This window comes from Mytilus californianus, unplaced genomic scaffold, assembly GCF_021869535.1.
Source record: "Mytilus californianus isolate M0D057914Y unplaced genomic scaffold, xbMytCali1.0.p SCAF_2, whole genome shotgun sequence".
NCBI classification, from domain to species: domain Eukaryota; kingdom Metazoa; phylum Mollusca; class Bivalvia; order Mytilida; family Mytilidae; genus Mytilus; species Mytilus californianus.
The window spans coordinates 70,595,440-71,748,872 of record NW_026262668.1 but is presented as its reverse complement, the minus strand read 5'-3'; the positions used below and the strand labels follow the sequence as shown (position 1 = coordinate 71,748,872).

General features: G+C 32.4%; 28 protein-coding genes and 2 long non-coding RNA genes across 47 annotated transcripts; 13 read left to right on the top strand and 17 right to left on the bottom strand.

Annotated features, from left to right (window-relative positions):
* Positions 1-53,178: 53,178 nt before the first annotated feature.
* LOC127728035 (ATP-dependent RNA helicase A-like) lies at positions 53,179-142,019 on the bottom strand. Of its 2 annotated transcripts, XM_052235196.1 has the most exons (30): positions 141,909-142,019; positions 139,765-139,905; positions 139,271-139,379; positions 134,473-134,594; positions 132,971-133,110; positions 116,310-116,356; positions 114,825-114,961; positions 114,234-114,323; positions 112,473-112,637; positions 111,295-111,372; positions 110,706-110,825; positions 110,099-110,170; positions 109,393-109,534; positions 108,527-108,609; positions 108,026-108,182; positions 105,322-105,431; positions 102,278-102,376; positions 101,277-101,391; positions 100,608-100,702; positions 100,003-100,076; positions 99,414-99,566; positions 96,761-96,921; positions 89,239-89,350; positions 76,320-76,487; positions 75,852-75,936; positions 75,259-75,357; positions 68,771-68,938; positions 68,151-68,266; positions 67,345-67,545; positions 53,179-55,105 (listed from the first exon to the last, which is right to left on the bottom strand). In XM_052235196.1, the coding sequence occupies exons 1-30, from the start codon at positions 142,017-142,019 to the stop codon at positions 54,790-54,792; spliced, it is 3,786 nt and encodes a 1,261-aa protein (XP_052091156.1). In that variant the 3' UTR covers positions 53,179-54,789. The 2 variants fall into 2 exon arrangements, with proteins under 2 accessions (XP_052091156.1, XP_052091157.1); XM_052235197.1 differs by lacking the exons at positions 134,473-134,594; positions 139,271-139,379; positions 139,765-139,905; positions 141,909-142,019 and adding an exon at positions 117,997-118,049 and having other exon boundaries at positions 132,971-132,986.
* Positions 81,886-85,068, bottom strand: LOC127728153 (uncharacterized). The gene is made up of 2 exons (XM_052235403.1): positions 84,795-85,068; positions 81,886-83,216 (listed from the first exon to the last, which is right to left on the bottom strand). Exons 1-2 carry the CDS (start codon positions 84,877-84,879, stop codon positions 82,855-82,857), a joined length of 447 nt encoding a protein of 148 aa, XP_052091363.1. The 5' UTR covers positions 84,880-85,068; the 3' UTR covers positions 81,886-82,854.
* A 9,781-nt stretch (positions 142,020-151,800) lies between the features above and the next one.
* LOC127728130 (uncharacterized) lies at positions 151,801-154,125 on the bottom strand. The gene is made up of 2 exons (XM_052235371.1): positions 153,611-154,125; positions 151,801-152,764 (listed from the first exon to the last, which is right to left on the bottom strand). Exons 1-2 carry the CDS (start codon positions 153,693-153,695, stop codon positions 151,959-151,961), a joined length of 891 nt encoding a protein of 296 aa, XP_052091331.1. The 5' UTR covers positions 153,696-154,125; the 3' UTR covers positions 151,801-151,958.
* A 3,359-nt stretch (positions 154,126-157,484) lies between these two features.
* Positions 157,485-164,204, bottom strand: LOC127728124 (uncharacterized). The gene is made up of 7 exons (XM_052235363.1): positions 163,995-164,204; positions 163,165-163,336; positions 162,509-162,621; positions 162,103-162,228; positions 161,230-161,412; positions 159,387-159,511; positions 157,485-158,228 (listed from the first exon to the last, which is right to left on the bottom strand). Exons 1-7 carry the CDS (start codon positions 164,050-164,052, stop codon positions 158,082-158,084), a joined length of 924 nt encoding a protein of 307 aa, XP_052091323.1. The 5' UTR covers positions 164,053-164,204; the 3' UTR covers positions 157,485-158,081.
* A 1,101-nt stretch (positions 164,205-165,305) lies between these two features.
* On the top strand, positions 165,306-172,765 carry LOC127727668 (uncharacterized). The gene is made up of 9 exons (XM_052234785.1): positions 165,306-165,437; positions 166,431-166,611; positions 167,874-167,974; positions 168,679-168,804; positions 170,263-170,445; positions 171,223-171,344; positions 171,824-171,947; positions 172,274-172,282; positions 172,752-172,765. Exons 1-9 carry the CDS (start codon positions 165,377-165,379, stop codon positions 172,763-172,765), a joined length of 921 nt encoding a protein of 306 aa, XP_052090745.1. The 5' UTR covers positions 165,306-165,376.
* Positions 172,766-174,576: 1,811 nt separating this feature from the next.
* LOC127728063 (rho GTPase-activating protein gacO-like) lies at positions 174,577-186,412 on the top strand. The gene is made up of 5 exons (XM_052235253.1): positions 174,577-174,861; positions 177,322-177,429; positions 182,096-183,385; positions 184,999-185,130; positions 186,002-186,412. The coding sequence occupies exons 1-5, from the start codon at positions 174,678-174,680 to the stop codon at positions 186,181-186,183; spliced, it is 1,896 nt and encodes a 631-aa protein (XP_052091213.1). The 5' UTR covers positions 174,577-174,677; the 3' UTR covers positions 186,184-186,412.
* Positions 186,413-190,844: 4,432 nt separating this feature from the next.
* On the top strand, positions 190,845-198,496 carry LOC127728126 (uncharacterized). Its single transcript, XM_052235366.1, has 7 exons — positions 190,845-190,930; positions 193,262-193,439; positions 193,861-193,961; positions 194,629-194,757; positions 196,630-196,806; positions 197,295-197,413; positions 197,988-198,496. Exons 1-7 carry the CDS (start codon positions 190,876-190,878, stop codon positions 198,141-198,143), a joined length of 915 nt encoding a protein of 304 aa, XP_052091326.1. The 5' UTR covers positions 190,845-190,875; the 3' UTR covers positions 198,144-198,496.
* A 3,211-nt stretch (positions 198,497-201,707) lies between these two features.
* LOC127728069 (uncharacterized) lies at positions 201,708-215,708 on the top strand. The gene is made up of 5 exons (XM_052235262.1): positions 201,708-202,375; positions 207,590-207,703; positions 208,488-209,456; positions 213,860-213,988; positions 214,928-215,708. The coding sequence occupies exons 1-5, from the start codon at positions 202,051-202,053 to the stop codon at positions 215,191-215,193; spliced, it is 1,803 nt and encodes a 600-aa protein (XP_052091222.1). The 5' UTR covers positions 201,708-202,050; the 3' UTR covers positions 215,194-215,708.
* Positions 215,709-293,601: 77,893 nt separating this feature from the next.
* On the bottom strand, positions 293,602-302,490 carry LOC127728160 (E3 ubiquitin-protein ligase PPP1R11-like). Its single transcript, XM_052235410.1, has 4 exons — positions 302,325-302,490; positions 296,679-296,793; positions 295,345-295,470; positions 293,602-294,542 (listed from the first exon to the last, which is right to left on the bottom strand). Exons 1-4 carry the CDS (start codon positions 302,385-302,387, stop codon positions 294,511-294,513), a joined length of 336 nt encoding a protein of 111 aa, XP_052091370.1. The 5' UTR covers positions 302,388-302,490; the 3' UTR covers positions 293,602-294,510.
* A 181-nt stretch (positions 302,491-302,671) lies between these two features.
* LOC127728100 (AP-3 complex subunit mu-2-like) lies at positions 302,672-323,556 on the top strand. The gene is made up of 13 exons (XM_052235328.1): positions 302,672-302,785; positions 306,589-306,667; positions 307,038-307,143; positions 308,444-308,556; positions 310,426-310,550; positions 311,267-311,426; positions 311,882-311,995; positions 313,383-313,456; positions 318,604-318,709; positions 319,974-320,132; positions 321,122-321,172; positions 322,332-322,400; positions 323,231-323,556. The coding sequence occupies exons 1-13, from the start codon at positions 302,751-302,753 to the stop codon at positions 323,294-323,296; spliced, it is 1,257 nt and encodes a 418-aa protein (XP_052091288.1). The 5' UTR covers positions 302,672-302,750; the 3' UTR covers positions 323,297-323,556.
* A 5,746-nt stretch (positions 323,557-329,302) lies between these two features.
* On the bottom strand, positions 329,303-365,483 carry LOC127728071 (prostaglandin G/H synthase 2-like). 2 transcript variants are annotated; one of them, XM_052235264.1, is made up of 11 exons: positions 365,219-365,483; positions 358,369-358,430; positions 355,568-355,660; positions 346,741-346,857; positions 340,832-340,975; positions 338,219-338,541; positions 336,899-336,982; positions 335,780-336,026; positions 335,022-335,308; positions 333,190-333,334; positions 329,303-332,105 (listed from the first exon to the last, which is right to left on the bottom strand). In XM_052235264.1, exons 3-11 carry the CDS (start codon positions 355,620-355,622, stop codon positions 331,750-331,752), a joined length of 1,758 nt encoding a protein of 585 aa, XP_052091224.1. In that variant the 5' UTR covers positions 355,623-355,660; positions 358,369-358,430; positions 365,219-365,483; the 3' UTR covers positions 329,303-331,749. The 2 variants fall into 2 exon arrangements, with proteins under 2 accessions (XP_052091224.1, XP_052091225.1); XM_052235265.1 differs by having other exon boundaries at positions 365,359-365,483.
* A 28,407-nt stretch (positions 365,484-393,890) lies between these two features.
* Positions 393,891-414,759, bottom strand: LOC127727667 (prostaglandin G/H synthase 2-like). The gene is made up of 9 exons (XM_052234784.1): positions 414,738-414,759; positions 412,142-412,258; positions 411,375-411,518; positions 409,609-409,931; positions 406,834-406,917; positions 405,944-406,193; positions 404,487-404,773; positions 400,846-400,990; positions 393,891-394,986 (listed from the first exon to the last, which is right to left on the bottom strand). The coding sequence occupies exons 1-9, from the start codon at positions 414,757-414,759 to the stop codon at positions 394,625-394,627; spliced, it is 1,734 nt and encodes a 577-aa protein (XP_052090744.1). The 3' UTR covers positions 393,891-394,624.
* A 5,286-nt stretch (positions 414,760-420,045) lies between these two features.
* On the bottom strand, positions 420,046-435,284 carry LOC127727666 (prostaglandin G/H synthase 2-like). The gene is made up of 9 exons (XM_052234783.1): positions 435,266-435,284; positions 432,535-432,651; positions 430,583-430,726; positions 429,328-429,650; positions 428,731-428,814; positions 427,612-427,864; positions 422,216-422,502; positions 421,328-421,472; positions 420,046-420,512 (listed from the first exon to the last, which is right to left on the bottom strand). The coding sequence occupies exons 1-9, from the start codon at positions 435,282-435,284 to the stop codon at positions 420,136-420,138; spliced, it is 1,749 nt and encodes a 582-aa protein (XP_052090743.1). The 3' UTR covers positions 420,046-420,135.
* A 14,362-nt stretch (positions 435,285-449,646) lies between these two features.
* LOC127728052 (cytosolic phospholipase A2-like) lies at positions 449,647-510,422 on the top strand. 9 transcript variants are annotated; one of them, XM_052235228.1, is made up of 21 exons: positions 449,647-449,864; positions 453,459-453,613; positions 456,499-456,585; positions 469,366-469,457; positions 472,378-472,424; positions 475,486-475,515; positions 477,023-477,047; positions 478,481-478,562; positions 479,042-479,188; positions 480,255-480,370; positions 486,567-486,604; positions 488,230-488,362; positions 488,746-488,882; positions 489,582-489,804; positions 490,091-490,205; positions 490,697-490,834; positions 493,667-493,771; positions 494,813-495,121; positions 504,508-504,686; positions 508,660-508,846; positions 509,458-510,422. In XM_052235228.1, the coding sequence occupies exons 5-21, from the start codon at positions 472,408-472,410 to the stop codon at positions 509,775-509,777; spliced, it is 2,301 nt and encodes a 766-aa protein (XP_052091188.1). In that variant the 5' UTR covers positions 449,647-449,864; positions 453,459-453,613; positions 456,499-456,585; positions 469,366-469,457; positions 472,378-472,407; the 3' UTR covers positions 509,778-510,422. The 9 variants fall into 9 exon arrangements, with proteins under 9 accessions (XP_052091188.1, XP_052091186.1, XP_052091190.1 ...); XM_052235226.1 differs by lacking the exons at positions 449,647-449,864; positions 456,499-456,585 and having other exon boundaries at positions 453,368-453,613; XM_052235230.1 differs by lacking the exons at positions 449,647-449,864; positions 469,366-469,457 and having other exon boundaries at positions 453,368-453,613.
* Positions 510,423-517,675: 7,253 nt separating this feature from the next.
* Positions 517,676-618,843, top strand: LOC127728024 (nucleoporin NUP188-like). Of its 2 annotated transcripts, none has more exons than XM_052235173.1 (50): positions 517,676-517,715; positions 525,258-525,315; positions 527,655-527,728; positions 528,450-528,531; positions 529,253-529,333; positions 530,027-530,164; positions 532,100-532,156; positions 534,552-534,620; positions 534,973-535,020; positions 535,345-535,431; positions 540,116-540,192; positions 543,054-543,125; positions 545,257-545,299; positions 546,165-546,368; positions 548,500-548,598; positions 548,886-548,951; positions 559,082-559,204; positions 560,111-560,240; positions 561,759-561,809; positions 563,465-563,572; positions 564,442-564,574; positions 566,544-566,708; positions 568,539-568,653; positions 569,448-569,568; positions 570,387-570,459; positions 570,831-570,950; positions 571,551-571,797; positions 572,865-572,954; positions 574,075-574,218; positions 574,398-574,463; positions 575,759-575,862; positions 576,559-576,625; positions 577,841-577,917; positions 580,819-580,894; positions 581,430-581,630; positions 584,809-584,894; positions 585,405-585,559; positions 586,617-586,756; positions 589,724-589,855; positions 590,341-590,409; positions 591,933-592,043; positions 593,573-593,731; positions 594,401-594,538; positions 607,571-607,645; positions 608,135-608,250; positions 609,396-609,474; positions 611,594-611,728; positions 614,565-614,629; positions 615,308-615,437; positions 618,467-618,843. In XM_052235173.1, exons 1-50 carry the CDS (start codon positions 517,690-517,692, stop codon positions 618,665-618,667), a joined length of 5,283 nt encoding a protein of 1,760 aa, XP_052091133.1. In that variant the 5' UTR covers positions 517,676-517,689; the 3' UTR covers positions 618,668-618,843. The 2 variants fall into 2 exon arrangements, with proteins under 2 accessions (XP_052091133.1, XP_052091134.1); XM_052235174.1 differs by having other exon boundaries at positions 517,680-517,715; positions 614,568-614,629.
* Positions 618,844-624,374: 5,531 nt separating this feature from the next.
* LOC127728136 (uncharacterized) lies at positions 624,375-625,211 on the bottom strand. The gene has a single exon (XM_052235378.1). It carries the CDS (start codon positions 625,177-625,179, stop codon positions 624,505-624,507), a length of 675 nt encoding a protein of 224 aa, XP_052091338.1. The 5' UTR covers positions 625,180-625,211; the 3' UTR covers positions 624,375-624,504.
* Positions 625,212-625,458: 247 nt separating this feature from the next.
* On the top strand, positions 625,459-637,756 carry LOC127728106 (isocitrate dehydrogenase [NAD] subunit beta, mitochondrial-like). The gene is made up of 10 exons (XM_052235335.1): positions 625,459-625,530; positions 629,113-629,178; positions 629,542-629,684; positions 630,857-630,997; positions 631,354-631,486; positions 632,593-632,726; positions 633,679-633,781; positions 635,816-635,962; positions 636,553-636,708; positions 637,487-637,756. The coding sequence occupies exons 1-10, from the start codon at positions 625,465-625,467 to the stop codon at positions 637,565-637,567; spliced, it is 1,170 nt and encodes a 389-aa protein (XP_052091295.1). The 5' UTR covers positions 625,459-625,464; the 3' UTR covers positions 637,568-637,756.
* Positions 637,757-638,204: 448 nt separating this feature from the next.
* On the top strand, positions 638,205-1,053,568 carry LOC127728195 (uncharacterized). Of its 3 annotated transcripts, none has more exons than XR_007994036.1 (3): positions 638,205-638,219; positions 1,003,668-1,003,677; positions 1,053,377-1,053,568. It is a non-coding gene; the product is annotated as an uncharacterized LOC127728195 (long non-coding RNA). The 3 variants fall into 3 exon arrangements; XR_007994035.1 differs by lacking the exon at positions 638,205-638,219 and adding an exon at positions 709,656-709,670; XR_007994034.1 differs by lacking the exon at positions 638,205-638,219 and adding an exon at positions 931,898-931,912.
* Positions 646,688-666,582, bottom strand: LOC127728049 (leucine-rich repeat and IQ domain-containing protein 3-like). The gene is made up of 6 exons (XM_052235224.1): positions 666,519-666,582; positions 662,934-663,350; positions 661,759-662,082; positions 655,016-655,143; positions 653,703-653,922; positions 646,688-652,547 (listed from the first exon to the last, which is right to left on the bottom strand). The coding sequence occupies exons 2-6, from the start codon at positions 663,306-663,308 to the stop codon at positions 651,225-651,227; spliced, it is 2,370 nt and encodes a 789-aa protein (XP_052091184.1). The 5' UTR covers positions 663,309-663,350; positions 666,519-666,582; the 3' UTR covers positions 646,688-651,224.
* On the top strand, positions 666,580-675,090 carry LOC127728108 (N-glycosylase/DNA lyase-like). The gene is made up of 6 exons (XM_052235337.1): positions 666,580-666,707; positions 670,873-671,593; positions 672,160-672,304; positions 673,073-673,122; positions 673,399-673,464; positions 674,830-675,090. Exons 1-6 carry the CDS (start codon positions 666,610-666,612, stop codon positions 674,857-674,859), a joined length of 1,110 nt encoding a protein of 369 aa, XP_052091297.1. The 5' UTR covers positions 666,580-666,609; the 3' UTR covers positions 674,860-675,090.
* On the bottom strand, positions 737,214-796,234 carry LOC127728029 (coiled-coil domain-containing protein 180-like). 4 transcript variants are annotated; one of them, XM_052235186.1, is made up of 38 exons: positions 796,081-796,234; positions 794,106-794,305; positions 793,339-793,427; positions 792,471-792,528; positions 791,385-791,436; positions 787,779-787,883; positions 786,841-786,975; positions 784,040-784,135; positions 783,143-783,306; positions 782,714-782,833; positions 782,297-782,376; positions 781,584-781,672; positions 781,067-781,189; positions 778,709-778,882; positions 776,870-776,985; positions 776,518-776,641; positions 775,572-775,625; positions 762,639-762,674; positions 759,003-759,226; positions 758,570-758,651; positions 757,793-757,886; positions 757,313-757,493; positions 756,033-756,179; positions 754,951-755,127; positions 753,921-754,104; positions 753,000-753,135; positions 752,412-752,517; positions 751,007-751,068; positions 750,454-750,589; positions 749,206-749,229; positions 745,779-745,926; positions 745,291-745,435; positions 744,488-744,648; positions 743,305-743,442; positions 741,203-741,314; positions 740,116-740,232; positions 739,404-739,528; positions 737,214-738,521 (listed from the first exon to the last, which is right to left on the bottom strand). In XM_052235186.1, the coding sequence occupies exons 1-38, from the start codon at positions 796,147-796,149 to the stop codon at positions 738,393-738,395; spliced, it is 4,512 nt and encodes a 1,503-aa protein (XP_052091146.1). In that variant the 5' UTR covers positions 796,150-796,234; the 3' UTR covers positions 737,214-738,392. The 4 variants fall into 4 exon arrangements, with proteins under 4 accessions (XP_052091146.1, XP_052091145.1, XP_052091148.1 ...); XM_052235185.1 differs by lacking the exon at positions 749,206-749,229 and adding an exon at positions 749,119-749,157; XM_052235188.1 differs by lacking the exon at positions 749,206-749,229.
* LOC127728107 (arrestin domain-containing protein 4-like) lies at positions 767,063-770,817 on the top strand. The gene is made up of 2 exons (XM_052235336.1): positions 767,063-767,169; positions 769,167-770,817. Exon 2 carries the CDS (start codon positions 769,204-769,206, stop codon positions 770,341-770,343), a length of 1,140 nt encoding a protein of 379 aa, XP_052091296.1. The 5' UTR covers positions 767,063-767,169; positions 769,167-769,203; the 3' UTR covers positions 770,344-770,817.
* LOC127728137 (alpha-crystallin B chain-like) lies at positions 802,317-803,383 on the top strand. The gene has a single exon (XM_052235379.1). It carries the CDS (start codon positions 802,421-802,423, stop codon positions 803,090-803,092), a length of 672 nt encoding a protein of 223 aa, XP_052091339.1. The 5' UTR covers positions 802,317-802,420; the 3' UTR covers positions 803,093-803,383.
* Positions 928,219-939,508, top strand: LOC127728121 (probable G-protein coupled receptor 21). Its single transcript, XM_052235360.1, has 2 exons — positions 928,219-928,317; positions 936,561-939,508. Exon 2 carries the CDS (start codon positions 936,947-936,949, stop codon positions 937,880-937,882), a length of 936 nt encoding a protein of 311 aa, XP_052091320.1. The 5' UTR covers positions 928,219-928,317; positions 936,561-936,946; the 3' UTR covers positions 937,883-939,508.
* LOC127728085 (uncharacterized) lies at positions 959,436-980,000 on the bottom strand. The gene is made up of 10 exons (XM_052235300.1): positions 979,907-980,000; positions 973,225-973,524; positions 972,804-972,986; positions 972,245-972,480; positions 971,247-971,414; positions 968,272-968,387; positions 965,408-965,462; positions 963,701-963,928; positions 962,694-962,823; positions 959,436-961,418 (listed from the first exon to the last, which is right to left on the bottom strand). The coding sequence occupies exons 2-10, from the start codon at positions 973,509-973,511 to the stop codon at positions 961,304-961,306; spliced, it is 1,518 nt and encodes a 505-aa protein (XP_052091260.1). The 5' UTR covers positions 973,512-973,524; positions 979,907-980,000; the 3' UTR covers positions 959,436-961,303.
* LOC127728103 (acetylcholine receptor subunit beta-like) lies at positions 989,708-1,001,280 on the bottom strand. Its single transcript, XM_052235331.1, has 2 exons — positions 1,001,096-1,001,280; positions 989,708-994,920 (listed from the first exon to the last, which is right to left on the bottom strand). The coding sequence occupies exon 2, from the start codon at positions 994,892-994,894 to the stop codon at positions 993,698-993,700; it is 1,197 nt and encodes a 398-aa protein (XP_052091291.1). The 5' UTR covers positions 994,895-994,920; positions 1,001,096-1,001,280; the 3' UTR covers positions 989,708-993,697.
* LOC127728191 (uncharacterized) lies at positions 1,016,902-1,019,036 on the bottom strand. Its single transcript, XR_007994030.1, has 3 exons — positions 1,018,908-1,019,036; positions 1,017,702-1,017,737; positions 1,016,902-1,017,006 (listed from the first exon to the last, which is right to left on the bottom strand). It is a non-coding gene; the product is annotated as an uncharacterized LOC127728191 (long non-coding RNA).
* On the bottom strand, positions 1,048,293-1,052,216 carry LOC127728104 (acetylcholine receptor subunit alpha-like). Its single transcript, XM_052235333.1, has one exon. The coding sequence runs from the start codon at positions 1,052,193-1,052,195 to the stop codon at positions 1,051,005-1,051,007; it is 1,191 nt and encodes a 396-aa protein (XP_052091293.1). The 5' UTR covers positions 1,052,196-1,052,216; the 3' UTR covers positions 1,048,293-1,051,004.
* Positions 1,053,569-1,074,554: 20,986 nt separating the features above from the next.
* Positions 1,074,555-1,090,320, bottom strand: LOC127728128 (uncharacterized). The gene is made up of 3 exons (XM_052235368.1): positions 1,090,267-1,090,320; positions 1,076,306-1,076,406; positions 1,074,555-1,075,723 (listed from the first exon to the last, which is right to left on the bottom strand). Exons 1-3 carry the CDS (start codon positions 1,090,281-1,090,283, stop codon positions 1,074,930-1,074,932), a joined length of 912 nt encoding a protein of 303 aa, XP_052091328.1. The 5' UTR covers positions 1,090,284-1,090,320; the 3' UTR covers positions 1,074,555-1,074,929.
* Positions 1,090,321-1,093,321: 3,001 nt separating this feature from the next.
* On the bottom strand, positions 1,093,322-1,152,191 carry LOC127728115 (uncharacterized). 2 transcript variants are annotated; one of them, XR_007993993.1, is made up of 3 exons: positions 1,151,620-1,152,191; positions 1,145,983-1,147,559; positions 1,093,322-1,093,675 (listed from the first exon to the last, which is right to left on the bottom strand). XR_007993993.1 is itself a non-coding variant. In XM_052235352.1 (2 exons), exons 1-2 carry the CDS (start codon positions 1,152,142-1,152,144, stop codon positions 1,147,056-1,147,058), a joined length of 1,029 nt encoding a protein of 342 aa, XP_052091312.1. In that variant the 5' UTR covers positions 1,152,145-1,152,191; the 3' UTR covers positions 1,145,449-1,147,055. The 2 variants fall into 2 exon arrangements, 1 of the variants encoding a protein (XP_052091312.1); XM_052235352.1 differs by lacking the exon at positions 1,093,322-1,093,675 and having other exon boundaries at positions 1,145,449-1,147,559.
* Between the last annotated feature and the right edge of the window lie 1,242 nt (positions 1,152,192-1,153,433).

The following is a 1,153,433-nucleotide window of genomic DNA, read 5'->3' as shown; positions in this document are numbered from 1 at the left end:
GATACAAAATTATTTCAATATGATTTATCTAGTTGAGAATAATGGGAAATGGACTGACAGATAGAATTTAACCCTGAAAATTGGTATGTTATGCATGCTTTCAAATACTTAATCCAGTGGGAAATCTAGTGACAAAATATTACCTCCCCTGTAAACACTGAAAACTAGATCTTCTCAATGTTTGTCCCATTTTAGCAAGGACGCTATCAATTATGGATTCACGGGAAAACGTTCTGGTAAAAAAAAGAAAAACGAAACTTCCATTTAATGTTATCATTTCCCAAGTAGCAAACGACGAGTACAGCAGGCTATAGAAGCTTGATGTAAAATTGGTTTAAAATGTTGCTATGCGCATAAATTCCTGGAGTACCAACTTCGATTTATTTTTCTTCTTGCGGTATACCTTTCTGGAACATGTTAATTATCCGTATATATATACAGCTAGATCAGAGAAAGCCAGGGAAAAAGTCCAAACGCACCTTATCTCGATGTAAACATTGAGTGTGAATAGATCGAGAAGACCGCAAATACATGTACAAAAATCGAGACGACCTTTTCTTAAAATTGTATAAAAAATAGTAAAAAGATGCCTACTTTATAAGAATATTTATCTTTGATTTTTTAACAAGCACAGACAGACTTTTATCTTGTTATATTCATGAAAAAAACGATATGTCTATATTGAATTTTCATGTGACAAGAACAGACCGGTGTACTCGAAAACTTAGAATGTGAAACTAAGTATATTTTGGGAAATTGTAACATTCTAAGGACTTTGTGGAACACTCCAAAAATTGGTGACCCGAAAGATCTTTAAATTTTGTATGTCCATGATTTTTCCATTTTTTTTTATCAATATGCAGCAATGATTGGCAATTCTTAATTTTCAGTTTCACAAGCTTCTAATGCAATTATCTCGGTAAATACTGAACATAAAACATCGTGTATTTGCATGAATATTTTTAATAACACAGTTTAACAAATAATTTCTTTAAAATGAACAATTATTATTTAGAAATATCTTTTGATCAGTATCGTCACTGGCATTGTTTTATTATTGACTTTCTCGACTCTATCATAAGAAGAGTGAATTTTCTTTTGTTTTCCGTCACTGGATATCCCACTGTAATCCTTCTTCCTTTAATCACATTTTGCGCTATCATATATTGGCGTCTGTCAATAATACAATAGTAAATATTTAGGTGTAACTATAAGCCATGATCTTGACTGGGGAACATATATAGAACTATTTTATATAACAATTACTACAGATAAACCATTTAGGCTTTATTCGCAGAAGTTTAAAGAAATGCACTCGTAAGGTTGAAAACATAATGTATACACCATTTGTTCGTCCAGTCGTCGAATTATCTCCCCCGTTTGATACCCTTACAAAACGTTGATCAGATGAAGAGAAAGTTAGACACAGTCTATAGTGCGAATCAAGAAAGCCGTTTCTTATGAGGAGTAGTTGTGGGGAAATCTCAGACGAATGTTGAAATTTGTAGGAATAAAAGTAAATTCATCGGAAAGTACTTGTTTATTCTTTTTAAAACATAGAGGTATTTATAATAACAAACGTATATTCAACTTGCCATGTATTTTGAACATTTTATCCCAAGTTTGTATTTATAAGAGTAAATATACATTTGCATTAAATAAAACCTATTTGCACGATCTATAATTTTGAGGTGTCCAAATACTTTGACAATGATGTACCAAAGACAGTGGAATAGCCATTGAACTTATTCAATTGCATTGTACGCCATAATCACTTGTAAAGGATAATAATGCTATTTTTTTTCTTATATGAGTGCGACATTTTTCTAATAGAATAGCAATATGCTTTTATTATGAAAAACTTTTCCAATGCGAAATTTTTCTAATAAAAATGCGATACTTTTGATATGAACATAATATAATAATATGGCACAATACTTCCAGACAAAGTAGAAAAATCGACAATTATTCATGACAGGTTCGATGGTACAGGCAAAGTATCACTGTAATTTCGTATAGATGATGTACGTACATAATAAACCAATTATACGCAATAACCCCTGCCCGTCGATCAATTTTGGTTTTTCAAATCAACATTGCATAGTATTTACCACCTTCCACTGAAAAAAAATGTCTGTGTAGTGTCACTCTAGAATAATAAAGTGTTGACACAGATATATGTATCATCTGTCCTGTCTATATGTAACTTTAATAGTTAAATGCAATGGTGTTGAAATCAAAATGAAAATACTTTATCATGCATTTATTATGCTAAACATTCAAAGTTTATGAAACGTGACTGAAGTTCCAGGGCCAAATAATCTCCCTGGAAATGAGATATAATAATGCTGTTCCAACTGCATACCAAATATATCATTGACCTATTGTAAATTGTTCTCCTTAAACTGACCTAACCAAAAACTTTAACTGTAAGCGATGCAAAACTTTCGCAGTCAATGAACCATCGTTCAGGAGGTGAGGCCGTATAATCTCCATAACAATATGCCAATGCTAATAAAAACACCAAATATCCATTTACTTATCGTTAGTTGTCCCCCTTTTAAAAAACTTACCTTATCACAAATGAAAAAAAACATGTTGACACCGCCGACGCAACTGGAAACAGCACGCCTCCATTATATCGTAGAGGCGAGACAAAAAATATCTATACTAACCTTTTTTCGCACTCATTTATCTGAAAAAAAACTATATTTGATGTAATGTTATTGCAATTTTATCGAATTATGCATGACGATTAAAAAGGCCAAGAACTGCATTCGATAGATTAAAAAGTGGAAAGTAAGAACATAATTTTTAAGTTAATTAGGAATCGTTTTTCTTTTCCATTACTTAATGTAAGTTTTATTTTCCAGCGATCATCTATTTGACATGCCTGAAAACTCGTGTTTAGAATTATGATATTACATGTTTTGTAACTTAACACCATTTCTAAGTAAACACATTAAATGTACACATGTCTTGAATATAAACACTTTTAAATGTGTTTTATAATTAAAAGATTTTAGGACTTAAACACTAATTTCTAATCTAAACATGATCATAAACACAATCCTTAACACTTTGTTCAATCTAAACATGTTACGAAGTTAAATATGTTAAAAAAAGTGCGCAAACAACGTACAATGTATTTAGAATTGTGTTTAGGATTTAAACACCATTTATACAGATTACATGTAGAAAGGATATCGGAAATGCATTTTTTTGACGTATTCATATAGAAATTTAATAGATGTTATGCCGATGCCACCAATTTAAACGAAAATTCGGGTCGGTCTATACAACATGCCTTGATTTTATTCTTCACATATAAAAAAGTATAACAAAAAAATGAACAAGGCAAATTCAAAAAGGGAAAGTCCATAAAATCTGACAAAATCAAACGCTGTCAATCAATGGAACAAGTGGAAAACATCTGTCATGTAACTTTAATCTAATACAAATATGTTTAAAGAACAATTAAGAATTTCGAAAGATGTCTCAACATCAACATTCATTTTGACAGTAAACAGTTGGGAAAAACTGATAATGAAACGTATAGTTACAATAAAAACATACCGCAACTACATTAAAAAACTTCGCATCTACAATAAAATAAATAGCATTTAATTATTCATTTACAAAAGAAAAACGAAGCAGTACAATTTTTACAAGGACATAAACTTTTGCTCTTACTTTGATATTGGTCATATTTCAAGACTTAATTTTCGTATATATTTAAAAGATAGGTTAGCAGTTTATATGTCCATAAAGAAATGTTACCTTGTTGCTCGTTTAACTGGTCAATTTGGCTTTTTTCTCCTTTAAAACGACTTTGAAAGGCTCACAATATTCGACTTCACACTCTACTGAGTAATGGTAATACATAAAACTCTTCTGTTTGTCGCGTGAATTAATTTCGGACTGAACGTGTTTATATATTTTGCAACTAAATGTTTTTTTTATCGCAAAAAACAATTTTTCTTCATGAAGTGTCTGCATATTTACAATTTCACATTAAAAAATATCGCGACTCCACATAAGAAACGGTTTTCTCGATTCGCAATTTCCATAGACTGAGACAGCTAGCTACGTCTTCAACGGTTATAAAGACAAAAGTTTTAAACATCAGGTACAGTTTTTAACCTAATTAATTCCCCTACAATTTGATAACGTACAAAGTAGAAGAACTACAACAAGACTTACTATGGTATATAAAATAAAAAAAGACAATGTAAGTCAATCTGATAGGCGCAATAGGGACACATATAGACAAAGTCCAACTAATAAAGACGTTATTAAAAAAAAATTTCCCAGCACCATCTCTGACTGGAATTCTCTACCTGAGTTAATATTCCTATAGAATCTTTCAAAACTTGTATCTCCACTCTAAAATTTGAAGGATTATAATAATAATAACTGTACATATATATATATACTGTATACATGTATATGTTAGAATTATATTTTATCAGTAACTAAAATGTTTAAGCCCATGTACATATTACTCAAGTTCCGCGATGTTTTACTGTCCTACCTTGGAGCCTTCTCTCTTGCACCGACGAAGAAGAAGCATTTGATCATTTATATACCCTTTCAATTTTTGTTTACCAGATATTAGAATTTTGGCCAAGCGATTGTTCAGTAAAGGTCCAAGTGATTGTACAGTAAATGCACATGCGTTTGTACAGTCAATAACATTTTCCGACGATTAAGATAACGAATTTATTCAAATTTCTACTGCGACAATGGATATTAAATTTTCAGTGTTAAGATTATATATCAGTAAAGGTGAAATGTTAAAATTGTTGTAGCAACGATTGTTTTGTTCTATTTTTTTGGGGGGGCAGTTTTTTTTTCGCTTTTGTGTGACAGTTTTGATCGGATTTACTCGGAGCTCCATCATTTTAAAGAAAACATGTTGGTACACATATCATTTTCATCAGCTACATTTTCATTATTTAATTGGTTTATATATACATGTAGAATGTTTTCGTTGACTAATCTCAAAGCAGAAAATCTATGCAGTAAAATGCGTGTAAATCAAACCTTAGACTTAGCAACTTGTTATGTTTTCGAGTGACGGAGCCCCGCTTGACAGTCTCCGGAATGATATTGAATTAAAGAAAACGTAAAGTTCCGTTCCCACACTGTGTGATGAAAGATATAAACGTTCTAGCTGATCTGTATGGCTTTTTAAAATGTCGCTCTGGATATCAAAATCTTCAAGATGATAGAAAAATAAAATTATGTGCAAAACAATCGTTACTTAAAGGCAACAATTATGCAAAATAGACTTGCGATTTGGTCTATTGACTTATTAGAAGATCTTATTTTGCTGATAATTTTTCGCCATCTACTTTATTTATTACCAAAACCGCAAAATGGGGAAAATCTCATTAAGGGTAATGCTGACTTATTTATTTCAATCCATGGCGGTCATGTTAGTATACAGGATGGTTCATTGGGCATAACTTTAAACTATATACTATAAGGATGTTTGTTAATAAGTTTGTTCCAATTGGCAATTGAGTTTTATGGGAGGAGAATTTTGTAAAAGTTAACAAACAACGGACATCAAGTGATGAAGATAGCTCAAAAATGTCCTTTGGTTCAGGTGACATAAACATAAATAGACATAATCGCGGACGATTGTCAATGAGACAACAATCCATCAAAGACCACTGGACAAGGATGTAAACAATTACAGTTTACCGACAACGTACGATCTTCAACAATAAGCAAAACAAATATTACTATAAAAAAAACTCATCGAAGATATCAGGCTTATAATTTTGTACACGAGACGCGCGTTCGTCTACAGTCTAAGGACTCTTGCGTCACGCATTCAAATATTAACAGGAAGCAGAACCGTAAGTCTTAGCAATAGATGTTTTGGTATGCATTTTAAACAGTTCAAAATAGAATCAATGCTACTACCGATAAAGACAAAGATCTTAGAATGAATTTCATAACAGTGTGGACATGGACACCTGGCATTTAAATGTTATTGTGTCGGTCACTGGCTGTCGAAAACAAAGACTTCACGCAATAACAATATGTCAGGACCATCTTAATGGGGATGTACGTAGTTACTATCTTTCCACATGTCCATTAATAAAATAAAAGTTTTTGCATGAAAGTTTATAGGAATAGGTTTTGAATATATTTATATACTCGCAACAAAAAGATTCTTTTGAAAGAATGAGTATATTCAGAGGTGACATCACCAAGTAATCGAGAGAAAAAATGTCGATGCCTTTTACGGTATGGTTTTGCTCATTGTTGAAGACTACATACAGTTACCTATAGGTGCTTATAACCCGTAACAGTGTAATAACAACCTTTAAACTGGGTGCTCTTGTTTAATTATTCTAATATAAAAGGTATTGTGAACATATTTAATTCATGGATAGATTCTGAAACACAAATTTAAAAAAAAGTAAGTACAATTCTAAATTCAATGGCTGTGATCCGTCCATTCGTTTTCAAATTAACAAAACAGCTGCATTTAACAGGTTGGACATATCTCCTTTTATGGACATGTATTATTTTTCATACTTATGCTGCCGTCAATGCATGTATTTGTGTTTGTTTACAAAAAAAGCATTTTATTTTATTTTGGCGATTGACCAATCTACTGAATGATTTGTAATGCATGATAGACTACTATGCGTTTACAGTTGTCTATAACTGACATATTACTTAATTTTTCACTGATTGCCAGAAAAGAATTTTCCTTACTTTTTCTTCATTTGTATTTACATTTACAGAACACGATATATATCAAGTTCTACGCACATATTCGCGAATAGTTGTCTCGTTTCTTAGAAAAGAGTGTTTTAAATCCATTCATATTATGGATAAATAAACACAAAAAACGGACACGTGTTCACGAGACAGCAATCAAACAACAAGAAACCCCTATAATATATAAGTTGAACTAACACCCTGGTTTCCAAAACAACGGAAGTAATTTCGTAAAATTAAGAAAACGAGTTACAAATATCCGTAAAATGAACTCAAAAATGTTGTTTTGACACACAATAGATTTTATGATCTATCATTACAAAAATCAAATTAGCAAATAAAAGACTTATGGCTAAAATACTTCAAATGAATGCACTAGTAGTGCATATCAACAGACAAAACCTGTTTATCTACTGCGACAAGACAAAAAAGGCCAACTATAAAGCTGTTGACAAATTTAAAAAACTGAGCGTGTAGATTAAAGATTATGCTATACACATTATATTTATTACACAAGACGAGTAAAAAGAAGAAACGTGGGATTTCGAGCTGAAATGGAAAAAAAAACAAACTTTTCAACAAAATTCCACATGTTCTTAGTTGATAGTAACTCATAATAGCCCACAATACATTGTGTTTCATTGTGTCGATCGGTCAATTTATCATGGACATGTTTACATTTTGTATTTTTCAAATTACTATTCAAATGTATTCTAACGTAAAAAAAAACTGTTGGTATCGACGTGTTTAAAGCAAAACTTTTCATTATTACTGTTTCTACATTTCCTTTTGTGTATATTATTCTCGCGGAATGCGTAGGGGTGCTGTAAGGCTCATTGACCTATACCCGCATCTCCTTTAATATCGTCCTGATATGCATGAAATATTTGCCTCTGGACGTTAAGCAAACAACAATCAATCAATCTCCTTTAATTATATTATACAGTAATCAAAGGACACCAAAACCTTAGGGTTTCCCTTAACTGTAAAGATATTGCTGCAACGAAACACATTAAAAATAACGAACCGCGATTTGTGTTCAATCAAAATACCCTTTTTTTATTAATTTTTTTCTCAAATGATTTTTTCACGAGTGAAATTTTATAAGCATGGTATTTAAACAATCAAGAAACTCTGATCATTGGAGTCTTCAATGTGTTCCGTGCAAAACATTATCTAGTTCAGAGGACTAAAATGATTTGCGTGAAGTCCGGGGTTCTTATTACAAAAAAAAAAAGGAATTTAAAAAGAAAACTGATCGTAGGTTACTTTATGTTCAACTCGTCCGAATATATTATTTTTTTTCGTATTTTTTTAATTAGCCATAGAACTTAAGTTTTGTGCAACGATTTTTTTTATGATTACTTGATGATATAACAATGATGATATAATCTTTTAAAATACTTTTTTGTGTGATTATATAAAACAAATTCCTATTAACTTTTATGCAAAAACATTTTATGAATGGAAATATGAAAGATAGTAATTATGTACACCCCTTGTTGTCGACAGCCAGTGATACACACGATAACATTTAAATACCAAGTGTCCATGTCCCCGCTCTTATGAAATTCATTTTATAACAATCATTTTAAGAAGAACGCAATTCAAGGGATATGCAGTTAACATGGATCGTATCTTAATGTATGAGCTCCATGAATAACATCACTGTAAGAGTTAAGATGTGATATCACGTTTTTAATAGAATGTTAAATAAACATATATGGTACAGTCATGTGAACTCTGGCTACTAATTGCTGCGTGCTTTTATTGAATTAGAACACAATTTGTCATAAGAAAATATGAGCTTGAGATCATTGTTTTGTCTGTTTTCAGAATCAAGAAGATGAAACTTGTTCAGAAGCGTATGTTAACCCGGTTATTCGTCTGATTCCGTTTGAATTGAAAGTAGATGTTTCATTATCTGATGAAGATTTTCTTACCGTTGGTTGTATATTAGCCTGGTTCATAGAAATAATAAGCCCAATCAAATTGAATTTGATAAAGTTCCAACTAAACGGAAACAAAAGCATGATAGAAGATATTACTCAGCTGAGGGTGTTAAAAACAATGTGTCTGCAAGAGGTAAATATGTTTGTGCGTTTTTTAAACGAAATGAAATGGGAAGCAGTCTTTTTCGATGAAATGAGTAACACGACGTTAGAACTTCATAAAGAGAATAAACACGATGAATTGTCGAAAACCAAACTTAATGCTGCCGATAAAAATGTTCGTGTTATAAGTTTAGGTGACGAGAAGCTTATAGAAAGTCTGTTGATTGAGCAGAGTGTTGTTTTACCAAAGATGTCACATCTGGACAATTGTAACGAAATCTCTGTGCAAATTGTACGCAAACGTACTGGTCAAATTCATGTTGAAGTAATTTCCTGCAAACTTGGGAGTAATCTTAATATGGATGAAAATGATTATTTATCGTTAGAAACAATTATCACATATTTTGCTCTAACGGTATCAACTGTAGCATTAATTTTTACTATTTTGATTAACAAAAGGTATAGTTTTGTATCAGGGGTTGCGGGTTCAAATTTGGAAAACTTGTCAATTTCGATGGCCTTGTCAAATGTTGCTTTTATGTTAGGTATAGGAAACGAGGATAATGTCACCGTTTGTTACGTAATTGGTGTTTTGCTTCACTATCTCTGGTTAACGGTTTTCTCTTTCATGTGCATAGGAAATGTGTGTATTGTCCAAAATCTTACCAAACTAAAATCAAGTATGAATAAGCAACAGCAGGAAACCATATTAAAGATCAAACGCCGAGTTTTAACGGTTTTAGGTATGGCCATTCCATTGGTATTCGTGATTCCAGCAATTATGTCTGACAAATTTGGACCAGCTCTATTTTCACCAGGATATGGAGACGGGGTTTGTTTTCCAAATAAGTTTCCGGGAAATTTGATTTTCTTCTCAGGGCCTGTCATGGTGTCACTAGTTCTTGGCTTACTGTCTTTGCTCGTAATTGTTATCAAAGTTACTAAACTTAGCATTGATATTGGTCAGGTGTCAAAATCAAACGCATTTACAAATGCAGTAATTTTTCTTCGGATTTTATGTCTTTCAAACCTGTTCTGGGTTACCCGCATACTTGCTTCTTTGTTCGAGTTAGACTGGTTAAAGTATTTGTTTACAACTTTGTGCGGTTTGCATGGCTTGTTCATTGCAATCGCTAGTTTATCGACACAGCAGTTTCGTAGGAAGCTAAGACGCAAATCTGTGGCAGAAAGTTCGAATCAAAAGTTTGAAGACATTTAACACTAGGAAACCCAACATATACTCTCACGGCACTTACAAAAAAAAAAAATCCTCAACAATCATAGATCGATTTTTATGTCCCTTTGAAATTTCAAACAAAGACGAAGAACTGGATCTTCCTTCTCTCTACTGGATACCCAAATTACATAAGTGTCCATACAAACAATGTTATTTTGATGGATCTGTCAAATGCTCAACAAACTCTATTTTCAAATTATGAACATGTATTTTTTCAACAATCAAAACCGGGTGTTGACTGCATCTATCATAATGAACCTGAAAAACAAAACACCAGAGATACAATTACGTCTGCCTCATATCTTGCCTAATATCTAGAAATAGACAATGATGATCTCTTGAAAACAAAACTTTACGACAAAAGAGATTATTTCAATTTAATTTTTCAATTGTGATCTTTCAATTTCTGTGTAGCACATTCCAGCAACGACTGCGCATCGACTATATATATCCCGGCTTATAAGATATTCCAGGTCTTGTGGTTCTAATCAAGATTTTCTGCTTACTGGAAAGCTATTGCATCAAGGATTCCAAATGGTAAAGTTGAAGTCATCCCTTCGAAAATTTTACGGAACTCGTCATGGTTTCAAGGGTGTCATTCGGTATATCGAGAAAAATGATCGTGAATATATAATGAACGGTAGTCAAGCCTTGCGATTAGATCGTGAAAGATTTGGTATCGGATCGTGAATGCAATTTAAAAGTCTAATTCTACATCAAAATTTGTGAAAAATCTGCTGTATTTTCAAAAGGTGGAACAAATCAGAAAAAAGAAATATGTCTGTCAAAATGATTGAACTTCCTTAATAATATTGTGTACTAAGTTAAAGAAAAAAATGCAGTACTTTGTAAGAAAACACAAAAGGCGACACACAATCCTATGAGCATTATCAAGAAAAAAAAATAATCATGTTTTGTATCTATAATGTTCACATATCATGATTTATTTGAAACTTAATCATTAGTGTGTCAAATAGTCCAGTAAAATAAAAGTATGTAATTACTTGAATAATTTCATATTATTTTGAATTTTTTTTTTTTTTTTTTTTTTTATCAAAATTGATCGTGAAAGATCAGGCACCGCATTATTTCGATTTTGAAAGACAACGCGTGACCAGACGTTATGATCAGGAAACAACATTTCTTTTACCGATTGATATAATTATTTGTAATTGGTTGAAGCGTGTAATTACTTACTAAGAACTTTGGTGATATATATATATAAATATTTACAAGTCTAAATTGAAAACAACGTTCAAACCTATGATTGCGTTGGATAAAAACTGCAATTTTTATACGTGTGCATGCAAAACAAATTTCTTGTTAGAGGGATCTAAATACAGCACAAACAACATTTCAAAAAGACAAAAAAAGTGAAAAAGTATATTTTAACAAAACGCATTTGACTAACAGGTCGAACAACAAATGTTACTAAACCCTGCTGACTGCCATTGGCGATTGCCAAATAAACGGATCACCGATGTAATAAATGGATCTTAATTATAAATTTAATACTAAACAGAAAACAATAAACTTGCGGAAAAGATGGTATACCGCAAACAAAAGGTGCAAAGATTTTTGTACACCATATCCGGATTTCGACAATTAATGTCTCTTCAGTGATGTTAGGAATCGAAACGGTATTTGGAAAGCCATACAATTTACCTCAATTTAGGATAGACTCTTGAATTTTGAGGAGTCAAAATAGGATGAACGGATTATATAAACCCGAAGGCAAATATAATACAAGCCCAAACGAAAAAATATAAACAAGTCTAAATTGAAAACAACATTCAAACCTATGATTGCGTTGGATAAAAACCGCAATTTTTATACGTGTGCATGCAAAACAAGTTTCTTGTTAGAGGTGTCTAAATACAGCACAAACAACATTTTCAAAAAGACAAAAACAGTGAAAAAGTATATTTTAACAAAACGCATTTGACTAACAGGTCGAACAACAAATGTTCTTAAACCCTGCTGACTGCCATTGGCGATTGCCAAATAAACGGATCACAAGGTGTAATAAATGGATCTTAATTATAAATTTAATACTAAACACAAAACAATAAACTTGCGGAAAAGATGGTATACCGCAAACAAAAGGTGCAAAGGTTTTTGTAGACCATATCCGGATTTCGACAATTAATGTCTCTTCAGTGATGTTAGGAATCGAAACGGTATTTGGAAAGCCATAAAATTTACCTCAATTTAGGATAGACTCTTGAATTTTGAGGGGTCAAAATAGGATGAACGGATCATATTAACCCGAAGGCAAATATAATACAAGCCCAAAAGAAAAAATATAAACAAGTCTAAATTGAAAACAACGTTCAAACCTATGATTGCGTTGGATAAAAACCGCAATTTTTATACGTGTGCATGCAAAACAAATTTCTTGTTAGAGAATATTTATATATTTAGAGAATAAATATTTATATATATATATATGCCGTTTATTTGGCAATCGCCAATGGTAGTCAGCAGGATTTAAGAACATTTGTTGTTCGACCTGTTAGTCAAATGCGTTTTGTTAAAATATACTTTTTCACTTTTTTGGTCTATTGGAAAATGTTGTTTGTGCTGTATTTAGACCCCTCTAACAAGAAATTTGTTATGCATGCACACGTATAAAAATTGCGGTTTTTATCCAACGCAATCATAGGTTTGAACGTTGTTTTCATTTCAATTTAGACTTGTTTATATTTTTTCGTTTGAGCTTGTATTATATTTGCCTTCGGGTTTATATGATCCGTTCATCCTATTTTGACTCCTCAAAATTCAAGAGTCTATCTTAATTGAGGTAAATTATGTGGCCTTCCAATAACCGTTTCGATTCCTAACATCTCTGAAGAGACATTAATTGTCGAAATCCGGATATTGTGTACAAAAAATCTTTGCACTTTTGTTTGTGGTATACCATCTTCGCCGCAAGTTTATTGTTTTCTTTTTGGTATTAAATTTATAGTTAAGATCCATTTATTACACCTTGTGATCCGTTTATTTGGCAATCGCCAATGGCAGTCAGCAGGATTTAGTAACATTTGTTGTTCGACCTGTTAGTCAAATGCGTTTTGTTAAAATATACTTTTTCACTTTTTTGGTCTTTTTGAAAATGTTGTTTGTGCTGTATTTAGACCCCTCTAACAAGAAATTTGTTTTGCATGCACACGTATAAAAATTGCGGTTTTTATCCAACGCAATCATAGGTTTGAAAGTTGTTTTCAATTTAGACTTGTATATAAATAAACATATAGACCCATATTTAGACCTGTTTTCATTTAAGAGGCAATGCTACATGTAACCATGCATCCAAGATATTAAGACCCCCAGGAGCGTAAATTGTCGAAAAGTAAATATCTTTGTATGTATAATGTTTAATGCATCCACGAATGAGTCTTTCCCTGAAAATATCTTAAGTTAGATAAAAACAGCAATGTTATTTGATTTTACATACAGGTGTATTGAAGATGTTCTTCATATATATATATATATATATGGCAAAATTTGTGGTAATTTGCTAATTTGCATAGCGGCCATTTTGCCTTATCATGACGGCAGCCATTACAATAGGATTATATAAGCCCTTTTAATAAAAATGCCAATATGCAAATACCTATGTCGAATGAACAATTTGTTCGCATATAGGTGAATTGTTCATTGGACATTGTCTACTCTGAAATCTTTCGGCCTTTTTAGTTTAAAAATCGGAAGCGTAACCATTGTGTAATTGCTATATAAGATCAAATAAAATGACGTAAAATCGTAAAATAGCAAGATTCAAAACAGAAATACACATGCAAGAAGATATTGTTCATGATTTGTTCGCATATAGGGAAACACCTTGTAGGTTGAATTTTAAAGTTAAATAACTTTTAACTTACCTGCTTTCTTAAGTTTTCGGCCAAATTCTTTTAAAAACATGATGATTTCAACCTTCCCATTTCGTAAAAAGTCAAATCTTAAGCATTTTCCCTTAGAGTTACACAGCATTTTTGTAAATATCCGCCAAAGGAAGTTTTTTAAAAGATACATTAGTTTTAGATACATGACGGAAAAGGACTGGATTATCCGCAAATCTATAATGAATTATATTTTCAATCTTAAGCTAAGGGAAGTAATTTGATCGAAAGGGACAAAGTCACGTGGTGCAAATGATTTAAATAAAGTACCTTTGATTTTGCCATGAGTCGGAGTTCCATTAACAATACAAACTAATCTGATTGGGTCCCTTTAATAGTCCTGAACTAGAGATTACAAACACCACATATTATACAGCTTCCTCGTCCTCAATTTTAGACATATACCTCGAATTTGACTACAGATGTCATTTTAATACAAGAGTCTATGACAAACGAGATGATTTAAATTTTAAAATTACAAAATGTCCTCACCATAGCAGCAATTTACAAACTTCATCAGCGTATGGAGTATATAATTCTAAACTAATCCGATTTTCAGGGGATTGCAACTTCTACTCAGAGTTTGTAAAACGACATCAGTGTTTGAGCAAAATACATAATTACCAGGGTTTTGTGAAAGAACGTCTCGTCTTTTTTTCTCAAAACGTTCATTTGAAAGTACAAAGACCTAATAGATTAATATTCAGTGTTTACTTAACAAATAATACAGGATGGTCTTGATTTATAGGTTCTAGGTGCTGGCTCTGTGTAGAATTTTATCTACTTTAAAGTTTTACCTTTACTTGTCTTTGTACTATTATATTCCATTTGGTCGTATAACGCTTGTCGTTGTTCGGTATATTATGTACATCCAGCTTTCAAGGTTTTTGGCTTTTAGCGTTCCTTATGCGGGTGGGTCCAGAGATGCTATTCGGACACATGATGTTTTCATTTTGTATACCCTAATATTTATATTTTACTAATTTTTGTTTTTTTTTGGGAAAGTACATATGACGTACATGTCATAATGCTTTACTATACTGGTTATATTATCAACTACCAAAACTTTTTTGTTGGCGTCTTTGTTTAACTTAATTATAAGTGTGTTTGAACGTTTAATTCAGTTGTGTTGTATGCTTGTGATGTATGTTTACACAGTTTTTGGCTGCTGGATCCAAGTTATGGCCACGTTAGCCAATAATGTCTGTTTAGGCTTTTTTAACAATATTTTTTTTCCAATTTTTACAAAAATCAACAAAGATCTTCGTTTTATAGATATGATTAGGCATAACAAATAATGGAAATCAGATGAAACAATCTTAACTTTTCATACGACATAAAACTTATGCAGGACGAACAGACGGACTTATAAGGAAACTAGTCGGTGTGGTATTATTAAATACTCAGATCCAAAATCATTGAACTGTCATAGCCCTATTCACAAACAATCTTTTGTCATACTAATTACAAATTGCGTGGATGTTTGCAATAACAAATAAGCGGCAACAGATCTTTCACGATCCTTACCACGATGATTAAAATGCAGTACCCGATCTTTCACGATCCGAAATATCAAACTTTTCAAAAACAGTAATATTGAACGATATGTTTACTAGAAAAGTAGTTAATGCATTTAAAATTTGAAAAAAAAACATGTTTGTTTACATTTTCATTTCTTTGAAATTTCGAGGAGCAGTCTGCCTTTTGTAGTTTTGTAAAAACGGTGTATTTTTAAACCTTGATTTTTCTCGGATACTGATCATAATGTTGAACCATTTTGACAGACAGTTTTATTTTTTCCAATATGTATCATTATAATTCATTAAATTAGATTATTTACTGACGTTGTATGTGTATTCTCAATAAGATTTCCTTGACGATTCTATACCAAATCTTTCACGATCCAATCGAAATACTTGACTACCATTACTTATTCTTTCAAGATAATTTTTCTCGATATACCGAATGACAGGCGTTTGAACGTTATGAAATATCTATGTCACATACGACTATGGGTATGTTCCACTTGTCATAACCACAAGCTCGTTTTATTTTTTTTCCAATTATGACATTACCTAAAGCGACATATTAATGGGTTTTTACTTGCTCAAGGAACACTACGGGTATGACTGGTGGCACATGAACCGCATATATACCCCTGGAGCATCTGAGTTCTCTCCCGGTTTTTGGTTGGGTTCGATGTGTGTTATTATTGTTTGTCATTTCGTCGTTTTTATTTTTGGCCAATACTTAAAATTTTTCGCCATGGTGTTTTTATTGGACATATGATTTTCGAATGCCCATTTTAGTATCGTCTCTCTCTCTCTCTTTTGTTTATAGCTGAACTATAAGGAATATCATTAAATGTAAATCTTATATTACAAAAACTGATTTTAATTCGGGCTTTTCTTCTGCGTATAGATGTTGTATGCGTTTTGCCATAATAAACATGAAAGTGGAATGGGTTACTGTTTTTAAGAATTGTTATAAATTGTAAAAACCCGCCTTTGTTTTAAGAAAGGCGGCGTAGAATATGATAGCGTGGAAATTTTTGTCTCAGATTGAGTTTACATAATGCGTAGCGGTACTAAGTTAAAGGGGCATGTATACGCTGTCAAATTCATGTTCTCCCATTCGACTCAAAATCTCATATTTTATTTATAATATACTAAAACATCTGTCCAAATTACAAAAAGTCCCAAAGAAACAATTACATTGCGTGGTCTTGCTATAATGTATCAACATTTCGTGTGTATTTTAGAATAGACGCCATCTAATTAACCATCGAGATGATCTCCGAAGACTTCCGTAGGTCATATGACATGATGTTAACAAATACACTGGCAAGTACGTGCAATCGTATAATGACGATTTTATTCGGTCTGTTTGATTCTATGTCATAGATTACAAAAATATGTAATTCATCGTTTTACCTGTATTTGATTGATTTGTATGGACAGAACCGGTCATTAAAGGGATCTTAACACTGGCTGCATTGTTTACCTTTTCAATAATGACATTCTTTTCTTTTTGATTATAAATATGATAAGCCCATGTGTAGCCTATCCCAATTAAGGGTTAAATTGAAGTTCGCATGCATACGGATTTAAATGAGCTGAATTATTGACTTGCAAGCCAATGATACGTCATCGATTTTCTGGAGATTATTTTGACAAAATTAAACCAAAACCGACTGCTAATAGCGAAATATTATTTCACTTTTCCGCTTTTACAAATGTTTTGAAAAAAATATATTTTGATTTTTTTGTCAACTTCGTAGCTAATGTCCCTTTAAAAACATTGTTTAAATGAGAAAGCTTAATGCACAACAAAAGATCTCCGTTCTGATTAAAAATAAACAAAACATTCTTCTTTATTCATTATATTAAGGAGATACAACGAATAAGCGTTAGAATATAGCAAAGTGCTCTCGACCAATGAAATTGTAGGATTTGGTGTTTTTTAATTGTGAAGAATGAATGAAATCATGTTCTTAGTAAGGGATTATCCTATTGTTTAGGCCTACTTACAGTTCAAAACAAAGAGTTTCTATAAATTAGCCAATAAAAATTTAATGAAATTCAGCACACAAAGGAATCAGCTGAATATAATTTTGTGAGTATTTCAGCGACAGATTTCGGAAGCGTTGATTCTAGAAAAAGAAACCACTGTAAATTATTTAACAGGCTTACATCACGGCAATGGTTTGATATATTTTGTCCGCAGCAACATGAAAAGACACCATTATAACGAAGTTTCATAAAGATAAGACAATTAGCGTTTGTTTTAACTTCGTGTATTTCATCAAAGGGCTGTCACATGAATTACATCCCAGCTCCTTTGTTCTACCAGGGGTGATCTGAGCCGGATCACCCCTGCCAGACCACTCTCTCTCGAGTTTCTTTGTTCTGCATGCTTTCGTTTGTTCTGTAATTATAGATTAGATAATATTTCGTCATGTTTTATGAATATTTAAAACCTGTCAAACTAGATCATTCGTGAGTTGAACTTAGAATCGTAAACATCGTTGACAGACATTATGGAACTACCTACTGAACTGAAAGCCTTACTGGTAACAATGAAGTTAGATGGAAAAGAGCCGGATTGGAAATTTACCGCCAGCTCGGACCAGTTCTCAGTTCAGCTTACTTTGATCAAGGCCAGGGAACCAGATACCACATCAAGGAAACCTGAGCCGGCCCTGAAAAGCAAAAACAAGCTACCATCTACCAGGAGACGAAACGCTAACCGTTTCGCCCAGTGGATGGCCACAAAAACAGCCGTTGTACCCGCTGCAGAACAACAACAAACCACCGAGGTCAGCGCAGACCACAACACTCAGACCGAAGATAGAGACACGATAGTTGGTCAACTACTTACACCAACTAAGTACAGAGGGGAACCAGTTGGAGTCGTCATAAACAGGGATATTGTCACTAGTCCTTACAATCCCAACAAGGCATGTCATCGCCTCATATACTATACCTCCACAACGGACAGAGGCAAGCGCAGTAGGATCGACTTCGATGAAGGGTTTGACATCAACGACCCCGACCTACTGACCACACCACCGCATACATCGCCCTTCAAAATAGAATCTCAAGAGGCAATGAAAGCAACCATCCTGACAGAACGGCCTAATACTCCTTACCAGCCACAACACCGCAGTAGGAGTAAGATGTAAATTGTACATTGTTAATGTTATTTAATGGTACATACATATTCACCCCCCCCCCCCCCCCCCAAAAAAAAAAAGAAAAGAAAAAAAGAATTGAAAAGGTGTAGGTAAAATACATGTTATATTTAAACTTATTTTTATACGAGACCTTAAAATCAATGCATCTGATGTTGAAACGAATGTAAATTAGTAAAATTTGATTGATGAAGTTTTATCATTATTCAAAATTATACAATTTTAGAAAAGCTGATTTTTTATAACATTGTTAGTTTTTAAAAAATGAGGAATTTTAAATATACAAGATTAAACTGTACCTGAAGCAGAAAATTCTCCATTTTTGAATAATTTATCCTTTTTTGGTATCACAAAACTATGTCATTGCTCTTTTATTCCATCTGTTGAAATGACCATTAAATAATTTACATCCCTTTTACTAGCCTTGTGAACACTTAAAGTGAGCCAATATCAAATTTTTATTATTACAATAAGAGGCTAATTTAATTATGTCACTCGAAGATGTAAATATGTTCTAAATTGGTCAGACAATACTTGGTCATGTTTTATGAACATTTAAAACCGTCGGCTACGCCTCGGGCTTTAAATATTCATAAAATATGACCAAGTATTATCTAATCTATATTTAGAATATAGCAAAGTACTCTCGACCAATGAAATTGTAGAATTGGATGCCTCTTAATTGTGAAGAATGAATGTAAATCATGTTCTTAGTAAGGGAATATCCTATTATTTAGGACTATTTACAGTTCAAAACAAAGAGTTTCTATAAATGAGTTACAACTGCCCCGAAGCACATTTATCAGATTGAAAGGATTTATCACACAGTGATTGAAACTGACTAAAAGTTGAATTGTGAAACAAACAAAAATCTCAAAATAAGTTGAAGTTTACTGGTGCAGTAAAACTGGTTCCGTGAATTTTATTATGAAAATATTAATAACTTCAAATTACCATAAAATTAAACACTACCAAAGCAATGCAAAAAAAAATTTTTTTTTTAAATCTTTCAGATAAAAAATAACCTAAATCTTTAGCTTTCCAAAACTTTGATAACTTGATCAGCGGTTGGGGAGAATAGTTATTTCCAATACATGTATTCCGATAAAAAAACAGGAATTTAATTTTGAACATATTAAAAACGTTTAAGGGCATTATTTTTGAACATTTCCCTGACATAATGAAACAGTATTAAAAACTTTTAAGGGCATTATTTTTTAACATTTCCCTGACATAATGAAACAGTATTTGATGTAAAAAGCCGGACTAAGTTATTGGCTGTGAAATAAAATTTAGTTGTAACTCAAATGTATTAATTGATTTAAACTGTAAATAAAAAAGGATAATTCCTCATAATTTACATTCATACTCACAATCAGGAAACATACAATTCCTACCTTTTCTTTCTACTGTTGTGTCACATAATACTTATAACGCATTTTTTTAAAAAATATTTCCGAAATGATAAGAAAATCCTCACATCACTAAAACTTATCCATAAATGACATGCCGAAAAAGGAAGTCACGCATCAATTATAAACATTGCACTGACAATGAAACTAATTCTTGAATAGATCATTTGAGCCTTGAGCACTTTACAATATTCTAAGTTTGTAAGAGAATGATAATCCCTTACTTCATGATAAGTACTCGCTAACGCTCGTACTTATTCATGAAGAAAGGGATTATCATTCTCTTACATATACATAAAACATGACCAAGTATTGTCTGACCAATTTAGAACATATTCACACCTTCGAGTGACATAACAAATTAGCCTCTCCCATTGAAATAATTAAACCTTGATATGAGCTCACTTTAGGTGTTCACATGATTAGTAAAAGGGATGTAAATCACATTTAATGGTCATTTAAAAAGATGGGATGAAATAACAATGAGATAGTTTTGTGATAACAAAAAAGGGTAAATTATTCATCAATGGAGAATTCTTCTGCTTCAGGTACAATTTAATACTTATATGTCTAAAGGTCCTTAATTTTAAAGAGCATGTAATGTTATATAAATCAGTTTTTCTAAAACTGTATAATTTTCAATAAAGACAAAACTTCATCGATGAATTTAGAAATTTACAATCGTTTTAACATTAGATGCTTACTTTTTTTTATTGATGAATGTATTAGGGTTGTTTTTAACTTCCTTTGATTTTTTTTATTAACAGTCATTGTTTCTTGAAAAAAATCATTGATTTTATACTAAATATTAAGGTTCATGTGGACCCTTTGGCTAAAATGACTGCGTTTTCACCTCAAAATTTACTTTGGGTGCAGATAAACTAGTGCATCTGGAAAAGTTTAAAGGCATAACATGCCCTAGATAAATAAAATTCAAATGCATTGTATGTTTTAGAAAATTTAAAACTTAACTTGATTTTGCAGTGCACTTTTTTCGTCTCTGCAGAAGATGATAAAATTAACAAACAGTTGAGTGTCACTTGATATGGTCCACTCAGGTACACAGTTGTAATCACCAATTATTGTCAGGTACCTATTGTCCATCTATTGTCCATGTCAATCAATACAGTTCACTTCAATTATTACCTGTGGGATGTTCTCAAACTTCTTTCACAACTTAGTATATGTAAGATGAAAGCTAAAAGACAGACAGATCATAATCTGTAACTATGTACATTAATCCGCAATATCCAGAAGGATAGCCGGACGGTAAAATTCATCATCATCATCATTATTTAAAACCCGAGGCGTAGCCGAGGGTTTTAAATGTTCTTAGAACATACTCACCCATTCTCGTCCAATGAAAAATAAGTAATTACCCTTCTATTTTTCATAGTACATGGCTTTCCATGCACTATAAAATGCTATTCATGAATGACTTTTCATTGTAAATTAATTATGAAACTGAACCTTTAAAAACTGCACTAACGAAGTGTACAATCCCCCAAGGCAATTTCCTAGGGAACTGAAGATAAGAAAAAAAATCAGGAGTACTGTTTGTTTGTCTAATTATTATAAATGAATTCTGTAGAAAAGAACTATAAAATCATTTTGAGTTGAAATTTCAACATTGTAAATGTTATTTAATGGTACATACATATCCACCCCCCCCCCCCCCCCCCCCCCCCAAAAAAAAAGAAAAGAAAAAAAGAATTGAAAAGGTGTAGGTAAAATACATGTTATATTTAAACTTATTTTTATACGAGACCTTAAAATCAATGCATCTGATGTTGAAACGAATGTAAATTAGTAAAATTTGATTGATGAAGTTTTATCATTATTCAAAATTATACAATTTTAGAAAAGCTGATTTTTATAACATTGTTAGTTTTTAAAAAATGAGGGAATTTTAAATATACAAGATTAAACTGTACCTGAAGCAGAAAATTCTCCATTTTTGAATAATTTATCCTTTTTTGGTATCACAAAACTATGTCATTGCTCTTTTATTCCATCTGTTGAAATGACCATTAAATAATTTACATCCCTTTTACTAGCCTTGTGAACACTCAAAGTGAGCCAATATCAAATTTTTATTATTACAATAAGAGGCTAATTTAATTATGTCACTCGAAGATGTAAATATGTTCTAAATTGGTCAGACAATACTTGGTCATGTTTTATGAACATTTAAAACCGTCGGCTACGCCTCGGGCTTTAAATATTCATAAAATATGACCAAGTATTATCTAATCTATATATAAAACATGACCAAGTATTGTCTGACCAATTTAGAACATATTCACACCTTCGAATGACATAACAAATTAGCCTCTCCCATTGAAATAATTAAACCTTGATATGAGCTCACTTTAGGTGTTCACATGATTAGTAAAAGGGATGTAAATCACATTTAATGGTCATTTAAAAAGATGGGATGAAATAACAATGAGATAGTTTTGTGATAACAAAAAAGGGTAAATTATTTATCAATGGAGAATTCTTCTGCTTCAGGTACAATTTAATACTTATATGTCTAAAGGTCCTTAATTTTAAAGAGCATGTAATGTTATATAAATCAGTTTTTCTAAAACTGTATAATTTTCAATAAAGACAAAACTTCATCGATGAATTTAGAAATTTACAATCGTTTTAACATTAGATGCTTACTTTTTTTATTGATGAATGTATTAGGGTTGTTTTTAACTTCCTTTGATTTTTTTTATTAACAGTCATTGTTTCTTGAAAAAAATCATTGATTTTATACTAAATATTAAGGTTCATGTGGACCCTTTGGCTAAAATGACTGCGTTTTCACCTCAAAATTTACTTTGGGTGCAGATAAACTAGTGCATCTGGAAAAGTTTAAAGGCATAACATGCCCTAGATAAATAAAATTCAAATGCATTGTATGTTTTAGAAAATTTAAAACTTAACTTGATTTTGCAGTGCACTTTTTTCGTCTCTGCAGAAGATGATAAAATTAACAAACAGTTGAGTGTCACTTGATATGGTCCACTCAGGTACACAGTTGTAATCACCAATTATTGTCAGGTACCTATTGTCCATCTATTGTCCATGTCAATCAATACAGTTCACTTCAATTATTACCTGTGGGATGTTCTCAAACTTCTTTCACAACTTAGTATATGTAAGATGAAAGCTAAAAGACAGACAGATCATAATCTGTAACTATGTACATTAATCCGCAATATCCAGAAGGATAGCCGGACGGTAAAATTCATCATCATCATCATTATTTAAAACCCGAGGCGTAGCCGAGGGTTTTAAATGTTCTTAGAACATACTCACCCATTCTCGTCCAATGAAAAATAAGTAATTACCCTTCTATTTTTCATAGTACATGGCTTTCCATGCACTATAAAATGCTATTCATGAATGACTTTTCATTGTAAATTAATTATGAAACTGAACCTTTAAAAACTGCACTAACGAAGTGTACAATCCCCCAAGGCAATTTCCTAGGGAACTGAAGATAAGAAAAAAAATCAGGAGTACTGTTTGTTTGTCTAATTATTATAAATGAATTCTGTAGAAAAGAACTATAAAATCATTTTGAGTTGAAATTTCAACATTGTAAATGTTATTTAATGGTACATACATATCCACCCCCCCCCCCCCCCCCCAAAAAAAAGAAAAGAAAAAAAGAATTGAAAAGGTGTAGGTAAAATACATGTTATATTTAAACTTATTTTTATACGAGACCTTAAAATCAATGCATCTGATGTTGAAACGAATGTAAATTAGTAAAATTTGATTGATGAAGTTTTATCATTATTCAAAATTATACAATTTTAGAAAAGCTGATTTTTATAACATTGTTAGTTTTTAAAAAATGAGGGAATTTTAAATATACAAGATTAAACTGTACCTGAAGCAGAAAATTCTCCATTTTTGAATAATTTATCCTTTTTTGGTATCACAAAACTATGTCATTGCTCTTTTATTCCATCTGTTGAAATGACCATTAAATAATTTACATCCCTTTTACTAGCCTTGTGAACACTCAAAGTGAGCCAATATCAAATTTTTATTATTACAATAAGAGGCTAATTTAATTATGTCACTCGAAGATGTAAATATGTTCTAAATTGGTCAGACAATACTTGGTCATGTTTTATGAACATTTAAAACCGTCGGCTACGCCTCGGGCTTTAAATATTCATAAAATATGACCAAGTATTATCTAATCTATATATAAAACATGACCAAGTATTGTCTGACCAATTTAGAACATATTCACACCTTCGAATGACATAACAAATTAGCCTCTCCCATTGAAATAATTAAACCTTGATATGAGCTCACTTTAGGTGTTCACATGATTAGTAAAAGGGATGTAAATCACATTTAATGGTCATTTAAAAAGATGGGATGAAATAACAATCAGATAGTTTTGTGATAACAAAAAAGGGTAAATTATTCATCAATGGAGAATTCTTCTGCTTCAGGTACAATTTAATACTTATATGTCTAAAGGTCCTTAATTTTAAAGAGCATGTAATGTTATATAAATCAGTTTTTCTAAAACTGTATAATTTTCAATAAAGACAAAACTTCATCGATGGATTTAGAAATTTACAATCGTTTTAACATTAGATGCTTACTTTTTTTATTGATGAATGTATTAAGGTTTTTTTAACTTCCTTTGATTTTTTTTATTAACAGTCATTGTTTCTTGAAAAAAATCATTGATTTTATACTAAATATTAAGGTTCATGTGGACCCTTTGGCTAAAATGACTGCGTTTTCACCTCAAAATTTACTTTGGGTGCAGATAAACTAGTGCATCTGGAAAAGTTTAAAGGCATAACATGCCCTAGATAAATAAAATTCAAATGCATTGTATGTTTTAGAAAATTTAAAACTTAACTGGATTTTGCAGTGCACTTTTTTCGTCTCTGCAGAAGATGATAAAATTAACAAACAGTTGAGTGTCACTTGATATGGTCCACTCAGGTACACAGTTGTAATCACCAATTATTGTCAGGTACCTATTGTCCATCTATTGTCCATGTCAATCAATACAGTTCACTTCAATTATTACCTGTGGGATGTTCTCAAACTTCTTTCACAACTTAGTATATGTAAGATGAAAGCTAAAAGACAGACAGATCATAATCTGTAACTATGTACATTAGTCCGCAATATCCAGAAGGATAGCCGGACGGTAAAATTCATCATCATCATCATCATTATTTAAAACCAGAGGCGTAGCCGAGGGTTTTAAATGTTCTTAGAACATACTCACCCATTCTCGTCCAATGAAAAATCAGTAATTACCCTTCTATTTTTCATAGTACATGGCTTTCCATGCACTATAAAATGCTATTCATGAATGACTTTTCATTGTAAATTAATTATAAAACTGAACCTTTAAAAACTGCACAAACGAAGTGTACAATCCCCCAAGGCAATTTCCTAGGGAACTGAAGATAAGAAAAAAAATCAGGAGTACTGTTTGTTTGTCTAATTATTATAAATGAATTCTGTAGAAAAGAACTATAAAATCATTTTGAGTTGAAATTTCAACATTGTAAATGTTATTTAATGGTACATACATATCCACCCCCCCCCCCCCCCAAAAAAAAAAGAAAAGAAAAAAAGAATTGAAAAGGTGTAGGTAAAATACATGTTATATTTAAACTTATTTTTATACGAGACCTTAAAATCAATGCATCTGATGTTGAAACGAATGTAAATTAGTAAAATTTGATTGATGAAGTTTTATCATTATTCAAAATTATACAATTTTAGAAAAGCTGATTTTTTATAACATTGTTAGTTTTTAAAAAATGAGGGAATTTTAAATATACAAGATTAAACTGTACCTGAAGCAGAAAATTCTCCATTTTTGAATAATTTATCCTTTTTTGGTATCACAAAACTATGTCATTGCTCTTTTATTCCATCTGTTGAAATGACCATTAAATAATTTACATCCCTTTTACTAGCCTTGTGAACACTTAAAGTGAGCCAATATCAAATTTTTATTATTACAATAAGAGGCTAATTTAATTATGTCACTCGAAGATGTAAATATGTTCTAAATTGGTCAGACAATACTTGGTCATGTTTTATGAACATTTAAAACCGTCGGCTACGCCTCGGGCTTTAAATATTCATAAAATATGACCAAGTATTATCTAATCTATATTTAGAATATAGCAAAGTACTCTCGACCAATGAAATTGTAGAATTGGATGCCTCTTAATTGTGAAGAATGAATGTAAATCATGTTCTTAGTAAGGGAATATCCTATTATTTAGGACTATTTACAGTTCAAAACAAAGAGTTTCTATAAATGAGTTACAACTGCCCCGAAGCACATTTATCAGATTGAAAGGATTTATCACACAGTGATTGAAACTGACTAAAAGTTGAATTGTGAAACAAACAAAATTCTCAAAATAAGTTGAAGTTTACTGGTGCAGTAAAACTGGTTCCGTGAATTTTATTATGAAAATATTAATAACTTCAAATTACCATAAAATTAAACAATACCAAAGCAATGCAAAAAAAAATTTTTTTTTAAATCTTTCAGATAAAAAATAACCTAAATCTTTAGCTTTCCAAAACTTTGATAACTTGATCAGCGGTTGGGGAGAATAGTTATTTCCAATACATGTATTCCGATAAAAAAACAGGAATTTAATTTTGAACATATTAAAAACGTTTAAGGGCATTATTTTTGAACATTTCCCTGACATAATGAAACAGTATTAAAAACTTTTAAGGGCATTATTTTTTAACATTTCCCTGACATAATGAAACAGTATTTGATGTAAAAAGCCGGACTAAGTTATTGGCTGTGAAATAAAATTTAGTTGTAACTCAAATGTATTAATTGATTTAAACTGTAAATAAAAAAGGATAATTCCTCATGATTTACATTCATACTCACAATCAGGAAACATACAATTCCTACCTTTTCTTTCTACTGTTGTGTCACATAATATTTATAACGCATTTTTTTTAAAAATATTTCCCAAATGATAAGAAAATCCTCACATCACTAAAACTTATCCATAAATGACATGCCGAAAAAGGAAGTCACGCATCAATTATAAACATTGCACTGACAATGAAACTAATTCTTGAATAGATCATTTGAGCCTTGAGCACTTTACGATATTCTAAGTTTGTAAGAGAATGATAATCCCTTACTTCATGATAAGTACTCGCTAACGCTCGTACTTATTCATGAAGAAAGGGATTATCATTCTCTTACATATACATAAAACATGACCAAGTATTGTCTGACCAATTTAGAACATATTCACACCTTCGAGTGACATAACAAATTAGCCTCTCCCATTGAAATAATTAAACCTTGATATGAGCTCACTTTAGGTGTTCACATGATTAGTAAAAGGGATGTAAATCACATTTGATGGTCATTTAAAAAGATGGGATGAAATAACAATGAGATAGTTTTGTGATAACAAAAAAGGGTAAATTATTCATCAATGGAGAATTCTTCTGCTTCAGGTACAATTTAATACTTATATGTCTAAAGGTCCTTAATTTTAAAGAGCATGTAATGTTATATAAATCAGTTTTTCTAAAACTGTATAATTTTCAATAAAGACAAAACTTCATCGATGAATTTAGAAATTTACAATCGTTTTAACATTAGATGCTTACTTTTTTTATTGATGAATGTATTAGGGTTTTTTTTTTAACTTCCTTTGATTTTTTTTATTAACAGTCATTGTTTCTTGAAAAAAATCATTGATTTTATACTCAATATTAAGGTTCATGTGGACCCTTTGGCTAAAATGACTGCGTTTTCACCTCAAAATTTACTTTGGGTGCAGATAAACTAGTGCATCTGGAAAAGTTTAAAGGCATAACATGCCCTAGATAAATAAAATTCAAATGCATTGTATGTTTTAGAAAATTTAAAACTTAACTTGATTTTGCAATGCACTTTTTTCGTCTCTGCAGAAGATGATAAAATTAACAAACAGTTGAGTGTCACTTGATATGGTCCACTCAGGTACACAGTTGTAATCACCAATTATTGTCAGGTACCTATTGTCCATCTATTGTCCATGTCAATCAATACAGTTCACTTCAATTATTACCTTTGGGATGTTCTCAAACTTCTTTCACAACTTAGTATATGTTAGAATATAGCAAAGTGCTCTCAACCAATGAAATTGTAGGATCTGATGCCTCTTAGTTGTGAAGAATGAATGCAAATCATGTTCTTAGTAAGGGATTATCCTATTATTTGGGTCTATTTACAGTTCAAAACAAAGAGTTTCTATAAATGAGTTACAACTGCCCCCAAGCACATTGATCAGATTGAAAGGATTTATCACACAGTGACTAAAAGTTGAATTGTGAAACAAAGAAAAAACTCTAAATAAGTTGAAGTTTACTATGCAGTAAAATTGGTACCGTGAATGTTATTATTATAATATTCTTCAAATTACTAAATAATTAAACAATATCAAGGCATTTGCAAAAAAAGCAAAAAAAAAAAGCTTTGAAATAAAAAAAACAACAACTTAATATTTAGCTTTCAAAAACTTTGATTACTGGATCAGCAGTTTGGAAGAATAGTTATTTCCAATATTCTGACAAAATAAAAAAAAAATAAAAAAAACAGGAATTTAATTTTAGTTTTGAACATATTAAAAACTTTTAAAGGCATTTTATTTGAAAATTTCCCTGACATAATGAAATAGTATTTGATGTAAAAAGCCAGACCAAAATATTGGCTGTTAAATAAAATTTAGTTGTAACTCAAATGTATCATTTGATTTACATGTAAACTGTAAATTAAAAAAAAGGATAATTTCTCACTAAAATATTACATGATATACATTCATACTCACAATCAGGAAACATATACAATTCCTACAATTTCTTTGTTCTGTTGTGTCACCTAATATCTATAACGAATATTTTTTAAAAATAATTCCCAAATAATATGAAAGTCCTTCCATCACTAAAACTTATCCATAAATGAAATGCCTAAAAAGGAAGTCATGCATTAATTAAAAACATTGCACTGACAATGAAACTAATTCTTAAATACAACCAATTAAGAGATCATTTGAGAACCTTGACCACTTTACAATATTCTAAGTTTGTAAGAGAATGATAATCCCTTACTTCATGATAAGTACTCGCTAACGCTCGTACTTAATCATGAAGAAAGGGATTATCATTCTCTTACATATACTAAGAGAATGATAATCCCTTTCTTCATGATTAAGTAAACTTCATCTAATTTTGATTTTTTGTTTGTTTCAAAATTCAACTTTTAGTCAGATTTAATCACAAATTCTTTCAAGCTGATAAATGTGCTTCGGGGCATTTGTAACTCATTTATAGAAACTCTTTGTTTTGAACTGTAAGTAGGCCTAAACAATAGGTTACATTCCAGTTCTATTGTTATACTTCATAGTTTCTATTTCTGAAACAAGTGTAAATTGAATAGATCTATTGTTACGAATAACAATGAATTTTGACCACAGGGTGTGACGAGCGGGGTTTCTGGAAACCCCTGCTTCTACATCCCGCAAACAAAGTCCATTGTTATTCGTAACAATAGAAATTGATTATTTTTTTAAATAGCATGAGCATAAGAAATTACTAATAGTGTTCACTACAAATTGTTTCAAGATATTAAAAAAACACATTTTAGGAAATTCCAATAGCGAAAAAAAATTAAGCATCTATTTTGAATACAAAATAATCCTTTAAATACTCCTTTGCTTGAAGGTATATTTTTTTTATCCCAGTCATATGTCTCTATTCTAAATTCTAAAGCATTGAAAAACGGGGATTCTAACTCCCGGACCCCCTTCCCCTCGGTTACCCAGTGGCTGATCAGGGGGTGGAGGTTCCGCAGGTTGGACCCGACTTTTATTTAAAAGATCAATGCAATTTGAATGGTTGGACCCCCCCCCCTTTTTTTCTCTTGAGTTGGGAACCCCCGGCTGGATCAGTCCCTGATTGCCCCCAAAAAGGGAGTTCCTAAATATTAAATCTGTATCTTTGTATGTTGAGCGTGTCTGGTAGTCGGGTTTCTAATGCAGACACACCTATCCCTTAGTATGTCCGAATATGAATGGGTTTTTTTATTCCCGAGAAGAGGGGGAGGGGCTTTTTTTTCTATAAAACCGTATAAAAGATATAAAATAAAGTTATGATTACCTTTATTAAACTGATACAGGTAAGTACTTTGGGTTATAATATTGTCTTCATCTTTAGTCTCTTCTACCAAATCCAACGCTTGCCACAAAATGTCGTCCGTCTAAAACCCGTCCATATTGACAACTGAATACAAGGAGCATGATGTATTTTGTGTTTGTAAGAAGAATACACGAAACGGTCAATCTTGACCTGCTGATCCATATTAACACATTGATTTAACGGGAATATTCAAAACAACTTGACTTTTGTAAAATATACTCACTTGTCAAAGTTTGAACGAAGATAACCAAAGAAAGGTTACTAGTGGGGTTTCATGTAATAAAAAAAAAACTTATAAATCATGGTTTGATATTGTCAATAAATATGCTATCGTTTTTTTTTTCTTTTTTTTTTCATTTAATAATCAATGTTAACAAATATAGGGTTTAGAATGGGGTGTAAGCTAGTTATACACCTCGGGATACGGCGTGTCTGGATAAGAAACCCCTCCGGACGCCGGCCGACGGGGTTTCTTATCCAGACACACCTATCCCTCGGTGTATAACTATTACATAACCCCTTACTAAGAACATGATTTCATTCATTCTTCACAATTAAGAAACACCAAATCCTACAATTTCATTGGTCGAGAGCACTTTGCTATATTCAAATTCAAATTTATATTTGTAATTGGTTTAGCAAACGATATTAGATTTTCATGACTTATTCCGGTTCACTTTTTTTTTTGATAGGGCTATACTGGTTCAATGCCATTGGGTCTGATTATTTGATAATACCACACAGAATAGTTGCCCTAAAGCAACACAAGTCGGTCTAACCGTCCTGCATAAGTTTTATATCGTATGAAATGATTGTCTCATCTGAGTTCCATTAATTTTTATGCACAGTCATATCTATAAAACGAAGATCCTTGTTGATTTTTTTTTTTAATTGGAGGAAAAAAATTGTTTGAAAAAAATGATGGAATACAACTGTCGTATTCTTGACTTGACACAGGCATTTTCCTAAGAAAATGCCTGGTTAAATCTGGTTGCTATCTAGCTAAAACGCTCACTTATATGATTGTTGTTTAATTCCCGTAATAATGAAAAATTGGGTAAGCAACAAAAATAGGTATAATTGTTAACATGCAATGTAAAGTAACAGGGATCTAGCAGCCAAAACTGTGTTAACATACACCACAGACACACAACACAACCAAATAAAACATTTAAATAAAACAAAGACGCCAACATAAAAGTTTTTTGTAGTTGATTTGATTTGATTGATTTTTGGTGTTTTAACGCCACTTTTAAGCACCGCTTTTGGGCTATTTTATTGGTGGAGGGAGCCGGAGTGCCCGGAGAAAATCACCGACCTTCGATAGGAAAACTGACAATCCTAGTCAATTAAGATTGGAGTCGAGTGCACCCGCACGAGCGGGGTTCGAACTCACAACCTCAGTGTTGACTGGCTAGTGATTACAGTAGTAACTACTTAGACCACTCGGCCACCGAGGCCCCCTTTGTAGTTGACAATATAGTCAGTAAAGTAAAGCATAATGACATATACACTTTCCGGATAAAATACAAAATAAGTAAAATATAAAAACAAGGGTATACAAAATGAAAACAACACTATAAAAACGTCATGTGTCAGAATTGCACCTCTGAAACCACCCGCATAAGGAACGCTAAAAGCCAAAAACCTGAAAGCTGGATGAACATATACCGAGCCTTAATAGGATTCATTCAACCAATAGGAATATGATAGTACAAAGACAAACAAAGGTAAAACTGTAAAGTAAATGATAATCTACACAGCGTAAGCACCTAGAACCTATAACTCAAGACCATCCTGTATTATTTGTTAAGTAAACTCTGAATATTTATCTATTAGGTTTTGGTACTTTCCAATGAACTTTTTTTTAGAAAAAAGAAGAGACGTTATTTGCCAAATTGCCAAAACCCTGGCTCATTTTTTTTTGCTCAGCAAATGAGGTTTACAAATTCTGAGTAGAAGCTACAAGCTCCTAAAGATCGTATGAGTTGATAAATGTATACTCCATACGCAGGTGAAGTTGGTATATTGCTGCTTAGGTGAGAAAAATTTATAATTTAAAAATTTGAATCAGAGATGACATCTGTAGTCAAATTCGGTGTATGTCTTAAATTGAGGAGCTGTATAATATGTGGTGTCTGTAATCTCTAGTTCAGGACTATTGAAGGAACCCAATCAGAACAGATTATATTGTTAATGGAAATAACATCTTCAATATACCTGTATGTAAAATCAAATGATGTAGCTTCTTTAAGCTAGCTCTTTCAAAAAAAAAAAAACGGAGTTGCGTATACATAAAGATATTACCAAGGGAAGACCACCAGATCCAATCTCGCTTCACTCATTCGTGGATACATTTAGCGTTGAAAATACAAAAAATGGGAAAATGAAAGCATTTATTTACTTTCTTCGTAAGTAATTACTTTCTTAGGAAGTAGTTAACCGTTCAACTAAGTACATGTATATCAATTTGTAAAAGAAATGTTGTTTTCTGATCATTAAGTCAGGTCACGCCTTGTCTTTTACGATCAAAATAATGCGTTGCCTTATCTTTCACGATCAATTTTGATTAAAAATCAACAAAATTATACTTTTTCGAAAAATAATTTGAACTTAAAGTTTGTCAAGTAATAACATACTTTTTTTTTATCGACACACTAAAGATCAAGTATCAAATACATCATGATATATTGGAATGCGACCATTTTAGATACAAAACGTGATTTTTCCTTAATGATACGCCTTTTGTGTTTTCTTAAAAAGTACTGCTTTTTTTTCTTACCATAGTGCTCGGTATTATAAAGGAAGTTGAACCATTTTGACAGACATATTTCTTTTTTCAGATTTGTTCCACCTTTTGAAAATACTGTAGACTTTTTTACAGATTTTTAAGTAGAAATACACCTAATTGCATTCATGATCCGATACCAGATCTTTAGCGATCCGATCGAAATGCTTGACCGCCGTTAGTTATTTTTTCACGATATTTTTCTCGATATACCGAATGACACGAGCAAATCCTTTCCTTTCGCCCTTTTAAAAGAGAGACGTAGGATACCAAAGGGACATTCAAACTCACAAGTCGAAAATAAACTGACAACGCCATGGCTAAAAAGAAAAAGACAAACAAACAACAGTACACAAAACACAACACAGAAAGCCAAAGACTAAGCAAAACAAATTCCACCAAAAACTGGGGTTTAAGTGGCCATACATACATTTGAGGTAGGTCCTTTAAAAAAAAATCGAAATTTGTGGAATTTTATTGCGAAATAATGTTAATGTTAATGCAAATTGGAATTCAGTTAAATGTATTGATTCGTGCAGTCCAGTAGTTGTCGGTAACGTTTATTCGATGTATTTTTCCAGAAAAATGAATGCTTTCATATAAGAATTATCAGCTGCGCCATGACCGCATGATACGCCCGTCGCTTTTTCAAAGAATAAATTTCAATAACTTCTCAATGTCATATCAGAATATTATTATTATTATTCAACAAATAATTTTTAAATAGTTTTTTTAGTATTAATTGTTTTAATGTTCTTCAAGATAATACATACATAATAGTTATTGAAAAACTGGTTATTATCGTGTTATATGGACTATCCACAGGACAGTGGTATTGACTAAGACAGCGATAATGATCGAGCCGTAGGCGAGGTCATTATCGCTGTCGCAGTCAATACCACTGTCCTACGGGCAGTCCATGTATCACGATAATGACCAGTTCTTCAATAACTATTATGTCTATTTCATTGATACCATGTTTTTAAAAATTCTCATAAATTCAAATTGTTCAAAGCAAACTCGAGTTATTGTACGATTTCTATAGGAAAGAGTGAAGACCAGTAATAGTGATAACTATAAGTCACTGTCATTCATTTAAGTGCAATTTTTCAGTATATGAATACAAAATAAAGTTTTCTATAATTTTATAATTAACGAAATCACTCTAAACAGAGAAACCACGCCCCACTGGTCATTAACATGTAAAAGTCCGTTAACGACCGGTTTTCTGGTCCGTTTTTTGTCGAGCCTGCGACTGGCAGAAAGCTTGACATAGGGATAGTGATCCGGCGGCGGCGGCGGCGTTAAGTAACTTCTTAAAAGCTTTATACTTCAGAAGGTGGAAGACCTGGATGCTTCATACTTTGTATATAGATGCCTTATGTTACGAAGTTTCCGTCTGTCACATGTCCATTGTCCTTGACCTCATTTCCATGGTTCAGTTAAGATTTTTTGTAATGTTAATTTCTCTCTTATTATGAGTAACAGGATAACTATATTTGGTATGTGCGTACCTTGCAAGGTCATCATGCCCGTCAGACAGTTTTCACTTGACCTCGACCTCATTTCATGGATCAGTGAAATAGATTAAGTTTTGGTGGTCAAGTCCATATCTCGGATTCTATAAGCAATAGGTCTAGTACATTTGGTTTATGGAAGGATTGTAAGGTGTACATGTCAACTGGCAGGTGTCATCTGACCTTGACCTCATTTTCATGGTTCAGTGGTCAAAGTTAAGTTTTTGAGTTTTGGTCTTTTTTTCTAATACTATATGCAATAGGTCAACTATATTTGGTTTATGGAAATATTTTATGATGTACATGTATTTCTCGTTTGGTTTATATGACCTTGACCTCATTTTCTTAGATCATGGTAAGTTTATGTGATAGTTGTAGTAAAGCTTTATATTTAGGACTATCAACATAATATCAATGGTAAGTAAAGAAGGCGAGACATTTCATCGTGTGCACTTTGTTTCTGTTAAAGACCGATGGAATTTATTACTGAAGAATAAAGAATGTCATGTGGCCCCCTGTTATCCAATACGAAAAACTAATTCTTAACCGATATGAAATAATACAGTTTAGTAGTGCCAAAGGCGAAAAATATAGTTCAATGGTTCGATGTTCAGAAGAAAAGCGTTCACTTCTATGTATTTAACTGCACACTTACCCTTATTACTGTCATTATACTTTGAACAATGGATGAAGTGATTCCTATTACCAAATTGTTTTGTGTGAAAAATTAAAAACTTTAAATGTGTTTGAAACTAAAGCAATATTATACAATTATAGCCTTTGTATGAGGTCGATACATGGATATATTGACCTGAAAGAAGTATATTGACTGAGGACGAAGTCCGAGGTCGATATACTTCTTTGGGTCGATATATCCTGTATTGACCTCATCAATAGGCTATAATTGTTATATTATTAATTTCCGACCATATTTGTATCAAGATCCTGATTGATTTTTTGATTTTGTTGGAATTTTATAGATATCATATTGTCTCCTAGACAATAACAACATATAAATTGTTATTTCATTTACTTTTTTTTTTACATCTTTTTTATATGAAGATTTTTTTTCTTCAAATAATCAATCATAGATATTTTTTTTATAAAACTTTTAACAATATCATGAAATTCATTACATGACGTCACAAAGTATATCGGTTTTTAGATATTCTATAAATATCCGTGCAATTGATATGCTTTTTGCTGTGCAATATGCTTTTTGCTATCCGCCGTTTTCTCTCTACCTTCGAAAATATAGTTTAACATGTGACTATCTCTAAACGAATCAAATTAGTTAAAAAATACGAATTAATAATATTATCAAAAATCAAATTGTATAGAGTTATACAAACGCAGTTCTCGAAAAATTTATACATCAAAAGCAAAGTTTGACAGCTGTGAACTAAAATACTACGAACTTCTGTAAGTAACATCAGTAAAGGACGGAAATGAAATGATATTAAAAGACAACAACAGAAAAAAACAACCTTACATGTTTCCAACAAAAAATTTGGACGAAAATATAAACATTTCAAGAATAAAAAATATGTTTTACCTTACTGAGCTTGGCAGACATTGAAAGTTGCTATAACTTAAAAAAGGAATATTGCAGAGTGGAACTGTTTAGTCTACAAAACCGACGTACACATTGCTGTGTCATTCGTTTGTGATGGCTGCCCAGAGTAGTTTCACAAAAAAGCGTCGGATTAAAACATGCTTGCAAAAGCGCATACTGGATGTGTAGAAGCTGCCATCAGTGTAAATAAAATAAAATCAAAGTACTGAAGTACTGACCATCGGATGACCACAAGTTCTTGTGGATGGTCAAAAGCATTTGTCTCAGAAAAAAATCACATATCTCTTTACCTGAAACTGAGGTTAATGTACAGAGATATTTTTTTTTTCTGAGACAAGTTCGTGCGGGGATGATGAATAAATGACAGGAAATTCAACTTCACCGTAATAACTATTATATTGTAGTGATACAAAATCAGTAAAAACTGATTTGTTGTTATATATCATATTAAAATAACAGTTACATGCATATATGATTTCCATCTATTTGTATATCATTCTATTCTAATATTCTAATAATAGTGCAATGCAAGTGCATGGTGGACACTTTTCTGTAAAAAGTCGATTTTTCTCAAAGATTGGATACGAGTAGGCATTCATATTTTCCCGCAAAAACAATTAAGAGTTACCGGTCCTTGCCGGTATTGTCGCAAAAGGTTCTTTGAGATATTCTTCCGCATGCTTGATCACAATTTTTTCGGTACGTGTGCATTATCAATGATTTTTTACTTATATATATATATATCTAACTACAAAACATTTTCATATTATTAATTTATGTTGTAAACAAAAATATTTTTATCAGTATTCATTAAAGAGATGTATTTATATCAAACGATAAGGAATGTTATTTTGCACTCGTTTATGTGCGCGTATTTATCATGTTTGTAGATTGGTTACAAACCCAAAACTAATTAACATAATGGAAATCTAGGCGATAGCAATACATCGGAATGACCCCAAGGTCATCGCGATGTAAAAATGTGCATGTTATATTGTACCATTGCAGTGTTTACAAATAAAAGTTTCCAAGTTGCATTTTAATAAATATTACTAGTCCCAGCAGACATTGAAGTGCATTAACGTAACAATAACACAACGTAACCGTAGACACAAATATAATTGTTATGTTCGTATTTAATCGGTTCTTAACCCATCTTAGCATTCCGGCAATTAGTGTCCAATGTAACAATAACTTTTTTATTATTGTTACTTTTCAACGTAATCGTAGCCAGTGCCTAATTATAAATGACTATCACAAAACGTAGCATATTTTTTGAAATACTAAGGATTTACTACCCTAGGAATAGATAAACTTAGCTGTTTTTGACAAAACCTTTCGGAATTTTGGGTCCTCAATGCTCTTCAGCTTCATACTTTATTTGGCCTTTATAAAGTTTTTTGATTTTCGAGTCACTGATGAGTCTTTTTGTAAACAAAAAACGCGCAATTTTGATCCTAGTATCTATGATGAGTTGAATGGTAAATTGCATCACATACAACAGTCATTACTAGTATCAATTTGCTAAATTCTTAGGTGCTATAACATAATGAGAGATACATTTGTTTTACTGGATCTGAGTCACAAAAGTTTATTGTTAGTACTTTCATATCTACTCAACTGTACATTATTACTAAAACTACGGTTCATTTTGTCAATGTATATTATATATTGTGTACAATACCTGTGAACTCTGTATCAGCACCATATTGTCTAATTCACAGATTTGGGATCTTAAGTTAGATATTAAAGTGAAGACAGGCAGTGACTCGTTATATTATATACTGCTTACAAAAGCCTTTGTTAAGATGATTGTTGATGCAGGTTCCCTTTGGAGCAGCGTTTTCAGCTCTTAAAAGAGCTTCATACTTTATGGCGGTTTCTGCTCCCATAGGTTGAGATGTTACACTATTATTAGCAAAATTTATAGTTAAGGGGAGATAACTCTAAATTATTTGACTTTTCAGATTAAAATAAAGGAGAACATTAATTTTGTCTTTTTCACTTATTACAAAATATGCTTTTATGGGTTGAAATTATACTAAAAGTATTGTTTATAAAAAATTCACAACTTTTAGTTTTAATTTTAGTGTATGTAAAATTTTATAAATGTATCTTTTCAGATGAAATTTAAATAATACGCAGTAGCTATTTTGATGGCTCCTTAGTGCTATATTGCAGGCTCCGGCAAAATAGCGATTTACATAGAGTTTTGTTATTTTGCTGGTCTTATTTCAGATTTTTTTTTCAGACAAAATGAAATAAATTTTTCATTGACGTTCGAAAATGTAAGACTTCACATCGTCATTCAAAAACCTAGAAATACACGCTATGTTCGACTCATATGAAGAGCTTAAACAGGTTTTGGAGCTCTTTGAAAAGGACAACTATGTGCAACTGTGAAAACATAAGTCAATAAAATGCTTCGCTGAGCGCAGCCTGATACGACCGCAGTGGTCGAACCCTGAACAGTTTGGGCAAATTTGGACACAATATTCAAGCTTGATACTATCTGAATTTGGACTGTGATAAAATTTTTGACATAATATAGGTTTCTGACACAAAATAAATGTGGTCAAAGATCTTACAAATCTAATGCGCAATACTGTGCAATTGAAGATTTCTTCTTGAAACTTTTAAAAAATTTGAAATTTTGAAAAGTTTGAAAAAAAATATCAACCCTTTAAAAAAAAAAAATTAGAAAACCCCCTTCCCCAAAAACTTTTTGAATCCCCCTTTAGCATTAACCATCAAACTCAATTGCAGTCTTTACTTTGAAGTATGGAACCTTGTAGTACAATATTAGAGAGATCCATACACTTAATCACAAGTTACTGTCTGGAAACTAGAAAAAGGTTTTTTTTTTAACCATAAAAGCCCATTTAAATATATCATAAAAGTATTAAAATAGAAATGACATCATATTAAAATAGAAATGACATCATAGTCATAATCATGCCTAAAATTAAAACACTTTCATCAGCAACATTAAATAGTAATATCTAAAAATAAAATTCCTTCACCTACATAATCATGGCTAAAATCAAATAATTTTTAAAATAGAAAATGACATCATAATCATGCCTAAAATTAAAAAGCCTCCAGGGCTAAAAATAAACAAAAAACCTTCATCAGCAACATTTTATATTGGCAAATTTCCAATGTAGTTTATTATACTTAAGTTATTGGCAAATTTCCAATGGAATTTATTAATACTAAAGTTATTGGAAAATTTCCAATATACATAATTTAAAACCAGTGTAGCTGAGATATTCAAATGAGTTTGAATTACAACCCCAATAAATTTGCAACCATAAACATGATAAAAGCCCATTTAAATACATCATAAGAATATTAAAATAGAAAATGACATCATAGTCATGTCTAAAAATAAACAAAAAACCTTCATCAGCAATATTTTATATTGGCAAATTTCCAATGAAGTTTATTATACTAAAGTTATTGGCAAATTTCCAATGGAATTTATTATTAATAAAAATATTGGCAAATTTCAAATATACATAATTTAAAAGCAGTGTAGGGGAGATATTCAAATGAGTTTGAATAACCAACCTTACACTGCTTTTAAATTATGTTTTGTACTTAAGTAATTGTCTATTAAGCTGGAAACCCTCGTTTTCCCCCTTTTTTGCCCCTTATTCCTTAAAGTCTTGAGCCATAACCCCCAAAGCCAATTCTTACTTTCCAATGGAGTTTATTATACTTAAATTATTGGAAATATTTCCAATGGAATTTATTAACGATAAAGTTTTTTGCAAATTTCCAATATACATAATTTAAAAGCAGTGTAGGTGAGATATTCAAATGAGTTTGAATTACCAACCTTACACTGCTTTTAAATTATGTTTTGTACTTAAGTAATTGTCCATTAACCTGGAAACCCTTGTTTTCCCCCCTTCTTTGTCCCTTATTCCTTAACGGTTTGAACCATAACCCCCCCAAAGCCAATTCTTACCATCCCTTTGTGGTATGGAAACTTGTGGTATAATTTCAGAAATTTCCATACACCATTCCACAAGTTATTGTCTGAAAACTAGAAAAATGCTTATTTGGGCCCTTTTTGGCCCCACATTCCTGTTGGGACCAAAACTCTCAGCATATCAAAGAACCCCCATAATTCAATTTTTAATGAAATCAAACAAAGTTTAATTTCGGACCCTTCGGACCTCAATGTGGATAAATTTAAAAACGAGGCCCAAAATCCAAAAATCTAAATACACGGTTAGATTCAGCATATCAAAGAACCCCATATATTCAATTTTTGTTGAAATCAAACAAAGTGTAATTTTGGACCAACTTGAAAACTGGGCTCATAATCAAAAATCTAAATACATGTTTAGATTCAGCATATCAAAGAACCCCAAGAATTCAGTTTTTGTTAATATCAAAATAAGTGTAATTTTGGACCAACTTGAAAACTGGGCTCATAATCAAAAATCTAAATACATGTTTAGATTCAGCATATCAAAGAACCCCAAGAATTCAGTTTTTGTTAATATCAAAATAAGTTTAATTTTGGACCCTTTGGACCTTAATGTAGACCAATTTGAAAACGGAACCAAAATTAAGAATCTAAATACACGGTTAGATTCAGCATATCAAAGAACCCACATATTTCAATTTTTGGTGATTTTTTAGGAAAAAATACACCTAATTGCATTCATGATCCGATACCAGATCTTTAGCGATCCGATCGAAATGCTTGACCGCCGTTAGTTATTTTTTCACGATATTTTTCTCGATATACCGAATGACACGAGCAAATCCTTTCCTTTCGCCCTTTTAAAAGAGAGACGTAGGATACCAAAGGGACATTCAAACTCACAAGTCGAAAATAAACTGACAACGCCATGGCTAAAAAGAAAAAGACAAACAAACAACAGTACACAAAACACAACACAGAAAGCCAAAGACTAAGCAAAACAAATTCCACCAAAAACTGGGGTTTAAGTGGCCATACATACATTTGAGGTAGGTCCTTTAAAAAAAAATCGAAATTTGTGGAATTTTATTGCGAAATAATGTTAATGTTAATGCAAATTGGAATTCAGTTAAATGTATTGATTCGTGCAGTCCAGTAGTTGTCGGTAACGTTTATTCGATGTATTTTTCCAGAAAAATGAATGCTTTCATATAAGAATTATCAGCTGCGCCATGACCGCATGATACGCCCGTCGCTTTTTCAAAGAATAAATTTCAATAACTTCTCAATGTCATATCAGAATATTATTATTATTATTCAACAAATAATTTTTAAATAGTTTTTTTAGTATTAATTGTTTTAATGTTCTTCAAGATAATACATACATAATAGTTATTGAAAAACTGGTTATTATCGTGTTATATGGACTATCCACAGGACAGTGGTATTGACTAAGACAGCGATAATGATCGAGCCGTAGGCGAGGTCATTATCGCTGTCGCAGTCAATACCACTGTCCTACGGGCAGTCCATGTATCACGATAATGACCAGTTCTTCAATAACTATTATGTCTATTTCATTGATACCATGTTTTTAAAAATTCTCATAAATTCAAATTGTTCAAAGCAAACTCGAGTTATTGTACGATTTCTATAGGAAAGAGTGAAGACCAGTAATAGTGATAACTATAAGTCACTGTCATTCATTTAAGTGCAATTTTTCAGTATATGAATACAAAATAAAGTTTTCTATAATTTTATAATTAACGAAATCACTCTAAACAGAGAAACCACGCCCCACTGGTCATTAACATGTAAAAGTCCGTTAACGACCGGTTTTCTGGTCCGTTTTTTGTCGAGCCTGCGACTGGCAGAAAGCTTGACATAGGGATAGTGATCCGGCGGCGGCGGCGGCGTTAAGTAACTTCTTAAAAGCTTTATACTTCAGAAGGTGGAAGACCTGGATGCTTCATACTTTGTATATAGATGCCTTATGTTACGAAGTTTCCGTCTGTCACATGTCCATTGTCCTTGACCTCATTTCCATGGTTCAGTTAAGATTTTTTGTAATGTTAATTTCTCTCTTATTATGAGTAACAGGATAACTATATTTGGTATGTGCGTACCTTGCAAGGTCATCATGCCCGTCAGACAGTTTTCACTTGACCTCGACCTCATTTCATGGATCAGTGAAATAGATTAAGTTTTGGTGGTCAAGTCCATATCTCGGATTCTATAAGCAATAGGTCTAGTACATTTGGTTTATGGAAGGATTGTAAGGTGTACATGTCAACTGGCAGGTGTCATCTGACCTTGACCTCATTTTCATGGTTCAGTGGTCAAAGTTAAGTTTTTGAGTTTTGGTCTTTTTTTCTAATACTATATGCAATAGGTCAACTATATTTGGTTTATGGAAATATTTTATGATGTACATGTATTTCTCGTTTGGTTTATATGACCTTGACCTCATTTTCTTAGATCATGGTAAGTTTATGTGATAGTTGTAGTAAAGCTTTATATTTAGGACTATCAACATAATATCAATGGTAATAAAGAAGGCGAGACATTTCATCGTGTGCACTTTGTTTCTGTTAAAGACCGATGGAATTTATTACTGAAGAATAAAGAATGTCATGTGGCCCCCTGTTATCCAATACGAAAAACTAATTCTTAACCGATATGAAATAATACAGTTTAGTAGTGCCAAAGGCGAAAAATATAGTTCAATGGTTCGATGTTCAGAAGAAAAGCGTTCACTTCTATGTATTTAACTGCACACTTACCCTTATTACTGTCATTATACTTTGAACAATGGATGAAGTGATTCCTATTACCAAATTGTTTTGTGTGAAAAATTAAAAACTTTAAATGTGTTTGAAACTAAAGCAATATTATACAATTATAGCCTTTGTATGAGGTCGATACATGGATATATTGACCTGAAAGAAGTATATTGACTGAGGACGAAGTCCGAGGTCGATATACTTCTTTGGGTCGATATATCCTGTATTGACCTCATCAATAGGCTATAATTGTTATATTATTAATTTCCGACCATATTTGTATCAAGATCCTGATTGATTTTTTGATTTTGTTGGAATTTTATAGATATCATATTGTCTCCTAGACAATAACAACATATAAATTGTTATTTCATTTACTTTTTTTTTTACATCTTTTTTATATGAAGATTTTTTTTCTTCAAATAATCAATCATAGATATTTTTTTTATAAAACTTTTAACAATATCATGAAATTCATTACATGACGTCACAAAGTATATCGGTTTTTAGATATTCTATAAATATCCGTGCAATTGATATGCTTTTTGCTGTGCAATATGCTTTTTGCTATCCGCCGTTTTCTCTCTACCTTCGAAAATATAGTTTAACATGTGACTATCTCTAAACGAATCAAATTAGTTAAAAAATACGAATTAATAATATTATCAAAAATCAAATTGTATAGAGTTATACAAACGCAGTTCTCGAAAAATTTATACATCAAAAGCAAAGTTTGACAGCTGTGAACTAAAATACTACGAACTTCTGTAAGTAACATCAGTAAAGGACGGAAATGAAATGATATTAAAAGACAACAACAGAAAAAAACAACCTTACATGTTTCCAACAAAAAATTTGGACGAAAATATAAACATTTCAAGAATAAAAAATATGTTTTACCTTACTGAGCTTGGCAGACATTGAAAGTTGCTATAACTTAAAAAAGGAATATTGCAGAGTGGAACTGTTTAGTCTACAAAACCGACGTACACATTGCTGTGTCATTCGTTTGTGATGGCTGCCCAGAGTAGTTTCACAAAAAAGCGTCGGATTAAAACATGCTTGCAAAAGCGCATACTGGATGTGTAGAAGCTGCCATCAGTGTAAATAAAATAAAATCAAAGTACTGAAGTACTGACCATCGGATGACCACAAGTTCTTGTGGATGGTCAAAAGCATTTGTCTCAGAAAAAAATCACATATCTCTTTACCTGAAACTGAGGTTAATGTACAGAGATATTTTTTTTTTCTGAGACAAGTTCGTGCGGGGATGATGAATAAATGACAGGAAATTCAACTTCACCGTAATAACTATTATATTGTAGTGATACAAAATCAGTAAAAACTGATTTGTTGTTATATATCATATTAAAATAACAGTTACATGCATATATGATTTCCATCTATTTGTATATCATTCTATTCTAATATTCTAATAATAGTGCAATGCAAGTGCATGGTGGACACTTTTCTGTAAAAAGTCGATTTTTCTCAAAGATTGGATACGAGTAGGCATTCATATTTTCCCGCAAAAACAATTAAGAGTTACCGGTCCTTGCCGGTATTGTCGCAAAAGGTTCTTTGAGATATTCTTCCGCATGCTTGATCACAATTTTTTCGGTACGTGTGCATTATCAATGATTTTTTACTTATATATATATATATCTAACTACAAAACATTTTCATATTATTAATTTATGTTGTAAACAAAAATATTTTTATCAGTATTCATTAAAGAGATGTATTTATATCAAACGATAAGGAATGTTATTTTGCACTCGTTTATGTGCGCGTATTTATCATGTTTGTAGATTGGTTACAAACCCAAAACTAATTAACATAATGGAAATCTAGGCGATAGCAATACATCGGAATGACCCCAAGGTCATCGCGATGTAAAAATGTGCATGTTATATTGTACCATTGCAGTGTTTACAAATAAAAGTTTCCAAGTTGCATTTTAATAAATATTACTAGTCCCAGCAGACATTGAAGTGCATTAACGTAACAATAACACAACGTAACCGTAGACACAAATATAATTGTTATGTTCGTATTTAATCGGTTCTTAACCCATCTTAGCATTCCGGCAATTAGTGTCCAATGTAACAATAACTTTTTTATTATTGTTACTTTTCAACGTAATCGTAGCCAGTGCCTAATTATAAATGACTATCACAAAACGTAGCATATTTTTTGAAATACTAAGGATTTACTACCCTAGGAATAGATAAACTTAGCTGTTTTTGACAAAACCTTTCGGAATTTTGGGTCCTCAATGCTCTTCAGCTTCATACTTTATTTGGCCTTTATAAAGTTTTTTGATTTTCGAGTCACTGATGAGTCTTTTTGTAAACAAAAAACGCGCAATTTTGATCCTAGTATCTATGATGAGTTGAATGGTAAATTGCATCACATACAACAGTCATTACTAGTATCAATTTGCTAAATTCTTAGGTGCTATAACATAATGAGAGATACATTTGTTTTACTGGATCTGAGTCACAAAAGTTTATTGTTAGTACTTTCATATCTACTCAACTGTACATTATTACTAAAACTACGGTTCATTTTGTCAATGTATATTATATATTGTGTACAATACCTGTGAACTCTGTATCAGCACCATATTGTCTAATTCACAGATTTGGGATCTTAAGTTAGATATTAAAGTGAAGACAGGCAGTGACTCGTTATATTATATACTGCTTACAAAAGCCTTTGTTAAGATGATTGTTGATGCAGGTTCCCTTTGGAGCAGCGTTTTCAGCTCTTAAAAGAGCTTCATACTTTATGGCGGTTTCTGCTCCCATAGGTTGAGATGTTACACTATTATTAGCAAAATTTATAGTTAAGGGGAGATAACTCTAAATTATTTGACTTTTCAGATTAAAATAAAGGAGAACATTAATTTTGTCTTTTTCACTTATTACAAAATATGCTTTTATGGGTTGAAATTATACTAAAAGTATTGTTTATAAAAAATTCACAACTTTTAGTTTTAATTTTAGTGTATGTAAAATTTTATAAATGTATCTTTTCAGATGAAATTTAAATAATACGCAGTAGCTATTTTGATGGCTCCTTAGTGCTATATTGCAGGCTCCGGCAAAATAGCGATTTACATAGAGTTTTGTTATTTTGCTGGTCTTATTTCAGATTTTTTTTTCAGACAAAATGAAATAAATTTTTCATTGACGTTCGAAAATGTAAGACTTCACATCGTCATTCAAAAACCTAGAAATACACGCTATGTTCGACTCATATGAAGAGCTTAAACAGGTTTTGGAGCTCTTTGAAAAGGACAACTATGTGCAACTGTGAAAACATAAGTCAATAAAATGCTTCGCTGAGCGCAGCCTGATACGACCGCAGTGGTCGAACCCTGAACAGTTTGGGCAAATTTGGACACAATATTCAAGCTTGATACTATCTGAATTTGGACTGTGATAAAATTTTTGACATAATATAGGTTTCTGACACAAAATAAATGTGGTCAAAGATCTTACAAATCTAATGCGCAATACTGTGCAATTGAAGATTTCTTCTTGAAACTTTTAAAAAATTTGAAATTTTGAAAAGTTTGAAAAAAAATATCAACCCTTTAAAAAAAAAAAATTAGAAAACCCCCTTCCCCAAAAACTTTTTGAATCCCCCTTTAGCATTAACCATCAAACTCAATTGCAGTCTTTACTTTGAAGTATGGAACCTTGTAGTACAATATTAGAGAGATCCATACACTTAATCACAAGTTACTGTCTGGAAACTAGAAAAAGGTTTTTTTTTTAACCATAAAAGCCCATTTAAATATATCATAAAAGTATTAAAACAGAAATGACATCATATTAAAATAGAAATGACATCATAGTCATAATCATGCCTAAAATTAAAACACTTTCATCAGCAACATTAAATAGTAATATCTAAAAATAAAATTCCTTCACCTACATAATCATGGCTAAAATCAAATAATTTTTAAAATAGAAAATGACATCATAATCATGCCTAAAATTAAAAAGCCTCCAGGGCTAAAAATAAACAAAAAACCTTCATCAGCAACATTTTATATTGGCAAATTTCCAATGTAGTTTATTATACTTAAGTTATTGGCAAATTTCCAATGGAATTTATTAATACTAAAGTTATTGGAAAATTTCCAATATACATAATTTAAAACCAGTGTAGCTGAGATATTCAAATGAGTTTGAATTACAACCCCAATAAATTTGCAACCATAAACATGATAAAAGCCCATTTAAATACATCATAAGAATATTAAAATAGAAAATGACATCATAGTCATGTCTAAAAATAAACAAAAAACCTTCATCAGCAATATTTTATATTGGCAAATTTCCAATGAAGTTTATTATACTAAAGTTATTGGCAAATTTCCAATGGAATTTATTATTAATAAAAATATTGGCAAATTTCAAATATACATAATTTAAAAGCAGTGTAGGGGAGATATTCAAATGAGTTTGAATAACCAACCTTACACTGCTTTTAAATTATGTTTTGTACTTAAGTAATTGTCTATTAAGCTGGAAACCCTCGTTTTCCCCCTTTTTTGCCCCTTATTCCTTAAAGTCTTGAGCCATAACCCCCAAAGCCAATTCTTACTTTCCAATGGAGTTTATTATACTTAAATTATTGGAAATATTTCCAATGGAATTTATTAACGATAAAGTTTTTTGCAAATTTCCAATATACATAATTTAAAAGCAGTGTAGGTGAGATATTCAAATGAGTTTGAATTACCAACCTTACACTGCTTTTAAATTATGTTTTGTACTTAAGTAATTGTCCATTAACCTGGAAACCCTTGTTTTCCCCCCTTCTTTGTCCCTTATTCCTTAACGGTTTGAACCATAACCCCCCCAAAGCCAATTCTTACCATCCCTTTGTGGTATGGAAACTTGTGGTATAATTTCAGAAATTTCCATACACCATTCCACAAGTTATTGTCTGAAAACTAGAAAAATGCTTATTTGGGCCCTTTTTGGCCCCACATTCCTGTTGGGACCAAAACTCTCAGCATATCAAAGAACCCCCATAATTCAATTTTTAATGAAATCAAACAAAGTTTAATTTCGGACCCTTCGGACCTCAATGTGGATAAATTTAAAAACGAGGCCCAAAATCCAAAAATCTAAATACACGGTTAGATTCAGCATATCAAAGAACCCCATATATTCAATTTTTGTTGAAATCAAACAAAGTGTAATTTTGGACCAACTTGAAAACTGGGCTCATAATCAAAAATCTAAATACATGTTTAGATTCAGCATATCAAAGAACCCCAAGAATTCAGTTTTTGTTAATATCAAAATAAGTTTAATTTTGGACCCTTTGGACCTTAATGTAGACCAATTTGAAAACGGAACCAAAATTAAGAATCTAAATACACGGTTAGATTCAGCATATCAAAGAACCCACATATTTCAATTTTTGGTGAAATCAAACCATATCATTATTATTTGCATTTATATATAAACCAGAAATAACCAACTTAAAATGGAAAATTTTAAAGAAAAAAAAGGAAAAAAAGGAAAAAAAAAAAGGAAAGAAAAAATCCCCCCCAAATTTTTGAACCCCCTTATGATTCATCACCCAAAAACTCAATCCCAGCCTTCCCTTTGTGGTGTGGTACCTTGCAGTACAATTTCAGAGAGATCCATACACTTGAACACAAGTTATTGTCTGGAAACTAGAAAAATGCTTGTTTTTTGACCCCAAATTCCTAAACGTTTAGGGCAATTACCCCCAAACTCAAACCCAGCTTTCCCTTTATGATATGGAACCTTGTAGTACAATTTCATTAAGATCCATACACTTAAACTAAAGTTATTGTGCGAAAACCAATGTGTCTTCGGACGACGACGACGACGACGCCAACGTCATACCAATATAAAAACTATAAAATTTATTAAAACTAGAGCACCAGATAAAACATAAAAATAACGATCTAGTCTATGGTGCAATAAAGTACTGCTGTGTTCATCACGCAAAAACCACAAAACTTCACCAACTGGTTAGTCAAGTTGTTTCATCATTACGTACATGTATCTTCGTGTTTATCTTGCAACTATATACATTTACGAATGGCGGCACGCATTTGAGATGACAAATAGCACAGAAACTAATTTTTATCAAAACTATAGCACAGAATGTAACATTGTCAAAATTTTAGCACAGAAACTAACATTGTCCAAACTTGCGAAATTGTCCGTCATTCAACATTTTTCAATCCATTTAAACCAAACTTGGTATACACTTTGCACTAACAAGTTCGTTGTAATGTAATGTATAATATTACAAACCTAAAATATCAAATAAAACATAATTGTGTTATTCTTGCAAAACAAAAAGTCCTAAAACTATTCTAAAAACCCTATCCAACAAGTGTTATGTGCAGTTCATGTCTGCAGTGGCAGCATTTTTCTTGTGCAAGACTAAAAATGCACCACAAGCAAGGCACATCACGGTTTTGTGACATTTGTTAAGCATTTTGAAGTTGTTGAGTTTTACTTTTAATTTCAAAACTTATGGGATATTTTTATTATAATTTTTAATTAGAATATCAATTTTTATATGCATGCTTTGCTTAAATATCATATTTTTAGAAAAAAACATATTTTTTTGTATGGAAAGTAACTTTTAATTTCAAAACTAATGGCATGTTATTCTATTAGAATATCAATTTTAGTATGCATATTTTGCCATTTGATAAAGGACTTTTGACGTTTTGAATTTTTTTGGAGTTCCGTAATTTTGTTATTTTATTTTTTGCTTACCAGGGTATGTATACGTTTTTAAAGAAGACATATTTTTTTTAGAGATTTCTAATAAACATGGTTAAGTGTATGTCTCGAGATTTCTTTCTATTCGTAATTAATACACTGAAAAATCTAAATTAAGACCAGCAAAATGGCAAAACTTTATATAAATTGCTAGTTTACCGCCTTGGCAAAATAGCGCTAAAATAGCCACTGGTTAAATAATAACTGTCACATATGTGGCCTGCTTCATCCTAACTAGTGTTAGTTGTTATTTGCCTTCAGTAGACCATGAATATCTTATAATTGTATATCAGTTTACTGAGTAAACGCATCAGTGAACCGAGCTATTTTTATCTAATTTCATATGATATGTAAATTAATGACTGGTAATATGTAATTTACATCATACATAGGAAATACTTTGATAAGTTGCTTTCTTTGAAAAAGAAAAGAAGAGCAATACGTGAACCCGAGATCGCTGACAGGTCAAAACAAATTGTTGCTGAATTTTTGGCTTTTGATATGAACAAGAAATGTCTCGCCTGTTTTACTGACCATTGATTTTATGTTGAAATTCTTAAAGATAAAGGCTTTACTGCAAGTATCACATGACGATGAGGTCAAGGTTAGATAAATCCTGTAAGACAGACATGTTCACCATACAATTGCTACATACACCAAATATAGTTGACCTATTGCTTATGGTGATTGAACAACATACCATAACACAATAAATTGCTTCGCCGAGCGCAGCTGGATACGACCGCAGATGTCCAACCCTGAACAGTTGGGGCAAAAATGGATGCAATATTCGCGCTTGATACAGGTCTGAATTTGGATTGTAATTAAATATTTGACACATTAAAGGTTTTTGACACAGAATAACTGTAGTGAAAGAACTTAGAATTGGTTATATGATTTGAATTTTTATTCAATTTTTTGTGCAATACACTATGCTGTTGCGTATTAACCCCCCCCCCCCCCCCACACACACACTTTTTTTTTGCAAAAAAAATAATATTAGAATAATTTTTCTTTTTAGTTTCTGAAATCTGAAATGAGAAAAAATTGACCCATCACAATTTCTTTTTTCCCCAAAAAAATTCTTTCCCTAAAGATATGGTCATAATCTCAATTCAAATTCCCAATGGAGTTTGCAACCATAATTACCCATTTAAATTTACCATAGTGCTAACTTAATCTATTTTATAATAGAATTTAAAATATGGTGTCAAATCTTTCATATGGATTTTTTTGTAAAAAAAAAAAGATGCAACATTTGCAGATATTTTTAATGGTCTTCCTTTATAAATATGCATTTCTTTAAACATAATTTAAAAGCAGTGTAAGGGAGGTAATCAAAACGTTGTATTTGGATTACCTCCCTTACACTGCTTTTAAATTGTCTTAATTGTTCATTAACCATTACGTTATACATACTTTAAAAGCAGTGTAAGGGAGGTAATTCAAATGATGTATTTGAATTACCTCCCTTACACTGCTTTAAATTATGTTTTGTACTAAAGTATTTGTCCATTAACCAGGACACCCTTGTTCTTCCCCATTTTTTGCCCCTAATTCCTAAATGGTTTGAGCCATAACCCCCTAAAGCAAATCCTAACCATCCCTATCTGGTATGGTAACTTGTGGTATAATTTCAGAGAGATCCATACACCGTTCCACAAGTTATTGTCTGGAAACTAAAAAAATGCTTATTTTTGGTCCCTAATTCATTAAAGGGGCACTAGCTACGAGATATATAAAATATTGAAAATATAATTTCTTTTTGTTCAATCATTAACGAAAGTAAAATAGTGAAAAAATAATTCGCTTTTAGCGGAAAATATGGTTCAATTTTGTCAAAATAGGCTAAGAAATATCGATGATGAATTATTCACTTGCAAGTGAAAAATTCGACCTCATTGAATCCGTATTCATTGGAACTTCAATTTAACCCCTTAACTAGAGATGGATAACGCATAAATCGTGCATGATCAGTTATTTAAAGGAAAAGAATATCAACATTGACAGTGAAACAAAGGTAAATAATTTGATTGACTGATTCGATCCACAAAAATTCATTCTTTTACAGGTAAAAACGATAATAAACATATATTTTTATCTATAATATGAAATTAAATAGACCTAGAAAAATCCAATTGCACGAGTAGCCTAACCTATTTATATCTATATTTATGTGTATATCCCTTATATGGCCATCGGAGTTTTTCCGAGGTCAACTCGATAGTTAATTAGATGGCCTCTAGACTAAAATACTCACGAAACGAAGCTACATATTTTCGAGTCCGTGTCCTGTAAATTGTTTATTTTAGACTTTTAATAGTTTGGATAAATGTTTTACATTATTATAAATCAAATATGAGAATTTAAGTCGAATCGGTGAACATGAATTTGACAGCTAGTGCCCCTTTAACTATTGGTACCCTAACCCCCAAAATCAATCCCAACCTTCCTTTTGTGGTATTGAACCTTATGGTAAAATTTCATAGAGATACATTCACTTAAACTAAAGTTATTGTGCGAAAACCAATGTGTCTTCGGACGACGCCGACGACGACGACGCCAACGTCATACCAATATAGGAAACGGTCATATAAAAACTTAACAATGAACAATGAACCATGAAAATGAGGTCAAGGCAGATTATAACTGCCCGACAGACATGTACACCTTACAATCATTCCATACACCAAACATGGTTGACCTATTGCTTATAGTACTTGATATGGACCAAAACAAACAAACAATCTTATCGATGACCAATGAACCATGAAAATATGTTCAAGGTCAGATGAAACCTGCCAGACTTACATGTACCCAGCACAATCATTCCATAGACCACATTTAGTTGACCTACTGCTCATAGTATATGAAAAACAGACCTAATCATTAACCTTGATCACTGATCATTATGAGGTCAAGGTCAGGTGAACTCTGTCTGACGGATATGTAGATATTAAAAGGAACTAACATACGAAATATAGCTATCCTATTAATCATAATAAGTGAAAAATTCACATGACAAAAAAACTATAATTGTTTTCAAACAGTCGCTGAACCATGAGAATGAGGTCAAGGACAATGGACATATGACAGACTGAAACTTCCTAGCATAAGGTATCTACATACAAGCATCCAGGTCTTCTACCTTCTGAAATATAAAGCTTTATACAAATAGTGTACGCCACCACTGCCAGACAGTAATCCCTATGTCCGATGTGACATATTTCCGATGTTAAAGCATCTTTATTGGAAATATTTAATTGGATACGTTGTTGGAGTGTCTAACTGTGTAGATTATTAAATACGGTACTGGTGATGTTGTGGTACCTTGATTGGAAATATTGAATTGGATACATTGTTAGGGTGTCAAACTGTGTAATTATTAAATACGATACTAATGATGTTATAGCACCTTTATTAGAAATATTTTATTGAATACATTGTTGGGATGTATTACTGTGAAGATTCTTAAATATGGTACTAATGATGTTATAGCACCTTTATTAGAAATATTTTATTGAATACATTGTTGGGATGTATAACTGTGAAGATTCTTAAATATGGTACTAATGATGTTATAGCACCTTTATTAGAAATATTTTATTGAATACATTGTTGGGATGTATAACTGTGAAGATTCTTAAATATGGTACTAATGATGTTATAGCACCTTTAATGTAAATATTTATTTCGGAAATAGATATAAAAAGTTCACCCAAGTTTCATGAAAATTGGTGAAAGGCTTTTTGAGTATTTGTCCTAATGAACATGTTTTCCTTGTCAGGTTGACATTTGCTTAATTTGTTGGGAATTTTTAAGTGTTTATAATAGGCAATGGCAGTGGCGGATCCAGGGAGGGAGGGGGGGAGGGGGGTGTTCCTGGGATTGCAACACCCCCTTTTTTGATGATCAGTGCTTTTGAATGAGGACATATGGTTGGAACACCCCTTTTAAAAATGGCTGGATCAGCCCCTGAATGGATATTGATTATAAATGGCAAAAACTTGGATGGCCTTTGAAAAGTGATCAAAACATTGCCGTTAATAAGTATCAGTAATTACAACACAGTCTCAAGTACTACTCTATGAATAGAATGCATTCAATATCACTTTCTACACATTTATACATTATTCTATTGTACCAGTCGGTAACTTTTATAGAATGAAATCAGGATGCCCAGGCTAAACTGCACTTCTATCAATCAATGCTATTTAGACTTAGAAAGGTTGAAACACTTTTCAAAATAAGTAACTGCAGTGATTTATACATGAAAGTGATCCCAGCTACCCAGTTCCAAAAATAAACACAAGTTGTAAGGTATGAAAATCTTTAACATATTAATTTCCAGATTCAAATTTTCCATGAAGTGAATATAATGATACACTGAACAGCCACTCATTTTAAAATAATTAATTAATGAGATATGATTCTGAAAACAAGTATGTATTTATATTTATTTAGACACATAAATATTCATCAATATTTTCAATAAAATGGCCATTCTAACACAAAAATACATGATTATGGTAATTTCTAGATCCTATAACTGTAAAGATGCAACACTGTTTAAAACTTAAAAAGTTGTACTTTTGTACAACTATAATTTTTTTTAACTGAAAATGACAAAAAGGGTGAAAATAAATTCCCATCACACAATATTCATATAATATGAACTTAATATTTGAGAATTTATAATGCAATGATAAAATGATTTTCATAGCTGAATGAAAGCATACAGCTACTTTATGGTTACACATCAACATAAATGTATTTCACAAAAATGTCTGAATATTTATAAAATGATTTGGACTTCAATCTTAGATAAATGTACTCCAAGATTTAAGGAATCATATGCTTATCATTAAAAGTTCTATAAATATCAGTTTAATGACCAATAATGAACTTTTACATGTTACAAAGCTGTTACAAATATGAAATGTAAAGATTGGTAGATGACATAACACTGGCTATGGCAAAATTAAAAATAAAAAAAAAGAAATCATAAACATTTAACAGGAAGCTTATTATATTAATCAAACTTGTCTTAAACAACAACAGTTATGATAATGTACAGAAAACAGTTCACATATTGGAATTAATATCCCCCTTGTCCTCTAAAACTTCCTCCTCCAAATCCGCCTGATTGTCCATAACCTCCACGTCCTCTCCCAAATCCACTTGATTGACCACCTCTACTGAATCCTCCTCCTCCTCCACCTCTTCCAAACCCTCCTCCACCAAAATTTCCTCTTCCTCCCCCACTGAATCCACGTCCTCCATACCCACCACCTCCAAAATTTCCTCTAGATCCTCCAAAACCTCCCCTACCACCAAATCCTCGTCCACCACCGCCACCAAACCCACCTCCTCCAAATCGTCCTCGTTTGTGTGGTCCACCAAAACCTTTAGCTCTGAAAAATTAGAGTTTCATTAAAAATTAATCTTCAGACTCCATTTTAAAATAAGTTAAAATCATACATCATCTCTGAAATAAACAAAAATATATATATCACTGCAAATGACATTTTAAATGAAATTAAAATTCTAATATTTGCTGGATTTAATAAATAAAATTTGGAAACTAAAAAAAAAAAGTCCTACTATATAATTTTTGGGATGTTTTAATGTGGCAAAAATTGGTTGATATATTGATTTTTTTTGTATGCCAGACACATGTTTCGTCTACAACAGACTCATCAGTAACGCTTGAATCAAAAAAGTCAAAAAGGCCAAATAAAGTATGAAGTTGAAGAGTATTGAGGACCCAAAATTCCTAACAGTTTTGCCAAATACAGCTAAGGTAATCTATTCCTAGGGTAGAAAATCCTTAGTATTTCAGAAATCCAAAGTTTTGTAAACAGTTAATTTATAATTATGACCATATCAATGATAATTCATGTCAACACAGTAGTTCTGACTACTGGGTTGGTGATACCCTCGGAGAGACAAACTCCACCAGCAGTGACATAAACCCAGTGGTTGTAAATATCTCAATATAATAATGTTAGGAATCTTATCAAAATTTCAATCCTTGTATCTACAAGGATTTAAATTTTGATAAGATTCCTGACATTATTACTCAAATGTTTTATATGCCATCATGGAATTATCCTGGTATCTATGATGAGTTTATTTACTAGTAAAGACAACCACTAATAAGATTCCTGACATTATTACTCAAATATATTGTATGACTTCATAGAATTACTAGTAAAGACAACCACTGATGAGATTCCTGACATTATCACTCAAATGTATTGTATGACATCATGGAATTACTACCTAGTAAAGACAACCACTAATGAGATTCCTGACATTATTACTCAAATGTATTGTATGCCATCATGGAATTACTAGTAAAAACAGCAACTGATGAGATTCCTGACATTATCACTCAAATGTATTGTATGACATCATGGAATTACTACCTAGTAAAGACAACCACTAATGCGATTCCTGACATTATAACTCAAATGTATTGTATGCCATCATGGAATTACTAGTAAAGACAACCACTAATCATGGAATTACTAGTAAAAACAACCACTGATGAGATTCCCGACATTATTACTCAAATGTATTATATGCCATCATGGAATTACTAGTAAAGACAACCACTGATGAGATTCCTGACATTATTACTCAAATATATTGTATGACATCATGGAATTACTAGTAAAGACAACCACTAATGAGATTCCTGACATTATTACTCAAATGTATTGAATGACATCATGGAATTACTAGTAAAGACAACCACTAATGAGATTCCTGACATTATTACTCAAATGTATTGAATGACATCATGGAATTACTAGTAAAGACAACCACTAATGAGATTCCTGACATTATTACTCAAATGTATTGAATGACATCATGGAATTACTAGTAAAGACAACCTTACTAGTAAAGACAACCACTAATGAAATTTCTGACATTATTACTTAAATGTTTTATATGCCATCATGGAATTACTAGTAAAAACAACCACTAATGAGATTCCAGACATTATTACTCAAATGTATTGTATGACATCATGGAATTACTAGAAAAGACAACCACTAATCATGGAATTACTAGTAAAAACAACCACTGATGAGATTCCCGACATTATTACTCAAATGTATTATATGCCATCATGGAATTACTAGTAAAGACAACCACTGATGAGATTCCTGACATTATTACTAAAATATATTGTATGACATCATGGAATTACTAGAAAAGACAACCACTGATGAGATTCCTGACATTATTACTCAAATGTATTGTATGACATCATGGAATTACTAGAAAAGACAACACTGATGAAATTCCTGACATTATTACTCAAATGTATTGTATGACATCATGGAATTACTAGAAAAGACAACCACTGATGAGATTCCTGACATAATTACTCAAATGTAGTGTTTGACATCAGTCCAATGTATAGTATGACATCATGAATATAAAAAGTATCTAAATGTATGTTTTAATGATTAATTAAAGAGCCTAATCCACCAGTTTAGAGTTGAAAATAAAGAGACAGAAAAATGCAAAAATATCTGCAAATGATTTTTACAATATGATAAAGATTACGATAAGCAAGAGGTCTCTTAAAAGATTTGACCCGGTTATGTTGGTACTTCCCTTTGGGATTCATAGACTTAAATCTTAATGTAAAACTTCTGGTTGTTAAGCCAGACAAATATGTTACTCTGTATTAGTTGCTGCATGAATGAATTAATGCTATTTCCACTGTCTTTATCAGCTATCCATCCAAACCACAGCTAAAGGACCAGCCTTGGTAGACAACAGGTAAGAGACCCTGTAAAGTTTAATTAACTTCCAATTTTGTGAAAAGACATATTTTAGCACTGGTGGGAAATTGGAACATTTGAAATACTTAGCCTTAACTGAAAAGGATTCTCTTCCTAAAACAATTACAATGGTTATGTACCATTATATGGACAACATTTTTTTCTGGCAGATGGTCATACCAATACTTTATAATGAATATAATATGGTGTAAAAGATTTAAGTGGTATCATTTTGTAAAAAAAATGTGTTTTAATTTTCATCATGTTTGACAAAATAAAATTAAACATTTGACAGCACAGCACAATGTAAACACTATCATAATATGTTTCCTAAATACTCTAACAATAAAATATTTGTTTTGTTTTATACAGAAATTAAAAAGATGAACAATTAAGAAATTATGATATTGTGCATTCTTCAATGTTTGTGGAGTACCAATTTTCATAGATTTTGTAGGTATAGGTAAATCACAATCCAATTTTGAACAAAGTATAAACTTTATATAGGCTTGTCAGCAGACTTTGACAAAACCAAGAAATCAAATATTTGCAAAAACAAAAATTTTACCTAAATCCACAAAAAATTGATACTCCCAAAAAATAAATGAACTCACTGTATAGGAAGTACTATGCAATAGTTCATACAAAACAAATGGAAATGAGATGGTGGTTAAACAGGTTTTATAGGTTTATTCAACACAAATCACTTTTAAAACATCTGAACATTAAATAATTACTGAACAACAAAACATTTCTACTAACTACTATAACTTTAAATTTAGGGTGGGCAAAAAGGATTTAAAAAAGGATCCGAAACCATAAATCCTGTTAAAACCAAACTGTCTGACTATAACATCTAATTTGTTTTCATCTGAAAATCATAAATGAATGCTTTAAATGTTTTAATGGATATTATAACATTACTTTGAAATTTAAATAATTTGCAAAAATTGCATAATCAAATTAATTTTCTGAATTCCAATCAATAATTTTTTCAAATATACTGATGTGATGGATCTTTAAACATTTGGTTTAAACAGGCTCCACTGTAACAAAACAAAAACTGTTCCACTACAAAACAAATTTCCAGCTTACAGACAATGTTCCTGGTTTTGTTCAGAATCATTTTTTAATAATTCAGTCTTGTAACATCGTCCTGTATGCTTGTTATTGATTTCATCCTCCATTTCAATCCTCATATGACTGAATCCCCTCTTTTTATTTTGTCCCATTGTCACCTCTTTAACTCTTTCTGTTTCTTCAATGCCATTCCTTCCATAATTCTGTTCTGAATCATTTTTTAATAATCCCACCTCATACAAGTAACATCTAGTGTATCTTTCAGTATTATCACTGCTGATATCATCCTGTGTTTCAATTTTAACACCATTGAATCCTATTTCTGTATTTTTCCAATTTGTCACAGGTTTGTTTCCTATTTCTGTGTTATGCCAATTTGTCACAGGATTGATTTCTATATCTGTATCCTGCCAATTTGTAATAGGTTTGATTCCCGTTTCTGTATCCTGCCAATCTGTCACAGGATTGATTCCCATTTCTGTATCATACCAATTTGTCACAGGTTTGATTTCTATTTCTGTTTCATGCCAATTTGTCACAGGACTGATTCCCATTTCTGCATCCGGCCAATTTGTCACAGGTTCTATTCCTATTTCTGTATCATGCCAATTTGTCACAGGACTGATTCCTATTTCTGCATCCTGCCAATTTGTCACAGGTTTTGTTCCCATTTCTGTATCATGCCAATTTGTCACAGGTTTGATTTCTATGTCTGTATCATGCCAATTTGTCACAGGATTGATTCCCATTTCTGCATCTGGCCAATTTGTCACAGGTTTGATTTCTATTTCTGTATCCTGCCAATTTGTCACAGGATTGATTCCCATTTCTGTATCCTGCCAATTTGTCACAGGTTTTATTCCCATTTGTGTATCATGCCAATTTGTCACAGGATTGATTCCCATTTCTGAATTCTGCCAATTTGTCACAGGATTGATTCCCATTTCCGTATCCTGCCAATTTGTCACAGGATTGATTCCCATTTCTGTATCCTGCCAATTTGTCAAAGGATTGATTCCCATTTCTGTATTCTGCCAATTTGTCACAGGATTGATTCCCATTACCGTATCCTGCCAATTTGTCACAGGATTGATTCCCATTTCTGTATCCTGCCAATTTGTCAAAGGATTGATTCCCATTTCTGTATCCTGCCAATTTGTCACAGGTTTGACTCCCATTTCTGTACCATGCCAATTTGTCACACGACTGATTCCCAATTCTGGATGAACCCACCCTGTTTCATTGCTGTCATAATTTCTATCTGTTTCCTCAGAGACTTTCAACTGTTTCTCTTTACTCTCAATATTTCTTCTCGTATTTCCAGTCTCTACTTTCACCTTAACACCACCTCCCAAATCATCAATTGCAGTCCAGATTTTAATATTATCATTAGCATTTAAATTAAAACTGTCCCTCTTACTTCTTTCTTCAATTTTTGAATGATTCATCTGGTAATCCAGTAGTGTGTATGGAATATCATTCGTATCTTGTGGTTCATTTTTAATCACCATTTGCTCTTGACAAATCTCTATATTTTCCTCTACCACAGCCTGTTTGCTATTTGATTCTTTAGTTAACATTGATCCATCAGAATCATTGAAATATTTTATCTCTTCACAGTTTGTAATTGACATGTTCACTTGCTGGGATGAATTCTCTATCTCCTTTTCTTTGTTCTTTTTTTCATGACAAAGCCTGGATGCATTCCTGGTTGTGTAATTCCTCCTGAAGCTATGAAGCTGAGGTATAAAGACAGGTATTATATTGTTATGGCCATCACTTACTTCTTCTCTAAAACAGTTAGTGACCTGGCTATTGTAAATATTCATTTTTTTCTTCTGACATTCAGACATGCCTATCCTAGAGACATAATCTTTCTCTTCATTGGAAGGGAAATCATGAATATCTTTTCTACTTTCTGTCTGTTTGTAACTGCTTGTTGATTTTAAGTACTCCTCTCTTTGAAAAGTAACAATATTTGTGGAAAATTTTGACTCCTTTCTGAGAATGGCTTTAGGATCAGTTTTCCTATAATCATCTACAAACTTATTTTGAAGTCTATCTTTTTGGACCTTAAACTTTTTTGCTATCATTACAGAATCAATTTCCTCAGTGCTTACCTCATAGATTTTAGGATCAAAAACTATCTTTGGTATTCTCCATTTTCTTTTCAGGCTTTCATTACTGTCTTTCTTTTCTGATTTCTCTGGCAATCTATCCCTTTTTGACTTAATCAGTTTTTCATCACCCTCTATCAATTCTAATTTCTCTGACAATCTACCTCTTTTAGACTTTTTCAGTTTTTCATCACTTTCTTTCATTTCTGATTTCTTTGGCGATCTATCCCTTTTACACTTTTTGGGTTTTTCATCACCCTCTATCAATTCTGAGTTCTCTGATGATCTACCCTTTTTAGACTTTTTCAGTTTTTCATCACCCTCTTTCTTTTCTGATTTCTCTGTCAATTTATCCCTTTTAGGCTTTTTAAGTTTTTCCCTCTTGTCTGTAGTTTTTGTGGAAACATTTTTTGTTGAGCTCCTTAAACACATTCTTGTGCCAGAATTGACAATGATCCTTTTTGATTTATGAGTATTTGTTTGCCTCATGAGCTTTCTACTGTCCAACTCAGTTTTGAATGTCTTTTGACCAAGACTAGAATTACTAAGACTTTTTGTCATGTCAAAACCATTCAAACAGCTTCCTTTCCCAAAGTCACAAATGATGAATTCCTTCTTACCAATATCTGTCTCTTTTTGTGACGAAAACCAGAAAACTGAATCTTCTTTTCTTATGTTGTCACTAACAGTTATGTCCTTGATAAATTCTTTGTTTTTGATACCATCTAGAATTGATCCACCTAAACTTATTCTGTCTGAAAAAAGTGAGGACAAACAACTATCAATACCCAGATATTGTGACACTTTATTCACTGACATAAACATATCACTATTGTCCTCTAGTTTTACCCTCGGGTAGGCGTTGCTGCCAACCTGCAGATTAATGTCAGGTCTTTTTTCCAGGCTACTGCTAATTATTCCTACTCGATCTTCTGGGAAATATCCAACAATATCCATTTTGCAATGATGGAATGGTGGCAAAGTTTGAAAAACTGATGTTTTCTCTCCTGTCTGACATAAGTTTGATTTTGTTTCCTGAAGCATTTCTCTCTTGATAGTTCCTAGAGTAAATACATCTGTTTTGCTTTCTTGATTTTTAGTGGTCACAATGTGTTTTTCCTCTCCGACAGATTTATGGTCTTTAGTACCTAAATCCTTATGAGCATCAGTTACTGGTATGAATGCTGAATTTTGATACAAACTAGTTCTATGGCTAGTTTCATTAGCGTTGGAATTTGTTAGCACAAAATCTGTTGTATTCTGCTTTTGAATATAACCATAACCAATTTTCTGTAGACCTGAACCAGCAATCTTGACAGGAAAACTATTCAAAGATTAAAAAATAAAAGCAACATTTTTGTAATCAATTAATTATTGAGACACAATATCACTGTCTTCCAAAGCGTCAGGTTTAATTTTGCAACAATTGATATAGAAAATCTGACAAAGAAATATTGTCCCATGAATTAAAAAGACAAAGTAGAATCATGCAACTCAGGTAAAACACATGTAAACCAGGATCTAGATCCTTCCCCTGTTTTTTTGTTTGAATAATAATACTAGTAATTGGTATAAAGAAAATATGGCTCTGAAAATCTATTAAGTTGAAAAAAAGATGCTTGATGCCAAATCAAGTAGTTATGATTTTCAGTTGATGAAATTAAAGAAATATATGTGTATTTCTTCAAACAGACAGTTTGTAACACGTCTGACAATTTGCAACAGTATTACTTGGCATTAACTTTAACAGCAAGTAGCTGTGTGATTTGTAAATGCTAAAAAAAAGAGACAACAATTTTCTCAAAAAAATATATGCATGCTTCAAACAGGCTGTGGATTGTGGATAAATAAAAGATGGATCACATGATACACCCATCTAACAATCAGTTGGAGTGGATATTGTGTGAAGATTAAATGCATGTTATCTAATAAACAAAACTATGGAATAAATTTATAAGAATTTGTTAAAGCATACTTTAGTTATGGTGAAAAATTGGAAAGTGTTTGACTAGTCCAATAACTCTTGACTGATAAATCTGAAAATCGTCAAAAATCAAAAGGAAATGTATCATGACTTTGCTTCATATATTGAGTTATCACCAGATATGAATCAACATGCTTGATAGTACTGAAGGGTATAAAGATTGCATTCAGATTTCAGTGGGAGCTAAAAATTAAATATTACACTGTTTTAACAATGATAGGCAATATTTTGAATTGGAGATATCACCCTTTGTCCATTATTGGTTCAACTACTATTATGGACAAAGGAAGACAATTTCTATTTTAATATTACCTTCAATGGCTTTTTTAAAACAAATAGATTCATTTATGTATATTTCAATGAAACAGTTTTCTTGGCAAGTATGGCAATACACATATACATCAATTTGTTACTTGAATATCTGAGTATATATTTCATTGATAAACTGCTTAAAAAAAACAAGATAGGATGTAAAGAATGTTCACCTCAATGCACAATGTTTGTGTGGTCTCAAAAGTAGTGATAACTTCTGGAAAATAAAGCTTTCAAGCCAGTCACATAAGGGTTTTAATTGCATGAATGCAATCTTTACCCCAAAAAATTGCCTTGTTTTTATTGACTCTTAAACAACAATTCTGAAAATCATGAGACTTCGGAAATGAAGATTGTCTCCATAAAACCTCACATTGAACAATAATTTTATAAGGAATTAAGTTATCATGATACATATGAAAAGTTGCCTAGTTCTTGACAATTAAAATCACATAACTCAATAAAAAAGAATAAAAAACCAATTTGTCACTAGTCTTCATAGAACCTAGCATTATGTAAAAATTTGGCAAAAATTAGTTATTGCCACCATATTTGCTATCCAATCAGCACGAAATGAAGAATCTTTGTAGAGGGTCAAACAATCATCACTGCAATGAAGTTACTAATTTCAGAGGTGAACAAATTTGAAAACCTAACCTATCAGATCCAATTATTCCTCCAGCGGTCAAGTTTTTCATCCAATTAGAAATAAAATAAAAATATAATAAGATCAGCATCTATAAACAATATACTTACCTATTACTCTTAGAAAGATGAGTTAAAGGCAGCCTATCCCTCCCAAAAAGTGAGGAAAAGGGTTGAATCACTCAAAAGGAAGGCAAGACATTTTTTTTACAAATAAAGTTTTTAAAGAAAAATCATTCAACCCCAAACATTTATTACAGGAATAAATTATATCATAATGTTTTTCCAAATAGTTCAAATAAAAAACAATAAATGATTGTAACAGGATGCTGTTACGAAGTCTCCCAAACGAAGCTCCCATAATTCGTCATTCCCAGGGTGGCCTGACATTGGGCAAAGTCCAGTAAAAATTGGTTTGGTCCAGTAAAGTGATATGCATTAGTGATGCCTGGGGACTGACCCTGTAATTCATTCAATCTTCGTGAAATGACGAACAGGAATATATATGGTTTAGGGGTGGGGAACTTGACCATTTACAAGACATTTGAACAAATTCAAATGACAGGGGGTGGGGATGACCCCTTGGGTCTTACCCCTTATACCCTTCAAATCATCTTGGCAAGACAAACTAGAATATATATGGTTTAGGGGTGGGGATCTCGACCATTTACAAGCTATTAGAACATTGGGTGTGAGGGAACCCCTTGGGACCTCTCCTAAATATCATTCAAATCTTTGTGACATGATGAACAGGAATATATATGGTTTAGGGTGGGAATCTTGACCATTTACAAGATATTAAAACATTGGGGGTGGGGGAAACCCCTTTGGACTCACCCTATATATCATTCAAATCTTCATGACATGATGAACAGGAATATATATGGTTTAGGGGAGGGGAACTTGACAATTTACAAAATATTTGAACATATTCAAATGACAGGGGGTGGGGATGACCCCTTGGGTCTTACCATGTATATCATTTAAATCATCTTGGCATTGCAAACCAGCATATATATGGTTTAGGGGTGGGGATCTTGACCACTTTAAAGATATTTGAACTTTCTCAAATGGCAGGGGCTGGGGGTGACCCCTGGGGACTAACCTTTTATTTCATTTAATGTACTTTATCATTTAGAAAATTTTCAATTATAAAAATTGTGTCTATCACTAATTGTTTCCAAGTTATAATCATTTGAAAATTTAAAAATATAAAATACCATAGGGTTCTTTAGTAAACCCCTCCTTCCTTTTTGTCCCTCCAAGTACCCCTTTATAAACCTCATTGCACAAACAAAACCCTGATTGCACCACTAGACATGTTAGTCTAACATATTGTGGAACCCTAAGTTAATCTGACAAGCGGTTTCGGAAAACGGGTGCAGACAAGTTCAAATTTAAAAGCAGCGGAAGAAGAAGAAGAGGACTAATAATAATAATAATAAACTGCTTCGCTGAGCGCAGCTAGATACGCCCGCAGAGGTCCAACCCTGAACAGTTGGGGCAAAAATGGACACAATATTCAAGCTTGATTCAGGATGAATTTTGATTGTAATTAAATATTTGACATATTATAGGTTTCTGAATAAATGTAGTCAAAGAACTTGAAATTGGTTATATGAATTGAATTTATATTCAATTAAAGATTTCTTGCTGTTGTGCAATACTTAGTAAATCTGTTTATAAACAAATAAAGTTCAATTAATTCTCAATGTCATATTAGAAATTTATGAAAATAAAAAGGGAGCTTACATTAATAGATATAAACAATTCACCAAAGTTTCATGAGAATTGGTGACAGCATTTTTGAGTTATTGCCCGAAAACTGGAAAATCACCCCCTTTTTAAATGAATAAAACCCCATAACTCAGAAATATAAAATGTAAAATTTATAAAATTCTAAAGGGAGCTTACATCAATACATACAAACAATTCACCAAAGTTTCATAAGAATTGCTGAAAGCATTTTTGAGTTTTTGTCCGAAAACTGGAAAATCCCCCCTTTTTTTATGATTAAAAACTTGGAAACGTAAAATTTTAAATTTATAAAAATCGAAAGGGAGCTCATGTCAATAGATATAAACAATTCACCACAATTTCTTGCAAGTTGGTGAAAGCATTCTTGACTTATTGTCCGTAAACTGGAAAATTCCCCCTTTTTTTAATGAATAAAACCCCATAACTCGGAAATGTAAAATCTAAATTTTATAAAAAACGAAAGGGAGCTCACGTCAATATATATAAACAATTCACCAAAGTTTTATGCAAATTGGTTAAAGCATTTTTGAGTTAATGTCCGACATGTTGACGACGGACAGACGGACGGACAATGGTATACCATAATACGTCCCGTAAACGGGCGTATAATAATAATAATAATAATAAGAACTTAGCAAAAACAATGAGACTTAATAATTTTTTGACTTTCGAAAAAAAAATATATAACTTATTCCTGTATCAAGGCCACACCCAATTAATTTCTAGTTCTGTGGACTCTTTCCTTTGATAAAGGGTAGTAAGCAAGGGAAATATTTTTTTTTCAATGTTTGATTTGTGGCAGACAGAATAATTTTTTTTACTAGGGAGTGATAAATTTTTGAAAGGAAAAATCCTTTATTCTAAAACAGATAAAAAAAGTATAAATTCAAATCTTTCAATTTCAATAATGACACTGTTTTTACAAGTGAAATAAAATTGTGCTTGCATTTTTTATACATATTTTTTACAATGTTTGTCTTTTCTTTGAAAAAAAAAAACACATCTGATTAATCATTCAGCTAGCTAGCAAAATTAACAGAAAATTTCAATGTAGTGTCGATTAAAATAAACAATACATTTGTAGGTTTACTATTGAAGTCAAGAATGTGTGTATTCAGTTAGGTGTGTAATAAATTGTGTCTATTTAATTATGTAACAGGTCAAGAGATATTAACTGTGGCGAATTAAGACTGGGGTTGTTTCCAATTAATTTGAGTGTAATTATTTGAAAATCATGACAGTTGATAATCATACTGACCCTTACTTGCCTATGGAAAGAATTGGAGTAATACAATTTAAAAAAGTGTGGGAATCAACTTAGATATATTAATACACATGTTGACCTAAATTTCATTGAACAATAATTTACACAAGCATAAGATACTAATATAATAATTTCAAAATTCTTATCAACTTATTCAATTGATGTACAAATACTTTTTCAAATTAATTCCTAAATAGTAAATCATTATAAATTTTGATTTACAAAGGAACTATATGCAAGTGTATATCTAAAATAAAAGTGTTGTTCGACCAATCTTTTCTTAATTTAAAGGCAAATAACATGTCAAAAGTTGGCAGTTGATGATTAAAATGGTGTAGAAAGTTTCTGCAAGTCATAAAAACACATAATTAGTTTCATGATATGTCTTCAACTTAGTATTCTGCACCATCTCCAAAAACAGAGTGATCGCATAGATACAGCATGGCTGAATCAAAAATATGAGTTTTTTTTTAATAAATTCTACCTCTTTTCTAAAAAATAATACAAATTACACATCAATTTTTTATATTCAGAATAGATACGGAGAGAAAAAAAAAGTTATATTTGCTTGCTCTCAGCTGTTTTTATCTCCCTAAATATCTGAAAATAAAATTGATTGGCATAAACTTGGAGTTAATATAAGAATTCTTTGTGAGATTTTTACAACAGAATCTATATTCAAACTTACGTTTTTTCATCCTGTGCAATACCAAACCTCCCAGCATTGACCTTTGCTAGAGTTCTAAAAGCAGCCATCAGTGGCTCTTCCTGATGGCCTGGACTGCTGACAACCTCTGGATCTGTTGTAGCTCTAACAACCATGGCTTCTAAAGCTGGTCTTAAACCTACTATTTTAGCAGCATGATCATAGTCCATTCTTAAATTTATCCTGCAAAAATTTTCGAATTTAAAATAAATTGTCAAACTAAATTAGCAGCATCATTCATAAAAATACTAAATGGAAATATTGGGATGTTCTCCAACCACATAACAACCATATTACACTAAATAAACTCCTAAAGGATAACATACATACATACACAAGTATTTAAATATGAATAAATATAAATACATTAATGAGACATAAACCCAACCACACAAAAATCTAAAGAAATCTAGAGGTCAACATGCATTGTTAATCATTAGACAAATGTTTACAATATGTAAAGATCTAAGTCACCTCAAGCCTTAAGAGTTGTGATAAATCCAACAAAGCCTAAAGAGTTGTGAATAAATCCAACAGAGACTATCAAATGTCTGCAATCTACACAAATTCTTCAATGGAGCAAGCTTAAACTACATACATTCAATGACAAGATTCCTAATGGATATGGAAATATAAATATATGGAATATGAACACAACAATGAAAACTTAAGGTAAATGAAGATTATATTTTACAGGTACATTAATAGAAAAATAATGAAATACACCACAGTACTCTTTCCTTGAACAATATTCTTGTATTGTATTCTTTAATTATTGTCCTATTTACCAGTTGTCCAGAACTATGCCATCATTGTGAACTGCAACATGTCTTGAACCAAATATCAGAAGCTGTAGAGGTGTCACCATTGTCATCTGTTTGCAAGAAACTGCTCTAGTTCGAATCTAAAAATCAGAAAAATAGTAAATATCATTCTAAATATATAAGAAGATACTGAGGCTTTTTTTCAGCATACATATTTTGCTTCCAATAAATAATTCGTGGTTTTAAACCATATAATACTCGTGTTTGTCATATCTCCATAATTTGTTTAGTTTGCCATGACATATAGATCTCCATTAAAGGTTTGTTTTCTAAGTTTGAGCATCCAAATCAAATCTTTCATAAATGGTCAGAAAAACACACCAAAATGTATTGTACCATCCCACTTTAAACATCTTATACTTAATTATACAAATTAAAGGCTAAGAAAGCAGACCCATATTGAAGCACAGTTTTTGTATTATCATTATCTACTATGACTCAGTTAACCTTGAAAGTCTGAGGTTCAAAGGCAATCAGATACTGTCATAGTTCTATAACTGATACTAACAAATGATCAACCAGAGTTGCCACAATGACAAATACTTATGCTTTGATAAACAGCTTATACTTTAACTTGTAATTACCTTTTCACCAAATATAAAAAAAGGAGAAGGAAATTTGATCTCCTGGTTACTGCAGTTAACAGATGACTTGTGAACTAAGGCAGCTCTACTTTCAGTTGTTAACACCTTTCTCTTTTCTTTATGGTAACATACATTTGGATATAAACCAAGACACAGGAGAGAAATAACCTGAAAAAAAGATAATATTCATGACAATATGAAAAGCAAAAACTACAGTAAATTACTGAGAGATATCTATATAGCAATCGATGATACCTGGTTGGTCCTTTTATAAATCCATTTAAATTTTACGATTGCCTTGAGATAAATATCAATGGGGTAAAGTGGAAGAATCTATAGATATTCCCATTGACATTATTTAAACTAGAGTTGTTTCCCTTTGCCGCCATGTTATAGGGCAATGTACATATATTCCTTCATAAATCAACCAAATTCAACTTATAACAAAATTGACTGCTAGACTTTAGAAAAAGTTGTTTTCATATAAAAGTAAGGAGGGTTTGATTTGTGTAACCCTTGTTTAATTCATCAATATAATTTTGTATAGATTTCTCATTGCACTGGCTAAAGCCTTCCTGTCAAACATCCAGCTCGCAGAATATCAGTGGTAATGTATTAAGAAAAAGATCGCCACATCAATGACATGTTAGAGGCAGGAGTCAAAGAACCTGGAGAAGGTCCATGGTTATCCAGAATTGTTCTCTTCAAACAGAAGGACGGGTCACCTGTATTTGTGAATTGACTGCCAAGAATGCGTATCCACTCCCTTGCATAGACGACTGGCTAGAGCATGTGTTTTTTATGCTGGATCTCTGCTCAGGTTACTGGCAGGTCCACCTAAAAATGGCATTCCCTACAAGACAAGGTCTTTTCCATTTCCGATAAATGCCATTTGGGCTGTTATGTGCACCAGCTATTTTTGAAAGGCTCATGGAGGAGGTCATGGCTGGGTTACAATGGAACATTCTCATAGTCTACTTGGACGGCATTATTGTAGAAGGCAGCACTTTCACATAAATGTTAGATATATAAATCTAAAGAGTTTGAATGAGTTCAAAATGCAGGGTTGAAATTGAAACCTAAATCAGTTTACTATCTAGGACTTGTAGTAAGCAAAGATATGAGTTGCCCTCTTTTCTTAGTCTGTGTGAATACTACTGGAGGTATATTGAGAACTTTGAAGCCATTGCAAAATGCATGCGTAAGCTAATAGATAAAGGTCATGCATCGTGGTGGACTAAAGAATGCCAACAAGCCTTTGAAACATTCTAAAAATCAAAGCTCCTCAAGGCACCAGTACTGGCACATCCAGACTTCATGAAACCCTTTTACTTGACAGTAACGCAAGACAGTCAGCCATTGGTGCAGTGCTATCTCAGGAAATAGACAGAAAAGAGTAAATTGTTGCATATGTGAGCTGCACTCTTTCAAAAGACCTAGAAGATATTGCATTACCCAGAAAGAGTTACTTGCAGTCGTACACTTAGTCAAACACTTTAGACATTTTATGTACGAAGGACTTTTGTTGTGAGAACAGACCATAGCTCCCTGCAATGAATTATGAACTTCAAGAATGAAGTAGGACAGCTAGCAAGATGGCTTGAGGTTCTCAGCTGATATGACTTAAAGATTAAGCATAGACCAGGCAACCAACACAGGAACGCAGATGCTCTGAGCCCTCAGACTGCATGATCAAAAGGTTTAGCAGCACATTAATCCAGATCAGCACCTACTTTTTGTGATGATAGTGTTTAGAACGTCAATACAGGCTGCAAGCCAAATAAATTGTTGCTCTGCTTACCCTTCCAGAGCACCTGAGATCACCCACAGTTTTTGGTGGGGTTCGTGTTGCTTAGTCTTTAGTTTTCTATGTTGTGTTTTGTGTACTATTGTTTGTCTGTTTGTCTTTTTCTTTTTTAGCCATGGCATTGTCAGTTTATTTTCGATTTCTGAGTTTGAATGTCCCTCTGGTATCTTTAGCCCCTCTTTGATGGGCATAGAGGTTGCCAAGCCGGTGTATATCATGTATGAGCTTCCTGTATGGATAAAGTCCATCCCAGCTTATAGATGGTATGGTAATTGCAAGATAAAGAATCGAAAGGGCTCACAAATTTGTACAAATACATGTATCTTGAGAAATGCTCCAACAAAAAAATGTCATGACAAACACCTGAATTTGAGTAAATTTGATTAATCAAAGTGCGAGAGCACAACAAAGGCTATTGCCGTCAAGTCAATGTTTTGGATTACTAGTTTTCATCCATAATGAAAAGAATAACACTGGAGATTAATTAAATTCAGAAAAGACTATTGACACTGATTTTACACTACTTCAGCATTATAGAGAGAAGTGACTTCTCTTTTTTAAGACCGATATGGAGAAAAGGAAAGACTTAAAGGACAAGAAATTTGGAAAGGAATATGATGTTTTTAATGCATTACATTGATCAAACATTAACTCAAGATCATTATAATCACATTTTGATGAAGCAAAAATCTTTTCATGAACGCTTGAATTACGCTTACAAGTGCCGGCAGTGAAAACAAAATACTTAGAATCACACAACTGGCACTTTAACAAGTAGTGTACTTGTGACTCAGTTATGCAATTTCACAGCAAAGCGAGTGAAGGCCCAGATCGAGGATTATCCTTTTGTTTACCGAATGTTTCATGAAGTCTGGATGTGCCAGTACTTTTGCCTTGAGGAGCTTTGATTTTAATGTTTAAAAGGCTTGTTGGCATTCTTCAGTCCACCAATATGCATGACCTATATCTGTTAGCTTACGCATGCATTTTGCAATGGCTTCAAAGTTTTCAATATATCTCCAGTAGTATTCGCACAGACTGAGAAAAGAGGGCAGCATACATCCTTAGATTCTGGCCATTTCTTGATGGCTTCTATCTTCTGTGGCAACTCATATCTTTGCTTACTACATGTCCTAGATAGGAAACTGATTTGGAAAAAAGTGAAAACTTAGGTTTCAATTTCAACCCTGCATTTTGAAGTCGTTCAAACTCTTTAGATTTACATATCTAATATTTCCGTGAAAGTCCTGCTTTCTACAATAATGTCATTCAAGTAGACTATGAGAAAAAAGCAGAGAAATAAGGCTTCTATTATGATGATAATACAAAACCTTTTTTTTTTTAAATACATGGCATGAGGCAATACCAGCATTCAGTTAGGGAACGAAAAAATGTCCATAGGTTGAAGTTATGTTCAACTTAAAAAAGTAAATTGGATGACGCAATTGGCATTGGCGTCAGATTGAAGCATTGGCCTATTTTTAAGACCATATGCTTTAAAGAGCAATTTAGAGCATTCACTATAAGAAAAGCAGTACACCAGATTAAAAAGCAGAGAAATAAGGTATCTTTTTTGATGATTTTAAGTATTTTGGTTTTTTTAATTGACATGGCAAAAGGCAATACCCTTATCAAGTTTGGGATAAAAAAAAAATGTCCATATGTTGAAGTTATGCTCAACTCACATAAGTTAATGCGATGACACAATTTCTTGGAGGAGGGGGGTAATGTGATGAATATTGTTTTTAATACATTTACCTTGAACATATTTACATTTTAATCTCATTAACAAAGCCAAACATAAACTTATTATATAGTTACACACTTAATTATCCACATACGAATCTACTTTCATTTTCGGTTTATTTAAAATTGTCCAAGTAAATGTTAAATTTCGAAAATAGTGCTGGGTTCTGAATTGATCTATATCCCAAATTGGTAATGTCAAATTAAAACATAAAAGATGTGCTTTCAAATTACATTCATAAATGTTGGTATAGTAAAACATTTTAGCAAAATAGTCGTTTTGGTTGACTCTAGTAATAATTTGGGAGAGTAAAAGACCTAGTGTATCAAGCAGTGCTTGCAGTTATTGTATCCAGGGATGATTCCAGCTGTTTTCAAATAGGTCCCTTGATCATCAAATTGGGAATTTTTATTCCAATTGGGAATTTTTTATGCATAAAATCTAAGATGAAATGACATTTTCCTGTAAAAACGGAAAATGTATATTAAGTTTCATCTGTACACTGATGATAGAAGTTAAAACATTTTGAATAATTCTGGATGGGCTACTGAATATGATGTATATATCATATGTGATAACCAGATCGCTTGACAGTTATTTGATTGAGACCAGGGAAGTTGTTACATTAAAAGATCATTGCACATGATGCACCATCTTTTGTAGGCTTGCATCTTACAATGTAGCTATGGTAACCTAGGCCTTTTACAATAATATATATATCAGCTAACATAAACCACTGAAAAAAATCATCCATTTGGGTATTTTTTTCAACAACAGATCATCTTTATAAATTTTCCTTGATTCAAAGTGATTTCAAATTGAACTGGCCAATTGTTGAATTCAGAAAAGCAATTATATACTTTATAATTGATAAGATATTTTGTGATTTTTACTTGCTGTTTAATATGTAGAAGGTTGCCATAGTTTAACTTTTGGTGTCTCTCTAAGAAACAGGAAATTAAAGCATTGAACCATTGTATTTTAATATTATTTTGATCATCTTCACAACTTTTGAAACAGTTACATAATGTCGACATCGTATTAATAATTTCATGAATGATCTATCATCCACATGTATTTTCAAAAACGCTCAAACTTATGACTTTTGCGGAAATAGAGCCTGACAAAATATAAAATAATTTCTTCTACAAAGTTTTCATCATATTATATAACCGGCTCTGCTGGGCGATCTCCTTTTACAAGATCGGCGCCCATTAACATTTATTCATCAATGTTATATCAAAATTTGAATTTTGCTCTCTGTCGATGTCTGCCTTGATGACAGCCATTTTGACAAAAAGCATCTTTTTATCTACCTGCTAGGCGATCTGCTTTTACGAGATCAAATACTCTAATAACATCAAATCATTTAGGCCACATGTTGACATAATTTAATCGTTGTTAATAAAGTTAAATCGTTGACAGCATTCTTATCCGGATTTTAAAACGTTTTGACGACAAACGATGAAAAATTATAGTTGCCTAAATCGATGACGGAAACATTTCCGGAAATATCGATTTTTATTTTATTTTTCCTGAATTGGGAATTTATATTCACATAAATTTTTTTGGGGCCGCCGGCCGATGTAAGGGCCGCTAAGCGGCCCTAAGCTATATAATGGAATCATCCCTGGTATCAGTCAGATGGTATACGTTGACCAAGACACAAAGAATTAGAGGTGAGAATCATTATAATTCTGAAGAAGAATTAGGAAGCATTGGTCCTGAATAAGAAACAGTGTTAATAAAAGTAATTACATAAAGAAGAAGCTGATGAAGAAGCAGTGGCTTCAGTCATGCCTTGGCTGTAGCATAAAGCATTGGCTGCCGCTTGAAGCAGTAGGTCATTTTAAGAGCACTGGCTTCTGCTTGAAGTAGTGGCCCATTTTAAGAGCATTGGCTATGGCTTGAAGCAGTGGACCATTTAAAGAGCATCGGCTACTGCTTGAAGAATTGGCCCATTTTGACAGCATTGGCTCCAGCTTGAAGAATTGGCCTTTTTTTAGGAGCAATTAATAGCGTTGACTGTAAGAAAAGCAGCACACCATATCAAAAAGAAGAGAAATAAGGCATCTTCCTTGGCATCTATTGTTCATGCTTTAACCTTGGCTACTTCATTTGAGGACTAGAAGCCATTAAGCCCTTGGTGTTCGTCGTAAAACTTAGAGTGACCAAACCCCTTATTCACTAGACTAAAAAAAAACAATACCAGTTATTTAGCCTTTGTTGTATCCAGAGAAATAACTCTGGTATGAACTACACATAGTACCTAACCAGTACCCCCCACCCCCCTACTTGACAATATCTCAACCTCAAATTGTGTCAATGGAAAACTATCTACTTGTCTAATCAATCAAAGAGTGGTTTATTAAAAATTGATTAAATTTTAAAGGCACAAATTACTAGAGAACAACAGTTAAAGTCTTTTGCAATCTTCAACAATTAAATAGGACCCCAACATTTGATGAACTTTTTAAACAGATGAGCTTCAGCGTGAAAACAGATGCGCAGTGGTATTATTTTGCTTGGTCATCTTTTATATTCATCAAACATTAAGAAAAGAAGCTTTAAAATTTCAGAAAATGAAATGTTTAATTTGCACTTATAACATTAAATTTAAAGTTCAAAATAAATTGCCCTGTCTAATAATTTTGCCTAAGTGTAAACAGTGGTGTCAGTTCAGCATATACTAAGGCAAAAATATATTTAGTGGCAGGAACTCATGTTTTGCAAGGAGCCAAAAGTAACATTATTTCTTACTTTCCATCTGGCATTCACAACACTAATGACCTAATTAACATAGTAATGTTTAATAAATGATTTTAACTAAATTCTTCAGTCAGATTGAAACGCTAAGCTCTGACTTTTCTACATAATTCTGGGTTGGTCTTATAACAATGAAAGAATTTAGACATCTGCTTGTTTTAAACATACCACATCTAGATTACTGTCAGGTCCATGAAAGTTGTAAGATTGAGGCATCAGAGAATCTTCAGGGAATCCAGAATTGACTAGGATATCTGCTAACTGTCTCTGAAAAACCAAAAAGTTGCCATCATCAGTAAATTAAAATCTCATATAAAATCCAGCAAACAAGTTCACTCTGTCTCTTATCATTTATAAAAAATCAGCATAAACGTTGCAATTGTGACCTTATATCAAAATAATATTGTACTACTAACAAACACATTTATTATGTAAACTGAGTGTATGTAATTTTAATTTTAAAAAAAATTAAGACACTCGTATAGCTCACAGTTACCTAGTTCATCACATGGCATATTATTTCACAACCGGAGACATTCCTCAACCATTGAAATAGTCTCTTTAGCTAAAAAGGCCAATATGAGATCCTTCAAATGAGGCAAGGAGACTCTCTTTTACATTCCATCAGAAATCATTTTGTAAAAACTAATAATTGGAATAAGAACTACTATCAAGTCCATTAGTTTGTTCATCTAATAAGTCAGTTCATTTTGTTCACATATTGTTAAAGGAATGGACTAATAGGACAAAAAAAAACTTACCTTAGCTTCAGATGTCATTCTAAGAGTTGGCATAGACAATGACTTTTGATCACAGAAATTCATCTCTGACATTTCTCCACCCGATCTGAAAATTCATACATAAACATGTAAGCATATGCTGTGGACAGAATATTTACTCATTGACTCCAAATGTTGAATTTGTAGAAATAGAAAAGATTTATGGGTTAGTAGATTCATTGAATATATCTATGTATGAAATTTTTGATAAACAGTTTCTAGCAAATTTGCTGTTATTCATTTTTGAAGCAGCAGAAAACGTTTGTTAAAATCTATTGACAGTAATATTAGATATATTACTCACAGCAAAATATATGCATTAATATTTGATCATTTCAATGAAACTATATTCAGGTCTAGCAGACAGATAAATATTTTATACCAATTTGAATGATTCAACTATATGCTTTATGAATAACATTTATTACCCATAAATTTAAGAATATTTACCTTGAATCTTCCCACATTTGGAAAGCATTTAATAATGCTACATGATCACTGAATCTGTCTCCAGCTAAAGATTTATGTACCCAGCCTAATCTTCTCCTATCTGTAGGTGTTATAAATGGTTCAGGGAAGGTTGTACTGGCAGCTATTGTACAGACTGCATCACCAACACTGAAATATTACATTCATTATTTGTTTTCAATTTTTGTTAAATAATCAGATCAGATCTTTAAGAATGGTGGAAGACACTAACAATGTATAAATCATTTACTTCTTAGAGAGTTTTGTAGAACTTTTTAAAATAAATGGAGAATGTGTCCATGGGATACAAATGATGCCCCGCTTGCATACAACATTATAAAGGGACATAACTCAAGAACGGTAAAAGTGACGCTACCAAAACTCAAGCTGATCTGTGTATTGTGGTAATAAATATTGTGTATAAGATTCATAATGTTTAGTTGAGGCAAACTAAAGTTAGAGAACAGAAACAAAAAAAATCAGCAATTTTTTTTTCCATTGTAAAGGGGCATAACTCAAGAATGGTAAAGTTGAGGCTACCAAAATTCAAACTTGATCTGTGTTTTGTGGTAATAAGCATTATGAATAAGTTTCATAACATTTGGTTGAGGCAAACTTAAGTAAGAGAACAGAAACTAAAAATTTGGAATTTTTCATTTATAAAGGACATAACTCTAGAACGGTTAGAGTGATGCTACCAAAATTCAAACTTGATCTGTATTTGGTGGTAATAAGCATTGTGTATAAGTTTCAAAACATTTGGTTGAGGCAAACTTAAGTAAGAGAACGGAAACTAAACATTTTGCAATTTTTCCATTTATAAAGGGGCATAACTCTAGAACCGTTCGAGTGACGCCACCAAAATTCAAGCTTGATCTGTGTTTTGTGATAATAAGCATTGTGTATAAGTTTCATAACATTTGGTTGAGGCAAACTTAAGTTAGAGAATGGAAACTAAAATTTTTGTAATTTTTCCATTTTTAAAGGGACATAACTCTAGAACAGTTAATGTGAGGCCACCAAAATTCAAACTTGATCTGTGTTTTGTTGTAATGAGCATTGTGTATAAGTTTCATAACATTTGGTTGAGGCAAACTTAAGTAAGAGAACAGAAACAAAAAAATCAGCAATTTTTTTTTCATTGTAAAGGGGCATAACTCCAGAGTGGTTAGAGTGACCCTACCAAAATTCAAACCTGATCTGTATTTGGTGGTAATAAGCATTGTGTATAAGTTTCATAACATTTGGTTGAGGCAAACTCAAGTTAGAGAGCAGAAACTAAAAATTTGCAATTTTTCCATTTATAGAGAGGCATAACTCTAGAACGGTTAAAGTGACGCCACCAAAATTCAAACTTGATCTGTGTTTTGTGGTAATAAGCATTGTGTATAAGTCTCATAACATTTGGTTGAGGCGAACTCAAGTTAGAGAACAGAAACCAATTTTGGGACATACGGACGTGTAGATACAGCAGACAAGGGTAAAACTTAATGCCCCCTCCGCTACGGCAGGGGCATAAAAACAAAATACATTTTATTGAATATACATGTTTAAAGCAGCATTTGCAAGAAAAAGTTCTTTCCAATTCACAACATACTTTTTTATTCAATAGTGTTCAACATCTGTTCACATTAAATAATCTGCATTCAGCATTAAATAAAATGCTTCGCTGGGCACAGCTTGATACGACCGCAGAGGACGAACCCTGAACAATTGGGGCAAGTATGGACACAACATTCAAGCTTGATACAGCTCTGAATTTGGATTGTGATTAAATATTTGACACAGCATAGGTTTCTGACACAGAAAGAATGTGGTCTAAGAACTTCATTTTTTTTAATTTACCTATTATGGTCCAATGTCCAAAATCAAAATACATGGTTAGATTCAGCATATCAAAGAACCCCATATATTCAATTTTTGTTGAAATCAAACAAAGTTTAATTTTGGACCCCAACTTGGACAAACTTGAAAACTGGTCCCATAATCAAAAATCTAAACACATGTTTAGATTCAGCATATCAAAGTACCCCAAGAATTCATTTTTTGTTAAAATCAAACTAAGTTTAATTTTGGACCCTTTGGACCTTAATGTAGACCAATTTAAAAAACAGGAACCAAAATTAAAAATCTAAAAACATGGTTAGATTTGGCATATCAAAGAACCCCAATAATTCAATTTTTGATGAAATCAAACAAAGTTTGATTTTGGACCCTTTTGACCTCAATATGAACCAATTTGATAGCGGGCCCACAAATAAAAAATCTAAATACAAGGTAAGATTCAGCATATCAAAGAACCCCATATATTCAATTTTTGTTGAAATCAAACAAAGTTTAATTTTGGACCCCAATTTGGACCAACTTGAAAACTTGGCCAAAAATCTAAAATCTAAATACATGTTTAGATTCAGCATATCAGTTTAATTTTGTTGGACCCCAACTTGGACCAACTTGAAAACTTGGCTCATAATCAAAAATCTAAACACATGTTTAGATTCAGCATATCAAAGAACCCCAAAAATTCAATTTTTGTTAAAATCAAACTAAGTTTAATTTTGGACCCTTTGGACCTTAATGTAGACCAATTTAAATCAAAGCGCGAAAGCGCTGTAAAGGCAGTTAATTACAGGTTGTGTGTATTTTTAGTCCAGTTATATCATTATCTTGCATAGTACATTGTACTTATCAGAGATGGCTTTCAGTATTTAAGATTTAGAGTTCTCTAATGATATTGAACAAGTTTTATGAATGTCATATTCTGAGCACTATATGAAGGCGATTGTTCTCACTTGTTTATGAACTAGTGCATTATGTCCAGTTTGTACCTTTTTTTATCTATGTTTATAGTCAAATACTGTTTAAAATAGTTTGGCATTTTCTTTTAAGTAATAAGTAAATGTTATCAACTGTATTTTATTCAACTTTGCAAATGTGGTTTGTTACTGGTAAGTACAATGTATGGATGATAGTTGTTTCATTGGCAATCATAACACATCTCCTTATTTATATAATGATCTATATTCAACGACCTCAGGTATAAAAAAAAATGTATGTAACTAAACTATGATGGGAAACCTTTGACTTCTTTCTTTAATATAAACTTTTGATTTGGTACCATAGAACTATGTAGAATAAATGTACATTGCAACATGTCAACTCTTTCAATGACAATACTTTTTTTAGAAACTATAACTCCAAGCAAAATTATATTTCCAAGTATAAAGTAATTCATGAATGAAACAAGAGTACACACACTGAAATGTCTCGCCTTCTTTACTAATCATTGATATTATGTTGATAGTCCTAAATATAAAGCTTTATTACAACTGTCACATAAACTTAACATTAACCAAGTAAACTAAACATTGACCAATGAACCAAGAAAATGAGGTCAAGGTCAGATGAACCATGCTAGGCAGGCATGTACAGCTAACAATTCTTCCATACAACAAATATAGTTGACCTATTGCTTATATTTTAAGAAAAACAGACCAAAACACAAAAACTTAAAACCGAGCAATGAACCTTGAAAATGAGGTCAAGGTAAAAAAAAACCTGCGTGACTGACATATAGATCATAAAATATTTCCATACACCAAATATAGTTGAACTATTGCATATAGTATTAGAAAAAAAGACAAAACTCAAAAACTTAACTTTGACCACTGAACCGTAAAATTGAGGTCAAGGTCAGATGACACCTGCCAGCTAGACATGTACACCTTACAATCATTCCATACACCAAATATAGTAGACCTATTGCATACCGTATAAGAAAAACAGACCAAAACACAAAAACTTAACTATAACCACTGAACCATGAAAATGAGGTCAAGATCAGATGACACCTGCCAGTTGGACATGTACACCTTACAGTCCTTCCATACACCGAATATACTAGACCTATTGCTTATAGTATCTGAGATATGGACTTGACCACCAAAACTTAACCTTGTTCACTGATCCATGAAATGAGGTCGAGGTCAAGTGAAAACTGTCTGACGGGCATGAGGACCTTGCAAGGTATGCACATACCAAATATAGTTATCCTATTACTTATAATAAGAGAGAATTCAACATTACAAAAAATCTTAACTTTTTTTTCAAGTAGTCACTGAACCATGAAAATGAGGTCAAGGACATTGGACATGTGACTGACAGAAACTTCGTAACATGAGGCATCTATATACAAAGTATGGAGCATCCAGACCTTCCACCTTCTAAAATATAAAGCTTTTAAGAAGTTAGCTAACGCCGCCGCCGGATCACTATCCCTATGTCGAGCTTTCTGCGACAAAAGTCACAGGCTCGACAAAAAGGAGTTCTTAATTAAGTAATAAACTGATTCACTGAGCGCAGCTGGATACACCCACAGAGGTCCAACCCTGAACAGTTGGGGCAAAAATGGACACAATATTCAAGCTTGATACAGGTCTGAATTTGGATTGTAATTAAATATTTGACATATTATAGTTTCTGAATAAAAGTAGTCAAAGAACTTGAAATCGGTTATATGAATTGAATTTATATTCAATTAAAGATTTCTTGCTGTTGTGCAATACACTGTGCTGTTGCGCAATACTTAATAAATCTGTTGCCAGACTATAAACAAATAAAGTTCAATTTCTTCTCAATGTCATATTTGAAATTTATGAAAATCAATAGGGAGACTACATCAATAGCTATAAATAATTCACCAAAGTTTCATGCGAACTGCTTAAAGCATTTTTGAGTTGTTGTCCAAAAACTGGAAAATCCCCCCCTTTTTAATGAATAAAACCCCATAACTCAGAAATGTAAAATCTAAAATTTATAAAATTCTAAAGGGTGCTTACGGATTGATAATTTAGTCTTAGATGCAAGATTTTTTTATCAATTGTTTGTGGCTTTGAACTAGCTGTCAGTAAATGCGAGTACTCTCAGATCTGTACCTAGTGTCTTTTTGTTGTTTGGATGTACAACTACCCGGCCACGTCCACTTGTATTTGTATTTATCCATCTGATGAGTTAAGCCTCTTTCAACTGATTTTTATAGTTCGCTCTTATATTGTACTGTTACACCACTGTCCCAGGTTAGGGGGTGGGTTGGGATCCCGCGAACATGTTTAACCCCGCAACATTCTGTATGTACATGTATGCGCCTGTCCCAAGTCAGGAGCCTGTAATTCAGTGGTTGTCGTTTGTTTATGTGTTGCATATTTGTTATTCGTTCATTTTTTGTACATAAATTAGGCCGTTAGTTTTCTTGTTTGAATTGTTTTACATTGTCATTTCGGGGCCTTTTATAGCTCACTGTGCAGTATGTGCTTTGCTCATTGTTGAAGGCCGTACTGTGACCTATAGCTGTTAATTTCTGTGTCATTTGGTCTCTTGTGGAGAGTTGTCTCATTGGCAATCATACCACATCTTCTTTTTTATATTTACATCAACAGATATAAACAATTCACCAAAGTCAAGGTGAGACAACAAAACTTAGTTGTAAGATCTCTGAAATTTTTTACACGGTACAAGTTTATCTAATTGTTGGAGATTGTATGGTGACAGTAACACCTGTAACTGCTTAACCCATTTCTTATGCACTTTGGTTCGATAAACTCACTGAATATCATACCACATCTCCTTATTTTTATATGCATTACAATTTACATGTGCATGTAATTGTAAATAATATTTATATATATATATCAGAACAAACTTCATTGCGTCACTTTTATTTATGCATCCTTTGGCACAATACAAGTTCTAAAATTACACAACATAAAACAACTAAATGTTATTTCAGATGAAAGTTTTGTTTCAGTTCCATTCATAGGATTTATTAGAATTTTGTATGTTTTGCCAAGTCCAATAATTAGCTCTATGTGCACGTGTTAATTGGAGACTTTTCTATCCCGTATAAGAGTTTTGGAACTAATTCTGTTTCTTTTTTTGAAAAAAGTGAGCAAACAAATCTTGCACATTTAAACCTTTGTCTGCCATCACACTGTCACCTGGATCACATAATTGAACTATTCTACATCTTTCAACTATTTCACAGTCACTGGTACAACCAACATATGCATTAGAGACATAGTTGACTAAACCACCAGGTGTCGAACATACAAGTATTTTCAGTGTTTCTGTTTTTATATGATGAAAAGGTTGCCTGAGCTCTAGGAGCTTTAGGTTTTATCACGGGATATTCTGTGCTGTCAATTATAATCCAAGTTGTAGGAAACTTTAATTCTAAGTTGGATGGCGAAAAATACCTGACTAAACCACTAAATGGCCAAGTGTTAGCCTCACGCCACTGTTTAGACATAAAAACAATCCATGTTTACACAATATTCTTAACACTAGTTTCAATCTAGAATCTAGACAGTTCAAAGTTGGTTGTATAATGCATCAATTTCATCAAAGCCAAAAAAAAACTGATTTTCAAATGACACCCTATCAATTTGAAAATATATGTATCTCAAACAATGTGCTGTTGGACCAAGTGTGGTCAAAACAATAAAAATTTAGTATACAACTCTTAACCGGTATAAAAATGCATGGCTGTGTCACGTGTCTTCATTTCAAAATTCTCTGCTGAAAATATAGGCATTGATGGTGTTTGCCTAATTCCATCTGTGAAGCTCAACATTAGCTTGGTAGTTGGTGGTGGACAGTCATAAATCCTGTCTGCAGTATGAATTACTTCTTCAGGAAAACCAACTTTACAATCAAAACTTTCCTCTAGATTTCTACTACAATATTCATCAAGTTTAGTTCTTTTGTTTTCACAGGAAACTGCCCTTATTTTTCTTTTTGCGGACGATTCAGTCTCTTGCTGGGTCCAGGAAAATAGGCTGGGATTGGCAGTAGACTTAAGTCTCTGTATGGTGTGTTTGTGCCCTGAAAAAGGTTATAAAACATTAGTTTTTTGATAATTAAATGAACTTCCATTAGCAATGCATACTTTGTACAGAAGCAAGTTAACTCGTACCATTGTAAACTCGTACCACGTAAACTCGTACCAATCAGAACTCGTACCACTGCAAACTCGTACCATTAAAAATATATTCAAAATACGAAAGTTTTATGATTTTTTTTTTGGTAAACTAAATAAAAAAAGTTGAATTACTTGAATTTTATACTAGATTTTAATGAAAACTTAGACAAAAATACGAATGTTTTATGATTATTTTTTTTTTAAGCTTTATACAAAAAATTCAAATATCTTTGAAATTTATACCAGATTTTAATGAAAACTTAGACAAAAATACAAATGTAATTTCTTAATTACCATGCTAATAAATATATTAAATTCCTTTGATTGTGTGATTATTGGTTGATTATTAACTAATCAACTTGTTTTTTTTTATCTTTAACTAATCAACTTGTATAATCATATAAGCATGGTCATATTCTGCTGAAATGTGCTGAATATTGTATAAAAATAAATTTCATACTTTCTAACTGTTGGTCATAAACAATTTTAAACCTTTAAAACACAATCAATAAATTCTTTCATTAAATAAAATTCCTTTTAGAAACAATAGAAAAATACCCAAATCTATTCAATGTTACTGATTTGGAATGATTAAAAATTAAATCAAATAGTTGTCAGTAAAAGTTTAAAAAAGAGTCTATTCAAGGGAGACAACAAAGCCAATCTGCCACGGTTTTCTCTATCCAATTAGACAAGGAAAATTAGCTACAAATTGGTTATTGTAATTTCAAATTATATACATTTTACAGACTTATGAGGTATTGAGTGAAATTAAAGTATATATTCATCTTTAAACACCATTTGAATGCATTTAAATAAGTTGGTACGAGTTTACAATGGTATGAATTTACCGTGGTACAAGTTAGCAGTGGTACGAGTTTGCATTGGAACGAGTTTTTGTTTAGTGGTACGAGTTGACATTGGTACGAGTTACAATGGTACGAGATAACTATAATTCCTTTGTACTCGTAACCTGGCAAAATATTAACTAGATTTATTCATTACAATCTGGATAAAACTATGTTAGCCTGATTCAATGTACATCAAAATGTATGTTATGTAAATCCAAAGGACAAACAATGAGAGACGTATGCAACAAACATACATTGTTTGTACCTAAATAACTATAATATAGATGAGAGCATGTCATTGTTTTGTTCCTGTTAACATTGTCATTGATATTTTTCAAGAAAGTCTATGAGGCATAGCTTATGCATTCCTGTCATTACTACATAAGCATAATTACTGCTAAAATAATTCTCAGTATGATATACCTCTTGTAAGAAATCATTATAATTGTAGCAAGCACCAAAAAATCTCAAACAGATCACATTGAATCGTAATCCAAAAAATTATGACGTCTTGAATTAACCACCCCCTTTTATTCTAAAACGATAATTGCGGTTGTAAACAGAATTTGGTTTATTCGCATGGCGATTACATATATAACTATATATTTCACAAAGAAAATAGAGTTTTACCATGAATAGTTTCCTGCACGTAGTCTTTTTCAGTAAAACGTGCCTTGCAAACAACAGCTGATTGAGATGGACTCCACGATATCATCGTGTTCTCGTCCAATCTGCGTATGGGCCATGGCGTTGATCCAACTTTTCCTTCTTTTTAAGTCATTTGGAAATGCATGTCCTCCTCTTAAATGACATCCAGGTACACAACAACAAGTATTTGGCATCGTTAATTAAAAATATAACTGAAATAGTTGCACAGTGCAGAAACCGGAAGAAGAGGAACAGGATCCGCAACCACGGCGCCACCTATTCAGGAACGATAATTTGCTACTTTATATAACTGCGAAATAACAATAACGTTAGACGGGTTCGCGTGCATAAACAGAAATGCGCTTTAAATTGTATAATATAATTCATGTTCAGTCGACCTTTAATTATTATATCAACGACTGAAATGATTTATAAACATCTAGATTGCAGATAACGCTCGAAATTAACCCGACCTCTTTCCACACGGAATTCAAATAATTCTAGTTTGTCAATCGGTTGACTGCTTATAATGTAAAATACAAATATATCAAAAGTTTTTAAAACTAACAAAACACAATGATCGTTTCTCTATTTTCCAATGTAAATGAAATGAGACAAAAAACATTTTATACCACAATAAGAAGAGGAGAGAATCAACATTTTCCGGATCTACTTGGAGCTAAATGACCCCCCACGTAGATAAGTTGGATATCGCGGAAAGAAATATTAACACGGCAACTAGAAAGGCATTAAAGCACTGCCTTTAAAAACGGGACCCAAAATTAAAAATCTAAGTACACGGTTAGATTTGGCATATCAAAGAACCCCAATAATTCAATTTTTGATGAAATCAAACAAAGTTTAATTTTGGACCCTTTTGACCTCAATATGAACCAATTTGATAGTGGGCCCACCAATAAAAAATCTAAATACATGGTAAGATTCTGCATATCAAAGAACCCCATATATTCAATTTTTGTTGAAATCAAACAAAGTTTAATTTTGGACCCCAGTTTGGACCAACTTCAAAACTGGGCCAAAAATCTAAAATCTAAATACATGTTTAGATTCAGCATATCAAAGAACCCCATATATTCAATTTTTGTTGAAATCAAACAAAGTTAAATTTTGGACCCCAACTTGGACCAACTTGAAAACTGGGCCCATAATCAAAAATCTAAACACATGTTTAGATTCAGCATATCAAAGAACCCCAAGAATTCAATTTTTGTTAAAATCAAACTAAGTTTAATTTTGGACCCTTTGGATCTTAATGTAGACCAATTTAAAAAACGGGACCCAAAATAAAAAATCTAAATACACGGTTAGATTTGGCATATCAAAGAACCCCAATAATTCAATTTTTGATGAAATCAAACAAAGTTTAATTTTGGACCCTTTTGACCTTAATATGAACCAATTTGATAGCGGGGTCCACAAATAAAAAATCTAAATACATGGTTAGATTCAGCATATCAAAGAACCCCATATATTCAATTTTTGTTGAAATCAAACAAAGTTTAATTTTGGACCCCAACTTGGACAAACTTGAAAACTGGTCCCATAATCAAAAATCTAAACACAATGTTTAGATTCAGCATATCAAAGTACCCCAAGAATTCATTTTTTGTTAAAATCAAACTAAGTTTAATTTTGGACCCTTTGGACCTTAATGTAGACCAATTTAAAAAACGGGAACCAAAATTAAAAATCTAAAAACATGGTTAGATTTGGCATATCAAAGAACCCCAATAATTCAATTTTTGATGAAATCAAACAAAGTTTGATTTTGGACCCTTTTGACCTCAATATGAACCAATTTGATAGCGGGCCCACAAATAAAAAATCTAAATACAAGGTAAGATTCAGCATATCAAAGAACCCCATATATTCAATTTTTGTTGAAATCAAACAAAGTTTAATTTTGGACCCCAATTTGGACCAACTTGAAAACTTGGCCAAAAATCTAAAATCTAAATACATGTTTAGATTCAGCATATCAGTTTAATTTTGTTGGACCCCAACTTGGACCAACTTGAAAACTGGGCTCATAATCAAAAATCTAAACACATGTTTAGATTCAGCATATCAAAGAACCCCAAAAATTCAATTTTTGTTAAAATCAAACTAAGTTTAATTTTGGACCCTTTGGACCTTAATGTAGACCAATTTAAAAAACAGGACCCAAAATTAAAAATCTAAGTACACGGTTAGATTTGGCATATCAAAGAACCCCAATAATTCAATTTTTGATGAAATCAAACAAAGTTTAATTTTGGACCCTTTTGACCTCAATATGAACCAATTTGATAGCGGGGTCCACAAATAAAAAATCTAAATACATGGTAAGATTCTGCATATCAAAGAACCCCATATATTCAATTTTTGTTGAAATCAAACAAAGTTTAATTTTGGACCCCAGTTTGGACCAACTTGAAAACTGAGCCAAAAATCTAAAATCTAAATACATGTTTAGATTCAGCATATCAAAGAACCCTATATATTCAATTTTTGTTGAAATCAAACAAAGTTAAATTTTGGACCCCAACTTGGACCAACTTGAAAACTGGGCCCATAATCAAAAATCTAAACACATGTTTAGATTCAGCATATCAAAGAACCCCAAGAATTCAATTTTTGTTAAAATCAAACTAAGTTTAATTTTGGACCCTTTGGATCTTAATGTAGACCAATTTAAAAAACGGGACCCAAAATAAAAAATCTAAATACACGGTTAGATTTGGCATATCAAAGAACCCCAATAATTCAATTTTTGATGAAATCAAACAAAGTTTAATTTTGGACCCTTTTGACCTCAATATGAACCAATTTGATAGCGGGGTCCACAAATAAAAAATCTAAATACATGGTTAGATTCAGCATATCAAAGAACCCCATATATTCAATTTTTGTTGAAATCAAACAAAGTTTAATTTTGGACCCCAATTTGGACCAACTTGAAAACTGGGCCAAAAATCAAAAATCTAAATACATGTTTAGATTCAGCATATCAAAGAACCCCATATATTCAATTTTTGTTAAAATCAAACAAATTTTAATTTTGGACCCTTTGGACCTTAATGTAGACCAATTTGAAAACTGGATCCAAAATTAAAAATCTAAATACATAGTTAGATTCGGCATAACAAATAAATAAATGTGGTCAAAGATTTTACAAATCTAATGCGCCATACTGTGCAATTAAAGATTACTTCTTGAAATTTTTCAATATTTCAAATTTGAAAAAAAATAATATTTGAAGAATAATTCTTTTTAATTTCTGAAATCTGAAATGAGAAAAAATTGACCCCCCACAATTTCTTTTTACCCCCCCCCCCCCCCATTTTTTCCCCCAAACCATAATTACCCATTTAAATTTACCATAGTGCTAACTTAATCTATTTTATAATAGAATTTAAAATATAGTGTCAAATCTTTCATATGGATTTTTTTGTAAAAAAAAAAGATGCAACATTTGCAGATATTTTTACTGGTCTTCCTTTATGAATATGCATTTCTTTAAACATAATTTAAAAGCAGTGTAAGGGAAGTAACCAAAACGTTGTATTTGGATTACCTCCCTTACACTGTTTTAAATTATCTTAATTGTTCATTAACCATTACTTTATACATAATTTAAAAGCAGTGCAAGGGAGATAATTTCAATGATGTATTTGATTTATCTCCCTTACACTGCTTTAAATTATGTTTTGTACTAAAGTATTTGTCCATTAACCAGGACAACCTTGTTTTTTCCCCCTTTTTTGACCCTAATTCTTAAACGGTTTGAGCCATAACCCCTCAAAGCAAATCCTAACCATCCCTTTGTCGTATGGAAACTTGTAGTATAATTTCAGAGAGATCCATACACCGTTCCACAGTTATTGTCTGGAAACTAGAAAATGCTTATTTTTGGCCCCTTTTTGGCCCCTAATTCCTTAACTGTTGGTACCATAACCCCCAAAATCAATCCCCACCTTCCTTTTGTTGTATTGAACCTTATGGTAAAATTTCATAGAGATCCATTCACTTAAACTAAAGTTAGAGTGCGAAAACTAATGCGTCTTCGGACGACGACGCCGGACGACGACGTCATACCAATATACGACCACAAAAATTTTTTTGCGGTCGTATAAAAACAACTAAACACAACTTTATTTCTGTACCATCAGTATTCTAAGAAACGAAGAGAACAAGACACTAAATGGAAGGCACAAAGAATTTGACCGATAGCCACTGTGGATAGTGAAAAATTTTAAATTTCAAAACAAACAATCAAAATTCTGTTGGTTTTTTTTGTGTGTAGGTATGCCTGACTACAGGTATGTCTTAGAAATGTTTAGTAATACTAAGTCTATTGCAAGTTTCATATTTTTTACTTTTCAGATTATAAATTTACTTAAAAGTTAAACATGATAATACTTACTAAAACATACACCCAAAGATGATCATCTTGCCTAGTCTTGGTTCTATAGGTAGTTTAGCTAGAATTTTACCAAGTGGTGTCAGTTCATCATTAGTGTCCAATGCTCTCATCTCTAATAAAAGAATAGAAAACCAATTATTAACAGCTGTAAATCAACATCACATAAACATTTACTGTAAATTCAGAAATTAGGGGAAATTCACCTAATTGCGGACACTTTTTCAAATCCGGAAGTTTGGATACCGTTAAGGCCAATTGCGGACATACTGGTGGTTGTATTTGACAGGAGAGGATAGAGGGGTATCAAATGGACTATTTCCCACGTTTTCAGGTCTCCTCTCGTGATTAGTAGATTGCAAACTCTTAAAAACCGCGGAAATGCCGAGTCGCGTAAATGCGGACAGGAGGAGTTAAAATACGGACACCTTGTCGTCAAATTGCGGACACTTATTTTTAAACAGTTCTTGCTATTCAAAACGCCGGTATTATGCATATATAACATTAGCTCTCATGAATACCCCTAAAGAATACCCTTTCAGTGCATCTTCAAGCATGTTTGAGAATGGTTTTCTCGCATGAATTGGTAATACATGTGGAGAGGTGTAAAAATAAGATTAAAAAAGTTCATTAAATTCTTATACCACACCAATTATTAAATGATATAAGATGCAGAAACTTTTTTGTTCTGACAACTTCCATCGGGATATTGTCTTCCAAGATGCATGCATGCATATATACGAGATATAGTTGTGATAATTTTCAATTTCAAATCGTATGGCATTCATTGCAATGTGTTTTTATGTCCTAATCACTTAAAAATCCGTAGCCCTCACTCAAAAGCATAAGATGCCTTGAGGCGAGATATTTTTTTTTGCACTTTTCGATACTTATAAGATAATTTTATTTATCGTCTGGTTTCTATGTACTCTTTGACAAACATGATTTTTTGCGGTCCATCCAACACCATGAACATCTGAAAACAGTTTATGGAATGTGTAAAAAGGCTTCATTAATTTTGTAAGAATTGGGAAATCAAAAATGGGAAAACGCAAGGTGTGAGGAACCATGCAAATTTTGTAAATTGGAATGTTAAAAAAAAATAAATAAGAATATGGAAAAATGGACACCAAAAATTTTAGGGAATTATGGAAAAGTCAGTATTATGTTTAGTTTTATATGTATTGTCTACGATCATTTGTTGTTTCTAATGTATTGGTCTTTTGTTGGGCAATGTATGACAAATATATGTTGAAAAACCTAGTCCGTAATTATAAATTATGTAATTCATTGACCGCTCCCAACATGTGTAACTTCAAAGCATATTTAAGCGGCGATCGATGTCTTTCAAAATTACTGCACTTTTCTTGTATCCCTGGTGCTTTCGACTGGAGAACCGTCGTACACAAGCATCGCACAAGCATCGCACAAGTTGGCACTCCGAGGCGGGTAGGGAGCAAGAAGGTGAACTTTGGCTTATTTTTATCAATAATACCGTCTTGACCTTGTAGGATATGAATGATGCATTCATTGTTGAAGACCCTACATCAACTGTCAAGATGAAGAACATGAATAAAAGCCCTGTTCATTGATATTTTTTTATTTTTTCTATGTATTGTGCGTGATTTTGTCCCATGTACATTTACTTCACATCCTTTTATTTTCTCTTATGAATACTGACCCATGTCACTCCTCAATGAAGGGTCTTGCTGGCATAAGTCTAATACCTCGAAAATGAAAAGTAAAAAAAACAAGAGTGCACACGCTGAAATGTCTCGCCTTCTTTACTAATCATTGATATTATGTTGATAGTCCTAAATATAAAGCTTTATTACAACTGTCACATAAACTTAACATTAACCAAGTAAACTAAACATTGACCAATGAACCATGAAAATGAGGTCAAGGTCAGATGAACCATGCTAGGCAGGCATGTACAGCTAACAATTCTTCCATACAACAAATATAGTTGACCTATTGCTTATAGTTTAAGAAAAACAGACCAAAACACAAAAACTTAACACTGAGCAATGAACCTTGAAAATGAGGTCAAGGTCAAATAAAACCTGCGTGACTGACATATAGATCATAAAATATTTCCATACACCAAATATAGTTGAACTGTTGCATATAGTATTAGAAAAAAAGACCAAAACTCAAAAACTTAACTTTGATCACTGAACCATGAAAATGAGGTCAAGGTCAGATGACACCTGCCAGCTAGACATGTACACCTTACAATCATTCCATACACCAAATATAGTGAACCTATTGCATACAGTATAAGAAAAGCAGACCAAAACACAAAAACTTAACTATAATCACTGAACCATGAAAATGAGGTCTAGGTCAGATGACACCTGCCAGTTGGACATGTACACCTTACAGTCCTTCCATACACCGAATATACTAGACCTTTTGCTTATAGTATTTGAGATATGGACTTGACCACCAAAACTTAACCTTCACTGATCCATGAAATGAGGTCGAGGTCAAGTGAAAACTGTCTGACGGGCATGAGGACCTTGCAAGGTACGTACATACCAAATATAGTTATCCTATTACTTATAATAAGAGAGAATTTAACATTACAAAAAATCTGAACTTTTTTTTCAAGTAGTCACTGAACCATGAAAATGAGGTCAAGGACATTGGACATGTGACTGACGGAAACTTCGTAACATGAGGCATCCATATACAAAGTATGAAGCATCCAGGTCTTCCATCTTCTAAAATATAAAGCTTTTAAGAAGTTAGCTAACGCCGCCGCCGCCGCCGGATCGCTATCCCTATGTCGAGCTTTCTGCGACAAAAGTCGCAGGCTCGACAAAAATGAAAGGGAGCTTCCCCTAATGTTACTAAATGTTGTGCTAAAATTTTTTTTAAAATCTGTCCTAGTAAATTTTAGTTATCTTACGACATAGAAAGTGTAGACGGACGGATGAATAGACGTGCAGAGTGATTACTATAATAGGGCACCCGCCAAAAGTCGACAGGCCATAATAAAGACGTAGTGCTGGAGATTGTGGTCACGCATGATGATACACTATTGGCGTTAGTTGCATTTCGTCACATATATACTTTTTTCTATATCGGATTTTATCCGAATGGCGAAAGGATACCAGCGTGTGCAGAACATACATACCTAGTTCTGTGCCTTAGAGGAAATGTCTAAAACACAACAGGTTAACGATAGGTACAAAGGATGATTAATTACTAACATTCATTCGTCCATGCAGGTTAAAAAAAACGTGAGGCATACGTCGTTCACATGAGAAAATTAGCGAACCAAATATGGAAGATGCAGGTGATACTGTGTAACAGTTTCACCCGAAGAGAAGGATGAGGACGAGGAAGAGCTTATTAAAAACTGTTTAGTTATTAAATAGTTTACAATTGAATTGTTATATGATAACAAAGCTTTTAGTTTACGATTTTTTGATAACTAAAGAAAATAAGTGTTTGATTACCAAAGCAAATATTTAATGATTATGTGATTATGTTGGCAAAAATTTGGTGATTATGCAATTACTGGTACCTCCCCATGAGGGGCCTCGTTTGTTTTTCGATTTTTCACAGACGGATGGACAAACAGACAGACAGACGACTGGAAGCACAAAGTTGTTACTAAAAGTCTAAAGAGGTCTTTAAAACCAATGTATTGGTTACATTATTTCTATCATGTTTTGAAAAGTTTTATAAAAACATTTCTTTCAAAAGAATATTCGTGATATCAATAAGTTCATCTGCCTCTTCCGCAGTAAGAATGTCCAACTCTTTACCTCTTCTACTTGATTTTCTAGCAATAAACACAATGCTGCTGAATTCATTTTCCTTATCACTTTCAATAATTTTGCATAGTAGTGTTGATACATATTCATGTTTTAATAAACGCATTAATTTCAAAGAAAAATAGCCAATAAGTGTTTACATCATTGTCAAATAGCCATTCATCTACGAGACATTGTTGCATTCGGGCGATTGTTTTCTATACATTTTATTGCATTCAATTTGCTTTCGCAAAAAGTCCTTAACATGTAGACATTCTGTAAAGAAAGAGAAATAGATCGATTGGCTTGCCATCCCGGGGATGACATTTTCAGTTTTTGACCTATTGAAGATGTGTGCAAGTTGCCAACTGGAGTGGAAATCAGACTTGTAAACGCATTATGTTCGTAATATTCAAAATGAAAGCTAAACAAATAAACCCAAATCAACGCTTTATTAATATAAATGTATCGGATTGAAACTAATAATGCTAGATTATAAGAGAGTTAAGTTTATTTCCGTCATCATGGTATTGACATATGCACCACTGCACGTGTTAGTTGTTCAAAATATTGTGTGTCCGCATTTCGGCTATCATATTATTTTCGGTGGTGAAAATGCGGACACTTGCTTATTCCTATTTTGTAATCCAAATTTAGACAAATCAGTAAAAATAATTAAAAGAAATGTTTCCTTGCATAAAATACGCAATGCCTATTGCTTTTCAGCACATAAATTGCCATTCTTACATGAACAACTGTGAATTGAATGTGACACGCTTACTTTGGAATTTTTCAAAATTTTCTAGATTTCAAACTTGTTGACATAAGTTATTTATAGCATGCAATTTCAATCACATGACACAAAAGTAAATCATTAGTAATAGACATGATAACCTTATTGCAACAAAATAGAGATTCAATAGTAAACAAAACACCTTATTTCTTATATCTATTTTATTTCAATTTTTCATAATTTTATTGAAAAGTGAGATATTCGTTTTCCGTCCGCATATCGGCGCTGTCCGCAATTAGGCGATTTTCCCCTATTGCGTGCATTTTTTATTGTGATTTTTGATGAATGGACATAAATGCAATATTAATTATTGTGATTTCATGGAAATCTGCATAAAGTAAAACGTATAAGATATCAGAATGCGAATTCTTATTTTTGTGATACTCACCTAGTCACATTATTCGCATAAATAAAAAACCTCGCAATAATTTCTGAATTTACAGTATTTGCTCTATATATTTAAGATTCAAAAATTGTTAGTTTCTTTTTTTTGTTCATGACCTTAATAACAGGATCATATGTTTGTATTTTCTTTTCTTTTTTATCAGAAACTAAAAAACTTTTGTTTTAGGAATCATTTCCTTCTTTAATATGTATGTTGTGACAAGTGGAACATGTACTATCATTTTAATGACAGTGGCCTATAGAGGAGTTAAATGTAAGATGATGGCTCCCTGTGTAAAATAAAACAAGAGTGCACACCCTGAAATGTCTCGCCTTCTTTACTAATCATTGATATTATGTTGATAGTCCTAAATACAAAGCTTTATTACAACTGTCACATAAACTTAACATTAACCAAGTAAACTAAACATTGACCAATAAACCATGAAAATGAGGTCAAGGTCAGACGAACCATGCTAGGCAGGCATATACAGCTAACAATTCTTCCATACAACAAATATAGTTGACCTATTGCTTATAATTTAAGAAAAACAGACCAAAACACAAAAACTTAACACTGAGCAATGAACCTTGAAAATGAGGTCAAGGTCAAATAAAACCTGCGTGACTGACATATAGATCATAAAATGTTTCCATACACCAAATATAGTTGAACTATTGCATATAGTATTAGAAAAAAAGACCAAAACTCAAAAACTTAACTTTGATCACTGAACCATGAAAATGAGGTCAAGGTCAGATGACACCTGCCAGCTAGACATGTACACCTTACAATCATTCCATACACCAAATATAGTAGACCTATTGCATACAGTATAAGAAAAGCAGACCAAAACACAAAAACTTAACTATAATCACTGAACCATGAAAATGAGGTCAAGGTCAGATGACACCTGCCAGTTGGACATGTACACCTTACAGTCCTTCCATACACCGAATATACTAGACCTTTTGCTTATAGTATTTGAGATATGGACTTGACCACCAAAACTTAACCTTCACTGATCCATGAAATGAGGTCGAGGTCAAGTGAAAACTGTCTGACGGGCATGAGGACCTTGCAAGGTACGCACATACCAAATATAGTTATCCTATTACTTATAATAAGAGAGAATTTAACATTACAAAAAATCTTTTTTTCAAGTAGTCACTGAACCATGAAAATGAGGTCAAGGACATTGGTCATGTGACTGACGTAAACTTCGTAACATGAGGCTTCCATATACAAAGTATGAAGCATCCAGACCTTCCACCTTCTAAAATATAAAGCTTTAAAGAAGTGAGCTAACGACGCCCGCCGCTGCTGCCAAATCACTATCCCTATGTCGAGCTTTCTGCGACAAAGTCGCAGGCTCGACAAAAAACCAGATTTTCATGATAAATATTGATAAAAGCACAATAATATGCACTTAAAATAAAAAAAGAATGGGTCTGACGATATGAAGCCCCCGCTCAAGCTTTGCAATTTGCCAAGTTAAAAAGGGCATAACTCTAGAACAAGGAAAGACTAACAACCCAAATTCCAACTCTGTCTGCATGCTGTGGTTCTTAGCATTGTGTATGAGTTTCATAATATTTGAATGAGACAAACTTAAGTAAGAGAGCAGAAACGAAAAAAAAATTGTCATTTTCCAATCTATAAAGGGGCCAAATTCTAGAACAGTACGGAACTCACTGCCCAAATTCAAACTCTGGCTGCTAGTTTTGGTTCTTAACATTGTGTACGAGTTTCATAAAATTTGGATGAGGAAATTTCAAGTTAGAGCGTGGTAAATAAAAAATTTGCAATTTCCCCAGTTATTAAGGGGCATAACTCTAGAAACGTAAGTGACTAACTGCCCAAATTTGAACTTTGTCTGTGAGTTTTGGTTCTTAGCATTGTGTATGAGTTTCATAAAATTCGCATGAGGCAAACTTAAGTAAGAGTGCAGAAACGAAAATCAGACAAGTTTCAAGTTGATGTGAACACAACTTTATGGTAAACTGATACAGAACAGAACAGACAGGAAAACAACATGCCTCCCTACTATCTTTGATTTGAGCATAAAAATAATTGTGCTGAATTATGTCTCTAATTAAAAAAAAATCACAGGGGGGAAGGACTAATTTTCCTTTCATTTGGTTTTTGTGTAGATAGGGAAAGATATGTATATTTTGTTAATATAAAAGAGCAAATTTACAATAAATTTGTTAAAAATTGTACAAATAAATATCAAAATCATATGGTTTTCCAACAAAAATTTAAAACGCTTTGTGAGGTGGTCATCCTCTAAAAAAGATGACCATTTCAAACAAGGAAACTTTCAGATGGATCAAATTTCTAATTTTCTGTTTTTTCAACTGGCTTTCAATAACAGAAGCATCATTCTTTTATTTGCATGTAAGTATGACTAACAAAGTTTTTAGGGAAGAAACATTTAATGTCAAACCGATTAAATTAGTATTCATCTAGCAAGCAAAAATGTAAAATCAATGAAATGGGACTCATCAGCAAGAAGGTTCATGGCAACAAAAATGCATTAGCCATGAACTTGTCACTGAAACTGTTCAGACCTACCTTTAAGGAGTGCTTCAGCTTCAATGACAGCATCAATGGGTGGTGGTTCCACTGCTTTGGCCATGAACTTGGCTATAGGACCTAGCCTCAGTAACTTGATAGACAATGCTAGTTCATGAAGAGGTGTTCTGAAAATCTCTGGTGTTGTATGCTGTTCTAATCTGTTTAAAATAAGTGAATTTCAAAATAAGTATTACACTGTTGTCCATGTTTAATCACTATTTTTCACGAGATTTAGATTGCAGAATATTTCACCTCATTAAAAAAGATTATTCAGGGTATAAACCAATGAGACAGGAATTCAACAACACAAATATCAGAAAGATATATAGAGGTCTACATACAGACTTCAACAACTAACCAGATGTCTATACCATACCATATATAGGGTTATTTTCATGGTTTGGGGCAGTTAATGTTTCATGGCCTTGTACAAGGGATAAAAATGGACAGTAAAATGTTTCTTGTCAAATAAATTAAGCTGTAAAATGTTTACCACAAAAATGTCAACAATATACAAATTGTCCAGTCTAAAAAGAATTGTGAATAAATTAACTGGTAGCTATTAAAGATCTGCTATCAACGCTAAAAAAACCCAAAATAACTTAAGAACGGTAAAAGTGACACTACCCAAATTTGAACTTGATCTGAGTTTTGTGGTAATAAGCATTGTGTGCAAGTCTCATAACATTTAGTTGAGGCTAACTTAAGTAGAGAACAGAAACTAAAAATTCAGCAATTTTTCTATTTGTAAACACGCATAACTCTAGAACGGTTGTGTATAAGTTTTATAACATTTGGTTGAGACAAACTAAAGTTAGAGAACGGTAACGAAAAATTCAGCAATTTTTATCTTTAGAAAGGGACATAACTCAAGAATGGTAAAAGTCTTGCCACCAAATTTCGTACTTAATCTGTATTATGTAGTAATAAGCATTGTGTATAAGTTTCATAACATGTGGTTGAGGCAAACTAAAAACCAGTTGTTGGCATGACACGGGTTATGTTCTTCTCATACATGTTATGATGGCATGATACTAAACCCCTAACGGGAAGGATTGTGCCTGATATTCATATGATGAAGACATAATCTTTCAATCAGTTTAATTGAAGTCTGGAGCTGGCATGTCAGTTAACTGCTAGTAGTCTGTTGTTATTTATGTATTATTGTCATTTTGTTTATTTTCTTTGGTTACATCTTCTGACATCAGACTCGGACTTCTCTTGAACTGAATTTTAATGTGCGTATTGTTATGCGTTTACTTTTCTACATTGGCTAGAGGTATAGGGGGAGGGTTGAGATCTCATAAACATGTTTAACCCCGCCGCATTTTTGCACCTGTCCCAAGTGAGGAGCCTCTAGCCTTTGTCAGTCTTGTATTATTTTTAATTTTAGTTTCTTGTGTACAATTTGGAGTTTAGTATGGCGTTCATTATCACTGAACTAGTATATATATTTGTTAAGGGGCCAGCTGAAGGACGCCTCCGGGTGCGGGAATTTCTCGCTGCATTGAAGACCTGTTGGTGACCTTCTGCTGTTGTCTGTTCTATGGTCGGGTTGTTGTCTCTTTGACACATTCCCCATTTCCATTCTCAATTTTAAAGTATGAAAACGGAAACAAAAAATTTGTACTTGATCTTAGTTTTGTGGTAATGAATATTGTGTATAGGTTTTATAATGTTTGGTTGGGGCAAACTTAAGTTACAGAATGGAAACTAAAAATTTTGCAATCTTTCAATTTATAAAGGGGCATAACTCAATAATGGTTAAAGTGACACTACCCAAATTCAACTTGATCTGTGTTTTATCAGTGGAAGTCAAAATTAAACATTGCATTGTATAAAGCATTGATTGTAGTTGATTCAACTATAATCATGGACAAAGGAAGATAACTCCAATTTTAAAAATTACTTGATATTTAGAAGGAAATAAAAAATTTTGCAATTTTTCCATTTCTAAAGGGGCATAACTCTAGAATGTTAAAAGTTACGCCACCAAAATTCAAACTTGATCTGTGTTTTGTGGTAATAAGCATTGTGTATAAGTTTCATAACATGCAGTTGAGGCAAACTAAAATTAGAGAACGGAAACGGAAAATTCAGCAATTTTTCCATTTGTAAAGGGGCATAACTCTAGATTGGTTAAAGTGAGGCCACCAAAATTCAAACTTGATCTGTGTTTTGTGGTAATAAGCATTGTGTATATGTTTCATAACATTTGGTTGAGGCAAACTGAAGTTAGAAAACGGAAACGAAAAATTCAGCAATTTTTCCATTTGTAAAGGGGCATAACTCTAGAACGGTAAAAGTGACGCCACCAAAATTCACACTTGATCTGTGGTTTGTGGTAATAAGCATTGTGTATAAGTTTCATAACATTTGGTAGAGGCAAACTAAAGTTAGAGAACAGAAACCAATTTTGGGACGTACGTACAGACGGACAAGGGTAAAACTTAATGCCCCCTCCACTACAGCGGGGGCATAATAAAAAGTAAGATGTGACAGAAGACCACCACTGAATAGGTTAATGACTTTAGACAGGCAAATGAATATATAGTATAATTTTTCTTTCTTTTAGTGCATTGTTACAAATACAAACAAAGCTCTTACTTTGATATAATTCTTTGTTAGACTTCCTAAATATTGAAATTACCTTTCAAACCTTGCTCTACTACACAAATGGAAGGCAAAACCTGGTCTAACACGTCCAGCTCTACCTCTTCTTTGTTCTAGGTTGGTCTTTGATGCCCAGACTGTGGCATAATTTGTCATATTGTTATGGGACGTGAACAGTTTCATTTTTGCTCTGTAATCATTGCAAACATATTATCAAGTATATCATGTATTTAAGGATCTATAGATCATCACTACTAAGAAATGAAGTGTGTAAAAGATAAGAAATTCAAAATTTTCTGGAATTAGACAATATATACAAGAACCACTTCATAAAAATTTGACATTGATCAATCATTTCATATATCTGCAAGATATGTATGTCACAATAGAGTATAATATTGTTAATTTGTCTGTTTGGCTTTAATACCACTTTCTATGGGTTAGTTGAATTCAAGGCAGTCTGTTTATTTGGTGGAAGAGTTCTGGAGTAACCAGTACTGAGCTTCTTGTTTAATAAAAGCCTGGCACATAGTGTTTGATCTGTGATCTGTACAGAGAAAAGTCCACAGATATTAGTGTGTTGCACTGGACAGTTTCTCACATTTTGAGTTTTTTCTTTTACTTACTTGCAGCTGTCAACAACAAAGACAACATCATTAATAGTAACACTGGTTTCTGCTATGTTGGTAGATAGAATAATCTGAAAACAGTCATACAGTGAAAATTATTTATTTAAAGGTTATGACTGTAACTATTCAATATATTTTTTAGATATGACTTGTACATGATGAGAATTTCACAAGTGGCAAATATGTCTTTAGGACTTTTTCTGGGAAATAGGTGTACAAGATGACATCCCATTTAATTAATTTAAAAATCTTTATTCTAAAGCTTTGTAAGATTTCAAACCTGTCTAACAGATTTTGACAGTTACATTTAGAGTGTATTTGCTGACTTTTAAGGAAAATTTTTCCAGTAAATTACAATGGGTTGTACAGCTGATCATCAGCAAAAAACCAAATCCAACAAATTGAAATTTTATTTGAATTAACTTATTACCCTCTATATAATCATTTCTGCAGAAAAATACAAATAATTAAGTAAGTCACACCATAAATATAGAAAAATATTATAATATGTTTTATGATTCATGAAAACGTCCATCAATAATATTTGGCATGTTGCCTCAAGTCAGAGAAGCCAATATTTATGGCACATTAAGTTCATTTACCTTTGTTACGCCATCTGGTACTGGATCAAACACCCTTCTCTGGTCCTCCCTAGGTATTTGTGAATGTAAGGGTAACAGTCTATACTGTGGACCACCTGTTAATACATTAAAGTCATTACAGATAAGGACAATGGTGTGTACAGATTTAAAGCAATCCCCCCATATTAAACCAACATACATTTTTTGTGTAATTTTGCATACATTTAATGGACATGCATCTATAAATTACCTACCAGTAAATAACTACCCATGTCAAAAATAAACTCCTGCCCTCTCACATTCATTCCCAGGAGAAATTTACAGCAGTATTTTGAGTTAATATGAATTTTGAATGCTGACAGAACTCCTAAAACTGAAAAATGATATATGTCGCATTTATACTTACAGAGATAAAATCAATAAAAAATTGTAAAACACCTCTATAAAGCTACAGAATGTACATAAAAAAAAAGATGAAAAAAAAATGCATTTTTAACTTTAAATTTAAATTTCTCAAAAACTTTAAAAGAATTTGGTTATAAATGATGGGTTACTGCTAGGAACTTTTCCATTTAATGATATAAACAGTATTCATATGTGGTATCCAGATTCATTTTCAGTAGAAAAATCAATCAGTATTGATATGTAGAGAAAAGAACAAAATATTGGTGCAAACACATTATTCCATACCAAATTCCGGATGCATTTCCAGATGTTTATGGAGGGCAAAGATAAGATTCCATCCTGGCAAGAATATCAATAAAGCTCCTGGTATACCTAGTGTCTTTATGTACTTGATAAGAGCCTGTAAAATATAATATACATATTATATGAAATAAATTTCACTCACATCTTATTGATGAGAAATAATGTTTCTTTACCTATATGATTAGTTTATAATTTAAGCACTTTTAGTCAATACAATGTCATTAATTTGTGATGATAATGAATGGCTGTTAAATGTCCAGTGCCAAATCAAATGCATATTCAGGACGAAATCATGTTAATATGATATAAATATGAAGCATGCTTTGTACTAGACCGTCACTTGCTAGATCTTGATTTTAACGTGTTAAGTCACAAGGTAACAATCCGCATGAAAAAATGTCACCTTACTAGGACACATTATTCTCACTATGAGCCAACCAGTCTTTGCTCTTACTCCTAGATGCTGCATGCTTAGTGGAGAAGCAGCGTATACAAATGTTAAAGTCTTTGGTTTGACCCGACCTGTTATCGAACCCACTATCTCCTGCAATCAATCCATGTGACACCACCACAAGACCACCAAGGAGGTTTCACTAATTTTTAGTTGATCATATAAATCAAGGGTAGTGCTATATTAAAGAAATTTGAAGACAGGAGTACTACAATATTTGAACTTGCTCTGGAGATTTTGATTCAGGAACTAAAATCAGTCAAAATTTAAAAGGCAATTACTGGTATAAGGAGTAAATTGACGGTTTCAGACAGTTTTTGGTAATTTTTTAGATCATGTATTGCTGATATTTTTGCTTTAAAATGTTTCTGTACACCTGTTTCATCTTGAAAATAATAATAGGCAAAAAGGTTGAAAATGGATAAAATTGTCATTTAGAGGCAATAACTTCTATAAGGAATAATTTGATGGGTTCAGTTTGTTTTGATGATAATTTTCCTGTTTAAAAATAAATAATTTTAAATCATCTTACCTCTATCAGTTCAAAGGATAATTCTTTTTCATTTAGCATAGCCAAAGCTCGTTTGGTCTGTTCAGAGTATTCTGAACTCACTTTCAAATTACAGTTTTCCTGAAAAGTTACAATAACAAGAAATGATTGTAACAGGATGCTGTTACGAAGTCTCCCAAACGAAGCTCCCATAATTCATAATTCCCAGGGTCGCCTGACATTGGGCAACATCCAGTGAAAATTGGTTTGGTCCAGTAAAGTTATATGCATTAGTGATGCCTGGGGACTAACCCTGTATATCATTCAAATCATCTTGGCATGACAAACCAGAATATATATGGTTTAGGGGTGGGGATCTCGACCATTTACAAGATACTAGAACATTGGGGGTGGGGGGAACCCCTGGGGACTGACCCTAAACGTCATTCAAATGTTCGTTACATGGCGAACAGGAATATATATGGTTTAGGGGTGGGGATCTCAACCATTTACAAGATATTAGAACATTTGGGGTGGGGGGAACCCCTGGGGACTGACCGTATACATCATTCAAATGTTCGAGACATGACAAATAGGAATATATATGGTTTAGGGGTGGGGATCTCAACCATTTACAAGATATTAGAACTTTCTCAAATGGCAGGGGGTCGGGATGACCCCTGGGGACTAACCCTGTATATCATTCAAACCATCTTAGCATGACAAACCAGAATATATATGGTTAAGGGGTGGGGATCTTGACCACTTACAAGATATTAGAACTTTCTTAAATGGCAGGGGTGGGGGTGACCCCTGGGGACTCACCCTGTATTTCATTTGATGTGCTTTATCATGACAAACCAGAATATATATGGTTAAGGGGTGGGGATCTCGTCCATTTACAAGATATTAGAACTTTCTCAAATGGCAGGGGGTCAGGATGACCCCTGGGGACTAACCCTGTATATCATTCAAACCATCTTAGCATGACAAACCAGAATATATATGGTTTAGGGGTGGGGATCTTGACCAATTACAAGATATTAGAACTTTTTTAAATGGAATGGGGTGGGGGTGCCCCGTGGGGACTAACCCTGTATTTCATTTGATGTGCTTTATCATGACAAACCAGAATATATATGGTTTAGGGGTGGGGATCTTGACCATTTACAAGATATTAGAACTTTCTCAAAAGCAGGGGGTTGGGATGACCCCTGTGAACTAACCCTGTATATCATTCAAACCATCTTAGCATGACAAACCAGAATATATATGGTTTAGGGGTGGGGATCTTGACCACTTACAAGATATTAGAACTTTTTTAAATGGCATGGGGTGGGTGGTGCCCCCTGGGGACTAACCCTGTATTTCATTTGATGTGCTTTATCATGACAAACCAGAATATATTTGGTTTAGGGGTGGGGATCTCGACCATTTACAATATATTAGAACTTTCTCAAATGGCAGGGGGTCGGGATGACCCCTGGGGACTAACCCTGTATATCATTCAAACCATCTTAGCATGACAAACCAGAATATATATTGTTTAGGGGTGGGGATCTTGACCACTTACAAGATATTAGAACTTTCTTAAATGGCATGGGGTGGGGGTGACCCCTGGGGACTAACCCTGTATTACATTTGATGTGCTTTATCATGACAAACCAGAATATATATGGTTTAGGGGTGGGGATCTCGACCATTTACAAGATATTAGAACTTTCTAAAATGGCAGGGGTCGGGATGACCCCTGGGGACTAACCCTGTATATCATTCAAACCATCGTAGCATGACAAACCAAAATATATATGGTTTAGGGGTGGGGATCTTGACCACTTACAAGGTATTAGAACTTTCTTAAATGGCAGGGGGTGGGGGTGACCCCTGGGGACTAACCCTGTATTTCATTTAATGGGCTTTATCATTTAGAACATTTTCAATTAAAAAGATTGTGTTTATCACAAACGGTTTTCAATTTATCATCATTTTAAAATTTTAAAAAATAAAATCCCATAGGGTTCTATAGTAAAACCCTCTTTTCTTTTTGCCCCTCAAAGTACCCCTTATAAACCCCATTGCACAAACAAAACCCTGATTGCACCACTAGACATGTTAGTCTAACATATTGTGAAACCCTAAGTTAATCTGACAAGCGGTTTTGGAGAACGGGTGCGGACAAGTTCAAATTTAAAAGCGGCGGAAGAGGAAGAAGAAGAAGAAGAAGAAGAATAATAATAATAATAATAAGAACTGAGCAAAAACAATAAGTCTTCCCAAACTTCGTTTGGGAGACTTAATAATAATTCCATGTATTCTTAAATAACTATCTTTATCATGCTACGGGTGTGAGATTGAAGTTCTTTATCTGATACATTCTGTTTTTAGATATGAACAACTTGAAGATGTAGAACAGCAATATCATTGATGTAATCTACATAAAGTATTTCACAGGACTTTGTTTCATGTTCAGCTTCCTTAGTTTCCTTGCTTTTTTGACAGATAAAAATATAAATAAAAACAATTTTCTCTATCCTTTAAATGCAAGATTATGAACTGTTTCCCTTTTATTCTACTGTGAACTGATCTAAAATCAAAGGAAGGATTTTTCTTAGTTGAGACAATGTTGTTGAATTCAATATGGTTTTTATCATTGGATCCTATCTGTACGTGTGCAACATAAATCATATATCTAGTTAATAATTTTTTATTTCCCTTCATTCATAATACACTTCAAAAGTTATAAAAATATTCTGTTAATTCTCATAATAATAATAGACCAGCAAACTAAAATCTACAATAAAAAAAAATTTCCTTCTAAGTTACATGTAAAAGCTATGCAAATCCGTATTCTATGTTACAACCATACTCAGGATTATAAAAAAACATTATCTGTCTGTCCTGAACAATATGATGGTTTTTACAACAGTGGTATATATATATATATATATATATATATGGACAAGGAACAATAAGTTTGGAGGGGTAGAATCAACAATATGTCTTGTAAAATATCATGTAACTTAATAAAACAAAAATTTATTACTAATAATGCATGTAGATCAAACAAATAATAAAGTATAATTTACTTCCTGGTCTCCTTCCTCAGCATCTAATTCATCTTTATCTTTTTTCTTTTTCTTATCATTTGGAGGTGGGATGAAGTTCAACATCTGTATACAGTCTTCAAGGTAATATTCTACAATACAAATTACATGCATGATCACTGCTAGTCACTACTAGTCGTAGAGAATACTGCAGTGACTTTAAGGCAGTACTAATAATCCTTTTCCGTAAATATTGTGATTACTTTACTCATTTGGGGATAAAACTATTACTTAGAAATGAATTTTTAGAATTTACTTATTTCTGAATAATACTGTAAAGTTTTTCTTATCAGTGAGTTCTAAGTCACAGACAATTTATATCAGAACTCAATTTACATATACATTACACTGTTATGATGAGACTCAATCTTGAAATGTCCAATTCAATGAATACCATGATATTGTAATTAAGCTGCAATTACTTCAAAATTGGGAATATAGTTATCAATTCTTTTAACTGTGGTCCTTAATTATAGAACATTTTGATTACTTCATGACATCTATGGAATAGAAATATAGTAATCACAGGTATTTCAGGATTACCTTGGAAAAGAATAATATTATTACTTATATACTTTACTTACAGTAACAATAAAATGCTCCGCAGGGCGCAGCTTGATACGACCGCAGAGGTCGAACCCTGAACAGTTGGGGCAAGTATGGACACAATATTCAAGCTTGATACAGCTCTGAATTTGGATTGTGATTAAATATTTGACACAGCATAGGTTTCTGACACAGAATGAATGTGGTCTAAGAACTTAAAAATTTTAAATTGGACATTCACCTATTATGGTCCAATATCCAAAATCTAAATACATGGTTAGATTCAGCATATCAAAGAACCCCAAGAATTCACTTTTTGATGAAATCAAACAAAGTTTAATTTTGGACCCTTATGACCTCAATGTGGACAAAGTTGATAACGGGGACCAAAAATCAAAAATCTAAATGCATGGTTAGATTCAGCATATCAAAGAACCCCATATATTCAATTTTTGTTGAAATCAAACAAAGTTTAATTTTGGACCCCGATTTGGACCAACTTGAAAACTGGGCCCATAATCAAAAATCTAAATACATGTTTAGATTCAGCATATCAAAGAACCCTAAAAATTAAATTTTTGTTAAAATCAAACTAAGTTTAATTTTGGACCCTTTGGACCTTAATGTAGACCAATTTGAAAACGGAACCAAAAATTAAGAATCTAAATACACGGTTAGATTCGGCATATCAAAGAACCCCAATAATTAAATTTTTGATGAAATCAAACAAAGTTAAATTTTGGACCCTTTGGACCTCAATGTGGACCAATTTAAAAACGGGGCCCAAAATCCAAAAACTTAATACACGATTAGATTCAGCATATTAAAGAACCCCAAAAATTCAAGAATAAAACCCCATTGAAATTGATCAAGAAATAAGCAATTTATACGAAGTATCTTCTTTTGCACAATACTGTGCAATTGAATATTTCTTGCTATTGTGCAATACTGTACAATTGACAATTTCTTGCTATTGCGCAATATTGTGCTATTGGATGTTTCTTGCTATTGCGCAATACTGTGCAATTGAAGATTTCTTGTTATTGCGCAATACTTTGCAATTGAAGATTTCTTGCTATTGTGCAATACTGTGCAATTGAAAATTTCTTGCTATTGCACAATACTTATTATATAATAATTTACACATCCTGTTTGGTGTGTATCTCCTACCATATCATTATTATTTGCTTTTAAATATTAATCAGAAATAACCAACTTAAAATGGAAAATTTTAAAAGAAAAAAAAAAAAGAAAAAAATAAATCCCCCCCCCAAATTTTTGAACCCCCTTATGATTCATCACCCCCAAACTCAATCCCAGCCTTCCCTTTGTGGTATGGTACCTTGCAGTACAATTTCAGAGAGATCCATACACTTGAACACAAGTTATTGTCTGGAAACTAGAAAAATGCTTATTTTTGGCCCCTTTTTGGCCCCCAATTCCTAAGTGTTTCGGGCAATTACCCCCAAACTCAATTCCAGCTTTCCCTTTGTGATATGGAACCTTGTAGTACAATTTCAGAAATATCCAAACACTTACACACAAGTTATTGTCATGAAACTAGAAAAATGCTTGTTTGTGCCCCTTTTTTGGCCCCTAATTCCTAAAATTTTGAGGCAATTACCCCCAAAATCAATTACAGCCTTCCCTTTGTGATAAGGAACCTTGTGGTACAATGTCAGAGAGATCCATACACTTACACACAAGTTATTGTCTGGAAGTTACAAAAATGCTTATTTTTGGCCCCTTTTTGGCCCCTAATTCCTTAACTGTTGGTACCATAACCCCCAAAATCAATCCCAACCTTCCTTTCGTGGTATTGAACCTTATGGTAAAATTTCATGGAGATCCATTCACTTAAACTAAAGTTAGAGTGCGAAAACCAATGTGTCTTCGGACGACACTGACGACGAAGACGACGACGACAACGACGACGACGCCAACGTCAAACCAATATACGACCAAAAAATTTTTAATTTTTGCGGTCGTATAAAAACTGAAGCTTTGTCACTTTCAAGTTGCCACCAATATGATATTTAACTGCAAAAAAGTTTTAACCTTTCCTTCTTAATTCAAATGTAACATTTGGTACAATTTTAAATTGAAGAATACTATATTTATCAAGTTGAAAACCACATACCCTGTACAGGATGAGTTCTTCCATAGACTTCAACGATTTTACAATCTCCAAAATATTCAGAAAACAGTGAAGTATCTATAGTGGCTGACATTAGTACAACACGTAACTGTGGATATGTATTTACCATGTCTCGTAACATAATCAGAAGGAAATCAGTCTGAAATAGACAAGGGTATACAGAAACTGACAATAAACATCTATCAATATACAAATGATTATAAAGTGGACGGATGTATTTACTAACGCATATTAAATAGTTATTCATGGCAGTTTACCTTTTTTTTTAAGTGTGGATAACAAATTGTCCCCATAACATCATATAAACACTGATAATACATGTATTGACTTGATGTGTCATAAAATACTATCAAATGACTATATATCAAAAGAACATTGTTTCTCTTCTTCTTTTATGACATCTCTGTAGAAAAGTTTGGGATTGAACCGTAATCTGTTTTCTCTGATACCCACTTATATCATTGACAATAAGTTAATACTCACATTGATATCTCTCTCATGGATTTCATCAACAATAACATGTGATATACCCCTCATACCATTCTCTAATCTCCTCAAGAGAGTACCTGTAAAAGTGCCAATTATTAGTTAAAAATAGTTATACATTCAGATTTTTTTCATATAAAAAAAATTAATAAGACATTAATATTGTGTTGGTGTCAGCTTAGGCATTCAATTTTTCAATGAATTTGATATCTAGGATTTAGAGTGTACTTAAAAGACAGCTCTCGTATGTATCTTTCATAAGGGAAGTAACCAAATTTTTAAAAAGATGACATTAAAAAAGTAGAATTATATGACATATATGTCTGTATTTTTTATCTTTATGGCCATATTTGTTAATTTTTTAGTTTTACAGATTTTCATTCCAAAGACCACAAGTAGGTTACCAGATTACTGAAAGTGGTTATTTCAAACAAAAATCCAAAGTTGGAAGGAAGAAAAATAAAACAAATTTTTGAGAAATTTTGCGCCCCTTTCATCAGAATCTGTTAAGTAAAGAAAATTATCTGCATAAAATGCAATATTTTACCAATTGTTAACAATCACGTTCATATTTATTGTGATCAGTTTCTTTTCTTTTTTTGGCTACTACTTTTTAAACAAACAATAAACATGTTGTTCTTTACATTAAAATTGTGTTTGCAGTTTCAGTTTTGGGTGTTCCTTGTGCTTGCTTAATTCAATAAAAAAGATCAATGGAGTTGGTCACTGAGAAACACCAAAATCTAGTACAATCAGATAAAAACAGATAATTCACCCATCTAAAGTATACTTATTATATTACATTCATATCTAAATCTTAGGCTATAATCATAAGTCTGGGCTAACTTTTCTAAATCACTCACCGACTGTGCAATACAGAATACCACAATATGGCCGTGGAAATACTGATTCAAATCTGACACTGTATCCAACAGACATGCCTAATTCCTCAGATCTCTCCTGAGCTACTCTCTCCGCTATAGATATAGCACTGATTCTTCTTGGCTGCAATAAAAATTAGTTATCATTGTTTCAATGCATAATTATTAATTTATTCTTAAACACTGTTTCAGTTCTTTTTCCTCAAACTTTTTGCCTCATAAAAAAATTCATTATCTGGGTCTAGGATAATGTTAACATTTGGACATGGAAGACCTCTCAAAATACTGTTAAGTTCTGACCATTAATATAATGACAGAATCTACATTTCAGCTTTGGCACTGTGTAATAATGGTTGGTTTCCTTAGTTGAACTATTTCATGATTTGTCATGTCAAGCCTTTTATAGCTTACTATATAGTGTTGGTTTTGCTCATTGTTGAAGGCCATACAGTGACCTATGGTTGCTTTCATCCACATTATTTGGTCACTGAGGGATTGTTGTCTTATTGGTAATCAAACCAAATGTTTTTATTTTTATATGGTAACACTGTTTTAAGGGGTACCAATTTTTCAGGGTAAGGGCCAATGCCAATTTTAAGGTTAGGTTTACGTGTTAGAGACAGGATTATATAATTTACAAGGACTGTAACCCTATATAGTTTTGCACCCCTACAGGTAATGAACATACCTGTGTAATTACAATATTACATTCAGCTCCTCTTCCTTGCTGTATCATCTGATCCATAATAAACTGGGTAACCTGTAATAAAAATTCATTCTATCTTAAATATGTTTTTTTTATAACAGTGCAGATATTAATCTCATGGATTATAAATAATTCAAATTAAAAAATCTGAAACATTTTGCTGAAACTCATGCTTCAGAGAAAAGATTTAAAAGAAATTGGTTTTGCAAGATCAGCCTAGTAAACCTGTCAACTCCCTGAGAAAATATTTAGTCTCCTCAAAATGAAAATTCTACATTTTCTTCGTTGGTATATCCAGAAATGATAATGAACAATATTCTACATTTTACTTCATGGGCATAAGCTTAGCCTTTAAGTAACATTATACCATTAAACCGTCTGTCTTATTTTCACTTTTTTAGAATGAACCACTAACCTCATTCGTTAGAAGATCTAATGTCACGAATTATATAAGGTCCCTGGATAAATGCTATTCCAATTCATGTTGTCTTTGAAAGTGACATGCTTCATCATTGTAAACTTTCCTTTTGCATTACTGCAAACTATATAATACTTTTCTGAATTTTCAATTGAACTTTGTAAAGTTTACCTGAGTGGTCTTGCCACAACCTGTTTCTCCTCTGATAATAATACAAGAGTTGTTATTAATTTCATTCAAGATGTAATCATGTGACTGAGACACTGGGAGATGGGTTCTCTCTTCTATCATCTACAAATTAAACATTACATGAATATAAGGAGATGAGTGGTATATGGAAATGAGACAGCTAACCAATAACTCAATAAAACATGAAAGAAGTTTATTTAACTGTCTCATTACATTTTTTATTCTCTATTTTACAAGTTCCATGAAAAGAAAAACAAAAGCCGAATTGAAATTGTAGCTAAATTTAGCAAATGTCCTCTTTTGTTCAACTCAAACCAGTAGTATGTGCTCATTTGTAAAATAAGCTCCATTCTTTTATACCTGATAGGTTTGATGTGAACCATTATTTGATATTTTCATGATTAATAAAATATAACAAAAAAAATGGTTTCTTTAGTTTCTATGACAAAACACATCATAAATATGAGAAAAAGAAGAACATTTCTCCTTTGAACCTTCAAATTTACATTAAATATTTACATAAAATTTAGAATCTAATGACCAAAGATATACAGTAAATATTTCAACAAACCTTTTGTAAATTCTGGTCAGTATTTCTTTGTCTTTCTGTTGATTCATATAAATCTCTACTAATCTGGTCAAGTGAAGCCTTCAATTTCACACAAAATATAATGATAAGTTAGATTTATGATTAATATTAAAAGCTAAGGGCTGTTCCAAAATTAAACTCAAATACTTAAAAAATTTGCAGTATAAAAGTTGAAATTCTGTTCTTTTATAATTTTATAATATTAGTATGGGCTGAATATATGTTTATACAACCATAAAAGATAAGTTATATCAGTAAACTGGCAAAATTACACAAAATCTTGACTGTATAACTCATACATGTTGAGAAGTAAAATAGAGCACAACCCAAACTCCAAAAAGATATTTTGATTATTGGTTGACCCATGTTAAGTTAGCCAAAATGTCCTAAAATTTGCATACTTTGCTAAAAATCTAACAAATTCCCCATAAAAAGTCAACTTCTCTATTAAAGCAAGCCTAAGGAAATGTTAACATTTTCAGAAAGCTTATTCTGAGTTAAAACAAGAATGTGTCCATAGTACACTGATGCCCCTCTCACACTATCATTTTATATGTTCAGTGGACCGTGAAATTGGGGTCAAAACTCTAATTTGGCATTAAAATTAGAAAGATCATATCATAGGGAACATAGTGTACTAAGTTTCAAGTTGGGTGGACTTCAACTTCATCAAAAACTACCTTGACCAAGAACTTTAGCGGGACAGATGGACGGACGGACAGACGAACGGACCAAAAAACATATCTAGGTGGGACATAAAAATTGTGATTTATAATGGTATTATTTTTTTTAATTTTTGGTTAAGTAAGCCCATAGTATACTGTCTCCTTTTAATTATTTTTGATGAATTCCAGCATTAATATATAAACGCCAATACTAAATTAAAGAAAAATAAATTACTACTTATTATTATTATATCTAATTATATGGTGTGACTTTGTCAAAGTTGTAGATTTAGTTAAACAGCAATATATAATAACTCTTGATCGAACTGTAATGTTTATGCTTCTTTTTATGAAACAGCACAACTTCATCAACTTTCCAAAGAAACAGTTTTGCAGGTTTTGTTTATTAAAAAAATATTACCTAAAATCGAGCTTTTTTCAGTTTTCAAAACACTTTAGGTTGCTCCAGCTCTTAAAGAGGTCCATGGTACTTACATGAGCTAGTGGGCCTTCATCAATATTACAATTAGACCATGGATTCCAGTTTTCCTGTGGTGGTGACCAGGGGACAACTCCACCTGTATTTCGCTTGGGTGCAGGTTCAAATTCCTCTAATGACGTATGCGACATCATTGATACAGGCTGACTGGTATCATCTGGCTGTATAATAAATTAATACAATGTCATCCAGGTTATTGTTTAACCATGGTCAGGACAAGAAATTGATAATTAGAAGTGTAACAGTTTTTATATTAGACAAACTTATGTCACTAAATGATGTGCTTCACTTTAAATTACATGATTTTGACAATGATACTGCATGTTAATAGCAGTTAAAATTTGATACATAATGACAATCTATACACACTTTCTCACATAAGAAGTAAGTATGGGACTAGTTTCATTATACATTGTAACTGAAAATACCAGAAAAAAACTCTTTAAAAAATCAGAAATAAAAAGCTGCAATTTTGCATCAAAAGATTATGTTCCAAAGAAAAAATATAAAAATTTGATATATTATTTTTTTGTTTAACTTTCTTTTTTTTAAGATCTGAAATTGTTTCATATAGCATAAGATATGAATCAAAACCAGAGATTATTTATTCAAATACTGTAAATTCAGAATTATTGCGAGGTTTTTATTAATGCGAAAAATGCGACTAGGTGAGAATCGCAATAATAAGAACTCACACTCTGATATCTTATACGTATATCAGTATGCAGATTTCCCTGAAATCGCAATAATAAACCTCGCATTTATGTCTATTCCTCAAAAATCACAATAATAAGTGCACGCAATAGTTTCTAAATTTACAGTATATGAAAATGAGTGAGATTTTAATGCATTTGTGCAGATTTTAATTTTTTTTTTCAATCAGTTTATGAAAAAGCATAGGATTTTTAGTATTCAAAAGCAGCAGTGAGATGTAAGTGGACTGAATGAGTTGTGTTTATCTGACTGGTCTTTTTTTTCTATTGCTGACCCTGAACCATGTTTATTGTTATTTTTGGAAAATGAATATGAAGTATTGAGTTATCTTTCTTGGCCAGAAGTAAACAATCTCATGGTGGTGCTTTTAATGAAAGGAGGAATAAACAGTTACAGATATATACATACAAATATAAAATATGGAGTTGATCTAAATAGAAAGGAATCGTTGAAAAAAACAACTCATCAGATTTTAAGCAAGTTGCTTGAATTTATTGAAAAACTGCTTTTCTTCGTGAATTTATTAAAAAAAAAATTATATACAATAACTGTCTTTTGATGAGGTAAATATGTGGTTTTATTGACTTTTGAAAAACTGATATTAGTTTTTCAATGTCAATTAAACCACATATTTACAGAAACAAAAGACAGTAATTGTTTTATTCCATATTCCGAAAGAGTACAGATAGAAATGTATGTTATGACAATTATTTACCAAAACCAATTGTACATCAAACGATTTTAACATAATTATACGCGTAAAAGCACACAACGTTTTGCCGATGAATATGCTTATTTATTCAAAATCCCATTCATATAGAAAAATTTTCTAAAGCTCTATCAATATGGAATAATATAAATTATGTTTCTAGCGTTAAACTGCAATATACAATGCAATTTGCAATCATGTGATTACTGGGTTCCCTAAACAAAATAAAATACAAAAACAAAATCAAATGTTGACCCATTGTTTTCACAGATGCAACCATAAACACACATTCCCCTCCCTAAATAATTTGATAGCTAAATCAAAGTATATATACCCTTCTAACAGGTTCTATATTCCATGCTTCCAAAGCTTTATTGACCAAATTCTCTGTTTCACTGCTAATAGCAACTTCATATTCATCCAACTGGAAAAAATTGAAAGTATGTCAACAAATTAAGATTAATCCTTTCTATGGATGAGCAGAATATTCAATCTAAGTGATCACTTTCACCATTGTATATAACATTTTTCCTATCAGATTTTCAATGTAGAAATCCAACATGGCACAGGGAAGATGCAAAATTAGTTGAAATATAAGCCATACCATTAAAAATTTCAATATTGCCACGTTTTCATACCAATAACTTCTTTTTTAAGCAACATTGTATCATATACATGCAACACCAATGAATATTGCAGGTCTTCTGATTTTATTCATTCAGGTATACTATGTTGATTCATTATTAGGTGTACAGTACTCACTTTTGTTAATTTCATAGAATTTGGTAAACCATGAATTTCAGATTTCTTGTATACCTGTATCATAATTTGTCAAAACCATAAAATCAATTTATCCAAAATAATATTAATTTTCCTCAATACATGAAAAATAAGCATCCATAAAAAAAGGAATCCACAATTATACCTTTTCTTGATCTTTCTTTTTTGTCTGTCCTGTGTAAGCTTCAATTACACCCATGTGAAACAGTTGTCTTACAAGAGACAAGGCACAGGATTTAGAAGCTACCTGTTTGTTAGATCCATGTTCTCTAGCATGGATATCTGAAAACAAGTGTTTTCATAAGCAAGATCGATAATTTTTTTCACATATATTATTCGTAGATATAAATTCCAATAAGGAACACATTTTACGTTATTGTAGAAATTAAAAGCCATCTTTTTAAGTAGTTTCCGCCACTGGTCTTCTCCAGTTTCTTTATTATCCTTCTAACCTACACTGTAGAAAATTCACTTTTCCCAATCATTATGATATTGTAATAACATCTAAATGATTGTTAAAAGTGGCTTGTCTACCATGTAGGTTAGAAGGATTATAAAGAAATATCTGATGCCAAATAAGTTTTGTTACATTGAAAATAAATGTTCATACCAGGGAAATTGTAAAAATCCAGAAATTTGTGTAAAAGGAACATTTTAATATTCTAGAACACCATCTCCCAAGTTAAGTGTCATAATAATATCAGAAGTCCAAAATTATAGTATTATTGTTATCTTAAAAACATTATACAATTTTATAATATTTTACATCATCTTTGAAAATCACATTACGTATGTCATGTAATCTGCAAATTATCACTAAAATTGATTACAGCAGTAATAATCAAGGTGGTTGTGAGCACTGAAGGATTAAAGATTACCACACTCATTTTGCAGTGGGAACTTAAAATTGCATAGCATTAAGCACTGATAGGCATTACTATGAATTGGAGCTATATAATTGTAGATGGTTCAACTACAATTATGGACAAAGGAGGATAACTCAAATTTTAAATATAACTTAAACAATGACATCATTGATATTTTTTGAACAGATCATACTGGATTCATGCACCATGCACAATTATGTAATTTTCTTGACAAGTATAGTTATACACATACACATCATTTTGTAACTTGAATATCATTGTTAAAATTTCTTCAAATGTTCATGGATAGCATACTGTGCTCAACGCACCATGTTTTGTTTATCTTCAAAGTAGTGATAAAAGTCTCGAAAATTGATAGCTATTAAGCAAGCCAAATAAGGGTTTTGATTGCATGAATGCATTCTTTACCCTAAAAATTTCCTGCAGTACACACAGCAGAATAGTTTATAGATAAAATCATTGCCACAGCAAGCTTTGGCTAAGAAACAATAAAGCCTTGTTGATGGTTTTGTTTGAGATATTTTATATTTCTTTTTCTAACATTGGATAAGGTAAATCTCAATGCATTTTAAGATATGGAATATTTCTAACTACTTTAAGGGACAGTTGTAAAAATTTTACAGCTATAAAAAATTGGGTAACTTTAAAAAGACTTACGCTAAATTGAAAAGCTAGTGAGAAGATGATGATTTAAGAGAGTAAGTATAATACAGAATCTTGTTTTATGCTATAGTACAACTTACATTGTCTCAGCTTGTTCACATAAAACTTCATCTCGGCAATAAAACTCCTACAATATCATTAACTCTATGATTAATAATATATACAATTGAATCAATAAAACTTGATTTTAAGGATCACTTCAAAGATAACCTGTTGATCCATTTATTAATGAAAATAACTTGAAAAATGAGTTCTTTGATATACTTTTAACAAATAAATCATTCAAAATAAGTATTAGTTCATTCATTAAATATTAGCATATTAAAATTATTTGAAGTGAAGTATATTTTGCACTTTGAAATCACTTTCTTATGTTTATGGATCTCAACTGTTATAGTTTCTGGAAAGTATTTATATGTTCTTATATTTCACTGTCTCATTGGTGTAACCTAATCAAAAACGTTAAACTTGTTCATGCCATGGTCTCTGACACTGAAAACACTGCTAAGTTACGCTTCCGCAAATATCATTTAAAAACAAACAACTTGTCTGAATAGTAGTTAAAAAAATACAGTCAAATATTTCTGACAAATTTCTTAACATCTGATAGCATTGAAGACAAGTAAAAATTAACAAAAGACAGACTGGGACAAAACACTGAGAGCAAAAACACACTACCTGGCAGTGCCTGCCTTCAATACCTACTCTGTATCGCTTTAACAAAATGAGCTATATTTCATAAAGTTGACACCACTTTAAGTGTACCATGAGAACTGAGTGATAATCAGATATAGATGTCAGAAAATAACATGACTCTGGTATGAATCTGCAGATTTCTTTAAATTTTGTTTTCCTTGGTAGTCCTTGTAGAAAATCTGCTGGTCCTCACTATTATTTCTATTGCAAAATACCTAAATTTGTGTCGGTCTTTTTCAAAATTTTGGTGGTCAAAACCCACTTTTCAAGAACTCTGAATCTGGGGCTTGACATATGATACAATTGTCCAGTGTTGAAGACAGTATGCCAACCTCTTGATCATGAAAGTTGATGTTTTTTTTAAGGCCAGGGGGCCGAGTGGTCTAAGTAGTTGAACAACTGTATCACTAGCCTGTCAATACCGAGGTTGTGAGTTAGAATCCTGCACATGGCAGGTGCGCTCCACTCCAATCTTAATTGACTAGGATTGTCAGTATTCCTACCGAAGGTCTGTGGTTATCTCCGAGCACTCCATCTTCCTCCACCAATAAAAACTGACCACTATGAAATAGCACAAAAGTGCTGAAAGTGGCATTGAAACCAATCCATCAATCAATCGACTTTTTTTTTTTAAGTTGTTAAAAAGGAGTCTCATTAACCAATAACACACATGTTCTTTTATTCATATTACTATGCACAGTTTGAAGCTTGTCAAAACTTGCTCATATATGTAAACTATAGATTTTGCTTACAACAACTTTATTTTTTGACAGATGAACAGAAAAAATGGCATTACTGAAAATTCAGAAATTATTGCGAAATTTTTATTAATGCGAAAAATGCAAAAGTATCAGGTTCACAATAATAAAAACTTGCATTCATAATTTCAGTAGTGTTGGTCCTTCATAAAATTTTTGCAATCACATAAATTTAATTTCTCGTTTTTGCCACAGGACAAGGACTTGTAGTAAATATTCATTAAATAAAAATAAAAACATGTATATAAACAACATATTCATGGGCAGTTTAATAATTTATACTTAATACATCAATATTAATTTCTAATCTTACCTGGTATTGTCTTCAGTTTCTTAGGGTCTCACTTCCTCTGTCTGTTATTCACACTGTGACACAAATAATGTCTTGTTTCAAAATAATGATACATCATATCAAATCATTATCCCATTATCTACATGGTGTCAATTACACCACATAGGTAATGTTTTGGCTTTTCCCTTAATAGTTTAACACAAAATAGCCATACGTCAATATATGAAACTTTTTTTAAATCTGGAAATAAGCTATTCTTTAAGCTTTTTAATTTCAAGAAATTCCAATTGATAAATATCATAATTGAAAAATTTGGTTGAAAATTTCTTTTTAAACCATCGTTATCAAATTACAACATTTTATGAGCTGAAGGTCTTTTGCTGAACAGAGGGAGAAAATAAATAATAATCGACCTTTAGCCCACAAAATATGTAATTATATTAAATATACATAAAGCTGATGTATTATGATGTATCATAGTTGAAAACCAGAGATTATTTGTCAGGTGCCATATTATCAGACCCTAAGAAACTGAAGACTTTAAAAAGGGCCTTTATATCATACATTTCTGACAAGTGTAGTAAGTGACCATGTATAGAGATAACAAGAGGCTCTCAAGAGCCGGAATCGCTCACCTGTATTTTTATGCTTAAATCTTTCATCAATGATTATTTTTGCTTTTCAATACATATTAATGGGTGGTTTAAAAATGCCATTTAAATGTTCTTTGTATCTGTCATATTTTCTTCAAAAGCAAAAAAAATGCACTTTACCCCTATGTTCCATTTTAGCCATAGTGGCTATGTTTTTTGACATACAAGGAAATAAAATACAAAATTTATACTAGATACTCTGAAACTCATTCAGCCCAAGTTTGGCTGAAATTGATTCAGCAGTTTCAAAGGAGAAGATTTTTTAAAGTAAACAAACTAGATGAACAAATTGTGAAAAATTGTCTTTAAAGGACAATAACTCCTTAAGGGGTCAATTGACAATTTGGTCATATAAAACTTATTTGTAGATCTTACTATGCTGAACATTTTTGCTGTTTACAGTTTATCTTTATCTATAATAATATTCAAGATAATAACAGAAAACTGCAAAATTTCCTTAAAATCATCAATTCAGGGGCAATAACCTAAAAATCAGATATCCGATTTGGCTGATAATTTCAGAGCAGGTAGACCTTGATCTAATGAATACTTTAACTTCTTGTCTGATTTGCTCTAAATGCTTTAGTTTTTGAGATATAAGTCAAAAACTGCATTTTACCCTATGTTCTATTTTTAGCCATGGTGGCCATGTTTTCTGAGGAAACATAAAATAAAACAAAAAATTTATTCTAGGTAACCTAAGAATCATTCAGCTTAAGTTTGGTTTAATTTGGTTCAGTAGTTTCAGAGGAGAAGATTTTTTAAAGTTAGAAAACGTGATAAACAAATTGTGTAAAATTGTCCTTAAAGGGCAATAACTCCTTAAGGGGTCAATTGACAATTTGGTCATATAAAACTTATTTGTAGATCTTACTTTGCTGAACATTTTTGCTGTTTACAGTTTATCTTTATCTATAATAATATTCAAGATAATCATGATTATAACCAAAAACTGCAAAATTTCCTTATAATTACCAATTTAGTGGCAGCAAACAACATTAGATTCATCTGAAAATTTCAGGGCTGATAGAACTTGACCAAATGAACATTTTTACCTTTTGTCAGATTTGCTCTAAATGCTTCAGTTTTTGAGATATAAACCAAAAACTGCATTTTACCCCATAGTTCTATTTTTAGCCATGGTGGCCATGTTTTTTGACGAAACAGAAAATAAAACACAAACAGTATTCTAGATACCCTAAGGATCATTCAGCTTAAGTTTGGTTTGAATTGGTTCAGTAGTTTCAGTGGAGAAGATGTTTGAAATAGTTTACACCGGCCGGACGCCGCCGCCGGACGCCAAGTGATGGCAAAAGCTCACATTTCCTTTGGAAAGGTGAGCTAAAAATGGATTACAGTAGGTCATATACAAAACCCTGAACATATTCTCATGCAGACTTCAATCCTGTTTAGCAGATGTTATGGGTACTCATTTTGGTTCCAAATGAAATCATTCCTGCTTTATTTTCAAGTTGACCACTGCATATAACATCATTTTCAGCATCTTGATCACATCAATCTAAGAGGTTTATTTCTTGTTATTCCCAACTTTGTTGCGTAGGTAATTGTTAACGAACACTGTATTTTTTTGTTTGTCTTGGTTGAGAGGTTCACCACTAATTCCACATTTTGTAATGAAAAACACATCAGCGTTTTAACATTTATTCTATCATTTATAATACATCATACATACAGTTCACATATTCCAGTTCAATTCTAACAGTTAACCAAATTATATTTTCCATTCTTATTTATAGGGACAAATCAAGCATAAAGCACGAGATATTAGTGAATATAAAGTTTTCTATAACAATTAACGGAGATACTCAAATATAAATAACGGAGAAACATATTACAATTAAAGGAGCTAATTAACGGAGACAAAATTTATCATAAAAGGAGCATGTTTCATGTAAAACAAAAATGTCAAAGGAGAAATATGTTTAAACAATAATAATGTTAATCGCAATTCGCGACACTCCCAAACAGAAATTTATCCAAAAAGTTCACTGTAATCCTGGTAGCATATAGTTTCCATGGCAGTTTCAACTCCGTCAACATAATATATCTTACGTTCACAGGTAATGGTTAATGTTTGTGTTCTTGTTTTTAGATTTGAAGTATCCAAAGTGGAAGCAAAATTATCTTCATCATTATCGTCACTAATTATCACAATGTCACTGATCGGATCTTCTACTTTATTAAGAGGTTCATCTGTGCTGCTGTTTACGTTGTTGTTAATATCTACAATTGGATCTCTGTTTTCACGGATTTCACTGATTGCACTGATTTCACTGATATCACTGATTTCACTTATTTCACTTAGTAGGTCATCTACGTCAAAGTTTTCCACTGGGTCATCATAGGTTATCTTATCCAAATCTTCCATGAGATCAAACACCGTGTCATCATCAGATATGTCTTCATAATCATCTTTGTATTTATCTCCGTTTGAGACATCTAGTGCTGCCGTTATAGCATCTGCTTTGTTGTAATTATGTATATTCTGTAAATGTTTGCATAAGTAATCCCTTCTGATAAACTTTCTTTCACAACCTTCTTCAATGCAGTTTAAGCTGGTATAACTCGGATCATGTTTTTCCTTCATATGACGAACAAGATTTTTCTTATATTTGTAAACTCTGTGGCAAGTATCACATAGGTATAACATGGTTACGTTACAAATAAACAATGCTTTTACCTTTTTTTAATGTACCTTTTATATATAAAACTTGAAGAAAATTTACACGAATTGCACGTGTAAAATGAGGTTCCGTTGCATTATTTTGAACGGCTCCGTTCTATCGGTTTAAATGTCAATATGCTCCGTTAGATATAAATGGATACAGGTAGATAAATTTAAAACCAGTTTGATATAAATAACCACAGGTAGATATAAATAAACCCAGTTAGTTATAAATAAACACGGGTATTTAAACCGTTTAAAGTTTTGTTCATTCTACACAGTTCCTAGTGAACAAAAGTATATGTATATGCATAATTATCCTAACACCTATTATTTTATCGCACACTATTCATTTAGCAAATTAAATATTCCTTAATTACAAATCACTACAATTAGACTTGTTCTCCATACAATTTCTTAATCTTTTGTCGCGCTATTTCAGCAGACTTTCTCTTACTTCTTGTGTTAAAACTTGGTTCTTTAGTAGAACCGGTGGATTCTGTTTCATTTGAGTCAACTCCAATCTCAATAGGATAGAGTAAATTCAGCGGTCTACCAACCACTTTTCCTGAAGATAGTTGGACTTTGACAGATCTTATTTGTCTATCGCTACTTGGAATCAAAGTAACAAGTTTTCCGAGTTTCCATAATCCCCTAGGAACGTTATCTTTTAAATGAACAACATCTCCGACCTTAGGGGAAAAAGGAGACCGAACTCTTCCACATTTTAAAGACGTCTGCATTCGTTCACGAAGGCTCATCAAATAGTCTTCTCGCCACATCTTCCAAAACGAATCTAATAACCTTTGTCCTTTCTTCCAAATCTTTAGTAATTTATCTCTGTTGCTTGCAAATGGAATGAATGTTGCATCACTCAAATCACAATCAATTTCAGGAACACCAATATTTGGATTAAGGGATAAGAAATTACTAGGGGTTAATGTTATTTTGGAATTGACATCATCCCCAACATATACAAGGGGACGGGAATTTACAACTGCTTCTATCTCCTTCACTGTAGTTAGTAATTGAACTTCAGAAAGTAATTTTTTGTTTAAAGTTTTCCTCAATGAACGTTTGACAAGGCCAACTAGTCGTTCATAGAAACCTCCCATCCATGGTGCTAATTCTGTAATAAACTTCCAATGAATTTCTGAATTTGAAATATAACTTTGCACATCTTCACTAGTAATCACTTGTTTCCACACTGAATTCACAATTTCACCTCCAAGTTTGAACTGAGTGGCATTATCACTGATAATTTGTTTAGGAGTACCTCTGGTTGAGATGAATCTTCGGAATCCATATAAAAACTCCTCTGTCGTCATATCTTGTAACAATTCTAGGTGAACAGCGCGTGTAACAACACACGTGAAAAGACAAATCCATCTTTTCCTTGTTTCTCCAGAATATTTCACTAGAATTGGACCTAAATAATCGAGCCCCGTTCCTGAAAAGGGAACTGCTTGAGACACTCTTGACTTAGGAAAAGGAGCCATCACTGGCATTTTATATGGTCCACCTTCATGACTTCTACACACTAAGCAATTTCGTAGAACTTGTCTTACAGCAGCACGACCTTGCGGTATCCAGTAATTGTACCTGATCTGGGATAATGTTTGTGAAACTCCACAATGAAGTTGTTTACAGTGAGTATGTTGTATCATAAGATCTGTAAACCTCTCCCCTCTAGGAAGTAGTATAGGATATTTTGCTCCTTCTGACAGATCTGTATTCTCTAATCTTCCTCTACATCTCAAAATACCATCATCACCTAGGAAAACACCAAGTTGATTTTGGAAATTGCTTTTCTTTCTTGAGGAAAGGACACTGAAAACATCTGAGTAATGTTTCTTCTGAATACATTTGATCCATTGCAATGTTGCACACTGTAATTCTGCACTAGTTAATTCTTGTCTTGACTCTGTTGACGTTTTTCTTAATCGATCTATAAAACGTGTAATCCATGCTGTAATACGAATTAATCGTATGAAGGAAGAGAATTTATCACTTTGAATCCCATAAGGTGTTTTATCAGATATATCAATTGTACCATCATTTGCACTATAATGAGAACTGCTTTCTTTGACATTCTTTTTGACTTCAGACTGATAATTTTTATTAACAGTTTCATTCTCGCTATAAGAGTACAACTTCCATGATCCTTCAGCACAGTTAAGCCAGACAGGGCCATGCCACCACAATCTGTTGGTGGTAAGTTTGTTTGTCGAAGTTCCTCTTGTAGCAACATCAGCAGGGTTTTCATTGGTTGGAATGTACTCAAACTTTATATCTTCTTGTTTCTTTATTTCTGCTACCCTGTTTCTTACGAACACAGTTAGATCTTTGTTTGATGAAATCCACTTTAACACACATTGTGAATCCGACCACAAGAATTTCCTTTCAATTGGTATTTTTATTTCACTTTCAACGAATTTCAGACACCTAACTCCAATAAGAACTGCCATTAATTCTAGTCTTGGAATTGTCATTCCTTTTACCGGCGTAAGTCTAGTCTTAGAAAAAACAAGATTGCACTTTGAAACTCCATTACTAACTTGATGAAGATAAATAGCGGCAGCATACGCACTTGCAGAGGCGTCACAAAAACAAAGTAATTTATACTTCCTTAATTGTGGCAAGCTATCCATTACAATACTTCTAGGAATCTCACAATCTGTTATCTTAAGTAACTGTGAATGTATCTCTTTCCATCTGACGTAATCTTCTTTATCTAATTCATCGTCCCAATTTAATCTTTTCTTCCATAGATCTTGGAGAAACACCTTTCCTTGAATAGTAACAGGTGAAAAGAGTCCAAGTGGATCAAACACTTCAGCTACTTCCTTCAGAGTGGTTCTTTTTGTTTGATTCCCTCCTATTACACAGGAACGAGTTGACTTCAAACTCAACGTATCTGTATCAACATTCCACACATGACCAAGAACTTTCGTTGAACACACACCCTCCTTATCGCTCTCTGGAATAAAGGCATTCACGTTTTTGTCATTTGAAATCCATTCTCTGAGGTTCATAGAGGCTTCTCTGAAAATCTTCTTTGAATCTGAATAAATACTTATCGCCTCCGTCACAGAATTTGCTCCGGTGATCAGGTTATCAACATAGATGTCATTTCTTATTTTTTCCGCGATCGGTTGTTCACACGCACTTAAATGACAATCGATAGTAGCCCCTAGAAGAAACGGACTAGAAATCACCCCAAATGGGACACGACAAAAACGATATTCTATTATGTTTTCACTGGTCAAACTTGGGTTGTCTGTATCTTTAATCCAGAGAAATCTTGTAACATCTCTTTCACTTTGCTGTAGACCTATTTGAAGGAAAGCTTTTTCAATATCAGCCACAAGTCCCACTTTGTGAAGCCTGAATCTCATTAGCATACCACACAAATTTTTCAACATTACTGGTCCTCTATACAGACATTCATTTAAACTTTTTACGTCCTTGTTTGTTTTCGATGAGGCATCATACACTATACGTAACTTGGTGGTTGATTTCTGTGGTGTAACCACTGCATGATGAGGAATATAGTGGATCAAACTGTTGGTCGTTTCTTCAACTTTCTCTATTATCTCCCGTTTTAATTGTTCCTGTATGACAGAATCATACTGTTTTAGTATTTCTGGTTTTTTCTTCATCCGGCCGATACAAGACTTTAATCTTCCAAAAGCTAGAGATCTATTAACAGGTAAATCCGGATCATCTTGTTTCCAAGGCCAAGTTACTTGGTATCTTCCGTTTTGGAATTTCAGTTTTTCCCTGAACGATTGCATTGCCTTTTCATCATCTGAATTTTCCAACTGATCGGAAATACCAATTGATTCCAAATTCCAGAAATCAGTAAGATCTGGTTGGGAAATAAATCCACATTCCCGTGGCATAATATTTGTCCTTTCAGAAACAACATCACTAATGACATGTGACAGAATCAGCAGTCCTGTTTCATCTTTACAATCAGAAGTATCTTTTGCTCTTCCTGTAATTATCCAGCCAAGTTTTGAGGCTAGAAGGTACAACCCAGGTTGAACCTCAATTCTTTGTAAAAGTATTAAATCTAAATAATAATCATTTCCAATCAGTATATCCATACTTGATGACTCAATTTCAAGTGGTATATTATCAGCAAGTTCAAAGTCACTAACAAATTGTTTCAAATGGGTAATTGTTGAGTCATCTAATTTCCTTCTTTGTACATTTCCGCTAATAACTGGGACTATATTTGCTACAATACTAAAGTACTTTCCATTCTTCAATCTTATCTCCAGTTTAGTGCTCCATGTTTTCACACTTTTTGCCTTTTCACTTCCAAATGTAACTAACTTAATTTCTTCTTCCTTTTCACCCTTTAACTTCAATTTATTTGCTAAACTTTGTGAAATGTACGTCCTCTGGGATCCTGAATCGAAAAGAACACGTGTTGTCTGCTTGAAAGTACTGCCAACATTTCTGACATCAGTTTTTGCAGTTTGCATAAGAACCATTTCACTAGATGTGATGAAAACGTTTTCCTGTTCATCTGTATTGCCATTCTGAAGCATCGTTCCATCAAAATATTCACTATCTGGACTCCTATTCACTATTAATTCTTCGGAAAAATGAACGCTTGATGTCTTCAAATTGAATTTTTTCGGACACAAACTTCTATGGTGGGAATTTACCTCATTGCAGTGAATACACAATTTGCTCCGTTTACAGTCCATTGACTTATGGCCTTCTCTAAGACACTTGAAACAACTCCCTTTGAGTTTTTTCTTTCTTTCATCAATGCTCTGGTACCTTAGACACTCATCACTCCAATGTTTCTCACCACAGTATCGACATTTGTCAAAAAATGTCGTCCCAATGTTAGCTTTTGCTGTAACTACTAAAGCTTCTGCTGAACTTGGTGCAGGTTTGGAATAATTTCCGTTCTTCTTAAATGGTTTCTTACGCCAAGTGTTTGAATCTCCTTTATTAACATTTTGCGTTTGTTGTCTGCTATCTTTTTGGGTGTCTGATATTCCTGATTTCTCTCTGGCTATGACGTAATCATTCAACTTGTCACATAAACTGGAAATTGTCCACTTTTCAATGGAGCCCTTTTGAATTTCTAACTGTAGCATCGCTTCTTCAGGTAGTTTTGATTTCACAATTGAAATAAACACATCTTGATCCACATTTTGTTTTAACACTTCCAAACTTCTTAGGTGTATTTTTACTTTATCAAGAAAATCTCTAAGGCTTGTTGTTCTATGCGTAGCAGAAGGCAAATTAATCATTTGGTTGTAGTGTAAATCAATTACATCTTGTTTGTTTCCGAATCTCTCTCTCAAAATACCAACAGCCAGATCATAATTATCGTTCGACAGTGTTAACCCAGCTATTGCAAGCTTGGCTTGTCCTTGCAATTTGCCTTTTAAGTAATTAAATTTCTCAATATTTGAGAGATGTTTATTTTTATGAATTGATGATTCGAAAGAGTCCCAAAACTCAATCCACTTAGCTTTGTCACCAGAGAATGATATCAAATCCAATTTAGGTAACTTAACGGAAGTTGTTTCCTCATCTTTCTTTGCATACTCTTTTTCTTTATGTTCAATTTGGAATCTTAATATGTCTTTCATTTCTCTTTGAAGATCAACAATTTCACTTGGTATAGCACTTTCTTTTGCTTTCTGTTCTATTTGAAATTTTAATATATCTTTCATTTCTCTTTGAAGATCAACAATATTACTTGGAATATCACTTTCTGTAACATTTCCAACTTCTTTCTTAGTAAATTCTACTAACCTCTCTTTGAATTGGTTTAAATCCAGATAATAATCCATAGCGTTGGAACACAGATTGCAATCCTCTTCGATCACATCATCTATGTCCTCACTTTGTTCTTCCATAGCACTTGTTACTTTAGCACTTTGGAATTCCAATTTTTCTACATACATTTTTATTTTATCGGCACACTTTGAAGCCTTTGACAAATATTGTTGTTCTTCTGTTGGGTTAACTTGAGTAGACATAATTGTAACACCAGTCTGAATCTCCGCCAAAAGAGTATTCCTGTATCGTGTTCTTACACCTTTTAAATGACTTATGCCTGACATTTCTATCGAATAAATCGTTCACTTTCTTTATTTATTCAATTTATTCAATTCCCGGGTTCCGGCACCAAACAATGTTGCGTAGGTAATTGTTAACGAACACTGTATTTTTTTGTTTGTCTTGGTTGAGAGGTTCACCACTAATTCCACATTTTGTAATGAAAAACACATCAGCGTTTTAACATTTATTCTATCATTTATAATACATCATACATACAGTTCACATATTCCAGTTCAATTCTAACAGTTAACCAAATTATATTTTCCATTCTTATTTATAGGGACAAATCAAGCATAAAGCACGAGATATTAGTGAATATAAAGTTTTCTATAACAATTAACGGAGATACTCAAATATAAATAACGGAGAAACATATTACAATTAAAGGAGCTAATTAACGGAGACAAAATTTATCATAAAAGGAGCATGTTTCATGTAAAACAAAAATGTCAAAGGAGAAATATGTTTAAACAATAATAATGTTAATCGCAATTCGCGACAAACTTTATTTTTGCACAATCCCAAATATATAGGAAAAAACATATTCAAAAGTATTCTGAGACCTTCAAATGACAAAACCTAAAGTTCAATTAATTGTCCTTGCCTCCTTCAGAATACTTTTGTGACAAAAAAAATTCTCCATAACGTACTAATGGGTTCATCTATGTTTTATTGTCTGTAATATGTAGTAACAACATTTTGTTGAACCAATCACATCAGTATATTTCAGGAAAAAAATAACTTCTTAAATGACCAGGAAAAGTATAAATCACTCATGAAAAAGCATTCTGAGAGTATTGCATGGCAACACATAGTCCCCTACCGGTTAAAAATCATTGTACTGGAACAACTAACTTGATCTATAACTTGTCATGGTGTTAAACTATATAACGATTATCAAATCAATATCTTCAAGCATGATGTAAAACAATGTGGAAAACTGAATATTTGCGTGAATTTTCTAATTTGAGGACAATAACTCCTCAAATTAATCCTCATAACAGAACAAAATTCGAACTTGATCTGCAACTTGTCATGGTAAAATTATATACCGAATATCAAATCAATATCTTAAAGCATGATGAAAAAAAATGCAGAAAACTGATTACTTGCCTTAATTTTCTAAGTCCAAAGAACATAACTTTTCACAAAATCATCAGACCAGAACAAAAATTGAACTTGATCTGTAACTTGTCATGATAAAACTGTATACCAAATATCAAATCAATATCTTCAAGCACGAACAAAAAAAGTGTGGAAAACTGATTTGCCGGACTGATGGATGGACAGACAGACAGACAGACGGAGTGCAAACCTAAAGTCCCCTTCAACTTCGTCGGTAGGGGACTAATTATAGAAAAGCTAAATAACGGAAAAGAATCTTGTTGATTATTATGTGAGATGACTTCTTTTTCATTAACACATCTGTAAACAAAACTTCCTCAAACATAGAAAATTCTGTATAATTGATATAAAGATAATAGAAACCCTAAATCTGAGATGAACCTAAGCCTGTAGAATTTATTACTAGAAGAATAAAATTCTAAAATAATAAAGGTGGTCATCATCTTTTATCTACTACTCTGCAGTTTAAATTGCAAACTTAAGCAGTTTTGGTAATATTTTATGGTTAATCAAAAACATACATAATTAACAAAAATATGTGTCCATAAAACATTGCACCATTGTCACTTCATTCTTCATCTCATGAATTTATTATGCTGTATCATATTAATTTTCTGTTCTTTTCACCATTTCTAACAAGAGTGCACACGCTGAAATGTCTCGCCTTCTTTACTAATCATTGATATTATGTTGATAGTCCTAAATATAAAGCTTTATTACAACTGTCACATAAACTTAACATTAACCAAGTAAACTAAACATTGACCAATGAACCATGAAAATGAGGTCAAGGTCAGATGAACCATGCTAGGCAGGCATGTACAGCTAAAAATTCTTCCATACAACAAATATAGTTGACCTATTGCTTATAGTTTAAGAAAAACAGACCAAAACACAAAAACTTAACACTGAGCAATGAACCTTGAAAATGAGGTCAAGGTCAAATAAAACCTGCGTGACTGACATATAGATCATAAAATATTTCCATACACCAAATATAGTTGAACTATTGCATAAAGTATTAGAAAAAAAGACCAAAACTCAAAAACTTAACTTTGACCACTGAACCATGAAAATGAGGTCAAGGTCAGATGACACCTGCCAGCTAGACATGTAACCTTACAATCATTCCATACACCTAATATAGTAGACCTATTGCATACAGTATAAGAAAAACAGTCCAAAACACAAAAACTTAACTATAACCACTGAACCATGAAAATGAGGTCAAGGTCAGATGACACCTGCCAGTTGGACATGTACACCTTACAGTCCTTCCATACACCGAATATACTAGACCTATTGCTTATAGTATCTGAGATATGGACTTGACCACCAAAACTTAACCTTGTTCACTGATCCATGAAATGAGGTCGAGGTCAACTGTCAGAGAAAACTGTCTGATGGCATGAGGACCTTGCAAGGTACGCACATACCAAATATAGTTATCCTATTATTTATAATAAGAGAGAATTTAACATTACAAAAAATCTTAACTTTTTTTTCAAGTAGTCACTGAACCATGAAGATGAGGTCAATGACATTGGACATGTGACTGACGGAAACTTCGTAACACGAGGCATCCATATACAAAGTATGAAGCATCCAGATCTTCCACCTTCTAAAATATAAAGCTTTTAAGAAGTTAGCTAACACGCCTCCGCCAGATCACTATCCCTATGTCGAGCTTTCTGCGACAAAAGTCTCAGGCTCGACAAAAATTGGAGCGAGCAAGCCATTTTTTCATCAAATATTTTTTGTTTCTATAATGTTGACAAATAAGTCATGAGCAGGTGAATATAAACAATACAACATATTTGAAAATATTCTTTACTTAATTGTCTGCAGAGCAATATCTCTTTTAAATGAAATTTAATTCCAGATTCATTAAGACCCCAAATGAAAATTATAAAAAACCAAAAAAACAAAACATAAACAGAGCTAGAAAAATGAATGAATGAAATAATTTTGAAATTTAAACAAATTTAAGGAGCAAGTGAGTCTGAAGAACAAATCTAGAGACTTAGATCTAATGAGCCTGTGTTGCTCACCTGCATCTTCAACAATGGTCACTCTTTAGTAAAAATCATCAGTAAAGGGGAATAATTCTATAAAGAGTTAACTGCCAATTTCAGTCATGATGACATAGTTGTAGATCTTATCCTGTTGTTCCTTTTTAATATTTCTATTTATCTATTATAGTTTTCAAGATAATAGGCCAAAAATGCAAAAAAATGGTAAAATTTATCATGAAAGGGCAATAAATACAAAACCAAGTAGACTGAAGATTTCTGCCATATTGGCTTATTTGTAGATCTTCTCTTGCTGTTTGTTTTTGCTTTTTAAAGTTTCGATCAAATTAATACAGTTTTCTGTATAACAGGCAAAAATACAAAAAATGGGAAAGAAATGGCCATTAAGGGCAATAACTTCAATAAGGAGTCGACTAACTATTTCGTTCATGTTGACTTATTTGTAAATCATGTCTTGCTGATCATTTTTACTATTTAAAGTTTCTGTCTATCTATTATAGTTTTCAAGATAATAGGCAAAAAAGCAAAAACTTGGTAAAATTTGTTGTTTAAGGGAAAAACTCTCGAAAGAAGTCGTCTTGACAGTTTTGATGTCAAAGTCAATAGGTAGATCTTGTCATTCTGAACATTTTTGCCACTGTCAAATTTCTCTACCTATAGCGGTTTTATAGACAAAAAAATGCATTTTACCCCTGTGTTCTATTTTTAGTCATGTCGACTGATTATTTATCGTCAGGCAGGGTCATCATGGTCATGGGACACATTTTTAAAACTAGATACCCCATTGATGATTGTGGCTCATTTTGGTTGAATTTGGACCTGTGGTTTCAGAGAAAATGATGTTTGTAAAATTTAACAGAACCAACGACAGACGGCAAGTGAGGCTAGGAAAAAATTATTGTTGGCTTCCCCTAACATTGGAAAATTTTCACGCCCGGCAGGCAGGAGTGTGTATCAAATAGTGTTGCCATAGACTGCATGTAGAACAAATATTTATTTACCGTTAAAAGGCTTGTATAGTCCGCAGTTTTATTTTCCAAAATTGAACCTGCCAGACAGGAGTGTGGACTATAGAGTACAATAAGCAAGAAATGAGAGAAAAAATTCAATATAGCGAGGTGGTTTGTTTACGTTCCGCCATGTTTGTTATTGATATTGTAGAGGGCGCTCTTATCATTTTCAAAACTAATAATTTTACCTAATTAATATTAATAAGTTATTTTTATTCAATATCAAATTAATACTGATAAATTTAAAAATTAAATGCTTCATTACAAATTTCTCGTTTCTTTTCACTGCATTGCTTAAAATAAACTGGAATCTGCTTGAATGAAATGGAACAAAAAAAAAGTATAAGTCAACCGTAAACCAGCTTACGATGTAAATTACGAAACGTTATCGGTTATTATTCATTCCGTTTTGGTTTTCATACTGACGAATATGTTTTGTATTAACTTAAGACCCTTCAAACATTAATGTAATAGATATATTAAACATTTTTTTACACAAGGATGGAACTGTTTTACTTTCAAAGTTGTATTATAGTGATATCTATTAAGTACGGATTTCGACTCTCACCGTTTTAATTTTCTTTTACACATGCTATTCAAACTTCCGGTTTAAACATACACAAGCTTCTAAATTGTTTTTTGGATGATTTTGACTTATTTTAACAATTGTGAAGTGTTCTAGAATCATTTACAAGCAGTTTCAACTTCTGTTTGATGATGGAAAACATGTTTTTTCATGAAAATACCGTAAACGACCACACACGATTTGAAATTCCCAGAGTTCATTAGACATTTTCTAACAGTTACAAAAAGTTTTTTTACCTGAAATTTCTTGGGTAGAAAGGGGTGTGGACAATGTACCAATGCGAACTATACAAGCCTGATTACGGTACTTGACAACTGGTGCCGAGTTGGCCATTTTGGGGGATCTAAATAACAGTGGAGCGAAACACTTTAAACCATTGTTATCTTTCTGATCAGTTAAGCGCTTCGGTGATCTAGAAACCAAGGTGGGAAAAAATTCCCTTGACATTGTTATGCTTCTAAACAACAAGACTGAAACATATATGAAAAAAACATTGCTGGATCGGAACAAGACACAGCTGTCTTTTTTTCTTTTTCGTTTAGTCGAAAAAAATAAAAAACCCGGCGGTTTAAAATAGACCTGATGGGGTTAGAGGAAACCAACAATCATTTTTCCCTGGCCTGATAGCAAAAGCTCACACTGGCCCTTTGGGCAAATATTAACCACATTTAAAAGCTAAAATCTATGAAAAACTCTAAATAAAACATCCCTCATTCAAACACAGGATACTATTCTAAATGAACATGGACTTTAAGGGGTAGGATCAAAAATAGATATAAAGACAATTTTGCACCAAATACCTGTTATGATCAGGTCCAACCATATTATACTTATAGTCTGCCTGGATTTTGTTCTGTTGAAGCCACTGATGTAAACGACTCTTAGAATTCTCTAAAGTCCAGTTGCCATGGATATCAGCATTGAAATCTACATCTTCTGACTGTTAAATAAAAATATACATTATTCTACATTAAATATATCTTATTGAATATTCACAAATGATGTTTCTAAATGGGAATACACATTTGTGAACATGACTTGGAGGAAACATTGCATATCATGAGGAAGTCATGTAACTGTTAAAACAGCATTCATTTGTATAGGATAAAAACGGGATATATACTTTCCAAAATGTAATAATAACGTAAAATCTTATTGATATGCATAATTTTGCATCAGCATGTTTTAAAATAATATTTTGTCTTTTTGTTATAAAACTGTAGATTTAAAAAATCTTTAGTATTACTGCTTTACATTTTTCCTTTACAACTCTAGGCATGAGACTTTGACCTTTTGGAACACATATTGACCATACATTTGAAGTCCCTTAGATGAATTTATTCATTCCAACTGAGCAACAGATGAAAATTTCAACTTTTTAAACAAAATTATCATTTATCTGACTAGTTTAATAAACACAAAAGAATGTAATTATAATTTTTATGCTTGTGTGGCTGATTTAAGCTTTTAGAATTTTCTCTGATTTTCTTATGAAAAACAGATATTTTGAACCATCAAAAAGGTATGGCAAGATTACTTTAATTGCTGAGCTCCTGCTTGAAATTAACTACAACCTTTTTTTTTGCAATAGGCTGATTTTTTTCAACAGTTGTACAGTTTAAATGAATGAATACAAACAGACACTTGAAATAGAAAATTTGTCCACTGGTATGCTAGAATGCAAAAGACTATTGCATTGGTATATACAAATATTTAAACTAAAAGAGTTGAAGTCATCTTATTTCTAATTTTTGAATGCATCATGCCTGATGTTGAGAACACTGGTCATGCTGAATATAATTTTAAAGTATTTTCTTAAAAACAAAAAATGGTTGTGTCACCTGTCCTCTCCAAATAATATAAGCAGAAACAGAAGAAGTCCATGTTCTGATACAGAAAACCCAACTAATCACACATCAAAAATTAAAACAGCAGGTACACACCTGCATGTCCTGTAGAAGAATATGTTGATAGCTTAATTGAATTCTGTCAAGCTATTTAGAAGGAATTGTGGATTAACAAACTGATAAAAGTAGAAATAGCTAAGTAAATATTTTGGTATATAGGTCAAACTCCCATAAATCTCTCAGATCAAAAATTAAAATAGCAGCTGCACAACTTCATGTCCTGTAAAAGAATTGTTTGAAGTTTGGTTGAATTTTGTCATGGTGTTTTTAAGGAGTTGCCAATTAACAAAGTGTGACACTGACAACAATGCAAACGACAGAAGCGATCCCTACAAAATGTATGTGTCACTCAAGCTGGATGCTGTCAGGAGACGCACAAATAATATTAAAATTACTTCTTCCAGTTTTCTTTTCTCTGCCATTCTTTCCATATAACTGAGAGGAGGACCTCTTTCATATGGTGGAAACTCTCTTGACATGGGCTGTTCTTCTCTCTGGCCACCAAAGTTACCCCCACCTAAAATCAGACACAATAAACTTGAGGCTTCTGGGAGCCTGTATTACTCACATGGCAATTCTACCTTTTAATTGAGTTTTGCCTTGCAATTTCAGATTTTTTATTTTTCAATAAAGTTCTAAGATTGTCTTTATCCAAATCAAATGCAGGCCTTTTAAAGAAGACGTTTACACATTATTCCTTTTTGCTACATAGTTTCAGAATAAGGTTTTAATTGGACCTATAGGCCACCTATGGCACTGTGTTTGTGACATGTCATTTTGTCAACATTAAATCTTGATAATCTTCCAATCATTAGCCTTCTTTTGATATTTTGAAATTTAAAAGAATCTTCCCTGTATTATTTCTGCCAAATCACCAAATTTGCATGGTGATTTAAAATTGTCACATTTTGTTTTTTAGGTGCCTTTTATAGCATACTACATGTATATATGTAACACTCAGAAACGTGTCCATCCCCCAAAGCTCAATAGCCTTCTTTTGATATTGTGAAATTTAAAAGAATCTTCCCTGTATTACTTCTGCGAAATCACCAAATTTGCATGGTGATTTAAAATTGTCACATTTTGTTTTTTAGGTGCCTTTTATAGCATACTACATGTATATATGTAACACTCAGAAATGTGTCCATCCCCCAAACGTGTCCATATAACGTCACTGAACAGCAAAACATGTCTAGTTGCTAAAGGGCGCCAAAACGTGTCCTTTTTAAGAACGCCCAAACGTGTCTAGTGTTCACCCCCAAGTGTGACTGGAGAATAGAAATATGGTCACTTAGGTCTTCTTCCGATCTACAGTAAAACCCATGCCAAAGGTGGGCGTCCGTTTGGCTGTGCGGAATGTAAAAGTATGTAACCCAGAATGGAAATGTTAAGTCTAAAACCTCGTGTAGGGAGAGTGCCTTTATTATAGACCTTCATGTACCTATTGTATTTATTGGTAATATGTTCTCGTCCTGAACATGCATGGAATAATTGCCACAAAACGTGATGCAAGCAACAATCAGTTAATCCATTATTTTCTGTTAGTTGATTATTACCTCTTTCAAAATTGATTTAACATACTTGTGCGACAGTTAAAAAGAAGCTGCACATTTAAAATGACTTGCATTCACATCTTGGAATTTACGCATACGGTTTTTTAATGTATTTTAACGATACCTTTGGGTAATTAATGATTATGAATTATAAGGTTGGTATCAGGGATGCTAATGATACATTAAAAACTTAATACCAGTACATACTTTGAAGAGCTGATAGAAAATCCGTGGAATATTAATTTGCATGTAATTAGACATCACCGAAGTATATTAGTACAAAAGCATTCACTTAGAAAACCATAAATTTAACTGTCCAAAACTAATTAGTTGCAATATTTATGTCCGCTCTAAATATGCATGAAACATTTGCCACTGTACATTAAGCAATCAACAGTCAAGAGTTAATTTATATGTTGCAAATCAAACTTGCAGTTATGCTAAATATAAATAACCGGCGTTGAACAAACGAATGCTAATGAAAGTTCTTCTTTCAACTACGTTACTTTTTTAATTTCCGGTAATTGTGCCCAAAACACAGCATTTATGTCCTTTGATAGCGACTTAAATCTTTTTTTATAATCGAACCGAAACCTGACATCTTCAATTATTATTGAATTGCCGTAAATGTTATTGACGTCACTGTGGATATAATAGTGCTGAAAGTTTTGAGACGTTCAGGCGTTTTAAAAGTGGACATGTTTTGGCGAATAACAATTATCGGACACGTTTGGGGTGTGTGAAATCAGACATGTTTGGGCGATTTGGGATTTTAAGGACACATGGGCGAAATAGACACTTTTGGGGGGATCGGACAGGTTTGAGGGGATGGACACGTTTGCGAGTATTACATATACACTATAAAGTATGGGTTTTGCTGATTGCTTATGGCAATATGGTGACTTGTAATTGTTCACATCTTTGTCCTTTGGTCTTAAATGGATACATTATTGGCAATCATACCACATCTTCTTATTTCATATCAATTCATACATGTACACAGTCTAAATAAAACTGCTAAGTGCTCAATGAGAACATGACGAACATGTCAAAAAAAATTTCAAGTTGTAAAATTGCTAAAATAAAGTTACTATTCTGACATCGGACTCAGACTTCTCTTAAACTGAGTTTTACTGTGCCTACTGTTGTACGTTTGTTTTTTCTACATTGGCTAGAGGTATAGGGGGAGGGTTGAGATATCAAAAAACATGTTTAACCCCGCCGCATTTTTGCGCCTGTCCCAAGTCAGGAGCCTCTGGCCTTTGTTAGTCTTGTATCATTTTTAATTTTAGTTTCTTGTGTATAATTTGGAGTTGAGTATGACGTCCATTATCACTGAACTAGTATACATATTTGTTTAGAGGCCAGCTGAAGGACACCTCCGGGTGCGTGAGTTTCTCGCTGCATTGAAGACCCATTGGTGGCCTTCGGCTGTTGACTGCTCTATGGTCGGGTTGTTGTCTCTTTGACACATTCCCCATTTCCATTCTCAATTTTACTTATAGGTTATTTATGGTTTTGAAAATGAGACAGAGTTTCTCATCGAAAGGCTATAGTCCTGAGATGAGATGTAGCCAAGAAACTTCCTAGGGTTGAAAGACAATACACCTTATCGCTATTTGTCTGCCATTACTGGACATCAAAAAGGTTCCCGTAAAATTTTGACGTCACAATAGAAAATATCTGACGCCACAATGGAAAAGTGATTGTTGAATGACGTCAATAGTTCAAGAGGCTCAGATTCTCAGGTCTCAGGGATGATTCCAGGTGTTTTCAAATGGGTCCCTTAACTATCAAATTTGGGAATTTTTATCCCAATTGGGAACTTTTTACGAATAAAATCTTAGACGAAATAGCATTATTTCCTATAAAAACGGAAAATGTATTAAGTTTTACCTGTACACTGCTGTATGAAGTTGTAACATTTGGAATAATCCTGGCCAGGCTATTTGTTATGATATACATATGATTACCAGATCACTTGACATTTAGTGGATTGAGACCAAGGAAGTTATTACATGAAAATCATTGCACATGATGCACTATCTTTTGAAGGTATGCATCTTAGTTAGGTGTTACCTTTTATATATTAAGCAGCTAAGATATATCACAGAAAAAAATCATCCATTGGGTGTTTTTTTTCAACAACAGGTCATCTTTATAAATTTACCTTGATGTAAATGGATTTCAAATTGAAATGTACAACTGCTGAATTCAGCAGAAAAGTAATTACAAAAGTTTTAGTACTTAATTGATAAGATATTTTTTTTGTGATTTTTGCTTGCTGTTTAATATGTAGAAGGTGGCCATAGTTTTACTCTGGGACTATTACACTAATGTCACAGTTTTACTTTAGGTGTAACTCTAAGAAACAGGAAATTTAAGCATTGAACCATTGTATTATAATATTATTTGGATCATCTTCACAACTTTTGAAACAGTTCCATAATGTGTCGACATCCTATTTCATGAATAATCTATCAACATGTAATTTCAAAAAAAGTTCAGACAGTCAGACTTTTGTCTTGAGGAAATAGAGCCAGAAAAAATATCAACTAAAAAACGTTTCCATCATATTATATAACCGGCTCTGCTTGGCGATCTGCTTTTACGAGATCGGCGCCCATTAAATTCATCAATGTTACATCAAAATTTTAAATTTTGTCAAGGTCTGCTTTTACGAGACCCATTTCGACAAAAATCATCTTTTTTATTGACCTGCTTGGTGATCTGCTTTTACGATAGTCCAAATAATTATGACGTCTTGAAAGCCTATTTAATTGTTTTTGCTGTCGTAGTAAGGCGTCACAGCAAAAACATGAAATTGACCTTTCAAGACGCAATAATTATTTAGATTACTTTTACGAGATCAAATACTCCCATATCGTATTTTTGTCAATTGAATAGGAGGGGTCTTATTCTGCTGCATGTTTACCACATGTTGAAATAATTGAAACATTGTTAGTAAAATGTGATTGTTGACAGCATTCTTATATAATATTTCAAAACACTTTGAAGACAAAATTAGAAAATTATAGTTGCCTAAATCGGCGACAGAAACATTTCCGGAAATATCGAATTTTATTTCTTTTCCTGAATTGGGAATTTATGTTTGCATAATTTTTTTTGGGGCTGCCAGCTGACTTTAGGGCCGCTAAGCGGCCCTAAATTATATAGTAGAATCATCCCTGCGTCTAGCGGCACAGATTTCAAATAGCGATAAGGTGTATAGATAATATGTTTATGGTTATTTTCTTGGCAAAGTCAATAACATTGCCATATGACATCATTGTTTTCTCAATCTACACTACTGAGAAAACCATTCTCAGTGGCATAGCTTGATATGGAAAATGATCAAAGCAAGAAAAAGGCAAAGCTGTTGAATTTGGCACAGATTCTAGCAGTCTAGGAAATTGAGATATTTCTAGATTGGATATGAATGGGGGGAGATAGTGTATTACAATCGTACTCAAGAACAAGTAACTGTATACATGTATCATTTGTGAAAAAAAACATTAATCAGTGAATATTTAACAAAATGAATAATTTTCTTAACAAAGTTTATATAGATCTACAATGTACACCTTTTTCCCTTTACCATGTTTACTTGACTAACTGTATTTTTTCATCAAATAATTACCTAGTCCTAAAGCTTGATGTGGAGCTAGACCACCTGGTAATCCACTAAATCCAACATCGCTACTAGCTTCACTTGGACCAGGCCTAGGTTCCATCATTTCTGATTGTAACTAGAACATCAATGAAAAAACCAATGCAAATAATCAATGAAAAATAGAAAATTTCTGACGGGTGAACATCATTGAGTTCTACAATTAAACATACAGATTACATTTATTTCCAGTCTGATTCAATGTTCTCGTGAGGGGCAACTACATTAAACATTTCTACTTTGTGATGGAATAAAAGGTTCTTAATTTAAAAGTCTTTATCTAATCAGAGTATTTTTAATGTCTATAAGAACAACTTCATAACCAGCAGCAAAGAAAGCCAAGTGAAGGAATTTACAGAATTATTGTATGATGAGGATGAGAATACACTTAAGTACAAAGATTTGGATGCAAGGGGTGCTTCCATAATCCCCTTAATGTTGTAGACAACATAAAGTAAACTTACCCCTGTTGAAGGAACTTCTGATTGTTGTACCAGGCCTTGACGAACCAAAAACTGAACAAAGTCCTTGGCACAGTTAGCTTGTGCATCTTTCTTATTTGTAGAGTTACCTACACCCATATAATCAAATCCTTCAACTCTGACCTACAATATTCATATGTATATAAAGAGAATATCTTCAAATTGATGCTACACATTTAATTACAGGATACAGAAATTTCAAACATATAATTAAAACAAAGTATTTCAATGAAGGGTGAAATGCAGGTGACTGTGTGCTACAATGTAGGCATATACCCTATAGCGGGTTATAAATAAGATGTCATATGAGAACAAATTATCTTACAATAACAATAGACACGTTTGTCAATTTTTTCCACTTTTTAACTGCAACCATTTCAGTATCCGCCAAAATATTTAGTTGGGAAGTAAAAAACGCCAAAAGTTTTCGAATACTTTGTTGCCACTGAATCGTGAAATTTTACACCTGCGAAAAAAGCGCTTTTCAGTATTCCCCTAGATGCTGCTTAAACCAAATTATGATTACCCCATGCCTTTAAAGCATAGAATGTACACATGTAAGTCAAAAAGATCTAATTTTTGTGGGAGGCTGTTATATTTCTGGACTCATCCTTACACAAAGTATAAGCTTACAAGTATTTTACTTTGCAATTCAAAATTTTAAAGTCAGTGAAATGTGTCAATTGACATTTTTCTTATTATAAATCATGTGAGTTAGGTTAGTCTTTCACATGAGAAAGTAAGCAATCAGTGGCTGACAATAGACTGTGGATGCACAATGTAAATGCAAACACAGATGCCATAGGCACTCAATAAACAAAAAAAAAGTATTACCTATTTCCATTTTGCAAAGAATTTTATATTATAACAACAGTTTTAAGATGTTTTAACTAGTAATTGAAGAAGTTATTTAAAGGAGGTCACCTATCAAGAAGAAGTGAAACAGCAGTTCAAGCTGGAGGGAATCTACCCTTAAAAACTAGAGGTTCTAAAGAGCCTGAGTGGTTAACCTGGATCTCTGTGCATCTTCAACAATGGCCACTCTTCAATATTATAGACTAGAATCTACTTTTGGTTGATCATGTTCTGCTGATCAGTTTTACTGTTTACATTTTCTCTCTTTTTATAATTTTCAAGATAATAGACAATAAAAAGCTGCGCCATGCTTTTTCAAAGAATAAAGTTCAATAACTTCTCAATATCATTTCAGAAATTTATGAAAAACTAAAGGGAGGTTATCTTAATAGATATAAACCAGTAACCAAAGTTTCATGAAAACTGCTCAAAGCACTTTAAAGATATTGTCTGAAAACTGGAAAATCATCCCTTTTTTATGAATAAAATCGCCTAACTCGGAAACGTAAAATCTGAAATTTATAAAAATAGAAAGGGAGCTTACATCAATAGATATAAACAATTCACCAAAGTTTCATAAAACTGCTGAAAGCTTTTATGAGTTATTGTCCGAAAACTGGAAAATCCCCCTTTTTTAATGAATAAGACTCCATAACTCGGAAACGTAAAATCTAAAATTTATAAAAAACGAAAAGGAGCTCGCGTCAATAGATATAAACAATTCACCAAAGTTTCATGCAAATTGGTTAAAGTGTTTTTGAATTATTGTCTGACATGTTGATGACAGACAGACGGATGGACGGACAATGGTATACCATAATACGTCCCGTAAACGGGCGTATAAAAAAAATAGGTAAACTTTGTCATCAAAGGGCAATAACTCCTACATGAAGTTTGTCTGACAGTTTTGATGTAAATGCACAGAAGTAAGATCTCAACATTTCTGCCCCTGTCAGATTTTCTCTATCTATAGTGGTTTTCAAGATGAAAAGGCAAACCTTATGTTCTATCTTTAGCCATATAGGCCATATTTGTTGGCATACAAGGTTTTCAAACACATTTTTTAACTAGATACCCCAATGATCATGATAATGATTGTGGCCAATTTGTCTTTATTTGAACAGCATTTCAGAGATGATATTTTTGTAAAACTTAATGGAGGAGGGACACTTAAAGTGATGAGAATAGCTCACCTGACTATGGGTCAGGGGAGCTAGGAAAGGATCTGTAATGTTTTACATGCATTAATGAATTCCAAAATAATGACATACCTCACATTTAAACCTTGGTTTATGTTTTGATCCTGTCTGGCCAAACTCATAACATGGTGTGACCTTTCTTTTCCCACACCAAGCATATAAAAACTGTTTAACGTCACCCATCTACAAAAAGTAAAATAAATCATAGATCTATGAAAAATACCATTGTTCATCATATTAATCGTAATTAATGTATTCCCTATCAAATTACTAGATTAAATAAATCCTATATATTTGCAAACAAATTGTTTGTTCACACCACCTTTTTTAAAGACTCAAATAGACATATATCCTTCAAGCTGATTCTTTGTCAGATACCAATCTCTCACCACTGCATGGCACTGTATTTGTTGTTAGTGTAGTCAGGAGCATGCAACTCAGTAACCCTTAGACAGTACATGTACAATATATGTGCATAACTCACTCGTTCTTCAAGTCTGATAATTTTGTTCCTCCTGTATTTACAATGTAAGTCTTCATTTGATTATAATTACATTAGATGTATGTTTCATTATTATACGTTATTTTGATTGGCTAACAGCAATCTCGCGTCATTCTTCATTTCAAAATGAATTGCGTGAATTGAAACATACATGATGACACACGTTTCCACAATAAAGTGCACAGGTAAATAAAAGAAAAACTTGATAGTAATCGTGTTTTCATGATCATAGCAAAAAAATGTAATTATAAGTAATGAATGCTTCTTTTAGTAATTTCATAGGGTTGTAAAAGCGTTGACCGTGCGTACATTTTTAGAATGAAGCGCTTCCGCGCTTCATACAAAATGTACTTCGGTCAACGCTTTTACACCCCAATGAATTTACAAAAAGAAGCATTTTACACCCCAATGAATTTACAAAAAGAAGCATTCAGTTCTTAAATGTAAGGTAATTTGGTTGTCATAAAAGTCCCTTCATTTAACGTTATGTCGATGAATAGACGTATTTACACTTGTATGCAAATTTGTCCGCCATTACGTAAAAATCACACAGGTTCCCGTAAACTTTGACATCATAATTCAAAACATTTGACGTCACAATTAAAAAGTGATTGTTGTCTGACGTCAAAAGGTGATTCGGAGTAGATCTAAGGTCATTCGGAGGCAAAATATAGCTAAATACCAAAAGTGTAAATACGTTTATTGGACGGACTTACCAAACAAATATTATTACCGGACTATAAAGTAGCACGTTTCAGGAATAGATGTATTTTATTTACACCTGCCATTAGTAATGATTACTTCAAATCACACAAGTTCCGGCAAAATTGGGCATTACAATTTAACTCATAATTAATAAATTGCATGGTTAAAGCATTTTTGAGTTATTGTCCTACATGTTGACAACAGACAGACAGACAACAGTAGACCCTGATACTTCCTGTATATGGGCATATAAAAAGTGATTGTTGCATGACCTCAGATGGTTATTTAGACTGATAATCTAGCTAGGGTCATTCAGAGCATTATTCAGCTAACCAAAAGTGTAAAATATAGATACATTATTAGCAGATTTACCTTTGCCAGGTTAGCCTACATGTTCACATGCTTTATGTAAAGATAAGTAAACTATGATATTCTTGGATAATTTATGATTATACTTGTGTATTAAATTAGGTGGAACTGTTGGGTCGAATTGCAAGTTGGGGAAACCACTTTCTTCTGCAAACGTATTCGTAAAACTGTTTGTAACAGTCACCCCTCTCGGCATTTATATATATACAAAAAACACTGCTGCTGAAGACCACATATTTTAACAATGTTAAATGACCATAGAAGGCCTTCATCAGCTGTAAAGCAATTTCATTTGGCAGTACCTTCTTTACGGGGACGTCTGAAATTAACAGCACCACTCATAAAGCAGATCTACATCCTTTCGACCCTAATTCCTTTCGCCATTATATTCGAGCCGAATTGTCGACCCATATCAGCTCTTTGGACTAATTTGGATATGAGTGCTCAATAATAATAATAATAATAATAATAATAATAATAATAATAATAATAATAATAATAATAATAATAAAAAAAAGAATATTATTATTATGTCTGACATCATTATTTAAAATTGGAACTTGAATACCAGTCAACCATTACTGACAAAAACTTGATACAGTGAAAAATCAGATGAAGGTGAACTTGTTTCTCAATCAAAAGTTTTTGTAAAGAGAAATATTTGGAACTAAAAGATTTTAAACATGTGCTCGTGGATAAAATATACTCTAGATAGTGAACCTTGGGAACCGACAAGTAGTGCATTTGCTTGCGTAATAATACATTATAACTGAGCCCTAGGGGAATCCTTCTCAACATTATATCTGGTATATTAATGATGCCAAAGGGGAATCATTATCCAAATATTAAAGCAAGAGTTTCAAGTGGTGAAATGAAATCATCCCTTTAAAAATTTTACGGACGCCATCATGAGTTGGTTGACCGTTATGGAATATATGTTGCAAGTATGACGACGGATATATGTTCCAATAGTCGTCCCAACAATCCCGTCCTCTTTTCCTCAATTGTGACCTACCGAATTAGACTTATCACCAAGTTTGTACTTACATGAGCAACACGACGGTAGCAATATGTAGAGCAAGATCTGCTTACCCTTCCGAACTTAGAACCTGCATATATCAGCCCAAGTTTTGTTGAAAAGATGTTCGTGTTGCTCTTGCTTTACTTTTAAGTGTTGTTCTTAGAACTTTTTAATTTTTCTATTTCTGTGTTGTTTATACCGATAAAAGTCTTGCCCTATCATTTGTCATGAAAAAGGTTTCAATTTAATAATTCACACTCGGTCAAGTTTCGGGTTACAAAAACATGATCGATGGTTTATGAATTTGGTGATGTCTTAGGGTAAGAGAAGAGTCGAATACCTATCAGCTATTGCGTGATGCCTACTCACTTGATATAGCTGATCAACGTATTCTATAGGAGTAACACGACGGGTGTCATATGTGGAACAGGATCTGCTTACCTTTCTGGAGCATGGTTATCAACATAATATCTTTATATAATGATGCTCAAGGAAAATAACTTTACATAATCTTTATATTAATGACGGCCAAGGGTAATCTCTTTTCAATAATTCCTCTATATAATTATGACCATATCCCTTGGTCATAATTATATAGAGGAATTATTTACATTGTGTGTGTATGCATAAAATGATGCATAAGAGAAAGTATTTTCATGATACCTTAAGAAAATCTCACATTACATAATGTCTTCATGTGATCATGCACCAAGGGGAATCCCTAAGCATATCTATAAAATATGATGCCCAAAGTGATTTCTCAAAATGTAATGTTTGTATAAAAAATAATGCCCAAGGAGAATATCTCTTTTTCTAATGATGCCCAAGGGGAATATTTCTTAACATACTGTCTGTTTATAATGATGCCCTGGAGGAATCTCTGTTTCTAATGATTCATATTGGAATATATAATATATAATGTCAGTTTAGAATGATGCCCAAGCGGATTCCCGAATCTCTTTTTTTTTAATGATGCCCAAGGGGAATCTCTATTTCTAATGATGCCAAAGGGGATGATCTCTTTTTATGAAGCCCAAAGGGGAACATATCTTTACATAATGTCTGCTTATAATGATGCCCAAAGGAAATTTCTCTTTTTCTAATGATGCCCAAGGGGGATATCTCTTACATAATGTCTGTTTATAATGATGCCCAAGGGGAATATATCTTAACATTATAGATATAAGAAGATGTGGTATGAGTGCCAATGAGATAACTCTCCATCCAAGTCACAATTTGTAAAAGTAAACCATTATAGGTCAAAGTACGACCTTCAGCACGGAGCCTTGACTCACACCGAACAGCAAGCTATAAAAGGCCCCAAAAATTACTATAGTGTAAAACCATTCAAACAGGAAAACCAACGGTCTTATCTATAAAAAAAAACAAACGAGAAACGAGAAACACTTATTAACTACATCAACAAACGACCACCACTGAACATCAGGTTCCTGACTAAGGACATGTGCAAACAAATGCAGCGGGTTTAAACGTTTTAATAGGCGCCAACATCACAACATAGAAAGACACACTATAAAATATCAATTGAAATGGCTTAACTCAATCAAAAGACATATTAACAAAAACAAGTGAACATACACTGAACGAATAAATTTGATCTATGACACAATGTAAATACAAAATTAATAAATCAAGGGGGTTAGATTTAAAACAATATCAGAAAGACAACCATAACCTTGGACAAAATGCCGCCAAATAAAATAACGTACACAGGAAAATAAAAATAATTTTGTTGTAAGGTATACATGGAGTACAGAAATAATTTTTACAAAATAAATAATTTTGTTGTTCCTAGTACGAGAACAAAAGTGAAAATTTATCTTCATGCTAAACACTTATCAAAGGTGGTATATATTAAAAAAATAGTGAGACTAGATATAACACTGAATAAGTAAACATTAAATAACAAAAACACATTACAAATTGTATCAACAGGTCAAATTAACACGAAAGTACGATTTGAGAGTACTCGCAGTTACTGAAAGCTAGTTAAAAGCCAAAAACAATTAATAATGAAAAATCATGCATCAGAGACTAAAATCAACTAAAACACATCCCAGGGATTTAGTGTTTTAACGTCATGGACAGTCAAAGAAGACAAGACTTGTGCAATGACAAAATAAAAGTATCTACAGGCAATATGATAGTCAGGAGTTAACCTGTTAATAAATATGTATAATGTAATATATAGACAGAGTAATCTCTATATAGAAAATGAACGTGGATGTGTATTTATACATCCCAAAACACCGTTTGAAAAGAATGCAAATTTAGTTATGTTTTAATTTGCTGATGACAAAATCGATATTATGTCCGTTTATAATGATGCCCAAGGGGAATCTCTCTTTTCTAATGATGCCCTAATGGAATATCTCTTAACATAATGTCTGTTTATGATGATGCGCAGGGGAAATCTCTCTTTTTCTAATGATGCTCAAAGGGAATATCTCTAAACATAATGTCTGTTTATAAAGATGGCCAAGGGGAATCTCTTTTCTAATGATGCCCTAATGGAATATCTCTTAACCTAATGTCTGTTTATAATGATGCGCAGGGGGAATCTCTCTTTTTCTAATGATGCCCAAAGGGAATATCTCTAAACATGATGTCTGTTTATAATGATGGCCAAGGGGAATCATTTCTTTTTCTAATGATGCACAAGGGGAATCTCCTACCACAATGTCTGTTTATTAGTATAGTGATGCCCAAAGATACTATCTTTTTCTTCTTCTGATGAAGCACAAAAGGGAATATCTCTAATATAATGTCTGTTTAGAATGATGCCCAATGGGGATCTCTATTTTCTAACGATGCCAACGGAGAGTATCTCTTTTAATGAAGCCCAAATGGGAACATATCTTTACATAATGTCTGCTTATAATGATACCCAATGGACATTTCTATTTTTTAATGATACCAGAGTGGGGAATATATTGCTGGATATCGCAATTGCAATCTAATTAAAATATAGTTCTCTGATTTCGTTATACTCATAATTAATCAGATTGTCGCAATTGTCCATTTGTTCAATCGTCCGTAAAACATATCTCAGCTTATTGACAGCTGAAGTAAAAGAAAGGGGAAAAATACCATGATATGGATATTCAAACTCGAAAATAAACTGACAATGCTATGGCAAAAAAAAAAAAAAAAACGAAAAACGACCCACAGACAAACAGCCGTATACAAAACACAACATAGAAAACTAAAGACTGATCAACATGAACCCCACAAAAAAACCCGGGGGTAATATACGAGTTAAAATAATAATGATTCAGTTTTGTAGTTGTGAATGATATAGTGTATATAACATCCGTCACCTGACATAACTATACACTTATTCCTTTCGGATAGGATTGACTTTAAATCATAAATTGAAATGGATTTAACTGGAGATCACAGAACTCGATAAGTTATCCATTATGTTTTATTTGCAAACCGAAAATTATGCAGCATGTACAAATTTTAGACCTCAAATTATTAAGGATGTAGAACTATGAGATCACAAGTTATTCATAAAAAATGGAAATCACATAACGATGACCCGAATTTCAACAATAAAAGAAAGATCACTAGAGAATTGCTGAATTGATAAAATGCCGACTTGAACAATTTTTCGTTTATAACGCAGATGGATGTGATATTTGAGCTGCAACTTTTCAATATCCAGTTTTTCAGTGTGAATGCGTCCGAAGCGCTTTTCTGCATTTACCTTCATATGCAACGCTAAAAAAAAAAAAAATGAAAGACAAGGATATATAAATACTTGAATACTCGAAAGCAACGTTACCCCAAATTATACCTTTTAGTTTAACGTCGGTAGAAGACTTTCAATTGTACTCATTCCTATTTTTTTTTTCAAGTCTTCCGTTAAACATTTTACCGATACTATACTGTAAATGTTGCAGGGTTTATTTACTATGCCTGTATTGTACTCATGCCGCGACTACGGTAGTATGGGAATTGTTAATTCCGGTCTTTCGGTCCGTCCGTTTGTTCGTCTGTTCATCCTTCTCATATCACGTTAGAGTTTTTGTAGATACAGGCACACCAACTTGAAATTTAGTAAGCGTGCTCATCATGATGTGAACATTTAAAAATATATATAAGATTAGGGTTTTGAGTCAGATTTCACGATTCACTGAACATGGAAAAAGGATGATGTGATATAAGTACATTCTCATTTTACATGAAGTAATGGTCTCATTAACTTGAAACTTACTGCACATTGTTCATTATGATATGAACTTTCTTCAAACGCTAATCCAGGATTTAAAAAAAGGTGAGGGAAACCTGACAACGTTAGAAGTGGGAGATGTAAAAAGTATATGCATTAACCATATATGTAGCTCCATAAGGAAGGGTTCCCCGGACTCCATGTGCACCCTAAATCCGTCAATGTAATCTTAAACATACGAAGTTAATGTAGTTCGAGGGGAGCATATTGTGCTGTGGACAAATATTCTAGTTTGGATAAGGTTTTATCTCTCATCAATGTTTGGCTTAAGTCAGTGACAAAATTACTGATACGACCTTTAACATTATTATCCGAGAAACAAATCTAGCGCACGAAGTTAAGTAAAGGTTAGGCGGATGGCGAACCAGTATTTGTAATATAAATCGTTATTAATGCACACTACCTACTCTAGGGGAGATGTGAATTAGGTGTGGATACTAAACAATGTCAAAGATCTCTTAGACTACATTCAAACTAAGTCTTTTTCATCTTGAAAATAGCATAAAATCATTTGACTTTCTACGCAAACACATGTATTCCCCATTCCAAACTTAGAAATAAATTGAGATAATTGGTCCAATTTTGTGTAATAAAAATAGAATGGCAAACTTAGATACAAATATCTTTTTTTAAGACGGGATAAATCATACTTTGTAGAAAAACACTCTGATTCAAAGAAAACATTCTCTGAAATTGACTCAAAATGCTTGATTTCTTGATTCTGAAATATTTGTTACGTTTCGAGGACGTGATCTTGAACCAAAATCGGCATTCCTATGAGAACCAAATGTAATCCTCTTCCTGCCGACTTATTTCTTTATGTGAGCATCACTGAAGAGACATTAATGGTCGAAATGCGCAACTGGTGCAGTAAAATAGGTACCGATAATGTTATTATATGAGGCATACTTCATATAGGAGATTCTTAGGAAGAATGAAAAAAAGCTAACGTTATCCTTTAACTTCACGTTTCGCTATATAAATGATGTTCTTTCACTAAATAATTCAAAGTTTGGCGTCTATATTGAATGCATCTATCAATCTAACTTGATAAATAAGATACAAAAGATACAGTTAAGTCTGCCTCATATATTGACTTGCATCTAGACATTGACATGGAGGGTCGGTTGAGAACAAAACTTTACGACAAAAGAGAAGATTTCAGCTTCCATATTGTGATCTTTCCATCTCTATGTAGCAACATTCCAGCAGCGCCTGCAATTGAGGTATATGCATGTATCTCCCAATTGATACAATAAGCAAGAGTTGGGGTTTCCTATCATAATTTCCTTCATAGAGATTGTTGCTAACAAGAAACTTATTAAACTAAGGGTTTCAAGTGTTGAAATAGTCTCCTCTTAATTTGAAAATTTTATGGACGCCCTCACGAGTTGGTGGACCGTTATGGAATATCTGCAAAGTTGACCTTAGATGGATTTGGCTATTTTTTGGTCCCTTTTGGTGATATAGCGTTTAGGTCTTATACACCATTGGCTTTCAAACTTTGGGGTTGAACGTTCCCGATGAAGGTAAATACAGAAAAGATCTACTTCGGACGTACGAAAGTGTTATTTTCATTCACAGATGACGACGGATATGTTTAAAAGTCGCAACCACAATTCAGTCATCGATTCCTCGAATGTGACATCCCCGAATGAGACTGATCACCGACTTTGTACTTCCATGAGCAACACGACGGGTTCACATGTGGAACAGGATCTGCTTACCCTTCCTTAGCTTACCCTTCCATGTTATATGAGTATCATAAACCAAATCTTGAATTCCATCCTAATTCTATTCTATTTTAGGGAAATTTCAGAAATTCAAATGTGACGTCATCTTTTTTTGCGTTGATTTCTTTGGCTAACTCGGCTGTGAATTTTTATGTGCTGTTTTATGTTGTTTTATGTATCCGTTTTTATTCTGTAGTTAGTCACCACTTCGGTGTTATCATGTATATCTATTATATAGTCATTTTTATAAATTTACTGTTTGCAAAAGTATGAATTATTCTAAATACTAAAGATTTTCTTATCCCAGACATATAACCTTAGCCGTATTTGGCACAACTTTTGGAACTTTTGGTCCTCAATGCTCTTCAACTTTGTACTTGTTTTGGCTTTCGAACTTTTTTGATCTGAGCGTCACTGGTTAGTCTTGTGTGGACGAAACGCGCGTCTTGTGTATTAAATTTTAAACCTGGTACCTTTTATTAGCTATTATTCGTATGTTTCTCTGTCCTATACACTTGTGTATGTTCTCCCATTTATTTGTATTGTAGTCCTGTCATGTAATGTTGTCATTGTGATATTATATTTAACATTGCCATAAAAGCGGGAGGTTTGGCTAGCCACAAAACCAGGTTCAACCCACCATTTTTTTCTTAAAATGTCCTGTACCAAGTCAGGAAAATGGCCATTGTTATATTATAGTTCGTTTCTGTGTGTGTTACATTTCAATGTTGTGTTTCTGTTGTGTCGTAGTTCTCCTCTTATATTTGATGTGTTTCCCTCAGTTTAAGTTTGTAACCCGGATTTGTTTTTTCTCAATCGATTTATGAATTTCGAACAGCGGTATACTACTGTTGCCTTTATTTAGCACATGGGATCACCCCGGGTATTGGCGGCGTTCGCGTCGCTCAGTCTTTAGTTATCTATGCTGTGTTTTTTATATTGTTGTCATATTCTATATTCATTGTCTTTTTGTTGTTTTTCGTTTTTTATGTTGTCAATGTGTCTTCGACTTATGAGTTTGAATATCCCTTTGGAATCTTCCACCTCTCTTCTACACCTGGTACAACTTTCATCAGATGCATTCGAGATCAAAAGTTTTGAAAGCCAACTTATATAAAATGAAAAATGAATCATTGTAGTCATATACCTAATTGGTGGATGGTCACTTCGAGAACGAACAGTCCACAAGCATCGACACCAATCCAAAAGAATTCATAATATCATATGATAGCAATGTCATTTCGAACGACTCGTGTTTCTTCAACAACATTCACCAGGTTCGCTCGAGATTAATTTGTTGATGTCGTAAAATTACCCACAAACTTGTACTTGTTGCTTTTATATGATGGAAACGAGAATTTTCTATCCACACGAAAAAACATATACAGTTTAAATTCAGTTTAAACAAGCTTATGATGATAGCCAATAATAAATAAAGATACAATTTCTTACCGGAAAAATATAAACTAATGCATAAAAACACAAGGTAAATTGTTATATGACTATTGTTGCTTATTAATGTGTTAAATACAGTTCACCGTTCAAAGTTTTGAAATTCTCCTGGCATATTACTTAGTTCTTTAATTGTTGGGAATTTCTTTGTATCCCTAACTTTTTTAGTCACCGTTATATCTGGTTGAGGTCTTGGGGTCTTGGAAGCTCTGTGTTTCAAATCAACTGAAAAAACTGATAAATTTGCTTCAGACATAACCATATCAATACTAGAAGGTCTCTGAATCGATAATGGTGTTGAAGTTCTAGGATCATAATTAAAAGAATTGTTAAAACTATTGTCATGCACTGCTGTTTTAATTGTCCCATTTGTGATTTTATTTTTGCGCATGCTCATTGTTCGACTTTTTGCTTGAGGGTCATGAACATATTGACCCATTCTACTTTTAGGTGGAAAAATTGATACTGCCTGGCTCATTTTACTGGCTGCTGCTTCTCTACTATATGCCTCTTTATTCGCAGCATCCTTAGCTTTTAATACTGCTATTACACGCAATTCTCTATCTAAGTTAGTTTTCACTCTGTCGATAACGAGCGCCATGTTGCGTTTCCGTTCAGTATCTTCGCGCATCTGTGTTGCGACTCGACTTTTCATTGTGTCTATTGTCGCTATAGGGGGTTGAGGTTTAGTTACTAATCTAAGCTGTCCTTCTGGTTCTTGAAACTCGGCGTTGTGTTTCCATTGTTGAAGTTCCATGCTCTGTGGTTGCCCATTTCTGATTGGTTTCACAACAAGTTTAGGCTCTGTTATTATTTCCTTGTTTACCATGGTATTGGTGTCTGACAAAGTAAATACAGTATGGGCTCCTCTAGGAAGGGTTTTTGGAACTAAAAAAAATAAAAAATAATATTCATCTATTAATACATTTTTTGGACTTATTCTCTCTCTTTAATCTAAGAGAAGACTTTCTTAACATTTTTGTATTTGATTTAGATCATATTTATATATGAAAAAGATCTGTTCGATGGCAAAAAATCAGATTCATGACTAAATATTAAATAAGATAAAATGTTTATAACAAGTGCATTTATCACAAAATGATAACAAACTATTGGTTTTGTCTTATTGCTTTCAATTTTTTAATAACATATAATACCAAATATAGATATAAAACGAGAATCGAATCCAAGATCGCACCCAATTCTGATTTAAAATATTGTTATCTTTGGTTTGTATGGTCTTCAGAAATTTGTCTGTGTTCAGATATTGTTATCTTAATTTTGTATTGTCTTCAGAATTTTTCTTAATCTTTTTTCATATTAGCTTGTGTACTTTTCTACTCATGAAAACTAATGAAATAATGCCGACAGTTACAGTTCCTGTAGTCATCTTCGTCATACTTCTACTGATTACTTATCACAATTAGTGGCATATGGTTAATAGCTTTTGCTGATTACATAGAAAGTTTATTACTGTTGATTTTTTTTGAAAAATCAAATATTATAGTAGACTCACATGGCGGTAGATGCATGCATGACAGGGGACGCTTTCCCTGTCTCGCTTCTTTTAGGGTTCAAGGGATTCCCCAAGTCTTTGTTCTTTTTACCTTGATTAGTATCTACTTAATGCATTTATGAGATTTGAACATCAGTAAACCACTGCTGTGTGTAATATAGTTAGTGCAATTTACAATCAGCTGTTTGACAAGAACATGGAAATTTGTCTATACTTACTTATAATGATTTTCTTTGTGTGCTTTTTAATATATCTTCTATAAAGGCATATACCAATTAGTAGAGCCAGAAATATGACCAACATAAGAGAGAAAACTATTGCAAATATTTCTGCAATTGACAGAGGATCATCTGGCGGGGATACTGGTGCTGAAAATAGAGATGTTAAACTGATGTTCGGCTGATTTGTAATTTAAGAATCTCGTCAAAGATACCATGTTTATAATTTTGTACGCTATCCGCGCGTATTGTCTACATAAGACTCGTCAGTGCTGCTCGAATCAAAACAGTTGGAGGTCCAAGTCAAATACGAAGTAAACAAAGAGCATTAAAAACCGAAAAGTCAAGACATTTGTGCCAAATAAAGCTAAGATAATCTATACCTGGGGGCTGAAAAACCTAAGTTTGCGAATAATTTAACATTTTGTAGACAATTAAGATATATGTAATACACATACAAAGTGAAGATTTCCATAGATATCGATGAAAAAATTTCACCGACTAAAGTTTGTTTTTTTATCAATTATATAGAACATAGAATAGCAAATAATAATGGGTTTAAGTCCAAGGTCGGTGCAAAATTAACTCCAAAGTCATAGCAAGCATTGATATCAAGATATTTATAAAAGATAATCAGCTAGAACAAATGGTTAGCCAATATTGTAGTACTGACTCGGTACTTTTGTAAAAGCTAAAGTAATTTGACAGATCATTATTTAACACATTTGTTTTTGTTTACAAATCTAATACACCATCAGATATTAACCAATCAAGTTGTCAGTTCAACTAGTATTTTAATTTGATCAATGATACTGGTATTAAGAAAATTCTAATGTTGAATTTTGAACTGGTACGATAGAACTAGAGAGTATTTAAGATAACGACTACTGTATCATTGATTTCAATACATAGCAATTAATTGACAAAAATATAACTCTTGAGAAAATTTCATTGAATTGACCAGTTGGGACCGGTTGATTGATATATTGCTGTTTCTGTAAAGTAATCAATCAGGTGTACAAAGAATTTAAAACAAGGTGATACTCACCACAGGATGCTGAAAATAGTGTATAATTAAATTTAAAAAAAACATTAATTAACATGATTAATGAAACGAAATGTTTTCAACACATTCAATAGCATGCATTACCAAAAACCAGATATATTCACCAGCTGCATGATAGTATATACGTTGTTTTTGCCTAAAATATACACACAATTTCAAGTTCGTTACTAATCTTTCAAGTAAAAGACATGTCTGGTGCATATTATATTCTTGATAATTACTTTATGGCAAGTTTTAAATTGTAATGGTTTATGACAGCAATAATGTTAAATCAAACATAGGAGCACAATAATGGTGTTACTACTCATTAATTACTATTAATGCTATGCATTTCTGTGTGTTAATTATATAAAGAAACAGGAATCACAGTCCATAAGGATTTTTATATTGCCTTTACAAATATTACTTCATTATAAAACTATACCTTCGAATTGTTTTTGTAAAGTCCTAATATCCTCCCTGGTTACTATGTAAATATGTTCATGTTGGAAGATACCAAGGAGACAATAAAAACTCATAAGTCGAAGAGAGACCAACAAAACAATGACAAAAAAAAAGTAAACAATAAAACTATTAACAAAATCTGGGTAATCTCGGGTGCCCGGAAGGGTAAACAGATCCTGCTCCTCTAGTGGCATCGTCGTGTTTCTCGTGGTAAGTACACATTTTGTGATAGGTCTCATTTTGTGATGTTATAATCTTGGAAATAGGAACGGGATTTAGCTACGACAATCAGAACATATCAGTGGTCATCTGTGACACGGATATTTCATAATTGTTAACTAAATCATGATGATGTCTATAAACCTTTCGATGGGATGGCATCAACTTTACCACTAAGCATCTTTAATTCAATAGATTCATTGTAAGCAGTAACCAGCAATCAAGGAAAATCATGAAGGAAACACAAGCTCTGTAGTATCGTATCAACTGGGAGATATTTTCTCCATATGCAGGCGCTGCTGAAATGTCACTGGGAAGGTTCTGTATAAAGTCTACCTCGTATGAATTAAAAGAACAAGTCGGCAAGAAGATATGAACAGTTGGTTCCTACAGAAACACCGATTGTCTGTTGAAAAACAGGTCCTCAAAACGTAACAAAAAGTAAAATCACAAAAATACTAAACTCCGAGTAAAATTCAAAAAGGAAAATCCTTAATCAAATGGCAAAATCAAAAGCTCAAACACATCGAACGAATAGATAACAATTGTCATATTCCTGACTTGGTACAGGCATTTTCTTATGTAGAAAATGGTGGATTTAACCTGGTTTTATAACAGACACAATAGGTAAAAATGTCAAAAATAGGGGTACAGCAGTCAACATTGTGTTATCATCTTAATCACTATAAAACAAACAAATGTAACAAAGTAGCACAAAAATGCATAAAACAAATTTAACATCCTCATATTGCTTATTTATTATACGATTTTATTTATCTATGTAAAATCCACCCACAAAGGATGGAAGGTTTTAAGATCTGGCGTAGAATCGCGCGTTTGACGTCACACAGGTAGATATAAAATAAATTTGTCGTTCAAAGTATGACGGGATACATAAGTACAGAGTCACGTCAAATGGATATCACAAAAAACAGACTTAACAGTAAAAGTAATATTAATAAAATAAAATAATTTTGTCGTTCAAAGTATGACGGGATACATAAGTACAGAGTGTCGTCATTACAAAAAAAATCAAACATCTTGTAAATGTCAGTTTCAAAGAATTTTTGTTTAAAATGAAAGTGGCTTTTCACAAAGTATGACTTATTCCGTCCTAAAATAAAATATTTTTATATACATTGAAAATTCTATTTTATGAAACAAAGTTGAACTAATTATAACAATCTGTCTTTAAGTTTAGAAAGAGGAATATTAGTGAAAAGGATAGAGAAGTCAAATGTATTATGATATACTTTTGCAAAAGGACTTAGAGTGTATGCACTCTAACATATCTTTTGATTCTTTTAGTATCTGCATCTGATTCAAACCTCACTTTAGGTAGAAAACTTAATAGTAACTCTCAAACTAGGCTTTGAAATCTGATAAAATAATTTGGAAAGAGGTTTTGTGTATTGGAGACACAGCAATATAAAGATGTTTGTAAGGACGCTTATGTAGTTTTTGTAACGTTTAGTTGCCTCAAATTAACTTATTTTTTATACAATGATACTGAATTATTTATTCAAAATCACATGCTTCAGCATCCTATTCGCTACCAGGAAACATTTCATTTACTAGTATTATTAAAAAAGCACGATAAGATTGGTGCATGTTGACGTCGAGTACGGTAGTTTACATATTTATGCCAAACACATATCAATTTTGTATCAGCATTAGCCCTAATGTGTACAATAATAAAATGCTAACAGTATCTTTAACGTGCCAGGTTAGAAAACAATATTTTACTCAGAGCCGACAAGTGTTTTTGTTTACCCCTGGAGTGTTTAGCCGACAAAAATGATTTTTTAACAAGTGGCAATCTCCCGGTCTTCATGTTACAATGTGAGTGTTATATGTATAAAAGATGCGGTGCAATAACAACAGAGACAACTATCCATCAAACCCAAAAAGGTGACCATTAACACAATGGCTTTCAATAATGGATATCGTAATTTTAGCTATGAAGCTTCCCCAGAAAACCAAATGTTAAAATTTCAAAAAGAGACAACCAAGTCAATTACATAAACCCAATAAAAAATAACAAGAATACAATAGCAATCACTGTACACCACGTTTATCTGTTTGATGGGGGTAAATATGATTGTAATGTACATGTTGTTAATTAGAATAAAAACATAACTCATCAGATCATAACTAAGTACAACAATATTTGAATGATATAAGGGTACAACTGCTACTCTCGTTTTTCCTGTACAAGTAAATTAAACAGTACACCCCGAACTGTAAAAACAAAAGTAGGAGCCCAAGAAAAGTTGGATATTCAATTATACTAAATGTAATATATCGGCGGAATGTAAGCCAACAATCGTAACAGAAACAATAGCGTAATATATAAAATTTTGAATCAAACTATTGTTGCAGAAATCAATGTTTATATCACTGACACTCGCTGAACCAAGTCCCTTTCAGGTCTATTCTTTTGTTCTGTTAATAACAAATAGTTTTTCCTTTAAATTTAATTTCTTTTCATATTCCCTTATTTTATCCTTCCGACCTATGCATAAAGCAATATTTACCCTATCTATTCGTTGGTGATACTGACTAAAAGTTACGAGGCATAACGTATCAAACAGTCATCTTTGATTTTCTGAATATGATACATTCTTCAAACATACCATATTTCAAAAATGACAATTTTTGACATTTTTTTATTTAATTTTATGCTGCGTTAAAATTAAAAATGAAACTTAAGGGAAAAACAATATATTGAATCTTTTGAAATCAATATACTTGTATTTTTACCAACTTACTGACAGTTGTGAGTTGAAGAAGAGCACCATCTGTAGGCAGAACCGTGGGACTGGAACCTGATGAACATTTATTTGGACTTTGACTGACCATTGTAATATTTGTATCATATTCCACCGTCTAAAAATAATATAAAAAGAATTTCAAGACCTCACATTATTAAGAATCCTGTTCGCATTTCGAATATAATTGTTGGCAATCGCTCTCTCCATTACAGAATTGTCAGCGAAAATGTTCAAATGCTCACCTTTGGAAAATTCTTTAAAAATCCATGATTCTCCATTCAATTATTGAACACCAAGTAATAATTAAAGGTCTAATAAGTAATATTAATAGAACTGGAGGAGCGAGGGAAAAAGTATAACAAAAATACCGAACTGATTGAGCACCCTTATGAGCTATTAAAGTTTAACTACATATACTATAACTGGCACATAATTTGACTTAATTTTCCATCAGTCAATTTTCAACGCGTAAATGAAGTTATAAGTAAATAACAAGGCTCAAATATGCAAATAAGTGTTTATACTCATCCGGTTGGTAGCTGGACTGTTCAGGTTTTCTATTTTGTATTTTCTTTTACAACATATTGTCTATATAGATACGCATGCACAACTGGTTTAACATTATTTAGTGTCTGTACAAAGTTAGGACCATATGTTATTTGTTTATGTTTGTCTTTGTTTGTACATCTATTTTCTTGGTGGAGTCGGTTGTTAGTGGTTGGTGTAGTTTGTTGTACGTCTAACATTTTAGTAATTCCTGTTATCATATGTATATCATTGATTGGGAAAGCATTTTGGTATGTTAAAATTTGAAACGAGCTGGAGTATCCTGACTTTAATGTCAGGAGGATATAATTATTTATGACACAAAATCAGTATGTGCACAGCAAAAAACACAAAAAGCAAAGGAACAGCGCTTTTATTGCTGTTCTTCATCTTAAAGTCACAGTGAGGTCTTCAAAAAGGAGCAAAAATCTTTTCCCTTACTGCAAGTTTAAGACGGCAATTAGCGCCGGTTTTTTTTGTGGGAGGGAGGGGGTTGTGAATACTCGATCTTTGATAGGCCAATTTATGATCTCTATTAGGCATGCGACTACATAAACACAATTACAACATAAAGTCTCTGTTTTAAGTCTTACCAGAAGATGCGTATATGTAGGTGCACATGCGAGCGATTCTGTATTAACCCTCGATTCACTTCATGTAAAGCAATAATATGATAGCCAAAATAAACAAAAACAGAATGTAACATAAGAATGTCTGTTTTACTCACGAAACACGTAAATCGCTTTGTTGACGCTCCATTGACCGTAGAATCAAAGTTGTAAACCCCTACGTAGTAAACACTGGTACTTGTTGTATCTTGCACTGATATGATACAACCTAATGATCCAGAAGCTGGAATGTAATAATAAATAATTCATTTATTATATGTAACTGTGTGATGAATTTGAATTTATGTTGTGTTTTTTTTTATCATTTGTTTTGGTACTTAGGGTAATAGGTTTCCGCTAAAAACCCAAGAAATTGTGCGCTTTTGCATAGTTGCTTGTCCAGGTTAATAATGTGTGTTTATGATAGTCAGTAGTAGACAAGATTTAAGCTCAACAAGAAACTGCATAAGAAATGACATCACACCTATAAACTATCTATTATACAAGTAAAAAGAATGAAAAAACTTTGCTTAAATAAAAGAAACAAATTTTACCAAATTGGTAATTTACATGTGTGACTTAGATTTCATAGTGATACTTGTATGTATTTCATACGTAATTGAATCATTGCGTGATAGCGCTGAATTTGCTAAAATTGTGTATCTTTATTTTTTAAACTATCTAAATAGAGTTTACATTTTTAAGAACATCCCTGTTAAAAATCAGTTGATTTGCTATATTTGTAAGGTCAATATAATAAATCCTGGCGTTTTCATACGTTTGCATCATATATTCAGTGCTGACATGGGACGATCGAGTTTGGATTCGCCTGGCGAGGTATGCACGTACATTGTACATCAGACGACGCTTATCATGTCAATCCACCAGATCGTGCTCCGTTTGGAGTTTATTCGACTTCTTAAGCCTTTGACCCCCTCCCCTTGATTTGTATGTTCTAAATGTATTTAGGCGATTTATCCATCGGTAAACAACTGTTGTCTCTAATTGATCACAATATGTGTTTTTTTATTTAGATACACGTATTCTTCACGCGTTAAGTTCGGTTTTTATTTTTTTTTATCACGGCCAATTGAAGTATTTTACATATTCCGTCTGTTAGCTGCTATGATCTATCTTTTGTAAAAATATTTCAAAGATGCATTTCAAATGTATCATACTTTGGATTATTGTGAATTAAACTAAAAAACTAAAAGTACTTTACAAAAATGATCTGGTGCAAAACAATAAGAAGTTATCACGGGACGAAAAACAGACAATACCATGTCCATACTTAAAAAAGACATATATAAAATCAATATTCAAAATTATAGCCTGAGAAACACGAATCTCACTAAAAAAATCAGATGCTGAGAATGGAAAGCACAAGTGACATTTATCGTGTCTCTTATGCTAAATTAAACTTTCGATGGGTCAGGCCATACTCTCCAATAACTTATGTTATAGGAGGAAAATAGGACGGAACTATCTTTGGTTACCACAAATGTGAGTGTTTAAAATGTTTCAGTTGAAAAACGAATTTACAAATTCCTTATGCGCAACCTCGTCAATCTGAAAAGACAAAAAGGAAGATATTCCATCAGTGCACTGGAGACATTCTTCATTGTAAAAGAGAGGCGAAAGATACCAAAGGGACATCCAAACTCATATGTCGAAAATAAACTGACAACGTCATGGCTAAAAAAGAAAAAGACAAATAGACAAACAACAATACACAAAACATAGAAAAATAAAGACTGAGCAACACGAACCCCACCAAACACTGGGGGTGATCTTAGGTGCTCCTGAAGGATAAGTAGATCCTGCTCCACATGTGGCACCCGTCGTGTTGCTCCTGTAAGACATTGTTTTCATTGAAAACTGACCGTTTTTTTAATGTTTAAAACCCATTTAAACATTATTGAATATTAGTACGAAACATATATATCTACTATATACATTTACCTGAATATCCAACGAACTGACTTCCACAGGCAGTATTATTTAGAGTGATAATAGTTGTATTAGAACAACTTTCCCAGAAAGCAGATGCTCCACATTGCGATGAATCGGTTCCAAAGTTCATGGAATAGGTAAAATCACCAAGCAAAGGTACAGGAACAGCACTTAATCCTTCTTTTGACGAAGCTGTATAATATATTAATTGAATAGTGTTACAAGAAAACGCAGACATTTGTACCATTTTAGGCTTACAATAATCATGTACTTAAACCAGATTGTTTTATATGACTTGTTTGGAGTTCCTATAAACTATTACTGTAGCAGTCTGCTTTTCTGGTTTTCTTTGTCATTTATACAAAGTAATCAAATATTAATCACAGCTTAATGATAAAGTTAGATGGATTTTATTATTCTTAATGTCCCTCTTGATCATATAGCTCTTCACGTGTTTGGGTAGCTATACATCATTGGCTTTCAAATTTTTGGACGTGAACGTTTTTTATGAAGGTAAACACAGAAAATCGTTTTCGAACGTGTTGTTTTAATTTTTAAGGAGATCAGTAGAACATAAGATTTAGAACGAGTCTCTTGGTTTTTTTTTTTTTGTTTTTTTTTGTGTGAATATCTAGTAAAGAGAAATGGCGTGCCTAGCCGGGGTTTCGGTCGAAATAATCCCGAAAACATAGAAATATACTGATTTGGTGTAATGACCGTTCAAAATAGTATTTTATTCATATTTTCAATGCAATTGAAAATATTTGACCTCGGTTACCGCGACGCATATGCAATTTTATGAAATTGAAAAGGCTTGAAAATGTTTTATATCAGTCAATCTAAATAACTCATGTTTTATATCAGTCAATCTAAACAACTCACCAGGATTTACTATCATATGGAATTCACCGACTCCTGGCGACGTATTACATACATCTGCTTCTGTTACAGTCGAAACCGTTGTTGCAACGGGGACTACATCGCCAAAATTCAAATTGTCTTGATCCTCTGAAATATATTGTCAAAGACTTAATCTATATGTACTGTTAACGAGCATGTCTTTTCAACTTAAAAAAATATACACGGAAAATACATAGATAGCAGATTTATAATTGGTACGCGAGATAAGTTTACGTTTAGTCTACGTAAGACACATTAGTGGCACTCGAATCAAAACATTAAGAAGGCCTAATCAAATGAGTTGCAGAGCATTAAAACAGATAATGCCTAAAACGGTGACAAAAAACGAACTTTATTCTTATATCAATTGGAGAAAAAAAACACTTACTTGATCTGAGGTAATAATAGAATGATGAAGTCGTTAATGATTTTATTTCAAAACATATCCATACATTAACAGTAAAACCACCCAGAATACCTAGCGTGACAGCCTCAACACTTCTGAAAAAATTCAAACAAAGAAGCATTTATAGGATATATATCTCTTTTATTTATAGACAAACAATATACATTCATTGTATTGTTGAAGACCGTGTTTTGATGTCTATATATCTTTTGAAGGGTTTTTGTGTTTGGTTAGATGCACCAATGAAATGGTCATACTCTTCAAAATAAAATTCATTTGTAACAAAAAAAAAAAAAAATAAAGTCGTACAAAATATCCCATAAAGGTAATAGCACTTATTAAAACCTCATCAAAGATACCAGGCTTATAACTTTGTATGCCAGATGTTTATACTGACTCAATACTTAATGATAAAAATACAGTTTTTTGGATTATTCAAAACTGTGTTACCTATATGTATAAAAAATTATAATACATATAGTTAGTTTTAATTTTTCTCTCGCTTTTTATGTTCTGTTTGAAAAGGAGTTTTTTGATACGCAACAACAATAAAAAATAATAGATCAATAACAATTATAAAAGAACTACAAAATGAATATTACTTTTCATACATGTACTGTTTTATCTATTTTACTTACTTTGATACATACAGATCTCCATTATTTATTTGACAAGTAAAGTTTGTATTGGTGAAACCCGTAACGAATGCTTTCGTCTGCATGTTCATAGAAGAATCTGTAAAGCCGATAGTCCCATAAACACTGTCGTACCATGTTCCTCGTAAGTCACTTGGATAAGTACATAGCCCACCTTAAAAAACCATGAAAAGGTAAAGTAAGGTGTCTTCCGCCGAGCGAGATACTTCAAATGAAATGTTTGATAATGGTTCATCTGAACTCGGAAATTTAATGAGAGGAAAACATGGAAAAGATTTTTCAAATAAATATTAAAGCAGATTTTTGTATAGAAATAGTTGCATGGGTATTGTTGTTTGTTGCGGTCTGTCATATTTGTTTTTTCGGTTATCTTTTGGTTGTTTCACTTTTTTTATGTTGAGTCTTTTTTAGCTGATTATACCGTATGGTATGAGTTTTGCTCATTGTTGAAGGCCTTTTGGTGACCTATAGTTGCTTATTTTGGTCTCTGGTGGGTAGTTGTCTAATTGGAAATCAATCAACATCTTCTTATTTTTGAATATTTATTATTCTTGAATACTGTGCAACTATAACAGGAACCATAACTTTCATTGTTTTTTTAGTTGTTAAGGGAGCTTTTTGTCTGTATCACTGATGTTGCTTAAGAAGTTATAGTTTTTCTGGTGCCATCAATATGTTGATGTGTCAATCTTGTGATTATTTGATTTGATGCGACATAAATATGAGTTGTATCGGCAAACGAAGTATGTGAAACGGCTCATATTTATTATGAAACTACACACACACACACACACACACACACAAATACTTACAACTTTGACGAATTAATAGGAACAGGCCATAAAGCAGTTTTACGTCATGTACCAACATCTTGATCCATCAGAAATACTCCAAAGATTAAAATAACATGTAACATTTTTTCTTCATTTTGATATTTTACAAAAGGATGGTTATTTAAACCTATGGCAAAAACATGCCATTGAAATTAACAATTTTAGATTATTTTTCGCATGTTTTACTGTTTAAACAATAGACAAGATTTTAAATTTGTAACTCAATATTGCATGTGTTATTTTACCTTTGTTCATGTTTATTATCTATGTGTTGATATTAACAACCAGATTAATTACCTACAATTAGAAGTCGTAAAAATCATTTCATTTTTAAAACACCATGTATTTAAATATAAATATTATAAAAGAGAGGTTGTTAAACAGACCAATAGAATGTATATGTTAATAGAAACATCGAAAATATTTTACAAAAATGTAGACTTATTTCAAAGGAATATTTTGAAATGATTTGTAAACAAATTTAAATGACTTGCGTTTTTTAATTTGTTGACACTGCATTTATACATTCACATCAAACTATTCTGTATTGAGGTGAAGATAGATCTGAAATATTCATCAATGAGACAGCATCTAACAACACAATCAAACCCAAAAAAGACATAATTTTATTATTTAAAACATTAAAAACTTTCACTGCACTTCAAAAAGTAAAAAAGTATGAATTTATTCATTTTTTAGATGAGTGCTTACTGTTAAGTACACAATTGCAACTTTTCCACCAGGTGTTTGTACAAATAACTTTCAGCTTCTAGGGCTTAGGTGCACCAGACTCATGCCTTCCATTTATCGCTTTCTTTAAAAAAAGAACCTAACTTACGGCTTGTAGGTTTCAAATCACTTAGTAAATAGATACATTTTAAGTTGGTTGAATTAAATAAGTAAATTAGAAAGCCAAACCGGACGTAAAAAGAAATAAATAGAAATAAATAACCATAACAGATACAAAGTGAAATAATCAGAATGAGAATATAAATATTTTCAGTAGTCGAACTAGTTCCCCTATGAATGTTATTCTAGTTAAGAGCACACTCATTGTTACTAAAATTAGAAAAAAAATAATACTAAGAGAGAATATAAATGAATACCATGAGACAAACAAGGGAAAGTTATGGGACAAACTGTATGGAAACCATTGAAAGCTTTATTTATTCGATTAACATCTACGAAGTCAAAGCATTTAACGTTAGTCTTACCTTACCCGTGACCCCATGAAATCGTAAAATATCACTAATGTTCCTTTTCATTTGTTTTAAACAAATAGTCCAAATTATTCAATGGGTTTTATTGTAATACTAACTTCTATATATTAATGGTGGAAAGGGCATTATAAACATTAAAACATGGATAAGAAAGGATGTATTTTATTATCAGAACTCTTGTTTGTTCTTCACATTCAGTCTGGTAAGTATAAACCAGTAGGTAAGCTTTAATTGTTATTCCATACAATATAACTCGTTGGATTTGATCATTCCACCTACTCACAATGGACAAATACTCATATTTTGTGGAAAAAAAATTATTGATTACAAACTATAGATTAACTCATTTTACGGGGCATTGTAAGTTCAATTCTTACGAGAAAAGAAGAGACATGTTTTAATCAATAAGATTGGAACTATTAGACTATATAGAAGTTTTTCCGACTTTGTGTCTACTCCCGTCTTGGACAAGCGAAAATGATAAAATCTTCTTGAGCTGTATTTTTTTTGTTTACAGAAATCTTCTTTTTCATTAATACAGTAATGGTCTGATTTTTTTTCTGTTGCTTTGTTGCGGATCGAACCTGGATTTCCAAATAAATCGATAAAATGTGTGGTATTTGTATAGACTGTATTGTTCCAAAATGTTTCCTGATTTGCAAAGCAACTGATATGGCGGTATCTCGTATGGGTTGTAACAACAAAACTTGCCTAAAGTAAATATGGCAATTATAAATGATCGCATTTGTTCCATTAAAGTGTGCTCTTTTAGTTGTTTAAATCATTTTTGTGTATAGGTCTTGCCATTTGGAGTACATTTGATTGATTTACAATGTTAAAAGATTGGAGAGCCAAATACATACAACATATTGTATAAGAACCTGACCATATAATCAACCACATAAAATAACCTTTAATTTATTTTGAGCAGGTAATAAAACTCTTAGTCTAAGTAAAATTATACAATAATTTTAACAACACTTTTCCAGTTAATTTTATTGTGTACATTGTCATGCGCAACACGTCGGCAGACACTATTGGAGCAGGAACTGTGTACCCTTAAACGACATCTAATATCCCCATGGCTTTGGTGGGTTATCTGTTGCCCAATCTTCAATTGTTTGTGGACCGTTTATAATCCTATTTATGCTCTATTCCGCATCTTAATATACTTAAGATACTGTTTATCTTCTAGTAAGTGCTGATTGCACGTTTGACAGTAGCTTAGTTGGATCATGGACGAGTAACGACTACGAGCAAATAACCGTCACTAGTAGTGTATTAACTTTAGGAAGTCATGCATTCAATATAAACGGAAAGACTTCATCCGACTGGACATGTCATGATAATTCTACAGGGCCATATGTTATTTTAAGGTATTTATATACTTTTATTTGATATCAGTTCATTTTCAAACTTTATAATCTGACTGTTTGTGTGTAAAGTTAAAGTAATACTTTACCTTAGATATATCATTTCAGCATTATTTCCCTAATTATTAATAGTTTTATTACAAATCAAAATTGGATATTGCTTCGTATTTGAATTGTATGTAAATAAATAGTGAACGACCCTTTTGCGAGTTTTTTAAGTCATAATTATATCTTGTATAAATATCCTGTACTTTTATTGGTTGATTAGTAGCGTAACTGTTAATGTATTTTCTTTAATTAGATGAATTTCGTTCATACTTGACCTGAGTCGGATTATGCTAAAGCTTATGTGTTTTTTACCCTTCACGTAGACGTTTGACCATTTGTGTGCTTTTGTTTGGATGTTTTATTCAGTTACGCCTTGATAGGGAAAGAGTACTGGAATGACATCGAATGTTAAACTTAATAATCCCCATTGGAATTCGGTGTATTCAAACAGATCATGTCCATTATTGAAATTGAAAAACGAGACTTTATCTTGTTCTGTCGAGTTCTTCAACCTATTTCTCTTTTGGTAAAAACATTCTTTGCGCGGCACATTTTGTTGTTACGCGTCATTTCGTACAGTAAGAAGTTGATTAACACATAAAAAGGATAACAGGACAATTATCAATGAACTTCGCAAATGTTGTGGGATTAAAATCAGTTTTACGTGCGCACAAACCTCACAATTTGTCAGTTCAGCATTTGAAACCCCTTGTGTGTCGTTCCATCATGTAAAGAGCTATCTTTATTTCCGTCTATCAAATCTTATTGTGTATATAAATGCAAACAATCACACATTATTAGACTTTCATCATCGCGTTATTTGAATTGTCCTGTATCAAACTGTAACATAGTTTTATTACCTTCGTAATTCAAGAGGTGATTTAAAAAGAAAAGTTAAAATGCCTGTTACCTTGAATATTTTCCATTTATTGAAGTCAAAATCCCATTCTCTTTCCTTGGTTTATGACCGGAACACCTAAGTTGGCTCTTGATTTTAGTGGGATTTGCTTTCATTAATATGTTGATGTCTGCTTCATGTTTTGTAGATTTTAGTTTATCTATTGGTCTATTTCTTTCCAGCGGTTTGCAAAATGTGGAAATTCAAGTCTGCATAAATTAGAATTTCAACTAAATATAATAATAAAAAAAAAAGAAATGTTCTTACCAATAACTAACACAATTGTAAAGAAAACTTTAAATTTAAAAATATTTTACAGGTCTGAAATATTTGTATTATATAAAGCTGATTCCGTTGCTTTTATCTGCATGGAGGCAACAGCAGTCAATAACAATAGCTATTACTTCTATATGAATTCTCGTAAGTACAAAACATTAACAAAAACTACTATTTGTCTATTCAGTCTTGGATTTATTTGTAAGTGCAAATTTGAAAATATTTTTGCTTTAATTTTAGCTAGCTATAAAATCAGGTTTAATCCACCATTTTCTACATAAGGAAATGCCTGTACCAAGTCCAGAATATGACAGTTGTTTTCCATTCGTTTGATGTGTTTGAGCTTTTGAATTTACCATTTGTTAAGGGACTTTCCGTTTTGAATTTTCCTTGGTGGTCGGTATTTTTGTTATTTTACTTTTTACTTCATTTCTTTTTCATGGATTATACCTGATTAAAATCTGAGGAAGATGAATAACGATTTTCGTTAGAACCTTATATGTCAAAATAAATATTAAAAAAACCAAAACGATCACTCATTAATTATTCAATGTTTCAATATAATAGTCGTTTAGTAGGTGTAAAAGATTTATTATTAATGTTTTCAATTACCAATCAGTCCCACAAGACTGGTTTAGAAATACTAACATTTATTAATCAAAGAGACATTGACAGAATCAGGTTCAAATAAGGAAAAAAAGAAAGAACAATAAGCGTTTGCCTATCATTACTAAGAAAAAAATAACCAGTATTTATTATGATACTATATGAAAAATATGTATTAATTTTGTTTTGTCATATGAACTTCTATAATGCTGTTGTTGTAGTTCTTTTTTTTTCCATTGCAGCAAAAAATATATTTATAGGTAATGAGCGAATACATATATTTGGAGTTTTAAATGCAACGGGAAATGCAACAGAAATTTGCACAGAAACACCATCAAAGGCAGAATTCATAAGCATGGTCAGGACAGGTAAAATAATTCTTTTATTATCCCAAAAATTAATCAGGCTTTGGTGAAAATTATATTTTTGTCTACTTTTCAGTTGATTGGGGTTTAACAGTCATTCATATTTATAATCAATGGATTGTTTGTTTTTACTTGATTTTTTATTGCGTAAAAACCAATATTTTTGAATATACAGTTTGAGTATTTGATTTTTTAAACTTAAAGCAATAATAATTATGTTTAATCTTATTACATTATTTGAGAACCTTAGAAGAGAGGCGAAAGATACCAAAGGGACATTCAAACACATAATTCGAAAATAAACTGACATCGCCATGGCTAAAAAAGAAAAAAAGACAAACAGACAAACACCAGAACACAAAACATAACACAGAAAACTAAAGAATGAGCAACACGAACCCCACCAAAACTGGGGATGATCTCAGGTGCTCCGAAAGCTTTAACAGATCCTATTCCACCGTCGTGTTGCTCATGTAAGTACAAACCCGGTGATAAGTCTAATTCGGTTGGTCACATTCTGGAAAAGGGGACGGGATTGTAGTTACGACAACTGGAACATATCCGTCGTCATCCTTTTACCATTCAGGAGATATGGTCGTTGGTAGTTTTGAGAACGGCACTCTATGTCGTTTCCGTATAATTACTAAAGAACCGTTCCACCAATATTATCAAACTTTGATCTGTTGTTACTGATGACAAAATGGAGGTTAAGTTCAATTTTGACAATTTTCAATTTTCGGCACAGAAAGTGGCAGGTCAAACAAGTTTGAAAGCGCCTTCAAAATACAGAAAACACGGTTTTGACAGCTCTTTTCTTGTTAAAATTTCCTTTGATATACATGCATATCTAACTGTTTGACCGGTCATTTCATTCGTTAGAAGCCTTTTTGAATATCTAGCTGTGTAAATCTTATAATGTTACATATATGAAATATTGGATGTTACAGCGAATGTAATTCATCTATTCTACATTAAACAACTTTTCATTGTAGCTAATCAGTTGACTGTTATATAATATACTTTTTTATCTTTATCAGTTCCAGTCAAAATTTTCCACTAAAACATTCATCAAAAGTAGTAAATTAGGGAATGGTTTTTGTCGTGATTATTTGCTCTTTCTATGGAAGAAATCTTACAAAACTCATAAGAATGTTGAGTCATTTTTGTTTCTTTTCGTGTGCGATTGAGTGTTCTAAACTGGTTTTTGTTTTGCTTGCAAATATGTTCATTTTAGTCATACCTACACATCAAATTCGATGAATAGAAACATGGACGAACAGGACATCAAACAGTCATCCAAACATTGATAAATAGATATAAATGGTTCATCTGAAATATTTTAATAAAAGGATTAAAAATGATAAAATTAAAAAATTCATTTGCAACACCTTTGTGCAGTAATTTCCCCATAAAAGTTTCATTAAATTGACATTAAAACATCTTTTTATTTTGTATTCAAAGGTTCAGAGGAAAGTGCTTTAGCTGATTGCCCAGATCCTCTTTACAGAAATTTTACCTACGTTTTCAACAATGATGGAACAGATAAATGTTCTTCGCCGGACAACGGATTTGTCTCAGTTTGTCCTAGCAGACAAGAGTTGAACTTTTACTACGACAAATGTGCCACTACCATAGCTTATACGTGTATGTAGTAAAATCGTGATATAGATATAAATAAAATGAGATGTGGGGTAAACGTCGATGAGGCAGCAACCCAAGAAAAATCAATCCAGAGGCTAGTGTTGACTTTGTCAAACTTAAAAGTTAACCTCGCGTTATGTCAGTCGCTTGCATACATATATTAGCTACACATTTTTCGATTTGACAAAACTTGGATTCTCTGGTGCTTTTCTGTTGATACTAGTATATATACTTATTAAATGTAATAAGACAAATAGAAACATTTTTGCCAAGAATCATTTAGTTTTTATTGCTCACAATGAAGGATGGATATTTACGGTGATGCCAATTTAACCGTTTTCTGTTACATGTGCTATGAATGAGTGTCCATTGAAGCACAATTAAGGTTTATAAATGTCCAGCTGTTGTGGGCTTTGGAACGATTTTGAAGGGATCCAGAATTGTATTGATCTGTTCTTTTGTGTGATAAAAATAAGGATACATTAACCAATAAGAAAAAGATAATGCTTACCTTGATGGCAAAAAGACCATCTAGATGTCAAGACAAATTCAATATATACACATTTACTCGTCATATAATTGCCTTTGACAATGACACATACCATTGGACAAGCTATAAAAGGTCGAAGGTACATGAAATGTTAAAAAGAAAAAAATAGAGACAACCAAATACATTATTTTAATCAACAAAAGAAAGCGGTACACAATATTTCAAGTATGCGACGAGATATAGCATATTTAAATCGTGTTTTAATAATAAATCTTCTTATCTTAATGCAGTATTTGGAAGACTTGGTTGTGTTGCTTCTATCGTCGATGATTCATCTGGGACATACTATACGTCTTTGTATAATTTCGACGATACAGTTAATCAACTGACTACATTCAGATTCACTTGTGCGGTAAGCTTAGCAATAGCCACAGCAGAGCTAGGGTACAAATCATGTGATATTGGGTTAACACATTTTAAAGGGCAGCAGAAAATGGAATAAAAAGGAGGGAAAGATATTTAACTAGATAGATAAGACAAAAATACAACGATAACCGTTAACAGCACAAACTTTCTTACAATAATGTTAACTTAAAAACTTAAAAATGAATTCTCCATTTTAAGAAAATCTTGAATGCTTGGTAATAATTTTATTACAAAAAATAATGTTATTGGTTTATATCGAAAAATAAATCAAAACTCATAAATTTATTTTTTATGTTCATTCGGTATAAGAACAATGAATTTTATATTCAGTCTCTGATGATTCAGATGGAAAAACTAATTCTATGATATCACTGATAGTCATCCGAGTCTTAGACATTTTTGACGATAAACAAAATTCTCAACAGCTTTTGAAAATTAAGGTGAACTTGTTGATTTTATTCTTAGGCAGTCCAAAATGCAGCATCAGGAGATATTCAGGTGACATATACACCGGGCCAGTGTGTTGCTAATCAGGAATACAACACAAGACCAACTTCTTCTGGAGGACTGATTACACTAACCCCCAATGGTATGATTATATGATTTTAAATGTGCAATATAAATATTTTTATATAATATAGAAATCGTTATTTAGGTATGATCGTGTATAACACAACCATAATCCGTTACTGAAAATGTGTCTGTCAATATGAATCTTAACATTTTTAAAATGACTAGGGGAAAAATGCATTTATAAATTTATAAAATAAAAATATAAAAGAGACAAGGTACTGCATGTAAAAGTCACAGTGGTTCCAATGTTTTATTATTACCCATTCAGAATGCCATGTGTTAAAAAAAATTATAGAATGTTATGTATTTAAGCATAATAATTCATATTTATTCATATTCCAGGTACATGTGGTATGTATAGATAAAATTAAGTTTCTTGGGAAGCATTTCAGAAATAAAATCTTAAGAGATCTACACCAAAACAATAAATAATAAAAAACATTCATAACAGCAAACAATAATAAATAGAAAAAAAAACCGGAACAAGAATTCCACAAAAAACTAAATTATCAAGCGTTTTTTAGATTTTGGTGGAATGCACCAATTTTTGTTTAATTCAGAGATTTAACTTAACATAGACCATCATAGATACGCAAAGGCTACCAACACAAAAGTGTTGCCAAAACAAAATCACACGAGGTTTCTGACTTAAAAAAGGCTTATGGACATGTGATTCGGTAAAACTTGTTTCTTTAGCACATACCTCTTTTGCCCTCGGTCATCTAGATGAACGTTTATAAAAACTAGTATAAAAAAAACCCGCTCTCAATACTACAGTAAATGGATCATGTCACAGACTTTTGTTAAATTTTGTATACAGCTTCGATAAATTAAACTTAAACAGAAAAAAATAATGTGTTTATCTCTTTTTATTTTCTGAAATATAACTGAATAAATTCTTTAAAAGAAACAAGTGAACATTTGTATAGAAAGTACATTAAATCGACAAAAACGTAGAATATAGTTACATTGGAAGGCCAATTTATTTTTAGTTCCATCAATGGAGATAAATTGTTTTAGGTACTGATGGGGGATAAAACTTAAAACACACTGTTTGCTATTTATTGCATCCTATAAATATGAAAGTGTGTCTTCTTATGAGTATGTGCGCCCTAATTTTAAAGTTTTAGTATTACATTCTATTATGTTTTGTCTTTATAAAAATAAGTAGATTTGATATGATTGGCAATGAGACAACTCTCCACCAGAGACCAAATGACGTCGAAGTTAGCAACTATATGTCACCGTACGACCTTCAACAATAAAAAAAACCTATATCACACAGCAAGTTATAAAAGGGCCCGAAATGACAGATGTTAAACAATTCAAACGAGAAAGCTAAAGGCCTGATTTTTTTCTTGCATGGTCTTGGATGATCCTCTTTTTACACTTTCATTTACCATCAATGTATTCAATTTAAGATATAGTAAAGTTTGGACCTTGGATCAGTAAAATCACTTTGTAACTGGCGTACGTTGTTTACTTTCCTGCCGAAAATAATCCGAAACTGTTTCGTAAATTTGAACAGAATTTGGCGTTGGCCAACCGTTGTTTCAATTTTGATGATTGTTTTCAATTACCCGACGGACAATTAGCATAACCGCCATTTCTAATTATACGATACATGTTATCTGGGAAGAGGATAACTAACTCAATATATCATGTCAGATTTGTTATGTAACATTTACGAGACACACTTTGACCAAGAGAGGCGAAAGATACCAAATTAAAACTCATAAGTCGAAAATAAACTGACAACGCCATGGCAAAAAAAAAAAGAAAAAGACCAAAACACAAACAACAGTACACAAAACACAACAAAGAAAATGAAAGACTTCAGCAACACGATCCCCACCAAAAACCGGGGTCGATCTCAGGCGCTCCGGAAGGGTAACCACAAAGTTTCAATATTGGTTCTTTGTTGGTCCTCAACGTTATATCAAACACCACATTTCCTGGGACAAAAATACCAACTGATGCAATAATAGAAAAATATATTTTATCAACATTTCCCCTCTCAAAATAAAGGTTTAAACATTAAATACAAACTGTTCAAACTAAATCTCTTTTTTTAACCACATTTAATGATTCAATGTTCGACAGATCATCGCGGAACACATAGTTTTATCCCTTTTATAATTCCGTCCCTGTAATATACAAAAGAAAATGTTGGTCTAGTACTTTAATAATGAAAAAAAATATACTTTGTGATTATAAATATCCCGCCTTTATTGTAAGTTTACTAGGTAATGATATCGATTATTTTATAATCCAAATTTTAAAAGTATCAAATTTTAACAGATGTTTTGGGCAGATAATTTTAAAATTATGTTTCGTATGTTCGTTTGTCATCCTTTTTTTTGTTCCCTGGATATCACCTCCTTCTTATGAAAAAATCTGAAATGCAGGATCACTTTTTGGAGGGAGATGTTTTATGTACTAACTTCTTCACTAAAGTTCATTCACCTAATTTGTTTACTATTCCGAAAGCATCTGTTCAAACATCACAGCTATACATTAATCCATTTAATGTGTTTCTTTATTTAAATTTGACTATATAACATACAGCAAATCTGGTGCACTGCACTTATTTGAGTGAAATGATAATTAAAGTTATTTCTTTTTATTTATTAATAATTATCAAATAATTTCAACAGAAATAACCACCACATCAACATCAACGACAACTTCTACCACAACAACGACAACTCCGACAACAGCACCGGAAGCAACCACGACAGAAACTATGACTAACACAACAGAGTCAGCTGCTATTGATTCCAACGATAGTAATATATGGCCCATTGTTGGCGCCGTACTGGGTGGTTTACTGGTTATTTCATTATTGTTAATTATTCTTTATTGTCTTCTGCGGAAAAAGAAAGTGCCTGATGCTAAGGATGACTTGGTAAAAGTTGAAGATGGTTTGGGTAAGTGATAATATCGTATATATAACTATTTCCGCAAGATTCAATTTTAAACAGGTACTATTTTTATCTCTTACATGTCACTAAATTATTTGAGTTAAAATATTTGAACATGCGTTGAACAAGAGTTCGAACGTACCAACTTCACTATTTTGGTGTTTTGGACACGTTTCAATTTGAGTCGCAACTGATAGGTTTTAAGTAGACGTAACGCGCGTCATGCATACTAAGTTATAAGACATGTATTTTTTATGAGTTTTTTTACAATAAGTGGATCGATGTCGCTACTAGTGGACATTTCGAACCCAAAGATATTACACGACCAGGAATTGTTTTGTATATACTTGTATGATACCGTTGTTTTAAAGTTAATTGCTTTTCCTGTATTAGGTTTTTTTTTTGTAATTTCTTATATCTACCTTTTGCTTGTCAACCGATCGAGATTAATAATTGGGAGGGATAAGATCTAAAAAATAAACTGGTTTTACACCGTAACATATTCATTTACCTGTCCCAAGTCAGACACCTCGTCAGTTGTTGTCTTATGTCATATTTTTGTTTGTTATTTGGAGACTTTAGTGTTGAAAGCAGATCATTTAATTTATTCACAGCTATTTTAGAGCTTGACATATTGTATAAAAATCTGTCTATTGTTCAAGACTGTATGTTGATCTCACGCTGTCGTTTGTTTGATGTCTCATTGACACAAACACCACATCTCCTTTTATTCACATCTAATTTTCTAGAAGATTTTAATGATCAAACTTTTTTATGTTAGTAACTTCTAGATATTGAGGCGACAAAAGGCATATTATGACATTTAATTTTTATGCAATTTGTAAATCTGTAGTTCCCCCATTATGAAATCATCGTTTATTTCATGTTGACCCATCATTGTTCTTGTATTGGTACAGATTGCATAAGCTAGATTTGGCACAACTTTCCGGAATTTTTGGTTACTTATACTCTTCAACTGATTTGAAAATTTTACAACCAATAGATCGATGTCATTTCGTTTCGTCCCCGAGGGTATCACCAGCCCAATAGTCAGCACTTTTGTTCTGACATGAAATATTATTGATATGTTCAGTTTCTGTAAATGTACTGTTTATGCAATGTTGAAATATTCAGAACACTAAGGTTTTCTATCCCCAGGTAAAGATAACCTTAGTCGTATTTAGAACAACTTTCCGAAATTTTCGGTTACTTATACTCTTCCATACTGTATTTGATTTGGCTATCAAACTGTTTTGATTGAAGCGTCACTGATGATTTTTATGTAGACGAAGCGCGCGTCTGGCGTACCAATGTATAAGCCTGGTATCATTGATGAGTTTTTACAACCACTGGTTTGATTCAAATGCTGGTAGGTGTTTTGTCCACGAGGGTATCACCAACCCAGTAGTCAGCACTTTTGTGCTGACATAAAATATCATTTCGTTTTCTGTACATTACTGTTAAAATAAAATGTGGAAGTATTCAAAACACTCAAGTTTTTCTACCCACAGGTATCGATTGCTTTATCCGTATTTGATTCAACTTTTCGAAATTTTCGGATATTTATACTCTTCAACTTTGTATTTATTTTGGCTTTCCAGCTTTTTTATTCGAGCGTCACTGATGAGTCTTATGTAAAAAAAAAACGTGCATCTGGCGTTCAAAATTATAAGCCTGGTATATTTGATGAGTTTTTTATTACATCATATGAGTATCGTATGGTATTTCCGGAATTGGCCGCGCATGACACTCTATTCCATTACTGAAAAATGATTAAAGCGCAATAATATATATACTTTATCAAAACTAAATGGAACATTGATTAATCGTTTAAACCCGCTGCAATTTTTTGCACCTATCCTAAGTCAGGAATCTGATGTTCAGTAGTTGTCGTTTGTTGATGTGGTTCATAAGTGTTTCTCGTTTCTCGTTTTTTTATATAGATTAGACCGTTGGTTTTCTCGTTTGAATGGTTTCACTCTAGTAAATTTTGGGGCCCTTTATAGCTTGCTGTGCGGTGTGAGCCAAGGTTCCGTGTTGAAGACCGTACTTTGACCTATAATGGTTTACTTTTATAAATTGTGACTTGGATGGAGAGTTGTCTCAATGGCACTCAAACCACATCTTCTTATATCTATTGATAAATGCCTAACATTTGGGGGATTGGGCTGGAACTACTGCTTTTTCATTACATTAAAATCGATTCGCAGATATTTTTTTCATCAAAATTATAGCAACCATTTAATGATCAAGATTTGATTTACTAAACACAAAAATACTTTTTATTTTACCTTGGTCACAATATTATATAGATATAAGAAGATGTGGTATGAGTGCCAATGAGACAACTCTCCATCCAAGTCAAAATTTATAAAAGTAAACCATTATAGGTCACAGTACGGTCTTCAACACGGAGCCTTGGCTCACACCGAACAGTAAGATTTATCCAGTTTTTGAATATTTCAGACGGTGAAGAGAGCGATGATGAATCAATACCATCTATTGAATATCCAGAGACATGGGACACGCCTACAAAAGATCCCATTGGGCCTTTAAGGAGATACGTTACAAGAGGTAAAATATTCTCCATTATGTCTTCAAACTGTTTACTCATTATTTTATTTAATATCTTAACTGTGACATTTCTATTGGACACGCATAGTATGGATCGCAATAAAAGAGATGAATGAAAATCAGTCTGTGCTTACCAACCTATTTGTAGCCCTCCACTTGTTGCATATAAAAGTTAATTTATATAAAAAACAGTTCCATCAATTTTTTCCTAAGTCTAGGTTAGTCTATAGAAAGGTATATACTATGAAATTTAGAGCGAGGGGCTTGCCCCGAGCTCTTAATTTCATAGTATATACCTTTTCATAGACTATCCAATTTAGCACATATTTTCAACTCGAGTAATCTTAATTGGTCTATTGATAGTTTATTTTGGCTGACTACTTGTATCACAGGTGTTTGTAAAAAGGAGCTCATTAACGAAGTTTTGTAAATCTACTCACTAGTATTATTGTAAAATATGTGATTTCAAAAGGCCCTTCACTCCAGAATGAAAAGATGGTAGCTGCTGGTGTAAGTATGTATACTGATATAAAGCGGTGTTTTACTATACATGTTCTTCTTACATGGTAAGATGACAAAATAAATTGACCAAAAGCAGGCAATAATTAAATTGCAGTGGAAGCTTTACATGTTTTGAAAACATTTTTTAATTTCACAGTAAAACTAAAGCTATGATAAATTTGAAACATAGAGATAGTTTGTCCCCATAGATATAGTCTAGCAGATAGGCATTAAAAAGCAACTACCAATAGATCAGAGATTATAGGTTTTGTCTTTTGTGTTTTTTTTTTTATTATTATTTCAAAGTAAAAACTAAAAGATTTATCAGAATATGTTTATATATATATATATAGGTGGCACATTATCTTCAGACATAATCACAGTTTTTCAATTCATGACATCGTCCTGAACATGCATGAAATATTTGCCACTGGACATTAAGCAACCAATAATCAATAAATCAATCAATTCATGACGAAATAGATCACCTTCCTGAAGAAAGTTTAAAAAAATATCACCAAGTTGTTTTAATTTTCCTGCACAAGGTTTCATAGTACACACTTTTCTGTGTACAAAGTAATTGCATGGATGATACATTATCATAATTTTAAGATATCGTTGTACTCTAATCAAGGTATAAAGAACCATATGCATTACCTTTATTTAAATAATAAAATTTTCAATTGTCAAAAACAATTTTTAGATCCAAAGATTTTAATAGCAGGATATTTAAAAATCAACGTGGAAACTAATTACAAACTATTTAATTTAATTTGGAACACAGCATTTTATTTCAAAATAGCCAGTGGCAATTTTTGTTTTAAATATCTTGATTACGATACAATGAAATCTTACCCTTGTGGTCATTCATGCGTAGTTACTTAGTACATAGGAAAAGTATGTACAAATGTACTATGAAAATTAGAAGGCAAATATAAGCAATTTGATTGGACGAGAAGTTGTAAGTATGTGCTAATTTTTGTTTTCACATTCAGTTATTTTAATAAATTGTTTACTGCGAGATTTGATGCAAAGGTGGTGTGTGAAAATTAATCTTTAATGATTGCCTCTTTTCATATGTGAGTAAAATTCATCTTCCGTAAGAGTCTTTGATTTTGAATCAATATTCAGGATATCTATCACAAATGCTCGTTACGACAAATTTAGTAATCCCAAATACAAAAAGGTTGAACTGATTGGCTTTGGAGCGGTTAGTAAGCCTTCTTCACTGCAATCATATATTTTGGCCACGAGGTTACCTGATGAAGGCGTTAGCTCCTGGTTGACCCGAGGGTACAATCTTCCAATGGCTATTATTCAATATTGTCATGATTTCATTATGTAGTTGTCTATTAACTAAAGTTGCAATTCATTTATGCAAAGTTGTACTTGGACAACATTTGCTGTTTATTTAAGTCCATTATTTTTTTGGTTTTTATGATCTCTCTAATTTTTTGCTTTCCAAACTTTTGATCTCAAGCTTATCGGAAGGAAAATATTTTTGAAACACTTTTATTCGTAATCGGTATTAAGGCTTCAACATTAAACCCCGGCACATTCTTTTTGTGCATGTAGTTTTCTGCCGAATATCCTTCCTGCAATTTTTTTCTTTACTTCGTTCATTGTTGTACTTTTGAGCAGTCCGTTGGATTTCTTTTTTTATCTTATCGGGGTCTTTTTTTACCTTTCTATACGGTATATTTTACCTCATTGTTGTCGGCCCTACTGTGATCTGTAGTTGTTCAAAGTTTTGTCCTTTGTTCAGTATGTTTAGTTGTCTCATTGGCAATCATACAACTCTTCATTTTTATATTCATATAAAAGTGCGTTAGTATTCTACTCTTTTTAACGTTAAGACATTACCAAGTTGCTAAATATACACGTCAATTGTCTAATCCTTAAACATGACCAAATGTGAAAATTTTAAATGAAATTCATACACTTTTTTCGTGATAAAGTATAGACAAACTCGTAATTGGTAGAAACAACGAAGAAAACGACATTGATTTATGTTTACCAATAAAAAAAGATACCTTATTTATTCAGACTCACAAACTATTTTAAGTAATCATCGTTTACTTTGTGTTGTAAGCAAAACGGAAAACAATATATCCATAAAGATAATAGGTTAAAACTATCAGATTGTTTATAAAAAAAATTAAAAAAAATACTGAACAGGTATGTACATACTTGTACAATCCCTTTCTGCAAAAACTGTATGTGGTTAGAAACCTGTCTTACCTCCATATGTTGGTTTCATCTTTTGATTTTTTTCACCTTTTGTCATTTCTTTTACTTCGTTCATTGTTGTACTTTTGAGCAGTCCGTTGGATTTCTTTTTTTATCTTATCGGGGTCTTTTTTTACCTTTCTATACGGTATATTTTACCTCATTGTTGTCGGCCCTACTGTGATCTGTAGTTGTTCAAAGTTTTGTCCTTTGTTCAGTATGTTTAGTTGTCTCATTGGCAATCATACAACTCTTCATTTTTATATTCATATAAAAGTGCGTTAGTATTCTACTCTTTTTAACGATAAGACATTACCAAGTTGCTAAATATACACGTCAATTGTCTAATCCTTAAACATGAACAAATGTGAAAATTTTAAATGAAATTCATACACTTTTTTCGTGATAAAGTATAGACAAACTCGTAATTGGTAGAAACAACGAAGAAAACGACATTGATTTATGTTTACCAATAAAAAAAGATACCTTATTTATTCAGACTCACAAACTATTTTAAGTAATCATCGTTTACTTTGTGTTGTAAGCAAAACGGAAAACAATATATCCATAAAGATAATAGGTTAAAACTATCAGATTGTTTATAAAAAAATTAAAAAAAATACTGAACAGGTATGTACATACTTGTACAATCCCTTTCTGCAAAAACTGTATGTGGTTAGAAACCTGTCTTACCTCCATATGTTGGTTTCATCTTTTGATTTTTTTCACCTTTTGTCATGATTTGGCTTTTAATATCTTACTATACGGTATTGGTTTTGCTCAATGTTGAACGTCGCACGGTGACCAATATTTGTTTTCAATCTCGTTTGTTGGTTTGTTGGTGGAAAGTGGTCTCATTGGCAATCTTACCACATCTTCAAATTTTCATCAGATTTCCCCCTTATTTTGATCTACATAAAAAATCTTACCCTTGTGGTCATTCATGCGTAGTTACTTAGTATAGACGAACGTTCACCTAATCTGACCCAGTCAATGGGATATTTTAGCGCGCCAATCAATGGTCTCGGCTACACTGTTTTGCACATGATTCTAATACGAAATGAAATGAATCGAAATACTACTAAACAGAATCCAAACATATTCTTAACATTGTTTATTTTGTCTTATTGGCCTCTCTTGTGCTGCTTTAGGTAATGTACCAGTACCAGTTACCGTCAGAAATTCGCAATTTTCCAAAATATTTTTAAAAGGGACTTCGTTAGGAAGATTCTTGTACATGTAACATCAAAAGTTCACAGACTTGGACTTTAAATACTTTAAAAAACAAAAAATGGGTTATTGGTGTGGCTATATTTGGGTGAAATTTAAGGTTTCTAGGACCAGTTAAGTCACTTGAGAATCTAGTGCTAAATAATAGAAATCTCCTCTTGATTGGAATATTAATGTCCTTTTTACCATTTTGTGGTATAAGAGAAAGATGCATGTCAAATGGATCAAACATATCGTTATTTCTTAAATTCTAAACTTTTCTAAATTCGATTACGCTGAACTGATCGTAAGTTTATATCACTTAAAATCAAAATACATTGTATCGAAGTGGAGCCTACAATTGGATTTTTAAATTTATAAACCTTTTTTTATTCTCATGATAGAAATTTGTGCTCTAAAGCTTTGATATAACTGTGTCTAGACCAATAATTTTTCTAAAAGTCAAGGGCGTCTTAAAGTGATGACGTCATGTCTTCGCACGAGTGTCTTCCTACGACATGTAAAAACGGAAGTCGAGATTTCACACAAAACAAAGTTTTTGAAAATGCTATTAATTTGTTTGTCTGAAGATAATAGCAATATGTCGTACTCACGCTTAGTGTATGTTAGTGCATAAAATGATTGATAGCGGTAACTTGTAACTGACGGTAACTGGACCAGTAGAATTAGATATACTTAAATATCATTTGTTTTTACTATTTTATAGATATGATGTCTCAGACAGAACTTCTGAAAAAACTAAAGAACATAGCTTTTCGAGAACCAGAAAAGCCTCCAACACCACCACCACCACCACCGCCGCCAACACCACCACCAAAAACACCACCACCAAAATATATGCCATGGCCTTGGAGAACCGCTAAAAGAGCTTCTGAGAAAACTATGTATCAATCTGAATTTCCTATGAAAAAAGTTGGACCTGTCTCAGGTTCGAAACAGGATAACGGAAATTTAGCAGACTATACGATATCTAAATATGGTATAAAATATGATGACACAGGCATTCCCATTTCCGACAAAAAACTTTCTAGACAAGCAACAAAATTTATACCACCATCGAAATCCTTTGTAGGCATGTCTACGGAAAGTTCAGTTATCTCTAGATCAAACTCGCTTCCCTCTCTAAAAGAGTCTCAATCGACCCAAACTCGACCACCAACACGCAATTCTAGTCATGATGAGTCGTTCTATAGGTCTCAGTCAATGGAAGATATTCAGGCTACATCAACAACTGACCTTGACAGCCAGGTCGTATCGACGATAGATCCTTTATCAATGCAAGACATTCAAATACCAACACCAAGTACTACATTTAACTCTTTTGCCCCACCGAAGGGAACACAGTTGCTTTTAAACATAAACAAACCAGTCATAAACACTGGAGTAAGTTCAGCTTCTTTGACAAAAGATATACAGACACCTGCACTAAAGAGAATACAGATGTATAGAGCATTATCTACTGGGTCAATCGGAACTTTCTCAGACAGAACACAAACAGAAATATTGATGGAAGAAGAGAAGAGAATAAATGAAACAGATGGAGTAAATAAAACAGAAATAATAAATGATAGAGATAGACCCTCCATAATGGATAAAACAAAACAATATATTAAAAAAGTTCCACATTACATGTTTCCTATTAGATCAAATTCACTCACTAAATTTGACAAAAAGATAAACAAAAATCCTCTCTCCCAGACCCTACCACGATCGAAAACAGATATGATACCACTGTCTGACAAAATAAATAGACCGAAGAAAAATACATTGAAAAAGAAGAAAAAGAAGATAAAGAAAACTAAGAACAGTCCGTATTTAGACAGTCTCACACCAAGAGCTCAGCCTCCTATTGTAACGTTAAGCCAGAAAAAAGGGTATAACAATAAAGTTAAACCTGTTGACTCAAACAAGAAGCGAAAATCAAAGACTAATGCGAACTTTAACACTGGAAGTCCGTCAAACAAGTCGACAACAACAGAAAATGATAACACGCCAGGTATTATTATTCATGATAACTGATAATTACTGTTGATATGATACAGTATAAGATCCACCATAGATGCTAAAAATTTCGTTTGGGTTGTTTTTTGTGATATGAATTTATTTCAATATTAATGGATGACATTACACTAATTTAATGATCTTTAATGCTTTTACATAAAAAAAACTATTTCAATGTGCATGATACGTGTTTCTAGAATAAGGTTCGCCTGGTTTGATTAAGATCCAAACGTGGAAACTAAATATATAAAACGTGGCAGAGATAGCAATACCATGAAGGGCCTATGGAGAATATTCATATTCTTCTTATGTCAGTTTTGATAATTTTGATAATTGGTGTAAGCTTAGCACTGGTCAGACTTAAATGTTTGACTTTATCAAATACAAAAAAATATCAAAATACAAAATTGTGTCTTTTTCTCGTTATATATTTTTCCTGTGACTTTCTGTCCTACGTTCTAATTGATGTACCACTACAAAGAGTGCAAAATGTACATTCCTTATCCAACTCGGGTTAATGATGTTGTAGAAATACATTATACTTTATCTTAGACTGCATTCTGTAAAGTAATGTGCGTTGTACTCAATTTATTCAAACACATGTATTGTTTTTATGATCCATAAACAACAGAAATTGATTTGTATCTGAAAGAAAATTCGCAGATTTTTTTCATGTACTAGTAACGTTTTAACAAAGTATGCAATCATGTTACCATACCGGTCGCCCCCAGTGGCGGACCAGTGTAGAACAACAAGCGTTAACATCCGATAATTCCTTTTTGATATATTTTTAGTTCGTTTACTTTTAACAAGACCAGACACTCATAATGTTGTTTACATGGTAATAAGTACGTGTAAACTCGTATTGCTAGTATAATCCCGCTACACGAATATGCGTATGCCTAGGCCATAGAGAAACACATTGAATTTACTACGATTGAAATGCTTTTCTGTTTTAACCATTAAAAGGAATGTTTATTGGCCTTTTTTGGTTATATGGGTTTTTGTCTTTCCCAATTATCTCTATTTATTCATTATGATGAGTAAATACAGGAATGAATTCAAATACATTCATCAATTTTAAAAAACAGGCATTGTATAACACGTCAAAGACCTGCGTTTTCGTTTAGAAAATCATACCAAATTCATCAATCATTGAGCCTGTGTTATTGGTTGTTATGGTCTTCTTTTATCGTTTTAAAGTAGTATGTGATGATATTACAAAAGTAACTTTTGAGGTATCTGTCAATGAAAAAAAAAACACGTTTGAGACAATAGAAGAATTGTGTGATGGTATCAATTCTGCTTGAAATTGCATAGAAAAAAAAATTGCCCTTTTTGTTTCCAAACCTTTGTCATTTCGGATTTACAATATATGTTTTTTGCACCACTGACCAGAAATACCTGTGTTGTCTTGAAATTTGAGATACAGGCTTATTGCTAGATATAACATCACTGACATATGGATTTAATTACTTTATTCAAATAAGGATATAATATAGGAATTATTTATATCTGATGAGATGATTTATAAGCCATCAATAATCAGTCCACTTTTATATTCACATTTGTGTTATTTTATCCTCAACTATCTTGTTATATTTCAAGAAAAATATCAGCCTTCCCCAAACCTTGGAATGAAATCCGAAACATTTGTCAGAAAACAAGAAGACGCTGAGCTTATACCAGCTACAACTGACTTTTTACATAGAATGAAATCCTCTGCGACAGATTTTCAAGGTAATCTTTGGAGGAAAAAAGTAAATTTCATTGATTTATTTCTGTTTCTATAGATTGATATCAACTTATAGACTAATTGGTTGAATACTAATTAATAAGTTGTTGGTTTAAAAAAAGTATATATTTTCGTTGAAAAAAATAACAATTTTATTGCATCAGATGCACATTTCGAAAATTCATGTCTCTTCAGTGATGATCAAAGCCTAAATATATGAAGTCCAAAACCTTATACAAACGTAGAAGAGCAGATAAAACCAAACAGGACCAATGGAAAATCCAATCAAGGACAAGGAACCAGAGCTATGCATGAGGATATTCATTCCTTAATTTAAAATGATTTCAAAATTTTATAACAGCAAATTTAAGTAGAACAATATCCGTATTTTTATCCCAGTACCGAAGTACTGACTACTGGGTTAGTGATATCCTCGGGAACTTACAGTTCACCGCACAGGTATCGACGCAGTGATATCCTCGGGAACTAACAGTTCACCGCACAGGTATCGACGCAGTGGTAGTAAAAACATTAACGGTACCAAATGTATTGCAATTTAAAATGTCTCTTCAGCGATGCTCGAGGCCAGAATATTTGAAATCCAAAACATAATACAAATGTTAAAGAGCAGATAAAAAAAAAGACCAACGTTAAAGACGAGGAATCATAGCTATGCATGTGGGAGATACATTCCTTAAATTATTCGAAATTATATAACAAAAATAGAACAATATCCTTATTTTCTTGCCAGTACCAAAAATCATGACATTTGAACGAAGTATTACACTTACATTACAAACTCAACTGGAAAATGGTAAAAAGGTTATTGTTTTACTCCTTTGTGTAGTATGAATGTGAAAATGTTTTAAATTGTAGATTCTGGCATATCTGCCGATGAGTCATCACTAGATAGACAAAGATCGTACTGTGCTACTAAACTTCCAAGTATAACGACGCACTCAGAAGTTGGCAATAATGAACAACAGAAAAATGATGAGCAAATTAAACTTCCTCACCTTGAAACAAAACAGAAGAGTTATGTGAGGCCGTGGCGATAAAGTTTCTGATAGTGTATTCCGAAAGAGAGAAACATGAAGACGAAACTCTTCATATTGATTATGTTTGTCTATTAGAAATGTTTTGATTTGATAAAAGAACTAGAAAAAATTCAAAACTATTGATAGAAAACATTAATGTCATATTTGAATTAAAATTTATTTACATAACAGAAACCAGGTAAACTCTATATTTGAAAAGAAGGTATATAAAAACAGGTGTTTTACTTAATCCTACGACATTTACATGTTTTAATCAGAATTCGATATTCTATAAAAAAAAACCTGCTATATTGATCTTTTACAGATATTTTGCACCTACAACACAGCAGTATTTATTCATCATTGGCCATTAAATATTTGAGTTTAAGCGTTCTTGATGATGGTAAATCCAGTAAAGCGCTTCAAACGTACGAAAGTTATAAAGTATCATTTTCATTTACTAGTACTGGACCGATACTTTTGCTGGTAAACTGCTAGTCCCCGAGGGTATAATTAGCTCATAAGCCATTGCGTCAGTACTAATATGATTTATAATAAATCGATGTAACGATGTTTGCTCATACTTGTACTTCTATGTCTGGATTCAAATGGCAAGTGATGCATACATAGTTGGAAATGAAACACTATCTTGTCAATGGATCCGTTCTCGCTCCTCTTAGAGTTCTTGCGACACCCGCGGTTGTTTGTATTTTCAAAATGAATTAACGCTATTTGAAGATCGGTTAACTACTGTTGCATCTTTTTGATTCTCATGCTTATCGTTATGAAACAGGGGATGCTGGCGTGCACGTTGAATTGGTTTAATCGCAACGCCTGCACAAAGTGAGATTATTTGGACCATGAGTTGTTCCATGTTGTTTGTTTTTTTACGTCTTTTTCTATGAATCGGGCGTTAGTGTATTGTCCAATAGTTATGGCTATTCATTTCATTCTTGTTTATCTTGTAGTAAATAAGTCTCTGGAGGGATGTTGCGTCAGGATCGAAGTTGTTAGTATGCTGCTATCAGTAATTATCGTACTAGTAGATGCTTCATTTAAACAAAGGGGATGAAATCAGGGTTATCTATCCGGTTCTGAATTGAAGCCTTTTGTAGTTAATGAACTTTAAATAAGCCTAAAAATATGGGGAGGCGGATTTACGTAACGCTGTAACCACATTTGAAATGGAAGACTATCAAACTAATAAATATAGTTTTTTCCTCCATTGAATTATTCTCTCTTGCGTAAAACAAAATGCTGAGTATAAGAACTTATTCCTTTAGGAAAAAAATTTATATCAGACGAAGTTATATCCATCTAATGAAAACATCATCCCAGAAAAATTGGCCACGAAGCGTAACTGAAATATAGTAATAATAGTAACCTTTCTTAGAAGTATAGCGAAACTGGTGACTGTGTTAACATACGTGTAACTTCATTAAATGGAAGGAACACTATAACAATTAAACTTTATTTGTGTAATCTATGTCATGCTTATTCAGGATGAGATTAATTTGACAATGCATTAAATGGTGGAATCTGACTGATTGACATTGAGAAGGGGGCATTGCCTCTGAATACCAAGGGAAAAGTTTGTAAGGTAAAAGTTCTGATTTACAATAGATCCCATATAGACTATTGTGAACAGTAAAAGTACAGGTTTTAAAACTGAGCGGGCTGGACATCCTATCAACATTAGCTATCGAGTTGGTAATAATACCACAACTTATTTCAATACTCATATAGATCGATCAGACATGTTTGAATTGAACAGATATGCTTTTATTGCTATTCTTTATCTTGAAACTTGCTTCCAGCAATAAAGAACACAGTATAAGATTAATACTCAGACTCAAATTGTTTCATTTCCCTGTACTTACTTCCGTTGTGTTAGGACTGGGAACAATCAATTTAGTTTTGGTCTCAATTTTTCAATATTTTCTATTTTATATCATATCTTAATGATGATGTTATTATAAGATTATATTTTTATAGTTATGGCGTATTTATTCTAGAGATAACTTCTTTCATGTACTTCATTTTCTCGATTTCAGCCAGTTTGTTTATTTAAATCATTATGCAGGCTACCCGAATAATGTGTCCTATTTTGGTGTTATTTCCTGCTAAGTTATCTTACATATATTTTGATGTACCCTGTGGTTGTCTAGATGGTTGCATCTTTTTCTGTATCTTACATAGCGAATGTCGGACTATATATGACAATATTTGTTAGATTTCTTTGTCACAGAGAACAGATCACAGTAAGGCCAATTTTCCTACACCAGCGTAAATAAGGCCTCTTCTACTTCTACTTCTACCACTAAGTGACCACCGTCATTAGATTGACTTTCCTGTCACTGTTTGGTGTGCCCGCCTGTACCAAGTCAGGAATATGACAGTTGTTATCCATTCTTTTGGTGTGTTTGAGCTTTTGTTTTTGCCATTTGATTAGGGAGTTTCCGTTTTGAATTTTCCTCGGAGTTCGATATTTTTGTTATTTTACTTTTTTGCATACTTACAAGTCCAAAATAATTTTAACAGAAAAGAAAAATGAGATTTGTGCTGTACATAACATTTATACATGGTAAATTGAAATTTAATATGCATGCAGTAATCTCTTGAACGAGTCAAGACTTTCTGCCGCGGTCACCGAGACAGGTAAGATGCTCCAATCTCTTATCGGTCTTTGGTAGAAAGATTCTTTCCTGATGCTAGTCTTGCAAGATGGTATATGGAAAGAGTGAATTTTGGTATGTCTTGATAATCTATCTGGTGGTGTCAGTTTGTCGCCAGCATCAATCTTTACTTCCTCATTTGAAATTTTGTATAAGAGGGTGAGTCTAGCGTTCTTTCTTCTCCATTCTAGTGTTGGCCATTGTAGTTTTTGTAGCATAGATTCAACTGATGATGTGTTGTGGTACATGTTTGTTACGTACCTTGCTAAATTTCTTTGTATCATTTCTAGTTTATGCTTGTCTTTTTGTAGGTGAGGATCCCATACCGAACTTGCATATTCAACTGTCCGTCTTAGTAAAGCTGTATATGCTTTTTCCTTGATCTCACTGTTTGCTATATTTAAGTTTCGTTTAAGGAATCCTATTGTCCTGTTAGCTTTTTGACAGATGTTGTTTATATGATCACCTTTTCATAGATCAGATGTTATGGTGACTCCCAGCTATTTGGCTAATGATACATGTTCTAAGTTGTGTCCATGGAGAATGTATTTTTTGAGTATTGGTTCCTTCTTTTTGGTGATTGGCAAAACTACACATTTATCGAGATGGAACTGCATCATCCATTTTTCTACCCACGTGGCTAGGTTGTTCAGGTCCTTTGTAGACTTTTGCTTTCTGATGAGACAGTGAGGTATGCAATGGTGTCATCTGCAAATAGCCTCACCGTTAATGAAATGTTGTCCGGCATGTCATTGTGTAGAAAAGGAAGAGGCTTGGTCCCAGTATTGATCCCTGCGTGACCCCGGACTCTACATTTATGATGTCAGACTTCTCCCCTTCCATGACAACGCGCTGTGTTCTGTCAGAAAGAAAACCTTTTATTCAAGCATTTGTTTTTCCTTTGATTCCATAATCATCAAGTTTATGGATTAAGAGACTGTGGCTTACTTTGTCGAAGGCCTTCGAGAAATCTATGATGAGGCAGTCTGTTTGTTGTCCATTGTCAAGGTTCTTTGTGATGTCGTCAATGAACTCCACTAGTTGTGTCTCGCGTGACAATTGTTTTCTAAATCCATGCTGCATTTTGTAGAGGATGTTATTCTTATCTGCACGATTCAAGTGGCAGGTGACTATATACTCCATGATTTTGCAGCAGATGCAGGTAAGAGATACAGGTCTATAACTGATGGATTTAAATCGTTTGCCTTTCTTAAAAACTGGGCTTACATTTGCTGTTTTCAATATCGATGGTACTATTTCAGTTTCATATGATCTTCTATATATCATTGTTAGGATTGGTGTTACTTGTAATGCCATCTCTTTTAGTACTCTAGGTGTTAAGTTGTCTGGGCCTGCTGCTTTATGTGGGTTTAGTGCTAATAGTAATTTTTTTTATTCCATTTTTTGTGATGATTATGTCTGTCTATGTCGCTGTTTCAAAGTTCCCAAAGGGTTATCGTTCTATTCGCCATATATTTGATCTGTTGAATACGATTATATGCCTGACCCTTTAACACTTTGCAATTTTTTTAATATCATCCTCGTGATTAATCGGTCGCATTTTTGCTGGACCCGTTAATAACTATTTTAGTATCATACGTTGCCACATACTATAAGTAATTATCTGTAGAGCCGAAAGGCCGGTTGAAGGTGCTAATAGTTATTATCGTGTTGTTTTTGTGTCATTGCGTATCTTATTTTTCAATTTTATATATATATAAGTTTCTATTAGTGATAGCATTATTGGATATTCAAAATCAAATTGGACACGTCATGATTACTAAACGTATTTACTGATAAGGATCTCTATTTTAATTCAACAAAGAAAGTGCCTTCCATATTTATTTAACGGTGATCTAATTAATTATTGACATTTGATAAACCGATTTAATTTGTAACATATGTTTATTGTTCCTGCTCATTTACTCGGGGTAAAAGCTAAAACATAATTCTTTTGTTTCGTCGTTAATCAGTCCATTTACCTTAAAACAATAGAAAAATCTAATCTTTACCGAAGGGAAATTATGGTGGACAAAAAATGAAGAATTGTTTATCTCATACGATACTGTATGTTGTTGTCTTTTCAACCACCGGTAGGTATAGTATTTAATTAATAGACTTGTTTTATAGATAAGATGCATAATTTAATCAACTACGAGTGGAATATTAAACAAACAGAAGATATTTGAAAATTAAAATACAAATTAACTTTTTTTGTGTAATACAAAGTTTCCCAAAAGCTGCAAAATAAACTGTTCCTTAAATCAAAGTATAACAAAACAATCAACAAAGAAAGGAAAGAACAGTCCAACGTTAAACAGGTTTATGCCATTCCATAACTGCATTGAAAGAAAAGTTCACTAAATACGCATCATCTCAACAACACAAAAAAAAAACCTAAATAAATTAATTTTGAATTCAAGATATAGTTTTCAACAATAGACAGCACCTGGTGTCAATCTATAAATCTAAATATTCCTGTTTGGAAAAGTGGTAAATAAGTTTAACAGAGACAAATAAGATAAAAGATCTGCCATCACAACAAAATTACCTTAAGGTGATATGGGGTTAGAAAATAAAAGGTATAGCATTTTCTTAAACTTTGTACAGTTGATCCTTACAGTATGTACATTGACAATATAGAACAAAATTTGGGTCACCGGCTATTTAAGATTGCAAAATACCATTATATTCTACATAGACGACAAAAGTAGTCTTTTCCGAGATACAGACTTTGAAAAGTTGATCTTTAGAACGAAATCTAGCTAGAATTAAAGAAACAATTTTAGGACAGCAAGTTTTAGTAAAAACATGTAGGTTCCCTTGCTTTTCTTAACGCAATTTCTACTTTTCTCCCTTGGCCTTGTCTATAAATTCTGTTCTTATATATACTTGTCTTGTAACAGCGTAGAAAAGACTTCTTAGTTCCTTTTAGGATTTTTTTGCCCTTAGTATAATGCAGAGTGCATGGAGTATCTAGTAATAATAAATATCGGCTGCACAAAACGACAAATCAGGATAAGCTATACTCTTAATTCTGAATACTGTGTTGCGCCCTAAATATTTAATGGTGTATTGGAAAGAGAATTATGAGCTTATTTTTCCAGCCTATTTTTTTATAGATATATAGGGAGAATTACACCTTTTTCGCTACCGGTTGTATTTTCAATAAGAAATAAATGATAGAAATTTCTCATATTTTAGATATGAAATATTACAATTATAAGTTTGAAAAAACAATTATATAGGTCACCTCGCGTAAATGACAAAAACATATTAAGATATGAAAAAAGACCACCACCAACGAAACGAAATTCCCGATTTAGAATAGGCACATGAACATCTGAACTATATTTTTATATCAACTCGCCCTATTTTATTCTCAATAAGTGGACTGACAAGAGTTACATTAAAACATGCAATAAAGATCAGTATGGGAAAAGCCCTCAACTCGAAAATACCGATATAATAGATAAGAAAAACACAAGTACAAACAAAACAATTCTATACCATTTCAAAGAATGCTTGCATTTACTGAAAACAAAGACCAACGTACTTGACCTGCATTCCGTCTCATACTTTAATATTGGTGACTAGAACTTTATAGAGGACTTCACACCATACATCAACGACATACAATGCACAGGAAGACGCGACCTAGTACCATGCTTAGATTAAACTGTACAGAATTTCAAAGCAGGAAAAAAACTTTTTAATCTTGCTTCAAACTATAAATTGGCCAAATTAATAGTGTTCACCTCTTAAAAAACAGACGCATTGATTGAACATCATAACTTTTCCTTTATCAATAAGACTTTTTAGCCAAAAAGAAAGATTTGGTGCAAAATTCCTTTAGTAGATGGCTTTATAAGTAAAATTTACGTTTAAAGCATTATATGACATACCAAGCTATATCCTGCAAGCGGAATCATACCTCATCAATATATCTCTATATTTAACATTATGATCAGTTTGTATTAGCTATTCACCAGCTTTGATAATTTTCACTAATGAAAATATAACGTTTATTAAAACACGAAACATAGTATAAACACGCACCTTTACAACTAACTAAGGACTGTACATTCAATAAGAAGGAGCGAACGGAACACACCATTAAGGAATGGGATGTTAACAAAGAAAAAAAAAGAAACTTCGTACCGCTTATCATACATTTTGGTATGAACATTACCATGAAAGATTCTTCTATATAAGTTCTCAAAACGGACATCATTCGATAATTGTATATTTAGAAAGTGTGAACTGCTTTATAGAGAATATACATTCATGTTTTTTGCTCTTTTCCTCTTTTTTTTATACAAAAATTACCTAACTACATGTCATTTTGTATCATCAATAGTTGTAGTCAAAAATCAGTCCAAAAAAAATTAATAATGTAGATAATAATTGTGTTTGTAATTCAGTAAACGGATGTACATTTGACAGTGGTCTCATTGGTACATGGAATAGTAATGCATTTGGAACAATCACCATAACCAGTACTACACTAACTTTGGGAGAACATGCTTTCCAGATAAATAGTCAATCGTCTACCGACTGGACATGTTTTAATGATGCTACATCTCCATATATTATATTGCAGTAAGTATAATACAAAGTAAAACGCTTCAGCTGATAAAGCCAGCTGGCGAGCTCTTATTGAAATAATAAAATAAAACGCTTCATCTGATCAAGCCAGCTGGCGAGCTCTTATTGAAATAATAAAATAAAACGCTTCAGATGATAAAGCCAGCTGGCGAGCATTTATTGAAATAATAAAATAAAACGCTTCAGCTGATAAAGCCAGCTGGCGAGCTCTTATTGAAATAATAAAATAAAACACTTCAGCTGATAAAGCCAGCTGGCGAGTTCTTATTGAAATAATAAAATAAAACGATTTTTATAATGTCAAAAAGTTTAACGGAACATTATATTTATATAAAAAGTTAAGTCAATAAATTTTCCTTTTCAAGGTAAGTAGCACATTTTGTTCAGCTTTAGAACATTTACTTTCTAATTACAGGTCGGAACTTTTTCCTTTTTTTTCTACGCCATCGTACGCTTATATCTGTATGAATGTTCAAGCAGAAAATTCCAACAGTTATTATTTTTATATGCACTCACGTAAGTATGAACTTTCGCCAAAGTAATCCTTTAACTAAATTGTTCTTCTGTATGCATCTAATATTAATGATCAATCAAAATACGACAATAAGAAAAGGAGGATAAAACATACTCTGCAGTTGTTTTTCTTAACGTCAATCAAACTATTGAATCTCCTTGAGAGATTGAGGGTTCGAACTCCAGTCGAGTTAATCCAAAGATTTGAAAAAATAAAGTATGTGCTACTTCTTCGCCAAGCACGTGATATTAGGAATAAGACCAAATGCTGGTCGACTCGAAGACAAAGTGTTGGAGGGTTTAGTACAAAGCAGAGTTTATATTCATATCAAATTAAAATTTTCTTGTCCTGAATATGCATGTGATATTTGTTACTGGATGATAAACAACTATCCACCGATCAATGCTTTTTTTCAAAAGTAAAAATGAATAACTTAATTTAACCACTAGATCTTGCAATAATGATAAAAAGAAAGGAAAGACATTTCATTAATATTGTTTTGACTCTTGGTTGTTTAATATCTAGTTGCAAATATGTCATATGAATACTAGAAAGTAAAAGCTGATATTTCTTTTTAAATACAATTAAAATTACATCTGTGATTTCTCTATGTTTACATAAAAGCCAAAATATAAATCTGATTTAGTTTATACTGATTTTTCATTTTAGCTACAAATAACCAGTTTTCTAACGAACGTATAACTGTTTATGCTGCCACAGCAACGCCCGGGAATCCTGCTGCAGCATTATGTACAGAAACGCCATCTACCGCTGAATTCATTAGCATGGTTAACATAGGTATAGTAATTATTTACAAGTTTAACTTTTCGAAAAGGTATGGAGTGCTTCGCAGTATCAAATGTTCGCTCCTCTTGTTTTTGAATTTTTGCAAGATATTCAGAATGCTCTGGTTTTATCCATGTAGTGCCATTAAAACATTTTTTCCCGCAAACCCCTTCTTTTTATATTTTTATTACATATAGTTTAAAAAGCCGTATTGAAAATCTTATAAAATCCTTGTTGTATTTTCATAGTTTTTAAAAGAAAAAAGGTGCCAATGTTAAATGTATGAAAAATCTAGAGAGAATCACTTCCCGCCAAATATTCAATGGTTTAGATCTTGAAAACAAGCACACCGACCCTTCATTTTTTCCTGCTTTTTTAGTTCTTTAATTCATATACGTTCAATTTATAACAGTCTTTTAAAAAGCTTGTTATTTTGAAACAGAGTAGCGAACATCCTTAACGTCAGCTTTTGTTTTTGTGGTTTTTGTGTTAGTTGTTTTGTTGTAAAGTGCTGATTTAGACCCCAACATTCTAAATTGTATAATGTGATATTTTAACAAATAAATATCTTTTTATTACATATCGGTCAGCATCGAGTGAAAGCATAAGTGAACAGAGCTTAAAAACGTTTGTTTTATGAGGGTCTGGATGTGGTTTACAGAATAGAGAACAATGGACAAAACATGCAAAATAAAAGGCAAAACAAATAAAAAATAGAGACAATAGGTCTAAAATATTAAAGAAAAAAGAAATGAAGACCCATCTCATCCAGACCCTATTAATTATATGTAATGACTAATGATATGATATTAACACCATACGCATCATTCATGGGAAATAATGTGAACAAAACTAACCGTGTTATACAGATTAAAGCAAATGAAATGGGTAATAATAAATGTATCAAATTTTGACTATGAGCGCTTATCCAACAATATGTGATCTTATAGCAATACACATACTGTCAGACTGTATATAATTTCTTCTCCCTTTCATGACGTATTCCCAATTTATAACTCATCCAAGCCCATATCATCTTAGCCACACTAATAAGCAACTGATCAAAACTAGTTGTAACAGTTGTTTGGTAATAATTTCAAAATGGCGTGTATATCGACTGAAACTAATAGAAGCTTTGCACCGTGATGCGTGGCAACAAGTATTACTATATCATACCAATTGAATATTGAAACATCATTTACAATTTACTAAGTACTCCTAAACTAATAGAAATATTAAAGAAATAAAAGGAGATGCTATGTTTATGTTAATGAGACAGCAACCCAACGACAAATAAGTCAAAAAGACGTCTAGAGGTCAACATACGACCTTAACCAAAAGACTATATGTTAAGCACTAAATTGACCAAAGTCTGGAGAAGTTTTGTATAAATTTAACAGATCAATCAAAGATCTGCCATCAGTATCGACTATCCTATATGAAAGAAAACCATCATCGAAAAAAGGCAAAGAAGAATTAAAAGAACAAAACAAAACAAAAGTAGTTAATATACATTGTACATCTAAAGACAACCACTAACGATGCATCTGGATTGGGAAAAGGAACATGTATAGTTAGGGGGGATAAGGTTGAACTGTGGAATTAAAAAAAAATGGATAAATGAGTTCATATTCAGTACAAATGGGAAAGTTTAAAACAGTTTTGAGACATAACTCAAAGTGTCAATTATTAAGATGGTGTTCTAAATTTGATTTTGACCAGTTTATACAGTCATAGCTCTTTAAATAGATTATTTTCTGCTGAGGAAATAATGGTAATCGTTTTTAATATTATAACTTTCGTTAGTGTGAACTGTGCATCTGACATCAACACTTTTGTTGCCTACACTTTTGAGAAATTAATTCCTTAATTATATTATAAAAGGGTCAGAAGAAAATGCTTTGACCGATTGTCCATACCCTCTACACAGAAATTTTACCTACATCTTCAATGAAGGAAGTGGAGACAAGTGCACTACAAACAGTTTTGTATCTGCCTGTCCTGGACAACAAGAGATGAATTTTGATTATACAAAATGTGTTGAGTCTATTGCATACTCGTGTAAGTAAAAAAACAATAATTCAGAAAAACTATCATGCATGATGTAGAAACTCTCACTTTTACTGATCTCCTTATCGTTTTTTCTCGAAGATACCAGTCTTAAAGTTTGATACGCAAGAAGTGCGTTTCGTCTACGCAATACTCATCAGTCGCGTTCGAATGAAAGGACATTACAATCTAAATAAAGTTTAAGTCTGATATTTGTTCTCCACGTTTATTAAACTTACTTATATGACCATACCCCCCTTTCTCAAAAAAGAAGAAAGAAAAACAAACAAACAAAACAAAAACAAATGTTACAGTGAAATATTTGTTAAAAAAAAACCCAAAAGACAAAAACAAACAAAAAACTCAAATACTGTATTTATGCAAATAATCAACTGCCAAAAGGATTTTTACTCATTTGTAGTCATACCTATCCCTTATTCACAATTCTTTTAAATAGATGTTTTCATTAAATGTTAAGTAATGTTCATATACTTTTGCAGCTGAAGGAAGAATTGGCTGTGTTGCCACTATAGATGATGGCTCAGGCACTCTGTACACATCGTTGTATAATTTTGATACCAGTGTAAATGGGTTAACAACTTTTAGATTTACATGCGCTGTACGTAAGGTTATAATAGCTTAAATACGACATGTATCAATTTCATGTACACCAGTTGAAATGAGAAGAAGGGGAAAAATTGTAAAAAAGAAATAGAAAATAAGCATCTGCACGATCAAAGAAGTAGAAAATAAGCTTCTGCACGACCAAAGAACTAAATAATGTATCCGTTCAAGATAAAATGCAGAATTGAGCAAGATCTGCTTTCCCTTTCAGAGACACTTGAGATCACCATCGGTTTTTTTGTGGGGTTCGTGTTGCTCAATATTTAGTTTTCTATGTAGACTATGTAGAATTTTGTGGACTTGGTAGTCTTTTCGTCGTTAAAAAAGGGATAGAAAGACATAGTATTTATCATTCTATAACTAGTATTGATTCTCTATATGTTTTTCTAGGGGTGTCATTTTAACAGGACGATAATCTATCCAGAAAAAAATATTTCATTTTCATAAATTATTTTGCAATTATCATGTACTGAAATAATAAATTCATTTGAATGATAACTGTTATTTTCAACTCAATTACATTCTTCACGTTTAAAACTTTATGTATGTTAATTTTTTTTCCACAAAAGGCTGTTCAGGGTGTGTCGTCAGGAGATGTACAAGTTAGTTATGCACAAAAACGATGTGATGCGAATCAGCCTTACAGCTCTATACCTACTAATGGTGCCCTACTGACACTCACACCTAACGGTAAGGTCAGCAAGTCTGTAACTAATCCAATGTGAAATCACAGTCACTCACTGTAGTTGTTAATTAATACTTCAAAATCACTGGAATTCTGACGTCTGAATACATTTAATATAAAATAAGAAGATGTGGTATGATTGCCAATGAGACTACTCTCCACCAAATGACATAGAAGTTAACAACTATAGGTCACCATACGGCCTTCAACAATGAGCAAAACCCATACCACATAGTCAGCTATAAAAGGCCACGAACTGACAAATGGAAAACAATTCAAACGAGAAAACCTGATGTATATACAAAACAATGAACGAAACCAAATATAATATACAGCAACAAACGACAACCACTGAATTACAGGTTCCCGACTAAAGACAGGTACAAACAGAATATGGCTGGGTTTAACTAATTTGTTGGCGCCAACTCCCCCCCCCCCCCCCTAACTGGGACAGTGGTGTAACAGTACAACATAAGAACAAAATATAATAAATCAGTTGAAAAGGGCTTAACTCATCAGATCGATACAAAGCAGAAAAAACAGATCTAACAAAAGATGGCAGGGTATTTATCCATCCCGACAACAAAAAAGACACTTTGTACTGATCTGAGAGTATGCAGATGTATCTAAGACTAAAATATTAATCAGTACACATCCAACATCCAATGGATTTAGTGTAAAGACGTCATTAACAGTCAGAGAAAAACATGTCCTAGTGCAATGCCAAGATACAAGTATCGACAGATTGTAGAACCGTGAATGTGCATATGTAAATTACAATAATATTTAGTTTGGTTTTAATTTTCTGAAAACAAAATCAATATGTATACCAATAAAAACAATATTCAAAGATCTTATTACAGTGTTTGCATAGTAATATCCAAAATATGCAATGTAAACATGACCCTGAGAAATTTACCAATCGACACAATAAACCACAATGCATTGTGGACTACTACGAGTTAACTATGCCTACTTAGTATCACATAAGAACACGTGGAATTTGGTTGAAAAGTGTCATTTTGTATTGAGTGTATCTCGGAATCTCATGTTTACATTTTTTCTTCATGTAATGTACTACATAAAATGTATATAGCAAACTCTTTGATTTGCATGCTCAGATTTAATATATATTGTTCACCGGCCTCAGCATTCGAGTTTGTTTTCGTCTTGTCAAAGTAGTAAAGAACAGGTATTGCCTTTTGTTATGAGCTATAACTGTACCTGTACATTCATTTCAAGTGAAATTAAAACGAATTGACCATTGTCCAGTAAAACTCATTTGTAGTAAACCCATTTTAAAGGATCGAATTGGTTATATGATTTTGACTGCTCTAGGAATGTTCGTATCGTGTATTCTGATGTCTTTCCAAAAACAGTGCTCTTTCATGAAGCACGGAGAATACGGCATAGAAATCCTACTTGATATCAAATATTACAGCCGGCTGTAAAGCAGTTTTATACGAGAAAGAAACATAATATCTGCAGTGGGTGTGTTGATTTTTTGGCTATATCTGCTTTGAAATAATTACATTAGAATTTGTATTCAGTATTCAGTATTCTCAATAATTTTTTAGGGCTTTGTTCACATTTTGAGAATCCAAGAGTAAAACAATATTAATTTAGGATGAATGATTGAAATTATATTCTCATTGACTAATTACAGAGACAATAAGTATGTACAACAAAACAATGATAGTGCAATGTTCAGGGCATGTGATAACACTAGAAAACATTTTCTGAGGGCGTGCACCATTTTGACTTTTTGGGGGACAATAACCGTTTTGTGGACTTTTATTAACCTTTGGAATGGCAGTTGTAGGTTAAATATTATAAAATCTATTCTGTGTCAAAATTAGAAAGATTTCATAATTTAGAAAAAGATAGATGTGGTGTGATTTCCAATTGGACAACTCTCCACCAGAGACCAAATGACGTAGCCGTAAACAACTATGTGTCACCGTACGGCTTTCAATAATAAGCAAAAACCATACCGCACAGCCAGTTATAGAAGGCCCCGAAATGTTAAATGAAAAACAGTTCAAACGAGAATACTAACGGCCTAATTTATGATAATATAAAGCAATAAACGACCACTGAATTACCAACTGATTTATGTGTATCTATTAATTTCAAAATAGGTTCACATTGGAACTTAATACGATTAAACAGCTATAAAAACAGACGAAAGTGAAATAATTGTTACGCAATCTCATATCTAGATGCCTTCATTATAAAATAAGAAGATGTGGTATGATTGCCAATGATGCAACTCTCCACCAGAGACCACATGACACAGAAGTTAACAAGTCTTCAACAAAAAGAAAAACCCATACCGCATAGCCCGAAATGATAAATGTAAAGCAATTCAAACGAGAAAACTAACGGTCTGATCTATGTACAGAACAATAAAGAAAAACAAAAATAATATACAGCAAAAAACGACAACCACTGAATTACAGGTTCCGCATTGATATGGATTAACTATGAAACATAAAGCAATACCGGTATGTTGTTTTTGAACTAGTTCTTTGTCTGTTATTTATGTCACACGGGAAAAAAAATGGAATTACAGAAAAGGCTTCGTTCTTTCCGTACCTCGATATAATTTAATGTTCAAGGCTTCGTGTCATTTTCGGCATTGCCAGCGTTTTAAAATGATTTATTTTGAATATTTTTTTTCCACTTTTGGCCTTTAAGAAGTTTAAAGTACAAACGTACCCAAATTAACCTCTATCTTACGCTTTTATACATAAACTCTGACCTTATTTATGACACAACTAAATCATTATTAATCACTCCAAACAATTATACACATCTATTCATTGTAGAGGTAAATGGAGATGATTGGTATAAGTCATTGAGAAATCAACTCAATGAATTGAAAAAAAAAACAAAAAAAACAAAAAAAAAAACAAAAAAAAAAACAAAAATCAAAACAAAAATCAAAACAAAACTAAACTAAAATATAAATAAAAAAGATCAAAAGGTACGTCAACAATCACAAAAAGATTTGATTACTATGGCAAACAAAGATCTGAAAACATCAATTATAATGATTTTCCTCCTTTCGCTCATCGTTGTGACTTGAAGTTCTTTTATCGACCCCAAAAAATGTTGATATTGTATATATGATAGAAAAATTTCTGTTTCAGGTACTTGTGGTAAGTAAATTTGAAACATCTTACTACCTTGTTTTAAGTTAGGATATGGTTAATATTTTGTAATTTATCAGAAATACCTGCTTCTTTCATGAAGGGTAGTTCCATGTTATTATCATTACTACAGCGTAAAAAATACTTATGCTATCAATCTGTAAGCTAAACGTGGTTTTAAAACAAAACAAAAATTTTAAGATTTGCTTTGTATTTTTTTATTTTTAAGCCGGGTTGCGAAGCGACAAACCCGGCATAGTCGACAGTAATAACAGAACATTCAGTATAATAAATTAAATAACACATATCTGAGAGGGTGATAGAGCAGATTGTTACCCCTCGAAAAGACATTGTCAACCTTGGCTTTGCCTCAGTTGACAATGTTTTCTCGGGGTAACAATCTGCTCTATCACCCTCTCAGCTATGTGTTATTTATATAATGTTGAATGTGGTTCAGCCGGGCAGTAGTATATTGTTTCTAGATATTTTGTATTGTGTCATCTTTTAAAAAGTTATATAGATATTGTCTAAAAAAGAAGAAGCCCATGATTCATTTTGAATACACAAGGGTTTTTGATGCCTTTCCTTTTTATCAATTTTAAATGAATAATACCCCTCGGAATGAGAAACCCCTTTCCCGATTTTAATGTCACTAAGTAAACCTCAAAATCATTGAAGTTTAATATATTCCGAAATTGTTTTGGAATTTCTAACAAGCATCTTCCTGTTAAATCTTTTGTGGAATAACCCTTATCCCTTATTTGTACCACTAAGTGTTTCCTTTGTGAAAAAATGTTATCACTATTTCCAAAAAAATATTTAGAAACCACAACAACAACTGAAGAGGCAACAACAACTGAAGAAGTAACAACTGAAAAGGACGAAACAACAACGGAGACATCTACAACAACAACAGAATCACCAATACCCATTTTAACAACAGATAGTGTTAATGTTGGTGCAATTATTGGCGGAGTACTAGGAGCCATATTGTTTATAATCCTTCTGTTGTTACTAGTTCTGTATTGCATACATAGACAAAAAGTTGTTGCTAAGCAGCGGGCCATCATCGACCGAAGACTTAAGTTGTTCAAAATAAGACAAGCTCAAGGCTTAGGTAAGTTACACAGCATAAGTTCTAAAATTTATATTTCTGTATACTGAACTTACAAAATAGACATCATTTATCAACTATCATGAAAACAAAAAAGAAGTAATTTAAAAATAAGACGATGTGATATGAATGCCAAGACAATACATACTACCAACCAGCACCTTCAATAATGATTAAAACCATACCGTATAGTAAGCTATTAAAAAAAAACGGCATGAAAAAATGTGAAACCATCCAAATGAGAAAACCAATAGCTTGATTTATGCTAAAACAATACAAAAAACAAATATGACAGACAATAACCAACGACAACCACTGAATTACAGGCCCTGACTTAGGACAGGCACATAAAAAATGTGTTGGAATAAAATGATGTGATTGCTCAATTCTCCTCAAACCTGGAATAGTGGTGCAACGGCACAACATAAAAACAAACTGTACAATCAGTTAAAAAAGGCTTGACTCATTAAATTGACATAAAGCACAAAAAAAATAATAAAAACAACTAACAAAAAAAAACAACTATATAGTCGTAGCGACATAGATAGATAGAAAAAATTGTAAACTAAGCATGATTAGAAAGTTGGTAAAATCCATTGCATTAAAAATTAAAGATAGGAGGATGATCTAAATGGTAAAAATTGAACAAAATATATTAATTATCTGCACAAACTGAGCACTTACACTAATTTCCATTCCATGACTTTAAAATATTTTTAAAACTGACTGAAATTAGCCATTTTTAAAAAATCATCAGGTAGATTATTCCATAAAACAGCAGCTTTATATTCAAAAGAGTTCTCACCATAGGTTGATGTTCGAACCCTAGGTATATCTACAGTATTAGAATATATAAAATTATATTTACAATCTTTCAGTACCACTAAATCACGTAAGCATGGTGGTGATAATTTATATAAAATTTTAAACATTCAATAGCCATGTTACGCATACGTCTAATTTTCAGTGATGGAACCTTTGCTCGTACAAGTAATCCATCATACGTACTACAATGTAACAAAGTCTTCATATATAAATCGTAAAACCCTTACTTCAATTGTTTCAAATTCAGTGGTATTATTTTTGTTGAAAAAATTCCATGCTTAAGGACATAAATTAAAATTAGATGTAATAAACGTGTGAAAAATGGTCAATTTATTATTATATTTGAAGATAGCAACCAATGCGCTTTTAAACATGCTTTACGACAAATGTTTTTAATGGGGTGATTAAATTAATTTAATGATCAATATCAATTTCTAAAAGTTTGAAAATTTCATCACATGATATTTTAGCTGACTCAGTGTATATTAAAAACAGGCTTCTTCGAAAATGTTTGATTTCAAACTGCAATAGCTTAGATTTTATCAGAATTTGCATGCATACAATTAAATTTAAACCAATCAATTATATCAGAACTTTTTTTTCAAGTATACATAATAAATTTTCGAAATCATCTTCAGCATATGACAGAGTATTATCGTCAGCATAATTTTATAGGGTTCCATGTTCCATAAAATAAAGTATATCATTTATAAAAATGTTAAATATTAAACGTCCGAGGGTACACCTTTCTGGATGCAACCCAACTGCTGAGTAATCAATGAAGTTTGATTTGTTGCCTACGACCTGTAAGATAATTTTGAAGTAATTTCATTGATTTTAAAAAAAGACCATAGGCAGATAATTTACGTACAAGAATGTCATGTGGTAGACAGTCAAATGCTTTCGAAAGATCCATAAGTATTTCTGCCACATACATATTTTTATCCAAAGCTCTTTTCCAATCTTCAAAGAGTCTCAGCAGAGATGTCAGATATCCATGACCTTTTCTAAATGCACATAAAAAAGCATGAAATATTTCAAAAAATTCAATTAACTATTTAGACATAACCATATCAAAAACTTTTTGAAATGTTCACAGGTTTGTAGTTCTTTTATCAAGTAGATCGTTTTTTTGTGTAGTGGTACGACCTGAGCTTCTTTTAATCTTTTTGGAAATCCACTTGATTCTTTTATTTATAAGTCTTGTTATATCTTTGTTAAGTACTTGTGTACCATCTTGCAATATGTTAGAAACTCCTGTACCTTTTTTATATTGATCTTTTTCACAAGTTTGTCTGCAGTGTCAACATGTTGTGTGTTAGCTTTAATTTTCAAAATACTAGGGTGAGTGTGTTTTTCAAAAATAGTACCTTTGCCTATGTCATTGGCAACATTTACAAAAAGGTGTTTAAGTTGTCACAAACATTTTGAGTTTTTTTATTATCTTCCACTTGTACAATTTTCTGTTGGCTGCAAGTAGAATTTGAAATGATTTAACTGTACTATAAAAGATTTTTGATTTTTGTCCTCCATCACATCTTTCTTGAAAATAAATGATCACAGATTTTCTTTTTAATTTTGTAACCAAATTTCGTTGTTTTTTATATGCTTCCAAAGTTTTGTTTGTTTTGTATTATTCAAATTTAGATCATAAAAATATTTGTTTGTGAAAAATAGTTTTTCTCAGTTCTCTGTCCATATATGGAAGTGAGGTTTTCCGATAATATCTGTACTTCATGGGTGCATGATCATTAATTAGCGACTTTAGTTTCAAAATCATTATATACTTAGTTTATATCACCTATACTTTCATCTGAATCATGTAAAAAAAATAATATTATCAAGATCATTAATCACATTCAGTGATATGCTTTGATACATGAAATTACACAAACAAGTATTGACTTAGTATATGTAAGAGAATGATAATCCCTTTCTTCATGATTAAGTACGAGCGTTAGCGAGTACTTATCATGAAGTAAGGGATTATCATTCTCTTACAAACTTAGAATATTGTAAAGTGCTCAAGGCTCAATTGATCTCTTAATTGGTTGTATCTAAGAATTAGTTTTATTGTCAGTGCAATGTTTATAATTAATGCATGACTTCCTTTTTAGGCATTTCATTTATGGATTAGTTTTAGTGATGTAAGGACTTTCTTATTATTTGGGAAATATTTAAAAAAAATGCGTTATACATATAAGGTGACACAACAGAACTAAGAAAATGTAGGAATTGTATATGTTTCCTAATTGTGAGTATGAATGTAAATCATGTAATATTTTAATGAGGAATTGTCTTTTTTTTTTAATTTACAGTTTAAATCAATTGATACATTTGAGTTACAAATAGATTTTATTTAACAGCCAAAATTTTGGTCCGGCTTTTTACATCAAATACTATTTCATTATGTCAGGAAAATGTTCATATAAAATGCCTTTAAAAGTTTTTAATATGTTCAACACTTAAATTAAATTCCTGGTTTTTTTTTTATTTTATCGAAATATTGGAAATAACTATTCTTCCCAACCGCTGATCCAGTGATCAAAGTTTTGGAAAGCTAAAGATTAAGGTATTTTTTTTATTTTAAAGCTTTTTTTCTTTTTTTGCAAATGATTTTATATATTTTTTAATTATTTAGTAATTTGAAGTTAATACTATTTTCATAATAATACTCACGGTACCAATTTTACTGCACAGTAAACTTTAACTTATTCTGAGTTTTTTGTTTGTTTCACAATTCAACTTTTAGTCGGTTTCAATCACTGTGTGATAAATCCTTTCAATCTGATAAATGTGCTTCGGGGCAGTTGTAACTCATTTATAGAAAGTCTTTGTTTTGAACTGTAAATAGACCCACATAATAGGGATAATCCCTTACTAAGAACATGATTTACATTCATTCTTCACAATTAAGAGGCATTAAATCCTACAATTTCATTGGTCGAGAGCACTTTGCTATATTCTAAATACTGATCAAAATTTCATGTAGTGAGTACGTCGTGTAAATAAATATAATTGTTAAACAACTAAGATATACGAATATCCAAAAACTCGTAATTAGTTTCAGATCTGTATGTTTCAGACCTCATTCATTCTAACCAAATTAAGATCGATCGTGATCGTTCCAATCGGTTTAACTTGTTTATATAATATTATGAAAAGATCGATGGCGAAAAAAGTCAGTTCTGAATTTGACAGTGTTGAAAAATTCACGTAGTGTGTTCATGTTGTCATTGCCTTTTAGTTAGGACGCGTTACCATCGATCAAAACACATTAAAACACATACATTAAAATGTATCAAGCTTTAGTAACCAAACCGATTGCAATGATCGATCAATCATAATTGAAGACGACAAAATCGATTATAATCGATTTTAAACGTCGATTTAAAGGAGAAGAGAAGAATCCATTAATCTAAAAATAAGAATATGTGGAATGATTGCCAATAAAACAACTATTCACATAGTAACAGGTCAGGTCTTCAACATTAGACAAAACCCATACCGAATAATAAGCTATAAAAGGCCTCAATATGACAAAATGTAAAACAATTCAAAAAAGATAACAAACAGTCAGATTTATACAACAACAGAGAACGAAAACACATGATACAAACATCAACCAACGACAACCACTGGAATACAGGTTCCTGACTCGCGATCGGGAAAGGCACATGAAGAGCGTCGTGGGGTTTACGATGTTAGTAAACACACACACACACAAAATAAGACGAAGACAAAGACACAAAGTACCGACCTAATTGTACTGGTAGTTCCTGAAAGCTAGTTCAATATGGTTTTTATAAACACAACACAATTCAATTCAAAACATTTTAAAGTATTTTATTGTTCAAATATCAAATTTAAAAAAGGGATTGGGCAAAAGGCACAGCCTATACAAATCCTTTCCCATACAAGATGAATTGAATAATGTGATAGTATATGATATATTTCTGATAATTTGTAGAATATTCATTATTGCAGTGAGTCACGGGAGGAGACCCTCTTTCTTGAAATTTTTGTTTGTGTATGCATATATTGATTGAATGATTAATGATATTTAACGCCACTTTCAGTACTATTGGCTTTATCGTGGCAGTCAGTTTTATCGGTGGAGGAAGCCGGAGTTCCCGGAGAGAACCACCGATCTTCGGTAGGAAAACTGACAATCCTAGTCAATTTAGATTTGAGTCGAACGCACCTGCTACGTGCGGGGTTCGAACTGACAACCTCAGTGTTTACAGGCAAGTGATCACTGTAGATGAATTACTTAAGCCAACCCTGTCTATATGACTGTCATAAATTATTGAATATATCTCAATTCATTTTTGTGAACATGGTATATATCAGTGGTTAAAGATATAATTATAATATATTTGATTTTTTTAGACGACGATGAAAAGATTCTTAATGAACCATCGTTGGATCCGGATTTTTCACATTACTGGGAAGCACCTAAGCAAGAACTTATACCACCCGTTGAAAAGAAAAGTATAACAAAGGGTAGGGTAATTTGCTGTAGAATATACTCTTCAGATTTTAAGATTCTGAACCGTTTAATTGTAAAAAAACCCAATCAATAAAAATATTGTGATATATTCAATAAATGTAATATTAGCATTAAATGTTTATCACTATACATCATATCAGGCTAAAGTACAAGGGCGTCATTCTTGTTTATGGAAGATCAAGTTCGTTGATTTGCGTCTGCATTAAGTTACATACGAGAAACGTCACTTGACCTAGTAGGTTACGGGACTGTTGCGAGTAAGTTGTAAAAAATGCTACTATTTTTTTCAGAATTTTGATAATATTTAGTGTCTAGCAAAATGGTTTAGCATTACAAAGGAAACAAGTCTACGTTTGCTATCTCCCTGTAGTTACGAGCACATTTTGACCCTGCGATGCCGTCTTTCGTTATCTTCTTTAAGTAAATTGTCGTCCTGTTGGTAGCTGGGCGGTGCTTTTTTTTTTTATTATAACCGTGTTCTCTACTTTTAAGACATATGGCCTAAATAAGTGAACGGGAAAATTTGTTCGTACGTAAAAACAAATACATTGACAAATAATCGCCAATTCTTCCCATGAAAATCATCTAAAATTTTTTTACCAAAGCAAACAGTGTAAATGAACGTTGATTTTTGCAACATAGCTTGAAAACAGGTACATTTGGTATTCCCTCTTCTTGTGGGAAAAACAAATGATCTTTATGGGAACAATCTCGACTTAGTTCATGTAATGCTGAGAGGAACTGTATATAATTATTGAATAAAATCACGATTTTCAGATATGATGTCACAAACAGAACTTCAGAAAGAACGAAAGCAAATTATTCCTCCTTTACCCGAACCTCAAACACCGACGCCAAAATATCTTCCGTGGCCGTGGCGAACAGCTAAGAGAGCTTCACATAAATCTGCTTTTCAGTCACAAACTGATTTGAGTAAATTTGGACCAATTCCGGAAACTACACAAGAATGTGCAGATTTAGCTGATTATACGGTCTCGAAGTACGGACTCAAATATGACGATACCGGTGTGGATGGTGTAAACGAGAAAATATCTAGACCACCAACAAGATTCATGCCAAAAACTGACCCCGACAGAATTATGTCTAGATCGAGAACAAGTATATTATCTAGGTCAAGCTCTGTTGCATCACTGCACAGGTCTCATTCATTATTAGACTTGAAAACTCCAACGCCAAGGAGAATACAGTTGTCTAGAGCATCATCGTTGAAATCCCTATTTACAGAAAGAACACAAACACATGTGCTAATGGCAATAAAGGAAAAGAAAGTTAATCATAAAAAAGAAATACCTTCGATTGTAAAGAAGAATGACACATCTGTAAGACCTGTGCCTCACTATATGTTCCCGATACGATCCAATTCATTGACTAAATTTGAAAAGGAACAGTTTCAAAATCCACTTGCAAAACCATTAAGGCGGTCATATACCCTTTTAAGACCAATGCCTAATAGAAATCACAAAGATAAGAACATTGAAGTTCGCAAAAAACCCAAGAAGAAGAAGACAAACAAAAAGAAGAGTCCATACACAGTAATTCCAATTCCTGTGCGACAAATTACACTCATTCCACTTACTCGAAAAAACGTCACGGACAACAAAGTGAGACCATTGAAAGCTAAACCGAAACACAGACCACCAAAAACCACTGAAACAAATTTCGTAGTAGAAAGTCCGTCTACTAAATCACCAAAGACTACTGAAAGTAACTTTACTCAAAGTCCAGGTAAAATATTTTAACTTGCTTTGTCTTTGTATTTTAACGAAAAAATAAACAAATATTTATTGTACAACCACCACTTTTAAAAGGTAAATTTACCACTAATTAGACATTACAAAACAATAATAGACAAATAAAAGACAGAATGTAATCAAACAGTCCTGGCAAAGTGAGCAGTTGATAAAATAAATACAAAATTATCCGGTGAAATGATTGTATGCACATATTCGACAGAGTCACGAAAGAAGATGCAAGAAGCGATTTGAAAATTACGATAGGATTTCCTAATTCACGTATTAGTATTTGCAAACTGGATCGACCGTTCACAAACAAAGTTAACTTTTTAGAGAGCTTTAAGATTGTTACTGGGCCATTGTTTTAAGGGGGCAAAACTGAATGTCAATCCTTATATTTTCATTTACATATGTTCTGTGAAAGCGATTCATCATTGACTACTATTTCAAGAGTGCTTCTGTAAGATCATACATTTGGTAAAATGAAGCGTTATTAGATGACATGCACACGTATAAAAATTGCGGTTTTTATCGAACGCAATAATAGGTTTGAACCTTGTTTTTAATTTAGACTTGTATATATATATATATATTTACAAGTCTAAATTGAAAACAACGTTCAAACCTATGATTGCGTTGGATAAAAACCGCAATTTTTATACGTGTGCATGCAAAACAAATTTCTTGTTAGAGGGGTCTAAATACAGCACTAACAACATTTTCCAAAAGACCAAAAAAGTGAAAAAGTATATTTTAACAAAACGAATTTGACTAACAGGTCGAACAACAAATGTTCTTAAACCCTGCTGACTGCCATTGGCGATTGCCAAATAAACGGATCACCGATGTAATAAATGGATCTTAAATATAAATTTAATACTAAACAGAAAACTAAGTAAAATATATAACTTCTCGTTGAACTTCTAAAACAACGATAAATCTGCTGATTCATATCGTATCATTCTATGCTGATGCTATGTGAAAAATAAAGAAATTTGACTTACCGGTATGCTTCCATTATATTCGGCATTGTTATTCAGTTATGTCCAAAGCAGAACTATTGAAACGCATGCAATAATTATTTTCAATAGATGCATTTGAATTATTTATTTTCTGCACTAGTTAACGGACGTCTTTCTGAAAATCCAACATATCATATATATAAGAATATTCCATTAGAGTTGATTTATGGAAGAGTGCTTTGAATACACCTTATTCCTATTTGTTCGCCATTACTGGACAAACGGGGGGGGGGGGGGGGGGGGGGAGGGGTGTTTCAACATGGGATTTTGGGTACAGTTGTGCAGCCGGGATTTAAAAAACACCCCTCATTCTTTTATTGAGTAATTGTGAAATCCCTACCTATACATATATTTCACAGCGAAATCATAACCCATTCATATATTTATCAGCTCAAAACTTGTGTCCAAAAGTTTCAGCAGATGTGGAAATTTTAATGACAAAGAGTTTGGGAAATTCAGTGAAGATCGTTGCACAACAAACTGAAAAATTATGACCTATTGATATATCCCAATTGGTCAATTACTACCTATTGATATATTTCCTTGGTAAAATTGCACCCCATTGATATATTTGACGTATCAAAAAAGGAACCCATTCCAGCGGCACATCTGTATTTACCTTCATATAGGAAGAGACCCCCCCCCCCCCCCCCCCCCCCAGTGACTGGACATCACAAAGGTTCCCATAAAATTTTGACGTCATAATACAAAATATTTGACGCCACAATGGAAAAGTGATTGTTGTATGACGTCAACGGTTCAAGCTGGACAGTTTCTCAGGTCAGCCGGGACAGAATTCCAAATAGCGATAAGGTGTATGGTAGTTATATATGGGTACTATGTTAAGGAGGATGAATTCTAATATATATACGTAAAATACCTGTTTGGTTTTGGAATAAAATACTGGATCTGGATTCCCATATCAACCGGCATCATTGTTAACGCATCTAAGTCATAAACTAGAGCCTTTACATAGTCAGTTCCATCTGCCAATATCACATATTATAAATACCTACAAATACAGGCGATAGATTAAACTCAGCACCATTGTATATTGATGATACATATAGTATCAGCTCATTCAGATTTGAAAATGTGAGCAAAATAGCAGCACCATTTGAAAATGGAAAACCTTGATTATCTCGAGCATGTGAATCAAACAAATAGTAATTATCATCACGACGAAATATACTTATTGTAAGACCTGATGATGTGAACAAAGTAGAATCGGATATATCAAATGCAGTTCTCAGTGCTGTTGACAATGACTGCAGATCGCCACTGTGTCCAACAACTCCAAAGAATAAATCATCATGTACGAGTACATACTTTTAAACTGTCTACCCCGAATGGAAACATCATTTGGGACCTCGCTGTGTGGCAAGTATCTTGGGTTTTCAAGAAATAAGATGCGATCATGTAAATTGGTGCCTTCAATAATAATTCCATCTATAGTCGTAGACGTCCAGCTAGAGGGGTCATTAAATTGAACATTGTAAAAAGCTAATATAGCAACAGCTGCCACTATAGTGCACTGAAACCCTTGCCCATAACTATACCGTGATGCTTGGTGTATGCTTCCTTGCACACACGAAACCATATTGCTCACCTTGTTTGTTTGTTTTCTATTCTTGTAATCAGCTGTTTATCAATCGTCTGTTTTGTCTACATCAGAAATCAATGACGCGACGAAAGCGCGGGAAACGAAAGGACATCTTCGTACCAATACGGTAAATTCCGTGATTAAAATATTTTCTAATCAATATGTCCAAGCAATGAAAAATATGAGGATAATATTTTTATTCATAGAGCACACGTTTTGTTAATTTACTATTTAAAATAATAGTTTATGAAGAAATATAACAAAACACTAAAGCATCAATCAACCGTTTCAATACGCACTATAAAGTGTAGATTATATGTATTATTGTATTTTTTTTGAAAGAACATTAATGATACATAAATATACACCTTCGTACTAAAATTGCAACATAATTTCAAGATAACATAAATTGCATTATCACAGAATGATATTATTTGCACCAAATTGATACGATAGCAATTGAACACTTCATAATAAGTTGTACCGATGACCTACTATCATGATTTTTATCCGACCTCACTTACGGACGCGTTGACATATAGTGCATACAACTCAATAATACCCAATCAGACGTTAAGATATCCTTCACTTCACCCAGAAGCAGCCCGGAAGCAGCCGGGAAGTAGCCATTTAATGTTATTTATAACCAATGAGATACCGTTAACAGATTTACCACATTCCAGACGTCCAGCCTTTCACTAATCAGACCGGATCTCAAGTGATCCGGTAATCAATTATGTGGAAAACAAAAGAGCCTGGAATGGTGTAATTTTTAAACAACACTATTTTCCTATATTAGTTATATATGAAGTAGGATTCTTTGATTCGTCGTTTTACGTCATGCCGGCTAACAAATTGGACCTCGTTATTTTAGTAGTATAGATGGTTTGATACTCTATAAGTTATACATTTTTCGACTTCCCAAACCTTTGGACCTCATCTTACTTGTAGAAGAATATTCCTGAAACACTAAAGTCATATACTACGAGTTTATTATTTTTCAAAAGAGTTAAACATATAATAGAGGAGAATATAATGACATACGACAACCTTTTGTGGTAGAAAATTCCCAGGTATTACTAAGTACATGCAGTCTTATAACCCCCTTCAAATGTTTACCAGGCATTATTTCATCAAGCATCAGTTTCACCTATTCATTTATTGATAAAGTTATTAATATTTTGAAAGGGTTGAAACATTTTACAGTTTTTGCGATTTAGGTATAATGGCTTTTCCAATACCTCCTTTAGGTCTGAATCAGTGATCGAGATCACATATTCTGTACTTTTGAAAGTTAATTTGTGAAAAGTTGAAGACAAAATTAAAGATTTATTTTGTGCATTATATGCCAGCTATCGAATGAATGGTGTTCGTTTAAAGAATTACCATATGCATAATGTGGCACTGAATCAATAATGTCTGTGTTCTACCGTTCCACCACAGCAGTAAAGCTCTTCGGGCGAACTAAATTAATAAAGTTTTAATTTTATTCAGAATGAAATTTGAACATTTCATAATGGTTTGCGTTGTTTTGTTGCACTAGTATGTTTTATCAAAACTTTGTTTGTTAGGATTTCTGCGGTCTAGCATTGTCCCCTTGACAATTGTCTGCTTTTGTACTTTATAGTCAATTATGAAAAAGAAAGAATATGGTTGAAAATTGATTAGACTGACTATAATTACAAAGCAGATGCAACTCTTTTATTGCTGTTCTTCATCTATTAGTTGTTTTCAAATAATCACGTTCTTATTGCTGCCGTTGTATTTCAGATACTGTTATTTCTACTGTCAACACAGAAACACTAAATGACAGCACAGAATATCAGACCATTTCTGACGCAACACAACATGCTAATAATACTGTAGAAAGAATAAAGGCAGATAATTCTGAATTACAGGGTAATATAATTGAAATTTTTTTTCTTCTCTAAATAGTACTTTATTTCAACAGGAGTAATGAGATTATGTATACTTCTTTAAGAACAAACTTAGAAGAGCTTTTCCGGTTTTACCTTCATCAGGAACGCTCAAACCTAAATAATTCAGCCAGGATGTGTAAATACGTAGAAACATCGTTAGCTATAAGACCAAAAGGAATCTAAAGGAATAGCCAAATTCATGTTAGGTCAAATCTGCCGGATGTTGTTGAGAACCTTAGTTTCTAAATCATTTCTTAATTTATCAACGGGGAATTTTAGAATAGTATGTTATAAATCATGTCATCACCAAAGCATTAACTAAGAATTTTTATAACAGTAAAGTTGTACTGATATATCTAATGTCTATCTATGTAGCTAATGTGATGATAAATCTAAAATTCTTAGAATAACCTTATTTGTGCAAAACAAATAACAAGGTTTGTCTGTTTTGAGTGTCATTCTCTTTTTCTCTGGATTTGTATGTTTGAGATGTCATGGTATTGGGTTTTTGTTGTGTGTGTCCTATCTGTTTTTATTATTACGAACCTTTATTTCATCCTCTTTAAAAAAAAACCGTTTCCGTTTTCTGTCCCTTCCCTTGTTTATTGTATGTCTTCTTGCAATAGTCTCTTGTATCTAAAATGTGTCTGTCAGGATTTCCACGATCTAGCGTTGTCCTCTTGTTTTTGTCTGTGTTTGCATTTCAAAGCCAAGTATGAAAAAGAAAAATACATATATGTTTGGGTTTCAATGTTCCTGCTGAAGGTAAATCCATAAGAGCTCTTCCGACACACGAAATAAATTAAGTGTTAATTTCATATACACGATTTTTGTCTTGAAGTTCGAGTTCTGACATTCTTTTTTATACCTACTTTCTGAGCTCAGTTAATACACATTTATATCCTTTAAAATTTTATAGATTCTGGAATATCAGCAGATGAGTCGTCTCTTGGTAAACAACAGTCGGAATATGAACAGAATACAAGAACGGAAAATGGTCAAACGTCTCCTCATGACTTAAATCAGAATGTGAGAGTAAATGAGCAGTTAAAATTACCAAGTATAAAACTACCTCTTAAACAAGACTCTCGTGTGAGTGAGAAGGATGGACAACACAAAGAAGAAGTACTAAAATTACCACATCTCCAAACAAAACAAAACACATCTACACGTCCATGGCGGTAAATAGGAAAATCACCTCGTCATCAAATATTGCTGGAACGGTATGCCGCTGGTTGTAAATCAGGATTATAGCATTAACTCTGACGTAAACAAGTAATAGTATCTAACGTAATATTACAAAGGATTGAAACATTATTTTGTATTTTGTCTTGGTTAAAAGAGTTATATATTATAAAAGCGATAGAAGATACATTCAATTATAGATTAAACCATACTTTTTGCGATTGAATTTAATATCAATCTTTAAATCTAATCCAATCTAATCAACATCTGATGTTGACTAGTATGTTTTCATTATGTATGATAAGGGCCTGTTATACCGAATTTCTGTACAATTTGCGGTGGATTTGTATATCCATTATATTTCTTTAATGTTTTATTCACAAGACATGATATCATAGGACAACTTATTATATATTTTATATCGTTATAACAAGTTATAACTCCATACTTAATTGGGCTTATGCACAAAAATTTTTCGGTGTATACTATGAAAGGGTGATAAAACTTATATAAAATTCCAGACTTATTATTTAGTATGCTAGACGCGCGTTTCTTCTACATTAGGCTAATCATTGGCGCTCGAATCAAATAGTTGGACGGTCAAATCAAATAAAAAATTGAAGAGCATTGTAAACAAAAATATCCCAACCGTTGTGACAAATCTGGTAAAGGCCATCTATGCTCGGGGTTAAAACATCTTGATGATTATAATACATCAACATTTTATTTAGAGTATCACTGTACCAAAGGTATTTTATCACAGCACAGAAGTACAGATTACTAGGCTGTTTAAACTCTGGGAACAAAACGCTCATCAGTAGTGGTATTGGCCATGTGGTTGTAAAAACTCATCTAAGATACCGAGCTTATAGTTTAGTATGCAAACACAAGTTTCGTCAACTTCAAACTCATCAGTTGTTTCATGTAATTAGGCATATTGGAGTTCATGCGATGACCTCATTTTTTTGTAACCTTAATTTGATCTTCTTGATCGATTTATGAGATTTCAACGGTGGTAAACTAGTTAAGTTTAAACGTATAGCCAAATCAAATACGAAATTCAAGAGCATAAACTTGATTTTGTTACAAACTTATTGTGTATACTATCAAGTATGAACATTGACTTTGGCGACATACTGATTTTTTTATGTCAAAACATGCGTGCTTATCTAAGATTTAAAATATACAAAAATGAGAATGATAATCAATTAGTTTGTAGTGCAGTTATCCATATAAATGTATGAATTTCAAGATTATATACGTCACAAAAATACGTCACTTTTTGTAGCGTTGATCCATTCGATGTGACGCGCAGTTTGTGGTGTCCTGTGCTGTCGTTAATTAATGGGAGATGTCCGTTGTTATTCTGCGGTTTACATGTTGTAATGTACTTTTTTATTATTTATTTGTGCATTTCTCTGTGCTGAGTGTCCTTGCGTTTGTTGGTACTGTATTCCTGTCGCGTAGTGTTGTCATTTTAGCGATATTTTTTTAACATTGCCATATAAGCAGGAGGTTTGGCTAGCCATAAAACCAGGTTCAACTCACCATTTTTTCTTAAAATGTCCTGTACCAAGTCAGGAATATGGCAGTTGTTATCAAATAGTCCGTTTCTGTGTATGTTGGCGTTTGTTTTGTTTTTTTTGCAGTTCCGTGTTTCTGTTGTTCCGTTGATTTCCTCTTTTAGTTGATGTGCTTCCCTCGGTTTTACTTTGTAACCCGAATTTGTTTTCTCTGAATCGATTTATGAATTTTGAACAGGGTATACTACTGTTGCCTTTTTATTTATATATAAGACTGCACGTTTCAATTCACATTGTTTAGCCTTAAATGTATCTGCGCGGAGTCGGCTGTTGTCCACGAGCAAACATATTTCATATGTAATTTCCAGATGATTTTGGCATGCTTAGTGGTCAATAGTTTAGTGAATTGAAATTTTGTGATCTAATAGCGATTCTTGCATGCTCTTGATAGATAGTTTTATGAACTCACAATCAGTGGACATATATACAATATAGATACAAACACTTGTTTGTATTCGACGCATGTGTAATTTTCTGTTTTCTTAAAACTTAAAGTTTTCTGTAAAATATTAGATATAATTATAAGAATTGAATTCATAATTTTAAAGTTTAATCAAAATCATTAACCAAGCTTACCGTATTAAATTTAAAATGAAAACACTAACGATTGAAACACTTTATTTTTTCGACCCAATATTTCAAAAATACTGTTTCATATAGTTTTAATCTAAATTCCATGATAAATGTTTTCCTGCATGTAGATGTTTCGATGCAGTAATCATCTCATTTATACAGATTCAATGTGATTAGACGAAGATTTACTTACGGTATTGCTGGAATAATTGTATTCTACTCACTTTAACAAATTTTATTCGGCCAAGACATTTTAGATTTGTTTTGAAACTTGTTATGATAAAACAATGAAATGTCATGAAGATAATTCTCCTCTTTTTTAAGTTCTTAAGGTGATTATTTTTTTTTTTTTGGTGCTCAAACAATTTCGATCTAAGCTAGGCTAGTAATTTTAATGTTTGATGGCCTTGAACTATATATTTGAACTTTAACTGCAATAAGAAGTCTTGGTTTTATTTATATTAAAAAGAAATAAACCGTATTTAACAATTAGCATACATATTCGATTCAATATATTTTTTTCTGAAAAGGAAAAAAAAGTGCTGTCTCAATTTAATTTAACAGACAAATATAAAGATAAAATAAGATTTGCACAAATCTGTTCTATGATCGGGTTGTTGTCTCTATGACACATTCCCCATTTCCATTCTCAATTTTATTTTTTACAGAGTTTGTCTTTAGTGCCGTGTGGAGACAGTAGAGTGCCTCCCCGTGCTTCAGGTTTATGCTCTTATAATATACTAGATTATGGAGTGTGTGTCCGAGCGAGAACTTCTCTAGTTCATTACTTTAGGAATATGTATCAAAAAGTAGTATTTCAATATTCAGCCCCATTCTATTATTTAGTCAGGCGTCAGTCGCTACCCTGATATACCCTTTCTTTTTCGGGTAATTAATACGGATAGCGTTTGACATCTTTAGCCGAACAGATTTATCATTTTTACATAATTTAATTCATTGTATGCTGGTTCATATTCTGGACGCCAGTCTTTGCTCCTTTCTAATATAATTCACAAACAAAAAACAAATATGAAGCTTAGAAATGGAAAAATATTAAATACTAAACTCGTTCAAAGGGTATCTACACGTCTCAATCTTCAAAATCGCTTATCTAAAAATACTACCATCGCTAACTTTTTTAACAATAAAAATCGTGGTTACCCTTCTATCGATAAGTGTCATGCCAAAAATGACTTACATGTCCCCGTCTTTCCACCAACTATACGGTAAGGTCCACGTTTAATGGTCGCACATTTTCTTTAAATTTTGAAACTGATATAACTTGAAAAACAAACAGTATTATTTATTTACTCACATGAAACAAACCGGGATGCGGTTTTCAGTACGTAGGTGAAACTGGACGATATTTATCTAAACGCACTCAAGAACATCTGTATCGTTTTAAAAGACCCAATAAATTCAAAAGTATCATTTATCAACACCTTAAGAAGCACAATCATCCCATTAAATATTTAGCAGTTCAACCTTTAGAAGTAGTAAATAAGCAGCCTGGTGAATCTCATTCAAAGTTTGTACGATCACGGAAAATAATTGAATTAAATTGGATTAAAAAATTACAGACAGTCTACCCTCTCGGTCTTAATGATAATATCATGGGGATTGGTAATATATCAAGAACCAATTCTGTTAACATTTTGGATATAGTTTATAAAACTGTTCGTAAAAACCGTTTCATGGTCGTAGAAAAAATCGCAATCAAAGAAAATTTCGGACCTAATTTCTATTTCAAAAAACAACGGCAGACATTATCTGTTAACAAAGCTCTGTTCATTACCGGTTAATAAGTTAAATAAAATTTTAGAGGATTGCAACACAATTTCATATAGCAGTCCTAAGTATGAAATCGTTCAAATTATAATGGCATATTGTTATTCTAAACTGTTTCCCAAAATTGATCGCCCTGAAGATCATAAAAAACAGTTTATTAAAATAAAGTATGTCAATAAAGGTTTTGATTTTGTAAATATTGCCGGTATTTTTAACGACCATTCTGTTAAAGAACAAATTCCGGGATATTTTGATAATACTGAGCTCCCTCTTATTTGTTATATTTACAAGAAATCTACCCGGAAATTTGTGTTTAATTATAGCCAATTGTGTAAAGATGTTAATATCAGTGAAAATACACCTACTTCATGTAATTGCAGTAATTCCGAATACATTTATGGACCCATTTCCCATGTTATAACAGGAGATCTTAACATCGTTAAAGACCGAGAGTTAAAATCATTCCTCAGTAAAGGACCTAAATATCGTCCCCCGTCAATTATTAATTGGAATGAGTGTCGTAATATCATCCACGACTCACTCCATACTTACTGTTTGAAATGGATAAAACGGGAAAAAGCTGACAAAAAATCTTTAGACTCTTTTTTTAATTCAGTAATGAACATAGTTGATATACGTATTCAACATTTTAAAGAACATTTTACTCTTAACAATAACCACAATAAGCCTATTTCTCGTATCAAACATAAACTAAAAGAACTAGCCAAGAAATTTGTTTTTGTCCCGGCCGATAAAGCTGCTAATAATATTATTATTGTTTGACGTAAATTTTACATTGAGGTTCTGAAAAAAGAAATCACCAATTCATCAACATTTCAACTGACTCCATTTTCAGAAAACGACATCTGTAACAAACATAAACTTTTAGCTACCGCTTTGCAAGCAGAACCAAATACAATGAAAGTCCCAACTATGTATTGGCTTCCGAAGCTACACAAAACACCTTACAAATATAAATTCATTTCGTCTTCAAGCCATTGTTCCACTACTAAATTGTCTATTCTTCTTACCAGTACACTTGGCACAATCAAAAACCTGATAATAAATTGTTCAAATAAGGCCTTTGGAAGTACTTGATAAATTGTATGCATATATTGGTGATTTTGAATCTGTTCAAAGTTTTGATTTTTCTACCCTATATACCACATTGCCTCACATTCTCATTAAGAAAAAATTCACACACCTAATTAAATGAGCATTTAAAAAGTCAGAATGTGAATATGTATGTTCAAACTCTTTTAGGTCATTTTTTAGTAGCAATAAACAAAAAAACTATGTCAATTGGACATGCTTTGATACTATATATGCCCTTGAATTTTTACTAGATAACATTTTTGTTCGCTTTGGAGATTCCGTATATCGTCAGGTTATCGGAATTCCAATGGAGACTAACTGTGCACCACTTATTGCGGACCTTTTTTTGTATCGCTATGAGTTACAATTTATGAAAAAAATCAGCAAAGACCCATCGAAACAACATCTGATACACAAATTTAATAATACTTTTAGATATTTGGATGATATTTTGGCTCTCAATAATGACGACTTCAGTATGTATACTAAAGAAATTTATCCTATTGAACTTACTTTAAATAAAGCTAATACTAACAATGACCACTGCCCTTTCCTCGATCTTGATATCTATATCATTAACGGAAAGCTTAATACTAAAATATATGATAAAAGAGATGATTTTTCATTTCCTATCGTTAATTATCCATTTTTAGATGGTGACGTTCCCTTGTCACCATCTTACGGTGTTTATATATCTCAACTTGTACGATTCGCTCGTGTATGTAACAATGTTTTAGATTTTAATGAGAGAAATTTATGTATTACTGAAAAATTATTACACCAGGGTTTTCGATATCACAAACTAGTCAAAACATTTACTAAATTTTATCATCGGTATAAGGACATCATTCGTAAATATAGCTCAACATGCAGACTTCTTATACGTTCAGGTATTTCACATCCAATTTTTTATGGAAATATTCTTTATAAAGCACAAAAATGTCAGTATTCACCTCTGAAGCTAACAAAACCTTTAAATAGACTTATTAAGAAGGGATATAGTTACGATACTGTTGTCAGGTCATTAAAGATTGCATATTTTGGCGTTAATATTGATTCACTTATAGGGTCTTTGCATCGGCACTAAACACATTTATTTAAAAACCAGTTGTTGGCATGACACGGGTTATGTTCTTCTCATATATGTTATGATGGTATGATACTAAACCCCTAACGGGAAGGATTGTGCCTGATATTCATATGATGAAGACATAATCTTTCAATCAGTTTAATTGAAGTCTGGAGCTGGCATGTCAGTTAACTGCTAGTAGTCTGTTGTTATTTATGTATTATTGTCATTTTGTTTATTTTCTTTGGTTACATCTTCTTACATCAGACTCGGACTTCTCTTGAACTGAATTTTAATGTGCGTATTGTTATGCGTTTACTTTTCTACATTGGCTAGAGGTATAGGGGGAGAGTTGAGATCTCATAAACATGTTTTACCCTGCCGCATTTTTGCGCCTGTCCCAAGTCAGGAGCCTCTAGCCTTTGTTAGTCTTGTATTATTTTTAATTTTAGTTTCTTGTGTACAATTTGGAGTTTAGTATGGCGTTCATTATCACTGAACTAGTATATATATTTGTTTAGGGGCCAGGTGAAGGACGCCTTTGGGTGCGGGAATTTCTCGCTGCATTGAAGACCTGTTGGTGACCTTCTGCTGTTGTCTGTTCTATGGTCGGGTTGTTGTCTCTTTGACACATTCCCCATTTCCATTCTCAATTTTATTTGTGTGTCAAAAAGTAAAATAATAAAAATACCGAACTCCAAGGTTAAATCAAAACGGAAAGTTCCTTATCAAATGGCAAAATCAAAAGCTCAAACACATTAAACGAATGGAAAACAACTGTCAAGTTTCTTCTTAGATATCTTCAATATTTGTTTCAATGTACACGTCATATAATCTATGAGCATAATTGACATCATTTAATTGAGGTATGTCAGTGGACTTTTAAAGGCCGTACGGTGACCTATAGTTGCTTACTTTTACGTCATTTGGTTTCTGGCGGAGAGTGGTCTCATTGGCAATCATGCCATATCTTCACATAAGGAAGGTTAATGACTGATACTGGATTTTTCTATAATAATACCACTACGATTTGACAGATAACATTGTACATGTCTTATCATCACTTGCAACATTTTTTGTTCAGTGAGATCATGAAAATTTGTTGATGTAGCAACTATAGGTCACAACATGGCCTTGACAATGTGCGAAACCTATATCGTATAGAAAGCTATAACAAGATCCGACATGACAAACTGTGAAAGAATTAAAAAGAAGAAAAAAAAACAACGGCCTGATTTATTCTGATAAGCGAGAAACAAAAATGAGAGACATCAACCAAAGACAAAAATCGAATTACAGGCTTCTGACATACTAGTATATAGGACTCTCAACCGCGATGCTACCCAGAAACACGATGGTCACGCTGAAACGTGATTGTTTGACGCTTAATAGCGATTTTTTTATCACGACTTCGTCTTCAATCGATAAACTTCTTTCAGGTCGATATATCATTGTATCGACCTCATACAAAGGTTATAATTGTTTAATATCGCTATTGATGTTTCAATAGCTTGAGGTCGAAACCCGCTAAAGAAACAATAAAAATTGACGATTGAAATAATGCGGTGAAGAATCAACGCTTATCTATTGCATCTCTGTCATTTAAGTCACAAAGTAAATTACTCGACAAAAATAGTCTACATCAACAGAACGCAAAAATGTACAAAACCAAGATTTTCAGCAATCAGCAATCTTTTAACTTTTTTCTTCAAATCCGATGAAAATAGTATGAAATTTTACATTTACAAACTAACATATATTAAAAATACCTGCAGTTGAAAGGTCCATCTTCAGATATTAAAAAGTTGTTGGTAAAAAGAAATTAGGAAGGGAACAATGAATGTGGTGTGAAGTAATTACATCTGTGTTAGATTTTGTGATGACGAACAATCTTAAAAAATTGGTGAATTCCATGATTTTTGGATTCCTCGTTCAAACGGAAGAAGAATGAATTAAATAAGAATTATATATAAATTAGATTTACAGTTATATTTGATATGAAGTCATTATATCATATTTTGTGCTATTTCAAAATGAACCCAATGTGTAAAACCAGCGATATGTTGAAATGGATAAAATGTTAAAATTTGATATTGTTGATATGAAAAAAAAATATATATTTTTATATTTGAAGCTTGAAACCCGATTTGTTAAAAAAAATAATTGTTTTATGTTTAAATATAAGAGACAGACTTTAGTAACGGATAGACAGGAAGACACACGATAAGAAACACAAAGACAATATTCTTTCAACATAAAGTGAGGTCTTTTATATGCAAACCAAAAGAATGTCTTCTTTGACTTTAAAGTGCATAGTGTTTGTATGCTTATTTGAAAATAGATTTTATTCTAATTATTGTAGACGTCATTGTCGACATGTTAAAGCATCATGCAGTTAAAAGGACGTATGTAGTCATTATCAGGTTTTCTGCATATTGATACTGTTAAAAATCAAAGATACTTAAAACAACTCGAACTGTTTAAAGTTCTTAATATTCCATCGATCTAGATTAAAGTAGATCCTAATGATTAGTTAAAACCTCCCACATATTCATGTAACTCCCGGGATTTAGTCTTTGTAACAATTCTATAAGAATCGGTGCGATTTGGAGCTTGGCATATGTCTATTGAAAACCATATGTTGACATGTAGAAGTTGCTTAAGTTTTTCTTTGATGAGATGGTTATTGTCTCATTGAAGTCAACACTAGGCATTATTTCGTTCATAATCCAGGTTTATAGTGTATAAAAATAAAAGAAGAAACATATAAAAACACTCGTGCATTAATATTTATTGTGTCAATCTTCAGAGGGAACACTCTGCCAAGTATTCAGTGTTTCGCCACTGTCTATAATTTAGACACAATCAGAAGATACCAAAGTACCAAAGGGACATTCAAACCCATAACGTATAAGCTCAAGCTTAGGTAAATCGCAGCAGAAAGATTTTGTAAGTTTTGCAAAAATAAGGTTGCTATTTAATTTTAAAAGTTTTTTTTTTTATTCTTTTAAACAATTTTTGATTTTTAATATATCTACTGAAATTCTAAAATAGCTTTCCTTCTTTGGCACACAGCGTTTCAATTGAAGCTCGATCTAGAGAAGACTTCAAAATTAGAGGCGAAAGATACTAATAAGCCAAAAACAAACTGACAATGCCATGGCGAAAATGAAAAACGTTCAAAAAGCAAATATTTCTATTATTTTAAAAAAAAAGTATATTTAAAATAAAACGTCAAACGTGAATAGATTATTAATGCGTTTAAGAAAAGCATCGCCCAAAAGTCTAAGTTGATGAAATTAAGGTGTACGGAAAAATATGAACACATCTTTGGAGTCAAATTACCGGAATGAATAAATGCATATTATTATTTCGTCAATTTAAATTATAAATTATCAACTATCATGCGTCGAAAGCGCTTTTCTTGATTTACCTTCACCAGGAACGCTCAAAGCCGAATATTTGAAAGCCAAGGATGTATAAGAACCGAAACAGTTGAAGAGATATATGACAAAAAAGGAGATAGAAAAATAACCAAATCCATCTAAAGTCAACTTTGCCTGATGGAGTTAAAAACTTAGTTGAAACACCAAACCTAGATTTATAAACATATTCAAAGTCACTGATATAATTCTTTTAATCTTATAAAACATCCGTAATATCTTGCTTTTATCTGTATGTTGTTATTTTGGAATTTCCGCTATTAAAAGTCCGATCGTGTAGGTAACATGTTCATGTATAAGTCTCTTGAATCATACCAGTATACTGATATTCTTAATACAATGTACAAAATGTCCTACCAGCCTTACTTATCATATACATAGAAGTTTCAATCAATTAATCCTTATTTTGACTTTTCTTTTCTAGGCATAATCTTTAAGCTTTGATGATATAATATTTGGATATAAATAGAACGATAGTAGCGTATCGATGTTCAAATCTCGTAATTCGACAAGGAAGAAACAAATCAAAGTTGCCAACAGAAACAGAGGGAAGTGCATGAATTCCAAAAGGAGCGAGACCAGTTGTCATTTGTCATCAGTGTAAGCGTCACCTGCTATGTATGGATCACCCGCCATGCGAATTCACACTCAGTAAAAATGTCACAATCGGGAAAAGGACACAATCTGTAAAAAACACATCATGGTATCTAAAGATTTAAGACCGCGAAAACGTGTCGGTAGTGAGTTGTTGATATATCAACAAATCGTATCGGTTGACCAATTCATGATAGTGACCATAAAACTTATGTAGTGTCGATTTCAGTCGTTCTTTCTCATTACTCTCCTGGAGCCGATTTTGTGTAAGAAAAACAGCCCTGTTCGTGAACATGCATGAACGTTACGTATTAACTGAGATTAGAAAGTTGAAATCATTACGTGTGTCATAGATTCTAGTTTGAAGTCGTCCATTTATATATGACATATACCAGTTTCTTCATATTATAATTCTTACACAGTAAACATGATCACCGACGAATGAAATCAATATTGCACATTCCTTAAGGTCCAAATTTAAAAGGTATAATTCAAGTTTTAATCTGCATTGCATAAAAGTACCTTACAGATAAAATGTATTTTAAAACTCGCTATGTTCCATGAACAATATAGTAAAAATCTATATATAATTTTGTATAGTTCACATCTTGAAGTGATGTCGCATTGTACTATGACACATCACCAAACTAATAGCACTTAAATAGGAAACTTTATAAGGTAAACTTGGACACGCAAACCTAAACGGTTGCAACAAAAACAAAAACGTTGACAAATTATTTTTTTTTTGTTATTGATGCAATTTTGAAAATAACATTAATGAATTTGAAAGAGCTATACAAACTTGATTTATATAAATATTTATTCATTTCATATGTTTAATTAAAAAGAAACACACATACATATTTTTTTTACATATATGTTTAGTTGTATGAACATATATTTCCTACTATACACATACATTACTTTTTGTTTAATATAAACATTTTATACACTTCATCCTTACAAGTATATAGTCGTGGTTTTGAATGATCTTTCAGTTTTATTTAAAAAAAATTAAACCTTTCCGAAACAAACTTGAAAGCTCTAGCTTAAGTTCTCTTTAAGCAAAAAAACTTTTTCCGTTTCATTGGCTTGTAGACTTTCTGTACTACGTCTCCATTTATTTACATTCGCAAATAATTATTCATTTTCATTGCTGTATTCGTATCTTTTTCCATTTTTACCTTCAGTTTTCTCCAAAATATCAGCAATGTTATAATGGGCATTCTTTTCTGCATACATAAGAGCTGTCCATCCATATATATCATATTTGCTAACATCACAATAATTGTCGATCAGGAATCTAACAAAAGACTCTCGATCACATTCCACTATACTCCTTTTTCTTGTTCTCCGATGGTGTTTACATGTTTCTATTAATGGCGTGCTACCAAAGTAGTTAATGCAGTCTACTCCTGTACCTTTTGAAATGAGATCTGCAGCCAGCTGAAATCTTTCTCGTCGTATAGCTCGAAATAAAGTGCCAATTCTGTCATTTTCGTTGTCCTTACTACATCCTGTTCCCATTTCACACGGCTTAAAAGTAATATAAGTATCAAAGTATCTCTTCCTTAACTTTGTGGTTCGAATCGTGATAAAATATTTATATACAAATTAATGAATACGTCATTGCTGATACTAGGGACGATGTTCATATCACGCATAGAACTTTTGACACAAAATTAACTGTTATTAACGTATTGGGTAGGTTGACAATATGGAGGAATCAAAAGATCTTGACATTTGAGAGGACAAGTGTGAGGTCTGTTTAATACCAACTGGTTGATACCATGTGATGTTTGGCTGTTAGAACCAAAGGATGCCATTCTTCATGAAGTCAGTATTTATGATATTACATACAATTAAATTGAATTTTAGAAGATGGATTTCATATTTTGACAAAAACTTATACTGTTCAATTAAAGAAGGTTTATTGCCTATTCTTTTAGGTCCATTTTAGTTGTGAGTGTCCGTATGAATACATACAAAATTGCCCTGGACGAATGGCATTGACCAATAAAGGAACTTGATTTGGGTATGCAACGGGGATAATATGGCAAAATAAACAGATCAAATAAATAATCTGGCATAAATAAGCGTTTAAATACTTCACATGAAAGAACTTCTACAAATTATGAGTAATAAAAATTCACACAATTTAAGCTTAAAAAACACAGTTGCAACATGAGCATTTTGGTTATATAATACACTCTATGAAAAAATGAAAGCCATCATAAGCCCCTATTGGTCTTTCATGAAAGAACCCTTTAATTTATTGTTTGTATCTGGGTTATTCTTCTTGACTGCATTGGGAAAACTGGTGAGTCCAGAACAATACTTTATGAACTACGCTTATCCCGCTTATTAAAAGAAATTTGAAACAATAGTAATACGATTTAAAAAAAATCTTGTTTTTTGAATTATATACGCTTACCTGCTTACTAAAAGAAATTTGAAACAATAATAATACGATTTAAAAAAAAATCTTGTTTTTTTAAATAAATATGCGCTTGGTTTTCGAAATGTTCATGGTCATGCATATTGCTATATTTGTCAAGATGTCATGAATATGCATGAACTAATTTTTTAGTGGACGTTGAACAAGCAACAGTAAATCAAGCCATTAACTTATTTCATTGGAAGCTTTCTGTACTGATGCAAAAGTGGAAAAAGTATGTGCATCCAAAAATCTTTTAAATTCTTTCCATATACAAAATTTTCAGACCGTTCTTTTAAATATCTGCATCACACAACTTTTGAAACTAATTTGATACACACCTCCTGTGGCTTTTCGTTAATATCGATGCTATATAAAAAGGAAAATAAGAACATTTAATTAAACGTACGTCTGTTTTATGATTTTTTTATTTCAGTTTAGGGTTAACTTGAAAGTGTGTATACGAACTGTAAATCAAATACGTCCCAAGGAAAACCTAAGAAACTTTGAAAAGTTCCATTTAGAGGCCAATTATTATTTCATTTCTTTCCAACTTAAAGATAAAGAGATGTGGATAAAGTATGAAACAATCTTAGAGAGATATCCAATGACCAGATTTAAGCTAAAAGCAATTCAGGCAGACAGCAACCAAGATAAACCACTGAATTACAGGCACATATATAATGTGGTGTGAAACATGTGTATGAGCGCTCAACAATCCCCGAACCTTGCTTATTAAATTTGATTGTAAAATTATAAGGCAACGACCAAATTATCGTTCTCTTTTCAAAACAAGTATATATTTTATTAAAGAAAAATGATTTTGTTCCATACACGTACTCGGAAACGTCCTTTGCACTACAGAGTATACAATATATTAAAACTATTCATTTATGGCAGTCTCACAAAGCTTTCTTAAATTGTCCGTTTATAAATTTGGAAATTATTAAGAAACTAAGGTTTCACCTCCCTAAGGTTAAGTTGACTTAGATGGATTTTGCTATTAAATTTATGTTCTTTCGGTCATATAACTCTTAAACTGTTTCGGTTCTTATACAACCTTGGCTTTCGAATATTCGGCTTTGAGTGTTTATGGTGAGGTAAATCAAGAAAATTGATACGAACGCATGAAATTTATGAGTTGTTGTTTTAAATTTTTTTTCACCTTTGAATCTTAATAAAAAGTCCAATGGCCGATGATTTGGCCCTACAAGTAATTTTGTTGCAATATTTACTATAATCACGGAACCATGATTTTGATTTATTTAACCTGACACTTCATTTGAACTTTGGTGGATAGTTGTCTCATTGGCAATCATACAATATTTCCTTATTTTTATATAAATATTTTGTTGAAATTGCGTTTTGATATCACGTCTGCTTAATATAAAATTTTGATAACTAAAGGACTTATTTTTTACTATTCCAGTGGCTAAACTGATGAAGGAGAACAATTGAAAATTCACTCTTCTTATGATAGAGTCGAGAAAATCAATAGTAAAACAATGCCGGTGACGGTACTGATCAGAAGTTATTCTAAAAAACAATCGTACACTTTAAAGAATTTTGTTGTTAAACTGTGTTATTAGAAAAATATACACAAAGACACGATGTTTTATGTTCATTATTTACAGAGATAATTGCATTAAAAGCTTGTGAAACTGAAATTTAAAAAAATTAAATCTTTGATGCAAATTGATAAAAAAAATCTAAAGATCTTTCAGATCAAATTTTTTCGGAGTGTTCCACATAGTCCTTAGCATGTTTCAATTTTCCAAAATATACTTATTTTTCACATTTCAAGTTTTCGAGTACAACAGTCTGCTCTTTTCACGTGAACTTTCAATATAAAAATATTGTCTTTTTGTGAATATAACAATTTAAAAGTCATGTTTGTGCAGGTTGGAAAATTAAAGATAACTATTTTTATAAAGTAGGTTATCGGTTAAAAGATTTTCTTTTATTTTTTTATTTGATTTTACGAAAAGGTCGTCTCGATTCCTGAACATATATTTGCGGTCTTCTCTATTTATTCAATTCAATGTTTACATCAGGGGCGTGTTTTTTGTTCTTCGGTAGTGAGCCAGAAGAGGTCCATTTCTGTTTTTTTTGCATTGGAAAGATCTTCAGGGGAGGGGGAGGGTGCAGGAGGATTTTTTACGGATTTATTATTCATTTTAATCTGCCGCTAATCATGCCTATTTTTTCAACTCTTGCCTGGCCATCATATTCATATCTAAAATCCTCTTGTCCCCCACCCCACTACAAAAAAAAATATATTAAATGTTTAAATCCTTATTTAACAAAAGTTTGAATTGATTGATTGTTGGTTTTGCACTTATTGTATAATTACTCAAGGCCAAAACAGAGCACACGATTACAGTCATGTCTACCGACAGAATTGACGTATCTTAATTATCTAATAAATCATCGTAAACTTCATTTATGTCACCCAACATAGAAAAAAAATCTGCTATATTCCTACGGCAAATTGAATTTTTGGTCTATTGCTTCTTCTACAGAATATCTTCAGAAGAGGTCTAGATTCATTTTTTGGACTCTTCACCAGAAGACATTCTGGAGATGTACATAAGAGACCAATAAAACACGCCACAGGATAAATTCCGTTTGAATTTGCTTAGTAACTTAATTTCAAAAGTGTTTTAAATCTTTGCTGCATATCAATCGATCCTATTGGAATTTTTCCACTGAACTTCTCTGATCTAACGGCATACATGTACGGATAATTGGCGTGTTCCAGAGAGGTATACAGCCAGTAGAAAAATATATTGAAGTTGGTACTCTAGGATTTTTTTCGCATAGCAACATTTTAAACCAATTTTTCACAAATCTCCTATAACCTGCTGTACTCGTCGTTCGGTATTTACGGAGAGAAATGATAATGAACATTTTGTTTTTATTTCAATCTTATATTAGTGTAACTCTTTACCAGAACGTTATCTTGTATACTTATTATTAATAGCGTCCTTGCTAAAACGAGACAAACATTGAACGAACCAAGATTTATGTGTTGACAGGGGAGGTAATATTTTGTCACTTGATTTCCTACTGAGTTGTATTCTCTTGTTAAGTAACATTGTTATATCATATCACCATTCTTGATGTTAAGCCCCAAATAATGAACCAAGCATGTCATCTTCTTTGTCGTTCCATAATTCAGTTCCCATTTTACAAGGGTAACATGAAAAGAAATATCAATTTCAAAGTAGATGCTGCTTCACTTTTAAGTTAATCGTTACAGTTGTTTGAATCGTAATAAAACTTAATTATTAAACTATATCATAGACGACTGGTGTTATTCATTGACAAACACTAAGTTTTTACAGTTTAAGCACTTCACTTTGACGAAATGCTATAAATTAAGGGTTTAAATCATGCTTAATAAAAAGTCTGCAACAATTTACACCAGAAAAAAATAACAGCTGCAACTGGCTGCAAAATGAGCTTGTTAACTATTCAATGTCATCTACCATAAGCCATGATAAGCAACCTCTTGATGTAACATAAATACTCTGCTTAATTTCAAGCTGTTACATACCAGTAAAGGCGTCTGATCTGTAATTTTACCCACTGTGACATATTCCTGAGTGTGATATTTTGACTGAATATGAATTTGCATGGCGGGTGAAACATGGATTGTAATGGACTCTTTTGACGCTTTAGACGCACCCTTGTCGATTTAGTTCGATTACCTTAGTTTTTGTTTGTCACCTTGAATTGGTTCCTCTTAAATGAGTCACGAGATTTTAACATCGGTAAACTACTTTGGCCTTAATTAATTCTGTGGGTTATTCTTCTTGAATGCAACGGGATAATAACATTAACGGTACCAATTGTAATACAACAATGCGCACTTTGACAATTGATGTCTCTTTAGTAATGCCGGAGGACAAAATATTTGAAAGTCTAAAACCTAATCCAAACGTTGAAAATGCAGATCAAAGGCAATTACAAAATGTAAAGATATACTCGGACAAGGATTCACAGCTGTGCACCAGGAACATACAGTCCTTAATTTAAAATAATTTCAAAATTTGATAACAGCAAATTTAAATAAAATGATATTCGTGTTGTTATGGATTGCGAGATAACAGAGAACCCAATCAAGCTAACAAACAAAAACTCAGGGAATTGCATGAACTCTATAAGGAGCGAGAACAGGTGCGTAACCAAGATACGCATCTCCTACTATCCATCCATAACTAGTGATTCGAAAACTGTACTTTGTTTACTTCGCTTACCCCCTGCCAATTAAAAACTAGCTAGAATCAACAATTATACAATTAACAATGTATCCTGTTATTTGAAGTAGATATGCAATTTTGTTCGAAATATTCATATGCATATTTTTTTACTTTTCTTATCCATTTAGAAAACTGCATTGGATATATCTTATACTGATTAAAACTTTCAATACACGAATTTCCAAAGTGTTTCCCGTAGTTTATGCGATGACAAAAATTCCCGAATTGATATCTATATTAAACATCTACATTTTACGAGCAAATAGTCACAGAAACTTACAATCTAAAGATATTGTCATTCTGTTAAACTCGGTGTGCCGGTTTGAAAAAAATCAGTTCAAGTTTAAAAATAAAAATTTAATACTTTTACAAATTTATGTTCATTTAAAAGGTTTTATTTTATCAATTATTTGGTTGTCTCAATTTTTGCAAATACTAGTATATATGCTGTGTTTTTAACTTATTCAACTTATACACATTGAATGCTTTTATCCGATTAAATTTCGTTTATTATGACTTGTAATAGATAACTGTCTCAATTATAGATCGATTTTCCCGATTTTTGGTCTTGAGTTGATGATCCAGCTTTATACAATGTTTATATATCTAATGAAAATGAGAGAGATTCGATGACGTATATTTTCATTGGAAAAATAAAATTGAAGATGGTACAATAGGAATTTGGTCGCATTGCAACGTTTCAAAATATTTTTAAAAAAACCTCCTGTAGCGTGATGTCCTGATCGTTTTTATATTACGAGGAAAATGAGAACATTTTACCGTACCTCTGTTTTGTTGTAGTTTGTTTTCGTTTTATTATTAACAAGAACATTATCTTTCGAACAAAACAACACAAATGTCCCGAGAAGAACCCATGAAACGTTGAAGAGTTCTGTTTTCCAAAGGCCGAAAATGTATGACACTACTTATCTGACTTATTGATAATGAGAACTAAGATCGAACAAATTTCTAACTTGCCTTTTAAAGTGATAGTTACACTCTACCTCATTCATACAAATTTCAGTTTAAAATTGGTTTACTAGTATCTACTCCTTTACCCTAACTAAAGCACATATCCTGTCATTTGCTGTGTTTAATTTAAAGTCGTGTTCCCATTTCGAAAGCGTATCAATAAAGTATATTAAGCATGAATGAAACCAGTATAGATATAAATACCGAACTCCAAGATGATTCAAAAAGGGTGAATTCCATGAAATAAAAAAAGCCTCGACTAAACAAAACAACGGAGCGAGTGGAAAACAGCTGTCAAAATCCTGACTTTATAAAGGCATTTTCTGAAGAAAATAGTGAGTTAAACCTGGTTTTTTAGATATCTCAACCTCACACATGTGTGACAGTTGTTTATAGCTCCGTTATATTGACACAATTGGGTGAGCAACCCAAACAGACATAATTGGTTAGCGTGACAATGATTGGGATCCAGCAGCCAAAACTGTGCAAACATACAAAACAACTGACTAAAAAAATTTAAAAAAAACATACAAATAAATCTGACAAAGACGCCAACAAGAAGATTTTGAAGTAGATAGTACATAAGCACTTTCCCGATTAAGTACAAATTAAGTAAAATATAAATATAAGAGTATCGAAAAAGAATCCAATACTAGAAAAGCTCATGCGTCCGATTCGCACCTTAGGATCTTCCGGCGTCAGGAACGCACAAAGCAAGGAACCATAAACTGGATGAAGCTCTTGCTCTACTTTCGTGTGAATAAAATAGGTGTTTGAATCTGAATTAACTCTTATCTTTACAAATTCTGTGAGAAGGCATTATTTATATTAAAAACTATCTCAAGTCGTATGGCTTATTACACTTTGTGAACGAAAAAAACTGATAATAGACCATGAGGAAGGTTCACAATATTAAAAACTTTATAAAGAATGAAAATTAAGTTACCAGGTTTAAAGCATGTCGAAATGTACTATTGTATTGTTTATTTGTGTATTTCTCTGTCCTGAATGTTCTTGCATTAATTGTACTGTATTCCTGTCATGTAATAATGTCATTTTTGTGTTATATTTAACATTGCCATAAAAGCGCGAAGTTTGCTAGCCACAAAACCAGGTTCAACCCACCATTTTTTCTCAAAATGTGCTGTACCAAGTCAGGAAAATGGCAGTTGTTATCTTATAGTTCGTTTCTGTGTGTGTGTTGCATTGTCGTTTGTTTTTTGTTCACTTCAGTGTTTCTGTTGTTTCATTGTTTTCCTCTAATAGTTGATGTGTTTTCCTCGGTTTTAGTTTGTGACCCGGATTTGTTTTCTCTCAATCGATTTATGACTTTCGAACAGCGATATACTACTGTTGCCTTTATCTAAGGTGAATATACTATTGTTGGAACGACTTGATGATTGACTGTAAAATCCAAAAGATATCATCTGTTATGTTTTGGGTACTGGTCATTATTTGTTACATGCAATTTAACTAAATCCTAGGAGACTGGTGTTATAATTTTGGTACTATCATGATTTATATTTAAGAGACATCTTAATCTAGTGGCATGTATATCCATCTAAATTTTTGAAAAGATAGATTCAAACAACTGTTTTTAAGCATCAGTAACATGTATAGGTGTTCAAGTCAGATTAGCTAGCTCAGAACACCAACAAGTATTTGATGATGTTAATGGGAATAATATCAATAACAAATACATCGAAGCCCCCAACAATGGCTGTAACATGAACATTGTATAGTATTAAATATAATCTTTGAAAAACGAAAGCCATAATATGCAGTCTCTTACATTACATATAAAACAGATGTTTATGTCTTGCATGTATCTGTGTGTTATCCTTTTGTAATGTTAATGACAATTAAGGTCGAATAGTTGTTTACCTGGCTCTCGAATTTAATTGTTATAGTTAAAATTTGTTTACTTCTCATAAAAACAATACAACTTTTGAAAAAATAGGAAATAATAGGTTATACATGCACAGGGAAATTGCAAGTATTTCAAGGGTAAACAATATGCCTAAAAATTTTCTGTTGTGACGATATTTGTCTTTTTAGATTTTAGATATTTTATCTCTTGGTGTGAGCTATAGTTATCTTGTGACTTTACATTAATTAATGACTACTTTAAAGTGGAAAATATAACTAAAATCCTAACAATAATTATCAATTCAAGATAATCCTTTGGATTTATAGTTGAATAGTTTAAATATTTTAAGTGTAATCAATTGTGATATCACATCTGTTCGACACCATAATACATAAAACCTCAAATATAACTAAATATTAAAATTTTAACGTGACAAACGGGTGCACACATCAGCCGAAACACACTATGCATAGCTGTTTGCCACGTCTAGACATAAAACTGAAAGATCGTTTCCTTCTGGTACTTATGCAACTTTGAAAATTAAAACAGGCATTTGAGACATCTATACACACTCTTTTTAGAAAAAAAACTTTATTTGTTTTCATATGTTTTAAAGAACCAATATACATGATTGCAAGTCGGCCGAGATAGCAAAGTGTCAATCGGATGTTGTCAAGAACACAACGACTCCAGATGAAGTAGGTGTTCCTATGATCATCTTCAAAGATGCCATGAATAAGACTCGTGTTATGTCTTGAGATTCCTTTGTTACTACAAAAATTCGAACAAGTATGTTTATATTTTCGGTACTGTACTGTACAACTTTCGATTTCAATGTCATCGTAAAAACAGTAAAACCTTTGGTTTACTTATAACTGATACCAGTTTTCAAAGTAAGTTGACCACCAAATGTTACAATACACGCAAACATGAGGATCTGAATTGTACTGCTTCTAGTATTGTGCACGGTATTGAACCTACTCTCTGTGGACTGATCTATGCGGTAAACAGAAGACTTAACGAAAGAATGAATAATCACCGGTCTAATGTTAATGACGCTTATAACAATAAATTTCTCTATAGACACTTTAAACAGCCTGACCATTCCACTGTTTCTAGGAAAGTGAGAATTGTAGAGAAAATATATCATTCAACAAATGATCCGCAATGAGTGCACAATATCGTTTACAAAGGGGAGATTCCTAGATCCGAGAACTTGGAACAACGATTCCTTACGGATGCAACGTACTTTGTTTAGTGCCAGGTGTAGAAATATCAACTAGTTAGAATTATTTAACACCTCTGTTAAAGGCAATAGTAGTCAAGGTCACGGAAATATACACCACCTGCAGTTCAAACTTTTTCTACGGATGGGCTGTTGTCTTCCTTTAGATGGATTTGGCTATTTTTTAGGTTTTTTTTTTTTTGTCATATAGCTCTTCAACTGTTTCGGTTCTTATACATTCTCGGCTTTCAAATATTTGGCTTTGAGCGTTCCTGATGAAGATTAATCCAGAAAAGCTCTTCGGACGCATGAAATTATTCAACGTGTTGTTTTCACCTTTTATATTTTTTTTCAATAAAACTTTTGTACATTTGAACTAAATTGTTTTCCATACCATTATCAATTCGCTATTTCAAGAGACCCAAACACTTTCCTTATTGATTCAAATTCTGCTAAGTAATGTGTTTTGCTACGGTTATTGACATTGCTATAATAGCTATACAAATCCGTGATAACTACTTCCAAAGATGAGAAAAAGCGTAGAATTTGCTAATTAGGGTTAAAATACAACCAATTTTAGGAATTTTTCTAACAAAAATCTGAGCAGAAACTGCACATGATTACTTCAAAGAGAAAACTACATCTCTCATTTCATAAACCTACACCACACCTATTGCATCCACTTTATTCAACTACAAGAAAGTAATGGAGATCCTTCCCTCCAAGGATATAAAATCAAAACCTCCCGGTTGCTCTTGTTCACCATCAGAAAATAGTCCCGATGTTCATGTTATTACTGGAGACCTTGACATCGTAACCAATGAACAACTTTGATATTTATCAACCCGAAATATCGAATTTCGAACTTCAGTTTCCTGTTGGATTCATTTGAGTACTTTTTCCTGACAATGGGTGAAGCGCGAGCCATATGAACAAAACTGGACACTTTATCGGAATGGATCAAAGCTGTTCGGTCATACATTCAGAAGCGAATTCAAAATCTACGACGTACAATGAGCATACGGGTTTCTAGCTGTTTTAAGAAGCCCGAGGTTGTGGATGTTTCGTCCTCTCTTCACAACAAATAAATATATATCAATAAACCTCTTGCTTGACCCTCATGGATAGTCAAGGTAGTTAAACACCCCCCAGTATGTAGTAATACTGATCAGAAATTAAACAAAAACAATTTTGGTTCTCACAGTTCATGATCGAGGGTATCTACCAGTTTGTAGAAAATAGACCTCACACTTTGTATTTGAAATGTCATTCCGTATTTATTTGATAATATCAGAGGAGGGGCAACATTTAGCACACGGCACGCATATTTGTCTTATATTATCGATCGGTCGCAGTGATAATATATGTCATTTATTACAATGGATATTCGAAATATGTTGACTGATATTATAAACAGTGACTGTAATATACAGTTTTAATCATTATACAATATACATACATGTATACTAAATAAACGAATTTGGTAATTGCCATTTTTTTCGGGGAATATACATAATTATCCCCTAATTTAACTGCAAAATCCCTGGGCTTATTTCGTACGGTATGGACATCAATTGAAGACGTTTAGGTGTCAGACCACCAATTCACCCACTCCAATTTAGAACGTATGTAAAAGTAGCCCTTCCCTGACAAAAAATAGTGCTTTTGATGTCATTGTTTACTTAAACTAACCAACAAATTTGCAGAAACTTTTGGTGAAAGAAAAATATATTTAGGACATTTTGAGCTAAAATTTACTTCTCTACGAGTTTGCATTAAAAATTGAGGATTAATGCACTCCTTAGTCTACTAATTTTAGATTTCCAGAAAACCAAGGGTTATTTTTAGTAGTACTTGTCTTCCGAACGGTAGTTCTTCGTTACAAGACTTTAAACTTGAAAATTGGCACGTAGAAAGGTGATACATAAATTATTCAGGATATACCTGGTTTCTATGAAGTTACACTTAAGGTAAAATATTTAGAAAGTTGTGAAAATTGCAAAATTTGGTTAAATAGATAGGGATTTTGAATTGGTGGTCTGACATCTTTATTGAATTCATTTCATTGATTTTCAGTTCTTATTCGGGAATTTTCTTTATTAAATACAAAATTATACATATTTGATGCTTTCTTCATTTATCAGTATGAAAAACCCCAAGAAAATGCAATAGAGACCGCAAGCCAACAAATACATAAATAATACACAATTGAAAAATAAACAGCGGTATTCTACTGTTGCCTTTATTTATATGGTTATCCGGTTGAAAATTTTCATTTTGTCTTGAATATAATTGAAATAAACAAAATAATGGTTTTTGTGCATAAGATTTACTCACGGATTTGACATACATTTAGACATTTTTTTGAAAATCGTCGTTTTTAACGTCTCTCTATACATCAACAGATGGAGACTTAGGGAGACCTAAGTATGTTTTAGGCAGTATGAACAATATATTTGTATTGTGGTCCTGTCATGTGATGTTGTCGTTTTGGTGTTGTGTTTGACGTTGCCATTAAAGCGGGAGGTTTGGCATGCCACAAAACCAGGTTCAACCCACCATTTTTTTCTTAAAATGTCCTGTACCAAGTTAGGAAAATGGCCATTGTTATATTATAGTTCGTTTCTGTATGTGTTACATTTTTAATGTTGTGTTTTTGTTGTGTCGTTGTTCTCCTCTTATATTTGATGCGTTTCCCTCAGTTTTGGTTTGTAACCCGGATTTGTTTATATCTCTATCGATTTATGAGTTTCGAACAGCGGTATACTACTGTTGCCTTTACTTAACTGTTATAAATTGCAATGTTTTTACTTGCGAAATTACGAAATAGTTACACAATTTTTGCCTTGTATTTTAATAGTGATCAAAAATCAATTCCCGTCATTACAGGACACAATCTTAAATAATATAATTTACCAAAAAGAAGTAATAAATACATTAAATACTTTATTTGAAATGATCTTCGACCATAAATTAATCTTTCTATGTGAAAACTTGCTACATTTTCCAACAAATAAAGCTTTTACAAAATTTAAATTGAAAAATGGAAGCTGAAATCGTACCACGTGACATGAAAAGTTTTGCAGACGGCACTGTAGCTCTCCTCTAGATAATTAAAGTGTAACTCCCTATTACGTTTATAACAGTTTGTTTTGCTATCACGTAGGGCGAAGGTAAACAAGAAATTATAAGGATATTGGCATTCAAGTGTTGGGTATATTTACTACCAACTGGATGATACCACCTGATGATGTTTGACCTTAGATGAATTTGGCTATTTGTTTTAGGTTTTTTTTGTCATATAGCTCTTCAACTGTTGCGGTACTTATACATCCCTCGGATTTCAAATGTTTGGCTTTGAGCGTTCCTGATGAAGGTAAATCCAGAATAGCGCTTCGGACGCATGAAATTATTAAACGTGTTGTTTTCAGTTTTTTACATCACTGAGTCGATACCTCTGCTAGTGGACTATTAATCCCCGAGGGTATCATCAGCTCAGTAGTAAGTACTTCGGTATGGACATGATTTATAACAAACCTTTCTAGAATTGTCTGTTTATAAATTTTGAAATTATAGAGAAGCTACGGTTTCAACTCCCTCAGGCAAAGTTGACCTTAGATGAATTTGGCTATTTGTTTTAGGTATTTTTGTCATATAGCTCTTCAACTGTTTCGGTACTTATACATCCCTCGGATTTCAAATGTTTGGCTTTGAGCGTTCCTGATGAAGGTAAATCCAGAAAAGCGCTTCGGACACATGAAATTATTAAACGTGTTGTTTTCAGTTTTTTACATCACTTAGTCGATACCTCTGCTGGTGGACTATCAATCCCCGAGGGTATCATCAGCTCAGTAGTAAGTACTTCGGTATGGACATGATTTATAACAAACCTTCCAAAAATTGTCTGTTTATAAATTTTGAATTATAAAGAAACTAAGGTTTCAACTCCCTCAGGCAAAGTTGACCTTAGATGAATTTGGCTATTTGTTTTAGGTAATTTTGTCATATAGCTCTTCAACTGTTTCGGTACTTATACATCCCTCGGATTTCAAATGTTTGGCTTTGAGCGTTCCTGATGAAGGTCAATCCAGAAAAGCGCTTCGGACGCATGAAATTATCAAACGTGTTGATTTCAGTTGTTTACTACCAACTGGATGAAACCTCCTGATGATGCTCTTTTCCGCCAAAACGATATCATCCTACATGTAGTCAGTGTTTATGTTACTGACCATAAATCACTACATACAATCTAACTAACTTGTTTAACACCAACACTACGGGTGTTACATAATTGTAAAAGCCTTTTTGGTCCGCTATTCTTCTACAACAGTTTGAGGAATGTCACTTTGAATATAAGAGTTCAATTGAAGACTGTGCATTACAAATTTATGAAGTTGATTCAGAAATACAACAAGAAAATAAAGAAATCAAAGTGGCTTACAATAACTTTTTATAACTTCATTTCGACAAACTTCTACAAAGCTGGGAGTTGAATCCTATATAATAATGATTCTAACAACAATTTTAACTTGAACAAAAAGATAGCTGTATAGGAGCATGGCATTGACATACTATTATCTTTGATAAATGTAAGCCATAATAAGCAACCTCTTGATCTTGTGTTAAAAAAAAAACTGCTAAATGTCTTGTTTGCATGTGTAAGTTCTGCAATGCAGGGGATAACTGGTGTAACGAGAGCAATTGAAAAGTACTTTTGAAGCAATTAATGTGACAAAATCAATACATTTGTTAACTTCAGTAGATTCACTGATTAAATGTTATCATAATTGTGAAACACAATTATACTTTTTTTTTAAACCGTCTGTTAACCCATGTTGTTTAAAGTATAGAAAGGTTGACGGAACTGGTTAATCGATATGGAATATCTGTGTCGCAGATGACCACGAATACGTTCAAATTATCGAAGCCACATTTTTTTCGTCGATTCTGAAATCACCAAAATGAGACTTATCACCGACTATGTACTTACCATGAGCAACACAACGGGTGCTATTTTGGAGCAAAATCTGATTACCCAACCAGAGAACCTTAGTTCAACTCTGGTTTTTATTTCAGTTTCCATTGCACAGTCTTTAGTTTTCTGTGTTTTATTTTGTAGACTTTTGTTTCTCTTTATGTCGATGTTCGGTTTTTGCCATGGTGATGTCAGTTTCTATTCTACGTATGAATTTCAATTGTTCTTTTGATATCTTCCACATTTTATTTTGTTATATACTAGTACATTGATTGTACATGTAAATAAACTCATCATAGACAGCAGGATTGAAATTGTGTATGCCAGACGCGCGTTTGGTCTTCACAAGACTCATCAGTGAAGTTCGAATCAAAAAAAGTTTAAAAGGCCAAATAAAGTAAATGTTTTTGCCTTACTTTCATTATGAATATATGCAATTGCAAAAAAAAATTGTTACTGATATCTTAAAGATTTTGCTATTTTATGCAACTTTACAAAATAAAAAAAAATAGAAAAAAATACGTTTAGAACACATGTTTAAGCCAGATTGAATACCAAAGACGAGGACAATAATGTTTAATCATTTCGCAGATTAGCATTTGTCGAATTGTCCTATAAAAATACCGGACTTCAGTTAATTCAAACTCAATTCTGGAAAGTCGTTGTTGTCTGACTTACATACCCCATACCTCGTTATAATCATATCGAAAAAAGAATATTAGAATACATACAGGTTAATGTTTTATGTGTAGTTTTGCGGACTGAAAATACCATTAAAACATTCCCAATATGCATTTAGAATGAATTCTTTTTTTAAGAAATAGACGGACGAGAATAATTCGCTATGTTCTGTTGACTAAAAAAATTATATCGTGCAGGCTGATATCTAGTTGAAATTAAACAAAAGAAATAGAACTCTTTATTAGAGAAAGTAAAAATGGCCAAGATGGTATTTTTGAATTGTTGACATCTGTTTAAATGGCTTTTGGAAAGTTTACTGTTGGTGCATAATTTCGGATTTTTTGCATCTTATATACGTGTGTATACTCAAATTATAGTATGGGGCTTCAAGAAATTTAAACACTTTTAAACTAAAGACAAATTTTCAAAAACAGTAGATTATAGTAGGTGCAAATACATGTGGATATTTTTATGCTTTTAGAATAAATTACGCTGAAAAAAAGAATCCACAGAAAGATAAAAGAGTTATCATGTTAAAACATGAATTGGCGTCTCTGCCCCTGGCAGCAGTTTTTGGAGAGAAAAAATTGGGCAATAATCGTATCGAAAAGAGGAAGTTGGATACATCTTTTTACGTTCAGGCATGTTTAAGTTGACTGTTTTGTCTTGAAATCGTATAAAGCAACAATGGTTGATACATCCTCTCGCATCAGTTTCTATTCTTTTTATATATTTAGGCTGCGTGTAATAACATTAGATAATCACAGTACAAAACAATAAGATACATGGGTCAAGTAAAATACCTTTCTAATGATTCATAACAACTGAGAAGTTGTGTTTGAATAACAAAGTTTTACTAAAAGCTCTTGTCGACAGACTTTACTTGAGGATCATTTTTTGTGTGTGTAATCTAGGGTAATTAGTCTTGAACCTCTGAAATGTTTTAGTCTGCCTTTACAACGAACTATTTAAATAGATTTTTTTTCGTGTTTTCTTTAACTTTTGAAAATTCCCCCTGACAACCAATCAGGCAATAGTTTTAAGTTGACAAAAGGCCTTAAAGTATATTACGTGATGCTTTGTAGCTAGTAGATATATTTGGCGTTTAAGATACAACAGTCATATAAGGATCGTAATGATGCAATGTGGATAAATTTATCGATTTTCAAGAGCTAAATTGATAGCGCGTCATGCGTACAATGACTTCCATTTTCACGATTGTAAAAATTAGGTGGCATAATTGGGACATAATTTTGACGAAGTAGAATACTCTCTGTTGAATTATTCTTTGGTCTTGTTTCATTGTAATATTATTTTTGAATTCAAATAAAAGTAATTAGAAATTAAAGAAAATCTTCACAAACTAAACACTGAACTAAACATTAAATTTGATATATAGTTGTAATTACAATGAGCAACATGACGGATGCAACAAGTAGAGCAGGATCTGTTTATCCTTCCGAAGCACCATAGATCCCCAAATTTTTTACTGGGGTTCGAGTAGCGCAGTCTTTGTTTTTATGTAATGTTTTATGGACTTGTTTGTGTGTTCAACGTCTTTCGTTTTTTGACATGGCGTTGTCAGTTTTTCTTCGATTAATGAATTTTGAATGTATCCTTGGTATATTCTGCCTGTTTTTTTTTCATAATTCATATTTTGGTGAAAACTCGGATGAGTAGAAGTATTTCTAGGTCCCGGTAAAATTCCCGTTTGATCAATGCATAATTACCTGCTCGGTTAAGTCGAGTAAATTTTATAGTCCCATCGATATAAAATTAATGTAAATTGACCCCGATGTCTCGAAGTTCGAAAATAAGAATTTTTGAAAAATGCAGATCTAATGATAAAAATTCAAATCGGATGTATTTCTTATGTTACCTAATCATTTTTTAAAAGAGATTAAAGCTGAGTAAACATACTTGTTTGTATAACAGTTTAGAATATAGCAAAGTGCTCTCGACCAATGAAATTGTAGGATTTGGTGTTTCTTAATTGTGAGGAATGAATGAAATCATGTTCTTAGTAAGGGATTATCCTATTGTTTAGGCCTACTTACAGTTCAAAACAAAGAGTTTCTATAAATGAGTTACAAATGCCCCGAAGCACATTTATCAGCTTGAAGGAATTAGTGATTAAAACTGACTAAAAGTTGAATTTAAAAAAAAAAAAATCAAAATTAGATGAAGTTTTCTGGTGCAGTAACATTGGTTACTGGATCCGCGGTTGGTGAGAATAGTAATTTCCAATATTCTGATAAAATTCTACAAAAAAGGAATTTAGTTTAACTTTTGAATATATGTTAAACTATTTTAAAGGCATTGTATTTGAACAGTTCCCTGACATAATGAAGTAGTATTTGATGTAAAGGCCTGGACTAAAATATCGGCTGTAAAATAAAATTTATTTGTAACTCAAATTTTGAGTTTATTGATTTGAAATGAAAATAAACAAAAAGATAATTCCTCGCTAAAATATTACATAATTTACATTTATACTCACAATCAAAAAACATTTCTTACCATTTCATTGTACTGTTGTGTCATCTAATGTATAAAACATAATTTATTATATTTTCCAAAATTATAAGAAGGTCCTTACATCACTAAAACTAATCCATAAATGAAATCATGCCTAAAAAGGAAGTCATGCATTAATTACAAACATTGCACTGACAATGAAACTAATTCTTAAAACAACCAATCAAGAGATCATTTAAGCCTTGAGCACTTTGCAATATTCTAAGTTTGTAAGAGAATGACAATCCCTTACTTCATGATAAGTACTCGCTAACGCTCGTACTTTATCATGAAGAAAGGGATAATGTAATAGTTATACACAGAGGGATAGGTGTGTCTGGATAAGAAACCCGGACGGCCGGAGGCCAGAGGGGTTTCTTATCCAGACACGCCGTATCCCGAGGTGTATAACTAACTTACACCTAATGCTAAACCCTATATTTGTTAACTTTGATTATTAAATGAAAAAGAATGGATAGCATATTTATTGACAAAATTGAACCATGAATTATAAGAAAAAATATTTTATTTTCATGAAACCCCACTAGTGACCTTACTTTGACTATGTTCTTTCAAACTCTGACAAGTTAGTAGATTTTACAAATGTCAAAGTTGCTGTTTTGCATATTCCCGTTAAAACCTGGTGCTAATATGGATCAGAATTTTAAGGTTGACCGTTTCGTGCATTCTTATCACAAAGATAAATACATCATGCTCCTTGTATGCAGTTGTCAATATGGACGGGTATAAGACGGACGACATTTTGAGTCAAGCGTTGGATTTGGTAGAAGAGAATAAAGATAAAGGCAATATTATAACCCAAAGTACTTATATATGTATCAGTTTAATGAAGGTAAACATAAATGTATTTTTTATGTTACGGTTTTATATAAAAAAAGAAGCCCCCCTCCCCCCCCCCCCCCCCCACCTTTTCGAGAATAAACAAACATTCATATTCGGACACACTGAGGGATAGGTGTGTCTGATTAGAAACCCGACGACCGTGATCCAGGGGAAAAGGGGGGGGGGGGGTCCGGGAGTTAAAATCCCTGTTAATTTTTTTTAAAGATCAATGCTTTAGAATAGAGACATATGACTCGGATCAAAAATTTTACCTTCAAGCAAAGGAGTATTCAGGGAGCAACCATTTTAACTTCAAAGGGGTTTCGGTGGGGGGGGGGGGGGGTATGGTTTTTTGTCGGAGTCAGAATTTTTTTTCTCGCAAATCGCGAACAATTTTATTTAGGTTTTCAACGCTATCAATCAAATTAGTTTTCCCTTGAAAGATTTTATTCAAAATAGATGCTTAATATTTTTTTCGCTATTGGAATTTCCTAAAATGTTTTTGTCTGCTCTATGGTCGGATTGTTGTCTCTTTGACACATTCCCCATTTCCATTCTCAATTTTATTTTTCAATATCTTGAAACAACTTGTAGTGAACACTATTAGTAATTTCTTATGTTCATGCTATTTAAAAAATAATCAATTCCTATTGTAATGAATAACAATGGACTTTGTTTTCGGGATGTAGAAAATTCATTGTTATTTGTAACAATAGATCTACTCAATTAACACTTGTTTCAGAAATAGAAACTATGAAGTATAACAATAGAACTGGGGTGTATCATTCTCTTACATATACTTAGAATATAGCAAAGTACTCTCGACCAATGAAATTGTAGGATTGGATGCCTCTTAATTGTGAAGAATGAAAGTGAATCATGTTCTTAGTAAGGGATTATCCTATTATTTGATTCTATTTACAGTTCAAAACAAAGAGTTTCTATAAATGAGTTACAACTGCCCCGAAGCACATTTATCAGATTGAAAGGATTTATCACAAAGTGATTGAAACTGACTAAAAGTTGAATTGTGAAACAAACAAAAATCTCAAAATAAGTTGAAGTTTATTAGTGCAGTAAAATTGGTACCGTGAATGTTATTATGAAAATATTAATAACTTCAAATTACTATTAAACAATACCAAAGCAATGCAAAAAAAAGGAAAAAAATCTTTCAGATAAAAAATAACCTAAATTTTTAGCTTTCCATAACTTTGATTACTTGATCATCGGTTGGGGAGAATAGTTATTTCCAATACATGTATTCCGATAAAAAAAAACCAGGAATTTAGTTTTGAACATATTAAAAACTTTAAAGTGCATTATTTTTGAACATTTCCCTGACATAATGAAACAGTATTTGATGTAAAAAGCCGGACCAAATTATTGGCTGTGAAATAAAACTTAGTTGTAACTCAAATGTATAAATTGATTTAAACTGTAAATAAAAAAAAGGATAATTCCTCACTAAAATATTACATGATTTACATTCATACTCACAATCATGAAACATACAATTCCTATCTTTTCTTTCTACTGTTATGTCACCTAATATCTATAACGCATTTTTTTTTTAAATATTTCCCAAATGATAAGAAAGTCCTCACATCACTAAAACTAATCCATAAATGACATGCCGAAAAGGGAAGTCATGCATCAATTATAAACATTGCACTGACAATGAAACTAATTGATAGATAATTTGAGCCTTGAGCACTTTACAATATTCTAAGTTTGTAAGAGAATGATAATCCCTTACTTCATGATAAGTACTCGCTAACGCTCGTACTTATTCATGAAGAAAGGGATTATCATTCTCTTACATATACTAAGATGACATGTTTATGGTGGCCGGTAATTAACACCTTTGTTGATCGTTCAAGCGGAACGTTTGTGTGTTGAACATATTTCACACGAGATAAAAACGAAACGAATTTAAATGACCCAAGCCGAGATTAAATGAATCGTTAGAATTAAAACTCATTAATTACAATAAATTAAAGGATTAAGACAATTATGATAAATTCATGATAATTGAATGTAAAACAGACGACCTCATCAGAGACCGTTCAGACCTTATTTCGTTGCGCGATGATTTCATAATTTATAGTGACTGACCTTTGTTAATATTTGTGTAGACTGTTGATTTTATTTGTGCATGATTTATATCTGTACTTGGATGTTTAATTATTATGAAGGACCACAAATGGAGATTAAATACACAATCATAAAGTGTCTTATCGAAAAAAGGCACACTGTTCAAAGTATCTAGTTTACGCAAATCTCATACCGTATTTTATGCATTCCTATTTTTATGACGACACACTCGACCTCGGATGAGTCGAACCTCGGATGAGTCGAATACTTTGGTCCGGTCCCTTCGACTTCAACACAACGAGGTTCGACTGTAATTATATTGTGATATTACAATTGCCTTACACCAAAACAAAATAATATGAAATGTAACCAAATCTTTAAATTGGAACGTGCCAAGTCCAAACCAAAACACTTACTGCCTAACCTAGTTGGACACAAAAGGTTACGTGTCATTTACTTTTGGCACTGATGTAATTGTGCAGATAAAAAGATTACATTGATACAGCCATAAAAATTCTTTATTTGTAAATATTTTTTTTATCTTTATTTTTTTTTATCACAGGAGCATAAATATATATCTAATGTTATATTAATATAATAAGTTCTATGACCATATATTTCTTTTTATACACGTATACATTTTAAAACAATATATTTGTTAATGAACATACATTTCATTTTACAAAGTTTGACATGACATATTTGACAAACAGATAGTTGTAGCTTGGATTGACCTACAATATCAATTTTGAGATTAGAGCCTCAAATTTCGAAAGGAAGATATTATCTCCTCTTTTTTTGTTTGGTTAGAGCTATGTCACACCTCCTTTTATTTACATTCAGAACGGGTGTCGTTTGAGATGACCTATCGGTTTAATTTTCAGATGAATATCCACAACAAATTGCTAAAACATCTTTCAAGTCGTAGTTTAAGTTGTCGTTCATCAACGACATGTCTTTTCTATTTTTATTAGGTTACCTGTTTTATGTCTCACATTTCCTTTTATTAACACTTCCGATTAATCATTCTCTTCTGATTTCTCCAAAATATGAGCAATTATGCTATGACCATTCTTTTCCGCATACATAAGAGCTGTCCATCCATATATATCATATTTGTTGCTATCACAATTATTTTCGATAAGGAATCTAACAAAAGACTCTCGGTCACATTCCACTAAACTCCTTTTCCTGGTTGAATTCCTGCGGTGCTTACATGTTTCTATTAGTGGTGTGCTACCAAAGTAGTTGATGCAGTCTACTCCTGAACCTTTTGAAATGAGATTTGCAGCCAGCGGAAACCTTTCGTGTCGTATAGCCTCGAATATTGCGCCAGTTCTGTCATTTTCTTTGTCGGTACTGATTCCGGTTCCTATTTTGGAAGTCTTAACAAATAAATATAAAAGGTATCAATGACCCTCTTGCTAGACTTTACGTAAATATTTATTCGAATCTTAATGAAAATCTAATTTATACAAGTCTGATGGATACGTCATTGCTGACACTACCGATACTCACGTACTTTACATAACAATATCGACACAATAGGAACTGCTATAAACGTAGGAGGGAGCTATACTCTATTCAGCAAATTAAAGGATAATGACATTTCAGAGTCCAAGTGTGGGGTAAATTTACTAACAATTGGTAAATGCCCATGGTTGTAAACTGTTAGACCTTCAGGATATCAGCCTCCCTGCCTTCGGTGTTTTTTTATATTGACCATTTTAACGCACAGTTTAAAAAATATTTAGACGACTGAATACGAATTTTGAAAAAAATAAGGGTTTTACATAATTGTAGAAAGATTTTTACTCGGATTTTCTTTGAGGACCATCTAGTTGTAAATGTCCATATAATGCAAAATTGCATTATCAATTAAGGAAGATGTTTCAGAAATGCGCCGCATTTATTAGAGCAATGCAATACAAATAAAAGTGGTTAGAAATAACAATATAGATTACACTTCACTTAGCCTAACTTCTAAAAAGCTTGGAGTTAAATCAGCCGTAATGATAACTCTTACAACAATTGTCATCTGAAAAAAAACATAGCTGCAATATTGGCATGTTATGGTAGATAATATCATCCTTGGAAATGTAAGCCACGATGAGCACCCTCTTGATCTTACATGCAAAACAAACTACTGAATGTATTGTTTATATTTGTGATTTATTGTTCTGGAATGTATAGGATTAATGGTGAGTTGAGAAAATGTAATACTTAAAGCAATTAAGGTGACACACTAAATACTCCGTTTACATCGGTAACCTCACTGATTTAAAGTTAATTCCAACCCACAATTATACATTTTTTAAGCATTCTGTTAACCTATGTTATTTGAAGTATAGAAAATTTTACCTTGATGATTGACCGTAGTGGAATGCAGTTTTGCTTAGATAGTAATTCAAGGTTATTACAGATCAAGATTTTTTACATATGTTAACGTTGCACATACTTTGATGAAATTGCATTTTAATATCATGTCCACTTATTATGGAAAAGTTCCGGATTTCAGTCAATTTAAACATACTTCTAAATAGATGTTCTCTCATTGACGTATATATCTCAAATCTCATCATATTAATTATTTCATGATATAAACATATGAAACAACCGCAAGACATTAACAGTTTCATGTATGATGTGTAGTTTGTTGCGGACTGAAAAATATTATGAACTGTACTAATTTATCGATATGCATTCAAATGATATTTTTTAAAGACATAAACAGGCAAAACAATATGATATGTTCTGTTGACAGTTGCTATTTTATAACTTAAAACCGAAAGACCAAAAACCTTAAATTTAACCAATAATTGAGGTGGAACGTTACAAATCGACAGACACACAAACCAATACATTAAGTTCCCAGCTTTTTGACACTGTCGGACTTACACGCTAACATATCAGTCTCCTTTTGGTACTGATTAAAAAATGCAAAAGATACAATTAAAAGGAACTGACGATGCCACGGCAAAAAAAAGGAAAAACGACCTAAAAACAAGTAACAGTAATCACAACAAAAAGTAAAGCCTGAACAACGCGAACCCCACCAAAAACCGGGGGTCATCTCATGTGCTCCGGAAATGTAAGCAGATTCTGCTTCACATGTGACACCCGTCGGGCTGCTCATGTAAGTACAAACCTAGTGACAGGACTAATTCGGTAGGTCACATTCAAGGACCAGAGGACGGGATTATGGTTACGACAATTGTAACATTCGTCCTCTGTGAAACAGACATTGCGGTCAACCAACTCGTGATGACGTCCGTAAAATTTTCGAATGGATGATTTCAATTTCACAATTTGGAATTCGTGGTTTAAAAGCTTCCTTGTAAATACTAACCCTTTATCAAGGAAATCACGATAGGGAATGCAAGCTCTTGAATATCGAATCAACTTGAATGTATATACTCCATATGCAGGCCTTGATATGCTGGAATGTTGCTAAATAGAGATGGAAAGTTCACAATTTGGAAGCTGAAACCATCTCCTCTCCCTTAAAACTTTTTTCAGCCGACCCTAATTGACAATTTCAAGATGATTGTCAAGATCAGAGGCACAATATCAAGATATAAGGTTTCAACTTCCTCAGGCAAAGTTGACCATTTTTGTATGTCCTTTTTAATCATGTAGCTCTTCAACTGTTTCGGTTCTTATTCATCCTTGGCTTTCAAATATATGGCTTTGAATGTTCCTGATGAAAGTCAATCCAGAAAAGCGCTTCGGACACATATAATTTATAACGTGTTGTTTTCATTTTGTTTCATATAAATTGTGAAAATAACAAACATCACGTTGCTCAAGCTGTGAAGAAATCTTTATTTATAGATCTTTATCATTATTAGTATTTCCTTATTATAGGACACATGTATATTTGGTTTTATGTTCATATCTTTAGTTTTTAAACAGATAACACATATTTCTTTCATACAAATATATTTTTACTATCTATGTAATAAACACACATTTCATTTTTATAACTATTACAACATTTAACAAGACATGTTTGACAATCAGGTAGTTGTGGTTTTGAAAGACATACCAGTTGCATTTTGAGATGAATATCGTAAATTTGTACTGGACAATATAGTAAAAAAATTATCAACAAAATCTTTTAAGCCGTATTTTTAGTTGCCATTCAACAAAAAGATGTATGTTTTGTATGTAATGCGTTGAGTGTTTTCTGCCTCACATCTCCTTTTATTAACACTTTCAATTAACAATTCTCTTATGTTTTCTCCAAAATATTAGCAATGTTACTATGACCATTCTTTTCTGCATACATAAGAGTTGTCCATCCATATATATCATATTTGCTATCCAAGACTTAACCAATAAATTTTAAAAGGTATCAATGAACTTCTTGCCATATATGAATTGCAATAGTTATTTAAATCTAAACAAATTGCTATAAGCGTAGAAGGGAGTTACTTATATTTAGAAAATAAAAAATAATGACCTTTCAGAGACCAAAGTGAGGTATATTTACTACATATTGGTAAATACCCATGGTTGTTAAATGTTGCACCTTAAGGATAACAGCCCCGCTTTTCATACTGACCTTTATAACGAACAATTCAAAAAAGGTTGAGAAAAACAGATTTTGTGTTTTGAAAAAAAGGTAAGAGGGTTACATAATTGTAGAAAGGTTTTGTTCTACTAGTGCTACCAGTCATGTTGTTCATGTAAATACAACCCCGTTGATAAGTCTAATTCTGTAGATCACATTTGACGAAAAGACGACGGGATTGTGGTTACCACAATTGGAACATATCTGTCGACATCTGTGAAACAGAAATCAATTACGGTCAACCAACTCGTGATTGCGTCTTTAAAATTTTCGATGGAATGATTTCGATTCATCATTTTGAACTCTTGGTTCAATAGCTTCCTTGTAAAGAGCAACTCTCTATCAAGGAATCATGATAGGAAATATAAGCTCTTGAATATCGTATCAACTGTGATATATATACTCCATATACAAGCGCTGCTGGGATGCTGCATAATAGAAATCATCTCCTTTGTCGTAAAGTTTCGTTCCCAAAAAGTAAAATCACAAAAATACTGAACTCCGAGGAAAATTCAAAAAGGAAAGTCCCCAATCAAATGGCAAAATCAAAAGTTCAAACACATCAAACGAATGGATAACAACTGTCATATTCCTAACCTGGTACAGGCATTTTCTTATGTAGAAAATGGTGGATTGAACCTGGTTTTTAAGCTAGCTAAACCTCTCACTTGTATGACAGTCGAATCAAATTCCAACCGACCCTCATTGTCAATTTCTAGATGTCAGTCAAGATATGAGGCATTATATCAAGATATAAATTGTGAATATAACAAATATAACATTGGTAAAGCTATAAAAAAAATCTTTATTTATAACTTGTATTTAAAAACATAGATTTTATTTTTATACTTATTACAAATATATGACAATCAGAAAGGTGTGGCTCTGAATAACCTACTAGTTCAATTTTGTGAAGAATATCGCAAATTTCCAAAGGAAAATACTGTCTTATCTGTTTTTGTTGTGTTTGAGCTGTGTTACATCTCCTTTTATTTCCATTCACAATGTGTGACCTTACGAAATACATTCCTGTTCATTTTTCAGATGAAGGCTAGAAAAATGACAAACAGATCTTTAAAGCCGTAAGTCAGTAACGAGATGTTCTGTTTTTAATGAGTTGACTGATTTTTGCCTTACATCTTCTTTTATTAACGATTAAGTATTCTCTTCTGTATTCTCCAACATATGAGCAATATTACTATGACCATTCCTTTCTGCAAACATAAGAGCTGTCCATTCATATATATCATATTTGCTGCTATCACAAGTATTTTCGTGTTTTTTGTTCTTCGGTAGTGAGCCAGAAGAGGTCCATTTCTGTTTTTTTGCATTGGGAAGATCTTCAGGGGAGGGGGAGGGTGCAGGAGGATTTTTTACGGATTTATTATTCATTTTAATCTGCCGCTAATCATGCCTATTTTTTCAACTCTTGCCTGGCCATCATATTCATATCTAAAATCCTCTTGTCCCCCACCCCACTACAAAAGAAAATATATTAAATGTTTAAATCCTTATTTAACAAAAGTTTGAATTGATTGATTGTTGGTTGCCTATTTTTAACGTCCAGTAACAAATATTTCATGCATGTTCAGGAAAACACGAGTTTAAAAGTCAGGTATATAATATGATAATAAAGAGATGTAGTATGATTGCCAATGAGGCAACTATCCACCCAATTTCAAATGAAGTGAATGTAAGCAATTATAGGCAACCGTACGGCCTTCAACAATGACAAAAACCCATACCGTATTGTCGGCTTTAAAAGGCCCCGACATGAAAAATGTGAAAAAATTCAAACGAACAAACTAACGGCCTAATTATATATACCAAAATAAATATGAGTCGACAGACAACCACTGAACTACAGCTCCTGACTTAGGAGAGGCACATAAAGAATATGGCAGGGTTAAACATGTTTGTGAGCACTCAATCCTCCCTTAAACTGGGACAGTGGTGTAACAGTACAACATAGGAACAAACTGTAAAATCAGTTGCAATTAGATTAACCCAAAAGATCGATACGAGACACAAAAAACAACATTAAGACAATAGACCCAAAGCACAGAAATAAGAGTATTTGCAGTTAATGAACGTTTGTTCAAAGCTATAATTACAAGTAACACTAAAATAAATTTTGTTCTCCCAGACTAAAGAATCAATCAGTACACAACCAACGGATTTAGTCATAAACAGTCTGAGAAACTCCGTGACCTTGTATACCTTGTGGTGGTCCGAAGGTTTTGACCATCGAAATTTTCCTCAAGGAACACAAGGATAAAAGATTTTGAGAACTCTGCGATATCTTTTATATACATTTAAAAAAAAATCCAGTTTGGTTACTTCAAAAATGTTTGATAGACAAGATGTCCTTTTCGAGCATATACCAGACAAACATTGACAAATTTTTGCACAGTTTAAGATTATTCCTGAAAATTAAATGATCGGAGCTCTAAGCCAGATTTGTTTACCCAAATTAAGTTAGGAAAGCATAAAGAAAAAATGTGAACCAGCGATTTCTTCCAAATAATTCTTTGTTTTTACACTTATTGTATAATTACATCAAGGCCAAAACAGAGCACACTATTACAGTCATGTCTACAGATAGAATTGACGTATCTTAATTATCTAATAAATCATCGTAAACTTCATTTATGTCACCCAACATAGAAAAAAAATCTGCTATATTCATACGGTAAATTGAATTTTTGGTCTATTGCTTCTTCTACAGAATATCTTCAGAAGAGGTCTAGATTCATTTTTTGGACTCTTCACCAGAAGACATTCTGGAGATGTACATAAGAGACCAATAAAACACGCCACAGGATAAATTCCGTTTGAATTTGCTTAGTAACTTAATTTCAAAAGTGTTTTAAATCTTTGCTCTATATCAATCGATCCTATTGGAATTTTTCCACTGAACTTCTCTGATCTAACGGCATACATGTACGGATAATTGGCGTGTTCCAGAGAGGTATACAGCCAGTAGAAAAATATATTGAAGTTGGTACTCTAGGATTTTTTTCGCATAGCAACATTTTAAACCAATTTTTCACAAATCTCCTATAACCTGCTGTACTCGTCGTTCGGTATTTACGGAGAGAAATGATAATGAACATTTTGTTTTTATTTCAATCTTATATTAGTGTAACTCTTTACCAGAACGTTATCTTGTATACTTATAATTAATAGCGTCCTTGCTAAAACGAGACAAACATTGAACGAACCAAGATTTATGTGTTGACAGGGGAGGTAATATTTTGTCACTTGATTTCCCACTGATTTGATCTTTATAATAAAGTTGAGTTGTATTCTCTTGTTAAGTAACATTGTTATATCATATCACCATTCTTGATGTTAAGCCCCAAATAATGAACCAAGCATGTCATTTTCTTTGTCGTTCCATAATTCAGTTCCCATTTTACAAGGGTAACATGAAAAGAAATATCAATTTCAAAGTAGATCCTGCTTCACTTTTAAGTTAATCGTTACAGTTGGTTGAATCGTAATAAAACTTAATTATTAAACTATATCATAGACGACTGGTGTTATTCATTGACAAACACTAAGTTTTTACAGTTTAAGCACTTCACTTTGACGAAATGCTATAAATTAAGGGTTTAAATCATGCTTAATAAAAAGTCTGCAACAATTTACACCAGAAAAAAATAACAGCTGCACCTGGCTGCAAAATGAGCTTGTTAACTATTCAATGTCATCTACCATAAGCCATGATAAGCAACCTCTTGATGTAACATAAATACTCTGCTTAATTTTAAGCTGTTACATACCAGTAAAGGCGTCTGATCTGTAATTTTACCCACTGTGACATATTCCTGAGTGTGACATTTTGACTGAATATGAATTTGCATGGCGGGTGAAACATGGATTGTAATGGACTCTTTTGACGCTTTAGACGCACCCTTGTCGATTTAGTTCGATTACCTTAGTTTTTGTTTGTCACCTTGAATTGGTTCTTCTTAAATGAGTCACGAGATTTTAACATCGGTAAACTACTGTGGCCTTAATTAATTCTGTGGGTTATTCTTCTTGAATGCAACGAGATAATAACATTAACGGTACCAATTGTAATACAACAATGCGCACTTTGACAATTAATGTCTCTTTAGTAATGATGGAGGACAAAATATTTGAAAGTCTAAAACCTAATCCAAACGTTGAAAATGGTGATAAAAGGCTATTACAAAATGTAAAGATAAACTCGGACAAGGAATCACAGCTGTGCATCAGGAACATACAATCCTTAATTTAAAATAATTTCAAAATTTGATAACAGCAAATTTAAATAAAATGATATTCGTGTTGTTATGGATTGCGAGATAACAGAGAACCCAATCAAGCTAACAAACAAAAACTCAGGGAATTGCATGAACTCTATAAAGAGCGAGAACAGGTGCGTAACCAAGGTACGCATCTCCTACTATCCATCCATAACTAGTGATTCGAAAACTATACTTTGTTTACTTCGCTTACCCCCTGCCAATTAAAAGCTAGCTCGAAACAACAATTATACTATTAACAATGTATCCTGTTATTTGAAGTATATATGCAATTTTGTTCGAAATATTCATATACATTTTTTTTTACTTTTCTTATCCATTTAGAAAACTGCATCGGATATTTCTTATAGTGATGAAAACTTTCAATACACGAATTTCCAAAGTGTTTCCCGTAGTTTATGCGATGACAAACATTCCCGAATTTATATCTATATTAAACATCTACATTTTACGAGCAAATAGTCACAGAAACTTACAATCCAAAGATATTGTCATTCTGTTAAACTCGGTGTGCCGGTTTGAAAAAAATCAGTTCAAGTTTAAAAATAAAAATTAAATACTTTTACAAAATTATGTTCATTTAAAAGGGGTTTTTTTTATCAATTATTTGGTTGTCTCAATTTTTGCAAATATTAGTATATGTGCTGTGTTTTCAACTTATTCAACTTATACGCATTGAATGCTTTTATCCGATTAAATTTCGTTTATTATGACTTGTAATTGATAACTGTCTCAATTATAGATCGATTTTCCCGATTTTTGTTCTTGAGTTTATGATCCAGCTTTATAAAATGTTTATATATCTAATGAAAATGAGAGAGATCCGATGACGTATAATGTCATTGGAAAAATAAAATTGAGGATGGTACAATAGGAATTTGGTCGCATTGCAACGTTTTAAAATATTTAAAAAAAAACCTCCTGTAGCGTGATGTCCTGATCGTTTTTATATTACGAGGAAAATGAGAACATTTTACCGTACCTCTGTTTTGTTGTAGTTTGTTTTCGTTTTATAATTAACAAGAACATTATCTTTCGAACAGAACAACACAAATGTCCCGAGAAGAACCCATGAAACGTTGAAGAGTTCTGTTTTTCAAAGGCCGGAAATGTATGACACTACTTATCTGACTTATTGATAATGAGAACTAAGATCGAACAAATTTCTAACTTGCCTTTTAAAGTGATAGTTACACTCTACCTCATTCATACAAATTTCAGTTTAAAATTGGTTTACTAGTATCTACTCCTTTATCCTAACAAATGAGATTTGCAGTTAGTTCTCAAACTAAAGCACATATCCTGTTATTTGCTGTGTTTAATTTAAAGTCGTGTTCCCATTTCGAAAGCGTATCAATAAAATATATTAAGCATGAATGAAACCAGTATAGATATAAATACCGAACTCCAAGATGATTCAAAAAGGGTGAATTCCATAAAATGAAATAAAGCCTCGACTAAACAAAACAACGGAGCGAGTGGAAAACAACTGTCAAAATCCTGATTTTATACATGCATTTTCTGAAGAAAATAGTGAGTTAAACCTGGTTTTTTTTAGATATCTCAACCTCACACATATGTGACAGTTGTTTATAGCTCCGTTATATTGACACAATTGGGTGAGCAACCCAAACAGACATAATTGGTTAGCGTGACAATGATTGGGATCCAGCAACCAAAACTGTGTAAACATACAAAACAACTGACTTAAAAAAAAAAATAAAACATACAAATAAATCTGACAAAGACGCCAACAAAAAAAGATTTTGAAGTAGATAGTACATAAGCACTTTCCCGATTAAGTACATATTAAGTAAAATATAAATATAAGAGTATCGAAAAAGAATCCAACACTAGAAAAGCTCATGCGTCCGATTCGCACCTTAGGATCTTCCGGCGTCAGGAACGCACAAAGCCAAGAACCATAAACTGGATGAAGCTCTTGCTCTACTTTCGTGTGAATAAAATAGTTGTTTGAATCTGAATTAACTCTTATCTTTACAAATTCTGTGAGAAGGCATTACTTATATTAAAAAATATCCCAAGTCGTATGGCTTATTACACTTTGTGAACGAAAAAAAACTGATAATAGACCATGAGGAAGGTTCACAATATTAATACTTTATAAAGAATGAAAACTAAGTTACCAGGTTTAAAGCATGTCGAAATGTACTATTGTATTGTTTATTTGTGTATTTCTCTGTCTTGAATGTTCTTGCATTTATTTGTACTGTATTCCTGTCATGTCATAATGTCATTTTTGTGATATATTTAACATTGCCATAAAAGCGCGAGGTTTGGCTAGCCACAAAACCAGGTTCAACTCACCATTTTTTCTCAAAATGTTCTGTACCAAGTCTGGAAAATGGCAGTTGTTATCTTATAGTTCGTTTCTGTGTGTGTGTTGCATTGTCGTTTGTTTTTTGTTCACTTCAGTGTTTCTGTTGTTTCATTGTTTTCCTCTAATAGTTGATGTGTTTCCCTCGGTTTTAGTTTGTGACCCGGATTTGTTTTCTCTCAATCGATTTATGACTTTCGAACAGCGATATACTACTGTTGCCTTTATCTAAGGTGAATATACTATTGTTGGAACGACTTGATGATTGACTGTAAAATACAAAGGATATCATCTGTTGTGTTTTGGGTGGTCATTATTTGTTACATGCAATTTAACTAAATCCTAGGAGACTGGTGTTATAATTTTGGTACTATCATGATTTATATTTAAGAGACATCTTAATCTAGTGGCATGTATATCCATCAAAAGTTTTGAAAAGATAGATTCAAACAACTGTTTTTAAGCATTAGTAACATGTATAGGTGTTCAAGTCAGATTAGCTAGCTCAGAACACCAACAAGTCTTTGATGATGTTAATGGGAATAATATCAATAACAAATACATCGAAGCCCCCAAAAATGGCCGAACATGAACATTGTATAGTATTAAATATAATCTTTGAAAAACGAAACCCATGGTATGCAGTCTCTTAAATTACATGTAAAAACAGATGTTTATGTCTTGCATGTATCTGTGTGTTATCCTTTTGTAATGTTAATGACAAGTAAGGTCGAATAGTTGTTTACCTGGCTCTCGAATTTAATTGTTATAGTTAAAATTTGTTTACTTCTCATAAAAACAATACAACTTTTGAAAAAAAGGAAAAAATAGGTTCATACATGCACAGGGAAATTGCAAGTATTTCAAGGGTAAACAATATGCCTAAAAATTTTCTGTTGTGACGATATTCGTCTTTTTAGATTTTAGATATTTTATCTCTTGGTGTGAGCTATAGTTATCTTGTGACTTTACATTAATTAATGACTACTTAAAAGTGGAAAATATAACTAAAATCCTAACAATAATTATCAATTCAAGATAATCCTTTGGATTTATATTTGAATAGTTTAAATATTTTAAGTGTAATCAATTGTGATATCACATCTGCTCGACACCATAATACATAAAACCTCAAATATAACTAAATATTAAAATTTTAACGTGACAAACGGGTGCACACATCAGCCGAAACACACTATGCATAGCTGTTTGCCACGTCTAGACATAAAACTGAAAGACCGTTTCCTTCTGGTACTTATGCAACTTTGAAAATTAAAACAGGCATTTGAGACATCTATACACACTCTTTTTAGAAAAAAAACTTTATTTGTTTTCATATGTTTTAAAGAACCAATATACATGATGGCACGTCGCCCGAGATAGCGAAGTGTCAATCGGATGTTGTCAAGGACACAACAACTCCAGATGAAGTAGGTGTTCCTATGATCATCTTCTAAGATGCCACGAATAAGACTCGTGTTCAGTCTTGAGATTCCTTTGTTACTACAAAAATTCGAACAAGTATGTTTAAATGTTCGGTACTGTACTGTACAACTTTCGATTTCAATGTCATCGTATAAACAGTAAAATCTTTGGTTTACTTATAACTGATACCAGTTTTCAAAGTAAGTTGACCACCAAATGTTACAATACACGCAAAAATGAGGATCTGAATTGTACTGCTTCTAATATTGTGCACGGTATTGAACCTACTCTCTATGGACTGATCTATGCGGTAAACAGAAGACTTAACGAAAGAATGAATAATCACCGGTCTAATGTTAATGACGCTTATAACAATAAATTTTTCTATAGACACTTTCAACAGCCTAACCATTCCACTGTTTCTAGGAAAGTGAGAATTGTAGAGAAAATATATCATTCAACAAATGATCCGCAATGAGTGCACAATATCGTTTACAAAGGGGAGATTCCTAGATCCGAGAACTTGGAACAGCGATTCCTTACGGATGCAACGACATAATTGATGATGTACTAGTATGTATTTTGTTTAGTGCCAGGTGTAGAAATATCAACTAGTTAGAATTATTTAACACCTCTGTTAAAGGCAATAGTAGTCAAGGTCACGGAAATATACACCACCTGCAGTTCAAACTTTTTCTACGGATGGGCTGTTATCTTCCTTTAGATGGATTTGGCTATTTTTTAGGTATTTTTTTTTGTCATATAGCTCTTCAACTGTTTCGGTTCTTTTACATTCTCGGCTTTCAAATATTTGGCTTTGAGCGTTCCTGATGAAGGTTATTCCAGAAAAGCTCTTCGGACGCATGAAATTATTCAACATGTTGTTTTCACCTTTTATATTTTTTTTCAATAAACTTTAGTACATTTATTTTGAACTAAATTGTTTTCCATACCATTATCAATTCGCTATTTCAAGAGACCCAAACACTTTCCTTATTGATTCAAATTCTGCTAAGTAATATGTTTTGCTACGGTTATTGACATTGCTATAATAGCTATACAGATCCGTGATAACTACTTCCATAGATGAGGAAAAGCGTAGAATTTGCTAATTAGGGTTAAAATACAACCAATTTTAGGAATTTTTCTAACAAAAATCTGAGCAGAAACTGCACATGATTACTTCAAAGAGAAAACTACATCTCATCTCTCATTTCATAAACCTACACTAAACCTATTGCATCAACTTTATTCAACTACAAGAAAGTAATAGAGATCTTTCCCTCCAAGGATATAAAATCAAAACCTCCCGGTTGCTCTTGTTCACCATCAGAAAATAGTCCCGATGTTCATGTTATTACTGGAGACCTTGACATCGTAACCAATGAACAACTTTGATATTTATTAACCCGAAATATCGAATTTTCAAGCTCATCAACTGGAGGAACCTCAGTTTCCTGTTGGATTCATTTGAGTACTTTTTCCTGACAATGGGTGAAGCGCGAGCCATATGAACAAAACTGGATCGGAATGGATCAAAGCTGTTCGGTCATACATTCAGAAGCGAATTCAAAATCTACGACGTACAATGAGCATACGGGTTTCTAGCTGTTTCAAGAAGCCCGAGGTTGTGGATGTTTCGTCCTCTCTTCACAACAAATAAATATATATCAATAAACCTCTTGCTTGACCCTCATGGATAGGCAAGGTAGTTAAACACCCCCCAGTATGTAGTAATACTGATCAGAAATAAAAAAAACAATTTTGGTTCTCACAGTTCATGATCGAGGGTTTCTACCAGTTTGTAGAAAATAGACCTCACACTTTGTATTTGAAATGTCATTCCGTATTTATTTGAAAATATCAGAGGAGGGGCAACATTTTACACACGGACGCATATTTGTCTTATATTATCGATCGGTCGCAGTGATAATATATGTCATTTATTACAATGGATATTCGAAATATGTTGACTGAGATTATAAACAGTAACTGTAATATACAGTTTTAATCATTATACAATATACATACATGTATACAAAATAAACGAATTTGGTAATTGCCATTTTTTTCGGGGAATATACATAATTATCCCCTAATTTAACTGCAAAATCCCTGGGCTTATTTCGTACGGTATGGACATCAATTGAAGACGTTTAGGTGTCAGACCACCAATTCACCCACTCCAATTTAGAACGTATGTAAAAGTAGCCCTTCCCTGACAAAAAATAGTGCTTTTGATGTCATTGTTTCCTTAAATTAACCAACAAATTTGCAGAAACTTTTGGTGAAAGAAAAATATATTTAGGACATTCTGAGCTAAAATTTACTTGTCCACGAGTTTGCATTAAAAATTGAGGATTAATGCACTCCTTAGTCTACTAATTTAAGATTTCCAGAAAACCAAGGGTTATTTTTAGTAGTACTTGTCTTCCGAACGGTAGTTCTTCCTCAACAAGACTTTAAACTTGAAAATTGGCACGTAGAAAGGTGATACATATATTATTCAGGACATACCTGGTTTCTATGAAGTTACATTAAAGGTAAAATACTTAGAAAGTTGTGAAAATTGCAAAATTTGGTTAAATAGATAGGGATTTTGAATTGGTGGTCTGACATCTTCATTGAATTCATTTCATTGATTTTCAGTTCTTATTCGGGAATTTTCTTTATTTAATACAAAATTATACATATTTGATGCTTTCTTCATTTATCAGTATGAAAAACCCCAAGAAAATGCAATAAAGACCGCAAGCCAACAAATACATAAATAATACACAATTGAAAAATAAACAGCGGTATTCTACTGTTGCCTTTATTTATATGGTTATCCGGTTGAAAATTTTCATTTTGTCTTGAATTAATTGATATAAACAAAATAATTGTTTTTGTGCATAAGATTTACCCACGGATTTGACATAGATTTAGACATTTTTTTGAAAAAATCTTCGTTTTTAACGTCTCTCTATACATCAACAGATGGAGACTTAGGGAGACCTAAGTATGTTTTAGGCAGTATGAACAATATATTTGTATTGTGGTCCTGTCATGTGATGTTGTCGTTTTGGTTTTGTGTTTGACGTTGCCATTAAAGCGGGAGGTTTGGCATGCCACAAAACCAGGTTCAACCCACCATTTTTTTCTTAAAATGTCCTGTACCAAGTCAGGAAAATGGCCATTGGTATATTATTGTTCGTTTCTGTATGTGTTACATTTTTAATGTTGTGTTTTTGTTGTGTCGTTGTTCTCCTCTTATATTTGATGCGTTTCCCTCAGTTTTGGTTTGTAACCCGGATTTGTTTTTATCTCTATCGATTTATGAGTTTCGAACAGCGGTATACTACTGTTGCCTTTACTTAACTGTTATAAATTGCAATGTTTTTACTTGCGAAATTACGAAATAGTTACACAATTTTTGCCTTGTATTTTAACAGTGATAAAAAAAAAATTGAAAAATAAAAGCTGAAATCGTACCACGTGACATGAAAAGTTTTGCAGACGGCACCTTGGCTGTCGTCTCTCCTCTAGATAATTAAAGTGTAACTCCCTACTACGTTTATAACAGTTTGTTTTGCTATCATGTATGGCGAAGGTAAACAAGAAATTATAAGGATATTGGCATTCAAGAGACAAGTGTTGGGTATATTTACTACCAACTGGATGATACCACCTGATGATGTTTGACCTTAGATGAAATTGGCTATTTGTTTTAGGTATTTCTGTCATATAGCCCTTCAACTGCTTCGGTACTTATACATCCCTCGGATTTCAAATGTTTGGCTTTGAGCGTTCCTGATGAAGGTAAATCCAGAAAAGCGCTTCGGACGCATGAAATTATTAAACGTGTTGTTTTCAGTTTTTTACATCACTGAGTCGATACCTCTGCTGGTGGACTATCAATCCCCGAGGGTATCATCAGCTCAGTAGTAAGTACTTCGGTATGGACATGATTTATAACAAACCTTTCCAAAAATGTATGTTTATAAATTTTGAAATTATAGAGAAACTACGGTTTCAACTCCCTCAGGCAAAGTTGACCTTAGATGAATTTTGCTATTTGTTTTAGGTATTTTTGTCATATAGCTCTTTAACTGTTTCGGTACTTATACATCCCTCGGATTTCAAATGTTTGGCTTTGAGAGTTCCTGATGAAGGTAAATCCAGAAAAGCGCTTCGGACGCATGAAATTATCAAACGTGTTGTTTTCAGTTGTTTACTACCAACAGGATGAAACCACCTGATGATGCTCTTTTCCGCCAAAACGATATCATACTACATGTAGTCAGTGTTTATGTTACTGACCATAAATCACTGCATACAATCTAACTAACTTGTTAAACACCAACACTACGGGTGTTATATAATTGTAAAAGCCTTTTTGGTCCGCTATTCTTCTACAACAGTTTGAGGAATGTCACTTTGAATATAAGAGTTCAATTGAAGACTGTGCATTACAAATTTATGAAGTTGATTCAGAAATACAACAAGGAAAATAAAGAAATCAAAGTGGCTTACAATAACTTTTTATAACTTCATTTCGACAAACTTCTACAAAGCTGGGAGTTGAATCCTATATAATAATTATTCTAACAACAATTTTAACTTGAACAAAAAGATAGCTGCATAGGAGCATGGCATTGACATACTATTATTATCTTTGATAAATGTAAGCCATAATAAGCAACCTCTTGATCTTGTGTTAAAAAAAACTGCTAAATGTCTTGTTTGTATTTGTAAGTTCTGCAATGCAGGGGATAACTGGTGTAACGAGAACAATTGAAAAGTACTTTTGAAGCAATTAATGTGACAAAATCAATACATTTGTTAACTTCAGTAGATTCACTGATTAAATGTTATCATAATTGTGAAACACAATTATACTTTTTTTTAAACCGTCTGTTAACCCATGTTGTTTAAAGTATAGAAAGTTTGACGGAACTGGTTAATCGATATGGAATATCTGTGTCGCAGATGACCACGAATACGTTCAAATTATCGAAGCCACATTTTTTTTCGTCGATTCTGAAATCACCAAAATGAGACTTATCACCGACTATGTACTTACCATGAGCAACACAACGGGTGCTATTTTGGGGCAAAATCTGATTACCCAACCAGAGAACCTTAGTTCAACTCTGGTTTTTATTTCAGTTTCCATTGCAGAGTCTTTAGTTTTCTGTGTTTTATTTTGTAGACTTTTGTTTCTCTCTATGTCGATGTTCTGTTGTTTTTGCCATGGGGATGTCAGTTTCTATTCTACGTATGAATTTCAATTGTTCTTTTGATATCTTCCACATTTTATTTTGTTATATACTAGTACATTGATTGTACATGTAAATAAACTCATCATAGATACCAGGATTGAAATTGTGTATGCCAGACGCGCGTTTGGTCTTCAAAAGACTCATCAGTGACGTTCGAATAAAAAAAAACGCTCGTACTTTATCATGAAGAAAGGGATTATGTAATATTTATACACCGAGGGATAGGTGTGTCTGGATAAGAAACCCCGACGGCCGGGCTTGTGTTTCCTATCATGATTTCCTTGATAGAGGATTACTGCTCACAAGGAAGCTATTAAACCAAGAGTCCCAAATGGGAAAGTTGAAATCATCCCTTCGTAAATTTTACGGACGACATCACGAGTTGGTTGACCGTTATGGAATAACCGTTTCACAGATGATATCGGATATGTTCCTTATGTCGTAACTACAATACCCTCCCTTTTCACGAATATGACTTACCGAATTAGACTATTTACCGGATTTGTAATAACATAAGCAACACGACGGGTGCCACATGTGGAGCAGGATCTGCTTACCCTTCCGGAGCACCTGAGATCACCCCCAGTTTTTGGTGGGGTTCGTGTTGCTTAGTCTTTTGTTTTCTATGTTGTGTCATCTGTACTATTATTTGTATGGTGTGTCATCTGTACTATTATTTGTCTGTTTGTCTTTAAAACAGACGACCTCATCAGAGACCGTTCAGACCTTATTTCGTTGCGCGAGTGATTTCATAATTTATAGTGACTGACCTTTGTTAATATTTGTGTAGACTGTTGATTTTATTTGTGCATGATTTATATCTGTACTTGGGTGTTTAATTATTATGAAGGACCAAAAATGGAGATTGAATACACAATCATAAAGTGTCTTATCGAAAAAAGGCACACTGTTCAAAGTTTCTAGTTTACGCAAATCTCATACCGTATTTTATGCATTCCTATTTGTATGACGACACACTCGACCTCGGATGAGTCGAACCTCGGATGAGTCGAATACTTTGGTCCGGTCCCTTCGACTTCAGCACAACGAGGTTCGACTGTAATTATATTGTGATATTACAATTGCCTTACACCAAAACAAAATAATATGAAATGTAACCAAATCTTTAAATTGGAACGTGCCAAGTCCAAACCAAAACACTTACTGCACAGCCTAGTTGGACACAAAAGGTTACGGGTCATTTACTTTTGCCACTGATTTAATTGTGAAGATAAAAAACATTACATTGCTACAGCCATAAAAATTCTTTATTTGTAAATATTTATTTTATCTGTAATTTCTTTTTATCACAGGAGCATAAATATATATCTAATGTTATATTAATATAATAAGTTCTATGACCATATATTTCTTCTTATACACGTATACATTTTAAAACAATATATTTGTTAATGAACATACATTTCATTTTACAAAGTTTGACATGACATATTTGACAAACAGATAGTTATAGCTTGGAATGACCTACAATATCAATTTTGAGATTAGAGCCTCAAATTTCGAAAGGAAGATATTGTCTCCTCTTTTTTTTGTTTGGTTAGAGCTATGTCACACCTCATTTTATTTACATTCAGAACGGGTGCCGTTTGAGATGACCTACCGGTTTAATTTTCAGATGAATACCCACAACAAATTGCTAAAACGTCTTTCAAGTCGTAGTTTAAGTTGTGGTTCATCAACGACATTTCTTTTCTATTTTTATTAGGTTACCTGTTTTATGTCTCACATTTCCTTTTATTAACACTTCCGATTAATCATTCTCTTCTGATTTCTCCAAAATATGAGCAATTATGCTATGACCATTCTTTTCCGCATACATAAGAGCTGTCCATCCATATATATCATATTTGTTGCTATCACAATTATTTTCGATAAGGAATCTAACAAAAGACTCTCGGTCACATTCCACTAAACTCCTTTTCCTTGTCGAATTCCTGCGGTGCTTACATGTTTCTATTAGTGGTGTGCTACCAAAGTAGTTGATGCAGTCTACTCCTGTTCCTTTTGAAATGAGATCTGCAGCCAGCGGAAACCTTTCGTGTCGTATAGCCTCGAATATTGCGCCAGTTCTGTCATTTTCTTTGTCGGTACTGATTCCGGTTCCCATTTTGGAAGTCTTAACAAATAAATATAAAAGGTATCAATGACCCTCTTGATAGACTTTACGTATATATTTATTCGAATCTTAATAAAATCTTATTTATACAAGTCTGATGGATACGTCATTGCTGACGCTACCGATACTCACGTAGTTTACATAACAATATTGACACAATAGGAACTGCTATAAACGTAGGAGGGAGCTATACTCTATTCAGCAAATAAAAGGATAATGACATTTCAGAGTCCAAGTGTGGGGTAAATTTACTAACAGTTGGTAAATGCCCATGGTTGTAAACTGTTAGACCTTCAGGATATCAGCCTCCCTGCCTTCGGTGTTTTTTATATTGATCATTTTAACGCACAGTTTAAAAAATATTTAGACGACTGAATATGAATTTTGAAAAAAATAAGGGTTTTACATAATTGTAGAAAGAATTTTACTCGGATTTTTTTTAGGACCATCTAGTAAATGTCCATATAATGCAAAATTGCATTATCAATTAAGGAAGATGTTTCAGAAATGCGCCGGGATTATTAGAGCAATGCAATACAAATAAAAGTGGTTAGAAATAACAATATAGATTACACTTCACTTAGCCTAACTTCTAAAAAGCTTGGAGTTAAATCAGCCGTAATGATAACTCTTACAACAATTGTCATCTGAAAAAAAACATAGCTGCAATGTTGGCATGTTATGGTAGATAATATCATCCTTGGAAATGTAAGCCACGATGAGCACCCTCTTGATCTAACATGCAAAACAAACTACTGAATGTATTGTTTATATTTGTGATTTATTGTTCTGGAATGTATAGGATTAATGGTGAGTTGAGAAAATGTAATACTTAAAGCAATTAAGGTGACACACTAAATACTCCGTTTACATCGGTAACCTCACTGATTTAAAGTTAATTCCAACCCACAATTATACATTTTTTTAAGCATTCTGTTAACCTATGTTATTTGAAGTACAGAAAATTTTACCTTGATGATTGACCGTAGTGGAATGCAGTTTTGCTTAGATAGTAATTCAAGGTTATTACAGATCAAGATTTTTTACATATGTTAACGTTGCACATACTTTGATGAAATTGCATTTAATATCATGTCCACTTATTATGGAAAAGTTCCGGATTTCAGTCAATTTAAACATACTTATAAATAGATGTTCTCTCATTGACGTATATATCTCAAATCTCATCATATTAATTAATCCATGATATAAACATATGAAACAACCGCTAGACATAAACAGTTTCATGTATGATGTGTAGTTTGTTGCGGACTGAAAAATATTATGAACTGTACTAATTTACCGATATGCATTCAAATGATATTTTTTAAAGACATAAACAGGCAAAAAAATATGATATGTTCTGTTGACAGTTGCTATTTTATAACTTAAAACCGAAAGATCAAAAACCTTAAATTAACCAATAATTGAGGTGGAACGTTACAAATCGACAGACACACAAACAAAACATTAAGTTCCCAGCTTTTTGACACTGTCGGACTTACACGCTAACATATCAGTCTCCTTTTGGTACTGATTAAAAAATGCAAAAGATACAATTAAAAGGAACTGACGATGCCACGGCAAAAAAGGAAAAACGACCAAAAAACAAGTAACAGTAATCACAACAAAAAGTAAAGCCTGAACAACGCGAACCCCACCAAAAACCGGGGGTCATCTCATGTGCTCCGGAAATGTAAGCAGATTCTGCTTCACATGTGACACCCGTCGGGCTGCTCATGTAAGTACAAACCTAGTGATAGGTCTAATTCGGTAGGTCACATTCAAGGACCAGAGGACGGGATTATGGTTACGACAATTGGAACATTCGTCGTCTGTGAAACAGACATTGCGGTCAACCAACTCGTGATGACGTCCATAAAATTTTCGAATGGATGATTTCAATTTCACAATTTGGAATTCGTGGTTTAAAAGCTTCCTTGTAAACACCAACCCTTTATCAAGGAAATCACGACAGGGAATGCAAGCTCTTGAATATCGAATCAACTTGGATATATATACTCCATATACAGGCCTTGATATGCTGGGATGTTGCTAAATAGAGATGGAAAGTTCACAATTTGGAAGCTGAAACCATCTCCTCTCTCTTAAAACTTTTTTCAGGCGAACCTAATTGACAATTTCAAGATGATTGTCAAGATCAGAGGCACAATATCAAGATATAAGGTTTCAATTTCCTCAGGCAAAGTTGACCATTTTTGTATGTCCTTTTTAATCATGTAGCTCTTCAACTGTTTCGGTTCTTATTCATCCTTGGCTTTCAAATATATGGCTTTGAATGTTCCTGATGAAGGTCAATCCAGAAAAGCGCTTCGGACACATATAATTTATAACGTGTTGTTTTCATTTTGTTTCATATAAATTGTGAAAATAACAAACATCACGTTGCTCAAGCTGTGAAGAAATCTTTATTTATAGATCTTTATTATTATTAGTATTTTCTTATTATAGGACACGTGTATATTTGGTTTTATGTTCATATGTTTAGTTTTTAAACAGATAACACATATTTCTTTCATACAAATATATTTTTAATATCTATGTAATAAACACAAATTTCATTTTTATAACTATTACAACATTTAACAAGACATGTTTGACAATCAGATAGTTGTGGTTTTGAAAGACCTACCAGTTGCATTTTGAGATGAATATCGTAAATTTGTACTGGACAATATAGTAACAAAATTGGCAACATAATCTTTTAAGCCGTATTTTATGTTGCCATTCAACAAAAAGATGTATGTTTTGTCTGTAATGCGTTGAGTGTTTTCTGCCTCACATCTCCTTTTATTAACACTTTCAATTAACAATTCTCTTATGTTTTCTCCAAAATATTAGCAATGTTACTATGACCATTCTTTTCTGCATACATAAGAGTTGTCCATCCATATATATCATATTTGCTATCCAAGACTTAACCAATAAATTTTAAAAGGTATCAATGAACTTCTTGCCATATATGAATTGCAATAGTTATTTAAATCTAAACGAATTGCTATAAGCGTAGAAGGGAGTTACTTATATTTAGAAAATAAAAAATAATGACCTTTCTGAGACCAAAGTGAGGTATATTTACTACATACTGGTAAATACCCATGGTTGTTAAATGTTGCACCTTAAGAATAACAGCCCCGCTTTTTATATTGACCTTTATAACGAACAATTCAAAAAAGGTTGAGAAAAACAGATTTTGTGTTTTGAAAAAAAGGTAAGAGGGTTACATAATTGTAGAAAGGTTTTGTTCCACTAGTGGTACCAGTCGTGTTGTTCATGTAAATACAACCCTGTTGATAAGTCTAATTCTGTAGATCACATTTGACGAAAAGAGGACGGGATTGTGGTTACCACAATTGGAACATATCTGTCGACATCTGTGAAACAGAAATCAATTACGGTCAACCAACTCGTGATTGCGTCTTTAAAATTTTCGAAGGAATGATTTCGACTTCATCATTTTGAACTCTTGGTTCAATAGCTTCCTTGTAAAGAGCAACTCTCTATCAAGGAATCATGATAGGAAATATAAGCTCTTGAATATCGTATCAACTGTGAGATATATACTCCATATACAAGCGCTGCTGGGATGCTGCATAATAGAAATCATCTCCTTTGTCGTAAAGTTTCGTTCCCAAAAAGTAAAATCACAAAAATACTGAACTCCGAGGAAAATTCAAAAAGGAAAGTCCCAATCAAATGGCAAAATCAAAAGTTCAAACACATCAAACGAATGGATAACAACTGTCATATTCCTGACCTGGTACAGGCATTTTCTTATGTAGAAAATGGTGGATTGAACCTGGTTTTAAAGCTAGCTAAACCTCTCACTTGTATGACAGTCGAATCAAATTCCAACCGACCCTCATTGTCAATTTCTAGATGTCAGTCAAGATATGAGACATTATATTAAGATATTAATTGTGAATATAACAAACATAACATTGGTAAAGCTATAAAAAATATCTTTATTTATAACTTGTATTTAAAAACATAGATTTTATTTTTATACTTATTACAAATATATGACAATCAGAAAGGTGTGGCTCTGAATAACCTACTAGTTCAATTTTGTGAAGAATATCGCAAATTTCCAAAGGAAAATACTGTCTTATCTGTTTTTGTTGTGTTTGAGCTGTGTTACATCTCCTTTTATTTCCATTCACAATGTGTGACCTTTCGAAATACATTTGTGTTCATTTTTCAGATGAAGGCTAGAAAAATGACAAAAAGATCTTTAAATCCGTAATTCAGTAACGAGATGTTCTGTTTTTAATGAGTTGACTGATTTTTGCCTTACATCTTCTTTTATTAACGATTAAGTATTCTCTTCTGTATTCTCCAAAATATGAGCAATATTACTATGACCATTCCTTTCTGCATACATAAGAGCTGTCCATCCATATATATCATATTTGCTGCTATCACAAGTATTTTCGATAAGAAATCTAACAAAGGACTCTCGGTCACATTCCACTATGCTCTTTTTTCTGATTGAATTCCTGCGGTACTTACATGTTTCTATTAATGGCGTGCTACCAAAGTAGTTGACGCAGTTAACCCCTTTACCTTTTGAAATGAGATCTGCAGCCAGCGGAAACTTTTCGTGTCGTATAGCCTCGAATATTGCGCCAATTCTGTCATTTACTTTGTCTTTACTGATTCCGGTTCCCATTTTTTGAAGTATGATTCAATAAATATAAACGGTATTAATAATCTTCTTGGTAGCCTGAAATAGCAATAGTAATTCGAATTTAAATAAAAATCTAATTTATAAAAGTCTGCTAGGTACGTCATTGATGACAACACCGACAATCACGTAGTTTATGTAACAAAATAAACACAATACGAACTGCTATAAACGTAGATCGGAGTTACACAATATTTAGCAAAAAAAATAAACGATGACATTTCAGAGACCAAGGTGAGGTATATTTATTACATACTGTTAAATACCCATGGTTGTAAACTGTTAGTCCTTAAATGATATCAGCATCCCTGCCTTCGATGTTTGTGATGCAGACCATTATTACGCAAAATTTTAAAAAGTTTTAGAAAACTGGTTTCGTATTTAAAGCAAAAACCTAAAAGTGTTCCATAATTGTAGAACGATTCTGCTCCACTAGTGGCAGATGTCATGTTGCTCATATAAGTACAAACCCGGTGATAAGTCTGTAGATCACATTAGAGGAAAAGAGGACGGGATTGTGGTTACGACAATCAGGACATATTCGTTTATCTCTGAAACAGAAATCCATTTCGGTCAACCAACTCGTGATGGCGTCCTTAAAATTTTCGAAGGGATGATTTCAACTTCACCATTTGAAACTCTTGGTTCAACAGCTTCCTTGTAAGCAGCAACCCTCTATCAAGGAAATCATGATAAGCAATAAAATCTCAGGAATATCGTGTCAGATGGGAGTTATATACTCCGTATTCAGGCGCAGCTGGAATGTTGACACATAAAAATGGAAAGTTAATAATTAGGAAGCTGAAATCCTCTCTTTTGTCGTAAAGTTTTATTTTCAACCGACCATCATTGTCAATTTCTAGATGTAAGTCTAGTTATGAGGCAGACTTAACTGTTTTTGTTGTATCCTTCATTTCAAGTTCGATGGGATAGATGGGATCAACATAGTCACCAAACTTTGAATTATTTAGTTGAACGTGTTACATTGGCAGACATACAAACCAAAACATTTAGTTTGTAGCTGGTTGACGCTCTAACATATCAATTTCCGTTTTGTACTGAGTAAAAGAAAGGCAAAAGATACAAAAGGGATAATTAAACTCAGAAGTCGAAAACGAACTGAAAATGCCTTGACAAAAAACGAAAAACAACTATAAGACAGTATAGAAAACACAACATAGAAAACGAAAGCCTGAGAAACACGAACCCCAACAAAAACCGGGGTTATCTCATGTGCTCCGTAAGCAGATCCTGCTTCACATGTGGCACTCATCATGTTGCTCGTCTAAGTACAAACCCGGTGGTAAGTCTTAATCGGTTGGTCACATTATAGGTAAAGAGGACGGATTGTGGTAACGACAATTTGAACATATCCGTCGTCATCCGTGAACAGATATTACATAACGGGCAACCAATTCGATTTTGTTTTCGAAGGGATGATTGCACCATTTCGAATTCTTGGTTTAAAAGCTTCCTTGTAAGCAGCATCCTTCTATCAAGGAAATCATGATAGGAAATTGAAAATCTTGAAGGTCGTGTCATTAGGGAGATATATACTCCATATACAGGCGCTGCTGGAAAGACGTTTGTTGCTACATAGAAATGGTAAGTTCACAATTGGGAAGCTGAAATTATCTCTTGTGTCGCAAGTTTTGTTCTCAACCGACCCTCACTGTCAATTTCTAGATGGAAAGTCAAGATATGAGGCATAATATTGAATGTGAAATAACAAACACGACATTGGTAAAGCTATACAAAATCTCTATTATCATTCGTATTTTCTTATTACAGGACAAAACATGTACAAATGTATATAATATATCAGTGAACTTCTTGTTAGATTAAACTAAAACTGCAATAGTAAATTTGAAACTTAATAAAATCTCATTCATACAATTCTGCTAGATACGTCATTAATGACCCCATTATTGATAATCACGTACTTTATATAAAACTATTGATACCAAAGGAACTGCCATAAACGTAGAAGGGATATATTTAGCAAATATAAAAAAGAATGACATTTCAGAGACCAAGTGTGAGGTAAATTTAGTACCAATTGGTAAATACCAGGATAAAAAAATCAGCCACCCTGTCTGTTGTGTCTTTGATACTGCGCATGATTACGCACTATTTAAAAATGTTCTAGAAGACTAATTTTGTATTTTGTAAAAAAAACAAAGGGGGGTCTTACATAATTGTAGAAAGATTTTTGCTGAGATTTTCTTAGGACCATCTAGTTGTAAATGTCCCTATGAATACAAAATTGTCATGTACATTACCAGTTTAGGAAGATGTTTTAGAAATGCGCCGGGGTTAATAGGACAAAATCAAAACAAATCAAGGTAGATAGAAGTTACAGTGTAAACATTTGACATAGCCGAACTTCTTAAAAACTTGGAGTTAAACCATTTGATATAATAACTCTAACAACAATTTTAACCTGAACATAAACATATATGTGATATTAGCATGTTATTGTAGATAATATCATCCTTGAAAATGTAAGCCGTGGTAAGCACCCTCTTGATCTTACACCTCTTGATCTTACATGAAAAAAAATACTAAATGTATTGTTTATATTTGTGATTTATTATTCTGAGTTGCGAAAAGTTAACGCTAAAAGCATTTAAGATGAAATAATCAATATTTCTTGTTGTTCTTCAGAAACAGCACTGATTCAAAGTTTATTCCAACGCATTTAAACAACTATACCATTTTTTTTAAAACCATCTATGTTATTTGAAGTATAAAATATTTAACTGAGCTGATTGACCGAAATGGAATATATGTGTCATAGATGACTACTAATATGTTCCAATTGTAGGCACTATCTCGTCCTATTTACTTTCAATGTGACAACACCGAATGAGAATTATCAACGTATTTATACTTGCCATGAACAACACGTCGATTGTCCTTTGTTATCTTCCGCCTCTGATATATTCAAATTCTATTGTCTTAATTTCATTATTCATCATAAAAATTTCATTACAAACTTGTTCCACTGATATCTTAAAGATTTTTATATGTTTTTCATAGCGATAAAAAATTCGTAAAAAAAACTGGACATACAGAATTTTGAATCTGTCCATACATGAATGGTTAAAATTATCGTCAGTCATTAGCATGGTGCAGTAACAACTAAGTTTTCTAGCAAAAAAACGTCTACACATCGTCATGCTAATTTTCAATTAAAGTTTTTGTCTTTTTGTAAATATAACAATTTAAAAGATGTATGTTCAGCCGAATTAGACTATTTACCCCTATTTTTGACATTTTTACCTGTTTTTGTTTGTTTTGTTCACACATCGTTGTCACTTTAATGGAATTTGATGCGACTGTCATACAAGTCAGAGGTTTAGCTAGCTTTAAAACCAGGTTCAATCCACCATTTTCTACATAAGAAAATGCCTGTACCAAGTCAGGAATATGACAGTTGTTATCCATTCGTTTGATGTGTTTGTTTTTTTTTTTATTTTGCCATTTGATTGGGGACTTTCCTTTTTGAATTTTCCTCGGAGTTTAGTATTTTTGTGATTTTACTTTTCAGTTATGAAATAAAAGAAAAATATTTTCACAAAAACTACCATCCTATTCAATTTTATTTTTTTTAACAGTTATAAGATTAAATCGTCTCTTGTTTTCAAATTATATATGTGCGGTCTATGACTTATTCGCATTTAATATATATATCTGAATAAGGTCCGTTTCAACTTATCTAGCTTATTAAACCCAAAAGAATCAATCTTTGTTGCAAATCAATAAACTCATCATAGATACCAGGCTTAAAATTTTGTACGACAGACGTGCATTTCGTCTAGAAAAGACTCATCAGTGACGCTCGAATCAAAAAAGTTGAAATGGCCAAATAACTTACGAAGATGAAGAGCATTGAGGACTCAAAATTCAAAAAAGGTTCTCCAAATACAGCTTATGTTACTTATTTCATGAATAGAAACTCCTTAGTATTTCGAAAAATCTGCAATTTTGTTGCCATATTTTTCACTTCTCCGGTTCTTATCATTTGCTGTATTCAGTGGAAAATGACAGCTCCGTTTTTGTATTAATTTGGGTTCACGATATCCATTTAGCACAAAATGTTCCTGTTTAACTATAGTCAACAGAGCCCATGAAAGGAAGATTCCAAACACTGAGAGTTTCATTACGACACTACGTTTTTCGCTAGTTTTCATTTGTTCCGTACATGTACTTGAAAGTAACTAAAATATAAGACAGTATACTGAATGTTAAATAAATACTTATTATATTTGGTACGTTTAAAGTGCCTTTTCTTGATTGATCTTCTTCAGGAACCTTCAAACACAAAACAATTGAAAGCCAAGGATGTATAAACCCATCAAAGATACCATGCTTGTACTTCAGAAGCGCGTTTCGTCTTCAAAAGATTCATCAGTGTCGCTCGAATAAAAATATTTGAAAGGTCAAATAATGCACGACGTTGAAGAGCATTGAGGACCCAAAAATTCCGATGAAAAACTATAATACCAATGTGCATCTTATCAGAGCAGCAAAATCAATCTAAGGTCAAATTTGTGTGCGGCTGTGACAATCTTAGTTTCTTAATAATTTCTAGGCTTTTCAACGGAGAATTTGAAAAGGGTATACATGTAATAATTATGCCAGTACCAAATAAAATGACTATTGAGCAGATGATAACCACTGGGACTAACAGTCAACGCGCAGTGCTATTGGCCTAGTGAAAACTATTCTGCTAAATAGTCCAATGGTCTATTTGTCGTTAAAAGCAGATTTGCGTCGATAGTAAAAAGGTATAACAAAAATACCGAACTCCAAGGTAAATTCAAAAAGGGGAAGTCCAGAAAAACTGACAAAATCAAAGGATATCAACTAACGGAACGACTTGATAATTAAGGGTAATCACGAATCATGATGTTTACCTTTATTACCCTTGCATACACTTTGATGAAATCGCATTTTTAATATCACGTCTACTTGTCTTTGAAAAGTTCCGGACTTCAGTCAATTAAAACATACTTCTTCAAAATAGGTAATGTCTCACCGAAAACCTAAAATTTAACCATTAATAAAAGTTTGAATGTGATAAATCGGCAGACATACTGCCCAAAACATTAAGTTCCCAGCTTTTTGAAGCTGTCGGACTTACACGCTAACATATCAGTTTGCTTTTGGTACTGATTAGAAGAGAGGCGAAAGATACAAAAGGGATTATCAAACTCACAAGTCGAAAACGAACGGACAATGCCAAGGCAAAAAAAAAGACAACAAAAAACGACCGAAAGACAAACAACAATATACAAAATACATCTTAGAAAATTAAGACTGAGCAACACGAACTCGAAATCATCTGGAAATGAAAGCTCTTGGATATCGTATGAATAGGGATATATATACTCCACATTCAGGCCTTTATACGCCGGGATATTGCTACATAGAAATGGAAAGTTCACAATTGGGAAGCTGAAATCATCTCCTTTGTCGTATAATTTTGTTCTCAACATACACTCATTGGCAATTTCTAGATGTTAGTCAAGATATGAGGCATAATATCAAGATATAAACTGTGAAAATAACAAACATGACATTGCTAAAGCTGAAAAGAAATCTTTATCATAATTCGTATTTTCTTATCACAGGACAATAAATTTCTCTTTTTTATGCTCGTATGTTTAGTTTTATTAACAGATGTTCTTTTATGCAAATATATTTTTATAAATATCTATGTAATAAATATACATTTAAATATATATTATAACTAATACAATGTTTGAGAAGACATGTTTGACAATCAGATAGTTCTAGCTTTGAAAGACCTACCAGCTCTCTTTTGAGATGAAAACTCCAATTTTGTAACAGAACGTATTGGCAAACCATTGGCAAAGAAATCTTTCAAGTCTTAGTTCTTATTCAGCAATAAGATGTACGTTCTGTGTGTAATGCGTTTTGTGCCTCACATCTCCTTTTATTAACACTCCCGATTACAGATTCTCCTCCATTTTCTCCAAAATATTGGCAATGTTACTATGACCATTCTTTTCTGCATACATAAGAGCTGTCCATCCATATATATCATATTTGCTGCTATCACAAGTATTTTCGATCAGGAATCTAACAAAGGACTCTCTGTCACGTTCCACTAAACTCCTTTTCCTGATTGAATTTCTGCGGTGCTTACATGTTTCTATTAATGGCGTGCTACCGAAAAAGTTAATGCAGTTTACCCAAGTACCTTTTGAAATGAGATCTGCAGCCAGCGGAAACCTTTCGTGTCGTAAAGCCTCGAATATTGCGCCAATTTTGTCATTTTCTTTGTCTTTACTAATTCCGGTTCCCATTTTGGAAGACTTAACCAATAAATATAAAAGGTATCAATGAACTTCTTGTCAGATGTTAATTTAAATGTTAATTTAAATCTTAATAAAATCTAATTTAAACAAGTCTGTTGGGTACGTCATTGATGACGTTACCGATAATCACGTAGTTCAATTGAAACTTTTGACACTAAATTAGCTGCTTTAAACGTAGGAGGGAGCTATACTCTATTTAGCAAATAAAAGAATGATGACATTTCAAAGACCAAGTGTGAGGTATATTTACTACCAAGTGGTAAAAACTAATGGTTGTAAATTGTAAGACCTAAAGAATACGAACCACCCTGATCTTCGTGTGTTTGGCACTGACGAGTATTGCGCACAATTTAAATTAAAAGTCTTGGAACACAGATTTTATATTTAAATAAAAATTAATTAAAAAATTGATGAATTATTTTTGCTCAGCTATTCTTTTCGTTCTATTTTTTCCAAATGTCCTGATGAATACACAATTGATATTGACTGATGAATGATCATTTCCAATAAATTAGATGCCGAAACGCAACGGGGATAAATGGGAAAGAAAAGAAACAAATCAGAGTACTAAAAACAGTTCAGACATTTTACTCAAACGTTCTTCTACAAAGCAGTGACTTAAATGATATAATACAATCATAAGTCTAAAACATAATTTTAAATTGGACAAAAAAAATAGCTGAAACATGAGCATACAATTATATATGATATCATCGATGACAGATAGTAAGCCCTGATTTTCATCCTCTTGATCTTACGTGAAAAAAACCTTCTTAATGTATTGTTTGTAGATTTGGGTTATTCTTCTGGAATGTCTTTGAATACGTGATGTTTTGAAACCAATAGAAAAGTAAGACATAAAACAATCAAGGTGACATAATTAATCCTTCGTTTACTTCAGTTAACTATCTGATTGAAAGTTATTTCGAAACAACAATCATACATGTTTTTTAAATCATCTGTTTATTACCTAGTATGTTATTTGAAATATACTTGCAAATTGTTTATGTCTTACTTTCTCGTTTACTTGAAAACCTTGTGATAGAGTTTTAAAACAATACCAGAAGCTATTTAGAAGATATATTCTTTTCAAACTATACAGATGTTCTAAAGGGTTATTACAACCGTTGTTTTTTTTCCCTATTATTCTTTGTTACATTGTAATTTTTCAAAAAACATTGTGCAGAACTTATCTTTGTTTCAAATAAAGAAATACTTGGTCTGAGTAAAGTTTTATCCTGTCCAGTACTACAGTCAAAAATTTCACATAACAGTTCATGCATATAAGATAATAACCATCACTGAAATTAAATCAATCAAATTGTCACCCCTTTTTGTCCTGTGTACATGCTTAAGTAACCATGTCACCTCAAGTTTCCAAATATTTTATGGAAACACCAAATAAAAAAAGAATATTTCTTTGTATCGCCCAAGGTAACTGTTTATGACTTAGAATTTTTTTTCTGCAATGAAATGCAGGGTTAATTTTCTTCAACTGTCGAGTTCAAGGGAATTTTTTCGACCCTTTTTCGTATGAAACCGGGTGTGACGTACCATTTTTTGGTGGTATTTCACCTAAATAAACATAAGAAATGTAGTCCCCTCAACACATTTTCACTAATTGAGCTATGTTTTAGACCCTGATTTTAGAATTCATCATGGCAATTTTTTTTATCTAAAATATACATTCCTATTGTTAGTTTTCCTTTCCTTGATAATGTGCATTTGCCTCCCTCTAATGCAGTGTGCATTTTATTTTTTCAGCGTGTTCGATAAGTGCGTGTAGGAAGTAACTACTCGTAATCATTAATGAAAAACATTTACAGCAGGGTTATAAAAAAATATCCTTAAACGGTTATATCCTATCCTAAATTGAATTTCTAATGGAGATATTTATTAATGAAGTATTATTCCACCTGCAGGAATTGATTTAATCAAAGCGATCCAAAATCACTCATAGAAAGATTGTATGAATTTTGTGTATAATTTCAATCATATTTTACCCTACCATTGCAGTGAAGTTGGACAAGAACAACTTGCTATAGCACTATTGCATATTTGTTAGTTACATAACAGCAGATTTTTAGAAAGATAAGCAATTTTCAGTGAATAAAATAGCAGAAAGGAAATCAATGCCGGTGGGTCACTAAATTTACATATATGTTTCTCAATAAACCTGGGACCAATGGATAAAGAGACTTGCAACTAATTTCTTTTATTATCTCCCAAAATGTACCTGTGAATGGTTGGTTTTTTTCTCTGGAAAAAAAGGGGGGGGGGTTCAATGTTTAAGGAATAAAGAATAAAAGAATAAAATATAATAAAGACTAACATGTATACTTATGTTCTCACTTCTAAGTATGACTTATTGATTTTGATAAAAAGATATAATATGACACTGAAGATGCATTGTTGTAAGTGGCAGAGGTTAATTTCCACATCAGTACACTTTATATAATGTTTTTATTCTATTGTCCAAAGATGGAGAATTTAAATTTTTGAGGCAAATTCTTTTAAATTTTAATTCTAGAAGGTTCACTAACTTTTAAAATGTTATGATAAATGAAAGAAAGAGGAGTGTCGAAGCATTTTCATTAACTTTGATTTCATGTTTACCAGAAGCAGGTTTTTCAAGATGAAAAAATTCAGACATCTATCTTATTTTTTGTTTAAATGAGGGTAAATATTTCATTGCAAATGCAAAAAAATACATTTTCTGTATTTGAATAAACAAACACCTTCACTGATAAATGTAACCTAAATTATGGATTGATTACAGATAACAGATTTGAAAGAAAAGTAGAACCCAATAGGATTTTTTACTCATACAGATTTTCTTTTTGGTCTTTTCTTAAAAAATACATTGTATTAATCCTTAATCAATCATCTTTGAGACAAAACTTACATATCTTTTATTCAATGCAGTGTAAATCAAAAGTTATATATAGGTAAAGGATTACATCGATCATCTGAATACAACTTTATAAAGGAAATACACATTTATTTGTTATGTTAACCATATGTACAGATATATCAATTACACATAAAGACAGAGAACACCTAATAACACTGACTTAAATAGATCAAACATATATTTGATACCAATGAGGTCAAAGAGTGTGTATTGAGTGGTCTGCCATGTCATGTATAAACTCACTAGTTATGTAATATGGTCAAATATGATTGGCATTAAAGAGTAAAGAGGAAGGGTCTATATACAATCCCGATTATTGCTTCACTCTTTGTGTCTAATTGCTCCATGATCATGACAGTTGGCAACCATACTAATTTTGTATCAATACTCTTACTTAATTAAAAAGACAAAACTAGCCAGTAAATTGCAAAAAAGTAATGACTATCATTCTTAAAAAATGCTCTTAATTAAGATATAACAACATTTTATACGGTTCATTTGTGCATAGTTCCAATCTTTTCAAAAATAGTATTTCATTATTGAAAGAACTTGATATACACAGCCTTGGAAATGTCCTTTAAATCTTTCTCTTTGACTGACTATGCTTAAGTTAAGTTAAGTTTTTGGTATGAGAGCATGATAAGTCATTCAAAATGAAGATTCCTAAGTTTCGTTCCAATTGACCTACGTGTTTATCATCAGAAGATAAAAATGGGGAAAATCCCCTTTGTGTCGGGTATGTTTGTAAGGACAGTATGTATACTTATATGTGTGTTTTAGTTTTATCTTTAATTTGTATAGACTCCCAAGGCCTAGTTGACATTATATAAAGAGTTTAACCAATATGAAATGAATTTAAGTAAATGGTCAAAACAATTTCTGTGACTCTGCAGTTAGTTTCTTTGTTATTTAGATAAAGCGTTCTTTTATTTTGATGATCGCAAGAAACGGATCAAACGGATGTAACATGTTTTAATCTCCTTTGAAAAGACCATTTTATACTATAATAATACCTCATGGTGGGAGAAATGCTGTAGAAAAAACAAAGGAACATACACGTACTGTAGATTTCTTGTGTCTAAAGCGATTTACCTTCACCAGGAACGCTCTTACCCAAACGATTGAAAGCCAGGGACGTATGAATACGTAGATACGTTAAAGAGCTATATGACCAAACAAGGACCTTACCAGAATACACTACAAACCAGTAAAAGTCTAAAATGGCCTATATCTGTACTTGACTGTACTGATTTTTACTCGACCAGTCTGAATTGGTCCGAATTTTACTTAATATTACTCGACCCAGTCTTAACCATACTTGACTTTACTGATTTATACTTGACCTTTAACTTTGCTATTGGAAATAGTCTGAACTATTACTCGACCAGTCATCCTTACATGATTCTCAGATTTATCAAATCGAGATACAAAAATGTAGTTAAATTATCTTATTTTAAAATCTGAGTCTTGTTAAATAAAAAGACTTTTTTTTATCTGAAAACCACACCTATACTGAGGGTAATAAAATCTTATTAAGGTGCTTTTTGTTTGGCATGTGTTTTTTTTTTTTTAAACAAAACTTGATTTTCCTAAATTCCTAAATAAAAACTACATAGGTTTCATGGTTACATACAATAGTTATATAAATATCTATTTAATGAGGTAACAACAGCCAACAAAATCACTGACAATGTTTAACTTTATATCAGAAATATATCTATTCTCATTATAATTTGGGATATATATATATTTTAAAAAGGGATAAAAAATTAAAGAAATGAATAAATTTTATCTTCTGATTAGGGTTAAACTATAAAGTAATACATCCTGCTTGGGTCACACTGATTAAAAAGATCACACCTGGTCAGATAGCAATAAAGAAGTAGGGCCATTTTCCAGTGAGTTTTTTTTTCATTTGATTAGCTAGGTAAATCATGTTTTTAAATAGCCCGATAGATGCTAATTATAGTATATGAAAACACGTCGCATCATCTATTTTCATACCTTGAACAGGTATTCCTACAATAACCAAGGCCAAGACTATTGATTTTTTTTTGTTTATCAAAACCAATATTGATTTTGTTTGTTACTGCCCCTGAGGATCATTAAAATATGAATTATCAACTAATAGATATTCAAAATTAGTTTTGTTTAAAAAAAAAACATGGTGCTTCAGTTAGCGTGTTAATGTTGGTGGGTGATTTGTAGCGTACATGTATTTCTCAGCTATGTTTAACTTAAAACTAACAAAATATTAAACAAGAATGTGTCCATAGTACACGGATGCCCCACTCGTACTATCATTTTCTATGTTCAGTGAACCGTGAAATTGGGGTAAAAACTGTAATTTAGCATTCAAATGAGAAAGATCATATCATAGGGATCATGTGTATTAAGTTTCAAGTTGGTTGGACTTCCACTTCATCAAAAACTACCTTGACCAAAAGTTTTAACCTGAAATGGGACAGAAGGACGAACGAACAGACGGACGAACGAAGGGACGGACGGACGGACGGACAAACGAATGAATGGACGCACAGACCGAAAAACTGAATGCCCCTAAGTGGCGCCTAAAAAGGGGGTTAAATATAAATACAAGAAACATTTAATAATCTAATTATCTGATATAAATCAGATAATCTAATTCAAGATCGGTCTCTTGTTTTAATGCCAAGAAGCCAAAAAATATCGGACGCATTTAACTGGGGTGTTGTTTTCCTCAATCTGGATGTATCTATATCCATACACTGTTCCGGCTTTTAAGGTTTACCGTCTATATGAACCGGACAACAGCTTACACCAATTGGTACTAGAATGGCGTGCGTAACAAACACACATGACATGTAATCTGGTCTTTTCTGCATGGCAGTGTACCAAATGGATCGACCCTATGTTGTGATACAGATTCAACACTTTCTTGATGTTTTACCTACAGTCACGATTGGTAGTGTAATTGATTTTTTATGTGGTGCTGTTTCATTTTCTGATGACTTAGGTTCCGGTGTAGGGACGGTGGTACAATGTAACAATACCAGTACTAGTATCTACACAGTTGGTGGATTGGCGATAAAATTACTGTCTACATTTATTACATATCATACCATTTTCTAAAATGTTCTTGTTCAAGATTTAGAAAAAATATTTTTGTTATTTTGAAATGTTTCTGCTATGGCCTTTTTTCGTTATGTGTATAACAAAAACAACATTTTGGCTTCATTGCTATATAATCAGTTCTCGTGATATTGGTTATCTACAAGCACCTACTTCAGTGTGACTCTTTGATTTAAACAAACATCCGAAAAAATGTGATAGAAACATAACATTTTAATATTTCACCATAAAAAATAAAAATTAGCGTGAGATTTGAACCCCATCTTAAAAACAATCCATTATTTACAGTTTTAAGCGCTACCGATGGAGCCACGGCGACTCTTGAAAACATAGTCGATATTAAGCAGCTATATAGGTAAAATTTAGTGATGTTCCACTTTTTATTAAAAAAGTTGTTTTTTTAGGTATTAAGGACACACTAAACCAATTTCATTCTTGAGGGGAAAAGTTGTATAAATTACAACAACAACAAAAAGCATAACTTTTTTTTGGTTTGAAGTGTCTTTCCAGGGGGATTACTTGTTTTTCCAACCTAAAAACACGGTAAATTCCGCATATTTGACTTTCATCCTTTTTTGGAGGTTAAATTAACTATTTTCCAGACATAACATAATACATAAAAATCGAGATATTTCTTGTTTTTATCGTAAATTTTATTCTTTCAGCACTTTTTGAAATTGGCCCTTCTGTGAAAAAATTTCAGGGGAAATTGGCCCTACCTCTTTTAAATAACATCCATTGAAAATTACAACATCCTGTAAAACTGAAATCACAAGGCCTTTTGAATTCACTAGATAAGTAATACACGAGTTTAAGAAAAATAGGGGTTTCTTTTTACCTGTAAAACACACCTGTACAAATGTATTTAAACCTGATTTAAGTGCTTCTTGTATGACAAGTCTTTAATTTTGACAAAAAGTATTTAATTTAATTAATTCAAATTTCTACTGCAACTTTGGAATACATTTCCTTTTTTAAAAGGTTATCAAGGATTGCTATAAAAAGTTTTATTATTATCATATTAAATTCTATGTTTTACAAAACAAAGGTGTCAATGTTAACATTTATTAAGTTGCTTTATATGCTATTTTATGTATATTTTGAAGAAAAAAAATGAATAACATTTAAGATATTTGAATAATGGTTGAAAGTTCTAGTATTTTTTATGTACATAAAGCAACGTGAACATGATATCATGTATATAAAAATTCATTTAACGAAAACTTTATTTATTACATGATATTTTTTTAATCCAATCAGAAATTACTTCCTTTGTAATGATGATCTTGTTTTATTTTTATTTTAAATGTGATATACATTGTATATATATGAATGTATAACAGTTCCTAAATTGATGAAATACAATAGATAGATACAAAAACAGGTCTAGGTTGGTTAAGACTTGGTAGAGTATGGTTCAGACTAGGTCTAGTATGGTTCAGATTAGGTAGAGCATGGTTCAGACTTGGTCGAGAATGGTTAAGACTAAATCGAGTATGGTTCAGACTCTTATTAAATGGTTAAGTACTGGTTGAGTACTAGTTCAGACTGTTAAGTACAGGTCAGACTACAGTCGAGTAATATCAAGTAAATTTCAGACCAATTCAGACTGGTCGAGTAAATACCAGTACAGTCGAGTACAAATATAGGCCATTTCAGACTTTTACTGGTTTGTAGTGATAGCCAAAATTATCTAAGGTAGTCTTTCCCTGAGGGAGTTGAAACCTTAGATTTTTAAAATGTCCTTAAGTTATCAATGGGGAATTTAAAAATTCATGTTATTAATCATGTTATCGCCGATTCACTGATACCCTCAGAGAGTTGGCATCAACAGCAGTGGTATCAATACAGTGTTAGTAAATAAAGATAATCATTCGTATATTTCATGCGTCCAAATCTATTTTCAGGATTTACTTTCATCAGGAATGCTCAATTCTTTGAAAGCCAGGGATGTATAATTATGTAGAAATGTATCAACACTCTTACTCTCTCAGTCTTTGTTTTTTACATTCATTTGTTTCTTTTTAATCGATTTACGAGATTTGAACATCGGTTCACTACTGTCGCCTTAATTTATCTTATATTTCATACGTACAATTGTTTTGTAGGTTTACAAATCTCATACATAATACATTACAATGACCTGATGTCAGTGCCAAGAACCTTAAATACACTTAGACAGAGTGTTCAGTCCTGTAATATACTTTATAAACCTGGCCATTACTTGAGTTCTGTTTGTTACAAAACTTTTAAGGGGCGTTAGCTGTAAAATTCATAATCACCGATTTAACTTAAATTATCATATTTGATTTATAACATACTAAAACGTATATCCAAATTATAAAAAGTCTTAAATAAACAGTCTACGATTCATGGATTCGATAATATGTATCAGCATTTCGTGTGTATTTTAGTCTAGACGCCATCTAATTAACCATCGAGGTGACCTCCGAAGACTACCGACGGTCATATAACCCGATATAAACATAAATTTAAATATAATTATGGATTTTTCTAGGTCTGTTTGATTTCATATTATAGGTTAAAAAATTGTTAATCATCGTTTTTACCTTTATAAGAATGAGTTTTTGTGGATCGAATCAGTCAACCAAATCATTTTCACTTTCAATGTTGACATTGTTTTCCTTTTAATTGCTAAACACGCCTAGTGTATGCGTAACTCATCTCTAACTAAAGGGTCAAGCAGTTCACATGAATACGGACTCAATGAGGTCGAATTATTCACTTGCAAGTGAATAATTCGTCATCAATGTTTCTTAGCTTATTTTGACAAAATTGAACCATACTGGCTGCTAAAAGCGAATAACTATTTCACTATTTCACTTTCATTAATGATTGAACAAAAAAAATTTCATCGGCGATGTTTCTTATCTTATTTTGACAAAATTGAACCAAACTGACTGCTAAAAGCGAATTATTATGTCACTATTTCACTTTCATTAATGATTGAACAAAAAAAATCAAATTTGTATATCTCGTAGCTAGTGCGTCTTTAATACTGAAAGAGGCGGTTTTTAATCAGATTTTTTTTATAATATAAACATATCTGATCTTTGTGATTTTCCCTATATTCTTTGTAAGCTATATTGCAACAACTCGTATCTCAACAAGTAAAACAATTACCATCAATATATTTTTCTTCTGGTTGAAATTTGTTAGCATATGTCTAATTAAAAAAATCTGTGAATAGTTATTAACATACACTTCGCCTTATTAAAATCTATTTTAAAACTTATTAAAATCTAATTTAAAAGTTATTTACATCGGATTTAAACAAGTTTAATGACTATGTCATTGTCGATATCAAAGGCCATCGGATCCCACAGTGTATATTGTAAGCTATAAATTGCAACAACTCGTATCTCAACAAGTAAAACAATTACCATCAATATATTTTTCTTCTGGTTGAAATTTGTTAGCATATGTCTAATTAAAAAAATCTGTGAATAGTTACTAACATACACTTCGCCATTTTAGATTTTTTATATATCTCGTAGCTAGTGCCCCTTTAAAGAGACCACAAACTACTTTAGTTAACTTATAGCATATTCGTATGGGAAAATGTGTAAAGAACAATATGTCCATAGGACACCATGCTCCGCTCGCAGGGTCAAATTTCCATGTTCAATGAACTGTGAAATCTTGGTCAAAACCCTTGACATATACATTAAACAGCTTCTTCGCTTAGAATAAGTGTGTTTAGTTCCAAGTTGATGTGAGCACACACTAACTCAAACCAATTGCAAAACTTTAACTTACCTTAAACCAAAACTTCAACCTGATTCATGACGGACGGACGGACAGACCGCAAAACAGTATGCCCCTTTACTATCGTAAGCGAGCATAAAAAAAAGAAACACCTAAATCTTATTTTTAGCTTTTGGTCGCAATATTTTGATTAAAAAGTTTGTTAACGTTTCCCAATCACAAATATCTTTTGTGTTTATAATTATTTTGAAATGCATTCATATTATTATTTTCCATCTAAAAGTTCTGTCTGTACTAGGCAAAATTGCTTAACAACCAAGCGTTTTTATTTAACACCTTGAACCTACAACTTTAACCTAGAGGCATTACGTATTTTAAGAAATGATAGAATGAAAAGTATAAATAAAGTAATATTCCAATGGTCAATATTTTGTGTTATGCAGTCTGCTAAAAATCCTTGTATGTAATTTTTTTTAGCGCTTCCGATAAAATCTGATGGCGAATTCATTTTTTTCAGTTTCTATTCGTCAATATATTTACTTATGCGAATAGTATGTTTTTCTTTCATAAGCTCCTTGTAGACAGTAAAGGGTCGACCATTTCAATTTCTGGGGAGAAGGGAAGTAGAATTTTGAAAATGAATAACTTGGCCTGGTAAGAATTGAAAATAAAACCGTGGAAACAAAATCAGCATGCGTAGCAACAGATCTAGATAAAAATAAATTATCAATCCGGAAAAATTCTCCCCTCCAGAATATCAAATGATTGTCCCTTAATTATATTACAGCTCTTCTATAAAAGCATGCAAAGCAAACCTTTGATCAACTTGCTTGCTATGTTTGTTTGGATGTTTGTAAACAAAAGGTAGGTAGTCTGTTTCAGTCTGTTTACTGTATACTGGAATGTGATTGGACAATAAACATAACTTCATTGCATGTCAATTTTTATTGTCTAATCAAATTCCAGTATATACAAAACAGACTGAAACTCCGCCTACCTATTGTTTGCAAACATCCAAGCAAACATAGCAAGCAAGTTGATCAAAGGTTTGCTTTTCATGCTTTTATAGAAGAGCTGTAACGGTACCAATTATACTGCACTAGATCTGCATTTCGACAATTATAAATGTACCTTCAGTGATGCACGAGAACGAAATATTTGAAAATACAAAAAATATTCAAAAATTGAAAAGCTTATAAAAACAAAAAGGACAAAAAACTATAGTCAATGTTGGGAAAGGAATCAGATCTTTGCATGATAGGAATTATTTCTTGGTTTAAAATTATTTCCTAAATTTGGTGACAGCAAATTTCAAGAAAACAATATCCGTATGTTCATTCCGGTACCTAAGTCCTGGTTAATGTGCTGGTGATAATAACATTTGTTGCAGTTAATTTGGACTTAATCGATCACTTTTTTATATGTGAACAAGAGTTCTGAGAGAATTGCATGGCAATACATACATATTATAGTCCCCTACGGGTTAAAAATCCGTCATACTGGAATAAAAAATTATCTTTAGCTTGTCATGGTTAAACTATATAACAAATATCAAATTAATATATTCAAGCATGACGAGAAAAAGTGTGGAAAACTGATTATTTGCGTGATTTTTTTTAAGTCGGAACAAATTTCGTACTTGATCTGCAACTTGTCATAATAAAACTGTATACCAAATATCAAACCAATATCTTCAAACACGAAGAAATAAATTGCGGAAAACTTATTACTTGCGTGAATTTTCAAAGTCCAAGGATCATAACTCTGCACAGAATCATCAGATCGGAACAAAATTCAAACTTGTTCTGTAACTGGTCATGATACAGCGTAAAACGTTATACCAAATATCAAATCAATATATGAGGAGAAGTTACCGAGCATTCCTTTGTCAAGCGTTAAACTATCTTAGGGAGTGAAAAAAAAACAGAAAAAAACAAGACGAACAGATTATGGGTTTTTTTGCGTATTAATATCGTAAAATAAGACTCCGCTCGATATAGTGTGGAGCTTCTTTGTTCGTTCGCTACGCTCAATCGCCAAAAATTTTACATTGTTGCTCGCAGCTTACATTTTGCAATAACAATGTGAAGACAACCCGATAATCTATACACGTCACTGTCGACATCAATAAGGTCGTCGAAAAAAATATCAAACTATTCAAACAAACTAAAGTACTATAAACGTATGTATAATCACCGATTTTGACAAAGTTATTGATGTCTAAAAAAACTTTAACGACAACAAAACAATAACTGTATGTTCATTTCGGTACCTAAGTACTGGTTAATGTAATGGTGATACCCTCGACGACTAACAGTCCACCAGCTGAGGTGTCGACCCGATGGTAGGAATTACATTGACCGTACCAATTTTACTGCACGTAATGCGCATTTGGACAATAAATGTTTCTCCAGTGATGCTCTAGGGCATGTTTGAAAATTCAAAACTTATTCAAAAATTGAAGAGCTGATAAGAACAAAATGGACAAAAAGTATAGCCAAAGCCGGTGAAGGAATAAGAGCAGTGCATGAGGGATATATATTCCTTATTTCAAAATAATTTCCAAAATTTTGTAACAGCAAATCTCAATAACACAATACCCGTATTTTCATGTCAGTGCCTAAGTACTGGCTAATTGGACCCTCGGAGACTAGTAGTCCATCACCAGAGGTAATGACAGACATTGCTTTGTATTTCAGATTCTGAATTTCTGTTGAGCAAGAGTTTTGATCTTGTTTGGGCTGTGTGACATAAAAATTTAATGAAAGTGAGGGGTTTTTTTTCTGACCTGGTAGTAGGACATTGACCTGATGTTCGGTGTTAGCACAGACATATATCGCGTATATTATATGTTTCTGGTATTGAATAACAATATATTACAGATATAACATCAGTGTTGATCTAGTGGACGTACTACGTTTTACTTAATGCCGAATCTTGTACTAAAGTTAAAAAGAGTTTCCTTTGCGGTATCAGTCCTCCTAATCGATTTTGAATATGTAATTTGTTTTTATGTTAGTCGAACGTTCTACTTTCTTCAGGATAAACTACCAGTACAGTTCATTGATTCTAAACACGGACACTGAAATACATTAGTAACATTTGCTTGCAGTTACTTTGTGACTTATTCAGTCACTTTATATATATATAAACAAGTCTAAATTGAAAACAACGTTCAAACCTATGATTGCGTTGGATAAAAACAGCAATTTTTATACGTGTGCATGCAAAACAAATTTCTTGGTAGAGGGGTCTAAATACAGCACAAACAACATTTTCCAAAAGACCAAATAAGTGAAAAAGTATATTTTAACGAAACCATTTGACTAGCAGATCGAACAACTGATGTTCTTAAACCCTACTGAAAAAGGACACGTGTGGAATACGTCAATGAGAAAGCAACTATAACGAAACAATTAACTAAAATACATCTAGGGGGTCTGTATGTTCTGCTCTGTTCTGAATAAGAAAGCATTTAACTGCTATACTGGAACTGTTGATATTAATTTTCAACACTGCACTGCGTAGATTAAACCAAGACTAGTCTGGTTAAGGTTGGTCTTTTGGTACTATCCGGTTTTTGTCTGAATGTGGGTTTTTTTATGCTCTATCAACATAGTGGATAATTTCTAAACATATGACCAAAAAACATGAAAGCTAAAACTGCACTTTTCAATGCTTTTTAACTTTTCAGGCATAGTGGTGGGATGAAGGCTTGTATAAATTGATGCCAATAAACATAAGAATAGATATGTTGTATTCCCAATCACAAACCAATCTAGAGGCTTCAAAGAACCTGTATTGATCACCTGTCTCTTACACATAACACTGATTGAATAAGAAACAAATGTATCACAAGAATATTACAAAGGTACCATAAATCTGAAAGATAATAGACAAAACCATATCAACAAATCTGATACAAGGAGAACTAACAAATTGCATTTTTTTTTCTATTTTTACTTACAGAAGCAGCTATTAGTGATTTTGATTTCATACATATTTTTTTTCATGTTAAGAAGTTATTTGTCCATTTCATCATTTATTAGACTATTTTATAGATTTTTGTGAAAAATTTAAGCAGTTTAGGTCACCAACCAAAATTTTGAAGAGGATCATGAATGTATTATTTGTACAAAGTTTTGAAGCAATTGGTTAGACACAAAATTTCAAAGAACTTTTTATCCCATTTTAATTTTCCACTTTTGATAATGATAGTGGTCATGTTTAAAGGTAATCAACCACATTTTTCAGATGTGGTCATTAATTTCGACTTTCCTAAAGTTTGTCACCAATATGGCTTTTACAGAGCTTTATGGTTTTTCTCTCAAATTATATTCAATTATGTTCCACTTTAGGTAATATTGATATTTTTTGTTGATCTGCAGGAGCATCTGATATTATTTTAAAATTCTACACCCTTCAAATAATTATGACAAAATTTTTATATCAATTAGTCTCAGAGAAGATTTTTTAAATTTTCATTAGATAACTTACACCCAATGATAAGATAATTAACACTGCTTAAGGTGAGCAAGAAATGGGAAGGTCAAATAGTAATATATTAATAATAAACTGCTCAAACAGTTATATGTCTCTCCAGTGTGTATTTAAGATAGTTTAATGCAAATGTTGAAATTTATATGGCAATTAACAATTTAACATGTAAACTATTGAAAAGTTTCAAAGTCATTAGATCTTAACTTAGGGGGCAGGGTTAAATAATCTCAAAGAGATGTGCCAATGGTAATATGATACAACTGCCCTCCAAAATGATTGACATACCATTAGTGGTTCAAATTAAACTGCCCAATCATAAACTTTAACATGTCAACTATGGAAAAGTTTCAAAGTTAATGGACCATGACTGAGAGTAACAGGGCACAATAATGAGATGTGTCTATGGTACATGTGATACAACTGCCTACCAAATAACATTGACTTAGCATCAATAGTTCCTTTTAACATGAAGTAATCACAAATTTAACCAATTGTTGACATGGCTATCTTGGTCCATGCCTAAACAGACTGCCCAAGTCTCATCTCAAAGACATTGTCTAGGTGAGACAAACATTTTAATTTAAATTGAACTTTTGAACTAAATTATTGTATTTGTGTAAATATGAAAAGTCAACAACAAAGGCATCAATGTGGGTAAACTTCTTAACGTATTTGAACCGTAAAGATTTGCTTAGTTGTGTTTTTGTCTTGTAAATACTAAACTTCACAGAATAAGAATGGAGGGATACCTGTGGTGTTATTACCAGGGTATATGCATTTTTAGGGTGAGATCATGCATGGTTGAAAGGTAACAATCTAAAGGAAGACATGTCACCTTACCTTGACACATAATTCTAACTCACAAGTCTACCCCTCTTTGTTCTTTGCTAATGGAGAAGTAGCAAAATGCCTATTTAAAGTCTTTCGTTTGAACCAGCCAGGGATTTTAAGAAGTTTTAGCAGACAAAACTATCTATTTGGGAAGATCTGGACTGAACTGTTTTGATTGGCAATAAAACAATGCTAGTGTGGTCAGTTTAGTTACTGGCAAAACAGCTACTTTATTTTGGCCTAACACAATCAGCCAATATTTGTCAAATAAGCTAATGACAATAACAGTTTCCAATCAAATAAGTAAATTGTTTCTTGATATGTTGTAAACAATCTGATTAAAATCTGATCTCTCAATATGTTCTGTAAGATATTTTTCACCTATGTTTAAGATCTGAAAACATCCAAAAAGGAGACATGTTTAGATGACCTTTCATGCAAATTGTTCTTCAACCAATCAATTTGAGTGACATGCTGGCACTTTGATTTCAAAATTTTCCCTGTAAACAAGATGGACACAATTGAATCAAAATTTTTTCGAGTTATATTGATTAAATGTTTATTGACTTGCAATTTATTATATTAAAACAAAATGTATACAGCAATTTACTGTTTTGCTATGTTGAGAAATGTTTCCAATTAGATTGTTGCATTAAAAAATCAGAACTATCTCAGGAATTGAATGGTTAAAAGATATAATTTTAGGAAAACACTTAAGAGTTTATCAGATAATAGATGTGGTAGTCCATAATAAAAAATATATTAAAACCTTTGTGGGAAAATAATTCATTGGATGTTAAAAGGTTACTGACCATAGCCCCTTACATGAAGATCTTACACAGGGCGACAAACAAATTGGACCGTAGCCCCTTTACATGATGTTTTCAGATCTTACACAGGGCGACATACAAATCAGATCATAGTGAAAGATCAAATTTTAATCAGGTTGTGTTATAAAAGCTTATTTCATGAAAAGAAAAAAAAAAGGAAAAATATAAAATGAGAAATTTTGTTAAGAAAATACATATAATGCAATAAAGCCCAACCAGCTGTACATTAAAAATCTGATTTACAATAAAAACAAGTAACAATACTACATTTTGAAGTCATTAACTGCTCGGTCCAGGTTGGTCATTTGGTCCTGAAAAAAATAAATTTTATTATTAAAACATAGATTTTATAAATAACCAATAATAATATAATAATAGAAAAAGAATGAAACAAAAAACTCTAGTTAGATTGTCACAATTAACCTGCATGCATCATGAGGTGAAAATAAATTATTCACATTATAAATTTTTTGTTTATACTCTTGTGCAGTTTCATATGCTCATTAAATTCATCCAAAATCTGTATCTGTTGAAGGATATACTCTATTTAGCAGTGATGCAAAAGAGTCTACATTGCTAAATTGGTGGTTTTCCAAACCGTAAAATTCAAAATAACTTACTTAGGAAAAAGGGAAATAAAGCATGTTTATATTTTCTGACTTAAAATGTATATAAAGGTTCATTATTACTGCTTGTTCTAAATGGGCCATAAGGAAATGTATATGGTTAGGACCTCTGACTTTTTCATTTTCAATTTAACATTTAATAAAATTACAATTCACTACTCTATATAGGACTGAGTAACAAAACGAAAAAGAACAAGCCTCCATGGCCAAAATAAAATCACTGTACATAAAAAAAATTGTAAATTATTCCATTACCCAGTACTTGTAGTTTTTTTTAAATTCTCTTATTGTAAGGAACATTTAATCAAATACCTGCTAAAATTAATTGAACAGTTTCAAAATGTGAAAATTGTATGTACAAAAAACACAATACTAAAATTAATAACTCACAATGGACCTCTATGCATTGTGGGAGTAAAATCAGAAATAAAATTATGACTTGCTTGGAACAGAAGTAACTGTTTGGCCTCAATAGTAATATTTATACCTGATCCTTGATCATGATCATGTTTGAAGCATTTGTCTTTATGTCCATGACAATTACATGTGAAGTCATCATCATCTTCATCTGATGACTCTCCAAACATTTTTGGTTTCTCGTAGACGCAACAACCTGAATTAAAATAAATACAAAGTTTGGAAGTAAAAAAATAAAGGATGAACAGTCTAGTAAATTGAACAAAAAAAAAATATCAACAAAGTCAAAAACCTTCAAATCGTCTTTTAACCAATTTACATGTAGAAGAATTACAATTACTAATTTACAAGAAAGAATCAGCATGGATGTGCAGAATGTATAAATAGACTAAATATATGCAGTCACATCTCGTCTGCATCAAGGAAAATATACCACCAAACAAATACTACTATTAATATTACATGAAACAAAATTCAAAATTTAAAATACATATGTAATATCAAGACTATCAACACTCACCAGAGGTCACATATTGAATAATTCTACATTGGTCTAAAGGACCAGTAGTCATTCATTTTAGAAGTTCTAATTCTGGGCAAATTTACAAGTGCCAGTTTGAGTTAGAAATGATTTACTGACAAAAAAGGGATTGTCAACAATAACTCAACTGGATTTCCTGATAATGTATTATCACAGACACTGTTACAACACCAAGTTCAGTGGTCAACTAACAGCTCGTCTTTTGTATGACTTCCATTTCACAGGCACTGTTACAAATCCAACACACTCAACGAAAAATGTCTTCTTTCATAAGACTTCCATTTCACAGGCACTGTTACAAATCCAACACACTCAAAGAAAAATGTCTTCTTTCATAAGACTTGCATTTTACAGACACTGTTGCAAAACCAACTACAAAATATAACTCAACTAAAAGCTCTTTTTCTATTTAACTTACATTTCACAAACAATGTTACAAAACCAACACACTCAATTAAAAGCTCTTCTCCCATATGAATTACATTACACAAACACTGTTTCAAAACTAACACACTCAATTAAAATATTTTCTCCCATAAAACTTGCATTTTACAGATACTGTAACAAAACCAATATACTCAATTCAAATGTCTTCTTTTATATGACCTTCATTTCACAGACACTGTTAAAAAACCGACACGCTCAACTAAAAGCTTTTCTTTCGTAAGAGACACTGTTACAAAAACCAACTAACTCAATTAAAAGCTTCTCTTTCAAATGAGACACTGTACATTTTACAAGCCTGACTCACTTGCAATTAACTAAAAACTCTTATTTCACATGACTTACATTTCACAAATAATGTTAAAAAGACAACTTACTCAACTATACATTTCTTAATGCTCTACTATTAACTGACTTACATTTGGACTTTTTCTTATTTAGATGTTCATTATCTACAGTTTCTGTAGTCCACTTGACTTTCTTATCATTCTTAGGCTTTCTTAGCTTCAAGTGTAGTCTTGGACTGGCCCGAGTCTGTAATCAATGATAATGAATTAAATTTGATATATATCTTTATTGTCATGTCATACTACAAATATAAATTAGTATGTGAGATTGTCAATTCTTTTCCTTCTTAATTACTTGGGTGAAAAAAAAAATTCACTATTATAAATGCAAATCTACAATGAACAGATTTCAATAAAGAAATTTCAGTTAATTGATTGCTGTTGGCTTATTGTCAAGTGGCAAATATTTCATGCATATTCAGGATGTATAAAGATAACAGAAGCAATTTTGAAGATCTTCCAATTTCTACTAGGCATTCAGGTTTACAGTAAGGTAAAAAAATATATACATCTGTTTCTAGTCTTCCCGGCCACCCACCCTATCATATGCTTGATTGTCATCCGTAAAACATTTCATTGCAATGCCAAAAAATTATCAAATAAATAAAACTTGTGTCATCAGAATACACTACAAATCCTATTTTCACCGTCTGATATATAAAAAATAATAACATTTTTGTTTTTGATACTGACTTTATCAGCAAGAATATCAAGAAAGCCCTCTAGGGCGAGCTGATAAAGTCAGTATCCAAAAGTAAAAAGCTATTATTCTTTTAAGCAGTAATTTGTTTTAATAATATGTTTTTTTGGTCAAGAATATGAAATAAAATGGATTAGTTAGTAAAACTACTTTTACGTGTACAAAACATTGTGATAGTTATTTGTTTGTATGAATGAACTTGTGTGCACTTCATTGATAAATGGACGTTGCTGCACTGATTTGTGACGTCATTGCCTAATATTTTGGAGTATCAAGTCCTGTCCATGATCTAAACAAATATTAGGCAATTAAATCAAAGAAAACTAAACTCAGAAAAGAGAAATTGCATTGAAGTTCCATTGTATATGTTAGAATTACTGGATGCTTAGTGTAAATTGGAATTTCGATTTGAATTTTGCCAATAAGAAAAAAAATTACATTGTCTTGTTAGTTACATACCCATAGGCGGATCCAGGGGGGGTTCTGGATCCGCCACTGATACCTTTTCAACAAGAAACGTTTAGCCATCTAAAAACTATCTTATGAAGAAAAGAAAATAGATGGACATCGTAACTAACCCAGATACATAACTACATAAAAGTTTTCTGAAATGTTGAAATGTGCCTTTGTTCATTGTTCAAAGCAAAGATATATTGTAATATATATCTCTGTTCATCATGTTCATAGGTACTTGTTTTTATCAATTGTTATATAATTACCAGGTTGACTTTTCATACAAATATTATGTCAACCCTTGCCTTGATGTTTTGGGGTTTTATTTTATTTTATTTTATTATTCTATTTTGTTTATTTTATTTTTGTTGCATTTATCTTAGATTAAGTTTGTTTATTAATTTTTTTTTTAATTACTTTTGTTTATCAAGAAGTTTTATTTTTCAAACACTCATACATGTACAAATATACCTTCATGTAGTACTGTTCAACTGTGGGTACACATGTATTTACATTGATTTAACAGTTCAGCACTAACACAATGCAACTAAACTAAAATTTTACAGTTAGGGATTATTTCATATGGGCACACTGGGTTAAATGTAAATCTTGATTGAAATTCCAAATATTGAACTTTCTCAGGCATCGGACATTGTCAGACATGTCAGATTTAATAACATCAGTATTCTCGATACAAGAGGTTTCAGCCACACTGCCAGTTTGGCCATACTTTGTAAAGTCATTTCGACCATGTTTTTTTTTGTTATAAACATGATAAAGAGAGGAAAATATAATTGTTTCTGTATTTTTGGAAAGTCGTTTTGGCCATTCTTTTTTTGTTATAAAGGGAGGAAAATATAATTGTTTCTGTATTTATTATAACAGCTCTAGTCTCTTTTCTTGTATGAAAGTGAGCCATATGAGTGTTTGTATAACAATATGTGAATATTTGTAGGGAAATGGCTGGGTGAGTCATGGTATGTGAATGTTTGTATAAAAATGTGCAAGACATGTGGGTGTTTGTTTAAAATATTGTGTGAGTGTTGGTATGTTCAGTGGTTGTCGTTTGTTTATGTGTTACATATTTGTTTTTCTTTCATTTTTTGTACATAAATTAGGCCGTTAGTTTTCTCGTTTGAATTGTTTTACGTTGTCATTTCGGGGCCTTTTATAGCTGACTGTGCGGTATTGGCTTTGCTCATTGTTGAAGGCCGTACGGTGACCTATAGTTGTTAATTTTATATATAATCATACCACATCTTCTTTTTTATATAAGTTTCAAATTGTGCATAAATCATTGTTAATGTTTTGTGTATGTTGTTTGTTATATATACATTATATTATTATCCACAATACTGTCTGATGTCTGAATAAATGAATAAAATACAAAACACAATGTAGTCTTTATTTTTTATAGACAAAAGTAAGAAGATGTGAAAAATTACAAGTCATCACAAAATCCATAATGTATAGTTCAATTATAAAAGACTCTTGTATGCCTAAATTTGAAATAAAGGTCAATAAGAGTTCAATGCTGTTAGAATCTGGTGGTGCCTATCAATCTCAATACACTCTTTAGATGCATTAGATGCAGTCGTCGGTGTCCATGTTTCTCATACTTATGTTTGTTATGGAACAAATTTTAAGATGATTATAATCGATTCAATTTTATATATATATTTGGATATATACTTTCTTTCATCCAAGAATGACAAATTGTTTATTTTCTATTCTCTGCTATAAAAATTTTCTATTATCTGTTATAAAGGATATCTTAATCAAGCATCAAAGTATATGTATGAACATTATGAAATAGTGTGACTGAATCGACTATGGCTGACTGGTACTGTGACCAAACTGGTTGTGTGGCTGAAACATCTCGAAAGCAGTATTCTGACTTGACTTGGATGAATATTTAAACATCCCACAGAGAAAAACAGAGCCCCTTGCATGTAAGTGTTACCCCTCAGCCAGTTTAGGTCATGTATGAACATGAATATTCTATTTTCTTGACTCCTATGAGGTCAAGAAAGTTGTGAAAAAAACATTTAATTCTTCTTTGCCTTGTGGAGAAATGAAAATTTGTTCACCCTAAAAAAATCCTATGTTTTTTAGGACATCAACAGGTTGGATGCAACTTGCCAATTAGGGAATATTTCCTAAAAATAATCAAAATCCCTCATTTTGGGAATAATTTGTAAGTGATAAAATGATTTTTTTAGCCATCTTTTTCTTAAAATGGTATCAATTTATAGGAAATGAAACAGTTTTTCCTAAAGAACAACAATTACTTTTTGTTTAAAAAAGGTTGCTTTGAACAGGTTACAGAAGATTCACGTAATTGGGTACTATAAAATTGAGAATGGAAATGGTGAAAGTGTCAAAGAGACAACAACACGACCAAAGAGCAGAAAACATCCGAAGGCCACAATGGGTCTTCAATACAGCGAGAAAATCCCGCACCCGGAGGCGTGCTTCAGCTGGCCCCTAAACAAAAATATGTACTAGTATAGTAATAATGGACATCATACTAAACTCCGAAATATATAAAAGAAACTAAAATTAAAAATCATACAAGACTTACAAAGGACAGAGGCTCCAGACTTGGGACAGGCGCAAAAATGCAGCGGGGTTAAACATGTTTTTTTGAGATCTCAACCCTCCCCTATACCTCTAGCCAATGAAGAAAAAACAAACACACAGCAATACGCACAGTAAACATGGTAAAACTGTTTAAAAGAAGCCTGAGTCCAATGTCAGAATAGGTAACAAAAGAAACTAAACAAAATGACAATGAAACATAAATTAACAAAGGACTTAACTAGCAGTTACTGACATGCCAGCTCTGGACCTCAATTAAACTGATTGAAAGATTATGCATGTCTTCATCATATGAATATCAAGCACAATCCCTTTTCCCCATTTGTGGGTAATATACCCAAAATAGATATCAATTTACAGTGATAAAAACTTAAATTTAGTATTTAATCTTAATGGCTGTCATGGCGCTAATATTCATATAATTGGCAACAGTTTCCCCTTTAACATGTTTAAAGACCATAGTTCAAATGAGAACTGAACATGCTGAATACAAATATAATGGCCTCCAAAAATCCTACTTTTTCAAAGCTATTAACTTTTTATCAAGTAATTCCAGTCATGGGGTCTTTATGCACAATGTTGTCATTTACCTGAATGTTTGCGCCATGACAGCAAATATCTTGAATTCCAAAGTTTATATTTTTCATTATTGAAAATTGATACATGTTTAGAGGGGATAATTATAAAAATAAGAAGATATGGTACAACATGTATGATTGCCAATGAGACAACTCTCCACCAGAGACCAAATTACAAAGAAGTTAACAACTATAGGTCACAGTACGGCCTTCAATAATGAGTAAAACCTATAATGAATAGTCAGCTATAAAAGGCCCTGAAATGACAAATAACAGGCTATTATTTGAACTTGGAATTATTTTCAATTATGGAATTTGCATAATTTCTTGTGCTTGAAATTTTTAATAAATTCCATGTTTATTTGGTATTATAATGTTTTGAGCAGTTCATAACACTTCTCATACAATGTATTTTGTATAGATAGTGTTGTGCGCGGCACAGTACATTCTATTGAAAATGTACTATCTTCTTTGTAATAGAAAGTGTTGTGCGCAGCACAGAACATTAAAGTCCAATTAAACATGGAATTTATTAAAAATTTCAAACACAAGAAATTATGCAAATTCCATAATTAAAAATAATTCCAAGTTTAAATAATAGCCTGTTAAATGTAAAACATTATTCAAACGAGCAAACAAACGGCCTGATTTATGTACAAACATGACAAAACAATGAACAAAAAACAAATCCCAAGATATAATATACAGCAACAAGCAACAACCACTGAATTACAGGCTCCTGACTTGGGACAGGCACATACAGAATGTGGCTGGGTTAAACATGTTTGAGAGCCCCAACCCTCCCCTAAGTCATGCCTAGCCTGGGACAGTGGTGTAACAGCACAACATATGAACGAACTATAAAAATCAGTTGAAAAGGGCTCAACTCATCAGATCAATAGTAAGTAGAACATTGAACAAGTAAAAAAAACACGGGCTGGACATGGCCAGGTATTAATATATCCCTACAACAAAAAGACACTATAAAGTACAGATCTGAGAGTACAAATATGGTCAAATCATATGTTTTCGTACCTCATATGAATTCGTACTATGCATGCTTTTTCAATGGAAATTGTGACGTCACAATGCATCCTTAATTAAGTACGAAAACCCATGAGACAAGGATATATACATTGTACTTGCAGTTACTGACAGCTAGTTCAAAGCCAATAACAACTAATAAAAAACCGGTATCTAAGTCTCAAACATCATTTAGTACACTTCCAACATCCAATGGATTTAGTGTAAAGATGTCTTTGACAGTCAGAGAAAAACAGGATTTATGTCTCTGGCTCAACCTGGTAAATTTTCTTAGATCATTGTAGATGAACAAATCTTTATAAAGTCTCCTCAGATTGAAAGACAAGTCACAGTGTCATTTACCTCTTGAGTTTCAGCTGTTAAAACAACCGAAGGACTGGCTGCTTGGGCAGACGCCTCAGCCATTTACATAGCCCTTCTTTACTGAACCTATCTGATGTTTGTTGATCTTTTTTCTATCGATGAGTTATGGTTCTTAGTCATTTCGTGTAATCAATTATGCACACAGGAAACCGATCAATAGTTTATTATAAATCTAGCTTATCCACAAAGACAAAAATCATAAAGATACAAAATAATCATAAGGCCTAAATGTATTGAAAATATAGGATTTATTTTCTGGTTTCAGTTCTATGAGTGTGGTAAATTATCTGGAAATTTAATCACGGAAATTAATCAGTGTTATCGACATTTGTCCGGATTTTTTTTCCAGAATCAACTTCCTGTTTTGCTGTCAACCCCTTCTTTCTTCATCACCTGACAAACAAAATGATACACAGCCTTTTTATTATCAACAACAGCGGGTACTTTTTTCTCAGATAGAATTACTATACCCACTTTTTTATTGTATTCTAAACAGGAAACAGAACAGATAGATTATCAAAATTCAGTCAGAGTGCCAACATATTATGACAACATCACCAACTTTTAATTTTAAGATATGAATAAAGTTGACAAAATTGAATAAAATCACCATAGAAGACCAACTCCCAACCGGAAAAAAGAGGAGAAAATCTAATAATAATGAATAGTTCTACATTCATGACATTTTCAGAATGTGCTCTGAAGTAATCAAGTTTACAAATATTAAGAAGCTTAATAATATGAGGACAAAGACCTCAATAACAGTAGAAGAATCAATTATTAATGTTAATAAATATACTTACGAGTCCAAAACCGGTAACTTTTTTTCAGCCTTCCATATTCCTGCAGAAATCCTTTTTTGTTTCTGTCTTCCAGTATCTTGGGACTTTGTGTAAAACATCATAAAGAGGAATAAGAGTTCTCACAATTTCCTATCAGATTACATTATAAAGGAGCAGGGATCCCCCATGACCTATTGTAATGTGGCAGTTCGCCACACTTAAAGTCCAAGCGCCAGCCTTAAATTCCCAGCGCCACTTGGATGCTTATTTTGTTGTCCGCCACACTTAAAAAAATCCATAGATTGTAGTTAAATACCAGATACCTGTAATCCAATTATCATGTCAGTAGCAATTAAGAATTTCAATAAGTGTTATTTGGATGGAAAACTGCCTCAAGGGTTTAAATCGACTGTTGATTGCATTTATTTACATTGTCTTACATGGTAGAACAAGTTTCTGAATGTGACCATTCAATGATCAAATTAAATCAGAAATGTTGCAAACATGTCATAATCAAAGGCAAAAATTGTGTGTTTACTTTTGTTGACAGCCATGTGCTTTTTTGTTGGAAAATATGGTAAAATCCCTACATCAAAGACAACATTGAATCTGGTTATTTATAGCCAGTAAATAATTTCAATCTGACAATTTTAATAAACAGCTGAGATCAGAGTGCCATTTAAATTTATTCAAATAATGAAAATTATATGTATTATCTGAGTAAAAGAGTGAAGCTGCTAATACTTGTATATACTTACTTTACATACATTTTTTTTGGGGGGAGGGGGGGGGTGGTTAGGATTTTATAATATTGTCATTTTATATTACAAATCTTTAAGGTAATATGAATTTTACTAGTCTGAGCAGACTTGTTTGAAATGGCTATGAAATTCTGAAAAATGTGTTTTTTCTAAAATTATTTTATCCTTTCTATCAAACCTTGTGGTTCATTAGGCAACTGAAATTAAATCTAAATTTTCATGAAAGGAAGCTTCTTGAAATTGTTATTTAAACTAAAATTTTATCATATGAAAAGCATTTTATGGATCCCATTTTTCCCTAAAGTCTGAGCCATATTAATGGGTCTTCACTTCTACCTGTTTAATACATTGTAGCTCCATAAAAGTGTGGTGACCATAAATAGGACCAATTATACAAGATTCAACCTTTAAATTAGATAGATACATGTATGTCAACAACTTAGAAGCCACAACAAATCGGGGACAATTTTTTTCCGTGGAGCAATACGATCAAATGCACCACGTCATCTGAAACTTGTTGACCTTTCTCCTCCACCCTTGGTTTTCATTCTGTGGTGAACCCTAAGGAGCATACAATTTGTCACAATTTTGTAGATATGATTTTTACCAACATGTAATATGAGGCAGGTGTTTCCTGTGAAAGATGTGGAATCTTATGTTTATTTAAATTAAAACAAGTCTTTAATGCTGATTCAACATACAATTTTATAAGATAGGAAACAAATGCAAAATGAGTTTCAAAGAAAACTCACCTGATAGATAATGGAAATTTTTGTAAATAAAGATTAAAAACATGCTGACGTGTCCATGGTGTCTAATTTTTCCAATTTCATGTTTGTTCAGGGGTGAAACTTAACTTTGTAAGGCCAGTAGCCAGCTGGGCTACTAGACTTGAAAATCAGTTAGCCCAGACAAAAAGTCAGTAGCCCACTTTATTTCACTATGAGTATCACCGGTGAAGCCCGCAAAGCGGGCTGAACTTGCTAGGGGGGTTTGGGGGCATCCCCCTCCCCCCCAAGAAAATTTTGAAATTTAAGAGACAAAACCCTGCATTCTGAGCATACCTGGAGGTGATTTAGATGCTTGGGAAAATGTAAATTTTGTCTTATTTTTGTTGTTGACTTCAATCAAATTTAATAAAAAAAAAATCATTTACAAAATTGGAATCTTCATGCCCTGTGTACCAGTTTTTTTTAAATATCTTTTTAAGACAACTAAAGAATTCTCTGTCCTTAAATACATGTAGATGATCGATGAAATATTTAATTTTATTTCTTTAATAATCTAATTTATTAAATATCTTGATCGATTTATTTTGCGTAACTACGTACATTTGTAAACAAATGACCCACCTTTTTTCCCAAAAGACTTGTACACGTATTTCAAAAGCATTGTCATAAAATTGATATCTCCTCTGATTTTTTCTTTTTTGTAAACTGATCAGTAAGTAGGAAACTAAAATCAATATTCTACTTTCGTTTTTGACTTTCATTCTCTGGACACCACGTGGGCTTTGAAAAGGGAACTACAAAAGGTACTGTTTTCCAGATTCTTAACAACATTATATATTATATGTTCTTTTATTTGACTGATATTATTTCATAACATGCTATTGTCATCTTCTCTGAATTTCTTCGCTTTCTTGAAGCCAAAACAGAACAGGGTATTTGATCACTTCATATTGTAAATTACCATCGGAACGTCTCTCTTGTTATCCTTGCAAACATACGATACTTTCCGGACTTTAAATAGACGACCAATCAGTGACCTGAATTAACATGAACTATATTTAGTCAAAGGTAAACACTGATTTTACATCCTTGTTTATCGCGACTTTGCGACAATACGACTCTCGACACTTGCCTGTTTACATTTTAAAAATATTTTTTTTCTTTTTGAATTTATATTTTTGTCAGTGAAGTAGCCAGCACTTGGAGCCACAATAAACAGCGGATTTCCGTCTGTCGAGTACTTTGTTTTCAATTCGCCACCTGGGCTACCACGACTGAATAAAAAGATCGCCCAGGTCAATTTCTGGTCGCCATGGGCGACTGGGCGACCGTTAAGTTTTTTCCCTGTTGTTTAATACATACAATGTAGATAATATAAGTTATCTACGTTCATATCCGTAGATATGGATATTTTAACACCCTGAAGTATCCAAGTACATCCTGAGGCGATGCACAAAATAAAAAACAAAAAGATTTCCTTAGTAATATTTGAACAAATAAGTAAGCCTGTTTTACATGGCTAGCTAACACTTCTCCTCTTTCACAGGTAGCACTTTTCTCATATTAGACCAATCTCAATTTGTTTTTTATGAATAAGTTGCAACCGTGCCAAAGGTTGAACTGAGATCAACCTGCGTAAATGACATAATTTAACAATCAGTTCTTTCTGTGACAGAAATACATAAGCATTGTAACATAGAAAATGTACTGGAAAGTGCACGAATTGGACAGTTATTTTTAATTTAAAGTCAGCAAGATATTAGTAACAATACAACATTAGCTCTAATTGAGATTTTAAACTGACAAAAAAATTCATGAGCAAGTTGCAAAGTGTGTTCAACTTGGTACTTTGTGGGTACTCCTGATGTATTAAATAAACATTTTGCCATTTAAAAAAATATATTTGAAGAAAGTCTGTCAATAAAAACAGATATGTTGCAGTGATATTTTTGTTTTGGTTTCTTTTCAGTGATGTATTTATGGAAAAACATTGGAAAAGTGTAATACATAAATCCATATGTGATTACTTTTTCGAAGTCCAAAGCAAGGTATGAAATTTAAAAAAAAGTATGGCTACTTGTTGGAAAAATTTTCTGCATATTGTTGTTTTATTTTATTTTTTTTCCAAACAAATGCAAATTATTTTTCTTTTAGGATTGACATCATTGTAATGAGCAAGTTTTATCTGGTTTCTAGTCTAAACATGCAGATGACAAGTATTTTGATAAAATAATAGAATAATAAAACTCTTAAGTTGAGAGTTCTTAATATAATAGCACAAAAATTAAGACTTAAATCATCTATATACTTGTTCAGGTAGTCAGGTGAAACAAAGAAGAGTGTGATTGAAATGACTGTACTCATACATTGATGACCTGTGCTGGTTTTTGTTTGCATATCTATCATTTTTGGTTATAGGCTGTATCTGCAGATGATGTTCCACCAGTTATTCCTACACCTCATCATTATCTGATAAATATCTACAGGAACCAACTGTACTTTGTTGCTGTGGTAACCACAGAAGGTAATTTTACTGTTTTTTGTCGAGCTTGCAGCATTTATGTCGCGAAAGTGAGACAAAGCGATCCTACATTCGTTGTCTTTATTCAGGCTCAGTCTGTGGTTAAAGTTTTTTCAGACATCAATAACTTTATCAAACCTGCATGAAAGTTTGTGAAATTTGGACAGAAGTTTTTTATGACCAAAAGACAGTATCCAGACCATTATTATGAAAATATTTATTTTCATTTTTACGTCTTTTACTGATAAATGGACTTATTTTTTACAATTAACTTTTAGATACAGTCCAAGGTAAAAGTTTTTCAGTCATCAATAACTTTGTCAATTCTTCATGGAATTTTATGTAAGTTGGACATAACCGTTGTATCCAGAGCGAAATAATGAAAATATGTTTTTTATTTTTCTGTATTTAACTGATAAAAGGACTTAGTTTTTTTGCAGTTAACAAGTAGATACAGTCTAGGGTAAAAGTTTGTTACACATCAATTACTTTGTCAAACCTTCATAGAATTGTATGAAACTTTGGTAGAAGTTTTTCATTATTAAGAGATAATTTCTGAAGCAAAAACCCTTTATGAATTTTTAAATTCAGTTCACACTATGCATTTTTTAGTTGTGTATACTTGACATTCAATATGATAGTTAAATTTTTTTCTATGCTTAATATGAAGACTTGGTTTCCCCTGAAATGAAGTTCATAATTTCGGTCAATTAAAAGTTTTAAATTTACCAAGATCTGAAAATTTTCAATGCCTTTTTGGTCAAAATTTTTTTATTAAAAAAAAATATTTTAGTGAGCAGTTACTAAATCCTGACAGAATGGTTTTCAGGTAATAATACTACCACTCAGTATTGCAGTTCTGCCAACTTTTAATAATGCAAATGCGTGAGATTTTGCCAAAATCGTAAAGATCAAAGAGAAAAAACAATAGATCAAAGGAAAATGCCGCCAAATAAGCATGAAAATGCTTGAGTCTCACGCTAAATGCGTGAGACTTGGCAGCCCTGGTATTGTATGATTATCCACAGGGCCCGTGATAAGCCTTTTCAGATAATTGTTAAAGAAGACAAAAAAAAAACAGCGACTCAGAATAACAAAAAAAAGATGATATCATAACAACTAATTCTGACTGAAGCTTTAAGTAATTTCAGAGTATATTGAACTGAAAAGATATGATATAGGGTATCCATCCATGACACAAAATCAGTCTATGCACAGCAAAAAACACAAAAAGCAAAGGAACCAAACTTTTATTTGTCCACATTCCAACTCAAAGTACATGTTTATTTTTTTTATTTTTTAGTGCCACCAACATTTGTTGTTGAGTTTTTACACAGGATTTGTGATACTTTAGAAGACTATTTCAATGACTGTTCAGAATCTACATTGAAAGAACATTATGTTATAGTGTACGAGGTAAGAGATCTATTTTCTTTTTAAATTTTGCTTGTTATGTCCATTCCAGCTTGAAGAGTATTGGCAATTACCATGTTATTAAATCTACTGTACATAAAACAGGATTCAGTTATTAATAATTCTTGTCATTAATTATTAGGGCCCCGCATCCTCGCCTTATGTCTTTGTCTGTCTGTTAATGATTTTTGTAAACACAAAAACTCCCAAATTTTTGGTAGGAGGCCAATAAAATTTTGCACAATTGTTGTATAAAATATTTTCCAAAATCTTCCATTTCAGTGAGGCTTGTTTGCAGATTATCACAAGTTTTATTGCAATTGCAATTCAAGTAAAATTTATTTTGATATAAAATTATGTGTATGGGTGTTAAAAAATACCAGAAATATTTTTTTTTTTATTCTCTAATGCTGTTAATTATTTTCTCTGATAAATTTTTAGCTGATGGAGGAAAAATTGTATTTTCATGGATACTTGATTTTGTGGTTTAAACAAATTCTGCATACAAGCCTATGGAAAATTGCATTTTGTTGAACACTTAAATTTGTGGTTTATCTTTACCCTTCCACATGTTCCATGAATACTAGGACCCCCTAGATAAATATGAATCCACAGTAGTGAACTGTTTTAGGCAGTTAAGCTGCCTTATGCGAGCACCCTAGATTTGTGTTCTAACCAATAAATGCTGAAATACGGGCCATTGTTATTATCTAGCTGGCTATTATGTTATTTATAACTAATTGGACATTTTTTTAATACTTTTATTTCTGGAATACAAAAAATATGACCAGAAAAACCTTAAATGATCGTCGAACTACCCAAAACTTTTGAAGTTGCACATAGGAAGTAGTGCTCAATAGAAATCATCCCAACCCCCTTCAATTTGAAAATGTACATTTATCTTGTAAACCGTATCGATCCCCACCCCTTAACAATATATATACTTGTAAGGGACAATAAAAGAAATCAAATGAAAATGATTTGAGGGAGTCCCCGGTGTCGTCCCTACCCCTCCTGTTTGAGAACTTGGAAACGGTCGAGATCCCCACCCCTAAACCATGTATATTCATGTATGGGACAATAAAACAAATGAAATGAAATATAGGGGGAGTCCCTGGGGTCACCCTACCCCCTCCTGTTTGAGAACTTGTAAACGGTCCAGATCCCCACCCCTAAACCATGTATATTCATGTATGGGACAATAAAACAAATCAAATGAAATATATGGGGAGTCCCTGGGGTCACCCCAACCCCTCCTGTTTGAGAACTTGGAAATGGACTTTGCCCAATGTCAGAAGCCCATGGGAATGACGAATTATGGGGGCTTTGTTTGGGAGACTTCCTAACGGCATCCTGTTACAATTATTTCTTGTTTATTATAAAATTTTATTGATGCAAAAAATGAGTCTGGGTTAATTGAATTTACTTTAATTATTTATTCAATTATTTCTGGGCCTATAATAATTTTCATTTTAAAGAAAACAAATAAATCTTTCAAGCAGTGTAAAGCCAGAGAATGTTTGACCAACTGTTTTATAATCACCTGTCATTTTATTCCAAACTTGGTACATGTATGGAGTAACATCATGCACTTGGGGAGAAGATGGGGGTCATTTACATTGATACATGAGTTGCTTTTGAAAACCTTGATGAAATATTAATTAATTTGCCTTAATAATCAATTCATTTAATGAACATAAATGTACAATATACGAATGTTTCATGTTTGTTCTTTCAAATCTTAAAAAAATTGAAGCAACACTGCCAGTTTTCATAATTACGTCTGCCTTGGTTTTTTGTTAACTGCCCACAGTGCTTTGATTGTGCTTGTGCTGACATTTTCTCACTGTTTCTATATAATCTATTTTACAGTTACTGGATGAGATGTTAGATAATGGTTTTCCTCTTGCTGTAGAATCAAATATACTGAAAGAACTGATTAAACCTCCAAATTTGTTACGTACAATTGCTGATACAGTAACTGGCAAAAATACAGGGTAAGACAATGTGAATTTCTGGACTTCCACTGTATGATAGTCACAGGTTAAAGATCAGTCATTTGTCTATAAAGATTATGCAGTATTTGTGAAATTAGGAAAATATGGTGGCTCCTCCCACAATATGATACATGACAAGAAATTGTATTTTTAAATAAACTTCAAGAATTCAGTAAAAGAATCAATCTGAACAACATAGGAGGAGATGTGCTAATAGCATTATTTTGCATAAGAAGTCTAAAGTATTACAAAATCGTGTAAATTTTGCATAAGAATAATTTATAAGATTGTGTGAACTATAAGCTGTAGATAGGGTAAGGTCTTTTCAAAAATATATTTACTGAGATTTGAAGAACAAAAGAGAGCATAAATTTCATTATTCTTACAAAAATGCATACTTTTGACACATATTTTGGAATGGGAAATATGAAGTTCATGCACGAACCAAGTGAATGATTTTAAGAAAGTTCCCTCAGGCAAATACTGTTACATGCCATCAACAAAATATACAGTTTTCACAAAATATTTAGAATTATAATCAGTTTAAGGTTCAGGTTTAAGGTAGATTAAACTTTATATGATGAAAAAAGTATGTTGAAAAGTGTTATCCTGACTGTCATTCAAAAAGTGACAAAGATAGACATTTGTTTATGCTAAATAAAATTCTAGTATGAATATTTGAGCCTAATGTGGAAGATATGATTGACTTTTGACAGGGTCAGTGGAACACTACCAACAGGTCAGTTATCTAATGTTCCATGGAGAAGAACAGGTGTCAAATATGCAAATAATGAAGCTTACTTTGATGTGATTGAAGAGATAGATTGTATTTTAGACAAATCAGGTTCAACTGTAATTGCTGAAATACAAGGCTATGTAAGTATAACCTGATATTCATGATATGGAAGCTATTGAATAAAGAGTTCTTAATGATAAAGTTTAAGTCATTTACTCTAAATACTTATGGCAGAATGATTTGGTTTTCACCAGACTGTCCAACCCTATAATTAGTTGCCGACAATAAATTAATTTATTGCAGCCCCCCCCCCCCCCACCCCACTACCAAAAAAAAAATTAAATTGTTTTTGTTTTGTTCAAAACAGATGTTGCAAAAAGATAAAATATCTCTCAAGCCCAAAAGGATGGAAGTATATGTAAATCCTGTTCATACTTGCAGAAAATGTGTGATTTTTCCAGATTTTGTGGAAAAGAACAAATATAATAAAAATATAGCTGATTATCTAGTCTACTCTTGACTCTTATAACAAAGTATTTAATGTAATAGGAAACATTAGTCTACAGTGAGCAATCTGATTGTATATGTATTTTAGATTGACTGCATGATCAAATTGAGTGGTATGCCAGATTTGACACTCTCATTCATCAACCCACGACTATTAGATGATGTCAGTTTTCATCCATGTGTACGGTACAAAAGATGGGAGGTCAGTTAATTTCAAAAGGTTTACTTGATTCAAATAGAAATGTATAGTGCAGAATAACACAATTATAAAAAAAAATCAAAATTAAATACAACATTTTTTGTACACAAAAAAAATAATTGCAAGTTATCTCACATGATAGACTGATTTTAATATTTTTCTTGAGTTTATGAAAAGTTCCGAAATTTTGACGGTAAAAATGTAAGAAATGTAAATAAAAAATGAAAGATTGCTTCAAAAAAAAAATAAGATTTAATAAGTTAGGTGGATTTGAAGAGCTTTTCTGAAATTACCTTCACCAGGAATGGTCAAACACAATATTTTGAAAGCCAAGAATGAATAAATTCTAGAGTATGTGAGAAGCCTTATTACAAACAGGGACCTAAAAAAGAATAGCCAAATCTATTAATATTAACTTTGCCTTAAGGAGTTGGAATCTCAGTTTCGGAATAATTTGTAATATTTAGAGACATGAAACAATGTAGAATTTAAGAAAGGCATGAAAACCTATGGCATTTGGTCTCTGGTGGAGGCTTGTCTTTTGAGCAATCATACCACTCCTTTTATTGTAGATTATCTTTTACATGTTTTATGGGCTATTTTCTGTTTGACTGTCCGTATTTTCATATCCTGTCCAGAAATTATTATTGTCATGTTTACAAACAATTTTTTTCACACAAACTTTTTGACTCAATTTTAGGAAAAAATGAGACGAAAGACATATGATTTTTATTTGATCTCTTGATAGATATATGTAAACAGTTTCAGAAAAGGTATCACTCCAAGGGATTGAAATTCTACTTTTATGTGACATCTTCACACCCTTTTTTGCAATATTTTATAGCAAATAAATGCAGATTGTTGCCATGGATACACTAAAAATAAATCATATTTCACCATTTTAACTACTGGAAATCAAATCTTTGGAAGATACTGATTACATACATATGGACATATGTCATATAAACAGAAAGCTTAATTTATAAGAAAGCAAGGAAATGTTTTCCTGGCTTCTATCAAAGGGAATGATTTATTATTTGGTCTGCAGCTTGATAATGTTAAGTGAAGTGTAGTGAGTAAGCAATTTTTACATCTGCCATATACATGTTGCCACTGTTTGCCGATAGTTTGAAATTTTACGACACTCATTGTACAAGGAAAATTTTGTCAAACTTTTCTTGGCTCTTGTTGAAGTGAATGATTTTAATATTTGGTATGGGAATGATCAGTTATGCTCCAGTATACATGTTACCTCAATCAATTGCATGCAGCCACGTAGGTCCAGACCTAGTATTGGTCTTGTTATATATCGGACTCTCTGATTAATTAAATCAGATGTTTATTCTGATATTTAACAGTTGATCCTATGACATTGTGTTTCTATTTTCAGAGTGATAAAGTGCTATCATTTGTACCACCTGACGGGAACTTTAGATTAATATCATACCATATAGGTGCTAATAAGTAAGTTTAACACATATTCTAAAAAGTAATTTACAACCGTTAATTGTCAAATGGGGTATCCCATTTCCAGCCTCTTATAGTATTTAATTTGTTTTTAAATTGGTCAGTTCAAGCTGAATTTTATCTAGGATATTGAATTATTAAATTAAATGATGTATTAAAATCAATATTTCCTTCTTAAACAGTTTGCTTTATGAGATTTTACAATAGATTTAACAGAGTTCCTCTGAGCCATTTAGTTTTCAGCACATGATGAAAGAGCTTTTCATGAAATTTAAGATAATATATTATATATATATAATAATACAGATTAGTCAACTGACATTCTTTTGCAAGTGGAAGTTTTATCTAAATTTGATGAAAAGCTCTTTCATTATATGCTGAAAACTAAATGGCTCTCTATATATATGCCTTTACCACAAGATTTTGTTTGCACTTGATTGTTTTTTGGTTCAAACATGTAAAACTTCTTTACTAATATTTATTGGGAATGTATAATTATAGATGCGAGTCAAACTTCAATTGGTTGTATGTTCTAATACAATGAGTTTGTTTAGACAGGTTTCTTGTTTGTGCAAGGTAGGGTTTTAGACAAATGTCTGTGGAGTACACTTACAGTTATTTAAGATGGAAGATGTTGGTATTCAAATAAGAATGAAAAAAAAACAGTTTGTCCAAACATTCAAATAAGAATAAGAAAAAGAAATTGTTTGTCCAAAGTTCATACATTTGAATATGAATAAAAAATAAACAGTTTGTCCAATATTTCTGACTGTTTTTGTTTACTGCGAGTAATGCTGTAGAGAGAAAAATATATTTTGTTATTATTTTTACATGTTTTCAACAACACAACGATTTTTTTTAATACATGTTATCACGTACAGTTATTCCAGTGTTCCAGCAAGGTTTTCAGATGATTGGCACATTCATGTGGTTATCTGACTAAGGAAAATAACTAGATCATATTTAAAGATTACAAATTTAAATAGATTAATGTTTTTTGCTGGATTTATAGTATTTTGGGGTTTTAAAAAAGCTTTTTTCCTGTAGTTAAAATGTTGTTTCTTTTAAATTGTAAAGTATTTATTTTCATTCAGAAAAAAAGAAATTCATAGGGCATGCATGACTTTTTAAAGGGCAGAGGGATCTACAGAAAGGCAGCATGGAGCTGCTCCCCTCTATTTTGGGCTAGCTAGGACACTGTATTTCATTCATCTGATAAAGTCCATACATGTCATTGACACAATAATAAATGAACTAATCCTAAACTACAAAACTTTGGACATCCTAACCTACATTTTATGCAATTATACTGAAACAACTGTTCATAAAGATCTTACGGGATAAACAAAATCACAGACCAGCTTGGTTAAGTATGTTAAATATTTCAAAATAGAAACTGTTTTGTATGTGACTTAAGCTTACAAGTGATAAAATGTAAGTTAACAATGACAACATGATTTTTATACGACCGCAAAAATTGAAAATTTTTTGGTCGTATATTGGTATGACGTTGGCGTCGTCGTCGTCGTCGTCGTCGTCGTCGTCGTCTGGCGTCGTCCGGCGTCGTCCGAAGACACATTGGTTTTCGCACTCTAACTTTAGTTTAAGTGAATGGATCTCCATGAAATTTTACCATAAGGTTCAATACCACGAAAGGAAGGTTGGGATTGATTTTGGGGGTTATGGTACCAACAGTTAAGGAATTAGGGGCCAAAAAGGGGCCAAAAATAAGCTTTTTGTAACTTCCAGACAATAACTTGTGTGTAAGTGTATGGATCTCTCTGACATTGTACCACAAGGTTCCATATCACAAAGGGAAGGCTGTAATTGATTTTGGGGGTAATTGCCTCAAAATTTTAGGAATTAGGGGCCAAAAAAGGGGCAAAAAACAAGCATTTTTCTAGTTTCATGACAATAACTTGTGTGTAAGTGTTTGGATATTTCTGAAATTGTACTACAAGGTTCCATATCACAAAGGGAAAGCTGGAATTGAGTTTGTGGGTAATTGCCCGAAACGTTTAGGAATAGGGGGCCAAAAAGGGGCCAAAAATAAGCATTTTTCTAGTTTCCAGACAATAACTTGTGTTCAAGTGTATGGATCTCTCTGAAATTGTACTGCAAGGTACCATACCACAAAGGGAAGGCTTGGATTGAGTTTGGGGGTGATGAATCATAAGGGGGTTCAAAAAATTTGGGGGGGGGATTTTTTTTTTTCTTTTTTTTTTCTTTTTTTCCTTTTTTTTTTCTTTTAAAATTTTGCATTTTAAGTTGGTTATTTCTGATTAATATTTAAAAGCAAATAATAATGATATGGTAGGAGATACACACCAAACAGGATGTGTAAATTATTATATAATAAGTATTGTGCAATAGCAAGAAATTTTCAATTGCACAGTATTGCACAATTGCAAGAAATCTTCAATTGCACAGTATTGCGCAATAGCAAGAAATCTTCAATTGCACAGTATTGCGCAATAGCAAGAAATATCCAATAGCACAATATTGCGCAATAGCAAGAAATTGTCAATTGTACAGTATTGCACAATAGCAAGAAATATTCAATTGCACAGTATTGTGCAAAAGAAGATACTTCGTATAAATTGCTTATTTCTTGATCAATTTCAATGGGGTTTTATTCTTGAATTCTTGGGGTTCTTTAATATGCTGAATCTAACCAAGTATTAAGTTTTTGGATTTTGGGCCCCGTTTTTAAATTGGTCCACATTGAGGTCCAAAGGGTCCAAAATTTAACTTTGTTTGATTTCATCAAAAATTGAATTATTGGGGTTCTTTGATATGCCGAATCTAACCGTGTATTTAGATTCTTAATTTTTGGTTCCGTTTTCAAATTGGTCTACATTAAGGTCAAAAGGGTCCAAAATTAAACTTAGTTTGATTTCAACAAAAATTGAATATATGGGGTTCTTTGATATGCTGAATCTAAACATGTATTTAGATTTTAGATTTTTGGCCCAGTTTTCAAGTTGGTCCAAATTGGGGTCCAAATTAAACTTTGTTTGATTTCATCAAAAATTGAATTCTTGGGGTTCTTTGATATGCTGAATCTAACCATGTATTTAGATTTTTTATTTGTGGACCCACTATCAAATTGGTTCATATTGAGGTCAAAAGGGTCCAAAATTAAACTTTGTTTGATTTCATCAAAAATTGAATTATTGGGGTTCTTTGATATGCCAAATCTAACCGTGTATTTAGATTTTTAATTTTGGGTCCCGTTTTTAAATTGGTCTACATTAAGGTCCAAAGGGTCCAAAATTAAACTTAGTTTGATTTTAACAAAAATTGAATTCTTGGGGTTCTTTGATATGCTGAATCTAAACATGTGTTTAGATTTTTGATTATGAGCCCAGTTTTCAAGTTTGTCCAAGTTGGGGTCCAAAATTAAACTTTGTTTGATTTCAACAAAAATTGAATATATGGGGTTCTTTGATATGCTGAATCTAAACATGTATTTAGATTTTAGATTTTTGGCCCAGTTTTCAAGTTGGTCCAAATTGGGGTCCAAAATTAAACTTTGTTTGATTTCAACAAAAATTGAATATATGGGGTTCTTTGATATGCTGAATCTTACCATGTATTTAGATTTTTAATTTGTGGGCCCGCTATCAAATTGGTTCATATTGAGGTCAAAAGGGTCCAAAATTAAACTTTGTTTGATTTCATCAAAAATTTAATTATTGGGGTTCTTTGATATGCCAAATCTAACCGTGTATTTAGATTTTTAATTTTGGGTCCCGTTTTTTAAATTGGTCTACATTAAGGTCCAAAGGGTCCAAAATTAAACTTAGTTTGATTTTAACAAAAATTGAATTTTTGGGGTTCTTTGATATGCTGAATCTAAACATGTGTTTAGATTTTTGATTATGGGACCAGTTTTCAAGTTGGTCCAAGTTGGGGTCCAAAATTAAACTTTGTTTGATTTCAACAAAAATTGAATATATGGGGTTCTTTGATATGCTGAATCTAAACATGTATTTAGATTTTTGATTATGGGCCCAGTTTTCAAGTTGGTCCAAATTGGGGTCCAAAATTAAACTTTGTTTGATTTCAACAAAAATTGAATATATGAGGTTCTTTGATATGCTGAATCTAACCATGTATTTAGATTTTTTATTTGTAGGCCCCGCTATCAAATTGGTTCATATTGAGGTCAAAAGGGTCCAAAATTAAACTTTGTTTGATTTCATCAAAAATTGAATTATTGGGGTTCTTTGATATGCCAAATCTAACCGTGTTTTTAGATATTTAATTTGGGTCCCGTTTTTTAAATTGGTCTTCATTGAGGTCCAAAGTGTCCAAAATTAAACTTAGTTTGATTTTAACAAAAATTGAATTCTTGGGGTTCTTTGATATGCTGAATCTAAACATGTGTTTAGATTTTTGATTATGGGCCCAGTTTTCAAGTTTGTCCAAGTTGGGGTCCAAAATTAAACTTTTTTTGATTTCAACAAAAATTGAATATATGGGGTTCTTTGATATGCTGAATCTAACCATGAATTTAGATTTTTTATTTGTGGGCCCCGCTATCAAATTGGTTCATATTGAGGTCAAAAGGGTCCAAAATTAAACTTTGTTTGATTTCATCAAAAATTGAATTATTGGGGTTCTTTGATATTCCAAATCTAACCGTGTATTTAGATTTTTAATTTTAAGTCCTGTTTTTTAGATTGGTCTACATTAAGGTCCAAAGGGTCCAAAATTAAACTTAGTTTGATTTTAGCAAAAATTGATTTCTTGGGGTTCTTTGATATGCTGAATCTAAACATATGTTTAGATTTTTGATTATGGGCCCAGTTTTCAAGTTTGTCCAAGTTGGGGTCCAAAATTAAACTTTGTTTGATTTTAACAAAAATTGAATATATGGGGTTCTTTGATATGCTGAATCTAACCATGTATTTTGATTTTGGATATTGGACCATAATAGGTAAATTAAAAAAATTCAAGTTCTTAGACCACATTCTTTCTGTGTCAGAAACCTATGCTGTGTCAAATATTTAATAACAATCCAAATTCAGAGCTGTATCAAGCTTGAATGTTGTGTCCATACTTGCCCCAACTGTTCAGGGTTCGACCTCTGCGGTCGTATCAAGCTGCGCCCCAGCGAAGCATTTTATTGTTTATAGTATGGTTGCCATTCCAGTATATGTTAAACAGAACATAATGTATAGAGACGGTAGTGGAGGTAGATTTGAAGTTACAATAGGACCAAAGCAAAACATGGGCAAAACTGTAAGTTAGATACTGTTGATTTATTTATTTCGTGGGTATCAATTTTCATGGATCTAGGAAAAAAGGTATTTTCATGGATATTTGTTTTTTTTGGTTTTACAAAAATCTGCATACATTCCTGCATAAAATTTGTAGTTCGTTGAACATTTAAAATAGTGGTTCAACTGTACCCACCAAATCCATAAAAATTAGTATCCCTTAAATAATACAGAATTCACAGTAATACTGGGAAAAATCCTTTTATACCTGGATATAAAGTTTCATGGTGTAGAAAAATCATTGGCTCTGTTATTATGTGTATGAATAAAAGGAGATTTCGAGTATGACTTACTGGTTCAGCAACACAACACAAATAACCAAAAGACATCTAGTGGCCAACATTCAGTCTTCAACAATAGATAGGTGTCTATATAATATTTCCAGTTCTAACTCATCCACAGTCTTAAATTTGTAAATAATTATATCTGCCATTAACACCAATTTGTCCAAATGACAAAACATTAAGATATGACATACATATACATGTATATGTAAGAGATCCACTGAAGAGGTTCCCAAATTGGATGAAAGCATATGTTCCACATGTGAAAAATTCTTTTTGTCTACATTATGAAACTAAAAGTTATTTTTTTAAATCTTAATTGTTGAAAGCCTTTGACAGAAAGTTATCAAATGATGAAGTAAATAGTTTGATCTTGGTCAATACTCTCCTGTCTGGTGAGAACACTGGAAAAAATTATTAGCAATCATTAGCTTGATATAAAAAACAGTAACCTCGAGTGCTTCATAGTGTGTACATAGATGCCTTATGTCTTCAGCTTCTGTATGGCATATACGTCTTTTGTCCTTGACCTCATAATCGTGATTCAGAAACAGTTTTAAAAACTGTAACGTTTTTTATCATGTGATTTTGTCAGTTATTATGAATAAATGGACAATTCTATCTTACCTTGACCTCATTTTCATGGTTCATTTGTCAGGATTAAGTTTTTTTTGTCAGGTCTGTGTCTGGGATATTATTAACTAAAGGTCAACTCTATTTGGTGTATGTTGGTTTTGCACATCCTTTTGTACATTAATATCAGTGTATGATACGGACTGATTGTAATCAAGACAGAGACAACTCTACTTGATTTGTCTGTTTTCTGCTCTTTTGTCGGGTTGTTGTCTCTTTGACACATTCCCCATTTCCATTCTCAATTTTATCTAATAATGAGATTCTATATTGCTAAAAGTAATTTTCGAAGAATTTTATATTTTTCAGATTGAAAATGTAATAATGGAAGTACCATTTCCTAAAGCAGTATTAAATGTGACTTTAACACCATCACAAGGAAAATATACTTTTGACCCTGTGTCAAAGATTATGACTTGGGATGTGGGAAGAATTGATACTACCAAGCTACCAAATATCAAAGGAAATGTATGTATATTATGAATTTACTATATTTTTATTAGTAAATATAAGTAATAACACTTGGTTTGTCTGAAATTTTACAATGAGTGCTTTTTCAATGTGAAATTTAACCCTTTGACAGAACACAGTAGGAGAGAAATTTACAATGACCCTAAGTTTGCCTTAACTTTCACTTATATTTTAACTATTAATTAACATTTCCATTTATGTTTATACATGTATATACTTAACTAAAAACAGGTAGTTTTTTTTAATCCATGAAGTCACAATGAAAGGCATGACATCTTAGGAAAGCAAATTTTTAACATTTGCAAAATATACATACATTTTGGTCATTTTTATATGTTTTTTCGGCATCCAATTACTGTAAATTCAGAAATTATTGCGTGCATTTATTATTGCGATTTTTGAAGAATGGACATAAATGCGAGATTAATTATTGCGATTTCAGGAAAAGCTGCATACAGATATATGCATCAGATATCAGAATGCGAGTTCTTATTATTGCGATACTCACACAGTCGCATTATTCGCATTAATAAAAACCTCGCAATAATTTCTGAATTTACAGTAGACACATACAAGTCCAACTAAATGATTTACCAGCATTTTGCATGTTTGCTTTCGTCAATTTGTGCAAAAAATTAAATTCATGCCATCTGGTCTTTTAAATTTGATGAACAGTCTATCTATAACTATCAGTTATTTTTATGCCAAAATAACCTAATATTGTAATACTTCAATTTTTTAGGCCAAATGAACCCTTAGTGAACCTCATCCTATAAACAAAACTTTTACCATAAAACTGGTATAAATATCTCAATGAATATTTAAGTTAACAAAATTACTCTTTTCATTCTGGTAGAGCATTTCAATAGTTTAGATGTACAACCCAGTCAAAAAAGAAAGAATTTGCATCAAATGTCAAGAATAAAAGATTCTTCAATGTTGATGCTACTTTTGCTTTACATGTGTTTATTTTTTTGACATTTTAGATAAGTTTACAGACAGGATCAACCATTCCAGAGAGTAATCCTACACTAAATGTAAGTGTGGCAAATGACTGTAACTTAACTGGTCCAATTGTCTTTTTAATAGAACAGGGCAGTGGTCCCTGCTTATTGAATGCCAATGAATGCAATCTGAAATTTATAGAAATTTATAATGGAAGAAAAATTTTCTTAATTTATTAGAACCCGACTGATTGATTGGCCAAAGGCCTATAGTTATCTGCTTGTCCGTCTATCATAGTGTTCTGCTCTCTAACTGTCAATCCTCACTGAGCTCAGAAAGGAATCTTGACATTATTATTCATTACTACTAGAAGGTGTGGCATACAAGGTAGAAAATCATACAGACAAAAGTCATGGTCAAAAACATAATACATCAAATCTGTTTACTTTTTCAAGCATTGTTGCATTTAAGTAGTTCAGTCCACATTATTTATTTGAGTAAATACTTGAGATCAATTTAAGATAAAGGTATAAATGATATTTTTTTCACTTTTAAAAAGATTTCAGATAAATATTAAATTTTACACCTGTGTGCATCCCCATGCTTGTACTTCTGTTTATAACAATGTGATCTGTTGATTTCCACTCAAAAAACCTTTTAAATTTTATTATCATTTTAGAATCATATTTGATAAACTATTTAGATGCAAACCAATAAAACATGAGAAACAAATTCATACAGATTGATCAATGTCTGATACAAAATAGTTTACCATTGGGTGAACAAGTAAAATTTAAGCTGTCTGTCAACTAATTAGCCTTCATTACAAAGAGGGGGTTATTAAGAAGGGCTTGTTTTGAGATTAATTACTCCACATGTTTTATGTCAGATAGTGTACATGTGCAAAGGAATATGTCAAGTCAAAAAGATTGCCTAAACTTAATTTTTTTGATGAATTATGTTTGAATGGCAAATTAGACCCACATTAGTTGTATGTTTCAGCCAAACACAAGCCAGTCACTGGATATATTTTCTCAGTCATGTCCTAAAAATACACACTTTTGGAAGCCATGCTTCAGTTGCTTAAATCTCTACTTTACTTATCTTTGCTTGTATTTGGATCTTTATGAACAGTCGTTTCAGTATAATTGCTTAAAATGTAGATTAGGATGTCAAAAGTTTTTTAATTTAGGATTATTTCATTTTTTAAAAACAAGTCTTTACTATGTTTTTTGTGTGTTTTTATTTCAGTTACATTTTACAATAAGTCAGATGGCTATTTCTGGTGTCAAGGTCAACAGATTAGATATGTATGGTGAGGTACGTACACTTTCAGACTAACCTTAGATATTTACTCTGTATTTATTTAAGCTCATTTTGTCAAAAAAAATTTTTGTAAGATTAACAAAAAGAGATGTGGGGTATATATCGTTAGGATAGCAACCCAACCACACAATTAACACAAAGACATAACAAAAATCCTTTGAAACCACGAGGACTATTAGACCCAACTTAACAAAAATGTCTTAGGGTGTTTGATTTTAAAAAAAAAAAACTGTACAAAATTCCACCAAACTAGCCCAGATAGTCTACAGGACATGAAGTTTTGCACCTAGTATTTTTAATTTTGATCTGAGTGATTTATTGGGTTTCCCTTAATAAAACAAGGATTAAGCTATTTCTGCTTACCATATATCAGAAGATATTGATAGATTAATTGATTGTTGCTTGCTTAACACCCAGTGGCATCTAGAAAATATAATTACTACAAAATAATACTCAAAATTGACAACAACACTTCAAATGGTCTGCAATTTTATTTGCTATAGTCTACATGTTTCGCCTGCATGGCAGGCGTCATCAGGACAATTTTCATACAGAAATTAATTACTGAAGTACTCAAAGTGGTACATTGAATTTGATGTTGTCAAGTTGAGAGAAACAATGAAAAGTAAAAGTAGCAATAAAGAGTTATAAATAGATAAGATAAATATAGAAAAATAAAGTTTGTTTACAATGTAAATTGAGTTCGTTATACTTTAATATGATACATGACATTGTTCTAAAGGCTTGGTATCTACAAAATTACTACAAAAGTTCAAATGATTAAATAACCTTTTGATGTTTTTTATTTGTTTTTTATTTTTCAGAAATACAAACCATTCAAAGGAGTGAAATATATTACCAAAGCTGGAAAATTCCAGATCAGGACTTGAACATAAAACTTTATAGCAGTATGATTATTTGTTGTGTTATGAACAAAAAAGTGCAATATAAAATATCTCTTTATGCCTTGAATAATTTATTTCATTGTGATGTGACATACAGTATAATGAGAAGTATGTTATCAAATGTCAGCTGATTAACGCATTCATCTCCACCTTAAGAAATACATTGTAAATCAAGAAAGTAACATGTAGGAAGTCAAGAAATTGTGTTAAGTGCTATTTCAAAGTAATATATTGTTTGATATGTGTTTTTCATGTTTTGATTGTTGGTGTTTAATGCCACTTTCAGCACTCTTAGGTATTTCATGGTAGCTAGTTTTTATTGGTGGAGGAAACCGTAGTATCGGGAGAGAACCACTGACCTTATGCAAGAAAACTACCAGTCCTAGGAAAGATAGATCATAGTCAAACTCACTTTGACCCAAGCAAGGTTCAAAGTCACAACTGCAGTGTTAACAGACAAGTGATCATTGTTTGATAACTATTATACCACTCTTCCACCAAGGCCTTTCATGGTTGGAAAATAATACTTGTCTTATTCCATAAATACAGTATTTAATATGTATATCTTATCCTCAGCCATACAGTAGCCTTATCAACTATTTTTTTTAAATTCAGTCAAAGTAATGGCATAAAAAGTTTTATACATCTGTAACATAGATAGAATTTACTTGGTTTACCTTTATTTAACTGAAAAATTAGCTCACAAATGAATTGAATCACGACTCAAACTGTCTTAAAAGGGAGACAACCATTTTTTTTTCTTAGGTAATATGGTGTACTAAAAGTTCAAAAAGTGGTGTATGGGAGGTAACTCTTTATATCCATTTCATATGAAATGCATAGGATTTGTAGAAAAAAGTCAGCATTTTCCTGACCATTTAATCTATCTTAAAGCAAGTTACTGTGTATGTATGAAATTAGAGATTTTTATCTAGTGACTGGGGCATTAAGGTTTACCCTTGTCCATTTATATGTCATTGAGTACATCCTGAAATTGCTTTCCCCTTCTCTTACTTTAGTTTGCCTTAACCAATTGTTAGGAAACTTGTACACAATGCTTATTACCACAAAACACAGATCAAGAATTTTGGTTATCAATTTCACCGTTATCAAGTTATGTCCCTTTATAAATGGGAAATTGCAAATTTGCTGTTTAGCACTCTCAACATACAGAAACAAATGTCATTAAGTTTCAAAGAAAACTGAATGTCAATAGGTTTGAATAAGTACATTGACTCTTACAAGTGGGGTAGATCTCTGTTCCATGGACACATTCTTCATTTATTTTTAATGTATCTTGTAAACGCATGCTAGTTTGAAATACAGTTTTTAATGGCAGAACATATCTGTAAGATATATACATATACATTATCATTTGACTTTAAATATTACTCATTTTATTTTTAAGTCATTTTGTCACAACTCTGTGTCTGTAGTGAAAAAATTAGTGATTAACCAACTAGTGCAGGGAAAGCATAAAAATCGGGAATTGGCCTGTCAACGGTAACAAATAAATTCTGAAATATAGTTCTATTTCCTTTACTGCCAAGCGATAACTGTAAAAGCTACATATAGTGATATACATTTAAGTTTTCAATTTTTTAACAGTTAAAAGGCTGCTGTATGTGCAAGTGCTATATTATAAAATGGGATTTTGGGAAATACTTTCCGATCATTGAATTGAAATAAATTACGATCTATGCTTTTGAATGGGGACATATGGTTGGAACCCCCCCCCCCTTTTGAAAATGACTGGATCTGCCCCTGCTAAGACTAAAATATCCATCAGCACATATCCAATAGCCAATGGATTTAGTGTAAAGAAGTCATTAACAGTCGGAGAGTAACATGACCTTGTGCAATGCCAAATTATAGGTATCGACAGATTGTAGGACCGTTAATTTACATATGTGTATAACAATAATATATAGTTGGGTTTTTAATTTATTGATAACAAAATCAATATATGTACCGATAAAAAGATCTAATTACAGTGTTGAATTGGTAATCTTTTAGAATAAGTTTATTTAAAGGATTGATAAGTTTACCCGGATTGTATCTAAATTTACAGGCTAGGTTAACAACATCAACGTAAAAATTAGGATATGCTATTCTGTTTGTAATAAGTTTTCTACAGGTACAACCATACTTAAATCTAAAATATCTGTATCTATGAATGAATTTAGTAAAGGTTTTAAGTAATTTGTGGTAATGAAATCCTTGACTCAATAATTTAAATCATAGATTACCTTTTATTGAAATCCAAAATGTCACTATAAACATGGGCATAGGGAATGATTTGGGATATATAAACACCTTAAGGTGGGGGCCAAAGGAATATCCCTGTCCAATAAAGGAATATTAACAATAGGGAACGAAAAATCATCCCTTTTGTCTGTCTGTCCATGTGCCTTGTAAGCATAACTCCTTCTTAACAATTATACTGATATTGATGAAACTTTACACAGTTGTAAAACACTACCTGAGGATTTGCATACAGGATGGTCAAACATGTTAAAGGGGAGATAATTGAATTTACTTATTTCAAGATACTATTAGTTTTGTAGGTTTTATCCTTTTGTTATTGTGCTTATTTGAAAATTTTTAACTAATTTAAAGAAAAATCCAATTATCTTGAAAACTATACCAGATAGACAGAAACTGTTAACAGCATTTAATGATCAATATAAAATCTGCTCAAATATTTTATGGTTAAAGACATCAACTGACTTCTTAAAGGAGTTATTGCCCTTTGGTGAAGATTTGTGACCAATTTTAGCTGTTTTGCTAATTATTTTTATGAAAACTATAAAAGATGAAAAAATTAAGCTGGGATTTCGATTATTGATCTTAGATCTTCAAAAATACTAATTGATTGAACCGTCAATCACGTCAGTAGAGGTGATTTTGCAAAGGATGATTTTGGCTCTCTGACTTCTTGCATATACATCAACATGTTTTTCTTGTTTAGTTGTCATGAACAGATGGACATTTTTATTTCAACTGATTATATTACTAGTGCCTTTGGCAGCTGGGCAACAGATAGTGTGCATGGTGTAGATCCCTGATAACTGTCATAATTTCCCAGATAATCTCATTTTGAAAAAAATAAAGACAAATTACAAACATTAACACAACCACAGGACACATCAAGATATTAGTTAAATATATTGACTAGAAATATATGACATGGGCAAATAATTTATATGGGATGCATAAAATGTGCAAGTTAATATTGATGTCATGCAGTCACGGAGAAACCTTAATTATTTAAGCATAGCCTGATAATTGGGAGTGTAAACACAATGATATTGAGCTGTGGCACATGTTAGGTTGACATATACTACTAATTTCTACAAATACATGTACAGCATACCAGTATTTTTATTTAAACTAACTAATGGAATGAGGTCAAGCCTTTATGCTGTATAATGGCAGAATGTACTTGCCAGCTCAGTAGACAGGGCTTCAGTACTGGCATGATGTATAACATACCTTTCTTAAATTAGCTGTTTTTGTCGAGCCTGCGACTACTGTCACAGAAAGCGAGACATAGAGATAGTGATCTGGGGGCAGCGGCATTAATTAACTACTTTAAAGCTTCATATTTTAGAAGGTAGAAGGCCTGGATGCTTCATACTTTGTATATAGATGCCTTGTGTTATGAAGTTTCCGTCTGTTATATGTCCATTGCCCTTGACCTCATTTTCATGGTTCAGGGACTACGGTACTTAAAAAGTTACGATTTTTTGTAATGTTAATTTTTCTCTTATTATGAGTAATAGGATAACTATATTTGGTATGTGCGTACCTTGCAAGGTCCTCATGTCTTTCAGATAGTTTCACTTGACCTCAACCTCATTTCATGGATCAGTAAACAAGGTTCAGTTTTCGTGGTCAAGTCCATATCTCAGATACTGTAAGCAATAGGTCTACTATAGTTGATGTATGGATGATTTTAAGGTGTACATGTCCAACTCGCAGGTGTCATCTGACCTTGACCTCATTTCATGGTTTAGAGGTTAAAGTTGAGTTTTTGTGTTTCTGTCTCTTTTTCTAATACTTTATGCAATTGTCAACTATATTTGGTGTATGGAAATATTTAATGATGTACACTTCAGTCTGGCAGGTTTTATTTGACCGTGACCTCATTTTCACAGTTCATTGGTCAATGTTAAGTTTCTGTGTTTTGGTCTGTTTTTCTTAAACTATAAGCAATAGGTCAAGTGTGTTTGTTGTACGGGTTTATTGTAAGGTTTATATGTTTGTCTAGCAGGTGTCATCTGACCTTGATCTCATTTTCATTGTTCATTGGTCAATGACCTCATTTTCTTGCATCATGTTAAGTTTATGCGATACTTGTAGTAAAACTTTATATTTAGGACTATCAACATAAAATCAATGGTCAGTAAAGCAGGCGAGACAATTTAGCATGTGCACTCTTGTTTAAATTAAGAAATTATTAAGAAACTAAAGTTCCAACTCTTTCTGGCAAAGTTGACCTTATATAGATTTGACTATTATTATAAGGTCCCTTTTGATCATATAGCTTTTCAGGTGTTTTGATATTTATACATCCTTGGCTTTCAAATATTTGGCTTTGAGCATTCATGATGAAGTTTTTAATCTAGAAAAGCGCCTTAAAATTCATAAAGTTTTATTTTTTTTTTTTTTTTTTTACCAAGAATCAAAAATATTGTTGACATGTCATGTCATTCACAGATTCTGATGACATACCGGTAATCAAAAATTAACCTTACCACCAGAGCATACAAATTAAGTCAATGCCATAAAGACATGTCAAACGGACATATGATTCTTACAAAAAAAAAAGACCTTCCAAAATATATATAATCAGTGAGAAAGAAACCTCATCTAAAATATTAAACCTAATTGTCACTACAGCAAGAAAAAGAAATCCTGGTCAGGTGGCAATGACTTGATAACTATGTTTGACCATAGGCTATCTCCATACAAAGTATGGTCACCCTAGAATAAAGGGATACAAAATTCAGGTATTTACAATTGTTAACATTTGTGCTTGAAAAGTAATACCTATAATCTATATATAACATGTATAAGTTTTAGTGAATATCTTTGAAAGTGATGCAAAAACTGTCCCTGCTTTGGGATTTCAAATGCTTGGTATCTTTTGATATGGAAAATCCATGCTATGAGATGACATTTCATTTCAGTATAAACTGCAGTCAACAGACAACAAAAGAGGGCAAAAACAATATTTTCTTTTTGAATAAGGGGCCACATAACTACTATCACATATGCAACCAAAATTACTAAATATTGTCATTTTCCAGGTTGGTGGTGGCATAAAGTTTTACCCTTGTTCGTCTGTATGTTTGGCTGTCCCAAAATTAGTTTCCATTCTCTAACTTTACCAACCAAATATTAAAAAACTTATGCACAATGCTTATTACCACCAAATGCAGATCAAGTTCGAATATGGGTGGCATCATTTTCCCTGTTAGCGAGTTATGTCCCTTTATAAATGGAAAAAATTGCTAAATTTGCCATTCCACACTCTTAATTTAGTTTGCCTTAACCAAATGTTATGAAACTTCTACACAATGCTATTACCACCAAACACAAATCAAGTTCGAATTTGGTTGTCGTCACTTTCACCATTCTTGAGTTATGTTCCTTTATAAATGGAAAAATAGCTGAATTTTCTGATTCCACACTTAACTTTACTTTGCCCCAACCAAATGTTATGAAACTTAAATACAATACTTATTACCACCTTTCAGATCAAGTTCTAGTTTGGGTGGCATCACTTTCACCATTCTTGAGTTATGTCCCTTTAGAAATGGAAAATTGCTGAATTTGCTTTATATTTACAAGTGAGGCATCTGTGTCCTATGGACACATTCTTCTTTTATCTTACCATATACCATTTTACATAACTTTTTATAGAAAATACACATGGGTTGCCTGAATGTAAAACTCCTAAATGCATCAAGATAAATAAAATAATATGTATACATAATGTTTTAATTTGTGCGTAGATATAATTAAATACATATTGAACAATTCATGTTGTAAAAATTCAAAAAATATAACTATAAATGCATATATTAATAACACACTATTATATTCATAAAAAGACAAATTCATACTTGTTCATAAACTACATTAAATCGCAAATCATAAGATCAGCAGAAATTGAGGCCACATGTTTTATACCATTATGCTGGATTTACATACAGTGGAACCTGTCTATGAAGGGCATATGTACGCGAATACACATTAAGTGACTTTAATGAAGAGATTCTTTAATAAACCTTCTGTTTTGATAGTGAATCTTAACACGAAAATGGGTTTTTCAAGAAATAGAACTTTCTGGTACATTGTACTCTTACTAATTATAAAAAAATATTCATGCCACAGTTTGACAAGCTATTAAAAATCATGTCATCTGCTAAGCAGTTGTATAAGGGGGAATAGGGGGAATAGCCAATATGAAAGGATGCATGTTGATTCAAAATTTTATCTACAGTTAAAAGATTTATCACAAGCACATGATGAGCTTCATTTTTTTCTCTCAGCGATACAGCTGTACAAATGTGACTTTAAGCAATAATCAAATAATATTTAAAAATTCAAATAAGATCTATACCCTAGAAAATAAACCAGGCTTATAAGTAAAAGTCTTCAGACAAAAATGAAAAAGCAGGCTAAATTTTCATGCTTAACATCAAAATGGTTGTCAGTTTATGGAGCCATTGTAAGTCATAGTTTCAATGCATTTATATGAAATGTCCATTCAAATGTAAAAATCTTTTGTAACTTAAATTAACATGTAAAATTCCATTTACTATTGTCTTCAATTACCCTGATACATACAGAAATGAAAATATGAACATCATTATAATGTTTTAAGGAATGTATTTATAAACAATTCTAAAACAACCTAACAGAGATGTTTAATATTCATATAAATAAATAAAAACTAAAATCCTGCCTGAACATATAAAAAAAGAAGTTTAAATTAAACAACATACTTATATACCGAGTTCCTTTTAATTTCATGTATATTTCACTTGAATCAGGCTGATTGAGAATTGATCAAATACTTTTTTTTGCAATTAATACTTGACCCCAAGTTTTTGGAAGCTTTGAGATTTTTTTAGAGAAGAAATACATAATTTTATTTTATCATTCTAGAATCTTTCTGGGTTTATTTTTCTTGTTTCTTTTTCTTTTTAATCATTTTTACGAATACACTTCATATCAATACTGGATCATTTATTTGCCTTAAATGTAAATATGACAATATGAGATATATTGTAAAATGCCCTTCTTAATCAGTGAGCAAAGACAGTGAGAAATTACATGTGTTTCTAATATAAGTATATTTATTGAAAAACTGGCATTGTAACTGGAAAATGATATTAAGTTTAAGTTTAAACAGTCAAATCAAATGTGTCTGAATAATATTTATATTATGAACATGTTAATTTGTTATAAAATGTATTCAAATAAAAAAGAAGAAAAAATATTCATTTGTACAAGGACAAGTTGTTGAAAAAAAAAAAGTTTTAGAAAATATGCAAAATTAATGTTTATACAAAAACAAGATTTGCCAGAATGACATGAATGCCCCAGTCTGCTGTAAATCAAACAGGCTATAATCAGTGTAAAGTAAGTAATCAGTAACAAAAGGCAAGCTCAATCTATAGCTTTACACTAATAATGCAAAAAAAATGCACACACAAAAAAATAACAACACATATGATGCAATAATCAGCTGAATTTCTACTGGCACAATGAAAAAGTCTTGACAACTGTTGGATTTCAGAAATGACAAAATGGCAGATATGGGTGAGACTATTTTCCCTAAAAAGTAAGCTATGGAAGTATACAAAATTAGCATCATCATTGTCAAAACCTGTCTTTCTAAATTCAACAAATTATTATGCAATTTTTTTAACTTTTTTTATTTTTTCCTCAAAATACCAAGTGGTAGTTTTTGTAGGAGATAAATTAAAGTTCTTGGATTAATTTGGCCAACTTCAATTGTCAAGGAATCAGATATATAGAATAAACTTTTAAACAACATCATGGATTGAAAAATGAAAAGGGACAAGGTTATTAAGTAATTAACCCTGATCTTTAAAATACAAGACTTTACCATACAAATATCTATACATTTACAATTTGTTTTGAAAAGCAAATCCATGGGTACAAATTGAATCCCAAGTAGAGACCAATAACTTTTTTTAAGATCCTTAGATAAAAAAATTGAATGATTTCACAGTATACACAAAAGTCTGAGCAACACAATTCTGATATGTTATTGTTTATGTTAAGTTATTTGGAATTCAGTTTAAATCTCAAACAAAACACAATACGGTAATATGTTCATCTACTTCAAGTTGACACAGTTATACATCAACAAAATTTAAGTAAAGATCTGAGCATTATAATTCTCCATGTTCATCCACTGGTTTTTCTGGCCCCTCTACAAAACCAGGGACTTTAAATGACACTACTGGACAGTCTTCTTTTATATTTTGACAAAAAAGTTTCTCTATAGTTGCTGTATTAACTATTTCAAATCCTACATTCCCTCCAAAAGTGGAAGGTTTCCAATATTTAGGACTACATATGGGGTTAGCCATTAGTCCCTTAACAGAATATGGTCCACCCATTTCAACTATTGCTTCACCAAACACAGCTTTAGGACGGCGTTTTTCAGTTATTAGACCAACATAAAACTCTACAGCCTCAATATCTCCATAAAAGTTTTCTAATTCTTTTGCTAACCATTTATTACCTACAACAAAGATATCATACATGATTTATCTTTGAAGAATGAAATAGAAGAAAAATACTGCAAATTAAGATTTAAATCAATTATTTATAATTGCGTATGCTTGTCAACTGACTAAAATGCAATATTTTCAGTAATCTATTCATTTCATGTACAAATTATAGAAGAACATTTCCTGCAAAACAAGATTATGTAAGTTTGTAGTTCTTGTAATGATCATTGCATTTTTTGCATTTTTCAAATCCTCACATTAATTTCTTAATAGGGATGTCAACTCGGTGAAGATTTACTAATTGAGTACTCGTTCAATTTACCGAGCGATACTCAAGTACTCGCTCGGAAAACATCTACAAAATGGAAACACAAAATTATACCCATTTTACGTATTGTGGTACGTTGTCTTATGGACGTAAAACCCTCAACATTAGTACCCAAGACTAGATAATAGTCCAAGGAATTTTATACTATAATTAATAGCTTTCAGTTACCTCATGTACTAATTATGTAAACTGGCAATGATCTAATCAATTAATAAATAAATATCTATAGAAAAATGATTACTCAAATAATAGTATTTGGAAATCGTAAAAAAACACATTTAATGATCAACAAAGGGGAGATGATTAAAATTTACTGATGCCTTTAACCATTTTCTGAGGGTCGACACAGGCTGCAACGAATTTGTTCTTGTTTAGAAATATTATCTTATCAACTTTTTCTGTGACGAGTTGATTTCTCAACTTTGTTACGTAACTAACCGTCCTGCTGATGAAAATATTTGCTCTGACGGTACAGAGGGGGTGGAATGACTAAGCCACTATTAAATAAAAGTGTAAGCCTTGGAAAGGTGCTCTTGTTCATAGCCTACCTATGTTTGAAGGAATTTCAAATGACAATTAGTCGAGTATCATTTTGGTATTCGATACTCGGTACTACCGAGCAATACTTGAGTACTCGAGTACTCGAGTACTCGTTGACATCCCTTTTTCTTAAGTATAATATGTAAGCCTAAGTTATGATCAAGACAGGATAAAATTTAAATCAAGACAAAACATTTATAACTAAATAACTATAATTATTAACTGACCTGTTAACTCTTCAAATGATTTAAATGGTTTTAAATTAAAACGTTTTCTGTAATTATTTAAAGGCTGTAGACGTAATGTACGGCCATGTTTGATCAGTTCCTTCACAACATTAACTGTGTATTTCCCATGATTCTTTATTGTGAACTGCAATGAAAAGAAGATGAACTTTAATCAAAGTGATATCTCGAAGAAATATTGTTAAATGCATCAGTTAAAAACAATATTTATGTATCAGTGATCATCAGTCCTTTTGTCTCTCTGGAGTGTTGCCGTTTCAGCCTGATTTCTGACTGTCATCTGCAAACAATCTAGCATCTGAAGACATGCAATCTGGCAAGTCATTCATAGAAGTTGGAACAGGAGTGGTCCTAATACAGTCCCTTGAGTAACTTCAGATAGAACATCTAGATGTCTTTTCGGGTTGTCGTCTCATTGGTTTATACCCCACATCACTTTTCATTCACATATAAAAAATAGTGGCATCAGTCAATTATAAAACTTACAAATGGTCTCTACACAAATATGAAATTTATCTACACAAAGTTACATCAAGGAAACAGCTAATTAACACTGAAGTAAAATTCTACATGGATGATGTTATGTTCCTTTTTAAAATTTGTGAACCTGAAATACAAGATGCCTGCTACCCTAGAGAACAGTTTAAAATTAAATCCAATGCATAATACTTGTAACGACTTGAACAATTTCTGTCCAAAATGTGAATAAATCATTTCGGAGCAAAAATTCTTCAACAAACAATCAATCAATTAACTTTAAGAACATTTTGTTAAACTCAGCGTGATAGTCCATTTCAGTTTAACCATAAGAGTGACATATTAACTAGCTGAAAGAAAAAGGCTAAAACAAGACATTATTTAAAATTAGGACTAGCTTCCTACTATAAATTATCCTTTTATTCACTCATATGTTTCTTCCTAAAATGTTTCTTCCTAAATAAACTAGACATCATTGAGATGGGAGCCATCTCTTTGGGCCCTGCTGACCTTGAACTTTGACCTAGGAAGTTGTACAAACATTATGCCACACCCTCTGGTGTTGGTTAATATACATGTCAAGTATAAAGTATGAAATTATAACAGTTCTCTAGATATAGAGCGGAAACAATTTGTTACGGACGGACAGACTGATCACTATAGGGCGACCCACCACTAGGTGGGGCCCTAATGAAAGTGACTTCCAACTATACAGTAGAATGTGAAAACAAAGACCAAGAATAGACTATTTTCATATAACAGACTTTTGACTCCGGAGTATATAATTTTTCTACAGGTTACCTACTCTGTCGTATGACAATCTGGTACTCTGTCAAGTAAGAACAACTAAAATAAGCATAATTAAGTTAAACAATATGTTGATGAAAAAGTTCACTGTTTTCTGATGATCTTGTTGTGAATAGAAAGCATAAAACAGATAATTTTTCTAAAAATTGCATGGATTGAAAGCTTGATTTAACTTCCTTCAGTTGCTTTTACTTGACTGAGTACCAGAATGTCCTACCAAAGAGTAGGTAACCAGCAAAAATCATGCATATTCTGGGTAACAATCACAAGAGAAGTAGATTCTAAACGAAAAGTATCTTGATTTCACAAATAAAACAGTTGTTAATGCAAAATCATCTAAGCTGTAATACTGAAAACACATGGATCAGCCATAACTACAAGAAGTGGTAATACATTTCTAAAAGCTCACAATATCTTATCTGTAAACAGCCACGCAAAATCTTATTTGTAAACAGCCACACAAAATCTTATCTGTAAACAGCCACACAAAATGTGGACCCTTGTTGAATTCAAAATCTAATTTTACTTACTGCACCAGCATTCTGTTTTGATAATGAATCTACAAAAGTGGCCATTCCATGTTTTATAACAAGATTTGAATTCACCAAAAAATCCTTTATAGTATAATTTGTTCCTCCAATATTAAAATCATCTGGCATCAATGGATGCCAATGATACAAGTGATTAAATTCCAAAGCAATACGGTTCTGGTACTGAAATGGTTCACCGAATAACAATGAAGGATCAAACAGAAGTTTAAAGTTGTAATTACTCAAATGCTGTACATAATCTTCAATCACTATCTTGATTGTCTCCCCTGAAAAAAAGTATTGAAATTATTAAACTTACATCAGCAATGGTTTCAGCATTAAATAACCAGAAATGTAAGCATTAATTATGTAATTTTTTTTTAATTTCTTTTTTTACCTTTTTCAGCCTTATTTTTCCTAAAATGGCTTCATTTTTTTTTGTGACAAATTTTGATGTTTTAAATACAATTGATAATGCTTTTTCCAATTTGTCTCTTTTTGATAGTACTTGTTAGTTGGTCTATAACTAAATGGATAATATGCCCTTCTTTTCTTAATTTCATGCTTTTTTTTTATAATTAAAAACAAACATTCAACAAGGGTTCAACAGTGATCCTAGCTTTCATTTCATACCAAAATATTTTCCATATTTTGAAAGTTACAGCTATACATAGGAACAATCTTGTTTAAAATATGTACTTCTATCTTATCTGTTCCTGACCCAGCTGGAATAAGTGGTTTTATACCTGGAAACTAACCTAATAATATCAATTTTCCTGTTTGATAGAGTCTTTCATCATCCCATTCTGGATGTTCCTTTTTCATTACATCACATACACGATTATGTTCCCTCATCCAGATGGAGGCATACATGAATAGTCCAGGGAGGTTTCCAAAAAATGAGTGACCAAGGGCAAACTTGCTGTCCTCTGGTACTGGCATAATGTACTGCATCTCTACCTGGGCATCTTTACTTAAAGGTGGCCAATCTTCACCATTTACTGTCTAAAAGGTAGAAAAGATTTGTTAATTTTATTTGCTACTGTCTACAAATTTTAAGAACTGATATTAACCTTTTCATATGATATATAGTAATACATGAGAAAGAATAAGAGTGGAAACCACTAAAAAAAAAAAATATGTATTTTGTTTGGTATAATGATTTCAGGGTTTTGTTGGATATTATTCAATTATTATTTCATTTTTGGTGTTTTTTTAAAGTTATTTGGATTAAGTAAAGTGTTAATTTCTGAAATTTCTATACATGTTTTACCAAATACAAAAGTTGAGTACACTGATAAAAATTTTGAATCTTATCACATTTTAATTTTTAATTTTAATTCAACTATTAAAGGGAGATAACTGCAATTTTCTTTATGAAAAATCAACATTACAATTATTTGAATGAGTAAACACACAAATCCATGATAGGTTGTGAGAACAAAACAGTAATAAATGATTTTTATCATAAAGTTATTTTTAAATAACTTTTATGTAGTAATATTTATTCTTGTGACAACAACAATAAAATTGAGAATGGAAATGGAGAATGTGTCAAAGAGACAACAACCTGACCAAAGAGTAGAAAACAGCCCAAGGCCACCAATGGGTCTTCAACACAGCGAGAAAATCCCGCACCCGGAGGCTGGCTTCAGCTGGCCCCTAAACAAAAATGTGCACTAGTTCAGTGATACTAAACTCCAAAACATATAAATGAACTAAAATTAAAAACATACAAGACTTACAAAGGCCAGAGGCACCTGACTTGGGACAGGCGCAAAAATGCAGCGTGGTTAAACATGTTTTATGAGATCTCAACCCTCCCCCTATACCTCTAGCCAATGTAGAATAAACAAACATACAGCAAATATACTTACTTGAACTTTTAGTTTGCCATCTTTAAAAGATCTTAGTAGATTTTCATCATGCTTGTTTTTTCCATATACATGTGTCATATCAACCTATAAATAATTACAAAATCTGAACACACGTTTCTTACAAACCTTAAAGAACTACAAAGTACCAAAATTTTGTTAAGGTATATATTTGAACACATAAATAATATCATCATCATTTAATTACAAAATGCTGAAACATTTTTTTACCCTCTTGAGAATAAAAGGCTTTGTTTGTTTACTAAAGAACCTAAAAATGAATGAATTATGTATTGCCTAAAATATTTTCCAAATATATTATATGATGCTTATTAGCCATTAACAGATGAAAATATGCCAACAGCACTGAGATTTTCACCTTTTTTTCACAAAACACCTGTCGTCATTACTAGGTCATTAAACATAAATAATTCTAATAGACTTATTTTGCCAATTCCATATTTGACCCTGTAATTAGAGATCCATTTGTACCACTATACTTTCCCTTAGGAGGGACATAAATTTTCATAGACAATGAAGAGCTAGATGAAAGAGCAAATTTATCTGTGCATAATGTGTGTAATCTTTCAGTTTTTGTTAAGCTTAAAACTTTTGATATTATAAATAGTTTAATTTTCATTAAAAATTTGTTAAAACGCCTATATGTTACTTTAGACTTATCATGCTTTGCATAGGCAGCCGCCAATTTTATCTCATTTAGAACAGTCTACAATCGGCAAAGGGAAACAGCTTGTTTTTAGAGGTGTGTAATAACAGAATCAAATCAGTAATTGGCAAACAGACTATTCATTCGATTAAAAGAAACCAGCAAATTCTACAACTCTTGTGATATATAATGTCAATAAAGTCTAGGAGTAGTTACAGTACAAATGACCACAAATATAATATTGTGAATTCATTCATGTTCTCAGATATTAACTTTCTCGTTTAGGGGAACGGCTGAGTTTTTAATGATCTCTACCTAAGCATCTGAAAATTTGTCTTCTGTTAAGTGTTTATCTTACCATGCTATGAATGAAAACTAATAACAATGACTATTTAGAATAACGTTATCAATTTAATTAATATGTGTTACAGTGTAGACAGGGTTTCTTTAAATATTGGCCAATATCAGCAATGGCTCACAACATGACAACATTAAAAAGACCATATTATAACCCACTTATCTATGGTATCTTTCAGTATGGAATGTATACTTTTTTAACAAATTATGGAAAAAATGATTTATTTAACATGTACTTTTGTTTTGTTAACATTTAATTCTGTACCAGCATTAATAATAATGAATATAACTTTAATTACCCCATGTCCTCCCCACTGATACTGTGGTCCACGCTTGATGTCGGTTTTAAAAAACTGATGTGTAAAGTGTTGAGCAAAGAAGCTAAACAAAGCACTTGTTCCTATTGGCTCTGGCTTGAATTTCTCTCGTATGAATAATTTTTTAGTCAGCACATCTAAATCTGGAAGTATTTTTTTTCCTGCCACACCCATTGGGGTGGGGCACTCCACAGGGACAGGTGGCAAGGTCCTTGTGTAAAAGGAAACATTGTAATTGGCATCAAGGGTGATGTATGGATGTTCACTTTCATATGTTGGAGGACTATCAATCATGTCTGATCTCACTAAAAAAATAATAAAAATAATAATCTATATTTACTGAAATCTCATTTTGGTTTTATTTGGTTTTACTTTTACACAAATTTTGTTTTTGTTTATAAATGAAAATAACCACTATGTTTTGCTTTTAATCATAATGTCAGCTGTTTTGCTTGCAAAGCAAAATATACTGCAACTGTTTTTACAAAAATTCTTACCATAAAATTAACTGATGTGTTGTGTCTTTGCTTACAATAAATGAAGATGTGTTGTATCTTAGTTTACAATTAAGCTAACGCAGCAATGCAGATGTGTTGTGCCTTTGCTAACAATTAAGTTAAATGAATGTGCTGTATTCTAGTTTACAATTAAGATCATGCAGCAATGAAGATGTGTTTCGCCTTTGCTTACAATACAGTAAAAGCAGCAAAATGAAGATGTGTTGTGTTTTAGCTTATAATATAGTGTAATCAGGAATGAAGATTTGTATTGGGTTTTTTTTTTGTGTTTTATATACATAACAGTCTATGATTGGCACATTAAGACAGTTTGAAGTGAAATTTTTATGACAAAAAAATGAATAAGTGTGTCAACCATTGTTTTCAAAATTAACTAATTCACAATGTAAAGAATACTTGTAAGATAAAATCTGGATTATACATTTGTATTTCATATCTTATGCAAAAGATAATTGAAATATTGAGGTATAAGTATTTCATGATCTTTTAAGCTTATTTTCCAAAAAATTGTATTGTATATTTTAAAGCTGCCATTCAAATGCATGCCATTCATACAAAACAATAACATAATACAATGCTGAATTTAAATTTTTTTTCAAAATACAAAATATCAAAGAGCCTTTTTGAGAAATACTGATAGTCTAACATTTTTTAATTTAACTTTGAAAATACTAGACCACAATTTAAAAGAAAAGTTATACATGTAAAATGTAAAAATTTGTGATTTAATATTCTTTAGGTAGTTCATATGTTATAATTGCATGTCCATTTCAATTTTCAACCTTGGATTTTGGTCTTGATGATGCAATCAAAGTGCTTCTTCAAGATTTTTGTATAAAGATGGACAAAATAATAGGCTGTACAGTAACCTATAGTTGTTAATTTCTGTGTCATTTAATCTTTTGTGGAAAGTTGTCTCATTGGCAATCATACCACATCTTCGTATTGTTATATTGAAATGGTCAATTGAATCATACAGACTGATCAAAATCAATATAAGAAAAGAAAAATAATTACAATATCCTTTCCCATGCAGAAATATTTCAAAACATTTTGGACCCACATTTTTTCATGATGTATACAAAAAGACCAAACATTTTTTTTCAGATACCGGTAATTAATTTTAAACCAAAATTTAAGAAATTTAGAAATTGACAGTCATAAAACTAAACCTTATTTAAAAAGATGGTAATGAACACAATTTTTTTTCAGTTTATCAATCCTCAAAACAGGTATATGAGCTGCTGGTAAAACAAGAGGGTCAATGGTCCAGAAACTAAATGAATTTTGTACATGTCAAGCAATAACTACATTTCAAAGCAAATTGATCATATCAAATATTGTTGAAATCTTTAACTGTTTCTAGAAAATACTTGACAATATCTAAACAAAAATCTAAACAAAAATCTCTTGTCATGATAAGTAACACTAATGAAAGGAGTTGGTTCAATAAATCATAATTTTGGCCCTAAAAATCTGGAAAATTTAAACAGTGATAATGTTGTGAAAATTGATGAAAACATATGTTAAAATGTCTAATTGTTTCATGTCATGTCATAAATGTAGACAAATTTCATTCAAACCTGATTTCTTGCATAATTTGGCAAAATTTATGAAAGTTTTCTAGAAAAAAATTAACAGTGGCTCCACCACTTGCCCACAAATATTTATGCTGAAAATTTCTCTATATACCATATTCTTTACGTTTCAACCAAAATTTCAATGGGCCAGGAGTGGCGCCACATATAAAATATTAAAAAAAAGGTAGAAAAAGATGACAAATTTCTAAAAAAATCAACTAAATAAAAATAATTCCTATTTTAGGCTAATATATCTATAAATATGAAGCAGGTATACAATTTTTCATATTATACTTCCCAAAGTAATACATTTAGCAGTACATACACATTAGAATTACTAAAACAATTGAAGATTAAAAAATACACCTTTACAGGGCTGTTTATGGGTTTACCATCTCTATTCCTTTAATGTATTGTTTTGAAGTTCACCCGATAGAAGCTCTTTCTCACCATGAAGTGTGTCTGCAATAAAATATGAAATCTTATAATAAACTTACTGGTATAAACTTTCTTCATGATAAAGCCTCTCAGGAAAGGTATATTATTGATGATGTCCCACAACCAATTATTCCCTATCAATAGGTTATGCAATGTTAGCGGTGAAGGCTTCAACCATAACTTGATTCTTTTTGAGAAAGTTGCTGAAATAAATAAATAAAGACAATGTTATATTAGGGACAAAATCTTGATTTGTCATATAATTTAAAAGGTTCAACATTAATACTAAGTTTCAAGTTGATGTTACCATAACTTCATGGTAAACTATGTAACCTGAGAATATTCTTATTTCTCACCATTATATCTATGCGCAGTGAACTGAGTAACCTGAGAATATTCTTATTTCTCACCATTATATCTATGCTCAGTGAACTGAGTAACCTGAGAATATTCTTATTTCTCACCATTATATCTATGCTCAGTGAACTGAGTAACCTGAGAATATTCTTATTTCTCACCATTATATCTATGCTCAGTGAACTGTGTAACCTGAGAATATTCTTATTTCTCACCATTATATCTATGCTCAGTGAACTGTGTAACCTGAGAATATTCTTATTTCTCACCATTATATCTATGCTCAGTGAACTGTGTAACCTGAGAATATTCTTATTTCTCACCATTATATCTATGCTCAGTGAACTGTGTAACCTGAGAATATTCTTATTTCTCACCATTATATCTATGCTCAGTGAACTGTGTAACTGTGGTCAAAACTGTAATTTGGCATACAACTTGAAAAGTTCACATTATAATGACCATGTGTACTTCATGGTTAACTAACTTAACCAAAAATTTTAACCTGATATTGGATGGACTAACTGACAGATGACAAATGGATGAACAGACTGATGGACAGACACATAGACCAGAAATATATTGGGCCTCTACTGTAGTATGTGTAGCGTAAAACTCATTCCAAATATGTCATGTTTTAGTATTAGTGTAAATTCAGAAATTATTGCATGCATTTATTATTGCAATATTTCAAAAATTGACAAAAATGCAAGATTAATTATTGCGATTGCAGGAAAATCTTTATACATATATCTATGTATCTGATATAAGAATGCAAGTTCTTATTATTGCAATACTAACCCAGTTCCATTATTCTCATTGATAATAAATGAGGAATGTGTCCATGGGACACAGATGATGCCCCTGCTTGCATATAACGTTATAAGGGGACATAACTCAAGAACAGTGAAAGTGACACCACCCAAATTCGTACTTGATCAGATTTTTGTGGTAATAAGTATTGTGTATAAGTTTCATAACATTTGGTTGAGGCAAACTAAAGTTAAAGAACGGAAATCAATTTCTGAACGTACAGACGTAATTTACAGTACTACAATGTAAACTGAGTTTCAATATAAACAAGAATTGATGCCCCACTGCACTATCATTTTCTATGTTCAGTGGACCGTGAAATTGGAGTCAAAACTCTAATTCGACATTAAAATTAGAAAGATCATATCATAGGGAACATGTGTACTAAGTTTCAAGTTGATTAGACTTCAACTTCATCAAAAACTACCTTGAAAAAAAACTTTAACCTGACACGGGACAGACGGACAAACGGACGGACGAACGAATGGACGAACGAACGAACAAATGGACGCACAGACCAAAAACATAATGCCCCTACTACAATGGTAGGAGGGGCATAAAAATAAGAAGTTGTGGTATGACTGCCAATGAGACAACTCTCCACCAGAGACAAATGACGTACAAGTTAACAACTATAGGTTACTGTACAGCCTTCATCAATGAGCAAACCCATACAGCATAGTAAGCTAAAGGCCCCAAAATGACAAATGTAAAAAATTCAAACAGGAAAACTAACAGCCTGATTTATGTTCAAAACATAAAATGAAAAACAAATATGATAAACAAGAACAAACCACAACCACTGACTTACAGGCTCCTGACTTGGGACAGGTCAATTCTAAGGCTTTCTCCAATTTATTATTAGTTTTCCTATTTATTCATTTCAAATTTTTCTATTTTCTTTGCTTGTGCTGAAGAACTTTGCAGAACTTTCAAGATGAAGTTAACTGAGTTTTCATAATACATGTAACAGGTTATTCTCAAATGTTAATTGCTGATGCAGCACTTAACAAAAATTATTCAAACAATCAATTATGTTTATTTCTTGTCTCTAAACACCTATCTAGTTAATCTTTTTTTTTCAATTGTCTCACTAAATTAAGTCCATTTAAGTCAACATGTATCTAATTGAGATATCCTTTTCACTAACTTCAGGTATTCTTAAAAGATCATAGTAGATAACATTGTGTACATGTCACCATTTTTAAGTGTAGAAATCTGAATGGATTACAGGAAGTGTATATATATTCTATGTTGATTTTAAAATCAGTATATTGTCAATGTTTGCTACTGAATTAACAATCAACGGGGAATAGATAAGATTTCTTAAAATATGCTACAAGGCCACCAACAGATGTCTTGTATAACCAAATTTTAACTGAACTGCTAATATAAACAAGAATGTGTCCATAGTACACGGATGCCCCTCTCGCACTATCATTTTCTATGTTCAGTGGACCGTGAAATTGGGGTCAAAACTCTAATTTGGCATTAAAATTAGAAAGATCATATCATAGGGAACAGGTGTACTAAGTTTCAAGTTGATTGGACTTCAACTTCATCAAAAACTACCTTGATCAAAAACTATAACCTGAAGCGGAACAGGCGGACGAACAGACGGACGGACGGATGGACGAACGAACGGACGGACGCACGCACAGACCGAAAAACATAATGCCCCTCTACTATCATAACATATGGGGCATAAAAAATAAATGAATTTTTAGTAGGGTTCAGAAATGGAAAGGCCAAAAATCAATCTAAGTATCACTTTTTGCTACTTAAAGGTCTACAACTCAACAACAATAAAAGCTAAAATCGTGAAAATCAAAATAGACCTTCATTTTGTCACAGGAAACAACATATATAAATTTGAAAAGATCTCTTTAAAGTGTTTTCAAGTTATTGCACAGACACTGTTTGGCTGCCGCTTGGCCACCTGACCACCCGCCTGCCCACCTGCTGTACATCACCACTTCACATTCAATACTGAGTTAAAATAGTGAATGTGGACATATGAAGTCATTTTTAGTCTGCTCAATCTGATTTCTAGTCAAGTAGTGACCACAAGGCAGATTGGGTTACAGAAATTGAATATATGTTAAGTTAAGACCTGGGAAAGCTGACTAAGCATCTAAATTGAACTATATTATTTTTCGTATTTGTATTGTAAAACAGCAAAACTGTGAAGCTCATCTCACCTTGTGTCTAACATAAATAATGTGTATAGAAAACAGAAACGTGTGGCAATGATCATAGACATAACCCTACTACATTAAGTTTAATAGGATGTCTGTTTGCTCTTTTCACATATTTTTGAAAGGGCATATATGTAAAAATACAACACACATATTTTAAGAAATTACAATTTTTTATGTAGAATGCAAATTTTTTTTTCATTAGTAAGGCATTAATTGCTTCTATTAACTTATACATTTAAATTACCTTTTCAAATGTGCAGTATTTCAGAAACATTATACCAAGAAAACTATTTATCTTAGTTACTTTAATTAACATTGGTCATGTCTTATTGTAAAATTTTACAATGTAAAATAAGATTATAATAAATCATTGTAAAAAAAAGCAAACTATGCACCTTTTATACCTAGATAAAAAAGACATGTGGGACATCCTTTTATTATTATAAGAGTTTCCGTTATGGGTTTGTTTAATGTCAAGTACTATTTATCAGTTCCCTATTGTTCAGTTATAGTTTTTAACAATATGTTAAACTTACAATTTTTTTTTTAAATTTGTTAAAAACAATCACAATCAAATTTAATTTTAATGCACTCCAAAACAGGAAGCAAAGTTTGGGGAAATTTTATCTATAAAACTGAACAGACAAGGAGCATACTTTAACATTGTTCTTGTATGGTGTAACAGGATTAACAGTTTTAAGCCTTAATCATAAACACAAATGTAGCCCTATATTTCTCTACAATCAAAACCATTCACATGTTAACCACTAAAGAGTTCAATTTGAATTTTACCTACAGTTATCCAAACATTAAGAAAATATTGATATATATATTCAGGTTTATCAGCTTGCATCAGGCAATATTTACTTTAGATTTGATGTCCGCCATGGGTTGACATGTCTATGGATTCTGTTGTAAATTTTAGTACATGTACTACTAGATGTTTGTTTAACTGACTTATTCTCTTTCAGTGAATTTACTAAATAAGTTTTTTCTTTTTTAAACAAATTTGTTTATTTAAAATGTCATCAGTTGAAAGCAGGACAAAAAGGGAATTTTGCTCTTCTTAAACTGAAATCATACATAAGTTACCCAATTTTCTGGCAACTATCTGTCATATTTGTTTTTTAATTATTATTTTTTTTATCATTAATCAGGCTGTTGGTTCTCTTTTGAATTATTTCACATTTTGTCACGCTGGGGTCTTTTATAGCGTAATTTAAACTATAAATTATGGGTTTTGCTCATTGTTAAAGGCCATACAGTGCACTACAGCTGTTTACATTCTTGTCCTTTTGTCTCTAGTTGTATCATTGGCAATCATAACACATAATTATCCATTCTTTTGTATTATAGCATTTTCCAATCTATTGAAAGGGTTAAGTGGAACTTGCTTCTGTTAGCTCCCCTCACAGTACCTCTACCTTTTTAACAAAAAGTTAGTTTTCAACTCCCTAAGGCAAATAAGCCATTTTAATTTGATGCTAACAAACTTTTTTATGTACAAATCTTTGTTTTTGAGTAATACCAGTAATAAAGGTGTCCAGAAACATGTGTTTGCGAACTATATTCATAGTCCCATGTACATTTATATTATGGCTACTTTAAATTGTCATTTTATAACAAAGTACTAGGCTTACAAAGGGAGAATCCTCATGACTTAGGTATATAAATATTTACTGAACTGCCCATAGCTGTTTAAGTCAAGTATTATTAGAACTGAAACAGTCTAACTGCTCTAATCATAAATATTGACTTTGTCCATCTCTGATAAGGTGTCTTTAAATTCTATTACATTTGTTTACCAATGGAATTAGATGTTGTCAAAGTACACTGATAAATAATGAAGAAGTCAATCCTTTTGAGAAAAATGAATCATTTAAATTCTTATTTACACATATTTGCAGAGGAGGTTCAATTGTAACAAATTTATTTAAAATTCCCTGAACAATAGCGACTGGTTTGAGATAACCATTGAAAAATGATTTAGCATATTTGTATTATTGTAATGTTAAGCAAAACACTGGGAGAAAATGACATTTGTCACATATCAAGTGAATGTTCTAAAGTAGATAATAGTTTATGTAATCTGTTGACCTATAATTGCTTACATCCACATCATTTTGTCTCTAGTAAAAATTGTCTCATTGGTATAAATCGTACATGTACCACATCTCCTTAATTTTATAAAGACATGCTGAGTTGTTTGAATAGGATTTTAAATAAAAGAAGAATGTGTCTGAGGACATGAATGCCCCCGCTCAAGCTTGCTTTTCAAACCAAAATGGAACGGACGGAGATGGAAAGAAGGAAGGACGGACAGTCAAGGGTAACACTTAATGCCCCCTTCGCCTTGCAGCAGGGGCATAAAAAGTACTTTGTGGGAAGTAGTGCAATACACAGATTCATAGAGAACAGAGCCAGAGGCTGCGTATACCACCACCCATCTTATACCAACTAAAATGAATGTGCATGAGGATGTGACTCCTTTTACAAATGTTTACATTTGTGCAGACGTCCTAAAATTAGGATATATATGTCAGACTTTACTGAATCATCACATAGAAATAGCTATCAATTAGTCAGTAAATACTTACGAGTTTCACAATTTCTTCCATAGAAGTCAGTGCTTGTACAGTCACACTCATAATCTTTGAATCCCTTTGTAAGACAAACTCCTCCATTTTGACAGGGGTAAGAACAACATAAATTTTCTGAAGGAAAAAATATGGCATGTAAATTTATAAATGTATTAGAGAAATACTTAAACAACCATAATGTACATATTTATATGATATTCCAAAGACAAAGCAAATCATCATCAGTTTCTTGAGTAGTCTTAAGACATTTAGGTACCAAGTTTCCGTTGCATGTCAAAACATGGAGTGAAATAAAAAGGTCCTTTTTCAGATTTTTTTTCTGGACTCAATATTATCTGTTAGATTAAAAGTTTATACTGATTTGAAACATCTAATTGTAAACAAAATGTTGCATCTTTTTTGGAACATCAAAACCTGGAAAGTGGAAGGATATCATGTTTACTGGATGTGGTGTGGTCTATTTAAAACAGCAAACAGAAAGTAGAATAAAGTAGTTTTGACTTCAAGGGTTTCATCACTTTTTATACTTCGTGGCATGAGCTTAATTCTTTTTTCCCCATTAAATCACAATTTCACATTTATAAATACATGATATGTACATGGAAATATTTTTCTATGTAACATTTTATTATAAAATTGCTTTTTTGGATGTAAGCCTATGGAGCAGTCAATTACAATACTGCAACCTAGAGACATAAGTAATGTAGATTAAATTAGACATTTCTAAAGACAAAAAGTTGTCTCAAGAGATCTTATTGCTATGGATTCTAATATGAGGGTTGCAACAATTCATTTTCTTTCATGGGTTTTCCAGTTTCAGTTTACTTTTTTTAAGTTTTCTTCTACTAAAATTTCACAAAGAAAGATAATTTTATTGTATGGTGAACTTAAAATTATGTAATGTTAATATGCTTGTTTAATTATGACTAAATATAGTATGTTGTAATTTTTTATATCAAAACATTTTTCATGTGTCACATTTGATGAACGAAACAATGAATCTGAGATAAAGGCAAGGTGAACCCTGTCAGACAGACATGTACAAGTTGTAATGATTTTATACACCAAAAATATTTGACCTTTCTTTTCGTAGTAACTGAAAAATTAACCTAAGAAAGAAAACATGACATAGATTATTGAACCATAAATATGAGGTCAAAGTAAGAAGAACCTTGCAATCAGACAGACATTTACACCTTACAAATTCATCAACAAAGCATATAGATGACCTATTGCTCATTGTGAGTGAGAGAAAATAGCATTAAAATAAAGTCAAGGTCAGGTGACAATTGTCAGACAGATATGTTTTCCTTACAATGATTATACTGGACCAATTTCTCATACAGACTGGCGTCATTACCACATCTTGACACTGACCAAATAATAGGTCATGGACAATAGACACATTCAAGATGTAAATAATAAGCAATGAACTACATTGTTTAACTCTTGTGCCTTCTGAAATATAAGATTTGTGCAATTGTTTAGCACTGTTTCCATAGGAATAATATGTTTCATAATCTGTGACAATTGACAAATGACTAAAGAAAATCAAACCTCTGGTGTTCTGACTCTTATAATACACCAATCTCTAGTTGTTTTTTATGAATGAGTTACACCGTTTAGCCTGAGTTCAATCGCATAGAAGACGTCATCCAACAATCGGATCTTACTGTGACGTAATAACACAAACATTGTGACACACGATATTTTAAATTACAAGAAAGTGCATGAATTCGAAAGTCATCTTTAGACCCCTCTTATCTCCTTGTATTCTTAACCAAATATAAAGAAGAATATTTCCAATGTAAAATAAATTTTTCAGCAACATTAAAATTTTCACAAAAAATGAAAAGGTATTTCCCCCCCCCCCCCCCCCCCCCCCCCCAATCCAAAAATGCTGAAGTCTTTTAATGTTCAAATGAAATGTATATTATTAACTACCTTTAAGAAGTAAAGTAAAGAATTATCTTCCCTATGTAAGATCTATCTGATCTGTTAAGTGGGATTCCATTTCTATTTGCAAACTGTCATAGTTCAAGATTAAGTTAATAACTTAAGCATATTTCCGATCCCTTTATAGCTGGAGTGTTTATTGACAGGTTTTTATTTCATAAACTCCAAACCTTATATCATTATATATATTCATTTCATTTCACTTGAAACCTATATAATTAAGACAAAAATTGCTGCCAGACATGACAACAAGCAGTTAGGCTAAAATTAAAATTGTCCCTTCAGTAGTAATACATTAATTGGAGAGTTTTAAAATATTAGATACTTCATCAAATAATCAAAATATTTAACTAAATGTCTTATCAAGTTCAATGAAGTGTTGCCAAGTAGAACAATTTAAGTGCTTGCTCATTAGTTATGGATGTAACATATATATATACACTTGGCTAAATCTGTCTTGTTTTATTAAATATGAAAAGAAACATTTTGACCAATTTATCTCTGGGTATTTAATTGTCAACACTTTTGATTACTGATCTCACTTTTTGTTAAAATTATCTTTAAACTCCTGGCAGGGGCATGGAATATTCTAGGTAAATTAAAGAACCTTAGTGAGCGCGCTCACATACCCCACGTCCCCACATTGTCATTGGAGAAATAAAATAAGTGTAAGAACAAAAAATTGAATCATAACTTCCTGTCGATATGCACATCTACGTAGTATGTCCTTATTATCTGAAAAGGTTTCATGAAATTCTGTTGTATGGTTTGAGAGGAGTTGGGATGACAAAAGGTTGCAGTAGTATCTTTGGCAAATAAGTTCAAAGGGGCGTAATTCCTGGAAAAAAATTGAATCGTAATTTCCTGTCGATATGCACATCTTCGTAGTATGTCCTTATTATCTGAAAAGGTTTCATGAAATTCTGTTGTGTGGTTTGAGAGGAGTTGCGATGACAAAAAGTTGCAGTAGTATATTTGGCAAATAAGTTCAAAGGGGTGTAACTCCTGGGAAAAAAATTGAATCGTAATTTCCTGTCGATATGCACATCTATGTTGTATGTCCTTATTATCTGAAAAGGTTTCATGAAATTCTGTTGTGTGGTTTGAGAGGAGTTGCGATGACAAAAGGTTGCAGTAGTACATTAAAGTAATTAAGTTCAAAGGGGCGTAACTCCTAGAAAAAAATTGAATCGTAATTTCCTGTCGATATGCACAACTACATAGTATGTCCTTATTATCTAAAAAGGTTTCGTGAAATTCTGTAGTGTGGTTTGAGAGGAGTTGCGATGACAAGAAATAGGACTGACGGACTGACGGACGGACAGACAGACGGACGGATGGACAGACGGACGGACAGACGGACGGACGGGTCAAAAACATTATACCCTCCGCAACTCGTTGCGTGGGGTATAATAAAAAGAGTTGATGCATCATCTTATCAATGTACAAATGCAGCTATAGTCTTATAGATTTGCTGTACAGGAGATCAGAAAACAACTTTTAAAATCATTAAAGCTTGCTGAAACCTATAGTAATCAGTAAAATCCAATCAAAATATGGTGAGTAATTTAAACACTTGGAGTGAATATGTTGCATTCAAACTTAAGTTTCAGTTTTGAATTTCGGTTTCTGAATGGTTTGTTGAACTAGTTCAGAACTGGTTTGGGAATCAAACCTACTAGAAACCGTAACCAGTTTAATGGTAAAAAATTCGCCCTTAAAGTAATCGAAACCAGCCTGAAATATTTAATTGGGCAAGAGATTAGTGGGTTATGGGGATATTATGTCAGTTGTTAGAATTGTTAAACAAAAGCTTTACCTATACACAATGTATCCTTTCCTAAAGTTGTTTCATTAACATTAATCAAAACCAATACAAATGTAAGAATAAGCTGCATATATTTTGCTCAGAATAAAGAGGCAGTCTTATTTTATGATATAAAATACAGTTGTGAAAAAAAGCACTACTACTTTAATTCTGGGTGTCAAATGTGTTCCAAAGGGTAGCAATAAAATAACCTCATTTAGCCTAGCTAAAGCTTACTCAGGAAACATTGTGAGCAGTACTTTATTGAGAATATTTTTACAAACTGTGGAGTGTAATCAAATCTTGTAAATTTTTACATCAAACAAAATAAATAAGGATAAAAATATCTGTAAAATAAAAGTAATAAATTCACTAGCAGGTCTTCCGGGTTAGTATTTGCCTAACATTTTTTTTCTGTAATGATCTTGAATATAAATTGAATTTAACATTCTTCTTTTCATATGCACAATTCATTAATGTATACAATGCTTTATATGTGTATTTTCAATATTTGTACCAATGTGTATACAGGTGTTTCAAAGAATAACATTGTATTGTTTGGTCTTGAAGGAATTCAACAATTAAACCTTAAATGAAAGGGTGCAGTAAAAGCCTTCAATTTGTGTAACTTTTTACTGAAATTTAAATTTAAGAGAATTAAAAAGGTTGAGATTATAGAAAAACCAAAAACATTACAGGTACTGTAGGATCCATTACATCACAATAAATGTAGTTATTACATCATAGAAAACAATTTCTTATAGCGTTTCCATATTATATAACACATAGATTTTAGTCAATTTTCATAGGGTTTTCACAACATCAAATATTGAATGCATACAAGAACCAACTGCATAAATCACTATAGTGTATGTAGGAAAAATGCCTGTCATAAGTATCTACTTGGTTTTGCATAAAATGTTTATTTCCCAATCACAAATATGTGTCAAAATTATAATTTCATATCATATTTTAGTTGAATTTAAGGTTAAAGCTTCTTTCATCTTCATAATCGCAGTGAGTACTTATCATAAATTTGTTTACATATCATTAAATTTGTGCACAAATCACATTGTTTGGTAATACTTAATTTCTCAGGCCAAATGGGACCTTTCATTAATTGACCAAATTTTGCAGAGAATATGGTTTTGTTATATGAAGAAATCGGAAAGAGTTCCATATGGTACCCCCACGAAATAAACTCTAATACATTATTGTGTTCTTTTAGTATGGTGGGTGTGCCATATGGAACTCTTACCAATTACTCTTACTACAAATTGAGCTATCCTACCAAAGGCAAGAAATCTGAGGTTCTGGAAATCATCATATTTTCCAGTCATGACTGATTTTTAAAGGTCCATGATATAAATGTATTTTAGGCTTTTGGTAAGAAAATTTGAAGAAAGGTGAAGAAATGCATATTCACAAAAAAAGAGATGTCTGTGGCTTTTAAAGAATTCAATGAACATGACAAACATTTAATTTTCACTTTAAATTGTCACTGCATAAATTGTCAAATAATACAAGTACAGTGTATTCAAAATTTACATAAAAATAGGGTAATACTTTAAAGTTATCTCACTTAATGTGTCATTTATCTGATATTTAGTAAATTACTTTAAATATTTATGTTCAATGTATTAAAAAAATAGCTGAAATCAAATTATTTTGGAATTGAAACTTTTTCACAGGAAACTTTAAATCAAACACGCTTTTTCCTTAAGATATGACATAATTCCTAGAATATTTTCATAACATATTGCTTTAACCTAAACAAAACCCCCCCTGGGATAACTGTTTATCATGTCATTTTTCCCTATAGATTTCTTAAGTGACAAAAAAATCACCAAAATTCCCAGACAGGCCAGCATTTTTTTTTTGTCTTTTAATCTTTACAAATCAAAAGAATGAAAGGCTGTGATTTTTTTTAAACACTTTAAAAGTACACAGATATACACCTTGAGGGTTTATCTGACATAATTCTTGTAAGTCATTGTCTAATTAAGCTAGACCTAAATAATTAGATAAATACAAATTCTTATTAGATTGAATATAACAAGTTTCTTGGTCTTTTTAATCATTGTTACCAAAAATTCATGTATGGTCCAAAAATTGATGCAAATATATTTTGTGATATTGCCCTGCTAAATGTAAAAACAAGAATGATGATGATGGATTAGCTGTTTATAATGTCTGTTTATAATGTACAAAGGCAAATTAAGTGCATATTCAGGACAAGACCATGTTAATGTGATATGAAAATGAACCCTGCATTAACCCAACCAGACCAACAATTATTCTGACACCTTGCTGACCAGTCTTTGCTCTTACTTCTTAATAGTGCATACCTAGCAGAGAAGCAGACATCTTTCAGATTTGAAAATAATGCTAAATCAAATATCTAAAATAATACTTCTCCAAGGGAACAAAGTTCAAGATCAGCATTAGGTCTTCCATGAAACCCTAATTAAATGCAAATATTGGTATGAAATTGATCGAAATATCTTACCATTCAAAGATGAAGAACTACTGTAAAATGATAATAAGAATTGATAAGAATAAGAATAAGAATATTTATTATTCCAATCAAGGGCCCTTGACGGGCAACATAACATGTACACATAAAATTGATATTATGGTATGACAAATTTTTGGGGAAAATTTGCAGGACTGAAAAACTCTGAAAAATGTACCTAAACTTTTGCATTGCTTCACCTAGCACCTAACTTATCCTCATATCTCATTCTTTTAATATGGTAGGAGGTAATAATAAATAAAAGATCTGAATGCAGCTGTCTGTTGTGTAGAATGTCTTGATATATGATGTAAATGCATATGTTTGTCATTTACTCCAAGAATACACAGCTTAAGTACATCTATAGATTCCTTCCTCAAATTCTTTACATTCAGCTAGCTTTTATATGTATAATAGATTGAGGTGTGGCATTTGCATATTAAATAGTTAACAAAACTTTCTATTGGAACAATTTTGCTTTGATCCTACGCTTTTACTATCGATTAGCATTAAATAAAAATCTGTTTAAATTTCAAAACCCTCAACAGTCTAACTGAATTCAACTTTAATAAGTTTGAATTTAACCAATTCACACTGTCCAGATATGGATATACTTTAAGAAAGAGTGTGTAAAGTCAATAAAGAACCATTTAGTCAATTTGACCTATTCAAATTTCATTCAATGAATGGTTGAAAACTGATTATCATCAATGGACAGATCTTGAAAAATCTTATTATCATAAATAATTATGATAAAATAAGATAAGATAAGATAAGTTTTATTTTCCAAATTAGGTCCCCAGGGGGGCATATACACATAACATATATAATTGATACAACATACAGTATTTTACATGACATTCATATAATAAACTTCAACTATTGAAATAAAGTCATAAAGTGAATTACTGCGCATGTGCGTATTTTATAATCAAGGAATATATCGATCGGATTGTTAATTAACTGTTGATTCACGATGTTAATCAACAACGCTTGGATTATATTTGTTAAAGTTTTCGAAATTTGCATTTCATATGAAAATAAAAAATAGTCTTCAATAAATTTGTGGCAATATAAATATTTCCCGCCATGTGTCAAGAAATGACGCTATCCCAAGATGCATCATTCTAACATCCAATTGATGGAACCATGTTGTTGTATTCCGCCTGGCTCTACTGTCAAGTAGTTGGCCAGGATCCCAGGCTAAGAATAGTTTAGGTTTCCCTACTGCAACAGACACCAAGGGGCGGTACTCAAGGAGCTGTGTTATTTACGCAGTCCTCCTCGTGTCTGAAGCAGACAAGAAAGCCACATAATTAACATAAGCCACATAATGTCATCAATTATGTATACATAACATGAATGACAGACATTTATCTTTTTAAAATCTTAAAAAAGAAATCTGATATACCAACAATGTACATTGGTAACCTAGAAAGTTAAATTGAAAAGCTTGCATTTTACATAATTCAGTAAATTTGATCCTAATTTATGCACACATAGCTTTTTTTTTTAAACTATCAATCATCTTTCAAAAAAATTACATTAGATCTTTAAATTTCCATTAAAATGACATAATAACTTGCACACATTTTGCTTGTATCATCATGTTCAGTTTTAAGAAAACTTGAAAAAAAAGTTTAAACATACAGCTAAGGGCCATTTTTCAAAATTGAAAAACAAACTTTTAGCAGTTGAAATTCGTACATCAAAGAACTTATCAGATATACTAAGAACTAAAATGCTTTTCTATTTGTGAGATATTTTAACTACCCTGCAATGCTTTAGAATAGTCCTTACAACCATAGACCTTAGTCCGAGATTGCTGTGACGTCTGACAGCCCTTTTGGGACTTGCTAGGGTTATTAGATGTCAGAGAAAGCTCAGATTTAATAGAAATATACAATCACTTAATGCCTACTTCTAAGATTCTATGTAGTAGTTGTCTGTGATTCACTGAGATCAGTAATTCAATGATTTCTGGACCAATGAATACTATTGCATACATTCATTTGAAATCAAGATCACAAAAATTCAGAACAAATCTATATTGTATTCCAACAACCAATCATTCATTACCTTTGCATTTTAAGTTTAAAAAAATGTACCCTTAGTCAAAATTTTATAGATTATTTATGGTTATGTAATCATTTGTTTCATCTATTTGGCATACTTATACAATCTAAAATTATACAATGTCAAAATCAGTTGATCTATTTGATTAAATGGTTAACTTTACCTGCTTAAAGCATTCAATATTTATATTAGATTTCAGATTTAAACCGTTTTCTTAGCTGATGTCTATTATTTTATTATACATATACAATAACCAAAAATATCTGCCAAAAGAAAAATGTATTTGAGTTTGTGTCATACATTTTTCAGATGACAAGATACTGTTAAGAGATAGTTCAGGACTTTCTGTTGAAAAATGACCTCTAATTACAAAAAAAAAACTTGTGTAAGATTATATAAAATGAAAGTAGAAAAGATTGTTAAAACATGTGATTGATCTTGAGAAGTTTTTAAAGTCTATAATTACATACCTGCATATGAAACAGATACTAAAAACAGGATAAAAAATCCCAAGGTTCGCTCCATATTCCTTCCTATAGGTAAACACAGGTGAAATCAGGTGTCTGTAAAGGTAAATATAATAGTCGTAATTTGTGGAATGTATTAAATTACCTCCCGTAAAAATACACAAATTAAAAGGATATCAACAAGAGGTCCTTCTGCTGAGTACAACGTGACTAAAGTAACATTCAGATAGTTCTTTAATAGATGAAGGATTAAAATACAAAACTTAACTGACAACAATGCAGTTGTTATTATATATGTAGGATAGAGAACTTCAGTGTGAGATCTTCACATAGACTTTAATTATACATAACTTCTAGAATGTCTATACTTTAGTCCAACAGAACATTTTGTACTTTACTTATTATAAATTGTAGACATTTACAAAAAAAGTTCATATTTTAAAAGTTTCCTCACATTTTATTTGTTATTAAGGAAATTAGATGTCGTATCAAATATTTTTTCATAATAAAAAAAAAAATATCAAAATCTACATCAGTTAGACCAAATTTGTTCATGAGTTGCCAATCAACATATGAAAAATGTATTTTGTCAAGCAGCATCAGGATTGTCAAATCATTGGCAACTTTTACATAAAAAAGTCTGTATGTATCTTGCCATGCAGTGTACTCATCTTACTGCTAAATTCAACAGAGAATAAAATAACAATTTTACTGACTGTATATATATATAATTATGAATACAATATGTGTTTTCAGCCATGTATCACCTTCACTATGGATCTGTCGTAGAGTTGTCACTTGTTTAGATAGAAGATATATATATAAGTCTAAAGATTTGCACAACGGTACTAATAGAAGATGGTAATATCCGAAGATGATGTTATAAAATTGTGTTGACAAATATTTCGGCTTGTTAAAATTATTGACACTGACACAGGCTGTTTGTTAAGCCGAAATATTTGTCAACAGGATTTTATAACATTATCTTCGTATTTTACCATCTTCTATTAATACCCTTGTGCAATCTTTCAACTTATATAATTTTTTCCTTATCTGCACAGTATTCTTTTCTTGACGATCCGGTACATATAAAATTTGCTGGTTGGTCCTTTTTATAGACTTCTATATATATATTGCGGTTTTTATCCAACGCAATCATAGGTTTGAATGTTGTTTTCAATTTAGACTTGTAAATATATATATATATTTAAACGTCTAAAAAGTGTCTTAACAATACCAATATTTAAACTAGAGGCTCTCAAGAGCCTGTGTCGCTCACCTGTATTTACTGATGCTTTAGAAATCATGTAAAATAAGGTTAAAATCATAATTAATAGTATTAGATATTAGATATTATAATGATATCTAAGATAATAACAAAAAACTGCAAAATTTTTGTAAAATTACTAACTCAGGGGCAGCAACCCAACAGATCGTCAGATTTGTCTGAAAATTTCAGGGCAGATAGATCTTGACCTGATAATCAGTTTTACCCTATGTCAGATTTGCTCTAAATGCTTTAGTTTCAGAGATATAAACCAAAAACTGCATTTTACCCCTATGTTCTATTTTTAGCCATGGCGGCCATCTTGGTTGGTTGGCGGGGTCATCGGACAAATTTTTTAAACTAAATACCCTAATAATGATTATGGCCAAGTATGGTTAAATTTGTATCAGTAGTTACAGAGAAGAAGATTTTTGTAAAAGATTACAAAAATTTACGAAAAATTGTTAAAAATTGATTATTAAGGGCAATAACTCCTAAAGGGGTCGACTGACAATTTTGGTCATGACAACTTATTTGTAGATCTTACTTTGCTGAACATTATTGCCGTTTACAGTTTATCTCTATCTATAATAATATTCAAGATAATAACCAAAAACTGCAAAATTTCCTTAAAATTACCAATTCAGGGGCAGCAACCCAACAACAGGTTGTCAGATTTGTCTGAAAATTTCAAGGCAGATAGATCTTGACCTGATAATCAGTTTTACCTACCCTATGTCAGATTTCCTCTAAATGCTTTGGTTTCAGAGATATAAGCCAAAATCTACATTTTACCCCTATGTTCTATTTTTAGCCATGGCGGCCATCTTGGTTGGTTGGCGGGGTCATCGGACACATTTTTTAAACTAGATACCCTATTGATGATTGTGGCCAAGTTTGGTTAAATTTGGCCCAGTGGTTTCAGAGGAGAAGATTTTTGTAAAAAGCTAACGACGACGGACGACGACGACGATGACGACGGACGACGGACGACGGACGCCAAGTGATGAGAAAAGCTCACTTGACCCTTCAGGTCAGGTGAGCTAAAAAAGGAAACATTAAATGTAAGTATTTATAAATATTTCAGATAACAGATATCCTTCATCAGTATGATTATAATGTAAAATGAATCATATCAATCTATTCTGATTTAAGTATATTAAAACCAAACAACGCTTGTACAATATATATATATTTATACATACATATAGTTCAACTTTACTTAGGTGTGTCATGACATATTCAAGCTCATTTCAAAATGTGCTTGCAGGCTTTTTTTAAACAATAAAAGTATTTTTGTCACTGATGAACTTACTGATTAGTACTTCAAATAAATTCAACACAATTAATAATTAACCAAATTTTTACTTTTCTTGATAGTAACGATTTTTTATTAATGCATTTCTTTTCTTATTTCTCTTTCAAAACCTGATCAATTATGCTTTTTAGTCAAATTTACAAACAAAATATTTTCATGCAAACATGTTTGTGACTAGAAGTTAATTGTTTTTGTTTTAATTCCTACTATAAGGCTTACCTTATTATTTTATCCTTCTTTTCTCTCTTATAGTTCCTATAAATCACGTATATTCATATATACTGCAAAAAAAAATAATTATTGCTGTTATATTTAACCAATAGTTTAAAAAGAAGCAAATTATGCTTCTTAAATGTAACCACTAAAATCTGGTTTATTATACCACATTTCTTTACTTTTATATTGCATTAGACAGCAATGGATAATTTTTCACCATAATTGCTTATTTTTTCTAATTGTAACCACAAAAGTTCAAAATCCATCCTCTTAATTTCCATGTTGTTTGTTTTTTAATTTTGTTTTCCTACTACTGTCATTACTTATGTCATCACTTACGTAAGACCATTGATTGACAACCTGTGGTTAAGTGTCTATTGTTCAGGTCAGTGTTAAAAGTACATACATTTACAACAAATCCAGTTGATTTTTGTGTATGGCTTTTTCCCCCCAAGGTTAAGTTAACATCTTTGTCCTTTTGGTCTTTATGGATAGTTATTTTATTGGCAATGGTAACACCTCTACTTATTTTTTTATTCAGATTGCCAAAAAATAATGACAGTTTACACAATTTTATTTTTATTTTCATTTTTACATAATTGGGGATGAGGTTTTTACAGATAAAAAATCTTTTTTTCTCTTTCCATTCATACCCATTTGTATTTTATATGCAATGAAAGTAAAAAAGGAGCATAAATTATATCTGAAGTATCCAATTGTTTGCAATGGGTTAACAAAGTTCAAATTCTTTTGAAGAGCTAATAAAAACAAATTGTGCTAGAATGATAAGAATTACTCAGCATCCTGTCAAACTATTCAACATACCATATTCCTGGCAATTCATATGAAGGGACAGGCATAATGAAAACAAGAGTGCACACACTGAAATGTCTCACCTGCTTTACTGACCATTGATTTTATGTTGAAAGTCTTAAAGATAAATGTTTTACTACAAGTATCACATAAACTTAACATTTCTAAAGATTCTTGACAATGAGGTCAGATAAATCCTGTCAGACAGACATGTACCCCTTACAATTACTCCATGTACCAAATATAGTTGACCTATTGCTTATGGTAATTGAAAAACAGACTAAAGCACAAAAAACTTAACATTGACCAATGAACCATGAAAATGAGGTCAAGGTCCGATGGTACCGGCTAGGCAGACATGGCCATACAGTGACCTATAGTTGTTAATTTCTGTGTCATTTGGTATCTGGTGGAGAGTTGTCTCATTGGCAATCATACCACATCTTCTTATTTTTATATGTACACCTTACATGCTTATGATTCCTTGCCCGGCTTTGTCTATACTTTTTGTTCCTTTTTGGATTATAGCTCTCCATCTTTTTAATAAGCTTTGGATTTTCAAATATTTTGGCCTCGAGCATCACTGAAGAGTCTTTAATTGTCAAAATGCGCATCTGGTGCAGAAAAATTGGTACCGTTAATGTTATTACAATCATTCCATACACCAAATACAGATGACCTATTGCTTATAGTACTTGGAAAAACAGACCAAAACACAAAAACATTACAATTTGACCAATGAACCATGAAAAATGAGGTTTTGGTCAGATGAAACCTGCCACACTGACATGTACCCCTTACAATAATTCCATACACCACATATAATTGACCTACTGCTTATAGTTTCTGAGAAAGGGACATAATCATGTAACTTTAACTTTTATCACTGATCCATGAAATGAGGTTGAGGTCAGGTGAACCCTGTCTGACTGACATGTAGACATTGCAAGGAACCAATTTACCAAATATAGTTATCCTATTACTCATAATAAGTGAGAAACTCACATGACAAAAAACTATAATTTTTTTCAAGCAGTCGCTGAACCATGAAAATGAGGTCAAGGACAATGGACATACGATTGATGTAGTAAACTTCATAACATAAGGTATCTGCATACAAGGTATGAAGCATCTAGGTCTCCTACCTTTTTTAAATTTAAAGCTTTATACAAATAGTTTAGCCAGATAGTAGTCCCTATGTCTCACATACTGACTTTCGCTGTAGGCGAGACAAAAACCATGTTTTTCATCTGATCATAACAAAATGATCTTTTTTTATAAAGACCTTCCATATCTTATTTCTGTCAAGTTTGGTTCAAATTGGCTTTGTTGTTTCAGATGAGATGCTGAAATTGTCTAATGACAGACATATTTGACAGACACATAGTGATAACAATAGCTCACATTGCCCTGTTGGCCAGTTAAACTAAAAACTAAATAGCAGCATTAATATCAATATGGGATGTGGAGTAAATGTTAACAAGACCACAATGAACAAAAAGAAACAAGTTAACTAAAACACACATACACTTGATTGATTAAAAATTAAGAAAATAAAAGAATTAAGTTTTTCTTTTCAGTGGTATACATCTAGAGAGTAGTGTGATCGTCTATACATTTTATTAACTACCTACCTTAAAGAATAAGTTGCTATATGATTAAGTCTGTACTCTCAGTTCACTAAACTATGATAAGCTTTCTTATCAAACTTATTCCTGGAAGTTTTGGTTAAATGCAACCAAATATAGAAATGATATTGAATAAATAAAATTCTTATTTTAACAACTTAAGAATTCAGTTGTCTCACTTATAGATGAAAAATAAATTACAAGTTTCACTTGGTTTGCGGCATGTAAGGAGTTATCTACTTGTGTAAAACTGTTTTTACAAGTGGAGAAGGAAATAGCCAAATCACTTCCATAACAATAAGTCAATATACTGCTTTTTTGTAAGTGTTGTTTTATATGAATGATGGGAGTATAGAAAAAAATTGTAAGGATTTCCAAACATTTTTCTATTCCCTACAAGTATTTTTTTCTTAGAACTGTTTTTTTTTCCTGCAAATATTTACATATTCTAATCAGGAAACAAATATAAAAATATTTCATGTAATTTCAACAGACGTGACAGAACACAGGTACTCTTTTTTACCTATATTTCTTGGTAAATTACAAACAAACCTATTTAAACAGAAAAATTCTGACAATAAGGATATCATTATCATAAACGCTTTTTCTTTTACTACTGTTATAAGTCAGAGTTGTAAGGAGCTCAATAACACTAACTACTGTAAATTCAGAAATTATTGCGAGGTTTTTATTAATGCGAATAATGCGACTTGGTGATCATCGCAATAATAAGAACTCACATTCTGATATCTGATACAAAAATCTGTATGCAGATTTTCCTGAAATCGCAATAATAAATCTCGCATTTTAGTCCATTCTTTAAAAATCGCAATAATAAATGCACGCAATAATTTCTGAATTTACATTAATAGAACACTACATGTACTGGTAATTACAAAAAATATTTCAAATTCTTTATATATCAATGTAACTTACATCGTTAACCCATCATATTTAAATGCGCTTGCCCAATGTCAAAAATGAAACAAAATCAACATTGTAACATGTGCTTTGTACTTTTAATTCAATTTTATTTTGGTATTATCTATCAAATAGATTTTCCATCTTATCTGATATTCCTGACCTTATTTGATCTCCATATAATGCTAGTTTATTGTATACTGATGTTGTGACCCCTATAAGTCATTCTGTTTTACTCTATAAGTCTATATATACTTCTTTTTTGTAAGTACTTGTATTCAAATTGTGTGTATTCCTGGTTTGAAGTTTTTCCAATCTTTTTTCCTAATCCCAACAAGAATTCTTTTTAGAACTGAATTTTTTTTTCAAATATTTACATAACACAATCATGATACCCTATTTGATTGTTCTTGCCAAAGGTCAAGATTGAGACAAAATTTACCTTTTGCTTTGAACTTCAAAAAAAGTATAACAAAAATACTGACCTCCAAGGTTAATTCAAAAAGGGGGAAGTGCATAAAAACTGACAAGATCAAATGTTATCAACCAACAGAAAGAGTGAAAAACCAACTGTCATATTCCTGACTTGGTACAGGCATTATCCAAAGAAAATAGTGGTTTAAACCTGGTATGAATAATAATATATAATTAATATTGATATTGATTACTATTTGATTTTTCTTCTTATCTGATATTCCTGACCTTATGGGATATCCATATGATGCAAGTTTACACTCAGTAATCATTGAATACCAATGTTGTGACCCTCAGCTGTTTTATTTTACTCTATATATTAGGAACAGTGACTGGTGTAAATCTATCTTGTATTACATTTATACATAATGAGATCACTCCAAAAAATATGAATATGTACAGTGAATGACGCATTTAAGGAACCTCATACTCACATAGTTATTTGGAGAAATTGTATTGATTCCAGATCTTTGACAGTTAAATTCATTCATAACTTTCACTAGCTCAGGACGATTTAGAGCTTGACTTATTGTCTATTGTTGAAGACTATTATGTTGCCCTATGGATGTCTTTTGGTTGTTTTTGTTAGGTTGCTTTCTCATTGACATGATTCCCACCTTTCTTTGTATTTGCATGTGAAGGATTTTGTCCAACATAAAAACAAATTTATCTATTTAGACCGATTCAATCATTTCTCACCTAACCTTTTCACTGACACACATATAACCAAGGATTTTGTAGTACTATAAAAGTCCTTAATTGAGATTCTTCTTTAATTTTTAATGAATGACTGTCAGCATTTGCTCTTAAATCAATACACAACAAATAAACAATGAACAGCTCCCTGGGCTTACATAAAGCATAGCCTGTTGCCCAATCCAATTCAAAATATTTTCAATTAAATATTGTTTTAACTAATCATTACACAATCATAATAATTTCCCTTTATGACATACTGTATCATGTCATAAGAAAAAATGTGAATAGTATTATTCAATACATTTAAAAAGTAAGCCATTATTATTTAAAATCTGCTATGGTTGGTATATATACAACAGTTGTAGGCCACTGACTATGTAGGTTGCAAAAACTCTTATTTTCATTAAAATGCAATGTTTTTGGATTAACATAAAATCTTGAAAACAATAACCTTATTATTAAAAGCAGATGCAGATCCAGGATTTTGAAAAAAGGGGGGATTGCAGGCCCCCAAACTATACAAAGTTGGGAGTGGAACAGGTTAAAAGTCTGGATTAACCATGAATGTAGCTCCATAAGGGGGCCCAGGCTCCCACACCCCCAACCCTAAATACGCCTCTGAAAAGACATCTTTGGTTCTGTATCCATCACCAAGCATATGTATATAAATTATTAACTTGGTGGGATCTTGGAGGTATAATTTATCAACATTGGTAACCTACTGGTAGTTCTTAAATTTTGCAAAAGTATTTCTTAAAATTATTATGTCAATATTTTTTGTTCTTCCACTCATGATTATTTTTATTGATACATATAGCAAAGCAGATAGGGATAATATATGCCACAGGAGGGCAATTACTATTTCTGTGGTGTGTGGAATCAAAACAGATTGTAAAAGCTGATCTTACAAGGCATTTTCTGCCAAAATTGTTTGACAAATCAAAAACAAAAGGACACAGAAACATATCATCAAAATAGGACTGCATAAGACTTTTTGGAAAAATGGCTTTCAAATGCCAGATGAAATTATTTTATTTTAGCTGGAGTAATTTTGGAAGTGAGAAAGATCATGTGGTTATTAAAGAGATTATGCTTGAACTTTGTCAGTGTCATACAAGATTTCATTTCTTTAAGCATTTAGATTTTGCAAGGTGGTCACAAGCACTTGACTCTGAAAAATACATTTAATATAACTTTCAAAGATGAGTGCCTGTTAAAAGCAAGAGCACTTTTCTGGATAGTTGGTGTTATCTAAAAACACAGTTTAGTACATAAACAACCTCAATAGAAATATTTCTTGCATTTCTTGTTACACAAAAACTTAAAAAATAAAATACACATTGCTTTTATTCTTTTAATGGGGGAACAAATTGTTGGCCCATTTATGAAAAATTATTAAAAAAAAATATGAAGTGTAATACTTGTAATTACATATAATAGATTGGGTAGTCTAACTTTAATTTCCATTTTTTTTATTTTTATTTCGGAAGTTTACTTACTTAAGCTTAATGTACTAGTCACTAGCAGCTTTGAGTGTCTCCTTGACCCATTTCACAATTGCTGAAACCAGGAATAAAGATACCGTTATATAAACTTTATAAATTTCCTGGTTAGTTACGAAATAATCATTGTTTCCATAATCTGGTTAGATAATATATGTGTGCAATGACAAACTACAGAGAACTTGAAAATAGTGCTTATGAAACAAATCCCCAAGCATTACACTTATCTATTAAAAGACATGCATGAATTCAAATGGAATTATATATTTTTTTTTCTTCATTTTGAAAATTTATTACAAAATGTAGTTTATTTCATAATGAAATTATTAAATCAAGTCAATATTCAAAGGCAAACTTTTTAATTTTTAACTATTTTTTTTAACAATTTTCATTCATGACAATGATTACCATTGAAATTGTATCTTATAACAAACATGGAAAATTGGAGATCCTAAACATATTATTTGTGATACTACACATATATATCATTTTTCGATCACCTTCGCTCTCATTCTACATGTCTAGTCTGTCTGTATAATAATATAATTGAAATAGATGAAAAATATTGTTTACTCTTGAGTCTCTTTAGCTACTACTTCTCAAAATGTCTTAATTGAATTTTCCATTGCATGCATGTGGCACATATATTATTCTTTTACAAACAGCACCCAAAATATTCTTTTTCTACATAGTCAACCGAAATTATCATTGGTAGATTAATATTCCTATGCTCTACTTGTGTCTAACAGTCTAACATTTTATGCAATTCAATGGTTTTTAAAAGTTTGTTTAAAGGATAAAACAAATAAATTTTACCTGTTAAAAGCTTATTCTCTTTCTTCTCGGACACTCGTCAATACTTTACAATACTCTCTAGTTATTGCTACTGTTTAACTTATAAATGGATAACTTTTCTCGCCTTGAAAACAGAACATCAATCAAAGAAACAAATTTACCTGGAAATATTTACATCCCAAACACTTCCTGTCAAAGTTCAATATCTGTGATGTTGTTGGGATAGTTACATTTTATTACTCACATCACCACCCACAATGCCACGCTTTGTACTTGAACAGGATCTCAGCAATTAAATGCAAATTTTATGTCACATTACATTTTACTTATAATGTTCAAGTTCAAGTTAAAAATCTGCCGAAGATCGTCCCGTGTACTTTAAGGTCCCTTTGTCAACGTATATTTGTTCCGCCTAACAGAAGTTCCAATGGAAACTTGGTTATAAACAATGTCATTATGTCTGTTCCTGTTGGAACAAATATTCTATATCATTCAGTATTCCGTTAGGAACATTTACTATAATATTTATTCCAGTGGAAATAATATTCCAGAATATTGTTTCCATTTGGAACTTATATTATGAAGGAACTTCTATTCCGTGACACCTTTAAGGCATTCCAAGAAATTTTATACAGACTCTTGGGGAATGGACCCCCCTTAAAAAATGTGTGTGGAAAAGAGCAAGAACGATTTTAATAAGTGAAATAAGTTAAAACATTACAGATTATTTACCAACAAAAACTTTAAAAAGCCAAAAAATAGGGGGAGGGGCGTCCATTCCCCTAAGCGACTGTGGAATTTAGCAAATCATGGTCAAATAAAAATTTAAACATAACAGGACATCTAATAGTTCCTTTTGTACTATTAAAAAAGATATTATGTTTGTAATTAATTTGATCTGGGAATGTTAATATACGTCCTTGATATAATCAAAATAATTATATTGTATCATATGTGAATCAAGGAAGTGTATAACTAAATTTCTTTAGATACATTTCCCTGAAGTGAAAGTCTGAATTTATTGAACCAAGGGATAAGACTATACAAATCCTTGATTGAAAATAATATACCTTGCTTTAATTTCATATTAATCTTTCAATAACCTTTTTTTATAAATGTAACAGTTAAAATAAAAATACATGTATGTTGCCTTTAAACAACATCCATTACACGATTAGTTTAAATGGATAGGTAATTGTGCCTTAATTCCGCCGCCCCCCTTTTATATAATTTTTTGCACATTTCTATTCTGGCATGTTCTTCTCAGAAATGCTAACGTTCACTAGCTTTTAATGTTTCAATACAAGTTTAAAGAGGAGAAACATAATCTTTTGATGAAAAAAAAAAACAATTGCAGGCAATGATTTGCACTGCAAAACTGTACCTAACCGGCTATAGATTATATCAGAGACACATATACATTTTGTAATACATATCTTGCATGTGTCCCTAATTATATGTTTTACGTTACACTGCTGTTTGATCGATTTCGAGCCAAGAGATTACTTGACATTTTGACGAAGGACCCAAAAATAAACCGAGATATTCCAGTCGTCCTGATTTATTGTCTCATAAGTTATGACTAATACATTAGCTAATGTCCTGGCTGAGAATGTCCTTAACTCACAAGGTTGGTATAGTAACTCGAAACATCCAAGCACTCACCGACTGAATTTTTTGGAATAATGAAATTGCAGAGAAACGTTTCATCTATCAATACATGAGGGTGTGGATAGGGTTTACAAAATAGAGAATAATGGGCCAAAAAATTAAGAATAGAGAAAAATGGGGGGAAAAATAAAGAATAGAGAATAATGGAGGGCTAAAATATAAAGAATAACTGCAAAAATTAAAGAATTGGGTAAAAATATACTCATTACAGAAAAGAATAATGTCCAGAATACAGTTATCAAGTAATTACAGAATCGCCATTGTTTTTAAAGATGAAGAATAAAGAGCGAAAAAATTAAAGAATACAGAAATCACGGAAGGACCCTCACCCATCCATACCCTCATACATAAGTTGCTCTTTTTTTCAGTAGTATTCAAACTTTATCATACTACAATCCGGACCATATATACCGTAGCCCTGCCTTCGCAATTTAGTCTTAAATTTAGACTTATGAAATCTGCTAAAAAGTTTACATACTTACCAATTTATTAAAGATGTAAAAGCTCACGGCCGTCTTTTGTGAACAGCTTACAAGCTTTCGCTGTCAGAAGACAAAATGCTTACATGAACGTCAAGCAAATAAACACTCTAAGGCTTGTCCAGTAGAAATAGGAAATCTTGGTTGATCAATTGTTATTTGTTGGCATTGCCCCCCCCCCCCCCTTTTTTTTGCTTTTCTTTTTTTGCTTTTCTTTTTTTTCGTGATTTTTTTTAGTAATTACTCTTCAATTTTTCAACCTATTTCCACTTTATGTGTTCTTGTTCTGACCTGTGGTTTACCTAACGTGAAGAATAATATTTAACTTTATGGTATTTTATAAAGCGGAAAATACAAGAGAATAACATAACAGTTAACATCATATTCATTAAACATGGCAAAATTCGTACCAATGGACACTTGCCTTGGTTGTCCCAGTGAGAGTTTCAGTTCTAACCGTTCACAGATCAGTACTAGTATGTTCATTGGTTTAACAGAAATCGTCAGTGTAATTCATGATATAACCTTAGATTTGGTGCGAGCTTACCTTGCAGATGTGTCCGAAATGACCGTTTGATCCGTTTGTATTTCATTTAAATATAAATAAACATATTATACCGCTAGATAAACATCTATTCTTTCGGTCTTACCGCTCATTTAAAAATCCAATTAAAACAATAATAAGTAGTCTAAGCAGATTAAGATATAATTTAAATTTGAGTTAAACATGTTGTTGTTTACCCCTGGAGGCTACTCTAAAGCAACCATTCTATGCACTAATTGTTATATTTCTACTGGATGTTTAGTAATTATAAACATGGTGACTAAATAATAGATTCTTTGTATAACACCATTCAATTCAGCTTATGCAATCAAATATACAATACAATCCTAAAAGATACATTTTTAATAAGCCAATCTGTACAAAATGAAATTTATGAGAGATAATAATAACTAAACAACATGTTTATATATATATTTATATATAATATAACAATACATTATAGATTGAAACTGAAATACTAAAAATATACAGCATTATTGTGGTATTATTTACAATATAAAACACCTCTAGCCTCTACTTTTTAGTAACCACCAACCAAGTTGCAGCACGGATAGTCTTATTTTTTTTTAAATTTTGTTTGATGGTTACTATCGACTAGCATACAAGAAATATATTGACAAGAAAATTGTATATGTTCCCGCTGCCATGGTTATGGGCCCCCTGGGATTTTGACTCAAAATTGCACTTTTTGAGGTAGAAAAATTACGATTTTCAGGTAGTTATCATGCACACATTTCAATTTTGATGAATATTGTAACATTTGTTCATTAAAATATAACACTTAATTAGTTTGATAAAAGATAAAAATAATTCTAATAAAAAAGAGAGAAGGTGGCAACATTGATTAAAATAAGGCAGTTTTCATTGTATTCAAGAAGGCAAATTGTAGGCATTTTGCATGAACTAATTACACACTTTTGCATCCACACCCATGTACATTGAAGTTATAAATGTAAACTAACACTGTTGCCAAGTAATAATTTATAAATTAAGGTATACTATTCAGGTTGCTAGGGTGGTTGCTAAGGGAATCTAAACGTGAAATTTTTGTTATTTTGTAGAATAATTTTGACCTTGTTATTAAAATATCTCATAATCTATGACCAATAAAGGATGAAAATCAATTGAAGAATGTTGCGCATTTAATAACCTTAAGTTTGATCTAAAGGTAAAAAGTCATTGATGACCTTGACCTTTGACCTTCAGTCTTTTTTATTAGATTTTGTCAGAAATGGTTACAAATATACCCATACCTTGAATACAAAAAATGATCAGAACGACAATTGCTTTTACTTGGTAACAAGTTTAAACGCCAGAGGTCAAGGTCATGTCAAAAGTTCTTAGCAACGACCCTACTTGATATAAAAGTACCAAACAACCACACAAAGTTGAGTTCAGACTAATATGAACTGTTGTATAGATCCTTATTGGAAGGTGAGGGGTCAATATCGTTACCAAAGACTTAAGTAGCCATTCTCATATAGTTGGAAAATGCCTAGCAATCATCAATGTTTTGATCCCTTGGGACAAAATTCACAAAATTTGAAACTCAAATGTCATTCTTTCTTTCAATTTGAATATCAAATTCATTTTAAGAACAGAAATAAGTTACTAACATGATTTTACTCATGTGTATTTCAGTTTATCAGCAGCAACGTTGTCTCTTGTTCTGACTTAAAACATAATAGATATTTTTTGTGTGTTCATGAAACTTAAATTATCGACATAAGTACTAAGGCTGTTTTCCCAGGCATATATATAGGTTAACGACAAGGGGTAATTGGTCAATATCGCCACAGTAGTCATTTCTCTCATATCGTGGAAAATGCATAGCAACCATCAATTTTTGTAATGCTGAGGGCAAAATGTAAAACATTTTTCCTGATCATGTTTCAAAGATCTTTCCTTTAAACTCGGCTGGCTCTGAAGAGCTTTATGAGGTTATACAAACACTGGGCGTTCGTCATTGTCCTCATTTTGTATAGTGTCAGTCTAAAATATTTCCCTTTGAAACTGCATAATCAAATGTTATTAAACTTAACAGTAATAATGCATAGCATATATTCTGTAAAAAGCCCATATTTTGTTGCCACCTGATAAAAATTATGGCTGTTTCAAGTAAAAATAGAACACTGAAATTAAAACGATAGTTTTTGGCTTAATTTCCCGGTATAATCGGTAGGTGTTGATCAAGCTTAAATTTGAAGAACAGAAATTAAATGTCAGGTTTTAGCAAATTTTACAGTTATTTTACTTGAAAACTATTTAAGATAGAAAATCACAAAAGTACCTAAAATAACTTTAAACGACGATTTTTACATAGTTTTTTTTTGTTGGCCTGGCCTACACGGCAAATTAAGCTTTTTTCATTTCTTGGCAACCGCCATCTTCGTCTGTAAACTTGTGCAAAAGTCTGGTTCTATGAAATTACTAGGCAAATTGGAACCAAAACATATCATTTTTATGATATGTAGATAAAAAACAAACATCTTAAGGACATAAATACACTATAATATAGAATAAAGGACACTGTTGAATAAAAATTTGATTTTGCGTTTTTGCTAGAAATTTATTCTAAATTCATGTTATCAATTTTACACAAACATACCAGGTGAATCATACAGCATCCTTGGGGCCTCGGATAGAAAATTATTTAGCATATTCAAGTCATTTGTAGTGAAATGTTTTATAGATAGACGGAAAATTTAATAGAAAAATTTTCAAACAAGACTAATTAGTCAACATGACCGAAATTGTCTATTGATAAAATTGATAATGGAAATGGGGAATGTGTCAAAGAGACAACAGTCCGACCAAAGAGCAGAAATCAGCCCAAGGCCACCAATGGGTCTTCAACACGTCGAGAAAATCCTGCACCCGGAGGCGGGCTTCAGCTGGCCCCTAAACAAAAATGTGTACTCATATGTTGTGATGTTATACTATTGTTTCAGAAAAGGGAGAAGGTTTGGTACCATTAAAACGTTTAATCCCGCTGCAAATGTTTGCACCTGTCCTAAGTCAGGAATCTGATTACAGTAGTTGTCCACGATCTGTTTATGTAGTTCATACGTGTTTCTCGTTTCTCGTTTTTATATAGATTAGACCGTTGGTTTTTCCGTTTGAATTGTTTTACACTAGTAATTTTTTGGGGCCCTTTATAGCTTGCTATGCGGTGTGTGCCAATGCTCCGTGTTGAAGGCCGTACTTTGACCTATAATGGTTTACTTTTATAAATTGTAACTTGGATGGATAGTTGTCTCATTGGCACTCATACCACATCTTCCTATGTCTAGTTCAATGAAAATGGACGTCACACTAAACTCCAAAACAAATAAATGAACTAAGAAAAAAAAACATACAAGACTAACAAAGGCCAGAGGCTCCTGACTTGGGACAGGCACAAAAAATGCGGCGGGGTTAAACATGTTTTGTGAGATCTCAACCCTCCCCCTATACCTCTAGCCAATGTAGAATAAACAAACACACAGCAATACGTACAGTAAAACTCAATTTAAAAGAAGTTCGAGACCGATGTCAGAATAGGTAACAAAAAAAAACTAAGCAAAATGACAATGATACATAAATTAACAAAGGACTACTAGCAGTTACTGACATGCCAGCTCCAGACATCAATTAAACTGATTGAAAGATTATGTCTTCATCATATGAAAATCAAGCACAATCCCTCCCGTTAGGGGTTTAGTATCATACCATCATAAAATATATGAGAAGAACGTAACTTGTATCATGCCAACAACTGGTTTTAGAATAAATGTGTTTATTTCCGATGCAAAGACCCTATGAGTGAATAAATACTAATACCAAAATGTGCGATCGTTAAGGACCTGACAACAGTATCGTAAGTTTATCCTTTCCGAATAAGTCTGTTTAAAGGTTTGGTTAGCTTTTGAGGTGAATGTCCACATTTTTGTGCTTTGTATAGAATATTACCAAAAAAGATTGGATATGAAATACCTGAACGTATAAGATGTCTGCATGTTGATTTATATTTACGAATGATATCCTTGTACCGATGATAAAATTTAGTAAATGTCTTGACTAGTTTGTGATATCGAAAATCCTTGTGTAATAATTTTTCAGTAATACTCCATATATGTAGGCGTTATGCCCTTAAATGATGTAACGACTGTTACCCATTTTTAAGTCTAATTAAGGTAATGAAACTTAAACTGCAATAAATCGAGAAAAACTGTATACAACAAAAATAATTAGCCGGACAAGATCTACAAGAAAGTCAAATCTGGCATTAGGTCAACTTCCGCCTCCTAATGATGATTGTATTCTTTGTATTTTGCTAAAACTTATGATCGATAAAGAGACACTGTACACAGCTAAGGGACCACATAAAAAACTACATTTTTAGGCAGTTATCATGTACACATTTCAATTTTGATGAATATTGTATCACTTAATTAGTTAGATAAAAAAAATTAATTCTAATGAAAAGGAGAGAAGGTGGCAACATTGACTAAAATAAGGGAGTTTTCATTGTATTCAAGAAGGCAAATTGTAGGCATTTTGCATGAATTAATTACACACTTTTGCATCCACACCCATGTACATTGAAGTTATAAATGTAAACTAACACTATTGCCAAGTAATAATTTATAAATTAAGGTATAAGATTCAGGTTGCTAGGGTGGTTGCTAAGGGAACCTAAACGTGAAATTTTTGTTATTTTGTAGAATAAATTTGACCTTGTTATTGAAATATCTCATAAACTATGACAGATATAGGATGAAAATCAGTGGAAAAATGTTGCGCATTCAATGACCTTAAATTTAATCCAAAGGTAAAAGGTTATTGATGACCATGACCTTGAACTTGAGTCTTTTTATTAGATTTTGTCAGAAATGGTTACAAATATACCCAAACCGTGAATAGAAAAAATGTCCACAACGATTATTGCTTTTATTTGGTAACAAGGTTAAATGCCAGAGGTCAAGGTCATGTCAAATGTTCTTAGCAACGATCCTTATTTGATATAAAAGTACCTAGCAACAATATACATCTGGGTTCAGACTAATATGAACTAAAATGGAAATGAACTCCTTAACATTTGTTGTCCTTAATTAAGGATTTTTTCTCTCTTTCTGCGTTTTTGGGTTTTACTTTAAGAACTATATAAATAGAAAGAGATATACTTTCAGAAAAAACAGTTAAGATACGTTGAAATAACTGAAATTGTCATTAATTCTTTTGCCGTTCTTGAAAAATTTATTAGGTGAAGAGAGGCAATATACAGCTTAAATGAGTCAGCCACAAATCATGCATTTTGTTGAGTTTATAACAAGCCCTACGTACCACTAAGCTGTAGGCTATGGATCTAAAACACTACAGCTTTCGTCTGGCTTAGAGATGACAATTTCTAAAGAAGTGAGAAATATCATAACATCTAAATTAATCAAATGTTATACTGCATACTGCAAATATCAGCGTCATGGAACATTCAGTAGGTCAACATTATTTAACATCATGAATTGTTGTTTAGCTTCAGTGAATAAAAAATCAGCATTGACTTGACAATTTAACAGCTGATGGGGTGAAAGCAGTTGAAAATATAACAGAAGTGATATCTATATACAAGAAGATGCGGTATGAGTGCCAATGAGACAACTCTCCATCAAAGTCACAATCTGTAAAAGTAATCAATTATAGGTAAAAGTACGGCCTTCAACACGGAGCATTGGCTCACACCAAACAGCAAGCTATAAAGGGCCCCAAAAATGACTAATGTAAAACCATTCAAACAGGAAAACCAACGGTCTAATCTATATAAAAAACGAGAAACGAGAAACACTTATGAACCACATCAACAAACGACAACCACTGAACATCTAGACTACAAACATTTGGGCTAGAGGAAGAAAAGGCAGAAAAATTAAGACAGATGATTTTTAGTGCAAACCAACACTTTTGTTTCAAAAGAAAGGCCATTTGTCATCTGAATCAACATGTATCGATCATTGTACAGTCCATAGTCTAAGTGATGCAATGTACAGTCCATAATCTAAGTGATGCATTGTACAGTCCATAGTCTAAGTGATGCATCATCAGTAAACTTTGGCAAAGTGTAACCACGAACATACAGATGGATGTAACAATTGGTTTCTTGTGAAGAATTTCTTTAATCAGATTGAAACCATATTCAAAAGTCTAGCATCCTTACCAACTGATGTTGTTGATGAATTTGACCATGATATCAACGGAGCAAAAGACAAAATTTTATTATTGAAGGCTCATTGTTTCAGAACTGTCCATCGAGATAGAGCAAAGACAGAAGTTTAAAGAAATTTGCAAGACAACCAAGCATTAGTTGTGATGGATTGGGCTATGAAACTCCTTCCAATTGAGCACAGAGAAGCTCCAAGTGACCTCTTCGGTAAAAAAGGGATTAGTTGGCACATTTCATCCGTTATCATGTCTGGGGATTCTAGTGACTTGAATGTTACACATTTGTTCACATCCTTGAATTTCGGAACCAAGGCTGGTTTTCTGTTGTCCACATCATAACAGACCTTCTACTACAGATATCCCTTATTAAACCAACCATCTCAGAATTGATACTGAAATCTGACAATGCTGGTTGCTATCATTGCGTACCTCTGATATCTTACATTCACAACTTGAACCTACATGGAGATATGGATCTAAAGATTTCACAGTACAATTTGAGTGAGGCACAATCAGGCAAAGATATTTGTGATGCCAAAACAGCTCACTGCAAAATGCATTTATTGAGGTAAGGAAAAGAATAGTACGTAAAATTGTGTTAGCAAGCAGTTTTTAAGGTCCAACCTATCCTTCTGTTCTTGTTGCATTTTCACACTTCTCAGTTAGGTGATTAGCATTATTTAATTCTCCATGGCATTTTGGAAGGATTTATGTTAAATGGAAAGATAAAACAGAAAAGTTCTAAATGAGCAAATCTTTGTATACAAACTATATATAGAACATGTAACAGTTACTTCCTAATTGTTAACAATTAAATGAGTGGTTTTCATAACAATATATAATTTTAATTTGAGGTAGCTAGGGGGACTATTTTTTTTAGATAAAAAAATATACATATAGTTTACTGCAGTGTATAATGATTCGAATAGTTTTTGTTCTTTTTTCAGATAGAAAATGAAAGCAATTTATATACAATTATCTTTCAAAAATAAAACTATTTTCTATAATTAAAAATTATAATTTATTTGTATTTCCTAACAAGAAACGAAAGCTTATAATATGATAAAGAAATTAAAAAAAATATTATTGTTTTTACAATTTTTATTTTACTACAAACATTTTGCGGTCCTATAATGGTATGACTTTGTCGTCCAAAGATATTTTGTTTTCGAACATTTCGGACAATAACTTGAGTATAAGTATATGGATCTCTATGAAATTGTACCACAAGGTTTCATACCAAAAAAAAAAAAGGTTGGGATTGATATTGGGGGTTATGGTCCTAACCGTTTTGGAATTAGGCATCAAAAAGGGACATAAAAACAAGGATTTTCTGGTTTTCTGACAATAACTTGGTATAAATCTATTGATCTCTATGAAATTGTACCACCAGGTTCCATACCAAAAAAATGAAGGTTTGGATTGATTTTGGGGGTTTTGGTCCTAACCGTTTAAGAATAAGCGGCCTAAAAGGTGTCAAAAAATACGTTTCTATTATTTTGTATAAATTGCTTATTTCTTGACCAATTTCAATGTGGTTTAATCCAAAGTCTTCAATTATTTGGGTTCTTTAATATGCTCAATCTAACCGTGTATGTAGATTTTGGAATTTTGGCCCTATTTTTAAATTGGTACACATCGAGGTCCAAAGGGTTCAAAATTAAACTTTTTTTTATTTCAACAACTTTCAATTATTGGGATTCTTTGATATGCTGAATCTAACAGTGTATTTACATTTTTGAATTTAGGCCTGGCTTTCAAATTGGTCCACATTAAGGTCCAAATGGTCAAAAATTAGACTTGGTTTGATTTTCCAAAAATGGAATTCAAGGTATTCTTTGATATGCTGAATCTGAACATGTATTTAAATTTTTGATTTTGGGCCAAGTTTTCAAGTTGGTTCAAATCGGGATCCGAAATAAAACTTTGTTTGATTTTAACAAAATATGAATATATGGGGTACTTTGATATACTGAATCTAACCATGTATTTAAATTTTGTATTTTGGGGCCCAGTTATCAAATTCATGCAATAAAAAAAAGAAAATAACTTTTTAAGGTATATAGGTCAGGGTCATGATGTTTTGACACCAGAAGACATGATTGCAGCTTTAAATTCAAATGGTGGTGTAAAAGGAGTGTTTGCATCTATGATTGCTGTCGACCAGAAGTGTAAGATAAATACCAAGGCAAAGAAACCAAACATCAGTTCTATGAACAATTTTGAATTTCAAGCCAATGGAGTGGTAGTGAGACGTGCTTATGAAAAATGAAGAGGCCCATGCTACCAGTTAGATAAGACACTTCCTGTTTCACTTAAAGGATTCAAGGTATATACGTGAAGGCTTATGGTGTGAAGAAGACACATTTTAAATTACCTGTAGGGGTTCGTAGGATCAAGTTCAAGGTCGTACTTAAAAAAATCGAATTATCAGACCCATATTTTCTGCTTCATTGACTTACATTAAAGATTACGTCAAAGTTCATATCTGAGCAACTATACATGGTAGGATCATCCAGCCTTATATATAGATCATGCATCGGACACGCACATGGACGCCAAGGATACTTCAATATTGAGGCGAACTAAAAGCCACTGATGTAAGAAGAAGGAGTATATCAATAACCAATCAATATTTGTAATTGAGTCAAATACAATATGCATATTTGATTGAATCTATTGCATGAATGTTTCATCCTCTTGATAATGAATGAAATATTTCAACTTGGACGTTATATGTTACTTTTCAACTGTAATGTGAACCAGTAATCAAATAAAACAATCCAGGCGTATTCTTGATAATTGCATGTTAAAAAGCCATTAAATTATTTCTCTTCATGCCTTGCAAATAGAATAAAGAATGTAAAATGGGGAATGTGTCAAAAAGACAGCAACTATATGAAAAGGTGGAAAACAGCCCAAGGAGACCATTCGGTCTTCAATGAAAAGCGAGGAAACTCCAGCACCCATAGGCCAGCTGTAGCAGGTTCCTAAACAACAATGTAAAACAGTCAGAGAAATGAATACCACACTGAACTGAAGTATGTCCATGCAGTAATATGTGCATCGTGGTCTTGTATATAGAAATCAAAAACTAATTAAATTTATTTTTAATTTTCCAGATGGTTGTCCCAATTCTAGAATTTGTAGAAGAACATCATGGAAAAGTGGTAGCATTAAATAAATATGGACAACAATCACGACAATAATGCCACCGAAAATATGTCACAAATTAATGAGCTAGAAAATGAGGACGGTTATAGCCTGTTTGCTTGTCATGAACAGCGCTGTGTAAAAGTGTATACACATCCCCTATTTCTTGAGGCACATATTTGTAGCGGAAGTCATGTTTATATTAAAAATGAAAATAGTTACGACAAATTAAAAAAGATTTGGTCTGAAAAGTGCATACCAGTAGATAGGTAGTTGGTAACAACTATTGGTTCTCAGTTTGAGTAACTTTGAATTCATCATGGAACAATACCTGTTGATCTGTAATGTGAATTAATGGTATCAATTTGAGACCAGCATTGTCTGAAGGGTTGTTGACATACTTTTAAACTTCAAAATATCTTCCTCTCTGAAATTACTGATTGGAATGAAACCAATAATAGGCACAATTACTCATGGGGTGTCTAGATTAGAAATTGTGTCTATTAGTGTGTATGAAAAAAAACATGGTTCTTTTTTTTTTGGAAATAGAATATAGGCGCCATGCAGAAGTTTTTTGGCTTGTATCTCAAATTAATTTCAGATAAAAGAAAATAGAGGTGACCCTACTTCTTCAAATTCAAAAGCTCTTCCGAAATTATTGATCTTGAAATGTTGATAATCCCCTCCCCAAAGGCCTTCTTTTTCCTGTTTGCTGATACTTTGAGATTTGGAATTTTTTCATCACACTTTTCTCAACTCTTATGCTGCAAATTTATTTGATATTTGGTATATAGCTTTATAGTGATGACTTTTAATGTGTTAGCACTTTTCAGATCTATCAACCTTTTACCTCCTGTTTGCCGATACCTCCATTCAAGACTAAAAACTTGTATTCAGACGATTTTGCATGTTTTTCTTTATGGCAGACTTCGCTTATATTATATAAGCAGTAAAATTATAAGCAAACAGCCTGAATAATTATATAACCATTATAATGACAATATCTGCACCACAGTTTAACCATTTATCTGTGTATATTTGTTTTTTATTACATGTGGGTATAATATAAATGTTATTGCAATTTGAAATATTTTTGTTTGTCTCTGGTAGTAAAAGGCAAACTGCATCTTACATGTCTAATTCACATGCCTCAAGTTGTTGGATATTTTATGGTTACATTATAGGAGGAAACTTAACATTGTTGTTACGTCGAATGTTCTCACAGAAGCGACATAGAGGCGTTCATGTCAGCGTCACAAAAATTTCAGTGGCACTTTTCTCGAGCAACTACTTGGAATAGTCTCTTGATATTTGGCATAAAGCTTTATCCCAATATAAAAAATGAAGCCCTTTTCTAGGCAAGAAGCACAATTTTATGATAATCACACAACTTGAGAATCTGGCCCTGCTTTTGCAAACAGATTACATGAATGTACAAGGTTGTGCATATCGTACAATTTTGTCTACATTTTCATACCATTTTATAAAAGAAAACACCCCTGTTTCATCCAAAGGAAAAGGTCCGGTAAGGGCTAATTTTGGCCTAAATTTTAAGTACTGATGAAAGATTTTTGACATTTTTTAAACACTAAGTGTCTACTTCATTCGATTCCATGAGTTTTTGTAAAAGATTTGAACCGATTTGGTCATTAAAGACGCTCAAATTCAAGCCTCACTATGAAAAATCTATTAAATATGCCATAAAACGTAACTTTTCAGATGGTTTTCGTCTCAAATATAATTGGCCGCATTCGTGTTCAGTTACAATCTTTATATATTTTATGTATTATCATTAAATGCAACATGTACTTAAAATCAAGACTGAACACAAGTGTGGCCACTTCCAGTTTAGACAAAAACCGTCTAAAAATTAGCACAAATGCTAAAATGATAAGATTTCAGAAAACTTACATGAAATAATGATGCTAGTACCTGATGAAGTTGCATAGTATTGTAAAAAAAACCAACCCATATGTATGTTACTAAAGTATTCTACTTTCCAATAAATAGTTAAAAGTTTATATTTTAAACAAATTGTAAAAATGCTATATTTTGGGGCCAAAAAGGGGTCTTACCGGGCCTACTCCTTTAGTATTTTTAAAAAAATTAAAACTAAGTTAAACTGAGTTTATTCAAACAAGATAAGCAATAAACATTAGTTAAGTCATTATTTTTCTTGTATTTTGACTATCACATACATTTGTAAAGTTTCTATTGTAACCAATAAAAAAAATCATAAATATGGCAAAATTGCCATCATGTCTATCTTTAATTGTTATTTTATGATAAGAAGGTATCATTTGCCGAGCACCATTTTCGTGCATTTTGTAGATAAATATATAAGCTTCATGCTATATTGCATTTTATTGAAAACAAAACATGATCTTACAAGATTAAGGCTCTTAACAAAGGACAAATTTTGCTTTTTCAAAACCATGCAATAATAAACTGACAATAGGGGTATTGAGAAATGTACAAAGATTAAAGACTATCTTAATTTCCTTTCCTTTTATGTGGTTTGTTAAAGTATGTGTTATTATTAAGCTGTTATTTTTCGATAACACTAAAAAAATACAAGTCAAAATACCCTAAAATAGGCACAAAACGGCCTTATGTCAGTACAGAGATGGACAATTATTGATGATTCTGAATATACAAATAATGGCTGGATAAATTTTTCAAAATATGTTGGAATAAAAATATCAGTCTGATTGGAATATTTTGGATTGGTCCATTTTGCATGGTTTTTCCACTTTGTGTGTTCTTGACTTGTTTTTCCACAATATTTATTGTCTGGTAATTGTCAAATTTATTGGCAGTAAATATTCTTTTGGGCGTGCTTTTTTTAAATATTCGTCTGGTTCTATAGCAAAAACCAGCCCCTCAACCAACTTGTACAGAAATATTAGCTTCTGGCTTGAGCGTCTTGTCTGTATATCTTGTAGTCCAAGTTTGGCGAGCATATTTGAGACGCAACCATCTTCTATGGATTTGAAGTATCCCGTTATAAATCTCGCAGCTTGTCGCTGTATTCTTTCAATGTTCGTAGATATGTAATTTTCCTATACTATTGCTCCATACTTCATTGTTGACCTGACCAGTAAACATATGCTGTTTTCTTGCATTCTGGTGGGCAATATCTCAAATTCCTTATCAGGAAGCCTTGTGTTGAGTTTACCGTTTTCGCTACGTTGGAAATATGGGTAGTCCATTTTAGGTCCTCCGAAATTTGTAGGCCCAAGTATGGGTTATGTTGGACTTGTTGTAGAATATGCCCGTTTAAACTATAGAATTTTTGGCTCTTGTGTTTTAATGTTTAGAATGTAGCATTTCTTTGCGTTGAACCTCATTCCCCAGTTATTTGCCCATACTTCTAGGTTCTTGAGATCTTCTTGGAGGATGTCATGGTCTTTCTGTGTTTTTATCGATCTGTAGAGTTGGCAGTTATCTGCGAAGAGTCGGACTGAAGATCAGACTGTGTCTGAGAGGTCATTTATATGACAAAGAAAGAGTAAAGATCCTAGGACTGTGCCTTGTGGTACACCAGAGTCAACTGTTACTTCTTCATATTTTTCTTCTTCTCCTTCTATGACTACTTTCATTTTTCTGTTTGTCAAGAGCATATTCAACCAGTTGTTTATTGGCCCTCTTATTCCATATTCGCCCATTTATGACAGTAGTTTCTTATGGGGTTCTGTGTCGAAAGCTTTGGAGAAGACTAAGATGGCAATATCATTTTGGAGACCGGCGTCATATGCTTTCATGCAGTGATTGGGTTTCGCATAAATAGCCAGATCTAAAATCATGGTTTAATGATGTTAAGACTTCGTGCCTTTCTAGATGTTTCATAATGTGCCTGCATATAATGTGTTCACGGATTTTACATGGAACTGATGTTAGTGAAACAGGTCTGTAGTTTTCGGCAGCATGTTTACCTCTTCTTTGAATACGCAAGATATGTTTGCGTTTAGCCAGTCCTATGGTAGGGTTCCAGTGTCTACAGATTTTTGAAATATCACTGTCAGTCCTGGTGTTATTTGGCTTCCGCATTCTTTGAAAATTCTGTTAAGGATTCCATCTGGTCCAGATGGTTTTGATGGGTTTACATCTTTGAGCAGTTTTTCGAGTTCATTTTCAGTTACAGTGAGGTTCGGTATGGTGTCCTCAATATGTTTTGTTGTTTCTGGTTTGGTTGTTGATTTGTCAATTTTGAATACAGATTTTAATTGATGGATTAGTATTTCTGCCTTTCCTTTACTGTCGCTTATGAGTTTGCCTTTGTTCTTTAGTGGTGACACTCCAATGTTGTCATTTTTCCGGGATTTGATATATTTCCAGAATGGTTTGGTGTTATTTGTTTCTGAACCTTTTAGTATGGTATCATTGATATATATCTATTTAGCTTTCCTAATCTGTCTCCTGATTTCTTTTTGGAAGTGCCTATAATTAGTCCAGTTTTTTGTGCGCTTTGCTTGTTGGTTAAGTCTGCTTTTCTTTTTAAATAGCTTCCTTATTGGCTGTGTTATTCAGAGGAGGCTGTTTTTAGAGGATTTCTTTGGATTGTATGTGCTTGTCCATGCTTTGGAATAATTCTTTTTTTAAATGTGTCACTCATCTCGTAGACATTTAAGCCTTGATTGTAATTCTGCTTTATCCTTGATGATGTTTTTGGTGGTGTCTTCATTTAGTTTCTCCCAATTTGCCTTTGAATAGATGTATACTTTCCTTGGTTTACTGCGTTGATAGTATGGCTTAGTATCACAGTCCCATATTACCATTTCGTGGTCTGATATGCCTGGTGCATTTTTTTATGTTTTTACTAGAGATGTATTTGAAGTAAGCACTATATCGAGAAGGTTGTTCTCTCTTATTGATAGTTCATGGATTTGGGTATACTAAGTTGAAATGAAGTGGTAGTTCCATGAGTTTTATTTGGGTTTCTATATCATTTGCGCGTTTGCGTTTACTGTTGTTGTTTCCCAGTTTATATCTGAACAGTCAATGTCTCCTGTCAACATGATGTTGGTGTTTTTGGATGTTGCCATGCTTAATGATTTTTCCAATTCCTCTATGCATTTCATGTTTCGATGGGGCATGTGTAAATAGCCGATTAGTTCTTTTTTGCCTTTTAGCTGTATCTTGACCAATTCAATTTCGCAGTTTGTGACTAGTCCTGGTTGTTCTACTGTTATGATGTCGTTATTAACTAGTATAAAGACTCCACCTCCTAGTGTACACCTGTCATTTTTGTATGCTGTGTAACACTCTGGGAAGACCTCGCTTGATTTTATGGCGTCCTTGGTGGGATTTTCCCCGGATTTTTCTCCTTTTTAACTATGATTCTGTTCCACAAATTATGTCTCGTTTGATGTTACTTACTGCTGCATTGAACTCTGATATTTTATTTTTTATGCCTCTGCAGTTGATGGTTAATATTCTCAGGTTTCGTTTTTTTTCTGGTAAGTTAACGATGTTACTACTTTGTGTTCTGCCCTTGTTTTTAGACTTTTGATTCGTTGCTGCTTGTGTTCTGAACTTTGGGCTGCTGGTCTTTAATTGGCTAAATATGCTTGATGATATTGATTCAAACGTGATGTTATGTGATAGTGGTTCATAATAGTTCGAGGTGTTTAGCTCGTAGTTATGGAATGTAAAGGATGACACATTTATACTGTCGCATTTACAGCATAGCCATTGGACATTTGATCTTTCTAGGAATTCATAGTCTGTTGTGCACAATTCAATGCATGATCTGTGATGCCATATGTCGCAATCGTCACAGCTTACGCCCTCGCATTTCCATGTTACAGGATGGTCACATAGTCCAAATGGGTAAACACTTGTTGTTTTTCTCTAGGACCTGGGTTTTGATCGATACACCCTCCTAGTAGTATGAGGAGTATTACAAGGTGTTGTTTTATATTGGCCTTTATTGGTAGTGTGATTGGTCTTCTACCCGCACATGACATGTTGCTTTTTAGTGTTGAAGTAAGCAGCTGCTGATGTTCCCATGATTTGTATATTGTAAGGTTGATTCCAATGCTGTAAAGGAAGCTTGCTATCCGTATTGTAGTAACTAAATTCATACTTCTGGTTTGTTATCTGTCGTTTATGGTTTGTTTGTGTTTCAGTCTTGGTTTAGCGCAATAGAGCCCGTACTGACCTAGAACGGAAGACACTTTAATTTACCAGTAGTTTAGCTGAGTTTTGATTAAGTGATATAATCCAGGTATCTACCACATCTTTTGGTTTCTGATTTGGTTGTTTTGGTGTATGTGTTTACAGTCTTGGTTTAGCGCGGAAGAGTCCGTACTGACCTAGAACTGCAAACACTACCAACAATCTCGTTGAGCCTGATCTGTGATTTTTTTTTTAGCCAGGTGCGTGCTAGAAGGTTGTATAGATGTATTCCATCTACTTATAAGTCAAAGTTGTAGTGGTTTCTTCTGTTTCTGTTCGGTGAGCTCCTTTTTTGAACTTGGATTTTACTTGCAGGTCGTTTGAAAATTTTGGCGTTGTTTAATTTTATGACTTTTTCTTTGTCTTGGGAGTCGAAGTCGTCTGGTGTTTTATGGTTTTTGACTTTTTATTCCAACGGTGTATTGAATATACTGGAGTTTCTAGTTTCTTAGAGTATGGTTCCCCTACAGTCTGTATTTTTTTAAATAAGATCTATGCATTTACGATAAAATTCGACAATGCTTTCAATGGCATCTTCCGTGAGATGTAATTGATATACTGTAAACCAACTAATTTTCGCGAGCGATTTATTTTCGCGACTTTCGCGAGTAGAAAAATAACGCGAATATAAATCGTCGCGAATATGTAAAACTTGGATTCTTACTTATTTAACGACATCAAACAAATTTGAACATCGCGAAATTAAATCGCCGCGAAATGGGCTAGTAAGGACTAAACGCGAAATAAAGAATCCGCGAAAATAAGTTGGTTTACATTATATCTTTTGTTGTATGTGGTAAGATTGCAAGTACCAAACCAAATATATATCCAGATAGGGCCAAGTGTGTTTATTTTGTGTCTGATGTTCTTCTCAAGCCATTCAAATCTGTTTTTGTTTTTTGCACCACTTTCACTACATTATATAATTGACTTTTCAATGTGGTATGATGATGCAACTTTCCTTTTTAGCCAATTTCCTTTACTGTCCGAAAATACTACTGGGGTGTATTTTTTCTTTGATGTTGGCGGATTTGTGGTCTTGTTGATGAATTTGACAAGTTTTGAGTTGGACATGGGTTGAAGTTCTTCTGATGAGGTAATTTATTTATATTTCGAGACAAAGTGATATATTGGGACTTAGTTCCTTGCTAATTCAAGTTAGCAACACATTCTCGATTCGAAGTTAACCTAGTTGTACTGAAGGATAACAAACAAAATGGCGGATCACAATTGTTTTGTTAAATGTATCAAAAATGATACACATTTTTTTACAAATGCTCGTTTTTTTTGGATCAATAGGGATATAATGTTTGTATGTTTGGTATTTCCTGTAAGTTGTATATAGTAATCAAGTTTTTCTTCTTTCTTCTCTCCGATTTGAAAAAAGACGTATGATTACTTTGCGCATGCGCTCTCTTTTCTGATATGGAAAAAAATGTATTCCCCTTTTATTTTCCAATTCCAATGGAAAGCACTACGTAATATGCATTATACTGAATTTAAATTGTACCAAATGCGAAAGTCCGATGGCCTATGTAAAGTCGAAAATAAACTGACAACGCCATGCTAAAAAAGAAAAAGACAAACAGACAAGCAATAGTACGCAAAACACATTATAGAAAACGAAAGATTGAGCAACACGAACCTCACTAAAAACTGGTGGTGATTTGAGGTGCTCCGGAAGGGTAAGCAGATCCTGCTCCACATGTGGCACCCGTCGTGTTGCTCATGGTAGTACAAACCCGGTAATAAGTCTAATTCGGTAGGTCACATTCGGGGAAAAGGGGACGGGATTGTGGTTACGACATTTGGAACATATCCGCCATCATCTGTGAAACGGATATTCCATAACGGTTAACCAACTCGTGATGGTGTCCGTAAGATTTATGAAGGGATGATTTCAACTTTATCACTTCGAATTCTTGGTTTAATAGCTTCCTTGTGAGCAGCAACTCTCTATCAAGGACATCATGATAGGAAATACAAGCCCTGGAATATCGTATCAACTGGGAGATATATACTCCGTATGCAGGCGCTGCTGGAATGTTGCTACATAGAAATAGAAAGTTCACAATTGGGAAGCTGAAATCATCTGTTTTGTCGTAAAGTTTTGTTTTCAACCGACCCTCATTGTCAATTTCTAGATGTTAGTCAAGATATGAGGCAGACTTAACTGTGTCTGTTGTAGCCTTTATCTCAAGTTCGATGGGATAGATGCGTTCAACATAGTCACCAAATTTTGAATTATTTAATGAGAGAACATCATCTAGCGGAAAGTAAAGTTAAAGGATACTGCTTACTTCTTTTCTTTCTTCCTAAGTAGTTCCTGTATGAGTCAGCCTTATATGAATAAAGGAACAAGTCGGCAAGAAGAGGAGTACAGATTGTTCCCATGGGAATGCCGATAGTGTGTTGAAAAAGACGTCCTCCAAACGTAATAAATATGTTGTCAATCAAGAAATCAAGCTTCTTGAAAATGTCAGTTTCATAGAACTTTTTTGTTTGAATCAGAGTGATTTTTTACAAATTACAATTTATCCCTCCCTAAGACAAGATACTTGTATCTACGTTGGCCATTCGTTTTTATGAAACAAAGCAGGACCAACTTTTTCAATTTGTTTTTTAGTTTGGAATGGGGAATTCTTGTGTAAAGTGTAGAAAAGTCAATTCTTTTAATACTATTGCAAAATGAAAGAGTCTTAGATTCTATGTACTCGTAAAGATCTTTGGAATTTTTAAGTATCCACATCTAATTCACGCCACCTCTATAATAGGTAGTTTCACAATAACTTTGAAGCCCGATTTTGATTGCTGATGAAATTGATGTTAATAATTTAGAAAGAGGTTTCGTGGAGCACTGGAAGACCCAGCAATATAACGTAGTTTGTAAGGACACTTATGTAGTTTAGGTATCCAATACAGTGAAGGAAGATCCAGTTCTTCATTTTTGGTTGAAATTCCAAAGGAACATAGAACAGACCTATGGTTATCCAGGATTTCCTCTTTAGTAAGTGAAGTGGGGGCATATGTTGAGTTTCCAAGTGAATTGTCAATACCTAATTCATTTATCAAGCAGTTTATGTAATGTGATTTACAAACAAAAACGATGTTGTTTGGGGCTTTATCTGCGGGGACAACAACATATTTGTCATGGAGGTAGGACAAGTGTTTTGCAAATTTTGGGTGTTTAAAGATTGATGTAGCATGGGTATTCATAGACCATTCAGTTTCTTTATTCTGATTGTATCAACGACCCCATAGACTTAATCCATTCGAAAAGTGTATCTACGTCTTCCTTCTCGCGTTTGACTCATTGCCTGGCATAATCCTCGACTGAATCCATCAGTATTTTGAAGTTGTGTTTCTAATTGATGGATTTAGGCTCACAATATTTTGGGCCTTTGGATAATACATTTCTCAGAAAAGTGTTATTGACAATGTTTAGGTCACCAGTAATAACTTGGCCAGCCGGAATATATATGAATAATAAAGGCACCAGTAGTATACCGGTGTTCAAAAGTCATAAATCGATTGAGAGAAAACAAATCCGGGTTACAAACCAAAACCGAGGGAAACACATCAACTATAAGAGGAAAACAAAGGAACAACAGGAACACCGAAGTGCAACAATAACAAACGCCAACACACATAGAAAAGAACTATTTGATAACAACTGCCATATTCCTGACATGGTACAGGACATTTTAAGAAAAAATGGTGGGTTGAACCTGGTTTCATTGCATGCCAAACCTCCCGCTTTATGACAATGTTAAAAAATATCGCTAAAACACTACGTGACAGAAATACAGCACAAACACACGCAAGAACATTCATAACAGAGAAACGCACAAACAAATAATATAATAGTCGACACAACATGCAAACCACAGACCAACAACGAACATATTCCATCGACGAAACACACCACAGGATATCAAAAACAGTGACGCGCTTACGTAACTAACATGCAATCTCGAACTTTATACAATTATTTTCACAATATTCGTCCAAACAATTTTCATGACAAAGATGGTATGGAAAGGCAATTTTATAATTATTTTGACTACAAACGATAAGACATAACAGATTATCCAACCGAAACCATAACAGAAACATCAAAATAAATCCAGTAATGTTGGATGTACAAAACACCGAGACACGCCGCACAGCATGCAAATCCACATTCAGTATAACAGTCATATTCGGGAATAGGACAATGATGGTATTGAAAGGCAATTTTATAATTATTTGGACAACAAACGATACGACATAACACATTATTCAACCGAAAACATAACAAAAACATCAAAATTAAATACATGAATGTTGGATGTACAAAATACCGAGACACGTCGTATAGCAATGTAAATTCACTCTCGGGTTAACAGTCATATTCGGGAATAGGTCACGTTCGGTACTTAGCAGACAGAAGACTTAGATGTTAAACCACAATCTAAGACGTTGTAAAAATGTCATTAGTTAGTTTAGACACAGACACATCGTATAAATCAACCAATTCGTGATGGTGTCCATAAAATTTACGGAGTGTCATTTTTAATCTTTCCTCCTCATAACTCTGTTGGAGCAGTTTCTGCGTAAGGAGCACACTCCTGTATATGAAGTCAGTATAGTGTGAACATGCACGAGCATAACGTATCAATTGAGATATATACACACCATACAACGGAGCAGAGGGTATGTTACTGCAGAAAAATGGGAAATGAGAAATGTTACTGCAGAGGAATGAGGAACTAGCACATGTGCAATCAGGAGGTTTAGACTTGAATTCGTCAATATTGAGATCCTGCAACACGTGTTTGTAATTGAAAATTTTAGTTGCAATTGGTTTGGTATACGTATAAGAAATGATAGGTAAAGACTGATCTTTAAAATAGGGAGGTATTTTCGAGTGATCTAATTTATGATGAAGGATATTGCCTAAGTTGATGGCATCGAGACCTTTGTTGGCAAAGGATGTTTAAGAAAGGATCTTTTCTCCTTTTCATTCTTCCCAATGCGAACTGGTTTGAAAAGTCTGTGACTTGCAACTTAATTGTCATAACGTTTTGTTTTGATTGAAAATATAAAAGTTAGATGTGGTATGATTGTCAATGAGACAACCCTCCATCAGACACCAAATGACATAAAAGTTAACAAATATAGTTCACTATACGGCCTTCGACAATGATAAAAACCATACTGCGAAGAAATCTATAAAACTGGAAAGGCCATGAAATGACAGATGTAAAATAATTCAAACGGGCCTTTTATAGCTGACATTGTGGTATGGGTTTGATCATTCTTAAAGGCTGTACGGTGACCTATAGTTGTAAACTTCTATGTAATTTGGTCTCTGGTTAAGAGTTGTCTCATTGGCAATCATACCACATCTTCTTATTTTTATAGTATAGTAAAGCATAATGACATATACACTTTCCCGATAAAATTCAAAATAAGTGAAAATTAATACAAGGGTATACAAAATGAAAACAACACTATAAACACCTCATGTGTCCAAATCGCATCTCTGGACCCACCCGCAAAGGAACCACAAAAGCCAAAAACCCGAAAGCTGGATGCACATATACCGAACCACGCCAAGAGTCATACGACCAAATGGAACACAATAGTACAAAGACAAATAAAGGTAAAACTGTAAAGTAGATGAAATTCCACACAGAGTCAGCACATATAATCTTTAACTCAAAACCGTCCTGTATTATTTGTGAAGTAGACACTGAATATTTATCTATTAGGTCTTGGTACTTTGCAATGAACTTTTTGAGAAAAAAGCACATTACGTTCTTTTACAAAATCCTGGCTAATTAATTTTTTGCTCAGACACTAATGATTTTAAACAAATTCTGAGTAGCAGCTGCAAGCTCCTGAATATCGTATGAGTTGAAAAATGTATACTCCATATGCGAATGAAGTTAGTAAATTGTCTCTAAGGTGAGGAAAATTTTTAATTTCAAAATTGAAATCATCTCGTTTGTCATAGACTCTGGTATTGGGATGACCGCTGTAGTAAAAATCGGGGTATATGTTTAAAAATGAGGCCAAGGAAGTTGTATATGTGGTATCTATAATCTCTAGTTCAGGACTATTAATGGAATCCCATCAGAAAAGTTTGTATTGTTAATGAAAAAGAACATCTTCAAGATACCTGTATGAAAAATTAAATAATATAGCTTCTTTAATATAACCCTTACGAAAACAAAAACGTGCACATTAAGATATTTCCAAGAGAAGACAACCAGATTTCTTCTCGTTTCACTCATTCGTAGATGCATTTAGCAATATAAATACAAAGATATTAACTTTTCTACAATTTACGCTCCTGGAGGTCGTGTTATCTTGGATGCCTAGTTAGCATAAATAAGGGTCTATATGTATATATATATATTATAATTCGTCTAAACAACAGCCCAACAATGTTAGATCTGTATATTGCGGAAGTAAATTTTTTGTTCTTCCCTGGCCGGGATTATATATATATATATATATATAAATCACAACAACAAAAATAAGAAAAAAAAAACCAATCGAATCAGTCGTTCTAAATAAGTAACTACACGCTTCAACCAATTACAAGCATGTCAATTGGTAAAAGAAATGTTGTTTTCTGATCATTCAGCCTGGTCACGCCTTGTCTTTCACGATCTAAAAATCAACAAAATATGAACTTTTTTACGGAAGCCGATAAGGGTCATTCAAAAAAATTAATTAATGTCGTAATTACGACAAAGTATGTCGTAATAACGACATCGCTATGTCGTAATAACGACATCGCTATGTCGTAATAACAACATATTATGTGGAAATAACCACATCGCTATGTCATAATAACGACATATTATGTGGAAATAACAACATCTATATCGTAATTACGACATCGCTATATCATCTATAACGACAACCTTAGAATTGCTACTTTGTGAGCATCGACACACTATGGGAAACAACATTTGCATCTTTATTTTAAGAACCACTTATCAGAATTGAATCAAACTTGATATACGTGTGCACTATAAGGTCCTATTCAAGTTTTGCTTCTTAGTTACCCATTGGTTAAAACACATGACCGCAAAATCAATGTTCAAAATCTTCTTCTCAAGATCGCTGAAATGACTGATTTTAAACTTAGTATAAATATACAATGTGTACCTAGTATCCAGGTCCTTAAAAAGAGTTTTTACGTTTGAGCTGATCCGAAGTTAAAAATGGCCACCAGTGAGGGCAAAGTTTGTATCAAAACCCTATCGTAAACATATTCATTTTTGAGAATGATAACCACTGAATTTAATCAAGCTTAATCAATATTAAAGTTAGTTACTCTATATGTCTGCACATAATAGAACTTTATTTCATGATCAAGTCTAATGGGACCCATTGAAATGGTGAACGATTCAGGCTCCTTGGAGCCTCTATTTATATTTGGCATGTGTGTAGATCACATCAAGAAGATGTGTTTAGTACCCGAAGGACTATGTTTGCTATTGCAATCGCTTGTCGTCCGTGGTCGTCTGTAGTTACCGTTAAACTTTTATTAAAGATTACAAAAATCACAAAATGTTGATAAAAGTTTAGCCGCCGTCGCCGAAAAATCAATTCCTTTGTTTTGTTATTTTTGACGTTCATCGCAGGCGAGGCAAACATCTGTTATTTCGCTATGTGGTCTATTTGTATAGTATTGTGGAAATAATTGCATAAAGTTCGAGATTGCATGTGAGTTACGTAAGCGCGTAACTGTTTTTTATATCCTGTGGTGTTTGTCGTTGATGAAATCTGTTCGTTGTTGTTTTGCACTTTACATGTTTTGCGACTATTACTACACTGTAGTATATTATTTGTTTGTTCGTTTCTCTGTGATGAATGTACAAACAATAAACGAAAAACAAATATGTAACACATCAACAAGCAACAACCACTGAATTACAGGCTCCTGACTTGGGACAGGCACATACATACAGAATGTGGCGGGGTTAAACATGTTAACGGGATCATAACCCTCTAACCTAAGTTTGTAGGAATAGTTGTCCTGGGGAACATTGGTTTAAAGAACTTTGGGTCCAAAGTTTAATACAGGCTTCAATGGGGAGGACGCTGTAAGAATCTCGTTAAGAACTAACAGTAGCAATGCAGTTATAATTTGCATCAAGCATCAGTAGGCCATTAAGATGCAATTGTATACAAATGAAGGTACATAGGTCCATGGGTCTGAGCACTAGGAGTCTAAAGTTTAACATAGTCTTTATTTGGAAAAGCTTAAAATTCATCTTCTTCAGAATCTGCAATGGAAATGCAGTCATATTTTACACGAATCTGTACATGTCAAACATAACTAGAGGCTCCAAGGAGCCTGAATTGTTCCCCTGTTCAACTGGGTCTCATTTGACTTGATTATAAAATAAAGTTCTAGTATGTGTAAGTAAATAACTTTAATTAAGCTTGATTGCATTTAATGTTCATTATTCTCCAAAAAAAGATGAATTTGTTTACGCTACAAACTTTGCCCTCACTGACGACCATTTTGAATTTTCTATCGCCCAAAGTGACAACGCTAAGGTTGTCGTAATTATGACATAGCGACCAGGAGCCTGTAATTCAGTGGTTGTCGTTTGTTGCTGTGTTACATATATGTTTTTGTTCATTTTTTTGTACATTAATAAAGCCGTTAGTTTTCTCGTTTGAATTAAATTGTTTAACATTTGTCATTTCGGGGCCTTTTATAGCTGACTATGCGGGGGCTTTGCTCATTATTGAAGGCATTATGATGACCTATATTTGTTAATTTTTGTGTCATTTAGTCTCTTGGCAATCATAATACATACTCTTTGTTTATATATATAGCGAATACATACTCTTTTTATATATATATATAGCGATGTCGTTAAAACGACATAAGGATGTCGTTATTACGACATAGTGATGTCGTTATTACGACATGCTATGTCGTAATTACGACATCAATTATTTTTTTCGAATGACCCTTATCGGCTTCCGTACTTTTTCAAGTAATACAATGCTTTTATTTTACTGGACTATATGACACGCTAAAGATTAAGTTTCAAATATATCATGATATATTGGAATGTGACCATTATAGATACAAAACGTGATTTTTTTTTAAAGATTCTCATAGGATTGTGTGTCGCCTTTTTTGTTTTCTTAAAACGTACTGCATTTTTTCTTTAACGTAATGCAAAGTATTATTAAGGAAGTTGAATCATTTTGACAGACATACCTTTTTTTCTGATTTGTTCTACTTATTGAAAAAAACAGCAGATTTTTCACAGATTTTGCAACAAGATAACATGTCGATTATAGTCCCAAAGAAGAAATGAGCTTTTGCATAAAGCACATTATTTAAGACACCAAACAGAGAATAGTTTATAAAATATCTAAACCATGTAATAAGGAATAAAGTCTTGTATGGAGTTTAGGACAGTCATCTCAACAGTTTTTGAGTTAATTACGTATTACTGTTTTGAAGGAGTTTCAAAGATCACAAGGAAATGTGATAAGTTGTATTCAGTTAGTTTTTTGTGACGAAGGATAGCAATTTATATGGTTTAGAGGGACGAGGGGAGGTTTTGACAATGCTTACAATAATTATGTGATCACTAATTTCACCTAAGAAATTGGATGACTATTACAATGAACACAGCTTTTCATTAGGAATCAGAATATATAGACAAGATAAGACAATACAAGACAATTTCTTATATTAAGTATATATATATGGTTTATGGGCGTGAATCTCAGTCAATTCAAGTTACGTTGCAGTCATGCAACCAATCAAAAAGTAAGAAAATACAAAGTAGGCAATTGAAATCCTACACCAAAAAAAAAAGAAGAAAAGTACCCAAAATACTTCACAGAAAAAACAAAGATTCATAAGCAATACAAACCAAACATACCAGAAATAAACTTCTACGTCAGTTGGTCTCTAGGGAGGGTTGTTTTTATATCGGGTACTTCGAAAGTGTAAGAAGTTCCTGCTCATCTAGGGACATCCGTCACGTTACTCATTTTAAAACCCGGTAGTTTCGTGACATTGCATTATACAACAGCGGATTGATAGACGTCTCATGTCTAAACCCGAGACACTGCCAAATGCATAAACCAGCGGTACCTTAAAACTTGATCAATTGTGGAAGTTGCAACGGTTTTTGAGATAAACATTATCGATTTGGAGGGGTTGGATGATTCTCTCGGTGAATGATGATTTAAGTTTTAAGTCGTAGGGATTGATAAGAAGGAGTGGGATTTTTCTCTTTGAGAAAAAATAAGTATAATACTTTGTCTTAATTTATAATCTGGACTAGATATGATAATATTTAAATAGTCAGTACATTTGAAGGAAAATATGATGATCAAATTTATAATTATTTTAATGACATACTATAACCACATTTGAAATAAACCTTCTAGGAAGAAAAATAGTGATATTAAAACTCTCCGTTATAATCAATTCGGACAATTAAAACAAACCTGATGGGGACTGTCTGTGTGTTGCTGTAAGTGTTGATAAGACATGCAATGTTCATTTAATATATTTCATTTTAATGATACATGTAACTTATTAATTTGTATGACAGAAAACACAGTTACATAACTATTTAATTACATCAATATAAGTAATATTGCCAAAACATACCATAACATTTAAACAAGAAGAAACAGTGTTTTATATCATTAATTGCTTTTTTACAAGTTTTATATGATTATAGAATGTTTTATAGTCTCTCTAGCTTATGGACTCTTTTTAGAATGACACATACCAGGGACTAATATAGTCCAAGCACATACATATCTTACTTGTTTTATATTATGATTCCTGTGTATCATGTTTTGAATGTGTGTTGTATGTGGTTAGACTTTCATTAACTATTCAATCTGAACTTGTCATTTGACCGTTGAAGACTTGCAAGCAACCGTCAAAATGAAAATAAATAGCAATAAAATTACTACTCCATTATTATTATGTATAGACTTCGTCAACTAGGCCTAATGAGCAACACAGGGTACATGGATTGTTTAATACCCCGCCCTAAACCAACTGCAAAATGCTTAATAACATTTTGAAAATTGAAAGGGAACATCAAGTACATTTGATAGATATCTCACTTAATCTGAAAAGACGAAAATAGAGAAACATGATATTAATAAATCACAGCTTTATAGTTCCTCGTGTTCTGCACAATCACCATCCGTCCGTTTCTGCTCTACAAAACCAGGAACTTTAAATGACACTTCCGGACAATCGCCTTTCATATTCTGACAAAAAAGTTTTCTTAATGTTGCTGTGTTAACTATTTCAAATCCAACATCACCTCCAAATGTGGACGGTTTCCAATATTTAGGACTGCATATCGGGTTGGACATTACTCCTTTGATTGACATTGGAGCACCAATCTCTAATAAACCCTCACTAAACATTCCCCGTGGTCGTCGTTTCTCAGTAATGAGACCGACGTAAAACTCGACAGTATCAATATCTTCATATAGGTTTTCTAAGATCTTTGCTAACTTCTTATTACCTACAAATATAGATGTAAAAACTCATCAAAGATACAATATCTATTGTGTTCCCTTGTGTAACTCATCAAAGATACAATATATATTGTGTTCCCTTGTGTAACTCATCAAAGATACAATATATATTGTGTTCCCTTGTGTAACTCATCAAAGATACAATACATATATTGTGTTCCCTTGTGTAACTCATCAAAGATACAATATATATTGTGTACCCTCGTGTAACTCATCAAAGATACAATATATATTGTGTATCCTTGTGTATCTCATCAAAGATGCAATATATATATTGTTTACCCTTGTGTAACGCTACAAAGATACAATATATATTGTGTATCCTTGTGTATCTCATCAAAGATGCAATATATATATTGTGTACCCTCGTGTAACTCATCAAAGATACAATATATATTGTGTATCCTTGTGTAACTCATCAAAGATGCAATATATATATTGTTTACCCTTGTGTAACTCTACAAAGATACAATATCTATTGTGTACCCTTGTGTAACTCTACAAAGATACAATATATATTGTGTATCCTTGTGTATCTCATCAAAGATGCAATATATATATTGTTTACCCTTGTGTAACTCATCAAAGATACAATATCTATTGTGTACCCTTGTGTAACTCATCAAAGATGCAATATATATATTGTTTACCCTTGTGTAACGCTACAAAGATACAATATATATTGTGTTCCCTTGTGTAACTCATCAAAGATACAATATATATTGTGTACCCTCGTGTAACTCATCAAAGATACAATATATATTGTGTATCCTTGTGTATCTCATCAAAGATGCAATATATATATTGTTTACCCTTGTGTAACGCTACAAAGATACAATATATATTGTGTTCCCTTGTGTAACTCATCAAAGATACAATATCTATTGTGTACCCTTGTGTAACTCATCAAAGATACAATATATATTGTGTACCCTTGTGTAACTCATCAAAGATACAATATCTATTGTGTTCCCTTGTGTAACTCATCAAAGATACAATATATATTGTGTTCCCTTGTGTAACTCATCAAAGATACAATATCTATTGTGTACCCTTGTGTAACTCATCAAAGATCTATATATATTGTGTTCCCTTGTGTAACTCATCAAAGATACAATATATATTGTGTACCCTCGTGTAACTCATCAAAGATACAATATATATATTGTGTACCCTTGTGTAACTCATCAAAGATACAATATATATTGTGCATCCTTGTGTATCTCATCAAAGATGCAATATATATATTGTTTACCCTTGTGTAACTCTACAAAGATACAATATCTATTGTGTACCCTTGTGTAACTCATCAAAGATACAATATATATTGTGTATCCTTGTGTATCTCATCAAAGATGCAATATATATATTGTTTACCCTTGTGTAACTCTACAAAGATACACTATCTATTGTGTACCCTTGTGTAACTCTACAAAGATACAATATATATTGTGTATCCTTGTGTATCTCATCAAAGATGCAATATATATATTGTTTACCCTTGTGTAACTCATCAAAGATGCAATATATATATTGTTTACCCTTGTGTAACTCATCAAAGATACAATATCTATTTTGTACCCTTGTGTAACTCATCAAAGATACAATATATATTGTGTTCCCTTGTGTAACTCATCAAAGATACAATATATATATTGTGTTCCCTTGTGTAACTCATCAAAGATACAATATATATTGTGTTCCCTTGTGTAACTCATCAAAGATACAATATATATATTGTGTTCCCTTGTGTATCTCATCAAAGATGCAATATATATTGTGTTCCCTTGTGTAACTCATCAAAGATACAATACATATATTGTGTTCCCTTGTGTAACTCATCAAAGATACAATATATATTGTGTACCCTCGTGTATCTCATCAAAGATGCAATATATATTGTGTTCCCTTGTGTAACTCATCAAAGATACAATATATATTGTGTACCCTCGTGTATCTCATCAAAGATGCAATAAATATATTGTTTACCCTTGTGTAACTCATCAAAGATGCAATATATATATTGTTTACCCTTGTGTAACTCATCAAAGATACAATATCTATTGTGTACCCTTGTGTAACTCATCAAAGATACAATATATATTGTGTTCCCTTGTGTAACTCATCAAAGATACAATATATATATTGTGTTCCCTTGTGTAACTCATCAAAGATACAATATCTATTGTGTACCCTTGTGTAACTCATCAAAGATCTATATATATTGTGTTCCCTTGTGTAACTCATCAAAGATACAATATATATTGTGTACCCTCGTGTAACTCATCAAAGATACAATATATATATTGTGTACCCTTGTGTAACTCATCAAAGATACAATATATATTGTGCATCCTTGTGTATCTCATCAAAGATGCAATATATATATTGTTTACCCTTGTGTAACTCTACAAAGATACAATATCTATTGTGTACCCTTGTGTAACTCATCAAAGATACAATATATATTGTGTATCCTTGTGTATCTCATCAAAGATGCAATATATATATTGTTTACCCTTGTGTAACTCTACAAAGATACAATATCTATTGTGTACCCTTGTGTAACTCATCAAAGATACAATATATATTGTGTATCCTTGTGTATCTCATCAAAGATGCAATATATATATTGTTTACCCTTGTGTAACTCATCAAAGATGCAATATATATATTGTTTACCCTTGTGTAACTCATCAAAGATACAATATCTATTGTGTACCCTTGTGTAACTCATCAAAGATACAATATATATTGTGTTCCCTTGTGTAACTCATCAAAGATACAATATATATATTGTGTTCCCTTGTGTAACTCATCAAAGATACAATATATATTGTGTTCCCTTGTGTAACTCATCAAAGATACAATACATATATTGTGTTCCCTTGTGTAACTCATCAAAGATACAATACATATATTGTGTTCCCTTGTGTAACTCATCAAAGATACAATATATATTGTGTACCCTCGTGTATCTCATCAAAGATGCAATATATATTGTGTTCCCTTGTGTAACTCATCAAAGATAAAATATATATTGTGTACCCTCGTGTATCTCATCAAAGATGCAATATATATATTGTTTACCCTTGTGTAACTCATCAAAGATGCAATATATATATTGTTTACCCTTGTGTAACTCATCAAAGATACAATATCTATTGTGTACCCTTGTGTAACTCATCAAAGATACAATATATATTGTGTTCCCTTGTGTATCTCATCAAAGATACAATATATATATTGTGTTCCCTTGTGTAACTCATCAAAGATACAATATATATATTGTGTTCCCTTGTGTAACTCATCAAAGATACAATATCTATTGTGTACCCTTGTGTAACTCATCAAAGATACAATATATATTGTGTTCCCTTGTGTATCTCATCAAAGATACAATATATATATTGTGTTCCCTTGTGTAACTCATCAAAGATACAATATATATTGTTCCCTTGTGTAACTCATCAAAGATACAATACATATATTGTGTTCCCTTGTGTAACTCATCAAAGATACAATATATATTGTGTACCCTCGTGTATCTCATCAAAGATGCAATATATATTGTGTTCCCTTGTGTAACTCATCAAAGATACAATATATATTGTGTACCCTCGTGTATCTCATCAAAGATGCAATATATATATTGTTTACCCTTGTGTAACTCATCAAAGATGCAATATATATATTGTTTACCCTTGTGTAACTCATCAAAGATACAATATCTATTGTGTACCCTTGTGTAATTCATCAAAGATACAATATATATTGTGTTCCCTTGTGTAACTCATCAAAGATACAATATATATATTGTGTTCCCTTGTGTAACTCATCAAAGATACAATATCTATTGTGTACCCTTGTGTAACTCTACAAAGATACAATATATATTGTGTATCCTTGTGTATCTCATCGAAGATGCAATATATATATTGTTTACCCTTGTGTAACTCATCAAAGATGCAATATATATATTGTTTACCCTTGTGTAACTCATCAAAGATACAATATCTATTGTGTACCCTTGTGTAACTCATCAAAGATACAATATATATTGTGTTCCCTTGTGTAACTCATCAAAGATACAATATATATATTGTGTTCCCTTGTGTAACTCATCAAAGATACAATATATATTGTGTTCCCTTGTGTAACTCATCAAAGATACAATACATATATTGTGTTCCCTTGTGTAACTCATCAAAGATACAATACATATATTGTGTTCCCTTGTGTAACTCATCAAAGATACAATATATATTGTGTACCCTCGTGTATCTCATCAAAGATGCAATATATATTGTGTTCCCTTGAGTAACTCATCAAAGATACAATATATATTGTGTACCCTCGTGTATCTCATCAAAGATGCAATATATATATTGTTTACCCTTGTGTAACTCATCAAAGATGCAATATATATATTGTTTACCCTTGTGTAACTCATCAAAGATACAATATCTATTGTGTACCCTTGTGTAACTCATCAAAGATACAATATATATTGTGTTCCCTTGTGTAACTCATCAAAGATACAATATATATATTGTGTTCCCTTGTGTAACTCATCAAAGATACAATATCTATTGTGTACCCTTGTGTAACTCATCAATGATACAATATCAATTGTGTACCCCGAACATTATGAAAAGTTATGCTTTAATATATCATGTATAGTTCTGTCCTTTTTATGTGAAAAATGAACAAACCACTCTGTAGTTCTGACCGTACGTATTTCATGTTTTGTAGAACGTTTTGCATGGTTTGTTGACATCGGGAAAGGGTGCTTTCATACACGCCCGCGTTCCAATGTCGTCACAACTATTTTTGAGAAAACCCCTCAAAGCGACCGTTTCCAAGGCGCTCGTCGTTAGAAACATGCGTTAAAATATGCGCACTGTTAAAGGGCCGAGCCACCTTAAAGTGCGTGTAAAAGTTTGTATAATTTAGACAAATATATTCGATATCTTCCTTATACATAAGAAATGAAATTACGCGTAGATTTTGCCTAACCATTTTATTCAAGACAACGTATGATACGTACGAATTTTCTGGTAAAATAACATGTATCCACCTCTCTTCCTTCAGTCTTAACTTTGACAAAGACATCTCTACTGACTGCAGGTGAGGCATGCATGGGTAGGTTTTGAACTCGAGCGAATGTCTTTTAGAGATTACCGAAATGACAAGCTCGGCATAATCGACAATTTTATCAATTCTTATATCCAAGGATTTGTACCGTAAATAAATATTTATTATTCAAATCTTCGAATATTCCAAATTAAGGCGAATTCGTATGCTATTCTTTATTCCTAAATAGACTGTTCTGGTGGCACTTAGATAAGACTAAAGCATTGACTAATGTTCATTTTTTATTTGTATAAAAAAGAAGATGTGGTATGATTGCCAATGAGACAACTCTCCACAAGAGACCAAATGACACAGAAATTAACAACTATAGGTCACCGTTGTGTTTTTTTTTTTTTAGGGGGACATCTTAGGCTTCATGTTATGCTAGTTGTTCTATCAGATCTCGTGTCCTGATCATTTCAAATGATCGAGTCGGTCAGTATTCATTTTTTTTTTAATTACAAAAATGTATTATTTTTACCAGAATTACGTACAAATAATAGGCCCTGAGCAGCATTGTTACAATATTCACGTAATATTTATTTTTTATACAAATTATCCAATGGAAAATCTTTTCAAATTGAGACATCAGCATTTTGATCTAATACGGTATTTTGAAACCTCTGAATTTGCCTTTCCATTGGAAATCTAAATTTCAAGAATTGTCAAGCGGAGAACGTTGAATAGTTGAAATAGACAAATAAATTTACCTGTTAGTTCTTCAAATGATTTGAACGGTTTTAGATTAAAACGTTTCCTGTAATTATTGTAAGACTGCAGACGTAATGTTCGGCCATTTTGAATCAGTTTCTGTACAACAGGAAGTGTTATTGCTCCATGATTCTTTACTGTAAACTGCAAAATATGGTCAATTCAAACTCAAAGAAACGTAGCAAAAAATTGTGAATTAGTGAAACCTTACATAAAATTTAAAATAGATTTGATGTTAACAGCAACTGACAAAATGCAATATAACAATTCTGCTCTCAACATTTATCAGAAACTTTAAGTAGGTTTCTCACCATACTGCTTTTGATGATCATATTAGGAATATCTTAAATAAAAGGCAGACGATATCACACCAATCCGTTAACAATGGGAATCAAAAGGACAATATATGAAAGAGAGGTTTCAAATAAAGAGACAGGTGTACGGTCGAGAAAGAACAATGCGCACAAAAAGATATCGAACCAAAGATTATGACAATACGAACGTCGAACTTACACCAAAACAGGTAATGAGTCAAATACGTTAATACGAGAAGTAGAGTATGAATTATGTCTACGGTCATTTTTGACACCGTCATTTGTCAAAGATTTATCAATTTATGTTATTATACTTCACGTTAAAATGCCATGTTTTGATTGGCTGATACGAGGGTGTTAATTTACTCTATCACATGGCTGAGCGGGTGACAACTTTTTTGAATATCACCCTCTCGTACAGACCAATCAAAAATCGATAATTTAAAGGACAATGAATTGAATTTACATCAAGTTATTAAAGACAATGCTTAAGTTCTACGTTTTGGCTCAGATTCTATTATTTGACTGTCAAAATAAAAAAATAAAACATCTTGCTTCACTTCTGTTGATTTTTCTAAAACCAATATTGTTGTTATGTACGTGACGTCATAGAAAATACTTTTGAATAAAATTCATCTGTAAAAGACAATAATGATAGGACATTCAGTATAATAAATTAGATTACACATAGCTGAGAGGGTGATAGAGCAGATTGGTACCCCTCGAAAAAACATTGTCAACCTTGGCATCGCCGCGGTTGACAATGTTTTCTCGGGGTAACAATCTGCTCTATCACCCTATCGGCTATGTGTTATTCATATAATGGTTAACATAAAACATATAGCAGCTAACCAAATGTAAATTCTTACTAGCAAAAAAAAAAAAAATTCGCAAGACGCAGCGAACAATTTGTTCCCATGGGAAAGCCATTTGACCAATCAGCTATTGATATCTGTCAGCATTCTTACGTCTCGTATTTGTTTTTTTTCTGTCTTTCAAAAACCAGTACATCTCTCTCAAATCATTTTGAAGCAAAATAATTTTTAAAAAAGATGTTTTTATTTCTCTATTTTTCATCAGGGATTGAAGTGTATAAGAGCTGCAACGTTTTACAACATGTAGTACTGATTCAAAGTTGAAGGTGTTTGTTTTTTTTTTTTATATATAAACCTTTACTGCTTGTCAAGTAGATATCTTGCAAATAGCTAAAATACCTTCTGAATACTCTAAGTTCAAATCTTTCGAGAGTTATCATCAAAATAAATTCATTTAATTGAGCTTGAACGTCCTGACGCTTTGTCAGAATATAACTGTTTAAATCTTAAAGAATCCACCTTTTATTTGCCCACTAGTGGAGAAAACACTGTCACAACACTTCAGAAGTAACTTGCTGTTAAGTCAGATGTGAGAAGATCTAAAAGCGGCTCGGTGAACCATTAGGAAAATCCACAGAAATATCATTATTTTTTCAGTTTTCAGAATCAAATAGATGAATTGGGACCATCCTTTCGGAAATGGAAGTAAAAAGACAAGAAAATACTTGTGATTGATAAATCTTTCCTTGGCCCCCGACCCAGCTAGGTATCCTCGTTAAAATATTTGGTGTTTGATATAAGCATAAACATAAAGAAAATATATTGACTATGTTTTCATCAACTTATTCGAATTTTATCGAAATCATGACTTCTACTATTGACTATTGGTTTTCTTTCGAATATCATGGTATATTGTGGTACGGATTCTTAATGTACCTCGCAGATTCCCAAAAGTACATAAAAGACTGAATAATAAAGGAACAATTAATGCTTCGGTACTGATATGATTTATAACAGATCTGTCTTGAATTGTCCGTTGATAAATTAAGAAATTATCAAGAAACTAAGGTTCCAACTCCATCAGGCAAAGTAAACCTTAGTTGGATTTGACTATTATGTATATATACAATGTATGTCTTATTTGGTCGTATAGCTCTTCACGTGTTTCAATACTTATACCTTATTGGCCTTTCAAATATTTGGCTGTAAGCGTTCCTGGTGAAGGTTAATGCAGAAAAGCGCTTCAAACGCTTAACATTTATAAAATATTATTTTAAGTTTTATAGAACTGGATAGAAATCGCAGCTGGTCGATTATTAGTCCTATCATCAGCTCAGTAGTCAGTGCTTTGATACTGACATGATTTATCTTATATATCGTTGGTTTTCAAATATTTGGCTTTGAGTGGTAAATCCAGAAAAGCGCTTCGGACGTAAAATTGATCAAGTTGTTTTTCTTTCATTTATTATAGCACTTGGTAGATACCGCTGCTATTGGACTTTTCGTCTCCGAGGGTATGATAAGCTCAGAAGTCAGTACTGATATGATTTATAACATACCTTGCTTAAATTGTTCATTTATATATTAAGAAATTATAAAGAACTCCCTCAGGCAAAGTTGATTTTGGATGGATTAGCTTTTATATTTAGGTCACTTTTGGTCAAATAGCTTTTCGCGTGTTTTGGTACTTATACATCCTTGGCTTTCCAATTTTTGGCTGTTAGCGTTCCCGATGATGGTTGATCCAGAAAAGCTTTTTGGACGCAGACAATTTATAAACAGTTACTGTCATTTTCATTCTAAGAGAACAAAACAGCTAGAAAACGACCGTCATATTCCAGACATGGAATATCTATCCTTTAATTAAAATAACGCGTTGACTTAAAACGTTTGTACATGAATGTGTAACTGCAAAATGAGGATTTGTTTCGAAGCGCCTTTCTAGATAACAGCAACGTAGACAGTCTGTTACTTCTAAGAATCTTTCAATATCAAATACAAGTAAAATTTACAACAGATAATCACAATATTTACAATAATATAAAGTAAAATAGTAGAAAAATAAAAGTAGGATATGACTAACGACACTTCGTTAGTAGATGTCTTTTGTCATAAATTATCTTGATATGTTGTTTTGTTTTTGGAATTCGGTTTTAATAACCGATCTTTGATAGTCTCTTTTCAATTTATTCTCTATTTTTTTTCCTTCAAAATATTGACTATAGCCACCGTTCTATTATTCAATACCGTATATTGACCACTAGATGTCTTTTGGTTGTTTGTGTTATTGATTATCTGTCTCATTTACGTATACCTACATCAACTTTTTAACGTAAAGATGAAATTATTAAATAGTATGACTAAATTTCTTTTGCATACTGTAGCCATGCGTCATTTCGGATAACCAATTTACGGGAACTTTTACTCGAAGTTTCACTCGCAAATCGAATTTAACCTGGAAGTCTGCAAATTAAGTCAAAGTTCAACCTTTCATTTTTCAATATTACTTACCGCACCAGCGGTTTGTTTGGATAGAGAGTCTACAAATGTTGCCATTCCGTGTTTTATAACAAGTCCTGGATTGACCAAGATATCCCTCATGGTGTAATTAGTATCTCCAATTTTGAATTCATCTGGCATCAAAGGATGCCAGAAGTATAAATGATTGAATTCCACTGAAGCTCGTGCTTGATACTGAAAATTTTCACCAAACAGCAAGTCCGGTTTAAACATAAGTTGAAAATTATAATTACTTAGATGTTGTACATACTCTTCTATCACAATTTTAATCGTCTGTCCTGAAAAAAAATTGACGAAATAAAATTATAAACCAAACAGGCCGTTCGTTTACAAATTCCACCATTAAAAACATTATATTTTTTAATACTTTTTTATTCCAGCGTCACTGATGAGTCGTTTGAGGACGGAACGCGCGTCTTGTGTACACAATTTTAATCCTGGTATCTATGTGGCGCTTATATACTTACTCGTGCTTTTAGAGATTTGCATTTGTCAACAAACATCATAAATAGCCTTGTTCTGATAAACAGACGAAGCTTAAACAATTTTACAGCCACCATTTTTCTCGACCGCGTCTTAAAAGAGGTCGTAGTAGATGACAAATTTTTATCACACAAACTAAAGTTACTTAGACATTGAAAACTAATTGAGCACAGCAAAATAACGTGTAATACAAAATTGTACGCAATTTGAACAGTATGTCCCTTTAGTTTCGTCTGGATACCTTTTTTAAGTTTTTTTTTTTCCTGTAAAGACAATGATGTTAGCATCATTTCATCATCTTTCATTTACGTATATTAAAAAAGATTTGTTTTTATTATAATGTCATAAAAAAAATTAAAACTTCTGTAAATATACCTTAGAATACAAAGAAAAACAATATTTTGACATTATTTGTGCAATAAAGCTGCTTAATTTTTAGCGATTTTCCGAATAACACTGAAAATAGCAACTGTAAGCTCAGCCGATCTATAAAAGCCATAGCAAGTCCATGAAACTAAGACCATTGGACGTCGGAGCAATCTAGGACCACTCCCACAGTTTGGCAGGTAAACGGTTTAAGTCAAAGAACTAGATTATCTGACTTGCAAGAACGATTCGATCTCATGACAAAAAAGAAACGACTCTCATCGTTTTTAGTTTTGGACACATGAAATCAGTATTTATTTTCTGGAATTCTAAATGCCTTTCAAATGAGTCCATTGCATTAATATTATTTATTTGTTAAACCTTTTTTTCAAAATGATTAGTTGTTGTTTGCTCTACGTCCAGTGGCAAATATTTCAAGCATATTGAGGAGAAGAACAAATTGAAAAAAATTAAATCAATAAGTATTTTCGGCAAAATTTTCTTAAATTATAGGTAGCAAAATTACAAAAAAAAATAAATATCAGTAATCTTTATCTTCTTTTAGATGAAAATCACATATCTGAAAATTCTGTATAACTTGCCTAATAGTATAAGTTTTCCTGTTTGAAAGATACGTTCATCATCCCATTCTGGATGTACTTTCTTCATCACATCACATACTCGGTTGTGTTCTCTCATCCAGATCGTAGAGAGCATAAACAGTCCAGGCAAGTTACCAAAGAACGAATGACCAAGACCGAATTTTCTTTCCGCGGGAACAGGTGCCACGTAATGCATTTCAACATTAGCATCTTTGGTTAGAACCGGCCAATCTTCATCATTTATACTCTAGGAAAAGATTACTTCATAAAGTACTAGTACATAAGAAATACTGACTAACAATCATAACATGTTGACATAGTTCGCTAAGAATTTTGTTATATATTTATAATCGCAGGTATGGAATGTACCCAAGTGAGATTTACCAAAAGGCAAGAAGTATTTTGAAGTATAGGTAGCCACTGTTTCTTAAAAATTGAAGAAGATATATCTCCACTTGTTATTTTCTTCCACTTAAGCTATGTCAATTTTAGTCTCTGAGCGTATCTGATAATATTTAATCAAGATATTCAAATAAAAAAAATGGAATAAATAGTGAACACACAAAATCTAACAAAAGGTATTTCCATACACCAATTTCTAGATTGTCCCACAAAGTCCTTAGCATGATACAAATATCCCAAATTGTAACTATTGTTGATAATATATAAAAAAACAACTGAAATGGTATTTCAAATTATAGGTTTTCAAAAGTTATTTCTAAACTTGACATTAAGCGGAGAAAAATCATGCTATTTGGACGATTCTTGATTCCAAAACATTTGTTGTGCAAACTGAAATATTTCAAGTCTTTGTTTTTGTTTGTGGGTTAGTTTTGGGTTGCCTTTTTGCAGGGGTGGGGGTAATGGATGTCTGAATAAATACTAACCTGAAGTTTCAATTTGCCATCTTTAAAGGATCTCAGAAGATTTTCATCATGTTTATTCTTTCCATATATATTTGTCATGTCTATCTGTAAAAGATAGCAACAGTAAAAATATTAAATGAGTACCGATTTCATCTGGTCAGCCATATTAACAATAGCATATGATACTTAATAAGGATAAAAAATCGAACCGGTAACTGTTGTATATATTATCATTACAAAAAAAGAAAGAAAACTGTCCCTATATGCTAATGAATAAGAGATAAATATAAGTAATGTTTGTCTTTGCTGCGTCATGCCAATCCAGCAGTAACGGCGGCGACGGATTAAGCGGTGGAATAGTTGGATAACCCATTACCTTATGGTCTGAAGTTTTCATCTGTCTTTTGTTAGTTGTCATTGGTCTATTTTCATTATTCAGAGACTGGTTAAAAACCTATTACATGTAAGTTTTATCGCGTGATATGTTCAGTTATAAGTACTGAAGAACTGAACATCGGACGACCATAAGTTCTGGTGGATGGTCTGAGAAAAAAAAAATAATATCTCTATACCTGAAAGTTATGTCAAGGTACATAGATATATTTTTTTCCGAGACAAGTTCCTGTGTGGATGATGAATAAATGACAGGGAATTTAACCTCACCGTAATAATTATTATATTGTAGAGATATAATCATTTGTTATCAGTAGAATCTGGTTTGTTGTTATATATTATATTAATATCTGTATAACAGTTATATAAGGTTTGGTACCATTAAAACGTTTAAACCCGCTGCTTTTGTTTGCACCTGTCCTAAGTCAGGAATCTGATGTTCAGTAGTTGTCGTTTGTTGATGTGGTTCATAAGTGTTTCTCGTTTCTCGTTTTTTATATAGAATAGACTGTTGGTTTTCCCATTTGAATGGTTTTACACTAGTAATTTTTGGGGCCCTTTATAGCTTGCCTGTGCGGTGTGAACCAAGGCTCCGTGTTGAATCCGTACTTTGACCTATAATGGTTTACTTTTATAAATTGTGAATTGGCTGGAGAGTTGTCTCATTGGCACTCATACCACATATTCTTATATCTATATATATATAGCAGATCATCTCTCGAGATATTCTTCCGCATGCGTCAACACAAATTTTCGTCATTCATGATTTGTTACTGATATATATATTTCTCACGACAAAACATTTTCATATCATTTATCTATGTTCTTAACAAAATTTTCATGAGTACTCATTGAAGAAATGAATTTATAACAAGCGATAAGGAATGTTATTCCATATTGATAGAACTTTGGCAGGTTTTTCTAAACGATTGGGATTTTGAATAAATAAGTATATTCACCGTGCAAACGTCGCGTGCTTTTACGTGTATGATGATGTTAAAATCGTTTGATGAACAATTGGTTTTGGTAAATAATTGTCATTGCATACATTTCTCTCGGTACTCTCTCGGAATATGGATAAAACAATTACTGTCTTTTGTTTCGGTAAAAATGTGGTTTAATTGACTTTTGAAAAGCTGATGTTCACTTCGGCCGTTGGCCTCAGTGAATAAAACCACATATTTACCTCATCAAAAGACAGTATTTGTATATTATTTTGTACTCGATAATATCCGCGTATTTATACGAAATACGTTCGGTTATCAGTCAAAAGCGCAAGGAAATTTCTGCGGCAACATAACACCGGTATGACCTCTCAAGGTCACATCCGATGTAAAAATTATAGAATTATCTCTACATGTTTGACCTTGACCTTTTTTATGTTTTAAAATCAAAGTTTAATTTTCGTGATTAGGAGTTTCTCAAATTATGTAAGAAACAAGACTTGGTAAGATTGATCTAACCTTGCCCTTATTTTCATAATTCATTTGTATACGTTAAATTGTATTGATTAGGGTCAGTTCCTCAGATACTATAATAAGTAAAAGGTGAACTAGATTCGGAGTATATAATGGTTCTAGGGTGTACATGTTTGTCTGATCTTGACCTCATTTTCCTATATATTTTCGCAAATAAGTGTGGTAAATCAAACAAATGTTATATGATATCCATAAACCAAAACAAAAGATGTGAACAATGCATGTCATCGTGCGGACTTCGACAATGAGCAAACCCAATACCGTATAGTAAGCTATAAATGGATCCGGGTTGACAAAATGAAATAATTCTAAAGATAAAACATACGACCTGATTTAAACTACTACAGTGGACAGTTGGAAAGGGCTTGACCACTCACAGAATAATAACAAAAAGACAAAAAATTCAAAGTACCGATCTAAAAGTACACAATAAATAAATTATATATTTATACGGCTAAAAGTGTACAAAACAACACCAATATTAAAAAAGAAAACAGTAACTACAAGTATGAATAAATATTTTGGATAACAAATATCATTCATCAGTATGATGTAAAATTATCTGTTTCAATCTATTCGGATTTTACTAAAGCAATCTTGAACGTAATACAAATTAAAAACCGAACCACACTCTTATTATAATTCTAAAATTTCAAAGTTCACGCAAATTTAATATTTATGTACAACGGAGGTGCGTATTTACATAGATATATAATATATATATACTTCGTCTCAATTTTAGCCCAACAATGTTAGATCTGCAAATTTGCGGTAGCATATTTTTTGTTTTTTCATCAGAGGGGTTCTGTATATATATAATATAGACACATTTTACTGTGATTTCTACTTGTTTTTTTTTCGTGTGTGTGTTTTGTTTTAAATAAAGGTCAAAGTTGAATAAGAAACCCAACATAGTACTACTTACTCCATGTCCTCCCCACTGATATTGTGGACCACGCTTGAAATCAGTTTTCAGGAACATATGTGAAAAGTGTTGAGCCATAAAGCTGAACAAAACACTTGTTCCGATTGGATCTTGTTTAAATTTTTCCCGCACAAACAACGTTTTAACCAGAGCATTTACGTCTGGTAACTCTTTCCTTCCTGCTACACCCATTGGAGTCGGACATTCCTCGGGAACGGGCGGGAGAACTCTTGTGTAGAAGGAATTATTGAAATATGCACCAAGTGTTATATATGAATGATCGTTGTCATATGGAGGTGGAATGTCGATAAGATTTGATCTAACTAAAAATAAAGAAACATGCAGAAATTTAATGTTTGTGCTAGTTTGATTACGATATTTATTTCATACAGTTTTATCCTTACACTATCAATGGAAGAGACCACATAATCTTTAATCTTAAAGTTCTAATTTTAAGAAGGCTTTCCACCGATCATATACATAACATCTTTTGTAAGAAGCAGTTTTCCGTTAATTTTGATATTAAACAAGTTTATTCATTGTACAAAATGATAAAACAATAATTTGTTCATCTACTTGGTTTAAAAAAAAACCATTTGCAATTTTTTTCTTTTTTAATGTGACTTTTTGGTAACTCAAAAGACGTTTTTAAAGATATTTGTTGTGAATATATAATACATTAACAGGAAACAGCAAAGTATTGGACAATACACCATTAACAGAACTTACCAACCACCAACAGCCGACTCTACCAGTGAATAAATAGGCTGCAAACAAAGAGAAACAAAAAAGAACAACACATGGTCACAGATAACCACGGATATGTTCCACTTGTCGCAACTTCAATCTTGTCCTTATTTCTTTTATTGACATTAACGAATGGGATTTACAACTGAATTGTTACCTGCCATTTGCAACACAAGGCGTTCCACTAGTTACAGAGGAACTGCTTACCCTTTCAGAGCACCTGAGTTTACTTGCATATTTCTCTTTGGTTCGTGTTGTAATCTTATAGAATAAATTATCTGTGTAATTTTTTAAAGGCAGATGTTTGTAATTTAGTGTTTTCCCTTTTTGCCATGGTATTGTTTTTGTTTATGCCCCCATCGTAGCGGAGGGAGCATAAAGTGTTACCCTTGTCCGTCCCGTCGGTCCGTCCCGTCCGTCCCCTCCGTACGTCCCCAAAAATCAGATCAAGTTCGAAATTGGTTGGCGTCAATTTTACTGTTCATGAGTTATGCCCCTTTATAAATATAAAAATTGCCGAATTTTTCGTTTCAGTTCTCTAACTTTAGTTTGCCTAAACTAAATGTTATGAAACTTATACACAATGCTTATTACCACAAAACACAGATCAATTTCGAAATTGGGTGGCGTCACTTTTACCCTTTATGAGTTATGCCCCTTTATAAACATAAAACTTGCAGAATTTTTCGTTTCCGTTCTCTAACTTTAGTTCGCCTCAACCAAATGTTATGAAACTTATATACAATGCTTATTACCACAAAACACAGATCAAGTTTGAAATTGGGTGGCGTCACTTTTACCGTTCTTGAGTTTTGCCCCTTGATGAATGGAAAAATTACTAAATATACTGAATCCTGTATCTGTTTGTGGAAGTAGACTCATGCATATTTACAAGCGGGGTATCTGTGGCCCATAGACACATTATCCATTTATTTCGGGTTGTTTTTTTTGGTTGTACCATTTGTATTTTCTCCCTCTTTTAATTGTTTATATGTCAATAGTCTTTAAGCAGTACTTACGCATTATAAATGTCCTCATTAAAAAATTCCTCAAAAATGGGAGATTATTCACGATGTTCCAAAACCATTGATGATCAATCATCAGATTATGAACTGTAGATGGCTTTGGCTTCAACCATAACTTGACCCTTTTTAACAGTGTAGCTGAAATTGATTGATACATATTTGTGTCAACTTGCGTTTATTGTAAAATACTTTCCGTGTAAACTAAATTAGTTACAGTGTAGTTGTATATTGATTGCTGCCACTGGATAAACTTTTTGCACGTGGTCTAGTAACCTTTATCTCGATATTGGCTCGAATGTTCTGATGTGTTTTAGTTTTTTCAAAGATTTAACTTTTGATACATACGACAATTAAAAAAACGATTAAAAAATATTGTGCCTGTAATAAAAAAAAATGAAAGACTTTTCAACAGAAAGAATATCTTTTTTGCACCCGTGAAAACAAAAACCAAAATACTACTCCTTCATGCAAAAGTTGACTTTTACCAATTTTGGTTAGTGTATTTCAACATTTGTCCCTTTAGTTGCTCTTCAAAGGGCGTCAAATTTTAAATCACAAACTTACCTTATCAAGATAGGTAACTCATATACTGTAGACATAATAAGATATTTAAATACATAAGGTTGATTGTCTGTGGAAACTACAATATAGAAAATGCGTCCAAGATATTCTCTGTGTTTTTTTCGCGTAAATTATTACTCCGGGATTTTACAAATTTGTTTTGGCACTAAACATTTTGTATTTGATCCATTTAAACTTACGCGTGTCACAATTTTTCCCATAGAAGTCTGTGCCTGTACAATCACACTCGTAGTCATTGAATCCCTTTGTAAGACAAACTCCATTGTTTTGACAGGGGTAAGAACAACATAAATTTCCTAAAATAGTAAAACATGAGTACTGAAATGGTTTATAACATATCTTTCTTGAATTGTCCTTGATGAATTTAGAAATATTACGAAACTGAGATTCCAACTCCATCAGGCAAAGTTGACCTTAGATGAATTTATGTTCTTATTTTTTTTTGTCATATAGTTCTTTACGTATTCAGGTTTTTATACATTATTGCCTTTAAAATTTTGGGGTTTTGAGTTTTCATGATAAAGATAAATCCATAATGACGTTTAGGACGCACTAAATTTATTGAGTACATTATAGTTTTTGCTTATAGGAATGGAAACTTTATCATATATAAATAATCTTTCGTTAATGGATGGGTTCGTGTTGCCTAGTCGTTAGTTTTCTATGTTGTATTTTGTAGACTGTTGTTTGTCTTTTGGTCGTTTTTTTGCCATGAAGTTGTCAGTCTTGTCTTCGATTTATTGAAATCTTCCATTTCTTTTATATCATAACATTGGTACTGGTATAAGTATTATTATTAATGACAGCCTACAGTTTTCAAGGCAAGTTCTGCTTATGCGATTATCACAACAGATTTTTTTGTTGTTTATAGTTACCGAACAGAGTATTTTTTTAATTGCCCTGTTCCTTACAAAGATTAGTACTTGTATGTCCTATATGATATAAGTTCATACCTGCATAGATATCCACTAACAAACACAAAAAAATGAGTCCAAAAATGTTCTTCATTTTTTCAAGAATAATTGATGTGCCACTGTCCTGTGAAAATAAAAATGACATTTGTTTTGCTACATCTTGGAAACCCAAACAAGCAAATCCGTGGTCTAATAAAAAAAAAATAAAGCTGTCTATAAATTAATGCTTAATCATTTTTTGTCGTTTCTCTTTGTGGTAGCTTTCTTTTAATAAATGTACCTCGAAAGAATATAATTGCGTTGTTGAGTGCTGCTGTTGCTGTCTTAGTATGAATTTAAATTTTGTCCGTAAATTGATTGATAAAAACTATCATAAATTGAGAAAAACCATGCTGAGTACTCACCAGGTATTGACAGTTGGATCTTCTTTCTGCTACTACTTTGAGACCTTTCAAAATACAACTTGTACTGTTGACGAATAGTTAATCCATTCAAAACGCTACTTCATTCGACTAAAACATTATTGAATAAACAAATTAACTTTGGATAGTTAACTATTCAAAACTTCCAAAGAAAATAAACAGATTATGATATAAATCCAAATTAAAACAAAACGACATGTTTTGAATTAATGTAATTTTATTTTCTTCCCACATTTGACCGAAAAGCAGTTCTGGTATATTTGCAATATTTTTGCAAATAATATATGAGCAAAGGTCTTACTAAATATTTGTTTTCGTCCAAAATAACCTCTTTGAATTATATGTTAGCAAAATATCTTTCAGGAAGGCCTAGGATCTTATTTAATATTTATGACAAGATCTCAAAGAGAAGCCTATTTGGCTATCGTAGCAGTTTTGCTTTATATATAAATGCAAAAGTTTGAATATATATATAAGACAAAATTCAAAAATATACACTGATAAATGAATGAAGTATATAACAATGATTTTACTTGACAGATTTGTGTCATCCGAACATCTGAATGACCTTATTTGAGATGTTTAAAATACGTTTTGGTTTTCGAAATTAAGGGGCCAAACAAAAACGCCTTATTGCATCTCCTTCTTTCGGATAGCCTTTACGGCTTAACATAAATTTAACAGAACACTACACATTAGGAAAACTAGCTTAAACTCTTCTTATTTCTGTATGGTACCGATCTCAATAATACTGTTTATCTCATTTATAAGATAAACCTATTTAATGAAAGAGATTTGATTAATTTCTATTTTTCCCGTAAAAGAACTATTGCATCATTCGGACCTGTATCTTGTTTCCCGCTTATTAACATCAGGCGACTCTTCAGTCTTACATTGAAATAGCCACTCTTATAGATAAGTGAAATTTTCAAAAACCCTCCCACCTCCCCTTACAATCTACCAACAATGTCTTTTGTCTGCTGCTGTTTTATAATATTCCAGGCTGAACAGAGAAAAGCCGGATTCATAATGTTATTGGACTAAACAGAGAGGACAAACTAAGCCAATGGATTTGCTTGCTGAATCATACTTTCGAGGACTATATGTTATTGTTAATTTTAGTGAGTGGTTTGTATTTTTACCAGGATATTCAAATACTAGCAGAGTGAAAATGGAACTATCAATATGCGTTATTAGTTTGTCCGCCAGGAAAGCATTAGACTTAAATTTTGTTTTGATAACGATCAGCATTTATTTTGAGGTTAATTAGTTCATTATATTGTAATAAAATGATTAGTCACCTTCAAAAATGTTTGGCGGAATCTGGCAAGATTAAGGGGGTTATGATCCTTTCCTGTATTGCCCTGACAACCAGGGGGTGATGCGAATATGAGCCGACGTATTTGGGGATCATGGCCCTCGTTCTCTTAGTATCTAACCTTGAGGAACTTGAGCATCCATTGTCACCAATGTGCACAGACTTGTCAATTAAATCAATTACGTCGGTATTTTGCTATCATGTCAGATCTCGTCATTCGAAGCGAACTGTTGCCGCTATTTTCCACATAGATTATGTGTTTGTTATACTTTGCCTTAAATTGATTCTTTAATTATAATAATAGCTTTCAACGGAAACAAGTGTCCCGTTTTAACCAGTATACCTTTTGAACCGTCTTCTTTACAATGTGAAATAGCTGCGAGTTATTTCAAAATAGTATTCAAACTGTGACATTGATAGAACAACAAAATTAAAATGAACATTTATTGAAAATAAAACAGCTATATTGTGATATAAATCCAAAGAATAAACTGAAACGTCAGATTTGAAATAATATAATTAAAATCATAATCGGATTTGAACATTAGGGTCTTAATTAAAGTGATTTATTTCTTATTTCAAGGTCTTGTTTATATATAATTTAAGAATAAATCTTAAAAGAGATGATAAAACATGTTTGAAAGAAATTGGATAGAACAAGAGAACAATCATTTTATACTTTTCTTCGTCATGATCTTTACAAGTGTATCGAAACATGGTAATTATATCACATCTTCTTATTTTTATATTTTCTGACGCTATAAAACATCCTCTTTTTTGAAGTAGCAGACTGCGATGGATTTATAAAGGTTTAAAAGACAGTACTGCGTTCACTGCTCGTAAAGGCCTGTTGTCACTTGGTAAAAGTTTTGGGGGATTTTTGATAATGACAACCGTCGAAGAAACTTTGATCAAAAACTTTTACGAACATCCTATTTTTCTTTAGACTTGGATGGACGTTGACTTAGCCAATCATAGTGTAGTTTAAGAATGATGTAAAGTTTATTACAAAACAAAACCACATGACAAAATTGGCGGGTCAAGTAGGATAAGTTCCAGTAAGAGTAAAAGAAAATTGCTGTGGAGAAATAAAATGATGGATGAATTTAGTTCAATCAGTTGTTCAACTTTACAAATTAGTAGATTGAATGTTGTTTTGACTATTCTAAAATAATTTCTAATTCCAACCGAGTCTTCATTGTGAAGTTCTTAAAAGAGAATATTGAAGGTACTGGCTGTTTCAATGATTCTTCTTCTTAAAAACCAGTTTCTTGTCCATTTCTCCTCACTCGTGTACTATTTCTCATTCGCCTTTTACAATATGTATAATATATAGACTACACAGTGAGAGTGCAATGCAGCCATTCTATGAGAAAATTATACATTAAATAATACATTTTTCTCTTCGTAAACATTTAACTCCCGGCTTTTCTTTGACCAAATATTACTGAATGTCCCACCTTCTACGTCGACCCACTTTGCAAAACTGATATACGGATTTATTGTTAATTTATTATCGTCCTAAGTATGCATGAAATGTTTGCCACTGGAAGACTAAAATATATGAGGGGATGACACGGGATGCTCATTTCCCAAATACCGTTTTTTCTTTTTTTTGTAATTTTTTCTTCTTCCCACTTTCCCAACTTTAAGCCCCTATATTCCACATCCCCACTTTTTTAACCTCCCATATATTGCATCCTAAAAGCGTGTCATACGGTCTCATACCCCTCATATATCCTAAGACCATCTTAGGCCATGTCTTTGTTCTAAGGCATCTGCGAAAACCAGAGCCTTCGTCTTGTCCAAAACATACAAAATAACTAAGATATATTTTCTTTGGTAAATGCAAACCAGGACCATCCTTTTTAAGGTGCCAAAATATCGTGAAAAAATAATTTCGGGTACTACAGGTGAATTACTAAGTAAAATAGGATTTTACATAATCAAGGACAAAGCTCACACAAATTCTCACAAAATGTCATAGAAGCTCTGGTTATTGTAAAAAAAATATTAACAAACGTACAAGGGATAATCTTGATCTGAAAGGAGCCTGGTTCGACCTTGCCTAGTTATACAATTACGAATTAGAATTTTATTGGCTCAAACTTGGTTATTTATAGATCTGAAACTTTAAACTATCATCGGAAAATTGAGCACATTTATAAGGTAAATTAATTTCATTTAATGATTTGTTTATTTTGGAATAAGGATGGGCAATTCGTATGGTGGCTTTGACGGCCGAAAATACAAAATGTTACCATGCAGGTTTTTAGAACCGGTGAAGTTTCAATCTTTGGTTTGTAATTATTAATTTCATGTGTTGAATACTTTTGCCTATCAACAATTGCAGATTGCTCTCTGTACAGGTTTTAGTTATGTACATCCTTGGTATATATATCATGTTTGAAATAATTATTAACCCTGTAATTTCTGTAAATTTAAAAGCAGTGCAGAAAATATCTTGGAATATTACATAGATGTTTTTATAATAAAAAAAGTCCTTGTTTGAATTATTTTGAAATCAAAGTATTTTTTACGAAAAAATAAGACCCATAATAAAAGTTGATGTTAATTGACTCAACAGAAAACAAACCAAGAGTATTTGAAAAATACGATGTTTTTAGTTGGAAACAACTCATTTGAAGAGTCGAGGGTGAATACAGCTGATCTAGTCATTTTGAACAATGAACTATATCAGGGTCAATACAGAAACAGCCAGTTCAAAACGCTTTTACTTAATGTTTCTAATTCTTGATTAAACTAACTTAAACTTGTCGTTAAGCAGGTACAAAAAATCATATCTTATCTTTTCCCAGTAATGATGCATTTTGTCAATATTGATGTGATTTCTCGTCGTAACAGCAAACAGAACATATTTTAAACTTTTTTATTTATTGAAATAACTTATTTCAAGTTACAAAATAAGATAAAAAAAATGCACCAAAGTTTTGTGAGGAGTAAAACATTGCAACCGGAAGTGAATATGTTGTATTATACACAGGCAAATTTTCTCACGTGAATCTCCCGTGAAATTCACGCCAAAAATTTCACGTGAGATTCACCTCAAACGAGCTTATACATGAAACTCACGTGAAAATTTTCATGCGAATTTCACGTGAATTGACACATGAAACTCATAAAAAAGTGGTGTTTTTTCATGATTTTAATTAAATTTGAAAATCTAGATATTATTTGATTTACAGAATTTTTAAAATTCACATCAATTTCACGTGAAAAAAATCATGTGATTTTCACATGAACTAATTTCACGTGAGTTTCACGTATAAGCTCGTTTGAGGTGAAATTATAATTCATGTGAGTGAAATTTCCCTGTGTAGCTCGTGGTCTTTTTTCTGTTCGGACCGGGCCGAAAAGCTGTATGCCAATAGGGAAGACATTTATTGCATTTTTTTTGTTAATTTAGAAATGCAGCAAACTTTTCAACGGCAATTCAAAGAAAAATGAGGAAAGTATGATTGAATATTTATTTTAATAATCTTTAAAAACCCACTTGTGCGCCCATTTCCCTAATAAGTCTTGTCGAATACTACATTATAAACCCTCTAATCTCATTTATTTGTGCTCTTGATAACATTCTGTTTGGAATTTATACCTTATCTCTGAAAGTATTCATGATCTATATAGCAAATTTTAGATATTCAGATGCATTTCAACAAGTTCTAAATGAATAAAAAAAAAAAATCATGAAAATATCAGAAAAAACGCCTAATTACGTGTATTTGCATCAAGCAAGGGATTCGTTATTAAAAAAAAAATTAAATTTGTATTGAAGTTCAGGACACTTGTTAATCCTTTATTTTAACCAAATTCGTCAATCTATAATCGTCAGCTTTCTGTGTCTATTCTTTTTTCCAGCAATATATATGAAAAAGTATGCTTTATAGTTTCTGTTTTCAGTACACATTCATTGATAATAACTCGAACAATTCAGTCCATCCACGTAATCGACTCTCCCACTCGAGAGGTTAATATAGCAATCGTAGAGCAGCGTCATACAACGACTGAATTATTTCTGTTATTATAATAACGGTAGTAGTTTACCAGTTCTACGATTATTCATATTAGTACATGATAAAAAATAAAACATAAAATTATTACCGTGCGTTCATCAGCTCACTAAAGACCAAATTTTTAAAGCCAAAAATATAAAACACCGGAAAGCTTGAAAAACAAAAAAATGATCCTTATAGAACAGCCCAACCCGTTTATGGGGAGGGTTTAGCGCTCATAGACATGTTTTACCCAGCCATATTTTGTATGCGACTGTCATAAGTCAGGAGCATCTAATTCAGTGGTTGCCCACTGTTATATTGTTTTTCGTTGAATGCTTTGTAATCAATTAGAACGTTGTTTTTTTTCGTTTGAATTGTTCCACATTTTGTCATGACGAGGTCTTTTGTAGCTAATTAAACGGTATGGGGTTTGCTCATTGATGAAGGCCGTACGTTGACCTATCATTGCTTAAATCCACGTCATTTGGACATTATTGAATACTGTAAACCAACTTATTTTCGCGACTTTCGCGAGTGGAAAAATAACCCAATATAAATCGTCGCGAATATGTAAACTTGGATCTTTCCTTATTTAACTTCATCAAGTAAATTAGAAAGTCGCGAAATTAAATCGCCGCGAAGTGGACTAGAAAGGAATAAACGCGAAATAAAGTATCCGCGAAAATTAGTTGGTTTATAGTAGTTGTATCAATGTCAACCATACCACATCTCCTTATCCTACCACTAATCGCAAGATGTTTGTGAATGCTTATAATTATATTTAGTTTCAAGCCATTTTCAATAGATACCAGATTGTACAATCATTTGATCCCAATCAACCTACAAACTGATAGGAACTTGCATGTCAATACATGTACATTAGATCATCTTACAAAACAATGGTTACAACTAAATCTTTTTGATCGTTTTTTGTTTTTAATCTGTTGTATTATGTGCCTTTAACTACAGGATTACAAGGTTAATAAAAAAAAGAACATAACAAAACAAATCTAGCCCTTAGCTCTGTATATGTAGCTACATTTATATAATTCTAGTTTGAAAATGAAAATTGTAATGAAAATATCAAACAAATTCTATTATTAATTCTATTCTTTTGCTGATCGTTATTGTATTTATTTAACCTTCATTTGTAGATGTTTTTTTCTAAGTTATGGTGTCCCCCTTGACATTAGTGTTCCTTCTAGACAAATTTAGACATTTCGTTAATTTTTATGTATCGCCTAAAACTGACAGTGATACACAAATTATCAACTGCTTCTGGTGTACATGCGACTGTTTAATTTTGTCATGTAAAATCAATTTCACCAATCATTTTCTGTTGAGAATTCATGTTTCAAGTCGGGACATACACGATAGTCACATTTAAAATGTGTCTGAGGACATAATTACTGGTCAGTATTATACATTTTTTATTGCCTTAGTCTTGTTGAAATTGTTATTTTCTAATGATTACACGAAATTTTTTGCGTAAAATAGAAGGACTCATAGTTCTTCATATTCTGAACAATTTCTATAACATTCATCTACAGTTTCTTCTTGTCTTTCTACAAATCCTGGAATTCTAAATGACACCTCCGGACAATCACCATTTATGTTTTGACAAAAGAGTTTCTTTAAAGTTGCAGAATTAACTAAATCAAACCCAACAGCACCACCGAATGTTGACGGTTTCCAATATTTTGGACTGCTCAATGGGTTAGACATGAGACCCTTCAAAGAAAATGGAGACCCAAGTTCCATCATTGTCTCACTAAACATTGCTTTGGGCCGAAGTTTCTCACTGAGTAGACCAACATAAAACTCTACTCCATTGATATCGCCATACAAGGTTTCTAGTTCTTTGGCTAACTTTTTATTGCCTAAAAAATATATTTTATGACTTTATATCTTTATTTTTTATTATCTTTTCAAGCTTCAAATATTTATATGTGAAATTATATTTTAATTATGTTAAAAGCTTTTTTTCCTCCAAATAGCATATGATGGATTTGTTGTCTGATTGGATGTATAATCTAGACAATACAATAATAGTGCCAGTAAACAACATTATTATTGATTTGTATGACAGTACTGTTCAGGGGCGGATTCAAGGTGGTTACCCCTTATAGCCGAAAATTTTAGTTTTTTTCACCATGTTTTTTTTTTTCATTTTTAACTGCCTTGTAATAATTATTTACAGGTTATAGGTGGGACTCTCACCTCAACCATTTTTGTTGTTGATCAGCCACTGCTGTTGAAATCATATATATTAACTTATTTTAGATATGTTGATTCCCATGAATGCCGTAAACTTATTTTGAAGTAACACGCATCCTGTAACTAAAGATGTTACCATACATTTTTTGGAAATGTATTTTACACAATATATTTTACACAGTTGAATAATTTTGATGTTTAAGTTTATGAAAATTATCATCTATAAATGCCCCAATATGAAAAAAATATTTATTATTAAAAATAACAAAGATAGGTAAAATAACAAATCGTTCGCAGGGATTTGTGTGTCTCAAATTATCTGAAAGAGAATTGGGACTTATTAAGTGCTGTTTTTAGACTGGCTTTAATTAAGTTTACGAATATTATCGAGTTCATATATTTTGATTATGTTCCACCTTCCTTTTAGAAACAAATGAACCACTTTCTTGCCAGAACTACTGCAATACTGCAAACTAACCTGTTAATTGTTCAAATGATTGAAACGGTTGTAAATTAAATCTTTTTCTGTAATTATTATATGATTGTAGACGTAATTCGCGGCCATGTTTAATAACGTCCTTCGCAACTTTTACACCAAAATGTGGATGATTCTTTACTGTGAACTGCAAAATATAATAAAAAGATACTATGTTTCTTGTCATGAATATTTAAGGGTCATGTTGAGTCACGTAAAAGTCGAAAAAAATGACATAACCAAAACAAATAGAAAAAGATGAAAAAACAAATATTAGCCTACAAAACAGTTTAACGAAAACTAAATACTTAGCAAAACGAGCTCTATTATGAACCAAATTGCTCTTCATAAGGATCATCAATTCTTGCTTCACTGGTGTTAAAATAGCTTATATAAAGATAAAGTCTAAGTATTTGCATACTAGATACATACATCGTCCACTGAACATACCAATATAATTATCTCATTTTTTAATGATTTGTTACATACAGTAGTGTTTCGGTCTGAATATGGTTTTATTGGGTCTTTGTGTCATACGCATGATAATCCTTTTACTATTTCTCTTTATGTAAGGATTTTCAAATGATTATGTTATAAAGGTTCAAACATTGGCAATGGTAAATTTTTGACGATTTGATATTGCAAGGTTTCAAATGTTAATAACCATTCTTTTGTAAAAGTTCTAATTTGAAAAGTAGTATGATTTAAGACTCCATAATGACCTAGAGAAAAGATAAAAAAAAAATTAAGACCGTTGTTAAACCTACCATATGGAATACTAAGGGATTGTAGGTTTATCGTTATTCTTTATTGATCTAAAAGACTACTCTCTTTTCAAGAATCAGTATCAAAAACGACATCGTTTACAAGACAATCTTAAAATGTACTTACACTACCAGCAATCTGCTTGGACAGTGAACCCACAAACGAGGCCATTCCATGTTTTATAACTATTCCAGGATTACCAAGGAGTTGTTTTAAAGTGTAATTTGTTCCTCCAAATATGAAATCATCAGGTATCAACGGATGCCAGTGATATAAGTGATTGAATTCAAGAGCAATGCGATTCTGGTATTGAAATGGTACATCAAACAAAAGTTCTGGTTTATACAAAATTTGATAATGATAGTTACTCAAATGCTGTATATATTCCTCTGTGACAATTTTCATCGTCTCTCCTAAAATAAAATGATGATGCATATTGTATTACAACTTCAGGAATTGTATTTGAAACATAGTTCTCATTACCAATTTTAAATTAAAGCCATGAAAAAAGTCTACCCCTGTCGTAACAATGTAGTTATGTTGATGATAGTAAGTAAAATCTTGGCGTAAGCTCGCTGAGGCTTGGTAATAATCGATGTCCAAACCACCATTTTCCACAACGCGGTGTCATCCTCGGTTGCATACTTTTAATTACACGTACTAGTACTAGTATATGAAACATAATGTGTGATATTCTAACAATTTAAGTTTATTTCTGAATTGAAGTAATATTTGACCTGTTTTTTTACCTGTAAAAACTCATGTCGGGCATATAAAAACGCGTGTTTCGTAAAAATAAGACTCATTAGTGGCACTCGATTCAAAGCAGTTGCAAGGCAAAATCAAATACAAAGTTGAAGGACATTAAAAACCGAAAATTCCGAAAAGTTGAGCCAAATACTACTGAGGCAATCTATGCCTGGAAACCTTAGTGTTTCGAATAATTTATCAACAGTAAATTAAAAAAAAAATATGAACATATGATATTTCCTGTCAACACAAAAGTGCTGACTGCTGGGCTGGTGATAAAAATATACCAATGAAATAAACGCTTTGTAAATTTTCTGCGTACGGAGCATCACATGACTTTAAAGAAACTTTGACCCAGACTGTATATAAATGTTAAATGTCAGTAAATAACGGATTTGATGATAAAAATTATGCTCTTGATACCGTTTTTAATGATGAAAAAGCTTCTGTCCAAATCATATAAATTTCCATGAAGGTTCTGCTAAATAACCTCCCTCTATAATGACGAATCGCTATGTTTCACAGGCAGGACAGTAAAATCCACTTATAATTTATCATATGTTTTCATTAAATTTATTGTTTTGTACTGTAAATTCGTCTTTTTGAAATCATTTCCATTTATTTAAAAAAAACAAAACATAAGTTTTAACATAAAAAATACAACTATTCAGTAACCAAGTGTATAAAGATCTTTATTACCTTTATGCTAGTCGTCTTTAATATCTATGTTATTAAATCATGTGCGTTTTCAAATTTGACAGTGCGTTCCTAAATGAACCTTTCGTTAGTTCTGATTTTGAAATATAATGCAAACCACTAAAGATCCAGTAAAGACCTGGCATTACTGTTCCCTGACTAAGGAGATTACATGTATTTGATAAGGTTTCAGAGAGTTAAGGTGACAGTAATTTACCGATTCTCAAATCTCAAATCTATAAAGAGATATATCAAGGTAACAAACAAAAACTTAAGGAATCGCATAAACTCAATAAGGAGCGAGACTGGGTTCGCCGACAGGGTATGCATGCATCAATCGCCATGGTAATCCACACTCAGTCAATATATCATAATAGAAATAAGAAGATGTGGTATGAGTGCCAATGAGACAACTTTCCATCCAAGTCACAATGTGTAAAAAAGTAGTGAACAATTATAGGTCAAAGTACGGGCCTTCAACACGGAGCCTCACACCGAATGATAATCCGGAATAGGACACATTTGGTAAAATTACAGATCAGATGACTATACTGGTATCTTAGAAAGCAAAAACATGTTGCTAGTGAGTTGAGAAAGGCCATTATTGAAATTATGATCCAGGCCAAGCAATACAGAGTCTTTAAATCCTACATATTTTACGAAAAAGACAAAGAGACGGACAATAGTACACAAAACACAAAATAGAAAACTATAGACTGAGCAACACGAACCCCACCAAAAACTGGGGGTGATCTGAGGTGCTCAGAAAGGGTAACATGTGGCACCCGTTGTGTTGCTCATGTTAGTACAAACCCGGTGATAAGTTTCATTCGGTAGGTAACATTTGGGGAAAAGGGGACGGGATTGAAGTTACGACAATTGTCAACAAACAACAGTTCACAAAACATAACATATAAAACCAAAGACTAAGCAACACGAACCCCAACAAAAACTGGGGGTGATCTGAGGTGCTCCGAAAGGGTAAGTAGATCCTGCTACACATGTGGCACCCGTCGTGTTGCTCATGTTAGTACAAACCCGGCGATAAGTCTAATTCGGTAGGTCACATTAGGAGAAAAGGGGACGGGATTGTAGTTACGACAATTGGAACATATCCGTTGTCCTCTTGTGATATTCCATAACGATCAACCAACTCGTGATGGCGTCCGTAAATTTTACGAAGGGATGATTTCAATTTCACCACTTGAAACTCTTGGTTTAATAGCTTCCTTGTGAGCACCAACCCTCTATCAAGGAAATCATGATAGGAAATACAAGCCCTGAAATATCGTATCACCTGTGAGATATAAACTCCGTAAGCAGGTGCTGCTGGAATGTTGCTACATAGAAATGGAAAGTTCACAATTGGGAAGCTGAAATCTTCTCTTTTGTCATAAAGTTTTGTTTTCAACCGACCATCATTGTCAATTTCTAGATGTAAGTCAAGATATGATGCAGACTTAACTGTATACGTTGTATCCTTTATTTCAAGTTCGATGGGATAGATGCGTTCAACATAGTCACCAAATTTTGAATTATTTAGTGAGAGAATATCATCTATAAAGCGGCAAGTGAAGTTAAATGATACTGCTACCTTCTTTTTTTTTCTTCCTAAGAAGTTCCTGTATGAATTCAGCCTCATATAAACTAGACATCATTGAGATGGGAGCCATCTCCAGGGCCGTAACTACCGATGAGGCAGACAAGGCAAAGGCCTCGTCTGAATTTTTGGCAAAAAAAAAAAATAATAAGAGAAAAAAAAAAAATAATAAGAGAAAAAAAAAGAAAATGGTAAAAGGTTGGGCATGCAGGGGTAGAAAACATTCTTACATTTTCATTTCATTCAACAATTAAGTAATACATACTTCGAATAGTAATTAATGTTGACTTTAAGCTTGTGTACTTTTATTTCAACTACGTTAATCGAACTCTCTATCTGATTACTATCGCCAGTAAACCGGCAATTGTTTTAGCAATTATTTATTTCCCGCGAAAAAGGTTCTGAACAATTTCGACCGAGGACAGATTACGTTGTTTGGTCATGTTTCACGTCCATCGTACGGACAATGTCGGCCAAGTAAACGCAGAAGCTGTTTTTTCTTTTTTGCTTTTCTACTATTAAACATGTACCCTACTGTAAATGGATATATGTTTTGATGGAACAAAATTCGAGGCAAGTATCTATCAGCCGGCTCTGGTTGCATAACGCATTTCTTCATACAGTAAATTTGAAACACAAACGATAAATATGATACAAAAATGGATGTTACAAGATATATTTCGAACCCTAATACTACAATTTTTGGCCGGGGGGCTTTGCTCCCCTCAGCCCCCTTTACCTAGGGGGCCTCAGTTGGCGACCCCAGACCCCTGCCTCGTCTGTTTTTGAGACCTAGTTACGGCCCTGATCTCTGTGGGCCCCGCTGTAAATAACGTGTGGTAAAAAATTTGTATTGGTAAGCTGATATGAAGCACTTTTTTAAGTTATATAGAGCGGACACAATTTGTTAGGGACGGACGGACCGATAGACAGACGGACGGACCTTTGACCTAGGAAGTTGTTCATACATTATGACACACCATCTAGTGTTGGTTAATATACATGTCAAGTATAAACTTTGAAATCACAACGGTTCTCAAGATATAGAGCAGACATGATCTGTACCATAGGACATGGGGTTGTCAACTGAAACCAAAGTTTTTGACCTTGACCTTTGACCTAGAAAGTTATACATACATTATGACACACCCTCTATTGTTAGTTAGTATACATGTCAAGTATAAACTCTGAAATCATAACGGTTCTCAAGATATAGAGTGGACACGATCTTTACCATAGGACATGGGGTTGTCAACTGAAACCAAAGTTTTTGACCTTGAACTTTGACCTAGGAAGTTGTACAAACATTATGACACACCCTCTGGTGTTGGTTGATATGCATGTCATGTATAAAGTATGAAATTATAACGGTTCCCTAGATATAGAGCGACACAATTTGTTAAGGACGGACGGACAAAGCAGGACCAACTCTTTCAATTTGTCTTTCAGTTTGGATTGGGGATTACTTGTGTAAAGTGTAGAAAATTCAAATGTTTTAATACTATTACAAGATGAAAGGGTCTTAGAGTGTATGTACTCTAAAAGATCTTTGGAATTTTTTAGTATCCACAGGATTGCATAACGGTCACACTATACTAGATAATATAGATGAAGTATCCAGTGAAAAAAGTAAATCTACGGAAAAGTCTGGATGCAATTTAGGTACTCCTCATTACAGAATCTTGGGTCGTTTAGAGGTCGATTGAAAACCATTTTTCTATAATTATGTATGGATTCAAAATTTCAAAATTTGCGGAGTTAAAGAGTAAATAAGGATACATCTACAGAATTGAAACTTTTGGCTGGATCTTAGATAAACGTAAGTAAAAAAAACTCAAAATAAGAGGAATTTGGGTACCCTCGCGTTAGAGCAAATTATGAACCATAACTGCAATAAAAACAGCCAACACTATTATGAACATTGCAAAATATAACCATGAAGAGACAAATAAGTCAAAAAAAAGACTTCATATAAAACTAAAGGTCGAGCAACCAAACCAAAACTACAGAATAAACTCTATTGCTCCGAAAGAGAAAGCAGTTCATGCTCCACTATTGGCCGCGGTCGCGTTTATCATTGAAGGTATATCATATTGGTTAATTAAGTCATGATGGCGCCCGTAAACATTTCGAAGGGATAACTTCTACTTTATCATTTATAACCTTTGGTTGAACAGCTTACTCGTAAACCGCAATCTTCTATCAAGGAAATGGTGATAGAAAATGGAAGCCCTGAAACTTGACATGTGGTATAGACACGTATTTATTGTTGAAAAAATAAGTATGTTGCCCTCCAGATGTCTTTCCTGGCTTAATTCATTTATGTTTCATTGGTGTATATGACAAACCTCTGTTCACTCATATGGAAAATCTCATATTGGAACAGTGGGGATTTCAATCTTCTTGGCTTGTAAGAAAAGTGTATATAAAATTTACTTTTGGTATACTCTCGCATTTACCATTTTCAGATACTTGCCTAAAACGATAAGTTTTCCTGTCTGATAGAGACGTTCATCGTCCCATTCTGGGTGTTCTTTTTTCATTATATCACAAACACGATTATGTTCTCTCATCCAAATAGTAGAAAACATAAACAGCCCAGGAAAGTTGTTAAAGAAAGCGTGACCAAGGGCAAAACTATTGTTTTCCATAACCGGTACAAAGTCAAAGAAGTTCAGCTTCATATTAACATCCTTATTGTGAAGAGGCCATTCTTCATTGTTTATAGTCTGAAAAGAAATTAAAAAATTACTTATAATGGTTTTTCATGGAGTTTATTGATGTGTTAACTGGGTCTTTCACTCCCAAACTTCTGACGACATTCAGTTTATGAGTGAGTCAGCCAAAAGAATCCCTTGCACCCAAAGACTCTACATTAAGTGTTTCTGACTTTGTTCATTTTTTAGTGAGTAGGCTGGTTTTAGACATAAATAAACTCCTTCAAAATTATATTTGTACTTATAATTCCAATAAAATGTAATAAAAACTAAGTCCAGATCAATTATTATACCAAAAACTTACAGAACTATTTATTTTGTGTAGGAAGTTAGAAACTAGTGTTACATGTATTAACTTATTGGTTGTGATGACGCCTACTAATGAAATACGACTTAACATACAAAAACTACGGATCTCACAATATTTCTTTTAGTTAGCAACACAACGAATCCAAAATAAAAAAAAATCTAAATTAGGCTACCTCAAGGATGAATACAGCTCAGTTATTGTTTGATGCATAAAGGATTGTGAATGTAAAATACAGGATCAGATGATGGAAGTCTGTTTTCGTGTTTGGTTTGGGGGGGGGGGGGAATGAGAAAGCAGAAAGCAACGCAATAACACAAAAGTACTTCTTTAGCAAAATACTACGTTTTTATACAAGAAAATCAAATTTAAGCCTCAAGTTAAAATATCAAAATCACAAAAAATATCCTTCTACATTTTATGAAATAAATCGTACTCGCCGTTCAGCACCCTTTAATCAATTGGGGAACAAAATGAAACAAATAGTTTGAAAATTAGTTCGGTTTTTATACGTCTTATTGAATTTGTTCGCATAATTTTATTTACGCTACAACTTGATATGAGAACTGACCTGAAGTTTAAATTTGCCATCTCTAAACGATCTCAACAAATCTTCATCATGTTTGTCCTTTCCATATATATGCGACACGTCTAGCTGAGAAAAAAGGCGAAAATTATTATAAAGCCATTTTTTTAGAAAATGCATTATTTTTGTAATTTCACTCATTGAAATTTAGCATGAACCTCTTTGGAAAGTTCTACGTTTAATTCAACAGTATAATTTTCCAGCAAATATGCTTTTATCCTTTACATTCGATATAATTGAAACTCAAGAAATATAGTGAATATCAATCCAAAATCATTTAAAAAGCATGATAAGTATGACGCCTCCGGGTGCGGGAGTTTCTCGCTGCATTGAAGACCCATAGGTGCCCTTCGGCTGTTGTCTGCTCTATGGTCGGGTTGTTGTCTCTTTGACACATTCCCCATTTCCATTCTCAATTTTAAAAAAAATACAAAATAGAATTTTAAACAAGAGCGAACTGGATAATAAATTCTTGTCAGATTTTGTTATTTATATATATCCTTAGAATCAAACATTGAACTTACAGCAACTTACATTTTTTCATGTTTACAATGGAGATATCACAAATGTTAAACCACTCACCCCATGTCCTCCCCATTGAAACTGTGGTCCACGCTTCATGTCAGTTTTTATAAACATGTGGGTAAAGTGTTGTGCCATAAAAGGGAACAGAACACTTGTTCCCCTTTGATCTGGCTTAAACTTCTCTCGAAAAAGTAGATTTTTAGCCAAAATATCTAAATCTGGTAAATCTTTTCTTCCAGCGACACCTAATGGCGTTGGACAGTCCGCTGGAACGGGTGGTAATGTCCTTGTGTAAAAGGAATGATTGAAGTTTGCATCAAGAGTTATGTAATTGTGTTCGTTGTCGTATTGTGGGGGACTATCAACCATACCAGCTCTCACTATAAAAGATAATCTCCTTATAGATTGTGACAATAAATTATACGAGTGTTTGTACACAAAATTATAACACTTTATTTATTTAATTGTTAAAACGATAGCAATTGTAGGGATGACGCGCTGTCGATTAAGCTCTTCAAAACCGATAAATGTATTCACATGGCATCATTGAAAATTGAATGTGTAAGACAAAATCAATCATTTAATGTACTTTGTCAACTTAAAATCATTGTCTAGTTGGTTGTTAGGGGGCGTTAACCATATTGAATATAAAGTAAGAAACATAAGAAAATAACTTTGTGCTGCAAAAACTATTGAAACTTTAATTTTTTCAGCCTAACACCATTGACGACAGACTTTACTTTTGGATCTTAAAAATGCATTACTTCAGAAATTAAAAAGAAAAAGTTGTGTATTATCAGTGGCTATTCGTCTTCAACTCCTAAAAACTTTTAGTCTTACATGTGTTTTTTAGTTTTTATCGAACTTTCCAAAATCCACCTCAACAACTAATCAGACAATTTATTTATGTAATATCAAGGCCTAAAAATATTTCAAAACGTTTTTCTTTCGTGTAGGGGTCATAATGATGCAATGTGATTAGAATTAACGGCAATACCTTCTCTTGGTTGAAAAAAATCAATACGATAAGGGGGAGACGATTTTGGCGAAGTAGAATTCTGCCGGATACGGAAAGAGAAATATGCGTTTCAGTTTAAGCACTGTATGTGTGTCTATCATAAATATACATATAAAATAAGATAAAAAAAATATGCTTTATGATTTGTTGAAGCAAGGAAATTAAAAATCATTGTTAATTTCCGTATTATTGTCAATAATTGCAATACCTGTTGTAAATACGTGTTCTGCAACAGTTTTCAATGCAAATATCAAGATAGGGGAATTTTCTAGATATCAGTACAGCAATACTCACTAAGGATAATGTTTTTCATTATAAAATTTTTCAAGAAAGGTATATTGTTCACAATACTCCACAACCATTCATAATTAGTCAGCAAGTTGTGCATTGTTGATGGTCTTGGCTTCAACCATAATTTGATGCGTCTTGACAAAGTAGCTGAAAAATAATTAGATATACCACGGACGTATTATATTAACAATATAACACTTCCATGGATATACACAATACGTTTACTTTTTATTTGCCAAATATCAGAAGAAAGCCTCTCGCACAAACAGTGCACAGACCAGAAGTTGAAGATTATAGTGAAGTCAATGTGAATTTTAATTCTAGTTACATGTATATGGAGTTTTCGAGGATCAACGATATGTCTCTATTTTTTTTTTAAATAATGAATGAGCAATAACAATGAATTCTTTGACACCTTGACCTATGGATATCCTTTCTTCTATTTAAAAAAATACAATTGCTTTAAATGAGAAAAAAAAACTTAAGAAATTCTGTGGGTCCAAAGCACTTAAAAATGGAAAAAGAACGGTTTTAATAGAGGTTCTTTTTTAAAAATGAAACACATATGTATGCCGGTATAGATATGTTTTAGGGGATGAGTCCTAAGATGATGAGACATCCTTCTAATAATTTTCAAGTTTGTGTTAAAAAATGATTAGATGTGTTTCAGAAAAAGAAATTGAATATATCAAAACGACAAAATGCTATGGGAAACCTTTTTTTCAATCGTCATAAGAAATCTTGCAATAACAGATATTCTCTGATTCATATTTAGAAAAACGTAGGTTTGCATATGCAAAAATAATCTAAAAAAAAGACGTAGGAGACAACCTGCGTTGTCAATTATTAAAAACCTCGCTACTTAAAAGAAAAGTAAAAGAAAAAAAATATGTTCTTGGCAGGTATCAAAGCTCGTATATTCATCTATCGGTACTTCGGAAAAGAACCGACAACCTTACATATAAATTTCAAATGATTTTCCTTTGATACTATTTTCGTATCGGTCAACCAAATCATGATGGTGATCGTATGAATTAAGCTGTGTCGATTTCAATCGTTCTTCATAACCGTTGGAGCAGTTTTGTGTAAGAAGCGCATCCTGTATAATAGGTCCAACTATTCCCCTAATTGCCACTGTAATTTCTTTTTTTTTTATGCTCAGCAATATTTTAGTTCATATAATTATTCATGCATTTTCTAAATATTGTCAGTATTGCAACGGGTTTCATTAATTCCTTGTTGTTTTTCACTTGTTCTGTTGATTGATAACTTTTGAATTTGTCAGTTTTTATGGACTTCCCCTTTTTTAATTTGCCTTTTTCAATCAATCTCGTGTAAACGTCAATAATCGCAGTATGTATTTTTCACATCTAAGGTTCCAACTCCTTCCAGAATAGCTTTCAAAGCTTACGTATATGATTTGACTATTAAACAAGGACCTTTCATAATCTAATGTTCCTCATGATTTTCTTTCCTCATTAGATTAATCATATAAAGATATTGTATTATCTCGATATTCAAATATAGAAACATCCGAAAGCGATTTTGAGGTAACACAAAGGAATTGTCAACCATTAACAGCAGGCTTTTTACAGACTATTTAATTTAAGCCCATTTATACTCTAATGTTTTAAATAATTTTGATATATTAGTATACTTTCTTCAATATAGAAACATTACATGTAATGCATTTGTATGGTTATACGAAGGAATTGTCAGAGTATTTACAGGTCAAATTCACTAACATTTTTTTTACGTTTGTTATTTTTTTTTTTCGTCCCTTAAAACTTAAATAGTTTACTTTTAGTTTTCTCTCATTGAAAAATTCAAGACATTCCTGCTAAATAATTTTTTTCTGTGTTTTGTTGTTTGTTTGTTTGTTTTTTTTTTTTAGTTTTGTTTTGTTTGGTTTTTTTTAACTTGAAAGTTATATAGATTCAAGGTTGTATACTTACGAGCTTCACAATGTCGTCCATAAAATTCCGTGCCAGTACAGTCACATACATAATTATCAAATCCCTCCGTTAGACAAACTCCTCCATGCTGACACGGATATGAACAACATAAATCTCCTATCGAAAAAAAATGGCAAAAAGTAGATACTTTGTATTCACATAGGAACAATTTTTGGTATTAATATAGATAATGATATTAAAATGAATGCTATACATATGTAATATTGTTCTGCTTTAAAGGATTCCGAATGAACAATTGAACCGGATGCAATTGAACTTGTAACAAATATCGTCGTATAAAAAAGACGCAGAAAATGGTTTAAAGTACCATATAAGATACTTTTTACACCAACATCATGACAGTGGTTACAAAGCTGCTTGTCAATTTCAACTTTATTTTGAATTAGGATTAAACAATCTGATTATGTAGTAGCCCCTTTTGTTGTTTATACAACATTGTCATTTATTCATGACAATGTCATTCGACGTGTTTGAGCATCACCGCTCTTCAACACTTTGTACATTGGATACCAATGACCGTTTGTCCCGCCTTCTTAAATTACAGCAGATTCCATTGAGTGTGTAGCCAAAGGTAATATCTTTGGTTAGCTTGCTTGTTAGCTGAACCGTGAAGTCATTGTTAGGTTAGGTAAACTACCCTACTTTATGAATAGACTTGTCCGACAGAAAACCAATCGATCTGTCTGTTGGACTATGCTACTTCGAAAGGAGGGTAGTATACCTGACCTAATAATGACTTCACGGTTCAGCTAACAAGCAAGCTAACCAATGATATTACCTTTGGCTACACACTCAATGGAATCTGCTGTAATTGACAACCGTATTTTGAACTTCATATTGGGACATTTTACATGGATTCAAAATAAATTAAATTAAAAATAATTTTCAGTAGAAAATCCAACTAAACTACTTTTCCCATTCCATTTCAAAATAAACAATGCATTTTTCAAGACATTTAGTCAAACATTTTATTTTTAAAAAAATGCATCCTCTTCCAAAAAAGGAAAACAAATCGGTGCATAAGATGATATATTTAGTACCGATGTTTCAAATACTAATCAACTGTAAAAGATATCCTGGAGTCGTAAATTTTAAATATGAAAACAGAGGAGTGATCAGGAGTTGTACGAGTGTAAGATTACATTGTACTTGCTTGAAAATCTTGTGTATAAGGGGAAAGTTCTCTTTTGCAATAAAAGTCAGTAAAAACGTGCCTCTCTTTTGTCAATTGAAATTTATACATTTTCGCTAAGTGCGTGAATATATTTGGTAAAAGAGGTAATGCATTTCACACACTAGTCTTAAATGTTAATTTTTACTTTTATGAACAAAAATGTGATAGATAAAAAATACCGTTTTCGTCGGATATTCTTCGGTGCAAAAAGATGCGGACAATTTCCCCTGTATTTTTTTATTAACTTGCATAGCTAACCGAATATAATTAGTTTGAATCCGAAATAAACCTTCATTATCATGGTGAATTGGTAATAATTGTGTACTTTCGAACTTAATTCTTTGAAAGTGTGTAATTTACAACGCACAAAAATATGTTTGACTCGCATTTTTGTATGTGCCTGTCCCAAAGCAGGAGATTGTAATTTAGTGGTTGTCGTTCGTTGCTGTGTATCATATTTGTTACTCGTTTGTTGTTTTGAGCATAATTAAGGCTTTTGTTTTCTCGATTGGGATGCTTTACATTTTGTTATGTCTGGGCCTTTTATGGCTTCCTTATTGCGGTATGGGTTTTGCTTATTGATGAAGGCCGTGCGATGACCTATAGTTGCTATAACATCTACGTTTTTTATCGGATATTTTTACGTTGAATGCAAACGATATGAACCTACGAAGTCTTATATTATAGGACTAGGGGTGGAGTGAATTTCTTATAAAAAACAATAAAATATACATAATTGAGTTTGAATCAAGTTGAAATGACAGCAAATTTCTACATTGGCTATTTTCTAGTAAAATCCAGACTATACTATATCAATTAACGTATCTGAAGACGAATTTGTGTAAAATATTTTTGTTTGATTTTAATCTTTGAAAATTTAAATAAACTAAATTCTTGGACAGATATTTTCGGGACTTCCGGGTTGGGCCTAAATTTTTGTGTGAATTCGGGATTTACTCTTATTGGGACTCGGGAATCAATGATTAATTTTTTCGGGATTCGGCATAAAAGGCTTTATTTTTTCGGGATTTCGGTATTCAGCCTTTTTTCCCGGAAATTCGGGATGACACCCCTCCTACCCCTCTCTCACTCTCTTCATCAGGCAATGTTGAGGAAAAAGGAAAATCATCCTGCATGAGAATTTGAATTTGTTGAATATTTGCAATTCTTATAAAATCACAAAACCTGAAGATCTTTTGTATTTCTTTATGTGATGACTACAAAAAGGGGGTGTATACGGACTACAAAAAGGGGGTGTATACGACTTCACAAACTTAATCTATAATTCAGTCATGTTCGTTACTCAACACTTTTGATACTGAAACAACTAGAGATATCAATATATTTATTTTCTTCAAATATCGAATACTGGTTCCCAACTAAATGTCTAAATATATCTGGAATATTTTCCCTCATAATGACAGCTATATGAAGTCAGTTAATATAGTAGCCTGGGATCCTGGCCCACTGCTCGACAGAAGACGAAGTATTAGATTAGGTCAGAACGCCAGGCTAAGTTCATAGGACCTCGTTTACTATAGGCGTGGCAATCCATCACTTTCAAGTCAGGAATATGACAGTTGTTGTCCATTCGTTTGATGTGTTTGTGCTTTTGATTTTGCCATTTGATTAGGGACTTTCCGTTTTGAATTTTCCTAGGGGTTCAGTATTTTTGTGATTTAACTTTTTATCCAATAAACTGTCCTTTAGGATAAAGATTGGCGTGCGATTGTAGTCGAAACAATGTAATTTATATAATAACATTGTAATAGTTTTAGGATACAGTTACATCAACATCAAAAGGTAATGTACTTTATTGTGGAAACTGTGGACTATAGGTTCAAAATAAAATTAATTTCGACACGTTGCTTTGTAACCACTGTCATGAAGTTGGGTGTAAGATTTGTGGAATAAAAAAATAATCATATGTATATATACCTGCGTCCGTAAGCGCTAGCAAGCAAAGGAGCAGAAATCCATATTTCTCGTCCATATTGGAAAAAGTCCTTATGATCTATAACGTAAATATTCTGTTAATAATCAAAATTTCACAACACACACACATACTAACACACACCCAAACATACAAACACAACACATTTGTGTGCTCTATATCTTTAAAAAAAAAAGCACCAGCCTGTGGCTTGAAAACAAAATAGTTTTCACTTATTAGGATTTTGTTGGGTTTTTTTTTATTAATGCATATATATAAATTTAAAAATATACTTTCTTTTGAATGAACAATTGATTTTATTGGTATTAATATTGATTTTGTTATCAGTAAATTAAAATCAAACTAAATATTATTTTTATATACATATGCACATCCATGGCTCTACAATCTGTCGATACCTGTATCTTGGCATTGCACTAGGTCATGTTTTTCTCTGACTGTTAATGACGTCTTTACACTAAATCCATTGGATGTTGGATGTGTACTGATTGATATTTTAGTCTTAGATGCATGATTTTTTAAGCCCTTTCCAACTGATTTTTATAGTTTGTTCTTATGTTGTATTGTTACACCACTGTCCCGGGTTAGGGGAGGGTTGGCGCCTTCAAACTAGTTTAACCCCGCCACATTCTGTATGTGCCTGTCCCAATTCAGGAGTCTGTAATTCATTGGTTGTTGTTTGTTGCTGTGTATCATATTTGTTTTTCATTTATTATTTTGTACATAAATCAGGCCGTTAGTTTTCTCGTTTGAATTGTTTTACATTTGTCATTTCGGGGTCTTTTATAGCTGACTATACGGTATGGGTTTTGCTCATTGTTGTAGACCGTACGGTGACATACAGCTGTTAACTTCTATGTCATTTGGTTTCAGATGGAGAGTTGTCTCATTGGCAATTATACCACATCTTCTTATTTTTACATTTGACTTTCGATCAATACAAATTAAATAGTGTACCAAACTATATGTTATTAACAGTTCCCTTTTAGATGAAGCTACTGTGATCTGTTGAAATGCTTTCAACACTACATGCCAAAACAAATTTGCAAACGAATTTCAAGACAAAAAACAATAAGTCTTACCTATATAGTCGTCTAGGGATATCTGATCGACGGCTATTGATTTTATATTTTATCAACTTAACTAGAAAAAAACAAAACAAATGTAAGTGAGACTTTATAACTCCCATATATTTGCTTAAAACTATACAAACCAAATCAAACATAATTATTTATGTTTCTTAAGCCAAACAAAACAAAAATTGTAAGAATTAGCACTAATCCAAATACACAACGTAACACGTTTTGATGCCGAAGGATATTTTTTTTTTAACTTTACTCTCTGATTTTTTTTTTAATTAATCACTTTGTTGATGACAACAGTGACGGCCTTGGCTATTGAAAAACCTTCTGGTCCTTAAAGACGAACTATCGTCATTAAAGTCTTTTCAAAATTGTTTTCAAAACTAATCTAAAACGAAGACAATTTCGGCAACAGTTAGTTGGTCAAATGTAAGATTTCGTTTTTGAATAAAGAATAAAAAGGGGGAAATCAAAGAATTACGAAAACTTATTTCTGTTGAATAAGATAAGAAAAACAATATGAACCACCTACAAATACTAACGTCTCGTGTTTCGCTTGTAACTCAAATGGATATTTCTACGTTTTAAGTCTTATTAATTTCAGTGGTGATCGTACTGGCATACCAAACAGATTTAACATGTTTTTAAAAGTTTTGCGGGTATGAATTCCTACACAGGCGAAATAGTATTTTTCTTTTTCTTATTTTTTTACGGAGGTTATTATATGTTAACTCGGATTGCATGTGAGTCGGCCGAGTAAAGACACAATAAACGCCTCCTAAATAACATTTATAACATAATGTGTGCCGAATAGTGTTTACAAAATAAAAAGGTTTCGGAATAGCAAACGTGAAATAAGTTATTATTAGATATCTGAAATTCTTAGTGCAAAGTTGGAATTTGCGTTTCCTTTTTTAACACTGAATTTTGAAGAAAAAAAAGAGAGTAATTGTCCTTTGCTCTCTTAGTTTTTCCTTTTTGTTGAGCTCTTTCATTTTTCGACAAATTTACTAGATTGTTTTTTTATAAATTAGAATTAAAAAATTAGAATTGCAATATTTAGAAATGATAGGTATTAACTTTCTTAAACATAATGATTATTTACAATTTAAGTATACAAATGAAATTAAAAGTACACGTACCGAGTACGTATTAAATGAAATTAAACAAATACAGTTTAAATGTTTAACTCCTTGCATTAGTTATTGCCCTTACGTGACGATTCTTACCATTTTTTTTGGTGTTTATGCCTATAATTTTGAAACAATCATTCTGATTCAAACAAACAATTCTCTGAAACTGACATTATGAAGATGCATAATTTCTTGATTGACAACATATTTGTTACGTTTGATGGACTATGTTGAACGCATCTATCCCATCGAACTTAAGATAAAGGATACAACAGATGCAGTTAAGTCTGCCGCATATTTTGACTTACATCTAGAAATTGACAATGGGGGTCGGTTGAAAACAAAACTTTACGACGAAAGAGATGATTTCAGCTTTCCAATTGTGAACTTTCCATTTCTATGTAGTAACATTCCAGCACCGCCTGCATATGGAGTATATATCTCTCAGTTGAAACGATATTCCAGGCTTGCATTTCATATCATGATTTCCTGATAGAGGGTTGCTACTCACAAGGAAGATGATTAAACGAAGAGTTCCAAGTGGTGAAGTTGAAATCATTCCTTCATAATTTTTACGGACGCTATCACGAGCTGGTTGACTGTTATGGAATATCTGTTTCACAATGAGGACGGATATGTTCCTATTATTGTAACCACAATCCCGTCCTCTTTTCCCCGAATTTGACCTACCGAATTAGATTTTTCAACGGGTTCGTACTTACATGAGCAACACGAAGGGTGCAACATGTGGAGCAGGATCTACTTACCCTTCCGGACCACCTGAGATATCCCCCAGTTTTTTGGTGGGGTTCGTGTAGCTCAGTCTTTAGTTTTCTGTGTTGTGTTTTGTGTACAGTTGTCTGTCGTTTAGTCTTTTTCCTTTTTCGCCTTGGCGTTGTCAGTTTATTTTTGACTTATGAGTTTGAATGTCCATTTTGTGTCTTTCGCCTCTCGTTTAGTAGACAGAGAGAAATTTAGAGAGCAAAATTGATCCACAAGGCAAGGTTTACAAATGAGTTGATATTGCTTAAATCGTTGGTTCGCCCATTTATATGAGCAGTTGGCTTTAAATGACAATTATTGCCTTTTTGCGTTTTTGCTTCTTATTTAAAAAACCCATAATAGATATAAAAAGACATTATATGAATAGGAAAAATTATCAGCAAGCCAGTTCAAAAATATTGTGGACATGTCTGAAATCGTCGGTCGACTCCTTAAAGGGATTATTGGCCCTAAATGACTATTTTTTTTACCATTTTGTTAAAGCCAACCCATAGAAAAAAAAAAGATAAAAAACTATAAACAGCAAAAATTATAAGCAAGACAAGATCTGCAAATATTATCTACATGGCTTTAAATTGTCGGTCGATTCTATATAGGAGTTTTTTTACCTTTTATGATGATTTATTTACTCTTTGTTTGCGTTTTTGATTGTTATCTTTAAAACTATAACGGATAGAGAGATACTGTAAGCATTTGAATGATCAGCAAGACTAGACCTCCAAATGAGTCTGTATGGCCGAAATCGTAGGTGACTCCTTATATGAATTAATGCCCTCAAATGACGATTTTCGCCTTTTTTTTTTGCGTTTCATAAAAACTTTAAATGGCAACAGTGATCAACAAGACAAGATATACAGATAAATAAAAAGGTGAAAATCGTTGGTCGACTTCTTATATGTATAATTGCCCCTAAATGACGATTAATGCCATTTTTTGCGTGTTTTTCTTATTTTCTTAAAAAGCAAAATTGACAAGGAGACACTAGAAAAGGAACAATGATCAGCAGCACAAGATCTAAATAGTTGTCAATATGTCTGAAATCTTCGGTCTATTAGTTATAAGTGCTATTGTCCCTAAACGACAATGTTTACCGTTTTGACCAGAACTATGGTTGATAAAGAAAAAAACTAAAATGATCAGAAAGACAACACCTATGAAAAAACGATCTTAGTCATGACTGATATGATAGTCTTTAATGTTGAAAAGGTACATAGATCAAGGTGATCGACACATGCTTTTTAGAGCCTTTAGTTTATTCTACTCAACTGATTATTCTCCTTATAAATTTAATCCTCTTTACACTCTAGGCTTTTGGTGGTGTTTTTGATACTTATGACTCCCTGGAACCTCCGGTTAAATTCAAACAAAGACTTTACCAACATAATTCCAGCTCAATCTTTAGTTTTTTTTATCTTTGAATTGAAAGTCAAATATCAACATGCCAACATTGTTCTCTTAATGTCGATAGTGTTCCCTGTTGTTACAGTTTATTTTTAAGTATGTACAGTTTACACATTGGATTTAAAAGAAACCACTTAGCCCATTTTCACACTAATTGTCTTTAAAAACAGAGAGAAATTATGTTTACGTAATTTAATCTGTTCAGCTAAATGAAACAGTTCTACAATTTTATTTCCAACGTCAATTCATAGACAGGACTACTCTTCCCGGTATGTCCAAAGTAGTGTCACGACCAGCTTCACAGAAATGAGCGTACACAAATTCCTAATCAGATTTATGTCGTTACATTTTGAAACAGTAAGAGATTTTTTTTTAATAAACCACCTGAAGTAATTTCTGGCTTACAAGTGTGCGTCTGTTTTTTTTTACATTTCTTGGAAAAAAGGATATAACTTGCATAACTATCCACCGGCATGGGTTTTCTTTAATCCGAATTAAAATTGAATTCAAAACGCAGTTGTAAATTTCTAACAGCTGCTGAATTTTGGAACATTTTTTTAAATTTTGTCTGTCTAAAGTGATGTTTATTTATCATACAGATATTCATATATTACGGAGTCTATTTCTGTGGAAAGGCCGGATTGATGACATGTTTATAGAAAACGCTCCATTATCATTCAAACAAATCTTTTAAGCTTAGTTTTCTGAGTCTGACATGTTTTATAGTCTACTGTTCTTCTTTTTTCTTTTGATTACAATGTTATCTGTCTTTTTTGTTTACTTTTATATACTTTATTAGTATCTCCCCATGTAATGCCATTATTAAAAAAATACATAGGAAATAAATTTTGAAGCTAGAATTAACAGAAAAGTTAAAAAAAGTCACGATTTTAGAATTATCTAAAAAAAAAAAGCAATAATAAATTGATTAAATATCAAAGGAATTCCTTTCCCTTTGTTCATCACATACGAGAACATGATGTCAAACTGTTTGAAAGTATTACGTCAGATACCATGTAACAGAATGCTAACCGCATATATTAAAAGGCCAAGAAATAATATCTGAATGGCAAGGAAAATGAATATTATCCTTTTATCATTCTAACCAGTTGTTTGTAAGCCTTTCGAGAATGTAATACAAGTTGTAAGTTTTCTCTTACATTTGATATTAATATGTTTCCGCAAATATTTCAAGTGTTTTACGTACGGTTGTTAACTTTAAATGAAATTTCAATCTTATCGAAACCGACAGCACATGTCTAATGAAACATAACCGCATACATTTACATAAATTTGTAAGATTTATTCGATAATGGATTCTTCAAATCATTCAGCGGATGTTATGTGGTTGTTATCATTTTACCAGTACCCGATATCGCCTTACTCTATATGAGATTATGCTTATGGCGTAAAAGTGTTAGAACATGCCAACATATATATGTTAAAATATCGTATCCGGCTGCTCTTCCCATCTTATTCTATAAAGATATTTGAATATCTCGTCATATGCCCACATTGATTATTTTCACCTCCTATAATCACATTCAAGGAGAATCTGGTAATTTCTGTATTCACACTTTGTGTTTTTCGGCCCCTTACTTGTTGAGATTCTAAAAATTATTGACTTTTTAAGACATGAATTGCAATAAAAATAAATGATTTCGCGATTTATACTTGACATACGTGAGGACACATACTGGCCTATGGACCAGGAAGAATATATGGTGTCTTCAACACAGTAGGTATAGTGTCCGGCTGGGATCGTGTGTTTCGAGTGATTTCATCGGGTTTTTTCGAATGTGACCTCGTTTTTTCGAGTGAATATGATCAAAAATGTAAACAAACAGACATCCATTCTGGTCAGACGTAAAAAATGTGCTAGAACTACACAAGATCATACAAGGTTAATAAGTACTCGTGATAATAAGATATTATCAATCCTACATTATTTTGTTTTAAAAACGTTTAATTTAGCCTTACAATGCTTTATTCCAAAATATAAATTTTTATACACATACCAATACAAACGTCAAAGTAAATGCATACATGGAATCTATATATAAACTTAAATATACAGACACTTTTCAATTTTTTTTGTTATTGCATAGGGAAATTTTGGAGAGTAAATTCATTTTTAAATGTCCGTGTTTTTTCGAGAGCAGGCCGTGTTTTATCGAGTAAAAAAAGAACAAAATACCTATGGCTAAAAAGGTAATATGTCCTTGCATTTACGTTTAAAAACAATGAAAAGGTTCAAATAAAATACTTTTCAAAGCACGAAACCGATGCATTAACCCAGTTTCATAGTGCTGCATTAACACGTACATTTCATAAATTGCATCGTACATTTGTTTATATTGTGGTTTGCCATGTCTTATAATTTACATGGACACCAGCATACGTATATGTGGATAGATCAAACATGTTTGCGCCCATGTTCATTGTATTCAAACCGCACAGATTTACGTATGTTTTGATCGATCCAACATGCCCCCCCCCCCCCCGTGAAAACACGCCAACGCCCACATAAACGTGTTGTATCGATTCACACATACGTATACCGATGTCGATTTTAATGTGGAACAATCTTCGTGTAAGTGTACCGATATGGATTTCATACTAACTGTAAATATGTTTCGTGATGTAAAGAATCTTTATGTGAGCACAGACATGTTGGATTGAGATGTATGTACACATAGTGTGTAAAGCGGTAAATGTGTGTGTTTTTTTTATATTCTAAATATTTCATTTACTATATGATGGTAATTTTGTTTTTATCGTTCAAGAAATGGAAAGCAAAAACAAATAAAACTATATGATGCTAATTTTGTTTTATCGTTCAAGAAATGGAAAGCAAAAACAATGTTCAAATGCTCCTACTGTGAAGAGGAGTCTGATCAAGCGTATGCTATGCTTGGTCACACAGAAAAAGCACCATCATAGCTTCCTTTCTATTAATGCTCTGTTTAATGGTAGTTAGGATGGGAATATTTAACAAATTATATGGACCGTCAAAGGATCACGTATTTTGCCAGGTTAGATTCTTTACCTGGTACAAGATATTGCAAAATGATTTTTAACGAACTTAAATTATCAAAAAATGAATATTTAATCATATAAACTGCATATTCCAGTCCACTTGACTAGACCATTCTATACATGGAAACGTTAATATAAACACGTTTAATAAGTTTTTTGGTATTGAAGCTTGTAATAAGCTTAAGTCCGAAATCCTTGAAAAGCGAAGAATCGATGTTTATCGTTCATTTTACCTTACACAAGCACGACAATCGTATTTATCAAAAGTAGATGATTTTTGGGCCTCTCGTCTTAAGTTCCAGGCTAGAACAAACTGTCTTCCATTGAATGGAATTAACTTAATTTCCTGACCTTCATCTCGAACGGCCTCTATTATAGGACCGACCTATTAAATTTATAGTTTAATTGTTCTCGTCCTGAACATACATGAAATATTTGCCACTGGACGTGAAGCAATCAACAATTAATCATCTAAAATTGTCCGTTTATAAATTAAAAAAAAGAATTGATAAGCTTAACCTTAGATGGATTTGGGTATTTTTTAGGTCCCTTTTGATCAAACAGCTCTTCAACTGTTTCGGTTCTTTACATTTTCGGCTTTAAGCGTTCCGGATGAAGGTAAATCCAGAAAAGCGCCTCGGACGCATGAAATCTTTAAAGTGTTGTTTTATTCTTTATTAGATATTCCATTCTATTCAATTCAAATCTCATTGTCAATGGGAAATAGAACATGGGTGGATTAAGTGTGTGTGTGTGGTGTTTTTTTTATTATTATTGGATTTTTAAAAATTTTTTTTGGGGGGGGGGGGGGAGTCCTCTTTTAGTAGAATATTTGTGTTTTTATTGAATTATTCGGATTTTTTACTGCTATTCCGTAGTTTTGTTATCCCCATTTTTTTTAAACTCAGGGGTAATATATATCAGTCATAAAATACATTATTGACTGTAAAAACAAAGGTAGCATGAAATGAAATTGAAAAGATTATGAGTTCCCTATACTCGGTTCTAGAGACTGTTTCAAAATGGACTCGATGATTTCTTATATATCATAATATTGCAAGGTTATTGTCAACTGTTTTCAGTACAGAAAACTAGTTATTAAATCTAAAATGGTTAAATTTGATCAACATTGTAATATGTTTTTGTGACTTACTGGGAATATATAATATTGTGCTTCACTAAATTATAGTTTTAAACTAGAAAAGGTCAGTTTTAAATGCAAAAAATTCCTTCTTTCTTATTCACATTTTCTTTGAAAAAAAACCGGACCGTTTGTTAAAAAACCAGGACGTTTTAAATGTTGCTCTTGAAAAAACACGGACAATGTAAAACGCTGAATTTTAAGTGAAATTCAAAGAAATTGTGCGTAGTTTGTGCTCAAAACATGTTTAATATTCAGAATAAGATGAACAATCTTGAATAAAACTATTATACCTGCGAAATAATAGTAAATCGATCTTATCGCATGTAATATCACTCGAAAAAACCTGATTTTCACTCGAAAAAAGTGGACTGATTCACACGAGAAAACAAGATCTCAGCCGGGCACTATACCTACCATGTTCAAACTATAAAAAAATATTAAATATTAAACTGACGAGTCTCAAAAAAAATTAATGTACAGGAAATTATTGAACCAATGCATGCATATATATATATACTAAGCTTAGTCCTATATGCACGTTTTTTTACATTTATTACGAATCTATAATGTATAATCGACAAAAAATATTTCATTCGGTGAGTGTTGATCGCAAGCTCATTATTGCACAAGTTAACCGGATCGTGACATTGATAAACAATCAACACAGAAGCTTCCGAAGCTACACAAATCACCTTACAAATATAGATTTATTTCGTCTTCAAGTCAATGTTCCACTACTAAATTGTCTATTCTACTTACTAGTACACTTGGTACAATCAAAAACCTGATAATAAATTGTTCACATAAGGCCTTTGAAAATGGTGGAATTAACTACTTTTGGGGTGTCAAAAACTCGTTGGAAGTACTTGATAAATTGCATGCATATATTGGTGATTTTGAATCTGTTCAAAGTTTAGATTTTTCTACCCTATATACCTAATTAAATGGGCATTTAAAAAGTCGGAATGCGAATACATATGTTCAAACTCTTTTAGGTCATTTTTTAGTAGCAACAAACAAAAGAGCTATGTCAATTGGACATGCTTTGATACTATATCTGCCCTTGATTTTTTACTTGATAACATTTCTGTTCGCTTTGGAGATTCCGTATATCGTCAAGTTATCGGAATTCCAATTGGGACTAACTGTGCACCACTTATTGCGGACCTGTTTTTGTATTGTTATGAGTTACAATGTATGACTAAAATCAGCAAAGACCCATCGAAACAACATCTGATACAAAAATTTAACAATATTTTTAGATATTTGGATGATATATTGGCTCTCAATAATGACAACTTCAGTATGTATACTAAAGAAATTTATCCTGTTGAACTTACTTTAAATAAAGCTAATACTAACAATGACCACTGTCCTTTCCTCGATCTTGATATCTATATCATTAACGGGAAGGTTACTACAAAAAATTATGATAAAAGAGATGATTTTTCATTTCCTATCGTTAATTATCCATTTTTAGATGGTGATGTTCCCTTGTCACCATCTTATGGTGTTTACATATCTCAACTTGTACGATTCGCTCGTGTATGTAACAACGTATAAGATTTTAGCGAGAGAAATTTATATATTACTGAAAAATTATTACACCAGGGTTTTCGATATCATAAACTAGTCAAAACATTTACTAAATTTTATCATCGATATAAGGACATCATTCGTAAATATAACTCAACATGCAGACATATCTTATACGTTCGGGTATTTCGCATCAAATCTTTTATGGTAATATTCTTTACAAAGCACAACAATGTCAGTATTCACCTCAAAAGCTAACAAAACCTTTAAACAGACTTATTAAGAAGCTTAGGATATAGCTACGATACTGTTGTCAGGTCATTAAAAATTGCATATTTTGGCTTTAATATTGATTCACTTATAGGGTCTTTGCATCGGAATCAAACATATTTATTCTAAAACCAGTTGTTGGCATGACACGGGTTATGTTCTTCTCATATATTTTATGACGGTATAATACTAAACCCCTAAAAGGAGGGATTGTGCCTGATATTCATATGATGAAGACATAATCTTTCAATCAGTTTAATTGAGGTCTGGAGCTGGCATGTCAGAAACTGCTAGTAGTCTGTTGTTATTTATGTATTATTGTCATTTTGTTTATTTTCTTTTGTTTCCTATTTTGACATCGGACTCGGACTTCTCTTAAACTGAGTTTTACTGTGCGTACTGTTGTATGTTTGTTTTTTTGCGCCTGTCTTAAGTCAGGATCCTCTGGCCTTTGTTAGTCTTGTATCATTTTTAATTTTAGTTTCTTGTGTATAATTTGGAGTTAATGAAATAGTATACATATTTGTTCAGGGGCCAGCTGAAGGACGCCTCCGTGTGCGGGAGTTATTCGCTGCATTGAAGACCCATTGGTGGCCTTCTTCTGTTGTCTGCTCTATGGTCGGGTTGTTGTCTCTTTGACACATTCCCCATTTCCATTCTCAATTTTACAGAAGCACGTGGAGCATGTAAAAAATAAGTAAATTGAAAGAGCGATGTTAATTATTTTTTTATATTTTCTATGCGTTCCCATGTGTTTAATAAACTTTTCAAAAACTGTTGTTAAATGATTTTTGGGTTATTAATTTGTTCTTGTTACTATTTACCTTCCAATGCACGTTTGTTTAGTATATGAGAAGACAAAAATTCCATAGCAGAGCAGTACATTTCGGAAGATTTTGGTAAGATAATGGATTTTCTTTCACAAGAAAGTCCATGTACACTTGTTTTATACTACAAATTAGCCATTTAAGAATTGAATGCTTCTCTTTGTAAATTCATTGGGGTGTAAAAGCGTTGACCGAAGTACATTTTGTATGAAGCGCGGAAGCGCTTCATTCTAAAAATGTACGCACGGTCAACGCTTTTACAACCCTACGAAATTACTAAAAGAAGCATTCAATACTTATAATTACATTTTTTCGCTATGATCATGAAAACACGATTACTATCATTTTTTTCTTTAATTTACCTGTGCACTTTATTGTGGAAACGTGTGTCATCATGTATGTTACAATTCATGAAATTCAATTTGAAATGAAGAATGACGCGAGATTGCTGTTAGCCAATCAAAATAACGTTTAAAAATGAAACATACATCTAATGTAATTATTCAAGTACATAAAACATATTCAACTTTTTTTAAGTTTTAAGTTTCATATGACTTTAAATTATGCCGACAAACAAATTACAGTAGGTGTTTTTATAGGAATGATCTGTTTCCGTGTTCATTTAAATAGATGCACTTTTAGCTTAAACAGTCGATTTGTTTTTCACGTACAATCTCTTTCCCCACAATAATATCAAATTAGCATACTAAACTTTTGCAAACATTTTTAAAATAAAAATCATATGAAACAAAAATCAACCAATAAACAGAAAAGTATAAAATTTTCAGGCAAGTCATTTCTATTTGTAAAGTAATTATAACAAAACTAAGACTACTGTAATTGTATTTATAATGAAAATTGTTCTTTACTATTTATTTTCTATTGATCATTTATTCTATTTACAGTTTCTCTGTATCTTCTATACTAGTAGTTTTTGCCCAAAACACAAAAAAAAGAAGCAATTACTTCCATAAGACAACTTACAATTTCATCTATGCAGACATATTTGCATATCTTGTCTTTTGATAATTTTTGCTTTTAGGGTTCTATCTATCTATTACATTTTCAAAATAATAGACGATAACACAAAAAATACTAAAATTGTCATTTATGGGCAATAACCCCTATAAGGGGTCGACTGACGAGTTTGGCCATGTTGTCTTATTTGTAGATCTTGTCTTGGCGATCTATGTTGCTATTTAAATTTCAATCTACTTTTTTATAGTTTTCAAGACAATAGGCAAAAACGCAAAATATTTGTAAAATATGTCATTTAAGGACACTAATTTATATAAAGAGTTGACCGACGATTTCAGCAATATCAGCTTATTTGTAGATCTTGCCTTGTGGATCGCTTTTGATATTTAAAGTTTTTCCCTATCTATAATAGGCAAAAACGCAATAAATTGGTAAAAAATCATCGTGTTAGATCAATAACTCCAATAAGGAGTCGACTGATGATTACGGCGAAGTTTGTAGATCTTGTCTTATTGACTATGTTTGTGTCTATCTATGATCTATAAGCAAAAACGCAAAAAAAAAAATGTACAAAAAAAATTAATGGTCATTAAAGATCAATGACCCCAATAAGGAGTCGACTGACAATTTCGGCGAAGTTGACTTATATGTAGATGTTGTCATGATGATTGTTTTGGTTAATCAATGTGTCTATCTATCTATTATAGTTTTCAAGATAATAGACAAAAAGCACAAAATCTGGTACAAATGGTCATTAAAGATCAATAACTCCAATAAAGAGTCGATTGACGATTTCGGCGAACTTTGTAGATCTTGTCTTGCTGATTATTTTTGTTTTTTTTTTAAGTGTCTATCTATCTATTAAAGTTTGCAAGATATTAGACAAAAGCACTAACAAAATTGGTAAACACTTCATTAAAGGGCAAAAAATCCAATAAGGAGTTGACTGACGATTTCGGCCATGTTGACTTATTTGTACATCTTGTGTTGCTGTTAATTTTTACTATATCTAGTTTCTATCATCATAGTTTTCAAGATTATAGGCAGGAATGGAAAAAAGGTAAAATTTGCCAATTAAGGACAATAACTCCTATAATTAGTCGTTTGACAGTTGTTGTTTTTGTTTGTTTTTGTAAATGGGCAGTAGGTAGATCTCAACATTCTGAACATAATTGCCCAGTCGAATTTTCTGTATCTATAGCGGTTTTCATGACAATAGACAAAACTTGGATTTTACACCTATATTCTATTTTTAGACAAGTTGGTTGGCAGACGGTGTCATCGGACGCATATTTTAACTAGATACCCCAAAGATGTTTTTGGCGAAGTTTAGTTACATTTGGCCGACTAGTTTAAATGAGAAGATTTTTGTAAAAGTTAACAGACGACGACGACGGACGACGGACGCCAAGTGATGAGAAAAATGAGAATAGCTTCGCATACGGTTATTTGAATTTGCAATTTTAATTTTGGAAGAAGAGAACACTTAAATGCTAATTTCAAAATGGTTGTAAATCTCTTAGTTCCAATTTATTCACTGTTTTCTTAACACTTAATCTGTTGGTATAAAATTTAACCTATTTTCTACTTAGATTTCAAAATCATTGACAAAAGTTAAAAGGAAGGAATATATATAGTATTTATTGATTAACGACCAAGTTAAAAAAGATCCTTTAATTATTATTTATTATATATATAGTTCTAAACAAAAGATAGGGCACGTGAAAGATCGACCGATAGTTAGGGGTGATAAGTTTAACCCATAATATTTATTGAAACAGTTAGAGGTAAGTCTAAGGATGCCTTCCTCGAATTCTTTTTAAGAATATTCATATCTCGAAGGACAACAAATGAAATTGAATATGTGTTGTTTTGACATTTGCGATCATATCTTATTATAAAACGAGGAGATGTGATGTGATGTGATTCCCAATGCGACTTCTATCCACCAAAGTCCAGTGTTTCTCGAGATTACTGCCAAATTATCGGTAAGATACTTCTATTTCACGTATTTATAAAATTTGACATTAATAAGATGAAAGTAATCAATATTAAATCATGCGAATCAAACGAAATGTAGGGTATACATCTACCAGACAGCAATTACGTCAAAAACAAACAAAACAAAAAAACAGTTAGAGGACAAGATACAACAGACAGGTGTCTATACATTATATCAAGCTTTAAATCATGCCAAGTCTATACAAGTTGTGAATATAAATTTTACAATTTCATATATAGACCATGGAAGAGAAATGTGTATGGGTAACAAGGGTAAGGGGATGGTTGAGCGCCCGCAAAAATGTCCAACCCCGCCACATTCTGTATGTGCCCGTCTGTTATTCAATGGTTGTTGTTTGTTGCTGTATATAATACTTGTTTTTGGTAACTGTTTTCTTAAATGAATCAGGCCGTTAGTTTTTTACATTTGTAATGTTGGGGCCTTTTATAGCTTGCTATGCGGTATTGGTTTTACTCATTGTTGAAGGTCGTACGGTGACCTTTAGTGCTAACTTCTATACGTTATTTGGTCTCTGTTCGAAATTTGTCTCGTTGGTGATAATACCATATCTTCTTATTCTTTTAAACTTGGATTTGTCCTTTATATATAGTGTAAGGTAATTTTCTGTAAAGATGGGTTTTTTTCCGGATGTCGAAAAGTTTTCATGGCATTATTAAATGGCATTAGGGCCTGTGATTAACTTGCAGAAATAGTGTCATAAAAAGCTATTTCCAACACAACTCAGATATGATTGATAAACTCCCTATACTTATATTGAGTTTTATAAACATTTATGACATGGCAGTAACTTTGCGTTCTTGGTAACTTTCTTGTTGTTTTCCAACACCAATTAAAACGTACAGATTAGCCAATGTTTGAAAAATTTATTAAGCACATATTTCCGTACGTATGCGTAGTACTGAAACAGAACCAATGAACGATTTAAGTGCAATGTCAAAGATAAGATCCATTTATAGTTTATACGTAAGCGGTTAAAAATAATAAGCATCGTTATAGCGACAAAACCTGTCGTCATTTGAATATAGTAAGTCATTATATCAACGTAAAATATAGTTCAAACTGACAAAGTATGTCATTATAACGACAAAACCTGTCATTGCAACACCGACAAAATATGACATTATAACGACAAAACATTTCTTTTTATTGATAAAATATGACATTATAACGACAAAATGTCGACATTTATACAAAAACATGTCGCTACGTCGCTACAATGACATGGTATTTTTAGATTACGATATAAAAACGAGATGGAAAAAGGGAGATACCAAGGGGAGAATAAAACCTCAGTCAAAGAGTGACCGACAAAATCATGACAAAAAAAAAACGAAAAAAATAAACGACAAAAAGACGAACAACAGTCTACAAACACTACATAAGAAACTAAAGACCGAGTAACACGAACTCTACAATAAACTGGAAAGGGGGATATCAATTTCTGCTGGAGGGTATTCATAGTCTGCTGCGACACCCGGCGTGTTGATCATGGTAAGTACAAATTTGGTGTTAGGTCTCATTCAGTGATGTCACAATCAAGTGAAAGAGGACAGGAGAATGGCTATGACAATTGGAACATATCCGTGGTCATCTTTGACACAGCTATTCCATAACGGTCAACCACCAGCTCATGACGGCGCCCATGAAACTTCCATAATATTCCATGACATCACATGCCTACCAAAGTAGGGGTATAATTAGTTCTTTATTTCGTTCATCTGTTAGTATACAACATCAAAACCAGTGACTTGATTTCAAATAAAATTTTACAGAATCTTTCCTACAAATGTCAGTGTGCACCTTTTATTATATATTTTTTAACAAAATGATTTTTTGCATCCTCTTTTTATATTTTGTATCCTAAAACACCAGCTGATGTTCAAAAAATTATTACATAATCTTTCTTACATAATTCCATTGTGCGCCTACATTCAATATTTTTTATCCAATAGACTATATGGTTCAAACAGTCAAACATGTAACTATGTTACTTCTGTCTAAGTCGACTTTAACCGTCTCGGTGGTCTCGTGGTAGCGTGTTCGCCTCGAGTGCGGGAGGTCGTGGGTTCGAACCCCGGCCGGGTCAAACCAAAGACTTTAAAATTGGTATGCGTTGCTTCTCCGCTAAAACGCGGCATTTAGGAGTAAGAGAAAAGACTGGCCGGCTCGGAGTCAGAATGATGTGTCCGGGGAAGGTGACATGTCTTCCTGCAGACTGTTATCTTGCGAACTAGCACGTTCAAAAATCCGGCTCAGCGTGTCGGTCTAGTACAAAGTAGGGTAACTATTCATATTACATTAACATGTTCGCGTCCTGAATATGCATACTAATTTGCCGCTGGACGTTAAACAGTCATCCACCATCATCATCTTAGTCGACTTAAATCTATACTTAACAACAAAAGAAACGATACACGGCAATGCATTTTAGCTATATATTTTTCATTGAATAACAGTTTTTCCTATTTATTATATTTTATGATATAAGATCGATCTTTATCTGAAAATAACGTAAATAAAGTATATGGTGTATCACTTCATAACACAAATTCACTACCCGAACATGACATTCAAAAGAAAAGGAACTGTGCATATATTGCCTCCACATTTAAAAAAAAGGCGTCATTTTGGTCATATTAAATTGATTAAAAAAATTAACATGACCCCGTGATTAACCCTTATCAATACCTTATATCAATTATAATTCAAAGGTATTCTTTTTGTGGAAGCCATCTTGAAAATGGCGAAAGTCGCGGTGGCAAAGTTTTTCTTATTCAGTAGTATTTGAAGATATCTTCTGGCAAACTGCATGCCTGTATCACTAGGTGAAGTATTTTGTCATTGTTCAGTTTTTTCCTTGTCGCTAAATTCCTACTGTATGAACTTTTTACTTGAATTAAATCGGTTATGATATCTGTGAAAATGTTGCAAAAACTTTATATTCCTTGTAATCGCAAACAAAAAAGTATCCCCATCTCGATTATACTTTTCCCCCTAGTGAGTGATATCAGGGTATAAAATAAATAGAATTATGTCCATACATTGGAAAATTTTGCATACTTAATGATTTCAGAATCCCATTGTTGCTTAAGATATAGTCTAGGCAAGCATCCTCATTAGTAGCATTCAAACGTATAATGCTAAAGTCATTAATAATGGATCCATTTCAATTCAAGTAAAACGTTCATACGTTAGGGTATATCGTATATAGGTAATACAAAATCAAGCATGTCAAATATCCGTTATTAACGTTAACAAAGTAACATATGAATCAACCTTCTACCCACCCTCTTTTTAATCGATAAAAAGTAGACCGTTGATCAATGTATCATCCATAGATACACTTACGTTCTCTATTGACCATTCCAACAACAAATAAACAATTCGACGGAAATACATGTAGTCATTTTACATTTACGAAAATAAGCTTGCTCATTCATGTGGAATTAACAGTTTAGTTTTATTTACCTTCGTAAATTTAAATTGGAAGATAGGAACACGATAACATAATAAAGTAGTAAGATCTGTTTTTGGTGATTTTGTGTCTTGATTATTTTAGAGTTTAATAACAGTTTATCAACCAAATAGGACTTCACTTATTCAGGATGGTCTCACTGGTGTGGAAAAAGTGATGTTATATACGGAGATGTTTGTTTAAACTCAAATGTTATTTGTAGGAATATATATACGAATTATTATTGGGAAATCCGTCAGGTAAATACTGTTTTTATTATTTTTATTATATTTTTGACCAAGAGAATAGCATACAACTTCTTTTAATTTACGACTTGCGAAAAGTGAAATAATAACTATAACGGTAATATTGATTATTGTAAATACAGGGTATAAAAACATAAATTATAATAGAAAAGAGAATTGCATATATTGAATTTAACTTTGATCAATAAAGAATTTAAATAATTTCGAAGAATATCAAAACTTGTCACAATTATGTTGATGTTCATGTTTTGATGTCGTGTACTGTGTTGACATATATCCTACTGTCCCCTAATTTATACATGATTATCTATATCAGCTTCAATGTATCGCAAAAATTAAATGTTTACACAAATTTAACATTTCAATCCCAAAATTAGTATACTTTGAGCTACATTGAAACCAATGATAATATTTTTCGTGACTTTATCGTGCATCTCTAATTTGACCCCCGTTTGTTTGGTGGGATTCATTTTGCTCAAACTTCGTTATCTGCGTCGTGTTTTTGTGGACTGTTGTTTTTCTGGTCATAATTTTTTTCTTTGATCATGGTGTTGTTTGTTTTTATCGACTTTTTATTTTTGGTTCCCCCATCCCCCTCGTATCTTCTCCCCTTATAAAGAACTACATAAAGCTTATAATTCATTTTCTACTAGAAAACAAAAGTTAAAATTCTGCCCTTTGGTCGGTTTGTTGTCTCTTTGACATATTCCCCATTTCCATTCTCAATTTTAAACATACAAATTCAAACATTGTGTAGGCACAAACTCATTAACAATAAATGGTTAAGAACTATTGCATATACATGTATAATAATATTAACAGACTAGGTAGAATCATCGGAACAGTTCATACTATGTATGTTTCATATAATTAAACTATTTATTTTTATATATAAACACTATGATATGAAAGAGGAAGCCAATTTGTTTGCCTCAAAAACAAAGCTATTGTTCACCAATAGTGTTTTTTTAAACAGTGTTAATGTTACGCTAATTTTAGTTCTCGTTTTGAGGCAAATCTAATACACTGTAATAAGAAATGTTTTTCGTCTTCAATTTGCTCATTATTACAGATAGTTTAGTACCTTTCTTTTCTTGGAATATTAATTGTCTTCCCCTTTCAATTATTAAACTCATTTTTTAAGAATGTGTACTTATGCGTATTTTGCCTATTGCTGCTCTTTTATTTAAGTTGCTGAATAAATCAAAATATCGTCGTGTGAGTTGTATATGTCCACTTTTGATAAAAATGGTGATAGATATCCAGGTCTAATGTTCTATCTCCATATACAAATATAATACGAGTTTTCTACATTTTACGTTTTTTTCTGTCAGAACTATATTGTTCGATCTCCAACTTCCAATAGATTATTATGACTTATTATTTAGTCGGACAACGGAAGTTCATGGAAAAGTATTTAATGTGTTTTATCTCCACTATTCTTCAAGTATTTTTTCTGTAAATTAATTGTTACTAAAACTATTTTAGTAGTACTATGTCTAAATTTCTTGCATGGTTTGAATTCAGTCAATGAGTATTTTTAGCAAATCAAGCAATTAAAAAATCCATTCTTAAAATTCTATTTGGAATATCATGTTTCAAATGTTTATGAAACAATCCTAGTCGCCAAACTTTATCAAAGACTTTTATGAGATCAATAAAAGCTGCAAATACCTTTTTATTTTATTGTTTATAATGATCAATTACAAATTTTCCCCCTTTTTTTCTGGAGAAGAATTAGAAGACGTTCGTTCCAGGTCTTTAGAAAATTTCCACTAGTAAAAATAAAATTAAAAGATTTATGAAGTAGTCTGATTAATACGGTTACAACATTTTTCAGCATTTCATTTGAGGTCATATCATCAGATGAACCTCTTCCCATTACGGAGCAATCTAATATCTTTTACTAATCCATCTTCATTTCTTTATTTTTATTTAGTTCATCTGATACAACAGAATAATTTAAATCAGCTTTCAGTACATTGCTTTGGTGGTTATTATATTCATAATACAACTTATTAAGAATTTTGTAAAATATAATAAGATCTTAATTTAGATATGAGATAGGAATACATTTGCATAATAAAGCCACCAAAATATTGAGTTAAAACAAAGGGGATTCATGCTTTGTTTCTCTCGTTTTTATCATTAAAATTGAGAATGGAAATGGAGAATGTGTCAAAGAGACAACAACCCGACCATAGAGCAGACAACAGCCAAGGCCACCAATGGGTCTTCAATGCAGCGAGAAACTCCCGCACCCGGAGACGTCCTTCAGCTGGCCCCTAAACAAATATGTATACTAGTTCAGTGATAATGGACGTCATACTAAACTCCAAATTATACACAAGAAACTAAAATTAATAATGATACAAGACTAACAAAGGCCAGAGGCTCCTGATTTGGGACAGGCGCAAAAATGCGGCGGGGTTAAACATGTTTTTTGAGATCTCAACCCTCCCCCTATACCTCTAGCCAATGTAGAAAAAACAAACGTACAACAGTACGCACAGTAAAACTCAGTATAAGAGAAGTCCGATTAGCCTACATACTTCTAATAAAGAACATGGTACTGAAATGTAAAAACATGTATATACTTGGTAGTTGTACTACTATTATACGTTATTCGTAAATAATTAATTTATTGTGTCTAAAAAAATCGAAATTTGTTACATCTTACCCGGTAGCAATTTGATATAATCTATGGAAGTGTTTTCTCACCCAGGGGAGACAATTACATAAATGATAGCCTGTATTTTGACGTCAACTGGAATAACTAAGGAGCATGTAATAAAAAGAAACATATGAAGGACACTTACTTTCATTCGTTATTGTTTTTGCTTGTGATATATTTAATGGAATAACTTTTATATATATAGAGACTATAAACAGAAAACTGAAACGTGTCTACTGCAAACAAACAAAAAGTATATAGTGTGGAGTACTATACGAAAAAGAAGTTCACCGTAAGTAAACGGACTTCAAAATAATAAATGATTTAATCAGTTTATAGGGATATTTACTAGCACGTTGATATTCTTAGTTGTGACATCAAATGAAATTTAGTTTTTAGAATTTTAACCCGTATTTTTTAAAAAATCTTTATTAAATGGATTTGTGAATAAATTTGATACAGATTAGATATTCATATTGTATGCAATGTGTATTGTAATAATTTAACTAGATCACTATTTGAATGTACGGTCTGTTATATTTAGGTAAAAATCGAAATATATTTGGTAAAGCTATACTTTATAAACTTTGGAAAACTTGCAATAATCTTTTTTAACTATAAATTTTGAAGCGGCCGCTTTGACCATGACTTAATTCAGCAATATTAGGCATTAGTCTAGAAATCAAAATCCTTTTCAATAAAATTACATGGGAAAATAACGGAAACGGGAATGGCAAATTATAAAGTATATGCATATCCACTATCTTCATGCACAGCTTTGTTTTTCAAATTCACCTGCTTTGAAGTATGTTTCTTTCCACCGAGTACTCTCTAATGTGCGCATTCTCAAAGAAATTATTAGTATTTAACTGTGTCAATATGGGAAGCATATCATACTGTATGATATGACCAATCGTAAAAACTTACAACATTGCAAGTATTCGTAATTATTATATAGATGTGTCTTTTTTTGCAGATAGATTTTGTTTTTTTATTCTAACTCTCGTATATATCTTTTCAATTACATACCGGTATGCACAGAAATCGATCCGTTTTATATGATATTATATGAAATTATAACAATAACGGTAGTATTGATTATTATAAAAACGTAATCTAGGACATTGAAAATATAAATGAAAACAAACAAGAAAACAGAATAGGAGATATTGAATTGAACTTCAAATAAAGAATTTAAAGAACTTATAAGAATATAAAACTTCTCTAATTCTGTAGATGTTCATGCATGTTTTTCATATCCTTTATTGTGGTATTTTGATGTCTCACTGACATGTTATTATATTTCTTCTCCCTCATACATGCACACGTTTTAACGCGTAAAAATAATAAGTTGACCTCATTTTTATGGTGTTTCTATCTTAGTTTCGCAAAGTCTTTTCTCCGTGTGTCCAAATACACATATATATATAAGCCTGGAGGAAAGTCTGTAACTCTTGCAACAGCATACACCCACCTACCAAATGTTTAGTCCAGCTTCTAACTTTAGTATTGAAATGCAATAACATCACGTTCAATGGTGAACATTATATCCAGGATAATGGATCAGCAATGGGAACAAAGGTGGCCTCGGCCTTTGCCAATATTTTTAAGGACACATTAGTACAGCAAATTCTAGATATTTCTCTTTATCAACCCCTCTCTTGGTTCCGATTCATCGACGATATTGACATGAAGTGGGATAATAATGAAAAAGAACTTCATGTAGGGATGTATAAATACCCTGCCACGTCCTGTCTGTGTTTTTGTGATCTGATGAGTTAAGCCCTTATCAACTGATTTTTATAGTTTGTTCATATGCTGTACTGTTACACCGCTGTCACAGGTTAGGGGAGGGTTTGGCGCCCGCTAACATGTTTAACCCCGCCACATTCTGTATGTGCCTGTCCCAAGTCAGGAGCCTGTAATTCAGTGGTTGTCGTTTGTTGCTGTATATCATATTTGTATTTCGTTCATTGTTTTTGTTTACATAAATCAGGCCGTTAGTTTTCTCGTTTGAAATTTTTTACATTTGTCATTTCGGGGCCTTTTAAAGTTGATTATGTGGTATGGGTTTTGCTCATTGTTGAAGGCCGTACGGTTATCTATAATTGTTAACCTCTACGTCATTTCGTCTCTGGTGAAGAGTTGTCTCATTGGCAATTATACCACATGATCATCTTCTTATGTTTATATTCATGTGTTCATTCAACACGCAAACGACGCCTATGCCTCAATAAAATTGTCTTATGAAATCTCTAATTCTAAGATCACATTTCTTGTCACTGCTACAAAAGTGAAGGACGGAATCATATTTACCGATCTGTATTGAAAGCCCACAGACAAACATCAATATATTTCTTCCCTGAGTTGTCATCCAAAACACTGCGCCAAGAGCATTTCATAGAGCCAGGCTATGAGAATGAGGCAGATTTGCTCCACCAAATGTACTGTGAAAAAAAGCATTTACAAGAACTTCGCGGTCACCTAAAAACGGGGCTACAGAAGAAAAGACATTGATAGAGGTTTCTCTCGTGCTAACAAAATCAACAGAAATGAATTTTACAATAAACAGGGAAAAGGGTTATCAAAAAAGTCCCGTGTGTGCTGACTTACCATCCCAAATTTGTCAAATATTACACCTTATCCGCAAAATTTGGAAAGATTTCGAAAAACATCCTGACAATCCAATATATTCCCCGAGCCCAAAAGCCTTAAAGACTTACCGGTGAAAAATGATTTTCCTCTAAACCAGGCTCTTCGTCAGCAGGCTCTTGCAAGGGTTGTGGGAACAAAAGATGTCAGAAATGCAAGCATATACTGCATACCTAGATTTTTAACGGTCACCTCTCTTGCAACTTCATACCATCTTTACCTGCATATGGGATATACATTTCCCAACTAATTCGGTATGCAAGAGCTTGCAGCTGCTACTCAGACCTTATAAAACGTCACCAGTGTCTGAGCAGAAAGATGATGAACCAGGGTTATGTCAAAGAACGTCTCGTCCTTTTTCTAATAAAGTGTTGATAAATATTCCGTATCAATTTCACAAATAATACATGATGGTCTTGAAGTATAGATTCTAGGTACTGACGTTGTTTATCATCTTAATTACGTGTTATAGTGTTCTTTAATTGTCTTTGTAAATTATTAACCTTTACTGTTTAGTCCATTTTTGGTAATAACCTTTTAGCGTGGGTCAGAACTTATACATCCTGCCATTGTTTTATTGTGCAATGGTCATTTTTTTCTTTCATTTTTGCTTATGTGCTTTGTCAATATGCCAATTTGTTTTTCTTTGTTGACATATTTGTTTTCATATTGATTAGAATTATTACACAATGTTGACTGCTGTACCGCTATTTTTGACATTTTTACCTACCGTTATTATGTCTGTGTTTTGTTCACACACTGTTGTCAACATAATGGAATTTTATGCGAATGTCATACAAGTGAGAGGTTTATTCCACCATTTTTTTCATAAGGAAATGCCTGTACAAAGTCAGGAATATGACAGTTGTTTTCCATTCGTTTGATGTGTTTGAGCTTTCGATTTTGCCATTTGATATGGGACTTTCCGTTTTGAATTTTTCTTGGGAGTTCGGTAATTTTGTTATTTTACTTTTTGTACGAAATGAATCATTTTTGCAATGTTACTTGCACGACTACAAACACTGTGTACCTTCTACAGTGTAAATGTGGTAAACAATATGTTGGTAAGTCCGAACAAACATTAAACAAACGTATGAACGGCCATCGTAGTGACTATGAATGTAAGCCAGACCTTCCTCTCACTCGACATTTGAAATCCCCTGACAACACTAAGGCAGATTTCAATCAACTGATAATTACCATCATTTAACACACCACTGCTATGCCCGGGAGAAGAGAATCACTAGGGAATGATTTATGATAAGAACAGTAAAAACGTTGGCACCAAATCGATGAACAGCTGTAGTTTAAATCGCACAGTGCTAACCACTGCAACTGGGTGTGTTAGTTCGATTTTTGATGCATAATGCAGCCTCTGTTGTAAATACTGAATTTGCATGTACTCTGGGATTGCATATAATTATCCAGTTGTATAGACTAAAAAACACCTTGTTAAGTTCTTTTTAACAGATTTTGAAAAGTAAAGGTTTAAGGGTCTTTTAGTATCTGGTTTTAATGGGACTTAATGGCCGACGTCAACATTTTCCACCTTATTTATTCATAAACCATTCCACCGGTTTCTTATCGATTTCCTACATCATATTTCTATATTCTTGTAAAATAATAAATAAGTTTTTGCGTACGAATGACAGGATGCATTTGGTTGTCATGATAACCACCCAGTTCTTTGTCCTTTTTAGGCAATTGCAATGTATAGTAGTTAAGGATGTTCGCTCGTCTATTTAGAAATAACAAGCTTTTAAATGACTGTTATAAATTGATAGTATATAAATAACATAAATTAAATAGCAGAAAAAAATGGTAGGACCGTGACCTTGTTTTCAAGATATAATCAATTGAAAATTTGGCGGGAAATGATTCTCTCTAGATTTTTCATACATTTAACATTGCCACCTTTTTTCTTTCAAAAACTATGAAAAAATAACAAGGACTTTATAAGGTTTTCATAAATGGCTTGTCAAACTATATATATAAAAATTATGAACAGAAAAGTAGAGGTTAGCGGGAAATTTTTTTTATTGGCACTAAATGGATAAAACTAGAGGATTCCAAATATCTGACAAAAAAGTCAAAAAGAAGGGTAGCGAACATCCTTTTAAAAATATGATTATAATGCAATTTTATGTTGTATCAATGTTTCTGATTGGATGTCAATACACCTTATCGCTAATCCCGCTTGACCCGAGAATCAGTCCCGCTCGAACTTTTGACGTCATACAACAATCACTTTTCCATTGTGGCGTCAGATATTTTCTATTATGACGTCAAAATTTTACGGGAACTTGTGTGATGTCCAGTAATGGCGGACAAATAGCGATAAGGTGTATAAGCGTAAAATTCTCTATCTTCCTGTCTGTAACTAAGGAAGCCGACATTTTGAATTTCAGAATGTATTGACATGTAATTTCTCCAATAATAAGCAAAAACTCACCTTTTGCACCTAGAAATCATCTTTAAATCAAATTTTATTACATTTTGAAGCAGACAAGAAGCCAGAAAACGCCTGGTGTTTAAGTTTGATGCCGGAAGCATACCTATGACATCACCTAGCTATGGCGCCAAAGAAGATAACATCATTTCGCGGAATTTTCGTTTAATGAAAATTTTACACTGAAATAACGACTAAAATTGAATGATTTGTTTATTTTGCATTAGAATAGAGATAACTGTATTGTATTTGAAGGTTTGCGGACGTCCATCGGTAGTTTTACTGTCGCAAATTTAGTTTACCTGGCGACGAATTCTGTTTTTCTGTAGTCTGGTTGCTGTCTCAGTAATGTATACGTCACGTCTCATTTTATTTTAAACATTTGTATAACATTTGAAAAAAAGCTTGCATTACAAAGTCTTTCTTACATTTCTACAAAGGGGCTCCAAAACAGTATAATTGTATTTATCAAAATGCCTATATGGTATTATCAAAGTTGCGATCGGAATCAAATACAAAGATATAGAATTAAGGAAGTATCTTTGTTTACTAATTTGATTGACTTTATCTAAAACAACCATTGACAAGTTCTTTATTGTTATCATTCTGAATAACACAGGAACACATTGGACCGAGAAGGATATTATCTAACACATCATTATTCGAGTACTAGTATCAAATTTGCGGATGTTTTGAGTTTAAATAGGTAGCTGAATTCAGTCAAGTTATACGTTTTTATTTTAAAATTTGGTATTCATTTAATCACCATGTTAGCCCTAATATTCGTTCTACTGTTTAGTGTGACGTCCATTTTCGCTGAACTATACATTATTGTTTACGGGTCAGCTGAAGCCCACCTCCGAGTGCGGAATTTTCTCGCTGTGTTGAAGACCCATTGGTGGCCTTGCTCTTTGGTCGGGTTGTTGTATCTTTGACGCGTTTCCCGTTTCCATTCTCAATTTCACTGTACTTGGAAATCAATACGAATTTTGCTTTTAAAATGATGCATCGCACTCCAGTATAGCATACAAAGCATAACAAGTGTCTAGTAGTACACAAAAAATGATTTTGTTCGGACGAACATTAGAAACCTCTTGGGTCTTTTATTATTTCTGGTTTGGTTCTAATATCAGGTTACATGTATTTCTGGGATTTGGTCAGTCTGATTAAAAGCATACCTCTCACTTGCTACCGTTTATTTACTTAGGAGCGTCATAATATATCACAAAACGGGAGCGATGAGATGTTAGATTTTAATCAGGCTGGGGTTTGGTGTATTTAATGTCTATCAATTTAGATAAACCCTCTTGCATACATCGTTTTGGTTTTGACAAATTCAGTGACACTAACAATGACCACTTTTCAACCAAATAAAATATTTACAGTTACTGTCTCATTTATGTATTCAAAAGAATTAATATTTCAATGATGAGCATCCATTGTCATATCAAGGATGAGAAACCCAATGTAATGCAATTGTAAAATAATAAATTAATAATCACAATTTAAGTGTTTGGATGAGAGCTCGCTTTGAAAGCGAAATGTTGTGTTTGATTTCCGAAAATTTATATTTACTCCTCCAAAGAGTACAAAAAATTAAGTTGTAAGAACAGATACTGGTCTGCTTTGAGTGATTTGTGTTGATATGATGATAAATGTTCTCTTGGCTGTTACCTTGTCAGTTAGTCAGTTTGTGAACTGTCTGTATCTCAGTAGCAGCAATTCAGCAGCGCCTACATAAGGAGTATATATCTCCTAGTTGAATCGATGTTTCAGAGTTTACGTGTTCGTTCAAGGTAAGCAAGGGTTTCTACTTGTAAAGTTGAAGTCACCCATTCTAATGTTTTACTGACGCATTCATGATTTGGTTGACCTTTAGAAAAATAATTCTACAACTGAATTCACTGGATTTATTGGATTCTAGTGACTGTTATACACGAAAATACATGTAAAGCTATTTAGTTTTCTCAACTAAATTCAAAAATGTAATCTCAATTTAATGCATTCTGGACAAATCTTCGAAAATGTACAGTATACATAGCTTTTTCAATTTATTCCGAAATTTTCTACCAGAATAGAAAAATCATACCAAAATAATCTCTTTTAAGAATATAAAATTCAATATATATAACACTGTCTTTCGATGAATACAATAGAAGATAAAACAGTAGATACAATTTTGAGATGTTAAGAGTAAAACATGCAGAATGTGCTAGGGGCCATCTTAAACTTGCAGTGAGGTGAGAGTTGTTTTTTTTTTGCTTCGTGTTGAAGACTACACTGTGACTTTGAGGCGGATAACAGCAATACAAGAGCTGTTCCTTTGCTTTTTGTGTGTTTTTTGCTGTTCATGTACTGATTTGGTGTTATGGAGGGATAACCCATATCCTTTGTTTTTCTTTTAGAATGCATTCCTAACTTCATGTTAAACTCTATGTTTTAGCAAAAAAAAACCTTTAAATCATACTTTATATGTAACACTAAAGACGGTAACATTCATAGTTGGTTCATAGAATTTAAACAACAATTTGCATACTGGAGTCCTGCAATTCAGAAAAACAAAAAGTCTTAGAACTTTTTTTTTCACCAGGGTAACTCTGTGACCATGGTGTTGTCTTGTTTTTCTTCGACTTCATGTTTTTTTTTTAATTTTCCCATTGGTATCTTCTCTATTTTGAGGATGCCATAAAGCAAAGTATTGAGTGTGTACTAGATAACAAAGGACAGACAATAGAACGGTTTAACCGCTGTTTCTTTTATAAGCCAACACCATGACGATGAACAACATACGACAGTGTACATACATGTATATATGTGATCGCTAGTATTTTAAATCAATTTGTAAATAATTTATTTAATTGTGTCTAAAAACTCGAAATGTGTTACGTTTTACCTGGCAGCAGTTTGATATAATCAATGTACGCCGATGTGAAATGGTTTAACACCCAGGGGAGACAATTAGATATTTGGGTCGGGGACATGTCATTGAAAAGATATGGTGGACATCTACACTCCTGTGTTATTTATCCTCGAGATATATTTGATAGAACCTTTTTCAACAAAGAGGATAGACTGTAAATAAAAATATGAAGTAATGTGTCTCCTGCAAAAAATATAGTGTGTGAAGTACTGCGTACTAGAAGTCCGTAGTAAGTAAATATGAATTTCATAATAATGAATATTTTAATCATTTATAGATATATTTTTCAGCACATTGATATTTAAAGTTATGACTAAAAATGATATTTGAATTAGAATGTTTTAATGGTGGGTTTTAAACCTTGACTTAATTGAATTGTATATAAATGTGGTTAACATTGTAGAAAGTTTGCACTTATGTAACTAGATATCTATTTGAATGTAAAAAAATGAAATATGTATAATTTTTTATAAACCTATGGAAAACTTACAATTTTTATCAATGGCAATACACAGTGCATTGTGATATGCTCAAATTAACTATAAATTTTGATGCAGAATCAGCTTCTCTAATGATTTTTAGCCAAAATAAATATTTTTTTCAAATGATCTACAAAAAGATATGATTTTTTTTATGTTTTAAGTCATTAGGCATGTTCGTCTACTTGTTAAAGACTAACACGCTGAGTTAGTTAATTCATGCTAGCTAACGTGCTAACAGTCTGCTGGAAGATATGTCAACATACCCGGGAACATTATTCTGACTCAGAGCCGACCAGTCTTTGTTTTTACTCCTAAATGCCGCGTGCTTACCAGCGACTCTTTTCACAAAAAATCTTACGATTAAAATTGATCGTAAGTTATACTGAAATGTGTTTGACTTACGAGTATTTTTACTCTTAAGATTTTTTGTGAAAAGAGCCGCTGAACAGCAGCAAAAATCATAGTCTTATTTCTTCTACCTTCAGATTCTAAAATAGAACGTGCTTTAATTACAATTAGCACAGTTTTATGCATTGTGCAAAATCAGATGAAGATTTTATTTGAGTTTTATTTTTTTCAATTTGTTTGTTTGTTTTTATTTTATTTTATTGCTTTCATGATTTTTATTATTTTTCTTTTAAAGAATCTGTATAGTTGTCCATGATATAATCTCTCTTGTTTCATTCATCGTCTTATTCGTGGACCAATGTATATAACTTTGTTTGTTTTGTATTTTTTGTATTTTTGTGTTGGTCGAATATTTGTCTTTTGATCTTTTGCTTTTTTTGCCATGGTGTTGTCAGTTTATTTTCGACTTATGAGTTTTAATTTCCCTTTGGCATCTATCGCCTCACTTTTAAAATGTTTTCTCTATATCATGAACATTTCGATTAATCACATATAGAGAAATTTCAACTTGGCTATAAAATCGTCCTCCTGACAGACGACAATTTTAGTCGTTTGTGCTCTCACTTGATTCATTTAAGACATATTCGTTTCTGAATTTTGAATGTTGAACCCTTCAAATGTCTCTTTCCGGAGCGCTTTTGTTGAGTTCATTTTGCTCAAATCTTTAGTGTTTTGTGGACTCATTTTGTATTTTCGTCTTTTTATTTGGTCATACATGATTTTGTAAGACTCAGTTGGGCTAGTTTTTTTTTATCGTATGACATATTAAACAGACACCTTCAGAAAATGTTTAATGAATTATACACTCAAATTATACACGCAAAACATATTTGGCAAGTGAGGATATTCTGTAAACAGGAGAATGTGAAATAAAACAGTAATTTCAAGATGATCGTTAAATATTTTGAGGTTTTAATTACATGCATTTTTACCCTCTTGCTCCAAACACACCAAATAACAAAATTTCAAAAGGAAGATAGTGAAATAAAAACCGTGACAAACATATATAAAAAAATTTGCCAACCCATTTGAAGTTCAATGATATATACCTATAATGTCATTTCGGATGTGTTTACAATCTCACAATAAACAAAATTAATTGTTAAAATTGCAATTGTATATCATCTGGCTTTATTCCATTGTACGTCATGTATAGTTAATTTCTTTCGTGAAATGGTTGATTCACTTTATCAAGTTTTGACACGGATGGTCAGACAATTGATCCTTTAATGGAGTTTTACTTATCCTAAATCTAATCTATGAAATCTTGATTAAACTATACAAGATTTATATTTATTTCTTCAGACGGTGTTATTCAAAAGTTTGTCTGAACTTGAGAATTATTTTATATAATTTTTTAACTGGGATATAATGTAAGTGAAACTTTAAAAGTCCTATATTCGGGATCACTGGTTCGGAAGTTCAACAATTTACTATAAAATACCTCCACATTTCTCAAGAGTAAAGTGAAATAAACAAGTAATCCATCATTTGCTTAAATATTGCATTTTTAATTACTTTCCCTTTCGAAAAGCGTCTCATTTTTGCGTGCAATAAAACACTGAATACTTGAACCGGTATAACTATGTGAGTGTATAATTAAAGCGATATTTTTCATTGGGTATCTTTTTTTTTTATTTGACACATAAATTCTAATATACCATTTTCATATCAATGTTACATCCGGTTCAAATTCACATAAGAAAATAACTCTATTTTGAAAATTCAATATCAAAATCACTTCCGTAAACTGTAAATTTGCTTTTGTCGCATATGCATACTTTGAGCTAATGTTTTGTTTAAGAAATGAGACATTTGAGATCAGAATTACATAAGAATGTATTGTTTGCTTGATATGTTCTTTCTTGAATCCAATGTCTTCATATTCACTATGTATCAATTTTCAATTATTTAAATGTTTACTAAATTTTTTACAAAATTAGATTAAGAATAACATTAGACGGTCAACAGCCGATCTTTCCGGCCTTATATTCAGAATAACCACACTTGACAGTGGCGGATCCAGGATTTTCGAAAGGGAGATTTGCGAAGGAAGCCTTCGAAAATAAGGGAAAAGGAGTTTATAACTTTATGATCACCCTATGTACAAATGGTACGAGAAATTGGTCAATAAGTATTGTAAAAACCATTTCGCTGTTTATGTTTAAGTTCAAAACGGTATGTCAATGAAATATATGTGTGAATGGAAGTGCAACCCAATGACACACAAAAAACCGAGAGATAGAGAGATATCGGTATAGTACTTTGGCATTTTAATTTGTGTCGTCGTCTTAAAGAAAACCATATATGTTGAAGGTTACAGTTTTATAATTAAAATCACTGAGATTATCGATAAAAGTCCTTTAACAAAATATTTTCCTTTTAATAATTTAAGTATACCTGGACGAATGAATAGAATGTTTCAAAAATAATGCAAATATATTATACGTAAAGAAATTTATGTGGTTTTAAAATATTTTAATTTGATTGAAATACGTTTTTAATTTTGTAATACGAATTACAAGACATATTGACCGAATGTCAATAGAAACCAAATGCAATCTTTGAAGCAAATTATGTGCCCTTCCCTCATGAAAACCTTGGTGATACATGTTGTACGGTAACGGGTTGATGTAATACCTTAAGCTTTTTTATCAGCCATAAAGAATGACGTAAACTTAAAATTCAACCACATCAATATATTTTTATTCTATATGTTTAAAAAATATGACATTGCTAAATTGATCACGATTTTCCGGCACTCTATAACTACTAAGACTAAATTTCACATAAAACTATGACCGCATAATATTTTTCTACCATTTTTATAAAATGAGGAGGAGATGTGGTATGATTGCCAATAAGACAACTATCCACCAGCGACCAAATGACATAGATGTTAGCAACAATATATACAGGTCGGCGTTTGGACTTCAACACTGAGCAAAACTTATACTGTATAGCTAGCTATATAAGACCCCGACATAACAAATTGTATGACATGATTGCCAATAAGACAACTATCCACCAGAGACTAAATGACGTAGATGTTAGCAACATTATATACAGGTCACCGTACGGACTGAGCAAAACCCATTCCTCATAGCTAGCTATATAAGACCCCGACATAACAAATTGTATGACATGATTGCCAATAAGACAACTATCCACCAGAGACTAAATGACGTCGATGTTAGCAACAATATATTCAGGTCACCGTACGGACTGAGCAAAACCCATTCCTCATAGCTAGCTATATAAGACCCCGACATAACGAATTGTGTGACATGATTGCTAATAAGACAACTATCCATCAGAGACTAAATGACATTTATTACTAGTTAGAATAAAATATAGCTTCACAAGAAATTTTTAGTGTAATTGATTGAAATTAAATATAATTTTGAATTCAGCTAGCTATGTATTTCGAGCAGAAGTGAAACAACATTGTTTTGAAACCTGCATTTTCATGGATTCAAATTGTCAACGAATATGTTTTTGTTTTAGACAGTCCATGAAAATTGATATCAAAGCACCGATATAAATGTAATCACCCCGCCACATTCTGTATGTGCCTGTCCTAAGTCTGTATTTCAGTGGTTGTCGTTTGTTGCTGTATATCATATCTGTTTTTCGTTCATTGTTTTGTACATAAATCAGGCCGTTAGTTTTCTCGTTTGAATTGTTTAACATTTATCATTTCGGGGCCTGTTATAGCTTACTATACGGTATGGGTTTTGTTTATTGTCAAAGGCCGTACGTGACCTTTGGTTGTTGACTTCTATTGTTTCATTGGCAATCATACCACAGCTTAATTTTATATATCAAGTAGTACATTGTCACTACAGTTATTAATCAATATGATAATGTGTATCTGTTACCCCAAGCTGGCAGTATTTCAGGTTTACTTCTTTTATATAATTATTCTGTATTTGCAATTGTAATTCCTATTTAGTCTTTTGGGGGTAGCTTTAATAGAAAAAAAACAACTTAGCTCATTTTTATAGGGTGTTTGTGTGTTTGCATGTACTATTGTCGGTGGTGTTGAGTTTTGTTTCTTCATTAAATAGTGTGCCAACATTAAATATCATTTATCTATTTATTTTTGAGGTTTATAAAATGTACAACCTGTTCGTAACACTAAGGTTTTTCTACCTACAGGTTTAGATGGCCTAAGAGAGATTTGGCTTAATTGTTTCCAACTTTTCCATGGATTCCAATGCTCTTCACTTTCACGATATGCGGATATCACGGTAAAATTTCAAACTATTATCAAACAATAAGGTATCGTTGGGTGTATGAAAATCGCTGACAACATGGAACGTTACAACAGCAAACTCCATACTACAACTAAAGAAGTGTAGTCATATAAGTAACATAATTTTAAAGTTTAAAAAAAATCTGATTAATAGGGATATAACTTATATGTCATCATTAATAGAGATCAAAATACTCATGTTTTTATAATAAAGCGTGTACATTTTTTTCTTATCTGCGAGACGGATTTTTGCACGACTCCTGAGCACATTTTCAATTTTCGAATTATCGCGTGCACAAAATTATTTTGTGTCAGTGTTATGTGGAATTAGCAATAGGTTTTCCTCAAATCTTTAATTAAATAAATTCACGGATATGTTGCAATCGTCGTAAATGCATTCCCGTCCTACTTTTCCCCGCCGGAATGTGACCTACAGAATTCGAATTATCACCGGGTTTGGACTTGCATGAATAACACGACGGGTGCCACATGTGGTGAAGTTTAGATTTGGTTACGTCGGATATCGATTCATTTTAATGTGCACACTAGCGGCAACATAACATCAAAATCTCAACGAAAACCGGGAAGTGCTTCCGGTGACATAATCGAAAATGATGTCGCTTAAAGTCATCGAATGTTTGGAAACTGCTTTTCTACCGTTGATATGGCGCTATGGACAATGTCACCTAACGGTACTCTAGCGTGTGTTCATGGACCATGACGAGGTTTAAAACGAGGATACTCTGAAAATATGTATTTCTCTAAATTGTAAAGAATTTATTGTTTGAAATATTTACCATATACTGAAAAATGCATAATTTCTTTTTTCCGTTAGTACAAGTTTTATTTCGATAATCTTCTTCAAATCATGAAAAATGTTATCGTCATTTGCTTTCACTTCGAATATTTGATCAATGATTATAAATAACATTCAATAATGAGCTTTGTATCTTTGATAAGTTTTTACTACAATAAAAGACATATATATATTGTTTAGAGTTGTGTGCTAGCTACCAGTGTGTAGAGTTGTGTGCTAGCTACCATGCATTGTGTAGAGTTGTGTGCTAGCTACCAGTGTGTAGAGTTGTGTGCAAGCTACCAGCTGTGCCAAACAGATGTTGATTCGATACTTTAAATCAAAGTCATTACAAATTTGCAACATTTGGCGAAATGTATGACTTCTCTCTAAAGAAGTCTACATTACACTATTTTATTCTAAAATCAACGATCGTCTATATCGAAAAGTACCTTCTAAATAATACTTTTCCTTGTATATCTATAAACGCAAATGCCTAGTTGTTTTTCCTGTGTCGAAAAGGATACATTTTGATTACAACTGTTTTACTCAGTCTAAAGATTGCTTGTTTATACCTTACTGTTTCAAATACTGTTAAAATATTGATTGACATCGCTATACTGCCTCTATATTTTAAAAGTATTACTTGTCTTTTAAAACTAACCTGTTTTCAAAATAAACTTTAGGTCTTGAGTCCTGTGGATATTTATGGTAGGCCATGTTAGTAATAAAGAAGTCCCAAATATGGATTGTACTCTTTATTGGTTGGAAAAACGAAGGGTTTGTATCCACCTACCAAAATGTTCGTTACCCGACTTGAATACATTTCTGATGTATTGTGATGGTTAATATCGCTGTTGTTTATATGTCTTACAGTCGATTCCAACGAGTTTGTAGCTAAAGGTAGAATCTTTGGTTAGCTTCCTTGCTAGCTCAACCATGAAATGATAATTACCTTAAGATTGGGAGGAGCAAAGCACCATTTTATCATCCAATGAAAACATTTATATCAATGGCCTGTTTATTATTTATAATATATGTATGTTTCATACAAGGTTTACCTAGACTACTTTGCAAATAAAATTTCATTTCTTAGTCTTTGATTGAATTAAAAAATCTTTTTATTACAATAAATTAGAAGCGGAGTAACGTTTTTTTTTTTAAATATTTACGCCGTGAATAGGCATTTTAGTTAATAAGTGTCTTTAGGAGCACGCAAAAAACATTGCTATGGTCTTGGTGTCTTTTCTTCATATATATGCATAGTTGTTAGAACTAAAATCTCCTATATTCGCACAGAAAAGAAAAAAAATATCTTACTACTTATATCATGCACGGTTGCATTTGTGGACCTTTTATTTAGTTAAAAATGCAACGAAAAAAAAAACCCAGCAAACAACTGCAGTCTGGAATTGAAAATATTGCAGAGTTTATGAACATCCACTTGGTCCGTTAACATTACCTTACTTATTAGTTTTAGATAAATGATGCAGCCATGAAGAACAATTTTTATGTCTCTACTTCAGTTTTAATCTGACCTAGATTGAATGATCAGGTCATATGTACTTTTGGACACCTTCCAATCTTTTTTACCTGTCCGGGTGTATTTAAACATATGTGTATGTATAAAAGTGAATACGGTCAGCACTTGTCAATCATATCCAACTACATTTTATTAACTTGATGTAACAAATTCAACAGACAAGTTAAATATATTATTATTTGTAATGTCTGACGAAGAAGAAAAAAATAAGGAACTTCAGCTTTCAGTTAACTTTTCATCATTTTGGCAAATCAAACACACCTACAACATGCATGCTTGTGAATGAGCTTATAATTATCACTAAATTTTAAATTTAGATTGAAAACAAATTTTAAACTGACTTGTAAAACTAGATTTACAATGTTTATATTCTGTCACTTAATTTTGATTGGTTCTCTGCTTAACTATTGACGCCACCCAAAGGCTGGATGTGCCTTACCTAATAATGATTTCATGGTTGAGCTAGCAAGGAAGCTAACCAAAGATTCTACCTTTAGCTACACCCTCGTTGAAATCGGCTGTAAAGGTTTATTCTCTTCGATATTCTTATTAATACGTACTAAATGTTTTTTGTAGATTAAATTGAGCCACGTGTAGCAAGCTTCAATGAGTAACTTAGAGAGGTAAGTCTATTAATTACTGACCATTAAAAGTTATGTTATATCAGAGTAATCTCAGGTATTTCGGTTTTATTTATTTGAGCAGGAGAAAAATGCTTTGAGAAAAATATGTGACGATTTGATTTAAACTAGAACTGGAAATAACTATTAATATCCATACATTGGGTTACGAGAACGGTCGCTAATCTTTTGTTTTTATTAATTACTGACATGGGCGAAGAAAAAAAGGGTAGGTCGTTTGCATTTTGTTTTGTTTTTTTGTTTTTGTTTTTTATTTTTAGTTTGTGCTTTTGTTATTGTTTGTTTTCCGATTTTTTGTTTTTGTTTATTTGTTTGGGTTTTTTATTTGGGGGCTCGGGGAAGTAACTGAAGCATCGCAATAGTGTGGATATGGAATGTAATCAAATTCTTAATGATGAAATCTGAATTTCAAATTTCCATATATATATATATTTTTATTATCACAGAGGGCAGATCCAGGGTTCGAGAAAAAAGGGGAGTGGCGTAAACTGGTATTTTTTCCGATCATAGGGTGGTGGGAGTTAATTGATATTATCTGCCTATCAAAAGTGATTAGGAGCAAGCCCTCTAAGTTCCCACCTGAATCCGCCACTGTTATCAGGCCAACGGTTTTTTTTAATTATGTAAATCAAACATAATGCACATAAAAAGGACATACATTTTATGTCTGAAGAAAACCTTTTTTTTTTGCAAGTCAGAAACGGACCGAAATTTCTTGTTTTTTACAATCGACAATAAAAGCTGAAGAGGTGAGTTAAATGAAATAATAGGATTAAGTAGGTAATTGGAAACACAACATATTTTTTCTTTTCACGTAAATCGAAAAAAAAATATTTATCGTAAAAATAAAACATCATCATACACTTTGAGATAGTATAGAAATATCCACCGTAGACCAAGGGATGTGAATGTTATCAACAAGAGGTCACCATACGGCCTTCAACAATGAGCAAACCCACACAGTATACATAGCTATACAAAGCCCCAGCATGAAAAATTGTAAAACAAGTTAAAAGAGAAAAACGACGACCAGATTTATACTTAAACAATAAACGAAAATCCAATATCAGTATACCAGACAGCAAACCAACGACAACCACTGAATTAAAGACTTCTGACTTGAGGCAGGCACATATAGATTGTGGCGGGTTCAAACATGTTTGCGAGCTCTTAATCCTCGCTTAACCCTGGAAAGTGGTGTAATAGCACATCGTAAAAAAATCAGAAAGGGCTTGATTCATTAGGTCGGCACGAAACACACAAAAAACCTAACAAAAAGACAAAAGCACAATGTACCGATCTAAGAGTACTCGTAGTTACTGAAAGCTAGGTCAAAGCTAACAAAAACTAATGAATGAATAATGTTTTCCCAGACAGGCTTATCACAAACCAGCAAAGTTTTGGTAAGGACAGACTACACCAGTATATGTAATAATCAAGATATCAATCCTGAACCTGTAGCATACTGTGATGGACAACAAAAGAATACACAAGTGCATATCAAAATGATTACTTGTTTGTATTCGCCTCTAACATTAATTTATCTTTTAATACAATTCTGCTTCATAGATTAAAAAAATAATTTTAGAATTGAACATTTATTTCAGGCAAGAAATATAACACGTCCTGTTACGATTTTTACCATTTCTAGTTGTCAATAATTAGTATCAAAGTAAACAAAGTCAGGAGCCTGTAGTTCAGCGGTTGTCATTGGTTCGTGTCTGTTATATTTGTTTTTCGTAAATTGTTTTGTTATAAATTAGGCCGTTAGTTTTCTCAATTGAATTGTTTCATATTTTTCATGTCGGGGGCTTTTATAGCCGACTATACAGTGTGGGTTTTTTCTCATTGTTGAAGGCCGTACGGTTGCCTATAATTGCTTACACCTAGTTCATTTGAACTTTGGTGGATAGTTGTCTCATTGGCAATCATACCACATCTCCTTTTTTATTATGTATATGATTTATGTTTATATTATGTAGTTATGTATTTTCATCCTGTTTTTACCTTTCAGTATGGAAAATAAAATAAAATAGTAAGGCCTTTAGTGCTACCGTTTTCTCGATATTTTAAAATTAGACAAAATAAGGCGTAGTGTCAATTATGATTTTACAAACAGCATGATTATAATATTTGGTGTCCGGTTTCCAAAATATGTCAAGTCGAAAACGATAAATCCCCATGCACAGATTTGAAAATGACTGCCTATCAAAATATTACTAGTATCTCTCAGCATGCCAAAAAATGCCAGGAAATTTTTTAATTGTGTGAGCGTTTTGTATGAAAATTTGTTCTGTTTTTGATGCAACAGATATGCTCTTTTCTAGGACCTTAACAATATTATTCTGTTGGATGCAGAGACCCGAAATAACTTCTGTCTTGATCGGAGTTTTCCATTTTGCATTTGACTTTCACTTAAAAAGTTGATAAATTTGTAGCTTTTTGATTGGTCGTGTTCATGTACGTGTATTGTCCTGTATAATTTCTCTTGTTTGTCCGTACACCTATATTGTATCTTTTTGATTGGCGTGTACATGTACGTGTATTGTCCTATATAGTTGCTCTTGTTTGTCTGTACACCTATTATAGCTTTTTGATTGGTCGTGTACATGTACTTGTATTGTCCTCTTGATTCCGAATGTTGATCCATCAACTTTTCTTGTTATAAATACATATATAAAATCTACATCTGTAGACATATGTTAACAATGTGAATGAATACGGCTTAAAATGTATAAAAAAGGGAAAGATCCCAAGGGTTAATTGAATACCTGAAGTCGAAGACAAACAAATAACACCACGATTAAAAGAAGAAGACGAAAATGAAAACAACTGTCTACAAGACACTATGAAAATAAAACTCAAAATTGATCAGCACGAGTTACGGCAAAGACCTAAAAGAACTCAGGTGCCGAAAACAGTTTAGGACTTCCTGCTCCACCAGTGACACCTACCACTTAATATAAGTTTATTTTAGAATTCATGTATATGTTTACGGTAACATAAATGTTGCATTTGACATAGAAATGATTCTGACTTTCAGTTTTGGCAGACTTCGTTTGCAAAATTACAGGTAAAACGCAAAATCACAATATTTGCTTACCGCAATTTTTTCATTTTTTTTATCAGTTGCTATGACAATTTATCAAATCAGTTGTATGATAAAAGTTTTCACTTACCATTCATTTCATATACCACTAAGCACACTTAACGCATATTGTTGTATACACACCTGAACATTTCATAATCAAAACTTCATATTGTTGTCATATAATTTAAATGGATGGATTCTTAATATCCAAATTTAAACAAAACGTACTGTGGTCTAACCTTTTTTTTATTCGCATTGTTGAAAATCCTGTTGATTTGGGATTAAATAAAGAAAAACATAAGTTTATAACAAAATTGGAATATTTAAAGGGGTATACCAAGAGTGAAGCCCTGCATTTTTTTTAGTTTTTAGTTTTTCAAACTGGATTTAACTTTTTTCCAAATTAGACGATTTTGATTTTCTCTCTCTTTGCAGATTTAAGTTTACCAGCTTATGCTTGGGTGTACATAATTATACTCCTCACTGAATATTTTCCTCAAATTCATTAAAAACAGCAATATTTTTTTCAAACTAATCGCATGCCTTAATATCTACATTGTCATATCCTCGACAGCATTTCGTAAGTCGGAGATGATTTTTGCATATATGCAAAAAGTATTAACAAAAAAAACCGAACTCCAAGGTAAATTCCGGCAAAAAGGTGAAAGTACATGAAACCTGACAAAATAATACGCCTGACTATTATATATATATATTTATATATCAACTAACGGAACAAATGGAAAACAATTGTCATATTCCTGACTTTGAAGATAATTCTGAGTTAAACCTGGTTTTATAGCTAGCTAAACTTCCCACTTGTATGACAGTTGTGCAGTTTATACAATTATAAATCTTTTACCAGTAGAAGTTATAAGTTAAACATCTTTAATAGTCATACTTCATATTGATTATATTATATGGTTTTTTTTTTTAATTTTCATTTGCAATTAGACAACTTACATATATATAGTCATTTTAAATTTTGTGTACACTTATAATTATTTGCTTTTTGAGAGATTGACCTCGTTTCTAACTGGTTGTTGTTCTAACATTTGCTTCCTAACATGATATGTTTACGATTTGTATGGCTTTTATATCATAATGTGTTGCATGGCAAGTATGATTTGTATTTGTCAGATTTGATTTTGAAACAATTGGCACCTGCTCGCAAGTAAAAATATTACGTTGCAATCAAAATCATTTTTCCTTCTAGCGAGCAATATTGATTTACCTGTACACCAATGACTAATAATGAAAAAAATAGTAAATGCTGTATCGCACAAAACCAATGTGATTTTCTTGATTTGTTTACTCAATTTACAGTTGAACTTGCTTTTGTTTTTATATTTAATCACCGAAACGAAAGTCGAAAACATGCTGCTGACAATTTAACTTGATTAGAAATTTTTTCTTACATATAGCCATATCAATTACAATTTCTATTATTATTTTGTTACTTTATCTGATTTTATGTCTTTTATTCCAGCTTCGATCCTTTTCAGGTTTTTGAGGTGAGTACTAAAAATAAATTTATTTTTTACTATAGTCCATGCCAAAACATGACCACTAATTTTTTGTTAAAATTTCAAATACATTCTTTTTCATTTTATCCATACGAATTCTGATATATATGTATTTAATAAAGCATCACAATAAGGTATCAGCGTTAATTGTATTTTAAACTTTCCCTTTCCATTTAGTTTGTTTGGTAACAACACAAAATACTTTAAACACATACACGTCCATGCGCTTAAATGTTAGTTTTTACTCCTTTATTTATGTTATACTCAGGACGCGTTACACTGTAACTTACAATACCAAAAGTATATGACAACGGAAAAATATTGTACAAAAATCTAAATGTAAATCGTGCTATTATACTCCCATCGTTAAAAGTTCCTAAAAGGGGCATTAGCTGTCAAATTCATGATCACCGATTTGACTCAAATTCTCATATTTGAATTATAAAATACTAAAACGTATATCCAAGTTATAAAAAGTCTAAAATAAACAATTTACAGTGCATGGGCTCGATAATATGTATCAGTATTTCGTGTGTATTTTAGTCTAGACGCCATCTAATTAACCATGGAGGTGATCTCCGAAGACTGCCGACGGTCATATAACCCGATGTAAACATGTATATAGATATAAATAGACAGCGAACTCGTGCAATTTGATTTTTCTAGGTCTGTTTGATTTCATATTATAGGTTACACATATATTTTGATCATCGTGTTTACCTGTATAAGAATGAGTTTTTGTGGATCAAATCAGTCAATCAAATGGTTTACCCTTGTTTCACTTTCAGTGTAGACATTATTTTCCTTTTGATAACTGAACACGCCTAATTCATGCGTACCCCAATTCTAGCTAAGGGGTTAAATTGAAGGTCACATGCATACAGATTCAATGAGGTCGAATTATTCACTTGCAAGTGATAATTGATCAGCGATGTTTCTTTGCTTATTTTGACAAAATTGAACCAAACTAGCTGCTAAAAGCGAATTATTATTTCACTATTTCACTTTCATTAACGATTGAACAAAAACAAAATATTTTAGATTTTTTTACATCTCGTAGCTTATGCCCCTTTAAATGACAGTTACAAAAACCAGTGCAATTAAAAATCTAAATTGGTTGATTAAAAAAAAATCTTCGAAGTTAAAATCATGTTAATAGTATATGTCAAGTTATTTTTAGTTCTTTTGTCATTATTATAAAAAAAATTGGTAAACAAAATATGTCCTAGTTAGTTAGTTATTCATTCAATTGATTAATATTTCATAATTAGTAAATTTTGTAATTAGTAAATGAATTGAGATGTGAATAAAAAATTGTAATCATTAATTATTAATTGCTCTGAACCCGCCATTAAATATATATGACGTATTCGACAGCACACTTCGTTACAAAAAGTGATTCTTGCAATCCTTTTTTTCAGGTTTCCCACTATCCATGTACAATACTATATATAAAAGTGGTGAGAGGATACAATATAACGAAAGGATGGGCAGCAGATCTAAGTAAGCGGTAGTTATAGAAGTATCCGTATGTCATTGACAAAAGCATTTACGATTCCTTATTTTATATTAAATTCATTGACTATTTTTTCTATTAACGTTTTCTTGTTTCGTCGTGGTACAGGAGGTTTCTGTTTTATATATTGTATGTTGTTTTGTTATAAATATACATCCGACTTTAGATAAATCTTTTATGCTTATGCTTTTATGCACTAAACATAACAATCTATGAGTGTTTGTTTTAAACAAAAACTAAAAGTTTATGAATCAACAATAATAACAAATACATTAATTTGTTACAAACAAAAATGTACAAATGTTAAACTTTTTTTTATTGCAACTGGCAAATTCAATTTTGATTTTCTCAAAAGCAAACTTCTGTTTACAAGAAGTTGTAATGTAAAAAAATATTGCACGAAAGTACCGAACTTTTTACAAACAAATTAATAGACCATTAATTGATAACTTGTTTTATTTTGCAGTGGATACACCGGATCCGTTCGTAGCGTTATATATCAAGACATCTCCAAACTGTTTGCAGAAGACCAAGACTATAGATAACGAAGTGAATCCAGTATGGGATGAGACATTTCAATTCTATCTTGATCCTAGAGATAACAATGAGCTTGGTACAGTCATTCGCAAATTAAAATACATATGTACACTAACTCTCATTAATTGCGTTCAATAAAACAACGAACTTATTAAACTGCTAACAACAGTTATTTAGATCAATCATATATTCCATGAACCATTATTTATACCAGAAGATATTAGATTAGGACCGAATTAACATTGATGGTTCACTAATCTTAAAAATAAAAACGATAATACTGTATGTATATTTTCCGCACTTCTTGATCATAAATTCAGAGTTTGACATATGAATTGGACACTTTTATTTTTCTTGCAAATCATATTTGACCTCGATATTTTTTGCTTGGGTTATTGGTGTTAATAGATGTGAACGTATTACTTCATTACATATCTCTATTTAGTGTTGGCAATAACTTCAACTGCCCCTGTGAACCACACAAGCTAAAATTCAATGAAAGAGATTAAAACGAAATATATTTCATGTAGATAGTTGAAAATAAAAAAATTACATTTGAACATCTGGACAATATATATGAAAATGATTGACCATAAAAAAGTCTTGCTGCAAATTTGCATACCAGTTGAATTTGTTAATCATATTGATATGTAAAACCCCTCTTATCCCTGTAATAAATGAGGGTATATGCTCGAAACCTTCAATTAGAATTTTTCTAGTAAAAAGTGTCTTCCGGTAATTTGTACTGTCACGCAAAAACATCAGCGTTGTTCGATCATCTTATGACAGATAAAAATGGTCACAATGTGGTTTGAATTGGATGAGAAATATTGCCACATGAGGCAACCTTTGATTCTGATTGACCAGCTTTCAAAACTGTTCTCTGTTCTCAAGATAAAACATTTTGAAACTTTAGAAACTTGATGAAAACAAAAATCTATAACTAAATATGTCAGAAGTAATATTCGCTCGGGCTTTTATAAGGAAATTTGTCAGATGAGCGTTTCAGGCTCCTAGAAATATCACGTTAATGTTGTGTGTTTATCGTAATGTATGTACATTCCCGGAATTATATTGATGGTAGATGTCAAGATCAGTTATAGGATGTCACTTGTGAAATGCTTTTCTTTTCTCAATTTCAGAAATTTCCTTAGTTGATGCTAATTATACCATAGACGAAACTATTGGTATGTGTATCATAAGCCTGAAGGATCTACCATATACGGATAAAGAAACAAAAACTTTACAATTCAATAAGGTATTGTAACCACATATGTATACATAATCTTTATTACGATTTATATCCCAAAGTAAGAAAAGTAATAACTTTTTTTCGATGAATATACGAATGGCAACAGTAGTTTACCACGGTAGGTATAGTGTCCGGTGGATATCGTGTTTTTTCGAGTGAATCGGTCCATTTTTTCGAGTGTAGATTTCAGGTTTTTTTTAATGAATTTACATGATATTTACTGCGATTTCGCGAGTATAATAGTTTTAATCGTGACTGTTCATATTATACTGAATGCTATACATGTTTTGAACACAAACGACGCAGAATTTCCTTGTAGTTCACTTACAATATAGTGTTTGTCCGTGTTTTTTCGAGAGCAACATTTAAAACGTCCGAGTTTTTTAACCATTGGTCCGTGTTTTATCAAGAAAAGACATTCTTTGGGTTAAAACAGACTTTTATCTAGTTTGTAACTGTAAGCGAAAGACAATTTTATATATTCTTAATAAGTCACAAAAACAGATTACTATGTTGATCAAATTTAACAATAATCAATTTAATGATAACTTTATGTTCTGAAAACATTTGCAGTATTACGATATATAAGAAATCAATGGGTCCTTTTTAAAACGATCTTAAGAACCGAGTACGATATATATTACAGTGACGAACAAACATAGGAGCAAGAAAACTAAGGAAAAGGAGTAAATAATTAGAAAAATTCAATATAAACCCAAATATTCTACTAAAAGAGCCCCCCTTCCTCCCAAAATAAAAATTAATAAATTACAATAACATTTGAATTGAATGGAATATCTAATAAAAAATGAAAACAAAACTTTATAATTTTATGCTATATGACCAAAAGGACCTAAAATAACCAAATCCATCTAAGGTCAACTTTGCTTGATGGAGTTGAAACCTAAGCCTCTTAATAATTTTTTAAATTTATAAACGGACAATTGATTCATTGTTGGTTGCTTAACGTCCAGTGGCAAATATGTCATGCATGTTCAGGACGAGAACAAATTAACAATACATCCAATAAGTAGGTCTTGTAACACAAGACGTTCAGGATGAAGGTCGGGAAATTTAGACTGCCACGGAAAATGAGAGTATATTGGATATGAACAGAAAGAGCTGTTTTAAGGGTTCTTAACGTGCAATGATCGTAGCACTCTCTCTCTACACGCCCCATTCTGACCGGACGTGACTGCGTACTTGAACATCCCACATAGCCAAACAGACGTCCCACTTTGGTAAGGGTCGGTCGGAAGAGGACTTAAGTGACCATATTTCTATTTCCCTGTCCCCCTTGGAAGTTAATAATTTTAGTAAGGTTTGTTAAAAATCATGCCAATACTAAGTACTGACTACTGAGCTGATGATAAACTCGGGGACTTGTCCAATATTATGTATTTAATAAACAACGAAATAAATAATCGGTAAGCTCCAATACGATCCTATTGAAATAATAATAATAGAAAAAAAATAAATGTGTATATAATATGAGTTCACCTCACAAATATACGTTGTCAATTTTTATTCTGGTCCTTTATTACTGTGTGACCAAGCATTTAATACGCTTGATCAGTCTCCTCTTCACAATAGGAGAAATTAAACATTGTTCTTTATTTCCATTTTTAGAACGATAAAACATTATTTCTTATGAAGCAAGAATCTTGCAATCTGATTGGGTAATTACACGGGTGTAAATAACACACCACCCTAGTTCACCAGGGGATAACAAAATATGACAAAATTTCCAAAAAATAACATTCTTGCAAAAATTATGAAAAATGAAATTTTTGAAAAAATAATAATAATAATAAAAAAAAATATTAGATTAAAAAAAAAATTAAATTTTGAAATTTTTTGCCAAAAAAAAAAAATGTTCTCCAATATTCCCCAAATAATAAAATTTTCTAATTTTCCACAAATAAAAAAAAAAGATAATATTTCCATCAAGACAAATAGTAAATGAAACATTAAGGATATGTTTTCTGTAAACAAACACTTTTACCCGCTTTACACACAACTTTTTGTGTGCTTATGTCTCAGTCCAACATGTCTGAGCTCGCATAAAGATTGTTTACATCACGAAATATTTACTGTATGAAATCCATATCGGTACGCTAACATGAAGATTTCTGAATGCAAATGAACGATGACTTTTTATGGAATGTACGTGTTAATACCGCATTATCAATCTGGTTCAATGCATTGTTTCGTGCTTTAAAAAAGGTACTTTAGAAATTTAGTTTTTTCACTCGATAAACAAGGACACACTCGAAAAAACACGGACTGCTCTCGAAAAAATACGGACATATAAAAATGAATTTACTCCCCAAAATTTCCTTTATTGGCAAAAGCAAGAATTTTCTAAAGTGTCTGTATATCTAAGTATATATAGATTCCATGTGCACAGTTCCGTTGACATTTCCATTGATATGTGTATAAAAATGGCTTTAATCTACATTTTGGAATAAAGCATTGTAAGGCTAAATTAAACGTTTTTCAAACAAAATAATGTGAGGTTGATAATATCTTTTTATCAAAAATACTAATTTACCTTCTATGATCGTGTATATAGGGTTCTACCAACTTTATCACGTTTAACCAGAAAGGAAGTCTGTTTGTTTACATTTTTGATCATATTCACTCGAAAAAAAAGTGGTCACACTCGAAAAAAAAACGATAAAATCACTCGAAAAACCACGATCCCAGCCGGACACTATATTTACCGTGTTTACCGGTGTTCAAAAATCCATTAAGAAGATAAAAAGTGAGGTAAATAACAAAAACTGATGGAATCGCATAAACTCAAAAAGGGGCAAGATAGGGTGTGTCGAAACGGTAAGCGTCTCCTTTTATGTATGCGAATCCACACTCAGTCAAAATGTCACAATCAGGATACAGTTAATAAATTTACAGTTAAGATGACTATTCTAGTACCTAAAGATCTGATACATCAAAAAATATGTCGCAGTGTCGTGATGGGACCGTGAAACTTTTGAAGAGTCGATTAAGTATTACTCATAAATATGATTGAATAGTTTTTGTGTCAGGAGTGTATTCCTGCTAGAATGAAGATGCACGACTGCTACGTATACGTTGCGAAATTTAAACTATTACGATGGGACAGGTGGTAGTTTATCGTTATCATTCTAACTACCACTGGGTGGATACCTTTGCTGGTACTTTGGTACAGGCATGAAAATACGGATATTGTTTATTAAAATGTGCTATAAAACAATTTTGGAAATAATTTAAAATAAAGGAACATATCTCCCTCATGCATAGCTCTGATTCCTTGTCCGAATTTGGCATGAACTTTTGACACCTTTTGGTTTGATCGGCTCTTCAACGTTTGAATTAAGTTTTGGATTTTCAAATATTTTGACCTCGAGCATCACAGAAGAGACATTAATTGTCGAAATGCGCAGCTAGTGCAGAAAATATTGGAACCGTTATCATGTCGATACGGTTATGTTTTGTTGTTGAAATTTGCCATAATGAAATTTTACTAATCATTTGAAATATATGAAAACATCTACCTGATGCATATCTCTAATTCCTTGTCCGAATTTGGTTTTACCTTTTGGCACCTTTTGGTTTGATCAACTCTTCAACGTTTGAATTGAGTTTTGGATTTTCAAATATTTTTGCCTGGAGCATCACTGAAGAGACATTAGTTGTCGGAATGCGCATCTCGTGCAGAAAAAAAAATGGTACCGTTATCGGTCTTATTGCCGAGAAATGGGAAGTTGACAAATGTAAATATGAAATCATTACATTTGTCAAAATTTCTAATTTTAAGTACCCCATGTGTACAAATATCAAGGAAAAGATCAAGGCATGCTGGAGACCTTCTTGTTTCGGTTGTAACATTTACCTTAAGTTCACTGGGATATGTAAGATGCATGTAACTACTGAAATGATGATTTTTGACTCACAAGACATCATCAATCTAAAAGTGAAATTAAAGAACTTTGCAAGATGATTTTCTTTCTTGTTGTCTTTGAGAAGGTTTAGCTGAATTTTACTTCACATGAGTACAAACACAAGTATAAGATAAAGGCAACAGTAGTATACCGCTGTTCGAAATTCATAAATCGATTGAGAAAAAAACAAACCGGGTTACAAACTAAAACTGAGGGAAACACATCAAATATAAGAGGAGAACTACGACACAACAGAAACACAACATTAAAATGTAACACACACAGAAACGAACTATAATATAACAGTGGCCATTTTCATGACTTGGTACAGGACATTTTAAGAAAAAAATGTGGATTGAACCTGGTTTTGTGGCTAGCTAAACCTCCCGCTTTTATGGCAATGTTAAATATTACATTAAAATGACAACATTACATGACAGGACTACAATACAAATAAATGGGAGAACATATAGGACAGAGAAACATACGAATAATAGCTAACAAAAATACCAGGTTTAAAATTTAAGACGCGCGTTTCGTCCACACAAGACTAACCAGTGACGCTCAGATCAAAAAATTTCGAAAGCCAAAACAAGTACAAAGTTGAAGAGCATTGAGGACCAAAAGTTCAAAAAAGTTGTGCCAAATACGGCTAAGGTTATATGTCTGGGATAAGAAAATCCTTAGTATTTAGAATTAATCATACTTTTACAATATGTTACTGTTGTGAATATTCTAAAGAGATGTGGAAAAGCATGAAACTATAGCAAAGCAAATTCATTGATAATAGGAGTTTTATTTGTAATAATTTAATATTAGGTAAAGTTATAGTAAATGGGTCTTACCACAGCTTTTTATCAGTTTTTACATACAGCTGTGAAATTCTAAACTTAAACGGACAATCGAAAAAATAAGTCATTTATCTCTTATATTTTCTAAAATATTACTGAATGAATTCTTTTTAAAAAGGTGAACATTTGAAAAGAAAGATCATAGAATTGGCGAAACACGTTCATAAATTGTCTGAAAGTCATCAAATCTCAAAATCCAATTCATTGATTTTTCTTTAAAATAGATATGTGTACCGTTTGATTGATATATAATATTCATAAGGCCACGGACTTCGTTCTCACTATCACTGGGAAGATACCTCTGCTGGTGGACTGTTAGTTTCAAAGGTATCACCAGCCCAGAAGTCATTACTTCTGTACCGGCATGAAAATACGGACATTGTTTTATTTAGATTTTTTTTTTTAGAAAATAAAAGAGAAAAGAGCTTTACTTTTTTTTCGATTTTCAATTATAGTTCAACGTGCCAAAGAGTTTTAATTCGTATACATAAGAATTCCAATTTCTACTTGTGGATATTGGAATTCCAATTTTGTACTAAGAGGATACTGAATCCCACTGAATTTTAATTTGTACTGTTTCATCGACATGGTGAAGTGTAAATTCATGGGAAAGATCAATATGTAATCCTCGTAAAAATCAACTCATCTTTTATTTATCAGTTGACCTGAATAGTAGATAGGGTCAAGTACTCATACGACTAGCATACCGTCATCTTAGTTTTTTTTGTGTATGGCCAAGAACGATATTGTGTTAGTGGTTGTCCCTGTCTTGTAGATATTTATCAAGCTCAATTTTAGGGAATTTCTAAAGATCAGATCTTTTGGATTAATTAATAGTGCAACATTTTTTTTTGGTGAGCGTCCATCGATGAAAAGTACACGATAGAATAACATGTGTATTTTTGTCTAATTTTGTAAAGTTGATAAATTTTACCAAAACATATTCTTTTATTCCAAACGTCATATTACCAAAGGCAACATCACCTAAGTTCGCACCGGGTTATGATGGGGTTCGCGTTATTCAATCTTTACTTTATTGTGCAGTGATTTGTGAATAATTACATAACCGTATCAGATGTGGATTTCAACAATTACTTTCTATTCAGAAATGCTCGAGGACAAAATATTTGAAAATCCAAAACTAATACAAACGTTGAGGACCTATGTAACCAAAAAGGACATAAAGTATAGCAAAATGAGGACAAGGAATCAAGGCTTTGCATTCGAGAGTGAGATATATTCCCTTATTTAAAATCATTTCCAAAATTTTAACTGTAGTTTGACTCTTCACCCGTTTTCTTTTAGGCCATGGTGTTTTATTTTTTATTCAACATATGATTTTCGTCTGCCCTTTTGATATCTTCTCCTTCTTTAAAAAAACAATTATCTTGTATGGACTATAAAACATTTATTTATTATTTACAGACTTCAGAAGTCGACATTGAAATGTGGGCAGAAACAAGGTAGGATTGCTAACATTTATATTTAAAAAAGAAACGAAAGATCATAGCAGTAGTAGAGGTTAACCTTAACAAATGAATTAAAACTAAAGCGCCATTACCTCGCCAAACAACAAAAAATTAAATATTTTCGATAAATTAACATTTGATAAATGTGATGACCTAGAAGGTCGTGATTTTCTGGCCTAGTATATTAAAAAAAGTAGTACAAAGAATGAACCTTTATTTGCTAATCTAACCTGACACTGTGTTGTAGCTTAAAGAAGAATACTATAACTATTCTTAATTCTTTTATACAAATTCGAATAAACATACTGTTTACATTACTGTAGTACCAATAAGTTAAAAATTTTAAATAAAGCAATGGAAGGAATGACGGAGGATTAATTTTATGACATTGTTTTATAGTGAACTAGTATTTTATTACAATTTGTTTATACCCATTTAGAAAATACTTAAAATAAACTCAACATAAATACCAGGATAAAACAAAATAAAATTGAGAATGGAAATGGGGAATGTGTCAAAGAGACAACAACCCGACCATAGAACAGACAACAGCAGAAGGTCACCAACAGGTCTTCAATGCAGCGAGAAATTCCCGCACCCGGAGGCTTCCTTCAGCTGGCCCCTAAACAAATATATATACTAGTTCAGTGATAATGAACGCCATACTAAACTCCAAATTGTACACAAGAAACTAAAATTAAAAATAATACAAGACTAACAAAGGCTAGAGGCTCCTGACTTGGGACAGGCGCAAAAATGCGGCGGGGTTAAACATGTTTATGAGATCTCAACCCTCCCCCTATACCTCTAGCCAATGTAGAAAAGTAAACGCATAACAATACGCACATTAAAATTCAGTTCAAGAGAAGTCCGAGTCTGATGTCAGAAGATGTAACCAAAGAAAATAAACAAAATGACAATAATACATAAATAACAACAGACTACTAGCAGTTAACTGACATGCCAGCTCCAGACATCAATCAAACTGATTGAAAGATTATGTCTTCATCATATGAATATCAGGCACAATCCTTCCCGTTAGGGGTTTAGTATCATACCATCATAACATATATGAGAAGAACATAACCCGTGTCATGCCAACAACTGGTTTTTAAACAAATGTGTTTAGTGCCGATGCAAAGACCCTATAAGTGAATCAATATTAACGCCAAAATATGCAATCTTTAATGACCTGACAACAGTATCGTAGCTATAAGTACCCCAGACGCGCGTTAATGTGTATTTATAAACGAAATAAGAGTGATGTAACTTTCATGGAATCCTTATCTTTTCAGTATTCGAGTAAAATCAAACTGGTTGATATTGAAATATGACACTGAATACAGTAAACCAAACAAACTAAAATTAAATACATCTGGTTTGAATTCAATTCATCTTGTAAACTTCGTGCGTCCGAAGCGCTTTTCTATATTTATCTTCATCAGGGAAGATCAAACTTGAACATTTGAAAGATGTGGTATTTATCATTTCACATATTATGTAAAAGAAAGTAACTTCTTAGAATATGAAGGGTTATTTCTAAAGAAAATTAATAGTAAAGAACCTTGATTGTTTTGTTTTCTATTAGTATCTAGGTACAAATGAATTTATATTTGCAGTTTCACGCCAGATCTCAGATTCAGTCTGACGTTATGCGAAGAAGAGCGGGTCTTTTTAGCAAAAAGAAAACGAGTAATTTTTGAGAGCATGAAAAAACAGTTGGGTTCAGATGCACCGAAATCATCGAGAGAGGTAAATAGAATTTTTGTTTTCAATTCTGTGTGCACATATATTTTCACGGGTAATTGGCGGTTGAGGTATGGCTTGAAGTAAATGATATATATAAATTGATTCAGTTATCTCATGCAGAGTTATAGCCTGAACAAGAATTGAACTGTAACATTCTGAATTATAAATTGCTTACTGTATGGAACCTACTTGTTGGACAGACAAAGAATATTTGAAGTTACTGTTAAATGGAAATTTAGCATATCATACCGGGTAAAGTTTGCTTCAACACAAATCAGCAACAAACCATTCACAATCTATTTTTCAATATGCTGAGTGTATGATTGTTAATCTAAACAGATTGTATTTTGATTTGAAAGATTAATGAGACGCTTGAAAATTTACAGGTACCGATAATTGGAGTGCTAGGATCTGGAGGTGGTTTTAGAGCAATGACAGCATATAGTGGAGTTTTTTCCGCTTTAGTTGACAGTCATATACTAGATATGGCAACATACGTGTGTGGACTTTCAGGGTCAGCATGGTATGTATTAAAAGGATGACGAATGCAGATATGTATATATAAAAAACGACATGTTTCTGAAATGAAAAGTGCACTTGGAATACATAGATTATTTATTTTCATTGGTACCAATTTTCATGGATTATGTAAAACTTGCAATTTTTGAGGATATTTTTTGATTTCGTAGTTTTGCCATATTCTGCGTATGACTGTAGAAAATTCGTTAGTCTTTGAACATTTTCATTGTTCACTGGTACCAACCTGTACCCACGATAACCACGAAAATTGGTATCTCACGAATAATAATGAATCAACAATATTTTGACTTTTTTTCTTGTATGCAATAAACTCTTCAATACAATTATTTTATTCAAAATATATTATAATAAATGTGTTTAATATTATTAAACATTATTGAATATGATGCTAAGAGAAATTCCTGAAATCCAAATTCTGAAAGACAAAACACTGCTCAAGAATTTGAGAGTTAGTGTATACGGGTTTTAGCGAAGAAATTTTTTTTTACAAGTTTAACAACAATTAAATCAACCCATTTTCAATATGAATTGCTTTGAATTTCCCATTTGTAGCTTCTTATTGTTTCTAACAATTTTCACAAAACGCAACAAAAGGAGAAGAAACAATAATTAAGGACTTAAAACTATTCACATATACGTATATGAAAAGTGTATTTTCAAGGGAAAATGTTTATATTTTAAGGTATTTATCTCAACTGTACTCAAATCCAGAATGGCCAAAGAAATCTCCAAAAGAATTACAGCCACAGTTAAGAGACAATATAGATTCTAGTCCTTTCCTGTTGTTGGGACCACGGAGCATGTACAAATATGTTAGTAATATTATAGAAAAACGACGCCAAGGTCAACCCGTCAGTTTCACTGATTTCTTTGGACACCTTGTTGGTGAAACTTTGCTGCATGAGGTAAGGGTTGTATATGTGTTGATATCCTTAAATACAAGAAAAACGTTTACATGTGAAAGCATAACTCAAAATACAGATTTCCATGATCATTCTTTTTTTGGGGGGAGGGGGCGGAGTTACAGAGATTAAGCTTTATTTTCCCACTTTTTTACCTTCTTGTGGATATTTTTTAATATTTAAAGTGGGTTCAGACGTAAGTTTGCATTCTCTTTATATTAAATGATATTGTCAAAACGGTGATTTCAAATAGCTACAAAGCTACTATAAACAATTTTTGTTATTTCAGAGAATGAATGCCAAACTTACAGACCAGAAAGATATAATAGAAACAGGAGAGGTGCCATTTCCATTATACACATGTTTACATGTAAAAAGACAAGTCTCTGCTATGATTTTCCATGGTGAGTTTGGATTATGTTTTTGTAAAAGTAGAAAATAAGAACATACATAGTAATTTTGTTTCCAAAATATATTTGCTCATTCGATGTGTATTTTTCATTTAACTTTAATGACGTCAAAGACAGATATTAACAAAGAGTAAATCAAAATAACTGGGTTTGAAAAACAATCAAAACTATATATATTAGAGTTTCAATGCAAAACGTTTTTTATTGATATAGATACAAATCTACATGCAAAATTTTATTGAAAGATTAAAAATAGGAATCAACATCTTATTCATAGTACAAGTAGTTGATTAATTTCATTTTCTCTATCAAATGCATGAATAGCTAGTGTATTTGTCATTATAACTATATGTTTAGATATATAATGACAAAGAAAAAAGGTTTAGATGTTTTTCCTTAATTTTTTAAGACTTATCACACTAGTTAGACGTGTCTTGTAAAATACAAATGTATGTAATATTTCATAATGGACAATAATTTTTCAGAATGGATGGAATTTTCCCCTTATGAAATTGGTTTACCGAAATATGGAACATTTATGAAAACTGAACATTTTGGTAGTAAATATTTCATGGGACAACTAGTACGAAAACATCCAGAGCCTCCATTACATTTCCTACAAGGTAAGAAGGCAAATAAGCTTTGCACAATAAACATACGGTAACATATTCTTCTATAAATCTACCTCATTTTGTCTCTAGTGGATAGTTGTCTCATTAGCAATCATACCACATCTTCTTATTTTAAATTCCAGACTTGTTTTACCTCGGTGTTTAAATATAGAAATACTTGATGGTATGGTATACTACTTAGCCATATCAGTATTTATGTCTATGCTGATACTAATCTTGTGAAATGATAATTATATTCTACAGAATAATGAATTAGATCTTGAAAGAAAAGGCCAGTGGGTGTACTTTTGTGTAAACTGTCCGTTAGCACACTTGGATCTTTTCTTATTGTTGTGTCCGTCGTTCTTATATTCATCAGTAATGAACGTTAGCTTTGGATTTTCAAATATTTTGGCCTCGAGCATCACTGAAGATACACTGATTGTCGAAATGCACATCTGGTGCAGAAAAACTGGTACCGTTTATATTATTATGTTAACAGCTTCTTCTAATAAACAACTGGGCCAAATGAAATAAAAGTTTGCAGTGGATTCCACCAGAAAATACGGCTGGAGTTTCAATCAAAGATTTACCATGCCTACCAAGCCAACAATTTCCATTATATGGCAAAACAAATGAACATATGGAATAGTTATATGAATAAATAATTATAGGATAGTCTTCTACCACACAAGTCATGTCTTCTTTGACTGTTCATGACGTTAAAATACTAAATCCCTGGGATGTATTTTTGTTGATTTTAGTCTCTGATGCATGATTTTTTATTATTAATTGTGTTGGCTTTTAACTAGCTGTAAGTAGCTGCGAGTACTCTCAAATCGTACTTTCTTTTTAATTTAACCTGTTGCTACTATTTGTAATGCTTTTTTTATTTAATGTTAACATGGATCTTGTCTATATACCAGCTTTGATTATTTGGTATTTAATTTACTACAAATTTTCACTTCTTCGTACTATGAACATCAAAATTATTTCATTTGTCCTTAGATGCTGTTCTTGGACCTGTACAGGAAGTTTTATCTAGCACTAATTGTATATTTTTATTGTTGATATTCACCCCATATGTACCAAGTGTTAGATTAGTTTTGTTGATATTAAAGAAATTTCTTGGTATTCCTAAACGGAAGATTTTATACACACAGAAGAAGAATTATACTTAACAACAAAATTATTTTCATTTACCTGTGTATAATATAACGCAGGTTTCTTCAAAAGTGATGATTTTCTAAAAATTGTTTGAAATTTCACAGTGATATCATACTTTAACTTTGTTTCAACCTGTTTATTTACTTTTGACTTTAATTATTTATCCCTTGTAATTTTTTATTAACTGTGTATTTGCATTCAGGTGTCACAGGTCAAATTTATTCGTTCATTGTGTGTTAATTTACGTTTTTTGATTGAGTTAAGCCTTCCAATTGATATTTTATAGTGTGTTTTTCTATGTTGTGATGTTATACTATTGTTTCAGAAAAGGGAGAAGGTTTGGTACCATTAAAACGTTTAATCCCGCTGCAAATGTTTGCACCTGTCCTAAGTCAGGAATCTGAATACAGTAGTTGTCGTCTGTTTATGTAGTTTTTACGTGTTTCTCGTTTCTCGTTTTATATAGACTACACCATTGGTTTTTCCGTTTGAATGGTTTTACACTAGTAATTTTTGGGGCCCTTTATAGCTTGCTGTTCGGTGTGAGCCAATGCTCCGTGTTGAAGGCCGTACCTTGACCTATAATGGTTTACTTTTATAAATTGTAACTTGGATGGAGAGTTGTCTCATTGGCACTCATACCACATCTTCCTATATCTATGTATATTTTATTTCGATATGACATCCAAGATGATTGCGACCACAGAAACTAACTTTATTAATTGATTCGGTCATGGATGCGTAACTTATAGTAGCATATACAACATGCTTATACATAATGATGTATGAAAACAGACTCTCTTTAAGTAGTCTGACACCTGAAAAGGGATTTTTAACATGCCCTCTGAAGGAAAGACATGCCATTATATCTGAACACATTATTTTAACTTCGAGTCCCTTATTTTTTGCTTTTCTTAATCAAAAATGCCACATGCTTTGGAAAGAAGCTGCACATTCCAAGTCTTCAGTCATTGTTTGATCTGACTTGAGACCAACTTCTTTCCACCCGAATATCTAGACAAGCATTCTTCCACATGGTAACCTAGTCGGTATAGAACAACGTTTGAGATATGATTTTTGTACAATAAGATATGATTTTTTTTGGTTAACAGCTTCTTTTTTAAACTGCTTTAAAAATTAAATTCTTATCATATAGTTTTGATGTGTTTTACTAATTTTTTTCTGGTAATGATACTAAATAAACACAGCACTAAATAGATGGTTAGAGAAATATAAGTTCATTTACATATAGATCCACAGATGCTTCAAATTTTCATGTTTCAGACAAACAATACAAAATTGTTGGAATTGTATTGTAAGTATTAATAACAGACGAACAACAACATGTAAAAAATTGAGATGTTTCACATTTTCTTTTGTATGTCATACTAAGAAAGAGGTAGTGATCACTGGAGTGAAGGAAGCTATCAAATTTTCACTTAACACTCGTATGTTTTATTAATGAAAATCATCTACGTTTCTGCAAGAAAAACAAACCTAATGTAGGAATAGGCTATGAAAGAAAATGATTTTTTTTATTATTCGATCAGCTTTTTTACATGAAGACGTCGAACATCTCAAACTTACTTGTGTGATCTTACAGGACGTTGAAGCTACATTGAACAGGTACATGTATATCAAATTTCATCTATTTTTACGAATATTTTTATGCTTCAGGTATATGGGGAAGTGCATTTTGTATTCAACTAAAACGACTCCTGAAAGATGACAAGAAAGTAATGAATGAATGTCATTCATCTTTTGATGAAAGGGAAGAAATGGGTATGTTGATCTGTTATGTTCAAGGGTTAGACAAAATCTATGTGAAGGATAGTTGAACATTTTTGTCTTCTTTAAATTCACAAGGTTATGTAAATTACAACGGCACTAATGTTGATGAAACTGATTTGATTGGATAAATGCATTTTTTGAATCTTGTAGAAATTAATCAGATAGCTATTGATGAAAGAAACAAATTGTTCAAATGTGAGGGGAGATCAATTAATTATCATAGAAACTGCTTTCGTATTTATAAATCGTGTAGCCACTTATAGAGACAATTAACTCCAGAATTTGAGTGTGTATCACTCTGTTATTTGGAAGACTATAAAACCAAGCTATGTTCACAGAAACTTTTTTTTCGCATTTAGCTTTTTATAATCAATTTATTTAATAAATTCCAAATTTTGTTGATGTTTTTATATAAGAGAGACCCAAATTTTACATATTCACGACAATAAATCTTTGCGTTATTTTTCTTCCTGTGAAATGCTCGTAAATAAATTACTCACGTAAAACAATTGTTTCACGGTATTCATTTTAATAAAAAGTATATCCAGGTACCAGTATTTCATAGCATGACCAGAAAATCGGATGCCAATAGCATCAAAAAAAGAAATATAAATGACCAGAATAACAATATAAAGTATATACACTTATATACAAATTAACTGTTGAAACTTAACAATACATTAATATACAAATTAATCCCCTGTCAAAAATAGATGGTTTACAGTAAGCCATTTCAAGAAAATGTCCATTCGAGTACCAGTATTTTATAGCATGACCTTAAGTTTTTAAGGAATAAATATGTTATGAAATAGTATTTATCTAAGAGAAAATGTGTGGTATGGTCAATGTCACAAAGCAATAAGGAATTTCGGGCTTGATAGATATCTGAACATATAAGAATCTCTGCAATTAATTCATACTTACACGCTCAGCCTCGAACATATAACAATATTTACCGTTAAAGTCTTCAATGTTGACTTCTCAGGAACACCAGAACTCATGAACACCATAATCTTGTTAATCTTGTTACAGAGAAAGAGCTTTTAGACGATATGGGAAATCAAACTGATGAAGATAGTGAATCAAGCGAAAGTGAGGATGATACCGATGACAAGAAACAGAATGATAAAAGAAAGAATAAAGCAGCAAAGAAAGAGAATAAAAACGATAAAAAGGATCATTCGTTTTGGAAAAGTGTTCTTGGGACCTTATTTGATGCTAATTCGTGGATAAATTCTATAGAAGGAAGAGCTGCAAAAGTACACAGCTTTATGAGAGGATTATCCCTGTATAAAGTTTATCCCTTCTCACCATTTACATCTATAAATGAAGAGACCGCAGGTAAATGAAATGATATTACTAACACAACTGCCCCAGTTGTATACAATATTTCAATGTATAACTTTTATTTAATACATTTGGATTTACTTTTTTCCATTCTGCATTCTTCAAAACATCCCACTAGCATTTGAAATTTTAGAAAATATATTATTGATAGTAGAGATATGTTGTATATCATTGATAACAATTTGTTGTGAACGTTAAATAACGCGGTAATACCTTTGTGTGAACATAACGTCGTTCCCGGCAAATTTGACTGTTGCCGATTTTGCGTTACGAAATTCCGCCAACATGTGGCTTTCTAATAACATTTTTGTTTTCTAGCTTTTTATTAATCCTACATTTCTTTAGTTACTTCTATTTACATGCTTTATATTGCTAAATCGGTGTCAAGACGTATGAAATCGTGCTTGCTTTCTATATAATCCAATATTTATGTACGTATTGACAGTGATTTACATGATTAACCTTGAACGTTAGCCACCTATTTTCTTACACGCAAGCATAGGTGTGCTAAGTCGTATAATAAGGGATTTCGAACTGTCAAAACAAATTTGAACTCAGCTTTACAGATAACTATAGGTAAATACTTCACACCCAACAATTACAGAAAACCGTTGTATATTGTACTTTTATTTATTGTAATGATCTAATAATAATGTAATTTCTATTCCCTAAAGATAGTTTAGTTGTTATTTTACAAGAAAATATTGGCAAAGCCAAAGGTATTATTCATTGATTCAGTTCAAAAACTATTGTTGTTCAAATAAAGGCAAGAATTATAACACAATTGATCATCACACTTCCGGTCTCGTGAATTTAGTACCACAGTTTCAGCGTCAATTTGCATGTGTGTCTTGTTCGAAGTCGTTACAATAGAAAAAAAATATGGGTATCATAGTTAATAATTTTAACCAATAGACAAGAGACTATGTAAACAGTATATATATATACATATATATGTAATCTATTAAAGAATAGATAAAGATCCTGGAAGCATGAAAATCACAAAATATTATCTATTTTAAGGTATTGCCTTGATTGTCCTTCTTCTATTTCTTACTCCAAATGTCATACAAATATTTGTTCCAATTACCCTACAACAAGCAATACACATATTATTTCCGTAGGAAATTTTTTCGAATGTATCATATTCCTTGATATAAAAGTATTCAAAGAGGACAAGTTGAAAGAGAATTGAAGAGTAGGTATAACTCATACAAAATGTTAATTGTACTAACACTTTTAAATACCTTGATGAAACAACCGCACATTCTGAGCATAAATTGAAAGGTTATACGAAACCATAACACTTATGTAGCGTCAATTTCAGTCGTTCTGTTTCATAACTCTTTTGGAGCAGGTTTTGTTGCGTAAAGTATTAAATCGGGCGCTTAGAAATGACAAGTTGACAATGTTTGAAAGTTGAAATCATCACGTGTGTCATAGGTTCTAGTTTGAAGTTGTTCATCTGTATCAATATCAATATGAAGCAGACCTTTTAATTTCGGTAGTATCTTTAATTTCAAGATCACTGGGATAGATGAGATGAGAGATGTAAGCAATCATTGAAATGTGGGTTATTGGGTGACAGAACATCATCAATATATCTTAATGTGAAATTACAGAACTTTGCAAGATGCTTGAATTATTCCACCAAACTCAACAAATATGTTGTTCATCAAAGAGTCCAGCGTTTTGATGACTTCATCTTCGGTCTACTAGCATTTGTTGTGGGAATCAGTTAGATTCTTCACAATCAAAATTTTCATGACTTGAAACAACGAATTTGTATCTACGTTTCCTATTTCTGCAGAAAAGGCTTGGTTGTTTAATGAGAAAATGGATTCGATCTTTTAATTGAGCATGTGGAGTAGTAGTGTAAAGCGTAGAAACATCAAAGGTTTTGATATAAATGCAAAATTGTAAAGATTTTGATTGAAGATTTTGAGTAGATCTTTAGAATAGTTAGGAATCCACATCTGTTTGACACCACTGGTTGAATATCCTTCGTCATTATATTGCTGAATTCCTTCTTATACCGTGGAAAGAATGGTTAAAACTTTAGAAAGTTTTTTAGTCGAACCTCTTGACGACCCATCTATATTTCGTTCTTTAAGAAGTCTTTTTTAAAGTTTAGGTATCCAGTATAAAGATTTTCATCATCCTTTTTGTCGAGCCTTCGACTTTAGTCGAAAAAGCGATACATAGCGATCCTACACTCCGTCGGCGTCGGCGTCGGCGTCGTTGTCGTCGGCGGCGTCCACAAATATTCACTCTGTGGTTAAAGTTTTTGAAATTTTAATAACTTTCTTAAACTATCCTAGATTTCTACCAAACTTGGACAGAAGCTTGTTTATGATCATAAGATAGTATCCAGAAGTAAATTTTGAAAAAACAAAATTCCATTTTTTCCGTATTTTACTTATAAATGGACTTAGTTTTTCTGCCGGGAAATATTACATTCACTCTGTGGTTAAAGTTTTTAAAATTTTAATAACTTTCTTAAACTATCCTGGGTTTCTACCAAACTTGGACAGAAGCTTGTTTATGATCATAAGATAGTATCCAGAAGTAATTTTTGTAAAAAAAAAATCCATTTTTTCCTTATTTTACTTTTAAATGGACTTAGATTTTCTGCCAGAAAACAACACATTCACTCTGTGGTTAAAGGTTTTAAAATTTTAATAACTTTCTTATACTATTTTGGATTTGTACCAAACTTGGACAGAAGCTTGTTTATGATCAAAAGCTAGTATCTAGAAGGAAATTTTGTAAAAAAAATAAATCCATTTTTTCCGTATTTTACTTTTAAATGGACTTAGATTTTCTGCCAGGAAACAACACATTCACTCTGTGGTTAAAGTTTTTAAAATTTCAATAACTTTCTTATACTATTTTGGATTTGTACCAAACTTGGACAGAAGCTTGTTTATGATCAAATGCTAGTATCTAGAAGGAAATTTTGTTTTCTTCCAGTTAACATTACATTCAGTCTGCAGTTAAAGTTTTTTAACATTTATTAGATTCATAAACTATCCTGGATTTTTACCAAACTTGGACAGAAGCTTCTTACAATCAAAAGATAGTATCAACAGGAATATTTTCATTGATTTACTTCCTCATTTTTGTTGAGACACTGGGTTTTCCGTGGAACCCTTACGAATTTTTATTTAATACTAAGGGAGAGAAGGTGAAATTTGAGATGTTTTAAAAAACTCCTCTTTCATGAATGATGTAGGGTATATGTCGGATTCCTAGTTTTGCTGTGAATTCCAAGTTGTTGAGTTATTCTTTCCAAATAATGTGTTTTTATTTAATATAATAAATACAAGAAGATGTGGAGTGAGTGCCAATGAGACAACTCTCCAACCTAGTCACAATTTGTAAAAAGTAAACAATTATAGATCATAGTACGGCCTTTAACACGGAGCCTTGGCTCACACCGAACAGCAAGCTATAAAGGGCCCCTAACATGACTAGTGTAAAACCTTTCAAACAGGAAAACCAACGGTCTACTCTATTAAAAAACGAGAAACGAGAAACACATATGAACCACATCAGCAAACGACAACTACTGAACATGGGGTTCCTGACTTAGGACAGATGCAAACAAATGCAGCGGGTTTGAACGTTTTATATGGCGCCAACCTTCACCCTAACCTGAGACAGTGGTGTAACAATACGACATAAAAGGACACACTAAAACAACATTTCTAGATGCTTTCTCTGCTGAAACATCAACATATTTGTCGTAAAGGGAGAATAAAACATCCACAACTTCGGGCTTCTTGAAATAACATTAACGGTACCAATTTTTCAGCAATAGATGCGCATTTCGACAATAAATGTCTCTTCAGTGATGCTCGAATCCACAAAGAGCACAAATCCATGAACTTATTGTACATCGTAGATTTTGAATGCCCTTCTGAATGTATGACGAACAGCGTTGACCCATTCAGATAAAGTGTACAATTTTGATGCATCTGGCTTGGTCCTGAACTACATCAATCTCAATCAGTAACCAGAAGTTTCTTCTTCCTGTTGATGGGCTGTGGAATCCAATATTTCCGACCTTTGTCTAACGACTATCTAAGTTTTTCATTGCTAACGATGCAAAGGTCTGCATTTATAACATAACCAGCGAATCTATATTTGAATGGGGAAGATGCTCAAGATGAAGTTTTACATGCCTGAGGGTAAAGGTCTGTAATACCCTCTTGCGGTTTAAAATATGATACGCAATAGCTATAGTGTATGTATATGAATGATAGGTGTAGTTTTATCTCTATACAGCATTTTGATGTTATCATCGTCAGTGTATTTGTTGTGGGAATCAGTGTGGTTCTTCAAAAAGTAAGAATTTTCATATCCTAAAACAAAAGGAGTTTGTATATACGATTCACATTGTTTGATGAGACGACGTAGTCAGTATTTCAATTGAGCATAGGGAAAGGTTGTATTATAAGTAGAATAATCAAACGTTTTGATATAACTGCAAAATTGGAAAAAATTTTATTACAGATGTTGAGGTAGATCTTTAGAATTTTTAAGAAAAAAACATATTATCTACACCGCTGGTTGAAAAAATGACAGTAAGAACTTTAGAAAGATATTTTGTCGAACGCCTTGACGACCCGGTTATATATCGGTCTTGATAAAGAGTTTTGTAAAGTTTAGGTATCCAGTAAAATGACGGCAGATTTTTAGAGTTATGTTACTTCTGAGAAATAGGAAAGTGGCAGAAGGGAAATTGAAATCATAACGGATGTCGATGATCCTTGATTGAAGGAGTGCATCTATTTCAGTTTCAACAAAAAATATAAAGATAAGTAGAAGACTTCCAAGTTTCGGTAGTGTTCTTAATGCTTAGATGGCCGATATTGGTAAAATGCTAGCACGCGTTGAATGGCTTAGGCAAGATGCTTTTTGTCTTTGATAAGGTTTTACTTGACTTCAGTTTCACATGAAAACAAAACAAGCAGACCAGTAGTGGTGCCAATAAACTCATCATAGATTCATGGATTAATAGTGTGTGCGCCAGATGCGCGTTTCGACTACACTCATCAGTGACACTCGAATCAAAAAAAGTTAAAAACGCCAAATAATGTACGAAGTTGAAGAGCATTCAGGACCCAAAAGTCAGAAAGTTTTTTCCAAATAAAGCTAAGGTAATCTATTCCTGCGGTAGAAAATCCTTTGTATTTTAAAGAGAAAAAAAAAGTACTGTAAACAGTTAGTTTATAATTATGACCATATCAATGATATCTGAAGTGCTGACTACTGGGTTTGTGATACCTTCAGGAAGTAAACAATTAGTATCCATTTGCAAGTCGACTGTGTGTTGAAAATCCATTAGAGTTGACAAATGTGTTGTCGGTTACAAAGTCCAGCCTTTTGATGATATTGTCTCAGATGCGTTTGTTAGCGGGATCAGTGAGGTTTGAACTTTCTCGCAAATTATATTTTTCGTGACCTAAATTAAAAATTTACGATTCCATTTTTTGCGAGAAAAGTCACTGTCTGATTAGAAATGTAATTGGTCTTTTGATTGATCAACAGGAATAGTACCGAGGGTGTAAAAAAATATAAGTGTTTATTGCAAAATAAAGGCAACAGTAATATACCGCTGTTTAATAGTTATAATTGGATTAAGCAAAAACAAATCCGGATGACAAACTAAAACCGAGGGAAACACATCAACTATAATTGTAATTTTTGTTTTTGAAAATTTTGAATCGAAGCTTTAGAATTTTTATAATCCACGACTTATTGACACCGCTTGCAGAATATAATCATACAATATTTAAGTCATATTTTACTGTAAACAGAATGGTAGTGCAAGAATCTTAGAAATCCGTTTAGGGGAAAACTTAGCCTGCTGTTTTTTTCGTTTTTCATGAAAACTTTTGTGAAGTTTTGGTATTCAAGAAGAGAGGTTTAAGATTCAACTTTTTTTTGTCTCATGAAGTCCAAACGACCAAGTGAGCTTTTCTCACCACTTGGCATCCGTCGTCCGTCGTCTTTAACTTTTACCAAAATCTTCTCTAAAATTACTGGGCCAAATTTAACAAAACTTGGCCACAATTATCAATGGGGTATCTAGTTTAAAACATTTGTCTGATGACCCCGACTGCCAACAAATATGGTCGACATGACTAAAAAGAGAACAGCTACTTTAAAACAACCAATCTTTGTGTACTTCTGTTAAGATGCATATAAACTGCACATTTGTAAAGATGAATATAAACTATACACGTGTTGAGATGCATATAAACTACATCTGTTGAAATGCATTTAAACTAACTGTGCATCTGTTAGGATGCACATCTTTAAAGATGCATACAAACTGAACATTTGTAAAGATGAATATTAATTGTGTATATAGTCAAATGCGTTTTGTTAAAATATACTTTTTCACTTTTTTTGTCTTTATGAAAATGTTGTTTGTGCTGTATTTAGACCCCTCTTCCAAGAAATTTGTCTTTCATGCACACGTATAAAAATTGCGGTTTTTATCCAACGCAATCATAGGTTTGAACGTTGTTTTTAATTTAGACTTGTTTATATTTTTTCGTTTGGGCTTGTATTATGTTTGCCTTCGGTTTATATGATCCGTCCGACTCTTCAAAATTCAAGAGTCTATCCTAAATTGAGGTAAATTATATGGCCTTCCAAATACCGTTTCGATTCTTAACATCACTGAAGAGACATTAATTGTCGAAATCAGGATATGGTGTACTAATTTTTGCACCTTTTGTTTGCGGTATATCATCTTTTCCGCAAGTCTATTGTTTTCTGTTTGGTATTAAATTATTAGTGAAGATCCATTTTGTTACATCTGGTGATCCCTTTATTTGGCCATCGCCAATGGCAGTCAGCAGGGTTTAAGAACATCCGTTGTTCGACCTGTTAGTCAAATGCGTTTTGTTAAAATATACTTTTTCACTTTTTTTGTCTTTCGGAAAATGTTGTTTGTGCTGTATTTAGACCCCTCTACCAAGAAATTTGTTTTGCATGCACACGTATAAAAATTGCGGTTTTTATCCAACGCAATCATAGGTTTGAACGTTGTTTTCAATTTAGACTTGTTTACATCTTTACAGATATACAGTTTACATACATTTTCATAAATGTACAGTTTATATGCATCTTAACGGATGCGCATTTTATATACAGGTTTACAGATGTACAGTTTATATGCACACAACCGGTAAACAATTTATGTGTATCAGACGTCATCTTGTAGGAGTTATTGCCCTTAAATGACGGATTTTTTAAATGTTTGTCTATTATCTTGAAATTATAATAGATAGAGAGAAACTTTACATAGAAAATAGAAAAAAATTATCAGCAAAAACAAGATCTACAAATAAGTGAACATGGCTAAATTCGTCAGTCGACTCCTTATTAGAGTTATGTTCTTTTTATGACGAGTTTTACAATTCTGTTTGTGTCTTGCCTAATATATTGCAAATTATAATAGGTAGCTAGAAAACTGTAAATAGCAAAAATGATAAATTATTGAAGATCTACAAATTAATGAATATTGTCGAAATTGTCGGTCAACTCCTTATTGGAGTTATGGCTCTTTAAAATTGTCATTTGTCTTCCTATAGTAGTAATGGTCCTTAAACGACGATTTGTAGCCTTTTCCGTAGTTTTTTGGCAAAATCTATAGAAGATACAGAGACGCTGAAACAGAAAAATAATCAGCAATACTAGATCAACAAAAAAAAAGATTTTAGTCATAAATTATTTCTTGTCTACTATAAGTGTCCATTTTTGAAGATGCACATAGACCTAGATGAGCGGCACATGCTCTTTAGAGCCTCTAGCTTATTTTTAATACCAAAGGAGATGGGGACAATATATTATACTGAATGTTTATTATTCAATTCCAAATAGTTAAGCATGAAATATTCAAATAAAGAAAATATCTTTATGAAAATTACCATAAAATGAAATGATGATTACAGGACAAAGGTCAATAAAACTGGTGTATGTTTTGTACATCATTTGAAAATCTACTTGTAAATTTTTTCTTAAATAAAGTAAACGTTGTATACTTCACATGGTTTCTGTACGGTAAAAAGAGCGTTCATTTACTTTTATACCATTATATTATACCTTATAAAATTTGTCGATTCTAGTCCTATCAACTGACGGAAACTAGGTACATGCGATGTGCTAATCTTGATATGGGCATACGCACAGCACGTTCGTTAAAGACAAGATTTATTCAAGTCTTCGAATAATGCTGTATCTTATCATGTATATCACTGTTCATTTTTTTTAATATCTTTTGACAATAAATTGTTTGTCGAGTATGTAAAAATACTAAGTAAAACTGCAGCAAACGGTGTCAGACCACCAATTCACCCACTTCAATTTAGAACGTATGTAAAGGTAGCCCTTCTTGACAAAAATAGCGCTTTTGATGTCATTGTTTACTTAAACTAACAAACAAATTTGCAGAAATGAAACTTTTGGTGAAAGAGAAATATATGTAGACCATTTTGAGCCAAATTTACTTGTCCATGAGTTTGCATTAGAGGATTAATGCGCTCCATAGTATACTAATTTAAGATTTCCCGAAAACAAGATGTTATCTTTAGTAGTACTTTACTTCCGAACGGTAGTATTTCATTACAAGACTTTAAATATTGCTTGAAAATCGGCATGTATAAAAGTGATACAGGTGCAATTCAGGATATACCTTTGTATCTATGAAGTTAAACTTGAGGTAAAATATCCAGAAAGCTGTGAAAATTACAAAATTTGGTTGAATAAATGGGGATTTTGAATTGTTGGTCTCTACCCACACCAAAAACAGTCGGGTGTTTTTCTGGAGAGTGGTTTACTATTTACTATAATCTCTTGTAATGCCATTCGTTTCATCAAACGTTTCCAAGGTACTAACACTTTCGAATCTGTCAGAAACCTACTTCCTGTTTGCTGATACTTTGAATGTTTCAATACATTGAATGAACTCAATATTTTCAACCATTTATCAAGTACTATTAGCCAGAATTGCTATAGATTAGGTGTGCAATACTTGTGAATACTTGTAACGTGTAAGCGCTTTTATGATCTGTCAAACACCTGGCCTTGCGGTCATAAAAATTTCGAGCACGATTTTCGTACTCAGACTCAGAAATCAACCAATCAAAATCCTGGATTTGGTGTTTCGAGCACAAATTTTGTACTCCGAGTACTGAGTAAAGTTTAATGACCGAGAGCTCGGATTAGAAAGATGACGCGTGCAGGGTTTTTTTTACACTCGGACAACACGTGTTATGTGCACAGAGATCGTAGCATTTGATTGGTTTTCCTTTGTGTTGGTTTAAGTTTTTTTATTGCAAAATCTATGTGTGTATTTTCAGATCAGTTTGATGGTATTTTTGAACTATTTCCAACCACAATGAAAAAGCTGTACGTTGTTGATGGAGGACTGACATTCAATTCACCATATCCGTTGTTACTTAGGCCACAAAGACAAGTGGATCTTATCTTGTCGTTTGACTTTAGTGCAAGACCTACTGATGAGACACCACCATTTAAGGTAATTGTTGAACACATTCACCATTGCGCTTTTTTTAAGCATAGATGGCATAAAAGGAAAGAATTATAAATGAATTATAAGTATTTATAAGTTTTTCCCAAAATAATATTTATTTCTTTTAAATAAGCATCGCACAAGTTGGCACTCCAAGGCGGGTAGGGAGCAAGAAGGTGAACTTTGGTTTATTTTTATCAATAGTACTGTCTTGACCTTGTAGGATATGAATGATGCGTTCATTGTTGAAGACCCTACATCAACTGTCAAGATGAAGAACAGGAATAAAAGCCCTGCTCATTGATATTTTTTTCCCCTATGTATTGTGTGCGATTTTTTCCCATGTACAATTACTTCACATCCTTTTATTTTCTCTTATGAATACTGACCCATGTCACTCCTCAATGAAGGGTCTTGCTGGCATAAGTCCAATATCTCGAAAATGAAAAGTAAGAAAAAAATGAAAGGGAGCTTCCCCTAATGTTACTAAATGTTGTGCTAAAATTTCTTTTAAAATCTGTCGGAGTAAATTTTAGTTATCCTACGACATAGAAAGTGTAGACGGGCGGATGAATAGACGTGCAGAGTGATTACTATAATAGGGCACCCGCCAAAAGTCGACAGGCCATAATAAAGACGTAGTGCTGGAGATTGTGGTCACGCATGATGATACGCTATTGGCGTTCGTTGCATTTCGTCACATATATACTTTTTTCTATATCGGATTTTATCCGAATGGCGAAAGGATACCAGCGTGTGCAGAACATGCATACCTAGTTCTGTGCCTTAGAGGAAATGTCTAAAACACAACAGGTTAACGATAGGTGCAAAGGATGATTAATTACTAACATTCATTCGTCCATGCAGGTTTAAAAAAAACGTGAGGCATACGTCGTTCACATGAGAAAATTACCGAACCAAATATGGAAGATGCAGGTGATACTGTGTAACTGTTTACTGTGTAACAGTTTCACCCGTGGAGAAGGATGAGGACGAGGAAGAGCTTATTAAAAACTGTTTAGTTATTAAATAGTTTACGATTGAATTGTTATATGATAACAAAGCTTTTAGTTTATGATTTTTTGATAACTAAAGAAAATAAATTTTTGATTACCAAAGCAAATATTTAATGATTATGTGATTATGTTGGCAAAAATTTGGTGATTATGCAATTACTGGTACCTCCCCATGAGGGGCCTCGTTTGTTTTTCGATTTTTCACAGACGGATGGACAAACAGACAGACAGACGACTGGATGCATAAAGTCGTTACTAAAAGTCTAAAGAGGTCTTTAAAACCAATGTATTGGTTACATTATTTCTATCATGTTTTTAAAAGTTTTATAAAAACATTTCTTTCAAAAGAATATTCGTGATATCAATAAGTGCATCTGCCTCTTCCGCAGTAAGAATGTCCAATTCTTTATCTCTTCTACTTGATTTTCTAGCAATAAACACAATGCTGCTGAATTCATTTTCCTTATCACTTTCAATAATTTCGCATAGTAGTGTTGATACATATTCATGTTTTGATAAACGTATTAATTTCATAGATAAATAGCCAATAACATCATTGTCAAATAGCCACTCGTCTACGAGACATTGTTGCAATTTCATTCGGGCGATTGTTTTCTGTACATTCTATTTCATTCCATTTGCTTTCGCAAAAAGTCCTAAACATGTAGACATTCTGTAAAGAAAGAGAAATAGATTGGCTTGCCATCCCGGGGATGACGTTTTCAGTTTTTGACCTATTGAAGATGTGTGCAAGTTGCCAACTGGAGTAGAAATCAGACTTGTAACCGCATTATGTTAGTAATATGCAAAATGAAAGCAAAACAAATAAACCCAAATCAACGCTTTATTGATATTTATAAATGTATCGGATTGAAACTAGTAATGCTAGATTATAAGAGAGTTTTGTTTATTTCCGTCATCATGGTATTGACATATGCACCACTGCACGTGTTAGTTGTTCAACATATTTTTTGCGTCCGCATTTCGGCTATCATATAATTTTCGGTGGTGAAAATGCGGACACTTGCTTATTCCTATTTTGTAATCCAAATTTAGACAAATCAGTAAAAATAATTAAATGAAATGTTTCCTTGCATAAAATACGCAATGCCTATTGCTTTTCAACACATAAATTGCCATTCTTACATGAACAACTGTGTATTGAATGTGACACGCTTACTTTGGACTTTTTTCAAAATTTTCCGGTTTTCAAGCTTGTTGACATAAGCAATTTATAGCATGCAATTTCAATCACATGACACAGAAGTAAATCGTAATTAAGTTATATAGACATGATAACCTTATTGCAACAAAATAGAGATTTAATAGTAAACAAAACACCTTATTTCTTATATCTACAATGTATTTTATTTCAATTTTTCATAATTTTATTGAAAAGTGAGATATTCGTTTTCCGTCCGCATATCGGCGCTGTCCGCAGCTTATTAGGCGATTTTCCCCTAATGTAGACTTACCTTCTAATTCTATAAAAAAAAATCACAACTACTGAACAGGAACAATCATGGTACTTGTTTGTCTATGAAACTACACTATATGACCTCTGATCTGCAAAACCTACAAACAGACACAGAAATATCATCAAATAGTGAAATATAAGATTGATTGCACCTTGTATGGATAGTTCCGACACGTGTTACATGGGGAGCCCGTTTGTTTACAAATAATAATGTCACGTGATCACGCACTGACCGTCACAAATTTTTATCCTCCGCCATTATTCTAATTACACAATATTACTGTACTTGCACAATTTACAAATGCATAACACATTTATCTTGCGGACATGCAATGGGAATGTGCAAGGTTATCAAAAACTTCAAAAATGTTGCATATACAGTTAATGAAGAAGTTATTTCATCAAATAGATAATAAATTGACCGCCAAGAAGGTGTAGAGAACCACCTCTGGAGAACCTTAACATTAATAAGTAATACTCACCAAAATTTCTCTATAATTAACGCTATTTCTGTTGGAAAATTTGAGAAAGATGCTGATAAACCTATTTGGTGACACAGATTATTTTCTTGTTTTGACGCGAAATATATTCTTACTCTTAATGCTTGACGTAACAAAATTTGTATAGAATTATATTTTACTAAAGCTCAGTGTAAATATGCAGAAGCATGACAATACATTAATGATAAAATGTGTAAATATTTCTGTAAAAGAATATAATTTTACTTTACCAGTATACTTCACTTAGAATTACATTTGAGCGCAAGAAAATCTCTATGTGAATCGGCTGAATCCCGGGGTCGAAGTTCAACATATCAACGGAAATTTTTGCCGCGTGTGCTTGCGTTGCTTTAGATCAAGGCCACAGCTTTTCAACCAATCGGGGAATGTTTACTTGGGGCATACATCTATTTTTACTGCAGGTTTCGACATGTTTAAATCGGGATTATAAAAAAATGGAATGTTGTTGGTAGATACAAATGAAAATGATGAACACTTTTAGCAAAAGATAAATTGGATCGGGGGTCTATGAATTCACATTATTTGTACAACTCTCCTTACTCTTGGGAAGCGTGTGCTTTACATCGAGGCTTGCGTTGCTTTACATTGACGCCATAGTAGTTCAACCAATCGGGGAATGTTTATTTGGGGCATACATCTATTTTTACTGCAGGTTTTGGCATATTTTAATCGAAATAAGAGAAAAATGGAATGATGTTAGGAGATATAAAACAGAAAATGATAAATATTTTTAGCAAAAGATGAATTGGATCGGGGTTCTGTGTATTCACATTATTTGTACAACTCTCCTTACTGATGGCAAAAAATGGAATTTCCGTGACCTAAATGGTTCGCGAAAATTAATATTTATATATATATATAGTAAATACATTTACTTCGCTTGGCCTAATATCAAGAACCATATAATCAGCTGATAAAACGGAAGGAAGATAAAAATGTTACAAATGCCAATTTTTAATTTGTAGGAAATCAAGATTGCAGAATACTGGGCTCAAAAGAACAATGTACCGTTTCCACCAATAGACGTGAACATAATGGAAAAGGAAGGAGTAAAAGAGTGTTATGTGTTTGAAGATCGGAAAGATCCGAAATGTCCTACCATCTTACATTTTGTTTTGGCAAACATAAATTTCAGGAATGAGATGCAACCAGGTAATGTTTGTGTTGGTATTTTTGTGATTGATAGATTGATTGTCGATGGTTAACACCACGTCATAACACACGAGCCACGGCGAGTTTTATTTTGTGTATGTCTGTCCTAAAATAAGGTGCTGAAATGAACTTAATTCGTTGGATATAAACGAGGGTCTTGGTGGTGTTTACAGCAATAATAGGCAAAACACAAAAATAGAGAATAACGAAGCGTTAAAATATAAAGAATAGAGAAAATGGACAAAAAAATTAAAAAAACACAGAAATGATTACCCCAAAGTAACCCTCATGGATATAAAAAATAAAGGGGCATTTTGAAAGCAATTACAAATAGAAAAAATATTTTACTTTTGTGTCGTTCGGTCAAAGTGTTTGCTTATTATGAGCCATTATTGATGCAAAAGAAACTTTTTTTAAGCTGTTAAGCTGTAGGAAACATAGTTCTGAAGTACTGAAGTTACTAAAATACTACAAAGGTCGAGAATTAATATATGGGTGGATTGATTGTACCATGTTTGTTTTCACTGTCCTGAAAAATGCTCTTGATAATTTCATTCTATCAAAATGGTATTTTTTTTAAATATTTTATAAAATGTATATTTCAATTTTAGATGTACCAAGACAAACAGATGAAGAAAAAGAGTTTGGTGATTTCCAATTATTTGACGACCCAAACCGACCATATTCGACTTTCAATTTTAATTATTCTCATCTGGCGTTTGAAAGGATAACCCAATTAACGGAATATAATACTCTGCGCTTTAAAAATTTAATAATGGAAAAGGTTCGAGAATGCGTGAGAAAATATCAGGATTCATCAATTCGTAGACCAATTAAACTACAAGATATTAAGAAATTAAGATTAGGAGCAAAGGATAAAGAGGATAGATTGAAACAGTTTGTCGAGTCTTTTGATACCCCTGATTCATGATTGATAAACTGACTGCAGTTTTTGAACATTGATTGCAAGCACAAGAAGATAGTTAGTTGCTTATGTTGGTTTCTTTATAACGACATAAACACGAAATCTTATGATCGTGGGTAGAAGAAAGTTGTATTTACTTACAACATGCTACAGCTAGTACATATACCGGGGACCTGAAAATTAACAGTGTGGTTTATATAAGAACTGAAGATCATATTTTATGTTCAGACGTACCTTGAAATGTTCTACAGACGTTAAACAAACGATTGAACATGGTGACAATTTGAACAGTTTGAAATACATTAGAAATAGTTATTTTTATTTTTACATATCTACGTTTTGTTTTCGTTACCCATAATATTTATTTTTTACATGTCTACATTTTATTTTCGTTACCCATATCATTGTTGATGTTTAGTCAACTTGTTATTAGAAACCGACTCAATCCCGAAGAGATGTCATTGATAGACTTGTTTTTGTTAATCATAGTTTTTCTTCATTGTTTCGTCTAAATCGATGTTTTGCATTCCACTTGTTTTAGTAGTTAGTCGAAAAAATTTATACCTGTTTAAAGGTAAATTCATTTTATAAGTTTTTCTTATATTTATTTAATTGTTATCGTCTTTTTTGTAATAAATTTATCTAAAAATATTCTTCAAGGTGGGCAACAGTTATTCCAATGTTGTATAAGCAGCATTTAACAAGAGAATGCCAATTTATTACTTGTTACAGAGTTAACAAAATACTTTATAACGGATCGCTTTTGATGCCCGTTGGAAGGTAGGGGTACACGGTTTTTTTTCTAGAGAAATGCACGAAGACTCATTTCGGGCTACGTTGGATTGTGGTGATACACGCTTTTTTAATGCACGTAGACGATAGCGGGCTATATATCTGAACTTTAGACAAGTCCATATGCTCAAATCGATATTGAGCACCTTTACTTCATTCGCCTTTTTAATGATCGAAACATCTATTATATAAGATAACTTGAAAGAACCAAAAGTTATGCTATTCGTAAACTATCCTTTTAAAGCACTCTAATATAAGTTTCCTATGAAAACGGTGTTCTATACACACCTTGCAAAATGCTTTAGAAAGAACGAGTAGATGTTAAAATAAATACCAAAATGGTTTGTCTATATCATTACAAATAGCCATTTAATTTCGAGAAAAAAAACCTTTGACAGTCCATGTTGAAACAGCTGCCATGCACTTAAAGGACAAGAAAGGCGAAATATATCAAAGCGATATTCAAACTCCTAAGTCGAAAACAAACTGACAATGCAATGGCAAAAAAAACACGAACCCACCAAAAACCTGCTGTAATTTCAGTTGCTCCGGAAGGATAAGCAGATCTTGCTCCACATGTGGCACCCGTCGTGTTGTTCGTGTAAGTACAAATTCTTTGATAATTATAATTCGGTAGGTCACATTCTAGGGAAAGAGGCCTAGGAAGGATTGTGGTTACGACAATTGGGACATATCCGTCGCCATCTGTGAAACAGATATTCCATAACGGTCGACCAACTCGTGATAGCGTCCGTAAAATTTTCGAAGGGATGATTTCAACTTCACCACTTGGAACTCTTGGTTTTATATCTTCCTTGTATGCAGCGATCATCTATCTATGTGGTTTATGATACTGTTAAAACTGGTAATATCAATGTACGACACATTTGTCTGAAAAAAAAATTGTCATCAGGTACAGTAAATTGTATTAATATGTTTTGAGATTGATTGTTGTCTATCTTCCGATTTACATTTTTGTTATACTGTACCCTAGGGACTTTTTTATTTGAAAAAAAAAAACTACCATTCTACGTTTCTAAGTAGTTGCGATACTGGATTTCTCTAATCCTTTTCACTCGGTAAAATATACAAGAAAGTATTTTTAAAATGTACACATAATTAGGAGTTTTTTTACCCTTAAAAAACATTGTAAAGAAGAAGTCATAGCATATTTGAACCCTCTTACTTTCAGAGGTTTCGTTCACTATCTAACCAGAATGGGTTGACGATTAGCGCTTATTGTACAAAATAAGGAGATGGATCACATTCTAGTCCATTTAATTTTTATTGTTTGTATGATTATTATAAAAACGTATATAACATTCAAAAATAATAAAGATTGTATCCTGATTTCACCCTGAAAACATTTGGAGTTTAGTGATTCTATCATCACACTAACTCTTAGGTTCGTCAAATTAAGTGGCCGCTTTGTAGTTGGTGTCTTGTAATTTTGTGGCGGCAATTCCACTCGATTTTGATAATTATTTCCTTTGATTAATACAGATTGTCTGGTTAAACAATGTATACTCATTTTACTTAAATGGTCAAAATTGGTAAGATTAGACATACATTTATATACATTTCCGTGCATACGACGGGTGCTTTTTTTAATAACCTCCGTCAGGTATGCTGTAAACAAAACCTTTGGGAAGTCAAAAATATGGAACGTTTCAATGCATGAAAGTCAAAAAGGATATGGTATCAAATTAAAATTTTATCAGTAAAGATTGTGCTCAATATTTTACAGTTACCATGCCTCTATAAATCACATGTACGTCATATCGTATGTGCTGAGGTTGTTCCATTGGTCCATTGATTGATTGTTTTTACCATCCAGTAGCAAATATTACATGAATATTCAGGACGGTGCTTGTTGAGAAAACTAATCATTTTAAGTACATTGCACTCAGACAGTACCATTTACAAATATTTTAGAAGATTTAATCCAGTTTTAAATTTTTCATCTGGACTAACAAATCTGAAGATGTTTTCACAAAAATATGTATGTCTTATAAACTCTCAATTGCTTAAATCTACGTTATTTGGACTATGTTGGATAGTTGTCTTGGTGACAATCATACCACATCAGTGGCGGATCCAAGTGGGGAGGGGGGGGGGGGGGGTCCGGGGGTTGAAACCCCCCCTTTTTTTACGATCAATGCATTTGAATGGGGACATTTAGTTGGAACCCCCTTTATCCTGGATTAGGAACATCCCCCCTTTTATAAATGGCTGGATCCGCCCCTGAACATCTCCTTATTTTATATCAAATGTCGAATGCAGTTGAATTGGCAAAATAAAATCACAGAGTCGGGAGGCTGTTCACAAGAAACATATCACACTTGGTTTAAAAGGGTCCAATGAATTTGGAAAAAAGACTTTAACGGTACCAACCGACTCCTTTAAGAAAATAGTCTTACAAACAACAAAGAAAAAAAAACCATATAATAGTATAAATATCATTGATTGTGTCTGCTCTTTGTCATACTATAACAGAAATTATAACTTAAATTTTTCTCTATTCTTTATATTTTAGCACCTCATGATTCTCTATTCTTAAATTGTGTGCCTAATTTTCTCTATTTTTCATTTTTTTGTGCCCTTTATACTGTACTTTTTGTCAAATATTCTCTAATCTGTAAACCCTACCCAGACCCTCAAAACATAGTAAAACATTGGTATTTACAAAAAATTACAAGTCGTTGTTCATGACTGTCATATTTTTTATTCGTAAAATTGTTTTGATATCATTAGGCCGTTTGTTATCTCAATTGAATTGTTTCATATTTTTCATGTCGGCGTCTTCTATAGCCGACTATACGGTATGTGTTTTTCTCATTGTTGAAGGCCGTACGGTTGCCTATAATTGATTACTTCCACTTCATCTGAACTTTAGTGCATAGTTAACTTATTTGGAATCATACCACATAAAATTGAGAATGGAAATGGGGAATGTGTCAAAGAGACAACAACCCGACCAAAGAGCAGAAAACAGCCGAAGGCTACCAATGGGTCTTCAATACAGCGAGATTATCCCGCACCCGGAGGCGTGCTTCAGCTGGCCCCTAAAACAAAAATATGTACTAGTTCAGTAATAATGGACGTCATACTAAACTCCGAAACATATAAAAGAAACTGAAATTAAAAATCATACAAGACTAACAAAGGCCAGGGACTCCTGACTTGGGACAGGCGCAAAAATGCGGCTGGGTTAAACATGTTTTTTTGAGATATCAACCCTCCCCTATACCTCCAGCCAATGTAGAAAAAACAAACACACAGCAATACATCTACTTATTTTTATAAACAAAGGAAATATAGTTTTAAGTTACGCTGTGCAGTATACATGTGTGGATGAAAGTGTGGTCAATATCTGCAGGCAACACAGGAACATGCTTTACCACTTTGGCACGAGATCATGGACTTGAATTGATTTAAATTTAAGCACCGTATGAATTCTTCGGGGAGAGAGTTCCATAGAAATGTAGCAGCATACCTAAAAGGTAGTTAACCATACCTTGTTGTTCTCACTTGTGCAGAGGCGGATTTATGGGGGACAGGGAGTCTAGGCCTCCTTTTATGGAACTTTATATATGATAAAGACATTGACTTTTTACAAGTATCACTCAAAACGTCAAAATCCTGGATCCGCACCTGTTGTGGTATCTGTAAAAGATTAGATATTTGAAATTATATCTATAGTCTTGTTTATAAATTAAGTCTGTTCAACAGATGGGACCAAAATCTTGTAAAAGTTTGTAAGTCTCCAGGGCCATGGTTCTTATCATTCTAATATGTCAGCTAGGTATTTTTGCCTTGACTGAAAGCTGTTCACTTGTAAAGACATAATCACAATATACAAATCGTAATGATTGTTTTCTATCTTCTTAGTGTTGGCAACCGAACATATGGTTTTAATATGGTCATCAAAATTTAGCATAAAATGTATAACTGCACCCAAAAGCTTGATTGTTCACAAGATATATCAGTATTTCCAATTTTAAAAGAAGTTTTATCCGCTGACTTTTTACCAATAGCAATAATAGCCTGGAATTTTTCATGATCGATTTGCCTGCATACAATTGAAATAAAACCTGTCAATCAAAACATTGCTCTCAGATTCTAAAACTAGTAATTATAAGATCGTCCTAATTTGGAAAATTGAAATACGAAGTACTGTCGACAGCATAGTTGTATAAGTTACCCTTTTTAAGAAAAAAAAATCGTTAATGAAAATATTTAAAAGTAGCGGGTCCAATATTGATCCTTGGGGCACATCTTTCTGTACATTTGCCAAGCTACTAACAATGCCTGTTATTTCTATCTGTTGGATTCTGATTGACAGATATGATAATAATAACATAGTAGCATTATCTGATAGGCCATAGGAAGACAGTTTACTAATAATAATGTCATGGGATACGCAGTCAAACGCTTTTGACATGAGAATAGCAGCCAGATATTCATTACGTTCTAAAGCTAGCTTTTAATCTTCCAGGGATTTTAGTAGATTTGTTTTGCCCATTTAATTCTGAGGGGGCCCTGGCAAACTTGATGAGGTCAGAATATTTATTTCAAACTTAAAGGCGACTAGATTATTTATTTTCACTCAGACCAGTACCAGAATATTTATTTTCTGCTTGTCGGAAAGGTGACACAAAAACGACCCCAACCCCAGAATCAAATGATCGTCCCTTAAACTAATTTAACTTTTATGATACATATAACATTTTTGGTAGGATACACATGGAATTGCCTTGATTGCGATATCATAATATCATGTCCGGCAAAATAGCCTCTTCGGTGTTATTTTACCGGCTCAGACAAAATAGCGATTTATATGGAGTTTTGCTATTTTGCCGGTCTTATTTCGGATTTTTTTCTACAGACTATGAATGAGTTTTTTTTTTATTGAAACTATTTATGCACAATTGATATGAATGGATAGATAACCATTACCTTTTAGTCCTGACTTTGTCTTCGGGTGTGGTTATTCACTTTTGGTCAACTTTACTCATGAAATCAGAAGTACGTGTAGCAGTAAATACATTAATTTCCGTTAAACACTGACGTTCGAAAATGGAAGACGACACTTCATTGTCAAAAAAATTGAACAAAACGCTAAGTTCGGCTCATATGAAGAGCTAGAACAGGTTTTGGAACATGTTGAAAAGGACAACTATGTGCAACTGTGGATACGTGATTCAAGGACTATAAAACTTATGAAAACTAGAGCACCAAAAAATTATTTAATAACGATCTAGTATATGGTGCAATAAAGTATTGCTGTGTTCGTGGCGGCAAAGACCACAAACCTTCGCCCACCGGTAAGTCAAGTTGTTTCATAATTACATGTATATGTATCTTCGTTTTTATCTTGCAACAGTATACATTTACGAAAGGCGGAATACATTTGTGATAACAAGCAGCAACGAAACTAACATTGTCAAAACTTGTGAAATTGTCCGTCATTCAACATCATTCAATCGATTTAAATCAAACTTGGTATACACTTTGCACTAACAAGTGCTTTTTTCATTTAGTGCATAATATTGCAAACCTAAAATAACAAATAAATCACAATTGTGTTATTCTCGCTAAACAACAAAAAATAGAAAAAAAAACTATTCTAAAAACCATATCCAACTACCTTCCTTGCAGATGGCCTCTCATTTTACAGGTCAACGTCCTAATCAGGCTAGATTTAAGCAGAATTGTATTTTTTTTTCATTCAACTGTGCACCGATCCAGATGGGCAACAACTGATTGAGTCAAAATCCAACAATGAACATAATCATTAAATCAACGAAAATGTATTCATATACTTGACAAAATAGAGACATTTATCTTCCGAAGGTAGACAAGCCATAGAAAACATGCTGAAAGTAAATGCTAACAAAAATATGCTGCAGAAATATGTAATGCGGCAAACTGGAAAGAAAGTTGTTTTGAAAGATTTGCACAGCATACAGTCGGACATCAAGAGGAAAGACAAAGATACAGTTCATATCTGCAGTGGTAGCATCTTTCTTGTGCAAGACCAAAAAATGTACCAAAAACAAGGCACTGGTTTTGTAACACTTGTAAAGCATTTTGAGGTTATTAAATTTTATCTTAAAACTTATGGAATTTTTTTATTACAACTTTTAATTAGAATATTAATTTTGATATGCATGCTTTGCTTTAATATTATATCTTTAAAAAAAGACATCATATTTGTTAGAGACTTCTTATCAAAGTGTATGTAAAGTTACATTTAATTTCAAAACTTATGGAAATTTTTAATAAAAATATTAATTTTAATATAGGCCTACATACTTTGCTTATGTATAATTTTTTTTAAAAGAAAACATATTTTATAAGGATTTCTTATTAAAGTGTCTGTTTCTATATTTCTTTCCATTCTTAATCAAAATATTAAAAAAAACTACTCTGAGTACAGACTAACCTGTACTAAGTACCTTTACGCCAAAGGCAGGAACGAAAAAAAAGCCCATCAAAATCCAAAAAAGATTTTATCTTTCTGAAACAGAATTAAGACCGGCAAAATAGAAAAACTCTATATAAATCGGCAAAATAGCGCTAAGGAGGCTATTTTGCCGGAGTCGGTAAAATAGCACCTAAGAGATCATTTCGCCAGAGCCGGAAAAATAGCAAGTGCCAAATATAATACCATAACAATCACTGAGGGCGGGTCCAGGATGCTTGGAGAGGGTTAACGTTAGCCAAAAAATGGCAAGAAGTTTGCCGAACGTATCGAGGCAAAATTATTTGAGACGATTAAAAAAATTTCTAGTCAAAGGGGTACGCTCTCTATGTCCCCTTGCATTTGCCACAGCCAATATTTCTTAAACTATTGTATATCTTGGTAAATTTGGCGAGCGAAGCGAGCCAAAAATATTTCCAACATATCAAACATTTTTTAACCAGTATATTTATTTTCATGTGTGAAATTATTTATTTCCAACTTAATGAGGGCCGCAGAATATTTATTTACAAAATCTGCTCTGCTCTGTATATATTTAAATACAATTTTTTTCCAAATAATCTACCTCGGAAATTTGAAGGTCCGTCAATTGATTTTGATTTATGTGCCTTTATTGTGTTTCCGGTAAAACAAAATGTGATGGCGGGACAGCTGAAATCTGAAAGGTTTAAGATTTTCCTTTATTACCATAATATATTTCAATTTTGATCGGCCTCAGTTCATTGCCTAAACCCATTCTTCATTTCAGTGTCATAGTTTAGTCCTCTGACTCCCAAATCTAGAATATGGCCATTTTCCACCCTACCGAACTGATCATTTGTTGTGTTCTGCCTTAACGCCAATAACGGTTCATTATAAAAAAAGGACAAACATGGCTATATTTACACCTCAATAACTACTCTGAGTACAGACTAACCTGTGCAGTACTTTTACACCAACAGCAGGAACGAAAAAGAAAGCCCATCAAAATCCAAAAAAGATTTTATCTTTCTGAAACATAAAATGCACATAAATTTTATATATTTAGTGGATGCCAGGCCTTAAAAACTTTTCCAACTGCACAGGTTAGTCTGTACTCTGAGTAGTTTTTGAGGTGTAAATGCAGCCATTTTTTTTCCATTTGTTATGGTGAACCTTAATGAATGACTTTCTAACTTGTGCATTTTCCTGTATATTCCCAGGGCTCACGCTAGCAGGCAACTGGGGCGACAAAGTCGCTTTCCCGTCCACTTTGCTTTGCCTGACCCTCAAAAGCGAAATTTAGTCGTCCTGTTGTTCACAATACTCGCTTTCAGTCGCTTTCATCATCGGCAATATTCAATATTTACTAAGGCAATGAAACAGCAATTTTTCATTTAAAAGTAAAGAAATTCAAAGACATAAATGATTTATTTTCTTTAAAAAAGAGGTTAAAGCATTGATTTTAAAGTCGGTTGCATGTTATTTTCATAAAGACAATTTTTTATCACTTCTTGTACTTGTTACTCAAGAGCGTACATCAAATCATTCTAACTTTCGGCAAAATAAGTTTGTTACTTCATTAGAACGTGATGAAATTTGCCTGAAGTAAATTTGTCATACATATATTGCATTAAAAACATCATATTCCTTTCCAAATAGCGTGTCAAACATCGTTTATATTTGTAAATTTTCTTCGTCCACCATTGAAAAAATTGGGCAAATTATTTAACAACTACGGATCGGAGTCAAGATTCATTGGAAACGGACCAGCTATGACCGAAATCAGGAATCTTACGATAATGACTACAGATGCATGAATGGCAGAGCTGACAGAAGAAAATTGATCCCAAAGAGGAAAAAAATACGCATTCCACACGCATTTACATACTTATGGTTAGATCTACTTGATTAATGTATATATTTCCATGTATCTGCATTGTTTCAATTCATATATCAAAGTTGCTCAACTCTGAGACTATTACACTAATATAATTATATTATGTCCAAGCTTAACTGTGTTAAATAAGACTGTTAAATTTATATATCTTTTTCATTGTTTTTAATGAGAAATACTTAATTTCATAAACATGATAACAGAGTAGTTTTTTAATTGAATTTTAATTGATATAACAACTTTTCTTTTCCTTTTTGATATAAAAAAAAAAATCTTTTTTATTATTGCCAGATATTTGATTGTTTTTTTTCTGACAAGAGGACAAATATGATTGTGCAACTAGATATGATAAAATTAAACAACTTTGAATTTGAACTGTTACTTTAATTGAACAATAAAAAAAAAATAAGATACATATGACCCTTTGTATTATAGTAAAAACCAAACATTGTAGGGCGGCAAGCGAATGAGCACTTCTCTTTCAAATCTCACCACTTCTCCCTCTCAGTTTCAAAAAGAGAAGTCACTTCTCCCTATGATTCTGAAGTAGTGTGAGCCCTGTTTCCCATGTCACAATGCTTACATTATAGCTTCACAGTAAGAACTGATTGTAATGACATCATGACACCTGGTCATCCGGTGTACATTGGACCTCATTCTTAAAAACAACTCGAGATTGGTCTATTTGAATATTGCTGAACAATGCTGAATGTATAAATTGAAATGTTACATCACAATCTTTCAAATCAAACATTTCACTACATTCATATTCAGTGCTCCAGCTAGAAATCAAAAGGGGCAGGGTGCCAGTGGAGGGCAGGGCACTTTTTTTATGAAAGGAAAAGGCACTGCTCATTTCTTTTGTCTACGTTTCTGTGTATATCACGAGTTCACATTCTTTTTTTTTACTGTATATGTTGTTAATAAAGATGCATAAGTTGTTGTTTTGATTATTTATTATATAAAATTTGCATTCGAAAATGTAATTCATACGACATGTTCATAAAACATGTCAATACACATTCATACATCACATCACTATAAACCAATAGAGGCAAATTAACTTACTATCCCCCCCTTTCCAAAAAAAAACAACATAAACTAAACATCTCATAGTTTAGCATACATGTGACAGAGTTGTCTTATTTCAAACTTTTTCCACAAAAGGAAGGTTGGGATTGATTTTGGGGGTTATTGTACCAACAGTTAAGAAATTAGGGGCCAAAAAGGGGCCAAAAATAAGCATTTTCTAGTTTCCAGACAATAACTGTGGAACAGTGTATGGATCTCTCTGAAATTATACTACAAGTTTCCATACCACAAAGGGATTGTTAGGATTTGCTTTGGGGGGTTATGGCTCAAACCGTTTAGGAATTAGGGGCAAAAAAGGGGGAAAAACAAGGTTGTCCTGGTTAATGGACAAATACTTTAGTACAAAACATAATTTAAAGCAGTGTAAGGGAGATAAATCAAATTCATCATTGAAATTATCTCCCTTACACTGCTTTAAAATTATGTATAAAGTAATGGTTAATGAACAATAAAGATAATTTAAAACAGTGTAAGGGAGGTAATCCAAATACAACGTTTTGGTTACTTCCCTTACACTGCTTTTAAATTATGTTTAAAGGAATGCATATTTATAAAGGAAGACCAGTAAAAATATCTGCAAATGTTGCATCTTTTTTTTTTACAAAAAAATCCATATGAAAGATTTGACACTATATTTTTAATTCTATTATAAAATAGATTAAGTTAGCACTATGGTAAATTTAAATGGGTAATTATGGTTGCCAACTCCATTGGAAATTTGAATTGAGATTATGACCTTATCTTGAGGGAAAGAATTTTTTTGGAGAAAAAAGGGGGGGGGGGGGGATAAAAAGAAATTGTGGGGGGTCAATTTTTTCTTATTTCAGATTTCAGAAATTAAAAAGAATTATTCTTCAAATATTATTTTTTTTTCAAATTTCAAATATTGAAAAATTTCAAGAAGTAATCTTTAATTGCACAGTATGGCGCATTAGATTTGTAAAATCTTTGATCACATTTATTTATTTGTTATGCCGAATCTAACAGTGTATTTAGATTTTTAATTTTGGGTCCAGTTTTCAAATTGGTCTACATTAAGGTCCAAAGGGTCCAAAATTAAACTTTGTTTGATTTTAGCAAAAATTGAATATATGAGGTTCTTTGATATGCTGAATCTAAACATGTATTTAGATTTTGATTTTTGGCCCAGTTTTCAAGTTGGTCCAAATTGGGGTCCAAAATTAAACTTTGTTTGATTTCAACAAAAATTGAATATGTGGGGTTCTTTGATATGCTGAATCTAACCATGTATTTAGATTTTTTATTTGTGGACCCCGTTATCAAATTGGTTCATATTGAGGTCAAAAGGGTCCAAAATTAAACTTTGTTTGATTTCATCTAAAATTGAATTATTGGGGTTTTTTGATATGCCAAATCTAACTGTGTATTTAGATTTTTAATTTTGGGTCCTGTTTTTTAAATTGGTCTACATTAAGGTCCAAAGGGTCCAAAATTAAACTAAGTTTGATTTTAACAAAAATTGAATTCTTGGGGTTCTTTGATATGCTGAATCTAAACATGTGTTTAGATTTTTGATTATGGGCCCAGTTTTCAAGTTGGTCCAAGATAGGGTCCAGTATCTAAACTTTGTTTGATTTCAACAAAAATTGAATATATGGGGTTCTTTGATATGCTGAATCTAAACATGTATTTAGATTTTTGATTATGGGCCCAGTTTTCAAGTTGGTCCAAATTGGGGTCCAAAATTAAACTTTTTTTGATTTCAACAAAAATTGAATATTTGAGGTTCTTTGATATGCTGAATCTAACCATGTATTTAGATTTTTTATTTGTGGACCCCGTTATCAAATTGGTTCAAATTGAGGTCAAAAGGGTCCAAAATTAAACTTTGTTTGATTTCATCAAAAATTGAATTATTGGGGTTCTTTGATATGCCAAATCTAACCGTGTTTTTAGATTTTTAATTTGGGTCCCGTTTTTTAAATTGGTCTTCATTGAGGTCCAAAGGGTCCAAAATGAAACTTAGTTTGATTTTAACAAAAATTGAATTCTTGGGGTTCTTTGATATGCTGAATCTAAACATGTGTTTAGATTTTTGTTATGGGCCCAGTTTTCAAGTTGGTCCAAGTTGGGGTCCAAAATTAAATTTTTTTTGATTTCAACAAAAATTGAATATATGGGGTTCTTTGATATGCTGAATCTAACCATGAATTTAGATTTTTTATTTGTGGGCCCCGCTATCAAATTGGTTCATATTGAGGTCAAAAGGGTCCAAAATTAAACTTTCTTTGATTTCATCAAAAATTGAATTATTAGGGTTCTTTGATATTCCAAATCTAACTATATTCTAGATTTTTAATTTTAAGTCCCGTTTTTTAAATTGGTCTACATTAAGGTGCAAAGGGTCCAAAATTAAACTTAGTTTGATTTTAGCAAAAATTGAATTCTTGGGGTTCTTTGATATGCTGAATCTAAACATGTGTTTAGATTTTTGTTATGGGCCCAGTTTTCAAGTTTGTCCAAGTTGGGGTCCAAAATTAAACTTTGTTTGATTTTAACAAAAATTGAATATATGGGGTTCTTTGATATGCTGAATCTAACCATGTATTTTGATTTTGGACATTGGACCATAATAGGTAAATTAAAAAAAATCAAGTTCTTAGACCACATTCTTTCTGTGTCAGAAACCTATGCTGTGTCAAATATTTAATAACAATCCAAATTCAGAGCTGTATCAAGCTTGAATGTTGTGTCCATACTTGCCCCAACTGTTCAGGGTTCGACCTCTGCGTTCGTATCAAGCTGCGCCCTAGCGAAGCATTTTATTAGGATTGCAGTTTAACATCATAACATATCTATTTACAAATTTCATAGTTGACAATGTATAGAACATGGATTGCTAAAAGTATGATTATCAAAAATAAATTGCAATATATTTTTTTTGGTATGTTTAAAGACAGTTAATATCCTTAAGGTAACATTCTTATATAATTTTGTATTCAATTGGTTATTTTTTCCTATTTTTAATACTAGATAATATTTTAGGAGCACAAATTTGTAATAAGCTAAAACAGGGGAAGTAACTCCAAAATTTCTAACACATTTACTGTTTGCTTGTCGCTCACAAGTTGAGATGGACGGCGTTTCTGTGAAGGCATAGTTGTATTTTGATGACTTAAATTCTATTCTAAAGTCATGGAAGTCTTCATTTATACACTCTTCTTGGAGATCGAAATGCCGACCCAAGCTAAAAACACTCGCTGACACATTAATCAAATTTATGACAAAAAGGTACATTGTCTTAATTAAATTACCTAGTTATTAATACCTTTGAAGTCTTATCCACTGTAATTGTTTGTAATGACATGATTAACCTGGGGGCAATCACCTGGTGTCATATATGTAATTTAACTTTGTGATAAGAAATCGATGAAACAAAAGGCAATTTTACCAAAACATGCAAAACGGCACAAGGGTTTTTGGGAAAAAGGCATCAGGGCAGAAGGGCGCAGATGAAGGCACACAGGGCGCGGATGAGGGCACCCAGGGCGTGGCGCCCTTCTATTTTGGGCTAACGAGACCACTGATATTTCACAACCAATACTGATTGTTTCAAAGTCATCAAGTGTATTGATAATATTTTCTGTCCTTTTTTTTCTGTCAATTTTGTACACTTATAACAATGATTGATCTTTTAAATTTTTTTCATAAAGGGATCTGTGTGACACAGCCTCACACAGGTGCTCCTATATTGGAGGAATATACTAAGAGAAGAACTTTTCGTTTCGTTCTATATTTCCATTTTTAATTGACCACAGTATTTGAGTTCATCTGTGCCAACATCAATGACCTGTATAAATTTGTTTCTTTCTTTTGGATTATTTAAGGAGAACCCAGTGTTCTCCCCAGGCCCTTAAAGGACCGTGGGCCCACAATGTATAATTTTTGAGCGTGGTTCTATTGGTCTTACCGCGATGTATAATTTTTGTCCGTGGTGCTAAAATTTTCAGTTGAAAAATTGTAAATTGGTAAAGTTTAAACAACTTGTTCAATCTTTTCCGTGCAGTATAAAATTCCAGGTGAACTTTGACCAGTTCAAACCAGATTGTTTACACCACGTGATCGATTTACCTTATGAGGTTAACCTTGTTGATTGGATTTAATCTATGTAATTAACACTTGTAACATGATTCTTTTGTGTTTTAATTAAGAGATCATAACTTTATGATCAAAGATGATGCATGAATGTATACAGTTACTAAAATGACCTTCAAATTAAACTGGCCACCTGACGAGTCCATATTATTTTTTATCAATGAAACTAAAGGTATGAAAGGTAAGAATTGCCTCTTCTTATATTTTCACAAAATTTTCCACATATAGAGTAGACAAATTATTTTTGAATAGCCTATACCGGAGAGAAAAAAAGAGAAAGTTTACAAATCAGACGCTTTATTCCATTAAACAAGTCATTTTTCGAAGAGAATTGCTGTAATAGATTTTTCACACAGCTATGCCAGGTAACATTATTGTTTATCTTAACAAAATAAAACGTTTTTCAGTCTCATTATAATGTTACAATGTATAATTACAATTAATCCCGAACCAAAAATGTCGGTAAGTAAAGTGAAAATATGTCTGATCTGCCTATTTTTGGACATTAATATTCAATATGATCATTTTAATGTCAATTTCATCTACCTCACAAAATCTTGTTAGGCACTATGATATTAATTCTAGTCATCAGGAAAAATTTATATGCTTTTTGAATTAAGTTCACACTGACATTGCACCAAAAAGCAGGTAACCTGAAATTTTAATGCATAATGATAATGCTTTTTCACTATAATCATTATAATGTTTTCATTTTCTGGTTTTCTTGATTCTCTCTCAAGGGTCCAAACATTTACAAAAAAAAACATCCAAACAGTACCCCAAAATACAAAAAAAAAAGAAGCCTCAATTATGTTAGTGTAACCATTACACAGACATTGTACATGTATCCTTAGTAGTAAAAAAAGTAATTTTTTAACTTGAAATGGCTATGGAAATTATTTTTTTATAAAGAATAATGGCAAAAACTGTAACTCTGTATTGTTATTGTGTACACATATTACTGATACTTATAATCTATATAGACAAAACAGGTGTGAAATTATTCTCAGTATTGTTTAACTAAAAAAGGAAATTTATGGTTATGTACATGTGTCTTTTGTGAAATGTTTTATTAATTTCTTTATTTGTCTAGTTACTAAATAACTGATGGTAATTCTTACAAGAAAATATTTACTTCTTTTAGTTTTGGAAACAGATATTTGTGGCAGCTTATAAATGGAACTGGATTTCTAAGACCAAATGTAAGTATTTTAGATTATCATTTGTTTATCTTATTCTCTTGATTACCAAAAAAAATGATTTGAATTTTCCAATAATTTATAAATTAATAAAATATAAGGAAAGTTTTGCTGATATTGAGGATGGAGAACAGTTTCTTAAACAATTGTTTTTTTAGCTTATTTTCAATTTCATTGTAGTTAAAAGGGCATTAGCTGTCATGTTCACCCATTTGACTCAAATTCTTATATTTGATTTATAACATACTAAAATGTATATCCAAATTACAAAAAGTCTAACATTTGTCTAAAGTAAACAATTAACAATGCATGGACTCGATAAAATGTATCAGCATTTCAGGTGTATTTATGTCTAGACGTCATCTAATTAACCATCAAGATGACCTCTGAAAACTGGTGAAGATCATATAACCCAATATAAATATAAATAGATAGCGACCAAAAAGTCTAAATTAAACAATTTACACTGCATGGACTTGATAAAATGTATCAGCATTTCGTGTTTATTTTTGTCTAGACGTCATCTAATTAACCATCGAGATGACCAGTGTTCTCCCCAGGCCGTTTGAGCACTGTGGAATTCAGCGCTATCCCAATTTTCCGCTGTTCTTTTGAATTGAGCGCAGCGCTATCTAAATCAATCGCGTTGCTATATTGTTTCAATTTTTTTTTTCTTCAAATTTCCCGCTCATCTTTTACTTTGATCACGTGATCATCTGGTTTACTATTTCTGAATGGGTTATTTGCGTTGTATAAAGTAACTTTGTGGGACCAGTTTAATAAATTTTACAAAATGACATCTTTGAAAATCATAATAAACGAAGAAATCAACTGTTACAGTATCATCCATTTTTTGAATAAAAGAATATAAAGAAGCAAATATGAATGGAATAAGATGAAGTAAAGTGACCGCATTTACTGACAACACTCACAAACTTGTTTTATAAACTTTGTTTAAATTTTAAACAACGATCAAATTTTCAATGTGCAAGTCTTTGAAGTATTAATTATCACCTAATCGAACTAATAATTGTTTAATCAGCAATACTACAGTAATGCATTTTACCATTTGAAAACAATTAGGAGGCTATGATTAGAAAAACAAACCCCAAGCCAATACTAGACGAGAAATTCACTTTTCTCGATGTCCAGCTTGGGTGAAGCCATACGAATGTAAATGGTGATCAGAAAAATGAGAAATCATAAGTTTAGTAGTAGAGAAATCATAATGTTCCCAAATGTCAGCTCCTGTCAAACATCGTAAGGTTAATAGTATGTACACTGCTCCAGTGGGTTACAAAACCCAACACAGAAACTGACAATGACGTTATAGTGGGTCCTACACACAGGCACTTGTTTTCTATCCATGGCAAGATCTACTGTATAGGGATAGTAGATCTTGTCATGGATAAAAAACAAGTGCCTGTGGTCCTACATATTCTACAGCATCACCTGTTGAGAAATCTTCAAATCGCCAGTCTGGTGTTGACCCTTCATGGAAAAAGACTTTTCCTTGGGTTTTGTACACAGATAAAAATGATTCTTCATCTATTTAAAAACAATAATATTTAAAAACAACTGGGTAACTTCCATCAGGACATCATTAGCAGCATATTGTATAAAAACATCATAACAAACCCATTACAAATGAACCGTACGCCACGACAAAGTTACTGAGAATTGTCGAAATTCACGCGCTTACCACAGCGCTATCAAAAAATCCTGGGGAGAACACTGGAGATGACCTCTGAAAACTGCTGATGGTCATTTAACCTGATATAAATATAGATAGATAGTGACCATGTGCAATTGGATTTTTCTCGGTCTGTTTGATTTCATATTGTAGGTTAAAAAGTATGTTTATCAACGATTTTACCTGTATAATAATAAGAATGATTTTTTGTGGATCGATTCAGTCAATCTCTTTCAATGTAAACATTCTTTTCCTTTTAATAGCCGAATACATGCGAATTATTATTTCACTATTTCACTTTCATTAAAGATTGAACAAAAAAAATCTCTCGTAGTTAATGCCTATTTAAAGCCTGTTTAAATTTTGTATTTTTCCTTGTTTTACATTTTATATACTGTAAATTTAGAAAATTATTGCATGCATTTATTATTGCGATTTTAATTTTTGCGATATTAAGAAAAATCCTGTTTAAATCATATAAAATTTCATAAAGCGAGTTTAAATTATTGCGATTATAACCCTGTCGCATTTTTAGCAATAATAAAAACATCGCAATAATTTCTGAATATACAGTACTACAATGTATTTTATATGCTTCATACAATGCATAACAAAATTTGACAACTTGAATTGGTTGATATATTTTAAGGAGTATGTGAAAAGAGAATTAAAAAAGAATGAAGACAAAATATCTAAAGGACTACTGTTCTTCAGAAAACCTGTGTAAGTTTTTTTAACATGTACTTGAAAATTTGTTATGTTGTTAGCTCTGAAATGCTGTTATTAGTTAAACTAAAGGACTTATAGGCAGGAATCCCATTCCTTGATTGTGACCACAATCATCAAACTAAGCCACATTACAGAGTACCAACAAAGTGTAGAAAAAATGTAGATACATGCAACATTGGTGGCCTTGGGCTGTTTTCTGCTCTTTTGTCGGGTTGTTGTCTTTTTGACACATTCCCCATTTCCATTCTCAATTTTAACTCCTAGTTGATTCCAGTTTATATTTTTAACCAGAATCAGTGTAATAAATATATAATTTAAACTCTTTAAAAAGAATTGGGATATAGAAAATACACATGTACTTTAATTTGCTAATGAACAATGCCTATTATTCATTGATGTGCCACATACATTAATATTTGTTAGTTAATATGTTGTTCAGTAAGTTATATTCTTTTAATATTTAAATTCTACAAGTTGTTTTATTTGTTTGTCAACTGTGTTATTTGTCAAAAGACAAGTTTATTTGAGAAATAAATAGCTCATATCATACTAAAATATTTACCAATTTTGATGAACATTTTTTATCCATTTTGAAAAGAAGTGTTCAACTTTTCAGTGTGTGGATTCAGATACATATATATAGATAATTTAATAAAGTACTTAGTCAAACATAGCAGTAACAAAGAAAATTATTTATTGCATTTTTTTTTTCCAGAACTGTAGCTGGAGATGTTTTGAAAGAGAAGAAGCTGTCAAAAGTCCATCAAGACTTTCTCCTAAAGCTTAGCAGTTTTCTGGTATTATTTGAAATAAATTTTGTTTCAATGTAATATTGTAAATTAAGAAATACTTATGATATTTTCATTATTGCGAAAGTTGCAATAGGATAGTCCTAAAAATAAAAACTCTCATTTTGAATTTTGATAGCATTTGTATACAGCGTTTCCTAAAAGCTTAATAATTTATTTCCCATTTTTATCAATTTTTTCAACAATTGGAGTAAAAAATTAATGACATTTATTTTGAATTTACAGTTGTTAGTTTATTGAAGTTTTTGTTAACTCAGTTCCTCTATCCTTTTTAAGTGCTTTCACAAAATGTTTGAAACAATGTGTAATTAAGTAACATTGTCACTTCATTACACTTTTTTCAAATATATACAGTAAATTTATTAAAAAAAACTGGCTGTCAATTTTGTTTATTTTGTAGGAAAGTTCTTGTTTCTATGTTCTGAAAATTTGTACTTTGGCTACGAAAATTTTTGAATCTACAATATATATAAAAAAAAGTTTTAAGAAAATCCATGTAATTCTGATTAACAAACTTTTTTTCATTACATGACAATTGGTTCCTCCCTTATATGCCTTACGTCATCATTGTGACATTGAGTTAAACACGGGTTGACCACAAATATAAGTTTATTGATTCCCTAGTTTATAAAGATTGTCCTAAATGTATATATGTTTATGGGACTTTTTTCAATAGATATGAAATTTGATTTTGATTTTTCTTTTGCAGGGACTAGATGAAGAGGGGAGTTATGAATTGTTTAATTCATTTTTAGCCAATGATTACAGAGGATCACAGAAAAATCTTCAGGTAGACACATACAGTTTTGAATTTTTCATCTTAAAAATTTAACATACAAAAGCTTAGAATAAATGAGTACAGCTTTTGTATTCATCATTTTTTTTTAACAAAAAAGTTTTGATATACTATGACCTTGACCTTTGAACTCCTGGTCAAAATACTTGATTTTTTTGCTTTATCATGTTTATTGTGTCCTGAACATAATTTGTTTATTCTTTCCACATGTTCTATTTTCATTCATACAGAATTTAATGAAACTTGATCATGATGAAGAAATAACATCCTAAGAAAAAAATGGATTTTTAATCTATTTATTTTATTGATAAATGGACTTAATGTTTTTTTAGGTAACATATAAATACATTTTGTAGTTAATTAGATACAACTTGTGGTTAAATGTTTTAAAAACATCAATAACCTTTTTCATACCTTCATGGAATTTCAGAAATCTAACATAGAAGCTTCTTCATAAACCTGAGATTTGGAACCTTTACTAATTTTTTAGTATGTTAATGAAAAAAAACCCACAAATTTCCTCTTTTTTAGTATCTTCTTAAATCTAAAGGATAAAACATTAATTTGGCAAGACCATAATTTGTGTTTTTTTTTTATTATGATTAAATTTCAACAAGAATTCATGATTTTTTTCATAGCTAATTTGGCAAAATCTAATGATGAATTTTCATTTGTTTTCAATTTCAGTCTTTACTAAGTAATGATAGACACTGTCAGAGTTTGATTTACAAAGTCAGAGACTATTACTTCACAGAGAGATTATATCTTCTACAGTGTTTAAAAGTGGTCATTAACTTTTGGCAGGATGATGCACATCCATATAAGGTTTGTAGTAGTTACTTTTGGCAGGATGATGCACGTCCATATAAGGTTTGTAGTAGTTACTTTTGGCAGGACGATGCATATCCATACAAGGTTTATAGTAGATACTTTTGGCAGGATGATGCACATCCATATAAGGTTTGTAGTTGTTACTTTTGGCAGGATGATGCACATCCATATAAGGTTTGTAGTTGTCATGAACACATTTTTAAAAAGTTTATAATAATATTTAAGGATTATGTACCCTTTTGTTGTTTCAATGCTAAACATATGGAAATTTAATAGAAAATCCACAGCATTTCCCCTTGTACTCTAATATTTGAAAATTCGGTGCTTGATAGATAGAGGAGTATGCAGTGCTGCAATGATTTCCTTAAAACAAGTTTATAAATTAAGATATTGGTTAAAGCAAATATAAATATGGACCAATTCAAGTACACCATCTAAGATGCGCTCGACTTCAGTGACTCAGTATGAGGTTTTTTGGAGTGTAAAGGTTGTTTAGGACTTTTTATAAACTATAAACGATAGCACATCATGGACAAACAAGTGAGTAATCTATGTTTAAAATTTTACAACGAAAATCTCTGTATTAAAGTCTGGATTTTCTGCAAAAATCTTGGCTTTATTTGCCACAAAATCCCCATTTTCTATTAAATGCAAGATAACAATAAATAATATTACTTTGAACGAAGTTTCCTTTTGGTATATGTACAAAATGGCACATATCTATTATTCATTTTCTTGGCTGTTTTAATATAATTGCACTTTGAAAAATTTCGTAATACACATGGCTACAGAAGAGGTCATAAACCTTAAGCTCTCCAGTTTGTCTTGTTTACTAGAAGAAATAATGGAAATGCTAATTTTTGTATCATTTTTCTTCAACATTAGATAACATTCACTCACTAAAAAAACTTAAACATGCTTAATTGAATTAGTTGTTAAATTACATTTCCACAGGGGTCCAAATCTACAATATTTTTATTGTTTCTGTTAGCTCACCTGGTGATAAGGCCACATGAGCTATTGTCATCACTTGGCGTTGGTCTTTGTCATTGGTAGATTTTTAAACATTCACTCACTACCCAATGAATATGCTGTGGATTATTTTAATTTTGGGAATACCAATTTTTTGTTTAAAGGCAAAATTGTATTTGTGGATATTCAATTTTGTGGTGTTACCAAAGTCTATTGAAAAATTGTAATCCATTGAACAATTATACACTTTACCAACGAAAATTGGTACCCTACAAAATAATTAATCCACAGTAAAAGACAATATCGTGTCATGATTATAAAATGAATACATGTATTAACATTTCATATTGCTTGATATCAGTTATTACATCTCAACATTCTTCAGTATAGAAAATATGTAAACTTTTAAACAGATAGCCACCAAGCTTGCTAACTAGAAGACAAAATCAAAAGCAGCAAAGCATTTTAAAGGTTAAAAAATATAAAAGAATATTTGTTTTTCGGCAAATACAGTTGATAAAAATTTGAATGTGAATGGAAATGTTCTGAATAATTTTTGAATCGTAGTGAATCTGAAGTTAACCTACATGTATATGTACTATTTCACATTTACATGGTATCTATGATGAGTTTATTTACTACATTGTGTTCATGGAATTCGGTGCCACAATAGCCTAGATGTCATTTAGTTACTGTAAATTAGAAATGCAATGTGGTTATGAATAGAAAAATGTGACTGAATGAACTTTGAAAAATTCTCATTCTAGATTTTGCAAGTTATACTCTATGTACAGGAATCATATTTAAATGTTTTCTTGTGAAAAGTAGCCAGGTGTGTAATTCTGAATTGATAGTAGTAATGCAACACCTTTAATTAAAAAAAAAAGAATTTGACATGTTGTGATGTTTAAATGATTTGTGTTACATCTACATGCCCCTACATGTTGTGTTTTTTAGGATGAATTCCAACAGATTATGGAACTTCTCAATACTGATGGGCTGCTTTTTAAAAAGGTAAGATTTTGTGTTTACATTTTTTTTTTTATTGTATTTTACTCTAGTTATAGTAATGCATCAATTTTGGAAGAAAGTAAACATTCCAACAAAACTAATGTTTACCATCTTTTTGTGTGCATAAAACACATTTATGTATTGCACACATCCCCTTATTTGCCCTTAAAACTGTAAGAAAAAGTTTATGAGTATAAGACACACCAACATTTTTAAACAAGTCCTTACATCAAATTCAGTAAGGCATCCATTGAAACAGAATTTTTTGGGCAGTTTAGGGAAAACCTTGACCACCGATCTTCCTTTCTGTGTTTGCGAAAACTTGAGTATTCTGTGTGGAGGAGTAAAACTCCTCCTGTATCTTACTCTCTCTCAACGCATCGTTGTAAATATAACGAAATTTGATAAGACTGTCGTACAAGTGAGAGGTTTAGCGCTATAAAACCAGGTTCAATCCACCATTTTCTACATTTGAAAATGCCTGTACCAAGTCAGGAATATGACAGTTGTTGTCCATTCGTTTGATGTGTTTTGTCATTTGATTTTGCCATGTGATTAGGGACTTTCCGATTGAATTTTCCTCGGAGTTCAGTATTTTTGTGATTTTACTTTTTGACATATAGACAGTGAGATTATTGTCTTTTCCTTACAGCTTTTTTCGTAATGCTAGCAAGGCAAAGGTTTGTTTGGCTTGCTTGCTTTGTTTGTATCAATGTTTGCTCAAGCATTGTAATTAAGATTGACATCTGAAAACAACATAAAAAGGAGGATTTAAACTTGTATACAGTATATTTAAATTCAATTGGACATTATCAAATAATCAAATTTACCTTTACACAGATTTAACTCCGCCTACTTATAATGTTTGCATATGTCAATCTTAATTACAATCGTTTTCTTGCTATTTAGGTAATATTGATTAGGACTTAAAAATCAGGGGGAGGATCTTTTTTCACTGTCAAACTGGTATCGACGATTTGCAGCATCAACAACGAGAAGTTTTGTACCCGATTTGTAAAAGGTCGAAGAAAGATTTGGAAGGCAAATGTTTACAACTAAAATGATTTTAATGACTTTAAATTGCAAATTTCAATCATAGTAATGGACTATGCAACATGCCAACATGCATCTTTCGAATCTGAATAAAAACCGGATGTATTAATTTGATTGTAAACTACGAAATGAATTTGGAATTGTGATACGAAATTTCTTCAGATTATCAAATTGCTGTTAATATTCATGTACATGTATTTACTTTTAAACTTGTAAAGTGATTCAATATTATCTACAGTTGCTGAACTCATGTTATTTGGCATGAAATTATGTTCTGTTTTACGTCTTATTTTGTACTTAAAAAGGGGGATGCTGATTGCTTAAGTCATTATAAAAAGTATGTGCACGACTTGTTACACTTTTTTCTTCGTAACTGGATTTAAGATTTATTCTTTAATCTAAATTTTCAGTAGCAGTTGCTGAAACGTAATTAAATAATGCAATCAATCTTCTATCTTGATGAAGTGCTCTCCTGTCAGGTGTGTCCATTTACCTGTACAAGTGATTAGTGATCTTAAATAGCCGGGTATCCCTCAGGGCTTTAAAACTGTAATCAGGAGGACCCTTTGAATTATGATACAATACATTGCAATAAGGGTTATGCAATCAAATGCAATTGATTATAATTGCTAACAAAAATGGCACAGCTAGTGAAACGAAAACAAATTTCGACAGTGGCAGGGATCATTTGATGATGGTGGAAGATATTTTAACAATGGTGGTGCGCCATCATAAAACAGGTCATGGACTCCCTGAACTCCACATAGAATGACGTGTAACTTAAATCTGAGTTGGCCATGGGATAAGATACTCACTATACCTACTTTTAACCTGGTTAATTAACCCAGATTAAAATGGCATAGTGTGAGAATGGGGTATTATAAAAGTAAGAAGATGTGGTATGATAGCCAATGAGAAGACTCTCCACCAGAAACCAAATGACACAGAAGTTAACAACTATTGGTCACCGTACAGCCTTCAACAATAGTGCTATAAATTTTTATGAAATTTAAACCTGTGTTCTGTGTTTCTCCGGCTAAATTTTTTTAACTTACTAGCATCCATTAGATTTTAAAATACCTCCTGAACCCTATACAATTATTTATGGATCAGAACTTATCTATATGTTGTTTTGGTTCATTCTTTTTTAGACTGACAGACAAATATTAGTTTAATATAATAATATTTCAACCATGGCAAATATTTTATATGTATACATACAAAATTACATTTTTCTTCTTTCGTAAATAGTTATAATGGATGGAAAAATTCAGAGATGTATCTAAAAAGTTATTTTGTTCAATTGAGTACCAAACTGAGTATATATACATTTGTACACTTATAGATTGATGAGCAGCTGAAGTGGGTACTTGATGAAAATCTTCCTACTTGGGAAACCCACAGTGTTCTTATGGTAAGTAATGCATAAAGTGTCAGTTTTACCCATGTGATGATTTCTTTTAACCCAGAAACTGGAAATGTTCATTGATGAATAATAAAGCATAGTAACTTGAATAAGTTAAAAAAATTCATTTTAGCCCTTTTATTGCATAATACATATGCCATGATACAGTCAATCATATCAAGTGTAATAATCAGGAAATTATTTATTTATAGAAAGAATAAATGCTTTCAATTTTGATGAAATTTAAACCCATGTTCTGTGTTTCTTCAGCTAAATTTTCATAAACAAACCAGCAGCCATCAGATTTTGAAAATACCTCTGGAATCCTATACAATCATTGATGAATCACATTCTTTTTTAGACTGACAGACAAGCACTTATATGGGCACACCAGAATCTAAAAGAACAGGTAAACTCATTGCACTGAAATTGCTTGAAAAAGTTATCTTTATCAAAGTAACAAAATGTGTTATAAAAATCATTTTAGAGCAATATGTAAGCATTAAAAGCAGAATTAGTTTACGAAAAATGTTATTTAGCGGAGGGAGGTAAAATATTTATTGAACTTATTGGTAATAGATAGAATAGATGTGCATATTCTATTCTAAAACTGGAAAAAAGAATTTTTCATTTAAAACTAGAAATAATGTGAACCTTACTATAAACAAAAACAGATTTTGTGTTTATTTTTGTTTAGTTTTACTTATCTATACTATTTTTTGTATTATTGTAGAGTGAATTATTGGAGATATTCTTAATTTACTTAAAAGACTTTGAGATCAGTGTGGATCAGTTGATAGAGTTAATAGAAACATTCAGGGTAAGCAACTGTACCAAACGTCATCCTTGCTGCATTATTTCATCTTTAGGATTCCAAACTTTTGTCTCCAAACATTCCTGATAAGGATAAATTAATAAATGAAAGTGTGTTCATCTAATTATATTATGAGACAATGATATCTAAAACCTTTTATTAATAAATTGTCTTACTTTTTCCAAATGGTTAAATCACAGTATATTCTTGATTTTGATGTCTTTAATAATTCCCTTGAAGGGAAGGATGTATACCCCTATCTGCCCATACTTCATTCCGTCTGTCTGTCCCATGAAACTTTCATTGCATTTTTCTCAGGAACTAGAAATCAGAGCTTCCTGTGAGCATTTTATACAGTCTGATGTGTTTTCACAATCGTAGCACATCAACTTCCTGATTACCAAATATTTTAAATTCTAATACATAATGGTCATGTATGAAATTTTAGTCACATTTTTCTCAGGATATATGCTTCAGAGCTTCCTGAAAAATGGTATAAAGCTTGACGCGAACATATACAGTGTAATGTTTTTCACTTCCATTAACTTCCTTTTTGCCAAATACTTATAGCAGGGGTATCATTAGTCCACAGTTGTTCACAGTTGAACTTGTTATTGTTAGTCACATGCTTAGCAGTGCATATCTCATTACCTTCCTTTTCAAATCTTATAAAAATTTGTCTTTTTGATTAAAGTCTTATACAACTAGGTTTAAGATTTTGAGGAATGACTATATTTAGAATCGGTCCTATTTTGTAGAAATAAATGTAAGAGCTATTCTATTAACAAGGATGTGGGTGGGTAGGAAGGGACAAACTCCTATAACCCATGTATAAAGTCAAACAAACTCCTCCTATAACCCATGTTAAACGTCAAACAAACTCCTCCTATAACCCATGTATAAAGTCAACCAAACTCCTCCTATAACCCATGTATAACGTCGAACAAACTCCTCCTATAACCAATGTATAAAGTCAAACAAACTCCTCCTATAACCCATGTATAACTTCAAACAAACTCCTCCTATAACCCATGTATAAAGTCAAACAAACTCCTCCTATAACCCATGTATAACTTCAAACAAACTCCTCCTATAACCCATGTATAAAGTCAAACAAACTCCTCCTATAACCCATATATAACTTCAAACAAACTCCACCTATAACCCATGTATAAAGTCGAACAAACTCCTCCTATAACCCATGTATAACTTCAAACAAACTCCTCCTATAACCCATGTATAACTTCAAACAAACTCCTCCTATGACCCATGTATAAAGTCAAACAAACTCTTCCTATAACCCATGTATAACTTCAAACAAACTCCTCCTATAACCCATGTATAAAGTCAAACAAACTCCTCCTATAACCCATTTATAACGTCAAACAAACTCCTCCTATAACCCATGTATAACTTCAAACAAACTCCTCCTATAACCCATGTATAACTCCAAACAAACTCCTGCTATAACCCATGTATAACTTCAAACAAACTCCTGCTATAACCCATGTATAAAGTCAAACAAACTCCTCCTATAACCCATGTATAACTTCAAACAAACTCCTCCTATAACCCATGTATAAAGTCAAACAAACTCCTATACCCCATGTTTAAAGTAAAACAAAATCCTCCTATAACCCATGTATAAAGTAAAACTTGCCTTCCTACCTTCAAACATCCATTTAAACCGAATAGCCATTATTTTACTGTATCGTTAAGGCATACACATTCTTATTAAAATATTATACTTTTCCAATCCACCATCAGAAAGAAATTCAAAAGTCAGTTGTTTTGTTTAGTTACATGTTAGGCAACTAATTTTATACGACCGCAAAAATTAAAAATTTTTTGGTCGTATATTGGTATGACGTTGGCGTCGTCGTCGTCGTCGTCCGGCATCGTCCGAAGACACATTGGTTTTCGCACTCTAACTTTAGTTTAAGTGAATGGATCTCCATGAAATTTTACCATAAGGTTCAATACCACGAAAGGAAGGTTGGGATTGATTTTAGGGGTTATGGTACCAACAGTTAAGGAATTAGGGGCCAAAAAGGGGCCAAAAATAAGCATTTTTGTAACTTCCAGACAATAACTTGTGTGTAAGTGTATGGATCTCTCTGACATTGTACCACAAGGTTCCATATCACAAAGGAAAGGCTGTAATTGATTTTGGGGGTAATTGCCTCAAAATTTTAGGAATTAGGGGCCAAAAAAGGGGCAAAAAACAAGCATTTTTCTAGTTTCATGACAATAACTTGTGTGTAAGTGTTTGGATATTTCTGAAATTGTACTACAAGGTTCCATATCACAAAGGGAAAGCTGGAATTGAGTTTGGGGGTAATTGCCCGAAACGTTTAGGAATTGGGGGCCAAAAAGGGTCCAAAAATAAGCATTTTTCTAGTTTCCAGACAATAACTTGTGTTCAAGTGTATGGATCTCTCTGAAATTGTACTGCAAGGTACCATACCACAAAGGGAAGGCTGGGATTGAGTTTGGGGGTGATGAATCATAAGGGGGTTCAAAAAATTTGGGGGGGGGATTTTTTTTTTTCTTTTTTTTTCTTTTTTTCCTTTTTTTTTTCTTTTAAAATTTTCCATTTTAAGTTGGTTATTTCTGATTAATATTTAAAAGCAAATAATAATGATATGGTAGGAGATACACACCAAACAGGATGTGTAAATTATTATCTAATAAGTATTGTGCAATAGCAAGAAATTTTCAATTGCACAGTATTGCACAATATCAAGAAATCTTCAATTGCACAGTATTGCGCAATAGCAAGAAATCTTCAATTGCACAGTATTGCGCAATAGCAAGAAATATCCAATAGCACAATATTGCGCAATAGCAAGAAATTGTCAATTGTACAGTAATGCGCAATAGCAAGAAATATTCAATTGCACAGTACTGTGCAAAAGAAGATACTTCGTATAAATTGCTTATTTCTTGATCAATTTCAATGGGGTTTTATTCTTGAATTCTTGGGGTTCTTTAATATGCTGAATCTAACCGTGTATTAAGTTTTTGGATTTTGGGCCCCGTTTTTAAATTGGTCCACATTGAGGTCCAAAGGGTCCAAAATTTAACTTTGTTTGATTTCATCAAAAATTGAATTATTGGGGTTCTTTGATATGCTGAATCTAACAGTGTATTTAGATTCTTAATTTTTGGTTCCGTTTTCAAATTGGTCTACATTAAGGTCCAAAGGGTCCAAAATTAAACTTAGTTTGATTTTAACAAAAATTGAATTTTTAGGGTTCTTTGATATGCTGAATCTAAACATGTATTTAGATTTTTGATTATGGGCCCAGTTTTCAAGTTGGTCCAAATTGGGGTCCAAAATTAAACTTTGTTTGATTTCAACAAAAATTGAATATATGGGGTTCTTTGATATGCTGAATCTAACCATGTATTTAGATTTTTGATTTTTGGGCCCCGTTATCAACTTTGTCCACATTGAGGTCAAAAGGGTCCAAAATTTAACTTTGTTTGATTTCATCAAAAATTGAATTATTGGGGTTCTTTGATATGCCTAATCTAACCGTGTATTTAGATTCTTAATTTTTGGTTCCGTTTTCAAATTGGTCTACATTAAGGTCCAAAGGGTCCAAAATTAAACTTAGTTTGATTTTAACAAAAATTGAATTTTTAGGGTTCTTTGATATGCTGAATCTAAACATGTATTTAGATTTTTGATTATGGGCCCAGTTTTCAAGTTGGTCCAAATCGGGGTCTAAAATTAAACTTTGTTTGATTTCATCAAAAATTGAATTCTTGGGGTTCTTTGATATGCTGAATCTAACCATGTATTTAGATTTTGGATATTGGACCATAATAGGTGAATGTCCAATTTAAAATTTTTAAGTTCTTAGACCACATTCATTCTGTGTCAGAAACCTATGCTGTGTCAAATATTTAATCACAATCCAAATTCAGAGCTGTATCAAGCTTGAATGTTGTGTCCATACTTGCCCCAACTGTTCAGGGTTCGACCTCTGCGGTCGTATCAAGCTGCGCCCTGCGGAGCATTTTATTGATTGATTGATTGTTATTGTTTTCTGTCTGCTATTTTTATTCCCCCGCCTTGTACGTCCTGTCCATACATCCCCAAAATTGGTTTCCGTTCTCTAACTTTAGTTTGCCTCAACCAAATGTTATGAAACTTATACACAATGCTTATTACCACAAAACACAGATCAAGTTCAAAATTGGGTGGCGTCACTTTTACCGTTCATGAGTCATGCCCATTTCTAAACATAAAAATTGCTGAATTTTTCGTTTCTGTTCTCTAACTTTAGTTCGCCTCAACCAAATGTTATGAAACTTATATACAATGCTTATTACCACAAAACACAGATCAAGTTTGAAATTGGGTGGCATTACTTTTACCGTTCTTGAGTTATGCCACTTTATAAACCGAAAAATTGCAAAATTTGTCGTTTCCATTCTTTAACTTTAGTTTGCCACAACCAAATGTTATGACACTTATATACAATACTCATAATCACAAAACAGTCTTTAACTACGTGAATCCTGCATCTGTATGTGGAAGCTGACTCATGCATATTTACAAAGCAGAGACATCTGTGGCCAAAGACACATTCTCCATTTATTTAATCATCCTTTTGATTTATGATAATATGCATACTAAGTTGTTGTTTTATGTCACTCTTTTTATTTGTTTAAAAAGAGACATGGATTTGGCAGACGTCAGAGTTATAAACACATCTTACGAGAAACAGCAGAGCAGTTCATCAGGAAAATTGGGTAAGTTTCTATATTGATGTAAGATTCATAGTACAATCTGTTAACCTGTTCAAATTGATCTTACTGTTGTAACGAGACATATCTGAAAATCTGTTATTATATATTCAGTGGATACCAGATAGCTGTCTAATATAAACAAAGTTTTCCATTCTGAAGGGGTTTGTTAACAGAATGCACCTTTCCTTTAATACAGTCAGTCATGCAGTCAATTGTCAAAAACTATCAAAATGGTTGAAACTTTTAAACTTTTTATTTCACTTAAGGCCTCACATGATAGTACAATGGGGTGCTAATTTCTCGAATCCTGCTTTTTATACGCCCGTTTACGGGACGTATTATGGTATACCGTTGTCCGTCGTCAACATGTCGGACATTAACTTTAAAACGCTTTAACCAATTTGCATAAAACTTTGGTGAATTGTTTATATCTATTGAAGTGAGCTTTCTTTCTTTTTGATAAATTTTAGATTTTACGTTTCCGAGTTATGGGCAGTCAGGGGTACTACTTAAACAAGTGATTTCAGAATCACTTCCTCGAGTGATTTTGGCTGTGAAATATTAAAAATTTTCACACAGACCTTTTAAAATCAATAAAACAAGTAATTTTAGAAATTAAAATGTAATCACTTTAATAAGTGTTTATAACATTTTCTTGATATTTTTCCCACAAGCTTGATTTTTTTATTGGTAAAAAGACAACAATTCCATTGAAAAAACAACTATGTACATGCAGAAATTGTCTTTTGCTTGATAAGCCTGACACTTTTACAGTTTTTTTAAAATATGCAAAAACTGGAATAGTTTGTAGATCAGGTCATAACCTTGAAGTAGATCATTCTAACTCTAAAGAAAACCAATCAGGTTACCTAATATTGTTGATCTTTGCCTGATAGTAAGAGTAGTTAATGAATTTTTGATTACAGAAAAATTCCCAAGGGTACTTTTAAAAGCTTTAGCGCACTAACTTACTACCCAAGCGCACTGGTGAAATTAATATACAAAGAAAAAGGGATAATTGATTTATGTAGGAAAATTATAAAAAAGACTGTGAAAATATGGAAAATCAATGAAATTAGCATTTGAAGATCAAAGAAAACACTAAAATCACTTAAATAGGTGATAACTGAATTTATCAAATCACTGAAATAAGTGATGATGAAATCACTTGTTTAAGTAGCACCCCTGACTGATGGGGTTTTATTCCTTTAAAAAAAGGGGGATTTTCCAGTTTTCGGACAAAAAAAATCAAAAATGCTTTCAACAGTTCTTATGAAACTTTGGTGAATTGTTTATATCTATTGATGTAAGCTCCGTTTAGAATTTTATAAATTTTTCGTTTATCATTTCTGAGTTATGGGGTTTTATTCATTAAAAAAGGGGGGATTTTCCAGTTTTCGGACAATAACTCAAAAATGCTGTCAGCAGTTCTCATGAAACTTTGGTGAATTGTTTATATCTATTGATGTAAGCTCCCTTTGTACATTTTCATAAATTTCTAATATGACATTGAGAATTAATTTAATTGAATATAAATTCAATTCATAAAACCAATTTCAAGTTCTTTGATTACATTTATTCAGAAACTTTTAATATGTCAAATATTTAATTACAATCCAAATTCAGACCTGTATCAAGCTTGAATATTGTGTCCATTTTTGCCCCAACTGTTCAGGGTTGACCTCTGCGGGCGTATCCTACTGCGCTCAGCGAAGCAGTTTATTTAGCTTACCTGGCCCAAAGGGTCAAGTGAGTTTTTCTCATAACTTGGCATCTGTCTTTTGTCGTTGTCCATTGATAACTTTTACTAAAACCTTCTCTAAAAACTACTTGGCCAATTGCAACCAAACTTGGTCACAATCATCATTGGTGTATCTAGTTTAAAAAATGTGTCCCATGATCCAGCCTGTCAACCAACATTGCTGACATGGCCAAAAATAAAACTTAGGGTACTGTGGATTCATTTATTTTCGTGGGTATCAATTTTCGTGGATAGAGAAAAAAAGACGTTTCGTGGTATACATAAATTCGTGGATCGCTGATAACAAAAAGAAAAAAAAAAATTTGGATATGTAATTCGTGGATTTCTCTTTAATTTAGGAGATCATATAACCTCCTTGGTTTGATCAATAATAAAACAAACAAAAAAGAAGGAATTCATTGAAAAAAGTTTTGAATTGTCAAAATCCTCGCTTGGTCTAGGTTAAAGTGTTCATTGAAAACTTCTATTACAATAATGGACAGAGACAACTAATTGCTTGTTTGTTTTACAATTTATAAATTCTTGTCGGAATTTTATAAGGCATTCAAAACTCTATGATTGAAAGCTCATTTCCCTAATCACAATATAATAAACAGTCATATAAGTAAAAGATGTGAAAATAAATGTTCCTGTCATAAACAATATTACCTACGGGCAATATCCACGTACTTAATCCGTTTGATTTTTAATCACCAGTAAACCACACTATGACACAGTAATTAACAACTTGCAGTTATTTTCCATGAACAGTTTTATTCAATTTTAAAAAGTAAATTATCACTGATATTCGATATATTTATTATTGATTTAATCAAAATACTTGTATCTTCTTTCAATAAAAACATGTGTTATGTTACAATGTTTATCGCTAGTCAACAATATACTAGAACTGCATAACATAACCGGAAATAAACGTCCGACTCCATACACATTTCTCGGGATTATTCTTCGTTGAATTCTTAAATTCGTGGTTCGCTGTGACCCACGAAACCCACGAAAATTGGTATACCACGAATAAAAATGAATCCACAGTATGCAAGTTTTGTCCATTATCTTAAATTGTTATCAGAATATTTTAAAAATCCTTACTTTCTTTTTACAGATACTTAGAAGTGCTGATTTTATTGGAAGCAGTAGATTTGGAAACTTTACATGTCTGTAACCAACTTGGAAGGTGATTATAAGGAAGAATGCACAGCATTAAATATGATTATATTAACTAGAAAAATGCTTAAAGTGCAAGCCCCTGCTGGACATGAAAATGTCAGGTGCCTCAAAAATAAATGATGCTGTGAAACATTTGGATGTTAATCAGCATTTATGTACTTCCAAACAACTTTGACAAAAAGAAAAAAAACATATTGTGAAAGTACAGATTCTGATTTTCTTGCTATTTTTGCAGCTTCTTTTGTTCATGGCTCTTGTCTTGCCTGCAACGAAAGATCAAATATTAATGTTATGTAATTAGGTCTGTTTCTCAGATACTATAAACAGAAGGTCAAGTATATTTGGTGTATGGAATGATTTCCAGGTGTACATGTCCCACTGTTAGGTTTCATATAACCTTGACTACATTTTCATGGTTCATTGATCAATGTTTTTGTGATTTCTTCTCTTTCTCAGATACTATAAGCAATAGGTAAACTACATTTGGTAGTTGGAATAATTGTAAGGTGAACATTTCTGTTTTGCCGGTTTCAGACCTTTACCTCATTTTCATGGGTTATTGTTCAATGTTATTTTTCTGTAGTTTGGACCTTTATGTCTCGCCTTGATGGAGTCATAAAGCGAGACATAGGTATGCTGTTTCCGGCGTCGTTGGCGTCGTCAACAATGTATTAGTTTGTGATTAGGTCTAGTTTATGGTGAACCACTAGTGGTAGGTCAATGATATTTGATATGCAGTTGTATTAGCATTGGCACATCTCATTTCCATGGAGATTATTTGGCTCTGGCCCCTCATCAGTCATGGTCTATTGACTTTGAAACTTTTGCTTAGTTTACATGTATTATTTTGTGATAAGATCAGTTTAAGATGAACCGTTTATGTTAAGTCAATGATATTTGGTATGCCAAATTTATTGGAATTTGCAACTCTCATTTCCATGGATATTATATAGCCCCACCCCCTCATCATGGTTCATTGACTTTGAAACTTTTACATAGTTTACAAGTTAATGTTTGTGTTTAGGTTTGTTTAAAGGGAACGACTTATGATTAGTCAGTGGTATTTGGTATGCAGTTGTATTAGCATTGGCATATCTCATTTCATTGGAGATTGTTTAGCCATGTACCTTCAGTCATGGTTCATTGACTTTGAATATTTGCATAACTTACATGTTGAAGTATTGCTATTTTAATTTCAACAGTTGCATTATCAAAACTAAGACATATCTCTGTGTTAACAGTTTATTTAGTTACTATAAGCAATAGGTCAACTATATTTTTTGTGTACGGAATGATTGTATTAAAGGTGTAAATATCTGTCTGGCAGGGTTCATCTGACCTTGACCTCATTTTCATGGTTCATTGTTCAATATTAATAAAATTGAGAATGGAAATGGGGAATATGTCAAAGAGTCAACAACCCGACCAAAGAGCAGATAACAGCCGAAGGCCACCAATGGGTCTTCAATGGAGCGAGAAAATCCCGCACCCGGAGGTGGGCCTCAGCTGGCCCCTAAATAAAAATGTGTACTAGTTCAGTGAAAATGGATGTCATACTAAACTCCAAAACATATAAATGAACTAAAATTAAAAAACACACAAGACTAACAAAGGCAAGAGGCTCCTGACTTGGGACAGGCGCAAAAATGCGGCTGGGTTAAACATGGTTTTTCCTGGTAAAGTCTGTTTCTCAGATACTATGAGCAATAGGTCAGCCATATTTGTTGTATGGAAATGATCGTAAGGTCTACATGTCTGTTCGGCAGATATCATATGACTTGACTTCAGTTTCATGGTTCATTAGTCAATAAGTTTTTGTGGTAAGAAATGTTTATAAGCAATAGATTAATTTTTTTTGGTGTATGGAATGATTGTAAGGTGAACATGTCTGTCTGCAGAAAAAATTCCACCAAGAAGTGTTTATAAGCAATAGATTAATTTTTTTGGTGTATGGAATGATTGTAAGGTGAACATGTCCGTCTACAGAAAACATTCCACCAAGAACTTATAAAACATGCACGATATTTCCCAATACACAGCAACTCATACTGATTAAAATGAATTTGTTGAAAAAGCTTAGTTAAGGAGCAAATAATTTGACTTGTTCATTTATATAATGTGTTTATGAATTTTTACAGTTTTGATGACCATTTTATTCTAAAAGATGAAGACTTGTACAAGGTAAGAACTCTTGCTCTTTAAACTTTAAGCTGTAGAGACAAAACTGCTTATTTACTTTGAGTGGTCTTTCATACTGTACTTTTTAGTAATGATTTACTTGTAACTGTCCTTTTGTTATATTAAACACAATTTTATGAAGTTTTTACTATGTGAATAGAAAAAAGTATATACCTTCAATGTGAATAGAAAAAAGTAAATACCTTCAATGTGAATAGAAAAAAGTATATACCTTCAATGTGAATAGAAAAAAGTATATACCTTCAATGTGAATAGAAAAAAGTATATACCTTCAATGTGAATAGAAAAAAGTATATACCTTCAATGTGAATAGAAAAAAGTATATACCTTCAATGTGAATAGAAAAAATTATATACCTTCAATGTGAATAGAAAAAAGTATATACCTTCAATGTGAATAGAAAAAAGTATATACCTTCAATGTGAATAGAAAAAAGTATATACCTACAATATGAATAGAAAAAAGTATATACCTACAATGTGAATAGAAAAAAGTATATACCTTCAATGTGAATAGAAAAAAGTATATACTTACAATGTGTATAGAAAAAAGTATATACCTTCAATGTGAATAGAAAAAAGTATATACCTTCAATGTGAATAGAAAAAAGTGTATACCTACAATATGAATAGAAAAAAGTATATACCTACAATGTGAATAGAAAAAAGTATATACCTACAATATGAATAGAAAAAAGTTTATACCTACAATGTGTATAGAAAAAAGGAAATAGAAATAGGGGTCATTTAAGGGCCTTATCAATTCTACTCCTTGTATTGTATAAAGTTTCATTTTATAGCTACATAATCGAGATTTTTGACTGTCATTAAATTATTGTATTCTTCAGAAAGTAGATAAGATAGTGACATCTATGGGATCTGAGCCTTGTCATGGTCCTATACTGCTGTGCTGGGCTACAATAAGACTTTTATACGGTGACAAGTCAGACCTTAACATAACTAGAAAGCTTGGTAATCTGGCCATACAACTGAGAGTGTTTGATGTGCTTTTTAACTTACTCAACACTGAACCGTTTAATGGTAAAACTACGGTAAGTTATTAGGAGTAAACAAGGTGTCAACAGAAAAGTCCTTTTATTGCTCATCTGCATTCAGAACACCACAAGTTTTTGTCTCATCAGCGATGGAAGTTGCAGTATGCAAACATATGTATTACAATCCGGTGGCGGCGGTGCAAACTATTTGTTTAAAGCTCTATATTTCAGAAGGTAGAAGACCTGGATGCTTCATACCTTGTGTGCAAATATCTTCTGTCTGTCAGATGTCCATTGTCCTTGACTTCATTTTCATGGTTCAGTGACTGCTTGAACAAAATTATAGTTTTTTGGAAAAGTGAAATACTCACTTATTATGAGTAATAGGATAACTACATGTCCATCATGTGGGGTTCAACTGACCTCTACCTTATTCCATGGATCAGTGATCAAGGTTAAAGTAACGTGGTCAAGTCCGTCTCTCAGATACTATGAGCAATAGGTCAACTATATTTGGTGTATGAAATGATTGTAAGGTGTACATGTCTGACTGACAGGTTTCATCTGACCTTGACCTCATTTTCATGGTTCATTGGACAATTTAAAATTTTTGTGGTTTGGTCTATTTCTCCGATACAATGATCAAAAGTACAATTGTATTAAGTGTATGGAACAATTGTGAGGTGTACATGTCTGTCTGGTAGGGTTCATATGACCTTGACATCATTTTCATGGTTCATTGGTTAACTATAAGTTTTCATAATTTTGTCAGTTTATCAGATACTATAAGCAATAGATCAACTATGTTTGGTATATGCAATGGTTGTTGGGTGTACATGTCTGTCTGGCAGGGTTCATAAGACCTTGACCTCATTTTCATGGTTCATTGGTCAATGTTAAGATTTTGTGTTTTGATCTGTTTCTCAGGTACTATTAATAATAGAACCACTATATTTGGTGTGTAGAATGATTGTAAGGTGTACATGTCTGTCTGGCAGGGTTCAATTGACCATGACCTTATTTTCATAGAAAATTGTTAATGGTAAGTTTATGTGATACTTGTACAACCTTCATATTACAGACTTTCAGCATGGATTCAATGATAAGTAAAACAGGCGAGACATTTCAGCGTGTGCACTCTTGTTTAACCATGAAAAACCCAAACATTTAGTAAAATCAGGTCTGCCCTATCATAGACATGAGTTTAATTCTTTGGTAGACTATTGAACATGTCTAGCAATTAGCAAAATGTCTTTCCATTCTGTATTGAATTGAAGATAACCTTGAATGGAAAAAACAGAATTAGCAGGAAATTAGTGAACTGTAAAGTTCATGGTGAAAACACCTGTCAATCTTTTTTCTGTAACCCTAGCTGAACACTTTTTTTTTTAATGTCAGTCACTGTACAGTTTGGAGTACTTGATATTTCAATGTAAATTTGATTTTTAACCACTTAATGAACATAGCAGAAATTTATAAAGCTCGATATAAAGCAAATACTTACAACTGCAGCACAAGACAAAATAATCATTAAACAAATGAAATTGAAGATGAATATTGAATTATTTTAGAGCTCTACATGATATATGTAACAATATTCTAAGATCCTTACAATGTTTGAAATGCAAGGCTCAAATTAAGACTGCAGCTTATAATTACTAAAAAAGTTGGAGAATTTTATTATATTATTAGAAATGGTAAGTGACCCACAATCATGTAACTAAATGTATGGTTGTGTCTTTTGGAGTATAAGAGTCTCTCACAAAAAGAAAGGTCCCTGTTTTTCAGTGTTCTCACCAAAAATTTCATAAAGCATCCTGGTAAATAAGTTATTTTGAAATACCATCTTGTTTCTAGAAATTATAGCATCACATCCAAAATACAATCTAAGAAAGCTTAAATAGCATCTCATTCAAGCAATATAGCTTCAGATTACCGTGTTAACGTGCTGTTTTTTCATCTTTTTTTACAAAGAAGATTGACACAAACCCTATAGGAGCTTCAAAATGAACTTTGAAATAAACAGTTATTTGAGTATTACTGCTTTCTCGGAATGGAAGAGTAGGTGCTATATATTAATATAGTAAAGGAATATCTTATAGTTTTGTTGGTACACCTTTTTTGTATTGTATAAATAGCTGATAAAACTTATCTACAATAGTTCATTATATGATGTTTATAATTTCAGTATGTGTGTTCTGTTGCCCAGTTTGTGTTATATAACCTGTTTGTTAATGTTATGTCTGCATTTGAGGAGTCAACTTTAGGCAGAGACAGAGAAATTGAGGTAGGGAGAATTTGTCTGAAGTTTGGGAATTTTTTATCTGAATTCACTCAAAACTATTTTGAAAGGGACTTATTCTTGCCAAGAAAATATTCTTATATTTATTGCATTTTAATTTTCTACACTCAGTGTTTGTACCCAAATTTAAGTACATATAATCCTTATCTTGTCTTGATTTTAAAAAATAGATTTCATCCTAGTATCTAATACTTGTTTCCCCATGTTTAAATGGAAAACACCTAACACCCAAATTAGAATTATTAAATTTTATCTTTTGATTTATTATTCAGATGTTACACAAAGATCTCTGTCAGATTCTAAAGTATGAATACTGTGTAGAAGATTTTTGGCAGAAGGTAAGCATACTTTCAGGAAATATGAGTTTAAGGGGTTATAAATATCTTTTTTCAGTACATGTGACAAGCATAATTCATCATAAAAGTTTTGTCCCTATACTATGTATATTTTGATAGGGAGTAAGTTAATAGTTTATTATAATGTTACAATATCATACACAATATAAAAGTCTTTAAAATCATATAAGAATCCTGCCACTAAGATATGAAACACTTTCTACCTTAGTGTATAATAATGGAATAAAATAAAATGAGCATTCCAAGAAAGAAAAAAAAATATACCGGTAATCATTTAAGGGTCAAGACAACAAGTACAATGTAACTAAAGTTGTTTGAAATGCACTAGTTATTTCGGTCCTGGGTATATCCAGAAAACGATCTTTTTTTCTCAGTTAATGTAACAGTACCCAAATTCCATGGAATACCCAATTTGCACCCATTTTGCACAATAAGCAGAAGGAATCTTATAGATTTACTAAGAGACTAAACAATTCATCTTTTTATACGACCGCAAAAATTGAAAATTTTTTGGTCGTATATTGGTATGAAGTTGGCGTCGTCGTCGTCGTCGTCGTCGTCGTCGTCGTTGTCGTCGTTGTCGTCGTCGTCGTCGTCTGGCGTCGTCCGAAGACACATTGGTTTTCGCACTCTAACTTTAGTTTAAGTGAATGGATCTCCATGAAATTTTACCATAAGGTTCAATACCACGAAAGGAAGGTGGGGATTGATTTTGGGGGTTATGGTACCAACAGTTAAGGAATTAGGGGCCAAAAAGGGGCCAAAAATAAGCATTTTTGTAACTTCCAGACAATAACTTGTGTGTAAGTGTATGGATCTCTCTGACATTGTACCACAAGGTTCCATATCACAAAGGGAAGGCTGTAATTGATTTTGGGGGTAATTGCCTCAAAATTTTAGGAATTAGGGGCCAAAAAAGGGGCAAAAAACAAGCATTTTTCTAGTTTCAGGACAATAACTTGTGTGTAAGTGTTTGGATATTTCTGAAATTGTACTACAAGGTTCCATATCACAAAGGGAAAACTGGAATTGAGTTTGGGGGTAATTGCCCGAAACGTTTAGGAATTGGGGGCCAAAAAGGGGCCAAAAATAAGCATTTTTCTAGTTTCCAGACAATAACTTGTGTTCAAGTGTATGGATCTCTCTGAAATTGTACTGCAAGGTACCATACCACAAAGGGAAGGCTGGGATTGAGTTTGGGGGTGATGAATCATAAGGGGGTTCAAAAAATTTGGGGGGGGGGGATTTTTTTTTTCCTTTTTTTTTTCTTTTAAAATTTTCCATTTTGAGTTGGTTATTTCTGATTAATATTTAAAAGCAAATAATAATGATATGGTAGGAGATACACACCAAACAGGATGTGTAAATTATTATATAATAAGTATTGTGCAATAGCAAGAAATTTTCAATTGCACAGTATTGCACAATTGCAAGAAATCTTCAATTGCACAGTATTGCGCAATAGCAAGAAATCTTCTATTGCGCAATAGCAAGAAATATCCAATAGCACAATATTGCGCAATAGCAAGAAATTGTCAATTGTACAGTATTGCACAATAGCAAGAAATATTCAATTGCACAGTATTGTGCAAAAGAAGATACTTCGTATAAATTGCTTATTTCTTGATCAATTTCAATGGGGTTTTATTCTTGAATTCTTGGGGTTCTTTAATATGCTGAATCTAACCGTGTATTAAGTTTTTGGATTTTGGGCCCCGTTTTTAAATTGGTCCACATTGAGGTCTAAAGGGTCCAAAATTTAACTTTGTTTGATTTCATCAAAAATTGAATTATTGGGGTTCTTTGATATGCCGAATCTAACCGTGTATTTAGATTCTTAATTTTTGGTTCCGTTTTCAAATTGGTCTACATTAAGGTCAAAAGGGTCCAAAATTAAACTTAGTTTGATTTTAACAAAAATTGAATTTTTAGAGTACTTTGATATGCTGAATCTAAACATGTATTTAGATTTTTGATTATGGGCCCAGTTTTCAAGTTGGTCCAAATCGGGGTCCAAAATTAAACTTTGTTTGATTTCAACAAAAATTGAATACATGGGGTTCTTTGATATGCTGAATCTAACCATGTATTTAGATTTTTGATTTTTGGGCCCCGTTATCAACTTTGTCCACATTGAGGTCAAAAGGGTCCAAAATTAAACTTTGTTTGATTTCATCAAAAATTGAATTCTTGGGGTTCTTTGATATGCTGAATCTAACCATGTATTTAGATTTTTTATTTGTGGACCCGCTATCAAATTGGTTCATATTGAGGTCAAAAAGGTCCAAAATTAAACTTTGTTTGATTTCATCAAAAATTGAATTATTGGGGTTCTTTGATATGCCAAATCTAACCGTGTATTTAGATTTTTGATTTTGGGTCCCGTTTTTAAATTGGTCTACATTAAGGTCCAAAGGGTCCAAAACTAAACTTAGTTTGATTTTAACAAAAATTGAATTCTTGGGGTTCTTTGATATGCTGAATCTAAACATGTGTTTAGATTTTTGATTATGGGCCCAGTTTTCAAGTTGGTCCAAGTTGGGGTCCAAAATTAAACTTTGATTGATTTCAACAAAAATTGAATATATGGGGTTCTTTGATATGCTGAATCTAAACATGTATTTAGATTTTAGATTTTTGGCCCAGTTTTCAAGTTGGTCCAAATTGGGGTCCAAAATTAAACTTTGTTTGATTTCAACAAAAATTGAATATATGGGGTTCTTTGATATGCTGAATCTTACCATGTATTTAGATTTTTTATTTGTGGGCCCACTATCAAATTGGTTCATATTGAGGTCAAAAGGGTCCAAAATTAAACTTTGTTTGATTTCATCAAAAATTTAATTATTGTGGTTCTTTGATATGCCAAATCTAACCGTGTATTTAGATTTTTAATTTTGGGTCCCGTTTTTTAAATTGGTCTACATTAAGGTCCAAAGGGTCTAAAATTAAACTTAGTTTGATTTTAACAAAAATTGAATTTTTGGGGTTCTTTGATATGCTGAATCTAAACATGTGTTTAGATTTTTGATTATGGGACCAGTTTTCAAGTTGGTCCAAGTTGGGGTCCAAAATTAAACTTTGTTTGATTTCAACAAAAATTGAATATATGGGGTTCTTTGATATGCTGAATCTAAACATGTATTTAGATTTTAGATTTTTGGCCCAGTTTTCAAGTTGGTCCAAATTGGGGTCCAAAATTAAACTTTGTTTGATTTCAACAAAAATTGAATATATGGGGTTCTTTGATATGCTGAATCTTACCATGTACTTAGATTTTTTATTTTGTGGGCCTGCTATCAAATTGGTTCATATTGAGGTCAAAAGGGTCCAAAATTAAACTTTGTTTGATTTCATCAAAAATTGAATTATTGGGGTTCTTTGATATGCCAAATCTAACCGTGTTTTTAGATTTTTATTTTTGGGTCCTGTTTTTTAAATTGGTCTACATTAAGGTCCAAAGGGTCCAAAATTAAACTTAGTTTGATTTTAACAAAAATTGAATTTTTGGGGTTCTTTGATATGCTGAATCTAAACATGTGTTTAGATTTTTGATTATGGGACCAGTTTTCAAGTTGGTCCAAGTTGGGGTCCAAAATTAAACTTTGTTTGATTTCAACAAAAATTGAATATATGGGGTTCTTTGATATGCTGAATCTAAACATGTATTTAGATTTTAGATTTTTGGCCCAGTTTTCAAGTTGGTCCAAATTGGGGTCCAAAATTAAACTTTGTTTGATTTCAACAAAAATTGAATATATGGGGTTCTTTGATATGCTGAATCTTACCATGTACTTAGATTTTTTATTTTGTGGGCCTGCTATCAAATTGGTTCATATTGAGGTCAAAAGGGTCCAAAATTAAACTTTGTTTGATTTCATCAAAAATTGTATTATTGGGGTTCTTTGATATGCCAAATCTAACCGTGTTTTTAGATTTTTATTTTTGGGTCCTGTTTTTTAAATTGGTCTACATTAAGGTCCAAAGGGTCCAAAATTAAACTTAGTTTGATTTTAACAAAAATTGAATTTTTGGGGTTCTTTGATATGCTGAATCTAAACATGTGTTTAGATTTTTGATTATGGGACCAGTTTTCAAGTTGGGGTCCAAAATTAAACTTTGTTTGATTTCAACAAAAATTGAATATATGGGGTTCTTTGATATGCTGAATCTAAACATGTATTTAGATTTTAGATTTTTGGCCCAGTTTTCAAGTTGGTCCAAATTGGGGTCCAAAATTAAACTTTGTTTGATTTCAACAAAAATTGAATATATGGGGTTCTTTGATATGCTGAATCTTACCATGTACTTAGATTTTTTATTTTGTGGGCCTGCTATCAAATTGGTTCATATTGAGGTCAAAAGGGTCCAAAATTAAACTTTGTTTGATTTCATCAAAAATTGAATTATTGGGGTTCTTTGATATGCCAAATCTAACCGTGTTTTTAGATTTTTATTTTTGGGTCCTGTTTTTTAAATTGGTCTACATTAAGGTCCAAAGGGTCCAAAATTAAACTTAGTTTGATTTTAACAAAAATTGAATTCTTTGGGTACTTTGATATGCTGAATCTAAACATGTGTTCAGATTTTTGATTATGGGACCAGTTTTCAAGTTTGTCCAAGTTGGGGTCCAAAATTAAACTTTGTTTGATTTCAACAAAAATTGAATATATGGGGTTCTTTGATATGCTGAATCTAACCATGTATTTTGATTTTGGACATTGGACCAGAATAGGTAAATTAAAAAAATTGAAGTTCTTAGACCACATTCTTTCTGTGTCAGAAACCTATGCTGTGTCAAATATTTAATCACAATCCAAATTCGGAGCTGTATCAAGCTTGAATGTTGTGTCCATACTTGCCCCAACTGTTCAGGGTTCGACCTCTGCGGTCGTATCAAGCTGCGCCCAGCGAAGCATTTTATTATAATTTGCCATTATACTGCTTTCAACACAGCTAAATATACTTAATTATACACAAAAAGGTCACATTATAATCAGCAGGTGTAGTATCCAGTACAAAAAGTAAAATTTACACAAACATCGCATGTGACATCCACAAAAATTTTGGAGGCATCCATTTCCAACAAAAAGGATAGTAAGCATGGACTATTGTCAAATTGTTCTAAAAATGTACAGAAATAAACCAAAAATCAGTTCTTCGACTTTTACGGAAATAAAATTAAGCATGTATGCAATTAGGTACTCCTCATTGCAGAATCTTGGGTTGTTTGTAGGTTGGTTCAAACCTATTTTTATATGACCGCAAAAATTAAAAAATTTTTGGTCGTATATTGGTATCACGTTGTCGTCGTCGTCGTCCGAAGACAGATGTTTCCGGATAATAACTTTTAGTGTAAGTAAATAGAAATCAATAAAATTTTAACACAAGGTTTATAACCACTAAAGGAAGGTTGGGATTGATTTTGGGGGTTATGGTCTAAACTGTTTAGGAATTAGGGGCCAAAAAGGGGCCTAGATAAGCATTTTTGTAGTTTCCAGACAATAACTTGTGTTAAAGTGTATGAATCTCTCTGAAATTATACCACAAGTTTCCATACTACAAAGGGATGGTTAGGATTGACTTTGGGGGGTTATGGCTCAAACCATATAGGAATTAGGGGCAAAAAAAGGTGAAAAACAAGGGTTTTTCTGGTTAAAGGACAATTGAGACAATTTAAAAGCAGTGTAAGGGAGGTAATCCAAATCAATTAAAAGAACACTGTCTGATTACCTCCCTTACACTGCTTGTAAATTATGTATTAAGAAATGATGATTGTCTTGAGGTGATTAGCTGTCAATTTATTTTTAGCAGTTACTATTAATTGATATTAATTTTAGCCATGACTATGTATGTCATTTTATATTTTAAAACTTTTATGATGTATTTAAATGGGTAATTATGGTTGCAAACTCCATTAGAAATTTGGATTGAGATACTGACCATATCTCGAGGGAAAGATTTTTATGCCCCCGCTGTAGCAGAGGGGGCATTAAGTTTTACCCTTTGTCCGTCTGTACGTACGTCCGTCCGAAAGTCCATACGTCCCAAAGTTGGTTTCCGATCTCTAACTTTAGTTTGCCTCAACCAAATGTTATGACACTTAAACACAATGCTTATTACCACAGAACACAGATCGAGTTTGAATTTTGGTGGTGTCACTTTAACCGTTCTAGAGAAATGCCCCTTTATAAATGGAAAAATTGCAAAATTTTTAGTATCCGTTCTCTAACTTAAGTTTGCCTCAACCAAATGTTATGAAACTTATACACAATGCTTATTACCACAAAACACAGATCAAGTTTGAATTTTGGTGGCGTCACTTTAACCATTCTAGAGTTATACCCCTTTATAAATGGATAAATTGCAAAATTTTTAGTTTCCGTTCTCTAACTTAAGTTTGCCTCAACCAAATGTTATGAAACTTATACACAATGCTTATTACCACAAAACACAGATCAAGTTTGAATTTTGGTGGCGTCACTTTAACTGTTTTAGAGTTAGGCCCTTTATAAATGGAAAAATTGCAAAATTTTTAGTTTCCGTTCTCTAACTTAAGTTTGCCTCAACCAAATGTTATGAAACTTATACACAATGCTTATTACCACAAAAAACAGATCAAGTCTGAATTTTGATGGCGTCACTTAAACCATTCTAGAGTTATGCCCCTTTATAAATGGAAAAATTGCAAAAAAATTTTTTTCTTCTTAATATCAAGTAATTTTTATACAACTGCAAAAAAAATTTGTGGTAGTATATAGGTATGACGTTGAAGACACATTGGTTTTCGCACTCTAACTTTAGTTTAAGATGGATCTCTATGAAATTTTACCATAAGGTTCAATACCACAAAAGGAAGGTTTGGATTGATTTTGGGGGTTATGGTACCAACAGTTAAGGAATTAGGGGCCAAAAAGGGGCCAAAAATAAGCCCATTGTACCACAAGGTTCCATATCATAAAGGGAATGCTGGGATTGATTTTGGGGGTAATTGCCTCAAAATTTTAGGAATTAGGGGCCAAAAAGGGGCAAAAAACAAGTATTTTTCTAGTTTCATGACAATAACTTGTGTGTAAGTTTATGGATCTTTCTGAAATTGTACTAAAAGGTTCCATATCACAAAGGGAAAGCTGGAATTGAGTTTGGGGGTAATTGCCCAAAACGTTTAGGAATAAGGGGCCAAAAATAAGCATTTTTTTAGTTTCCAGACAATAACTTGTGTTCAAGTGTATGGATCTCTCTGAAATTGTACTGCAAGGTACCATACCACAAAGAGAAGGAGGCTTGGATTGATTTTGGGGGGAATTGCCTCAAACTTTTAGGAATTAGGGGCCAAAAAGGGGCAAAAAACAACCATTTTTCTAGTTTCAGGACAATAAGTTGTGTGTAAGTGTATGGATCTTTATGAAATTATACTACAAGGTTCCATATCACAAAGGGAAAGCTGGGTTTGAGTTTGGGGGTAATTGCGCTAAACGTTTAGGAATTTGGGGCCAAAAAGGGGCAAAAAAACAAGCATTTTTCTAGTTTCCAGACAATATCTTGTGTTCAAGTGTATGGATCTCTCTGAAATTGTACTGCAAGCAAGGTACCATACCACAAAGGGAAGGCTGGGATTGAGTTTGGGGGTGATGAATCATAATGGGGGGGGAGGGATTTTTTTTTCCTTTTTTTCCTTTTTTTTTCTTTAAAATTTTCCATTTAAATTGGTTATTTCTGATTTATATACAAAAGCAAATAATAATGATATGGTTTGAATAGGTAAATTAAAAATTTATAAGTTCTTAGACCACATTCATTCTGTGTCAGAAACCTATGCTGTGTCAAATATTTAATCACAATCCAAAGTCAGTGTGTATCAAGCTTGAATGTTGTGTCCATACTTGCCCCAACTGTTCAGGGTTTGACATCTGCAGTCGTATCAAGCTGCGCCCAGCGGAGCATTTTATTATAATTGGAGTTATCTTCCTTGGTCCATGATTATAGTTTAATCAACTACAATCAATGCTTTATACAATGCAATGTTTAATTTTGACTTCCACTGATAAAACACAGATCAAGTTGAATTTGGGTAGTGTCACTTTAACCATTATTGAGTTATGCCCCTTTATAAATTAAAAGATTGCAAAATTTTTAGTTTCCATTCTGTAACTTAAGTTTGCCCCAACCAAACATTATGAAACCTATACACAATATTCATTACCACAAAACTAAGATCAAGTACAATTTTTAGCTCACCTGGCTAAAAAATAGTACATAGGGTAAAATGCAGTTTTTGGCTCATATCTCTGAAACCAAAGCATTTAGAGCAAATCTGATGAGGATAAAATTGTTCATTTGGTCAAGATCTATCTGCCCTGTAATTTTCAGACCAATCAGGCAACATGTTGTTGGATTGCTGCCCCTGAATTGGTAATTTTAAGAAAATTTTGCAGCTTTTGGTTATTATCTTGAATATTATTATAGATAGAGATAAACTGTAAACAGCAATAATGTACAGCAAAGTTAGATCTACAAATAAGTCAACATGACCAAAATTGTCAATTGACCCCTTAAGGAGTTATTGCCCTTTATAGTCAATTTTTTACAATTTTCATAAATTTTGTAAATTTTTGTAAATTTTTACAAAATATTTTCCACTGTAACTACCGGGCCAAGTTCATTATAGATAGAGATAATAGTAAGGAGCAAGAATGTTCAGTAAAGTAAGATCTACAAACACATCACCATCACCAAAACACAATTTTGTCATGAATCCATCTGTGTCCTTTGTTTAATATACACATAGACCAAGGTGAGCGACACAGGCTCTTTAGAGCCTCTAGTTTTGTTTTCGTTTTAAAACTTTAGTTTGCCTCAACCAAATGTTATGAAACTTATACACAATGTGTATTACTACATAATACAGATTAAGTAAGAAATTTGGTGGCGACACTTTTACCATTCTTGAGTTATGTCCCTTTATAAACACAAAAATTGCTGAATTTTTTGTTTCCGTTCTCTAACTTTAGTTATAAATTTTATTCACAACCGTTCTAGAGTTATGCATGTTTACAAATAGAAAAATTGCTGAATTTTTAGTTTCTGTTCTCTACTTAAGTTATCCTTAACCAAATGTTATGAGACATACACACAATGCTCAGATCAAGTTCAAATTTGGGTAGCGTCACTTTTACTGTTCTTCAGTTATGTCCCTTTATAACTATATGATATGCAAGCGGGGGCATCATCTGTGTCCACATGTGTCCACTATCCACATTTATTTTTTTGGGAATAAGGGAAAGGGGGGAGGTGAAAAAAAATTGGAGGGGGGGGACAATTTTTCTCATTTCAGATTTCAAAAATTAAAAGAAAATTTTTTTGGGGGGTTAATATTCAACAGCATAGTGTATTGCACAAAAGCAAAAAACCGGGGTAAAATTATTTTTTTTGTGGGGGGGGGGGGGGGGCAATTCGCAACAGCATAGTGTATTGCACAAAAGCAAAAAATTGAATATAAATTCAAATCATATAACCAATTTGAAGTTCTTTGACTACAGTTATTCTGTGTCAGAAACCTATTATGTGTCAAAAATTTAGTTACAATCCAAATTCAAACCTGTATCAAGCGTGAATATTGTTTCCATTTTGGCCCCAACTTTTCAGGGTTGGACATCTGCGGTCGTATCCAGCTGCGCTCAGCGAAGTAATTTATTCTATAATTCAGTATGGATTCAAAAAATTAAATTTGGGAAATTTATAATTAAATAGGGATACATCTACAAATAAACACAGAATGGGAACTTTTATCTGTTTAATAAACGTAGGTAAAAACAAGTGTTAAAATATGTGTAATTTGAGTACACTCACATTACCACTTTTATTATTGCTGAAAATGTGACTGGGTGAGAATCGCAATATTAAGAATTAGCATTCCGAAATCGATACACATATCTGTATGCATATTTTCCTGAAATCGCAATTAATTAATTTACATTTTGGAAAATTCAAAAATGAAAATAATGAATGAACACAACAATTTCTGAATTTACAGTATTTTTCTACTTATGAAAGTCATGTAATATTATTAGTTGGTTTACAAAAATTTTTACTTCTTTGGATTTTTTTTTTAGGGTTTAGATGAAGGTTTAGGGACTGTATTCCAGGCAGCCAATCTTAGATTTCCATTGGATTTCACAACAATGATCTTGTTTAGCACTTCCTTGTCAGAAGCTAATGAAGACAGTGCAAAAAGGGTAAGTGATTTTTGACAAGCAGATTTTTATAAATTGATGTAGAGATATAAAGTGAATGTCCTATGAAATAATTTGTTTAAAGAACATTGTTTTTCTTGTTCTTTCTTTTTGGATTTGGATTATATTATTTGAATTTTTTTAGTTTGCACCAGCAGAAAACACTTATAATAATTCTTCTTCTGTTGAATTGGCCATCTTCCCTGCTAAGTCTGGTTTAAATTTAAATGTTACCAAGAAGCCATTCCCACCATTGTGCTTTATTTATATTTGAATATATGTCCATTTATATATATATTGTACAAACCAGTATCTTCAAAATAATTAAATACAGGTAATGAAATTGAGAAAAAAAAATCAAGTTTTATGGTAGTACTTGCAGTGAGGTGTAAGCTTTTGCTCCTTGTTGAAGGTCTCACAATGACAATGAGCTGAAGAGCAGTAATGAAAGCACTATTGCTTTGTTTTTGGTGTGTGTAATGATTGTGTTATAAATTGATACACCCTATCCAGTCTTTCCCATGAAAAAATGCTCTTCACTTACTGTAAATTCAGAAATTATTGCTAGTTTTTAATTAATACGAATAATGAGACTAGGTGAGTATCGCAATAATAAAAACTCGCATTTTGATGACTAAAACATAGATCTGTATGTAGATTTTTCTGAAATCGCAATAATTAAAATCGCATTCTTGTCCATTTTTGAAAAATCGCAATAATAAATGCACGCAATAATTTCTGAATTTACAGTAATAAATTTAACTTTTATAGGAGAATAACCCCTATTTTACTCATATTACTTGTATTGTCTGTACAAATGTTAAAAACATTTATTAACTTTAAGCATAATATAATTTCTTCATTAAATGTATGATGCAGTTGCTAAAATTTTTGCAAATTTGCTTATAGATTTATGAAACATGGAAGACACTATTTAAATACACAGAACCTCTTGACAGGAATTACGCAGCTGATCTCATGGCAACTAAAGATCCAGCCATCTGGAAACTAGCAAGAAACAAATTTCCTTTCTCAGGGAGTAAGTTGTTTTTGTTGTCATGAAATATCTTGGGGATAGCTTTATGTCCACATTGCATTTGTATTCAAATATACTTTGTCTAAACACCATTTTTTTGAACGACCATAAAAAGTTCATTTGCTGGTTAAAAATCAACAAACTTTTATTTTGCTCTGGACCACTCAATCCTACAGAAAGATTGATAAATTTTTATTGTTCACAAATTCTACTTTTGTCAGTGTATTTTATTAATAACTAAAACTTGTTTTATTTGTGTAAAAAGGGGGAATAAATCTTTAATTACCAAATTAGTTTCTTAAAAACTTTTATATATATAAAAAATTGCATTACTATTAGCTGTTCGGAAATATGATATGGTATTCTTTTCTGTAAGAGCATGTTAGCTTGGCCATTGAAGTGTGTACAATGTACAATAAATTTAATAGGTCTGTTTTTTAGATCACGAAATCAATATTGTTTTCTATTTTTTATGTGGATTTACAATAGTTATTTTCAGCCAATCAAATCATCTCACAGGTGACAAAAGGATACCCACATATGGAACCACTTTGACCTATTTATCATGGCTAATGAAGAAATATTTTAGTTCACCTAACAAATAACAAAACTTCACTTCTGTGTATTTCTTACTCAAACAAATATACTCTTATGCATATGAAACCAAATCAAATAATCAAGTTTGTTATATCAAAGATGTTGCTAGTCTTTTGATTTGTTGATAGTTTTTGTCTCGCCTTGACAGAGTCAAAAAGCGAGACTTAGATATGCTGTTTCCAACACTGACGTTGGTGGCATCAACAATTTGTTAAAGTTTGTGATAAGGTCAGTTTAAGGGGAACCACTAATGAAAAATCAATGATACCGTATAGCGGGTTATTTTCGCGGGTGTAAAATTTCACGATTTTCATTGAATAAGGTATACGAAATATTTTGGCGGTTATTATTTTGGTGGATTCAATGTTTTTATCTATACCTTTGCATGTGCACTTTTAAATTGGTGGAATTGTGGTGATTTTGTTCTATCCGCGAAAATAAGCGAAAATTAACACCCCGAGAAAATAACCCGCTATACGGTATTTGGTATGCAGTTGTATAAGCATTGGCACATCTCATTTCTGTGGAGTCCCTGCCTCCTCAGTCATGGTCTATTGACTTAAAAACTTTTGCATAGTTTACATGTTAAAAGTTTGTGATAAGGTCAGTTTAAGGGTGACCACTTGTGATAAGTCAATGATATTTGGTATGCAGTTGTATAAGCATTGGCACATCTTATTTCCAAAGAGATTATTTGGCCCTGTTCATTCAGTCATGGTTTATTGACTTTGAGTATTTTATATAATTTACAAGGTAAAGTATTGCTATTTTGATTTTAACATTTGTATTTTGCTTTCAAAATTATATACAGTAAAGACATATCTCTGTGACAACAGTTTATGATTTCATTAACAATAAGTTAAACTATATATTTTCTAGATTATAATGTAAGTATTAACTGCTATGAATTATTTTTATTCACAGAAGATTTCAAAATTGATGCAGGAACCTATGGACAGATATTACAAGACAGTTGTAAGTGCATATACTGTTTTTGTCCCCAGCGTAATGCGTTGCGGACAAGTTTTAAAATGGTGGACGATCAACTTTTTTAAAAAGAGTTATGCCCTTGGAAATATTTAATAAGTGGAACTCTGTTCGGCAGCGGCGCAATCAACAATGTATTAGTTTGTGATTAGGTCTAGTTCATGGTGAACCACTAGTGGTAGGTAAATGATATTTGGTATGCAGTTGTATTAGCATTGGCACATATCATTACCATGGAGATTATTTGGCCCCGCCCCCTCAGTCAAGGTCTATTGATTTTTAAACTTCGCTTAGATTACATGTGTTAGTTTGTGATTAGGTCAGTTTATGGGGAACCACTAGTGGTAGGTCAATGATATTTGGTATGCAGTTGTATAAGCATTGGCATATCTCATTTCCATGGAGATTATTTGGCCCCGCCCCCTCATTCATGGTCTATTGACTTTGAAACTTTTGCTTAGTTTTCATGTATTAGTTTGTGATTAGGTCAGTTTAAGGGAAACTGTTAGTGGTAGGTCAATGATAATTGGTATGCAGTTGTATAAGCATAAGCACATCTCATTTCCATGGAGAATATTTGGTCCTTACCCCTCAGTCATGGTCTATTGACTTTGAAACTTTTGCTTAGTTTACATGTATTAGTTTGTGAATAGGTCAGTTTAAGATGAACCACTAATGTTAAGACAATGATATTTGGTATGCAAATGTATTGGCATTTGCAAGTTTCATTTCCATGGAGATTATATAACCCCACCCCCTAATTATGGTTCATTGACTTTGAAACTTTTACATAGTTTACAAGTTAATGTTTGTGTTTAGGTTTGTTTAAAGGGAACGACTTATGAAAAGTCAATGGTATTTGGTTTGCAGTTGTATTAGCATTGGCACATCTCATTTCCATGGATACTGTTTAGCCCTGTATTTTCGATCATGGTTCATTGACTTTGAATATTTGCATAACTTACATGTTAAAGTATTGCTATTTTAGTTTCAACATTTGCATTATCAAAATAACAAAAAGGCGAGACATATCTCTGTGTTAACAGTTTATGAATTATACAGTTCATTAAGATAATGAAAGTTTCTGAATAAATACATGAAAAATTAAAATGCTGTGTCGTTCGTATATAACACCCAAATTCATTCAAGTGATAAATTTTCTTGTTATTGTTTGGTTCAGCTTGAATTTTACCTTTAGATCTTTAAACATTTGTTAGGTATAGAAATCTGTATTGCTGCGGAAAACTTGTTTTAGATGACTTTTAAACCATGGTTCTACTTACTGTGGATTCATTCATTTTTGTGGGTACTAATTTTCGTAGATTGAGGAAAAATTGTGTTTTCTTTCATATTAGATTTTGTGGTTTTGTGGAGGTCTGCAAAAAGCCTATAAAAAATTTGTACTCTGTTGAACATTTAAATTTCATTGTTCAACTTTACCCATGAAATCAACGAAAATTGAAATTGTTATCCCAAGAATAATAATGGATCCACAGTAAGCTAAATAAATCTGAGTAACTTTGATTTGAACATCAGATTATTTTATTTAAAAAACAGCTTTGGACAGAAATGAAATAAGAAAAAAACACTTCCAAGAGAATTTGTTAACTGTTCATTTTGGTTGTTATAAGATTACTTTATAGGTAAACCAGAAGAAGGACCGATTATACAATGGGAGGTAACATACAATGGCTGGGAATTGTTAATATGTGAAATAGAGGATCTTTTAAATCAAGCTTCAAATGGCAGTGGTTAGTATAAACTATTGCATAAACAATAACTGTGGTGTATTTGAGTATTGCAGGTTGTAAATATGGAGTATACTGTTTCTTTTGTTTTGACAATGAACTATTGACTTACACCCTCCACCCTGAACACTTTGAGGTTATCCAATCAGAATTTGGGCAGGTTTAATTAGTTATGGCTTCTTGTAAATCACAGGCTATAAAAACTAAGAATTATATTTTCAGGTTGAAGTAATAATTTTATAGATATACTTTGAATTATTTATAAATGATATTTGCAAGGCAATTGTGTATATTTGCTTAGGATAGATTTGGTTGAATGTTGATACAGCAAACCTTTAATTAAAAATATGCCAAGGATCAACACAAATCATCTGATTCAGAAGAATAGACAACACAATGGTAGAAAAAAAATCATAAGAAAGTATGAAATAAAAGTCATAAATGTACTACTCAGAAATCTAAAGATTTAATTACTGTGGATTCTATTATTTTCATGGATTAAGGAAAACTGGCATTTTCTTGGATATTTAATTTTATGGTTTTGCTAAAGTCTGCATACAAGCCTATAGAAAATATGTAATTCGTTGAACATATAAATTTGCAGTTCACCTATACCCATGAAATCCACAAAAATTGGTATTCCACAAATAATAATGAATCATCAGTATACAGACTTTAATTGATTTCTATTCTTTATATAAATTGTATCTAATTTAGTTTTTTCTGATAGATAAGAACCATTTATCTTTATATTTCCCCAAGATTGATTCACCCTTCTATTAGAATTGTGTTATGAATTCAAGTTTGTTTGTTTGTCTAAAAAATTTATGATATATTTAAGAAAACTTGTTCCAAGTAATTGTTTTTTTCAGGCAATGTACCTCTCAGCCTTGTGTCTAAAGTAACACTGATCACACATTTTGTCAAAGCCATGATGAGTTCACACCCGGCTGTTATAGATGAATTGATGCCAATTACAGAATGTCTGTATCAGGTTATACAAAGGTGAGGAGAATAAGCCGTACAGCTTTTTATGTATATGTTATTAAATTTTTCAGAGAGGGATAATCAAGGTCACTCTACCTATACAGCTCAAAGCAGCCTATCAAACAAATGAGAATGCCAAAATAGTTGTTACTCTTCCATTAAGGGAATTAATATTCAATATTACATAATGATATTACTGTGTCAAAATTGCACTGCATATAAAAAATTAAGCCTTGAAGAGTTAATTCTGAATTATTTGCTTGATGCAAAAACTATATGCCCATTTTTCCATATTCCAAACTTTACTGGACCAAATCTAATTGTGTCACCCATTATATGCAAACAGAAGAGTATTAAGTACCATAAATAGAAATGGGTCAATATCCCTTATATGCCTCAAAGTGAGGAAAACAATTATAATATGTAAAAGAAATCTCTGTTTAGTGATACTGGCCACATTGATATTTTTGCTAATTGCTTGCAGAGCTTATCATTTGTGCTGTTTTAAAGAGTAGAGAACCATAGAATAAAGATGTAAAAACTAGGGAGTTATTTAATGTTTGCAAACATTTTTTTTCCTGGAATATTCATTGTTTAAAAATGAGATTTTTAGCTCAGCTGGCCCAAAGAGTGAGCTTTTCTGATTACTTGGCGTCCGTCTGTCGTCAGTCTGTCTTCCATCGTCGTCCATTCACTTTTACAAAAATCTTCTCCTCTGAAACTACTAGACCAAATTAATCAAACTTGGCCACAATCATCATTTGGGTATCTAGTTTAAAAAATTTGTCCGATGACCCTGCCTGCCGACCAATATGGCCATCATGGCTAAAGATAGAACAAAGGGATAAAATGCAAGTTTTGTCTTTTATTTTGAAAATCGTTATACATAGAGAAAATATGACAGGGGAAATTGTTCAAAATGTTGAGCTCTACCCATTGTATATTTATGTCAAAACTAGAAACTTTAAATAAGAAAAATGATCAGCAAGGCAAGATCTACAAATTAGTCAAATTTTGTCAATATCGTTAATATAATAATAATAATAATAATAAATTCTTTTTTTTAAATAGGGTAAACACAGTTAGTTACTACAAACTAATCTTCCCTGAGGCCCTCACATACAAATTACAATACAATCAAAAACAGATATTTACATATAGTTAATTTACAGTCAAGTAGTTCAATGTAATATTATTAACATGATAAGATATTAAACTGTTCAAGAGGTACATTTAGTACAAAAATCAAAAAATCAAATCAAAATCAAAATAAAAAAATATACTAATCAAAATAATACATTGTAGAAAACAGAATATTATCAGGAATGTGTTAAAGTGCTTCTTGATACTTTGTTTAAAAGTAAAAGTGTTTTGAGCTTTACACATTTTGTGTGGTAGTCCATTCCATAGACTGTCACTCTTCATATAGAAATGATTGCCCTTATATTGGGATTTTTTTACCCTCTTTTGTGTTTTGAGCAAAATCTAAAGAAGATAGAGAGAAACTAAACAGACAAAATGATCAGCAATACAAGATCAGCAAAAAAGAGAATTTTGTCATGAATTCTTTTCTTGTCTACAGTGTTTGAGAGTGTCCTTTGTTTAATATGCACATTGAAATAGGTGAGCGTCACAGACTCTTAAGAGCCTCTAGTTTCCTTCAAGAAGCCGGGGTTTGATTAATTGGGGAAAGTTTAATCTCACATGGAACCCTGAAAATTAATCCATGTAGGTGAATATTTCTTAGCTTCAAAACCTACCATCATACATAATCAAGTTTACCATTTATACAGGTTTTGTCAAAAAAATGTTACTTTTACTACCCACCTGGAATGAATTGTATGTATATTGACCCAATGAAGATATATCACAGCAATTTCTGGAATCATTTTTAATTACTTACAAAAGTGTGGAAAGCCAAGTACATAAAACGTTTAAAAGCATTAAAAATTAAGAATTTTAGATGCCTGATATTTTTCCTTTATAGGTTCTCAAGATTTACTCCTGTACCATTAGATTTGATATCATCATGTGTAGATTGTCTGACGTGTGTTGCTAAGATACATCCCAAACAAGTATGGCACAGTATGAAACAAACAGGACTGTTACCTTATCTCACAGGAAATGTTGACAACTTTGCTGAAGTCTTAAGGTATGATGCCAATGATCTTTGCTTGGAATTTCAATAAGGGCTATTCCATTAAAATGTATGTGGGAGGGTAGGAAGGGACTTTCAAAATATCCCTACAACCAAGAACCATTTTTTAGATAATTTTGCATAATGGTAATAGACGCATACTGAAAAAAGACCCATGACCCACATTCAATAATAAATCTTCCCTTCCTACCCTCCCACATACATTTTAATGGAATAGCCCTAAAAAGAACAACAAAAAATAATTTTTGGCATCTTGTGGAATAAAACCACTTATTCATAGCCCCATTGCTTTCTATGTATAATTCTGCAATTTCAAGCATTCATAGCTATTTTATCTTAAGTTCCAATAAAGTGACAATCATTTCATGTCAAAACTATACCTTATCCAGACTTTTGCTCAATAATTCAACATACTTTTTATTGCATATAAGAGTATGCTGGTTCACAGAAGTTTGGTTGCACTAAAACAGGTATTTCTGATCTGAACAACGGAGCAAATATGCCCTCCTATTTTAATTTAACATATTTATGCCCCCTCCGTAGTGGTGGGGCATTAAGTTTTACCCTTGTCCGTCTGTACGTCCCAAAATTGGTTTCCGTTCTCTAACTTGAGTTTACCTCAACCAAATGTTATGAAACTTATACACAATGATTATTACCACAAAACACAGAACAAGTTGAATTTGGGTAGTGTCACTTTAACCATTATTGAGTTATGCCCCTTTATAAATCCAAAGATTGCAAAATATTGAGTTTCCATTCTGTAACTTAAGTTTGCCCAACCAAACATTATGAAACCTATACACAATATTCATTACCACAAAACTTAGATCAAGTACAAATTTTTTGTTTCCGTTTTCTAACTTTAGTTTGCCTCAACCAAATGTTATGAAACTTATACACAATTCTTATATATTACTACATAATACAGATTAAGTACGAAATTTGGTGGCGACACTTTTACCATTGTTGAGTTATGTCCCTTTATAAACATAAAAATTGCTGAATTTTTCGTTTCCGTTCTCTAACTTTAGTTTGTCTCAACCAAATGTTATAAAACTTATACACAACCTTTCTAGAGTAATGCATGTTTACAAATAGAAAAATTGCTGAATTTTTAGTTTCTGTTCTCTACTTAAGTCAGCCTCTACCAAATGTTATAAGGCTTACACACAATGCTTATTACCACAAAACTCAGATCAAGTTCAAATTTGGGTAGCGTCACTTTTACTGTTCTTCAGTTATGTCCCTTTATAACTATATGATATGCAAGCGGGGGCATCATCTGTGGACACTATACACATTTATTTTTTTATTTTTCAAAAAATATTTTTAAATTAGAGTTCCACAGTGATCCTTAAAATGTCATTTGATACAAAAAATACCTTCATATTTTATATATTGACAAAGTTACAGTTATCCGTAGGAGCTATTTTGTTTAAAATATGTACTACTTTCTTGAATGTTCTTTCTGACTGGGCCTGAATAAATGGTTATATACCTTGTTTGCGGAATCAGAATAAATCTAAAAAGTACAAATTTCTTTATTTGTAGTAACTATTAGCTGAGTGGATCATATTGTGTCTTGTTTGTTTTTTTAGTGATTCAGAGCTGATTTTAGGATCACTTTGTTAGCTTGATCAGAATTAATACATCCTTTCTCTGTTTCAGTGGTCAAGTCATTAGTTCTTTATCAAATTGTCAGTAGTTAGCTGGATCAGGATTAAAACAACTTTTAGTAATCAAGAACGTTGAGAAGTACTGGATCATATTGTCACTTGCGAATTCTGGATCAGAATTAATGCAGCTTTTCTCTGTTTTCAGTGGCCAAGAGCTCAGTGCTGGATCATATGGTCCGTTGTTAGCTGGTACAGAATTAATACAAGGTCACTACCCTGTTACATGCTCTTTACTTGCTCTCCTGTCTAACTTGATTCAGGTGAGTTCATTTAATTGACAGATATACTGGTTATATCACAAAGTTTTTCACAAAAACAAGAATATTCATTTTTTTTTTTATTTCCGCCCAACATCTCTACAGTAACTTTAATGGCACAGCCCTAAGTACAAGCAAAGTTATGATACATTAAATGTATTTTTTCGCTTTATTGTGTTATTGTGTTGCAATCTCATTGATTCATACATTTATCTACTTTTATTTGTACACATAATCTTAAACTAACAGAAATTATAAGTGAGGTATTAAACTAATGCTGCTGAAAACTGCCCTCAGAAAGACGGCGGGGCAAACTTTTTGTTTCAATCCTGGCTGATGATATTGATTTCTGGAGAGTGATTTACCTGTACGTTTCGATATATATATATATATATCTTGTTACAAAAAATGATGTATCAATATTTCATCACAATAATCTTCATTTAATAAAATATGGGTAATTATGACCTGTATTTATTAATGCTTAGAGTCTTTGGTAAAAAAAAAAGCTATATATCAGAAATCCATATATCTATAGTATTTGATTGCTACAATTATTTTTATGTAATACAATTCTTAAACATTAAGATTATTTTTACATACATTTGATGCTGTGCTGGATAAGTTTTGCGTTCATGGCCATGTTAAGGTCCCTCCATGATTTTCTCTTTAAGATGAACATTCTTATTGTCTTTTTTTTTTTCAAGTAACCATTAATTGTATAAAGCAGAATTTAGAGATTTGAATAACAAATTTTATTTTATCTTTTTCATTTTTATTATTTATAATTTTTTCAGCCTTTCTTTGTACATGAGATTGAGAGTGAACTAATGGCCCCTGTACTATACATTCTGAGAGAAGTGTTCCCAGTGTTCCAAAAATGGAGATACGTAGTACCAACCAAAAGAGAACAAATAGGTAAGTTAATCATACATAATTATTTTAAAATATTTATAGCATGCTTCTCATTGTTTCAGTTACAGTAATTTATTGAGCTTGAAGACATTTAGTTAATTAACAGCATTTGAAATAAATGCCTGCCACACATGTTCACCATCTCTGTATACAATTTATTTGCCTTTGTTGTCTTGTGCTTCCTAAGAATAGGAAAGATAGCAGATTTAATTCCTGGCTGAATGAAACTGAAGATTTTACTTATTGTACAGAGTTTATGTGTTAGTATCAGGACAGGTCATCTTTGGGACAGAATTATATGTCTATTTTGGGTGGCATATCTCCCTGTAACCTGAATTAATTACACATATGCTGCTAAAAGATCTGCCATCAACATCAATATCTCCAAAATTATGAAATGATACAAAAATTAAGATATAACATAGGACAACCACTATCAAGATAACTGTCATAGGACATTGTTATGAAATGTTAATTTACTGCCTTTTATGTTAGATTGACAGTAACAGTTGGTAAAATTAAGATATTTGGGACAAATTTGGAATGTGAGAGAAATGCTTCACGAAGGAGATTGCAACCTAAGAAGGATATGCAAAGCAGTCATATAGTTGTTTATCCATGAAGAGTGTTGTCATGCTGGAAGAGGAGGATGACAAAAATCTATTTAAAAAAGTGTTTTTCACAAAAATACGAAAGAAGATATTAATTAGAATTTCACAAACTAGCTGAATGATGGAGTTGTTTTAATATCTATATCTTTCACTGATGTCATGTAGATTTTAGCTGCCATTTCTAATCTAATTCTTGTTTTTTATGAATAGGTCATAGTTGTTTGGAGATTTTCCATAAGATTTTAACATTTCTGACGAAAAAACAGAAAACAGTTCTAAAGAGGTTTGTCAGACTGATATCATTTTAAATATATACAATTACATAGAAACAGATGCTTAACTACTGTGTATCCAAAGAATCTCTAAAAATTGTTTTTGATATAAAAAAAGATTGAAAACAACAAACAGGAAAAAAAGTTGCACTGTACCTTTACCATTCTCCAAGTCATAAATATTTATCCTCTTTGAGAGCGTAAAACTATCTCCATTTATTTTCGAACAATTTTTTTTTCCTTTTAAGAATTATTTGCATAATATTAAGAGAATTGTAAACTTTCAAGCGTAGATGATGTCACCACATAACAAATAAATACTTATATTAAAGAATGAATAGAATGATATGATTTTACTTCATCCTTTTTGATTTATTTACAGACCTCAATTACAGCAAGTTTGTGTGTACAGCCTTCTTTTTACTGAAGCTGGGAGAGCTTTATTGGAGATCATTGGCACTGGTTCTGATACTGTAGAATATGCACTAGCACAGCAGGGGAGGTAATTTAAGATTATTTACTAATTGGTGGCCCTCGTGTCAGATATAATGTTTAGACTAATCTGGAATGGCATTTTAAGTCTTATCCCAGAGCAATCAAGGAATGTTACTTTTAAAAAAAAATATGTATCAGTCCAGTCTTGTACATTCTTATTATTTAGTTATGTTTATCAAGTAAATGTACAAAGAAATATGACTATATTGCAGAGAAATTCATTTGAATGTATTGATGCCTTCATTGGAATAAAAAAATAATCTGCCACATATATAAAGCACAATGAATGTTATCAAAGCTGGCTTGGTTTATCTCTTCTAAAATAGTAATCACAAGTTATGGCACTATAAAAATATAGATGACATTATCATTTTATTGAAAATTATAATCAATTGGAGAACTATATTATAGATACAACTGTGTGAAAGTAAGTTCAAGCCCCAGTTGGGGAGGATGTAAAGAATCAGATCTAATATAACATTGTTAGGTTGATTTTCTTGGCACTTTATATATATATCAACTTCTGGGAAGGTAAATTCACATTTGTGTGTAGAGAGAAAGAAAATGTAATTGCAACTTATAAATGTATAATTTATAATTTTTTCAGCATTATTAATGAAGGTTCAGGAACAGAAATCATTAAATTGATACAAATGTCTTTCTCTGTCCTAAATCGTCTTCTGCTTCTAAAGTCACCTGACCTGCTCGTTTCACCAATGGAAAATGCTCTTTCATCACAGCCTGCAGGGAGGCAGACACAACACATTGTTTCTACAATAGCTCAGTACATATATCACAGACATAATCCTAGGCTACCAACTCTGGCTTGTCTATTGTTGAAGAGATTGGCTATGGTAAGTAAGTTATAAATATTTTCAAGAGGTAGCTGTTTGATGATTAACAATTTTTTTATGATTTATTACAAATGATATGTAAACGTGTTCCAAAATTTCACTTGCTACTGAACTATAATTATAGATAGAAACAAACAAAAATGCAGTCCATATATGTAAATAAAGTCAAGATAAAGAGGACGGTGGAATAAACATAACTGTTCAGATTATGAAAATATTAGTATTTTATGTGCAATCCAATAGAAGATTTCTCCACCGTTTATTATAGTATTAATTAATAGGTGTTTTCATAATGGCCCTGTTATATGTCCAAGGTCTGTTATAATGGTAGAGGATGCCTATAATGACACAAGGTAATGCCGAGTGACATGACAGCCTCCGAGGCCATTCTTACTGACCCAGGACAAATAACAGGGTCAATTTGAAAAAAAACATTTCTTAACACTTTTATTAACCAAACGGTCAATGTATAATATTTAAGCCAAATCATTTTTTTTTATGGAGAAATTGTATATATATAATTTTACCAAATGCAATATTCAAAAGAAACTTTTAAAGCGATGTGATGGAATAACATGTAAATGTAAATATAGTTTTATTGTTGTCCTACTCAAAGCTATTTATGGCATACAAAATACAAGATATCATTCTGGATTTTTAAACTCAACATTAAATAAATTGATATACATCAAGGAATGTATTATGTAATTATTAACTTGACAACTGGGTAAAATAAGATAGTCATGATTCTTGGGAACTTTCAATTTCTTGATGTTTCTTTTCCCCAGAAATGTATTTTAATAGATAACAACTGAAAATCAGTAATAGCCCTGATTAATCATAATGGACCTGTTTTTTTCATAAGGGTCCCGTTTTTTCAAAATGGCCCTGTTTATTCATAATAGCCCTGTTTATTCATAATGGCCCTGTATTAATGCCCTGTTAGTCTGTAATGGACCAGTTTTGCTTTTATTAATAAAGGGGCAGTTTCATACATAATGCACTAAACTGGTTAATAAAACCTCATTTAACTCTTTGATACACAAAATATTGTGATTTTTCTACAGGTCTCCAGAATGTCTATATTAGCTTGTCTAGGAGGGGAAGCTGAAGCCATCAGAGACATGTATCTTACCAGATTACAAGCTGTAACTGAGGTAATAACATTCAGTAGAAATATAGGAAAAGTATGCTCTGAAAGGTCAAATTTCAAATGAATTTTGTGTTTCCTTTGATAACCATTGTATTCTCAACAATTATCTTTTATTCAGAACTAGTCCTCAATTTTTGCTGGTAGAGTTATCCTACATCTGTCGCTTTGTTTTAGTTATATTTGGAAGGGATATCTAAAATAAAATGCTTTAATCAATTTAAGATCAGAATGTCTGGGAGTTCCAACAGAAAAACAAGGAGGGAAAAGGGCGGGCATTCCTCACTGGAAACCCCTCCAGCTTGTGAAAATAATGTTGTCTAGATTAATTATATCAATATCTGCACATATGTTGAAGTAAAATTTTAACTCCTTTTTTTCATTTGAAAATCCCTGTCTACATGTTTTCATCAGATCCAAAGTAGTTATAATGGTTTATAAGTGGAAGGGGTTAGCTCATTCTTTTTGTTGTTGTTGAACTTTTCAAGAGCTCTAAAATATATATCGATGAATTAAGCTTTTCTGATGAAGGATCCTTGTCAACTTGGTGCAGTTGTATCATACTTCACCTTGCATAGCATTCTATTTCACAAAATTTTCAGTACTAATTAATAGTAAATTCATCATAGAAGATTAAAATTTTGTATGCCAGACATGCGTTTTGTCTATTTAGACTCATCAGTGATGCTCGAATCGAAATAGTTAAAAAGGCCAAATAAGTTATGAAGTTAAAGAGCATTGAGGACCCAAAATTCTAAAAGGTTTTGCTAAATACAGCTAAGTTAATCTATTCCTGGGTTAGAAAATCCTTAGGATTTCGAAAAATTCAATATTTTGTAAACAATTAATTTATAATTATGACCATATCAATATGGTATTATATAATAAGAGAGAGAGAGAGAAAAACCTGTTTGTGAGAAGCATGCTTCTAAAGTATTAGTTTTACTACTAAGATAAGATACTTAGGATTGGCTGTAAAATAGAGGAAATTCTCCACACAAATTTTATCTGTGGCCAAATAAGATTCATGATTATGAAAGTTACTGAATACATGTAGATTCTTTGAAAAATTAAATATTAATTCTCTTGCCTCCCAATCATCAATTAAAATATTGTTTTCATTTCAGGATTTGAGATTGAAGGTTGTTATACTAGAGTTACTGTCAGTATGTGTAGAGGAACAGCCAGGACTTATAGAGATGTTTTTAAATGTACAACCTAGCACACCAGCATCAAGCACACTTGTTTCAGATTCTAAAACAAGGAAGAAGGCAAGGTTTTGTTATGTTGTTTTCTTTGAAGTCATTTACACTGTACAATATACTCGTATTAAACCACAGGTGTGTACTCAAATAGTTTGAAGAAAGTCATATCAGAATTGTTAAGTTTAAACTTGTTGACAGAAATTATTTTGAACTGTGTTTAAAGATTGTCATTGTTATATTTGCAGGATTTGTCATTAGGTAAAACTAGCTGTTTACTGACAGTTCATAATTTAATGGAAGCAAAGAAACAGGTGAGTGGCATAGATAAATATGAATTAAAAAACTAAATATTAGTAATTTTTGATGTATGCTTAATTTTGCCTATATTTCACTGCCTTGTCATTTGATAGAGTTTATCTTGTTTCATTGCATATAAAAGCTTCAATATAAGTTGCTTGTTATAGTCTCAAAAACAAAGTCTGGGGATGGGGTATGTAGGAATGACCCCATCTGTTGCCTGTCCATATAATGCTGGAGAAACTCCATATAAACATTTTGATGGATTTCAGTGAAATTTACACAAAGGTAGTACAGTACACTTTAAAATGTGCATAAATTTAAAGAATTGAATTTTGACATCTTGAATTTGAGATAATTGAAATGAAAAGATTCATTTGACTTATCATCTGACATGACCTTGTTAGTGATTATTTAATGAATTTAAGGAAACTTCATACTAAAGTATTACAAATATAAACTTTATACAAAATTATTACAAATTTTTGTTGCTCAATATTAAAAAAAAATGACAATCAATTACTTATATTTAAGGTTGCAATGGATTTCGGGTTTATAGATGTTGTAGGTATTTTATTCATGAAAATAGACAAATTGAAAACATAAGCATGCAAACTTCCAATTGCTGTAAATTATGTTAAGTTGAAAATAAAGTAAAGTTTTCATCTTTTGATAGTCGCAAATGTCAAAAGAAATTTTTTCTAACTATGAACCTTATGCTTGATTAATATTTATTCATTTTAGAGGCAGAAGTTGCCCTCATAAGCTCAATTTCTTGTTTGTTATTAAGAAAAGATCTAACCCTTTTGATGACCCTCTGACAATAGTAGACAGCATTTTGATTTCTGGTTTGTGCATCTTGTCAGAACCCCATCCCTCCCGTATCCGTTTAAAGTTTTTGGTTATGGTAGTTTATGATGAAGTTGTTGTCACATCAATTTGAAACTTAGTACACATGTGTATGATGTGAACTTTATAAATGTTATGCCAAATTATGGTTATTACCCCAATTTCACAGTTCACTGATCATGGAAATGTGATTGTGTGAGACAAGTACATACTTGGGTTAAAGTTTTTGGTTACTGTAGAATACCATGAAATTGCGGTGTGATCAACTTGAAATTTTGTAAACATGCTCATTATGATGTAAACTTTCTTAATAATATGCCAAATTACTTATTTTTTTCTCGATTTCATGGTTCATTGAACAAGAAAAATAATAGAACAAGTGCAGCAAAGTGTCCTGTTACATATTCTTGTATAATTATTGCAAGTCTTGGTAAACAAATATATGTTTTCTGTGTTTTAGGGAAAGTATTATTGTCCACCAGATTTGTTATGTGCCTGTTTAGATTTTATACATTCATTATGGGCTGGTATGAGAGAAACAGCAATGGCAGTTCTCAGAGAAAGGTAACTTGTTTTGTTAATATATTGACCTTTTATGGAATTAAATTTTACTGCTTTTGCTTGTCACTTTACCATTGTTGGTAGAAAACTACTAGTTCTACAATATGTTGATTTAAGCTTATATCCATTGTGTGCGTTGTAGTTGCGTACCATATTTTTGTTTTCAGTGCTTATGAGGCAAAAGTAAAAAAACTCCAAGGAAAATTCAAAACAGAAAGTCCTTTGTCAAATGGCAAAATCAAAAGCTCAAACACATCAAACAAATGGAAAACAACTGTCATATTCCTGACTTGGTACAGGCATTTCCTTATGTAGAAAATGGTGGATTAAACCTGGTTTTATAGCTAGCTAAACCTCTCACTTGTATGACAATCACATAGAATTCCATTATATTGACAACAATGTGTGAGCAAAACAAACAGACATAATAGATAAGAATGTAAAAAATTGGGGTACAGCAGTCAGCATTCTGTTATAATCTTTGAACTTTGAGTAGGAGTCCAAATATCTGGACTGTCTGTTAATACTTTAGTGCAGTATTGCAAATCATATTGTTTTAATTTGAGCTAGTAAAGATAAATTAGAAAAATTCAACTAAAAACATATTATAATAAAAAAATGTATTTGTTCATCAGTTGACTTCCTGCTTCATCATGTTTCTTCAGAAGAAAGATTTTTTGTCTTTTTGATATATTTTAGAGAGACGTTTTGGTTGAGTGTTTGTGCTCCTCTGACAAGAGATATACCCAATGACAGTGAATACCAGGTGAGCAAATTTATTGTTACTTGGTCTCCAGTTTCTTCTCTTTAGAGGGAGGCATTGTTTTTGTAATGTCCATCTAATAAATTTGTTATTGAAATATATCAGTGTAAAAGTTCAGAAAAATTGTATGCAGTTTGTATCAAAGTCTGTTGGTTCAAATTTACAGACTGATTCAAGAACATCAAGTTTTTAGTAGTGCCATGGGCTTTATCTTCAGTTTTATCTGGAAAATAACTCAAACTATCATAAACATGTGAAAAAAATTCCTTTGCACAGATCATTTATAGTTGTATCATCAGTTATTTCAACAATGATGTTAAATAAACAGGTTACAGAAATAAGTTTTGTTAATATTTTGACTCAATTTAATGGAGGTTTAGAAGTTAAAACTCACATATTGGTTTAGAGTTTTTGCCCATTGTATAGTTTGAAATTGTATAGTTGTGAACAAAGCATTTTTTTTTAAATGTTCAATATTTTTGTTCAGAGAAGTTTGCATGCCAGTAGTGGTTGAAATTTAGCTGAAAAAGAAGTATTTTAGAATCAAAATTATTTTTTAAAGAGAAACAGCTCTTGGTAACATAAAAAAATCTTTCTTTCAATGCAATTCTACCCCTTCCAGTCTTTGGTGAGTCATTGGCCATACATGTTTTAAATGCTTATATAGATTGAATTTAAGTAATATTGTCTGTTGCATTTTGTCCACACCTCTTTAAACTGGCTGTTGAAGCCATTAATTATTTTTTCTATTTGTTCCAATCTTTAATTGTGGTAATTTCAATTCTTAAATTTGATATGGGTACAAAGCTCATTTTAGGGCTATCACAGCAATAGATAGTGGATTGGAGGACACATTTTGCAAATTCCACAATGCATAGAATTTTAACCTGATTTATATCCAACTGATACTTCAAACCAGAAAATACCCTAATATCCATTCTATTATTATACATTTCAGTCCTGCCTATCCCCCCTTCACCCCATTTGGTCTCTAAATGACATTTACAAGTAAGAAGCAAGTTGAAAGGGGGTACCCAGGTTGTGAGGAATTAAAATATTTCTGTACCATAATTATACATGAGGTTAGTGAATTTAACTACAACTTAAACATTTTTGAGGAACACTATCTTATGAAAATATACCTTATATATAAATCCCTGTTTTTTCAAATTGGTGGAATAAATTTGATGGTGTTATAGATTTTAATTTTAATTTCAGCCTGTGTTACCTTACCAGATAAAGACGATATCATTTGTTATGAAAGTTTTGGCACAGGAGCTTTATTCTGTTTCAAGGTAAACTTCATAATATAAATTGTAAATAGATTTTAGTATTTTGTTGTTACATATTCAAAGAAAATATTAACCATATAATTTTCAAAAGGTTGTAAATACAATTTATTCCAGCTTTCCAAAAATGAATACTTTTGTAATAAAATAGTTGTATTAAGATATGAATGAAAACCACTTTTTAACTATTGATGACATGACATTGAAGGAACACACCCTTTTGAGGAAGGTGTGCATTGCTGAGACATTCAGTACCCCACCCTTTTCATATGTTTTGAATATTAAAAAGTACATACCCTATCATATTTTTGAAAAAAATATATATCTCTATTTTATGCCCCACCCTTTTCATATGTTTTGAATATTAAAAAAATACATACCCTATCATATTTAAAAAAAAAACTATATTTCTCTATTTCATGGGGAGTTAAAATCCAGTTGACAAATGTCTGATGTATTTACTAATATTTGTGATCGCATGTTTAAAAAATACTAACATTTGATCCAGTAGTTTCAGATACTTATTACACAAAATCAGCTACCTTATATATTAATCTAAATTACATGCCCTTATAATATGTTATGAAGATTGAGTATATGACCTATTTCATCCACTCATCCTTACCACTCATAGCATAGTCAAGATTTAGTAGCAAGCTTCCATGTGATACCATGTGATGCATTTTCACATTCATCATTCTTCAACTTCTAAAATAAATATATATTCTATATAAAGTTACATATAATGGCCATGTATGAAATTGAAATGGTTAATAGATTTCCATGCTGAAGGCAAATTGTATTTACTGTGGATTAATTTATTTTTGTGGGTTCAAATTTTTGTGGAATGCGAAAAAAATTACCTTTTTAGCTCACCTGGCCCAAAGGGCCAAGTGAGCTTTTCTCATCACTTGGCGTCCGTCGTCCGTAAACTTTTACAAAAATCTTCTCCTCTGAAACTATTGGGCCAAATTTGACCAAACTTGGCCATAATCATTATTAGGGTATCTAGTTTAAAAAATTTGTCCGGCCATCCCGCCAACCAACCAAGATGGCCACCATGGCTAAAAATAGAACATAGAGTAAAAATGTAGATTTTGGCTTATAACTCTAAAACCAAAGCATTTACAGCAAATCTGACATGGGGTAAAATTGTTAATCAGGTCAAGATCTATCTGCATTTTCAGATGAATCGGATAACCCGTTGTTAGGTTGCTGCCCCTGAATAGGTAATTTTAAGGAAATTTTGTTGTTTTTGGTTATTATCTTGAATATTATTATAGATAGAGATAAACTGTAAACAGCAATAATGTACAGCAAAGTAAGATCTACAAATAAGTCAACATGACCAAAATGGTCAGTTGACCCCTTAAGGAGTTATTGCCCTTTATAGTCAATTTTTAACATTTTTTTGTAAAATTTTGTTATCTTTTACAAAAATCTTCTCCTCTAAAACTACTAAAACAAATTTAACCAAACTTGTCCACAATCATCATTAGGGTACCTAGTTATTAAATTGTGTCCGATGACCCAGCCCGCGAACAAGGATGGCCGACATGGGTAAAAATAGTATATAGGGTGGAATGAAATTTTGCCGTTTTTGGTTATTATCTTGAATATTATTATAGATAGAGATAAACTGTAAAAGCAATAATGTTCAGCAAAGTAAGATCTACAAGTAAGTCAACTTGACCAAAATGGTCAGTTGACCCCTTAAGGAGTTATTGCCCTTTATAGTCAATTTTTAACCATTTTTCGTAAATTTTTGTAATCTTTTACAAAAATCTTCTCCTCTGAAACTACTAAGACAAATTTAACCAAACTTGTCCACAATCATCATTAGGATATCTAGTTTAAAAAATGTGTCAGATGACCCCGCCCGCGAACCAAGATGGCTGACATGGCTAAAAAATAGTACATAGGGTAAAATGCAGTTTTTGACTCATATCTGTGAAACCAAAGCATTAAGAGCAAATCTGACGAGGATAAAATTGTTCATTAGGTCAAGATCTATCTGCCCTGAAATTTTCAGACCAATCAGGCAACATGTTGTTGGGTTGCTGCCCCTGAATTGGTAATTTTAAGAAAATTTTGCAGCTTTTGGTTATTATCTTTTATATTATTATAGATAGAGATAAACTGTAAACAACAATAGTGTACAGCAAAGTAAGATCTACAAATAAGTCAACATGACCAAAATTGTCAATTGACCCCTTAAGGAGTTATTGCCCTTTATAGTCAATTTTTTACAATTTTCATAAATTTTGTAAATTTTTGTAAATTTTTACAAAATATTTTCCACTGTAACTACTGGGCCAAGTTCATTATAAATAGAGATAATAGTAAGGAGCAAGAATGTTCAGTAAAGTAAGATCTACAAACACATCACCATCACCAAAAGTTGCAAAACACAATTTTGTCATGAATCCATCTGTGTCCTTTGTTTAATATGCACATAGACCAAGGTGAGCGACACAGGCTCTTTAGAGCCCCTAGTTATGGATATGTGATTTCGTGGTTTTGCCAAAGTCTGCATACAACCTGATAGAAATTTGTATTTCTTTGAACGTTCAAATTCGTGGTTCACCTGTACCCATGATACCCACGAAAATTAGTATACAACGAATAATAATGAATCCACAGTATCAAAAGCTATATGAAAAATATCAGGTTAAAAAACAAATGGAACTGTGATTCATGGTTTATGCTGTAATGTTATACAGATTTGTTTTTTACAGATTTGTTTTTAACAGTTCAATTAAATAAGGAATATTTACATACTTGGATACAATATCATTTGAACATAGAAATCTTTTTCATGATATGTCAGTGAATTTCGTTTTATGACAGATATTCAGAATATGTAGTAGCATTGTGTGTATGATTATATATTATATGTTCTTGTAGTTCCAAGTTAGATGCGAGACTAAAGAAAGTTCTCAAAGATGTCAGCCAAGCAGACAGGTTTAAATATTGGTCAGAGGTAGATTTTTTATATTTGATAAGAATATTATTATTTAACATTGCAATAACAACACCACCTAAACTTGATGTGGATAAATGATATGGTTATATATATTATAGGAACATTCATTTTAGTATTTGGTAGTCATACTACTGATTTATTTTATCTTAAAGTTGGTGATAAATTATGTCTTGTTTTAAAGGGGGAAGGGGGTGTGTTTCTACCAATAAATATGTTATACATAGTACATGTAGTATCTAATTTTTAGAACCAAGATCATATGTGATTGGATTCATTATTTTTTAAACTGAACTTTGGTACAGTAGATTTCGTTATTTGCATAGACTATTTGTCAGACAAAATTGTGCAAAGCAGATTATGCTTATAAAATACTAGATCAGACAAAAAAAAAATGAAAAAAATCACAAATTTTGGACAGCTCAAATTTTTTTACTGAATGCACCCAAAAGGGATTGGCATATATGTTGTTTGCTTAATGTCCAGTGGAAAGTATTTCATGCATATGTTTCTCTTCATGATTAATTTATTTCAGTACCTGAAGGACTGTTTGATAACCGAAAGTGAAAGAGAGACAAAGGAAGAAAATTTATCTGACAGTCCTACCTTACAACTGTTAATGGGATGGAAAAATTTCCTGATCACTGTCAGCAAGTGTAATATCACAGAGGTTCAGCTTACTCCTGGACTTAAAGAGCTCATAATTGTTGATTTGTTGGAGGGTCTTCAAGCTTTGGTAAACTTCATACTTTCAGACTCCTAAAAATTGTAATTGTTGATTCGCGGGACTTGGATGTGTACGTCTTATAGTAGAATAGAGAATGAAAAGAGGGAATGTGTCAAAGAGGCAACAACAAACCAAAGAGCAAAAAACAGCCCAAGCCCACTAATGGGTTTTCAACGCAGCAAGAAAATCCTGCCCCCAGAGGCGGGCTTCAGCTGGCACCTAAACAATAATGTATACTAGTTCAGTGAAATGGATGCCACACTTAACTCCGAAACATACAAAGGAACCAAAAAAAACAACAAAAAAAACCAAAAGTCTAACAAAGGCTAGAGGTTTCTGACTTGGGATAGACGCAAAAATTTGGCGCGGTTAAACATGTTTTGTGAGATCTCAACCCTCCAGATACATCTAGCCAATGTGGAAAAAACAAACATGCAGCAATATGCACAGTAAAATTCAGTTTAAAAGAAGTCCGAGTACGATGTTAGAATAGGTAACAAAAGAAACTTAGTGGTCAGGTTTGACTGAAAAATAAAACTTTTGAAATTGTTAGACAACTTAAAGTCACATGATGATTTTGAGAATCATATTGACATTTCCTTCATTTTATGATATGCTATTAATCATATGTCTATCCTCGGTGGCCGAGTGGTCTAAGTAGTTACTACTGTAATCACTAGCCAGTCAACACTGAGGTTATGAGTTGGAACCCTGCTTGTGCTAGTGCACTCAACTCCAATCTTAATTGACTAGGATTGTCAGTTTTCCTATCGAAGGTCAGTGGTTTTCTCCGGGAACTCCGGCTTCCTCCACCAATAAAACATGGCCTCAACGAAATAGCCCAAAAGCGGTGCTTAAAAGTGGCGTTAAAACACAGAAAATCAAATCAAATCAAATCTTTTTAGAATTACAGAAAAACTTTTATAGGTCATATACATAGTTTTTATACGACAGCAAAAAAAAATTGCGTTCGTATATTGGTATCCCGTCGTCAATGTCTGTGTCTTCCGAAGACATTTGGTTTCTGGACAATAACTGTAGTTTAAGTGTATGGATCTCTATGAAATTTAACCAAAAGGTTCAATACCACAAAAGGAAGGTTTGGATTGTTTTTGGGGGTGATGGTCCCAATTATTTAGGAATTAGGGGCCAAAACAAGCATTTTTCTAGTTTCAGGACAATAACTTGTGTATAAGTATTTTTTGATTGCTCTGAAATTGCACCACAAGGTTCAATACCACAAGTAGAAGGTTGGGATTCATTTTGGGGGTAATTGCCCAAGCCGTTCAGGAATTATAGGCCAAAAAGGGTCTAAAACAAACATTTTTCTAGTTTTCAGACAATAACTTGTGTTTAAGTGTATGGATGCCTCTTAATTTGTACCACATTTTACAAAAAGAAATTTTTTTCAAAATTGATTTTTTTTTGGGAGGGGGGGGGGGGGGGGCAATTTTTTCTCTTTAAAATTCTCTTTAAAAATAGTTTTTTTGGAGGGGGGTAAAAAAAACAAAATTTTTAGGGGGGGGGGTAATTTTTTTTCCCTCAAGATTTAAGAAATTGTCAATTTTCCAAAGAAAAAAATTGGGGGTCACAATTTATTTTACTAATTCTTTGTATATAGTCTTGAGAACAGATTTACTAAATATTGCACACAACAGCACAGTGTATTGCACAACAGCAAGAAATCTTCAATTGAATAAAAAATTCAAATCATACACAACCAATTTCAAGTTCTTTGACTACGTTTATTCTGTGTCAGAAACCTATAATGTGTCAAATATTTAATTACAATCCAAATTCAGACCTGTATCAAGCTTGAATATTGTGTCCATTTTTGCCCCAACTGTTCAGGGTTGGACCTCTGTGGTCGTATCCAGCAGCGCCCGGCGAAGCAGTTTATTGAGAATTGAGGTTAAACAAAAACATTTTGAGAAAAAAAGGACTATTTTAATGTATTCTATATGGCAGTGAAACACCCTTTAAATATCATTGTTTATAAGGACTAATTTTTTTTACTTAAGAATTCAAAGTCATACCTGCCAACCCTCCTGTTTTGAGTAGGAGACTCCCGCTCAAACGGCGAAATTTCGGAAATCTCCAAATTGCCTGTCCGCTCCCGCACGGGGGTATAGAATCTCCCGCTTTTTGGATTTTTTAACCCGGAATGACCCGCGTTCGTAATTCTCTGGCTTTTTCATTACTGTCAATAGAAATAAATAAACAATCAGAGATCATTTGAAAACTTTGGTCAGTTTTTATGTTCGATTCATAAGTAATCAAAATTCAAACAAGATAGAGGTCTTTGTCTGGACCAATCGGCAGTGTAAAAAAGAAGAAATAGATAACTGCAAATCGAAATGTCAAGCAGACTGAATGAAAGATTTTGAATTTTTACGACCAAGTTCACTGACACTTGGCAATGAATCTTCATTTTGCACATCATGTTCAATCAACTTTTTGGTTTCTTCTGGTGGTCTGTACGACGTTTGAAAGCATGCTTAGTGTGGGTCTCACAACAAAATCAAAATATGGAATGTTATGAGTTAAGAGACTCAAGGGTAATGAAAAAGGCAAAAAAAAAACAATAAAAACACACCTTGTATAGATTATAACCATGAATTGAAGAAATAAAGTATATCTTTTAACTCTTATTGGTGTTTTGTAGATGAATAAATAAACAAGTCATATATTTAACTTGAAAATGCTGTTCGCGCAAAATCTCCCCCTCAGCTGTCATAGCTGAGGGGGGGATCTCCCTCTTTGAAGGTTTCAGAGGTTGGCAGGTATGGAAAGTTAACTAGAAAATTAATTTTCAGCTAAAAACTTAAAGTTGACAATGTACACATGGCATTTAAAGTTTTACGCTGACATTTTGTGACTATAGCTTGTTTTTGAGTAAAAAAAATATAACATTTTTAATGTTATTTTACTTCAGGAAAAGTAGCTTTTATTGTTATTTTTCTTGAAACTGTTGGATATAAGCCCTTAATGATATATGGATTTACCACTTCAGAATTACGCATTTTAAGTAATACTTTCTAAGCATTCAATAAAATTTTGTGATTGTTTCATCAATGAATAATTAACTTTTTTTTTAATATTATATCTTTTGGTATTCAAAGTATGAAATTATCCACAATGTAGATTTTCTGAAATGGCCAACTACAGTATATGCTTACAATTTCAGGTAGCAGAATCATACACAGAATTGAAAATAAAACTGTCACAGAATATCAGTGCATTGATATTCACTTTGATCAAGTTATGGACAAGGTATGAAATTGTACGATAATAAATTCTGTAGGACAAAATTTCATACTCTACCTTAAAAAGTCTGTGCTATCCATTGATAATCAGAAAACTCTCTCTTCTTATGTACTTCTATACTCTGCTCTGTTATCAGATTTTGACCTATTCTCAACATAACTATTATGTAATATTTGCCACTGTTTGTTATTACAGTTTATAAACAATCCTGAATAAGGTACAAAATGTAGGAAAACTTTTAGCTCTGATTTTGACGATCATTTCAAATAATGTAACATTGAATAAACATGCAGTTAAAATAAGGGGAATATTCATTCATTCAGATTAAATTTCTTATTCTTATTCCATAATCGGAATCCTAAAACACCATTGGCCATCATGATTTCAGCTATTTTAAAGATGGCTGTCACAAAATCACTATGGGGACATCAGAAGGTCAGTACTTTAATTTCTGTTCTTCGTCTTGACAGTTGTTGGAAGCTTTGTAAGATGATAACATTATTTCTGTCCTTTCAGTTGTTTAACAAACAGAATGAGAATGATTAAAGAGTTGGAATCTGTAATCACTCAGATGTTATCAAACAGTAAAACATTGATACCAACCATACAACTTGGAATTCTGGGATCAATAACTACCATACTTCAGTATAACAGAGATAATAAAACTATCAGTAAGTAATCATTATTAAAGCATTATTATCAATATATTTTGTGTCTGCTCATTATTTGCTTACAGTGTACACAAAATTATTGATTTGATTGTTAGCTCACCTGACTGAATGCCAAGTGAGTAATTACCATCACTTGGTGTTTGTCATCGTACTTCCTTAACATTTCACAGTTTGATTTTCTTCTCGAGATTCCCTTGAATAGAATGAAACTAAACCTGGTAGAAATGTTCCTTTCAAAGAATTATTACTTTGTTTCCTATTTATTTACAAACATGACCCCTTGTCCATTTCTAGTTTCTGATTAGCTAGACTTTGAAACTTCTCAAAAACTGTTGAATCAATTAGAACCAAATTTGACAAGTATGTTCCTTTTTAGGTTCTTAACAGTAGTCGTTACTTAGTAATTCCAATGTCCACCTTTTACATTGAAACCCAATTTTATAAATTTTATAAATGATACAACTGCAAATATGAATCAAAAAAATATCTAGAAAAAAATATCTAACCATTTAATCAAATTTTTTTCATGCATGAATGTTCTTTAACAGGTATTTACTAAGTGCTGCTACTTTGTTCTTGATATATGGGTCAGTGTGGCTCAAAGGGCTCAGATTGTTCCAAATTTTATAGATCCTCTCCTGACTAACAAGTCAACCACTTAATGAGCTCACAATCAGCATATCCTTATACTCAAGAAAATAAGATTGAAGGGGAGATATTGCCTACAGTATACATACATTTTGTTTCTGTGAGTTTAATAAATTTCTTTATAAAAAGATATTCAGAAATAACTGAAAAATAGAGCTAAAACTTGAACTTGGTATGAATTCACAGATAAATTCTTCTACCAACCAGATAGAAAATACTTCACTGTAAGATCATGTGACCACACTTTTGTAACTGTGAGTTAAACTTTGAAGTGCTGAGAAAAAGTCATTCATTCAACCTTGCTCAGTAACTTTTAGAAGTAGTCTTGCTCTTACTTTTGTTTTGTTGTAGATGGATTTACTATGTACTATTTGCTGCTAAATTCATTTTTTTTGGCTTTTGATTTTAGATTTAGGTGAGAATTCAGCTGTTGCTATACTACCTTCAATGTGTACATTGCTACTACAGAGCTGTCGGGAACTTCCACCCCCAGGGGATCTAACAAACAAATCTGATGACAAAGACAAAATGTCTGATGTTAGAATTAAGGTAATTTAATCCAGATACGGTTTGATTCTTGAAGACAATTTTATTTCACTTTGCTTGTGATAATGCTATAATACATACATTTGAATATTTTAAAAATTGAAAAAATAAGGATATAGAAAAATAGGTTCCTATTCACAAAAGTAATGAAGTTGAATCCATTACCAAACATTTTCTTGTACAACTGTAATTAACGATTTGTGGTTTTAGTAAATTCTTCATCTCTAATCTGAAATCCATGAAGACTTGATATATTGTTGTGATTGATTTAACTGGCGTAAGTAGATGTTCAGTTTATGCTGGTTAAAATTCTGTAGAATACCTCATGGTTTGTTTGTATACAGCAGTTCCATTCTGATAGATTTTGAGCTGTACATTGGCTTATGTTTAGACAGGTTTCACCAGACTTTCTATACTTTTATCTTGTTTTAGCTTCAGATTGTGACCTGTTGTTTGATACAAGAGATCCTACTATTCACCAGACTTTCTATCCCTTTATCTTGTTTCAGCTTCAGATAGTGACCTGTTGTTTGATACAAAAGATCCTACTATTCACCAGACTTTCTATCCCTTTATCTTGTTTTAGCTTCAGATAGTGACCTGTTGTTTGATACAAAAGATCCTACTATTCACCAGACTTTCTATCCCTTTATCTTGTTTTAGCTTCAGATAGTGACTTGTTGTTTGATACAAGAGATCCTAGTATTCACCAGACTTTCTATCCCTTTATCTTGTTTTAGCTTCAGATAGTGACTTTTTGTTTGATACAAGAGATCCTACTATTCACCAGACTTTCTATCCCTTTATCTTGTTTTAGCTTCAGATAGTGACCTGTTGTTTGATACAAGAGATCCTACTATTCACCAGACTTTCTATCCCTTTATCATGTTTTAGCTACAGACAGTGACCTATTGTTTGATACAAGAGATCCTACTATTCACCAGACTTTCTATCCCTTTATCTTGTTTTAGCTTCAGATAGTCACCGGTTGTTTGATACAAGAGATCCTACTATTCACCAGACTTTCTGTCCCTTTATCTTGTTTTAGCTTCAGATAGTGACCTGTTGTTTGATACAAGAGATCCTACTTTTCACCAGACTTTCTATCCCTTTATCTTGTTTTAGCTTCAGATAGTGACCTGTTGTTTGATACAAGAGATCCTACTATTCACCAGACTTTCTATCCCTTTATCTTGTTTTAGCTTCAGATAGTGACCTGTTGTTTGATACAAGAGATCCTACTATTCACCAGACTTTCTATCCCTTTATCTTGTTTTAGCTTCAGCTAGTGACTTGTTGTTTGATACAAGAGATCCTACTATTCACCAGACTTTCTATCCCTTTATCTTGTTTTAGCTTCAGATAGTGACCTGTTGTTTGATACAAGAGATCCTACTGTTCACCAGACTTTCTATCCCTTTATCTTGTTTTAGCTTCAGATAGTGACCTATTGTTTGATACAAGAGATCCTACTATTCACCAGACTTTCTATCCGTTTATCTTGTTTTAGCTTCAGATAGTGACCTGTTGTTTGATACAAGAGATCCTACTATTCACCAGACTTTCTATCCCTTTATCTTGTTTTAGCTTCAGATAGTGACCTGTTGTTTGATACAAGAGATCCTACTATTCACCAGACTTTCTATCCCTTTATCTTGTTTTAGCTTCAGATAGTGACCTGTTGTTTGATACAAGAGATCCTTCTATTCATCAGACTTTCTATCCGTTTATCTTTTTTTAGCTTCAGATAGTGACTTGTTGTTTGATACAAGAGATCCTACTGTTCACCAGACTTTCTATCCCTTTATCTTGTTTTAGCTTCAGATAGTGACCTATTGTTTGATACAAGAGATCCTACTATTCACCAGACTTTCTATCCGTTTATCTTGTTTTAGCTTCAGATAGTAACCTGTTGTTTGATAGAGATCCTTCTATTCATCAGACTTTCTATCTGTTTATCTTTTTTTAGCTTCAGATAGTGACTTGTTGTTTGATACAAGAGATCCTACTATTCACCAGACTTTCTATCCCTTTAACTTGTTTTAGCTTCAGATAGTGACCTGTTGTTTGATACAAGAGATCCTACTATTCACCAGACTTTCTATCCCTTTATCTTGTTTTAGCTTCAGATAGTGACCTGTTGTTTGATACAAGAGATCCTACTATTCACCAGACTTTCTATCCCTTTATCTTGTTTTAGCTTCAGATAGTGACCTGTTGTTTGATACAAGAGATCCTACTATTCACCAGACTTTCTATCCCTTTATCTTGTTTTAGCTTCAGATAGTGACCTGTTGTTTGATACAAGAGATCCTACAATTCACCAGACTTTTTATCCCTTTATCTTGTTTTAGCTTCAGATAGTGACTTGTTGTTTGATACAAGAGATCCTACTATTCACTAGACTTTCTATCCCTTTATCATGTTTTAGCTTCAGATAGTGACCTGTTGTTTGATACAAGAGATCCTACTGTTCATCAGACTTTCTATCCCTTTATCTTGTTTTATCTTCAGATAGTGACCTATTGTTTGATACAAGAGATCCTACTTTTCACCAGACTTTCTATCCGTTTATCTTGTTTTAGCTTCAGATAGTGACCTGTTGTTTGATACAAGAGATCCTACTATTCACCAGACTTTCTATCCCTTTATCTTGTTTTAGCTTCAGATAGTGACCTGTTGTTTGATACAAGAGATCCTACTATTCACCAGACTTTCTATCCCTTTATCTTGTTTTAGCTTCAGATAGTGACCTGTTGTTTGATACAAGAGATCCTACTATTCACCAGACTTTCTATCCCTTTATCTTGTTTTAGCTTCAGATAGTGACCTGTTGTTTGATACAAGAGATCCAACTATTCACCAGACTTTCTATCCCTTTATCTTGTTTTAGCTTCAGATAGTGACCTGTTGTTTGATACAAGAGATCCTACTATTCACCAGACTTTCTATCCCTTTATCTTGTTTAAGCTTCAGATAGTGACCTGTTGTTTGATACAAGAGATCCTACTACAGTGTGAGAGATCTGAGATCTGGTTACCAATAATCCAGGAACACTTGGTGCTATCTACACTACTATCATCCATGGAAATGTACATCAGGGTAAAATACATTCTTTAATCTTCATAAAATCTCATTTTCGATGCTTTTTATATCCAGATTAAACATTGCTTTTTATGCTTACCAAAAAAATATTTCACTTTTCATTTAAGGTGTACCTCAATCAGCCCTGGACATTATCTTTGGTACTGGCATGATTTAAATGATATATTTATGTGTAAAATTGCAGTTCAAAATTATGTATTTATATTGAAATTAAGATCGCAGCTCTCTCTGGTAAAGTTAGCCTAAGATTGTTTTGATTGTTCTGTTTAGGTCTCACAAACATATAATCTTTTTCCTTTTCAAAATGTTGCTTTAAAGCACACCTGATAAAGTTATAGTTATATTTTGTTCACAGAAAATAAAGTATTTCAACAAAGTTTAGAACTAACTAATTTACTACTTTTAAAATCCCTTTCTAATGTTAACATATCATGTTCATGTAATGAAGGTGTCTTTTACTTAGTTCATTTTTTCCTACATAGGCTAGGCAGGCTCTGAGTTATGTCCATGCAGCCTTTCTCTTACTTCTTACCATTGCCAAAAATGAAAAGGTTAGTATTTACAGATCAACACTTTTCTTTTTGATGCAAACATCAATAAACTAAATTGCCTATTATTATATAAGAGAAATTGAAACCAATTTTTGACAAAAAATAAGCAAAGCCTTCTTCTCTAATGAGAAAGGTAAATATGCTAGATATACTTACTGGAGGTGTGATGAGATGATTGAAGCTGTTAATTTTCTCCTTGACAATATTTATGTACGTTTTGGCAATAAAGTTGATCGACAGGTTGTAGGTATTCCTATGGGCACCAATTGCTCCCCTTTAATAGCAGACTTGTTCGTGTACTGTTATGAATCACAGTTTATGACCAAACTCTGTAAAGACCCGTCTAAATTGCTTTTGATTGATAAATTCAACAACACTTACTGTTATCTTGTTGATATTTTTTCGTTAAATAAGAATTTTCTAAATATACTGGCGAAATTTATCCAAAGGAACTTACTTTAAATAAATCAAATATAAACGGTTAATAACTGTCCTTTCCTAGTTTTACATGGGAACTCTACACTAAAATTTATGACAAAAGGGACGATTTTTCGTTCCCTATTGTTAATTTTCCTTTTTTGGACAGCGATGTTCCGTTGGCACCATCTTACGGTTATTATATATCACAACTCGTCGCCATGCCAGTGTCTGTTGTAACGTTTTGGATTTCAATGAATGTAATCTATGTATTACTGGTAAATAAATAAGTCAGGGATTTCGTTACCACAAATTACTTAAACCCTTTACTAAATTCTTCCATAGATATAAAGATTTGGTTTTGAAGTTTGGTTGTACCTGTAGAAAACTTATTTAAAAAATGACAACAATAGAAAAAAAATAAAATGTTTTCATAAAATAAAATGTTTTACCTACCTACCCTACCTAATTTTTTTGGAGGTGAAATAGGAAACACACTATTTATTTTGGCCTAATTCATATAATATTTCACACCAACACATAGTTGAAAAGTTTATCATTTTGTACATAAATTAGTCCGTTAATTTTCTCGTTTGAATTGTTTACATTTGTCATTTCGGAGCCTTTTATAGCTGACTATACGGTATGGACTTTGCTCATTGTTGAAGGCCGTACGGTGACCTATAGTTGTTAATTTCTGTGTCATCTGGTCTCTTGTGGAAAGTTGTCTCATTGGCAACATACCACATCTTCTTATTTTTATATCAATTTTTATGTTCCAGGTTTTAATTTTATTTAAAAAAATTGGAATTAAAATGAATTGCTGTGAAATATTAAAATCAAAGAAATGTTTTCTGTCATAATATTTATATTTTGTACCAGATTTTGTTTTTGTTTCTAATAGTCTTCTATGAAATGAAATGTTTTTGAAAAAGATTTTAAAAGCTATTGAGATGATCTTATGAAAAAACTTGTTGCATTTATTTCATTTTGATTTCACCTTTATTTTTGATTCATTTTAAAAATACATATGTTTTTCAAACTGACATGTAAATTATCCGTTTTTCATGTTTATTTCTATTACATGTTAAAATATCAATTATTAGGGAGCAGAGTCTGTTGTGATGAGTGGTCTTGTTCAGCATACATGCCTGTCAGTTATGCTTCTCTACCAGAAAGAAACAGATTTTTTCCCTAAAACTTTGTCTGCAGGCAAGGTAAGTTGATATTAAAGAATGTCTTTCGTGGTTGACATTGAGATTGCATTAGAATGGTTTGGAATAAAGCTAACTATTTGATGTATCCATACTAAAATGAAATGTTAAAAGACATTTGTCTAGTTGTTGAAGGTCATATCATGACTATTGTATGTCTTTATTGGTTTTATTATTGTCTAGCATTGACAAGAGTCAAAAATTGAGACTAAACTATGCAGTTTCCTGCTGCTGAGGTGGTGTCTACAATGTATTAGTTTGTGATTAGGGCAAATTATGGGGAACCACTAGTGGTAGGTCAGCGATATTTGGTATGCAGTTGTATAAGCATTGGCACATACCATTTCCATGGAGATTTTTTTGGCCCCACCCCTCAGTCATGGTCTATTGTTGACTTTGAAACTTTTGCTTACTTAACAGGTATAAGTTTGTGATTAGGTCAGTTTGAGGGGAACCACTGGTGGTAGGTCAATGATATTTGGTATGCAGACAAACATTGACACATCTCATTTGCATTGAGATCATTAGGTTCGGCCCTCTCAGTCATGGTCTATTGATTTTGAATGTTTTGCATAGTTTAAGTGTCAAAGTTTGTGATTAGATCAGTGTAAGAGGAACCACTCATGTTAAGTAAATGATAGTATTATCATTTGCAAGTCTTCATTTCCATGGAGATTATTTGGCCTCACCCCCTATCAAGGTTCTTTGACTTTGAAACTGTTACATAATTTACAAGTTAAAGTTTGTGTTTAGATTAGTGTTTAGAGAACCACTTGTGATAAGTCAATGGTATTGAATGTTTTGCATAGTTTATATGTTTAAATATTGCCATTTGGATACAATATTTGCATTATACTATCAAAATTACAAAAAGGCAAGACATATCTCTGTGTCAACAGTTTATGTTTTGGGTTGCTGTTTTATTGAAATATATCTCAAAACTTTTAATAATACCATATGATCACTTAAAAGGCTAGATTTTATTGTGAATCATAACATATACTAAGGTTGTTAAGGCACACCTAGCTATTTTGGATTTCCCCAATGAGAGGTGTTGACTCGACTCTTGAAATCCTTCATTACATAATATAAATACAGAAAAACAGGCATTGAAAGTTGCGAAAAAGACGTTTAGGCATATATATACACTAAGGGTTATTTTTAAAAAATATATGAGGTTGGGTGGTTGGATATCACTTTTTTTTTTTACACCTCTACCAAAATTTCATATCATTTGTAACAGAATTGTATTTGCTTCCTTCTCTATTACCAACAGAAAAAATGTTATTACAATGTCCAACTCTCCCATACATTTTCCCTGGAATAGCCCTTACTCAAACCATAGAATGTAGAATACATAACTTCTGACATGTATTAGTTATGCATTTAGTCCTCTTGTGCTTAAAATCCTCCATGGAGAAATTAAAAAGTTGGCAGGTTTGCTATCGATAGGTATATATTGCCATTGAGTCTGTTGGATCTATATTCTCAATAATATTTTTTTCGATGAACATTCTATCACTTTTTTGCAGCCTAAAGAATCTATGGGCAGTACAGAAGATAAAAATCAGTGGCATACTGTATTATGTGTCTGTCTAGATCTGTATGCTACCATACTAGGGTTATTGAAATATTCCTTCCTGGAAGATTCACTCAATTTTGTGGGTGCTCATCAAGACAGAATGCAAGAGGTTATTTATTATTTTGTTTCAGAAAATATGATAATTGCTATAAAGATTTTTTTTTTGATTCAGTAAGATCAATAAGTTAATGTTAAATCTTATATATAACTGTATTAGTCACTATTTACGCTACCTCCGAACCTTACAATATTTTCAAGAAAAATGACATGAAACTTATCCCAATACAATAAATAAAGATGTTAAGTAAATTCTCAAGTGGAACAGTCTGCATCATTTTAATAGTTAGTATTGTTTAAAAAAATGACATTTCTGGGCACACAACACATTTTTCTGAAATAACTTTCATCTGGTATGCTCCAGACTCAAAGGTTTGGAAAGTGGAAAATTAATGGTTGAGAGCATAAAAATTGAAAGGGTCTAAATAGAACACCAAAACCTTTTTAGGCAAATTATGAACATCGTAGTATACTCATAGTAGGTTTATTTTTACTTACTTTGCCTTCATAGATTAGCCATTAAAATTGAACTGGTGTGCAACTTTTTTTTGCACACTAAAATATGAAAAATGTAAAATTAAAACTGTCAAGATAGACACATTATGTTAAAAAATTGTCCTGGTAATTAATGCAAGTGTAACTTTGAAAAATTCAGTCCCAGGTCATATTTGCATAATTAGACAATAATTGGGGTATAAGCTGAACTATTGTATAATTACAGTGTTTAGAGAGGTCTAGAATTACAATGACAGAGGCAGCCATGTTTGAAGCAGAGAAAACGTGTGCCTTTATCAATTTGTTATCAAAGTTTAATAGAGAATGGAGGCTTCATCTAGGTGAATCACTTGTAAAACTACAGGTATACTATTTATATTGTAATTTCAGAGTAAAACAAAAACAAATGGTGTACTTGTGTGTGCATATTCAGGTCTATAGTCATGTAAACTTGATATGCAAATGCATCTGGATATACGCTCACCTTCTACAAGTACAAGGCCACTTGACCATTATTAATATTGCTTGCTTCAAATGAGTGTAAGTATTGTATCATGTATAAGTAATTTTACATTGTAAAATGATCTCAATTATGCAAATTGAGATAAGATGCATCACGGTGGAAAGGATGTGCAGATTAATTTTTTTCTGTCCATGCATACATGTAAATATATGTGATCCTCAAGCTATTTTTACATTCGTTCTATGGAAAGTATTTCAACACATTTCTGTTTATAATCCTTCAATTAGCTATTTAAATATACAATTATGGTGACTTGATTGTAAGTGTTTCTTTTTTACCTATTGCATTTCATTCAAAATCTGACTGAATTTCAATTTGTTTTATAAATCAAACTGTTTAACTGGTCAGATATTTTAACCAACTACTGTGGAATAACCACAGTCAAATCCTCAAAATGCAAAGTGATCAAAATAAAGCATACTTACATTTCTTCCCCTAGAACAATAGTAGCTATCTCAAGGACAACAAACTTTCTATTACTCTCATAACCAGTCAATAAGTTGAGCTGCAATATGCTAGCACAGCAGATTTGCTTTTAGCCTCAATCATTTTAACCTAGATGCTGAAAGGTAAATTTCAAAGATTCATAACTAATGTCTTGCTGTGATACTGAATTTTGATGCAACTTTGTTTTCATGAATGGTACCTATTATAGTGTCATTTAAACGTAATTTTATGTGGCAGTCATGCATTGATCACTTTATACGAGGTATTCAATTTTCATTCCTTCCTATTATATTATTCTGTTTTATTACATAACTGGCACTGTCAAATCAAGTTGTTACATTGGACGGCATACGATTAATGGCTTCTTAGGTCAAGACATTGGTCATGCGACAAAAGGTCAGAGTTTCCCTTTATTTTGTCAATGTGCAAACATACATGTATATACATGTCTGCAATGTGTATGCCTCCTATTGTCTTATTTGTACTCATACATAAATAAAACTTAACTTGTTGAAATCTTGAGTGAATAAGCTTCATTATACTGTACATTTATTAATAAAAAGTTCTGTTAAAAGTATTCTAAAGTATAGAATGAAGTGAGAGAAAAAATTCTGAAAATTTGCGTAGATCACTAGAAATTTCAAAAATTTTCCTTAAATAGGTATGGTGACATATAGAGGCTGATTGATTTTACCATTTGTGGAACAATTTTTTGAAATTTCAAAAGTATTTCTTATCAATTTTGTCACTTAAATTTGTAAAAGTAAAGAATTTTACGCAATTTTACCTGAGGACAAGTTTACGACCCCAAACTAATCAACAGCCACAACAGGTGTCTTAATTTGTTGTTACAGGTAATCCGCTTGTCATTAATGAGCATCAAAATTAATTCATACAAACAGAATCTGTCACTCATCATTGATATTTCAAATTTAAGACATTTTTCATATGATCACACAATTTGCAACGTTTATCGTAGTTTCATTATAACAACATAATTACAGAGACGAAAACTGTAATTAACTCATTTAAAAACTATAATTCTGTTAAAAATGTTAAATTCAGACGTATTTTGTCTTTGCCTGCCCTCACTTTTGATATTAAAATAACAAAGATTGTATTCACTTCTACTGTGTATAATCCTCAAAAGAAGTAGGAGCACATTTGAATACAAGAAAAATAACTCAATTATAATTTTTCCTAGTACAGTTAACTCTCGTTGTCTCGAACTCGGTTGAGTCGAAATTTCGGATGAGTCGAAATTTTCCCGTGGTCCCGAACTTTGTTTCATATAGATACATGTATTTCTACTCCTGATGAGTCGAAATTTCGGATGTCTCGAATTAAATTTACAGTCCCAAGGCTAACAAAAGCATTTAAATTACATTCTTTATGTCGAAGTAATACACATGTGTCAAAACGTAACCTCGGGGATTTAAATCGATTTCATGACAAGGTAATCCGACAGTACACTTGTAATTAAATTTCCGGTCATTGAACACTGTATTGATTTATGACAGAGTATTTACCTATGATTATCTTTGATGTCAATAATGAATAATTTGCTATGCATTGTTATAGATTATCAAAAGTTATTTAGAAGGTTTATAATCAATTAGCCCTAATAATACACTAATTAGCGCTTGCTTGTTCATACATGAGGATTAAGTGAGCAACTCAATACTTCTCAATCAGCGTCTTTAATCTTTTGTTTTCTCTCGCGGTAATACAAAGAAATAAAAGAAAATGAAAAGAAGTTTAAATTTCTCATATTTGAGAAAATATTTACTGATGTTATAAAAAGGTTCCGTTGTTTTTATCCAACATGCCTTTCAGAATGTCTTCTGATGAAACTGTTACACGTGAATCTGGTGAAGGACCCGAGCTTTGTCTCGGGGGGGATAGCCAGATTTACAAATGTTGATCAAGCTAGTGAAGGACCCAGCCTAAAAACTGGGGGGATAACTAGCTCAGCAGTAACAGGCATAGGCATAAAACGTAAATTAGATGCTAAATCATACGAGACATTATGGCAGTAGAGAGAGGTGATAAAACCAAAAAACAAATTGCTTCAGATTTTGGCATTCCTATGTCTACCTTATCAACGTGGTTAAAAAAAAGTGAAGAAATTAAGCAAAAATATCTTTAGGGAGAAATGGGTTCACAAAGAAAAAAATATAGAACTGCTAAATTTCCAGAGGTAGAAGTTGCTCTTTTAAAATGGTTCAAAAATGCTAGGGAACAAAATGTTGCTATATCAGGGGAGTTAATGAGAGAAAAGGCTAAATTTTTTGCAACAAATTAAGGCATTGCAGAAAATGAATTTGAATGCTCTTCTGGTTGGTTAGAACGATTCAAAGGTCGACACAATATTGCTTTCCAAAAAATCTGTGGGGAGTCAAAATCTGTTCAAGAAAATTCAGATGAAATGAATGAATGGAAAAATAAATTGTCCAATCTTCTAAATGACTACTCGCCTGATCAAATTTATAACGCAGATGAAACTGGTTTATTTTTTCGGTTATTACCTGATAAGACTCTAGAATTTAAAGATGTAAAATGCAGTGGTGGCAAACAAAGTAAGGAAAGGTTGACTGCTTTAGTTTGTGCTAATATGTCTGGGAATGATAAATTGCCTATTCTAGTCATTGGCAAATCTAATAATCCTTATTGTTTTAAAAATGTCAAATCATTACCTACTGAGTATGTCACCAACAAAAAGGCTTGGATGACTTCAGAATTTTTCATAAATTGGCTTCATCAAGTTGATAAACAAATGACTAAAAGAAAGAGACGTATAGTCATGATAGTGGACAATTGTCCAGCTCATCCTCATGTTCCTGGTTTAAAGTCAATTAAATTGGTATTTTTACCACCAAACACTAATAGTGTAACTCCACCAATGGACCAAGGTGTAATCAGAAATTTAAAACTTCACTATCGCAAATTAGTCATCCAAAAGCAAATCACTGCCATTGACACTAAAACTGAATTTACAATAACCGTCCTTGACGGAATTCGTATGCTAAATCATGCCTGGAGTAAAGTTACTCAAACAACAATAGCCAATTGTTATCACCATGCAGGTTTCGAATCACCCATCATCGCACCTAGTGACAATATAGACGATGATGCAGACGACGACATTCCCTTGGCTTTACTCTGCAGGATCGGGTTACCAACTGGTACCAGTATAGAAGACTATACTAGCGTTGACGAGAATTTGACAACGTCCGCCGAGATGACAGACACAGATATCATCGAAGATATCATCTCATCTAGATCTGCAACAGACGATCAGAGTGACCAGGATGATGAACCAGTGCCTCCTCCAAGACCGTCAATGTCTTCCGTTTTCGCTGCTCTTAACACATTAAATGCTCATCTCGAGACCGTTCAGAATTCAAACAGCACAATGTCTCACTTGAACTTTGTTAACTCTTTTGTGATGAAACACCACCTTCACAGTTTGTGTGTAAAGCAAAGTGACATATCGATCTTCTTTCAGAAAGCTGAGTCGTCAAAACAGGATTGAAAGACATTCTATATTATCAAAACTATTTGTGTTTAATTAAAGATACAATGTATTTATTTATTATTGTAAAACTGTTTCTATTGTTAGTGCTGATGTGATGATAATTATTAAATTATTGAATACAAATCTTATTTTTATTTATGAAATAATGTAAAATATTATACTGTCGGCTGGAAACCACAAGAAAATGAGTTATTGTATAAAGAAAAAAGAGAGACAAACTAAAAAACACAATTTTATTATAATCATAACAAACAATTACATAAAGATATATCGATCTCAGAGCAGAATATCAATCCCCGACACATATCCACCGGGATTTATTTTTGCCTTACCCAGCTAAGCAAGAGTTGTGTCCATTGGTCTGTCATACTTCCGTAATTCGTTTGTGTCGAACTACGGGTATCTCGAAATATTTCTCTGGTCCGACTGACTTCGAGATAACGAGAGTTGACTGTATTTGAATACCTACTCATGATCTGTCTTTTGAGTTGTGGTGCTAAGTTAACAGGTGGTTGGGGATGGTGCTAGGGTCATAATTTTCTGTATTCTTTATTTTTCATACGCATTTTCTCTATTCTGTATATTTAACTCAAATTAAGCATCTGTTCTTTATTTTTAATTTCAAAATATTTTCTCTATTTATTCTGTAACATATACAGACCATAAGTAAATTAAAAGACAGTAACATCGGCAAATAGATTCTTTATAATTTTACCCCACGCAAACAAAGTTTTATACCTTGCAAACAAAATTTGAAAAGGGTGGGTGTGATATATGAATCAACAAGTCCATTTGTCTGTCTGTCCATCTGTGTGTCTGTCCATCCCTCTTCATGTCTGGTGCATAACTTTTTTTCTTTAAACTAAAGTTAACCAAACTTGGTTTGCAGTTGCATCATGGGGATGGGTGTGCCATATACTAAAATTAAGTCACCCTGACCTTGACTGTGACCCCTATGGTAGTAAAACCTTGTCTAATGCGTGTCCAGTGCATAACTTTTGTACTGTAAAACTTAGAATAACCAAATTTAGTATGCAATTGCATCATGGGCTGGGGATGTGTCACATACTTAAGTTAGGTCACTCTGACCTTGACTTTGACCTTTGACAACTATTATTAGATTCGATTTGTGTCTGGTTTATATCTTTTGTACTTTGATACTTAAGTTAACCAAACTAGGTATGCAGTTGCATCGTGGGCTTGGAGTGTGGTATATACCAAAATTATGTCACTCTGACTTGACCCCTATGATAATTAAACCTTATCTTATGTGTGTCCTGCTTATAACTTTTGTACCCTAAAACTTATGTTGACCAAACTTGGTATGCTGATACATCATAAGATAAGGGTGTCATTTATCAAATTCAGGTCACTCTGACCTTGAATTTGACCTTTTACCCCTATGATAGTAAAACATTGTCTGATTTGTGTTTGGTGCATAACTTTTGTACTGGGGCACATACATTGACAAAACTTTGTATGCAGAAACATCATACTGTCCTTTACCTTGACCTTTAATTTCTGAATTTACAGTTAACGATCTCAGACTTTGTTCCTGGGTCAGTATAATTCTTTCAGATTGAACAGAGGCAATAATTATATAAAATGAATAGCTGAAAAACCAAAAAGCAAAACGTCATTGCCTCAATACTGAATTTCTCAGTAGCAACTAAAATGCATGTACTGGGGGTATAAGTCCCGTTTTGCGTACAGCTCTAGTTTAAATTAGCCCCATTTATCCTGATGTGAGTCCCGGTTTGAAGCATAACAATCACAACAAAAACATACAATATGTATCTTTTGGAAAAAAACAGCTGTTTTGTTTTAATCATTATTGTCATATTTTTATTTACATACTAATGAAATACAGAAATAATAAAATGAAAGTACACATGTTTTTTCCCAATGTATTTAACCCTAATTACTACATTACTCCTATCATGTTATGCTGCTGCCCAAGATAGGCTGGTTTTCTTTTCACGCAAAGGTGACTAAAGCCCTCAAAATCCTAGCTTAAACACTCTATTAGAGAGATATATAATAGGAAGTAAAACCATATTTTTGGTTCTTATTTAATTTATTATTGACCCCAAATTTTCTGGACAGGCAGTTGTGTGAGCTTATTTGAGACGTAGTCTTGATCAAAGGGAGATTTCTCCATACAAGCAAGGTAGGAAATGCAAGTTCAGTAAAACAGCTAATTAGAGTAAAAGTAATGATTGCAGTTATATTTGGAAATTTCTTAAATAACTATTCCATATTTCATATTCTTACACAGTTATCACTGTTAATTAGACAACTGATCTAATATTAGCATTTTAATTATTATATTGGTTGATTGTTGGTTGATTAACATCCACTGGTCTAACTATTATAGGTGTAATTAACAAACAATACAAATAACATTTAGTTTTTATATTAATTATTTATAATTAAAAATATCTACATCATGGCTTTGAGAATGCAATCAGTACCACTCAAAATTCTCCAGTTTGTATATCTTGGCTTTGTCTTTGGAATTTTTAGTTTGATTAGAACTCGGATTACTGCTAATGAATAAATATTGTTCTGAAAAACAGATAGAATATGGTATCTGTATGCCTAAAGAAAGTGTGTTATAAAAGGTTATACTTTCGCCTTCACTGTTAAGTATATGTAAAACATGATTTAGACGCTCTGTAACAAGAAAGTTATTTGATGGTAATGATAGAATGTCTCTTGGTCGAAACTGGTTTTCATAACTATTTACAGAATGGTGTCCTCCGTATATGTTCTTAATATTGCCTGATAGGTCCAAGAAAACAGTCCTTGCATAGCAGTTGTCAGATAGCAAATCAACAACACCAATTATATTGAGGTTATTGGATGTTACACGACGCGGAAGAGTGAATAATGGTTTGTTGTGATGATCATTAAGGAAAACTTTCTCCCTAAATCCTAACTGATTCATCACTATAACCTTTCTTTGTACAACTTCCTGTATAGATTCTTTATCAAAGACACTTATTATGACCTTGTTGTCTTGAGTCGCATGAACACCGAATGGTTGTAATGGTGATACGTTGTAGCAGGAATCCTTTAATTCTGTTGTTCCAGATGGTATTACTTTTAGAATAGGTGAGCCAACAACAGTGAGAAGTAAATCTCCATTCTTCATTTGTGACATGTTTAAGATGGTGCAATTGAAGTTCATCAAAATTTCCAAACCATTGTCAGTTGGAACAACCTTCTTCAACACAGTTTGATCATTTATCCACATTGAACCATCTAGAGAAACATTGAGATTGTAACATGCATTGAGATTTGTTGTGTATTCTCCTATTACTTTCGGCTCTGGGTTATATGGGCATGTGACATTCTTAAGGGAACCAAAGATTTTTTGAAGGTCTGGCATTTTATCCGTACCTGGAGAAAACTTTGGCACATGCTGAAATGTTGTATTTACTGATTCCATTTTTGTCTCAATAGTGTTCATAAAGGTATCGGCTGAAGTGAAAACTGTCATGGCATTTTTTGTTTTTAGTATATTGTTTACAACCTCTTTCTGGTTCAGTAAAGACTTGAGATTTCTTTTCACCTTTTTCTCCTCCTGATTGATAGGTTTTGACACCTTTTCTCGACATTGGCAAAGTTTGTCCAGAAGTTCATTAGCATGTCCATTTACTGCATTTGTTAAAGCTTCCTTATAGTCCAATATTTCTTGCTTTGTCTTATTAAAGCTGGCATGTTCAAGGAATTTAATTTTACGTATTTCTTCTTCGCTACACGTCTGAGTATGGATACCAGTATCAATTTTTTTCTGTGATTTTCTTAATATCTCCATCTTCATTTCAAATCCTTGATTAATTTCTGTCAATTTATGGAATTTGTGAGCTTTTCCAATACACAAATAACACACAAGTTGATTACATGTTTTGCAGAAGTGACAACATTTTTTACCAGAATGTTCATGGCACAGTAAATTTGAAAAGATTGGTTTTTCTTTTTCTGACTTTTTCTCATATTTTCCAATGTCTATCATAGTATGATCCTTTGCTGTAGGGAACTTTGGATGGACTTTGTCACAACATCTTTGACACATCTTTAGTTTGCATTCCATACACTGTTTTGTCACATTTGGTGAACTTTCACATAATTGACAGACCAAGGTAGGCTGTTGAGAAGACAAGGAACTTTCAGATTGTTCTTGTGAAAACAAAGAAGGCTGTGCGTGAAAAAATGCCATTTTATATTTATAAGATATCAAAAGTCTGTTTAACTTCTTTTATATTTTTCAGTCTGTTATAAAACTTTTCCCTAATTCAGTAGACAAACAGATTTAGGGCTAGCAATGTTATATTTTCTGTTGACCTTTTCATATGAAAAAATATTCAGAAAATTTTCTCCCAAGTAAATTTGAGATAAGTCATTTTATATGCAAAAACTGTACAGTTAAAGTTTTGTTCAGTGTACTATGAAGTGTAGATTTTTCAAAAGAAATATATATGAAAAGAATTTGGAGTACAGTTCAGATACAAAATGTACTACAATAGTAAAGATGCTTTTGAAGTAAGCATGTTTTATAGAAATTTGAAGAATCTGAATAATAAAACGACTTAAACAGAACTTTATTACTAGTCACACTGTACAAATGAGTTTATCTAAATTAAAAATTAACAATCAAACATTTAATCAAATTTAAAAGGACTTGTAAAAGTAAAAAGTTGAAGAAGTTAGTTATTTAAAGGCATGTTAAACAATTTTAATGATTACTTTAGTCTTTTATGTTTATGATAGAAGTTAAGTCATAAAGTTTGATTTATTTGAAGTTACCTGTTGTAAATGCGCAACTGAAAGTGGTTTTATTACCTGAATTTTAAAAGTTGGAATAACTTGAAAGATTTGTGTTTATATATATTAAAAATTTATAAATGATGTGAAAAAAAACAAATGTGTATTTTGAATTAATATGAATTATTGCTTATATCCCAACTATTAGAAGAAAATGGTTCATTTAATTTAATTTTGTTAAGTTCCTTTTTAGCTCACCTGACCTGAAAGGTCAAGTGAGCTTTTCTCATCACTTTGCGTCCGTCGTCCGTAAACTTTTACAAAAATCTTCTCCTCTGAAACTACTGGGCCAAATTTGACCAAACTTGGCCACAATTATCATTGGGGTATCTAGTTTAAAAAATGTGTCCGGTGACCCGGCCAACCAACCAAGATGGCCGCCATGGCTAAAAATAGAACATAGGGGTAAAATGTAGATTTTGGCTTATATCTCTGAAACCAAAGCATTTAGAGCAAATCTGACATGGGGTAAAATTGTTTATTAGGTCAAGATCTATTTGCCCTGAATTTTCAGATGAATCGGACAACCTGTTGTTGGGTTGCTGCCCCTGAATTGGTAATTTTAAGGAAATTTTGCCGTTTTTGGTTATCATCTTGAATATTATTATAGATAGAGATAAACTGTAAACAGCAATAATGTTCAGCAAAGTAAGATCTACAAATAAGTCAACTTGACCAAAATGGTCAGTTGACCCCTTAAGGAGTTATTGCCCTTTATAGTCAATTTTTAACCATTTTTCGTAAATTTTTGTAATCTTTTACAAAAATCTTCTCTGAAACTACTAAGACAAATGTAACCAAACTTGTCCACAATCATCATTAGGGTATCTTGTTTAAAAAATGTGTCCGATGACCCCGCCCGTGAACCAAGATGGCCGACATGGCTAAAAAATAGTACATAGGGTAAAATGCAGTTTTTGGCTCATATCTCTGAAACCAAAGCATTTAGAGCAAATCTGATGAGTATAAAATTGTTCATTAGGTCAAGATCTATCTGCCCTGAAATTTTCTTACCAATCAGGCAACCCGTTGTTGGGTTGCTGCCCCTGAATTGGTAATTTTAAGGAAATTTTGCCGTTTTTGGTTATTATCTTGAATATTATTATAGATAGAGATAAACTGTAAACAGCAATAATGTTCAGCAAAGTAAGATCTACAAATAAGTCAACTTGACCAAAATTGTCAGTTGACCCCTTAAGGAGTTATTGCCCTTTATAGTCAATTTTGAACCATTTTTCGTAAATTTTTGTAATTTTTTACAAAAATCTTCTCCTCTGAAACTACTAAGACAAATTTAACCAAACTTGTCCACAATCATCATTAGGGTATCTAGTTTAAAAAATGTGTTCGATGACCCCGCCTGTGAACCAAGATGGCCGACATGGCTAAAAAATAGTACATAGGGTAAAATGCAGTTTTTGGCTCATATCTCTGAAACCAAAGCATTTAGAGCAAATCTGACATGGGGGTAAAATTGTTCATTAGGTCAAGATCTATCTGCCCTGAAATTTTCAGACCAATCAGGCAACACATTGTTGGGTTGCTGCCCCTGAATTGGTAATTTTAAGAAAATTTTGCAGCTTTTGGTTATTATCTTGAATATTATTATAGAAAGAGATAAACTGTAAACAGCAATAATGTACAGCAAAGTTAGATCTACAAATAAGGCAACATGACCAAAATTGTCAATTGACCCCTTAAGGAGTTATTGCCCTTTATAGTCAATTTTGTACAATTTTCATAAATTTTGTAAATTTTTGTAAATTTTTACAAAGTATTTTCCACTGTATCTACCGGGCCAAGTTCATTATAAATAGAGATAATAGTAAGGAGCAAGAATGTTCAGTAAAGTAAGATCTACAAACACATCACCATCACCAAAACACAATTTTGTCATGAATCCATCTGTGTCCTTTGTTTAATATGCACATAGACCAAGGTGAGCGACACAGGCTCTTTAGAGCCTCTAGTTTAGGTTTTCAGAGTATGCACTTTTTCATTACATTCACAGAGTTAAAATGTCCGACCTGATACATGGAGGCTATAGAAAGTTACCCTGTCCTTTCCATAAATACTCTCAAATTTTTCATGGCAATGCTGTATTTAGTCTTGAGATAACTTTTTTTAAATGCTCTACTTCAGTTTTTATATGCCTGTTGTAGACGAGACATATTATGGTATACTATAGTCCCTCTGTCTATCCGTCTGTCAGCACTTTGTATGGGACTCAAATTTGCCTTTACTTTACAAATTCTCATGAAATTTGAACACAACATTAGGATTGAAAGGAGAAAGCTCCCTTTAATTTTGAAAATTTTTAGTTGTGTCGTGCCACAGTTACCAGACTTTAACCTTTAGATAGAAGACTTTTGAATTCGTGCACTTTCCAATAAATTTCATGTCACAATGCTTTTGTTATTATGTTACTGTAAGAACTGATTTTCGATGACATCGTTTACGTCAATTCACCACGGGTCAACCAGTGTAACTCATTCATAAAAAACAACTTGAGATTGGTGTATTTAAGGCACACATCTTGCACTTACTCTGGTATGCTTGATTAATTCCTTCACAACTTTAAGCTATTGTTGGGATTGACAAAAAGATGCTCCCTTTAGATTTGGAAAATTTTCTGATTTCAATCATTTGTCATTCCAGAGTTACAGGACTTTACCTGTCATATTTAAGTAAATTTTTTACATGTACCATAACTTGGGAATGCTTGCATTTGATTTATTGGAAACTTATCTTAATTGTTTAAATTAGTAAAAGTAAGATACTGTTTAATGTTGAATTTTTTTCTATTTGTAGTTCCAGAGTTATGAGACTTTTACCAAAAATTAAAGACATTTTTTTTATAAAATAAAGAGAAGTGATATGATTGCCAATGAGACAACTATCTTAACATGGCATGCACTAGCTGTAGTATGCTTGTATCATATTACTACAAACTTAACAATGTTGTTAGGATAAGTGAATGTAGACTTGCTTTTGATTTTGAAAAATTTCTGGTTTGTATTTCCTGAGTTTTAAGACTTTTAACAGTTATATTTGATGCAATATTTGTGTGCCTAAGTATATCTTCATGCAAGTTTTTCTATAGAGCCATTTTACTAAATTTTGATTAAATGCCAACTAAATATTCCATTTTATTCTTGTAACAATTTCAATATACATTAATCAAGTGTATCGTGCACTCTTGGCGCAACTGTTTATTATCTTTTGGTCTATATTTATATTAAGACTGTTGCGCTGTCCATCTAAGTTATTTGTCCTGTACAAATGTTTTTGTCCTGCTTTGTTATGCTCCCTATTCAAAGGAGGAAGGGGGAGGTATACTGGTTTTCATCCGTCTCTATGTACCTTCAGTCAGTCTGTCTATCCCATCCAAATTTTTCTCAGTAACTACAAATCAAAGCTTTCTGAAATTTTGTGTCAAGCTTCATGTGAGTATGCTATACTGATGCATTTTCACACCCATTACTAATAAACTTTTTGTTTATGGAATACTTATATATTCTTACACATAATGGCTGTGTATGAGGTTTTCATTATATATTTCTTGGGAACTACAAATCAAGTAGTATTCAGTGGGTGAATAGAACAGTAACAGTTGACTTTCTTAGAAAGTATTGCAGGGTCAGATCCAGCAATATCTAAAAGGGGGGGTTCCAACTATATGTCCCCATTCAAATGCATTGATCGTCAAAAAAAAGGGGGGGTTTCAAACCCCGGAAACCCCCCTGGATCCACCACTGTATTGAGATGCAAATGAAGTACTGTAAGTTCTAAATTACTCTTTGCAATTATTTTTGCAATAAGAAATGCTGCATACAAATAATATAATTATATTAAAAATGTGAGTGTTTGTTTTTGTGGACCATTTTGCTATAATAGAAAAAATGCAAAACATCTAATGAATTTGCAGTAGCTTAAAAAATTACGTTTTATTTGAACTTATATTTCTAGAAATTGGAATTTGTAATAAATTACTTTTATATTCTAAGCATTCTAATACATGTAATTTTATATATTTAATGAATATTCATGTTTTGCAGACAAGTATGATGTATATGAGCCAAACATTTATTGCTTTTCTTATGAGACCAAGATATCTTCAACAAATATTAGAGGTGGGTATATTTAGCCTGATCTAGTTGTATGAAGTTCAAGTCTATTTTATTATATATTCATCTATAATTTATAAACTTCTATAGTCACAATGAATAAATCATCAGACATTTAAAGCTGAAACATGATGGCATTGTTTCAAGTAGAAATTCAGATATAAAATTAAAAGTAAATTACAAAGAAGAAATAAGAAAATCTTTAGTTCTGATAATTTACATCCCAGGAGTTTGTACATGCCATCCATCTTTTTTCAGAGTGAAAGGGATTTTATGATTTTTGTGCAATTGAATAGCATGCATAGAATTTTTGGCTAATGCTAGAAAACTGCATCATTGTTAGGGTAATTTTACATTACTCCTCTGGAGATTTGTTCCTTGGAATGCAAGAGGAGTTGGCTTTCTTTTATCCTTGATGAAGAATATATCCCTGTGAAAAAACGTTCAAATATTTTCAATCTTGCAAAGTTTCTATGTCTCTTATTATCTTTACAGCAACAAAATGGACAGACCAGTCGTCCAAGATTTACTGCCTCGCCAATCTTGCAACAACAAAGCTCAACAGAAGATATAGACAAACCATCAAAACAACTTGTACATATACAGCATAGGTGACTCAGTTTATGATACTGAAAATATTGATCACTCCTTGTAACTTCTGTAATAGAGGGACATAGTAATTTTCAAATAGAATAGTAAATGCACCTGGGATCTAGTTATTAGATAATATTTACAATATAAATATTATTTTTTAACAAAAAATTATGTGGACTGATTTTTTTTTAAATGTCAATTTAAGCGTAATTTATGTATATATATGTGATTTTTACATACATTCTATACATTTATATGCTACTTTTTAATTGACTGTATCTCTGGAAGTATAAAAGCTACAAATATCGTTTTTGTCAAGCCTGCAACATTGACATTCCAGCTCAGTCTGTGGTTAAAGATTTTTTTAGACATCAACATCTTTGTCTATCTTTCATGGGATTTTATGAAACTTGGATAACAGCTTTTTTATGATCAGAAAATAATATCCATAGCAATATTATTGAAAATACTATATTTCTATTTTTTCATAATTTACTGACAAGTGGACTTTTTGCAGTTAATAACAATAAGATACAGTCTAAGGTTAAAAATTTGCAGACATAAATAACTTGTTAAACCTTCATGAAATTTTATAGATAACTGAACAGGTGTTTTTTTATCATTATAAATTCCTGAGAAAAAATTTGAAAATATTTGTTGTCATTTTTCCATATTTTACTGATGAAGGACTTTTTAGAAGTTTTTTTTTATCATTTTTCAGTATTTTACTGATATTTTTTTTTGCAGTGAACATTTACATAGTCTGGAATAAAATTTTTTAGACATTAATAACTTTGTCAAGAGCATTTACATACAGTCTGGAATAACATTTTTTAGAACATCAATAACTTTGTCAAACCTTCATGGAATGTTATGATCGCAGGGTAGAAGCTTCTTCAAAATCAAGAAATAGCATCTGAAGAAAAAGTTTTGTTTATTTCATTTTTCTGAATTTTACTGATAGAGGAACTTAGTTTTTTGGCAGTCAGCATGACACTTGACACTGACAATGACAATCGAAAGCAAGACAAATTTTTGGATATTCAGACACAGTTAAACAAGATCTAAACACATTAGAATTTTATCAAAATCCGAAATGTCACCCAATTACTTCTACTTTGTCTAAAAATATACTGACTAGAAAAATTCATTTGCTTTGTAGAATGTTAGATGTTCTTTCCCATAGTTTGTCATCACTGAAGAAGTTCACACCAGATTTATGTGAAATTTTGCATGAACAGGCAAGTTATTCAAATAAATTTGTCTTTCGAGGTATTATGGGAGTACATAGATATAAGAAGATGTGGTATGAGTGCCAATGAGACAACTCTCCATCCAAGTCAAAATTTATAAAAGTAAACCATTATAGGTCAAAGTACGGTCTTCAACACGGAGCCTTGGCTCACATCGAACAGCAAGCTATAAAGGGCCCTAAAATTACTAGTGTAAAACCATTCAAACGGGAAAACCAACGGTCTAATCTATATAAAAAACAAGAAACGAGAAACACTTATGAACCACATCAACAAACGACAACTACTGAACATCAGATTCCTGACTTAGGACAGGTGCAAACAATTGCAGCGGGTTTAAACGTTTTAATGGTACCAAACCTTCACCCTTATCTGAAACAATAGTGTAACATCACAACATAGAAAGACATACTATAAAATATCAATTGAAATGGCTTAACTCAATCAAATCATGTATGAATAAAAATTAAAGATTTTTTTTTGTACTTTGCCAAAATGTAGTTCATACTATGCTATTTACAATTGGTATGATAAAAGGTTTATGTAACCAAGCTAGTTTTTAAGCTTCAGGTGCAAAACTCTCATATTTGCTAAGGATTATACACCAAAAAAACTATTATGAGACTAAAGAGACACTAAATGATAGAATTTTGAAGTAAACACAAGATGGCTCTTATCAAATGATTTCAATAGACATACACGTTGTATGCAGGGCTTCCAAAATTATTTTTAGCTAGCCGGACATTTTATATATTATCCTGATTTTAATCCCTTAAGGCAAAATAAACAAAAGGCAATTATGGTAATCAGTTGCCGAGTTGGCCATCCCAATGATTGACATTAAAAAAAAACGATATTAAACTTTCTTTGATTCAAATTCAAAGTTCTGACGTAAACTGTTAAATTGGCAGTGCATCATTCGAAGTGTGCAACATCAGCGTACTTATATCTGCCTCAGACTCTTTATTGTGCAAAATAACGTTGTCAAAAACTTTACTTTCGTTTTTAAATCTAATACCGGATGTTATATTGACAATGGTAAAACATGGACCAGAGACGGATAAGTAAATTCCGTGTACGTTTGCAAAGCATGAATGAGTGTAAGTAGCTCTTTCTACGTTATTTCTTCAAAAAAATATTCGAAATAAACGCGTGACATAAAGGTATCAGTGACAATTTAAGCATTTTTTGAAGAAATTAGGACGAATAATCAAATTTCACACCTGCTCACATGCACACACGTGTACTAGTTCAAACAGAGACATGTCTCTGGTTCAAACAACGTGGTTATGACGATTTTTCATTTTCACCTTTTTATTTTTTGCATCAAATCATATTTGTAAATGTATTACTGATAATTTAAATCTTTTTGACTAAATTAATTAGATGCAAACCGCTGAAATGTAAGAAAATAACTTTGAATAGAACGATAAAATGTCTGGTTCAAAATAGTTTACCTGTCACCTGAACAGGTAAATTTCAGCTGTTCGACAACTAATTAGCCTTGATGAAAATGAGAAGGTATTAAAGTAGGGGTTGTTTTGATAGTACTTAATGATCATGTCACTTTTATGACCGGATGTCTCTTAAGAAAGCCTTGAAAACTAAAAAGTAGATGACCGTTTCATGCTTTGCCCAGCCGGACTTTTACCGGACATTATACAAATGTCCGGAATATATGACCGTTTTGGAAGCCTTGGTTGTATGTGACTGAACTGTTCTAAGTGCTTTAGTTAAAAGAAATGATACATAAGCACAGGCACTTGTCTCAGAAAAAAAATTTCCTATATACCTTAATAGTGTTATATTAAGGTATATAGGAAATTTTTTCTGAGACAAGTGCCTGTGTACATAAGTACATCATAGGTCCAATGAGATATACAGATGAAATGCAAATATACAAGCAGAATGAGCAGTTGGACTAGGTGAAAAAACATTTTTACATGCAAGAAATCCCACATGGACATTCATCTCGAAAAATCACTTTTACAGGTTAATTGTTGAACGGTAGTAAGTACCCAAAAGAAATATCAAACTGTCTTTAAGCTTTGTCTTGAGTTTTGAGTCTCTAAATAGGCTAACCTTCAGATGCATTATTTATTTATAGAATATGGACTATAGTGAGTTTGATCCTTTCCTTGCCTTAGCATTTAGTGGTCCATCACCAGACCAGGACAGTATACCATCATTTGGTACATTTACATCGTGTATTAGAGATGTGTGTGTCAAGCTGTTAATGAAGGTAAATATAATTATCTCCCTTGACGGAATTTACTACACAGAATATAAGAAAAGAAATCAACAAATGAAATTTTTCCTCAATTTGAAGCAGGGCTTCCAAAATTTCCTGACGACAGCCGGACATTTTTCAAAGAAATATTTTTGATGGTCAATGATCAGCTGGATACTTAAATGTAACTGAGAGGATGCATAAATTGATATATGTGTCTAAATAATTAGTAGTGTTATATGCAATAAAATTATTTATAACTGTTTTGTTTTCTTCATTCTAAAAATAATTAAATATTATCCTCGGTATTGTGTCATTTTTCTGTGTATCGTAATACAGTAACCATCATTGCATCAATCAGCTTCAGTACCTGACTGTTCTCATGTTTTTGTTTCTGTTTATATAATCTATCTTCTCTCTGTGAGTACTTAACACTTTGTAAATTAAGGCCATCTTATTTGAAACTGTTGATGTTGGCTTTAATTGCAGTACAACTTGATCATCAATACACGTGATACTTTTCTTTTTGTGTATTGATTACCTGACCACGTGACTTTTACAACTGATGCGGTATTTATAGATAACATTGAGGAGGCCCGATGAAGGATATTGTTTTAAACCGTGTAAAATCTACTGAACAGTGATAACATTTTTCTTTGTACAATTTCCCAACCTGATTTAGAAAATAAGGAATAAATAAAAACATACTCAGTTGATAAATAATTTAATGAATAACAACATGATATTTTATGGAAGCATATAACAACAATAAAATATCAGAAGAGCACAATGTTGACAAACACACGCAATAAATATTACAATGAGCACATTGAAAAGAAGCACAGATCACAGCACAAGATTAGAGTTCATTTAGTCTAATTTAAGATTTTACATTCATGAGCTTGCTAAATGCATTGTCACGTCTGATAAACATGGCGGTTACGAACGGATTGCCATTTGCGGATAGCAGGAACAGGGTCAAAGTCTTTAACATCTACACCTACTAAGCTTATCCTCATAAGTTGATCTAAAGCGTCAATACCTAGACTACACCTTAGTCGATCATAATTCCCACGGCGGGACTTAACTTTACGTCGGACATCACCTCTTTCTCTATAACATCAGAAATTGTCTGAATAAATTCGGAGCAGGCATTGTTCTCTTGATATAATTTAGAAGTGATCACGGCACCATTTACCTTAGTTAAATCATTTATTGACTGAAATTTGTCCATTGGTTTTTCCTATATATTTTAGTAAATTTTCCCCTTGAGAGTACCCCAGTATTTAACACGATGTACAGTGTTAAATAAAATAATATATATCATACTTATTCATTTATAAATATCCTTATTTGAAGAATAACTTTTAAATATCAGGATACTTTTTAAACTGAATGCTCATTTAAAATAATATCTATAAAGCGTAATTAAATAGGATGTTGTTCCATACACGCTTACATGTTTGACCTCGTTTACCGGATTACCTTTATGTACATTGTTATGCATCATTAATTCTATTGATAAAGACAAGCTAAGGACACCTCATCAAAGGTAACAAACCTGTAATCAGTGAATGATTTATGGCTTCAATATAACTTATTGAAGGGATAATTGTTTGACAGCTTGTTGTTATTTAAATAAAAGAAAACGTGTTTTTTCTACTTTTTATTGATGTACACAAGCTAAAGACCAAGCCGTACATTTATGTACCCAGAGGATTAGACTAACTGAGACACTTCAAAGTATCTGAAATATGCTGCTTCTGTTTTATTAAACCCAATTATGACCGAAATATCTTTGTGAAATAGATTGCCACAATTATAAACTAAAATGCCCAAACGGACATGCCCAAAGCCCCAAACGGACATTTTTATCGATCGATAGTTGGTAAAAATTGAAATGATCGTTTCATGAAAATGCCTTGAATAACAAAATGTGGCACATCAATTCTATTTGACCGTTTGAGGCTGAGAGCAGCCGGTCTTTTTATGAAAGTTTCGGTCAAGTCCGGAATATATGACCGTTTTGGAAGCCCTGATTTGAAGGGGTTTACTTTAATTTTACATCTATCCCTTAAAAAATGTTCAATCGTTGTCTAAAGAATAAAATGTTTGCAATTATTGTCAGGGAAATGTATGGTGTTTATAAAGAATAAAAGATGTGGAAAGATTGAAAATGAGACAACTATCCACCAGAGACCAAAGTACTTTGATTTAAACAAATATAGGTTACCTTACAACCTTCAATACTTTCAATATAATGATCAAAACCCATACCCTATAGAAAGCTATAAAAGGCCCTACTAAAACCATGTGAAACAATTCAAACTAAGAAAACCTATGGCCTGATTTATGTGCCAACAAAAAGCAAATATGATAGACAGCAGCCCACAACAATCACTGAATATGAGGCTTCTGATTGGACAGGCAAATACACGATGTGGCAGGGTTAAAAATATTTGCGAGCGATCAACCCTTCCTTTGAATATGGAATAAACTTTTCATTTACAGTGATCAATTATCTGTAATTTAATGTAGTATTTTATCTGTAAATTTAATGTAGTATTTTATCTTTAATTTAATGTAGTATTTTATCTTTAATTTAATGTAGTATTTTAAAGAATATTTTTATTACTTCTTCTATTAAATAAAGGAAAACAAAGGACAACATTTTTTTCTCAAGTTGTTGTTTTTTGACTGAGAATGAAATGGACTTTTTAAAGATGCCTTTATTCTATTAAGAGGCAGAAATGAAAGTTGCAAATATTATGAAATTCTTGACAAAATGTTTAAAGTGATAGCATACATAAACACGTATATTGTTTATTGACTATTTTGTTTTATTTAGCAGGAAGTGAGATCACCTCATAAGAATTCCAATTCAGAAGAAGGCAGTCCCGAGTTAATCCCAAAGTAAGTATTAAGTTTTGGACTTTATAGATTCATAAAACACATTGCTAAATCAAAGAATGGCTTCAATACTAACTGTCAGAGTGACTTATAAGATGAGGGAATTTAAACAGTCCCCTATTAATTGTTTGTGTGCTTGAGCTATGGCAATTATTGTTTGTAATGGTATTTAGTTTTTGAACAATCTTTATGTTAAAAAAAAGGCATAAAATACCAGAAGAGATTTCTAAAAAAAAAATGAGCATAATGTATCATGAATATAAGAGTGCCTTAGGTTTCAGCTTTTCCACAAAACTTTCCATTGTTAATAATCATAAATAATAGTTAAAAGTTGCTATGGTAACCGTAAGTTACGCAACAAAATTTTCAATATGATATCTCAGCTCTGGACTTTCGGGACAAAAAACACAAACAGTATGAAGTATTCAAATTGATTGTTTTATCTTTCTCTAAGAAATACTGTCTTCCTAATTCTGAACAAGATTTTTAGTCAATGAGATGTTCTAATAGTTTATTACTTGCCTGAACATATTCAGTATTTCAAATAATGGCCCAATATATGCTCAGTTGAGTTAAGTCACATGTGCAGATGATCTCCAATATTTTGAGAATTTATCCAGAAAATTTTGGGAATTAAATAAAAGATGGATTAAAAAATCTGTATTCCTAATCTTATTTCAGAAATTTGATACATTATGTAATGGAAAATGCATTGTACATAGTCATGTCACAAGCCACCAGATATCTAAGAGATCCTCACCTTCCCTCCAGTGAGAAACAACTGTTAAAAAGGGAGCTTGGAACAGAAATGGTAAGAATTGTTAAATATATACCAAATATCCACTCAATATGTCGCAATTATAGAGAGAAAAATATACAACAGCAATAAATATGGCAAAAGTAGGTCAACCAGTATGAAAGTTGTGTGTGATTTGTAAATGCTCAAGGCACAAATATATATCTTAACTCAATATCTGACAGGATGACTGACAACACAATGAGAAAACACAAGTCCACAGTTTGTAAGATTCTAATGTTAATTGAAGCATGCACAAAGTTTCTAAAGTTTTATTTTTATTTTTACAATTTTCAAACCAGCTGGTGCTTATTTCATTTTTTACTTTGGTATCCTGCTACAGTATTTCACTATTTTTATACGCCCGTTTACGGGACGTATTATGGTATACCGTTGTCCGTCTATCTGTCCATCTGTCCGTCCGTTGTCAACATATCGGACAATAACTCAAAAACGCTTTAAACAATTCACATGAAACTTTGGTGAATTGTTTTTATCTATTGACGTGAGCTCCCTTTCGTTTTTTAATAAATTTTAGATTTTAAGTTTCCGAGTTTAGGGGGTTTTTTTTATTAAAAAAGGGGGATTTTCCAGTTTTCGGACAATAACTCAAAAACACTTTCACCAATTTACAAGAAACTTTGGTGAATTGTTTATATCTATTGTGATGAGCTCCCTTTTGATTTTTATAAATTTTAGATTTTACGTTTCCAAGTTATGGGGTTTTATTCATTTAAAAAAGGGGGATTTTCCAGTTTTCGGACAATAACTCAAAAATGCTTTTAGCAGTTTTCATGAAACTTTGGTGAATTGTTTATATCTATTGACTTAAGCTGCCTTTGGATTTTTATATATTTTAGATTTTACATTTCGGAGTTATGTGATTTTATTCATAAAAAAGGGGAGATTTTCCAAAATTTTCCAGTTTTCGTACAATGCTTTGAGCAGTTATCATGAAACTTTGGTGACTGGTTTATATATATATCAAGACAACCTCCCTTTAGTTTTTCATGAATTTCTAATATGACATTGAGAAGTTATTGAACTCTATTTTTTGAAAAAGCGACGGGCGTATCATGCGCTCATGGCGCAGCTGTTTATTTATGATTACAGTATAACTAAGCAAGCCTCATGTTATCACTTGTATCAAATTACATAAAGAACTCATGCTCATAATTTTGATACTGTAAATTTTATTTTGAAATTATTGCAAACATTGAATATAAGGGTCCCAACATCTATGGCAGTTACCCATTAGGGACCATCAGTGTGTCTGTGTGTCAGTGTGTCAGTGTGTCTCTTTATATCTTGAATATCCCTTGGAGTTAATTGATGATACTTCATATGAACTTTCAATACCACCAGAAGATGTGTATGGAAAGATTTGAATCTCTAGCTAAAAGATGAAGTCACATATTCAGTTGAAAATTTCCATCCTAGGTCCATATTCATAAATCATGTGATTGCCTCTACAAGTTTATTTAAGAAACTTGATATGAATGTTCACTACTACTAGAAAAAAGTGTGTAAGACAAGATCAAGGTCACAAACTTAGTTAAAGTCCATAGGTCCAACTAATTGTGTCTGTTCTTTATCTGTAGTTTCCCTTGGAGTTCTTTTTGTCGAGCCTGCGACATTTATGTCGCGAAAGCGAGACTTAGCGATCCTAGATTCTGTCGACTGTGGTGGTGTCGGCGTCGTCAACATTTAGGTTCAGTCTGTGGTTAAAGTTATTTTTAGACATTTATAACTTTGTCAAACCTTCATGGAATTTTAGGAAATTTGGACAGCAGCTTTTTTATGACCAATATACAGTATCCAGAGCAAAATTTTGAAAATGTATTTTTTTTTCATTTTCAGTTTTTTTCTGATAGATAGACTTAGTTTTTTACAGTTAACATTTACAGACAGTCTGGGATTAAATTGTTTTGACATGATAAATTTGTAAACCTTCATTGATTGTTATGAAACTTGGACAGAAGCTAATCTTCAATAACAAGAAGCAGCATCTAAAGAAAATAAATTTTTTTTTTTTAAATTTTTTATTTTACTGATAAATGGACTCACTTTTTAAAGTCAATATTACACTTTAACTGACAGCAGCAATAGTAGGCGAGACACTGGGTTCTGCGGAACCCCTTACAAGTTTTTTTATTATATTACCTGGTAGGTAGTATAATTGTTCACTGCTACCAAAAGGTGTGTCTGAAATCAAATGTAATCGTTAGCTTACAGCTGTTATCATAATGCTAGCAAGTTAAAGGTTTGGTTGGCTTGCTTGCTTTGTTTGTATTAATGTTTGCTCAAGCATTGTAATTAAGATTGACATCTGCAAACAGTGTAAGTAGGCGGAGTCAAACCTGTATATAGGTAAATTTGATTATTTGATAATGTCCAATCAAATTTAAATATAATGTATACAAGTTTAACTCTGCCTTTTTATATTGTTTTTTCAGATGTCAATCTTAATTACAATGCTTGAGCAAACATTAATACAAACAAAGCAAGCAAGCCAACCAAACCTTTAACTTGCTAGCATTATGATAACAGCTGTAAAGGTCAAGGTCACAAACTTTTGAAAGTTGCCCATCCTAGTAACATATTTATAAATTGAGTCAGTTCCATAACTGAGTACCTCGTAGAGTTAATTGATGATACTTTTTATGAGTGTTCACCACTGCCTAAAATTGTATGTCACAAAAAATATGTTGAATCTTAAGTTTAAAGGTCAAGGTACAAACTTTTCTGATATCCCCATCCATTCCACAATGATATTCATTTCAAACAATAAAGGTGCTCATGAGATGGTCTCAAACGTATCTTGATATGATTACAGAACAATTGACAAAAATGCATTTGAAAAATTCAGGAAATGCTGCACACAAACAATGTGAGATCTAATAAATGAGATATTTGTCTACCACAATTATCAAAATAATGAAAAATCACAAAAATTTCTTATTTTACAGATTTAATCACTTTGATACTAATAATATTATTATTAAAGAACAAAGTGTTTTCTTAAATATCTTCTTTTATTACAGAATTACTTTTTGATGGAACTTCAGAGATACTTAAGACGGGGAACACCAAGTTCTCCTAGTGCTGCCAAAAGTCCAAGACCTGGTCTTTCTACCACTACACCTTTATTAGGACGATCATTATCACAATCAAGTTTTGCTTCTACACCAGAGACAGAATTTTTCAAATTTGTACAGGAATTTGTAATACAAGTTCTGAAATGATTATTTATGAACAGTTCATTTGACAATAAAACATTTTAAAATCAAGTGTTCCTCTGCAAAACATTTCAAATTTCAAATACAATGTTTATATATATATGTTAGCAGTAAATGAATTATGCCAAGACATTGGCATCACCTCATAATTTCATTGAATTAAAGGCATTTTACAAACGTAATTCCTATCTAGGTGCCCTCTTGAACTTGTAGTGAGGTGTGAGCTTTTGCTTTTGTTGAAGGCATCACTGCCATTTCAAGATGACAAACGACAATAAAAGCACTGCTCCCTTGGTTTTGTCAAGTGCATGTACAGATTTTGTGTCATTACCCAATACACTCTATCCCACCTTTCAATTAACATTCTTGGCAGTCATTGTGTTTCTTCCCTTTTTCACACTTAAAATATCTATATATGAAATAAAAAAACAGGATAAAGGCCAGGTATATCTTTGTGTTTTTGTCATTCTAAGAATTAGGTGTTGATTTCCGATCTTTGGTTGTAGCTTTGAAATCCATTTACAACTTTAGACTGGTAAATTTGTGTCATTGGGTTGTCATTACATTGACACACCCATATATCCATGGGGAAAAAAATGGTATGTAATTTTGCTAGTCATTAACAAATAAATCATACATTAACCTTGCCAAATAGTGTTTTCACAAGATTGTGTCCCTTTCTTTTAATTGTATTGACATCAGGGGTCCTTCATTTGTGTCGCAAGTGTGTTTACTTACAATATAGGTATAAAGGCCCATGAAAGAATTTAGTATAAGGACAAACTTTTGAATTTCTTGAATTTCTCAAAAATTACATTGTTCACCTTTTTTCAAATTTTGCAGTTGTTCATTTACTATAGATATGTATATGGACAGGATTTTGGTTGTCAGTGGACTTCTTATAGGAGTTATTGTCCTTAAATGACAGTTTTTGTCTCACCTGCAACAAAAGAAGCAGTATGTGAGACATAGGGATTACTATCGAGTGGCTGCGTAAACTATTTGTATAAAGCTTTACATTTCGGAAGATAGAAGACCTGGATGCTTCATACCTTGTATTCAGATACCTTATGTAAAGAAGTTTCCATCTGTCACATGTCTATTGTCTTTGACCTCATTTTCATAGTTCAGTGTCTGCTTGAAAAAACATAGTTTTTTTGTCATGTGAAATACTCACTTATTATGAGTAATAAGATAGCTATACTTGATTTATTGCTTCCTTTCAATAAAGTCATATATTTACATGTCTGTTAGACAGTGTTCAGCTCACCTTGACCTTATTTTAAAGATCAGTGATCAAGGTTAAGTTTACATGGTCAAGTCCATATCTCAGATACTATAAGCATTAGGTCAACTATATTTGGTATATGGAATGAGTGTAAGGTGTGCATGTCTGACTGGCAGATTTCATTTTACCTTGACCTCATTTTTATGGTTCATTGGACAATGTTTAGTTTTTGTGGTTTGGTCTTTTTTTCAGATACCATAAGCAATAGGGCCACTATATTTTGTGTATGGAATGAATTAAGGTGTACATGTGTGTTGGACAGGTTCCATATGACCTTGGCCACATTTTCATGGTTCATTGGTCAATGTTAATTTTTCATGGTTTTGTCAGTTTATTAGCTATAGGTCAACTTTATTTGGTATTTGAAATGATTGTAAGGTGTACATGTATGTCTGGCAGGGTTTATATGACCTTGACCTCATTTTCATGGATCATTGGTAATGCTATACTTGTAGTAAAACGTTCATATTACAGACTTTCAACATAAATTTAATCATAAGCAAAGTAAAAGAAGAGACATTTCAGCTTGTGCCCTCTTGTTACCTTTTTTTTACGTTTTGGCAAAAATATTGAAGATACAAACTGTGAACAGTAAAATGATCAGTAAGACAAAATCTACAAATAGGTCAACATTCCCTTATGTGTTACGGGAAAAATCTATAGTAGATAGTTCTTATATAATGATTTTTACCCTTTCTTAAAGTTTTGGGGGATAAACTATAAAAGATCGAGAGAAACTGCAAAAAGCAAAAATGATTACCAAGACAAGTTCTACAAAAAGGTCAACAAGGTGGAAATTGTCATTCTACTTCTTCCAGGAGGTGTTGCCCTCTAATGACAATTTTTATCAATTTTATGCGTTTTGGGCAAAATCTATAGTAGACAGAAATAAACTGTATACTATACAGTAAGAACAGCAATACAAGATCAACAAAAAAGAATTTAGTCATAAATTAAATACTAGACTACAGTGCTAGAGAGAGATTCACAGATTCTGGTGAGTGACACTGTTAAGAGCAGAGTTATTAGGTATCTTTGTACAGAAGTACTTTCACAAAACTAGTGATTTTTTATGTGCTGTTGCATTAGCCCAGTTCATTTCAATTTCTAGCAGAGTTATGCTCCACAATAGAAGTGCTTTATTTACTTTTAGATTTTTAACATTCTTCAGATGATCAGATTATATTTAAGGGTGTTATTTCTAAGTACAGAAATACAGAAGTATTTTGAAATACTTTCATCAGACCATTAATATTTAGAATTTGATACATTTAATATTACCCAGGATATTGAGAGGCTTATAATTTGTGGGTTGAAGATTGCACAAATTGTATGACATCCCTATAGTAACTGTCTGGTTAGCTATATTTCAGTTTTCACTGCCTTTTTTTTTAAGTTCTCTCAGCATAGAGCAGTAAAGTGAACATTCTGTATATCCTTTACATGCCCATGTAAAAAATTACACAAGTTGCATTTTATAATAGGGCATATATGTTCTACCCAAATTTATGGACAAAGGGAAAAAGGCAAAGTATTGCTTCAATGTTTCTTTGCACAATACCAAGCAGTGTTTCAATGATAGCAATCCTTATCTCCTCAGTGCTCACAAGCACTATGATTTTAGTCATTTTCTGCTGAATTTGAAGTATATAATTAATTAATTGTACAGTTCAGTGTGAAGATTTATGATCAGTTATAAGCTTTTTTAAGTACTAACAAAGGGAAATCCACTCAAAATGACTGTTTGTTAGCAGGTCTACAGTTTTTTAATGCAGATACCAGATGACTTCAATCCAAGATACAAGGGGACAAGATGTATTCTCTCAGACTTTAACAAGAGTGCAAACACTGAAAAGGGCTGCTGCCTTTTCTGATTATTAATTATTTTATGTTCAGTTTTTGAGATCAAGGTCTCACAAAACTTTTAACATAATAATGATCTATGAAAAGTGAAGTCAAGGTCAAATGAACCATTTCAAAAGGCTAGGTTCACCTTATAATTATTCTATACACCAAATATATTTGACATATAACCCATACTAAAATTTTTGGTTCATGACGATAAAATGTACTTTCTTTTTGACGATAAAAAAATCTACTGATTTTGACAAATCACGTTAATTTTTTTCCAAAAATAACGGTAACGATAATTATTTGAGACCTCTGACGATTCATGATAAGGGTATTTTGAGGAATCCTGATAACCAATTTGATGCTATCGGTAGTCGAAAATGACCGTTTGACGCCTGACGGTAAAGGGCATGCCTACCCTCTGATAGACAAATATGTCCCCATCCCAAATATAGTTGATCTCTGGCTAATAGTTTCGGAGAAACTGTACTTGTGACCAAAAAACATATGTTGACCATTTAACTATGAAAATGAGTGCAAGGTCTTATCACTGAAACTTTATATTGATCAATGAACTATGAAATAAGGTCAAGGTCAGAGGAACCCTGTCAGATAGACATGTACACCTTACAATACAATATCGTACATCACATATATGCCAAATATAGTTGACCTATTACTTCATCTGAGAAACTGACCAAATCACAAATACTTAACATTGACCATTTTACCATGAATTGAAGTAGAGGTCAAATGAACATGCATCCCTTGCAATGATTTTATATACCAAATATAGTTGACTTAGTAACTTGACTAATTACTCAAAATAGCTGAAAAAGTGATAAAAAAGTTTTTCATTGAACCATGAAAATGGGGTCAAAGTGACAAAGACATGCCTGACAGAACATCAGACCTTTGTCATGGCTTTGTATACAAAATATAGATCATCCAGCTCTTCTACCATCTGAAATTTAAGCTTTATACAAAAAACTAACTTGAAGCTAAGGTTAGTATTCCTATGTCTTGCAAGAGTGGCAAAAATGGTTTTTCTTATGGAACATTGTTGTTCATAACCATAAATTCTGATTTGCTGATGTCAGATTATTTCATGCATGTATATTGCAACCACATTTGTAATCCAAATTTCATGAAATGCTGATGTTATTAGCTGATTGATATTTCATGAAACTTTTGCTTTTCATGGCAATCTTTAATCCAAAATTTCTGCAAAAATTTGAAATAATTTAATCTGCAATTTCTTGAAAAGTGCACTATCATCAGATTTTTATCAATATTCTTATCTATATGCATAAGTTGTCAGTAGAGAATAGAAGAGCACAGCATGTGAAAAATCTACAGAATATTACAAAACTGGACCAATCAAAATAGACAAGACCAGCAAACAACTAATCAAAATCATTTGCACACAAACAACATGTTGAAATGAGACAAAACTGAAGCTTGGGCAATGCAAAATTCCATTAAAAAAGGGAATATTAAAAATGTAGGTACACTTAAAAGGTAAGCATGTTTTTCCCTTGGTGCAAATTAAGCCAGTAAAAGTTGTAATGAAGTTGATTCAAAATTAAGTGATCAATTGTGTCAGAATATAAACCAAAGCTTGATAAGTAGTCCAGAAATTTGCAATGTCCAGTTTTTAGTGACATCTTTATCAGCTGTGTCAGAATTTAAGCTTATGATATTGATTTCAGAGTAAATGACACAGATTCTTCTGGAATTTAAGTCTTGAGGCCAAGTTGAGGGTAACTGAAATGAACAAAACAGCTAGACTACACATGATAACTTGAATCTCTTTGTAAACTGAGTTAACTATTTGGGGTTTAAAGGAAGGTCCCTCTTATAAGAATAAAATTGGCAGATGCATATATACATCTATTTTATCAGTCATTATATTTTCCTTTCACTTTTTACTAGTCTAGTATAAATACTATTTTATATCAAAAGTGGTCCCTTCTTTCAAAATACTGATTCTGCCACTGTTGACACATGGTTAAAATTTTCATTAAACCTAAGCTTACATCATATAAAATTTTCATTAAACCTTTACATCATACATGTCATATAAAATTTTATCATAAAAAGTATTTTACATTTTTATGCCCCACCTAGGGGCATTATGTTTTTTGGTCTGTGCGTCCGTTCGTTCGTCCGTCCGTCTGTCCCGCTTCAGGATTAAAGTTTTAGGTCAAGGTAGTTTTTGATGAAGTTGAAGTCCAATCAACTTGAAACTTAGTACACATGTTCCCTATGATATGATCTTTCTAATTTTAATGCAAATTAGAGTTTTGACCCCAATTTCACGGTCCACTGAACATAGAAAATGATACTGTCCCCCTTCAGGTTAAAGTTTTTGGTCAAGGTAGTTTTTGATGAAGTTGAAGTCCAATCAACTTGAAACTTAGTACACATGTTTCCTATGATATGATCTTTCTAATTTTAATGCCAAATTAGAGTTTTGACCCCAATTTCACAGTCCACTGAACATAGAAAATGATAGTGTGTCAGTGGGGCATCCGTGTACTATGGACACATTCTTGTTGAATACGCATCAAATCAAGTCAATAGTGATTTTATTTTGTTCAGGTTTTTTTATTATATTGATCAACACAAATATAAATATAGACACTAGTTCTATTAATCATAAAAAAATAACAAGGTACTTAAACTTATTTAAGTTATTGAATTATGCTTCTTTCACTGTTAAATGCTTCAAGAATAATTGCTCCTCTGACACAAATTTCAATAAATAGTGTTTATTTTGTTGTGACCACTCTAAATGGCTTTCCTTAAATTCACTTTCTGTCAATTTCAAAACAGCATAATTGATTTTTTTAGCAACTGAACTTATCCATTTAATAGAACTATTACACGACATCAACAGGGCATGATTAGACGAGTTCTTTTTCTTCTTAATATAACAGAATGCATCTAAGATAAGTGCTAACAATTTAGCAGCTGTGTGTTCTCCAAGGGAAGAATGTCCTTCACTCAGATAATGGTGAAAATCTGACACAATAAGGATATCTGGCAAAACAGTTTTGAGATGAACTGACGAACAATATTCTGTTAACTCCTCTACTGTAGACAAATACAAGAATTTGACAGTGCCAATGGTTTTGGCATCAGGCTGTGGCATTCCATGAACAGTTTTAGGAAGAGTGACAAGTGGTTTCTGGCAAATAAATGTCACATCTAGTTCCTCTGAAGCATAGGAAACTGCTGCTTGGAATAGAAGACTTAAACTTATATGATCAGTGTCTGAGATAATTGTTGATATTTCTGAACTGTTGACTTCAGTTTCTTCAGGAGACTTTAACCATGGACTGCCACCAACTGGGAAAATATAATGAACTGTCATCTTACATTCCCGCCAAATTTACTTTGTGGTCTTCAGTTGTATCAATTAAAGGACTGGCATCGGTACTTTAAAGTCGACACTTGGTGTCTGTTATTCATTTCCTTTGTCACAAGTTAAAATGGTAAGTTTGATCAAGTTGTTTTTCTTAATGACAGTTGACTTTTATAACAAAAACAATTTTTCATTTTAATTCAATAATGAATTTGCAAATTTTAAGCGAATTAAAAAATAAAAATGTGACGAGTTTACTTTGGGACGATTTATAGTCTATTGTGACGAAAAAAGATGGCAGCTTCCTTGAGAAGGACACAGCCAGTGATTGTCCAGTCTTTTTCACGTTTTTTGAAAAATGTACGCTGAAAGAAGTCTCACATTTGTATTACTTATTAAGGATATGTTAGAGTTGTAGCTTCTGAACAAACTTTATATCCTTATTTCAACTGCATGCAGTATAATTAGCTATCGGATTTACCGGTTTACTGTGTGTCCTCTGGCTCTGCCTAACAACTGTCCAGCAGTAGAAATATAATTCATAATTAAGATAATAACGGCCTTGCTCATATTAAGGTGTTGGTTACTTTTCTGATGATGAAAATGGTGGCACAATAGTTGATAAAAAAGTTGTTTAGTTTAACAAAAAAACAATGAATTATTTTGCTGACCCCAATCACAGGGGTTTGTTACAATTTGCCGGGTTTACTATCCATACGAACCCCGTAAAAAACAGGTTTGTATGGATAGTAAACCCGGCAAATTGTAACAAACCCCTGTGCCCCAATCATGACTATAGAAATATGGTCACCTTCGTTTTCTTCCAACCGACATTTATGATTTAAACCTTGCCAAAATAATGCTTCTGTTTGGCTGTGGGAGATTATTTTTGCAGCCATGTCCAACATACCTGCCAATTTTTGGAAATTCCTATGGGTTTATTTTTTAGTGGGTGATAACATTTTCATAGGTCACATTATACACGAGATTCCAATTTCGATTTATGAATGAACTGCCCTGGTTGACCTTGGGTCTATTGGGGGGAAATTAAATGTGTCATAAAAAATTGTGACCTAAAGACATTTGCTTTGTGACATCAAATTTTTATGGGAAAAAGCACCAATTGGAAGATCATGTATTTTCGCTGTTTTGAGCTTATAACCCCTTTTCTTCTTTTTATTTGCATGATTCTTGTACTTATATTATTGTTTAGAAAAGATAGGACATGTAGCCAAAAAGGAACAAATATGGAATTGAGACCTAACTCATTGATATAATTAAATAATATTCAGAACTTAATGTAAGACAGACAAAATTACCAGCCAGCATCGTAAATGACATGTTTTGCAGTAATATTTTGCCTTAAGATAATAAATATTTGATTTGCAGTCAGGGGTACTACTTAAACAAGTGATTTCAGAATCACTTCCTCGAGTGATTTTGGCTGTGAAATATTAAAAATTTTCACACAGACTTTTTTAAATCACTGAAACAAGTAATTTTAGAAGTTAAAATGTAATCACTTTAATAAGTGTTTATAACATTTTCTTGATATTTTTCCCACAAGCTTGATTTTTTTATTGGTAAAAAGACAACAATTCCATTGAAAAAACAACTATGTACATGCAGAAACTGTCTTTTGCTTGATAAGCCTGACACTTTTACAGTTTTTTTAAAATATGCAAAAACTGGAATAGTTTGTAGATCAGGTCATAACCTTGAAGTAGATCATTCTAACTCTAAAGAAAACCAATCAGGTTACCTAATATTGTTGATCTTTGTCTGATAGTAAGAATAGTTAATGAATTTTTGATTACAGAAAAATTCCCAAGGGTACTTTTAAAAGCTTTAGCGCACTAACTTACTGCCCAAGCGCACTGGTGAAATTAATATACAAAGAAAAAGGGATAATTGATTTATGTAGGAAAATTATAGAAAAGATTGTGAAAATATGGAAAAGCAATGAAATTAGCATTTGAAGATCAAAGAAAACACTAAAATCACTTAAATAGGTGATAACTGAAATTATCAAATCACTGAAATAAGTGATGATGAAATCACTTGTTTAAGTAGCACCCCTGACTGATTTGTAAACACAATTTTGTTGTCCTCATGTGTCATGACGTGAGGTATATAATAATGGTTTTGTCCATCCGTCTGCCTACCTTTTGACATAAAGCTTTCATTCGTAGTAGAATTATTTGTCGTCTGTCGACGGTCATATTCTCTTGACTCTGCTGATTTCACAAAGTTTTCAAATTGGTCTACATTAAGGTCCAAAGGGTCCAAAATTAAGCTTAGTTTGATTTTGACAAAAATTGAATATATGGGGTTTTGATATGCTGAATCTAAACATGTATTTAGATTTTTGATTTTGGGCCCAGTTTTCAAGTTGGTCCAAATTGGGGTCCAAAGTAAACTTTGTTTGATTTCAACAAAATTTGAATATATGGGGTTCGTTGATATGCTGAATCTAACCATGTATTCAGATTTTTTATTTGTGGGGCCGCTATCAAATTGGTTCATATTGAGGTCAAAAGTGTCCAAAATTAAACTTTGTTTGATTTCATTAAAAATTGAATTATTGGGGTTCTTTGATATGCCAAATCTTACCGTGTATTTAGATTTTAAATTTTGGGTCCCGTTTTTTAAATTGGTCTACATTAAGGTCCAAAGGGTCCAAAATTAAACTTAGTTTGATTTTAACAAAAATTTAATTCTTGGGTTTCTTTGATATGCTGAATCTAAACATGTGTTTAGATTTTTGATTATGGGCCAAGTTTTCAAGTTGGCCCGAGTTGGGGTCCAAATTTAACTTTGTTTGATTTCAACAAAAATTGAATATATGGGGTTCTTTGATATGCTGAATCTAACCATGTATTTTGATTTTTGGGCCCCGTTATTAAATTGGTCCACATTGAGGTCAAAAGGGTCCAAAATTAAACTTTGTTTGATTTCATCAAAAATTGAATTCTTTGTATTCTTTAATATGCTGAATCTAACCATGTATTTAGATTTTGGATATTGGACCATAATAGGTAAATTAAAAATATTTAAGTTCTAAGACCACATTCATTCTGTGTCAGAAAACCTATGCTGTGTCAAATATTTAATCACAATCCAAATTCAGAGCTGTTTCAAGCTTGAATGTTGTGTCCATACTTGCCCCAACTGTTCAGGGTTTCGACCTCTGCGGTCGTATCAAGCTGCGCCCAGCGGAGCATTTTATTTTTTTTAATAAAACTATTTATTCCAATTGAAGAATTAAAGACAACATTTTGCTTTTAAATCATTTATTTGTTTCAAGCAATTAGACAAATAACTTGATTATAAATAGACAGGAAATACAATTGTTTAATTACATAAGAATTTCAAATACCCTGACTGTCGCGTGCCGGCATAGATCAGAAGGATTAGGGCAATTAATTACCTGGTGTGACACGGTGTGACACTGTGCTGGGAGAGATGTCGCTAATACAATAAACAAAAGGTAGCGAATTTACGCCGCAGTTGGAGGGAATACTCCCAAATTTCTCCGAGAATTTAGGGAGGGATATTGGAGTTTCCTGGTGTCACTCCGTGAATAATTGCGGTGTATGGAGTTTGGAAACATGTTCGCTTTAACTGTACTATACTGCCACTTTGATCTGACCATTTTTCAGGTGTTGGGGGACTTCTATTTTTGGAGTATTGTAACAGTGTCACATGGTCAACACAACTCTTCTGAGATCATTTTAAGAAAGCTTCGAAGGATTGTTTTCCATCATGTGCAGTTGACTATATAAAACCCTATATACATTTGAATATACTGCTATAAGGTATAATTCGTCAGATTGTGTGTTTTTGTATGATATTCTAATTTGATTTGCTCAAGGCATTGTAGAACCTACACTGTTTCTTTGTGCTTACATTTTTTTTATCTGTTATTTTTTTATTTTTCAGAAACAAGATCTTGTGAAGAATGTAGAGAGGTGTATTCACGGTTCACTTCCTGTGTGTCAGAGTGTAGTAAGTCTTGATGTACAGAAGCACTACATGTTTATGCTTTTCCTTTGTTAAAATAAGTATTCAGTTGAGAATTTAAAAGCAGATCAAAATTTTAGGATAACTTAATTTTAGTGAATTTTCAAGGAAATAGCTTTTAGTTGTGTCTTGGGATATCTACATGTACCTTGCAAACATTTTCTGGTACAATAACACACTTTATTTTGACATTAATTTATCAAGCATATTAAAATCTTAAAAACCTTTAAAATAAAAACTTTTGTCAACTGGGGAAGAAAAACAATTGCTTTTTTCTTTTACCTTGCATTGATCTCAGGTTTTGTAAAATACAAATGTAGTAATTTTCTCTCCAATATAATGTTTAAGGCCAGTCCAGTAGCTAAGCCAGTAGGGAAACAAGTAGCTACACTGGTTCCTGGAGATGGAGTGGGACCAGACATGATGAGCAGTTTAAGGGATGTCTTTACACATGCAGGTGTACCAATAGAATTCGAGGAATATTTTCTTAGGTAATCAAACACAACAATTATAGAAAAATCATTTAGCTAGTAGAACTTTGAAATTCTGAATGTTTATATAAGAAAAAGGAACCGAATATTAAAAATCAAATTGTTTAAGGAATTTTTTTTTAGAGCATGCACAAGAATACATAAACAGCCACACGTCAATGAAAGCTACTGAAGATTCAAGAAACATATTAATATTCTGGAAAATCATTTAAAGAAATCTTATATAGAAAAAAAATTCACATCTCTACTGCTAAAGTTTCCCTATTTGATACAAAGAAAACAGGATAAAAAACCAATTGAAACAGATTGAAGGAGGTGTAAGTCAAATTCTTGTTTAATTTTACCATAACTAAATTATATTGTCAAAGTTATAAAATTTTTGCTATGAAACTCAATCTATGTTTGTTATGCCACTGCCGTAGCGGAGGGGGCATTAAATTTTACCCCTGTCCGTCCGTCCGTACGTACGTACATCCCAATATTGGTTACCGTTCTCTAACTTTAGTTTGCCTCAACCAAATGTTATGCAAATTATACACAATGCTAATTACCACAAAACAAAGATCAAGTTTGAATTTTGGTGGATTCACTTTCACCGTTCTAGAGATATGCCCCTTTACAAATGGAAAAATTGCTAAATGTTTCATTTCTGTTCTCTAACTTTAGATTGCCTCAACTAAATGTTATGAAACTTATGCACAATGCTAATTACCACAAAACTCAGATCTAGTTTGAATTTTGGTGGCGCCACTTTTACCGTTCTAGAGTTATGCCCCTTTACAAATGGAAAAATTGCTAATTTTTCGTTTCCATTCTCTAACTTAAGTTTGCCTCAACCAAATGTTACGAAACTTATGCACAATGCTAATTACCACAAAACAAAGATCAAGTTTGAATTTTGGTGGCGTCACTTTTACTGTTCTAGATTTATGCCCCTTTACAAATGGAAAAATTGCTAAATTTTTCGTTTCCGTTCTCTTACTTAAGTTTGCCTCAACTAAATAGTATGAAATGTATACACAATGCTTATTACCACAAAACTCAGATCAAGTACAATTTTGGGTAGTGTCACTTTTACAGTTCTTGAGTTATGTCCCTTTATAACATATGCAAGCGGGGGCTTCATCTGTGTCCCAAGGACACATTCCCCATTTATTTTTGTTTTACTACAGTGAAGTTCAACAGGGACAGAGTGTTAGTTTAGATACAGTTGTAGAATCATTCAAAAGAAATGGTGTTGGTATTAAAGGCATTATCACAACTCCTTCTCAATTTAAAGGTGGAATATTACAGACACTAAATATGAAACTCAGGTAAAAGTCAGAATAATACTTATAATGCAAAATATAAAAAAGTATGTTATTACCACAGCTGAATATAAAAGTTTTGATGCTGATATATATAATGTCGAAAAGTACAAAGCTAACATTTGCATAAAAAAAATTCACAAAAATTGCTATGTGGAACTTTAGTAAATTTAGGGTATCACTTGATAAATATTGATTTTGGAGCCTTTCAATTTTAATTGTACTGACAAGTTGCAAGGAAATTGGTTAACACATGTTTGGTTTTATATGGTGTAAGAAGTTTCCTCAGTCAGTTTAGATTTGACATTAGAACGACATGTATAAGTGTAATACAATGTATAACATTGATTTTATAATTTCAGAGCAGAATTAGATTTATTTGCCAATGTTGTTGTTATTAAAAGTTTACCTGGATTGAAGACCAAACATAATAACTTAGATTTTGTTATAATAAGAGAACAGACAGAAGGAGAATACAGTGCTTTAGAACATGAGGTATTTACTTAACTTTAATTTTATTTGTATGCGTTTTTATACGCCCGTTTACGGGACGTATTATGGTATACCGTTGTCTGTCCTTCAGTTCGTCGTCAACATGTCAGACAATAACTCAAAAACGCTTAAACCAATTTACATGAAACTTTGGTGAAGTGTTTATATCTATTGACGTGAGCTCCCTTTCATTTTTAATAAATTTTAGATTTTACGTTTCTGAGTTATGGGGTTCTATTCATTAAAAAAGGGTGATTTTCCAGTTTTTGGACAATAACACTAAAACATTTTCACCAATTTGCAAGAAACTTTGGTGAATTGTTTATATCTATTGATGTGAGCTCCCTTTCAATTTTTATAAATTTTAGATTTTACGTTTCCCTGTTGTGGGATTTTATTTTTTTTTAAAAAGGGGGATTTTCCAGTTTTCGGACAATAACTCAAAAATGCTTTCAGCAGTTTTCATGAAACTTTGGTGAATTGTTTATATCTATTGACTCGAGCTCCCTTTCAATTTTTATAAATTTTAGATTTTACATTTCCGAGCTATGGGATTTTATTCATAAAAAATGGGTGATTTTCCCGTTTTCGGACAATATCTTCAAAGTGCTTTGGTGACTGGTTTATATCTTTTAAGATAACCTCCCTTTAGTTTTTCATAAATTTCTGATATAACATTGAGAAGTTATTGAACTTTATTCTTTGAAAAAGCGACGGGCGTATCATGCACTCATGGTGCAGCTGTTTATTCGATATTCTACACATTCATATGGTAAAATTATCCCTAAAAAGGTACAAATCAATGGAAAATATAACAATATTTTAAAAAACCCAACTGTATTGCTTCATCACAATTTATTAACGCAAGCAGAATATTAGAAATCAATCCGACATGTCAATGATGTCAAAACCACATCACATACATGTGACTTTTCTATACTTAAATACTTAGATTATACCAGCCTGTTCATGTGTCAATAAAATTAACATAATAGTCAAACTATTTTAAGTTTCACAAAATAAAATGACTAATTTTAGAATTTTTACTAATAAATGTTTAAACATTGTATATCATTTGATTCTTGTGTTCAATTGTTTTAATTTTTCAGAGTGTGAAAGGTGTAGTAGAATGTTTAAAAATCATAACAAGAGAAAAGTCAATGAGAATTGCCAAGTTTGCTTTTGACTATGCCATGAGACATAAAAGAAACAAAGTAACAGCTGTACACAAAGCTAACATCATGTATGTATGTTATGTTATCTACCATTGTTTTACAGATTTTATAGATATATAGTACTTGCAATATAACAGAAAACTATTAAAGATAAAACAAACGAAATAAAAACACTTCTAAGCATATATAAAACGCCATGAATTAAGTAAAACCAAAATATATATTCTATGACAATCAGTATTGACAAAAGACAAGTTCACACTGAAGAGAGGTAAATAACTAAAAGTTGATTTTAGACAGATTCTAGCAAACAAATAAAAGGATATGTAAATGACAAAATTTTAATGCACATGCTTAACCCATAGTTTATGTCTCTTCATTATTTGGCCTTCATCCCAGCCTGTCCAATTACTTACCATCGATCATATTTTTTTCCTGATATTTTTTGCTTTAAATATATGAATATTTATTTTAAACCTGTGAACAGTTCATTTTCATACCAGATGCAGCAAAACTATAATAGAAATTTACTTTCAGGTTGACTGTTTTAGTATTTGTTAAAAATTTGGGATGTTTTTTTTAAACTTTAAAAATATTTTGCCGTAATAATTTTTAATTCAAAAGGTTTATGCTGGGGAAAATACATTTCATATTGTTAACAATTAGCTGAAGTATTGAAACATGTGTTCAAGTTTGAATTTGTTAATTTCTTGCTATTTACAGAAAGAATAGGGTACTATAGATTTCTTGATTATGTTGGGTACCCAGTTTTGTACTTTGTGGAAAAAATAAATATTTCATATAAACTTAAATTTACAAATTTTAAATACAAGTCTATATTGGATAATTGTTTTTTGTTGAACTCTCTTAAATTCATGGTTCAGCTATTCTCTAGAAGTCCATGAACATGAGTAACCTACAAATAATGAATCTGCAGTATCTGGATTGACATACATGAAGTCTGTTAATGTGTAAAGTAATACTTTATAGGACGATATAGGTTTTAGAAATATTTTTCAGGAAACTTGGTGATGGATTATTTTTACAGTGTTGTGAAGAAGTTGCCAGTTACTATCCTAAAATAAAATTTGAAAATATGATAATTGACAATTGTTGTATGCAGGTAGGCAAGGTTCATTTCATTAGTGAGAAATGCAGTTTGAGAAATCAATTAAAACTTAAAAGTCCATTTCAAAATATAGAAAACATTATTTGAAAGGGAGATAATCTTAGTTTTGCCTAACATTGCAATTACATATTGAATTTACTGTACGATTATCTCCCTTTGGCTTATATACTTCAGTAATTACTAAAGAAAAAATATTCAAATCAGAAGTATATAATAATTTTTTGTCAAGAAACAAAGCGAACATTCATTGCTCAATAAAATGAAATTTTGAACTATTTATGTATAAAACTTCTTTTTATATGTAGTTTTCATATCCAAGTAAAACAAATCTTAAATAATGTTCCTGATAACATGGTGTAAGGTGTTCAGTATTTATCCAACATTCTCATGAAAGAGGTCAACTACTTGAATTGGATAGTAAGAAAATGTTTTATTACACTGCATTCAATTCACACCTACAACCTTTCACTTTACCAATGGCTAAGATTTTTCACAAGTTGATCAGTTAAAAAGAGATGAATTCAAACTGTAATTTGGGACCAGATATTGCCAATTGTAACTGTGAAAGGGCAGGGGCCCTTTTCACAAAAATCTTACAACTAATACAGTGTTCCAGCTAGGTGGTTTTCACAGGGCGGTCCGTCCGCCCTTTCCTGAGTGCCGCCCTGTGCCCTTTTTACAGATTGCAGGGCGCCCTGCCTTTTTTGAAGATCGATTGGTATATTATTTTGTTCGTATATGATCAGCCAATTACGAAAATTTACCTGGCGACAAGTATATGACTTTGTTTACGACCCCAAGCTAATCAACGGTTACAACAGGTGTCATTATCTGTTGTTATAGGTAATCTGTTTATCGGATGGGTCATTTAATGATCATCAACATTAATTCATTCAAATAGAATCGGTCAGTCTGCATTTGTTTTTGAACTTGAAGAAATGTTCATACAACTTGGGCACAATTAGCAATGTTTACCGTAGTTTCATGGAGAAAACGTAATTGACAGAAAGTCGAAAACCATAATCAACTCGTTAAAAACATTGCTCTTATTGTTTTCCGTGAAATAAATAGCAAATTAAGACGTATTTTTCATTGACTGCCTTCATTTTTTATACGAAAATAACAAAATCGGCCGCCATATTGTTGATCGTATTTACATCTTCTACGTACTGTTTATTATCCTCCAAAGAAGGAGCACACCCAAATAAAGAAAGATAACTCAATCTTATTTTTTCCTAGCATCGAGTAACCTACTAAGATATTATAAAATATGTCTTCATACTATTGGCTTTAGAATTAATATGTTTAGGTGTTTTGAGTCATGGGAAAAGTTAAAGAGGGTCTTAGTAGCAAGGTTGGTAGGGTGCCTTAGTCATCATTTTCTGTATTTTTTATTTTCAATCCAAATTTTCACTGTTCATTATATTCTAACATTGTGCATTTACAGCTGTTTTGTGCTGTATTGCCATTAATCACATAAAAGGTAGAAAGGTGAAACTTGTAAAGTGTGTCAGACCATAGAAACAGAATGAAGCAGGACATTTTTCAAAAAATACTGCATATAAAGCTTAACTGTGCCAAGCAATGATTTAAAACTTGTGTGACAAGCTGATTGATAAGTTTTCAGCCTAAAAAGTAGAAAGATAGTTTTTCTCTGGGCTAATGATGTTGTTCTTGTATATATATAACCAGTGATTCAATGAACAAACAATGTTTGATTATAATCTTTATTAAAACATGCCCTTTTCATATTATCATATCACGCATTAAATGCCCTTTTTCAGGATTGGCACCCTGCCCTTTTGAAATCCTAGCTGGAACACTGTAATACTGATCATAAGTTTAACGGAAATGTTCATTACTTACAAGTATTTTTGCTCATAAAATTTTTTGAGAAATGAGTCGCAGATCCTTTTGTGTAAGCACAGTAAGAGAGTTGATCGGAAAACTGGATTACTTTGTTAGGTCCCTAAGGTTAAAATGTTAACAATTTATTATTACACTATTACAAATGATATTTTATTGTAGTTGGTGTCAAATCCTCACCAGTTTGATGTAATGGTAATGCCTAACTTGTATGGTAATATTGTTGATAACCTAGCAGCTGGTCTGGTGGGTGGGGCTGGTGTAGTACCCGGAGAAAGTTATAGTCGGGACTCAGCAATGTTTGAACAGGTAAATACATCTAATTTTGAAGTAATTAGTAGTTTGATATACCATCAAACACAGTCTTGCATCATCAGATTTAATTAGTCAATTATGAAATGATGGACAGTTGTATAGGCATATTCCTAAGCGAAAAGTATGGAACTCAGTATATTTTTTGGCAACCTGTGATTAAAGTCGCAGAACTCAAGACATCAGTATGTTAATCACAGCAACTGTGTTATCAAATTGTATAAAACTTTTATATCACAGAAGGTAGAAGCTAGACAATCCGTATTTTGTATTTATAGCTATATATGGCTTATGTTCTGATATCCTCGTCCTAATTTTCATTGCTAAATGACTTACTGAAATCAACATGAAGTTTTTGTGGTTGAGCTAGATTCTTATTTACTATGAAAAATAAATAACAATGTTCAATCTATAGAATGGTTGTAAGGCCTACGTAATTCATGTCCTTTGACAGAAGTCATTTGGTTTTGACTTTACTTTTTTTTATTCAGTGATCAAAGTTAGCTTTTTTGCTAAAGCAAGTTTCTAATGAAAATCCTAGTTGTTTTGTGAATTTCTTATATCTTTGACGATAATTATTTGGTCAGGGTGCTAGACATGCCTTTGCAGAAGCAGTAGGTAGGAGCATAGCCAATCCAACAGCAGTACTATTGAGTGGTTGTAACATGCTGAAACATATACATCTGGATTACCATGCTAAGGTTATAGAAGATGCTGTACATAGAGTTATCAAAGCAGCAAAAGTAAGTTGTTCTTTGAAAACAAGAGGCGAAAGATACCAAAAGGACATTCAAACTCATAAGTCAAAAATAAATTAACGCCATGGCAAAAAACGAAAAAGATCAAAAGACAAACAACAGTATACAAAACACAACAAAGAAAACTAAAGACTGAGCAGCACGAACCCCATCACAAACCGGGTGATCTCAGGTGCTCTGGAAGGGTAGACAGACCCTGCTCCACATGTGGCACACTCGTGTTGCTCATGTAAGTACAAACCCAGGGATAAGTCTGAAATGGAGAACATTACAGTATTTTGAATACAAAGACATATAAAATTTATCTTTAACTTCAGTAAAACTTACCTGAAGCAATAACCTTTCTTCATTGTCCTCAAGTATCAGGACATGCTATGATATTCCTAAGTAATTTCAACCTTAGCTAGCTGAATATCCATGATGTCTGTCTAATCTCTTCAGTTTAAAGGGGTTCTCTGTAAACTTATTAACTTTAATTATTTATTGTAAACATTTAAATCAGAATGGTTTTATGGTCACTAGTAAAAGCATTCTATAAGCTCTCTACTGCCTACTTTGGTTAGGTAATTGTTGGTTTTTATCATCCAATGGCTAGGAGGAGGTGCATATTTAAAAATACAATTCTTTTTTGATTATCACATGCAATATTGAAAAAATGAAAGTTAAAAACATAAAAAGTTGTTTCAAACTTTCGCACTAAAAATATACCACTTTACACACATGGTAAATTAAACTATTACTTTTTTTCTTTTCTTTTTTTCAGGTTAGAACCAAGGATCTTGGCGGTCATTCTACAACTAATGACTTCACTCTTGCCGTTATTGACCAGTTACACAACAATTGATTTTGGCTGATAAGAGCATTGTTTTCACCTGTTCTGATTACTGAAGGACTTATTAACATTAGTCTAGATCACCAAGATACTCTACCTAATAGTGGTTTTTGTTGTTTGTCTTAGATCTGTGATATTAATTCATGATATATCTGTTTTACTAGTGCAATATATTTTGAAAACAAAAATCTTTTTATTCTCTTTCTGGTTGACTTTTTAATAAAAAGTGGCCATATTCATTCAGATCAATTGATCTGAATTCATTGAATAATTATTCTTTTCAAGGAATTAATGCCATCTCAAAAGTTCTCATACAATATCTAGATAAAAAAAAAAGAGAGGCAGAAGATTCCAGAAGAGAGGCAAAAGATACCAATGGGACATTCAAACTCATAAGTGGAAAATAAACTGACAACGCCATGGCAAAATAAGAAAAGGACCAAAAGACAGACAACAGTAAACAAAACACAACATAGAAAAATAAAGACTGAGCAACACGAACCCCATCAAAAACCTGGGGTGATCTCAGGTGCTCAGGGAGATATTCAAAATTCATAAATCAAAACTAACTGTCATGGCAAAAAATGAAAATAAAATTGAGAATGGAAATGGGGAATGTGTCAAAGAGACAACAACCCGACCATAGAACAGACAACAGCAGAAGGTCACCAACAGGTCTTCAATGCAGCGAGAAATTCCCGCACCCGGAGGTGTCCTTCAGCTGGCCCCTAAACAAATATATATACTAGTTCAGTGATAATGAACGCCATACTAAACTCCAAATTGTACACAAGAAACTAAAATTAAAAATAATACAAGACTAACAACGGCTAGAGGATCCTGACTTGGGACAGGCGCAAAAATGCGGCGGGGTTAAACATGTTTATGAGATCTCAACCCTCCCCCTATACCTCTAGCCAATGTAGAAAAGTAAACGCATAACAATACGCACATTAAAATTCAGTTCAAGAGAAGTCCGAGTCTGATGTCAGAAGATGTAACCAAAGAAAATAAACAAAATGACAATAATACATAAATAACAACAGACTACTAGCAGTTAACTGACATGCCAGCTCCAGACTTCAATTAAACTGATTGAAAGATTTATGTCTTCATCATATGAATATCAGACACAATCCTTCCCGTTAGGGGTTTAGTATCATACCATCATAACATATATGAGAAGAACATAACCCGTGTCATGCCAACAACTGGTTTTTAAATAAATGTGTTTAGTGCCGATGCAAAGACCCTATAAGTGAATCAATATTAACGCCAAAATATGCAATCTTTAATGACCTGACCACAGTTTTAGCCTTGAAAAAATCAATTGTCCTTGACCTTAATTTCATGCTTGAGCACCTGCTTAAAAAAAGATTAAAGTTTTTTTGTCATGTGAATTTTTCATTTATTATAAGTAATAGGAAAACTATATTTGGTATATGGGTACCTTGCAACGTCTACATTTCCGTCAGAAAGAGTTCACCTAAGGTTAAAATTAAATGATTAGGTCCGTTTCTTAGATACTATAAGCAGTAGGTCAGCTATATGTAGTGTATGGAATGATTGTAAGGGGTATGTCAGTTTGGCAGGTATCATCTGACCTTACCCTCCTTTTCATGGTTCATTGGTCATTGTAAAGTTTTTATACAACCGCAAAAAATTTGCGTTCATATATTGCTATCACGTCGTCATCATTCGAAGACATTTGGTTTCCAGTCAATAACTTTAGTATAAGTGAATGGAATTCTATGAAATTTAAACACAAAGTTTAATACCACAAAAGAACGGTCGGGATTGATTTTGGGGGTTATGGTCCCAACTGTTTAGGAATAAGGGGCCAAAAAGAGGCCCAAAACAAGCATTTTTCTAGTTTCAGGACAATAACTTGTGTATAAGTATTTTGATTGCTATGAAATTGTACCACAAGGTTCAATACCACAAGTAGAAGGTTGGGATTCATTTTGGGGGAAATTGCCCAAACCGTTCAGGAATTAGGGGCCAAAAAGAAGCATTTTTCTAGTTTTCAGACAATAACTTGTGTTTAAGTGTATGAATGGCTCTTAAATTGTACTACATGGGAAGGAGAGGAGGGGGGGGGATTTTTTTCCTCAAGATTTAAGAAATTATCAATTTTCCCCCAAAAAAATTGGGGGTCACAATTTATTTTGCTAATTCTTTGTATATAGTCTGAAAACAGATTTACTAAGAATTGCGCAACAGCACAGTGTATTGCATAACAGCAAGAAATCTTCAATTGAATATAAATTCAAATCATATAACCAATTTCAAGTTCTTTGACTACATTTATTCTGTGTCAGAAACCTATAATGTGTCAAATATTTAATTATACCCCACACAACGAGTTGCGGAGGGTATAATGTTTTTGACCCGTCCGTCTGTCTGTCCGTCCGTCTGTCTGTCCGTCCGTCCGTCCGTCTGTCTGTCTGTCCGTCCGTCCGTCTGTCTGTCCGTCCGTCAGTCCTGTTTCTTGTCATCGCAACTCCTCAAACCACGCAACAGAATTTCACGAAACCTTTTTAGATAATAAGGACATACTATGTAGTTGTGCATATCGACAGGAAATTACGATCTTTTTTTTTCTAGGAGTTACGCCCCTTTGAACTTATTTACTTTAATGTACTACTGCAACAGTTTGTCATCTCAACTCCTCTGAAACCACACAACAAAATTTCATGAAACTTTGTAGATAATAAGGACATACTACGTAGATGTGCATATCGACAGGAAATTACGATTCAATTTTTTTTCCAGGAGTTACGCCCCTTTGAACTTATTTGCCCAATATACTACTGCAACCTTTTGTCATCGCAACTCCTCTCAAACCACACAATAGAATTTCATGAAACCTTTTCAGATAATAAGGACATACTACGTAGATGTGCATATCGACAGGAAATTACGATTCAATTTTGTTTCTAGGAGTTACGCCCCTTTTAACTTATTTGCTTCAATATACCTCTGCAACAGTTTGTCATCGCAACTCCTCTGAAACCACACAACAGAATTTCATGAAACTTTGTAGATAATAAGAACATACTAGGTAGATGTGCATATCGACAGGAAATTATGATTCAATTTTTTTTTCTTATACAATTTTTTTTTCTTAGTTATTTTATTTCTCCAGTGACAATTTGGGGACGTGGGGTATGTGAGCGCACTCACTAAGGTTCTTTAATTACAATCCAAATTCAGACCTGTATCAAGCTTGAATATTGTGTCCATTTTTGCCCCCAACTGTTCAGGGTTGGACCTCTGCGGTCGTATCCAGCTACGCTCGGCTAAGCATATTTTTGTGTTTTGGTCTGTTTTTCAAAACCTTTAAGCAGTAGGTCAACTATTTGGTTTCTGAAATGATTGAAAGGTACACATGTCTGTCTGGAAGGTATCATCTGACCTTGACCTGATTTTCATAGTTCATTGGTCAGTCTTGAGGTTTTTTTTGTGTTTTGGTCTGTTTTTAATTACCATAAGCAATAGGTCAACTCTATTTGGTGTATGGAATAATAGTAAGGTGTACATGTCTGTCTGGCAGGTATCCTCTGACCTTGACCTCATTGTCATGTATCTTTAATCATGTTAAGTTTATGTGATGCTTGTAGTAAAACCTTAATCTTTAAGACTTTCAACAAAAAATCAATGGTCAGTAAAGCAGGCCAGACATTTCAGTGTATGCACTCTTGTTTATATGTATTACATTACCTTGTGTTCATTTGAGTACACATTTTAATGATCTGACAGAAAAACAAAAAATGTGCAAGTTAGAATATAGAACAGTACATTAAGTTTAGTGTAATGGCTCTAGAAGAGCAGGAACTGCTTACCTTTTCAGAGCGCATGGGTTCATCACAAGTTTTGATGGGGTTTTCGCTGTTAATTTTTGTCTCACCTGCGACGAAAGTCTCAGAATGCGAGGCATTGGGATTACAAACCAGTGACGGTGTAAAGTATTTGTATAAAGCTTTATATTTCAGAAGGTAGAAGACCTGGATGCTTCATACCTTGTATACAGATACCTTATAAAATAGTTTTTTTGTCAAGTGTAATACTCACTTGTAATGAGTAAAGGATAGCAATATTTGGTATATGGGTTCCTAGCAATGTCTACATGTCCGTCAGGTAGGGTTCACCTGACCACTACCTCAACCTCATTTCATGGATCAGTGATCAAAGTTAAAATTACGTGGTCAAGTCAGTATCTCAGATACTATAAGCATAAGGTCAACTATATTTGGTGTATGGATTGATTGTAAGGTGTACATGTCCTACTGGCTGATTTTATCTGACCTTGACCTCATTTTCATGGTTCATAGGCCAATATTCACTTTGTGGTTTGGTCTATTTCTCAGATATTATAAACAATAGGTCACTTATATTTGGTGCATGGAACAATTGTAAGGTATACATGTCTGTTGGGGAGGGTTCATATACCTTGACCTCATTTTCATGGTTCATAGGTCAATGATAAATTTCCTGATTTTGTTAGTTTATCAGAAACTATAATCAATAGGTCAACTATATTTGGTGAATGGAATGATTGTAAGGTGTACGTCTGGAAGGGTTCATATGACCTTGACCTCATTTCATGGTGATAGGTCAAGGTTAAGTTTTGTGGTTTGATCTGTTTCTCAGCTACTAATTGCAATAGGACCACTGTAGTATGTGAATGGAATGATTGTAAGGTGTATATGTCTGTCTGGTATGGTTCATCTGACAGTGACTTCATTTTCATAGAACATTGATAATGTTACTTGTAGTAAAACCTTTATATTACAGACTTACAACATGAATTCAATGATAAGTTAAACAGGTGAGACATTTCAGTGTGTGCACTCTGGTTAGTTTTCTGTGTTGATAATGTTTTCCTTTTCCATTTTTTATACCCCACTTACGATAGTAGAGGGGCATTATGTTTTACGGTCTGTGCGTCCTTCCGTCCTTCTGTCCCGATTAAGGTTAAAGTTTTTGGTCAAGGTAGTTTTTGATGAAGTTGAAATCCAATCAACTTGAAACTTAGTATACATGTTGTCTATGATATGATCTTTCTAGTTTTAATGCCAAATTAGAGTTATGACCCCAATTTCACGGTCCACTGAACATAGAAAATGATAGTGCGAGTGGGGCATCCATGTACTATGGACACATTCTTGTTTCTGTTTTTCTTTGACCTGGTTTTTTGTATCTTCTCCCTCTTTATATCCCACAACTTGTGAACAGCAGAGGCCATAGTAATAGTCTTGCCCATCAGTAGCACACTTATACTCGCAGATTGCTTGAAAAGCTTTCATACTTGGAAGGATTACTTGTCATCACGATACTATACCATCATTTTGATTTAACAATTCTTTCTTGAAAGTATGGGACAATACTATACTGTCATTTTGATTTGACAATTTCTGTTAGATTTTTGGGACTTTGACAAAATTAGCTTACTGCAGCATTCTCACATCTCAAAACTGTACACAGCAGTCAGGGCTCATTTCAATACTGCATAGCAATCTTGTTTAGAATAAGGTCTGTTATTTTTAGAGAATGTCTGTAGAAGTTTATCAAATTTAAAAAAAAGGAAGGATCATTTAACCATCCATCAATTATACACAATAATGGCCAGTGGAAAAGGTGGATATCCAAAATTGTCAACCATAAAAGGTTATTTCCCTGAGGGTGCAGCCCTTTTTGTTCATTCCAGATTGGCAGTAATACAGTCATACCATACCACACAAACTTCTTTCAAGCGATCAATTTTATTTGAACTGCCTTGGCAGTCTCTTAGAATATTCACCTAGAGTGTGGAAAGTTTTAGGTTTAATCCTAATCCATGTCAAACCTCACTTTTGAAAATTGGTATTTGCTGCTTTTCTGCAAAGCATTATGGCAATCAGGAGTAAGAGACAGAACTGGTTTGTTTGGGAGTCAGAATAATTTATCCTAGTAGGGCTGTTTCCCTGTGAACTAGAATCTGAGTATTTAAATAAGTTGATTAGCTTTCAGAGCAGCAGCATACATTACAAGGCGCATCCTTTAACTGGTGTCTCTACTTTGCCTTCAAAATCACTTGACATCACACTTGGTTTTGGTGTTTTATATAGCCGAAAGCTTTACTTCAAATTTGCACTATTTACATCTTTTGTTGTTTGTTTCATACACATTGTTACACTGCTTATGATAAGTCTTGTTTGTATATTATCCTCTGGATTTTGATTTTTTATTCTTTTTTTAATCAACTTTGGAATTATGATACATTATAATAATGACCATTCAATCCTAATTTGAAAATTTTCCCTTGAATAGGGTCTAAATAAGGATGTTATCAAACCTAACCTATTTAACATTGTATGGAAATCTTTCAAAGGTCAGAACATTAACTTAGATCAAGGTTAAAGTCACAACAAAAGAGAATAAATACTTCAAATACTTCCAGTTGCAGGGATTAATTATTTTTTTTAACTGAAGTTTAACAAATAAAAAAAGATCTTTAATATGTTTTGAGGTATAAGAATTTCATAACATTCCAGATACCAAGAGGGCTATCAAAAACCATAATTGTGAGATGAACAGACCCAACAATAGCCCAACAACAAAATCAAAACAAAGAATGGTAAACAAAACATTAAAAGTGAAAGAACAGAGTTCTGATGTCCCCCGTGTTGCACATATTTGTCCAAGGGTAATAACCTAAAAAAAAAAAATATTTTTTGTTCCTTCACACTTTTTATATCTTAAGAGAAATGTAGGCATGAGATTACTAACTGTTATTTCAAAGGGACCAAACTCATGGAAAAATATTTGGTCGGCACTCTTACAAGACCTTGCTTGATATAAGCCTTTGATATAAACTTAATAAAAACTTTACAAGAAATGTAGATGTTGGAATGCTTACAATGCAATGTTCAATATAAATTACATTTCAAAGAAGCATAACTCCTGTAAAAATAATAGATCAGCGCTAATTATGAATTTCACCCAAAAACATTGCTGATATATACCTTTGATATAAATTTCTTGACAATCCTACAAGAAATGTATGTGTGGGTGTGTTTACAATGCAATTTTCTATAAACCCTAATTAATATTTCCAAGGGGCATAACTCTTAAAAATAGTTGATCAGCACTGATTTTCAAACTTGACAGACATTGTTGATATAAATCTTTGATATAAATTTCCTAAATATCTGGCAATATCACGTGAGAGAGTTTACAAGACCAGACGCCCTGTATTTCTACTGGGGACAATAAAATAGCAGAACAAGAAACATCAATATCAACCCCGAACAAATTTGGATGCTTTAGCAGGGAAAGAAATGCATGCTCAGCAAGTGACATGCTGCTAATGACATTTACAAATTAGAGGCAAAAGTAGTGTTACCAATGTTCAAATCTCATAAATCTATTACTAGTACGAAGATACAAATCAAGGTAAAAAGCCAAAAACTAAGAGATCCCACGAACCTTTACCAGATACTCTTCCTACAGTTTTTAACACAGATCCCTGAAACGTCATAGAAATATTGCGAAATATTGCACTTATATTGAAGTTGTGCACTTGCTATTAAAGAAGTGTTTGAAGATTTTCCCCCCATTTTACTGGACTTTGAAACTTCACAATCAGTTTTCAGCAAAATTTACAAAAGACAGTATACATTTTTGTAGAATCGAGATTTCAAGTTTTGCACAATCTACATCACAAAGAGATTGTGTGCAAATATTGAAATTGTGCACCTGCTATCAAAAAATGGTTTGAGGACTTTTAACCCATTTTTCCCTGACAAGAAACTTTAGTCATTTTTTCAGCAAAATTTTCAAAAGATGGTACCTGTAGTTGTTGTTCCCTCATTTTTATACGACCGCAAAATGTATATTGGTATGACGTTGGCATCATCGTTGTCGTCATCGTTGATGTTGGCGTCGTCGTCGTCCGAAGACACATTGGTTTTCGCACTCTAACTTTAGTTTAAGTGAATGGATCTCTATGAAATTTTACCATAAGGTTCAATACCACAAAAGGAAGGTTGGGATTGATTTTAGGGGTTATGGTACCAACAATTATGGAATAAGGGGCCAAAATAAGCATTTTTGTAACATCCAGACATAACTTGCGTGTTAGTGTATGGATCTCTGACATTGTACCACAAGGTTCCATATCACAAAGGGAATGCTGGGATTGATTTTGGGGGTAATTGCCTCAAATTTAAGGAATTAGGGGCCAAAAAAGGGAAAAAAAAACAAGCATTTTTCTAGTTTCATGACAATCACTTGTGTGTAAGTGTATGGATCTTTATGAAATTGTACTACAAGGTTCCATATCACAAAGGGAAAGCTGGAATTGAGTTTGGGGGTAATTGCCCAAAACGTTTAGGAATAAGGGGCCAAAAATAAGCATTTTTCTAGTTTCCAGACAATAACTTGTGTTCAAGTGTATGGATCTCTCTGATATTGTACTGCATGGTACCATACCACAAAGGGAAAGCTGGGTTTGAGTTTGGGGGTAATTGCCCTAAACGTTTAGGAATTTGGGGCCAAAAAGGGTAAAAAAAACAAGCATTTTTCTAGTTTCAAGACAATAACTTGTGTTTAAGTGTATGGATCTCTCTGAAATTGTACTGCAAGGTACCATACCACAAAGGGAAGGCTGGGATTGAGTTTGGGTATGATGAATCATAAGGGGGTTCAAAAAATTTGGTCGGGGATTTTTTTTTCCTTTTTTTCCTTTTTTTTTCTTTAAAATTTTCCATTTTAAATTGGTTATTTCTGATTTATATATAAAAGCAAATAATAAAATATAATGATATGGTTTGAATAGGTAAATTAAATTTTTTTTAAGTTCTTAGACCACATTCATTTTGTGTCAGAAACCTATGCTGTGTCAAATATTTAATCACAATCCAAATTCAGTGCTGTATCAAGCTTGAATGTTGTGTCCATACTTGCCCAAACTGTTCAGGGTTCGACCTCTGCAGTGGTATCAAGCTGCGCCCAGCAGAGCATTTTATTTACATTTTATTTCATTTATTTTAATGTTCATTATAGACCATTCACCATTATTTAAGAATCATTCTGTGCAACCGAGCCATTTTAAGTTGGATTCATTTTAAATGAATATCATTAACAAAATTAATTTAAAATTGTTTATTTACAAATATTAAAAAAATAAACAATATAAAAAAGCTGAGAAAGATAAAGAAATAACTTAAAACAAAACAATTGTATCACAGTGATTAAAAAAACCATACAACAATGGTGTACATTCAAACTATGTAGATCACAAATTAATAATGAGGTGCTATGATGCAAATAAAGTTTAGATACATTTGTAAATAACTTGAGAAATTTGTGCTCTCCATTACCTTAACAAGAGAAAGGAAACTGAAAATTCTCATATTTTGAATTGAGCATGCAAAATTTGTACTCAGAACACCAAATCCAGTATTCTGATTGGCTGATTTCTGAGTCTGAGCATGATAATTGTACTGAAAATTTTCAGGACTAAATATTTTATAAAATTCAAAATTTCATCATTATTTTTACATGTGTGTGGTTAGCTTAAAATACCCACCCCCCCTTTTTTTTTTCAGCATGCAGAAAAATTTGTAAAAAGTAAATGAGATTTTGTAGATATTTTTTTGTTTAATTTATATCAAAACATTAATACTTTGCAGTAGACTATTACTAGGTATATTGAGCATAAACTTTGTATTCCAATTTCAACAGAACTGAAACTAAAATGCTTTTAAATTTAAGTAATTACACAACTGTGATTACAGCAAATTGTAATAGAAATGTTCAATTTTAAATATGATTTTATACTTATGTTAAATAGGTGTGTAATGATAAACTTATTTGCCATGAGCTTTTGCCTTGTACAAAAAAAAGTATTGTTCAAGTTTAACTCAAACTTAAAACTTTGAGTTATAATTGTCTTTTGAGATACAAATCCATACTTAATTTTTGTAATTTAATATCATCTATTAACTCAATAATTTTAAATGTTTGTTAAAGGTCTACTGATATTGTATAAAAAAAAGAGCCTGCACTAAATAAAATCACAATGATAAAATATATTGCTTGTCTGCAATTTTCAGCAAAAATATAAATTTAAGCAGGTATCACTCATAAATATGATATACATATAAATAGACTAGAAGTTATTTTGACTAACATTAATTACTAATCTAACACACAATACATAAACAAGTAAAATGAGTACAATTTTGTTAATGAACTATTATATACATATTTACAATATTTTGTAACAATTGAAATACAACTTTTTTTAACAAAACAAAGAAAATAGTTAGCGCCTGCATTAATTTGACAAGACACAAAAACTTCTGGCCTGTCAACTGTTCTAATTGAACACCACTATAAAAATTATTGGGAAGATCACTAGACTATGATATTGAGGTCAAGGACAAATGACATTCATCTAGTTACAAGTCGAGTACTCTTTATAATGAATAAACATAAAAAATCTTGTTAGCAATGGAGCATAACAAAAATATCAATGCCATAAGATATATATATCAGACCGACATACACTTCTAACCAGAAATACATGTATTGTTGATCTAGCATTTAAAGTGACTGATAAACAGAATCCTAAAAATTATAAACCTGATGACTAAAGCAAGAAAATTAGGCTAAAATTAGGGGCAATGACATACTGAGAAGGTCACATCATAAGATACATTTTTTTTAAATTTTGATTGACCTGTGTGAAAGAAGGAATTAGTCACAAAGTATTCACAAATGTCTACTACAATGCAACCATAAAAGTAATTTCTATGCCTCTCCCTCTATTGCTTCTTGTAGAAGGCAAGACAAAAACAATCATATTTGAATTAAAGGAAAACAGACCAGTGTGTTACTAAACATTGTTTTACTTACAACCAGTCATTAATAGTTAACAAACAAAACAAACAATTTGGTTGTACACATGTTTTTTTCCTGATATATAGGCCTGCAATAGTATTTCACACAAATTCTGACATGTATGAGGACAATGGAATGTATAATATCAAGGGGAAAAAAGAGAATGTCATAAGACTTAAGAATACAGGGTTAAAAATAATCATGTTTTTTTTTTTAAATTTTTATTCGTATAGCTCAATGAATAAGGCACTGTGATAATGGTTACTAATACTTATATCAATATCAAATGCTATTATGGCTTTATACAGGAAGCACCAATAACAATTTCAGTAATGCAGTATTCTAATAAGTCAAAAAGACTGTATGATTGTTTTTAAAAAATCCAAGTAACCTATGGTGGTCTAGCAGTCATATAAGTACCACTGTTTAGAGATTTTAAGTGTATATACACTACAGTAGCAATGGACATTGGTCAATTCATTTGCCAGAGTAACAGCATTCACTTGATAAAATGATAGAAGTACAATAGTCTACATTATTATTGTAAATCTTGTATCCAATAAAACTGAATTTGTGAGCATGCAAAGAAAATGTGTAACAAATGAAAGAAACAAAACAAAATGAGATCACAAAATCTTGCATTAGATCAAAATTTCAAATCCAAAAATTTTTTTTTAAAATAACCTTGGTTTGCAGGTCTTTATAAAAAGAACTTATAAAAATATAAATGATAAAAAGGAATTACGTTCATGGTTTTGTATTTCATTTACTATCCTGCTACATATGCTAGGTGAAGAAAACAATGAAGCTTGAAAATAAAATATGACAATGATTTCTCCATTTTTAAATTTTGTAAAATAAATTACCGTTCTCAATAAAATTCATAATTTAATCATATTACAAATGTAATTTTTTACATAAGAACATGCACACTTATGAACTTTGACATATATTTCACCTATTTTGGCTCACTGATTGACTTATTTATAGACAATTTTCAACGTATACAAAATTATCTTCAAGTAGATTGGTGATGTTGATGGTATTTAAAAATAAAAGTTTGATTATTGGACTACATTATGTATTATGCAGATTTGAGTAATATACTGATTTTCAATATGACAAGAGTAATAATCAGATAATATTAAAGTACTTCAATACAACAAAGTAGACAACATTCATAGGGTACTTTAAACAGTTAAATAAATGTACTATTAAAAGCTTTAAATTACAACTTTAAAAAATAAACACTAAAGCATAACCTGGTGTGAATTTTTATTTTCTTTAGAATCAATAAACATATCATTTCCATGGCCTACAACATTTGTTTAAGTTTAAAACTGATAAAATAAACCAGTTTCCTTACAATGATTGATGATTGCTTAACGTCGTACCAGCACAAAATGATTATATTGTGATAATATCCTTTAAGAATACAAAAATCTGAGTGACAACATATAAATCTTGGACTTCAATACAAAATTGTCCATAAATCATTTCACTATCAAGTCTTGACAGCTATGGAATTCATTTGAACATTACAAAGTTTTAAATCTCTTGAAAGATTTTCCCATAGTAATTAAAGAAAAAAACAACATACCGGTAATTTGTAATTAAAAAAAAAAAAAAATGTCAATTTGATTTTGACTTTAAGCTTTCCAAAGACAACTGTAAGATATGTTTTTCTAAACCTAATACCTATGCTATGGCCAACAATTACAATGTTTTGAATAAGCTTGAGATTGAACAACTGACAAAATGTATGTAGTTGACTATCTTAATCATACAATGTAAAACATACTATCACTAATTATATCAATTAAAGCTTGATTTTGGCAAGATTTTTTTATCCTTAAATATTGATCTACTTTTATAGGAACAAAAAAAAACAAATTCTAGATTATTCACATTCATTCAACTTATTTTGAAACTTGTAAAGGCAGACATTTTTTTTTAATTTAAATTTCTGAACTCATTTTTTGGGAAAGAAAGAAATTAATCATTAGAAAATTAACTAATCACAGTTAAATTATATTAGTTTGGTGAAATAGGTTGGTCAATATGTGATGCATTTTGAAAATATAATGAGAGTCAATTCTTATAATTTTGGTAATTTTTTGTTAAAAAGTCAAACAATACTGATTTTACAAAACACATTATGCCTTTCACAAGCTAATCATATTTGCACATCCAAGTAAGAGTGATACATCATCTCTACATCCCAATAAAAATTAGAATTGATCATAAGAGAAAAATTATCTTTAATTTTTTTCACTGGATTATGCTCTTAAGTTTGAAAAGTTTTAACTTCTTATTTTCATAATTAATCAAACTTTTTTTTAATAAGGACTATTCATTACGAAAATTCAATGCTTAAATATAAGTTTTGACTTTAAATAAGTATATATATGTACCCTGATAAATACAACAAATATGATAGCAATGTACGACTAAAGATACACATGTATCAATTTTCTTTAATATTCTCATTTCGTGTTATTTTGGTGATTTATTTTACTTTAAATTTAACATGGAGGTTATTCTCACATGATTGAAAGATTTTTCTTTTTTATTAATATAAGAGCAAATTATTGTACTCTTCCACCTGGCATGAATTCTTAAAAAAATCATACCTGTACGAGAAATTAACTTTCACAATATTTACCAAATTTCAAGTGAGCACTCATTTTGGTACTTGAATGTATGCACAGTTTGCTCATCATGAACAAAGTAAGGTGAATCTGAGCACAATACATGAAAGGAAGGGTAAAGTATGATCTCATAAAATCATTGTATGGTGTTTTCCAATCCGTCCTTCTGCTAGTAAAGCATTTGCCTCATAATGAGTAGCACCTGGAGTATATCGAGGAGGTGCTGATAGCCTATCAGAACTGTCTATATTTGGTGCAGGAGTTACTGTTTGAGGGAGAGGATAAAAGGTTTTAACAGTCTCTTTTCTTTGCTTCTGTTGAGCTACCCTTGTTTTCGCTTCCATGATTCTTTCATTTGCTTCTTGTAGCATCCTGGAATCAAGTTCATTTTTTGCCAATGATGATTCTGTCTGCCTCATTAGCTGACGATGCTCTAGGTACTTTTTAACTATTTCTGATTGGTCTTGTTTTGTTGTTTTCAAATTCGAAACCAAATCTGATTTTGCTGCAACACGATCTTCCTGTTTTGTTTGTTTGTCATGTCGCATTAAAGCATTTGATACAGATGTATGCTGGGTACTGAATTCTGTAATAAAGGTAAAGTCAGCTTTGAATGTTCTTGACATTTCTGATGACCTTGCTTTAATATCATGCCTTTTATCTAAATAACTTAGCCTTCTAATTTCACGTCTTTCTAAAGCTTCTAACATATTAGCTCTTTCTTGGTCTCTTTTTCGTAAAGCTTGGTTTCTTTTTTCTTCATTAAACAATCTAATTCTTTCCTTTGCTCGATCTTTTTCATCATGTAACTTTAAAATGTTTTCTATTCTTGCAGCAGATCTTTCTGCTTTTTCTCTATCTCTATAAGCCTGATGCACAGCTAGCAAACTAGAAATACCCATAGTGCCGTGGACACGAGCAAAAATTCTTTGGTCAGTGTTAATGTTTTTTCTTGGTGAAATTTTAGGTCTTGGCATATTATTAGTTCTTATGTGTATTTCATCTTCAGCATCCCTAACCATCCTCCCAGCTTCCTGGTTAGATAAAATGAGTTGAGTTTTAGCATCAATATATCCTGTTTCTGGACGGACACCCCTCAGACGATATTGTGTTAAAGGTGTGTCATCATCAATCTCTTTCTCAGGTTCCTGCTGATCTGCTGACTCCACAACTGGTCCAAAAAACTGCTTTACACTTTTCACAATTCTCTTCTGCTGCTCAGATTTCTTTCTTCTCCTATATCTCTTTGTCTCTGCAGGGGTAGAAACACTTTCAAAGGTCAGTTCTGGTAAAATAGTTTCTATGGCAATTGCCTCATCATACAATGTTGAAAAAGTTCCAGACTGTAACTTAGCTAGGTTTATCAGTAAATTCTTCTTCTTCTTTGGAGATTCAATTTCATCTTGGGTTCGAGGTGTTTGAGGTTGTGGTGTAGGGTAGGGTTCATTCACCTAAAATGAGAAAATATACATCTCTGGTTAGGCTTACACTAAATTATGTTGTTGTTAATTAATTTATTAAACTAATGGAGAGCAAGCAAAATTTGTTATGCACTTATAAATACATGTAACGGATGAGCAGACCATTATATGCTAAGGAAACAATTAATTTGTATTTTTAATAATTTTGCAGATACAAGCAATTATTATTTTGTTTGAAAATTTTCAAATTAATGTATAAATAATAAATAAAACTGTTAACATAGACAATTCACTTACTGTTTTCCGGCAAAAACATAAAACAGTATAGAGCAGAGCAAGGAAAGCCTAAATTTGGCCCTATAAATTGAACTAATTCATATCATATTCATATCTTTAACCATTATTACAATTAAAGACATGCATTTCTATACATCCATCATTTTTTCTATTTACTTCTTGTTTCAGGCAGTGTTGGTAGATGCAGAAGTATTATATTGTTAGATGCTTTAGCAAGATTTTCTGTTTTAATTCTGCTTGAAAATGAAGAGAAATGATGCTTATTGAACAACAAACTAAATATCAATGGTGAAATCAATGTATACTATTGGGTACTTTACAAACACACCTAATCAGAAACCAGAATAATCTAAAGAATGTAAAAATTCCAAGGTAGAGGGGGGAAGGGGCCTCTAATTCAATTTGAAACAGGAATGAAGTGAAGTCAAAAGTTCAGTATAATGTGTTAAAATAACATTTTATAATCATTTCAACAACAGCTACAATAATTTTTTAACATTTCTTTTAATACTCTGTAAGTGCAGATTATACAATTTAAAAAACTATAGATTTATTCTATTCTATGGCTGTATTCGGAATGGTTTTATGACAATTTGTTTATATTAGTTTAGGTGAATGTTGGTCATTTCAAGTGTTGTTGATCTTTGATGTCAGCTGATAAACATACTCATTGTTAAAGGCCATACAGTGGCCTTATTATATTTGCTTACATCTACATCATTTTAACTATGGTGGATAGTCCTCTCGTTGGCAATTATACCACATCTTCCTATTTTTTTCAAAGTAGGTATCACAATGGCACAGTTACTTCAAGAAGTCCTTCTTCTTGTTATTCTAAAAAAATGGTTTATCAAAAATATAAAACTTCTTATAAGTTTATATATTAACCTTTGAAGAAGTGTGTACTTCTGTTACATCACTTGGTGCTGAGGAATCTGGTCTACGATTTTTGTTATAGGTGTCAAATTCAGCACTGGTTCCTACAGATAAATCCTGGTTACATAAGGTAAATGCAGGTGAAGTTGAGGGTGGAGGAGGTACTGCATCAGAGGAATGAGGCATCTCAACTGATCTGTAACCTTTGGATTTCTGTCCAAAGCTGCCAAACCTTAAAGCAAATATAAAATGTGAATAGTAAAACATACACATTTTTCAGTAAATCTTGTTTTCATTATACCCCTGCTTGACAGAGTCAGGGGATAATAAGAATCCTCCTGTCCATCTATCAGCCTGACCATTACACTTTTGGTTTCCAGATGATAAATAGATCCCTTTTGAAATTAATTGAAATTTTGATAGAATGTTTTGGACCACTAAAGACATGGTCGTTGTTTTAACTTGTACTGTTCCAGAGTTATTGTACTTTATTGTTGGAAAAATTCAATTGTTAGGGGTTTCCAGATGTTAAATACAGACCACTTTTTGGAATGTTTTGGACCACTAAAGACATGCTATGTTTCATTATTTTTAATTTTAATTTTTACCGTTCCAGAGTTATGGTTCTTTCTAGTTGGAAACATTCAAAATCGTAAGTAAATTCTTCTAAAGCAAGTTATTTTACTTGATGAGCAATATTGATTTCTATTCTTTAAAATCATTTGAATACTCCTAGGTCAAATTCAAATTGTACTTTCACATAAATTATTGTGGATTTTAATGCTCATTTGTGGGGTCATAATTTTCCTAGATTTCATCGGTTTAAGGTTAACCACTGAATAGCTTTTCTTCTCCAAGTTATATTATGTAATACATTTTGTTTTAAAAAGACATATTTGATGAACTAAAAAACATTATGAATTATGGAAAAAAAACTATATGCATTGGTTTAAGCATGTGTTTGGTAACTAAAAGTCAGAAATACAGTCAAAATGTCTGTTATATTTTTTTTTCTTAAATTGTTTTGTTATAAATTAGGCCGTTAGTTTTCTCAATTGAATTGTTTCATATTTTTCATGTCAAGGGTTTTTATAGTCGACTATACGTTATGGGTTTTTCTCATTGTTGAAGGCCGTACAGAGGCCTATAATTGCTTACATCCACTTTATTTGAATTTTGGTGGATAGTTGTCTCATTGGCAATCATACCATATCTCCTTATTTTTACACTAAAATGCTTTTAGCAACCTGTATATCATTACATTAACATGTAATAAATTTTTTTATTCAAGCAGTCAAATAAAAGATAATCTTATTTTATCTTACCTTTTTCTTGTTAAAATGCCTCTAATGTGTCTTTGTATTATCAGGACTGGTGAATGGTGAGCCATAATTTTATTAATTTCTGCTTCTGTCCTCCGTAAAAGAGCCATTTCTTCTTCAAATGTTCCATCCTAATAATTAAAAAGATAAATGTAGCAATTTATACACAAAACAAAAATATTGAGATGTGGTATAATTATAAAAATGAGACAACTATCAAAAAGAGACCCAAGGCAGAGGAGGTACATGTCATCAACCCCCAGCCACAGTATGGCCTTCAACAAAGAGCAATACTCATACTGTATGGTAAGCTATAAAAGGCCCAGAGATGACAAAATGTGAAACAGTTCAAATAGAAAACAAAAAGCCTGAGTTATCCTAAAAATAATAAACTAGTAACACCACTGTCCCAGGTAAGGGAGAGTTGGCGCCTTCAAACTAGTTTAACCCCACCACATTCTATAAGTCAGGAGCCTGTAATTGAGTGGTTGTTGTTTGTTACACTTTATCATATTTGTTTTTCGTTTATTGTTTTGTATGTGTGTTCTTGTTTTGTGCTGTTGCACCACTGTCCCAGGTTAAAGGGAGGGTTTGGCGCCATCTAACTAGTTCAATCCCGCCACATTCTGTATGTGCCTGTCCCAGGTCAGGAGCCTGTAATTCAGTGGTTGATGTTTTTTGCTGTGTAACATATTTGTTTTTTGTTCATTATTTTGTACATAAATTAGGCCGTTATTTTTCTCGTTTGAATTGTTTTACATTTGTCATTTCAGGGCCTTTTATAGCTGACTATGCGGTATGGGATCTGCTCATTGTTGAAGGCCTATAGTTGTTAATTTCTGTGTCATTTGGTCTCTTGTGGAGAGTTGTCTCATTGGCAATCATACCACATCTTCTTATTTTTATAGTAACAATTATAACAGATAGCAACCAATGACAACCACTGATTACAGGCTCCTGACTTGAGACAGACACATAAAGAATGTGGCAGGGTTAATCATATTTGTGAGTGAAGAACCATCCCACTAAATGACTATGGCATAATTTGCTTTTTGAAATTGACAAATTTCACTTTCTTTCAATTTATTGATAAGACTCCTACATTCACCACTTGTAGAAAATGAAAGGATATGGAGTAAATGTACATGGGACAAAAACGCAGACAATACATAGAAAACATAGAAAATTATCAAAACAGATGACCAGACCAGTATTGTGTTTGGCTTTTTAATAAATAGGCGTCCTTCAGCTGGCCCCTAAACAAATATGTATACTAGTTCAGTGATAATGGACGTCATACTAAACTCCAAATTATACACAGGAAACTAAAATTAACTAGAGGCTCTCAAGAGCCTGTGTCGCTCACCTGATTCTTCTTTGGTTTTGGAAATCATGTTAAAATAGATTAAAATCATAACAGATACCCTAATAATGAGTGAGGCCAAATTTGGTTTAATATTGGCCATGTAATTTAATAAAAAATCCTGGTGGCCATCTTGAACTGTAAATCAGCAACAAAGTAGCAACACTTCATCAGCACCTCATGAGAAACATTTATGCCATGTTTGGTTTCATTCCATTCAGTGGATCTCTTAAAGAAGACATTTGTATGTATTTCCCATAGGGTCCTTTGTTAAACTAAGTCCCCCACTGGCGGCCATCTTGGATGATGGATCGGCTTCAAAGTAACAACAGCACCTCATAAGGAACATTCATGCCATGTTTGGTTTCAATCCATTCAGTGGTTCTCTAAAAGAAGACATTTGTATGTATTGTCCATTGGGTCCTTTGTTAAACACTGTCCCCAGCTGGTGGCCATCTTGGATGATGGATCAGCTTCAAAGTAACAACACTTGGTCAGCACTTCATAAGGAACATTCATGCCATGTTTGGTTTCATTCCATTCAGTGGTTCTCTAAAAGAAGACATTTGTAAATATTTCCCATTATAGGGTCCTATGTTAAACTAAGTGCCCCCCCCCCCCCCCCCCAGGCGGCCATCTTGGATTATGGATCGGCTTCAAAGTAACAACACTTGGTCAGCACCTCATAAGGAACATGCATGCCATGTTTGGTTTCAATCCATTCAGTGGTTCTCTAAAAGAAGACATTTGTAAATATTTCCCATAGGGTCCTATGTTAAACTAAGTCCCCTGCTGACGGCCATCAAGGATGATGGATCGGCTTCAAAGTAACAACACTTGGTCAGCACCTCATAAGGAACATTCATGCCATGTTTGGTTTCATTCCATTCAGTGGTTCTCTAGAAGAAGTTCAAAATGTAATAAGTTAACGACGACGACGGACGACGGACGCCAAGTGATGAGAAAAGCTCACTTGGCCCTTTGGGCCAGGTGAGCTAAAAATGATACAAGACTAACAAAGGCCAGTGGCTCCTGACTTGGGACAGGCGCAAAAATGCGTCGGGGTTAAACATGTTTTTTGAGATCTCAACCCTCCCCCTATACCTCTAGCCAATGTAGAAAAAACAGAGGCACAACAGTACGTACAGTAAAACTCAATATAAGTCCGAGTCCAATGTCAGAATAGGAAACAAAAGAAAATAAACAAAATGACAATAATACATAAATAACAACAGACTACTAGCAGTAACTGACATGCCAGCTCCAGACCTCAATTAAACTGATTAAAAGATTATGTCTTCATCATATGAATATCAGGCACAATCCCTCCTGTTAGGGGTTTAGTATTATACCGTCATAAAATATATGAGAAGAACATAACTCGTGTCATGCCAACAACTGGTTTTAGAATAAATGTGTTTAATTCCGATGCAAAGACCCTATAAGTGAATTAATATTAAAGCCAAAATATGCAATCTTTAATGACCTGACAACAGTATCGTAACTATATCCCTTCTTAATAAGTCTGTTTAAAGGTTTTGTTAGCTTTTGAGGTGAATACTGACATTTTTGTGCTTTGTAAAGAATATTACCATAAGAGATTGGATGTGAAATACCCGAACGTATAAGATATCTGCATGTTGAGTTATATTTACGAATGATGTCCTTATACCTATGATAAAATTTAGTAAATGCTTTGACTAGTTTATGATATCGAAAAACCCTGGTGTAATAATTTTTCAGTAAAACATAAATTTCTCTAGCTAAAATCTAATACGCTGTTACATACACGAGCGAATCGTACAAGTTGAGATATATAAACACCATAAGATGGTGACAAGGGAACGTCACCATCTAAAAATGGATAATTACATGTAACAATAGGAAATGAAAAATCATCTCTTTAATTTAATAAAAAAATCCTGGTGGCCATCTTGAACAGTAAATCGGCAACAAAGTAGCAACACTTCATCAGCACCTCATAAGAAACATTTATGCCATATTTTGGTTTCATTCCATTCAGTGCACCTCTAGAAGAAGCATTTGTATGTATTTCCCATAGGGTCTTATGTTAAAGGAAGTCCCCCCATTGGCGGCCATCATGGATGAAGGATCAGCTTCAAAGTAACAAAACTTAGTCAGCACCTCATAAGGAACATTCATGCCATGTTTGGTTTCAATCCATTCAGTATGTGGTTCTCTAAAAGAAGACATTTGTATGTATTGTCCATAGGGTCCTTTGTTAAACATTGTCCCCATCTGGCGGCCATCATGGATGAAGGATCAGCTTCAAAGTAACAACACTTGGTCAGCACCTCATAAGGAAGATTCATGTCATGTTTGGTTTCATTCCATTCAGTGGTTCTCTAAAAGAAGACATTTGTATGTATTTCCCATAGGGTCCTATGTTAAACTAAGTCCTCCGCTGGCGGCCATCTTAGATTATGGATCAGCTTCATAGTAACAACACTTGGTCAGCACCTCATAAGGAACATTCATGCCATGTTTGGTTTCATTCCATTTAGTGGTTCTCTAAAAGAAGACATTTGTATGTATTTCCCATAGGGTCCCATGTTAAACTAAGTCCCCCGCTGGCCGCCATCTTGGATTATGGATCGGCTTCAAAGTAACAACACTCGGTCAGCACCTCATAAGGAACATTCATGCCATGTTTGGTTTCATTCCATTCAGTGGTTCTCTAAAAGAAGACATTTGTATGTATTTCTCTTAGGGTCCCATGTTAAACTAAGTCCCCTGCTGGCGGCCATCTTGGATTATGGATCGGCTTCAAAGTAACAACACTCGGTCAGCACCTCATAAGAAACATTCATGCCATGTTTGGTTTCATTCCATTCAGTGGTTCTCTAAAAGAAGACATTTGTATGTATTTCCCATAGGGTCCAATGTTAAACTAAGTCCCCTGCTGGAGACCATCTTGGATTATGGATCAGCTTCATAGTAACAACACTTGGTCAGCACCTCATAAGGAACATTCATGCCATGTTTGGTTTCATTCCATTCAGTGGTTCTCTAAAAGAAGACATTTGTATGTTTTTCCCATAGGGTCCCATGTTAAACTAAGTCCCCCGCTGGAGGCCATCTTGGATTATGGATCAGCTTCAAAGTAACAACACTTGGTCAGCACCTCATAAGGAACATTCATGCCATGTTTGGTTTCATTCCATTCAGTGGTTCTCTAGAAGAAGTTCAAAATGTAAAAAGTTAACGACGACGGACGCCAAGTGATGAGAAAAGCTCACTTGGCCCTTCCGGCCAGGTGAGCTTAAAAAGGTCCGCAATAAGTGGTGCACAGTTAGTCCCCATTGGAATTCCGATAACTTGACGATATACGGAATCTCCAAAGCGAACAAAAATGTTATCAAGTTAAAATTCAAGGGCAGATATAGTATCAAAGCATGTCCAATTGACATAGTTCTTTTGTTTGTTGCTACTAAAAAATGACCTAAAAGAGTTTGAACATATGTATTCGCATCCCGACTTTTTAAATGCCCATTTAATAAGTTGTGTGAATTTTTTCTTAATAAGAATATGAGGCAAAGTGGTATATAGGGTAGAAAAATCAAAACTTTGAACCGATTCAAAATCACCAATATATGCATGCATTTTATCAAGTACTTCCAACGAGTTTTTGACACTCCAAAAGTAATTAATTCCACTATTTTCAAAGGCCTTATTTGAACAATTTATTATCAGGTTTTTGATTGTACCAAGTGTACTAGTAAGTAGAATAGACAATTTAGTAGTGGAACAATGACTTGAAGTCGAAATAAATCTATATTTGTAAGGTGATTTGTGTAGCTTCGGAAGCCAGTACATAGTTGGGACTTTCAGTGTATTTGGTTCTGCTTGTAAAGAAGTAGCTAATACTTTATGTTTGTTACAGATATCGTTTTCTGAAAATGAAGTCAGTTGGAATGTTGGTGAATTGGTGATTTCCTTTTGCAGAACCTCAATGTAAAATTTACGTCAAACTATAATAATATTATTAGCAGCTTTATCAGCCAGGACAAAAACAAATTCCTTGGCTAGTTCTTTTAGTTTATTTTTGATACGAGAAATAGGATTTTTATGGTTGTTGTTAAGAGTAAAATGTTCTTTAAAATGTTGTATACGTATATCAACTATCTTCATTACTGAATTAAAAAAATTCGTAAGGGTTCAGCGGAACCCAGTGTCTCGCCTACTTTTGCTGTTAATCACAGGCTCAACAAAAATGAGGAAAAAAATTAATAAATATATTCCTCTCTATACTATCTTTTGATTGTAAGTAGCTTCTGTCCAAGTTTGGTAAAAATCCAGGATAGTTTATGAATCTAAGAAATGTTTTAAAAACTTAAACTGCACACTGTATGTAATGTTAACTGGAAGAAAAACTAAGTCCATTTATAAGTAAAATACGGAAAAAATGGAACAAAATTTTAACAAAATTTCCTTCTAGATACTAGCTTTTAATGGAATTTTTTTTTTATAAAATTTATTTTTGAATATTATCTTATGATCATAAACAAGCTTCTGTCCAAGTTTGGAAGAAATCCAGGATAGTTTAAGAAAGTTATTAAAATTTCAAAAACTTTAACCACAGAGTGAATATTTGTGGACGCCGCCAACGACGACAACGCTGACGAAGGAATGTAGGATCGCTATGTCTCGCTTTTTCGACAAAAGTCGAAGGCTCGACAAAAAGAGTCCAAAGATTTTTTGTCAGCTTTTTCCTGTTTTATCCATTTCAAACAATAAGCACAAAGTGAGTCGTTGATGATATTACGACACTCATTCCATTTAATAATTGACGGGGGACGATATTTAGGTCCTTTACTGAGGAATGATTTTAACTCTCGGCCGCGAACGATGTTAAGGTCTCCTGTTATAACATGGGAAATGGGGCCATAAGTGTATTCTGAATTACTACAATTACATGACGTAGGTGTATTTTCACTGATATTTACATCTTTACAGACTTGGCTATAATTAAACACAAATTTCCGGGTAGATTTCTTGTAAATATAACAAATAAGAGGGAGTTCAGTATTATCAAAATATCCAGGAATTTGTTCTTTAACAGAATGGTCGTTAAAAATACCGGCAATATTTACAAAATCAAAACCTTTATTGACATACTTTATTTTAATAAAATGTTTTTTATGATCTTCAGGGCGATCAATTTTGGTAAAAAGTTGTACATGTTAGTATTATTATTTTCATGATTAATCCTTAATACTTTTTGGGTTTTTTTTCACATTGCCATTGTTGATTTACTACTGATCTATTACCTGTCCTGGTATTTCATCATAAGCAACTTTTCGCTTTCATTGTATTATCTATTTGAATTACATCATTTCAGTTCATATCAAACTTTACCTACCTCGTACCATGGTGGGCAAAGGTTGATCTTAAATTCTTCATTCTGTGTACAAAATCTTCCTCCAAATATTGCATCCTCAATTATCTCTTCATCAGATATAACATAATGATCTAAGGCCTTAAGTGACCAAATACTGTTGACAACATGGTGCCGATAATTTCTCTTCAATCCAAGTGGTGTATCATACAATGTAAGGCCCATAAGATTTGGACATGTAGCAATGTTTTGTAATGTTTCATACTTCCCTAGAGGATTATCATGCAGCAATAAAAACTTCAGATGCCTCAGTGATGACCAAAATGCAATCCCTGGTACAGATGTAAGCTGAAAAATTTGTAAGCCATATACATGTTACACATATACTAAAATACATATATGTATATTCAATCACATGTTTAATAAAATAACAAATAGTCGGGTCATCCAATATATCTACATAAATATATTGCTTTTCTTCTACCTTTTTTGCTAAATCAATTTTTTCAGCTTTCAATAAAGCATGAGAAGCAAATATTTAATTTAAATGCAAATGTATGCAAACTTCTGAACAGAGTGTTGCCAAAAATCAGAGTTTGAAAATTTACCTGTATCACTGGCAACAAATGGAATTTTCAATGCTTTTTTCAAAGTTTGCAGAAAGACCAACATATTAAGTTACTTCAAGTGACAGTTATTAATTCAAGACAAGTTAAAAGTTGAACATGTTGAACTAGAGAAAAACATAGGGAAAACTATGTAGAAATGTTCAATTCATAATTATTCATTATTTATTACCATGCAAATTAATAATTGTGACTTCTCTACCCAGGTCGATCAGAAAATGCTCCATTACAAGTTGTATGTGCTACTACATTAATTATTTCCCCTTGTCATTTCATATACAAAATAATAAGTTTAATGCTATTCTTGGTTTGGTCTCATCTCTATAGTTTTTACATGTACATTGCTACACATTTACCACGAACATATTTTTTTAAATAAATGTATTGAAGTTTGTTTTTGTTTTATAAATCTTATCCTTAATCGGACAAGGTTTATAAATATATACAACTGAATAACTGTTCCATCAATAATGCATAAATATTTTCATGTCAGTAAATTACGAAGAAATGCATAAGATAAGAAACATAACCTCCTCACATATAAATATGCCCAAGAAACATATTTAATTTTACCTGATTTGAATGAAGATCCAGCTTAATCAATTGACGACAGGTTGCAAGGCCATCAATTTTTGTTAAGAAATTATTATGCAAGATGCAGATCCTCAAGTTAATACAATATGAGATGTCTCCAATTTTCCTCATATGAACACCAACAAGCTTCACAAGATATATTTTGTTTGTATCCTTTACACGTCGCCCATTCAAAGGACCCATATGTTTAATTAAGTATCCCTGAGTTGGGACCAGGAAGTATCCATGTTCCTCCGCTAGTTTTATGGTCTCTTCTTCCCTTTGTTTGTAGTACTTGTTCATCAGTATGTTCCCCGGCTCTTTTAAGGTGTCATGGATCCGGGAGAACTTCGACCAGTCAGGTATGCTAACCATGTTGACTGTTGTTTTTTTTCAGACTATCTTACTGGTCTTTACCTATATTTATAAAATTATACATTCAAACCATAAATATAACATTAATATTTCAAAATTGTATGATATATCCAGTTTATTACTATCATTTTGATATTTACCTGATTCTAAATAAACATTTCATTTTGGTCTGTTTGTAGCTCTTTACTTTTATTTGTAGTCAAACAAATGTCTGTAATTGCAGATGTTTTAAAGTTATGACATATATGTGTATAAGTATAATACATATATGTACTTTTCCCTTAAAAGTAAGAAATAAAATCTGCATTTTTGCAGATTGTTCTTGGTGATCGATCATTATGTTTTTGTACTTATTAATTAAAAGTTTTAAAGGAACCTACATGTAGGTAGATAGTATTATGTGTGCCCAGGATCTGTACATGTCTTCTCCATTAATATTTAAAAGGAAATACAGAATGCAAATTGTGCAGTTGCTAATATTTTAGTTCAAATTGATTGAATGTCCAAACATATAGGATTAGAAAATTACAAGATTGTTCCCCAAAAAAATTGTTTTAAGCGTTTGATTTTTTTAGGTGTATTGTTTGCAGTGTTGCTTTGAACTTTTTTTTGAAGTTATATATCTTTAACTACTATGGAATTTTATATTAGTTTACACTTGTGCTAGAAAGTACAAAAAGACTAGAATACAGACTGTGGCTTCTAAAGTTTTTACAATAAATGGAAAACTATGCAATCAATTGATTTTAATTAGGCTAAATAAAAATATATGTGTGGTTCCAGTTACATCCTGAAAAAAAATAGGGTCGGTAGGTCGGCAATTTTTTTCTCTATATGTTTGGTTGTAAAAGTAAAATAAACAAATATGTTAATTTTGTTGCATTTTAGCCATATTGGATATATACTTCTAATGGAAATTCAGATGACAGAAATCTGTGAATTTAATTATTGAAATTCACATTCCACAAAATGGGATCGTTCGAAAATTATTTTTCAGAAATGGAAAAAAAAGTTCTTGGGTCGGGGGGTTAAAACTAGGGTCGGTGGGGTAACTGGAACCACACATATACTTTTATTTGGCTGTAAGTGCATACTAGTATAGAAAAGAGAACAAAAGATGAAAAGTTTAACCAACAATCCACAAAACACTAAATAGAAGTTATATTATATACAACTACACATTGGGAGACATTAAACTCAACCAAAAACCAGGTATGAACTCAGGTGTTCTGAAGGGTCAGGAGTTCCTACTCCACTAGTGACTTGTCATGAGACTAAAAGACATGCTTAAAACTGGTGAAAAGGAATTGACTTGGGCTAGATCAAATTTAGGCCATGGCCAGATCAACTTGGGCCTTGATCGACATAAAAGCCGGCCATCAACAAGATGCACAAACTTATAGGTTAAAAAAATTTACTGAACTTCATTGAATAGCAAAATCCATGGCAATAAAATATATGTTTAACAGGTTGAGGAATATCCTCATTATTAGGTACTATCCGCATTTAATTTTATATTGGTATTATACCCAAAATCGGGTATCAATTTACAGTGATAAAAAAACTAATTTATGATTTCATCATGATACCTGTCATGGTGCAAATATTCATATAAATGACAACATTTTTCCCTTTAAGAGTTCAAATGAGTACTAAATACAAAGATAACAGTTCTGCCAACTTTTAATAATGCAAATGCGTGAGATTTGGCCAAAATCGTAAAATCAAAGAGAAAAAACAATAGATCAAAGGAAAATGCCGCCAAATAAGCATGAAAATGCGTGAGTCTCACGCTAAACGCATGAGACTTGGCAGCCCTGAGATAATGGCCTCCAAAAATCCTACTTTTTGAAGGCTGTTAACTTTTATCCTGATGATATCATACCTGCCAACCTCTGAAACCTTCAAAGAGGGAGATCTCCCCCTCAGCTATGATAGCTGAGGGGGAGATTTTGCGCGAACGACATTTTCAAGTTAAAAATATGACCTGTTTACATAATCATCTACAAAACACCAATTAGAGTTAATAAATATACTTTTAAATATTTCTTCAATTCATGGTTATAATCTATACAAGGTGTTTTTTTTTTTAGCCTTTTTCGATACCTCCAAGTCTCATAACTCACAACATTAAAGATTTTGATTTTGTTGTGAGTCTCACACTAAGCATGCTTTCAAACATCGTACAGACCACCAGAAGAAATCGAAAAATGTTTGTTTGAACAAGATGTGCAAAAAGATTCATTGCCAAGTGAACTTGGTCGTAAAAATTGAAAATCTTTCATTCAAATCTGCTTAACATTTCGATTTGCAGTTATCTATTTCTTCTTTTTTACACTGCCGCTTAGTCCAGACAAAGACCTTTATCTTGTTGGAGTTGACATAGCAGAATTAACTGAATTTGGATTACTTATATATCTAACATAAAAACTACTGACCAAAGTTTTCAAATGAAAGCTGATTGTTTATTTATTTCTATTGAAAGTAATGAAAAAGCCAGAGAATTACGAACGTGGGTTATTCCAGGGGAGACTCCCGCTCAAAACAGGAGGGTTGGCAGGTATGTGATATTTCAGTCAGACTCATGGTGTCTTTAGGCAAAATGTTGTCCTTTAACCTAATGTTTGCCCCATGTCCAAAGTTCATATTTTTATAACTGAAAATACACCTTATCGCTATTTTTTTGTCATTACCGAACAACAAAAAAGTTCCCGTAAAATTTTGACGTCACAATAGAAAATGTCTGACGCCACAAAGGAAAAGTGATTGTTGTACGACGTCAAATTCAAGTGTCACAGTTTCTCAGGTCAAGTGTTGCAGATTCACAAATAGTGGTAAGGTCTATTGATACCCGTTTTGGGATATATAATACCCATAAATGAGGATAGAAGTTAGTACCATTTAATGATTTAATGAGGAACCTCCCCAACCTGTTTACGGGTTATCACTTATTTATAGGTACTCCAGTGAATAGACAAGGCAATGCCTGGGAAAATACCAAAATGTCAACCGAAATCATTAAATAACTGCAGACTTGCATCCTCATAATGTCATTTCCTTCTCATACAAGTCTTACTTTGTCAGTCATGCGTTTCATTGGGAGATCAGATACATTTTGACGTGCATTTTAATATTAATAAACTGACGAATTGCAAATGTTTACTTTTTCAGGGCCAAACAGAAAGACAAAAGGGGAATCAAACAAATCACCTTGATCATCTGCACCTTGGCCAGTGGCCGCCATTTGTAAACGTTGCCCGCAACAACGATAAATCTCGCACTGTACGTGAAAAAGAAAAACATGGCTGCGCCCATGATTGAATCAACCTTCAAGTCATTTATGTGTCCAATCAAAGAATTACGGCTTGATAAAACACTGGCATGTGGACAGTCATTCAGGTTTACACTTACCTTAAATCTTTTGTTGTTGTTGTCATTTTTCTGAAGTCGTTGTGGCGTATCACGGCACGCGGAAAAAAAGGGGGAGGGAATGTTGTTCAAGGTATCAAGTTGTACAGAAAGACTGAGACTCAAGTCGACATTGCTCTAGTTTGAAAATCATTTTATTTAATTGAGTGTCAATAGAAATTTTAACATATACAGACTAGGGCATGGTATGGACTTTTTGCCCATATTTATGTTCACTCTTACTTTTATTTTGTTCTGCTTAATTTTGTGTTATAGTATGAAGAAGGTGTTATTTTTGAAAGGGAAAAAATTCCATATTACAAATTTTTCAAGCGCAACTTTTAGAAAAATAAGTTACGATTTTGCTTTCTTTCATGTCGTTCCTGCCAAAGTCGTTTCATCCCAAGTCGATCCGGCCCCATATCATTTCTTATATTTAAAGTTGATCCGGCCCGGGCGGCCCCAATTTAAAAAATATTCATAAGGGATACAAAAAAATATATACGAATTGTAATACATACAAAAAAATACAAAATATTTTATTGGCACAAACTCAATTACAATAATTGGCAACGGCCCATACAACTATAAGTATACAAATGGTAATGATGCATCAATTAAACAATACTACATAACATATTAATAGGCACATTTCGAACAATGAAATTTGCAGTTATATATATATTAATATACATAGGTTAATGTAGAATAGTCTACTGACATATATACATTGTATGTTATAGCTTCATAATGTTCATATTACTCATTTGTCAGGACATTTTTCCTTAATTCAAATGATTGATTAATAAAGAATAAAATGAATCTAAGTTTTGTTCTACACTTGCTATTAAGTAGTAGTTTAATATATTCATCCTCAGTTTTGGATTGTTTGTCATAATTTTTAAAAATGTTTTTCGTCTTCTATATTGTTATTATGACATAATTTGCACAACCTTTCTTCTCTGTAAACTCGCAGGTACCTGCCTCTTTCAATTTCAAGATTGTGTGCACTTAGCCTAAGTTTTGCCGAAGGTGCCCTATCTTTCAACATATTCAATTGATCAACATAGTGTGCACGTTTATTTGAAAAACAATAATGTTGAAAAAATGATAATTTTGATGATTCCGTAATATATGAATTCTGTTCCTGTAAAATTTGGTCATGAATTCGTTGTTTTATCTGAGCAAGCATAGGTTTAATTGGTACATGAAAAGATGTTAAATACGAGAAGCCCAGATTTTGGATACATTTCTTCATATTACTTGTCCATAGGTTGTTTTCTCTTGTTTTAATAAAAATGTCATGAGCTAAGATCTTGTCAGATGAGATTAAATGATCTAAGAATTTCATGGAGGATAACATAATTTTAGCTTTTAAGGGGAGTCTACCAAGCTCACTGCGACATGCATTGTTGGAAGTTTTACAGTGAACCCCAAGAATTTCTTTCATAAATTTTATATGAAACTTGAATGGTTCATTCTCAGTATTTTTTAGAATTGATTCAATACCCCAAACTTCACTTCCATATACTAAAATTGGAAGTACCATTGTATCAAAAAAAAATTCTAAAAGTCTACATGAATTGTTCAGACTAAGAGATTTCTTTATTTTGAATAGAGCTTTTCTAGCCTTTTCCATCAATAAATTGGAGGCAAGGTTAAATTTACCATTGCATTTTAAAGTTATCCCAAGGTAACAATACTTATCAACTGTCTCAACATAAGATTTGTTGATAGTAAAAAAGTTTTGAAATGATTTGCCGTTAGAATTGAATATTAGGACTTTTGATTTTGTAGAATTTACTTCCAGCTTCCAATCTGTACAGAATTGAGCTAGATTGTCAAGACTACATTGTAGTCCTTCTGGACTACTTGACAATAGTACCAAGTCATCGGCATATAACAAACAATGAATCTTATCATCACCAACTAGCACAGGGTCTGTCCTATTTGAATCTTATCATCACCAACTAAAATGTTGGTGTTATGGTCATACATAAATGTTTATGAATTTTATTATAATAAAAAAGGTGGACGGTAAAAAAGTATGCCTTTGTCAAATATTTTATATATTTTTAAATATTGAATTTTCATTAGATAAGACATTTGTTGGAATATTTTTTTTAAATATGTCAAATATTTATATTAAGATTTCATACAGAAATAGAATATTATTTTAATGTAAAATATTTGAATTCAAATCAATTTATCACCTTTAATGAGTAGGGATGATTATGCAGTATAAAACAATTATGTTGATTTATGTTTTTATTACAAGTTTTCAAGACTATTGTGTATGCATAATTATAATAAAAATATATATATAAGAGAATTTAGTACCATCAAAAGATCAAACTATAAAAACCTTGTTGATTAAATAAATTTTATCAGTCATGATTTTGATTGAATTAAGTGATTACGACTGGTATTACTTTGGTTCTGATCCTGAAACAATTGTTGAAAAAACAATTTAGACATTGATTTGATTTAAACAAGTTATAATGATGATTATATAATTATATGTTCCGTTGGATTGTAAATCTCTTCAATGTGTGAATTAAGTAAAAACTTTTTTTTTTCCATGATATTCCAAGTTATCAATTCATGGAAAATAACTTCATATACAGTACCAATCATACTCCTTTTCGTATCAATTTAAAATAAGTAATCTGAATGTTCCTCAAATATTAGGCATTCTTCACTTACCTGCTGTCATTAGTCATTGATACTTTGTGCAAATTCCATTTACCCTGAATCAAATATGTCACCAAATCCTCCAATGTAAATATAAATTATTCATTATTTTATCATGGGTCCAGATTGTTGTGGGACGAAACGACTTGGGACGGATTGACTTGGGGACGGATGGACTTGGGGCCGGAACGACCTGATATCACGATTTTAAGTTCATTAGTATATTTATTTTTATGTGTTATTGATTTTGTCCTCGTGTCATTGTGTCATGATATAACATAATATCAGGTAAATGCTACCTCCTGATGAGCTCTCGAAGGTTAGAGGTAAACGTTATTACTAGTCTGTCAGATGTTCCAGTTGTTCCTGATTGTTTATATGATGTATAAGTGATGAATTGTGGTGTTACAACTAACAGAAGTTCTTTCTGAACAGTCATTGACAGTAACAATGAACAATAAACCAATATCAGTGGTCAAACTTATACTTTCTGTGTTCATACTATGAATAGTTATATAAAGTGTATAAATTTACATTTGAAATAAAATTTAAAAATATCTCTGTTTATTTGGTAAGGATTGCTATTTCCAAAGCTTCTGGTTATATGTTTTTTTATAATCAATGTTCTGTCTAATATATAAGAATTAAATTAAAATTGACTTCTACCCATATATTTCATATTTTATTAAGATAATATTATGACAATGTTATTTTGAATTTCAGCAGCAAAATACCTAATGTACATGTATAACAACTCCATCCATCTTATTAATGATATTGAAATTACAAAAAGAAAGGATATGGGATGGATAAACTGGAGATAAAAATCTCATGAAAAACTGGACAATGATTAGAGCTATTTTCCAAATGCTTGTAGTTTAAAGGTTTGGTTGGCTTGCTTGCTTTGTTTGTATCTATAAATGTTTGCTCAAGCATTGTATTAAGATTGACATCTGCAATCAATAGAAAGGTGGGGCTTCAGCTTGTATACTTTATACTTAAATGTTATTGGATGTTAAGTATAATGCAGAGTATAATGTATACAAGCTGAAGCCCCGCCTATCTATTGATTGCAGATGTCAATCTTAATTACAATGCTTGAGCAAATATTTATTCAAACAAAGCAAGCAAGCCAACCAAACCTTTAAACTACAAGCATTAGGAAAAAAGCTCTAAATATCAAGTGAACTGTGCTTTTATTGCTGTCAATATCTTACTTCTTTATGGTGATGAATTATGATTAAGAAATGTATAAATCTACACTATATGTCAAACTAAATTCAAAACACAGATTCTTGAAATAATTTTTTTTAAGTACCATTGCCTTTAGCATGAAATTATATATGTCTGAACTTCATGAATAAAGTTCTGATGCATGCAAAAAGGTACATACAGGATGCACAGAGAACATTGTGATTTAAGAAAACTTTTAATCTTTTATAAAATTATAAATATTTTACAGATGGAAAGAGAATATCCCTGGTACTTGGGTTGGGGTATTAGCAGGACGAGTGTGGAAGCTGAAGCAAAATGAAAATGAGATCTTTTATACCACTCAGGGTAATTTTATGCAACAACAAACCAAGATAGAAAAACGTCCACCCACCAAAAAGCATAGAAAATTAAGTAAAAAGGGGACAACAGAAAAGATGACAAGAACTGTTGAAGAAAAATACATTTGGTGTGAAAATGTAGGAAACGAATGTGATAATGAATTAAACATTTTGAGTGATTATTTACAGCTCTCTGTAAAACTCCAAGATCTCTATGCACAATGGTCGCACAAAGACCCAAATTTTCGGGAGAAATCGGAAAACTTCCAAGGAGTTAGAATGCTTCGTCAGCATCCTGTTGAAAATTTATTTTCTTTTATTTGTTCGTCCAATAACCATATATCTAGAATAAGTTCGATGGTAGAAAAATTATGTGAAAATTATGGTGAGAAGATAACAGAAATAGATGGCCAGGCTTATTTTGCTTTCCCATCCATATCATCACTGGCAGGAGAAGGTGTGGAAGAAAAATTGAGACAGTTAGGTTTTGGTTATCGGGCCAAATACATCAGTTCATCAGCTCATTATCTCAGTGAAAATGGTGGAGAAGATTTTTTATTTAGTTTGAGAGAAAAGCCATATGAAGAAGCAAAGCAGCAATTAATGAAACTCAATGGTGTAGGTGCTAAGGTATGTTATATTTTGAAATGGGGAAATTTTGAGAGAAAAAAATTGTTGCATTTGCATTTGTTGAATATTTTATGTCAAATTTTTTTTAATGAAGATTACTTGTACTTTATGGAGGATTGGCATTTTCAGTAAAGCAGTTAAAAATGATTGTGTCTTATTGCAGGAAATATTTAGCTGTATAAATCTTTTTATAAGTCCCTCAACACTTCTGTCATGAGAAAATTATGATTATGTACTTGTTTTTGCCTTACTTGTCATAATAAAAAAAAAGGGAAATACTGAAGTTAATATGATCTAATAGGTGACCTGTGCATTTATTAAACACACAAGAAGCTTAAGTTTATCAAACAGGCTAAAATTAAAAAAACTTGAGCAATTTGATTTTGATACTATGAAGAAAAAACTTGAATAAATTTAAATGGATATTCATAGATTCTTTTGTGAAAATAAAAGAATGAAATAAGTACCGGGTAAATAATGTATATGTAACTAAATCAATCTTATGATAAATTTCAAAAGTGCGGTTTTTGAAGTAATGTATTTATATATTTTTTTATTGTATTAAGGTAGCAGATTGTGTTTGTTTGATGTCAATGGACAAAGCAGGAGCCATTCCAGTTGACACCCATGTGTGGCAAATAGCATCAAGAGATTACATACCAAAATTAAAACAGTCAAAATCTCTAACAGATAATCTGTATAAAGAAATAGGTAAGCAGAATAAACACAATATACTCTTCCTTTAGCTGAAAATTTTAGCTGTTTAGTTGCACAAGGATTCTTTTTGCTACCACACAATGAAATTTACCTTCAGCTCAACACCAATTAAAAATCAAAGCAGAAAACTGTTATATTTCTTGAAATTATTTCAATTTGTCAACAGGAAAAAATCTTAGGGTATCTGTTAGTAGTCATGCCTTTCATAAATAAATACCCTTTTGACAGCTTAAAACTGAGCATAAAACTGTCATTTGCATGAAATTTACTAAATCACATAGCTAAGAAATGAAATAATTATTAAAATGTCAACCTTGAATTCTTTTTATAGAAGCAATACCAAAGGCAAGTTGTTAAGTATAAATAAAATGATCTTCCCAATACAAGGGATGAAAATGTGCCTGCTCAGTGGACTCAAGCCAGTTAAATTGGAATACAGCTAGTATATTTGTTAGCAACTTGCCCTTTGGACAAATAGAATTTAGCTGTGAGCTACAATACTTCAACTTAAAGGACCAGCGAACATTCTGTGAAGGCAGTGGTTGAAAATTTAAAGAGTTGTTTCTGGAAAAGTCAGTCATTCTTTCAACCACTTGAGTCTAAAATCTAAGAAGTAATCAAATTAAATCATTCTACAGTATTATATAGTAGCTTTTCAAAAATGAATGTTCAATGAAATATAGAATGCAATGCATTCCATTATAGTGTCATCAACACAATTGATTTCACTGGTTTTTCTATAACTGCCATTATATTTTACAGGAGATCATTTCAGAAGTTTGTGGGGACCATATGCTGGATGGGCACATTCTGTAAGTTTTGTTCAGAAATTTATCGAAACTAAATTGAAATTTACAACCATTGGTATAGAAGTGATTTTCACAGATGGTTCTATTAATTTTAACATGATTTTTCGATATTGTCGATCATGATTTGTATGGACAATAACTTTTGAAGATCATGACTTAAAATCTCAGATTGATACCTCATTGTTTTATACAACTTATAGTTTCAAATGATGATTTTAGAATAAAATTATGTTTTGCACCTGTTTGCAAAATTTTATATATATTGTATTGTATATTAAGGTACTGTTCACTGCTGATCTTAGGAAATTCAAAAGAGAAAGTCCAGATACAGATTCAAAAATTAAGGTAGTTTTATTTCTTTAATGGATTCACAACACATTGTGTCTTCCAATAAATGTGTTAAATTCTGCATTTCACACTACAGAATAAAGGTATTTTTGTATAGGATGTAAGTTATTCCGGAGTAAATTAAAATTATATAGAACATTACAAAATGTGATATCATACAGCCAGCAGTACACAGTTTTTTAAGTGTATTTCTGTTTTAGTTATAGAAGATTTTTTTCCCATAATTCAAAAACAATTTATGATATGCACAAAAGTATGGGCTTCAGAAGTAATCTAATTTGCAAATAAAAAATACATCAGTGATGTGGTTCCCCAAAAAATTGAGCCAGCCAAGATTATTTTTTCTTATTTTTACTATCTTTTGCATTTATGATACTGACAATAACTCATACTTTGAAATAGATGAGGGTCTGGATGGGGTTTACAGGATAGAGAAATAACAGGTCAAAAAATTAAGAATAGCAAAAATGGGGTGCTAAACTATAATCCTGGAGAATAAAGGGCAAAATACATACAGAATAGAGAAAAATGACCTAAAAAATTGAAGAAAATTGAAATGAAGGACCCCAATCCAAACCCTCATGGATTCTGTTAACTGACAGTACATTCTATGAATTAAGTTTGTGCTATGCTCTTCATTAATACAAACAGACATAGAAACTTTGTGCAACTAAACAGCTAAAATTTCTAGCTACAGAAAGAGAAGATTGTGTTTATTCTGCCAACTATTGCTTTTTTCATCTTCATGTAAATACCTAAGACAAATAAGTGAATCACACAAGGTTCAGGAAAAAGCAGGCGACATTGTATTAAGGGTTTATATGAAAATATACTAAAGGAATTATAACGGCAGTTATTATTGTTATTTCACCAATTGATTATTTTTTTGCAATTTCCTGACTGCCAGCATAAAGCCTGCAGTTGCAAATGCATGAATTGTAATACTCCTTTCTTTTAAATCATATAGGGAAATCACTACCAATGTATGAAAAATGATTTTCTGATTCATTTACTCTGAAAGCTTTCAGATCCATCAATATGTTCCCCCTATGTGCATACTCACACTTTGTGTACAAGGAGTAATGACGGTAAGTTTGCTTGTTTTCTAAGTGGACCTTGAAATCAAAATTAAGTTTGTTAACAAATTACTGAAAGAGAAGAAATGCTATTACTATCCAATCAAATCATGGAACAGGTTACAAAAAGATGACTACAAAACCTTGTCCGTCAGTTTGTTTTTTTTATTTACCATAGCTTTATAAAAATGATAGTTCATCTAAAAAACAAGTCCACATTGAAACAGTGAAGGTGTTAATTTCAAATGTCTTATCAGGGTACATATTTATTAATGTTTCATTACAGGAAAAGGCAAAGAAGAAGAAAGTAAAGTAGCTATGGTAATTACTTTTTAGACATCAGAAGTCTTGTGCCCATTAGTACAGATATCACTGTAGACAAAGAAAGGATAGTTTTACAAACATTTTCATGATTTATGAAAGAGATTTGACAGCAATGCAATATGGAATAACATTTTTTATTTTCTATTGACTGTTATAAATTGTTGATAATGAATTGTTAGATATTTTTAACATTAAAGATAAATTTGATATTATCCCAATGAAATATAGCGTTGTTCACTGGCAAATGTAGTTATTCCTTCCTGACCTTCCTTTCCCAAATAATTGTACCCCACAGTCTAAGGGTACAACATGCATTATTTGTAGTCTCCTAATTTCTGCAAGTTACACTTATTCATCTGGAATTTTTATGACAAAAATTATACCTTCAGTGTTCAGCATGTTCTTCACAAGTTACAAGTTTTCTTGAAAAATTCTGGTGATTGATCATAAGACTTTCTTTGGCATTTTTATGAAGTCTTAATAACTTTGAATTCAGAAATTATTACGAGGTTTTTATTATAAATGCAAAAAATGAGACTGGTGATTATTGCAATATTAAAAACTAGCATTCTGATATCTGATACATATAGCTGTATGCAGATTTTCCTAAAATTGCAATGATTGATCTCACATTTTTGTCCATTCTCAAAAATCACAATAATAAATGCATGCATTAATTTCTGAATTAACAGTAATATGGCTCAGTTTATTTGTCATTGTCTTCATGGTTCATCTTGTGTTCATTTTTATGGCTTAAAATGGTAGTCATTCTTTTTCTTCTACATACACACCTTCTAGATAAATCCATGGTTTTCAGTGGCTAATTAAATTGAAAAAAAATCTATAATATAGACAGTTTCCATTCTCAATTTTAGTTTCCACATGCTTGTCTCTAACATGCACTTTGTGATATTATGTCTGCTTTATACCAAATTGCCTTAGATGTGAAACTGAACTGCCAACTTAAATATGATCACTGATTCTTGAACTCAAGGTCAAACCATCCATAAGACAACTGAAATTTTTAAAAAGAAAAGTTTCTAATTTGAAAAATTCTGTGATGAAGTTACAATGTCACATTTTCTTCCCATCAAAATTCCTTAAACCCCTTTGAACACAAAACTAATTGAGAACAGGAAATCAAGGTTACAAATTTTTTAGGGGTTATACTTTGAACATTTTATATCATGAAGTATTCTGTAGAGTTACAATGTAATCGATATCTGAACAAGAGTGCACACCCTGAAATGTCTGGCCTGCTTTACTGACATGATTAATTTTATGTTCAAAGTCTTAAAGATAAAGGCTTAACTACAAGTATCACATAAACTTAACTTTATCAATGATCCATAACAATAAGGTAATGGTCATATTAAGCCTTCCAGAGAGACATGTACACCTTACAATCATTCCATACACCAAATATAGTTAAGCTATTTCTTAAAGTATCAAAGAAACTGATCAAACCATGAAAACAACATTAAACAATGAAACATGAGAATGAGGTCAAGGTCATATGATACATGCCATACAGACATGTCTACCTTACAATCAGTCCATGCACCAAACATAGTTAACCTATTGCTGATAGTATTTATGAAGCAGACTTGACCAGTAAAAGTTTAAATTGATCAGTGGACCATGAAGTGAGGTCAAGTCATGTGCACCTTACAATCACTCCATACACCAAACATAGTTGACCTTTTGCTAATAGTATCTAAGAAGAAGACTTAACCTGGAAAACTAATCATTGACCATTGAACCATGAAATGAAGTCGAGGTCAGATCAACTCTGCCAGACAATCGTATACACCTTACAATCATTCCTTACACCACATATAGCTGATCTATTGCTTATTGTATTTGAAAAACAGACCAAAACACAAAAACTAAACATTAACAAGAATTAACAATGAAAATGAGGTCAAGGTCAAATAAAAATGGCAGACTTGCATGTACATCTTACAATCATTCCATACACCACATATAGTTAACCTACTGCTTACAGTATCAGAGAAACGAACCTAATCATGTAACGTTAACCTTGATCACTGATCCATGAAATGAGGTTAAGGTCGGGTGATCCCAGTAGGATATGTAGACCTTGCAAAGAACCCTTATACACCAAACATAATGATCATATGACCAAAAGAATCTTTGTAACATAAGGCATTTGTATACAAGGTATGAATCATCCAGGTCTTCTACCCTATGAAATATAAAGCTAAATACAGAGTGTTTAAGAAGCTGGATTGTAATTCCTATGTCTCACATTCTGCAACTTTAGCCACAGGCGAGGCAATAAAACTACAGTTACCCTGAAACTGAACCAAATAATCCACCTGGAGATTCAGTTGTATATTTAGTGATTATAACAAACTGCTATGCCAGCAAGGACCCTGCTTGACTAATTTTGCGTGAGACATGGACACTTTTCATTGAATTTCTAGCACAGAAATGTTGTTCAAAATTTGGCACAACTTTTTCACCAATTTTCACCTACTGCCAATTCCACACAAGGAAATACTTTGGAAAGGCTTATCATTGCAATATATCAATTTGTCTTGTAATCTTAGCAAAAACGTCTTTCTCAAAACTTATCATTGAACGAAAAATAAGTTTTTACTCCCAATTTAGAACAATAAGTTCTCAAAATTTGTGATTTTTTAGCAAACACTTTATTTTTTATCAAAATCTCATAGAAATCGAAAGATACTAAACATTCAGAAATAAAACCACTATATCATAGCCCCATTTCTTTATTTGTTAAATTCTGCAATTTCAAACATTTATAGCTATTTTGTTGTAAGTTCAAATAAAGTGACAGTCATTTCATGTCGAAAATAAATTTTAATCCTGGTATCTATGATGAGTTTATCTATACCTTATCCTATCTTGGGCTGACAAATTCAACATACCTGTAATTGCATATTAGAGCGCACTGGTTCGCGGAAGTGTAGCAGTACAAATAAGCTCAGCATAGATACGACAGGTACTTCTGATCTGAGCAACCTGACAGATATGCACCCCTATTCAAATTTCATATATTTTCTCATTATTCAAAAGAAACTTTTGATAAAGGTTCTACAATGCTCCCAAGTCCGAATAAGTGGTTCTATAACTATAACAAAACCAAACTTGCTAGATTGGCTTCTACTTTACTTAACTTTATTCTATGATCTATTTCTAGCAAAGAAAAACACATAGAACTTTTGTTAAAACACTATTTCACTGAATTCAAGCTAAAATTGGACTGATAGTAACATTTGTGTTATACAAAGAAAACTGCATACGGATAATGATAATAACCAATATGAGGCTATTTCTATAATTAAAGAACCTTAGTGAGCGCGCTCACATACCCCACGTCCCCACATTGTCATTGGAGAAATAAAATAAGTGTAAGAAAAAAAAATTGTATAAGAAACAAAAATTGAATCATAATTTCCTGTCAATATGCAAATCTACATAGTATGTCCTTATTATCTACAAAGTTTCATGAAATTCTGTTGTGTGGTTTCAGAGGAGTTGTGATGACAAACTGTTTCAAAAGTACATTGAGGCAAATAAGTTGAAAGGGGCGTAACTCCTAGAAAAAAAATTGAATCATAATTTCCTGTCGATATGCACATCTACGTAGTATGTCCTTATTATCTACAAAGTATCATGAAATTCTGTTGTGTGGTTTCAGAAGAGTTGCAATGACAAACTGTTGCAGTAGTACATTGAAGCAAATAAGTTCAAAGGGGCGTAACACTAAAAAAAAAAATGAATCGTAATTTCCTGTCGATATGCACAACTACATAGTATGTCCTTGTTATCTAAAAAGGTTTCATGAAATTCTGTTGTGTGGTTTCAGAGGAGTTGCGATGACAAACTGTTGCAGTAGTACATTAAAGCAAATAAGTTCAAAGGGGCGTAACTCCTGGAAAAAAAATTGAATCTTAATTTCCTGTCGATATGCACATCTACGTAGTATGTCCTTATTATCTGAAAAGGTTTCATGAAATTCTGTTGTGTGGTTTGAGAGGAGTTGCGATGACAAAAAGCTGCAGTAGTATATTGGGCAAATAATTTCAAAGGGGCTTAACTCCTGGAAAAAAAGTTAAATCGTAATTTCCTGTCGATATGCACATCTACGTAGTATGTCCTTATTATCTGAAAAGGTTTCATGAAATTCTGTTGTGTGGTTTGAGAGGAGTTGCGATGACCAAAGGTTGCAGTAGTATATTTGGCAAATAAGTTCAAAAGGGCGTAACTCCTGGAAAAAAAATTGAATCGTAGTTTCCTGTCGATATGCACATCTACGTTGTATGTCCTTATTATCTGAAAAGGTTTCACGAAATTCTGTTGTGTGGTTTGAGAGGAGTTGCGATGACAAACTGTTGCAGTAGTACATTAAAGTAAATAAGTTCAAAAGGGCGTTACTCCTAGAAAAAAAAAAATTGAATCGTAATTTCCTGTCGATATGCACAACTACATAGTATGTCCTTATTTTCTAAAAAGGTTTCGTGAAATTCTGTTGTGTGGTTTGAGAGGAGTTGCGATGACAAGAAATAGGACTGACGGACTGACTGACGGACGGACGGACTGACGGACGGACAGACGGACGGACGGACAGACGGACGGGTCAAAAACATTATACCCTCCGCAACTCGTTGCGTGGGGTATAATTACCAGTTTTAATTTGTTCTCTGTTACCACCAACCAAGTCGCGGCACTCATAGTCTTAGAATTTTTTTAAATTTCGTTTGTTGACAGCTATTGATAAACATAAAGAATGACCAGTTCCCTTCAGTTGTGACAATATGTTTTAGATATGACATTGCTGGTTTTTTTTTTTTTTTAAAGTATCATATTTCTGGATTTATTTTTTAATTGGTACCATTAAACAAAGTTTTGTTTGCTTCAATTTGAACGCAAAGAGTAGTTGATTTGTTTCACTCCTAAACTGCCCTAAATGTACGGGAAACCCATTTATTTGGTTTCCATGGCAACAGTAGCATAGCAATAGTTTTTAGGGCATTTTACTCATTTTACACCTAATTATAAATTTAGTCTAAGTTTCAGGAAAATCGGCGATCATGCGTGCCAACCCCCTTTTATGAAACAGTTTGCGGTTACAGAGAATTACACTAAAATGGAAGAAGCCTAAAGTACTTCAACTATTATACACGACACAATGCTATATTGGATACCTAAATTACATAAGTGTCCTTACAAACAACTTTATATTCTTAATCATTAACATCATTTTTTTTATGCGACTGTCATACAAGTGAGAGGTTTAGCTAGCTATAAAACCAGGTTTAATCCACCATTTTCTACATGAGGAAATGCCTGTACCAAGTCAAGGATATGACAGTTGTTTTCCATTCGTTTGATGGGTTTGAGCTTTTGATTTTGCCATTTGATAAAAGGACTTTCCATTTTGAATTTTCCTTGGAGTTCGGTAATTTTGTTATTTCACTTTTTTATCACCAATCAAGACCGGACTTCAGAGTTATTGTGAAACTACCTACTCTAGGTGGGGATTTGTGAATTAGATGTAGATACTAAAAACAATCCAAAGATATGTTAGAGTATAAAAATCTTAGGCTCTTCCCAGTTGCAATAGTATAAAAACATTACCTTTCAGACAAGTATTCCCTGTCCAAACTAAAACAAATTGAAAGAACTGGCAATGCTTTGTTTCATACAAATATCTTGTTTCAGGGAGGGATAAATCGTTCTTTGCAACAACAAAATACCTCTCTGATTCAAACTGACATTATCAAGATGATTGACTTCTTTATCAATTCTTTATGACAACATAATTTTTATACGCCCGTCAAATTTTTGACGGGACGTATTATGGTATACAAATGTCCGGCGTCCGTCCGTCTGTCTGTCCGTCTGTCCGTCTGTCTGTCCGTCTGTCTGTCCGTCTGTCTGTCCGGCGTAAACATGTCGCACCGTAACTTGAGAATGACTTATCCAAATTTCATGAAACTTAACATAGTTGTTTCTTATGATGGTCAAACGATCTGTATACTTTTTGGTGAAAATAAGATTAAAACTTTTTGAGTTACGGGACTTAGTACTGTAAATTCAGAAATCATTGCGAGGTTTTTATTAATGCGAATAATGCGACTGGGAAAGTATCGCAATAATAAAAACTCGCAATATGATATCTAATACATAATAATGTATGCAGATTTGCCTGAAATCGCAATAATTAATCTCGCATTATTGACCATTTTTAAAAAATCGCAATAATAAATTCACGCAATAATTTCTGAATTTACAGTAACTAAAACAGGTGTCGCGCCGTATCTCAAAAACAATTTATGATCATTGCTTAAAACTTTACACACTTCTTAGTTATATTAATCTTAAGATCTGTATACTTTTTGGTGATGATTCAAAATTTTATTTTAGAGATATTGAGTATTTTGTTAAAAAAGGGGGAGGGTTTTTTCACATGTCGCGCCGTATCTCAAAAACAGTTTATGATTATTGCTTAAAACTTTACACACTTCTTAGTTATATTAACCTTAAGATCTGTATACTTTTTGGTGATGATTCAAAATTTTATTTTTGAGTTATTGAGTATTTTGTAAAAAAAGGGGGAGGGGTTTTTCACATGTCGCGCCGTATCTCAAAAACAGTTTATGATTATTGCTTAAAACTTTACACACTTCTTAGTTATATTAATCTAAAGATCTGTATACTTTTTGGTTTTGATTCAAAATTTTATTTTTGAGATATTGATTTTTTTTTTTTAAAAGGGGGGTTTTCACATGTCGCGCTGTATCTCAAAAACGATTTATGATTATTGCTTAAAATTTTACACACTTCTTAGTTATATTAATCTAAAGATCTGTATACTTTTTGGTTTTGATTCAAAATTTTATTTTAGAGATATTGAGTTTTTTGTAAAAAAAAAAGGGGGTTTTCGCATGTCACGCCGTATGTCAGAAACTATTTATGCTTATTGCATAAAAATTCACACACAAGACGACGGGCGTATCATGCGCTCATGGCGCAGCTGTTTATTTACTTTTTGAGGACATGTTTCAACAAACAATCGACATTCTCACAGGAACCAAGTCTTCTCCTCTTCTTGTCGACTTGTTCTTTTATTCATATAAGACCAACTGTATACAGGAGCTTCTTAGGAAGAACGAAAAGAAGCTAGCATTATCCATTTACTTCTAGTTCTGCTATATATATGACGTCCTCTCACGAACAATTCCAGGTTTGGTGACTATTTTAACGCATCTATCCCATCGAACTTTAAAGAAAGGATACAACATATACAGTTAAGTCTGCCCATATCTTGGCTTATATCTAGAAATTGACAATGAGGGTCGATTGAGAACAAAAAAATACGACAGAAGAGATGAGTTCAGCTTCCCAATTGTGAGCCTGCATATAGAGTATATCTCCCAGTTGATACGATATTCCAGAACTTGCGTTTCCTAATATGATTTCCTTGATGGAGAATAGCTGCTTACAAGGAAGCTTCCTAACTTAGAGTTCCAAGAGGTGAAGTTGAAGTTATCTTTTTGAAAAATTTTGCGAACGCTATCACGAGTTGGTTGTCCTTTATGGAATATATGTTTCATAGATGACGACGGATATGTTCCAATTGTCGTGTCCGCAGTCCTGTCCTCTTCCACGAATGTGACCCATCGAATTGTACTTACACAAACAACATGACGGGGTGCCACATGTGGAGCAGGATCTACTTACCCTTCCGGAGCACATGAGATTACCCCGGTTTTTTGTTGGGTTCGTTTTGCTCAGTTTTTTGTTTTCTATGATGTGTTTTGATGTTTGTTTGTCTTTTGATCGTTTTTGCCATGGCATAGTCAGTTCGTTTTGGACTTATGAGTTTGAATATCTTTTTGGTATCTTCCGCCTGTCTTTTTCAATATGCAAATATTCATATCATCTGACAGATGTCTTTTGAATTTCTGAAGGATGCTATTTGAAAAAAAAATATCTATAATTTTTGATTTTGGAATTCTCAATCAACGGCCAATTCAGTGACTTTATCATGCCTTCACCTTTATCTAGTTTTATAACAACTAATCAAAGATAGTAAGAGATTTAGGACGGTTACGCCTTTTTTTATATTCTGAAAATGGTATTAAAGCTGTATGCTGATATTTTTGGATTTTTTTGCTTACATTCTAGTCACATTCTAGTGCTTTTATCATGATAAAAACATATAAAAATCTTACAACCTATGTTGAAAAAACGCACCTATATTGTTATAAATTATATACTTTGTACGATTGCATGATTAATAACATTTCGGCAAAGTTATAACACATTCTGTGTTTTCTATTACTCTCATATTACCTTAATAAAGATAATGAAAAATGACTTTTCAGTCCATCCCTTTTACTGAATATAATCCCTAAAATCAGTGTGGTATTTATTTAGCACGATAAAAAGTATTAAACCTTATTCTATTGATAGACACTAACGTCATTTATCAAGTGTAATTACGATGGTGCCACCAAAGGATGGTAACGGTTTAAGCTTCAGAAGTTATAACTTTATAACTTTGTGGACTATTGTTTGTCTTTTTCCATTTAGTTACCTATGTTTTTTTTAGCAATGAACTTTTATTGCCCAATTGTATCTTTTTGCGTCTTGGAATGATATTTGTGCATTAAATATAGCCTTTATTTAACAATAAACCAACTCATTGTAACAATTACCACCACGCACTGGAAGATCGAACGCTATGAACACGTTTTAGTATTTATTGATATATTCAGTATAACCAGCTATTCAATAATATCCATGTGACAACTTGGTGGAATGTTTCTAGTGTTTACTCCTTTAGTGAGTATTCTTTTACCATCTTCATCTGACATTCCAATTGTAACTGAATCCGTTAACTGCTCTTCAGCTTCCTTCCTTGTTATTTTCTCCTGTAACAGAGTTATATTTAAAAAAAAAAGAAGAGATCTTAACTAGCATTCATGTTATATTGAAGAAGGATCCCAAATACAAAAAAATATATCGACTATTCATTTTAATTAACCTAAAATCTCAGCAGCCGATGAACAAAATAAAGTTTGTTTTTTTTTTAAAATGTATGGGGGATACTGACAAGTATTTGTTTACTTAGAGAAAGTGCTTCGACATAATTTCGTCTCTATCATGATAATACTATAACATGGCGCTTTGGTCGTAAATTGGAAAAGGATAGAGATTTTATTTTATATTCTAATTCGATGGAAAGAACTTGTTATTATCATGATGTCTTATTTTTGAAGCATGATGATGGATGATGGTACAAGTCACATAAACGGTATCATTTTTTTTAAATATTCAGTTTTAGATTCATTGAATTGGAAGACCTTACGTCCGCTGTTAATGGTGGTTGATTATATCATTCATATGTCGTAGGTGTATAATTGTCATTTGATTGAAGGCATGTTTCAAAAATATCAAATTTCGGAAATCAGATTTATATTTTTAAATAGACATTTCAATGATAGTGTTACACTGGTGAACGGGTATTTCGACAATTTTCAAGCACCTTGGTAGGCATCTTGGAACACTGTATTGAGACTGCTTTCTAAAAAAAATCATTTAAACATTTAAAAGCCATTGCTATCACTAATGTTGTTGCCTGTTAAAAAGTGAGATTTTAGACAACTGTCCTCTACTTCAGCTGAATTGCAACTGTCCTTTACTTCAGCTTAATTGTTCTAGTACGCCAGCATCACTTTATTAACTTTAAAATATCAGCCCAATATTATTTTCTAGTTGATACGATATTCCAGGGCGTAGTAAAAAAAAATGAAGACAACACTTTATACTGCTTACAATCAAGTGTTTTCGTCAGATTACTGCTGTGTTAGGTTTTTTTCTGTGTAGTGTTTTGTGGACTGAGGAGCTTGGCATATTGTATAGACACACGTCTATTATTGAAAACTTTTGCTTTCGAGATGTCTAATGATTTATTTTTGTCATTGGATTACTGTCTCATTAATATATAGATATATATCGTACATATAATTTATTTATTGTTATTGGTCTTTAACCTTTATTCCCATTGTGTTGTTAGTCCTCTTCTGACGTTCAGGTGGGATTGACACCTAGGTATCTTCTCACCTTTGGTTCAATAAAGACTGAAGAATGTGGTCTCACCCTTTAATAAAATCGTTAAAATTGCAAAGGAGCTGTTTGCACAAAACCAGAACGACCTCATGGAGAAGCATTTGAGATAAAGAGATATGATCTAAGTGTCAGAATGACTAAAGTCCCATAAAGATGCAGCAAATAATATAAAAGAATATAAATAAAAGGATATGGAGTCAAACATTGTGTACATTTTTCGTAAATACTCCATAATGCACACGAGTTATTAAACCATGTTTCAGGGCCGGTGGACAGACTGACAACGATAGACTATAATATGTCAATCATGAACTCGCGTATAAAATTATATCTTATATTTAGTCATGTATATATCTACTTACGTCAGCAAGAAATAATTTCATATTTTGAACTTTTTGTACTATTGGTACGGCCTTGTACATCAGAATAACACCTGACACTGCGCTAATCAAGGCCATGGCAATCGTCAATAATCGTCCTATTGGAAACGAAGTAATGTATGATTTCTTTTAGGTTAATATATTTCGTATTTTAACCTTTATTGTTGACATAATTAAGAATTAAAAAAAAAAAATTCATAAACCTCATGCGTCCTAAGCGTTTCATTTTGGGATTTAAAAAAAGGTTTTCTTTGAAATATTTTTCAGATGAGTGTAAAAAGGCACAACTCCCTCAGGCAATGTTGACCTTAGATGGATTTTGCTATTTTTGTAGGTCCTTTATGGTTATTTAACTTTTCAATAGCTTCGGTTCTTAGACATCCTTGGCTTTCAAATACTCGGCGTTCCTTATGAAGGTCAATCCAGAAAAGCGTTCCGCACGCATGAAATTTTCTAACTAATATATGTGAAATGAAAGAGACGCAAAGTAAATTTCCTTTAAAAATCAACATGCAATAACATATTAAAGGTTTTCCACGATGCCAAAACCCAGACACCATATCCTAATCTACACAATAACATTTACGGTACCAATTTTTGCTTCACCAAATGCGCATTTCGATAATAAATGTCTTTTCAGTGATGCTCGAATCCAAAATATTTGAAAATCAAAATCTTAAAAAATGAAGAGCTTTTAAACCAAAAAGGACAAAAAGTATAGCAAAAACTGGCCAAGGGACCAGAGCTTTGCATGAGGGAGACATATTTCATAATTTAAAATAATGGTATACTTTAACATAAAATGGGAACAATTTTATTATGACAGCAACGATCTCAAATAAAAAAAAATCTTCAACAGCTCCCACCAACAACCACCATATAATAAAACGGAACCAATGACAAGACTTCAAACACTCTCACAATCATGCTCATATCCAAATCTGAAGCTAGTCAGTGAACAGATCCGCTTTATGCAGATTTGAAAAAAACAACAATAGATACAGTTAGAAATGAAAATAGAATTGAAACCGAAAAGCAATATCTTTAAAAAGAAAAACAATAAATAGTTTCAATATTTTCAACAATTTCACATAAAGAATAATGGCAGATATTGAAATCAAGCTGAAACTACTTTCTCCTATCATGCGATACATTTTATTTTCAAATATTGATCAGTACCAATGACCATCGGCAAACTATTGTTTTATATATCTAATTTGGTTATATTATAGCAATGTCATAAACAGTGTAGTACATTTGTCTCATTTGCAATCAGACTACATCTCCTTATTTTGATCAAGACTTACAACTCATAGAACATCAATTATAACGCTTTAAATGTGTTTAAAGTGTTAATCATCAACTTTTATTTTTTCCCAAAATACAAAATCTCAAGATTTAAAAGCAATTATTAAGCTATTATCTACGCTTATAATTTAATATAATAATTCTGAAATTTGATTCGACGAATTAATCTCAGTGTCATTAGTAACCTAATTTCAAAAGTTAATCTTTGCTGGATAACAATCGATTCCTTTCGAATTTCTCCCATCAACCCGTGCACGAGACATGATGGGGGTTTTAAACGACCTTGACTACCCATGAGGGTCTTGCACGGTCGGTCTTGCACGAGGACAGACACTTCGACGTGTCTTCCTGCGGACTGTTACCTTTTGAACTAGGTTGTTAAAAATCCGGCTGAGTGTGTCGGTCCAGCACAACGCAGGGTTAACATTCATATAACAATAACATGTTCTCGTCCTGAATATGCATTTATTTTGCCACTGGAGGTTAAGCAGCCATCCCTCATCATCATTCCTCCTCCTCCTCCTCCTCCTCCTCCTCCTCCACATCATCATCATCATCATCATCATCATCATCATCATCATCATCATCATCATCATCATCAAGATCTTTGTTTGCGAAAAGTGATCTATTGTAATGTCAAACTGTCTGAAAGTCTGTGAAAGACAATAACCGTGATGATGGTTGTATGTTGTTTTGTTTAAAATGGACATTTGTGACAAGGGTTTCCAAACATTATTTGTACAAATTATAAAGTTTTGAAAGTGGGAGTGAAAAAAGTTGCCTTTGTTCTTTCGTAAATTTTTCGAACCACAAATTTTCTGTTTTAACATGGATAGTTTAATTGTTAAACACTCTGAGAAACACTTCTGTCTTCAATACTGGTTTACAAAGCTGTTGAAATATTTTAAAACTAAACATGTTTGTACTAGATAGAAACCATTATGGTTGTATATAAGTGTAGAGAATATCATATGCATACCTGCTGCATTGCCACCACCTGTACTAGCTGGTTTAGTCGTAGTGATTGTTTTTCCTAGTGTTGAAGCTTAAATTGTTGAAAAGAATGTTATATTCATTTTCATTACTCTGGATTCTAAATAAAATTTATAATGATAAGAGTTAAAGCAATTTGATTTTATAACTATCATACATTATCTTTGCTGGTGCTGGTAGATCTTCAACGATGACATGACAGGTAAAAAAACAATTGGCAGTCAAAAATCATAGACAAATTTAGGCAACAGTTTCACCGAGGTTTACATCTCATCAATCGTTTAAAAAATCAAGGTAACAACCAAACACTGAGGGAATCGCAAGACTCCAAAAAGAGCAAGACTAGATGCACCGACATGATAAGTGTCTGCTATGAATGCTTGCATTACCATTTCGCAAGTTAAACCCATGCTAAAACGCGGGGGTTCTGTTGCGTCAAAAGGATAATCTATTACTGCTGACACAAATATTTTATAACTGTCGACTAAATCTTTGTTGGTACTGTATTAAATTCGACACGACGACTTCAACCTTACAATTAAGAACCCGTTGTGCAACTGCTTCTTTCCCATATATGCAGCGTCATTCATCATATATGTAGTATCATTTATTCCAATACCAATAAGGAAAGTGAGGTAAAGTATAATGATAGCCTTTTGGTTATTCGTCTTCAAAATTGCATGCATACACTAGAGGCCCTCAAGAGCCTGTGTCGCTCACCTGTATTTACTGATGCTTTGGAAATCATGTAAAATAAGGTTAAAATCATAATTAATAGTATTAGATATTAGATATTATAATGATATCTAAGATAATAACAAACAACTAAAATTTCTGTAAAATTACTAACTCAGGGGCAGCAACCCAACAACGGGTTGTCGGATTCGTCTGAAAATTTCAGGGCAGATAAATCTAAATCTGATGAACATTTTTGCAACCAAGTCGGCCATGATGGTTAGAAGGCGGGATCATCGGACACATTTTTAAAACTATATACCCTAATGATGATTATGGCCAAGTATGGTTAAATTTGTCTCAGTAGTTTCAGAGAAGAAGATTTTTGAAAAAGATTATATAAATTTTCGAAAAATTGTTAAAAATTGACTTTAAAGGGCAATAACTCCTAAAGGGGTCGACTGACAATTTTGGTCATGACGACCTATTTGTAGATCTTACTTTGCTGAACATTATTGCTGTTTACAGTTTATCTCTATCTATAATAATATTCAAGATAATAACCAAAAACTGCAAAATTTCCTTAAAATTACCAATTCAGGGGCAGCAACCCAACAACAGGTTGTCAGATTTGTCTGAAAATTTCAGGGCAGATAGATCTTGATCTGATAATCAGTTTTACCCATGTCAGATTTACTCTAAATGCTTTGGTTTCAGAGATATAAGCCAAAATCTACATTTTACCCCTATGTTCTATGTTTAGCCATGGCCGCCATCTTGGTTGGTTGGCGGGGTCATCGGACATATTTTTTTAACTAGATACCCTAATAATGATTGTGGCCAAGTTTGGTTAAATTTGGCCCAGTGGTTTCAGAGGAGAAGATTTTTGTAAAAAGCTAACGACGACGGACGACGACGACGACGACGGACGCCAAGTGATGAGAAAAGCTCACTTGGCCCTTCGGGCCAGGTGAGCTAAAAATGTGTCTTAATCAAATGGAAAAAAACTGTCGTTTATTTCGTTCCCCTAGGACTAACGGTTGTCTGAAAAAACACGTTATTCAAAATGTAACAGATATATTTGAAAGCGTTATTCCCTTACAACAGGCTTAAGACTACTCATATCTTTGAATCAGAAATTAAACGAATAGTGAACGGTTCTGCCTCTGAAATCTTGAGATAGCAAGCTCGTCTACAGTGCGGGAGTTTTGGGATCCGAACTTTTATGGGGGTTACTAGATTCGGATAGTTGTTGGGTGCTTCTTCACCAATCAAACAATATTCAATACTTAGAGCAAAGACATGCTAGCATAGAATCAGAATAATGAGACTCCCTATTTTGGAGTTCATGCGGTTCCCTCAGTTGTTTTACCTTTATTTGTCTTCTTTAGCTATTTTAAGATTTTAACAACGGTGAACTATTGTTGCCTTGATTTAACGACAAACTATAAAAGAGTATACGAAATGCTTACACTTAAATCTGAAGCTATGACCATCACCGCACCCCATTCATACCGGATGTGATATAAGATTCTATGAAAAAGTAAGCTTACAAAGATACCTGTATAAGCATCAATAACAACTCCTTGAGAAAATTATTAACTAAAAAAACCGATACATACCTTTTTTATCAGTGACCATTGGATATGTTTTGTCATTATCCTGGATTTGAAGCTCTGTTGACTCATGTTGATTTATAGGTTTGTACTCTCCAACTGTCACTGCAAATTGGAAACGTCAAATTTAATTGCTCGATATACAGGTTTTTGCGTACATATTTTAAGATGCCTGATTTTTATGACCTATACATTACATTTTATAACCCTGTTGTCTCTGTTATTGTAACTAGCAGAATATAGTTCCAAAGCTTCTAATTTTCCACCAGAATGTGGTCGAATTTATGTTGCTGATTTTTAAGTTTCTCTAAAATTACTTGGCAGTTTTTCGTTTCCGTTTGCACCTGCGTTGTCAGTTTTTTCCATGAATTTAATTATTCCTTTGGTATATATCGCCTCTCTTTTAATGCAAATATTAACCCCTGCAATTTTTGTTTATATCAAATGCCAAATTTACAAATACATACACCATGTATAAGAAAACCCTTTTGTTTCTACAAAAACAAATTGGCTTTCTGCCTTATATGACTCTAGATTTTGTGACACTTAACCGTCACAATGATACGATCCGCGAAAACTTATCTACACTTCAAAATATCATGTGACCTTTCATTGATTGATTGATCAATTATCGCATAAAGTTATATCGCGGCGTGTTGACCTTTTGTTATTTCTTCTTTAAACAAATGCTTTTTACATACTTTTGCCATTTAAAACAATGAAAGCCGACATTCCACCAGTTCTTGCAAATTCATTATTATAAAAATCTGCTGGATTTCTCAATTCGTTTAAATAAAATTCATATGGAATTGCCATGAATAAGCACTCTTTGCTTGTCCAATTGTAGTTAAATCCGGCACAGGCAATGCCATAATCTATAATGGCAATACATTGGTCTTCACATTCGACTGTACCGCTTGATATGATACTTTTCAACAGTAGTCTATTTACAGTTATATGGTTAGTTATTTCAACAAAAGAAAGTTTTTCTGGAAAACAATAATATGTTAACTTACAAATGCAAAGGTAAAATAACCCAAATGAATACATTTCTTCGAAGTATGTTTAACGATGTTTCGTATTCTGAGAATAATATCAAAATAGGGGAGTTTTCATTTTGAGTGATGTTTAATATGAATAGGAATATGGCAGTTGCTATCAAATAGTCCGTTTCTATGTATGTTGGCGTTTGTTTTTGTTGCAGATCAGTGTTCTGTTGTTCTGTTGTTTTCCTCGTATAGTTGATGTGTTTCCCTCCGTTTTTGTTTGTAACCCTGATTTGTTTTCGCTTAATCGATTTATGGCTATTGAACAGCGGTATACTACTGTTGCCTTTATTTACAGTTTGTTCTTATGTTGCGCTGTTCAAATGGGGAGAGTTGAATGTTCACAAACATGTTTAACCCCGCAACATTTTTTTTATGTAACCGTCTCAGATCAGGAGCTTAGAATTCATTGATTTTCGCGTTAGTTGCTGTCTGTCATATTTGTTTACTGTAAAAAAGGATTTTTCCTTTAAAATTTTCACATTTGATCATAGCTAGGCCTTTAAAAGCTTATTCCCCGTCCGGATTTGGCCTTATACTTTAGAACCTTCTTGGTTTGATCTGCTCTTCAACATTTGTATTATGTTTTGGATTTTCATTTTTGCCTCGAACAAACTGAAGAGACATTGATTGTCGAAATGTGCATCTGGTGCATTAAAACTTGTACCGTTAATGTGATAAACCATTATGTTCATATAGATTACTTATATTTACTTGAACTTCTCACACACATATGTTCGTTTAACGCCAAAATGATGTTCATATTGTTAAACAACCCAATGCATCGTGTTACTCCCATCGAAAACTCTGCATTTAAAATTGATATAATATTTTCGAAAATAAAACTATTTACAATTTTCTCACTTCCTAGTTTCTTCTCATTTGAACTAACGAGATTTTGATATTTTTAAAGTTAATGAACCATGACAGACGCGTTAATGCTTACATTTGCAGTGGAAATGAGATAAGCATGACCAAATAATGAACAACTGAATATCAATTAACCAAACATCAACTTCTCAATTATGTATGGTTAATAAAAAAAAAATCATAAAGCTGCTGATTGTGTCACAAACAACGAAAAAGCAATCCCTTTGACTCTTCAATTTACATTCGAATTCGTCGTAGATAAGATCAAAATATCACAAAAATACGTTTGCATATCAGAAAATCCAGCCACATATGAGTATATTTTTTCATCTTTAAATATATATTACAGTTAAACTGAAAATCGCCATATTGATGTAATAAATGTAATGCAAACACGTCAAAGATAGCAAACTAATAGTTTGGTACCCTAGAAGTGCGTTTCGTATAAACCAGCATTAAAATAAAAAATTCCGAAAAAGTTGTGCCAAATAAAGATAAGGCACTATATGAAAATTGGATATCTAAAACTTTAATATCTGATATAAACGAAAAATGGATTATAGTAAAACAGGAAAAGAAACCAGAGCTATGCATGAGAAAGAATCATTCTTTATTTTAAAATGATTTTCTAAGATTTGGCACAAAAATGTTGAATCAAAGAAACAGCTCACTTCATAAACACTCAAGACGTTGTGTTAATCTAGACACCAGAATTGTTTATTTATAAATGCGAGTATATTATTATTTTTTTGCCTGGTATGGTTACTTCCATTGCAAACATTTTTTAAGCATAGCCAGTAAACAACCGTATTAAAGGAAAACACAATAAGGACAGGAACACATTCAGTTTAATTTCGACATAAGTACATGTTTTTGCATATTAACATTTGTAAACATCTTTGCAGTTTTCAATTTTACCATTCAGAAGGCTAATAATGCAACAACGCATGAATTATACAATAAGCGCGAATACTTAAGTAACTGAAGTTCTCAATAACATTGATGAAAGCATCACCCAAAAAAGATGCAGCAGATATCAAGGGGACTACAATTAGAGGCCCATAAGAGCTTGAATCGTATACCTGGCAATTTTATATGTCATTTTGATATAAATTTTTAGCTTTACTGATAACTTTTGTAGTGCACAATTTGTACTTCTCTATTATGTAAAATCACAAAAATTAGTCAACAATTGTCATTAAAGTGGAATAATTATTTAGGGACGCCATCACGAGTTGGTTGACCTACCGAATTAGACCTATCACCTTGTTCGTACTTACATGAGCAACACGACGGGTGCCACATGTGCAGCAGGATCTGTTTACCCTTCCGGAGCACCTGAGATTACCCCTCAGTTTTTGGTGGGGTTCGTGTTGCTCAGTCTTTGGTTTTCTATGTTGTGTTTTGTTTACTGTTGTTTGTCTGTTTGTCTTTTTCTTTTTTAGCCATGGCGTAGTCAGTTTATTTTCGACTTATGAGTTTCAATGTCTCTTTGGTACCCTTCGCCTCTCTTTTAAAGAGTGTCACCAAATGGTTTCACTCATATTTGCATTTTTGAAGCACTTGTACAACTGGTCATTTTTGCTATGTAGGTGACAGTTATAAACTGATGTTGGTCTCGTAATTTGATTAAGAAGAAACAAATTAAGGTAACAAATAAAAACTGAGTGAATCACATGAACTCCAAAAGTAGTGAGACCATGTGCATCGACAAGGTAAGCGTTTACTGTTATGCATGCATCTTCCACCTGATAATTTACACTCATTCAAAATATCATAATCGAGAATAGGGCGCAATCAGTAAAGTTACGGTTTAGACGACTTTACTGGTAAACATGTCGCTAGTGAGTTTAGATACCGACACATCGTTTCAGTCGACCAATTCGTGATGGTGACCATAAAATTATGTAGTGTCGATTTCAGTTGTTCTTTCCAATTACTCCGTTGGAGGATGTTTTGTTTTGTTTCAGGAGTACAATCCTGTATATAAAGTCAGTATAGTGTGAACTTGCAAAATGTTGAAATCACCATTTTTATGATAGATTCGAGTTTGAAGTCGGACATCTGTCTGTGTCAATATCGATGAAAAGAGCAAATTATGAAGAAGACATGAGATAACCCCGAATTTTCTTTGAAAAGACATTTAAAAATAGTTTCGCATCAAAATTATAAAAGAGACAAATATGTGACAACTTTACGACATAAATTCTTCATCGGATAACCTGTGCTTATACAAGGCTATCACCACAATTTATATATACTTCGTCTCAAATTTAGCCCAACAATGTTAGATATGCAAATTTGCGTAAGCAAATTTTTGTTCTTTCCCCCGGATTCGAACCATGCGTCTGAGATATCGTGGCAACACCGCCTGCACTGTGTCCATTGCCCTAGACCACTCGACCAACTAGGCTATAAAAATATAGCTTTCGTTAGTGGAGTAATGCCTTTCATCGTCGGCGTTATCTAGGGTTGTAACACAGTTCATGATGTATAGTGGCAAATAGATGGTATTCAATGCAGATCAGCTGGTTTTTTTTGTCAGTCGTAAAGGATGATAATATTACTTACCATGCCGTCACATCAAATTTTAATTTTACTATTTACGTCTAAATATGTGAAAATTTTACGACAGACGTTCTCCATCGGATAACCTGTGGTTATACAGGGCTAACACCATAATTAATATCTACTCCTTCTCAAATTTAGCCGAACAATGTTATATATATTTACAAAGAATAAATTCGCAATAAACTACATTTAGTAATACATTCAGAATCACAATAAAATCACACAATGTTCGCTAACGATTTCGTACCTCTTGACACTCCTCGGGCGAATGTAATTGTTGTTTCTAGCAACGTCGTCAGAGTCAACAATTGCACTATTACTAGTAAAACATATATGTTTTTTTTAAACTTTACGTGGAAATTTTGCTTTGTTTAAATTCAATTCAGCCAACATGGTCAGAACAAGGAACAATTTCGATGTTTGAAACTTTACTGTTAATAATACATCTAAATCATTCGAAATACTAAGGTTTTCTATCTCAATGCACAGATGCCATTAGACAGATTTCGTACAACGTTATTGATTTTTTGGTCATCAATGCCTATCAGCTTGGAAATTGATTTGGCCTTGAAACTGTACATTTATTGATTCTAGCAATCACTGATGGAATTATATCCAATTCGCGTTTGGCTTTCAAAATCATAAGCCTGGTATATTTCATTATATATATTTTTATCTAGCATATGTTCTGAACACTTGTAAATTATAGAATTTCGAACTTTTATGTCTATATGACGTTTTTGGCTAAATTTATAGTTTGGTTGCTGTTTCATCGACAAGAATCCACAATTCCTTTCATTCATATATGAATTAGTTAACTTATCTATTCGACTGATTGGACGAAATGGAACGACTCACGAATCGAGTTAAAAAGCGAACGGCATAGACAATAAATTCAAATGCACATAGATTTCACTGTCTTAAAAGAAAAACTCTGCTGAAAGTCAATTTTTGCTGTAATTGCTAATTTGAAATTGATATCAATTTGTATAAATATGGTAAAACATTTTAAGTTTGATAATTATAAACCACAATCGCATTTTCTACCATTTAACATGATTAATTAAAGAATTAATAAAGAGAACGTCCTTAAACTAGATAATAACCTGTTTGTTTTTCACACATAATGTAATGCTGAGACTTTGTGCAGGACTCTCTGTCCGACCCCATAGGGGCATATCCAACATAATGTAATTGTGCAAAGCCATAATCACACACTGTTTCATCAACGACCACATTTGGATACCCTAATGGCTTACTCCAAAATGAGACCTCACTATAAGAAATGGAATTTCTTGTGATAAGAATATGTAATAAGAATATGTAATAATATCTAGTAAAAATGTCATCTCATAACTAAAATATCTACAAGTATGAAGATATTGAGAAGGAGATAGTTTTATCACAATTATAAAAAATTAAAATGTAATTCCAATGACCATCTTACCGATTTTCATTTGGTGTAAAGAACTTAAAAATCAATCTTTTTTTTATTGATATATTTCAATACGAATAAAATTTAGGCAACAGCATTTTAACGATGTTCAAATATAACAAATCGAGAAAAAAAATACAAATCTAGGTAATTAGGAATCAGATGAACTAAGAAAGGAGTGAGACCGGTTGCGTTGACAGCGAAAGAGTCTATTATGTATAAATCAACAGCCAAGAAAATCAACAATCACAATAAGAAATGGGACACATAATGTAAAATAACAGATCAGACGACTATTCTGTTATCTAAAGATCTAAGACCGCGAAAGCATGTTGCTAGTAAGCTGTGACAAGGACACGACGTATCGGTCAACCAATTTGGAATGGTGACCGTAAAACTTTTTGTCTGTCGAGTTCATTCGTTTTTACTCTTAACTCTGTGGTGCAATTTTTCGGACCACCATTCCCTGTTAATGATATCTAAATAGTGTGAACGTGCACAAGTGTATTGTATTTATAGAGATATGCAAACGCCATACGATGGGTGCAGAGGATATGTTTCTGCTTTAAAAATGTGAAGGTGGCAATTAAAAAGTTAATAAAGAGAAAAATATAAAGATATGCAGCAATCTATTTAGTTTCAGTAGTATCCTTAATCTTTATATTAACCTGATGCTGATGCATATTCAAGGTGAGAAAATGAACAGCATTAAATTATATTGTATGAGGTGAAATGGGGATCAACCGATAGAAACAAACAAAAGCCCTTCAAAAATAATCTTTCACATTCTCCGTAGCTAATCCACTGGTTTTCAGTTCTCGTTAAAACATTGCTGTAAATAGTATTTAAAACAAATAACAAAAATTGGTTGATCTTAAGAAAATATATTTTTTTTCAAAATATAACAATCAAAGAAATCAAAAACCTTTTAGGTTTTATTCAGTAAAATTAGCTTTAAATTTAATTTCCTAACGTATCAACCTCAATTATTTTGTTTTGATTTCAGTACATGTCACAAGAACACCCCAAAAGAAAGTTTTGAATGACACGAAATAAAAGTATTACACCTAAATAATTTCAACATTAAAAGGTTGGTGTTAAATACAATATTTGCAAGTGAAGTCATACTTTTACATCATATATACACTGTGTTTATTTAGAACGCTTGCTTTCCGATTCAATCGACGGTAATGCTTGCTTTCAGATTTTTGTTGACGAAGAAGCAGGAGACACTAGATGAGGATGGATGATGCTTCAATTGGGTGGTATGTGGTGTTATCTCTTGTATCTCACGGAACACTACAGATATTTTACATGATAAAAATGTAATGCATGTCTATATTAAAGTGTTTAATGAAGTCGTAAAAGGAACCACAAACTTAACACTGTAAACGATTGAACACAAGAATGCATTTTTTTTTTTTTTTGTATGAAGCTGTTTTAAACATTTCAAATTAAGCCAGTTTTCAAATTAATTATTGACTTTCCTTTCATTATTACTGTTCCGTATCTCAAAATTCATTTAATCTAGCTATTAATGTCCGTAGGAAAAAAATCACAGGAAACGCTGTCTTTCAGATTGTTTATTTTCAGCGTCGTTCTGGGAAACAATTGCTTTCCGATTTTCAGGAAATCCAGGAAATCAGCTTAGTAAGAATTATAAAAATATTATATCTAAACAGTTATTTCAAATAAAGATTAAAGATATGACAAGTTAAACTCGGACAAGAAAAACAAACAATAGCAGTTAAGGGGCAATGTCACACTGAAATCTATTAAGGACGCGAGAAAACTTACGGTGCGTATAAAAAGAATGGAAATTATGTGTTCCGGAATGGTAAATAATTTCTGCTTCTTACGTGTTTATATTACAACATTTTAGTTATTACTTTTGCCAAAAAAAAACTCAGTTTAATCTGTATCTTAAAAGCTACAAATTTTTTAATATTATTCACCTGCAAAAGAGTAGATGTTTTATACACCAAATAAAAGTTATCTGACCAATGTTCCAAATTTTGTTTTACCGGTTATGGATAAGTCTTTATTTAGATTCACATTACAATAGCAGTATGTGTGTACTTAAAGTGTTTCGCTTATTTCTAAATAGCACACTTAGTTATAAACGCCAGAAGATAATCCAAAACTGAAATTGTGACAGATTTGGCAAATTTTGGGTATCTAGCAAAAATGGAAAAGAACATCGTTAATCAAATCCCAAATTATGTTAACTAATTGTAAGTAAAGCTATGTATTGTTTTTCGGAAACAAATTAATTTATTTTGGTAAGGCACGTTCTTCTTAATGATGCAATTTTGTATCAACATGCCTTTTACAGTAACTTGCAGTGCTGAATAGCATGTTGATTTTATGTAAAATTGTTGAAAAGGTATGATATAGACTCTTTGGCATTCAATTTCCAGCAGGATTTGAATACACATGGATTAAGATCATGTGAATTAAACCAATACAGGGGACATTGGCTATATTCACTATAGCAGATTACCGATTGAAACTGAAAGTTTGAACAATTAATTATCTATTTTGCTATTCTTTATGCGTAATTACGGAGGTATTGCGGATTGCAATTCATAACCAGTTGCTTTGTTGGGAAGGTGGAAGTCCCTTCAACTTAAATGCATGATTGTTCGAACCGGAGATTTTTTAAAAATTTTAATGGGAGGGGAGTGGTGGTGGCGTGCGTGTTCATTTCAAACAAACGATCACAAATATAACTGAAGACCTATAATGCGATGAAGATAGGAACTGTTAATTAAATATTTGTGTTTTGTATGGCATGGAATAAAAAGGTCCATTAGATATAACAAAGATATGTAACGTGTAACATGACGTAAGGGAACAACCATATAACTTTGAAGAGAGAGGGGTAAGGGGGTGTTATGGTTTTATCTTATTCTGAAATTGAAGTATCAAATTACCTTTTTTTTGAGAACTTAGCATTAAATTTAATGGAAAAACAACTCAGCATTAAATTTAATGGAAAACGCCTAATCAGAATATGTTTGTCCATCTCCCAGACAAAAATATCTGATTCTTCAAAGTTGGGAATCAAAATATATTTCAGGGAAAAACCAGTAAAAAGAAATTATGAAACCGGATACCTGTTTATTTGTTTTGTTCCGTCAACTCAATTTCATTCAAGAACATTGGTAATTCATTATTTTTTAAAAGATTTTAGCAACCTACCTTTCAACCCTCTCTGTAATTTTCTTTTGCTAAACTGGAAAGTACGCGTTTCCGTAATCGGAAAGCAAGCGTTACCGGCGCGATACAATCGGAAAACAAGCGTTTTGAATATACACCGTGATATAAATATTTTGAAATAAAATCTGGTTAAGAAAATGAAATAACCAGTTATCTAATTTGATGCATTGATCAACGAAAGTGCGATGGATCATTTGAATGGCAAACCAATGGCTACCTGGCTAATGATAGCATGCGGGCTTCACACTTCATATTCAGAAATATCGACCAAGAGGTTTAAAAATATAATGCAAAATTCAAGATATATTATGCAATAAGAGTAATGAAAGGTCTATAAACTGTCATTTTTCTAATTAAAAACTTAGTTACCGCTTACGATTTTTTTTCAAAGAGAAACAAATAAAATGTATATTTAACTCTTTTGGAGTTCATGCAATTCTATTGGTTTTGAATTTTACTCCGATTTATTTGTTTCTTAATGTTTTTATGAAATTTGAGTATCGGTCAACTACTGTTGTCTTTAACCTTAATATACCGATTCGTCACGCCTTAACAGCAAATATAATTAGCTCGTAAATAATATTTTTGTTGCAGGATATACAATGCAACCAGTCTCGTTATAATGCCTTGAGGTATGTTTTGATACAAGTTGATTCACCAATGAAACTGTTTGCACCAATGTTGTGCATTGGCTTTGTCTTATTTAAATATTTTTCAATTATTTTTCTTGTATAGACTTTAAAACACGAGCCATGATAATGTATTTGATCTATATGGAATTTATTCAGATTGATTCGAATTTGTTATTAATATGGCAAAAAAAACTTTCCTGCTAAACAGAGTTTTTGCTTATACAAATACTGCAATAGTCCTAATTACATTTGAAATCTACTCTTTTCTTTTGGCCTTGATTGAGCAAGTATAACAGCACTGTCTAAAATAAAATTAATCTATCCGGAAATGTCATCAAGAATTAAACACCTAAAACCCTAGCTGTACAATAAAATATAGGAAGTGTACTGTGTCAAACATCTAGACAAATATAGTTTCAAATCTATATTATAATTAAAAAAATAAAACATTACACAATTTAAGTTATTGTTAATAACTTTTGAATGATTTTAAATTCGATGTTATTCATAGGATGGTTGTTTGCCACGTCATCTTAATTTTTTTTGAGTATTGCTGAAATTGTTGGGTATTTATTTCACCGTTCCCATGTTATATAGTAAAATTGATAAACATATCGAAAAGTCACACTTTATCGCGATTTTACAAAAATCTGTACCATTGGGCTAAAATAATACGATAATGATTATTTTATATTAAAAATAATTTTCAGCTGATAGATAAGTTGTTCCATTAAACTTTCAAAATGGGTGTCTTTTTCCTGATTTGTCACTGCACTATCAATAAAAATGAGACATATATTCAAGATAAAAACAACACACGATCTTAATACCTTCCACTGTTTCGTTAATACTGCTTGATGATTTATATTGTTTTCGTGTTTTGTTTAGAATAGAATATATTAAGTATTGTTTACAGAAAATAAATAAGCGAAAACAAATAAGCGATCTAGGCTTTGTAGTATCATCTGCAAAAACTTGAAGGCGAGTGACATTTTTCATAAACGCCTATTAGGTAACAACTTTAATACACCCATCTAATATACTGCTACTTTAGTATATTATTCATCATTCGAAAGCTTATAATCTGTACTTTCTCTATTGTCCGTTCGTCGATATAGGTTAGGTGCAGTTTCCGTTAAACGATGGTCAAAGGTCATTTATTAATATTTCTAAAGTTAAAATTTCTTTGTCTGGTTCTAGACTTAATTTTTTTTTAATTGCACACTTCTTAAATAGAATACGATTATTCTAAATCAAAATAAAATTAAGAAGTAAATTGCGCAATATTTATAAAAATTCGCAATTCTTAAAAATCCTCCTAAAATGACATGATAAAATTGATCTAAAATCAATATATTTCTTGAGGGATCCTTATTATTTCCCACGGTTCGATAGTATAGGCGGAAATTACTGTAATTACGGTACTAGTGAATACTTTAAATACGGGTACTTCATACATATTCATATATCTAATATCACGTGATACTGAGATTAAGCGGGAATATTTTCCCTTGTTGGTCCCTTCTAGCCAAACATCAAACTGGACAACAGTGAAACAAAGTTCAAATTTATTTATCATAAAACACCATTTTATATTTTTGTATTCAAACGGGTATTTGATTTGACTGCATACATACTTGATAGGAATTCATATACACAAACATTTTAGTCATACTGTCCAGAGTATAACTCTGGAGACGATCTTTCGGACACAGGTTTCCGACATTTTCCACTATACTTAAAATATAGTCGTTGGACTGCATTTTATATGTTGTTTGACCGAGTTAACTCCGTTTGGTTGTTTTTTCCTGGCCAGCGGGATCGTTGATGACAGAGCAAGACATTTCTTGAACACACATGATTATAAGATTATATTGTAATTGTATGTACATAAATTATATTTTGTATTGATAATTACAAATGCTGTGTGTTACATAAATAATAAATAGATTTGGTGTCCACCAGTCTTGGTGGGCTATCGGCTATATGTGTAGATTTTAGTATTTTGTTGATAAACCATAATAATAATTTAATAGAGTTGATGCATATGTGTATGCCCAAAATGAACCTTATAAATCGTTTACAATTAAGGGATTTCTTTTGATCAATTTAAACTCCAATTCATTTATATTGTTCTTGAGACGGCCTTCTATTGAAGCTTTTATCGTTGCCCAAACTACCGTCATTTGCAAATCGGCATCATATGCTTTTCTATGTTTAGATAAACACATCGATTTTTGTCAATATCAGGAATAAATAATGCTATTTATATATAGTAAGATATGCTTTTCCAAGTTCAACTTATGAACGTTTTGGAGTCATGTTACTATGCAAACACGACCTTGCTAAATTTAAATAGATTAATTGTGTTTGGAAGTAACTTATCGTCCTTTCCATTATATCAACGAACCAGAAATAATTATACTGCCGTTTTTGTTTAAAAAGTGTAAAACATGTTAAAAAAAGTTTAGTCTCCTTCCTTAAACCATTGTCGTGATGCTAGCCTATTCATTTACCGTAGATTTTTTTCTAGAACCAACGCTTTCTAAATCTGTTGCTGAAATTGACTCACCAAATTATATTCAATTGTTTCCTTTGTTTGCCTTATGTCATTAAGTTTGAATTGGCTAATTTACTAATTTCTGTTCACTAATGGAATTATGTAAAAACTTACCTTTAATTTTTTAAATTTTTATATGCCTTCATCGGGAACCTCTCGTAGAAATCTGTTATGTGTGACTGACATCAACACATCGACGAAACCTCTCGGCTACCAATGGGTTGCAATTTAGATGTCTATTTTATATATATAAATGAACATACGATACACATCAGCACAATGGAAACACAGGCTTGTACCTTTATATATACACAATAGGCAATCGTATAGTATGAGTTGGTAGCCGCGAGGTTAACATGATTATCCCGCTTATTTTTGTATTATTATTGGCTATTTCACATATTTGAAAAGAAAATTATTACATTCAATTTGTCCATTTTTGCTTTAGAAAAATAGTATAATTTCATCTATTTTACTACATTTCTTTTACAAATGTTTATTCGCAAATCCCTATGCGAGTAAATCGTAATGTGCCTAGAATTATTATACCTTCTAAATAAGAAAAAGGTTTAGTTTTGAAAATACATCAACACAATAGTTTAAGTAAGAGATACAATGGATAAGCGTTGATTAATGAAAAATAAACAATTCGCTCTCCCGGCTCATGGTTTCTTTTTCAAGAATCAACGCTTATTCATTGTAACTATAATACATATTCGAATAAATCCTGTTTGCACTATTCGCTTTTAAATTACAAATCCATGTAATTGTGTATGTTAGCACAATATCAGGTAGTTGCTTTATTGAATATTTCAAAAAAACGTATTTTTTAGAATTTCAATTTTCAGTAAATATTGCGCAGTCAACCTCTCAATTTCTTTTTATTTAGAATTATTGTATTTTATGTAATCACCTGAGTTTAACCCCAGTATTAGGTAAGTAATGTTCGTTTTTAAATTTCGGTGTAGTGTTCTGTGGACTGTTGTTTGACTGTTCAATCTTTTTGATTTGGTAATGGCGGTATCTTTCTCCGTATTATTGTTTAAGACTGGCTTTATATCTTTTCCATTTTTTAACTTAGGAAAGGATTATCAGTTTGTTTAAAGTTCAGTGATAAATGAAATCACAACGGGACTTAATGTATTTTGCGGGAAAGTAGAAATCATTTTGTCCCTATATCTGTCTGTCTTTAATCTTTCCATCCATATGGAAGCAAGCAAATCTAAACCGAGTTGAAATACTAGTAATAAGCAAATCTAAGCCGAGTTAAAATACTAGAAATAAGCAATTAAAATTCATCATATTAGCCCATGCAACTGAACTTTTAAGTATCACAGTTTTTATGATTATATATTTACATAACCTTTTTAAACTTATTATGTCAGTTTAAATGAGAAACGTATTGCATGCAATATTCAAATCAAAAGAACAAATTATAAAATGCAATGCATTATTATCTAAAACTTGGTTATTTTACTTATGTTTAAGATACAGTTTTAAAGGGGTTCCTTCTTAATCTGATCTTTATAAGAGGATGATATTTCAAACTAACAAAGTATGGCAAGCAATTAGTTCGCCATATTTGTGAGTAGAAAAATAACACAAATATAATTATAGAATACCTAATTGAAGAATTCAAATAGAGACCGCACAACACATTAATTCACGAATGCGCGTAGCGCATGAGTTAATTATCAGTGTTGTTCGGTCACGAGTTAAATATTTTTCGATATTTGAATTCTTTGATTAGTTATTCTTTTTATTACATTGGCAAATGTTTTTTTTTAAATTAAATTCTAACGTGACGTTCTTCAAACGCTTTGAGTACACACCTACTCCCGCGTCATATGTTTTTTTATAAATGAGCTACCCGACGTCATAGAACGATGACGTAAGAATATAAACATTTTACGGGAAATTACACGCTTGCTTGTGAAATCGAAAATCATCACATGAACTATGTCTTTTTCTACGCATTCACAATTTGTTTTGATCCGACGTTATCGACGTCTTGACAACGCCTATTGTTGTATGACGACAGAGGAGTGAAATAACCACGTTTATTTCACATGTGAAATTGTCGGTTTTTATTTCACTGGGAAATCAATGTAATTCATTGCAACCAATGTAATAATATTTTTTATCTTCTCTAATCGCTGCAAAGTAAAGTGGACAGGGATCAAAGGTAAAAAACATATACTCGAAAATAATTAGTTAAAATGACATACAACAAATTTTCATAGCAGTTCATGTTGAATTAACCATTCAATATGCTAATGGTCAATCAATGTGTGAGCGAAGAACTTTCGTCAGTCATCTACTGCTAGCATTCTGAATACCTTAGCACATTTACCGTAGAATCTAAATACAAAATCACGGCCAGGTAAATTTTGTCTCGAAATAGTCCAATTACAGGAATCTTTTAACAAAACATTTTTTGTACAAATATTTTTGATAGGTACATTTATTAAACAGCAACATCAACAGTACTAAGTTTTGTCAAAGAAGACCTTCTTTTACAAAACATTTTTATGCTGATTGGTTGACATTGTGTTTTGACACCTACACAGTTATTGTCGTTTTTATACAACGGACATTCACACTATTTGGAAAGTCTAATTACAACTATAAGTATTGCGAAATGATAGAATTTCTTTTATGCTTAGTAAAGTAGGTCGATATACCTGCTTTATTGTTTTCGTCTGCTTTGCATGTGCTTATAATCTATTTTAGTGCAGTTTGCTAGTTTGTGCTATGCTTTTATATATGGACATTTTGCTTATACAATATAGCTGTCTTACTTTGTATGTCTGATGTGTATGTTTTATATGTTTTATATGTCTTAATATTGTATGTGTTGTTATTGTTATTAATGTCGACAAAAAGATCTTCAGAGCTTATGTTTGTATTGTTTCACGTAAACCCGACTTAAAATAAAATTTTCTATTCAATTCTATTCTATTCTGCTACATGTCAGTAATTTTTAAATGGTTTCTTTAGTCAAACATGCACAACTAACATTTCAGTGTATTTTATTTAATATTGTTTACTTCCTTCGTCGATAAGCGAACATGAAGACAACTTTTCTCATTGGTATAAGATAATTCGTTAAACTGATTCAATTCATAATTAATGTAGCTATAAAAAAATGTTTTTTGATTGGTTAACTAGATGAATAAAGGTCTTTTATTTCTTGTAATGTTATAATAAAAGTCTAAATTAAATTACTAAGAAAAGTCGAAAGAGATGTGTTAATACCAGCAGTTTCTATACATATTGATGAAGACGATAGATGCCTGTTTAACTTCTAGCGGCAAATGAAATGTACAGTCAGGGCGATAAAATGTTTAGGCGATAAGAATATGAATCCTGCTTTGTACAAGACCGAAACGCTGCTCCGGGTTTTTTTTTACTGAGCTGCTAGTTCATAAGGTAACAGTCCTCAGAAACACATGTCAACCTACACGGACACATTATCCTGATTCCGAGCCAAGCAATCTTTGCTCCATCTCATCATTGCAACGTGTTTCGCAGTGAAGCAGCAAATCCCAATCTTAAAGTATTTGATTTGACGCGGGTTAGGATCGGACCTCAAACATCCAACCTCGAGGCGAGCACACTTCCAGGAGACCAACAAGGCGTTTCAATACATATTAAAATATCAAAGGTTCGGCCACTGTATTAGTTCCCACCTTAAGTATAAATCCCTCACGTATTATTTTCTTTACTATTCATAAAAAAATTCAGACTTGTGTCAACCTTTTGTTGACTACATTCAATTTTTAAAGATAAAAAGCTGTATTTTTGCAGATGGCGGTATTTTGGGCAACTGTATGAGTTGTTATGATTAGCCTTAAGATTATCAATAAGCTTGATTAATAAAAAAAATCCTTAGCACTACACTTAGGTTTTTATTTAGCTCTAGGTGGTTAAGAGTTGATCCTCAAACAAATATTTATGCTTTCACTCAAATTTTATCAATTTCACGGGATTTTCTGGAAAAAAAGGAGCTTTTTCTTAAAAATTAGTCATTAGTATCTTATAGTGGACTTGATAAGTAACTGTTGATACCTGTTCTAAAGGTTTTTCTTGCTTTCAGACATTGTACTATTATATTCAGAAGACATACTATGCCAAAATGCTGACATCTTGAAAAATAAGATATTTTCCGTCCTTGACCTTTGATCTTGATTTGACGGATATTGCACTGTACGAAAATTTTATGACCGGGAAAAAAGGATAGTACATATGATATGCTTTCGAATTGTATATATATGATTAAGCCGTATGTTAGATGGATGCATTAAAATTGAACTTTAATAGTTAATGTAACTCGCGTATTAATTTGTAAGTCATTCTAGTGACTGAACTGCAAATTTAATGTTTGAGTTGTTTTCGTTTATATTTGTCTTTTCGTTTTAATAATACTATTATGACAGTGAATTGATATTTCTTATTCATTTAAAGTTTTAAAAGGGGCCAAATACTATATTGTATACCTTGTTAAGTTCAATTCAAACAACGATGCTCCAAAAACGCTTGCATAGTTCAATCCATTGGTTAGGTTAATCATTGTACTACTTTTGTATCCACAATAAATCTTCGCTTCTTTCCAATTCACCTGTTCTTGATACAACGAAATCTCCAAGAAAGCTTCAAAAAGGGAAATCATACTGATAAGAATTTCGGGATATTCAATGATAAGTTAACAATAATGTTTTTCTCGAAATTTTAATTTAATGTGAATTGACAGTAGGTGTTGCTCTTTTCCTATACCTATTGTTGGAACAGATTGTAAAAGTGACAATACAATTGGGGCATTAAAACCGACATATTGGTATTTTTAGAGTTGGTGAATAAGTAATCACTCATACATTTAGAGTCTACCTTGATGCTGTCCAATCACTTCACCTGTTCAATTGTCATTGGTGTAGTGTTAATGAGTTAGTTGTTTCAAAACTTATCATCCAAATAGCAAATAGGCTTAATTTCTATTTTTATATCTTGGTTAATTAACATTACATACATATAGGAAGATGTGGTATGAGTGTAAATGAGACAACTCTCCATCCAAGTAACAATTTATAAAAGTAAACCATTATAGGTCAAGGGTACGGCCTTCAACACGGAGCATTGGCTCACACCGAACAGCAAGCTATAAAGGGCCCTAAAAATTACTAGTGTAAAACCATTCAAACGGGAAAACCAACGGTCTAATCTACTAGTATATAAAAACGAGAAACCAGAAACACGTATGAACTACATAAACAGACGACAACTACTGTACATCAGATTCATGCACAGTTTAAATTAACATTGTATGTTTGAAGCTAGAGTATGGACACAATATAAAAACGTATACCATACTAAAACTCTTGTTATAAAACTTGGATTTTCTTCTCCCTGTGCTACCTAAGAGAATCTTTTCGCATGTTAAGGAAATAGAAATTGTATAAACAGTCTTTTTCGCATTGAAACTAATGTTTTTCTTAAAGCCTTAAAGTGGCCATACAATTTGCCAAATTAGAACTAAGAAATGCTACATTTAGAAAACGAGATATTTTTTATTTAATTGTGATTTCATATTTTTAGGCATAAGCAGGGTATTTAATTGTATGTCTTATATTGCAAATAATATATGAATGCTTGGATTTCTTTTATATTGTTCCAAAAGACCTCCTTTATGTCTTGAACTTTTTTCGAATGGGAGATGACTCAAAAACTTTTTCATTAACTCATGCGGACACATAAATCACTACATAATTTTACAGGATGAATAAATGTTTATGAACGTCAGAACAAACGTGTGCAATCCATTATTTATACTTTTGTTCAAAAACAGTTGTCATGAGGTTTGTATAGAATGTTTTAATGCATTGTGAAATATCAAACTGATAGTTTTGAATGAACTTTCGCATTTATTTATTTCCACACTAATTTGATATTCCACTCAGCATTCCAGTATGCTATTTAAAATAATAAGAAATGTTTGCCTTATTTTATGAATTATTTGAAATATTTTACTTTTATCTTCACTATATTCACGTTTTATTCCATTTCACACGACATATATCAAACTATACTGATACAGCATCTTTATAATAGAACCAAAATTTTGTAATGATTATCTCCAATATCACATTCAGAATGATTATCCTCACGTTATGAATTTTGGGGAATATTTCACTTATATTTTCCACACCACTGGATTTTACAATATACAAGGTAATCACCTTTCATTTTATTTCCCATGATATATACCAATTAAACAGGTGAAAAATCTACATGTTAGTTCCAGAATTTTGTTATGATTATTTACAATATCACATTTAAAGCCACAAAAACATGTTGGATGAATTAATTTCTCCTACAATAAATAAATCCACTCTAATATAAAGTAAATTCCATTGTGTGACCACAGTATTGTCATCCACAAAAATCCCAACAGACTTCAAAGAAAACCCTGCAAAGTATACTCCATCATTTTCGAATTTTACATTTACATGTGAAAGAAACAAACGTTTCTTTGTGATTAAATTATTTTCTCTTTCATGCATTCCATTCTTAGAAAAAAACATGTCACATTGAGTTGATTTACTTACCCATAATTTTAACCCTAAAAATCTGATTTTTTTAACTGCGATAATGCTGTGAAAATTTGATGAACACGTATGTTAAAAAAATCCAATTATTACAGTAGAAGAAGATTTTCACCAATTGCGTCATTAGTGATGTATTTGAGACATTATAAATCTAGGTGACTTTCATTAAAACCTGATTTTAAGCAATATTTGGCAAAATTTATGACAGTAGTTTTGCAAAATTAAGTGGCACCATCCCTCGCCCACAAATATTATTGTAATAATATTCTTTATATACCACATTCTTTAGTTTTTAACCAAAATTCCAATGGGCGAGGGGTTTTGCCGAATATGAAATCAAAAAATAAGGGGATAAAGGTGACAATTTCATGAAAAGTTTACTCAAATGAAATCTTTTCTATTTCAAGCTAATATATTCATAATGTATGGAGCAGACATACATTTTTTTAACAGTAATTTTAAAAATAATACATTTAGCAAAACATACACATTAGATTTACCCAAACAACTAAAGTTAATAAAAAAAAAATCACCTTTACAGGGCTGTTAATTAGGGTCACGTGCTGTACTCCTTTAAATTTAATCTCAAAAGTGAATTCAAATAAGATGAATACAAAGTTTATCTTCTTTGATTCCAATAAAATTCAAATACTGCCCATAGCACTCCAAAATGAAAAAAAAATGTATAATAAAATTGAGAATGGAAATGGGGAATGTGTCAAAGAGACAACAAGCCGACCATAGAACAGACAACAGCAGAAGGTCACCAACAGGTCTTCAATGCAGCGAGAGATTCCCGCACCCGGAGGCGTCCTTCAGCTGGCCCCTAAACAAATATATATACTAGTTCAGTGATAATGAACGCCATACTAAACTCCAAATTGTACACAAGAAACTAAAATTAAAAATAATACAAGACTGACAAAGGCTAGAGGCTCCTGACTTGGGACAGGCGCAAAAATGCGGCGGGGTTAAACATGTTTATGAGATCTCAACCCTCCCCCTATACCTCTAGCCAATGTAGAAAAGTAAACGCACAACAATACGCACATTAAAATTCAGTTCAAGAGAAGTCCGAGTCTGATGTCAGAAGATGTAACCAAAGAAAATAAACAAAATGACAATAATACATAAATAACAACAGACTACTAGCAGTTAACTGACATGCCAGCTCCAGACTTCAATTAAACTGATTGAAAGATCATGTCTTCATCATATGAACATCAGGCACAATCCTTCCCGTTAGGGGTTTAGTATCATACCATCATAACATATATGAGAAGAACATAACCCGTGTCATGCCAACAACTGGTTTTTAAATAAATGTGTTTAGTGCCGATGCAAAGACCCTATAAGTGAATCAATATTAACGCCAAAATATGCAATCTTTAATGACCTGACAACAGTATCGTAACTATATCCCTTCTTAATAAGTCTATTTAAAGGTTTTGTTAGCTTCAGAGGTGAATACTGACATTTTTGTGCTTTATAAAGAATATTTCCATAAAATATTGGATGTGAAATACCTGAACGTATAAGAAGTCTGCATGTTGAGCTATATTTACGAATGATGTCCTTATACCGATGATAAAATTTAGTAAATGTTTTGACTAGTGATATGTGATATCGAAAACCCTGGTGTAATAATTTTTCAGTAATACATAAATTTCTCTCGTTAAAATCTAAAACATTGTTACATACACGAGCGAATCGTACAAGTTGAGATATATGAACACCGTAAAATGGTGACAAGGGAACGTCACCATCTAAAAATGGATAATTAACGATAGGAAATGAAAAATCATCTCTTTTATCATATATTTTAGTATTAAGCTTTCCGTTAATGATATAGATATCAAGATCGAGGAAAGGGCAGTGGTCATTGTTAGTATTAGCTTTATTTAAAGTAAGTTCAACAGGATAAATTTCTTTAGTATACATACTGAAGTCGTCATTATTGAGAGCCAAAATATCATCCAAATATCTAAAAGTATTATTAAATTTGTGTATCAGATGTTGTTTCGATGGGTCTTTGCTGATTTTTGTCATAAATTGTAACTCATAGCAATACAAAAAAGGTCCGCAATAAGTGGTGCACAGTTAGTCCCCATTGGAATTCCGATAACCTGACGATATACGGAATCTCCAAAGCGAACAAAAATGTTATCTAGTAAAAATTCAAGGGCATATATAGTATCAAAGCATGTCCAATTGACATAGTTTTTTTGTTTATTGCTACTAAAAAATGACCTAAAAGAGTTTGAACATATATATTCACATTCTGACTTTTTAAATGCCCATTTAATTAGGTGTGTGAATTTTTTCTTAATGAGAATGTGAGGCAATGTGGTATATAGGGTAGAAAAATCAAAACTTTGAACAGATTCAAAATCACCAATATATGCATGCAATTTATCAAGTACTTCCAACGAGTTCTTAACACTCCAAAAGTAATTAATTCCACTATTTTCGAAGGCCTTATTTGAACAATTTATTATCAGGTTTTTGATTGTACCAAGTGTACTGGTAAGAAGAATAGAAGAATATTTATAATATATACATATGAATTGTAAGAGAAAACTGTAACTGAAAACACCCGAATAACTATTTCTTGTTTGACTGACAACTGGACAATATTATGTATAAGGGTTTAACCTTTCATCCTATCTATTATGTAAAAAACGCTTTTCATTTCAATACATGTTAACATGCAGTTATAAAACATATTTTCTTCCCTACCTATTTTACAATAAAATTACCCTACGTGTAGAAAAAGCATGCTGTTACGTAAAGTTAGGTAGGCGAAGATTATGTAAACATTACAGGACGAATCAAGGTAGACTCAACTCTAACAATACCAACTAGTCAATTTGAATATCCCAATTGTATTGTCGATTTGACAATCTGGTTGAACAGTAGATATAGGTAAAGGGAAACATCTATATTCAAGTCACAGTAAAGCATTGTTAAGTTGCCAAAACATTAACTTATACCTAGCATTTCCTTAAATTTTTTTCTGTTTTTAATTGTTACCTTGATTTGTCTTCTTAATCGATTAATGAGATTTGAACATCAGCCAAATACAGTTGCCTATATTTAAACCATATGTATCAATACCAATAACAGTTAAGGTTCTTCTATATCCTGTATTGTTCACTTTCCAACTAGATGTCATTTTGCTTTTTTTATAAAGTTGCGGTTACATTGAGGTAAATTCCACATTTCCTTTTATTCATATATAGTTTTGGCTTTTTATCAGATTTTACCTAACATACACAGCTAATTAGGTGTAATTTGATAAGCAAATAAATGAAATGTGTCCATGGGACAAAGATGATTCCCCTACTTGCATATAAGGTTATGAAGGGGCATAACTCCAGAATGGTAAAAGTGACGCCACCCAAATTCAAACAATCTGCGGTATGTGGCAATAAGCATTGTGTATCAGTTTCATAACATTTAGTTGAGGCAAACTAAAGTTCGAGAACGGAAACCAATTTAGGGACGTACGTACGTACGGACATACAGACGGACAAGGGTAAACCCTATTGCTAACCTCCGCTACGGCGTTAGCTCAGAGTTAGCGTCATTACAATAACCGATGTAAAGACTGATCAAAGATAGAGACAAAACCAGTTACAAGATAAGTAAGGGATTTGCAAAAACAAACGGTAAGTGCTGGATATTTGTGTCAGGTTCAATAGTGCAATGTAAATATCCATGTTATGAACAAACAGTGTTATTGTTTAACCTGAGCGTCAAATGATTGATATTTATTGATTGATTGGTTGATTTGTGTTTAACCCACTTTCAACACTATTGTGCTATTTCGTTGCGGTCAGTTTTTATTGGTGGAGGAAGCTGGAGTGCAAGAAGAGAACCACCGACCTTCGGTAGGAAAACTGACAATCCTAGTCAATTAAGATTGGAGTCGAGCGCACCTGCCACTTGCTGAATTCGAAATCACAAGTTCAGTGTTGACAGGCTAGTGGTACAGTAGTTGGACTACTTAGACCACTCGACCCCATGGCCCCTGATTTATATACAAAGAAAGAGTGTTGATAAAATTGGTAATGAAACAACTATCCACCAGAAACCAAATGAAGCTGATTTGAACATTCATAGGTCACCGTACGGACTTAGGTTTAGTAACATTTGTGTTTAAGTTTGGTGTTAGAGTTAATAAGTGTTTAGTATTTTGTCTGATTTCTTAATGTTTCGGGGTTTGAGAGGTTTTGGAGTTTCATACTGAAAAAAATATAAAAAATTATATTACATGACATAGGGAGCAGATCAACCTGTGGTTAAAAACCTATACACTTTTGGTCGTACTTTCGCAGGAATAACATGATATCGTAGTGTTGATCTCTATTAATAGAAACAGATTTGATATTTGTTTGAATGTTTTATGCATTCTTTTAAAGAAGCGTCATTTATTTTTCACTGTTTATTCGACTATGAAAAAGCTCATCAGAGTTACCAGGATTACATTTTTGTACGCCATACGTGCGTTTCATCTACAAAAGACTCATCATGTGACGCTAGAATCAAAAATTGTAAAAATGACAAATAAATTACGAAGTTGAAGAGCATTGAGGACCCGAAATTCCAAAAGGTTTTGCCAAAAACAGCTAAGATAATTTTGTGTAGGGTAAACAGTGAATCTATAATTATGACAATACCAATGATAATTCATGTCAACCAAGTGGTTGTAAATAAACTTATCATAGATACCAGGTTTAAAATTGTGTATACCAGACGCGTGTTTCGTCTACAAAAGACTAGTCAGTGATGCTCGAATCAAAAAAGTAAAAATGCCATATAAAGTACGAAGTTGTAGAGCATTGAAGATCCAAAATTCCAAAAAGGTTTTGCCAAATACAGCCAATATGTTATTCACTGCTAGGTCTTGATAATATTTTATATAACACAATCAATATTCGAAAGGATTAAAATGCAGAAACGATGTGATGGATCAAAGAGCAAAACCGGGTTGTCATGAAAAATACCAACATACAACAAATTCTTGTCATTTGCAATTCGTAACAAACTTATATTTATCAGAGCCCTCACACACACCTTTCAAATGCATTGTATAGAGATCAAAATAATTTGGCCGTCTTCAACGATCATAATAAAACAAAATGTGTGCTAGACAGGCAAACTAGCAGTCAAGAGGATCACTTTATGCTCCAACATTTCAGAAAGGATGTTAAAATGAATTAATTCAAATTACTTTGATATTCCATGAAACCATTTACACTGTCACTACAAAGTAGATGATGTACCACTGCTTCATTTTTGCATTCGTCTGCTTCCCATCCGAGAAAACTGTTTTCCTCGTAGACAAGGTAAACACACAATACGGATGCAAGTTCACTCAAGTTGTATCCAATTGTAATAGGATACTTTTCAATAGATCTGGTACCTTTGGGTGTTTCGTTGTTTACTTTATGTATTGTCCAGATAGTTAGTAAACTAGTGAATATATATAATATACATATAATAAGAAAATCTGTGAAGTGCTTAAACATAATAATTTAACTGCAATTACGTGTAAAGATTGTAAAATAAACAGAAAACTTAAGATTATGCAACACGATCTGCGATAAGCCGTATTCGGTAAATGTCAATATTGTGGAAAAGAGGACGGGATTATGGTAAGAAAAAGTAGAACATGTTTGACTAAACATCTTTCTTAAGTTCTGAAGACAGTTATATCTACAGTAGTAAGGAGGTATATTCAATCAATGGTGCCAATCAGATATGGATTCATAAGTTCTTGAGATCTACTTTTCAACTTCGTGAACTATAATTTTGTAATAACATGCACACTTTTTTTTTCTAATTTGTGAAGAACCACATTCCATGCATGGTCATTCAGTGTTAGAATATTTAAGTATTCAGTAAACAGGAGGTTGATGATCGATAAAAATACAGTATAGCATGTTCACATGAAAACCAGTTGCATGAAGCATGATGTGTAGTTCCTGAGACAAATGCTTGGAACGGACCTAAATTCGAATGGACATACGGACAGGCGGCGGTGAAATTGTAAACCCCTCCTTTGGAGTGGGGTATAATTATTGTGCATATTCAAAGGATATATGTAAGAGTAAAATTTATTAATAACAAATCTAAAGTCTTACCTAATATTGAATTCTGCTAAAACCTCTGGAAGATATAATAGTGGAATGCTATTCATTGAATACACCAGGCGTTGACCTCGTAATGCACAGTAATCATAGGCGTTTTCCCATGTCATTTTATTCATTGCAAAATTATGTCCTTGTTGCCCTATGAGATCGACAAAAAGAGGCTAAATATGATGTAATCTATAGTTATTATATGGAAGGTATTTAAGGCTATGATAACGTGAACATATGACTTTAGTCCATTTGAAGGAGGGTCCATGATTTTAGCATGAATACAAGATGTGGGGTACATGAGACAGTAGGCCAACAATACTAATTGACCAAATATGACACTATTACTGGTTTCTGAAATAGCAAATCTAGCAATTTAAGGAGGGCATTGTACTATTCACATGCCCTTGAACAACAGATTCAATGTGGCATATAAACAGCAGACGTGTACACATGTGTATAAGGGTAAAGGAAAAGTCATTTCCCCTTTGTTAAGTAGACGTATAACGAACGCTTGGGTTAAACAGTATTCTATACTTTCAAAAGATTAAGTTAAAATGTAATATGTCGCCTGATAGAAATTAAAACCCTTAAGCAGGCAGTATTGGAAAAGTCATCTTTGTCAAGTAATCACTTTACCTTTTTTTAAATATAGCGATAGGTTATGACAGCTGGATAGCATCTATATTAAAGGAAATAATGTTTATTATTTATAGTAAGACATGATAGTGTGATTTGCAAGAAAAACATGGAAACCCAAATTAAAACAAATCCCGATAAATAAATACAAATGGCAAAAGTTACAAGTGCAAAAGAGAGGCGAAAGATACCAAAGGGATATTCAAACTCATATGTCGAAAAATTAACTTATTATGTCATGGCAACGGATCGTAAACTTCAGATCAAGTAATCGTTTGCTTACTCAAACTCGTGAAAAAAAAAGGATAATAGCATAACATCAGATGTTACAAAATCGACAAAGTGAACGTGTCTTTCGTAGGTTAAAACACTATACTGATACGCAAATAGGTAAAATCTAGCAACATTGAAGTAGCGGAATGATGATTAGAGTTGTTTTTATTTGTATAATGTTATTTTAAGACATTCCATTTGACTTTTGTATTAAAATTATATTGTCGTGTCAATTTCGCAATATTTCTGAATTCATTATTTCAATTATTTGATTAAATTAAAGGGCCAAATAATAGTTTTATCAAATGTCCGGCCTTTCTAATGCTATGCTTGTTTGCGACTACAACAAATTTAGTTTGTTGTGCAAGTGATCATGTCATTCTAGTGTGTTGCTGATCCTGGAAAATATGGTTTCAGCACTTAGGGGGAAATTTTCAAAAGTCTTTCATCAAATGCGTTTTTTTTTCTCAATTAATCATTATTTTTTTTCATTTTATATCGTTCATACATCACAAGACATTGCGTTTTTATAATTCCTATACCACACACACTATTTAAAATTCACGAAAATTTTAAGAACTATATTCTGACATAAAAATATATAGCCTGAGGAAGTGGAGAAATCAAAACAACACAATAAAATATGTGCGATTACCTTGTATAAATCTTTGGAACAAGATCCTTGAGAAGGTTAAATATATCTGAAAACACATGTTATATAGTGCAGACTATTAAAATTAGTACATTGACATGAATACCTGTTTAGGCATTGGTTTTGTATGTTTTTCTAATGTTTGTTCCTAGGTATTTATTGAACGTCAACTAATGTTAATCATATGTCAGTTTCTCCCGCATTAGAATGATCACCACGAATTTATCAAGGTAAAAGTACAATTGCTTTGTTTTTAGAGTACATAAAATCTAAGACTCTTTCATCTTGCAAAAGTAGACAAATTGAAAGACTTGGTCCTGCTTTGTTTCATAAAAAAAGAATGGCCAACGTAGATACAAAGATCTTGTCTTAGGGAAGGGTAACTCGTAAAAATCACTCTGATTCAAACAAAAATTCTTTGAAACTGACATTATCAAGATGCTTGTGTTTTTTCAACAAACAATCGGCATTTCCTTGGGTGCTCCTCTTCAAGCCGACTTGTTCCTTTATTCATATGTGACTGGCTTCATAATGGAATTTCTTAGGAAGGAAGAAAAGAAGTGAGCAGTATCCTTTAACTTCAGTTTCCACTATAAAGATGATGTTCTCTCACTATATATAAATAATTCAAAATTTGGTGACTATGTGAAACACATCTATCCAATCGAACTTGAGATAAAGGATACTACAGATACAGTTAAGTCTGTCTCATATTTTGACTTACATCGAGAAATTGACAATTAGAGTCGGTTGGAAACAAAACTTTAAGACAAAAGGAATGATTCCAGCTTCCCAATTGGGAAATTTCCATTTCTATGAAGCAACATTCCAGCTACTCCTGCTTACGGAGTATATATCTCCCAGTTGATACGATATTCCAAGGATTGTATTTCCTATCATGATTTCCTTGATAGAGGTTTGCTGCTTACAAGACAGCTATATAACTAAGAGTTCCAAGTAATGAAGTTGAAATCATCCATTTGTAAATTTTACAGACGCCATCACGAGTTAGTTGAACATTATGGCATATCCGTTTCACAGATGACAACGGATATGTTCCAATTGTCGTAACTACAATCCCGTCAGCTTTTCCCTGAATGTAACCTCCCGAATTAGACTATCACCGAGTTTGTACTAACATGAGCAACACGACGGGTGCAACATGTATAGCAGGATCTGCTTACCCTTCCGGAGCACCTGTGATCCTCCCAGTTTTGGCGGGGTTGGTGTTGAGCAGTCTTATGTTTTCTATGTTGTGTTTTGTGTACTATTGTTTGTCTGTTTGTCTTTTTTTCTGTTTTAGCCATACCGTTATCAGTTTATGTTCGACTTATGAGTATAAATGTCCCTTTTGTATCTTTCGCCTCTCTTTGTAAGAGGCAGCATAAGTATACCCTCCTTGCGTTAATAAGGGTAAGATAAATGCATCCTCTTTAAGTTATCGAGTAAAAATCCGTGCTCTTTATAAGCGTTGGAGGTTGTGGGTTAAAGACCGAATTTGGTTTGTTTTTGTTTTTGTTGTTGCTTTTCTTAAACTAGTTTAACGGGCATAACTAGTTGGTTCAAAGTCATTTCTCGGGTAGTGTTAAAAGTCTGTGTACGAATTTTTATTTTATGAGCTAACATTTAAAAATCCTTCTCATGTGTTGATCTAGTACTACGAGGCGTACATTTGTATGTCATTAACACATTGTTGTCCTGGATGCAATTGTTATATGTGCTTTTGAACGTTATACACTAATTATTCTATCAACTATCATCAATGTTAACGTCTGCATATTTATGTAGTGTGGAATTATATAGTGAGGGTGACTTAATCCTTCCAAAACACATTTCTTTAATGAAATGCAAATCAGTTCTGGAGGTTGTGGGTTAAAGACCGAGTTTTTTTTTTTAATATTCTTAAACTAGTTTAATTGGCATAACTAGTTGCTTCAAAGTCATTTCTCGGGTAGTGTTAAATGTCTGTGTACGAATTTTTATTTTATGAGTTAGCATTTAAAAAAAATCCCTCTCAGGTGTTGATCTCTAGATCTACGCGGCGTTCTTTGTATGTCATTAACACGTGGTTGTCCAGGCTGCAATTGTTATATTTGCTTTTGGAGGTTAATCACTAATTATTCTAACTACCATCAATGTTAACGTCTGTATATTTATATATTGTGGAATTATATAGTTAAGGTGACATAATCCTTCCAAAACACATTTTTTGATGAAATGCAAATAAGTTCGGATAAAAACAGAACCGTAAAGTGTTGCTTTTTTAAACCGCTACACTAGTAGTCACTATCTGATATTGTTGTCATTTCAACTATTACACTACTTGATATAGCATATAACATCAACGATATAAAAAAATGCAATTGAGAACAGATTAATAATTTGTTACTTCAACTTGAAAAATAACGCACACAACCAAGTTTCGTTTAGTCTAAATTGAAAATATTTTGATAAATAACACAGACAACCAACTTTCATTTAGTCTGAAATAACAATATTTTTTTATTATTATAACCCCTTATTTTCATTTGATATTACAACTAGTAATCAACTTACCCAAATATTCATGATATAAGTATTCATCCATCTCTTTTTCATCGCGTTAATTTTTCCTGATATGCAAGTATGTTTATCTGCTGACTATAAATATGAAAATACACGTGTAAATTAAAAAAAATCATTTGCAAACAAGCTAAAATATATAGAAGGACACAACAATCCAATGATGTTTTTCCTTGTTGCCGTACTAATTTTTTTTAATTTTTTTTTTCAACTACAAAATATAGCCGAAATTTTACAGATAACAGTAAACACTATAATAATTATGATGGAAACACTTTTGATTAAAATAGGAACAAAGAGAGAGATGGAAGATGACAAAGGGATTTTCATACTCATAAGTATGAGACAAACAGACAACGTTAAAACAAAAGAAAACCCCCAAAAAAAATCGAAATAAAAAAAACAACAGTCCCCAAAAACACAACATAGTAAACTAAAGACTGAGCAACACGAACCCCAAAAAAACCGGGGGGATTTCATGTGCTTAGAAGACGGTAATAACATCCTTTCCACACGTGGCACACGTCGTGTTGAAAACAACCCATGTTTCTGGAATACCTTTGATCAGGTACGCTCAATGACAATTACATACAGAGCCAAAACAGAAACGTTTTGATAGTATAACGACCAAAAGGGTAAAGAGATTTGAAAGATACCAAAGGGATTTTCAAACTCACAAGTCGAAAGTAAATTGATTATGCCATGACAAAAAAAGAAAAACGATCAAAAGACAAAAAAACAATATACAACACACACCATAGAAATATTGTATATCTTAGGCAACAGTTGTCTGAATAACAAAACTTGAAGTCTAATATTTATGATGAGTTTATTTATTATCAACGTCCAAATCCCAAAAATCGATTAATATCAAGGTAACAAACAGAAACTGAGGGAGTTGCATAAACTCCAAAAGAACAAGACAGGGAACGTCGACAGGGAAAGCGTTTCACGCTAAGAATACATCCGTTCATACTAAACATCTGTAGAAGTCTATAAGAGTCTGGGGGCCTAACATTAGATTATTTGTGTAAATACAGTAGTGTTAAAATTTGTTATTTTATCAAAATTTATCTGCACAAGTCATTTATTAAAGTTCAAACTGGTTTTGTAGTACATATAACCACTGAACATCGCACTTCCTGATCTCCAGTAATGGCGACCTTATAGTCTGGTACAGTTTTGTTGCTACATCAAGTATTTCGCATATAAATGTTTGTTTGAATATATTGTTTTATTATATTTTTGTGTTTTAACGTTTTGTGTATTATTTTTGACTTTCTACGTTGACCTATTGAGAAGTTTTCAATGACAGGACTTTGGTCGCAATGTGTGACAATATGGCCGACATCGATTATGTTAAGAGGCTGGAAGGAAAATATGGATTTTTTAGTTGCAAAACATTCTTCAAAACATAACATATGCATAATACATCATCTTTTAATGAAAATTGTTTATAATTTTCATATATATATCTATATATATATATACAAGTCTAAATTGAAAACAACGTTCAAACCTATGATTGCGTTGGATAAAAATCGCAATTTTTATACGTGTGCATGCAAAACAAATTTCTTGTTAGAGGGGTCTAAATACAGCACAAACAACATTTTCCAAAAGATCAAAAAAGTGAAAAAGTATATTTTAACAAAACGCACTTGAATAACAGGTCGAACAACAAATGTTCTTAAACCCTGCTGACTGCCATTGGCGATTGCAAAATAAACGGATTACCGATGTAATAAATGGATGTAACAAATATATTTATTTGTTTTTTGAAAATCGTTTGTATGCATTAAAGATACGGCCTGCCGATAGCTGTCTAACAAAAAATAGCAACAAAAGAAATTTGATCTCATGCATTCGGGTCTAGGTTTTGGAATTATTTGATAGTTAAGATGGTGGAATGGTCTTTATCGTCGGGATTCAACGCCCTCTTTTCACTATTGTTATCATCAAATGAAACTAAAAATAAAATATGTTTAATATGTGAATTACCGTATGCATACAATGGAGTAAAATATTTATCGCAATCGTTCATTTAAGCACATTTTATTATTAATCGTCATTTGGGTTACCCCATTCCATCCTCATTTTGGATTATATATATATATATATATAAGTCTAGAGATTTGCACAACGATACTAATATAAGATGGTATTATACGAAGATGTTGTTATTAAATCGTGTTGACAAATATTTCGGCTTAACAAATAGCCTTCTTCAGTGTGTCAATAATTTTAACAATACTGATTATATGTATAAAAATAGCTCAGTAATACAGGTAAGTTTTGGTCTATTGATTTAATCCAAAATCCTGAACATCATAATATAAAACAAAACTCAATACTCAATTATACGTGACTGTGTATATTTACATCCCAAAATGAGTGAAAAATAAAACTTAGAATGTTTTACTGATGCCGTTTGGATGATGTACATTTAATTCCTTTGTCCAAAAGCTTTCCCGAACCTGTCGCTGGGCATCACTCCAGTGAATGTTCTGTTCAATCACTAGGATCTTCATGCGGTTAAAGTCATCAAGTTTGTGACCAGACTGTCTGAAATGCTGAGAAACTGGGAGAAGTGGCTTCTTAGAGATATCACTCCTATGGCCATCGAGGCGTTTGTGGAAAGGCTGCTTTGACTAACCAACATATTGGAGGCCACAAACCAAACATTCTAGAATGTAAATAACATTCATTCTTTTGCAGTTAACATTGCAAAATATCCTATAGTTATTTTCGGTTGCCTTACTGTGAAAAGTTGATGAGTGATGCATCTGTAGGCAGCATTTGCAGCGTTTTTCATCACACGAACGACATTCTCCAGAAGTACTTCTATTATCAGACACTTCAGCCCACACCAGCAGGTTCCGCATACTATTGGGTTGCCTAAAAGCTATCATGGGAGGCTCGGGAAAAATCTTGGTTAGTTTGGAATTCTTTTCAACTATTTTCCAATGCTCACGAATGACACTGAGCCTGTTATTGAGAGATGGGTGGTAAGTAAGAACACATGGAGTCCTTTTATTTTTCTTTTTATCTTTGTATTCTAACCGTTTACTCCTTGGAATAGTTTCCGCTTTCTGAAAACCTTTTTGGATAGTTCTGTGTTTGTAGTCCCTTCTCTTCAAGCGGGTTTCGAGTTGACGTAGTTGTTTTTTAGTTGTTTCTGTGTTGGAACATATTCGCTTGACCCTGAGTGCCTGACTGTACGGGATGCTCTTAGTACAATGAGCAGGATGGCAACTTTTAGGGGACAGATATTGGTGGGTGTCAGTAGGCTTAGAATATAGATCAGTGGATATGATGCCATCTGTGAGCGAGCTAGACTTATATTTTTTTCCTTATCTGCACAGTATCGTCTATTCTTGACGATCCGGTACATAGTAAATTTGCTGGTTGGTCCTTTTTATAGACTTCTATATATATATACAGATATTGGTAAGTGTCAGTAGGCTTAGAATATAGATCAGTGGATATAATGCCATCTGTGAGCGAGCTGGAGGTATTTAGGAAGGTGATTTTGGATTTAGATTTCTCATGAGTAAATGTGATACTTGGATGTATGTTGTTGGCATGAGTGATGAAAGTATCTTAATCCTTGTCACTTTTATTCCATTTCATATCCACATCATCTATAAATCTAAACCAGGAAAGCGGTTTTTCGATGGAAGATTTAAGGAGTTGTTTTTCTAATTTGCCCATAAATATGTTGGCATATGATGGAGCCATTTTGGTGCCCATAGCAGTTCCATTAACTTGCAGATAATGATCTCCATCAAAAGTGAAGTTGTTGTATTTTAGTACCAGCGTGAGCATTTTGACCAGGCATTCAGTAGGTGGATATTTCACTGGTCGGGAATTCCAAACTTCTTTACATGCATCAATGCCATCTGCATGTGGAATATTCGTGTAGAGGGAGGTGACGTCCATAGAGACAAGTGTCGTGTCGGAGGGGAGTGGATTTAAGGCCTGCAATTTTCTAAGATAATCGGTAGTATCTTTGATGTGAGATGGTAAGTCTTCAACATGTTGACGAAGATGGAAGTCAACGAAATATATACGTATATTTATATACGTTAAAATATCCTTTTTCACTTTTTGGTCTTTTGGAAAATGTTGTTTGTGCTGTATTAAGACCCCTCTACCAAGAAATTTGTTTTACATGTACACGTATAAAAAATTGCGCTTTTTATCCAACGCAATCATATAGGTTTGAACGTTGTTTTCAATTAATATATATATATAAGTCTGAAAATTACACCCAACAGTGTTAGAATTAGACTTTTATGCTGACAAATTTTTGTCCCTCAACGGGATTCGAACTCACACTTTGATACACTACAGCACCAATCGCTTAGCCTCATGTCCAGCGCTCTAGACCACACGACCACATCCGCTATATAAAAATATAACTTCAATAGTCGTAGTGTTACCTTGTCACGTAAGGCGAATCTAGAGATAGACATAAGACATGTGTTTTAAGCGTGTGAAGATGTTATATTATCATTTAATACACAATGTATTTGTTATTTGTCAGCAATCTAACTCAACAATTTTTATATACCGTATGGGATGATGATTCAATTCATTATACAGTCACTAGAAATAAGTATATCATACAAACAAGTCTAAGCAAGTGACAACCATACAATATATATGCCCACTGGATCTCAGTGTGTTTCAGACACAGGGTTAATACAAATATTTATATAAGTCTGAAAATTACACCCAACAGTGTTAGAGTTAGACTTTTATGCTGACAAATTTTTGTCCCTCAACGGGATTCGAACTCACACCTTTGATACACTACAGCACCAATCGCTTAGCCTCATGTTCAACGCTCTAGACCACACGACCACATCCGCTATATAAAAATATAACTTCAATAGTCGTAGTGTTACCTTGTCACGTAAGGCGAATCTAGAGATAGACATAAGACATGTGTTTTAAGCGTGTGAAGATGCTATATTATTATTTAATACACAATGTATTTGTTATTTGTCAGCAATCTAACTCAACAATTTTATATAGAAGTCTATAAAAAGGACCAACCAGCAAATTTACTATGTACCGGACCTCAAGAATAGACGACACTGTGCAGATAAGGAAAAAATTATATAAGTCTAGCTCGCTCACAGATGGCATCATATCCACTGATCTATATTCTAAGCCTACTGACACCCATCCTGCTCATTGTACTAAGAGCATCCCGTACAGTCAGGCACTCAGAGTCAAGCGAATATGTTCCAACACAGAAACAACTAAAAAACAACTACGTCAACTCGAAACCCGCTTGAAGAGAAGGGGCTACAAACACAGAACTATCCAAAAAGGTTTTCAGAAAGCGGAAACTATTCCAAGGAGTAAACTGTTAGAATACAAAAATAAAAAGAAAGATAAAAGGACTCCATGTGTTCTTACTTACCACCCATCTCTCAAAAACAGCTTCGGTGTCATTCGTGAGCATTGGAAAACAGTTGAAAAGAACTCCAAACTAACCAAAATTTTTCCCGAGCCTCCCATGATAGCTTTTAGGCAACCCAATACTAGTAGTCTGCGGAACCTGCTGGTGCGGGCTGAAGTGTCTGATAATAGAAGTACTTCTGGAGAATGTCGTTCGTGTGATGAAAAACGCTGCAAATGCTGCCTACAGATGCATCACTCATCAACTTTTCACAGTAAGGCAACCGAAAGTAACTATAGGATATTTTGCAATGTTGACTGCAAAAGTATGTTATTTACATTCTAGAAAGTTCGGTTTGTGGCCTCCAATATGTTGGTTAGTCAAAGCAGCCTTTCCACAAACGCCTCGATGGCCATAGGAGTGATATCTCTAAGAAGCCACTTCTCCCAGTTTCTTAGCATTTCAGACAGTCTGGTCACAAACTTGATGACTTTAACCGCATGCAGATCCTAGTGATTGAACAGAACATTCACTGGAGTGATTCCCAGCGACAAGTTCGGGAAAGCTTTTGGATAAAGGAACTAAATGTACATCATCCAAACGGCATCAATAAAAAATTCTAAGTTTTATTTTTCACTCATTTTGGGATGTAGATATACACAGTCACGTATATTTGAGTATTGAGTTTTGTTTTATATTATGATGTTCAGGATTTTGGATTAAATCAATAGACCAAAACTTACCTGTATTACTGAGCTATTGTTATACATATAATCAGTATTGTTAAAATTATTGACACTGAAGAAGGCTATTTGTTAAGCCGAAATATTTGTCAACACGATTTAATAACAACATCTTCGTATAATACCATCTTATATTAGTATCGTTGTGCAAATCTGTAGACTTATATATATATATATATATAATCCTTAATGAGGATGGAATGGGGTAACCCAAATAACGATTAATAATAAAATGTGCTTAAATGAACGATTGCGATAAATATTTTACTCCATTGTATGCATACGGTAACTCACATATTAAACATATTTTATTTTTAGTTTCATTTGATGATAACAATAGTGAAAATCTGTGCAAATCTCTAGACTTATATATATATATATATATATATATATATATATATATATATATATATATACAGTCAAATAGCACGAGTGTAAAATTCCCTCTTCATATTGCAGGATGGCCAAAAATGGTATATCCCGTAGTAAGTATTATTGGTTTCTGGCACTTTTAAACTGTACACATTGTTATATTTTGACGCAATTTTACAATCAAATAGCCGTTTTTAACAGTCAAAATGGCATTCAGTTTCCATTCCTTAAACACATCTTATTCTATTATATGATATTGCCAACATTTTTTCTATACCTTATGTCAAATATAACGGGATTTGGAATTGAGCAAGCCTACGAAGCATTCAAAATTGGTCTCTTTGGAAAAAAATAAACACACTGGCAGATATATAGTTTTAGACAGAATATTCTAACAAATTTGAAGATCCATCCAATCATCTATCAAAAGGGAAAGATAAGTTTGGTCTAATAGGTCCTGTTCAGCTAAATGAAAACGGAATACTGTGTCCAATTAAGGCTCCAGAAGAATGTATTTCTGAAAATGTAATTATATAGACCCAGCAGTGTTTAAAAACATTGAATATGACCAATTATAACGGCATGCAAGAATTGCAGTGTGAATATCACGAACGGTTGTGTTTAAACATTAGGTGTCAAATTCATGTTTACCGATTTGACCCAAATTCTCATATTTGATTTATAACATACTATAATCGCGGCTGTCATTCGGTATATCGAGAAAAATGATCGTGAAAGAATAAGTAACGGTGGTCAAGTATTGCGATTGGATCGAGAAAGATCTGGTATAGGATCGTGAATGAAATCTTATCGAGAAAACACATGCAATGTCAGTAAATAATCTAAGTTAATCAATTATAGTGACAAATATTGAAAAAATAAAACTGTCTGTCAAAATGGTTCAACATTATGACCAGTATCCGAGAAAAACCAAGACTTAAAAGTACATCGTTTTTACAAAACTACAAAAGGCAGATTGCTCTTCGAAATTTCAGAGAAATAAAAATGTAAACAAACATGACTTTTTTTCAAATTTCTAATGCATTAACTATCTTTCTCTTACAAACATCGTTCAATTTTACAGTTTAAAAAGTTCTTAAAGTTATGTTGATTCAGTTTAATCAGAAACTTTGCAAAATGGTAATATTTGTAATTTCGGATCGTGAAAGATCCGGTACCGCATTTTGATGATCGTGAAAAGGATCGAGAAAGATCTGTTGCCGCTTATTCGTTATTGCAAAAATCCACGAAAACGATCAAATCTTTGTTTAAACAAATGATAATTCATATTTGTAATTGGTATAACAAAAGAATGGATTTGCATGACTTATTCCGCTTCAATTTTGTTTGTGAATAGGGCTACGACGGTTCAATGCCATTGGATCTGATTATTTGATAAGACACCGACTAGTTTCTTTTAACAATCCACGTCCGTCTGTCAGTCCTGCATAAGTTTTATGTCGTTTGAAAAGTTAAGATTTTCTCATCTGATTTCCATTTAATTTTTATGCACAGTCATATCTATAAAACGAAGATCCTTGGTGATTCTTGTAAAAATTGGAAAAAACATTGTTAAAAAAATCGCAGGAAAACAACTGCCATATTCCTGACATGACACAGGCATTTTCCTAGGAAAATGGTGGGTTAAATCTTATTTCTAGCTAGCTAATACACCCACTTGTTTGTAAGTTGTTTAGTGTTCCATGATATTGCCAAATTGGGTAAGCAACCCAAACAGGCATAATTGGTTAACGTGGCCATATCTAGGATCCAGCAGCCAAAATTGTGTAAACATATATCACAGACATACAACACAAATATATTTAACATTCAAACACATTTTCAGTTAAATCAAACAAAGACGCCGACAAAATAGTTTTTGTAGTTGATAATACTGTCAGTGTAGTAAAGCATAATTACGAAGCCCCTTAAAGAACTGGCGCGCACGACTTTGAAATTTGTGCACATGACTTTCAAACTGGTGCGCATGACATTCAAACTGGCGCGGACGACTTCCATACTGGCGTGCATCACTTTCAAAATGGTGCGCACGACTTTCAAAGTGGTCGTGAGCACCAGTTTGAAAGCCGTGCGCACCTGTTCTTGAAAGTTGTGCGCGCCAGTTTGAAAGTCGTGCGCACCAGTTTTTGTTAGTCGTGCGCGCCAGTTTGAAAATCCTGCGCACCAGTTTTGTAGGTTGTGCGCACCACTTTTTAAATGACTTACGCACGAGTTTTAAAGACATGTGCACGACTTTTCAAACTGGTGGGCACTAAATACTTTGGTATTGAGATAACTGCTGTAGTCAAATTCGGGGTATATGTCTAAAAATGAGGCTAAGGAATCTGTATATGTATTGTCTGTAATCTCTAGTTCATGTCTATTAATGGGGCCCAATCAGAAAAGTTTATATTGGTAATGGAAAGAACATCTTCTATACACCTGTATGTAAAATTAAATGATATATCTGCTTTGATTTAACCCTTACGGAAACAAAATCGTACACATTAAGATATTTCCAGGGGAAAACCACCAGACCCCTCCCGCTTCACGCATTCGTGGATGCATTTAGCATTAAATATACAAAGATATTTACTTTTCGACAATTTATGCTCCTGGAGGTCTTATTATCTTGGATGCTTATAGTTACACATAGCATTGCCTTTTAAAGGAAAACAGGTCTAAATGTAGTCCTTTGTTAATTTATGTATCATTGTCATTTTGCTTAGTTTCTTTTGTTACCTATTCTGACATCGGACTCGGACTTCTTTTAAACTGAGTTTTACTGTGCGTATTGCTATGTGTTTCTTTATTCTACATTGGCTAGAGGTATAGGGGGAGGGTTGAGATCTCGCACAACATGTTTAACCCCGCCGCATTTTTGCGTCTGTCCCAAGTCAGGAGCCTCTGGCCTTTGTTAGTCTTGTATGTTTTTTTTTAAATTTTAGTTCCTTTATATGTTTTGGAGTTTAGTGTGACGTCCATTTTCACTGAACCAGTACACAATTTTATTTGGGAGCCAGCCGAGGACCACCTCCGGGTGCGGGTTTTTCTCGCTGCGTTGAAGACCAATTGGTGGCCTTCGGCTGTTATCTGCTCTTTGGTCGGGTTGTTGTCTCTTTGACATGTTCCCCATTTCCATTCTCAATTATATTGGCCACCGTTCGTTATTCCTTCACGATCATTGTTCTCGATATACCGAATGACACCCGTGAATTGTATATTCATATTACAAAAAGTCCAAAATAAACAATTAACAATGCATGGAAATGTATCAGCATTTCGTGCGTATTATAGACTAAACAACATCGAATTATCTATCGAGATGACCTCCGAAGACTGCCGACGGTCACATAACCCGATATAAACATGAATATCAATATAAATAGACGGACAAGCACGTCTAATCGGCTAATCGTATAATAACAATTTTCCTATGTCTGTTTGATTTCATATTCTAAATTAAAAATGCATGTATATCATCGTTTAACCTGTATAAGAATGATTTTTGTGGGTCGGATCAGTCAAAGAAACTGTTATTAATGGTGCCTTCCGTATCTAACTTTTCAATGTTGACATTCGTTTCTTTTTTAATGAATGAACCACATGCTAAACAAATGTGTAACCCATCTCCACTAAAGGTTAGATTAAAGGTAGCAGAAATACGGATTGATATAAGGTTGAATTATTGACTTGCAAGCCATAAATACATTAACGATGTTATTTTAATTATTCTGACGAAATTTAACCAAGCCGACAGCTAATAACGAAATATTATTTCTATATTCCGCTTTTATAATTGTGTGAATCAAAAACAAAAATTTATATTTAATTTTTTGTCTAATTTGTAGCTAATGCCCCTTTAATATTTTGAGCCCCCAAGGGTGACTGGGGAATAGAAGTATGGTCACCATTGGTCTTCCTCCGACCGGCAGTAAAACCCTTGCTAAAGTGGGGCGTCCGTTTGGCTGTGCGGGATGTACAAATTTGCAGCCACGTCCGGTCAGAATGGGGACGTTAAATCTGATGCCTCGTGCAAAGAGAGTGCCACGCTCTTTGCATGTTAAGAACCCTTGCAACAACTCTTTGAGGGGTCCGTAGGTGACCTGTTGCAAGGCTAAATTTCGGTCCCTATCCAATATACCCTCATTTCCCGTGGCAGTCCAAATTTCTCCGACCTTAATCCCGGACGCCTCTATTACAGAACCTACCTATTGTATTTATTGTTAATTTGTTCTCGTCCTGAATATGCATGAAATATTTGCCACTGGACGTTAAGCAACCAACAATCAATCAATCAATTTAATATTTTGTCTAAGTAAATGCAGTTTATGACGTCATTGCGTAACTATGTTATTTTACTGAATTTGCTGAAATTTTAGTCCATGAAAAGAGTTAATTTGGGTCCCAAAACTGCAATGTTTTATTAGTATACATGCATTCATCATTTGATTTTGCAAATCAGTTTTGAATTGCAAATCAGTTTTGAAATACATTTGATTTAAGGGTCAAACTGGTCCCAAATCATAACGACTGTATCATCTGTGACTAATACATTTATCTATTAGTCCCAGGTATCATCAGCTCAGAAGTCAGTGCTTCGGTACTTACATGATTTATAGCATACCTCCGAATAATTATTCGTTGATAAATTTGGAAATATTTAAGAAACTAAGGTTCCAACGCCATAAGGCAACGCTGACCTTTGAAGGGTTTGTATATCATTTTTAGGTCTCTTTGCGTCATAATGATCTTCAAGTGGTTTGGTACTTATACATCATTGGCTTTCAAGTTTTGTTTACTTTGGGCGTTCCTGATGAAGGAGAATCTAGGTAGGTACTTCTGACGCATAAGTCCATGAAGTGTTTTAATTATTTTACTTTTTTATTTTTTTATAGCACTCGATCAATATCGCTGTTGGTGGACTATTCGTCCCGGTATTCTCATTAGCTCAGTGGTCAGTGCTTCGGTACTGATATTATTTATAAAATACCTCTTTTAAAGTTATCGTTGATAAATTTAGAAGTTATCAACAAAATAAGGTTCCAAATCCCACAAGCAAATCCGATCGTTGATGATTTTTGCTATAATTATTTTCTGGTCTCTTTTGATCATAATGCTCTTCAAGTGTTTCTGTACTATAACATCATACATAGGCTTTCAACTTTTTTGCTTTGAGCGTTCCTGAAATACGCTTAGGAAACATAAAATTTTTAAGTGATTTTTTTTTTTATATTTTATATTTTCTAGCCATAGTGGTGAAGAAAAAAGCAATAGTATATCAACAAATAAATGTTGTAAAAAGAAAGCACCGCGGCGTTTGTACCTTAATATATTATCCTAACACCCAGCAAAAACAAATTGTTATATTCCATTCCTTCTAACCAGACGTTTATGTACAACAGTGATGTACAATATTGTCAGATAAAGAGACGTCACAAGAACATATGATTATTGTGCGAATCGAAAAGACGAAATAAATACCATTCACCACACTGAAAATACCTATATTATAAAAATATCAAAATCACATTAATCATTGGAAATATAAAATAATAAAGTCTTACCTGAACCATCTAACGTCAGCCAAAGTTGCAAATGTTTCAACATGTAGACTAGTAAACTCCAAATGTCAATCTCTACAATTGACTTTGAAATGACGATACTGACCTATCAGTAACACGTGTATTTTTTTCTGTTTCCTTTGATGCGATATTGAATAGTGTCTTTTCATAAAGGATTCTATGCAAATAACGGATCGGATATCTATTGTAACCCTATCATCAATTGTATAAACTGCAAAGAAATGAAACAATAAAGTGTATTTTCTGCTTTGAACATTTGAAATAGAATGTGAAGATAACGTTAAACTTCTAGGTGTAACAATAGATCAATGAACATGTCTCTATAATATGTAAAAAGGCATCTAAACAGCTAAATGTATTAAAAAGAATTGGAAAACATCGGACTAAACTTAGAAAATTAACAGTTTATTATTCTTTCATAATGTCCAACTTTAATTACTGCCCACTAGTTTGGCACTTTTGTGGGGAGGTTAATACAAAAAAGATAGGAAAATTCAAGAGAGAGCACGAAGATTTATCTATGAAGACTATTTAGCAAGTTATGAAGATCTACTCTGGAAATCAAAATTACCATCTTTAAAAATAAGAAGAATGCGATCATTGGCTATTGAAGTTTTCAAAATTATTAATAAAGATTGTCCTGTTTATCTCCATGATTTAATACACTTAAAGGAAAACACTTACTCTTTCAGATACCAGAATACAGCCGACCTACCACATGTAAGAACAACTGCATATGGCCTACAATCTTTAAGGTGTGCGGGTGCTAATCTTTGGAATGAGCTGCCAGATGAGCTACGTAAACAATCATCTTTAAATCAATTCAAGAACTTGATAAATTCTTGGTCTGGCAGCTCATGCCAATGTTTTGCCTGCAAAACCAGTTAATTCTGTTCATTATTTCTAGTTTAATGCTTTGTTTTCAGCATGGCAAAATTATTTTGTTATCTTTACTATAGTACTTCTGCTGCTTTGTGCTAATTTATGTTACTTAACTTATCTCCATGTGCTTTTTATGTGCAAACCATTTTATTTTTGCTTTTGTGTTTTTATCTCATAAGTGCATGCTTCAGTGTATATTTAACTTTTAAGATGATTTAAAGAACTTTGCTTTGCATGTTTTGTAATGTATGTTTTGTTTTATTGTTGCTATATCGGTTTTAAAAGCTCTTCAGAGCTTATGTTTGTACTTGTTTTGCATATACCGACTTCAAATAAAGCTTTATGTCTTATGTCTTATGATGATAATTCCTTAATACAAAACATAAGACACTAAAGGCATTTGTCCCTCTGGAACATATTTTTAAAAACATGTACATTATGCAACATATTAGAATCATGTGCAAAACAGTGTAGCCGAGACCATTGATTGGCGCTCTAAAATATCCTATTGACTGGGTCAGATTAGGTGAACGTTCGTCTGTAACGCCCACAACTCACGACGTATTTATTATAGATATTTAAACTGTGGGGTCACCAAAGGGTCTCAACGCCTAAATAAAATAATTCGAAAAACTAATCAGGAATAACCTTTGTGTTTTGATTTATATTGAATACTTAAACGTTCTTTACTTGTGTTTTCGTTATGTTTTGATAACCAATTTTTATGATATCGCACGTTCTTTCAGCAAAAAAAAGGATTTAACTGGCTTTAAAAGTTACAATGCATGTGTTGATTATTATCTTTTTTTTCGGACGTCAAAGCGATTTAACAATTGCGGTTGTCCAATTATGTCATCTTTTAACTTTTATCTGGTCAAAATTTTATTTTAGAACGAATGCATGATCAACTTTAAAAAGTGTGCAAACACAAAACATATAGACAAAATATACTTCTTTCTTGTCTTTTTCGTACTTGCAAGTTATTAGACAGTAAAAAGGCTATTTGGATCAAGCCTTGTGAAATTTGCACTTACGTTTTTGAATAGGTAAAATGTATAGTTTAGTGAACTTTTCTGCTAACTACTATACTTGTGAAAAATCCTTGGCAACAGAAACATATTCAGCTTTTTTTTTTAATCGACCCAATTTACATAGTAATGGACGACTTCGTACATTTTATGATCGCAAATAAAATATGAATATAATATACTGTGCACTGTAGTTCGTATATATACTGAGACCCTTTGGCAACCCCACAGTTTAAATGTTTATAATAAATACGTCGTGAGTTGTGGGCGTTACAGACGAACGTTCACCTAATCTGACCCAGTCAATGGGATATTTTAGCGCGCCAATCAATGGTCTCGGCTACACTGTTTTGCACATGATTCTATCATTCCCAAATTTGATGCCCATATTTCCAAAGCTTTCAGATCTTATAGGAAAATTTGATGGTCTTTCTAGGTGTTAATTTCTCGAAAAAGTAGGCAAGTCAAACTTGGGATTTTACACATTCCAGTAGGTCGTTAATGTGGCAGAGGAAGAGCAGTGGTCTTAGTACTGTGCCTTGTGGTACTCCAGAGTATACGTAGGCATATCCTCAGTGCTCATCGACCCGTATAGATTGTTTTTTCAGGAATGACGATAACCACACATTCAGATTTCCATCTATTCCATATCTATTTAGCATTGCCAGGATTTGTCGAATGGCACGGTATAGATATCTTTGAAAGATCTAGTATGGCCATACAGAGTTGAATTCTGTTGTCAAAACCCCTTAGTAGATCTTCTGTTGTGTATTGTGACTAATAGCTGTGTAATGCAGGAGTAACCCGATCTAAATCCTTTATTTAAATTTGTCAATATTTTGTGCCTTTCTAAGTGTTTTGGAATGTGTTCGCAGATTATGTGTTCTAACAGCTTGCAGGATTTTCTGCTGCGTGAACATCCCCCTTCTTAAATACTGGGGCTGTGTTTGCACTAATCCAATCTTCAGGTTGGGTGCCGCTATCTATAGACTTCGGAAAGATGGCGGTGATGCTAGGTACGAATTTCTCTGCACAGTTATTTAGGACAGTGTTTGGAATTCCGTCTGGTCCCATGGCTTTAGATTGTTTAACATTGTTTAATCATTTGTGTACGCCTTCCGATGTTATGCCCAAGATTGAAATATTTGAAGTTGTTCTTTTTTCAGCACTGGTATTTGTAAGTTTGGATCTAATTTTGTGAATAAGGATTTGAAATGGTTATTTAAAATTTCGGCTTCTTCTTTGCTGTCGTTTGTAAGACCTCCATTGGACTTGAGCGGTACTCTACCAATCTTGTATTTGTTTCCATTAGTGCCTGTTGCACTTCTTTGTCTGGTGTTCTTGTATCTATTTCCATATTGGTCAAATCAATGTCTGGGCAGTTATGATCATCATCAATAATAATGTGTTAAGGTTTTCCTCTCTAACTTCAGGTTTATAATGTCTTTCATATTTCTATGAGACATATCATATGATGCAATGTAAATGTCTTTGCTGTTTTTTCAACTTGATTTTGGACTTTTCCATTTCGTGATCTGTAACGAGGATGCATTATTCCTTGTTATTTTCTTCTCAGTAACTTGGGGCATTACTTGATACGGGATTCATTTCGTTCTATTATAGAAACTTTGTCTATAATATAAGTTGAAAAGAAACAATACATAGAGGCATACATGATGTGAGCCCAGAATGTATTGAAAAATTAAATATCTGCAACTATGCATGAATCACCACTTTGGAAATAGTTAATGAAGCTATGGTTATTCTGTTTTTAACTGTTATAATATCAAGAAACAAGAGTGCACACACTGAAATGTCTTGCCTTCTTTACTAATCATTGATATTATGCTGATAGTCCTAAATATAAAGCTTTATTACAACTGTCACATAAACTTAACATTAACCAAGAAAACTAAACATTGACCGATGAACCATGCAAATGAGGTCAAGGTCGGATGACACCTGCCAACTAGACATGTACACCTTACAATCATTCCATACACCAAATATAGTAGACCTATTGCAAACAGTATGAGAAAAACAGACTAAAACACAAAAACTTAAGTAAAACCAACAAACCATGAAAATGAGGTCAAGGTCAGATGACACCTGCCAACTAGACATGTACACCTTACAATCATTCCATACACCAAATATAGCAGACCTATTGCATACAGTATAAGAAAAACAGACCAAAACACAAGAACTTAACACTGATCAATGAACAGTGAAAATGAGGTCAAGGTCAAATGAAACCTGTGCGACTGCATATAGATCATAAAATACTTCCATACACCAAAAATAGTTGACCTATTGCATATAGTATTAGAAAAAAAGACCAAAACTCAAAACTTAACTTTGACCACTGAACCATGAAAATGAGGTCAAGGTCAGATGACACCTGCCAGCTAGACATGTACACCTTACAATCATTCCATACACCAAATATAGTAGACCTATTGCATACAGTATAAGAAAAACAGACCAAAACACAAAAACTTAACTATAACCACTGAACCATGAAAATGAGGTCAAGGTCAGATGACACCTGCCAGTTGGACATGTACACCTTACAGTCCTTCCATACACCGAATATGCTAGACCTATTGCTTATAGTATCTGAGATATGGACTTGACCACCAAAACTTAACCTTGTTCACTGATCCATGAAATGAGGTCAAGGTCAAGTGAAAACTGTCTGACAGGCATGAGGACCTTGCAAGGTACACACATACCAAATATAGTTATCCTATTACTTATAATAAGAGAGAATTTAACATTACAAAAAATCTTAACTTTTTTTTCAAGTAGTCACTGAACCATGAAAATGAGGTCAAGGACATTGGACATGTGACTGACGGAAACTTCGTAACATGAGGCATCCATATACAAAGTATGAAGCATCCAGGTCTTCCACCTTCTAAAATAAAAAGCTTTTAAGAAGTTAGCTAACGCCGCCGCCGCCATAGCAGCCGGATCACTATCCCTATGTCGAGCTTTCTGCGACAAAAGTCGCAGGCTCGACAAAAACCAAAGGAGGTATTTGTGTTTAAAAATATATACTCAAATAACAAAGTTCTCACCTAAATAGTAATTTGACACCAACAAATTTTTCACAATAATAGTTGATGCAACATGATTACTTAAAACAAATATCACCATTTTTGGTTGTAATGGGTATAATTTCTAAAGTTTGAATTTCCCATGCTATTTAGTAATAGAAATAACACCCCTAATTCATAGCCCATTGCTTTCTATGTAAAATTTTGCATTTTCAAACTTTCATAGCTTTTTTGTTCAATAAAGTGATATTCATGTCAAAACTCTATCTTATCCTGACTTTTGCTAAAATTTTCAACATACCTTTAATTGCATATTAGAGTGCACTGGTACCCCGAATTTTGGTAGTACATTTTCTTATTATTAAAAAGAAATTTTAACAAAGGTTCTACATTGAACAAAACTCCTTAAGATTTCATTTGATACTAATATTTCCAAAAAATTTACTTATTGACAAAGTTACAGTTATGTGCAGGAACTGTTTTATTTAAATATGTACCGGTATTAATTTCTTGTATGTTTGTTCTGACCAACCCACATTGGTGGTTCTATAACTTCATAGGCATAAAGCATGCAAATAAAAATTATAAAAAAAAATCAAAATAGAATCTGAACTACAGACAGACAGACAGTAACATATAAGGAAAGACAGACAGTGATTACTATAAGCACCACTGACCAGTTGATGGGGTTCTAACATAGTTTGCATTTATCTGAGGAAATTTGATTTTAAGTGTTTTAGGCCCCTTCTGTGCATATTATACCTAATGTTTTAATACATCTTTGACTTTCCAATTTTGGTACCGATTATTCCTGATGAGGGTTGTTGATCCAGGGTAATACTTACCAATTGATTTTTTTTTTTACTTTGATTTAAAGAATACTGCCACAGAAAATAACAATTATCTTAAACAAATTTTCTTAGACAGGCTATACAACAAGAGATATTTCAATTTAAAATATCATCATTTTAATTCACAAATTTGATAAATAGTATACATATAACAATCATTTACACTTGAAATAATAAATAGTCTGGAATGTTTCTACTCATCAAGTACTGTGGATGCATCATTATTTGTAGAGTACTAATTTTCTTGGATTTCTTGTGTATAAACAAAATATAAAAATTGAAGCAAAATGCATATTTCTTATAGGCTTGTATACAAAATCTGTTTAAACCAAGAAATTGAATAAACACAATTACCATTTTATCCTCATTCCACAAAAGTTAATAACACAATAATAAATGAATCAACAGTATTGGAGCATAAGAAGTTGAGGCATTTCTGACTAAATCTGTTAAAAACTATGCAGAATAACAAAAACAAATAAGCAACACAAGAAATGCATCACATCTTTAAAGTCTTTCTCATTTTCTTTTATTTTCACATTTAAATTTCATTTCTATTAAAACTATAAATTCTTTCAAGTATTTTATAGCACTCAATACAATGCTGATGAACAAAATTTCCTTATTATAACAGGACCAGAGTTTTCTTACTTTCATAATGTATTTTGTGTAGAAATGAGGCCACAAAACAGGAAACAAGGATTTTCTTTTTTTTTTCTTTTCTGGAACTTTCAGAAGGCCTTAGTTTTAACCATTTTCAAGTTTTTCTTAAAAGCAACTTCTATGAAAACTGAAAAAGTGACTTTCATATGTCTATTTAATTTAATCATATAAGGTCAATATTTTTTACTGATCCATTCTTAACTTAAAATAACAGCTATTTATATATTGAGCCTAAATAAATTGGTTGAGTTGTAATGTATTTCTTTCTACTTTTATTATATCTAGTAAACAGTCAAGAATGATCTTTCCATAAGCATTTCTCCTAACCTGTTCAACTAAACATACATACTTTATAAAATTCAGTATTGCAACAATTCTAGCTTGAAAAATTGAGTAATTTGGGTAAAAGCAAAAACTTTAAACATTTAAACAAAAAAAAGTTGCTTCATCAGACTCATTGCAGCATCATTGAGAATTATAAAACAAACTAAAATAAACAATATGCAAGGACGGACATTTTATTAAATGAGAAAATCATCAAATATAAAAAAAATCTTTAAAAAAATATCGCAATTCATTATCACAGTAAATGCTATTATTAAGAGTTATTTCAGTATAACTGTTTGACTTTTTCCACTGAAGTATTCCAGCTATCCATCCATCTTTGTTCTGCTAATAACAATTTCTGTTTTTCTTCTTCTATTATTTCTAATGTCTTTTCAAACTTATTTTTATATTCCTGAAAGAGAGGATGAAATTGTAGTCTTATAAGTTATTTCATCAAAATAAAGATCAACCAAAGTTGTATCGTAAGGATTGGTTGTTCGCGCCATAAATGTTAATGAGGTCAATATACAAGTAAAAGGTGTCATCAAGTAATGATGGTCTGTACATCTTTCGAGTTTTTACACAATGTGTTAAACTGAATTGTTCCACAAAGTAAATGTTTATTTCTAATAAAAAAATACCATTTTAAAGATAAAACAGTGGATATATTGTTAATATTGTTAATCCATAGCTTACATACTATGTTTAAGTGGTGTAGGAGTAAACTGAAAGAAATATGGGGGGGGGGGGGGGGGGGGTTGACTTCTAAAAGTGATAAGCAAACAATACTTTTCTATAGTATAAAAGAGGGTTGTAGTGGGGGTACCTTCATGACGAATAACGGTAAAAATCCTTGCCAAATGACGTTAATGGAAATTTTTGGTGCATGACGATAAAATGTACACTTTCTTTTAGACGATAAAAAAATCGAATAATTTTAACGAATCACGTTAATTTTTTTCTAAAAATAACGGTAACGATAATTATTTGAGACCTTTGACGAATCACGATAAGGATATTTTGACGAATCACGGTAAAATTTTAACCAATTTGACGCTAACGGTAGCCGAAAATGACCGTTTGACGCCTGACGGTAAAGGGCATTCCTACCCTCATAAAAGTCTACAATTTAGTCAGTATCCTCTTTATTTACATTATTCATATTCGAAATTTTCATAGTTTCCCAGCCACTTTCAATTGCCCTCCTTGCCCCCTTCCCCCTAAAACTATATAAATTATCTATTTTAACATGCAAAAATGTGGCTTATCTTTTGGTGGTATCTTTAAAACAAACCTGATAAGCTTTGTCTCTGGCAGTAATTGTAGCAGTATGTCCCAATGTAGTTTTGGCTGTAGTGACCGAGGCTGTTAGCTGAGGTTTACCAGAACCTTCAATTACCAGTTCATTAGAGGGCATACCTAAATATTAACAAAATAAACTCAACATTAATAAACAAATTTCTGGTATCATATGCATACAAAATAACATTGTTGCTGAACAAAAAAAAACAATTAAAATTTTCTAACAAAATCTAATATGTTAGACAATATGTTAGACAATTTTTAAAGAAATTTAAAGAAATGAAGTATAATATTAGAATTATATTTTTTTTATATCATTTGCATATCTACAAATACTTGAATGTGATTGGTCCATTAGAATTTTTTCCTTTATTTACATTTCAACAGACCATGTTCAAGAAACTACGTCATAATCTAAGGAAATACTATGTCGATTTCACTGTGATAAATTCACACAAGATACACATGAATGGAATCCTAGGGTTCAAAGAAAATTGAAGTTGGAAGTGAAAATAAAATGTTTCGGCTAAGAATGAAAAGGATTTAACACTTTTTTTCTAGAGGTTTTTGATGTGTAAACTGGGTGACTACTTTCATCAAAGTCCTCAGTTTGTGAGTTAATTGGTTTAGTTTACACATCAACTCCTAGAAAAAATGTGATTGACTAAGTGTATTGATAATCATCTTTGTTATGAACTACTAACCTGTCCATGTATTTTTTCCTCGTGGGAGGGCATTTTTATCCTCATCATCTTCTAAAGGCAAACCTTGGTTCCTTCTTCTTATGAGTTCACTGGTTGGGTATTTCTTTGGCTCTACCCCTGCAAATATAGATTAAAGATCATATATATTGTATACGATTACCTTTTACCTGTATAGATCATTTTAATGATTTACTATTTTCAGCTTGATGTCTAGTGGCAAAAATTGAAAGTATATGCATGTCAAGAAAAGGAAATTACATCATAATTCAGCAAAGTGACTAAACCAGTATGAAATTTGTTGAAATTATAAAGTTTTTAAACAATACATTTTTAAAAATTAATGGAAGACTTTTTTTTAAGCAAGCAATAAAAGATTTAACAAATCATTTGTGCTTTATATTTTATATCTTAGTCCTAAGATTATTCTAAATTGTTTCTGGGTTTATTTTTTACTCATGAACATAACATAAATGAGTCTCCCTTCTTTAAATCTTTGCATCGAGATTTCCATGCAGTCCTTGATTTACATTTGAGAAAATGGTGTCATGTTTCTAGGTGCTAGTACAGTAATAGCTGCAAATCCTGATACTATACATATGTATGTACAACTTCCTTTCATATATTGTAGAGTTGAAAGCTTCTGCTATATATATAAATGCAGGAATGGAACTCTTGTGAACAGTCAACCATTCAGACAAATGATGTATATAAAAATGATGTGTGTTTTATTAGTCTCAGGTTTTATGTTATAATAAAATGGGAATAGCAAAAAATTATGAATGGAGGAACTCTGAATTTTGAAGCATATATATTTATAAAAAAAAATTAAGCAATGGCCGAAATGACTAGATATGAAACTGATTAAAGCTTAAATATCAATAATGAAGGTGATTAGATTCTTACAGGTACAAGTTTGGAACCTAGACGCCCTTGACTCACTTCCTTACTCAACATCATCCAGTCAAAAAAGGTTATCATACTGTATGACTGTATCTCATTCTCATCTCCCTCCCCAAACCTTCCAAAAATAATTCTCTAAAATTTATGCATGTTACTTTTCCCCCAGTTATGATAAATCATGACTTACTTCCTTTCTCCACATCATCCACGGTCAGAAGGTTATCATACTGAACCAGTTGATTTTCTGCCGTTCTGGACAACTGTTCAACAAATGTCTTAGATTGTTCTAATGTCACAACCTGTTGTTAATAAAGTAAAATTGATAGACAAATGTAACACAGTAAATGATTCTTTTTGTATATTCATCAAAACTTTAAAAACAAGAATGTGTCCATAGTACACGGATGCCCCACTCGCACTATCATTTTATATGTTCAGTGGACCGTGAAATTGGGGTCAAAACTCTAATTTGGCATTAAAATTAGAAAGATCATATCATAGGGAACATGTGTACTAAGTTTCAAGTTGACTGGACTTCAACTTCATCAAAAACTACCTTGACCAAAAACTTTAACCTGAAGCAGGACAGACGGACAGATGGACGAATGGACAAGCGGATGAACGGACGCACAGACCAAAAAACATAATGCCCCTAGGTGGGGCATAAAAAAACATATCTATGGAAGTGTCAGTGAAATAGAGTGTCTTATTTTATATTTGCAAGTTTTATCCTAAAGATTTGCATTAGTTGTTACATCTGGTTTTAAAACAAAACAATACTGAATCATCATAACTCAAAAAATTACATAATCCACAAGAGCCTGCTTCAATGGCTATACCTTTAATTGAAATGAGGTCGTGTTCAGGTGAACTCTGTCTGATAGACATGTACATCTTCCAAGGATCCAATATACCAAATATAGTTATCCTATTTCTCATAATAAGTGAGTAAATCACACGACAAAAAACTAAACATTTTTGTCAAGCAGTCATTGAATCGTGAAAATGAGGTCAAGGACAATGGACATATGACAGGCAAAAACTTCGTAACATAAAGCATCTGCATACAACATATGAAGTATCTAGGTCTTCTACTTCCTAAAATACAAAGTCTTATACAAGTAGTTTATGCCCTTACCATCAGATTGTTATCCCTATGTCTTGCATTCTGTGACTTTCCTTGCAGGCGAGACAAAAATGGGACAGTAAAGTACTCACAATAGTAAAAACCCTTGTCATATCTTCATGTGTCTGTTCAAAGTTAGAAACCTTGTCAGTGGTTGTCTTTGATTATTATCTTAAAATGTTGTTCCTTTAGAGAATTTGGTGTTGATTGATAAACTTGTGTAGCTTTCTTAAATTTATTCATAACTTATCAAGAATAGTTTGATTGATTGCTAGTTGGAGCTTAACACCAATTTCAGCACACTTGACTATATCATGGCAGCCAGTTTGTATTGGTGGAGAAAGCAGGAGTGCCTGGAGAAACCACTACTTTCAACAGGAAAACTAGCAATCTTAGTCAATTAAGATTGATGTAAAACGCATCTTGCAACAAGACGGGTTTCGAAACCCAGAACATTAGTGTTAACAGTTGAGATTAGGAGTGATTAAGTATTTAAGATATTTCACAGGTAAACTGAACATCTCTCTAACTTAAACAAAATCCTTAATCATAGTTTCTCTTATGGTTGTGACCTGTTATCTATTTCTTGCATGAATAGATATTTCTCCTATCACACTGCACATAGTGTGATACGAAAAAGTGATATGAAAATCTGTGTTTATTTGATTGGCTTATCAAGCATCACAAGACGATGTTACAGCATTTCCAATGGTTATTCGTTAGGTCAATGATGACTTTGAAAGGTTATGACGATGTACATTTCGTCCATGGCAACGGACATTGTGATTTCTTCAATAATATACAAAACACTCACACATTTCACCTGACAATCTTCTTTTTGTCAAATCTTATTACAATATTCTGAAACGTACAAAAAGTCTTAAAATGACTGATGTTAAAGTTTGAATGTGCAAAAGACTAGATCAACATTTCACGGAATTTTTAATTTTACACATTGAGAGTGTTGACCATAAGAGAAATAGGTTTAACAACTTGTGAAAATTGTATATCGCTTGATATCAACTCTTGTTATTTAATTTAAATAGTAATAATAAACTTGCTGAAGGCTCGTTTATTATTATATTGAAATTAAATAACTCAAGTTGACATTAAGCGATATCCCATTCTCACTCGTTATGAAACCTATAAATATCCGATCTTACCTGTAGTTCTTTAGTCTGCTTTTCTACAGCAGATATATAGGCATTATGTCTTTCCAACTCCTTCTCACCCAGGGATGCTATTCCAGTCTTCTGATGTGGGTGTCCTAGGGTAGGACGTAACAAAGTCGAATGATCTTTCTGAAAATATATATAGATATATATAAATGTGTTATTAGCACAGATAGTAGATAATCTTTTATCTCGTATATACCTTCTACAAAGTCTAATGATTTTTTAGAATATACCTTAAAATTAAGTATACTTGTTATTCCCTTTTCAAACTTAAATCTCAAATAAATGAAGAAAATCTTAATAACATGATCAGTAAAAGATCACTTCTAATGCATTTCATTTAGAATGATAATTTTCATTGGACGTTGACAAATATTTTGACGGGTTAGATTCCACATTCCACCAGTCCGTAACTAAGAAAAGCCACCATTTTGAATTCCGATTTTTTTTTGGTATATAATTTTTCAATAAAAATAAACATTAAAGTCACATTTCGTGCCTCGAAATTTTCTTTTTGTCAATATTTAAACCGTTCAGAAGTATACAAAGAGTACAAATATGTCTAGTGTTTATGTTTGACATCAGGAGTATACCTATGACATCACATTGTTTAGATGCCAAACACAATGTAGCAGTTCACAGACTTTTTCATTTATGGCATTTTTAAACCAAAATATTTACTAAAATGGAATTTATTTTAATATGTGGCATTAGAATGGAGATAACTGTATTGTATTTTAAGCTGGCTTTTGTAAAACTTGTAAAATCTATGTTTTATGAAGGCCAAGCTTAAAATCTCCTAATTAGATATTGACAGATTCACCTGTTTTTTTGTGAAGTTGACTGAGATCAATTAGATACTGACAGATTTACCTGTTTTTTTGTGAGTTGATTGAGATCAATTAGATACTGACAGATTTACCTGTTTTTTTTGTGAAGTTGATTGAGATCAATTAGATACTGACAGATTTACCTGTTTTTTTGTGAAGTTGATTGAGATCAATTAGATACTGACAGATTTAGCTGTCTTTTTGTGAAGTTGACTGAGATCAATTAGATACTGACAGATTTACCTGTTTTTTGTGAAGTTGACTGAGATCAATTAGGTTCTGACAGATTTACCTGTTTTTTGTGAAGTTGACCGAGATCAATCAGGTTCTGATAGATTTACCTGTTTTTTGTGAAGTTGACTGAGTGTAACAGAGAACTGTTCAGACACAGTGTCCCTGGCCTCTTTAGATTTATTAAGCTCATCCTCCAGTAAATCCTTCAGTAATAAATCAGGGACATGGGAAACTGCTTCTTCAAGTTGTATCAACTGATTTCTGAATTCTGTAAATTTGTAAATAATAAATAGAAGTAAGTAAATACATGTACTGCAACTAATTCATGTCTTTTTTGTGTGAAAACATGCCTACTCCTACCCATTTTTGTATTACTGTTTGTTAAAGAGTCTTATCATACCTATGTATAAGTGTTTAGTTTTGAGAGGTCCAAAAGTGACAAGATTGTTTTAAATTTTTGCAATGCTGAATTTTGATATGCATGGGTCCTTAATTTTTTTTTAAATCTTGTCTGTTTTCAGGGTGTGTCTACTGGGTATCAGCAACTTTTTTCTCAAAAGATCTTACTACAAAAAATTCACATAAGTCATGTAGTTATTTAAGTATAACTAACCATAAATTCTAATCACAAGATCTTTTAGTTAAAAGTAGCTAATGTTTGTGTCAAACAGTTGATCATTTTTGTTGAGTTAAAATACTATTTTTCCAAGACACTATACTATAAAAAGCTTGTCATATAGTGTGGTTGTGAGACAATAGGCTGACCTCTAGATGTCTTTTGGTTAACTTGTATTCTTGTCTTGCTTTCAAATTCAACTTTACGCTTTCTCATTTTTATTTACAATGCAGTGGTTTTTTTCTAATTGTAAGCTCATAGCATGCAGTTTTCCAGAAATGACAGAATACAAACCTTGTAAGCATTGATTGTGATACTCGTCAGCCTGTGTGAAATACGACTGTAATTTCTGTACAACAACGTCAGCACATAGTTCAAATGTCTCCTGTAAAACCTGTGGTCTGGTTACTTGTCTGTTACCTTTGTTCTTGTAGTATAACTGTTTAAAAGAAAAAAATCAGTAAATAAATTCAGCTATCTGAAAAACCACATCAATGCTATCTGAGATAAAATATGAAACCAAATCAGCTACACGAGATACTAATATTGATAAATACAGTAATCTGGAGAATAAGAAATAATTAAAAATGTTTTTAAAAACATTTCCCTAATTAATACTTCCACCCTTTATACACAATGTACTTCTGTCAACGCTTTCAGACCCATATAAAACTTCAAAATGAAGCATTTGATTCTTGATTAAGTTTTAAGAAAGAACATTCAATTCTTATATACATTTGTGGTAATGCTCATTCTAATTTATTTTAAGACTGAAAAATTACCTCTGCAGATGTCAGAAGACCATCTAGTGCTTCCCGTAAATTTCTCCTTATAATGCCCAACAGATGGAACTCCTCTCCTTCTTCATCTTTTTCTCCAAATATTAAATATTTTTTGTCAAATTTAGTAGATTTACTACTTCTCCTTAACCTGAAAAATCATAAAATGAGTATGTATAGCTTAGATTTTGGTGTTTTGTTATAAAAAAAGAAACACATCTTAAATCATGGGATGATGAATTGTACGCAATTGTATGATCTTACCTAATACCAAAAGAAAAAAAATGAAAATCACTTAAATTAACAAACCCAAATGAGTTATAATGAAGTAATGTGAAACACTTAAACAAACTAGCTTTAATTTAAGGAAAATCATTAAAAAAACAAAATAATTACTCTGTAATTGACTTAAATCCCACCAATCCCAAATATATGTTATATATGTACAGATCAATACTAAGAAAAACTGTCTCTTAATGTCATTATTTTTTAACTAAAAATTCAGTTTCGGGAAGGCATCTTTGAGAAAGACAAATCCCAATACATTTCAGAAATGACAAAGTCAAAAAGAATACCCTTACATTGTAATGCATATGATAAAATTAATTAATTTCTATATTTTTCATGATCCTGTAAAAAAGTACTGTAAATTCAGAAATAATCGCAAGGTTTTTATCAATGCGAAAAATGCAACCAGGTGATTACTGCATTAATAAATAAGAACCTCGCATTCTGAATTCAATACATAAATCTGTATACAGATTTTCCTGAAATCGCAATAATTTATCTTGCAGTTCTGTCAATTTGTAAAAATCACAATTATAAATGCACACAATGATTTCTGAATTAACAGTATCAAATAGGGTTCATTTCCAGCAGTCACATGCAAATTAACAACTGCAAAATAATAAAAAAAAAACAAAACTGGAAAACAAAATGAAACAAAACTTGTTTTACAGGGAAAAAAATCCTACATATGTTTATAAAGGAAAAGGTATGATAAGGCCACTTTTGTTGGCCCCTTGAATTAGAAAATCAAAAAGTATTATAAATCTACCAAAGAATATCCATCAGATGTTCATAAAAAATAAGTCTGTCAGACATCAGTATCTATATTTTTGATTTTTTTTTGTCTTGTACATTGGTTTAAGGGTCTCAAGCTTCTTACATTTAGTGCAGAACAGCGAAAAACTGCCAAAATAGCCTCATTTTGAGATCTTGTCATTAATATTTAGATATGAACAACAGCTTTACCAAAATCGAGATTTTGCTACAAAAACTATGCGTGAAATGGCCATTTTAGATCAAATATGTAATTCTGACATATTATTGACTTCATATTGACCTCTCTGCACAAAATAGTCCTGTTCATTTATCAATAAATTTAACATAATTGTGAAAGGCTTGGATTAATTTATTATGTTTGCAATTTCAGTGGCCAAATAAGTGGCTAAAGTTTAACCAACAGTTGATCATTTGAAGGAATTAATACCAACTGCATCTAAAGAAAGTGTTCTGCCCATACACAACTCAAATGGACAAAGCTTCTTGTATAAGGACACTAAAAAATGTATGGTTATGCTTTTATGATGTCCACTTCTAATTTATCCCACATCTAGAAATTTAGGGAATAAATTTAACTTATCTCTAAAATTGTCATTTCCAAATAAACAATAAACTGAATATTTCCTTAATAGTACACCAAGTACATACATGTATCAGTGTAAAAGATGTAACCATAACAAGTTTTACAACTCAACAATAATTAATAGTCTGAACAAGAATTACAGTGAAATCTGTGTAAACAAAAACTTGAAGAAACCCAATAATTATAAATGAACTAGACTTGTTCTGTATCTCCCATGTATAGTTATTGTATTAGACCTGTCTAATCTGAACAACCAAATCAAAATTTTTAGTGTCAGAAGGGTTTAGTAAATACAGATTTCACTCTATGAAATTACCCTGGCTTTATGGCTGCTTTCACACTTGCAATCATGCCAATTATTTGTACTGGTACCATACTATTAAAACAACACTAATTGATTTATACTTAAAAAAATAAGAAGATGCAGTAGACTACTCTTTGAGTGGGGGTATAATTTGGCTTCACAGAGTCTTTCTTTTCATTCCGTCACTAGGATTTTTTTTAGTTTTAACTTATTTTATTGTCGAAAATAATACATGACAAAAAGATGACAAGTTATACAACTTAAAATTGTCTTCCCTAAATGTTTTTGAATATAAATAAATGGAAAATTAGACATATCACCAATGAAATAAAACCTAGTGATAGTAATACAAAATTATCAAAAATAGAATACTAGCTTTCAATTTAATGCCATTCCAAACCATATAGAAATGTTATATTATCTAGGGGGGCTTTATTCAATAACATTTTTACTAGGGTCAAGACTGAATCTTGTATTTTTTTCATGATTCTTATGTCATTTAGATCAGTTCAAAATCAACAAATATTATAAAGTATCTCACAAAAAAAATCCTTATCCCTTAAATATTGAAGGAAAATATAATGAAGATTTTACATATTAAATATCAAAGAAGCACCTTAAGTATGTAATATTTTTGTTTGTTTTAACCTTTTATCAGAAATGAAATGGTCCATTATGTACATGTGATTATCACTAGTATAACACTTGGACAGAAGAATTTGGACAAACTAGATAAGTGTCCTCTTTTATAAGTTGTCTAATCACTATTGGTAAACAACAAATGCATATGTTCTAGCTTTACACAAAGTCATGTCTACCATATTAAACAAAATTCTTACAAACATTCATTTATCATCTATGTAAGGGGGTTGGGGAGTCTATTAAAAGCTGTCAGTAAAGAATTGTCTTATACAAACTTATCATGAACCTGGTGCTATATTTTAAAATATACTCTAATTAATTGACAATTCTTTTTTCTTTTTTTTACTAATAGTCATCGGATGACCATATCATTAAGTGCCAAAAGATATGTTTTTTTTTCACCTAAGAACTGACAAGCTAAAAAAGAGGCAGAAGACACCAAAAAGACAATCAATTCTAATACAGTAAATTTTCAATAAATTTTTAATACAGATTATTAGATGTATTTTTTTGAAAAATGAAGGCATTAACACCTTATATATACTGTCAATTCTTCAGTTAAGCTTAGACTTCTTTATGACAGTTGATGTTTAATGGCAGACATCCTGGAATAAAACATGACCACCAAAATAATTAGTTAATATATCAGACAGGTTAAGGAAGGGAGGTAACTCAAACAAAATAATTAGTAAAATCTGTTGTCCAACACCACCACTTGTTAAAACGTGCACCACACAACCACACTTTACCTAGGGGCCGCAGTAGGCGTCCCATGAAAGCTTGGTTCTCTAAAAAATTAATTCTCTTGTAAGTTTTACAAAAGGTTAAAAATTTACCTAGACAATGATCCCTCTCTTTCTCTAACAAAAAGAAATTCCAAAAAAATACATAAAATGCAAATTTTTATAAGTATTAAGTTCTCTTTTAATGACTATTATAAAGAATATCTTATTTTGATTAATATTTTTTGTTTTAATTCTTATTATTTTGTTTCCAATGTGAAATCAATGAACAAAAATCTTACCATCTAACCAGTAACATTCACTGGCCAATATATATTGAAAACTATTCTTCTAGTTATAGTTTCATTCTATGGTAGCTTTTCATAACATAACCTTTTCATATTTAAACCAATTTTCTGGCAACCGTCAACTTGAATTCAATTTAATCAAGAGCTGAAAGTACGTTCCTTGGAATTCAAAACCAGACATTATTTTCAACAGCTCTCAATCAAATTAGTGAAATTGACCACTTGCAAGAAAATCAGATCAAACATGAATGATTTATGCCACAAAAGTATGAAGAAATTAATAGCATGCTAGCTTTTCTTTTAAAGGATTCCACAGAACCAACTATAACTAATTCAGACTTATAATGCATTCTATTTTTCTTTATTCTTAAAAGCCTTTAAATAATGGTAAATTTGTGCTATATAGGTAGTGTACATATATAATGACATTGTCAATACATTTGATAAATACAAGTTCACAAAGACATGTATATTGGGATACACATTATAAATATATTAATACATTGGGATACACAAATATAAATATATATATATATATATATATATATAGGGATGCACAAATATATATGTATATTGGAATAATACAGTTGAATTTTATTGTGTGGTTAAACAATCTTAACCCTATATGACTTTTTTACTTGTCTAAAGATAATAACTTTGGTAAAGAATTTATGGTTTAAAAAATAAATTAAAGAATACCTGCTATATTGTTTTTCATAACATAAATCATGCAATACATGTCTTCTGTAGAAATTATCATATCCTAATCTTTTTAAAGTTTTACAAAATTTCCAAAAAGCATTTTCATAATATTTCAAATTGAAAATTGGTAGTAAATCAAAATCTATCTATTGAATATCAACAGCAGATTTTAACAATAACAAATTCAATTACCTAATCAATGAAATTGATGTCAACACTTTATATGGATAAATGCTATACTCATTTCATACTTGTAGTAGTTTATCATCCATGAGAACTAAACAACAAAATTCAACTGTATGTGGTTGTTTAGAAATTTGTTTTTGATATTTAACAAGAAAGAAATACATACCCCGATTGGACTCTCTTGGGAGGACTATCTGTTGGAAGTCCACTATTTGGTCCTCGTTTCTGTTTAGATTTGTCTGTTGGGGTACTGACTGACAATGATGACTTCATTTTCTCTCTCATCTCTAATTGTTGTCCAACTAAAAATCATTAAAAAATTAACAATATTGATAATGTTTAATCTATGCATTAATGGATATCTAATAAAAAAAACTTTGGAAAGTATAATTTTTTCAACTAACAATTAAGTGTTATTTTCATTTATTTTGTGTTGGAGAAAAATGCAAGAAAATTTCCCTTTTTACTCTGTAGAATTTATATGAAGATAGTCCAATGGCAAACGTTGAAGTGGTGATCATTATATGATTGGTAAAATCAAAATATTGATAAATTTTTCAAATCAGCAGTAAGACATCCAAAGAGATGTTTTTGTGTATTTGTATTTGTGATATGAATCATATGAGTGCATATACATAATAGATGAATAATAGACATCTGATATAACTTAAGATGTTTGAGGTGCGACAAAATTATTTTGTTTAACTATTTACACTTACATGGAGTTGTCTCCCCATCTATATCAGCATCCATTCCAAACCTCATCTTTGTTTTCTGTGTTCTATTAATAAGAACAGTCATATATCAGTATACCATATCATATGATTAGTTAACTCATGTTAAATCTTTCACCTCAAAGAGGAAAATTGACTTCTTTTTTTAAATTTTAACTGGAAATTATTTGACAATTGTAATCTCCAGAAAATGTCAAATAGCTTTCTCTTGAAGAACAAGCTATGTCACTCAAATATTTTTCAATTTGTCAATACTTTAGATTGATAAAAAATAATTTATCATGAAAAAAAAGTTTCCAGTTCACATTTATACTAAAGAAATGGAATAAATCAAAACTAGACAAAGTGATGCCCCAGCACTCCACTCTGAAGTAACTGTATTATAACAAAGTCAATGTAGGACTTTTTTGAGATATTATTGTGTCTGGGAGACACAAATGATGCCTCCGCAGATGCAAAGTGTTATTTTAAAATACACAAAGTTGAGCATGGGAGCACATAGGTCTATGGTTCACTGTAGGAGGAGTTATCAGGAAACGCTATGCACCTCTTATGCAAGTATATACTCCAAAAATGACAAAGTTCAACTATCTCCCAAAAGAGCAAATATTAATAAAAATCAAAACCCTGACCACATGCACACCTTCAATATATGTACAAACAGCCAGTCAAGTGAAAAATTCTTAGCATTCAAACTATAGGAGGAGTTATCTGGAAACGCTATGCACCTCTTATGCAAGTATATACTCCAAAAATGACAAAGTTCAACTATCTCCCAAAAGAGCAAATATTAATAAAATTCAAAACACTGACCACATGCACACCTTCAATATATGTACAAACAGCCAGTTAAGTGAAAAATTCTTAGCATTCAAACTATAGGAGGAGTTATCTGGAAACGCTATGCACCTCTTATGCAAGTATATACTCCAAAAATGACAAAGTTCAACTATCTCCCAAAAGAGCAAATATTAATAATAATCAAAACCCTGACCACATGCACACCTTCAATATATGTACAAACAGCCAGCAAAGTACAAACTTCCTAGCATTCAAACTGTAGGAGGAGTTATCTGGAATAGCTATATACCCATTATGGGATGTACTGACGGAAGGAAGGGTGGACAGACAGACGGACGGACGGACGGACAGAAAGGGGTAAAACAATATGCCCCAAACTTTCAGTTGCGGGGGCATAAAAACTTTGACATGCCAAATTTGGTAAACTGTTTCCAAGTTCTGAGAATTCAAGAACTACCAAGTTCCCCTTGCAAAAGCAGCAAAGTTGATTAGAACTGACACATAGCATGAAATTGGCAAGAGGCATAGGTACACATCAACCTCCTGAGTATTACATGTGACAGTATTAGGCTGAGGAATCTAGACTTACTTTAATATACTTTTGATTACCCCAACAGAGGGATCTTCCGTTGGTTGTTTTCCTGCTTTACTGATAGGCGTTGGTGTTGAGTCTGCTCCAGTGAAAACAACACGTGCTGTAAAAAATTGTATAATAGGTTTGAACATCATTATTTTAACTATAATATAGTCATAACCAGATGCTGCAGACATGATATTAATCTCTAAACACAACAAATATATTTTTAGATATGACAAATGAATGTTTAAATTTGTGATTCTCCATTCTAAATCATAATAAGGCTATCTAAATATACTAAACTTTATAATTTGTTAACAAATTGTGAGGTATTTAATAAGTTATTTCTAATTAAGCAGCTGTTTTTACAAAATATCTCGTGCCTAAAATTATGGGATAATTTAAAATGAATTGTTCATAACTTAAGTCTGGTAATAAGTCTAATAAGTTTTTCCATTAAAATAGCTTTTTACAATGTTTTAATGGCATGACAGGTTTTTTTCGCTATAAAAAATCTAAACAAAAAGCTGAAGTTTTTTTTTTTAAACAATACTATAAAATTAAACAAACAAAAAATATTCAATAAAGTAATAATTTTACCAATAGCTGGAGGTCCCTGCATTGCAGAGGTTGGTCTGGCAATTGTGTCCTTTGTACAATTCAAGAATATACTTCTGGCATGGTAGGAATCAAACACTAACTTTAGTGAGTCATTCAATTGTGTTGATGTTATTTGCTAAAATTATAAATTCAACATAATTATTTTATAGAACAATGAGAAACCTGTGTGATCTGGCAACAAAAAAAATTGCTTAATTCAATATCAATCAAAAGTTCAACATTTAAGGTGACCAGATAAAAACTTATTAATCAATATCCACAAAATATACTTCCACAAGCAAACATGTTTGTGCCTGTTGTTAGCCGTTTCCTTTGTTGGTGTGGTCCATTGGTGTTTCTAGTTTTTTATATAGATTAGACCATTGGTTTTCCTGTTTGAATTGTTTTACACTAATCAGTTTGGGGCCCTTCATAACTTGCTGTTCGGTGTGAACCAAGGCTCCGTGTTGAAGGCCGTACTTTGACCTATAATTGTTAACTTTTTATACATTGTGACTTCGATGGAGAGTTGTCTCATTGGCACTCATACCACATCTTCTTATTTATATTAACCCTGCCACATTCTGTATGTGCCTGTTCCAAGTGAGAAGCCTATCATTCAGTAGTTGTCTTTGTTACTGTATAACATATTTGTTTTTTCGTTAATTGTTTGTACATAAATCAAGCTGTTAGTTTTCTCATCTGAACTGTTTTACATTTGTCAATTCAGGGCCTTTTATAGCTTACTATGCTGTATGGGTTTTGCTCATTGTTGAAGGCTGTACGGTGACCTTTAGAACTGACTTCTACATCATTTGGTCTCTGAGGGAGAGTTGTCTCATTGGCAATCTTACCACATCTTTTTATTTCTATATTGATTATCATATTTTCTTTCTTTAAAGAATCTTTTTTTTATCTCACCTCTTTATCCAAGTTAGGTCTTTCACAAGCATCAATCCTCCTGACTACATCATTGAGGTATTGGGCTAGTTGTTGAGCCTGAGAATTACTATTGGCTACCTCAGCCTTAATTTTCACTTGTGTGTTTGTTAACCATCTGGCTATCCTTTCCATAAATACAAGGTCTATCATGTGGTGTTTAAACCTAAAATAACATAAATTGTAATTAACAAGAAATCTTTTTTCAAATTTTTTTGAGTAGACATTGTGAGAATTGTAACTGGCTTAAGATAAATTTCTCATTATCAAAAATGTTATTCACTTCTTTTAAGTCTGGGCTGCTTCATTTATACAAACCTGTCAGGGAAGCCAGTTATAAATCACATATACCAATAGATGTCTAAAACATGACATAAGGATGAAAGTACATTTTAAAATCAAAATTTATCAGAAATGTCAACATGGCTGCTACAGGTAAATATCTTGTAACTGAAATGTTTTAATGGAATATGCCTGTCTTGTATTATCTTTGGTTTTTTTTGTCTATACAATTAAAAATAAATGGAGAAAGTTTCCATGGGACACAGATGATGCCCCTGCTTGCATATAACATTATAAAGGGCAATTAATCCAGAACAGTAAAAGTGACGCCACCCAAATTCAAACTTGATCTGAGTTCTGTGGTAATAAGCATTGTGTGTAAGTAAGTTTCATAACATTTGGTTGAGGCAAACTAAAGTTAGAAAACAGAAACCTATTTCAGGACCTACGTATGGATGGACAATGGTAAACCTTAATGCCCCCTCCCCTACAGCGGGGTTATAAAAATCCTCCTTGCTTTATATACCGGTAATACTATTTTCTGGGTATAGAGCATACCTTGTTTCTTTCCATAATTTACGATTTTATTGTCATTTTTCACCTTTGCTACATTTTTGTTTCACTCTACATTCACCTAATAACAATCAATCAAATTTGTTTTTTAAATATTTCCACCACAAAAATGAGAACAGGTTTATGTGTTTGAGGAGAATATCCATTATTCACTTACCTGTCATCAAATTCTACAACCACTTTAGTGACCTGTTCCCTACGTTTGGATTCTAGTCCTTCCAGTTCTAACATAATAGCACCCTCACATTTATCTATTTTCTGGGATGATTGGTCCAACTTTTTACAGTATTCTCTAATTTCCTCTGGACAAAAATTACCACCATCAGAAAATACCCTGAAAATATATTGTCAATCATATCAATGACTTATCTTGTCAAGTTCTTCACACTTAAGATATACCGTTACTCCTCATTGAATGTACCACTGGACATTAAAAATAAACAACAATCAATCAATCAACAGTTGAATGTTATCAAAGTTTTTCCATTTGTACATATATGTTTTAATAGGTTTTGGCAATTATGTAATTTTTATGTAAATCATTTGTTCATGTGATCAACATTTGTATATTTTCCTTTTTCTTTTACTATTTTTTCTATCCGAACATATCAAATTACTGCATGGGTATTATTTTTATTTGTTTGATAGTTAAATTTCAGGGTCTCTAAAACCATAAATATTTGTATATCTTCTATGTTGACTAGTACTATTCAAATTTTAAGGAAATTATATTTTATGGATATCATATATAGAGTTCCTTAATGGTTGTACTTATCAGCAGTTTAGATGGGTAAAAGTACTGGGTAGTGGGTACCATGTCTTACATTTGTGTAATGAAAGGCCCATTGTAATTTCCAACCAAATGCAAAGTTTCCTTAAATTTGTACTATAAAATGTCTGTAACAAAGAATATAAGAATTCCAGAAACACCAAAATATCAGCAATGCATGAAAAATCAACATCAGAGAAATAAATAAGCTTACTGTGGATTCATTATTACTTGTGTGGTACTAATATATGTGGATTAACTGGGTAAAGGTGAACCAAGAATTCAGATGTTCAATGAAATGCAAATTTCCAATAGGCTTGTATACAGGATTTTTTCTAAAACCACAAAGATATGTATCTGCGAAACAACAATTTTTTCTAAATCAACAAAAACTGCTACCGATGAAAATAAATGAATCCACAGTATTAATCTGAATATGGATTATAATGAAAAAAAAATATAAAACCTACTTAAATGACTTTATAAATCTGGCATTTGATTCACGTAATCGCTGAAGTGTATCATCTAGATGCTGACGGAAATTCTTCAATGATGTTCTAATCATTGTCATAAACTTTTCTGATTCTTCTTTCAACTGCATACGTAGAGAAGCCAATCTACAAGAAAAACATAAACAATGTTATATCTATTCTTCAAATATGTGAACCTCAGGATTCATTTGGATGTCCAGTTGAAAAAAAAACATATTACATGTATAAAAAATATCTCATAATGAAGATCTGAAAACTTCCAAAATCTTCAGTTTTGCACATTATAAAATCCTGATTTATTTTACATCCACATGTAAATTATTTTCAGAAATAGAAATATTTTTTCAAAATTAATTTGCAGATACATTATTGATTTTCTTCTCTGGTGAACATACATGCTTTTGAATAGAAAGCAGCTTATAGAATTTAACAAATTCTTATATCTAACCTAAATATGTGGAAAACTGTTGACTTCTGAAAGGGTAGAGTGGGTGGCGAATATTCGTCGTGGACACATTTTCGCCGTTTTTGCAATTTTTTCTGTAAATTTTGTGTGCTTTTACCCAATACTTGCCTAAATAGATGCTAAACGCTGTTTATAATGTTCGAACTGTTGATATTCCTCTTTACCCCATTTCCAATGTTATTCGCACATATAAAGAAATACGCAGGTGTTTTTGAACGATTTTGGCAATTATGTAAAATTTATATGGCACGCATGCGCAGTCATCAAGTAAATATTTGTTAGAAAAATCGTATAGGAATGATCTCTCAAGCTAATTCATGTAATTGCAAACAATTGTTTTTATAATATAGAAGGATAATGAGGATGGTCATATCATTCATTGCGGAGAAAATGTGTCCCCCATGGCACAAGAACAACTTAATTTCCTCTTGAGTTTGCGTTCATTTTTAAAATATTTAACTAATGTTTTGAAGAGAATTCCTTTATCAAACATTTTTTTCATATAGTAAACTTTCTGAAACCTACATAAAAAGTTTCAAATATTCGAAAGTAGGTCGGATGTAGGTGGAAATGAACGAATTTTGCGTCGAATATGCGTCACCCACTCTATATCAAAAGGAAAAATAATTAAGGAAAACAAACCTGCAATTTCTAAAATCATATCTGATAACCACAAAGTAGGTCAAAATGTCTTGCCATTACACAAATATGGAAAAATGAAGTAAAACAACTAACTTAAGAGAGACAACAGAGAACAACAGTCCTTACTAGGTACTAACAGCATAATACTTACTTTGAAGATTTAGTAGCATTGATAAAAACCAGTTCCAAAGCTTCAATATCTTCTCTGAACTTGTGTGTTAGTTTATTATGCTGTTCCTCCATGTTTGTAAATTCTTGTTTTAGATCAGTCAGAGCCTGCTGAACACCTTTGGTGTGTCTTGACACTCTTTCAGAATGCATCACTAGTTCAGCTGAAAAAAATCAGATGGTACTGTTTATTGATACAATAATTCCAAGTTTGAAATAGTCATGTATGTTTTTATTAAACGTGTTGAGAAACTAATTGCACACAGCTTTTTTTCATTCTATATCAATCATATAGAAGTTTTCTTCATAGAACTGCCTAAAATTAATGCTGCAACATAAAATATTAAAAAAATTACAATGCCATACCCCCTCAATTCCCTTCCCTTAAAAAGAAAGGAAAAAAATCCTATCTTAAAGAAAGACATTGGGAATATCTAAATAATGAAGGGAAATAAGTCATTACCTGCTCTGACATTGTGTACATCAAATTCTGCTCTACGAGACCTTGGTTTGTGAAGATGTAACCGTAAATCTAATTCACTGTTCAGTTCTTCACACTGAAATATAAGGACAAAAATTGCTCAGCAAATGCTATTTAGGAGACCTTCTTTCAAAGTTGAAAAGATAATTCTTTGTACATGAATATAAAGAAATAGATCAAAGACTCAAATGGTCACATTGCGCAGAATGTTTCTTAAAGAATTGAGAATGCTCTATACTGAACATTTAAATATTTGAAAAATGACTAAGTTCCCAAATATGGAAAAATGAGAACAAATTCCTCATACAATCCCATGATAGCAGGTGCATAACTTCAACATATGTACAATATTTCAGTGATGTTTCCGGGATATGGGTTATAAAGCTGTAGGAGGAGTTTATTACACAAAACTTGTACCCTCTTTCATAAATTTTGCTGAAAATGGTTAAGTGCCCAAGTCTGGAAAAAAAGGGAAAATATTCCTCAAACAATCACATAATAACAGGCCAACAACTTCAACATATGTGTAATCTTCTTATGAAGTTTCAGGGATCTGGGTTGAAAACTGTAGGATGAGTTGATTACACATACTAGGTACCCAGTTTTCCCCATCCGCCTGCCGGAAATCACATACTATAAGCCAGCTCTAAAAGTCTTGTGTATACTGTAAATTCAATATTTTTAAATAAATGCATGTAATATTGCAATACATACAGTGATGTCAGATAATACATTCAGAAGGTAATACTATTTGCTTACTTTAGAAACAACAACACTTTCAGACCTCTCTGAGGCTTGTTCAGTCCATTCTTCTAAATGGTTCAGGAAATTCAATCTTATGCTGCAATATATAATTAGTGGAAATCAAATAATGTTATGGTGTTAAACAAAACCATAATGTCTAGAAGAAAGTCCTATCAAATATCACAAATAAAACATAACTGAGGCAATCTAGCAGCAAAGTTTATATCATGCACCCATGCTCTCTAAGAATAACTAAACTATTAAAAATCATTCTAAAATGTAGGTTAAGGTAATTTAATGAAATACAATTTTGCACTTTATAGTTTGACCTTCACTATGGAAAGGCTGGATTTCTTCCAGATTTTCCTCACATCCTTGTGCAAGAATCTCAATTTTCACTTAAATGCCTCAGAACTGATGTTTTATTTTAAGAATCATTTCAACTTACCCTTTCTTCACATCATTTATCAATGAGACTTCCACAGTAATATTTTTAATGTAATCTGGTTGTGTTCTTGGTGATTCTACTTCAGTCAGGAAAGTAGCAGTCTGTGATTTGTCTCCTGTCAGACCATATTCCCCTGACTCAGTCAATACATAAAACATTGTTCCTTTTTCTGTCCTTAAAATTTCTGTGATGGCTTCTGATTGGGTAGTCTCCTTAGCTTTTCCCTGTTAAAAGATTCAGTTATTAAAATTTCATTTAAGTTAACAAAAAAAACATAAAATATAAAAATAGACAGGTGTTTGTATCAAACCTATTATACATATATATTGGGATGCGTAGGGTTTTTTCCCCAGCAGCCTAGATGTTTCTATGAATTTGATACAAATTCTATTTTTAAAAACGAGGAATTATTTGAATCTGGAATAATTTGGAATTTTGGATATTTGATAAGAAATGTATGATAAAAACTAACCAAACTAAAGAGGGTTACTTTCACTGATATTTCAGTATGAACTAACTAACCCCCCTCCCCTAACCCTCCTTAATTGGGTTAGTTCTCATCAAACGTTTTTTATAAATTTTCAAGAATTCCCAATTATTCCAAATTCAAATAATTCCTTGTTTTTAATATTCATGCACAATTGAATGGAACTTTTAAATAAAATGTTCAAGGAAAGGGGTAGGGTATTCTCCCTGAATTCATGCAACACCAAGTCCAATTTAAAGAATTCAACCAGGAACTTTTATCAGACTTGCATGTTTAAATTTGGTTAGTCCAATAAGAAAAACAACCAGTTTGCCTTCCAATATGAGGACCATAAGAAATAACTCAACTAAAATTACATCAAAGGAAAACTATCCATAGAACCTTTCCACTTGGTTTAAACAAATTTCTGATTTAATTTTTCAAGTGAAATGAAATAGGCGAAACTGGGACTACTGCTTTACATGAGGAAAACTTTAAGACAAACAATAAAGAGGGTTAATCACATTTAAAACTAGAGGCTCTCAAGAGCCTGTGTCGCTCACCTGTATTTACTGATGCTTTGGAAATCATGTAAAATAAGGTTAAAATCATAATTAATAGTATTAGATATTAGATATTATAATGATATCTAAGATAATAACAAAAAACTGCAAAATTTTTGTAAAATTACTAACTCAGGGGCAGCAACCCAACAACGGGTTGTCGGATTCGTCTGAAAATTTCAGGGCAGATAAATCTAAATCTGTGAACATTTTTGCCACCTGTCAGATTTGCTCTAAATGCTTTAGTTTCAGAGATATAAACCAAAAACTGCATTTTACCCCTATGTTCTATTTTTAACCAAGTCGGCCATGATGGTTGGAAGGCGGGGTCATCGGACAAATTTTTTAAACTAGATACCCTAATAATGATTATGGCCAAGTATGGTTAAATTTGTCTCAGTAGTTTCAGAGAAGAAGATTTTTGTAAAAGATTACAAAAATTTACGAAAATTGTTAAAAATTGACTATTAAGGGCAATAACTCCTAAAGGGGTCGACTGACAATTTTGGTCATAACAACTTATTTGTAGATCTTACTTTGCTGAACATTATTGCTGTTTACAGTTTATCTCTATCTATAATAATATTCAAGATAATAACCAAAAACTGCAAAATTTCCTTAAAATTACCAATTCAGTGGCAGCAACTAAACAACAGGTTGTCAGATTTGTCTGAAAATTTCAGGGCAGATAGATCTTGACCTGATAATCAGTTTTACCCTTTATCAGATTTACTCTAAATGCTTTGGTTTCAGAGATATAAGCCAAAATCTACATTTTACCCCTATGTTCTATTTTTAGCCATGGTGGCCATCTTGGTTGGTTGGCGGGGTCATAGGACACATTTTTTAAACTAGATACCCTAAAGATGATTGTGGCCAAGTTTGGTTAAATTTGGCCCAGTGGTTTCAGAGGAGAAGATTTTTGTAAAAAGCTAACGACGGACGATGACGATGGCACGGACGACGGACGCCAAGTGATGAGAAAAGCTCTGCAAATGTTGAAATTAAAATAGCAATACTTTAACATGTAATTTATGCAAATATTCAAAGTCAATGAACCATGACTGAAGGCACAGGGCTAAATAATCTCCATGGAAATGAGATGTGCCAATACTAATACAACTGCAAACCAAATACCATGGACTTTTCATAACTTGTTCCCTTTAAACAAACCTAAATACAAACATAACTTGTAAACTATGTAAAAGTTTCAAAGTCAATGAACCATAATTAGGGGGTGGGGTTATATAATCTCCATGGAAATGAAACTTGCAAATGCCAATACATTTGCATACTATATATCATTGACTTTACATTAGTGGTTCATCTTAAACTGAACTTATCACAAACTAATACATATAAACTAAGCAAAAGTTTCAAAGTCAATAGACCATGACTGAGGAGTAAGGAGCAAATATTCTCCATGGAAATGAGATGTGCTAATGCTTATTTAACTGCATACCAATTATCATTGACCTACCACTAACGGTTCCCCTTAAACTGACCTAATCACAAACTTATACATATAAACTAAGCAAAAGTTTCAAAGTCAATAGACCATGACTGAGGGGTAAGGATCAGCAAATACTCTCCATGGAAATGAGATATGCCAATTCTTATACAACTGCATACCAATTATCATTGACCTTCCACTAACGGTTCCCGTTAAACTGACCTAATCACAAACTAATACATGAAAACTAAGCAATAGACCATGAATGAGGGGGCGGGGCTAAATAATCTCAATGGAAATGAGATATGCCAATGCTTATACAACTGCATACCAAATATCATTGACCTACCACTAACGGTTCCCGTTAAACTGACCTAATCACAATCTAATACATGTAAACTAAGCAAAGTTTCAAAGTCAATAGACCTTGACTGAGGGGGCGGGCCAAATAATCTCCATGGTAATGAGATGTGCCAATGCTAATACAACTGCATACCAAATATCATTGACCTACCACTAGTGGTTCACCATGAACTAGACCTAATCACAAACTAATACATTGTTGATGCCGCCGCCGCAGGAAACAGCATACCTATGTCTCGCTTTTTGACTCCGTCAAGGCAAGACAATAATCATGAACTAATACATTGTGGACGCCGCCACAGACGCCGTAAACAGCATACCTATGTCTCGCCTTTTGACTTCATCAAGGCGAGACAAAAACTGAAGATTCAAATCTGAAAAAAGATGATTCTTTGATATGTTTAAAAGTAAAGTTTTGTCAAATCTGTATATAAATAAGAAGGCTTGCATTCTTAATACTAACAAAATATTTACCAGTAAGCAACAAAATTTAATCTGATATCAGTTTGCAGAACTACTCAAACGTAATCTTTGTTGATTTAAAATAAAATTTTAATTAAATGTACAATCACAGACAAGTATGTCTACAAATTAGAAAGGAGACATGATTAGGTGAAAACATGCTTGAGGAGCAAGAGGAATTCCTGTAATAAAGAAATCACAGCATGCAAATCTGGAATAGAAAACAGTCTAGACAGTCAATGTGCAATATAAAACATGCAATGTGCAGTTATTAAATCACAGATTGGTAGAGTTGCTACAGGGTCCATGCATATTTCTATGTCACTCACATCAAACTCAATATCATCATCTTCATCGTCCTCATGCTAAAATACAATATAGCTATCTATCTAAATAATGCATGATTGTGCTTTAATACAGTACAATGTATAACTAACTAAATGACAATGACAGTGAAATGACATAATTTGCCATTTCAACATTTTCAAGATTAAATTTGTAGGTAATTTCATTGTTTGTACAAGAAAATAAAAATATAGCCATTGATCGTATATCCATTCTTTAGGACCTTGTCAACCATTCACAATGTTTTGGTGTACACTTTTAAAATCATTACTCAAAATCCATTCTATTCTGAAGCGGTGAATTAATTATTGTCTTTTTTTAATGTGACAGTAATTTAAACAAAGACCATCTTACAGAAAGAAAAAACTAGAGGCTCTCAAGAGCCTGTGTCGCTCACCTGTATTTACTGATGCTTTGGAAATCATGTAAAATAAGGTTAAAATCATTATTAATAGTATTAGATATTAGATATTATAATGATGTCTAAGATAATAACAAATAAAATGCTCCGCAGGGCGCAGCTTGATACGACTGCAGAGGTCGAACCCTGAACAGTTGGGGCAAGTATGGACACAACATTCAAGCTTGATACAGCTTTGCATTTTGATTTTGATTAAATATTTGACACAGCATAGGTTTCTGACACAGAATGAATGTGGTCTAAGAACTTAAAAATTTTAAATTGGACATTCACCTATTATGGTCCAATATCCAAAATCTAAATACATGGTTAGATTCAGCATATCAAAGAACCCCATATATTCAATTTTTGTTGAAATCAAACAAAGTTTAATTTTGGACCCCGATTTGGACCAACTTGAAAACTGGGCCCATAATCAAAAATCTAAATACATGTTTAGATTCAGAATATCAAAGAACCCTAAGAATTCAATTTTTGTTAAAATCAAACTAAGTTTAATTTTGGACCCTTTGGACCTTAATGTAGACCAATTTGAAAACGGAACCAAAAATTAAGAATCTAAATACACGGTTAGATTCAGCATATCAAAGAACCCCAATAATTCAATTTTTGATGAAATCAAACAAAGTTTAATTTTGGACCCTTTGGACCTCAATGTGGACCAATTTAAAAACGGGGCCCAAAATCCAAAAACTAAATACACGGTTAGATTCAGCATAAGAACCCCAAGAATTCAAGAATAAAACCCCATTGAAATTGGTCAAGAAATAAGCAATTTATACGAAGTATCTTCTTTTGCACAATACTGTGCAATTAAATATTTCTTGCTATTGCGCAATACTGTACAATTGACAATTTCTTGCTATTGCGTAATATTGTGCTATTGGATATTTCTTGCTATTGCGCAATACTGTGCAATTGAAGATTTCTTGCTATTGCGCAATACTGTGCAATTGAAGATTTCTTGCTATTGTGCAATACTGTGCAATTGAAAATTTCTTGCTATTGCACAATACTTATTATAAAATAATTTACACATCCTGTTTGGTGTGTATCTCCTACCATATCATTATCATTTGCTTTTAAATATAAATCAGAAATAACTAACTTAAAATGGAAAATTTTAAAAGAAAAAAAAAGAAAAAAAAGGAAAAAAAAAAATCCCCCCCCCCAATTTTTTGAACCCCCTTATGATTCATCACCCCCAAACTCAATCCCAGCCTTCCCTTTGTGGTATGGTACCTTGCAGTACAATTTCAGAGAGATCCATACACTTGAACACAAGTTATTGTCTGGAAACTAGAAAAATGTGTTTTTTGGGCTCTTTTTGGCCCCAAATTCCTAAACGTTTAGGGCAATTATCCCCAAACTCAAACCCAGCTTTCCCTTTGTGATATGAAACCTTGTAGTACAATTTCAGAAAGATCCATACACTTACACACAAGTTATTGTCCTGAAACTAGTAAATGCTTGTTTTTTGCCCCTTTTTTGCCCCTAATTCCTAAAATATTGAGGCAATTACCCCCATCATCAATCCCAGCCTTCCCTTTGTGGTATGGTACCTTGCAGTACAATTTCAGAGAGATCCATACACTTGAACACAAGTTATTGTCTGGAAACTAGAAAAATGCTTATTTTTGGCCCCTTTTTGGCCCCCAATTCCTAAATGTTTCGGCAATTACCCCCAAACTCAATTCCAGCTTTCCCTTTGTGATGTGGAATCTTGTAGTACAATTTAAGAAAGATCCATACACTTGCACACAAGTTATTGTCATGAAACTAGAAAAATTCTTGTTTTTTTGCCCCTTTTTTTGCCCCTAATTCCAAAAATTTGAGGCAATTACCCCCAAAACCAATCCCAGCATTCCTTTTGTGATATGGAACCTTGTGGTACAATGTCAGAGAGATCCATACACTAACACACAAGTTATGTCTGGAAGTTACAAAAATGCTTATTTTTGGACCCTTTTTGGCCCCTAATTCCTTTACTGTTGGTACCATAACCCCCAAAATCAATCCCAACCTTCCTTTTGTGGTATTGAACCTTGTGGTAAAATTTCATAGAGATCCATTCACTTAAACTAAAGTTAGAGTGCAAAAACCAATGTGTCTTCGGACGACGACGACAACGACGACGACGCCAACGTCATACCAATATACGACCACAAAATTTTTTTTGCGGTCGTATAAAAACTGCAAAATTTTTGTAAAATTACTAACTCAGGGGCAGCAACCCAACAACGGGTTGTCAGATTCGTCTGAAAATTTCAGGGCAGATAAATCTAAATCTGATGAACATATTTGCTCTAAATGCTTTAGTTTCAGAGATATAAACCAAAAACTGCATTTTACCCCTATGTTCTATATTTAACCATGTCGGCCATGATGGTTGGAAGGCGGGGTCATCAGACAAATTTTTTAAACCAGATACCCTAATAATGATTATGGCCAGGTATGGTTAAATTTGTCTCAGAAATTTCAGAGAAGAAGATTTTTGTAAAAGATTACAAAAATTTACGAAAAATTGTTAAAAATTGACTATAAAGGGCAATAACTCCTAAAGGGGCCAACTGACAATTTTGGTCATGGGCGACTTATTTGGAGATCTTACTTTGCTGAGCATTATTGCTGTTTACAGTTTATCTCTATCTATAATAATATTCAAGATAATAACCAAAAACTGAAAAATTTCTTTAAAATTACCAATAAATGGGCAGCAACCCAACAACGGGTTGTCAGATTTGTCAGAAAATTTCAGGGCAGATAGATCTTGACCTGATAATCAGTTTTACCCTATGTCAGATTTACTCTTAATGCTGCAGAGATATAAGCCAAAATCTACATTTTACCCCTATGTTCTATTTTTAGCCATGGCGGCCATTTTGGTTGGTTGGCGGGGTCATCGGACACATTTTTTAAACTAGATACCCTAATGATGATTGTGGCCAAGTTTAGTTAAATTTGGCCCAGTGGTTTCAGAGGAGAAGATTTTTGTAAAAGCTAACGACGACGGACAACGACGACGACGACAAACGACGGACACCAAGTGATGAGAAAAGCTCACTTGGCCCTTCGGGCCAGGTGAGCTAAAAATGAGGCACACATGTGCGTGAATTGCTCACCTTGTGAAAAAAATAGCAAACTTTAGAGTTGACATCCTACATATGAAGCAAACAAACTTTGATTTCAATCAATTGAGCAGTTTTAGAGGAGAAGACTTTTAAAGAAAAGTATACATACTACAGATGATGGATAATGGAGGACAAATGGAAATTATGGCAAAAGCTCACATGGCCCGTTAAGTAAGGTGAACTAAAAATTATGTTGCTGCTGTACATTATTATGTGTAAGTATCATTACATGTAATCAATTTTATTTCTTTCTCTCTTTTCCTTATATTTTGAGAAAAAGGAATGGGCAAGCTAACAACTTTTTTTTCCTGAAATTTTGTTTTCCTGAATTTTTATTTTCCTGAAATTTTATTTTTCTAATTCTTTATTTTCCTGATGGCAAATCAATACAAAAAACATTTTATATCTTAAATATTTGGAAATCATGAAAAAATAAAATAATATAATATTGTTGTGGACTTATTATCAGTTGTTAATTTTATCAACTCTCTTTTAAATATTTTCTACTTTATTTCAGGTACCAGTAACCTAAAATGTGTGCCTGAGTAAAACTTATGGGTGTGAAATAACTTTTAATTTTCTTGAACCATCATAATCTGTATAATTATACCTTTGATGGTTTGAATAACTTAAAGAACTTTTGAAAATCTAAAAAGAAACAATTAATAAGTTGTAATTGCACCCATGGTACTTTTCTGTTTTGTTTTCACTTTTCTGTGAAAACAAGAGGGGAGCTAATTTGTCCATATTCTCGTCCTTCTTAAACCCCAATGTATGTACCTTCCCATTTAGCACCTCAATATTTAAAATTTTGTATTGATTTTTTCATGGTCTACATCTCTTCAAAAGAATTCCAAACCAGTTCTTCAGCTCTAAATAAAGCTACCTGTTTACCTGTAACATCAAAATAAAACTACCCAGGTGACTTAATACACAATTGGAAATCTTATTCAGTAAGAACAGGTGAGATTTAATAATCATTTTTCACTTTTCATTATTATAGATTGACCTTTTATTTGAACTCTGTAATTATAATATGGTAAAATAAGGATATGGACTTTATTGTTTTTGACACTGATATTGGATTTCATCTCAGAAAGTTTTACTGGCATGCCGGTCAAAAATTGTGTCTTTCATCATATTCTTTCATACATGGTTTTTAAATCATGTTTCTATTAAATCTTTAATTTTAACATAATCTGGTTATGTCTATATTCTTAAAACTTAATCCTTAAATAAAAGATGGATTATATTTTTAAAATTACATTACACTGCAGTTCTATACCATATCAGCTTATCCTATTTGACCAGATAACAGGATAACACACAATAACAAGACACCCTTTTCCTTCCAACAACCTCAACTTCTGAACCATTGCCTTCCTGTTAATATTTACATAACCGAAATAAATGTTTTACATAGAATAGGACTTTCAAAAGGGGGATTACCTATGTTTTCATAAGTACTTATTCAAGATTGTGCTGCTTTTAAATTCAGGACTTTCAAGCCTGTCACTATCCATTAGGAAATATTTTCTGTGGTCATTTGTACATATTCTTATATGTTTACACAATTTATAAGTGCTTATAAGTCTCTCCACAAAGGAACTGGTTGACAACAAAATTGTGCTATTTTTACCCCCTTTGAATGCCAATCCAACTCGGAAAATGTTTGATTCCTTTAAAAATCCTGCTTACTTTCTTGGATTCTTAATTTAATAGCCATATCATTTCAGGTAAAACAATCCTATGAGTTATTGAACAAGTCCGTAAATGTATCAATACATTTTTATTGTTGACTTTAAGGTTCATGTGGACCCTTTGGCTAAAATGGCTGAGTTTTCACCTCAAAATTTACTCTGAGCACAGACTAACATGTGCATCTGAAAAAGTTTTAAGGCATAGAATTCCCTAGATTAATATAATTCAAATGCATTTTATGTTTTAGAAAATTTCAAAATTAACTGGATTTTGCAGTGCACTTTTTTTTGTACGTGCAGAAGGTGATAAAATTAACAAACAGATGAGTTTCACTTGATATTGTCCACTCAGGTACAATGACCAACAATCCTTAAAAAGGTAAAAAAAGAACTGAACTAAGTGACAGTCTAAAACAAAATACTATTTGCTATGTACGTCATAAAATATTCAAGTATTTTCAATGAAAAAAAAAGTTGTGATTCTTTTGTGTGTTTATTGTTTGTCAATACTGATACCATCTTTTTATACTGTTCAAATGGGACATGAAAATACTATTTTAGCCTCAAGTATACAATAAATAAAACATATCTTTGTTTCTTGGTAACCTCAGATCAAATCAATAATATATTCCTACATATATTAAAAAACTTTAACTTTGATGTCAATATTATGAAGTATAGGTGTTGTAACTTGTTATCAAAACATCTTAAAAACAATTATATTTCCAATTGCTAAATAACTCTTTGCCATTGGAGTTTTTCTTATTCACTGTTCATTTGCAAAGGTAATTAAGGAAGACATTTTTCTTATGCTTTATAACAAATTACTTTATTATTTACTTTGCGAGCATTGATTAGAATATATGTCTTCGCATTGATTAAAAGAAAGTAAATAATGTATATATTATTTTATGTACAATGTATTACATAACATGTATATATCTACATGTACACCAAACAATTATCTAAGTGTGTGTTTTGTTAAAATTTACAGTGACTGACTTCTGCTTTATGCAAGTCCTAGGAAACTTAATCAGTGACAAAGTGCTTATATAATGATCTGGGTGGGTGTACCGGGTATGTGAGAAAAGTGTCTATCCCTCTCCTAACAACAAAACAATCATTTCAAGGTCTGATTGTTTTATTTGTTTAGTGTCTTGTTGACATTTACCCTGTGTCTCCCTTCTTTTTAAATCCAAAAGTACAACTTTCTTATACTTTTTTCAGCCAAAAATATAAATAATCTTTATTCTTTTACAGAAATAAATAAAGATCAATGTAAAATAAACTGGTCACCATGGGTACTGCTATAGAATCTTTAGATGTGGACTTAGAACACGATATAGATGAACAGTACCAGTACCAACCAGGTGAAATTCTTCGAGGATATATATCTGTAACAACGTCTCGCCAAACTTTCATTACAAAAATCTATATTTCAATAACAGGACAAGGTGCGGTTGCATGGGAAGACCCCCAGTTTGGATCGTTTAATGCAAATGAGGAATATATCAATGCCAAACACTCCGTGGAAGACAGAGGACTGAAGGATCCTTTACTTCTTGTTAAAGGACAACATAAATTTCCATTTGAATATCAACTCCCTGATAATCTGCCTTCGTCTTTCATTGGAAAATTTGGAAGTGTGACTTATGTCCTCAAAGCAATTGTTAATGGTGAAAAAAGTGAGACTAATATTACAAGTGAACCATTTCTGGTAATTAGGAAAGCAGAGATTCCAGAAACATCACGTAAATCTGAAAACAGGTCAATGGAACAACGATTTTGGTCTATGTGTTCAACTGGAAAAATAAAATTTAGTATTGCAATCGATAAAGTGGGTGTTTGTCCTGGAGAAGATATTTACATTCAGGCTGAGGTTGCTAATAAAAGTCCTCTATATATCACAGCTGTGCAGGCATCTATCATAATGAACACTGTATACCATGCACGGAAAAAACTTATTCCCTTCCGCCAAGTTGTAAATAAAAGACGTGATGAACAAGAAATGACAAAGGGAGATGGCCGCAAGTGGCAAAATGTACGATTGACAGTGCCACCATATATACCTGAATCAAACTTGGAATACTGTGATATTATAGAAATATCCTATTCTTTCCAATTCAGGGTGGAAATATCAGGAGGAAAAGAACTACGAGCAGAAATTCCATTATTAATAGGATCTGTGCCAAAAGGATTAGAAATTCCAACAACACACAATCCATTACTTAACAAACACTGGGGTAGTCCTGGTGATGATGTAATAAATAATGGAAATAATCAACATGAAGTAGATTATAGTCATGAGGCCAATGAATGGCATCGTGGGATTGTTCCAGAGTTAAGACCTTTTGACACCACAATGAAGAATCCTTTGTTTGAAAAAACAGAAAAAAGTGAATTGCCAGAAGAAATCATTGAAAGTTCTAGACTATGATCTAAATGCTACTTAGAAATAACTTTCTTGTATACTTGCAACCTGTGTTTAGTTAAGCTGTTCACTCAAAGCTATCAAATTGACTTATTTTCTAAAAATTTGAAGAAACTGCTGGAAACGAAAGTATGAAGGTAGCCAAAGCTATCACTGATAAAATAAATGGTGCTTAAAGTAAATTATTTTTCCAAAAAAATATGATGTTTTATTTTTCTTCTTTACATTTTCAAAAGAAACATTTATTATTCTTTTTCAAAATATGTGTTCACTTAAATTTGAAAAGGATCTGTTGGGTGTGGGTAAACATTAATGAAATTGCAACCAAATTCAACAACAACAAAAAAATATACATGGTGGAAAAAAAAACCAAGTGTCTATATGATATTTCAAGCTGTAAATGCATTTCTGTTCATTTGTATGATATTTTTTGGATTCCATTTTTTTTGGCAAGTGATATTAAAGTGTCAAGGAAAGATGTTTTAAGCTGTTTCAAAATCTTGAATGCAAAAATTGAGATAAAAATGAATCTCACTTTATACCCCAGAAATTAAAATACATGTGGGAAAATGTCTCAGCTTCGAAACAGGCCATCATACATATCCAAGTTAACTATATTGGCAGAGGAATTGAGGAAATGGCTACCATTACTGCCTATCTGAAATGAATTGTGCATACTGACCAACCTATCCACCAGAGTCCAATTGAGGTTGATTTAAAAACTATATCCCTATATGGCCTTAAACAATGAACAATACCTATACCCTATAGCCAGCTATAAAAGGCCATGACAAGACCAAATGTAATGCAATTCAAAGAAAAAACCAACAGCTTGATTTATGACAAAACAATAATTGAAAAACAAATATGACAGAAAATAGCGACAACACCATTTTTAAAAACAACTAACAGCTACTTTTTTCATGTATGGTCATGATTGAGAAACAATTAACAGAGATTACCTTTATTCCATCAAACTAATTTCTATTTCTACGGCTAAAATTATTTTTTCCAACAAGGTTCTGCAACAATATAAATAATATTGACACTTGCCAAAAATATTTGATCAGATCAAATGAGTTAAATAACACTACTGCTTGGAACAATTTTTTCTCCACTGCTTAAATTTCCAATTATACACTAATCACATTTGAAATTTAGTCTCCTCTTTACAGGGTTGGCAAAAACCCAGGTTTTATGAGTATTGCCCAGCTCAGTGGGAAATTCTGAGGAAACCTGGGTTTTACTGGGTTTAACCAGGTAATACTGGGCAATATTGGGTAATACATGTATGAAATACTGGCCTGAATTTTTATGAGGATTCAGTTATCAATTACAAATGCAATACATAAAAGATATATGTAAGTTAAAGATATAATATTTTAACATGTACAAAATTATAGCCTAGACAATATTTCCATCATGTGACCATTATTTTCAAGTGACAACACAGATGCCTCGGTGGCAGAGTTGTCTAAGTAGTCTAACTACTGTCTCACTAGCCTGTCAAAACTCAGGTTGTGAGTTCAAATTCCTGCACATGACAGGTAGGCTTGACTCCAATCTTAATTGACTAGGATTGTCAGTTTTCCTGCTGAAGGTCATTGGTTCTCTTCGGGCACTCCAGCTAAATCCATCAATAAAAACTGACCGCCACAAAATAGCACAATAGTGCTGAAAGTGACATTAAACACCAATCAATCAATCAAGTGACAACATAGGTTTGATGTCTGTATACACCAATTGAGATACAAGGAGGCAATACAGATATGGTACAAATAGAAAAATAAGGATATGTGGTTTGATTGCCAATGAGACAACTATCCAACAGAGATTAAATGATATAGATTTAAGCAACTGCTGTACAAACACCATTTTAATACTTGTGTTGCATCTAGGATTTTGCAAAAACGTGACTACTATTTATTTTATCCCCTTTACTACTGTTTGATTGGTATAATGTATGAAATGTGTTTCATTTTTAATCTTATAAAAAAAATGACCACCTGAAGTAATTCTTGATTCTGATTGATTTATAATTAAATTTCTTATCTGAAAACTATAAAGCCAAATCTATTAAAAATTTATAGCAATGTTAATCAGGAGATCCATTACAATGGCATTTCATTGTGTGATCATTGATTACCTTGCATTACAGCAATGACTTCATATCTGAAACTCAGTTCCTAACTATGTGCAATAAAGTATGAAAGTTTTCTTTAGAATATAATGTTATAAATAAATAATAGTTATATAACATTGAATGGCAAATATGTATACATTTAAGTTTAAGAAGTACAATATATACTCTTTTTTAAAGAGGACAAAAACTCTATTCATTATTGTTAACATAGGAAGTAGAATAAACGTATAATGGTCAGCTATCCAACAATAAAACCATAAAGACATGATGCTAGATGCAACTTTTGATTCTCTTCTCAACTGAAATTACATGGCCAAATCTTTTCAAACTTTGTAGGATTTATGAGAAGAGAGCCTCTACAAAACCTTCTGATTTCATGCTGTGGCAAACAGGGCCATTATAAAAAGTATTATATAAGAAATATTCATTTTCTTTTAATTTGATGAAAAACATGGCAGCCTAGATAACTTTTTGGTTCTTGTCATGTATTCATTTTTTGTTTACCTTGGTAGAGTACATTCTACTGTTGCATGTTTTGTTTAATGTTGTGATGCCAAAAATAACATAGTGATTATCATATAATGTGAAGTCTTCATTAATAGCATGTAAGAATAATACATAAACCAGGTGTGTGAAGGATCCTTGGAGCCTCTAGTTACGACTGTATATTCCTTTTAAAATCAAATTCAAACCACGGCAAAGAATAGATCACTTAAATTTTTGTACTTGAATAATTTTCCTATCTAAATTTTCTAATTTAAAAATCTATGTCTTCATTCAACTAGGAATAATAATCAAAGCTTTACTTCCTTATAGCTGAAGGTTGTCCTATTCATGAACATACAACAGGACATCAGTATATCCATTGTTTATTTATTTACTTCTTAAATGAGTTCTTTTAAATCAGGAAGATTACATTTTCATATTTTTAGTTTTCCATTAAAATATATTGTTCTAAATGTTCTAAAACACAGTAATAAGATGACATCTTATTGTTGTTGGGTAGCTGTCTTTTTGAAATTTACTTACATCACTATAGTAATAAATAAACAATTTCTTTAAAAAAAATTAAAGTTTATATCATTTATTGCAATTGTTAAACTAAAATATATGAATTTGTCGTTACACAGTGTTGTACAAGTCATTGTATTTAAAAGAATCCAATTTTATATGAATTTATGGTAATAAGTTACATAATGGCAACTTGATGTGAACTACTTAAATACTTTTCAATCTCATTTTAAATTGATGCATCTTCTTTACATTATAACTTGTAACTGTACACATCAATGATTATGTTCATAATTCATTCTATTTAATTTTTAAAATACACAAATTTTATATGAAAATTAAAATTGAAAGCTTAGGTAAAGAAATATATGGTAATTATTCTTAAAAGTTGTAAAATTAAGCGATGGTTTATTAACCATGCGAAATTAATACTAACATAAACTGTATTCAACTAACCAAGTTATTAAGGAGGGAAACCTAAGGACTTAAAAATAATTGGTACTTTTTTGTCAAACATTTTAAGAAGGGCTGTTCTAGAATTGAACACATGGGGGAGGCACTTGTTTCGCACCCCAACCATCCATAATATAAAATTTTCATTTTACTAGTAATTCTTCCAAAATTCTAAGAAAAATTCAACCACTCACCATAAATTATAAGAATGGACAACATATGACTTGCAACTTGAGAGACATTAATAGAAGTCATATCTTCTGCACAGTAAACATAATATAAAGAACAATTAATTAACTTAAATCAAGAGTAATAAAAGGGCAGAAGGTGACTGACTTTTTAAGTATTCAAGTAAATGGAACTGGTACAGTGTTGGATTAAGGCAGCATAATAGGTTTATGCCCTTAAAAATTTGTAAAAAATGAAAAAGAAAATCGATTTTTTTCAAAAGTGGGAGAGGGGGAAACTTTCACTTTATCAAATTTTCTTTTGTTGCCCTACAGAAGTGTGACAGCCTTAAGAATTGATGTAACATAAAGATAAGTACTTTAAAATCATATAGGTTTTGCAAAAATAAAAGCCTGCATAATAAAATTTTGATCCTAATAAAGAATTAAATTATGACGTATCATACTGCAGACAATATCTGCAAAAATATAAACTTTTTAAATGAACTAACTTTTATATGTGACAAACAGATGCAATTCATTTTCTGACTACTAGCACACAGACTTTCATCATCAAAATCATTCTTGGTTTATATTTTCCTATTATTCATAAAAATTTAAAAAGATTTTTTCAAATCTTTTCCATGATTTTTGCAAAAAAAAAATCATTTTCCAAGCTAAGTTATGATAAGTTTGAATATTCATGCCCCCTTTTTAATTCAGAGAACAATTACAGGAAAATATCACAACCATTTAGGCATGGACAATCCCAGTTTTTTTAAAAGTATTTTCTGTGTAACTAATTTTTTTAATTAAGTTTTTTTATCAAACATGTTCTTGCTCATATCAACATTAATTTGTAAAGGATGCAAATATATATTTGAGCAATGTTATGCAGTCTATTTTACACAACACTACATGTGTAGTTATTTCATTGTGTACTATTTTCAAATAAAACTAGAAGTAACATTGTTGTTTTGCAGATATTATCCTTCAAGAGAATAAAGCTATCTTTTTGTTCCTACTTATGTTTTAATTCTTTATGGATAATATTTCTTTTCATGCTGAAAATTTTCTTGCGTTTACTGTAAAATCAACAAAGTAAAAGAACAAAAAAATTCAAAAATGTATAGCTTACCCAAACCTAAATCACAAAAGAAATAAAAATCAACCTTTTCAAACAATAATCATAATAAAGTTATATTTTCTATATCAATGGAATGAATAGTAAACATGTAAACTAAAATCTGCAATAGTACAGAAATTTCAATGCCTGTTTACCCAATTTTTAGATTTAGAGTAAAAAAATAAATAAATAAGAAATGATAAATTGCACAAAATTTTGTTTTAATACTGGCTCTCATTTTGAGTATATAAAACAGGTGATTACAGGACCATGCATGCATTCCACATACTTTTATATGTATTCATTCATGCTGTAATAAACAAATAATAATTACCTTTTTTGTCTTTGATGGACTTTTAGTAACCTTCTCTCGTCTTGATTGGCTATCCTGAAAAAAAGTTGTACAGCCCTCAAAGTAAAATAAAATAAATTTGAATGCAAGTACTGAGAAACATTTATAGTAATAATAACAATATAAATTTATTTAATAATTTTACAAATTATGGATGAACGCCATTTGCATTTTTTACTTAAATATGGAAAGGATTACAAAAAAAAAATGTGAAGGGTTTTGTGGAACCATGTGTTTGGACTAAGTGTAAAAGAGTAATATTGACTTCAAAAAATCTGAGTCAATAAGTTTTTGACAAAGATATTGATGTCTAAAAAAAATAATAAACCCAAGACTGTATTTAAATGTTTTTAACATCCAAAATAAACCATATATCAACAATATACAGTAAAATGAATTGACATTGCTACAGAAAATTTAAACAAATTTTTGTTTAACATTGAGTTATTTCTCTTTGACCTATTTAATAGTTTCAAAGTTGACTCAAATTCTTCCTAAAATCTTATAATCAGTATTCAATTGTTAAAAATGAATTATGTTTTATAAAAAACACAAAAACCCTTTGAAAGCCTAAATTTTTTTTTAAAGAAGCGCTTTGTTGTAAAATTGAATGCATTTATCTCATTAAATGTAAAAATACAATCATTAGTTTTTATCATACTTGAAACAATGAACAAAGCAATCAATGAGATTATAACAATTAATCCCAATTTAGGGATTTTATCAAATATATACATGTTTAAATACTTCATCATGAAGAATATGAATAAATGCTTTTGTGATGAATTTCAGACCATGCCAGATGTTATATTTTCCTGTACAAATGAATTTACAGATATTAAACAATTAAGACACTCACAGAAAGCCTCACTAGGCATGTTTCAAAGCTTATACAAAAAGGGAGTCTACAGGATACTTTTATGCTTACCTCTGGGTTCCTTCCAACCATGAAGAACTTGCAAACAGCTAAATCATAACCCTCCAGTTCTTGCAATACCATATTTGGGTATGTCTTTACAATTCCTGTCTGGTCTTGATGAAATATTTCATACCTATAGTAAAACATAAGCATATCTTAAAGTTATCAATGCATGTATATTTAACCTTTCTTTGAATTTCAGAATCAAATACTAAAAACGATTTTTTTTTATCATTTATTCACTTCATTACAAGTAAAAGTGCTTCATATTCAACTGTGTCAGTCATAATCAAAATATATACCTTTTTTAACAAAATTATAAATAATTTTTAACAATTACAGTTGGTCTAAAACTACTTACGCATCTTTAATTTTCTCCAGCATTTCAAGAGCTTTATTAAGATTGGCTTTAAGTGCTCCTTCAGTAGCATCCTGCCTCATCTTATCCATCACTATATCTAAATTAGCCTCTTTATCCTGAAAAATCAAGCAATATTATACCCTATAGTGACATTATACATAAAAATTTTGGTGCTTTTGGTGTTTACAGTAATTCATCTTTTAAAATTTGAAATATAGAAAAATTCTAAACAGATGGGACATGGAACTTTGCATTCAAATAGTGCTTTAAAACTCATCATTAAAACAACATATTCAAAAAAATACTTATGTTACAGACTTCCCTCCATTGTATTACTCAGGAGGCAAATTTTGTCTAGTATAAATTTATATGCAAAATTTTAATGACTTGTAGAGTTATCTCCAATTAACCTTAGTATTCTGACAGTAATTATTTGCTATCTAAGAGTAAGACTTCCTATCTGTTTTCTTGTTTTATTCAACCAAAAGTTTAGGGCAATATGGGTCATATTTGGCCCAAAATTAGATCAAATTTAAAAGTTGCCATACATGATCTCAAGGGCATATGATACAGAAAAGATTTCTAGTTGATTTTTCCTTGAAATTTTGACACAAAGTATATTTTGATATGCACTTACAGAAATTGTAAAGATAAATATACCTTCAAGACTTACATTTCGAGACAATTCTATTTGAAATTTGCATGTTTCATGTAAAAACACAAACATTCATTTTCCAATACTTTCCGGAAAGATGCAATATAAAATGTTCTTTAATTAAAATTTCTTTAAGTCAGTCCCTAAAATGAAGGCTGAATGCAAAAAAAATGTTTGAGAAATCATACAAAATATTTGCAATAAAAAGCCTTAGATAGTTTCTTGCCAACACAAATGTATACAGAATAAATCTACCATTGATTTTTTCGTGCAATTTCGATATAATATTCTTTAAGCAGTACATAGATGATTGCAAAAGATTAAAATGAGTGACCATGTGCTCATTTTCAGCTAGAAATAGATTTTTTTTTTAACATTTTGCAATCCCATTTTCCTTTTTTGGCACTAAATTGGCAAAACTTTTAGGAATGTTTGGTCCTCAATGCTCTTCATCTTCGTACTTTATTTGGCATTTTATCATTTTTTGATTCGAGCATCACTGATGAGTCTTTTGTAGACGAAACGTGCGTCTGGCATAAATATAAAATTTCAATCCTGGTATCTATGATGAGTTTATTTACACCAATTGAGTATTCTTAATGCAACATCATTGTGCAGTTATTACCACTTTACTTTAAAACTTTAGGAATAATTGTCATATGCAAATTTATTGATGATAGAAAAGTAAACAATCTCCATTTGCCTCAAATTTTATGCCCTACAGTAGATTTCGAATGCTTAATTATACATTATCTTCTTTATCCTTTGCAAAGACTTTTAAATCCATGTGACCAATTTGATGACATTATTGATTTTTCTGCTAATTTTTTTGCTTATCGCTAGCAACATCGAGAAGAACAACATTTTAAATGTAAATGCATTATTATCTGCCCTTGCTCTATATGGTATGCCCTTAAATTTTCCCTAACATCACTAAGGAAACAGGTGTTCACAAATAAAAACAAATTTCAATTGACAAGTTCTCACAACAACTGACCATGAGAAAATAACATAATTAGTAGAGTAACAACTTTAAGAGACTCAATCAATCTACTACAGAGTTGTCTACCCTTATCACTCATTTTTATTGCAATGCTCTCTAAATGTTCTTCAGATTTATCTCCCATAATAACCAGATTTTGATGTTACTAATTATAATTCTCCTTTCAAGAAAACCTTATTACCTGGTTTTGATTGTCATGTTGTTGTCTACAGTTTTCCAGTTTCTCCTGTAGAGCTCTCTCCTGTTTAGCCAATCCAATTTCATGAACATCCCAAACATGTGCTGATCCTTGTGCATACTTAAATAAGGACTTCAGCTGATCATTTGTCTTTGTATTATGATCATCTAAATTTTTCTATGGAAAAAAAAATATACGGTACATATTATATTTTCTAAAATGAATCTTTTACTTAAATTCTGACTTCAAGCTGAATATTAAAACTCATCAATATACATATATGTAAATGTAAATAAAATAAACACTTGTTTATTAAAAAATCAATTACATTTTTTTATCAATAAAAAGCAACTAAGAATTTTTATTTGACCATTATATATGGTTTTAATCAATGTTATCATCTAAAATACCAGATGATACAGGAAAGAAATTTTACATTACTGGTTTGATAATAACATCTTTAAAATCAAAAATAATTTTACAATGAACTGAAAAGATTTAAATGAATTAGTCAACTTACTAAAATACTGTAAATTCAGAAAATTGTGTGTGTATTTATTATTGAAATTGCAAGATCTATTATTGTGATTTCCCAAAAAGTTTTTTACCAATACTGCTACCAATACCAAAGTTTAAAATGAAATTGTTCATTTTTGAAAAACCTATCTCGTCACAATAATAAATTATCACAAAAATTTCTGAATTATTGGTATAAGCTTAGACAGATTTTATTGTAGTATTTGAAGTATTAATAAAAGGCTCATGAGAGCTTGATATCGCTCACCTGCAGTTTCAGGCATTTGACTTATTTGTAGATCTTACTTTGCTGAACAATTTTGTCATTTACACTTTCTCTCTTTCTTTAATAATATTAAAGATAATACATAACCCAAAACTGTAAAATTTCCTAAAAATTAACTTTTTCTGGACAGTAACCCAACAATAAGTTGTCCTATTGGTCTGAAGATTACTTGACAGGTAGATCTAAACCTGTTTAACACTTTCACCTACGTCAATTTTGCTCTTACTGCTTTAGTTTTTGAGATGAAAGCCAAAAACTTCATTTGACCCCTATGTTTTATTTTTAGAAACTGCCGCCATGTTTTTGAATGGATCAAATCCCTGAATACAACCTATAAACTAAATACCCTAAGGAACATTCAATTAAAGTTTTTACGTATTTGGCCAAGTAGTTTCAGAGAAGAAGATTTTTGAAAAAGTAATTAGACTTGCACGAAAAAATGTAAAAAAATAAACGTTTCAAGGGCAATAACTCCTTAAGGAGTCAATTGACTATATATTTTGATCATTTGACTTATTTGTAGATCCTACTAAGCTGAACATTTTTGCCATTTACACTTTCTCTCAATCTATTATAATATTAAAAGATAATAACCAAAAACAGTAAAATTTCATAAAAATAAACTATTTCCGACAGTAACCCTATAATAGGTGGTCCAATTGGTCTGAAAATTGTAAAGCAGATAGATTTAGACTTATTCATCACTTTAACTCCATGCCACTTTTGCTCTAACTGCTATAGTTTTTGAGATAAAAGCCAAAATCTGCATTTGACCCCTATGTTTATTTTTTTAGCCATGGAGGCCATGTTTGTTAATGGATCAAAACTTCAGATAAAATTTATAAACCAGTTACCCTAAGGAACATTCAGTTAAAGTTTAGAAGTATTAGGCCCAGTAGTTTCAGAGGCGAAGATTTTTAAATATTAGCAAACATGATGAACAAATTGTGTAAAATTGTATTTAAAGGGCAATAACTCCTTTAAGGGTCAATTGACAATTTTGGTCAAATAAACTAATTTGTAGATCTTACTTTGCTGAATATTTTTGCTGTTTACAGTTTATCTTTATCTTCAATACTATTCAAGATAATAACCAAAAACAGCAAAATTTCCTTAAAATTACCAATTTAGTGGCAGCAACTCCAACAATGGGTTGTTCGGTTCGTCTGAAAATTTCAGAGCTGATGGATGTTGACCTAATGAACATTTTTACCCCATCAGATTTGCTCTAAATGCTTAAGTTTTTGAGATATAAGCCAAAAACTGCATTTGACCCCTATGTTCTTTTTTTAGCCATGGCAGCCATGTTTGTTGATGGATCAAAACTTCGGATACAATTTAAAAACAAGATACCCTAAGGAACATTCAGTTAAAGTTTGAAGGTATTTGGCCCAGTAATTTCAGAGGAGAAGATTCTTGAAATAGTTTACTACGCCAACGATAGACGCCAATTGATGGCATAAGCTCACATGGTGCCCTTCGGGGCCCCAGTGAGCTAAAAACTCCTATTGCATATTATTAAATGCAAAGTATGAAAGATAAATATGTTTTTGCCATACCTCCATGGTCTCTAAGTTTTCTTCATATACTCTTTGTCTATCACCAACCAACGGTAACATCTTATTCTCCACTATATGTTTAGCTTTCAACATACCACAAATTCCTGCTTCTATCAAATATTTCTGTAAACAAGAATGAAGTATTATAATTCTTTTGTGGCAATATTAAAATGGTTAATTTCTTTCAAACACAAATTTTGTTCCCAGCTGATTAAGATTTCCGTAATATTTTTTTTTCAGTTTGAAAGTATCCTATAAAATTTGTGTTTTGAATAAAAAAAAACTTGGATAAAGAAAAAACAGCATTTTTCTTAAAAAATTATTTAACAGAAAATATTTGTCAAATGTCTATCCCCATAAGGCCTGAATTTGAGACCTTTATTCAAAATAAATATTTACAAAATCTTACTATGCAGTTACAAATTAGAATATTTTTAAACCCTCAGCCATTCTTTAAATAAAAAGCAATAATAGACCCGAAATATAATTATGCTTTAAACCATATTAAAGCACTTACCTTAATTGCATCAACTTGTTCTAAACAATCTTGACAGACTTTTTCATATTCTTCATGTAGTTTAGTTAAAAATATCTGGTTTGTACTGTCTGTAATGAGTAGAAATCATTATACTTTAAAAAAAAAAAAAAACAACATAGAAGAGCATTTTATCATTTTGAAGCTCAAATATATGAAACAATTTAACCATAAAAATTCATCTCAAGTGGTCCATTGAATGCATGTATCTATCATTATATAACTAGAAAACTAGGCTACTACTTTTAGTACAATTATGTCACAAATAAACTAATAATCATTACAGAAATGAATCCTCTAACTGCATATTCAGTAAATTTCCAAATTTTCTACTATTCAAAATAGAATTTTGTATATAGCTTGGCTAGCTTATTTCTAAATTAGAAAATGTTCTTATCTGAAGATGGAGACTTTTGTACAAAATTGAATGCATTGGTACAACAGATACATACCTGATAAGATACATTATTTGTTGTAGGTTTTTGAGGTGTGTTTACCACTGAAACTATACAGGTGTAAACCAGTTATCTGGTAAGTGGTCAATTCTACAGTTGTTTTAAAAATGTCAGGTGTTCAAACCAAATAAAAAAACAATTTACTAACAAAACTTTTATGCACTATAAATGAATAACTTTGTAATAAAATACTTTCAGTGTATCTCATAGGTTAATGGAATATAATTAAATACTACAGACCTATTTCTTTTGAGACCATTTGAATATTTTTATTCCATTGGTAAACAGCTGATTTGGTGGATGCTGGTGGTTTCAAATCCCTAAAATATTTTAATGTAGCAGTCCTTTAAAGCAATCTGAATTTTTATATTTTTGTTTAAACTTTGAACGAAAAATGAAAGATCAGTTTGATTTTGATTTATAGAAAAGTTAAAACAATAATAAATACTGTGGATTCATATTTGTGAGGATACCAATTTTCAGGGATTTTTTCGGGAAATTGTTATGTAAAAGAACAAATTTAAATGTCCAACGAAGTACAAAATTTCTATATGTCTGTATGGAGACTTTGGCTTAACAAGTTCATGAAAATAAATGATTCCACAGTAATACATTATCCTCAGTGAAAATACTATCAAAAATAATATGAGAACCTACCTTAATTGTATGACTAGTTCTTTCCTTTTATTACTGAGAATGGTCTGATCTTCTGCCAGTTGGCGCATAACTTTCTGTACACTTGGTGGGTCTATGATATTGTCTCCTTGAATATAATCACTGAAAAATAATTTAACCACATTCTTTTACTTTATTTCATACAAATACATAATATCAAAATGAAATGTCTGATCTTTCTACACAGAAAAGCTAGATCTTGACTCATTCATGATATACTGAAGTTTTTATATTTATATTTGTCAGATTTGGTCTGCTCTTATACAAGTTAGAAAATAAATTGCCATGAAACCTGGCTAGAAAGGACTAGAAGAGAAACAAATATTGCCAAAGATAAATTTGTTAACAGTAATCTACATTAACACTAGTTTAAAAAAATAAGTTTAAAGTTTTTCCATGTGTTAAACTTACATAAACTTTTGAATAGCTAGGTCAGTCTTCAATTGTCGCCAGTCCTCTACACGTCGTTTCCAAGTTGTATGTTGTGTCTTTTCCCTCTCTATGTCAGATGACATAAGTCTGACGAACAAGTCAGAGTAGGCTCTTCTATTACTCAACATGGTCTGATTAATTACCTACAAATATTTATTACATTAGTTTTTGTGTCATTTGTCTTTCTTATTCAAAATGAAGCACAGCAATAAAAGAACTGTTCCTTTGCTTACAGTTTTTTCAAGAGCATGTAGTGATTTTTTGTCATGAATTGATATACCATATCTTTTTTTTTCATTATTGTAAAGGATAAATTCAAACTTATTCAAAATTGATCATTTGACACAATTTGAAGTTTCACAATGAATATATTTAAGTGTGTCTGCCTTGTACGATTTGTGAATAATGGAAGATCTTTGGTAGTCTACTTATTCACATTTTGACTATACTTTGGGAGTATTTTAAAAGAGCTTAGCTTATTGTATATACATGTACAACCTTCTATTATAGAAGACTTTGTATTGCTCTCTAAATGTCTGTTCTAGTTTTATTGAGTTTTAAGGTTGTTGCATCAAGTTTGTATATCTACATCGTTTTTCGTTTTGTAAATATTTAAAAGTAACATGAAATCTTTGGTTTATTACCTACATTTGTTATGAAATAATAAACCAAAATGCATGTTTTTAAAACAACAATACCTCAGTCCAAGTTTAACTATTAAAAAATAGTTTTTAAATCTATAATTTCACAATAAAATCTTTTTGATTACATCATACATTGTTAGTACAATATGTTTAAGCATTAAATTTTATTGTACGTTTCTCAGCAAAGAACTTGACACAATAACATTAAGAATTGTGTACACTGGTAACTAACCTGAGCTTCTTGGTCCATAAACCTTTGTAGATCTGGAGACATCAAATGTGATATTTTTTCCAGTTTCTTGGCATAGTCTAGAAAAACATCTCTGATCTAAAAATATCAATAAATTTTGCAAGATCATTACCTTGAAATATTCTGAATTCTGGTTGCTAGAAAGCTTTGGATTTTGGAAAGGAGGCATATACTGTAAACCAACTTATTTTCACAGATACTTTGTTTCCCATTTAACGCTTTCTAGACCACTTCACAGTGATTTAGTTTCAAATTTTTCTAATTTACTTGATGTATTCAAATAAGGGAAGATCCAAGTTTTACATGTTCATGACGATTTATATTGTGTTATTTTTCTACCCACAAAAGTTGCGAAAAATAAATTGCTCGCCAATATTAGTTGGTTTACAGTATACTGTAAACCAACTTAATTTAGCAAGCATCTTATTTTCACTACTTCCCAGAGTAGAATAATAACGTAAGTATAAATCATTGCAAATATGTAAAACTTGGAACTTCCCTTATTTAAATACATCACGTAAATTAAAAAAAAAAAAATTACTACAAAGTCAGCTAGAAAGAATTCAACTCTAAAATATCAGTAAAAATAAGTTGGTTTACAAAATGCATGAGGATAGTGCATGATAAAACAATGTCATGAAATACTAAAAAATAATCCATTTATTAAGTAACTTTAATTTGATTTTTTTTTCAGACAAATAAAAAAAAGTAAATCTAGCCTTTCGGTTTTATCCACTAGAGGAAGGTAATAGTTGATGATGGTAACGAAGTGTCAGCCGTTTTTAACTGTAACATTGGAGTGAGACAGGGAGAAAATTTTTCCCACTTTTTATTTGCTGTTTATCTAAACGATCTTGAGTCTTTCTTTGCTGAAAATGATGTTCAGAACTTGCAAGTTATGGAAAATATTTGCCGCAATTATTTGCATATCTATATAAAACTTTTTGTTCTTTTGTACGCCGACGACACTATAATTATATCTGAAACAGCCGAACCAATGCAACAAGCCTTAAATGTTTTTGAAAGATACTGTTTAAACGTTAATTTATCGAAGACAAAGGTTGTTGTGTTCTGCAAACGGAAATCACGAACATTACCAAATTTTCAAATATTTAACCAGTCTATTGGAGTTAAGATTTTTATCCATATTTAGGACTAACTTTTAACTACAATGGTTCATTTGAAACAGCGAAGAAACGTCTTAGCGAACAAGCACAGAAAGCACTTTTTAGTCTTTATACAAAGATACGTAACCTCTCAATACCTGTCGACTTACAATTACAACTGTTTGATGCACTTATACTTCCAATTCTGACATATGGGTGTGAAATATGGGGATTCAGAAACAATTACATGCTGGAAAAAATCCAACTACAGTTTTGCCGGAATGTGTTGAAAATTAGATCCTCAACACCAAATTTTATGACATATGGAGAACTTGGTCGTACACCAATAGATACCGTAATAAAATGTAGAATGGTGTGTTTTTGGAACAAACTTCTCGCCAATGAAAATAAACTAAGCAGTATACTTTATCAAATTATGTTCAACTTAAAAGAAGATCACATGTTCAAATGGATTGACTATATTAAATCGATTTTAGACAATTCCGGACTTAGCTATGTTTGGACTCAGCAATTACCATTAGATGTAAATCAACTAAAAATCGTTCTGAAAGAAAAACTTAAAGATGCATTCATTCAAAATTGGCATAGTCAAATTGACAACTCATTCAGAGGAGAATTTTATGGTCTTTTTAAAACAATGTTTGACTTAGAAAACTATCTTGTACAATTATCACCAATCGAACGTCAATATATTTCAAAATTAAGATGCTGTGATGTAAAAATTCCAGTAGAGCTGGGTAGATGGTACAATATTCCAACAGACGAGAGGACATGTAATTTGTGTTTAAATGCTATTGGTAATGAATACCATTACTTATTTGAATGCAATTCTGTATTAGTAAAAGTATCAGAAATCAGCACATTCCAGAATACTATGTTAAATATCCCAGTGCAGCAAAAATGAAAGGACTACTATCATTGGTTAATATTAATGTACTTAAGAATGTATCTTTATTCGTTTCAAAGTTAACGAAAATATTATAAAGTAAAGTAATTATTAATATATTTCATTTCTAAGTTGGTCTATTTATTTCTATGATTGTATGTGATTGTATTTTGTATATATTTACCTCTTGTTTCACATGTCAATGTGACGGAGTGTTTTTAAATAAAGCATATTGTATTGTATTGTAATGTACCCTTATCTGACAAAAACAGTGAGTTATTTGTTGAAGAATTAAATTGAAATTGAAAATTGATTTTGTTACTGATAAAGAATTTACATCAAATTATTTCCATCACATTTTGACATGAAACAATAATATTTTTCAGATCAAATAAACAATATTTTTAAAATATGTATTTTAAAATGCAAAACTTTCAAACATATGATACAGAATCTTTTTCAATGCATATTCAGCTTTTATCTTTTATTCTTAAGGTTTTTTTGGGGGAATATTTCACTTTTTACATACTGTAAATTCAGAAATTTTTGTAAGCATTTATTATGTCGATTGTTGAAGAAAGTACAAAAATGAGAGAAAATTATTGCTATTTCACAAAATGCAGCATACAAAAAGTGCTATCAGAATTAAAATGTGAGTTTAAGTTTTTGCAACACATATCCTGTCTCAAACTTTGCAATAAAAGAAGTATCTGAAAATTTCTGAAGTTACAGTATATTTTTAAGGTTTTTTGAGCATTAATTTGATTTACCCTATCCATCCTCTCGTCTTCTATTTCTGACAACTGTACGTCTAGAAACTTAATCCATTCCTGTCGTTTGTATGTATGTCCTTGCACTTCTTCCCAGATTATGTATAAATCATCTAAGGTGTAGGTCAAAATATCCTGAAATGAAAAAAAAGTGCTTACATATCTTTTAAATTTTTTTAATTTTCAAATTCCAATGCTAACTAATAATAGTTATCACATTGCTTGCATTTTTTGGTATAATTTTACAAAGTTTCTTTTTTTGGTGTTGTACATCTTGATGGCTAGATTCTCATCATTAGGTATAAGACAGTTGCATGGCCTACATAATCATTTTCTTTTGAAGCCACAAAATTAAAGGAGAATGGGAAATTTTTAGCATTTTAGTTCTGCAATTGCTGCTGTCAGTGTTAAAGTGTTATGTTGACTGCCAATTGGTATGTCCATTTATTGGTTAAATGTGGAACTTTTTTAAATCCAATCTTTTCTTTAGATACTATTTTTTTAATCTTGAAGAAGCTCCTGTCCAAGTTTCATTAATTTCCTGAAAGGTTTAACAAATTTATTCATATCTAAAAAATTTGACCTGCATTGTATATAAATGTTAACTGAATGAAACTTAGTCCATCTACCAGCAAAGCATGAAAACTGAAAACATTTTCAAAATTTTGCTCTAGATATGGTCTTTTGATCATGAAGAAGCTTCTGTCTAATTTTAATAAAATTCCATGAAGGATTGACAAAGTTATTGATGTCAAAAATAATTAAACAACAGTCTGAACTTAACTGTTGATTACACTGACATCCGAATGTAGGATCACTATGTATCGCTTCCACTATTCATCACAAACTTGACAAAAATTATGTTAAAACAGTATAGCAAGTATAGTTTCTGGTTATGTTTATATATATATTTTTTTGTCTTTTTATGCAATATATACCTCATCTGTTTTTATTCTCTCTAGAATTTCTGCTATTTGTTCATCATTTTCTTCCAGTTTTTTCATGAGTGTTTCACAATTTTCTTCTATTCTGGGTTCTATGTCCTAAAAATATCAGTCAACATTTTAAAAGAATAATTCATATGAGTTTGATTAAAATAAGTCTAATATGCTGATAACCTATCATAAATATTGATTTAAAAAATAAATTTTAAGGAAATATATACTGATTAAGTTTTTTGTTTATTGAATAGTTGTGAAGGTGACCAATGCTAAAACTACAGGGGGAATACATACAACCTTAACCATAATAATTCATTCCCTCCCCATAATCAATATCTCCTTCTTGCGAGTGCATGACTTCTTTAATATGCACTAAAACCCCTTCATGAATCCTGGATTTTAATTGGTGCCAGACAAATGCCTAGTATTTCTATGTCTAATACAAAAAAAAAACAAATACTGATATCTGACAGATGATTCAATGTCTTTAATTTAAGGATTTATTTAATAGATTTATAAAACATTTTGATTTTTTAATTCAAGGGGCCAACACTGCATGTTTATCATACCTTTTCCTTTCAATTCATATCTTTATACAGAAATTGGTGAATATTGAATGGAAGTTATGGATTGATAAAGACAAACACAAATGAATGTACAAACAGACAAGGTAATTGCAGAATGCCAATCACTATCATAAGTTCTGCATCAAGGGCAGTAAGTAAGTAAGTAATCACTATCATAAGATCTGCATCCAGGGCAGTAAGTAAGTAAGTAATCACTATCATAAGATCTACGTCAAGGGCAGTAAGTTAGTAAGTAAGTAATCACTATCATAAGATCTGCATCAAGGGCAGTAAGTAAGTAATCACTATCATAAGTTCTGCATCCAGGGCAGTAAGTAAGTAATCACTATCATAAGATCTGCGTCAAGGGCAGTAAGTAAGTAATCACTATCATAAGATCTGCGTCAAGGGCAGTAAGTAAGTAAGTAAGTAATCACTATCATAAGATCTGCATCAAGGGCAGTAAGTAAGTAATCACTATCATAAGTTCTGCATCCAGGGCAGTAAGTAAGTAATCACTATCATAAGATCTGCGTCAAGGGCAGTAAGTAAGTAATCACTATCATAAGATCTGCGTCAAGGGCAGTAAGTAAGTAAGTAAGTAATCACTATCATAAGATCTGCATCAAGGGCAGTAAGTAAGTAAGTAATCACTATCATGAGATCTGCATCAAGGGCAGTAAGTAAGTAAGTAATCACTATCATAAGATCTGCGTCAAGGGCAGTAAGAAAGTAAGTAATCACTATCATAAGATCTGCATCAAGGGCAGTAAGTAAGTAAGTAAGTAATCACTATCATAAGATCTGCATCAAGGGCAGTAAGTAAGTAAGTAAGTAATCACTATCATAAGATCTGCATCAAGGGCAGTAAGTAAGTAAGTAAGTAATCACTATCATAAGATCTGCATCAAGGGCAGTAAGTAAGTAAGTAAGTAATCACTATCATAAGATCTGCATCAAGGGCAGTAAGTAAGTAAGTAAGTAATCACTATCATAAGATCTGCATCAAGGGCAGTAAGTAAGTAAGTAAGTAATCACTATCATAAGATCTGCGTCAAGGGCAGTAAGTAAGTAATCACTATCATAAGATCTGCATCAAGGGCAGTAAGTAAGTAAGTAAGTAATCGCTATCATAAGATCTGCGTCAAGGGCAGTAAGTAAGTAATCACTATCATAAGATCTGCATCAAGGGCAGTAAGTAAGTAAGTAAGTAATCACTACCATAAGTTCTGCATCCAGGGCAGTAAGTAAGTAATCACTATCATAAGATCTGCATCAAGGGCATTAAGTAAGTTATCACTACCATAAGTTCTGCATCCAAGGCAGTAAGTAAGTAATCACTATCATAAGTTCTGCGTCAAGGGCAGTAAGTAAGTGAGTAAGTAATCGCTATCATAAGATCTGCGTCAAGGGCAGTAAGTAAGTAATCACTATCATAAGATCTGCGTCAAGGGCAGTAAGAAAGTAAGTAATCACTATCATAAGATCTGCATCAAGGGCAGTAAGTAAGTAAGTAAGTAATCACTATCATAAGATCTGCATCAAGGGCAGTAAGTAAGTAAGTAAGTAATCACTATCATAAGATCTGCATCAAGGGCAGTAAGTAAGTAAGTAAGTAATCACTATCATAAGATCTGCATCAAGGGCAGTAAGTAAGTAAGTAAGTAATCACTATCATAAGATCTGCATCAAGGGCAGTAAGTAAGTAAGTAAGTAATCACTATCATAAGATCTGCATCAAGGGCAGTAAGTAAGTAAGTAAGTAATCACTATCATAAGATCTGCGTCAAGGGCAGTAAGTAAGTAATCACTATCATAAGATCTGCATCAAGGGCAGTAAGTAAGTAAGTAAGTAATCGCTATCATAAGATCTGCGTCAAGGGCAGTAAGTAAGTAATCACTATCATAAGATCTGCATCAAGGGCAGTAAGTAAGTAAGTAAGTAATCACTACCATAAGTTCTGCATCCAGGGCAGTAAGTAAGTAATCACTATCATAAGATCTGCATCAAGGGCATTAAGTAAGTTATCACTACCATAAGTTCTGCATCCAAGGCAGTAAGTAAGTAATCACTATCATAAGTTCTGCGTCAAGGGCAGTAAGTAAGTGAGTAAGTAATCGCTATCATAAGATCTGCGTCAAGGGCAGTAAGTAAGTAATCACTATCATAAGATCTGCGTCAAGGGCAGTAAGTAAGTGAGTAAGTAATCGCTATCATAAGATCTGCGTCAAGGGCAGTAAGTAAGTAATCACTATCATAAGTTCTGCGTCAAGGGCAGTAAGTGAGTAAGTAATCGCTATCATAAGATCTGCATCAAGGGCAGTAAGTAAGTGAGTAAGTAATCACTATCATAAGTTCTGCGTCAAGGGCAGTAAGTAAGTGAGTAAGTAATCGCTATCATAAGATCTGCATCAAGGGCAGTAAGTAAGTGAGTAAGTAATCACTATCATAAGTTCTGCGTCAAGGGCAGTAAGTAAGTGAGTAAGTAATCGCTATCATAAGATCTGCATCAAGGGCAGTAAGTAAGTGAGTAAGTAATCGCTATCATATTCATATTGCTAAACTGCAGTTTACAAAGATATTTTATTTTGTCTTGTCTCTAGTTGTCCAATGTACATTCAATGACTAAATATAGCATTTTTCATATACTAAGTAAAAAATAAATCATTTTGTATGTTTGATACTGATTAAAAGACATGGTTTATACATGAATCATTATCAGAAATGAAACCCACATCAGTCACGGGTAAAGCTTTTTAATCATACTCCTAATAAGACAAATGACCCATATCACATCTAACGATTTGGTTTAGACTATTATAAATATAAACAATGAACAGTATAATGTATGGGTTTTTACATATATCACATTCCATATTGTAGTCACCTTAGACTCTCAAGCAAAGTTTGGGATGATAGGGATGTCAAAGGTCATGAAGCAGACCTCTATCTATTTGATTAAAAATGTTTTTTTCACATTTTCTTCTGTACCAAATTATTACTGGATATAAGGGAGTGTAATACCTAATTACTTACAGAGTTAATCACACTAAGTTCTTGATGCATATCTTCTACTTCAGCTTCATGTCTATAGAATGAAATAATGACAAGTTATTGGTTTAATGAAAGAATATTGAAAAATTATTCCAGAAAAAAACAAATGCAATGTTTTCATACAAAACAATATCTTGTTGGTCATGGTAAAGACTAATATTTACAACATAAAAGTAAATTTAAATTTTCAGTAATCACAATTGTATGACATTTGCTTGTTTATTCTTCTGAAAATATCTTTTCTATTATTTTGATAAGTATCAAAACAAAAAACACACAAGCTATTGGTAATCATTGTATATTGTGACCAAATTATCAAATATTCAAGTAGGTATTGATATTATATCATATATCAATTAGCACCATTTAATATTTTCTTGATTTTACCTATAGTACATTTGACTTTGAATCACATGGCATGACATTTAATGATGGCATATTTGTATATTTTTTATCCATTTTTCCCTCCAAAATCTACATCTTATTACAAATAAAAAGCCAAATATTTCATCAGTCAATCAGTTTCAACAAAAGGAACATCTCAAATTAAAAAAAAATAATATGCATATGCTGGTGATATTTCATATTCTCTATGCTCTGCACATGGTTCCTAAATAATACTAGATTTAAATTACAAAGTCTATTTTAGTAGATAAGCTTATTTTACAGTATGTGCAAATTTCTCATTAATCTGCCAACCTGAAAATTACATCAGAAAGTATTTCATAATACAGATTAAAAGTGATTGTTTTCAAGATTTTATCAGTCCACATAAAGAAAAAATACACTAAATTTGATAAAGTTCCAAGATGGGAAATTTATGTATTTGTTCAATTTCTGAATTATCTAGTTTGTTCGATTTGTTTAATCTGATTGGAAAACAAACAGAATAAAATTCCTTCTTACAATTAAGCAAGTGAATCACTACATGCTTTGATTTCCAGGACAGGAGCATAACCTTGTATATCTTAACATTTCAAAATAGTATTGTGGATGACTGAAAACTGGAGGAAAAACAGGATGAACATTTCTGCTATCACTATTGAGTAAGACTTGACACTGACATACCTTTCTTTTCTGCTAGCTGCAATTCTATCAATTATATTGGATCCAAGTTTTGCCGGAACTGAAAATATTGAATAAATAACAGTGAAAACTGTCTTAACTGAACCCTTGTGGACTGAAGATTTTATTGGATAATAAAGGTGTTTGGTTAACTTAAAACATTAACTTTCTGATAGATGTATGTCAATAGTGGAGTAGGAACTGCTGATTCTTTAGGGCAACCTTATTATCCACAATATTTGGTGAAGTTGGTGTTGCTCAATATTTAATTTACTGTGTAGAATTTTGTGCACTGCTGTTATTAATAAAAGGAGAGGTGGGGTATACATCAATGAGACAGCAACCCAACAACACAAATAACCAAAATACATCTTGAGGACAACACACAGTCTTCAACAATAGACAGGTGTCGACACAATATTTCAAGCTAATTTTTGGGATGTTATGTGTAAAAAACACACTTGATTTCCTTTTTAAATTGTATAGGGATTGGTTTTAAACAAAGTGTTGTCCTCCTGTAAATTGAAATCATTATTTTTTCCTGGAATAGCCATACCAATAAACAATATTTTCAAAACTGAAGTCATGTAGTTGGATGCACATATATATTCTAATGCAATTGATTTGTAATAATGATTTTGATTGGTCATCATCATATATTTTAAGAGGTTAGATTCCACAGTCTAACAGTCTGCAACTAAGGGAAGCTGACATTTTGATTTGTTTTGAAGGGTACATAAAGCAAACAAATGTCTTGTGTTTACATTTGAGGCCAGAATCCTATCTAATTTGCGACAGTAAAATCTACATTTTACATAGGCCAAGCTTAAAACACAATACAGTTATCTCCTTATTTATTACACCATCTTACCAACAACATCTGGCAGACCCTGTACTTCTTTTCCAAATAAACTGCCTTCACTTTCTTTCTGTGTTGCCTGGATAAACTCAGAATACTGCCTATAAAATAACAGTACTTAATGTTAAAAGTCTGGTAAAATCAAAGACCAGTTAAATGAAACAAAAAAATCTTCGTATGACAATTGGAGTTCTCTTATTTCCTTATTTTAAGAATATTCATTTTGCAAACAGTAATTCAGCACATTAAGACATATTTAAACCTACATTTATTAAGGATTCAACAGGCAAATTTCAAATTTCTTATTAAAATAAAAAAATGTAGATACAAATGTTAGACTCTCTCAAATATAAAGTTTGCTTCTGTATTGATATTGCTATAAGGCAAACAAAAGTATGCCAATTTAGGGTTGTCAAAACAATCCTGTTTGAGTTGATAATCCACATGTATAAATTTCATTAAATTTTTGTAATAGACTTTTTATACTGAAAATGAAAGTAAAATAAAAATGTTTGTATTGTGTATTTTGAGTTGCAGATTGGTGATTATTGGTATGATTAAGAGTAAGTTGTGACTGCCAAAGGAACCACTTTAAACACTACTTCCTTGTGGAAATAAATAATCTAATGTTACTAAAAGTACTGATTTCAATACCAAACTTTTTGAAAGGGTCTTGCTAAAATTAAAAATTAAATAGGCCACAGTTAACATGTACTTCATTTCTGCTGCAAAAATAAGAAAATATTAATTTAGGACCACAATTATGTAAACAAACATACTTGTGAAGTGCTGGATTTTCAATATATGGTTCATTAGGGAAACCATCTGCCCAAGTCCTCTGTCTTTCTGTGAGTAAACCATGACTGACTTCATCTCTAGTAAGTTTTACTAATGGTATTCCAGTACTTTGTCTTGTTAGAGCCTTACTACTTTGTGTATCTTCTCTCTTTATTTTTGTTAAACTTTGGGTCAGTTGTAGCTACAAAGATAATAACTTTGTTCATTATAATGTTTTATGCTCATAGTTAAGAACTCGGCTACAATCAGTAAAATATATACATGTAACTTAAACTTTTTGATTTTTTTTGTAAATTTTCAATGTTGCTGACTTTATGATCTAAATATTTTGAAAACTGGAAAAAATGTTAAATTACAGTAAATTTTGTTTTGTTTCAATGTCAACTTGATATTTAATCTCTTGCATCTTGTTTTGTACTGATTTTCAAGCTTTAAAATACCTACAAAGGCAGTGTATAATCAGCATTCAGACATGTTTGAAGAAACTACAAACTAGTGTGGATGAGGAGTCATTGACATGAACAATAAAATTTGCAAAAGCAACAGATCATGTTATCAATTTATAGTGTCTTCATTTAAACAGCAATTTTATGTTATCTGGTGTTTTCTGTCTTGAAAAAAAAAAAGATTATGTGCCCATCAGTCAGGATTCACATGTGCTATTCTTTCAGGATAACAATATTATGGTACATTTTAAACATTTCTGACATATCAAACATAGCATGTATTGTGATACAGAATTTATTGAAGAATATTTGCGAATTTAAATTTCATTATCTAAAATGTTGAAACCTGTTAGAAAGATCATAAATCATAAATCATGAAAATATTCAATAGCTATTTTCAAGGATCTGGAAATTTTTCTCGTATGAATTTAGTCATATTTTTTTTTTTTTAAGTTCAAAATTAATTTGGATTTTTTTTTTTAATAAATAATGATTAATAATTGTGAAAAAATTTCCATTCTTGCTGGATTTGAATTTTTAGGTAATTCATTATTGTTTTTCTGCACTCACAAATATTTTTTTTTTTATTGATACTTAATGTTCGTCATCCTAAGTTTTGTTATAACTGTTCTTATTGAATTATCAGTTGAAATCTACTCACCTGCATTTACCTGTTAAATAACATACCTGCACACTTCACTTCCAGATTGTATTTCACAAAGTAAACAATTTTTATAACAATTTTGAATTTTGAGTGGAAGCGTTGATCAGCAATTTCAATAGTTAGAGAAAATTTGTTACCCTCCCACCTGTGCCCTAGAAATAATTGTATACTATATTTGTCTTTATCTTCTGTTCTTTAGGGTTAATTTTATGTAATAACATTACATTTTTTTAATTTTTACCTTGATAATTATTTGATTATTTAAAATGTGTTGTGAGATTTCATATAGTTACCCTAATACAATGTTTTTAATATAAATGGTTATTTATCAAACTTTTTTAAATTAATTAAGCTATAAATAAGGGCCATACAAAATAAAACCAACAAGTTGGTTAAGAGCACTACAGAGTTTATGTTTACTATGTTAATTTGTACATATCATGTTTGGCTTTAAAAAAAATACCTACTTACTTACTATACACAACATACCTGTTTGTATAAATGTATACTTGATTACCGAAGAGGATGATAAAACAAACATGTGTCTTTGTAATATTTTGTATCTGTCAAATTCATGCCTTTTTATCTTGAATAAATATATATATATCTGCACCAATAACCTCAGCTCAGGGGGCACCTGCCTAATTTTATATTTGTTTATTTGCTGTGTGCTTATTGTATATCTGATCTGTTTTTTTATGTTTTGTCAATAGACAATACAGAGCTCGTGTTGTCTACTTTTAGCATGTTCAGACTTTAAATAAAGTTTTTTGTTTTTGTATTTGAAAAAGTTTTCATTCAAAACAAGCAGAATTTTGGGGTAAATTCTGAAAATCGATCTCTAACCTGGGCATCAAACATCTGCCGATAAATTTTCCCACTAGGGACAACTCTGGCAGATGCCGTTTCTGACATCTTATCTACAATCAGTCGCTTCAGATCATACAAAACAAAGTCAGATTAAAAATAAAATTTTGGCCGCCATATTGCTTATCTCCACAGCAACATATAAACGGACTGTATCATAAAACGAATGTCAACATCACTGGGCTATTTTTCAAATCAATTCAAAATTGAACTATGGATTTTTTATATTTTTCATCTAACCTCTGTTTAGTATCAATACAAAGAATCATTGGTGGCATTTAATAAAGTTTTTTGTTAATAAAAAATGTAAATTCGTTTTGTTAGAAATACTTTAAAGGTTAAACCAACACCCAAATAAAAACTATGCCAAGGGATGAATTAAAACGTACCTTATTTGACATTTTATAATTAGCCGACAACGTCTTTTGTAAGCTACATACACTGTTCATAGTATAAATTTCAGAATTTTAAGATTGTAATTTTAAAAAATAGATAAATGAAAACACGCAAATTGAAACTTTGTAAACAGTCTTTGTGTCGTCCCCATCCAATGGGATACTAATAGCATATAGATTCTGTATTATCAAGGACTTGCATGTATATTTAAATACAAAATCTTGGTATCATATCAATCATATATAATCAAATTCTATATTATATTATATTACTTCTTCTTTTTCTTCTTCTTCTTCCCCAGTTACAGAAACCATGTACAAACTGATGTTTACTTTCTGGCGCATCAAACAAATAAATGATGATTGTCTGGTAAAATGTTATTTCACTTTTGATATAACCCCCCTTCTTTATGGTCGTTTATTGTAAATATATTATAACGCTGCGTTGAATGATTACAGTGGGTCTCAATAAGGAAGATAAGGAACTTGCCGCCTCTCTCTACAACATTCATAAAGCTATGCTATCTCGTCGTCGGATGGGGACGACACAATGCCGGGCTATCAAATCCAAAATAGCAATTAAAAACTCCCTTATATATTTTGAATAATGGAGTAGAATAAAATGCCACTAGTGGCCGGTTGTTATGGGCATCAACTGTGTTTTTATCATTATGAATTAATGTTTCTCATTTTTTCCTTCATCTATTATTGACATAAAGAAGTATTAAGTTATGAATACTAAAATGAGATACTAAAACTTATGTAGAGGCCGGAATGCGACCGCGTAGCTTTATTCCCTTTTCAGCACTCCAACCTCCCTTTCGAACTGTCTTTTTTCTAACCATCTTTCTCTCTTGTACCATCCGACATTTCTGCTCTCAATCATTGCTTTTATCCTATCTCAAACCTTTTTACCCATTGTTTTTTGTCACGGAATAGAAGTTCCTTCATAATATAAATTCCAAATGGAAACAATATTCTGGAATATTATTTCCACTGGAATAAATATTACAGTAAATGTTCCAAACGGAATAAATGGTATAGAATATTTGTTCCAACAGGAAAAGATATTATGACATTGTTTATAACAAAGTTTCCAGTGGAACTTCTGTTAGGCGGAACAAATATACGTTGACAGTTTAATTGGTTAAATTCTCCCAGCTTTCACTTTCTTTCTCTCATTTCTATGTTCAGCCGCCCTGAATGATCCTGAACGTTTTTGTGTGCTAAACCGTAACATGACTTCATTAAACATGTTAAACGTGCGATTTTAAAAGGATTTTCGTCATAGCAAGCAACATGCATTCGTAAACAACTTGAGGCATAATAATCGCAACAGGGTGTGATACTATTACAAGTGACAAATTATGATGTTATAGTTTCCACCTGTTTATAATTACAATCATCAAAGTAATTACCCTAGGTAATGCGCAGTCATCAAGAAAGTGAACAATTTATCCTTGTCTGAAATAAATAAATTGCATGTATGTAACAAACAGCAATGAATTACTCGAAACAGTCTAGATATTTTAAGCGTTTTATTTCTTTGAAAAGTTTGATTGAATAATTGATAGATTGGTGTTTGCTGTGCGCCTCCTTAGCGCAAATGATATATGTATATCGCGAAGACCATTAAAAAGGCAAAGCACATTTATTATTGAAACGAAGATAATAGGCCACAAAAACTGTCAAAAAAATTAAAAAAACCAACCTCAAAAACAGAAATAAATATGTTTTATTTACAATGACAGCTTATAGATACGGCGTACCATGATGTGCTGTCACACTGACAATACACAGCCTCTTCTTTTATTGATTTATAAACGCTTAATTTAAACTTGAGATAAAACTAAGATAACATCTCTTGTAAAAGTCTTGTAATTATAAATGGCCATAGTTTTGAACATATTAATCAAGAAAGTAAGTTATGAACCAGGTTTATTCCATCCATTTATTAACACCTCAGATAGTAGGAGGTTGAAAACCATACAATCTCCTGGTTTACTCAATTCCAAAGGAGAGGTATACTGGTATACCGCTGTCTGTCAGTTCGTCCAATGGGATTTTCTTTGCATCTTTCTTCAAAACTTCTTGATAATTGGCATCAAGCTTCATGTGAGCATGCTATACCGTGTGATGTGTTTTTACAGTCATCGATAAAATTATCACATTCCTGTTAACCAATTGCATTGTACATAAGAAGAAGCGATATGATTGCCAATGAGACAACTCTCTACCAGAAACTAAATGACATAAAAATAGCAGCTATATGTCACCGTACGGCCTTTAACAATGAGCAAAACCCATACCGTGTAGTAAGCTATAAAAGGCCTCGAAATGACAAATGTCACTCAAACCAAATGGGAAAACTAACGGTATATTCTTACACATAATGGTCATGTATCATTTTTTTGTCGAAATTTTCTTAGGAACTACAAATAATCTGAACTGCTCGAAATTTGGCATCAAACTTCATGTGAGCATGTTATACCGAATGATGCGTTTTCACATCCATCGCTCATAAACTTTGTATACGGAAAACTTATAATATCATTACATAAAATGGCCTTGTATGAAACTTTCGTCGTGTTGTTTTCAGGAACTACGAATCAGAGCTTCCTGAGATTTGATATCAAGCTTCATGTGAGCAAGTTAACGACCATGTTATATCTCCTCATTTTAACCACGCTATTAAGGAGGGTGTAAACTAGTTTACCTCTGTCCGTTCTTCATATGACATTATTGTCACATTTATCTCAGCAACTTAGAGCTTCCTGAAATTTGGAATCAAGCTTCATGTGAACATGGTAAACTGGTAAAAGATTAATCGGTAAAAAATCAGTGAGAATGCATTAAGTTAAACATGATTACACAGGCTTCTAGTAAACCTAAAGAGAGACCACCTGAACATTATAAAAAAACACAACTGAAACCTGGTCTTTCTTAACAGTTTCTGTTAAAATATTCCGAAGTTATTGAAGGCGAATTTTTCAAGCTTCAATATAAGAAAAAATTGAAAGTGGGACAACGGATGCAGGTAACACATCGTTTAATATTCAAATATTTATAGTAATAATTTAAATAAAAATGCATGTTAACCTGTACTTTTGTATGCTGCCTAGTGGGCAACCGAGAATACATTGTTTATTTACATTTAAATATCCAAGGGCAAATGTGGTTAGATTAAGAATGAGATATAAAAGTTAAATATTTAAAGATGTATTCAACAAAGCCTTGGGAATATCGATCAAGTGATGCAAAATATATACGAGATATATGATACTTATAATATTTTTTTTCACCCCGATTTTAATTATTTTTCATCTTCAACATAAATTAAAAAGGGGGATGGAAGGTTTGAGTATTCAAAAACATGTTAACACTCCTGTCCAAAGTAAGGGACGTAATCAGTTTTTCTTTAGTTAACTCTTAGTTTATTGTTCTTTAAAGTATTTAGTGTTGTTGAAAATCGTTGTTGATCTACGGTAAATACATTCCAAATTTAGTTTACACTGGGGATGAGTTAGTGTTTGACGACACTTGACTATTGTTGACGACCGTATTTTGACCGCTAGATGTCTTAAACGGGGTTATGTGGTGTTGGTTTGCTGTTTCGTTTACTTTTTGTTCATAGTGGTAAAAGAACATCCAGCGTAGCGGAGCAAATTTTGTTTGACGATTTTATGCCTGCCCAACAAACAATATTTTTTTCCGATAAAAAAAAGGGGTGGTAGAACCGGCACTCTACACCCAAGCAGAATCTGCCACTGCAGTGAAAGTTTCACAAAAAAAAAGAACTGTTAAGCCTGACGAAAAGTTATGTTGACTAATATTTTGGAACATTTCTAGAGGAAATTTTTGGTGCCGCTTTAAAATTTAAACTTTCTTTACCAGCTTTACATCATTTTCCAGGAAATTCTTTTTTTTTTATTTTGAACTTATAAGTTGAATCGTAATAAAAAAGTAGAAGAAAACTGTGTCTGCAAATGGTCCGCTCGTTTCATATGTTGCTATTACATTTAGTTGAGGGCAGATATATCTTGTTTTATTTCAAATATTTTGGATTACCGATACATGTTTATATCTGGTACGAAAAAAAAGGCATGCAATGCAGGGGTGGTTGGGGATAGGTCGGGTTAACGTCAATGAGACAACAACCCAACAACATGCTTTAGTTGATTACTCTAAAATAGATTGTAATTATAATTGCAATCAGATAAAAACAATCCATTCTCAGCTTTTCGATTAATGATGTTGCAAAGAGAACAAAAGACAGTACTGGCCTCTTAATTACAGATACTGTCGATTTCGATTAAAATATATAACGAGTCTTTATGAAATTAAACCTGTTAGGATTGTTGTTTCTGATTTTTTAATTTTCTTTAGCGGCAATATCCAACCAAAAGCTGCAACTACCTTAGCAAGCTTCCTGTAGTAGCGAGCACATTTTGAGCATGCTTTCCATATGATGTGCCGTTTATTACTTCCTTGTTCAAATTAGCGTTCAATCTGTTGGTAGCTGCATTGTGCAGGTTTTCTTTTGTGTGTTTTATGTTTTAGGACGCATGGCATGCATGGTCTAGATAGGAAAAGGGCGAAGTTTGTATGCAAATACAACTGTTATTACCTCACCACATTTTTTGCCTGCACCAATTCAAACTTTGAGGACCATGTATTGTTTGTTGTTGTTTGTCTTTGTTTGAACTTTTGTTCGGTGTAGTCGGAGGTTGGTGGTTGATGTGGTCTGTTGTACTGTCCAGTTTTTATGTTTTCTGTTATTCATGCTACCTGATGTTCAGTGGTTGTTGTTTGTTGATGTGGTTCATAAGTGTTTCTCGTTTCTCGTTCTGTATATAGATTAGACCGTTGGTTTTCCTGGTTTTACACTAGTAATTTTTTGGGCCCTTTATGGCTTGCTGTTCGGTGTGAGTCAAGGCTCTGTGCTGAAGGCCGTACTTTTACCTATAATGGTTTACTTTTACAAATTGCGACTTGGATGGAGAGTTGTCTCATTGGCACTCATACCACATCTTATATCTATTTATATTAAGTGATGGTTTGGTTACAGTCTCAAGGTCAGTCGTTGTAGAGAATTTTGCATCTGCAATCTAACATTGACATTGAAGTACATGATTGGAATAAAACGATTTTGCCGCAATTCAATATTTGACCATCTCACGTGTCAAACAAATTCAGCATGTGCTAGCTGATTTTAAAGCTAGGGCAATCACAAAATCAGAATATGACGAACTGTCTTTTTTTTTTTGGATGATCATTTTGAAATGTTTCAACACTTCTCAATCAGTTCCATGGATGCCAGTCGTGGTTGCTACAATCATTTCAACAAAGTAGACGAAACTTCTTACATGTATATCATCAAGAGCTCTCAGTATTTTATGTAGAAAATAAAACGGTAGCACATTTTATTTCATACGATTTGATGTTTTGCAGTTGTGTATCATTTCAACGTCATTTCATATCAATTAATGGATAATAAAGTTCTATTTTTTTCTTGAGAATATGACTTTACTAAAAAGGTATAGGTAATGAAATCGCACAAATAAAACAAAGGTAAAATAAACATACATGATTCACCAGTTGCTGTGGAGCATCTTTTACCTGGGAGAAATATCCATACAGTAATAGATTTATTTACCTGTCCAGATCTATGTGGTGATATAAATGAATGGCTTTGGGACATTATCTCAATCAAAGAATTTTTGTTACTTTATTCACCTTTTGTAACATCACGAAAAGACAGTTCCAGAAAAGTGTTCATACGAGTATATAAAAAGAGAGCCCTGACATCATTGTATAATCCGTCAATAGATTTTGGATGATAAAGCTGTTTAAATTGGACTTCCTATAAAAACTGTCAGTGTTCAGTAAAGTTGGAATAAGATTTGACGACTTCAACAGTCATAATGTCAATGTTACCTAGATCGGTGCCTATCCGATATGAAAGAGACTTTTGGCCGATGTCTTATGAGCGTCGGATGCCGATTTATCACGACTCTTTCCCCTCATATGACTATAGATATTCAACATCAATGCAACCATCTATGGCATCATACAGAGATCCGGTTCCATTTGAATATGAGCGACCTTTGCAAGAAACCAGAGTGATGCCGAGTAGCGTCGACCATGAAATGAGGCGAATGAACGATGAAATGAAACGTATGTGTGATAGTATGACTCGAAGTGTAGCAGTCGCTCCAGCACAGCCACCCATCTTGCCAACAGTCGACGATTGGCGACTTACAGAAAATTTTAGGATGGACAATCCTATAACTCAGGAACGTGATGGTTCAAGAAAATTTTATCTAGAATTCGATGTTGCGCAATTCAAACCTGAAGAAATTACGGTCAAAACAACCGGAAATCAACTGTCCGTTCATGCTAGACATGAAGATAAGAACGACCCAAACAGATCTGCTTACCGTGAATTTGCAAGACAATATGTCATACCAAAAGAGGTAAGACCAGAGTTTTTGACATCAAAATTGAGCGAAAGGGGGAAATTGACCATTGAAGCACCACTGCCAGCGTTAACGGGAGGGAGAGACAAGCTTATTCCAATTGAACATAGGAAATAACTCTAATTGTTAAAAGACTTTTCTGTTAGCTTTAGAAACAGGATTACTAATGCTTTCTTGGATTTATATTTTGACTTTTGTGGATTATAAGTGCCTTCACAGTAAGATATCTACAATGTTGCTTTTTAAATGACAATTAAATACTTTTATAGAATATGTATCTGGCCTTCAAACACATTGAACCATGTTGTAATGTCTCTTTCTCTGATTGTTGAATTTGTGGTTATTTATGAATTGTTTTAAGGTTGCTGTAAATTATACAATTAAAATATGCTTGATTTGCTAAAACTACATGGATTCATATTTCTTACATTATTATACTTTTTGCCTCACTTGACCCGAAGGGTTAGGTCTTCGGGTCAAGTGAGCTACTCTCATCATATGGCGTCCGTTGTCGTCGTCGTCCGTCGTTTGTTAACTTTAAATAATCTTATCCTCTAAAACTAATGGGCCAATTGGAATTAAACTTGGCCATAATTACCATTTGGATATCTCTTTTAAAAGTGGGTCCGATGATCCCACCTGCCAACCAACATGACCGATATGGCTAAAAATTGAACATAGGGGTAAAATCCAAGTTTTGTCTATTATCTTGAAAACCAATATAGACAGAAAATACCTGACAAGGGCACAAATGTTCAGAATGATGAGATGTACCTACTGTCAATTACATCAAATCTTTCAAACGACTTCTTATAGGAACTATTGCCTTGAAATGACGAATTTTAAGGGATTTTTTTTTTCATTTCTGTCCAATATCTTGAAAACTATCAAAGATAAATAGAAACTTTAATAAGCCAAAGAATCAGCAAGACAAAACTTACAAATAAAATAAATAGCCGAATTTGTCAGTTGACTCCTTATAGGAGTTAATGCCCTTAAGGACGATTTTAATAATTGCATGCGTTATTGCCTGTTATTTTTGTGAACACTACAATAGATAGAGAGTAACTTTGAAAGCAAATATGAATCACAAGACAAGAACTTGAAATAAGAAAATATTGCCGAAATCGTTGGTCGACTGTTTATTGGAGTTAATGCCCTTAAATGACAATTGTAACCAACAGCTTACGTTTTGCACAATTATCTTGAAAACAATAATACATAGATAGAAATTTAAATTTATGTAGCATTCAGAAAAAAGCTTTTTATTCCATGGATTCTTTTGACTTATGTAAGAACAGCAGTATCAAGAGCTCAAAATAAATTTCATCTGATTATAGTGAAATTAAAGCTTCCTAGATTCAACAAAGTGCCAGTAAAGTTGACAAAAAATATCCTCCAACTGTCACCAATACCAAATTCTCAACAAAAGGATAGATAATGTAACATAAAGACATTGTCTCGTTTCCTGACATCATAACAGGCGTATAAACATGAGGAGTGGTTGACTTTTTCTTGTGTTTGACCCTGTCTTATTATCTCGATCGGTGGTAATACCAAATAACATAAAAATAAAAAACAACAACAACAACAAAAACAAACGAACAAAAGCAAAAGCAAAAAAAAAAAAAAAAATCATCCAAAATCTCACAAAAAAAATGATCAAACCAGATAGAGGTTACTATTGTTACTACAGGTGATAGAACCTAACTGCAAAATAGGATATCAAAGAATGTAATCAAACATTTTTACTCTAAATGTCGGTATAATTGTTCTTTCAAATAAATTTTATATTGCAATATCTTACATATACATGTATATAGTAAAATTGGCAATAATATTTCTTTATCAAAAAATCTAAATGTAGAAAAAAGATTAACTATCTAATTATATTCTTCAAATCTTCTCAATTAGCAAACTAATGTTGATAAAATATACAGAATCAGCCGATTGTATTATGATACATGTAGTAAAAGAGCTATTTTCATTTACTTAACTAGATAGCAAAATTAAATGGACAAATCTTAGAATTGTTTGCTTTACTTACTATGTTATTATCATGAAATGCTAGATGGAAAAATACTGTTTTTTTCTCTTAAATTTCTACAAGTAAACTCCCGTTCCAATAAAATGACCCTCTAACTGTTCATCAGTAGATAAAAATGGACAATTTAAATAGAATATGCCAAGTACGAATAAAGGAATTTACCCAGTGAGTGATTTTGCACGTATGAGTTGAGAGTCATAGCTAACAACGAAACAAATAAGCTATCATGAAGGCGCCTTTATTTCTTATTCCCTGAAATAATTTAAAAAATAAAAAAAAATAGTTTTTAGCCAACAGCATTATCCAATGAGAGAAGATTCGATGAACTGACAACTGGACGGTTGGTTTCCCTGGGGACCAAATTTCACAAAAGGGTACACAACTAGTGGTTCTATGCCGATTCTAGTATCAACGCACTTGTTTTTAGAATACATTTCATCAGATACGCTAGCTCGGCACCAAACGTTTTTGAATTTTTGAAGCGTTAAACCCTTCCCATTAAGTCCAGGTTAGTATCTTTACTTAAATATCAGTCCCCAGTTTAGAAGTATAGTCGATAATGCATGTGCATCACAATGGTTTTTTTAATTATCCAAATAACTATACCTGAATTTGCATGAATTTTTTGCCAACATATTCAATCAATTTATCAGAGCAAAATAAAGTCACAGTTACATGGCTTCTAATTTGAAAATTGTGTAGGTAATCAAATGTTAAATATGAACATAGAATGAAGTGTATCTTATTTATGCTAATATGCAGATCAAAAAAACATCGTATCGGCATGCCAATGAAATTGTGTAATCATCTTGCAACTTTCTTCTTGCAATTTAGAGATTAGAGCCAAATACGGATTTGGGTAAATCAAGTTTCTTTTACTTTTAGATCACCAATGTTGCAAAAAAAAAAAAAATGAAAACGTTGAAAAACAAAATTTACATCACTAAGCAAAATATATAATTTTCAAATTGAAATGGCGTGAACAAATACTATTTTGGAATCTAAAAATTTAAAATTGCTTTTAAAAAGAGATTTGATTTTAAATGTTTTCAGTTAAATGCTTTTTGATTTCTTTTTGTTCATCCTTTTTGAGATTCTTATACTAAAAAAAGTTCTGGCGACAAAGTTTAAATTCTTTCTACGATATGAATGTCTGGCTAAAACTATAGAGAAGTGATTGAAAATTTACGTACAAGATTTAATTACGTAATTTGCTGCCATTCATTTATTTATATCAAGATTTTCAATGCAGCTCATCTCGAACAGAAGCTTTATAAGAATTTGAAATAAAATATCTATGAAATATAAATAAGAATCTAGCAAATATTCGTTGTCACAATTCAGTCCATCAAGTGAAACACAAACTTAAAAGTGCTAAGGGACTATGCTTCATGGTTAAAGACTTATCGATTATTTATCCGATAGTTTGATAGCATGATAAATACGGTTTAGCTGATAAAGCCTCTAATCACATTATTTTCGTATGCAAAAAGAGGCAAACGATGCCAAAGGGATAATAAAAAAAAACGAAGAGAAAAAGACAAAACGATGACAATGAAAGAAGAACGACGCAAAGACAAACAACAGTCTACAAAACACTATATAGAAAACTAACGACTAGGCAACAAGATCTCCACCAAAATCTGGGGGTATGTCTATCCTACACCACACTTTGTACCCGCATAATCATAATTTTGGCTGACTCTTTACCAAACTTTGAATCAACAATTTTACATCGAGTAATCTCACTTCTACATCTCCCACGTCCAATGGCAATGAAAAGATCTCTGAAAACCATAAATATGTTCCTTTCTCCTTTTGGTATTTAGGTAAAGGATGTCAATCTACAGTCTATTCATTTCATAAATGTATTATCAAATTTTACAGTATTTACATTTACAACACTGCCCAATACTACATCAGAGACATATATCGTCTCAAATTTAGCCCAACAATGTTAGATCTTCAAATTTGCGTTAGCAAATTTTTGTTCTTCCCTCAGAGGGATTCGAATCCTTGCTCTGTGACATCGTGGCACCACCGCCTGCACCGTGTCCTGCGCCTTAGACCACTCGACCACCTAGGCTACATAAAAATATAGCTTTCGGTGGTCGATGTAATGCCTTTCCTCGTCGGCTTTATCTAGGGTTGTATCACAGTACATGATGTATAGTGGCAAGTAGAGGGTGTACCTTTCAGATCAGCTATTTTGTATGTCGTAAAGGATGATAATGTAAATTACCATGCCGCCACATCAAAAATTTTAATTTTATTATACACGTCTAATCATGTGACAACTTTATGACAGACATTCTCCATCAGATAACACGTGGTTATACAGGGCTAACACCATAATATATATATAACTCGTTCTCAAATTTAGCCCAACAATGTTAGATCTTCAATTTTTTGTTCTTCCCTGAGTGGCATTCGAACCAATGCTTCTGTGACATCGTGGCGTATCCGCTTTCCTCAAGTGATAAGGGTAATATCAAACTCGAAGCTTCATTCTTATAGGCAAAGAATTAAACGTATATTTTTTTCACAGGTGATTTGTAAAAATCTCCATATGGGATGTAATTGCAGAAATTGGATTTAGCTTATTGATGACATAACTGGGCGATAATGAAACGCAAATTTACATGGAAGAGAATAACACCTACTAATCGTAGCTTTATGAATATACAAAAGATCAAATAACTTAGATGTAAACAAGATTTATAGGTTACCATACGACCTTTAAACAATGAGCAAAAAAAATACCTTGCCGTATAGTAAATTATAAAAGACCTCGACATGACAAAATGTTAAACATTTAAAACGAGAAAACTGCTGGTATAGTTAATAAATTACGGATGCCTCAGTTCTCGAAACTAAACAGGTTTTCTAAGTTAATCTAAAGCAAACCAAACATTTGTGAAAAGACATATACACAAAAGAATTTACGAACATAACTTCAAAAAGGACTTATTTGAAGCGGAATGAAATATGTGTAACAGTTATCTATCGTATTTTATGATAAAACTCTCCCATCACCTTTATAATTGTTTCACTGTATAATTTAATAACGTTGCAAATAAGTATTAGTTGCTGAGGCGTGTAAATATAAAAGGGAAAATATCTTTTTAATAGAGTAATTGACATTTTTCCTCTGGTCAACTTTAATATTATAAAAATATGTTATTAAAGAAGCTTAGCGAAAAGGCTAGAACATTTTTTCTTTTGTAGTGCAAGTTTTCCAAGGCGTAGTTGGCAAAAACACAAATAAACAAGGGCATAGAAACACAACAACTCGTGGCTGGCGGCCATTGTAGAATCTAACACTCCTTGACACAAGACATTTATCTTACTAGACCTTCATAGGAAAAAGGAGGGATTTTATAAAAAAATGTCATACCTATCAGACACCGTACCTGTTAAATATGAAAGAGAAACATACAGAAGTCAAACGACATCTGAAAGGCGTATACCAACCTACAGTGATTACTCACCATATGACCATCGGTTTAATAAATACGACAGGGATATACCTACAAAATACTCTAGCAAACCATTGACGTATAATAACACATATTCTACATATAAAAAGGACATTCCGTATTCTGGATATACTCCGGTCTCCAGTTATACGAGTCGACCTTTAAGCTATACTCCTGTCTCCAGAAATACGAGTCGACCACTCAGCTATAATCCTGTCTCCAGTTATTCGAGTCGATCATTCCACGATACTCCTGTCTCCAGTTATACGAGTCGACCATTCCACTATACTCCTGTGTCCAGTTATACGAGCAAACCAGTTACATACAGCAGTAGATTGTTGAGTAAGCCTACTACTTCAGACGGTAACTGGACCACATATGACAGAGAAATGACTCATGAAAGTGACGAAATAAGAAAGGAATGGGAGGATACCTTCAAGAAAGTGGCACCAAGAGCTGATGCGTGGTCTCTTGCCGATACTATCTCAAAACGAATGGTCCCTGTCACTGAGTCTGATGACTGGATTACTGGAGGAGATAACAAACCACATGACTTTATTGTACAGGACGCAACTGGGAAACGGACATTTTTTGCTGAATTTGATCTGTCGCAATTCAAACCAGAGGAAATCAAGATAAAGACAACTGGGAGCTATCTTACGATACGCGCAAGACATCAGGACAGGGATCCAAGTAATTCATCAAAAAGGGAATATTCCCGCGAGATTCTTCTACCAGATGAGGTCAATACGGACTTTATAACCTCGAAGCTAAGTCGAACTGGAAAACTGACACTTGAAGCACCGATTTTTGGCTCTCAGCGAAAAAACAGAGACGTTTCAATTCCGGTTGAATACGGATATTAGAGAACATCTATTGTATATATTCTTTGTATAAGTCTATAGGTTACATGTATTATAAGCAAGCTAAGACATGGAAAGGAAATTAAATGTTAAAACAACGGTGATATTCTAAGGAAATTATGTTGACGACGGAGAAGTGATAATTGACTTTAAGAATAACTTTTTACAGTGTTTTGCATAGATTCTCCATAATAAACACTCGAACAGAAAGCAGTTATAATAACAATATTGTGTTGTATTTTAAAAAGTTCCAATCGAATCAAAGATACTTCTGCATTTGACTAGCTGTTGAAATAATCTAATTGTTAAGCTACTGGTTTGTATCCCTTTTTGTCGTCTGAGTGACAATAGCCTAATAGACAAATATTTCAATGCATTGTTCATATTTGGATTCAGTGTTGAACTGACGTATAAACGAATTAAGAAAAAAACATTGTAAGTATTTGATTTTTTGTCATGAATCTAAATAAGAATTGTCAGTTTAAATAAAAATGAACAAACCTGAGGAAAGAAAATAAATGAAACTGTACTAATTACCTTGAAGTTATGTAATTATTATACAAATACAATAATTATATATTCAGAGACAATAGAAAAATTACTTATAAATGTTTTAGATTCTTTGTCTTACTTTTTATGATTTAGACTAACTACGAATGAAGGTAAGGAGATTGTGTCCAAAAGAAAAGCAAAGGTGTCCACGAATATGGTGATATCTTATACCGAAGTAATTAACATAGGAGAAAAAAATGGCAAAACAACTGCATAGAATGGGAAACATGTACGTCGAAAGAGTAAGGATTTCCCGCTTAGATAAGATAAACTATTATATACAGTACCATCTTACCGATATTTCGAAAACTTTGTCATCTGTTTATAATGCACGACATAGAGAGAGAAAGAGGCGAAAGATATCAAGGGGACATCAAAACTCATAAGTCGAAGAGAAATTGACAACGCCATGACAAAAACGAAATATAAAGAAAAGACAAACGCAAAATAAACACTACATTGAAAACTAAAGTCTGAGCAACAAGAACCCTACCAAAATCAGTAGTTATCACAGGTGCTCCGGAAAGGTTAGCAGATTCTACTCCACATGTAAACAAACGACACATGCACTTGTTTATTTAACAGTCACTTCATTGAAAATATCAGAACTGGGCAATAGAGAATTCAAACTATTTATATCGTTTCGAGTCCTAAACAGAAGCAAGGAAGGACAGAAACTGGATATAGAGCAACATGTGTATTGGCAGATCCAGGGATGGGGTGTTTTATACTTTAAAGAATAAAAGCATGAATCGTTTTTGAAAAAAATGTTTATGAGTGGGTTGTCATAATTCTGTAAAAGATCACCAGTCCATTAAGACAGATATTATATTTTATATCTCAAAAGGGCAAGAAGGAACAAAAGGTCATACATGACATTACTAACACATATAAAGCGATAAAATATTTGTTAACACTACCATTAACAGGTTATACGTCACACCATAGAGATCACTCATCAAAATGGGCGGTTTTGTGTTAAAGTCACTAACATTTTTCTGGAAAGTACTTTTATCATTGCACCAAAGAAGACATTAGTGTTTGGTTCTTTTGGTTTAAACTTGGGAACTTTAGTTTTTCTAGTTTTCCTATCCGCCCGTCTTGTAGCGTACCAATCTTTTATACTTCATTTTTTCGGTACTATCTTTTGTAACGAAAAGCGATATTGGCCAGCGGTTTTTTTCACAAAGAGTCTTACAAGTAAACAAATCCTCAAATCTGAACATTTCAGTGTAACTTACGATCACTGTTTATCGTAAGAGTTTTGTGAAAAGAGCCTTTGGTTGTTGGTATAATTTCATGTTATAGAAAACGACAGGCCAAGGATATTTGATCTGTAACGGAGCAATGAGCTAATACCATTCGTTCTGAGAATAAGAAATATGCGAGGTTAACATATCAACTTGAAAATTAGGGAATAACTTAATCAAAAAGAATTAACACATAAAGGATTTCTAAAGAAATGGATAGTTAGTGGACGACCACTTATTTTAAGTGGGACCAGATGGATTTTTTTCCTGACAGAATGTTTATTTTCAGCTTTTGTGAGTCTCGACTCTCGATATGTTTTTTGCGAAAATTTGTTTTCACTTCGTCTTATATGAGATGATTTCAAGAAATTAATATCACTAGACTTTTGAAGGATTTTGAAAAATGGGATAAAGATTTTGATTTGAGTACTTAGTATATATGTACGTGTCTCAGTCTATAAATGGTATGCCAAAAAAAATAGATGATATCAAAAACCATTAACTAATCAAACAAAGGCAGCACCATAGTCAAAAGAAAATATACAAACAGAAAACAGTAGACAATCAGTCCACAAAACACTACACTACAATCAATTAGGATGTAAACACACGAACTCCGCCAACAATTTTGGATAAACGCATATCCTCCAGAGAGCAAGCAAACAATTACTTTTCTCTATATGAGTTTTACTTAAAGAGAAAAAATAGTATAGAAGTGAAAAAGTATAATAAATCATTTACAAATGCATAAAAAATGACCTGCTTTGTATACAAATGACTTGCCGAATTTATTTCCTCTACCACTTTATTGCCTAAGGTGCACATGTTTGCATGTTTACCACGCGTAAAAAGGTAAACATAACTACAAAAGTAATGGCGACAATAAATTACATTAAAAGCTACTTTATAAACTTAATTGTCATTTCAAAGATTGAACAATTATTATAATAATGCATGCATAATCAAAGGTGTCATACGGTTTATCGAGAACTCACTCCATTGATCTACGTACATTTATGTATGAAGTAACACAGGACAAAAGTTCGGTTATCGAGAAGGTTATTGGTCTTTGTATATATATAAAATTTGAAATTACAGTTGTAGCACAGTTTTGAATTATTTCAAAATTGTTGATCTTTTCAAAAAGAACAACGGTAAATCCAAAAATAAATTATTTGTCAACTGTAAATAAATCAGATGCAACAGTGGTTTACCGATGTTCAAATCTCGAAAATCCATTTTGAAATTACAATACATAAATTAGGAGATGTGTATGATTGTCAATGAGATAACTATCCACCAAAAACATTTGTACAGGGATATAAACAACAACATGGCAGTACACGGCCTTCTACAATGAGCGAAACCCATTTGTACCGTAAAGTAAGTTTAACAATCTGTGCAACAGCAGAGCAAAACAAACAGATTGAATTCATATAATAATATTAAAAAAAAACAACATAATAATAACAAATCGACAAAAGAAACAAAGTAAGTTCAAAGCCCAATTTCACTATAAATTATTTAACTGTGACTAACAATGAGATTTACAGGTTGATGGGGGTACCTTATCTAAAATTAGGTTTTTGCATCTTTATCCAGCACATACTGAAAGAAAACATGCTGTCAAGTTATTGACATATTTGTTGTAATAACAATGAAATGAGCCAGATTGCATACATGCATAATTGGACTCTGTATTCGATGACGATTTTTTTTATTAACAAACACACTACTAGTAATTTATAAAATACAAATTTATTTTATTTTATTTGCACTTAGTAATATCCAACTTACTTGAATACAAAATTCAAATGTATTAAATTTAATACAATACGAACAGTTCTTTGCTCTTTTTCAGAAAATGAATTATACTTTTTGTACTAAAGATAGTATGAACTTTAATTTGTCTGTATGAAAGCTTATAGTTTTTTTTTAATTTGTCTTTTAACTTAGATTTATGAAAGATGTCTCTCCATGGCATAACATGCGAAACGTAATAGTTTATGAGGAGTTTATAAATGACATCTCGCATATCCATTTGATACGGTACATTATCATGATATATTTAATGATTCTATTTATGAAAAAAATTATAGAGCAGAGAATTTTGATTTTTTTCAATTTATATAGGTTCAAATAATTTTCACTTCAAACAATAACGTAAAAATTATTCAGAAATTATGTACTTGCCAGTAATAAAAGAAGCCAAGGTAAAGTGTTATATACCTTTTCTTCACAAATGCTGCGATATTTTACCATTTCTTCACAAATACTCCTACACGACAACATTGAATCTAAAGGAAATTGAAGGAACTATCTGAAAATAGTTATACATTTGTAAATGATTGATTTATATATTATTTTTACCAGGCTTCAACTTATTCAACACATTACATCGGTGATGTTTACTGATTTTAAGTAATTAAATCAGTAAAAGTTTTAATATAACATGTATGGATTGCAATGAATATTCTGTAAGTTTTATTTTCATGTCGATAATATTTCTATTGGTTGGAAACCATGTACAGCAATAGCTCTTTTGAATGTTCCTTTGGAATTTCAACCAAAAATGAAGAACAGGATCTTCTATCATGCACACTCAATAGATATCGAAATTACAGATCGTCCGTACAAACTTGGTCCTACAAATACTCACCAAACACTTCTTTCCAAACTATTAGCATTTACTGTGAAAATACCTTATTTAGAGGTAACGTGAGTCAGATATGCACCTGGATATTTCCCTGCTTTTTACGGGGCTTATTGTACAATCATAAGTTTTCTGTGTAAAATTTAGTGGACTGGTGATGGTCTTTCTTTCTAATTTAGTCTTGCAGTTGTCTGTCTTTCTCCAACTAACTGTTTCTGATTGCCTGCTTGACACCTTTATACTTTTTAAGGTTGTATGATTCACAGAAAAATATTCTATTTCATAGATAAATCAATTATTTGCATTTCTAGATACCCTTTTACCCCTGTTGTTATCATTCAGCTAACTGTGACATTTCTGCAGTTTTTTCAATGTATGTTTTGAATGAACAATAAATACCTAATGGAGGTATGAATTTTTAGTCCACAATTAACAACATATATCAGTACATTATTTCATCAGAGTTAAAAGATTTAATCGCAGGGTGTGAAACCCCGTTAATTTTTTGGTACGAGTGTGCTACGTAATAGTGAACAATTTGAAGTCCCTTTGAACTTTAGACACCATATATTTCGGGCACATTTTTGTACATGTACATGTATTGAAGTACAAATGATGGACATTCAAAGTAAGAAGTGGTTTTCACACCAGTTTAGCAGGTGCATGGTTTCATATGAAATACGTATGTTTGTGTCAAAACGTGTGATAGCATTTCTGTGTACACACGTAAGTTCTTTTAATATTTGTCAAGTCAATGCACTATTTTTGTCATTATACTGCAATCTAAAATAATCTCTACCTTTTTGAGTTATCATTTTATTTCTCTTAATATTAAAAAAAAATGCTGTTAAAGGTTTACCCCATAAAAGAACACTCACGGAGTAATATTGTTACGTTTATAAATGCGATTTGTTGAAATCATTCCGATGGTGAACGAGTACGGTTGATTACCAAATAAAATATCAGCAATAAGCAATTAACGTAACATTTTCTACAATTTTAACAACAAATAAGAACAACAACAATAATGATTGTTCCATTTTAGTAGAAAAACGAGTTTACGTCGCTCCCTTATTGCAAAAGCGTGAACAATTCATTTTAGTTAACAAAACAGTAGTTCAGGCTGAAGGCGTGGCTTAAGGCTTATACGGTCAGTGACTGTATGACATACATGTATACAATCAACGCATTTTACTGCTAAAAAAGAACGATTGAAGTATAACAATAGATATGAAAGAGCTGATCTTTAAGCTCTTAGACTATCAGAACAACAAGAGAGGGTATACAGTTGAATCTGAGCGAGAGCACTTTGTCAGATTTCTTATTAGTAATGATTGTGATCAGCAAATATGATATTTATGGATGGACAGCTCTCAATTAATTATTTACAATGTTTGTGATCTCTACAAGTCATTGTCGTATTTTCTGTGGCTTTTAAACATTTTCGCGGGTACGCCACGCTACATGAAAATTTATCGAGGAAGCACTTCGTGCACATTCAAGATAGCCTGTGATTTTATTGTATGTTGCTCTGGTGGTGAAGTGAATTAAAGCAATTTCATTGACACATAATTGGAAACTCAACTCTTGTCAGTGGAAGTAGTAAATAAGCTGATATACTAGTGTCGCGATATCACTTGTTTCGCCAAAAATAGGCTGATGCATTTTTTAGCTCACCTGGCCCGAAGGGCCAAGTGAGCTTTTCTCATCACTTGGCGTCCGTCGTCCGTCGTCGTCGTTAACTTTTTACATTTTGAACTTCTTCTAGAGAACCACTAAATGGAATGAAACCAAACATGGCATGAATGTTCCTTATGAGGTGCTGACCAAGTGTTGTTACTTTGAAGCCAATCCATCATCCAAGATGGCCGTCATCGGTGGACTTAGTTTAACATAGGACCCTATGGGAAATACATACAAATGTCTTCTTTTAGAGAACCACTGAATGGAATGAAACCAAACATGGCATGAATGTTCCTTATGAGGTGCTGACCAAGTGTTGTTACTTTGAAGCCGATCCATCATCCAAGATAGCCGCCAGCTGGGGACTTAGTTTAACATAGGACCCTATGGGAAATACATACAAATGTCTTCTTATAGAGAACCACTGAATGGAATGAAACCAAACATGGCATGAATGTTCCTTATGAGGTGCTGACCAAGTGTTGTTACTTTGAAGCTGATCCATCATCGAAGATGGCCGCCAGCGGGGGACTTAATTTAACATAGGACCCTATGGGAAATATTTACAAATGTTTTTTTTTAGAGAACCACTGAATGGAATGAAACCAAACATGGCATGAATGTTCCTTGTGAGGTGCTGACCAAGAGTTGTTACTTTGTAGCAAATCCATCAATCATGAAGGGTGCCAACGGGGGACTTAGTTTAACAAAGGACCCTATGGGAAATATATACAAATGTCTTCTTCTAGAAAACCGCTTAATGGATTGAAACCAAACATGGTATGAATGTTTTTAGCTCACCTGTCCCAAAGGGCCAAGTGAACTTTTCTCATCACTTTGCGTCCGTCGTCTGTCGTCGTCGTCGTCGTTAACTTTTTAACATAGGACCCTATGGGAAATACAAACAAATGTCTTCATTTAGAGAACCACTGAATGGAAAGAAACCAAACATGGCATGAATGTTCCTTATGAGGTGCTGACCAAGTGTTGTTACTTTGCAGTCGGTCCATCATCCAAGATGGCTGCCATTGGGGAATTAGTATAACATAGGACCCTATGGGACATACATACAAATGTCTTCTTTTAGAAAACCACTGAATGGAATGAAACAAAACATGGCATGAATATTCCTTATGAGGTGCTGACCAAGTGTTGTTACTTTGCAGTCGGTCCATCATCCAAGATGGCCGACAGCAGGGGACTTAGTTTAACATAGGACCCTATGGGAAATACATACAAATATCTTCTTTTAGAGAACCAGCGAATGGAATGAAACCAAACATGGCATGAATGTTCCTTATGAGGTGCTGACCAAGTGTTGTTACTTTGCAGCCGATCCATCATCCAAGATGGCCGCCAGTGGATGACTTAGTTTAACACAGGACCCTATGGGAAATACATACAAATGTCTTCTTTTAGAGAACCACTAAATGGAATGAAACCAAACATGGCATAAATGTTCCTTATGAGGTGCTGACCAAATGTTGTTACTTTGCAGTTGGTCCATCATCCAAGATGGCCGCCAGCAGGGGACCTAGTTTAACATAGGACCTTATGGGAAATACATACAAATGTCTTCTTTTAGAGAACCACTGAATGGAATGAAACCAAACATGGCATGAATGTTCCTTATGAGGTGCTGACCAAGTGTTGTTACTTTGCAGTTGGTCCATCATCCAAGATGGCCGACAGCGGGTACTAAGTTTAACATAGGACCTTATTGGAAATACATACAAATGTCTTCTTTTAGAGAACCACTGAATGGAATGAAACCAAACATGTCATGCATGTTCCTTATGAGGTGCTGACCAAGTGATGTTACTTTGCAGTCGGTCCATCATCCAAGATGGCCGACAGCTGGGGACATAGTTTAACATAGGACCTTATGGGAAATACATACAAATGTCTTCTTTTAGAAAACGACTGAATGGAATGAAACCAAACATGGCATGAATGTTCCTTATGAGGTGCTGAACAAGTGTTGCTATTTTGTTGCCGATTTACTGTTCAAGATGGCCACCAGGATATTTTATTAAATAACGGGACCAATATTTAACCAAATTTGGCCCTAATCATTATTTGGGTATCTGTTATGATTTTTATCTATCTTTACATGATTTCTAATAAAACCAAAGTAGATTCAGGTGAGCGACACAGGCTCTTGAGAGCCTCTAGTTTTCAATTTCTGTTAAAAAAATTATTGAAATTTCACAAAAGGGAAAAAGTCTATTTGCCAATTCCATAATTGACCCATGTAATTAGAAATCCATTTTGATAAATTGTTTTCCTTAGCAAGTATTTCAAATCTTCTAATAAAATTTAATCTTTTAAGATTTAAACTTTAAAAAAATCCTGCTTTGTATTGGCAGTGCTCAGATTATTTCTCCGGTTTTTGAACCAATCTACAACAGACAAAGGGAAACAGCTTTTGTTAAAAACGTGTATAATAAAAAATAAAGAGATGTGGTATGATTGCCAATGAGACAACTACATGTATCCACCAAAGTTCCAATGAAGTGGATGTAAGCAATCATAGGCAACCGTACGGCCTTCAACAACGAGAAAAATCCATATCGTATAGTCGGCTATAAAAGGCCCGACAAGAAAATATGAAACTATTCAATTGAAAAAAACTAACGGCTTAATTTATAACAAAACAATTTACGAAACTAAATATGACAGACACGAACCAACGACAACCACTGAACTACAGGCTCCTGACTTGGGACAGGCACATAAAGAATGTGGCGGTGTTAAACATGTTGAAGGCGTCAACCCTCCTCTTACCTGGGACAGTTGTGTAACAGTACAACATAAAGACAAACTATAAAAATCAGTTGAAAAGGACTTAACTAATCAGATCGATAGAAAGCAGAAAAATCTAACAAAAACACAGACCGGACGTGGCAGGGTATTTATACATCCATCACAACACAAAAGACAGCTAGTTCAAAGCCAATAACAACTAATATAAACATCATGTATCTAAGACTAAAATATTATTGCGTATAGTGGCTAATATACGTCTAGTAAGCGGACTTCACAACAAATATCAATCAGTTACGGTAAACAACATCACCGTTAAAATTAGGATGTGCTATTCCGTTTGAAATAAGTTTTCTACAGGTACAACCAAGCATCCAAACCAAATCTTTGTATCTATGGAGGAATTTAGTAAAGGTTTCCTTAAGTAATTTGTGGTAACGAAATCCCTGAATTAATAATTTACCAGTAATACATAGATTACGCTCATTGAAATCCAAAACGTCACCACAGGATCTACTAAGGAAACAGGGCTTAAATTAAGATTTAAACAATTTATTACACATGTCATTTTTGTATGCTTTATTTTCAGATTTACGTTGGAGAAAGGGCTGTGATATCATCAGGAACTTCCAGCATTCAATCTGAGATGTATCCTGTATAGTAATCCAGCAAACTGACTGACTTGACTAGACAGAATAAATTCAACAATCTTTTTATTTCTATGATATTTTCAAAATAATACTACATATGTTTTAAATATATTTGAAATGACATACTTTTAAGGCATTGAAAACTTTGCAACCATCTACTACACAAGCAACAATTCATAGACCCTTTCAGATAGAAATATATGGGTTCGGCTATTTTTATGATCCGAGAGCGATCTCGATTTCCGGTGCACCTGCTTTCAATTTTCTCGGAATTTATCGTTCATTAACATAACAGTTGGGGTTATCATCAGTATCATTTCACAGTATATTGTATGTCAATTAAAGAGGCAGTATCTACAGTTTTCACAAAAAATTGACAACTTCTTTCCAAGAGTATAGTACATTTTGAATAAAAAATGCGAATGGAAGCTAGTTCGGTGCAAATCTTAACGTTCTTTTCGCGATAATTTACCTTTTATCATGAAGTTGAATTATTATCGGTCTGACAAAAACTCATTGAAAAAACGCTCCATATTCATATAACCCTCGAATACAGGGGTAACCTACAAAGTTTTTTTTGAATAAGAACACGTGTTTACCAAAACAACATGTAATCGTGGTAGATCGACAGCTTAGACAAATTTGACTAATAAAATATCTTACAAAAGTTTTAGGAGCATTTGCAAGATCATCGATAAATATAGTACCGGTAGACCGGAGTTTAAAGCCCCAATGAACTTAAATTGATATTTAAGTTGCAAAAGCCTCAGCTGAATGTACGCAACGGATATAAAACGAATATCACGTGCAGTACGATCATATTTATAGATATACGATCAATTTGAAACGAGATTATGAGTGTATAGTAAAGTCTTATTCATAATTAAGCAGGTTGCAATACAAAGCATAAGATAGGTGCGGAAAATGAGATGAAACAAATGTGGTCAGTCGAGAGAGCCAATAAAGAGTACACAACAGAATAAAACGTAGAAATGACAACTTAATAAATTAATTTAATAATATAAGAAACTGATACAACAGGCATACACTATTTATTGAACACATTAAACCTAATATTTATAGACTATTGATCAATGATTCATTTAAGAATTGAATGCTTCTTTTTGTAAATTTATTGGGGTGTAAAAGCGTTGACCGAAATACTTCGTTCTAAAAATGTGCGCACGGTCAACGCTTTTACAACCCTATAAAATTACTTAAAGAAGCATTCAATACTTATAATTATATTTTTTTGCTAGGATAACGAAAACACGATTCCTATCAAGTTTTTCTTTTATTTACCTGTGCACTTTATTGTGGAAGCGCGTGTCATCATGAATGCTACATTTCATTTTGAAATTAAGGTTAATTTCGGAATGACGCGATATTGCTGTTAGCCAATCAAAATAACGTATTATAATGAAACATACATGTAATGTAATTATTCGTTTCTCAATGCGATTTCAGTCGATAACATCAGAAGATGTGGTATGAGTGCCAATGAGACAACTCTCCATCCAAGTCACAACATGTAAAAAGTAAACAATTATAGGTCAAAGTACGGCCTTCAACACGGAGCCTTGGCTCACACCGAACAAGAAGCTATAAAGGGCCCCAAAATGACTAGTGTAAAATAATTCAAACAGAAAACCAACGTTCTAATCTACTAGTTTATAAAAAACGAGAAACGAGAAACACTTATGAACCACACCAACAAACGACAACCACTGAACAACAGGTTCCTTACTTAGGACAGGTGCAAACAAATGCAGCGGGTTTAAACGTTTTAACAGGCGCCAATCTTCACCCTAACCTGAAACAGTAGTGTAACATTACAACATGGTAACATGCATTTGCGATGAATTTTCAAATAGTTTATAATAGTTTATAATAACAATTACCCAATCTTTTCAGTTTTACATACGATACATTTTGAAATTACTAATTGATTGTTAAAAATCTTTAAAAAAAAAGAGAGTATCAGGCAAATAAAAATATTTCAATTCGAATACTGAAGTGAAATTAGAGTTATTATTACTTTTCGTGTTTTGTGTGAAAATGTGCTTCAAAAAGTTCTAGGTCATAGCTCGTGACTTGAGTGTCCATTCTTGCATAGTTAATGAGCTCTGGTCTAACAGATGACCAAAACAAATAGGGGTTTTACTCTAAACTACATTTTTTAATTGATAACTCGAAAGTTACGGAATTTTCACGGCTTTTCAGTTTAGGAATTTCGTAGATACTGCAGCTTCACACTCAATAACTTCACAGCAAAACGTCTCACTCTGAAAAAAAAACCCAACAAAATTTAAACATCAACCCATTTTAATTTAAACATTTGAAGTTGACCTGTTGCAAGGCAATATTTTTGCCTCAATCCAACATACCATAATTTTCCAGTGGCAGTTCAAATTTATGGATATTATTTCGGCCACTCTAACTATGATATTCATTGTTAAACTGTTCTCATCCTACATTTGCATGAACTATTTGCCACTGGATGCTAAGTAAACAAGCATCATCAACCAACCAAACAATCCAATCTTAATAATCCATTAGCACAAAACAAAACCCGACAGAAAATAGGTTTTGCAAACAATTACGATATTTGGGATAAGCTTAGACTGGTAAGACCATGAACATGTATATTTTTTTACAACTAATATATATATTATGATGTTCGGTTTAAATTGATTAGGTATCTCGTAACCTTTATGTCAAGCTTCCTAATGTTTAACGTGATCTTGCAAGAAAAGTTTGTAAACATTTTCTTGGTTAAAGAAAAAAAAAACTACACATATAATTTCGATTAAAGAACGAATTAAAATTTAAAACCAATTGTTCGATTTGTAACTGTAGGTCCTTCCACATCATTTGATCATTTTAAAAAGATTTTAACGAACTTTTTTATAAATATGCATTTTTTTAAAAGTAGCCTTCGTTTAAAAAAACGATGTCAGAAGATAACTTGTTTTCTATATATTTTCTTTACAAATAAGGAAGATATTTGGCTACTTTTGGTCTACAATATATCACTTCCGGTGTCATATGATAGCTTAAGCACCTTGGAAGATGAATATACGTATAAGAGGATGAGCAGATTGACGAAAAACTTATTTACGAATGTTTTCATAAAACTGTATACATGTATTTGAGAGTTGGTAAGGACTTTTAGTATAAATTTTATAATGTATCAGTTGGAATGATTATGAGAATTTACACGCCATTACAACGCACGAATTGTATTAACGATACTGAATGCGATATGTATCCTTGCGATGTATGTACATATTAAACTCATTATAGATACCAGGCTTAAAATTTTGCACGCCAGACGCTCGTTTCGTCTACAAAAAACTCATCAGTGATGTCGAATCGAAAGGGTAAAAAAGGCAAAATAAAGTACGAAGTTGAAGAGCATCAAAGACAATTTACTTACAAATCAATTTATCATGCTTCATGTTAAAATAACAGTTTTTTATTGGTTATTATAAATACGAGGGTGATAGTCTACATTTATAGAGTTCATCGTTTTACATTCTCCATATTTGTAAATAATACGTTGAGGAATCAGGTTACCAACTGATTGATCTGTAAATCCAGTGAAAGTCTATTTGATATAATGAATTTCTTCAGTTTTGTTCACAGTTCTTAATAACACTATCGTGATATTGGCATTCATTGTCCATCTTCGAATCCCTTTTACTAAATATGTAAAATTTCAGAATGTAAATCAATGGCAGAATGTAGATTGTCGTAGTTGATGCCATGACAGTGGAGTTAAAATAAATGGGTTGATGATAAAAATACATTCTAGTGGCAAACACCAGAAAAACTATAGGACCGACACACCAGTTAATGATGAAAAACAGTGCTACTATGTGGTTGTAGAGATACATGTTAAAACAACATATTGGACAGGTCTCCATTGACGGCGAACTCCACCATTCTGAAATTGAATAAATAAAATTTCAAAAAATGTTAGTTAAAGTGATTGTTTTCCACGCGAATTAAGAATTAACGAAATGATTTTTTTAATTTCGTTTTTCGTGTTCCATCGATAATTTGAACATTTTACATTTTATTTTTGGACCTTTTTTTTCTGTACACTCTGCGGTGTAATATAACCCAGGACATCGGCTTTACTATAATTTACCACTCGAAGCGCTGTTGTTTTTCTTGTTGTGTACCACGTGATAGGAATGAATTATAGACAGTATATAAAACTTTTATTTCGGAAACCTATTAAAAACTTGTTCAAGTTAATGGTCATCTTGTTTGTATCTGGACTGTCTTTCTTGTGTGTGTGCTTTACTTTATTAACATATAGACTATAAATAGGCAAATGGGAACGTTCGTGCGCATGTAAAGCAGTTTAATTCCATCACATTTTGTGCCTGTACCAAGAAACATTATCTAAGCCATGTGCTGTTCGTTGTTGTTTAACTTTGTAAATCTGCCTTTTTCGGAAGAGTCGGACGTTAACGGTTATTGTGGTTGTACTGCCTGATATTTTGGTATTTAAGGTTAACGGTATTGTAGTTTTGCTTAACCCACATATCTGCTTTACTTAAATCGTGTATACTTACCAGATAACGTTGCCGTTTTATAGTATATGATCGCAGGGGCGGGTATATAAATAAGCAAATACGAAAGAAAGTAGCCGCTTATCTTCGAGTTCATTGCCTCAAAGCAGTATAAAGCAATATTTTGCCGATCATCCTTGCTTTTAAGATTGTGAATCCAGAACTTCCATATGCAAACTTTGTAGGCAGTGTTATTCGTATGCATCATGTCCTTTTTACAATTATTGTTTGTTTCGTAAGAAATTTCCAGTGTCAAACATGAGCAAAAACTGTTGATCCATATTACGATGAATACCAGTGCAATGAAGATGTAGATGAAACATAGTAATTTTGAGAATGAACGCTTCACTGAAAACGATGCCGAAGTTATAGCACCGAAAAGTAAGAAACAAACCATCGATAAAGCAGGCATAACCGTTACAGAAAATATGAAGGAAGTAAATTCTGTACTTCCTGTACTTCTATTAAATTTTTCAAAATAAAAAACACAAAGTACTTCATGTATGTATCCTACTATAAGGATACACATGAACATTATGGAATATTTGTGTTGTGCAAAACAATACAGCAGTACAAAGGCGACAATGACGGTGGCAGTCAAGACTCCAATTAAAATTTAGTTACAAGAAATGGATCCATATCGAGTAAACTATTCTTCATGTATAATTTATTTATACTTTGAGAATTCTATTCTGATTTGATCTGTTTTACCTGTAAACAAAGGGAAAATATTTAAGCAACATCTTGTTTTGGTTTTCACACCATCTGAGTGTTATTCATATAAAATTATACTTCATAAAAAAGTGCCAGATCTTTATTTGTAAAAACATTAAATAGCATTTAGGTATGTGTTATCTAAATAAGGTTAAAAAACATATTCTGAATTTTTCCCACCGGTGGAAGTGAACAAAATCTGCGAAATACATTTGATGCCGCAGCTTTTTTTATTTGAAAAAATAATTGTAAAGGTAACTATGTGTTTCAGACGTTTGGAAATATTATCAGTGAAGAATTCTTATACGCACAGATCTTTACAAAACACTAACACTTTACGTAAATTCTCTTATCTTAAAATAAGGTCACCACACGGCCTTCAACAATGAAAAATTCCATTCCATATAGTAAGCTTTAAAAGGCCTACATGAAAAATGTGAAACAATTCAAACGAGAACGCTTACAGCCTATTTTATACTAATACATATAGGATTAACAAACATGACAGGCATGAACCAACGAATCATTCACATACACTTTTATTTGTAGTGTTATCACATATTTACTCATACCAAATTTAAAAGTTTAAACATATTTACCTGATTGTGATATTTGTTTTTTCATTTTATTTCATCAGAATCCTAGTTGTCATGCTTTCCTTATTAAAAAAAAAGCATAGAGAGATGTGTCGCTATATATCCAAACTCGATATCAAGCAGTGAAACAGGGTGTTAGTTATGAACGTTTTCTTTGGAAGCAGATGTTCTAATCTATTTAATAAGATAACTTACCCTAGACATTTTTACAATCAACGTAGGTCTAATTGCAGAATAATACATTATAGATAGCTGATGTATGAAATATTTTGTAAGCGTTTCACATAAATGAACACGTCAATCTGTTGCGACTTTTTAAAAAAAAAATAAGATATAGGATTGTTAATGTTGAAATTATTGATAGACACGTTATGCAGACAACATTTTACATGGTCATACCATATTTTCTTGTTAATATATGGCAGAGAAATATTTGATCAATAAATCAATTTGTTATTGTAATAAATTTATTTTTAGGATTGTTGATGATTAGTTTTATTGCAGTGTATAATATTTTAGTTACTCCTTTTCCTATATCAAGTATTGTTGTTATTGTATGATTTCATTATATATTTTACCTTTGCTGAACCCTATTCCCCTATTCGTTGGTGTAATTCATTTTTTTTGGGGGGGGGGGGGGGGGGGGGAGATTTTTAGTTTTTGATATGTCAATATTCGGGTCAATGGCCATACGTTTTTTCTTGTTTCCGAAAAAAAATTACTACAGGAGTATTGAAATGCAGTATTGAATAATTGCCAGCTTGATAACCTTTTAATGTTATTACTATTTCGTATTCTTGGATTTTCAATATTCTCTCCTCCTCATCATTTGATATACCTTCTTCTAACAATCAAAATTATTAGTATGTCATTTCAATACTTTCTTAATGGATTGGATGGATGAATAATTGAATATGAAAGAGTAATATATTACAGCATTAAAACACTCTAGTACTTATAAATACTATAAAATCATATAAAAGTGATTTGTATTTGCATAACTTTCTACCCCAGGAATATATTACATTAGCTGTATTTGACAAAATCGTTCGGAATTTTGGGTCCTCAATGCCCTTCAACTTCGTACTTTATTTGACCGTATTAAGTGTTTTGATACGAGCTTCACTGATGATTCTTTTGTGGACGAAACGCATGTCTGGCGTACAAAATATTTGAATCCTGATATCTATAATGAGTTTATTCGGAAATTATTCTTGTGTTTATCATATTATTTCAAATAGAGTGTAGTCCAATATCCACGGACTCCCTCTTCTTCAAATGAATCATTCAAATCATTTGATGCGACGATATTCCAGGTATAGCATTTCTTTGATCATATAGATAGTGATGTTTTCCTTTCAAACAAGATATTAAACCAAGGGTTTATAATGAAAATTTAAAACATCTCTTCGAAAAGTAATTGAGCACTTTCATGATTTGGTTGATTGTGTGGAATATATTTGTCACAAATTGTCTTAAAGAATTCATTCATTCTTTCCTATTTTATGACATCATCTAGAGCGGTTAATATTATTGCTGTACTTGTGCAGTATCCCTACATTTATTTTATATGAACAGAAATTGGCAAAACTCTTAGAGCACATGAGTTTACCCCTTGATTTTGGTGGGATTCGTGTTGCTCAATTTTTAGTTATCTATGTAGTAATTTGTTTCTTATAGTTGTTTTGTCTTGTCGTCTTTTTTGGACAAGGTGTTGTCTGTTGTTACTTTACTGGTGCTTTTTGTTTGCCTGTAGACAACTTTTTATAAAATACTATGTACTAATCTAAAACACCCATTTAACAATTGTCCATTATGTTCGTTAATATATACAACGGCTCTGAAAAAGTGCTGTAATATCATTTCAAAATATATTTCTTTCGCATAATTACGGATGCATTAAACTAGATCTAGTTCTTCAAAAAAGTCATTATATGGAATCATGCCATCGAAGGAGAGAATCAATTTTAATGGTAGAAAAGTTGGGTTGGGGTTCAAAGTACAATGGCTGAAGAAAAGTAGTGGGATATCATATCTTTTCCCAGCCAAGACACGCACGTACTTAAAACGTTCCGAAAGAAAGGTCATCCATGACCCCAGGTCATTATAACCAAAGAGTTAACGTTATTGTGATATGTAGAATGGCATGAAACATTTGAAGAAAGATGATAACGATAACTTCAATCCTCGAATAAGTAATATGAACATAACATGGCATATCCTTTTTGTGATCGGGATAGGGTGAAGAATAGATAAAATAAAAATTGAGGAGGATAACGGACACCCTTGTCTAATTCCACGAAATTTATTGAAGGGGTCGGACACCCATTCGTTATCTAAAATACACCATTTTATATCTGTAAACATAGTTTCAACACATTTTATGAATTCTTTTTTAAACCAAACTTTTTTAAAGATTAAAACATAAAACACCACTCAAGTGAGTCGGAAGCATTAGTAAAGTCTTAGAAAATATTGCACCATCTACATTAAATTTTTCAGAGTAATCCTCCGTCTAGATATGGTTTACATAATGTAGTACGTTTAACTTTCTCTTTTTCTCCATTCCATATAAAATTAATCAATGATGTCTTGAATTTGTCTTATATCTAGGAAAATAATTTCTATCATACTGAAAACAAATATATTTGACCATTTTTTATCAATTAAAGTAATTTAAATTAATTTAACTGGTGAACATAGACAGATCAAACCTGTTGTAGCTTGTTTGAATATGTCTAATCTGGTTATTGGTAAGTAACATTCCATCTTTTCTATAAATAAAAGGAGATATGAGTTGTAACCTCATGAAATTTACAACAAAAAGAATTAAATCAAAATAGTCTATACTGTATGTCAAGTGCTTAATCGCTTCGAATACGAACAGAGTATCATACATTTAACAGAGACCACAACAGTGCAAATTTCATTGTCCAACAGTATCATATACTCTTCTATCCAAACACTGTCCAATTCCCTGTGGTGATATGTTTTCCCCGATTCGCATAACGGGTGATACATGCATAGCAGGAGACGCACCATTAAGACGCAGCGTTTTGAGTTTGCATTTTTCTCAGTTATTTTCTTTTCTCTTGGTGGGTACATTCCAAATGAATTAACGAGTTCAAAAATAAATGTAAAGAGGTTCTAAAGTAAATAAAGGCAATCTTGAATACGGATCAACAGCCAATGCTTTGTTCCTCGAGTTATGCTATAGGCCGGGAACCAATATGATGGATGTCTGTACTTAACTTAATTAATGGAATGATGAGGTAAGGAGAAATTAGGTGATACGTCCAATATTTTATAACAAAAGAACAGAGATTTGTGGCTACGACGAGTGGAACATATCCGTGATCATATGTGAAAACTAATCAAATACACAGAGCTTAAGATTTAGTGTCTAATGCCTAGGTCACACATTCACGGATTTTGACGCCGGATTAGCTACGGATACGATCCGGTATCATTTGTTGCAATCTGTATTGGTCCGTAGATTTCCGTATTTTAGCCGTAGTCATACGTAGTAGTACTTGTATATCCGGGACAATTTTTGAACATGCGCAAAATTTGACCACGGATCAAACAACCGTAGTATATCCTTACTAAACCGTATTAGAGATTTCCAATAAAATGACATACGTACCTAACTCGACGTACCCACGTAACGGGACCGGTTATTGCTAACCTATTAATTTTGTTAAATGCGTCATTCAATTAAGTTTTAACTTAGTATTCCTAAACTATAGAACCCATTCAGGATAAATTTTATCAATATCAAGTATTTTTAAGATGATGAAAAACGAAAGAAATCATGATTTTTATATATCACGTGATTATTGAGATTCCCGCCAAAACTTCACTGTCATAAGATCACGTATATACACGTATCTTTACCTAGCATACGATTGATTAGAGCTGTCTTTCATGGTTTTGACCATGACTTTATTTTTCGATATACTTTGCAAATTAACCTTTTATTATTTAATATTTGACATGCTTTTATTTGTCGTTATCAGATTGGTGTCCCTTTTTCCTTTCGTCTCTTAATGTTTTATAATATTTAATTTCCTTGGGTATTTAATTTTATTATATGACAGAGATTTTTCTAGCAATTTCAGAAATATCGAATTTAAAGTGTTAGTCAGAATTTGTCTCTGTTAAAGTTGATAACTGGGATTGCATCATACTTTATTAAGCATCATTTCAAACGATCTCTTCTTCTGCAGTTAATCTTGTTTATTTACAATCTCCGATTTTTTTCCCAAGGGAAAACGTTCGACAAAGGGATGTGTATATTTAAAAATAATTAATACAGGTCTTGTACTTCTTTAAATTTTAATAGTTGACATACACTTTTCTTTCAAATAAAAGTCAACTAACATTAAACAAAAAAGAATTTTGTAATTAATAATGATATATGTAAATAAATGTGTACACCAATTCATTAATATATAGATTGTAATTTGGAAGGTGTACTTGATTAGCAATTGATGACTAATCTGCATATAAATATTGACCGATGTGGATAGTAAATATCAATTAATAGATCATAGTAAATGGCTAAAAAAATGTCCTGTCCCAGGTATCTCTGATTAAAAGTGGACGAAAATGCCAATTTATATACTTGTTACACTGTAAAGACAACTATATTGCCACTTCAGTCTTTACAGTAATTTTCTTTTTAAAATGTACTTTTAATAAGTACATGTAAGGCTTGATATTGTCATAGTTGTTTTTGGATTAAGACAACTCTTACTAATCCAATTAGAAGTGGATTCTAAAACTATCACATATTAATTGAGTTAAGCAAAAATTTTTAGTTTCAATTTTTGTCTCGCATTAGAGGTATAAATTTATATATAAAAGTTAAACTCTACGACATATCATGCATACTTGGATGGAGAGTTGTCTCATTGGCACTCATACCAGATCTTCTTACATCTATATAGGATCACCATTGAAGGTGATACACGGCTGAAAACACATTTTATATCAATAATTACTTTGGATATGTATATATGTGTAAACCAAGCTCTCTGAAGGAAGGTTTTTACAGGTTGTTCTTATGTCGTGCTGTTGCACCACTGTCATTCATTATGTGCCTGTCCCATCTCAGGAGCCTGTGGTTCACTTGTTGTCGTTGGTTCATATCTGTTATACTTGTTTTTCGTAACTTGTTTTGTTTTAAATCAGGCCGGTAGTTTTCTCAATTGAATTGTTTCATATTTTTCAAATTAGTTCCTTTTATTGTCGACTATACGGTATGGATTTTTCTCATTGATGAAGGCCGTACGGTTGCCTATCATTTCTTACATCAACTTCATTTCTTATTGGCAATCGTACCATATCTCTTTATTTTTTTCTTTTTTTTTCTTTTTAACTAAATAGTTTACGTTTAATACTCTCTGGTAATTTAACATTTAAGAATCAGCTTTCAGTACTTTAAGATCGGTACTCTGTGTCTTTCATCATAAAAATGTAATTGTTTTGGGCTTAATTCAATATTGATTAGTTGAGCTATTTCCAACTGAATTTTACAGGTTTTTTTTCTTATATTGTGCTGTTACACCAGAGTGTTGAGCGCTGGTAAACGCGTTTAATCAGGCCAAATTCTATATTGGCTTTCCCAAGTCAGATGTTTTCAATTCAGTGGATGTCGTTGGTTACTTTCTGTCATTTTTGTGTTAATTCTACTTCTGTAAAAATGTTTATTTTCGTTTGAAAAGTTTACATTTTTCAAAGTCAATGCCTTATATACTAGTATCTGATAATACGGTATGAGTATTTGCTTATTGTTGACGACAGCACGAGCCACTGTAGTCGTAATTCACATCATTTGGACTCTGTTTGATAGTTTGACCCCAGAAGTGTAAGGAATAAATCGAAAAAAGAATGCATGCTAAGCATACTTATGCTTTTGAAGAGAAAATTGAAAATATTTGTTGAACGGACAGACTGGCGGACGGACAGAAAGGGTAATTGTAATATGAGTGCGGGTACAATATTTTGTCAGGGTATGTATCTTAGATGCTAGTGGTAAGGAAGTCTGGATCAAAACGGGGTAATCTTTACTTGTTAAAAAATATTTTTTACTATTTAGAATAATAATTGCATGCCTACTGGATATTAGTACAATAGCAAGTCAAAGGATAATGGAAGCTGTGAAACACCATTTTACAAAAAAACTAAGCTTTTTGATACAAAGAAACAAGGAGAAAAATCAAACAAATTATGCAACTAAAAGTGATATCTAAACAAAACAAGTGTTGCTAGAATAATATTATATGCACTTCAAGCATAAAATATATAAACAGATTTTTTTTATTAAATATGAAATTGACTGGTAGCAGGCCAGCCTCGATTATGTGTTCAATTATTTTGTTGGACAATTCGATCCAGCGAATCGCTATCATTTCATCATCCTTAATATACATGTAATATTTGTCGCTGGATATAAGACATACATCAGTATCATCATCATCATAAGTATTATAGCTTGAGGCTTAATCTTCGTCGTATTTATTATAGCTGTAAGTTTTATAGCTTGAGGCTAAATTCTTATCTGATATTTTAGCCAATTTATGTCGAGAACTTATTTTATGCATGCATCTCTTTACTACATAATTTTTATAAATGTCCAAGTTAAAGACAATAGAGATCATAGAAGTATGTTTATCAAATAAATCATCATGATGTCTGTTCATAATTAAAACAGTAAAAAAGGAATTGACTCGTCCGACTAAAACGAAGCACAAAAACAGCAATTACTAGTATTAAAAATATCAAAATAAACTCCATTTACCATTCTTAGAGTACTCACAGCTACTGAACACTATCTTAAAAACAACTACAACTAATAAATACAGAATAATTATCCAGTCTAGAATATTAATCAATGTCATCAATTATTTCGTACTGTTACACCACTGTCCCAGGTAAGTGGGCCCCTTAACATGTTTTACTCCGCCACATTATGTATGGCGGTGACTGTCCCAAGTAAGGAGCCTGTAATTCAGTGTTTATCATTTGTTGCTGTGCTTTCGTTCATTTTTTTGTACATTAATTAGGCCCTTAGTTTTATCGTTTTTGTTGTTTTACATTTGTCATTTTGTGGCCTCTTATAGCTGACTATTCGGTATGGGCTTTGCTCATTGCTGAAGGTCGTACGGTGGCCTATAGTTGTTAATTTCTGTGTCGTTTGGTCTCTTGTAAAGAGTTGTCTCATTGGTAATCATACTACATCTTCTTTTTTGTACATATCATAAATTAAGTAAAAAAGTACATAAACACTCTAGAAAAGCAAGACCTTGTGTCATGTCAAAAGCACAGAGTGTCTGTAGGACCATTAGTGTTCATAACTGTATAGCAGATTATATGTAGTTTCTAAAAAAATGTAATGATAATTCATCAGTAAAAGATACATGATTATTTGTTAGTGGGATTATATATAACTAAATAAATGAATATTTATATTAAAAGAAACATCAGAAACAAGAATATGTGTCCATTAGATTACACGCCAGTATCACATTTCCGTGTTAAGTGAGCTCTAAATCCAGGAAAAAATCCAATTCAGTATGTAGTCTTAAACTTTTAAATCTCATGCGAGATGTCTAATGTTCAAACATTGTTGTTTTTAAAACGTATTTATCAAAGTCAAACGACAATCATTAAATTTTTTTTGGGGTGCTATACAATTTGTGATTATGGCCGGATCCAAGATATTTGAAGGAGGGCATAGTTCCCGATCACTGAATTTATACTGCCGAGCGAAGCAACGCGAACAAATATTGGACGATTTTATACTAAACATTTGTATAGATAACGCGGAAAATGTGAGATGTTCAAAATTACCTGGAGATCGAAAGGGGTAGTACGCCCTCTACCTCTGTATCTGCGAATGCACGTTTAGGTATACATGATCAAAACTTCGTCCCATGCATTATTATAGTTAAAGACTAAAAAGTACTTTTTGATAAATGTATCAATGATATGAATTTCTGCCCACGTCAAAATATCTTGAATTAAATTATAGAAAAATATTTTTTTTTTAAAGTTAGTCGCGTACACCTTTTACATTCGGGTGTGTTGGAATCCACTTTTTAAACGTTAAAACTTATAAAAACAAAAAAAGAGATAACCTTCTCGCTTCGGATTTCATTATTTTAATATTTTCATGCTAAATGTTTACTTGGTAGTTTTTAAAATTCATATGTTGAGAAGAACTGAAATATGGGTCAAGTGAAATGACAAGAAATGATGGGTGTATTTGATTACAAGTTGTTAGCTCACTTATTACATTAAAATATTTTTGTCAATAAAATCATTAAAAATTTAATAACAAAATATTTGAAGATTAAAAAAAGTAGTTGGAGTTGATTTTTACATTAAGTCTATATCAGCAAAAAATGCGTGTTCAAAGAGCAAAAAATGCATGCAGTGTATGCTCCCCTCCGTCATGCTTCGATGCAATAGGACGATATACGTTGAGTTAGGTCGGTTATGTCGAGTAAAGTGATTTTATTGGAAATCTCTATTAGAACGTGCTGATCCGTTTTAGTACCTATTAAAACCGTATTAATCCGTACTTATTCGTAGGCCCGAAGAATTTCTACGGTTAGTTCCGGAGAACTACGTGCTAGTACGGTTACACCACGTATTTGTTAAGGATACAATAAGATTTGTCACGAATTTGTAACGGAACGGCACGATTTAATTACGATGCAATACGGATAGCTAGGGATCAGCCAGGTTTCTCAAAGTCTTTTACGGTTTACTACATTACAACACGACAAATACGAAATATTACTATCCACGACAAACTGGCATCAGACTTCTGTAAAAATACTCCCTACCTATAGGGCCCAAGGTAGTCTTATGTCTTGCTGTAGAGGTATACATAACATTATCCAACATGAACAATCAACAACTGATGCTTGCAATAAATTGACTGGAATTGAATATTGATATGGCACAAAATGCCAAGGCAGTGGTTGAGATACTTGATGACAGACGTAGAGGTGACCGAAGGCAGAGGAGATGGTGGACTAGGGACTGGATTCTCCGAAGACCTATCCATGGCACGTATGAGGGCCTCATGGCTGAACTTTGTACTGAAAATCCAGCTGCATTTAAGAACTTTGTAAAACTAGACCCAAATATGATTCAAGAACTGCTACATGTCGTTCACGGGTCCGATGATTACCAAGAACACCACCTGGTAAAGACAGACCGATAAATAATTTAATAAAACAAAACAAAAAAAAAATCAACGATTCACTGCCATAAAGAAATGATAAATTACAAGCTTAATTAGAATTATTGACGACTAAGAAAATGTGGCGATTCGTACTCTTCCGTATCAGCCCGTTCTTATTCGTACTAACCCTTAAATATAACGTAGCAAATCGCTGTTTATCCGCAGTACACACGCCCCGTCATTTCCGTATTTAACCGTAGCGTACCGTAAGTATCCGTATCACTCATGTCGCCAAATGACCACTTTCCTACTTCATCTTTGGTAGATATGTCAAAATACGTAGTCACACCGTTTAGCGCCCTTATGGGATCCGTATCAGATATGTTTTATCATATTTACGGCTGTATTTTCTAAACAACACAATATTTTTGTTTGTTTGTCAACTTTGCCACATAAGGGGAGATAACTCAGATAAAGTAATTTTTATAATAGAAAGTATTGTGAATTTACCTATTTTAATATGTAGCAAGAAAACAAGTCCGGTGCCCCTATTTTTTCTTTTTCTTATCTGAAAGCATGTTATAAGAGCTATCTTCTCACATTTTATCTTAAAATTCTATGGTGTAGTTTTCTTTTTATCACACAAAATTGGATTTTCCATGGATAATCTATACAAAATATGACAATTTTGCACAATCTGTAGCGTGAAAAAGAGTCTGGTGACCCGTACTTTTTATTATATTTTGGAAAAAAGCGTGATAAAAACTACATTTTGACAAATTATTAAAAAATTCAATGGATTTTAATTAAGACCCCCTATCCACCTTAAGCACCAAAAGAGAGGCGAAAGGTACAAAAGGGACATGCAAACCCATAAGTCGAAAATAACCCTCTATAAAAAAAATCATGAAATGAAACGCAAACCGTTGAATACCATATCAACTGGGAGATATATACTACATATGCTGGCGCTGCTGGAATATTATAAAACAATTTGATATATTTTTGAATTATAAATACAAACTTTTCTTCTTGAAATCTAAAAGCATTTATGATTTGTTGAAAATGAAATCAACACTTAACAACTTCCGTGCGTCCGAGGCACTATTCTTGATTTACCTTCATCAAAATTGCTAAAACCTAAACATCTGAAAGCCAGGGATTCGTAAATATGCTGCAACGTTAGTAGCTTTATAACGATCGATAACATGTTTATGAGGAAATAAACAAACCCCTTCGTTTCATTAGACAGACACGCAGAATCGAATTTTTAACGACCCGGCTAACAAGGTTACAGTCTACAGGAAGACATATCACCATATTCAGACACATTATTCTGATTCTGAACTGAGTTTGATTAAGTAAGATAACAAATCATTTCTGTTACATTCCCTTCAAAATGTATTTCTTTTTTTTTTTTTTTTAGCTTTTTAGGCATACTTGATAATGAAAAAAACATTTTAAGTGCTCTGTTCAACACTAAAATCTATTGATTTGGATAGTTAAAAAGATGAATAAATAAACAATGTATGAACCTTATGTGATTTAACGTGTTTATTTTTTTTTTCTCAATAAAGATTTGTTTACGGAAACCAATTAAGTCAGTTTGGTTTCATATAAATAATTACTTAACTATCTCGACATAGAAAGAACAAACTATTGCAAATGAATAATCATGACATTGATAGATAATTTAACTTCATTTTTTTTAAAAATAAAATAAATGTAATTATTTAGAAGCTATGGTGTCATCTAAATTATATAATGTCTTGTCGATTTCATTCCAGTACCATTTCGGTCAGGAAATTTGAAGTCTCCGAGAATAGTCAATTCAGCATCGAGTGAATCTAAAAATAAAGAATGATTAGAAAGATATGTATAATAATTAATTGTACATTTAACCTTTTCTTTTCTCTGAGTAAAGAGTAAAACAAATGTAAATGCAAATATAATCTGTCGAATATAACATGCAAACCGTTCATTTTGTTGATATTGAAGTCATTGTGGTCCTTTTCTGAATCCTATTAAGTATTTAACTTTTATGCATTGCCATAATGAAAAACAAACAATTGTCAAAAGATGGAGGATAAGGTTTCTTAAAAATAAACCTCTGGAGACGTTGTTTGAACACACAACAGAACCAGTGAAAATAAAGGAAAATGTTTGAGGAAGTCTCAATGCTTCACAGCATTACACACGAAATATCATCTTATTGTTTTTTAAATCATTAACCACAGGTAATTGATTGATTATGCTCGAAAAGATCTTATGAATTAACCTTCATTAAATATGACCATAAACAAAGTTTAATAAACAAGAAAAACACATCAATGATTAGAAGTGCTCGTCCTGTAAAACCCCAAATGTATGTCTTGTCAATTTCCGATGTTAAATTTGTAATTTTTGTTGCTTTATTATGATATACATACCACAGTTAATAACTCCTTTCTCTTTTTTCCAAAATATCAGCGATGTTATCATGGCCATTTTGTTCAGCATACATAAGAGCCGTCCATCCATATATATCATAACTACTGACAGCACAGTTATTGTCAATTAGAAATCTTACAAAATTTGCTCGGTCATTTTCAACAGAACTCGATCTTCTACATGGTGTCAGGTTGTATCGACAGGTTTCTATAAGTGGTGTGCTGCCAAAGTAGTTAATACAGTCTACGGGTTCACTTCTTGAAATTAGTTCTGCAGCAAGTTTAAACTTCTCGTCATGGATTGCCTGAAATAAAGCCCCGATGTTTTCATTTTTGTTATCTTTGGTGAATCCTGCTCCCATTTTCTTATGTTTATCAAGAAAAAATATAACAGATCGAAGAATTGTACTTATTCTATATTCGATGTCAAACGATATATTGTTATATTCTCTTCAATGTTAGGTCTTTTAAATAAATTGATAATTGCGTCATTGTTAGATAAAAGTTTGTCATAGCCACATGGGCTGCTTATGACATTTAAAATGGCACCAACTGTGAAATACAACAAGGTAATGAAGACCAAGGCATATAAGGACAATTATCATTACAGGATCAGGAGTAAGATTGTATAAACAGTCAGAAGATACCTAGGGGACAATAAAAATCAATCACAATTAGATGAAGGATCATTTAACAACACCCTATACCTCCGTAAAATATACGTCCATGACTAAATAGTGACAACTTTAGAGGAGAGAGTTTTAGCGCATTCTCTGAGTAATACTCGTCAAATGAAGCATTACAGAATTGGGGATATTACAGAATTCAAAATTCCATGGTTTATTTCCACTATAAATCTGAAAGGAAAAAATTACTAAAAGAATATTTTTTGTTTTGTCATGTTTTTTTCTCCAGAAAAAGCGATATTTTATTTGTTTATGGGACTTGATTATTCAAAAACAATTGGCCAAAGAGTTGATCTCCACGTCCATATACTCGATTGCTACATAAAAGAGAGGCGAAAGATACCAAAGGGACAATCAAACTCGTCAGTCGAAAATAAACCAACACCATGGTTAAAAAAGAGAAAAAAAAACAACAGTACACAACACACAACATAGAAAACTGAAGACTGAGTAACACGAACCCCACCAAAAACTGGCGGTGATCTACATAACTTTATATATCTCAGTCGAATATCTATTAATTTGCACGTGGAAACTTCTTATTCAAGTTCCTAACATTTAGGCAAATGGGATTTACATCATTATAAAAGAGAGGCGAAAGATACCAAAGGAACATTCAAACTTATAATTCGAAAATAAACTGACAACTCCATGGAAATAAAAGAAAAAGACCAAAAGACAAACAACAATATACAAAACACAACATAGAAAACTAAAGACTGAGTAACACGAACCCAAACAAAAACTGGGGGTGATCTCAGGTGCTCCTGTAGGGTTAGCAGCCCTGCTCGACATGTGGCACTCTTCGGGTTGCTCATTAAAGGACAAACCCGGTGATAAGTCTAATTCGGTAGGTCACATCCGGGGAAAAGAAGGCGGTATTGTGGTTACGACGATTGGAAGATATCCGTCGTCATCTATGAAACAGATATTCCGCAACGGTCAACCAACTCGTAATGGCGTCTGTAAAATTTTCGAAGGGATGATTTCGACTTCACAACTTGAAACTCTTGGTTTAATAGCTTTCTTATAAGCAGCAACCCTCCATCAAGGCAATCATGATATGAAACGTAAACGTTGGAATATCGTATCAACTGGGAGAAAAATACTCCCTATGCAGGCGCTGCTGGAATGTTGCAACATTGAAATGGAATGTTCACGACTGGGAAGCTGAAATCATCTCTTTTTTCGTAAAGCTTTTTCTCAACCGACCCTCATTATCAATTTTTAGATGTACGTCAAGATATAATGCTGTATCTGTTGTATCCTTTATATCAAGTTCGCTGGGATAGAGGCGTTCAACATAGTCATCAACATTTGAATTATTTAGATAGAGCAAATCATCTATATAGCGGAAATTGAAGTTAAAGGACAATGCTAGCTTCTTTGCATTTTTCATTAAAATGCTCCTGTGTGAAGTCCGGTTCATATGAATAAAGGAACAACTCGACAATAAGAGGAGCATGTTGGTTCCCATGGGAATACCAATTGTGTATTGAAAAACACGTCCTCCATACGTAACAAATTTCAATCAAGAAATCTAGCATCTTGAATACGTCAGTTTCAGAGAACTTTTTGTTTGAATCAGAGTAATTTTTTCACCAAGTACGATTTATCCCTCCCTAAGACAATATACTTGTATCTAAGTTCATGAAACATAGCAGGAATAACTTTTTCAATTTGTCTTTCAGCTTGGAATGGGGAATATTTGTGTAATATGTAAAAACAGTCAAATGTATTAATACTATTGCAAGATGAAAGACTTTCAGATAGTATGTACTCTAACAGATCTTTGGAATGTTTTAGTATCCACATCTGATTCACGCCGCCTGTAGAATATGTAATATCACAATAACTTTGAAGTCCGGCTTTTACTGCTGATAAAACTGATGTTTTTTTTAGAAAGAGGTTTCGTGGAGCACTTGGAAGACCCAGCAATATAACGTTGTTTGTAAGAACACTTATGTAAATTAGGTATCCAATACAGTGAAGGAAGATCCAGTTCTTTATCTTTGGTTGACGTTCCAAAAGAACATAGAACAGACCTATGATTATCTAGGATTTCCTCGTTGGTAAGTGTCGTGGAGGATACCTAATTCATTTATGAAGCAAGCAGTTTATGTAATGTGGTTTTACACACTAAAACGACGTTGTTTGAGGCTTTATCCATGGGAACAATAACATATTTGTCATGGAGGTAGGACAGGTGCTTTGCACTATTTGGGTCTGTAAAGATTGATGTAGCATGTGTATTCATAGACCCATTTAGTTTTTTAATGATTTGTATCAACCTCACAGCCTTAATCCATTCGGATTTCAATCTTATAACACGTGTATTTCTGTACTGAATCTATGTTTTGGATTCTTTTTAGCATTGCATATCAAATTGATATAATTTAAAGCCTTTTGCCGAACTTATCATAAAAGTCAAAAAGAGGATGGGACATTGTGTATATTATACCATTTAAAATCTCTGTATCAATAATATAAAATTTACTTGAAGTAAATGAAGTACTTTTCTTCCGTATGCTTTCCATTTGTGCATTGTACTTCACATTCTCTAATGAATATTTTGTATGCAAACATTCTTATGATCACTAGAATCTCACCACGTCTTCAATATGAAATATATGTTTAACATAGGAACAACAAATGATAAGAATACAGTTATATAAAGGCAACAGTAGTATACCGCTGTTTAAAAGTCATAAATCGATTGAGAGAAATAAAATCCGGGTTACACACTAAAACCGAGGAAAACACATCAACTATAAGAGGAAAACAACGGAACAACAGAAACACAGAAGTGCAACAAAAACAAACGCCAATACAACATACATAGAAACGAACTATACACATTCCATTTAGTCTTACGGGTTTTAAGGCTCACCAGTATTGTATTCGAATAATTCTAACTCTTTTTTCAATTAGTTTATCTTATAATAATGCTTTTTTGCTATCTTTTCTTCGATAAATTGTTTCATTTGTTTTGATATCTGACTTTTAAAAAGACAAAGCCATAGGCACTTAATAATCCTTCTCCCATCATATATGATTTTTAACACTTTTGAATACATAAATGTTCCAGGAACTGTAAAATATTTAATCTTCCATAAGAAAGCAAGCGTCTTTAAAAGGTTCAGTCTGATAATTTTAAGAAGGAAGATGTATTTATCTGCACTAGGGACAGTCAGTTCATATAAAACGGTTGATGTTAATATATGCATGTACAATTAGGAGTCCAAATTCTCAAAATATACATATATAAGTAAAACGTAAAAGTCCAAAGAAGACATTAGATAGGTTTGCATGGAAGATTAAAAAATATTAGTTACTTTCTTCCAGTTGCGGATACAGGATTTTGGAAAGGGTGGGGTACCAAATCAACGTTAGGAGTGGCACTTAAAAGAAAGTCTATGCATTTACCATACATGTAGCTCCAGCCCACTTCGTTCCCCGGTGCCCAACCCCTCTCCTCGTAAAAAAATAAAAATCCACCTCTGACATCACAAGTTGAAGCCCGGCAAAATAATATATTGATTGAAAGCAAATCAAGCATTTTACTAATCTATAACTGACGGTTCCTTCAATTTCCTCTAAATTCAATTGAATAATGTTTAATTGTCTTGTCGAAGTATTTGTGAAGAAAAGTTATAACATTTTACCTTGGGTTCTTTTTTTTTTGCTGGCAAATACATAATTTCTGAAAAAGTTTTACGTTATTGTATGAAGTGAAACTAATTTTAAAAAATGCATAAATTGATACAAAAATTCTCTGCTCTATTGTTTTTCATATATAGAATCTAAAATATATCATAATAATGTACCGAATCAAATACATATGTGAGATGTCGCTTTGTAAACTACTTGTAAACTTTTACGGTTTGCATGGTATGGGTTGAAGAGACATCCATCATAAATATAAGTTAAAAGACAAATTAAAAGAAAATTCTATTACCTTTCATTGCGAAAAATTTTATATTTACTTCATTACAACAAGTTAACATTACATTTTCTTCAATGGAGGAAAGAACTGTTTGCATTGTAGTTTATTCAATACATTTGAAATTTGTATTCAAATACGATGTTTGAGATTACTAAGCGCCAATATAATACAATAATCTTGTACTTGAAAAATTAGTGCGTTCGTTGAGAAAAAAAAAGTCGTCATAGAATACAGTCTATTTATGCTTATATTCAAAAACACTCATTCCATTGTTATTTCAACAAATATGTCATAAAAACATTACAGAGTGTTTTGTTTCATTATGTACTGGAAAAATATGCAAAAAGCCAATTTCAGACAAGGTACCACCACAAGCCTTGAAATCTCATTACTAGTCACATTTTTTTTGTTTTATCTCTCTTAAATCAATTCAGTATGATTTAATCTATGTTCACATAACAGTTTTGAATGTTTTATGTTATTCGTCGTCTTTTAATTTCATTAAATGCTCAGACTTGTTTCCCTTCATTTGAAATATTTATCTGATGCAGGCTTTGAAGTAGCAATGAAAATTTAAGAGACATCTTGAGCATCTCTTTGTTACTTCTGATACTTTCAATAGTTTCATTCCATGGAATGTCTGATTGCTCTCTGGAATAAATTGAATTTATGATGTCCTTCTGAAATATGTTAACAGCAAGCCTAATATCTAAAAAGTGAAAATCCCATATGTTTTTCGAGAATAAATCGACTACTGATTTTGAATATTGCTCATCAATAATTGGACCTTAACAATTTTATAAAAAGTCGTTTCTAAACACAAAGGCAATTCCTTTGCGTCCGATACCTATTAATGTATACAGTTTCATGTTTCCTTTTCTACGCAAGTATTCCCCATTCCAAACTAAAAGACAAATTGAAACATTACTTTGTTTCATTAAAAAGAATGGCGAACGCAGATACAAGTATCTTATAAATCCTACTTTGTAAAGAATCACTCTGATTCAAACAAAAAATTCTCTGAAACTGACATTATCAAGATGCTTGATTTCTTGATTGACAACATATTTGTTACGTTTGGAGGACTTTTTTTCAACAGACTGTCGGAAATCCAATGGGAACTAATTGTGCCCCTCTTCTTGCCGACTTGTTTCTTTATTATTATGAGGCTGACTTCATACAGGAACTTCTTAGGAAGAAAGATAAGAAGTTAGCAATATCCTTTAACTCTACGTTCCGCTATATAGATGATGTTCTCTCACTAAATAATACAAAATTTGGTGACTATGTTGAACGAATCTATCCCATCGAACTAGAGATAAAGGATACTACAGATACAGTTAAGTCTGCCTCATATCTTGAATTACATCTAGAAATTGACAATGAGGGTCGGTTGAAAACAAAACTTTACGACAAAAGAGATGATTCCAGCTTCCCAATTGTGAACTTTCCATTTCTATGTAGCAACATTCCAGCAGCCCCTGCATACGGAGTATATATCTCCAAATTGATACGATATTCCCGGGCTTGTGTTTCCTATCATGATTTCCTTGATAGAGGATTGCTGCTCACAAGGAAGCTATTAAAACAAGAGTTCCAAATGGTGAAGTTGAAGTCATCCCTTCGTAAATTTTACGGACGCCATCACGAGTTGGTTGACCGTTATGGAATAACCGTTTCACAGATGATATCGGATATGTTCCTTATGTCGTAACTACAATACCCTCCCTTTTCACGAATGTGACTTACCGAATTAGACTATTTACCGGATTTGTAATAACATAAGCTACACGACTGGTGCCACATGTGGAGCAGGATCTGCTTACCCTACAGGAGCACCTGAGATCACCCCCAGTTTTTGGTGGGGTTCGTGTTGCTTAGTCTTTGGTTTTCTATGTTGTGTCATCTGTACTATTATTTGTCTGTTTGTCTTTTTATTTTTGGCCATGGCGTTGTCAGTTTGTTTTCGATCTATGAGTTTGACTGTCCCTCTGGTATCTTTCGTCCCTCTTTTACAGTGATTTGATTTTATATCGATATTTCTTCTGTTGTTATAAAAAGAAGGAGATGTGGGCCAATGAGACAACTATCTACCAAAGTTCAAATGAAGTGAATGTAAGCAATTATAGGCAATATTTGAATAGAATCTACATAAAGTACTAAAGAATATCTCTAGAAAATGTTAAACTCTAAGACATACAAAATCACAGGATATGTGAAAAAATGTTTTAGACAACGGACTGAAATGAAGTCAAAAATTAGGAAATGAAGTACTATTAAATTGTAAAGTTGGAATTTCTAAGGATTCTGCTACATTTTGAAGTGAGATTGACATCTATTGATGTAAATAATATTGAGTATAATAAAGGGTTGGGTATTTTCTTCAATGAAAAACGTTAGCCCGTCAGTTTATAAAATACAACAATTAAAATGATGAAAATTTTGTCCTGGTCATCCACAGACATAGTCAAAAAACAAAATGCATTTTTGACTTGACAACATTTTTGTCAGTTAGGTCCAGATTTTTTTTAATATCTTTTGACTATAAAATTTCAATGAGTAATAAATACTCACCTCTAATTGCTTATCTTTTTCTTTTCTGTAATGAGTATTATTTCATATGAAACTTCAGAGTCGGAAAATGAAAACGAAAAATTAAAGAAAAATAAACAGATACTATGATGTACGTATTGTTGATAACCCGGAATTCAGTTACATTGCTGAATGTATGTATTCAACACAATTCCCGCTTAATGATTATAACGATGAGAGATTTCAATTATGCGATATATGTTTAAATGGAAAATGACAAAATTGAAACGAAAATATACGACAATAGAGACGATTTTAACTTTGCTATTACATACTTTCTTTGTTTAGATGGCAATGTTAAAGCCACATCAATTGGCGTGTTAATTCCATAATTTTTTCTTAAAGATTTTCTAGTGTAGCTGACTTTAATGAGCATAACCTTGAATTTACCCGAAAGTCAGTTGCACTAGTTTACCGATACCACAAATGTGTCCTCATGCGTAATTTTATTGTGTCTAGTAAACAATAACAGTATTTCTCATCCTATCTGTTGTCTTAATATCGTAATTTGGACTGAAACATTGAAGATATCCCTTTTATGTATTTTGTATGTGCATTTCTAATTACAAAACTATGCTATGGAGGATGATTTCAAAATTCCTGATTTGTCATTCAGGAAAATATGTGTTATTTGCGTTTCTTTGAATACCCAATTGCAAAAAAAAAATAAATAAATGAAGTCAAAAGGAGCATATAGATCAATCTTAAAATGTTGCTGCTGAAACTGATGATTGGGATAACACGATTATGAATTGTAGTAAAGAAATTATAAAGTATCTATAAAATAAACAAGACAATGATAATTGTATCAAGATAGTTGCTATAAAATATGGTTCATTTTTGTTAGTCTTTTTTTTTATGGTATAGTGTGTTTTCGTCGACGTTTGAATTTTGTTTGCCCCATTGGTTTTTTCTCTTTCTTTTTAGCAATAACTTATAAAAAATGCTATCAACGGTATAAGCATACTAAATTATTGAGTGAAATGAAGAAAAGGATTAATGCATGAACAATAGAGACTTCTTAACTTAAAGATATGAATTACAAGTTTTTTATCAACAATTTTTCTGTCTAAATCAATACTTTTATATCTGAAATGATTTAACACAGACGTAAAAAAAAAATTGAAAGCATTGAAGAAAAACGAAAAAAAATATAAATTGAGCAAACGAGGCCAACAAATTTTATTTACCTTTAGTTGAAGACACTACTAAATTGTTGAAATTTTTGAATATTTCTCAAATCTCTCAGGTGAGGAAGAAGAAATCGTTCGCTAGTGATAATTAACATTTATAGAATTTAAAAAGATTTAAGATTTCACAGTGAGATTCATTGATTGTATGTAGATATAAGAAGATGTATTTGTTTTAGGGTCGCGCAAAAGCGTCTCTAGCAGAATAAGGAGAAATAATTACCATTCATTAGACTTGTTACGAAAGACGGAGAAAGATGCATGCATATCCTGAACCCCTTAAATTTCGTTTGAATAGACAATTTATATTTTACCATTTTGTTTTTCTAGTGTAGATAGTATTTCTTATATTTTTATATCCTGTGATAATGATAACTTGCTTTTTGCTATTGGAATATTGGTCACTAAGTACTTAATAGAGACGTCCAGACTTTCGACAAAACTTGTAAATAATTTTTATTTAACGTACGTCTCTGACGTCGAATGCATTAATAACGGATGATGGAACATGGTTCAAATTTAATCATCTGTCGCTTAAATATTCCATTAAAAAATAGCCAAAATAAATCTCATAACAAATGCATTATATGTATGTGTGTTATGTCGAATAAATGTGTAAAATATAAGTTATGTCTCTTTTCCCGAACGTTTCTTGTATGTTCATATATGGGCTTTGCAATGAAACCCTTATATGCAATAAAAGAAACAATTATTCGTGCGTTATGACAATGACACACTAACACATAAGGAAGGTGTTGTAGTTATATTATTTGACATGTCTTGTTTTATTTCATAGATAAAGAAATTTTAGACATTAAATTGAATATCTAAAGGTTGATGGCTTAAATCACTAAATTTTGGTCACCTTTTTCATAAAGTTTACCCTGTGAACAGAACCACATATTTTAGTGAGTTTTAGTCGTAGAGAACATGGCCTATTTATTAGTTAAAATGTCGCTTTGAACTATTATCACATAAGGAAGGTGTTGAATTTATATTATATATATATTTATCACATATTTTGTACTGATATGTACGTTTTTGCATGGCCAATAATAGCCGGAAGTCAAGGTTGGTTATCAGCCCTCGGGCCAATATCGATATCAGCCCTTGAAATCCATATCGAGCCCCCGAGTTTAACTTCCGGTAACCTGTCAATCAAAAACTATTTGTAAACAAGTTGTCATCCGAAGCAGTAAGACGATCAGGAGAGGTTTCTCACAGATCAAATGACGATGTATGTAAATTCATACAAGAAATGAAAAATGAGAACACAATGAAAAGAAATTTAGAAATTTACGAATCTGCTGTAGTAGAAAAAATGTAAAAAATCAACAGTGGAAATCACAAAAGTTCCCGTAAAATTTGGACGTCATAAAGAATTTAGAAAATATATGACGCCACAATGAAAAAGTGATTGTTGTATGACATCGAAAGTTCAAGCGGAACATATTTCCAAATCATAGTAGCGATATGGTGTATTCTTCGTCAGCATTAATTGGAAATATAACACTTTAAGTCGTTTAATATTTACAATTCTGAGAATTAATATATTTATTGTTAATTATTTGTTAAACTTTTCACAAAACTTTGTTTACTCACTGGGATACGAACTTTGTTAACTCACTGTGATACAATTTTTAAATTTTTTTCGTTAAATGTTTTTTTGCATTTTTGTTGAAAATATCAAACATAATTTGGTATATGCTATCTTTTTTCTCTTGCTTGAAAATATGTGATAAATAGATTATTACATGTCATTTTCCATATGGTCCGTGGTATCAGCCCACGACCCATATCAAGCCCTCGGGCTAAAGCCCTCTGGCTTGATATGGGAGTCTAGGGCTGATACCAGGGCCAATATGGAAAATGCTATGTAATAATCTATAAATATATATTGGGATATACATTTCAAAACTCATTCGGTATTCAAGAGCTCGCATCCACTACACAGACTTTATAAAACGTCACAAGTGTCTGAGTAGAAAGTTGAGGAACCAGGGTTATGTCAAAGAACGTCTCGTCCTTTTTCTGAAAAAGTTCATCGGAAGATAATCAGACCTTGTTGATAAATATTCCGTATCAATTTCACAAATGATACATGATGGTCTTGAAGTATAGATTCTTGGTACTGACGTTGTTTATCATCTTAAATACGTGTTATAGTGTTCTTTTATTTGTCTTTGTAAATTATTAACCTTTACTGTTTGGTCCATTTTTAGTTATATCCTTTTGTCGTGGCTCGGTACTTATACATCCCGCCATTGTGTTATTGTGCTATCCTCATTTTTTGTATTCTTGTATTTCATTTTTGCGTATGTGCTTTGTCTATATGCCATTTTGTTTTTCTTTGAGGACATAATTACTTGTTTTTATAGTGATTAAGATTAAAACACAATGTTGACTGCTCTACCTTTATTTTTGACTTTTTTACCTATTATGTCTGTTTGATTTGTACACACATTGTTGTCAATATAATGGAATTTTATGCGACTGTCATACAAGTGAGAGGTTTAGATACTTTAAAACCAGGTTTAATCAGAATTTTCTACATAAGGAAATGCTTGTACCAAGTCAGGAATATGACAGTTGTTTTCAATTCGTTTGATGTGTTAAGAGCTTTTGATTTTGCCAATTGTAAAGGACTTTCCGTTTTGAAGTTTCCTTGGTATTTTTGTTATTTTACTTTTTATGTATATCAATTGACATATTTTGTTTTATTTTTCAAAAACATAAAATAAATCTCAGAACAAATGTGCCATACGTATTAGAAATATGTCGGATACATAAGAACAGTGTAAATTATGTCTGTTTTTCCGGACGTCTTTTGATTGTTGATATTTGGGCATTGCAATGAAAACCTTATATGCAGTAAAAGACACAATTATTCGTACGTTTTGACGATGACACACTGACACATAAGGAAGGCATTCTAGTAATGTTATTAAGGTGTGGAAGTTACGTATATTATTTACACATTTTGTTTTATTTCACAGATACTGAAAGTTTAGACATTAGGTAGCAATATACAGTTATGAAAAAAAAATTTGACCCTTATAAATTTTACATTCCCCTTTTCCTTTTTTTCGATCACGTTAAGCTTACTGTTTGTGTCATATATGTGCAAATGTATGTTATCAGTATCTTCCATTAATTTGATTTACAGTAGTTAAAATGATTCACTATAATTTCTTGTTTGTGATTCCATGGCAACAATCTTCATCTATTTGCTATATAATATTGTAAAAATGGGTGTTGGGATGCCTCATATTTCCCCACAATATCGCCAAAAGTATAATTTTAATTCCTTTTAAAAAAATCTTTTCTGAAACTATTTACCTGCATCTTTAAAGAGATCAAATGAAAATCATATGTCTTTCGTCTCTTTTTTCTCTCGCAAACTTGCGTCAAAACGTTATTGTGAGGTAGAATTTATTTGTAATGGATGATGGAACATGGTTAAAATCTGCCGCTTAACAGGTAAAAATCTCAATTAAAATAGCTTAAATAAATCTTATAACAAATGCATCATACGTGTGATATTTCAAATACTTCAGTTAAGTATAAATTATGTCTCATTTCCCCGAACGTCTCTTGTCTTTTGAGGGGCCTCGGTGGCCGAGTGGTCTAAGTAGTCGAACTACTGTATCACTAGCCAGTCAACACTGAGGTTGTGAGTTCGAATCCCGCACGGGAAAGGTGCACCCGACTCCAATCTTAATTGATTTGGATTGTCAGTTTTCCTTCCGAAGGTGGGCGGTTCTTTCCGGGCACTCCGGCGTCCTCGAATAATAAAAACTGACCACCCCGAAATAGCACAATAGTGTTGAAAGTGGCGTTTAACACCAATCAATCAATCTTGTCTTTTGATATATTGGCTTTGCACATAAATTCTTATATGCAATAAAAGACATAGTTCTTCGTTTGTAATGACAATGACACATTTACATAGAAGGAAGGTGTTGAAGTTACGTATATTATTTGACATATTTTGTTTTATTTCAAAGACAATGAAATTTTAGACTTTAGAATGAAAATCTGAAGGTTGATGGCTTAAAATCACAAAATTTAGGTCACCTAAAGATTTTTTTTATAAAGTTAACCCTGTGAATGAATCGTACATTTTTAAGTGAATTTAGTCGTAGAGAACATGGCATATTGATTAATGTCGCTTTGAACTATTAGGTGGATTCTTTGTATCTGTTGTCTTTTGATTACTTATTTTTGTTTCCGATCTGATGAGTCAAGCCCTTTCTAACATTATTATACAGTTTGTTCTTTTGGTCCGTTGTTACACAACTGTCCTAGATGAAAGAGGCGGTTGAGGGTTCACAAATTTTTAATACTTCATCGCATTCTTGTATGTGCCTGTCCTGAGCTAGGAAAACCTGTAATCCAGTGGTTATCGTTAGTTGCTATCTGCCATATCCGGGTTTGGCTATATTTTTTGGTTCATTTCGATTGTGTCAGCTCATCAATATTTGTATTGCTTTTTGGCTTCTCAAATATTTTGACGTCCAGATGTAGTAAAATTGGTACCATTAATGTAATTTCTACTATTGGTTCAATAACTTTAATAGTGGACCGTGAGTCCCTAAAGGTATATTCAGCCCAGTAGCTCATGGCTTCGGCACTAGCATGCACATACAGATATTGTTTACTGAAATTAGCATCTTATAATACCCCGGAAATCATTTTAAATTCAGGAATTTTTCTTCCTCATGCATAGCGCTGACTCCTTGTCCAGGATTGGCTTAACTTTCGGTCCTTTTTATTGTACAGCTCTTATATGTTTGTATATGGTTTGGAGTTTAGGTAAAAACTCACTACAAATAATAAACAAGAAATTCTTGACCTCGAATATCGACTGTCTATATGCAAACGCTGATGAATATTGCTAAAAATAGAGTCTTAATTGAAGGTATCAAACTCTTTACAGATTTTTTCAATCTCTTATTCCAATAAAAAGAAGTAATCAGCATATTTGCTGATGTCATGAGGTGCAAGTACAAAAAGGCTAACAACACAACTTGAAATGTTTTATTGGATGGACAATAAGGCTTTTATCTTTGATGAGTGTTTACCAAATATCAGCATTAACAAAAACACTATCATAAAAATAAGATCGTGATTTTAGATTGACTTGAAATGTGTTGAACTTTTAAATAATTTTATATAATCAATCCTTAGAATAATAGTTCAGTTTTTAGAAAAGATAATCATCGGGTTAATGCTGGTGTATCACTCATTGTAACACAAAGCTCTAATTATTTGAGTTTCCTTATATTTTACTAAAATAAGGTTATTTACAGTCGATTTCTCTTATTATTGAATAATAATAAAATAACATATGAAGTTTTAGGATATGTTTACCTGCAAGAAGTAAAAGTTAAGTAAAATGGAGTGATCATTATAATTAGTTTTTTCATCATGACACAACGTAAGTGTATTTTTGTGACTTTCAAATTCTGACACGAATATGATCTATTTTGTTGACATTCGACATAACAAACACCATCTTTCCAAATCTACATCAAACTAGGGATATTTCGTCATAGATATAATGAACAAAAAGTAAAATAACAAAAATACCGAACTCCAAGGAAAATTCAAAACTGAGAGTCACTTATCAAATGGCAAAATCAAAAGCTCAAACACATTAAACGAAAAGATTACAGCATCATACAAATTGAATGTTTCCTTTTAAAAGGTTAAGCGTAAATGTTTTATTTGAGAGGTTGTTTAGACATACAGTGAAAACATTTAAATAAAATCAAATATTTTGAGCAAACCTCTATACTTTTTTAGTTTTACAAAAACCAGATTATTTCAGTCAATAGATAATTGATTGATAAAGCACGAAGCGCTCTTATGGATAAACATTCAAGAATGATCATGAAAAAAAGTTTAAAAATAAGGATACTACAGCAATGTTTGGAAGCGTTCGAACTATAAACTCAAACACCACAAGAATATCTTGTCAAAATTAGTTGTTAAATTTTCAAATTTTAATAGTTTTGCAAAACAAACACACCGCTACAAATTACCCTTTCACTTCTTCTGAAAATGATGAGTTTATTTACAACCAATGGGTCGATGGAGGTTTTTCCCCGAGGGTATGAGCAGCCCAGTAGTCTGCACTTCTGTGTTGACATGAAGTATCATTAGTATGGTCATAATTATAATTAACTGTTTATAAAACTTTGAATTTTTCGAAAAACTAAGGATGTTCTACCCCAAGAATAGATTACCTTAGCTGTATTTGACAAAACCTTTCGGAATTTTTGGTCCTCAGTACCCTTCAACTTCGTATTTTATTTGGCCTTGATATTTGATTCGAGCGTCACTGATGAGTCGTTTGTAGACGAAACGCGCGTCTGGCGTACAAAATCTTTATCCTGGAATCTATGATGAGTTTATTTATTGATTTCACAGTCTTTGACAGCAAGAAAATCACAAAACCCGCTCGTTCATTTTCAAAGCTCCCCGATCTGATGCCTGGCATTGACAGGTTTCGAATAGTTTTGTATTAAAGTTTTTTCAAGCAGTCTACGCCTTCTCTTCTTAAAATTGAATATGCAACTTGAGTGAATTTCTCTTCACATATTGGTAGAAATAAAGAACCAATACTGTCATGTTTGTATCATGCTCCTCTTTTATTATGGTTTTCAGAAGAAGATAAAATACAGATCAAATAATTGTGCTTGTTCTTTTATTTGCAATGGTATATTGTTTTATTCTCTTCAAAAACGAGTTTGGTTTTCACATCCATACATGCGTCATTCTTCATATCCTCCCGCAGTGCATTATGGCATCATATAAATTAAAGTTAGTCTTGTATGTTTTTTTTTAATTTTGGTTCATTTATATGTTTCGGAGTTTACTGTGACGTCCATTTTCGCTGAACAAGTATACATTTTTAAGGGGCCAGCTGAAGCCCACCTCCGGGTGCGGGATTTTCTCGCTGTATTGGTGGACTTCAGCTGTTTTCTGCTCTTTGGTCAGGTTGTTGTCCATTCGACATATTCCCCGTTTCCATTCTCAATTTTATTATGTAGGCATTTTATGACAGAGTTATTTGATATTTTCCAGGAGAAGACAAACTCATTGATCACAATTTAGAATAGATAGAAAGTAAAGGAGATAAATAAAAATTCAACCACAACACACAGGTCAAACAACGACAAACATCACCATAGCCAAAATGAAATGACGGAGAGACAAACAACAATCTACAAAGCACTACCGTCGGTTATAAAGATACATGCTTCGGCGTAGTTTTAGCTGTATCTCGTATAATCTACAAACATAACAATTTAGTAAACCATCACCATAATACCATTATCAACAAAAAACAATACAGATAATAAAAACCTAGAAAAAGAGAATACAACAATTAAAGTCAAAGCAAAATTCTATTAAAAGAAAATTTGGAGTGAACCCATTTGCTTTTGAAGCTAGTCGTGATGATCATGACAGTAAACAGTGAAATAATAAAAAAAATATCATTAAGAATAGTTTTGTTCTTCTGACTCGCCCTAGTATGAACAAGCTACATGTATCCAAGGATGAAAATCTTTTCTATCATACCGAAAACAAATATATTTAACCACTTTTATATCAATTAAAGTAAATCAAATTAATGTAATTGGTGTACATAGTCAAATTATATCTGTTGTAGCTTGTTTGAATCTGTCTAGTTCTATAAATTAATGTAAGAAACTGTCCATAATTTCTTTAAATAAAAGGAGATATGAGGTATCTATGACAGAGATATAATCCGTTACCAAATTAGGATAGCGCCCATAAAACTTTTGAAGATATGACTTCAACTCACCATTAGGATCCGTTGGTTCAAAAATTGTTTTGTAAGCACCTACCCTGTATAAAAATAATCGTGATACGAAACATAAAGCGGTTGAACATTATATCAAAAGGGAGTAACTCGCGTTGCCGGAATGTTATAACGCAAATTTCTTTTACTTTTTAAATTAAATAATAAACACTTTATAAATGGTACTTTTCTGCATTTACCTTCATCAAGATTGCTCAAACCTAAAAATGTGAAAGCAAAGGATGCGTAAATACGCTGCAACGTTAGTAGTAATAATATAAACGGTACTCATTGTTCTGCACCAGATGTGCATTTCGACAATCAGTCTCTTCAGTGATGCTCGAGTTCAAACTATTTGAAATTCCAAAGCTTATTAAAAAGAAGAAGAGTATGATGACCATATAAGGAATTAAACAGAAAAGAAAACATTGAATCTTGCTTTCGTTATTTATAATATGCTTTCACTGAATAAAGCAGTTTGGCAACTTTGTTGATTGAATTTTGAATAATTAATACCATAGCTATAGTTTGGTATGCTTGATATTTGAAAAAACGAAGGTTAATATGACAAACATAGTTTGTCAGCGGATATTTCCTAGCCATGCGAATCATGACGGGAGTAACTAGTGTATCATTTAATACATGTAGGAGATATACTGAAACGCTGCCTCCTTGGTGCTGGAGTCGGCCACCAGAGATCACAGGGTCACACAGAAAAAGAGAGTTAAAGGGTCTATAAAGTGTTAGGTTCGACGTCTAATACTTACCGTCGGACCAAAACACGTTACAGAAAAGGAAATCGTAATACTTGTGATTATATATATATAGTCTGAGTTTTGAAAATAAAATATTTGAATAAATAAAGTTTCATATTTTATTAGTACTAGAAATAAACACCAGCCGAGAGAATGGTTCTTGCAGGCTCTGTGACTGGTCTGGTTTTTCCCCCGTGGATGGATGGTCTTACAGTAGATAAACAAATTTTTGATAATAACAAGCTTCTAGTATAGAATTCAACATTTAAGTAACAAGGTTGTCACTAATTTAGATTTTTTCAATAATCCCAATTTAAGGATATTACCACCATTCAACACTATACAACATCAACTTAGCATAATAAAACCAACAACGTATTAATTACTTTAGAACCGTCAATATAACAACCTTAGCACTGTCGCTAATAACCTAAGCACTGTCACTGACACACATATACACTTGATTTATACCATCAATAACTATATAAGCACCGTCTCCGGCAATTTTATTAATTAGCACCGGTACCATCAAAATTATTTATCACTGTCAAAATAACTTATACACAACCACTAACAACATTAGCACCGTCACCGACAAACTTAAATTGCACCGTCTATATAACTTCATTAGCACCGTCACCGGCAACCCGATTTGGCACCGGCACCGAGAACCTTAAATAAAAACAAAGTTAACTTTCAACGCTTGGTTGTAATTATCAGATACATTTTAGCTTCTATTCAAATTACTTTCCAACTTTGTCAACCAAACAATCCGTCAGTTCTGTTGTTGCTTTTGCTTATATACTTCCGACTGACCAATGACAGAGCTTGTTACGTATTGTTTACCAATCGGCAACCATGGATCACACAAGGAAAATTCCCGAAATGTTGATATTATTTGTAAACATGTATTGATCTTTATCAATAAAGATGGGTTCCGACTTAAAATTTATTAGTAGGTCATTAGAAGAGTATTATTTGAGTAAAAGTCTTATAAGGTAACTACAGAGAAAATATGGAATCAGTACGTGAAATAAAAGTTCCTAATATACTAACATACACAAATATATCATGTTTTAGTGATCACACATTGAAACAACAGCCAAATAACAAATTACAAGTCTTATATTATTTTAACATGCGACATCTCACTAACATATACCCCTTCTCCTCAATAATTTCAAGAAACTATACAGACATAAGTTTACTATTGAAAAGGGGGAGGCCGGTATTACAATATATCATGTATATCATACTGAATATGCCCATCGAGAAATGTTATATGATATTCAGATCGATAACATGTTTATGTGAAATGAACAAACCATTTCGGTATACTAGACAGACACGCATAGCCGAATGCTTTCAAGACATATCACAATATTCAGACACATTATTATGATTCTGAGCCGAGATTTATACATTCGAACTCTTAATTAAGTCAAAGAACATTCCCACAAAATGGATTTCTTTTCTTGCTTTTCAGGCATACTTGATAATAGAAACACATTTTTGATGCTCTTTCAACACCAAAATCAATTGATTTGGAAAGGTACAAAGATTAATAAATATACCATGTTTATGTGATTTAACTTGTTTTATTTTTTCTCTCAATAAGGATTTGTGTACGGAAACCAATCAAGTCATTTTGCTATCATATTAATAATAACACTGTTATCTCGACATTGAAATAATAAACTATTGAGAGGTTTAGCTAGCTATAAAACCAGGTATAAGCCACCATTTTCTACATAAGGAAATGTCTTTACCAAGTCAGGAATATGACAGTTGTTTTCCATTCGTTTGATGTCCCCGAGCATAGTCAATTCAGCATCGAGTGAATCTGAAAATATTTAGAATGATAAGTGTAATATTTTATTGCAACTTTAACATATGTTCATTGCATTTAAATAAATTTCTTGAAGACTTCTTTTCTCTGAATGAGAAGTAAAACAAATGTAAATGAAAATAAATCTGTTGAAAAATACATGTAAACTATTCATTTTATTGATATTGAAGTCATTGCAGTCCCTTTCCTAATGCTATTTCATATTTAAGTTGTATGCATTGCCATACTTACAAACCAAAAAATTGTCAAAAGATGAAGAATAAAGTTTCTATAAAAATCTCTTGAGACGTCCTTTGACACACGGTGAAAACAGTGAACTTAATGGAAATGTTTTTAGAAAGCTTAATGCTTAACAACATGACGCACGCAATATCAAAGTATTTTTTTAATTCAATATCCACAGATAATGGATGGATTATACACGAAAAGTTCGTATGGATGAACCTTCATTAAGTATGATCTTGAACAAAGTTGAAAAACAGAAAAAAGCACATCAAAGACTAAAAGTGTTCGTATGTCTTGACAATTTCCGATGTTTATTTTGTAATTTTCATTGCTTTATTTTAATATACATACCATCCTTAATAACGCCTTTCTCTTTTTTCCAAAATATCAGCGATGTTATCATGGCCATTTTTTTCAGCATACATAAGAGCCGTCCATCCATATATATCGTAACTGCTAACAACACAGTTATTGTCAATAAGAAATCTTACAAAATTTGCTCGGTCATTTTCAACAGAACTCGATTTTCTACATGATGTCAGGTTGTATCGACAGGTTTCTATAAGTGGTGTGCTGCCAAAGTAGTTAATACAGTCTACGGGTTCGCTTCTTGAAATTATATCTGCAGCAAGCTTAAACTTCTGTTCATGGATTGCCTGAAATAAAGCACCGATGTTTTCATTTTTGTTATCTTTGGTAAATCCTGCTCCCATTTTCTTATGTTTATCCAGAAAAATGTAACAGATCGAAAAGTGTGGTTATTATTTATTCGATGTCAAATGATATATTGTTATATTCTCTTCAATGTCAGGTCTTTTAAATCAATTGATGACAGCGTCATTGTTAGATAAAAGTTCGTCAAAGCCACATGGGTTGCTTATGTCAATTAAAATGGTACCAACTGTGAAATACAACAAGGTAATGAAGACCAAGGCATATTAGGACAATTCTCATTACATGATCACGAGTAAGATTGTATAAACAGTCAGAAGATACTTTGGATCCAAATGAATCACAATTCGACGAAGGACCAACCACCAACACCCTACTGCTCAGTAAACTTACACGTCTAAGCAGTGACAACTTTAGAGGAGAGAGTTAAGGGCTCACAAACATAAACTCACCATAGATACCTGGCTTAAAATATTGTACGCCAGACACGCGTTTAGTCTACAAAAAACTCATCAGTTACGCTCGAATCTTTAAAACATGTTTTAAACCCCGCCACATTCTGTATGAGCATGTCCCAAACCAGGAGACTGTGATTCAGTGGTTGTCTTTGGTTCATGTCTGTCGTGTTTGATTTTCGTTGATTGTTTTGTTATAAATCAAGATATTGTTTTTTTCGGTTTAATTGTATCAAATTTTGTCAGGTAGATGCCTTTTATAGCTGATTCTATGGTATACGTTTTGCTCATTGTTGAAGGCCAACAGTGACTCATAGTTGCTTAACTGCACGTCATTTTGATGGATAGTTGTCCTCATTGTTGAAGGCTCCACAGTGACATATAGTTGCTTAACTGCACGTCATTTTTTAGGATAGTTGTTCTATTGGCAATCATACTACATCTCTTTACTTTTATACAAACAAAATCACATGGTTTTAGATAACTTGATACCATATACCCTCTTCTACCTATCTTGACCATTTGCGTAAAAGTAGAACACACAATTAAAGCCATATTCAATACAGATATCAACAAGATGATCACTAACGCTAACAAGAAAATAAAAGATCGTACATTATATGGAAAGCAGATTCAAATTATATTCAATACAGATACCAACAAGATGATCACTAACGTTAACAAGAAAATAAAAGATCGTACATTATTTGGAATGCAGATTCAAATTATATTCAATACAGATACCAACAAGATGATCACTTACGTTAACAAGAAAGTAAAAGATTGTACATTATTTGGAAAGCAGATTCAAATTATGCCCGCCACTACAGGAAGATATGTAAGACAGCCACACCTGTTCGTTAAATAATGCCCATCTAGGAAACACAAAAACTATCAGAAACAACACTCCTTACATGTTTCATGACGTCTAATAAATTATTTTTAATCGTAATCGGCAGTATTTGTGAGAGGTCAATTAGTATTTATAATCGTCAAATAATCAGAAGAAAAAATCTTTCAAACTGAATACGACAGGAGATCAGACCTCAAGCACCCGCAGTTGAAAGGTGTTTGAAGTTTACAGAGTGTAAATAAATTAAGGCAACGGTAATTTCCCAATGTTCTACTATTTGAAATCGACTAAGAGAACATATGGAGACTAGAAGCGTCGTTAGGGTAAGTGTCTCCTGCTATGCATGCACCCCCCCATTTTTTATTATGTTTTTGTTCTATTTATACAACATTGAAGCAAGACATACAACAAATAATGTTTTTTAAGGGAAACATTTTATTTTCAAAAAGATATGTATACAGAGACTACAGAAGAAAATCTAAAAAATTATGGAAAAACAACCACCGCATTCGTTACATAAAATTTCGTATTGGGACATACACGTTTATTTCTATACTGATCTATGTTTAGGATGCTTTTCAGCATTGCATATGAATATGATATAATTTAAGGCTTTTAGCGAACTATTTATAAACGTAAAAAAAAAGATGTATAAAGTAGAAGACACCCCTAAACTGATGAAATTTTAGATTATTTCTCTGAGGTAAGGAAGAAGAAATCGGCATGTTTGCAATTGTGAAAATTCACATTCATAAAATTATTTTTAAAAAATTCAATAGAAATACCAGTATTGATTTCAAAATATTTTGTGAACTTATTTCAGCCATTATTTAGATGATTTGAAAGTTAAACATATATCAATAAAGAGACCTGAGGCATTTTACATCTATTTTGAGCTATCTCCATAGAAAGAAAAGTTTATACACCTAAAATATGCTAACATGAGATGTTAGTGTTAACAGCGCGATTCATTAAATTCGTTTGAATAGACTATGTATATTTTAGCAATTTGTTTTGTTTAGTGTAGATAGTATTTCTTATATTTTTATATTCTGTGATAACGATTACTTGCTTTTTGCTATTGGAATATTCGCCACTAAGTCCTTAATAAAACGTCCAGACTTTCGACAAAAGTTATACATAATTTTTATGTAACCTACGTCTCTGACGTCGAATGTTTTTGTAATGGATCTTGGAAAATGGTTAAAATTAAATTATCTGTCGCTTGACAAGATAAAACTCCACTAAAACATAGCTTAATAAATCTCATAACAAATGCATCATGCGTATGTGAGATATGTTGAACTCTTTAAGTTACGTATAAGTTATGTCTCTTTTCCTGCACGTTTCTTGTACATGTATGCTGATATATGGGCTTTGCAATGTAAACCTTATATGCAATAAAAGACACAATTCTCCGTACTCTTGTATATTTTTTTATTTTGGTTCATTTATATGTTTCGGAGTTACTTTATGACAATGACACACTAACACATAAAGAAGTTATTTAACACATAACTACGGGTTGAAGCTACGTATATTATTTTTGTTTATCCATGGCAACACTCTTCATTTATTTGCTACAAAATATTGCAAAAAGGAGTGTGAGGATATTTTCATATTTCCCTAATATATCGCCAATTGTAGAATTTCAATCCCTTTGAGGGATATCTTTCCTCAAACTATTTACAGGCATATTTCAAGAGATCAAATAAAAACCATATGTCTTTTCTAATTTTGCGTCAAAAAGTTTTTTTTTGGGCGTGGAAAAAAGTAAAATAACAAAAATACCCAACTCCAAGGAAAATTATAAACGGAAAGTCCTTTATCAAATGGCAAAATCAAAACCTCAAAACACATGAAACGAATGAAAACAACTGTCATATTCACGACTTGGTACAGACATTTCCTTATGTAGAAAATGGTGGATTAAACCTGGTTTTATAGATTGCTAAACCTCTCACTTGTATGACAGTCGAATAGAATTCCATTATATTGACAACAATGTGTAAGCAAAACAAACAGATATAATAGGTAAAAATGTTAAACATTGGGGTACAACAGTCAGCATTTTGTTTTCGAATGCATTTGTAATATATGATGGAACATGGTTCAAATTCAATTATCGGACGCTTATAAGGTTAAGATCTCAATTCAAATAAAAATTACTTGAATAAATCTCATAACAAATGCATCATATGTATGTGTGATATTTCAAATCCAGGTGTAGTAAATAATGTACCATTAATGTTATTACGACCAATAACTTTACTAGTGGACCGTGAGTTCCTAAAGGTATATTCAGCCCCGTAGATGATGACTTCGGTACTTGCATGCACATACAAATATTGTTTAATTGAAATTAGCAGCTTACAATACCCAGGAAATCATTTCAAATTTAGGAATGTGTCTCCCATCATAAATATGGCCGATTCCTTGTACGGGTTTGGCTTTGCTTTCAGTCCTTTTTATTATACAGCTCTTCAATGTTTGTATAAGGTTATGGGTTTTTAAATATTTTGGCATCAAACATCACTGTTTATACATTCTTCATACCCTCCCGCAGTGCATTATCACATTACATAAATTATTGACACATTATCATACATTGTTGCGCCTGTCCCAAGTCAGGAACCTCTGGCCTTTGTTAGTCTTGTATATTTTTTAATTTTGGTTCATTTATATGTTTCGGAGTTAGGTGTGATGTCCATTTTCGCTGAACTAGTACATATTTTTTAAGTGGCCAGCTGAAGCTCGCCTCTGGGTGCGGGATTTTCTTGTTGTGTTAAAGACCCATTGGTGGCTTTCGGCTGTTTTCTGCTCTTTAGTCGGATTGTTGTCTTTTTGACACATTCCCAATTTTCATTCTCAATTTTATTATGTAAGCATTTTATGACAGAATTATTTGATATTTTCCGGAAGACAAACTCATTGATCACAATCTGAAATAGATAGAAAGTAAAGAAGATACATAAAAATGCAACCACAACACACAGGTCAAATAACGACAAACATCACCATAGCCAAAATAAAATGACGGAGAGACAAACAACAATCTACAAAGCACTACCGTCGGTTATAAAGATACATGCTTCGGCGGAGTATTAGCTGTATCTCGTATAATCTACAAACATAACAATTTAGTAAACCATCACCATAATACCATTATCAACAAAAAACAATACAGATAATAAAAACCTAGAAAAAAAGAATACAACAATTAAAGTCAAAGCAACACGAATTCCCTTAAAAGAAAACTTGGAGTGAACCCAAGTGCTTTTGAAGTTAGTCGTGATGATCATGACAATAAACGGTGAAATATTAAAAAAAAAATCATTAAGTATAGTTTGGTTTCTTCTGACTCGCCCTAATATGAACAAGCTACATGTATCCAAGGATGAAAATCTTTTCTATCCCACCGAAAATAAATATACTGTAAATGTACTTTTTTACGCGAGTACTTATTTTCGCGATTTTGTTGTTGTCGATGAATTCGCGTGTATTTAATTTCGCGGTATTTCCAAAAATATCAGAACATAAATTACAGACTTAAAATTCATAAAATGTTTATTAATTAGGTATTCATTTATTTAACAATACGAAACAAAATAAACAAAGATTATTCAATCATAAAATCAGTCCTGTGTTTTGATAGATATTCAGTAACCTGATTAAGTCGTTAATTATTTAATATAGCTGTCATATTTAGCTTGGGATATTATTTTTCACCTTTTGTCCTTTTATTCTTAATTAAATTTCTGTAAAAATAACTGGTGTTGTTTTAACAGTTTCACGGTTCAATTGAGTTAATCGGAAGCCAACAAGGTGAACATGCATATACAGTTGTAAATTCCAGCGATATTTATTCAATGGTTTTTATATGCATAAAATCTGCATTCGAATTCGCGTGTATTTATTTTCGCGAAAATATACCTACCGCGAAATTCGTGAAAATAAATACACCGCGAAAATTAGTACATATACAGTATTTAACCACTTTTATATCAATTAAAGTAAATCAAATTAATGTAACTGGTGTACATAATCAAATTAAATTTGTTGTAGCTTGTTTGGATCTGTCTAGTTCTATAGAATAATGGGAGAAACTGTCCTAATTTCTATAATTAAAAGGAGATATGAGGTATCTACGACAGAGATATAATCCGTTACCAAATTTGGATAGCGCCCATAAAACTTTCGAAGATATGCCTTCAATTAACCATTAGGATCCGTTGGTTCAATAACTATTTTGCAAGCACCAACCCGCTATAAAAATAATCGTGATACGAAACATAAAACGATGGAACATAGTAACTCGCGTTGCTGGAATGTTATAACGCAAATTTCTTTTACTTTTTAAATTAAATAATAAACACTATATAAATGGTACTTTTCTGCATTTACCTTCATCAAGATTGCTCAAACCTAAACATGTGAAAGCAAGGGATGCGTAAATACGCTGAAACGTTAGTAGTAATAATATAAACGGTACCAGTTTTTCTGCCCCAGATGTGCATTTCGACAATCAATGTCTCTTCAGTGATGCTCGAAGCCAAAATATTTGAAATTCCAAAGCTTATTTAAAAGATGAAGAGCATGATGACCATAAAAGGACCTAAACAGAAACGAAAACATTGAATCTTGCTTTCGTTATTTATAATATGCTTTCACTGAATAAAGCAGTTTGGCGACTTTGTTGATTGAATTTTGAATAATGAATACCATAGCTATAGTTTGGTATGCTTGATATTTGAAAAACGAAGGTTAATATGACGAAATAGATCGCAAGGATATTTCAGATTTTGTATTTTTGATATCAGTATTTCAGAGAAAACATTCTTTCTTATAAGAAAGCTACTTAAGCAAGATGTCTTGATTCTGAAAACTTTATAAACGGCAGCATGACTTCGTTATATATACAAAACATCTGTGTCAGATGAAAATGTGCATTTGTCGTAATCACAATTGTATACTTGAGTTCCTTTTATTTTACTAATCACAGAACATAATTTGTCAGCGGATATTTCCTAGCCATGCGAATCATGACGAGAGTTACTAGTATATCATTTAATACATGTAGGAGATATATATCATACTGAATATGCCCATCGACAAATGTTATATGATATTCAAACATGTTTATGTGAAATGAACAAACCCCTTCGGTATACTAGAGAGACACGCATAGTCGATTTTCTTACGACCTGGTTAACAAGGTAACAGTCCTCAGGGAGACATATCACCATATTCAGACACATTATTATGATTCTGAGCCGAGTTTTTTATATTCGCACTCTTAATAAAGTCAAAGAACATTCCCACAAAATGGATTTCTTTTCTTGCTTTTTAGGCATATTTGATAATAAAAACACATTTTTTTATGCCCTTTCAACACCAGAATCAATTGATTTGGAAAGGTACAACGATGAATAAATAAACAATGTTTATGTGATTTAACTTGTTTTATTTTTTCTCTCAATAGGGATTTGTGTACGGAAACCAATCAAGTCATTTTGGTATCATATTAATTATTACATGGTTATCTCAACATTGAAATAATAAACTATTGAGAGGTTTAGCTAGCTATAAAACCAGGTTTAGTCCACCATTTTCTACATAAGGAAATGTCTGTACCAAGTCAGGAGTATGACAGTTGTTTTCCATTCGTTTGATGTCCCCGAGGATAGTCAATTCAGCATCGAGCAAATCTGAAAATAATTAGAATGATAAGTGTAATATTTTATTGCAACTTTTACATACATTGCATTTAAATACATTTCTTCAAAAAAAATTTTCTGAATTAGAAGTGAAACAAATGTAAATGAAAATAAATCTGTTGAAAAATACATGTAAACTATTCATTTTGTTGATATTGAAATCATTGCGGTCCCTTTCTTAATGCTATTTCATATTTAAGTTGTATGCAGTGCCATACTTACAAACTATAAAATTGTCAAAAGATGAAGAATAAAGTTTCTATAAAAAAAACCTCTTGAGACGTCCGTTGACACACGGTGGAAACAGTGAATTTAATGGAAATGTTTTGAGAAAGCCTCAATGCTTAACAACATGACGCACGCAATATCAAAGTATTTTTATAATTCAATATCCACAGATAATGGATGGATTTTACACGAAAAGTTCTTATGGATTAACCTTCATTAAGTATGATCTTGAACAAAGTTGAAAAACAGAAAAAGCACATCAATGACTAGAAGTGTTCGTATGTCTTGACAATTTCCGATGTTTATTTTGTAATTTTCATTGCTTTATTTTAATATACATACCATCCTTAATAACGCCTTTCTCTTTTTTCCAAAATATCAGCGATGTTATCATGGCCATTTTTTTCAGCATACATAAGAGCCGTCCATCCATGTATATCGTAACTGCTAACAACACAGTTATTGTCAATAAGAAATCTTACAAAATTAGCTCGGTCATTTTCAACAGAACTCGATTTTCTACATGATGTCAGGTTGTATCGACAGGTTTCTATAAGTGGTGTGCTGCCAAAGTAGTTAATACAGTCTACGGGTTCGCTTCTTGAAATTATATCTGCAGCAAGCTTAAACTTCTGTTCATGGATTGCCTGAAATAAAGCACCGATGTTTTCATTTTTGTTATCTTTGGTAAATCCTGCTCCCATTTTCTTATGTTTATCCAGAAAAATGTAACAGATCGAAAAGTGTGCTTATTCTTTATTCGATGTCAAATGATATATTGTTATGTTCTCTTCAATGTCAGGTCTTTTAAATCAATTGATAACTGCGTCATTGTTAGATAAAAGTTCGTCATAGCCACATGGGTTGCTTATGTCATTTAAAATGGTACCAACTGTGAAATACAGCAAGGTAATGAAGGCCAAGGCATATTAGGACAATTCTCATTACATGATCACGAGTAAGATTGTATAAACAGTCAGAAGATACCTTGGATCCAAATGAATCACAATTCAACGAAAGACCAACCACCAACACCCTACTGCTCAGTAAACTTACACGCCTAAGCAGTGACAACTTTAGAGGAGAGAGTTAAGGGCTCACAAACATAAACTCACCATAGATACCTGGCTTAAAATATTGTACGCCAGACACGCGTTTAGTCTACAAAAGACTCATCAGTTACGCTCGAATCTTTAAAACATGTTTTAAACCCCGCCACATTCTGTATGAGTATGTCCCAAACCAGGAGACTGTGATTCAGTGGTTGTCTTTGGTTCATGTATGTCGTGTTTGATTTTCGTTGATTGTTTTGTTATAAATCAAGATATTGGTTTTTTTCGGTTTAATTGTATCAAATTTTGTCAGGTAGATGCCTTTTATAGCTGATTATATTGTATACGTTTTGCTCATTGTTGAAGGCCAACAGTGACTCATAGTTGCTTAACTGCACGTCATTTTGATGGATAGTTATCCTCATTGTTGAAGGCTCCATAGTGACTCATAGTTGCTTAACTGCACGTCATTTTTATGAATAGTTGTCCTATTGGCAATCATACTACATCTCTTTACTTTTATACAAACAAAATCACATGGTTGTAGATAACTTGATACCATATACACTCTTTTACCTATCTTGACCATTTGCGTAAAAGTAAAACACACAATTAAAGCCATATTCAATACAGATACCAACAAGATGATCACTAACGTTAACAAGAAAATAAAAGATCGTACATTATTTGGAAAGCAGATTCAAATTATATTCAATACAGATACCAACAAGATGATCACTAACGTTAACAAGAAAATAAAAGATCGTACATTATTTGGAAAGCAGATTCAAGTTATATTCAATACAGATACCAACAAGATGATCATTAACGGTAACAAGAAAGTAAAAGATTGTACATTATTTGGAAAGCAGATTCAAATTATGCCCGCCACTACAGGAAGATATGTAAGACAGCCACACCTGTTCGTTAAATACTTTCCATCTAGGAAACACAGAAACAGCACTCCCTACATGTTTCATGACGTCTAATAAATTATTTTTAATCGTAATCGGCAGTATTTGTGAGAGGTCAATTAGTATTTATAATCGTCAAATAATCAGAAGAAAAAATCTTTCAAATTGAATACGACAGGAGATCAGACCTGAAGCCCTCGCAGTTGATAGGTGTTAGAAGAGTGTTAATAAATTAAGGCAACGGTAATTTACCAATGTTCTACTATTTGAAATCGACTAAGAAGACATATGGAGACTGGAAGCGTCGATAGGGTAAGCGTCTCCTGCTATGCATGCGCCCCCTCCCCATTTTTCATTATATTTTTGTTCTATTTATACAACATTGAAGCAAGACATACAACAAATAGTGTTTTTTACGGGAAACATTTTATTTTCAAAAAGATATGTATACAGTGACTACAGAAGATAATCTAAAAAATTATGGAAAAACAACCACTGCATTTGTTATGTAAAATTTCGTATGGGGACATACACGTTTATTTCTATACTGATCTATGCTTAGGATGCTTTTCAGCATTGCATATGAATATGATATGATTAAAAGGCTTTGAGCGAACTATTTATAAACGTAAAGAAAAACGATGTATAAAGTAGAAGACACCCCTAAATTGATGAAATTTTAGATTATTTCTCCGAAGTAAGGGAGAAGAAATCGGCATGTTTGCACTTGTGAAATTTCACATTCATAAAATTATTTTAAAAAATTCAATAGAAATACCAGTATTGATTTCGAAATATTTTGTGAACTTTTTCAGCCATTATTTAGATGATTTGAAAGTTAAAAATATATCAATAAAGAGATCTGAGGCATTTTACATCTATTTTGAGCTATCTCCATAGAAAGAAAAGTTTATACACCTAAAATATGCTAACATGAGATGTTAGTGTTAACAGTGCAATTCATTAAATTCGTTTGAATAGACTATGTATATTTTAGCAATTTGTTTTGTTTAGTGTAGATAGTATTTCTTATATTTTTATATTCTGTGATAATGATTACTTGCTTTTTGCTATTGGAATAATCGCCACTAAGTCCTTAATACAACGTCCAGACTTTCGACAAAAGTTATACATAATTTTTATGTAACGTACGTCTCTGACGTTGAATGTTTTTGTAATGGATCTTGGAAAATTGTTAAAATTAAATGATCTGTCGCTTGACAAGATAAAACTCCACTAAAACATAGCTTAATAAATCTCATAACAAATGCATCATGCGTATGTGAGATATGTTGAACTCTTAAGTTACGTATAAGCTATGTTTCTTTTCCTGCACGTTTCTTGTACATGTATGCTGATATATGGGCTTTGCAATGAAAACCTTATATGCAATAAAAGACACAATTCTTCGTACTTTATGACAATGATACACTAACACATAAGGAAGGTATTTAACACATAACTAAGGGTTGAAGCTACGTATATTATTTTTGTTTATCCATGACAACACTCTTAATATATCGCCAATTGTAGAATTTCAATCCCTTTGTGGGATATCTTTCCTCAAACTATTTACAGGCATATTTCGAGAGATCAAATAAAAACCATGTCTTTTCTAATTTTTTCGAAGACTTGCGTCAAAAAGCTTTTTTTGGGCGTGGAAAAAAGTAAAATAACAAAAATACCCAACTCAAAGGAAACTTCTAAACGGAAAGTCCTTTATCAAATGGCAAAATCAAAACATCAAAAAACATCAAACGAATGAAAACAACTGTCATATTCCCGACTTGGTACAGAGATTTCCTTATGTAGAAAACGGTGGATTAAACCTGGTTTTATAGATTGCTAAACCTCTCACTTGTATGACAGTCGAATAGAATTCCATTATATTGACAACAATGTGTAAGCAAAACAAACAGGCATAATAGGTAAAAATGTTAAACATTGGGGTACAACAGTCAACATTTTGTTTTCGAATGCATTTGTAATAGATGATGGAACATGGTTCAAATTCAATTATCTGACGCTTATAAGGTTAAGATCTCAATTCAAATAAATATTACTTGAATAAATCTCATAACAAATGCATCATATGTATGTGTGATATTTTAAATACTTAAGTTAAGTATAAGTTATGTCTTATTTCCCCGGACGTCGCTTGTCTTTTAATATATGGGCTTTGCACATAAATCCTTATATGCAATGAAAGACACAATTCTAATTTCGTTATAACAATGACACACTAAAACATAGGGAAGGTGTTGAAGTGACGTATGTTATTTGACATATTTAGTTTTATTTCACAGACACTGAAAGATAAGACATTATATTGAAAATCTAAAGGTTTATGGCTCAAAATCATAAAATTTGGGTCATCATAAGATTTATTTTATAAAGTTTACCCTGTGAAAGAAACGAACATATTTTAGTGAGCTTTAGTCTTAGGGAAGATGGCCTATTTATTAGTTAAAATGTCGCTTTGAACTATTAGTTCGACTCTGTGTGTCTGTTGTCTTTTTGTTATTTGTTTTCCCTTCCGTTCTGATTAATCAAGCCCTTTACAATAGATTTTCACAGTTTGTTCTTTTGTTACATTGTTTCACCACTATCCCTGATTAACGAGGTGGTTGAGCGTTCACCAAAATTTAAATACTTCATCGCATTCTTGTATGTGACTGTCTTAAGCTTGGAACCTGTAATCCAGTAGTAATTGTTAATTGTTGTCTGCAATATCTGTTTTTCGTGCTTTATTCTTCTATAATAAGACCGTTTGTTTTCTGTTTTGATATTTTTACACTGAACACCGAGTCCTTTTATAGATTAATATACTCGGAAGAAATCATTCTTGATGAAAACAAAATGTATTTCCGTCATGCATTCAATGTCCGAGTTTGGCTATATTTTTGGTTCTTTTTGGTTGTGTCAGCTCGTCAATATTTGTATTACATTTTGTCTTCTCAAATATTTTGACGTCCAGGTGTAGTAAAAAATGTACCATTAATGTTATTACGACCAATAACTTTACTAGTGGACCGTGAGTTCCTAAAGGTATATTCAGCCCCGTAGATCATGACTTCGGTACTTATATGCACATACAAATTTTGTGCTATTGAAATTAGCAGCTTACAATACCCAGGAAATCATTTTAAATTCAGGAATGTGTCTCCCATCATGCATATGGCCGATTCCTTGTACGGGTTTGGCTTTGCTTTCAGTCCTTTTTATTATACAGCTCTTCAATGTTTGTATAAGGTTTTGGGTTTTTAAATATTTTGGCATCAAACATCACTGTTTATACATTAATTGTCAAAATGCGCATTTTGTGCTGTTAAATCTGTATCGCTAATGTTTTTCCAGCGGTAAATGACGCTTATCGTGTTCATTATCGTCAATGACAACCAAACACACAAGGAGGGTATAGACGTTATGTATATCAAATGACATGTTTTTCAATGATACATTTTCAGTTTGTTCATTAAAATTCTTGTTTCAATACATTACTTTTATGTAAAAACTTACTACAAGATAGTTAACAAGAAATTCTAGGCCTCAAATATCGTCTGCCTATATACAAAAGCTGATGAAATATTGCTAAAAATAGAATCTTAATTAAAGGTATCAAACTTTTTACAGATTTTTTCAATCTCTTATGCCAATAAAAAGAAGGGACCAGCATATTTGCTGGTGTCATGAGATGCAATAAATCGTCTCTCAAATATGTTGATGAATCACGGTTATTTCAAAGAACGTCTTGTCCTTGTTCTAAAAACATTCAACGGAAGATACCAAGACCTTGCTGATAAATATTCCGTATCAACTTCACAAATAATACATGATGGTCTTAAAGTATAGATTCTAGGTACTGACGTTGTTTATCATCTTAATTTCGTGTAATAGTAATCTTTTTATTTGTGTCTTTATAATTTTAACCTTAACTGTTTAGTTTATTTTTGGTAATATACTTTTGGCGTGGCTCGGTATTTATACACCCCGCCATTATGTTACTGTGCTATGGTCATTTTGTATTCTTGTCTTTCATTTTTGCCTATTTACTTTGTCTATAGAGTATCTATATGCAGTTTTGATTTTCTTTGTTTTAATAGTTATTTGTTTTTATAATGATTAAGATTATAAACAATGTTGACATTGTTACGTATTTTGTCTGTTTGTTTTGCTCACACATTGTCGTCAATATAATGGAATTGTATTCGACTGTCATACAAGTAAGAGAATTAGCAAGCTATAAAACCTGGTTTTATCCACCATTTTCTACATAAGGAAATGCCTGTACCAAGTCAGGAATATGACAGTTGTTTTCCATTCTTTTAAGGTGTTTTGAGCTTTTGATTTTTCCATTTGATGAAGGAATTTCCGTTTTGAATTTTCCTTGGAGTTAGGTATTTTTGTTATTTTACTTTATACCATTTATACCAAAAGGCTACCAGCAAAACTAGAAATGTTTTATTGGATCAACAAAAGCCTTGTGTCTTTGTTGAGTGTTTATTAGATATCAACATTAACATACAAAACTATCATAGAAATAAGATCGTGATTTAAGATTGACTTGACAAGTGTTAAACGTTTAAATAATTTTATATAATCAATCCTTAGAATTACAAGTTAAAAATTAAGAAAAGATAATCGTCGGGTCTGTATAAGCTGGTGTATCACTCATTGTAACACAAAGCTCTAAATATTTTGGTTTAATTATATTGCTCTATAGAAGGTTATTTACAGTCGATTTTTCTTATATTGAAAAATAGTAATATAACATATGAAGTTTTAGGATATGTTTACTTGCAAGAAGTAAAAGTTATGTAAAATGGGGGTTTATCATTATTATTAGTTTTACATCATGAAACGTAGGTGTATTTTTTGTGACTTTCAAATTCTGACACGAATATGATTAATTTAGTCCTCTGACATTCGAATTAACAGACACTGTCTTTCTAAATCTACATCGAACTAGGGATATTTTGTCATCGATATAATGAACAAAAAGATTATAGCATCACACAAATTTAATATTCCCGTTCAAAAGGTGAAGCGTAAACGTTTTATTTAACGACTACCTTTGTCGGGTTGTTTAAACACAGTGAAAATAGTTAAAATAAAAGCAAACGTTTTGAGCAAACCTTTATACTTTTCAGAATTACAAAAAAAAAATAGTTCAGTCAATAGCAATAGCTAATTGATTAATTAAACACGAAGAGCTCTTATGGATAAACTTTTAAGAAAGACCATAAAATCATAAACATTTTGGAAGCGTTCGCACCCAAAATTACCCATAATTTTATTCTCATAATATCAATAATAATAGCACTCATGAAAGTTTTTCATTCATGTATATCGCTTATTTACTGGTAACACAGTCATTGGCAGCAAGAAAATTACAAAACGAGTTCGTTCATTTTCAAAACTTCTCGATTTTCTGCCTTTTATCAGGAGGCATCGACAAGTATATAATAGTGGTGTATAAAAGTTGCTGATGTAGTTTACGGCTTCTCTTCTTGAAATTAAGTATGTGGCCAGAGTGAATCTCTCTTCAAGGAATTGCAGAAATAAAGAACCAATACTGTCATTTTTGTATCATGCTCCAATTTTTTTATGCTTATCAGAAGAAGAAAATATACGGATCAAATAATTGTGCTTGTTCTCTTTTTTATTTGCAATGGTATATTGTTTTATTCTCTTCAAAAGAAATTTGGGTAAATCAATCCGTACATGCGTCATTCTTCACATCCTCCCGCAGTGCATTATGGCATTATATAAATTACTGACACAAACAAATTACTGAATAGATTAATGTCATCAAGACCAACGCATTTTATGACAAAATGATTAAATATTGTTAGGAGGAAACAAATTCATTGATCAAAATTAAAAATAGATAGAAAGTAAAAGAAAAATACTCAATAATGCAATCAAAACACACAGGTCAAACAACTACAAACATTCGCATAGCCAAAATAAAATGACGAAGAGACAAACAACAATCTACAAAGCACTACATTTAAAAAACTGAAGATTACTTGCTCTACTTGTGACACCAGTTATTTAACTCATGTTAAAATATGAGCCGTCGGTTATAAAGATACATGATACATCGAAGTCTTCAAATGTACAGTCATAACAGTTTATAAACCATTACCATAATGCCATTACCAACAAAAAACCACACAGACTTTGAAAAACTAAAAAAGAGGAAACACAAAGCCAAAGCAACACGAATTCCATGAAAAATAAAATTTGGAGTGAACCTAAGTGCTTAAGATGTTGCCATAATAAATCATGGCAATCATTACGGTAAGCAATGAAATATTAAAAACAAATCATTAAGAATTGTTGGGTTTCTACTGAATCGCCTTAGTATGAGCAAGTTACGTGATTCCAAGGATGAAAATCGTTTCTATCATACTGAAAACAAATATATTTGACTACTTTTATATCAATTAAAGTAAATTAAATAAATGGTGTACATAGTCCAATTAAATCTGTTTTTGCGTGTTTGAATCTGTCTAGTTCGATCGATTAATGTAAGAAACAGTCCAAAATTTCTATATGTAAAAGGAGATATGAGGTATCTAAAACAAAGTTATAATCCGTTACCAAATTAGGATAGCGCCAATAAAACTTCCGATGATATGACTTTTATGAAATTTCACTATTAGGATCAGTTGATTCAATAACTTCCTTTAAATAATCATGATAATAAGCAAAAACCCGCTACAAAAATCATGATAGGAAACCGTGGAATTTTGTATCAACAGAGAGATATATACTCCATATGCTGGCGTTGACAGAATGTTATAACGCAAATTTATTTTTATTTTTGAAATAAATAATAAACATTTTATAAATGGCTCTTTTTTGGATTTATCTTCATCGAGATTGCTCAAAACTTAACATTTGAAAGCCAGGGATTCGTAAATACGCTGCAACGTTAGTACCTTTAGGACCTAATAGGACCTAAACAGAAAAGAAAACATTGAATTTTGCTTTCGTTATTTATAATATGCTTTCACTGAATAAAGCAGTATGGCGACTTTGTTGATTGAATTTGATTGGTATGCTTACTGTTTGAGAAACGGAGGTTAATATTACAAAATATATCACAGGATATTTCATATTTCATATTTTTTATTTTCAGTATTTCAGAGAGAATATTCTTTCTTACAAGAAAGCTTCTTAACCAAAAAGTCTTGATTCTCACTGAAAGTTTTATAAACGGCAGCATGACTTCGTTATATATACAGAACGTCTGTGTCAAATGAAAATGTGCATTTGTCGTAATCACAATTGTATACTCGAGCTCCTTCCTCTTATTTAACTATCACAAAACATAACTTGTCACCGGATATTTCCTAGCCATGAAAATCTTGACGAGAATAACTAGTGTATCATTTGATACATCTAGGAGAAAGATATCCTACCGAATATGCCCATCGACAAATGTTATATGATATACAGATCGGTAACATGTTTATGGGTAATGAACAAACCCCTTTGGTGCACTAGACAGACACACATAGTCGAATTTTACGACCTGGTTAACAAGAAAAAAGTAAAATCACAAAAATACTGAACTCCGAGGAAAATTCAAAACGGAAAGTCCCTAATCAAATGGCAAAATCAAATGATAAAACACATCAAACGAATGGACAACAACTGTCATATTCCTGACTTGGTACAGGCATTTTCAAATGTAGAAAATGGTGGATTGAACCTGGTTTTATAGCGCTAAACCTCTCACTTGTATGACAGTCGCATCAAATTCCGTTATATTTACAACGACGCGTGAACAAAACAGACATAATAGGTAAAATAGTCACAATATGGGTACAGCAGTCATCACTGTGTCACAATCTCAAAACAAACAAATATTTAACAAAAAAGCACAAAAAAGTAAAATCACAAAATTACTGAACTCCGAGGAAAATTCAAAACGGAAAGTCCCTAATCAAACGGCAAAATCAAATGATATGTAAACGTCACATAGGAAGAAATTTTGTCGTTCACATGGGGAATGGTGGTATACAGGGTTAAAAAATCAAAAGTTGTGTTAGAACTAATTTCAGAAACAGACAGAGATTTAAAATTATCCAGAAGTTCTTTAGAATGTTTAAGAATCCACATATGGTTAATACCACTACGCGAGAAAATTGATAATAATTTTAAAATTTATAATAGAACAATAACAAATTGTCATATAATAGAACAATAACATAATGACGGGATGTTTAAAAGTACATAGTCACGTCATATGAATCAAAGAAACACAAAAAGTCGCACACACACACCAGCAAACATGAAAGATAATACAAACACATTGGCGGTATAAGTACCGAGCGACGTCAAATGAATATCACAGAAAACATACCAAACAGTAAAATAATATTAATAATTGAACAAAGACAAACAAAAGATCAATATAACACGTTTTCAAGATGATTAACAACGTCAGTACGCAGAATCTATACATCAAGACCATCGTGTATTATTTGTGAAGTTGATACGGAATATTTATCAACAAGGTCTTGGTACCTCCCGATTAACTTTTTTAGAAAAAGGACGAGACGTTCTTTGACATACACCAGGTTCATCAACTTTCTGCTCAGACTCTGGTGACGTTTTACAAAGTCTGAGTAGGAGCTGCAAGCTCTTGAATATCGATTAAGTTGGGAAATGTATATCCCATATGCAGGTGAAGTAGGTATATTGCTACTAAGGTGGGGGAAATTTATAATTTCAAAATTAAAATCGTCTCGTTTGTCATAGATTCTGGTACTGAGATGACTGTGTATGTCAAATTCGAGATATAAGTCTAAAAATGAGGCGGAGAAAGCCGTGTCTGTTGTTTCTTTAATTTCTAGTTCTGGGGGATATACTAATGTAACCCAATCAGAAAAGTTCGGATTGTTAATGGAAAGAACATCATCAATATATCTGAAAGTGAAATTAAATAATCTAGCTTCTTTGATCTTCTTGTTTTTGACAAGTGTCTGAGGGAACTCCGATTCATATGAAAATAGGAAGAGGTCGGCAAGGAGAGGCGCACAGTTCGTTCCCATAGAAATGCCGACAATTTGTTGAAAAAGTCTACCTCCAAATTCAACAAATATGTTGTCGATAAGAAACTCCAGCCTACTGATCACTTGTTCCTCTGTGTAGCATGTTTTACGCTTTTGTTCACTATTAACAAAATATGCCTTATGATATCCCAAAGTAATACATTTATAGCGTATGCTACCATTTTTATATCAAAAGGCATTGTGGATTATTTCGTTCAGGCGATTTTTCAATTTCACATGGGGAATGGTGGTATACAGGGTTGAAAAATCAAAAGTTTTGATAGAACTAATTTCAGAAAAAGACCGAGATTTAAAATTATCTAGAAGTTCTTAAGAATCCACATATGGTTAATACCACTACGCGAGTAAACAGTTTCACAGTATTTCTGAAGACCCTCTTTCACTGCGGACAGAATTTTAGTCAAGGTAAGAGTCCACAAGGAGACATATCGCCTCACTCAGACAAATTATTATGATTCTGAGCCGAGTTTTATATATTCGCACTTTTAATTAAGTCAAGTAATCAATCGCTACAGTGACATTCCCTACATTCCCCATACAATGTATTTCTTTCTTACTTTTTAGGTTTATTTGATAATAAAAACGCGTTTTTGATGCTCTTTTCAACACCAGAATCAATTGATTTGGAAAGGTACAAAGATGAATAAATAAACAATGTATGAACCTCATGTGATTTAACTTATTTTATTTTTTCTCTCAAAAAGGATTTGTGTACGGAAACCAAGCAAGTCAATTTGGTATCATATCAATAATTACACAGTTATCTCGACATTGATATAATAAATTATTATACCTCAGTATGTTTTTTCTATATAAAAAAGAATGAAATATTTGTGCTATTTCATTCCACAGACTATTTGCCAGTCAATAGTTTCAAAGACTATTACCCCGGTCAATAGTTTTATAAACATATTTCCCGTACTTTTTCATACTAATTTTCCATTGGACAACAATGACGTCATCGACTATTCTGCTTGGATTTGTGCGCTTGGCAACGTTAAACTCTGAAATATCGTAAACGTTATAATCTGTATGAACCTGTCGTAATTTCAAATTAATATATTACTTACCAGAAGCAATTGAAAAAGAAAATCTACGCGACATATTTTAAGAACTAAAACATGTAATGTATGGTATTGGTCTGTCGTCGTCTTCATAATCTGGGATTGCTTTGGTGTACGGTAAAATATTTTAGCTAATGTTGATCATATGCACGGCAATTTTTACACAAGGATTCCTGGTCTTGATTACAGTAAATAGATTATTGACAAATACCACACAGGGAAAAAAAACCTGATAATTTATCTTGTACATGTCTATGTGATCATTTTTTTTTCAAGTGGTGTATGTAGTCTTTTTAGAAAGTTGTTTTGTTCGGTATAATAAAACACTTAATGACTGGTTATGAGGGTAATAGCAAGTTTGTTTTCCCTTTGAAACTAACTATTGCCCTCGGCTTCGCCTCAAGCAATAGTTGGGATCTCTGGGACAACAAACTTTTTATTAACCTCATACCAATTCAATAGGTGTATTCTATTGCAGGTGAATAATTATGACATTGTTAAATAATTTAACTACAAATATTTTAAATGGAATAAAAGTAGTATTATTAAGAAGCTATGATGACCACTAAATTATCAAATAATGTTTTGTCTATTTGATCCCAGTACCATTTTGGTCAAGATATATGGAATCCTCGAGGATAGTCAATTCAGCATCGAGTGAATCTGAAACTAATTAGAATGATAAGTGTAATATTTTATTGCAACTTTAACATATGTCCATTGCATTTAAATACATTACTTCAAGACTTCTTTTCTCGGAGTACAAAGTAAAAAAAAATGTAAATGAAAATCTTTTGAAAACTACACGTAAACTATTTATTTTGTTTGGTATTGAAGTCAGTGTGGTCCCTTTCTGAATGCAATTTCGTATTTAAATTTATGCATGGCCATAATTACAAAACCAAAATATCGTTAAAAGATGAAGAATAAAGTCTCTATAAAAAATTTTGGAGGCGTTGTTTGGACACACGGAGGAAACAGTGAATTTAAAGAAAATGTTTTGAGAAAGCCTCAGTGATTCACAGCATAAAACACGAAATATCAACGTATTTCTTTTATTCATTAACCATTGTTAATTGATTGATTATACACGAAAAGATCTTATGAAAAACCTTCATCAATTATGATTATGAACAAAGTTTAAAAAACAAGAAAATCACATTGATGATTAGAAATGACCGCCCAGTAACACCTTAAATGTATGTCATGTTAATTTCCGCTGTTTATGATGTAATTTTCGTTGCGTTATTATGATATACATCCTTAATAACTCTTTTCACTTTTTTCCAAAATATCAGCAATGTTTACATGGCCATTTTTTTCAGCATACATAAGAGCCGTCCATCCATAGATATCATAACTACTGACAGCACAGTTATTGTCAATTAGAAATCTTACAAAATTAGCTCGGTCATTTTCAGCAGAACTCGATCTTCTACATGATGTTTGGCTGTATCGACAGGTTTCTATAAGTGGTGTGCTGCCAAAGTAGTTAATACAGTCTACGGGTTCACTTTTTGAAATTATTTCTGCAGCAAGCTTAAACTTCTCTTCATTGATTGCCTGAAATAAAGCACCGATATTTTCATTTTTGTGATCTTTGGTAAATCCTGCTCCCATTTTCTTATGTTTATCCAGAAAAAAATATAACAGATCAAAGAATTGTGCTTATTCTTTATTCGATGCCAAATGATATAATGTTATATTCTCGTCAAAGTTAGGTATTTAAAACCATTTGAAAACTGCGTCATTGTTAGATAAAAGTTCGTCATAGCCACATGGGTTGCTTATGACATTTAAAATGGCACCAACTGTGAGATACAACAATGTAATGAATACCAAGGCATATTAGGACAGTTCTCATTACAGGATCAAAAGTAAGATTGTATAAACAGTCAGAAGATACTGAGGAGACAATCAAAATCAATCACAATTCGATAAAGGACCAATCAACAACACCCTACTCCTCCATAAAAGTGTTTAAAGAGTGACAACTTTGTTGTTCTATTAAAGATTCAAAATTGAAATAGTATTTTTTACGGGAAACATCTTATTTTCAAATAAATGCTAATAACAACTGTATTTCTAGACCAGTTGTATATGTATACAGATACTACAGAAGAAAATCTAGAATTCAAGGAAAAACAACAACTGTATTCATATTTGTGAACTGCTATGACATGTCCAGGCTTGTGGAGGTAGAACGTCATTGTAAGAAAAACGCTGTTAACTATACATGTGACTAGCATTGATATTTCCATGTTTATGGGGATTACCGAGTATATAATGGGTTTATTGCACATTCATTTAGTACATACTGAAAGAAAAAAATCCTGAAAAATACTTCGAAATGACAACCAAACGTCATTCAATTAAATCTAGATTCGAATTGAAGCAACTATTGAAAAACAGTCTTAGCCGACTATACGGTATAGGTTTTTCGTATTGTTGAAGGCCGTACGGTTGCCTATAATTGCTTACATCCACTTTATTTGGTGAATCTCATTGTCTCATTGGAAATCATACCACATCTCCTTATTTTTATATTAAATTTGTAAATGTTTGATTTATTCAATTTATATATTATTTTTACCAGGCCTCAACTTATGACGTAAATTATATTTTACATCTACCATGCTAACACATAGAACGACTTCTTCTTTGGACTTCTGTGATAAATGTCTTATATTAATTATGATCTTCTGTTTACTTATATATGGATATTCACGTACATCGACTTACATTAACTGACTGGACCTAACCTTATAGACAAATTGTCGTGTGATACTTATAATGATCCATGTCAACTTTGATAAAAATGGAGATATATGTATTTTTGATATCCAGGTGAAATTGTCTATCTCCCTAAACAACTATAAAACGAGATATCTACATTCTGCTAGTTTTTGTCACAACTATACTAGCTCAACAACTGAAGTTCCAAAAAATATCTTATAGTGCTGTATCTCCACTTTTTCCAGACATTATTGCTCGTAAACAATTGTTATCAAAATTATCTTAGTAATACTATCCTTATTTTGTTTTGCATAATTTCAACTCATTCAATAAGTACCCAATAGAGATGTCCTGTATTTTCGACATAACTTATACTTTATTTAACGTACGTGTCGGACGTAGAATGCATTTGCAATGGATGATGGAACATGTTTCAAATTAAATTATCTCCCGTTTAACAGGAAAAAATATCAATGAAAAAAATAGCTTAAAATAAATCTTATAACAAATGAATCATACGTATGTGAGACATGTCGAATACTTAGGTTAAGTGGAAGTTATATCTCTTTTCCCGGACGTCTTTTGATTGTTGATGTTTGGGCATTGCAAGGAAAACCTTGTATGCAAGAAAAGACATAATGCTTCGTACGTTATCACAATGACACATTAAAACATAAGGAAGGTGTTGATTTTACGTATATTATTTGACATATTTTGTTTTATTTCACAGATAATGAAAGTTAAGAAATTAGGTTAAAAAATCTAAAGGTTAATAGCTTAATTGCCCAAGGTCATATTTTCTCTGACTGTTAATGACGTCTTTGCACAAGATCCATTGGATATTGGATATGTACTGATTGATATTTTTGTCTAAGGTACATATTTTTGTTTCCATCTGATGAGTTACGCTCTTTTCATCTGATTTTTTTATGGTTTGTTTTTATGTTGTAGTGTTACACCACTGTCACAGGTTAGGGGGAGGGTTTGGCGCCAACAAACATAAACCAGCTACATTCTGTATGTGCATGACCAAATAAGGAGCCTGTAATTCAATGGTTGTCGTTAGTTGTTGTATATTATATATTTGTTTTTCGTTTATTCTTTTGTACATAAATCAGGCCATTAGTTTTCTCGTTTCAATTCTTTTACATTTGTCATTTCGCGGCCTTTCTTTCACATTTGTCATTGTGCGGCCTTTTATAGATCACTATGCGGTATAGGTTTTGCTCATTGTCGAAGGCCGTACTGTGACCTATATTTGTTAACTTCTGCGTCATTTGTTAACTTGCGAAGAGTTGTCTCATTTGAACGTCTTCTTATTTTTACATTATAAGGTCACCAAAATGTGGTTCATCGAAAGATTTTTTTCGGTGAGTTTAAGTATAAGATAACATGACTTATTCATTAGTTGAAATTTGGTTTTTAACTAGCTTTCAGTTACTGCAAGTACTATTAATTCGATTCTTGTTTCTTTTTTCTTTTGCTAATTGTTTTTGCGTCATTTACCGGCCTGATGAGTCAACAATTGTTTTAAATTTCTTCTTTTGTTCCGTTGATACACGATTGTCTCAGCTTAATGTGACTGTTGAGTGCATACAAATGTTTTGAACTACATTGTATTCTTGTATGTTCCTGTCCCAAGCTAGCAACCGTAATCATGTGGTTATGGTTGGTTGCTATCTACCATATCTGTTTTTCGTTCTTTATTATATTATAAATCAGACCGTTTGTTGTCTTCTTTTTGTACACTTAACTCCGAGGCCTTTCATTGATTACTGTACTCGCAAACTAATTTTAGATTCAAAAATGTATATATGTTATGTATTTCTTGTCTGGGTTTGGTTATCTTTTTGGTTCTTTTCAATTGTGTCAGATCTTGAACATTTGAATAAGGTTTTGAATTGTCAAATATTTTGACGTCCATGTGTGGTAAAATTGATACCTTAAATGTTATTACTATCTTTGGGTCAATAATTTTACTGGTTGACTGTGAGTCTATAAAGGTATATACAGCCCAGAAACTCATGACTTCGGCACTGGCATGAAAATACAGATATTGTTTGATAGCAATTAGATGTTTGTAAAACTCATTTTTGGAAATCATTTGAAATTAAGGAATTTGTCTCCCTCATCCATAACGCGGATTCCTTGTACGGGTTTGGCTTTACTCTTAGTCTATTTTTATTGAATCAACTCTTCACTGTTTGTATAAGGTTTTGGGTTTTCAAATACTTTGGCCTCCAGCATCACTGTTAATAAATTAAATGTCGAAATGCGCTTTTTATGCCGTAAAAATTGTTCCGGTTATGTTTTTTCAGCGGTAAATGATGCTTCTTGTATTAATGATCGGCAATTTCACACAAAAAACATAAGGATGTATGTATATTATATGACATAAAAGATGTATGTATATTATATGACATAGTTTTTTTTTTACTTCACAAAGACTGAAAGTTTGAACATTGTGATGAAAATCTTAAGGGCAATTGCTTTATGTAACAAGAATGACATTTTATTGAAGAATCTACCGGATCACCCCTGTGCACGAAATGTACTTATTATAATGAGTTGAAAACTATTTTTGTTAGGTCAAACCATGAACAGTTTTCCATCAATTGAGAGACCAAGACCAAGAGTAAGAATGAAAACAGACCAGCTGAACCTAAGGTGCAAAACAAATTACAAAGTAAAAAAGGATCAACCACCAACACATGACTCCTCAAAGAAGGAGACGTATAAACAATGACAAATAACAACGAACAACACATTTTCTAGATAAACTGGTCAAGTACAGGCACAAAATGTGGTAGAATTTTATGTTCAAAAACTTTGCCCATTTCTTATATAGAAAGCAAAACTCACAATAAAAAGAAACACCTCCGCATGGAGATTCATCACTATAAGGTCTTTCCACCTGTCATGGAAAGACCTTTTGTTTTATTTCTGATTATTTTTGTTCTTCTACCGTATGAGATATTTTTTTTTTTGGTTACTGACATATCGAAAGGATTTTTGGCTTATTATATCGTACAGTAACTTCAATGTCACCATTAACTATTATAGGAGTTATCTCTCCGCACCCCCTTTTTCTTGTTATCTTTATTTCTCTGTAACCGTAAAAGATATCGATAACAAGTTTTTCCCAAATTTTTGTTTAATCTTAAGGATGATTCGGTCATGTTTGACCGAAGTGATACAATGACATATTATATAAGTTATTTCCCTTTTCTAATTTGACATTAATGATATGTTGAATCAATTGATACACCATTAGTCATAACATGGAAGTAAAATGAAAAAAAATAACAACGATGAATTAGTATGTATTAATGACCTGCAGAGCTCTGTACTAAAGTCATAGGATTTATCCAATTATTGTCTCAGCGACAAGACTCCTTTGGTTACTATCTGTGATACCGCAGTTGTAAAATCGCATCTGGAATTTCTTATCCGTCACTTGATTTTACCGTGTCTTGTTAATATAGGGCACCTGTGGGAAATCACTTGTTCGTTGATAACAAGGTGGTGCCGTATCTTATACAACTTCTACCTTTAAAAAGAAATCGAACAGTGGAAAAAACATAAAATTCGGACGAGAATTGAATTAACTACAACAGTTTAACATGAAAAGTTGTATTTTTCTTTGCATATTTTTAGTTTTTTCTGTTTGCTTAAAACTGATCTAAAAGTATTTTCCGCATGAAAGCGAATCTCGAGTAAAACACATAATAACGATCAGGTTTCACATGATGTTCTAACACAAATTGTCGACATTTGTCGGCATAAGATATTTTACTGTTGAAATATGCCAAATTTATCGAGATTTATAAAAAGATATTACTTTAAGTATTTTAGATTTATATATTTATAATACATGTCATTGATTACTTTATAGTAGGGATGTCAACTCGGTGAACAATAACTAATCGAGTACTCGTTGGTTTTATCGAGCGATACTCGAGTACTCGCTCGGGAATATATCTAAAACACGGAAACACAAAAAGACGTACTTTACTTTCTGTGTTTTTTTTATTATTTTTATTTAAAAAAGGAGGTCAAAACATATTTTTGTACAGTTATCTTTTTTAACTTTCAGAAATAGATTCTAAATTAAACTGTCGTGTATGTGAAAAATTAGAAAAAAGGAACCTCACATGATTTGCCATTATTGAGAAAAATCTAAGTACGCAAGGGACATTTAATTATCTTTACATATTGAAATTGAAATGATCCACCTCATTTCCCCAATTTCATATGTGATAACTGTAGGCTTAAATTGCCAAGATAAAAAAAAGACATAAATAGGAAAATATATAATAAAATCAACATTGAAGGAGTGACTACATGCAAATTGTCATTTCGTTAGAATAAATCCAGTCCTATTCTATTCGCAAGGTTAATGTTGCCATCGTAGAGCGGAATATAACGAGTGAGTAATTCGGGTTACTTGGTAAGTATATCCGACAATAACCCGTCTGTTCGTGTTCACGGAAATATACGAAATATCCAAAGAAACTGTAACAGTTATTAAGAATGTTCGCTACTCTGTTTCAAAATAACAAGCTTTTTAAAAGACTGTTATAAATTGATAGTATATAAATAACGGAACTAAAAAAGCAGAAAAAAATGAAGGGTCCGTGTGCTTGTTTTCGAGATATAAGCCGGTGAAAATTTGGCGGGAAATTTTTCTCTCTAGATTTTTCATACTATTAACATGTTGACTGTTTTTTCTATTAAAAACTTTGAAAAAATAACAAGGATTTTTACAAGATTTTCTAATATGGATTTTTGAACTATATGTTATAAATTTATGAAAAAAAAGTAGGGCTTAGTGGGCAAAACTTTTAATGGCACTACATGGATAAAACTAGAGGATTCCGAATATCTGTCAAAAATTCGAAACAAGAGGAGCGAACATCCTTAATAAAAGGCATTTGCTTAATAGTTGTTTACGACATGGCACAATTTCAAGGCATTTGAGTCGTAGTGTTTCGGTGACTCTTTATAACAGTTTTCTCCCCTTATATATTTGAAATCAGTATAACTCCTAAACTTTACATGTGAATGACCTAGGGTCTTTCGATTTGATATCCATGACCTATGACCTTGAAATTAAAGTCAGATTAAAGGTCAGATTTTGACCCTTGCTATTAATTCCTGCTGGTTAATTATAAAATCATTAGGTCTTTTGCATTTGGTTGGAAGACATATGACCTTTAAAAAGGCCAACCGAAAGTGACATTATTTAAACCGAAAGTAGCCATTTTTACAATAATTTAATGAATACGTACCTAGAATTCATATCTTTTTAGAACAAGTTTAGCTACAAAACCAGGTTTAATCCACCATTTTCTACATAAGAAAATGCCTGTACCAAGTCAGGAATAAGACAGTTGTTATCCATTCGTTTTATGTGTTTGAGCTTTTGAATTTGCCATTTACTTAGGGAATTTCCGTTTAGAATTTTCCTCGGAGTTTGGTATTTTTGAAATTTTACTTTTTTTGAAGTTACCAATCATATGAACCAGGAGTGACATCCTCTAACACCTTTTTTAAAACGAAGGTTTTTTGATAAAAGTTCATCTAATTCTTTAATATCAAAAGGTGTGGAAAGACCTTCAATTGTTTCACTGAACAATTGGTTTTTATTTTTACATGTTTTTGTTCTATTTTCGACAATTCAAAAGGAAAACATTTGCAAAAAACAACCACTCCCTCTCCCCTATCTTTCTCTTGTTTTGTGTATTCTTAAAACTTGAAATATCTGTAATCAATTTGATAGGATTAAACCTATTTATGACAGAACTGTTTTGATTTTGTCTTTTGTTATTCGTCGTACATGTACTTTCATTTTTTTTTTGCTGAGATTGTATGCCTTTCCTTTGAAAAAATTACATACTACAGGTCTTTAAGTAACACTTAAAAAACGTATGACACTTTAAATCTTATTATTCCATGAGTCGTCCGATTTGTTTAACTTTTTTGTGATTGCTGTCTGAAATCTGCTCAATGTCTTTACGTTATAGTTTAATATATGACCTTCTAAACTCTTTTAACGTCATGGTTTATATTTAAATTAAAAAACAAGTATGTTTTCCGAGAACAAATCCACTAGTGATCTTCAAAAATGTCCACTAAACCATTCCAATGAACATCATATCTCCACACGCAGATAAGTCTTTTTTGTCCAACGCACATACATTTATATACCCTCATACAGTGATATGATTTTCTCGGTGCTCTTATACATTTTATTCGTGAACTATTTTAGTATTTTTACTTTCATCTTTTATCGTGCTTTGACTCTTTTTATAAAAAATAAGCTCTTTTTGTGCTGAACAGTTTTCATTAAAGAAGAGATTTGAAATCATTGATCGAACAGCAAATCAAGCTTCTCTTCCTCATTTAACGATAGTTTCCAAGATTTTGACATTTGTTGTACCCTAAGTAATTAAATTGTCGAGAAACGATAATGATTCAAACTTTGCAACAATAATATTTCCCTGTCTAATCAGAATTATGCCAAGTTCACTTGTGTATATATTAAACATCTCGCAACTCATACGATATGCTAGATTATTAAGCTGCTTCTCTGATTTCAATTTTCCACTACGTGACCGTCATAGCACAGACTGATATCCAGTTGAAACTAAACAAAAGAAGTGCAAATACAGTTGGATCTTAAATACGCATAAGCATGAATTCCACTGCAAAAATAAAATCCAAAGAAAGATTGATCTTTTAAAAGCAATAATTTGCATCTCTGCCCCAAGCAAAATTTTTTAGTGAAAAATTCCTAAAAATTGTCAATAAAAAAAAAATGAAGTCGCGTACACCTTTTTCGTTCAGACGTGTTTGAGTTGACTGTTTCGTCTTTGATACATCATTTCGCTTCAGGTTGTATTATTTTTATGTATCAAATCCACATGTTGATATAATAACATAAAAAATCACAGTACCAACAAATGAAATATATAGGCTAAGGTTCATGTGGACCCTTTGGCTAAAATAGCTGCGTTTTCACCTCCAAATTTACTCTGAGTACAGAAAAACTTGTGCATCTGGAAAAGTTTTAAGGCATAACATGCCCTAGATAAATAAAATTCAAATGCATTGTATGTTTTAAAAAATTTGAAACTTGAAATTGAGAATGGAAATGGGGAATGTGTCAAAGAGACAACAACCCAACCAAAGAGAAGAAAACATCCGAAGGCCACCAATGGGTCTTCAACACAGCGAGAAAATCTCGCACCCGGAGGCGTGCTTCAGCTGGCTCCTAAACAAAAATGTGCACTAGTTCAGTGAAAAATGGACGTCACACTAAACTCCAAAGCATATAAATGAACTAAAATTAAAAACAAACATACAAGACTAACAAAGGCCAGAGGCTCCTGACTTGGGAGGGGCGAAAAAGGCGGCGGGGTTTAACATGATTTGTGAGATCTCAACCCTCCCCCTTTACCTTTAGCCAATGTAGAATAAACAAACACACAGCAATACGCACAGTAAAACTCAGTCCGAGTCCGATGTCAGAACAGGTCCGAAAAGAAACTAAGCAAAATGACAATGATACATAAATTAACAAAGGTTTACTAGCAGTTAATGACATGCCTGCTCCAGACCTCAATTAAACTGATTGAAAGATAATGTCTTCATCATAGGAAAATCAAGCACAATCCCTCCCGTTAGGGGTTTAGTATCATACCGTCATAACATATATGAGAAGAACACAACCCGTATCATGCCAACTGGATTTTGCAGTGCGCTTTTTTTCGTTCCCGCAGAAGATGATAAAATCAACAAACAGTTGAGTTTCACTTGATATGGTCCACAGTTTAAATCACCAATTATTGTCAGGTATCTATTGTCCATGTCAATCAATACAGTTCACTTCAATTATTACCTGTGGGGAAGTTCTCAAACCTCTTTCACAACTTAGTTTATTTTGTCTCCTCCTGGAGGAATGAAAAAAGTGCTATGCAAAATCCTGTTAAGGTTTTAATTTTCTAAAACATAAACTTTATTTGAATTTTATTTATCTAGGGCATGCTATGCCTTGCAACTTTTACAGATACACAGGTTTGTCTGTACTCAAAGTAAATTTTGAGGTGAAAATGCGGCCATTTTAGCCAAATGGTCGACATGAACATTAAGTCAAATACCGTTCGTATGAGTCATAACAACAGTATAGGTGTGTTTGAATAACAAACAAATAAAAAGCTTCGTTCTACTACAAATGTTTAAACCTGAGGTGTATTTCTGACTTATATTTTTATTTTTATTTTCTTTCACTCATATTTCAATTAAAATTTAGGCATATTAATCATTCTATTCATGAAATGTACTAAAAGAGTAAAAGTCGAACACATCGGTCAATAATATCCCTACAAATTTGCCCTTGGACAGAAAATCATTTGTGTGTGTTTATTATCTTGGGTAATTCTTCTTCAACCTTTTATAAATTTTAGTCTGATCTTCCAAATATTTAAATAGAGTCTTAGCGTTTTTTTAACTTTTGCAAATTCCCCTTTACAGCCAATCAGACAATAGTTTTAAGTTGACAAAAGGCATAAAAGTACATCAAATGGCGTTTTATAGCTGGAAGATACATTTGTCTTATAAATTCAATTGTCATATAAGGATTGTAAAGACGCCATTTGGATAACTTTATCAGTTTTCAAAAGCTAAATTGACAGCCCGTAATTCCTACAATGACTTAAATTTTCACAATCGATTGAAAAAAATGTGGCGTAATTGGGAATAATTTTGACGAAGTAGAATCCTAAATGAGCAGCAATATACTAGCGTCACCAGTAAATGGGTTATATATAACTTTTCAAAAAAATTTCGGGTCATTCTTTGTCACAGATTCAAGGACTCAAGTGGCCATTCCAACTGCATCTTCAATCCACACTCAGCATCACAGATCTTATTTTTGTATAGAATCTACATAAAGTAGTACTAGTAATTAGTTTAGGTTAAAACACAAAACTCCTACAAATACTTTATAAAAAATGTTAAAATACTTTTTGGATATCCTCATCTTGGTCAAAAGGCTAAAATGGTTTCAAAATGAGAAACTAATATATTTTTGAGGTTAGTGGTTAAAATTTCTGGAAACATCTGCAATGTTAATCTTTCGAATATAAAACTATGTTTAACACATAAAAGGTTACTGTATGAAAGATGATTCTTGATGATTTTAAGAAACATTGATATTTTATTTCAAAATATCCCCACTTACTATTGAGTAATGAGAGGCACATAGTTTACTGAGGTTCAAAACTTTTAAAAGTCCATGTGGAATATACAAACCAAAAAAAACCTAACTAGAATAGAAAAGAAAGATCATATGAAAATTCTTTAATCAATAAAACCATGTTCCTTGACATGCGCGGATATAGATATTTTTTTAATTTCTTGCTTGACAATATTTTTGTTTGATATTTCAAGATTTTATTTCGTCATATTAGAGGAATCCTTAGTGGGTACTCACTGAGGACCTCCAATTACATATTATTGCATTTCCTGATTTGAGTTTTACTTCAGTGAAAAATCGATTAAACAAAACGGCAGATTCAATCACTTTGTTCTTACTGTTGGTTGATAATCCCAAGTTCATTATCAATGTTAAACGTATTTATCTAAAACAACTTCAGTTTTTCACGAAGATACAAATCAAAGTTAAACAAACCCAAAACCGAGGTGCTTGATCGTAACATTGCATTAACAAAGAAGTTAGCTTCACAAGGATACATATACCACAGATTTATCCTCATATAGTATTTTTATATAAAAAAAAAACGAAGAAAAAGAGGCGAAAGATACCAAAGGAAAATTGAAAGTCATAAGTCGAAAACAAACTGACAATGCCACCGCAAAAACGAAAAATGACGTAAAGACAAACAACACTACACAAAACACAACATAGAAAACTAAAGACTGAGCAACACGAACCCAACCTCAGGTGTTACAGACGGGTAAGCAGATCCTGCTTCACATGTGACACCCGTCGTGTTGCTCCTGTAAGTACCAACCCGGTGGTAAGTCTAAATTGGTCGGTCAAATTCCAGGAAAAGAGGACGGGATTGTGGTGACGATAATTGTAACATGTCCGTTGTCATCTGTGAAACAGATTTCCATAACGGTCAACCAACTCGTGATCGCGTCCGCAAATTTTTCGAAGGGATGACTTCAACTCTTGATTCAAAATCTTCCTTGTAAACAGCAACCCTCTGTCAGGGAAAACATGATGGGAAATGCAAGCTCTGGATTATCGTACCAGCTGTGAGATATATATAATCCATATGCAGGCGCTACAAGAATGTTGCTTCATAGAAATGGAAAGTTTACAATTGGGAAGCTGAAATCATCTTTTTTGTCATAAAGTTTTGTTCTCAACCGACCCTCAAATTTATAGATGTAAGTCAAGATATGAGGCTGTCATAACTGTATCTGTTGTATTCTTTTTTCAAGTTATATGGTAAAGGACCGTTCAACAAAGTCAATTTTAATTATTCAGTGAGAGGACATTATTTTTATAGTGGAACATGAAGTTAAAGGATAATGCAATCTTCTTTAAAACCTTCCTAGAAGCTTCCGAATGAAAATAAATCCTGAGATGGGCTTCGAACACACAGAATTATTGAATTGTTATTTTCATTGATTCACAATCTGTTCGTGGTTTGACATATTGTTAATCAGTCTTCAATGGTATATGAGTCAAAATCCGCTACCAGATTTGAATTTCATTGTTATCGTTTCCATGACGTTGAAGTTTAACTATCAAATTCGTTTTAAGGAGGATATTATTGTATACAGTTATGATTGATTGATTGATTGATTGGTGTTTAACGCCACTTTCAACACTATTGTGCTATTTCGTGGCGGTCAGTTTTGTATTGGTGGAGGAAGCCGGAGTGCCCGGAGAGAACCACCGACCTTCGGTAGGAAAACTGTCAACCCTAGTCAATTAAGATTGCACCTGCCCCGTGCGGGATTCGAACTCACAACCTCAGTCTTGACTGGCTAGTGATACAGTACTAAGACCACTCGGCCACCGAGGCCCCCGTTAACAGTTATGTTGTTGGTCTTCAATTTCTTCTTTATACAAAATTCGTTTTGGAATATAAAGAGATTTTCAAGAATTACGAAATTCCATTGAATAACCATTATAACGTTAAAGACTTCCCGTGCCGCTTGTATGACAAATGTTATCATTATGCTAGTCCTTGTGTTAAGCGTTTTTGTTACACGGCGTAACTGCAAGTACATTTTTTTTTCTCCTAAATATTGTAAAGTCTTAAATTAATTGAAATAAGTACATTTAGTGCACATGGGTTGCATTAGTTATTTTTTTAATGAATAAACTCATCATTGAAACCAGGATTTAAATTTTGTACGCCAGACCTGAGGTATGTCTTAACGTCACTTTGGTGACCTTAAGCAATTGATCTTTAGATTATCAACGTAATTTCTTAACTTTCATTCTCTGTGAAATAAAACAAACATTTGTCAAATAATATATCTAACTTAAACACCTCTTTATGTGACAGTGTCATTGTCAAAGTATGAACCTTTGTCACGTCATTCTAGAATTTTTGATTGTTGGGATATTTCAAAAGTGCATACAAAATGCATTTGTAATTAAATGCAAAATAGGTTTTATACTTGTAATAGCTGATATGCTTACGCGAAAACAACCTGCATAATCTGAACTATATCTCTTTTAGTTTGAGCTACGCATTTTCCCGGAAATCCGGCAAATTCGTTCTTTTAGTATTATAGATTATTTACAATTGATTGCATTATTTCATAATCGGAGCAAGTGTTACCAGATGTCCGAAGGTAATTAGTGTTGAGAAAAGTGGTTTGTACATTTTGGGTTTATTTTTCATCATAAAGTTCGATCAGAAATACACATTTATGGGAAATCGTTTGCTACCATTTGGGGTAATCAGATACAAAATTTCGGGTAACAGTTTACTCCTTTGTAATATTTTACGAACAATCCCTTAAACAAATACCATGTATGTGAGAATATAACGTTTTTGTAAAAACCGCTTAAACACAGTAGTTGAATAATATCCCTCAACCAAAAGTATTATTTAAATAAAAAAAGTCAATAATGTTCTCTGGTACAGCGCAAAATCTTGACAAAAATTCCGTTTAAAATAATGTAAAGTCTTAAACTAATCGAACGAAGTAGATTTCGTGCACATGGTTGCTTTACTTTTTTTTAAATGTCATTTTGGTGACCTTAAGCAGTTGCTCTTTAGATTTTTAGCATAATGTCTTAACATCCACTCGCTGTGAAATAAAACAAAGTATGTCAAATTATATACGTAACTTCTTTATGTGATAGTGTGTCATTGTCAATGTCAACTTGAGTAGCATCTTATGTTTTCTCTTAAAATTGATTGAACGCAGTGGTTCAAAGGTGTTCCTGACGAAAACGTATTAATTAAAACTATAGTGTCATTCTTTTTCACAAATTTAATAATCAACATACTTGAGAAGCGACATAATCTTTATTTAACTAATAGATCTGACCAATCTCACATATGTATCATGAATTTATATCGTTTTTTCTCCAGAGTTATTTTTCTTGTAAATGGAAGATTGTGTACCATAAAATTCCAGAAAGCCTGATCTAAATTCCTACCTGATGCAGATATGAAATTCTGAATAATGAAGGACAGAACTTTGTATGGATCGTACGGTTGGAAGTCTTCCTTCATTCATTTGTTTACCTTTTCCTTGTTGTCATTCACTAAATAATTAAACATGTTTACTACGTTGATCACACTTATCCACTGTTATCCTTCAATCGACCTATCTACTATAAAAATATAGGATGGCAGATAACATGAACCGATAAACGTATACTAGACTTTAATAGTCTCCTGGTACTGCTTCTGTTGCGAACGAATGAATATGTTTATATAACTGTTGAAGTAACAGTTCAATTTGGGGTCCTCGTTGCAGTCCGCGTTTAAGTCATGTGGGTTTCATACATAAACGATTTGGATGGGGAAAAAAACCCATAAGTGTAAGCCCAATGTTCAATTGCAGGATAAAAACAATATTCGTACAGTATATGAAACCGGAAAAAAGCTCGGTGAGCCTCGCTTTTATTTCTGTTTTTAAAGCTCGTCAAATAAATTTTATATTTTCCCACACTACGAATATTGTATATGAATTTGGCAAAAATGATACAACACATATTGTTAGATCTGCTTTAATTCTTGACCTACATCTTGAAATTGACAGTAAGGGTCGACTGAGCACTAAAATTTGCGACAAAATACTTTGATGAAAACTTAACCTTAGATGATTTTGGCTTTTCTATTTAGGTCTCGTTTGGTGATATTGTTAGTCAAGTACTTCTGCATCCCTGGCTATGAAAATTGTTTGATTTGAATGTGACTTATTTGAAAATATCAAAACTTTTTAAAGCTGTCTTATTTTATCTCTGATGGTGTGAGAAGGTATTTACAATGCAGTTTAAATAGCTATATGAATATTAAACCAACGACAAAAGATGGCCAGAGATTTCATGGAGGAATATATTATAACTAATGGTACTGTTAGATTTGAAATGTTATTCCAAATTGTTGGGTTTCTTCCATTTATTATTACTGAATTTATTTATTTTATTTATAATACTTGTAGATACTATTTTTGAGTATTTGCGCATATGTAACGTTGCGCTCGTATAAATTGTAATATTACCCGTTTTTTTTAAAGTTTTATGACGTTTCGCCTTTGACGTACGTTACGTTGTCTAGAGTTTTTATTCATTGCAAGTTATTTATTATTCGGAGACACATCAGTATTTTGTATAGAGAGATTATAATCGATAAGAGATATTTATGTACATTTTTAGCTCACCGGGGCCCAAAGGGCCCCATGTGAGCTTATGTCATCACTTGGCGTCCGTCGTCGTCTGTCGTCTGTCGTCGTCTGTCGTCGTAAACTATTTCAAAAATCTTCTCCTCTGAAACTGCTAGGCCAAATACCTTCAAACTTAAACTAAATGTTCCTTAGGGTATTTAGTTTATAAATTTTATCCGAAGTTTTGATCCATCGACAAACATGGCCGCCATGGCTAAAAATAGAACATAGGGGTCAAATGCAGTTTTTGGCTTATATCTCAAAAACTAAAGCTTTTAGAGCAAATCTGACATGGGTAAAATTGTTCAATTGGTCAAGATCTATCAGCACTGAAATTTTCAGACGAATCGAACAACCCATTGTTGGGTTGCTGCCACCGAATTGATAGTTTTAACAAAATTTTGCAGTTTTTTGTTATTATTTTGAATATAATTATAGAAATATATAAACTATAAGCAGCAAAATGTTCAACAAAGTAAGATCTACAAAAAAGTTAATATGACCATAATTGTCAATTGACCCCTTAAAGAGTTATTGCCCTTTAAAGACAATTTTACACAATTTGTTCATCAAGTTTGATAACATTTAAAAATCTTCTCCTCTGAAACTACTGGGCCAATTACCTTCAAACTTTAAATAAATGTTCCTTAGGGTATCTTGTTTATAAATTGTATCCGAAGTTTGTATCCATTGACAAACATGGCCGCCATGGCTTAAAATAAAACATAAGGGTCAAATGCAGTTTTTGGCTTATATCTCAAAAACTAAATCTTTTAGAGCAAATGTGACATGGGGGTAAAATTGTTTAATTGGTCAAGATCTATCGGCCCTGAAATTATCAGACGAATCGAACAACCCATTGTTGGGTTGCTGCCACCGAATTGGTAGTTTTAACAAAATTTTGCAGTTTTTTGTTATTATTTTGAATATTATTATAGATATATATAAACTGTAAGCAACAATTATGTTCAGCAAAGTAAGATCTACAAAAAAGTTAATATGACCAAAATTGTCAATTGACCCCTTAAGGAGTTATTGCTCTTTAAAGAAAATTTTACACAATTTGTTCATCAAGTTTGCTAACATTTAAAAATCTTCTCCTCTGAAATACAGGTGAGCGATGCAGGCTCTTGAGAGCCTCTTGTTAAGAACAATATTTATTTAAAGAAGAAATATAAAGAAATGTTAAAGAACTTATTAATTAATATTTATTTCAATTAACTTTTTAATTTAACAAGTTATTTATGAAGCGTGAAAGAAAGTGATTCCTATTGTTTGTTTAGTATTATGTTTTTAGTGTTTTAATTTATATTTTTACTTACGATGTATGTTAATGTGTATTTGTATTTTATTGTAGAGAATCGGTTGTTACGATATACTGCCAAATGTAATTTTGATGAATAAAGATACGTATAATTCTAACCGCATACTCGACTTTATTTGATGTGATCCGAACAGGTACCTTCCTGAATTTTGTTTCAAGAAAACAAAAAGACGTTTGCCAATCATAAACTTGACATATATAAGTTGTTAAATAATCGATTAAGATTGACCAAATGTGAGCAGCAGCGATATAATCTTACATAATGTTTGAGGTGTGTATGTGACATATTGCTTCTTATAAAATGAAAAATTATAATGACAAAGTTTTAATCATTCTCCTTTCTCGACGATTTAATTGCTAAGGGAACGAGAGGTTTCAAAAGGTTGAAAAGTGCAGTTCGACCAGTTTTTTTAAATAAAAACTTTTTAGCACAGATGGAGCTCATTTAATATGATTCAAGTCAATGCATGGTGTAAAAATTTAAATATGTTATTTCACTAAGTCATTGTAGAAAAGAGTATTGAGGTAAAGTTGATATGAAATATCATTGTTATGTTAATATTCTGTAACTTACTGTTTATTAAATGTTGAACTAATTCAAATTTCTTAGGTTTGTCTACCCCCAGGCATAAGTTGCATTTGCCATATTTGGCACAACTTCTCGAAATATTCGGGTTTTAGGCTTTTAACTTTGTTTTTGATTTGGCTTTCATCTGTTTTGATTCGAACACTATGATCGTCCTTATGTTAAGCTTTTTTGGCACACAGCGTAAATGCTAGTCAATAAACATTTAGAAATATTATAAAATCTTAAACTAATTGAAATAAGCACATTTCGTGCACGTGGGTTGCATTAGTTATTTTTTTTTCACTAAAATGAAATTTCGGTGAGCTTGAGCAATTGGTCTTAAGATTTGTGGTAATCAGATAAAAAATGTCGGGTAATAGTATACTCTTTTGTAATATTTTACGGACCATCCCCTAAACAGATAACAGGAAAGAAGTTTTATCTCCACTTTGTTGATAAGGTTTTTTAAGGCTATAGTGTTTAGACCTAAATGTACCCTCCTAACATGCATGTTCCCATCGGGAGAACATAACGTTTTTGTAAAAACCGCTTGAATACAGTAGTTATATGATATCAACCAAGAGTATTATTTTAATCAAAAGTGTCAATAATGTTCTCTGGTACAGCGCTAAATCTAAACAAAAATCTCGTTTAAAAATAGTGTAAAGGTCTTAAACTAATCGAACTAAGTACATTTTGTCCACATAGTTGCATAGTACTTTTTTTTTTTATAAAATGTCAACATTAGCAGCATATAATGTTTTCTCTTGAAATTCATTGAATGCTGTGGTTAAAAGATATTCCTGACGAAAACGTATTAATTAAAACTATAGTGCAATCTTTTTCACAAATATAATAACCAACATACATGAGACGTGCGGAAAAGCGACATGAAGTTTTTTTTACTAAAAGATCTGACCAATCTCACATATGTATCATGAATTTGTTTCGTTTTTTTTTTTGTCTTTAATGTTATTTTTCCTGTAAATGGAAGACTATGTATCATTAAGTCCAGTAAGCATGATATGCGTAAATAACTAATAGGTACCTTCCTGAATTTTGTTTCACGAAAACAAAGAGACGTTCCCCAATCATAACCTTGACATATAAGTTTTTTGTTCAGTTATCGATTAAGATTAACCACATGAGAGTAGCAGCGATATAATCTTACATAACGTATGAGATGCGAGATACTATACTATACTGTAAACTTGACGCATTATTTCTTATACAATGAAAAAATATACTGACAAAGCTTTAATCATCCTCCATTCTCGACGATTAAATTACTGAGAGAACGACAGATGTCAAACGTTTGAAAAATGCAGTTCGACCAGCGGTTGTAATATATTTGTTTTAAAATAAAAAAAAAATCAGCACAGATAAAGCTCATCTTATATGTTTTAAGACAATGCATGAGGTAAGGCAAAAGCTAAAATACGTTATTTCACTAAGTAAATGTAGCAATGAGTATCGAGGTAAAGTTAAATAATTGTTGTAATGAATTGCATAAATTAATGGGCATCGAACGAAAAGGACTTGCCCCGGCGATTCTATACAACATTTTATGAAATTTCTTTGTTGCAATTATTGATTTTTTTTTTATTACATTGGTTGCAATGAATTACCGTGATTTTCCAGTGAAATAAAAACCGATAATTTCACATGTGAAATAAACTCTATAATTCACTTCTCTGACGTCATACAACAATAGAAGTTGCCAAGACGTTGTCGATGACGTTGCTTCAAAGCAAAATGTGATTGCGTAGAAAAAGATATAGTTCCTTGCGTTTTCTACTTTATTGCCATTACGAAGCCATTTGTCGATGTAATAAATATTTATAGAATAACTAATCAAAGAATTTAAATATCGAAAAATATTTCGTGACTGAACAACACTGATAATCAACGCATGCGCTACGTGCATTCGTGAATTAATATGCTGTACGGTAACTCGTTGAATATTTTTCTATATTTGAATTCTTCGATTAGTTATTTTATAAATATTTTTAATTGTGTGGTTTTTCATATTGTTATTGTATCTCTGTAACGATGTTTTGCATTGGCTGTCTGAGAATAATGAGATATATATATATATATAATATTAAAAAATCACTTTATGATTTGTTCTCAGATAACGTTTTTTCTATATAAATGTTACCCCTAAAAATATATTTGAATTCTTCGATTAGTTATTTTATAAATATTTTTAATTGTGTGGTTTTTCATATTGTTATTGTATCTCTGTAACGATGTTTTGCATTGGCTGTCTGAGAATAATGATATATATATATATATATATATATATAATATTAAAAAATCACTTTATAAATTTTTTCTATATAAATGTTACCCCTAAAAATATCTAAGAAGGGAATGAATCATAGACTTGTAGCAGCTTCTGATGAGCAATGGAAACAACAAAAATCTGACAGTACAGGGCATAAAAGGATTTAAAGTATCAGAAGTCATAGAGAGATATTTCAGGTGTCTTTTTTTATTGTTCTTTCAGCTGGTAAATATTTCAATGAAAAAAAACCAATTCGTGCACTCAATAGAATTAAGAACGTCAAATAATATAAATAAGGGCAACAGTAGTATACCGCTGTTCGAAACTCATAAATCGATAGAGATCAAAACAAATCCGGGTTACAAACTAAAACTGAGGGAAACGCATCAAATATAAGAGGAGAACAACGACACAACAAAAACACAACATTAAAATGTAACACACACAGAAACGAATTATAATATAACAATGGCCATTTTCCTGACTTGGTACAGGACATTTTAAGAAAAAAATGGTGGGTTGAACCTGGTTTTGTGGCATGCCAAACCTCCCGCATTAATGGCAACGTCAAACACAACACCAAAACGACAACATCACATGACAGGACCACAATACAAATAAATGGGAGAACATATAGGACAAAGAAACACACGAATAATAGCTAGCAGAAGGTACTAGGCTTAAAATTCAATACGCCAGACGTGCGTCTCGTCCACACAAGACCAACCAGTGACGCTCAGATGAAAAAAGTTTGAAAGCCAAAACAAGTACAAAGCTGAAGAGCACCGAGGACCAAAACTTCCAAAAAGTTGCGACTGGGACAAGAACATCCTTATTATAAGATATGTTCAAAAAAGTTTTGTACATAGAGATGTTAAAATCATATTGAATTCATTTCAGACTTTTCAAGTTTTAAGAATAGACAAAACAAAATAAAGAAAGGAGTTGCACTGTTTTTTTTTCGCCAACGTTTTTTTTCTTTTAACTTTTCTAAGATTGGGGCGTGGATTTCAAATTTACTTTGTTAATCTCTGTATACACATTTGATGGGTCTTGCCATACACTCGTGTTGCTCAGTCTTTGGTTTTCTATGTTGTTTTTTGTGCACTATTGTTTGTCTGTTTGTGTTTGTCTTTTTTAGCCATGGCGTTGTCAGTTTATTTTCGACTTATGAGTTTGACTGTCCCTTTGGTATCTTTTGCCCCTCTTTTTTTTTCGTAATCCGTATCTTTTTGAAAATATCATGTTTCATGTTAAATAAATTTATATTAGAAGGATATATCCTCCTATCTTATAATGCAATGTCGTTTACAGAAAAAAATGACTTATTACAGTTGGTACATCTTTCAATATAGCAAGGGATACAAGCTTGATATACTAACGAATTCAGTTAAAATGGAAAATGGTTAAGATTACAAATATTTACTGGACCCTTAAAAATTCTGCAAATTTCGATCACATCTTATGATGAGACTCCGCATAGGCATAATAGATTGTCTTGTCGTATTTGGCACAACTGGTTGAACCTCGTCACAAGTTGTACATGAACATTGCAAGTTGTATTGAACTTTTGTTGGCCATTGTTGTTTGTGCTTGTTCAGACATATATATTTACGGAGGAGTCGAGTGTTGGTGGTTAATCCTTCCTCAACCTGTGATTTGTATTGACCCTAAGTATCTCCTGAATTTTTTGCCTACGATTTTTCTGTTGTCATAAAATGCCTTGGTCTTGATCACCTTTTTGTACTTCATGGTTGTGCCATTTTAAATGTCATTAGCAATCCGTGTGGCTATGACGGTATTTGTATCTAACAATGACGCAGTCATCATTTAATTTAAAAGACCTGCCATTGAAAAGAATTTAACAATATATCCTTTGACATCGAATATAGAATAAGCACAAATTTTCAAACTGTTTTATTTTGTCCCGAAAGAAAGAAAGAAAATGGGATCGGGATTTTCTAAAGATAGCAAAAATGACAAGATCGGTGCTTTATTTCAAGCAATCCATGAAGAGAGATTTAAGCTTGCTGCAGACATAATTTCAAGAAGCGAAGGCGTAGACTGTATAAACTACTTTGGCAGCACACCACTTATAGAAACATGTCGATACAACCGGACATCATGCAGAAAATCGAGTACCGTTGAAACTGACCGAGCGAATTTTGTTAGATTCCTTATTGACAAAAACTGTGATGTTAGCAAATTTGATATTTATGGATGGACAGCTCTTATGTATGCGGAAAAGAATGGCCATGATAACATTGCTGATATTTTGGAAAAAAGAGAAAGGAGTTACTAGGAATGGTATGTATATCCTTCTAAGGCAATAAAATTTACAATCAAATAGCAGAAAATAACAAAATAACCAATTGGTGTCTAAAGTATAATCATTTCTTATTGGACTTCTTTTCTTGTTTTTTAAATTGGTTCATAATCAATCAAGTATATTTGGTAATTGAATTAAAAAGATAACTTAATATTGCTTGTATAATATTGTTAAGCAAAAAATTTGCCTTTGTTTTCACTGTTTCAACCCTGTGTGTAAACAACGTCATACGTTTTTAGTTTTTTAACGAAACTTTATAGTTCACCTTTTGACAAGAAAACGTTCCTTGTGTGTTTGTTTGACACAATGAACATGTTTAAATAATAGAGAAAAAGACCCCAAAAAATTTCAATTTCAACAAAAAGGATAAGTTATATATGTAACATAAGACAGATGAAGATCAAATTTTGTTTTCTTTTATCACACAAAAGATCTTTAAAAAAAGGTACTCAAATGCAAATAACATACATTAAAATTAAACAAAATATAAAACATATAATTTTCATAATACTTTATTTTCAGATTCAATCGATGCTGAAATAACTTTCCCCGGAAACTTCAACTATCCCGAACAAGCTGTAGTACGGGAACCAAATCGACAAGACATTAGAAAATCGAGTTACTAAGTGGTCGGGACAGCTTCTAAATAATATAACACTTATTGCATTTTAAGTATTGTACTTGTATTAAACATTGTCATAAATATCTATGCACAATGATAAGTTCTATTCTTTAAATGTTGAGATATATGTGTAAATATTAGTTAAATAACAAATGGCTTCATTGGTTTTCATACTCAAATCTTTAATGAGAAAAGAAGAGAAAACTAATTTTATTCTTTAAAGCACATGAGGTTTATATAGAGTTTCTTCGTTCATAATTGTACCTTTCCGAATCAATAGATTCTAGTGTATGAAATGAGCACTGAACATGTGTTTTTTATGATTAAATATGCCTAAGAAATAAAAAAAAGTTAATATTTTGTATGGAATATAAGATCATATAACAGAAGTGATTGCTTATCTGACTTAATCAAGAGTAAAAGTATAAGTGGGGGCAGAGTCACAATAATTTGTTGAGTGCGGTGGTATGTCTTCCTGTTGTCTGTTACTTTGTGAGCAAGGAAAATCCGATTGTGCGTGTTTGTCTAGTACAACGAGCATTACTCAATAACATGTAATCGTCCTGCATATACATATTACGTTTGTAGATCTGTGTAAACAGTACCCTATACCAACGGGATAGATTTAATAAACAAAGTCGTCAAAATTAAATTATTCCATGAAAGCATCTTATTCATAATTTGTTATTAAAACGAAAGAAAGAGTCAACGTTATCATTTCAACATATCATAAATGACTTTTAAATTTCAAAAAGAAAAAGCATTGTATACATAATTTTTCAATATGATTCAAAATACGTAGTGGTGCACACGATTGTACACCAGGTATCTTTAATAAGTTTTCATAAAGGATAACGGATATATTCCGTTTGTTGTAGCAACAAACTTCTATTCCTTGTGTGCGACTTATGAGACTTATCACCGATTTTTTTCTTGTCATGAGTATCACAATGTGTGTCACAAGTGACGCTCCTGACCATTTCAGCAAACCAGAGTTTCCTCTCTGTTTTTGGTGGGATTCCTGTTGCTCACTCTCATCTTTAATTTTCTGTGCAGTAGTTTTTGTAATGTTGTTTTTGTCGTTTTTCTTTTTTTCCTTTGTGTTGTCTATTTTTCATTGACTTATGGTTTCGAATTATCCTTTGGTATCTTCTCTTTTTATTCAACATTCCTTTCAATTGATCCAGGTAAACTTTCGACATATTGGTTCTCTACTCTTAGGTCTTCCAGACATAACTCGAGGAAGAAAAAAATGACAGTTGACCCGTATTTAATATTGACGTTTTATACCTTAAAACCTTTTAAAATTTAGTGGCTAATAATGAGAAGGCAACAGTAGTATGTTAAAGTTAAACACATGTAAATCTACTTGAAATATACCATCAACGAGAACAAATGACGAAGGAAATCGTATATCGCAAACTCAAATGGGAGCTCTCTTGGTCTCTGTTAAATGTATTAACACCTTTTCCTTCCTCGGATATATTTAGAGCATATCTTTATTTTGAAGACGCTTGTCCATTTTCGGACGCTTAAAATCTATAAGTGCTTTTTTATAGCACTGGGTCGATACTGTAGCTGGTGGACTATTAAACACCGAAGGTATCATCAGCTCAGTAGTCAGTGTTTAGTTACTGAAATGCTTTATAACATACCTTTCTTTAATTGTCCGATGAAAATGCTAAAAGCTTTGAACTAGCTGTCAGTAACTGCGAGTACTCTCAGATATGTGCTTGGTGTCTTTTTGTTATATGGATGTATAAGTACCCTGCCACGTCCACTATGTGTTTCTCATGTATTTCTGCTTTGTATCGATCTGATGAGTTAAGCCCTTTTCAACTGATTTTTTATAATTTGTTCTAATGCTGTACTGTAACACCACTGTTTCAGGTTAGGGGAGGGTTGGCGCGCCTTCAAACTAGTTTAAACCCGCCACATTCTTTATGTGCCTGTCCCAAGTCAGGAGCCTGTAATTCAGTGGTGTCGTGTGTTGCTGTATATCATATTTGTTTTTCGATCATTATTTTGTTCATAGTAAGTTCATTTCGGGGCCTTATAGCTGACTTTGCGGTAAGGGTTTAGACCGTACGGTGACCTATAGCTGTAAAATTATATGTCATTTGCTCTCTGGTGGAGAGTTGTCTCATTGGCAATTATACCACATATTCTTATTTTTATATAATAGACAAAGAGAAATTATTATTGGGAAACAATGATTAGAAATACAAGATCTACAAATAAGTCAACAATCCGAAATCGTCAGACGACTCATTTTGGAGTTATTGCCCTTTTATGACGACTTTTACCTCTTTTTATTTTTGCGTTTTAGTTAATATCTTATTAATATCTTCTCCTCTGAAAAAAATCTTGGCCACAAGCTTTGTAAGGGAATCTTCTTTTGAAAATGTGTCCGATGACCCCTCCTGACCAGGTTGATCGATATGGCTAAAATAGAACATAGGGGGAAAGTTGTGTATATTATCTTGAAAACCGCTATGAATTTAGAAAATTTGACAATGGCAGAAATGTTCAGAATGTTTAGATCTACCTACTATTCATATACGTTTAAACTGTCAGACGACTTCTTATAGGAGTTATTGCACTTACATGTCAAATTTTAGCATTTTTTTTTTGTCATTTTTGCTGATTATTTTGAATCTATTATAGATAGACAGAATCTCTTTTTCAGAAAAGTGATCTGCAAGAAAAGATCTACAAATAGTTCAACATGGCTGAAATCGTCAGACGACTCCTTATTGCAGTTATTGCTCTTTAAAGTTGATTTTTACCATATTTTTGCGTTTTTGCCTAATATCTTAAAAATTATAATAGATAGATAGAAACTTCATAAAAATGATCAGCAAGACACGATCTAGAAATAAGTCGGTCTGTGTATTTCTGCTTTGTATCGGTCTGATGAGTTAAGCCCTTTTCAACTGATTTTTATAGTTTGTTGTTATGTTGTGCTGTAACAACACTGTCCCAGGTTAGGGGAGGGTTGAGCGTTCACAAAAACGTTTAACCCCGCCACATTCTTTATGTGCCTGTCCCAAGTCAGGAGCCTGTAACTCAGTGGTTGTCGTTGGTTCATGTCTGTCGTTTTTGTTTTGTTTTGTTTAATAAATTGTTTTGTTATAAATTAGGCCGTTAGTTTTCTCAATTGAATTGTTTCATATTTTTCATGTCGGGGCCTTTTATAGCCGACTATACGGTATGGGTTTTTCTCATTGTTGAAGGCCGTACGGTTGCCTTTAATTGGCTACGTTCACTTCATTTGAACTTTGGTGGGTAGTTGTCTCATTGGCAATTATACCACATCTCCTTATTTTTATAATGACTGAAATCTTCAGTCGACTCGTTATTAGAGTTATTGCCCTTTAAAGATTTTTATCATTTTTTTTTTAGTTTTTGCCAATTATTTTGAGAAGTATAATAGAAACAAATAAAGATAGAAACTTAAACTTAAAAAAGCAAAAATTATGAGCAGGACAAGATCTACAAATATTTCAACATGACTGAAATTGTCAGTAAACTTTTTATAGATTTATTGCCAATTTATTCCAAAACGTGGCCATTGTTGATGATGCAGGTGAGCGCGGCTCTTTAGGGCCTATGGTTTTCATTTATCGATTCAGCTTAACATTTCTCACTTCCAAATTGACCTTTCCCATCAGAACTTGACATTAATCACAACTAACTTTACTGTTCGCACCTCCTTTTTTTAATTTTTATTTATGAACAGAAAAAAAAGATGTTTATTAAGTTTTCCTATTATTATTTTGTTGTTGTTGATAACTATGATACATTGTATGAAAAAGAACAAAGCAATCAAAGTAACATATTTTTCTCTGCTTTAAAAAAAGGATAGTTTACTTTGTTTTTTTTTTATTATTATAATGGCAAAGAATTATATATACTGTGGAAAGCCGTGAACCATTATTATCATAATAAACTGCGACTGTAACCCTACAGAGTTTCAATACAAGGTCGAAGATTATTATTTTTATCTAACCACAAATCGGCAGAAGGAATCCAATAAATGAAAAATCTGTGGCGGGCCGCAGATTTTCAACACAAGGCCAAGATAATTATTTTGAAGAAAGCGAATATTTCTTTTAAAAAAATCTGCGGGAGAGGCAATTCTCGCATCAAAAAATATTTTGTCCATGGATTTCTCGTGTGAAAATATAATGATATATTGTCAATCTATAATATTAGAATTATTACCATTGATATCTTCCCTGGTGGTGAGCAAAATGTAACAGTGTATATCATTAGAAGCTTAGGCTTTTGATCATTTTCAAGGTTAATGTGAAAATATTTAATAATGAAGTAAAACAGATACTATATCGATTTCCGTGTGCACGATACATGTTTCCTGAAGAACCTGTACGGTGACCTATAGTTGCTTATTTCTACGTCGTTTGATGTCTTGAGGAAAGTTGTTTCATTGGCAATCATACCACATCTTCTATTTTGTATCTTCATGCGGTTCGCTCTTGACTTAAAGTTTGGAAAATTAAAGTATATCTTTGAGCTTTCGAGAGCATAACAATCAAAAGGACCTAAGCAGTAAACGCAAAACCGTTTAAATCGTTTAAATCTAAGCTCTTTGGATTCTGGTGGATAGTATCTAATTGTCAACCATACCATATCTCCTAATTTCATAATTATAAAAAAGATGTGGTAGTTTATTCTGCTATAAATTACAGCAACCATTATTAGAGCGTAAGGAGGTATGATTTCGTAACAGCATGATAAGTACATTGTACTTGCTTTCAGTAATTGCGAGCAAAAACAAAAATGCAACTAAAATAGGAAAGAATTCCGATGACTCAGATACCAAGTTCCTGTCTAATATTTATGGTACCCGTCCAGCTACTAAAAGTGGAGTGACAAATTAAGAAATGGCCGCTTTGTTTCGATATAAATGGGCTGCAGGCTGAAAATAATAATTTTGCAAAGTCAATAGCTTCGTATTCAGCTTTTTGCCCACTCGTAGAGTTTTCCCAAAGTGCAATTTCTGGAAATATGAAAAGAAAGTGACAACTGAAAGATTTTACACCGTATTTCTGAGTCTACGACCAGAAAAAAAATTAAGTTTAGATGTTACTCGAGCTCTAAACACTGATGCGTGATTTAGCCTGCATGAATGGTTGAAAATCAACCAGTCTTGTCATTCCACTGTAATTATAAGTCCATAAACTTGTATATATATATATATATATATATATAATATTTTACGTGTACTTTGTGTTAGATATGATATACACTTTATTTCACATTAACTTTCCCTATTTTATCAGACAATTGTAAGTTTTTCGTTCATTATCAAACCACCTCCTCCTCAAATATAATCAACTCGGAGGGGAGTTAATAAGGTTTAGATACTAGAGGAATATCCATATGATTATTATTAATTGATTGATTTATTGTTTCAGATCTTCATTATTTCTGATGTCAATTAAAGATATGAGAAAACAGTGTTATACTCATTTATTATGGAGATGTCTCAACACTTTTCAAAACTATTAACATAACGTTACAACATGCCTGCAGTGAGAGTGCCCAGTACCGGATTGCCAATATGAGACAGATAATATCGACACTGTTGTGGTTGCAGCATTACTTACAACTTAAGCAACGGTTCATTTGGCAGCCGGTGATGCCATTGTCTCAGCAACATTAGAAAAAGTAAAACGTCCAACTGTTGCATCAGCTGGTTCCAGTGAAGATTGGACATACTTTGTATCTCGATGGAAAAACTACATTCAAACAACTAAGGTCAGCGGCAAAGACCTTGGTATTCAGCTACTAGAATGTTGTGATGAAACTTTGCGACGAGACATTACAAGATCTGCCGGTGTCTCACTAGTTGATAAATCTGAACAAGAAGTACATGCAGCCATGCGAACACTGACAGTGAGAGAGGAAAACACTATGGTAGCACGTGTTTCTCTTTATGGCATGACACAGGATCGCGATGAGACAGTTCGTTCATTTGGAGCCAGACTCCGAGGCCAAGCCAGCGTTTGTAAATTTACATTGCAATGTACAGGATGTGAACATAGTGTCTATTACACAGAAGCTATCTTACGTGATGCACGGAAAAGTGCTCCACCCAAAATCAGGAAGAAAGACTGTCCTGCATACGGGCATACTTGCAAAAACTGTAAACGTGAAAACTATCATGAATCCGTATGTCGAAACAATACCAGTAAGCCAAAAGTGAAACCAACTGAATAAACTGAAAGTGCTTTGTGCGACAACTGTGTCCCCTCAAGGGAAAAGAACCATCAAACTTGATCATCATCTTTACTCGCAGATGTATAACACATGGATTAAACGACAATCGCAACCGCAGACGTTCATCAACATAGTTGTAAAGGTTGTAGAAGATGATTACAAGCAGCTTGGTTTTCAAAACTCTGTAGTGTCTCAACAGAGAAATACAGTCATCCCTGCAATGTCCGACACTGGTTGCCAAAGTTGTCTAGCTGGAATCAAAGTGCTTCACAAAATTGGACTAACAAAACGTGACCTCATACCGGTGAATATGAAGATGCACGACGCTTACAACAAAGACATTGTTTGTGACCCGGTTTGTGACCCGGATTTGTTTCAGTTAAATCGATCTATGACTATTGAACAGCGGTATACTACTATTGCCTTTATTTATACGTAGGGCTGTCATTCTCAGACTACCAAGAAAGGACCAAGATAACCACGAACAAGAAACTAGACAAATTGTGTACATCTGACCCGGTTTGTGACCCGGATTTCTTTCAGTTAAATCGATCTATGACTATTGAACAGCGGCATACTACTATTGCCTTTATTTACACTTAGGGCTGTCATTCTCAGACTACCAGGAAAAGACCAAGATAACCACGAACAAGAAACTAGACAAATTGTGTACACCACAGACAGCCCAGACAAATTCTTTCTCAGCAAAGAGGCTTGCATTACACTTGGTATAATATCTGAGAACTTTCCTACTATTGGTGAAATCACCGGAAGCGCCACTAGCACTTTCTTCCAGACAATCGATGAGAACAGGTTCAAAATACAAAATGAACTAAAATTGTCCAAATTGAAACTTATGATCGACCCTCAAGCAACGCCAGTTGCATGTCACACTCCGGTTCCTGTTCTCTTGTACTGACAGGACGACGTGAAAGCATCCTTAGATCAAGACGTCAGGCTAGGTATGATTGAGCCCGTTCCAGTCTGCGAACCCGTAACATGGTGTCATCGTATGGTTATATGTCCCAAAAAGAATGGGAAATCAAGACGAACAGTAGATTTTCAGGCTCTCACGCTCACGCAATAAGGGAAACACATCACACACAATCTCCTTTTCATCAGGCAAGATCAGTCTCTCAGGGCAAGAAAAGACTATATGTGACGCTAGGAATGGTAACCATAGTATACCAATCAGAAGGGAAGATCGACATCTTACCACCTTTATCACCCCATGGGGTAGATACAGGTACAAGACTGCCCCCAAGGATACATCGCATCAGGTGATTGTTACACAAGACGATTCGAAGAGATTGTGGCCGATGTGCCATACAAGACTAAATGTGTCGACGATACTCTTCTGTGGTCCGATGATATTGAGGAAAGTTTTGTTCAGGATTGTCATTGGTTTGTGCTTTGTGGAAAAATGGTATAACTTTAAACCCAGAGAAATTCAACTTCGCACAAGATACAGTTGAGTTTGCTTGATTCGAAATTACAAACGATAGTGTGCGCCCTTTCAAAAGATACATGCAAGCGACATCAGATTTCCCCCCACCGAAGAACATAAAAGATGTTCGATCGTGGTTTGGCCTTGTCAATCAGGTTCCATATGCATTTAGTATGGCTGATCGTTTACAACCCTTTTGTCAATTGACCAAACCGGACACACCGTTTCGTTGGGATACTTAGCTAGAAAATCTCTGCCAAAAAACAAAGACAGCAATTGTTAGTGAAATCGAGGAAGGAGTGCGCATATTTGACAATTCTAAACCGACGTTAATGCTTAGCAACTGACTGGTCAAAATTCGGACTTGGATTCTGGTTATTCAAGAAGCATTGCGAATGCCAAAAGCTTTTACCAATGTGTTGTCACGAGGGTTGGACAATTATACTAGTAGGCAGTCGCTTCACTCATGGTCCTGAATCTCGGTATGCTCCAGTAGAGGAGGAGGCCTTAGCTGTTGTTGACGCACTGGATAAAGTGAGGTATTTCGTTCTTGTTGTGAAGAACTCATAATTGCCGTTCATCACAAACCATTACTCAAAATTTTTGGGGACAGATCACTTGACCAGATTTCAAATACCAGGCTACGAAACCTTAAGGAAAAAGCATTGCGTTACAAATTCAGAATGATGCATGTCCCAGGAGCAAAACACCGTGCTGCTGATGCCGTTTTGCGGAACCCAACAGGAAGTATTTCAGAAGAACTCAAATTAATTGATGACATAGCATTGATTAATGAAGATAGCAACCAATTTGATTACTTGTATTTTCAGGACATTCGACACAACTTCTTATCCTCAATCATGATAGACGATTGTTGTGATGTGTGTTCATAGTGAGTGTTTTCTCTCAATCGATTTTCGACTTTTGAACAGCGGTATACTACTGTTACCTTTATTTGCTACCACCAGTAACGATGATATTGTTAAACTGGTAGAAATAATCGAAAATTGGATGTCTCAATTCCGCCATGAAATGCCTACTGAACTTCGTGAATTCTTCCAGTTTCGATAAGACCTCTACACAGTAGATGGTGTAGTCATGTATAAGGATCGCATCGTTATTCCACCTGCCCTCCGCAAAAATGTCTTGGCAATACTCCATTCAGCACATCAAGGTGTAACGTCAATGTTGTCAAGAGCAGAATCGTCCGTCTTTTGGCCTGTAATAACCCCAGATATCACTAATCTACGAAATGAGTGTAACCAATGTAATCGAACGGCACCATCACAACCAAGTGCTCCACCAACTCCACTTGTTTATCCGATTTACCCTTTCCAATGTGAGTGCGCTGATTGTTTCCCTTATAAGGGCGTCAACTACCTGGTGGTCGTAGACAGATATTCTTACTGGCCAATTATTGAGAGGGCTCACAATGGTGCACAAGGTCTAATTGAATGCCTACGAAGAACATTTGTTACTTACGGGATGCCTGATGAGTTATCTTCGGACGGAGGTCCAGAATTTATTGACTCTACAACAAGGCAATTCCTTAAAGTATGGGGAGTGCACCATCGTCTTTCATCGGTTGCTTTTCTGCATAGCAATTGCAGAGCTGAAATTGGCGTAAAAACAGTCAAACTTTTTATCATTGATAACAATGGACCAAACGGCGAACTTGAAACAGACTCTTTACAACGAGCAATCCTACAAAACATCTGATAGAGACACCAGAGTATCGTCACCTATGTGTGTATTTGGACGCCCGATACGTGATTTCATTCCGATTCTTCCTGGTCGGTATAAACCGCATGACACATGGCGTGACACTTTATCGAAACGCGAGGAGGCTTTGAGGCATAGACACATGAAGGTATCGGAAAAACTTTCCGAACACACCAAACAACTACCTCTACTGACTATTGGCGACCATTTCCGAATCCAGAACCAGATTGGTGCGAATCCTCTGAAATGGGACAAAACAGGACAAGTTATTGTAGTAAGAAAATTTGACCAATATGTAATACGGGTTGATGGATCGGTTAGAGTTACCCTTCGCAACAGAAAATTTATTCGGAAATACGAACCAGTGAACAAATATACCACATCTTCTTATTTATAAATACCCAGAAAGGATGTCAATTGACAGTGATTTGAAATTATAAGCCAAACAAATAAAGCCAGTGTTACATGAATCGTCTCCTAAGGGTGAAACAAAGCTCTCTATTGCTCCTAGTGCTGAAAAGAATGTGCTCACTGAAAACTTGTCTGCTCTACCAGATGAACAGAACGACCAGGATCAAGACTCTCACCTAATTGAGTCACACCCTCCAGATATTGCGTTGAATCATTCACAACTACCAAACTTACCAACAGCAAAAGAGGGTCTGAAAACGCCCTTTACACAAAGCACTCCTATGGATTTGACACAAACTAATTCTTCGCCTCCTAAAGAAGCTTCAGCGCCAATCAGACATTCCAGTCGTCAGAGAAAAGAACCGTCATGGTTCCAAGATTCCATACATTAGCTATAGAAAGTTACTTGTATGATGCCATCATACAAGTTATTACTTGTACAAATACAATTGTACAAAGTCAAGTAATTACTTGTACAATTTTTTTTGAGAGAATGATAATAACATGTACAAATCATTATTCTACCTTGGCCTATTTGATTTTCAAAACAAATCTTTTTCCTTTAAACAACTAATGTTTTAATAAGCTTTAAGATATAAATTTTTAACATGAGAGTACTTTTAATTTAACAATATGTGAGCAAAATTGTTTAGTTCAGTTGGCATAATTGAAGTGTAAAGATGGAAAACAGTGTAGAAAAGAAATTTCATGATGAAATAATTAAATTGTGGGATGACAATAAATCTTCTGATAATTCAGTATTCACGTGTGAAAGATACAGAGTCTACTTGTAATATGAAGGAGGCCAAATTAAGTTCCAAAAAGACAGCACTTCAAAGATATTTCTTAAGGCAGTATGATGTTTTGAATGTAGCAGGAATTGAAAACTCATTCGCAAAGGAGACGAAATTATCTTTTATTGTGCAGTTGATGAACTTTACTCTCTGATTAAAACAGCTCATTCTGGAGTTGGTCATGGGGGCATACACAAAACGTATTTGTTCGTTCGTTACCTTCCAAAATTTCAAAATCAATACTAATGAACGCTTGAAAAAAAAAGAAAGAACAAACTCGACATAAATTTCAAAAAATACATACGCTGTATAAGTATAATGTCTACTAAGCAAAAATAAACAAACAAATAAATATGAAAAAATGGTAAAAGAAAATAAAAACCGGACAAATGACAAAATAAAACAAAATAACAAACCCAAATAAGGAGTTTTGAATAAAATATTTAAAAAAAAACAGAAGGAAGAAACAAATATAACTCAAAGATAGTGAGTTGTACAAGTTATTATCTTTTTCTCAACAAAAAGTGTACAAGTAATTACTTGTACAATTATATTTGTACAAGTAATAACTTAAATGATGGCATCGTACAAGTAATTACTTGTACAAAGTTTTTGTACAAGTAATGACTTGTACAAAATAATAAAATGTACACGACATATACATTTTTGTTAATTCACTAGATCAAAAGAGAGGTCTACTCATAATCAGTCATCGTTATATTTCAAATAGACATACCAATGACTTGTGGGGAATAGAGGAATATCCATATGATTATTATTAACTGATTAATTTATTGTTTCAGATCTCCATCATTTCTGATGTCAATTAAAGATATGAGAAATCAGTGTTATACTCATTTAGATACGATACAGGTAAATAATAAAAAAAAATGTCTACAATTTCAAAGTACATCTACCTTGTTTGGTTTGGCATTATAATTTATTATTCTATACAAAAAAACAAAAAGATATTTAATAAAATAATAATTTAATTAGAAAGTATAATACATAATTTAAACGACCACAAAATAAATAGATAGCCTATATTTCTTCTCCTTTTTTTTGATTCCTGAAACATGCCAACAGCGAACTGATGAAATCTTGAAAAATTGATTTCTTGGTCTTTTTCAGTCCATCTAAAAAGAAAAACAATGCAACTTCAAAACTTTTTAGGCCAAAACGTTTTTACTGTATTCGTTACATCTAATTCCACGCTGTCTTGTGTAGACAAAGGTGTGTTCATACTTCATGGTATTTACGAAAGATTAAGTTATTCGATTTTCATTTTAGGAATAAGTTTCTTTTCACTTAAATTTTACAATGGTCCCTTGTAATTAGTGCACAAGAGGGTTGAGCGCTCACGTATATGTTTAACACCGCTTTGTGTATATCACAAACCATGAGCCTATGATCCAGTAGTTGTCGTTTGTTGCTGTCTACTTTAATTGTTTTTCGTTTTACTTCAGGTTGTAGTGCAAATCAGGCCGTCAGTTTTGTCTTTCAATTTATCTCACATTTTGTCATCCCGGGGCCTTTTATAGATTACTTTGGGTATGGGATTTTGCTCATTGTTGAAGGCCAAACGGTGACCTGTAATTGTTCACATAATTGTACTTTGATCCTAAATATAGTTGTCTCATGGGTAATCATACCACATCTCCTCATTTTCATATAAAACAATGAACAGGCGTATATAAAAATAAATGATTTCACTTATATTATTGACATTTGTTTATACTTTTGTTATACCTGTTGTTCGTTTCTTTTTAGCTTGGTTATTCTCCTTCTGACTTCTTTTTTTTGCATCTTTAAATAAGTTGTTTGTTCCTGTTCCCTTCTTCTTTTCCTCCTTTTCCATAAATTTTATCTCGTTTTTGTCGGGGATGTCAAGTTCAATGTCTTTCTGTCGGAAATATATAACTCGCATTTATAATAAGAAAATTCAGGTGACGGATGGATGTAATCTAGCCCATTTTTCATGCATTTAAGCATAATATGTATATATTAATTTTATTTTTTAAAATACATTTTGTATTGAATGTCCACCTGTTAAATTTAAATTCGCGAATAGATACTTATGTATATATTATACAACTATAAAAATTATATCTATTTATCGTGTGTTTTATCTAAAATGATAGCCATAGTCTTAGTTGTTTGTTGGGGGGAGGAGGCTAGACTTATAAATTTCGCACTGTATGAAAAATAACCAGAGATCACTATCAAGTGTTTATTGTTGGTTGCTGCCTGCTATAATTGTAGTATAAAACAGCCGTCGGTTTCTCATTTAAGTTGTTACGGCCACTTTGTTTAGCTTACTATAAGGTTTAGGATTCTTTTCATAGTTGAAGAACGTAGAGTGACCTGTATTTGTTACATCCTCGTTCTTTTGTCTCTGGTGGATAGTTTTTTTCATTGCAATCATACTACATCTCCTTATTTTTATAATGAAGGTATAAGTTTATGTATTTTCCCATTCTTCTGCAGTGTATATAGTGAAAACGTTACCTTTAAAGATATGTCTATCCATGTAGGATCTTCCTTTTGGTGGATGTGAACTAGAGAGGAAGGCCCTGCAAACAATTAACGTAGTTAATATTATTTTTTCAAATTGCACGAAAGAATAAAAAAAAAAAAAAAACGAAACTAGAGGCTCTAGGGAACCTGTATCGCTCACCTTTCAAAACTGTAGCTCTCGATAACAACAGTAAAATTACGATACAAAATCAATTCGATGCGCCGTAAGCTAATTTTTAAAATTTTATATTTTGCCAGTAGTGCTCAAAATGAAATATTGGACGTCAGATATTATCAAAAGTTCAATAGCCATGAACCCAAATATCACCACAAAGGCCGCCAAAACAAGGTAAGGAAAATATGACCGTATAAAAAAAGATTTCTATTAAGGTATCAGACAAAAGTTTTTCTAGTTTGAAATTCATTGTCATGTTGCTGTAAAGTTTATTGGACATATCTCTTTGTGGTAATACATATATCAGTTGCCTTAAACGGTAAGTAGAAAATTTTGGAAGACCATGAAGTTTGGACGGGAATTGACACGAGGTTAACGGAGAGGAGATCTTAAAACATATTTCTTAATAATAATCTAATTGACCAAAATGAGTAAAAATCAACACAAGAGAAGTTTTACCATAAAATTGTCCATTTCAACTTGACTTTTCCTGTTCAAATATCTGTTTATTCTGCTTAATATTTTAAAGAATTTTACCGAGGTTGAGCAACTGCCATTCATTTAGTCGGTTTGGTTGTCAATACCTGTGAGTGGCTTGTTTTTAAAATTTTAACGTTTACAAAGCTAATTGAAATGGGTTTGCTAAATAAAAAAAAATAATTGCCAAGACAAAACATGAAGAGAACAGATGCATTAACCAAGAACTTCGTAACTTTAAGCAGATGTTTTGGTTTTGATCGATGTTCCTGATCAATGTGTTCATTTCAACTGAATTTTCGTGTTTCTCTGTCTAGAGATCTCTTTTCTTCAGTGTAATGCATCCCCTCACTCACTTTCGTCCATATTATAGTAGTTATTTCAACAAACCTATATCTTCACAGATGAAGCCTTCTTCCTCTGGATACTTGTATTCTCCTCTCATCTGTTCAATTTGTGTCCAGAATTCCAACTCGGACATTGTCTGTGCCTCTTTTTTAAATTTAGTGAATAGCTTCCTGGTTGACGATTCTGCAAGAAGACGTACAGGTACAATTCATATCATCCATTTCTCAAACACGACAAAATGATAATAATTGCATTTTAATACATCTGTATTCATCAATTAAAGAATTAAATGTATAAAATCATATTTGATTTTTCGACAGTGTCTAATTTTTTTTTTATCAATTTAGGTGAAAATTCGGTGATTTTCCTGCATAAACAGTATAGAGGTATACTAAAAAAAACAATAAACAATAAAGATATATTCAAAACAGATAGAAGTCAAAAAGTATGCCTTTCACATGCAAGTACATGATTAAATGTATCTATTCAAGATACACAATTTTAGTTTATGAAAATTGCACATATTTTCGTACAGCTACACAAGCTACACAAAAATCAGGATAGTTTGACTGCATGTTCTGTTCTAAAACTCGAAAGTCAAACAAGTAAAACATTGGAAATTCTCTCGCAATACTCTTTCTGTAATTGAAGATTACACCAAATCCTTTTGTCCCATCTGGTCAATTCTAAGTATTCAAAATTACAAACCTGATATTCTGTACAAATCTTCGTACTTTTTCCAGTAGAATTCTTCTTGGATTTTTTCCGCCTTTGCCCAAAATTCCCTGTCATCTTTTGTAATGGACTCCGTCTTAAGCTGAGCAATTAGCTTTTTCTTTTCTGATTCTAAAACCTCGTGAATATAGTTGAAGTCATTCATCTAAAAAGACGAGGGAAAATAGACTAAGATTCTTCTAAAACATCAATCATGGCCTTGCCTCTTTGTCTTAAGATCTATTATTAAAATCTGTCATTGTTTTAGATGTTTAAGATGATTACAATCTCCATGGACAGTTCCATGGGATACAAAACCATCTGTAATTAGAATTAACAATAATCACTGTCTGTGTAATGACAATGGAAGGATTATGATAGCCACGTGTGTGTAAATGTAAACACATACAGTTATGTATCTCGTCGTCTTGTGCTGGTAGTTTTGTTATATCGTACAATAGCATGGTTTTAGTCCGCACCCATAATGCTTAAGTATACAGACTATCCGTCCAGATTGTGTGTTTTTTATTATGTTTTTAATGAAGAAGATGCGGTTAAAAATGGGTAAATTTGAAATTTCCTTTCCATGATTTTAACAAAGGTTTTGGTGGGAACACCTTTTACTTAGTGCTGGAACAAAGTCATCACAGGGACTTAGACAAAAATACAGGAATTGAAGAATTTTTCCCGGAATAGGTATTCTATATGATGTTAATGTGGCATTTTTTAATGAGTGACAGTTGTATATTTTAGCATTTGCATTTCAAATTTAGTTAGCTTTTGCAAACAAAAAACTACAATGAAAATGATATATGAAATAAAGTAACTGCTGAAAAAAAAATTATATCCCTTTTGATAACTTTCAACTATTCATAGGACGGTGCAAAATTCAATATTTGCATTTATCAACACTCAGAAAAAAGTTATAAAGTGCTTTACCCGTACTAATATGTACATGTATACTATTTTTGTATACCGTTTGCTATGAAACTGATAGAAATTAAAGCGGTTAGATCTAAAAAATATAGTTTAACCCCGTATCATATCATTGTGCCTGTCCCAATCCAGGAATATCGCCAGTTGCATGCATGCAAATCGCATTGTTTTACTTTTTTGGTATTAAGGAAATTTGGTATTTATAGGTAGACCCTATGTTGACCTTCAAAATTTTTATTTTATAATTTATGCTTACACTTATGTCCACTAGCAAGTATCCATGCATAATAATGCATTTATGTAGGATCTAGAAAACTGAATGAAAGATATTGTCATCAAGAAACCTCATATTAAACCATATTACCTTAGGGAGCAACCATTTAACTTCAAAGGGGGTTATAGTTTTTGTCTGAGTCAGAAATTTTTTCGACGCTATCAATCAAATTATTTTTTTTTAAATTTAACACTATAAGGTATGGGGAAAATCTGGATTCAGAATATTTTTTTTTGTAGTCTGCTTGACCACAATATTTTTTTCATCAAATTGGGGATCAGAATATTTTTTTTAGGAAAAAACATACACCCCCCCCCCCCCCTTTGAAGTTAAATGGTCGTTCCCTAAACATGTAGAAGTCACGGGCGATAAAGAGTTCAGTTTTGGGCAAGCTTTATTTTTCAAAACATTACATCAAGTAGTTGATATTTTATACTTCCATGCTACATATAACATGTTTTAATAATTCTTACAGTTTATCTATATTTTCATTGACCAGGGATGTACAATGTATGTTTAAATATTTATATTCACATATATCCATTTGAGTCTCTCGCAATAAATATGAATATGAATATAGATTTTGATCTTTTTTAAGCTGACGCATGACAGGGTGGCTTATGATGTTAAGTTTCTGCCGCTCCTTGCACCAAACTTCATAAGCTTGACAATACCTGCTTAAAATAGAGTTTAGTTTAGTTCAGTTACCTACCTTCATTACAATTATCTGTAATATTCAGTCAAAATCTGTAAATCTGTTAAATGTTGTTCACAAAATACAACGATCCGTGTGTCAATTTGTGTCGATCCTTTACAATGACGTTGAAGACGTTGCCAGCGGTGTTATTGTGACGTTCTCTATATTGTTCTATGCGTACTTCCGGAAAGTAAAAACAAAATTGCACAACGCAACATGTAAAATAAATGACAGACAGCATTCCAAATTAACCATTGAAAGTTAATTATCTAAATTTAAATCAGCAAAACTGAAATTCGCTTTTCTTATTGTAAGATAGTAGAGTTTCTGTTGTCCATATGAATCACGGACAACCAGAAACAAACAGTACAAACATACGCACTGATCTCTAAATTCTAATAAGATAATAAACCTTCAATTTTATCTATAGACGCGGTGTTGCAATAACCGGTAATCCATGAGAGTTACCCTTTTCATTTCTTAATAAATGGCAATATATGCCGTATGATTTTTATAATATGCTGCAGTTATATGTTTTACATTAAAAAAAAACAGAAAAGTTAAAAGGAAAATGTTGTTTTTTGTTGCATGCATAATCATTGTGGTTGTTGCTGGGTTTAATTTATGATTGTAAATGGATTTACGTGTTTCCCCGAGAGACTGTGAAATATTTATACATTTGTCATTTCGGGGCCTTTTATAGCTGACTATGCGGTATGGGTTTTACTCAATGTTGAAGGCCGTACGGTGACCAATAGTTGTTTATGTCTGTGTCAAATGGTCTCTTGTGGAGAGTTATCTCATTGGCAATCATAACCCATCTCTTACTTTTATACTTATATGGATTTGGCTATCCTTTTTTTAATGTTTATTTTAGTCATATAGCTCTTTACTTGTTTCGGTACTTATACATCCTTGGCTTTCATTTTTTTTTTTAGCTTTGAGAGTTCCTTATCAAGGTAAATTAAAAAAAACGCTTCTGACGAATAAATTTATAAAGTGTTGTTTTCATTATTTTTTTTAGGGTGTTGGCTTCTAACTGTATATTTTCTTAATTGTTTGAGTTGCTGTCATAGACTTGTACTTCATATCTCCATTTATTCATAAAACCTGATGGACTGTTTCTCACATTACAGAGGCGGATTTAGGGGGGGGCAGGGGGCCCGCCCCCCCCCCCCCCCCCTTTGTGGGAAAAATTTGGTTGATTATATAGGGAATCACTGAAGCATGACTGAAGTGGGCCCCCTCTTAGGCAGTCAGTGGGCCCCCACTTATGAAAATTTCTGGATCCGCCACTGCATTAGGCGATCAAACGAGACCGTTTCAAGTAAGCTTCAACAGCTTTCATTTGGTCATGCATACCAGTTCCTTAAATTTGTTTTCTTTAATATAAAAATGATCAAACATATATTTTTTTCAGTATGATAGAGTATATATTAATCATTATATTCGTGTAGTCTGTTAATGATTATTTGTCATTCTAAATGCGTTCATATGATATATCATTTCACTACTTACTTGACCTGACACAACGACATGCGACAGAAGGTGCGCAGGCACGTACGAACACTTGAATTCACCCCCAATTGTTTTAATGGAATTCGTGTTGATTTAGCTGTGGTTTTTTTTCAAGGCTAGACAAGAGACACCAACTAATCCACTGTAGCTTGTATCTTTATCCCCGGATGAATATATTTTAACAAGATTAAAGCTAAAGAGAGGCGAAAGATACCAAAAGGACTTTCAGACTCATAAGTCGAAAATAAACTGACACAGTCATGGCTAAAAAAAAAGAAAAAGACAAACAGGCAAACAACAGTACACAAAACACAACAGAGAAAACTAAAGACTGAGCAACACCAAAAACTTGGGGTGCTCTCAGGTGCTCCGGAAGGGTAAGCAAACCCTGCTCCACATATTGCACCCGTCGTGATGCTCATGTTAGTACAAACCCGGTAATAAGTCTTATTCGGTAGGTCACATTCGAAGAAAAAGGGGACTGGATTGTAGTTACGACAATTGAAATATACCCGCTATCATCTGTGAAACGGATATTCCATAACGGTCAATCAACTCGTGAAGGCGTCCGTAAAATTTACGAAGGGATGATTTCAACTTCACCACTTGGAACTCTTGGTTTAATAGCTTCCTTGTGAGCAGCAACCCTCTATCAAGGAAATCATGATAAGAAATACAAGACCTGGAATATCGTATCAACTGGGAGATATATACTCCGTATGAAAGCGCTGCTTGAATGTTGCTACAAAGAAATAGAAAGTTTACAATTGGGAAGCTGAAATCATCTCTTTTGTCGTAATGTTTTGATTTCAACTGACCCTCATTGTCAATTTCTAGATGTATGTCAAGATATGAGGCAGACTTAACTGTATTTGTTGTATCCTTTGTCTCAAGTTCGCTGGGATAGATGCGTTCAACATAGTCACCAAATTCTGAATTATTTAGTGAGAAAACATCATCTATATAGCGGAAAGTAAAGTTAAAGGATACTGCTAACTTGTTTTCTTTCTTCCTAAGAAGTTCCTGTATGAAGTCAGCCTCATATGAACAACAGGTGTCACAAGTGGAGCATGTAATATTTAGCTTTCAGTGCAGTGCTTTGTAGATATATAGTTGATGTTCTCTTTGTCATTTTATGGGAATGGCGTGACGGTCATTGCTCGACTTTTGTATTTTTGATTGGCTACCATAGTATCTTCTTTACTTTTTACCTATTCCCAACAGTAATTTACGAGTTTGTCTTCTACTGAAAATATCGATTTCGTTTGTCATAAAAAGCCTTGGTCTTGATCACCATATTGTTTATAACAGTTTATTCTGCCAATAGTATATGATAAGTGAAGGTATCTTAAACATGACGCATTTATTATTTTTTTCCACCGAACTTATATTAAAGAGAATAGAATAATATGCGTATAAAATATATAAAATCAAATTCAGAACAAGCACAACTCTTCGATCTTTAACCTTTTTCTGCTTTACATAAAAAACGGTAGCAGAATTTACCAAAGACGACACAAATTACAAAAAGACTTTAGCTCAGGCAATCCGTGAGAACAAATATGCTAGCTGTAGTTGTAATTCCAAGAGGCGAAGGAGTACACCAAATAAACTACTTAAGCACCACCCTTATAATAAAATCATGTCGATGCCACCTAACATCAAGCAGAACATCGTGTACCTTAGAAGAGCAGGGTTGCTGCAAGTTCTTCATGTCAATGACCTTGAAATCAGTATATATGACTGAACAGTTCTTATGTATGCTGATATGATATTTTGGAGAGAGACAAAAGGGGTAATTAGTGGCGGTATGTTTATTTTGCTAAAATATTGTTTTAACGAAGCTAATTTCAGAGTGAATGGAACAATATACCACTGCAAATAAAAAAACAATTATCACCATTGTTCTATCTGTATTTTTTTTTTCTTTTTCATCAATATAGACAATAACTGTTCAGTGTCTTTAAATATCATCTGTATTTGTACGAGGCTAAGAAACAGGTGTAATGCGAGCTTCAGCGAGCTATTACTCCTGTTTCGAGCAGAGTACAAATACAGCTGATATTTAAAGACACTAAACAGTTATTGTCTTTATCCTGCAATTAATTTTGTACATTTTTTCTCATCCCAATCGTTGGATTTGTTTTTTGAAAGAAATCGACATGACTTAAACGCGGACCGCAATGAGGACCCCAAATTGAACTGTGACGTAAACAGTAATTTGTCATAACCGTTCGCTCGCAACAGAAGCAGGATACCAGGAGACTATATACGTCTAGTATACGTATATCGCTTCGTGTTATCTGTACACCTGTATTAGTATAGTAGAAAGGTCGATTGCAGGATAAATATCTAGATATATAATTCATTAGTAAAAGAATTATTATTATCGCTATTTTACGAATTTTTCCTTTGATCTTGCTGACTGATAATTTCTGTTCTCAATGGAGTCGAGTGATATGAAAACGGAGTCGAGTGATATGAAAATTATCGCTAGAAACTAATGGAACACGTGCCGTTGTCAAGGAAATTAACAACGTCTTCATATGTAAAATAGCGATAAACTGATTATCATTGGTCATCTCACCTCGATTGCTTTTCTCACTTTCGCCGTAACGGCTCAAGCGAGAAAATCAATCTCGTTGAGATAACCAACGATAATCTATAAATCACAGTCAAATATCAGTGTTATTAGAAGTGAATTGCACAATTCAGAGGAACAGTAAGGCCACAAATCACATATCATTACGTTATAAATGGATAGAAAAATCCAATACCATTTACCAAAAAAATTAAGTTTCAAATCGTGTAAAGTCAAAATAACTTTCTACAAATGAATATCAATGAAACAATGTTGATTGTATGGTAACTGGTCTAAATCAGGTTTTTTAAGAGGCAGCAAAGTCTGCTGATTCTAAACCTATATCAACGTCAAAACGTGAATCCCTACCTAAAACACCTAAATGGTATATATGATACTCTTTCAGAAACTTTTAAAAAAAAAGTTGGATAGGAAATTGAGTCGATTAAAAAATATAACAAAGACCTAATAGTTAGAGGGAACTTCTATAGTACACGTTAAACATTTATTTGAGAAAATATGGAAGCAAAAGTTAAGAAATTGTAATATCTCTATAGCAGACCAAAAAGAGTATTTGTCTTAATTTGGAAATCTAAATCATTCTGATAATACCAAAATATATGCAATTTCAGTTGATGATTGGTTTCCTAATCCAATGAATTGAATGAAAAGCCTACAAGAACTAATCTAGATATTTATAATATATTTAGATACGAAGAAAAAGATTTGATTATATACTAAGTAAGTTAATATCATTGGTGATGTCATTAGTTCACTGAAAAATTAATGAAATATTTAAAAGATGCCTTAGTTATATATTTAAAACACTCAGCAAAATTGTTACTCGTATTGAGAATAAACGGGAGTTTCTAAAAAAAATTGTCAATTGGAATAGCTGTATCAATCTTTAAATATGGTTTTAAGATTATCAAGCTAAACATAGAGGATTCACAATTGGCACAATATTGGTAAAGTATTCACAAAAATCTTAAACATACGATTTGATAAAAATTGTATCAAGAGAAATTGAATATGTCCAAGGCAAATTTGGTTTTGCAATTGCAAACGTACTGTAGCTCAATGTTTTGTTTTAAAAACTTTAATTGATAAATATACCCAGACAGTTACCAAACGCTTGTATTCTTGCTTTGTTGACATAGAGAACTATTTGTCAAATTAAAAAAAAGGCATCATTGATAAAATATTTAATTTGAATAAGATATTTGCATAAACAATGACCCTTGGGTTTAAGTAGACCCATTTAGCATAATTTAGTATAAGTAATAGCTTCTTTTCTCATATTGGAAAGGTAGTTTGAGTCCTGATTTATTTACAATACTTGTTAATGATATTTTTCAAGTAGTTGTCATCAAATGAATTTAAACAATTTCAAACTTAACTCTCTCTTGTATGCAGTTGATCTTGTTCTGATATCTGAAATGCATAGTGAGCTTTAACAGTGTTAATATAGAATAGACTACTGTTAAGTGTGGGGACTTGAAATAAATGTATACAAAGCTAAATGAGGAACATTTTATTATACTGGTAGACGTAATCCCGTTTCATTTACAATAGATAACAAGATGATTGTTAATGTTTTAGTAAAAAAAAATTTACCTTGGAGTACATTGTTGTAACTTTTAGCAATTCTGGTAGCTTCGCAGTTGTTAAACAAATATTATGTGGAAAGGGATTGGAGGCCTATTTCAAAATACGGAATAGCTTTTAGCACCATAAACCTAAGGTGACAACTCAATTACATGTTTTTGACCACACCATTAAACCGGTCATTTTATATTGACGTGAAATGAGGGCTCATCCTTAGAAGAAAAAACCAAAAGGCAATAAGTTAAAAACTTTAAAAATAGTTGTAACAAATTTCTTGCAGAAAAAAAAAGCGTATTAAATTTGCAAATATATCTTGGAAGTTTGTAAACATGTCTACAAACTTGCCATTTTAGAAGATATTAGTAAATTCCCTTTACTATAGGAATGTTTGTGAATGTGATCAAATGTTTCTAGGCTCACATTACAAAACAAAAGACTTAATGTCTAGTTACTGAAGCATATAATACTTAAAAGTTATTTCAATCTGAAAATAAGTCATCATGCTCGTACAGCAATATCATAAGTATTGTGAATTATTTTCAGTAAAGTACAATTTAATATTAGCTTTAAAAAAAATCAAAAAGGTTAATTTATTCATATAAAATTTTACGCAAACAATATGTAAATGTTTGGACTAGTGACCTTTTTAACGATTATATGATGATGATGATGATGATGATGATGATGATGATGATGATGATGGATGGGTGCTTAACGTCCAGCGTCAACGATTATACAAATATGTCTTGAAAAAATAAACTTACAACTACAGACTGTTCAATAACAAACTTTCATATGAAGATCTTCTCACCTGGGTTACATATAACCACAGAAGATGAACATGGGATGTGAAAGAATTATTATAAGAGTAAGCCAGCCGATTTGTAATTTGTGTAAATCAGCTATAGGATGAGATCATTTCCTTCTGGAATGTTCCAAAACAAAAATATTATAGATGTTAAATTTTTAGATAAAATTGAAAATAAATTTCCAAATGTAAGTCTAGCAGGTAAATCCAAATTTCTTTGGTTGGTGTTTGTTGAAGATCCATGTATTTAAAAACAAAAATTCCATAGCATGTACTAAAAAATTGAATCGGACATAACATGGTATACTTAAGGAATGAACGCTTCTATTTATTATTTTATTGGAGTGTAAAAGGTTGGCCGAAGCACATTTTGTATGCGCTTGATACTAAGAATGAGCGCATGATCAACGATTTTACAACCCTATTCAATTCTTTTAATTACATTTTAATGCTACAACCATGAAATTAAGAGTTATTTTAAGCGTTTCGTTTGTTTTTCTATACATTGTTTTTTTTTATACAAATTATCACGGATAGCGCGTGCAGTCAAAGCTGTTGTTTTATACGGAAATAAAATTTGATACCTCAGTGCATTGCGATTGTTGTTAGCCAATCAAAACTACAGATTCTAATGAAATATACATGTAATGTAATTACAGCTGTTTAAGATCAATCCTTATTAAATCAAGTTAGTTATATCAAATATGCGAAATATGATTATTGTAAACATGTTTATACGTTTACCTCGAACATATCAACAGCATGTAATTACATTTCATGTAGGTTTCATAAGAATCCATACTTTTCATTGGCTGACAACAATCGAGAGACATTCCAAAATTAGATTAATATAATTCAACATTCATGACAGCTCGTGCTTTCGAGACAATGTAACAACAATGCATAGGAGAACAAACGAAAAAAATTGACATAAGTCGTAATTTTACGGTTATAGCATAAGATGTAATCATAAGAACTTGAATGCTTCTTTCTAAAACTTTATAGGGTTGTATAATCGTTGATCGTACGCATAATTATTATTAGTATGAAGCGCGGTAAATGTGCTTCGGTCAACGCTTTTACAACCCAATAAAATTTCGAAAAAGAAGCATTCAATTCTTAGATAATGAGATCTGCATCTTCCATTTTTTTACTGTACTTAAAGACAAAAATAATGATTGTAAGCACTTTTTAGTGTGTTTCTTCATTTTTTGGTAATTATTTACACACTTATGTTTTTATCAACCTTTGTACAACACCGCCCAAATTGGCAATATCAAAGAATTTGTTTCTTTATTGTTTTGCTTTTATCTATTACCCTAATACCTGTAGGAATAATAAGATGGAAGATTGTCAACTATTTTTTTACTAAATAAAAGTATGAAAATTGGTATTCAGAAGCTAACGTCTCCTGACGTAAACGACACTGATTTTCTGATTTATAGTATACGCTTACAAAAAGACAAGTAGAAGTATATGCCATATACAAATACACCAGACGTAAAAGCCCCTTGCGTTAACACAGTAACATTATCCAACACGGAGAAGTTTTGATTTTCTTTCGTTTCGGGAAGAACTATGATATTCTTGCATCTGAATTGTCACGAAACAGTGGTGTCAAACTTTCTACATTTCTAAAGATTTGATAAGTTGATATGGTACGGACTGGGGACTAACACTTCTGTTGATTGAACCTTTTTCAAACAAACTGTCCTATATGTATCCTTTTTTCATCGGGAAAAATTTTCGCATCCAAGAATTTTTCTACGAGGACCATTGCAAGATGTTTTAGCGGGCGACCGCGGGTCTTTGCGATGCACCAGGGGGGAAAAATTCATCGAGGGGAGTAATTTTCACCTCATGGAAATGTTCTACCAGGACCATCAGAAATTTTTTTAGCGCTTTATTATAGCGGTAATTATCCTTCCACAGGTTCACCTACGGAAATCTTGTTACGACTTTAACTTCCTCTAGGCGTTCAAGTTTGCGCGTCTTTTCGGCACATCGGTACGGTTGTTGCCAACCATTTCCGGGTCCAATCCGAGGCACTCACTAAAACGGCCAATCGGTAGTAGCGCAAGCGGTGTGTACAAAGGGCGGGGACGTAATCAACGCGAGCTCACGACTCGCGCTTACTTGGAATTCCTCGTTCATGGGGAAGAATAACAAGCCCCAATTCCTAGCACGAAGGCGGTTCAACGGGTTACCCGACCTTTCCAGCAGGCAAGGGCAGAGACACGCTGATTCCTTCAGTGTAGCGCGCGTGCTGCCCCGAACATCTAAGGGTATCACAGGCCTGCTATTGCTCAATGTCGTGTGGCTAAACCCCAGTTGTCCCTCTAAGAAGTTGCGCCGACGCAAATGGGGATCGACGATTTATTTAGTAGGCTAGGGTCTCATTCGTTGTCGGAATTAACCAGACACATCAATCCACCAACTAAGAACGGCCATGCACCACCACCCACCGAATCAAGAAAGAGCTCTCAATCTGTCAACCCTTACAGTGTCCGGGCCGGGTGAGTTTTCCCATGTTGAGTCAAATTAAGCCGCAGGTTACACTCCTGGTGGTGCCCTTTCGTCAATTCCTTTAAGTTTCAGCTTTGCAACCATACTTCTTCCAGAACCCAAAAATAACTTTGGTTTCTTGGGGCGCCTGCCGAGTCATTGAAGCAACTCCGGAGGATCGCTATTTTGCATCGTTTATGGTCAGAGCTACGACGGTATCTGATCGTCTTCGAACCTGACTTTCTTTCTTGACTAACGAAAACATGCTTGGCAAATGCTTTCGCAGTAATTCGTCTTATGGCAATCCAAGAATTTCACCTCTTACACCGTAATACGAATGCCCCCGTCAGTTCCTCTTAATCATTACCTCGATCTCCAAAAAGCAGCAAATTATAGTGATTGCTTTGAACACTCTAATTTTTTCAAAGTAAATGTTCCGGCCACCCGAGACACTCAGTCAAGAGCACCAAGGGCGAAAACCGGGAGGTAAGTCAGGACGAGCAGTAACCGATAGGCGTCGGACCGCAAGCCTGGACCCTAGATCCAACTACAAACTTTTTAACTGCAACAACTTAAATATACGCTATTGGAGCTAGAATTACCGCGACTGCTGGCACCAGACTTGCCCTTCAATAGATCCTCGTCAAAGGGTTTAAAGTATACTCATTCCAATTACGGGGCTTCGAAAGAGTCCCGTATTGTTATTTTTCGTCACTACCTCCCCGTGCCAGGAATGGGTAATTTGCGCGACTGCTGCCTTCCATGGATATGGTAGCCGTTTCTCATGCTCCCTCTCCCGAATCGAACCTTGATTCCCCGTTACCCGTGACAACCATGGTAGGCATATCACGTACCATTGAAAGTTAATAGGGCAGACATTTGAAAGATACGTCGCCGGCGCGAGGCCGTGCGATCAGCACAAAATTGTCCAGTCTCACCAATCCGACGGGCACCTGCGAACCCGACTGGTTTTGATCTAATAAACGCGCTCTTTCCGCTCTTTCCGCTAATCTTTGAGACAAGCATATGGCTCCTGGCAGGATCAACCAGATAAGTACCCGCAACCGTTTTTTTTCTTTGGTTTGTCCCGTATCGGTTTCGGCCGAAAGCCAAGGTGCCGTGGACATTGAAGGGGGAAAGTTCGGGCCGCGCGTTACCCTACCGTCCCCATTCATCGTTGTACCTCGCCACCAGCCTGCCGTGTCCGCTTTTATGCATTTTGTTTTTTTTCCGTCGTTTGTCCCGTCTGGTTGAGGTTCGTTCATTTCGACGTTTTTCTCCGTCCGAGAAAACAAGTCTTTCGTTCGGACGAAGAAAGAAAGCCAAAAAGTGTGACGCAACCGACACCACCAAGCTCTATCTCCATCCTCGCCCTCCTCCGTCGTGCCGGCGCGGCGTGTAGTATTTTTTCTTTTTTCCTTTCCGCCTCTCCATTGTTTTTACCATGCGCCGGCCGTTTCCCGGTTGAGACCGGGGCGATTTTTGCGAGCCGTGTCAGATGCGATGATACCAACGCTAGTACCGTGCGACTCATTTTTGCCTGTGTCTCTGGACCAATGTTTTGTACCCGGACTGTCTTGGCTGACCGTAGCCGGCAGCGTAGAGTCGTGCAGCCACTATGTCGCTTTACCAACTGACTATTCGTGGGAGATCGGACAGGTAGCAGCGTGCCCGCATTTTACTACCCTCCTTTACTATCCCAGTAGTGAAGATCTGGTCTCCACTGCTCCCATGATATGAAGTTGCATTTGACGCCTGGGGATTCCAAGATTTCATATATACGCCGCAACCAGGGCGGGTACGGACGGTCGTCAACCCGATGATCTCCGCTATGTACCCGACACATTAGTTGTTTGCCGTTCTGGCCGGGAAGGAATTTTAAAGATTATCAATTTTTTCTACGAGACCTATTTATTACATATCTGCTGTTTATGTTACACCTTTGAGGGAGCACCGTAAAGAAAGAGATTAACAGCAAATTTAGTGTGATAAGTGTGAATCTTGAAAATTATTGTAAATAACGGTTAACAGAGATAAATTATGTCAAAAACATGAACACTTTAAGTGTCAAGTAATAGATAACAGGAATCCCATTTTCATATAAAACAGTTAACAGCATTACCAATTTTAACAGAACAGATAACAGACAGTGGGTTGAAAACAGTTAACAGTTTATATATATTTCAAATAACAGTTAACAACACCTTGAAATAGCCCAAAACAGGTTAACAGAAAAAGGTATTGCCCCCTCTTTTATAGCTAGCTAAACCTCTCACTTGTATGACAGTCGTATAAAATTCCATTATATTGACAACAATGTGTGAACAGAACAAACAGACATAATAAACGTTTCTGTTTCAATGGTATAAAAATATTAGGGGGTCATCGTATTTTTCAGTAAAAATTAGTTTCGATTATGTAATTTAAATGGACGAAACGACAAAATAATCGCAACGTCGTTACAAAATCATATTTTTTTCATAATTTATAGTTCAATGTTTTAGAGAGCAAAAACGAATTCAGTGACCCCCAAATATTTTCGTATCGTTAAAACGGAACTGTTTACCACTATAATATATCTTTTTACACATTTTTTTTTATTTTGAAAAATCGCAATTTTTAAGTACAGAAAATGCATATTTCGCCCCCCTTTTTTTTACATAGATTGTATACATTTATAGGCATATTTTACGAGTTTTAATTGACTGTATCTCTGGAATGATAAATGCTACAATTATCATTTGTAATACTGTAACAATAGTCGCACAGACGTACTCGGTTTAAATTAAAAGCATGAATTTATAAAAAATAAATTATTGTTTGAGACAAACTATTTATATATTGAATGATTTAACCTGTTGATATTGCTCCTTCGAACAGTAATTACATGTTGTGTAAAAATTGATCACCAACATCAAACATATGCTTACACACACTTTTAATCAGCACTTTTATATTGGTTCGTGTATTGACAAAGTTTCTGTAAATCCAACATGATTATCAAACACCAGAGATTTTACTCAGATTGAAATGATATCATAAGCATGTTATTAATAAGACGAATGGTACTGAAATATATTTGTATAATTTTCTGAGAGCGATCAATAATCATAATACGAAATCGAAGCAGACAGGAGGTACGCCCACATAGAGCTACAGTGAAATGTACATCTAAATGATGTAAATAGTCATGGCTATAAACAAGGTAAGAACGTATGTTTTAACTGTGTATTTTACTTGAAAAATATTAAAACAGTTGTTGTGAATGGTTTTAAGAGAAGAAAAATCTGAAGTATTATGATATGGACAATCGGTATTTCGTTATTATCTACTATTAACTTCTCTCATATTTCTCAGATTTTTTATATTCATTGTATTCTAAACCGTGTTTTTAAAAAAATGTTTTTTTTAACTGAGGCTATCTGTCGATTATTTGTGTTGGATAAGCCTATTGATATTTGCATTGTAATAGTTCCATCTTTTCTATTCCTACTTCACAAAAATACAACAAACAGAAACACTTTGAAGTACCTTTGTTATGCATTCTTAATATATTTTGAGAATGATTCAAAAAGAAAGTTTATCATATAATGTTTTCTCTCCTACACGACTCTAGTCATTGTTATTTACCTTATCTATGGACGTATCAGAAAGTGATGTAGTGTTGCATACATTTGGTGTATCCAGTGTGACAAGGAAGTTGATCGGTGTCATGATATTTTTCCTTTAAATTAGCTTTATTGTCCCCTCGGTTCTTTATTTTTGTAAGACTATTTTCCTTGTTTTATACTATATCCTTTTTATTAGGGCTTTCCTTTCCTTTTGTTTTTTTTTTAGATTTTGTTTTTTTTTATTTGACACGTACTCTTTATACTGTACAGTTTATATTCCATTTATTTTTGGTATAATGCCTACCGTTAAAAAATACCCGCTCACATTTCTTAATCGGGATTTATTTATTTAAATTCTCCTATAAAAAAATTGGTACAAATCCATCAATTTTGATCGATTTGTTTCTGTCTGCGATTTTATTTTCTAATGGATACAATCCAGAACTTTAGAGTGTTGACCGTTATGTAATATCAGTGTCACAGACGACCATTTGCATGTTTCACTTGTCGGAAACACAATCCCGTATCTTTTCCTCTAATGTGACATTACCGAAGGCGACTTTTAATCGGATTTTTATGTGCATAAGTAACACGATAGGTGCCACTTGTGGAGCAGGAATAGCTTAGCCTGCTTGAATACCTTAGTTCGTGGTAGGGTTCGTGTTGCTTAATTCTATGTTTTCTTTCTAATTTTTTGTTATTGTTGTTCTTCTCGTAGTTTTTTTCTCTTTGGTCATGGCGTTGTCTGTTTTTATTTGACTTATGATTCCCAATTATTCCCTTGGTTTCTTTTCTCCCTTTTTGTGCTTCATTCTTATAGTGGTTACTCTTGTTATTTGTAGCAGCATATAGCTGCAGATCAAATAGATTAATTTACATAGAAACAAATCTGTTAACTTAAGGCTCAACAGAAAGATTACTAACATACGTAAATAAGTCAGCTAACAAAATCTAGTATTGTCTTTCATTGTAATCAATTTTACATCGATTATATGAGAGCTAACCACTTTACTCTGTTAATAAGTTATATTAACATTCCATGGCATGTTGGCAAGGCTTTTTAGCTTGAAGAATATTTTAAATGATTGAGAAGAGTAGTTGAACTGTCAGTGGTTTATTCTGTTTTTCGAACACTTTTAAGAGTACATACATAAAACGAGAATATGATGAGAACTAAGGGAGTGTGATGATAAAAACAGTCCTAGATATCCTGCTACCTTAAAAGCTAAGAAATATGGGTTACCCATCCTCAAAGTTATATCTACATTGCATACGAGTTAAAGGGTTTTTTCTTATCTACAGTTTCGGACCGAGCCTGAAGTAAGACAATCAACTATATATGGGGTTTTTTTTTGGGGGGGGGGGCAAGCTTAAACACGAAACAGAACAGCCATCTTGTTGGAGGGTAAACACCTTTCATCTTTGCGAAATAAAGTGTACAAAAAAGTATACATCGCCTGACGTATTTCTTAATGCATCATTATTTATATATAGAAATATTCTTGTAAAATAATCATAAACAAGCTTCGTCATAGCCATTCCCAATTTGTTCAGTCATCGCACGACTCGTGAATAATACGCAATCTTTACATGAATCTGTACACGGTTTTATGCAAAGATCCTTATTTTTTTACTTCTTTACTTCTTTGGTTTTTACGTATGACAACAGTGTTGGATTACATGTAATGAAAATATCTTAACTTGACAATATACAGCAAACAAAAACAAACCAATCATATTAACATATGTTTTATATGAGAATTTGTCACATATTACAGTTTTCTGTATTTTTATCAAGCGGTGGCTTATTCATTGTTCGTATTAACAATGATCAACAATAGTGATATCGATCTGTTCTTTTATTTCTTTATAACATGAGGATTCAGAGAATTTCACGACAACATTAACTGCGAAATTGCTGATCAGATTCATACGATACACATCTAAAACAGATTTGAGCTACATGATAAAAGGAATTGTATTGATCTATTTCCGTCATTAAATGTCATATAAGTAGATTCCATAATTCATTATTTTAGAAAGGAGTATAAATATGCCAGGAATTTTGATTGATCAATGTACTACAGTGTATGCATTCTATTTGCCAAATTTAGTAATTATAAATGTAAGAGTAAGTCGAGTCTTAACTGTGTTTGAAATATGAAAAATAAAAAATATCATATAAAACAAGGATTCCGCTATATTTTGTTTTGGAAAAAGCCATGGATAAAAAGAAAAAAAAGTATGATCTTGATATTGGCTGTATCATGTTTGTGCATATATCTGAACTTTTGTTTAAGCATCATTTTCTAATATCGGTCTTGGTAGATCTTAGGTTTATATATACATGTATATATATATTTGATAAACCTAAGATCTATCTATATATATATTTCCGCTATTCCTGATACTAGCCTTTTTAAAAGAAAAGTGATTAACGCAAATCACGTGACCATCTGAATTCCAGTTCAGATGAAACCGTGAACTAGTTTCATATATGATCATCAGAGATAAAAACGTCACATAACATTTTTTGGGATAGCAAACAAAGTTTAAAATCCTTCTTAATCTTAATGACACAGATACATGTAACTGCTTGAATATTTTACCGAGTGCAGTTTGTCCAGATACAAAAAGAATATAGAATACGGTTATTGCACTGATACTGAGAAATATTGTCCCTAACAGTATATCAAATATACAGTATATAATATTTGATATACTGCTCGAGACAATATTCCACAATAAAAGTGCAACAACCCTTTTAATATAATAGTGCCAAATATTTCAGCAACATGGATGATACTTCGTCTTATTTCTTTAGCTCTGATGCCTGCAGAAAGTAATATATATTTCCGCCATCTTGTTTTTCTTAAGTTTGCTTGCATGAAAAATCGTTTTACTCGGAACCTCTCTAGTAGGTACCAAACTTTAAGGAGAGTGCATATAATGCTATTACGATGAGGATGCAATATATTTAGATTGATTGATCGATTGATTGGTTTTTAACGCCACTTTCAGCACTGTTCTGCTATTTCGTGTCTGTTTTTCTTGTTGGAGAAAACCGGAGTGGCTGGAGAGAACCACCGACCTTCGGTAGAAAAAACTGTCAATCCTAAAATTGAGAATGGAAATGGGGAATGTCTCAAAGAGACAACAACCCGACCATAGAACAGACAACAGCAGAAGGTCACCAACAGGTCTTCAATGTAACGAGAAATTCCCGCACCCGGAGGCGTCCTTCAGCTGGCCCCTAAACAAATATATATACTAGTTCAGTGATAATGAACGCCATACTAAACTCCGCATTGTACACAAGAAACTAAAATTAAAAATAATACAAGACTAACAAAGGCTAGAGGCTCCTGACTTGGGACAGGCGCAAAAATGCGGCGGGGTTAAACATGTTTATGAGATCTCAACCCTCCCCCTATACCTCTAGCCAATGTAGAAAAGTAAACGCATAACAATACGTACATTAAAATTCAGTTCAAGAGAAGTCCGAGTCTGATGTCAGAAGATGTAACCAAAGAAAATAAACAAAATGACAATAATACATAAATAACAACAGACTACTAGCAGTTAACTGACATGCCAGCTCCAGACTTCAATTAAACTGATTGAAAGATTATGTCTTCATCATATGAATATCAGGCACAATCCTTCCCGTTAGGGGTTTAGTATCATACCATCATAACATTAGTCAATTAAGATTGGAGTCGAGCGCATCTGCCATGTGCGGGATTCGAACTCACAACCTCAGTGTTGACAGGCTAGTGATACAGTAGTTCGACTACTTAGACCACTCGGCCACCGAGGCCCCAATATTTTGAACTCGTCCGAAATGCTCTACTTTTCATGTATATTGATAAAGGATGACCTGTAAACTTTTTCTGTAAATATTGTATTTCTATTTTACAGATAAAGCTACATGCCCTATTTGATACTATATTTTTTATTTATTATAACCGTTTTGGTCATCTATACCGTCTCTAATGTTCTGGCATTGTGTATATGTACTGAGACTAAAAGAATATATGGAGTGAACGTCACTGGGGCAACAACCCAACAACATGTTTGAGCCCCAAAAAGACATTTTGAAGCCAATATCAACTTCAAAAATAGACACATTCTTATATAAGGACTATCAAAGGTCTGCTATTAACGAGCATTCTTTATAGGAAAAAAAACATTAAGATAAGAATAAAGATAACCAATGGAAGAATTAAAAGCTTTCTGGAGTTAAATTTTTTTTTTGATTGATTTATTCTTCAACTTTTTATCTCTATCAGTAAAATAGCAGATTTAAAATCAGTTCGGAAAAGTGACTCTGTATGAAAACACATAGGTACAAGAACAACAATAGCAGGTAATATCAAATAGAGCTCGCATTGACTGATAGATTAATCTGATGTAAACATCAATTCGTCCTACACTGTGATTTTAGCGGCTGTACCTCGGAGAAGATTTCATACAGCTTCAAAATGAACAATGCGAAATAACACGAACTAGTACATGTGCAATGTATTAAGTTTCTTTTTGTACAAATTGTAAAAGTCTACTAAACTTTTACCTTGTTCTGCATGTGTCCATTCAAGTGGTAGACCTATTCCAGTCAATCGTTTTCCCTATTCACATCCCTATTACTGCAAATGCAATAGGTTAAACAGATCAAACTCTGCTCTCAGGCATGAAATATTTGCTACTGGACGTTAGCCAACCTACAATCAATCAATTGAAATATGCTGTGCACAATTGCAAAATCCTTTGTATAACTATGTCAATTGGAACGGCAGATAAAAAAAATGCTGTTCATGACAGCAAAATAATTTCTTTGAATGTCAATCGGGAAGTCAGATCTTATTATATCTGTATAACCTCCTTGGTCGTAGTGAAAGCCGGTAATAGGGTGTGCTATTTACATAAACCCCGTAGTAAGTGTTATATACGAAAAATTATAAGTAAAGAAAGTAATCAATTGAAGAAAAAAAACGTGAACACTGCATCGATGTATATACAATATAATTTTACAACAGATACATAACTATGACACGATTTTAAAGTTCGTGCTACATGTATAATAAACATCATATAGACACAGTATAGTAAATTTCTTGTCTAATTTGCGTAAAACGTTGAAAATATATCCGTAGAAAATTTCCTAATATACTTTAAATCAATTCGATAAACAGTTGAAGTACGAGCAAAAATATTTTATGAAGAAATATATTTTAGATCGTATCAAAATCAATTATTCAAACGAAACACACAGAGATGTAATTAATTGTATAACATCAAAATTAATTATCTTAATATGTTTGATGTTTTATAAGGAAACGTTTTCTTACGATACATTGAGTCTACCATGAAACTTTGTCCTAGCCAATATTATTGCAACGTAAATGTGAAATAGTCTAAATAACAGAACTATTAAAGAGTACGACCTCAAGCATTCATTATATTTTGGTATAGAAATAAGAAGTTGTGGCATGATTGCAAATGAAACAAACTCTCCACCAGAGACCAAATGACGTAGATGGTAATTAGATATAAGAAGATGTGGTATGAGTGCCAAATGAGACAACTCTCCATTCAAGTCACAATTTGTAAAAGTAATCCATTATAGGTCAAAGTACGGTCTTCAACACGGAGCCTTGGCTCACACCGAACAGCAAGTTCATAAACATGGCTGTAAGATAATTTTGAGAACAATTTCAAAGTTAAAAAACTAGGTAATGAGTTTAACTCGTAACTAAAATTAATTCAATCATATTTGAAAGACAGTTTCTAGCTATTTTTTTAGTATATATATTTATATATATATTAAGGGGGATTTTTTACGATGAAAATACAGAAATTTTTTCGTAAAAAAGAGTTCAGACATCATGAAAGCGCTACTAATTATAGAACAAAAATGTATATAAGATTTAACCCATTTCCTTTCGTATGCACTTATGACATCCATGCATATTTCATATCTTCATGCGCCCAGAGACCCACATATTCCATTTTGATGCCGAAAAACCATGTCATGGCCAGAATTCAAGCCACAGACTTTCTAATGGCTAATCACGAATGATATAAACGTTTAAATTGTTCTTTATATGAACTGGCAGATATAAGATATTGCTAATGTATTGGTTTCATCACATTAAGAGACACAAATTTAGCATGATCGATTGGAACTGTTTGTCTGAGTTTCCTTTAGGGAAATTAGCTTTAAAAATGGCTACAGTTAGAACAAATTGCATTCGTATTAATGGAAATATCGTATATGTCAGTCAGAGAAATCTGTTGAAAATTGCTTCTGGTGTATCGTTTTCGAAACAATTCTGAAATTGCATTTTGTTCTAATGGGAGCAATATGTCTTGGTTTATTTTGTTGACTTGTTGTTGAAAGATTATACATTGCACACGCTAGATATCTCTCAAATGTCATTGGGAGATTTATCATTTATATACTAGTCACCAAAAGAACTAAACCAATGCATGTTCCATATTTCTTCAAATTGCATAAACGGTACCAAGCTAAAATAAATATTGCTAAATGCGAATGTTGACAGAGAGCTGTATTCTCGTTTTTCTATAAGGCAAACAGGCAAAATGTTTTGTTCGCAATTTTTTATGATTTCAAAAATATTCAGTGGCCAAATAATAGGTCTAATCCTACCTCCTTCTTTGCGTTGTCAGATCGCGATTGTTTTTCCTTTGAAGCAAATTAATCATTTGAGTTATATATTTATGAAGGGGGCGATGTTACACCGATAGCTATTAATAAATGAAGGGCTCGATGCTACCTCACTTTTTTATCATTAAATAACAGATTACAGCAAATAAAGTTTACTTATCAACAGTTTACACGCAAACTGTTCAGGTTTGAAAATATATAACCATTTATATATAAGAAATTGTAAATAAAAATCAAGGATAAGTCCTTGGAAATTGTTTACAACTACTGTTGGCATAAGAAAACTTCAAAGTGGCGATATCTTCAAGTCACACGTTGAATATTCGAAGCAGGATTGAACTTTAATGAGCCTATGATAACAACTTCTTGATATGTATACATTATATTAAGGATGATTCATGCATGCATTCTTTTCCTTTAAGACACGTTTAAGAAGAACGGAAAACACTACTATGACAGATGTCACTGGATGCACGTGACACCCCTATAGCTTTTGAGATTCTATCCTGAGGTGACATCTCCCTGTAACTTTTCTGGATCCGTCCTTGGACTGTATACAACTGTTCTTTTCATTAAAGGTTTTGAAAGCCAAAAATGTTTAGATACCTTGGGACCGATATAATAAGAAGGGGTCTAAAAACAATAGTTAAAATCTTTTAATATTGGCTTTCTCTATGGTGAGGGATTTAGCACATCAGTTTTTTGCAGATGTCGCAAAATTGCAAAATTATCAGCGAAAGGATTAAGTCATTATGTTTTTATATACATATTAAGACAGCAAAATCTAGCTCAACAGTATACCTTAGCTTCCTACTGACATGTATCCCCCTTCCTGTGCTTCTTAAATTACAGTTGAAAAGTTCCATGTTTTAAAATCCGTTTAAGTGTAAACTGGGATATCGGATTAACCTTATTTACCTCTCATTTGACAAAATTGGTATATGGCACGGTTTTTTTTTATACACAATTGATGAAAAATGCATTCCAGAATATACTTCGAGTAGGTATAGAGGACAAGACTACCGTTCTTCCACTTTATTAATGAATGAATTAATATTTACCAATCTGAATCAGATTACCATAACAACATACAATAAATTGCAATATTCTAGAAAATGTTTTTAGATAGTTCTGTGTTATTCATTTTAGACATGAAAAATCAGTGATCACGCCAGTCTTCGACAGAATGATGTTGACACAGGATAGAAAATATGCAAATGACATTGGTTTATCTGTTTCAATACCGAGTAATTATGCTTCGATGTGAAAGATCAAGACGAAATTTATCAAGTTGAAATGTTATTTTAAGCAAAACAGCTTCATATAAATGGATATTTGATTGATTTTAAAATTGTAATGGAAATAAAATTACCGAACAATCGACTCTCGGATATTATTGTAATAAATGGAGATTCGTAACAACCTAAATATATTCATTTAAATATTTAGACGTAAAAAAACGGATATTAATTAATTTCCGTAACTGTGTTCAAAGATGGCGTTCATTACTTAGATAAAATATTAGTAAATTTAAGATGGCATTTAAAATCGAAAGCATTGTCACTATTCTTTTCACGATTGCCATCATCTTAACAAACACGATAATATTGTTTGTATTGGCATGGACAGATAGTCTAAGAAACATAAACAAAATATACTTCGGATCATTGACTATTGCGGATTTGTGCGTAGGACTTTTCATCACGCCATTTGCCGTATACAGTACTTTCAGCAATTCATGGATATACGAGGACGAAATCTTCTGTCATATAGAAGCATATTTGATGGCGATATTTTTCATAGCTGGTGTCTATTCGTTGTCATGGATAAGTGTTGATCATTATTTAGCAATTAGAAAACCTCAGAGACACAAAACTGCTATGTCGACAACTCGATCACTTTGCTGGATCATATTTGCTTGGCTAGCTGCATTTTGTTTTTGTAGCCCGCCCTTATTTTCTAAAATTCAACGTGCGTCGTATTACGATGAAATTTTCATGTGCTCAATTGACCCTGGGCCTCAAAAACCTTACTTTGCAACTGCCGGAATAATAGTTCTTTGTCCAGCATTGTTAGCACTAATATTTACAAATTCGTATATTTTTACTGAACGTTTCCGGTCAAAGAAGCATATGTTTGAAAACATATTGATTGACACTGCTACAAGACCAAAAAACTATTTTATGAACTTTGTTGTCTCGATAGTTTTCTTTTTGTCGTGGTTACCATGGTTAATGTTACAAATTGCAGGAACATTCCTTGAATCACATTCCGACTATCCACATAAAGTCCATTTTTACTTTCTATGGATTGCGATTGGTAATTCATTTTACAAGTTCTTTATTTATATGACATTGAGCCTTGATTTCCGTCGTGGGCTGAAGCAGTTGTGCTGTCAACGAGAGTGTAGCTGTAACCAATGCACTGTACCTCAGAACGTCAGTATAAATTTGATAACAGCAAAGACCTGAAAGTGAAAGTTCAAGAAACAAAACGTCATTCGTTGACCTTTCTAAATGATTACTGCTGAAAAATATCCGGTGTCTTCTGAGTTACTTAAAGTACAGTTTGCATTGGTTAATGACAGGACACCACATGATGTTTTTTGTTGCATGAAGTAACACCTGCATAGGTATTGTAAAAATGGTTTAACAGAAAAAGATCTAATTGATGTATAATTTTCTAAATCTAATTAAAATACAGATCCTATGTCCACGCTTGGAACTCAATGATCTGACAACACTCCGTTCTACTTTCTTTTCTGGTAATTATTACATCAGCCAGTAAAATTTCAGCCTCCAAATTTTTAAAGGCGTGTATCATTACGACACCACCAAAATATCGTAAAGGTCTTTTTATACAGAAAGTAGAATGGAGTGTTGTCATATCCTTGTTCGCAAAGCGAGAATACAGGGTCTGTAACTAAATCAGATTGTAATTTTCTGTACGTAAAATAATGTATACATTTGCACATTTTGGTATCATTGTTGTTGTGTAAATACAATTAAGGAAAAATCGTAAACGTTTAGTTATTATATCAAATTATTGGGAATTCTAAAAATCCCTTTATTTGAACAACAATTGTTAAATAATGTTCAAAACTGTACTTAAATAGTGACCTTGCTAGCTAAGTCACTATCTTTTTATAAAATGACTTTGCAATTTTTGAAGTTGAAAGTGTAATCATTATTATCTTAACAATTACCATCATCTGTGCAAACAGAATAATGCTGTTTTAACATTTAAAAAAAATTCTAAATCTTCCTGATGCATAAAAACAACTTGAAAAATGTGCAGATCAAAGTAAAACATACTGGTTTTTCTGTTCGACACGCATCTCTTGGTTTACCTTCAACAAGCATGCCAATAGCCAAAAATTAGAACGCAAACAATGTATAAATACATGGGGTCTAGAGGTGTAGTGGTTTTTTTTAATGTTTTTTGTTATTAAATGGTGCTCAATTTTTGCAGACATAAATGATACATGTAGTGTAACGATGATATAATAGTTTTAAGATGCATGTACCAAGATGATTTTTGAATAACGAAAAATGCAGATTTTAAATGTGTACCAAATTATTACGAGTAGCTCAAGTTCAACATTTCGGTGGAAGATATTTTTCAAGGATGGTCATCATTAAGAATAACTATGTACATGACTTAAAGGTTGTTAGCTCCATGACTTCATCTTTTTTATCTTTACATTACAAACTGAATGACAGGATGGCATCACATGACCTTATGATACTGTGCGGTTAGTGAAAAAATCATGGTTCATTGATCTTTGTCACACTGGCAGTCATGATTTGTTCAAGTCGGAATCGATTTCATTTTAACCGTTTTTCCTGTTAACTGGCTACATTGTTAAATCTTAACTTGAATGTAAATTAAAAGTATGACGTGGGACCAAATATTTATTTCAAATTTCTATTCAGGGAATGTATGTTTGTTTTAAAGAATAAAATATTTACATTAGGATCAAGAGTTTCCAAGATAACGACAGAAAGCATTATGGCCATTATTACTTATATTTATTTTTTCTCAGATAATTTCATTTTAAATTTTAATGAAATGTAAGTGAATATCAACGTGTTATTCAATCTAAATCTTTGCTGTTGAATTTAATTTCATAGAAAATGCAATGCAGCATGTTTTTTTTTTGTAAAATTGTGTATTATACAACAACTGTGGACAAACATGTATTATATTCATTTCATTTGTATTTCAAAATGATAGATAAATTTTGAGGAAATTTTGTTTTTATAAGGGAATCTTTAGTTTCTGTTAAGATTTTGAATAAATACTCAACTTTTGTCAAAAACTTCCAAACTTTTGAAGCTCATGCATTCTGTAAGCACTTGTTTTCTACCTGTTTTCTGCCATATAAATAAAAGGAAATATATATGTACGCCTGTTTGTTTATTTGTTAGAAAAAAGTTCTAAAAAATGCTAACATATATGAAAATTCGCTATTTAGGTGTTGTGCACAACTGCATTGACAAAATTTAAAAAATGTTTGCTTTGCTAAAATTCAAAAAAGGAATCTCACTTCAGTTACAAGTACCTATTTTTTTTCCGACCTAGTGCCAAAATGGACGAGTTCTAAAAAATATACCGTTTTAACTCGTCATACATGCAACTTTCATCGCTTTTGTTCAAAATAGAGAATGTTTTCTGATTAATGAAATTAAAACGTTATTTTCCAGTATAATTCATTGTTCCCCAATGCGATGCTCCTTGGTGTCGACGGAATTATTTTCTAAGTTATTATGGTGCTATTATAAATTAACAATTTATAACACACTTTCAAAATACAAGTGCACATAATGCACATAATGCATGCAGTTTAAATTATGAAATAATGAAACTTACTTAAAACGATTTTGTAGCTAGAAACACATTGCTTTACGTAAGTGTATTTTTGATTTTAGAAGATGATGATGGTATGCCAAAGAAGTTTTAGAATATGTCAATATTTGCTTGTTTTGTATATGTTTGAAATGTATTACATTGAATGATAAAGAGTATTATTATGATTTAAAATTTTTATTCAGTGATACAAACCATACATTCTTTCTTCAGCTTTTCCCAAATCCAGAAGTAACGAATAGGAATAAACAAACGAGATGTTCCTATCCAGATTTCTAGAAAATGTGTGAACTTTTAAAGCATACTTGCAAGTTTTTTTTCTAAAATGACAAAATTTTAAATAATGTTTTTAAATATTTGAAGAGAAAAAATATTAATTGCTTTATTTAGCAATTTCTTATAAAAATTTCACCCCGTAGAAAATAACAGCACCTGGTGCGTTGCTCTCAGCATAACAATTACATTACACTTTTAAAAACCAAATAAAGTAAGGCAGTTTAGCGACATAAAATAATTGCCATGATCTAAAACAAATCTGTTTAATTAAACAATTTGATGCGTTAATTAGATATAAGAAGATGTGGTATGAGTGCCAATGAGACAACTCTCCATCCAAGTCACAATTTGTAAAAGTAAACCATTATAGGTCAAAGTACGGCCTTCAACACGGAGCCTTGGCTCACACCGAACAGCAAGCTATAAAGAGCCCCAAAAAATGACTTGTGTAAAAACATTCAAACAGGAAAACCAACGGTCTAATCTATATAAAAACGAGAAACGAGAAACACTTATGAACCACATCAACAAACGACAACCACTGAACATTAGGTTGACAATGGTCGACTTGTTTAAAATGTATTTCCGCCAAATAAATTAGGGTGAAACTTTGCCAGTGATGATACCAATTTTAGTTAAGTTTTTTATTAAATTTTCCAGGTACAAGTTAGAAAATATGATAGACACTTTGATTTTGGTTTGAAAGTAAGCTAGAACTTCAATGCTCATCTAAAAAGCTACTGATGTTATAAATGTACACTGTTATTTATATTTTAACATACCATTCATTTACACGTGCCATTTGTATGTATATATTACATTTTTGCTTGTTTAAATCAAAATCTGTTGTTATGTGATAATTGTTATGAATAAATATAGAGATGAGTATGTCTGAATTTTTTACGACTAATATGGTCGTTTTGACTATATAATGAAGCTATGAATTACTTCCAGGAAACTATAACCACTATACGTGATGTGTAATGTATATCTATTGGAGCTATAGTTAATGGCCAACGTCTTCAATGGGACTTCAATGATCCGTCTGAAAAAAGTTTTACCATTCATATTACTTACCACAAGGAGAATATTTTTCTTTTATCTTCATTTAATCTTCTATAGATTGTTTAATTGTAAAGTACTCTGGTGTCCGTACGTATTCTGATAGTTGAGGTTGTGGATGGGGGTTTACAGAGTAGAGAATAATGGGCAAAAACTATAAAGAATAGAGAAAAATTGACCAAAAAGTAAAGAATAGAGAATAACGAGGTGCTAAAATATAAAGAATAGAGAATAGTGGGCAAAAAGTATAAAAAATAGAGAATATTGGGCAAAAAGTATAAAGAATAGAGAAAAATGGCCTAAAAATTAAAGAATACATAAAGAAGGACCCCCATCAAGACCCTCATACTTGTAAGAACATGATGGAATTTTATAAATCGCACCAATCAAGTATAGTTCATGATAGGAGGATAACCCTATCAGTTGATGAGATTAACCGAGTAAATCTAGTTACCAAAAGCCGAATTTTTTTTCGATATTCTGATTGAAGGTATACAGTGTCTGTAGGCACATTTTGCGATTGTTACTTCCTCAAGTAATTTTAGTATTTTAATCCCCTTTAAGGTCAGTAAGATCGGACATTCTGTCAGCTGTGTTCGGTTATTGACCTGTCTTTAAACTACATAGCCGTTCTGCATTGAAGGAAATAGTATGTGTTTCTTCATAAAAATACCTTTTTCGTGAACTTCATTTTGATTCAGGAACTTCTTATTTTTGAAATTCATCAATATAAAATAGACTTGTTAATTGATACCTAGGGTAGAACTAAAAGTCTGACATGCTTCATACACATATTTACCCGATTGAACATTCATGAACGTTCTGCATTAATCTAAAAAAAAATACACGGTTAATGTAAACAGAATGGGTTATCCTTTCATCATCAATCAGATTTGATTGACGAGGTTTATATAAACCCAAGAAATCTGACAAACAAGAAGTCTGACGACGGATCAACTCAATACTGGACTGACAGATATAATAATTCATTATGTATCACGACTACATATTCTGTATCAATATCGTATAACCCAAAATGATCAAAATAAGTAAAATAACAAAAGAGACCAAAAAGCACAGACAAGCCAACAATTATCTTCGGAAGATCATATGTACACTATGTGTTTTTCAACAATAGACAAATGCAAAACATGAGGTAAGATCAGAGCGGTGTTGTTACGAAATGTGAGGTAAAAAAAGGAGGGAGTGAGTGCTAACAATCATGTTTTACCTCGTCACATTCTTTTTGTGCCTGTCCCAATGCAGGAGCATGTAATTCAGTGGTTGTAGTTGATTGCTGTCTATCATATTTGTTTTTCGTTTATTGCTTTAGCATAGATCAGGCCGTCAGTTTTTCTCATTTGAATTGTTTTACATCACACAATTGTCATTGTTATATCGCACGATCCACGCATGATTTTCGCACGATGCGTGGCACATTTACTAGTTCGATGGATAGTTACACTGACCTTTCCGAAGCATTTGATATAATCCGTTTTTGGTAGGAATTTGTATTGATATCAACTTTTATTTCAAATGGTGTCTATTTCTATGGGTCAATGTGTGTTTATCCTTATATTTGAATATTTTCACCTTGTTTTTGGTTAACTATCACGTGGTGTCCTTCGACTTAGATATTATTCTTGTTTCGTCGAACATCCTGGACGAGACAGCAACGTTGAACATTTTTGTATCCACCGAACATAAGATGGGAAACAAAAAGAAATAAATTCGACAAGAAAAGAAGACTTGGAAAACTCACATAACCCTAGGGTAAGATTTCTAGCGTCAGACGAGGCTCATCCGAGTCGGCGATATATGGTTATCTTATCCGGAATTCCCGTTCTTGCAATGAATTCAGTGTTAGATTCTATATGTAAATGGATATTCAGCGATACAAATGTGCTGATTTGAATTTAGTCCTTAAAAAAGACAATTTCAAGCTTTTGACATATGACAGGTAATGCACACATCATGTTAAAAATTAACTTGAGCATCAAACCATCTCCAATTACTGTTCTACGTAGCATCACAAATAAGGAATCAAGACTTTATATATATATATAGAGAGAGAGAGAGATTAAGCTTATTAGCATAGAATTAAGCATAAGCTTGTAAACTATATATTTTACAATTTCTTATTAATAAAACATTCTGTTCGATTCGCAGCGGCTTTAAAAAACATTTTTTTTTCTGTTTTGTTTCGGAGCTTTTTGTTGTGGTTTTATTTGCGGTTGTATCTTCTCGTTTATATATATATATATATTTCGTGGGGGGGGGGGGGGGGGGGGGGGGGAGGGCAAGATTCATGTTTAAGAATATTTTTAATATTCCAAATACCCTCTAATTAAAAGCACTGTAAACACATACACAGTAATAGAACAATGATGTATTAATATTACTTTCAAACCTCAACTGATTACTTAAAACATGCTCATATACAATCATGCCACAACGAGAAATTAAAAATGACCTGGAACAAATTAGGTGAAAAGTCAAAATTTGGCCATCAAGCTATTGTAAGTACAATAACATTCAGAACAAAAATGCAATACATCTCTTGTGTGTTTGCAAATTGGTCTAACCAAAGAGATTAAGAGATTTTCTTGACATTAGAATTCCCAGACCACTTAGCCATATACAAACTATCAATAATACTGAATACGACATTAATGCCATGGGATATAGACGTCTGACAAACCAAAGTAAAGAGTAATAAAGGTTTAAACGAAAACAGTCGGTATTACGTAACTGCAAAATTGATTTCAATCATGTACTGTTTTATTAAGATAGACGAATTATTTCTGGCAAGTGCCTGTTATATAATATGTTTTGTAAGGTCATGTTGTGGCATGTCAAAAAATATTAATGACATATTTCGAATGTAATTATTTATTCAGGAAAATATCAGTTCAAGATAAGGGTTAGTTGTTTCATGACTTTGAATAAAAGTACAATTGAACTGTCTGAAATTTGACATGCGTACTAGAAACCATTATTATATAAAAGTTTTGAAAAAAAGAGACTTAAAAAAAGTGGACGTTTCATCACACGGATATATCAAATCACTCGCTCGAAACATGACAAATCAAGTTAAGGGTTTCATATTTTTTGATAAACTCAATTTATTAACAGTAGCTTGTGGTTGATGTTGCACAATATCATTGTGCAGAAACCTGATTATTTACATTGTGTATATTCATAGTCGATAGAAAAAAATGTAAGGATAATAATTCAATCAATCCAAAATCCAAAATATCAGCGAAAGATATCTTTTGACTGAATTAAGACACAAAAGCTTGATTATGAAAGCAAACAATAGCTGTTGATTGAATAGATATTCCATGCACGCGAGGAACAAAAGTCTTGTAGTCAGATTGTTTACTAGTGAAGTCATTTAACCCAGAAGTGGAACTTCTTTGTGATAGGACAATAAAAAAAGAAAGGTAAAGATGTATTGTAATATCGTTGTTATTTGTAAGTACACATATAATAAAAATTAACGGTACAAATTTACTGCAACAGATCCGCATTTAGACAAAAACGGACTCTCGAGGCCAAAATATTTAAAATCCAAAACCCAACAGTTGAAGAGCTGATAAAACCAAAAGGGTCCAAAAGTAATGCCAAACCAACAAAATGAATCATGACTAAGCATTAGGGATATGTATTCTTTAATTTAAAATGATTTCGAATTTCATAACAGCAAATTTAGATTAAAAATTTTCATACCAGTACCAAAAGTAAAGGCTACTAGGCTATTGATACCATCGGAGACAGTCCACCAGCAGAGGTATCAACCCCGTGGTAGTAATAACATAAACGGTATCAATCATACTGCACCAAATGCGCATTTCGACAAGTAATGTCTCTTCAGTGATATTCGAGGCCAAAACATTTAAAATACAGAACGTATTCAAACGTTGAGGAGCTGATAAAACCAAAAAGGACCAAAAGTAAAGCCAAACCCTGACATTGAATCACATCTATGCATGGGGAAGTTACATTACTAAATTTGAAATGATTTCAAAATTTTATTACAGCAAATTTATATAAAACAGAATCCGTATTGTTATGCCAGGCTACTGGCTAATGATAGTACCCTCGTTGACTAACAGTCAACCAGCAGAAGTACTGGCTACTGGCCTTATTATTCCCTCTGAGACTTACAGTCAACCAACAGAGGAACTGGCTACTGCCCTAATTATTCCCTCGGAGACTTACAGTCAACCAACAGAGGTACTGGGTTCTGGCCTAATTATTCCCTCGGAGACTAACAGTCAACCAACAGAGGTACTGGCTACTGGCCTAATTATTCCCTCGGAGTCTAACAGTCAACCAACAGAGGTACTGGCTACTGGCCTAATTATTCCCTCTGAGACTTACAGTCAACCAACAGAGGTACTGGGTACTGGCCTAATTATTCCCTCGCAGACTTACAGTCAACCAACAGAGGTACTGGCTACTGGCCTAATTATTCCCTCGGAGACTTACAGTCAACCAACAGAGGTACTGGGTACTGACCTAATTATTCCCTCGGAGACTAAGTCAACCAACAGAAGTACTGGCTACTTGCATAATTATTCCCTCGGAGACTTACAGTCAACCAACAGAGGTACTGGGTACTGGCTTAATTATTCCCTCGGAGTCTAACAGTCAACCAACAGAGGTACTGGCTACTGGCCAAATTATTCCCTCGGAGACTTACAGTCAACCAACAGAGGTACTGGGTACTGGCCTAATTATTCCCTCTGAGACTTACAGTCAACCAACAGAGGTACTGGGTACTGGCCTAATTATTCCCTCGGAGACTTACAGTCAACCAACAGAGGTAGTGGATACTGGCCTAATTATTCCCTCTGAGACTTACAGTCAACCAACAGAGGTACTAGGTACTGGCCTAATTATTCCCTCGCAGACTTACAGACAACCAACAGAGGTACTGGCTACTGGCCTAATCCCTCGGAGACTAACAGTCAACCAACAGAGGTACTGGCTACTGGCCTAATTATTCCATCGGAGACTTACAGTCAACCAACAGAGGTACTGGGTACTGACCTAATTATTCCCTCGGAGACTAACAGTCAACCAACAGAGGTACTGGCTACTTGCATAATTATTCCCTCGGAGACTTAAAGTCGACCAACAGAGGTACTGGGTACTGGCTTAATTATTCCCTCGGAGTCTAACAGTCAACCAACAGAGGTACTGGCTACTGGCCTAATTATTCCCTCGGAGACTTACAGTCAACCAACAGAGGTACTGGGTACTGGCCTAATTATTCCCTCTGAGACTTACAGTCAACCAACAGAGGTACTGGGTACTAGCCTAATTATTCCCTCGGAGACTTACAGTCAACCAACAGAGGTACTGGGTACTGGCCTAATTATTCCCTCGGAGACTTACAGTCAACCAACAGAGGTACTGGGTACTGGCCTAATTATTCCCTCGGAGACTTACAGTCAACCAACAGAGGTACTGGGTACTAGCCTAATTATTCCCTCGGAGACTTACAGTCAACCAACAGAGGTACTGGGTACTGGCCTCATTATTCCCTCGGAGACTTACAGTCAACCAACAGAGGTAGTGGATACTGGCCTAATTATTCCCTCGGAGACTTACAGTCAACCAACAGAGGTACTGGGTACTGGGCTAATGATTTCTTCTGAGAATTACAGTTCAACAGCAGATATAATTTACCAATAATAAAGTTAATGTAGAAAGGACAATACGACATACAGACTTGATAAATATTGTCCTTTGTCTCATTCAAATGAGTCGGATTACAACCCACAAATTGTAGATTTAATATTAATCTTAATCTATTACTAGTAGTGTTACATTATAAAATATGATGGTTTGTTATAAGAGTAACAAACAAGGAAATTCTACGCTCGAAAAACAATAATAACAACAAAGCCAATAAAAAGTCTTTAAGACTATATTCAACATCATATCGCCGCCTATAATAACAGTGGTGAAAACTATAAAATCATACCGGTTTGACTGTACTGTACCATATCCAACCAGAAGTAGTGAAATCTCCATGGTCGCGTAGGTCATCTCTGTCACAAAAATTTAACAACTGAAAGGACATCTTTACTTCCTTTAACAAAATAAATTACTAAGTTGAAGAACATTGAGGACCCAAAATTCTAAGATAATCGGTACGTAGTCAGATGAAGTTGCTGCCGTCAAGACTATATTTATCGATCGTTTAAAAAATTGGTCTATTCTTATATAAAAATTATCAATAAGACAACAAGCAACGGATAAAAATCACCATAGGACTTCTGGCAAAATCGATATAAGCTTGTGAAAAAAACCTTTTGTTTATATTATTCATAGATCCACCATTTATAAGATAAAAAAAATACAATACCGACTTCATATAAATTCTGATCTCTGAATTTATAGTTTAGATAAAAATAAGGAGTTATGTTTGCCTGGCAACTGCTTTCAAAAATATAACCGTTTAGCGTTTAACCTGTTGAAAATAATAACTTTTATTTGCAGGATTTACGTAATTTCATTCATATTTTTAGGTGAGAAGTTATTTACATTTTCTTTTTATTTTAGATGTATTGTATTGTTGAGTCATTCTTTGTCAAATCGCCTAGAACGAAGAGTTGTGTATTCTCCAGCAAAAGATACTTATGTGGCTTATATCAACGACAACTATATGTTAGGAATAAAAGAATGGAGGGATAAACGTCAATGAGCCAGCAAACCCAACGACAAAAATAACCAAAAGAATCTAGAGGGAAACTTACAGTCTTCAACAATAGACAAATTAAAGTAGTGCATAACAGAAACAATCAACCTTTTAAGATAATTCATTAACAACTGTTACATATGGTGGCCGGATGCGGCCATTTCGCCTTTTCTTGTTTTCTTGTTTTCTCCTTTCACTTTGCAAACGCAAAATCGAGAAATCGAGAAATCAAGACATTGTGAAATCGAGAAACCGAGAAATCGAGAAATCGAGAAAGCGAGAAAGCGAAATCGAGAAATCGAGAAATCAGGAAATCGGAAATCGGGAAATCGGGAAATCCGCGGGAAATCGAGAAAGCGAAAACGAGAAATCGAGAACTCTATTTCCCGTTTTCGCGTTTTCGCCTTCGCGTTTTCTCGTTTTCGCTTTCTTGATTTCTTGAGTTCTCGATTTCCGATTTCCCGATTTCTCTATTTCTTTATTTCTCGATTTCCCGATTTCTCGATTTCTCGATTTCTCGATTTCCCGATTTCTCGATTTCTCGATTTCGCGTGAAAGTGAAAGGAGAAAACGCAAAAACGCGAAATGGTCGCATCCGGCCACCATAGTTACAGGCATTTAATGCACATCTTGTTCGGCTAACAATTTGATCTATCCTGTCATTTTAATCACCATGAAGATTATGCAGCTTATTCATCCTGAAATAGTTATTGGAATCTCTTCATATAATACATTCAATTTTAACAAATTGTAGCTATTTTTTTGTCATCAAATTGACCTTGTTCTGATCAGATTATTTATATTTTACTCAAGATACTTGTATGCATAACAAAAATGTGATATTAGTTTCAAAAGGTTGATTTTATAACAAAATAACTAGCATAATTGATGTCTACAAGCAATTATAACATTGTTGCTAAGTACTTGCTAAGTACATGCGTATGACCTAGATTAAATTGCATGATATGTATGCATATACTTGCACGTACATGTTGAAAGAATAAAGACATTGTGTCATTGTAACTGTGAAATACAATTCTGTTTTATTTATCTTTGCATTGCCATTCTGTATTGAATCAAAGGTGTATACCAATATATCACAGTGCTATCCTTTTAACGTTATAGGCATTTTAGACTGAGGGATTGAAAATATTCACTGTGAAAAACTACTTTTTTATACGGCTATCATTCCATGTTATATACCAAATCGCGATCGATCGATTTAACATAAAATTTTAAGACCAATACACGTTGCTGACAAATGGAAAAACAAAATGTGTAGGCACGTGCCGTTTGTTTGGTTTGCTGTCTCAAAGAAACAACATCTCACTTTATTCATATAGATATTAACATTTATTGATTAAAGAATTACTCCGTTATATCTGACTTTCCTGTAGTTTTTTTTAATATGGAGACTTAATAGTAGACCAGTGTGTTATCGCGGGCAGACATGATTAAATTCTTCTTTTCCTTCTTCATTAAAGAAGAGGGACGAAAGATACCAGAGGGGCTTGTTGTAGTCTATGACAACATGGTATATTTATTAGTTGAAATTATGCTTTGATCTAGCCTCAGTAGTTGCAAGTACTCTAGTACTTTAAGATAAGCTGTGTTTTATGTCTTTTTGTTATTTGTGTTGTGTTTAGAATCGATAGATGTGATTTCAAATGAGCTCATTCCAGGTTATTGTTGGGGTTCGTGTTGCTCAAAGTTTAGATTTGTCTTTTGGTCATGTTGTTCTCTGCTTTAATCAATATATTTTTTTGATTGCGTTGCCCATTTGTATCTTCTCTCGTTTTTTATAGTTTGCTCAAATGTTATGCTGTGACTCCAATGTCCCATATTACTTTGCTTGTTGAACGCTCATAAACATCTTTAATACGGCATATTTTTTATGTGCTAGTTACAAGTCCCAGCGGTTGCCGTTAGTTGCCGTCTGAGAATTGTTTAATGTTATTAGCTCGTTCGTTTTCTCTGTTGTTAACCCATGCTCTTTACAGCTCACTGTACGGTATGGACTTTGCTCATCTTTGGAAGTCGTAAGGTGACCTGTAATTCTTTGCACCTTTGGTCTGTTGGTGAGTAGCTGTCTCATCAGCAACCATGCCACATCTTCTTATATTTATTTTACACATATTTCATAAAGACTTGTGTACTTAAGTAATGTACGAAATACACTAGAAGCCATGTTACTGGGTTCAGTTATATTGTTATTTGTCTTTAAATGTTTATAAGCATCAATCATATCTTTTTTTTTATCTTCGTCATCATTTCAATAATTCATTGACATATATCGATGAAAATACAAATACCAAACAACAATATCACCTGCACGACATACAATAGGCACTTCATCTTTTATTCGCATCTGTCCTTTTTTATGTCTTTGAGCTTCATAAATTTCCGTGATCAGTTTCATCATTATTAAAATTCATCGATGAAAAAAAAACAGATGTCAAACATCAATATTGTGGACTAAGAAGATTGGAAGGTTTTTATAACTCATAATTAAATCCAAATATAGGTAATTAATAAACTAATTTCGTATATATTTCAATTGATCTGATGAAAACGGCATTATGACAAATTACGTAGGTTACTGTAAATAAACGTTGATAAACATCAAATAGAATATGAGATACATTCCAAGAAAATGTCCATAAATAACAAAAAATGACAATTAAGTATAAAAGTACCACGTAAATCATAAAAACGTACGTCAATTTTGTTACAGATTAGACCGCCTATATCATATACAAGTAACAAAGAGGAGAAAAAGGATGTCACTTCTGAATCAACAGTTCTTTTGTTATGTTGGCATTCATATGGTTTGCAGTAAAAACCAGAAACTACAAATCAGAATTTGGGGTTCCGTTACATGCTATATTATTTGAAACAGCTGTTTTCAAGAATCATGAATACACATTTATGTACCTTTTTAATTTTGCGCAATATTTCCTTGTTTTTATAATATATCATAAACCTGAATTTAAAGTTTGTTCTAGTGCGAAGAATATTTTTTAACTTTGTGTGAGCTAGTCTAAAATGCATTTGATCTTTACCAATGATATACAGACATGGTTATAAACAACAAGAAAATTAAATTGAATGAAGAGAACTAACAGTTTTTTACCGGGAAATGCTGCCTTCTATAATCCCTAACAATTTATTAGCGTGCTTGCATCTTTCTATAACTGGCTTTATGCGTGTTTCAGAAATATACGTCAATATCTGTTATTTTGGACTCGACGAACTTAGTTTTTTGTTTAACTGCATTGCTTTTAAAATGTATATTAATGCACGTTTATGCAGTAAAATCTCATTTGAAGAGCTTACGATTTGAATGTTCCCCACACATTTTGCTCAGGAGTTAATTATTTAATCTCTTTTATTGAGTCAACCATTGCAAGGATATTAGATTTTCGTCCATCAGATTCGTTGATTAATTATACTTTCAACGTTGACTATTCTTCTGTGTTATCTTCCTTATTATTATTGAAACTACTCAATCCCTTTAAGGTCATGCAATAACGTTCTTGGTTTTAAATCAAGTGAGAATATCTTGGAAACAAGTCAGAACTGAATGCCACAGATATTGATATTATGAATACCAAAGATAAATGGACTAGAGCAACACAGTACCTGCAGAAACAGGTGTAAAATAAAACGCGTTAAGCAAAATTTGAAATATTCAAAATTTTACAAAAAAAAAAAACACAAACAAAAAAAACTTTAACACGCCAATAAACAGATAATTTAGTAATATTAAAGTCCCTTCCGATCAATTTGCTGGTGATAATATTTTGATAAGAAATAAAGGCGCAATATTGTATTTAAATGCAATTGATGACTTCTTGTAAAAAAACATGCTTTGCACATGAATGCAGTTCTCATTTAAATAGTTTTGGTGTAATTATTGATTATGTAACCTGCATCCAGTATCATTGAGCATGTTTCAACATAGTATATCAATAATCGTTAACAAACTCGTTCGAATTAGCTGGTCTACAAGCTTGCTATTAGACTAATACAACATCTTACATAGATTTACACCAGCAGCAGTTTTCATACTGATATATCGTACGGAATTTCTGAACTAATTCTTTCAGATCTTTCAATACCATATTTCATACATTATTTTTTTTTATAGTCACTTCAATTTGTCGTTACGGTTATACTTGAAAGTTACTTCTTAATGATAAAGGCAATTTGTGTTTCAGTGCATACCAATTTCTAAATTGATAGGTCATTTTTACAATAAAACTTAAAGACATTTTGAGTGGACTAATGGAACGTTTCACGCCTTGGGAACAGAAACCAGATTCTCTGAACCTGGGACACTGTGTTTACATAAATCAGCCTACTTGTATCTACAAAAACAATAACTACTAGCCAATTACATGTATTATGTTCAAAAACAGGTATGATTTATCAGTCCCCGAGTGTATCATCAGCTCAGTAGTCAGTACTTCGGTACTGACATGATTTAACAAACTTTTCCAAAATTGTCCGTTTTTAAATTTTTAAATTATTAAGAAACTAAGGTTTCAACTCCCTCAGGCAAAGCTGACTTAAGATGAACTTGGCTAGTTATTTTAGGTATTTTTGTCATATAGCTCTTCAATGGTTTCGGTACTTTTACATCCTCGGATTTCAAATGTTTGGCTTTGAGCGTTCCTGATGAAGGTAAATCCAGAAAAGCGCTTTGGACGCATGAAATTATTAAACGTGTTGTTTTCAATTTTTAACATTTGTACGTCATCTGTAATTAAATTCTCTGTTCTTTAGGTAGCTTATGATTAGAATTAATTGGGCATTTTTACATCCATAGTGCTAATTAATATTTCACTGGTTTGTCACATTTACTGTAAGTAAGCGTAAAGTACTAAATCTGCTGATATGAATTCATGTCGTTCTACCACTTCATGTTCTCTGACTGTACACCAGGAGCCTATAGTTCACTGGTTGTCGTTGGTTCATGTCTGTCATATTTGTTTTTCGTACACTGTTTTGTTATAAATCAGGCCGGTGGTTTTCTCAATTGAATTGTTTCATATTTTTCGTGTCGAAGCCTTTTATAGCCGACCAAACGGTATGGGTTTTTCTCATTGTTGAAGGCCGTACGCCGGGTTGCCTATAATTGCTTACATCCACTTCATTTGAACTTTGGTGGATAAGTTGTCTCATTGGCAATCATACCACATCTTTTTTTGATAAAAATTGACATTCATTGAAAATTTAACCATGAGTTACGTAACCAAGAGTAAAAAAAAAGTTGAAAAACATAATTTAATCCTTGGTTACGTAACCCTCTTCTAAAAGATTTAACCAAGGGTATTATATAACCAAGAGATGAACATCTCCTTATTTCTATATACCTCAGAGTAGATTTCATACATAAAAGTCATAACAGTATTCAAAAGGGCAATTTTGAGCTATGCCCAGAATAAATGCATTATGATTCAAAGATGCTAAAAAAAAAACAGTTTGGGTTTGTACGAAAAAAGTAAACCTTTTAAATTCGAATATCTTTATAAAATGTTCGCTCTTTAACTGAGGTCAGTACACCTTTCTCCCATATGTTAGCATCACTATAACTCAATAACTTTACATTAATAATGAACGTGTTTTCATTACATCACCGACTACTGCACTTCAAATCTCTTCGATAAGATTATTTATTACCTTTCATAGCGAAGATGATTTGTTACGAGACAGCTCAATTATCGTATAACTTTCACTGAGAGAAATCTTCAAGATTTATTGTAAAAAACAAGTGCTTAATGCTTATGTAAACAGACATTCTTTTTCAAACAATTAAATAAGGAAAGAGCAGCAACAGTTGATTTTGTATGAAGTTGTTACTAAGCAAAATGACGCATACTTGCTTTTTATAAATCATAGTTAATTATCAATCTTAAAGTAAACAGACATTGATTTGACAAAATAGAAGACGTAAAACTTCAATATTAAGAAAAGAAAACATAAGCTCGACCAAATGCCTAAAACCTTGATAAATTTTACTAACTTACTATAATTTTATCACTTGTAATAAAGCATGTCTTACATATTTCATGCAATTCGTACAGACAAGATTAAGCTATAATTGATTCATGAAACATTCTAACAGAGGGAATATAAAGTGACAATGCCACACGAAACTGTAATCCAACAACTTATTTCAGTCAAAATAGACATTAGAAATTTATACTGTGTTTTTTTATGTAGTAATGTTACACTACTGTTTCAGGTTAGAGTGAAGGTTGGCGCCTGTTAAATCGTTTAAACCCGCTGCATTCGTATGCACCTGTCCTAAGTCAGGAGCCTGTTGTTCAGTGGTTGTCGTTTGTTGATGTGGTTCATAAGTGTTTCTCGTTTTTTCATTGGTTTTTCTGTTTGAATTGTTTTACACTAGTCATTTTGGGGCCCTTTATAGCTTGCTGTTCGGTGTGAGCCAAGGCTCCGTGTTGAAGGCCGTACTTTGACCTATAATTGCTTACGTTTTACACATTGTGACTTGGATGGAGAGTTGTCTCATTGGCACTCATACCACATTTTCTTATTTATATTAAAAGTTCCCCAGACGATTTCGAACGATAGTCAAACGCCTGCAACGTATCGCAAGCTCTGGATCGGCAATTGTCTAGACAAGCTGTGGAGGAATTTAATAGAGACGACTAAATATCGCCATACTATTGTTTTCTTATATTTTACTATCATCTCAACTCTAAAAGGATATAGGGTATACATCCGTGACACAAAATCAGTTCGGACACAGCAAAAAATACATAAAAAGCAAAGGAACAGCGCTTTTATTGCTGTTCTTCATCTCAAAGTCACAGTGAGGCCATCAACACGGAGCAAAAAAGAAAGAAATAAAAATATGTCACCTCACTGCAAGTTTAAGATGGTCCTTGCACTGGTTGTGTATGTCTTATTTATATCTGTTATCATAACAAATAATTTTTTTTGTGAAATTAGAATAGAAGAAATGGAAAAAATAAACATTTCGTATATCTTATCTTTTAGCTATTCAACATTAAATGTATTTGATAAATATAAATTAATGTTACCTCATAAATATGAAAAGGTATGTACGATAACTGAAGTTATGGTATTGTTAAATGAATTAAGACATAGATTAAACATTTCGTTTGAAAAATGTCATTAAAACCACCATCGATGTTTTGATGGTCTGAAAAAGAAACAAAATATCGGAGAGACAAAACTACAAAAGAATATATATCTTACACGACAAGTCGAAATGTAGCATTCGATCCATTTATTCGGATGTTAATTACAATGTACGTCAAAACATATATACTAGAGAATATCGTTTCGAATTAAATACTTCATAAGGTTCAACGGCGGTTTTGGGCTTGTCGTTCTGGATCCTGTCTTTATAGTGTTACCATTCAGTTTAATGAGGAGGCGATTGTTGTTGACAGATATCAGCGTCTTCAGGGTGCACAACAAAACATGCTTTAATATGAAAATACTTTCCAGATCTGTTTTGTCTGTTTAAGGATTTTTTCGGGATATTAAATCGAATACGGTATTATTGTACCAAGGAAAAAAGATCAGGACCTAGCTGTTCATCTCGGTTAAATTTTAACAAGGGTTATATATCATACAACCTTTGGTTAAAATTAACCGTAGGTTATTTTCTGTTTTTCGTCTTGTAGTTAAATTTAACCCTTTTTTAAATCCTTGATTAAATGAATCAGATTAAACCTTGTTTCGGACCTCGGTTAAAATTTTACCCAAGTTAAATTGTTATCCAAAAGTATAATTCCCCGTTTATTTAACGATTTGAAAGATCACTAAATGTTTAGTAAAACATATTGTTCGTCAGTTTCTATGACGACTATTAATCAAAACTGATTCTTTTGTTTAAAAATTTGCAGTCCTTCAACCTTTTTGCATCGAGGTTAACGTTCATATTTGTACTTAATACAAATAATCAATCAATATCTGAGTCATATCGGTTTCACCCTGTTTCTCGTATCTTTTATGTAAATAAAAAAATTCATGCAGCAAAATTGCATATAATATTAAGTTATATTTAATCTAGTAGAGTCATTTCGAGGACAACGCCTCTTGTCAAACAAAAGGTGTTCTCTGTCACGTTAGCGTTGTTGTTGTACTATTTTATGAACTTAGACGATGAAAAACATATTGTTTTAACAAGAAATCATATTCAATAACCGAACAGTTTTTCTAAGACCTGAGAAAAGTGCTGATAATTCTTTATTTTGATAAAAATTGAAAAATTAAACCATGAGTTACGTAACCAAGAGTAAAAAAAAAGTTTTAATCCTTGGTTACGTAACCCTCTGCTAAAAGATTTAACCAAGGGTATTATTCAACCAAGAGATGGACAACAAGGTCCGGGCTGTATTTTGACGTGAAACAGATTTTCATGCACGAACTAAGGCTGCAATAATACAGCTTATAAGCTGATTTTCAAGAAAAGTAAAAGAAAATGCACAAAAAATATGTTTTCTGTTCGTTATACCGACAGGAAAAGAAATAAACAAAACTAAAACTAATTTACTTGCTGTTACCAATATATCATAAATTAATAAAACTTAACAGATTAGATCACTAATAACATCGGAATATAAAAAAAGAGGTTCAAAAGGCCTAATGTCTTCATGCTAATTCTATCTATTTAATTACTAAGTTTTTTTCCCGGTTTTCTTTGAACTTTGTATAATAAAAGATCATCAGATCTTGACTAAAAACAGAAAATTCAAACAGATAGAGTTGACATGTGGTTTAGCATTAGAATACTTTTGCAATTAGCAAATGCTTAAGGTTCCTGTACAATAATAAATAGGCCATATTTAAACAGACGAGATTGATAATTAGGGACAGGCATATACATAATATGCAATACAAATCAGCGGAAAATACTAAGGGGACATCCAAAACTAGTAAGTCGAGAGAACGACATGGAAATAAACGAAAGACGACGAAAAAACAAACCAGTTCACAAAACATTGCATGGAAAACCGAGACTGAGACTGAGCAACGTAAGATATAGACAATACTATACAATCCCGCATACAAAAATGCTGGCAATTATTGGAACCATGCTCACATTCTTTAATCTGATGAATTCAAAAGTATTGCCCTCTTAACCTTCAATATCGATCGGCTACCGTACCTTTTAATACAAAAATGTTTACACATGGTTTTTTTCAAAAGAGCTGTTTTTTTCCTCTTCATAGTACCGTTGGTTCAATGTGTCTAATGAAGCAGCCTTTTGAAAAACAACACTGAACAAAAAGTCGTCTCTTTCAGTGATATTGTTGTTAATGTGATCTTTTTTCTCTCTCGTAAAATCCATTCATTTTAATTTGGGTTTATTACAAACTTATCTTAGATTGATGACTGCCTCTGTGAAATTTTCTAATATTCATAAAAAGATTGATTGACTGATTGATCGATTTTGGTTTATTGCCACTTTCAGCACTGTTAGCTATTTCGTGGCGGCTAGTTTTTATTGGTGAAGGAAGCCGGAGTGCCCTGAGAGAACCACTGACATTCGGTAGGAAAACTGACAATCCAGGACAATTAAGATTCGAGTCGACCGAACCTGCAACGAGCGGGACTCAAACTCACAACCTCATTTTTGAAAAGCTATTAGTTTCATGCAATATTCTGTTGCTAAGATTCTATTGGCTTAAATGAGTTATGAAAATTAGACCGCCTCGCGGAATGAGAAGACATTCTACTCGAAAGATCAGAATCCTGATATAATTAAGCAACAGTATGGTTATAAGAACGGGCGTATCTTTTTTTTTTTATAACTCGAATACATTTCTTTTCAATGTGTAAATTTTACCTAATATAATAACCTCTATCAATAATATTATAGTATCATACTTTTAGTATTGTTTTTCTAATATGAAGTACAGTACTGAAATGGCAATGTTATTAAACGAAAAAAAAACCCTCGTTATATCTGCATGTATGTATTTCTGCATTATCAAAGAAAATGCTGTAATATGATTTTTCTATGATACTCTTTTTTTATCATGTGTTTCTGATATCATTTGTTAAAAGCTTATATTTTTAATTAGAAAGAGAACTGAAAATTATAGCTGATACAGGGGCTATACCCGCCAATACAAAACAGTCAATCTAAAAAGGGACAGTATCCAATAAGCAGAACAACAAAAGAAAACCACGTTGTAAAATGAAATGAACACTTTAATGTATCCATTTAGTTTCATATTGAACGTTCAAACTTTAATACAGGGATGTACAAATACTTGAGTATGTGCAACCAGCAACAAAATAATCCGATCAATATTCGGTTTTGAACCCATGCATTAAAAAAAACATTACCTGATCCATATATGGCATTAGTCGAGTTGTCTCTGAAAAAAATCCTCTATTCAATAACAATAGGGAAAACAAGGACGAGTCATAACGAGATACGCTGTTGTTTATGATAAAGAATCTTATTTATTTTTCTGTGAAGTCAAGTGTATCGAATTACTTTGTTTGAAGCAGGATTTGCTTACCCTTTCGGAGTACCTGCTAACATCCTGAGATTACACCCCGGTCTCTAGGTGGGATTCGTGTTTCTCATTCTCAAGTTTTTATTCTATGTTGTATTTTGTAGACAGTCACTGTTTGTCTATTCATCGTTTTTCGGGGTTTTTTTTGTCATGACATTGTCAGTTTGGTGTGACTTATGAGTTTGACTATCTCTTTTTTGAAGCAATTTTCACGGGGAGTTACAAAAATGTATGTAATACAATATGCCAGTGAATAACTACTTGGCAAATGCCTATACAAATTTGATAGGTTCGAAGAGTTGAACGCGATTGGCTTATTCAGGAATGTCTCAAAAACAAAAGCCTAGAAATCAAATATGTATTCATAACAGGAAAATATATTACTCAAAATGTCTAAATCGACTACGGGATTCAGTCCAACTAAAACAACAGTTGGTCAAATCGTGTAACAATCGAGTGAAGAGTTCAATTAATATACTGATATGACATTTAAAAATTTGGACAGCTTCGATAAAAAAAAAAATATATGAAAATTTGCGTTTTGGCCACGCTCATGTTGAATCAATGTAAAACGAGATGCTTTTTTTTTTATTGAAACAAGATTAAGTCAACTAAAGTTACAAGTAAATACACAAATTTAAATAAAATGTACATCCAAGATATAGTAATATGTGAAAGAATAAAATTAAAACAAATTCAAAAATATAAATATAAATACAAACCGTTTAGAGATTGCACTTGTAAAGAATAAAATCTCATTATTTTATTTAAAAGTGAAAATAATAACAAAAAATCTTCATCGAAATTATTTCAAATTGCTTCTCGAAAATATAAAGATACAGTTACTCCACGTTTGGATAATATTATATATAATTTACGGTTGTTCTTTTCCAAAGTTGAATATCTTTGATGGTCAGGTTTCGTAGAAGTAAGGACGATAGTTTTCTCAGGAACCCAATAGTTGTTTTATGATACATGTAAAATAGATGAAACTTATGTACACATTTTATGAAGAATTTTGAAATATTTATTTTCCATCTGAGATTTGACATATAAAGGCACACCTTTTCTAAGTTTTCTAAACCATTGCATTTCAATTTAAATATGTATACATAGAACATAGTAAGAGATTAGGGCGACTGTAGTTTACCGATATTCAAATCTCGTCAATCGATTAAAAAGAGACAAATCAAGGTAACTAATAAGGGAATCGCATGAACTCCAAAAGGAGCGATACCGAGTGCGTCGACATGGTAAGCGTCTCTTGTTATACATACATTACAAGAGAACAGATCGTGATTTGATAATGTAGATATAAAGGTATCTATCGAGCAGTGGAAAAAAATAAATTCATATATCAGAGTTATTATATTCGCTTAAAAATATATAAAAACTTAATAATAACAAAAGCAATAATAACAACAAAGTTGTACGACTTCCTTAAAACAATGAACAAATAAAATAATGTAATAAACAGTAATAAACTTTGGTAATCCACATGCTCCTTCAATATCAAAATAACTGATGTGGTAAAATTGCAAATGAGACAACACTCCACCAGAGACCAAATGACATAGAATGTAACAACTATAGGTCACCGTACGGCCTTCAACAATAAGCAAAACCCATACCAATGCATTGTTTGGAAGATTAGAAATTTGTTGGTTAAGTCATTTAGACATAAAACATCTGAGACAATATAAACAAACATATCATCTTAATAAAAATAAAATGTTAAAACTTGAAATGAATGTGCTTTGAAAAGTGTTCCTGTTATTCTATAGAAATCTGAGACTAAGTGAACAATTTTGGTAGCATGTACTTTTGTCAAAGTTATGGTTTACACCACAGTAAAACATTGTTTATACCATTTGAATGACCAAAAAAGGTATAAGATTGGTAAAGTCAATTAATATATTCAGGGGATCACAATAAAACTATTTCTGGATAAGTCATAAGTGAGATTTGGTGTCACTTTTAACTTCATGCTCACTACCAGTCTTCATCACTGGATTTTTGTACTAAATGTCACAGTTTAAATACTTATATAGTTTTAAAATATTTGGCGATAATTTTTGACAGACAAAATTGAAAACAGTCGTTAACATAAAGATTGGTTTTCACAATTTTTAAAAGTTAATCACTTTCTAAAATTAATGTCAGATTATGTAGGATAGAAAATAATATTAAGTATACTTCGAGATATTTGATTGAATAATGTTTCGTTACTTCAATAAGAAAAAATAACCTGAAATATCAAAATATGAAACTTCATTCAGTACCAAATGATTGATTTTTTTTAAACTTCCAACCAATCAAATATTTATAAAAATACAAAAACATATAAATTTCATTTGGCATTGTACATAAATGCATCTGCATAACGTCGATTAACGAGATTGTCATTACAAAACTGCTACAAGCAAGATACGGGGTTAGCTTATACTGCAACAATTCCCTGATGCTCCTGGTGCGAATGCAGAATCATAATACTGCTGGGGTGGAAGTAATCTTGGATCTGGTTCATTAAAAGCACATGGAAAATAAACCCTGCAAACAAAACTATTTCATGAATTTCTTTAATGCACGAAAACAACCAGAGACTTTAAACAATTACCAACCTAATTAGGGTTGACAAAAGAGGGATAAACAGTAATGTCACGAAGTTTTCCCCTTCATAATTACCACTTAGGTAAACAAAAATATAAAAACAGACCGAACTCCAATAGGATTTATTGTCAATTTATAATTACAAACCAAATACAAGCAAAGTATATGCAAAGAGGACTGAAAGCGATAGAGAACACAATTGTTTCGCGAAATTGTGTGTTCATGGGTAATTAAGACAGAGTCAAAAGTTGATAAACTAGATCAAAAATGCCATCACATCATCAATGTCATTTGAAAATACTTTAAAAAAATGTAGATAGAACATTTGTAAAATAAAAGTTAAGGTTTATATTCTTTCTGATTATATTTGTAAAACTGATACGAGATTACCATTCGACCATAAAAAACAACAGAAATGACAAAAATAAAAAATATAGTAATACAAAGTACTTTACTTAGACTTAATACATCGGTTTTCGATAATTGAAAACATACCAATTATAACCATCGTTTAGCTTTCAGCATAGACAATTGATCCTTTGAGATAATTGTGTCACGGTCTATTTTCATATGTTAGTACCTGCACAAAGCACGACAACGTTTGCAACCATACACGAATGGGCCCAGGACATTTTAGCGAAAAATTTTAAGCTACTATGTTTTATATTGTGCTGCGAGTCTATTAAAAAAAAAATATTTATTATATATTATTTATTGTAATGGGTTAAAAATATGGCGCTAAAATGGGCATTGACAATTTAAATTTTCGCTAAAATGGGTTCTACTTTGGCGTTTATACGTCAGATTTTTTTCGCTAAAATGTTCTATCAATGCGCTAAAATGTCCTCCGCCGACATTAATGGTTCTTTTATGACAAAATTAATTATGTCGTTAATCTCTTTCTTTGTCACTTTTAGGGATTTTAAAAGGAAAATAATCCCCAACAGTTTCCTAATAAATATATTTCATGCGCCAGTTTGTATCATGTTCCCATATTCTTTCTTCACAAATTGGAATCACTTTTTCCTTCAAAAATTCAGATGATAAAAATTTCGAAATGTAGAGCAAACATCAAGCTTTTGTTTATAAATAAATATTGGCAATTTGAAAGCCTATACATGGTGTTCAAAGAGGGGGACAGGTATATTATATGTCACAGGTAACACTGTAATATCACATGTCAAACTTTTAAATAGTGTTACTGTATTTACCAACCTGATTGCTGTCACGAAGAAATTTCCAACTGTCGGATTTTCACTCCAGGTACATTTGTCAAGCTCTGCACCAACAACGCTCGACTCTTTCAACAGGTACTGAATGGTTTCAACATTGTAAATAGGAAGTCCTACAACAAACAGATAAATACGATAGTCCAGAAAAAAAAACTGTTATTAATCAAGTCTGTTAGTATATTGATTTACTGAATTGGACCGAACAGTATATACATGTATATTACAAATACGGGTAGCAAACGTTGAAGGTTTGAATACCTTATTGTTGGCTACAATGTTTGTCGAGTTCAAATCATAACTACTGTACCATACAGTCCTCAACATTTAAATACTAATTAATACACAGTTATTAGTATGCGTCTTTTTTTGAATTAGGCTTTTCGTTAGTTGTCGTCACTGTTTCTTCGTATTTGTGTTTATTTCCGTTGACAAATTGGAACGATTTAAAACTTTTCATACGGTATAGGCGCTCGTCACGGTGGTTATCATAAAATGTTAGCAGTTTCCTGTATAATTGGTGTTTAGCCCAAATGACCTTTTCAAATTTTTATTTCATTGTTTAACCTGACATATGCAGTGCAATAGCTATTTGATGTGCTGTGTGTATACAATATCGTTTACATTTAATTATTGCTTCTATAAGTTGATTTGAAAACTTTTAACCATTAAATTCAATTCCAAAACGGTAATATTAATGATTTAGGACTCGTACTTTTCTTACAAATAAAACAGTCGGGTGTTGTTTGAATGAACAAAGACCCATAACTCTAGAAGAAAGCATATGAAAACCGTTTAATGCTAAAGGGAGCTTGTATACTAGTATATAAATTCAAACATTGTATACCAATTTTGTTAAGATCTTTGGAAGCAAACGTATTATCGCTAGACGCAACCGGACGATTGGAGTAACGGACCAAGAACAATATACTTGTATTAAAATGCGAGCGTCCTTATAGGCGGTACAAATATACGGTCGATTAAAAGGCTTACCTACAAGACGAAGCCAAGCTTCAATTCTAAACATAGTTTGAGACATGCTTTCAAACATCTGTCTGCCGATTCTTACTGGAAGAAACAATCTGCTAGAAAAATTAGCAACTGGCTGCGACTGGATAGGGGAACCTGTCGTATAGAACACGCGCAGGAGCTTCACATATTCACGTGTGGTGAAACTTGATTGAACCTCATCTGTGCAATCTGACATGATATTCACAGTTTCTACAGATATAAATAAAGAACAAATTAACTAAAACAAAAAGCTTATTCAAAAATATATAATAAAATCAAGTGTAGTTGCCATAGTAAAGTATCAGAAAGACAGGTCGCTGACATAACGTTTTGTATTTATAATATTATACTTGCATATAATATAATAGTATACATGACAACATTCCTAATATAAATCACAGTCACTATATGCTCACCTTTCCGGATCATCTGATATAGCGCACATTTTAAGGGTAGTGACAAATAGAGTACCTTGATTGCTGATTCATGCCCCCACCCCAAAAAATACATTTTTGGTACAAGTTGAATATCTAGTATTTATGACGAAATCGACAACCCCAAAACATTCTTGATTGCATCATGATAAAAATAAAATTCAGATGCTCATTGCACCAACACTAGCTTTAAATGACATTAGGTGCTTGGTAACTTGATAATCAAGCATCTTTATTTTTTTTGAAGGAATTCGTAATAACGATGTTTCCGTTTAAAGGTTTTAAGTTTAAGTTAGCCGTCATGGTTTGTTAGATGTATTAAAGTGAGTCAAAAGATCTGTGTCACCAGTATGTTAGTTCATATATGAACTTTTGTCTATTTTACTTTTATTATTTCTAGTATTTTCTTCTTACTTATTGTTGTTAGTTATCTTATTTTCTGTGTTGATATTTCCTTAAAATTAAAATATCGTCTTCAAACCGATGATTTTATTTTGTAACGTATTAATGCAACATATTTTTTAAAACCAAACACGACCTCAACTTCGGCTTGTTACAATTCCTGATAATGATTTGACAGGTGAGTGTTTTTCAACGGGAAATATTCTTCGATTAGGTCCGAATTTGTGATGTCACGTTCCAGTTAGTCTAGCTACTGTATCAGTGCGTTCATAATTATAATTGAAGCCAAAAACAAGTATACAATGTATACATGAGAGACCAGAAAAATCAAATTTTAAACACGGTAACCACCCAACCTTATGCACTTAGTACTGATGCGTGCTGTGATTGGTTTATAATTGGTGCCACATTTAAATTTGATTGTAAATAATTATTAACAATATTTTCACTCATAAATACGTTTGACCGAAAACAAACTATGCCTGTCCCAAGTCAGGAACCTTTAGCCTTTGTTAGTCTGGTATGTTTTTAACTTTGGTTCATTTATATGTTTCATAATTTAGTGTGACGTCCATTACGCTGAACTAGTATACATGATTGTTTATGGGCCAGCTAAAGCCCGCCTCCGGGTGTGTGATTTTCTCGCTCCGTTAAAGACCCATTGGTGGTCTTGGAATGTTTTCTGCTCTTTTGTCGGGTTTTTGTCTCTTTGACACAATCCCCGTTTCCATTCTCAATTGTATGTATAAAGTAATCATCCCTATTCTGTGCTAATCCATAAGTGTATATGAACGCACACCGACATACTAAATTGTACAAAAATCAACAAATGTGTAGATACATGATAACTTACCTCTTCCTTTGCTCATTCTTGCACTAAATGCTTGAATATTAACGACTCGGATTCCCTGATAAAATAGGTAAAAATCAATCATCAAATTATAAACTTTAAAATGCCAAACCGAATTTCCCTTTAATATTATTATATATCAGAATATAGTATATTTAAAAAAACTTATATGATATTTTACCAAATTTTACGGGTCGAGAGCTACTTGTGTAAGGTTGAGGTTTGTATATGTCCTCCTGACTAGTGACTTGTGTAACCTCTCTTCCTTAATTGTTTTGTATATATTGTAAATAGTTAATGTTGTTTATCTCTTTACTGATGTTATGCATTCGCTTTATGAGAATAAAGATATAACCATGGAAGTAAAATATAATACTTCCATGGTATAACATTCTGTCGTATGTCGAATTATGACACCTAATTATGAATGACTGAAGATAGCACACATTTAGGATTTATGTCGAATGTCTTTCGATGTAAAATAACTTTTTTAAATTCAAATTCCACTAGATTTTATCAACTTGCACATTTTAACCCTGTGGGTGAAACAATAAGCCGTTGAAACAGAGATATGTCTCGCATGTCCGCATAAAATTCAGAAAAAGACAATCTGATGGACAGCAACATTGCTTATTAATTCAAAGTCGCTGGACCATGATCTTTTTGGCAGGGCCTAGAAAAGGTCGACAAACTGAGATGTACTGATAGAAATGCAACATTATACAAAATATCATTGATCTGTCACAAGTAGTTCTTATCAAACTGACTTCAGCAGAAAATTTAACATTGAAAATTGCTAATTAATTCAAAGTCACTGGACCATGACCTAGGAGGCAGGGCCTCAAAAAAGTGGTCAAAAAGATATGTATTGATAGTAATTCAACTTCATATTAAGTATCAATGATCTATCACAAGTAGTTCCTATCGAACTAACTTAAGCAGAAAACTTAATAATTGTAGACGCCACCGCTGCCGCCGCAGCCGTCGCCGGAAAGCCATTCCTATGTCTCGCGTTCCACGACTTTCGTCGCAGGCGAGAAAAAAATGGTAAATGGCCATACCTCTCTGTTGCTTATTAGCAAGCAAAATTAAAAACACAATTTTAAAAACAATGCAAAATTAATTGGTTTGTAGAAACTTGATCGGATTTTTTTACGTGTTAGTTTACAAGGTTCATAGTCCGCATGAAGACATATTACTCTAATCAGACACTTTATTACTACTGTGAGCAGACCAGTCTTTTTTTTTTTTTGCTTCTGAAAGCCGAGTTCTCGTCGGAGAAACAGTTAATAACAATTATAAAGTCTTTTGTCTTATCCAGACAGACATCGAACCCACATAAACACAAGAGTGCACACGCTGAAATGTCTCGCCTTCTTTACTAATCATTGATATTATGTTGATAGTCCTAAATATAAAGCTTTATTACAACTGTCACATAAACTTAACATTAACCAAGTAAACTAAACATTGACCAATGAACCATGAAAATGAGGTCAAGGGCAGATGAACCATGCTAGGCAGGCATGTACAGCTAACAATTCTTCCATACAACAAATATAGTTGACCTATTGCTTATAGTTTAAGAAAAACAGACGAAAACACAAAAACTTAACACTGAGCAATGAACCTTGAAAATGAGGTCAAGGTCAAATAAAACCTGCTTGACTGACATATAGATCATAAAATATTTCCATACACCAAATATAGTTGAACTATTGCATATAGTATTAGAAAAAAAGACCAAAACTCAAAAACTTAACTTTGACCACTGAACCATGAAAATGAGGTCAAGGTAAGATGACACCTGCCAGCTAGACATGTACACCTTACAATCATTCCATACACCAAATATAGCTGACCTATTGCATGCAGTATTAGAAAAAAAGACCAAAACTCAAAAACTTAACTTTGACCACTGAACCATGAAAATGAGGTCAAGGTCAGATGACACCTGCCAGCTAGACATGTACACCTTACAATCATTCCATACACCAAATATAGTAGACCTATTGCATACAGTATAAGAAAAACAGACCAAAACACAAAAACTTAACTATAACCACTGAACCATGAAAATGAGGTCAAGGTCAGATGACACCTGCCAGTTGGACATGTACACCTTACAGTCCTTCCATACACCGAATATACTAGACCTATTGCTTATAGTATCTGAGATATGGACTTGACCACGAAAACTTAACCTTGTTCACTGATCCATGAAATGAGGTCGAGGTCAAGTGAAAACTGTCTGACGGGCATGAGGACCTTGCAAGGTACGCACATACCAAATATAGTTATCCTATTACTTATAATAAGAGAGAATTTAACATTACAAAAAATCTGAACTTTTTTTTCAAGTAGTCACTGAACCATGAAAATGAGGTCAAGGACATTGGACATGTGACTGACGGAAACTTCGTAACATGAGGCATCCATATACAAAGTATGAAGCATCCAGGTCTTCCATCTTCTAAAATATAAAGCTTTTAAGAAGTTAGCTAACGCCGCCGCCGCCGCCGGATCGCTATCCCTATGTCGAGCTTTCTGCGACAAAAGTCGCAGGCTCGACAAAAACGAGATTGCAAATACGATATTACCGATGTGGTTTGGTCTGAAAAGTAATAAAAAATAAAATGTTAAAAAAAAATACTGGTTCTAATGAAAAAGAAAATCCGACACACTCCACAAATATGTTGTCAACTTCAAGTAAATAATTTTTAAATCCATTTCTCATGTTAGACTCGGTATATGTATTGAGAAATAAGAAGAGGAAAATCCAATATTAATAAAAAAAATGAAAAGTTTTTGTTAATTTTATTTACATATTTGTTTAAGAAATCTGTACTTATATAGAGGAAACATACACTTGTATTTGCCAGCCAAAAACCAAGTTGCCCGTTCAAATCAGGCCATGATTGAAAAGCCGGTTGTCCCATCGCAGTTGGGCGTTTTGTCATTTCTGGTTGGAACTCCTTGAGACCTGTAAAAATATGTGCATTACTCGTATAATAAATTGTGTCCAAACCTTTCAAAGGCAGTTGAATTTTATATATTATAAGTGAAACATGAATTGCTTATTCTTCCGGAACACAAGAGTTAACCCCTAATTTTGTTATACTGGAGTTTTCGTTGCTTTTGCTTTAAATTTTCACAGTTGTGAAATTTAATTTTTCAATGTGTTTGCTGTCTTTTCCGGTAAAAGCCTTGTTTAACACTTGTCCCGAGGAACCCTGTTTTCATTTCAAACATTAACGGTCAAGCTTTTGAGAATTAACATGTACCTAAGTATGTTTATTTTACGTTGGTGATGTCTGAGGTTTAGACAAGATACTTTATCAACCCGCTGTTATAAAATGCTTATTCACCGCATATGAATCTTCTCAGTGTATTTTAACAAGAGTACCATAATGGATATCACTAGTGGAGCAAGAACTGACGACGCTTCCGGAGAACCTGAGCTCATCCACGGTATTTGATAAGGGTTTTTGTTGCTCAGTCTTAGTTTTCCGTATAGTGTTTTGTGGACTGTTGTCTTTTCGTATTTTTTCATTCTTTTTGGTCATGTTGTTATCTGTTTTCATTGAACTTATGGTTTGTGATTGGTTACCTTGGTAACTTTCCCTCTTTTTATAAATAATTGATTCTAACCTATAAAACATTGTGACAAAATCAAAGTAGGAACTAATCTTTAAAATTTTGAGAGGATGCTAAATGATTATTCTTACTCAGAAAAAATGAAATAGTAAACAAAAAAGGAAATTTAATGCTCAACTCGAACAGATTTACTTCAGTCATAATCAAGGAAAATGCAAGGAACCCATATACCAAATATAATCCTATTACTAAAATTCATATGAAAAAAATATAGTGTTTTTAAGCAGTTGCTGAACCATCAAAACAAGAGACTCTCAAGAGCCTGAATCGCTCACCTGTAATTTTTTGCTTAAATCTTTCATCAATGATTATTTTTGCTTTTCAATATATATTAATGAGTGGCTTATAAACCATTTAAATGTTCTTTGTATATGTCATATTTTCTTCAAAAGCAAAAAAATGCATTTTACCCCTATGTTCCATTTTAGCCATAATGGCTATGTTTCTTGATGTACACGGAAATAAAATACAAAATTTATACTAGATACTCTGAAACTCATTCAGCCCAAGTTTGGCTGAAATTGATTCAGGAGTTTCAAAGGAGAAGATTTTTTAAAGTAAGCAAACTAGATGAACAAATTGTGAAAAATTGTCTTTAAAGGACAATAACTCCTTAAGGGGTCAATGGACAATTTTGATCATATAAAAACTTATTTGTAGGTCTTACTTTGCTGAACATTTTTGCTGTTTACAGTTTATCTTTATCTATAATAATATTCAAGATAATCACCGAAAATTGCAAAATTTCATTAAAATCATCAATTCAGGGGCAATAACCTAAAAATCAGATACCCGATTTGGCTGATAATTTCAGGGCAGGTAGACCTTGACCTAATGAATACTTTAACTTCTTGTCTGATTTGCTCTAAATGCTTTAGTTTTAGAGATATAAGTCAAACACTGCATTTTACCCTATGTTCTATTTTTGGCCATGGCGGCCATGTTTTCTGAGGAAACAGAAAATAAAACACAAACTTTATTCTAGATAACCTAAGAATCATTCTCTTAAGTTTGGTTTAATTTAATTCAGTAGTTTCAGAGAAGAAGATTTTTTAAAGTTAGAAAACATGATAAACAAATTGTGTAAAATTGTCCTTAAAGGGCAATAACTCCTTAAGGGGTCAATTGACAATTTTGGTCATATATACAACTTATTTGTAGATCTTGCTTTGCTGAACATTTTTGCTGTTTACAGTTTATCTTTATCTATAATAATATTCAAGATAATAACCAAAAACTGCAAAATTTCCTTAAAATTACCAATTTAGTGGCAGCAACCCAACAATGGGTTGTTAGATTCATCTGAAAATTTCAGGGCTGATAGAACTTGACCTAATGAACATTTTTACCCCGTCAGATTTGCTCTAAATGCTTTAGTTTTTGTGATATAAGCCAAAAACTGCATTTGACCCCTATATTCTATTTTTAGCCATGGCGGCCTTGTTTTTTGACGAAACAGAAAATAAAACACAAACTTTATTCTAGATACCCTAAGGATCATTCAGCTTAAGTTTGGTTGGAATTGGTCCAGTAGTTTCAGAGGAGAAGATGTTTGAAATAAGTTACACCGGACGGACGACGACGGACGCCAAGTGATGGCAAAAGCTCACATGTCCTTTGGAAAGGTGAGCTAATGAGGTCAAGAACAATGGACATACGACAGACTGAAAATTCGTAACATAATGCAACTGTATACAAGGTATGAAGCATCCAGGTCTTCTACTCTTTGAAATATAAAGCTTTATACAATTAGTTTACGCCGTCGTCTCTGCCGTCGGACTAGCATCCCAATGTCTCGCATTACTGAGACACAATTTTTAGCATCAAGATTTCTTTCAAGTTTCGCGGCCGATAATCTAAGTAGTTCATCTACAATGATCATTAGCCTATCAACACTGAGGTGGAGAGTTAGAACCCCACTCATGGCATGTCCGTTTGACTACGGTCTTAATTGACTAGGATTGCCAGTTTCCCTGCCAAAGGTCGGTGGTTCTCTCGGCTTCCACCACTAATAAAAACTGACCGCCATGATATAGCCAAGAGTATTTTTTATCTAGGTTAGAGAATTGATAGATGGATGAACTGCCCGACATAACTACACAGATTAACTGTTTGACATAACTTTACAGATTAACCCTGCATAAGGTTTGAAATACACGTCTGATAACAAATATTTTGAACTTACAGATTTCCTCGCAAATTGGAGGTCCTAAAATGTAAAATATTCTTAATATTTGTGTTAGTCTTTTCATTTTAGATTCACTTGTGTAACATGTTGAATCAGGGTCCACTTTGAAGTCGTCAGCAAATTCAAAGGTCTTCATCATTGCACATTCCACGTTTAAAACAGTCCCTGAAAGTAAATAATTGATATTTGTTTGATACTTTAAAAGCCACCAAGAGCCGAGCAGTGATGTAAAATATTACTTTAAAGTAAGTTGACCGATAGTTAGATGTCGTTTCAAATGTTAAAGGGTGACTGGGTATAGAAATAGTAAAACCTTGCAAAGTGGGGGCGTCCGTTTGTCTGTGCGGGATTTATAAATTAGCAGTAACGTCCGGTCAAAACATGCATGGACGTTAAATCCGATGCCTTCTATTTAGAGAGTGCCATGCTCTCTGTACGTTAAAAACCCTTGCAAAAACTCTTTGAGGGGTCCGTAGCTGGCCTGTTGCAAGGCAAAATTTCCGCCCCTCTACAATATACCATTGTTTTCAAGGGGCAGTCAAAAATTCAATCATCCTGGTCGATCCCTATTACATGACCATCTAATTTTATTTATTGTTTAATTGTTTTCGTCTTGAACATGCATGACATATTTGCCACTGGACGGGACATAAAGCAAACGACTTTTAAATTACTTTGTCCACACATTTGTCTCGTTGCTTTTGACTTATCTCAATGGCATTCGAGTATCATCTGATGTTTGATTACCCATTTAACGTAGCCTGTTCGATATTTCTTACCCGTTATTTAAATAATATCCAATTTATCGTGTATATAAGAGTTGTTAATCCAAATAGCGACATGTTTACGACTAACAGTAATTTGACATCAACTATTACCATGGCTGAGGCAAAAACAGTTAAAAATTCAGAGGTCGAATATTCCATTGATCAAACATACAGAGGATAAAACAATTACAAGTGGCACACCTATATATTATAATTCTTTTATTATACCTGGCAGAGGATACGATTTTAGTTTTGAATTCAATTTAGCAATTGTTTCCATCAAGCCGTCGTATGTTACAAAGCCATGTGTCCTGGTTATAGTGTTACGATAAATGGGGTCTTCCATCATAAATAGTCCTCCAGATCTAACTGTTTGCCATTCAACTATCTTTTTTTCTGGTACAACATTCATCAACCCAAGCTGCTGTTGCGAACCTTGTCCAGTTTTCTTTACAAGCCACATTCTGAAAAAAATATATCAGTAAACAACCAGAACAAAAACACCATTGAATAATCCTCATGTGTTTAAATATGTAATATAACTGCTATTACATGTAAGCCATCAGATATATCAACACCATTATAGTACATGTTAAATCCATATACTACAGCATGCTAGGGAAATATTGTTGATATGGCAAAATGCTCGAGAAAGAAAGAAAATTACCATCATGATTTGCAAGCATATGTTGTATGTTGCCTTCCATGTTATTTTCTTATCAGTGTACATGCATACCACAACGAAAAAATATAATATGCTTTAATATGCAAACAGTAAGCATAATACCTTACTCCGCGTATGAATACATTAAAACCATATGTGGAATGATGAATTGTCATTTTTTCCAACTCTATGATTGGAGGCTGTCCTGCACGTCCACCATCAACCTTTCTTTCAACTGTCTCACACTTCCACACTGCAAAACCAGGATTCGATCTTAACCATTGATTCGCCGCTTCTATGACAAAACTAAAATACAAATTAAGATATTAAAACATTTGTCCTGGTAAAATAAGATAATAAAAAATTAAAAGAATCATCCACAAGTTCAAGAATAGAGAAAAGATGTTGTGATGTCAAATTTTTTTTTAACTTTGATTTGTGTTAAGTAATTGTTTCCCTCAGGAAATATTTTACTGTTTTTATCTTGAACATGATAAATGAAAACAGTTGTCTAATCAATATAAATATAAAAGAATATACTTACCTAAACTTATCAAATTCTGGTGCAATCTTATTTTTAATATTTCCATTTTTTAGTAGTCGCGGCATAATATCAACGTATGCCAAAGGTGGAAGTTCTGCTACTGTCTGTTGAACTGATGTCTGCGTTTGGTGACCCATTATTTCTTCGTAAGAAGGAGGTGGTATAGTTTCTTCTATATATTCTGGTAAAGTAGGCGCAGGCATTGGAACCATGGCAGACGTAGAGGGATTGCCATCTTGTGGAGGCATGCCTTGCCCCTGGTTGGCTTCGTCGTCGTCTTTCGTCATTATGCTATCATTGCTGAAATATGAAGCTTGTTTTATTTCTTTACTGTAACATAATCAGATAAAATGGCTTTTTATACCATTTATCCAACTGATCTATGGTGGGCTTGACGTTTTTGCTCCGCGTTAAAGGCCTCACTATGACTTTGAGATAAAGAACAGCAATAAAAGCGCTTTCCTTTGCTTTGTGTGTTTTTTGCTGTGCATGTACTGATTCTGTACCATGGATGGACGCCAACCCTATATCCAAAATCACTCATAGAATCAATATAAGAAAGTTGATAAAATCAAGTGAAATTCGAATCTTAAAAGAATATTAAAAGAGTCTAAATGATATTTAAACATTTTTTAAAAACTTTTTCACCAATATCTATAAATCAAAATGCCATTTAGCTCCACACATTGCCGTTGAAAACAATATTCATAGCATTGGATAATAGAAGACAATTAAATGCACAGTGTCCTTAAAAAGCACCACGTCAAATAAACTTTTCACTAGAGCATACAAGGGTCGCAATATTTGTGAGGACATTTGTTTTGTTGTGTTTGTGTTAAAGCAATTCAGTATTCCTAATACTATCAATTGATATCGTATCCTAAAAAAATATGATTACTTTTTTTTACAAAATAATGTATAAATTACCAAGATCAAATATAATAGCATGTCTTGAACCCTATGCACTAGATACATTAGATTAATAGCGTTAAAACAATGATTGGATGTGTGCTGATTGATACTTTAGTCTTAGATACATGATTTTTTATTAGTTGTTATTGGCTTTGAACTAGCTGTCAGGAACTCCAAGTACTCTCAGATCTGTACTTCGTGTCTTTTTTTGTTGTAGGGATGTATAAATACTCTGCCACGTCCGGTCTGTTTTTTTGTTACTTGTTTTTCTACTTTGAATCGATCTGATGAGTCAAGCCCTTTTCAACTGACTTTTAAAGTTTGTTTATTGTTTGTATGTTGTTTTGTTACAACACTGTCTCAGGTTAAGGGGGAAGGGGAGCGCCCGCTAACATGTTTAAACCCCGCCACATTCTGTATATTCATGTCCCAACTTAGGAGCCTGTAATTCAGTGGTTGTCGTTTGTTGCTGTATATCATAGTTGTATTTCGTTCATTGTTTTTTACATAAAAATGTATTTTATGTATTTTATATAAATCAGACCGTTATTTTTCTCGTTTAATTGTTTTACATTTGTCATTTAGGGGCCTCTTATAGCTGACTATGCGGTATGGGTTTTGCTCATTGTTGAAGGTCGAACGGTAACCTAAAGTTGTTAACTTCTATGTCATTTGGTCTCTGGTGGAGAGTTGTCTCATTGACAATTATACCATATCTTTTTATTTTTAAATTGACAGATAGTTCTTGTATACTTGTAAGCTTAATTTGTAGTGACAATACAAGTACATGTGTCCTTGCACGCTTATTTATCAGTTGCAGTGCCGTTCATGAAAGAATTCCTAAAACAACCTAATACATTTAAAACCAGAAAGTAACAACATGATATAGTGCAGTGCTCATAAGAAATTAGTACGTTCATTTTTCAATTAATCTTTTGTAGTAAACGAAGATACACTGCTTAACATTGATAGTCTGGCATTATTTGTATTCTAACTGTGAGAATACTGTGTTGAATATGCACGTTTTTTTTTTCAATTTTAAAACACTTCAAGTATATTGTACTTTAAATAAATATATATTTTCATAGTATATATAATGTACTGACTAAAATAAGTTTGTTCAGTGTTGGTTAGTCCATCACTACAAACATGACAGTATATATATATATAGCTGACCAATTTATTGATATATATATATAGATTGACTGAGAACGAGATCTAATTATCAATAAAATATATGGGTAGGTTCTGTAAAGTTGGTCGACCGGGTTGGAGGGCGGGCAATTCAGACTGCATCTGAAAAAAAGTCTATTGTTCCAATTTTTGCTGTTTCATCACTGTCACAGGTTGGAGGATCGTGTGCGCTCACAAGCAGGGTTAACGCCGACACATTTTTATGTGCATGTCACATGTCAGGCTATCATTTAGTGATTGTCGTTGGTTGATATCTGCCATATTTGTTTTAGCATTAATCATGGAGTTGGTTTTCTCGTTTCAATTTTTTGTAATGCCGGGGTCTGTAATAGCTCACTAAACGGTATTTGTTTTGTTCGTTGTTGAAGGCAGTATGATGACCTATTAAAGTTGGTTACATGCTCCCCCTCTGGTTGATAGTTGTCTGATTGTCAATCATGCAATAGTAGCCGGGGATGAGGACAACTATCAACCAAAGTCCAAAAAACATAGATTGAAGCAATTATATGTCACCGTGTTGCCTTCAACAATGAACACAACCCATACCGTATAGTCAGCTTTAAAAGGCCCCGACATGACAAAATGTGAAACAATTCAAACGAAAGAACCAATGACGAGGCGTCGTGTTAAACGTTCGGATCGGATTTGGCCTGTGAGTTCACAGTTTAGCAAGGCAAACAGATGCCTCATCATCAAGGTTTACATAATATAGTTGAGAAGTCAAGGTAGCTCACTACTTAAAACGGAGCTATTTTCTATACGCCTACTACCTTAGGTTCTCAAAAACGAGAAAGGGAAAATCACAAGAGGGAGGAAAGTCCCGTTTCTTCAAATAGTAATGTAAAAAACTTCTTTTAAAAATTCTACATTTTGTAATACCAAAGACCCTAAAAAGGATAAGCAAACATATTGACTATTAGAGAGGCTTATATAGAACATGTTTTACTTGACTTTTCTCTAATTTTAACCACATGGATATTATCACTATAAATTGATTTCTTAATCATCTATGTGCAAATCCTCTAGGTAAGGAATGTTTACCGAAAGGGAATTGTTACATATTCAAATTAATTGAAAAATTATCATCAAATTTAAAATGTTCTGTTAAATAACATTATAAGCTAGTTTCACGAATACAGTGGAAAATTCTACTATGACGTCCTTATTACGCTTTGTAAACAAGCCGTGTTCTAATTAGCACAAAATATGTTTGGCACATGTGCACAAACTTACTGTTTACATTCTCGTTATTTTCATTTTTATCCGAATAAAATATATACATTTTAGCTGCTTACATAAACAACATAAATGTACCCTGCTATTAGTTTTTATACTTATAAAATATGAAACTGTAATGTACATACTGCACGGGGAGGAAACGGGAACAGCCAAACATTTCTAAGGTATTTTCGTATGCTTTGACTTATAAAAAAATACTGTATTTGTCCTATTAGAATAGAAATAATTCCTTCATGTCATGCTCTAACGCTCAGTGTAAAATACTGACAAATATAATGCCTACCCATGTTAAAATGAGCATAGAGCATGACATGAAGGAATTATTTCTTATATCGTAACTTTTTATGGTACCAAACTGTTACAGTAGCTTGAAAGACTTCAAAGAGCAAAACTTGTCTAAATCAAGAAATATCCAGTTTTTAAATAAGCTTTGTATTTTCAAATATTTTGGCCTCTAGCATCACTGAACAGACATATACTGTCGAAATGTGCATCTGGCGCAGAAAAATTGGTACCGTTAATGGTATGCTAAACGCGAGAAAGAAGACGTAGATACTCTTTCCGAATGGTGTAAGGCTGTGAGGTCGTTAATACCAATCAGAATTAAGAAACTGAATGCTACATCAATCTTTAAAGACCCAAATGTTGCTAAACACTTGTCCTACCTCCATGACAAATATGTTGTTGTCCCCGCAGATAAAGCACCAAACAACATCGTTTTTGTGTGTAAATCACATTACATAAACTGCTTGATAAATGAATTAGGTATTGACAATTCACTTGGAAACTCAACATATACCTCCACGACACTTACTAAAGAGGAAATCCTGGATAATCATAGGTCTGTTCTATTTTCCTTTGGAATTTCAACCAAAGATGAAGAACTGGATATTCCATCACTGTATTGGAAAAAGTTATTGTGAAACTACCTATTCTAGAGGTGGCGTGAATCGGATGTGGATACTAAAAAATTCCAAAGATATTTCAGAGTACATACAATCTAAGACTCTTTCATCTTTCAATAGTATTAAAACATTTGACTTTTCTACACTTTACACAAGTATTCCCCGTTCCAAACTAAAAGACAAATTGAAAGAGTTGGTCCTGCTTTGTTTCATAAAAAAAGAATGGCCAACGTAGATACTAGTATCTTGTCTTAGGGAGGAATAAATCCTACTTTGTAAAAAATCACTCTGATTCTAACAAAAAGTTCTCTGAAACTGACATTATCAAGATGCTTGATTTCTCGATTGACAACATATTTGTTACGTTTGGAGGACGTGTTTTTCAACAAACAATCGGCATTCCCATGGTAACCAACTGTGCCCCTCTTCTTGCCGACTTGTTCCTTTATTCATACTAGGCTGACTTCATACAGGAACTTCTTAGGAAGAAAGAAAAGAAGTTAGCAGTATCCTTTAACTTTACTTTCCGCTACAAAGATGATGTTCTCTCACTAAATAATTCAAAATTTGGTGACTATGTTGAACGCATCTATCCCATCGAACTTGAGATAAAGGATACAACAGATACAGTTAAGTCTGCCTCATATCTTGACTTACATCTAGAAATTGATAATGAGGGTCGGTTGAAAACAAAACTTTATGACAAAAGAGATGATTTCAGCTTCCCAAGTGAACTTTCCATTTTTATGTAGCAACATTCCAGCAGCGCCTGCATACGGAGTACATATCTCCCAGTTGATACGATACTCCAGGGCTTGTGTTTCCTATCATGATTTCCTTGATAGAGGGTTGCTGCTCACAAGGAAGCTATCAAACCATTAGTTCCAAGTGGTGAAGTTGAAATCATCCCTTCGTAAATTTTACGGACGCCATCACGAGTTGGTTGACCGTTATGGAATATCAGTTTCACAGATGATAGCGGATATGTTCTTAATGTCGTAACTACAATCCCGTCCCCTTTTCCAGAATGTGACCCTCAGAATTAGACTTATTACCGGGTTTGTATTTACATGAGCAACACGACGGGTGCCACATGTGGAGAAGGATCTGCTTACCCTTCCGGAGCACCTGAGATCACCCTTAGTTTTTGGTGGGGTTCGTGATGCTCAGTCTTTAGTTTTCTATGTTGTGTTTTGTGTACTATTGTTTTTCTGTTGGTCTTTTTCTATTTTAGCCATGGCGTTGTCAATTTATTTTCGACATATGAGTTTGAATGTCCCTTTGGTATCTTTCGTCTCTCTTTTATTAACATTCAAAATATCGAGTAATAGTTTTCGTTAATTAGTCCTATTGTAACAGCTAATTGCTATGTAAATATGAACAACGAACATTAATCTTGGGGTCAATAGATCAAATTAAGTGTTATATCTCATTCGAGGTTTTATATTCAAAACAAGATAATTAAAAAGGGTTCATATGAAGCCTATAACATTTGACACTTTAAAGTAACCTAGCATGGCATTTAGAAGTAAGAGCAAAGACGGGTAATTTTATAAATTTGGAGTCCGAATAATGTGTCAAGGCAGGGTGACATATTTTCCTTGGATTGTTACCTTGTAGTGTCACGGAATAGAAGTTCCTTTATAATATAAGTTCCAAAAGGAAAAAATGTTCTGGAATATTATTTCCAAAGGAATAAATATTACAGTATATGTTCCTAACGGAATAAATGGTATAGAATACTTGTTCCAACAGGAAAAGATATTATGACATTGTTTATAACAAAGTTTCCAGTGGAACTTCTGTTAGGCGGAACAAATATACGTTGACAGTGGGTTAACGCGCTGAAGATCCCATTTTACGTGTCGGTCTAGTACAAAGCTGGATCCGTCTTAATAATTTACATTACCACAAATTAGAATCTGAATATGCATGTAGTATTTACCGCTGGACATTAAATAGCCATTCAACTTGGCAATCTATCTCTTGATCAACATGCAAGAATGGGAGTTTGGTCATGAAAGACGTTTTTCAGTGTGTGTGTGTGTGTGTGTGGTGACTACAGCTTGCTTCGCAAAATAAACTCATTTGTTACATGTTGTAGAAAGAATAAAACAACTTAGAAATTTTTAAACGATGATTCTACAGTTAGATAAAGAAATGTTGCTTTTAAACATTTGTCATTGTAACTAAATAAAATGTTTCACTCCTAACTTCATAAATATACAGTGAAATCATATTCCATTTTCGTGTATTATATTGAATTTGCACCGCCATTATCCTACATTATTCAAATCAAAACTATTGCTTGCAACATGTTAGCAGGGATGCGATTAAACATTATGTCCCAGCTTGTAGTTATACATGTAGTAATTTTGTAGATTTTTGTTATAATGTAAATCTACTTGAATAAGTAAAATACAGTTACTTACAGTTACAGATCTTGACATGATCAGACTTCTTTATAGTACAATTTCTTTCGCAATTAAACTCTGATCATGTCGTTCTAAATAATGAACTCGCTCGATGTGATCAATACAATATGTAATCAGTTTATAATACCTTTAAAAATGTAGATTAAAAGGCAACAGTGAAGTATTTTTTTAACTGAATGAGAAATTAAGAATACATAGAAAATGTTTTGTTCTTTAAATGGTAATGTTTATTAATTATTTTTATATAATTATACTTCGTTGCTAGGTAAACAACAAAAGTATAAACACAAAATGTAATAGGAAAACGGATTCGGAACATTGTGTACTTTTACGGAATTTTGTTTCGTACGAATATACAAGTTACAGTACAAATTGGAATGCGATAGGATCCAGAATCCTCCTAGTACGAATTGAAATTCAAATATCTACTAGTGGAAATGGGGATATCAAGATATGTGCTTAGTCTAGGAGGATTCTGGATTGTACTAAATTTCTAGTGAGGATTCAGGAAATTACTAAAATCAAATAAAATTAAGAATGGAAATGGGGAATGTGTCAAAGAGGCAACAACCCGACAAAAGAGCAAAATACAGCCCAAGGCCACAATGGGTCTTCAACACAGCGAGAAAATGACGCACCAAGAGGTGGGCTTCAGCTGACCCCTAAACAAAAATGTGTACTAGTTCAGCGAAAACGGACGTCACACTAAACTCCGAAACATATAAATAAACTAAAATTAAAAAAAATATACAAGACTAATAAAGGCTAGAGGCTCCTGACTTGGGACAGGCGCATAAATACGGCGGGGGTAAACATGTTTTGTGAGATCTCAACCCTAACCTATACCTCTAGTCCATGTAAAACAAACAAACACACAGCAATACACACAGTAAAACTCAGTTTAAGGTGGTACCCAACACCTTGACTAATATTAATTTGGCTCGTTTAATTTTCATAAAATTTTGACAAAATGTTTACTTTGACCCTTTGACAAAAATATAAAAATTTCAAAAAAATTTGAACCAACCACTTTATCAGAAAAATTTCGTTGGTTATATAGCAGTTTGACAAACACTAATTTTGATCATTGAGAAGCTTAATATTTCCTTAACAATACAACGTAATTAAAACGTTTAGCTGATTTTTACAGAGTTATCTCCCTGTAGTGTTAGGTACCACCTTAAAAGAAGTCTGAGTTCGATTTTAGAATAGGTAACAGATAAAACTAAGCAAAATGACAATGATACATAAATTAACAAAGGACTACTAGCAGTTACTGACATGCCAGCTCCAGACCTCAATTAAACTGATTGAAAGATTATGTCTCCATCATATAAAAATCAAGCACAATCTCTCGCGTTAGGGGTTAAGTATCATACCATCATAAGATATACTAGTACGAGAAGAACATAACCCATATCATGCAAACAACTGGTTTTAGAATAAATGTGTTTATTTCCGATGCATATATATATGACCCTATGAGTGAATCAATATTAATTCCAAAAAATGCCATCTTTAATTACCTGACAACAGTATCGTAACTATATTCCTTCTGAATAAGTGTGTTTGAAGGTTTGGTTAGCTTTTGAGGTGGATGACAACATGTTTGTGCTTTGTATAGAATATTACCATACCAGATTGGATGTGAAATACCTGAACTTATAAAATGTCTGCACGTTTAAAGCTAGTATAATTTTGAATTCTACTGAATTCTTTTTCATTATTTATTATTTATAACTTTTACAGATACACTTGATAGTTATAAGTAGAAAGACCTAACACATGATAATATAATTCCACTTTCAATACTTTTATTCTTTTGTTTATAATGAAATTGCTAATATATCGTTGATGACAACCAGTTTTAACTTTACAAAATGAACAGAATTAAGAGAAACACATTTCGCGTAAATTAACACTACTGTCTTCTGAATATTAATTTGAAACATTGAAAATTCAACATGTTTTTGTTAAAGGAGAAGGTCCGGTAAGGGCTAGTTTTGGCCTAATATTCAAAATTCATCTAATGAAAGATTTTTGACATTTTTTAAACACTTAAGTGTCTACTTCAGTCGATTCAATTAGTTTAAGTAAAAGATTTGAACTGATTTGGTCATTAGAGAAGCTCAAATTCACGCTTAAATATGCAAAATCTATCAAATATGCCATAAAACGTCATTTTTCAGATGGTTTTTGTCTAAAGTGGAAGTGGCTGCATTTGTGTTCAGTCTCAACCTTTACATATGCTATGTATCATCATCAAATACAACATATGTTTAAATATTAAGACTGAACACAAATGCGGCCACTTCCATTTTAGATAAAAACCGTCTTAAAATTAGCACAAATGCTAAAATTGTGAAGATTTCAGTAATATTGTACGAATTTATGATGCTATTACCTGCTGCATGTGCATTGTATAGTCAAAACAGCCCATATCTATGGAACAGAAGTATTCTACTTTCTAATAAATAGCTGAAAGTTTACGTTTTAACATATTGGTAAAAATGCTATATTTTGGGTCTTACCGGGCCTACTCCTTTGGTATTTTTGGGTCTTACCGGGCCTACTCCTTTGGTATCGAAAGATATCATTAGCATAGATCAATTAACTTCTATCATGATAATTTAGAATACTTCCGATAAAAATTTTGGTTTTGGTAAAGAATGTCCTTATAATTTCTCAAAATTTGCCAAAATTGAAGTGTTTAGACATATTTAGGTATCTATAATTTGATCAAATGTTCTGATATACATATACACTAAAGTGTTGTTAAAACCTTTAAGTACCTCATATGAACTTACATCATCACGGTATGTGAATTGTAGAGAAGATTGAAGGACGTTTTGAAAAAAAGCTCTACTTTGAAATAAATTCATAAGTGCTAGGGGCCGTCTTAAACTTGCAGTGAGGTGAGCGTTTTTTTGTTTTTTTATGCTTCGTGTTGAAGACAACTCTGTTCCTTTGCTTTTTGAGTGTTTTTTCCTGTGCATGTACTGATTTTGTGTCATGGTTGAATACCCATATCCTTTGATTTACTATTATAGAAAATTGGCCCTACCTCTTTTCTATTTTCATTATACAGAAAGACAAATATTTGATTTATTGTGTATTTTAGTAATTATCCCATTATTCTAGTACAATCCAGGATTCTCCTAGCGCAGATCTGACTAGTAAATATTTGAAATATGATTTGTACTGGATGTTAAAAGGAATAAATCAGTGATAAGTTTCACAAAAAAACTTACGACTAAAGTCGATCGTAAGTATACCGAAATTGTTCATGACTTACGATCAACTTTAGTCGTATTTTTTTTTTCGTCTTCAAAAAGTGCCTCTCCCATGCATTTAATGCAAGAACACACTTAATTAGTCATGCTTATAATTTGGTATTCCAGACACGCGTTTCGTCTACACAAGATTCATCAGTTTTGCTCTAATCAAAACAGTTGGAAGTCCATATCCAATACAAAAACGAAGAGCTTTGAAAACCATACATTCAAAAAAGTCACACAGTTTTACATTTTTTTTCTCTAATATAAAAAGAAGATGTGGTATGATTGCCAATGAGACAACTCTCCACAACAGACCAAATGACACAGAAATTAACAACTATAGGTCACAATACGGCCTTCAACAACGATAAAAACCCATACCGCATAGTCAGATATAAAAGACCACGGAATGACAAATGTAAAACAATTCAAACGAGAAAACTAACGGCCTAATTTATGTACAAAATAATGATCGAAAAACAAATATGTTACACAGCAACAAACGACAATCACTGAATTACAGGCTTCTGACTTGGGACAGGCACATACAGAATGTGGTGGGGTTAAATCCGTTTGAAGGCGCCAACCCTCATCCTATCCTGGGACAGTGGGGTAACAGTACAATGTAAGAGCAAACTTTAAAGGCTTAACTCATCAGATGAATACAAATAGAAATACATCTAACAAAAACAAAGTGGACGTGGATACTTACCTATACATCCCTACAAGCAAAAAGACACTTAGTACTAAGAATGTATCAGTTGTTTAGCTCACCTGGCCCAATGGGCCAAGTGAGCTTTTCTCATCACTTGGCGTCCGTCGTCCGTCGTCGTCGTCGTCCGTCGTCGTCGTCGTCGTCGTCCGTCGTCGTCGTCGTCCGTTAACTTTTACAAAAGTCTTCTCCTCTGAAACTACTAGGCCAAATTTAACCAAACTTGGCAACAATCATCATGAGGGTATTTTGTTTCAAAAATGTGTCCGGTGACCCCGCTTGGCAACCAACATGGCCGCCATGGCTAAAAATAGAACATAGGGGTAAAATGCAGTTTTTGGCTAATATCTCTGAAACTAAAGCATTTAGAGCAAATCTGACATGGAGTAAAATTGTTTATCAGGTTGAGATCTATCCGCACTGATATTTTCAGACGAATCAGACAACCCGTTGTTGGGTTGCTGCCCCTGTACTGGTAATTTTAAGGAAATTTTGCAGTTATTGGTTATTATTTTGAATATTATTATAGATGGAAATAAACTGTAAACAGCAATTATGTTCAGCAAAAAAGTAAGATCTACAAATAAGTCAACATGACTAAAATTGTCAATTGACCCCTTATGGAGTTATTGCCCTTTATAGTCAAGTTTTAACCATTTTTCGTAAATTTTTGTTATCTTTTACAAAAATCTTCTCTTCTGAAACTAATGAGCCAAATTTAACCAAACTTGGCCACAATCGTGATTAGGGTATCTAGTTTCAAAAAAAGTGTCCGATGACCCCTCCTGCCAACCAACATGGCCAACATGGCTTGAAATAGAACATAGGGGTAAAATGCAGTTTTTTGCTTATATCTCTGAAACTAAAGCATTTACACAAAATCTGACATGGGGATAAAGTGTTTATCAGGTTGAGATCTATCCGCCCTGAAATTGTCAGACAAATCAGACAAACCGTTGTTGGGTTGCTGCCCCTGAATTCGTAATTTTAAGGAAATTTTGCAGTTTTTGGTTATTATCTTAAATATTATTATAGATAGAAATAAAAACAGTAATAATGTTCAGCATTGTAAGATCCACAAATAAGTCAACATGACCAAAATTGTCATTTGACCTCTTAAGGAGTTATTGCCCTTTATAGTCTTTTTTCCGTAAATTTTTGTAATCTTTTACAAAAATCTTCTCCACTTAATCTACTGGGCCAAATAGAAATAAACTTAGCCACAATTTTCCAAAGGGGATCTTGATTGAAAAATATATCCGATGACCCTGTCATCCAACCAACATGGCCGCCATGGCTAGAAATAGAACATAGGGGTTTACTATAGAAGTCTAAGGAAAATTATAAAAAAAAACAATTTCAAATGGTCACAACTTGAAAACTAATTTGAATAATGATAAGGGGTCTTCAGTAACTATTTTAAGACTACAATGGGATGACCTGCTTTTAATTTAACTACTGGGCCAAATAAAACCAAACTTGGCCTCAATCATTATTAGGGTATCTAATACTATTAATTATGAATTTAACCTTATTTTACATGATTTCGAAAACAGCAGTAGATACAGGTGAGGTTGTTTTTTTTTTAATTCTCGGATATACTTTATTTTATTTGTGTTTCATTTTCATCCTGATTAGAAATATGATACAAAAGTATAACCTAATAGGTAAAATGCCCCGAGCTGAGAATAACGATTGTGATTAGCAATACAGATATGTGATTAGCCCTACAAATTCGCCAAATGTATGATCTACTTGTATCTCTCAGATTTCAATGAAAGTAAATATTTTCATTACCGGAATTTAAAACAGGGAGTGAGATATCATAAATTGATAAAAAAAACACAGTTGGTGATTTTAATATTGTAGAACAGGCTTCAACCTGTAGAAAATTTATTCACAGTGGTATTGCATACCAAGCTTTGGTATTTAGAAAATGATATGATTTGCTTATTATTTTTTTCTGCATTTAAACTATGAGTTTACCATGTGGCCTTTGCAAATCTTATCTTCGAGCACTGTTTATGGTGTTGCTGGACGCAATACTTTTCAAAGTACAACTGATTCTATTAGAGTGTAGATCGCATGATTTCAAGCGGCAGCAGGTTGCTCAATCTTTAGTTTTCCATGATGTGTTTTGTGTAGTTATTTTTCTTTTCGCCGATTTTCGGGTTTAAGCTATGACATTGTTGTGTATTGTGAACTGTTGTTTGTCTTTTCTTTGTTTTTCGTTCTTTTGCCATGACATTGTCAATTTTGTTTTCGACTTATGAGTTTGAATATCCCTTTGGTATCTTTCGCATCTTTTTTGTATACTTTGGGCTTGCTTTTAGTTACTGCAATACGGTTTTGTTTGTCATTGTTTTACTTGAGCTTGTGTTTTTGCAGTTTACCACAATATCGAGGTTACAGGATTAAATGCGTTTTTTTTTTCTGAAGCGTATTGATATGTCAATTTTGTAATTCCTCTGATATGAAAGTTTAAACCATCAATAAACCCATGTGCCTGTCAACAGTGTAATACCCCTTTATTAGTTGTTTATAGTCAGACCTTAGATGAAAGACTCTTTGGAAATTTGATGTTACAATGTTAAAATCAGATCAGCTGTTTTGTCTTTATATCTAAAAACCCAGTGGAAGTTGAAGTTTTCTAAGCACCAGCAAGCATTTTACCAATAATATATAAAAGTCGTTTATGATACAGTTCAAGTTAAATCAATGTATTCGAGTGTAATGCTCCTTGGTGTTTGAATTTGATCCGAGATGACAGGGTAATTAAATACTAACAAAAGTACTTTAAACATGCTTTTTAGAATGTCCTTGTAATAAATGGATTTTCGTGTTAGCCTAGAACTTTGTATTGATGATGAACTTTATGTTGTCTATATAGATTGATTTATAACTTGCCTAACCTTAGTTATTGAGGTTGATCCATTATTAAAGCCTGATTGGTTCCCTTAAGATTCTTCTTTATTTTATTTTTAGTTGCTGTTAAATTTGCGTTTGATTGAATTAAATATCATACTTTTTTAGAAAGACTTTGAAATGAGACACTGATTCCAATCAATTTTTTTAAAAGCATTTTGTTTGTAAAATTGATGTCATTGTTTTTTTTAATGCTAGTATAATCAATATCAATTATTTCTAAACTGAAGTAGGGTCAAATTTTCAATTCCAAATAATAGCAAAATGTTTAGTGATAGTATATGTAAACATTGCCACACTATGCATTGATTAAATGGTTTAATCACTTAAGGAAGCGTAACGTGGTTGTTAAATAACTTAATGTGGTAGAAAAAAGATAATGGATCACTTTGCAATACACTGTTTATATTTCATCTTGCAATAATCATGTTAAATTTTCAAATCGCCTTTTTTAGTCCGCATTTAGGACGCAAGGTGAAATAATTGAGACTTTTAATCTGCGCAGCAACTGACCCTTTCGAAAAATAAGACACACTCATTACTGCTGGACTTTTAGTTTTCAAAGTGATTTGTTGTTAATGCCTTTTGTCTTCGTTTTACCTATTTTCTCCTGGTCATTTAATGTCTTCCAAATTTACGGATACTGTTGTACCATTAGTATGTGACTGTGTGCTCCTAATTTGTATCATCTTTCACAGCTTTTCTTGTAAAATGTTTGTATAAATGCAATTATATTATTCGTTATACTAGAAACCTAAAGGTGGCTAGGGTATATTTATATTTTAGATATGCTTATTGTTTTTGTTAAACTTTGACTAAAGGAGCATTGAATGATTGCCATAGTGTAATAAAATCTGGTAAATGACAACTGTATGTGTAAAAAGGCATAATTTAGTTGTTCGATTGATAATTCAGATTTGTTATTTATTTAATTATATTTACATGAATAATCCACTGTGACATATCATTTCCACAATAAAAATCAGGGGTTCAGAAAAGACTTTATGTAATATAAACTGATAAATATTAAAGAAGATGTCAATAACTTAATATAAAACACATATGGAAAGAACGACGAAAAAAGGCATTACAATGCCACTGTCCTTCTTAAAGATTTTTCATTTGGCTAAATTAGCTATATAGAATTTGAACAATTTCTTAAAATAGCCTCAAGTCCTATAAATCACAAATTCAGGATGAGTTTCCTACATGTTGTTTTTTTAGACCAGGACGTTGCCGAAACCTAAAGCTTTAATGGCAAATATGACTTCATTATTTCAGGTATTTAAATGGTAAAGGATTGGTGGATGCTATGTAAGAGATATCATGCAAAAGACTTTCGTAATTTCCAACAACATTACAGTAAAATTCATTAGGAGAACTTATGAAATAGGATGAAAAAAGTGTAAGCCAAATGGATGTTAAATAACTTAAATTCATAACTTAGTAGAAAGCATAAGGAATAATGCACTTTTAAGCTGTACAACTCACCACCGATACCAGGCTTGTAGTGTGATACAACCAGGTTTGACGACACACATTTGTTAACTTTTCATACTTCTGTATCTAATCGAACTTTTCATTAAAATTTTAAGAAAGCACTAGTTACAGTGAAAGCCTAGTTCGCTTTTACTAATATTAGGTTCAAATAAGAGGCAAACAGTTGATCAAAACTCGGAAATGTATGTTTGATATACATGTATATATGTACAAATGAACATAAAAAGAATAGCCAAATTCAACTCGTAAGATTAACATAGACCGAGGAAGTCGGAACGTTAGTTTCTTAATAATTTTTAAATTCATCAACGGAAAATCCTAGAAAGGTATGGTATGAATCATGATAGTTAGCTGGAATTGTCTTTGAACGTAATCTTTGTATCACTGGTAAATTATGAAGTTGGTGATTTCATTACCACAAATTATTTAAAAGCTTTAATAAATTCTTTCAAAAATGCAAATATTTGGTTTGAAAACATGTACCTATAGAAAACGGGTTATCACATCTTCATTTTGACGGTAATGTTATTCATAGAGGCTACAATATTGCTAGATCCATGTAAACCTGTCCATCCTCTGACTAATTATCAAAGGTTATCAACTTAACGCTGTAATACGATCTGATTTTATAGTTTTGTCGGTACTAATATTGATTTTGTTATTACTCAATCGAAGCATAACTAAATATGTATTGCGATACAATTATGAACATTTACGGTCCAATATCCTGTCGATACCAATATTTTGGCATTAGATAATGTCATGTTTTTCTCAGACTGTTTATGAAGACTTTATATTGAATTCATTGGATATGTACTGATTGAGATTTGTAGTCTGGTTAGCATGATTTATTCATTAACTATAATTAGCTTGAAGTAGCTTGAAGTAGCTTGAAGTAGCTTGGAGTACTCTTAGATTGGTACCTTCTGTTTTAAGTGTTTGTTAGTTTTTTTTTCGTGCTTTGTGTCGATTTGACGAGTCCAACCTTTATCGACTGATTTTTACATTGTGTTCTCCTGGTTAAGGGGAAGACGGTGCACTCGCAAACATACATAACACGATCACATTCTGTATATACCTACCCCAAGTGAGATACCTGTATTTCGATGGTTGTTGTTGGTTGCTGTTTGTCATATTTCTTTTTTTTATTGTTTTCTACATATATCATTGTATATCAGGTCTTTTTGTTTTATATTCTTTAATGTCGTTGACTTTTATAGCTTTCAATATGGGTTTTGCTCATTGATGAAGGCCGTACGTGACCTCACATAGTCTCTGGTGAATAGTTGTCTATGTGGATGATTCGCATAATTACTGGGAAGATAACATAACATGATATCAAATATGGAATATAGCAAGTGTGAAATACAAATGACTAATACATATTATCATACTATATATTTGGACAAAAGATGAATAAAAATATAGTTGTTTTTAACCAGAAAGATAGAATTTCACAGAAATACATTTGATTAAAAGGTCAATTGATCGTTTGAGAGGTCTACCCTTTTCATAATGTAAAATATATGTTTAAATAGACGTAGAATGCATTGCAAAGCTTTAAAACACATATAAAATAATAATTTAGGGGTTAAAACACATAATTCGCTATTTGGGACATGATCTTGACCTTTGACCTTATGAGTTTTGTCAAGGTCATTGGTCCTTGATGTCAATGCAAAAGACCCAGCTGTACAGGACCTTTGGTTTAAGAATTTTTCCTTTTTTACTTTTCAGAACCCATCTACGGGGGTTATGCCCCTTACGGACAGGTAAAATCTATTCGATCAAAATGTTGCACCTTAATGACCCAAACATTTTCCACTATTCAAGACTTCTATAATTATAATGGTTTAATTCTGAAATATCCCATAACAAGGTGTAAGGTCAAAGGTCAAGGTCAACAAAAAAGCTTTGAAACAAATATAATACCCTTCAAATAGGGTCAACAACACACAATTCCCTATCCCGGACATGACCATTGACCTGATGGCCTTTGTCAAGGCCATTGGTCCCCGATGTCATTGCAAAGACTCGATGGGTCTAGGACCTTTGGGTTAAGAGTCAAAACTAATTTGGACTACACACACAACGTTAACGGCGGTTATGCCCCATACGGAAAAATCAAATATCTTCGGTCATAATGTAACAATGTTGCGTCTTAATGACTTAAACATTTTCCACTATTCAAGACTTCTGTAATTATAAAGTTACTGATATTATCCAATAACATTGTCAAAGGTCAAGGTCAACGTACATATTTGACCTAAAGGCATTTTCAAGGTCATATGAATTGATAATCATTGGTGAAGATTCTTAGCCATTTGACATCGATTAATTTCCAAAGGGTCATAACCCTACCAATGAGTCTTTCGATCTTTTCGATCCCAATGTAATAAAGAACCAGGGTATGGTCCTGAACAAATTCACCCTTCGATTTTTTTCTACCTATTACTGTTACGGTGTTCATCCCATATATGTAACAAGATTTTAATTTTGGGGCAGATAACTCCGGACCGACAAAGTTTTACGACTCACAGGGTGAGTTCCGGATAGGTATATGTGATACCGATCAAAAGTGTGAACACGACATGTCCTACCGTTACGGAGTGAAATTTTGTCAAAGTTTGGTGGAACAAAAAGTATAATAATCAGAAGAAATACAGTAAGGTCTTTCAATTTTGGAAAAGGAAAGACCATAATAAACCTACACAGAAACACAATTTCGTATTGAAAATGCTTGTTTGAATTTAATTACATTTACATTATTATTTCAATATTGTTGTAAGTATTTGTTTTTTTTTCATCTTTGAAAAAATCACATGACATAATAATTTTTTTTATAATGGTGTTCGTCACCGATATCAGCTGAATCGCAAAGGTGATATACTTTATCAGATCTTGGTATGTTGTGCCACCTTCCCGTCTCAATAGACAAACGGTTATTTCCATATATAAATATATTTTATTTCGTTTGAAATTGGGGTTTTTCCCGTTTGCTATTTGTAGTACTTATATATAGATGGGAACTAGTATAACTAGTTCTGATACTAGCTCTGAAAATGTACTTACTATTTATAAAGTTTGATGTTATGTGCATAAGGCACGAGAAAAGTTTTGGCGGTTTGAAAATAAAATATTGTATCGCAAAAGAAAATAATATGTTACTGCGAGTAACTAATACTATTTCTGCGTTTGTCTTGTTTATAGCCAATTGAATTTAGAGTAGAAATACTTTAAATTCGGGCGAGGGAGAATTTAAATTTACATAAGGTGATAAATGAATAAAGTGGTAACACTGATGATTAGCGTTCAAATTAAAAACATATATTTTATATAATCAATATTTCAGCCTCTTTGGTGAGTTGTTCATTTCTGTTGACCATTCTTGAGTCTCTAAGTTCTTGCTGAACACTTAATACAACCCAATGTTTTTGAAATAAATTTTGACTTTTCCATATATTTGACATTCCAATGTCATCAAACATTTTCTTTATATAAAACTTTATAGAAATTGACTTCCGCAAGCCCGAATTTGATTTTGAAATTACAATTGAATACGATTTATTTCCCTTGTTGAGAAGAATAATGGTATCAATACTGGTTCGCTGCAGTTCGGAGCTATGGTGAGAAGTAAATTAGACAGCTATGTATATCTTTAAGTAACACACATTTTCAGCTTTATAATTGAGCTGATTACAAGTATGTTGGAAGATTAAAGACCATAATTGATAATCTTTATATTTGACCAAATATTATATCTTTAAATCAACAGGGATAAAAATCCGCTAATCGTTAATTCATCATTGAGCTTCATTGTCGCGAAGCAGTATTTCTTCCCGGCAAGGGAATAACTTCTTCAAACTGTAATTTTAGAGTAAAATGCATGATTCCTGAAATAAATTTCTGGAAAGATGTATAGGATTACCATTTACTATCATAACCATATGTATTGAGATTTACATATAGCAGCGTATAATAAACCTGATATTTTGCTCTTTTTTCCTTCTGGTAAGCGATGCTAGACATTAATCAAACGTGACGGTATTTGAAATAGGGTATTTTCCCAATTCCTTATAAATCATAAAATTCCTGGTTGAAGTTTTAAAAAGTTATATATTAAATCATAAATTCCGGGTTGATTTTTTCAAGTTAAACGTGATTGATATGTATGCTTTCAAAAACGCAAATGAACTCTCTTAAGACCATCTGAATTCTCGAATCCCCATATTTCATACCCATATGTCAGTATAGAAACACTAGCCTTATCAAATTAGTGAAGATCCAAAAATATCCAAATCCATCTAAATTTATCCAAACTTATACACTAGTTGTTAATGAAAGACTAGAATGTTTTCTTTGTTAATAAAGCAATTAATATACTAGATCATTGATTTCATTAAGTACCCTCATGATCCTTTTGAAATTTAACAATGTTATCTATTATTTAAATACATATTACATCAAATCTATTAAAATTGAAAAAGGTTCAATTGACTGGTTAACGTTTGTGGTATTCGGTCCTTTCGACGGTTAGTGGATGAACATGTTAACCGTTTATAATACTAATTTTAACCGAAGTCGAATGAATCTTTTCATCTGAAAACTAGGAATATTACTATGATGTTCATTTTCTTAATCGATTAATTTCTAATAACAAATTGAAATTGACTTTTGTTCATTTTAGACTTTTTGAATCCCCAATGTCGCTAAAATACGGAAATTTCTCTGTAAACCCATAAGGTCACATTCACCAAACACTACATAGAAACCAAAGACGGAGCAACACCAATCCCATAAAAAATAAGGGGTGATTTTGAAGGATAAGCATATCCTGCACCACATGTGGCACCGTCGTGATACAAATTCCGTGATAAGTCTAATTCAGTGATGTCATATTCGAGGCGAAAAGGACGGGATTGGGGTTATGCCAATTTGAAAATGTCCGCCGTCATCTGTGAAACAGACATCCATAACGTCAACAAACTTGATAGAGTCCGTAAAGTTATCGCAGGGATGACTTCAATTTAACAGCACAATTTGAGTACTTTGTAAAACGGCTTTCTTGTTAGCAGCAAACTTTATGAAAGACATCATGATAGGAAATGCAAGCTCTGGGATATCGTATCAACAGAGGCTTTGTTCTTAGGTTTAAATGTATATTGAATTTTGATTAGAATAATATATCAAAATATATTTTTTGTATAAGATAATCATTATAAAACAGACGATGAAAGTACTTGGATGTCAATGTCTTTTAGAGATGTTCAATTGTAAAAAAAAAAGACATAGAATTGAACATTTTTTTCATATCAGTCCTTCTCCCATTTTTGGAGATTATATTGAATTCAAATTATATAACAAATGATACTATTAATCCAAACCCGGTAATCCCACGGTCACATCTATGATATACAAAGCATTGACAATACAAATTACCACAGTAATAAATATACCACATACAATGTCAATCTCCTTTCCGACATCGGTCCATTTAATATCATCTTCATTATATTTTTCTTGTTTTCCCCTACAACAGCACACCTTACAGCGTAGTAATCTTGAAACATTTACAAATCCCCGCATAAACGTAGACACCGGATAATTATCCTCTCGATGATAATATCGTAAGCTTAAAATGACCATCAATACGATGACAGCACTAATGCAAACATCGGCAAATAGAAGAAGAGATATGGAAGATATTCGTGGACTTGAAGTTGCTGGCAGATTATCAGATGAAATAGTCAAGAAGACTGCGATTGCCAGGAGAACAGTTACAGCATATCCAACTCTTTCTCCGCTTTCTGGTGGAAGTAGAAACACAAAAATGTTTAAAATAATCATCACACAAATGGGGAGAATAAGATTAAGAACGAAAAACATGGGATTGCGTTTTAGTTTCATTGAAAATTCTAGGAGTTGAAGGTCTTCATTTTTTGCAACACTTGATCCAATAAATTCCCATGTTTTTTGTGGATTGAACAACAATTGCACAACATAATCGTAAATCGGTACAACAAGAATTTCCTCACTGGTATATCCCCATGGTAATATCTGAAGTTTGCAGATCTGCGTATCAAATGGATACCTCGAAACGTCTGCATTACAGACTACGTCATAGTTATCTCCAGGGGTCCACGTAACAACCCCATTACTATGTACTCTCATCACCGTATCGTCTTTATGAACAAATTTTACACCGTCATATGAATTTCCAATAATAAAAGCTGGTTTCCAAATTATATGTTCTTCGAGAGTAACTTCTTCGATTTCGTTTTCTGTGCTATTCCAAGATATAGTCTGATCAACCCAGTTTATACTAAAGTATCCAGTTAAACTTAGTTTTCCTTCAACTTCATTAAATTCCTGGATATATATTAAATGAAAATACATATATATGTTCACTTTCGATTTATGGTCAAGGACTGGCCGCAAATTTATGTTTTTACCACCGGTAATGTTTTTGAAGAACGCGTCAAAATTCGTATATGATACCGAGTAACTTTCTCTGAAAAAAGATACCAGCAGTATCACTATTACTACATATCCACTATTTTTCATTTTCATTTTTCAAACTTCGGCTTGGAGTTAATCTGTCAAAAGAACATTTAGTTTTGATTAATTACTCAGTTTAATGTACATATTGTATTTGTTTTTGTTGCAACAAGCACAGCACAACAAAATTTGCATCCTATTCATGTTTTGTTGTAGTATATGATAATACAGCAGCTACGTGTACATCTACAAAAATCAATGAGTGAAAGGCTCGTGTCTTCATTAAAGATAATTTTGTCGATTTGAACTATTTGTTTTATATCTTTGGATTGTTTAATGTATATGTTATTCATGAAAGCTTAAGTTTTGATTTTATAACGTGATCTGCAATTTTTAATGAACAATAAATGTTTTTATCAACAATTGGATTCCAGTTGACGAAAAACAGCTCTAATCTGTTATATTTTGTAAAGGTACACGGTGCATATAAAAAATTGTTATCAGTAAATTCATCGTGGATTTTAAACTCTGTAATATATATATGTTCAAATCATATTGTCAGTTTACCAACAAGTGAATAAAGCTACCCTTTTTCATACTAAAAAAAACCTTGATCTATTAAATCATGGGCAAGATTTTTCGCGAATACTATTGGAAACAATGACGGTGACTAAAATATGAGATTTAAATTGAAATTTTCTATGGTGTCTTACATAAAAAAAATCATAATTGTGGCAGAATTTCATTTTTTCAATGTAACTTGATACCGAATGAGTTTTATTTCTCAAAAAGAACTTAAATTATGATGTTTTGTCATTCTTAGCAAACAAAAATTCACGTGAGCGACCTCCTTGCAGTGAACATTTGAAGAAAAATCCATATCCAGGATGTAGTCGTGACTGCTCCATTGGCTTACATGTAAAACAGATGATCTTTCGCGAGAACAACCTGCAGTATCTGAACTATATCTCTTTCAGTTTGAACTACGCATTTTAGTTTGTAATAGATTCTAGTTTAAAGTAATCCATCTGTGTTAATTTTGTGGAAAAGATCAATTTAAGAAGCAAACCTTCTTCTTCGTTAGTATTCGTAATCTCATGTTCATGAGATGTAAGCACTCATTGAAATGTGAGTTATTAAGGGACAGAACATCATCATCAATATATCTGAAAGTGAAATTAAAGAACTTAATAACATGCATTCTCTTTTTGTCTTTGAGAAGGTTCCGTATGAATTCTGCTTCATATGAGTTCCAACATACAAGTCGGCCATTCGAGTCGCACAATTAGTACCTATTGGAATACCTAATGAAATATCAATCGACCAAACTCATGAAATAAGTTGTCGATTGAAAAGTCCAGCATTTTTGTGACATCATCTTCTGTGTATCTTTTTTTTTATATAATCAGTATGATTCTTCACAAAGTAAGAATGTTCATGACATATAACAGGAACTTGTATCCGTTTCCCATTTTTTAAGAAAACAATCTTTTGAATATAAAAAAAAACAATATAAGAGAGAGATTTTATCCTTGCTTTAATCCTATATCACAAGTAAAAAGACTTTTGATTCTTATGTACTATGCGAGACTTTGTATCCTAATACATATATTTTCAACCATAAAAGAAGATCCCAGGGTGACTGGGGTATAGAATGATGGTCATCATAGGTCTTCTTCCGACCGGCAATAAAACCCTTGCCAAAGTGGGCGTCCGTTTGGTTGTGCAAGTGAATAAATTCACAGTCACTTCCAGTCATAATAAGGGCGTTAAATCTAATGCCTCGTGTAGTGGGAGTGCTATATATATATATGCTCACTGCACGCTAAGAACCCTTGCAACAACTCTTAAAGGGGGTTTGTAGATTACCTGTTGCAAGGCTAAATTTCTATCCCTATCCAATGTACCCTCATTTTCTAGTGGCATTCCACATTTTCCTCTTATCAACTTGGTCAATTCACACCGCTGGACCTATCTATTGTATTTATTATTAATTTGTTTTTGTCCTGGACATGCATAAAATATTTACCACTTAACGTAAAGAGTTTATATGTAAAAAGACAAAGGTATTTTTCAAAATCTACAAACGCACAGTAAATTTCAATAATGATTGAAACAATACATGCAGAGAAAATGTGGTCGTTGCTCGAGTATCCGAATTTAAATCCAACTAGGTTCTCCTGTACGATTTTTAAAAAAAAGTCGAAAAATGTACTTAAGCAATTTCCAAATTCTAATTTTAAGAGTAAGCAAGTGTTACTATAGTGTAACTATTTAAATCTGTTATGCTGAATGGGGAGATGTTTTTCAGCTTTCTAAAATAGAAAGAAGTTCTTTTTGAAATAAGTCTTTATTTCTGTAACTCCAAAGATCGAATGACCACATACATACAATTTATAAAACAATAATCAACCATAATAATATTTACAATTATATAATATTGCAGTCTCACACAAATTAGACATTTGAGTAAAATAAAAAAAACTATTCATGGGGCCTACTCTATATTTCTAATAACCTATTTAAATAAGGGGGATCTAGCTCAAGGGCTTTCTTTGCTTATAAATATACTAACTTCATGATCATTTAGATAAAATTCCGGCAATAAAGGTATATAAGTGCTATTTAAATAAAATCTTAAAGCCTAGAACAAATTAATCACTTTCAAACATTATATTCATTAAATGAAAGTCTAGCTTATCTTTACTTGAATTGTTTAACTTCAAATTAATTCTTCTAAAACAACGATTAAAAATACATTGTGTGTGAGACCTGCTAAAATGAAATACATACATATTCATCAGTACAAAATACATTTCTTGTTAAAAATCATTTTTACGATTAATATTCTACTTAAAAAAGATACAAACAAAATACCTCTTTCCATAGTTTCCATATCTCTGTTGTCACTGTTAATAAAACTTGTACAACAATAAATAGTTATGCCTAAAAACTTTGTTTCCAAATAATGAAGACGGCATGGTCTAAAATTTAGTAAATATGAGTTATCTCCCTTGAGTGAGATAATTTTAAATATAACCTATAACCTAAGTAACGTTCCGGAATCTATAAATTCCCTTAATTAGTATATTAATTCTTCAACTTTTACTTTTAAATCAGACGTACAAGCTACTTCAATTTTTAGATACTTTTAAATAAGCTAACAATATAAAATGAATTAGATTTTCTTCACAAAACAATTTTGCATCATATATACTTTTAGATCTTAAACATTTAATTTGTTTTTACTTATTTTGTAATTTAATTCAAATAAATATTTCTTCCTTGCTTTAAGTAAAATATTACTAATAACTAAAATTTAAAACCTATATTAACGCATCTAAAATAGACAGAAGTTCTTTTAAAATAAGTCTTTATTTCTGTAACCGTTGCCGGTCCAAAGATCGAATAACGCTAAACCTTTAATTTGGTTATTTCAAATTTTTATCACATGATCTTTGGAATTACGAACTTCTGCTTTTTTCTGAATTGAAATTTAGTGACCTTCCTTATTAAATTTTGTTGGTCAATAACTGGACACTGACCCGATTTCTATTTGTCTTTTATTTCTCAATAATCTGTAAACAGATTATCTCGCTTATTACTTGAAGACAAAGAATGAGAACAGTTTCTTTGTTTGCTAGGATTAACATACCTACACAAGATTTATTTTTTTTGATCTTATTCAAAGGTTTAATTTCCTAAGTGTCTAGCAAGCTATTCTTGTGCCATTTTCCAGTTAAAAACTATAGATAGATAGATATTTTTATTTTAAAGTACAACTTGGTACATGTACAAGAAATACAATATATTAAAATTTTAAACATATGCAGTCAATAAACATGTATATTATACCAACCAGCCTTTAGAGGCTTATGATGCATTGTCATTTATGTACGAAATATTATATGAATAAATTTCAAAATCATATTAATCCGTATTATATCTGAGGCTTAAATCTTTTTAGATTGTTCAATCTTTTTAGATAGTTTCAATATATTAGTTGTGTTTGATAATGTGAAAATAAAGATGAAAGTATCTAATTAATTATTGGTTTGATAATGTAAGGGTTGTACATGGAAAAGTAGGAGGATAAGAGTTGCCTCTCTTTGTTTGTATCTACATTTTATCATGTGTAAAATAGAATTTGTAATAAAGATAAATAAAAGATTTTATCACCTAGATTTGACTAAATTGTGACAGTTGTATAGTTCATCTATATAAAAATCATTTATCACATTTACTGAGCTAGCAAAATAGTATGTAAACACCATAGTTAATTTTTTGAAAAAGTATAATTGAAAATGTTCATACATGTAAAAATCTGATACTATTTATCACAATTAGTACAACACAATCATATGTAACAATGAACATCCAGCAATGAACAGACCCTGCTTTGTACAATGTAGCTATTATAATATATAAATAAATGATTAGAGGTTTGTATAAATGTGTTGTTTGCCTTTTTAGTTTGGTGTTTATCTGGATTGTCTCCCTTTGTCACAATTGAAATTCCAGCATCTGCATCCTATTTAGATTTATTATGTATGCATTTTTTTATATAGGTAGCTGTGCAAACAGATTTATGTGGTACTATTGTGTTAAAGAGATGTTGTATTATTGTGTATATCATCGTCTCGTGTGTGCCTATTCCACTCAGCATACATGTATATTCCTCAAAGTTTTTTGTCTTGATTTAGTTTGATACATTGTAAATATTGAAGCTTGTATCTGGTAAAATGATTCGCATTACACATATCTTATACAAAATGTATGCACCGTAAATGCTGATATGTAACCGCTCATACTTTAACATTTATATTAAAATCTACATTGCATTCATATTGGCACATAAAAATAAAGCGTTCATTTACATTTTATTTATTTAGCACTATAATTTGTGCTAAAAGTTTTTGTAATACTATTTACATTTTGCATTGTCTATTATCTAAAGAACTCAAACTTATTTACATGTCTTCTTTTTTTTTTTATCTAACAACTAGCTTTTTATGAAATAATATTTACACGTTCTTTTCTTCTCTTAGATTCGAACTTATTTTCGACCCTTAACATATTTTCTTATTGTATTTATTTAAGTATCCGATGTAATTGTTTCATTCTATAATATTTCTATAGTTATAACTAAAATGCATAAACCTATACTATTACAAATCTTTTATATTAAAACATATTTACTGTGTTTTTAATGTCACAATAGAAACCCTGTAACTGGACCTGGCAATGACGACTGTGTTGAAAAAAAGTAGTTCAAATAATAGAAAAAAAAGACTGTAAGCAATGTAACCCAGCTATTTGAAGATTCTATCTATTTACAATGAAACCAAATGTTACCTTAGTGTAACCATTATAACCATGCAACTGTATTGGTGAATGAAGCCTATTTTGGAGAGAGAAAAAACAACTTGTCATAAATATTAAAAGAAAAATGTAACCTATGTTACCAATGTAACCAATCAATTTGCAGCTTCTATTTATTTAAAGCGAAACCATGAAAAAATTAATTGTAAAACAATTCAAAAGAGAAGGTAACAAAACTCTGTACTTTGAGGCAGGAATGCCAAAAAATTGTCACATGCATATAGCAGGGTAACCATTGTCATGTAGTGGTTACAAATTTTGATATACCGATTTTTAGACACATTTCTGAGCAAAAATGGTATTGAATATGCATCAACTATTTGCCACTAGACGTTAGGCAAACAAAAACCAATTAATAAATCTTCAAAACCTTACATGTAACGCAGGGTTCATATTCAATACGTAAATATATAACAGCGACGAGTACTGGCCTCGGTACCTTAAACATCTATACATTATTTACTCATTATTAAATGTGTCTGCAGATAGCATAGCTTGACCTTAATGCTGAAATGGCCGTGTTTACACCACAAAAGTTAATTCTGAGCGCAGACGAAACACTGTATCTGGACATTATTAAAGGCACGGCATGACGTATATATATAAAATTCAAATGCATTTTATGCTCCACAAAATTTTAAACTTAACTGGATTTTGCAGTGCACTTTCTTTCGCTCCTGAATAAGATGATAAAATAGATAAACTTTTGAGTTCCAGATTCCAGATGCAGATGTTGGTCTGCACTCATAGTAAATTTAGTGGTGTAAACGCGACCATTTTATCCTGGAGGTCCCGATAAACCTTAAGGGTATATGCATGTTCAATGTACTACACCACTTAACACAACAATATCATTTATATGTTCTTACTATCAAGAATGATTAGACTTACCTTTAATGTGTTACTGCTAATTTAAAAATGTAAACGTTAAGTTGAAAGTTCTAAGTAAACGTTATTGCTCATACGCTTTTAAATATTTACATAAAATGCTATAGTATTTCAACAATTATATGTCCATCAAATTAAATGCCCATCTGATTTGTAAACAAGTCTTAAATGGAAGTATTGAAAACAAATAAAGCGTTAACATTATTCCTACTAAGGTATTATACACTAAATATTTTGACAAGCGTCTCACAAATGAGTGTATGGTTATTTAAAAAGTAAACAAACGAATTGTGACATAAGAGATCATAGCCAAAGCCTCGACCTCGTCTCAATGTAAACAATCGGGATACGTTGAAAATTCAGATTTCTAGGTTAGCAATGGAGAAAAACTTTTACAATATCAATGCAATCTACATCATGATCTTTAAAGTTCGTATCAACCCGTTGACTAAAATGACTTTGTTAACACCTCAAAATTTAGTTTGAGCCCAGATCCATCTTCCTCTGTCGCTGAGAAGTCCTATCAGCGGAGCTTAGAACTAACAAACTTTGCTCAAATTAGCCCTCAGTGTAAATAAAGTTCGAATCCAGATATTTCTTTTTAACTCTCATATGCGAGTATCACGATAGTATAATGAAGGACGATGGGAAAAACTGTGTTTGTTTACGTTTTGAAAAAAGTAATTGATTTGAATGTCCTGTTTAACACAATTTCATTAGAATATGACTTTGCAATGTACAGTCATATGTTTAAAGTCCAAAACATATATTATTAAAACAACAGAATCTAGAATAAATCTATTGAAAGCGATTTATTTTGACCTTAATCATTGATGATTAACAATTAAAAAATCCAAATTTATCGTAAATGCTTAATAAGGCCATTAGTTTTCTTGTTTGAATTATCTTACATTTGTCTTTTCGGGCCTTTTATAGCTGACCATGAGGTATGCTTTTTACTTATTGTTGAAGGCCGTATGGTGACCTATATGTGTTAATTTCTGTGTCATTATGTCTCTTGTGCAGAGTTGTCTCATTGACAATTATACCACATTGTATTTTTATATCAATCACCGTACAGTTGATTGCGGACGTTGTGCGTTTTTAAGCGATACAGAACAAGCTGAGAGAAGCCGATATATGATATAAAAAATATTCAGTTATGTACACAATTTTTTTTCAAAATTATATCATACACATTGCATGCATGTAAAATCATCAATATTAATTAAATAATTCGAATTTTAACTCGCACTGTACTTACTGAATGATAAAAGTGCGTAAGTTTACAAACATCGTTCACAAAAACTCGCTAAAAAAGCTTCAAAAATGCAAACATTAGATAACCTTAGATAACAGCTGATATATATGCAGGTTAGTGAGCATATTTTCCTCCAGAATATACACATCATACCTAGTTCATTGTAATTATTATGATTTTTTAAAAAAGTCATCAGTTTATGAAATTGTTTATACGTTACCGTTCGTTGCTCGTTTTTGTAACAGTACTGTACCCTTCGTTGCTAAAACATATCGAGAAGAACATATGTTGTCTTCTTTGAAATACCGATCTATATTTTGTGTAACGACTTAACTATTTGACATTTCTAACATTTCATATTGAAAATTAAAGCACCTATAGTAAATTTTGTGTATGTTTAATGTGGGACCAAGTGGTGTCCACTCATCCGGAGCACCTGATTTGCAACCCAGTTTCTTAGAGATTTCGCAAAAATAACTCTAAAATGCTAGTATTTTGATCTCGAAATAAAGGTCACACAACGGTTATCATTATATACGACACATCGTCCTGAGTTTGCTATTAGTGTGTCAGGGATTCGAAAATATTCAGGTGTAGAAGATCTATGAGTGCAACGTATTTTTACGGCGATTTTCTTAAAAATTTGTAGTACTTGATTATACAAAAAGTAAAATACACATTTCTTTTCCATATTTATCGGTTTTGATTTGTCAAAAACAGCACAAGGATTTGCAGTGAACGGTACTAAACAAAACACTAGAAATTTTAAGACAAAGAAACATGACGAAATAAGGAGATTGGTCTTTAAACATGAATAAATGTAATATAACGTTTCTTATAAGTTGTGACTATTTTAAATAGACTTGTGTATAAATTACTTGCGAAACAAAACTTCTGTGTAACACAAATATAAAATAACTATAAATAAAAGCATGGCATGTTGACTCGAAAACTAAATGTGACCGTATGTTTAATGATTTTTGTTGTTGTTTAAATTAATAATGGGTGTTGCTGTTTTATAGAAAATAAACAATGCTGTCAGGAAGCAGTAATATTTGTTTAATACTTTCACACCTTGAAAGCTGTATGTGCGATATAAACCCGTCTGCATCTCTTGCCTATATGACAAGCAATCCATTTGATAAATTATCTATCATTTTATTCCAAAATCATAAATTCTGCGTCTGTTTATTTATCATTCTACATTAGAAATGTATAACATATACAGTGGAAATGGTATTTCAGATAAAATTGAGAATGCAAATGGGAATGTGTCAAATGACAAGCCGACCAAAGAGCAGAAAACAGCCCAAGTCACCAACGGGTCTTCAACATAGCGAGAAAATCACGCACCCGGAGGCGGGGTTCAGCTGGCCCCTAAACAAAAATGTGTACTAGTTCAGTGAAAATAAACGTCACACTAAACTCCGAAACATATAAAATGAACTAAAATTAAAAAAAAACATACAAGACTAACAAATATTTCAAAATCCGCACTTTATATACACTGGCCCTAATTCCATTATGTAAAGGGTGGAGTCGGATGATACAATTAAGATGAAAACCAGAAACTGACTGTTATGCTCAAAAATGTTTTCATTGAAAACTTCTCATTCCTTCAAACAAAGAAGTTAAAACATGTTTATGGTAGATAGGGTGTCTTCCTCCATCTTGCATTTTCAAATTCCAGAAAACAATCGGTCTAGATCTTTAATAAAATGTGCAAATTTTGAGAGTAGTCGGTAATTCATGTGTGAGGATTTTCATTTCAAGATAGAAAATGACATGTTTTATCATATTTATGGTTGTATTTTACAAAAAAAACAGAACACTTTTGTTTGATTCATTTTTTTCCAACTTTGTTTAACATAAGGGGAGGCAACTCAAAACTAAGGGCAGATAATTCAGATAAAGTTACTTTTACAATAGAATGTGTTAGGAATTTACCTATTTTATTATGTAGCAAGAAAACGGGTCCCGTGACCCCATTTTTTCTTTTTCTTAAAACATAATATAAGAGCTATCTTCTCATATTTTATCTCAAAATTCTATGGTGTAGTTTTCCTTTTATGGCAGAAAATTGGATTTTGCATGCATAATCTATACAAAAATCTGTCAATTTTGCACAACCTGTAGCGTGAAAATAAGCCCCGTGACCCATTCTTTTTTTTATTTTCTTTTAAAAAGCATGAAATAAACTACATTTTGGCAAATTATTAAAAAAAATTATGGATTATAATTTAGACTCCCAATCTACCTTAAGAATGATTCTGGAACAAACCTGAGTGTTAAAAATAAGCCAATTAATGCAAGAAAAACAACTACAAAAGTTACAGGTTTGTCACTAACTGGAAATTGAAAAGTATTCGTAAAGTGCAAACATATTTCGGTGTCATTGTGTGGACACCATATATTTAATACATTGTATATTACAAATGAATATAACTTTGAAAGTAACCTATTGTCAAATGTATTCAACAATTAAATATTTGAGGGACAAATAAAACATTGTCACTCAGTCTAAAACATACAATGCGAACGAACAATAATTTTCATATATTAGTGTTTTTTTCCTTAAACAAAAGCATATGCAGTATAAAATTGAGAATGGAAATGGGGAATGTGTCAAAGAGACAACAAACCGACCAAACAGCCGAAGGCCGCCAATGGTCTACAACACAGCGAAAAAATCCCGCACCCAGAGGCGGGCTTCAGCTGGTCACTAAACAAAAATGTGTACTAATTCAATGAACATGCACATTAAACTCCAAACATATAAATGAACTAAAATTAAAAAAAACCATACAAGACTAACAAAGGCCAGAGGCTCCTGACTTGGAACAAGCGCAAACATGCGGCGAGATTAAACATGTTTGTGAGATTTCAACCCTCTCGCTATACCTCTAGCCAATAAAGAATAAACAAACACACAGCAATGCGCACAGTTAACTCAGTTTAAAGAAGTTCGAGTCTGATGTCAGAATAGGTAACAAAAGAAACTAAGCAAAATGACAATGATACATAGATTAACAAAGGACTAGTAGCAGTTACTGACATGCAGAAGTATTTTTACTTATTTAAGTAAAGGTCCTAACCATTAAAGTGCGTAAGTTCACATGGTAAAGGGACTAATAATAATCAGATTGATCGATCACCTTTATTAAAATCAGATCTTTTAAGTCTCAGGTAAGAACAACTGACCGTTGCGTAGCAGTGTCATTTTAAGGATTAGAATAAAGGATTAAACACTTTTTATAAATTCAAAGGCTGCCCCTCTATTGCATATTATTTCTAACTTAATTAATTTTGCTCTTATGCAATGTCATACCAGTGACTGATAACATATATTTACCATCACCTGATCACATAGACCAGTTTAAGCTGGCGTGGATCTGGGGAACAAAACGGAACCCGAAGCCATTCAAAGACCAGGTCATCTATATGATGCGTAATTTGATATCTTCCATAAGAGCCCAGTCAGATTGGCATGTATACCTTACAATCATTCCATACACCAAATGTAGCAAGTTACATTTGCTTATAGTATCTGAGAAGCAGACACAACCAAAAAATCTAATCTTTGGCCAATGAACAATGAAAGTGAGATCAAGGGTAGATGAACCCTGGCAGACAGACATATGCACCCTGCAATCATTTATTTTTATACATCATAAATATTAAGTCTATTGATTATGGTATCTGAGAAACAACAGATTTAATCATAAAAAATATAACGCCTGACGTTTGGACCATGAAAATAATGTCAAGGTCAGGCGAACCTGCATGACAGACATGAACATATTTTATTATTTAATATACAAAACATAGTTGACCTTATTGAGTCTGAGAAACAGACCGTATCATGAAAACTTAACATTGCCCAATGAACCATGAACATGAGGTCAATGTCAGATGAACCTTGTAATACAGACTTGTACACCTAACAATCATTCCATACACACATGTAGTTAAAATTTTGCTTATAGTATCTGAGAAAGTGACTTAAACATAAAAAAAACTTGACATTAATCAATGAAGCATGAACAGGATGTCAATGTCCGATGAAACCTGCCAGACAGCCATGTACACCATTACACGCTCCAAAAAAATAGTTGACCTACTGCCAATAGTATTTGTGATACCGCCTTGACCAGGAATGCTTAACCTTGATTTAAGATCTATGCAATGAGGCCGAGGTGAGGTTATCCCTGTCTGGCGGACATGCAGAACTAACAAAGATTCCATATACCAAATATAGTTATCATATTACTCATATATATAATAAGTAAGAAATTCACATGAAAAAAAAATAATTATACAGTATTTTTAAGAAGACGGTGATTCATGAAAATGAGGTTAAGAACAATGAACATGACAGACAGAAGCTTCGTAATATAACGCATTTGTAGGTCCGATTGGTCCAATTTTTCAACGACCTTCACATCGATTTCGCCATTCAAGATTGAAATCTCTAGATTATTTTCATTTATTCATTTGAAGAGCCTGTAGACTTTTTTAATGGGAATACTTAATCAAATGGAAAAAGTTTGAAAAAGGAAATACGTAAAGTAGGCTTATTTTATGTTATTTACATGTTAAAGCAGACAGTGATGTCAAATTCGGTATTGGGATGCCCGACAAACTTCCAGATTAATGAAGCGGCTGTTTCCAAACAATTTTCAGACTTCGACCATTTAAGATATTTTTCAAAACTCGCAAACAAGAACTTTTTTTATTTGTTGACCTAAAATATTCATGTATGGCTTATAAAATAATAGACATTTCGAACAGTGTAAAGTACAAAAAGGTTCAACCAACCATTTATGAGAATTATTACTCGGAACTATCACAGGTAATGTTCTGAGGGATCAAGTTGTGGCTTTAAAGTCACATCTATTAAACCAAAATCTGTTTTGACAGGTAATCCTCATTGTGCCCACTGTATTAACCCATTTCTCTGACGTCAGTCTATTATTCTAACTGTAGATTATGTATATGTAAGAGAATGATAATCCTTTTCTTCATGATTAAGTACGTGCGGTAGGGAGTACTTATCATGACGAAAGGGATTATCATTCTCTTACAAACTTAGAATATTGTAGAGTGCTCAAGGTTCAAATGATCTCTTGATTGGTTTTATTCAAGAATTTTTTTCATTGTCAATGCAATGTTTATAATTAATGGATGACTTCCCTTTTATGCATTTCATTTATGTATTGGTCTTAGTGGTGTAAGGACTTACTTTTGATTTGGGAAATTTTGATAAATTGTGTTTTTAGACATTAGATGACACAACGTTACAATGAAATTGTAGAAATTGTATAAGTTTCCTACTTGTGAGTATGAGTGTAAATTATGTAATATTTTAGTGAGAAGTTATCTTTTTGTTTATTTACAGTTCACTTTGATTTATTCAAAATCATATTCAAGCTCTTTACATTGATTACTACTTAATTAACTAAAATTTAAATGTTAAATGAAATTGCTTTTTATGGGAAATTCAAAATTCTTACTAACTGCAAATACCGTAATCTGAGTTTTGATTAGCGTAATACATGAAGCTAAAGATTTAGGTTATATTCAATTTGAATTTTTAAGTTTTTGTTATTGTTTTTGTTTCTCTTCTCGATATTATTTATATTTTTTTCTTGTAATTTGAAATTATAAATATTCACATAATAACACAAACGGTATCAATTGTACTACACAAGTAAACTTCAAACTTATTTTGATCATTTTTGTTTGTTTCAAAATTCAACTTTCAATCAATAATCCTTATATTGTGCTTCAGGCAGTTGTAACTCATTTTATAAAAATTCTTTGTTTTGAACTGTAAATAGGCCTAAACAAAAGGATAATCCCTTACTAAGAACATGATTTACATTCATTCCTCACAATTAAGAAACACCAAATTCTACACTTTCATTGGTCGAGAGCACTTTGCTATATTCTAATTTTTAAGAATCCACTGACCACTGTGTGAACTTAAGATGACTTATATTATAACTTTTAACTTTGAACTTAAGCTCTTTTATCCTCTCAAAAACGAGTTTCATACTAAGGGTTCGAACTCGCGCATATTTCATTGTTAATCATGACAGTCTTCAGTCTATGCTTGATACCACTGTACCACGAGTGCTGACATAAATCGATATTTAAATTATACGATTAAAGCGATTGATTGTCATTCATGTCAATAAACTGAATTTATGTCTCATTGATAATTAGCTTCTGTAATCTATAAAATATATATTATGAATTGGTTTGTGCATGTTGTTTTCAAATTGTTTTGATTTGTTTTATGTTGGGTGTTATTTTTTAAAGAAAGATTATGAAAGACATTTGAACGTTCTTCAATATGATTATATAGCAATATCAAAATATAGAATGACACCGATACAAAAGAAAAAATAAATAAAACATTTCCTTTAAAATCACAAAAAAAACATTGAACGGACTTTAATTTGAATGAGGTGTGATATAAAAGTCACGACCGTAAACTACTTCTTTGACAGTAAAAAGACACACAAAAAAAAATCATCGCCATATCATGAAACCGAAATATAAAACACCTCTAAGATTAAACCAATATTTTGGTCGAGAAAAATTTACGATAAAAAAAATCATTCTGGGTACAAGGTTTGAACTCGTACTGTTAATATCACCATTACGACTTTTGGTACCAACGACTAAACAATTACGGCTATGAACAGCTTGAGCGAAAATATATATACAGTTGAATGCAGACCAAGCATTACATGTAGACGGGCGGAAAAACTGTGCGTTAACTCAGAATTTCAGTAGACATAAAAAGTAAACGGGCGTTTACTTTCGCGTTTACCTCCGCGTTAACGCAAAATCGGCGCGTCTTCTAATTTTGTAAAGAGTAAACGGGCGTTTACTTTCGAGTTTACTTCCGCATTAACAACACCTTATCAATATCCCTATATACATACTGTACAATTTCCGATTGCACATTTGGCAAAACATAATCTTAAATCATGTAAATCCAAGGCAAACAAGGTAAATTACGATTAAAAATCCATGTATGAAATTCATAGAGTTTTATATTTAGGAAGAGACTGTTAAAAATGGGGAATGAAGCAACGTAAACCATGATGTTTATATCCCATTATATAAAAATATTTTCCCGATGTGTTGGATAACCTATGTATCCTCCTCGATATTTGTACATGTAACTTTTTAAAAAGGAAAAATAGCAAATCTGCTACTCAGTAAAGTTATTGGCCAAACTGATTTTTTTGTAATTAATAAAAGTTTATATTTCGAATTAAAAGTGTTTTTTGAATTGTTCTGGTTTGAAACACATATACGTAAAATATTAAGATAAGAGTCGTTCTAATAAAACCAATGTACAAATGAATACGAAGTTTATTTCTTAATTTACACAATCAGTTAACGCGAAAAGTAAACGCGCGTTTACTTTCAAGTGCACGTAATAATACAGTTGTGAAATCTGTAGTAAACGCCCGTTTACTTTTAAGTGCAAGTAAAATAAACTTGTGAAATCTGAAGTAAACGCCCGTTTACTACTGACTAAACGGATACAGAGTAAACGCGCGTTTACTCGGGTAGACATTTAAAATTGCCATTTTGACCACGTTAACGTAATTATAGTAAACGCGCGTTTATTAGTGAACGAGCGTTTACTAGTAATCGCGAAAATTGAAGTTAACTAACGAAATATGTGCACGCGGCGTTAACGTGCGTTTACTTTATGTAATGCTTAGTCTGCACCCAACTGTAATCAACATAATTATACATCTGTAGCAGAAGCAATTCTGCTGTGGATTCGGGAATGCGTACCATAGGTAATACTAGCTTATTGACTAATTGACAATGGATGACAAATGTAATAACGCTAAAATAGTCTAAACGGAAACAGAAACAGTTTAAACAAATTTATATTTAATTGTTCAAATAAAACATTTTTCGCACACACTTTTCATTTATTTTGGAAAGCAATATGAAATGAAACAAAATGGAATGGTAGGTTTGTGGCAGTTGCGCTAGTTACGTAGAATATAGATTCGGATTAGCCAGCCCTGGTAAAATTTATTGAGTTTTATTCAATTCTATAGATATGAATTTTAAATGATTTAAATTTGGTTAAATACAATTTAATTATATAAATTTCAAAGGTTCTAAATTTTGGTAATTAAAATTTTTAAACTTTTCAAAACAGGATAAATAAATTCTTTATATCAATATATGGTTGTTTTTTTTTGTACAATCTATTCAATTTAAATAATTTGTAATGATTGAACATTAAATGAAATATTTATCAACCAATATGAAATTTGGAGTTAAAAAGGGGAGCTAACACCCCATTTAAGTTATATATAATTTATGTTAAAATGTCGAATGTCTAAATATAGATGTGCACCGTGTTGATATAATCATTTTCAACTACTATAGAAAAAAAACAGACAAAATAAGAAATTATCTTTATGAAATTCCATTGATTGTTGTCAAAACGTAAAACAGACAGTCGTTTTACTAGAAATGGGTAAAGCTAGAGAATTTATAAGAAGTAGTGGATTCGGAAACGATAATCAACTTGCGACTTACGTCGCTCGTAACAGACGACTGAACTATTTGAATATCACTGTCCTTTAAAGATGTTCATTTGTGTTTAAAACATGTTACATAAATTAAACATTGTTGTATATATAATTCAGTCCATCGGGAATAGATCACGTCTTTTTGGAGGAAAAGATTGAATTCAAATTATATGACAAACGACATTTCATTAATCCAATCCAGGTAATCCTACGGTGACGTCTATGATATACAAAGCATTGACAATACAAATTACCACAATAGTACTAGTAAATATACAACATACAATGTCAATCTCCTTTCCTACATCAGTCCATTTAATTTCCTCCTCGTTTTCCTTTTAATTATACTTTTTTTCTCCTACAACTACACACTTGACCTCGTAGTATTCGTGAAATATTTACAAATCCTCGCATAAATGAAGACACTGGATATTTATCCTCTCGATGATAATATCGTGAGCTTAAAATCACCATCAATACAACAACAGTACTAATGACAACATCGGTAAATAGAAGAAGAGATATGGAAGATATTCGTGGACCATGTGGACTTGATGTTGCGGGTAGATTATCTGATGAAATAGTCAAGAAGGCTGCGATTGCCAAGAGAACAGATACAGCATATCCAACTTTTTCTCCGCTTTCTGGTGGAATTAAAAACACAAAAATGTTAAAAATAATAATCACACAAATGGGGAGAATAAGATTAAGAACGAAAAACATGGGATTGCGTTTTAGTTTCTTTGAAAATTCCAGGAGTTTAATGTCTTCATTTTTGCAACATTTGATTCAATAAATTCTCATGTTTTTTGTGGATTGAACCACAACTGCACAACATAATCGTAAATCGGTAAAACAAAGATTTCCTCAATGGTATATCCCTATGGTAATATCTGAAGTTTGCAGATCTGCGTATCGAATGAATACCTCGAAACGTCTGCATTACAGACTATTTCATAGTTATCTCCAGGGGTTCACGTAACAACACCATTACTCTGTACTCTCATCACAGTATCGTCTTTATGAATAAAGTTTACACCGTCATATGAATTTCCAATAATAAAAGCTGGTTTCCAAATTATATGTTCATCGAGAGTAACTACTTCGATTATGTTTCTGTGCTATTCCAAGATATAGTCTGATCAACCCAGCTTATACTAAAGTATCCAGTTAAACTTAGTTTTCCTTCAACTTCATTAAATTCCTGGATATATATTAAATGAAAAAAAACATATATATATATTCACTTTCGATTTATGGTCAAGGACTGGCCGCAAATTTATGTATTTACCACTGGTAATATTTTTGAAGAACTCATCAAAATTCGTATATGATACCGAATAACTTTCTCTGAAAAACGATACCAGCAGTATCATAATTACTACATATCCACTATTTTTCATCTTCAATTTTCAAACTTTGGCTTGGAGTTAATTTGTCAATAAAACAACATATGTGTTATTCATGAAAACTTAAGTTTTGATTTTATAACGTGATCTGCAATTTTTAATGGACAATAAATGTTTTCATCAACAATTGGATTCCATTTGATGAAAAACAGTTCTAATCTGTTATATTTTGAACAGGAACACGGTGCATATAAAAATTTATTTTCGTAAATTCATCGTGGATTTTAAATCTGCATGATTGAACATTGACTCTGTAATATATATGTCCAAATCATATAGTCAATTTACCAACAAGTGAATAAAATTACCCTTTTTCGTACTCCAAAAAAACCTTGATCTATTAAATCAAGGGCATGATTTTTCACGATACTATTAGAAACCATGTAGGTAACTAAAATATGAGATGAAAATTGAAATTTAGCAGTCTATATTTGAATAAAACAAACATACACTAATACTGCATTTCGATAATTAATTTTTTTTAAGGGTAAAAAGGCATCGGAACTAAGCAATAATACGATCAAATAGATATGAAAATTAGCAAGTTAAATCAATTAAAAAAAGATATCAAGAGATTTCTAAATGTGACTATTTTAAAGTAGAATTTTCCTTAGGACATTTCATGAGAAAACTGCCTTGAAATAGGCTGTACCACGAATATGAATAGACAGAACAAGCCACACTCGGTGTTTTGAGGAGCTTCGTCGGACTTTTGAAATTATTTTTTAAAGCATTTACAACAAATTATTCACTAAAAGGGAATTTTTTTATGTTCCTCTCTGGAACGCGGCGTAAATTAAGGTTTTACTTAAAGACTTATGTAAACATCCATGGAGTAAGTAAACTTCTATATGGATGGTCCATTCAGCTTGAATACTTATATTACTCATTTATTATCACATTTCTTTCATTAATGAGTGCAAGTTACCCTAAAGTTTTTATTTATTGGCCTAAAAAGGTTTAAATTATGAAGAAACGAGAGGTATAAATGGATCAAAAGTTACCTTATAATGAAGAACAACAGGTCCATAAGTGGTATTAATCATCCTAGAGTCATCTTTTGTTTCAAATTCAAATGGTTTTAGACCGATTAGATAAATATATGATCTTTTATTGGTCCACACTTTATTCTATCATGATACAGCTTGATTTGGATTTTTCGAATAAATTTTGTTCGAATCGCTGTAGATGTCGTCTTACATTATAATAGATTTTTTCTCAAACTATTGAACTAATTATGACGAAACTTGACAGTAAACCTTGAAATAATCAGTATTACAAAGGAAAAATTCACATTCAGTTTATACAACAAAAAAGTCTTCTTTAGGTGTAATACTACCAAATCGTAATACGTCACATCAGGTAGCATACGAAAAGGGGTCGAAGAAAATATTCCCTTGAATTTGACAGTTGTAGGAAATTTATCCTACATTTCATTGCAGTAAAAACAATCTTTGTCATAGACATATAGATTGGGTGTTTCAACGCACCATTATTTTTTTATTTGGTGTTTCTATAGAATATTTTGGAAACTTGAGGCTACATGGTTACTAAAGCTTGTACACTGAAAAAAAGGGTGAACATTTTATTGGTTAACTTCCAGTGATGGTAATTTTCTTATATGCAATGAAAACGGTGAATATATGATTGGCTAACTTCCAGTTATGGTAATTTTCTTATATGCAATGAAACATAAAGTGAAATATTTTTCTATGGTACTGCACAAAATAAAACGTTACTCATGCCAAGTATTTCTTTATTTGAAACAGAGATAATTCCGCTCATTTTTTTTAAAAGTACAAATAAAGACTAACAGGGGAAAATAAATGGTAGTAATTAACCTACACAACAAAATCAACAAGATCATTATTTTTTTTTTTAATGATTGCACTTACCTTTAATGCGTTACTGTTAATTTTAAAACGTAATCGTTAACGTTATGTTGAAAGTGGTAAATAAACATTATTTCACATCTCAACAATCATATGTCCACCATATTGAAATTCCATCTGAACAAATTTCAAATGGAAGTATCAAAAATAATATTTCTTATTTAATAAAATTTTTGTATTTATTTTTCTTTGCGTAATAAGTAGTAATTCAGTTCAAGACCTTTATATAATTCTTTTGGCGCCTTATTCTAATTATCGAGAAAACACCAAAGCAAGTTCGACAGTTATATTTTGTTATAAGTGCAGCCATTAAGAGGAAATTTCGCATGAACCTGACGTTCACGATATACCTAGTCGAGCAGTCCCAAGGTCTGACGAGCACTTTTCTCCTGAGGACGCACTTTCCTTATTTTCTACAAAGATAGATGCAGCCTTATCCAGACAGAAGAAGGAGATTGTTTCCGAAATTGACCTAAAGCTAAGTTCACAAGCCTTAGAAAACAGCGCTCGTTCCACAGCCCACACACAGAAATTTAAGTTTGAAGGTAACAGCAAGCAGCATTCTTTCAATTCTCTTCGCCTTGACGAAATTTTCAAGGTTAAATCGTTCATCGAGAGGGGTTCCTTAGAAGCATCTTTTAAGTTGCTGGGGGAGTCTGAAGAGGCCCTGAAAGAGCGTAACAAGGTCATAAGGATCGCTGACCAGTACGGCTGGGATGTCGTCGAGGAGTATATGGACGACCCTCTTACAGACAATTCAGAAGACGCCACAAAATTGCGTCAAGCAGAATTTAGAACCAATTTAGAGACAAAGCGCTTTTGTGCATCTCTCAATTCATACCAGTCTTCAGTTGTCTTATTTTGTAGTATTCAGAAAAGTTTTATGTTCGAATGAGCAAAGCGAAGGAGAATATAATGAACATTATTTTCATTATGGTATAATAGAGATTTCCAAAAAAATGGCATTGCTCAACATAACCAACCTATCTGGACGTATATCTTCTTGTTGTATTGATGCATTATGGAGGAGATATTGACTGCATGTATTGTTTTTACATTGAATATGCATAATATGCTAGAGTCAAATTTATTCTAAAATTAACCCAATCTGCTTTATTAAATCGTTTCATGTTTCATTTTAAAGTGCATGATGATTGTATTGAAAGCAGCCTCTTAAATGAATACTTGATCCAGTTACGTGTAATCAAATGCACCCATCATTTTTTTGCCTTTTCACTTGGCCCATATATTTAGTTCTTCTCAAAAGGTGAATTATAAACCTCTTAATCAAAGTTAAAGTCTAAAAGTATAAAAATGATGAATTTTTAATTCTGAAACGAGATGATGTTCTCATTTTTTATTTATAGGTTAAAGGTTAAACCTGGATTTTCAAACTTACTCGAAAGTAAACGGTCAGCTCGATTCGCTTCTTGTTTATATCATAATGTTATAATCAATTTCAAGCATGTCGCAGACAGAACTTCAGATAATAGATCCATTGATCAGATACAACTCTGTCATCATTCCGTAAAATTTTATAAAAGTGAATTTTCCCTATTTCCATTCTCAACTTATAAGGATGCGCATCTTCAAGAGAAAAAATATCATATCTCAATCAGTTGTTGTTTGACTTCTTCCCATTAAAATCATAATGATGCATGGCATGGGTCCTAGTAAGAGGTGTTACTAAAACTTCATCGCTACAAATTGTTTATATGAAATGTTTGACGTTTCAACTAGACAAACACGTCTGAAAAACGGACACTTATAGAGTGATTCATTGTAGTATTTTTAAGAAGAATCCTTTTAGTTTTATATCCAACATATGCTGGAAGGAGAAGTTTATATCTTCTGGTCTGTGCATTCAACCGTTTGTCCGTCCCATACCAAATATTGTATTAGCTTTAAGATTTATATACCAAATTAGGGTTTGACCTGGATTAAGTTGTTAAATGAACAATTAGATTTCATACTTTGAGGGCAGCACAATGTCTTAGCTTATATAGCATTTTAAACAGTCATCCCCATTAAATGAAACACGACTAAGAACAATCCCTAATCAAATACACCTTGTAAAATACAATCTAAATTTGTTGATAAACGTAAAATTTTGTCAGAAATGTAAAAAACCTAACATTTTAAAGAAACGTGTATTCATTCTAGCAGTAATTATGCTTGTTGCGTACTAGCATACTAGTTTTACTCGGGTTATTAAACTAGTTCCACGACATTGGCCTGGTCTTGTTAATTAAATGCACGGATCAGACGGATACGTATATAACAAAATTCTTATTTAAAACGAACACCATAGTATTTACATGCGAAAAACGCCGAACTTTACGAAGACACCTTAATTCGTTACTTTCTTTGTCGCAATAACACATACAAAAATGTATAAATTAATTTTCACGCATTATCTGTATTTTTCATTTTAAGTTCTCTATTTTTCTGCCAAATAAATTACATAAGTGCAAAATAAAGTCATGCTCAGAATATTTCTGTATCACTAAAGAGAAATAAGATGTTGTAATTTCAAACATGCGACAGGGTTCTTATTTAAAAAATTCTTCTGTAATCTATATATTTAATTAAATTATAATATGAAAAGATTATAAGTTTTATATCCATGAAATTATTTTTATTCAAAACTATCTGCTTCCAGTCAGCCTTTTTTACATATTCCCCAAGTCATCGTTTGCCTTTCTTTCAACAATCTTTACGATCCTTTCTTTTGTATCTTTACCACGTTTTCTTCGATTGGCGTTATCTGTACGATAAAAGGACTGAATTATTTTTATTCTTGATCATTCTTATTCTTAAATATCACTATTTTCATGAACGAGATTGGTACAATGTTTCAACTAGTCTTTCCTTTCAAATTGAAAATTCCCGCGAATTAAGAAAGGACGTATCAATTAATGACACAAAATCGTTACACGCACTTAAAAACGTAACCACTTTCATTCTTCTTCATCCTTGAGTATTCTTGTCATCTTCTAGAATTTTGAATATACTATAATTGTACGTCATGTTATTGAAGCATGCGAATGTGGCATCTTCAGATAGTCTCACCACATGATTTTTCTGCATACCCCAGTTAATTTGATGTTCTAATGTTTGTGGTTTCATGATAGAGGGTTGCTGGTATCAAACAGGTTGGCAATTGAAATTTAATTCATCTCTTAAACTTTATTTACGAGTTGCATCATGACTTTGCAGTCTTGAGCATCAGAATACCTATGTTTTGTGGTGTAGTTAGTGTTCGTTTTGAATGTTTTGTCTTATTTAAGTGGACTTCTGTGTCTCTATATATATTTTTAACTATGTACTAAATAAAATGCACTGTACATTGAGTGTATAGCTGATAAATCTACAAGGTAATATTGTAACAATATTGTTTAAATCCACGTTGATTGAAACATTTTGTTAATGTATTTTTCTATAAGATTATTTTAGACATACCTGAAAGATCGCTAGACGAAAATTGGCTTGGTGGTTCTAAAATTGAAATATGATAATTTATAAAGACTTTAAGTATTCAAAGTAGGATTTGCATTTACATGAACTGGCTACATTTTATATGACCTGCAAAACGATCGTGATATCTATGCGACTCCATCAGACACGGTTGCTTTTTTTACTTGACGCCACAATAACGAAATCAGAGTAAAACGTTACTTCAGCATGCCATTTGTTCATTGTTATACATACTTCTTTCAAAGTTATCATATATAAAAAAGAAGATAAGGTATTATTGCCAATGAGACAACTTTCCACAAAAGACCAAACGGCACAGAAATTCACAGCTATAGATCAACGGAATGACTTCAACAATGAACAAAGCCAAAATACTGCATAGTCAGCTGTAACAGGCTCCGAAACACAAACGAAATACACTTCAAACGAGAAAAGTAATTGTCTCATTAATGAACAAAAACTGAACGAAAAACAAATATGTAACACAGAAAAAAAACGACAACCACTGAATTACAGGTTCTTGACTGGGGCAGACACATACATACAGAATGTGACAGGGTTAAACAAGTCAGCCGGATTCCAACCCTCCCCTTACCTGAGACAGCGGTGTAACAGCAACTTAAGAACGAACTATAAAAATCAGTTGAAAAAGGCTTAACTCATCAGATGGATACAAATAGAAATACATCTAACAAAATCACAAAGAGTGGAAGCAGCTGCATTTCTAGGAAAAGTGCAGTACTGTCTTGTTCATTCTTAAACAGATTTTCTAACCCAAAGTAAATACATCTAGGGTAATACATTTTAAAAAGTGTTAGTATAAGAAATATGTTTATAAGGGCGCTTAGACTCACTCAATTTTGTAGCTTATTTGATTCCGACTTCTTCGGCTTATGTTTGCATCTTAATAATTAGACTGGCTATATTAAATCCTTTTGTTATTCGAACATTTTGGATGTTTGCATTGGGCATGTGACAAATAAACAGTCGAACGACAACGATGAGCACATGCGGGGAACCAATTTTAACTAGATTGCTATTATTATATCTTAACAGTTGCACTCACAGTTATCTTCACTGAAACTTGTGATATTGCAAGCCATCTTTAATTTGATGTTGAAACAACATTATCCAACGATATAAGCAAACGCTATTATGTTTTGCTGCTTACCAAACCTGAACAAAACTTACCAACCACCTCACAAACTTCCTCATAAGAACAACCCTCTCTACATTCCTCCCATAAACCGCGCTTTTTGGTGCTCTTTAGGGAGGACATCTGCATGTTTATTTTCAATTGTAAACGGACGACGATTTTCTTCCAGCTGATTATCGTGTTCTGAAAACGATTGATGAATGTACGTGGAAATAACATACAATTTTTCTAACTATCTTTTAATTGTTTGGAAAATACTTTAGAATTAATATTTAAAAAATACTTTATCATGTATATGCACTCACATGAACGCCAATTTGAAATTAACGTTACTTAAGCAGAAAAAAGTGTATGTTTGCATGTTTTTGTCAGTTCAATATACAAAAAAAGTTTGATTGCATTTGCTAATTGGTTTGATGGCAAATCATATATAAAATACAGGATAAGAATTATGGAGAGGTTCTGCTTTGCGGAATGACAGAGATAAGATGTGTACTATTTTTGCTAAAGGAAGGTACCTTTGGAAGTGTCGGAACTTATGTCTTCCACTATGTCGCCTACGCATTTCCATAAAATTTATTGCAGTGTTTTTTGTTTTGCTTTTTACATACAAGGACATTTATTCTATCTTCGGTCAATTATTGGATGTTACATCCCAATTCCAACAGGACATAGATAGAAGAAGATGTGCCAATGAGACAATTCTCCATCCAAGTCACAATTTGTAAAAGAATAACCATTATAGGTCAAAGTACTGTTTTCAACACGGAGCCCTGGCTCACACCGAACAGTAAGCTATAGAGGGCCCCGAAAATGACTAGTGTAAAACCATTCAAACGGGAAAACCAACGGTCTAATCTATATAAAAAACGAGAAACGAGTAACACTTATGTACCACATAAAAAACGACAACTACTGAACATCAGGTTCCTCACTTAGGACAGGTGCAAACAAATGGCAGCGGATTTAAACGTTTTGGTAGGTACCAACCTTCATCCTTACCCGAAACAATAGTGTGACATCACAACATAAAAAACACACTAAAGAATATCAATTGCAATCGCTTAACTCAATCAAATAGATCCGGAGAACGGAAATATTTTTTACAAAATAAATAATTTTGCTGTTAATAGTACGAGAAACAAAAGTGAAAATTTATAATCATACTAAACACTTATCAAAGTTGGTATATATGTATATATATATATATATATATATATATATAGATATAGATATAAAATATAGATAAACATTAAATAACAAAAAACATTACAATTGTGTCAACAGGTGAAATTAACTTTAAAGTACGATTTGAGACTACTCGCAGTTACTGAAAGCTAGTTAAAAGCTAAAATCAAATAATAATTAAAAGAATTATGCATCAGAGACAAAATTCAACTAAAACACAACCGTGGGAATTAGTATTCTAACGTCATGGACAATCAAAGAAAGACATGACTTGTGCAATACCAAAAATAAAGGTATGGACAGGCTGTAGGATAGTTAGGAGTTAACCTCTATATAGGAAAATGAACGTGGATGTGTATTTATTCATCCCGCTTGAAAAAAATCAAATTTAGTCATGTTTTAATTTGCTGATAATAAAATCGATATTTGTGCCAATGTAAACTATATTCAAAGATCTAATTACAACATTTACTTATAATTTTGTTTAAAGGTTCGATGAGTTTACACGGATCACACAGTAATTTCCGCGCTTTTAGTACAATATTTGAACAAGAACATTTAAAAAGATAGGACCTTTTTCACTATGCGTTTTTAACTATATGCTGAGCTCGCCACTTAGATAACCAATAGGAATGGACTTCAGTACTCATTCGGATAAATAAGTCTAATCATGCAACAAATATATGTTCGAATTCAAAGTCCTTAATCTTTTCAATAATTGTCGCTGTTTTCCCTACGATTCATTTCTTGAGAAATTCGCGGTGGATTTTGAACATTGGTCGTTCCTATTTAATTTTCATTATTGAAAAACCTTCATCTGGTACGCTCAGGACCAAAACTAAGGAAGCTAAATGTATATATATATGTATATATATATATATTTTCCAAAAGACCAAATGAGTGAAAAAGTATATTTTAACAAAACGCATTTGACTAGCAGGTCGAACAACTGATGTTCTTAAACCCTGCTGACTGCCATTGGCGATTGCCAAATAAACGGATCACAGGATGTAACAAAACAGATCTTATTATTAAATTATTACCAAACAGAAAACAATGAACTTGCGGAAAAGATGGTCTACCGCAAACATGAGGTGCAAAAATTTGTACACCATATCCGGATTTCGACAATTAATGTCTCTTCAGTGATGTTAGGAATCGAAACGGTATTTGGAAGGCCATATTGTTTACCTCAATTAAGGATAGACTCTTTGAATTTTGAAAGAGTCAAAATAGGATGAACGGATCATATAAACCCGAAGGCAAATATAAAACAAGCCCAAACGAAAAAATATAAACAAGTCTAAAGTGAAAACAACGTTCAAACCTATGATTGCGTTGGATAAAAACCGCAATTTTTATACGTGTGCATGCAAAACAAATTTCTTGGTAGAGGGGTCTAAATACAGCACAAACAACATTTTCCAAAAGACCAAATGAGTGAAAAAGTATATTTCAACAAAACGCATTTGACTAGCAGGTCGAACAACTGATGTTCTTAAACCCTGCTGACTGCCATTGGCGTATAAAAATTGCGGTTTTTATCCAACGCAATCATAGGTTTGAACGTTGTTTTCAATTTAGACTTGTTTATATTTTTTCGTTTGGGCCTGTATTATATTTACCTTCGGGTTTATATGATCCGTTCATCCTATTTTGACTCTTTCAAAATTCAAAGAGTCTATCCTTAATTGAGGTAAACAATATGGCCTTCCAAATACCGTTTCGATTCCTAACATCACTGAAGAGACATTAATTGTCGAAATCCGGATATGGTGTACAAATTTTTGCACCTCATGTTTGCGGTAGACCATCTTTTCCGCAAGTTCATTGTTTTCTGTTTGGTGATAATTTAATAATAAGATCTGTTTTGTTACATCTTGTGATCCGTTTATTTGGCAATCGCCAATGGCAGTCAGCAGGGTTTAAGAACATCAGTTGTTCGACCTGCTAGTCAAATGCGTTTTGTTAAAATATACTTTTTCACTCATTTGGTCTTTTGGAAAATGTTGTTTGTGCTGTATTTAGACCCCTCTACCAAGAAATTTGTTTTGCATGCACACGTATAAAAATTGCGGTTTTATCCAACGCAATCATAGGTTTGAACGTTGTTTTCAATATAGACTTGTTTATATTTTTTCGTTTGGGCTTGTATTATATTTGCCTTCGGGTTTATATGATCTGTTCATTCTATTTTGACTCTTTCAAAATTCAAGAGTCTATCCTAAATTGAGGTAAATTCTATGGCCTTCCAAATACCGTTTCGATTCCTAACATCACTGAAGAGACATTAATTGTCGAAATCCGGATATGGTGTACACATTTTTGCACCTCATGTTTGCGGTAGACCATCTTTTCCGCAAGTTCATTGTTTTCTGTTTGGTAATTATTTAATAATAAGATCTGTTTTGTTACATCTTGTGATCCGTTTATTTGGCAATCGCCAATGGCAGTCAGCAGGGTTTAAGAACATCAGTTGTTCGACCTGCTAGTCAAATGCGTTTTGTTAAAATATACGTTTTCACTCATTTGGTCTTTAGGAAAATGTTGTTTGGGCTGTATTTAGACCCCTCTACCAAGAAATTTGTTTTGCATGCACACGTATAAAAATTGCGGTTTTTATCCAAAGCAATCATAGGTTTGAACGTTGTTTTCAATTTAGACTTGTGTGTATATATATATATATGTATATATATATTTAAATGAAAAAAGGTCTTAACAAAATGCACCGGAATGTTTGCTTGAATGAGGGGCGACTTTTTTTCTGTCGAATTATATAATTCAAAGATCAGAAATGAATATGTATTATCTAAATCATACGTTATTGGAAAAAAATATCTACTTAGCTACACTTTTTATTCATCTTCGGTAATTGGAGGTCTAGCAGCAGCGATACAATTAAGATATATGGTATTATTCAGGCCCTACACAGGGGATAGGAGGGGGAAGGAAATCCTCCTTTGAAAGCCTTTACACACTATTTTACTCGGACTTTATTTAAACACTTAGTATTTAAGATTTTTATCAACTCAACATACTATATAATGAATATTCACACCTTTCAAATACACTTTAGCACAAGAATGTGATTCATTCGTCGTTTTTAACAAACTGCCAGCCATTTTTGATTAAAGATGCAATTGATATGTATACAGACAATCAAAGTAAAATATGCCAATTTATACTGTACTCGATGTAAAAAGATAAAAGAAGAAGTTTAAGAAACTGGATAAGCTCAGAAGTAAATTACCAGTAACAGTAAATTATAAAACAGACAATTACGACCATTTCCAATATCTTTTATAACTTTTAATATCCATATTGTACAGCGAAGATAAAGGCACCAAACTGGAATTGTGTCACAGTTTGTTATTAAGTTTTCTCGCTTTTATATTTCTTTTAAAAACACATATTTTTAGTAAGTCTTACTATCTTTTTTTTTGTAATATCTTCATGTGTATGTCCTTCTTTGGGAGACAAAGTACAACTGTAACCAAAGCTCCAAAAAGTATCGCAGTTTTCATTATTACTCAGATTCTGAATTTTTTTTCGATAAGATTAGAGTAAATAATATATTTATAATGCAGTAAAGCAGGCATTTTCTCATTCTTTTTTGAAATGGTCCTGTCTTGTTTTTTTCTATTTTATCGACTAATCTAAAAAAAAGTATTGTATTTTAGCATAGTATATATTTTAGTAGTTTTTCATTAAAAAGGTTTTTATAGGCTACTAGCTGAAAGTGGTTTGTCATACTCAAATGAATGTTGATTTGAGCTACTTTCAAAAAATGTTGATAATTAAATGAAAATATATCTTGTACAATATAAATCCTGTTAATAAGCTTAAAGTTGTTACCTTGTGTTTGTAGAGTAGCCGAATAATTACCTTTATGTTTGTCAACGTGAACATATTTAAAGGATGGATACGCTATGATTTTGATTGACATTCATGATACGACTTGGTGGATTGATATAATTGGATAGTTATTGAGAGGTTCATTCTTCTGCTGGTTAAATGGACATTAGCTACGATTTAGAAAAAAATAAAAATACGATTCTTTCGTTTCAAGCAGGGTTTTCGCTGGAAAAATCCATTTAGTTTACTTTTTTCTGGTTTCTTGGACTTAACCTGATCAGACAGTATTTAGAATTTACCTTGAACTCGTTATGACTTTGACAGAAAGTCAATGATCAGCTGAGTGCATTTTAAAGCTGTAGGCAATAATGGACTAATTAATAAAGGTGCTGATTGTATTATTTCTTGAAGTGGTGTGGTTAAATGGCGTCACATATCACCTAAAGGATTTATTTACAGCTTTGCAACGCACTTGTTTGAATCATAGTTTTACGTTCCTGGTTTTCTTTTTGACGATGGTCCGGAAAAGCAAACTGCTTTTATGACAAAAACTGTTCGTAGACAAGTAAAATCTCCAACTTTATAAACTTTTTCCTCTAACTTTGATAGAGCTAATTGACCTGAAGTGTGTACCAGTACTTTACAACTGTGTTGACGATGCAGTATGTTAATCATAGTTTTACGTCTTGACTTTTTCTTTTTACGATGGTCTGGAAAAAAAAGTATTTGGTACGACGAAATGAACTCAATTGTGAAAAAATCTCTGACTTTAATCTAGACACTGCAATTAGACGGGAAAATATCTATCAGATCAACTTTTTGAAGATGAATCTCGTGTTCCTAGAAGTAAAAAAGTATGATTTTATGATCTATATTTCAATTTTACAGTATCTTTTGAAAAACAAAATGTTTAGTGTATAATCATTAAAAAATAAGATTTGTAGAATTATCATAGAAAACAAAGGGGCAAACTGATCTGTTTTTGTTAGAAAGAAGGAAAATTTAAAAAACAAATATGTTTATGTTACTAGTAGTTGTTAGTTGGCGAAAAGAAATGAAAGTGGCGAGAAATATATTTTTTTGGCGAAAGAGGTGGCGAAAAAGAAAATTGCTACAGGGGAAACACTGGTTTCAAGTGTTAATAAAAGCGGGGAAAAATAATATTTCATTATAGGTAGTTAATTTGGACCAACTTAGTCAAAGTAAGCTCGAAAACATTACTGCCGTAATTCGACCTCATGTGAATCAGCATTTTTGTAAACGTTTACTTTTTTTTTAACCAATAACATGAAATAAAACAGACCTAGACAAAATCGAAATACACGTGTTCGTTATCTTTGTATTAAGTTTATATCGGATTATATGACCGTTGGCTGTCTTCGGAGGTCATCTCGATGGTTAATTTTTTTTTACTTATTGTGATTGGTTTACTCCTGGTTTGAGTACATTTATTCATAAATACTATCTATTTGTTAAGTGAACAAAAAAAAACAATAAATCAAATGAGCATTAAGGTGTTACACCACTAATTGGGGCCCGGCCAGAAAGTTGTACATATTTAACACAAAATAAATCCTTCGCATGAGTGTAACTTTCAAAATATGTAGAATATATAGGTATTTTTGGTATCAAATGAAAGCTGAATGACTGGTGATCATCGTAGAACACTTTTTGACCCATAATTTGGAATATTAAAAAAACTGCATTAAATTTTAAAATGAGGGTACATTTTACCTGTTTGTCAGATCTGAAGTACCTGTTTTGGTACATCCTAAGTTCCGGGAACCAATTCTTTCTTATATGCCATTAAAGGTATGTTGATTTTTTCAGTACAAGACACCATAAAGTGTTGCTTTGACATGCAATGATTGTCACTTCATTTGAAATTAAAGCAAAAGAGCTGTGCCTGCTTGAAATTGAGCAATTTAGCATAGAAAGCAATAGTGTCATGAATAAGTGGTGTACTTCCTATTACAGAGAATCATCAGAAATTCAATTTTTAGAAGTTGTACCTATTCCAATGAAAATTAGTCATATTTGATGACAGTAATCATGTTTAATCATCTTTTTTGGATGAACAATTCTTTTTATGAGAATTTTCAGCTCTTAAATTGACATAATAAGGTATTTTAGCCTTTTATGGTCATACAACATGCATGCAGTTAAAACATGACACCAATTTCTTATTTCTGCATTATTTGAGATTGAAATCAATAAAACATGTATATTATGACTTGTTTATGGTAAAAATATAGCTCTTGGTCTATTTATCCTATGATTTTTCAAGTTTTATTGGTTTTATTATGGTAGCCTTTTACAATCTAGGCAATTGGTATATTCTCATATAAGAATTCCAAAATCTCACTGTACATGCAATTTTGAACCAGTTTAGCAAGTTATCCAGCTGAGGGATATAGAAATTGCTATTAATAATCTATGTTGTACCACAGAGGTATTGTTTGTAACAAAAATGTCCCTTTTCCAATTTGAAGAAAAAAGGGGGGACAATATTCTCAATTATGTCTTAGGTTTGGACTAATATATTTTTATTAAATGAACAACCTCTGTTAAAAATATGACTATTAGTAAGCACATTGCTTTCCTAATAGAAATTAATAAATAGAACAATGCTATTGAGCATAAAAAAAGTGTATTGGCCATTGGTAATATCCATATGCACTTTTCTTTGAATAACCTATATGTTACTACCAGTCCAATTTGAGCTTAAAATTAGTAAAATAGAATTTGGACTAAGGCATTATAGGTTTTTATTGCTTGAAATAGATCATAGAATGAAATAAAGTAATGCTGAAGTCAATATAGCAAGTTTGGTTCTGTTATATTGTATAATATTTATATTCAGGTATCTTTCATTGTGTTGTGCCAATTTTATTTGTTAAAATTAAATAAATAGTAAAAGCTCTAATATTTTTGTCAATAATCTTATTTCAAGTCAATGGATTCATTTAACATACTGTAACGAAATGTGTGTCCCCTGAAATGGAACTTGGTTGCCCTAAAATTGTGTGATGACGTTGTTTAAATCTTACCGATATTTGACTTTTCTTATTATATATTTCTTGATTAACTATGTATACACATTGTTAACTTTTATTATTCTTGCCTATGTTTTTACATTCGGAACACCTGTGAATTGACGTACAACGACGTCAGTTCCGGTTTTGGTAATTTAGGTATTTTCCTAAATGGTAAATGGTAAACCAAAATGGTAAACGGTAAATTGTTTTTTTATTATACGAGTCTGTTATTCTTACAAACATCGAGAGTTACCACACAAAAACCTATAGGCCCTACTCAAATCTAACTTTTTATATCTGAGTCATTACCTTACCAGAGGTACCAAACCTTACCAGTGTGTATTCAGAATACCATAGTACCACATACTAGTAGTACCACGCTACCAAAGAAGGGTCACCAGTTATATATTTTATTTCCTATATACGGTTACATTCCAACCAAACACATTCTTATAGCAACGCACTAAGGGATACACATTTATAGTTTAACACTAAGGCCCGACCGCTCGGTTTTCGTTACAGTGGTGGCAGCGGAGGCACGTACCTACATTTTTATATTCTTACAATAAGTGTAACTATATTTAAGATAAGGCATAAATGAATATAAGTAAAATGGATAGCGCGGGAAAAATTTGAAACACCTAGGTTAACTGCCCAGGGTAGACCAGTGCTCTCCCGATCTCGGTCCTGTAAAATATTCCATGATCTGACGCCGACCGGAGAGATAAGCATAAAAGTAAACCAAGATCAATGGCCCTGACAAGAGAATACGAATAGATACGAAAAGGATGGTATACATCATACTGACAATAGGCCAATGTCAGGGGATCTATCACCATCGAGGAAAGTGGCCATTGACCAAGGGAAAAACCCGGAAGTTTCAAATAGGACAATGGTTGTGCATTTGGAAAAAAATGCGGCGCGGCCGGTAAAACAGAATTTTGGTGAAGAGTCAAGCACTCTTTTGGACCATGCTGCCAGAGGGTCAAGGTATGGGTTTTTGAGTTTGAAAGCAATGGAGACTGCTGAGGGAGACTCCGGGAATACAAGACGAGTCGCGACGTCTTGTGAATCCGATGCCTGACGGGGTATATGGGATTCGGGAGATTTACCTAGGACTTTGGACCGGGGCGTACCCCATAATCAGGGGGCAACATACCAAGCATTATCTTTGACGTCCCGCGGACGATTCAGAGTGGCGGTTAACGGGAACGACCATGAACACCGTACTGATGAAATGACCAGTAATTTAAATTATGCTGGCATTAGCAATGAACCAAATTTTGAGTGTGATTATGATATAAACGTACAAAATACAAAACATTACAAAAAGAAACCAGCACTTTATGATGGGGAGAGTAATTGGGAAGACTATTTAGTTCAGTTAGAATTAATTGCAGCAATTAATAAATGGTCTGACAAAGAGAAATCTTTAGAACTAGCTACTAGTTTAAGAGGTACCGCCCAAAGTATTTTAACCGATTTAAGACCAAGATGCGGACCAATTTTATGCAACTGACAGCTGCCTTAGTGTCTCGTTTTCAACCAGAAAATCAATCAGAAATGTACAGGGCGCAAATGAAAAGTAAAATACGTGGACCCACTGAAAAAAAATCCTGTGTGAGGCCGAGACATAAAACGTCTAGTAAGATTAGCATATCTATCATCTCCGATGGAGGTTAAAGAACAATTAGCACGCGATTGTTTTATTGATTCCCTAAATAACTTTTTCTTGTTACCATTGTTGGGTTTCCGGTAATTTTAAAAGGGAATGTCCCCTTTTGAATTACCGATCCCAAAGGCTAAAATTTCTTCAATATCATTCATTAAAATATTCTATAACAAACATATTCAAAATTATAAAACAATATTTAATCAAATTTAATTAATCTTTGGAATGTTCATTGTTCATATACGTCTTCACGCAAAGCTGGAATTCCGCACTGTTCTTTATGATCCTTTAGTCTTGTAAATGTTCATATAGCACCAACATCTCTTCTTCTCATAACGATTGTTCATAAAACACAAGTTCTGTTTATTTTGACGAATGTTTATAGGTCACCGACATATTTTTTCACTTGACGAATGTTCATAAAGCACTAACACATCTTCTTCGCGTGATGAATGTTCTTACATCAGAACTAATTCTGTGTATTTTGACAAATGTTTTTAAAGCACCATCAAATATTCTCAGCGGGACAAATGTTCATAAAACACTATTGTACAATTGAATTTCCTGAAAATAAGTTACATTTTTAAACAATCCATAAATGTAAGCAATATTAACTAAAATTTGAAATTAATTAACCGTCAATTCAAAAAAATACTCTTTCCCTTATACAATTTACATGGACTTTTATCTTTAAAAATCAAACTCAATAATCCTTGGTACAAGTATATCTATGTCTGCAACAATGAGACGGTGATACACAAATTTGTTATCCGACTGCAAATGCCTATTCATGTTTGGGGACAAACATTATTTTTCAAAGGTGTGGAAAGTGTAACGAAATGGTGGTCCCCTGAAATAGAACTTGTTTCCCCTAAAATTGTGTGATGACGTTGTTTAAATCTTACCGATAATTGACTTTTCTTATTTTATATTTCTTGTATAACTATGTTTAAATATTGATAACTCTAAAACGTTTTATTATTCTTGCCTATGTTTTTACATTCGGAACACATGTGAATTGTTTATTTCAATTGACATACAATGACGTCAGTTCCGGTTTTGGTAATTTAGGTATTTTCCGAAATGGTAAATGGTAAACCAAAATGGTAAATGGTAAAATAAATCGGTAAATTGGTTTACCTAAGTATAAATACGGCGGATAATACGCTGGGCAAGTAACACACGTTAATTCCTAGCGATTTTGATATACGTACAGATACCATGTACCAAACCAAGTCGTAACCAGACAGCCAACACTATTACAATGTCCAAGGAGACTACGTCCGTATAATGTGGATTTGTTAATTCCTTTCCAAGTTGCATTTAGAGAATAACTTCTCGAGAGAAACTTTATCTTTTGGCATTGAACTTGATTTACCATTTGCCGATTACCAAACTAATATTAGTAAACTTTCTGGGTATATTTTTCCGCTGTCCATTTTCTTTAATTCACGATATTCTAAGGTTCATAAAGTATTTAATTGTTATTCTTACAAACATCGTGAGTTACCATACAAAAACCTAAAGGCCCTACTCAAATCTACCCTTTATATCAGAGTCATTACCGTACCAGAGGTACCAAACCTTACCAGTGTGTATTCAGAATACCAGAGTACCACATACTAGTAGTACCACGCTACCAAAGAAGGGTCACCAGTTATATATTTTATTTCCTATATACGGTTACATTCTAACCAAACACAGTCTTATAGCAACGCACTAAGGGATACACATTTATAGTTTAACACTAAGGCCCGACCGCTCGGTTTTCGTTATACTACAAATAACAAACAAATAGGCATGCATTTACAAAAGTGCTAAATGATTCATCATTAAATATTCTCAGATACAATGATATATGATAAACTTCGAGCGCACATGTAATTTATAAAATATGTGTGTATACCCATGCCGCTAGACGAAGGGGCATTCAGCGTTTAATGGCTTTATAGAGAAATGGCCCGTTATTACTTGGAATATTGCAATTTCTTGCTTTTAGCACTATATCTTCTGTTTTCCTCATGGACAAAGCTAAAAACCAAGACTCGCACACGGAGTTCAAATTTAGGCAGTGAATCACTAACCATTCTAGAGTTTTATCCCTTTATGATTTGAAAAAGAATCATTTTTTTTTTCGTTTCCGCACTATAAGAACTCTTTAAAAGTAGCAGTGACATTCAATGCTCTCTCAAAAAAAGTTTATTTTTACGTATTATAAGCAAAGTTGAGCTTAGGCATTCATGTTCTCAGGCACATTCACCTTCTATTTTATCATTACATTGATTAGTCCCTGTTGGTGTCTGTCGTTCAGAAGCTGAAGTCTCGTCTATAATACACAGTGATGGCGTTTATTTGTTGGATGAGCATACTGGATACTTGTATATTCTGTTAATGCTTGGGTCTTCTTGACTTGTTGGAGGATATCGTAGATGTTGGGGTGAGTATTATGAATTCTCTTCGTAATCTCGTTGTGCCAACTTCCAGGTGGTCGTTAGTACCGGGTTCTTCGGTCAAAAAGTAGTTCCATTAATAGCGGTATCATCCAACCCCAAAATCTGTCATGTAGTCGGTAAAAGAGAGATGAAAGATACCGAAGGAACATTCAAACACATAGGTAGAAAATAAACTGGCAACGCCATGGCAAAACAAAAAGATCAAAAGACAACAGTATATAAACCACAACATAGAAAACTAAAGCCCGAGCAAAGCGTTGTTGTTGCAGCGGATACGTTGTCAGCTTCAGAGATCTTTTTATATTTATTGAATCAACAATAACTATTTCTGAATACAGGACAGATCACTCTGCTATTATATTTTCTTTTACCTTAGCTAAGCGGCGAAAATGTTATTTGAAATTTATTTACCAGCTTTTAAGTGATTCTGCATATGTAGAAATTTTTTTTTTTTTTGCATCAGAGATACTGTTTCCGAGTATTTCTTGGCTGTGTTTTTAAACATTTTTTCATGTTCAGTTATCATGAAGGAATCAGCTATTTTTTAGAGGTTCTAAAAATGGAAAGTCATAATCTTACCATCCATCTCCTACTGAATTTAAAATTCAAGGAAGAAAAGAGGTTTTCAAAAGACTATTTTAATAAATAAAACCACGTTAATCGTACACGTAAACTCTAAAACTAACAAAAACCAAAAGGGAGCTCATGTAAATAGATATAAACAATTCACCAAAGTTTCGTGCAAATTGGTTTAAGCGTTTTTTTAAAGCAGGCAAACATGGATGACACCTTGTTTAATCCGTACAAAGTGTAACCGAATTAAAACTTTTTATACGATCAGACATGAAACAACTTTATACAAAAAACGCAATATCTTCCTTCGGAAGGCTTATGAGGAAACAGAAAACTTTTTCCATGATATTGTCAAAGTTTAGAATTTATAATTCCGTAAAAACTAAGTAACCTAGACAGGTCATCACATGACACTTAAAAATCTCTTTATAAAATTAGAAAAAAAAGTAAAAACAAAAAAATAATGAACTCCGAGGAAAATTCAAAACGGAAAGTCCCTTATCAAATGGCAAAATCAAAAGCTCAAACACATCAAACGAATGGATAACAACTGCTTAATCCTGACTTGGTACAGGCAAATTCTTATGTAGAAAATGGTGGATTGAACCTGGTTTCATAGCTAGCTAAAACTCTCACTTGTATGACATACACTGTTCCTTAAATTCATTTCTTAAACCACTGCATTGACTTAGATCGATACTTGTATCCAGGCAATAATATGTGAGCTATTGTCATCACCTGGCACCCGTTGTAAAAAAAATTTACCCATCTGAAACTACTAAACCAAAACATACCTAACTTAAACGTGTTCAGCAAATGAGATTTACAAATTAGTCAACATTGCCGAATTTGTCAATCAGTCATTTTCCATTGAAATAATGTTTTTATGTATTTTTGCATCTTTGCAGAAACTTTGAATAATAGAGAGTAACTTTAAACAGCAGAAATGTTAGGACTTTATTAAGATCATATACCAAAATCTTCAACGAACCCCATATAGGAGTAATTTTATAACTTTTCTATGTTTTGTAACATCAAATTTTCTTAATAACACAAAATCTGTATTTACATGCTAGTACCGAAGCCCAGCAGGCTACAGTGCTGAAAATACTCTCAAAGACTAGCAGCCAACCAGCTGATTCTTTGAAGGATTTAATGCCTATGAATGGTATTTTTTTCCATTTTGGTACATAGAGAAAACCTTTATATAGCATAAATGATCAGATAGATGAGATCTTTAATAGGTCAACATGGTTTAAATGGTCAACTGAACCCACATAAAAGAAGACATTGTACTTGAAAGGATTCTGCGTTTCTTGCAGAAACTTTGATAGATAGAGAGAAACTTTTAATAGTAATATTGTCTAGCACAATAAGATCTAATAAACGGTCAACATGGCTGAAATCGTCAAAAGATTTTTTTAGCTTTTGTCCTTGAACGCTGTGTTTTATTCATTTAAATGAAGCTATAATAAAGATAGAATCTTCATAAAGTTACAAAGATAAGTAAAATAAGATCTACAAATAGGTTGACATGCCTACAGCTGCCATCTGAAAAATTATAGGAATTATTTTCCTTAGACAACGAGTTTTAATATTTTTTCTGTTTTTTGCAAAAACAAGGCTGAAAGCAAAAATATTTAACAGAATAAGTTATTCAAATAAGCCAATAAGACCGAAAGTGTCAATTGATTCCTCATAGGAGTTGTTGTCCTTGACACTTGAATTTATATTACTCCATTTTGCTTTTTCTGGCGGAAACGATAACAGATGGAGGTATAAAAAAAGGAAGCGAAATACATCGAATTCAGGTAATACTTATTCAAAGTCTAAAACTGTTGATTCATTTATTTTCTTGGGTACCAATTTTCGTGGATATGAGAAAACTGACATGTACGTGGTTATCTAGTTTCGTGGTATTGCTGAAGTCTAAATACAAGTCTATAGGAAATTTTCATTCGTTGAATATTTTATTTCGTGGTTCACCTTTACCCACAAAATCCACGAAAATTGGTATCCAACGAATTATAATGAATTCACAGTACCTGAAACAGCTATCAAGTTGTTTTCGATTATACGACGAAATATAAATACAAACTATAAGTACATATAAGTAGATATGGTATAAGTGTCAATGAGACAATACTCCATCCATGTCACAATTTGTAAAAGTAAACCATTATTGGTCTTCAACACGGAGCCTTGGCTCACACCTAACAGCAAGCTATAAAGGGGCCAAAAATTACTAGTGTAAAATCATTCATACGGTCTTATATATATTAGACTTGTTTTAATCACTTAAGATTTTAGTTTCAACGTAGATTTTGAAAAATGGTCACATCACTGGACAGCATCAAAATGATGAGAAATTGTCTCTTTTATAACCCATCAACTTTTTTTATCACAGCTGTTGTTTATTCTGACATGAACTGAACTGCAAGGTAATGTCAGATATTAACACATATTAACGAGTGTCTTGTAATTTCCTTTGGGAAAAGGAAGAGATTTCTATTTTTCTGCAATAGAACATTCTTCTGTATGAATCTCTGTGTATGCCTGATCTGAGGTACTATGTTCTGCGTTCAATGTCGATAAACTGGTTCTGAGTTTGCTTGAATGAATTTTGTGAGAATGATACTTGCTAACAATTCTCAAAGATGTATATAGTAAATATTATGAAAATTATATTCTGTTGTATTTCAATTAAATTGTTAAATAACAAAAATAAGATTATATATTTCATTTGAAAATGTAGGTATGTCATTTATGTAAAAAGATTATGACAATTGATGCTATATGTAATTTATTCAGATTTGAAAAACAAGAAAAAAATATATATCTTACTATTATTTAAAAATCTTATTATATAATTAAGACACATAATTTATCGTTTTATAGTATAAATCAAATCAACTGTAAATAAAAGGGTTACGTTTTAGTAAGCAAATATTCGTGTGTTCAAAATTCCATTGACAATAAAACAAATGTAACATTGGCCAGTTACTTGTGACACATTTTAGGATCATATGAGTAATAAGACTATCGAAAAGTCTGTAAAGATATTCAGTAATGCCAATCTGTAATCTAATGGAAAAAGATAGAAAAAAGGGGGTTGATAAAGTAGGATCTCTGTGATGCGAGCTTATTTAATGTAATATAGTTACATGTTTATAGTAGGCAGTGACGTCAAATTCAGTATCGGAATACCCGACAAGCTTTTAGATTAGTGAAGCGGCTGTTTCTACGCAAACTGTCCGACATGGACCAGCTAGGATATTTTTCAAACCTCGCAAACCAGAACTTTTTTATATTTTTTTTTACGTAAAAGCTTCATTTATGGGTCAACTATAGATCTTTCGAACAGTGTAAAGTACGAAAAGGTTTAACCAACCGTTTAGGAAAACAATTTCTCAGAATAATCAGCGGTAATTTTTTTTTTATCAAGAAGCAAGTTGTTGACCATTTTAATTTTTTCAGTATATACATGTTACATTTTCTAAATAAAGGCATTTTGTAAAATTACTAATTTTTAAAGGCAAACTATAAAATGCTTGAATATAAATTTTAGAACAAAATACAACAAATAACCTATTCAGTTTCATATATTTTGTTGAAAACGGATATCATTGATCAATAGGCAGCAGTCCTTTTGTGCCAATTGTTTTTCTTGAGATGTATCATTTGCGCCAAATATCATTTTTCAAGTATATCATTTGCGCCAATAGGAATTCTTTGAGTCTTTACAGTCTTACGAATTAAGACGATAATAGTCTACAAACGTAAAATCTCAGGATTCGAACAAGCCAAAATCAAGGATTTGTGTCCTGCTCTAGTAATATTTATATATGCATTTTGAACATTATTTCACAAGTCGCCTTTCTAATAAGGTTAGTTTGTTCTGGTCACGAGCGTCAAATTATATAACAAATCATATCTATGATAGACAAATAATCATAAAAAAAACAGACGATAAAATCACTTGAATATAACTGTCCTATTTATATGTGCTTGAAACAAATTACATGATAGTCTTTGTAGTTCATGCCCTTTTTGGAAGATATATTATTCGAATTATCTAACAAATGATATGATTAATGTAAACCCGGTAATCACACTGCGACATCTATGATATACAAAGCATTGACAAAACAAATTACCACAGTTATTAATATACAGCATACAATGTCCATCTCCCTACCGACATCGGTCCATTTAATTTCCTCTTCGTTTTCTTTTTCACTATAATTTTCCTTTTTTCTCCTAAAACAGCACAGTTTACGGCGTACTTTTCTAGAAACATTTACAAATCCCCGCATAAAATTGGTGACCGGGTATTCACCCTCCCGATGATAGTATCGTGAACTTAAAATAACCATCCAAACAATGAAAGCACTAATGCAAACATCAGCAAATAGAAGAATAGATATTGAAGATATTCGTGGAATTGAAGTTGCGGGAAGATTTTCAGATGAAATAGTCAAGAAGACTGTGATTGCCAAGAGAACAGTTACAGCATATCCAACTCTTTCTCCGCTTTCTGGTGGAAGTAAAAACACTAAAATGTTTAAAATAATCATCACACAAATTGGGAGAATAAGATTAAGAACGAAAAACATGGGATGGCGTTTAAGTTTCATTGCAAATTCTAAGAGTTGAATGTTTTCTCTTTTTGTAACACTTGATTCAATAAATTCCCATGTTTTTTGTGGATTGAACCACTCCTGCACAACATAATCGTAAATCGGAACGACAACTATTTCCTCATTTGCATATCCTCATGGTAATATCTCAAGTTTGCAAATCTGTGTATCAAATGGATATCTCGAAACGTCCGCATTACAGAATACCTCATAATTATCTCCAGCGGTCCACGTAACAATACCATTACTCTGTACTCTGATAACATTTTCGTCTTTATAAATGAAATTTACACCGTCATATGGATTTCCAATAATAAAAGATGGTTTCCAAATTATATGCTCTTGCAGAGTAAATTGTTCGACTCCGTTTTCTGTGCTATTCCAAGATATAGTCTGATCAACCCAACTTATATTAAAGTATCCAGTTAAACTTAGTTTTTCTTCAACTTTGTTAAATTCCTGAATATATATTAAATGAAAAAACATATTTATGTTCACTTTCGATTTATGGTCAAGGACTGGTCGCAAATTTATGTTTTTACCACCGGTTATATTTTTGAAGAACGTGTCAAAACTCCTATATGATATCGAATAACTTTCTCTGAAAAATGATAACAGTAGTATCAAAATTACTACACATCCACCATTTTGCATCTTCATTTTTCCAACTTGGACTTGGAGTTAATCTGTCAATTAAAGAACATTTACATTTGATCAAACATTCTAATTAACGAACATATTGTGTTTTTTTTTCACCATTTTTACTTCAAGAGGCCAAGCTTTTCATATTGTGTTTGTTTTTTGTTGGCACAGCACAACAAACTGCATCCTATTCAATAAGATGTTGCAGTATATGATAATTCTTATTAGAATTATTCTGTTTTTAGCATTGTTTACGAAAATACACAGCAGCTATGTGTGCATCTACAAAAGCAATTAGTGAAAGTCTCTTGTCTTTGTTGAAGATAATTTAATCAATCGGAACTACTGTAAATTCAGAAATTATTGCGTTCATTTATTATTGCGATTTTTCAAGAATGGACAAAATTGTGAGATTTATTATTGCGATATCATGAAAATCTGTATACAGATATATGTTACAGACATCAGAATGCGAATTCTTATTATTGCGATAGTCACCCAGTCGCATTATTCGCATTAATAAAAACCTCGCAATAATTTCTGAATTTACAGTATTTGTTTTAATTTTTGGATCGTTTGAATAGATGTATATGTTATTCACGAAAACTTAAGTTTTGGTTTTATAACATAATCTGCAATTTTTAGTGAAAAACATTAGTGTTCATCGACCATTGGACGGCCCTTATCACTAATATTTTAAAAAGATACACCGTGCATATCAAAATCCATTTTCAGTAAATTCAGCGTTGATTTAAGATTTGCATGATAGATCGTTGACTCAGTAATTTTTATGTCCAAATGATTTTGTCAATTTACCAACAAATAAGACTGATGCAATCTTTACATAGCAAAACCTAAGCATTTCGAATAGTTCAATATTTTATAACCAGTTAATTCAAACAAAAAGAACCAATTGATGATATTTTACATCAATACAGAAATGCTGACTAATACAGTGGTGCTATCATCCGGGGACGAAATTTCCACTGGGTAGAAATGGACCTAGTGGTTGTGAAAATCGATCAAGTCTACAGAATATCAACCAAAATTGTTGGAAGGAGAATTCATTACATTATAAACAGTGATTTTCAGGAAATGAACCTATCAATTATATTTCATATCATAAGACATTTTCAACTGATTTTTATAGTTTGTTCTTATGTTGTACTGTTACTCAACGGTCATAAACTATTTTGTCATAAATCAGACTGATCGTTTTCTATATTGAAATAGATTCATATGTTTTCATAGAAAACTATACGATATGGTTTTTCTCATTGTTGAAGGTCTAATGGTTAGTTATAATTGCTAACATGCACTTCATTTCTACTTTGGTGGATCGTTGTCTCATTAGCAATCATACAACATCTCTTCATTTTTATATAAGATAAAACAAAATAAACAAAGACTTGAGCTCTAGATTCTTGATGCAAGGATTGGGCTGCGCTAAGAGTAAATGTAGGAGTGTAGTTAGCTTAGAGAACGAGATAAACCTTGAGGATAATGTGCACGTACTACACAACAAAATCAACAAGATCATTAATTATTCTATTTTTTTTTTTATTATTTTTTTAATTTTTAAGAATGAATAGACTTACCTTTAATGCGTTTCTGTTTATTTTAGAATGTAATCGTTAAGTTGAAAGTGGTAAATTCACGTTATTATTCATCAGCTTTTAAATATTTACATAAATTGCTACACTATTTCAACAATCATATATTCACCATATTGAATTCCCATCTGATTAGTGAATCAGTTTTAAATGGAAGAATTGAAAATGAATAAAGCGTTAACATTATTTTTAATATGGCATAATAGAGACTTTCAATAAAATGTCATTGCTCAACATCCCCAACCTATCTGAACGTATACCTTCCTATTGTTTTGATGCATTACGGAGAGGAGAATTGACTTCTCATAATTGCTGGAATCGAATTCATTTTAAAATCAACCCAATTAGTTTTGTTTAAATCTTCACATGTTTCATTATTAAATCGATGATAATTGTATTGACAACAACCTTTTAAGAGAATAATTGATCCAGTTACGTGTAATCAAATGCATCTATCATCTTTTCAAAGGTGAATTATTAACTACTTAGTCGAAGTTTGGTCTGCAAAAATAAAAATAATTTATGAAGCGAGATGATATTCTCATTTTGTATTTATAAGTCATTATCAATTCCGAAGCGAGAATTATTTATTTATAAGTAATAGGTTAAACTTGGAGATTCAACCTCACTCAAAAGTAAACAGTATGCTCGATTCGATTCTTTGTTACATCATTATGCTATAATTAATTTCAAGATACTAGGTCAAAAGCATAAATGCAGGTTATTGATGTATTTAGTAGTTATAACTATTTTAACAGTACGTAAAAGTCCGTCCCGTACAAAATGTTAAGCTTTAAGAATTGTATACCAAATTTTTGTTTGACCTGGACTTACTTGTTAAATGAACAATACGAGCTCATACTCTGAGGGGTGCACGATGTCTAAGCATATATTACATTTTAACTGTCATTCCCATTTTAGAAATACAAAAACGACACAGTACCATACCTAATCGAACACACCTTCTAAAGTACATTCTAGATTTGTTGATAAAATGTAAGATTTTGTTCCAAGTGTAAAAAAAAAATAGTCTAACATTTTACAGAAATGTGTATCTGTTCCAGACCATATGAGTATTTGGACCTTACGCGTACGGTATGGACCGTATGCGGTTTTTTTCAAAATATGCATACAGTCGGACTGTACGCGTACGGTCTGCTTGTTTTAAGACGTTGGTCAAGTTTAGTAGATACAAAACTTAAAGTTCTAACTATTAAAAAAAGTCACGTTAATTTAATCTGTTAATCTCTTGTATTTAGCATTTCAGTAATACATGAAATTGAATTATGCTCGCTTATATTGAAGTTATTGGAAGTAAACATAATGTTGGAAGAAAAGTTTTTAGAATATTAAAAAATTTTACTCAAAAATTCAAATGGAAAGGAGTATGCATGAAGAAAACATGTAAATGTAAAAAATCTGATTTTCCTTGTGGGCGAGAGTGCCAAAAAAGGATTCAGATAGACAATTGAATAAATAATTCATTTTAATTGATTGAATGTTCGCTTATTCACTTTATTCATCTATAATTGTATTGATATCAATTTAAGATTTTGATAAATGCCTGTCTAAAATCAACCCATATGGTTCAAATTTGTACATGTATATGATCGAGCTAGTACTAGACCGTACGAGTATACTCATACGGTCCGACCGTACGCGTATGGTCGAACGGTACGAGTACACGTATACGGTCCGGACCGTACGCGTACGGTCCAAATACTCATATGGTCTGGAACATATCCATTATAGCAGGAATTTTACATATTGTGTACTCGCATATTAGTTTAACTCGGATTATCATACTATTTCAGCGAAATTGACTTTACACTAAACTCTGAAACAGACCACTAAACCAAATTTAAAAAAACACACATATTAACAAAGATGAGAGGTTCCTTGCTTGTTTAAATTACAGTTTATTATACAGAGTATACACTTTGTCTTTGATTGTAGTGGCGGATCCACGGGGGTGCTTCGGAGTTTGAACCCCCTATTTTTGTTTGACTACTAATGCTTTTGTATGAGGAAATATGGTTGTAACCCTCCCCCTTTTAAAAATTATTGATTCCGCTCCTGTTTTTAGGCCGTATAGTTACTTCCGGTTGTCTTTTCGGTTGTTGTTATCAACTTCTGGCTTCGGCATTTCGCGATTTGTTTAAAACGATATGCTAATGCGATTTAGTTCTTTATTTTTTCGTTATCTGATCTTTTTCATAACTTTAATTGATAATTGTTTAGTTTCAATTATTTTTTAAATGAGAATGTCGGCTACTTTGACGGTGAACTATGATGGTTTTTTTTTTTTGAAAAATTTTACGTCTGCATCTTTAAAACAATATACGGATTTTTGTGTTACGATTTAGCTGAACAGATGCTTTCTTGTATAAGAACCAAGTACGTTTCTTTATTGTCCTTCCCTATGCCTCTATCACCCTGCTCAATCGATCCGTAATTCTCGTATCACTGCTTTGAGACGAGAACAGGCATTATCAGCGACGTAACAATTTTTTAGGAGAAGTTCTCAGCGACGTCTCAATGTGTGAGGAGACGTTATCAAGCTTGCTTTCGTCAATCGTAAAACTGTCCTAGAAAAGGGATAAGAACAGCAATAGAACGATAACAGATAATCGGATTCTCTTCTTAAAAAAGAATGTTTGCCTGATTGACGGGAGACTTTATTTCTGTCGAATTATATAATTCAAAGATTATAAATGAATATGTATTATCTAAACCATGACGGTATTGAAAACAAATCTACTTATCTGCTCTTTTTATTTATTGCATCATTGGTGATCGGAGGTCTAACAGCAGCGATACAATTAAGATATATGATATTTTCAGGCCCTACACAGGAGTAGGATGGGGAAGAAACTCCTCCTTTGAAAATCTTTACGTACTTTTTTAATTGAATTTTATTTAAACAGTGAGTTTTGAAGTTTATTCTTTATTAACTCAACATAAAATATATAAATATTTCACCTTTCAAATACACTTTGGCACAAGAGTGTGATTCTTTCGTCGTTTTTAACAAACTGCCAGCCATAAATCAATAAAAATGCAATTGATATGTATACAGGCCATCAAAGTAAAATATGCCGTTTTATACTGTGCTCGATGTAATAAGATTAAAGAGGTTTAAGAAACTGGATGATCACAGAGGTAAATTACCTGTAACAGTAAATTATATTACAGACAATTACAGCCATTTCTTATAATATTCAACTGAAGTAAAGATAAATTCATATTGAACAGCGAATGTAAAGACTCTAAACTTGAATTGTGTAACAGTTCGCTGTTATTTGTTCTTGCTTTTGAATTTCTTCTAAATACACATTTTTTTAGTAAGTCTTACCGTCTTTTTTCTGCAATATCTTCATGTATATGTCCTTCTTTGGGAGACAAAGTACAACTGTAACCAAAGCTCCAGAGTATTACAGTTTTCATTATTACTAAGATTCTGAAAAAAAAAGGAAATATGAATCAAGATTATAGTGAATTATATATGCGTAATGTAGTAAAGCAGACATTTGCTCCGTCTTTATTGAAATGGTCGTGTCATGTTCTTTTCCATTCTACCAACTAATCTGAACAAGTGTTGTATTTAAGCATAGTATATATCTTAGTAGTTTTGCATAAAAAAAGGTGAAAGGCTACTTGTTGAAAGTGGTTTGTCATACTCAAATGAATGGTCATTTGAGTAAAGTAAAAAATAATAAGTAAATGAAAATATTTCTTGTACAATATCAATCCTGTTAACAAGCTAAATATTGTTACCTTTTGTTTGTATTGAAGCCGAATAATTACGTTTATTTTTGCAACGTTAACATATTTAAAATATGGATACGCTATGATTTTAATTGACATTCATAATTGCAATTAATTGACTTGGTGGATTGATATAATTGGTCAGTAATCGAGATGTGCATTCTTTTGCTGGTTAAAGGGACATTAGTACTGATTTAGACAAAAAAATAAAATACGATTCTTTTGTTTCAAGTATTGATAACAGCGGGAAAATAAAATAATATTTCGTTGTAAGTAGTTAATTTGGACTAACTTTGTCAAAGTAAGCTACAAAAAATTGCTGATGTATTCTTGACTTGCAAATCAATAATTCAACCTCATGCGAGTCCGCATTTACGTAAACGATGGTTTATTTATTTAACCAATAATATGGTATCAAACAGACCTAGACAAAATCCAAATACACGTGTTCGCTATCTTTATATTATGTTTATATGACGGTTGGCTATCATCGGAGGTCATCTCGATAGTTAATCAGATACCGTCTAGACTAAAATACACACGAAATGCTGATATATATTATCGAGTCTATGCATTGTTAATTGTTATTTTAGACGTTTTGTAATTGGTTTACTTCTGGTTTGAATACATTTATTTATAAATATTATCTATTTATTAGGAAAACAAAAAACAAATAAATTTAATGAGCAAAATATTGTATAATCTTTATTTTCAGATATCTTTCATTTGGTTATGTCAATTTTAATTGTTGAAATTAAACACATAATAAAAGCTCTGATATGTTTGTCAATATTATAATGTAAATAAAATGGCTTAGTTTAACATACAAATAATAAATAAAGAACAAACAATGCATGCATTTACAAAACTGCCTTAATAATTCATCATGAAAAATTCTCAGTGACAATGATGCACATACACTAATAAATGATAAACTTCGGACGCACATGTAATTTATGAAATATTTGTGTATGTCCACGCCGCTAGACGAAGGGGACATTACGTTTTTAAAAAACGTTCCATTGATCGTTCATCCCATTTTCGTTTCAGCACTCTAAATTAAGTTTGCCTCATCCAAAATAAACTCATACACAATGCTTAGAACCAGAATTTGAGCTGTGAGTCACCTACCTTTTATAATTATAGAGTTATGGCCCGTTATTACTTGGAATATTGCAATTTCTTGCTTTCCTTACTCTATCTTTAATTATCCTTATGCACAAAGTTCAAAACCAAAACTCGCAGACAAAGTTCGAGTTTGGGCATTGAGTCACTAACCGTTCTAGAGTTTGATCCCTTTATATAACTACTTTTTCGTTTCCGCACTATAAGAAGTCTTTAAAAGTAGCAGTGACATCCAATGCGCTCGAAAAGTATTTTCACGTATTATAAGCAGGCTTGAGCTGAGGTATTCGTGTCCTCAGGCACATTCACCTTTTATTGGATCATTATATTGATTAGTCCCTATTAGGGGCTGTCGTTCAGAAGCTAAAGTCTTGTGTATAATACACAGTATTGGCGTTTATTTGTTGTACGGGCTCCATCCTCTGCATACTGGATACTTGTATATTCTGTTATTGCTTGGGTCTTCTTGACTAGTTAGAAGATTTCGTAGTTGTTGAGGAGAGCATTATGAAGTCTCTTCGTAATCTCGTTGTGCTAACTTCCAGGTGGTTGGTAGTACCGGGTCCTTCGGTCAAAAAGTGGTTCCATGAAAAGCGGTATAATCCAACCCTAAAATCTGTCATGTAGTCGGTAAAAGAGAGACTAGAAATACCGAACGGACATTCAAACATATAAGTAGAAAATAAACTGGCAACGCCATGGCAAAACAAAAAGATCAAAAGAATACAGTAAATAAACCACAACATAGAAAACTAAAGCCCGAGCAATGCGTTGTTGTTGCTGCGGGTGCGATGTCAGCTTCAGAAACCTTTTTACATTTATGGAATCTACAATTATTATTCCTGAATACAAAACTGATCACTCTGCCATTACATTTACTTTAACAGCATCATTATCTAAGCGGGGCAAAGGTTACTTGAAATTTTATTCTCAGCTTTTAATAGATTCTGCATATGTAGAATTAGTTAAAATATGAATCAGAGATACTGTTTCCGAGTATTTCTCTGGAGATGATGTAGAAAATTATCTTCATGTTCAGTTATCATGTAGTGATCAGCTATTTTTAGAGGTTCTAATAATGATGATTCGTAGTCTTACCATCTCCTACTGCATTGAAAAATTAAGGGAAGAAAAAGAGGTTTCCAAAAGACTGAATTTAATTAATACAACCACAAAACACGGAAACGTAAACTCTAAAATTTATAAAAATCGAAAGGGAGCTCATGTAAATAGATATATGATGAAGACATAAACTTTCAAACAGTTTAATTGAGGTCTGGAGCTGTCATGTCAGTATCTGCTAGTAGTCTGTTGTTATTTATGTATTATTGTCATTTTGTTTATTTTCTTTTGTTTCCTATTCTGATATCGGACTCGGACTTCTCTTAAACTGAGTTTTACTGTGCGTACTGTTGAACGTTTGTTTTTTCTACATTGGCTAGAGGTATAGGGGGAGGGTTGAGATCTCAAAAAACATGTTAAACCCCGCCGCATTTTTCAGCCTGTCCCAAGTCAAGAGCCTCTGGCCTTTGTTAGTCTTGTATCATTTTTTATTTTAGTTTCTTGTGTATAATTTAGAGTTTAGTATGACGTCAATTATCACTGAACTAGTATACATATTTGTTTAGGGGCCAGTTGAAGGACGCCTCCGGGTGCGGGAGTTTTTTCGCTGCATTGAAGACCTATTGGTGGCCTTCGGCTGTTGTCTGCTCTATGGTCGGGTTGTTGTCTCTTTGACACATTCCCCATTTCCATTCTCAATTTTATAAACAATTCAATAAAGTTTCATGCAAATTGGTTAAAGCGTTTTTGAGTTATTGTCCGACATGTTGACGACAAACGGATGGACAGACAGATGGACGGACGGACAGACGGACGGAAAACGGTATACTATGATACGTCTCGTAAACGAGCGTATAAAAATAGAGTTCAGTGTACTTAATAAAATATTACAGGTAAAAAATATGACTACAAGTCAGAATTAAACTCTCATTGTTAAGACAACAAAACACTTTATGTTTTAACCTGCAATTAAATGTAGGCAAACAAGGATGACACCTTGTAATTTAGATACGTTTTAGTATGTTATAAATCAGATAAATTTGAGTCTACTCGGAGAACATGAACGGTATTTTTTCCATTTTTTTACATAGAGAAAATCTTTATATAGCATAAATGATCAGTAAAATAAGATCTTAAATAGGTCAACATTGTTGAAATTGTCAACTGAACCCACATAAAAAAGACATTGTACTTGAAAGGCTCCACCATTGCTTGCAGAAACTTTGATAGATAGAGGGAAACTTTTGATAGATATATTGTCTAGCACAATAGGATCTACTAAACGATCAACGTGGCAGAAATCGTCAAATGATTGTTTTTTTTTTTATTTTTGGCTTCTGCCCTTGAACGCCGAGTTTTACTCAATTAAATGAAGCTATCATAAAGAGAGAATCTTCATATAATTAAAGAGATAAGTAAAATAAGATGTAACAGTAGGTTGACATGCCTGCAATTGCTATCTGAATTATTATAGGGGTTATTGTCCTTAGAAAACGAATTTTAATATTTTTGTGTTTTTTGCAAACACAAGGCTGAAAGCAAAAACATTCAGCAGAATACGTTATTCAAATAAGCCAACAAATCCGAAAGTGTCAATTGATTCCTTTTAGGACTTGTTGTCCGTGTTGTCCTTGACATATGAATTTATATTACTCTATTTTGCTTTTTTTTTTGGCGGAAATGATAACAGAAAGAGGTATAAAAAAGAGGCGAAAGACATCGAATTTAGGTAATATTTTATACGATTATAGGAGGGAATATGAATACAAACTATAAGTAGATATAAGTAGATTTGGTATGAGTGTCAATGAGACAACTCTCCATCCACGACACAATTTGTAAAAGTAAACCGTTATAGGTCAAAGCACGATCTTCAACACGGAGTCTTGGCTCACATCTAACAGCAAGTTATAAAGGGCCAAAAAATGACTAGTGTAAAACCATTCATACGGTCTTATTAGGTCTTTCCACTTTTCTGTGGAAAGACCTATTGGTTTTCTTCTGATTATTATTTTTTTCTTCTTCCGCCACTTTTTTCTGACGGTGCTTTTTTGTTTCGCAAGATGTCGCTTAGATTTTTTTTGTATGATATCAAACAGTTATTGCGATTTTGAAACTGACCCTGTTTAGCCGAATACTTTTTATTGTAAGAGTTATCTCCCCAAACACTGTTTTTCTTGTGTACGCATCTCCTTCGCAATCGTAAAAGATTATGACAAATTTATGTCTACAATTTGTTCGTTATATCCTCAGAATCTTAAAAATAATTTTGACCGAAACAGTCCGGAAACTCCATATGAGAGTTATTTCCCCTTCTGTATTTAAAATAAGTAAAATGCAATTGTAATTGGTAAACCATAAGTGATAGGGACCTAGGGTCTTTTGATGTGAGGTCCTTGGTCCAAAAAAAGAAAATAGGGTCAAGGTCAAAGGTCAAGGTCATTTTTAAATTTGGATTTTGGCTTATTTTCACCTCTTTTCAAACAGAATATAAGATATCGACAACATATTTTTACTTAATTGTTAGTTGCGACATGTCATAGCACATACATTTTGGTTTAAAGGGTACGCTTACATCAAATTAGAGTTTTCTCCCCTCTTTTATTTAAAAATTTGCATATGGTAATATAACTCATGAACCAAATATAATTAAGATCTAGGGTCTTTTGATTTGAGGTCCTTGGTTGATGACCTTGAAATTGAGCTCAAGGTCATAGGTTAAATTGACGTTCTAGATTTTGACCTTTGCTTTTACCTCATATGTATACATGATAAATCCATGGGACTTTTTGCATTAGGTTTCAAGCCATTCAACCTTAGAAAAGCCAACCGGAAGTGACCTTGTGTAAACCGAAAGTAGCTTTATTTTGTACTTAATTAATGTAAAGTTTATAGAACCAGATATTTTTGGTATCAGTATCAATTAAACGTTTGAATAATACCGGAAGTAACATTTTTCAAACCGGAAGTAACAAATTATCTCCCTTATTAAAAAAATATTGTATAGAAACCATATGTTTTTGGAATCAGTCTACAATAAGCTATCATTTGAAGCTGGAAATGACATTTTAAAATGAATTTTACTATTTTCATATTAAAATACATGTTTTTTTGTGGAAAGACCTTCAATTGTTCTCTGTACAATTGGTTTTTATTTATATAAGACTTGTTTTAATCACTTAAGATATTAGTTTCAACGTAGATTTTGAAAAATGGTTACTTCACTGGACAGCGTCAAAGTGATGAGAAATTGTCTCTTTTATAACTCATCAACTTTTTTATCACAGCTGTTGTATAATCTGACATGAACTTAATTGCAAGGTAATATCAGATATTAACGAGTGTCTTGTGGTTTCCTTTAGGAACAGGAAGAGATTTCTATTTTTCTGCGATAGAACATATTTCTGTACGAATCTCTGTGTATGCCTGATCTGAGGTACTTTTGTTCTGCGTTCAATGTCGATAAACTGGTTCTGAGTTTGCTTGAATGAATTTTGTGAGAATGATACTTGCTCATAATTCTCAAAGATGTATATAGTAAATATTTAGAAAATTATATTCTGTTGTATTTGAATTAAATTGTTAAATAACAAATATGAGATTATATATTTCATTTTAAAATGTAGGTATGTCATTTATGTAAAAAGATTATGACAATTGATGCTATATATAATTTATTCAGATTTGAAAAAGAAGAAAAAATATACATTATAAACTATTGTTTAAAAATCTTATTATAGAATTAAGACACATAATTTATCATTTTATAGTATAAATCAAATCAACTGCAAATAAAAGGGTTACGCTTTAGTAAGCGGATATTCGTGTGTCTAAATTCCAATGGCAATAAAACAAATGTTAAAATATTGTATTTTAAATTGTGTTTTACATATATTGCCATTCGTTGTTAATAAAAATTATTTTGAACATTTTTCCGATTACTTGTGAAACACCTTAGGATCATCTTAGTACTTGGACTATCAAAAAGTCTGTAAAAGACATTAGACAGACGCACTGCAATTGGTTAAAGTATAAGTATTTCGTTTTTAACCGGATTTTCGAAGGAAATATCGGTTAATGATTTAGGGATGTACGGCGGGCGGGCGGGCGGGCGGTCGGGCGGCTGCTAAACAGTGTCTCCACAATAATATAAAAACGTTTAGACAATTTATTTTTCAAATTTAAATATGTTGTTTCCTGTGACTAAATGAAGGTCAAGTTCAATTTTCACGATTTTAGTATTTCTCCTTTTTGAGTTATCGCCATTTTAAATATCCAAATGTGGTATTTTTAAATATTTTTCTCTTGTTATCATATTATGACTAAGGTTAAGCATATGGTTAATGTCTTATCTCACAATTATAATTGGAGTGACAGATTTATTTGAATTTTTTTTATTTCCTTAGTGGTGATGATTATAAGCTATATCATTAGACATTTTGAAGTTAATTACATTACTAACTGTTATATATGTATAAATATCTTAGCCTATGATGATAATTGGAGTGACAGATTTCTTTGAAAACTTTCTGTTTCCTGGTGAGATCTGTAGGACTGTATATATAAAGTTTAAAATTTTCTAGTAGGACTGTATAAATGAAGTTTAAAATTTACTGTTCATTATCAGCCACTTTGAAGATAATTACAGATAAGTTTTATAGGTTTTTATAATTTCGAAAACGGATATAATTTATCAGTTAAATTAGGCAGCAGTCCTTTTACGCGAATAGTTATTCTTGGGATGTATCATTTGCGCCAAATATTATTGTTCAAGGGTATCATTAGCGCCAATATACGGTATTCATTTGCACCAATGTACCTGTACATATATTTATTATACATAATTATCATAAACAATGTAGAAACCTTATCAAGTACTAGTATACAGGGACAGAAATGTTGCTTTCAAATAGAGAGAGAGAGAGAGAGAGCGACACTCTCCTTATATGAGGCATCGGATTTAATGTCCTCATTCAGAAAGATTGCGAATTTAAGACAAGCTACACAGCAAACTAGATTTCCATTTACAGAATGATTTTCACCATACAACACCGTGTTTGATTGTGATAACTGTCCCAAGGGAATCATTTGAGTCTTTCCAATCTTACCAATTAAGCCGAAAATAGCCTACACACGTTAAAATCTCGGGATTCGACCAAGATGAGACAAATCAAGGATTTCAAACAAGACTTGAAGGAATCGAAGAACACGATAAGGAGGGAGACAATGCACGTCGAATGATCGTCGTCTTATATGCATGCATCACCCGCCATGCAAAGATCTACTTTTGCTTGTTGAAAGCTCGGATTTAGCCGCGGGATATAAGTCAACCTAATCAATTTAAAGTAACTTTATATTTTTTGGAAACACGTGAAAAAAACAAGTTCGTACATGTTGATGTTTTTCAAACGTTTAGCGTTTTGTCCGAAAAAGTATTGCCAGAGCTGAATGTGTCATGGTTTTGGGTTACGTGATAAATTCATTGACAAATTTTACGCTAAACGATGTCTTTGCAAATATGGAAAATCATAATTAAAACAGCTCTGTTATTTAATACCTTCAAAAGCTCAGTTTTTGTGAACGTATCATTCTGTAAATTAATTTAGCCAATCTATAAAATGCCTTAAGTTTGCATGCATTTTACAGAGTGCTAAATGCAAATGCCTGTAAATTATATAGATAATTCCTAGCTGAGAAACAAAGTGAATTGATGTGGTTCCTTGAAATGCTGAATCTAACCATGTATTGAGAGATTTTGGATTGTGGGCTCCTTTATCAAATTGGTCCAAAGGGTCCTAAATTAAACTTTTGTTTGATTACATCAAAAATTGAAATCTTGGATTTCTTTGATATGCTGATTCTGACAATGTACTTAGATTTTGGATATTGGACCATAATAGGTAAATGTCCAATTTCAAATATTTCAGTACTTTGACCACATTCATTTTGTGTCACAAACCTATGCTGTGTCAAATATTCAATCACAATCTAAATTCGGAGCAGTTTTAAGCTTGAATGTAGTGCCCATACTTGCTCAACTGTTCAGGGTTCAACCTCTGCAGGAAAATCGATTTGCTGTCACTCTGATAGCCTCTTGTTTAAAATCTCGTCTATTAACTGCAGCTATAAAAGTCACTGTTTTTATTATACCGCAACCTGTTTTGACAAGTCATCATCAAATTGTGTCCCGCTCTAGTAATATTTATATATGCAATTTCAACATTATTTCACAAATCGCTTCTCTAATAAGGTGAGTTTGTTCTGGTCACGAGCGTCAAATTATATAACAAATCATAATTATGATAGAAGAATAATCACATAGAATAGACGATATAATCACTTGAATATCACTGTCCTTTAGAAATTTCTATTTGTGCTTAAAACAAATACCACGATAGAATATTCATTTTTTTAACATCAGTCCTTGTAGTTCATGTCCTTTTTGGAAGATATATTGCATGCAAATTATGAAACAAATGATTAGATTAATGTAAACCCGGTAATCACACTGCGACATCTATGATATACAAAGCATTGATAATGCATATTGCCGCAGTTATACATATACCGCATACAATGTCTATCTCCTTTCCGACTTCGGTCCATTTAATTTCCTCTTTGTTTCCCTTTTCACTATACTTTTCCTTTTTTCTCCTACAACAACACATCTTACAGCGTACTATTCTTGAAACATTTACAAATCCCCGCATAAACTTAGTGACCGGGTATTTATCCTCCCGGTGATAATATCGTGAGCTCACAATAACCATTATTACAATGAAAGCACTAATGCAAACATCGGCAAATAGAAGAAGAGATATTGAAGATATTCGTGGACTTGACGTTGCAGGTAGATTGTCAGATGAAATAGTCAAAAAGACTGTGATTGCCAAGAGTACAGTTACAGCATATCCAACTCTTTCTCCGCTTTCTGGTGGAAGTAAAAACACAAAAATGTTTAAAATAATCATCACACAAATGGGAAGAATTAGATTTAGAACAAAAAACATGGGATAGCGTTTTAGTTTCATGGCAAATTCTAAGAGTTGAATGTCTTCTCTTTTAGTAACACTTGAATCAATAAATTCCCATGTTTTTTGTGGGTTGAACCACAACTGCACAACATAATCGTAAATCGGAACGACAACTATTTCCTCATTTGTGTATCCCCATGGTAATATCTCAAGTTTGCAAATCTGTGTATCAAATGGATATCTCGAAACGTCTGCATTACAGAATACCTCATAATTATCTCCGGGGGTCCATGTAACAACACCATTACTCTGTACTCTCATCACATTTTCGTCTTTATAAATTAAATTTACACCATCATATGGATTTCCAATAATAAAAGATGGTTTCCAAATTATATGCTCTTGGAAAGTAAATTGTTCGATTCCGTTTTCTGTGCTATTCCAAGATAAAGTCTGATCAACCCAACTTATATTAAAGTATCCAGTTAAACTTAGTTTTCCTTCAACTTCGTTAAATTCCTGGATATATATTAAATGAAAAGACATATTTATGTTCACTTTCGATTTATGGTCAAGGACTGGCCGCAAATTTATGTTTTTACCACCGGTTATATTTTTGAAGAACGTATCAAAATTCCTATAAGATATCGAATAACTTTCTTTGAAAAGTGATACCAGATATATCAAAATTACTACACATCCACCATTTTGCATCTTCATCTTTCCAACTTGGACTTAGAGTTAATCTGTCAATTAAAGAACATTTACATTTGATCAAGATTTCTAATTAACGAACATATTGTGTTTGTGTTGGGTTTTTTTTACATTATATATTTATTCACCAAATATGCTTGTTCCATTTTTACTTCAAGAGGCCAAGCTTTTCATAATGTGTTTGTTTTTTGTTGTAACAAGCACAGCACAACAAACTGCATCCTTTTCAATAAGATGTTGCAGTATATGATAATTCTTGTTATTAATTATTCTGTTTTTAGCATTATGTACGAAAATACACAGCAGCTACGTGTGCATTTACAAAAGCAATGAGTGAAAAGCTCTTGTCTTTATTGAGGACAATTTAATCAATCTGAATTATTTGTTTTAATTTTTGGATCGTTTGAATAGATGTATATGTTATTCACGAAAATGTAGGTTTTGGTTTTATAACATAATCTGCAATTTTTAATATAAAATGTTAGTGTTCATTAACCATTGGATGGCCCTTATCTCGTATATTTTGAAAGATACACCGTGCATATCAAAATCCATTTTCAGTAAACTCAGCGTGAATTTAAGATTTTCATGATGAATCGTTGACTCAGAAATTTGTATGTCCAAATCATATTGTCAAATTACCAACAAATAAGACTGATGCAATCTTTACATTGCAAAATCTAAATATTTCGAATAGTTCTTTCCTGAATGTTCTTGCATTTATTTGTACTGTATTCCTTTTGTGTAATGTTGTCATTTTAGTGTTATTTTTAACATTGCCATAAAAGTGCGAGGTTTGGCTAGCCACAAAACCAGGTTCAACCCACCATTTGTTCTTAAAATTTCCTGTGCCAAGTCAGGAAAATGGTAACTGTTATCTAATAGTTCGTTTCTGTGTGTGTTGCATTATCGTTTGTTTTATGTTGCACTTCAGTGTTTCTGCTGTTTCGTTGTTTTCCTCTAATAGTTGATGTGTTTCCCTCGGTTTTAGTTTGTAACCCGGATTTGTTTTCTCTCAATCGATTTATGACTTTCGAACAGCGGTATACTACTGTTGCCTTTATTTATCAATATTTTATAACAGGTTAATTTAAACAAAAAGATAAAATTGAGAATGGAAATGGGGAATGTGTCAAAGAGACAACAACCCGACCATAGAACAGACAACAGCAGAAGGTCACCAACAGGTCTTCAATGCAGCGAGAAATTCCCGCACCCGGAGGCTTCCTTCAGCTGGCCCCTAAACAAATATATATACCAGTTCAGTGATAATGAACGCCATACTAAACTCCAAATTGTACACAAGAAACTAAAATTAAAAATAATACAAGACTGACAAAGGCTAGAGGCTCCTGACTTGGGACAGGCGCAAAAATGCGGCGGGGTTAAACATGTTTATGAGAACCTATTAATGATATTTTACATCAATACAGAAATGCTGACTAATACATTGGTGCTGTCATCCGGGGACGAAATGTCCACTGGGTAGAAATGGACCTAGTGGTTGTGAAAATCTATCAAGTCTACATAATATCAACCAAAACTGTTGGACGGAGAATTCAATACGAAGTTGAAGAGTATTGAAAAGTTAACTTTCAAACAGTTGTGTCAAATACGAATAAGGCTATCTTTGTTTTGGTAGTAGGAAACCATTAAAATTTCGAATATTTCCATATTTTATAAACAGTGATTTTCAGGAAATGAATCTATCAATTATATTTCATATCAACACAGGAATGTTGACTACTTTGCAGGTGATACCATCGGAGGCTAAATGTTAACCAAGTAATCGATAGTTTCTATATATTTAAAGTGAGACCATGCAAATTATTGTTATACATATCAAAAGATTGGGTAACAAAACTCTTTACCTTGACTTAGGAATGCAAAAAAATAATATCACATACAAATATCAGGGTAACTATTGTCATGTACTGGTTACAAAATTTGATATGTTGAGTTTTGAAATATTTCTGAGCGCAAATGCTATTGAATATACATCAACAACTAGCCACTACACGTTAAGTGCTCGCCTAGGTACCTCTAACATCTATACATTTTTTACTAATTATAAAATGTGTCTGGAGATAACTCATCTATACATGATTTACTTATTATAAAATGTGTCTGGAGACATTAATCATAAAATTGCAATTTTAACACAACAAATTGTACTCTGAATGCAGACAAACCACTGCATCTGGACATTTTTAAGTCATGGTGTGACATTTCAAATGCATTTTATGCTCCAGAAAATTCAAATTTCACTGGATCTTGCTGTGCACTATTTTTCGTTACTGCATAAGACATTTTCAACTGATTTTTATAGTTTGATCTTATGTTGTACTGTTACGCCACTAACTATTTTTTCATAAATCAGGCCGATCGTTTCCTCAATTGAAATAGATTCATATTTGTCATGTCGTGGCCTTTCATAGCCAACCATACAGTATGGTTTGTCTCATTGTTGAAGGACTATGGTTAATTATAATTGCTAACATGCACTTCGTATCGACTTTGGTTGATCGTTGTCTCATTAGCAATCATACAACATTTCTTCATTTTTATATAAGATACTACAATAAACAAACACTTAAGTTTCAGATTATAAATGCAAGGATTGGTCTGCGCTATTGGAAAATGTAGGGGTGTAGTTAGCTTGGAGATCCAGATGAACCTTGAGGATTATATGCCCGTACTACACAACAAAATCAACAAGATCATGAATTTGTTTTTTTTTTTTTTTTAATTTTTAAGAATGAATAGACTTACCTTTAATGCGTTTCTGTTTATTTTAGAATGTAATCGTTATGTTGAAAGTGGTAAATTCACGTTATTATTCATCAGCTTTTAAATATTTACATAAAATGCTATACTATTTCAACAATCATATCCACGTCACCATATTGAAATCCCATCTGATTAATGAACAAGTTTTAAATGAAAGAATTTTAAATGAATAAAGCGTCAACATTATTTGAACTATGGTATAATAGAGATATCCCATTAAATGTCATTACTCAACATCCCCAACCTATCTGAACGTTTATCTTCCTTTTGTATTGATGCATTTCGAATGGGAGAATTGACTGCAACATAATTTCTGGAATCGATTTTTTTTTATATCAACCCAATCTGCTTTTTTAAATCTTTACATATTTCATTATTAAATGCATGATAACTGTATTGACAACAACCTTTTACAGTTTCGTGTAATCAAATGTATCCATCATCTTTTCAAAGGTGAATTATTAACTACACTGTCGAAGTTTGGTTTGAAAAAAAATAAAAAATAATCAATTCTGAAGTGAGAATGTTTTATTTATATTTAATAGGTTCAACCTGGACTTTTAACCTCACTTAATAAGTAAACGGTATGATGCTCGATTCGATTCTTTGTTATGTCATTATGCTATAGTCAGTATATATAAACAGTCCGTAAAAGTCCGTCCCGTAACGCATCTTAAGCTTTTAGAATTATATACCAAATTATGGTTTAACCTGGACTTATTTCTTAGATAAACAATACGAATTCTGAAAAAAAACAAAAGATCGATTAGTATGAATAATATATTAAGAATGTAATTTATTCATTCTTTATTTAAATTGTCGTTTCATGTTCTTTTCCATTCTATCGATTAATCACAGTCCAATATTGAACAACAATGTTTGAATATTTTTTTTCAAAACATCCTTAGCATGTTTAAACGACATCAAGACAGTTGCCTAAAAAACTGTGGTATATTAGCATAGTATATATCTCGGTAGTTTTGTAAAAAAAAAGGTGATAGGCTACTTGCTGAAAGGATTTGTCATACTCAAATAAATTTTCCTTTGAATAACTTTGAAAAAATGTTGATAATTAAATGAAAATACATCTTGTACAATATAATTCCCTTTAATAAGCTTAATGTTGTTACCATGTGTTTGTAGTGTAGCCGAATAATTGCGTTTATGTTTGCAACGTGAACATATTTAAAGGATGGACACGCTATGATTTTGATTGAAATTCATGAGTTGACATGGTGGATTGATATAATTGGACAGTTATCGAGAGGCTCATTCATCTGCTTGTTAAAGGGACATTCGCTACGATTTAGACAAATAATAAAAATACGATTCTTCCGTTTCAACTTTAAGGTATTATTAAAAGCGGGGGGATTAGGGGGGGGGGATAATATTTCGTTATATGTTGTTAATTTGGACCAACTTAGTCAAAGTAAGCTCAAAAACGTTGCAAGTATAATTCGACCTCATGTGAATCAGCATTTATGAAAACGATGATTTATTTCTTTTAAACAATAACATGAAATAAAACAATCCTAGAATAAAATCAAAATACACGTGTTCGTTATCTTTGTATTATGTTTATATCGGGTTATATGACGGTTTGCTGTCTTCGGTCATCATCTCGATGGTTATTCAGAATCTAATGACAATTCAATGGATTCATTTAACATACAAATAATAAATAAAAAACAAACAAAAAGGCATGCATTTACAAAAGTGCCTTCATGATTCATCATTCAAAATTATCAGTGATAATGATGCAAATACACTAATAAATAATACACTTCGGACGCACATGTAATTTATAAAATATGTGTGTATGTCAACACCGCTGGACGAAGGGGGCATTAAGCGTTAAAAGTTCTCATAGAGTTACGGCCCGTTATTACTTATTGCAATTTCTTGCTTTCCGCTATCTTACTTCAGTTTTCGTCATGAACAAAGCTAAAAACCAAAACTCGCAGACGGAGTTCGAATTTAGGCAGTGAGTCACTAGCCGTTCTTGAGTTTTATCTCTTTATAATTTTAAATTCATTTTTGTCGTTCCCGCACTATAAGAACTCTTTAAAAGTAGCAGTGACATCCAATGCTCTCAAAAAGTATTTTCACGTATGTCTGTCGTTTAGAAGCTGAAGTCTCGTCCAAAATACACAGTAGTGGCGTGTTTTTGTTGGATGGGCTAACTGGATACTTGTATATTCTGTTAATGCCTTGGTCTTCTTGACTAGTTGGAAGATCTCGTGGATGTTTGGGTGAGCATTATGAAGTTTGTTCGTTATCTCGTTGTGCCAACTTCCAGGTGGTCGGTAGTGCCGGGTCATTTGGTCAAAAAGTGGTTCTATAAAAAGCGGTATCATCCAACCCCAAAATCTGTCATGTAGTCGTTAATAGAGAGACGAAAGATACCGATGGGACATTCAAACTTTTAAGTAGAAAATGAATTGACAACGCCATGGTAAAAAAAAAGATCAAAAGACAACAGTATATAAACCATACCATAGAAAACTAAAGCCTGAGCCACGCGTTGTTGTTGCAGCGGGTACGTTGTCAGCTTCAGAGACCTTTTCACATTTATGGAATCAACCATTATTATTTCTGAATACAAGACAGATCACTCTGCAATTATATATTTACCTTAACAGCATCCTTAGCTAAGCGGGCTAAAAGTTACTTGAAATTTTATTCTCAGCTTTTAAGAAATTCTGCATATGGAGAATTAGTTAAAATTTGCATCAGAGATACTGTTTCCGAGTATTTCTTCGGGGATGATTTTAAAAATGTTCTTCATGTTCTTCATGTTGAGTTATCATGTAGTGATCAGCTATTTTTAGAAGATTCGAAGTCTTAACATCCATCTCTTACTGCACTGGAAAGAAAAAGAGGTTTTCAAAAAGACTGAATTTAATAAATAAAACTACGTAACTCGGTAACGTAAACTCTAAAATTTATAAAAATCGAAAGGAACCTAATGTAATTGTATATTAATTCATCAAAGTTTCTTGTAAATTGGTTAAAGGGTTTTTGAGTTACTGTCCGACATGTTGACGACAAACCGACGGACAACGGTATACTATAATACGTCCCGTAAACGGGCGTATACAAATAGAGTTCTGTATACTTAATAAAATATTACAGGTAATAAACCTGATATGAATGCAAGTCAGAAATAGACTCCCATTGTTAATATAACAAAACACCTTATGTTCTAATCTGCAATTAAATGTAGGCAAATCAGAATGACACCTTCGTAAGTTGCTTGATTTCTTGATTGACAACATATTTGTTATGTTTGGAGGACGTGTTTTTCAACAGACTGTCGGAATTCCAATGGGAACCAATTGTGCCCCTCTTCTTGCCGACTTGTTTCTTTATTATTATGAGGCTGACTTCATACAGGAGCTTCTTAGGAAGAAAGATAAGAAGTTAGCAATATCCTTTAACTCTACGTTCCGCTATATAGATGATGTTCTCTCACTAAATAATACAAAATTTGGTGACTATGTTAAACGAATCTATCCCATCGAACTAGAGATAAAGGATACTACAGATACAGTTAAGTCTGCCTCATATCTTGACTTACATCTAGAAATTGACAATGAGGGTCGGTTGAAAACAAAACTTTACGACAAAAGAGATGATTTCAGCTTCCCAGTTGTGAACTTTCCATTTCTATGTAGCAACATTCCAGCAGCGCCTGCATACGGAGTATATATCTCCCAATTGATACGATATTCCCGGGCTTGTGTTTCCTATCATGATTTCCTTGATAGAGGATTGCTGCTCACAAGGAAGCTATTAAACCAAGAGTTCCAAATGGTGAAGTTGAAGTCATCCCTTCGTAAATTTTACGGACGCCATCACGAGTTGGTTGACCGTTATGGAATAACCGTTTCACAGATGATATCGGATATGTTCCTTATGTCGTAACTACAATACCCTTCCCTTTTCACGAATGTGACTTACCGAATTAGACTATTTACCGGATTTGTAATAACATAAGCAACTCGACGGGTGCCACATGTGGAGCAGGATCTGCTTACCCTTCCGGAGCACCTGAGATCACCCCCAGTTTTTGGTGGGGTTCGTGTTGCTTAGTCTTTAGTTTTCTATGTTGTGTCATCTGTACTATTATTTGTCTGTTTGTCTTTTTATTTTTGGCCATGACGTTGTCAGTTTGTTTTCGATCTATGAGTTTGACTGTCCCTCTGGTATCTTTCGTCCCTCTTGGATATAGTTTTAGTATGTTATAAATCAAATATGAAAATTTGAGTCTACTCGGTGAACATGAATTTGAAAGTTAATGCCCTTTTATCATGCTAATGAATTTTCATATGTTATCGGTACAAAATGAGACCCGAAAATAGAATAATAATTTTCGGTCAATCCTCAATAAATAGGACAGGATTAGTCCGTACAAAGTGCAACCGAATAGAATTTTTTTTATACGATCAGAAATCAAACAACTGAAAAAAAACTCTCCTTATAAGATGAGATACATATAATTATATCATGTTTCTAACATTCATTTCATAAACCACTGCATTGACTCTGGTCGATAGTTGTATCCAGGCAATAATATGTGAGCTATTGTCGACACCTGACACATTAAAAAAAAGTCTACCCATCTGAAACTACTTATTCAAAACATACCTAACTTAAACTTTATTTTCAGAAACATTGTTAATGAGAAATTGTCAACTTAAAAAATCTTCAGCGCAATAAGATTTACAAATTAGTCAACATGGCCGAATTAGTCGATCAGTCATTTCCTCTTGAAATAATATTTTTGTGTATTTTTGCATCTTTGCAGAAACTATGATTAACAGAGAGTACCTTTAAAAAGCTAAATTTTTGCTATATTAAGATCTTTTGACCAAAATCCTTATCGAATCCCGTATAGAACTTGTCGTCCTTGAAAAGTTTTTTCTGTGTTTTGTAACATCGAATTTTGATAACACAACATCTGTATTTTTATGCAAGTACCGAAGCACTGCAGACTACTGTGCTGGTAATACCCTCAGAGACTAACAATTAACCAGCTGATTCTTTAAAGGAGTTATTGCCAAAGAAAGGTAATTTTTCCAATTCTTCCAAATTTTTGCTAAAAAAATTACCACACAGAGAAAATCTGTATAAAGTGTAAATGATAATTTGAATAAATTTACAAATAGTCAACATGATTGAAATTGTCAACTGACCCCACATAGGATTATTTGTACTTTAAAGACTTATGTTTCCGTTGCTTGCAGAAACTTTTTATGGTAAAAATGTCTAGCACAATAAGATCTAGTAAACGGTCAACATGGCTGAAATCGTCAATTGAATCTTTTTTCAGCTTTTGCCCTTGAATGCTGTGTTTTACTCATTTAGTGGAAGCAATTATAAAGAGAGAATCTTCATAAAGTTAAAAAGATAAGTAAAATAAGATCTACAAATAGGTTGACATGCCTACAATTGCAAACTGACACATTATAGGAGTTATAGTCCTTAGAAAACGAGTTTAAATATATTTTTTTCTTTTTTTTTTTGTGCAAAGTATGAGACTGAAAGCAAAAATATTCGGCAGAATAAGTTATTCAAATAAGCCAACATGATCGCAAGCGTCAATTGATGCTTTATATGACTTGTTGTCCTTGAAATCTTAATTTAAAATTCACTCTGATTTGCTTTTTTGGTGGAAATAATAACAGATAGAGGGATAAAAAGAAGCGGATGACATCGAATTTAGGTAATGTTTATTCAAAGTCTTATACCTGAAATAGCTGCCAAGTTGTTTTTCAAATATATGATGGAATATAAATACAAATTATAAGACTTGTTTTAATCACTTAAGTTTATAGTTTCAACGTAGATTTTGAAAATGGTTACTTCAACGGACAGCGTCAAAGTGATGAGAAAAGCTGGAATTTCCCTTTTAGTGAGAAATTGTCTTTTTTTTTAAAATTTATAACTCATCAACTTTTTTATCACAGCTGTTGTATATTCATTTTTGATATTCTTACATGAACTTTACTGTAAGGTAAATATAGATGTTTTCTTTGGAAAGAACAAGAGATTTCTATTTTTCTGCAATATAACATATATCTGTATGAATCTGTGTAGATCTGATGCTTGCGGACAGAGATACACATGTATTTAGCCAAAGAGATAACATTACAGGTACTATTGTGCTGCGTTCAATGTCGATAAACTAGTTCGGAGTTTGTTTGAATGAATTTCGTGAGAATGATACTTGCTAATAATTCTCAAAGATGTTTATAGTTAATATTATGAAATATTATATTCAGTTGTATTTTAATTAAATTGTTTAATATCAAAAATAAGATTATATATTTGATTTTAAAATGTAGGTATGTAAATAAAGGCAACAGCAGTATACCGCTGTTCGAAAGTCATAAAGAGAAAACAAATCCGGGTTACAAACTAAAACCGAGGGAAACACATCAACTATAAGAGGAAAACAACGAACCAATGGAAACACTGAAGTGCAACAAAAACAAAGGACAATTCAACATTCATAGAAACTAACTATTAGATAACAACTGCCATATTCCTGACTTGGTACAGGACATTTAAAGAAAAATTGTGGGTTGAACCTGATTGTGTGGCTAGCCAAACCTCGCTTTATGGCAATGTTAAATATACCGCTAAAATGACAACATTACATGACAGGAATAAAGTACAAATAAATACAAGAACACTCAGGACAGAGAAATACATAAATAAATAATATAATAGTATATTTCGACATGTTAACCACAGAATAACAACGAATACCTAAAATAATTTAAGACGGTACAAAAAAACAGCATAATAGAATTACGAACTGTATGTCACACGAATGTATCAACGCCACAAAAAGTTACGTCACAGGTAATTTTTTTTTAATTGGATATAAATCGAGGTAAGGTTGGTAATTAATATATTTGATGTATTTTATAACAATGTCAAGAATGTTAATATAGAATTGTGTTACTAATTGTGTAATTAATTGTATTATCTAACTATGTCGGTATTTCTTCTAAATCGAACTGTAAAACAAATAAATCCTGTACATATAGTTGCTTTAAACTAAAACCATATAAATGAACTAGGTCATTAATTATCTTTACATTTACATACGAATAGAAAATAAAAAATAGAATTACAACTACAACCGATAAGACATAAAACAATATCCGAATAGAATTACAAATAAAACAATATAATAACTAAATACATAAATGTTGAATAAACAAATACCGAGACACGTCTTATAGCAATGCGAATTCACACTCATCAAAACAGTCATATTCGGGAATATGTCACGTTCGGTACTTAAAAGACCAGAAGACGTAAATGGTAAACCACAATCTACGTGGTAAAAATGTCCTTAGTTAGTTAAGACACAGACACATCGTATGGACAACCAATTCGTGATGGTGTCAATAAAATGTACGGAGTGTTATATTAATCTTTCCTCCTCATAACTTTGTTGGAGTTTCAATGTCATTTAATATGTAAAAATATTATGACAATTGATGCTAAATATAATTTATTCGCTTTTGAAAAAGAAGAAAAAATAAACATCTTACTATTATCTAAAAATATTATTATAAAATTATTATAAGACACATAATTTCTCATTATATAGTATAAATCAAATCAACTGTAGATAAAAGGGATACGTATTAGTAAGTGGATATTCCATTGTCTAAATTCCAATGTCAATAAAACAAATGTTAAGATATTGTATTTTGAATTGTGTTTTACATATATTGTCACTCGGTGTTAATAAAAATTATTTTGAACAATGGCCCGTTATTAGTGACACATCTTAGGTACATCTTAGTACTTGGACTATCGAAAAGTCTGTAAAGGACATCATACAGACGCAGTGTAATTGATTTAATTATACGTATTTCGTTTTATATAAGTAAACAGATGATATTCAAGTCTTACGCCATTTTTTCTTTTCAAAAATATTCAGTAACGCTCATCTGCAATCTAATATAAAAAGATCGAAAAAAGGGTGTTGATAAAGTAGATTACATGTTGAAAGCAGGCAGTGACGTCAAATTCTGTATCGAAATACCCGACAATAATTCAGATTAGTGAAGCGGCTGTTTCCAAGCCAACTGTCCGACATCGACCAGCTAGGATATTTTTCAAACCTCGCAAACCAGTCTTTACCTGAAAGCTTCATTAATGGGTCATTTGAAAGAAAACTATAGCTCTTTCGAACAGTGTAACTTACGAGAAGGTTTTAAGTTAACCAACCGTTGAGGAAAACAATTGCCCGAAACTATCAGTGGTATTTTTTATGAAGAAGCAAGTTGTTGACCTTTTTGATGTGTTGAGTATATACATGTTACATTTTCTAAATTAGAGCATTTTGTAAAATTACTAATTTTTTAAGATATAATCTATAAAATACTTAAATTGACAGGCATGATATAAAATTTTAGAACAAAATTCAACAAATAACCTGTTCAGTTTCATATAATTTGTAGAAAATGGATATCATTAATCAATAGGCAGTTATTCTTGAGATGTATTTTTCAAGGGTATCATTTGCACCAATGGGAATCCTTTGAGTCTATACTATCTTACCAATTAAGACGATAATAGTCAACAAACGTTAAAATCTCGGGATTCGACAAAGATGAATAAATCAAGGAATCGAAGAACACTGTAAGGAGTGAGACCATGTACGTCGACAGGATGAGATTCGCCTTATATGCATGCATCACCCGCCATCGGAGATCTACTTTTGTTTGTTGAAAGCTCGGATAAGCAACGGGCTGCAAGTCAACCTAATCAATCTAATGTGTTTTAACTAACTTTAAATCTTTTGAAAACACGAAAAAAGAACAATTGTGATTGTACTGTTTGCGAAACCCCATGTTGATGTTTTTCGAACGTTTAGTGTTTTATCTGAAAAAGTATGGAGAAAGCTGTCTGTGTGAAGGTTTTGGGTTAAGTGCAAATTAAGTAACGAGCGCCAAATTGTATAATAAATCATATCTATAATAGAAAAATAATCATATAAAACAGACGATAAAACCAACTGAATATAACTGTCCTTTAGGATTTTTATTTGTGTATAAAACAAATTACATGATAGAATAGAACATTTCGGTGATGTCAGTCCTTGTAATTCGGGTCATTTTTTTGAAGATTAATTTAATTCAAATTATGTAACAAATGATATGATTAATGTAAACCCAGTAATCACACTGCGACATCCATGATATACAAACCATTGACAATACATATTACCACAGTAATAAATATACCGCATATAATGTTAATCTCCTTTCCGACATCGGTCCATTCAATTTCCTCTTCGTTTCCCTTTTCACTATACATTTACTCTTTTCTCCTACAACACACTTTACAGCGTACTATTCTTGAAACATTTACAAATCCCCGCATAAACTTAGTGACCGGGTATTCACCCTCCCGATGATAATATCGTGAGCTTAAAATAACCATCAATACAATGAAAGCACTAATGCAAACATCGGCAAAAAGAAGAATTGATATGGAAGATATTCGTGGAATTGAAGTTGCGGGAAGATTGTCAGATGAAATAGTCAAGAAGACTGCGATTGCCAAGAGAACAGTTACAGCATATCCAACTCTTTCTCCGCTTTCTGGTGGAAGTAAAAACACAAAAATGTTTAAATAGTCATCACACAAATGGGGAGAATCAGATTAACAACGAAAAACATGGGATGGCGTTTTAGCTTCATTGAAAATTCTAGGTACTGAAGGTTTTCATTTTTTGCAACACTTGATTCAATGAATTCCCATGTTTGTTGTTCACAAAACCACCATTGCACAACATAATCGTAAGTCGGTATGACAATTATTTCCTCATTTGTATATCCCCATGGTAATATCATCAGTTTGCAGATCTGCGTATCGAATGGATACATCGAAACGTCTGCATTACAGACTACTTCATAGTTATCTCCAGGGGTCCACGTGACAACACCATTACTTTGTACTCTCATCACACTTTTATCTTTTTTAATGTAACTTACACCGTCATATAATTTCCAATAATAAAAGATGGTTTCCAAATGATATGTTCTTCGAGAGTAAATTGTTCGATTCCGTTTTCTGTGATGTTCCATGTTAAAGTCTGATCAACCCAACTTATATTAAAGTATCCAGTTAAACTTCGTTTTCCTTCAACTTCATTAAATTCCTGGATATATATTAAATGAAAAAACATATGTACTTTCACTTTTGATTTATGGTCAAGGACTGGCCGCAAATTTATGTTTTTACCACGAGTAATATTTTTGAAAAACACGTCATAATCTTGATATGATACCGAGTTACTTCCTTTGAAAAAAGATATCAGTAGTATCATACTTACTACGCATTCTTTATATTTCATTTTTATTTTTCAAGCTTCGTCTTGCAGTTAATCTATAAATAAAAGAATATTAAATGTTAGATCAATTTAGCAGCGAAGGTTGTAGTGTTATATTGAATTAAATGATAATTCTTATTTCATACTCTTGCTCTTAATATAAAAATAATGAGATGTGATATTATTGCCAATGAGTTAAAAAATGAAAACAACACGTTATATAGAATTCATGCGTTCAAATGACGTGATGGTTAGCAATTATATAGGTCAACGTACGCACCAATTTGAAAAACCCATACGTATAGTGAGCTATAAAAGGCCCCGACATGAAAATGGGAAACAATTCAAACGAGAAAACTAACGGCCTATTTATAACAGTTCAATAAACAAAAACAAATATAGCAGACTTAGACAAAAGCGAACCGGCAGACGTAGACAAAAGCAAACCACTGAATTACAAGCTTTGGACTTGGGATAGACAGATACAGGATGTTGCTTTGTTAAATGTTTTTGAACGCTCAACCGGTCTTTACATAATCTGGAACTGTGGTGTTACAACACAACATAAGTACAAACTGTTAAAGGGGCATTAGCTACGAGATACATAAAAAATTTAAATTATGATTTGTTTTTTGTTCAATCATTTCCGAAAGTGAAATAATAATTCGCTATTAGCAGCCAGTATGGTTCAATTTTGTCAAAATAAGTTAAGAAACGTCGATGATGAATTATTCACTTGCAAGTGAATAATTCGACCTCATTGAATCCGTATTCATGTGAACTTCACATTAACCCCTTAGCTAGAGATGGATTATGCGTGCTTGATGCATTGATAACATTGCCATAAAAGCGGGAGGTTTGGCTAGCCACACAACCAGGTTCAACCCACCATTTTTCTTAAAAGGTCCTGTACCAAGTCAGGAAAATGGCCATTGTTATATAATATAAAAATGAGAATGGAAATGGGGAATGTGTCAAAGAGACAACAACCCGACCATAGAGCAGACAACAGCCGAAGGCCACCAATGGGTCTTCAATGCAGCGAGAAACTCCCGCACCCAGAGGCGTCCTTCAGCTGGCCCCTGAACAAATATGTATACTAGTTCAGTGATAATGGGCGTCATACTAAACTTCAAATTATACACAAGAAACTAAAATTAAAAATGATACAAGACTAACAAAGGCCAGAGGCTCCTGAATTGGGACAGGCGCAAAAATGCGGCGGGGTTAAACATGTTTTTTGAGATCTCAACCCTCCCCTATACCTCTTGCCAATGTAGAAAAAACAAACGTACAACAGTACGCACAGTAAAACTCAGTTTAAGAAAAGTCCGAGTCCGATGTCAGAATAGGAAACAAAAGAAAATAAACAAAATGACAATAATACATAAATAACAACAGACTACTAGCAGTTACTGACATGCCAGCTCCAGACCTCAATTAAACTGATTGAAAGATTATGTCTTCATCATATGAATATCAGGCACAATCCCTCCTGTTAGGGGCTTAGTATTATACCATCATAAAATACATGAGAAGAACATAACCCGTGTCATGCCAACAACTGGTTTTAGAATAAATATGTTTAATTCCTATGCAAAGACCCTATAAGTGAATCAATATTAAAGCCAAAATATGCAATCTTTAATGACCTGACAACAGTATCGTAACTATATCCCTTCTTAATAAGTCTGTTTAAAGGTTTTGTTAGCTTTTGAGGTGAATACTGACATTTATAGTTCGTTTCTGTGCAATGTGTGTTGCTTTTTAGTGTTGTGTTTCTGTTGTGTCGTTGTTCTCCTCTTATATTTGATGTGTTTCCCTCAGTTTTAGTTTGTAACCCGGATTTGTTTTTTATTTCTCAATCGATTTATGAATTTCGAATAACGGTATACTACTGTTGCCTTTATTAGGGATATTAAATGAAAAGAATGGCAACATTGAAAGTGAAACAAAGGTAAATCATTTAATTGACTGATTCGATCCACAAAAAATCATTCTTATACAGGTAAAATCGAAAATTAACCTATGTTTTTAACCTTAAAATTGAAATCAAACAGACATAGCAAAATCCATTTGCACGAGGTCCATATATCTATTTATATTTATGTTTATGTTTATATCGTCTTATGTGACCGTCGATTGTTTTCGGGGTCATCTCGATAGTTAATTAGATGGCGTCTAGACTAAAATACACACGAAACGAAGCTACATTTGCACGAAGTCCATATATCTATTTATATTTATGTTTATGTTTATATCGTCTTATGTGACCGTCGGTTGTTTTCGGGGTCATCTCGATAGTTAATTAGATGACGTCTAGACTAAAATACACACGAAACAAAGCTACATATTATCGAGCCCATGCTCTGTAAATTGTTTATTTCAGACTTTTTATAATTTGGATAAATGTTTTACATTGTTATAAATCTAATATGAGAATTTGAGTCAAATCGGTGAACATGAATTTGACAGCTAGTGCCCCTTTAACATCAGTTGCAGTTAGCTTAACTCAATATATCGGTAAAACACACAAAAATCGATATAAGAGTATTCGAAGTTACTGAAAGCCAGTTCAAAGCTAATTATAACTAATACATAAATCTTGAACTCACAGACAAAAGTGTCAATTAGTACACATCTAACCAGATTTAGTGTAACTACGTCATGAACAGTCTGAAATGTATGAACCTATCCAATGCCAAACTATAAGGAGTTATCCAAAGAAAAAACTGATAACGGCATGGCAAAAAACGAAAAATGTCACAAAAACCAACATGTCCACAAAACACAATACATATAAACTAAAGCCTAAACAACACGAACACTACCAAAACTTGGGATGGGGAGGGAATTTCATGTGCTACGGAAGGGTACACAGTTCCTGCTCCACATGTGTTTCATTTCATTAAATGTGGCCATCGTCGTGTTTGATATCATAACACGGATTAAACTTATTGCACATTTATACTAAAATAACTTTTTGGTAAAGTACCATGATTTTACATTTTGGTATCATTCTTCTCCATTTCATGACTACATATAAAGTACATTCAGTCTTTTAAATTTAACGTTAAACTGTCATGTCATCTAATGAGACAGCCCTCTACTAGACCAAATGACATAGAAGTTAACAACTATAGGTCACAGTACGGTCTTCCACGATGAGCAAATCCCATACTGCATAGTAAGCTATATGTAAAGGGGGCACATGGGTATCATCAGCTCAGTAGTGAGTACTTCGGTACTGACATGATTTATAACAAACCTTTCTAAAATTGTCCGTTTATAAATTTTGAAATTATAAAGAAACTAAGGTTTCAACTCCCTCAGGCAAAGTTGACCTTAGATGAATTTGGCTATTTATTTTATGTATTTTTGTCATATAGCTCTTCAACTATTTCGGTACTTATACATCCCTCGGATTTCAAATGTTTGGCTTTGAGCGTTCCTGATGAAGTTAAACCCAGAAAAGCGCTTCGGACGCATGAAATTATTAAACGTGTTGTTTTCAATTTTTTACATCACTGGGTCGATACCTCTTCTGGTGGACTATCAGTCCCCGAGGGTATCATCAGCTCAGTAGTGAGTACTTCGGTACTGACATGATTTATAACAAACCTTTCTAAAATTGTCCGTTTATAAGTTTTGATATTATAAAGAAACCAAGGTTTCAGCTCCCTAATGCAGAGTTTACTTTAGATGAATTTGGCTATTTGTTTTATGTATTTTTGTCATATAGCTCTTCAACTGTTTCGGTACCTATACATCCCTCGGATTTTAAATGTTTGGCTTTGAGCGTTCCTGATGAAGGTAAATCCAGAAAGGCGCTTCGGACGCATGAAATTATTAAACGTGTTGTTTTCAATTTTGCATATGCGCCAATATTTACAAAATCCAATCTTTCATTTGCGCCACAAGCTTATATTTCATTTGCGCCAAAAAATCAAAACTACATTTGCGCTATTTTACAGGTAACATAATAATTGCACAATCTTGACTATTTACTGAAAGAATCTGAAAATCTGCTTCTAGCAATTAAAGTGACTTTTTCATCGACATGTGAACATAAAAAAACATTGACAATGTTTATGTAATCCATCACACAACAGCGTTAACACCAAGGCACTTCGGCGTAGCTATCAACAACATAGCTTCGCGATGCAACCATCGCACTTCAGCGTTATCAAAAACGCTCTTCAGTGTCAAACCGTCGCACTTCAGCGTTACCATCGCTGTTCGGAGGACCGTTGAGGTTCATAGTCCTATATATATGCAGTAGTTTTTGATAATATACCAAATCGCAACAACTATATAATTTATTTTTATCATGAATATGCACTATAATACCATTTAACGCAAGTAAATAATCATAATCATTATTCTAAATTTTAAACATTTCAGAATGATTTGACTTACCTTATCAATTGATATATATAACTATTTGTTGTATGTTCTTAAGTTACTTTTTTACTTTCAAGCTTTTAAATATTTCCATATAATGCTAAACTATTTCAACAAACACCTATATATGATCAAGTTTTGAAAAATCATTCTTATTGGTCATTATAGTTATTCTCACTTAGGTATTAAACTCTATTCATAGTAATATTATAATGACAGCTACTGACACGAGTGGTCACTTACATTGACTGGAATTAAATTTACCAACGTTAAACAATAGAGCACTAATTAAGCTATCGGTATGATTATGAAATAAGATATCATAACTTAAATCTAAATCTTTTTTCAAATTTTAAGTTTTATTATTAACACTCAGCAATGATATATATGGTAGGTCTTACCATGGCTATTATATCTATGGTTTAATTATGTAAATCCTCACGCTAAGACATAAAAGTGTAACGGTATGAGGTTAGACATAACTTACATACTAATGCCGAAACTGACAGATTCAACACAATGTGACTCAGTCGTTATAAGAGTCTTTAGTAATAATGTAGGAAACCAACCGTGATATGACAATGAACTAAATATTGAATGGAGCATTAATTGTTCTTACAGAACTAGATAAACACTTGTATACGCTTCCTACTTACATAGTGATAAAAGACGTGATATTTGGGTTGCCTAGGGAACGACCGTTTAACATCAAAGGGGCAATGGTTTTTTCCTAATAAAATATTCTGATCCCCAATTTGATGTTATAAAAAAATATTGTGGTCAAGCAAATGACAAAAAAAAAATATATCCTGAATCATGACCTTATAGTGTTAAATTTTGAAGAAAAAACTAAAAAAAAAATTTCGTGTTTTGCGCGAAAAAAAATCTGACTCAGACAAAAAAAAAACATACCCCCCTTGAAGTTAAATGGTTGCTCCTTTATGTAAATGAAATGTACACAGAGTAATGATTCTGTCTTGACTGGTTTATATGGTTGCCCAACTTTCTGAATACGGAGATCTTACGTTCTAAGTTTTGTTATCCTATCCAAATTCTATGTTGTTCACTTAGTTTTAACTCAAACGATTGATTTCTCAAGCGGCTTTAACAAATAACTGTCTATACCAAAATATTTCAAAAAATTAAAGGTGTCTACGGGAAGCGTTGCCCATATCACTTTGCCATTTTTTAATAATTGACCTTGACGTGTCTGTCTCAACAGAATTTTACAACAACACCTATCTGATTTTCAAAAATATATCCCAAACCTGCATTGTTAGAATATAGCTTCAATTGTGATTATCGTCCTGAACATGCATGAAATATTTACCACTAGACGTTAAGCAACCAACAATCAATCAATTAATCAATTATGATTTAACAACATAAAAGACATTGCAAACTATTTGTCTTTCAACTGTACAAAAGGCTATACATATGTTGACCAAATGACTTTATCTACTTAATTCATCAGAATTTTACAATCTTCACGAAAATGAAACCATTCGAACTTTAATCCTTATTTGTAAAGGATATCTACTACGTACGCTATACACAACATAATTAGGAGTTATAGATCTCTCATTTAAAAATCCTTTCGCAAAAACTTAAATGAGCTTGCTAGGAAAATTTATATAATAATATCCCCATATTTTCGACTTATTACTAATACATAAATTATAATAAAGGATTTATTTGCCGGATTCATTTTTTTTTTCTGGCGTTTGAAAAACTTTAACACTAACCCTAGGCATGAACATGAATCTACAATTTCTAAAATGTTATCATATAATTTAAATTCATAGTTCAAGTTCTGGCAATGTTTTAGTTTACGGGAAACCATTAAATTTGATTTATAAGTAATAACTTTCAACATCTTTATGTTTTAGTAAGCCAAAACAATACTAGTCAAGAGCATTTTGCTTTCAATCTTTGGTTAAGGGAGCTACCATTTGATTTTTTATGGGGGGGGGGGGGGGGGGGGGGGTAGGATGAAATTTGAAAAAAAATAGGCAGGACAGGAGTTTTGAGTAAAACAAAAGGCAGGATGAGACACTTGCAAAAAAAAAAGTCAGGATGTTAAAATAGGTAAAAAAAGTCAGGATAAACTAAAATAAAAAGGCAGGACAGAAATTACAACTAAAAAAAAATGCAGGACAACATTTTTCATCCTAGCCCCCCCCCCCCCCCCCCCCCCCTAAAAATCAAATGGTAGCCCCCTAATGCAAACATATCTGTATCTTCTGATTGGGAGATTGCAAACAGTTTTAATAGAAAATAAAATTCTGGTAACATTTTCCGCTTTCTTCTTCAGATGTGGTGGAATTTCTATTCTGTAAAAAAAATCTTGTTAAGAAGATAGATAAAAAAGGAGGCATTTTAAGGGATTAGGCTATTTACTGTGTATAGAACACCAGATCAAAGTATACATATTAAATACTACTGTTAATATTTTGCCTTAATTCCATTCTTATTTTAATTTTATCCATTAGCCACTCCTTCAGATTGTGTCACTAACATTGGTTTTCGTTTAGACCAATTAATTTCAGAAAACATTTTTGCCTTGCGACAGTCTACATTTGTACAAAATAGTGATTATCCATGTGACTGATACAGTAAAAGCAAAGCATGCAGACCCTCAAAGGGTTACTGGGGAATAGAAATATGGTCACTTAGGTCTTTTATCGACAGGCAGTAAAACCCTTGACAAAGTGGGGCGTTCTTTTGGTTGTGCTGGATGTACAAGTACGCGGCCATGTCCGTTCAGATTTTGGACGTTAAATCCCATGCCTAGTGTAGAGGGAGTGCCACATTTTCTGTACGTAAAAAACCCTGTTTGAGGGGTCCGTAGGTAGCCTGTTGCAAGGCAAATTTTCTGTCCCTATCCAAAATACCTTCATTTTTGAGTGCTAGTACAAATTTCTCCTGTCTTTATCCCGGACGCCTCTATCACATGAACTACCTATTGTATTTGTTGTCAATTATTCCCGTCCTGGACATGCATGAAATATTTGCCACTGGACTTTAAGCTACCAACAATCAATCAATCAAACCTTAATAGAACAATGTTGGTTATTGGCATATGTGGAAATTTTATGTTTATATTGCATTCCCAATCATCTTCAGCAAAAAATCTTTAGATTTACTCGTTAGTACTCATCAGCCGAAAAAAATGGAGAATAAACCAGGCTAACCGAAAGCTGAAAGAAGAGTTAGATAAACTTTCGACAAACATTGAATTTCTGTGAAAGTTTAATCGGTTCGTAAAACACCAAAATAACCAGTTTATCAATTCGCATATAATGAAGCTGCGAATGTCGAAAAAGTTTTCGAATTTAAATTACCTAAATACCTCGTGGAATTTTAATGTCTAAAATGTCTATCGATTATTCAACTTTGGAAAAATATTTGTCGTAAATGTCAAACGTGGTGCCAATGACGTTAAAAACGAAATTGATATATGGTTACTCTTGAACGTCATAAATTTTAACTAGTCTTATGTGAAAAGCATAGAGCTTCTGAAAATTGTAAAAAATAACACCGTAAAATAACCGTTTAAACCTAGCATTATTTACACGTGCAATAAATAAAATTCGTAAGGGTTCCGCGGAACCCAGTGTCTCGCCTACTTTTGCTGTTAATCGCGGACTCAACAAAAATGAGATGAGGAAAAATTGAATAAAAATATTCCTCTCGATACAATTTTTTTATTGTAAGAAGCTTCTGTCCAAGTTTGGTAAAAATCCAGGATAGTTTATGAATCTAATAAATGTTTTTTAAAATTTTTACTGCAGACTGTATGTAATGTTAACTGGAAGAAAAACTAAGTCCATTTATAAGTAAAATATGGATAAACAAGTACAAAATTTTAATAAAAATTTCCTTCTAGATACTAGCTTTTGATCATAAACAAACTTCTGTTCATGTTTGGTACAAATCCAGGATAGTTTAAGAAAGTTATTAAAATTTTAAAAACTTTAACCACAGAGTGAATGTAATGTTTCCTGGCAGAAAAACTAAGTCAATTTATAAGTAAAATACGGAAAAAACAGGATTTTTTTTTTAAATTTACTTCTGGAAACTATATTATGATCATAAACAAGCTTCTGTCCAAGTTTGGTAGAAATCCAGGATAGTTTGAGAAAGTTATTAAAATTTTAAAAACTTTAACTACAGAGTGAATGTAATGTTTCTAGGCAGAAAAACTAAGTCCATTTATAAGTAAAATACGGAAAAACAGGAATTTTTTTTTTACAAAATTTACTTCTGGATACTATCTTATGATCATAAACAAGCTTCTGTCCAAGTTTGGTAGAAATCCAGGATAGTTTAAGAAAGTTATTTAAATTTCAAAAACTTTAACCACAGAGTGAATATTTGTGGACGCCGCCGACGACGACGACGGAATGTAGGATCGCTATGTCTCGCTTTTTCCACAAAAGTCGAAGGCTCGACAATAAAAGTACTACAGATATGCCTTAGTGTTTTTTGCTTAAAAAGGAAAAGTTACTCGAGCATTGTATTTGCAAGCGACATTTATTCTATCCCCAGTTTTGGTGGGTGCCGTATTACTCAGTCTTTGGTTTTCTATGTTGTGTTTTGTGTATTGTTGTTTGTCTGTTTGTCTTTTTCTTTTTTAACCATTGCTTTGTCAGTTTTTTATCGACTTATGAGTTTGAATGCCCCTTTGGTATCCTTCGCCTCTTTTTTATATTGGATTAAGATGTGAACAGTCATAAGCCATCGGACGACCTTACAACACAGGATGAAAATATATGAAACAACAAGGAAAACCAACGGCATATGGACATGTTTCAATTTATAAATTATAAGGGAACGACCATTTAACTTCAAGGGGTTGGGGGTTATGTTCTTTCCTAAAAAAATATTCTGATCCCCAATTTTGATTAAAAAAAATATTGTGGTCAAGCAGATGACAAAAAAATTCTAAATCCAGATTTTCACCTTACCTTATAGTGTTAAATTTTGAAGAAAACAAATAATTTGATTGATAGCGTTGAAAAACTAAAAAAAAATTGTGCGAGAAAAAAATTTCTGAAATCAGACAAAATACCACCCCCCTTTTGAAGTTAATTGGTTGCTGCCTAATTGGTGCAATGGGAAAAAATATAATCCTTAATCTGAATATCATAAAATATTAACAGTCATTTTATCCATTAAAGTATTGACGTTGCTTGAGTTTCCAATCTTAGTTCTTCTTCTGGTGAATAAGAGAAGAATTCAATTGAAGCTTGACAACATGTCTCTCCATTTTGATTTAGAATTTCAAAGTAAGCCTTGTTTGGTGCAAGAATATCATCCCATGAGTAGATATTTAGGGATTCAAATTCAAGGGATTCCTTCTTGAATGAAACGGTGATTGATTTTAGTCCATTCTTCAATGACTGACTATTGATGGTTTTGTAGAGCGACTTTCGTGCAAAAACACAACATGTGTCGTAACAAAAATTTCCATAGTTTGACCAGCTTGTATGCTCATAAACATCACAATCAAGGGGATGAACAATTATTTCATCTTTTAAACATTGGTCCGGTCGTAACAAATGATCCATTTGTAATGGACGAACAACTTCCGACTTCAAGCTACCATACTTAGCCGTCCACCATAGTGGTAAGGCAGTTGGTTTCCGGGTAGCTGGATCGACAAGAACATGATGAACATCAAATTGTGCATACGGTTTTGGCACTTCTGGACAACTAAGGATACTGGAAATACGTTTCGAAGAATTTCCTATATAGACTAAAGAATGTGTTACTGTGAGCGGATATTTCGGGGTATCTAGCAAATATACTGAAGGAGATACTTGTAATTGAATTGTTGCTATATAAATCAGGTTACTTCGTGATATCCTTTCCATGTCCAGAAATGATTCTAATTTCTTTGGCCAAAAACTTATTACTCTTGAAGATTCAATTACCATAAGTAAGCTCCTTGGTTTTATCTTTCCAGCTAGAAAATAGAAGAAATTATTTAAATGAAAAGAAATCAGTTTAATTCCACCAAAATATGACAAAATCAACATAATTCATATTATTTCTTCAAAATCATATAATCGATTGCATTTACATTTTAAAAAATCTTTTAATAATAGATATTATTTAGAAACTTTAAATGATGCATATATGTATCCGGGTAGTATATTTATCAATTATGAACTTTTGACGAGGTCAATTAATATATAATATATGGACATGTTCAGATATTGACCGAGGACGTATTCCGAGGTTCAATATAATCTAATAGGTCCACTATGTATTAAACGTAATTGACTGAGTGAAAGTCCTTAATTTATACGATACGTGTGTAAATAGTGTATTATTGAAATGGACTTCAATGTTTTTTCTGTGTATTTAAAATTGTCTTTTGCAAGATTTTTAATATTGACCGTCAATATATAATATATAAATAGAAACATAGCGTCCATATACCTAAATACACTTTAAGCCACGTGATCGTAATAACCAATGAAAAAAGAAGAATGCTACACCATATGTAATATAATATCTACCACAAAGCTGTTTAATACATTACCGGCGTTATCAAATGATTCATAAGGGAAACCTCCAGGTAAGTGAACTTTACAAATAAACGGAGATACATGTTCCATACTGTAGTTAATTTGCCGAACAATTCTGAAAAATAATAATGCACTAAACTTTATAGCCTTTGCTCACGACCATTTGATTTTCGGGAGTTCGGGGGAGGGGAGGATTTAAAAAATGAATATCTTGGCCCGGTTAGACCTGAAAATAAATAAACTTATATAATTTTATTGTGATCTTAGCGTATACATGACAAACTAGGTGTGGCACCCGTTATGTTACTCATGGTAAGTATTCAAATGTATTATAAATCTATCAAACAACTTCCATACAAGACATTAGTCTGTTAAATATCATTATTGATATTAAATCTTGTTTTACATTATTCCTTTAGGTTTTCAAACTTTATGTATTTAAGGAAAACTAAAAAAAAAATTGTCTTGTTGATGTTATCATTCATTAATTAAGATATAAACAAACAGTCTAAGCAACATATTTTGCCATAAATCGTATTAACAAAGATGTTAAATTTAGGGTAAAACTGTTGCTAAACATATATGTAAATTAACCAAATTATAAATGCTAAATATTATAAATTAAAAAGATATTGTATGATTGTCAATGAGACAACTATACACTAGAGACCAGCGGTCGAAAAGGCAAACAACTAAAAAAAATTGTAAAGGTCCCCGTACGACCTTCAATTAACAATAAGCTTTCAATGTCACTACATTAAAAAATGTAAAAAAAAAAACAAATGAGAAAGTCCCCCCCCCCCCCCCCCCCTTCCGCTTGCATAGTGGTTTTGATGTGTGTTTTGAGGTAATAAGCATTGCTTATAAATTTCATAACGTTTGGTGGAGGCAAACTGAAGTTAGAGAACGGAAACGAAAAATAAATTATTCAGCATTTTTCCATATATAGAGGGGCATAACCCGAGAACGTAAAAAGTGACGCCACCAAATTTCAAACTTGATCTGAGTTTTGTGGTAATAAGCATTGTGTACAAGTTTCATAACATTTGGTAAAGGCAAACAAAAGTTAGAGAACGAAAACAAAATAAATCAGCATTTTTTCCATTTCTAAAGGGACATAACTCTAAAACGGTAGAGGTGACGCCACCCAAATTCAAACTTGATCTGTGTTTTGTGTATAAGTTTCATAAAATTTGGTTGAGGTAAACTAAAGTTAGAGAACGGTAACTAATTTTGTGACGTACGTACCGACGAACGGACGGACAGACGGAAAATGGTAACACTAAATGCCCACTCCGCTGCGGCGGGGGCATAAAAAACGAAAAACAAATATGGCAGAGACAGCAACTACTGAATTCTAAGCTCCAAACTTGGGAACAGGCACAACCATAATGTGGCGGGTTTATGAATGTATGTCAATCCTCAACCCTCCCTTAAATTAATCTAGTACAATGATGTAACAGCACAACATAAGAACAAAATGTAACAACCAGTTGGAAATGGCTTAACTCATCACATCGGCATGACAATATAACCCCATCTGACCTCCAAAACAAAACAAAAATATAACAAAAAGGAAAAAACAAAGATACCGAACTAAGGGTTCGCAGTTACTGAACGCTAGTTCAGAGCCAATTTCAACATATAGATAAACCATGTTTTCTCAGACTATAATACCAATCAGTACACATCCAAAGGATTTAGAAATTTGCGTCATGAATAGTCTATGAAAAGCATAACATTGAACAATGCCAAAATATAACTATCGACAGGGTGTAGGACAATGCCTAAATATATTTAGTTAAACATTTTAAAGTATCGACAGAGTGTAGGACCATGCGTGTTCATTTATTGTTTACTTAGTATCGATGAACACAATATTCAAAGATCTTCCTATAGTGTTAAATTGACATAATTTCAGCAGTTCAGAATACTGGTAATATAAAATAAACAGATGTGGTAATAGCCATTAGCCAATGAATCTAAATGAAGCGGGTTTAAGTGACTATAGGTCACCGTACGGCTTTCAACAATGAGCAAATCCTATACCATATAGTCAGCTATATATGACAAAATGTGAACCTATTTATCCATAGGATCTATGCCCCGTCTATGATAGGTTGATGAATTTCGTTTCCGATCTGTATGTCCATCCATTAAAAAATAGTCACTCCGTTTGTTCAGTTTTGGTTAAGGTAAATGTAGTACACCATGATTAAAGTTGTTATGTCGACTGGAAACTTAGTACAATTATTCATTTGTTTTGTATGATGTTAACCTTTTAAAATATAATATGCTCAATAAGGGTATTGACGCATATTTTGCCTTTGGGTAATGAAAATGGAAATGTGATATTGAGTTTCAGAATAAACTTTCTGGTTATGGTAGTTTTCAGTTAAGTTGTGGTCCTATCATCTTGAAATTATATGTTCACATGTTATTTATGATGGGAACTTTTCAAGACATAGGTCAAATTTGGGTTTTGATTCAGAATTCGCGATTCACTGTATACATTTGTCATATTGGAAATGTGATCATGTGTATCAGGTTATTTTTTGTTTTGGTTTAAGGCAGTTTACCATGCAGTTGTGGTCGCATCAACATGAAACTTAGTACTGCACATGTTCATTATGGGAAGAATATTCAAAAAATGTATGACAAATTAGATTGATTGTTGGTTAATTAAAGTGTTGTCACAAAGTAGTTTTGGCCTAGATTTCGCGGTTCAATGAACATGTAAATAGGATATTGAGAGCAGGGCATGGTGTCCTATCGACTTAACCCATTTCTCTGACGTCAGTCTATTGTTCTAACTGTAGATTATTTTTCAAGAATCCACTGACCACAGTATTAACTTAAGAGAACTTATATTATAATTTTAAACTTTTAACTTACGATCTTTTATCCTCTCAAAAACGAGTGGCATGTGTAGGATTCGAACCCGCGCGTATTTTCTTCATAACCAATAGAGTCTTCAGTCTATGCATGATACCACTAGACCACGATGGCTGACATCAATCATTTTCTGAATAGTACTCTTAAAGCGCTTAATTGTCAATATTTGTTATTTTACTGTATTTCTGTCTAATTGATTATTCGCTTTTGTAATCTAATGAAATATATATATCTTGGTTTGTTCATGTTTATTGAATTTGTTTTATTTTGGGTGTTATATTCTTTTAAAGAAATGGGCTAAAACTACCTCTTTGACAGTAAAAATAGAAACAAAATCATCGCCATTATATGAAAATGAAATATATAATACTTCTACATGTTCTAGGATTAAAACACTATTTTGGTCCAGAAAAAAAATTACAATGAAAAATTTCATTCCGGGTACAAGGTTCGAACTTTGCACTGTTAATATCACGACTAGACGATCACGGCTATGAACAGCTTGATGGTAAGTTTATGAAATCAACATAATTATTAATTGTATATCCGTAGCAAGAGCAATTCTGATGGGGATTCAGAATGCATACCACAGATAAAACTAGTTTATTGACCGGTGAACGATATATGCCAAATGCAATAACGTTAAAATAAGCTTTATGAAAATGCAGATTTATGACATCTACACCAATAATTGAACAAGATATACCAAATGATGTTGCTCAATATTATTTATATAAATTTTGAAGGTTCTAAATTTTGGTAATTAAAATTTTTTAACTTTTCAAAACAAGATAAATAAATTCTGTATATTAATATATGTCTCTTTGAATAAATTAAATATACCAAAATCTGTTCAATTTAAATAATTTGTAATGATTACACATTAAATGAAATATGAATATACAAAAATAAAATCTGGTGTTAAAAAGGGGAGCTAACACCCAATTTAAGTTATATTAAACTTATGTTAACTTGTCAAATGTCTATATATAGATGCGAACCGTGTGGATATAATCATTTCCAGCTATTATAGAATAAAAAAGACAAAATACGAAACTATTTTTATGAAATATCGTTGATTCATTGTCAAAACGTAAAACAGACAGCCGTTTTACTAGAAATGGGTTAAGCTAGAGAATTGATAAGAAGTAGTGGATTCGGAACCGCTAATCAACTTGCGACTAAAGTCGCTCGTTGATTATCGTTTACGAATCCACTACTTCTTATCAATTCTCTACTACATAAACATGGATTCTTGTTCATAGTATACAAGTTATGACGTTTACGACATCCAAGTGATATAAAAAAAAACTTCCTTTAGACTTAAGCGACCAGACTTTATTCTCAATTGTATTATGACATATATCAACATAATGTACATAATTCTGAATGATTGAAGTTTGCAATTGTTTGTTTGAAGGGATCAAATAATGGCTCTCGTCATACCCCATCGTCTCTTTAACAATATATTTAGAAATCCCATTCTTACTAGGTTACCAATTTCAGAGTTAAAAATTCATATTCAGATCCAACTTCAGATTTTAAGTACATGTAATTGTGTATTATTGAATAGGTGTTTTTAGCATTACAACTAGAAACTCAAAGGACCAACATGTTAAACCATATACTGTTTAACTCGATACATATTCAGAATTAGGTTTTCACTACATGCAAAAAGTAAAAAAACAAAAATACCGGACTCCAAGGAAAATTCAAATCGGAAAGTCCCTTATCAAATGGAAAAATCAAAAGCTCAAACACATCAAACGAATGGAAAACAACTTTCATATTCCTGACTTGGTACAGGCATTTCCTTATATAGAAAATGGTGGATTAAACTGGTTTTATAGCTAGCCAAACCTCTCACTTGTATGACAGTCGCATAAAATTCCATTATACTAACAACAATGTGTGAACAAAACAAACATATATAATAGGTAAAAATGTCAAAAATAGGGGTACAGCAGTCAACATCGTGTTATATTCTTAATCACTAAAAAAACAAAAAAATATATCAACAAAGAAAAACAAAATGGCATATAAAAAAGCACATAAGCAAAAATGAAAGACAAGAATACAAAAAATGACCACAGCACAACAACACATTAGCGGGATGCATAAGTACCGAGCCACGCCAAAAGGATGTTACCAAAAAATGGACTAAACAAGGTTAACAATTTACAAAGACAAATAAAAGAACACTATAACACGTAATTAAGATGATAAACAACCTAGAATATATACTTCAAGACCATCATGTATTATTTGTGAAGTTGATACGGAATATTTATCAACTAGGTCTTTGTATCTTCCGATGAACTTTTTTTAGAAAAAGGACGAGACGTTCTTTGACATAACCCTGGTTCATCAAATTTCTGCTCAGACACTAGTGACGTTTTATAAAGTCTGAGTAGCAGCTGCAAGCTCTTAAATACGGAATGAGTTGGGGAAATGTATATCCCATATGCAGGTGAAGTTGGAATATTGCTACTAAGGCTGGGGAAATTGATAATTTCAAAATTAAAATCGTCTCGTTTGTCATAGATTTTGGTACTGAGATGACCGCTCATGTCAAATTCGAGGCATAAGTCTAAAATTGAGGTGGAGGAAGCCGTGCAAGTGCGTGTTCAATGGCGAAATTGACTTGGCGACTGCTTTCAGCAACATTATCACATGTTATATACCATATAGTGTACAATGTGTATTAAATGCAAGTATTTTGACTTGGATGGAGAGTTGTCTCATTGGCACTCATACCACATCTTCTTATATCTAAGTAATTTGAAAAAAAAACATAAGTCAGAATAAAAGTGACTATTTGAAAATGAAAGAGAAAAAGTCAAAATATTTTACTAATTCTGAATTTATTTTCATATATTATTCCATTTAAAATCAGAAAAGTGCAAATTACATTGTCTTCCTATGTAATTTGGACAATTGTCAAAATAAGAATATAATTATAAAATTAATTTTTCTGTAATCAAAACATCAACTCCATGCTATACATGTGACAATATGATGGGCTTAAAAATATATATTCTTAATATGTTTATTAATTGAATAAAAAAAAACAGGGAAATATCCATCAAGAAAATCATACAAATAACCTACAGGAGGGTTGTTTTAATTTACAGTTAAAATTACATGCAACTACAAGTACATGTTTACATGTAGGCCATATGGTGACATGTTGTAATAACAATTAATTAATGAACTGCACATACGCAAGTTCTACAACTATCAATTGTCCAGCTTGGTCAAAACATGTAAATTAAAGTCAGCTTGATAGATATTTATCTGTGTATCTTTAGAATAAAAACTATTATTGTCAAACTAATAGAAATTTTGATAAACTGTTATATTCAATTGAAAATGTATATACACTTATGATTGCACCGTTATGGACACACCGTCCGTTATGGACACCGTCCGTTATGGACACGGTCCGTTATGGACACTGTCCGTTATGGACACACCGTTTTAGACCGGCCGAATAAACCTTTTAACAAACTATCTTGTCTTGTTATACAAAGGTTATTTTTGGTGCCGTGACCAGGATACTAAGGTATGTAACTGTTTTGTATTCTCTTTATTGCATTTTCTCGCATTATGGTTAAACTAAAATGTAATGAAGGGTTAGTTTTTCAAAATTTGGTTACACAAGTTCAAAGTCTCACTCAAAAGGTATTTGAAAAGGGCATTAATTCGATTGAAAGCGTTGATGGTTCAAAATCGGAAAAAATAGAAATACGGATACAAGATGTAAGCACACTTTTTCATGCTCAAGATGTTTACTTGGATGAACTCATCGTTCTGTTAAAATAATGTTGATTTCATAGGCGAAAATGTAAATATTTATTTTTTCTTGATTCAATGGTGAAGGTTTTTTTTTTGTATTGATATTTTTTGATGTAATCATTATAAGGGTGAAGGACTTTATTAGGTATTTGATTGTATAAGTCAATATAAAAGACTTGCATACAAATTTTAATTATAATGATGAGATGTTTTGGATGCTGTTAATTTAAAGAAAGAATAGATATTATTAAAAACACTTGAATATTAATATTTTAGAATTAATTCACAATAAGTAAAAATCTTAAGATGCTGGTTATATTTTAGAGTATTTAACTGCGTGAATAATGATAAGATTAAATAAAATGCTTCGCTGGGCGCAGCTTGATACGACCGCAGAGGTCGAACCCTGAACAGTTGGGGCAAGTATGGACACAACATTCAAGCTTGATACAGCTCTGAATTTGGATTGTGATTAAATATTTGATACAGCATAGGTTCTGACACAGAAAGAATGTGGTCTAAGAACTTCAATTTTTTTAATTTACCTATTATGGTCCAATGTCCAAAATCAAAATACATGGTTAGATTCAGCATATCAAAGAACCACATATATTCAATTTTTGTTGAAATCAAACAAAGTTTAATTTTGGACCCCAACTTGAACAAACTTGAAAACTGGTCCCATAATCAAAAATCTAAACACATGTTTAGATTCAGCATATCAAAGTACCCCAAGAATTCAATTTTTGTTAAAATCAAACTAAGTTTAATTTTGGACCCTTTGGACCTTAATGTAGACCAATTTAAAAAACGGGACCCAAAATTAAAAATCTAAAAACACGGTTAGATTTGGCATATCAAAGAACCCCAATAATTCAATTTTTGATGAAATCAAACAAAGTTTAATTTTGGACCCTTTTGACCTCAATATGAACCAATTTGATAGCGGGCCCACAAAATAAAAAATCTAAATACATGGTAAGATTCAGCATATCAAAGAACCCCATATATTCAATTTTTGTTGAAATCAAACAAAGTTTAATTTTGGACCCCAATTTGGACCAACTTGAAAACTGGGCCAAAAATCTAAAATCTAAATACATGTTTAGATTCAGCATATCAAAGAACCCCATATATTCAATTTTTGTTGAAATCAAACAAAGTTTAATTTTGGACCCCAACTTGGACCAACTTGAAAACTGGTCCCATAATAAAAAATCTAAACACATGTTTAGATTCAGCATATCAAAGAACCCCAAAAATTCAATTTTTGTTAAAATCAAACTAAGTTTAATTTTGGACCCTTTGGACCTTAATGTAGACCAATTTAAAAAACGGGACCCAAAATTAAAAATCTAAATACATGTTTAGATATGGCATATCAAAGAATCCCAATAATTCAATTTTTGATGAAATCAAACAAAGTTTAATTTTGGACCCTTTTGACCTCAATATGAACCAATTTGATAGCGGGCCCACAAATAAAAAATCTAAATACATGGTAAGATTCAGCATATCAAAGAACCCCATATATTCAATTTTTGTTGAAATCAAACAAAGTTTAATTTTGGACCCCAATTTGGACCAACTTGAAAACTGGGCCAAAAATCTAAAATCTAAATACATGTTTAGATTCAGCATATCAAAGAACCCCATATATTCAATTTTTGTTGAAATCAAACAAAGTTTAATTTTGGACCCCAACTTGGACCAACTTGAAAACTGGGCCCATAATCAAAAATCTAAACACATGTTTAGATTCAGCATATCAAAGAACCCCAAGAATTCAATTTTTGTTAAAATCAAACTAAGTTTAATTTTGGACCCTTTGGACCTTAATGTAGACCAATTTAAAAACGGGACCCAAAATTAAAAATCTAAATACACGGTTAGATTTGGCATATCAAAGAACCCCAATAATTCAATTTTTGATGAAATCAAACAAAGTTTAATTTTGGACCCTTTTGACCTCAATATGAACCAATTTGATAGCGGGTCCACAAATAAAAAATCTAAATTCATGGTTAGATTCAGCATATCAAAGAACCCCAAGAATTCAATTTTTGATGAAATCAAACAAAGTTTAATTTTGGACCCTTTTGACCTCAATGTGGACAAAGTTGATAACGGGGCCCAAAAATCAAAAATCTAAATACATGGTTAGATTCAGCATATCAAAGAACCCCATATATTCAATTTTTGTTGAAATCAAACAAAGTTTAATATTGGACCCCGATTTGGACCAACTTGAAAACTGGGCCCATAATCAAAAATCTAAATACATGTTTAGATTCAGCATATCAAAGTACCCTAAAAATTCAATTTTTGTTAAAATCAAACTAAGTTTAATTTTGGACCCTTTTGACCTTAATGTAGACCAATTTGAAAACGGAACCAAAAATTAAATACACGGTTAGATTTGGCATATCAAAGAACCCCAATAATTCAATTTTTGATGAAATCAAACAAAGTTAAATTTTGGACCCTTTGGACCTCAATGTGGACCAATTTAAAAACGGGGCCCAAAATCCAAAAACTTAATACACGGTTAGATTCAGCATATTAAAGAACCCCAAGTATTCAAGAATAAAACCCCATTGAAATTGATCAAGAAATAAGCAATTTATATGAAGTATCTTCTTTTGCACAATACTGTGCAATTGAATATTTCTTGCTATTGTGCAATACTGTACAATTGACAATTTCTTGCTATTGCGCAATATTGTGCTATTGGATATTTCTTGCTATTGCGCAATACTGTGCAATTGAAGATTTCTTGCTATTGCGCAATACTGTGCAATTGAAGATTTCTTGCAATTGTGCAATACTGTGCAATTGAAAATTTCTTGCTATTGCACAATACTTATTATATAATAATTTACACATCCTGTTTGGTGTGTATCTCCTACCATATCATTATTATTTGCTTTTAAATATTAATCAGAAATAACCAACTTAAAATGGAAAATTTTAAAAGAAAAAAAAAAGGAAAAAAAGAGAAAAAAAGAAAAAAAAAGAAAGAAAAAAAAATCCCCCCCCCCAAATTTTTTGAACCCCCTTATGATTCATCACCCCCAAACTCAATCCCAGCATTCCCTTTGTGATATGGTACCTTGCAGTACAATTTCAGAGAGATCCATACACTTGAACACAAGTTATTGTCTGGAAACTAGAAAAATGCGTATTTTTGGCCCCTTTTTGGCCCCCAATTCCTAATCGTTTCGGGCAATTACCCCCAAACTCAATTCCAGCTTTCCCTTTGTGATATGGAACCTTGTAGTACAATTTCAGAAATATCCAAACACTTACACACAAGTTATTGTCATGAAACTAGAAAAATGCTTGTTTTTTGCCCCTTTTTTGGCCCCTAATTCCTAAAATTTTGAGGCAATTACCCCCAAAATCAATTACAGCCTTCCCTTTGTGATATGGAACCTTGTGGTACAATGTCAGAGAGATCCATACACTTACACACAAGTTATTGTCTGGAAGTTACAAAAATGCTTATTTTTGGCCCCTTTTTAGCCCCTAATTCCTTAACTGTTGGTACCATAACCCCCAAAATCAATCCCCACCTTCCTTTCGTGGTATTGAACCTTATGGTAAAATTTCATGGAGATCCATTCACTTAAACTAAAGTTAGAGTGCGAAAACCAATGTGTCTTCGGACGACGCCGGACGACGCCAGACGACGACGACGACGACGACGACGACGACGACGACGACGACGACGCCAACGTCATACCAATATACGACCAAAAAATTTTCAATTTTTGCGGTCGTATAAAAATCAATATCTTGATTTGGAATATAATAATTTCTGTTTTGATTCATATTTTGAGTTGTTTTCTGAAGATACAATCCGTAATTCTAGAATATACGATTTTTTTGTACAACGAATTAAGCGCCTGTATAGGAAAGTTTCATTTAAGAACCTTTTTGTGACGAAGTTGAGGGTATTTCTGCGATGTTATAACCATGATTGTTCAAATATGGTTGACGCAGTTGGGCAGTGCTTAAGCACTTTTGTTTAGAGAAACAAATATTCTATGTTATTTAGAATCCAAACCCTTTTTAGCACATTTAATAAGGCATACGTGATGCTAAGCCATAATAATGGTGCACGTTGTTGGGTAGTGTTAATCACGGTTGTTATGGTAACAATTTTTCTATGGAAAAGATAACCAACCCTTATTGTGGTATTTTAAAGAATGACAGAATTATCTTCAGAAAATAGCGCATAATTGATAAAAATTGATATAACTGCTTTGTTTACACTTAGGGTTTTAAGTCTTAAAAGAATTTCACGGTAAATGAAATATAGGATTATATATTTTTTGAATGAAGATTTGAAAATCATGTATAATCAATAATGTGTAAATGAAATGCATGACTAGAATAAAAAAAAAGAGATCAACAATAAGGGGTTTAAAATAAAAATGTTTTTATAATAAAACATTGGTAAGGTTAATAAACACGGATTGGAATATCAATAAACTAATTAATGTAGGACTTTAAATATATGGAAATAAGTATCATTAATCGTTATAGACAATAACGCGATACATCTTCCGGCGAATATACTATTTATTGGTGAAAAAATTAAATAAGCAAGCAAAAAAAAAACGAAAAAGAGGGTCATAAGGTCATCTATAACTTCCGGTTTAAGTGAGATGACAAATGATAATAGTTCTGATGGGTATAATTCAGAAAGTAGTCAAAATATGTCTTTTGATGAAATTAGAATACCTAAGAAAAATAAACGAAAAATCAATCAGTCTGAAAAGAAAGACCAATTAATGTTAAACTTTCTCTCAAATATTTCTTGTTATCTTAACAAGTCTTTACACGACTAACAAGACGTAAACGTAGGCTTCGTTATAATTAGCTTGTTTATGAATAAATATATGTGTATATGAAATAATTTACTTTTGTTTTAATTAATCATATTCATTCTAATTGTCGCTTCAGATGGATCGCTGAAATATTATTGATTGTTTAGAATTACTATTAATATCAGTAATCTCTGAATCACAGCTTTGTTTATGAAAAAAGAAGGAAAGTATTGGTTGAATCTCAAACCTTATTAAAACCATTTTCAGTCCTTCCTAGAGAAAAGTATATCTTATGAGTTGGTTTTTTTTTCATACAATTTCAGAGTTTTTGTTCTAATTTAAACTAGAGAAAAATATTAATAATTTCATTTACCAAATTAAAGCAGTAAGAACTTGTTGAGGACGACTTAGAGCTATCAAATTTAGTAAATGCATTAATTTATTTTGTTGCTATCTTTATAGGCATTTTATATTTATTTTGCAATTATAGTCAAAAATTTAAGTGTAGGTGTTTAGCCAAGCGAGGAAGTAATAGAGAGGTTCAGATAGTCACTAGATATCTTGGTGGCGATAAAGTGGTGTCAACTAATGTTGAGGGCGATGGTACTGCCTCCAGAGATGGTAAACTAGCTTCTGCACCACTACTAGAAACAGTCACTAAGAACCATTATCCAGTACTCAACTTGTCAAACAATGAGAAGTAACAATCGAGTAAACTAACCACAAGAATGACGATTGGACAATAACACTGGATATTGGATTTGATTATTTGACACAACGTAGACGATAAGATGTACATAAAACTATACGATCACATAACTTTATATTGGTAAAGGGAATCGTTCTACAACATCACATGTAGGTTTGCCTGATTTGTTCCAGCCGGTGATAACTGAGCAACCTAGTCAGGGACCCTGAATCAACAGGCTAGGTAAGCTAGGTCAGTTAGGAGTAATATCAACGACAGATGGTGGATCAAATGGAGGTCGGAGTAAAATCAACGACAGATGGTGGATCACATGGAGGTCGGAGTTATCGACGACAGTCAGAGTAGTTGCGCATGGAGGTCGGAGTTATCGACGAAAGTCGGAGTAGTTGCAGTACTTCTGAATGACGGGGATGGGCGTTGCAGACAAACAAATGGATTGTTGGAGTTGACAACGACGTTCGGAGGAGCAGTCCACCGGAGTCGGGGTTATGACGACGGTCCGCAGTTAATGGTTGGGCCTTTTTCTTGTATTACGAAGTTCCAATCTTTGATGTTACGAAGTGTGTAATGATAGAACTTTTACAGCTGAGTTATCATGTTCCACTCAAGAACAGTATGAACTATGCATTGCTGGACATTTAGATGGTGTTGAACTGTAGAAATAATTTTGTTTATGAATGGTTTTTTTTCATGCAAGCATTCATATTGTCACCGATTTAAACTTAAATATAAAATTACATTTCTTAAGAAAGGAAGGAATGTGACAATATGATGGGCTTAAAAATATATTTATATATTTATATATTTATATATTCTTAAAAAAAAAATATGTTTATTGAATTGAATAAAATAAAACGGGGAAATATCTATCAAGAAAATCATACAAGTAACCTTGAGAAAGGTTGTTTTAATTTACAGTTAAAATTACATGCAACTACAAGTACATGTTTACATGTAGGCCATATGGTGACATGTTGTAATAACAATTAATTAATGAACTGCACATACGCAAGTTCTACAACTATCAATTGTCCAGCTTGGTCAAAACATGTAAATTAAAGTCAGCTTGCTATATATTTATCTGTGTATCTTTAGAATAAAAACTATTATTGTCAAACAAATAGAAATTTTGATAAACTGTTATATTCAATTGAAAATGTATATAAACTTATTATTGTACCGTTATGGACACACCGTCCGTTATGGACACCGTCCGTTATGGACACGGTCCGTTATGGACACACCGTTCTAGACCGGCCGAATAAACGGGTAACAAACTATCTTGTCTTGTTATATACAATCATCACGAAGAATTAAATAGCAAGTTTATCACTATCAGGTCCCATCGGCAAGGAAGTTTTATCACAAATCCCATTTGTAAAAAGAACGTATTCTTTGAGACGTTTATATAAACAGTTGCAACCAAAAACATAGGTCACCTCTCTGATCTCACGTTTACTCTTTTTGGTTATTCGTTGAGTTCATTTATGTCAATCATGAAAATGTTTTTATATTCTTACATATTAGCAAATTTCATACTATGACTGATTTATTCACTTAGGGTTACATGATTTTTTGTATAAAAGTTAACATTATCTCTACCGGGATTACCGTGAATTACATATTGAAGGGAGCAGCATCGCTGTTGTCATGTCTGCATGCTTTCATATTTTATTCTATTATTGTTTGTATACCATAATTTTAAAGTATTTTACAACAATAATAATCTTTTAAATACCTCTGAAATGCTAACATAATCGGGTTGTATTCGTATAGACTGTGACCTAATTATTACTTGTCAATTCAGTGTAAATACATTCTACTTACAACTCACCTGGATCACTCTGACTTATCCGTTATTCGTCGATCTATAATTTAAAATAAGCTTATATGAAGTAATACATAATATGATCTTTCTAATAGTTTCCTCTTACGAAAAAAACCCCAAAAACTAACAAAAAGAGAAAATAATTAGTTAATTCAAAATATTTCCTAAAGAAGAAATTCGTAAATCGAATTTTTTAGTTCTGTGTTAAGAGACGTCGCAAAATACTGGTATCACTTACCGTAACACGCTTACGCCGTTTTATTTTTAGTAACGTTAAGAACAGATTTTCTGCAGAACATGGGTTTAACGTTTCTTTCTCTTAAATACAGTAATTGGATAATATTTGAATTATGATGTGTTTTTTTACAGGCTTTTTGGTTATGATCTACATGTTATCATTGTGACTTTCTGAAGTGTCTAAACGTTATGATTCTGGTAAAAACATGTCATGGTTTGCTTTAATTTTGGAACAGATAAAAGCAACAGATGCAGCAGGAATAATGACCGTTTTACTTGTTACAAGTTTGCATTTAAGGCAAACTCGTCAGTAAACACGGGAACTAAAGAACCGACGGACACTTGGGATTTCAACGATGGAGCTGCTACTTCTATTTTTTCATCTTCCGGATCAGCTTCATTGCTTACCGGTCTTCCCATCGTGTGAATACGAATTATACAAACTTTGAATTGATTTCAGCATATTCCGCGGTTGTTTCGACACAAACATCACATGTAAAACATGAAAATGGTCTTACAAGTGGAGTCATTGTTTTAATTTTCATGAACTTAGGAAGTTTTTTGTAAGTCATTTATTTGTATAAACACCAGTGCGTTATGTATATTCACGTATCTCGATGTTCAAAACGTTAAAAAAAGAGCCCGGGGGACATTGGATCGGACACAACTGCATATATATATTTTTTTTATTCTGTAGCGCACTATCAACATACATCTTCCAATATGTACTTGAGTATTGTACTTTTTAAATTTTGTGCAAATTTGAATCATAAATCTTGTTGAATGCAAGTTTTCTGACAATGAGAATACACATGTAATGCATCAACGTTCATTTGAGCTCGCTTGACTCTGAGTGCCTGACTGTACGGGATGCTCTTAGTACAATGAGCAGGATGGCAACTTTTAGGGGACAGATATTGGTGATTGTCAGTAGGCTTTCAACTTTAACCGCATGAAGATTCTAGTGATTGAACAGAACATTCACTGGCGTGATGCCCAGCGACAGGTTCGGGAAAGCTTTTTGATAAAGGAACTAAATGTACATCATCCAAACGGCATCAATAAAAAATACTAAGTTTTATTTTGCACTCATTTGGGGATGTAAATATACACAGTCACGTATATTTGAGTATTGAGTTTTGTTTTATATTATGATGTTCAGGATTTTGGATTAAATCAATAGACCAAAACTTACCTGTATTACTGAGCTATTTTTATACATATAATCAGTATTGTCACTGAAGAAGGCTATTTGTTAAGCCGAAATATTTGTCAACACGATTTAATAATAACATCTTCGTATAATACCATCTTATATAAGTATCGTTGTGCAAATCTCTTGACTTATATAATTTTTTCCTTATCTGCACAGTATCGTCTATTCTAGACGATCCGGTACATAGCAAAATTTGCTGGCTGGTCCTTTTTATAGACTTCTATATATATATATATATATATATATATACAAGTCTAAATTGAAAACAACGTTCAAACCTATGATTGCGTTGGATAAAAACCGCAATTTTTATACGTGTGCATGCAAAACAAATTTCTTGGTAGAGGGGTCTAAATACAGCACAAACAACATTTTCCAAAAGACCAAATGAGTGAAAAAGTATATCTTAAACCCTGCTGACTGCCATTGGCGATTGCCAAATAAACGGATCATAAGTTGTATCAAAATAGATCTTATTATTAATTTATTACCAAACAGAAAACAATAAACTTGCGGAAAAGATGGTATACCGCAAACATGAGGTGCAAAAATTTGTACACCATATCCGGATTTCGAAAATTAATGTCTCTTCAGTGATGTTAGGAATCGAAACGGTATTTGGAAGGCCATATAATTTACCTCAATTTAGGATAGACTCTTGAATTTTGAAAGAGTCAAAATAGGATGAACGGATCATATAAACCCGAAGGCAAATATAATACAAGCCGAAACGAAAAAATATAAACAAGCTTAAATTGAAAACAACGTTCAAACCTATGATTGCGTTGGATAAAAACAGCAATTTTTATACGTGTGCATGCAAAACAAATTTAAGTCTAAATTGAAAACAACGTTCAAACCTATGATTACGTTGGATAAAAACCGCAATTTTTATACATGTGCATGCAAAACAAATTTCTTGGTAGAGGGGTCTAAATACAGCACAAACAACATTTTCAAAAAGACCAAAAAAGTGAAAAAGTATATTGTAACAAAACGCATTTGACTAGCAGGTCGAACAATGGATGTTCTTAAACCCTGCTGACTGCCATTGGCGATTGCCAAATAAACGGATCACCAGATGTAACAAAATGGATCTTAACTATTAATTTAATACCAAACAGAAAACAATAAACTTGCGGAAAAGATGGTATACCGCAAACAAAAGGTGCAAAAATTAGTACACCATATCCGGATTTCGACACTTAATGTCTCTTCAGTGATGTTAGAAATCGAACATATATATATATATATATAATAAGCACAGTGATCTAAAACTTTTACGAAATAAAACGGTATCTCGCATTTAAAAGTGTGCTTAAAGCATTTCAAAAATGAATTCTTAAAAAAAAAAAAAAATTAAAACCTCCTGTATTCGTGAGAACATAAGCACAGTGGTCTAAAACTTTTGCAAAATACAACGGTATCTCGCACTAAAAAGTTCGCTTAAAGCGTTTCAAGTACCAATTCTTAAAAGGGAAAAAAATAGTTTGGTAACGAAATAGATACATGTCAAGCATTTTGTAATTTCTTTTATTGAATTTAACATTAAAGAATAATTTAATCATTATATTATAATATCATCAATAGCACAACTACATACATGTATACTTTATTGTCATGTTAATCATAAAGATTTATAATAAAATTAACATAAACAGAGAGAAAAAACACGGTAAACAGATCCTTTAACAGTAAGATGACAAAGCAAATCCATTTCTATACAAATGAATGTAAACAATCGGGTCTTATGTCTATTTAATCAAGGACCCCTGCTTTTGACTTCTGTTGGGTTTGATGGGCAGTGAAGATATCTAATTTTCTCATTTTCTTGAAAAGTACTATATTCTGGTATAACTTTTAATACTTTTTTTTTTACAAAAAGTAATTTTAGAGGATAAAATAAAAAGAGTTTCAGCCCCACTGTAGGATGAACATAGTCGGTTTTCTCGAGGAATTTTTAAAAAGCCTTCCTGTTTCTATACAATATTATTAATGAAATAATTGTAAAGATACAATTTGCTACAGTTAAACATTTTTGTTCATGCCTAATAATAATTCTCCTACCGGTATATTTATATTTTTTATAGAAATTTAAAACTTGTTTTTTTATTCTCTTTTTACCTACTTTTTGTAATGTTTACCGCTGTGGCACTCTAGATTGTTTAATTCTATATTTTAAATTACCTCTTCTAAAATATTTTTACCTTGTTAGTCCAAACTTGTTAATAGTGAAACATTCATATCGATTAATTACGGAATTTATCTGTTTGCATTTCGGATGGATATCTCCCCAACTCTGTTGTTACTGCTCTGTTTTAGTGAGGTGTTTGTTATTCCAAGAATACATTTACAGAAGAACAAAATTATTGTTATATTTATTCGTAAAGTACTGCGGTCTATATTTTTCATTGATATTTTTGTGCCTACTTCTCTGCTGCATATTATGTTGAAACATATGCAAGTTCCTAAGTGAATTCTGAATTATATCATACGTTGTACATTCTATGGAACCGGAAAACTTAGTTTAAAATTAACTTAAAAACAACGTTTCTGCAAATGATAAATTTATGTAATAAGCCTTTCTATCAGTAAACACCGAAAGATAAACGAAAAGAAAGACTTCAACAATATAATTAACTTGTCAAGCAGTTTTGAGTGAGGAAGCTTCTTAGTTAAATCATCTTATTTACTCAAATAATGTCTGCTTTTATCAATGATCGTCAATCCTCCGCTTGTTTTTCTCGTGATTATAAAATTAGCTGTTCATGGTGTACCTTTTAGAACTTCTCTTTGGTGTTTATTGAGGTAGTCTATAAATTCATTCACTACAATCAGTGTTTTTGTAATTGGTTCAATCCTTATTTTTGCAAGTCAAGTGATTTGTATTTTAATGAATTTCTATTTCCTTTTATAATTATCTCCTGCCTGTCTGTATTATCACACTAAGGTTCCTTTTCGTTCGGTAAACATGGTATGTTCATCTTCATTAACATTTGTATGTATTGTCAAATCAGGAAGTGACGTCTTATTGTAATATTCATACGCTGCATTACACTTCCCATTAGATATGTAATCTTTAAGAAGTGTGACGTAATCACCGTCTGGGTCAACTAACGGAGCGAGAGAACAGAGTCTACAATTACATTTTAAAATAGCGTTCGTATCTTTGTTAAAATTTACATATAGACATGTGGGTTGTTGTGGGGGTTCCCATACAGAGTTATCCCAAACTGGTTGTTTGTTGTTGTCAGTTTACAGAAATGGCATGGAGACTGAGTTGTGGCGCTTCGAGTGGTATCTTCCACGCTCAGGTAGTCCGATACTTCCATTGGATTAACGGGTTTAGGATGGATTATTTGTATTCTATCTCTCTGTTTCTTGTATTTGTTTAGCACACGTTCAACTGGGCTTTCGTCCCTTTTTTGGAGTGAAACCTGTACAGGCTGAAATACAATAAGTTTGTTCTCAATATTTTAGGAATATTTAATAATAAAATTGAGTATTTTAAATGCTTGCAGTTTCTTCATCGAATTAAATGCTAAAGCTGTTTTTTGAGGAAAAAACATTGCCTTGTACATATTAAAATTTTTTAACACGAGACTATATAGACATGAGGTTGCAAGGATCCTGAATCGCTCACCTGACAAAAAATGCAACATACAGTGGCAGCTATAATTCATGCAGGATGTAGGATCGTGACCAGATTTGATCCCGATCCACACGTAGAACATTAAAAAAAGGCAAAGTCGCCAGTTTTATTATAGTTAATCCTTTATGAAGCCAATTGACGATTTTCGCAACCTTGTTTTCTTGTTAGGCAACAACCATTTTCTTATCTGGGGGGGGGGGGGGGGGGGGGGGGGGGGCTGGAATTTTTTTGAAAAATATTTTGATGGCCTAGCTGACCGAAAAAAAATTTAGATTTTGCACTAGTAGTAGTGTAGTACACATACTGGAACAGGAGAAGGTTGGAGGAACAGGAGGAGGTCAACCAAAGTTCAAATAAGTGACATTCCAACAATTGTCAGAATGATGTCATCAAGAATGTTGTAACCTTAACCATAGGAATGTGTGGAATGTGTGTACTGGTGTATTTTGATTTTATGAATATTGGTTTACTTCTTTGAACTAATAAGTTAAAATAAGTATCCAAGAATGTAAGAATGCTGTTGTCCAAAATGTTGTAATGTCAATCATAGGAATTCATGTAAAGACGTCATGTTTTATTTTACGAATATTGTAAACATTGGTATACCTTTTGGAGTAAAGAAACTAATATGTTGTTTCGACAGCTAGTAAATGGCTTGGAAAAAGAAAAGATGATTAAAACAGATTAAAATTTATTCACATCTAACATCAGTGTTTCAAGTGTCTAAATTATCTTTTAAGTAAACATCCTGTTCTCAATAAACTATATATGTATATTAAAAGACATAACATGAGCATCTATCCATTATTGTTGTAAAACAATATTTAAAACATATAACCTAATACATTGTTTAAAAATGTGTTACCTTCAAGATCTTTTTTTTTATTAATGAAATATATGACTTGAGAAAATTATGAAATGTATTGTTGTAAAACATCAATATATAAAAACATATAACCTGGTACATCATTCAAAAATATGTTACCTGAGATAGTTTTGATTAAAAGAAATACACCAGTCAAGGACAGTTATGTGATGAATGCTATAATAAAATTATGACTTGAGGAATACTACTATGTATTTACACTATAGTTTGGCATTTATGACATGATGTAAAATAGACTATAAAAACAATATATGACAACATCAACAATATACATACATATGATCAAATCTTTAACACCATGTAAAAAAAAATCGGTAAATTGAAAAAACTATATGACCTGAGAGAAAATATATTGAGCTCACTTAATCAATATATATTAAACTTTGAACTATATATTAAACTTTGAACTGATATAAAGTATAAAATAAGTTACCTTAATTTTTTTTGTTGCAAAAAGTTTCTAAATAAAAGGAAATAAATTGATCTTTGAAAAACAAATTGCAGGTATATATCATACTAGGATAAATGATTCCCAGTGTTAAATGAGATCCATAAAAAACAATCAAAGTATACACATTATCATAAAAAAGTCAGTTTAATAAAAAAGATATCTTTAACACGACAAAACCATAAAAATGCAACAATAAGCCGGTAGGATCCAGAATCCTCCTAGTACGAATTGAAATTCAAATACGGAAATGGGGATATCAAGATTTGTACTTAGTCTAGGAAGATTCTGGATTGTTCTAAATTTCTACTGTAGTGATGATTCAGGAAATTTCTAGAATCAAATACATATTTTTTTGTAAAATTGAGAATGGAAATGGGGAATGTGTCAAAAAGGGAACAACCCGACCAAAGAGCAAAATACAGCCCAAGGCAAACAATGGGTTTTCAACACAGCGAGAAAATCCCGCACCCGGAGGCGAGCTTCAACTGGCTTCTAAACAAAATGTGTACTAGTTCAGCGAAAATGGACGTCACACTAAACTCCAAAATATATAAATAAACCAAAATAAAAAAAAATATACAAGACTAATAAAGGCCATATGCTCCTGACTTGGGAAAGGCGCATAAATACGGCGGGGTTAAACATGTTTTGTGAGATCTCAACCCTCCCCTATACCTCTAGTCCATGTAAAATAAACAAACACACAGCAATACACACAGTAAAACTCAGATTAAAAGAAGTCCGAGTTCGATGTTAGAATAGGTAACAGAAAAAAACTAAGCAAAATGACAATGATACATGAATTAACAAAGGACTACTAGCAGTTACTGACATACCAGATCCAGACCTCTATTAAACTGATTGAAAGATTATGTCTACATCATATGACAATCAAGCACAATCCCTCCCGTTAGGGCTTAAGTATCATACCATCATAAGATATACTAGTACGAGAAGAACATAACCCGTATCATGCAAACAACTGGTTTTAGAATAAATGTGTTTTATTTCCGATGCATTTATATGATCCTATGAGTGAATCAATATTAATTCCAAAATTGCCATCTTTAATGACCTGACAACAATATCGTAACTATATTCCTTCTGAATAAGTCTGTTTTAGGTTTGGTTAGCTTTAAAGGTGAATGACAACATGTTTGTGCTTTGTATAGAATATTACCGTAACAGATTGGATGTGAAATACCTGAACGTATAAGATGTCTGCACATTTAAAGCTAGTATGTTTCTGAATTCTACTGAATTCTTTTTCATTATTTTTTACTTTTCTTGATACACTTGATAGTTATAAGTAGAAAGACCTAACAAATGATAATATAATTCCACTTTCAATACTTTTATTCTTTTGTTTATAAACACTGGACACTTTTAATTTGCAAAACACTCATTTGCAAATCCGCCGCTGCCTCTTCTTAGACCTACAGTGTCGTGTATATCACCAAAATGTGCGGAATTACATGGGATTCAATAATTTCATTGCTTTTCTGCTGTTATTATTATATATATTTTGTAATTTGATTTAGAAAAACATGGGATTTTCAATATCCCATGGGATAGGGCAAATCACATGGGATTGACCATTATCCCATGGGATTTTGGTTAAATCCCATGGGACAAAAAAAAATCCTATGGGATTCAAATTATAAATATACAGTAATGTGTATGTTACAATGAATTCTGTTTGGTAGTAAATTGTTTTAAGATGAATCTTTTTAGTTGTATATCTTTTTTTCCTTGGAAATGTTAATGCAATTATATTGTTCTATAACTGTTCAAAACTAAACTTTTAAACAATACAGCCCAGAACATTGTCATTATTGTGGTTTTAATATCTTTTGACTTTAGATATTTAATAGAACTTCATTTCATTGACTGAGTGATGAAAATACTAACTGATCTGACTTTTGTCTTTGAATTTATTCTGGTCTTGTTTCTGTGTTTTCTCCTTTTATTCTAAGTGATGAATTTCAATCCTTCTGAAAAGAACCAATAAAATCCGAAGTTATGGATAATTAAAAATTGTTTGCATACATGTAGCAATAACATATGATTTTCAATAAAAATAGCTATGCGGTATGGATTTTACTGATTGTTGAAGGTTGTCCAGTGTCATCAGTTGCTAACCTCCTACATCCTTTGGTCTCTGATGGAGAGATGTCAAATTAGCAATATACCACATCTTCCTATTTTAATATTATATAACAATCAATTTATGTATTCTTCTTTATAACATTTGGGTATTTTCCCCAGTTATATATATATATAGATCAATGTTAAAACTTTAGGCAATTACAATAACATTCCATTTTTCACAAGAATTTGCCATATATTATACAAAACGCCAACAATAGAAACAGCACTTATTTAAGCTTCTGAAGTTCTGAAAGAGTTCCACTTGTGTTTTATTTCAATGAGAAAATACCTTGAATTCTTTTGACATGTTGGAAATTGTAACATTGATACAAAAAATTATATTGTTTTTTTTTTCTTATTTGTGTGTTGTTCGGTTGCTGTCTCATTTTTATATATGGTTATACATATATCCTAAATCTTCCTTTTTTAATACTTAATTATTAATAGTAAAAATGGGATATTTTTTATTTTGATAATCTCAAAACATTATTATTCTATCAAATAACTTATTTCCAAGTTCACAAAACACCAATGTGTCAGATATTAATTTTAAGACATGTATAAACATGATCAACAAGCAGTTGACAGGATGTCATGCAAAAATCTCACTAATATCAAACTTTCACAAAAACTCCATACTCAGCGAGTACTAATAAAGTTCTTAGTACAGGACACCATGCCTGGCAAACACTAGCATGTGTCAATGTCTAGTCAATCATGTAATCAGGCTCAAAATCTTAGTTTGGCACTGATTTTAAAAGTTCACCACATAATGAACACCATCATATGGATTTCCAATAATAAAAGATTGTTTCCAAATTATATGCTCTTGGAGAGTAAATTGTTCGATTCTGTTTTCTGTGCTATTCTAAGATATAGTCTGATCAACCCAACTTATATTAAAGAATCCAGTTAAACTTAGTTTTCCTCCAACTTCATTAAATTCCTGGATATATATTAAATGAAAAAATATATATATGTTCACTTTCGATTTATAATCAAGGTCTGGCCGCAAAATTATATTTTTACCACCGTTTATATTTTTGAAGAACGTGTCAAAATTCCTATATGATATCGAATAACTTTCTCTGAAAAGTGATACCAGTAGTATCAAAAATACTACATATCCACTATTTTGCATCTTCATTTTTCCAACTTCGGCTTGGAGTTAGTCTGTCAATTAAAGAACATTTAGATTTGATCAATAATTCAGTTTAACGAACATATTGTGTTTATTGCTTTTTGTTTGTTTGTTTTTTTAACATTATATGCTTGTTACATTGTTACTTCAAGAGGCCAAGCTTTTCATATTGTGTTTGTTGTGTTGCAACAACCACAGCACAACAAATTGCATCCTTTTCAATATTATGTTGCAGTGTATGATAATTCTTATTTTAATGATTTTGCTTTTAGCATTGTTCACGAAAATACACAGCAGCTACGTGTACATTTACAAAAGCAATGAGTGAAAGGCTCTTGTCTTCATTAAAGATAATTTTGTCAATCTGAACTATTTGTTTCAATTTTTGGATTGTTAGATAAATATGTTATTCACGAAAACGTAAGTTTTGGTTTTATAGCATAATCTGCAATTTTTAATGAACAATGTAAGTGTTCATCAACCATTGGACGGTCCTTATCTGTTATATTTTGAAATGGTACACCGTGCATATCAAAATCCATTTTCAGTAAACTCAGCGTGGATTTAAGATTTGCATGAAGGATCATTGACTCAGTAATTTATATGTCCAAATCATATTGTCTATTTACCAACAAGTGAAAAAAATTACCCTTTTTCATACTGTAAAAAAGCCTTGATCTATGAAATCATGGGCCTGACTTTTCGCAAATACTCTTAAAACCATGAAATTAACTAAAATATGAGATTAAAATTGAAATATAGCAGTCAATATCGGAATCAAAACAAAGATACACTTGTAATGCATTTTGATAATTATTTTTTTTCAATTTTAAAAAGGCATCGGAACTATGCAAATAAAAAAAAGATCAAATAGATATGAAGGGTAGCAAGTTTAAGCAATTTAAAAAGATACCAAGAATTTGCAAAGGTGACTAGTTTAACGCAGAATCTTCCTTAGGACAGTTTATGTTTCCTATTGTCAACTTCCCATTCTCGAGTAATGACATACTTGTCCAAATATATGTTGTTAACGTACCTCAGTTGATAAAAAAAAACTATCGAAGGTACCAAACTTATATTTGGTACGCTTGATGCGCGTTTCGTCTATATAAGACTTGTCAATGGCGCCAGAATTAAAACAGTTGGAAGGCTAAATCAATACAAACTTAGAAGAGAATTGAACACCAAATTCCCCAAAAGTTGCTCCAAATACGACTGATGCAATCTTTACACAGCAAAACATATTCAATATTTTATAACCAGTTAATTTAAACAAAAAGAACTTATTAATGATATTTTACATCAACACAGAAGTGCTGACTAATACAGTGGTGATATCAACCGGGGACGAAATTTCCACTAGGTTGACATGGACCTAGTGGTTGTAAAAATCAATCAAGTCTGCATAAGATCAACAAAAACTGTTGAAAGGCAAATTCATTACGAAGTTGAAGAGTATTGAAAAGCTAAATTTTCAAACAGTTGTGCCAAATACGAATCAGATTATCTATGCTTTGGTAGTAGGATACCATTAGAATTTCGAATATTTTCATATTTTATAAACAGTGAGTTTCAGGAAATGAACCTATCAATTATATGTCATGTCAACATAGGAATGCTGACTTCTTTGCTGGTGATACCATCGGAGGCTAAATGTTAACCAAGCAATTTGTAGCTTCTATGTATTTAAAGTGAGACCCTGAAAAAAATAATTAAAATACATATCAAAAGATAATGTAATAAATTTCTGTACCTTGACTTAGGAATACAAAAAAAAATAATATCACATACATATTTCAGGGTAACTATTGTCATGTAGTGGTTACAAAATTTGATATGTTGAGTTTTGACACTGGGCGTAAAATGGTATTGAATATGCATCAACTGTTTACCACTACACGTTAAGCAAACAACAATCAATTACTTAATCCTACACACCTTACATGTAACGCAGGGTTTATATAAAATATATGGATATATAACAGCGACGAGTACTCGCCTCGGTACCTGTAACATCTATATATTATTTACTGATTATAAAATGTGTCTGGAGATAACTCATCTGGACATCAATGTTAAAATTGCCGTTTTTACACCACAAATTGTACTCTGAATGCAAACAAACCACTGGATCTGGACATTTTTAAGGCATGGCGTGACATTTCAAATGCATTTTATGCTCCAGAAAATTGAAACTTAACTGGATTTTGCTGTGCACTTTTTTTTCGTTCCTGCATAAGACATTTTCAACTGATAGTTTGTTCTTATGTTGTACTGTTACGCCACTGTGGTTAGGGGAGGGTTGTCGCCTTCAAACGTGTTTAACGCCGCCACATTCTGTATGTGCCTGGCCCAAGTCAGGAGCCTGTAGTTCAGTGGTTGTCGTTGGTTCATGTCTGTCATATTTGTTTTTCGTAAACTATTTTGTCATAAATCAGGCCGATCGTTTTCTCAATTGAAATAGATTCATATTTTTCATGTCGGGGCCTTTTATAGCCAACCATACGGTATGGGTTTTCTCATTGTTGAAGGTCTTATGGTTAGTTATAATTGCTTACACCCACTTCATTTCGACTTTGGTGGATATTTGTCTCATTACCGATCATACAACATCTATTTATTTTTATATAAGATAATAAAATAAACAAACACTTGAGTTCCAGATTCCACATGCAAAGATTGGTCTGCACTTAGATTACATTTAGGGGTGTAGTTAGTATAAAATCCAGATGAACCTGAATGATTATATGCATGTATTACACAACAATATCATTATTTTTTTTTTTTTTTTTTTTTTTTAAGAATGATTAGACTTACCTTAAATGCGTTACTGTTTATTTTACAATGTGATCGTTATTTTGAAAGTGGTAAATAAACGTTATTACTCATAAGCTTTTAAATATTTACATAAAATGCTACACTATTTCAAAAATCATATGTCCACCATATTGAAATCCCATCTGAATAGTGAACAAGTTTTAAATGGAAGTATTGAAAATTAATATAGCGTTAACATTATTTTCATTAAAGTTAAATAGAGATTTCCAATAAAATGTCATTACTCGAGAAAACCAACCTATCTGAACGTATATCTTCCTATTGTATTGATGCATTACGGAGGGGAGCATTGACTGCACATAATTGCTGGAATCAAATTTATTTTAGAATTAACCCAATCTGCTTTTTTAAATCTTTACATATTTCATTTTAAGTGCATGATGATTGTATTGACAGCAACCTTTGAAAGGAATAATTGATCCAGTTACATGTAATCAAACGCACCCATCATTTCTTGTCAATTTCACTTGATCCATTTATTTAGTTCTTCTACAAGGGCGAATTATTAACCACTCAGTCGAAGTTATGTCTGAAAAATAAATATAATGAATTCTGAAGCGAGTTGATATTCTCATTTTTTTATTTATAAGTTATTATAATAGTTAAACCAAGAGTTTCAAGCTCACACGAAAGTAAACAGTATGCTCTATTCGCTTCTTTGTTATCATTATGCTAAAATTAATTTCAAGATACTATGTGAAAGGCAGAAATTCAGATCATTGGTGTATTTAGCAGATACAACTATGTCATCAGTCCGTAAAATCTCATAAAAGGGAATTTATAAGTATGCATCTGCAAGAGAAAAAATATCATTACACTTCAGCAGATCAGTTGTTATTCTACTTCAGAACTTGTCTTTAAAATTTTGATAATGCATGGGTCCTAGGAAGAGGCGTTACTTCATGGCTCACAAATTGTTTATATGAAATTTTTGACGTTTAACTTAGACAAATACATCTGAAAAACGGACATTTATGGATTATTTCATTGTAATGTTGTTGAAAAGGATCCTTTTTGTTTTATGTCCAACTTATGCTGGAAGGAGACGTTTATATTTTATGATCTGTACATTCGACCGTTTGTCCGTCTCGTACCAAATCTTAAACTTTAAGAATTATATACCAAATAAGGGTTTGACCCGGATTTAGTTGTTAAATGAATAATACGATTGCATACCATTAGGGGTGCACGATGTCTTAGCTTATATAGCATTTTAAACTGTCATTCCCATTAAAAAAAAAACACAACACAGTACAATCCCTAATCGAACACACCTTCTAGAATACAATCTAAAATGTTGATAAAATGTAAAAAAAGATTGCAAAATGCAAAATACTTTTTTTTAAGTCTAACATTTTAAAGAAACGTGTATTCATTCTATCAGTAATTTTGCTTGTTGCGTACTCGCATACTAGTTTTACTCGGATTATTATACTAGTTCAGCAAAATGGACGCCACACTAAACTCCGAAACATACAAATGAACCAAATTAAAAGAAAACACACAAAACTAACAAAGGTTAGAGGTTCCTGACTTGTTTAATTTACAGTTTACTATAAAGCGTGCACGTGGGCACTTTTTCTTTATAGTGGCGTTTCCATGGGGGTGTTCTGGGGGTTGGAATCTCATCCCACCCTTTTTTGTTTGACAACTAATGCTTTTGTAAGGAGACATATGGTTGGAACCCTCACCCTTTCATAAATGACTGGATCCGCCCCTGCTTTGAGGCTGTATAGTTACTTCCGGATGTGTTTTCTGTCGTTGTTATCAAACTCTGGCTTCGGTCTTTCGCGTGTTTGCTTAAAACGAGATGCTAATGCGATTAAATTTTTTTTTCGTTATAAAATCTTTTTCATTATTTTTTTATTGAGAATTATTTAGTTTCAATTATTTTTTAAATGAGAGTAGCGGCTACTTTGACGGAGAATTATGATAATTTAAAACTTAACTAAGTATAACGTCTGCATCTTTAACAAAAATGTTGATCTGTAAAGTAAATATATATGGAAAAGAATTGACATAACCAAGACCATGAAATATAACTCAATCGCTATGATAGATATGGGATCCGTGTATTTACGCCATCTTATGATAAGGAAAATTTATGTGGGAATTGTGAGTATCACGTGATGATTAAAAGTAAATGATTTTAATTATTTTTCATCACCTTAAGGTTTATGCCCCCTTCTGTAACTATGTGAATTACGAAATTTTCAAAGTGCAAAAATATCAAAACAGCAAAGATAATGAATAATAGAGATGTGCCATTTTGTACATATACCAATTGGAAACTTCGTTGAAAGCAATAGTATTTATTGTTGTATTGCATTTAATAGAAAATGGGGATTTTGTGGCAAATAAAGCAAGATTTTTGCAGAAAATTCCAAAACACTTCGTGCCGAGTCACTAAAGTCGAGTGCACCCTAGAAGGTGTACTTGAATTGGTCCATATTTATATTTGTTTTAACCAATATCTTAATTTATAAACTTGTTTTAAGGAAATCGTTGCTAGCACTGCATGCAATAATCCCCTATCTATCACGCACCGAATTGTCAAATATTAGAGTACAAGGGGAAAGGCTGTGGATTTTCTATAAAATTTCCATATGTTTAGCATTGAAGCAACAAAAGGGTACATAACCCTTAAAATTATATGATATTGACGAAAATTTCAGTGGATGGTTTTTATAGTCTTGGAATACTTAGTTTAAACTTGAGCGACGTATTTAACCAAATTCTTAGGTTGACAACTACCGTTCTTATTAGGTCAGTATATGGAGTTGCGTACGTATGTCATTTTATTGGAAATCTCTAATAGAATGACGTCCGTACGTAACTTGACATACGGGCCTAATGGGACTGGTTAGTGTCAACCATTATGTTTGGTTAAATACGTCGCTTAAATATAAACAAAGTATTCCAAGACTCTTAAATTCATACTCTGGAATTTTTTCGGTATTAAATAATCTTAACATGATGAAATATGAGAGAAATTATGCATTTTTATTTACCACGTGGTTCTCTAGATTTCCGCCTTAATTTTCACTGACATAAGATCACGTATAAACACACGTATCCCTTACCTATCATACGATCGATTTAGGTTATATTTCGTGATTTTTTATTATGACAATAATTGTCAATTATTATATGCTTTGTAGATGAACTCTACATTATTCTCAATTTTACATGGCATTGCTTATTATTTTTGTTATCCGATTTTCTTTATTTCTTTCTTTATCTATCTATCTGGTTTATTTTTAGCTCGACTGGCCCGAAGAACCAGGTGAGCTTTTCTGATCACTTGGCGTCCGTCGTCCGTCGTCCGTCGTCGTCCGTCGTCGTCGTCGTCGTCCGTCGTCGTCGTTAACTTTTTACATTTTGAACTTCTTCTAGAGAACCACTGAATGGAATTAATCCAAACATGGCATGAATGTTCCTAATGAGGTGCTGACCAAGTGTTGTTACTTTGAAGCCGATCCATCATCCAAGATGACCGCCTGTGGGGAACTTAGTTTAAGATAGGACCCTATGGGAAATACATACGAATGTCTTCTTTTAGAGAACCACTGAATGGAATAAAACCAAACATGGCTTGAATGTTCCTTATGAAGTGCTGACCAAGTGTTGTTACTTTGAAGCCGATCCATCATCCAAGATGGCCACCAGCTGGGGACAGTGTTTAACAAAGGACCCTATGGACAATACATACAAATGTCTTCTTTTAGAGAATCACTGAATGGATTGAAACCAAACATGGCATGAATGTTCCTTATGAGGTGCTGACTAAGTGTTGTTACTTTGAAGCTGATCCTCCATCCACGATGGCCGCCAGCGGGGGGACTTCCTTTAACATAAGACCCTATTTGAAATACATCCAAATGCTTTTTCTAGAGGTGCACTGAATGGAATGAAACCAAACATGGCATAAATGTTTCTTATGAGGTGCTGATGAAGTGTTGCTACTTTGTTGCTGATTTACTGTTCAAGATGGCTACCTGGATTTTTTTATTAAATTACAGGGCCAATATTAAACAAAATTTGGCCTCACTCATTATTAGGGTATCTGTTATGATTTTAATCTATTTTAACATGATTTCACAAAACTAAAGTAGAATCAGGTGATCGACACAGGCTCTTGAGAGCCTCTAGTTTTATTTTCTGGGGAAACATTTATTAGAAGGATACTTTTCTGACAATTTCAGAAATCTCAAAATCAGTGTTTGTTAAAATATCTCTGTCATTTTATTTCTAAATAAAAGTATTTTCCATCTATCGTAAAACGTATCATGATATGAGATAAAATAAAAATCCTTCCATAGATTGTATTTAAAAAGGTTTTGCTCAATTAAGGATTGTTCTGTGTTGTTTTGTTAAACGGGAAAGCTATATGAGTACAAATGCAAAAGACATTTCCAGGCAAAATAGTATATATCTCTTGAAGTACATTAACTAATAGAATTTTGAATGCCTGTACCAGGTCAGGAATATGACAGTTGTTTTCGCATGATATGTTTGAGCTTTTGATTTTGCCATTTGATAAAGGACTTTCCGTTTTGAATTTTCCATTGAAGCATTTTTGTTATTTTACTTTATATCCATTTTATTGATAAACAATTCATAGTGGGTCACCGAATTTGTTTTTACTGCATAAAACGTTGAACTGAATGTGTTAGGTGAAAAACATAAAAGAAAAACATAATAGGGGGGGGGGGGGGCAAACCATGCAAAGTAAGAAGTGAAACGTGTACAAATTATATGCATTTACCACATATGAAGCTCCATAAAAATGGGCCGAGGATCGAACCCAATACCTCCCGCACTCGAGCAGTGCCTGTTGCGAAGCTTCCATTGAGGCAATGAGGTAACCACCGCACCAAAGTTTTGACCATCAAAAAAAGAAGAGATAAAGAGGAAATATCTACCGCGTATTTAATAGTATATAGAGTACAGAATTGTCATAATTCATGCATTTTGTCAAAAGGTCCTACACGTATATAGTTAAACGACAAAGTGGATCGTAAACTTTAACATAATTAAATCTGTACAAAACCATTTTAGAGGCGGTGATAAGTCAGTTATTTTTTAGTTTTTATCAGAACCTGTCTGTAATTGAATACGGAGAAATATACTTTTAACCATCATTTTCATTGAAATGTATGGATTAAATGCGCACTAGAAAATATTATTATTTCATGATAAAATTCCGCAAATCTAGATTTTTCATTGACAGGATCTTTGTGCCAGTGTGTGACCAATCAAGAGTATGGACACCTGAACTGAAACCTTGGGCGCCGGATGGTCTGTTTAACGTTTCGGGATGTATAAGTATGTACTAATATTCTATACACGACCTTATTCAACAGTATAATCCATGCTGAAAAGGGTGGTCCGTTTGGTTGTCTTGGGTGCATAAATACACAGCCACGTCCTGTCGGAATGGGGACGTTTAATCAAATGTCTGAAAAGTACAGTCACAATCTCGACACAATCTCTACACATTACAGAACAAATAAAATAGGGATCTATAGGGGGACTGTTCATGTTAATGCATTATTTTGTTTTACTTGTCCTGAATATGCATGTAGTTTATGTCACTTGTTGTCATGCAAATACAATCAATCAATCAATCAAAACTGTTTGAAATTAGATTTTTTTTTGTATTTGTAAACAATGAAAACTATTTAGCGATTTTGATTTTCTATTAACCGTCCATTCCCTATTAGCAGTGGGGTCTTTTAACTAAGTTGAGGCTTTGACTGATAAGATTCAAATCGTTTGCCTCATTAGAAATAAAATTCAAGTTTCGCCACTGTCGATGCGAGCAAGATGTCACAAGACCAAAGAGTCGGTTATGAATATGGAAGATACACATATACATGAACATGTATATTCAAAACATTTGAAACAAGAATGTGTGGCCTTAAGACAAAGTGTCTCCTCACATTATCATATTTTCATGTTAAGTTAACCACTAAATCCGGGTCAATTTCTAATTTGGTATAATAATTTTAAAAGTGTTATATTTGGAATTGGACAGACAACGGACAGACACACAGACCAGAAAATATCATGTCCCCTTGCTATCATAAGTTTGTCATAAAACTAAAAGAATGATCGTACTTAACAAAACTGTAATCATATATTCCATGCATGTACTTTTTTTGTACATATTTTTTTTTAGAATTTAAACGTTAAACATTTCTTAAAAACAATTTGTGATCAATGACGTTGAACGCATACATTTGTGCAGACCCTTCCTAGAACACACGCACCATTTTAATTTTGAAAAGACAAGTAAAAAAATAACTGATTAGATTAAGAAAAGTGTAATCATTTTTATTTTTGACGATGCATCCTCATACATTCCAACTGAAGATATTCTATGAAAAGATGAAAAGATACTACGTACTATATGCACCAGTGATCTCAATTTCTACTTCTAACAAAATCATCTTGAAATACAATCAATCAATCAATCAAACCTGTTTGAAATTCAATTTTTTGTATTTGTAAACAATGAAAACTATTTTGCGATTCAAATTTGCTATTAACCTCAATTCCCTATTAATTCTGTCCCGAATTTGTCAGTTAAAAAAGAAGAAGACATAGAAATATATGATTTTTGTACTTAGGCAAGTGTAAAATCATTTTTTACCCGGAACAATGCTATACTGAGCCAATATAAGAAGGTCTAGATGGGGTTCACAGAAGAGAGAATAATGGCCAAAAAATTTAATGAATAGAGAAAAATGAGCAAAAAAATAAAGAATAGAGAATAATGGGGTGTAAAAGAATATTGAATAACTGAAAAATTAGAAAGAATTAGGTGGTAAATTACTGTTTATAGAAATGAACCATGCACAGAATAATGAATTCGTGTAACAACAAATACATTTATTAGTAAAGATAGTAAAATGATTTTCAGGAGAATTTCACAGATAAAGCGTTATATTTAAAGATAAAGAGAAATGTCCTAAAAAATTAAAGAATACAGAAATGTAGGACCCCCATCCAGACCCTCATATAATACCATTAACGACACTAAAAAGAGAAAAGGTCAACCATGTTCATCATCTCTACCTATGCCTAACAACAACTAAACGTAAGGGAAAATGCAAAAATTATGCCATCTTGTGTTTTTGAAATTAAGATTGAAGTTAAGTTTAGTTATTTGATATTATATAAATCAACCGTCCTTGGACGGTATTTGAACTGTTATCCCGATTAAATTGCATTGATTTCTGCTTTGGGAGCGAGAGCCTTATCCCCACTGCTATCAGAGTGACCATTATCAAGTGGCAAGTTAAAACACTTACACTATACATGGCAAAATGAATGAAAAACTGTGAAATAATTGAGCAAATTCTTATAACAAAAAGGGGGTGTAAGAACTGAAAGTGCGTATAGCTTACAGCTTAATCGTATGAGGAAAAGTAACGGTGGTTTATGGATCATGCACAAGTCTGCTACCAATAATTATTCACACTTTTTAGAATTTCGCAATTTTTTCGTTTTTGTACTTTTTGCATGGACTGGCTCATATAAGAGATCATAGTCAAAACCTCGACAAATTTATATTTCTAAATTAACAATGGAGAGAAAAAATTAACAATAGCAATGCAATCTCAACATGATAATGTTCAACATATTAACATCTTTAAGGTTCATGTGGACCTTTTGGCTAAAATGTTTACACCACAAAACTTTACCTAAGCCCAGATCCGACTACCTCTGGAGCTAAGATGTCCTCAGAATCAACAAACATTACTAGGATAAGTCCAGAGTCCAAATGTAAAGCTTGACACGTCGGATGATATTAAGATGAATCCCAGAGACTGACTGATATGACTTTTTAAGTCCGAGGTAAGACTAACTGACCGTTGATTCATTTTACGGATTATAAGAAATTTAGGATTATACATTGTTTATAAATCTAAAGGCTGCCTCTATTGCATCATCTTTCTTGCTTGATTAATTCTTATACGCTCGTTAACGGGACGTGTTACGGTATACAGTTGTCGGTCCGTCCGTCTGTCTGTCCGTCCGTCGTCAACATGTCGGACAATAACTCAAAAACGCTTTAACCAATTTGCTTGAAACTTTGTTTAATTGTTCATATCTATTGACGTAAGCTCCCTTTCGATTTTTATAAATTTTTGATGTTTTATGTTTCCGAGTTATGGGATTTGTTCATAAAAATGGGGGTATTTCCCAGTTTTCGGACAATAACTCGAATGTGCTTTAAGCAGTTTTCATGAAATTTGGTGACTGGTTTATATCTATTAAAATAACATCCCTTTAGTTTTTTTATAAATTTTTGATATGACATTGAGGAATTATAGAACTTTATTCGTTGAAAAAGCAACGGGCGTATCATGCGCTCATGGCGCAGCTCTTTGTTGCTCTTATGCAGCAATGGCAGAACAGTGACCTGCAATCGGAATTTACTATCACCTGATCACATAGACCTGTTTATACTGGAGTGGATCTGGGGGGAGGGGGACGACACCTATCCTTCCTTTGCTTACAAGGAACCAAAAGCCATTTAAGGACCAGTTCATCTATATGATCTGTAATTTGGTATCTTCCAGATCAACCCTGTCAAACTGACATGTACACCTTACAATACTATCATACACCATATATAGCTAGTTAACCCGTGCTTAAAGTATCTGAGAAGCAGACACAACCAAGAAATCTACTTTTTGACCAATGAACCATGAAAATGAGGTCAAGGTCAGATGAACTCTGCCAGACAGACGTATACACCTTTCAATCATTCCATACACTATATATATTGAATCAATTGCTTATTGTATCTGCGAAACAGATTTAATCATAAAACTATAACGCCTGACTTTTGAACCATGAAAATCATTTCAAGGTCAGACGAACCTGCATGATAGACATGCACACCATACAATCATTTCATATACCAAACATATTGTTGACCTTATGCTTATAAAGTCTGAGAAACAGACCTTACCTTGAAAACTTAACATTGACCAATGAACCATGAAAGTAAGGTCAAGGTCAGATGAACCCTGCAATACAGACTTGTACACCATACAGTCATTCCATACACACATATATATGTAGTTTGCCTATTGCAGATAGTATCTGAGAAAGAGACTAAAGCACAAAAACTTATTATAACATTGATCAGTGAACAATGAAAATGAGGTCAAGGTCTGATTAAACCTGCAAGACAGACATGTACACCTCACAATCTTTACATACACCAAAACAAGTTGACCTATTGCTTATAGTATTTGTAATGCGGCCTTGACCAGGAATACTTTAACCTTGATTACTGATCCATACAATGAGGTCGAGGTCATGTTAAGTCTGTCTGACTGTCATGCAGACCTTGCAAGGATCCCATATACCAACAATAGTTATCATATTACTCATAATAAGTGAGACATTCAAATTAAAAAGAAACTTGTATTTTAAAAAAGTCGATGATCCATGGAAATGAGGTCAAGGACAATGGACATTTTTGATAGACGGAAACTTCGTAACATAAAGCATTTGTCGGTCTGATTGGATCAATTTTCGACGACTTTCACATCGATTTTGCCATTCAAAATTGGACCAATCAAATCTCTTGATTCATTTCTTTCATTCATTTTAAGAGAATGCAGATTTTTTTATGGAAATATTGAATTAAATGAGAAAAGATCGAAAAAGGGAGGAGGTGAAGTAGGCTTATTTTATGTAATTTACATGTTAAAAGCCGGAAGTGATGTCAAATTTAGTATAAGAATGTCCGACAAGCTTCCAGATTAACGAAGCGGCTATCATCCTACTTCCGACCATTAAGGATATTTTTCAAAACTCGCAATCAAGAACTTTTTTTATTTCTTTACCTAAAATGTTCATTTATGGCTCATTTTAATGAAAAACAATATATCATTTGAACAGTGTAAAGTATGAGAAGCTTTAACCAATCTTTTGTGAAAATTATTACTTGGAAGTATCACCGGTGATTTTTCTGTGGGAGAAGTTGTTGACCTTGTTAGACTGTGTGTATATATATTTTAAAGTGATTAAAGTCACACGTATTAGACCAAAACCTGTCTTCAGAGGTCATCCTCATTGCATCATGCTGTATGTAATAGTTATAAAAGCGATTCGGTACGTGTCATCTAATCTGCACGGCTCGGATGACCCTACTTGACCCGACCGACGTAGGAGTTCGGGTTAAAGGGTCATCACGGCCGAGCAGATTGAATGACATATGCCGTTTTTGATTTGACAATAACTGTTTTACATGTAACACTTGGCGCCATCAATGTACATGAACGTTTAGGAAATATGCGGACGATATTCACGGCTCGTGAGAAAGTTCTCGTTTAGGGTAAAGAAAGGGGAAAATACGCTTCTAAGTACATGTAATAAAAGGTTCGTAACTTATCAAGTTTTTTTTTTAAATTCAGGCTTTCTTCTAAATTGGTACATTATGTGGAGAATTGCGTTTTGATTGCAGATCTTTGATTGTTTCTTTTAAATTAATACACTATTTTGTTCCCTCACGAACATGGTCATATGTAGATTAATTGAAGAGAGATATGTGCTTAAATTCATAGTGCAAAGTAAACAGTAAAAAACCATTTCAATTTTTAATATCAAATTCCCCGCTCTCCCCTAATTCGGCGATTAATTTTTAAGACATGTCGCATGACATATGCCGTTTTTAATTTGACAATAACTGTTTTACATGTAACACTTGGCGCCATCAATGTACATGAACGTTTAGGAAATATGCGGACGATATCCACGGCTCCTGAGAAAGTTCTCGTTTAGGGTAAAGAAAGGGGAAAATACGCTTCTAAGTGCATGTAATAAAAGGTTCGTAACTTATCAAGTTTTTTTTTAAATTCAGACTTTCTACTAAATTGGTACATTATGTGGAGAATTGCGTTTTGATTGCAGATCTTTGATTGTTTCTTTTAAATTAATACACTATTTTGTTCCCTCACGAACATGGTCATATGTAGATTAATTGAAGAGAGATATGTGCTTAAATTTATAGTGCAAAGTAAACAGTAAAAAACCATTTCAATTTTTAATATCAAATTCCCCGCTCTCCCCTAATTCGGCGATTAATTTTTAAGACATGTCGCATCTTAACCAAGTCTGTTTCGTTTAAACAATATTTAATTTTTCAAAAGTGCACAAATTACAACTATACAATAGGAATACAGGGATTTGGAAACAAGAAGAATTTATATAAATCCGTCTCCCTTTACAAAATGACAACATTTGGAACATAGTGTAAAGAAACCCGCTATAATATAATTTTCAATTTACATTACATGTTTATTCTGTGGTTGCCCGTTACTTAGAACTCAGTTTGATCGAAAGATGTGATCAACTCGTTTCTTATTGTGGTCTTACATGTAGCTGTGAATATGATATGCATATATTTCACAAAAATAAAGTGTAACTGCAAAGTTTCAAAATTTAAATCGACATAAAAATCAAAGATTTAAGAACTATACATGTATCTCCCCGTTTCCAAAATACAACTTTCAAAATGGTTCTGTTTGATCTGCGACCTATATATTTTTCCCGTTTTGGCACATACTTGAATATGAACCCAAAGGCACTTGTCTCTGATTTTTTCCCCTTACATACCTTGATATAACACAAGCTACTTAACTCGCATTTTTTAAAAATGTCAGCCGGTCGCGAACTTCCGTTATATTTCGATTTCACGGTTGCCAACCCCACTAAAATTTGTTATGCCGTAAATCTAAATTGATTTATCTACTTTATGGTGTATTACATGCCTACCCTTGTTGTCGGAATCATTCGTAGCATGCCTCCCCAAGTATGGCAATCGTAATTATTTCGTATTATATTAATGTATATAGGGGAAACAATTCAGAAACAAGTGCCTGTGTATGAACCTCATTCAATTCGATCCCAAAATAGTCCCTAAAAAGGAATATATATCTAAAAAGTCGTAATTAATTCCATTGACCTCAAAACTAACCCAAATCAGATTTCGATTATTCGGTTATTCTAAAAAACACTTATTTTTTGGCAGTAATTATAAAAGAAATAATTATCTAGTTTAACACTCAGTCTGATATAAGATTCCATTGTACACAAGTTTTATCATAAAATGTTCCCAATTTAAGGAACGAGAAACACTTTCTTTTTCATATCTTGATAATACGAAGTTTGTACAAAGTCGTTTATTGATCAACTACATAAAAAACTACGTCGTAATTGCAAAACCAGTGGCGGATTCAGGGAATGTGGAGCGTAGAGCGTAGGGAGTACACCCCCTTTGATTGGAAAACATATAATCTTTTGAGCATATAATCGTAAAAAATTGTTTTAATGAAAGTACGTCCCCTTAAAAAATCCTTGATCCGCCCTTCAAGATAAGAGTAAATTTGAACTGTGCAGTATATCTGAGGTAGTTAAGGTAGACCGTAGCTGTGCATTATCTAGATTAATTCACAGTAAATAACATATTTAAGAGATTTTGCCAATGGCATGTGTTAAATATGCATTTTTGAACCTTAATACGGAGGTCGCCCCTTTAATAAGGTCAGTTTGTCACGAGCGTCAAATTATACAACAAATCATATTTATAATAGAAAAATAATCATATAAAACAGATGATAAAACCACTTGAATATCAATGTCCTTTAGAGATGTTTATTTGTGTTTAAAACAAGTGTGGACACAGATCAGTGTGGATATTATGTTTGGATGTATGACAGTGTGTTCTGACAAAAAGAGTTCTCTGTTTTGTTTAAAACAAATTACACGATAGAATAGAACATTTCTTTAACATCAGTCCTTGTAGTTCAGGTCCTTTTTGGAAGTTATACTGAATCTAAATTATGTAACAAATGATATGAGTAATGTAAACCTGGTAATCACACGGCGACATCTATGATATACAAAGCATTGACAATACAAATTACCACAGTAATGAATATACCGCATACAATGTCAATCTCCTTTCCGACATCGGTCCATTTAATTTCCTCTTCGTTTCCCTTTTCACTATGCTTTTCCTTTTTTCTCCTACAACAACACACTTTACAGCGTACTATTCTTGAAACATTTACAAATCCCCGCATAAACTTAGTGACCGGGTATTCAACCTCCCGATGATAATATCGTGAGTTTAAAATAACCATCAATACAATGAAAGCACTGATGCAAACATCGGCAAATAGAAGAATAGATATGGAAGATATTCGTGGACTTGAAGTTGCGGGAAGATTGTCAGATGAAATAGTCAAGAAGACTGCGATTGCCAAGAGAACAGTTACAGCATATCCAACTCTTTCTCCGCTTTCTGGTGGAAGTAAAATCACAAAAATGTTTAAAATAATCATCACACAAATTGGGAGAATCAGATTAAGAACGAAAAACATGGGATGGCGTTTTAGCTTCATTGTAAATTCTAGGTATTGAAGGTTTTCATTTTTTGCAACACTTGATTCAATGAATTCCCATGTTTGTTGTTGACAGAACCACCACTGCACAACATAATCGTAAGTCGGTACGACAATTATTTCCTCATTTGTATATCCCCATGGTAATATCATAAGTTTGCAGATCTGCGTATCGAATGGATACATCGAAACGTCTGCATTACAGACTACTTCATAGTTATCTCCAGGGGTCCACGTGACAACACCATTACTTTGTACTCTCATCACACTCTTTATCTTTTTTGATGTATTTTACACCGTCATAAGAATTTCCAATAATAAAAGATGGTTTCCAAATGATATGCTCTTCGAGAGTAAATTGTTCGATTCCGTTTTCTGTGCTGTTCCATGTTAAAGTCTGATCAACCCAACTTATATTAAAGTATCCGGTTAAACTTAGTTTTCCTTCAACTTCATTAAAATCCTGGATATATATTAAATGAAAAAACATATATACATTCACTTTTGATTAATGGTCAAGGACTGGCCGCAAATTTATGTTTTTACCACCAGTAATATTTTTGAAAAACACGTCAAAATCTGTATATGATACCGAGTTACTTCCTTTGAAAAAAGATATCAGTAGTATCATAATTACTACGCATCCTTTATATTTCATTTTTATTTTTCCAACTTCGTCTTGCAGTAAATCTTTAAATAAAAGAATTTCAAATTTTAGATCAGTTTAGCAGTTTAACGTTCAGGTTGTAGTGCAATATTGAACTATATGATAATTCTAATTTTTATACTCTTGCTCTTAATATAGAAATAATGTGATGCGATATGATGATTGCCAATGACTTGAAATGAAGTGATGATTAGCAATTATATAGGTCAACGTACAGCCTCTACCAATGAGAAAAAGTGAGACATGAAATGAACAATTCAACCGAGAAAACAAACGGCCTATTTATAACAGTTCAATATGCAAAAAACAAATATGACAGACGTAGACAAAAGCAAACCACTGAATTACAAGCTCTGGACTTGGGATAGGTACATACTGAATGTTGCTGTGTTAAACATGTTTGTGAACGCTTAACCGGCCTTTTCCTAACCTGGGACAGTAGTGTTATAGCACAACTTAAGAACAAACAGTAAACATCAGTTGCAATTAGCTTAACTCAATATATGATCATATATCGGAACAAAGCACACACAAAAAATTGATATAAGAGTATTCGAAGTTACTGAAAGCTAGTTCAAAGCTAATTATAACTAGTATATAAATATTGATCTCCCAGACAGACGCATCTAATGGATTTAATGTAATTACGTCATAAACAGTCTGAAAAGGTAATGCCAAGCTTTTATGGGTAACTCGAACCTCATAAGCCAAAGAAAAACTGATAACGACATGGCAAAAAACGAAAAACGTAGCAAAGACGAACAAGTAAATAAAACTCTATACATAGAAAACTAAAGCCTAAACAACACGAACACTACCAAATGGGGGAGGCAAGTTCATGTGCTCCGGAAGGGTACACAGTTCCTGCTCCACATGCGTTTCGTTTCATTTGATGTGGCCACCTTCGTCTTTGATTTCATAACACGGATTAAAACTTATTGCACACTTTATACCAATAAAACTTTTTGGTAAAGTACCATATTACTATATTACTTTATCCCCATTTTATGACTACATATAAAATACATTCAGTCTTTTAGCTTCAACGTTAAACTGTCATTCCATTTAGTGAATTACATTGTAATGTTCTCCTGATAAAACAAGAACACAGAAACATTAGTTGATGCTGTATATTACGCATCTTTTTTTTAAGTTAAAATGCAAATACACAAAAGTCATGCACTGTCAAAATATTTTTCCTCGAGCTTTTAAAAATTTTGATAATTCGAAACCACTACGAAACTTTTATGCTAATCAGTACTGCAACTGACCTCGAAAAAGACGCTTAATTAACGAGTTTAATGTACCGGAATAACACACGGCTGGAAATTGATTTAAATGATAGAATAATATCTATATTAAAAAAAAATATATTTTATTCAATTTCAGGCTCTGTTCGTAAATATTTTCGATGCACATATCATCAAGGGTAATCGGGATGACGAAGGCATAAATATAATACCATCCCCAAATAAAATTTTAAACTTAAAGTTGGCAGATTTTTAGATGGAAATTTAACGCATTTGTCTTTGAAAACGAGAAAACATATGATTCAAAAACAATATTTGACATTTGAGAGGAAAAAATATATTATTGTGATACTGCATGCAAATTTTGATGGGCAAAATCCGAACAATTTTGTCAAAAACTCAAAAATAAAAACATCACTTGTACCTTTTTTTATTACGGAAATTGCATATCCGTCAATCAACTCCATCATTTACTTTTTCCTCCACAATGAATTTATTAGTTTCGATTTGATTATGTTCATTTTCTTTGATTAGTTAATTATTTTTTAGTATTTTGAAGTGTGATTTGATTATTATATATAGTAGTTCTTTCGTGTATTTTCTGTAAGTAAGTTATATTCTTGTTGATTAGGTGGCACGGTAGTATTTCCTGGCCCCTAGGGATAATGATAGCCTTTTTAGAATTTTCACCACTTTCTAACACTGCCCAAAATTCTACATACACAGTTAACTGAAGTACTTTCATTATTATATTCAGAAATGAAATTGAATATGTATCATGACCGTTTACTTTTTTTGCTATCTTTAAAAACCTAAGGCCACTATAGTGCTTTTATGTCTTTTGTCATGCAGTGAATACAAAATTTAAAAAAATTCTCAAAAATTCATTTTCACCTGTATATAAAATTATTTCATATTTTTCTACACCTGATTCATCCCTCAGTTTGGGAAAGTATGTTCAGTTGATACTGTATTTTTTGTCCAATCACACTATTCAGATACATTGACTTAAGTATGGTACACAAAAGAGCAACCTAAATTCCGGAATGCAAATACTACCGTGCCACCTTAACAAAGACATCACAAACTTGAAACCAGTCATGACACCTATGATGCACAGACTTCTTACTAGGAAACATATTATAATAAAGAATACTAGTCTGCACTTATTTCTTACCAAAAAAAATAAGAGATTATACCCTACCCCAGCTAGCAGATTTTCACTTTTTTTCATCTTACCATTTTTACTTAAGGAGTGAACAAAACCCAAATATATGATGTTTCAAATCAACACAGACGTAAAACATGGTGATTCAGGGGGAATTATTGGATTGCCAGCTCTATTTCTAGTTAATCTGACTGAAAGAAACAGTTTAAGAACCATACCATGAAAAATGATAGTAAAGTCCATTCCACATTTTACAGCATGCCTTACATTCCTTTAAGCATTTCCAGATTATGAAGGCAACATAACAAGATTCTTTAGATGGCATTTAACTATTATTCTTAAATCTTTTTGACAATACATGTACTAGAATATATCTCTAAGCTGACTGTTTGTCTATTTCTCATGTATGCATTAAGTTTAATTATGTCCCCTTACATAATCAATTTACCTTTATTTTGCTTTTCAGGGTCAGAAAATCAAAAAAATTCATGACATTTGCATGGAAAATGAATAAACTATCTAATCTTGCTGCTATACAATCATAATGATATTCTTTGTCCAAAAAAATTGTCTTGTCAATGTAAAGAAACCCCTAATACTATCTCTATTTCAGCTAAATATGAGGGCTAAATGAATAAGTAAGGACCCCTTAACCACTTACTGGTTAAAAAAAAACTCATACTGGTGTCATGTTACCACAGAACTACAAATTAAACCTGAAGAAAAATAGTTGTACTTGTGTGGAAAAAAATAAGAAATTATGCACTTTAACTATTTTGGTGAAAATTATAGGATGTACAGGCAACTCAAATTCCAGTTGTTGCACATGTGTCAGACACTGCAAAAAGTTAAAGCGAGCATTTATAATTAAAAATGTATTGCAAGTTAGATAAAAATTATGAAGTTCTACTTTCTAGGTAAATTTTTACATTATTACACACAGATCAGGCAAAATTTGCTGAATCAGCAATTTTTCACTCCCAGGGGTGGAACTTAAGGGGTGTTTTTATTCTAGTTGCAATTAATCAACTTTTTATTGATAAACTTACAAATTGAATAGGTACAAAAAATACCTTTATTGATTTAGTGTAAACATATATATGCCAGTTAAGGTGGCACGGTAGTATTTCCTGGCCCCTAGGGATAATGATAGCCTTTTTAGAATTTTCACCACTTTCTAACACTGTCCAAAATTCTACATACACAGTTAACTGAAGTACTTTCATTATTATATTCAGAAATGAATTTGAATATGTATCATGACCGTTTACTTTTTTGCTATCTTTAAAAACCCAAGGCCACTAGTGCTTTTATGTCTTTTATCATGCAGTGAATACAAAATTTAAAAAAATTCTCAAAAATTCATTTTCACCTGTATGTAAAATTATTTCATATTTTTCTACACCTGATTCATCCCTCAGTTTAGGAAAGTATGTTCAGTTGATACTGTATGTTTCACACTTTTCAGATACATTGACTTAAGTAGGATACACAAAAGAGCAACCTAAATTCCGGAATGCAAATACTACCGTGCCACCATTAGATTTCGACTTTTTATAAAAGTTAACCAAATCCTTCGGATAAGATGTTTTTTTCCGGATAATGGCTAGTTGTGAAAGTCCTGTAAAGTTTACTCCTACTAGTCCGAAAAGGAGAACGAATGATATGATGTGGGAAAACTGCATTGTATGTCAATGTTCAACCTCAGAGCAATTAATATACATGCGAGCGGTCGGTAAAAAAATATTCTTAAAGTTCGCAGAGATTTGGTGTGCGACAGGTAGATGCAACAACTAACTTCTCTTGATAATCTGCTTTCCTTGGATGAAAGAGTTGTGTATCATCAGTGATGTTACAAGACTTACACTAGCAGGCAAAATTGTGGCGTCTTTAAATTAGAAACAGAACGCCAAATGTGTGATCAATCTGAGCAACATGTATCTGTAAATGCTCTTTTGTTCCGTCGTTGGAAAGTTCCGGGCGGAAAGAACTAACTAGCCGAAAAGTTCCGGAACTTATTAACTAGTTACTTCCTCTGGTTTAAAAGTTCCACCGGAACAAAGTGACTAGTTGAAAAGTTCCAACGGAACATATCAACTAGTTAGAAAGTTCCTTTTTGCCAAATTAGTCAAAACCGGAACTAACAAACTAGCCCAAAATTTCCAACGGAACTTATCAACCAGGCAAAAAGTTCCATTTGGAGAATTGATGCAAAGTAAAAGCGCAACATATTATATTTGAACCTTTCAAAGGGAAACCAAGATACTGATTACAAAAGTCAAAAGGAACTTATCAACTAGCCACAAAGTTCCTCTTTGGCAAATAAGTCAAAACCGGAACTAACAAACTAGCCCAAAATTTCCAACGGGACTTATCAACCAGTCACAAAGTTCCATTTGGAGAATTGATGCAAAGAACCACATGAGGAGGGGGGTATTCTTCCCTCTCTTGAGGGTACTATGAATACTAAATTTGCATGATAATGCAACTTATTCCGTTTTATGTGAGCTATGAAATACAACTTAAATTTTGCATATTTGTCCCCAAAGAAACCCCTTTCAGTGCGTTGGGTATTCTTGTAAATTAATGATCTGCTCTTATATATACTGATACTCATTCTCCCCCCTCTTTCTACAAAAAGAACGAAATATGGTATATTCGGAAAGATGTAACTAGTTGTTCTGTTCCGCCATAACTATTCAACTAGCTACATTGTTCCGGGACTTTTCAACTAGCTACTTTTTTCCGGAACTTTTCGACTGCACTCGGAATAAAACAACTAGTTGGAAAGTTCCATCGGAACGAAATAACTAGTTGAAAAGTTCCGCCGGAACAAAGTAACTGACGGAACATAGTGGCTGTTACATATCCTCACTACCTGATACTTTTATACGAACACGCGCTCAGTTTCCTCCTTGTAGTTTAGATATGAAAACATATTTTTTTGTTTAAAAACAAAAACTTTAAAAATGACAGAAAACTACACAAAATCGAGTTGCGTGAACGTGTTGACAGTCTTTTGAGGTGCGCTAAAGTGAGTAATCATTTATCCATGGTAAAGATAATCGCGAGTACAGATTTCTGTTCAAATGCAGTCTACCATTCAGCATGCATTACCATGTATTTATTGAAGTCAGCACCTGTGCAAACAGGTAATACAGTTACTAAAGAATCAGAATATGAACTTTCTTTCAATTTATTGATAACGATTGCTAATGATGATTTCTTCTTCTATATAGGCCTTTCTTATGTCGTACATCCTCGACATATACCGATCACTTTCACCCAAGATGTTTGTTCATTGAATGCCAACATCCTTTGATCTACCGACAATTTACCTGTAAAATTATGTTGGCGTTCGAGGAATAGGTGCAAGTAGTTATCACAACAAAAGTGCATGCTTATCAAATCAATCATACTATTTAAACAGATAGGTAAATTACAGGTACCTAAATCTAGTACATTTTTGTTGGCGTCCAAGGAATAGGTAACATATAAAATGTTGGCATTCGAGGAAGACACCACCCAAGAATGTCTCTGATACTTATCAAACTGCCAAACCACAGAACAATCAAATTAATTATTATGGCACCTCAATTACAATTACAATTCAGACACAGCGGGGACACGGGATGTCAAATATAGTGTTTAGCTCTGAGCTCACTATAGGGGATGCCATATCTGCTGCAGGAAAATTGAAGTCTATGTTAAGACTTTTAGAATTACACTAAGGTGTGTCTGCAGATGTCAAGGATACATTAAGAGACAATCAATTACTTCACTCTGCCGCTACCGCTCTTAGGCGCGATATTGAAAACGTTGGGTGCTTCTATGGAAAAGATGCCCGCGTCGCTTTTAAAGTTCATTTGTTGGTTAATTGATGGAAAATCACACAAAGACGCTTCTGAACCGTATGGTGTCCCTAAAGATAAAATTCGTAAATGTATGGCTATTACAAAATCGATCGTTTCTGTAGCAAAATCAACATTCACCCCATTCCATTTGGGACTGGTCGTGCAGTTATATCATGAATATGGGTCATGATAGAAACTTTGTATTCACATGGCTTTTGTGTTTCCTATGCAGAGGTAAGACTATACCTGACAAGCATTGTCATGCACGAGGTTGACCGATTCAAGACGGTATTTACGTTCTAGACGGCATTGTTTCAAAACATCAAGGGGGTGTTTGATACAAGAAGGTGCCGACAATATAGACCTCAACACGGAAACAATTGATAGTGAGGACACGTGTCATTCCATTGCACTATCAGTCTTTCAGGTTTGTCAATCCATAATTGATTCGAGTTTGCGTCAGATGAAAGTGAAGAGAGGTCAAGATAGCACGTTTCAGTTGACTGACAGTGCATCATCGTTGGCGGCTGTTCTAACTTTCATTAAACCAAAGGTAAGAGGAGTTCCTGTTCGTGTTCCGAATGCTTTCAAAAACATTTCAAATTGTGCTGTAAAAATGGAAAACACATCGGAGATTCTTTGGGTAATTTTGCGCTCCTTGTCAAGAGATATTGGAAATTTTCCTGTTCAGTTAGAAACGTTTGACCATCAAGTGATTCTATTTTAGACCGGATATAACGACACTTTTTCTGACTTCAGGTCTGAATTTTCGCCTGGGAAGACAAAAATGGATTTACCCCAACCTTTTTCAAGGGACAAATGTCATCCCATTACTTAAAAGATTAACTTTGTACATGTACTTGCAAAGGTAAATCTTTGTGCTCAAAAAGCTGTGTTTGCTTTGAACAAGCTCTGTCCTGCACCGAGCTTTGTCCTTGTCAAGGAAGGGAAGCGTGCTGTAATGTTAATACGCGTTCTGAATCCTCAAACGATGACGAAGAGAGTGACCCATATCCCTATTTAATAAAGACAAGAGCTATTGTATGTAGCTTTTTAAAGACAAGTTATATAAGGGTCTTGACCGATTTTTAATTACAACATTAGCAAATTGGCATTACATTGTATTTTCACTCACTTCCCTAAAAAATTGATGAGTCTACACTTTTTTACCAGGATAATCCCACTAAGACAAATTGAATGTTCATGCATCAAACTGAGTTTGTTTTACACTAAACCAACCGCTAAATCAATGCAAGTCACACCTATGATTTTTTAAACCTCGCATTCGCCTCGGTTGACTATGATATTTTTTGTGTTATAACTGATCTGTCCGGGCAATGCAAATACACAATATTTATTTAGTATAACCAGATACTAATTTTCCAAAATACACAACCTTTTGGATGCAAAATTAAAAACACTGTTTCAGCGCTTGGATTTTGTTTTTTCTAAGGTAGAAAAAATATTGAAATAAATTGATAAACTAGTGTTTTACAGTTAGAAAATAATTCTGTTATATACTGTAGTGAAAAATGATAAGCAATATGAAAGTTAATGGGTGTGAAAAGGTCAAGGCCACTTCTACAATTGCTATGTAATAAATGGAAAAAAATCAGAAGGTTCAAGATTAACGCCATTTTGTAATGGCAGCTCTCCTTATAAATAGTCAAATTTGTCGTTTTGACATCCTTTGCAGCATATGCTTGTGATTGAATCGTTTTTGTAGCATTCTAATGAATAAATATCAGAAAATTTCTCCTTTTCTTCCTTGTGGTTGAAATATTAATATTTTTATGCTTGACCATTGACCCCAATTTCAGAAAAAAGTGACCACTCTGGGTTTTTATGACCAAACTTTTCTTATTGTACACGTTTTCCTCTTTCCATCGATATATAATTTAGGTGTGTGTTCTTCCGGTACATTCAAGTTTTAAAAAATGAACTCTGGTTGCAGTACTAAATGTGTGAAATCTCTTTCATTATGGACAAAAATATTGCGATGTACTAAGCGGCAAAGTATATGTTTACATTAGGCAAGGACGTATGTTAGTTATACGTCCTTGCATTAGGTAAAATAAGAATGCCAATAGAATGTGTCTAATTACCCAAGAGAAAATCGGAACTGTCCTTTAGTTTATGTAAAGATGGAAATCATTGTGATGAATAACATTATCTACTAAAATGCGAACTAGTTTTACACAATGAAAGACAATAATATTTAGATAAAAAAAAATGCAGAATTTTCTTAAGATCAGTGAACTTATTAATGCATGTGTACATCTAAATAATCTAACTTAAAGCTTATAAATTTGTGTAAATTCATTACAGTTATAAACGATAAAGTTGATTCTTTCAATAAACCTTCTCCTTCCTCCCCTTTATTTTAATGCCTTCCATTTATTATATTGTATAAAAATAAGAGGATATGGAAAGATTATCAATGAGACCAATAGGAACAATGTAAAAACAATTCAAACGAGAAAACAAACGGCCTGATTTATGGGAATATATCAGACCCTTTCTAAAATTTTCAATTCTGGATTGGCCAGATATGTACTTCCCAGAATATGTGATATTCGTAACAAATAATATATTCGTTTATCAGAGTAATTACTATATATACATATGTAGGACACGGAGGTGCGATGGGGAAGCTGAAGTGCGAGGGCCTTTGTCGTTTTAGTGTGATGTGCTGGTCTTTGTGACGCGCGTAAAACGGCTAGTTTAAAACCTGCAACTATTATGAATACATGAATAGTAGGTTTTTTACTAGTAAGTATTTGGATATATATTCATTATTGTCTATAAAGCATTTATAGTATTTTTGATATCGATGATATGTATATGTTTGGTTGAAATGAAAGAATCTGTGTAAAAGAATTATCATTCTGCAATAGCCTGTTTGCCATACAAATTTGGATTATTTAGTATTTATTAGTATACTGTTTGACTAACATATGTAAGTAACATGCTAATATTATAGTTTCATCTCTTTAAATGGCGTTTGCAACATTTGAAATACAAGAATATATTACATATAATGAATGTCCTTAGTTACATGCAGTTGCATACTAAATGAGAGTTCGTCCCAATTAATTTTGCTGCATAATCTCTACTCTTTACTAAACGAATCTGAAAATCTACTTCTAGCAAACAAAGTGTCTTCTTCATCGACATGTGAACATGAGAAACATTGATAATAAAGTTTATGTAATCCATCGCACAATAGCGCTGCATGTACCACCAAGGCACTTCGGCGTAGCTTTCAACAGTATATCGTCACAATGCAACCATCGCACTTCGGCGTTATCATAAACACACTTCAGTGTCAAACCATCGCACTTTAGCGGAACCATCGCTGTTCGGAGTACCATCGATGTTCATAGTCCTATATATATATGCACTGAGACTATTATAACACAGTGTTATAGTAGTCTCAGATATGCAGTAGTTTTTAGTAATATACAAAATCGCAATATGTACTGAATTAAAAAAAACTCTCCTACAGATGAATTTATTAGAACACTATAAAATTGTATTCAAATCAAGCATCATTATTAAATATGTATTTTTGAATATTAGAAATATATAGAAATACTAAATATAACACTACTGTCTTATATGAATATGCACTATACTACTTAACGCAAGTAAATTATCATCATAATTGATATGACTTACCTTGTCAATTTATAAATATGAATATTTGTTATAAGTTCTAAGCAATTTTATTTTACTTTTAAGGCTAAGCTTTTAAATATTTCCATATAATGCTAAACTATTTCAACAAACACCTATATGATCAAGTTTTGAAAAACCATTCCGATTGGTTATTATCATTATTCTCACTTGGATATTATACTCTATTTATAGTAATATTATAATGACAGCCTCTGACATGAGTGGCCACTGACAATGAACTGAAATTAAATTAACCCACGTCAAACAATAGAGCACTAATTAGGCTATCGATATGATAATGAAATAAGATATCATAACTTAAATCTAAATCTCTTTTCAAATATTAAGTTTTATTGAATAACGCTCAGCATGATTTGTATATCAAGTCTTACCATGGCTTTTATATCTATGGTCTTTCAATGCAAATCCTTGCGCTCAGACACAAATGTGTAACGGCATGAGGTAAAACATAACTTACATACTAATGACGAAACAGACAGATTCAACACAATGTTAACTCAGTAGTTAATGTAGGAAACAAACATATGACAATGAATTATCTATTGAATGGAGCATTAATAATTGTTCTTACAAAACTAGATAAAAAGTAAAATAAAAAAAAATACCGAACTCCGAGGAAAATTCAAAAACGGAACGTCCTAAATCAAATGACAAAATCAAAAGCTCAAACACATCAAACGAATGGATAACAACTGTCATATTCCTGACTTGGTACAGGTATTGTCTTATGTAAAAAATGGTGGATTAAACCTGGTTTTATAGCTAGCTAAACCTCTCACTTGTATGACAGATAAACACTTGTATACTCTTCCACCGAGCTTCCTCCTTACACAATGATAATAGACGTGATATTTGGGTTGTTTATGTAAATAAAATGTACACAGAGCACTTATTCTGTCTTGTCTGGTTATATTTGCCAAACTTTCTGAATACGGAGATTATAAGTTTTAAGTTTTATTATCCGAATTATATGTTATTCACGTAGTTTTAACCAAGACAATAAAAGTCTCAGTCGGCTTTAACAAATAAATTTCTATACCAAAATCTTTCTTGAATGAACAAATAAAAAATGTCCAAGAGAATAGTTGTCTGTATCACTATGGTATTTTTGAAAAAAAAAATGACTTTGAAGTATCTGTCTCAACAGATTTTTTCAATAACACCTATCTCATTTTCAAAACTGTATCCCAAACCTGCATTGTTAAAATATAGATTTATTATGATTTAACTTCCAAAAAGCCATTGCAAACTTTTTTTCTTAAAACTGTACAAAAGGTTTACATACAACTACATCTACTTAATTCATCAGAATTTTACAATCTACACCAAAATGAAACCATTCTAACTTTTATCCCTATTTCTAATGGATATATATTAAGTACGCTTTACACCATATAATTAAGAGTTGTTGATCTTACTTTTAAAATCCTTAAGTAAAAATTCGAATGTGCTTGCTAATTTAAAAGATTTTTTTATTCTCAGATCCCCATATTTCCGACCAAAAACTGGTTATATCATAGCACCAAAGATGATGATCGATCGGTATATTTTGATTTTTGAACACACTTCTAAATAAGGATTAATTTTCTTTGCCAGATTCATTATTTTTTTTCTGGAGTCTGAAAAATTTCCATTAAACTTTTATTAACTAACTAACACTAGGTATGTTCATGAATCTACAACTTTTAAAATGTAATCATATAATTTAAATTCATAGCTCCAGTTCTGGCAATATTCTCGTTTACAGAAAACAATTAATTTTGATTTATCAGTATTAACTTCCAACTTTCCTTTAATATGTTACAATAAGACTGAAAATTATTAAGAGCATTCTGCTTTCCATATTTCATTTCTAAAAAAAGAACTGTATCACCTGCATATAAGATTGCAAACAGTTTTATTAGAATATTTAATTCTGCTAACATTTTTCGCTTTCTTATTCTAATGGAGCGGAGTCTCAATTTTGTATAAAAAAATTCGTGTTGAGAAGATAGATAAATTAAAGAAAAGGCGGCATTTTACGGGATCTGACTGTTTACTGTGTTGCGAACACAAGATCAAAGTATACATATTAAATACAATTGTTAATATTTTGCCTTTAATTCCATTCTTTTTTAATTTTATCCATTAGCCACTCCTTCAGATTGTATCACTTACATTAGTTTTCGTTTAGACCAGTCAACTTCAGAAAACATTTTTGCCTTGCGAAAGTCTACAAATTTGTACAAAATAGCGATTGTCCATGTGACTGATACAGTAACAGCAAAGCATGCAGACCCTCCAAGGGTGACTGGGGAATAGAAATATGGTCACTTAGGGTCTTTTTTCGACATGCAGTAAAACCCTTGACAAAGTGGGACGTTCTTTTGGCTGTGATGGATGTACAAGTACGGGCCACGTCCGTTCAGAATTTGGACGTTAAACCCCATGAGTAGTTGAAAGGGAGTGCCACGCTTTCTGTACGTAAAGAACACTTGCAATAAATGTTTCAGAGGTCCGTAGGTGGCCTGTTGCAAGGCAAAGTTTCTGTCCCTAACCAAAATACCTTCATTTTTCAGTGTCAATTTTCCCTGCCTTCATCCCGGACGCCTCTATCACACGACCTACCTATTTTATTTATTGTCAATTGTTCTCGCCCATAACATGCATGAAATATTTGCCAGTGGACGTTAAGCAACCAACAAACGATCAATCAATCAAACCTTAAAGAAAACCAATGTAAGTTATTGACATATGTGGAAATTTTATGTTTATATTGCATTTCCAATCATCTTCAGCATAAAATTTTTAGATTTACTCGTTAGTCCTAATCAGCCGAACAAAAAAATGGACAGTAAACCAGGCTAACCCAATGACAGCTAAAAGAAGAATTACATAATCTTTCGACACACATTGAATTACTGGGAAAGTTTAATCGGTTCGCAAAACACCAAAATAACCAATTTATCAATTCGCATATAATGAAGAGGCGAATGTTGAAAAAGACGCTTAGTTTTCGAATTTAAAGTACCTAAATACCTCGTGGAATTTTTAAAATGTCTTAAATGTCTATCGATTATTCAACTTTGGAAAAATATTTGTCGTAAATGTCAAACGCGGTGCCAATGACGTTAAAAACGAAAATGATATATGGTTACTCTTGAACGTTGTAGATTTTCTTTTAAGGACATTTTAACTAGTCCTATATGATTTGATTTTGAATTTTGGTGTTTTAACGCCACTTTTAAGCACCGCTTTTGGGCTATTTCGTGGCGGCCAGTTTTTATTGGTGGAGGAAGCCGGAGTGCCCGGAGAAAACCACCGACCTTCGATAGGAAAACTGGCAATCCTAGTCAATTAAGATTGGAGTCGAGTGCACCCGCACGAGCGGGGTTCGAACTCACAACCTCAGTGTTGACTGGCTAGTGATTACAGTAGTAACTACTTAAACCACTCGGCCACCGAGGCCCCAGTCCTATATGAAAAGCATAGAGCTTCTGAAAATTGTAAAAGATAACACCGTAAAATAACCGTTTAAACCTAGCATTATTTACACGTGCAATAAATATATAAGTACTACAGATATGCCTTAGTGTTGTTTGCTTAAAAAGGAAAAGTTAAATCGAGCATTGTATTTGCATTTATTTAATCCCTAGTTTTGGGTGGGTGTCGTATTGCTCAGTCTTTAGTTTTCTATGTTGTGTTTTGTGTATTGTTGTTTGTCTGTTTGTCTTTTTCTTTTTTAACAATGGCGTTGTCAGTTTTTTTTTCGACTTATGAGTTTGAATGCCCCTTTGGTATCCTTCGCCTTTTTTTTTATATTGGATTAAGATGTGAACAGTCATAAGCCATCGGACGACTTTACAACACGGGATGAAAATATATGAAACAACAAAGAAAACCAACGGCCTATGGACATATTTAAATTTATAAATCATAAGGGAACGACCATTTAACTTCAAGGGGGTGGGGAGTTATAGTCTTTTCCAAACAAATATTCTGAGCCCAAATTTGATGAAAAAAAATATTGTGGTCAAGCAGATGACAAAAAAAAATCTGAATCCAGATTTTCACCATACCTTATAGTGTTAAATTTTGAAGAAAAAAATAATTTGATTGATAGCGTCGAAAAACAAAAAAAAAACATACCCTCCTTTGAAGTTAAATGGTTGCTCCCTAATTGATGCAATGGAAAAAAATATAATCCTAAATCTGAATATCCTAAAATATTAACAGTCATTTTATCCATTAAAGTTTTGAAGTTGCTTGAGTTTCCAATCTTAGTTCTTCTTCTGGTGAATAAGAGAAGAACTCAATTGAAGCTTGACAACATGTCTCTCCATTTTGATTTAGAATTTCAAAATAAGCCTTGTTTGGTGCATGAATATCATCCCATGAGTAGATATTTAGGGATTCAAGTTCAAGGGATTCCTTCTTGAATGAAACGGTGATTGATTTTAGTCCATTCTTCAATGACTGACTATTGATGGTTTTGTAGAGCGACTTTCGTGCAAAAACACAGCATGTGTCGTAACAAAAATGTCCATAGTTTGACCAGCTTGTATGCTCATAGACATCACAATCACGAGGATGAACAATTATTTCATCATTTTAACATTGGTCCGGTCGTAACAAATGATCCATTTTTAATGGACGAACAACTTCCGGTTTCAAGCTACCATACTTATCCATCCACCATTGTGGTAAGGCAGTTGGTTTCCGGGTATCTGGATCGATAAGAACATGATGAACATCAAATTGTGCATAAGGTTTTGGCACTTTTGGACAACTAAGGATACTTGAAATACGTTTCGAAGAATTTCCTATATAGGCTAAAGAATGTGTTACTGTGAGCGGATATTTCGGGGTATCTAGCAAATATACTGAAGGAGATACTTGTAATTGAATTGTTGCTATATAAACCAGGTTATCTCGTGCTAACCTTTCCATGTCCAGAAATGATTCTGATTTCTTTGGCCAAAAACTTATAACTCTTGAAGATTCAACTACCATAAGTAAGCCCCTTGGTTTTATTTTTCCAGCTAGAAAATAGAAGAAATGATTAAAATGAAAAGAAACCAGCTTAATTCCACCAAAATATAACTAGGTCAACATAATTCCTATTTTTTCTTCAAAATCATATAATCGACTGTCATTTACATTTTAAAAAATCATTTAATAATAGATATTATTTAGAAACTTTAAATGATGCATACATTTTTCCGGGTAGTATATTTATCAACTATGGACTTTTGACGAGGTCAATACGTTATATATGGACATGTTCAGATCATATTGAACGAGGACGAATTCCGAGGTTCAATATAATCTAATAGACCCATATATAACGTATTGACTGTGTGAAAGTCCTTAATTTATCCCCGATACGTGTGTAAATAGTGTATTATTGAAATGGATTTCAATGTTTTTTTCTGTGTATTTTACTTTGTATTTTTAATACCGACCGTCAATATATGATATATAAATAGAAACATAGCGTCCATAAATAAATATAACTTAATACCCTTTGAATCACGTGATCGTAATAACCATTAAAAAAAGAAGAATACTACACCGTATGTAATATATATATCTACCACAAAGCTGTTTAATACATTACCTGCGTTATCAAATGCTTCATATGGGAAACCTCCAGGCAAGTGAACTTTAAAAATAAACGAAGATACATGTTCCACACTGTAGTTAATTTGCCGAGCTATTCTGAAAAACAAATACACCAAACGTTATAGCCTTAGATACCATTTGATTTTCGGTTGTTTTTTTTGTTTTTTTTATTTTTTTTTTTTTGGGGGGGGGGGGGGAGTATTTCAACTAGAGGCTATTAAGAGCCTGTGTCGCTCACCTTGGTCTATGTGCATATTCAACAAAGGACACTCTCCAACATTGTAGACGAGAATAGAATTCATGACAAAAATCTCTGTTTTGTTGGTCTTGTAATGCTGATCACTTAGTCTGTTTAGTTTCTCTCTATCTTGTTTAGTTTTTGCTCAAAACACAAAAGAGGGTAAAAAAAAATCCTCACTTAAGTGCAATCACTCCTATAAAAAGTGACAGTCTGCTAACTATATCGGCAAAATTTGCCTTGTTAGTAGATCTTGCCTTGCTGATCATTTTTGTGATTTAAAGTGTCTATTTATCTATTATAATTTTTGTCATATAAGGCAAAACGCAAAACAAATGGTAAAAAACGTCATTAAAGGGCAATAACTCCAATAAGGAGTCGTCGGACGATTTCCTCTATATTGTCTTAATTGTAGATCTTGTTTTGCTGATCATTTTTGCTTATCTAAGTTTTTATCTATCTATGATAATTTTTAAGGTATAAGGCAAACACGCAAAAAATGGTAAAAATCGTCATCAAAGGGCAATAACTCTAATAAGGAGTCGACTGACAATTTCGACCATGAGACTTATTTGTAGAACTTATCTTGCAGTTTAAAGTTTGTATCGATCTATTAAAATTTTCAAGATAATAGGCAAAAATGAAAAAAAAAAATGGTAAAATTTTACATTAAAGGGCAATAACTTCTGTAAGAAGTCGTCTGACAGTTTTGACGTATATGGACAATTGGTAGAGCTCAACATTCTAAACATTTTTGCCCTGTCAGATTTTCTCTATTTTTAATGACAGCATGCGTAGCAACCGATGGAAATAAACTGACAACGCCATTACTAAAATAGAAAAAGACCAACAAACAAACAATAATACACGAAACACAACATAGAAAACTAAATACTGAGCACCACGAACCCCACCAAAAACTCGGGGTGATCTCAGGTGCTCCGGAAGGGTAAGCAGATCCTGCTCCACATGTGGCACCAGTCGTGTTGCTAATGTTAATACAAACCCGGTAATAAGTCTAATTCGGTAGGTCACATTCGGGGAAAAGGGGACGGGATTGTAGTTACGACATTTGGAACATATATCCGCTATCATCTGTGAAAGGGATATTCCATAACGGTCAACCAACTCGTGATGGCGTCCGTAAAATTTATGTAAATAATGTGTACACGAACAGATCAAAATATTATTACTTACCGGCATTAACATTTTATCCTTTCGGTACCTGAGGATTGATAGTTTTACACAGGTTTGGAGTCTACGGTTACTAAAACATGTGTCGACAACTATAAGAATGCATAATTTGACAACAATTGAGAGAGTTTATAAGTGTACGGTTACTGATATTTATGTCGATACGAACTAAAAGTGACAATATTTCATATGTTGTATAATATTTATGAGTTTAGATGGATTCTCAGACACAAAAGTGAAGAAATGAATGTTTCAGGTTGCTGTATTTGTTGTCTGCATCTATAAATGGTGCCAATATCTATCCTTTTTGATGATACGGTGTGCCAGCATGAACATTTTATTCTTTTGATGGATAATTTGACACTGTATAAGTCTACGGTTACTTATATTTGTGTCGATAACAATAAAAGGCGACAATATTTCTTTCTTTTTGATGATACTTCTGTGCCGGTATAAACATTTCATTCTTAGGATGGATAATTTGAAACAAAATGAGAGCTGTATAAGTCTACGGTTACTTATATTTATGTCGATAACAATGAAAGGCGACAATATTTCTTTCTTTTTATTGATATTCTTGTACCGGCTTGGTAATTGAGTACTTTGTGTACCTCAAGATTGATTGTTAGACATTAGAGTGAAGGATTTTAAGTTTCAAAATGCTATATGTGTTGTACTCATCAATATAGGGTGTCAACATTGACCTTTTTCATGGTTATTCCATACCGGCATCATATTTTATTCTTTTTGGTTTATAGTTTTCAGTGTATGGAGACTAAAAACTTTGTCGACAGATATAAAAAGTGCCAATATTTCTTCTTTTATATGATATTTAAGTACTGGTCTGATAAATGAGTACTTTTATGCCTCATGCTGGAGTGTTTAATTAAATTGTATTTATTATTTTTTCTTAGTGGATCACACACTTTAAATTTCACACACCTAATTCTGAGAATGACAAACCATGAAAAACGTTTTTGTCCGTGTGAAATAGCTGGCGTATTTCGTCTTTCATCGATTTTGTTCAAACACGTTTCATGTTGATACGCAATAACCCCGCTAGATTTACACGTCTCATATACACCAATAGCTGGCGCATTTTGTCAGCTTATGTATACCAAAAAGGTCCAGCTTTTAGGTAGTAAAATGACGTAGATTTCGTTGTTCTTGTAAAAAAAATTCAAATCTTTCAAAGAATTTGGCAGATTTTTGAACCCAACTTTTTTTTTACAGGAATGAAGTCTCCGACCTGAGGTTATCCTGAAAGAACTTGAAAAAACGAGTCTTATTTACTTATATGTTTTTCCGATTGATTGAGAAATGGCAAAGATACGAGCCTCAGAAAATGACCAGATTGCAATGTTACAGGTTGACAGGAAAAGAAGGGCTTTAATATGAACGACAAAACAATAAATTGATCAAATAGCAGCCTGTCTGGGCTTTCCAAAACACCAAAGATCTTTCAAATAGGTTGAGGAATGCCAAAGTTATTAACGTTCAAAGTCTGTAGTTAGAGAACGGAAACGAAAAAAATCAGCAATTTTTTCCATTTCTAAAGGGACATCAATCTAGAACGGTAAAAGTGACGCCACCCAAATTCAAAATTGATATGTGTTTTGTGTATAAGTTTCATAACATTTGGTTGAGGTAAACTAAAGTAAGAGAACGTTAACTAATTTTGTGACGGACGGATACTTAATGCCCCCTCCGCTGCAGACAGCAACCACTGAATCCAAAGCTTCAAACTTGGGGACAGGCACTACCATAATGTGGCGGGTTTATGAATGCATGTCAATCCTCAACCCTTCATTAATCTAGGACAATGATGTAATAGCACAACATAAGAACAAAATGTAACAATCAGTTGGAAATGGCTTAACTCATCACAAAAACAAAGATACCTAACTAAGGGTTCGCAGTAACTGAACGCTAGTTCAGAGCCAATTTCAACATATAAATAAACCATGTTTTCTCAGACTATTATATCAATCAGTAAACATCCAAAGGATTTAGTGTAAATGCTTCATGAATAGTCTAGGAAAAGCATATTAACATTGCACAATACCAAAATATAAGTATCGACAGAGTGTAGGACCATGCGTGTTCATTAACTTTAACATAATTTCAGAATACTAGTAATATAAAATAAACAGATGTAGTATAACAGCCAATGAATCTAAATGAAGCAGATTTAAGTAACTATATGTCACCGTACGGCTTTCAACAATGAGAAAATCCTATATCATATAGTCAGCTATAAAAGACCGCGACATGACAAAATGCGAACCTTTTTATCCAAAGAATATATGCCCCGTCTATTGGTGAATTTCGATTCAAATCTGTATGTCCATCCATTAAAAAATAGTCCCTTCGTTTGTCCGTCCTATATCAGGTTAAAGTTTTGATTAAGGTAAATGTAGTACACCATGATAAAATTTGTTATGTCGACTTGAAACATAGTTCAATTGTTCATTTGCATATTATGCATGACGTTAACCTTTTAAAATATAATATGCTAAATTAGGGTATTGACGCATATTTTGCCTTTGAGTAATGAACATGGAAATGTAATATTGAGTACTAAGTATCAGAATAAAGTTTCTGGTTATGGTAGTTTTCAGTTAAGTTGCGGTCCTATCATCTTGAAATTATATGTACACATGTTATTTATGATGGGAACTTTTTATGACATAGGTCAAATTTGGGTTTTGATTCAGAATTCGCGATTCACTGAATATGTCAAATTGGAAATGTGATCATGTGTATCAGGTTATTTTTTTGTTTTGGTTTAAGGCAGTTTACCATGTAGTTGTGGTCACATCAACTTGAAACTTAGTACTACACATGTTCATTATGGGATGAACATTTAAAAAATGTATGACAAATTAGATAGGTTAATTAGAGTGTTGTCACAAAATAGTTTTGGCCCAGATTTCGCGGTTCATTGAACATGGAAATGGGATATTGAGAGCAGGGCATGGTGTCCTATCGACACAAACATGGATTATTGTTCATAGTATACCAGACATCCAAGTGATATAAAAAACTTTCTTTAGACTAAAGCGACCAGACTTTATTCTCAATTGTATTATGACATATATCAACATAATGTACATAATTCTGAATGATTGAATTTTGCAATTGTTTGTTTGAAGGGATCAAATAATGGCTCTCGCCATACACCATCGTCTCTTTAACAATATATTTAGAAATCCCATTCTTACTAGGTTACCAATTTCAGAGTTAAAAATTTTGATTCAGATCCAACTTCAGATTTTAAGTACATGTAATTGTGTATTATTGAATAGGTGTTTTTTAGCATTACAACTAGAAACTCAAAGGACCAACATGTTAAACCATATACTTTTTAACTCGATACATATTCAGAATAAGGTTTTCTCTACATGCAATAAACTGCTTCGCTGAGCGCAGCTGGATACGCCCGCAGAGGTCCAACCCTGAACAGTTGGGCAAAAATGGACACAATATTCAAGCTTGATACAGGTCTGAATTTGGATTGTAATTAAATATTTGATATATTATAGGTTTCTGAATAAATGTAGTCAAAGAACTTGAAATTGGTTATATGAATTGAATTTATATTCAATTAAAGATTTCTTGCTGTTGTGCAATACACTATGCTGTTGCGCAATACTTAGTCAAATCAATTGTCAGACTATAAACAAATAAAATTTATAAAATTCTAAAGGGAGCTTACATCAATAGATATAAACAATTCACCAAAGTTTCATAAGAATTGCTGAAAGCATTTTTGAGTTATTGTCTGAAAACTGGAAAATCCCCCCTTTTTTAATGAATAAAACCCCATAACTCGGAAATGTAAAATCTAAAATTTATAAAATTCTAAAGGGAGCTTACATCAATAGATATCAACAATTCATCAAAGTTTCATGAGAACTGCTGAAAGCATTTTTGAGTTATTGTCCGAAAACTGGAAAATCCCCCTTTCTTATGAATAAAACCCCGTAACTTGGAAACGTAAAATCTAAAATTTATAAAAATCAAAAGGGAGCTCATGTCAATAGATATAAACAATTAACCAAAATTTCTTGTAAGTTGGTGAAAGCATTCTTGAGTTATTGTCCGAAAACTGGAAAATCCCCCTTTTTTTAATGAATAAAACCCCATAAAACGGAAACGTAAAATCTAAAATTTATAAAAAACGAAAGGGAGCTCACGTCAATAGATATAAACAATTCACCAAAGTTTTATGCAAATTGGTTAAAGCCTTTTTGAGTTAATGTCCGACATGTTGACGACGGACGGACAGACAGACGGACGGACGGACAGACGGACAGACGGACAACGGTATACCATAAAACGTCCCGTAAACGGGCGTATAAAAAGTAAAATAACAAAAATACCGAACTCCAAGGAAAATTCAAATCGGAAAGTCCCTTATCAAATGGCAAAATCAAAAGCTCAAACACATCAAACGAATGGAAAACAACTGTCATATTCCTGAATTGGTACAGGCATTTCCTTATGTAGAAAATGGTAGATTAAACCTGGTTTTATAGCTAGCCAAACCTCTCACTTGTATGACAGTCGCATACAATTCCATTATATTGACAACAATGTGTGAACAAAACAAACATACATAATAGGTAAAAATGTCAAAAATAGGGGTACAGCAGTCAACAACCTATTATATTCTTAATCATATAAAAACAAACAAATATATCAACAAAGAAAAACAAAATGGCGTATAGAAAAAGCTCATAAGCAAAAATGAAAGACAAGAATACAAAAAATGACCACAGCACAACAACACATTGGCGGGATGCATAAGTACCGATCCACGCCAAAAGGATATTACAAAAAAATGGACTAAACAAGGTTAACAATTTACAAAGACAAATAAAAGAACACTATAACACGTAATTAAGATGATAAACAACCTAGAATCTATACTTCAAGACCATCATGTATTATTTGTGAAGTTGATACGGAATATTTATCAACTAGGTCTTGGTATCTTCCGATGAACTTTTTTGTTCTTTGACATAACCCTGGTTCATCAACTTTCTGCTCAGTCAGACACTAGTGACGTTTTATAAAGTCTGAGTAGAGCTGCAAGCTCTTGAATACAGAATGAGTTGGGGAAATGTATATCCCATATGCAGGTGAAGTTGGTATATTGCTACTAAGGTGGGGGAAATTGATAATTTCAAAATTAAAATCGTCTCGTTTGTCATAGATTTTGGTACTGCGATGACCGCGTATGTCAAATTCGAGGCATAAGTCTAAAATTGAGGCGGAGGAAGTCGTGCAAGTGCGTGTTCAATGGCGAAATTGACTTGGCGACTGCTTTCAGCAACATTATCACATGTTATATACCATATAGTGTATAATGCAGGCCTCTACAATAACTTTTTTTTCAACTTGTCCAATAGGACAAGTACATACCAAAACTTACTTGTCCGAATGGAATTGTAACTTGTCCAAAAAAAAATCTTAATATTACCATTTTTTGCATTTTAAGTTGAACAAAATGAATTAAAACAACAGAACAGAATTTGATTTATATCTCTTGATATCCTTTTCAAAAATATATGAGTCGAGAACAACTGAATCTAGTCATGTCACAGGACTTAGGTTCTAGTTTTAACCAATGCCAAAGTCTCATCAGACTCTTCACATGAGGCACAGTCTGGTAGGCCTATCAGTCTAGTACACCCATTTGGTTTGTATCCCGGTCTTTTATGTTGATAAAATATTGATTATATGATAAATACCTTACTTCAATCAGCTTTGTTTTAATATATTAAAATGTTTTTTTTTCAAACACAGTCAAGTATTGTTTTGTCTATATATGATTTTATGAATTTTATATTCAATAATTTTGCACCTTAACGCAGTTAACTATCCACATTTTTCAGTATGCGGATATGGTCAATGTATATTAAATGCAAGTAATTTGAAGAAAAAAACATAAGTCAGAATAAAAGTGACTATTTGAAAATGAAAGAGAAAAAGTCAAAATATTTTACTAATTCTGAATTTATTTTCATATATTATTCCATTTAAAATCAGAAAAGTGCAAATTACATTGTCTTCCAATGTCATTTGGACAATTGTCAAAATAAGAATATAATTAATTTTTCTGTCATCAAAACATCGACTCCATGCTATACAATCATCACGAAGAATTAAATAGCGAGTTTATCAGGTCCCATCAGCAAGGAATCACAAATCCCATTTGTAAAAAGAACGTATTCTTTGAGACGTTTATATAAACAGTTACAAACAAAATCATAGGTCACCTCTCTGATCTCACGTTTACTCTTTTTGGTTATTCGTTGAGTTCATTTATGTCAATCATGAAAATGTTTTTATATTCTTTTCATATTAACAAATTTCATACTATGAATTATTTATTCACTTAGGGTTACATGACTTTTTTTTATATAAAAGTTAACATTATCCCTGCCGGGATTACCGTGAATTACATATTGAAAGGAGCAGCATCGCTGTTGTCATGTCTGCATGCTTTCATATTTTATTGTTTGTATACCATGCAATTATTTTAAAGTATTTTACAACAATAATAATCTTTTAAATACCTCTGAAATGCTAACATAGTCGGGTTGTATTCGTATGAACTGTGACCTAATTATTACTTGTCAATTCAGTGTAAATACATTCTACGTACAACTCACCTGGATCACTCTGGTCCAAGGACACAGTTATCGAATATAGTCCCTAGTGTAAATGTAAGAGATAAATTTGTCCTGGTAAAATATGTCCAGGCGGACACATATTACTAGTATAAAAAGTCCATGGTTACAGAATTTACTAGTATTTTTAGTCCAATGTTAGTAATTTATGTCCCCAGACTAATTTTCCTAGGAATTCAAGTCCATATCATCAATATTCCTAGGTAAAAACGTCCATGTCCTTTTTTTTTTATAGGAAAAATATTAATGAATCAATTCATTTACATTTAAACAGTATTGGAAATTTAAATATTTAGTTTTAATATTGTTTAAGAGTTGTGTATTTATATATTTAATAAAATTCATGTCCCCAGACTAACTTTCCTAGGAAATCATGTCCATGTCATTAATATTCCTAGGTAAAAACATCCATGTCCTTTATTTTAAAAGGTAAATATAAATGTTATGTTTTAATATTGTTTAAGAGTTGTGTATCAACTTTTTTAATATAATGTTTGTCCCCAGACTAATTTTCCTAGGAAATCATGTCCATGTCATTAATATTTATAGAATAACTAATCGAAGAATTCAAATAGAGAAAAATATTCAACGAGTGACCGAACAACACATTAATTCTCGAATGCGCGTAGCGCATGAGTTAATTATCAGTGTTGTTCGGTCACGAGTTGAATATTTTTCGATATTTGAATTCTTTGATTAGTTATTCTTTTTATTATATTGGCAAATGGCTTTTTTTAATAAAATTAATGTAGAAAATGTAACGAACTATATCTTTTTTCTACGCATTCACAATTTGTTTTGATCCGATGTTATCGACGTCTTGACAACGCCTATTGTTGTATGACGTCAGAGAGTGAAATAACCACGTTTATTTCACATGTGAAATTATCGGTTTTTATTTGACTGGGAAATCAATGTAATTCAATGCTACCAATGTAATAATCCTAGGTAAAAACATCCATGTCCTTTATTTTAAAAGGTAAATATAAATGTTATGTTTTAATATTGTTTAAGAGTTGTGTATCAACTTTTTTAATATAATGTTTGTCCCCAGACTAATTTTCCTAGGAAATGTCCATGTCATTAATATTCCTAGGTAAAAACGTCCATGCCATTTATTTTAAAAGGAAAATTTTAATGAAACAAATTATTTACATGTTAACAATGGAAATTCAATTTTTATGTTTTAATATTGTTTAAGAGTTGTGCATTAATATTTTAATAAAATTCATGTCCCCAGACTAATTTTCCTAGGAAATCATGTCTATGTCATTAATATTCCTAGGTAATAACGTCCATTCCCTTTATTTTGAAAGTTAAATTTAAATGTTATGTTTTAATATTGTTTAAGAGTTGTGTATTAATATTTTGATAAAATTTATGTCCCCAGACTAATTTTCCTAGGAAATCATGTCCATGTCATTAACATGCCTAGGTTATAACGTCCGGCAATGACCTTTTATTTTAATAGGAAAAATTAATGAAACTTTCCAATCTTAACTAAGAAAATGTTTTTTTTTTATTTTCAATAATTTTTAAAATATAATAAAAACTACTAGAAAAACATGTCTTAGGACAATTTTACCTAGGAAAATAAGTGCCAGACATATTTTACTAGCTATGGACTTATTTTCCTAGGTAAAATTTGTCCTGGGACTTAAATTCCTAGTAAAATAATGGTCATGGACTTGATTAACTAGGAAAAAAAGTCTGGCGGACAAATTTTACTACCGGACCAAATTTTCTGTTACATAAACAGTGTATAACTTGCATTTTTTTTTTATACACTTTCCCAATTTATTTCTTGATATTTTATGCATGAAATATTAAGTAAGGGGATGAAATTACATGTTATAAAAATTTGGGTGCTGAATCTTTATGTTAAGTAGTGATTTAGTCCAGTTAAAAAAGGTCAAAAATTAGAATGTCTGAAGCTGTCAAACTGAATTTTAGCCCCCCTTAACACAGAATTGTCAATATTTTGAGTTAGAGCTGGTAGAAGTTTCTATAATTTTGATATTATTTGTATCAATAGTAGTTCACTACACTGTAAAAATCTTTTTGAGATAGAGCAGGTGCGATTTTTTTAATTTGAATTTACTGTCTAAAAGAAATGCACTACGAAATAACTGTGTTCTCGGGCCCTCTGACTTATCCGTTAATCGTCAATCTATAATTTTAAATAAGCTTATATGAAGAAATGCATAATATGATTTTTGTCGAGCCTTCGACTTTTGTCGAAAAAGCGAGACATAGCGATCCTACATTCCGTCGGTGTCGTCGGCGTCGTCGGCGGCGTCCACAAATATTCACTCTGTGGTTAAAGTTTTTGAAATTTTAATAACTTTCTTAAACTATCCCGGATTTCTACCAAACTTGGACAGAAGCTTGTTTATGATCATAAGATTATATCCAAAAGTAAATTTTGTAAAAAAAAAATCCATTTTTTCCTTATTTTACTTATAAATGGACTTAGTTTTTCTGCCAGGAAACATTACATTCACTCTGTGGTTAAAGTTTTTGAAATTTTAATTACTTTCTTAAACTATCAAGGATTTCTACCAAACTTGGAAAGAAGCTTGTTTATGATCATAAGATAGTATCCAGAAGTAAATTTTGAAGAAAAAAAAATCTATTTTTCCGTATTTTACTTATAAATGGACTTAGTTTTTCTGCCAGTTAGCATTACATTTACCCTGTGGTTAAAGTTTTTAAAATTTTATCAACTTTCTTAAACTATCCTGGATTTGTACCACACTTGGACAGAAGCTTGTTTATGATCAAAAGCGAGTATCTAGAAGGAAATTTTGATAAAATTTTGTTCCATTTTTTCCGTATTTTACTTATAAATGGACTTAGTTTTTCTTCCAGTCAACATTACATACAGTCTGCAGTTAAAATCTTAAAACAGAAGCTACTTACAATCGAAAGATAGTATAGAGAGGAATATTTTTATTAATTTTTTTTCCTCATTTTTGTTGAGCCTGCGATTAACAGCAAAAGTAGGCGAGACACTGGGTTCCGCGGAACCCTTACGAATTTTATTCTAATAGTTTCCTCTTACGAAAAAACCCAAAAACTAACAAAAAGAGAAAATTCAAAATATTTCCTAAAGAAGAAATTCGATCGTAAATCGATTTTTAAAGTTCTGTGTACACTAGAATGGATTAGAATTTACAGTACATTTGACTTTCAAACATTTCAAAATCCTACAGTGAACATAAATGATGCATATAAAAAAAATGTGCAGTGCTGTACATGTTTTTGCCCCGCATACGATAGTAGCGGGGCATTATTATTCCTGGTCTGTGTATCTGTTAGTTATTCAGTCCATCCGCTAGTCTCGTATCAGGTTAAGTTTTGGACAAGGTAGTTTACCATGAATGTAACTATTGTCACTTTAACTGAAACTAAGTACACATGTTCATTATGATAAACCTTTTAGATCATTCACCAAAGAAGGGTTTTGACCCTGATTTCACGGTACATTCCAATGTTAAAGTTTTTGGTCAAGTTCACATTAACTTCAAACTTGGTACGCATGTTCATTATGATGTGAACTTCTTAAATTGTATGTCAAATTACGGTTTTGATCCCGACTTCACGACTGAATACGGAAATGTGACAGTCCGAGCGGGCTTGGTGTCCCATAGACACATAGTTCTGTTCTCTCATAATGTTAAAGCATCTACTGAATTCAGATTTTTCTTCACTTAAATGCATTAAGACCAATAAAACAGTAAAAGGTTTAAACAGTGCTCCGGAAGGGTAAGCAGATCCTGCTCCACACGTGGCACTCGTCGTGTTGCTCATGCAAGTACAAACCCGATGAAAAGTCTAACTCGGTAGGGCACATTCGAGGAAAAGAGGATGGGATTGTGGTTACGACAATTGGAACATATCCGTCGTTATCTGTGAAGCTGATATTCAATAACTCCATCAGTCATAATAACGGGGAAATCACATGATGAAAATGGTTTTGTTTAATGCAATCACTGAACCATGAAAATGAGGTCAAGGACAACGGTCATATGCAAGACTACTTTAAACTACAGACAATAAAGCATCTGTATATAAACTACGGATTATAAGTTTATTCCCTCTTTAGAATGTACAGATTTATACAGTTTACGCCGTTACAGCCGAACCAGTATCCCTATATATATATATATATATCCTAAATTGTGGTAAATTATATGGACTTCCAAATACCGTTTCGATTCCTAACATCACTGAAGAGACATTAATTGTCGAAATCCGGATATGGTGTACCAACTTTTGCACCTCATGTTTGCGGTATACCATCTTTTCCGCAAGTTTATTTTTTTCATATATATATATATATTTAAAATCTCCTGTATTCCTGAGATCATAAGCACAGTGATCTAAAACTTTTGCGAAATAAAACGGTATCTCGCATTTAAAAGTGTGCTTAAAGCATTTCAAAAATGAATTCTTAAAATAAAAAAATTAAAACCTCCTGTATACGTGAGAACATAAGCACAGTGGTCTAAAACTTTTGCAAAATACAACGGTATCTCGCACTAAAAAGTTCGCTTAAAGCGTTTCAACTATCTATTCTTAAAAGGGAAAAAATAGTTTGGTAACGAAATAGATAAATGTCAAGCATTTTGTAATTTCTTTAATTGAATTTAACATTAAAGAATAATTTAATCATTATACCATAATATCATCAATAACACAACTACATACATGTATACTTTATTGTCATGTTAATCATAAAGATTTATAATAAAATTAACATAAACAGAGAAAACAAACACGGTAAACAGATCCCTTAACAGTAAGATGGCCACAGACCACAATTAAATTCTCTATTAGTTCTTTATAACGTTTTGTTTCATTAAAAAAAATGCACCGGTTCTTTTTGTCAAATATTTTGTGTGTGTAAAGTATAGTACTAGTCTAAACATATATCAAACATTCAGAAATATCGCTCCCCAACATCTTACAAATTTAGCTAATACACATCCATACCCCTATAGACAAGTCAAGAGATGTTCCGAAAACTGTAAATATCACGGGATCATTAATTGTGGTCTTTGGCCAGATGACAAAGCAAATCCATTTCTATACAAATGAAATGTAAACAATCGGGTCTTATGTCTATTTAATCAAGGACCCCTGCTTTTGACTTCTGTTGGGTTTGATGGGCAGTGAAGATATCTAATTTTCTCATTTTCTTGCAAGGTACTATATTCTGGTATAACTTTTAATACTTTTTTTTTTTACAAAAAGTTATTTTTAGAGGATAAAATAAAAAGAGTTTCAGCCCCACTGTAGGATGAACATAGTCGGTTTTCTCGAGGAATTTTTAAAAAGCCTTCCTGTTTCTATACAATATTATTAATGAAATAATTGTAAAGATACAATTTGCTACAGTTAAACATTTTGTTCATGCTTAATAATAATTCTCCTACCGGTATGTATTTTTTTTATAGAAATTTAAAACTTGTTGTTTTTTTTATTCTCTTTTTACCAACTTTTTGTAATGTTTACCGCTGTGGCACTCTAGATTGTTTAATTCTATATTTTAAATTACCTCTTCTAAAATATTTTTACCTTGTTAGTCCAAACTTGTTAATAGTGAAACATTCATATGGATTAATTACGGAATTTATCTGTTTGCATTTCGGATGGACATCTCCCCAACTCTGTTGTTACTGCTCTGTTTTAATGAGGTGTTTGTTATTCCAAGAATACATTTACAGAAGGACAAAATTATTGTTATATTTATTCGTAAAGTACTGCGGTCTATATTTTTCATTGATATCTTTGTGCCTACTTCTCTGCTGTATATTTTGTTGAAACATATGCAAGTTCCTAAGTGAATTCTGAATTATATTATACGTTGTACATTTTATGTAACAAAACTTAGTTTAAAATTAAATTGAAAACAGCGTTACTGCAAATGATATATTTATGTAATAAGCCTTTCTGTCAGTAAACACCGAAAGATAAACGAAAAGAAAGACTTCAACAATATAATTAACTTGTCAAGCAGTTTTGAGTGAGGAAGCTTCTTAGTTAAATCATCTTATTTATTCAAATAATGTCTGCATTTATCAATGATCGTCAATCCTCCGCTTGTTTTTCTCGTGATTATAAAATTAGCTGTTCATGGTGTACCTTTTAGAACTTCTCTTTGGTGTTTGTTGAGGTAGTCTATAAATTCATTCACTACAATCAGTGTGTTTGTAATTGGTTCAATACTTATTTTTGCAAGTCAAGCGATTTGTATTTTAATGAATTTCTATTTCCTTTTGTAATTATCTCCTGCCTGTCTGTATAATCACACTAAGGTTCCTTTTCGTTCGGTAAACATGGTATGTTCATCTTCATTAACATTTGTATGTATTGTCAAATCAGGAAGTGACGTCTTATTGTAATATTCATACGCTGCATTACACTTCCCATTAGATATGTAATCTTTAAGAAGTGTGACGTAATCACCGTCTGGGTCAACTAACGGAGCGAGAGAACAGAGTCTACAATTACATTTTAAAATAGCGTTCGTATCTTTGTTAAAATTTACATATAGACATGTGGGTTGTTGTGGGGGTTCCCATACAGAGTTATTCCAAACTGGTTGTTTGTTGTTCAGTTTACAGAAATGGCATGGAGACTGAGTTGTGGCGCTTCGAGTGGTATCTTCCACGCTCAGGTAGTCCGATACTTCCATTGGATTAACGGGTTTAGGATGGATTATTTGTATTCTATCTCTCTGTTTCTTATATTTGTTTAGCACACGTTCAACTGGGCTTTCATCCCTTCGTTGGAGTGGAACCTGGACAGGCTGAAATACAATAAGTTATTTATCAATATTTCAGGAACATATAGGCCTAATGAAATAGAGTATTTTAAATGCTTGCAGTTTCTTCATCGAATTAAATGCTAGAACCGACTTTTGGGCAATACCATTGTCATCTTCTATTAACATCTTTTAACACTAAACTATACAGACCTGAAACTGCAAGCAAACTAAAGTCTGCAAGGATCCTGAATAGCTCACTTAAAAAATAAAATGCAACATACAGTGGCAGCCATGTTTCATCCAGGAAGTAAGATCGTGACCAGATTTGATCCAGATCCACACGTAGAACATTGAAAAAAGGTAAATTCATCAGTTTTGGATAGTAATCCCTTTATGAAGCCCATTGAAGAGTTTCGCCTCCTGTTTTTTTATAGATCTACCTTCCTGATCATTGTTTTATGGTTTACAGTTCTCTCTAAATTTTATAGTATAACCGGGGTGCTTGGGGTTTAGGCTTTATGGAAACATTTTTCAGTCTATCTAATACGTTTCATTTCGCAACAGTCTGAAGGTCCCAAAGCAACAAATCCAAAACTTGAAAATAAGGTATCATATCAACATACATAAAAGCACAAAGAATTAAAAGATGAAAAAAGTAACATATGCCAAATAGAAATTACAGTCTATAGATTAAAAGAACAAATATAAGAAGAAAGTTACTAAAACACCTAAATTCACAAGAAAACGAATTTCATACATCAAAATTTCAAAAATCCGGTCATAAATGTTTCAATGTCATGTTCGCCTTATTTGAAGATCATATTTGCTGTTTCTATTTTTCAGTTATTGTTTTCAAGGTAATATGAATAAAAAAAATGGGGAGACATCGTCTTTTAAGGACGATAACCAAAATTAGGAGTCGATCGACAATTTTTAACTTGACTTTTTTGTTACAAAATGAAGCAATATACGATTGCTTCATTTCGTCCATCGGGACATTTTATTGGACACGGGGAAAACTGACGATGTTTTGAAAGTAAGACCGCAGTCATATAGTTTATGGCATGTATAAATTTTCTGATATTATTAAAAGTCATCTATTATTTCTTATAACAGTGAAGGCAGTAGGTTTTTATAGGAGCTGAGCATCTCAAAGGGATATTTTTTCTCTTCCTAATCACAACGCTTCCGACAATCTTCTTTCACGCATAGTTAAAAACGTTTATGACACAATTTTTCGTCAATGGTGTACAATGCTGTTGTAAAATTTTATTACTAGTTAATCCGCACTGTGATTTCACAGATGCGCACAAAACAAAATTGTAACAGCGGGACAACCTTAAAATGACGTTATAGTTATCGAAATGAGCAAAGTCTTTCTTTTGTAGGATATACAAAGCACAAAATCACCTATTTTATTGATTTCTTTGGTTTATTTCGAATGATGTGCATAACATGGATATTTATTGTGTGGGAAAATAGGGGAGAATAATGATAAAAGGTTAATAACTCACTAAGGAATTAATTGACTATTTCGGTTATGTTTTGATTTATTTTAAGATCTTGGTTCGCAGATCAATTTGGGTGTATGATGTTTCTATATTTCTTTTATTTGTTTCCAAGAAAACACAAAAAGCATAAAAAATGTGTACAATGTATTGTCATTTAAGAACAATAACAGCTATAAGAAGTCGGTTGATGACAACGTTCATATTAGGTTACTTGTACAGTAGATCTTACCTTGTTGGTCATTTTTTAATCATCAAAAAGGCAAATATTGAGTAAAATAATCTTTTAAGAACAGTTACTTCTATAAGCAATTGATTAACGAATTCGAACCAATAGAACGAATCCTAGATTATGACGTGTCGGTGTTTTTGAGGTGACTGTTTTCTGTCTGTTATAATTTTGAAGATTTTTGCTATAGCATGATTTGACCTTCTTGCTCTATTTCAGCGACAGCGATCGTGTTTTGTTTTTTTATTTGGTGGGCATATGCTTCTTATTTTTTGTAAAAACTGAATAACATAATGATGATTATGGCTGTTTTGTATAGATTGACCATGGTGGTTTCAGAAGAAAAGATTTGAAAACAGTTTGATGACGGACGAACACGGACGCAGAGTGATGCAACGGTCCAATGTGAACTAAAACGCCTCAATGATAGGATAAGTACACTACGTCTAAAAAATATTCCCAAGCAAACGAATAGATTTCGAAGGTGAAAATATGTGCAGTTCCATTAAGAATAAAGAATACTGGTACATTTTTGCAAGTTTAAAGTAAGACTAAAACGAGTAACAAATAAAAAATGTATTAAATAAAATGCCAAACTCCAAGGTATATTAAAAAAATGTAGAAGTCCATAAAACCTGACAAAACCAAACGCTCAACTATATCAACCAACGACTGGAAAACAAATATTGTCATATTCCTGACTTGGTACAGACGTTGTATATGGTTTTATAGCTATAGCTAAACCTTTTACTTGTATGACAGTTATTTATCGTTATATTTTTAAAATTGTGAGTGCAACCTCAACATACATAATTAGTTAACGTGACAATAGACTGGGAACCAACAGCCAAAAATGTGAAAAAATACATCATTGATATACAACACAACTGACTTATAAATCCAAACAAACATACGAATAAATCTAACAAAGACACCAACAAAAAAGTTTTTGTAGTTGATAGTACAGTATAGTAAAACATAATGACATATACAAATGTATACACTTTCCTGATAAAGTACAAAATAACTCAAAAATATAAATATAAGGGTATACAAAATGAAAATAACACTACACATTTCATGCGTTCAAATTGCACCTCTGGACACACCTGCACCAGGAAAGTGTGATGCACAAATACATAGCCACGTCAAGTTTTATACGACCAAATAAAAGAATTAAGTAAAAACAAATCAATGTTAAAGCAGCAAACTTCTAATTTAAAAAGAAAAGCATAAATATAGTTTATAAACAAATATGGCTTTTACGTTGAAGAAAATGAACATTTCCTATCGTAATCAAAGTTGAGTGGGGATAAAATCAGAACAAAATATTTGTCAACCTGCTATTAATTATTTGATCAGAGGTTAATAATTACTGAGATTTTTCTTTCGCACCGTCCACAATCTGTCAACCTATGCGATTCCTTGTTGCACCATCCCCCTCCTGTCAACATCTGCGATTTCCTGACAAACAACACTCCCCCTCCTATCAACATCTGTGATTCCCTGATTTAGTACTCATTGGCCAATGCAATTAACCAACTAGATAAACAGTAAAAACGGGACATGTCAAGATAATCTGTGAACATGTACTATTTGTTTGAAGTTTGCCTTTTATTCCCCATTACACAAAGAAAACTATAAACACAGGATATACTTTCTAAATTATTCAGATGATTCATTCAGTTTGGTTTATAATCAAATGTAAATTTTCATTGATTTTCATGTTTTGTTAGTGAGGTTAAATCGATCAATGCAAAGAACTATAAATATAACCGCATAGGTAGCAAGTGTAATGCACGATGTTTTTGTTATCCAAAGGACTTTAATCAAAATATACATGTTATAGGCCTTAAAGAGTAACAGAAATTCAGTCATTTCAAAATTTCAAAATGCTATAGATCCAAAAATTTTGTGCAATTTGCTTACAAAATTTTGTACAATTTGCTGACAAAATTTTAATAAGCCAATTCTTTTAAACCATGTAACCGAAGACCAGACATATTCTAGTTACACTCAAAAGGCTAGTAAAAATTGTACTAATATGGAATACTTTACATAAAAAAGACCTTACAGATTTAGAAACTAAGACAAATTTGCCAAAGATGCACAAAATTAAAAAGAAAGACAAAACAAAACCTGCAAACCATGATTTTTTTTACTAATTTTCCAAATTTCTCTCTGCGGTTCATTGTCTCATGTTTTTTAATAACCGACCATAACGATCACAGGAAAGTTTTGATTTTGAACCTGATCCTTGTTTTGCAGTGAACCCAAACAACATCATATATCATAAAAACGAATGACAACATAAGAGACTAAAAGTAAACATAAATTTGCTATAAAAATGCATGTTAATGTTTACCTCTGTAGGTTGGTTAATGACACTCGTAATATGGTCTATAAATTTTGTGTGCTCTGATAAAGCTGTTCTCATAATCCTAGAACTTTCTGTTAGAAACTTTACTGCTTTCATTAACTTTTTGTTTTCACTTTTCATAAAGTATTTATCTTTAGTTCGTAACACTGTTTCTTCTTTTTCGACTTTTTCTGTTGTTCCTATAATAATTTCTATAGCTCTTTCTATTTGTTTATTCATAGCATTTTCCATGCGTTGAAAATTTTCATTAAGCATTGTCAGTGCTATTTCCAAATTTTCCATGCGCGCTTTGATTGTAAAAGTGTCAACAGAGCTAGTTCCGGAAGATTTAGATGAACATCTTTGATGAAGTACTTCATTTTGCTCCGAGCTTACGACTGTATAATCCTCACTATTACTGCAGTATATTTCGTTTTGAATTGTTTGTATTCCATATAAAGTTTGACTCGACATTCTCGAATGCGTTGTTTGAAAACAAGTTGGAATCAATACTTGCTTCATCTTCTTCATTTTATATTACAGATGTTGTTAACCACAAAGCCTACTGTTACTTGTTACTAAATATAGATGATTCGTAATACTCCAGGTAAGGTCATGATCAACTGGCAAATTAAAATATTGATCATGTAGACATTAAGTAAACACCATAGACATGGTGTTTGAGGTAGAAAATGGTTTCTCCTGACAAACATTCAGTTTTATCTAAGAATTTTGAATTTTTTCTCAAAGACATTTGCATACAGTAACTGTTTATCGAGAGGCATTTGTTTAATGATTGTTTAATGATTTTGTGAATGTTTATTTTAGTTAATTTGCTGTAATTGCGATGTTTCAATAATTCTAATTTGACAAAAAAATAATCTTATTGATTATTGTTTGTTTAACGTCAAGTGGCAAACATTTTATGGTTGTTTCGCCCAAATTAAGGATAAGTTGATTACAAATTTTTGTAGATTTCTTTGGTTGACAGTTTAAGAAGATGATGGATATTTAAACATTATTTGTAATGTTCCATCTTAAATCTAAACGACTTTCAAAATCTTAAAGAGTGGTCTTTTCTAGAAGAGAAACAGTTAAGTCTGACCTTACTGTAATGTTGAATTGAATTAAGACATGGCTTTGATTGCTGGCCGTGTGATATTTACTTTCCGGAAACTAGGTTGTTCTTGTTAACCCTACCAAGGTTAGTGTATATGTAAAATCTGTGATTGAACCAAATATGCTATGCAGTATCAACTGAACACACCTTATCCAGATGAAGGACGAATTGGGTGTACAAAATAAAAAATAAATTTACAAGCAGGTGAAAATGTTGGCTTTATTGGTTTTTTTTTTTTTTTTTTGTATTAACTGCATTTAAAAAGGCTGCCAAACACTGACAGACTACTAGCATAAATGCAAGTGGCTTAGGATGACGGTTGTTATACATATTCACGTAAACTAGCATTTCGGAATATTATAATGGAATTAATTCAATGAACTGTGTATGTAGGTTATGGGCTCTTGTTAGAAAGTAGAGAAAATTCTAAATAAGGTAAATATATTTCTATGGATCAGAAAATACTACCATTCCACTAAAGCAAAATGTTTATGACATGTAGTTATTGCTTCCCTACTAAGTACGCGACATTTAGGAGTAAGATCAAAGAAAAAGTCCGCTCGGAGTGAGAACTGTGTGTCCGAGAAGGGAGGGGTGACATTCTTGGTGCAGACTACTGGTATTACTATGTGATCTAGACCTTTGAAAATCCGACTAAGCTTGTCGATCTGGTACACAGTAGGATATTATGACACCAAAA

Bases quoted from the DNA above. Each gene is read 5' to 3' on its own strand.
- LOC127728153 (XM_052235403.1), bottom strand. From the start codon at position 84,879: ATGATATCGTGGAGTCCATCTCAATCAGCTGTTGTTTGCAAGGCACGT. The intron at 83,217-84,794 runs GTAAAACTCTAT...AACCTTTTTCAG, and splicing joins CGTGCAGGAAACTATTCATG to GGCACAAACACACCATACAG.
- LOC127728035 (XM_052235196.1), bottom strand. From the start codon at position 142,019: ATGGGTGACGTTAAACAGTTTTTATATGCTTGGTGTGGGAAAAGAAAG. The intron at 139,380-139,764 runs GTAAGTTTACTT...TTGATGTTCTAG, and splicing joins CAGAAGTTCCTTCAACAGGG to TTACAATCAGAAATGATGGA. The intron at 109,535-110,098 runs GTATGTTCATTA...TTTTTATTGCAG, and splicing joins GTAATATTGTAATTACACAG to CCAAGAAGAATCAGTGCTAT.
- LOC127728130 (XM_052235371.1), bottom strand. From the start codon at position 153,695: ATGTTGGTCATATTTCTGGCTCTACTAATTGGTATATGCCTTTATAGA. The intron at 152,765-153,610 runs GTAAGTATAGAC...TATTTTTTTTAG, and splicing joins CACAAAGAAAATCATTATAA to TTCCAAAAACCCTTCCTAGA.
- LOC127728124 (XM_052235363.1), bottom strand. From the start codon at position 164,052: ATGTTGGTACATGACGTAAAACTGCTTTATGGCCTGTTCCTATTAATT. The intron at 163,337-163,994 runs GTAAGTATTTGT...TGGTTTTTTAAG, and splicing joins CCTATTAATTCGTCAAAGTT to GTGGGCTATGTACTTATCCA. The intron at 162,622-163,164 runs GTAAGTAAAATA...GAATTTTTTCAG, and splicing joins GGAGATCTGTATGTATCAAA to AAGTGTTGAGGCTGTCACGC.
- LOC127727668 (XM_052234785.1), top strand. From the start codon at position 165,377: ATGGATAAGAAAGGATGTATTTTATTATCAGAACTCTTGTTTGTTCTT. The intron at 166,612-167,873 runs GTATTTATATAC...AATATTTTACAG, and splicing joins GGGCCATATGTTATTTTAAG to GTCTGAAATATTTGTATTAT. The intron at 171,345-171,823 runs GTAAGCTTAGCA...TTTTATTCTTAG, and splicing joins CATTCAGATTCACTTGTGCG to GCAGTCCAAAATGCAGCATC.
- LOC127728063 (XM_052235253.1), top strand. From the start codon at position 174,678: ATGACTAACACAACAGAGTCAGCTGCTATTGATTCCAACGATAGTAAT. The intron at 174,862-177,321 runs GTAAGTGATAAT...TGAATATTTCAG, and splicing joins AAAAGTTGAAGATGGTTTGG to ACGGTGAAGAGAGCGATGAT. The intron at 177,430-182,095 runs GTAAAATATTCT...ACTATTTTATAG, and splicing joins AAGGAGATACGTTACAAGAG to ATATGATGTCTCAGACAGAA.
- LOC127728126 (XM_052235366.1), top strand. From the start codon at position 190,876: ATGAAGAATTGTTTATCTCATACGATACTGTATGTTGTTGTCTTTTCA. The intron at 193,440-193,860 runs GTAAGTATAATA...TTCTAATTACAG, and splicing joins TCTCCATATATTATATTGCA to GTCGGAACTTTTTCCTTTTT. The intron at 193,962-194,628 runs GTAAGTATGAAC...TTTTCATTTTAG, and splicing joins TTATTTTTATATGCACTCAC to CTACAAATAACCAGTTTTCT.
- LOC127728069 (XM_052235262.1), top strand. From the start codon at position 202,051: ATGTTATCACTATTTCCAAAAAAATATTTAGAAACCACAACAACAACT. The intron at 202,376-207,589 runs GTAAGTTACACA...TGATTTTTTTAG, and splicing joins AAGACAAGCTCAAGGCTTAG to ACGACGATGAAAAGATTCTT. The intron at 207,704-208,487 runs GTAGGGTAATTT...CACGATTTTCAG, and splicing joins AAAGAAAAGTATAACAAAGG to ATATGATGTCACAAACAGAA.
- LOC127728160 (XM_052235410.1), bottom strand. From the start codon at position 302,387: ATGGCTGAGGCGTCTGCCCAAGCAGCCAGTCCTTCGGTTGTTTTAACA. The intron at 296,794-302,324 runs GTAAATGACACT...CATTGATTACAG, and splicing joins TAACAGCTGAAACTCAAGAG to ACTCGGGCCAGTCCAAGACT. The intron at 294,543-295,344 runs GTATAAATATTA...TATTTTTTTCAG, and splicing joins TGATCATGATCAAGGATCAG to GACCAAATGACCAACCTGGA.
- LOC127728100 (XM_052235328.1), top strand. From the start codon at position 302,751: ATGATACACAGCCTTTTTATTATCAACAACAGCGG. The intron at 306,668-307,037 runs GTATGAAATTTA...TTTTGGTTATAG, and splicing joins TTTTCGAAGTCCAAAGCAAG to GCTGTATCTGCAGATGATGT. The intron at 313,457-318,603 runs GTAAGTTTAACA...TATTGTTTATAG, and splicing joins TACCATATAGGTGCTAATAA to TATGGTTGCCATTCCAGTAT.
- LOC127728071 (XM_052235264.1), bottom strand. From the start codon at position 355,622: ATGGAGCGAACCTTGGGATTTTTTATCCTGTTTTTAGTATCTGTTTCA. The intron at 346,858-355,567 runs GTATGTAATTAT...TTTTTCCTTCAG, and splicing joins AGTATCTGTTTCATATGCAG to AAAATTTATGTTGTTCTTAC. The intron at 336,983-338,218 runs GTAATTAAAGTT...AATTATTTATAG, and splicing joins ATCAGTGGGGAGGACATGGG to GTTGATATGACACATGTATA.
- LOC127727667 (XM_052234784.1), bottom strand. From the start codon at position 414,759: ATGGATGCTCAAGTTCCTCAAG. The intron at 412,259-414,737 runs GTTAGATACTAA...TTACTATTTTAG, and splicing joins GGATGCTCAAGTTCCTCAAG to GAAATTTATGTTGTTCTTAC. The intron at 411,519-412,141 runs GTAAGTTTAAAT...AATCAATTTCAG, and splicing joins TGGGAAAAATTGTGACACGC to CTACACTGTTAAAAAGGGTC.
- LOC127727666 (XM_052234783.1), bottom strand. The intron at 429,651-430,582 runs GTGAGTATTGCT...TATCTTTTATAG, and splicing joins AATGAAAAACATTATCCTTA to TGAGAGCTGGTATGGTTGAT. The intron at 427,865-428,730 runs GTCAGTTCTCAT...ATTTCTTTTCAG, and splicing joins ATGGCAAATTTAAACTTCAG to ACTATAAACAATGAAGAATG.
- LOC127728052 (XM_052235228.1), top strand. The intron at 479,189-480,254 runs GTACAGTCATTC...TCTCAATTTCAG, and splicing joins TAGAGATAACAATGAGCTTG to AAATTTCCTTAGTTGATGCT. The intron at 490,835-493,666 runs GTAAGAAGGCAA...TTTATGCTTCAG, and splicing joins TCCATTACATTTCCTACAAG to GTATATGGGGAAGTGCATTT.
- LOC127728024 (XM_052235173.1), top strand. From the start codon at position 517,690: ATGGCGGGACAGCTGAAATCTGAAAG. The intron at 517,716-525,257 runs GTTTAAGATTTT...TACTTCTTTTAG, and splicing joins GGACAGCTGAAATCTGAAAG to TTTTGGAAACAGATATTTGT. The intron at 615,438-618,466 runs GTAAGAATTGTT...CTTTTATTACAG, and splicing joins GGGAGCTTGGAACAGAAATG to AATTACTTTTTGATGGAACT.
- LOC127728136 (XM_052235378.1), bottom strand. From the start codon at position 625,179: ATGACAGTTCATTATATTTTCCCAGTTGGTGGCAGTCCATGGTTAAAG.
- LOC127728106 (XM_052235335.1), top strand. From the start codon at position 625,465: ATGGCAGCTTCCTTGAGAAGGACACAGCCAGTGATTGTCCAGTCTTTT. The intron at 625,531-629,112 runs GTACGCTGAAAG...TTTATTTTTCAG, and splicing joins TTTCACGTTTTTTGAAAAAT to AAACAAGATCTTGTGAAGAA. The intron at 632,727-633,678 runs GTATGTATGTTA...AATATTTTTCAG, and splicing joins GTACACAAAGCTAACATCAT to GAAACTTGGTGATGGATTAT.
- LOC127728049 (XM_052235224.1), bottom strand. From the start codon at position 663,308: ATGGTTAGCATACCTGACTGGTCGAAGTTCTCCCGGATCCATGACACC. The intron at 662,083-662,933 runs GTAAAATTAAAT...CAAATTTTTCAG, and splicing joins TGGATCTTCATTCAAATCAG to CTTACATCTGTACCAGGGAT. The intron at 652,548-653,702 runs GTTAATATATAA...TTCTCATTTTAG, and splicing joins AAGTACACACTTCTTCAAAG to GTGAATGAACCCTACCCTAC.
- LOC127728108 (XM_052235337.1), top strand. From the start codon at position 666,610: ATGGCTGCGCCCATGATTGAATCAACCTTCAAGTCATTTATGTGTCCA. The intron at 673,123-673,398 runs GTAAGTTTTGTT...TTGTATATTAAG, and splicing joins ATGCTGGATGGGCACATTCT to GTACTGTTCACTGCTGATCT. The intron at 673,465-674,829 runs GTAGTTTTATTT...GTTTCATTACAG, and splicing joins ATACAGATTCAAAAATTAAG to GAAAAGGCAAAGAAGAAGAA.
- LOC127728107 (XM_052235336.1), top strand. From the start codon at position 769,204: ATGGGTACTGCTATAGAATCTTTAGATGTGGACTTAGAACACGATATA.
- LOC127728029 (XM_052235185.1), bottom strand. From the start codon at position 796,149: ATGTCAGAAACGGCATCTGCCAGAGTTGTCCCTAGTGGGAAAATTTAT. The intron at 756,180-757,312 runs GTAAGTATTATG...TTTTTCTTGTAG, and splicing joins AATGCTACTAAATCTTCAAA to ATTGGCTTCTCTACGTATGC. The intron at 750,590-751,006 runs GTAAGTGTAAAT...AATGATTTTTAG, and splicing joins AGATGGGGAGACAACTCCAT to TTGGACAACAATTAGAGATG.
- LOC127728137 (XM_052235379.1), top strand. From the start codon at position 802,421: ATGTCAATGTTACCTAGATCGGTGCCTATCCGATATGAAAGAGACTTT.
- LOC127728121 (XM_052235360.1), top strand. From the start codon at position 936,947: ATGGCATTTAAAATCGAAAGCATTGTCACTATTCTTTTCACGATTGCC.
- LOC127728085 (XM_052235300.1), bottom strand. From the start codon at position 973,511: ATGACGAAAGACGACGACGAAGCCAACCAGGGGCAAGGCATGCCTCCA. The intron at 971,415-972,244 runs GTATAATAAAAG...ATTTACTTTCAG, and splicing joins AAAATCGTATCCTCTGCCAG to GGACTGTTTTAAACGTGGAA. The intron at 965,463-968,271 runs GTATGTTTCCTC...CTATTTTATCAG, and splicing joins TTTGGCTGGCAAATACAAGT to GGAATCCGAGTCGTTAATAT.
- LOC127728103 (XM_052235331.1), bottom strand. From the start codon at position 994,894: ATGAAAATGAAAAATAGTGGATATGTAGTAATAGTGATACTGCTGGTA.
- LOC127728104 (XM_052235333.1), bottom strand. From the start codon at position 1,052,195: ATGAAGATGCAAAATGGTGGATGTGTAGTAATTTTGATATATCTGGTA.
- LOC127728128 (XM_052235368.1), bottom strand. The intron at 1,075,724-1,076,305 runs GTAATGTATTAA...TCTATTTTCTAG, and splicing joins TGAATCATTTGATAACGCCG to CTGGAAAGATAAAACCAAGG.
- LOC127728115 (XM_052235352.1), bottom strand. From the start codon at position 1,152,144: ATGAAGAAGATGAAGCAAGTATTGATTCCAACTTGTTTTCAAACAACG. The intron at 1,147,560-1,151,619 runs GTAAACATTAAC...ATTGTATTTCAG, and splicing joins TCATTAACCAACCTACAGAG to CCTGTCCAGGTTCCACTCCA.